The 902532-nt window shown below is 45.6% G+C and overlaps 4 protein-coding genes and 1 non-coding gene across 11 annotated transcripts; 2 read left to right on the top strand and 3 right to left on the bottom strand.

Annotated features, from left to right (window-relative positions):
• Positions 1 to 54773: 54773 nt before the first annotated feature.
• Positions 54774 to 58612, top strand: TNFRSF17 (TNF receptor superfamily member 17). Its single transcript, XM_061208097.1, has 4 exons — positions 54774 to 54861; positions 56044 to 56161; positions 56517 to 56648; positions 58157 to 58612. Exons 2-4 carry the CDS (start codon positions 56044 to 56046, stop codon positions 58444 to 58446), a joined length of 540 nt encoding a protein of 179 aa, XP_061064080.1. The 5' UTR covers positions 54774 to 54861; the 3' UTR covers positions 58447 to 58612.
• A 1166-nt stretch (positions 58613 to 59778) lies between these two features.
• On the bottom strand, positions 59779 to 62376 carry LOC133104211 (uncharacterized). The gene is made up of 2 exons (XM_061209858.1): positions 61875 to 62376; positions 59779 to 61266 (listed from the first exon to the last, which is right to left on the bottom strand). Exons 1-2 carry the CDS (start codon positions 62374 to 62376, stop codon positions 61031 to 61033), a joined length of 738 nt encoding a protein of 245 aa, XP_061065841.1. The 3' UTR covers positions 59779 to 61030.
• On the top strand, positions 62288 to 624384 carry SNX29 (sorting nexin 29). Of its 6 annotated transcripts, none has more exons than XM_061208309.1 (22): positions 62288 to 62381; positions 80777 to 80841; positions 82905 to 82957; positions 105567 to 105691; positions 105767 to 105832; positions 124090 to 124270; positions 127322 to 127392; positions 128569 to 128817; positions 130973 to 131348; positions 137783 to 137901; positions 144129 to 144204; positions 145914 to 145996; positions 190914 to 190977; positions 193138 to 193266; positions 270352 to 270434; positions 335677 to 335783; positions 405598 to 405714; positions 433568 to 433623; positions 436938 to 437019; positions 527656 to 527796; positions 565732 to 565871; positions 618743 to 624384. In XM_061208309.1, the coding sequence occupies exons 1-22, from the start codon at positions 62375 to 62377 to the stop codon at positions 618870 to 618872; spliced, it is 2520 nt and encodes an 839-aa protein (XP_061064292.1). In that variant the 5' UTR covers positions 62288 to 62374; the 3' UTR covers positions 618873 to 624384. The 6 variants fall into 6 exon arrangements, with proteins under 6 accessions (XP_061064292.1, XP_061064293.1, XP_061064291.1 ...); XM_061208310.1 differs by lacking the exon at positions 62288 to 62381 and adding an exon at positions 62509 to 62521; XM_061208308.1 differs by lacking the exon at positions 62288 to 62381 and adding an exon at positions 76960 to 77009.
• Positions 102514 to 102586, bottom strand: TRNAG-CCC (transfer RNA glycine (anticodon CCC)). Its single transcript has one exon. It is a non-coding gene; the product is annotated as a tRNA-Gly (tRNA).
• A 75707-nt stretch (positions 624385 to 700091) lies between the features above and the next one.
• CPPED1 (calcineurin like phosphoesterase domain containing 1) lies at positions 700092 to 822267 on the bottom strand. 2 transcript variants are annotated; one of them, XM_061208649.1, is made up of 4 exons: positions 822085 to 822267; positions 804021 to 804239; positions 745230 to 745652; positions 700092 to 701018 (listed from the first exon to the last, which is right to left on the bottom strand). In XM_061208649.1, exons 1-4 carry the CDS (start codon positions 822152 to 822154, stop codon positions 700789 to 700791), a joined length of 942 nt encoding a protein of 313 aa, XP_061064632.1. In that variant the 5' UTR covers positions 822155 to 822267; the 3' UTR covers positions 700092 to 700788. The 2 variants fall into 2 exon arrangements, with proteins under 2 accessions (XP_061064632.1, XP_061064633.1); XM_061208650.1 differs by lacking the exon at positions 804021 to 804239.
• Between the last annotated feature and the right edge of the window lie 80265 nt (positions 822268 to 902532).

The raw sequence follows: 902532 nt of genomic DNA on the forward strand, positions 1-902532 counted from the left end.
GTTAGTTTCTGCTGTATAACAAAGTAAATCAGCTATACGTATACGTATATCCCCATATCCCCTCCCTCTTGCATCTCCCTCCCACCCTCCCTATCCCATCCCTCTAGGTGGACACAAAGCACCGAGCTGATCTCCCTGTGCTATTACGTCTGACCCCAAACCAGGACCCCAGCTTCAGTCTTCACATTTTTGCCATCTGTACTATTATTTACTTCATGTTTTTTTCTTTAAATAGACACCCTTTCTTCACCAAGTTTATTTTAAAAGGAAGCTTTATTTACTATAGTCAATAGAAAACAAGCCTCCTGTACCATGAAAAAAAGATAATTTAAAAACTACATACAAATGAAACAAAATATTCTTACATTTTGGCCAGATACCGTTACCTGCTTCAGGGCCACTTTCTGTTTGTTCAAGGTGGAGGTTAGCAGGCCTTGGAGATGCGTTAAAAACAGGGTAGAATTCACCAGGGACTGTCTTCTAGAACTAATCAAAGGGTAATTGAATGGAGAATAATTGTCGCACTGTGTGACTTAATGTTATTTAATAGTATGCCTCTTTATCATACACAGTCTTCTCATATTCCTCCTAAATCAATTCATGTGCCATGCCAGGCTTCTGGAAATAGCAACTGACCTTTGTGGCCTGAGACCCTGATGAGCTTTCACTCCTGAACAGTGTGAGTAGGCAAAGTTTATGTTATGGAAAGTTGTAGAGGGAATTTAAGGAGGTAGAAATGCAACTCCTTGAGCTGACATCTGATTCAGCCCCAGAGAACAGTCCAAGGGATCAGTAGCCCCAGACAATGAGTACTCTGCTGTGTTTGCTTTCTAGGGATGCATCCAAGTCATGATGTATGGCTTGGAGAATGTTGATAAGGGTCATCAGAGGACATCAAAATTCATACTAAGGGCACAGCAGGGGACTGGTAATTGTGCAGTGGCACACAGTCAGTCCATAATAGGTGGAGAGTCAGTTTAGAAGATCTACACAATATCTCTGTTTCCCACTCTGACTCTTCCTCTGCAGACCTGGAAAACAAGTCAGTTATTTGATGTGCAAAGAGGAAGTGAAGTCACACCCAAATGAACAAAAGCAGAGAGGAGGGGGCATCATGTGAAGCTGGAAAGGCTACAGGATTCGTGGAGTCTTTTTTTTTTTTTTTCTTTATTTATTTATTTATTTTTGGCTGCATTGGGTCTTTGTTGCTGTGCCTGGGCTTCCTCTAGTTGCAGCGAGCAGTGGCTACTCTTCATTGAGGTGCGCCATTTCTCATTGCGGTGGCTTCTCCTGTTGCAGAGCACGGGCTCTAGGCGCATGGGCTTCAGTAGTTGTGGCATGAGGGCTCAGTAGTTGTGGCTCACGGGCTCTAGAGCGCAGGTTCAGTAGTTGTGGCGCATGGGCTTAGTTGCTCCGTGGCGTGTGGGATCTTCCTGGACCGGGGATCAAACCTGAGACCCCTGCATTGGCAGGTGGATTCTTAACCACTGCGCCACCAGGGAAGTACCCCCTCATGGAGTCTTAAGTTACAGAGCCTGATGTGAGATGTGTTATCAGAGGATAAGATGCCTTTGTGGTAATTCATATGAGACAGCCTGGGGTTTAAGTCAAGGGTGATCTTGTGACATCTCAGTACTGGGAGATAGCTTGGATGGTTGAGGGGAGAGGTTGCTAGAAAGGCTTTGCGGAGAGAAGAAGGGGTGTGTTTGTCTTCTACTCCTCTCTCTCGTACTCCTCACCCTTAGTCATTTTAGATAAGGAGATCTGAGGCATCTCTATCTGTGTTCCATTAGAATTTAACTATTCAGCACATAATATCATTCAGAGGTTATCAGACTCAAAGACTGACTCATAATTATGAAAATCTTAAGAACCTGATATAGAAAGAAAAATGTCAGTTCATTTCTGTACCTAGAAAAATGTCACTGCTGAGGCGATTGGAATCCTGTGCTGGTTTGATCAGCAGATCTCTGCTCTTCAGAAAAGTGTACGTGGGAGTCATAAAGTATTTACCTTTCTTGGGTTTGGCTTATTTCACTTAGCAGAATGTCCTCTAGGTTCATCCATGTTGTAGCGAGCCCGTGCTTTCAATTCTTTTGCGTATATACCCAGAAGTGGAAATGCTGAATCATATAGTACTTCTAAGTTAAAATTTTGGAGGAATCACCATACCGTTTTCCACAGTGGCTGCACCCTGTTATATTCCCACCAATAGCGCATAAGTGTTCCACTTTCTCCACATCCTCATCAACACTTGTTTCCTGTTTTGGTTTTTTTTTTTTTTTTTTAATAGTAGCCATCCTAGTGGGTTTGAAATGGTGTCTCATTGCAGTTTTGATTTGCATTTCTGTAATGATTAGTGATGTTGATCATTTTTAAAGTGTTTGTTGCCATTTGCAGATCTTCTTTGAAAAAAAAAAGTCTCTTCTTTATGTGTCAGGGTATCTAGTTCTGTAGCATCTTTTTTTCACAGCTACATAGTACTCCATTGTATAGATGCTCTATACAGTTGATTAAACCAATTTCTCACAGTTTTAAACAACATGATGATGAACATTCTTGTAACCAAATCTTTGATGGCTTCCTTAATTCTATAAAATAAATTCCTGGATGTGAACTTCTGGGTCAAAGAATATATATATTTTCAGACCCTTTCAACCCACATTCCCTAATGCCTTGTGGAGCAGTTGCACTGCCTACACTGCTGCCCACAGTGTAAATTATAATTATGTCCTGTTTCTTTGGGGTTTCAGTTGCCTTTGTCAGATTAGCCCAGCTGGTGGGTGCTAATCCTCGAGGCTCTTACTAAACGCTATTAATGTCACCAAGCTAATAACAGCAGCAGGGACTTCCCTGGTGGCACAGTGGATAAGAATCCATCTGCCAATGCAGGGGACACGGGTTGAATTCCTGGTCTGGGAAGATCCCACATGCCGCGGAGCAACTAAGCCTGTGCGCCACAACTGCTGAGCCCGTGTGCCACCACTACTGAAGCCTGTGCACCTAGAGTCCGTGCTCCGCAACAAGAGAAGCCACCGCAATGAGAAGCCCACGCACCGCAACGAAGAGTGGCCACCACTCGCCGCAACTAGAGAAAGCCCGCATGCGGCAACAAAGACCCAACACAGCCAAAATAAGTAAATAAATACACAAAATTAAAAATCTTAAAAAAAAAAAAAAGAATAACAGAAGCAGCATTCGACTCAGCAAGCTTGCATCTCACTTCCAGACAGGCGATTAGAGTCTGTTTATGATTGCTTGGTGGAAAGACTGGCTGATTTCCAGTTAGCAAACCAAACTGTTCATTTGAAAGGTTTGTTTGTGTATAATAAACTGAGTGTTTCCATAATTCAGTTTCTAATTAAACATAAAATCAGAGAATGATAATTTGCCTGATATTTTCTGATACTTCCTGGATAAATATTTGCACCCTTGTTATTGAATATTTTTTTCTGAAGATGCATTTGGTTTTTGTCTCCACTTGCCCATAGTTTTTCAGCCTTGAAGTGTTAGATGTAGCAGGGACACAAAAGACTTGTGCAGATCTGGGCAGTGATATTCAAATGAAAATGGCTTTGTCTTTGTGACAGTGAACCGGCTTCCCACTTTTCTTGTATCTACATGACATTTATTTTATTCTCCTGCATCAGCTGTCATGAATGGATGGTCCAGTTCTAGGAAGACAGCATAAAAATAGGGGTCTACAGTCAATTAAGATTCTGATTGAATTCTGAGGTTGAACCCAAACTTCAGTGTGTGCCTAATATTTATTTGCTTATTATGTAACATGTCCTATGGCACTAATATATTATGTACATTATAAAACATACAAAAAATTTTAAATTAGGGACTTCCCTGGCAGTACAGTGGTTAAGACTCCATGCTTCCAACTCAGGGGGCATGGGTTCGATCCCTGGTTGGGGAACTAAGATCCTGCACGCCAGCGAGGCGTGGCCTAAATAAATAAATAAATAAATAAATAAATAAATAAATAAAAGGATTATTAAAAAAAAAAAAAGCTCCAATCTGATCCTGTCACTCCCCTAGTAAAAAAAAATTTTTTTTAATTAAAGCATAAAATAGAGAAAAAAAATAATGGTCTAAAGCCCTAGACTCAGAGAGATTTTGTTCCACCATATACCAGCCTGAATAAGTAATCAAATCTCTGTGTGCATCAGGTTCATCTATAAAGAGACACGATAATAATCATAATCATAATCATAGCCTCCCTTTAATGAGAAAACGAATGTAAAAATGCCTAGTAGGCATCAGGAATATGAGACTAATCCCTCTGTAAATATTAACTATTATTATTGTTGCCATTATTATCATCATTGTTGTCAGTGCCTTCGGGATCTTCCTGCAGAAATTTGCAGTAGAACATTTGAGAAGGAAGTAGTATAACAAGAACTGTATTCATGGTGATAAAGTTTGCTTCAGGTCTGTTAATGCTTTTTTGGGTGCTAACGTCCCTGGGCCAGAGACATTTGAACTTGTTTTGAACACAATCAAGGCTCTCAGTTCCTGTGAGGGATGTACCTTATCAACTCATAGTCTTTATGTGGGTTAAGTAGACTAGCTGAACCATTGGCACTGAGTTTAAACTCTGGTGCATTCACAGAGTAGGTGCTCGATAAAAACCTGTTGAATGTTGTCCAGGGATTTAGTCACTGGTGCTTTGGCGCGCACCATCATCATTTCCTCTCTCTTCCTCCCTGTTTTGGGTGACTTTCTTCTTCTTTTTTTTTTTAATCTTTTGACCGTGCCCCACGGCATGCGGGAACTTAGTTTCCCGACCAGAGATCAAACCTGCGCCCCCTGCAGTGGAAGTGCAAAGTCTTAACCACTGGACCACCAGGGAAGTCCCGACTTCCTCCTTCTTTGGAAGTACCCGCAATATGCTTTCAAAAGGGGTGGCCCTAGATGGTTGTGTTTGTACTAGTTATTCCACCTACTTGCCACGGATGGTTGGACTAAGGATGGTTGGACTTGGCTCAGAAACTGCCATTCTTCTAAGGAAGAATCCTTCCTTGCCTCTGCTAGCTTCTGGGGATAGCTGGCAACTCTTGGCCTTCCTTGGCTTGTAGAAGCATTACTCCAATCTCTGCCTCTGTTTCCACAGGGCCTGCTCTCTGTGTGACTATGTCCAAATTTCCCTCTTCTTATAAGGACACCAGTATTGGATTAGGGGCCCCCTAATGACCTTATGTTAACCTGATTATTATCAGCAAAGACCCCATTTCCAAATAAAGTCACATCACAGGTACTGGGAATTAGGGCTTCAACGTATCTTATTCTAGGGGGACACAATTCAACCCATAACGAGGGGGGTGCATGCTGCTCTTTTGGGTTGGGTGCTCTGTGGGGGGACAATTGACAGAGACCAGGGAAGGAGGGCTCCAAGAACAGATTGAGTATAGGACAGGGCCTCTGTCCTTTGTTGGAAAGGAGCGGGGTATGTCTGAGCAAAAGCCTAGAGGACAATGTGGCTGGAACAGAGTTCAAGAAGGAACTGAGTTCAAACAGGTTGAGGGGTGAGAGACCCAGATGGTGGGGCTCAGGCCTCCGCTAATGGTGCAGACCCTTCCTCCTACCATGGGGCAGTCCTGGCCCAGGACTACCAAAGTGCCCACATTTTTAAGAGAGGCTAGAAATCTAGATATTTAAAGCGTGAAACCTCTCAATTTTTAAGTGTTAATAACAAAATTTGTTTGAGGCTGTCAGTTTGCAGGATGGAATTGGAGGAGGAGAGGGAGTCAGGAAAGGCATCTCAGAGAAGGTTTGGGATGGTGAATAGGAATGAAAACTAAAGGACAAGTCAAAATGTGGAATGGGGTGGCTCTCTCCTCCATCCCCTCCCCCACCAGTGGCCTTTTCCCTTTTCCTTTCTCCTTTGAAAGTCTGGCGTCATCTTTTCAAGTATCCCCACTTGCCAGCTCTGTGATCACGGTTAAGTCATCTAACCTTGCTGTACCTCAGTTTCCTCATCTGTGAAATGGGGCAAGTCCTTTAACTGCTTTGGGCTTCAGTTTCTGCTCCAAGAAATGAACTAGAGTGAGAGGAGGAGTGGAGGGCGGGGCAGCAGTTGTGAGGATTTAGTAAGATTCGGTGGTTACTAAAAGCCACTTCTTATGGTCTTCCGCCCCTTCCTCTTTACACCACCCCTCACCGGCCCAACTGTGGAAGGTTCATCAGCCTCCCAGGCCCCTGAATGGAGGGCAGCTGTCTTCCAGCTCTGCCCTCCCCCAGAGCCATTTAGGTACAACCATGGAGACCTGGCAGAGGCTGGTGGAGAGATTTCTTGGCTGTTTCCGGCCGTTTGCCTTGTTTTCCTAGAGAACTGGCAGTGGTCCCAGCATCTCTGCCTAGTGGGCAAACGAATAACCAACCAAACGTTCCTGGTTGGGGAGGAAGGTGGGATTGAAGACTGGATGCCCAGTTACTCCTATTGTTCTGCCTGGATGACTCCTGGGCTGTGATGACGGCTGTGTGTGCGTGCGTGCGTGCGTGTGTGTGTGCCTGTTCCGTCACTGAGTGGAGCTCTGAGGTTTGGGAGGAGGAACACGGAGGTCCAGCCACAAAGGTGAGAGGAAGCCAGGTGAAATGCTTTCCGGTCATCAGGTACTCTTGGCTCTAATGCTTTTGAAAGCTTTATCTCTGTGATGGTTAATTTTATGTATCAACTCAAGTGGGCACAGGGTGCCCAGATACTTGGTTCAAGCTTATTCTGAATGTGTCTGTGAGAGTATTTCTTTTTCTTTTTCTTTTTTAAAATTTTATTTATTTATTTATTTATTTATGGCTGCGTTGGGTCTTCGTTGCTGTGCGCGGGCTTTCTCTAGTTGCGGCGAGTGAGGGCTACTCTTTGTCGTGGCGCATGGGCTTCTCATTGTGGTGGCCTCCCTTGTTGCGGAGCATGGGCTCTAGGTGTGCGGGCTTCAGTAGTTGTGGCACGCGGGCTCAGTAGTTGTGGCGCATGGGCTTAGTTGCTCCACAGCCTGTGGTATCTTCCCGGACCAGGGCTCGAACCCGTGTCCCTTGCATTGGCAGGCGGATTCTTATCCACTGTGCCACCAGGGAAGCCCTGTGAGAGTATTTCTGAATGAGATTCACATTTGAATCCATAGACTGAGTAAATTGGATTGCCCTTCCCAGTGTGAGGGGCCTCATCCAATTCTTTGGAGAACTACTCAGTTCTCCAAACTGAGAACTGGATAAGTAAGGGAGAATTCATGATCTCTTCCTGGCTGTTTTCAAGCCAGGACATCTGTCTCTTCCTGCCTTGGGACTCAGGACTCACGCTGGAACTTACAACCATCGGCTCTCCTGGGTTTCCAACTCACCAGCTGTAGACATTGGGACTTCTCAACCTCCAAGATCATGTGAGCCAATTCCTTAAACCTGTGTGTGTGTGTGTGGGGGGCATTTTTATTATTATTTCAGGCATACCTTGTTTTATTGCATTTCACAGATACTGCATTTGGTGGAAGCGGGTTGTTTTTTGATAAGCCTTTTTTTTTTTTTTAATATTGTCTCCTATTGGTTCTCTTTTTCTGGAGAACCCTGACTAATGCAACCACTTTCACTTACTTCACAACCACTTACTTGAGGCTTTTTTCCTTTCTCCCTGTCATGATCCATAGAGAAATCTTCCAAATGAAATGAGTCTGTGGCTGGTTTGGTTTGGGGACTGGAGCTCATTCTTTCATCCATTTATTTGACAGATCTGTATTGATTGAGTGCCTACTGATAGAGTTCCCTATGTTGTGCACTTCTTGGGTGATGGGGTGCAATTCACAGAGGATACAAAGTACATGGTACCCCTGGAGTTGTACAGCTTGGCAGCCTCATACCGTGTGCTGGGTTCTGAGGACATAGCAGTGAGCAAAACCACTTCCTGCCCTCCCAAGCTCACCTTGGCCTGTGGAAAATTGCTGGAAACCAGACCAGTTCACCGGCCCCAGATGCTTCTGGCCTAAACATAAGGAAAATTACTAGTTTTGATCACAAGCAGAAGGCTTGCAATTTCAGGAGCCTGTAGGTAAACATTTTCTGACCCTCTTTATTCCCCCAGTCTGAGTTGGATACCCCCTTTCTTTGCTCCCATCTCAGTCTCTGCTTCCCTGATCACAGCACTTACCTTCCTGTTTGAATTTGCAGACAGAGAGACCAGTTACCAGAACCCAGAAAAAAGAGCTATAGATGTACGACAGGGCTGCCTGGCAAGAGCTGTGGCTTTTGGTAGAGGAATGCAGCCAACATGCCGTGTCTTGGCAGGGAAGGAGCTAAGGATATTTATACCCCAACCTCTTTCCTCCTGTGGGCTATTTTCCTGCCAGTGTCTTCAACTGGCTGAACCCAGCTCTGAGCAAGAGAGCAAGGATTAACTACTGTTGATGTGGTCCACACTTCTCAGCATCCTGGGGCAGAAGGCAGGGTAGAGGAGGTAGAGGGTGGATCTGGATGGGTAAGTGGAAACCATTCAGCACAGGAAGCAGCTCCAAATGTCCTCAGCAACAAGGTAGAACTTTCCAACGGTCCAAAAGATGGAACAGGCCACCTGATGGAAGAGAATGGTGTTGTAGACAACCTAGTAGGATCAAACATCAGCTGGGAGATTGGGCTACATGACAAAGTCCTTATCAAGGACTTTATGAGATTAAATGATTCTGTGAAAGCTATTGCCACCAGCTGCCCTCCTGCTTTATCCTTAGATGGGACAACAGTAATAGTAATAACAACAACAACAATAACTGCTAACATGTAATTAACATGTAATGGATGCATAGTATGTGAGGCACTGTGCTAAGCCATTTGCATGCATCACCATATTTATTCCTCATGACAACCCTATTAGGTAGCTACTTTTACTCATTCTATGTTATGGATGAGTAAACTGAAGCTTAGAAAGAAGATCAGTAACTTGCTGGAGGTCACACAGCTAGTAACTGTCAGAGCTGGGATTTGAACCCAGGTTTCCACGATGGATAGGGATAGCCTGAAAGCCAGCAAACAGTAGTGGTCTTGCAGCGAGAGTGGGGAAGATGTATGGAGTTCCTCTGAATAGAATGAACCCCCCAGGCATAGGCATCTCTAAGAGTGGGACCCAGAGTTTGCTGTGGTCTCTCTTCAGCGTATGGATGCAGGGGCTTCACTGGGTTCATCTAGTCCAGATATGTGTGTGTAACTCACACACCAGCTGGGGATCTTCCTGCCACAGTAGAGCTAGATGAAATATGAAATTGTCTTAGAAACACCTTCCATCCTACACCCCAGGGCATGTGGAAATCCAAAGTCCTCCTCCTGATTTCTGCTTCTTCCCAGGAGGTTTACATTTTCCTGGTGTCCGCTGCCTCTTGGGGTTCTGGTTTGTTTATGTGCTGTCTCTTTCCCACACCATGTCAAACCCAATGTGAATTCAACTTCTACAGTTTCCACAACAGCCAATCAAGCAGAGATTTTAGGGGAAATTGTAGAGAGTGGCCCCATCATATAGTGCATAGCTTCCTACCATCTTACTGGCTTTGTATCTCCTCTCCTCTTCCTGTCTCTGCCCCCCATCCTCTCCCTCTAGGATTCCCCTGGGGAGTCCAGCTTCTTCTCTTTCTCTTTTTTTGGGTAGTTTCCACTTCCTCAGAAGCCTTGGTACCTAAGGCCTGAGAAAAAAGAGGAGACTCACTTTCTGACCCAAGCACTTATCTAGTCATCTTTACCAACCAAGACAGTTCCCTCCCTAGAAGGGATTCTTAATTTGCTGTTAAAGTCATATAGTTTTCTCCATCTTATTTTATCTATGCAACTATTGGGTATTAATTATCCAACGTCTAACCAATATTGGGGCTATTGGGACTTTATTAATATGAGAAAAGGGTAAATAGAGAATGACTGAACCCATACTATGGAATGAAAACTCTATAACTTTAATAACTTAAATAGAAAGGCACACAGTGGATTATGTGTTCTATACAATGGGATTCATTCTGATATTAATTTCTTGTATTTTCTTACGAAGGACCTTTACACACTTCTTAGCTTGGGCTAAAATAATATTCTGGTTGTGGTTCAGTTTAGTGTTCTTTTCTTCAGCTTCCCACTTTTAGCTCATTCTCTTCTCTTACCTTCCTTTATTCTTATTCCTTGATCTCTCTGCTAGAGGCAGTTGCTTCCCTATATCAAGTCCTTTGTGCTATTTGGATTGAATCCTTTGTCCTCACCTCAGCAAGCATGCAAAGTTCACTCCAAATGCTTGGTGTTTGCTTCAGAATTGATAAGGAAATGTGCCTTTCTCTCCTCTACTCAATAAAATGCAAGTTAAAGAAAATCCATCTCAAGCTGGCTTAAACAATATGAAGGATTTCTTGGCTCCTGTGACTGAAGGAGTCTGGAGGTTGGATGGACTTTGAGTACTGCTTCATCAGTGCTCTGAAACTGTTCCTCTGAGTCACTTTGTGCCAGAATAATGGGAAGGTCACGGACCTCACATCTGTTTAGAAGAAACAAGACTGTTCTTTCTTCATGCCTTGCTCTTAAGAGTGAGGATATGCTTTATGAAAAGATGCTAAACAACATTCAGCATTACAGAAATGCAAATTAAAACCACGAGATACCACTGCATATCTACCAGGATGGCTATAATCAAAAAAGACGGAATTAACAGATGGTGAGGGTGTGGAGAAACAGGAACGCTCATACGTTTCTGGTAGGAATGTAGAATGGTACAGCCACTTTAGAAAACAGTTTGGCAGTTTATTAAAAACGTCAACATAAATGTACCATATGATCAATCAATTTCCTAGGTATTTATAATTGAGAGAAATAAAAACATATGTCCCCATAAAGACTTGTACAAGAATGTTCACAGCAGCATTACTCATAATAGCCAGAAAATCAGAACAACCCATCAACTGATGAATGGATAAACAAAATGTGGTATATCCTTATGATGAAATATTATTTGGTCATAAAAAGGAGTGAAGTACTGATAACTGCTACAATGTGGATAAACTTTAAAAATATGCTAAGTAAAAGAAGTCAGTCACAAAAGACCATGCATTGTATGATTCTATTTGTATGAAATGTTCAGGAGAGGCAAATCCATAGAGACAGAACATAGATTAATGGTTGCCTGGGGCTTGGAGTGGGACTGGAGTTGACTATAAATGAGCATGAGGGGTCTTATTGGGGTGATGAAAATGTTCTAAAACTGTATTGTGGTGATTGTTGCACAACTAAGTAAATTTACTAAAAATCATTCAATTGTGTGCTTGAAATGGTTCATAGTATGTTAGGGAAAAAAAGAGAGAGAATGTTTTCCCAATGCCCCTAGCAAACCACTTCTTGGGATTCACTGGCCCAAGCTGCGGCTTGGGGAATGGCATGTACTTACTGGTCTGGGCCTTGGTTCTGGAAAGGGAAAGCCCATCCCTGGAGCTGGGGCTGTGGTCAGGTCTTCTGAAGCACTGGGGATGTGGGTAGAGAGATCACTACCTAGACAAAAATCAGGGTATCGCAAGGAAGGTAGAAATGAAAGCTGAGTGGGCAGCCACTAAGGTGTCAACCACACCCAAGACTGGCTGCTTAATACAGCAGCCCTACCGCTGCATTCTCTGATCTGTCACCCACATTTGGTCTCTGAGTTCTCTGCCCAGTATGGCAAAGGGAAGGAGGGGTCATGGGAAGAATGACTTCTTGAGAACATGGAACCTCAGCTAGCGTGACCAACTGACCTGGTTTCCTTGGGATGGAGTGGTTTCCTGGGATGCAGGACTCAAGGTAATAACACTGGGGAAGTCCCAGGCAAACCAGGAGAAGCTGGTCACCCGATGACCTCACCAAATAGAAATATAGAAGCAGTCCTAATGAATTGGTGGGTCTTGGCATCAATGGCTTCTAACACCACAGAAAGACAGTCAGTCATTGTGTGCCTGTGATGAACACACACTCAGCACCATTTCTGAAATAATTTTTTGGCAAAAAACTTGAACCTAAATATAAAGAAGGCTGTAGATCTAACTCTCAGTTAATAGGAAATACAGAGGACCATGGGGGATATGAAATGACTCCACGTAGGCACTCTATAGGACAAATGACAGATGACCAAATTCTTCAACAAGTAAATTGGAAGGGGCGAAAAAAAAGAGATGGAGGGAGGACCTGTAGATTAAAAGACACTTAAGAAGCATATCAACCAGTTGCAATGTGCGGATCTTATTTGGATCCTGATTTGAAGAAACTAAGAGAGAGAGAATGTGTGTGTGTCAGGAATGTCTAATAAGATATTTGATGATATTAAGAAATTATAGGCATGTATAAAATAGATAAACAATAAGGATTTACTGTATAGCACAGCGAACTATATTCAACATCTTGTAATAACCTATAATGGAAAAGAATTGTGAAAAAATTTATATGTATAACTGAATCACTTTGTACACCTGAAACTAACACAATATTGTAAATCAAATATACTTCAATTTTAAAATTTATTGGTATAATACTATATTTTGGCTAGGTTTTCTCAAAAAGAGTCCTTACCTTTTAGACATACATTCTGAAATACTTACAGTCGAAATGATATGATATCTGGGCACTGCTTCAAAATAATCCAGGAGGAAGTAGGTGGGGGTAAAAATAAAGCCAGCTTGGCCCGTAGTTGATAATTTTTGAAGCCAGGTGATGGCATATGAGGGTTTGTTATACTGTTCTCTTTACTTTTTGAAGGGTTGACATGTTCCTTCATCAGGACAATTAAAAGCAGCAGCACAGTGTTCTTATCCTGCCTATGTAACCCTCCCTGCTTGGGGGCTGCTCTTAGTCACAAGTAGGCCAGGGTCTCACCAGAATTTAGAATTTCACGGATCTGTGAATTTTCCAAAAATTTGAGTAAAGGACAAAGTTAACTTTTCCTTTTGCCAAATTAAAACAAAAGAAAACCAAACAAAATTTTAAAAGTCCCATCTACTCCATCATCATTTCATAAAAGGAAGATCATATAAACACCAATAACATCTTTTCAGAAAAGTCCAGCCTTTCAACTGGGCACAATTAGCCTTATGGACAGACTTGTTCCATGTCTCTCTTTTGTCAGTTCACCCTGAAACTGGCTACACAAACACCCTGGGGAGAGGAAGGAAGACTTGAGGGCTGGGTGCTCTCACTTCCCTTCCTGCTAATGAGGGAAGGACTTGGATGCTGCTGTCATTACAATGTGCAGGGCTCTCAAACCATCAGCCTCTCAAAGGGTGCAGGTGAAGGTCCCCCTAAACCAGGAACTCATGAATGCACTTCCCTTTCTATCTAATCCTAGTGATGTGTCCCCGGTGGGGGAAGGGAGTTGCAGACTCAGGGAGGGCTTTCCTGCTGGATGAAATGCTTTGTACTTGAATCGAAAATAACAGCTGGGCCCAAGGCAGCAAGGGCCCTCTGTCTGTGCTCAGCTGGTGATGAGGGCCCCTTTGAGACCTCAGGAGAGCAGAGCCGGCCTTGCGGGTGGCATCAATTGGCTGCATGGCTATGCTCCTGAGACTTAAGCTACCACCTGATACACTGTGACTTGCTCCTCTTTCCTTCCCTTCCTCCTCTCTCTTGCACCCCACCTACCAAGGGGTTTTGATTTATTTCTTAAGGCAATCAATTTCAGGATCAGATATGAGCCTCCTTTTCCTTGAAACTCAGGCACATGGAAGACAGATTTTTGGGGGTGAAGAAGTGTTCTGGAGGTAGATAGTGGTGATAGTTGCGCAATGTTATAAATGTACGAAATGCCACTAATGGTAAATTATATGTTATGTGTATTTTACCACAATTTAAAAAATAAACAGACTGTCCCCCGGGTTCTCTGTGGGGCAGAGTCTTAAAGAAGGTCCAATATTAGAATATCAGAGATGGAAGAGATCTTAGAGGACATCTGGTCTACCCCATCATTTCATAGATAAGGGTCCTGAGGTCCATCATGGGGAAGTGATGTGCTCAAGACCACACAGCAATTTAGACAGAAGAAATTTGCCCTCTACCATCAGTTCTTGGTCCTGATGGGGTAGAGGCATTGGTCTTGTGTCTTTTCTTAGTAGTAGGCTCTTGGACCTGGCCATCCTCAGATTATATTCAACCACCAGACATGTTTTGTTTGGCTGCTTTGTGTTTAATATTCTAAAATTAATTGCCAGCATTTAAAATCAGGCAAATTCACATAAAAACCCAGATTTCCAGCATATTTTAACAGAAAGCTCTGACAGCGTTGGGTTCATATTCCCACATGGCGGTGATGGGAGCAGATAGGGAGCGTGTTCTCTCCAGTTCTCCACAGTCCCCACCACTCCCCACTGTCTCCCACTTATCCTCAAGCCTGTGTTGGTTTTCTAATGCTCAGTCTGCTTTTGTCATTTCTACTGCCTGCCTGCCCTGGGGAGACAGGAGGATTGGCAGCCCTGCTTTAGCCTGGGATGGAGGACTGTGGGTATTTGAACATTTTTCCTAGGTGCATTTCGGCTGCTGGGTGGAGTACAGTTGGCCCTTTGTATCCACAGTTTCCGAATCTGTGGATTCAACCAAACATGGATCAAAACTACTTGGGGAAAAAAAAATCCAGATAATTCCAAATAGCAAAACTTGAATTTGCCACGTGCTCTGGCAACTATTTACATAGCATTCACATTGTATTAGGTATTATAAATAATCAAGAGATGATTTAAAGTATATGGGAGGATGTGTGTAGGTTACATGCAAATACTACACCATTTTACATAAGGACTTGAGCATCCACGGATTTTGGTATCTGAGGGGATCCTGGAACCAATCCCCCATGGATACTGAGGGGTGACTGTACAGGTGGTGGAGTACACACACCTGGAGTTCTGTGTATCTCATCCATTTCTGCTCCACCTACAGTGTGGCCCCAAGATATTGTGGACTAGCTTTGGCTGAAGAATTTGCTTCTCTGTGGTGCCTTGCCTTTAAGAAATGTTCCCAGTTTACGGATGGGGAAACTATAAGAGAAACAAACATAGGGATGTGTCCAAAGAAGAAACTCACTTGAAGGCCTAGCACTATATTTGAATGGATGCAGGCTTAGAGTGTCATCTCCATATGATGGAATATTATTCAGCCATAAAAATGAATAAAGTTCTGATACATGCCACAACACGGATGCACCTTGAAAACACTATGCTAACAAAAGGACACATTTCGTATGACTTGACTTATATGAGGTACCTAGAAGAGGCAAATTCATAGAGACAGAAAGAATAGAGGTTACCAGGGGCTGGGGGAAGCGGGGAATGAGGAGGTATTGTTTAGTGAGTGTAGAGTTTCTGTTGGAGGTGATGAAAAATTTTGGAAAGAGATAGTGATGATGATGGTTGTACGACATGCTGAATGTAATTAATGCCACTGCATGGTTCACTTTAAAATCGTTAAAATGGCACATTTCATGTTACATATGTTTTATCACAATAACCACAATAAAGAAATAATAGAAAAAAATGTTATCATCAGCAGGAAGTTCTATGTGGTATTGCTGCATCTCTCTCTTCCAGCAGTGGTACTAAATATGGAGAAAGAGAACCAAAAATTTTAAAATGTTCTGTTATCATCTAGGACACCACTGAGGGGGGTGGCTGTTCCCTTCCAACTCTTAATAGTTAGTAACTCCTAGTCATTCCCCACATGTCAGCTCACCTGTGGCTCCCCTGTCCTTTGCACTCCTCGAATTTTGCATTCACAGCAGTTAGTACAGTTGCAGTGTATCATCTTTCAGGATGATGATCTGATTAATGTGTTTTCTCACTTGGCTGTAAGCATCACAGCATCATGAGAGCAGGAATCGTGCCTGGTTTTTGGTTCAACATTATATCCCCGGTGCTTAGCTTGGGGCCTGGCACATAGTAAGATCTCAACAAATACTTCACGAATGAAAGGCAAGAAGTTCATAAAGAAGGTGTAGTGGAGGGCAAAGTGTCACCAGGGAAGACACATGTTCAGTGGCCGCCATGTTGCCCGGATCGTACTTCCTCCATGTTTCATACTACTTGGGGTCATTCTCCCTTTCTGCTAGCCAGAGTCTCTTTTTTGGTTTGCAACCAAAAAAACAAAAACAAAAGCAGAACCTTCCATTATGTAATCTCCCTAAGCCTCAGTTTCTTCACCTGTAAAATAGGGGTAATAATAGTACCTTCCATTTATTCATTTTAACAAAGATTACATCAGTAAACTCAATCAGTGTTCACCGAGATAATGATGAACAAGAGGAGGAGGAAGATGGTACCATGTGTATTTCCTATTGCTGCTGTAACAAACCACCATAAACTTAATGGCTTAAAACAACCAAATTTATTCTCTTATAGCTCCGGAGATCAGAAGTCCAAGTTGGGTCAGCAGGGCTGCCTTCCTTCTGGAAGCTCTAGAGGAGAATCCATTTCCTCGCCTTCTCTAGCTTCTAAAGGCTGCCCGCATTCCTTGTCTCGTGGTCCTCCATCACTCCAATCTCTGCTCTGGCTGTCACCTCTCCTTCTCTGACTCTAACCCTCATGGCTTTCTCTTATAAGGACCCTTGTGACTGCGTTGAGCCCATCCGGATAGTCCATGATAACCTCCCTATCATAAGATCCGTAACTCAATCTGCAAACTCATTTGCCAAGTGCCTTTTGCCATGTAAGGTAACACTCACAGGTTCTGGGGTTAGGATGTGGATTTCTTTGGGGGGCTGTTATTCAGCCTACCACTCCATGTGTCCAAAGTTTTGATTTATAACTATTTATGTGGTTATGTGGAAGATTCCAAGGAAAATAAGTTATCTTCCCTGCCTTCAATGCTTAGAATGCTGTTGGGGAAACAAAATATTTACCAAGTCCACAAAGCCCCAGGTGGTGTGGTCGATGCTACTTTGGGAGGTGAAGTGATGTTTTGAGGATATGAAGATGAGTGCAGGGATCCTTTGTTTCCGCTCTGAGAGGTATCTCCTCTCTTTAGAGCTGTGTAGGCTGTGCCCTCTCAAATCGGGGCGCCACTTTTCCAGGAACAATGGTCTGAATGTTGTCTCCTGGAGGTGTGTGACACAGCATTCCTGCCTTCTCCTCACAGGAAGTGGGAGCTTTGGGACAGGCAAGGCGGAATCTCTTCACTAGATCAGCAGACATCTTTGCTTTCTACTTTTATAGATTCCTATGGTCTGAGTGTTTGTGTTTCTCCCAAATTCATATGTTGAAATCCTAACCCTAAATGTGATGGTATCAGGAGGTGGGGTGTTTGGGAGGTGCTTGAGTCATGAGGGCCAAGCCCTTGTGAATGGGATTAGTGCCCTTTTAAAAGAGGCGCCAGGGAGCTCCTTTGTCCCCTTCTGTCTTGTGGGGACACAGGGAGAACTCTGCACCACCTTACCTGATCATGCTGGTCCCCGGATCTCGGACTTCCAGCCTCCAGAACTGTGAGCAATACATTTCTGTTGTTTATAAAGCAGCCAGTCTATGGTGTTTTGTTATAGCAGCCCAAACAGACTAAGACACTGATGATTTGCTAAATTTCATTTGGACCCTAAGGAGGGTTAATTTTAATGTTAGCCTTAATTTTGGCTTAGGGTCTGACAGGTAAGTTGATGGTGAAAAGGGGTGAGGGGCAAGGGAGAAGGCATGTCACCCTCCTCCAACTTCCCAGAGCCCTGGAGAAATTGTATCAGTTAGAAACAGGACGGGATGGTCCAAAGAATAAGAAGTCAGCTGCTAGATCATCTGCTGTGATACAGTTGCTGGAAAGCATGAACCATGCCCATCTTTCATCAAGAGAGTAAAGCACCACTGAACAGCATTAAAGACAGTCTGTGAGCAATTTAATTGAGGTATCTAGAAGGGAGACGTACCACTACGTGTCCAAATAGGCTTTGCCCAGCCCCCCAGCCCTCAGGTAACTGACTCTGGGTCTGGCATGTGACTAGAATGAGTTGGGTCATTCACTGGTGAGTTCTTAGTTTTTCAACTGGTGTCTGTCCTGCGACCTGGCCCATGAACTCTGCTTTCCCAGAGTAAAAATTGTGACATGTGTCTCAGTAAGGATTACTTGATGTGTGTGAGCTATGTGACAAATACAAAGGTCTTAAAATTTACTTATACATTGAATCTTTTTTTAAAAAGAGATTTATTCACGTACCATACAATTCACACATTTAAAGTGAACAATTCAATTTTTTTGTATATTCAGAGTTGGGCAACCATCACTACAACCAATTTTAGAACATTTTCTTCATCTCCTTACTAATTAGCAGTCACTCCCCATTTCCTCCCAACATCTACTCCTCAGTCCCTGGCAACCGCTAATCTACTTTCTGTCTCTCTGAGTTTGCCTGTTCTGGACATTTTGTATAAATGGAATCATAAAATATGTGGTCCTTTGTGACTGACTTCTCTCACTGAACATAATGTTTTCATAGTCCATCATGTTATAGTATGTATCAGTATTTCATTCCTTTTATGGCTGAATAATATTCTGTTGTGTTGATACACATATATACTATATACTATATACATGTATACATATATACATATACTATTTTGTTTATCCATTCATCAATGGATGGACATTTGGATTATTTTACCTTTTGGCTATGAACAGAGAGTAAGGGTAGTATATTCATGTACAAGTTTTTGTGTGGACATATGTTTTCAATTCTCTTGAGTATACACCTAGAAGTGCTGGGTCATAGGTAACTCTATGTTTAACCTTTTGAGTAACTGCCAGTTTGTCTTCCAAGCTGGCTGTACCATTTGACATTCCCACCAGCAAGGTATGGGGGTTCAGATTTCTCCAAATCCTCACCGACACTTGTTATTTTCTATGTTTGTTGTTGTCTGTGTTGTCTGTTTGTTTTTATGGTCATCTTAGTGGATCTGAAGTGGTATATCATTGTTTTGATTTGCAGTTCCCCGATGGCTAATGATGTTGGGCAGTTGGCCATCTTTTCATGTGCTTACTGGCTATTTACTGGCTATTTTATCTTCCTTGGAGAAAATGTCTATTCAGATCCTTTGCCTCTTTTTTTTTGGCCTGCACAGCATGAGGGATCTTAGTTCCCGACCAGGGATGGAACCAGTGGAAGTGTGGAGTCTTAACCACTGGACCACCAGGGAAGTCCCTGGGTACATTTAATCTTGAATGGCCTCCTAAACAATTTCATACAGGAGCCACTATAGAATAGTGATTCACTATGGGAGCTCTCAGGTTGATAGCCTGGATTTGAATCCTAACTTGGCTGTGTATTAGTACACGACCTTGACCATTCCCTACAGACCTCAGTTTTCCCCAACTACACAATGAGGATAGAAATACTAGCGACTTCATAGGGTTGTTGTAAGGATTTTAAAAGGCAGCACATGTCAAAGGCTTAGTAAGGCTTAGTAAAGACTCAGTAAATGTTACCCATAATAGTAACAACATCAACACTTACCAAGCCTTTTCTATTTTATGTGCACATAGGACATCTCATTTAATCTACATAGCAATCTTGCAAAATAGGTATCATCATCTCCATTTTACGAGTGAGAAAACTGAAGCTCAGGGAGATGAAGGAATGTGTCCCGGGCTACACAGCTGGTAAGAGACAGAGTAGAGATTCCTACCTGCATCTGGATGACTGCAGGGCCCTCCGCAAATGTGTCTCAGGAGAGTTTTTAGGCTTCTGCTATTCAAATGCAACTGTAATTAAGCAAATGCTATAGGAAAGGAATCAGAGGAGAACCCAGTAATGAAATCGTCACCTGCTTATTCAGGCAGAGAGAAGCCATAGCACCCCCGCCCCCTCCACCAGGGATGTGTTCATTTCACTTTGGGTGGGTTTTTGAGTCGGAGGGTCTTTTCACACAGCCCTGGCAAGCTCTCCCTGTTTAGCACGGCCTCCCTGAGAACCTCATGGAGTTAACTGAAAAACGAAGAAAGGCAAGCATCCAGTAAGGCTCCCTCTTCTGGAACCATCGTTTAGGATTTCTTTGTAGTTCCCTATAGCGACATTGGGTGTCACCTTCGAGTTGACTGAAGCCAGTCTCCCAGAAATTGTCAAAATGCGTCGTTTTGTTCCAAGAGTTTCTGCCTCTCTAAGATCCAGTTTGGAGGCATTCATTACCAGCACTCCTGGCCCCAAGTCAGGCTGGATAATCTGGTTCTCATTTACAGAGCCAAGCGTTGTTCTTAAAGAAGAGGGCGCCCAGCAGCTGGATAAGCTTTGAGTTTGAAAATGGGCTCCGTGGCCATGACTTTTGCAACTGACTTCTCTTCTGTTGAAAGGGAGGTGATGACACAAGGATGAGAGATAGTTTATGCAAAGATCCTACTAGCTCAGAGTCCTTTTCTCCCAGAGTTCTCTGCGCTGCCCTGTCTCATCTGCTCACACCTGTGTCTACACTAGGCTGTGAGCAACTGTGGGCAATGAGTGGGCTGGGACTCTCCCTCCCTCTCTCCCTCTCTCCCTCTCTCCCTCTCTCCCTCCCTCCCTCCCTCCCCTCCTTTCCTTCCTTCCTTCCTCCATTCATTCCTTCCTTCCTTCCTCCCTCCCTTCCTTTCTTCCTGTCTTCCTTCCTTCCATTCCATACATATTAATTGAGTATATATTATGTGCCAGACACTGGAGCCAAAACAGAAACGAAACAGCAAAGTCCTCTTCCTTCATGGAATTGACATTCTAATTCCTTATTTATCTGTATGTTCTCAGCACCTAGCACATAGTAGCACTTAATAACTGCTTTAATGGATTGGTGTATACTCTTCTCTTCCGATTTTTTCCTATGCATATACTAACACGATACATGATATTTAAATTTTAGATAGGAATGAGAGCATGAATTAATACTATTCTATAACCTTTCCCCCAACTTAATAGTGTCTCACGGCCATCTTTCCATGTTAGAACATAAAAGTCGACTTCAGGGTTTACATGTCCCCAAGTGCTATCTGGAATCACTCTGCCCCTTGGAGTCTAGAAAAGACTGGCATGAGCCTAAATCCATTCCCTATGAATTCTCAGGGTCAGGTTAGGATTGTGAATGGGCCAGGGTGCTCATGTTCTCATGGTCACTTCTGGTCACTGTTCATGCTTCTGCTGAATTAATTTCATCCCAATTTATTTAACCAGTCTCCTATTGTTGGACATTTAGGTTGTTTCCAGTCTTCCTATCACAAACAGTGCTGTCGTGAAAAAGCTTGTTCATCCTTTGTTTTATGCAAGTTGAATAAATTGCTAGAAGTGGTGTTGCTGGGTAAATTTAGCAATAAGTATTGCTATAGATACAGATATTGCAATATCTGTGGATACTGCTAAATTTTCTCCACAGAGTTTGTACTAATTCTCATTCCCAATAAGATGTGTTACCAAATTGTGATCTTTGCTTATCTGTGCAAATACACATACACACACATTTCTTTTTCATAGTCTTTGCCTTTTTTTTTTTTGGTGAATTGTTGATCTGCAGGAGCTTTTTCATATGTTAGGGAAATTATCCCTTTGTAACTTAAAATACAAATATGTTTTCCTAATTTTTATTTGTTTCTCATCATCTTTTTCCTTAAACAGCTGCCTAGTATTCCATAAGTATTCTTTAAAGTTTCTTGTTGCTAGACATCTTGGTTGTTTTCAGTTTTTTGCTGTTATAAACTACACAGCTCTTTCCACTAATCTGCATTGCATCTCTTTATGCTAAATTCCTAAAAGTGGAATTTCTTGTTTAAGGGATATTGACTTTAAAAAGCCTTTTCATACATGTTGGGTATTGAATATTATATTTTAAAAACCTTTTCATTATTTAAAAACAAACATTTAGTAATTTAAAGAAATGCCCCACATCCCAATCGCCCATCCACTCAGACTGACTAGTCTAATCTATCCTTCCACCCACTTCCACTTGCTCTGTATTACTTTGAAGCAAATAATTTCATCTATAAAGATTTAAGGATGTAGAGAGATGCTGTCTTTGGATGAGAGATTCACCATCTCTCCCCCTAGTTCTTCTAGGTAGTGGCAATGGAAAGTTACCCAACGATGCTGTTTAGAAGCCTTCCTCTTGGAGGCTGCTGGGGGGCAAACGTTTAATCACATTCATGTGCCCCTTCTCTGGAGCTCTGCTCTTGTTTTGCAGACAGGACAAAACGTTCACCCACATGGATGACTCAGCCAGCCCCAGGCCTCTTTGGTCCACTGCAGAATCTCTACAGACCCAAAAGCTTTGCTTCAACCATAAGTTTTCACTTATTTTCTATTCATCCCAGAGGCAGGCAGGAAATTGCCCTTGGTCCATGAATCACACAGGAATCTTTCCTTTGCCCTTTCCCATTTGGAGCTTGCTTCCTTGAACAATACCCAGGTGGATGGGCACTTTCTCCATGCGAACTTATCTTGATGTGCACTGACATCTGGCTGGTGGGGGGCTCTGTCTTTCACGCTGAGCCCCTGAGACTCAAGAGTGTTGCCCAGGGCCTACCCAGGACTCTCCCAGGACCCTCCAGGCCATATTCTGAAAACTCCTCTTGCTCCTGACAGGCTCCCAGTTTCCATCCTTAGTTAGCTTCACCCTGGGGGTACTGGGCACTGAGGGGGTCAGGGTGGGCACTGCCGGCCAGGCCCTGCTTCCTCATTTACGCAGCACCAATTCTTGCCAAGATGCCCTTGGGATTTGGGAAGCAGAGAACCCATAGGGGTGCAGCAATATCTAGAGTGGCTGCTGGCAGCCTGGCTCTCTACACACAAATGACTTGACCCTGTGCTGGCCTCCGTGGTGCTGGGGCCTTACCCACCTAGCTCACTGAACCCTCCAGTGCCCTGCAGATGGGTATTTCATTATTCTTATTTTACCCAAGAGGAATAGGAGGCTCTCAGAGAGACTAAGGGACTCAATGAAAGTTACATAACTTGAGCAAGTCCCAGTACTGAGATTTTGAATCCAGGTCCTCGAGCTGGAGTTTTGACCCTAAGGCCGTCGTTCTTACCTTTTGATTCATTTTTAAGAACAAATATATCAGGTAGAGGTCATAGCAGAAAGGCTGCCCAATCAAATCCCCTTCTGAGGCCCAACCTGGGAAATCCAAGGGAAGTAAGATCACGTTGGGGTTGGCATGAATACTGGCTAATGACACTTTTCCAGGTATAAAGTAGATTCCAGGCGATGGAGGCTTCTACAGGGAAAGTCTGCTTGTCAGTAACAGCTTCTGGCCTCTTTGGTCTGCTATCTATGTTACCGAGTCCAAGCTCGTACTGTTTGCCACACGACAGGCCAATAAAATAGAGAGATGAATTGTTGGGGCAAGGAATAGCAACTTTATTCAGAAAACCAGCAAACTGAGAAGATGGTGGACTAGTGTCCCAAAGAACCATCTTCCCTGAGTTAGAATTCAGGCTTCTTTTATACTAAAAGGGGAGAGGGTAAAGTCCTGGTTCCGGTCAGACTCCAGAGGGGATGTGCTAATTTCTTTCCTGCAGCCATTCACAGGTGGGCCTGGTCAGGAGGTTTCCTATGAGCTAAATAAAGGTACTTTAGCTTAATGCTCTTTATGTGGGAGGCAGGGTTCCCAGAGATGGGCCATTATGTATGATTTAAGCTTATAGGCAACATCCCTTTCGAGATTAACTTGTAGCAAAAGCAATAGAATACAAAGGTTAAAGTAAAAGAAATAGATCCAATATGGAGTCAGATTTGTTCTTCCCTATTGGATCTAGAAATGAGAAGGAGATTTCCTAGTTCAGTGATGGGCAGCACTGGGGGCTTTGGAATGTTCTCCCATCCCACCAAATGGACAGCCCTGTACATCCACGCAGAGTTGAGTCCTTTGCCCAAGTGGGGGTGCTGGGGCTGTGGTCTTCTCTGTCACCAGGACTCTGTGCTACCAGGGGAACTATGGAATGTCAACGTGGTAGAAAGAAATTTGCCCTCCTGAGTGTTAAGTGCTGGATGATGACCAGAGACTGGATTTCATTGTTCCTGCTCAGACCCATTAAATAGAGGCACCGGATGGGCAGATTTCCAAATGGGAGCTTCCACGTGTGTCAGGGCTCAGTCATCATTCTGCACTGAAGCCCTCCTTCCCCAACCCCAGGCCCTTTGGTGAGTTTGATATCACCCTTCATCCGGGCTCTCAAATGACAAACTCACGCTCACCTTCACCACCTCCCCTGTAGCCAAGCACTCACCACTGACCTCTCCATTCTCTCTCTACATTGTTTCAAAACTTTCAGGAAATCCGATTGGTGTTTCCTCCAAACACACCTCACATCTTTTGACTCTTCTGCATGTCTATCTTACACCACCCTGGAGGCTCTTGCTCAGGGTCAGGGGCAACAGTCCCCTCATAACTGTCTGCAGCTTCCCCCTTTTTCCCCACTGCAGTCTGTTCTCACAACACAGGCAGAATGAGCTTCTAAAAACACAAATCAGATCTTGTCAGTCTTCTGCTTAAAATCCTTCAATGGCTGTCTTCCCATTGCATGTAAGAAAAATCCAGACTCCTTCCCTTGGCCTCTAAGACCCTGCCTGGAACTGGTCCCTGCCTGCCCACCAGGACTTTGTTGCAGACATGCTGGCTTTCTTTCAGTTCCCACCCGTTAGCACAGTTCATCCAGCCCCAGGGCATTTGCACTTGCAGCTTCCTCTGCCTGGGCTGCTATGAGTCTGGCCCTTCCTATTTATTTATTTACTATTTAAAACTTTAATTGAAGTATAGCTGATTTATAATGTTACATTAGTTTCAGGTACACCATATAGTGATTCAATATTTTTATAGATTATACTCCATTTAAAGTTATTACGAAACAACAGCTATATTTCCCTGTGCTGTACAACATATCCTTGTTGTTTATTTTATACATGTAGTTTGTACCTCTTAATCCCCTACCCCTAACCTGCCCCTCCCCACTTCCCTCTCCCCATTGGTAACCACTAGCTTGTTCTTTATATCTGTGAGTCTGTTTCTGTTTAGTTATATACATTTGTTTTATTTTTTAGATTCTGCATATAAGTGATAACAGAGTACTTGTCTTTGACTCATTTCACTAAGCGTAATACTCTCTAGGTCCACACGTATTGTTGCAAATGGCAGAATTTTATTCTTTTTGGTGAGTAATATTCCATTATATATTATATACACCACATCTTCTTCATCCATTTGTCTGGACACTTAGGTTGCTTCCATATCTTGGAAAATTTATATGGAAGCGCAAAAGACCCTGAAATGCCAAAGCAATCTTGAGAAAAAAGAACAAAGCTGGAGGTATCACGCTCCTCGACTTCAGGCTATTCTACAAAGCTACAGTACAGTAAGTCCTCTACATATGAACCTTCAAGTTGCAAACTTACAAAGATGTGAACGTGTGTTCGCATGGCCAGTCACGTAAGTTAGTTCACGTGTCTGGTGTACGTTGTTATGTGTGTGCTTTGTGTCACATGGTTGTGCTTTTGTGTACTTTACTGTACAGTACAGTATAGAGTACAGTAGTACGGTATCTTTATAGATAGAATTGAATCCAGCAAGGAACCAGAACCTGTGCCATCAGCATCAGGTGTGAGTGAAACTGCAGCTTGCCCTCCGTCTCCTATTGCTGACGATCCTTCAGCTCTACCATCTCCCACCTCCTCTCCCTCCTCCAGTCAGTAACTCTTCTTGCCTGTTCACTCGATGATGCCAGCCCCCGTATGCCAGCTGTACTACTGTACTTTTCAAGGTACTGTACTGTAAGATTAAAAATGTTTTCTTCATTTTTTGTGTGTGTTTGTTTTTTATGTATTATTTATGTAAAAGTAGTATAAACCTATTACAATACAGTACTATATAGCCGATTGTGTTAGTTGGGTACCTAGGCTAACATTGTTGGACTGACGAACAAATTGGACTTACAAACGTGCTCTTGGAATGGAATTTGTTTGTATGTAGGGGACTTACTATAATCAAAACAGTATGGTACTGGCACAAAAACAGACACATAGATAAATGGAACAGAATAGAGAGCCCAGAAATAAACCCACACACCTGTGGTCAATTAATCTATGAGGAAGGAGGCAAGAATATATTGGGTTGGCCAAAAAGTTCGTTTGGGTTTTTCTGTAAGATGTTACGGAAAAATCTGAATGAACTTTTTAGCCAACCCAATATAATGGCAAAAAGACAGTCTCTTCAATAAGTAGCCCTTCTTATCTTTTGGTTCTCTTTAAGTGTTAGTCCCTCAGAGAAGCCTTCCCTGATTACCTAAGCAGGTCTCCCTCCTTTTAAAGTAATAGCATCCCTTTCATTTCCTCCCCATAATTTATCACTGGGTTAAATTATGTGCTCTAAAAAGATATGTCCAAGTCCTCACCCCCAGTACCTGTGAATGTGGCCTTATTTGGATATAGGCTCTTTGCAGATGTAATCAAGTTAAGATGAGGTCATACTGGATCAGGGTGGGCACTAATCCAATGACCAGGGGCCTTATAAAAAGAGGGAAATTTGCACATGGAAGAATACCTCTGAAAACAGAGGCAAAGATTGGAGCCAAGGAATGCCAAGGATTGCTGGCAGCCCCCAGAAGGTGGAAGGAGTGAGGAAGGATTCTGTCCAGAGGCTCCAGAAGAACCAACCCTGCCAACACCTTGTTTTCAGACTTCTGGCTTCCAGAACTGTGAGAAAAGAAATTTCTGTTGATTAAGCCAACCAGCTGTGGAAGTTGTTACCTAGGAAACAAATACAGTTGGTTAATTACTTTGTTTGCTTATTTGTTTATGATTTTACTTCCACTTGACAAGACTTTTATTTCTTTTTTCTCTCTTGTATCCCTAGTGCCCAGCTGTGGGTCTAACACAGAAAGAACTCACCAAATATTTTTGGATGAATCAATTCCCCCACATAATCAGCCATAACATCAACTGTAGCTTGTCTTGTGTTCATTGCTCTGTATCATGTCCATCGCTCCCACTTTTGGTCGTCATCTCCCTCTGAATTTTTGCAAGAGCCTTCCATCTGGTCTCCGCGCTGCTTAACTTTTCCTCCCCTTTTTAACAGAAATCCGATCTTCTCACTTTTCCACTTTAAACCCTTTATTCTTTCCCCACTGTCCTATACTAGCTGTTGGACCTTGGGCACTTGCCATAAACTCTCAGCCTCAGCCTCAGTCTCCTCATCTGTGGAATGGGAGTAATAATTGCACCTACCTCACCAGGTTGATGTGAAGATTAGCTGAGAATCAATGCAAAGCACAAAGCACAACGCCCAGCACATCGCAGGAGCCCTGTGAATGCTGGCTTTCACTATTACGGTTAGCGTTTCTGTTGGATTGAGGCTAGAGACCCGAGGCTATATAAAGTGAATCCTTTGTTAAGATGGAGGAAAGCATTTGAAAAATCACGCATTCAAAGTTGGCTTGCCCAACAAAGTGATTAAAAAGCAGTTTGCCTAGCCTTTTGGCCTGTTGAAGTTTGGAAAAGACATCTATTTTGAAAGCATGAGTTTGCATATCATTAAACACACAATGAAAATACACTAAGTGAAAAACTTAATGTAGGCTCACATTTATATTAAAATTATATCATTTGTACCATAGACATAATCTTAAATGTAGAAACAAAGGAATTCATTTTAATCATGGCTCAGAACTGATGACCTCCATTTCTGAAAACCTCTTAATCAGGAAATTTCCGAAAAAAAAAATTGTTTAAAATACATGGTAACACATTTCAGAGCAATTCCAAAATTTAATGTGTGCAAATTATTCATATATTCATAATTTCATTATAACACATCAGATTTGGGGAATCAAGCACAGGGTGAAGGAAATATCCATTAACTGCTAAAAAAGGCCCATAAGTGAAATGAATTTAAATATTACAACTACCTTCCTGTCGACCCAGAGATCTCACTAAAGCACCAGCTATTTAATAAGATAGGAAGGTCTCGTTGATTTGAAAGACTAAATTGGTGAGAACCTCTCTTTTTAAAAAAGCTTTCTTTCAAAAAGTCAGGCTTTCTGTAGAAATGAACAGTACTGTGATGTGGTCTGCTGCTCCTCTGAAGCTGCTTTTGTTTGATATGGCAAGTTTTAAAAATAGTGCCAGCAGGGGAGGTAGTAAATGATTGAAAATGGAAATATGAACATGGCTTGATAGTATTATTATTTACTATTTATTAAAATTAGAAATTCTCTTAAAAGTTAATAGGAGAGACAGAGAGGCTTTTGGCCAAAGGACAGCAGCCTGGGAGGGCACCCTCGTGTGTGTGTGTGTGTGTGTGTGTGTGTGTGTGTGTGTAATGACCTTTCTGCCTTGTGACATATCTATTTCTGGACCCATCCCAGCAGTCATTGTGGGTCCTTGGGTTCCTAGAATCACTGAGAGGAGGTAGAGACTGTTTGACAGGAAGACTAGAGATTTTACTGGCACTTGGGAACATACCAGGCCATGAGAATTGAACCATGACCTGGGCCATGCCCAGTAGGAAAGGAGAACTCTCTCCACTGTCTTACTTTACTAAAAAGTAAAATCTTCTAAAATGGTCTTTAGTTGCACAAATATACCTTCACTTTGTATACGATGAAAATAATACGGATAAAATGAGTGTTCCTTGACCCTCTTTTCTCCCCTTGCCCTCTCAACTTGGGACCTTAGTTCCTCTCATTTCAAGTTCAACAGGCATCAGTGTTACCACTTCCATGCATCTCCTCCCAGATATTTTCTATACATTTGTAAACATACATATGCATAGAGAAACAGATGGTTTGTGCACTATTTCTAATTTACATTAAAAAAAAATTCTAAGTTATGCATGCGGCTAGTTTAAGGATCCAATCACTAAACAAGTTCTGCAGGAAGAACAGCAGGCCTTGCCCCATTCCTAGCTCCCTGTTCACGCTGCCCTAAGGTAAACACTTTCAACTTGTTCCTGAACCTTCTCTAATTCTCAATAACATGCTTAGACTTCTACTTCAGATTTTTTCATCTTCAGGCATTGTCTCTTGACTTCCCAGGATGGAAGACCAGGCTTTAGACTTCAGTTTTATGCCACCGCCAGCATCCCCCCTACTTTTTTTTTTTTTTTTTACTGATCAAATTTATTTATTATTATTTATTTTTGGCCGTGTTGGGTCTTCGTTTCTGTGCGAGGGCTTTCTCTAGTTGTGGCGAGTGGGGGCCACTCTTCATCGCGGTGCGCGGGCCTCTCACTATCGCGACCTCTCTTGTTGCGGAGCACAGGCTCCAGACGCGCAGGCTCAGTAGCTGTGGCTCACGGGCCTAGCTGCTCCGCGGCATGTGGTATCTTCCCAGACCAGGGCTCGAACCCGTGTCCCCTGCATTAGCAGGCAGATTCTCAACCACTGCGCCACCAGGGAAGCCCCCCCCCCTACTTTTGTCCTCCTGTCATCATGGTACCAAAATCTTGGTTAGGTCAATATTTGCATTGTTATAAATATGGATGTGCCTTTCACAGCTGAGCCATGTTGAATACCATGGAGTTTGGGGGGCCATTTTTTAATTTACTTTCTTGACATCAGTAATTGTTAAGTTTTCCCATGTGTGTCATGTTCTGTATTCTTACCACTAATTAAGCTGTAAGCTCTCTCTCCCAGCTGTCCCCACTGCCTCTCCCCACCGCCATGTGCATTAGGTTTTCCATAGCCTCATCTTGGAGTGACTCTCCAGGAGCCTTTTGACCTGCTCCACTTGGGACTGTCTTCTCTCTAAGCCCAGTTCACAGACGTCATCCTGGGAACTTTCTTCTCATCACCCCGAGATTCCTTCCTCTTTCTCTTGAGTTGGGTTTCCTGTTGCCTGGGTCCCATATCTTCCTCTTTTTTGGTTTGTTTATTTATTACCCCCTCCAGTAGATTTCTGAGGAAGGATACACGGGTAGGGTGTGTGCTTTTTCTGTAAGTGGGATCTTATTAGACAATTGTTCTGTATTCTTCCTTTTTTCCCTTAACCTCGTGTTTTGACAATCTTTCCCCATTGGTGTGAAAAATTTCCCTCTTATTTTAATGGTTGAGTAGATCATAGAAGCCCTGTTAACTGAAACAATTGGCACTCTCCATTGAATACTTAATTGAAAATTAGGATCATAAGAAAGACACACTATGGCAAAGAGTAGCTCAAAGCTCACCAATTCCATCTCCTCACAAGAAGACTGTGGGTCCCAGGCTCCCTTGCAGTTAGGTTGGGGGCCAGGTACCAGGGATTGACCAAAGATATGTGAAATATGTAGATGTGTGTATTAGGGTTCTCCAGAGGAACAGAACCAATAGGATATATAGAGAGAGATTTATTGTAAGGAATTGATCATGCGATTATGGAGGCTGAGAAGTCCCAAGATCTGTTGTCAGCCAGCTGGACACCCAGGAAAGCCAATGGTTTAGTTCTAGCCCAGGTCTGAAGACTGATATCCTAGCTCCAAGACAGTCAGGCACAGGGTGAGTGGGATGAATTGGGAGATGGGGATTGACATATATACATTAGTGATACTATGTATAAAATAGATAACTAATAAGAACCTACTGTATAGCACAGGGAACTCTACTCAATGCTCTGTGGTGACCTAAATGGGAAGGAAATCAAAAAAAGAGGGGATGTATGTATACGTATAGCTGATTCGCTTTGCTCTACAGTAGAAATTAACACAACATTGTAAAGTAACTATACTCCAATAAAAAAAAAAAAAAAAAAAAAAAGACAGGCACAGAGAGCAAATTCTCCCTTCCAGGTCTTCAGTGGATTGGATGAGGCCAACCCACATTGGGGAGGGCAATCTGCTTTACCCAGTCTACCAACTCAGATGCTCATCTCATTCAGAAACACCCTCACAGACACATTCAGAACAATGTTTGGCCAATATCTGCGCACCCGGTGGGCCAGTCAAACTGACACATAAAATTTATCATCACAATGTGACAGGTCACTTGCAGACCTAGCCCTAATGTCCCCTGTGTACCCTTCTGTGTAGTCTTTCTTTCCTCTCTGTGGTGCCTTTGGAGGCCACATGTTAGAGGTGGTGGAGTCAGATGAAAGGTGCCTGGAGCCCTGGTTCACCATTTGTCCATAATGATATTAACAAATAAATGAATGAATAACTGGGTAAGCAGGGAAAGCTCTTCCTTACAGAACAATGCCAACTTATACATGTGCAAGGAACGATGGAATTAGAAAGTCACCATCTGGCAGCCACCACAGTGATGAGTGTTTCAGGCAAAAATCTTCAGTGGGTGCTAAAATTAGTAGGTGAAAGATTGACGAGAAGCTGGATATTTGCATAGTTTCAAAGTAAATCCGAGCAAGATATTTATAAATCGGGAAGGTTAAAAAGTAATAACTTTAGAGTGGAGAAACCTGGCTGAGACCATCTTAACCAATAATCCAAATTAACATCACCAGCAATGTGTCAAATATACATCCTGTGCCTTTGATATAATGCACTGAGAAGGACCAATATCACATGTGTGGTATTCTGACCATACGTGCTTAACCTGAATCTAATCAGGGGAAAAAACATCGGACAAACTCCAAGCAAGGGACATTCTAAAAAATAATGGGCCTGTGCTCTTTGATTATTTATTTATTTATTTATTTATAGGCCACGCAGCTTGTAGGATCTTAGTTCCCCACCAGGGATTGAACCCGGGCCCTCCGCAGCGAGAGCATGGAGTCCTAACCACTGGACCACCAGAGAATTCCCAGGAAGAAATTTTATGTTATTTTTTTTAATAGATCGTTATTGGAGTATAATTGCTTCACAATACTGTGTTTCTGTTGTATTCCAAAGTGAATCAGCCATATGCATATATATGTCCCCATATGCCCTCCCTCTTCAGCCTCCCTCCTATCCTCCCTATCCCACCCCTCTAGGTGGTCACAAATCACCGAGCTGGTCTCCCTGTGCTATGCTGCTGCTTCCCACTGGCTAATTATTTTACATTTGGTAGTGTATATATGTCGATGTTACTCTCACTTCGCCCCAGCTTCCCCCTCCCACCCCGTGTCCTCAAGTCCATTCTCTATGTCTACATCTTTATTCCTGCCCTGCAACTAGGTTCGTCAGTACCATATATATATATATATATATATATTTTTTTTTTTAGATTCCATATATATGTGTTAGAATACGGTATTTTTTTTTCTCTTTCTGACTTACTTCACTCTGTATGACAGACTCTATGTCCATCCACTTCACTGCATATAACTCAATTTCGTTTCTTTTTTTTTTTTTTTAATCTTTGTTGGAGTATAATTGCTTTACATTGTTGTGTTAGTTTCTGCTGTATAACAAAGTGAATCAGCTATACGTATACATATATCCCTATATCCGCTCCCTCTTGCGTCTCCCTCCTGCCCTCCCTACCCACCCCTCTAGGTGGTCACAAAGCACCAAGCTGATCTCCCTGTGCTATGCGGCTGCTTCCCACTAGCTATCTATTTTACATTTGATAGGGTATATATGTCAGTGCTACTCTCTCACTTTGTCCCAGCTTACCCTTCTCCCTCCCCATGTCCTCAAGTCCATTCTCTACGTCTGCATCTTTATTCCTGTCCAGCCCCTAGGTTCTTCAGAACCTTTTTTTTCTTTCTTAGATTCCACAAATATGTGTTAGCATACGGTACTTGTTTTTCTCTTTCTGACTTACTTCACTCTGTATGACAGAGTGGATGGATCTAGGTCCATCCACCTCACTACAAATAACTCAATTTCATTTCTTTTTATGGTTGAGTAATATTCCATTGTATATATGTGCCACATCTTCTTTATCCATTCATCCGTCGATGGACATTTAGGTTGGTTCCATGTCCTGGCTATTGTAAATAGTGCTGCAATGAACATTGTGGTACGTGTCTCTATTTGAATGATGGTTTTCTCAGGGTGTATGCCCAGTAGTGGGATTGCTGGGTCATATGGTAGTTCTATGTTTAGTTTTTTAAGGAACCTCCATACTGTTTTCCATAGTGGTTGTATCAATTTATATTCCCACCAACAGTGCAGGAGGGTTCCCTTTTCACCACACCCTTTCCAGCATTTATTGTTTCTAGATTTTTTTGATAATAGCCATTCTGACCAGTGTGAGGTGATACCTCATTGTAGTTTTGATTTCCATTTCTCTAATGATTAGTGATGTTGAGCATCTTTTCATGTGCCTCTTGGCCATCTGTATGTCTTCCTTGGTAAAATGTCTATTTAGGTCTTCTGCCCATTTTTAAATTGGATTGTTTGTTTTTTTGATGTTGAGCTCCATGAGCTGTTTGTATATTTTGGAGATTAATCCTTTTTCTGTTGTTTCATTTGCAAATATTTTCTCCCATTCTGAGGGTTGTCTTTTTGTCTTGTTTATGGTCTCCTTTGCTGTGCAAAAGCTTTTGTTTAATTAAGTCCCATTTGTTTGTTTTTATTTTGCTAGGAGAAACTCTAGGAGGTGGGTCAAAAAAGATCTTGCTGTGGTTTATGTCAAAGAGTGTTTTTCCTATGTTTTCCTTTAAGAGTTTTATAGTGTCTGATCTTACATTTAGGTCTTTAATCCATTTTGAGTTTATTTTTGTGTATGGTGTTAGGTGGTGTTCTAATTTCATTCTTTTTTTTTTTTTTTTAATCTTTTTTTTATTTATTTATGGCTGTGTTGGGTCTTCGTTTCTGTGCGAGGGCTCTCTCTAGCTGTGGCAAGCGGGGGCCACTCTTCATCGCGGTGCGCGGGCCTCTCACTGTCGTGGCCTCTCTTGTTGCGGAGCACAGGCTCCAGACGCGCAGGCTCAGTAATTGTGGCTCACGGGCCCAGTTGCTCCATGGCGTGTGGGATCTTCCCAGACCAGGGCTCGAACCCGTGTCCCCTGCATTGGCAGGCAGACTCTCAACCACTGCACCACCAGGGAAGCCCCTAATTTCATTCTTTTACATGTAGCTGTCCAGTTTTCCCAGCACCACTTATTGAAGAGGCTGTCCTTTCTCCATTGTATGTTCTTGCCTCCCTTGTCATAAATTAGGTGACCATATGTGCGTGGGTTTATCTCTGGGCATTCTATCCTGTACCATTGATCAATATTTCTGTTTTTGTGCCAGTACCATACTGTCTTGATTACTGTAGCTTTGTGGTATAGTTTGACATCGGGAGCCTGATTCCTCCAACTCCGTTTTTCTTTCCCAAGATTGCTTTGGCTATTCGGGGTCTTTCATGTTTCCATATGGAGTGTAAAATTTTTTGTTCTAATTCTGTGAAGAATGCCATTGGTAGTTTGATAGGGATTGCATTGAATCTGTAGATTGCTTTGGGTGATATAGTCATTTTCACAATATTGATTCTTCCAATCCAAGAGCATGGTATATTTCTCCATCTGTTTATGTCATCTTTGATTTCTTTCATCACTGTTTTATAGTTTTCTGAGTACAAGTCTTTCACCTCCTTAGGCAGGTTTATTCCTAGGTATTTTATTCTTTTTGTTGTGATGGTAAATGGGATTGTTTCCTTAATTTCTCTTTCTGATTTTCCATTGTTGGTGTATAGGAATGCCAGAGATTTCTGTGCATTAATTTTGTATCCTGCAACCTTACCAAATTCATTGATTAGTTCTAGTAGTTTTCTGGTGGCATATTTAGGATTTTCTATGTATAGTATCATGTCATCCACAAACAGTGACAGTTTTACTTCTTCTTTTCCAATTTGTATTTCTTTTATTTCTTTTTCTTCTCTGATTGCCATGGCTAGGACTTACAAAACTATGTTGAATAAGAGTGGTGAGAGTGGATATCCTTGTCTTGTTCCTGATCTTAGTGGAAATGCTTTCAGTTTTTCACCATTGAGTGTGATGCTTGCTGTGGGTTTGTCATATATGGCCTTTATTATGTTGAGGTAGGTTCCCTCTATGCCCATTTTCTGGAGAGTTTTTATCATAAATCGATGTTGAATTTTGTCAAAAGCTTTTTCTGCATCTATTGAGATGATCATATGGTTTTTATTCCTTAATTTGTTAACTTGGTGCATCACATTGATTGATTTGCGTGTATGGAAGAACCGTTGCATACCTGGGATAAATTCCACTTGATCATGGTGTATGATCCTTTTAATGTGTTGTTGGATTCTGTTTGCTAGTATTTTATTCAGGATTTTTGCATCTATGTTCATCAGTTATATTGGTCTATAATTTTCTTTTTTTGTGTGATATCTTTTTCTGGTTTTGGTATCAGGGTGATGGTGGCTTTGTAGAATGAATTTGGGAGTGTTTCTCCCTCTACAATTTTTTGGAAGAGTTTGAGAAGTATGGGTGTTAGCTCTTTTCTAAATGTTCGATAGAATTCACCTGTGAAGCCATCTGGTCCTGGACTTTTGTTTGTTGGAAGATTTTTAATTGTGATATCAATTTCATTACTTGTGATAGGTCTGTTTATATTTTCTAATTCTTCCTGGTTCAGTCTTGAAAAATTGTACCTTTCCAAGAATTTGTCCATTTCTTTGTGGTTGTTCATTTTATTGGAATATAGTTGTTTGTAGTAGTCTCTTATAATCCTTTGTATTTCTGCGGTGTCGGTTGTGATTTCTCTTTTTCCATTTCTAATTTTATTGATTTGCGTCCTCTCCCTTTTTTCTTGATGAGTCTTGCTAAGGGTTTATCAATTTTGTTTATCTTCTCAAAGAACCAGCTTTTAGTTTTATTGATCTGCTTTTGTTTTCTTCATTTCTATTTCATTTATTTCTGCTCTGATTTTCATGATTTCTTTCCTTCTACTGACTTTGGGTTTTCTTTGTTCTTCTTTCTGTAGTTGTTTTAAGTGTAGGGTTAGATTGTTTATTTGAGATTTTTCTTGTTTCTTGAGGTGAGATTGAATTGCTATAATCTTCCCTCTCAGAACTGCTTTTGCTGCATCCCATAGGTTTTGGGTCGTTGTGTATTCATTGTCATTTGTTTCTATGTATTTTTTAATTTCTTCTTTGATTTGTTCAGTGATCTCTTGGTTATTTAGTAGTGCACTGTTTAGCCTCAATGTGTTTGTGTTTTTTACAGTTTTTTTTCCTGTAATTGATTTCCAATCTCATAGCGTTGTGGTCAGAAAAAATGCTTGATACGATTTCAATTTTCTTAAATTTTCCAAGGCTTGATTTGTGACCCAAGATGTGATCTATCCTGGAGAATGTTCCATGTGCACTTGAGAAGAAACTGTATTCTGACACTTTTGGGTGGAATGTGCTATAAATATCAATTAAGTCTATCTAGTCTATTGTGTCATTTAAAGCTTGTGTTTCCTTATTTATTTTCTGTTTGGATGATCTGTCCATTGGTGTAAGTGGCGTGTTAAAGTCCCCTACTACTATTGTGTTACTGTCGATTTCTCCTTTCGTGGTTGTCAGCATTTGCCTTATGTATTGAGGTGCTCCTATGCTGGGTGCATAAACGTTTATAATTGTTATATCTTCTTCTTGGATTGATTCTTTGATCATTATGTAGTGTCCTTCTTTGTCTCTTGTAATAGTCTTTATTTTAACATCTATTTTATCGGATACGAGTATTGCTACTCCAGCTTTCTTTTGATTTTCATCTGCATGGAATATCTTTTTCCATCCCTTCACCTTCAGTCTGTATGTGTCCCTAGGTCTGAAGTGGGTCTCTTGTAGACAGCATGTATATGGGTCTTGGTTTTGAATCCATTGAGCCAGTCTGTGTCTTCTGGTTGGGGCATTTAACCCATTTACATTCAAGGTTATTATCGATATGTATGTTCCTATTACCATTTTCTTAATTGTTTTGAGTTTGTTTTTGTGGGTCTTTTTCTTCTCTTGTGTTTCCTGCCTAGAGAAGTTTCTTTAGCATTTATTGTAAAGCTGGTTTGGTGGCGCTGAATTCTCTTAGCTTTTGCTTGTCTGAAAAGCTTTTGATTTCTCCATCAAATCTGAATGAGATCCTTGCTGGGTAGAGTAATCTTGGTTGTAGGTTTTTCTCTTTCATCACTTTAAGTATATCCTGCCACTCCCTTCTGGCCTGCAAAGTGTCCACTGAAAAATCAGCTGATAACCTTATGGGGATTCCTTTATATGTTATTTTTTGTTTTTCCCTTGCTGCTTTTAATATTTTTTCTTTGAATTTAATTTTTGTTAGTTTGATTAATATGTGTCTTGGTGTGTTTTTCCTAGGGTTTATCCTGTATTGGAGTCTCTGTGCTTCCTGGACTTGGGTGACTATTTCCTTTCCCACGTTAGGGAAGTTTTTGACTATAATCTCTTCAGGTATTTTCTCAGACCCTTTCTTTTTCTCTTCTTCTTCTGGGACCCCTATAATTCGAATGTTGGTGAGTTTAGTGTCGTCCCAGAGGTCTCTGAGATTGTCTTCAATTCTTTTCATTCTTTTTTCTTTATTCTGCTCCTTGGCAGTTATTTCCACCATTTTGTCTTCCAGCTCACTTACTCATTCTTCTGCCTCTGTTATTCTGTTAATGATTCCTTCTAGTGTATTTTTCATTTCAGTTATTGTGTTGTTCATCTCTGTTTGTTTGTTCTTTAGTTCTTCTAGATCTTTGTTAAACATTTCTTGTATTTTCTCAATCCGTGCCTCCATTCTATTTCCGAGATTCTGGATCATCTTTGCTATCATTACTCTGAATTCTTTTTTGGGTAGATTGCCTATTTCCTCTTCATTTATTTGGTCTTATATGTTTTTACCTTCCTCCTTCATCTGTGACATATTTTTTTGTCATCTCATTTTTTTTTTTTTTTTAATGAGTGGGATTGTGTTCCTCTCTTACTTGTTTGGCCTGAGGCTTCCAACACTGGAGTTTGTAGGCTGTTGGGCAGAGGTAGGTCTTGGTGCTGAGATGAGGACCTCTGTGAGACTTCACTGCAATGAATATTTCCTGGGGTCTGGGGGTCTCTGTTAGTTCAGTGGTTCTGACATGCAGCTTCCACTGCAGGAGCTTCGGCCTGACCCCTGACTCCTGAACCAAGATCCCACAAGCCATGTGGGGTGGCAAAAAAAAAAAAAAAAAAGAACAGTAAGAAACTAAAAAATAAAATTAGACTAGGAAACTAACAGATATGTTAGAAAGAATATAAAAATAAAATAGATGAATCAACGACTGGAAGGTACAACAGTACCACAATAGTGAAAAAGAGGAGGAGGGAAAAGAGAAAACAAAACAAACAAAAAAAACGGGGAAAAGGCCTTGGCTATGGGGGCGGGGGCCTAAGCAAGGGTGAGGTTTGGGCAGTGGGTGGGGCCTATGCTCAGGACCCACAGGGCTGGAAAAGGCTCTGTGGGGTTGGGGGGTGGGGCTTAGGCTCCAGGAACAGAAGGGGCCCAGGCGTGCCCCCCACCCCTGGTCTCAGAGGGCAGGGGACCTCACCTGGGAGCCCAGGAGGCTTCCCGGGCTCAAATGGGCGGGGCAAACACCCTCCTCTCCTCTCCTGCTCCTCTGGTCTCTGGTCTGGGGTCTGGGGAGGGCTGGGGAGGGCTGGGGAGGGCTGGGGAGGGCTGGGGAGGGCCCCTCCCACCTGCCTCTCCTGTTCTCCCCTCGGCCTTTTTCTTATGCTCCCAGGACCAATGCGGCCAGCGGGGATGGGGACCTTGGAGGGCAGGGAACCGGCCTGGGAGTTCAGCAGGCTCCCCGGGCCTGAGTGGGCGGAGCAATCACCCTCCACTCCTCCCTTGCTCCTCCCAGAGGACCCCTCCCGCCTGCCTCTCCCTGATCTCCCTCTTATGCGCCCCAAGGACCTACAAGGCCTGGAGGGGGCTTTGGAGGTCAGGGGACCCACCTGAGAGCTCAGCAGGCTCCACGGCCCGAGTGGGCCAGGCGATCGCCCTCTGCTCCTCTCCCGCACCTCCTGGAGGGCCCTTCCTGCCTGCCTCTCCTGATCTCCCCTCGGCCTCCTTCCTATGCCCCCAGGACAAATGCGGCCGGCGGAGACAGGGGGGCCTTGGAGGGCAGGGGACCGGCCTGGGGGCTCAGCAGGCTCTCTGGGCCGAGTGCACCGAGTGGGCTGGTCGATCACCCTCTGCTCCTCTCCCCTCCTCCTGGAGGGCCCCTCCTGCCTACCTCTCCTGATCTCCCCGGCCTCAGGGGCACCGATCCTGTCTGGCCTCCACTTCTCTTTCCCCCTCTGTCTCCCCACGTCCTACAGGTTCACTTGGGGGTTCCTCCTTTCTGCTTGGGCATCAGGGTCCCCCACCAGCGGCTGGCAGGTGCCCTAGTTGTGGGGAGACGCTAACTTGGTGTCTTCCCACACTGCCATCTTGACGCCACCCCTATGTTATTTAAAAAAATTTTTTTTTTCTGTTTTTTGGCCTCACTGCACGGCATACCGGATCTTAGTTCCCCAACCAGGGATGGAACCCATGCCCCTGCAGTGGAAGTGCGGTGTCTTAAACACTGGACTGCCAGGAAGTCCCAAGGGCCTGGGCTCTTTGAGAAATGCCCAGATCGTGAAAGACAAAGACAGAGGCAGAGTTCCAGATTCAAGGAGACCAGTTCCTGGATAGGATTCTGGACCAGGAAAAATTTTTTTTCCTTTTGCTGTAGACATTAGTGGGAAATTGGTGAAATCTGAATAAGGTCTTAGATGATAGTATCAGTGTTAATTATTATCAATATTAATTTCCTGATTTTGACAATCATACTGTACCTATGGGATAGAATGCCCTTGTTTGTAGGGAAGACACACTGAAGTATTTAAGGGTGAAGGAGTATCATGTCTGAAAGTTGCTTCCTAAATCATTGATACAAATGACAATAATTATACATATAAAGAGAGAGCATGCTCTAGTGAGAGGAAGATTACATAGCAAGTGTAAAATGTTAACATTTCTATAAGTATGAAATTTTGTCAAAACATAAAGTTAAGGGAATGCCCTGGTGGTCCAGTAGTTAGGACTCAGCGCTTTCACTGCCAAGGGCCCGGGTTCAATCCCTGGTCGGGGAACTAAGATCCCACAAGCTGTGTGGCATGGCCAAAAAAACCCCCAAAAACCAAAACCAAAAAACAAAACAAAAACAAAAACAAAACAAGAAAAACGCCCATAAAGTTAAAAACAAAACAGCGTAGATAGGGAAAAGTCTGCCATCATAAATTCAATGTTGATTTCACTACAGTGAGTTTTCTGAAAAGTAATTTTCAGGTAAGATGTACTTTTTGTCACATAATGACAATTATCATTGTATTTTCTTTATTCTATGAAGGGATACATTAATTAAACATTTCTGCTAACATTAAATGTGTCAAAGAAAATATATAGCAAGTTGCTTTTTTCAAATGCCTAATGCATTGAGGCGTGTTTGTGCATATTTTGGATGGTATACTTGTTTCCACTCAGCCTGAGAGGTTTGGGTTTATGGGGCTTACAAAATATCCCACGATACTGATAGAAACAAAAAAATTAATGAAACTAGGAAAACTCAAGAATTGGTTTCTACCAAGAGAGAATATTTAACTAAATAAAAATTGATGTGCTTTTATCAAGTCTTTCCAAAGCAACCAACTTAGTTTTCATATACACACTAACTCTTTTTATTTTTCACATTTTCACTGGTTTATGTGATATTTACACAAACAATTATAAGAACAAGTACAAATGTAAATAGGTTTGGAAACACAGACAGTTAACTTTTGGGATAAGCACACAGCTCAACTAATAGGAACAAACGTTCACCTACATGTGGTAGCTCAGTATCTCCTCCCATTCTTGCTGTGGGCATCACACTGACTGGTGAGAGCTGATTAATCCAGCTAGTCAGGTAATTGGAGATCATTAAAGAAAATTCATGTTTTATTAAATAGTATGCATTTACTGTACTTTGATTAATCATTCTCCTACTGATGGGCATTTCACCAAGATATTCTAGGCCCTGATAACACAGTGTGTTGTTATGATCCATCTCTACGGCGAAACAGCTAACAAGAGAGGAAACGGAAGCGGTCCCCGATGCTCTCTCGTTCAGGGGTTTTCAATGTTCCAAGGTTGGCAACGCCACTCCTAAATTCAGCATGATTATTTAAAGAGCCTGTTGGTAACATTTTCAGTTGATGGGATTGAGTGTCTATCAGAGAAAGCCAGAAATAGCTCAATTGTATTGGTAGGACTCTTTAAGATGCAAGAGACAGAAAAGAAACTCACATGTATTTAAAGGAAAAGGAATTTATTGGCATATGTATCTGAAAAATCTGTGACTTTAGGCACTGCCACCTCCAGGAGTTCAAATTGGTAAACATTTCCATTAAATTTATCTCTTCCCCCCAAATACTGAGATTCATTAAAGGGAGTGAATCATTTATTGGCTGGAGAAATACACTGATTAGTCACAAATGCCTGTACATTTTAGCCTATGGTGTGTACGTCTCTAACAGCATTTCCCAAAATGGGTTCCTTAGGACATCAGTTCTGTTAATAGATGTTCTGTGAAAAGGGGTCCATGATCACATATGTTTGGGAAACACTGAGCTCTACAGTATTCTCTATGCAGAATATTCACAGAATATTTAATATATTGTCAATGAAAAATTAATCAGCCAATATAAGAAAGAAATGGAAAATCTTATTCGAGCCAAATTTGAGGATTATAACCCAGGAAAAGCATCTCAGAAAGCTCTGAGAACTGTTCCACCTGTTAGAAGTAAAAGCACAGTTATGTAAGTTTTTTGAGACAGGGGGCTGTACATCAAATCACATATTATTGACAGTTTATATAATCCAGATCTAAGCATCATTGTGGTGGGTCATGTGACCCCTCACAAGCTCAAGAAGGAATGTCATCTTTTAAGGAGTTGTCTTGGTGATGCTGGGAGCATGTTGCTCTTTATGATTGAGAAGGTATTGCTGCTGATGGGGAGGTTTGGTCAATGCATAATGCAGATACACAATGCACAGTAGAAGGGAGAGAGGTGGCCAAAGGGCAGACAAGAATTTTTTATGTTTAAATTTTTCTTGTCTTGGCATAAAATATGAATTTTATTTCACAATGTAAATTTGCATTATAAGTCTACAATATGTGGCATACGTCATTTTCTTACACTTTTTTGAATGTGAGATCTATTTCTCATGGAACATCTTTTGGGACTTAGTGTTCCTTAAAAGCCATTTTAGGAAACACTGGTCTCTGGCTATGGATAAAATACCCTTGGATGTGAGGTAGTTGTGGAAACAAGGAATTGTTGACTAAGATGAAAACCATGGTGAATAATTAAATAAAATGATGGCAGTTCAAAAAGTTAAACATAGGGACTTCCCTGGCAGTCCAGTGGTTAAGACTCTGCACTTCCAGTGCAAGGGGCGCGGGTTTGATCCCTGTTTCGGGGAACTGAGATCCCACATGCCAAAAAAAAAAAGTTATACGTAGAGTTACCATTTGGCCCAGAATTCTACTCCTAGGTATACACCCAAGAGAACTGAAAATATATGTCCACATAAAGACTTGCACATGAATGCTCATAAGCATTATTCTTAATAGCTAAGAAGTGGAAACAACCCAAATGTCTATGAACTGATGAATGGAGAAAGAAAATTGGTCTTGGGTAGATCAACAGAACATTATTCAGCCATCAAAAGGAAAGACGTACTAACACCTGCTACAACACACATGAACCTTGAAAGCATTATGCTAAGTGAAAGAAGCCAGACGCAAAAGGCCATATGTTGTATGATTCCATTTGTATGAAATGTCCAGAATAAGTAAATCCATAGAGACAGAAAGCAAATTAGTGGTTGCCAGAGAATGGAGAGTGACTGCTAATGGGTAGGAGGTTTTTTAGAGGGTGATGCAAATGTTCTGGAATAAGATAATGGTGATTGATATATAACTCTGTGAATATACTAAAAACCACCAAATTGCACACTTTAAAAGAAGGGACTTTATGGTATGTGAACTCTATCTCAATAGAACGGTTATTAAAATAAAATAAGGTAAAACAATGACGTGAACTAAAATTAAATTGAAAATTTTTTTCTTTTTTGGCCACGCCACATGTCTTGAGGGATCTTAGTTCCGAGACCAGGGATTGAACCTGGGCCCCGGCAGTGAAAGTGCCAAGTCCTAACCACTGGACTGCCAGGGAATTCCCTAAATTTTACTTCTAAATGACTGCCATCTATTGAGTCCATACTGAGTGCCAAGTACTGAGTTACAGTGGTGTCCCAAGACAATTCTAAACAATATCAGTGATTGAATACTTTCCCTCTGGGTGGACCATTCCCACCTCACAGTCGCATCCCTGGTGTCCTAAGTATTTTCTCATTTAATCTTCACAACAACTCATGTGATAGGTGATTTCATTATTGTTTCTCTTTTACAGAATGTGAAATAAAATTCATATTTTATGGCAAGACAAGAAAAATTTAAACTTTTTTGGGGACCCATGTGGGCCTCCTCCCTCTCCCTTAGTGTATATTGTGCATCTGCATTAACCAGACCTCCTTAGGAGATAACCTTCCTTCTTAATCTTTTAAGGGGCCCTGATGACCCATGACCTACCACTCAGTGCTTTATATGTGAGATCTGGATTGTGTAAACTGTCAATAAGACGTTATTTGACTCTAACCCTTTGTCTCAAAAACTTATATAATTGTGCTTTGACCTCTAACGGGTGGTAGAGTCCTCAGAGCTTTCTGAAAGACTGTCTCCCCGATTATAATTCTTAGGTTGGCTCAAATAAAATTTTCTATTTCTTTCTTAGTTGGACTATTGATTAATTTTTTTCGTTGACACAGAGTAAGTAGCCAAATCTCCAAAGCTCCGACAAGTTAAAGAAATTTGACAAAGCCACGTGACTAGTAACAGGTGCTTTGCCAGGATCCTAAATCAGGATGTCTGACTCCTTGATGTGGTGATTCTATGCAGGAATGTTCCCTGTGGTTTGAAGTCGCTCTTGCATCTAAACAGGAGCAAAGGTCAGGAAAAGAAAGTACTATGTATTACAAAGGTGAATCAAAAGAAGATGCATGACAGGCAACTTTGCAGTCTGTGTCCTAGAGAGAGGGACAGTCACCTTGGGTCATGGTCATGGCAGGGATTCACTCTTCTCCCTCCCTCCCTCCCTCCCTCCCTCCCTCCCTCCCTCCCTCCCTCCCTTCCTTCCTTCCTTCCTTCCTCTATTTATACATACTTTTGGCCGGCCAGGGATTGAACCCACGGCCCCTGCGGTGGAAGCGCGGAGTTTTAACCGCTGGACCGCCAGGGAAGTCCCCACTCTACGTTTAATCAGAGGCATCTGTTCTGGGGCTTTCTACACCCCTGAGAGGAAACATTACGGAAGATGATTGTGATAAAATGGCAGTGCATATGTATCACAGAACACAACCACTGCTTGGGGCTTGGGATTCCTTCTCAAAGTCAATTTCCTCAGTGCGTTGTTTTTTTTTTTTTTTTTTGTCTGTGTTGGGTCTTTGTTGCCGTGCGCGGTCTTATCGTCGTGGCTTCTCTTGTTGCAGAGCATGGGCTCTAGGCGCCCGGGCTTCAGCAGTTGTGGCACGTGGGCTCAGCAATTGTGGCTCGAGGGCCCTAGAGCGCAGGCTCAGTAGTTGTGGCGCACAGGCTTGGTTGCTCTGCGGCATGTGGGATCTTCCCGGACCAGGGCTCGAACCCGTGTCCCCTGCATTGGCAGGCGGATTCTTAACCACTGTGCCACCAGAGAAGCTCCCTCAGTGCGTTTTTTTTTTTTGTTTTTGTTTTTTTTTAAAGGGAAAGGTTTAAGCATTTACCCTTTTTTAAAAATAATTAATTAATTAATTAATTATTAAATTTATGGCTGTGTTGGGTCTTCGTTTCTGTGCGAGGGCTTTCTCTAGTTGCGGCAAGTGGGGGCCACTCTTCATCGCGATGCGCGGGCCTCTCACTATCGCGGCCTCTCTTGTTGCGGAGCACAAGCTCCAGACGCGCAGGCTCAGCAGTTGTGGCTCACTGGGCCCAGTTGCTCCGCGGCATGTGGGATCTTCCCAGACAAGGGCTCGAACCCGTGTCCTCTGCATTGGCAGGCAGATTCTCAACCACTGCGCCACCAGGGAAGCCCCCTCAGTGCGTTTTGTACCCAAATCTCCTTCATGAAGAAACCGAAGTGGAGCAGTTGTGAAACACACACTTTTGCTTCAAATGTTTGAATGACTTCACAACAGGAATGGAGGAAAGCCCAGTCTCACTCTGCTAATTAATTCATCGAATCACAAATGTGTAGGTTTTAAAATTATTTATAGCTTAGGAAAGAGCATTTTCCCAAAAGTACAGGAGAGAATGTAAAAGTTCTTGAACTTGATGGGAGAGAGAAACAACCATAAAATAATTATGCCATCTCTTTTTCTAAGCCATAGGATATTTATAAATAATTTTCTTGACATGTTAACTGATACTCTTAATCTTTTTGAGGTACAATATGTCTAGGTTATTAGACTCCACGTGACACCATTAAATATTTGTAGGTGATCACTGATTGGTGACATGGTACAAATTGTATTAACAATGATCCTGATATTCACCCAGGTGATGTGGAAGTTGTAGATTATGGAACTACTCAAACTTTAAAAATATTTATCAAACAACATGTATGACAAGCCACTTAGAGATTATTTCTATGTTCTAGGCCCTGTAATAATTGTATTATATAGACTGCTTTGCAATAGTCTTACAACAGCCCTATGGGGTAGATGTTGGCCCCTTTGCAGAGGCGAAGAAATTTGCTCAGGTCAGACATCTAAAAGGTGCCAACAGCTGGAATGTAACCAAGCCTGCCCGATTCTAAATACCATGATCTTCACCTATATACCACACTGACTTTATTCTATATGTCATTGGTTAAGATTTAAAATAAGGGACTTCCCTGGTGGCGCAGTGGATAAGACTCCGTGCTGCCAATGCAGGGGGCTGGGGTTCGATCCCTGGTGAGGGAACTAGATCCCACATGCATGCCGCAACCAAGAGTTCACATGCCACAACTGGGGAGCCTGAGATCTGCAACTAAGGAGCCCGCCTGCTGCAACTAAGACCTGGTGCAACCAAATAAATAAATAAATATTAAAAAAAGATATTAAATAATTTTTATTTGAATTAACATGGTGTATAGATGGATTTTGTTGGATTTAAACCTAAGGTATCTCAAATTGTGTGCTACTAATAAATACTATTACTGTTCCAAGTACTTTACACTTTAAAAAAATCACTTGAAAATGCCTATTTAAAATTTTATAATTAAAATAACTTTTTTATTATTGTAAAAGTAATATATATTTATTGGGAAAAATTAATTAATACAGACAAAAATAAGAATCACCCATAAAAGGATACTCAGAGATATGCTTTCTTAATACCTTGGAATAAATTCTTTCATATACTTTTAAACTAAAATTTTAAATTTCATAGTATAAAACTTTCATAACATATGCAAAATAGAAAAGATATTATAATGAACCCTAGATACCCATTATCCAATTTAAAAAGCAGTTTCCCCTCATAAGAAAGGCCCTTGGAAATCATGCAGGGCTGCTCCGCAAACAGTCCTGGAGACTGATGGCCGCGTCGGTGACCCCTGGGAGGTGCTGCAGGGAGCCCGCCTGCCTGACTGTTCCGGCTGCCACTGCTCACCACTGCTTTCCCACTGGGACTTGGCTTCCCCAGGCTGCCCCCAGCCAGGCCCGAGCACGGCCGGGGGACTAGTGCATTGGGCCCATTCCTGTGAGACCCAGGACTCCTCCAGGAGCAGCTTTGGCTCAAGAACTGCCCCCCCCCGCCCCCCCCCCCATCAGCCTGACCTTGCCCTGCAGCCTGAGACACTTGCTACCCAAGTCCCTTCCTTGCCCTTCTCCTTCAGTGGTGTTAGACCTGCATTATGGTCTGAAGGTTCTTCCCCCCTTCTCTGGCTCCCTCCCTGTGTTCTTCACTAGTGTTTTCCCCCCTCAAAACCTGTCGCAATCTAATTCCATCTTGGTGACTGCTTCTCAGAGGGCCCCCGACTAACAGAGGAGTTTCTTTCCCCTGTACCCTCCACCCTCACTCACCTCCTTTCAGGCTCTCTCAGCACCGTGCTTTTTCCTTAATAGCACTTTCACAATCGTAGGTACTTTATTTATTAGTTTCTTTTTTTTTTTTTCTGTGTCCCCCATCAGACTGTAAACCCCGTTAGGGCAGGAACCACATCTAAAATGAACTCACTGGTGTACCTCGGTGCCTGGCATAGTGCCTAGTACGTAGTGGGCACACAATCAATATTTATGGAATGGGAGGATTTGTTTCTGCTTCTCAAGTCATTTAATGATGCAGGCACCACTGTCAGCAAGCTCTGTGTCCTGTGGTTTTTGGTATTTACAGTGGAGACAAAAAGTGTCACGAGGAGAAGTCAGTGGTTGAAAAACAAGAAATCAAACTTCCCTGATATGACGAGTCTTAGAATTGCAAACAGTCAGGACGCCCTGGAAATCAGAGTGAACCCACTTTGAAAAATTCTAAAGAGCTGACGTTTCTGATAGGGCTGAGGGATGGCAGGAGTTCAGAGGAGAATCTTCAAAGGGAATCTTCTTGGAAAAATAACAGACGGCCTTGAGACTTGGCCCCATATCAAATTAGCCTTTTCATGTCCATGAGCAGACAGGCTTCTGAGGGATGTGCAGAGATCTGAGTATGAGGGAGAGATGGGAGGAAAAGGTCTTTGCATTGGAATCTGCCATTGCAGGATTCGCCCAGCAGGAATGCTGAGCCTCGTGCTTCATTAGAACCTGGCTCTGAGCTGTTTCATCTCCTCCACCTCCCCTTAGCACAAGCCCAGACTCCCCCAGGCTCTGTTTCAAGTTGAATAAGAAACCAAATCATTGGCAGTTTATGGGTACACCAGAGGGCCAATGTTTCTGTCTTAATGTTCGCTGTTCCTTTGTGTCCTTGTTAGTTTTGTGTTCTTTTGAGGTTTCTTTCATTTTGGACTGCAGTACACTAGCAGAAGTTTGTTTGGAAATATTTAGTGCTCATAAAGAAGTTTTCAGTGGTAGTGAAGAGGCAATGCCGGACAATGGTTAGTACCATGGCTCTGGACTCTGTATCAGTCAGGATAGACAAGGTTGCGTTGCAGTAACAAACATCACCCAGATCTCATTCATGCAACGTGTCTCAGGAGGCATGGGTTGCTATCACAAAATATCATAGGCTGGGTGGATTAAACAACAGAAATTTATTTCTCACCATTCTGGAGTCTGGGAAGTCCAAGATCAGGGTGTCAGCAGATTTGGTGTCTGATGAGAGCTCCCTTCCTGGGTTGCAGTTGACTGCCTTCTCCCTGTGTCCACCTATGACACTCAAGTGCTCGAGAAAGTTCTCTGGTGTCTATAAGGCACTGATCTCATCATAAGAGCCTCCCCTCTCATGACCTCATCTAAACTTAATCATCTCCTAAAGGCCTCACCTCCAAATACCATCACTTTGGGAGTTAGGGCTTCACCAAAAGAGTTTGGGGGCACAAACATTCAGCCCATAACCTCCCACTGGGTCAGCTGGGGCTGTGCTTCTATCATCCTCCCATTGGAACCCAGGCCCACGGAGCTGTCACCCGCTGGGGCATTGCTATTCAACATGGCAGAGAGAAAGAGAATGTGGTTGAATTAAGCACTGGCCTCTGTCTTCAAGTGACACATGTCCCTTCTGTTCACATTCAAAAACAAGTTACTCATCTATGTGTAACTTCAAAGAGGGGCATGGAAAGTACAGTCTTGCCTTGGGCTCAGGAGGAGAGAACTGTATTGTTGGGAACAGCTCCCGTGATCACCAGAGTTACACAGTCTAGATGTTGTTGTGAAGATATTTTCTAGACACGACTCACATTCAAACCAGTGGACTTTGAATAAAGCAGATTACCCTCCATAAAGCGGGTGGGCCTCATCCAATCAGTTGAAGGCCTTAAGAGCAAAGACTGAGGTTTACTCTCCCTCCAAAAAGTTTTGGCCTCAAGCCTGCAACATAGAAACCCTAGAATTTCCAGCCTGCCTTGCTTGCTGCCTGGATTTTGGACTCAATACTGTAACATCAACGCTTCCCTGCATTTTTAGCCTTCTGGGCTCTGCCCTGTGATTTTTGGACTTGCCAACTCCCACAACTGCATGAGCCAATTCCTTGAAATACCTCTCTCTCTTTCTCTCTCTCTCTCTCTCTCCCTCTCTTCTCTTTATCTATCTTCCTTTCTGTCTCCTATGGGTTCTGCTTCTCTGGAAAACCTTGACTAATACATAGTTATACCCCAATTATAGAGTTAACCCCACAACCTGTCAACATCCAGTCCAGAGCTAAGCCTGTTTCATTGCACCAGCTCCCAAATCACCTAATCCAAATCCAAATCCTGTAATAAGAACTGTCTAACCTTCTCTAATTAAAGAAAGCACTAAATAATGATTCTCAAAATAATGTATCATAATAAATACCATGTACATCCACCAAAGTAAATGACATTAAAACATCTAGATGTTGATGCAGTATTGCAATGATATTTGAATTTCTGGAAGCTATTTTTCTACTTTGGGAAAAGGTAAGGGTTTTGGACTGAACTTGTAGTTTTCCTATAGGCCACTATGCCTGCTCTGTGCTACACATCAGACATCCTATAAAAAGAGAATGCTCTCTTTTGCCTGCTACTCATTACCTTAGTCCTAACCCCTTGCCTTAACCCATCTCTCAAACTCAAACACATTCTGCCTTCCACCCTTGCAGTGCCCCTTTGCTTCATCATCCCTTGAAATTCTAGCATTTTAATTAATTTATTTGAAATTCCAGCAATTAATGCGTAATATTGGTTTCCTGACTTTGGTTTGGGGATGATCCCATTTATGTGGGGTCTCCCCCTGGTTATACTGCTCTAACCAAACTTGAGCAAACAACCTTCCCAGAGGTTGAATGGCTCTGAGCTTCCTGTTAATGATAACAAAATCACTAAAGTTTGCTGAGCACTTCCTCTGGTCCAGGAACTGTGCTCATAAATTATTTGCACATAAATTTATTATTTTTAAAAATAAATTTATTTATTTATTTATTTATTTTTGGCTGTGTTGGGTCTTCGTTGCTGCACGTGGGCTTTCTCTAGTTGCAGTGAGCGGGGGCTACGCTTTGTTGCGGTGCATGGACTTCTCATGGTGGTGGCTTCTCTTGTTGCGGAGCACAGGCTCTAGGCGCGTGGGCTTCAGTAGTTGTGGCACGTGGGCTCAGTAGTTGTGGCTTGCAGGCTCTAGAGCGCAGACTCAGTAGTTGTGGTGCACGGGCTTAGTTGCTCTGCGGCATGTGGGATCTTCCCGGACTGGGGCTTGAACCCATGTCCCCTGCATCAGCAGGTGGATTCTTAACCACTGCGCCGCCAGGGAAGTCCTGCATATAAATTTATGAGTTCTAGAGATTATCTTACTTAATCCTGGCAACAATCCCAGGAAGTTGATATATTATCAAGGACATTGTTACAGATAAGGAAACTGAGGCTCAGAGAGGTTAGACCACTTGCCCAAGGCCACACAGGATCCACTGTGGTGAAGCTGGGCTTCAGATTTTTCTGGCTCCAAAACTTGTGCCTTAATCATAATGCTGTGCCACTCTGCGGGCAGGATCTGGACAGTTCTTAGTGAATCATTTCAACTGTAGGTTCAAAACAACAAGATTAAAGAGGTGCATCAGTCAAGGATGGTCAGGGGAGCTGAGCCACCATGAGTGGTACAGCGTAAGGGACATATTGTAGGAATCAGACCTTCCACAATTGTGAGAGGAGCTGGGGAGGTGAGGACCAGAGGAATCACCGACCAGTTGATCTGAGAAGTCGGGAACATCCAGTTGCTAACAGAGGGCCGTGAGGGGGAGCTTGTACAGTTGTGTGTGGCCCCCGCCTCTGTGAATCAGCAGTTAAGCTGATGGCAAGATGGTGGGGCTCGGGCTGCTGTTGGTCAGCACAGCCAGCAGGTGGGAAGAAGAGCTGGATGTAGAGCAAAGGAGAAGGAGGATGTACCTGAACCCATTAGGCATCTTTGTGACCATCCATCACTGCATGCGACTGTGATGTCCTTCGGAGAACAGTGGCTGCTGCTTCCCATCCGCTTTCCCAGTCTCATTCATGTTCCTCTGTTGGCCAGCTCTATCCTGGAACCATGCAGGGATGGGGATTCTGGGAGACACAGCTCCCACAGTAACCAGGTAGCACAGCAGAGCACAGAGGTTATTCAAGGAGGTCAACAGAAGGCAAGGATTGGATGTGTAGTCAAGGGCCTTGCGATGGTTAATTTTATGTGTCAATTTGATGGGGCCCAGATATTTGGGCAAAGATTATTCTGGGTGTGTCTGTGTGGGTGTTTTTGGATGTGATTAGCATTTGAATGAGTACACTGAGCAAAAGTAGACTGCCCTCATCCAGAGAGTTGAAGATCTGCCTGACTATTGAGCTGGGACACCAGTCTTTTCCTGTCTTCAGACATTGAAACATCAGCTCTTTTTGTGTCTCGAGCTTGCTGGCTCTTGGACTGAAACTACACCATCGCTGTTGACTTTCCTGGGTCTCCAGCTTGCCAACTGCACATCTTAGGACTTCTCAGCCTCCATAATTGTGTGAACCAGTTTCTTAGAGTAAATCTCTGTCTCTCTATATGTACATTCTGTTGGTTCTGTTTCTCTGGAGAACGCGGACTAATGCAGGTCTAGATTTCCCTCTCCAAGTGAAAAATCTACTAAAGTCCTGGGAAGAACTTGTGTACTGTTGGTTTGGAGTTAAGAGCTAAAAGGTCAAAGTGTTCTGCTGTGAAAGCTTGCTGGTAGTTTAGTAATTTGGATAAAGGATCTTTTAAATGGATGGAATTTTCCTGGTAGAACACGCTAATGGCTTTGGAAGTTTGAGGCAGCGTCTCTTCGCTTCTTTAGAGTGTTGAGTGACTGCTGAAGCTTGATGCTGACTTGGGGATTGGTTTTCCTCCCTGTTCTTTCTGTGTAGAGCGAGGTCAGACCCAGCACTCTTTTGGTGATGTTATCACATCGACAAACTTTATCACGAAACTTAAAAAAAAAATCCTTGCTTTAAAACCATGCTACTTCTGTTTTACTGTCACTCTGCTAAATCCCCAAATCACAGTCTTTGAGAACTGGAGGAAATTGTGGAGATAATCTGGCCTGATTTTTCCCAAATTATGTTCCAGAAAACATATATTCCTAAATGTTCATAGGTGGTCCTTGAAAAAAGGAATTCAATGACCAAGTAGGTTTGAAAAGGCTGCATACATTCTTTCCCTTTTGGAGAATCCAAATGCACTTTAATAAAGTTTGAGATGCCTCTTAGACTTGAAATGGATGTACCAAGTAGGCAGTTGGTAGATAGGTTTGGATTTCAGGGCCAAGGTTGGAGTTGGATATATAGATTTGGAAGGTAACACGTTTCAAACCATGGGAGCAGGGAATTCCCTGGTGGCCCAACTCTGTGCTTCCACTGCAGGGGGCATGGGTTTAATCCCTGGTTGGGGAACTAAGATCCTGCAAGCCACATGGCATGGCCAAAAAACCAAAAATGAAAACAAAACAAAAAACAAAAAAACAAGCAAACAAAAAAACATGGGAGCAGATGAGATGATGAGGGAGAGTTTATAAGGAATTAGTGTGTGAGGGCTGCAAGTGCTGCAGCTCTCTTGTGACCATGAGGAAAAGACCTGGGAATGGAGCCAAGACCCAGAAGATGGCATTGCTGAGGCAAGTGACAGAGAGAAACTTGGTCAAAAGTCGAGCTACTAAAGCTGATTTTACCGTTGGACTTTTCAGCAATAATACCAGTAAGTTCTTTTTGAACTTCAGTGTTTATGTCATTTCTTATGGTAAGAGTCCTGACTAGTATGACATCTCCCAAATCCTTTTGCACACTTATCTCTATCTGTCTGTGTTTCCCCACCTCCTTCCCTGTCATGGAGGAGAAGCAGCTGACCCAAAGATGCCAGAATTCACCAGTCACCCCTATCCTGAGGAGCAAAGGGGAAGGCCCTCAATCAGTGTCTATTGTCGACATTTCAGGCAAGAGTGGAGGAATTAGTTAAGAATGGGATAAAACGGTTAAGGATTTTATTTTTATTTTTGGATTGTTAGCAACCAACCCAAACTGACTCTGGCTAACTTAAGCCAAAATGGGATTTTATTGGAAGGATCACAGGTTTTCCTCACAGAATCAAAGAAGAGCTGCACAAGCTGAACAGCAAACCTGGGGAAGGGGAGGGACCAGAGCTACCCTGGGGAGCCTCAGCAGGATGGCATCACCATCCTCTCTGGGCCGCCCATCCATTGATGTGGTACAGCTCCAAGGCCTGCGCTCTCTGGTTCAAGCTTGAAACAACTCGGGGAGAGAAGATGCTTGTGGGGAGAGAGGCTGAGGCAAGATGAAGCCTCCCGGCCTGGTCCCTAGAAGCCCACCCAGCACATCTGAGAGGCTTGGCAACATGCCAGTAGATGTCTGCAGTGACCTCTCTGAGGATGGAGCCATTCCTGGGCTTCTCCAAGATGCCCGAGGCCTACAAGGAATTAAGAGCAACCTCGGCAGGCCTTCACTGCTCGTATGGCTCAGTGAGGGTGCCGGGGAAGGGCTTCCTTGGTGCTTTGGCTTTCAGGCCTCACACTGTCTCAGACTCTGCCCATCACTGGTTTCTCTGACTTCTTTAATCTTTACTCTTCCCCCCTTAGCCTATGCTCTTCATCTTTGGGAAACTTTTCTTTCATTCTACTCTTTTCCCTCCTCCAAGCTCCCCAGTTGCTGTAGACTGAATGTTTGTGCCCCCCCACCCCAAATTCTTATGTTGAAACCTAATCCCCAGTGTGATGGCATTTGGAGGTCTTTGGGAGATTATTAGGTCATGAGGGTGGAGCCCTCATGAATGGGATTAGTGTCCTTATAAAAGAGACTCCAGGGAGATCTCCTGCCCCCTCCACCATGAGAGTTTATAGTGAAAAGACAGCTAGCTCTCTGTGGGCTCTCACCAGACACCAAATCTGCTGACACCTTGATCTTGGATTTCCCAGCCTCCAGAACTGTGAGAAATATATTTTTGTTGTTTATAAGCCACCCAGTCTATGGTATTTTGTATAGCAGCCTGAATGGACTAAGACACCACCCTTTAAAAAAATGATTCTTATTAAAAAAAAAAATCATCATTATTAAAAAAGTTATTCAAGCATTACCAAAGATTTTTCAGTGAAAAGTAAGTTTTTTTAATTTTCTTCCACCCTGGACTTTATGTCTCTTGCCAGAGGCAGTGATTATTATCAGTCTCCTGAGTATCTTTACAGATGTAGCGTATGTTTATATCTCTATATATAGACCCTACATATTTTATTTTGTAAACACAGGAGAGAAGATTATAAACACACTGTTCAGTACCTTGTATCTTCCACTCGGTGATGTACCGTTCATATCAGAGCACATTGGTCTCATTCTTTTTGATGGCTGTGTTGTAGTCTACAGTGGATTCCCCACTGATGGACAGGCTCTTGTGAATACAAATGATGTTGCAGTGAACGTCCTTCTACATGGGACTTCAGGCACCTGAGCCAGTACATCTGTCAGAAACAGTAGTGCTTTCTTTTCCAAGAGATATCGAAGCTCAGTTCTGGTTTCCACCAGACTTCCCAGGCGTGGCCCACCTTGGCCACCTCCTCTTTCTCTCCACTCCTTAAATACCTACAATATGCCCACTGACATACTCAAAGGCCACCAATGACCCCCTTCCTTAGTGCACCGCCTCTGACTTTTCTGCAGAATTTGACCCCACTTCCTATCCTTTCCTGAAGCTCTCCTTGCTTGGCTGATAGGAGGGGTAATCTTTGTCCTTGCCTATCTCTAATCATGCTTTTCCTGTGTCCTTTCCTGTCTCCCAAAGGTCACCATTTGGCAGGAGCGTGAGGGCGTGGGACCTGCTGGGCCAGCCCTTTCAGCTCCTGGTTGTCCCACCCAGGGTGTCACACCTGTTGACCTCACTGCCTGGACCCTAGAGGAATGTAAGATTTTGATTTATTTCTCAGTATGGTTAGAAACAAACGCATGTGATTCCATTTATGTAAAAAGGAAAATGCACCTCCCTATCTATCTATTTATCTGTCTATCTATCCCTCCATCCACCTACAGAAATCCTCCCAGGAGTTGGCCAAATAGAACACATTGGCAATAGCACAGAGAACTCTACTCAATACTCTGTAATAACCTTTATGGGAAAAGAATCTGAAAAAGAATAGATACAAGTATATGTATAACTAAATCACTTTGCTGTACACCTGAAACCAACACAACATTGTAAATCAACTATACTGTAATATAAAATAAAATAAAAATTAAAAAAAGAAAAGAACACATTGGCAGGCCTGTTTGCAAACTCTGTGTGATACACCAAAATACTAACAGTGATTATTTCTGGATGCTATGATTGTGGATAATTTTTCTACATGCTCAACTGTTTTTTTTCTAAAATTTCAACAATGGAACATAGATATTAATAATATATTAATATTCATATATTATTATTATGTCCCAAACCTATCTTCCCCCCAACCCTCTTGCCAATTTAACTTTTACCCTAGAAATCCCTATTTGTCGGAATTCTGGGATTCTTCCTAGGTTTAAAACCTGGTAGGCATGCTTCATATTCCTTCCCTCTCATATTCTATCTTCCTACTACACTTTGTGGTTATTCGAGTGAATTTCTATCTCCTCTGTTAGATTTTTAGTTCTTAAGGGACACAGACCTTGTCTTATCTCTCTCCCTGGGGCCCATCACACAGCACAGCTCACAAACAGATGCTCCAAAAATGGTTACTGAACCTTCTGCTTGATGCCTCAGGCTTGTCGACATCCTGCAACTATCACCTGCCTGAGAAATTTCCTCTATAAATAAGCAGTTTCTGTTTCAGGTATAAACCATAGCCCTTGCTACATACGCCCCATCTCTTACCCCACCCAGGCCTCAAACTTAGAAACTGGAATTAGTGTTGGTATTCAAATCCTTAGCCAGGGTACAAGGAGTCAGCCCCCATAAGAACCAAATCATTGATGTGAAGTTCTTTTTTTCCCTCGACATTCTAGTAGCTGTCATTACATTTGCTGGGGAATTCTCGACGAGATTTTACTTGTCCTCCCATGCTGTTCTTTCTGTGGTTTCCTTGTTTCTTTTTGCGATCCCGTTCCAGATGGCTCAACAGTGCTTCCAAAATGAATATTTTGACAGATTGCTGAATGCTTGCAAACCGTGTCACCTTCGATGCCCTAATACCCCTCCTCTAATATGTCAGCGTTATTGTAATACAAGTAAGTAATACTGCTCGAACAATTCCTCATTGGTGTGACGTCTTCTCTCTGTATTGACTTTATTCAAAGAAGAAATATTACGGGGAAGGTGGTGAGATTTTCTGGATCAAAAAGAGGAAGAAAATTAGGCAACATTTAAATGCCAACAGGAACAAACAATTATTCAGAACTGAACTCAATTTTATTCTGCAATCTTAACAACAGAGATTTTTTTTATCAGCTCTCCTAATTAAGTATTGTTTAGAATTTAAAAGTCAATGCTGAGGAATTAGGGGAATTGGACAGCAAATAATCTTTACTTGATGTGGATATGATGTTATCAGTTCATTATCTCTCTGACATTCTTTTAATTCAGTGAAAGGAACAAATGCAATTCTCTGGACCTGTTTGGGCCTCAGCTTGATAGTTTCTTTGACAGTTTTCGTGTTGATGTTCTTGCTCAGGAAGATGAGCTCCGAGCCATTAAAGGACGAATTTAAAAACACAGGTTGGTTTGATGGTTGATCTTTGAAATCTGTTTCCAAGAGGTGGCTATGGTGAATTTCAGTTCCTTTTCTTTTTTCATGTTGAGTGTCTCATCCGGTAAGGGCCCTTTTGAGTGTGTTAGATGACAGGTTAAATGAACTCTTGGAAGAAGTGAGCTTTCTTTTCAATTTTTACACCTTCTTTGCTGATGTCCTACAATGTCAGCCTTCCCCAACATTTTTTCTAATTACTCTTTTGAAGTACTGAGGCTTCCTTGGGAAACATCCATCTCTTTGACAAAGTTAGCACATTGATTAAACGTCATGCTATCAGAAAAGCTAGCCAGATTTGGTACTATTGGGAAAAGTATATTTGGCAAGATCCGTGGCCATATTTTCATACAAATATAAGTGTTGTTTGCTTGGGTGAACATTTTACTGCGAAAAATGCTAGAAATGAATACCAGTTGCTCCTGGATTATTTAAGCAATCATCTCAAAGATTTTTGTCTTTATTAAGCAGTAGAGAACCAGTCCCAGAGAAGTGAATGTTCTACTTAAAGGCTTTGTAAGATCAAAATATTTCAGCACCTTTGCCCATGATCTAACTCCCGAACACTTTGCAGCCATTGCCCTATTTCTTTTGCATGTATTTTCCGTGCATAATCTGTAAAGCATCCACCTCATTTGCTTTCTAGTGCAGTAAAGGGAGGGAGATGGCTATTCCATATGATTTACTCATTTCTCTTTTTTTGCCTGGGGTCTGAGAGACAGGTGGGGAGTGACTTTAGTGTGACGTTTTGGAAGATGGAGTTACACTGCAGAAGGTTGAGGAAGTAGTAAACGTGCCTTCATAGACATATATGGGGATGTAGCGGAGACTCCTTCCTTCTGTGATGATGACAGATTCATTTAAAAAAAAAAAGTAATCTGCCACAAAATGCTCTGTAAGAGAAGCATCTTTACTGTGAATTCTAAAGTGTCACCCAACACTGATTTTGGTGTGCTGTAACATATGGTAATTTGTCATTTCACGTGTGTAAAAAGGCTCAGTACCTTAATGCATCCAAGGGCCAAGTGGGTGAGAAATGAATGTAGTGGGCTGCTTGAGGCTTCGGCGATAGGGGAGCCCGTGCCCTGCTTGAAGGAGACAGGTGCTATCGACTCCCAATTGTTTCCGTGTAGGAATGTTGGCTCCTAGGGGCCACATTTTGTTTTCTTAAAAAAAAAAAAAAAAAAAGAGGCCAGTTGTCTAGATTTGTATGTAAAATCTCTTGCTTTTCAAATGTGGGCCAATGTAAAACAGACAAGCGAACACTTAAAAACACTGTACGCCCTAAACCAAGCATGTCTTTGAACCCAGTGTGGCCCATGGTCTGTCAGTTCATGACGTCTAGTGTAGGACCCACTTATTTGTTCTGTGGGAAGAGACACATCTCACGATGCTTTGATCCTGGATGTGTGCTGCTAAGTCTGGCACAACCATGCGCCCTGAAAAGTTTAGGTTAACGGTTCTGTTTCTGCATAATCAGGATCGGCTCTCCAGAAGGATGCTAATGCAGACCTGTATGAGAGCGATGATGGCGGGACTGGTGCGGAAACTCTTCTTTCAAGAGGCCTTGGGTACACAGTGGAAGAATGTACGTGTGAAGACTGTGTCAGGAGCAAACCAAAGGTCGATTCTGACCATTTCTTTCCACTCCCAGCCATGGAGGAAGGTGCAACCATTCTTGTCACCACGAAAACAAACGACTACTGCAACAGCCTGCTAGCTGCCTCGAGTGTCACGGGGACGGAGAAATCAATTTTCCCAGCTAATTAACCATTTCGATGGTATAGAGCTACTTGGAAAATCTTTTGTCAGAAGAAAAGGATGATGTATCAGATCTTTTTAGGATGATTGTACTTATCAGTGGATGATATGGCTTTTTGTTCTCTAATTCTGGAAAATCTTTGTTAGATATATTTTTCTACCTTACTGTTGGGAGCTTAGCTGTGGAAACTTCCTTGGTTTCATGATTAAATTGACTCACTGAAAAAAAAAAAAGCACTGCAATGTGTAGATTCCATAGTCACACATTTCTGTGGCTAGACCACTTCTCTCTTATACATGCACACATACATTTCAGGACAGACTGGATTTCTTTTTATTGTTAAAGGAAAGCAAGGTTATCCTATGTACTTTCTATCTACAGGAGAAGCCTAGAGCCAGCCACACTAATTCAGTGTGCAGTGCATGGCCAGTTCCTGACCTTGTGAGCTTTCAGCTTCATGGTGGCATCAGGCATTATTATAATCACATAAATAAACGTGTAGTTGCAAACTGTGATAAATGGGTACTAGGTATCATTTTTGCACCTACATGCAGGTAATAATAATGATAGCTAGCATTTATTTACCCTTACTAATGTGCTAGGGGTTGTTCCAAGTGCTTTACCTGTACTAACTCATTTAATATATACAACAAACCACAAGGTACGTGGATCATTATTATCTGCATGTTACAGGTGATGACAGAAACTAAGTCAGAGCAAGATCACATAGCCGGTAAATGGCAGGGCCAGATTTAAACCCAGACATTCTGATCTATTCCCTTTTCCCTCTTCACATCAATTTAATTCCATTTCTGAGTTTCCCCATCTCTTTGGGCTAAAATCTTAGTCATTATTGGGAGAGGGTTGCCTTCCCTGGGTTGTGCAAAGGTCCTGAGGTGCTATGGAAAGGGCTGTGCAATAGGCAGTGCCCTCTGGTAATCTGTTGACTTTGATCATTGTTAAGATGCCCACTGGCACCACAGCAGAGACCCTGAAGGTCTTGGGGCTTTGTGGTTTTGTGTCAGGTTTTGGGTATGGAGAAACTTGGTGGGAACTTTTTACCCACTCAGGGCCCATCATGGCTCCATTCCAGGCCTTTGAGGGCCATAGGAGACAACGCAGTATAGCGGTGAAGGCACTGGCTCTTGGAGTTTGACTCCAGGCTCTGTTACTAGGAAGTTATAGACATTGGGTGACTGTGAGAAAGTTACTTAACCACTCTATGCCTCAGTTTCCCCATCTGTAAAATGGGGATAATAATAGTATCTATTTATAATGTTGTTTTAGGGATTAAATGAAAATATACACACACATACATTTATTATTTATTTATTCCCATGAAAAGTTTCTGGTTCATGTTAAGTACTTTGTGTTAGTTACATTCCCATCATGGTTTTTATTAGTGCTTTGAGGTCTAGTCTCTTTGAGGGCAGGCACACACTCCTTTTCTGTTATATGGCCTGGGAATATTCCTCCTAGTTTCTCACAGGCCTTCTTCCTTCTCCCCTCACCCCCCTCAATGAGTTTAGATTTTTTCAAAAGCCCAGAAGAGCTGCTGACATCAGGCTTTTGATTCTTGGTCCTCCAGTACCAGGCTAAATCTCGGGAGGAAGGAATTACAATACTTAAAGGGGGGGTGGCTGGTGGTGGAAAATGTAAAGCACACTCTACGAGTTCAATAACCTATACCATCTCAAGTGCCATGAAGACAATTCCATGAAGCAAGTATGTGATGTCTCACCAAAAGTTACAGAGGCAGACAGACCTAAACTAGGCTTTCTGCGGGGGAGAGGAGGGATTCAGACACACTGACTCTTTAACTAGAATAACAAATTAGCAGCAACTACAAAGTACAATTTTGAAAATGGGAAAAACAACCCCACCAACCAAACACACAAGTATTTTCATTTTTACATTCTATCATAGTCCCTGCACATGACTGTATTTTGACTTTTTTAAAAAAAATTAATTAATTAATTAATTTTTGGCTGTGTTGGGTCTTCGTTTCTGTGCGAGGGCTTTCTCTAGTTGTGGCGAGTGGGGGCCACTCTTCATCGTGGTGCGCGGGCCTCTCACTATCGTGGCCTCTCTTGTGGAGCACAGGCTCCAGACGCGCAGGCTCAGTAGTTGTGGCTCACGGGCCTAGTTGCTCTGCGGCATGTGGGCTCCTCCCAGACCAGGGCTCGAACCCGTGTCCCCTGCATTGGCAGGCAGACTCTCAACCACTGCGCCACCAGGGAAGCCCTGTATTTTGACTTTTGACACAACTGTAATCATGGTGTACAGACCATTTTGCATGGGGCTTTTTTTTTTTTCCAAACCGTGTGGCATGTGGGATCTTACCAGTTCCCTGACCAGGGATCAAACCCATGCCCCCTGCAGTGGAAGCATGTAGGCTTAACCACTGGACCACGGGGGAATTCCCTGAACAGGGCTTTTTTTTTAACTTATTCTGTTATCACTGGCCTTTCCTTGCATTTCCATAACCTTTATAATTAGCACTTTCAACTACGAGATTCTTTGTGAGGTGGGCCATGATTTGCTTAGCTATTCTTCTGTAACCTGGCTTTGGTGCTTTTCACTTTTTCTCTATCATAAATAATGCTGCAGAGCATCCTTCTCCAAAGATCTCTCGATCTCTGCTGAATCCAAAAGGTAAATTCCCAGGGGCCAGAGAGTATGTGTTGAGAGGCAATGCAGTAGGAAGACCAAGGGGATGTGGGTCACGCAGAACTCGGCTGGAATTCTGGCTCCATTTCCCCGTGGGGGCCTCAATTCAGTGTTTTGTGGATCAAGACTTAGAAGTGGATCAATCGTCTCAGTCAGCACTGAAAAAAAGAAAAGTCGAAGAGAATACATTACCTACAGAATTGTTTTGTTAAACAGCTTCTTAAATATATGTATTTGTGTACTGGGTTGTGGTGTAAAATGCATTTTCTTTTACTCTGGGTTGTGGGCAAAACAAGTTGGGAAAACACTCCTTTAACCTTTCTGAGTCCCCTTTCCCTTATCTGTAAAATGGGGCAGTAACCTGACCTTCTTTCAAACACGACCCATCTACGTTCACACCACTGCCACCACCGTAGCCCCAGGCACTAGTATCTCTTGCCAGACAATTGCAGTGGCCCCCTAACCAGCTGCCCCTTCTCCACCCTGCTCCACTACAATTCATTCTCAACCCAGGAAGAGGAATCACCTTAATACCTAATTCACATTGCGTCACTCCCCTCCTTAAATTCTTGTAATGATTTCGCATTCCCTTATCTCCTTAGAGTTAGGCAGGAAAGTCCAACCCATTCACCATGGCCTGCAGGGCCCTCCACCCACCTCTTCAGTCTCCTCTCTCACACCTCTTCTCCCTCACCCTTTCACTCCAGTCAACCCCTCCTTCTGGAACACCCTTCCCGTCGATCTTCCCGGGCCGTCTCCCTCTTACCATCCAGGTCTCTAAAGTCGTCTCCAGAGAGTGGCCCCCCGGGACTGCCCACCTCCCCTGTCCCCACGCTTTGGCCCATTCCTCTTTTTAAATTTCCCCGTTCCGCTTCTAGCGCTCTCGAACCGCGTTGTCTCGTTTCTCGTGGCCACCGTCCCGTCTGGCTCCCCGACAGAGGTGTGAGCCCAGGATGGCGGGGAGGCGTCCCGTCCGGTGACCGCCTTGCTGATCGCGAGGCGTCGCTGCGGGGGTCTCCGGTCTGCCTCGGGCGCCCAGCAGCCTCGGGGCGGCGAGCTTCACCCCAACTCTGCCGCCCGGCGCGGGTGTTTACGTTCCGGGTCGGGGGGCGGGGCCGCGCCGGCTGGGTTCTACTTCCGGGGCGGGGCGGCAGGCGGGGCGGGGCGCGCCGTCTCCTGGCCTGTCTGGAGGGCTGTAGCGGCAGTGGCGGCGGCAGTGGCGGCAGTGGCGGCGGCACGGCAGGCACCGGCCCGGGGAGCGGCACCATGAGCGGTGAGTGGCGGCCTGGCCGCTGTCACCCACCCCAGCCGCCCCGGCTCCCGCCGCACCAGCTGCACACTCCGGCCCCCGAGTCCCTGCGTCCCGCTCGCTCGCGGACCCCGTCCCATCGCTTCCAGTTTCCTGACCCCCATGTACGCCCAGTTCTTAGCTTCTGGTCACCTGCACTTTTCTGGCGTCCCGGGTCCAGGCACTCCTAGTCCCTTGACTCCTGTCCATCATTTACAACCAGCTCCTGGACACCTGTCCCCCAGATCGCCCAGTCCCTCCCAGTCCAGTTACCGACCCCCAGTTCTCAGACCTCCTGTGTCTCAGTCCCTCCTAACTCCTAGACTCCCTGAGTCCCAGTTCCAGTTGCGGGTCCCCCTGCTCCCCAGTCATTCCCACCACCCAGGCCCCTGTCCCCAGTCACTCCGATCTACACACAGGCAAAGAGTGCCTCATTCTTAGTTTGCTGCCTCCTGAGCCTCGTGTCCCCCGCTAGCTCTCGGTTCCAGAGGACGCTTGGTTCTTCTCATTTTCCCTCTCTGGTTCTGCTTCTTGTATTTTGGTTATTTTTTCATACTCCATTTCATACTCCTTCCATTTCTTTTCCTAGCTCATTTGAGGTCTCCCTAGTCCTGCCCAGCAGCCCGTCCCCTCTTGTCCAATGCTGAGCTCATTTGGGGACCTCTGCCCTTCCCAGTCCGACCCTGTCTCTCCCACTGGGGAGCGGGGTGGTTTTGGTGGGAGGCTTGATGTATGTGTGGACAGCTTGCCTTCAGTGTTTCTGAAGTTTAGTCCCTAGACTTGGACGCGTGTTCTCAGCCCTTTCCACTCATGAGATCCGTTGGTGTTTTGGTGCTAAGTCATTCCTGGGTGTAGTATGTAGAGATGGGAGTGACTCAGGGAAGCCTTGCAGCTGCCCTGACTGGGATCTGGATTTACTTAGGAGGACCCGCCTACCCTCCTTCTGCCTGTTTTCCCCTCACTGTGGAATAGCCTCTACAGAATCCTTGCAACCAGCCCAGCTGGCCCTGGCCTTGGACTCAGGCATTTCTGGAGGTCGAGGCGGGGCAAGGTGAAGGCCATGTGTCTCTCTTCATCTTTAACTTTTTTTTTTTTTTTTCAAGGAACTCCTTTATTTATTTATTTATTTTTGGCTGTGTTGGGTCTTCGTTTCTGTGCGAGGGCTTTCTGTAGTTGCGGCAAGCGGGGGCCACCCTTCATCGCGGTGCGCGGGCCTCTCATTATCGCGGCCTCTCTTGTTGCGGAGCACAGGCTCCAGACGCGCAGGCTCAGTAGTTGTGGCTCACGGGCTTAGTTGCTCCGCGGCATGTGGGATCTTCCCAGACCAGGGCTCGAACCCGTGTCCCCTGCATTGGCAGGCAGATTCTCAACCACTGCGCCACCAGGGAAGCCCCCATCTTTAACTTTTAAGTTAACTCTGTGGATCATTTTCCATAACTTAGGTGCCTTTTGTTTTGCTATTCATGAGCAAGGTTTGTGAAATTGATGGTCCTAATGGGGGAGCTGGGGAGGGGGGTTTTCCTGGGAGATAGTCCAGCTTCTGTTGTCAGATGATTTTTGGCCTCACTAGAGTTTCTGGTCCTTGAACATTAGTGATACCACAACAAAGATGCGATGAGCTGGTTTCCACCCAGGAGGTAGTACAGCCTGGAATAAGTGCAGACCTTGTGGGCAGACAGCTTGGGTTCAAATACCTGCTCTGCCACATAAACCTGTGTGATTTAGAGCAAGTTGCTCTGCCGTTCTGGAAGTCTCAGCAAAATGAGGATAAATAATAGTACCTGTATCCTAGGCTTGTTGCAATGACTAACGTTACTCACGTAAAGCGATTGGTACTGTGCCCCTTACATGGTGTGTAGTCAGGAACTTGAGAGCTGCCATTGTTTCTGTAAGGACCCTTGTGGGGTTCAGGTGGGGTTGTTTTCTGGCCCAGCTCTGGGACAAGGGCTGGGGCTAAGAACGCCCTGAATTTTCTTTTTAATGTGACCATGGAGTCTCTGCCTTGAGCTCACAGTTCTGGACCATTCTCTTTACTGTCTTCATTGGGAGCAAGTGAAATTGACAAGCCAAGGGAAACTGACCAATGTATACTTTAAGGAGCAACTTACTGTCAAAACTAAGGAAGTTTTAAAATTCAGTTAAAAAACCCCATTAGGTCTAAGGTTAAACAAATTACAGAAGGAAACCAACACATGGCTTTTTAAGGAAAAACCATGAAGGATGAAAGCCTTCTTTTGGAAAGATTGTAATTGAGGCAGAAAAAGTGGTTGCTGAGGATTGGAAGGGGAAGTCCAAGGTATTTTCCACCTATGGGATTAATAATTGGCACATAAAATAATGTGGCATGGAAATATTTACTCTCTTTTGCATATTTTTTTTAAAGAAAATTTCAAGCAAAAAAAAAAAAAAAGTGGAGAGAATAGTCTAATGAACAATTACCAACTCATGACACTTCACCCACATACCTGTCTACTTCCTACCTCTCTCCCCAGTTTATTTTGAAGCAAATCCTAGACACCCAGCAAATCCTATCATTTCTTCTTCTTCTTTTTTTTTTTTTGGCTGCGTTGGGTCTTCGTTGCTGTGTGCGGGCTTTAGTTGCAGCGAGCGGGAGCTACTTTTCGCTGCGGTGCGCGGGCTTCTCATTGCGGTGGCTTCTCTTGTGGAGCACGGGCTCTAGGCCCGCAGGCTTCAGTAGTTGCAGCACACAGGTCAGTAGTTGCAGCACGCGGACTTCAGTAGTTGTGGCGCACGGGCTCAGTAGTTGTGGCTTGCAGGCCCTAGATCGCAGGCTCAGTACTTGTGGTGCACGGGCTTTGTTGCTCCACAGCATGTGGGATCTTCCCAGACCAGGGATTGAACCCATGTCCCCTGCATTGGCAGGTGGATTCTTAACCAGTGCGCCACCAGGGAAGTCCTATATCATTTCATCTGTAAATTTTTAAAAAAATATTTCTCTCTAAGATATAGGGACTCCTTTTTAAAAAAAATAACTCAATTCCATTATCATACCTATAGGAAATGAGCAGTAATTCATTAATATCAGATATTCAATGTTAAATTTCCATGATTGCCTTATAATTTTATTTTATAGTGTATTTTTTTTTTTGGCCACGCCGCGTGGCTTGCCCGATCTTAGTTCCCCGACCAGGGATTGAACCCAGGCCCTGGCAGTGAAAGCTCTGAGTCCTAACCGCTGGACTGCCAGGGAATTCCCTATAGTGTATTTTTAAAAGTCAGGGTCTAAATATGGTTTAAACAATGCAAATTGATTTGTCTTTTAATTTTTTTAGGTCTCTTTCTCTCTCTTTTTTTTTTAATGTTTAACATATTTACAGAATTGTGCAAACATCACCATAATAAATTTTAGAACATTTTCATTACTCCAGAAAAGAAACTTCACACCCATTAATAGCTCTTCTTCATTTTCTGTTCCTTCAGCGCCAGGCAACCAGTAATCTACTTTCTCTCTCTATGGATTTGCCTATTCTGGATATTTCATATAAATCAAATAATACAATATGTGACCTTTGTGTCTCTTTTCACTAAGTATCATGTTTTTAAGATTCATCATGTTGTAGCATGTATCTGTACTTTATTCCTTTTTGTGACTGAATAATATTCTGTTGTATGGCTATTCCACATTTTGTTTATCCATTCATCATTTGACAGACATGGACTTGTTTCCACTTTTTGGCTATTATGAATAATGCTGCTGTGAACATTCACGTACAGATTTTTGTGTGGATAATATGTTTTCATTTCTCTTGGACAGATATCTAAGAGCAGAATTGCTGAGTGTGTTTGAGGAACTGTCAGACTGTTTTCCAAAGCAGCTGCACCATTTTCCATTCCTGCATCATTTACAGCACTGTAAAAAGGTTCTGGTTTCTTCCTGCCCTCACCAATAGTCTTTTTGATAATAACCATTCTAGTGAGTGTAAAGTGGTATCTCTTTGTGGCTTTGATTTGCATTTCCCTAATGAGTAATGATATTGAGCATTTTTTCATGTGCTTGTTGGCCATTTGTATATTTTCTCTGGAGAAATGTCTGTTCAGATTCTTTGTCCATTTTTTTTTTTTTTTAAATTGGGTTGTTTTTATCGTTGAGCTGTAAGAATGCTATATAATTTCTGGCTACAAGTCCCTTATCAGATATCTTTACAAAAAATTTTCTCCTGTTCTGTGGGTTGTTTTTCACTTTCTTGGTGGTATCCTTTGAAACACAAAGTCTTTTTTTAAACTATGGGTTCCCCTTTCATCTCTCTCGTTTTTTTTGCCCCCTTGCCATTTTTTTTGAAGGAAACAGTTTATCCTGTTAGGTTTCTTTGTGGGATTTTGCTGATGGTATCCTTTTGGTGTAGTTTGACATGTTTCTCAGTTTCTCGAGTAGCCTATAAATTGGCAATTAGAGTCTGTTGTGTCTTGCAGCTGAAAATATTGGAGTGGAGGCAGAGGTCAGATGGGTACAAGGCCAAATACATTAAGTACAAATCACCAGGAACTGGAATGGTTAGGTAATGCATGCACAAGATAAATGGGCATCACGGGGCCAGGAACAACTAAGATGACCGTTAATAGGGGAGTGGACAAATATATGTGGTATGGTCACATGATGGAAAACCTCAAAGATGTTAAAAGGAATAAATTAGATTTATACACATCACTGTGGCTATATCTCAACATTAATGTTCTCTAAAAAGAAGCAAGGTACAGAATTATATTTAAAATATATACCTTGATGCACATCAAAACATGCACATAAAACAATGTTTATGGATTCATGTATGTGTGTAGAAGTAAACAAATTGCTAGGAGGATGGATACCTGCCAGATGTGGGTGGTTGTTTCAGTGTGATAGTGTGATGATTTACTTGTTTCTCTTTAAAGAATCCGGTAGGTAGGAATACTTGATTATCAGCCTCTACTAGCTAAGGAATTCTGATGTTCAGATAATGCTTTTGCTCTTACTGGGGAAAGTAGAACTTGTAGGGTCAGAAAGTCATTATGATTCTCAAGCACTGTCTTTGGTAAGACTTTATAGTTGAAGCTACTTGATGCTCATTTCCATCAGTAATTACTCTGTCACGAATCCTTCTTAAGTTAGAAAGACCCTGAAACCCCCATTTCAAGGCCTGGGGAAAGCCAGACCCAGAGAGGTCAAATAATGAGTGAAGCAGACAAGCTCTAAGGGGCTGAAACACCAGAGTTGGGGGCTTAGTGGGTAATTTACTGCTGTGTCTTTTCTGATGTTTAGGTTCATTTTGGCAGCTTTTTTCTTATTTTTCTGGAATGTTGAAGGTCATGATTTTCTCTTTGGCATTGACTGCGTCGTCTCCAGCAGTGGCTTGTATTTGGAATAAAGGATCAGCTGATGGTGGATGGGGAGATAAATTAGGAGTTTGGGAATAACATACACACTACTATATATAAAACAGGTAAACAACAAGGACCTACTGCATAGCACAAGGAAGTATATTCAATATCTTATAGTAACCTATAATGGAAAAGAATCTGAAAAAGAATATATATATATATATATATATATATATGCCAAATCACTTTGCTGTACACCTGAAACACAACATTGTAAATTAACTATACTTCAATTTAGAAAATGGTTAAAAAAAGAATCAGCTGAAATGAGTGAACGGAAAAAAGAATAGCTGCAGTCATTCGAAGCAGAAAAAGTGATGATATCACCTTTTTCCCCCCCATTGAAGGCACTGGGCTGATCTGTTATGGCAGATTGTAAGAAGAAACTGTTGCACTGTCAGCAAACATTTGACTGCCTGCCTCTCTTGTGAGCAAGTGGCAATGGACTCAGTCCCACTGATCTCCACTCTCCCGCTTCCCGGTTGCATGGCTCTGCCTGGGTGACCAACAGGAAGTCAAATGCTCAGAGGTCTTAAATTTTGGAACTAAATTCTCTAAATTCTGGCAGTGTGAACATAATCCCAGATAAAGCACCTCCCGTCTTGCTACCGTCTTGCCTGCACACAGGCCATGCATTCTCAACGGGGTGATATCACCCCTGTGGGGGAGAAACATCTATTCTTGTGTCTAAAGCACAGATATGCATGATGGTAATACATCTGTGGTATTAAAATTTCATGGCGGGGGTGATTAAGGAAAAAATGTCTAAAAAGGATCCTGACAGAGAATGAGAAAAAGCTTGAGAAATGTTGACATAGGCTGAAGTAATTTTATCACTATCATATAAATTCACATTTTGCTTTTACCCTTAACATTTCTGGATAAAACTTTATCATATTGCTACATGGTCTTCATATTGATATCTTTTATGGACTTCATAATCCATCAGTAATCCATCATTATACATATGGCATAACTTTTAAATTACTGACTTTACTTGTGGAAACTTATCCCCCCCCCTTTTTTTCCTTTTTGTTCCTATTATACATAATGATGCAGTGAACATTTTTGTTCAAGGTAGTTTTTCTTCCTTTTGATGATGTCTTTAGGATGATTTCCTTGAAGTAGTGTTAACATGAAAGTGTTGATGGTTCTTTTTTTTTTTTTTTTTAATTAATTAATTAATTTATTTTTGGCTGTGTTGGGTCTTCGTTTTCTGTGCGAGGGCTTTCCCTAGCTGTGGCAAGCGGGGGCCACTCTTCATCGTGGTGCGCGGGCCTCTCACTATCGCGGCCTCTCTTGTTGCGGAGCACAGGCTCCAGACGCGCAGGCTCGGTAGTTGTGGCTCACGGGCCTAGCCGCTCCGCGGCATGTGGGATCTTCCCGGACCGGGGCACGAACCCGTGTCCCCTGCATTGGCAGGCGGATTCCCAACCACTGCGCCACCAGGGAAGCCCTGTTGATGGTTCTTGATTGCTCTTTCCGCCAAAGCAATTGCACTTGTTTAAAACGCTACCAGTGAGGGGCTTCCCTGGTGGCGCAGTGGTTAAGAATCTGCCTGCCAATACAGGGGACACAGGTTCGATCCCTGATCTGGGAAGATCCCACATGCCACGGAGCAACTAAGCCCGTGCACCACAGCTACTGAAGCCCGCGTGCCTAGAGCCCGTGCTCCGCAACAAGAGAAGCCACCGCAGTGAGAAGCCTGCGCACAGCAATGAAGAGTAGCCCCCGCTCGCCGCAACTAGAGAAAGCCCTCGCGCGCGAAGCAACGAAGACCCAACACAAAAAATGCTACCAGTGAGAGTGAGGCAGTGGTAGCAGCAGAGCCTGGCCAGAAATTCAGGGTTCAACATTCAGCAATCATTTGTTGGATGACAGTTTGGCGCATCTTCTGTCACTTAGCAGAGGGCTGTACTGTCGGTGTTTGTTGAAGGGAATTGAAAGAATGTACCCAAAATGTTAGAGTAATGGGTATGTTAACCAGGACTCTTCCTCCCACACACCCGGCCATGCCACGCAGCTTATGGGACCTTAGTTTCCCGACCAGGGATCAAACCCGGGCCCCAGCAGTGAAAGCACCGACTCCTAACCACTGGATCGCCAGGGAATTCCCCAGGACTCTTTTCAATTGCATGTGGTGGAAGCTGATTCCAGCACAATGGGAGTTTAAAGCATCTTGTGCTGGAAAGGTCTAGGGATAGCCTGGCTTCAGCCTTAGCTGATGCTTAGAGAGTCATCAGGACCACCTTTCTGGCCGGCTCGCAACTCTCAATACTTTCCTCTCTGTTGGCTTCACCCTCAGACAGCCTCCCCTCCATGGAGGCAAGCCGGCCACTGGCAGCTCTTGGGTCGCATCCTACAATGTAGCAACACCCAAGCGGGCAGGCCTTTTCCAGTTGCTCCGGCAGAAGTCCTGGGGCTGACTCATAGTGGTCTGGCTGGCCTCGCGGCCATCCTGGAACCAACCCATCACCGTGGCTCTGGCTGCCCATGCCTGGATCATATGCCCAGTCCAGAGCCCAAGGGTGGCATCTGTCCCACTTGTTGTCTGGATGGAGGATGAACTGAAGGGGGAGGGAGGGCTCTTGTCATTTGGTGGGGGGTGGTCAAGGAAGACCTCGCAGGGAAGGTGATGTCTCAGCAGAGACCCGAGGGAGGCGAGGGTGACTCCTGAGCATCTGGACAGGTGAGGATGCCTTTTGCTGAGGTGGGAAAGGCTGTGGGAGGAGCAGCCTGAGGCCTCCAGGGAGAGTGAGGGCCCTTTCCCAGCCCTGACTTGTGCTCACCCATCCAGAAGCCCTCAGGGGCCTGTGCTCCCCGGCTTCCCACGAGGGGGGAACTTGCCCACTGGCACCCCGCTTCTCCTTGCCTGTGTCTGCATAGTTTGGAATCTGCTGTTTCCTCCTCCACCTTAAAAAAAAAAAAAAAAAAGCAAAACCCCCAAATGACATTAAAGGCTATTGTGAAAACAATATACCTATAAATATACCTTTCTAACATATTAAATATTTAGATTTTTAGGTATTCCACTTCTGTCTATGTTCAAAGCATATGCATTTTACCTAATTGCATTGAGTCTACATTTGAATTAGTGTTTTCACTTATGATAGCATTTACCCATGTTCCTTCTCTTCACAATTATTTAAAAATGCTGCGTAACATTCCACTAAATTGACATGCTGCAGTTATTTAACCTTTCTCCCATTGTAGGAAAAGAAAGTAAATTCCATTTATGATGTTCTAGGATGGAGTTGGCAAACGTTTTCTGTAAAGGGCCAGATAGTAAATATTTTCTGCTTTGTGGGCCATCTGGTCTCCATCCCAACTACTCATCCCTGTTGTATAAAAGCAGCACGGGCAATACGCAAGTGAAAGCACGTGGCTGTGTTCCAATAAAACTTTATTTAGAAGACCTGCAGTTTGGGGGCTGTAGGTTGCTGACCCCTGTTCTAGAACGCTGTGGGAAAAATCTGCACCCCTGAAACCATGTTTAGGCAGGCATCATGTTGCAGTGGAAAAACACTTGCACTCAGGCAATCCTGGATTTAACTCGCATTTGAAGAACCTGAGCAAGTTGTTGAACTTCTCCGACTCTTCATTCCCTCATCAGAAAATGGAAATGAAAGTGAGTGATGAATGTACAATGCCTTACTCAGTACCTGGAAGACAGAGAGACTGGTAAGGAAGTTACTTATTGCTTTTCTCATAATCCCAACCCCCCCACCCCGGCCCATTCCTCCTTAGCTTAGTTTCCCAGGAGTCAGGAAGGTGCTTTGATGTTCTTGTAGTTTTTGGTATTCCCTGCTCGTTGCTTTCCAGGACTCTGCACTGGTACTCATTACCAGTGGTGCATTCCTGTATCCCTGGAGCTTTACGAGCAATGGGGAATTTCATTTTAAAAAAAAATTGAAGTATAGTTGATTTACAATGTTGTGTTTCAGATGTACAGCAAAATTATTCTGTTATACATATATATGTATTCTTTTTAAGATTCTTTTTCATCATAGGTTATTATAAGATATTGAATATAGTTCCCTGTGCTATACAGTAGGTCCTTGTTATCTACTTTATATGTAGTAGTGTATATCTGTTAATTCCAAACGTCTAATTTATACCTCCCCCTCTTTCCCCTTTGGTAACCATAGGTTTGTTTTTTATGTCTGTGAGTCTGGTTCTGTTTTGTAAATAAGTTCATTTGTATCATTTTTTTTTAGATTCCACATATAAGTGATAACATGATATTTGTCTTTCTCTGTCTGATTTATTTCACTTAGTATGATAATCTCTAAATTTATCCATGTTGCTGCAAATGCCAATATTTCATTCTTCTTTATGGCTGAGTTGTATTCCATTGTGTATATGTACCACATCTTCTTTATCCATTCATCTGTCGATGGACATTTAGGCTGCTTGCATGTCTTGGCTATTGTAAATAGTGCTACTGTGAACATACGGGTGCATGTATCTTTTCGAATTAGAGTTTTCTCCCAATATGTGCCTAGGAGTGGGCTTGCTGGATCATATGGCAACTCCATTTTTAGTTTTTTAAGGACCCTCCATACTGTTCTCCATAGTGGCTGCACCAATTTATGTTCCCAACAGTGTAGGAGGGTTCCCTTTTCTCCACACCCTCTCCAGCATTTGTTATTTGTAGACTTTTTGATGATGGCCATTCTGACCATTGTGTTTCCCCGGAGCTTTGCCAGCAATGAGGAATTTCAGTTTAAATGTTTCTTGGTGAATTTAGTAGTTATACAGTGGTAACATGTGGTGGTTGATTTGGTAAGTTTATAATTTGCATTTCTCCAACCATGAGGGAAGATACACTTTCTCTTCAGAGTATTTGCACACTGCAGTTTTTCTTTTTTTTTTCTGCAGCAAGGATTGGCAAACTGGGCTGGCCACCTGTTTTGTAAATAAAGCTTTATTGGAACCCAGCCACACCCATTCTTGCTATTGTCTCTGGCTGCTTTTGCACTCTGATTGAGTAGCTGTGACGGGGACCATCTGGCTTGAAAAGCCAAAAATATTTACCATTTTGCTCTTTACAGAAAATATTTGCTGACCTCTGCTCTAGAGGGAATTCTTTTCCCATTTATGAGTCCACTGTTGACCCAGTCTTTGTTCTTAGGCATCACAAGGCCACTTGGATGGCCCGAGCCCATCTGCCTCCAAGCAGAGTCTGCCTCTTTCCATTGTGTGGTGAAGGAAAGTCTGTCCTTTTGTCCTCCTCCAGCTGTGCCACTTTACCCCACAATACTGGGACCCAGTGCCCTGACTTTGGGGGTGAATGATTGTCCATTTTATCTGTTCATGTGCTAATGCAGACGAAACTAGTGCTTCACTCATGCAATGTGCATTGCATGCACGAGGCCATTCTGGTCCTCTCCATTTAAAGCAGCCGCTTGAGGGACTACAGAACCGAACCCCAGAGTCTTGATCCAACAGTTGTTGAGTTCCTTCTGTGAGGAGGGGAACCAGAAACACAAATCATCTGAGACAACGCTCCACATGCTTACAGGGCTCCATAAAAATGCCATGTTAATTGCAGTTTTGCAGGGTGCATTGAACAAATCATATAATATCATTGAATGTATCATGTGTTTGTTATATGTCAGTAAGTCATTTGTTGTGTTCCAGATGTTATGGCCCCTGTGTAGATAATTCGGTGCAGGAGGAGATGGGAACAAAAGGGCCTTTGGCCAGAGCTGGGAACAGCCATTGTGGAAGGGGTGGCCCTCACAGAGGGCCTGGCCGCTCTCGTGAAGGAAGAGCTGTGCTGGACAGGGCAGCAGAGAAATGAGGTGGAGGCTGGAGCGGCACGTGGGAACAAGGCAAGGCTTTTATTAAACTGGGGGGAGGTATTATGACATCCCCGTATGCTGTAGGAATTGCATAGATGAGAAGAAAGAATTGACAATGTTGGAAAAAGAGGGACATTTTTTTCCATAAAGTAAAGATGGGGTTCAGAGCACAAGTAGAGGTTTAAGTTTTTTAGCTTCTCGGAGCCTCAGTTTCATCGTCTGTGAAATGGGACAATCAAACTTAAGTTAGGGCAGAATTTCCCAATTGTGGCACTATTGACATTCGGGCTGGATGATTGTTGTGTGCGGCTGTCCTGTACACTGTAGTAGATGCCAGGAGCAGCCCCCTAGTTGTGCCAAAAATGTCTCTAGACATTGCCAAATGCCCTGTTTTGGGGGGGCGTTGAAATCCTGGTTGAGAATCGCTTCTCGCCACCACTTCTCTGTAGGGCCCCTTATAAGTAAACCTCCTTGAAGCCTCCTTATTTGAGAGTGCCTGCTGTTTCCTGTTAGGGGCCTGCCTGATGCAGAAGGTAAGGACTTACTGGCCTCAGACAGACACTCCCCTCGGTGTAATCAGAAACGTGAGAGAGGAGTGAGCTTGGCTTTTCTCCCCTGTGTTTCAGTGTGGGGTCTGGGCCCTATCGGAAGTCTTGTCCCACCCCTAGGGAACTCCTGCTGTGGTGGCTTCTTTGGCTTGGAATGTGCTCTCATCTACCTGTTGCAGTCCTTTCCATAAAGTATTTTCTTACGGAGGTGAATTTCAGATAACGTGAAACCATGTATGCTTTTAATACAATTAGAACGATGAACAACTGTTAAGTTAGAAATTTAACAATTATATAAACAATTAGTCATTTAAAAGTGAACAGTTCAGTGGCAATTTAGTACATTTGTAACGTGCAACCACCTTGTCTGTCTAGTTACAAAGCACTCTCACCACCCCCAGAGGACACCCTGTACCTATTAAGCAGTAGCCTTCTATCTTTATGGGTTTACCTATTCTGTATTCTAGTTCTTCCTGTTTTTTTAAGCACAGTTCAAGTTGCCGCTTTTTCAGTCAGGCTTCCCTGGCCCCCAGCAGGCCAGCAGTGTGTGGTGTGGAAGAGGTCAGGCAGATCAGGGTCTCAGCGCTGCTTTGCTGCCTGACCTCAGGCAGAATTCCTGGCCTGCAGTGGGCACCCAAAGAACCTTACCATCTTTTTCTTTTCTCCGTTATGCCCGCTGAGTGCATTGCAAGGATTGGCCTTCGAGCAGAGAAATGACTTTCCCTCTGCCACTGCGTAGAGAGGCAGGGAAATACCGTTGTGTGTGTGTGTGCAGCCTTGCCCAAGTGACCTAACTCCTCTGTGGACGGGCACCATGATTACTTTGACCTCCTGGGTTGTGGCAGGGATTGGAGAAGGGATATATGTAGAGTGCCTTGGGGGCATCTTGCTGGTTTTCCCCTCCCCACATGGCAGAGAAGCTTTTTCACCTTTACAGTCCCCCAGGGCAGTGAACACAGAGGCCAGGACTGGATTGCTTTGCCTGCGCTCTGGAGAGAAGGAAGCCTGATGAAAGTACTTGTTAGAGCCAGAGGTATAGGATTGCCCACAACAACAGCAATAATAGTTAATATGTATAAAGTGTTTGGTGTATACCAGGCACTGTTCTAGGTGCATGGTATCCATTCACTCATTAATAGCTGTAGGAGGGGACTTCCCTGGTGGTGCATTGGTTAAGAATCCATCTGCCAATGCAGGGGACATGGGTTTGATCCCACATTCCGCAGAGCAACTAAGCCTGCACGCCACAACTACTGAGCCTGCATTCTAGGGCCCGCGAGCCACAACTACTAAAGCCCACGCGCCGAGAGCCCATGCTCCGCAACAAGAGAAGCCGCCGCAATGAGAAGCCTGCGCGCCGCAACTAGAGAAAGCCCACGCACAGCAACGAAGACCCAATGCAGCAAAAAAAAAAAAAAAAAAAAGCTGTAGGAGGTGCAGAGGGGTTAAGTAACTTGTCCTTGGTCACATAGCTGATGATGTAGGATTCGAACCTGCCCTGTCCTACCCTGAATCCCTGCTCTCTCTCCCCAGGAGGTCACTGAAGGCTGGAGATTTGTGGGAAAAATTAGTGTAGGATCTTAAGGATTCTAAACATGAAAGACAACAGCGATGCACCTGAACCAGGTGACTGATTTTCAAACGCAGGTGATTTCTAAGTTAGAGCCTCAGGAGATCACTGCATTTCTCTGACAGGTTTGTGGACCCTGGGTGTATTCCCTGGGGTGCCTTTCTGTTTTCTATTTTCACTTTGATGGAAGCCTGTTCTGTGAATCACTTTGCTGTATACCTGAAACTAACACAATATTGTAAATCAACTATACTCCAATTAAAAAAAAAAAAAAAGAAGCCTATTCTGGCTCATCTGGTTGATAGTGTTGACTCAGGGCTACCCTTACAGAAGGAAGGAAGCAGGAAGGCTGGGGTTTCTTAGAGAAATCATTCCTGAACTGGCAGTGGGGCTGTCACTGCAGGTTTGTTACAGGGGTTGAGGGTGAGCAGGATTTCACAGATGGCCGAGGCAGCGGACTTGAAATTCAATCCTTCCTTCAGCACTTCCATGGGTGAAGGTCTTTTCCTCTCAGCCCCAGTGCTCTGTTGAGTGGAGCCACCTTTCCTTCTTTGTCAAGGATTAGATGCCAGTCAGTTAATGGCTTAGCCCACAGTTGAGGCTCGGTAGGTGGGCACTGGCTCCCTGCTCCTCTTGGGTGGTTGCAGCCGTTGAGGCTGGAAGATTCTTCTTGCCCTGGGAGGGGTCCTGTATTCTCCTCTTGGTCCCTGGGAGAAGGTAGGAAAGAGCCCGGTAGCATCGATTGCTCTGCCTGCCTGTCTCCACAGATACCCCACACTCGCAGACTGCAGAGCTAGGAGGGTGTGATCGCATGCAGAAACCAGTGCCCCGAGAAGGGAAGTGACTGTCCGAGTCACATGGCCAGCAAGCAGCCCGGCCGGGATGAGAACTCCTGATGCCTTGTGACTTCCCACTAGCGCTCCTTCCACTGTTCCTCATGGCCATGGGCCTCCTGGGCACCTCCTGCCGTCGGTGAATGCTCCCAAGGCCGCCCGTGCTCCCTCTGCCCTACGAGACCCCCTTTTCTTCATCCCCGTTCAGGCCTGGGATGGCCACAGGTGCCTTTTCAGGGGTCAGGACTGTCTTTTTCAAGTGCACTTCTTGTCTGGGGAGAGATCGCGTCAGCGAGGGTGGGTGTGTGGTGGGCTGAGACCTGCACAACCTCAGACTGTTTCTCTCTAGAGAACAGGCTTTCTTCCCACGGTGGAGGGGCTTTGCAGGGTGAGGCAGAGGAGGCTGCTGACCTTTCTAGAAAAAGCAGTGGAACGAGTTCCGTCGCAGAGATCTGGGATCATCATGCATATCATTAGGGGTAGGTGCTGTATCCTTGCTCTTCACGGTGGGTCAGGCACCAGCAGCATCAGCGTCACCTGGGACCTTGTGAGAGAGACAGAACCCCAGGCCCCACCCAGCCCTTCTGAATTAGAGCCTGCCTGGAGATTCGTGTGCACCTGAAAGCTTGAGAGTTACTGCGCTAACAATTATCAGGAGTGAGATGATGGAGATTTTTATTTTCTTTGTATATTTCCCCCCGATTTGTTGTTATTGTATTTTTTCACATGAAGTACTCTTTTTTTTTTTAATTGTGGTAAAATACACATAGCAAAGTTTGCCGTCTTTACCATTTTTAAGTGTACAGTTTGGTGGTGTTAAATACCTTCACATTGCTGTGCAGCAACCCCACCATCCATCCCGATGACTCTTTTCATCCTGTTAAACTGCAGATGTGTAGCTATTAAACCCTAACCGCCATTCTCTCCCCTCCCCTCCCCCTGACAGCCACCATTATACTTTCTTTCCCTATGATTTTGATTGCTCTTAGTACCTCATATAAGTGGAATCATGTGGTATTTATCTCTCTGTGTCTGGTGTGTTTCACTTAGCATAAAGTCCTTAAGGCTCATCTGTGTTGTAGCATATTGCAGAGTTTCCTTCCTTTTTAAGGCTGAATAATATCTATTGTATGTATATGCATACATATTTTGCTTATCCATTCATCTGTCAGTATACACTTGGGTTGCTTCCACATTTTAGCTACTGAGAATAATGCTGCTGTGAACATAAGCATACAAATATCTCTTCAAGACCCTGTTTTCAATTCTTTTGTGTATATACCCAGAAATGCTGGGTTATATGATAGTTCTATCACATGAATTACTTTTATGATCAGAAAGAATAGCAAAAGCACTTCAGGGGGGAAAACCTTGTCGAATTTCCAGTTGGCATTGCCCAAGGGCAGGTAGAGTTGTTGGGTGCAGTACTTGGAAAAAGGAAGAAAGCAAGCCTGACTTCCCAGTTGTGGTGTTAGAGAAGAGCTGAAACTGGACCTTCTGCTAAACGGAGAGCAGGATGATTTGATAGACACAGGTGTCAAGAGCGATGTTGAGGGCCTAGGGTCGGCGGGGTCTCTAGCCGTCCTGAGTGACGCTTCAAGATGGCCTCTGGTCTGGTGGGAAGGATGCGTGAGCTATCCTTTCTCAAGACCTCTTCCAGAAAAAATAACAGTGGCAGAGTTTGGGAAGTCAGCTGTATTCCTGTGTGTCCATGGAGAGTCTACTGACTGGTTTGATCTCCAGGCCTGGGGTGAGGCAGGAGCCCGTGTGGTAGTCCTAACAACCCTTGAGGGGCACGATCTCCAGTCGGGGTCACCATTCCACCTATTATTTTCTTAAGTGTTTTTTAAAAAAATTAATTAATTAACTAATTAATTAATTTTTGGCTGCATTGGGTCTTCATTGCTGTGAGCAGGCTTTTCTCTAGTTGTGGTGAGTGGGGGCTACTCTTCGTTGCGGTGCGCGGGCTTCTCATTGCGGTGGCTTCTCTTGTTGCAGAACACGGACTCTAGGCGTGCAGGCTTCAGTAGTTGTGGCTGTGGCATGCGGGCTCAGTAGTTGTGGCTTGCAGCTCTAGAGCGCAGGCTCAGTAGTTGTGGCGCACGGGCTTAATTGTTCCGCGGCATGTGAGATCTTCCCGGACCAGGGCTCGAACCCGTGTCCCCTGCATTGGCAGGCGGATTCTTAACCACCGCACCACCAGGGATGTCCAACGGTTCCAACTATTAGTATTCAAATACAGAACAAAACCTAAACCCATTATCATGGCCCACAAGACCTTTGTTACTGGCCCCTGCCTGTCTGTCTTTGCTTCCCCTTTTCTGCTTTTTTGCTCAAGTCATAAGAGGCTTCCTTTGGGTCCTGGAAGACCAGAAGCCAAGCTGTTCTCTCCTCTCTTCCCTGGCCGTTTGCTCTGCCTGGAATGCTGGTCTTCCATATCTTTCCATGGCTGCTCCTTCTTGTTCTAAAGGGCTCAGCTCAGATATTACGTGTGCAGAGAGGCCTTCCCTGACTGCCCTGGCTGACGTGGCCCTCTTGCTTCCTCCCTGTCATCACCCCATTTAGTTTTTCTTTCTAGTATGACTCTCTAACATCATCTTTATTAGTTTACTTAGGAGCTATTTGTTTCTTCCTGAGAGAATTTTCGCTCCATGAGAAGAAGGTTCTTTTATACCATTTAACCCCTGTGTCCCCAGCACTTAGAACATTGCCTGGCACACAGTAGAAGTTAAATAATTACCGAGTGGGTCAATGCATGTAATTGCTTGTCTTCTCTGAGCTTCAGTTTCCCCATCTGCAATTCAGGGATCCTAATACCTGGCTGGTAGGGTGGTCGTGAAAATTACAGGGCACAGTGCATTCAGAGGACTCAGTTTTGTGCCTGGCATGCAGGAAGTGCTCACCACACAGTTACAGTTGTTAGCAACCGGGTGGCCCTGGCATGACTTACATGAATCACTGACCATCTCTAAGGTGATGCCCTGCTGGTACTCCCTGGTGAAGCCCCGGCTGAGTTGCCCAAGAGAGAAGCAACTCAGTGGCAATTCAAGGCCTGCAGTGTGGAGCATCTGCCCTTGTACAAACTCTAAATTTGGGTCTCCTTTGAAACAACTGTGTTCTGTGTCTGGTGCATCATAATATGCAGCTGTGTCTCTGTTGATTGGAGTCACTGGGTCTCTTGTGGAGCATCAGATGTGGTTCTGACAGTGGTCTGCCTGGGGCTTTGAAGTGTCCTTGCCCCACACCCTCTTAAATGGGAGTTTGGTGTATGCCATGTGTATCAGTTGAGAATGCTTTTGGCTGTAAGTAACAGCCCAATCAATGTACAATGCTTGAACAAATGGAACTGTTTGTTGTGTGAGAGGTATGAGATTTCTAGCTTTGGTTTAGCAGCAAAATGACATCGGGGCTGGTGTCTCTGTGATTCTCTTGGCCTTCGCTGCAGGCTTGTTGCCTCAAGGTAGCAAGATGCTGCTCTGGCTCCACCCGATGTGTTTACGATTAAGGCACGAAGGATGGAAGAAGGAACGAAGCCGTTAACATCTGTTCTTTTGTAAGGATGGCATAATTTCCCCAGATCCCTCCCAGTGCTCTCTGCTTACATGTCATTAGCTAGAACTTCTTACGGGCAGCCTTACAAGAGAGGCTGAGAACAGGAGTAATTAGGTTTTTCGTGGAAAAATGATGTTGGAGATGATGGTGAGGTCAGCCAACAAGCAGTGCCTGCCGTACTAGGAAACTTACAGTTTTAGTTAGACTATTGGTTCTCAACTGGGGGCAATTGTGTTCCCCAGAGGACATTTGGCAGTATCTGGAGACATTTTTGTTGCCACAGCTAGGGGGTGTGTGTGTGTGTGTGTCTGTGTCTGTGTGTGCGCACGCTAATGGTGTCTAGTGGGTAGAGGCCAGGGATGCTGACAGACATCTTAACAATTCACAGGGCAGCCACAGAGAATTATCTGGTCCAAATGTCAGTGACACCAAGGTCGAGAAACACTGAGTTAGACCATTCCAGTAACATCATCCAAATTTGGGGAACACTAGTTTAGCTGCTTTCCTGGGTTGCAGTAACAGGAAAGTGGTCAAACTTCATTTTAATGATGTAGATTACTGATACCTGGTCTTGTTATTGATTTTACTAAAGAGAAGGCTGATGCTAGTTGGGCACAGCCGTACACTGCATGTCAGAGAGTCTTAATAGAAAGCGAATGTCAAACAAAACTAATTAAGCCTCATTGCATTTTAGGATCACAGAACAATGACATGAAAAGACAATTTCTGCTGGAGCGACTGCTGGATGCAGTGAAACAGGTAAGAAGAAAGCTCACGTTTGACTTTGCGGTCAGGTCATAGTGTTAGATGATCAATGAAGCAGTCATTTCTGCCCTTCTATCTACACAGACTTCCTCCCGCTTTGTATCTGGGAACGGTGAGGCTAATCGTTTTCCCCAGCAAATGATAGTGATCAGTGGTAGGGACAAAGGAGCTCCTGTGTCCTGACTTCCTGGAGACCCCCTGGAGGACCCGGCCCCATCCTTCACAGATGTCCCCTTGAGAAGGGCATTGAGTGGGTTTCAGAGCCTCATTTCCAAGCAGTTGTGTTTTAGGGCAACTCCTAAGGGTGCTGCAGTCGTGGTTGGAGTTAGGTCCCCGTGAGCACAAGAACAGAAGTGAGGCCGTGCTCAGGATCGTGTGGATCCCGCGGGTGGGCTCTGCTTGGTTTGGCGGATGCTATTTCTGATGCCTGGCTTTTGGCTGGGTGTGGAAGCGAGCTTTGACATGAGGCTGGCATCAGTTTGCTTGCTTGCAGCTACCAGACAGGCATCATTTCTTGCATATTCATCGCGTGCCTGATTTTCTGCTAAGTGCTTTACATCTAATCCTTCCAACCACCCCGTGAGATAGTTCTTGCAAATATTGCCATTTTACAGATGAAGAAACTGAAGAACTGAAGCTCAGGTCTGACAACTTGCTGCCGACGTCATAGTTAATAAGCAGCAGAGCTAGGATCCAGCCCTAGGAATTCACATTTTGGAAGGGGCGACTGGCAATTATCTGCGTGTAATCACGATGTAGGGAGGTAAATATGTACCTTAATGGAAGTGTCTGTTAAGTGTCGATGTGAGTCCAGAGAATTTAGCATCTGCCCAAGCCTCGAGGCGTCCAGGTATGGTGGGAAGGACACAGACTCAGGTGTAGCTGAGGTTGAAGGCCAGCTTCATCTCTTCACAGCTGTGTGTGCTGGGGCAACTCACCCAGCCTCTCTGAGCGTCCTTCTTCTCTTTAATTGGGTTACCGATCCCTGTAGGGCTGTTGATGGAATTGCATTTGTTAAAGTGGGTAAAGGGCCATGGCCAGCGCCTGTTCCACAATAAATGCACAACCCACATTATTAGTTTCTTTTTTCTTCGCTCCAGAAATGGAAAGTAAAATAAGAAGATGAAGAGTTAAGTCAAGCCACGTCAAATGTAGCAGTTAAACAGAAATAACTTGGATCTTCTGCCTAGAGCTGCTATTATTATTTTGAGGGGTGAAAGTGTTGTATATATATGCCTTTTAAAAATCAACTTTATTGTGGTATAATTTGCATACAATAAAATATACCAGTTTTAAGTGTGCAGTTCCATGAGTTTTGACAAAAGTGTCATTTAAATGTCTATACACACACACACACACGATAATAAATTCAGGAATCTTGCAAACGTGCTACCCACAGTGGAGATTCTACACTTTTGAAAGAGTAGTGGAGAGGGGTGATGGTTGCACAATATTGTGAAGTGAATTGAACTGCATAACTAAAAATGGTCAAAACGGTAAATTTTATTTTGTCTATATCTCAGCACAGTTAAAAAAAAAAAAAGAGCAGTTTGCTTTTGTTTCCACCCTCCCTGGGTGAATTGTGGTTCAGCACCACCAGATGACTTGTCTGAAGCTTGATTTGTGCTGTCATAACTTTACAGCCAGCCATAACAACTTTGGGCCCTGTCAGAAGGGACCCATCATCACAGATTTGTGGAAGTTTTGATTACTGCCTGTTAAGAGCTCTGTGTTATTGACAGTCAGCTGCTGACAGATAGAAGAAGCTTCCTAGATAATCTGCAGGAGGCCGTGTGCTTCTGTTTTCCTCTCAGCGTTGTCTTTGCACAAGGCTCACTTCTCTACGAGCTGGAGATAAGGGCTTCCTTCAAGTGGCGGCTGGAAGGCTGGGGTGCCCGCCGTCTTAGGTCTTGGGCTGACACCCAGGGCATGGGGACACCCTGACTTGGCACCCAGAGTTCCTGGCCTTGTGTCCCCCGCGACCCTGAAAGCCTGTGGGGGAGGTTTTGTATGTCCCATCCCAACAGCTGATCTCAGCAGCTTCTTTTTCTGTGCAGTGCCAGATCCGCTTTGGAGGGAGAAAGGAGATCGCCTCGGATTCCGACAGCAGGTAAATATGTAGCTTCTGAAACCCTTTACCTTCAAAGACCAAAAAGGTGGCCAGAGATTGACCAGCTTCTATATTCTGCCGCTGCAGCCAGGTGGGGCAGTGATTGCATTTGGGGGATCTGTAGATCATCTGTGCAGTGACTACTTGTCTAAAGTATTTCCAGCTTCCTGTCATCCTCCTTCTAGGAACCTACTCTGAGTGAATTCCTTGAAATGACTTTCCGCATGAAGTTATTTTCACGGTAATTTAATAATGATGAAAACTCAGAAATCTGAATGCTCAACAATTGGGAAATGGTGAATAAACTACAGTGCATCGGTAGAATGGAACGTTATATAGCCATTACGTTGATGTCCATACAGAATTTGTTTTAAGCAGAAAAATGCAAATGTCGTGATTTAAAAATAATACATTTAGTAAAAGTAAGAAGAGCAGGATACAGAGTTAATATGGATTCAGAGTGATCCTCGCTATGTGAAACAACAACTCTGGCAAAAAACATACCAAAATGTGAATAGAGGTCATGTTGAGGTTAAGACTTGGGAATCTTTATACTTTCTGATATTTTTTTCATGTTTTATACTGTGATCATGTGTCCCTTCTATAATTAAAAAAAAAAAAGTCCTAAAAATGGCCTTTGACCTTCATGACCCTTCATGACCTGACATGACTGCATAAGCTTATAACACTGCCTAGGAGGAGAAGCAGATGTTTTGGCGAAGGTAAGAGACACAGGCATTTGCTGGAAATGCCCAGTGAAGTCGTTCAGGGCTAATGCATGCTCTGCAGCCCTGGAGGGGCAGGAGGAACATTCCCGCAAAGGAAGGGGAGGGAAGGGAACTCACTTGCTCAGCATTCACCTCATCCTGGAGACTGCAAGTGTTCCCCACCCTCTGACCCTGACCCACCCAGCCCAGCCAGTTCCCTTCTCTGTCCTTCCAGAACCTTTCTCTTTGTGGCACTTGACCAGCCATGAGCAGTGGGTGTAGTGCTACATTTTAAGCGAGCTATGGGGACTATTTGAAACCGGTGCAGATTTACAGTTCTCCCCACCCTTACACTCTCTGCTGCTTCTTTCTCAGTTTTTCTCCATAACACCAACTAACAGCTGTCCATTATGCTTTTTAATTTTGTTTCTTTCTGTCGCCCATACCATAACAGCGGGCAGGGATGTTTGGCTGTCATGTTCACGGGTGTATCCCCAGTGCCTAGAAGCATCTAGAAGGTGCTCACGGAGATTCGTTGTCTGGTTGAGTGTGTGCGTGGCTTTGTACCACACATGGTCAAGTGTTTTTTTATTTTTAAATGTTTATTTATTTATTTATTTGGCTGCCTCGGGTCTTAGTTGCAGCATGTGGGATCTTTGTTGCGGCACATGGGATCTTCATTGCGGCATGTGGGATCTTTTGTTGTGGCGGGTGAGCTCTTCGTTGTGGTGTGCGGGCTCTAGGGTGCGCGGGCTCAGTAATTGCAGCACGTGGGCTTAGTTGCCCCGTGGCATGTGGGATCTTATTTACCCGACCAGGGATCGAACCCGAGTCCCCTGCATTGGAAGGCAGATTCTTAACTACTGCACCACCAGGGAAGTCCCTGGTCAAGTGTTTAAAGAGGTTGTGGGCTTGGAGGGCAGAGGGGCAGCTTCTCCATTTTTTTCTTTCTCAGTGTTTTGCACAGACATTCTGTGCCCATCACACATTAGGTTCTCTGTATGTTTGTGGCATTAGATCATTAAACTGAATTTTTGCTTCAGTTCTTCCTGAGGGCTTACTATGGGGCCTGACCTCCGTCAGCACAGGGGTTCTCATTTTGGAACCCAAGGTCCACCTGCATGAGAATGAGAGGCTTATTAATTAATAATGCAATTCTGTACCCCATCCTAGATCTCCTGAACCAGGAGGTGTGTATGTGCGAGTGTGTGCATGCATGTGTGTGTATGGGTGTGTGGGTGTGTGGGTGTATGTAGTCGGGAGTTCTTTATCACTTTTCTTCATAATTATTCTTTTCATTTCCTGAGAGAGAGAACCCATTTCTGAATGTTAGGTTAACGTGTTGTTATATAATAGAGCTTACTATTACAACTTTTATTATGTAAACTGTTGTGTTTTATAGTAGAATTAACAAAGTTAGTTCCTTCCATGGTAACTGGTTTCCGGCTAAAAGGAGTATCCTGCTTAATAACGATAATGATAGTTACTGTCTCTTACTGTTCCAGCTGCCCTTTGTTCGTGTCGCCTCTTAGCCTCAGTGCAGCCTCAGGAGGAGCAGCGGTGTAGTTCTTTACAGATAAGAAAACAGAGGCTCAGAGAGGGCAAGTAAGACAGCCTAGGTGAGTCATCTCGGGGATGTTAGAGTTGGAGGTTGGACCCTAGTTTCTTGGGCTCCAAAGTCTATTCTTTCTCTGTTATATCACCTTTAGCGATTATATCGGTTTGGAAGCTGGGTTTAAAAAAATTTTTTGTTTTCTCCCCCCTAGAGGGTTCCTTCTCAATATCAGAGTCTTGGTCTCATCTTGCAATGTGTTTGGCTAAAGGTGGCACCACCTTCACGTAGGAAAGGTCACATCGTTTTCCTTATTCTGTGAGAAAGTTTAACCTCAAGTGGGAAAGTCAGTGAATATTTTAAAACAACTGTCATGAAGTCTGAAAAGAAAGATGAGTCACCTCTCTCCTCACCCCTGACAAACGGCCTGGCACCGGAATGGATCTCAAATCCATTCGCTTCTCTCCAGCTCTCCGGCCGTTGCCCTGTCCCAGTCACCACATGGCTCCCAGGACAGTTGCCGCGGACCCGCCACCGTCTTCCTTCTTGGCCTGCCTCCTGTGCGTTGAGAGGGTTCTGCAGAGCGCGGATTCCCACCGGTCACTCCCCCACGGAAAACCTTCCACTGGCTTCCCTTTGCTTTGGGAAAAAGGCCCACATCCTTAGCAGCCTGGAGGGCCCCATACCTCTCCCCTGGCTCTTTGCTCCTGCCACCCTGCCCTGGCCTTTCTGTTTTTTGTTTTTTGTTCTTAAAGCCTTTCAGTAATGTTTCAGGGGAACCTTCCAGACCCCTGATATGAATCCTCCACACTCCTCTCCAGCCCTGGCCATCTGGACCTGTTTTCCTTGCTCTGTCCTATGGACTGGCAAACTCTTTCTGTTAAGGCCTGGATTTGGCCTCAGGCTGTATTTTGCTGACCCCTGCTCTGTACTGTTAGATTCTATAAACCTCTGTTTCTCATTACTACACGTCTGTGTGATGAATCGATTACATCTGTCTGCTCAACTGGATGACCAGCTGGAGAGAAGCCTGTTTTGCCCACACTACATCCACAGCGCCTGACACATAGTAAGTGCTTAGTAAGTACTTATTGGATTACTCATTTGTTCAACAGTTAGTTACTGAACACCGACTTGGTGTCACAGACACTGGGGCTTTCCAAATATTTCAGACAGATTTCTACCCCTCAGGTGGCTTCGTGTCCACCTGGGAAGATAGTCCAGTGAGGCAGTGATCACAACATGCGACGCCGAGGGCCATGTCCAGGGGGCTGTCGGATGCCCTGGGCAGGCTGGTGCGAAGGTTCATGGGCTCTCAAGGCCTGAATCTGGCGCTTCCCCTTTCCAGCTGCATCACTAACTTTTCTAAGCCCAAGAATTAGGTCTACTGTGATACTGTGATTTATAATATAATAAGAAATACACATGATTGTTCTTTGCCCCATTCCTGGTACTGAGCTCCTAAACCCCCTGGAATTTCCAAAGTGGTGATAGCCAGAAAGGTGTCTTTTGTTATGTTAATGTAGTGATTTCTGGAAAGCACCAGAAGTTGGAGGCTGGTTGCCAGGAGAACCAACCACGTGATTAGAGGGTTGGAACTTTCAGTCCCATCTCACCACCACTAGGGAGGGGAGAGGGGCTGGAGATGGAGTTTAGTTGCCAATGGTCAATGATTTAATCAATCAAGCCTATATAATGAAGCCTCCATAAAAACCCAAGAGGACGGGGTTCAGAGAGCATCTGGGTTGGTGAATACTTGGAAGTGCGAGGAGAGTGGTGTGCTGGGAGAGGGCCTGGAAGCTCTGTGCTCTTTTCCCATACCTTTCTTCCATCTGGCTGTTCCTGAGTTATATCCTTTTTTTTTCTTTTTTTTTTTTTTAACATCTTTATTGGAGTATAATTCCTTTACAATGGTGTGTTAGTTTCTGCTTTATAACAAAGTGAATCAGCTATACATATACATATATCCCCATATCCCCTCCCTCTTGCATCTCCCTCCCACCCTCCCTATCCCACTCCTCTAGGTGGTCACAAAGCACCGAGCTGATCTCCCTGTGCTATGCGGCTGCTTCCTACTAGCTATCTGTTTTACATTTGGTAGTGTATATATGTCCATGCCACTCTCTCACTTTGTCCCAGCTTACCCTTCCCCCTCCCCATGTCCTCAAGTCCATTCTCTACGTCTGCGTCTTTATTCCTGTCCTGCCCCTAGGTTCTTCAGAACCTTTTATTTTATTTTATTTTTTAGATTCCATATATCTGTGTTAGCATATGGTATTTGTTTTTCTCTTTCTGATTTACTTCATGCTGTGTGACAGCCTTTAGGTCCATCCAACTCACTACAAATAACTCAATTTCATTTCTTTTTATGGCTGAGGAATATTCCATGTATATATGTGCCACATCTTCTTTATCCATTCATCTGTTGATGGACACTTAGGTTGCTTCCATGTCCTGGCTATTGTAAATAGAACTGCAATGAACATTGTGGTACATGACTCTTTTTGAATGATGGTTTTCTCAGGGTATATGCCCAGTAGTGGGATTGCTGGGTTGTATGGTAGTTCTATTTTTAGTTTTTTAAGGAACCTCCATACTGTTCTCCATAGTGGCTGTATCAATTTACATTCCCACCAACAATGCAAGAGGGTTCCCTTTTCTCCACACCCTCTCCAGCATTTATTGTTTGTAGATTTTTTGACGATGGCCATTCTGACTGGTGTGAGGTGATACCTCATTGTAGTTTTGATTTGCATTTCTCTAATGATTAGTGATGTTGAGCATCCTTTCATGTGTTTGTTGGCAATCTGTATATCTTCTTTGGAGAAATGTCTATTTAGGTCTTCTGCCCATTTTTGGATTGGGTTGTTGGATTTTTTGATATTGAGCTGCATGAGCTGCTTGTAAATTTTGGAGATTAATCCTTTGTCAGTTGCTTCATTTGCAAATATTTTCTCCCATTCTGAGGGTTGTCTTTTCGTCTTGTTTATGGTTTCCTTTGCTGTGCAAAAGCTTTTAAGTTTCATTAGGTCCCATTTGTTTATTTTTGTTTTTATTTCCATTTCTGTAGGAGGTGGGTCAAAAAGGATCTTGCTGTGATTTATGTCATAGAGTGTTCTGCCTATGTTTTCCTCTTAAGAGTTTTATAGTGTCTGGCCTTACATTTAGGTCTTTAATCCATTTTGAGTTTATTTTTGTGTATGGTGTTAGGGAGTGTTCTAATTTCATTCTTTTACATGTACCTGTCCAATTTTCCCAGCACCACTTATTGAAGAGGCTGTCTTTTCTCCATTGTATATTCTTGCCTCCTTTATCAAAAATAAGGTGACCATATGTGCGTGGGTTTATCCCGGGTTTTCTATCCTGTTCCATTGATCTATATTTCTGTTTTCGTGTCAGTACCATACTGTCTTGATTACTGTAGCTTTGTAGTATAGTTTGAAGTCAGGGAGCCTGATTCCTCTAGCTCCGTTTTTCTTTCTCAAGATTGCTTTGGGGGCTTCCCTGGTGGCGCAGTGGTTGAGAATCTGCCTGCCAATGCAGGCGACACGGGTTCGAGCCCTGGTCTGGGAAGATCCCACATGCCGCGGAGCAACTAGGCCTGTGAGCCACAACTACTGAGCCTACGCGTCTGGAGCCTGTGCTCCGCAACAAGAGAGGTCGTGACAGTGAGAGGCCTGTGCACAGCGATGAAGAGTGGCCCCCACTCGCCACAACTAGAGAAAGCCCTCGCACAGAAACGAAGACCCAACACAGCCAAAAATAAATAAAAAAAAAAAAAAAAAAAAAAAAAGATTGCTTTGGCTATTCAGGGTCTTTTGTGTTTCCATACAAATTGTGAAATTTTTTGTTCTAGGTCTGTGAAAAATACCATTGGTAGTTTGATAGGGATTGCATTGAATCTGTAGATTGCTTTGCCTAGTATAGTCATTTTCACAATGTTCATTCCTCCAATACAAGAACATGATATATCTTTCCATCTGTTTGTATCATCTTTAATTTCTTTCATCAGTGTCTAATAGTTTTCTGCATACAGGTCTTTTGTCTCCTTAGGTAGGTTTATTTCTAGGTATTTTATTCTTTTTGTTGCAATGGTAAATGGGATTGTTTCCTTAATTTCTCTTTCAGATTTTTCATCATTAGTATATAGGAATGCAAGAGATTTCTGTGCATTAATTTTGTATCCTGCTACTTTACCAAATTCATTGATTAGCTCTAGTAGTTTTCTGGTAGCATCTTTAGGATTCTCTATGTATAGTATCATGTCATCTGCAAACAGTGACAGCTTTACTTCTTCTTTTCCGATTTGGTTTCCTTTTATTTCTTTTTCTTCTCTGATTGCTGTGGCTAAAACTTCCAAAACTATGTTGAATAATAGTGGTGAGAGTGGACAACCTTGTCTTGTTCCTGATCTTAGGGGAACTGGTTTCAGTTTTTCATCATTGAGAATGATGTTGGCTGTGGGTTTGTCATATATGGTCTTTATTATGTTGAGGTAAGTTCCCTCTATGCCTACTTTCTATGCCTACCCATCATAAATTGGTGTTGAATTTTGTCGAAAGCTTTCTCTGCATCTATTGAGCTGATCATATGATTTTTCTCCTTCAATTTATTAATATGGTTTTTCACTTTGATTGATTTGCATATGTTGAAGAATCCTTGTATTCCTGGGATAAACCCCACTTGATCAGGGTGTATGATCCTTTTAATGTGCTGTTGGATTCTGTTTGCTAGTATTTTGTTGAAGATTTTTACAGCTATGTTAATCAGTGATATTGGCCTGTAGTTTTCTTTCTTTGTGACATCCTTGTGTGGTTTTGGTATCAGGGTGATGGTGGCCTCATAGAATGAGTTTGGGAGTGTTCCTCCCTCTGCTATATTTTGGAAGAGTTTGAGGAGGATAGGTGTTAGCTCGTCTGTAAATGTTTGATAGAATTCGCCGGTGAAGCCATCTGGTCCTGGGCTTTTGTTTGTTGGAAGATTTTTAATCACAGTCTCAATTTCAGTGCTTGTGATTGGTCTGTTTATATTTTCTACTTCTTCCTGGTTTGGTCTCGGATGGTTGTGCTTTTCTAAGAATTTGTCCATTTCTTCCAGGTTGTCCATTTTATTGGCATAGAGTTGCTTGTAGTAATTTCTCATGATCCTTTGTATTTCTGTGGTATCAGTTGTTACTTCTCCTTTTTCATTTCTAATCTGGATGCCATTTTAAATTTACCATCTTAGGAAAAGTTCTAGGCAGGACTGCGAGGGGTTGGCTTCTGGTTGCAGCTGGTGAGTCTAGCTGGTTGGATGAATATCAGTAGGAACCTTGGAAAGGATGGTACACTGGTGTATCTGCCAGGACTCTTTGGTAACAGGCAACAGAAATTTACTCCAGTTGAGGATATTGTGAGCTCATGGAATTGATGACAGGTCAGGTTTGGAAACAGGAAGGAGTCAAAGCAGCTTTGGAAGTCTCCTAACCTGGAAACAGGGTCCGTGAAATGGTCTCCTAGCAGGAATGGTCCAGTTAAGGCCCTGCTGCAGGAGTGGACACCAGCTGTTTTCTGCCTCACTCTCATTCTGCCCAAGGTTGCCATTCCAGGGAGGAGGCACCTGAGTGACCAGTCTCAGGTCACGTGGCCGTCTCCTGGCCACCAGCAGAAGGATTGGCTGATGGAGCTTCCTGGGACCCTGTTGACTTACATAGTGCGAAGATGTCTGCTTGGGTTCATCATCATCCCCCCAAGACAGTATCCAGTAAGGAAGAAATAACCCTTCAAAATGAAATCTGGGTGCTGTTATGAAGGTGGAGTGAATATAGGGTGGCAGAATGCACAGCAGTTGTCCCTGTCACTGCCATATTATAATCTTTCCCATGACAGTTCTGTGTGGTTTGAAAATACCTGTAGGCAGTGGAATGGGGCTGGAACACAGACTGCATATTTTCCCAGCTTGGTCCTCACTCTCTACCACATCCCTTCTTGTTTTCCTAGCACAGAGTTTCCCCAAGTGAGAGATTTGTATCATTGCAGGTACTTAACATTATTTTAAGTGTTAAATACCACAGCATTACATTCCTTTCAATTGCCCAGTAGCTCAGTTCCTTTTAAATCGCAGTGATATTGGGGGAAAGACTTGGTTTGGTATTAATATTAAGCTGAATTAAATGAAATTGCCAATATTTGATCATTTTTTGACATACCAGAATAGTAGTATCATACAGTTGAAAACAGTATCTCGAACACCCCCTGCCTCTCTGTAAACAGAGCGTACAGGTTTCAAGTACAGTCCTCCCCTGACAGCAGCAGAGACAGGATTTTATACTTTATTTGGATGGCATTTACTTTTAGGGCTACTCTGTTGAGGGCCCACAATGCTGGCTTTGCATTTGCAATAGAGATAGAGTTTTTCCTTTTAAAACAGGTTTATACAAGTCGAAAAAGTGAGTCGGACTCAAGACAAGTAAATAATAGAAATATCCTCACGAGTGACAAAAGTGGCCGAGGTGTCTGTGGACAACAGACGTTGAGGAAAGAAAAAGCGGGCTGGACCGCAGCTGTTGGGTGTGGGGGCCTACATGATATACAGTATTGTTCTGTGAAAATCCCAAATGTGAGTATGCTTGTGTGTGGGTGTGCCTGCCCGAGTGTGTGAGTGCTTGCGTGCCTGAGACATTTGTTTGGTCTCGTGAGATTACACCGCAAGATGCAACAGTCCTCACATGAAGTATAAAACAACATTGACAGGAAGGGAAATGACAGGCAGCACTTGTTTTTTCCCATCAGATTTTGTCCTCAGAAACTGGCGGAAGTGGTGGCGGTCATAACGCGTGGGCTCCTCGTCCCATTCTGTTGGCCTTGTTCCCCTGCTCTGTTTTCCCCTAAGGACGACCCATTCTTGTGCTTCGTTAAAATTATTCCTCGTTCCGTCAGTCAGACTGGCCTGTGGGGAGGCTGTCTTGTATCTTTTGAATAGTGTGCCTTCTAGAAAGAATGGCCCAAGAACACAGCAGGCCCTGGAAGTTACCTCTAGATATGCTGGTGCTCCACAGACGCTTCTTCTTCCCGTGTGGAATTACAGAGCATGCTAAGTTTTCCCATTGAATTGGAAAGAGCAGCCCAAACTGGGGGGCAGCAGGGTGAGCGTGGGGTTTGGAGCTCAGAGTCTGAATCCTGGTGTGGCCAGTTCCGGGTCGTGTTGGACTGTGGGCAGGTTTCTGACTTGCTTGTGCCTCAGTGTCCTTGTATGTACATGGGGAGAGTAGCGATAGTATTCACTTCATAGAGTTGTGAGTTAGTTCATGTGCAGCCCTTAGAACAGTGCCTGGCAGCTAGTAAGTTTCTAGAAATTGTTAGCTGTTGTTACTGCCATTATAATTTTGTGTGAAGTGTCTTGACACTTGTGTTAACTGCCATTATAATTTTATGTGAAGTGTCTTGACACTCTGCCGTTATGGGTGGCAGTGAGTTGGCTTTGGGTATTTGCCTCATTTAGAAATTGTAAATTTTTGTTACTCGTTCAGGTGACTATGTCAGAAGAAATCAGAGAGGAGAATTTCTTCTCCTTCCAAAACATGCCAGGGAAGAGAGCTTTGTTTTGGTGATTTTTCTTTACCTGTTAAGGAATTCAGAACGGTTTTGAACTTTTTAGGAAGCTAGACAACAAACAGCTGCTCTTTGCTGTTCCCTAATGTTGTTTCTTAGCACAGTTGAAAACTGTCCTGTGTATTCCTCTGGACGCTTATGAAACTGAATGGCTTTTTCAGACATTCCTTTTCCTCTTTTAAATGTCTTTGGATGTTCATCATGTGATTTTTTAACCTTCAGTTTGTCACAGGTTTCTCACCAGCCTCTTAGTGGTTTGAGGTGTTCACTGGGTGTGCTCATCCTTCTCATCCTGGCAAAAAACCCTGGGGTTCATTAATTGGATTTCTCATCTCCGCAGCCCTGTGCACTTGATTTCCACTTTGAGGCTCTGTGGTAGATAATTCCACACTGCATATTCTTTCATTTTACTTTATTGATCAAATGAATTGATTTCTTTTTGAAAAAGATAATTTTTAGCAAATGGGGAGCCCTAGGGCATTTAGCAAATCTGAGCACATTTCCATGTGAATTTTAATATTTATATTGTTTATACTGATAGTTGCTGAGAGCAGTGCTTGGCCCATAGGAAATCGTATGTAAGCACGGTCGTCATCAACATCACCCCTATGCTGGTGTGGAGAGAGGCCTTGAGCATGAAGTATGAGCTTTGGAGTCAGGCGTACTTATCTTCATGCCCACTCGGTCCACAGATCACCAGTTACCAGCTGTGTAATTTAGGACTTGCTCAGCTTCTCTAGGCCTCTCTTGCACGATCTGTAAAATTAGATGATGATCGTGGTACCCACTTCCTAGGGTTGAAGTGAGGATTAGATGTAATATTATTTGCTTGACACACCCAGTGAGAACTTAGTAAGCGCAATACATTTTCTTCCTATGACTAGACATACCAGTGTTTTGACTAATTTGGAAACTAAAGGCTGGAATGATTGCTCATTAATTCCTTCATTTAGCAGATGCTTGTTTATAGGTCACTGGGTTGGCATTGGGGCTGCAAACTGGACGAGATGGTTGCTATTCTTAAGGAACTCAGAATTGAGCCTGGGCGATGGACATGTAAATTGCAGACAGTCATGGTGGCCTGTGGTAATAATTACATAGTATAGACGTGAGAGGCGAGTACAGGGTCTTTAGTGGTCAAATGGGCAGGATGGGACTTCCAGGCAGCAGGAGTAGCAAATGTGAAGACGCAGGGGTGTGTGAGAAAGTAGTGGAATCATGGATGATGTGTTGTATGTGTTGGGAGCTGGGCTGGAAGGTCAGTAGATTCTTGGCTTGCTGTCATGGGGAAGTGTTTGAACTTTATCCACTAGGGTATTATTTCTTAAACTATGGCTATTCGTATACTCTTTTCACAGTTTTTGCCATTTCCGTATACCATCTGAGCCAGAGATTGGCTTGAGGTGGAATTTCAAGGCCTTGTCTACTCTGGTCTTGTCATAAGCCATCAGTGAAATCAAAGATTGATGGCTGCTTCTATTTTTTTCTTGACATAGTAAAATGATTAACCTAAAAATGTTCATTTATGGTCCCCCTAAAATCATGTCATGTACCATATACCCATAGCAAACTGTGGAAAGAAAGATAATGACGTTGTCAGATTTGCATTTCAGGAGGGTAGCTGCTGATCAGCATGCCAGGGGGACGGGCAGGTTGATGGGACCTGGGGTTGCAGCCAGAGGCCGTGGCTCTGTGCAGTAGGCAGGGAAGCTGAGTGGAGGTGGTGGTATTGGGAGAAGGGACGGAAGGCTTAGGACTGAGGCTTGGTAAGATTGGCTGACGTGGGGGATGAGGCATAAATGCTCTGGCTCTAAGAGATGACCAGAAATCAGAACAAATGTATATTGTTTTAAATTTTGTTTGTTTTATTTATTTTTATTTTTTTGGCTCTAGTAATGGGCTGTAAATTTTATTCTGAGTGGCCTTTGCTTTTTCAAAGGTACATCTGTACTGCAGAGTTGCCTGCATCTTATTTGTTTTTGTTTTTGTTTTTTTTAATTGGAGTGTGGATGATTTACAATGTTGTGTTAGTTTCTGCTGTACAGCAAAGTGAATCAGTTACACATATAGATATATCCACTGTTTTTTAGATTCTTTTCCCATATACATCATTACAGAGTATTGAATAGAGTTCCCTATGCTATACAGTAGGTCCTTATTAGTTATCTATTTTATATATGGTAGTGTGTATGTCAATCCCAATCTCCCTCCCCACCACCCGTAACCATAAGTTTGTGTTCTACATCTGTGACTGTATTGTTTGTTTAAAGGAAGCTTTCGGTGTGGAGTTTTCTTTCTCCCAGGCTATGGACTCCAACCAAACTTGAAGATCCCTTGGCCACTGACTTTGATTTTTTTTGTTGTTGTTGTTTGACCGCCCTGCGCAGCATGTGGGATCTTAGTTCCCCAACCAGGGATCGAACCTGTGCCCCCTGCAGTGGAAGCTCGGAGTCTTAACCACTGGACCACCTTGGCCACTGACTTGATACACGTTAACCATTTCCTCACCCCTTCTGCATTGAGGGGCTCTTGCTTTTCTCCATCCTCTTTTTCCCTTTTGATTTACCAGCTTCTTCAGCTGATTCCTTCTCAGCTGCCATCTCCTGTTCCTGACTTTGAAGCTCCTCATCTGCCAAAAGAATCGCAAGTGGTGTTTGTGTCTAGACCAGAGCTGGAGGGTCTGTCTACCCCAGAGAACACTGTTACTGTGTTTATATTAGTAACTTTAAAAAATGGTCAGAAATGATGATTTAACCCATTTAAAAGTTGGTTATTTTTCTAATTTCTGGTTCCTCTGGTAGAACATTCATTTGAATTCTTTTTACATGCCTGTCTGCCATCCTCAGGCTTTCACACGAACAGTATCTTTTTTTTAAAATTAATTTTTATTGGAGTATAGTTGCTTTACACACACTGATAGTATCTTGAAAACTACTGCCTTGTGAGTTTTCACTGTTACCAAGCTTGCATTTTTTCTGGTTCTTTGTCAACTGTTTTTTTCCCCCTCTTTTTTCTCTACCATATCCTCTTCTCCCTCCCTCTGGGTAACATGTTAATGATCAAGAATCATTTGTTCTGTATGTTTCTCCACATTCATTTAATCTTTTACAATTAAAATACATGTGTATACACACACACGCACGCAGGTTTTATTACCATTGTCTTACAAAAATTGAATTATATATAATGTTCTGCATCTGTATTTTCTCTCTTGGCACTACCCTGTCAAAACCTTTCCAAGCTAGAGTTCTAAAAATTCTTTTTAAAAGGCTGTATTATATTGCATGATGCAGATATACCAACAATTGCCTATGAAGTAATATTGACTTTGTTTCTAATTTTTACTACTATGGACAGTGAAACAACAGATGTCCTTGAGCATGTTTTCTTATGTACTAAGGATTTTGTTTGGCAGAGATTTCCAGGTTGGGTTGCTGGGCCAAAGAGAATGTGTTTATTTTTAATAGTTGTGGTCAGGTATCTTTCTAAAAATTTCTACTGGCAGTGCATGAAACTACCCTTTTCTTACTTCCTAATAATAGTTTTGAGTGTTGTTTTGAAGTTTTGTCAGTCTGATGGTTGAAAAGTGGTGGCTCACTGTCATTTTAATTTGCATGTTGATTGCTAGTGAATTTCCGTTTTTTTTTTAATATTTGTGAGCTATTTGGCTTTGCTCTCTTGTGCAAAGCTGCTTCATATTGTTTGTCCAATTTCTTGTTGGATTATTTGTCCCCTTGTCAATTTGTGAGAGCTCTTTGTATATTATAGTAATTAATTAACCTTTCATCTGTTTTCTGCGTTGCAAATATTTTTTTTCAAATCTGTCCATTATCTTTGTAGGCACAGGTAATAGTATCTGTTACAATACTACATTTAAAAATTTTTACATGGTTAAATGTCTTTTTACTGATTCCATATACCAACCTACCAGTTTCTGTGTTTTCAGTGTTTTAAGATCTTCCTCAATGTTAGAGTATGCATGTGGTCTTTTACATTTTCTTACAAGATTTTTAATGTGTACAGTTAAGCCTTTGATCCATCTGGAATTTATCTTTGTAGGGTTTCTGAGATAAAACTAAAACCAATTTTAGTTTCTTCTAGGTGGATGCCACCTTTCTCAGAGATCTTTTTGGCTCGTTATCTCTGGGCTGCAATTTACTTTCATTCCATTTACCTAGCACAGAGAGAGGGTGCTCTAGGCCAAAGCACGGAGGACTAATTGAGAGCCCTGCGCTGATTTGATTCACTGGTCCCAGCACCCCTGGCACAGCAAGGAGTGGGAGAGAGCCTTGTACGCTGGTGCTGTCATGCTGAGGAGGAGGAGCCCAGCCTTAAGCCCAGCCCTCATTATCCTTGCTCTAGATGAGTTTGCCTGAATTTTCAAGGATGCTTAAGTCTGCCCACCTGATGGTAGATGATGCAAATAATTGAGAGGACAGGCTTATGGAAGCCCAGTCCTCTTCCTCTTTCTCTCCCTCCTCCTTCAAATGGGAATCATACCATTTATATTACACTGTAACTTGCTTTTTTTTTTTGCTTTTTTTTTTTTTTTAATAACTTGGCCATGTATTATGGACATTGTTTCGGGTCAATAGGTAACATAATGGTGCAGCCTACCATCCATGTCTTCTTTATGTGTAATTAAGAAAGAAAAACCAGTGCCAGTTTTAATTGGATAATTTCATCAATTATGAGGCACACTTGGATTTCTGAGACCTTAAAATGTGGGGAAAAAAGGTGCTTCTAGGTTGTTTAGGTTTGGCATCTCATTCTTTTAAAATTTCTACATAATATTTTGTAGTGTGGAGGTGCTGTAACTTATTTACTGTTTTCCTGTTAATGGACGTTCAGGTTGTGTCTAGTTTTGTTTCTGCTTTTACTATTATAACAATGCTGCAATAAAAATATTTGTGTATATGTATGCCTTCGCCTACTAATGCTTTTATATTTAATTGTTTATTTCAACTTTAAACAAAAATAAATTTATTTTATTTATTTATTTTTGGCTGCGTTGGGTCTTTGTTGCAGTGCGTGGGCTTCTCATTGTGGTGGCTTCTCTTGCTGTGGAGCATGGGCTCTAGGCGCACAGGCTTCAGTAGTTGTAACACGTGGGCTCAGTAGTTGTGACTTGCTGGCTGTAGAGCGTGGGCTCAGTAGTTGTGGCACACGGGCTTAGTTGCTCTGAGGCATGTGGGATCTTCCCGGCCCAGGGCTCAAACCCATGTCCCCTGCATTAGCAGGTGGATTCTTAACCACTGTGCCACCAGGGGAGCCCTATTTTAACTTTTAATTTTGAGATAATTATAGATTCACATGCAGTTGTATGTATGTGAATAATATAGAAAGATCCCATTTACCCTTTACCCAGTTTTCCCCAGTGGTCACATCTTGTAAAATTCTAGGCCGGCATTTCAAATTTCACTAGTTTTACTTATACTTATTTGTGTGTGTGTGTATTTAGTTCTGTGCAGTTTTATCACTCTGTAGGTTCATGTGTCCCCCACCACAGTCAAGATACCGAATGGTTTCATCACCACAGGGTTCCTCCTGTTGCTTTTTTATAACCATGCCCACCTCCCTCCTGTCTCCTCCCTCCCCATCCCTAACTCCTGGCAACTACCAATCTGTTCTCCATTTCTATAATTTCGTCATTCCAAGAATGTTATGTAAATGGAATCATACAGTGTGTAATTTTGGGGATTGGCTTTTTTTTTTCCACTCAGGGTAATTTCCTTGCGAGTCATCCAGATTGTTGCATGTATCCGTAGCGTGTTTCTTTTTATTGCTGAGTAGTAGTCCGTGGTCTGGATGTACCACAGTCTGTTTATTCATTGAAGGACATCTGTGTTGTTTTCAGTTTTTGGCTACTGGAAATAATGCTGCTATAACCATTTATGTACAGGTTATTTGTGTGAACATAAGTTTTCATTTCTCTGAGATAAGTACTCAAGAGTACAATTGCTGGGTTGTATGATATTTGCATATTTAGTTTTATAAGAAACTGCCAACTGTTTTCCAGACTGGCTGTACCATTTACATTCCCACCAGCAACGTGTGAGTGATCCAGTTTCTCTGCATTCTTGTCAGCATTTAGTACTCTCATGATTTTCTATTTTGGCCATCCCTATAGGTGTGTAGACATATCTCACTGTAGTGTTAATGTGCATTTCCCCAATGGCTAATGATGTTGAACGTATTTTCCTGTTCTTATACATGTGTATCCTCTTTGGTGAAATATCTGTTCATGGTTTTTGCTCATTTTCTAATTAGTGGTGCTTTTATTTTTATAGGATAAATTCCTAGAAGTAGGATTGCTGGGTCAAAGGGTACAGGCATTTAAACAAATTGTACTGCCTGGTCTCTCTGCAGAAGGATGTAGGAATTCACATTTATATTCCAATCAGCAGTACCCATTTACATGTACTCTTGCTAGATCTGTGACTGGTTTGAAATTGATAGTCCTAAGTTGATATCTTAGCATTTCCTGGTCACTAGTGAGACTGAATATCTTTTCCTATGTTTATTGGCCAACTGTATTTCCTCCCTTCATGGTTTGTTGGTTCACCTTCTTTAATAGTCTTTTAATTTTTTGAGTTGCATGTCTTTTTTTTGTCCATTTGTGGAAGCTCTTCGTGTACTATGGCCCTTAATTTTTTTTCAGTTGTGTGCTGTAAATATTTTCTCCGGTCTATCATTTATTGTTTTACCATATTTATATCTTTTGCTGTGTTGAAATTTAAACATTTTATGTGGTTAATTCTATGAACCTTTAAAATTTTGCTTTGAGAGTATACTGTCCTGAGGTTCTTCTGTATTTTTCTCTATCATTTTTTTACACTTATATATTTTTTTGATCTTAACCCATCTGGAATTTAGCTCTGTGATGGTTTGAGACAGAAGTTTATTTTTATTTTCTTTCAGCCCTATAACCACTTGGGTCAGTGCCACTGGTTAAATAGCCCATTCTTGCCCATCTGAGTTGAAGTGCTACCATTATTATATATAAAATATTTCCACATTCATTTGGACTTTTGGAGGGGGATTCTCTATACTGCTTCATCAATTTGTTTATCTCTGTACCCAAAACCACACTAGGCCGAGTCCTTCCTGTGATTAGTATTGGAATTGTATTAAATATATACATTAATTTGGGAAGAATTAACATTTTTATTTTAATCTTCCCATTTAGGAAAACAATATTTCTATTTATTTTGAGCTTTACACCTTTTAAGAATATTATGTTTTTCTTCATATAGGACATGTATCTTTCTTATTAAAAATATGATTTATTTTACTGTTGTTACTGTTGTGAATGTAGTTCGCCTCCACCATTTTGTTGACTTAAAAAAAAATCAACTTTTAATGTTACAGTCTCTTTTATTGCAATATTTTAAATTTGCGGGTTAGAAACTTTTTTATATCTTTCTGTAGATCTGCTTTTTTTTCACTTAACATTATAATCCAAGCTTTAAAAAAAATGCCATTTCAAGTTTCCAATAAGCATTTTAATAGTTGCATGATTTTTTTCTCACTATAACTTTGATGCCGTATTTTTTCATTCTTTTTAGCTCAAGGTAGCAATATTTCTGGTTCTTGAGACATGAATACTTTTTAAATGCTTGTTTTAGAAAAAAAGCTAAGTCAGAAAAGCATAGAGACAAGAAAGTCATCAACAGTAATTATTTTACCAAGTCGCTCTTAATTTTTCACATAATCCCCTTCAGATTTTTTTGTGAGTGTTTTTTTAGCATAGTGGAAAACATACTTAATATACAGTTTTATACCCTGCTTATTTTTCATTTTATGTTATAAACCTGTTGGCTTATCATTATAAGCTCTTGGTAAATAAGGGCTAAATGGCATTCGATTTTGTGTTGTATTATCATTTAACCAATTCCCCAAGTGTCAAATCTTTATGTGTTTTTAACTTTCCACAGTTGTAAATAATGTTTTGAATATTTTCATTCTTAAATCTTTATCTGACTTGTAGATTACAACCGAGGATTGATTTCTGCCAGTAGAATTCAGCGGTTAAAGGATGTGAACCTTTCTGAAATTTATAACACATAAATGTAGGGCATGGCCCATTTCAAATGACTGTCATGTGATGGCCTTGCTGTAGTTGATGATTGTACTGTCTTAGTTGATGATTGTACTGTCTTAAATCTGAGGTATGGCTAATGCTGTTAATGGCCCGTTTTTATGGGTACAGTCGACTCTGTTCTAGGTGACATTGGAGCTTTCCACACGAGGATAATCCAATCCATTTGCATGATTGTACTTGTCACCAAAAGGTTCTAGTAAAGCTGTAACGTAATGAAAGGATCAATTTGAAGTTATGCTGTCAGGAGGTTAATTTGATGCAGTTCTTAAAATGCAGCTTTCATTGCTGATCCTTTCTGTCTAACATTTGCCATAAATGTCTAACATTTGCCATAAAAAAGTACAGGATTCTTAGGATTCTTATTATAGATTAATGTGGCAGGTTAAGTGGTCTTGAAATTTAGGACACAGCTCAGGAAAACCAGTGCTTGCAGAATTTTAGCAGCAAACCAGTTAAGCTCGTGCAATATCCAGCTGTGCCGGCGGGCAGTGAGAGACAGTTTTAAAGTCAGCAGGAAGAGGTTATTTCATTTTCCACTCGTTAACTCCTTCATCAAGCTTTTACCGGGCACCTTGAGGGCAGGTTTTTTAAAAACAGCTTAACTGAAGTCTAATTTACTTACCATAAAAATCTACTCCTTGTACGTGTACAATGCAGTGATTTTTTTTTTAAAGTAAATTTATAGAGTTATGTAACTATCACCACAATTCAGGTTCAGAACATTTTCATTGCCCCAAAGAGTTCCCTTGTGCCAGTTTACAGTTAATTTCTGATTTCAGCCTTAGGCGACACTAATCTACTTGCAGTTTCTATGTATTTACCTTTTCTCGACATTTCATGGAATCATACAATGTATGGCTTTTGGGTGTGACTTCTTTCCCTTAGCATGATATTTTCAAGGCTCATCCTTGTTGCAGCATGTGTCAGTACTTTATTCCTTTTTATTGCTGAATAGTAGTCCATTGTATCGATATACCACATTTTATTTATCCATTCATCTGGTAAACAGCTATCTGCATAAAAACTTGAAGTGATTTTCTTGGCTGGTGCTTTTTAAAAAAATTAAAACATTCACTTTTAAGTGCCCTGCTTAATTAAGAACATGGCCAATTCATTAACTTATAGTAGAAGTTAGATGTGAGAAAATGCCGTGGAGGCAGCCAGTCCTCCCACCGCCTGCCCTCCCCTGCCGCGTGTCAGAGAGCACTCAGCAGAGAGCATTCTGGGAAGCAGGAGAGACTGAGCTGAGAAAATAATGAGCTCCGTGAAAGCAGGTGCCCCTTTCATTTTTGCAGAAAGTATCATATACCTGAGTCAAGGTGAGAAGAAATGGAAAACCTTCAGGTGACATGATTATAAATCAGTGCCCATAGCGTGCCCACCACAAGCTGAAGGGCTTAGATTCATGTAGTTGGACCAGTGTGTTCTCCTTGGTTCCCTAGTCTTCTAAAAAAATTTTTATTTATTATTAATTAATTAATTAATTAATTAATTTTGGCAGCACCAGGTCTTAGTTGCGGCATGCAGGGTCTTTTAGTTGTGGCATGTGGACTTCTTAGTTGCAGCATGTGGACTCCTAGTTGTGGCATGCATGTGGGATCTAGTTCCCTGACCAGGGATTGAACCTGGGCCCCCTGCATTGGGAGCACAGAGTCCTACCCACTGGACCACCAGGGAAGTCCCTTGGTTCCCTAGTCTTAACTGACCTGGATTTGGATTCCAAATTATACAGGATCTCCTGAGATGCATCTCTCACCTAAGTATACATCAAGTCCATGTTCTGAGTTCTTCGAGGGGAGGGACCATATTGGTCACATATACCACAGATGGTAGGCATTGTGCTAGGTGCTGTCGCCACTAAGATGAACGAGGCGTGATCCTTGCTCTCTGGAAACTCAAGTTAGCAAGAGGAGACAGCTGTGGAAAGCAGATTGTTAACAGAGATTGACCAAGTGCTGCAGCAGAAGGAAGCTCAGCACGAGGTAGCACTCAGGAAGGCTTCCTGGAGGAAGGGACCCTTGAGCTAAGTCTTGAATAACCTGTAAATATAAGCTCAGGTCAAATGGGGAGGTGAAAAGGGGACATGGAGAGGGTGTTAAGTAGAATGGCCTTCAGCAAGGCAGGCATCATAATGAACTAATTATAGGACTAACACCCACCTGGGTTTTCTGCTGTGTTGGGTTGATTGTGACCTATGTGCATCTGGAAGGTAATGCTGCTGATGTAAGCAAACCTTGGGGACTGGGTTTGTGCTGTTCACCTGCATTCCATTCCCCTTAGGGGCCAGATGTTATTATAGAGTTGGTGGGGCAGTTACTGACTTGTGCATTGGAGCCAAACAAACCGACGGGGATTGTTGAGTTAATCATTGTATTTGCAGATGATTCGTTTAAGGATGTGGTTTATTATGGAGAACTCTAAACACAGACCAAGGTTTTTGCCCTCCTCCCCACCCCACCCTGAAACAGGGCCCTGGTCAGGCTCCGTTTTGCTGTGCCTTGCTTTTGGTTCCTGTGGGATTTAGATAGTTTTGGCGGGTGTCCCAGCTTTCAGGGAGCCCTCAGATGTGTGCCTGTGTGGATATGCAGAGAGACTAGCATATGCATATCTAATATTTAAGAGTGACATCTGCCACAGCAAAAAGGGTTGTTTCAATGTGGGGGAGTACTCTGGGACCCAGGGTTCAAGGTTAATCACCCTTTTACCTATCCACTGAAAAAGCATTTACGGAGCACACGCTGTGTTCCAGACACTGAGTGAGCTAGGTGCAGGGGAGCCAGGAGGACAAGGTAGGAGTTGGAAACCAAATAGTGTAGTTGAGGACAAGTTCAGTTTGGGATGCCAGGTGGGGCTCCTTCCTGTGGAGGACTTTTTTTTTTAAAGTTTTTATTTTATATTGGGGTATAGCTGATTAACAATGTTGTGATAGTTTCAGGTGCACAGCAAAGTGACTCAGCCATACATATACATGTATCCATTCTCCCCCAAACTCCTGGAGGGCTAACTTGGATCATTGGCAGTAGTAGCCTAGAATTCTGGGATGGATTAGTGATGTCTGTCACGGGCACAGACTAGAGGATAAATACTCGTGTGCTGTGTATTTGCTGATGCTGGGTTAGCGTTTTCTGGTGTAGACAGAAGACTTGAGTAAAGGTGGCATATGGGAGGGAGTTGACTTTTGTCTTAGAATAAAGCATGTTTGTCTTGGTGGCATGGGGTGTAGTGGAAACTACCTTGGATCAGCATGGGGGTGGGTAGGGTAGGGCTGGAGTACCCATGTTGCTGCTAATTATGTACTTACTAGGTACTGTCTCTTAAATGTCTCTAAGCCTCAGTTTCTTGACGTGTAAAATGGAGATAATAATACCTGCCTCAACCATATCATAATGTTGATGGGAGGAGCTAGTGAAATCATGGATGTGAAGATGTTTTACCACCCACAGAGTGATAGACTCTTGCAGTATTATAACTACAGGTGTGGGGGTGGGTGGAGCAGGAAATGCCTGCAGTTATGCAAGGATGAGCCAGATGGTGGTGGCCTCAGGGTCTTTGCACTGGGTCTGTCTGCCCAGCCTGCTGCCTCTTGTCATATCCAGGTCATAACTCTAAGGTTACCTCCATTCGGGCCACAGAATCTAAGCCTGTTCTTGCCCTGGCTCCACCTACCACCTCATCCTGTTTTATTTTCTTCAAAGGTCTCATCAACTGATATGGTCTGGTTAGCTTATTTGTTTTTGTATCTTCCCCTGCTAGAACATGGAAACGTGGTGAGGCAGAGACCTTTTCTGTCTCACTCCCACCATCATATCCTCAGAGCCTAGAACAGCGCCTGGCACGTAGGAGAAGTTCAGGATTTCTTAACATTTGTTGCATGAGTGATTGCAAGGGTCTCTGAAGTGCACAGACCCAATTGGGCTGGGGGCCCAGGAGCCCTGTGAGGATTGTTAAGAATTGAGTGTAGTTGCTGTGACCTCATCTCTCTGTGAACATGTTCCTGAATCTCCCATTTCTTTGGTTACTGATAAATCAATTCAGTTAAATGCACAGTAATTGTAACTTAATTGACAATTCCATCAACTCCGGATCTGACTTCACAATGTAATCTCTTACAACAAAATAAAGGACAAGAATCAGAATTCATATTATTTTTTAGGGTATGTAACAGGCCATGAAATTACACAGTGTTTCCAATTTGGCAGGCTGGTGAATTCAACCTCTTAAAAGATAATCTTGTTTCATAAAGGACATGATATGAATTAGAGTTGAAACTTGTGAATTGGATACAATTAACACCCAACCCCTCCCCACAGGGAACTGATTTGTTTTTAAATTGGCTTTTATTTTATTTTTTTTCTCCCCTGCTGGCTGGCACCAGTTCCATATCCCCTTGTTTCTTGTGAATTGTTACTGTGCTTTCACCAGTCTGATGAACTTGGCTAGGCTGTGTGGGGCTTCCCTAAGTTATGTGGAATGAACATAAATGGAGATTGGTGTGGAGTCAGTTACATGTCAGTCACCTGTCTGTAAATCCAGGTGTCTAGTGTGTACCCTCACTAGCTCCCTGGAGATGCCAGGGCCTCCCTGGAGATGCCAGGGCCGCCCTGGTTGTTTCTCTGCCTTCACAGGGTGGATTGATGAATCATTGGTTCTCTCGCAGGGTAACCTGTCTGTGTGCCCAGTTTGAGGCCGTCCTGCAGCATGGCTTGAAGAGGAGTCGAGGGTTAGCGCTAACAGCAGCCGCGATCAAACAGGCAGCAGGCTTCGCCAGCAAAACCGAAACAGGTACTGCTCGGCCTGATGCATCCCGGAGGATGTTCCTTTCTCTTGCTCTTTTAATTTGTGTTTATTTTTTAATAGCGGGCAAGGCAGTCATCGTGCGGGACTGGTGGGGGCCAGTGGCACGTTGTGGTGCAGAAATCCGTGGTAAGGATGTCTTACTTGCAGTCAGTTAGGGTGTTGTCTGGTATCTTAATTTAAATGAAGTCAGCCTTTGTGCAGAATTCTCAGAGCCATGTATTGTGGTCTCCGAGGGGCTCGGGGGACCTGCAGCTAAGGTGCTTATTTCACCAACATGGTGTGGCAATTGCTGTGAAACTAATAATCTGTTCTAACTTTATGCACAAGGATAGCATGGCGTTTCATAATTAAATCTGTCTTCAATAACAGCAGCAGAAAACAGGCAGGTCTCTGAGCTTATAGTTCTGCTGCCATCCACTTTAAAATTGTCACAGCATTTCCCTTGTCCTGTGCTCCTGTGTCTCTGAATGACAGGGATAATGCTAATAATAATAATTCAACGCTCATGGGTACTTAGTGCAAGCCTGGGACTTTGTTAGTCTTTTATATAAATTAACTCGCTCAGTTCACACAATAGCCCTATGAGTGGTGGGGACCTTCATCTCTCTTCTCCATGGTACAGATGTGATTTGTTCGAAGCGGTTTGCTTTGGATCTGAACTTTGAAGTGTATCATGTCATATAAACAACATCCTGTGTGTTCCACCCCACGCGCACATTTAAAAGAGCAGGTTCTTTCAGACCCTGCTTGTGGCTGCCGCCCTGAATTCCCAAGTCCTTCTTGTTACTGTGATATCAGTGTCACTGCGGAGTAAAATGTGTCACCTTTTGCTAGTTCACCTCCTTTCACAGCAAAAAATCAGTGCTCACCGTGTTTGGTAGCGGTGTTTGTGGAAATTCTCTGCCCACTGAAGCGAACCCTTTGCCTTTCCCTCTCATGTTGGCGCGTCTCCTTTCCCTTTTCTCTCACCCCTTCAGCAGATCTCTCATTCCTGTTCATCTCACCGGTTGCCCATTTTCAGAAATGAATGTGGGTCCTGTTGGGGTCAGGGGATGGCTGCAAGAGGGATTCCTGTCACCGTTGATTTTTCTTCTGTGTTCCCGGGTCCCTTCCTTAAAAGTCAGGGACATAGGGGGCCAGTTCAGAGAAGAGCCGGTGTCAAGGGCCTCAGTCCTCGTAGAAACCACAGCCAGCTCCTTGGCCACCTCGGATGTCAGCCTCAGTCGTCTCGGTGGCATTTTATGTACAGGATGCTTCCCTGAGCCTCTGTGTGGGGATGGCGTAGGGCTGGTTGATGGCTGTTTGAGGACATGGCTTTTCCGAGAGTCCTCCTTGGCTTGCTGGGCCCTTGTGTTTCTTCTCATTTCCTTCTTACCTGTCTGTGGGGCAGCTACCTCAGAGGAACTGGTGTGGAATAGACCACCAGGCTCTGGGCAGCTCCTGGGCATGGCAGAGGCAACCCTGGCTTTGGAGTCAGACTCTGAGGGTAAGTCTGGCATGACCCTGGGAAAATGCCCCTCTGTGCCTTCATTGTTTGCACCTGTAAAGGCAGAGCATCTCGTCTCCCTGGGGGGTTGTCAGGAGGCTTCAGTGAGACTCTCATGTGAAGCACCTGCTTCAGTTCATAGACGCGCCCCCCCAATAAATGTTTAACCAGTTACCCTCTTCTCCCAAACACCCTTTAAACTTTTAATCTCTTTCTCCACCTCACCCCCTCTTGAGGCCCTGATCTTTTAACCATGAAGAATGGCTCTACCTATTCCCATCCAGACTAGAATTCTTATCGTTTTGTTACTTGGCCCTGATAATCACAGAAGCACCTACACGTTTGCAAGACATCGCCAGCCTTCGCCTTCTTGCTGTTTCCCTGCATCTTAGCATGATTTCTACACTTGCATCCTGAAGAGGCTGGGGAGCAGTCTCTGGCTTTGTTTTTGCCCAGGAGGGTGTTCTGGGCAGCCTCCTGGCCAATTAGAAGCAAAGGAAAGACCGAACTAGCTTAGCCCTGGAGTAGCTGCCAAGGGCTTGTGTCATCATTGTTGGCAGCGTTAATTAACCATTCACGGGTGTAGGATGGTCCTTGGCTGATTAAAACCTCTTTCCTGCCATTGAATTTGATTAAAAACCTCACGAGAGAGGGGGCAGGTGTTTCTTCAGCTGCTCAGAGTTGGAAAAGATCAGATCGATGACTTCTTACGGTTGTTCTTAAAGCCATTGGAATGACCTTGCCAGGCAGAATGAATAAAATGAAGTCTGAAGAGAAGGATCTGATGGGAATGAGTGTTGCTCTGCTCCCTTGTCTCTGCTGGCTGCTGGGCTGGGCCCTCTATGTAGCTTAGCGATCGGACGGCAGGGTTGAAATCCCCGCTCAGCGACTTGTCACACATGAGCTCTCTGGGACACCTCCTCTCTGAGCTTCTATTTCCTCGTGTGTAAACTAAGGGTGATAACGGGACCCGCCTCGCAGGGTTGTGGTGGGGGCTTGAGGCCTTGGTACTGGGCTGCCTGAGCTGGTGCGTGATGATAACATGCCAATAACATTCCAGCGTAGGTGATGGTGTTTTTACTTTTCAGATGATGGCACTGAGGCTCAAGTAAGTTAATACGAGGCCCAAGTTCCCATGGCTAGTAAATGGCAGAGCTGAGGATTCCTACCCAGGTCAGACTGATGTCAAGAAGTTCCTGGCCCTTCCCCGCTCCCCACCTCCTCTGGCAGCAGGCCTGGTGCCCATAATTGCTCCTCTGTAGACCACTCTAACTCAGTGAACTGAACTGAAAGTGACAGGAGAGAATGAGTAACGGTGAATTAATCCACAAGGCTGTTGCATTAGCTCTGTTTCTAGATGAAGAGAGAAAAGCTGAACTTCAGAGTAATGACTGAATAAAATGACACTGTTGAAAATCACAATACAGTAGATAATACTGAGAGTCTGCCAGGGGCATGACTGCATTTGGTTGTCTGCGGTTAGGGTGCATGTAGGACTGAGTTTGGAAACTGGTGCCCTTGCACAACGTATTAAAAAAACTTTTTTTTAAAGTTGCCAACATTTAAAAATTATGAGATTTTATGTTGAAATATAGATTTCTAGATTTTCTTAAACTTGAGGATCTGTGACTCTGGGCCTACATTTACTGTTGACTTTGTTTGGAGCTCAGCACCCCTGCCCTTTGTAGATGGGGCAAAAGTACTCCAGGTCACCACAGTCTCCACCCCTCCCTATCGCCCTTGACACTTGAGATAGAATGTCGGTTGCCATTTATTGTTGTACTGTTGTTATTGTTCCCACTGTTCTAATTGGAAATTCAGCAGTTTTCAAGGGTAAACACCTCTCAAGTTGTAAGCCTTTGAAGCCAGTTTCTAGAGTGCTAAAACCGTCGTTTTTGTCAATTTTGTTCAGTTTTATAGTTGCTTTTTGGGGAGAGGATTTGTTAACCTTCTCACTGGGCTGTAGCCAAAAGTCTCTTATTTTTTGTTTTTGTCTTGATTTTGAATACATTCTTGTCTTCGCATGTATCTGGTATTTTCGACTGAATGCCAGATGTTGTGTATGAAGAATCGTAGAGATAATTTGAAGTTTGGAATGATTGTATCTTTTTTCAGAGAGGATTTACTGTTGCTTCTCAGACAGTTAGGGTAGAGGGAGATCAGTTTAATCCAGTCAAGGGATCAAGCCAGTTCACACCTGGCCTTTAGCATTTGTGATGCCTGATGTATTTCTAGGATGTAGTTCTTTGGGGTTTCCAGCTTATATCAGTTTCCTGGAGTTGCCATAGCAAATTTGCACACCCCGGGTGGCTTAAAACAACAGAGAGAAATTTACTTTTTCACAGTCTGGAGGCCAGGAGTCCAAAATCTAGGTGTCGGCAGGGTTGGTTCCTTCTGGAAGGCTCTGAGGGGAGGGTGTGTTCCTAGCTTCTGGTGCTTGTCAGCAGTCCCTACCATTCCTTGGCTTGTAGCTTTATCACTCCAGTCTTGGCCCCTCTCTTCACATGGCCTTCTTTCCTCTGTGTCCATGTCTCTCGGTGTCCCCTCCTCTCCTTAGAAGGACACCAGTCGTGTTAGATTAGGTCCAATATGACCTCATCTCAACAAATTACACCTGCAAAGAGGCTTTCCCCAAATAAAGTCCCATTCTGGGGTTCCAGGTGGACACGAATTTTGGGGGGCACTATTCAGTCCAGTACATAGCTGAATCCCTGAGGTGTTTTCCAGTGCCCTTCCTCATCTGCAGGTCCTGAACTCTAATTTTTTTTTTTAAAAGACCCTGTGGGAATTCTGAAAGCTCCACTTAACTTCTCATCAGAGAGGCTCTGTAGTTGGGAAAAGCCTTAGGGCAAAATAAGGCTCTGTAGACAGGAGTCATGTCTGTGGACTTCCCTTCTCTTTGGGATCTGAGTTCCTCATGTCTTTCTTGCCGTTGCAGAGCTCCTAGTCCTTCAGTTTTGCTTTAATTAAAAAAAAAAAAAAAAAAGGCTGGCTTTTTCAGTTGCTGTTTTTTTCGTGGGGGAGTTGGTCTGGTTCAAGCTAATCTTCCACAGCCGACAGTGGACCCTTGGAGTGACGCTTTCAGCTTGTGCCTTTTCTGGTGGCCAGATGTGCCCCCTCTGTGCGTGACCATCTTCTGTTACTTTTCTACAAATCAGGTACCAGCTTTTCCTCCTGAGATCAACTGTAGCCTGGGAAAGCGAGTTTGCAGGCAGTTTTCCTTCAGTTTTGTGCTGATTTTAATCAGTACCCACATATATCTCCCATTCCCTAGTTTGCTGTCTATTAGGGGGTTTTGTTTTGTTTGTTTTTGATTTTAGCTTAGTATTCAGGTTTCTTTTTGTTTTTGACTTGGGAGGTTTTTACCCAAACATCCCTGACCTATGAAATATTGGTAAGGTAAACATCGTTCTAAGCAGTTATGCTGCCAGCTCAGCAGTTATGCCGTCTTGGCGGGCATGGGAAACAGTGTGCATCCCAAACTGCAGTCCCTTTGAATAGATTGTCCAGTTAGTTGAGTTACGCAGGACCCAGAGAAGTTTAGAATAAGGTCACCTAGTGTGTCTCCTTTAGAATTCAGACCCCAGAAGTGAGAGCCTACTGTGTCCAGTAGAGCCGTTTCCTCTGACTTTTGACAAGTGACTGGATTTATCTGCACAGACAGTTGATTTGCCGGTGGTGAGATGGGAGCCTGCATTTTCCGAGCCTGTCCTGCAGTTTGTTTAACCTTTCCATTCCAGTTATGCAAGGTAGCGTGAATCATTACAGCCGACACTGGTTATTCCCCACCCAGCAGTTCCGTCCCTTCTTTCTTGCTAATAGAACTCTGGTTTTGTTCTGATGTTGGGTGGTCATGAGCTTCAGGCCTGAGGCTAGCCACAGGAAGAGTAAATCTGGATCAGATCAAGCCAGCCATAATAATTTCCAGCCTGCCAGTAGTTGGTTTAGGAATAGACATGTGATGCAATTCTGACCAAAAGGAAAGGTCTGCTGACGGGCTTCTGAGAAAGCTTCTTGCTGTTTAAACAGAGACACAAGAAAGCTTATTTTATGGCCTTGGGTTATTTTGTGAGACTGTGATGTTTGGAGCTGTGGCAGTGATGTTGTGACCATGAGGAGGGACCAAGTCTGAAGATGAAAGCCGGTACATTCAGGATGGCAGCTCAGAAAGATGGAAAGTACTTGGACCCTGATAATGTCACTGAACTACTGAATTAACCAACTCTGGAACTGCCCTACCTCTGGACTTAATGTTATGTGAGATAATTAGTTCCCTAATATTTTAAGGCATTTTGAGTTGGATTTCTTTTTACTCGCATCCAAAATCATCCTAACTTAAACAATAGAGAAAAGCAAGACAACTTAAAGAAAAAAAGAGACCTATGCTTCAGAAATGGGAGGAACAATGTGATAAGCACATTCTTCTTGGAAATGACACTTGGGTGTTTTCTGCTCTTTTCAATGAACCACAGGTTTGGCTTTCTTAGTGTTTGCTGGTGACTCATATTGAGCAGCTCTTGTGACCCAGGGGATTCGTTAGACCCTTCGCGCCTATTGTTCCACTTTACTGCTAAAATGATTATGCATAGTGAATAACGGTGTTCCCATTTTACAGGTGAAGAAAATGAGGCTCAAAGAAATGAAATAATTTCCTTGGTGTTCCAGAGCTAAAAAGTGGCAGAGCTGGGATTTCTACTCAGGCAGGCCTACATGATTGTGATTCTGAAGCTCCTACTTTTATTTATAATGGCATATTGTTTCCAGAAAGAGGGCTCTCTGAAAGATCATGACCCCCCCCCCATTTGAACTCATGAGTAAATTAAGCAGCATTTTATTATTTATTTATTTATTTATTTTGGCTGTGCCAGGTCTTAGTTGCTTCATGTGGACTCCTAGTTGTAGCATGCAGACTTCTTAGTTGTGGCATGTGGGATCTTTAGTTGTGGCATGAAGACTCTTAGTTGCGGCATGCATGCAGGATCTAGTACCCCAACGAAGGATCAAACCCGGGCCCCCTGCATTGGGAGCACAGAGTTTTACCCACTGGACCACCAGGGAAGTCCAAGCAGCAAGTATTGAGTAAGTTAGGAGCGCTCAGAGCAGAGCTCAGCAAACCATGTCCTACCACCTGTTTTGTAAATAAAGTTTTATTGGAACACAGCCACAAACATTCATCTACTTAGTGTCTAGGGCTGCTTTTAGGCAGAGTTGTGACTGAGACTATCTGGCCTCCTGACTTTCTAGCTCCTAGCATAGTGTCTAGAAGTATATGGGTTCTTCAGTAAAAATATGTTCAATAAATACCTTTTGGTTGGAAGGAAGGGCCTCATTCAATGTGCATAGTACTATATTTCATGATTCCCGAGGTACCTTAAACCAGGGTCACTCCAGAGTACTTCCTTTTCCTGGTTCGTAGCCTGTGCCTTCTTGCTGTGTCTTCACATGGTGGAAGGAACCTCTTTTATCAGGGCACTAATCCCATTCATGAGGGCTCCACCCTCATCACCTAAGGGTCCACCCAAAGGCCCCATCTACTAATACCATCATCTTTGGGGGTTAGAATTTCAAGAGTTGAATTTTGAGGGGACACATTCCGATTAGAGAAGTGGCGTTTCAATGGCATAACCTTGGAGTTTGATGTTCTTGTTAATCACTAAAATATCATCATCAGGTTATGTGTTGGCAGTCTATTACAAGGTGATAGGCATGATTCAGAACATACCAGAGGCACATTTATTATTGAGGTGCCTGTCTTGTAAAATTTAACTGTAACTTTCCTTATCTGTTCAGCAGCCTTTTGGCACCTCTGACCTTGACACTTTGTCTCCCACTCTCTTCTGTAATGCCACAACCTCTGGGCTTACTTTCTACTTCTTTGCAGATCCTTCCTGGCATATCCCTTCTACACTCTCAAACATAAAATATTATTTATCCTCGGATTCTGTTGTTGACTCTTGTTTCTACACGTACTGTCTGAATTCCTTGGTGAAAATTGCTATCTGTGTGTCGATTACTCTTAGTTATACCTCCTGCAGATCACTCCCAGTCTTCCTCTTGAGTGTCCGTATTTGGATGTACCACGGGCTTGTCAAGGTCTGCACGACTGAATTCTCATCCCTATCCCACCCCCATGTTTGCTCCTGTGTTCCTTGCTTAGTGAATGGCTTTGCCCTTCACCCAGGTCCCCTGACCAGCCTCGGGCTTCCTCCCAGCCTCCTCCTCCTCCTCCTTCCCCCGCAACTGCTCAAACTTCTATTTTTTTTCTCCCTCTCTTTTAGAAATTGTCATAAAGTATACATAACATAAAAATGACCATTTTAACCATTTTTAAGTGTACAGTTCAAAGGCATAAAAGTACATTCACATTGTACAACCATCACACCATCCATCTCCAGAACCTTTTCATCTTCCCAAATAGAAACCCTGCCCCCATTAAATAATAACTCTCCATTTTCTCCTCCCACTAGCCCCTGGCAACCACCACTCTACTTTATGTCTCTATGAATTTGATTATTTTAGGTACTTCATATAAGTAGAATCATACAATATTTGTCCTTTTGTATTTGGCTTATTTCATTTAGCATAATGTCTTCAAGCTTCATGCATCCTTTTTAAGGTTGGATAATATTCCATTGTATGGATAGACCACCTTTGTTTATCTACTCATCTGTCGATGGACACCTGGGTTGCTTCCACTTATTGGCTATTGTGAAAAGTGCAGCTACGAACATGGGTGTACAAATAACTGTTCGAGTCCCTGCTTTCAATTCTTTTGGTTACATACTCAGAAGTGGAATTGCTGGATCATACATTAATTCTATGTTTAATTTTTTGAAGAGCCACCATACTGTTTTCTGTACTGGGTCCTCCATTTTATTTTATTTTTAATTTTTTTTAAGTTTATTTATTTTATTTATTAATTTTTGGCTGTGTTGGGTCTTTGTTGCTGTGCGGGCTTTCTCTAGTTGCGGTGAGCGGGGGCTACTCTTTGTTGTGGTGCTCAGGCTTCTCACTGCGGTGGCTTCTCTTGTTGCCGAGAACGGGCTCTAGGCACATGGGCTCAGTAGTTGTGGCTCGCAGGCTCTAGAGCGCAGGCTCGGCAGTTGTGGCACACGGGCTTAGCTGCTCCGCGGCATGTGGGATCTTCCTGGACCAGGGCTCGAACCCGTGTTCCCTGCATTGGCAGGCGGATTCTTAACCACTGTGCCACCAGGGAAGCCCGGGGTGCTCCATTTTAAATTACCACCAGCAATGCACAAGGGTTCCCAATTTCTCCACATCCTCACCAACACTTGTTATTTTTTGTGTTTCTGATAATAGCCACTCAAATGGGTGTGAAGTGGTATCTCATCCTGGTTTTGATCTACTGTCTCTTGAAGTTTCAGATTTCTCTCTAAAAGTCATTTATGAGTTCCCCACCAGTTCAGCTGGGTGGTGCCCCTCCAATCGGTGACGACCCCCCCCACCCCACAATGGTCCTGGGTCCTCTTCTCACCAGACCCCTGTGTGGCACCACCATTTTCTTGTCTCCCTGTCTCGATGGTCAGGGACTGGCTCCGTCCTTGCTCACATTTGTAGCTCCAGTGTATTGCAAGGAGCCTGCAACTACATTCAGAATAGTGACTCGAGGACCCAGATGTCAGGTCATGCTGCTCATTCTCCTGGGATGCCAAACCCTGCCCCCTTCCATCTGTACATCCTCACAGTTGAAAGCAGGTGGTATTAATATACCCACAACTGTAAAATTAGAGAAACCTACTTCCTTGATCATCAGGGGGGATTTTTGAAAGTGGTTGATTGCGTTTAACTCAAATTGGAAGTTATATTTTGCTTCACCGGGGCACCTTGGGTAACAATTTCATTTCTGTAGAGAATTGTTTGCAGAGGAAGCTGCATGTGCCGGGAGAACCCCAGGCCCATCCTTTTGATCGTGAGGGGAAGTCCACTCCCTCACCCTCCCATCCCTATCATGTTTTCAGTTCCCTCTTTGTGTTTCTCTGTTGAATTCGCGAACTTGCAAATCAGCTAGTTCTGGTGAAAGAGAGTTGGGAGGATGTCTGCCAAAGGGGCAGAGAAGATGTCCAGGGTGGCGATAAAAATGTTCAGCAGCTGGTGGGGAAGTGCTGGTCTTAGGGAGGGAGCCAGGGCCAGAGCGCTGTCCCCCACGGGCGAGGTGTTAACCCGTGAGTCACTGGATTTGGGCAATGTCCATAGGGTCCTGGGAGGGTTCTTGACTGCTGGAGTGGCTGAGGGCTTGGGCCAGTGGCCATTTATTAAGGGGGATGAAACTGTCCCAGCATATTAGGATTTGTTGTAGCCAGACTGATGCCTCTTGGCCGAAGGGGACCTCTGGCTGTTTCAGAGGTATTTAATCTTTTTTTTTTTTAAAATGAATGAATTAATTTATTTTTGGCTGCGTTGGTTTTTTTGTTGTTGTTGTTGTTGTTGCTGTGTGTGGGCTTTCTCTAGCTGCGGTGAGCAGGAGCTACTCTTTGTTCGGTGCAAGCGTTTCTCATTGCGGTGGCTTGTCTTTGTTGCAGAGCACAGGCTCTAGGTGCGTGGGCTTCAGTAGTAGTTGTGGCTCGCAGGTTCTAGAGCGCAGGCTCAGTAGTTGTGGCGCACGGGCTTAGTTGCTCCGCGGCATGTGGGATCTTCCCGGACCAGGGCTTGAACCCATGTCCCCTGCATTGGCAGGCGGATTCTTAACCACTGCACCACCAGGAAAGTCCCAGGTATTTAATCTTGATGTCCTGTAAATTAAGACTCAGACCTGGCCTCGGAGTTGTCAGTTTTGAGTTATTATCCAGCCTGTTGGTTCCATGGGTACTTTGCTTCGCTTCTGTCAGCATGAAAATGGCTCTTGCACAGAGGATGGAGTACACCCCTAAAAGGAAACAGGGCACAGGTTTTAGCAGTGGTGGAGAAAGTTCCCACTTGTTCATAAGGGAGGTACCATAGCCCCTTGTGTCACGTGGGTGAAGGCCAGGTGTGCTCTGTTGAGGTGTTAGAGCTGGGAACTCAGCCTTCAGATGATCACAGGGGCCGGACAGCTGACAGAGATGAGTGAATCGGGCTGGTGAAGGGTGCCAGGGAGTAGTGGCACCTGAGAGTCACCTGGTCCCTGCAGCGCAGGCTGGGATGTGTAGTCAGTCTGCGGATTCAGGAGGAAGAGAGGATAGATTTGGATGAGCAGCTAGCAGTCTGCCACGGTGGAGCTTTTCCTCTTCTCTGTAGAGTGGTCAGAGACACCTCTTCATGGGGACATTTGAATAGAGACCTAAGGAAACGAAGGGATTAGCCATCCTGTTATTGGGGGAAGGAATCCCAGGCGGTTCAACAGGTTCAAAAGCGTGTAGCAGTCAGTCTCTTGTTTGCCCTCAAGTTTGACTTCCTGCTCTTGCCCTGCAAACTCTATTTCCCGGGTCCCCTTGCCCATCATTTCAGTGGGAGGTGGTGATACGGTCAGCAGGTGAGAGGAAGAAGGGAGCTGGAATATTTCTTCCTCCCAGCCCTGCTTCAGGGGGCATCTCTAGCCATGGCTGTGCTTCCTTCATGGTCCTTGGAGGTCCCCCGTGGCTGCCGGTCAGGCCTTCCTCTTGTCCCCCCACTTTCCTCCTAGGTGCCTCTGCCACAGTCCAGCTGTTGCCCGCAACCCTGATTACACCGCCTGGGAACACCTTTTGTTCCTCTGGCTTTAGGGATGGATTAGCTTTCTGACGTCAGTTATCTCTGGGTGCCCTTGTTATCTCCGGGTGCCCTCATTATCTCCTGTTTGGCTTTCTGGCTCTTCCAAAAGCTCTGTAACAGATGTCCTGTTTGAAATTCCTTCAGTGGCCTAGCTGGTGTGGTTTCTGTTCTCATGGCTGGGTGGGCCCTGAGGTAGAGCAGGCTTGGCTGGTTGGAGGGGCGGCCAGGAGACCAGTGAGGCTGTTGCAGGGTGAGTGACAGGGAGAGTGGGACGAGGTGAAGTGGAGAGGTAGTGGGGAGCCCAGTCACGTCCGGGCAGTAAGTGGTAATGTATCCTCCTTTTCTTGCTTTATTTTTGTGATCTCCTTTCACCTCTACCAAGATAATTGGCACTTGTTCTGTAGAGTCAGTAGGGATGTTTAAGTTTAAATCTACTGAAGTCTTCCAAAGCAATCCAGCATCTCAGATCATTGTGCATTTATGCATTCTTTTTTAAAGAAATTTTTATTGGGGTATAGTTGATTTACAATGTTGCTTTAGTTTCAGGTGTACAGCAAAATGAATCTATATTCATTCTTTAAAAATGTATCACGTCTGGGACTTCCCTGGTGGTCCAGTGGCTAAGACTCCGTGCTCCCAATGCAGGGGGCACAGGTTCGATCCCTGGTTGGGGAACTACATCCCACATGCCACAACTAAAAGATCCTGCATGCTGCAACTAAACATCCTGCAAGCGGCAACAAAGATCCTGTGTGCCACAACTAAGACCCGATGCAGCTAAATAAATAAATATTTTAAAAAATGTATCAAGTTCTGAATTGTACACTTTAAAATGGTGAATTTTATATTAAGTGAATTTTACTACAATTAAACTGGAAGTGGCTAAGTTACCTTAAACTGGCAAGTTTTAGTTTTTTTCTGAGTGAAGGGAGTTTAAAAACTAACTGAAAGGAAATTTAATAGCAGAGTTAATTTCAGTTGCAGAGAAATAAAGACAATTCCATCTTTACTAAAAAAAAAAAGTATCAATGTAAAATGATGCAGCTGCTGTGGAAAATAATTTGATGGTTTTTCAAAAAGTTAAACATAGAATTACCAAACGATCCAGCAATTCCACTCCTAGATGCATACCTAAAAAAATTGAAAGCAGGGACTCAGATACTTGCACACAAATATTCATAGCAGCATTATTCACAGGAGCCAGAAGGTAGAAACAACTCAAATGTCTATCAGCAGATGAATGGATAACAAAGTGTGGTATATACTATATATAATGGAATATTATTCAGCCATAAAGAGAAATGAAGTACTGCTACCTACTATAACATGGATGAACCTTAAAAACATGCCAAGTGAAATTAGCCAGTCACAAAAGGTCACGTGTTGTGTGATTCCACTTATATGTAGAATCTAGAATAGTTAAATTTGTAGAGACAGAAAGTATGTGGAATAGAGGTTACCAGGGGGTGTGGGAGGGGAGGATGGGGGGGGATTAGTGTTTAATGGCTATGAAGTTTCTGTTTGGGATGATGAAAAATTTCTGGAAATGGATAGTGGTGATAGTTGCACGACCTTGTGAATGTACTTCATGTCGTTGAATTATACACTGAAAAATGGTTAAAGTGGTAAATTTTATTATGTATGTTTTACCATAATTGAAGAAAGCAAAAAAAGAAAGTCCCAAGTTTACATACTTCGTACAAGTCTTAATTATGTGTTCTTCATGGTTAAAGCACAGCCCCTGTGTTCTAGTTCCAGGAGGCGTCTTGTGGCTGGTTGGGCGATGGCCACGTGACAGAGCCACAGACCCTCGTTGGAAACTCTGCTTTGCCCCTGCATTTGTGTCTTGTAGTTGGGCTCATGCAGATTGGGGTGTGACTGGGATTTGGGGGCACCTGTGCTCACCCAGGTCTCAGGCTGGAATATGGAAGCCCTTGATTTTGCCTTTTGTTCCTGGAATGGTTGATACGATGTATGGCTGATTCTGTTAACTTCTTGCCTAGAATCCTTTCCCCTTTTCTTCTTTGGCTTAACAGAACCCTGATTTTGTTTGCGGCTGTGGGATGTCCTTCTCTAGGTCATGGCTCATGAGTGATTTAGCCAGTCTTGACATGTTCTCCACTCCCTTGTGCTTTTCTGGGGTAACTTATCCTTGCCTGAAAAAAGGGAGTGATAGAGCTGGCTTTATTTATTTTAAAATTTATTTATTTATTTTTGGCTGCACTGCAGCATGTGGGATCTTAGTTCCCTGGCCAGGGATCGAACCCGTGCCCCCTGCAGTGGAAACGCAGAGTCCTAACCTCTGGACCACCATGGAATTCCCAAGAACTGACTTGTATCTTAACCTCTTTCTTCTGCTCCAATTGTGAATGTGAGGCCCGGAGTGTTGACAGTCCTCTGAGACAGCGAGGGTAGAGGGTAGAGATTCTGCCCATGACAGAGCCTTTGAACCAGCTGTCTACCTCCAGACTAAGTATTTAAGAAAAATAAGCCTTTCTTTGTTTACAAGGAGCCTAGCTCCTTGTAGTTGGGTTTTCTGTTTATTGTTGAGCAGTGCTTTTGTATGTGTGTTTATTTTTGAGGGATGCCATCGCCCCTTGAATGTGTGCAGGCATTGCTCAGGGCCTGCCACGTTCTCGGCCCCCAAAATGATTGTCAGATGGTTGAAGAACCTGCCCTAGCTCCCTGCATTAGGCTTCTTCTGGTTCCAAGTGACAGCCAAAGGGCACTTACTGACTGACGTAACCAAGAAAACTAGGGGTTGAGCTGGATCCAGTGGAGTAGCATCCCCTACATCTGTCCCTTGGTCTCTCCCAGTTCCGCTTCTCTCTGGGTTGGCATCTTTCCCAGGTGGGCCACTCTACCTGATAGGGGAAATGGACCCAGGAAGCACCAGGTTTACACGACAGTTATAGTTCCTACTTCTAGAACAGCGGTTGGCAAAATTCCTTAAGGGATCAGATAATAAGTATTTTAGGCTTTGTGGGCCATAAGTTTCTGTAGCAACGTCCCAGCTCTGCCTTTGTAGCAGGAAAGCAGCCACAGATGACTTGTAAACAAATGGACGTGACTGTGTTCCAGTAAAACTTTATTTACAGGGCTTCCCTGGTGGCGCAGTGGTTAAGAATCTGCCTGGCAATGCAGGGGACACGGGTTCTAGCCCTGGTCCGGGAAGATCCCATGTGCCGCGGAGCAACTAAGCCCGTGCGCCATAACGACTGAGCCTGCGCTCTAGAGCCCGCGAGCCACAACTACTGAGCCTGCGTGCCACCACAGCTGAAGCCCGTGTGCCTAGAGCCCATGCTCTACAGCAAGAGAAGCCACTGCCATGAGAAGCCCATGCACCGCAACGAAGAGCAGCCCCCGCTCGCCGCACCTAGAGAAAACCCGCACAGCAACGAAGACCCAACACAGCCAAAAATAAATTTAAAAAAACACAACAACTTTATTTACAAAAAGAGGGGTGGGGATGCTGAATTTGGCCCTCGGGCCTTTGTTTGCTGACTTCAGTTCTGGAGGGAGACAAGGCTTCTCTTCTAGTAGTTCAGGCAGAAGTTGTGGGGAGGGCCCCGTGGTCCAGGGTGAGGCAGTGAAGCACTCACTTCAGCCACAGAATTTAAGGGAACACCAAAAGCTCAGCGATCAAGATAAATAATATTTTCATGCAATATTTAAAAAAAAATCAAAATTAATACAGAAAAAAAATCCATCACGCAAAGGTCATGCAAAAGTCACACAAAATATCAAACAGGACCAGGATGAGGGGGTGCTGAGTGAGGCAAGTTGAGGCGCCCGCCCTGCTGTGGCCAGGTGGTTGACCAGCTTGGGTTACCTGCCCACCCCTGTGGGAGGGAGAGTTTGGTAGTGCTAAAAGCAACTTCACAGGGAACCAAATGGAACACGGTTCCCCTAGGAAAGAGGGGTGCAGCTGCCAGAAGAAAGGGAAAGGGATGCCGTTTTCCTGCCTTGGTACTAAGCACTTCATATGCATGCTTTATTGTCTCCTTTTTTTTCCCTCTTAGCAAACCTCAAAGGCAGGTAGTTCTCCCCATTTTACAGATGAGGAAAATGAAGGACAAACTATGTTGCCGAAGGTCACGCAATGCCTGAACTAGAACTCGCGCCAGGGATTTTGCCCTCCAAAGTATGCATTCTTGAATTCTTGGCATCAATTAAAGTTGAGGCCTGTTAGAAGCTTTGCCAAAGGCCCCGTGCTTTCATCATCCTCTGTCAGCAGGTACCCCTAGGTAGCTCACCTCAGTGCCCCCTTCTTGGCTCTTGTTCTTGTTGGCAGATGGCTTTCAGGAGTTGGGGGAACCAGAAGCCCTCACCCACTTTTGGAATCAGCCTCTGGTTTAAAGCAACAAGAGATCAGTGTATATTCCCAAATTAAATTATGGACACTGCAAGTGTTAAGTGGCAGGTGAGCTGCACTTTAAATAGACCACGTTAATTCTGGCAGTGGAAGCGGAGCCCTGCTGGGATAATCATGATCATCAGCAGCATCACTCAGGCAAGCTTTAGAAGGATTCTGTATCGGTAAGCAATTTGCAAAATTGAAAGGTGAAAGCACACTTTGAGGTGTTTCATGTGTACTCAGGGTCAGAGGGAGGTGACTGCAGTTTTCAGGAAAGACAATGCAAGTGAGAGTCACTTGATTGGAATCGTGATGGATGTACTGATGGTTGTCTGGTGGGTTACAAAACAAGTTTTTGGCTGGTCAGCCGGCCGGCCCAGAGTGGTACTCTCACCAAATTCTGAGAGAGTCTTCCAGTAGAAAGAAGGCTGTTTGCACTTGTGCAGTTTGGGCTGATCTAATGGGTTTCGGAAGGGGATTAGTTTGGCTTTTAGGGATTGAGACAGAAGGTATTCTGAGTAAACTGCCCTGCTGGTGGTTTTACCAGTCGTTCCTGAGATGTTTATTCTAAATGATCTCAGAGGTTGACTTGATACACAGATGCATACACACGCTCATAAGTACATACACATTTAGATGCTGTTAACAGAAAAAAGAAAAGAGGAAACAATATGAATGCTCTTGGATAAGAAGATAATTATTTAGCAAGCAGTGGTTGGTCATCATGGGCTGGGCATCATGCTCAGTGTTCTACCCCCCTTTTCTCCAGTTACCCCAGTAACCCTAGGTGATTCTGCACTTTGGGGCTTACTTTAAGGGAGAGGAGTCTGAAGCTTAGCATGGTTGAGGGACCTGCCCAGGGTCCTTCCGCTGAAGACCTCCTCACCTGTTGTCCTGCCTGCTAGACTGGAAGCTTGTTAGGAAAGAGTCCTTCTTTTCTACCTGGCGGCCCATAGCCTCGCCCAGCTTGTGGCTGCTGGGAAGAATGCAGTCTGTGCTACTTGAGCTGAACTGCAATCTTAGAGTGAGCTTATTAACTTGCTGTCCAGTGTATGGAGATGTGTGTATTCACATCCTTCTGGAAGGAAGGTTCAAAGCTCTTGTCACCTTCTCAGAGGGGTCTGAGCCTGTTTAGCTCCTGGATTAGAATCCCCGTCTGGCAGCAGAGACTCAGCAGTTTCCCCCTCGGGATATCGAGCAGTTGTGAACATGATCCTTTTCAAGGAGGCAGAGCGCCCCTCACTTTGCAGGGCAGTGTGATGAAGTGGTTTGCAGGGAGACAGCTCTGAGGTCCCTTTCTGCTGGACCACTTATAACTGTGTGTCACTGGGCCAGTTACTTCACTTGTCTGGGCCTCAGCCTTGTCTTTGACATGGAGATGGCCTTGGTGGTTGTGAGGACTGAGGTCGGATGGAAAGTGTTGGGTGCAATGGCTGGCACGTAGTTAATGCTCAATAAGTAGTAGCGGCTATCGCTGTTGTTGCCGTTATTATTGGCAGCATTGAAAAGTATTGATGAACTGTCCTTAAGTAAAGAAGGTTGGTTACAAAATTAGGTATACACTGGAATTACACCTATGAAAAACATCTGTGTGCATGTGGACAAAAAAAGCAGGATGTGAGGCGACACGGTGACTATTTTTTGGATAAAAACAAACTTCTTAGCTTTCCTTAAAGCCTTAAATCTGCTCAGACCTATGGAAATCTCCCCTAAGGAACTAGAAACAAGGACAGTGAGTTATGTACAGGGATGGTCAAAGCATTATACAGGGAAAATTGGCATTATATTATGTTCCCAGCAGTCCTGAAATAAATTGTGTTTAACTGGGGAGCCATCAAAAATCATGTTCTCAGAGACCTTTACATGTTACAGGAAAATGTTCATGATCTAGATAAGAAAAGAAACAAGTCAGGATACAAAGCTACGTGTGTGTGTATTTATATATACACACATACATACATATACATATACATATACAACACACAATGTGATGGTGTATTAATTTCTTATGGCTGCTCTAACAAATTACCACAAAGTTTGTGGCTTAAAACAACACGAACTAATTTTCTTATAGTTATGGAGGGCAGAAGTCCAAAGTCAGTTTCACTGGGCTAAAGTCAAGGTGATGGCAGGGCTGGTTCCTTCTGGAGGCTCCAGGGCAGGATCCGTTCCTTGCCTCTTCCGGCTTCTGGTGGCTTCTGGCACTCCTTGGCTGTGGCCGCATCACTACAGGCTATGCTTCCCTGGTCATGGCACTGCCTTCTCTTCTGCATCAGCTCTCCTTCCCCCTCCCTCTTTTAAAGACACTTGTGATTATGTCAGGCCCCCAGAGACAACCCAGGATAATCTCCCTGTTTCAAGATCCTTACAGGGGTCATTCCGCTGTAAGGACACACCTGCACACCTATAATGACATGACCTGTCACACCTGCAAAGTCTCTTTTGCCGTAAAAGGTAACATGCACAGGTTCCAGGGAGTAGGATATGGTTATCTTTGGGGGTCATAATTCAGCTATCACAGATGTCAATTTTGTATAAAAAAGCAAAGTGCAGGCAAAAAGACTGACTTGAAAATGTTAATGTTGGTCACCTCTGGATGGTGGATGGGGGGGTTCATTTTTATTTTCAATATACTCTTGGGTATCTTCCTTTTTGGTGCTAAGAAGTAACTCTTCTACAACCCTCAAAACTGCCCATGGACATATATACAATTCTTTTTTTTTTTTCTTAATATTCTTCTCCATTATGGTAAATCAACTATACTTCAATAAAAAAAACAAAACCAAAAACTGCCCAAGGGTGTTCCTCTGCAGACGATGCACGCCCCACAGCGTGGTCCCACTGTCTCCGCAGAGCCCGTGTTCTGGTTCTATGTGAAGGAGGTCCTCAGCAAGCATGAGCTGCAGCGCTTCTACGCCTTGCACCACATCGCCTCGGACGTGGGCCGCGGCCGCGCCTGGCTGCGCTGCGCCCTCAACGAACACTCCCTGGAGCGCTACCTGCACATGCTCCTGGCCGACCACAGCAGGCTCAGGTACCCCAGAGGGGCTCGGGGAGGGGGTGCGCCGAGGGGTGACCATCGTAGTATCTGCCCGCCTGCATCTGGGGCGGCTGGGTTCCCCTCTTCCCGCCCCAGCTTGTCCAGCTGTGCTGTGGGGACAGTCGACCAGAGACTAAATGAGGATGCCTGTAAAGGGCTCCCTCCGCATGACAGCTGCATGCAGCAAGCACTCAATAGATGCTTGTTATTATTAAGGCCTGGGGTGTGGAGAGAGCTGTTGTCTTAGGACACAGCCTGCGCCCCACTTGCTGGAATTTTAATCTGCGTTTCTTTCGGATTCAGAATTTCTTTCTCTTTAGATGTTGGGTGTTCAGTGCCCAGTTTCATGTTGTGTCTCACCTTGCGTGCTGCATGCTGTACAGCTCCTTCTGGTGGTTTTGAGGTTAATCAACCCCAAACTGATGGAAAGAAATAGGGAAGTTTTAAGTTGGCGAGAGAAGTCATTTGTTATTATAAAACAACATCTCGTTTTATTTTGTTTTCTTTTTTTCTTGATCATAAAGTTCACTCTGTCAGTTAGTATAGGCCAGGTTATGCTGCCATAACAAGCATCGTATAAACCTCATTGGCTTGAGACAGCCGCGTTCATTTCTTCCCCCTGCTGCATGTCTGTCATGGGTGGGAGGTCTCATCTCAGGGATCCAGGCTGACAGAGGCTCCATCTCTACATATGCTTTCCTGATTGCCAAGGCAGGACAAGGGACTGTGGCTGAGCCAAGCTCTGGCTCTTAAAGCCTCTGCCCGCCGTGATGCTCACTCCCACTCATATTTCATTGGCCAGCAAGTTATACGGCCACAGGCAAGCTCAGCAGGGTGGGTGAGGTATGGTTATCCCACAGCCATGGGGAGACGGCACTGAATATGCATCAGCGATAGTACAGTCAGCCATCTTCCCTTCAGAAACATTTGACGATGCTGTAGAACACTCTGGGACAAAACTTAAGTCACTCATAAATTACACAGACATAACTCTGCTAACATGTTGGTATTTTTTCTGTCATTTTGCTTGTATGCTGGTGTTTGTGACCTCTTTCTCCTCTCCCTGTCTTCCTCTCCCTGTCCCTTTCTCTCTCTCTCTCTCGCTGTTATTTTCCCTCTGAGAAGGGTGGACTAGACATGTTGTTTTGTGTCACCTGATGATGCAAAGGGACAGTGGTCCATTCTGCCCTGGTCCCTTGAATAACTTCCACATCAGCCCAGATCCTCAACACTGAAATGTCAGTTAATTCATTAAGCTGGCGTTTCCTTAGTGCCGTGATGCATTCCCGTGATTTCACATCTTGCTGTGCATTCCCCGGCTCAGGTCTCCTCTTCTGTTTCTTCTGTTGCTTGTGGTCACCTCTCTACCAGTAGTTTGCTAGGTGTTCTGGGATTGTGCACTAAGGCTGTTAAAGATACCCTTGAAGTTCTCCTATTGATGTTGCTTGTGGTACCTTGTCCAGTTGTGTGTTCAGACCCTGTGGATATGAGATGGTAGGGATGGGGCCCAGAACGACTGGCATCAGCTGTACTTGTGTGCTGCTTAGGGTCTGAGTTGGGAGGCTGCAAATGTCTGTGTGTACATCTGAGCATTAACCAGCTTTCATTAAGGAGAACATACGCATGTTTCTTATAATAGTTGGTTTTTTTTTTTTTTTTTGTGAAGCTCTTTCCAGCGGATCATTTACAAGTGCAGTCTGCCCTCTCTATCCCCAGGTTCTGCATCTGTGGTCTCAGCCAACCGTGGATTGAGTACTGTGTTTAAGATCTGTGGTTGGTGGAATCCATGGATGCAGAACCTGCAGATTTGGAGAGCCAATTGTACTACGCTATTTTATATAAGCATCTGCAAATTTTGGTATCCGAAGTGGGTCCTGGAACCAATCCCCCATGGATACCAAGGGACAGCTGTAGTTCAGAGTTGTGCTCTCATTGTCAAGGTTGAATGTAACAGTGAGCAGTTGAAATGAATCAGCTGTTAAGAATCAAAGTTGAACTTACCTGAATCACTAGCCACTCTAACTTGATGTGGGAAAACCAAATTCATTTACATGCATGAAAACTGGCTCCAATTTGTAAAGAATCACAAATTTGGGAATCAGAGGTCTAGTTGCAGTGCCAGCTTGAACATGTAGTCTGTGCTTCCACTGACATTTTTGCCAGGTTGAGTATGTTGAAAATGATGTGTTTCTTTTCTCTTTCTGTTAGTTGTATTCAGTCGCTTCAGCAATTATGTATCCGGTCTCTTGCTGAACTCCAGGTCACCCATCACTGACTGTGCTTCAGTGAAATTGGGTTTTGACTCCGTTAGTTTGGAGTTCTCTGACCTGGCCGGGAAGTCTGGGGGGGTGAGGATATTTGCTTGTTATTGCTTAACGGGGGGGTCGGATAAAGAGCTGGGGAATGAGGCTGGGAGACCTGCTTTGGAGCCCTGGCTGTACCATTTATTGCTGAATGACCTTGAACAATGGAATGACCTGTAGGCCTTTCTGTCCCCCTCCTCCCCCACTGCTCTTTAGATTTGTGGGCCTTTTTAACTTCCCAGCCCTTTCCAGGGGTAACTTGGCTTTTGGGCTGCAGCCCAAGCTGGTGTTATATACAAATGCCCTGGTTGATGGAGCCATGGAACTATAATTTCTTACTGAAATTGTCTCTTCTTGTATTAACCCAATCAGAGGGGTCCTGTGGGCTGGCTTGGATTTCCTGTCTGTCTCTTAGAGACATAGCTTGAGTGGAAGTTACCCCTCTGTTTGTCCCCTTCTCCTTTTCTGCTTCAGAAATACCACGTGTACATCTCATGCCTATCTCAGTACTTTCAAGCTCAGGGGGCTCTGAAGATCTCAGGGGACCAGTGAGGAAGTTGTAGGATATATGCGCGCAATCCTTTGTTTATAACCAGAAGCCTCAGCCCAGCAGATACCTCGTGTATCCACTCTGGGATAACCAGGCATGGATTGTCCAGGGAGCCATATGTGGGAATTGTTTGGCTGACAGATGCCGAGAACCACTGTTCAGAGTTTTTCCCCTCTCTTTTCCAATTTGCAGCACTTTTTATGAAGACTGGGCTTTTGTGATGGATGAAGAAAGGTCTAGCATGCTTCCTACCATGGCAGCTGGTAAGCCTGGCCAGGGCCAAGGGCGGGGGCTCCTGTGAAGCTTGGTGAGCAGAGGAGGCTGCCTGGGAGTGAATTTATAACTCCAAGGGATGCTCTGGTTTTCCCTGTCCTCACCGAATTAATGAGTCACTTGCCACTGTCCTTCCTTTAGTGGTGATGAGCAATTGAGTCCATTTATCTAGAACTTGATACCCTGGCTGGGAAAGCATGGGGTTGAGGGGTTTTGGCTGTGGCTTTGCAAGTGTAATATAAAGATCCAGGGAACTGGGGGAGGAGACCTGCCTTTGAAGCCTGGCTCTGCCCCTGTCTGGCAGGTGGCCTGGGGCAGATCCTGTGAGCTTTTTTACCTTTACTTTTCTCTTGTGTGACGTGGGAATCCTGATAGCATGGCAGTCACCTGTATAGGGCTGTGAGAGAATGAGACGTGAGAAAGAGTCAAGTACATGATTTGTTACCATGAAAGCCCTGCATTGTTGCTAGTTGATGAATTGTTAAATTGTTTAACATTTGACTGTCACTCAAAGGGTAAAGTGGGTAACTTGCTTCTTTCTTCCACATCCTTTGTTGCCTCCTTTTTCTCTCTTCCCTCAAAGTTTACACTGAGTCCCACCTACTGAGAGTTATGTTAGGCTTGTCCATTGATGAGGAAAAGTCAGGTGACCATGATGTCTTGTGTGGGCCATAGGAGACCAGGGCAAGTTTTTGCCTAAAGTGATAATGGTAATGATATTGGTACACATTTTTTGATTGCTTACTGAGCTGTTTTCGATGGGTGATGGTCTTTAATACTCTGTAAGGGATGCTGCTGTCCCCCTATTATAGATAAGGAAACTGAAGCTCAGAGGTCGTGAATGGCTTGACCAAGGTCTCAGAGCATGTAAGTGGCAGTGCTGGGATTCAACCCAGGCAGTCCGACCCCAGAACTTACTCCTTAACCTCCCCACGGTTGACTTCTTATTTGTCTTTTGTCTTCCTGACGGATAGGGAGAGAATTTGGAAAGACTCAACTCCAGTGATAGCGGGTGTCTCCTGACCCCAGTTTTGTGGGTGGTTTTTATCACCATTTGAGACGAGTGTGTACCCTCTTGTGTACTCTAACGTCTGCGGCTTGTTTATCGTGTTGGAGTGTGACTGTTGAACAGCAGACACACCAGGCTCTTCCCTTTTTGGGGGCAGGTCTGAACTCCATACTCTTCGCGATTAACATCGACAACAAGGATTTAAACGGGCAGAGTAAGTTTGCTCCCACCGTCTCGGACCTCTTGAAGGAATCCACGCAGAATGTGACCTCCTTGCTGAAGGAATCCACGCAAGGAGTGAGCAGCCTTTTCAGGGAGATCACGGCATCCTCGGCCGTCTCCATCCTCATCAGGCCTGAGCAGGAGACCGACCCCCTGCCTGTCGTGTCCAAGCACGTCAGTGCCGGTGAGCGAGAACGGGGGAGGACAGAGGGTCGGGTGAGAATGACAGATTGTGTCATCTGAAAGCGCCAAGGGGAGTGAAATCTGATGCACTCGTATTTTCAGTTCATGTTTGTGTTTATCTTTTTAATTTTTTTTTTTGGCTGCACCATGTGGCATGCAGGGTCTTAGTTCCCTGACCAGGGGTTGAACCTGTGCCCCCTGCAGTGAAAGCACGGAGTCCTAACCACTGGACCACCAGTGAAGTCCCCATGTGTTTATCTTTCTTACCCTTATTCACTTGGAAAGGGATCTGAGAGCCTTCCTGAGATGTGAAGATGATAGGGTAACCAAGCCAACAGCTCAGTCAGAGCAAACTGAAAGGGAGGGTGTGATGGTCACGTGAAGCCAGAGGAAGTTGATCTTCATTCCTTTATTCCTTCATCCATTCATTTCTTTAATTATCCTTCTGATAAGTGGGGTGAAAGCCCAGCTCAGGGTGCTATAGAGAATGTATACTGTTGGGGGGATGACATTTAAGTGGGGGCCGGGGGAAGGGAGGAGTTGGTCAGCTTTGACTCTAGGCTGTGAGGAGGCAAAAGAAAGTTGATTCAGCTCTGATCAATTTTGTGAGAAGTTTACAATACCCCTTGAACTTTCTGGGACATCCAGAATGTTGCAACAGCAAAATTGGAAATTTTGGGTATAAGGGCTTAATCCTGGTATTCTCAAATCCCTTAAACAAAGCAGTAATCATGGTCATCCCTTTGGAATTATTCATGATGGTGAAGACTCAGAATCCCATGGAGTCTTTGGTGCACACTGGCTTTATCTGTCTTGCCCTCTGTTTCTCGAGCAGAGACCCCACGTGAATGACAGAGAAACAGGACTGTTGATAACTTTGTGTACCAGAGATGCTGGAATTTGCATACCCAAAGGAGTATCTTGGGACTTCCCTGGCAGTCCAGTAGTTAAGACTCCGTGCTTCCACTGCAGGGGGTGCGGGTTTGATCGGGGAACTAGGATCCAGCATGCCATGCAGCATGGACAAAAAAAAAACCAAACAACAAAAAACCAAAAAAAAAACTGGCCAAAGGAGTACCTTTTCTATCTATTTTGGGAACCTGCTTTTGACACTGTCTCAGAGTTTGGACACACTGGTGAAGCATCACCACGTCACACCTTGGTTTAGACGGATTTGACTTTTTGGAATTGGCTCCAAAGTGTCTCACACCCAAGGTTGATGATTAAGATGGGTGAACAAACTGGCTCATCTAAGTGCTGGTCACCAAGGCAGTCTTGACCTTCTGTTTCAGTTAGCCTTTGCTGTGTAACAAACAGCTCCAAAATGTAGTGGCTTAAAACAAACAACCACAATTTATAATTTTTTTTATGATTCTGGGGGTTGGCAGGATGGTTCTTCTGGTGGTTTCACCTGGGCTCCCTCTTGGGGCTTCATTCAGCTGGTGACTGAGCTGGAAGATTCAAGATGGCCCCACTCATGCACCTGGAGTTGGTGCTGACTCTTGGCTGGGGCATCTCAGTTTCCCCCCACACGGTCTCTCATCCTCCAGTAAGCTAGACCGGCTTCTTCCGCGGTCATTTCAGGGCAGCATTCCATGAGGGTAATGCCTAGGCTCTAGAACTCACACAGTTATTTCTGTCACATTCTGTTCTTAAAAGCAGAGCACTAAGTCAGCCTAGTTTCCAGAGGGTGGAGAAATAGATAGCACCCTTGATGGGGGACAGCAAAGCCCCACTGTAAAGGGGCATCGTGCTGGGCTGGGAGAAATTGTGGCTGTTAAACAGTCGACTACAATCCCCAAACTGATTTTCTTGGTCTCATCTCCCAGCCATGAGAGTATCTTCCAAAGTGAAGCAATACAAATCATTTCAATAATGATTCACCCTTTTAATCAAAGTGCTTGGAAGGACTGCTTAGAAGGAATGATTGTAATATGTGCTCTATGGCATATACGTTCACATCAGAAGTAGAGGCTCACATCCATTTTGCTTGGTCTCCCGTAGACAAATTTTTTTTCCAAGGGTTAAAAGAAATCTGAGTTTATCTCAGATTCAATATTTAGTAGAATAGTAGAGATTTTCCACAGTCTAGAGGCAGGATGGCTCCATCATCGCTTTATCTTCCCTGCTTTTTCTTATCTCATATCTTTTGCCAGATGCCAAATGTAAAAGGGAGAGGAAGAAGAAAAAGAAGGTGACCAACATCATCTCGTTTGATGACGAGGAAGACGAGCAGAGCTCCGGGGATGTTTCTAAGAAGATCCCTGGGGCGGGGGAAAGCTCGGAGGAGAACTCCGACCGCTCCTCGGTCAGTATCATGACGGCCTTTGAAAGCCCCTTTGGGCCAAATTCCAACGGAAGTCAGAGCAGCAACTCATGGAAAATCGATTCTCTGTCTTTGAACGGGGAGTTTGGGTACCAGAAGCTCGATGTGAAAAGCATCGATGATGAAGACGTGGATGAGAATGAGGACGACGTGTACGGGAGCACACCTGGGAAGAAGTGCCCGGGCCACTCGGAGTCGCCGGAGAAGTAAGTTCTGCTTCAGCTTCTGAGGAAGGGTGGCTGGCTCTTTCTGTAGTATTCGGTGAAATTAGACTGCAGGTTTTCTGTTTGGGGCATCATTCATTTTTCAGATCTTGATTTCAGAAGAAGGAGCATTAGCTTGCTCCACTCCTGAGAACTGAGGGGAAGAGAGCATATATACTATTTGAAGGTACTTACTGCAAAGTTGGTGTCAAGATGTAGGCCTTGAAATTCTTGCTTTATGTCTGTGTCTTTCATTTTTGTTGCTTGGATTTTGCTTGCATCTCTTACTTGCCACTAGCCCAGGAAGCTCAGGAGAGAGGCAGGGTATTCTAGAGAATAGTCTCCGGCTGGTAATTTCTGTGTTTATTTGCAGGGGTGTGAATGGCAGTAACTGGCCTGCACTCGCCACCTTAACCCTGGAGCTGCGGTACATTTATACCTGCAGGAGGGGCTTGGTGCAAGTGAAGGCGTAAAACAGAAAAGCATAGTTAGGAGCTTGGATCTTAGAATCAAGACAACCTGGGTTCTCATTTACTAGCTGCGTGGCTTAGGTTAGACTAGGTTGGACGAGTTTCTTCACCTCCCAGAGCTTCAGGCCTCACGTGAGACCGAGGAGAAAAACAGCATCTGCTTTGTAGAAAGAACTGTTGTCCAGTTAATGGGACCCTGCGTGTTGGGCCTTGGGCACGGGTGCTGGCACGTCAAGAAAGAATGCAGGCAGCTGTGGCTGCTGTTACACTGTAACTCTTGTAATAATTCCTGTGCTTGGTCTTACTCTTAATGCCGAATAAACTAGTGACCTCTTCACCTGAGTTCTGTAGTGTGCAGTGCAACCCTAGTCACGGCTGGCTTCAAAACCAGCCCGTGAAAGTGTAAAATGAAGACCCCGAGACCCCCTGGTGCGGTGGAGGGGCACAGTGTGCCTCTAGCCCGAAGCTTTGCACGTCCATGTGTTGAATTGGAGGTTTTTTTCTTTCTCATGAGACTTTCCCTGTTTTTGTCTTTGATTTTTACTCTCATCCTCATTCACATGCATGCCCATGTTAGTAGCATTACCTTGTCGATCATCTGGGACAGGCCAGATGAGGCAAGCTGCAGATTCACTGTATCCTAATACTTAGAGCTGCCCTGGGGGGTTTGTGGGTGTCCACCCCACCTGATGGATGAAAGACCAGTTTCTTTAGTTAAGATTTGTCAAACCAGTGGGAAGAACTGGAATTAAGGTTAGGTTGTGCTGTGTTCCAAAGCTTATAGGTACTGTCAGATATTTTTCATGTTTCTACATAGCCATGAATCTCGATTGGTTGATATTCGGTCAGATCAGTGTCATGATTTGCTAACGGTTCCCCTGTTGTTGAGTATTTAGGTTGTTGGCATTGTTTTTGTTTTTTGTTATCAGCCATTCTGAAATGAACATTTTCGTGCACAAGGCTTTTTTCTCCTACTAAAGTATGTTAGGGTGGCTTCCCTCCAGCATTGTTCTTGCTTACTATGTATGAATGATTTTGTACCTGCATCCAGTCTTGTGACCCGCTATATTAGGGTTCTCCAGAAAAACAGAACCAATAGTGTGTGTGTGTGTGTGTGTGTGTGTGTGTTTCTCATATGTATGTATGTATGTATTTATCTAGAGAGATTTATCTTAAGGAATTGGCTCATGTGATTGTGGAACTTGACAAGTCCAAAATCTGCAAGGTAGGCTGGCAGGCTGGAGACCCAGGGAAGAATTGCAATTTGAGTCTGAAGACAGTGTGCTGGCAGAATTTCTTCTTCTTTGGGGGAACCTCAGTCTTTTTCTGTTAAGGCCTTCAACTGATTGGATGAGGCCCACCCAAATTATGGAGGGTGATCTGCTTTATTCGAAGTCTCCTGTCTTAAATTTTAATCTCATCAAGACAAATACCTGCACAGAAACATCAAGAATAATGTTTGATCAGATATCTAGGTACCATGGCCTAGCCAAGTTGACACATAAAGTTACCCATCACACCTGCCTACAGTTCTTCCTCTGGGCCTTTTAGGAAATGCCATTTGCATTCTCTGTCTCTGTAGGTGAGTGCATCTCTGAGTTGATTCACTCCACGAATCAGTTTTTTGGCCTCAAACACAGTCATTTCTCTTCCTACTGGACTGGTGCCATTGAGGGGAGGCTGGAGCTGGGAGGCCAGCTTGCGAGCCAGGATAGCTGCCGGCATTGTGATGTGTGAAACACAAAACAGTGCAGGGTGACCTTTACAGGGCCTGGGCCCTTTGAGGCCATTGGGCCCCCTATGGATTATGGACAGCCACTCCCTGGCATAAAGAGGGGATCCTGAGTGAGCATTCTGCAGAGCCTCTTGGGGAAAGAGAGAGAAATGATGAGATGGCCTACTGAGTAATACTTTCATTTTGCTTCTAAGCTAATATTCTCGTGAAAGGTCTAGGATCCTGGAGGGGCCAGAACTTTAAAAGTTTAATAGCACAGCCAGGTTTGTGGGAGGAAAGGGGCCAGGCTGGGAGAAGCACATGGTGGGTTGCAGTGGCCTTTGGCAAAGTCGAATGCTCTGATGGTCTTTTAGATGCTCTGTTGGCCAAAAATTGGGTTTACACCTCTACTTGCTGGCAATTAAACCACTTCTTTGATGACTGAGGAAAAATGTCTGATGACTGAGGAAAAATCTTGTCCCTCCTACCTCAGTATTTTATTTTATTTTTTTTAACATTGCTTTACAATGGTTTGTTAGTTTCTGCTTTATAACAAAGTGAATCAGCTATACATATACATATATCCCCATATCCCCTCCCTCTTGCGTCTCCCTCCCACCCTCCCTATCCCACCCCTCTAGGTGGTCACAAAGCACCGAGCTGATCTCCCTGTGCTATGCGGCTGCTTCCCACTAGCTATCTATTTTACATCTGGTAGTGTATATATGTCCATGCCACTCTCTCACTTCGTCCCAGCTTACCCTTCCCCCTCCCCGTGTCCTCAAGTCCATTCTCTACATCTGTGTCTTTACTCCTGTCCAGCCCCTAGGTTCTTCAGAACCATTTTTTTTTAGACTCCATATATATGTATTAGCATACGGTATTTGTTTTTCTCTTTCTGACTTACTTCACTCTGTATGACAGACTCTAGGTCCATCCACCTCACTATAAATAACTCAAGTTCGTTTCTTTTTATGGCTGAGTAATATTCCATTGTATATATGTGCCACCTCTTCTTTATCCATTCATCTGTCAGTGGACACGTAGGTTGCTTCCATGTCCTGGCTATTGTAAATAGAGCTGCAATGAACATTGTGGTACATGACTCTTTTTGAATTATGGTTTTCTCAGGGTATATGCCCAGTAGTGGGATTGCTGGGTCGTATGGTAGTTCTGTTTTTAGTTTTTTAACTACCTCAGTATTTATAAGTGTTGACCTTGCTTTTGTTTTTTTCTTAAAGTATTTGTTTATTTATTTATTTATTGGCCACACCAAGTGGCATGCAGGATCTTAGTTCCCCAGCCAGGGATCGAACCCGCGCCCCCTGCAGTGGAAGCACAGAGTCTTAACCACTGGACCGCCAGGGAAGTCCCTGTTTTTTTCTTAAAAGAAAAGAGGATATAATATCTTTATCATAGAAAGGGGTTTTCCTGTCACTTTATGTGTGTTCCATGACACCAACAGGGAAGTGGGGTGAAAATATAGTTCAAAAAGAATTACAAACATGAAAAAGGTTGCACTTCACCAGCAATTAAGCAAGCGCAAAGTAAAACCAGACACTGTATTTTGCCCATCGTTTTCGTCAAGATTTAAAAAGAGAACTGGGTGAAAGGCGGCCTTGGGTTAGCGCCCTGCCTGGAAGGCTTGCTCTCAATGCTTGGAATGTTCCAGACACATAGTAGACGTTAACTGTGGAATAATGATGAGGCATGGCTGGTGCTAGGGTCATCCTGATAGAGCGCTGGTCATGTCCACAGCCCCTGGGGAAAACAGTTTGGCACAATGTCGGGAGCCTTAAAAATGTTTATCCCCCTTGATTTAGTAATTCCACTGCTGGGAAGCTACCCTGAGGACCAGCCTCAGGAAAAAGGTTGCTGCATCTAGATACCAACATGCTAATTTAGAAAAGCTAAACAATGAACCTGACGAAAATGTGCAACCACAGAGGAACAGTTAACAGTGGAATATTTTGTAGTTTAAATCTTAAAATCTTAATGTTCCGGATCTTAAACATCTTAAATGACATCTAAGAGTATCTAAGTAGTATGAAGATGAAATTATGAATTAATATTGAATGAAAAAAGCAAAATATAAAAACCTACATCTAGCTTCATTACCACCTCGTAAAGGAAAGCACGTGAGGAAAGAAAGAAAAAAATGACACTATGGAAATCGTGTCTACCTCAGTTGTTTTGGGTAATGGGGCTTTGGGTGTATTTTTCCCCCTCCTCTTTATGGCATTTTGTAGGTTTTAAAATAAGTGTCTTACTTTTCTAATGAAAAGCAACACCGGTTCTGTTTCTAAGCCCAACTCTGACCCCGTATTCTGAATTGGTCTCTGCTTTAGGAATCACTTCAGTGTAACTCCTTTTCGAGGTGGAGGCCTTTGGCCACTTTTACTCGGGTCCGAACCTTAGTTGGTGAGACCTGACTTCACTTTGTGCTCTGCATGTGTTGCTGGAAAGTGGCAAGACGTCCCCTTAGAAACAACAGAAAATCCCACCTGCCTGGAGCCGGTGCAGCGGCCAGGAAAGGACTGTGGTTTTGCTGCTGTGTCCTGAGGGGCGCCCCTGGCCACCTCTGGGTGTCCGGGAGTCCCCTTGGTTGCCAGCTGCTGGGTCAGAGCCCCAGGCGGGCGGTTCTTTACAGATTGTAGAGGCAGAGCCAAGTTCACCCCAGAACCTGGCTCTGCAGCTGGGCACACAGGTGGGGGGCGCTTCCTCTTCTGTGCCTCATCGTGTGCGTTACCTGCAGTACTAAATGACACAGGTGGCAAAAGTCTGTTAGGGTTATTACCTGCTGTGTGTCCTGCTCCGTGTCAAACGTGTGACCAAAAGCTCGAGAGTGCTCAAAGGAGAATGTCTACAGGCAGGCCTTAAAAGAGGAGTTGACAGACTAGCCTGCTGGCCAAATCTGCCCCCAGACGAGAATGGCTGTTACATTTTTTAAAACGTTGTAAAAAGCAAAAACCAACCAAACAAAAAACCAACAAAGAAGTATACTTATGGCCACAAAGCCTAAAATACTGATTATCTGGTCCTTTCCAGAAAAATTTTGTTAATCCCTGCTCTAAACGAAAGAAGAATTCTATACATCATGTAACTGATGGGGCAGTGGCCAGGAGACCTCATTGTAATTGGATCTGGAAGACCTGGGCTGAAGCCTTGGTTCTGGCCAAGTGATGAACTTGGACAAGTTGCATGATCTCTTTGAGTTGTTTTCCTACCCCCTCTCTCCTCCCCTCCTTTCTCCCTCCCCTCCCTCCCCTTCTCCCTCTCCCTCTCCCTCTCCCTCTCCCTCTCCCTCTCCCTCTCCCTCTCCCTCTCCCTCGCCCTCCTCCTCCTCTTCATCATCCCTACCTCCCTCCCTCCATTAAGTAGGTATGATTATGATCTGCTTTGGTCTTCTTTACAACTGATCTACGACGTGATTTTATAAACTTTCGAGTACTGCACAGATGCTTCCTGGTATTTGTCAGTGGTGCCTGATTGCCCAGAGGCAGATGCTGCAGTGGGCAAATACTTTCTCAAATTTAACTGAACCAGCCTGGCGTTACAAAGATGGCTCAGGTTAGTTTGGTACTTGGTGGATAAGGTGACAATATAACAGATCATTTGAGCCTGGTTAATATTTGAGCTGACCCCCTTTCTTGGAAGGGACCCAGACACGATCCGGTCTGGTTCTGTCCTTTTACTCGTGAGGGTTTGAGAACCAGCGAGGCGTAGGGGCCCTAGCCCAAGGTCATTTCAGAGCCTGGAGCCCACGGGGCCTCCTCTTGCTTCAGCACCAGCACATGCTGCCCCCACCTCCCACCCCTGTGACTCTGGTTCTTCCCTCTGTCCTCACCTCAAACCTCCCTTCTTCAAGGAAGCCTTCCACCACCTTCCCGACCAGCTCCACAGACCTGAGCTGCCATTTCACACCTTCTTGTGGGATTATATGCCTCACGTCCACTTCCCCCAGTAGACTGTAAGCTCCATGAGGGCAGGATGGACACCGTTGGCTGGCTCTTTGCCAGCACAGAGTGTGTGCGCACTGCCGGGCAGGGAGGAGGTGCTCAGTAAACACGGGCTGAAAGAGTGAGCAGCGGAGGGCTGGCTCCCGACTCCCACCCGGGCCTGCTTCTGTTCTCAGCCCCCTCATGGCTTGGTTGGTTCCCAAGAGGGGGCTTGTGGAGGCCCATCAGGTGCTGCACTACTCGGGGCCCTTGGGGCTTTCGGCCCTGATGTGCAGCTGTGTTCTCCCCCCGCAGGCCGCTGGACGGGGGTGCCTGCCTCTCCCAGATGCACAGCTGGGCTCCACTGCACGTGCTGCACGGCGACGCCGATGTGCTCTTCCCGGTCAGTGGCGTGGGCTCCTACGGCCCTGCAGGTAGGTGTCTCCCGATTCCTCCTTTCCTCCTGTCGCAGCTCTGGCTCGAGAAGCAGCAGGAGTGGCTGGGTTACGTCTGCGGGTGCGGGGGTGGGAGAGTGGGAGAGTGAGCACGGAGGCCAGGGCTCAGGGCAGTCGGGGCCTGTTGAGCTCAGGAGCGACAGAGGCTGCTCTCCTTGCGGAACCTGGGTATTTTGAGGTGCTCTCACCCGCGTGAGTGTTGACAAACCACCAGGGAGCCCCTGGGGCCTGTTTTTCTTCTTGGCAGTGATTTGTTGAACTTGGTCACATACAAGCTGATCACAAATGGTGACCATTATTTTTGCCTCTTAGGAGAAGGGAGCAGGTCACAGAACCCGTAGCTCTAAAGGTCCTTGTGCTCTATGCAGCCAAGTGCTTGGGGGTCAGGGAGTAGCTTGCTTAAAAGCGGGTAAGCATTTCTGACCTGTTCCTTGTGGTCGAGCAGGCTTGCCTGTGGTTCGTGATTGTTTTCTTTAGCTAGAGCAGGTCATGGTGAGGGGTATTGGGGGCGTGGCGGCGAGGGTGGGAGCGTGGATGAGCCCGGCTCCCCTGGTGGGGTAGGTGTTTGCAGCGCCTGGCACAGTGAAGTGCTTGGTCACCGTCACTGCCTCACAGCACCAGCGTGTCACAGAGGCCTCGGCCCCCTTGTGTAGGTGCCCTTCTCACCCTCCTAGGCCCAGGTTTAGGGAACCGTGGGCCGGGGCCCACCGACTGCCCAGGAAGCTGTTGACATGCTGAACCGGATGATAGACTGTTGTCGTGTCACCGTGTGAGGAACAGAAACCCACTCAAACTAGCTGGGGCACGAGGCAGGGTGGTCACGCTGACTGGCGCAGTCTTGGGGGGGTGGTCAGCTCAGGCCCAGCTCTAGAAGTTGGAGGGGGGCACGTGACCGCCCTGTGAGGCAGTGTTCCCGGTGTAAATTGAGGCTAATGAGAGTACAGCTAAGTGACTTACGTCCGCCAGGCTGTTCTCCTCTTCTGCAAAGTATGGGTGGTGGTGATGACAGCCCTGAAATGAGTCCAGGGCTGTAAGGTGACTGATCTGGGTTAGCTCATCCACTCTTGACCACAGCCCACGAGGGAAGGGATGGTTATTGTTATACCTCCTCCTTCTGAGACTTGTGGCAAAGGTTCCCTGAGTTAATCTGGGACAAGGTGCGGGGCACATGTGAAGTCCCCAGGCAGGCTTCCTGCAGGCATTGCACTAGTGAGGTCGTCTTGCGGGCGCCCGTGGGCTAGAAGCTGGGACTTTGGGATGGAGGCACTCCGGGCCCGGCGAGGTCCTACTGTCATTCTCGTTCTGTGCCCCACGCTTCCTTGTGGGGATCTGCCCCCATCTCCTCTCCCTCCTGGTCTGTCTTTGCTCCCTCATCATTCTCCGCCCTCTTGTTTGGCCTCTATTTGGCTGAGGTGCCAGCACTGCTGCCTTGGCTGTGTGTCCTTCCATACCAACTAGAGCTTCTGTCCGGGTGTTGATTGAAACCCCAGAGAGGGACGGTCTGGTGGGCCTAGCTGGTGTCTGCAGGCCAGGCCGGCCCCTGCAGCTCCTTCCGTTCGGGTGACCAGCCTTGGTCTGAGCCACTGCGGGTTGGAGGTCTGGTCACCTCGCCCTTGCCCATTCAGCAGCGGTGCAGACACGAGCAGAATGTCTGAGAAGGCTGGGGGGTGGGGCGGTGGCTGGCAGAGAGCAGGTGGTCCTCAGGTTTGTCTGTGGGACCGCTGGAGGATTTCCAGTGCTTGTTCAGGCATCTGAGTCGGGGTCCAGTCCCCCATTCCCCTTATCCTGCTCCCCCCGGGCAGGCCTTTTGTTTGGGTCATGAACTGTCGCTGGGTTGCCGTGTCAGGCTGCTCCTGGGGCTTGGCTGTGCGCCATTCGCATCGGGGTTTAGTCACAGAACGCAGCGTTCTGGCCGGCCTCCAGGAGCCTCGCCAGGAGGCACCCCTGCCCCCGCAGATTTCCCACCGTCCCTCCTCGGGCTGTCAGCCTCGCAGACCCAGAGGCTCCACCTTGCCACTGTTGGTGGGACCCCAGCTCCAGCTGATGGCGACTGTCCTCACCAGAGACGCTGCGTGTGAGCTGGTCTGCCAACTTTTTCACTTACTGTTAACAAAGCTGCCAGGAGTCATGGGAGCTTGTGACCGCCTGAGGGGCAAACTCACCATGGTGAGAACACTGCACGGGAAGGCGCGTTATTCTAGGGCTGCACGAAGATACTAGAATCAGCTGGGGGAAGCCGTGTCCTGGCTGGAGTGCCAAAGTGCATCAAGTCCCTCCTGGCCTGATGCCCCATGTCCGTGGAGGTGTGCGGGCTGGTGGTGCTGAGGCTGGCCTGGCTGCCGGCCCGGCCTCTCCATGGGCAGCCCTGGGCGTGCACGGCCAGATTTCTCCCCAAGACTCCTTCTCTTTCACTCCATTTGAATAGTGTCCCTTCTGATTGACACTTGCCTACTTTAGTGACGTTCAGATCTCCCTTCTCTTTCTGGCCTGGGAGTCATTTCATGTCTTTAACTTGGAGGGTATTTAGAGAAAGAGGGAGGGGATAAAAAAAAAAAGGGAGAGAGGCCTGTGGCGGGGAAGGATGGATGTTTTAGTAGCTAGGTCTGGGGAGGGAGAAGGCGGCAGAGAAGGGGACCCTGAACACAGGATTATTATCCTTCTGAACCTTGGAAGAGGCACCTCTGTGGTTTGGGGGGCCATGCCTTGGGCTGCGTTTTTGGGGTTAGGGAGGGGCTCAGAGAAGGGAGACACCAGCCCAGGGTCACCCGAGACCCTGACAAGCAGATGGAGGATTCGATCCAGTCATTCCTCCGGGCCTGTCATTACCTACAGCAGAGCACAGCACATTTACCAACATCTGCTTGAAGCTGCCAGGGAGAAAAAGTCCCCAAAGTTTCTTTCAACTGAGAATCGTGAATTGAGGGGAACAGAACACCCGTTCCTGCTGACCATGTACGTGGAAACGTCACTGCTGCTCGCTGAGGGCCTGTGGTTGGAGTTGGGCTTTGGCACATGCGGAGCTGGTTCACTGGGCAGCTCGGGTCCTCGGCCCCTTCCTCTCCCCATCAGGTCCAGTGTTCCCCGACTTCTCCCACTCCTGCCATTGGGTCTGGGGTTGGGTCGCTGCCAGGCTCTGGGGGATCTAAAGGCGAGTCCCCTGCGAGTGCCGCAGGCAGGGAGGGGACAAGGACATCATTTTAATCCTCCGACGTAGAGGAGGAGGAATGAACGGTCGAAGTGTCCTCTGAATGCTTCCACCACCCTCTTCTAACTCATCCTTCTCTCGCTAGGCTCATGCAGAATAGCCTCTCAGTAGCTCTCTATCCCTGTCTGCCATCCATCCATCCTTCTTTCAGCAGCCAGAGTGATTTTTTAGAATGTAAATCAGATTGCCTCATTCGCCTGCTCCAGACCCTTCCCCCCACTTAGGGTCAGATCCGGAACCCTCCCTGTGTCCACCCGGCCCCCACTCACCCCGCAGCCTCACCTCCTCCCGTTTCCCCTCTGCCTGCTGCCCTGGCCATACCAGCCAGCTTTCACTTCCTCCTCCCCTCGAGCTCCTCCTGCCTTTAGGCTGCGGCCCAAGGGCTGCTGCGTTAGAGGACACCCCGGCCCTGCCGCCGACCCCAGCTCACGTGGCCCGGGCCTTGGTTTCGCTCTGTTGTAAACCTAGGTGTCTCCGCTGCTCCCACCTCGGTGTACCATCTGAAATCGTGTACTTGTGTAATTACCTGATAACGCCTGTCCCCGAACCCCTACCCGCACTAGCCCTTGAGGTCCGTGAGGGCAGGACCATGTCTGTTTTGCTTCCAGTGTGACCCTGACCCTCGTCAGAGCCAGGCCCGCAGCTGGGGTTCAGGGGAGCACATCAGTGCCGGGGTGGGGTGTGGGCATGCTGAAGGGAGTGGACGTCTGGCAGTTGGAAAAATGACGTCTGGCTGGGGGCAAAGGAAGAGGGGCCTCGACAGTGTCTGCGATCGCTCTGTGGCCCCAGTGCATCAGGCCCGCTACAGCTGGCACGGGGTCAGGGTCGTGTATTACGACGGGAAATCCACTTGGGCCGGGGAGGCGTGGTGTCCGGAATCCTGGTGGCTGATGCTGGTCTTTACTCCACCCGTGGATTTGCGTTGTGCAGTTGGAGTCCTGTCTTTGCTTCAGGAAGTGGAATCTGACGGCTGTGTGTGAGTTAGATTGGAGGCTGAAGCAGAGCTGCGGGGACCTGCTGCAGAAGACCCCGGGGAGGGCCTGGAGCCCTCGAACTGGGGGGCGGGGGAAGTGACTGGAGAGCAAGGCGTGGGAGGTGACTGGGTGGGACCGACTGGTCTTGGACACCAAGCAGCTCTGGGATGGGAGGGAGGGTGGTGCCACCATCTTCTGAGGTGGGAGCGGTTTTGAAGGTCATGATCAGTTGGGAGGCCAGTACGGTATCCTAGTAGAGCTTTCTGGTGGGCGGTTATAAATGTGGGTTTAGGATTCAAGATTGGGGGCCTAGCCAGAGGTGAGGACTAGCCAGAGGTGAGGGCTCGAGAGCTGTCACCTTCACGGAGCCGAGAGCTGGAGCCAGCACCTTTGCTGGGTTTGCCAAGGGCGTCAGAGGCCACGGAGCTGTGATCCAGCGACACCTTCACGCAGGAATCAGAGAAAGAGACGGTGAGGGGAGGAGGACCACTGTGTCTTGAAGGCTGAGAGCAGAGAGCTCCTAGGAGTGGGGGGGGGAGGGGTCTTGGTTACAGGGCAAACTGGCACCAGCCACCGCTCACTGCACGCTCTCACCGAAACGTATGTGTAATAAAATGTGAAGTTTAATTATGTGGTGGGCGTTATTAAAATGTTGTATGAAAAGAGGGGATATATGTATATGCATAGCTGATTCACTTTGCTGTACAGTATAAACTAACACAATATTGTAAAGCAACTATACTCCAATAAAAAAAAAAAGTATGGTCGGCAGTAGTGTCAGCCCATTTCAGAGAGGAGGCAGCCGAGTCACAAAGAGGCTGGGTAACTTGCTGGATTGAAGTTGGGGAGCAGGGACTTGAACCCAGGCCAGTGGGCGGAGCCTGCACCCTGAACTCACCACGATGCTGGGGAGCGAGAAATGGGAGGCGGAGAGGTGGACACTTTCTCTTCCCCCTGTGAACTTCTTAAAAGAGGTAGGAGTGAGTGGAATAGTTTGGTGGGGACAGCAGGGTAGAAGGAAAGGAGAGAAAACCCCTTAAGGTTCCCTTAGGTCAACCTCTTAAGAGCTGGGGAATCTTGAGCAGGACCAGACCAGGCGTAAGCGGAGGAGGAGGTCACACGACAGATGACTTAGGGCAACGGGACGTGCGTCCTTCCGTCCCCGCACCCCCTGTCCCTGATCCAGGCCTGGCTGGGGGTGTTGACAAACCAGAAGTTTGCCCAACATGCAGGTGTTCTGCTGGATGACACTGGCGTGAATGTCACTGTCCAGCCTCAGGGGCATGGATTTGTACTTTTTCCTGGGAAGAGACTTGAACAGCAGCTAATGCATCTATGAAAGTCTTTAGTGCCTCTTGCCTGTTGTTTCTAGAGATGACTTATGGCCTCACTTCTTCCAAATGCCTTTCCCACTTGATGCAGGGCAAGTGGCGCTGTAGAAAGCAGCAGTCACTAGGCTGTGCTGCCCTCGCGTGTCCGTCTCCAGACACTGCAGGCGGGAGCCGATCTAACAGCTGATTTATATTATTCCCTGGTTCTGAGGTTGGCTCTGGATATGGACTTCATGCATAATTCCAGGTGGCTCCAGATCAAAGAGGTTAATAAATAAGTCATGGGATGTAATGTACAGCATAGGGAATATAGTCAATAATATTGTAATAACTTTGTCGGTGACAGATAATACTACATTTATCGTGGTGATTAATTTGTAGTGTATGTAAATGTCGAATCACTGTGCTATACACCTGAAACTGATATTATTGTGTGTCAGCTATACTCAATGAAAAAAAAAAAGGTTAAGTGGGAAAATAGGGCCTCCAGTCAGTGACTGATACCAAGTCTGAGATTACGGCCCAAAGAGATGAAACAGGGAGCAGATGAAAATCCAGTGTGCCAGACGGGTAAACATTTGTAAGTAAACTGATTTAGCAGGTGAGCCAGTGTCTGCACTGTGTCCTTGTCTCATGGGGAAAATGAAACGAGAACAGAACCCTGACTTTCTCTCTGTGGTTGCTGTGTGTGCGCAGATACCCCCCTCGGGAGCCTGGAGAACGGGACGGGACCCGATGACCACGTCCTCCCGGAGCCTGGACCTCGGTACAGGTGAGTATTCAGACCCCAAGCTGCCTCTGGGGTTGAACTGTCCTCTTTACAACTCTGCCTTTTATTCTTTTTTAAAGATGGTTGGGCGCCTGCTGGGACTGAAGGGCAAGGCCTCACTTCACGTTAATTTAGTTCAGGTTTGGTCTAACATCCCAGAGTGCGAAGTGGCCAGGGGTCTCAGGCCCGAGACTTGGTATGTGTCAAATTTCACTTGCATACCACCTTTACTTTTTCCACTTTGGGGACCATATCTGGGTACCTCCACCATCATAATTTGCTTGATTTTAATATTTGATAATGATAACAATTGAACAATTTTAATATTACAATTTATAATTGTAATATTACATAATATTTAAACCACTTTGATATTATATATCAGTGAAGTGCTTAGTCTGGCATTCAGTAGCAAGCACCACATTGGTTTTCGTTTTTTTCAAATGAAAGTACCTCAAGGGAAAGCTGAGTTGTCCAGAGTCACTGGACGTTTGGTGGCAGAGCTGAGATGGACACTGAGGACCCTCTGATGCCACCGTGATCCTTGTTGCTCTTACAGCTTTTTCCTTCTTCTCTCCATGGGTTTAAATTGGTGTCCCCAGGGTGTAGCATCTGCATTTTCAACCTTGGCTCCAGAACGGGGTCATTGTTTACCTCCACCCATGCTTGGTGTTACCGTCTCGCCCTGCTCTCTGAGAATGGCACTGTCTGTAGGAGGCTCGTGCCGATTAATACGATGCCAGGAAGGGTTGGTGCCACCAGATCCATCCAGGACGCTGAGTCCTTTCTGCTGTTTATTTTAGAAAATTTGGAAAATGCAGCAGTACATGAAACTACATCACTCTTACCCCCAACTCCATTTCATCCATGATGTTTTGGTCCTTTTCCTCCTGGGGTGTGGGTGTGGGTGTGGTAACCAGATTATGGTCTTGCCATTTTCATGAAAGATGCGAAGTGCTGTTTTTCCACGTTGCAAATTCTTTGTAACTACACAGTCAACTCTCGTCATTTGTGGTGGTCATGTTCTGTCAAGATGGAACCATTGCTCCTAGGTTCCTGGGAGTGTCTGGTCACAACATTTTTGTCAACAGATCAGTACATACCTATGTTTTATGCCAGTTCCTGTTTAAAGACACCGTATTTAGCATATGTTGTTGATTCACTGACGGTGGACTCGAGGCCAACAGCCCTATCATCAGGCCTGAACAAGGGCCACCTCACACGTGTATTTTCTCCGTCAGGCACTTCACAGTCTTGCATTCAGGAACACCAGACAGCACTTCAGCACTAGCTTGGGGCCATTTTAGATGCAAAATCAGCAACAAAAAGCACAAGAATGTGAACAATGTGGTGCTAAATAGCTCGCCAGAAGGACAGAATGTTAGTTGAAAGAAGGCAGAGCTTGCCTTGTTTGGCAGGAGCTGGGAGCATGGACATCCGTGACTCAGCCTTTTGGCCGCTCTGTGCGTGTTCACGGGTGACCACGTTATACCTGAGAGCTGGGAGTTTTGGGGTTACAAGTAAACTGCAGGGAGTAGGCGAATTTGCAGCTACGGAATCCACAAATGAGGACCGACTATAATTTCAAAGGGCATCCTTCCCTTCCTTCTAGTTCGTAAACCTGAGTAAGCGTAAAGCCTGCTGGTTTTTGAATGGTGAGGAGGTGTGTTTTAAGTGGCCGACTGTAACTTCCCTCTGCCTGCCTTTCCCAGTGTGGAAGCCAGTCCTCCAGGCCAAGGAAGTCCTCTGAGCAGCCTGTTACCGTCTGCCTCGGTGCCCGAGTCCATGACAATTAGTAAGTACTTTCTGAGCAGCTTCTGCCGATGCCAGGATGACTCTTGGCCCTGCACATCGAGGCAGTGCCTTTGTGCTTGCTCCTGTGTGACCGTGGACTTTACAGAGTGTGGGATGAAGTCAGGTGTGTGTGTGCCTGGTCGTGGACTTGGAGTGTGGTGCGTGGTCGTAAGCTCCCTGAGCTGTAAAACTTGATACTTGGGTGCGTGAACGCTCTAAAGGACGTGCTTCAGAGGTGGAGCAGGATTGAGGCAGAGGGAAACTTCTTCTTCTTTTTTTTTAAATTTAATTAATTAATTAATTAATTTATTTATTTTTGGCTGTGTTGGGTCTCGTTTCTGTGCGAGGGCTTTCTCTAGTTGCGGCAAGCGAGGGCCACTCTTCATCGCGGTGCGCGGGCTTCTCACTGTCGCGGCCTCTCTTGTTGCGGAGCACAGGCTCCAGACGCGCAGGCTCAGTAGTTGTGGCTCACGGGCCCAGTTGCTCCGCGGCATGTGGGATCCTCCCAGACCAGGGCTCGAACCCGTGTCCCCTGCATTGGCAGGCAGATTCTCAACCGCTGCGCCACCAGGGAAGCCCAGAGGGAAACTTCTGTCATTCAAGGTTTCCGGGTTTGTCTCCTGCAAGGCCGTCAGCTACAGAGGAACTTTCTAGTTGGGTTTCCTTTGTAGCTCTGGAGGAATCACTTTTGTAGGTAAGGGAGAGAGTGTCTCTTGAAGATGAATGAAGGTTGCTAATGATCAGGTTCAAACTGTTTGCAACCTCACCACTCAGTAAAAGTATTAGCGAAACAGCAATTACGGTTAGGTTTGAGTGGCTTTATGTAATAAAGAATAAACCAGCAAACTGTGGCTTAATGTGATAGGAATTCATCTCTCTGTCCAGAGGTAGGCAGGCTGGGCCAGTATGTGGCTCCATGGTCATCGGAGACCAGGGCTCCTTCTATCTTGCCTCATAGTCCAAAACGGCTGTTTTAGCTCCAGCCATCCCATTCTCATCCCAGGTATCAGGAAGGAGGAGGGGGCAAAGGAGAGACTTCTTCCATTTCCACAGGTAGGATTCAGGGGTCTGAACTTGCACAGGGGAAGAAATTACAACTTTGTTCTCTAACCTCTGACTGAAATTTAGTATTTCCTTTATTTTTTATTGTTTTACTTGATTTTTCAATTGAAGTATAGTTGTTTACAATGTTATTAGTGTCAGGTGTACAACATAGTGATTAAAAATTTTTATAGATTATACTTCATATAAAGTTATTGTAATACATTGGCTATAGTCTCTGTGCTGTACAATATGTCCTTGTAGTTTATTTTATCCATAGTAGTTTGTACCGCTTACCCCTCCCCCCATCTTGCCCCCTTTCCTCTCCGCACTGGTAACCACTAGTTTGTTCTCTGTGTCTGTTTCTGTTTTGTTATATTCATTTGTTTGTTTTATTTTTAAGATTCCACATATAAGTGATATCATACAGTATTTGTCTTTTTCTGTCTGACTTATTTCACTAAGCATAGTACCCTCCAGGTCCATCTGTGTTGCTGCAAATGGCAAAATTTCATTCTTTTTTATGGCTGAGTAATATTCCATTGTATATATGTGTGTGTGTGTGTGTGTGTGTGTGTGTGTGTGTGTGTGTATATATACCACATCTTCTTTATCCAGTTATCTGTCGATGGACAGTTAGGTTGCATTTTCTTTAATTATGAAAGTAGCAGCAAACCATAGGAACCTTAGTAGCCTTAGCAAAATGGGTGACTTTGTCACTGATAGAAGTCACAGGCACCTGTAACAACAGTGATATGGAAAAATCTCACAATGTCATTTCTGCTTGAAAATACAGTAGTTTTTTAATGTGATAAAAAATCCTGTATATTAGTGTGTCACTTTTCCTTTTTACATTTTAATAATTCTATTTCAATTTGATCAGTTTCCTTTGTAATCTTGGGTGTTTTATTTTATATATTTAAAAACATTTTTCTGAGAAGAGGCCCATGGGCTTCATCACCAGACTGCAGAATGGGTCTGTGACACAAAAAAGGTAAACTTCTCCCCTCCCCCAAGCTGTAAGGGCCCTTCCTAGAAGGTGCACACAAGTTCCCACTTGTGTGGCCAACATCCATCCCGAGGCCTCCCCTGGCTGCTAAGGAGGCAGTGTGTCCTATCCGTCCACCCGCCCACCCCCTGCCAAAAAAAAAAAACACCAAAAAACCCATGGCTAAGGAAGGAAGAGGGGTTCGGGGGGCAACCAGCATTCTGATTCAAGGATGAGGAAGGAAATGAGTAGGCGCTGTGAGGTTGGGGTGTGGGGATTGGGTGGTGTCACTGTGCATAACCAAGGCATGCGGTTTACGCTGGCACCTCTCAGCCTCGGGTTCAGCTGAGCAGATATTTCTGTATCTGCCAGTGTGCGGGACACACGGGCCAGAAGAGCACTAAGGTCACTGGTTTTCAAATTTCAGTTGTTTAATTACTGCTGTACTATTAGCTATCCGGCCATTTTTTAAAAATGGGTGCCCCTAAAAAACCTGAATGCCTTTATTTAAAAATGGAATTTTATGTGCTTACTGTAAACGGAGAGCCACTCTTAGTTGACTTAAATAGCAGGTGACTGTGAAAATAAAGACAAGAAAAGGAACCAGTGTTAGTAAGTCGGCCTGGATGCTGTTGCCTGTCTGAGCATGAGAAGATATCTCAGTGCTAATCCACTCAGGTGTTTTTCCTGACATCATCGGAAGGAGTGGAAAAGGGAAGGGGAATTCTCTCTATGGCTCACTGTTATTTGATGCCTTGTCTTTCTAGCACCTGCAGTGCTGCCTCTTCACGTGGGTCACACCTTGACCTAGAGGGGTGAGACTTTACCCTGACCCTGAAGTGCATCTACTCTAAAGACCCCGAAATTGAGGATGTGGAGGCCAGGCTTCGTCGGCGCCTCATCCTAGGCACCATTTGTAGGGATACAGGCGTCTCCACACCACCACTTCCCCCCACCCCGTGGTACCTAGCACTGTGCTTCCGCGTAGGCCTCCTGCACCCCGGCATGAGGTCCCGCCATCTCAGACACGATTCTCTTTGTCAGCTGCTCTTGGGTCGACAGAGATCGTGGTCTGTAGGTCTCCCTCAGCCATCTTCTGACCTTGAGGAGGGTGCTGGCCCTGCTTGTGTGTTTTCACTAAGGACATGCCTCTGAGCGCACTCGAGTGATGTTGATGGCAGGGATTTAGACTGTTTTTCTTGTTTTTAGTCGTACACTTTTCTAAAAATGTAAATCCGGTGTTCTTATTTGGTATCTTTGGCAAATAGAGGCATACCCAGACTTTACAACCTGCATCTCTGAAGAAAAATGTCACTACATCCACATTTTGACCCTCGACACCCTGTAGCAGTGTGGTTTGTGGGGGATAAGTGTGTGTATGGTGGGAGGGGGTTCTGTTTTCTGCGGTGGCTGTAAATTTCAGGGAACCTTCAGGGGACAGCACTGTTGTCTGTCCTGTGGGTGTTCCAGACGAGAGATCAGAATCCTGAGAAATGTTGAGCGGGGGCTGGTTTTGACTTGTACCCTCCCCATCCTGCCCCTGCCTCCTGTGTCATCGCAAAAAAATAAGAAGAGCGAGTCTGTCTGGGTATCCAGGGTGTGTTACTTTGCTAGGGTTGTTGTAACAAAATACCACAGACTGGTGGCTTAGACAACAGAAATTTATTTCTCATAGTTGCGGAGGCTGGAAGTCCTCCAAGATCAAGGCACCGGCAGTCTTGGTTTCTGGTGAGGCCTCTCTCTCTGGCTTGATGACCCTCTCTCTGTGAGCACGCATCTCTGGTGTCTCTTCCTCTTATAAGGATGCTTTAATTACCTCTTTAAAGGTCCTACCTCCAAATACAGTCAAAACATATGAATTTGGGAGGGATGCAATTCAGTCCATAACAGCGGGTGTCCCAGGAGTGGTGTCCCAAGAGCTCTCCAAGTTCAGGATGAGAATTGCATCCTAGCATGTGAAGCACCTAGGATTGCACTCCAGAGGAGATGCCCGACTCTCACAAACCCCAGAAGAGCCTGGCAGAGGAACCCCAACTCTGTTCCCTGGAGCGGAGAGTGTTTCCCTCACGTCCCACCAAGTGGCTCCCAGCCTGCACTGAATAATCGGGCCAGGTGGCTGTCTCGGCCCTGTCATCGAGCTGGAGCTTGTGTACTTAACCCTTGGTGCTGCGGGTAATTGACAAGTCCTCTGCCAAGCAGCCTCCCCGCCTTGGGTGTCTCTGAAATGGCAAAGGGTTTTGTCCCAGGCTTTTGGGGCATATATTATTGTTATTTAGTGCCCAAGAGAAGATGTGTGATCACACCCCCATTACTGCTCTCTCTTCAGGCCCTTTGGTACTTAAGAAAACACAAAAGCCTGTTATGAAAAATTAATTATTGAGGAGAGTAGTAAAGACAGTTATGAGCAAACCCAGACACCCGTAATTCTGCCTCAGAGGTCCTTTCCATTCCTGCAGGTGAATTTGCGATCCTGGATTTGGGGCGTGCAGAGTTGTAGCTGGTTGGAATTGCAGCGTGCCTGTTGCTTTAGGAGGACATGCTCTGAAACCAGGCTGCCCAGGTTCAAGTTCTTAAACCTCCCAGGCTCTTGTTTCCTTGTCTAAACATAAAGATTCGATGAATACTTGTCTCGTATGGTCATTGTGAAGATTAACCGTGATGTGCTTAGAGAAGTATTTAGATCACAGAGTTAAGAGTCATGAATGTTAGCTATTGTCGATGTGCTTATTTTGTATTCAGCTCTTAACATATATCACAGTTGCCCTTTTTTCCCTCATCTCCCCGTTGTCCTGTTGAATGTGTTGACTGAAGAAAAACACACAACCTATAAGTTGTGAGTTGTTTTATTCGGGTATCTTACTGAGGACTGTAGCCCAGGACACAGCCTCTCAGGTCGCTCTGAGAAACTGCTCAGAAGGGGTAAGGGAGGAGTTAGGATATATAGGAGTTTTTTGCTGGAAAAAAAAACATGTAGTTGAACATCAGGAGACTACTGCTAATCACAAAAACCAGACATCTCAAGTTAATGATTCTAGTGCTTTTCTATGCATGGGAAGATGCAAGCATCTGGGGTCCTTGAAATGATCCCTTAGATATGCATCTTATCTAGGGCCAGTATCCAAAGCACAGAATTCTTCCTGTTTTTCTCCATCCTGGATTGTCCTCTGGGTAGCATTCCACTGCAGGGTCGGCTGCAGTTGCCAATGGCTTGATCCTTGTAGAACTGGAGTGGTGGGCAACATTCTCTGTTCACAGATGGCTGCATAATATTCCATCACTTGATTTATTACAATTTGCTAGGTTATTTTTTGGAAGGATCACCAGCCAGGGTTTATTTCTCCCCAGTGAGTTTCTTCATTCATTGTAAGGAAGAATTGAAGAGTGCTATTAGTAAGTGCACTCTAAGAATATTGGCTATTATTTTTTCCTGCTTAAGCATTCCTTTGTGGTAAATTTGTGGGATAGGAGGCCAAGGTTGGGCCATATTTATGGGCTAGTTCTCAATAGCCATTTGTGTTTTGAGTTAGTGTGTTGCCAGGAGTATGACAGCTGCATTTCTTTACCCTCCACCAACACTAGGTGCTAACATGTTAATGCATTTTTTCTACTTTCGGGCCTGGAAAATTATCCTTTGTGGTTGGGTGGCTTTGCATTCCCTCCAGGGCAGCCCCTCTTCCCGCTTTTGTTTAACATTTGTATCCCCGGTGTGAGTTGTTGGCTCGGGGCGTGGTCCCCCATTGGGTGTTCTGCCTGACTTGGGAGGGCAAAGGAGAAAAGGGGGGATGTGACCCCAACAGTCGATCCTGGCTGCTCTTGGAGCTGGTGGCTCGGGGAGGAGGTCGAAAGGAGGGGCCAACAGTCATATTGTGTTAGAATGTGACCTAGTAAAATAATAACATGCTTTAGTAGATCTTACGGTGTGCCAAGCATTGTGCCTAAGCGTTTAAAATGCTGTTTTCTCATTTAATCCCCCAGAAGCCTCCTGCAGATAACATCACTCTTTTTGTTTAAGAAAACAGGCTGAGTGAGGTTAAATAACTTGTCCGAGGCCTTACAGCTAGGATATCATTCAATTTATTGAGCATCTACTGTGTGCAGGGTGTGGTTGCTAGGACGAGTAGGTGGTGAAGCTGGTGATGGACCCAGGTTTCCTGACTCCCAAGTCCAGATGACCTAAAGAGTGTTCTACCATCACCCAGCCAGGGCATGCAGTGCAGCCAGTAATGGGTGGGCCTCCAGGTCTGAGAGCCTTAAATTATTTTCATCACTGTTTTTTTAATAGAGCAAGGGATTCCTGGGTGAGGACACTAGGTTTTTAGGATGAGCTTACCAAACTTGTTTATTTTCAGGGGCACTTTTTGCTCTGAGTACTAGAGTCTGAATCTGTCCCCTCCCCAAGTTTATAGTTTGAAATCCTAATGTCCAATGTGATCATATTAAGAGATGGGGGCCTTTAAGGTGTGATTAGGTCCCGAGGGCAGAACCCGCCCAAAAGAGGTGCCAGAGAGCTCCCTTGTCCCCTTCTGCCGTGTGAGGACGCAGCGAGGAGTCTGCAGCCCTCACCTGACCACGCTGGTGCTCTGACCTCGGTCTTCCGGCCTCCAGAACCGTGAGAACGCATTTCTGTTGTTTATAAGCCGCCCGGTCGGCTGTGTTGTGTTACTGCGGCCCGGATGGACTGAGACACTGAGGGTTAGTGGGGCCGTGACGCTGGGACTGCTGACCTCCCGTCCATACCAGCCACTCTTCGCAGGTTGCTGCTTCTCCGCTTTCTAGTGCACCCCTTTCCACCAGCACCCCAGATGCCCCAGGTGACGGCCAAGTTGTCCAGGTTACTGTGCCACCTAGTGGGTGGTCCAGGAACTAGCCCTGTAGTCTCTCTTCCCCATCGCCACCTTTTCCTCCTCAGAACACATGACCTTTGCAACTCTTGGTGTGCTTTTCCTTGTAGATGGTTTAGGGAATTTCACCAGAGGTTATCATTTTCACATCTACCTGAAATAATAAATGGTGATGATTATTATTCAAATCCTTTTAACTCCCTTTCCCTTTCTTTTTTCTCCACCTTTATCTCAAAAATCTTTGTCTCTCTTTTATGGGAGCAAAATATGACCTTATTTTTAATGGGTACATAGAAAAGCAGTTTGCCTGATATACCGAAATGGAAGCAAAAGAAAGTCGTGTACTTTTGAAGTGAAATTAGACACAAGAGATCCGTGTTGTTAACCTCTAATGCCTTTAAAAATACCCAGCAGGCCTTCTCATACCATCTTGGAATTGGCACAAAATAGCTTTCCACCTTGTCATCATTTGCTGTTTAAGCTGACTTACTCCAGACACCAAATATTATCATGAATAAAATTCCGTTTTCTATTTTGCAGTTCCATTTAACTTTTGGCATTCTTTTAAACTCAATTTGTGGCAACAATGTTTCAACAGAGTTTTGGATTAAATAGTCCTAGGGTCCTAATCTGGGGTCCAAGAGGGTGCAGATGGGGGTTGTGGGCAAGAGAGAAGCTATGTGATCTGTCATGTTGGAGACTGACCCAGACCCAGAGCCGTGAGTCTTTTTGGAATAACAGGTGTCTCTGCTTTTGGCCGGGAGTGCTTTAGTCTGTGTGATAACAAGCAGGATAGCTAATACTGAGGACTCATAGGCAAATGTGGTTCATGGGGATGGCATAGGAGGGGCTCTTGGTGGTCAGTAATAATTATGATAATGATTAATACTCATTAAATGGTATCACCACAATCTATGCCATAAACATATCCATCACCTCCCAAAGTTTCCTCCCACTCTATTGATCAATTGATTGAACGATTAAGAACACTTAACATATGATCTGCCCTCTTAGCAAATTTTTGGGGAGTGCTTGTCCTGACGAAGAAAAAAGTGCACTTTCTTTCTTTTTATCCTTTTTTTCCTCTTTCTTTCTTTCTTTCCCTTTCTTTCCTTCCTTCTCTCTCTTTCTTTCTTTCTCTGTTTGTTAGATTTTTTTTCATCCATTCCAAAACTCTTTGTGCCCGTGCTGACCAGATGACAGACACTGTGCTGCTCCTGACCTGTGAATTGCTGAGCAAGAGGCCAGAGTCCTGCCCTGGGGACTCGCCACACCAGTGGGAGGACAGACACATGTGGGGGGCTGTTTTAAGGTGGGTTACCAGGGAAGCTGTCTCTTGGGAGACAGTGGGACTGAGGCTGCGGGATGAGGGGACTGGGCCGGGTTTGGTGGCTGCTGGGCAGAGGTGAGGGGGGAGAGCCGAGCAGGAGGATGCTGGATTTTATCCCAAGTGCAGCCGGCAGAGGGCCTGAAGCCGGAGTGACGTGACTTTCCCCACTTGGTCTTGCGAAGGGCAGGCTGTTCGCTTGTGTGCCTTCCTTCCCCCTTTCTGATGGCCCTTCCTCGCCTGAGTGGTTGTTGCAGGGCCCCCCTTGTGCCTCACAGGGTGGGGACTCCTGGGTTGACTTGGGTGTCCTAACTCTCTCAAGCTGCTGACAGTCCCCAGTGGGTGCCCCAAGTATGGTGTGCTGACACCCATAATTCAGAGAGACGTGCTAAGGGCTGCAGGGAAGCAGAGTGGGGGAGGTCTGGGGGGCGTGATCTGGAGCCACCATCCTGGGGTCGAGCCCCAGCTGCAGTACTTCCCAGCTAGGTTGCTCTTTCTTTATTCCCAGATTCTCTGGGCCCTGTTTCCTCATTTGTAACATGAAGACACTTACGCTGGCCTTTCAGGGCTGTTTGGAGGGTTAAATACACCAACGCCGGAAGGCACAAAACCTGAGCCCCGAACCAGGGGTTGTACGGTTGGTCTTGTATTGAGAAGCTTCCGCAGGTGGTGAGCATTGCCATTCTAGTTCTTCAGAGTCAGGTCATTGCCTGGGGAGGCCAAGGACCCAGGTCAGTGAGAGAATCAGCGCCGTGTCCAGCGTCATCTCACCATGTGTGGGTGTCAGCCGGTGGCATCACTCCAGCGAGGCCAGCTCTTCCTGAAATCTTTTTTGGAGACCCCCTTTGGAGATCAGTTCTGAACCTGTTCAGTAGCCCCAAGGGTCCACGCTGTAAACCCTAGTCAGAGCCAAACCCCTAGGATTCTGGAGTCTCACGTTTCCATGCTGGTTCTTTCCAGATGACATCTGGCAGGCTTCAGATATCAGATCCAGCTGCAAGTTCATACCTATTTCTGGGCAATTCCAGATCTTCCTTCAAGGAGTGCCTGGAAAAGATTAATAATATGGATAGCTCCTCATTTATTTTCCTACTGTGAATCAGGCTGTACCTTTACTGTCACTCAGTTTTCACAGCATCCCTGCAAAGTGGGAGTGTTGGCTTCATTTTATAGTTGGAGAAGCAGAGGCCGAGAGAGGCTGCAGTGAAGGTCCCACTGTGAGCATGTAGGGGAGCTGGGGTTCACCCCCCACCCCCCTGCTGTTCCTGGACACCCTCAGCTTCTGGAATTCTCTGCCCTCGGAGGGAAGCATTCAGGTCTGTTGAAATGACCCTGTTGGAGAGGCTTCCCTTCCCTGACTGCCCGTCTGCTTCCATCACCCACGCCTTATCACCTACTTTGTGTCTGAGGGCACCAGGCTTCCGAAGCCCCTGTGGCCTGAGTGTACTGTTTGTTTCTTTCCCCACCCCTGGAAGGTGAGCTCCTCCAGGGCAGGCGCCTGGCCAGCTTGTTCACTGCGAGGCCCCGGTGCCTGAAACCCTGCCTGCCACGGACTTGCTGCTTAAGACACTTCAGTTGAAGGCGCGAGGAAGGAAGGAATGAATGTTTATTCTAGTTCTAACACACAGGAAAAATTTACAAAGGCTTCGGTAGGAGTGAATTGAAAGTGAGTTCCCTGAGGGTGGGCCCACGTCTGTTTTCATCACCTTTGCATCTCTAGCTTGGTCCGCGGTAAAAACCTAGAACTGTGAGCTGCCCACGGAGTGAAGGAGTGAGTGAATGTTCCCGCTTTTCCCCTGTTGCGTCAGGGAGGGGGCAGCTGGGGTGGAAGGAGCACCAGCCTGGGTATCGGGAGCACTTAGTTCTGATTCCGGCCCTTATAGTAGTGGGTCCCTGCACCTCTCTGGGCCTCAGTTTCCCCAACTGTAAAGTGGAGGAGGCCGCCCTCCAGGATTCCTTGCGCTTCTAGCCATCTGTTCTGAGAAAAGAGTCATGATACTCACATCCTCCTTCTGCAACCATTCCAGAACCAGGTTGTCGAAGTCTGGATGTTTCTAGCATCATGCCTGGTCTTGTTGGCTGTCCCGATAGCAAGGCAGGCGTTTTCATTTTCCCCTTGCTGACTGTCTCCTTTGCAAATGTGTTGACTGTTGCCTTGACTTTGAGTGACCTTCGGCAGGGGGAGCGGGTATCCATAAACATACTGGCTCTGACATTTGGCCTGTAACTTTTTCTACTCTGGGCCAGGTGTTGTTCGATGTGGGAAGCATGACGGGTTGGAGAGACAGGATGGTATCTGTGTGAGGGTCCAGGCTCCTGGGGACTGCTTTGAAACGACGTTGTCTTCCAGAACGTGTAAAGGAGAATAGTCTTCTTTGCGAAAGGCAAATGTCACCTTCAGGTTTTCATTCTGCGAGGCCAGCAGCCCTTATATCGTCACTGCCAAATTTCTGTCATCAGTGCTGCTAGATCAGACGTGTAAATCCTTTCTGTCCTTTGCGCATCCTTCATTTTTGTAGTGCCCTGGTGTGGGGTCGTGGATGAATTGAGTTGTGAAGGCAGCCTTTTGGGGAGGAAGGAATGCTGGAGTCAGGCAGACCACAGTGCTGCTGTTCAAGAGCTGTGTGACCTTGGGCAAAGGCCTTAACTTCTCTGAACTCAGTTTCCCAATCCATGAAATGAAGATCATATTACCTGCTTGCAGGATTCTTCTGAAGTCTATGTTGTGTCTAGCACAGAGCCTAGAATATATTGTCTGGGTGCTTCCCGGGAGGCCCATAGATAGTTTGGGAGACTTCAGAAGCCTCTTGCAGTTGTGTGCAAAATTATGTTTGTGTGTTTGTGCTCATATGTGGATTTTCCTGGGGAGAAGGTCCTTTGCTTTCATCATTCTCCTTCAAAGGATTGCAGACTTTAGAAAAAAAAAAAAGAAACACTTTGTGATAATTGCACCTAGTGTCTGCCACAGCCCTAATAATTGCGATATCATTATTCTCGCTGTTGCCATTCTGCTCTCTGACGATCCTTCCAGCTAGACTAGCTGTGTTTTTAGCCACCTCCGTCCACAGAGTAGCAGTGGGAAGTTATTTAACCTGTCCATGCCTCAGTGTTCTCCTTTATGTAAAATGAGTCTGCTAATAGTACACATCTGACAGGGTCGTAAGGATTAAATGAATGAATACATGAAAAATGCTCAAGATAGTTTATATAAATTATACCTCGATAGAAAAAATGGAAAAGAACATGAATATGAAGGGTGCCTGGCATAGTAAATGCTCACTGACCAGTAGGTGCTATTTCATTGTGAACGTCCTCAGAGGGTACATTGCTGGCTAGTCATCCCGAAAACAGTATCTGGGCCTTCTTGTTGAACTGCAGGTGGATAGACCCGATTTCCTGTTTTAGTGACGCCATCCCTCCTGCAGAGGCCCCTCAAGGTGCCTTCCCGTGGCATCTCCTCCTTAACTTCCCTCTCCTCTAGAGGAGATGAAGCTGTACACTCTTTCTGCGAGGCCGGTGGTCTCGAGAACGGAAGTGTGATCAGATAGGACAGTGATTCTCAGCCAGGGGCGAGTTCAACCCCCAGGGGGCATTTGGCAGTGTCTGGGCACCTTTTTTTTTTTTTTTTTAAATTAATTAATTAATTAATTTATTTTTGGCTGTGTTGGGTCTTCGTTTCTGTGCGCAGGCTTTCTCTAGTTGCGGCGAGCGGGGGCCACTCTTCATCGCGGTGCACGGGCTTCTCATCGTCGTGGCTTCTCTCGTTGTGGAGCACAGGCTCTAGACGCGCAGGCTCAGTAGTTGTGGCTCACGGGCTTAGTTGCTCCGCGGCATGTGGGATCTTCCCAGACCAGGGCTCGAACCCATGTCCCCTGCATTGGCAGGCAGATTCTTAACCACTGCGCCACCAGGGAAGCCCTGGGGACGTTTTTGCTTGTCACAACTGGGGTAGGGATGCTACGGCATCTAGTGGGTGATCCCAGGGATGCTGCCATACATCCTACAGCACACGGGACAGGCCCCACACTGGAAAATTATCCAGCCCCAAATGTCAGTGCCAAGGATGAGAAACCCTGAATAGGCAGTGGGGCTATTTTCCAGGAATCATAGTTTATTTTATACATTTTTTTTTTTTTTAACCACCTGCCTCCTGCATGGTTCAGGGAATGAAACAGGATAAAAACGAACCTGAATGAAATGACAGATCCTAGAAAGCGTTTGTTCTGTGTGTACTTGGGAGCTGTTTAGTTCCGTCACCCCTGCACTGAAGGTGATTTAGGGGGGCTGAAGGGTGCATGAGGATAAACACCTGTAGAAGGTACCAGAATAAATGATCCCAGCCTGATAGCTGCAGTCACACTCAGCATGTGAAGCTCATTGGTGCTATTTTATTGGAACTTATTGAAAATTCCTTCAGTTGATATTTATTGGCATTCCTGTCAGCCTTACCTTCCTTCACTTCCTCTTTAGAAAATGAGTTTCTACTCTCAAATTAATTTCTTTGAATATATGAATATGATGACCTGGGAGCTGGAAGTTGCAAGAAAGTGGCTCCGCGTGCATCTCTGCCGGTTGCAGGAAGAGCAGCACTGGAGCCACCAGGGGGCGCCCTGACCCTTTCTCTGCCTCCCCCTCCCCGCTTTCCTTCTGGGGGTTGTTGCTGGCTCAATTTTTGATGTCCAGCGCTGGTGCCCTGTTTTAACGGTGAGGGGGTGGGGGAAACAGTGGTCTTTTCTAGATGAAAACATCACCCACACACAGACCATCCTACTCGCCATTAGCACAGCTATCGCCGTAATTGCCAGTGACTTTCTGAAGGGGAGGTTTAGGTGTCTGGTCCTGTTTTGAAATGGAATATACAGTTAATTAGAAGATAGTTCTCCTTTGTAATTGCTTTTCATGAGATATAATTGATTATCCAGGGATATTTATTCAGCACTTGAATCCTAATCATTGCCTTCTTTTTCCGTTTTGGGGGTGGGCAGTGATAGGTAGTGGAGAGAGTTAAGCCCAGATAATCAGCCTGATTGTTCCCTTTTGTTTTTGCTTTTGGTTTTTTTTTGGTTTGTTTTTTTTTTATTTATTTTATTTTTGGCTGCGTTGGGTCTTTGTTGCTGCGCGTGGGCTTTTCTCTAGTTGCGGCAAGCGGGGGCTACTCTTCCTTGGGGTGCATGGGCTTCTCACTGTGGTGGCTTCTCTTGTTGCGGAGCAGGAGCTCTAGGTGCGCGGGCTTCAGTAGTTGTGGCACGTGGGCTCAGTAGTTGTGGCTCGCGGGCTCTGGAGTGCAGGCTCAGTTGCTCTGCGGCATGTGGGATCTTCCCGGAACAGGGGTTGAACCCGTGTCCCCTGCATTGGCAGGCAGATTCTTAACCACTGCGCCACCAGGGAAGCCCGTGATTGTTCCCTTTTGATTTCTCCCCACTTTTGATCTTGAGCCAGGGCAGAGGGGGCAAGAAAAACATCCTCAGTTGTCAGTAGGCCTTGTTCTTCTCCCGGCTGTTGTTGGAAGGGATTCTCAATACTAGTGAGGAGGTCCAGCTTGTCGCCTGGCAACGCAGTTCCAAACACTCGGCAGCTTGGAGAGCGCTTTAGTAAGTGTTCCCAGGGAGATGGCGAGGTCCCCAGCTGCCGCCTGCCTGGCTGAGGGTTTCATGATGCAGGTTAGGAGGAGGTGGTGGGGCAGCAGCCGTCACATTGGTTGTGCTCGAGCCCTCTGGCCCTGAACCACAAGGAGGGAAGCTAGTTGGTGCAACCAACCCAAAGCTTCGTGTTGGGCAAGTTTCTTGAAAGGGGAAACGTCCCACTGAATTTTAGCGACTGACTTGGTAATTGGAACGTTCCAGCTGGAATTTAGACATGTCTCAATTCTTTATTATCTATTAATCAGCCCACAAACATTTACTGAGCCTCTGTCACATGCCACACCCTGGGGAGTCAAGGTGAAGGTGATCCAGCTCTGCACTCAGAAGCTCTGTGCCTGAGTTTCACCATCATTCAGATGCAGATTGTAAGAGAGTCAGCATCAGAGTTCTGAGGACCAGATGAGTTAATACAGATAAAGCGCTTATGCCTGTGCGCTCGCTACCTAGTTGATAGAGCTCTTACTGCGCAGACCCTGCCTGCAAGGAGTTTAAAATCTAGGGGAAATAACAGTGGTCATGAAATACAGAAACCAAGAGCCATTGGATGGGGGAAAAGGAAGGCAGTTGGGGCCCTCGGGGGTGATGGATTCTTTGTTACCTGTGGGCACTGCGTGACCTCCCCGGTGACCTTCCCCCACCCTCACCCTGAATGAGTCCCCCAGAAGTGGGAAATCCTAATCTGAGTTTCAGATCAGTAGTACAGCTTCAGCCCCTTACCTGGAACCCCAGAGGCCTCGAACCTACTGCTGGGGCCGATTGTAAGCAAAACAGGCTTTGTTTCCTCGCTCCCCAAGCAGCAAGGGGGAAACTGGTGAGAGTCAAGAGGGTGAGGGTACTAAGGATGGGGGCTGGCTGAGGAGAGGGTGATGGAGGAGGAAAGGGCTCGGGTGGCTGCCGGGCAGTGAAGGAAGCCTTGACAAGGAGGGGAGGGTGCACCCCGGGGAGGGGCAGCCTGTTCAGAGGTCCCACGACAGAGTAACTCTGCAGGACACCCAGCCGGTCTGGAGGGGCTTTTCCCATCTCCAGAAGAGATGGGGATGCTGCTGCTTGGTCCCTTGCCATGTTCACTTGCCCTCCACAGCGATCCCAGGGGAGGGCCTGCTGGTACCCATGTTACAGAGGGGTGAAGGGGCTTGTCCGGGAAGGCCGTGTGTAGCCTTGCCTGGAGCCCCTGCCCAGCCTGCTCCCCTGGGCGTTTCCATGAGCTTCTCTTGCAGGGCGACTGCCTGCTTTAGGGGGTGTCACTGCCCTTGCGAAACTCTCCCCCGACTGCAGTTAAGCGGGGGGTGGCTGTGAGCTCCCCTGGTCTCAGCATCGTGTCTGTGCTCTTGGTTGTTTTTTGAGCCAAACATGATTTTTTATTTTTTCCTTTTGAATTTCATCCTCCCAGTCGGGGTCTCTTGCGTTCCTGCTGACCCCCTTAGCAACTCAGACTCCTAATTTGTTTGCACACGTTGCAGTGAGGGTGCTCGTGACCCCTAAGCCAGGATGACTTTGGACTTGAGCTCTCCCATTCTCTGTCTCTCTCAGCTGGGCCTGGTAGCAGCTTATGTAACGGCTTGATGCAGTTCAGCGCGGATCCAAAACAGGCTTCTTGCTCAGCGGATGAGTTATCAGTCACACTTGTTTGAAGTGTCAGCTTTGTTTGAGACATGCCACCAGAAGAACCAGGGCAGCTCGCTTTGTGGAGTTGCAAGAGGGGGGCAGTTACGAGGCTAGACTTGGGGGTGGGGGTCTCCTGGCTGGGCATCGGTGGAACTGGTGACACCGGCCTGTGTTATGAAAGTGGGGGGCAGTGAGAACGCCCCAGCTCCCACAGCCCTAGCCCTGCTGTCTGCTGTGCTCATTCCTTACCCTCCCTGGACCCCCTTTTCCTTATTTCTAAAAGGAGGTAGTAACAGCCACCCGTGAATAGCAGCAGCTCGGCTCAGGGGGCCTGATCTCAGCAAATGGAAGGGGGCGCTTATGTGTCACTCCGGCCCAATTCTTCCCCCTCCCCCTCCTTCAACTCCGCCTCCCCCTCCTCCCCTGGATCTTAAATATTAACTTTAAAAATTACTATTAACATTTTTGTATGGTATATTAATACATTTACGTGGGGAAAAAGCCTCAATAGATACTGCTGGGCACAGTGAAGTTTCCCTTCCTGTCTCGTCTCAATCCCAGCTCCCCATGCAGGGCTCTGGCCTTTGCGGTTCAACATCTGGAAGAGCACAGTTGCCAGACCGAATAGGCGGTCAGACGGACAGAGCTGGCACTTGCCTTTGACCATCCCCATGCCCTTTGCTGGGAAGCCACGATGTCTCAGCAGGTCTAAGCTGCTCCAGGTCTCTGCAGCCGTCAGGTTCATGTGCCCCCGACTCTGTCCGTGCTGGTCTGTATGCCCGGGGCGCGCTTCCCACTCCCCCTTTTGTGTAGTGCTTCTTCATCCTTTAAGACTCAGCTTAGATGTCACCTCTTCTAGACAGACAGAAAGATGCAGATCAAAATGGTAGCTTTGTTATTAATTAAGCAGACTGGGAAACAGAGCTTTAAGCCTGTGGGCAGGCAGGCATGCAAAAATGCCATCCCTGAGTTCACTAGTCAGGTGGGAACCCCCCAGGGGCAGCTCCTGAGCATGCACCATGGTGGGTGGGCAGCGGCTGGGCCCTGAGAGAGAGAGAACCCACTCAACTGAGCCCGCCCAGTTCCTCCTCCCAGGTTCCTGATCGGGACCAGTCACCCTCCCTCCTGGGAGCAGTGAGTGAGGGGCAGAGAGATGGGGTGGGGAAAGGGGGGGCACTTGTTCCATGTGGAAATGGAAAGTCAGGGACCTGGCAGTTCCCCTCCAAGCTCCTTGCTTGGGAAGAGACATTGAGATTTCAAGGCTGTTTTTTAGGTAGGTGATCGAGGGTCAGTGACTTTCCTGAGGCTCTGTTTTCTCTTCTGCAAAATGGGATCGCTAACCCATCCCTCCCAGATTTGCTGGGAACGTTTGGTAAAATAAAGCACGTAAAGCATGGTGCCTGAATCTGCGAGGTGGGCGGCTGCGCGTTCAGTCCTTGTCGTCGAGAGCTTGGCTCCCTGTTCTCATGCCACCCTTCTCCCTGACCTTTCTTGAAACCCACGTCTCGTCCTCTCCCTGAAGCGCAGCTGCTGCCTGGGGTGCGTGTCTAGGAGGGAGCAGGGTTCAGCTGAGGAAGGGCCAGTGAGCTGGTGCCACGTGGCCGGGGCACTAGGTGGCAGCCTGTGGCTCAGCGTGTGGTGGCCCTGACGTGGTCCTCCTGGGTGCGGGTGTTTGGGGAGGCCACAGCCGGGGCAGGTTTTGACCTCTTCCCCTCCTCACACTCCACACTCCCCAGCTGAGTTTTCTGACTTTATTTAGCCAAGAATTCAGAACTTAGCGCGAACAAGGAGGCCGCAGGGAATGGGAGCAGATGCAACCCGTCCGAGGGCGGCTTTTCCTGGCCCGGGGTTCCCTCCACAGCGCTCTGCCGGCCTTGATTCCCAGTGCGGGGACATCCTACCAGCTTGAGAAGGCAGCCAGTCCGGCCTGGGCCATGGCCCTCTTGTCCAGACTTCCATCAGATTTCGGGAGAAGCTGCACCAGCCTTCTGGGCACTTTTGATTCAGGGGAGGCTCCTCAGTGGGGCTTTCCTGGGGGAGAAAGCCGAGTGCCCAGGTGTGCCTGTCTCCCCAGGAAGCTGGCCTGCCCATCCCCGGCCAGCCACCCCCTCTCTGTGATTTAGTACCCTGGCACCTGGCTGATTCAGATGCAGGCTTTGATCTGAGGCCCCCCGACACACACCCATTCCTCTGGGCAGCATTACGAACAGTAAATGCCAGGTGTGAGGGACTCGTAATAAGTGATAGTAGGTACTTGATGTGCGCTGTGGGCCAGGCACCGTTCTGAGGCTATTATGTTTATTCCCTCATCTAACCTCACACCAGCTCCATGAGGTGGGTCTGTTGTCATCCCCGTCTTACTGATGAGTAGAAGCTGAGGCTCGGTGATGAAGGGGCTTGCCCAGCATCACGTGGGGAGTCCTTGACGGGAGCATGTGGGACCTCATCGCCCAGGCTCCCAAACCTGGTGCCCTGCTGCTCTGGCTCGTCAGTGTTCACGCAGGCATCCGTGCAGCAGATATTTACTGAGGACCTCCTGTGTGCCAGGCACCGAGTGGGTCTCTAGGGCAGGAATCTCAGCCTCGGCACTGTTGCCTTTGGGTTGGGTTATTCTCTGTCGTGGGGCTGTCGTGCACTGTAGGATGTTTACCAGCATCCCTGGTCTCTTCCCACTTGATGCCAGTACCCTCCTCCCCCCAAGCGGTGACACCTGAAACTGTCTCCAGCATTGCCAAATGTTCCTTGGGGGGAAAAGCCCCACTCAGGTGAAAACCACTGTTCTAGCAGGAAACATGGAGCTTATGTTCCAGTCGGGGAGCATGGAGACCACAAACATGTATCAAGTGAGGGTCTGTCTGAAGCAAAATGAAGCCGAACAAGAGCATAGACAGAGAGTGGCCAGAGGGGCTGCTGGGTCCTGCTGTCTGTGAAGGCCCATCTGATAAGGTGATTTCCAAGTAGAGGCCCAAAGGAGTGAGGAATGGTGTTCCCAGCCGAGGGGACAGCCAGTGCAAAGGCCCTGGGGTAGGAGGGTGCTGGGTGTGGCTTAAGCAGAATAAGCCTTGGACAGTAGGAGGTAAGGGTAGGGCAGGTGGGGTGGCTTTAGGTTTTACTCTGAATGAGATGAGAACCTACTGGGGACTTCAGAGCAGAGGAGGAACTCCACCTGACCTGTGTCCACTGAGTGGAGAGTTGACTGGGGGGAGTGGCTGGAGGGCCAGGGAGACGGCAGGGGGAGCAGCTGGTCCAGGCAGCAGATGCTGGCCACTTGGAGGCGGGTCTAGGACTCTCTGTGTAAGAGGATGACCTGTGGGGCTTTTTCCAAATTCAGATAATCAATGCAATACAAGACCATGGTTGAAGGACCTGGCCCACCTCTTCTCTACCCTAGCCTTGTTCCTCCCAGGATTAAGAGAACCTCTTCATCTTTTAGTTGTTACTTCTGCAGCTCAACACTCTTCCTGAACCACCATTTCTTGAGTGAGCAGTTTTTAGCTTATCACTTAACTTCCCGCTAGGATGGGGAGGAATCGTGCTTCCTGATTTGAGCCCTTTCTGGGCTGAAGGAGGCAACCTCTTTTGTTCTCCTTGCTCAAGGCTCTGCTATTTTTTTCTCATCTAAACTGAGACATCCTAAGGTAGCTTTTTGCCTGATTTTGCCTTTCAGAACCTTTAGTTTCTCTCTCATTGTGTTCCTCCCTCTAATGAACAGTTGACCCCTAATTAATTTTAATCATTTTATATTGGCAACTTTAGTTAGTCACAGCTGTCCCTTGATGTCTTTTTAATGCATCCTTGTTTCCATTTATCATCTCTCCACGATGTTCTTGTAATCATTAATTTATTCATTCATTCCTAGAGACCTAACTGTGTGATTAGGGCCCTTCTAACGTTTACTGGTAAAGAGATGAAATATACTTGAAAAAAATGACTTCTCCTCACTTCAGTTTCCTGGAATTGGAAACCCGTGCCTGGAGACTAAGGCTCTCACTCCAGAGGAGGCAACCCCAGATCAGAATTTGTTTCCTTGAAACTGTGGCTACTCCTTGATCCCAGACCATCTGACAGTTAGGCGCCTCGTTTGAAAATCAAGGTGTCCTTTGATGCTTGTGGGCACTTAGGTGCCAGGAGAATCTTCTCAACGGACACCAGACACAAACATCACCCTTGCCAGAGGTCTCTGAGGCCAGCGCTTTTGGAAAAGTTCTTGCCACCTGAGTTGTCTGGCCGCGTGGCTTCATCCAGGATTACTCCAGGGTTAGCTTTGGGTTTGGGCATCATTTTCATGCACTGTTTTCGGGAAGGTTCTTTGTAGCAGACGGAATAGGTGACATACCGATCACCGTGGAAATCGGTTACCTTTTCTGTGAAAATCATTGATAAAAATAGTTGGTGACCCTTGGCTTTATTGCTGTATATCATAGAACCTTCCTTGCCTTGCAGAGATAGGTCCCAAAGACAGATTATGCCGAGGAGAAGGACCTGGAAAGGATGCCAAAGGCTTGCGCCACATCCAGTGTCTGCCGGGAACGTGGGGTTGGTCTGACTCCTGCAGGCGTGTCTGGTTGGTTCCAAACTCGGACCTGCTTGCATTTTATCAACGCTTCTTTTTGCCTGTTCCTGGCCATTCAACCCAGGGAGAAGATGGAGGCTTACACTGAGTTTCTGGGAAGTCAGCCTCCGTCCTCAGAATGTGAGAAACACAGCAAACAATTGTCTTCACAGTTAGAGCCACAGTTAACCCAAGTATGAAGCCAGACTGTACTAAGAATCCAATTTTAAAAGAGTATTTTGGAAAAAATCCACCAACAAATTTTTGATGAAGTTTGACCCTTGAGTCTAAGTTAGATTTTTTTTTTTCCTCTTCTGAGTAGCACTGATCACTTAACACAGCAGATGTCTTTTTTCAGGTAATAAGTTAGCAATAGAAAACTCAAAAAATGGCGACAAGTGCTGTCTGTGTTTCCGGGGATTCCTGTTCCCCTCCATTCCCCCCCAGATTCATCATCTGGTCCTGTCGCGCTCCTTGAAGCGGAGCGATCAGTCTGCAGAGGCGAGTTGGCAGAGTTCTCTTTGTGTGGATATTTTTTGTTTGTTTGTTTTTTAATAAATTTATTTACTTATTTATTTATTTCTTGGCTGAGTTGGGTCTTCATTGCTGCGCGTGGGCTTTCTCTAGTTGTGGCGAGCGGGGGCTACTCTTTGTTGCGGTGCACAGGCTTCTCATTGCAGTGGCTTCTGTTGCTGTGGAGCAGGGCTCTAGGCATGCAGGCTTCAGTAGCTGTGGCATGTGGGCTCAGTAGTTGTGGCTCGCGGGCTCTGGAGCGCAGGCTCAATAGTTGTGGCGCATGGGCTTAGTTGCTCCGTGGCATTTGGGATCTTCCTGGACCAGGGCTCGAACCCGTGTCCCCTGCGTTGGCAGGCGGGTTCTTAACCACTGTGCCACCAGGGAAGTCCCCTCTTTGTGTGGATATTAAGTTGAGGCGACTGAGCTGAGAAGTTGGGACCGAGGGACCCCGACCGTACGTCTTTAATGCTGTTTGGTCTGTGTGGGAGGAGATAGAGTGACTGCTTTCCGGAGGGGAGCCTCCATCATCCACCTTCACCGAGACGGCCCCTCCGCGGGGACAGAGCACGCATCTCCATCTAAATCACACGGGGCAGGCGGCAGAGGCACTGAGGTGAGACCACAGCTTAATACGAGATGCTTCCACCCGGGACCCGAGAGGCTTGGCCTCTGTAAATTTCCCCTGCTCTTCCTGGCTCGCGTGGGCTGAGGGATGGGACTGGACAGTCACTCAGCTAACGCATCGGTCACTTCGTCAGGAGATGCATGTGCTAGCATATCGGGCAGGAGGTCGCTCTGTGACAAGGACCCGGTGTAGCACTGGGTTAAACGGGATAGAATTTTATTTCTTCTCACATAGCCGCTTGGGACCCGGTGTCCTTTCATGTGGTTGCTCCGTCGTTTCTCCCATGTTGCCCTTGTCCTTGCTGACATTTCCGCCGGAGAGGAGGCCTGGCCCCTTCTCCTGAGGGCACAACACCAGGCTTCCAACATCGCTGCCACCCACCTCACTTCACCTGGTGGTAGTTAGAGGGTCACATCCAGCTGCAAGAGAAGGTGGGAGATGTTTTTATTCCAGGTGGTCATGCAGCCAGCTGTGCAAGAGAAGCATGGCCCCTGCTCCAGGTGGAGGACAACACGGTCAATCTGACCAGCACACTTTTTTGGGGTATATGTATATATGTATGTGTGTATATATACACGTAAATGTATGTATACATACATACATCCCCCCAAATTGTGGGTATACATACACACACACACACATATATATATATAACTTTCTGTTCTGAAAGACTTTAAGCCTCACAAGAATTTATAAATTGTAGTAGAGAATTTCCATGTGCCATTCCCCAAGCTTCCCCCAATAACATCTTACAGAACCATAGCACGTTGGTAAAACCAGGGAACTGACACCGCTACAGACCTTATCTGGATTCTGCCAGTTGTTATGTGAGCTGTTGCACATGTGTGCACGCATGTGTAGCAGTGAGAGATGTTATCACTGATGTAGATCCACGTGGCCAGCACCATAGATGGCACTTCTGAAAATCCCTTCAGAGGCAGCCCATCCTCGGGGATCGAGTCCGGGACCTTCCGTGAGCAGCCCCTGCCTCATCTCCCACCGTTCCGTGTTCTTGGCCCTCATGTAAACAGCTGACCGTTCTCCGGCGCTTACTGTGTGGTCCCTTCACTTTCCGCATTCCCTTATGCCCATAGGTGCCAAACTGGTGGTCTGCAGAGGGGTTTCGTCTGGGCTGCGCGGTGTTGAAAACGTTTTTAGAAATTTAGTTGCCAGAACTGAATCATTGGGAGATTTTCATGTTAAAAACAACATCAATAAACCAGTACATCTGACCTCAGTGGAAAAATCAGAACCTCTGTGGTCCCCGGGCATGTTTGCACAGCACCATCGCGGTCGCCGGAGAGTGGCTGCCCCCTGTAGCAGGCCGTTGCCGGTTCCTCGCAGCCGCACCCGACTGGCCTCAGGGAATTGAGTGGGCACTTCCTGACAGAAGCAGTTCTCTCTGTTATGGGGGTCTTACCCAATTTGGGGGTAACTGCTGCTCACCCTCCAAGCCTTTGTGCGGCATCTTTCCTCTGAGGAAGGATTTCTTGGCCCTCCTCACCGCACAGGCTTTTGGCGGCCTCTGCCGTCTTTGCTGGTCTCCATCACTCCACTCCACGCTTACTGTTTGCCTGGCAGCCGCCTCGGCAAGTCTGCAAGCTCTTTAAGGGCGGGCGGGGGGCTCAGAGGTCGAGTGTCGTCTCTCTTCTCTCATCCACTGTGTGTGGGCAACGTTGTGCCTGGTGCCCCTCGTGAGTGATGCATCATTGTTGGTCTAGTGAACAGAACAGAATCAAGGTGATTAATAGGCAATCAGTAGGTGTCAGTGTGTTGACTGCCCACCTGTGGCCGGACTCTGCCTTCGCATCCTCACTCATCCTCCCCATGATCCTGTGGGAAGGTGTTCTTTTGTCCATCTTGTGTGTGAAAAAGTGCAGCCTGGAGAGATTACAGAGCTTGTTTTCAGTGATAGAATGAGGTACTGGTGAAGCTATGACATGACTTCGGCCATGGGCTTTTCTTTTTTTTAAGGCCAAGGACTGACTGACAGCCCCGGAATGAGACATAGAAATAGAAATGTATTAGAAATTGCTAGAAAAGCATAGGAAATAGGGAAAGGTCAGTGTTAAGCCACAGAGATTTCCTGTTGATGTATCAATTGCTGTTTGCAGTCCCAGAGAGGATAATGATGCCACTCCAGCTGAGATGGCAGACAGGCTTGACATGGAAGGTCAGGCTCTTCCTGGACAATCCTCAGGGCAAGAGAAGCCCTCCTGGTGGCACAGGAAGTTGACTTTTCCTGACCTTCCCTGACACTCTTTGAGAAGCACTGATGGAAATGAGGAAGGGGCTGGGATGAGGCTGGGGAGAGCGCCACCTGGCTGTTAGGGCTAGCGTGCTGGTCCCGGTGCCTGTTCAGGGGAAGTGCCAGGCCAGGTCCTGGGAAGACTTGGTCAGTGACTTCTGTAAAGCAGGACGACTTGACCACGGAGACCAGGGCAGCAGGTGTGCTGGGAGCTCCTGGATGCTGGTTCTGGCTCTGCCCCTTAACCCTTTGGGTCTTGGAGGTGTCGTGTCCTCTCGTCTTTTAGGAGAGGGTTAGAGGTGTCCAGGCTTGTGGGGCACCTACTGTGTCTGGGCAGAAGCTTTTGTAGCCTGTAACTTACTCAATCCCCCCGGCAACCCCGTGAGTTGGGTGACTGTATCCCTGTGCCCAGATGCCACCGCTGGGGACCAGGGAGGTCGGTTCGCTACTCAGAGTTACACAGCTGGTACTTGCTGGAGCAAGGATTGAACCCAGGCTCAAGCCTGAAGCCTCTGCTCCGTTCACCACCTACGGCATGGTCCTAACCGCGTACGCGGGGCCCTGTGCACACGCTGCGGAGCTGCACCGCCTGAAGCACGGAGAGGACACGGAGGTGGGAGGCTGTCCGGCTGAGAAGCCCGGCCCCGGCTCCAGGAAGTTCTCACGAGGAAGACGTGGACATCCTTACAGACCCCAGGGTTAGCCTCTTTAGCTTCCAATTTCCTCACCTTTAAAATGAAGTGATCTCATCTGCCTGCTCTCCTCACAGGGCAGAGTGAGTGCAGGGTTTGCAGGTGTGCTGGAAACCTGGAAGGGGCTGCGGGCGGTGAGCTGGAGCTGGTGGGGACTTCTCAGCCATGGCTTGTCGGTCTCAAGCTGCAGACGGTCTCAGGTGACTCTCTTCCCATGTCCCTGCTCGGGGACATGCCCCCCACACAAGGTTCCCAAGGCAGGATAGAGGTGGAAATATTATTTGTTTACTTCTGCTCAGCCAGCCCCGGCCCTAATGGGGTCCGCCCTCCCCAGTTTAATATCTCTTGCCGCCCACCACGGTGCCTGTGTATTCATCTGATTAAAGACTAATTTTCTAGCTTTCAAGGTGGAACTTGGCCCACATTTTCTTCTCTCCAGATGAGTGGGTTTTACACAGATGCCTCAGACCATAGGCTGTGGGGAACCCAGAAGCAAGCCTCCAGGGCCGCCTCCTGGCCCGCTGAGCCCCACCACGAGGAGCCCCGAGGACGGGAGGGCATCTCGCTGAGGGGGGCAGGGGTGAGGGGTTGGCTGCTTAGCGCCCTGGTCTCCAGAAGGCTTTTGAAGACACACAGTCCACCGTCACTTCCCACCAGGCCTGCGCCTAAAGCCAGCTCTGGGGTCTGTAGGCCCCGGGCCCCTGAAAGACGGGCTGGCGGCCTGGGGGAGCAAACCTGATTATTAACGGAAAAGGGTATTTTTTCCTCGGGTACCAGAGTTTTAATAAATGGAACGTGTACAAGGACAGTTAGAAAGAGGTACTGAAGACTTGTCCGCTGCACACTTGTCCTCTGGGCGGGAGGGCGGTTTACCTGGGCAGATGGGACGTGGGCACGTGAACTCCCGCCACCCCCCACCCCGCCCTTCCCTGCTCTGATCCCTGCGGTGGCCTTTTTCTGCACGTGGGGCAAAACCTGAATTCCTGCCATGGCCTTTAAAACCTGTCTGCCCTTTCTCATCCCCGTCCCCTGTGCTTGTCACTCACTGTCCTACCACACTGGCCTCTGGGCAGTTCTCAGACTCGCCAGGCCCTTCCCTCTGCTTGGATGCTCTCCTCCCCCCACCCCCTCTGCCCACCTGAGGACTCTTACTTCATCACCTCCAATTTTCACTTTCATTTTCCTCAGCCCGGCCTGGCCACGCCCCCTCACGTGGTTCACGCCCCCTCACGTGGTTCTCGCTCCCTAGTCTTTCCCTTCCTGGCGTCAGTTTGTGACGGTTTCTTTCTGTGTTTAAAGCCTGCTTCGCCTGCTGGTCTGAAGCTCAGAGAGGGGCTGGTTTCTGCTCCTGCCTCTCCCCTCCCCTACCCTCCCCTCCCGTGGTTTTAGGAGCAGCCTGGGCAGATGGACTGTGGCCCAAGTGAGGAGGGGGCCTGCTCTGGGCTCAGGCCTAGCGCACTTCTCTTTGCGGCCTTGGGGGACCCCTACCTCGAGGGGTGCCCGCCTCCTGCCTGCTGCTCCTTCCAGCGCCTGGGCCCTTCCTTGTGTGTTCTCACCGGGAGGCCTGCCAGCTGGCGGTCTGCGGCCTCCACCTCGCACCCTCCTCCCTCCTTCGGGTTTCATTGGGGGTTTGGAGTCTCACTGTGAGGAATCGATGCAGCCCAGGAGTCGTAACTCTCAACACCAAGAGCACCCAAAGAACACCGTCAGGCTGGCCTCCAGGTATGAGTCCCAGGCCTGGCTGCACCATCCGAAAGCAGGATGGCCTGCCTCTGCGGCCTTTTAAGTCTTGGGGACAGGGATTCAGCACGAAAGAAGGGAGCTCATTCTCTTGGGCTGCTTTCTGTTAGGTGCAAATCCTCAGCTGAGTCGAGGGTGACCATTTCCGCCAGGAGGAGGTTTTCAGCCTGTTCACCTGGGGCAACGCTTTTCCTTCCTGACCTCGTCCAATGTTGGGGAAAGGGAGCCGGAAGGAACTTAGCTGCACAAACTTGGCTGCTCTGAGGCGAGGATTTGCTGTTGTTACCGAACCAAACTTGGGTCCGCTTGCGCACATGCAGTAAAGCCAATCTACTGACACTGGGTTGTGCTGAAGGAAAGTGCAGGGTTTATTGTAGGCACCAAGCAAGGAGTCCAAGCAGCTAGTACTCGAAAGGCCTGAACTCCCGGATGGCTTTCAGGGTGGGGGAGGGGGGTTGTGGGGTATGTGATCAGCTCCTGGACATTCTTCTGATTGGTTGGTGGTGAGGTAATTGGGTTCAACATCATCAACTTCTGGTTGCAACCTGGCTGGAGTCTAGGAGCTGGTGGTCAGTATGCAGTTAACTTCTTCCACCTGGTGAGAGTTTCAGTCTCTGCAAAACAGCTCAAAGGATTTGGCTCAGAATATTATCTGTAGCCCTTGAGGAGGAACTAAAGGTCCTTGACTTTGTTTAATGGCTAAACTATTATTATTTTGTCCTGCTTGGCTGTTTTCCATTTTTTCACTTCTCTGATTAAGTTTATTCTTTGGAACCTGGGGAAGGCCTAGGAGGCTAAAGTTTTTCTGCAAGCAAGAGGCAGGCAGATGACATGGTGGTGGTGGAGGTCTGTCTGGGAAGGCCCCACAGGGTCCTGCTCGGTTATACTGTGAGGTGATTCTGCCCTGGAGTGGGGGGCGTGAATAGGATGGAGGGAGGGGATGGACCTTCCCGCTCCTACTGGTGCCTGGTGCCTTCTACTTATTCTCCTCTAATTCCCACAGTAGCCGAAGGAGGTGAATTTGATCTCCCCATTTTACAGGTGAGGAAATGGGTTCAGAGAGGTTAATTCATCTGCCTGAGGTAAAACAGCAGGTACTGACAGAGCCAGGTGCTTCAAACCTAAGCCCATCTGACCACCAAGCTGGAGTGTGTTTTGGCTGTGCTGTCTCCCAGGGAAGTCAGGGAATATTGTGGCCCTGCTGTGTGCAGATTGTCATACCCCATCAAGTATTTTATCTCGTTTACTCCCAAGGACCAATCTGTGGCATAGGGAGTGTGACCCCATTGTAACAGGGGACACTGAGGCTCAGGGAGGACAGGTAGCTCGGCTCCCAGTGGGATCTGGGCTCCGTGTGCAGCTGGTCCCAGAGAGGCCTTCAGAGGCAAAGAGGTAGACCCAAGAGGGGTGCTGTGTGGAGGCTGTTAAGTCAGTGAGGAGTGCTTTCAGCTGCAAGTAGTTGAAAATCCACCAACAGTGGCTTAAGCAGGCATTTATTTTCCTCCTAGCACGGGAAGTGTGGGCGTCAGAGGTTGCCGGCCTGGTTCAGCAGCTCAGTGCTGCCAGGGATGCAGGTTCTTTCTGCCCGAACCTCTTTGGTGGTTAGTTTTCATCCTAATGTTGGTCGCCTCATGTTTGCAAGATGGTTGCTGCTGTTCCGGTGACCATACCCATTTTTGAGCAGGAAGCAAGGGAGAAGGGGTAGCCTTGGCTGTTTCTTCCCTTTATCAGCAAAATAGAAGCCTTCCCACAAGCCCACATGGCAGACTTCTCTTTACATCTCTGCAAGCAGAACCGAGCCACACGGCCCCTCCACTTTCGAGAACTGTCAGGCAAAGCAGCAGGCCGGGCGTGGAGGGAGTCACAGGTGACAGGCTTACTCTTCCTCCCACAGAATTTGCCACGTAGCAGGGGAGGTGGTGAAAGGTCTGGCTGAGGCCCTCTGGCCGCCCCAACGGCTGAGTTGGGTTTTCAAGGCGCAGTAGGAGTCAAGTGTTACATCCGTGAGTGTGAAAGGCCACTGCTGGGTCAGTTTGCAGTGATGCTCTTCCTCCAGCGGGGTGGCTCTGAACACCCTCCTGATCTGAGCTTGGGAGTCTCTGTTACCTGCACCGAGGGCAGCTTGACCTGTGACTCCCGTACCCTGCCCGGTGTTAGAGGTCGCCTCTGCTCCCGAGTCTCTGGGACGCTCGGGGGAGTGTGCGTGGTGTTGGGCAGTGGCGAAGGAAAACAGGACGCCCAGGGACAGCGTGGTGGACTCGGCCTCGGGAGAGCCCAGCTGTTTGCATGGTTTCTCGGCCGCTTGTGTCCTGGGTGTGTCTCGGGTGTCACTCCACCTTTCTGAGCCTCACTTGCCTCAACTGTAAGACGCGGGGGCATCGTTCTGCCTCGCTTCCCTGTGTTCATGGCTTGAGGGGTGCCAGCTCGGCCAGACATCAGCTCACCTTCGGCTGACTGAGCTCCGCGTGCCTCCTCTCCCTCTGTAACCTTGGAGGTGGATGAGGTGCCATCATGCCCATTTCAGAGGAGGGGAAGCAGGTTCAGAGAGGGCAGGTGACATACCCGTGGCTGCACAGGACGTAAGTGGCGGAGCTGAGCCTGGAACCTGGGCCATCTTGGCGACCGGGAGCTTGTGTTCTGTGTAGCAGACATCAAAGCGTCCAAGTGTGGAGCAGGACAGCGTAGAGTTGGTGTGACTCCGTCTGGCGTGAGGTCTGCCTGTGCCCTCTCAGTAGCCATGTGCTTCTAATTAATTGCAGATTATGTGTGTGGGTCTGTTTGACAGTTGCCTACTCATACGATACCACAGCCTGAGGGTGGACGGAAGCTGTGCAGCTGATGTCCTGATTATTTATGGGTATTTCACATGCAATTTGTCTTCCTTGCCATCAGTTAACCCCACCACCCTGCTGTGCGTGAGGCCAGTCTCAGCAGGTGCTGGTGTTGCTGCCCCCTGGGCACACCCGGGGCTTTAGCCAGGTCAGGGTCCTGTTTCTGCTGGTTGCACTTGACAGTCCAGCCAAGTGCAGGCAGCCAGCGGGAAGAGCAGATGAGGGGGATGCCTGGTGCTTCCCGTTTGCTTATTGGAGCCGGAAGCTAGGGAGGCTTATCTGCTACCCATGATGATCACAGCCTCTCAGAGCCAGGAGGGTTCCAGAGGGTCAGCTTGTCTAACCTCCTCATCTTACAGATTGAACATCTCAGACCCAAAGTGGGTGTGACATACTTAAAGCATGGCTGGACCAACTGTGGACCTGGCATCCTTACCTGTTCTCGTTGTCACATTGCACATCTTTTCTTGTCCTCTGTGTCTCCCAGCTTGCTGGCCATACTGACTCCAGTGCCACCTCATGTAGGTTCCAAGGTGCAGCATGTGAGGGATGATTCATTTGGTCACAGGTGCCAGAAACCAGCTTGAACCAGCTTAAGTAAAGTAAGGGAATGTGATTGCCCTCAGACCTCCAGCATCCATGGGGCCTCTTGCGTTTAGGCAGCGCTGGATCCCCAGGCTCAGTTGGTCTCCAGGGCTCCTCCTGAGGGCTGTTAATGGAGTGATGAGGAGAAGCCGGGGGAAAGCATGTCCACGACCTCTGGCCAAGCTGACTCTGCCCAGAATCTGCTGAGGCTTGGTTCTTCTCAAGATGAAAATCCTGAGAATGTTGATTTTGGGGGTAGAATACAGGGCTGGCATGGAGCCCTGGCCTCCTCTTTCTGAGATCCCCCGGTGGGGCTGAGGGGAGAGTATCACATGGTAGTTACGGTTGTGGGTCCCAGTGTCAAATGGCTTATGTTCTGATCTCTGTGTCTGTTTCCTTATTTATTTATTTATTTTTATAAATTTATTTATTTATTTATTATTTGTTTTTGGCTGCGTTGGGGCTTTGTTGCTGCGCGCAGGCTTTCTGTAATTGCAGCGAGCGGGGGCTACTCTTCGTTGCGGTACACGGGCTCCTCATTGCGGTGGCTTCTCTTGTTGCGGAGCATGGGCTCTAGGCACATGGGCTTCAGTAGTTGTGGCACGTGGGCTCAGTAGTTGTGGTGCACGGGCTTTGTTGCTCCGCGGCATGTGGGATCTTCTGGACCAGGGCTCAATCCCGTGTCCCCTGCATTGGCAGGCGGATTCTTAACCACTGTGCCACCAGGGAAGTCCCTGTTTCCTTATTTATAAAATGGATTTGATTTGAGCACCTACTTTGTGGGGCTGTTTGGAGGGTTTAATGAGACAGTTTACACACAAAGTTTCACCGAGTGTCTGGCACATGGCATGTGCCCTGCTAGCAGCTGTTATTAGGAAAGTCATTTAATGTCTTGGTTTTTCCACCTGTAAAATGGGCTTGGACACCACCCGTTCTATGAAATAAGGAACTTGGCTCCTTTAATATAGCCAAGCCCAGACCTATGCTTCAAGGTTGGTAGTGGATGAAAAATTGCCATGTGCAAAGGGGCAGCTAGACCCTGAGGCCCTGTCTCTCCTCTCCATTGACTTTTCCCTTTTGGGTGCTCCTGTCACACTGAAACCCCATGCCTTCTCTTGGGGGGCACTCTGTCCCCTTTAACACTCCCACGGTGCCTTGGACAGAGGCCAGGCTGGAATAGTTAATAGGGCTTGTCTGAATGTTGGGGTATAGGTATCAGCCCCCTTTCTGCAAACACTTCCCCAGAGAAACCACTGTGATTGTTCAGGACCAAGGGCAGAGGCCCCTGTAGCTGGCTCTGCAGCCTAGTGGTGAGGAACAGGCGCTGGGCCTAGCAGGTGCCCTAGCTTCCTAGCTGTGTGTCCCTGAGAAGATTGTTTGACCTCTCTGAACCTTGGTTTGCGCATCTGAAAAATAGGAACTCAGACAGCATGTGCTTGTTCGGAGTATTGATTGAAGTAATGTCTGTAAAGTTCTCTGGATGTCGCCTGGCCCACAGTAGGCGATTTTGAACGTTACCTGCTGCCACTGCTGCCATGCTGAGTCATCTTCAGCTTGGGGTCTCCTGCAGCCCTGCTTCCCAGCTGTGGCTGCACACTGGAATCAGTGAGGAGCTTTGCACAAAAACACTGCTGCCTGGGTCCCACCCCAATTCTGGATTAGCTGGTCTGTGGTGCAATCTGAGGTTTGGTTTTTGGTTGTTGTTGTTGTTTATTAGCTTCCTAAGTGGTTCTAACATGCAGCCCAGCGTGGCTGGAGAACCATTCCACTAATGTCTGCCATCTGCTCCGTCCCCACCCCCCCACGTGGGTGCTCCCTTACCCGCTCTAGGCTCTGCCAGGTCCAGACCCTGGAGAGAGAGATCTGTGGGAGAGAGAGGCTTTCCTTTTCCCAGAGCCTGAAGCCAGGAAAGTCACCTCTTTCAATGGAGACTTCATTCTCTGTACCTGTAATCCAGTACCCTGGACAAAGCTCCTGCACCCGTGAAGGAGCTGCACTAGGCAGAATGGGGTGGGTTGCCCTCTTGTCTCGTGATTAAGGTGGTCCATGGACGTCAGGGATGCTGACAGGATCTCGTCAGCCTTGAGAGACCATTCTCTGGGGAGGAACTACTTCTAATTGACTAATACATACCTGAAGTGGTGGGGCCAGAGGATTCTGGAGGTGGAGTCTTTGAACTAGTGGGGAAGGGCAGTGCTACCAGCATTGTTTTCCTCTTGGTTGGGAATCCTGTCCTATGATAGGAATTGGAGTCTCCTCCACATCCCAAAGGAAGAAGGCGGCTCCGCGGTTTACCCAGGGGTTATAGATCTGCCTGGCTTCAGGAGCCAGGCGGGTCAAACCTCCGGCACGGGTGGGACCCAGCGGGATAGGACGTGCTCTGTCCAAAGAGATTAGTTTTTGCTGGCGCCTACTGCACGGCACAGATCGTGTGTGTGTGTGTGTGTGTGTGTGTGTGTGTGTGTGTTGGTGGGAGATGTTACTGAGTGGAATCATGCTGTTATAGCAGTAGGATGGCCTAAGTTATTCAGTAGTGCCCACGTGAACACCTTTGTAGAATGTACCATCTCCCTCTGGGTGCCTGCTGATTGAGCCCCTTTGCAATACAGAGCAGGTAAGCCCTGCTTTTCATGGCTTCATATTTATCTAATACTATCTAGTTAACACCGGTATTCCACTTGTCACCTTAACCCAGACACTTCACTGGTTCTGCTACATGTTTCTCACTGGGTCTTTCTCATAAAACACTTTTGCACATAACTAGCATCTCCTTGCATGCTGGTGAAGGAGAAGAGGACGACCTTGGTGTGTGACGGCTGAGCGCACAGCCTGCCGCCCCTGCAGTAGCACCCCACCTGCGTGAGCAGCTGGCTTCTACCCCTTTCCTCCCAGCCCCCTCCATAATTTATTTTTCAACTATATCTGTAATGTCTTGTTAAAAAATATTTGAAGAGAATATGGCAAAACAATAAGAACTGGCCATGCTGGGTGGTGAGGGCGAAGACATTCACCATACAGATTTCTGAACTGTTCCATGAGATGTAGTGATTTTAAGCCACGATGCCTGCTCACTGTGGAAAAGTTTGGCAGCTCTTCAGAAAGTGAGATAGAATCACCACTTGTCCCCAGAATGTCACTCGCAAGCAGAGACCCAAAAGAATTGAAAATGGGGACTCAAGTACATGTACACAGATGTTCACGGGAGCACTGTTCACAACAGCCCAAAGGTAGGAACAGCCCAGATGTCCATCAGTGGATGAGTGGAGGGACAAAATGTGGTCTCTCCATACAAGGGAATATTATTCAGCCATTTAAAGGAATAAAGTGCTGACACCTGCTGCGTGGATGAACCTTGAAGGCATTATGCTCAGTGAAAGAAGCCAGATACAAAAGGTTACATGTTGTAGGATGCAGTTTATGTGAAATAGCTGGGATAGGAAATTCCACAGAGCCAGAAAGCAGATTAGTGGTTGTCCGGGTTTGGGGAGGGGGGCACATGTGGGAGAAGCTGCTTCGTGGGGGAGGGGTTTTACTTGGGGGTGCTGGAGGTGTGTCAGGACTAGACAGAAGTGGTGATTGCACAAAACTCTGAATGTACTAAAATGCCACTGAATTGTTCACTTTCAGATGGTTAATTTTATGTTATGTGACTTTCACCTCAGTACGTTATTTTAAAAAACCGCAATTATCCCCCCACCTCCACCCCACCTGCTTCTTACTGCCCATAAAACACTCAGTTCCATTTCTTCTCCTTGAAGTAACTTCACCTTACAATTGTTTCTGATTTTAGTTCTTCTGGTGGATACCTCTTTAAAGCTGAATGATGCCTTTTTTTTTTTTTAATTTTTAGAGAATGAATGTAGGCTCTTGACTCCTTGATATGCGGAAAAGCATGAAATTAAGACCCCCCCCCCATTTACCCCTTCTAACCTTCTGACGATTTCGTATGTTCTCAGATGCTCTCTTTTTTAGGCCTTTCTGGAGTGGGGCAGGGCAGGGCTGCTCAGACCCTTTTTGCTCCCTGAGTTAATCGCTTTGGGGTTCTTGGGCGGCTGCCCTGGAGGGTCCAGCCGCTGCCCGTTTTCTCCATCTCCTGGGGGTCTCTGCCTCCATTAGAGCCCCATTCAGGCCCCTTCCAGCTCTACACTTTTGACATTCTCTGACGTGGACCAGAAAGCTGATTTTTCAGAAATGGCTCTGCGTTGTTGTGTGCCACTTATCTTGACGTTTTCAAAATAATTGGCTGTCAGGAACTCAAACTTCAGGGCAGAGGGTCTCAGATGGGGGCCTGGAGCCGTGATGTGTTGGGCCAGCCTGGTAAAAACCTTTGTTAACAGCCTTTAAAATCAGATTTGTGTAGAAACGCGGGTGTTGGCTTCTCAGAGCGGGGCTGCGTCCCTGCGTGGGACAGTGGACTGGAGGCGGGAGTGCTGCCTTCGCCGGGCACATCTGCCCCTCTTCCCGCTGTCCCCACGTCCATCGGAGCACGTTACTGCATTCACTAGCATTACTTTTTGGTCCTGTCTGCATTTGCTTTGGGGACACCTGCCTTAACATTTGTATTACAAGTCATTATAAACACTATACGTGCGTGCGCGTGCACCTATGTGTGTGAGAGTGCACACACACCAATGAGCAAGAAAACCCACAATTACACACATGGAAAAGTTCACAAAGATTTAGAACTTTATCAAGATATGGAAAGAGATGTTTCTTATCCCTTGTGATTTTCTTGTTTCTCATTCTGTTTCCATGGGTTCCTCAAACCTTTCCTCTCCTTTCCAGATTATGTAGAAACAATTGTTTTACAGTGGGGGTGGGGGTGGGGGTGGGTGTTGGAGGGGCAGAATTTAATCAGATTCCTGATTTTCCTGGAGGGCAGAGAAAGGTTGGGAAGGTTGTTGGAGGCCATGCACCAGGAGCTGGTTGAGTCTCTAGGGCGTGTGCTCCATTCCAGGGGACTGCTAGGCATGGTGCCGCAGCTCGGGGACAGGCTTCCGAGGGAACCTGAGCAGGCTGGGTCCTTGCCCTGCCACCTCCTGGTTGTGTGGCACGGGGCAAGTCCCTTCCCTTCTCTGGGCCTCTGTTTCCTGATTCATATAATGGGTGTAGTAAACTTTGCTTCTCGGGGATGTTGTGAGAATCCAGTGAGATTGTGTATTTCAAGTGCTTTTTGCCTTGCTGGGCATACAGAAAACAATGCATAGCAGCCACTGGCCATCTGAACACTGGGAATGTGTCCTGGGGTATTTTAATTTTTTCATTATAACAAATTGCATGACAGAAACTCTGGGTGGGCAGGGGAAAAGGAGAGGCAGGAAAGAGAAACAGGACAAAAAGCTAGAATGGGCCCGAGAGCGATTTTAAAAGTTATGTTTTGGGCTCAATATAGTTCATCCTTTCTTTTAGAGATAAAAGGAAAGGGAGTGGGTAGGCAGAAAAAGATATAAAAAGCAGTATAAGTTTGGAAAACAGCGGTGTAGGTTAAGTATATATCCACAGAAGAGCACTGTTTATTTCTGTGCATGTGCCCTCGTGAGCCCTCTCTTTAAATATAACTGAGTACGGGCCCCAGGGGAGTGTTTGTAAAGGCTCTTTGAGGTCTTTGCAAAAAGATGCTATATAAAGCCAAAGAATTATTACACAGATCTATGTATGTGGGAGAGAGCGTGTGCGTATGCTTGCACATGCCCACACGTGCCCAGACGTCTAGTTACAGTCATCGAGTTTTCTCCCTTTAATCTTGAAAAGGAAGTTGAAGATCAATTGATATCAAGATAATTTCCCTCCTGGAGGGCCTTTAATGGCTGGAGGTGGGAAGGCTCTTCCCTCCACCCTCGATGTCACTGTTTCAGTACTTTATGTAGCGACCTCTGATGCCCATTCTCATTGTGAGAATAGAGCATTCTCTGTGGTGTGTGTCTTTGTTTCTGTTTGGGTCCTTGGCCAGTGGGGGTTGGCCGCTGCTCTGCTGATCTTGGGACTCGTGTGGTTGGGTTCATGTGCCAAGGGGGAGGGAATGGTTTTGCAGGCTTGCCCCGTTTTAGGTCATGGTCGTGAAATAGAAGAATTCGTCCCTTCCCTCCCATGTGTATCCATTCATGAGGCACATATTGGAAAAAGCTCAATTTGAGCCTGAATCCCTGTCACTGGGGCAGGAACTTACAGCTGTGAACTGGTAGTTAGCTCCTCTGGCGAGGCCTTGAATTTATTATTAAACGCACTAGACATTTCTGCCCGGCCCATCCCATGCTCAGTTCCTGGAGGTGAGGGGCAGATTTTAGCAGCGGGTGTCAGTCATTCACTCGTTTATTAATCCATTTATTCATCCAGCCGTTGACTCATTCTGCTGGTCTTGTGGGTACCGTGCCCAGGGGCTGTGCTGGTCCCTGGGGTCCCCGCTGTCAGGGGCTCACAGGCTTGGGGGTGGGGCTTTGGTAGCCACAACTGCAGAAGAACAAGTCCACCCCGAGGGACAGAGCTTTCATGGAGGTGAAAATAAAAAGGTGCGGCGGGGCTCAGGGAAGGAGGGGTCCATTGAGCTCTCCTTGGCTTGATGGGCTGGAACTCGGAATCTTCTCAGGTTAGCACAGCAGGGTGGAGGATGTGAGGGCTCACAGGGGCCTGGGTTCTGGGTCCCGACGTGCCTGCCTCATTTCTAGGGCCGCTCGGTCTCTGCTCTCAGAGAGCTGTCTTGGTGATACTAGTACAGCAAGAGACCAAGCCAGCCAGTGGCGAGGTTACTGAACCAACAGGGATTCTCTTCAGAGTCTGGGATCCCCTGTGGCTTTGCCCCATTATCAGGCCGAGGGCTCTGTGGCTCATGCCTGACATTTCAGATGCCAGCCACTTGGCTAAACTCAGCCTTCTCTCTGCGTTGAGTGGTCTTGTCCTCCTGGAGGGGCTTTATTGGCTTTTCTCCTGGGTGGGCTTCTTCCTGGTGCCCGCATCTCATGTTTCCCTGGCCAGGCCTCTGCACCTGGCAACAAAAGGGGCCCAGCAAACCGTCCTTGGCTAAGCTCTCAGCAGGTGGATCTTGGTGGAGCGACTTAGAACTGTTTTCTCTTGGGCCAGACGCCTCTGCTCCCATCCTCCTTTGTCGGAGACTGTGGCCCATCCCAAACTTCTGGAAGTCTCTATCAGAGTCAGCCAGCCACCCTCGGTCTCACCACCACCTCACTCTACAGACCCCTGAAGCTCCAGCCCGTGTGCAGTGCAGGCCCTCGGCTGACTCGCCTCTGGGGAACCAGTGAGGGTAGAAGAAGATGATCTAGGGCAGGAGGCTGAGCAGGGACAGCTGGAGGGACAGAGGCAAAACTGAGGGGACCTTTGAAGAGGCAAGAGGGATCCACAGTGTCTGAGGCAGCAGCTGCTCCAGTGCTGTGTCGCATTTATTAAAGCCGGGCCCGCAGCCCCTTCTTGGGTTCCAGCCATGGGGCCCCACCGTCGGTACCGGTGTCTGGCAGGCCACACACCTAACCGCAGAGGGCCCGCAGTGGAGAAGGCTGGCATGGGGAGCAGGGGCAAGAGCTTCTGGATGTTCCCCTAACTTTTCCTTAAAGGGCCAGCTGGTAAATGTTTTAGGCCGTGCGGCCCCTCGGTCTCCGTCACAGTAGCTCAGATCTGCCTCAGTAGCATGATAGCAGCGTAGACAATATGTAAACAGACAGTGGGGCTGTGTTCCAGTAAAACTGGCACCGAGCCCTGCCCTGTCCGGGGAGGTCAGTGATATTAGCACCATTTTTCCAGCTGAGGGGACGGAGAGGCGAGGAGGGACCCAGAGCTGAGACCTGTGGGATCTGGGATTTGATTAGAAGACCTGTGTTCTTTCCGCTCTGCCTGTTTGCTGCCCCAAAGAGCTTAGGAGCTTGGTTTCCACAGTGGACCAGTTTTTTGTTAGATTGGCCCTCAGTGTGCAAAAGTTTAAAAAAAAAAAAAAAAAAGCAAAACTATCATTTCCTTAATGGACTTGTTCTTTGCTTGCATGTTAAGATGGGCTTGTGCTGCTACATATGGCATAAATGTTTGTTTCCATATTTATATTGTTTTTATTGCTGCATTTCACATACCTAAATTATTCTGTCTGAACTTTATTTCCATATGTAGTAGCTGCAGAGATTTAAGTCTTGTTTCTTGCTCCCAAAATGATACCCTGCCCTGGCAACATTTATGGACAAATCCATCCTTTCTGCAGTGATTCAAAATGCTCTGTATCCCAGACTGATTTCCTACGGTTAACATTCTCCTGTGTTCTTGACTGGATTTACTGTTCAGTTCTCTGAAGCCAGGCAAGGAACTGATTTCGAGATGGAGCATTCTTTGCCTTTCAGCCTTAGGAGAGGGAGACCCCGATTCAGCCGGGCTCTGCAGAGGCTGCAGTACAGAAAGGCTGCCGTGTTGTCCCTCGAAATGTGTGCTGAGGCAGGTAATAAAGAGGAAAGAAATCACAATGATAGAGACTAACAAATAATGGGATGCGCGGTGCTGGGGAGAGGAGAGAAAATTGCAAGTTAGGGAGCACCTCTGCCAGTGTGTGTCACTGGAGCTTGGAGAAGTAGAATGTTTACGTGATGTATGGAAATCAATCCCAGCATTACCTATGCAAGGAAAGTCAGCAAAGCGAATGCATAGAAAGTTAAAGCCTGTCAAAAGGGTGATTTTTTTTTTTTTTTTTTTTTTTACGGGGGTGCGCGGATACCAGCTCTCAGGCCGTTTGCCTTTTTCACCATTAACCATGAATGTTCTGTGATGGTAACTTGGGGAAGGCGGAGAGGACAGTCTGACACCGATGGATTTTTTCTTTTTTTTTTTTTTTTTAAAGATTTGAGGTATCAGAGTACTGCTTTACCTGTATTTGTGTCCTCAGTCATTTTGATGTTGATGCAGCTACAGGGCATGGTCCAAGAGGCTGAAGATGCACAGCATGTGGGACGGGTGAAAGAAGGGTTATGACAGGATGATGGTGTGGATCAGTCAGCGATGGCCATCCCCCTGCTTCTGTGGCTTCTGTGCAGTGTGATTGTGGCCCCTTCAAGGTGACCTTGTGGTCAAGACGTCTCATTGCAGCTACTCGTGGCTGTTCTTTGCCAAAAGAGCATTCATACCTTTTCTGGGTCCTCCTGGGAAACACTTCCTCCTCCAAGTTTTCTTTCCCCCATGGACTGTACGCTTTTCAGCTGCAAAGTCTGGGTGGTGATGTTTGGGATCCCCGCGTGCTGGGCCTAAAAGTCCAGAACCTGACCTGACACTTTTGCAGTCTCCTCCAGTTGGCACCTCACTCTTTGGGTCTGATTTCCCACATTGCCCATGCTGAGCTGGTTTGATGGTTCATAAAATTCTATTGTCTAGTCTGCTGCTCTAGGGCATAGACCACTTAAAAAAATTCCTTTTTATTTCCCAAGGTTGAGGTACACAGGAACTCAGTAAATCCTGTAACTCCTGAAAATGTGACCAGTGGAACCCACTTGTGCTTGGATAGTCACTGCTGCCTTGGCCCCCCGTCTTTCCGCCCCTGCCATTGAAGGGAAAGGCATTAATTATGGTGATCAGTAACATTTGTTGAAGGCTTTCTATGTGCTGGGCGTTGAATCCTTAACAATGCTTCTGTGAAAAACAAAAATGCTTCTGTGAGATAGAGACTGTAAAGATTCCATTTATAGATAAGGGAGTCAGGTGCTCAGAGAGGGTGGGTAACTTGCCCAAGGTTACCCGGCTGCAAGGCAGGATTCGAACCTGGGTCCTGACTCTAGCGATCATGCTCTGAAATACAGGACCCTGAAACCTGCATTCGCTGCAGTGTGGACACCACCGGGAACTTCAGTTTACTCTGTCAGCATCCCACAGGAAATGTGGCTTTATCCCCGTTTGTGTTTTGCTGAGGCGGAAACCTGCGCGAGGTTACCAGGCAGTAAGTGGCTGAGCTGGGGCTTGAACACAGATCTCCCCAGCCCTGGGACCTGTTGGTAGCAACCTTCCATGGGTCCTGCTCCTGTCATTGGAATGGAAGCTACTGGAACCCACACCTGACCTTCTGCTTGCCCCTGGCAGGTCCCCGCTGAAGCACTTTATCTTTCTCCAGCTCTTGGACCTGCTCAGGGCAATTTCCACAATTTCTGGCCTTAGAGAGGGTTTGGAAGGCGACTTGGGGCCCCGCGGGCAGCTTGGCTTGTCCCATTGTGGGTTCCTGCTCTTTGTTTTTGAGTGTCCTCATAGGTGGTCGCGAGAATTGAAACGAGGCTTTGGTGCTGACGTGTTAGCAGACACAGAAGTACCCACCACGTGACAGCTGGTACCTTTGCCCTCCATTTTAGTTGGGTTGTACTCAGTTAGGAATCATCTCTCTGCATCACTTATTTTCCATAAACCTTGACCAAGCTCCTGGCGTGTGGGAGCTCTGGGGACCCCAGATGCACGGCATGCTGTGCGCCTTTAAGGAGTTGTGAGGTGATTGCAGGAGACAGAGGCGGTTAGCTACTGCACACTCTGCAGCTTGCTGAGGGGTAGGAGAATCACAGAGGGCTTCCCAGAAGAGGTGCCTTTTCATCCGGGCCTGAGTAGATGGGTTTTATCATATTGGGATGGAGAGGGTTGGTGAACACGAGGAAATCCATGAAACAACAGTGTGTTGGAATATTATTCAGCCTTAAAAAGGAAGGAATTCCTGCCATAGGTGACAACATGGATGAACCCGGAGGACATTATGTTAAGTAAAATAAGCTGGACCCAGAAGGACAAACACCGCATAATTCCACTTATATGAGGAATCTAAAATAGTTGAACTCTGAGACGCAGAGAGTGGAAGGGGGCTTGCCAGGGGCTGGGGCACGAGGGAATGGGGGGATGCTGTTCACCGGGTGTAAAGCTTCAGGCAAGCAAGACGGGTCAGCTCTAGAGACCTGCTGTATAGCATTGTGCCCGGGCATAGCCGTTAACATCTATGGAGAGGAGAGAGCTCATGTGAAATGTTTGCACCACAATGAAAAACTGTTGGGCTTATTCAGGGAGAGGTGCTCACATTTGTGGGGAGGGACGAAATAGTGCAGTCACATCCCTTGGGGAGAGTCCCTCGGCAAGGCTCTGTCACAGGCTTCTGGCCCAGGTGGATTGCCTCTGCAGTAGAGGCCAGGTAAAGGGGTTGGTGATACCTGGTGACGCCAGGAGAGGGCAGGGCAGCAACATCTCAGCATAAGGATCGTGTTCGTGGGCAGCGAGCTGCTCCCTCCAGGACAGGCTCGGCACAGCCACGGGACTGAGGGCCCTGGAGCACGACCCTCCTGTCCTGTCGGGTCCAGGGTACCCGGTGCCAAGCGCCCTGGTGGTGGGTGTGCGTGTGCTGGGCATGTGTGCTCTGCTGAGCTCTCATCCCACTTACATCCAGTGCACGTGGCTCATTGGTGTGAATCAGGCACGCATGTGACATGCGCTGCAGAACGGAAGGCTGGCATGATTCCTTTGATTAAGAGGAGATTTCCCCAGGGGTTAGTGGGGAGGGGGGATGAGCAGGCAGAGCACAGAGGATTTTTAGGGCAGTGAAACTATTCTGAATGATGCTGTCATGGGGGATACGTGTTGTCACATAGTTTTCCAAACTCATGGAATATGCAGCACCAAGAGCGAAGCCTGATGTAACTGTGGGTGATTATGATGGGTCAGCATGGGTTCATCAGTTGCAGCAAATGTCCTACTCTGGTGGGGGTTGTTGATAATGAGGGAGGCTGTGCATGCATAGGGGCTGCAGGTAGACGAAAAAACCTCTGTACCTTCCTCCCGATTTTGCTGGGAACCTAAAACCGCTTTACAAAATAGTCTATGTAAAAAAAAAAAAAAAGTCTTCTAGCCTCATGTTGCAATGATGACTATCCAGTCCTTTGCTCCCATAAGAAATTTCGGCCAGTTGAGAACTCCAGAAGAAGTCCTCCTTAGAAGATTCAGATTTCAAACAGGCCTTGGAGTAAAGGAGCAGTTTCCTGAGGCTGCGTCTCCAGTACCTGGCTGCAGCCTCGTCACCTGCTCTGGGTTTCTTGAAGATAAGAACCAAAGAGACACTACCCGGCCTGTCTTCAATGATATATTAAGTCTTGATTTTTATTCCACCCCCCCCCCCCCGTGGCTGTGGTGTCATGGGATTAAATTACTGGCTGGTTTTTGTTTTTACAGATTTATCAGTGTTTTTAGTTAGAAATGTGAAATCTAGCATTACGTTGAGTTCTTCTAGATTATTAGTGCTCCCCACTGCCGTCCATGAGAGGCAGTGCCTTGACTTAGTACCGTCCTGTCTGGTCTCTCCTCTGAACCTTACAGCATCCCAGGGAGGTGGGAAGGTGGGTGCCGTTCACCCCTTGTGCCTGACAGGAAGGCTCAGAGAGGCTGAGAGCCAGGGCCCTCATTACCTGGTCACGTTCAGAATGCAAAGTCAAACAGACGCTGTCTCCTCGTAGGCACATGTGAATGTGTGTGGTTGTCCTCCGTTAAGAAATCCTCTGTTAAGGACTCCTTCCTTAGGTAAGTCGGGAGCCTGGCTCTCCCCTTGGGAAGGTGCCTTGTAGCCAGTAGGTAGGTGCTCAGTAGATGTTTACTAATGAATGATTGTGTGAGCTGGGGGCCGTTGTAACTTCAGGCAGCCTGTGGCCGGGCAGGCAGCACACGGTGACTTTATCTGTGTCGCTGTCAGCTCTCTTCCCCCCGGGACTGAAGGGCAGCGGCTCAGCCTCCTTCCTATCTCCTTAGGCTGATTAACTCTGCTGAGGATAAAATAGATAACTAGTAAGGGCCTACTGTAGAGCACAGGGAACTCTTCTCAGTACTCTGTAATGACCTACATGGGAAAAGAACCTAAAAAAGAGTGGATATACATATATGTATAACTGATTCACTTTGCTCTACGTCTGAAACTAACACAACATTGTAAATCGACTATACTCCAATAAAAATTAAAAAACAAAACAAAACAAAAATCTCTGCCAAGGGCCTAACCCTCCTTCCCTCTGTTCTTCCCAGTCTTGCCCTCTCTCTGCTCTTTCTAACCTTTAGTAGTATCTTGTCTGGAAATGCTTTTTCTGCCCATTGTTTCCCTTTTACAAATTTTCAAACCTTGCGAAAAGTGCAAAGGACCATGTGTGGCTCTGGTCCTACAACCTGTGCCAGGAACTGAGCCCCAGGGGTCCTGGTTGCACCCTTGTTACCTGGACCTGTGCCACTCAGCGGCCTCGGTTCTGGACACAGCACACACGTCCCACGGGCCAGGGTCTTCTCCCCAGCCAGTTGGAGGCCTCGGTTTCCCTCCTGGCTCTGACATGTAAAGGTGTGTGGTTGTGCAGCTTATTTAATTACCTCTCAGGTTCGTTCTTCTGGCTTAATGTCCCTGTGCGCTGTCGATGAAATAGTAGCTCTTACATCCCTGCATGTGAGTGGTGGTAATTATCGCTGTTTCCTGGGATCGAGTGCAGAGGCTGGAATTGGACAGATTTGGACTCAGATTCCAGTTGTGTCTTTACACTTCCTCTCCCTGAGCCTGTTAGCAGGCCTGTAAAAGGGACTCAGAGATAGCTTCCATGGAGTTGCCCTGCGGCACCAAGGAGACAGTGTACCCGGAGCGCTTAGCTGGTGGGCGTTAGAATTGTCATCGAGTCCTCGAGCTTCCAAGCTCCCTGAGGGCGGGGCCACGTGGGCCTCCCGCCTTCCTTGGGTCACCCTGCCATCCTCGTGTGAGCAAGCTCACGCCTGTCCTTGCGCCTTTGCACGTGCCTTGTGCCGTGTGGAGTGTTTCCCTCCACAGAGCAGCACGCTGGCTCCCTCCCTTCCTCGGGCCTCTGCTGTCATGTCGTCCCCCAGAGAGGCCTTCCCAGAGCACCCCAGGACGTGGCACCCTCGCACCACCCGTCTGTGTACCGCACCGGGCTTTCCTCCTGGCATGTCTTGTCGCCACGACTGCTCCATGCTGCTTTGTTTGTCCCCCTTCTGGGGAGGAGGCCTGCCTGCTGCAGGTAGAGACTTTGGTCTCCTCTGTTCACCCTCTGCCCACAGCGCCGAGAGCAGGGCTTGGACTTTGTAGGTGCTCAGTAAGTTCGCATCGACCCAGTGAATTTTGAATCTTCCTTGGTGACACCAGGAGAGGGACACCTCAGACACGCCTCCTCGTCAGCACCTTAGGAGGCCCAGTTTCTCACCGTGTGACCTGCAGGTTTCATGCTGTCACAGGTGCGATGGGGAAGCCGGGGCCTGGACCTCCTAGTCGTGTCCTTGTGATGCCCACGTGGCTGCTCTGGGTCAGAAAAGACAGGGAGGGTCTATTTTTTGTCCCATCTCTTCTGAACAGAGTGGCTTCTAGTGTCTGACCCAGAAGCTGAGGAGGAGCCCCCATGATTCCCCTCCTTCCCTTTCTTCCCCTGGGACCTGGGCTGTGGGCTTTTATCTCCTCTGTAGCAGCCTGAGGACAGCATGGGTCCCAGGACCTATTTCTTGCCTCAGGGTCTTTGGTGGGCCTCTTTGTGCCCAGGCATCCTGAGTATAAGGGGACCGAGGGACCTGCCTATTTATCTGTGTCCTCTTCCTCCCCCATTTCCCCCTTCTTTACAATTTATTTGTACCCCAACAGTGTGGGGTAGTGTTTCTTAGGTGTGTGTAAAGGACTAAACAAGGACTAAACAAGATAGCGCCAGTATGGGCTTTGAACAGAGCTTGGCAAGTAGAAGCGTTCAAATTTTAGCTAAAAAAGAAGAAACCAAAAACCATTCTTCTTCCCAAAAGAGGACTTGAAGCAGCATATTAAAACAGATTGAAAAAAATAGAGTGAGACGGGTTATATGTAAATTGGCAGCAGGTGGAAATACAGGTTGGCGATCAGAGGGAGGTTTGGGACACGCCGTGGTGGCCACAGGGCCACACGCACTCACTGGACTTGTAACTGGCTGTGAGCTTCCTCACAGCCAGTCCCAAGAGGGACAGAAAGTTCACAGGGTTCGTTAGGGAAAAAAATAAAACAAAACTGGCTCGCCCGGAGAAATTCACAAGTTTCTGGTCTTGAGGTCTGAGTGTTACAGTAAACAGCCCACCGTGGGTGGACGGTGACAAGTTTTTGATGTAGGTGGGAAACTCGGGCGCTTACTGATTTTAAAGGGGTGATTTTCTATCAGTGAATGCTTTCCAATGTTGAAGATGTCAGGAGAGTCACTCCTATAGGTAATTATGGACTGTGCATTGGAGAGGCCCCACCCGCCCTTCAGAGTCTATGGGAGTCAGCGCAGGAAAACCAAATCTCTTAGTGAACTTGAGTATTTCTGTGTCGGTATGGAGTCAGTTGTCATGTGATCTGCTGTCTGATCTGCGGTTGATAAACAGCTGTAACTGGGAACATACTCTTGTTCAAAACAGTTGCTGTCCGGTAGTAGAGACTTGGAAAAGTGCTTAGAAATTACCAGCCTGTTTCTTCTGTAGCGGCTGATTATATTCACTAAGGAAACACCTCCACAGTTATTTCTCACCCTGCTCTGCCTTTGGGTTTTGTGTGGCTAATGAGAGTGATTGACTGAGCCCACTGGATCTCTTAGACTGTATGGGAATTATTTTTGAAAGGGAAAAGGGAACTTGTCTAGACAAGTGGCCCTAAATAGCACATAATCCAGACCGGTGAGGGGCGGTGTAGCAGGCGGGATCTGCCGGTTAATTTGGACTTGGCTTTCTTCCTTAGGTGAACTCCGACAGGCCATCGTGGCCATGATGACCAGGAAGGATGAGCTGGAAGAAGAGAACAGGTATCCAGAGCTCCGTGCTTGAGGGGCAGTCTACCGTGGACATTCTACATATGGGGCAGAGAGAATATCACCGTGAAGGAAGTTTTGCTTTATTGGCAGAGTTGTGACCAGTGATTTCTTATTTTTTGGTCTGGGATGTACCACTTTAGCATATATATTGTGGCTTGAGTGTTAGCAAGGAATGAAAACCGTATGATCCTCGCACTATCTTAGAACAAACTGAGAGTTTGTAAAGCCATCTTTTTTATTTTTTAATTCTTTTTTAAAAAAACAGGCTTTGAGATAGAATTCACATATCATTCACCTATTTAAAGTACTCAATTCAATGGGTTTTAGTATATTCACAGATATGTGCGACCATCACCAGAATTTTAGAACATTTTCACTACCTCAAAAAGAAGCTCCATCCCCATAGCTATCACCGCACGACCCTCCTTAAGTAGTGGGTAACCTTTAATTCAGGGTCTACCCGTCATGTTCCAAGCACTAGAATACTTAAAATTTTCTCAAGTCAGGGACACATAGGGCAAGATGGCATTTGGAGTCTTTTGACTTCCCCAAAAGCCTAGTTGCAGGCACCGAGAGGCCAAAGGGTTTATTCATTTTGATTCCCTTTTGAAACCAGGGCTAGATACCAGCCAAGTATTAGCCATGTTGCTACTGCTTGGCTGCCCAGATGTGAGCTGCTCCACTGCCAGGACCTTGTCTTGGCTACAGGGTGGTCAGTAGAGAGGTTTGCCTGCAGTTATCTGCCGAGGCTCTGCGAGCATGACAGGCTGCCTCCCTGGGGCCAGGGGACGGGTGTGTGTGTGAGTGTGTGTGTGTGTGTACGCTCATGTCACCCTCTTATTCTTGTACTCAGAGCAGGAATTGTGTCCCTGGTGACATGCAGTCGTGATTCTCCTTTTTAAGTCTCGATTCGGGCCCTGCTTGACAAGCTTCTCCCTCATCCTTTATGGAAACATATAAAAGCAAATAAGCATGATTTGGAAAACAAAAGAGTTTTTTAAAAAAGGAATCTTCAGACAGTGCTATTTTCCAACGAAAATAAATTCCAGTGACGGGCTGTAGGCATTGTAAGATGCTTTTTCCTTGATCCAGCTGGGGCCGTTATCTTGGAAAAAGCCATAGGTTTTGTCTTACCTTGTAAAGAACAGTCATCACTGTCTGGTAATTTCTTCTCCTTACCAGCGAGAGAAAAAAATCACACTGTGTTTGTGTTGGGGGGTTTCCAGGCCCCAAGAGGGGAATTTTCTCAAAACTGTCCAGAAACACACGTCTTGGGGGTGGTGTTCAGTGAGCAGTGTGGGTGGGGAGGTTCAGACACTTTTGCTTATGTTCTGATGTCACGTGGCAGGTGTCCTCTAGATTTAGGATGTAGCTGCACCGAAGTTAGTAAATGTTCTATAGAAATAGCCATTTGAGGTCCAGCGACGTAGATGGTCAGAAGAACCCTGCTTGGCTCATTTCTAGGTGGTAACTTGTGGTTATTTCTGGAAGAGCTTCTGTCTTCTCTGCTGTTTAAGACCAAGGATGACAGATATGCAAGTGAATGTGTTCTGGAGGTTAACACACGCCAAATATAATATAAAACACGTTCTATGCAATGTCAAATTGTATAGCTCCATGAGATACTCTATATGCTTGTTTAACCGGGAGGTGGCGATGGAGCAGGGGTAAGGTGCGTTTTGTGGCAGAAGGAGAAATGAGACTCCCGTTGTCTGTCAGATAACCAGAGCCTGTCTTCTGCTTTTGTGGTTTAGGTTGTTCTTTTGGCCTGTCCTGGCATCCTTTCCTTTGTTGAATCTCCTACGCAGTGCGGCTGTGACAGAATGTCTCGGTTGAATATGCTGCATCTCTGCGTGGGATGTCTTGAAGGGGGCTTGCCTGGGATTGGCTCAGCTCATTGTTTTCCCTTGATTTGAGCTGCCCACAGGCTCTCAGGGCCACAGAGCCAGGCCACAGATGGTTCCCCGGGGGCTCATCCTAATGATGCTTCAGAGGCTCTTGAGCAGAGTTTGGTATCTCCTCAAATCAGTTTATATGAGATGGACTTGAACTGCAGTTTATGCAGAGCCTTGTGGAAGATGAATGAACTAAGATTTGACTCCACGGACTCCGGGTTGACAGCATCTGAACAGGTGGGCCTCCTCTTCCCAGGTCACTGCGGAACCTGCTGGACGGTGAGATGGAGCACTCGGCCGTGCTCCGCCAGGAGGTTGACACCTTGAAACGGAAGGTGGCCGAACAAGAGGAGCGGCACGTCACAAAGATCCAGGCGTTGGCAAGGTAGGGGAGGGCAGAGGGACTGGGGGGGAGGCTTTGTTCAAACCCCAAGCACACCTTTCATCAATACTTTTTAACTAAAAAAAAAAAAGTGACCAATGGAAATAAAATTTATGCATCTGAAATTTTAACTTACTACATTAAATATTGAATAGTATGTATGCACATGGTTCAATATCCAAAAGGTACAAATGGTTAAACTCCGCCACCCACCTGGTTCGCCCCTGGAGGTGGGCAGTGTTGCCGTCCCAGAGATGCTCTGTGCATTCCGTGAGCAGGTGCGTACATTCGGATGCACGAACTTTTTCTCTTTTTCACCTCCCTCCCCTCCTTCCTTTCTGCCTTGATACAAATGGTCACGTATCCTACACCCCACTCCCTCCACAGCTTAGAGGTTGTTCTGCGCTGAGTACACGGAGCTGCCATCTTTCTAACAGCTCCCGGTACCTCATTGCCTGCCTGCACCAGGATTCATTTGGCTGGCACGCCAGCAGCCAGGCATCCTGGTGGTTTCTAGCCGTTTGCCTCTTCTAATAATAATAACCTTCGCATTTGTTATTTTGTCCCAATATGACTCTGTTTGCCAGAGAAATTCCTGGAAGTAGAATTGCTGGGTCAAAGCACAGTGCCTTTCTGAGTTGGATAGAGGTCGTCAAGCTGCCCTCCAGGGAGGCTGGGCCTCACCCAGCACAGCCCTGCCCCCAGGGGCGGATCCAACTTTGGGGTCTTTGATAAAATCACAGGTGAAAGCAGCGCTGGCAGAATATTTTTCATTTGCATTCCCCTAATTCAGAGTATGGTTGAACCTCTTTTTATTTGAGCCATCTTATTATATCTCCTTTTCTGTGACTTTGTTTATATCTTATTAATAATGAGAACTGTAAAGCAACCGGCCCCCTGCCAAGCTCCAACTCCCATAAAAACATACATTTTTACTGAATTTGTTCACATGCAAACGTATTTTTATGTACTGTACTTAAAATCTCCAGCCTGTCACTTTTTAGGCCACCTCCCTCCACCACTGAAGCTTCATGGTCACCATTTCTATATGCCTGGATGTGGCATTTCATTGAGTTAATGTACCATATTAAAATCATCATTTCTGATTGCTGGACACTTGAGTTCGAGTTTTTTCCCCCATTTTAGGTAAAATAAGCAGTTTATCAGGTCATTCTTTAAAACTACTTTAAAATTAGACCAGGAGATAAACGTGACTTGTGGATGTGCAGGGGAGCCCAGGGTTACATAAACCGACAGAAACAGCATTTACCATCCTCGTGCTGTCAGCGAATGTGAGTGGCACTAATGTAATTGTTATATACATGTAACTGAAAGTTGGCACCGTGATCCCGTATTTAATTTTAATTTGAACTTCTCTCCTTTGTTCACATTTGAAAATGACATCTCAAGAGCATCACAGACCGTTAAATGACTATGATAAATACAGTCCCAGGTGCCTAACTTGGCATTTTCTCAACCAGACCCGCATCTTACCTGGCCGTGCTAGGGTTCTGTGGTGTAATTGTGTTTTATGTTCTCATAAAGACTGAAGTCTGTGGAGACTCGGGTTCTGAATCATCGAAGACAGACAGACTTCTGTCCCCTGTCGTTTTTACTGTGTTAGGAGCCAGCTCAGCCTTGAGTCCCTGCTCCATTGCTTGCGAATTGTGCGCTTTGGGTGAACTGCTTCACTGCCACAAGCATTCATTTCCTCGTTTATGAAATGGAGAGGATGATCTTACCCCCTGCGCGGGCCCAGTGAGGAGGGCTGTGTGTGAAAGTACATAAGGCACTGGGCAACGTTGTGCTATCGGAGTGTTTTACAGTAAATGTATTTTGAGTATATGATAATTTTTGGGTAAATTTTATTTAGCCCATGAATGGAATAGAAAAAAATAACTTCTTAACTGAGCAAGTTTGTAATCTGAAGCCTCCCCATTTAAGCAGTGGGTAGCTGAGCTTTTAAGGTGCCTGAAAGTTTGCAGTTTGCAGGTAGAAGGAACATGTATAAAGCAGGCAGACACTTCAGAAGGAGAAACCAGGAAGAAAGCAAACAGAGCAGTGGGATGTGTAAGTTTTGAAAAACTCAACTGCTGACGCGTTGCAGACAGACTTGACCTCTGCCAACCATCAGAACTTTCTCCGGGCTTCTGGCTGCAGGAGGAGCAGCTGTCAGTGCAGTGTTGTCAGGTGGTGGACCCGCTTGGTCAGTCGTGGCTTGGGGGCTGGGGGGTGCTGTCACCGAAGGGACACAGGCAGGATGTGCATGGTCACAGGCTGGAGGTGAGGCCCGCATGTGTGCACCAGGGCTGCTCTGTTCTAGGTCCCCATGTGTCCAAGTGGCAGGTTTCATAATGCGGGTGGGTTAGCCTAGTGGTTGGTGGCACGGATTCTGGCGTTGGATCCTGCGGGTCCGATCATGGCTCTGCTGCTTAGTAGCTGTGGGACCTCGAGCAGGTTACGTAACTTCTCTGTCTCTGTTTCCTTGGCTATGAAATGAGGATAAGAGACGTCTCCACCTCATAGAGTGGTTAAATGATAAAATGACAGACCATATGTCGGCTCCATGAGTGTGCTTCATAAATGCTCAAAAATGTTAACTATCATTATCATTTTTCTCTAATATAATAATTATATTACTAAGAAACCTTGCCTAATCAATAGTTGTATTTTAACGGCAGTGGTGCAGAAAGAATTAAGAATTAGGCTATTTCCGACTCAAGAAAGTGAAATTATTTTTGCCGTGAGTATGCTAATGCTAAGAAGCGTGTTTGGGTGGATGTGGGGCTAACTGGCTCTGAGTGTAGAGTTGTAAAAATGGGAACATCCCTGAGCAAACCTAGCGTTTTATTACACATTCATTTTGCTCAAAATTAATGGCTTTCCTTTCATGCTATCGTGGCTCAACAAAGAGCAAGGTCATATAACCAGCCCAGTGCCTTTGTGGCACCAAGCAGCTGCTCCTTGCTGGGCGGAGGCATTGTAATCAGTTGCTGTTCAGGGTCGGTAAGTCTCATTCCCTGAATAATTGATTGCCTTATTTCCTGTGGAATTAAGAATAGTCAAGCTAAACAGCAAGGTCCTACGGTATAAGCACAGGGAACTATATTCAATATCCTGTGATAAACAGGCTATGAAATGGAAAAGAGTATGAAAAACAATATATATATATGTATAACTGAATCACTTTGCTGTTTAGCAGAAACTAACACAACATTGTAAATCAATTATATATACTTCAATTAAAAAAAAAAAAAAAAAGCTCAAGCTATGAGACAGGTGTTAGCAGAAAGAAAACACACATTTACCTGAGCAGAAGTACCTTCGAGGGAAGCAAGTGGACGGGGTTGTGGGCTTATTGCGGGGACATTTTCTGCTTCTGCTCTTTGTATTATTTACCCCTGGCTGTGTAACAAATTATCTCCAAACTTGACAGCTTAAAACAGTGAGCGTTGAGGATCCTCTACAGTTTCTGTGAGTGAAGAATGTGGGCATGGTGCAGAGTTTCTCATAAGGTTGCGGTCAAGCTGTTGGCCAGAGCTGCGGTCGTCTGAAGGCTTGACTGGGGCTGGAGGGTCCACTTTCCATCTCCTTCACATGGCTGTTGGCAGGAGGCCTCAGTTCCCTGCCATGTGGGCCGCTCTACAGGGCTGCTCACAGCCTAGCAGCTGGCTTCCCGGAGTGAGTAACCCAAGAGCAAGGGAACACACCCAACATGGAAGCCACCACAGTGGCTTTTGTATCCAGTCTCGGAAATGACACATGATCACATCTGCTATATTCTGTTGTCACACAGCTCAACCGTGGTTCAACGTGGGAGGGGTCTACACATGGATGGAATACCAAGAAGCAGGGGTCATTGGGGGCCACCTTGGAGGCTGCCTATCACACCCACCCTGGGACAAGCACTACCCCAGTCTTCTTTGGCCGGCTCATCTTTCTCCCCATTCTGTCCCTGTGGTTTGGCAGGAATGAGCTCCAGAGCAGGGCGGATGATGCCGGCCTGGTCAGTCAGCTTGTTCCATCCCTTGGCCACCATGATTGGGTCACAGGATGGCGTGTGGCCAAGCTGATCTGGTAAGAGCCAATTCTAGCATTCTTGGGAGGATATGATGGAAGCCAGGGGTTGCTGGCAGCTGTCCTTGCTGCCGTGCAGGAGGATCCTGACCCCACATGGTGACAGCACAGTGGCGGATGGAGGGAGAGAGGAACCAACAGGTCCTAATGATACTGTTTGAGCTCCTGGATCCCGTCCTCCCTGAAGCTGCTTTTCCTCTGGACTTGTCAGTTATGTGAGCCAATAAATTCCTTTTGTTACTTGAGCCAGGTTGTGCCTGGTCTTCTCTCTGTTACAGTCCTGAGTCCCGACTAACCAGGCTGCCTTGTGTGGTTATTAGGGGATCAGAGCGAGTTGTTCTGTCTGTGCATGAGTAAAATCGCTCCGTCAGTAACCAACTTGCCAGGGCCGTGACGCGACCTCCTTGTTGTGATTACCGAGGGGGTGAGGAAGGTGTCTTGAGGAGGACCCGCTGGATCATTCCACAGAGCACTGCTCAGGACCTCTCCTGCCTGTGTCTCATGTCGGAACCAGCCTTCCGAGCACCCTTTTGTCACGGCTTTTCTCCTCCTGAAGCGTTCTACTATATGTGTGACTGGGGTCATTCCCTCCGCCTTCTGAGACTCTGGTTCTTCCTCTTTAAAAGTTTGAAGGGGGTAGTGGGTGTGGGGCTCTCTCCACACCTCGTGTGCAGAGACGTTAAGCAGGATGCTGTGCATGTGTCCTGGTCACTGCTGGTGTGGAAGGGCCATGTCTCATCCTCAGCAGGGGAAGCAGCACAGACTCCTGGCTCTGCCACTCAGTAATTTCTCAAATCTCCGGTTACAACCGGGGCATAATAATCTTCACTAATATTCATGCTTTTGGTGGCAGAAACCCAAACCAAATTAGCTCGGGTCCGCAGGGGAATTTTGTGTTGCTGGAACTGGTCCCTGGACCTGGGTGCTCCCGTGAGGTCAGTGCTCTTCCCCCCCTGCTCTTGGCTCTGTGTCCTCTGTGTGTTAATGTCAGTCTTAGTGCCTCTGCACTCAGCAGCAAAGATGACCTGTGTGACACCAAGCCCCCTGCAGGATCCAGAGAGAAGAGACTCTTTCTCCAGTGTCCATATGTAACATTTCAGGAGGACTCTTCCTTGGGCGTATCGTGGCCAGGAGTGAACAGAGGCCATGACTGACAGCCTTGCCAGGTCCCCAGGGCAGGCGGGGGGCAGATGAATCCTGTCTGTTATGCTTCCTCATAGGATCGTGGGGAAGATTACACGAGCTTATGCTCCTAAAGCACTCAGCGCAGCTCGAAAATTATCATAAGTGCTCAGTGGGCGTTCCCTGATTTCTTCTTCCTAGCTGCTGCCTTGGCCAGGCATGGCGAGGGATGCTGAGGCTTGGCCAGAATCTCGTGAGTCCTTCGCTTGACCCATTTTCCCCTGCAACGAGCATCTTGGAGCCTTTGGCCGCTGGCCTTCATTTACCTTCAGCCGCTCCTGGTGTTATTTTTCCAGCCCTGCCGGCCCAGTGTGTGTCCCTTTGTTTATTTGTCCCTGTTGGGCTGCTGAGCAGTGATCTGCTGTGACAACGTTCTGCATGTGAGACAGAACTGGTCTGCACGCTCTGTAAGTGAGGCTGGACCAAGGACCTTGGGAGCCCTGCTCATACCACTCCATCCAGCCCCCTGGGAAGCCTTTATTGGCTTTCTGTGAAGGCTTTAAATCTCTGTTTCTGCCCTAAGGCTCAGTCTCTTGTCTTTTTTTTTTTAATTATTGGAGAAAGATGAAGACTGCTTTTTGTGAAAAAGAACAATAAACATCTTATGTTCATCTAAAGACATTGATTATGTTTTTGATCACAGGAGGCAAATGGTCAAAGTTGAGAAAGTCAAACATGGAGGATACTGGCTTGAATTCTGAGCCTGTCGTGGGTTAGGGATGGCATTTGGAACCAAGAGTTGGTTCTTTTCATCACCAACTCCCAGTTGGAATACATTCTCTGACAGGGAAAGCCAATAGTAGATTTCGTCCTGTTGCCAACTCTGGGAGTGGTTGACTGGGGTTCTGGGTTGAGAAGGATTCTGGGGCCTCATCTGGGCTCGACAGGAGGGAGCACTGTTATTGATTGGTGATGTCTGTCATGGACAAGAATTTGCCATCCCTACACTAGTGCTGGTGGAGCAGTGGCAACCGCTGGGATAAAGTCCCAAAGCCAAGAGGGCAGAGTCATACATGAGACTGAAAAAGGAAGAATTTGTCATTCTTTTATGATGTCCCATTGTTCAGTTCTGTCTCATGAAAGAAACATGCTCTGGAGGACTGTTTCAAACCCATTACGTAAAACAAAGCAAAACTGCAGTCAGGGTGAGTAGAGATCAGAAATAAGGTCCAATTTTTGGCTATATGTATTTCAAAAAATTAGTGCTTGGTTTGTTGTCTGATTCTAAAAGCCCATGGTTGAGAACTGAGAGTTGGGAAGGCAACTGAGAGTGGGGTTCTTTCACTAGAAGAAGAGTTGCTATAGTGGACATTGTATTGTTTTCTGAAAAGCCCTCCCCTAGATTTTTCCCACACTGGAGAATCATCCATGGCTTGGTTTTTCAATTTTTTTCCTCTTGGTTGGTGGTAGGGGTTGAACTCTCCCAAACACCAAGGGTCAGCCCTGATTTGTCTAATCTGGTCAAGATAATTCCATCTCCTTTCTGAAATGATTGGTTCAGGTAACCATGGCTTGACCCAGCTAGGTGTGGTGATTGGACTTGGTTCAGGAAATGGGCACGTGATCTAATTCTGGAGATGTGGTTGAGGTTTGCTAGGGCTTTGGGAGAAGATGGTCCCTTGGTTGTTGGATGGCTGGAGTGGCTCCCTTTAGAACATGTGCTGTGAGGGTGTAGAGGCTGGAACTGCTGTAGCCATTTTACCACCACGAGGGAGACAGCCTGAGGGTGAAGCTTATGCTACAGCTTGGAATGGAGAGGAGGGGTGAGAGGACTGGTTCTTCCTTATGATAGCAAAGGGCTGTTAGATCAGCCTCCCCTGGAAGCCAGATTTTCCCCTTGTGTTGGCCAGTAAATCCCCTTTGCTAGTTAAGCCATTTTGATTCGGGTTTTCTGTTTCTTGGCTTCATCAGGAACACTCATTGACACAGAAGGCTTTGCCCACCATCTCCTGCCCCACCACGGGCTAGGTCACATCCCTCTGTGGCTGTCCTTCCATGGGAACCAGTGTCCCGCTATAGTTGTAGTATTGTCAGTTGTGTGTCTGTATTGTGTTTGCTTTTAGGCTGTAAGCTCCACGAGGTCAAGGACCATGCCTTTGTGCTTTACCTTGTTTGTCTTCCTTGTCCCTAGCATCACACCTGGCACACAGTAGGTGCTCTGTAATAGTGGTTAAATGAGGGAGTACAGGGACCATGGGACCAGTGACAGTGCCACTTGGTCCGAGTCTCACTGAGGAACGTCAGCTCTTTGGTCACCTGACAGCTCTCCTCCTGTTAGTGCCTTCCCTCAGCACGGAACTGTCACACTGAGCTTAGCTTCAGGTCTGTCGATGGTTGTCATTTGCCCCAAGGTGATGTTCTGGTCAAGCTTGGTGACTTGTGGCTTTCTGGAAACCCCTCAGCCATCTACTTAAATCTTATCAAGATAGGTAGGTAGTGTGAGATCTCTCAGTACGAAGTGATGGAAACCCGCTGAAAACTGGCTTGTGAAAAGGTGCTGTTGATTGGCTTGTATAACTGAAAAGTTTCGGAGAAGAGCTAGCTCTCCGCCCAGCTGGACCCAGGGGCTTGGGGGGGGGTGCCTGCGAGACCCACTTCCTTCCGTGTCTCCCCTTTCTTTCCTTCGCTCACAGCTTCATTCTCAGGCCTGCTCTTCTCTCGTGGTGACAAGAGGGCCCCCCGGCAGCACTAGGCATAAATCCCGTCGGCTTGGCACCCAGTGGAAGGAGAGCACGTCTTCCCGAAAGCTGGGGAGGAAGTCCCGGGATTCCCTCTCAGTTCCCCAGTGGGATGTGTTACTTTTGCTGCCGGGCCTGGGTCACGTGCCCACTGGAGCCAGGAGGCGGTTTGCTTTTCCTCACCTAGCCACGCGGAGCAAGGACAAGCGACAGAGGCGTTTCCTCAAAAGGACAGTCGGGGAGCATGTCCCATCAGATGGGGCTGAGTGGTGGGGAGGCAGAGCGTGGGCGGCCCCTGCAGTGGGCTCAGCTCCTCGTCACATTTGGAGACTAGGTTTCCCGAAGTAGAGGTATTGTCGTTCTTGAGCCAGCCCTCCCGTGAGTGATGGTGAAATCTGGGCTTCAGGTCATCCCAGTGTCTCTGGGATGTCTTTCCTTGGTGGGATGTTTACGTCTGATATAATTTGGCCTCGTTAGCAAGCGCCTAGTCCAGCCACTTTGGCATCGTTAGACATACAGTTCTCAATTTTAGCCCAGTATCCCTTAAAAAAAACCATCCCCTTTACTATCCTGAAATGAAATTCATAGCTAACATACCCTACCTGCACAAATAATTTAAAAAATCAGTGTAACACCCTAACTCTAATATGAAGGAGGAATAATAGGAAAGTAATTTATAATATTAATACAAAGTAGATTACAGTATATATTGGCTGGGCATGAGCTTTGCTAGAAAAACATGATGCAGTTAAGTGCTCATACCTACTTAAAATGCATAAGTTTGGATTTAAAGGTTGTAAGAACAGAAGTCACTCTTTAGAAGAAGTACAGAAAATGAAAGAGCAGAGCATGGGTGGACCCCAGGGTAAAAACTGGTTTATTCAGTGTATAGTTAATGAATTCAAGGACAGGCTTAGATTACAAACAAGCTTTTCACCCACGTAATGGGCCATCAGGACCATTGAAAGCATGGCAGGATGTAGTTTGCTCTTGGTTGTGTGCAACTGTCTTGTCTTTCAGGACAGTTCGTAGCCTTAGTTCTTTCAGGGCTGGTACCACATTATCATTGTGGTGACCGAAAGCATCTCGACACTTTGGCCTTGCTTAGGCTTTGCTGTGCGTTACAGTCACCCGGGGAGCTTTACAACTGTGTCCACTCCCAGTGAGAATCACGGCTTTAGCCCTTTCTGCAGTGTTCTCATCTTCAAGTTTGTAAACGTACCTTCAGAATTTTGTGTTCAAGAGCCTTGTGGTCTGTGTTCACGTGGCCCCTCTTTTAGAATCCTTGTGCAGGGACCGAACCCTGACCACACGGAATTATCCGTTGAGCTCCTGGTGTCCTGGCCCACCCTGCCCCTGCTGTCCTTCACTTTTCCTTGGGTACGAAGCGGCCTTCCCCAAGGTTGCTGGCCCTGTCGCTCGGCTGAGTCTCACTAGCTGAGTGAGCTGTGCTCTTCGTCATTCTTCCGCATGTCCTTGTCAGCAGCTGACAGGTCCTTGGTGACTTACACCAGAGCAGCCAAGGAGAGCGGAGTGCACGGGGTAGGGCTGGTGTGTGGGGACAGGGGTGAGGACAGGACGTGCCTGTCAGGGCAGGAGGCGGCATGGCACCCGAGGAGGAGCTGGTCTCCTGAAGTTGAATGCTGCCGGGATCCAGGGGAAGATGGCTGGTTAGTTAATGCGCATTTGTTCATTGGTTGATTCACTCATCAAACACCTGTTCTGTGTGAAGCTGGATCAATCAGAGAAACCAGAGACAGCTGACTAATCTCTAGGTGCTGAAAATCAGGGGAGGACTATATAAACACAGACTTTAACCTTTTGGCCAGTAATTCCCTGTGCTCCAGTTGAGGTGGCCATTCTTGGAAGGAAGTGCGGGGCAAGCCTGGGCTTGAGTCCAGCTTCTGAAGGCCGGGACTAGAGTAAGGTGGGTGAGGCCCCTAGGGTGCAAAAGAAGGGAGGCGCTCACTCCGAGGGCCCTGCGAGTGCTCCTTCCACTTGTAGATGTGTGATCTCAGCTGGTCATTTCACCCTTGATGCTTCTCATCTAGAAAACTGCCACATAGTGGTCTCTCCCTTCTAGATACTATCAATACGCAAAAGATAATGCACGAGAAGAGCTACGCACAGCGAGCGCCCTGCATAAGTACTTAGTAAAAGCCAGCTGTGACTGTTATTACCGGTTTTGCGCAAGTAAGTTATTCCTCCATTCAAGGCTGCAAAGAGTCACTTTCGGGAGTGAATCTAGCCCGCCGTTGCTCAGATGTAACTAACTATCTAATAAAGAATTCTCTGGGCTGAGGGGCTAAATGCCTTATTTAGACTTGGCTATAGATACAGTGCAGTCACCAGGGGAGCTTTTTAAAAAAATCTTTTTTATTATTTATTTTTGGCTGTGTTGGGTCTTTGTTGCTGCGCACGGGCTTTCTCTAGTTGCGGCGAGCGGGGGCTACTCTTTGTTGCGGTGCGCGGGCTTCTCATTGCGGTGGCTTCTCTTGTTGCAGAGCACGGGCTCTAGGCACGTGGGATTCAGTAGCTGTGGCACGTGGGCTCAGTGGTTGTGGCTCGCGGGCTCTAGAGTGCAGGCTCAGTGGTTGTGGCGCACGGGTTTAGTTGCTCCGCAGCATGTGGGATCCTCCCAGACCAGGGCTCGAACCGTGTCCCCTGCATTGGCAGGCAGATTCTTAACCACTGCACCACCAGGGAAGTCCCAGGGGAGCTTTTAAAACTGCTACGACCAGGCCGCCGTCCAGACCAATTACATCACAATCTCTGGAGGCAAGACCCAGACTGCTCAGGTGCAGCCGAAGTTGACAGCCCGTGGCTCAGAGCAGCGCGTCTCAAACCGTAACGTGTCCACCAGGCACCTGTGGGTCATGGTGGACCTCGGACTCCGATTCCGCAGGCCTGGGCGGGGCCTGAGAGCGAGTATTTGTAACAAGCTCCCGGGTGGTGCTGATGCCGCCCGAGGCCACACGCCGCTGTGAGTGTCCAGGGCTCACACAGATGCTGGTGATGATCTGAAAGGGGAATTTCAGTGGTTCGAAACCCCTGGGCTCTTAGAATGATGTGAAGGCACTTGTGATTTTTTTTAAATCTCAGAACCAAGTTTGGAGTTAGTTTTTGTTTGTTGGCTTGTTTGAAGAAGGCAAAGCATGCTATGGTCCACTGTAAGAATTAGCACTATTAACATTTGTCATTTTTGCTTTTGATTTTATTTTTAACTGAACTATAAACAACATGCAGGCTTGCTTTTTGTGGGTTGTGGAGGATCTGCAGGTGGGCTTTTAACACGAGCCCATCATTCTGCAGCTTGCCTTGCTTGCCCACCGTCAGGTTGAATGCTTTTTGGTTAAGATGCCCACAAGGGGGATTCTGGGATGGAATTCAGTCATGACTGGCCAGTGTGAGATTTCTTGAGAAAGCTCTTGTTTTTGTGCTTAAAAAAATTACTTTGGGGACTTCCCTGGTGGTGCAGTGGTTAAGAATCCGCCTGCCAATGCAGGGGACACGGGTTTGATCCCTGGTCCGGGAAGATCCCACCTGCTGCGGAGCAACTAAGCCCGTGCACCACAACTACTGAGCCTGCGCTCTAGAGCCCGTGAGCCACAGCTACTGAAGCCTGCGTGCCTAGAGCCCGTGGTCGGAAACAAGAGAAGCCACCATAATGAGAAGCCCGCGCACGGCAACAGAGACCCAACGCAGCCAAAAATAAATAAATTAATTAATTAAAAAAATGTTGGAAAAGATAACTTAAAACAAATTACTTTTAAGTTGTAAAAGCAACATAACAACTTGAAATGGAAAAGAGAGTCCCAAATCTCACCACCCTAGCATGACAGTTATTTCTATTCTTAGTTCATTTAAGTACAATTTTTACATAGTTATACCACCATTAGTGTGTCCATGCAATTTTTTTTTTTATAGAAGCATAGTTGATTTACAAATGTTGTGTTAGTTTCTGGTGTACAGCAAAGTGATAAATTTTATGTATGTATATATATACACACACACATGCATATATATATTCTTTTTCAGATTCTTTTCCATTATACCTTATAACAGGATATTGAATATAGTAGGACCTTGTTACTTATCTATTTTATATGTAGTGGTGTGTATCTGTTAATCCCAAGCTCCTAGTTTATCCCACCACCCCCCCACACACTTTCCCCTTTGGTAACCATAAGTTTGTTTTCTATGTCTGTGAGTCTGTTTCTGTTTCATAAATAAGTTCATTCATGCCTTATTTAATTAAATTAATTAATTTATTTTGGGGCACATCATGCAGCATGTGGGATCTTAGTTCTCCGACCAGGGATTGAAACTGTGCCCCCTGCAGTGGAAGCGTGGAGTCTTACCCACTGGACCGCCAGGGAAGTCCCTCTGTCATATTTCAGATTCCACATAAAAGTGATATCATATGATATTTGTCTTTCTCTGTCTGACTCACTTCACTTAGTATGGTAATCTCTAGGTCCACCCACTGTTGCTGCAAATGGCATTATTTCATTCTTTTCTTATGACTAAGTAATATTCTATTGTGTATATATACCACATCATTATCCATTCATCTGTCGATGGACACTTAGGTTGCTTCCATGTCTTGGCTATTGTAAATAGTGCTGCAGTGAACATTAGGGTGCATGTATCTTTTCAAATTAGAGTTTTCTTCAGATATATGCCCAGGAGTGGGATTACTGGATCATATGGTATCTCTATTTTTAGTTTTTTAAGGAGCCTCCATACTGTTTTCCATAGTGGCTATACCAGTTTACATCCCCACCAACAGTGTAGGAGGGTTTATACAGGCAATTTTTATTTTGTTTATAATATTTTCTTGTGTTTCCCTGTAGACTTCAAACTATGTTTAAGTAGAGATTTTTACCCTTAGAATATAAAAGAAATGCACAAATTACAATCAAGTCTGGGAAGAACAGAAAAGTTTAAAGAAGAAAATCACTTGGACACAATTACTGTTAATGTGTTTTATTCCAGTTTATTTTATGTGTACATTCATTTTACATAATTCAGATGATTCTGAATCCATAAGTTGATGGTCTGCATTGAAAACCAGTAAAATATAAGTAAATATAAGTAAAATATCCTCATGCTATTTGCTTATGTGGATATTACTTTTGATGGCCATGTAGAATTACATGTCGGGTTATGTCCTTGTTTCTCACACCATTTCCTTTTCTAACCATTTCCCCCCTTCCCCTCTTTTTAGAATTAGTATTTCCATGAACATATTTTTTTGTCCACTCCTTCTTTTATTTAAAAAAAAAATCTTGAGCTGGATTTCTAGAAGTGGAATTCTCATTTTAGAAAGTATGAGTATCTGTAAAGACTCTTGATTCATATTGCCAAAATCCTTTCCAAGAAGAGGTAACTTGATCCCCCCTCCCCCATCAGTCTATGGAGGGCCTGCTTCCTTGGCATTTTTTTTTTTTTTTTTAATTTTCATTTATTTACTTATTTATTTATGGCTGTGTTGGGTCTTCGTTTCTGTGCGAGGGCTTTCTCTAATTGCGGCAAGTGGGGACCACTCTTCATCGCGGTGCGCGGGCCTCTCACTATCGCGGCCTCTCTTGTTGCGGAGCACAGGCTCCAGACGCGCAGGCTCAGTAATTGTGGCTCACGGGCCTAGTTGCTCCGCGGCATGTGGGATCTTCCCAGACCAGGGCTCGAACCCGTGTCCCCTGCATTGTCAGGCAGACTCTCAACCACTGCGCCACCAGGGAAGCCCTTCCTTGGCATTTTTAATGGCTGTGTAGCACACCACAGTTTACTTCGCAGTTTTCATGTGGGTTAGTGTTTAGGCTGCTTCTAGTTTTCTGAGATTGTAGATAAAGGCTCAGATGATATCCCCTTGTCTGTAGCTTGTTCTGCCTCTCAGTTTCTTTCCTCAGGCTGTATTCCAGGACTGAGGTCATGGGGCAAAGGATACGAAGGCTTTAATGGCACAAGTTATGTGGTTCTGGCTCCAGGGTGAGGCAGGAGGACCCACCCACTAGAGCTTTAGCTGGTTCCATCATCATTCATCACCACTTGCCTTCTGCTTTTGTGGCTGTGGAAGGTGCGGGTATCCTTGGCATGAGTGATTTCCCAGCTGATTTTTTCTTTTGGGAGCAGAGACGCGGGAATCCCTCACAGGCCAGAGAATGGAAATGCCAAATGCATTCATGTCTGAACTTAGAACCATGAACGCTGGAGAGCCGTATACATTCCTTCATGACCCTTTCAGAAGTTTGTGACCTGTGTCAGTTTCCTAGATATTTTTTCCAAATGAAAATGATGGGCAGGAACAGACAGAGGAACAGGAGCCCTGCACCATCTCTTATTAAAGCAATCACGCACAAGGGAGAAAGCCACGTGCTTGTTTATTTTCTCTAATGCTTCTCGAATCCAATCAAAGACTCAGGTTTTGTTGACGAACTAAAATTTTTAGGGAGTAAGCAGCAAGGTATATTTGCATGCACATCTGCATTTTGAAGCACGTGCCACCGTGGAATGGTTCAGCGTCAGAGCCGTTAGTAGTCGGCGCCAGATGTTCCCCACAAAATGTGCACCAGGCACGGAATTGGGTGGTTCATCAAGATGAGAAAAATAGGCAGCTGTTAAGGGAAAAGGGAGATGGTTGTGTCTGAAATGTTTCTTTAGCCCATCACTTTCCCCCATCAGAGCACAGAAGCAGGAGGAGATAAAAAATTACCCAAACCAATCAATGTGATAGAACTCTCATTAAAAGGTTATGATAATTGTCTGCTGGGGAGGGAAACGTGTTTACCATTCATCAACGCTCCATTTGCTGTCTTTTCTAACAAGATGTAGGTAGAAAAGTCTAGAGGAGTAAACACAAATAACAGAATGGCTTTGAGGGATAACAGAAGAGCCCAGGAAAGGAGACCAACGGGGGGAGAAGTGATGCTACCAAGCAAACGTTGGTGTTCGTGTTACTTGAGAGAAATGGTTGAAATTAAACAGCTGGACCTCACTGATCCCGGGAGCTGGAGCCCTTTGCTCAGTTTAACGCCCTGGCTTCTTCCTCTTTGCCTTGGAAGGGGCAGAGTTGGTAACCTGGTTCTCCGTAGAAAATAATTTTTCAAACCTTGCCTTTCCGGTACGATTCACAAGGTGGCAATTTCCATGTCACTGAACATGAAGTCTGGGTCTTAAATATAGCCAGCATGTGAATGCCCTGCAGGCGGTGACAGTGGCAATGACATCACTGCTAAGCAACTTCTTGTTATTTTGGAGCCGGGGCGGGGAGCGGCAGGAAGCTCAGCGGAGGGGAGATATTCTTGGCAGCAGCAGTAACGCACTTTAAAGAGAGACGACTGTCAAGTGTAGTGGCTCTGGAAGTTTGCAAAGTTTATTTGTTCCGCGAGCAAACAAAAGTTCACCGAGTTTGTCCCGGGTGCCAAACGCAGACAAGGCACAGACACAGACATGTGAGATGCTCACCTACCATCATGCGGCTCACGCCAAACAGCCATCACAAAGACGTTTTATTTTAAGCAGAACTGTTTCTTCAAATGCAGTCTTTCTTGGAAGCTCCAAATGTAACCTTACTGAGAGCTGAGCTGCACGGTTGGAGCGGAGGGCGGGGGTCCTGGAACACCACCTGCTGAACTACTAAACCCCCATGTGAACCGCACCGAAAAGGCAATTTAGAAACGATCAGCTAGTGTGGAACAGGTTTTCCTTTGAGTTCGTTTCTCTCGTTCCTGGTAACGTGGCATAAGGAGTTGTTAGGGCTGAACTAAACCCGCAGATGGTCCCTGCAGCTCTTGCCCATCTTGTGAGGCTGTTTCGTTTCCCAAGGTGGTTTCGCTAGGAGTGGAGTTAACTGTGTCTTATGAAATATTCTTGTTTTCCTCCTCATTCAGTCATTGGTCTGTCAAATCTCATAGTGCAATCTCTCCCCTTCCCCCCATTCTTTTTTCTTTTTTCTTTTTTCTTTTTTTTGTAGCATTTATCATCTTCTGATACGTTACTTATTACAGTCAGGTGTTACTGCATTTTTCTCTTACGCTGTAGGCCTTGTGGGGGCAGGGACCTTTGTCCCATCTGTTCACAGATGGATCTGTCTTGGGGGCCTGTGCAATGCCTGGCACGTAATAGAGCTCAGAAATTTGTCAGATGAACAAATGAGTATTTGTCAATTACTTCTCTGTTGTTGCTCTGCTGTGTTTCTGGCTTAGGTTTCTAAGGTCCTTTATGGTCTAAGATGGCTGCTAGAGCACTAGCCATTACATCTACATTCTCAGCAGCAGGAAGGGTGAAGCAGGGGAAGGGTAAAAAGAGTGTGTGCCAACTGCTTTTAAGGAGGTTACCTGCAAGTCACTCAGAATAGTTTCTCCTACATTTCAGTGGCCTGTACTTATTCTGTTAGGGATGCTGAGAAATGTGTTTTTGTTTTTTAATAGGATACATTGTCACCCTAAATAAAACAGAAGAAGGGAAGAACATGTATTTTGGAAGGTAAATAGCGGTCTGTGTTCAGTGCCTTGCACACTATAAACTCTCACAGAACTAAACTAAACATAGAAAACCTCACTTCTGTTGTTACATGGAGTGATGAGGTAGCTTAAGTTCTGTTCTGTGGTCATCAGTATATCAGATTGACCCCGTGGTGATTAACAAAACAGCTTTTGAGTCAGAAGGACCTTGCCTCAAATCCCTGTATAAGCTGTGTGACCTTTGGCAAGTTACTTTAACTCTCTGAGGCTCAATTTAAAAAAATCTATAAGATGGGGATAATATAGAACCTCCTCAAGGGTGATAGAGAGGAATAAGTGATATAACGCAGGTAAAGAAACGTGGCCTGGTGTCTGAAGCCTGTAAAGTTAATAAATGGAGGTTGTTATATGTCATCCCAAGACTTTTATCACTGTCCTCAGTCAAGTATGTTTTCTAGATGTCATCCACAGATGACAAAGACATGATCTCTGTGTTCCAGAAGCTCACAGAAGGGCATTCCAGGAAGAGAGAACAGTTTGTGCAAAGGGAGAGAGGCAGGAAGCAGGAGGACATGCTGAGAAAGCTTCAGGTAGCTGCAGTGCAGCGTCCTGGAGTCCGGGGTACGTGTGGGGAATGACTAAGGAAGGGTCTTGAAAGGCAACCTGGGGACAGAGTCCAAAGGTCCCAGTGAAGCGTTTGGTCAGTGGGGAACTAAGGAAGGCCTTTAAGGAGGAGGGTAATGCATCAGGTCTGTTCTGTGGACAGTTCCCCCTCCTGGGCTCCACAGAGAAGTGGATGGAAGAAGGCCAGCCTTGGAGGGGAGAGTCTGGGCTCCAGGTGCTTTGAGCCATTCAAGCAAGAGACGATGCTGGTCACCTCTAAGCAGGACTAGCAATTCCAGAGAGAAGCGTGGCGGGTGAGGCAGAGGGTAGAATCAGCACTGGCTAGTGTGATGCTGGTTGTCCCTTTCTTGGGTTAGAGTCTGTTTTCCCAGTCGACTTTGTTACGTGGGGGTGAAGGGAGGATAAACAGGATGTAAATGAAGTACTTCACATGCCCAGCGTAGCTTCTCGAGGTAGAAGACTAGATCCAACCCAGGTCCTTGCTGGCACCAGTATTTTCACTGCAGACGTTTACTTCATTCCTGAACCTGTGCATCTTTGTTAACCTGAAGCTGTTAAGTGGCAGGTCTTTTGAAGAGTGAGTCAGCATTGCAGCTTTAAAAACCTGCATCCGGTGCCCAGGAAGGACAGCTAATGAGCTAATTATTGCCCATCAATCACGTCTTGAGATCGTGTGTGCAAACCTGCATCCCTTTGTAATTACCACGGTCACAGGGTCAGCTGGCCCCAAGCTTTCGAGAAGGAGGTTGTCCGTGGGTCACCAGTGGGGGTCAGACTGTGATTTTGGTTCATCTGTGCAGATTGGGGCTAATTTGTTTTGGCTGCTTTATCTGAAATAGAAATTGCTCAGCAAAGACAAGAGATGTGGTCATTTAACAAACAGATGTGCTGGGATGGGGAGCATGAGGCGGGATGTGACCTGGGTTTTCCTCCAGGTTCATTGCTAAGGGGGATATGACCTTGGCTTTGAGAGGACCTTAACCAGGCCAAGATGCCTTTTCCCCCTCTGCCCCATGGCCATAGAGTGAAACTTTTAATAACGGATTGCTTATGTTGCTTATTTAACATTTTTTAAGGCATCTTTCAAATTACATACTAAAGTAGACAGAAGAGTATAACAAACCCCCATGCACCCATCACCCAGCCTTTGCACTTATCCACATTTTATCACTCTTGTTTCCACCCCATCCCACTGTCTGCTTTGTTTTTTGCTGGAGTACTTCAAAGCAAATCCTAGATATTATGTCACCAGTAAATGCTTCATTACATAGGAGTCTCGAACAGAAACGGATTTAAAAAAACATAACCACATAGAACGCTATTATCACACTTACTAAAATGAGCACCAATCCCTTGGTATCATCTAGTTTGTAAGTTCAGAGGTCCTCGGGTTGTCTCAAATTTTTACAGCAGCTTCGTCTGAATTAATTCTAAATTCACTTTCTAAAGTGTAAATCAGCTCCTGTCATTCCCATGCTTAAGACCCTCTGTTGCACACAGAAGAAAAAATCCACACTCCTTCCCGTGGCTGAAGCCCTGCGCCGTCTGACCTGCACCTCCTGCTTCCTGCCGAGGAACTCCGCTGTTCCTCCTGGAGCATCATACCCCCAGGTCTTCGTGTGGCTGTTCCTGCCCCTCATCTCTGAAGAGAGGGCCTCCCCCTTCCTCCCCCAGGCATCTTCTCTTACCCGATTGCTCACACTAACTGTTGTCCGTTTCTCTGTGTTTTTGTTGGTACAGACCTTCCGCTCATGGGTGCTGGTTCACCGAGGGCCGGGGCCAGCCCTGCTTGGCCACCGCTGTTCCCCCAGTGCTGGCACCCAGGAGCTGCCCAGCCAGAGTTTGTGAAGTGAGTGGACGATGTACAGCACAGCCCCCTCTGCAGTGTGTGGCCTGGAAGCCTGCAGCCCTCACCTCTTGGGGAAAAGTATTAAAAAGGGTTTCTCCTCCTTTCCTGTTCCTCTTCTTTTCTTTCTGTTTTGTAATGGCAGTGTTGGCAAGGTTGGTTCAGGCTCTCAGAAGCTGTGCCCATGGTGGTGGTGGTGGTTTACATGAATAAGACACTCCAGACACCGCGTCATAGAATCCTTGGTTTCGAGAACTCTTTCCTTTTAGGAGGAGGTCCCAAACCCGCCTTTGAATCATCACTTCCCACATCCTGGACAGGAAAGTTCTTTACAGATTGGAAGCCAGGGTACCGCCAGGTGGTCATTTCAAGGTTCTGCCTCAGGTGGCATCTGGAGAGGAGTCACTTGCCTTCCCTGAACCTCCTGTTGCTCGTGCACAAGTGGGGCGAGCCATCACCCCCAAACCAGCAGGCGGCCAGGCCTTCCTTGGGCTCCTTCCGTGCATCCTGCACAGAGAGACCGATTTGTTTTAATTGGTGACCGTGTCAGGCCAAGAGATGAAAGCAGCACATGCCCCACAGGTCCCTGGAACAGATGCTACCCATTAATTATGGGCAAAATGTATTTAAAATTAAAAAAAAATTTTTATACAGTTTTTTAAAGGTAACTTTACATTTACAGTTGTTATGAAATATTGGCTCTATTCCCCATGTTGTGCAGTATGTCCTTGAGCCTGTCTTACACCCAAGAGTTTGTACCTCCCACTCCCCTACCCCTATACCACCCCTCCCCACCATCCCCACTGGTAACCACGAGTTCTCTATATCCATGAGTCTGCTGCTTTTATGGCAAAACATATTGTCATAGCTAGCTTTTCAGTGTTTTCTGTGCATCAGGGATTGTTCTGTCTCATATACATCTGCTCAGTTAATCCGCACAGCAGTGAAAGCTGAGGACTGGGGTTTTCTCATGACCGATGAAGCAGCTTGCCTGAGGTCACACGCACAGTGGCAGGGCTGGGGCTTGAACCTCTGTCTGCCTCCAGACCCTGTTGTCAGGCCCCCTTGACATCCCCTCTTCCTGGTCATCAGATGGTTTTTGTCCTGTGCAACTGTCACTTGTGACAAGTGTCTCTTGTCTCTTACTGTAGGGTTTCTGGGTCCCAGCCCTGGCTGTTTTTAGTCAATAAAAATGATAGTTTAAAAGGGGCCGCGTCCTCCATTTTCAGCTGCAAGGAGGGACATTTCATCTTCCAAAATTGTCTGATTCTGAACCTTCTATCTTGTTCCCCTTTCTAAACTTCTCGGCCAGGCTCATGCCAGGTTACAACATGGGCCAAAAACTTGCCCACATTTTGCCTTTCCCTGAATCTTTATGGCGAATGCATGTTCTTCAGAAAGTTTTATGTAGCAAGACATTGTGATAGGAAGACAAATTGTTGAGCTTTAAATCGAAGAAAAACAAGGCAATTTGTCTGATGTGTTCCAGTTCTGTTCTTCTGCCTTCTTCGAGTTTGAATCATGATGATTTCCTTTCACTTTGAAGGTTAAGCTGCTGGGAGGTGGTTTCTCAGGGAATGTTCTATTAAAGCATTAAGAACAATTACGTGTAAAGTCCTTTTTTTATTTCTACGCATTTTGACATGTAAATAATTGGAAGTGTGGATCTCTTCTGCTCTTCCTTGAAAGACTTCTAAAAGCACTGGAATGAAATGTGTTTTAGGGGGCACTGGGTGCAGGCTTACCGTAGTTGCCCAGAGAGAGAAAAAACATACTTATTTTTGGAGGTTGAAGCCGATGGCCTAGGCCTGAGTGGTCTTGATACAGGGTAGGCCGTCCCCTCCCCTCAGAGGCCCCTGAGTTGGAGCAGGCTGTTCCCCTCCTCCTTGCCTCACTCTGGTTTATGATTGCGTATTTGTGTGCATCTGTGATTAGAGTGTGTCTCCTCTACAAGACATGGGGTCCCGTGAGGGAGGGGGTCCCGGCGCTTCCCCTCGTCTCTGGCTCTTCATCCTCAGGCCTGAACCTGACACACAGCGGCTGATTGGCATCTTTGGAGTTTGAAGCATGATCGATGTAGCTTAAACAAGGCTTTCCTTCTTACTCCCCACCCCTTGCCCTTCCACCAACGATTCTTTCTGCTGGATGCCCTCGTTCTGGATTTTCACCTGTCCACTTCCTGTTGGTGCTGGCTGGCTCTCCCTTCCCCACCCCAGGCCGCTCTGGTGCTTGTTGCCATTGTGCTGATCAGAAGAGAAAACTCCATCCCAGAGGATATGGATTCTGTTGGGAGGTTTGTGACAGTGTAATTATGTAGCTGTGTGTGCTTGGAAATATTCTGTGTGTGATGTTTGTAGAAAAACATCGTATTAAGTCAGGGAATTCAGAACATGTACACTTTATCAAGCCTTTGGGAGGAACAGCTGACATTAAGAGTTTATCTTCTTGAGAGCCCAAGGGTGGGGCGAGCCAAGGATACAGTCACTAATAAGTGGAGGAAAGGGTCTGGCTTGGGTGGAAGGACCCCAGACCCCTCAATGGCCTTGTACAGGCCCACTTCTCCAGTGAAAGGCGGCCTCGCTTGGGTTTGAGTAGAGGTTGGTGCCGCACTTAGATGGAAGATAAAAGGGTGGACTGAGCTGGGTGGCTTGGAGCACCTTGGGCCCGGAATTTTCTCTGGTTTATCCTGCTCCAGTGGCCACACCAGCCAACAGGCACGATGCGATATGTGCTTGGCAGTCAGGCTGGCCTGGGTGGAGTCCTGACCCCTCACTTCCAGCTGTGTGACCCTGGGCACCTTTGAGCCTGGTCCTTCGCGTGTAAAATGAGGGTGTAAGGATGAAACGAAATGGAGCCCGTAGCCCTGTGCTCAGACCTGGTTATTGGCCCTGAAATGTAGACCCTGCCCCACTTTCCCCAGTTCGTGCTCAGTGAATTGTTAACTTCATCCCAACTCAAAGCGAAATCTTCTTGTTCTGTGGGGTTGTTTCCCTCATCATGGGGGGTGGATTCAGAATGGGATTTGTTCAGTCCTCCTGTCAGGAAAACTCTGGAATTTATATGGCATGGGTGTTGGTAGAGAGCACATCTTGTTCATTATCTTAGCAATTAGCCCAAACGGAGCTTCCAAGTGACCCCTGACGAGGACACCCGTCCAACAAAGGGCTTCTTTGGTTCCAGCAATGGCTGGCTCCTCTACAAGGGCGTGATGATTCCCTGCCAAGTTAATCCACAGCTCTGCCTAATCCCCAGTTGCAGGCAGAGCCTGCAGAGTATTACAGGGAGTTGGCTGCATTCCCCACCCCTCAGTTCTTTCAGAGCTGGTGGCTCAGAGCACTGTGTGTTTGGCTGCTTCTCTGAACATGGGCAAGGCCTGAGCCCTAGTAATCAGAGAGCCCAGCACTGAGCAGATGCAGGCAGATCTGGAGAATTCTCACCATTTCACTTGCTAGGCTTTGGCTTCAGATGTCTTGGACTAAACTTTTCCCTCCGAAGATGGAGAAATTTCACCAAATGTGTTGATGAACACATCATCACATTTGTGATGTAGGCCCCCTGGATCACATCTCCTTGGAGACAGGGTGGTGTATTAATTAGAGGAGTTTATCTCACCAGTAGGAGAATAGAAATCTCCACTGACTGGGAGAACTCACGCCTTGTGGGTATGGGACTCATTGCCCCTGGTGAACACCTGAAGGAGGGATGGAAATACAAGGTCATTTGCTGCTACTCCTGCATCCCATGCCCATGGCAGACACTGTTAATCAATCTCTGCTCTCTGCCATAGCCCCAGAATCCAGTATCCCTAGTATCTAGTATCCCCAGAATCTAGTATCCCTAGTATCTAGTATCCCCAGAATCTAGTATCCCTAGCATCTAAGTGCTCCAGTATCTAGGTAGTCACTTCTGATCAGAGTTGGTTCTTCAGTGAAAATCTATTCTTTGTCTTTCCTATCTCTGTGAACCCTTAGAAAGGCCCTTTCTGGAAAGGGCAGAATAGACAAACATCTCACACAAACGGTTCTAAGACCGCGTGGGGATGACGAGACTGGGATTGTGATGATGGGCAGGTGTGGTCATGATGCCAGTGAGACTGGGTGTCCCCAGTTGGTTCTATTCCTAGTTCTGCTGGCCCCCAGGAACTGCCTCCACGCCACTTCCTCTCTGTATTTGCGCTGCAGGTGGCCATCACAGGAATAAGTGTCAAGTTTACAGTGAAAATCTCCTGTCTGGGTGGAGAATGCTGGGCCTCCATTTGGTTTGGGTCCATTCTCTCAGTCGTCTAAGCCGGCCTCCTGGGTTACATAGTGTGTGTGCTCTGCTGACCAGCCCACCAGCTTTGAAAGGTCACAGCCAGAAAGATGGTCGGAACGCAGCAGTTAAGAATCACGTGATGGCCAGAATAGGCAGATTTACTGGGACGGAAAGATGACTGGTTGTCAGGCGCTGGGAGTGGGGTGGGGCAGCTGGGAATGACTGCTGATAGATACGAGTTTCTTCAGGGGTGATGAAAATGCTCTGGAATTAGTGGTGATGGTTGTAGAACCTTGGGAATATACTAAAGACGACTGAATTGTGCTTTTTAGAAGAGTGAATTGTGAATTATATATATCTCCATAAAAGTAGAAAAAAGTCTATGGGGATTTTAAGCTAAACAAAATCAAATGTTCATAACAGCTACCATTAGTCAAACACTTAGAAAATAACTTTGCACAAGGGTTAGTGCCATTCCCTGTTTCTTGATGACATTAGAACATCAGCATGGGCATGGTGGCTTTCGCTTTTGGGTCCGAAGCAGTAGAGACTTGACTGCTTTCACCTCTGGCCCTGTGCTGGGAACAGTTAATGCGCATGTGATTTTAAGATACGCAGTCATCCTTTTCTTGCTTTCCTGATTCCACTCAGGAATGCTGACGTGTTATAACTGATAAAAGCACACGCCAATTATATTTTTGACAGAGATGCAGTAATAACAATTTCATCTTTCATTTACTTAATACTTTTCCTCCGAAGAGTGTGTCTGTCTGGTGCATCACAGCAATCTTGGGGTTGATATGATTAACCCCGCTGACAGCCCTTGAAGTGACGCCGACCTTTTTTCTGACCTTCTGATGCACAAAGGGTGCCATATAGACTGTGTTTTCCCCTCCCAATTTACTGTCCACTCTTCTCTACCTTGTTCTGAGCCCCAGGAAGTACACCTTGATGGGCTGGGTCCCTGGACTCCCTTGCCCCCAGCTTCCGGTGGCGCTTGGGTGCTTTCGGTTGAGTGGGAAGCGCTGGCAGGGGGAAGGCAAGGTTGGGGCATTTGTTCCTCCAGCTCCCTGCCTGCCAGACCGTGGGTTGTGTTCTTGTCCTGGGGACCACAGCTCCTCACGTGTCTGCCGTGTGCCGCTGGGGTCTGGGAACCGCTTCCTCCTGCCCCTTCAGGCCTGGCAGAATATGGGGGAGGGGTTTCCACCATCACCGGCCCCTGAGTGGCCCCTGAGTCCCTCCCCATCCCTTGCTGGTTTCCCTTCACCTTGCCCCTTGGTAAAGAGTCTCTCCATTAAGTCCCATGACCTCCCCCTTTGTGCCATCTGTTTTCTGCTGGGCTGTGACTGAAACGCCAGGCCTGGTCTAACTTCATGACTTTGCACTTGGTTGTTCCCCTCCAGGAACACTCTTTTCCCAGATCTTGGCATAGTTGGGTCCTTCTCAGGGTACCCAGGCTCAGTGCAGCTGTCACCGCCTTAGAGGGGCCTCGTCTGTCTGCCCTCCCAGTCCCTCTGTCCTAGTCCCAAGACTTACTTTCTTTACAGTCCTTTGACCTTGAAATCATCTTTGACTTGTTTGGCTGGCTGGCCTCATCTGGGGCATCCTCCTAAGTTGACCAGGGGTCAGCAGACATTTTCTGTAAAAGGCCAGAGAATAAATATTTTCCGCTTTGCAGGAACACTGTCTCTGTTGCAGCCACTGAAGTCTGCCTTTATAGTAAGAAAGTGGCCACAGACAAGATATGAGCGAATGGGTGTGTCTGTGTTCCAGTAAAACTATATTTACAAAAACAGGCAGAGCAGAAATTTGTGGTAGGTAAATTTCATCTCAATAAAGCTATTAAAGAACAGCAACAAAATCAGCAGTGCAGTGCATTTGGCCTGTGGTCATAGTTTGAGAAGCCTGAACTAGACCGAGAACTCTGTGAGCATTGAGACCTTATTGTCTTACTCACTTTGGGCCCCGGACTATGAATGGGGCCTGTCCCATGGCAGCTGTGTAATAAATGGTCCCTGAACGCACACACTTACGGAATGCCTCTGTGTAGGTCATTGTGCCGGGCCGTGGCAACAATGGAAAAATCAGACAAAACCCCTTGACTTTGCAGCCCTGGAAGACACCCAAGTGTGTGTTTATTGCACAGCACAGCTGTTGGTTCTGATGACAGAGAGAAGTGCCGTGTGGGAGCTCACAGCTGGATTGACTCATCTGCTGGGAAAATCAGGGACTGGTCTTCAAAGGGAGGATCCTTGAGCTGCATCTTGAAGGATGATCAGGGGTTTGGCAGGTGGACGGCGGGGGAGGGCAGGGAGGAAGGCTTTTCGAGAAGGGTGGGAGGGTGTGGCATGTTCAAGGAACTGGACTCTGCAACCCAGGGTGACAGAGTGACCAAGAGGAGCATACTGGACAGAGGCCAGATTGTGAAGAGTCCTGTGTACTGTGCTTCGGGGTCTGGTGGTCGTCCTGTAGGCAGTGGAGGGCACTGAAGGAGGCTGAGCTGAAGTACCGTGATCAGCTAAACATTGTCATCAAGGGTAGTATGGAGGGAGGCCTGGGAGGGGTGGTAGCAGCGGGAGACAGACTGTCTAGAAGTTTCTTGCCCAAGAGCGGGGTCTTGGTCTGGGGTGGGGTCTTGGGACGATGTATAGTTCTTAAAGCTGAACTTTATGTTCAGCCGGGACCGGGGACTGTCCCCTGCCTTGAACTTAGTGTGGGAGAGAATGGACCGGAGGCTGATGCAGATTCCGTTTCTGCCGTGATGGGTGGCAGTACTCCTGGTGCAGACGGATGAGCAGGTGTGGGTGAGGAGTGTTCCGGTCTGGACTTTCTCGTGGGGTGGGGAGGGGAGGAGAGACAGAAACAAGTACTGTTGACCCTTGAACAATGCGTGTTTGAACCGCATGGGTCCACTTACACGCAGATAGTTTTCAATAGTAAATACTACAGTACTACACGGTCCATGGTTGGTTGACTCCACAGATGCAGAGGGACCGTGGATACAGAGGACCGACTATGAATTATATGCGGATTAACCCCTGCGTTGGTCAAGGGTCAACTGTACCTGAAAAATTGCAGAGAGTGCAATTGTGAGTACTGAGAAGACAGTAAGAGATGGTTGATGGGAAACTGATGGGGACATATGGGAGCAGCTGCTTTCTAGTTAGGGAAAGCCTTTTTGTGGGGGGCGGGGGGTTCAGGCACAGAGGAGCTGGGATTGGGAAGATGAGAAGGAGCCAGCTCTCGCAAGACTGGGGGAGACTGGTCCAGGTAGAGGGAAGGGCACACGCAAAGGCCCTCAGGTAAGAATGAGCGTGAGGTGTGTAAGGAATGTAAAGAAGGCCAGTGTGACCAGAGCAGAACTCTTGAAGGGGAGTGAGGTACAGAATTAGGCTGGTGACGCTCCAGGAACCCCATCCTGGAGGCCGCCATAAGAAGTCTGGGAAACAGAATTTCCAGTTAATTGCGATTTCTAGTGAATAGGATGCTGGTTATGCCAGTTTAAGAAAACTGGTACAATAGTGAATTGTTACATAATGGAGATTTATAAGATGTACTTGGGAATCCTTGATTGTGTAGGTTCGAGGCTTTCAGAAGTTGAGCCGCGGGACTTCCCTGGTGGCGCAGTGATTACGAATCTGCCTGCCAATGCAGGGGGCACAGGTTCGAGCCCTGGTCTGGGAAGATCCCACATGCCACGGAGCGACTAAGCCCATGCGCCACAACTACTGAGCCTGTGCTCTAGATCCCCTGAGCCACAACTACTGAAGCCCACGCGCCTAGAGCCTGTGCTCCGCAACAAGAGAAGCCACCGCAATGAGAAGCCTGCGCACCACAACGACGAGTAGCCCCCGCTCGCCGCCACTAGAGAAAGCCTGCGCGCAGCAACGAAGACCCAACGCAGCCAAAAATAAATGAAGGAAGGAAGAAAGAAAAGAAAAAAGAAAGGGAGGGAAGGGAAGGGAGGAAAGAGAGGGAGGGAAGGGAAGGGAGGAAAGAGAGGGAGGGAAGGGAAGGGAGGAAAGGAAGGAAGGAAAGGAAAGAAAGAAAGAAAAGTTGAGCCACTGCGTTTTTCCTTCTGGCCTAGCGTTACAACTTTGAGAAGATTTAGTACTGTTTACAAGTGTGTTCCTTTTTGGCTGTTAATATTTTTTTAAACTTCTCACTTTGAAATGGGCTGGCAATCGAAAGCTCTGCGAGCAGTCTGAGCATTTGGCTTGTTTTTAATCCTGGAATTTTCTTATTTTGGGCAGTGAAATTCACATGGAGTGTGTTTATTCATGCTTTCTTGACTCACTTCTCCCACGGCTGTTCTTGAATTTGCATTGCCACCATATGAATGAATCAAGAATCCATCAGGTTCAGTCTTTTGAGGATCAGATAAGGAGCATTTATCAGAACTTTTGGAGAGGCATTGACTTATTAAGTGGAAAATACATGGTTTCACACGGGAGTGAGTGTAAATAGAGTAGGCCTGTGTTTCTGCTTTGGAGTCATCATCACTCAGTCTGCCTTGCAAAACATGCTTTTTCTGGGTAATTGTCCTAAAGCATAGAGTAGCTTGAGTGACACCCCATCTGCAAACACCTTTTTCCTATCGCACTGCACTTTCTAGTTATGAGGTGGCACATATAGGGCTTGTCAAGCCGTTCAGCCTTTTAATGGCATGAAAAGATAACTTGCTGTCATTTTTATGTCTCAGGTCAACTCACTTATGCCTAAGGAAAGGGGAAGAATGATCTATGAGTCAAAATTTTCTATCCTTTAGTTCCTGAATGCTTATTCAGCTAAACATTTTTTTGTAGGCCTATTTTATCATTCAAATATTAAAAGTAAACATTGATTCCCAGAGCACTTCTGGAGGGCCTGTGTATCATTTAGGGCTCATGACGGTGTCGGAAGATCCAGTGCAAATTGACAGAAGCAGAAAGGGGATTCATGGGCTCCCATGACCCAGTTAGATTTTGGCTTCAGGCACAGGGGGATCCAGGGTCCACCTCTGTTCTCTGTCTGGGCCTCGTTTCTAGAGGGCGTTTCCACTCTCCATGTCTTCCAGGCCTGAGATGGCCGCAGGAGCTCCAGACCTCCCTTTTTCTCGGTGTTATGTCCAGTGGGCAAGACAGAGCTTCTGGACTCTAAGCAGTCATCAAAAGTCTCAGGCTTGACTCTCATTGGCTCATATTAGGGCCAAGTGTAGGCCCATCCCTGAGTTGGTCCCTATTGCTGGAGAGAGTGGAGGCCTGATTAGCCAGCTCCGAATTCTACACCCACCCCTGGAGGTGAGGCGGGTGGAGGGGTCAGCTCCCAGGTGAGCGTCCTGGGGGAAAACCGGGCATAGAGGTAATGTTCCTGATGAGAGCAGAACTGGAGCTGCCCCCTAAGATGTATCCTGTTCACGTGTGTGTCCCTCCTTGCGCCCCACAAGTGCCCAGTGCAGTGCCTCACCTGTACTGGTTAGATTCAGGAAATGTCCTCAGAATCTGATTACACGCCCCATGAGAAGCTGCAAGTGAGGCTGCGCTGGCCAGAGGGGGCGCTGCTGTGCTGGGCTGTGTTCTCGAGTTTGCAAACTAGGATGGTTTCTCTTGCTATACGGGTGAATATTTAAGTTTTAGAAAACAGAATATAACCCGTCAAATCTGTGACTTTTCAGATTCCATTGCTTAGGACAAGGTGATGTAAAAAAGTGGGTCAATTAGAAAAATATTAAGGAAACATTAGCATGGTTTCCGTAGGATATGGTAAAAAGCTTGAGAGTGACTGATGTGTATGCAAGCTGGGCCCACCGGCGGGTAAGGGGTGGGTCTTGAGCCAGACTGCCCAGAGTCCCCCAGCTCTGCGCACACGGGCTGTGTGACCTTGGACTCCTTGCCTCACCTCTCTGGGCCGATCCCCCTGTGAAGTGGGGCTTCCATGGAGGGTGGTTGGGAGAATTGTATGACGTGCTTACGATAGTTCTGATCACATGGTGCGTGTTTAGTTAGTATCGGGTATCAGTAACAGTGGTAGTACTCGTAGTACTAGTACTAGTAGTAGTAGTATAGATGTGGCTCAAGGTAAAAATGCGGTTTGGAGGGTCAGTGAAGTACATACATTCGTTCATTACTGAAACAAGTGTTCACCAAGCCTCTGCCATGTGCCAGGCACTGAGCAGGGCACTGGGGATGCGGAGGTGAGCAGGCAGGGCTCCTGTTCCTGGAGGGCAGCCGTCCAGTGGGAGAGACAATGCGGAGGCCACGATAGGAGTGCAGGGCGGTGAGTCTTGGAGGGTGTTGAGAGGAGGGAGCTGCGGGAGCACAGAGGAAGAAGCCTCCCAAGCTGAGCCTTGACGCTGGAGGAGCCAGCGGGTGCAAAGGCACGGGGCACCCACAGCTAAGTCTCCTGGGTGCGGGCAGGACTCAAGCGCCTGGAGCCGAGGAGTGGGGCACTCATTTTGGTTGGAGATGATTATGTCATTTGGGTCATTTCATCGTCACACCCTTTCCCCACCTACTTCCCAGGTGACTGCTCTATGTCGTCAGGGAGCAAGGATGGGGGGCGAATTGCAAATCCACAACTCATGGAAAGTGTGAAAACCCTGGGTGTCTTTCCTCCCTCTGAGGCTCTCTTTTTGTTTGAGAACTACCACCAATAGCTTCAAACATCAGAGAGTGTGTGTGCATGTGTGTGTGTGTTTAAAATCAGGAGGACGTGATATACTTTTATTTAATGATTCCAGAGACTCTCTGGTCTAAATGCTGTGAATTTCGTAACTGTAACTCATTATTGGTCTGTTTGGACCTTTTATTTATGTTGATTTTGCAAAACAAAATTAACTTTGGACTGCTGCATGGACCTCCCCTTTGGAGGGGTCTGCCAGTGGTCAGTGATGGCGGTCAACCGGGGACATTGTGTTACGACTCCCCACTTGGTTCATTAGCTCGATGCCTGTCTCTTTTGCATCCAAAGGAATGTTTGACTTTACGGGGAACCCTGTAATGAAGTCTCAGCTTTGCTGGCTGAACCAGGAAGACTGACTTCCTGGCCAACTCTCAGCAGGTGAGGTCCTTGTCCTCATTTGGAAATTGAAGCGCCATGTCATTTTTCCTGGTCTCCCTGCCTCTTGAGAAATCTGATTTCAGTGACCTATGACTGTACCAGCTGGTTGGGTGGCCCAGAGCTGGAGTCACCCAATGGTCCTTTTCTGAGCTCTGCCAGGGAAGCAGGTGGGTCAGCTGAGAGAGGTGACTGGAGGGCCACCTGTCTGGCCATGTATCAGATGTCATAGAGCCTCTGTGTACCCCAGAAGAGTTCTTGAAATCTCTCATTCCTCCCCTGGGCTCACCTGGTTGCCTCTGTCTTTGTCAGGGTTGGCTTCATCCTCCTCCTCCTCATCAATGTGGTCACCGTTATGGCAGCCACCACTTACTAAGTGCCTAGGGTTGGGAGGTACAGTCATTGATTCTCTTATCCCACCATCATTAATTAAGACTTTAATGATTATGGCAGCTCACATTTATTGAGTGCTTACTGTGTTCCAGCCATTGTTTAATCCTCCCAAAGCCCAGTCTGATTTGACAGATGAGACCGAGGCACAAAGACCTTAAGCCACTTGTCCAAGGTATTGATACCATTGCTGGGGTGCAGCTTAGCCAGGATTCGAACTCACGTACCGTGACTCTAGAGCAGAAGGTGTCACGCTGTGGCCTGTGGGGCCACAATCTGTTTTTGTAAATAAAATGTTACTGTAACTCAGCCATGCCCACCCGTTTACGAATTGTCTCTGGTGGCTTTTGCTTTACAGCAGCAGAATTGAGTGGTTGTAAGAGAGACCTCTGGCTCTTTTCTGAAAATGTTTGCCAACCCCTGCTCTGAGCCCAAGCTCTCGGCCACCATGCTATGCTGACTCTCAATGAAAAATGAAAGCACAGAGTTCCTACAGCGTGCCCAGCACTGTGCCAGGCCCTGGAAGACAGTGATGAACCGGTGAACACGTGTCACATTCTGGTGGGGGGCAGATGGTAGTCAGCTACTCACCCTAGTAAATATATATATGTTTATAAACAGAAGTGCTCTGAAGGGAGAGTGTAGGCTGTATGAAAGCAGAGAAGAGACTCTTAGTGCTGGAACATACATGGTGGAGGGCGGGAGTCAAGGAAGGTTCTCTCACGGAAGTGATATTTGAGCAGATAAAGTTTGAGGGAGGAACCCTCAGGGAGAAGCAACAGGATGTGCGAAGGCCTGGGGGTGAGCAACAGGGAATAGGAGAGGACAGCTCTCCTTCCAGATGAGGAAAGTGAGGCTCAGAGCTGAAGGAACCCTTGTCCCAGGTCACATGGCAAGGTCATGCAGAGAACTGAACCCAGGTTTGATTCTCAGCCCCATATTGTTCTTCCTGTTCTGTTCCTCCACTCACAGTGTCCACCTCCTTACATGCAGTGTCCCAGCTGGAACCATCTTCTCATAATGGGGCAGGCCCGTGGGCTCCCCGTGTCCTTGGGACACAGCCTGGACCCTGGGTGGGCAGGAGCACAGGTGAACCAGGGCCTTGAGAGCCAGGTGTGCCTTTTGGAACCTGACCCACTTTGCGTTCCTTGTTTCTTCCTTGAGAGCGACTTCTTTTCATCCCTCATCACAAGGAGGCAATTCGAGCACATTCCTGAGTTCACCTTTGCTGCTAGAATTTTTTAATGATAACATCTTGAGTTATTATTAGATGGTTACATAAATTCCTATTCATGCACTTTGGTAGCTTGCCCTCTGAAGTGATCCCTTAGAGGGTAAAAGAAATTCATAGGAGAATGATGTGAGAGCGTTAAAGTTGCTTGTGTGTTAGTTTCCTCTTGCGTGGAAGCATCTCGAGAAAGGGCTGAGCGGTTGGCACCCAGGGGTCGGGTGGGGAGGGGGCTGCCCCACTTCTGAACAGTACCCACTGGGGAGAACAGTCACAAGAAAGGGTTTCTCCTCCTGAAGATCATGGCCGTAACTGAGGGATGACTTTGGAGGTGACCTCAAAACTTCAGCTCACTGCTAAGGGCTACAGGTTTTAGAGGGATGAAATGTTCTAAAATGGATCGTGGTGCTGTTTGCATTAGGACTGACATAAATACACTACCATGTGTAAAATAGGTAGCTAGTGGGACCCTGCAGTATGGCACAGGGAGCTCAGCTCAGTGCTCTATGATGACCTAGAGGGGTGGGATGGGGAGGGTAGGAGGGAGGTCCAAGAGGGAGGGGATATATGTATACATATAGCTGATTCACTTCATTGTATAACAGAAACTGACACAGCATTGTAAAGCAATTATACCCCAAGGAAAAAAATCATTAAATTATACACTTGAAATGGGTACACTGTATGGTGTGTGAATTATATGTTCATAAAACTGTTATTTAAGAAAGAGACTAGAGGGGAGGGAAAACCACTTCAGCTCATTCAGGCTTGGTAAACCAGAGGGTGTATGAGGGGCAGGCTGGGGATTTGTTAGTTTAACAGGTTTCCAGGACGCTAGTTGTGTAGGTAGTGGGAATCAGGCCCTGGTTTTAGAGAGAGCACCTCTGATGCTCTCTGCAAGCAGGGCAGCACCCCGTAGGCTCAAAGCACAAGCAAGGCCAGCTGCGCGCGGGCCCCCAGAGCCACACTCTGACACCGAATAAGCCAGAACGCGCCTATGGTGTGCGGAGCTGTCATGGGATTTCTTCCCATACACGATCCCGTGAGGCTCTGTAGGGCTTGTCGATGGGACAGGCTGGGGGGAGTCTGGGCCTGGCTGGGGTCTGCCTCTGCGGCCTCCCACCTGAGGGACCTTGGTGAAGTGGCTTCACCTTTGGGTGGGACACGTGGACGTGCTTTGTGAAGGGGAGAGCTTGGTGGACATTTAGAGGAATTTGTTCATTTAAAAAATATGCGAGGGCTTCCCTGGTGGCGCAGTGGTTGGGAGTCTGCCTGCCAATGCAGGGGACACGGGTTCGAGCCCTGGTCTGGGAAGGTCCCACATGCCGCGGAGCAACTAAGCCCGTGAGCCACAACTACTGAGCCTGCGCGTCTGGAGCCTGTGCTCCACAACGAGAGGCCGCGACAGTGAGAGGCCCGCGCACCGCGATGAGGAGTGGCCCCCGCTCGCCGCAACTGGAGAGAGCCCTCGCACAGAAACGAAGACCCAACACAGCCAAAAATAAATAAATAAATTAAAAAAAAAAATATGCGAGCGCCCACTGCACAGGGGCACTGGAAGAAACGGGAGAGGAGATAGATGGGACCTCTCCCCCGGGGCCAGGGCTTATGGTCTAGAGCAGGGTTTCGCGGCCTCAGCCCTCCTGACTTCTGGGTTGTGATTCTGTGCCATAGGCTGTTCTGTGCACTGTAGGAGTCGGGCAGCGTCTCTGGCCTCCGCCCGCTGGATGCCGGTAGCACCCCCTCCCCAGTCATGACAGTCAGATGTCTTCAGACACGGCCCAGCATCCTCTGGGCTTGACATTGTCCCCAACTAAGCCACAGTGCTCTCGATGGCAGGGCCGCCACATCACGTGGCAGAGGAGCCCTGGTGAGCACGTGGGTGTGAGAGGGGCCGCGAGGGTGACGGCAGGTGGGCGCAGGGGACCCGGGCAGGTGTGTGGCAGTGGAGAGCTGTGGCGTGAAGTCACGGGCAGAGCCTGATCCGCTTGTCCTCGTGACCCTGGGTGGGGGTCACTTCCCTCTGTGGAACCCCTCACGAGCATGTGGGCTTAGAAAGTGCCACCGAGCTCTGTGGGGTGAGAGGCCAGGTACCAAGGGTGACACTCGGTGGCCTCTGCCCCGCACCTAGCACTTCCGCCACGTCCACGCCGAGACTGCTGCGTGGGGTGTGGGGCAGCACCTACTGTGCCCAGGGCTTGGGGAGGTCTCAGGAGGATGTGACGTCTGATTGGTTGGAGCGCCAGGGGGCGACGGGAGTCATGGGGAGAAGGTGGCTGGGGGGAGGGCGTGGTGGGCACTTGTGTGCCCGTGTGTGGGCCTGTGCCCCTGGGCCCTGGGTAGTCGTGGGCGGGTATGTACTCGTGTGTGAGTGTGCCCTTGCGTGTAGGTGTGTGCGTGTACACACGCCTGCTCGGTAGCAGCGAGGGACGTCTTCTCAGGCACCCCGGTTGTATGAGGAGTGCCTGGAGACCAGAGAGCTGGTGGCACGTTCCGGCAGCTGCTTACGGTCAGTCCAGCGTGTACGAGGCGGGCTTTTGTCCGTGGGGAGGACTGCACTGCTGTGTGGGAGAACGGCCGAGGTGGCCCCGGGGTGGGGCGGGGGGGCCCATGAGGAGAGGTGGCCGTGATCCAGGAGGTCAGGTGGGCTGTCCCTGAGGGGCGCTGGGGGGTGGAGAAGGGCACCCAGAGGGGAGCTTGGGGGGCGGGCTCCCTGATGTGGATTGGTTACGAAGAGGGAGCTGTGGAGGGTGATGGCTGGGCTTCTCTGGAAGGTGAGTATGCACGCGGGGGTGTGTGTGTGCATGTGTGTTTTGATGGTGACACCAGCTGAGGACTCGACTGTCTGTGGTGCCCCTGAGACGTCCAGGAGCATTGATGTCCAGGTAGACAGTAGTAGGATTTATTTATGGCTCTGGAGCCCAGGAGAAAAATCATGGCTGGTGCTGTTCGGGTCTTGGTGAAGTGATGTGATTTTATATCTTAGGTTACTCTGGCAGCTTGGAGGAGAGCTGGGGAGACCTTTCACGAGGGCCGTGGGTGCCTGCTGGTGGCCTGCAGTTCCTTCTCCAGCTCCTGATGGACCCCAGAGGAGGGCTCTGACCCTCCTCCCGGTTGGCAGAGGCTCTTGGACGAGCTGAGCGGCTTCCTGCAGAATTGCATCACTCCTGCGGTTAATGGGGCGTTTCACACAGCTGCCCGCATCATCTGCACGTGATAACTGAGGGCACCAAATTGAACCCGGCTCTGGGATCTGCCGTTGCATAAGCCTTTCCAAAAGGCTGAAGTTTATAAAAAGGGGGGGGGGCAGTCACTCCCAGTCATTTCCGTCTTGTGATGAGTCTGAGTCAGGTAGCAGTAATGGTCTGGTCTGGGTGTGTCTTTCTCAGAGCGTGGGTTTGATAGGTGGTATCAGTGGCCTCTCTCATCTTGAGTCTGTGCCGTTGCAGAGAGACTGCGAGGGAGGGCGAAAGCCCCCGGCTCTGGCTGTAGCGTGTTCCAGAGTCCATGTGGTTGTCGGTCTTTGCTGAGGAGGGTGTAGTTCAGGGCTGTAGCCCTCCTCTGTTGTCTGTTCTCTCGAGGAACGGTGACTGCAGGGGAAACAATGCGTGTGAGGATTCCGGGTTGCAAATCAAATTAGTTTATATAAAACACACAAAACCAAACACCAAGGAACGTACCAGGTTAATATAACTGGGAACATCCAGAGGGATGGTGTAGGCTTCCCAGAGATCCGGATCCAGAGCAGTGCCGGCCTCTGAGTCTTTCCCCTCCGCTTGTCTTCTGGGTTGACGTCATGCTCAGGTGGGCTTTCTCCAGAGGTGGCACATGTAGCCTTTGGCAGAGCCAGGCTTCCATTCTTCTTGTTAGGTCAGGGTCTCAGCGAGGCGAGCACATGTGTCCCTCCTCAGAAGGACCCCGGCTACCTCTGTGTGGGTCATAGGGCCTCCCCAGCTTGGCCCAGTCTTCAATTCCAGAGGGGTGGGCCAGCCAGGGTCAGATGCCCACCCCTGCTAGGGAAGGTGGGGCTGTGTGATTGACAGGCCCACTAGAGTCTCATGAGGGGCAGTTTCCAGAAGGAAGAGAAATGGGATGACCCCAAAGTAGAAGAGTTCCCTCCACCTTGGCAAGTACCAACAGCCACAGGATCCCAGATTGCAGGTTTATGAAGCAAAGAATAGAGGAATTTCGTCTGGCTAAAATGGTAGGGAGCCTTGTTTTTAGGCATAATGCAGCGTTTGGATCAGATTCATATTTCTCCAATGGTTGTTATAAGTACACTTTCGAGATGTCTCCTGAGTTCACAACTCTGGGCATGGTGGGTGGCCCAGCTGTTAAATTTGGTCAAGGACTTAATTTTATTTAATTTAATTTATTTTTAATTAATTAATTAATTATTTTTGGCTGTGTTGGGTCTTCGTTGCTGCGCACGGGCTTTCTCTAGTTGCGGTGAACGGGGGCTGCCCTTTGTTGCGGTGTGTGGACTTCTCGTTGCGGTGGCTTCTCTTGTTGCAGAGGACGGGCTCTAGGCGCGCAGGCTTCAGTAGTTGTGGCTCACGGGCTCTAGACCGCAGGCTCAGTAGTTGTGGTGCACGGGCTTAGTTGCTTCGTGGCATGTGGGATCTTCCCGGACCAGGGCTTGAACCTGTGTCCCCTGCGTTGACAAGAGGATTCTTAACTGCTGTGCCACCAGGGAAGTCCCCAAGGACTTAATTTTAATCCTCAGCTCTGCTCCTTGCTGGCTGTGTGCCTTCAGGCAAGTCTCTTGACCTCTCTGGGCCTCGTTTCCAATGAACACCAAGCCTGCCAACCTCTCACAGTGCTTTTGTGAGGATCACATGAGAATCCTGACTTTGTAAACTGTGCAGTTCGTAGCAGACATCCCTGCTGCTACTTACTGGTGTCATCATTCTGGGACACATGTGCTTTTTTTTTTTTGAAATTGCATCAAAAACTTTGAATCTTTATTCCGGAAGTGTTCCTCGCTCTGATTTTAAAATGTTTTGTGTTTTGTTTTTTTTACCTACTTCACAAAGTGAAGTGTTGCATACGAATGAAATGCAGATCAGCACCTGAGGCTTTGCTCACCAGCTGAGGACACAAGATGGCAAACTCTTCTTGGCAATTTAAATGGGGAGGGAGTAGAAGGAAGGAGAGGGACAGGGCTGGAGGGAAAGCGTGGAGACAGGCCAGCGGGTGCCATGTGGGGCTAAGATCTGTCACTTCAGTGCTCTGGTGGTCAACAGCTCCAGTTCCCGAGTCCCCAGGACCTGAAAGAGCAGAGGGTGGTGGATTGGTTAGGAGCTGGGATTGAACCCCAGCTCCACTGTTGACTAGAGGTGTCATCTCTGTGTCCTCATCTATAAAATGGATTCATAATATTACCTTCCTCATTGTGTTGTAAGGATTAAATAAAATAATCCAGGCAAAGTGCTCAGAATCTTGTCTGGCAGATATCATGGGCTCAAAGACTTGTCATCGTCATTAGTATGATGTTTTAATGAATGAATTTGATTTTTATAACCCTTTGAGATACACAGGACGGATGGTTATGCACTTCTCATTTTAAGGATAATGGACACAGATACAAAGATATAAAATAACTTATGTGAGGTGTCACGTGGCACACGGGTCCACAGACTTTGTCTGTAAAGCGCCAGATAGTAAATATTTTCAGGTTTGTAGGCCATCTGGTCTCTGTTGCAGCGACTCAACTCTGCCATTGTAGCAGCAGCCACAGATGACACATCAACTAATGGTTGTGACTCTGTACCAATAAAACTTTATTTACAAGAACAGGTGGTGGCTGGATTTGGTCTGTGGGCCGCAGTTTGCTGACCCCTGATGGAGCTGGTAAGTGGCCAGGTGCTGAGTTAGGTCTCGAGTCTGGGTTTTCTGGCTTGGAATTATAGCCTTGTCCCCTGTGATGCACGGCTTCCTCCACATGTGGGTCAGGAGAGCTTTGTCCGCCAACCAGGAGCCAAACACCTGCTTCTGGAGCCGATTAGATAGAGCCTTTGGGAGAAGGGAAGGCTTCATCTCCCAGCCTGTGAGATGCCTGCAGAGACATTTCCTATCTTATGACTTAATGTGTTGTGAGTTCCTCGATGCTCGGGTGGGTGTTGCCGCCCCTCTGCTGCTTGTTGACAGTTCAGCAGAAGTGCACCCTAGGAGCTCGAAGTCTTAACCTGGGCCAGCAGGCCCATCTCAGACTGCAGGGCAGGTCAGCGGCCTCCCTGCCCACTGCTACTGTGCAGCCACCAGTGATGGCATCTCCTGGGAGGCAGCTGGGCATCTCTGTGCTCCTGAGCTGCTGGGATAACCGCATGGGAGGGATGGTGGAGTGAAACCCATCAAGAGAGCAAGCGGCCTGCAGTTATGCTGTGGCCACTCTGACTGATGAAAGTAAGGGCAAGGAGAAGTCCCATCTTGGCAAGAGGAGTCATTGGAGACTTTCAGCCTTGACCTCTGCTCAAAGGAAGGGGTAGACCCACTCGGTTGTTGCTGCCACTGTCAGCCTCGGGCAGATAAGAGGCAGAGAGATTTGTCGTTGGATTTTAGCCAACCCCGCAGCAGCCTTAGCGCTGGTTGACCTCGGCTGGGCTGGGAGAGGACTTAACGGTGACAGACCAGCTTGCGTGGCAGTCACCAACTTTCAAGGTGGCATTTGAACCAGCACAAAAGAATTCTGAAAGCTCATTTAAAAACCGGAGGAATAGGTTTATTTTCCACACGACAACTCTGTTGTTCCTTTATACTTAATAATAAAAATATTAGGAGGCTGTAGAATAATATGAAAATGGAATCTGTGCTGGGTGGCTTGTTTGAAAGTTGCTGTGTTCTCCCTCCTCTTAGTAATAAACAGTATGTTTAGGGAGATTTTGTATTTGGTGGTTTTGCTGTTTGGATTTTGTGGGGGAGGAAAATGGTTCTGTAAATTGAAAGTATTGTTAATATTTCAAAAATCTCAATCCTTTTGTCCCTGAGGTGGGAGGGTTAGTACATGGCTTAGTGTCCTCTCTTGAGAAGCCTAATAAAAAACGTTAATTATATTTCATTTACCGCTTAGGTAGTTTCTAAAGGGAGATTGGCTTGGGAATAATTATTTGGGGATTATTCTATTTTTAGGGTTGTTGTGGAAGGGTTACCTAAATTGTTCCTAATCTATTTCTAGACTGCGTTTTACTCACTGCCTCAGTTATACATTTGCAGCAGGCTTTGGCCCCCTATCGGAAGTGGGTCACTATTTGCTATGGACTGCATTATATCCTCCCAGAATTCATATGCTGAAGCTCTAACCCCCAACGTGACTGTATTTGGAGATAGGGTCTTTAAGGAGGTGATTAAAGTTAAATGAGGTCATGAGGGTGGGACCCTACTCCAACATGACGGGTGTTTTTATTAGAGGAAGAGCTGCCAGGAGTGTGCACACACAGGAACGACCGCTTGAGGACACTGAGAGGAGGCGGCCGTCTGCAAGCTTGGGAGAGAGGCCTCAGGAGAATCCAAACCTCCCATACCATGGTCTTGGGCTTCGGGTGTGCAGAACTGTGAGAAATAAATATCTATTTTTGAGCCACTCAGTCTGTGGCGTTTTGTTATGGCAGCCCTAGGAGATGAACACACTCTTTTTTAAAAAAATAAATTTATTTATTTATCTTGGGTTGTGTTGGGTCTTCGCTGCTGCGCACGGGCTTTCTCTAGTTGCGGTGAATGGGGGCTACTCTTTGTGGTGTGCGGGCTTCTCATTGTGGTGGCTTCTCTTGCTGTGGAGCACGGGCTCTAGGCGCGCGGGCTTCAGTAGTTGTGGCTCGCAGGCTCTAGAGTGCAGGCTCAGTAGTTGTGGCGCAGGGCCTTAGTTGCTCTGCGGCATGTGGGATCTTCCCAGACCAGGGCTCGAACCCGTGTCCCCTGCACTGGCAGGCAGAGTCTTAACCACTGCGCCACCAGGGAAGCCCCACAAACACACTCTTAACTGCTGTCTCTTCTCCCAGTTTTTGACAGGTACAGGTTCATCCTGGGCCCAGTGCTTACCAGCTGTGAGTACTTGGGGCAAGCTGATTAATCTTTGTGAGCTTCACTTTTCTCTTCTGTAAAATAGGGACTGTGTCCCAGAAATTAGGTGTTATGTGTATATGTGTTGTTTTAGAATTGCAAAAGGGGTTGACTCCAACTGAGCCTTGCTGTGTCAGCGTAATCCACATTCTGAGGTCCAGTGTCCCTGTGGGATCCTTATATGTTTCCAGTGACTCCCATTTGTCCCTGCTGGAGGCAAGCACCTCACTAGGATAGATGACCAAAGCGGTGTGGTATGGGGGGAAGTGTGCTGGTTCTGGGGTCAGGCTGCTCGGGCGTTCATCTCAGTTCTGCTTCTCTGTTGGCTGTGGCCATTGGCTAGCTGTGGTCCTACTCACAGCCTCAGTGTACTCAGCTGAAAAATGGAGGTGGGCCTGGAGTTGGGCTGGGTCACTAGCATTCTTGTATATGATACAAACTCTGATTTTATGACTCCATTTTAATAACCCAGACATGACTAGGCCCCTCATGACCCTCCTTGTGGTTTTTCTTCCCTCGTGTAGGTATTAGTCTGTATAGGCTCTTAAGTGAAAGCCACATCGATCTTCTCAAGAGGCAGACCTTGTTGGTTATATTCTCTCACATCCCTGTGCTTGTCTCAGTGTCTGGTCTATAGCAGATGCTCAATTACATTTTTGTTTTTAAACAGCTTTATTGAGATACAGTTTGTACATTATACAATTTATCCACCTAAAGAATGCAATTCAGTGATTTTTTTAGTATACATACAGTGCTCAATTATTTTCTTTTCTCAGTTGTTTTTTAAAATGAATGAATGAATGAATGCTTTATCTGTTGCTTCATATGTAGTATTCATTCATTCATTCATTCAGTGTTTGCTGGGTGCCTGCTGAATGTAAGGTAAGGTGCTAGTTGCAACACTGGGGATCCAGCAGTCTCCCAATCAGATGAAATTCCCTGCCTTCATGGGGCTCGCATTCTTGTCAGGAGGACACTGTGAGCCAAGAGTTGGTAGCATTGACTTTCCTTCTCTCACTAGAGTAGCTTCTCTCTAGCTATTGAGCAGAACTACCTAGCAATAACCCACAGTCTCTACCCTGTCTTAGACTTCCTTGTCCCTGCCATTCCCCAGCTTGCCAATATAGGCTCTATGTCATTGTATTAATAGTTTTCATCTGATCAGTATTCACTGGAGACGGGGAGGGGCCCAAGGGCAGGAATATGAGGCTGGAGGTTACATGATTCTGTGAGCTCCAGAGGGTGAGATGTGCTGGGACCTCTCAGGAGGAGCATCTTTTGGTGATAGGGCGTGGCTGTGCTGGGGGGGTCAACTCCTCTAGTCTTTTCTGAACCTGTTCCCTTCCCTTTGCTGTGATCTGTGGATGGTTCTTGTGCTGAAAGGGGGCTGGTGTAAGCTGTTACTACTGTGGGCAGACGTGGGAGGTCGAGTCGTGCTTATTAGAGGCAGGCATTGCTTTGGTCCCATGGTGCACAGCCCTCAATCTGGACATCAACCAGATCTCAAGGTTCCACAAACCAGCCTGGCTTTCATCCTCTTTTAAGTCAACCCGGGATCACAAAAGGCCAGACCTCCTTCAGAAAAAGGCCTTGTGGTCCTGGAAACAATATGGAACCTGGAATAATCAGGAAGCTCGTTTAATAGGCCTTTTTGTCTTTATTTTGGAGAGGAGAATGGTACGTGATTGGATTTGCCGAAGATGAATCAAAACATAATTTTCCAGTGTATACCATGGGGTCCTCTCCTTTTTACCTTCTCCTTTGCTATGCGACAGTGACCATCTGTCTTTGTGGACCCTGAGATAATGTCCAAGTCATCAGCATTTGTACAGTTCAGACTAACTTGGATGGTGTTTTGTTTTCTTTGTACAATTGTGTAATTGCATAGACATGTGTAACTTGGATGTAGCATATTTGGCTAAATGGACACATAGACTTCTTGAGTCTCTACGCTGGTAGTATTGTTATTCTGAGACTGTTGTGTATCTATAGTGGTATAAAGCATACAAGTTATGACGGTATATCCTAATTTTATTATCCTGTGCATCCTTGGTGTACATACTTTGTATGAAGAGAAGAAGATATACAATTGTAATATAAAAGAGGTTAAGTAAAAAACTCATCAAATTAGAATTGGAAATAGTATGAATAATGAGGTATTTTATCTTAAAATAAATAGGTTTGTGTATCTATGTATATATTCCTATGTATAGCTCATCTGTAAAGTCTCAGAATATAACACAATATAATTGCTGAGAACGGATAAAAAATTTTGCATATGCTTTCTCCATTCTCCTCCATTCTTAAAAAATATTCATTCTATATCTACATTATCTGAGTGCATAGCCAACACATACTTTACTCTTTCCCTTTCATCCTTGTTTAGTCTTAGTTCTGTAGGTTTTCCCACGAGTTCTGTTGCTACCCTGCTAATGGTTTTGTCTATCTTAAGCGTATCCTCTGATAGATTCTGCGGGGAGGGCTTACCGGACCAGTATTCCCAGAGTTCTTACATGTTGTTACTTGTTTGTACTTGAAAATCAATTTGGTGGCTCTAAAATCCTCAGGGTGCATCTTCTTGAGACCCTTAAATATGTTACTACATTTGGGGAAGCATTGTTGTCGAAGTTGGATGATAATCTCATTTTTCTTTCCCTTAGAAGTCAGTTGCCCAAAGGAGTTCTTCCCTTTGTTTAAAGTTCAATAGTTTAACTAGGATGCCTCTTTGTATTAGTCACTCAGAATTAGCACTCTCAGGTACCTGGTGGGCTCTTCCCATATATGATTTCAAATCTCTTTATTTCAACAAAGTTGGTTTGAATCATAGTTTACTCTCTGTTTCTTCCCTTTGCTTTTCCTTCCTTTTGGTTTTCTGTATGTTGGATCCTGTCTTTAATGTTTGTCACTTGCTCTCCAATCTTTATTCTTTTCTTCACTTCCTTTTAGGTTTTTTTTTTTTTTAAGTTTGTTCTTTTCACCTTCTAGGTGTTCCTTCTAGGTTGGTCTTCATTTCTGAAGATTTTCCTTTAACTTCCTGAGTTTTGTCACTTCATGATTGAGTTTTTCTAATTCTGGTTCGTGTTGTTCTTTCATGTCTCGTACCATCTCCGCACTGTCTTTTAGCTTGGATTGAAATAGAAGGCTGCAGTTACGTGGATATTTCTGGCATGGCTTCATTGTCTGTAGAATTGTTCTACTTCTTCCTCTCTTTTTTCTTACAACTTCTGTATGGGATTTTCTCTGGCCACTTCTTTGTTGCTCTTCTTTTTTTGTAGTCAAGAAACTAAACTTTTAGAGGGGGGTGAGGTTGAAGGCAGCTCTTCGTACCTTCTCTTGTGTTCATGGAGGGGCCAGGTGTGTCACAGCTCTGAGACCTCCTGGTTCTGTTCTCCTTCCTGACTTTTATCTAGATCTTGTCTTCCCTTTGCTTCCAGCATCTCTGTATTGCTCAATTATGATTCCACTCGAGTAGTTTTTCTTTTTTTCCCCCTCATTGTGCGGCCCTGTCCTGGAACGAAATCCAAGGGGGCCAGTTTGGAGAATGAGTGGAGCCTGCCTGAGGTATCCCCTTGGACTTCACCTTACGTCCCTTGCACTCACCTGCTATTGGGAGAAGGGAAACCTCTTCCAGTTTTATTGTAGTTCTCAACTTGATCCAGCATGCTTTCCTTTCCAGGAATACTAGTTGGTAATTTTGGGGTTCTTTTCTCAGGGTGTCTCATCAGATGCCCTGTTGCTGCTTCCCTCTGCATCCTCCTACACAGATGCTGATGCCCTGCAGGCTTTGTGGCTGTGGGTTTGTCCTTACCTCCTTATATTTTGGAGTTTCAGGGCTTCCTTGTCACCTAGCTTTTTTTGTATTACCCATAGGCTTTTGATTTTGCTATATATATTTAGAGAGATTAAAAATTAGGCTGCCATCACGCCTGTCTTCCCAGAATCCCCTTCTAAATAGATATTTAAAATAATACAAATAAATGCCCCCTTGATATTGATCCCACCAGACAGAGCATGAAAAAAGGAAGCTGCCTGTGAGGGTGAAATTGAAGGTGAACAGTCAGCTGGTAATAGGCTGATTGATTACAGGGTATCAGAACTGATTTTGCTTCACAAAAGTGGTTACCCTTCTGGCTCCTAACAACCTTGGTTCATTCAGAGCAGAGCTTCCCAGCCAGGGTGCTGCAGAGGCTCATGGGGCCGAGATAACGATGCCTTCGGCCCCCAGTGCTGTCAGAGGGACCCAGGCGGCAGGACCCCTGCCAGTTCCTCCAGCCTGAGTGGCTTCATCTGTTCATCCTCAGTGGGATTCAGAAATGTCATTCTGAGCCTTGCTTATGGATATATTTATTCATCAAATATTTCTTATTTTTAAAAAATTCCCTTAATGTTTAATTTTGAAAAATTTCAAACCTACAGAAAAGGTGCAAGACTGGTGCAATGAACTTGGGTACAAACACCCTTTACCTAAGATTCACCAGTTAATATTTTGCACATTCGTCTTTATTTTCACTTTTTCTTAATAAATAAACAAATGAATAAACGTGTGTATACCTATATATTTATATATATGTATTTTTTTCTGTACTGTTAAAAATAAAAGTTGTTTGAGACATTGTGATTCTTTACTCCTAAATCCTTCTACATTTCTCTCCCAAAAACAGGGATAGTCTACTATATTATCATAATATCATTATCCTACCCAAGAAAATTGACAATAATTCCATAATATCTAATATGCTGTCCATATTCACAATTCCCTAATTGTTCCTAAAGTGTATTTTTTAGCTATGTCCCCCCTAGATTCAGGATCCAAAAAGGTTTATGCATCACCTTTGGTTGTCATGTCATCAGACCGCAGCCCGAATCCTGTGCCATGTTCTGTGCCGGATGTTGGGGATACAGGGGTTGGGTAGACCCCAGTGCCTGCTTTTAAGGAGCTCGTGGTCTGGAAGCAGCCAGGTTAAAGTAAGAGCAGGACAGATTTGGACCTCCTAGGATCTTCGTGCTGGTAGCTATATTCCTAAGAGTTTCAATTCATCTTTGTCACCAATGGCATCCGGTTCCCACCTGGTCTTCAAGCCCGCTGTGCCTGGTCAGCTTCCTGGAATCCATGGGAATGCATTCATGTTTGACACTGACATGTATAAAGCCATCTTAAGAGCCTTCCGGGCACATTGTCTTGACCCTCTTGAATATTCTGCCGGGAGCCTGGAGGCCAGAGAACAGACCCTCCTTACTAACATTTAGTAGTGTCTTCTATAGCTTTTCAATAATTTATCACCAAAGTGTGCAGTGGAATTGAACACATTGAAATGTTTTAATCAAGTGAAGGCAAGCAGCAGTGACAGACAGGTTGAAGGAGCCTCGTTTTCTTTTTCGCTTTGTCAACTTGCAGTCACTAGCTGTTGACAGGGAAATGATTGTGTTTTCTCAGAAATGCGTTTTAGTTGGCTAGATCTTTTGGGACTCGTTTTGCATCAAGGCAGAAGTGCCTGTTTGAGCAGGACAAAGGCAGTTTCGCCGTAGTCGCCGAACCATAAGCTACCACACTGGGAGGGCTATTTGTGTGAACCTGGACTTAGAACACGGTGGTGGCCTAACTTCTCTATCATGTTCATGTTTTGACCCTGCAATCCCCATCCCACAGCTGCCTCTGGAACTTGTCGAAGTGCAGTGTTCATGTGCACTGCGGGGTGGGGGCGGGGGCGTGTCTCAAACAGGAATTCCTACAAAGGACCAGGTGGGTAATGGCAGTGGATAGGAATGGAAGCAGGCCACATGTGAGAGGATGGGGCGTGGAGCCCTGGAAAGCACTTGTCCTGTCTGAAGAAGCAGCGGTGCCAGCCACAAGTGGCCTCAAGGGCATGTGGGTTTATGTGGTCGGACACTTGGATTTTTCAAGATAAGTTGGAAACATAGATCTTTAAGGGAAATATCTTGATTTTTAATTATTTACACCGAATTAAAAAACCACATCAGATGCATACACACACACACACACACACACACTCTCGCTTATGCTCTGAGGGGCAACAGAGCATGTCTACAAGCCAGATGGCCCTTGCGGCTGGGATGAGCAGTAATATCCACCCTCCTTAGGTAACCTTGGTCTTTCTCTCTTTCTCTGCTACTCGGCCTCCATTGCTGCATTTTGTTGTTACCTTTTTATTTTTGCTTCATTCACAGTCCCTGTTTGCTGCCTGTGGTCTCGAGAGGCTGGGATTTGATGAGACTATTGTGACTTGTTCAAGAGGCAAATTGCGTTTTCTACTTGGTAGTCAGATGCTGGACGTCTGTCTGTCCAGGTGCTGTGTCAGTAACAGCAGCTACTCCGTGGCTGATCAGAATCTCGACATCATGCTGCCTCGTGGAAAGAAAGAGGCCCGTTCTTGGCCTTTACCCCCCTTTCCTGATATGCGGGCTGTGAGATAATAATAGTGATTGAACACCCCTATTCCCGAACGCGGCACAAAGTGTCTTCTAGGTTCTAAGTGGTCCTGCCAGCATTGCCACAAAGGAGGTGGGTGGATTTCGTGAGCTGCACCCCTCTGAGCCACAATATTTATCAAAGTAATAATAGTGGCTGGACCTTGTTATTCCCAGATGCTCTTTAATATATAATGTGCTGTATTTATATTTACCAAGCAGATTTTCTTGGCTTTTCAGTGCCAGTTATGAGCTATTCACTTAACCCTTGCAACCCTACTGTGTGGGCTGTTATGATACGCCCACATTTTGTTGGTTGGGAGTCTTTCTTTTTCAAGAGTTTTTTTTTTTTAAACTTATTATTTTCAAATAATCTTAAATTTGCTGAAGAATTGCAAGAATTGTAGAAGAATTCCCATGTATCCTTTACCTAAATTAACTAGTTAATATGTTGCCATATCTGAGATAGATTTATCTATCATCTGTATCTGCATTTACCCCTGTAAGCTTTTTTCCTGACCCATTTAAGAGTTAGTTGTGAACATGATGACCTTTTACCTTTAAATACTTGTATTTCCTAAGAACAAGGGCACTTTCTTACATCACTACAGTGTGATGATAAAAATTCAGGAAATTTAACATTGATGCAATATTATTATGTAAAGTACAGGCCATATTTGTTTTTCTCCACTTGGGCCAATTAAGCCTTTTATGGCCATTTTCTTTGCCTGATCCAGGCACTGGTCCAGAACCAGCCATTGCTTTGAATTGTCCCTTCTCTTTAATCTCCTTTAATCTGGAACACTTCCACAGCTTCTTCGTTTTTCATGGCCTTGACATTTTTTCATTCCTCTTCTGGCCAGTTGCTTTGTAGGACATCCCTCAGTTTGGGTTTGTCAGCTGTTTCCTCATGATTAGATTTGGGTTATGCATTTTTGGTAGGATCTCAAGAGTTTTAAATCCATTTCCTCTTGGCCTAAGAAAGGGACACAAGCTAGGAGTAGACTTCTGGTCTTATAGTTGGCAAAGCTTGATACCAAGAGGTGAAAGTCAAGAGCAGAGGTAGCACTTGGTGGCCCCAGGTGGAATTCAGCTCACAGATGTGCTTTCTTTGGCATATGAGATTTTTTTTAAAATGTGAATTAGTGTTTTAAGACTTCTAAACTTCACAGAGAAATCCAGATTTCCAGCTATTCTTGAAGAGTTTGACGATCTGGCAACATTGGGGCCACCCTCCCATGTGCCTGGTGTTGAGCTGTGGATGTGCCCTTCATACAGGCATGTGCTCTTCACTGTGACCTTCACCCCTTACACGATGCCTGCCATGCATTGCTCCCAGCCTGATTCACCCCTTTATGTTACTTGCCTGCCTCCTGTAGGTCCATAACTCCGAAACCTTTGAGATAGTTGTGTGCTCTCTGTATTCTGCTCTTATACGCCATATACATTCTTCTTGGGGCCCATTAGCCAAACAATTTGCCGTTTCATATCTACTCCTCCTACCTATTCTTCCCTCTTTTGGGGAGGTTGGTTTATTTGAATATCCATTCTTATGCAGTGACACTGTTTGCATTCACTCTTCCCCAAGGTAGATTGTCACATGGAAGACCTTCGGGTATTCCAAACTGGCTCCCATAGAAGCCCAGTGCAGTGAGAGGCTCCTTTAGGTCCCAGTTAATGTGGGAAATGTTACATCCCTAGAGGGACCTACACCAGCCTGGGAAATCAGACAAGTATTTTCTGAGGAAGTGAGGTTGAATTAATTGGTAATGCATTGAGTCAGCCGGGCAACAGGCTGGGGGAAGAGGACTCAGTATTGATGCCTGACCTGGACATCCTTCCAGGGACAACTTGAACATCACTCTAGGTCTTCCCTAGCCCTTAGCTTCCATGGGGAAAACAGACCTCTTTGGGTTAGAATATAGTGATAGCGGAGCACTAGTTTACAATTTATGACTAATGATAATAATAATAGTAATAATAAAAATAACAGCTAACATTTATTTAGTACTTATTATGTGCCAGATACTTCTGTCAACTTTAATAAAGCCAGTTATTTTACCATCAAAAGGAAGTTTATTTAGGAGTAGCCAGAGGAATTGGAATTTGGGATATGTAAACTATAGTGGACCATAGGCAGATCTGAAGAACTTGCTTTTATGGGGAAACGGGGGGAGTTGGGAGGGCCTCTAATAATCAAAGAGCCCATTGGAGGAATTTAGGAGTCCAAAGTATGGAGGCTTCTCATTGGTTGGGCTACTGCAGTCTCTGATTGGCTGGGCTGTCATTGGGTGGAGAGAAGTTTTCTTCTTCCTGCTGGATAGTAAAATAGGCAACACCTTTCTGTTTGGAGTAATTGATGATGCATGGTGTATGTGAGAGCTTCCCCTACAGGCCTGTCCCGACTCTAATTTTAGCTGAGGTTTCTTTAATTAATTCCACATTTCCCTCTTTTGATCAAGATCTTTTTTCAAAAGCATTGCTGATGAAGAGTCAGGATCTCCACATGTAGTGGTTTGTCCCTCGGTGCCAGGAGGGGCCTTCTCTGGTTGTCATGTCCCATATTGGAGGGAAAGTACACAAACCAGAACCCTTGTGAGGCCACATTTGAGTAACAAGGAAAGGTGGTAGGGAGAACTTTCATATTTGGAGTCTGCTTCATCAGTGTTGTAAGCACTAGAAATTATCTTGAAATGCTGAGCTAGCATCACCTTATTAGGCATCTCATTTTTACAAAAGTTCAACAAACAATATGTGCAGAACTTAACAATAAGTATACATAGCAAAATTAAAAACAACATTCCAGGAACTTCCCTGGTGGTGCAGTGGTTAAGAATCTGCCTGCCAATGCAGGGGGCACAGGTTTGGGCCCTGGTCCAGGAAGATCCCACATGCCGCGGAGCAACTAAGCCCATGCGCCACAACTACTGAGACTGCGCTCCAGAGCCCGCAAGCCACAACTACTGAGCCCACATGCCACAGCTACTGAAGCCTGCATGTCTAGAGCCCTGCTCCGCAACAAGAGAAGCCACTGCAATGAGAAGCCTGTGCACCGCAACAAAGAGTAGCCCCCGCTCGCCACAACTAGAGAAAGCCCACGCGCAGCAACGAAGACCCAACGCAGCCAAAAATAAATAAATAAATTTATTTAAAAAAACAAACAAAAAAACCCATTCCAAACCTAGTTAGCAAGATGGTTCCAAACGAGGAGCCCAGATCTTAAGGAAGCCAGCTGAAAAAATCAAAAGACAGTGGATTGTCAGGTGAAATTTGCTGTAACCAATGTGCTTATTCTTTAATTTTATGTAACTGGGTCTCTACTTGCCACAAGACATTTTTCCACATCCAAGAGGTGTTTGCTATTACACAGACACTTCCTTGCTCAGCAAGTAGGTAATCAAGGGGTCTGCCATTATCCAATGAGTTAAGTGGCCATTGCTGAGCTGAAACTGTGTTGGCTGTGGAGTCAGCTAACTCTCCTAATGTCAGAGAGAGATTTCTGCTTATTTGTTGGTGCTCACTTCTATTTGTGGGAAGAAAGCTCTCCCTGCAGAGGCAAAGCCAGCATCACATACGCCTCCTGAGAGCTCTCACTTAAGGTAGTTATAGAGGTTTAATGGGATGAACCAATCTGAGGCTTCTGTTTGGTTTTGTAGGGAGAACAGGACAGTGAATACAGCCAGGGCGCACTGTCCTTGTATTCTCCAGCTGTCAAGGCGATGAGTGGCTTAAGCATAAAGGCCATTCCCCAAACTTCTACACATGAAGCTGTGACCAGGGGGTGCACATAAAGCCCTTGCATCAAGTGGTAGTATCTGATGGACTCATTCATTGGCATAGAGGCGTTAGCATTATTTAACCAAGCCTCAGACGTTATGTTGTTATACCCTGAGCAGTTATCTAGATATGTAGATATGTCAGCCAGTTTACGAATGACCTCACTTGCATTGCCAACTCCACAGAACCTTTCATACCAATATTCACCCAGGGCTGCGTAAAAACTGAAGCAAAGAATAATTTCAGGCAGGCTCAGCACCCTGACTCTATAAAATGGGCCTGTGGAACAATTTGGAGAGAAAAGAATATCTTGCACCTCAGTGAAATTACCTATAGGATGAACCAAAGAGTCACTGCTGTCTTGCACAGACTGAGGTTTCTGATGGCAAATCCAGTGATCAGAGAGATTTCCCCCTTTTGTAAGGGACTGGGAAATACGGATGAGGGCATTTCTCATGGAAAAGTGGGAGAAAGCAAGGTAAGAGACAATATTGAAAGAAAGGTATACAGGCCTGGTCCGGACATCTTGGGAAAGCTGTCAGCTTAAGGTTACTGGATGGTGTGCAGGTCCAGTAGGGTTCGGTGCTTTCTTTAGGTGTGACATATGGATCTAGGAGTCTACTCCCTGGAGTTTGGCAGCACAAGGGTTAGTCAGCAGGACCTGATAGGGGCCCTTCTAGCAAGGCTGGAGAGAGAGTCCTTTTGGAGGTGCTTTTTCAGTATACAAAATCTCTAGGTTGTAGGGTGTGACATCTGGGATCTTTGTCTCCTAGGAGCACGCTGCAAAAAAGAGTGCTCTACCAGAGCATGGTTATGTTTAATAGAAGCAATTAGGCCTTTACAATGTAGAATACATTCTTTCTTTTGTTAGTTGTGGATCAAAAGAAGCAGGAGCTAAATGCATTGGGCATCCTGTGATTATTTCAAAGGGTGAGAGTTTATGATTCCTGAAGGGGGCTAGGCCTAAGAGTCAGAAGGACTAGTGGCAGTGCTTTTGGCCAGGGTATCTGGAGAGTCTCTACAGACTTCACCAGTTTATTCTTTTTTTTTTTTTAATTTTATTTTTTAATATTTTATTTATTTATTTTTGGCCGTGTTGGGTCTTTGTTGCTGCACGCAGGCTTTCTCTAGTTGCAGTGAGCAGGGACTACTCTTTGTTGCAGAGCACGGGCTCTAGGTGCAGGGACTTCAGTAGTTGCAGCACGTGGGCTTCAGTAGTTGTGGCACGCAGCTCCGTAGTTGTGGCTCGCGGGCTCTAGAGCGCAGGCTCAGTATTTGTGGCGCACGGGCTTAGTTGCTCCGCGGCATGTGGGATCTTCCCGGACCAGGGCTCGAACCCGTGTCCCCTGCATTGGCAGGCGGATTCTTAACCACTGCGCCACCAGGGAAGTCCCTTCACCAGGTTATTCTTAATGATGCCATTAGTGTGTGTGACTAGCCCAGAGGATTGAGGATGATAAGCACAGTGAAAGTGGTGCAGAACTGACCAAACAGCACAGACCTGCTGTAGTATTTGGCCGGTATACTGAGTTCCCTGATTACTGAAGTTCAGAAGGGGTTCCCCAGGTGAGAATAAGCTTTTCCAGCAGGACTTTAGCCACAGCAAAGACAGTAGCTTGTCTACAAGGGAAAGCTTCAGTCCAGTGAGTAAACATACAAACTATGGCCAGAACGTATTTATATCCATAAGCTGGGGGAAGCTGGATAAAAGCCAGTTACCAAAACTTGAATGGTCCATTGGGTAATTTAAAATGTCCAGGAACAGGAATGACAGGTTTCCCTAAATTGTGTATTGGACAGGTAGGGCAGGCAAAATAAATGCTTTGTACAGCTTTATTGATATTTCCCCACCATCACTGATGCATAAAAGTTAGCCTTTATTGGTGGACCAGTGATTTCAGGGCATGTACAGTGGGCAGAAATGGGAACTTTAAAGTCTCTGGTAGGACCGAGTGGTTATTTGGTCTGAACCAGAGCTGCTTTTTTTTTTTTTTTTTTTTTTTTTTGTCAAACCGGCAGTTTTTGAATTTTTGATCTTGTTTTTCTTTTTCTGAAGCAAGTTGTTGGGTTTACATAGTCAGTTTTTCTAAGCTTTCATTCAGAAAAACTTCCCTTTGGACCATTACAGAGGTTTGGCTGCAGTTGGCTCCTTTTTTGCTGAACTGTCAGTAGGTGGTTTCCCTTAGTCTCCAGAGAGTCAAGTTTAGAATGTCCTGGAATCTGAATAATAGCCAAAGTAGCAGGTAAGATTATGGCATCCAGTAGTTCCTGAACGTAAGGACTGTTCTTAACTTTATCTCCACTGGAAGTGAGGAAACCACTTTGCTTCCATAGCATCCCAGACTCACGGGCTTCTCTGAAAGCATACCCGCTATCGATATAAATGTTGGCAGCCTTGCCCCCTGGCTAGTGTACAGGCTTGAGTAAGCGCATATAATTGGCCTCTTGGGCCCAAGTAGCCAAGGGCAAGGGTGTCACTTCAATTATATCAAAAAGTGTTACTGCATATCCAGCACAATATTTGCCATTGTCACATTTTAAATAAGAACCAACAGAACACCATGAGATGCCAGCATTACTCAGAGGAGTTTCTTGTAGGTCATGGTAGGGGATGGTGGTGGTGTTCAGAAAGTGGTTCATCCAGGTTAAGCAGTTGTGGGCGATTTCGTTGGTAATGGGAGAAGAGTAGCGGGGTTAAGGTTATTACAGTGGGAGTTATATGAGGAGTGGTTAATAAGAGAATCTCATAAGAGGTGAGATGGCTAGCAGAAAGATGCTGTGTGTGGTGAGAATTTAGAAGGGTTTCTACTACATGCGGTACGAAAATGGTCAAAGGAGATCCTACAACTATTTCTTCAGTGGCCTTAACCAAAAGGGCAGTGGGGGGATGGCTCTAAGGCAGGGAGGGTATCCTTGTGCTACAGGGTATAGTTGTTGGCTGTAGTACCTTTTGGGCCGGTGGTGATCTCTGTGCTTTTGAGTGAGTATCCCAAGAGCATTCCCTTCTTTCTCACACATGAAAAGGAAAGGTGGAAGCTGGTATTTGGGATGCCCAAATATCAGGAGTGTTCATTAAACTTTCTTTTAAGGCTATAAAGGCTGTGTCATCCCGTTCTCCCCATAGAATCGAGTTGGGATGGTCATTTTTTTAGTAAAACGTACAGGGATTTGGCTGTAAGAGAAAAATTTGGAATCCAATTCGGACAACAGCCAGCCAGCCCGAGAAACCTCTTAATGGGCATTTAATTTTGGGTTTTGAGAAGCTCAGGACGCTATGAACCCGGTCTGGATCTAGGTGTAGCCTTTGTTCTGGTATCAGGTGACCCAAATACCAAACCTGGGTTTGGACAAACTGCAATTTCTTTCGGTGACCTTGTGTCCTTTTAGGGCTAAAAGTCTTGGTAAATGGATGCTGTCTTCCTGTGAGGGGGCCTGGGAGGGAGAACAAAGAAGTAAGTTGTCTAAATGTTGAGACAAAGTAGAGCCTCTAGGAAACCTTACATCATCCAGGTCAACCTTCAGGGCTTGTGAAACGTAAGAAGGACTTTCAGTAAAGCCCTGAGGCATTGCTATCCAGGTAAATTGTTTTCCCTCCCAAGTGAAAGCCAAAAAGTACAGGCAGCCTTCATCAACCAGAATACAAAAGAAGGCACTGCATAAATGAACTATTGTGAAGAATTTGCTTCCAGCTGGATGGATCCCAGTATTGTACGAGGGTTAGGAACAACTGGGATGGCCATGTTATTTATCACTTGGAGGTCCTGGACAAATCTCCATCTTCGGCCACTGGATTTCTTTACGGGTAAAATAGGGATGTTGTAGGGACTAGTGCAGGGTACAGTAAGGCCTTGGGCCTTCCAGTTCTCCATTGTCAGCTTAATGCTCTAGAGGGCCTCTTTATTTATAGGGTACTGGTTAATTTTGGGGAGAGGCTTTCCGGGATCTCTTTGGATTTTGATAGGAGGTGCACTGTGGAGTCTGCCAGTATCTGTTGCAGACTTTGCCTACGAGGAGAGTGGCAAGTGATCTAAAAGGGATGAGTGACTAGTGTTCGAGTTACTTTTGCTAACAGAACAGATAAAAGATGTTTTAGGATCATTTAATTTACCCAAGTGACTATTTTGGTTGTTGCTGTCACTGCTGTTATCAGACTCTGGGATTATTTCCCCCTTTTGGGAGAAAGAAGTACCAGCATGGTATTTTTCTAGGAAATCTCAGCCCAACAAATGAACAGGAGCAGAGAGACTAAGAAGAAAAGGGTGGGTATCTCTCAAAGGGCCCAAACAAAAAGGAATGGGTGTGGAAACAAGGATTGTTGAGGTTTGTTTGAGACTCACCTGTCTGAACTGTTTAGTGCTCCAAGGCAGGGCTGTTGAATGGCAGTGGGGTTGAGCACTGGTACCTCCATGGACAGGTAAAAAGGTTCAAAGATTCATTCTCAGTCTGGAGAGGGGTTTCCCTGAGCTGATTAAGGGGAAGGATTGGGACAAGCTTTGGTTCCTGGGAGCCTCGTCATTGGGGGTTAGGTTGGTTAGAGGGCTGAAGGCATAGTGCTTAAGCTTGTAACAGTGGTTTTTTCCAGCGTGCTGGCGTCTTGTAATAATGGCAGAGACCAGGAAGGTTTTGGTTTTGTTTAGGGGTCTTCATTTGGTGTAGTCGAAAATTTGTGTATATTGCCATTTGCCTATGCACTTATTTTCATTCTTTCTAGTTTCTTTTTTAATTAGTTTTTATCGGAGTATAGTTAATTTACAATGTTGTGTTAGTTTCTGCTGTACAGCAAAGTGAATCAGTTATACATATACATATATCCACTCTTTGTTAGATTCTTTTCCCATATAGTTCATTACAGAGTATTGAGTGGAGTTCCCTGTGCTATACAGTAGGTTCTTATTAGTTATCTGTTTTATATAGGGTAGTGTGTATATGTCAATCCCATTTCCCAATTTATCCCTCCCCCTTGGTAACCATAAGTTTGTTTTCTACACCTGTGACTCTCTTTCTGTTTTGTAAATAAGTTCATTTGTACCATTTTTTAGATTCCACATATAAGCGATATCATACGGTATTTGTCTTTCTGTGTCTGACTTACTTCATTCAGTATGATAATCTCTAGGTCCATCCATGTTGCTGCAAATGGCATTATTTCATTCTTTTTTATGGGCTAGTTTCTGAAGTAGGTACTCTCTGATCACCCCATTTTGTAGTTGCTAAAACCAGGATGAGAGAGGTCAGATGACTTACCCAAGGTCACACAGAGGCAGAGCCAGCATTCACATTTAAGCCTGTCTGACCTCAAAGCAAACACTTTTAATGGCACAGAGGACTGAAGTGAGCAGTGAGCTACCTGCTTGATATATAAATGCACCAAGAAGTAACTTTGGAAACAGTTTTGAGTGAGTGAAATGGCAGTCAAGTATGATTCCGGCTGTTAAGTTTGGAACCCTGTGATTTTCCCGTTGTACTCAGGATATTTTGGGTGTGTGTCATCTGCAATTAATTACCTTCATGAGTTGCTGGAGTTGTTTGGGCTCTTTCCCTGGCTCTGGATATGAAATGTGGGGGCCAGTGTGCCATTCTGAGGGGAATTTACCAGGTGGCTAATGAGATGGGGCTTATCAAAGAAATAGTGAAATGATGGGAACAGGGGAGCGAGCACTAAAAATCAAACAAGCTTTTCACGGCTCCCCAACTCCCTCCAGCTGGCAGATGAGATGCCGCACAACCCAAGTGAGAGAACAGTCGAGGAGAAATGCAGACTTCCTGGAATTCGAGTTCCCTGGCAGCCCTGGCCCTGTCCTTTTACTGAATCCAGTTGCAAAGAAAGGAGAAGTAGTCAGAGATCTTGTGAGTGAGAGGAGACCACTGTTTTCTGAAGACTGTTAGAGGCGGGATCATTGTCCTCGTCTGGGTCCTCATTCTGATCAGGATACGGCAGGAGAGCACGAGGCGGCATGTGGTTCTTGGGCTCGAGGGTGGCCCAGAAGGGTCCTGGAGGCTGGTTAAAATGCAGATTCCAGGCCCACCCCAGAACGTGTGATTGCTGACAGCAGGGCCTGGAAGTCTGCTTTCTACTTTTCACTTTTTTTTAAACCACAGAATATTAGGGTGTGTTTCCTACAAACAAAACGTTCTCCTTCATAATTGCACACACCAATCAAAACCAGGAAATCCACCGTGGTATGTTTTTACCATTGAGTCCTCCCCTCCCGTTCAGCTCTCTCCAGTTGTCCCAGGAACGCCTGTTCTGGCAAAATGATGGAGTCCAGACTGACTTGGGGCCTGTAATTGTCAGGTTTCTTCTGTCTGAAACAGTTTCTCTCCTTCCCTGCCTTTCGTGACCTTGACATCTTTGACGATTACAGGCCAGTTTACTTTGCAGACTGTTCCTCCGTTTGCTTTGTTTGCTGTCTCCTCAGGATGAGATCCAGTTTCTGCATCTGTGGTATTGATATCACAGAGGTGACGCGTGTTCTTCTTAGAGCGTCCTGGCGGGCGGTGCGTGGCTTCAGTTTGTTCCTACGGTCATGCTAACTTTGATCCCCTGATTAAGGGCGTGTCTGCCCCCTTTCTCCACTGTGAAGTTACTCTTTTCCCCTTTGCAATATTAGTGTTTTGTGGGGCGGTAGTTGGAGCCTGTGTAAACATCTCATTATACATTAAACGCTCCATTTATTCATTTTTGGATTCCTGGGTTCCTGTTTCATTCAGTAGATCATAATTATTACCATCACTGTTTGGCTGTTCAAATTGCCCCAGATTTGTCCAGTGGGAACACTTCTGAACTGGCTTCCAGGTGCTTCTGAAATGATCCTGTGAGTTTACACCAACACCTTGAATTCCAATCCAGCACCACGGTGTTGACTTCTGGTTTTCTCCCTGTACATGTTTGTTACTCCCTCCTCTGACAGCGTTGTCTGCAGTATATTGAGGTGTTTGCCCACTCTTCTCGTGTCTCCAGCAGCCTTCACTGAACAGTTCAGGAAGGGACGAGCAGGCCTTGGAGAGACCTGCTTTCTGAGTAAGCTTCTCCAGCTGATTCCACTGTAGGAGAACCTCCTTCCTCTGACCCCATTGCAAGAACCCTGGCTTAGTGCTTGAGGGTGTGGACTTTGAAGTTGCCCAGATGCCAGTTCCAGCTCCACTCCTGAGTGACCTTAGCCTGTCACTAATCCCCCTGAGACTCTGTTTCCTGTTTGGTCAAGTGTGGACAATGGTGATACCTGCTCCATGGTTTCAGAGGCTAAAACGAGTAGATAAGGTCCAGCTTCTCTCCTCCAGGTCTCACAGCCTAGCTGGGGGAGATGAGCACAGGCCAGGGCTATTACAGTCTTAGACTTGAGCACGGAGCTTGTCTGGGGTGAGGTGGGGGCAGAAGAGGGAGTGTTCATAACCTGGGATGGTGGACCTAGAGTTAGCCGGAAGGGCTTCGGAGAGAAGACGGCCTCTGAAGAGACTCTCGCAAAAGTCTTAGGTGTTCACCAGGGAGCTGGGGCAGACGGGAGAGTCGGGTCAGCCTTGGCGAGAGCCCGGCTGGTGTGGGCTCCGGGGAGGAGCTGATGGCCACGTCCCAGGGCCGGGGTAGCTTCTGTGTTAGCCCATCGCCTGAGCTGCTGAGCTACTTCCGGAGCCCTGGGAGCTGCGAGAGGAGGGGTCCAGCCTGAAGAGCACTGTGTGTCGGGGTGGGGAGCAGTAGCCTGTGGGAAAGCCTGGGCCAGGCTCCCCACTGTGGCCTGGGCATGGCGCTCTGAAGGGCATCCTTTGCTTCCTACCCTGACCCTCACTGCCTGGATGCTGGCTGGCGGCCTGGGCTTTATTGCTCCAAACCTCTTGTGATGGTTTCCTGTTTCACAAAGGCAGCAGAGAGGAGTGGTCAGGTTCTGACTCCGGCGTCACACTGCCCGGCTTAGAATCCTAGCCCTGCCTCTTGCCTGCTTGTCACTGCCCAGAGAATTACCGAGTCTCCCTGGAGGTGTCTGTGTCTGTAGGTGGCTGAGAGCCTGCCTGACCCGCTCCCGCCTCTCGTCCGCAGTCAGTGCTGGGCAAGTGTTAGCTTCCAGTCACCGTCGTGGGGAAGACTAAAGAGGGTGTGAACGCAGAAGTGTCCTGTGAAAGACGATGCAGAAATACATGTGCTCACTTTAGCAACAGGTGTGAGAGGTTATATGCTCCCCAAAAGGAGGTGGGGCTGGAGTTGGGGGTCTGAAGACACTAATGGGAACGCACACAGTGTTGGGAAAATGGCTTTTCCACTTTGACTGTGTTGTTTTGCAGTGAGCTTGGTGGTGACTGTAAACACCTCAGAGCCGGGGGATTTATGCCCCCCTTCCTGTCTTTTGTTGGTGGCAGCTTGGGACAGTCATTTTTTGGATCACTTGGTCGCCTAGCCACATTCTTCCAGTAATCAGGTGTGGTTATGGTTAGTGCCTGCTTGGTACCCACCAGACCGTTGATTTGAGTGAGGTACCCTCGTGCCAGTGTCTGGCGGGGGAAGGCAGAATACCTGTAGGTGTGTTTCACTGCAATGTTTTGATGCCTGCAAGTTACCAAATGCACTTCACAGGTTCTTCGGTTTTGTTTTGAGTAATTATCCTTTGAGTAGTGCTGTCTGGGGTTGCCGGTTGTTTGTTCTGACAGTGGGGCAGGCATAATTGCTTTGACTTACAAACATTAATTATTGCAGTCACTGGAAGCTGTTTGAGAGGTACTTGCCACCTCCCGATGACTTGCTTCCTTTCCTGATGCTTTCAAAGAAAACTGCAGGGTGGCCAACAGGCGTATTTGAGGCTGGGGGTGGGAGCTGGCAAGGCTTTCTGGAATCCTAGAGATGAGATCTGAATAGTCTCTCTGTCTCCACTGCCACGACCCCAGTCCTCCCGGTCCTGGCCGTCATCGTTTCTTGCCTGGATGGATGATCACAGTAGCTTCCTTCTGGTCTGACACTTGTCCTGTTTCCACCCCTCTTTTTGTTTTCCCACACAGCCTGCCATTCCCCTGCTTAACACCTTTTATTGGCTGCCCTTTAAGCTTAGACTAAAGTTCACACTTTGGGGTCCCGCATGATTCCTCCCTGCTCCAGCCTCCTTGGCCTCCCTGAGTTCCAGGAACAGGCCCGGCACTGGCCTTGGGGCTTTTCCCTGACTTGTTCCTTGTGGTCCAAGGTCCGGTGATATTGGCATCCCCAGAGGGCCTGGTAGAAATGCAGTCTCAGGCTCCACCCAGACAAGCTGAGTCAGAATCCGCATTTTTGCAAGGTCTCCGGTTGCCCCCCTTTGCCACTGTCACACAGTCCACTTCCTTTAGGTCTTGCCTCTTTGTCACCTTTCAGAAAGGCCTTCTCAAGGAAAACACCTACAATAACAAACCCAAAACGTTTAAGAAAATGGGAATAGGAACATACATATCGATAATTACCTTAAATGTAAATGGATTAAATGCTCCCACCAAAAGACACAGACTGGCTGAATGGATACAAAAACAAGACCCATATATATGCTGTCTACAAGAGACCCACTTCAGACCTAGAGACACATACAGACTGAAAGTGAGGGGATGGAAAAAGATATTCCATGCAAATGGAAATCAAAAGAAAGCTGGAGTAGCAATTCTCATATCAGACAAAATAGACTTTAAAATAAAGACTATTACAAGAGACAAAGAAGGACACTATATAATGATCAAGGGATCGATCCAAGAGGAAGGTATAACAATTGTAAATATTTATGCACCCAACATAGGAGCACCTCAATACATAAGGCAAATACTAACAGCCATAAAAGGGGAAATCGACAGTAACACAATCATAGTAGGGGACTTTAACACCCCACTTTCACCAATGGACAGATCATCCAAAATGAAAATAAATAAGGAAACACAAGCTTTAAATGATACATTAAACAAGATGGACTTAATTGATATTTATAGGACATTCCACCCAAAAACAACAGAATACACATTTTTCTCAAGTGCTCATGGAACATTCTCCAGGATAGATCATATCTTGGGTCACAAATCAAGCCTTGGTAAATTTAAAAAAATTGAAATCGTATCAAGTATCTTTTCCGACCACAACGCTATGAGACTAGATATCAATTACGGGAAAAGATCTGTAAAAAACACAAACACATGGAGGCTACACAATACACTACTTAAAAACGAAGTGATCACTGAAGAAATCAAAGGGGAAATCAAAAAACACCTAGAAACAAATGACAATGGAGACACGACGATCCAAAACCTATGGGATGCAGCAAAAGCAGTTCTAAGAGGGAAGTTTATAGCAATACAAGCCTACATCAAGAAACAGGAAACATCTTGAATAAACAACCTAACCTTGCACCTAAAGCAATTAGAGAAAGAAGAACAAAAAAACCCCAAAGCTAGCAGAAGGAAAGAAATCGTAAAGATCAGATCAGAAATAAATGAAAAAGAAATGAAGGAAACAATAGCAAAAATCAATGAAACTAAAAGCTGGTTCTTTGAGAAGATAAACAAAACTGATAAACCATTAGCCAGACTCATCAAGAGAAAAAGGGAGAAGACTCAAATTAATAGAATTAGAAATGAAAAAGGAGAAGTAACCACTGACACTGCAGAAATACAAACGATCATGAGAGATTACTACAAGCAACTATATGCCAATAAAATAGACAACCTGGAAGAAATGGACAGATTCTTAGAAATGCACAACCTGCCAAGACTGAACCAGGAAGAAATAGAAAATATGAACAGACCAATCACAAGCACTGAAATTGAAACTGTGATTAAAAATCTTCCAACAAACAAAAGCCCAGGACCAGATGGCTTCACAGGCGAATTCTATCAAACATTTAGAGAAGAGCTAACACCTATCCTTCTCAAACTCTTCCAAAATATTGCAGAGGGAGGAACACTCCCCAACTCATTCTACGAGGCCACCATCACCCTGATACCAAAACCAGACAAAGATGTCACAAAGAAAGAAAACTACAGGCCAATATCACTGATGAACATAGATGCAAAAATCCTCAACAAAATACTAGCGAACAGAATCCAACAGCACATTAAAAGGATTATACACCATGATCAAGTGGGGTTTATTCCAGGAATGCAAGGATTCTTCAATATACGCAAATCAATCAACGTGATACATCATATTAACAAATTGAAGGAGAAAAACCATATGATCATCTCAATAGATGCAGAGAAAGCTTTCGACAAAATTCAACACCCATTTATGATAAAAGTCCTGCAGAAAGTAGGCATAGAGGGAACTTTCCTCAACATAATAAAGGCCGTATATGACAAACCCACAGCCAACATCGTTCTCAATGGTGAAAAACTGAAACCATTTCCACTAAGATCAGGAACAAGACAAGGTTGCCCACTCTCACCACTATTATTCAACATAGTTTTGGAAGTGTTAGCCACAGCAATCAGAGAAGAAAAAGAAATAAAAGGAATCCAAATCGGAAAAGAAGAAGTAAAGCTGTCACTGTTTGCAGATGACATGATACTATACATAGAGAATCCAAAAGATGCTACCAGAAAACTACTAGAGCTAATCAATGAATTTGGTAAAGTAGCAGGATACAAAATTAATGCACAGAAATCTCTTGCATTCCTGTATACTAATGATGAAAAATCTGAAAGTGAAATTAAGAAAACACTCCCGTTTACCATTGCAACAAAAAGAATAAAATATCTAGGAATAAACCTACCTAAGGAGACAAAAGACCTGTATGCAGAAAATTATAGGACACTGATGAAAGAAATTAAAGATGATACAAATAGATGGAGAGATATACCATGTTCTTGGATTGGAAGAATCAACATTGTGAAAATGACTCTGCTACCCAAAGCAATCTACAGATTCAATGCAATCCCTATCAAACTACCACTGGCATTTTTCACAGAACTAGAACAAAAAATTTCACAATTTGTATGGAAACACAAAAGACCCCGAATAGCCAAAGCAATCTTGAGAACGAAAAATGGAGCTGGAGGAATCAGGCTCCCTGACTTCAGACTATATTACAAAGCTACAGTAATCAAGACAGTTTGGTACTGGCACAAAAACAGAAATATAGATCAATGGAACAAGATAGAAAGCCCAGAGATAAGCCCACGCACATATGGTCACCTTATCTTTGATAAAGGAGGCAAGCATATACAGTGGAGAAAAGACAGCCTCTTCAGTAAGTGGTGCTGGGAAAATTGGACAGGTACATGTAAAAGTATGAAATTAGAACACTCCCTGACACCATACACAAAAATAAACTCAAAATGGATTAAAGACCTAAGTGTAAGGCCAGACACTATCAAACTCTTAGAGGAAAACATAGGCAGAACACTCTATGACATAAATCACAGCAAGATCCTTTTTGACCCAGGTCCTAGAGAAATGGAAATAAAAACACAAATAAACAAATGGGACCTAATGAAACTTAAAAGCTTTTGCACAGCAAAGGAAACCATAAACAAGACCAAAAGACAACCCTCAGAATGGGAGAAAATATTTGCAAATGAAGCAACTGACAAAGGATTAATCTCCAAGATTTACAAGCAGCTCATGCAGCTCAATAACAAAAAAACAAACAACCCAATCCAAAAATGGGCAGAAGACCTAAATAGACATTTCTCCAAAGAAGATATACAGATTGCCAACAGACACATGAAAGAATGCTCAACATCATTAATCATTAGAGAAATGCAAATCAAAACTACAATGAGGTATCATCTCACACCGGTCAGAATGGCCATCATCAAAAAATCTAGAAACAATAAATGCTGGAGAGGGTGTGGAGAAAAGGGAACACTCTTGCACTGTTGGTGGGAATGTAAATTGATACAGCCACTATGGAGAACAGTATGGAGGTTCCTTAAAAAACTACAAATAGAATTACCATACGACCCAGCAATCCCACTACTGGGCATATACCCTGAGAAAACCATAATTCAGAAAGAGTCATGTACCAAAATATTCATTGCAGCTCTGTTTACGATAGCCAGGACATGGAAGCAACCTAGGTGTCCATCATCGGATGAATGGATAAAGAAGATGTGGCACATATATACAATGGAATATTACTCAGCCATAAAAAGAAATGAAATGGAGGTGTTTGTAATGAGGTGGATGGAGTTAGAGTCTGTCATACAGAGTGAAGTAAGTCAGAAAGAGAAAAAGAAATACAGTATGCTAACACATATATATGGAATCTAAGGAAAAAAAAAAAAGGTCATGAAGAACCTAGTGGCAAGATGGGAATAAAGACACAGACCTACTAGAGAATGGACTTGAGGATATGGGGAGGGGGAGGGGTGAGATGTGACAGGGTGAGAGAGTGTCATGGACATATATACACTACCAAATGTAAAATAGATAGCTAGTGGGAAGCAGCCGCATAGCACAGGGAGATCAGCTCGGTGCTTTGTGACCACCTAGAGGGGTGGGATAGGGAGGGTGGGAGGGAGGGTGATGCAAGAGGGAAGAGATATGGGAACATATGTATATGTATAACTGATTCACTTTGTTATAAAGCAGAAGCTAACACACCATTGTAAAGCAATTATACTTCAATAAAGATGTTTAAAAAAAAAAAAAAAAAGGCCTTCTCAGATGACCCTGCCTAAAATACTCTTTACTCTGCATCTTTTTCTCTTGCTTCATTTATTTATTTATTTTTAAAATAAATTTATTTATTTATTTTTAAAATAAATTTATTTATTTATTTTTAAAATAAATTTATTTATTTATTTTTGGCTGCGTTGGGTCTTCGTTGCTGAGCGCGGGCTTTTCTCCAGTTGTGGCGAGCGGGGGCTACTCTTCGTTGCGGTGCGCGGGCTTCTCATCGCGGTGGCTTCTCTTGTTGCAGAGCACGGACTCTAGGCACGCGGGCTTCAGTAGTTGTGGCTCGTGGGCTCTAGCGTGCAGGCTCAGTAGTTATGGCGCATGGGCTTAGTTGCTCCGCGGCATGTGGGATCTTCCCGGACCAGGGCTCAAACCCATATCCCCTGCAATGGCAGGCGGATTCTTAACCACTGCACCACCAGGGAAGTCCCCATTTATTTATTTTTAAATTAATAGACTTTTGGGAGAGCAGCTTTAAACACGAGCAGAAAGTCCAGAGTTGCCATGTACATCTCTGCCCTCCTCCCCAGTTTCCCCTGTATTAACATCTCGGGTTGGTGTGCTACATTTGCTACAATTGATGAACAACGTGGATCCGTTATTATTAACCAAAGTCCATGTTTACATTAGGGTTCACTCTTGGTGGTGGACATTCTGTGGGTTTGGACAGATGGGTGACGTGTGTCCACCATTACAGTATCATACAGACTAATTTCCTTGCCCTAAAAGTCTTCTGTGCTCCACCTGTTCATCCCTCTCTCCTGACCCCTGGCAACCCCTGATCTTTTTACCATCTCCATAGTTTTGCCTTTCCCAGAATGTCATATAGTTGCAATCATAAAGTTAGTAACCTTTCAGGTGGGCTTCTTTCACTTAGTATGCATTTCCTCCATGTCTTGTCATAACTTGGTAGCTCATTTCTTTTCATCGCTGAATAATATTCCATTGTCTGGATGTACCACAGTTTGTTTATCCATTCACCTATCAGAGGACATCTTGATTGCCTCCAAGTTTTGGCAATTATGAATAAAACTGCTAAATATTGTGTGCAGGGTTTTGTGGGGTTATGTGTTCTCAACTCCTATGGGTAAACACCATATGATAAGGGTATTTTAGTTTTGTAAGAAGCTGCCAGACTGTCTTCCAAAGTGGCGGTACCATTTTGCATACCCACCAGCAATGAATGAGAGTTCCTGTTGCTCCACATCCTCGCCAGCGTTTGGAGTTCAGTGTTCTGGGATTTAGCTGTTCTTACAGGTGTGGCTTTGGCTTTTATCGTCCTCACTGTGATCTGAAGCCTGTTCCTTGACTGGTTTGACCACCTCCCCTTTGAGTGTCACTTCGTGAGTGTAGAGACTTAGTCTTTCTTGTTGCCCCCTCCATTTCTGTGTTCTAAACAATACCTGGTACATAGTGGGTTTAGGAAGGCCTTTGTTGAATAAATTACATACTTTCTGCAACAATCCTGTGAGGCCTCAGTGTCCTTCCATTGTTTGGGTGGGTAGCCGGAGGTGCAGAGAAGGATATCCACCTTGCACACGGTTGGCTAGATGTGAAATCACTCAGACTGCAGGACTTTGACAGATGAGGGAGTCGAGGGTCAGGAATGAGTTGCCTTCGGCATGGTATTTGTCCTCTTTGTCATTCTTACCTCTCTGTTTCTTGGCCCAAAATTGAGGATCAAAGTACCCCACAGAATAGTTGTAAGGATTAAATGAATTAAGGTATGTAGAGCTATATTAGTTATCAACTGTGTAACAAATTACCCCCAAATTCAGCAGATTAAAAGAACATATTTATTATCTCAGAGTTTCTGTGTGTCAAGAATCTGGACACGGCTTAGCTGGTGCCTCTGGCTCAGGGTCTCTCATGAGGTTGTAGTTAGGGCATTGGGTGGAGCTGCGGTCATTTCAGGGCTCTGCTGGGCTTGGAAAATCTGCTTCTAAGTTCACTCAAGTGGCTGCTGGCAGACCTCATCCCTCACTGTGTGGGCCTCTTTCAGCCTGCCCAGGTGTCCTCAAGACAGGGCAGCGGGTGACCAGAGAAAGGAGGGAGAGCGACGAGCCTGAGAGCATCCCAGGTAGATGTCACAGTCTTTTTATAACTGATCTCAGAAGTGACAGCCCATCCCTGCTGTTAGAAACAAATAGTAAGACCAATCCGAACTCAAGTCAAGGGGCGGGCAATAGGCATAGTTGTTAATACTAGGATCGCTGGGGGACAGTTTAGAGATTGCCTAGGCAGAAACGTTCCGAGCAGTTCTTGCTGCCCAGTGAGCACCGTAAAGGGTTTAATGGTGCGACTGCCCCTCTCCTCCCACTGTTACTGCCACCACCCCCGCGCCACACTCCCCCTCCTCTTCCCCTTCCTCTCACCACCACTGCGGTGGCATCAAAGAGCTGGGAAGGACTGGAGCTGAGAGCGGAACCCAGGTTTGTCTGGTTCTGGAGGTTTCCAGTTTCCTAGGCTGCCTCCTTCCGTTGACTTTCCTGCTCTGCACCGTGGTTCCCAGAATTGATCTTCTCTCCCCGCTGGATGGTGAACTGCGGGGTGGGGGCAGTCCATTGCGTGTAACCTCATGCCTCCTGTGCCCAGTCCTCGTTCAGCAGATGCTTTCTGATGACCCTGCTGGTAAAACCCTCCTCAGGGTAATGTGCTGGCTGTGAGAGCACAGGCCACTTCTGTGCATCCTGGGAAAAGCAAACTGTTGAAAGCACAGCCATTGTCAGGAACCCAGGTTTTGTGTGATTTGGATCTAACACATATTCCTAAAGAAAAAGAGGAATTACTGTTAATGAGTGTCTCTGGGTGTTGGGCACTGACTTTATACCTACTGTCTCTAATCATCTCAACCTGGCAAGGCTCATTTCCTCACCTTCTCCTTGGGAGCTCAGGAATCCTGGGCTCAGAGAACCATTGGTGCCCAGCTGGGTGGGACAAGACTGGTGTTTGAACCCAGATGTGGGTAACTCTAGAGCCAGACACCCTGCTTCCTCTTTGGCTTTATGTGTATAAAGGATCCAGTGTTTTACAGTAAAAGCCCGCCAAAGTATAAGGCCAATACTGTTTGAACAAACTAAAAACTTGAAGCAGTTGGGAACACAGGGTATTTGATTACTTTTTTAGGTGTGACACTGGTTTTGGGATTAGGTTCAAATAGACTCTGCCACTGAGAGGTAAATCCTGACATTTTTATGGATGATGTTCTGTGTCTGAGATTGACTTCAAAATAAGTTGGCGAGGGGAGTGTACACAGGTGAGGCTTGAAAAGAAACGAGACTGGCTGTAAGTTGGAGAGCTGGGTGGTGGGTCCGTGGAGGTTCACTGTCCTGTTTGGTCTGCTTTTCTGTATATGTTTAAATTTCCATCATTAAAAGTTAAACAGAACCTTACTTTACTTTTCAAGGGTTGCAGCCTGTACCTATTCAAACAGAAAAATAAAATTAAATTAAAAAAATTGGGAAACAAATGAAGCTCCAAGAGGCCAGGGAATTTTGTCCTTTTTGTTTGTTTGTTTATGCGTTTTTAGCACCTAGATCAGTGCCTGGCACTCACTAATACCTGCTGAATGAATGAGAGAGAATTGATCCCTTTTTGTAGGAAACACTCTAGCCTCCCTCTGGCCGATGTTGTGGTTAAACTAGTGACACGTTCAGTAGAGATTAAATCCGGTTGTCCAGTCATGTTCACGCCCTGCTTTGTTCTATATGGATTTTAAGAGGCATCTTATGCTCTGGATGAGAGCAGTCAATTTTCAGAGAATTAAAAGGTAATAAAATAGTTGAATCTAGAATGGAACACAAGCTGGTTTTTGATTCTGAAGCTAAGTCAGCATCTCGGGAAGGAAACTTGAAGCTTCCGTTGACTCCATCAATTCTCACTGCACGGAAGAGCCGCGGCATGCAGACCTCTGTGTGGCAGAGGCCTGAGCAAGCCAGGCTTGACTGGCCTCGTTGTGTTGACGTCCTAAAATGACACTTGTTTACGGCTCACAAGTCTTTGGAGCCACGTTTCAAACCAAGTATTTTTGCATTGGCATCTCCTTTCATCAAAGCCACATTCAAAGCTGCATCACTGTTGATAGTAACATTTGTTCAATCATCTTTCTTAAAAGGATATAAATCATAGAGATGGCAAGTAGAATGGTGGTTGCGGGGGGCTGGCGGGGGTTCGGGGTGGGAATGGAGCGTTCTTGTTTAGTGGGTACAGAGTTTGTTTTGCAAGATGAATAGAGTTCTGGAGGTGGATGGTGGTGATGGGTGCACCAGAATGTGAAGGTACTTAATGCCACAGAGCTGTACACTAAAAAGTGGCTAAAATGGTAAGTTTTGTATGTTCTTTATCACAATTAAAAGTAAAAAAAAAGAAGGGAGGAAAAAAGGTCTGCTCTGTTAAATGCTGACTTTGTTAACGGTTATTCTTTTCCTGTCCCCCTGCCCGAAATTGGCACGCCTGTAGCTGTATGGTGTCTTTTTCAGGTGCCTGTGTTATGGACCCTAGTCAGCGGGAGATGCCTCTGGACTGTCTTCTAGGCAGGCCTGTCTCCTCCTCTCTCCCTTACTCTTTTTTATTAACCAAATTTTTTTGGTTTTAATGTCCACACAGTTGAATTCACCTTTAAAAAAGATGTACAGTTGCATGAGTTTTAAGACGAGCAGCCTAGGTTAACGTAACCCCCTCGCCCCCGGCACACCACAGTCAGCGCACAGCAGAGCCCCATCACCTGCAGAAGTTCCCTCCTGCCGCCCCTTTGCCGTCACACCCTCCCCCCACGCCTAACTCTTGTCTACCGCTGATCTGTCCTTCTCCCCTGTAGTTTTACCTTTTCTAGGATGTCAAATACATGAAATCAGAGAGTATGTGGCCTTTTGGGACTGGTTTCTTTCGTTTAGCCTAATGTTTTTGAGATTCATCCAAGTTGTGGCATCCGTCACTACCCCCTTCCATCTTACTGACAAGCAGTATCCCTTTGTATGGATGGACCACGGTTTAGCCATTTACCCGTCCAAGGGCATTTGAGTTGTTTCCAGTTTTTGGTGATTATGTTTTTTCTTTTTTCTTTGACCCTACCCAGGTACGTGGGGAGTTTCTTGCCTTTTGGGAGGTCTGAGGTCTTCTGCCAGCGTTCAGTAGGTGTTCTGTAGGAGTTGTTCACATGTAGATGTATTTCTGATGTATTTGTGGGGAGGAAGGTGATCTCCGCGTCTTACTCTTCCGCCATCTTTAAGCTCCTCCCCAGTTTTTGGTGATTATGAATAATGCTGTAATATTCATGTAGAGATTTTTGTGTGAACAATAAAATTCATTTCTCCAGGAAAAATAGAAGTGAGTTTCTGGGTCATATGACAGGTGTCTGTTTAACTTTATAAAAAGCTGCTCTGCTGTTTTCCAGGATCACCGAACTGTTGTGCATTCCTGCCAGCAATGTTAAGAGGGTTTCAGTTGCTCCAGATTCCCCCGGCACTTGATATTGTCATTAAAAAATTTTAAAGCTATTTTACTAGGTTTGTAGTGCTGTTTCACCAATTTTGATTTGTATTTACCTAATGACTAATGATGATTAGCATCTTTTCATGTGCTTATTTACTGTCTGTCTTCTTTGGTGAATTGTCTGTTCAAATCTTTTGCCCTTCTCCCCCTTTTATTGGGTAGTTATGTTTTGTTTGTTTGCTTTGAGAGTTCTTTATTTCAGATACAAGTCCTTTATTGTTTATCCGATTTGTTAGTATTTCCTCCCCATCTGTAGCTTGTCTTCTGCTCTTAACGATGTCTTTCACAGAGGAAATCCAGTTTAACTTTTTTTTTTCTATTCTGGCTCATGCTTTTGGTGTTAAACCTAAGAACGCTTTGCCTAACCCCAGGTTAGGCATGAAGACTTCCTCAGGTTTTATAGTTTTATATTTTACATTTATATGTCTTCCAGTTTGAGTTAATATTTGTATAAGATGTGAAGTATTAGTTGAAGTTTACTTTTTGGCGTATGCGTGTCCAGCTGTTCCCAAACTGTCTGTTGAAAAGACCATCCTTTTTCCTGAATCGCCTTTGTACCTTGGTTAAAAATTATTTGGCCATATTTGTATGAGTTTATTTCTAGACTCTTCTTTCTATTGGTTCTATATCTATCATTAGCCTATACTACATTCCTTGATTGCTGTAGCTTTACAGAAAGTCTTAAAATTGGGTAGTGTGCATCCTTCAAATTTTGCTTCTATTTCACGATGATTTTGGCTACTATACTTTTTTTTGGCCTTTCCATATGAATTTTAGAATCAGCTGGTGTATATGTATAAAATATCCTGCTGGGATTTTTATTGGACTTGCATTCAATCTATAGATCAGTGTGTTGATATCTTAACTATTTTGAGTCTTACAGTCTGTGAACCTGGTATTTACATCAACGTAGTTCTGTTTTGATTTCTTGCATCAGTGTTTTACAGTTTTCAGCATACAGATCCTGCACGTGTTTTGTTGGATTTACACCTGTGTATTTCATCTTTTGGAACTATGATGAATGATTCTTTTTATAATATTGCTTTCTAATTGTTCATTGTTAATATATAGAAATACAATTAATTTCCATATTTGACCTGGAAAAAGTCACTTATTTGTTCTAGGATTTGTTTTGTAGATTCTTGGAATTTTCTCTGAAGAAATCATGTCATCTGCCAGGGGGGACAGTTTTAGTTTTCCCTTCATTCTGCATGCCCTTTAAAAAAAAAAACCTCATTTCACTGGTTAGAACCTCCAGTACTGTGCTGAATAGGCGAGCGAGGCAAGAGAGACTTCCTAGCTTGCTCTCAGTCCCATGGGGAAACCATTCGGTCTTTCACCACTAAGTATATGTTAAGCTGTAGGGTTGCTTTTGTTTTCTGTAAGTCTGACCTTACTCTTCACACCTTGCTTTTTCTAGTGTGCTAGTAAAGTGTGTTGATGGCATATTAAATTTTTTTTCTCCTAATTTCATCGTTCAGAAATAAGCCCTGTTAACATTGTGGTATATATATATTTCTAACGCAAACATATACCAATAAATATATGTGAGGGGTTACAGTAAATATACTTTCTTTGTACTCTGCCACATTCACGTAATGGTGTGTTGTAAATGTTCATCTATGTTAATTAACATGCATATTCATCACAACTTCAGCAGCTTCATAGTGTCCTATTACTGGTGGACACACCATAATTTATCTCTTCACTCCCCCAGTGTCAGACATTTAATTTGTAACCAGTTTCTTTCTGGTAACATTCACAACATCCTCATGTGTATGTTTTGAGCCTTTTGCTCCTTCTTATTTCCTGGGCATAGTTTCCTCGAAGTGGAGTTGCTGGGTCAAAAGGTACACAGTTCTTGAGGCTGTAGATTCATATTTGGAAAAAGCTCACCTTGGACCAACTGCTTACATTTGTGAGATGTCTGCTGATGGGCAGCAGAGGCTGTGTAACCCTAGGACAGTTCCTTCACCTCTGAACAAAGCTTGCTGATCAGGAGAATCCCGTTCACATTTGCACAGCAGTCTGACCAGCCGAGAGATTCTGCAGACCCATGCTTATCTGCCCTCATTTCCCGATGGACTCTTTCAAGGCTTTAAGTTTTCAACTTTATCCAGTTCATTTAATTCCCTAAATTTATATGAACCCAGCGAGAGACTTTGGAGTTATAGGACATGGGTTGGAATCCCAGGTGTGTGTGTATGTTGTTTCACTCTGTGGGCCTCAGCTTTCCTATCTGCAAAATGGGCCCAGTTAAAACCAACCTTGTGAGGCGCTGTTGATGATCCAGTGAGACCAAGTATGTGGCAGGGAGGAGGAAGGAGGGCACGGACTTGAAGATGCTTAAGTGCAAATTGTGGCCGTGCCTTGTATAGCTGCATGAATTTTTTGATCAACTGCTGAACCTCTCTGAGCATCAGTTCCTTCATCTGTATGATGAGAGTAATAACTCCTGCAGAGTTGCCATGCAGGTTGAACGAGAGCACGTTGTGTCTGCAACACCTTGAACATTCAGAGCCCCACTCGGAGGCCGATACTCTCGTGTTGTGGGTAGAAAAGCATATTTCCTATTACACATGTAGGGAGCTTTTGAATGAGGCCCCGGTCTTACCCGTAGGAGGTCTTGGCACTGAACTGCTTCTCACTTTGTAACTCACACAGAGGGATTTCAAGGAGGTATAAACATCTCAAATGCCCACCTCTGCCGCAGTCCACGTGGGCAGTGTTTTTCTAACATAGACGTGGTTCTTTTCCACTGAGATTTCTCTCCCGCTCATAGAGGGTTGTGCCCAAGGTGAAAATGCAGCATTTCACAAACTGTGAGGTTTGAGGAGTAGGTGGTCAGTGTACACAAATATATTAAAGGCTTGAGGGGCCCTGGGGAGGAGGGGGAGGGAGAGGGAACTTTCCTAATGTTGATTAGCGCCATTGTTTCCTAAACATATTTAACTCTACTCTCCCATTCCTGTCTGAGAGCCATTTGTCATCCCCGGGAATACAGTGTGGGAAGTACACTGTAGGAAAATATCTTCTCCTTGTACCCCTATTTTATCTAAAGCAAAGATTCTCTTCCTCAGATCTGTCTCTGTGCAGTGCCTTCATGTGTACCGCCTTCATGTGTACTGCCCATGTTACTCATTCCTTAATATTTGTCTTTCAGTCCACTCACTTTTGAAAGCCTTCACATTTCTTTCCAAAGGATTCTTTATATCACTGCCATTAATGGAGAATCGGTTTTTAAAAAACATACCGGAAGAAATGCTTAAGTGTTAAAATAGAAAAAGTTTTGTGAACCCCTTAAATGATCTCGGGCATGTACCACGTTTGGGAGATTCTGTCTTAGTTCATTCTCTTGGCGTTTTTTCTCCTTTCATTGAACTGCGAGGAAATTGGATCCCACTGCCCTTCAGAGTGGAAAGAACTCGATGGTTACTAAAGAGGCGGCGGGGCGGGCGTTTCTGCAGGCTTATCTTCCCTAGTGGGGTTGGACTCCCACGCAGTTGCCTGGGCCACGAAATAAAGACTGGACTCCATCCCCATCCCCCCTCGCCCCATGGCTTTCTCATCTTCACCCTTGTAAAGCAGTCGCTGAGGGCATCCCCCATCCACATCCTCCTTTGAGGCAGATGTGGAAATTGCAGCTGAAAGGCTGAATCCTTGGGGAGAGCCCAGCTGTTGACAGATGGACCACCGACTGCTCTCAGAGGGTGGGATGTCCGCCAGCTGCACCTGGAGCACCAGTGCCCGCCCTCAGGGTGAAGGTGGAGGAACTGGTTGAACCCTCAGGACCCCTGAGTGGCCCGTTTCATTAGATGGTCTGAGCACTGACAGTTCCTTTTCAACAAAGCACCCCTTCCCCCAGCTTTTCTAGATGGTTTTCCAGATGGAGTGTTAGGATTTGATTAAAATACTCCATTGGTTGCAGAAAGAGTCAGGTGTCATGGGTGATCACCTGGGCTGTGTATGCCCGAGAGCCGGAGAGGGGGACACCGCGTGAAATGGAGAAGAGAGAGTTGCCCGAAGATCCGGCTCACGGGGCTGCAGCCATCTGTGCCGCCTCCCACAGAGGTCTCATCCTCCCAGGCTCACTTACTCGCAAGCAGCCAGTGTAGACGGGGTGGAGGTGGGCGGTGCCGCCCCCCAGAGGGGAGCAGGCGGAGGGGGGGCCCTGCCCCATAGCAGCCTCATCGCCCCTCCTAGCATTTTCTTTAAGTGTACAATTTTAAGAGACTAGGTAATGAAAGTGTTCTTTTGTTTTCAAACATTATTTTGTTATGGACAATTAGAGAACATAGCTGAACAACAGCAACCAAAAAAGTTAAAAGTCAGAGCCCTGTGACTTCACTCAGAGATGAGTCTGGTCAGTCCCACCTGTGTGCGTAGCCTCCTGGGCTCTGTGGCTCTTACTTTACCACACGTGTGTGTGCTCATGTACACACACATACACACACACACACACACGCACACACACACACAATAGGCACCCAGGCTCTGAAGCCGGACTGCCTGGGCCTGTGGTGGGTGCTGATGCGTCGGGGCCCTGGGCAGGGTTTGGTCTGCTCTGCTCACCTTGCCTCTCGCCTGTTCAGACCGACGGGCACCGTGATGTGACTTGCGCTGGATTGAAGACCCCTGCTGGGATGAGCCTCAGCCACAATCCCGATCTTGTTCACACACTCGGAGGGTTTCTGAGGCCTTTCACAGTTAGGATGCGCTTAACTATTGACCCATCTTGTTGTATCATGAGGTGGCAAATAAAATGGCATTCTTATTTGATCATCAGGAATGGTACATTCTATATGGTTCCTCTGTCTACAAATTAAAGTCCTGTTGCTGGTTGCAAGTTAGTCGTTCAGAGCCTGGGAATTATTTCCTTGGGCCATTAACATGTTACGTTTTTAAAAAATACCTTTTGGTGGGACAAGAACTCTCTGGTTGGCCATAGCTCCCACCCCTTAGACCCTCTTGTCTTATGCCTGGTTTGCCTTACTCATGGTCCTCGTCTGTCTGCCTGCTCTGGTCATCTGAGTCTGTATCCCATCTGCAGATTGGTATGACCATCAGTTAAAATACCAGGTGGATAGAACTACACACACGATGTGACCGTGTCGGAGTCCTGGATTTGCCATCGGACTGTAGTTACAGAAGATGTAACCATTGGGGGAGGCTGGGCCGAGGGTATACAGGACCTCTCAGTAATATCTTTCCAACTTCCTGAATCTGTAATTACTTCAAAATAAAAATTAAAACATAAAAGGCCTCATCTTGCCTGGGGTCAGGAGCTAGCTGCCTCTTTGGGGCGGTCAGTGTACCCTCCAGGTGTTTGCGGTTGAGTCAGGAGCAGTTCTACTGACCTGAAAGTTCATTTCCCACAAAAGGCAAACAAGTTCATTGGCGCAGAGTTGGCCGGGATGAATTTATGATTCCTAAAGGTGTCCGTCCGTGGTATATTCTCCACGACATCTCATCATTTTGTTGGAAGTTGGATTTGTATTAAAGTTTTTGGTCTTTATCTGTTAGGTCTGATATTTAGATAGTCGTAAGATGCTCTTAAAAGATGACTCCCAACCAGAAGAAAAGCAGCCACTTGAGTATCTTAGTGCTGGCTACAGAGTTGAAGATGAACTAGGCCGCTGAGGGTGGGCCTGGATGGTGTGAGCAAGCGAGCTGAGATCTGGCAGCCAGACACGGACACGACCCACCTGTCAGTCTGCCTGAATGAACCTGCCTCTTCTGCCTCTTGGACAACATTCTGCATGAACCGTTGTTAAATTAGGCCGTATAGAAATGCACATCAATTGCTTTCTCTCCCTTGTTTTAAGGTAATATGTGCCTGGAATTCACATGTGGGGATTAGGAGTAGGCTGGGATGAATGACAAGATCCGGCTGAGGGGATCCAAGAAAACCAGCTGTACCAGCATGCCCATCGGGGAGTGTTTTCCCTCCCACAAACCTTCTCAAGACTTGTTAGTTGTTTAGCTTCAGACGTTCACTCTTCGTATCACAGAGAAAGTGTGGCCATGGATAGAAACATCTGTGACAGGCTGTCTAGGAGGAGGACGATAATTAAGGGACTCCATGTTTTACTTTCTCTCAAGCTTCTGAGATGAATGCACAGATCTCAGGCGACACCTAAGTATATGGTAGTGTCTGCAGTTGGTACTTATGTTCTTTCTGACAAATGCAGGGCAGAAAAGCAAAATACAAACAAAGTGCTGTCTCTGTGGGCTGAGGTATAGTCAGATGCATTGAAGACAGACAGAACCTGTGATGGGCAGTCTGCAGTTTTTCCACTGAGCAAATGTGTGGCACATTCGTACCAAGGAATGGCATCTCCATCCATAAATAGATGGAGTCAGAAGCTTACCGTGGTGAATTGTTAAATGAGACAAGCCAGTAGCAGAAAAATTTATAATAGGGTCTGGCTTCATAAAGTAAACCCTGTTTAAGTGTATCAGGTTTATAGTGACTATGTGAGCATGGAGGATGCGTGAAATGTGTGTACCAGGTTTTTAACGTTGGTTACCACGGGGAAGGATGAGTGTGACAGTAAACAAAGGAAAAAAGACTTCAAACAAAAAAATTTAGAAGAGTGTGAAAGGTGTTTCATCTGTGAATAATTATATACAGTGTGTGTGTGTGTGTGTGTGTGTGTGTGTGTGTGTGTGTGCATGCCTAGAGAGAGAGCTGATAGGACAGATAGAAAAATGATAGTGGGGTTTATTTCAAGGTGTTGAATTTTTAGTGGATTTTTTACATTTCTTCTTAAATGTGTTCTGATTGTTTGAGTATTTTGCAATGAGCGTTTTATTTTTTATAATCATAAAAGACACCCAGTCTTAAAGCTCTTTGTGAGGAAGTATTCCAGCATGTGTAGGAGCACACAGGCTCCAGACCTTGTTGGGGGAGGAGCAGGAACAGGAGATGTGGAAGAGGCACCTGTCTCTGGGGTAGCCAGTGAGAAACCAGTTCTGAATCCCAAAAGAGACAGAGAAGAGCTCTTCTGGGCCTCGGAGGCAGAGACACCTGGGCTTGTGTCTGGGCTGTGTGCCTTATGTATGACCTTGGCATTGGCCATGTGACCTTTTCCATTCCCCAGTTCCTCTCCTGCAAAATGAGGAGAATTCTACAGGGTCATTGTGCCTGACATATCCTTAGGTACTTAACATTTTTCAGTGTTACCATCGAATGAAGAATGGGTGAATGAATACACGTGTGCTTGATTCAGTGAGGTCACATATGTAAAGTCTGAGCTATGTGGGTAAATACTCAACAAATGGTAGTTTTCTCTCTGACCCTCATGTCCTGTTCCTCAGCCAGGGTACCTGGGGAGTGAATTTAGTAGAGTGGGGTCTTGTCATCGCCTGAGTTCCACGTTTCATTCTGCAGTCTTACATGGGGTGCCGCTGGAGTTGGTCAGCCGCTTCTCCTCATTATACCTCACTTTTCTCATCTGTAAAGTGGGTGTTGTGATAATATATATCTTGGAAGGATTAAATGAGATACATAAAGACTTCACGTGATGCCTGGCAAATAGGAAGTTTTCAGTACACGTAGTAGTTAATAAAAATACTGAGTGTTCCCCAAGTAAACAGTACCTAGTATGGGCTTCTGTAAATGGAGAGAATACTACAGAGTGCCTGGCACAGAATAGGCACCTAACAGATTGATTCAAATAGCCTGAGGGCAACACATGTCAGCATCCTGAATCTGTGGGCACTGCAACCAATTAATGCTTATTTCCATCACGAATGAACAGTTCTTGAAGGCATTCTGCAAACGTGCCTTTGCTAACATAGTCTTTTCCAGCGATGATCTCTAAAACAGAGAATATATTAATATTTATAAGATGCACATTGTGTATTTTTCTTTACACAGATTCTCCTCCTTCCTTGGGTCTAAGTTGCCAATTTTTAAATATATTTTTCTAACATTCTTGTACCTGCAGAGAAAACGAGGTGCTCAAAGTCCAACTGAAGAAATACGTAGGAGCTGTCCAGATGCTGAAAAGAGAAGGTCAAACAGCTGAAGGTGAGGGGCAGACGGAGCCTGGGTGGGGAGGGGGCTACACCTTTTCATCTTCATCGCCCCTGTGCCTGGCATAGCAGACACTCAGCATGGGATGAGTGCACGTGCAGATGAATTAGAAGAACGGGGCTGGTTAGGGTTCCAGAAAATCAATTAAATGGAAAACCCTGCTCTGTATTCTTGCTAAATGCATAATATTATAAGACTTACTTGCCAGATTATTAGCAATACTTGTATCAACTTGTGTACTTAGGGAGTTTTATGTCTAGAGTCTTGAAACATTTGCAAGGTAGTGAACCTTCAGCACGATTAAGTCACATCAGGCCAGGGGTGAAAGCAACAGAACGCCAAAGTGGCAGAGAATCAGAGCTATGGAGTTAGGCTGATCAGGCTCCAACCCCAGCTCTGGTTAAATTTCTTAATCTCTGTGTACCTCAGTTTTCTCATCTGTAGAATGGGGTTAGTTGACAGTGCCTACCTCATGAGGCAGTCCATGTAGACATCTTAGCATAATGCCTACATAGAGTGAGTACTGAGTAGATTTTAGCTATTATTATTAATACTCTTAATCAGAAATACAGGTAGATAGAAAAATGATCGTTTGACCAAGATCTCACTAAATAAAGTGGTGCTATATGCTTCCTCCCTGTGCAGTTTGCCTGCACTTTAACTGTCATGACTCTACTAAAATGTTTCTTAGGTCAGCCTGAAGAAGGGATAGTTAATTAACTTTGGCTCAAGGGTCTTGCAACCTTTGACCAACTGACCATTACAAGATTTTCTTAAAAATGAGCTCTCAGAGTGTGGACATTTTAACAGAGGAGTGGATGCTCCACGCTCACAGGTCTTGGGAGTCAAGCAGACCTGGATTTGACTTCAGGTGCGCCCTCCATGACTTGACCTCCTGGAGTTACTTTGCCAACTGGAAGAGGAAACGCCACACCAATGTAAGAGGAAATCACACCAATGTCACGAGGGCTGTTGTGGGGATTTTCCGAAAGAATGACTGCAAAGCTTCTAGTATGGCACCCGGTGTATAGTTGGTGCTCAGTCAATGGTAGTTATTTTCCTGTGTCAGAGAGAGAGAGATAAGATTGGAGTCTGGATTTGCCTTGCGTAGCAATATCATAAAGACTTGAATTTTCTTTGGAGCTTTTGTACTTGATTAGGTTCAACAAGTTGATTTTTTTTTTTTTGGATAACATACCTCGCCTCATTCCTGCTTGGTCTGTAACAGTTACCAGTCTGGGGGTTACTATTGCAGAGTTAATCGTGTCTTGCTGTGAGGGCTCATCACCCTTTTCATACAGATACTGCTCGTGTGTCCCAGAACCCATCTCATTATGTGGAGTTATGTCTGCCCTGGCCTTTTGCCTTTTCACTTCTTCTCATCTTTGTTCCCCCAACACCTGGCTTTTACAGTTGTTCATTCCATTCACTATATGTTTTGAATGAATAGTATATGTTTAGCCCTTTACCCTTTCCAAGCAAGTTCAAGTATATTCACATTTGATTCAGTAACGCTGTGATGAGTAGGTATTTTCCCTCTATTTAAAAAAATTCATTATTGGAGGCTCAGGAGAGCTTAAGGGGGCTTGTCCATGGATCTGGGATGGAAATGAACTTGGGTCATTTTCCTCCAAATCCCTCTTCTTTGCCTTGTGAAGTTCTTAAACTAGTGTGCAGAGGCCTTTCCTGGGGCGCCTATTAAATATGCTTCTTCTCAGGAGATCTGGGTTGAAGCTCTAGATTCGCACGTCTAGATATGTGACTCTCCTGCAGCTGATCCGTGGACCACACTGTCATCTTCTGAGAAATCTACACTCTACCCACACAGAGCTTTGATTTGATGCAGTAAGAAAATTAAACCAGGGGGTGTGGGGAAGCACCACTGGGCTTGCATTTGGTTTAAAAACCACAATACTATAAAGTGCATTTCTGAGTAGGAGTGTTTTTGGAGTGAGTCCCCCCAAAACGGGTACACAGAACCTACAGCGTACAGAATGGTTTCTCACGGCAGCCAGAGTCCCTTTTCCTAAGACCCAGCCTGAATGCTCTGAGCCAAAGCTAGGTATGAGATAGCCCTTAAATGGAACAGAGCAGAGACAGTGAAGCACATTTTGCTATTTCTTTGCTGTCCCTTACCCCTCCGTTTCTTACTGGGTCGTTTAAGACCATCTACCTTATCTGTGAGTCATCCTTAGTGGGAGGTCTTTATGAAAGCCCTCAGATGCAGGCACATATTGACCGATGCCCTGCGTTTGCTTCTTCAAGTCCTGCAGTTTATTCCTTCTTCCACTTAAGTAATATTCGTGAGCACCAGCTGTATGCCAGACACTAGGAAGCAGCCTCATTAAAAGGCATACTTTCAAAAATTGCACTCTGGCCTTTCCAGAGCTTTTACCTAATTTTTAAGTGTGTCATCTACTACTCAAAGGAATTGGGACTCATTCCTCAACCCCAGCCAGATGCTGACTCAGTTTGTTGAAAACTATTGAGTATGTGCCCTGGCCAGGTTGGGGTGCCTTGGGGTGCCCTTGTCAGGCTTTGGTAGCTGGGGGTGTCCTGGCCAGGCTAGGGGGGGCTTGGGGTTTCTGGGGAGTTGGAGGAGCAGGGGCAGGGAGAGGTTGGAGAGGGAGAGTCCTTTCTTCCTGATCCATGATTTCCTTGGCTCCTGATGTTAGGTGGACATAGAGATGTGTACTAGCTTCCCAAATTCTAGGTGGGAATTCAGAATGCATTTTCCACAAAAGAAACCTTTTAGTTTGAGGATATAAAGATTTTTCTATCTTTTGGACGACAAATGGTTTATGAAACTGAGCTCATCAGTGGGGAAAAGAGTGAAAAGTCATTTAAGCCCCAAATGCCTTCAGGGTTGAATAGATGGCTGAGGGCTATATTGGGATCATTATATTCATAGTTGTTGTGGGAAGTGCCTTCAGGATTAAGAAAAAAAAATCAGCTTAAAATGGACCTTTAGAATAGATTGTTGACAAACTTTAAGAGGTTAGTAGGTAACTTTGTTTCAGTTCTGAGGTTATAATTAATCACAGCTATTCTTTCCCCCCAAATTCTCTATGAAACACCGATGTAGGAATCAGACAAAAAGTGATCAAAATAACATTTTTATTACTGTCAGTTGATTGGAAACTCCAGCTTGACCTGAAGCCAGAATCACACTCCCCAATACATTGCCTCCCAGGTGTAGACCCAGGGACCCCCACTGTGCCCCCACTGTGAGGCATTGTTGGACCTGCAGAATTACGCTCACCCAGTGGGGACCAAGAGGGAAGACAGTCCGTGGAGGTGTTTCCCTTTTTAATACATCATCTCCATTTGATTGAGGATCTCACCAGTCAGGTAGGAGGTGGGGAGTGAGGCCCAGAGCGTATTATGATGGATGTCTCCCCATGGAAACATGGCCCAAGGTGGGGGCCCTTCGCTGAGAGCTGTGATGACCGCAGCTGCTGGTGCCTCCTGAGGGAGAGGCCAGGGCAGTGGGGCTGGGGCAGGAGTGTGGGTCAGTGAGTGGGCGCCTCCTCCATTACACCTGTCCATCTGGAGAAAGGCTGTGTCAATGGAAGGAAGGCTTATTTCACCTGTAGCTGTGACTGTTCTCCAAGGGGGTCACTTCATCCTAGCCCCTGTACATGTTCCCGTGAAAAAGGTAGTCACGGCCAAAATGTTTGGGAAACACTGTGCATTCTGCATTCTTCTCGCACGTCATGGTGGATGTTAGTGAATGAATGACTTCTGTGCCAAAGACACTGAGCACTGCCCGGGGCTACTGACTTAGAGGCCATGTAACTTCCTGTGCCTCAGTTTCTTCCTCTGTAAAACGAGAATTGTAATAGTACCTTCCTCATAGGGTTTTGGGGGAAGATGAGATAGATTAGTACATGGAAAGCATTTAGAATAATGTCTGATATGTAGTAGCCACTCAATAAATGTTATAATTATTATTATTACTATTTTTACTATCTCACTTTACCTCTCATGGCCCCCTGAACAATTGTAAAATTAGGATTTATTAAAATAGTATATACTTCACAGGTTGTCGTTGTGAGGATTAGCTGTTAAGAGATGTAATTCAGATAACATGCTGGGATCTAGAAAATGCTGTGGTGGACAGAATGTTGGTCCTCCAAAGATGTCCACGTCCTGATCCCCAGAATCTGTGAATATACCCCCTTACATGGCAAAAGGGACTTTCCGGATATGATTAATTTAAGGATCTTGACATGGAGAGATTATCCTGGTTTACCCACATGGCCCCAGTGTAATCACAAGGGCCCTTATAAGAGAAAGGCAGGAGGGTTGGAGACGGAGAAGGAGTGACAACAGGAGCAGAGGTAGGAGAGATGCACTTTGAAGATAAAGGAGGGGCCACAAGCCAGGGAATGCGGGCATCCTCCAGGAACTGGAAAAGACAAGGAAACAGGTTCTCCTCTAGAGCCTCTAGAAGGAATGCAGTCCTGCTGACACCTTGAGACTAGCTTATAGGACCCATTTGAGCCTTCTGACCCCCTGAACTTCAAGATAGTAAATTTGTGTTATTTTAAGCCACTAAGTTTGTGGTAACTTGGTACAGCAGCCATAGGGAGCTCATATAAATATTCAGTTAAGTTGAGGTATTGCCTTAATCATTGATGGACATGGGGATCATCTAATCACCTTACGGAGCTTGTGGTGGGAGGTTGATGTCTTAAAGGTTGGTTTTCTTGGTCAAAGGTCACCTGGTGGACAAACTTGGGAGCTCAAGGGAGAGCTGTGGTCTTTGATTTGCAGCCACATCTGGGACAGGAAAGCCCACCACCCCTCTGCCACACCCCTTTGTGCAAGGTGTGTTTGGCCAAGACAGGGAAGTCTTGTCCCAGGTCACACTCACCCCACCCGGGGGTCACTCGTGTCAGCCCTGGTGGATGATTCCTGTCACCAGCCAGCTCTGGACATTGGAGACGAAGCCTCCAGAGCTGTAGGGTTGTGGCCTTACTGTCTGGTGGACCCTAGGTGTTACTCTTTGGGTGCGGTCATTGTTGCGTGCGCAGCTGGGGAGTCTGGGTTCTCTGAGTGTCCCGCGGCGGGGGTGGGGCTATTCTCATGAATGCTTTGCTGCATGTTGGGCTTCTCCCAGGCTCTCCCAAGGAGCATTTGCCTGTGAGTTGGAGCTTGCTCTCTGTATTAAGGAAAAGGTTCTCCTACCAGGGGCAGCCGAACGTGGGATTCCGGAAGTGCATGAGTCTGCCCTTGTCACACGGCTTGGGTTGCCTCTCCCGTCTGCCTGTGCATGGTGGACATCTGCAGCCTCGCGGTGTCAGGTCCCACGTGCTCCAGTTTTCATCAGACCAGCGTCCTCGCTCAGGGTCAGCCCAGTGAGGTAGGTGAGGCTCCACCCTCCGTTCTGCACTTGACCTCAGCTGACTGGCTCCAGCTGGGTCTCAGGACTCTACTAGGCTGTCAAGAGTTCTTTCTTTCCTGTTGGGCCTGGAAGGCTGGGGCCACTGTGGTTACCTTGTCTCCAGGTGGAGCCTGGGCGTGAGGCCGTCACATAGAGAGAGAAGCTGGGCCGAGAGGCAGAGAGGAATCAGGGGCCGATCGTGTCCTTCGAGCCCCTGAATCCGGCAGTGCCTGACGTGACTGTTCAGCCCTGAACGTACTGTTAACAAGAGCAGTAATTCACCAACCTCCCCTGCCCCTGTTTTCGAGCTTGAGTTGGGTTTCCATAGCTCGTATGCTCCATGGCAAAAAATTAGCTCTTTACTGGGTGCAGAGTCCATTCTGTCTTCATGAAGCACTGTTATTTCTCTGGAGTCTTGCCCAGTCCACAGTGTCTGTCTCCGTGGTGTGAGACCCTTCCTCCCGGCCGCCCTCCGTCTCACTAGGTCCACTCCACTGGCATCACCTGTCCTGGCCACCGCAGTCCTGTTCCGTGGTGATGGATTTTAACACTGCAAGTGCTTGTCGGCATCGCCATTTAATTCATCTGCCGTAGGCTCAGGGGCGGAGGGAGAAGAAATGGCCTGTTGCTGGTGGCAATCAGAGTAATCGGCAGCGAGGGTAGGAGATCCAGTGGGAGGAACTTGACAGATGAGGGAGGCTTGGGAACAATTTTAAAAGTTTACTCTAAGAAAAAAAAGAAATAAAGAAAACAAAAAAAGGAAGTCATCAGCCTCTCTCCTGTGTCATGTCTCTGCCTGCGTGTGGCATGCCCACTGATGCCCGCTCCACTGCTGCATGTGCTTCATGCCCTCCCCGGGGTCGCAGTTTCCCTGGGCTCCCAGAAAGTGGGGTGGGACAGTTGAGAAGCCTAATTCTGTGAAGATGGATGGTCAGGGGCGAGAGGATTCCTGGAGCTGGCATGTTTCAAGGGTGCGTGCGGTGCTGTGTACCCTTTTATCCTTCAGCCTCAGTCACTGCAGCTTGGGTGGCCGCATGTTCTTGCCCCCTGTGTGCACAGAGGTGGAGATGTCTTTGTTTGAGGCAGGCTGCTTTGGTTGCAAGGAAAGCAAGGTCATGAGTCTTGTGTGTATGTGTCTGTGTCTGGTTCTAGTGGGATAAGCGTGGGACCTCGTGGAAACACTGATAAGATCTCATCACTCTGCTGTTTAAAACTCAGTCCAGACTTTCTGACCATGGCTTGCGGTACTTGGTGTGATCTGGCTCTTCCCTACTTTCCAGACCCACCTCCCCTCACCCTCTTGTTCCCCCTCTCGGCCCTGGCCACACTGGCCTTGACTGAGTAATACATCAGGGCCTTTGCACTTGCTGTCCTTCTGCTGGAAAGCTTCTCCCTCAATCTCTGAATGGCTGATTCTGCCTTGTCAGGCAGTTTCTGTTCAGATGTCACCTCCTCTGACCTCCCTGCCTCTCCTTCCTTCTTTGTTCCATTACTTCCTTTATCTTCATCACAGCACCTTTACCAGTACCTCACAGTATCTGGTGATTTATTGCCTTCCTTGTTTGCTGTCTGTGTTCCACAGTCCACAGGAGCAGGGGCCTTGCCTGTTGTTCTTCCCTGCTGTGTTCACGGTGCCTGGCACCATGCTTGACCCAAGGGATGTGCTCCATAAAAATCTATAACATGAATGAACAGAAATCCAAGAGGAGCTATTGTAGGACCTGGCCTCCTGGCATTTAGGTGATTGAAAACCCACGGCAGCCAGGGAGAGCTCAGCAGTGGGCGAGGTCACGGGTCTTCATTCTAGGGCTACAGATAACGTGCTGTACCCTGTGTAACCGCTTCCTTCAGTTGTGCCTCCAACCAGATTCTTCTGATCACATATAGTTTTGGCTCCTTGTGACTACAGTTAGCACATGACTTTGACTCTTCCAGGGTTTCATCATTCAGAGATCTTTTGATTACAAGAGTCATAAAGTCCAATTCAATCTGTTTTAAATGAAAACAGTGGAAGTCCAGGAGTGCCTGTCTTCAGGAATGGCTTGATCCAGGGGCTCAAACAATATCATTAGGAGGTTTTTTTGTTTTTGATTTTTTTCATTTCTCAACTCTGTCTCCCTTCCCCATCGCCCCCAAATATTGGCAGTGTGGTGCTGGTGAATGTTTAACAACTAGCTCTCTAAGGGAAGAAGGCTGTGATTTAAAGTGCTTGCTGATGTCCGTGGTGGTGGTGCTCCATTGTGGCTGATTTCAAGCTGTCAACGCGATGTCACTGAATGCAGAGTTGGGAAGAGGTACATGCACTGGGCTCCTGTGAGCTGGTGTGCCCCAGCTTTACACCCGCCCCCCTTCATGTGTTGGCTCCATTTTCAGGCAGGTGTTCCTTTGCTGGCAGAAAGCTGCCAGCAGCTCTTGGTTTAATCTTCCCAGCAACCCAACTGAAGAGAGAGCTCTTCCCCGCTAGTTTCCTTATAAACCACTCTCCCATCTTCCTCCACGAGGAGCAGTGCTTCTCAATCTTGGCTCCATATTCAGTCACCTGGGGAGTTTTAAAAAATCCCAGTGCTTGGCCACTTGGAACCACTGCCTTCAAATTGATGAAGTGATGTGTGCTAATGTGCTTCAAATGTGTCAGTACTCCTTGATTCTTGGCCTGTGGTAGATATCTTGAATCTCATTGACACAAGAAATTAATCGTTACAGTCATCCACCTCTAAAGTGGCTGAGCCAAAATTCCTACCCAGATGTAAGCCAAGTCCATGCTTCCCCCAGTGCCCTAAGTTGATTCTCCCAGAAATGTTCTAGGTGATAAGATACGCTGCATCACTCTGGGCCTCAGAGGTGGTGTATGACAGGTGACCGAGAGGTGCTTGTCTGTAGGGGCAGCCTCTGCCTAGGATGCCTGGCTTGATTGGTTAGACTCTACCCCTTAACTTTATCCTGAGAAAAACCCACTCTATGCCCCTGTCTTCGGTGGGTGACCAAAACCCAGTCATGGACCACATGGGGAGCCGGGTCAGAGCATGAGGTGCTTGGAACTGGACATCAGCTGGGGACAAACAGAAGCGCTGGCTCACCCCTTCTCAGTAGCAGTGGTGTGTGTGGACCAGGCGTGCTGTAGACATTTTCTTCTTCCTCAATGAAGGCTTCTCCTTCCACGGTAAAGAGAAGCCTTTGCCTTGAGAAGGAGCACGGAGAAGACGATAGCAGGGCTTGGAGGCAAAAGGCAGGCACACATTTTCCAGTTGGGGGGAATCTGGGTTGAACCTTAGCCCTGTCATCTACCAGCTCCGAAGTCTTGGAATGAGTTTTAATCTCAGAGCTTCAGTGTTTTTATTTGAACGGAGAGATAATAGTGTTGACTTCCTAGCGTTATTTGAAGTAAAGAAGAGATGACATATGTGAAGTACCAGGCAATGGTTGACATTATTTTGGATTGGAGATGCATTTTGAAGGGCGTCCAGGCTTTGGAAGGTCAGGGGCCGTTAGCAGAACACCTGGACATTAATTTCTGAAAGTGGGTGAATAATTATGGTGATAATTGTAGAGTAAACCTCTTTGAAAGCTTTGTAGTCCATTATGCTGGTAGAACAATATTTGTGTGATTAGCCAGTTTCCTGACCTTTAAATAAAAATCCGAACAGGTAGCCCCAGTACCTGGCCCTTGCTAAGCACTCGGTACTGCCAGCACCAGGAAGATGCTCCAGGGACAGTGGCCAAAGCTTTGATATTTTAAAATCAGGACTTGCTGGAGAAGTCCAGGAAGTAATGTACCCATCACCCAATGTACTCACCACCCAGGTATAACAGATAAATTTCCATATTGATAGAAGATTAATGAAAAGACTTAAAAGTGCAGTTGAGGGTATCCTTACTGACTGCATGCACAGATGTTTCCAGATTAATTCTGATGGCCCAGCTTGGGTGGCAGGCCTCACTTAAACGAATTCTGGGGACTTGGGTGGCATGGGCGGGGGGAGTTAGAACTCTGATAGGCCTAGCCATGATCACATGCCCTTTCCTGGAAGGGAGGGCGTAAGGTGGGAGCAGCCCCATCCAAACATTCTGAATTGAGAATGCAGAGGGGCAGGCCCCCAGAAATAAGAGATGAATTCTGACAAGAGAGGATTTTGGGAGCAAAAACAGATGATCTTGCATCTGGAGTGATGTGGGAAATGGGGGTAATGCCAAAATTTTTATGTAGGAGGGGTTTCGTGGTTTTGTTGGAAAGGAGGTTTGGAGGCATTGTTTTGCTCTGTTTTTATTGAATTTGTATGTTTCCTTGGGATAGTGTATCAGGTAGAACTAGATTTGGCTGCATAAGAAAAAGAAACCTAGGCAACACTGACTTCCGTGAAGTTTTTCTCTTATCCCACACAAGTCTAGAAGTAAGTAGTCTAGTCCAAGGCTAGTGTGATGATTCCATAGCGGTTGGGAACTCAGGCTGCTGTTTTCTTTTTGCTCTACCATCCTCAGTACATGGCTTTTTATCTTCATGATTGCCTCATGGTATCTATCAATGTATTGCAGCTAGTGCTCCAGCCATCACATCTGTATTTCAGGCAGATAGATGCAGAAGGGGGAAGGGAAGAGAGTGCATTTCACAGCTGAATTCTATAAGGATTTAAAACTTTAAGGATCATAAGCTTTCTTTAAGCAGCTTTCGCCCCAAATGACTTCTGCTTAATGCTGTTGGGCCTCCCCTAATTGTGGGGAAAGCTGGGAAACATGGTTGCTTAACTGGCACATAGGGAAGGAGGGACAGTGGATATCGGGTAGGCAGCCCGCAGTCCTTGCCCCAGGTGGCGTTGAGGAAGGTGAGGCTGATGACAAATTTGCCGGGGTGGGTGGAGGAGAATGTTTCTGAAGTCCCCCCACGCCACCCCTTAGTGCCATCACTACTGGGAAAAGCTTCCTCAATGATACAGGGTCATAGCTGCAAGAGGATCCATTCCCTGCTTCTAGTAGTGGCCCATGTCTCTCTGGAGACCTCCATACGAGATAATGTTTTATTTGCTCCACCTGATTTTATCCGCTGCTGGATGCTTTCCTCTCATAAATCATTGCAAAAACAATTGCCTGAAAACACCAAGTATCGATTCATGATTTTTGTTCACTTCCTTTTTATTGTTCGGTAGGAAACAAAGGCCCAGAAACAGAACAGGAGTACTTGGAGTGCTTCAGCTCCCTCCTTAGAGGACTAGGCCAGACATAACACTTACCGTTGTCGTTGTGACTTTTTAGGGCTGTCTCCGCGTTGTGATTCTCATCCTGCAGTTTTTCAATCAGTGTCTCCTTTGGTGTTCAGCTCCTCCCCTTCCTGGAAGCTGACAGGTGGCTTGTTTTGTTAAATGCCACTTTGGTTCTGAAAACTGCTCTGTTTTAAGTTTCTAATTACAGTTTTCATCAGGCAACTGGTCATTTTGCTTTGCTTGAGTGGGTAGTGATGCTTCTACCTCGGCGGAGAGTGACTTGTCTAAATGTTTTCTTTTTTCTTGGACTGAATAGAAAAATAGACATCCTAGAAAGAGATAAAGCCCACCTCTTGGTCTGGGGTTATTTCACTGGCTTATGGCCTCAGTTTCATTCATTGCGTTTCAGGAGAAATACACTCCTTCCTCACCCCTCTCTGCGGAATGCCTTCTCACCCTGGTACCTTCTGTTCATTCAATATAGAATCTTCCTTCTGCCCAGTATACCTCCTAGTCACAGTCAGATATCATTGCTCCAGGAAGCCTAAATGATGTCCCCACCATCATTTCCCCTAGTTGGTCACTCCCAGATCTATAGTACTGCTGCCTAATTTGAGCTTTAAAATTTTAATTTCTTCCTTTCTTTAGTGACATATTCCATAAACATTTACCAGGATATAAGCTCTGTGACAGTGGGGACTGACTTGGTTTTGATACTATTGTGCACTCAGCTTCTGAAACAGATTCTGTACACCTAGTAAGTGATCAGTAGATGTTTGATGAGTGATGGACTGACTGACTTACTGAGTTTAAATACTAATAATAACTAGTGTGGGTTAAGCACCATATGCCAGGTCCTGTGCTAACTGCTCAAGAGGCCACCTTCCTGTGAGGTGGGTACTCTTTATCATCCTCACTTTGCAGGTGGGGAAACTGAGGTCAAGAAAGGTCAGAGAGAGAGTATAGGGGAGTCAAACTGTCTACATTAAAGTCCTTCCCAAGTACTGTGTTAGATTGTTGTTATGACCACCATCATGGTCCAGTGCTCTGCCCAAGGCACACAGCTGGTGGGTGGGGGGCCGGATCATTGAGGCCCCGAAACAGAAGTGAATGACACACAGTGTCTGCCCCTCTGGAGGTCACAGATGGGGGTGAGTGGGTGGGTCCAGTAACCTGGGCTCCAGGAGAGGGGGGTGCCTGGTCTTTCCAGTCCCAGTTTTCTCCCAGGCAGCCAAGCCGGTGGGCAGAGCAGGCGAGGATGTGGATGCTGAGCCATGTGATGTGCTGCTTGGATGCCCTTGACCCGAGTTCCTGGGAGGCATTCTGGGCCCATGCTGTGCTCCCCATTACCTTTCCATTTCTGACTTAGAGTCTGTTTCTGAGGCCCAGTCCCTCCAAAACAAAACAAAAAAAAACAAAAAAAAAACCCTCCTCTACCAGGTGGAGCCAATTAGGCCAAGCTCGGCTCTACCTTTAATTACTTTTGCCCTCATTTGCATCTGGTTTGTCTCATATTATAATGAGACAAACCAGATGCAAATGAGGGCAAAAGTAATTAAAGGTAGAGCCGAGCTTGGCCTAATAATAATGCCATTAGCAGGGTGGCAACCAGGAATGGTATGCACACAGTTTTGAGGCCTTGCTTCTGTGGTCTTGGCTTCCTTCTGAGTAAAATGAAGGATTTGGAATAGACACAAGCACACATATACCCCTGGGCCAGAAGCGGCCTGCTGAACTCACCAGGCTTGCCTGAAAATTGTCTTTAGCAACTTGATTGTAGAATAACAATTTGTGTTTTCTTTCCTTGTTAAAAAATGAAGCCATATTCATTATAGAGAACTTAAAAAGAGAGACAAGCAAAAAAGGAGAAAATAAAAATCACACACCCTCAAGCGTTGTTAATATTTTGGAGTATATCCTTCCAGATGGGTATAGCACTATGCACTGTGAACACTCTTGAGATAAACACATCTTGCCTGAAAAGTCTGGGCATCCCTTACCCCCCTAATTGACACATGGACTTCATGGGCTAAGAAGAAAACTGATGGCATTAAAAAAAAAACACACCAATAACAAATAATTGGTAGGGATTTTAACAGTAAAATCAGGCAGTGATATAAAATGACTGTAAATTATGCCAAGGTCCTGTCAGTAACCAGTCACATGTGTGCCAAGATGACAGGAAGTGGGGTTTGATGGGCATGCAAGCTGGTTACTGCTGTCTTGCCTCCTTCCTTACCTCTTTTCCAGAGGAAAGCAGGACAGCATTCATGAAGGCTGCCCATCCTGTGTTAGAGCATGAAGGTGTCGTCCATGGGTTTGTCCCGGAAGGTTCTAGCTCTGCCCCTTGCCAGCAGTGTTACCTTGGGCAGATAACCTGGCCTTTTTTGTGTGTTTTATCTTTTTCCTTTCTGTATGTTTGTTTTTTGGATAGTTTCTGTTGATAAGCCTTGAAGTACACTAATCTTTCTTCTGCATTTAGCTCATGACACTTTACGGTGGCCGTACCTGGTTGCAAGGGACGCTGGGAAACATAGTCTCTTCATTTTGTGCCCAGATGTCCAAGTGCCCAGCAAAAATTGGTGTTTTTCTTACTACAGAAGAAACACTGGCTATTAGGGGATACTTGCCATTTTTGCCACACATGTGTATTAATTGCTACTCTGCCTTTGATGAGCAAGTGGGCGCAAAGTGCTAGCTTTCTGGGCAATGGCAGTAATGGGGTCAGTTTCAGTGGCGAAATGGCGAGAGGTAAAATGTGAAAGATGGTCTCCGCTCAGCACTTGGAAACTCTCCCCCTGTTTGGGTGAAACAAGAGTCATCCTCCTCTTCATGTTTCAGAAGTAAGGTAGCCAGTTGCTTTGTGTCCCATGCCTATTTCCCCTGTGAATCGAGGGTGCCCTCATGGCATGAAGGATTAGATTTACCATGATCGTACTGATCAGCTAGGTGAGCGCCAAGAGAATTTGATTAAACGAGAATTGAGACCCAGGTCCAAATCTTGGCTTAATGCTCTTAATGTTATTTTCAGATGGCATAAACTCACTTGCGCCATCTGTGAGGCACGGGTAGTAACTACCTGGCTCAGTTAACAGTGGATCCCAGGTTCACGAGATCGAGTTTTAAACTGCTCTTTCTATATCGTTTAGTCTCCCATAGGGAGAGGAAAATCAACTTTACAGTATTTTCTTGGTTTCCCATGACTTATCATACTTTCTACCTTCCTTGGATAATTTCTATCTGGAGAGTACGACAGTTGGCATTCAATTAAATATGAATTATAGAAGGTCTCTTCTGTTACTTGCAACGATAAAAAATATTGGTTTAATATATTAGAATTGATGTCAGTGAAAGCAATCACTTCATAGCTTGTTTTTCATACATTGTTTTTTTATAATTGAGTATTTTATTGGAATTTAAAAAATGAGTCATATGTATTTTTTTAATAACAATCCCAATAATACAGAGACGTATAAAGGAGTTAATCTCCCTTAATGCTCCCCACATTAGAAAACCAGGGTAGATTGATGTTTGTGAACTTAGGCAAATCTATACTCTGCAAACGTAAGTATACCTGTTCTACCTATTCCATTTTTTTCCCCTCAAAAATGGGATTACAGTCTCTATCAGGGGTTGGCAAACCATGGCCCATGGGCATGCCATTGGTTTTTGTAAATAAGGTTTTATTGGAACACAGCCACATCCATTTGTTATGTATTGTCTGTGTGCTTTGTCTATACGATGGAGGAGTTGAGTGGTTCCAACAGAGACACATGGCCTGAAAAACTGAAAACCACCTAGCCCTTTAAAGAAAGTTTGCTGACCCCCGATCTGACCTACTTTGGCTTTCTGAGGTAACAACATATCACTGAACAGTCATGAATCTTCCTCCAGATCAATAGATACAGATCTAAGTCATTCTTTTTAATATCTGCATATCAGAGTTGATCATGTGACTGTCCTGTGATTGTTAAAATCATTCCCCCATAGATGGTATTTAGTTTGATTCCAGGTTTTTGCCATCACAAACGGTGTTTCATAAACCCCTATATACATGTATTCTTATATCCTGGGCTGCTTCATTTACATGGGAAAGATTTACAGAAGTACGGTCGCTGAGGGAAAGCATGGGTTCTGTGCCCATCAGTTGCCTTTTGGTTTGAAACCAACATGTCATGTCATCAAATGTTCTCCCTGATCTGACACCATTTTTGGGGGATCTGACATCTTTTTTTGGGATCTGACATTTTTTAAAAAAGTGATTTTCAATCCCTTTTGACTCTGGCTCACAGTAAGAAATAGGATTTTGAAGCACACACTTTCAAGTATGTATGTAATTGAGACACAACCTTCCTGGAATAATACTTAACCTTTACTACGGGAAAAACATTCTCATGTTTTGTATCCGGTTCTATTCCATGTTAGCAAACATCAGTTGTGACTCACTGAATTATTTTCACCACCCTACGAAAGGGACACAACCTGTGGTTTGAGAAACACCATTTTCTAGAAAGGGGTAATATTCTGGAATCTTGTAATCTAGTTAAGTTTGATATTTTATCTGTTGGTCAAGGCCATTCCTCCTCCTTCCCTTCCTTATTTAAGGTAAAAACATTATTCTTCTTAATGAAAATTCATATATATTTTAATGCATAATGTCTTTATAGTGCAAGGTGGGATACAGACCAGTTTCCTTTGGAAATGGGAGTTGTGCTTTGGTTTTCGTGTGTTTCCCGGGAGAGACTGAATACTGGGGCTTTGCCACCATGCAGTGTGGACATACCTGTTAGCCAAGCCACCTCACAGGTGATTTGTCCTCTCTCGGGTCTAGCCCGGTTGCTCATACGTTGATCCTGACTACCCCCTGACCCCAGTGTTCACACACATCACCACCCCTGGCTCAGCCTCAACTCCCACTCTGTCCTCTGCTGAGTGCTCTGCAGACTTTGGCCTTGACCAGCCATGAAAACTGTGATTCTGCTATTCCCTCTGGGTCTGTTGAGGCCTGCAGCCTTATTTTAGTAATAGAACTTTTTTCCCCTTTGGCAAACAATGAAGCCAACTGAAGCCAAAAAGAAAGGGTATTATCTCACAGAACTTCTTCGGGTGCAGGTCTGGCTGGATCCAGGTGCACAGGCAGTTTACCAGGAAGATTTATCCCTCTTCCCCTTTGTCCTGCTTCAGGTTCTGGTAGGCTTGTTTCATTTTCAGACAGCTTATCTTTCCTGGAGAGAGGAAGAGGTAAGATAGAAGCTGGAGAGACAGGGAAGGGTCAGAGCAAGGATCACTCCACGTGACCTGCAGAGAGGCTTGGGTTTTATCCTCAGGCTGGGGAACCTGGTGAAAAATTTAAAGTGGGAAGTGACATGAGTCAATTTGCATGTTTCCTCCCCTCACACGAAGATCTGCCCCATGTGTCGTATTGTTCTGTGTACGTCAGAAGCTGGATTCTGCCTTTAGAGGGATGGTTACTTCAGACGCCTAAAATATTTTTTTCCTTTTTTTTTTCTTTTTTTGAAATTTCTGACATTGTTTGAATTTAATGATTCATATTACGAATTATTCATGAAAATGATCTTTTAAGCTTCTTATAATAGCTGAAATTATCCTTCATTAGATACTGACAGTTCCTGTGATGGGTGTAATTATAAAAAAAAATATTCTTAGGCTAGTTATATTCTGCAGTGGTAAAATTACGCAAATGAGCAAAGGATAAGAATAGAAGCTGAGTAGGATGGTCAGATTTTATGGGAGAAGGGGGGGTGGCAGCATTGCAGATTTTCTCAAAATGAATAAATATGTGCTGTACACATTAAATACGTTTTTATTACAGTCTGCCTTGATGTTCACCCTTTCCTCATTGGCAGGGGAGCGCATTAATTTTAGCGCCCTGAATTATTTGTAGCTCTTGCCCATGTATGAATCGCATAAAGGAGAAAATTTTTTTTTTTTCTTTCCTCCTTCGTTCCACTCAGCATTTTCTGCAAGGCAGGCTGTAGTAATTTCTGATAGCTCTGCAGAATGGCAGGCTTGTTGCTAATACAGAGAAAGCCGAGCAGGGAGTGGAGAGGCTTGGGGGTGGGGGCAGTGAGCCGGGTCCAGTGAGCCGGGGTGGGTCTCTGGGTAATTAGCCTGAGAAATCAGGACCGCATCTTGTTCATGTCCCAAGGATGGCCAAGTGGGATGTTCATGGCTAATAGGGGCCAACCTACTTCTTGGGATTAACCTTGGCAACTTTGTGGGGAAGCACTGGGACGAGAAGAATTGAGGAGCCTTACAAACAACAATGGCCGGGACCCCACGTGACCTGCCCCTGCCTGGCTCTCCAGGGTCTGTTAATAATGCCCCTTTCTGCCTCTTCCTCACGTGGTCCCATCCCTTCTTGGGGGCTCTACAGAACCCCCAAGAGAGCAGTTAGTGAGTAGAGCACCATCACTGGCTCTACAGTCTAAGATCAACTCACAGGTAAAGCAGATGGAGTGAATTCTCCCATCTCCCTGTCTCTGAACTGGACCAGTTAGCGAAATGTAAGGTAGAGGGTGATTTTAAAAAGGAAGAAAAAGGCTAACATTTAAGTAGTGTTTCGCATTTGAAGAACTGTCCATGTACTCATTTAATCCTCACATCAATCCGATGTGCTAGATGCTTTATGATCTTCAGTCTGCAAGTGAGGAAGCATAAACAGAGAGCTTAAGTCACTCGCTTAAGATCACACAGCAAATTAGGAAGGTGAAACAATGGTGGTAAATTTCCAGTGATTGGTGACAGCACGGGGTGGGGGCCTGATCTGCCCCCGCAAGAGGTTTTCAAACAAGCTTGGGTTTATTCATGCAGACATGTCTTCCAGAACTCTCCTTTCACTTTTACCTCTTGGGACCTCTACCCATTTCCCGCCAGGTTCTGGGTGCCCACCGTGCTGCCGGCTTCTGTGCCCAATTTGGTGTGTACCGCCACCCCTCGTGTAGCATTATATGTCACTGCACGGTGGGGATGGTTCGGTGTCTTCCTCGCTTGCATCTGGGCAGCCCTCCACCTTGGTGTTTGGTTTTCTTCCAAAATGTGCACAGACCTCATTATGCCTTCAGATGACAAGAAGTAGGTACTTACTTTCCGTTATATCTTAGAGACCAGAGGTTGGCCAATATTTATTTTTTTGTAAAGGCCCAGAAGTAAGTATTTTAGGCATTGTAGTTGGTCTGTCTCCTCGTCCTCTTCTTCTCCTTTTTTTTCATTCCCTCCCCTCCCTCCTCCCCCTCCCCCTCCCCCTCCCCCCTCTCCTAAAACGTACAGTTTTTACAATAAAATAGACCACAGGCTGGATTTCACCCAGGGGGTGTGGTTTGCCAACCCCTCTTGCAGTCATTTGTTGGTATTAAACTGCCTCTCTTAAAAAATTGAACTGTCCTTGTTCTTGTGGGTCTGATGTTTGGTTCCGGTGGTTCTCCTTGCACTTGTTCTGTCTGCTGGTTTCTGAAGTGCCCGGCACCCACTTGTATACTTTCTTCCGTTCCCTGTTAATCTCTTGCCACTCTTGCCTGTTCCGGTTTTGCTCCAGCCACCCTGGTGCCCTGGAAATTTCTCAGTCATGCAGGGCTAGTGGAGGTAAGGGTGATGGTTATTTGCTTCTTCAGACTTTTCTTTCCACAGTTTCCACGGAAAAACTCTCACTTGATGAAAGGTGACCACCAGCCTGTGTGTTTGCACCTGAATGTTCCTTTGGAGTGGCTTCTCCCTGAGCGTGTGATGTTGCAGGAGGGGGCATGGGGAGGAAGCTTTGTGGTTTGCAGACGCCGTCCTCTTAGCCATCCTTTGCCAGCCATCCGATGTGCTAGATGCTTTATGATCTTCAGTCTGCAAGTGAGGAAGCATAAACAGAGAGCTTAAGTCACTCGCTTAAGATCACACAGCAAATTAGGAAGGTGAAACAATGGTGGTAAATTTCCACCGGGAGTGGAATTTCCAAAGGGAGTCACTAGTGTAGATAGCCTTCTTCTCACTTTTTAAGTGAGAAAACTGAGGCTCAGTGTGGGGTTCTGCACGCAGCATGTGGCAGAGCTGGAGAGTCAGTTTAGGTCTGTAAATTCCAAATTTGGGACTCTGGCTGGTACCTCCTTTGGGCATGAGTAATTCTGGAATGCTTCTCCTCAGTGTGCTCGTGGTTCAGAGCAGGGTTTCTGGAGCCAGACCATGTGGGGGTGAGCCCAGTTCTACCCTTCAGCAGCTGTGTGACCTTGGGCCAGTTACCTACCCTCTCTGGACCCCAGCTTTCTTAGGTGTAAAACTGAGATAGCAGTATCGCCCTCATGGGTTGTAATGACTATAGAATGAAACCAATGACGTGATGCTCGGGAAACATTAACTATCATTACTATTTCTTTTTTTTTTTTTAATTTATTTATTTTTATTTATTTTATGGCTGTGTTGGGTCCTCGTTTCTGTGCGAGGGCTTTCTCCAGTTGTGGCAAGCGGGGGCCACTCTTCATCGCGGTGTGCGGGCCTCTCACTGTCGCGGCCTCTCTTGCTGCGGAGCACAGGCTCCAGACGTGCAGGCTCAGTAATTGTGGCTCACGGGCCCAGTCGCTCCGCGGCATGTGGGATCTTCCCAGACCAGGGCTTGAACCCGTGTCCCCTGCATTGGCAGGCAGATTCTTAACCACTGTGCCACCAGGGAAGCCGGATATTTCTTTTCAAATCAACTTTATTTTTAATCGTAGTAAAATACAGATAGCAAAATTTACCGCCTTAACCGTTTGTAAGTGTGCACTTCGATAGTGTGAAGTACATTCACATGGTTATGCAGCTGATCCCCAGAACTCTTGTCGTCTGGAGATCTAAAGCTCTGTCCCCAGCTCCTTGCTTTGCTTTTTAAACAATCAGGCGAGAGCAGCAGGCACTTGATTGAATTGAAAACAGCACCTGCAGTCTGCAGACAGCTGTTGTGCTTTGCCCTGTGGGTGACCCGGCTCCTGGGCCACGGTGAGGCATTTAGACTTGGGGTCTGTCTCCCTCCCCAGCCATGACACCTACCGTTTATTGCCTGCTTTCTCCTCATGGGCTCTTGGCTGAGCACTTCACGGTCAGCATCTCTCAGAATGCGTGCCACAGTACTTTCCGGCATGTTCTCGTGGTTCCCCTGTTTTACATAAGAAGAAACTGAGTCTCAGAGAGGCTCAGCAGCTTATGTCCGCCCACGTGGCTCAGAGAGGGCAGAGCCAGGCTCTTACCCTCATCCAGGGGCTGGCTCTGCACCTGCTAGCCTTGCCTCCCTACCCAGTTTCTTGCTATTGGACGGCTGTGGTGAGATTTTTTTTCTCATTGTTTTCCTCAGCATGTGAAATACTAATCCTTTTGAGTCGTAGGTTATCTGAGCACCTGCTTCTGACTTCAAGAATGGAATGGATGTGGCAAATTATACATCTCCTCCCCTACTGCTCCTTTCTCCTTTCTTTTCCTTTCCTTCCCTTGTTTTCTTCCCTCCCTCCCTCCCTCTCTCCCTCCCTTCCTTCCTTCCTTCCTTCCTTCTGTCTTTCCTTCCTTCCATCATTTCTTCCTTCCTCCCTCCCTCCCTCTCCTGGCTTCACTGCTTTCTCTGACACATCATTATAGAGGGCCTGCCATGGACCAGGCCCAGTACCCGATGCCCGGAATGCAGACACGAGACAAAGTCACTGCCCTCAGAGCTCATGGATGAGAAGGACAGACAGATGAGTAGGAAGAAGTTACAGGTCAGCGTGATAGGCTCCCTGACATGGCACTGAGGGGAGTCTGGGTGCAACAGGAGTATGGCGGAGAGCCTGGCCCGTTCTGGGTCTGGGGAGAGCATCAGGTTCTTAGAGAAAGTGTCATCAGATTTGAGGGTTGAAAGTTGAGTAGGAATTCTCCGGGTCAAAAAAGGGAGGATGAGATGGTCAAAGCTTTCTGAAGAATTCTAAAGAAACCATCTGTGCAAAAGCAGCGTGGGTCATTGAATTTGATCTTTCTCTAGTCAAAGAAAATTTTTTTAACATCAAGCAAGCACAAAACCAGGTAACCCACTGAGACAAGCTTGCTGGAGTTCCAGCTCTGTGTCCTTTTGGATGCTTCCATAGTACCTCATGGAAGAGCCCAAGGCAGATGTGACAGTATCCCAGGGCAGGATGGGTTAAGGTTAACCGGGATTCCGATTGGTGGCTGCACGCAAGACCAGGTTAGAATCCAGCCTGGACACCTCCCAAAGGGGGAAGGCTGTTGGGCTTCCTGGATGTTATACTTTATCCAAGCAAGGACAGAGCTTGGATAGACATTTCTAGGTAATCTGTAAATCTCGACCTCCCTTTACTTCACTGAAAAATCATTTCTAACACCCATTATTCTACTGAACAAAGCCTTTGGTGGTGATCAGAGACAAAGATGGCTGAAGTCTTAATATAACCTATTATATCTTTAAAAGGCATCTTACATACTTGGGCCTGGGTATGTTGTAAAGTTTGCAGTAGGCATCTGGGTCAGCCGAGGTCCAGGGTGCAGGGTGAGAAGCAGCACGGAAAGTTTAAGGTCCTTTCCTGAATTGTTTGAGGAGTTGAGGAGCTGAGCTAGGGGTCTGACCAGGTTTCAGCAAAGCCTCAACAGCCATAGTTGTGAACTCAGCAAGCCTTCCTCTCTTTGTTAAAAATTTCATTGACTTCCCAGCCTGCAGCCCCATGTTTACTTTGCCATCCTCATTGTAGTTAACTCTACAGTAATACACTGGAGTTAATGAAGAGGCCTGCTTGCCTTTACACTAACCCCAGTTAGACAGATGAAGCAATTGACCTCTGTGTTTTACCAGGCAGCGTTCAGCCCTCATCCCCCAGCATTCCAGCAAGAGGTGAATTCATCCGAGGTATGAAATCCCTCACGTACAAATGGCTTCTTTGCTGTCCCACTCCTTCCTCACAATTAATCCTGGTGATGATTAATCTTTTCGCTCTTACTTTATCTAAAGAACAGTCTTGTTCAACATTCTGGAGACCTGAAAAGCGCTGTGTGTGTTTAGTATTAATATGCAACCACTCAGAAAGGTGCAGAATAAATTGAATTAATATAGTCTCGGAGTTTGGGATGCTGTAACCAGCAGAGGCCTGAAATTGAGGTGTATGCTAGTAGAAAGCATGAATCACTTCCCTGCAACAGGAGAATGTTCTCATGATTTTTTAATGGCCCCCTGAAAATGAATGTGCACTATTAAGGTAAACTCTTTAAAACTTAAGGCTTTTGTAATTCTGTGAGTTTAAAAGAGAGAGAGAGAGACAAGAATCTGTAGACGGTGTAATTCAGAGGAGGCAGCTCCTGGGACTGACTGGGCTGCATGGAGCTGTAGGGCCTCTGTTCATTGTAAAAAGGAGACTTTGGTTTCCAGGGCAGCTGAATGCCTTGAACTGAGCCTTCAGGTTTGGGGAACATTTATTTAATACCCAGTCCGCTGGCCAGCTGATCCCATCTGCAGACAGCAGGGTCGGGCTACAATCCTTGATTTAGAGCTGATTTGGATCTGACTTTGGGAGGGAAATTTGGACTCAACCAATTCTCATATTATCAATAGTTGTAGTTGGGATTGTGGACCAGGAGTGTGGTGGAGTCCAGACACAGGATGCAAACTCCCTTTTGGGGCTTTTTGTTAAGAGCCAGCCTTGCTGTCATTGTGCAGCGCAGCTGGGGGTCCAGCAGGGGGCGCGGTGCTGCTCTTCTGGGGACCCAGCTGCAGCTCTTTCTTTCCTTACCGTATTTCCCAATCATTCCACAGTGCTTAGAGTTCAAATAATAACCCCGTGGTTAGAATCAGCCCTGTTAAGCAGATTTCTAGCTTTTGCATTTTCATTGCATTTTCATCGCTTCTTACCCTTACCCTCACCCAAATGATCTTCAGCTCAGTAAGGATGAGGTGCAGGTCCACAGACAATGTGTAATACATGTGCGTGATGTTACTGGCGATATTCTGGGGTGATGCTTTTTATGGCTAGCTACCTGGAATTTTTCAGAGTTCTTTTTATTTCAGTTGAGTGCTTAAAGTCACACACATGCAAAACAAAACAAAACCCCCAAAAGCAAACCAAACCAAAACAAAAAGACCCCCAATTTGGCCCAGTCAGCATTTGTTGAGAGTCCTTTTGTGACGAGCCCTGGGAGCTGGTGTTCATCCTGTGCAGATCTGTGGGGGCAAGAAAAGAGTACAAGCTCCAGACCTGTGCTGTTCAAAGTGACCTCTCTGGACCAGCATCGTCACCCTGAAATATGATTGAAATGCGGAATCTCAGGCCCAGCCTAGCCCCACTGTTTCAGAATCTGTAGTTTAAAGATCTGCAGGTGAGTTGTCACACATTATAGTGTGAGTAGCACTGCTTGAAGTTTCTGTAGACGGAGGATATATATTGACATCTGTTGCTGTTATTCCCTCTCCTGCGCCTGTGGCAGGCATCACTAACCAGATACTTTTTGCCCAGTGAACCCCGTCTAAGCTTCGTAATCCTTCTCAACGCAGTGGTCCAGGTAGCCACTTTTCAGTTGTTCAGAGCAGGTGCTCAAGATCAAGTTCAGTCGCTGTGCCCCACCTCCGTCGAGTCCATGATTATCTCTTACCTGGACAACAGTGACATTCTGCCGCACCTTCCTTTCTTACCCCACTCTTTTCCTGTTCTCTATAACACAGTCATCTTTTAAAAGTGAAAACCTTCCCTGCTTCAAACCCTTTAGTGACTTTCCATCGCAATTTAAATAAATCCAAATTCCTTACCATGACTGGGCCCTGCCCACCCTCCCGCCCTGTCGTGTGCCTCCCTCCCCCTTTACCTGCTGTTCTCTGCCCCTCTGGCCTTGTACCAGGTCCTGGAGCATGCCACGCCCTTCCCGCTTCAGGACTGGGACACACCTAAGTCACCATCTCCCCGTTGTCCCTGTGCAAAAGCGGAGGAGCATGGAGGTTTGGTCTGTCTGAAGCCTTATGAACAGCCAGAACTAGAGCAAGTTCATTTCAGAGCCCGAGATGCTGGTGTAGCTACAGCCCCCGGCCCCTGGGGACACACCAGGGAGCCTCGCGAATGTCCTCTGAGTCTTCCTGTCCTGTGACAGCAGGAAGAGCGCCCCCCTTCCTAGTCTGCACCCCCCTGGCCCCCACCCCCGGCACCCTGCGTGGCCGCTCCTCCTCATGCCTCAGGGCTGGCCCTGGGCTGTCACCTCCTCAGAGAGGCCTCTTCTGGCTGTTCTGCCCCAGCAGCCCCCCATGTTCTCTGTCTCAGCGCTCTGGAGAACTTGTCGTCGTTTGCATTTAGTTTTATTTATTCGTTGTCGGGCTAGTGCTCCGTCTCTGGAGAAGACAGTAACCTCCATGGTGACGGGATTCCTTTCTGCGTTACTGGCCCCACACCCAAAGCACCAACAGCGTGCCTGGCACATGGAAATAGGTGTTCAGTAAATACAGTCTGAACATATGCACGAATGAGTGATGAAAGTGCAGGACAGTCCTCAAATTTTCGGCCGGATTTGGACCCAAGAGCACATCTAACCAGCCTGTACTTTGTACATAGGGTGACACGGAGAAACAGAGAGGTTTGACCTGCCCGAGGCCAAGCAGCCAATCAGATCCATAGGGATTTTGTTTAACTGCACGGATGCTTTTTAAAGTTACTGCATCAGATAGCCCCAAATATTCTTCATACCGTTGTTATCTTTTCTTATTCCCTTTGAAGAATGGTGTTTTTTAAGACTATCAAGCGACCTTTCCTCAGTCAAGTAAGATCCTTTCTGCGTTCTGCAGAGATCTTCCATCAACAGGATTTACCTAGAATTTGAATTGGGGAGTTGCTTTTCTTGGGTGGATAGTCTCCACGGGATAGTGTCCGTGAGCTGAATCAGAAGGGATGAACTGTGCTGGCTTGGAGTTCCATCTGTGGTCCTGTGTCTTGTGCCAAGATCTCTACAGGTAGCTCAGTTCCCGCCATCTCATGCTTGTCTGGTTGGACCCATGAGGTGACTTGAATTGCCTTCATTTTTTTCTAGGACAGAGGTCAGCAAACTTTTTCTCTAAAGGGCCAGATAGTAAATATTTCTGGCTTTGTTGGCCAGAGGAGTCTTTGTCACAGCTACTCAACTCTGCCGTTGTAGTACAGAAGCAGCCCTAGACATTATGTAAACGTGTAGGCACTGTTGAGTACCAATAAAACTTTATTTACAAAAACTGATGTTAACCCAGATTTGGCCTGAGGGCCATAGCTTGAGGCCCTTGTTCTAAGATGTCCAAATTAAAAACCAAAACCAAAACACTTTAAATGTTAGATAGCTTTCATTTCTTGTCAAATTTGTTTGCAAAGTGCCTTGGAAGACAGATTTGAAGCTGTTCTTTGGACTCAGGAACTGGTTCTTAAACTTGAGAAACATCATTGTTTTTGGCTTCCCGTTTGGGCAAAGAGTCAAGCAGTGATTTCTCAGTTGCAAAAAATACTTTTCACTTTTCAAATAAACAATCATACTCTCTTCATTAGTCACCCATCTGCTGGGCCCTCTGCGGTACTGAGGAAAGATTCCTTCGTAAACAGCAGGATCGCATTGTCAAACTAACCCTGTTTCTTTAGTGATAGCTCTTTTGTGGAAACTGGGCTCTTCTGCACGTGGGTGCATCATCCTTGCCCAGATGCTGGGAGGGCCCATTCAGCATTAGTGGAAATGCCAATATACTTCCAGATCGATCAAACAAAACTGCACGTGGACAAGTTTCAGCATTTGTTTTTTGACCAACCAACAGTTGATAGGCCTTGAATGTCCCAAACGTTTATCTTTGAGTTAAGTTGGAAAAAAATGCAAAACCAAATCCGAAGTGAGAATTAATGCTACTCTACCACCTAGAAATGATTTGGGCTGCAAGTAACAGTTGTGGCTTTCAAGAATAAGAGTTTGTTTTCCTTTGTAACGAGTCACTTAAAGGTTAAATTGGCTAATGAAGAAACTGAGTCTCTGGCTGGTTAAGCAGGGTGCACAGTTCACTCTCCTGGGCTCTGAAGCTTGGTCTCTTTCCACCACACTGAGCCCCTTCACTAGAGAAAATTAGGAAAACAGGACTTCCTTCAAAAGATTTTTCCTCTCTTCAGACGCCTTTGAAAAATATTACTGAATTCATGCCGTACATCAAATTTTGTATTTTGCTTCTTCCCCTGAACTGTCTGTCTCAAGGGTTTTTCTATCATTATATAGACTGCATAACTCCAGTCTGTAACAACTGTATAATGGTCCATTTAGAGGATGGCCAGAGTTTATTTAGTCCATTTCCTATACTTGGGCTTTTTTTTTTTTAGACTGTTATTTTACCGAACATTGCTACAGGGAATGTCTTTTGTATCCAAAAATTTCCCACGTTTCCAGTTAATTTGGGGGATGTGGTACCATAAACCAAATGGATGGATGAAATGCTGTGTTTTTTTCTGACTTTTGTTATGGATTTCCGTGTTGCTCCCCAGAAGGACTGTGTCCATTTGAATGTGTCACCTGACCACAGGGCCTTGTGGCCACTCTCTCCAGCATTAATGGATGGTTACCATTTGAATTCTAGTAGGCAAAAATATAGCTGGTTGTATTTGTACTTCCTGAGTTGCTATGGAGATGGAATACTTTTTTTTCTGTATTTATAAATTGAATTTCCTTTCGGTGAATTATCAGCTCATTTCCTTGGTGTTTATGTCTTAAGGATTTTTTCTGTGGGTTATATGAGGGCTTGGCCTCCATAAAGATGCTGGCTCTTTGCTCTAATGGGTTCACAGTTCTAAGGTCTAGAAATAGTCAGAAATCGTCCTCTCCTTTTAGTGTCCCCCAGTTTAGGTTTTCAGCAGATGGCCTGGTTAAGGCACTTTGACAGGCCGTATTTCGAGAATGAAACCTTCAAGCCTTTGTTTGAAGGTATTTATAGGGGCTTATGGTCATTAAGGAGGAAAAAGCATCAGGCAGCCGCATTGAAATCCCCCGCCGTCTTTCCCATGGTATAATTACTTTGGTAGTGGATGTGTCTAAAAGCTTGAATCCTGGGCTTACTTTTCCTTTGGGAAACAAAAGAACAGCTCTGGTTTATAATCTCCCTCTGAGCCTCACGGTGGGGTAGCTGAAATTTGAGGAAATCTGGCTACTCACAAGAGTGTAATTTTCCCCAAAGCTACAGGACTTAGATACCGAGTACTGCGTGCAGCCCATTGCTGTCAGAACCAGGCAGGGCTTTGGAGACAGCTGGTGTAGAAGGAGTGCTGATGGCTGGCCTTGTTTGAGCCCTTGCTCTGTGCTGAGCCCTGGAGGCGCGGCAGAGAGAGGCTGGCTGCAGGGTGGGTCCTGGCCAGACCCTTTTTTGAGCTGCATGGCTTGACAAGCTGCTTCTCTGAGCTTTATATTCCTTATCTGCAAAATGGATGTGGTAACAGTTTCCTGACTGCTGTCCTGAGATGGAGCCAGTCCGAGCCCGGTCCAAGCCTCTGGTGCAGGAAGGACTCTGATGAACAGTCTTCTCCCATCTCACACTGGTGTGCCTAGAGTTAATAAAGTGCTTTCATATCTGTTACCTCTATTTTTATCTTGAAAGTAACTCCGTGGGTTCTGGTCTTTCAAACGTGCGAATTGAATTAGACCATCGTGTCACTGCTAAAGAGCCTTCCTTGGTCCCTCGTTGCTCTTGGAGGTCAGCTCTCGTCAGCATTTCCTGGCCTGAGGTCTCCCCACCTCATCCCCTCGTCCCCAGCCTCCCTCCCTCATCCCCCCTTCCCCCTTAGCTCTCTTCGCTAGTGACACAGGTCTCTATCTTCCTCCAGTTTCCAGGAGGTGTGTTCTTTTTCCTCTAAAGACCTTTGCACTGACCATTTTCTTCTTTGCCTGAACCCCCTCCTGGAAAAAAAAATAGCCACTCCTTCCTCTTTCTGACAGGCCAACGCCTGCATCCTTTAGGCCTCGGCCAAAGGTATGAGGCCTACGGAGTTCAGGGGCTGGGCAGTCAGGAGGTGCGGGGGCGAGTGGCTCCAGCACTGGAGTTGCCTGCTGGTTCCCCTTTGTCCAGCGGCACTTACATCATCATCTGTGTACTTCCGCGCTCCAGTTCTGGCTGCCCCACTGGAAGCAGCCACTCCCAACCCTCCTCCCTCCAGCCCCTGGCAACCACTCATCTACTCTCTGTCTCTAGAGATTTCCCTATTCTGGACATTTTAGATAGACAGAATGATGTAATATGTGACCTTGTGTGTCTAGCTTCTTTCATTCAGCACAATGTTTTCAAGATTCGTCAACATGGTAGCAAGTATCAGTACTTCATGCCTTTTTATGACTGAATTATGTTCCATTATAAACACCACATCTTAGTTTATCCATTCATCAGTTCATGGACATTTGGGCTGTTTCCACTTTTTGGCTCTTGTGAATAATGTTGCTATGAATGTTCATGTACAGGCTGTTGTAGGGACGTGTTCTTTCATTTGTCTTGGGTACGTACTTAGGAGTGGCCTTGCTGGTCAAATGGTGACTGTGTTTAACTTTTGGAGGAACTGCCACACTGTTTTCCAAAGTGACTGTACCTCTCACCAGCAGTGAAAGAGGGTTCCAGTGATTCCACATCCTTGCCAACATTGGTTACCATCTGTCTTTTTATTACTGGCATCCTAGTAGGTGTGAAGTGGTATCTCACTGTGGTTTTGATTTGCATTTGCCTGATGGCAAGTGACGCTGATCATCTTTTCCTGTGCTTACTGGCCATCTGCGTATCTTCTTAGGGAGATGTCTCTTCAGATCCTTTGCCCATTGTTTGATTCAGCTGTCTTTTTAACTCTTGAGTTGTGAAAGTTATTTGTATATTCTGGACACAAGACCCTTATCAGATATATGATGTGCAAATGTTTTCTCCCATTTTGTGGGTTGTCTTTTCATTTTCTTGATGGTGTCATTGAAGCATACATGTTTTTAATTTTGATGAAGTTCATCTGTTTTTTTCTTGCTATTTGTATTTTTGGTGTCATACCAAATTAAGTTTGTTTTAAAATCATTGTTTCTGTCAATTTATGTCTCAAGATGATTTGATATTTAGAGAGTAAGTACCCTTTGGCTCTGGCCCAGTGGTTTTGGGGTATCTTGAATGGAGTGTTGTCCGTTCCCTCTTTGGACTCACCATCATGCTGCATTTACACACCTCTGTTACCGTCACCAAGCACCCAGGACTGGAGTTATTGAGAGTATAGCTGTTTCCCTGCTGAGCATCATAGTAGGTGCTCAGAAAATGTCTGCTGAGTGGATGGCGGAACAACGGACTTCCCATTCGGGCAGGTGTCACCCATGCTTTCTTTGTTTCTCTGATGCTGTTTTTCTTCTCCATTATCTCTCTGTGTCCCTGAGTGTGTGTGTGTGTGTGTGTGTGTGTGTGTGTGTGTGTGTGTGTCCCTCTCTGGCAGTACGCCCTGTCCTCCTCCGCCCACCCCCTCCTTTTGGTTCTCTCTCTTCTCTTTCTCTTACTCTTTCTCTTTCTGTCTCTCACTCTCTCCGTCTCTCTTTAGGTCCCTCTGGCTTGGTCTTTGTTTCCTCAGAATCTCTCTGTCTCCTGCTCTCTGTCTTTTTTCATTCTTTTTTCACTTTTTCTTCTAAGCAGTTTACCCCATCAGATGATCTTTGCAGGTGATTGGAAGCAGACCTGCTCTTCCTCCCCCCATTTCCTTCCTTTCCTGTCTCTTTCTTCCTTTCCTGTCTCTTTGATTATCTTTGGTGTTTAATGAGTTTAGAGATGTTATACACAAACTGTTGATCCCTCTTCGCTGATTGACCCAGGTTGGCAGAAGTCGCTCGGGAACCACCGGTCCCTGGGCTGCAGCTTGCTGTCTGCGAGTCTGTCCCCACTGGGTCTGCAGTACTTAATTTGAAATTTGGTTTGAAAGCCGCAATGATTCATTTTCACATTCTGAGGTACATTTTTGGTCTGTCGGATGGGAGCAGTGCAGGCAGATTTTTCCCTGTGTGTTACTGCTGGCATTTGTCAGGAGCTCTATTATGGAAATCACCATTTCTGCCTTTCCATTTTCCCAGGTTACTCTCCTATATTGATATATTTTCACCTGTGCAACGTTGGGCTGTTCTTCAGGGTTCTTGCTTTCTGATTCAGTGGCAAGACTCAAAATAACACAGAGGAAAGAAATGGAAAAACCTTTGGGTAAAAAAGATTTGCACTCCATACTTCTTTTGTTGAAAGGAAAATTAATCAGTGTTTTGAGCAGAAAACATAAATGCAATAAAATGTGGATGAAAACATAGGTTGTAAATTTGATCTGTGTGTCCGTGTATGTTTGGAGCACAGATTCTGATCTATAATCACGGTTCTTTTTGGCAGTATACAGAAACCTGAGGGAACTGAATAGTAACAGGTAAGGATTCAGGAATAAATAACAATTTAGGGGTTATTGGGAAAGTACAATATTCTGTTCCTGTAAGACTTGTTTTTGCCAGGGGGTGGGGGGGAATATGTGTGACTTAAAATTTGACCTCTCTCTTTTTAATATACGCTGCCTCTGCTTGCACAGATAACCCAGAACTGATTTACATATTTATTTCCCAATACTGTAGGTTTGGATTTTGTATCTCTGGTTTCTTCATATCAATCTCACACAAATCTCATTAAATAAATGTTCATCAGCTCTGTTTCAACAGTTAATACATCGTGTTGGTTGACCCAAAAGACGGGATTGGAGAAAGGAAGGCGGTCACTTTCAGGTTTTGAGTACTTGTTTTTAAAAGTCTTCATTTGAACGCATGTCTGTGGGAGAAAGCAGAAGACAAAAAGGGCTCACGACTGCCGTCTGTCCATCGGTGAAGGAGCTTTCTTGGGAGTCCTCTCTGACAACTTCCTTTTCTGTCTTACTGGCCAGACCTAGTGGCACCACTTGGATGTAAGGGAGGTGTGAAGTGTGGTCTCTCGGCTTACTGCATGGCCTTCTTGAATAACACTGGGCTTCTGCCAGGAAGGAAGAAGGAGGGGAGGGATGCCAGGCAGGCTATCCTGCCTTGCTTGTAGAGGTAGTGCCGGCAGCAGCCAATGTTCATTGAGTGATTACTGTGTGCCAAGAAGTACACTAAACATGGTACATGTGTTAGAGATGGCGTGAGGGTAACCAGATGGTGCCTACACCTGCCCGAGCATCTAGCATTTGGTTGGCCAGGAGATTTAAAAATTGTCAACACCATTTCCTCGGTTGTATCTAGCTCACTGGACTGCAGACCCCTTGAGAGCAGGGAGTACTTGCTTTTGTCCCTCAAAGTACCTAGCTCAGTGCTGTGTACCTAGGAAATGTCCACCACATCTTGACTTACTAAACCAAGGCTATTTCTACTGAAGTGTGTGCGTACTTGTGTGTTTTCTGATTACAAAGAGCTGTACATTTATTAGAGAAAAATTTTAAAACAGGGACGAGGACAAAGAAAGGAAAAAGGAATCACTTTTAATCCCATCGCCCAGAAGTAGCCACGGTTAAGATCTTTCAAGTACCTATTTTTGATCTTTTTTCTTGGTTTTTATATGTGTCTGTGTAACACAAATTTGGATCATTCTACATATATCATTTTGTATCCTCACATTTCACTTGGGATTATATCATGAGCATTTTTACAGGTGATTAAATGTTTTTTTTAACAGTCTTAATGGCCGCATAGTATCTCATACTCCCTTTGGCTGGGTGTTGTTTTTATTGTTCTTACTGCTGTTGTGACTATTTTTAAGCACACATTTTAGTTTATGGTTCCTCTAGGGTCAGCTCCTATGAAGAGAATCACTAGGTCATTTAAGGCTCTTGACAAAGATTGCCAACATGCTTTCCAGAAAGAGGATTTGATGCCAGCTGTGTGTGTATGTGTGTGTGTGTATGTGTGCATGTGTATGTGTGCGTGTGCACGCGCCTGGTTGCTTCTCACTGATATTCTTAGTATTTTAACTCTTTGCTAATTTGATGGTGAATTTTGTTTTATCTTATATTTCTACAGTGGTTGGGTTTTTCCAAGTGTGTTGACCATTAGTTGTTTGTTTGTTTTTTTGCTATGAAGAATCAATTTACTGTCAATCTTTTTTTTTTCCCCATCTGATTTTTAGGTTCTCTATTTTTGATTTGGGCATCCTTCTTGTTTATATGAATAAACATTGGCCTTTTGTGGTAAATGCTTGTTTTCTGTTCATTTTTCTGTGTAATGTTTTTTGACATATAACGGTTTTTAATATTTACCAAATCAAATCTGTTGACTTTTCTTTGTGATTTCTTTAATTGATTTAGAAACTTCTTACAGGTACTAAGAACTAGTGTTTTCCTTATTTGACTTACTTTAAACTTTTAAATCTCTTTAATACATCTGGAATTTATTTTAGTGACAGGTGTAGGGAGAGGGTCTGACTTGTTCCTGCTCCTGCCCTCACCCACTAATTAAACAATTATTTTGTTCTGCATCATTTAGTAATGATTCTTCTCCTTCAGTAATTTGTGATACTGCCTTTCTGTCTTTGTTATAACACTAAAAAAAAAAAAAAAAAAAAAGAACATTCTAGGACTTGTGTCTGGTTATCTTTTCTGTTGCAGTGACTCTATTGGTGGATACCTGTACTTTATTATGTTAATTATTATAACTTTGTAGGATGTGTAAGTGTTGGGCAAATCTCAATTTACTGTTCTGGAAAAAGTAACTGTTTATTTGATTATTTTCTAGATGAGCTTTAAAATTTAGTAGATTAAAAAATAATTAGGATTCCAATATTAATCTCATAAAGATGCCTAGGTGGCTTTTAAGAGGATTAATGATTATTGGGTAAAACTCGTCTTGTCTGGCTTGGCCTGGCGGTCCCTTAGAAGTCATTGTTGTAAACAGAAGAAGATAGTTGACTTAGTATTGAGGCAAGGAAACCCTGAAAATGACTAATCCTGTTTTATATTAAAAGGGAGTTTATTGATTTACGTAACAAAAGTTTTCTGGCTTCAGGCAATGCTTGATCGAGGACTTGGTGTTACCAGGACCTAGTCTGTCTCTAGTTCTGTCTGTCTCTGCTTGTGTGCATTTGTCTATTAGTATCTCTCTTTGTCTCTATTTCTTTCCTTGTCTGTCTTTCTCTTGCTCTCTCTCTCTTTCAGTTTTGCTCTAGCCCAGGTTGGCTCCATCATCAGACAGGTCAGTCTCCCCGTCTGACTGTAAGGTGATTGCAGCAGCTCCAGGACTTGGATCCTTAGGTCGATAATAATTTCTTGTGAGTGGCAGATTATTCACAAGAAATGCACCTTGGGAGAGCGAGGGCCAGGAAGGGGACTGTTGGAGGAAGCTACCCAGTGCCCTGACTTTTTCAGGAGGGGGAGTTACATTCAGTCCTGATCTCGAATCCTGCACGTGTTGATGTTTCTAGCCCTCTTCCTTTTTGTCTTTTCTTTTTTTAATTTTTTAAAAAATTTATTGATTGATTGATTTTTGGCTGCGTTGGGTCTTGGTTGCGGCACTCAGGCTTTCTCTAGTTGCGGCACGCGGGCTTATCGCGGTGGCTTCTCTTGTTGCGGAGCACGGGCTCTAGGCGTACGGGCTTCAGTAGTTGCAGCACGCAGGCTCCGTAGTTGTGACTCGCGGGCTCTAGAGCGCAGGCTCAGTAGTTGTGGCACATGGGCTTAGTTGCTCCGTGGCATGTGGGATCTTCCCAGACCAGGGATTGAACCTGTGTCCCCTGCATTGGCAGGCGGATTCTTAACCACTGCGCCACCAAGGAGGTCCCTTCTTTTTTATCTTGAAAGCAGCCAACTTTCAAGGAGTGCTAGGCTACTAAATTTCAGGGGGAAGGGCGCCAATCCTAGGAGTTCAGTTATGTCTGCTGTGGCTGGCTTTCATTATTACCAGAGAATCTAAATCATACGTCATCCACCAGAAAATGAAGACACTCTTGCCAGTTTTTTACCTCTTACAGCTGACTTCTTGTAGGATGAAGCAGAGCAGACAGTAATGGTTTGAACGTTGCTGCGAAGCAAGTTGGTGGTAGTGGTCCACCAGGAAGTCACACTGGGGCTCTGTGGGTTAGGGATGGATGCAAGGGGAGGAAGATGGGTGCCTTGAAGAAGGCAGTACGTACAGGTTAAAGCAACAGGTTTAGGGAAAGTATGTTCCACTATCAAAAAGCACAGTTAATCTCCAAGTTTTTTCTCGTCATTTGTGTTTCTCCAGCACATTGTTTTGTGGCCTTGGGTGGCATTTCGGTGTTCCTGTGAGAGGTGTGCCAAGCTTCAATGTAAGTGGCCTTTTGATTGAGTCATTAGTGGCCTCCAGAGATGCCTCTAGTCTATCCAGGAATGCTGATAGCTTATTTAGGCCTTCATCCTGGCCCAGAAACTTGTGGGGCATTTAATTGGGTTGAACAGTTGTTTGGTTGGGTTTCAGATCCATCCACTTAGAAGACTCCAAAGGCTTCGACCGCAGGCCTGGCCCTGACCTCATGGGATCTTGGTGACTGTCAGCATCCCTGAGTGCCACGTTGTCCCTCTGCTCAAACAGGAGAGCTGCCGGTCGCACCTGCATTAGTAGGTCATGTGGGTTAAGGAGGATACTACCTACGAAGACTTTGTGTCATCAGGAATGTCCATTCATTCAGCACGCCAGTGTCCATTGTCTAACGTCACAGAGTCCTTTGTGGCTCTTGTAGAGGTTTGCTTCTCACCAGCGTGGATGGTGACAGTCACCAGTAATTAGAATTACTCTGGAAAATCCCTTAGGAAGGGACCACTTTGGAGATGCTCCTTCTTCCAGCAGTGGAACAGATTGTTGTTCCTGAAGTCAAACACCAGATGAAGTGGCTGGTGGGTATTTAAGGGCATTTAAGAAGTAGGTTATTTTATAAACACACACAAACACACACACTCACACACTCTTTGTTAAACCCTACAACCTCTCACTTCAGCAGGAGCCTCGTACTGGGAGAAGCACGTGACTGCTAACTCCTGGGGAGTGGCCATTCCCACACCTGCCCTGAGGGTGTCCTGACACACAGGCTGGAGGAGCGGAACTGTGGGGCAGCATTGACTTTATTTCTCTGCTTTGCCTCTCGTTATGTATATTTCAGCGCAGGTCCGGCATCTCTCTCACGTACACATGGATCCATGAACATAGTTGATCATGAATAAACTAAATGTGCATTTGATGTCACTCTAGGGCATGTGCTGGACACAGCCAGGCGTCATGCATTGCGTGTGACCAAGCCCTGGTCCCTAGTCTGGGCTGTCACACGGCTTGTTGCGTGAATACTGGGGCAGGTTTCCCAGCGGCCCTCGCTGACCTCTGAGCTTCTCTCTTTCTGCCACCCGGCTGTTTGTCTCAAACTCCTGGCGTCTCCTTTCACAGTTGGTAATACCATCTGATGCCTTGTAATGAGTTTACTGATGGTTAAATAAGAACACTCTGGGCCAAGGCTGTTGTGGGATGTGAGGTTGTTGGGTGACTTTAACTGGATCCTGGTTAGCATTCTTGCCCCCTCAGGGTCTAGGATTCTGAGAATGGAAGATACGATTCTGTTTTTTCATTCATATAATCCAATAAGCGACATGTGTTCAATGGAGGGTTTCTTGTGCTTCCTAGAAGCAAAGACATCTTCTCAATACTGATTTGGGCCCAGTATGATCTAAATAAACGGAAGGTGGTTTCCATCTTTGAGGGACTGTTGCACATCTCTGAGAAGCTGGGGCTGGAGGGATGGTGCGGATGGATGGGTTAACAGGAGGGTCACTGGTTAACGTTCAGATGCAGGTGTGCATCGCCCCCGGAGTCACGTTTCTCACCATTTGTTACTGTTACTTAATTTGAAATGACAGTTTTGTGTTCTCAAAAGAACAGTCACGTTTCTCCTTCCAGATTTGTTGTGGCAACTTATTAGTGGATCTAATTATAATGTTTGTTCCATGAGGCCTCAGGTAGGACCCGTCTAAGTGGTTATAGCACTGCTTTAAAAACAAGTCTGAAAGGGCATGTTTTCCTTATAATGATAGAGAACATCGATTTTTTTTTTTTCCCCTACAAAAATTACTAAGTGGTAAACTTAAATTGAGAAATGATGTCTCCCTTTTTTGTTGGATTCCTTATGTGGTGGTTGAGAGCTTGGGCTCTGGAATCAGTCAGTCTCCTGGCAGACTCCTGGCATGGCTCCTTATTAGCTGCATGACTATGGCCGAGTTGCGTGATGTGGCCCAGCCTCAGTTTCACCTTTGACAAATGGTGTCATGAGAGTATGCCCTCATGAGGTTGATGGGATACATGCAGGTCTATGATGTGCTGTGACAGTGCGTGTCAAGCACTTTGTGGGATGACTCCCTCTCTAGAAACAGCCCAATACACGTGACTGCTGTTACGATTACTTTTAATTCTTATCATCTGCTTGGGTTTTGATTTATAGTGACAGCTTCTTAAGTTTCCTCTAGCATGGGAGATGCTGACTCTTCCTATTTATGTTTGAGGGGAAAGTTCTCTTAAACATGTTTAAAAGTATAGTGCTTAAAGACATTTAATTTTGTTCTTTTTTTCCCCTTTGTGACCAGACTAAAACCCTGTGGTTGCCATTTATTATATCACTGCCCACCCCCCACCCCCAATTTATGGCAGTACTCACAGGCCTCGATCAATGAATTCCGAAACAAAAGTTGTTTGCTGCTGAAGCATCATCTGTTTCTTTGGCTGGAAACACACTTGTGTTGGCTGCTCTGGGGTTAGGCTGGTTTTGTGGCTGATGGTGTGTTGCGGAGAGGTGAGTTGGGTGGGGGGATGCAGAGTTTCTGCTACAGGAACTGGCCGTCTTGAAGGGTCAAGTCTTGAAGTGGAAGGGTTACATGTTTGGACTTACCAGCCCTTTGACCTTGGGTTAATACAGTAGGTCCCCTATATACAAACCTTCCAGTTGCAAACCTTCAAAGATGAGAACGAGTGTTTGCATGTCCAATCACGTAAGTTAGTTCACATGTCTGGCGTACATTGTCACGTGCATGCATCCTCTACAAGTGGTTGTGCTTTTGTGTACTATACTGTATAGAGTACAGTAGTACAGTGTCTTTATTTTAAGCCCAGGATGTCCGGAAGCAAGCGTAAAAGCAGCGGTGGTGTAGCTGGTACTACTGTACTTTTCAAGGTACTGTACTGTAAGATTAAAAATGTTTTCTTTATTTTTTTGTGTTTGTTTTTTATGTATTATTTGTGTGAAAAGTATTATAAACCTATTACAGTGCAGTACCATATAGCTGATTGTGTTAGTTGGGTACCTAGGCTAACTTTGTTGGACTTATGAACAAACTGTACTTAACGCGCTCTCGAAATGGAAGTCGTTCATATGTAGGGGACTTACTGTAATTTTCTTAAGCCTTATTTTTCTCATCTGTGGAATAAGGGTATTAACAATGGTTACTTTGTAGAGTTTTTGTATAGATTAAAAGAGTCCATAAAAGGTAACTAACACAGTGCCTGGCATGTAGTAAACACGCCATAAATGTTAGCTGTTGGGTTTTTATTTTGTTATTACTTTCCTTGTAAAGCACTAATGATGACCCAGAGGGTGTCTACATACGTGGACCCTCTCCTTGGAGTCTGTAATTTGGACTGATATATATTAATACTGAAATAAGTTCAGTTATTGGTGAGATAAGGTGATACCCTTATTTCAGAGATGGGCATATCTCTTGATGGCTCTAAGAACATGTAGCTTGCAGAAGTTTTGACATAGAACTTTGGATGGTCTGAGGAAGGGAGAGGATGCTGGGGGGAGGCAGAAGTAATAGTAATTAGTTACAGCTAATAATCCCTCCTCCTTTTTGGGTGGGTCACAGCTGGGGTAAGTCTTTGGATCAAAAACAGCGTTAAGCTTGATCATTAATAATTGTGTCCTAGAGTCAAAGAGTAGCCTTTATGTATGACCAGCACAGAAGGGGCAATTTGTGGTGTGCTGAGAACAATGACCCCAGGCCCAGCAGTCACTGTCAAAGCAGCAGCTTCAGAGGATCTGCTCAGGTCTGGGGGTTGGGGGTTTGTATGGGTCAGAGACAGCTTCTTGGAGGAAGAGATGGGGGAGCTCAGATCTGAAAGGAGGAGGGTGTCTGCCTTTCCTCACCAGGTTTACGGCCTGAAGAAGGAGGGGAAGGGGTCAGAGGGGCTGAGGAGAGGCTGGTGTGTTGAGCTCGGAGCTCAAGGGGAATGGCGTGGGGCCCAGAGCACCACAGGCCCCATAGCTCCCAGGAAAGGGTTTGATGTTCATTCTAGGAAAAATGAAAAGTCTTTGAAGAGTCATGAATAGAAGACTGACAAGGTCAGATCTGCATGTTAAATTTATCACATTCCCCGCACTGTGGAGAGAGAATTGAAGAAGCGGAGGCCAGTGGGTGGGGTGACCAGTGGGCCGCTCAGCCAGGTGTGGTGGTTGATACTTAGGGTGGAGATGATGGGAATTAAAAGAAGATCAAAGGATCCAGGAGAGATGTGGGAAATAAAATGTATAGGACCAGGAATCCGTGTCTTGCATTTTTTGATAGAACTCTTTCTTATCAGACTATATTCTTTCGTTAGTCTTTCTTCCTGTACTTAATTTTCCTATGGCCTGCACAGTCTGTTTCCTTTTGCTTTTTCCCGAAAATGATTCTATGGGTAAAAATAAATATCTTCCAACTTAGAGCAACTCCCCTTCCACATGAAGCAAATAAATGAGTGCCTGAAATGAACAGTGATTTGTAATGAGAAAGGAGCCAGCGGTCTGTGATTGACACAGGTGCAGTGTTTCCTCCCAGAGAGCCGTTGGATCCATGTTCCATTTACGAAACGCACAGTGGGGCCTGCATTTGGTAGTGGTGTTATCCAGCAGGGCATTATAATATTGTGTAGTTTATTTTCAGCCTCAATTAAGGTTGAAAAGTCCCATTTCCAAGCAGTCTTCAGACTAGGGTTGCTTTTTCTTTCAGTTGAGTTCCTTACGTGGCATGCTCAGGAGGTGCTATTGGAGCGAGTCTTAAAAAAAGAAAAGCAGCTGTGTGGCGGCCACATGTGTTTCCTGTTCCAACCCCGAAGTTGTACAAGAATGGCAATCAACCGCATTTTTATCCCAGAGAAAGGCAGGTCAGCCCCTGGGTGTTGTTGACCAGCGTGGGGTTACCATGGGAACAAGGATAAGGGGAGCATCTCTCAGCCCTCCCACCTCCTAGCCCAAGTCATCATCATATGCCTCCTTGCTGGTCTCTCTGCTTCCTCTGCGGCCACGCCTGCCCCTTCTCTGCTGCCAGGGTGATGATTTGAGAAGAGACATCAAGTCTGTCCCTCCCTAGCCTCTTTCTCTCAGGCTTCCCTTCATGCTGAGGACGCAGTCAGGCCCTGAGCACGGCCCTCCAAGCCCCACGCAGTCTGGCCCTGCCCTCCTTTTCCTTTTTGCCTCCTACCACCATCCTGCCCTAGATACCTCCCCTCCTTCCTCTCTGGCGTGGCTCAGTCTCAGGGCCCTTGCTCTTGCTGTCCCTGTGGCCTGGAATGTTTTCCTGCCAGATCTTTGTATGACTTCCCCTCTTCCTTCAGGTCTCTGCTTAAATATCACATGATCAAGAGGCCATCCTATCTAGAATAGCACCCCTGACATGGCTTTGTTTTTCTCTGGAGTTCTTGCCACTGCTTGGCATAAAAATGAATTTATCTGTGGGCTCGTCTGACTCCGCAAGAGAATGGAGGCTCTTTGAGGGCAGGGGCTTTGTCTCTTCCGTTCTCTGCCAAATCCTGGGCCCCGGCGGTGACGAGTGCACAGTGCGCTCTGTGAATGTTTGTTGAATGAATGAGTATGTGCTTGAGAAGCTCCCCACTGGGTCGGCCTGATCCTGCCTGTGAAAGTTATCACAGAAGGCACTGCTTTCTGTTATCTAGTTTTGCTTCACAAATCAGCTCAAAACTCAGTTACTTAAAACCACGACCAAGCATTTGCTCACTTTTCTGTGAGGCAGGAACCCATCCAGGGCGTAGCTGGATGGCTCAGTGCTGCTGCATGTTGTCTGAGGCCTCAGCTCACTGGCTTGAAGGACTGCAGGCTGCCCCCCGGCTCAGCTAAGGCCCCCGTGTCGGGGCCTCCGTTCTGGCTGTTGGCGGAGGCTGCCCAGTTCTCCTTCCCGTGTTCTCCATGAGCCTGGTCCACACCCCAGTGGTCTCAGAGTTTTGGGGGCGCATTTCCAAAGGACAAGGCCACGTGCAAGGCTTGTCAAACCTCTACTTGTCCCATACTTGCTAATGTCCCATTGGCTGGAGCACGTCTCCAGGCCACGTCAGGGCCGGTGTGGGAAGTGACTGCACAGGGGCGGGGATACCAGGAAGGGTGGTTCATCTGTGGCCACTGGTATAACTGGCTGCCATTGGCAGGATAATATGTAGTTGAAGGGATGGATTTTAGAACCAGCCTGCTGGGTTTGAGTCTTTACTCAGCCACCCTCCGGTGGTATGACTTTAGGTGAGTTTTCTGATTTTCCTATGCCTCTATTTTTTCTCATTTGAAGAATGGGGCAGAGGCTACATCATAGGGTTCTTATTGAGTTTGGTGAGAAATATATGTAAAAGTTCTTAGACTGCTTGCTGGTGCGTAGTGAACACTGTATAAACTGTTGGGTGACCATTAACTATCTGGGTACTGGGCTGTCCTGTCACCCATTTCGCCATTCATTTCTTTGCTCACTGTTCATTCATTTCATTTCTCAAATATTTATTTATTTGTTTATTATAAATTTATTTATTTATTTTTGGCTGCATTGGGTCTTTGTTGCTGCACGCGGGCTTTCTCTAGTTGCGGCGAGTGGGGGCTACTCTTCCTTGCAGTGCGCGGGCTTCTCTTTGCGGTGGCTTCTCTTGTTGCGGAGCATGGGCTCTAGGCACGCGGGCTTCAGTAGTTGTAGCTCCAGGGCTCTACAGCTCAGGCTCAGTAGTTGTGGCGCACGGGCTTAGTTGCTCCGCGGCATGTGGGATCTTCCTGGACCAGGGCTCAAACCCTTGTCCCCTGAATTGGCAGGTGGATTCTTAACCGCTGAGCCACCGGCGAAGTCTCTCAAATACTGATTAACCACCTGCTGGGCACGTGCCCTGTGCTGGGCTCTGGGATACAGGAGGGTCCCCCCATGGAGCTGGCGGGGGTTGGGGAAGGCAGACCAAGCAGTCAGGATGCAGTCTCAGTGGAGTGTGAGGTGAACGGGCTTGGGGAGCCCCAGTGGGAGCCCTCTCTTGGGGCTGTGGCAGGAGTGGGCCGGAAAGGCTTCCTGCAGGGAAAAACAGCCCTGGAAGGACACGATGGACTCAAGGGGGCAGAAGGTTCCAGGTAAGTGGAAGAGCGTGTGCAAAGGCCCAGAGACGAGAGAAAGCCTGGTTGATGGAGGACCTGAAAGAGTTAATGGGGGGACGGCCCATGCCCTGCTCCCGCGGAGAGACGGACTAGTGGTTTGCTTACTTCTCAGTCTGGGGAGGCGAGGTGCCTGAGGAAGAGCCCCAGGACGGGGGGGCCACAGGTGGGAGCTGGGCAGGTGGCCAGTTGGTCGTCAAGCTGGAAGAGCCTGGCAGAGAGAAGAGGGTTTCCAGAAGGAATGAAAGTAGACATCAGTTGGCCAAGAGCCGGCTTGAAGTGCACATGGGTCGGATTGGGTGGGTGGGGTGCCTGTCCTGCAGGCTAGGTCCCCCGGGAGTGCTGTGTATGCACTCTCTGCTCACCTGCTTCCCTGGGTGCAGGCTCTTGAAGGAACGACGCAGGGCCTGACACCCGTCTTTGGGTAGTGTTTTGGGAAGATTATTATTTCTGTCCATTCTTTACGCACTCACTTTTGTGCCGGAGATGGAAAGCAGACGGCTCTGTGCACAGATAGGTGGAGCACTGAGAGGTAATTGACCCAGTTGCAGCACGTGTGAGATGGGGAGGGCATACAGAGCTGGGTTGTAAGGGTGGCCCAGGGCAGGCTTCCTGGAGGAGGTGACATCTGAGCTTAGTGCAGAAAGACAAACAGGGATTTTCTGAAAGAGCCCTGTGGGCATCCAGGGATACTGCCAGTGGTTTGGTTCTCTTCCAAGAGGAGTCAGGGTCGCTCACAGCCAGCGTGGGGCTGGGGTGCAGACCACTGACCCAGGAGACTGCCGTTACTTACGGAGACTGTGGAGTGCTGGGAAAATGGCACAACAAAGGGCTGCCCGCTGCTCCTTCTCAGAGCTCCCTGAGAGTCCCTTTCTGGCCTCCAGGGCCCTGCCCTTTGGGCCACAGGCTGTCGTTACGGTTATGCGTGGCCAGGAGCACAGTCAGAAGTCAGACTGCCTGGGGTGGAGTCTTGGCTTTGCCACTTACTAGCTTCCTGACCTCAAGTAAACTACCTTTGCCTCAGTTTGCCCATCTGTGAAGTGGGGGCAATATTAGTTCCTGTTTCATAGAGCTTTTCTCAGGTTTAAATGAGATGATATGTCCTCAACATCGCTAATTAATAGAGAAATGCAAATCAAAACTACAATGAGGTACTACCTCACACCAGTCAGAATGGCCATCATCAAAGAGTCTACAAATAATAAACGCTTGAGAGGGCGTGGTGAAAGGGAACCCTTCTACATTGTTGGTGACAATGTAAATTGGTGCAGCCACTGTGGAGAACAGTATGGAGGTTCCTTAAAAAACTAAAAATAGAACTACCGTATGACCCAGCAATCCCACTCCTGGGCATATATCCAGAAAAGATGAAAACTGTAATTCGAAAAGATACATGAACCCCAATGTTCATAGCAGCGCTGTTTACAGTAGCCAAGATATGGAAGCAACCTAAGTGTTGCAATCTCACAACCTTAGTGTCACAGGTGAATGGATAAAGATGTAGTACGTATATACAATGGAATATTACTCAGCCATAAAAAAGAATGAAATAATGCCATTTGCAGCAACATGGATGGACCTAGAGATTATCATACTAAGTGAAGTAAGTCAGACAGAGAAAGACAAATATCATATGATATCACTTATATGTGGAATCTAAAAAAAAATACTAACGAACTTATTTACAAAACAGAAACAGACTCACAGACATAGAAAACAAACTTATGGTAACCAAAGGGGAAAGGGGGGAGGGATAAATTGGGAATTTGGGATTAACAGATAGACACTACTATATACAAAATAGATAAACAACAAGGTCCTCCTGTATAGCACAGGAAACTGTATTTAATGTCTTGTAATAACCTATAATGGAAAAGAATCTGAAAAAGAATATATATACATCATATATTTGTATGTATGTATATATAACTGAATCAGTTTGCTGTAACCCGAGACGCTGTAAATCACCTATACTTCAGTAAAAAAAATAAATAAATGAGATAATGTGTGGCAGACACTTAGAACTGAGGTAAGAACTCAGTAAATATAGTTATTTTGGCTCTTACTATTATCGATCCTCAATGGACGCTATTTAGGGTTTTTAATGACCTAAACTTTATGATGCAGAAGCCATTAATCTGAAAGAAAATTGCAGCCCAGGCCCTACTCATTGTGACAAATAATCTCTTCTCCTGCCCTTACCAGGTTTCCCCCAGTCCATACAGATTTTGGGAAGCAAAGTGAATGACAAGACTGTTCACAAAGCCACATCTTCAAACCTCAAAGTGACAGATTTAAAGGAAACCTTACCCCTCTCCCTGGTACAAAAGCACATGAACTCCCTCCCCAGCTTATAGCTGGAAAACCCAAAGCTGCCAGGCTCCCCACCTGGCGACTCCCCCGCCCATAGCCCCTCTCTCCCCAACTGGCTTCTTGACCTGGTGGGAATTCAGTTCTTGTAGCTCCGAAATACATGTGCTTCATAGCATTGATGAGAGAATTCAGTGAGGTTGTGTGCAGGGCTCAGATCATAGTACGTGCTCAGTCAGGGCTGGCTGAAACAACAGTAATCTGACCATCAGCCTGTTATTTCTGATCATCAACTCTCTGTGGACAGGTGCTCATTTCCTGGTCCCATGGGTGCCTTTGTGTCTCACTCCTTCCGTGAAGGGTGCCCTCCCTACACCTGCCTCCTGCTGTGGCTGGCAGCTCGCCTCAGCCCCGAGGCATCACAGGGAAGCTCCCCTCCTCGGGTCATACCCCTAAGAGGCAGCAGCCCCTCGAGGGGCTCTGGGCGCCCAGCCACGCGGAGCCTCAGTGGGCCACCAGCTGCCTCTCCAAGTGGCGTGGCGCCCACAGTGAGGGAGCAGCTGTCTCTTCCAGCTGTCTAATTGCTCAGCAGATCCATTTGAGCACCAGTTTAACGAATCTTCCTCCTCATCCCAAGCCATCTTTTCCGTGATCTGCCTGCCAGCTCAGGATCGGAGTCGGGGAGGAGTGTTCCAGTTGGGTGGGAGGAGTGCGGGTTGGGTTGGAGGAGTGTTCAGGCCCAGATGGAGAAGCTGGTGGTGTTCGGGTCTCTGGGTCATCTCTGGGGGCCCGGCGATCCCAAAGGACTGGTTATTTTTGCTCACTCAGCAGAAGTCCTCTAACCCCCTACCATGTGCCAGGCAGATCTCGAGATGAGAGAGAAAAAGATGGAGAGACACAGTCATCTGGGTCGTAACCCCCTGGTAACTGGGCACTCGCCTGCATGTAGTCATTCATTCGTCGTCCATTCATTCATTCGTTATTTTAATAAATATTCATTAAGTGCCTGTCGTGGACTGGACACCCTTCTGGGCATTTGGGCGAACAGAGCAGATAAAGATTCCTGCCCTTGTGGAGTTATGTTCCAGCTAGGGGGAGGTGGATGACAGTCACCAAGTGTGATACGTAATGTGTGGCCGGTTGGAAGGTGATGGTAGCTGTGGAAGAAGAGTAAGAACAGAGCAGGCTGAGGGGGCTCAGGAGGGGATGGCTTCCCACACGTGAGGGTGGGCTTCACTGAGAAGGTGACGTTTGAGCACAGACTTGAAGGAGGGGAGGAGTGGCCATCAGGCAGGAGAATGTTCCAGGCAGAGGGGATGGCCCCGTGACAGCCTGGGAAGGGAGTGTGCCCGGCGTGTCTCAGGACCATCAAGCAGGTGGTGAGGGGGGGAGTAGGAGCAGGTGAAGTCACAGAAGCTTCCAGCAGGTCAGATCCTGCAGGGCCCTGTGAACTGTGGTGAGGAGGTTATGTTTTTTCTGTGTGAAATGAGAAGCTCCTGCAGGATTTTGAGAGAGACTGACTTAACGTTTTCAAGCACTGCTTTGGCTGCCGTCTGGAGACTAGAGTGTAGGGGGCAGGGGTGGAAGCTGTGGACTAGATCAAGTTTGGCTTTGGGCAGAGCAGGCTTTGTCGGGGCGGGGGGGGGGGGCAGCGATCAGGATTTCCGGTGTGGATGCGCTGAGTCTGAAACATGTGGACATCTGGAGGGAGACAGGCAGAGTTTAGAGGAGATGCCGGGGCTACTACAGACTTGGAAGGTGTGGACATATCAAGGTATTTAAAGCCCCAAGACTGGAAGAGCTCCCTGAGAGGGCACGTGTAGATGGACCAGGATTGAGCCCCAGGACCTCCCACAGGAAGAGGATGCAGGAGAGGAGGAGGCACCAGCAAAGGAGATGGAGAAGGAGTGCCTGGGGAGGAAGCGGGGAAACCAAGGGAGTGTGGGGTCCTGGAAGCCAAACGGAGAGCCTGCTTGAAGGAGAGGTGAGCAGCTGTGCCAGGTGCTGCCGGTGGCCAAACAACACGGGGGCAGGTGACCTTTGGGACCATCTAGTGGTGAGCATTTAGGGTGACATTTACAAGAGCATGTTGGTAGACTGGTGGGGCGATTGGAGAGCGCTGAAGAGAGAATAGGAGAAGAGGCGTTGGGAACAGCAGGTGTAGACAGCTCTTTCGAGGAGGATGGCTGCAAATGAGAGCAAGGAAACGTGGCAGTGAATGGCAGGGATGTACAGTGAGACTCTTTTTTTAAAGAGAGGACCGTCAACATTCATTCAACAGTTGTTCATGAAGCACCTGCTATGTGCCAGGTACTGTGCTCCTGTCTGACTTACATAGTTCCTGAGTACGTGGGACTTAAAGTCTGCCAGGGATCATGGTGGGAGAGGCATGCGTGACCATTGACCTCCCCACTTAGCTGCAGATGTGCACCTTTTTGGTGACCGGCTCCCATCCAGGAGCCCTCCCCCCAAGCATCACCTCCTTAGAACAAAAGACACTTCTCTCACCCAGGAAATTCCAAGGGATTTAGGAGCTTTGTGTCAGGAACCAGGGTCAAAGACCAAATATTATAGTAAAAGATGCTCCTAGCGCCTTATCACTCAGGAGTTTACAAGGGTTTTAGGAGCCCGGTGTCAGGAACCAGGTCAAAGACCTATATATATTTCTTAACATTTTCTCTGTCTCTCCACCTTATTAGCTTAGAGGAAGAAATACTTTCCATCTGCCCATGTCTCACGGGACTTGTAAAGGTTTGGGAGTTGGTTCCCGAATTTGATGTCTCCTCAGTCAGAGGTGCCAAGTGTGGAAAGAGTGGTTATTTTTTTATCTAATATACAATCAGACACCCTCAAGGACTTCCAGCCTCCCTTGGGAAATTTCCTTGAATCTCAGTAGGAGGAGGACCTCTGTCTTGTGTCATTAGCTGACTGTAATAGTCAAGTGCAAAGAGACTACCTTCAGCAGACAAGAGACATCCCATCAGCGCAGAGACAGAGGGGTGAATTCAGCCCTCCGGCTTGGAATGTTCCAGTTCCTTCCCCAGATTCCTCCTCCCCTCTCTCTTCTGTCCTCTGCTTCTTCCAGACTCTTTCTTGCTTTGGGTTCTTAGACATAATTAAGGTTTTCTGGGAAGTTGTCAGAGCTGCAGAACATCTCTGTGAGCTTTTCGAAATGGCCTCTGGTTTGTCGTTTATCATCATGTTGTTCCAAATACGTCAAGGTCTCTTTCTCACGTGGGAAAGAAACACCCTCAGCTTCCAGGTGTCAGAACGCAGAGGGCTCAGTGGGCCAGGCCGCTGTGTCCTTCAGCCCCGTCTTTGGCAGGAGGCAGCGTGGTCTCGCTGGTGGGCTCGCTGGCTGGTGTGGGACCCTCCCTCTTTCTGCCCACCCCTGCAGCTCTGTCAAGCCCTAACTGTGCTGGCTGTGGGGAGTGCTGAGGGTGTGTCTGCCTTCCCTCTCCCCGCAGGGGAGCACTGAGGAGTGGGATCGGGGCCAGCCCTGGAAGAGAAACTCTGGATGTGATTGTTCTCCCATCTCCTAGTCTCTGTCTGTAAGACATTTTCTCATTGCCTTAATGCTCTGGTTCTCACACTTAGTGTGTGCATTGAAATCACCCTGGAGTTTATTAAAAATGCAGATTCCTGGCCCTTCCCTCAGACCCATTGAATTAATTTCTGGGGGTGGGGGCCCAGGAACCTGCCTTTGAACAACTTCCTACTCGCATCCCATCCCTCTCCAAGCAATTCTGATGAGGGTGGCCTACAGTTCACCCTTAGAGCCACGCCGACCTAGTGGACCCCTCTGCCGGGGTCACCGCCGTGCCCGCGAGGCCCCTGCCCTGAGTCCCCACATCAGCAGCCTGCTCCCCCGGCCCCGCGCATGAGGCCCTCCGACCTTTGCTCCTCTCCACGAGTCTCTGCTTTTCGTCGTCTTCTCTTCTGTCCCCTTAGGAGGCAGCTGCCGTGTCGGGACTTCTCCTGTGCTTCTCTGTGACCCCTTTTTCCTTTGCATTGTGACCTGAATTCATGAGGTGTGAGCTTTCAGCATGATTTCTTTCTAAACCAATCTTTTTTTGCCCCTTGAAACATTAGACTTCCCCGTGACCTTGAGTGTCAGGGATGATGATTTTTCTTTTTCTGCCTGTGTTCTGGGCGTCCCTTGACACTGTTCTCTTGCGGGTCCCTGGAGCAGGAACAGTTTTCGAATTTTCAGCATTAATTGTGTGAGCTTTTTTTTTCCTAACCCTTCCTCCTGATGAAATCCTCTTCCTTGCCTTCTGCAGTGAGGCTTTCCTTGACTGGCTTTGTCAGTCGGGCTTCCGATGGGTGAGCGTCCTCAAGGTACTTGCTGGTGTTCCCTGTGGGCAGAGTAAACCGCCCCACGGAGCCCAGGCCCGTGGCCCTCACGGTGCGGGTTGTCCATGCCCTGCAGCCTGCCAGGCCCCGGGAGACCTGAGAACTTACCCCAGTGCATTTCAGCCTCATGCTGTCTGTCTGCACACTTTCTCCAGCCCCACGTGACTTTGTCATGCTGCCCCTGGATCTTAGGGTTTAAACAATGAATATTCGAACCAAAATTGACCAGAAAGTCTTCTGCTTGATTCCGTCAGTGAGGGTGTTGAGGCCCATGGAAGTGAGGTCATTGTGCAGGGTCACAGGACACTGTGGGAATCTGGGGGGTGGGGAGAATTCGTCAGCTCTCAAAATTTAAACTGCACACCCCTCGACCCAGCAGCTCCATTTTGAGGAATTCATTGCGAAGAAAGCTTTACACGCGTGAGCAAGAAGATGGGTATGAGACTGCGGATGTGGCATTATTTGAATCGGGATCAATAAAAGATGGGTGAAATAGATCATGGTTCCTTCCAGACATGCAGTGGCGGTAAAGGATGAGGCTGGTCTGTCTGTGCCATGGGGTGCAGTTGTCAGCGCTGGTTGTGGAGGGAAAGGTAGCTATGCCACGTGTGCCACTTATGGTTTATGAAGATCAAAACCTGGAAGAGTACACCAGTATGTGTATCTGTATATATAAACACACAGGAAACTATACAGCCTGGAAGAAGAATCCTGTGACAATAGTGGGTGCAATGGGATTGGAGGAAGGAGGGTGAGCCTTGGTAAAGGATGCCCTGGACTTTCTATGCTCTGTACTTAGGTATTTCAATTTTTTATTGAGATATTATTTGTATACCATACGATTCGCCTGTTTTAAGTGCACAATTCAGTGTTTTTTAGTGTATTCACCAAGTTGTGCAGCTGTCACTGCTTTATCGCTCCGTTTTCATTGCCCTGAAAAGAAACCCTGTACCTGTTAGCAGTCACTCCCCAGCCCCCTTTCCCCAGCCTACGGCAACTAAGAAATTACTCTCTGTTCCTATTGATTTCCCTATTCTGGCATTTCATATAAATGGAATAATACTATATGTGTCCTTTTGCATTTGGGTTCTTTTACTTAGCATAATGTTTTCAAGATTCATCCATGTGTGGCATCTATCAGCACTTCATTCTTTAAAAAAGATTAAAACATTTTTTTAATTGTGGTAAAATACATATAACATATAATTGACCATCTGTTTTGAAATGTACAGTTTGGTGGTATTAAGCACATTCATACTGCTGTGTAACCATCACCACCATCCATCTCCAGAGCTCTTTCCATCTTACAAAACTGAAACTCTTCCGTTAAACAGTAACTCCCCATTCCTCCCTCCCCTCAGCCCCTGGCAACCACCATTCTCCTTTCTGTCTCTATGAATTTGACTAATCCAGGTACTTCATATAAGTGGATTCATACGGTGTTTGCCCTTTTGTGACTGCCTTATTTCACATAGCATAATGTCCTCAAGGTTCCTCCATGTTGTAGCATGGGTCAGAATTTCCTGCCCTTTGAAGGCCAAATGACTATTCACTGTATGTACAGACCACATTGTGTTTATTCATTCATTCAGCCCTGGGCACTAGGGCTGCTTCCTTCCACCTTTTGAACATTTGGAGACAAGTTTTTTTGTATACTTTCAGTTCTCTTGGGTTGAATTTTTTTAAACTACAAACTTGCGCTCATGTATTGCTTTTGAATTTATAATGAAATGGGGAAGAGAAAATAAGTAGTCACATCCACGATATCAAGGTTTCCTGCGTTTTTTTTTTTTCTGGGACGTGGCACCGCATGGGGGAAAAAAACCCAACATCCTGGAGAAGAACAAACCCAAGTTGTCTGAGGCTGGCTCAGGCTCTGCCTCTGGAATCCTGACCCCTGTGTGTCTGTGCCAGGCCCGAGCTCCCACGCTGGAGCTCCTGGGCAGAGGTTGCAGCATCGTGGTTTAGATAGCAGCCTCAGAATGCGAAGGCGGATGCTGCGTGCCCGTGCACGTGCTGTGCTTGCCGTGGTGCCAGTGCTTGGGAAGCATCCAATAAGTATGAACTGTTGTTATTATGGTCTTCTCCTCTTGGCCAGTCGCCCAATTCCTGAAGCGTTACACGGGCCAAGTGAGAGAGTGAGTGGGTACACACCTTGGCAAGAGTGCAAACTGTCTAGAAATGTAATGGATTATCTATGACTTGTCGGCTGGGTTGGATTTATACCCTGTTAATGTCCCAGTGGTATGGTGTATGTACAACAGGGGCATGAAAATATTAAAATGGATTATTTTTCCTGCAGTGATCATGTGTTACTTTTATAATTTGAGAAAATAAACTTGTGAAAGGAACAAAGAGAAAACATAACCACAAGTTCCGAGAACCACGCTAAACGTGCCTCGTCAGCTGGATGGCATCTCCAATAAGAGTGGCAGATCTTTGCTGACTGATTTTCTTGGTACATTGATACATTCAGACTCAAAGAGGTGTCTGTCCGCCCGGAATTATCGAGAATCTGATTTATGCCTCATTGGATTCTGGATGTTTTGTGGGTTCAGAGAAACAGGATGGAGCCTTTGTCTTTTAGGAGCTTCTAGTCTGGGTAGACGGTCAAGGTCACGATCTGATGTTCTGTTAATTACCTGACAAGCTCCCACCACCATCGCCATGTATGCAGCATGTTTTCTGCACCAGGCCTCTGCTAGCCGCTTCATCTCTTTTCTCTGGGAATCCTCCATTGTTGCCCTGCAGGATGGGTGTGATTATCCCCTCTTCACCAAGCAGGAGACTGGGCTCAGGGCAGCTGAGGACCTTGCAGAAAGGGGCCCAGCTGGCATTTGAACCCAGGTCAAGCTCTATGCCTTTTGCACTGTTGTGTCCTTCTCATTCTGTTGACACATTTCCTTTTTTTAAAACTGCACCACATTTGCCTGTGGGATGGTGCAGAGTCCTAGGGACCGAGGCAGTTCAGAGAAATCTTCCACGTGGGCTTTTGAAATTCCAAGAGCCTCTTCTTAAGGGCAGGTTGTACAGTGATTTCCTAAGGAAGGTTTGATGCCCGTAAACCCAGGGCTTACAGATGAACAACTCCTGCCTCTGATAAATGTGGCATTGCTGCTGTAAGAATGAATTGCAGAAGTCACATGTGCTTGTTGTTCCGAATAAAATGATTCAGAGGTTTAGAATGAAAACACTGATTGTTATCTACTGCTCTCCACACCCAGGTGACCGGGGTTAACAGCTCGGGTTGGCCCTGTGTCCTTGCTCAGACGACCAGTAGACGTCCAGCTCATGCCTTTCCTCCTCCCTCCCTCCTCTCTCCCTCCCGCCCAAATGGAACCACATTACACACATTTCTGCTACTAGTGGAATTCTTGAACCTAGATATATCTGTTTTGGAATGAACAGTTTTGTAAACAACATTTGAAGCCGTCCGTGTCATCTTGTCCCATTGCTGACAAGCTGACCCTCGTGGGTCTGTAGAGCGTGGTCAGGTCCAGAGTTCTGTTCAGCAAACACTTTTGCACCACTTAGATCACGGCAAGAAATCGCTCCGTCTGGCATGCCCAGCTGCTTGTTTTATTCCAGCAACAGAGTGGTTTTCACTCTCAAACTGCTTTTCACTTAGGGGGAGAAAGACATCTCTCACGTTTCCATCAGAGCCTCTGCTAGGCTGCATCACATGGGCAGGTGAAAATGTGGTTGGCGAAGGGTGTGATGACAGTTCTGGTTTTATGCACCAGCCATTCCCAGCTGTCCCTGTGCATGTGTTATATATTTAGATGATCCCTTGGAAGAGAGATGTGGCATCTACACAGGCGAGCAGATTTCTCTGGAAAGGCCTAGAGGAGATGGAAACTTCTAATGAAAGGGCTTTCTGATTTGAAAAAGAAGGCAGGCTCTCACTTTATATTTGCCTTTAAAAAATTGTCATATCTTTAGTGCTTGGAGTGAGAATATAAAGTAGCTTGTATTTTGTTTAATCCTCACAAGAGGTATTATTATCCCCTTTTACAGATGAGGAAACTGAGGCTCAGAGACCTGAAGTCATGTGCCTACGATCTCACTCTGCTTAGTGACAGAACTAAGGTTTGAATCCAGGGATGCACATGTGTCTCTGTCCACACTTCTGTACTTCTGATCATGTATATAATTCTTTGTCTGTTAGAAAAACAGTATCCCTCTGGATCCCATGGTTCCTGGTCCTGTTCTTGAGGGATACAGACGAGCGTGCACCCCTTGGATAGATGTTGTTGGTGTGGATGTCACGTGCTAAGACATTGTTGGGTAACATTTTCTTAGCTTGGCTATCACGTGTCCCCTGATTTTAACCAGAGAATCATCTATCTGTGAGGTGACTGGGTGTATATCAAGTTTTTGGAGAATCAGGTTTCAGCTTTCTGCAGAGTTTGAAATTTATAGTTACCTGTGAGCAGGCAACCAAAAATGTAAGCATGTTTGTGTGTGTGTGTGTGTGTGTGTTTGATGCATGTAGGGAAGTAGGTTTCCTCTGAGGTTTCAGCATGTGGCCTGCGAAGTCTGTCACAGGTGGAAATTGGTGACACAGTGGCCAGTAGGCTCAAGAGGTAGGGAGGCAGTGTGGTGAGTTGGGGAGAGCATGGGGCTTTGAAATCAGGCAGACTGGGGTTTGTAGTACAGTGTTGTGAAAGAACCCACGCCTCCATTTCCTCATCGTTGCGGTGGAGATACCGCACAGTGGTATTTCAAGCCGGATATGAGATGATATAAATCATCAGCTCATCGGGCTCCGTAAACAGTAGCTTTTCCCCTTTATTGCTGCCTGTAGATGTTCTGTCTGTGCTGCAGCCTGAGACCATGGCAGGGAGGTGGGACCTTTTCCGGCTCCAGTTGGGAGCGGCCATTCCTTTTCCATGCCACGATCTCTTGTCTGTTTCACCACCTTCTTTCCCAAGTACTATGGCCTGGCTTCTCATGGGAAACTCTAGGTTGAATCAAGATTTCTCAGTTTTGGGGGACTCCCTTCCCCAAGGTCGAAATTAGCTGACTAGCAGCCAAAGTTCATTGGTTGCCCCATCTCTAAAAAACCTGAACATGTTCAGCGATAACTCAGAAAGCCCTGCCGGAAGCTCTTCTGAGAGATGCCGGAAACTTGCTGCCCTGGTGACACCTGTTTCTGTGACGCTGGAGCTGTGCGGGGGCTGGTGGCAGTGTTGGGGTCCCTCTGTCTGCGTTGTAACCTTGGGGTGGGGAGAGAAACCTCTCAACCTCTCCTTAGCTTTTGGGCCTCATGAATGCCTGCTGGACGAAGGTCTGAACCAGAGAGTGAACGAGTCTCCCTTAGTTACTCAGCTGCTGACGGGGCTGGGGCGGGAGCGTGCTGTGGGGGAAGGAACACGGGCTTGGGTTTCATCCTGAACCTCCCCTTTGGTACCTGTCTGACCTTGGGCTAGCCCCTTAATGCCTTGGAAACTCATTTTCCTGGGTTAATAATATCTACTGTGCACGTTTATTGTGAGAACAATACGTAATATAATAACGTGCTCAGCAGTGCGCCTGGCGAGGCAGAAGCACGGTAGAAGGATGACCCCAGCAGTAACAACATCTGTACTCCTGGCTGCACACGGTGCTGAGTGCTTCGCCTGCATTGTGGTGTTTCATCCTGTGGTTCTTTGGGGTTGGGGCTATTACTGTGACTATTTTACAACAGGAGGAAACTCAGCTTTCAAAGGTAGGTGGTCTCACCTAATTCTATGGTTCTTATCCTGATGTTCTTGTCTCCTAATTTTGTGTCTCCAACCCTGACCTCTCCCCTAAACTCTAGACTCACGTGCTGCTGCATTTTTGATATTACCTCTTAGACATGGTTGTATCAAACCTAGCTTGTCTGAAAACCAAACTCCTGGTGGTCACTCGCCCTGCTCTTTCCCCAGTCTCCCCGGCTCAGTCAGATGATCGTTCCATTCTCCAGGTTCCTGAGGCCAAAAATCTTGGTGTTACCTTGACTCCTGTCTTCACCCAACCCCACATCAAATCTGACTTTTCTTTCTCGACCTCTTCTACTCCTTGTCACACCCGTTGCTGTCCCCATGGTCCAGGCCAGCATCATCACCCCCTGCCTGGACCGCTGCCATAGCGCCCTAACCAGCTCCGTGCTCTGGATTCTCTAGGAAGAAGATGCTGCTACAAAGTTAGGAGCACAGGAGGTGCCCTGGAGGATAATGCCTATGAAATATAAAGGAGACAGGCAGCATTGGGCAGGGAGAGCCTCAGATTTGGATGCAGATTTAACACAGTTTTGCCCACCCACCTTGATGGGGAGCTCTGTGCAAGGATTGCTCATTAGAGGGGTCCCACATTGCCCCGAGGTACCTCTCTGTGCTCAGCCACTGGCTAGGGCTGCCCTGGAGGAGTAGCGCATCTGGAAGGGGCTGCAGCTGGCGGTTGTCAGCTAACTACATTCCTTGCTACTGATAGAGCAGTGAGTTCTCCCTTGAAGGGACACCTGAGCTGGGTACGTCCCCAGCCACTACACCTCCACTCCCAGCTTCCACACTTGCCCCTTCATAGAGCCAATAGAATGATCTTCAAAAAAATAAGTCTGATCATACCACCTTTTGTTCAGAGTCTTCCAGGGGCTTCCTGTTTTGCTCAGAATAAAATACCATAGCCTGCAAACCCCTGCCATCTCCTCTGTGGTCTCATTTCCTGTCGATCTCTTCCTCATGCATTATCCTTAAGCCACACTGGCCTTCCTACTGTTCCTGGAACACATAAGACCTGTGCTTACCTCAGGGCCTTTGCACTTTCCATTCCCAGGAATGCTCTCCCCCCCCAGGGCTTTGCATGGCTCACTCCCCCACTTTATTCTGGTCTATGTTCAGATGGTACCTCCATGGTGAGGCCTTTCCTTATACTTTATATAATTAGTATTTCTCCACCACCATGCTTTAACCCTCCCAAAGCACTTCTTACAGCCTGACATATTAAAGAGATATTTTCTGACTCCTCCCACTAGAGTGTAAGCTTCATACTGGCATTCCCCACCGCCCCCCTCCCCGCCCCCATACATCCCTGTATTAAGTATCTAGTGTCTAGTGCCTGGCATGTAATGAATCTTAAGTAGCCAGTTGTTGAGTGAAAGGATGAAACACTTGCCCAAGGTCACTCACTGGTGAGTGGTGGAGCCAGACTTTGCACCTGGTATGTGTCTGATTGCAGAGCTCACGCTGTCTCATTCACTGTGCTCTCCCCCTGCCTCAACTAGTGCTTGGAGGACGGTAGATGCTGTTATCATGAAGACCGTTTCCTTTGCTGGAACAAGTGTGCGTACCTGCTGTTTTGTAAGGATCACGGTCACCTTACCCAGGAGGAACTGTTCTCCTTTGGAACCTGCACGTGTCCCAGATTCCCATCACACCAAACCCAGCCCCCTGTTATAGGACCCGGCACACCTCCTTCTGTGCATTAGAATGTTCAAGGGAACCATCTCTGAATTTTAAATGGTTCTTTATCCTCTTTATAAAGGTTCTTTATGCTTACCACCAGCATCTCATACTGTTTGCATCCGGGTCAGGCTAAGCTTGTTCAAATTGAAAGCAAAACAGTAACCTTATCATACTGTTTGCCATGCTGCTCTCCATGGTATCTGAAGTTTTGCTTAAAATAATTTAGGCAAAACCCCCCATGTGTTCTCTGGTGCTTTGCCTGCTAGTGAGACCAGCATAGTGTCTGCTTATTTCAGGTGACTTATCACAGACGCCTCAGCAGGCAGCAAGGAGGTGAAAAACTGTGTCATGTTCCCTAAGTTTAAATGACCTGCTATTGGTGCTAACAAACCCACAGCTCTTCTGGAACATGAAAAATAGTTCTGATTTAAAGTCAGTGTCTTTGTGCTTCTACCAAACACAGTTTCAGTGTCTATTTGGATTTAAAGAGAGAAGGCTTATTATTTTTGCCAAATTTTTTCCATTTGGAGTCTAACTTCGATAATTATGCCATCAAGGCAATACCGGAGAAAACTGCTGACTACTCAGAGTATGTGCAAGTGAATAAAGTGTAGATGTTCCTGTGAATAATGTGGATATTCACTAGGTTGCTTGGGTTATGGGGCATTCTGTGCTAGACAGATAAGGTAGATAGCTTCACCTTTGGCACAAACCTCAGCTGGCCAGCCTAAGTTCTATATGGAGGCTCCAAAGTGCTGTGTAAGATGAAGCAATATCATTGTTTTATTTATATGAGAACCCATTGTGTATGGATGTAGCTTTCAAAGTTCGTTTAGCAAATTAAATACAGCCCTTACCCCGTTTTGCTTTTGGACCTGTGTTTATGTTTTGGTCTTTTCAACACAGTCCCCTCCTCGCCCATCCTCCCGGGATACGTTCCAAGAGCCCAGGGGATGCCTGAAACTGCCCATAGTACCACATCCCATATATGCTGTTTTTTTCCTGTACTAATGGGCAGGTCATATATACAGCATTGGATACTCTGCCCAAAGAGGTGAGTCACGTCCTGGGCAGGACAGAGCAGGGTACTGCAAGGTTTCACCATGCTATTCAGAATGGTGCATGATTTAAAACTTACAAATTATTTATTTCTGGAATTTTCCATTTAATATTTTTGGACCACGGTTGACCACAGGTAACTGAAACCATGGGAAGTAAAATTGCAGATAAGGTGGGGGGCGGCTACTATACAGCTTAAGTTTCTTATCCACGGTTGAAATATCTAACCATGTGGGTGAAAGTTTCTTTCTGTCCTGTTGGGGACCAGCAGCTGCCCTCTTCGTGCAGTGCTTGAGCAGGGCAGAAGGTCAAGTTCTGAACACTGTCAACGTAACTCAAAATATGGACCGAGATTGTTAATGAAAAAATTTTAGGTTTAAGATGGCATAGTCTTGTACTCTGCAATTCAGAGTGAGCTATTTTGGACACGAATAGAGTTTCCTCCTGGGCTGTTAAATTGTCTGTCTTTCTGTTCCAAGACTAATAGATCACTCTCAGGAAATAGGTATCTTAAAACAACAACAAACTTGAAGTGTGAGCATCACAAATGTTTGTATCGGGTGTTCAGATTTGACCTGCAGAATTCAATCGCAGTTGGTCCTCTCCAAGTTGATTGGTTTACTGGAGGATGTGCAGCGTGTGAGATGGTGCTGTGAGCTGCCATTTTTGGCTCTCAAATGACTTGGCGTTACTCACACTTTTATTATGCTGTCTTCCTTGAACGCCTGAATGTTCTCTTGCTCCCGAGGCAGATGAAATCTTCTTGACTTGAAAATACACAAATCAGTTGGTGGTGCTTGTACAAACTTCAGCTAAAGGGACAGCTGACTTCTGGTGCCTCTCCACAACTCACCTTGCCAGTAGAGAGGCGGGGAGTGTCTAACCAATGAGATGGCTCCCTTCACTTTCCTAATATTAATCTATAAGCTATAGAGATACATCTTTATCCACTCATCTGTTGATGGACACTTAGGTTGCTTCCATATCTTGGCAATTGTAAATAATGCTCCTATGAACACTAGGGTGTTTGTATCTTTTCAAATTAGTGTTTTCATTTTCTTCAGATAAATACCCAGGAATGGAATTGCTGGATCATATGGTAGTTCTATTTTTTTTTTTTTTTTTAAACCTGAAGTCCTCAGAGGAGCCTTTTTTTTTTTTTTTTAATAAATTTATTTATTTATTTTTAGCTGTGTTGGGTCTTCGTTTCTGTGCGAGGGCTTTCTCTAGTTGCGGCAAGCGGGGGTCACTCTTCATCGCGGTGCGCAGGCCTCTCACTATCGTGGCCTCTCTTGTTGCGGAGCACGGGCTCCAGACGCGCAGGCTCAGTAGTTGTGGCTCACGGGCCCAGTTGCTCCGCGGCATGTGGGATCTTCCCAGACCAGGACTCGAACCCGTGTCCCCTGCATTGGCAGGCAGACTCTCAACCACTGCGCCACCAGGGAAGCCCGGTAGTTCTATTTTTAGTTTTTTGAGGAACCTTCATACTGTTTTTCACAGAGGCTGCAGCAATATATATTCTTGCCAGCATTTGTTATTTGTGGTCTCTTGATGATAGCCATTTTGATAGGTGTGAGGTGATGCTGCATTGTGGTTTTGATTTGCATTTCAATGATGATTAGGAACGTTGAACATCTTTTCGTGTGCCTGTTTGCCATCTGTATATCTCTTTTTGAAAAATGTCTATTCAGGTCTTCTGACCATTTTAAAGTTGGGTTGTTGTTGTTGTTTGGTATTGAGTTGTATGAGCTGTTTATATATTTTGGATATTAGCCCCCTGTTGGTTATATTATTTGCAAATATTTTCTCCTATTCAGTAGGTTGTCTTTTTTGCTGTTGTTTATGGTTTCCTTTGCTGTGCAAAAGCTTTTAAGTTTAATTAGGTCCCATTTGCTTATTTTTGCTTTTGTTTCCTTTGCCTGAGGAGACAGATCCAAAAAAAATACCACTGCAATTTATGTCAAACAGTGTTCTGCCTATGTTTTCTTTTAGGAGTTTTATAGTTTCTGGTCTTACATTTAGTTCTTTAATTCATTTTGAATTTATTTTTGTATATGGTGTGAGAAATGTTCTGATTTCATTCTTTTACATGTATCTGTCCAGTTTTCCCAGTACCAGTAATTGAAAAGACTGTCTTTTCCCCATTATATATTCTTGCCTCCTTTGTTGTAGATTAATTGACCAAGAGTGCGTGGGTTTATTTCTGGGCTCTCTCTTCTCTTCCATTGATCTATATGCCTGTTTTTATGCCAGTACTATACTGTTTTGATTGCTGTAGCTTTGTAGCCTTGTCTGAAATCAAGCAGTGTGATGCCTCCAGCTCTGTTCTTTCTCCAGATTGTTTTGGTTAAATGGGGTCTTTTGTATTTCCCTACAAATTTTAGAAGTATTCTAGTCTTGTGAAAAATGCCATTGGTATTTTGATAGGGATTGCATTGAATCTGTAGATTGCCTTGGGTATTATGGTCATTTTAACAATACTAATTTTTTCAATCCACGAACACAGTGTATCTTTTTGTCTGTTTGTGTTGTCTTCAGTTTCTTTCATCAGTGTCTTATAGTTTTCTGAGTACAGGTCTTTTGCCTCCTTGGTTAGATTTATTCCTAGGCATTTTATTCTTTTTGATGTGATGGTAACTGGGATTGTTTTTTAAATTTGTCTTTCTTTATAGTTCATTATTAATGTAGAGAAATGCAACAGATTTCTGAATATTATTTTTATATCCTGTAACTTTACTGAGTTCATTAATGTGCTCTAGTCGTTTTCTTGGTGGTATCTTCAGGATTTTCTATGTATAGTATCATGTCATCAGCGAACAGTGCCGGTTTTACTTCTTCCTTTCCAATTTAGATTCCTTTTATTTCTTTTTCTTGTCTGATTGCCGTGGCTAGGACTTCCAACACTGTGCTGAATAAAAGTGGCGAGAGTGGGCATCTTTATCTTATTCCTGATCTTAGAGGAAATGCTTTCAGCCTTTCAGCTGTTTATTTTTTATTTTTATTTTTATTTATTTATTTATTTATTTAAAACATCTTTATTGAAGTATAATTGCTTTACAATGGTGTGTTAGTTTCTGCATTATAACAAAGTGAATCAGTTATACATATACATATGTTCCCATATCTCTTCCCTCTTGCATCTCCCTCCCTCCCACCCTCCCTATCCCACCCCTCTAGGTGGTCACAGAGCACCGAGCTGATCTCCCTGTGCTATGCGGCTGCTTCCCACTAGCTATCTATTGTACATCTGGTAGTGTATATATGTCCATGACACTCTCTCACCCTGTCACATCTCACCCTTCCCCCTCCCCATATCCTCAAGTCCATTCTCTAGTAGGTCTGTGTCTTTATTCCCGTCTTGCCACTAGGTTCTTCATGGCCTTTTTTTTTTTTTTTTTTTCCCTTAGAGTCCATATATATGTGTTAGCATACTATATTTGTTTTTCTCTTTCTGACTTACTTCACTCTGTATGACAGACTCTAACTCCATCCACCTCATTACAAATACCTCCATTTCATTTCTTTTTATGGCTGAGTAATATTCCATTGTATATATGTGCCACATCTTCTTTATCCATTCATCCGATGATGGACACTTAGGTTGCTTCCAGGTCCTGGCTATTGTAAATAGAGCTGCAATGAACATTTTGGTACATGACTCTTTTTGAACTATGGTTTTCTCAGGGTATATGCCCAGTAGTGGGATTGCTGGGTCGTATGGTAGTTCTATTTGTAGTTTTTTAAGGAACCTCCATACTGTTCTCCATAGTGGCTGTATCAATTTACATTCCCACCAACAGTGCAAGAGTGTTCCCTTTTCTCCACACCCTCTCCAGCATTTATTGTTTCTAGATTTTTTGATGATGGCCAGTCTGACTGGTGTGAGATGATATCTCATTGTAGTTTTGATTTGCATTTCTCTAATGATTAATGATGTTGAGCATTCTTTCATGTATTTTTTATTTTTTATATTTTTTTATTTTTTAATTTTTAAACGTTTCTTTAATTAATTAATTTATTTTATATTTATTTTTGGCTGTGTTGGGTCTTCGTTTCTGTGCAAGGGCTTTCTCCAGTTGCGGTGAGCGGGGGCCACTCCTCATCACGGTGTGCGGGCCTCTCACTGTTGCGGCCTCTCCCGTTGCGGAGCACAGGCTCCAGACGCGCAGGCTCAGTAGTTGTGGCTCACGGGCCTAGCTGCTCCGCGGCATGTGGGATCTTCCCAGACCAGGACTCGAACCCGTGTCCCCTGCATTGGCAGGCAGACTCTCAACCACTGCGCCACCAGGGAAGCCCCTCAGCTTTTTATTTAAAAATTTAAAAAAAATTTTATTTCACCAAATAAAATTGAGTCTAGTTTTTTAAAAAATTGAGCTTTTGTACATAGCCTTGTGGTAAAAGACCTGATACTTCTAGCCACCATCTTCCCCCGTTTCCCACTCCTCACAAGCAACTGCTTCAGACTTTTTTTAACTGATTGTTTTAGTAGTTACCTTGATATCTCTGAATAATGTGTGTCTATTGCCACTTGTTGATTTTTTAGTTGTAGGTGTTGTTTATTGATTTCTCATTGTGGAAGATGAAGGATAGCATTCTCTGATCCTCCACGCCCTTGATCTGTGTACACACACAGACAGACATATACACACACACACCCTCCAGCTGTCATATAATCTAGCACAGTCATGTAATCATTTTGGTTTGATCCATGATCCACGATTACATTATTATGACTCTGAAAATGCTCTCCACAGTTGAGCCATGAGATACATGATTAGTATTTTTGGACAACTTGTAAATTTCTTTGAAGTTAATACTTATCTGTTTTTGTTTTTTAAATTTTGTTGGTATTCTGCATACTTATCACTAATTCAACTTCAAATTTGAAGTTAATACTTATCTGTTTTTGTTTTTTAAATTTTGTTGGTATTCTGCATACTTATCACTAATTCAACTTCAAATTTTCCCTCAGTTATATAAATCTCAGTGTTTTCAAACACTTGAGTCATCAGTGTCATCCTGAGGCAGTCTCTCCTGGGGTCCTCTGACCTGTAGCTGGAAGAAGCCTGACTACTCTGTGGGCCTGTACTCTCCAATTCACTCCTCCTTTATTGAGATATAATTCATATACTATACAGTTCACCCCTTTAAAGTGCACAGTTCAGTGGTTTTGGTATATTCACAAGGTTGTGCAACCATCATTTTCTATTTCCAGAACATTTTTTAATCACCCCAGAAAGAAACCTGATACTCATTAGCAATCACTCCCCATCACTCCTTCCTCCCAGCCCTTGGAAATCAATACTGCTCTGGACATTTCATGGAATCATGCAGTATGAGGCCTTTCGTGTGTGGCTTTTTTCACTTAACATCATGTTTTCAAGGTTCATCCATGTTGTGGCATGTGTCAGTACTTCATTCCTTTTTAAAGCTGAATAGTAACCCGTTGTATGGGCATACCACACTTTGTTTATCCATTTATCCATGATGGCCTGCAGGTTCTTCCCACTTTGGTTATCATTAAGAATTTTCTCACTCACTTTTGTGTTGGATCTCCTATATCTTGGCATCTCTGTCTTCCTCTTCCTAGATTTCTTCTCTTCTTTGGGTGGGAGGTAAAATTTTTGAGAGGTTGCATGTCTGTAAATGCCTTTACCCGCTTCTCACATGGTTTGGCTTTGTAGATCATTCCAGGTTGGAAATAATTCCACTCAGGACATTGAAGATTCATTGTTTTCTAGCTTACAGTGATGCTGTTCAGAAATCCTATGCCATTTCTGATTTTTTTTTATCCTTTGTAAAAATTCTGCTTCCACTCCAGGATTTTGTACCCTCTCCTCTTTGTCTCTCGTGTTGTGGAATTTCACTGTGAGCACGTGAGCATCGCTTATCATCAAGCTTATCCTCAGTAGAGCTCTTCAGCTTCAACACTCATGTCTGATGGTTCTGGGACATTTCTTGATTTATATCTTTGACTTCCTCCTCTCTGTGTTATTTTTTCTTTCTTGAGCTCTTCTCATTTGGTGATTCTTGATTTCCTTTTTTGTTCTCCATTTTGTCATCCTCTGGCTCTATTCTCTAGAAATTTCTTTACTGTCTATCCCTTATACGTGGTATTCCATTTTTGCTATCATAGTTTTGCGTTCCAAAGGGCTTTTATACATTCTGTGTGTTCTTTTCAAGTGTCTCCCTCTTCCCGTTTCTCAACTGCACCTTCTCCTCTCTCTCTGGGAGTATTACCGGTAGTTTGCTTTTGAAGTGTTCTTCTCACTTAATAATTTTTCTTTCCTACATGTTGATTTCTCTATTTGTTTATTCTGGTCCCTGTCTTTCATCTTAGGTGCGTGCCTCAAATGTAAGGTGATTTCTGGCTGTCTTCTCAGATGTAGGAGTGGGGTACTAAAACACTGATTAAAAACTATCTAAGATCATTTCTTGGTGGGGTGAGGGGCTGTGCCATTTTCCCGGAAAGCCTCCCACATTGAGCCCTTTCCTCTTTGGCTGGTAGATTCCTAGGAAATTACTTTCTGTGCCCTTGCTTAGAGCTATATGCCTGCTGCCTGCTGCTCTGGGAGTGGGGAGGGAAGAAGAATGGGAAAACTTCAAAAGTTCAGTGTGCATTATTTTTACCTCTGTTTTCAGTAAGATACCCCTACCTTCAACTCAGGCACAGCTACTGTTTGTTTTGGGTTTTTTTTTTAACCTTTTCTGGAGAATAAACCCCTAGTCTTCTGCTAGTTGCTTCTTAAGGCAGACTTTTATCCCTTCTTTGGACTTTTAGCTGGTGTTCACTCCCGCTCCTAGAAGTGTCTCGTGTTAGCAGTTTATGCAATTTGTTCATTTTAATCAGATTGTGTTTTGCAGTTGCCCACTTGTAGCTGAGAATGAAATTTTCTCAGGTCTGTCAGGTTCCTCACCAGTTTACCTACCTTCTCAGCTTCTAAAGTTTTGTTGTGTTGTTTTCTCTCTTTCTCTTTTTCTTTAAGGGTGGTGCCTTTAGAAGGAATTATTTTTAATTGGTATCTTAATGACATTTTGAGAGGTTGTGAAGGTAAATTAACATGTTCAGTCTGTCAACTTTAACAGGTTGTTACTGGGTCACTCCTTGCAGTAGCGGCTGGAGCTATAGTCACTGCTGGGATGGAAACCACTTAGGGTTTTATTCCAGTATGTTCTGTATCGTCACTCAGGGGCCTTGCTACCTCCGGGGCCCTGACCAGCTGTGGCCTGATGGAGGCTCCGTGAAGGGCTGAAGGTGGAGCCACTGGTCAGTTCAGGCCCAGCAGTGAGTCCCATTTTTGCTCAGCTTTTCCCCGTGTTGACTTCTCCCTCAGTGCCTGACCAGAGCCCGTGTCTCTCGAATCCCAGTCGCTGGGGCGCTCACCTTAGCTTCCTGTTCTGCCTCACTGCCGTCTCAACACACTTGATGGGGCATCCAGGAGTCTCGTTTCAGGACACACAGGCATCTGCGTCTGCATCCCTGATGCTTGTTTTCAGACGTGGGGTGAATCCATAGTCACACTACTGGGTCTTCTTAACTGCTCGTGCAGGAGTTCTCCACTGCTCTCCTTCTCCTACTTATCTTGGAATTATCTGGCTCTTTCCCAGTTTTTATCTTTTTACTCTTCTCTACAAAGTGAGCATATGTGGGTATATACCTGATAGTAGAAACAATGCCCATGGGCATCTACTGTGCTAATTCTTTTTTTTTTTTTTATTGAAGTATAGTTGATTTACAATGTTGTGTTAGCTTCAAGTGTACAGCAAAGTGATTCAGTTATACATATATATATATTTTTTCAGATTCTTTTCCATGATAGGTTATTACAGTTCCTTGTGCTATACAGTGGGTCCTTGTTGTTTACCTATTTTATATAAAATAGTGTGTATCTGTTAATCCCAAATTCCCAATTTAATCCCTCCCCTCCTTTCCCCTTTGGTAACCATTAATTGGTTTTCTTTGTCTGTGAGTCCATTTCTGTTTTGTAAATAAGTTCATTTGTATCACTTTTTTAGATTCCATACTTAAGTGATATCATATGGTATTTGTCTTTTTCTGTCTGATTTACTTTACTTAGTATGATAATGTCTAGGTCCATCCATGTTGCTGCAAATGGTATTATTTCATTCTTTTTTATGGCTGAGTAGTATTCCATTGTGTACATATGCCACATATTCTTTACCCATTCATCTGTCAGTGGACCTTAGGTTGCTTCCATGTTTTGGCTATTGTAAATCATGCTGCTATGAACATGGGGATGCATGTACCTTTTCAAATTAAAGTTTTCTCCGGGTATATGTAACTCTGTTTTTCGCTCATACAGCTTAATATATTAAAAAAAAAAAACAACCCAATCAAAAAATGGGCAGAAGACCTAAATAGACATTTCTCTGAAGAAGACATATAGATGGTCAACAGGCATGTGAAAAGTTGCTCAATATCACTAATTATTAGAGAAATGCAAATCAAAACTACAATGAGGTATCACCTCACACCAGTCAAAATGGCCATCATTAAAAAGTCTACAAACAATAAATGCTGGAGAGGGTGTGGAGAAAAGGGAACCCTCCTCCACTGTTGGTGGGAATGTAAATTGGTGCAGCCACTATGGAAAAGGGTATGGAGGTTCCTTAAAATACTGTGCTAATTCTTGTGCTGACCTGAGAGTCAGTATCTCATGAAGATGTCTTTGCATTGTCATTGTGCATTGGTTTTAGAGTTCTTCCAGAAGCTTCCTTGGTTCTAAATGTAATCTGAGCCCCGTTACCATTTCACTTCAGGCTCTAGGCAGGCGCTATCTCCTGGAAAACTTTTTTGTTGGAGAAAAAGAAATTTGACCAGTATAAAAGATGCAAGTGTAGGCTCTTATATTTGCCAAAGCATTGTCCGTTTTCCCCTGAAATGGAAAGTAGCTACAAGATCGTTCCCCAGTCTCCTGTGCATCTGTCTCTAGGACAGTTATTGCTGTTCTTAAATACAGCTTATCATTTGATTTATTGTACTTCTGTGAAAATGATGCAATGCTGAAGTAATTAGTAATTGTGATTTTTTTTTCTCGTTTAACAAGAGCTTTCTCTCTGGAGAAGCCATTTGGAAAAGAAGAATTTTTTTTTTTTCAACTTGGAGAATTATTTTTGATTACTGTTAAAATACTTACGGAATGTCTTTCTTTTCCTAAAGTTGTACCAAATCTTTGGAATGTTGATGGAGAAGTTACAGTTACTGACCAGAAGCCGGGAGAAGTTGCCGAGCAACTAGCAAGCTCCTATGAAAGAAAGCTCATTGAGGTAAGGGTGGCAGAGTCTGCGTTTATTCCCAACATTGGCTGCTTTGGAGACTTTTCAGACATAGGCCCAGCCTGTTAAACAGATGTTAGCAAAACAAGCAGTCACACACTCCGCCTCCCACAAACAAAACACAAAATGATAAAATCATTGTAATTGATAGAGAAAAGTAAGAAAGTAAGACGTGGTTCTTTGAAAAATATCATTTAATTAGAAACCTGTGGCAAGGAGATAAGAGAGAAAACGTGAAAAATAAGAAAACAATTGTACCCTTGGATTTGGAGAATATTCAAAACAGAAGGGAATATCACATACAACTTTGTGCTGAGAAGTGGGGAAATAGGGATGAGATGGACTGTTTTCTAGGATCGCATTCAGTATCAAAATTCATTGAAGATGAGGCAGGCTACCTGAAGGGACCAAAAAAATCTGTGGAAGAAAGTTATAAAAGTTAAGAAAGAACTGTATCCCAAGAAGGTAGCAAGCCTGGATGGTTTTATGGTGATTTTCAGGACACCCTTCAAGGTGTATACAAAAAGCCCTTCGCTATTTATATTTTCTTAGAGCATTTTTTATCTATATCTGTACCTTGGTTCAAGTGTGTATCACGCCAGTATAAAAAATCTGACCAAGATAGCAGAAACAAGAAAAGTATAGACTGTTAGCATTTGTGCATGGATACATAACAATTCAGTCATATATTAAAAGAACAGCATATATAAAAAGTTAAAATGTATTTAGGATTTCTAGGATGGTTTAACATTAGGAAATTCATCCATTAAGTCCACCCGTTAATAAATCAAAGGAGAAAAACCGGATATTTACCTTGATAGGTACTAAAATGTCCATTTGGTAACACTCATCATCGATATCTGATAAAATACTCTTGGTAAATGAAGAATAAAGGTCCTTTTTTGGTATGATCAAATGTTTTTGTCAGAAACCATTAATTATCACCATACTCAATGGTAAAGCTGGGAGAGTAAGTTTTTGATTAGGTAACTAATATATATACAGGTGTGTGTGTGTGTTGTGGTGATCCAGTGGTGGTAGTATTTATTACAAGTCATGTATGTTTGTGTACATACACACATAAAAGTATACACCTATACTTAGTACTTTCTAAATCTTCTACGGTAAGTTTTATTTTTGGAATCAGAAAAACACCCACAGTTGCCGTGGAGACGCGCCTGACCTGGGGTGGGCTTCAGGGGTAGGGCCTTTGAGGAGCAGCCTCTGAGCTCGTTCTGGTTCAGGCTGCCATCCTTGTAGTCTGTTTCCTCTGTCTCTAAATGACCTCAAAAGAAGGGAGCTGACTTTAGAAGCAACTTGAGTTCTAACTCAGGTGAGCTCAAGGGAAAGCAAGCCAAGGTCTTAGCCAAACAGGCAACTGGGGGAAGAGTTAAAAACCAGGACGGGAGGGCCTGGGCACGGGGGAGGTGGTCCCTGCAGCATCTCTGCCCACCACTATGCCCATCCATGGACCTTCATCCAGAGGGATCATGAGACCAGAGTTGGCTGTGGCAGAAAGCCTGGGTGGAGGGGGGAGCGGGCCCCTTACCCTCAGAACTGTGACAATCCTAGTGGACTCCGGGTCTCTGGATGGCAGAGACTCTTTTATCTCTGTATTCTCAGTGACTGTTTGTTGACGGGCGGTGAATTTAGCTAAATAGCCCTTGAGTGAAAGTATTTGAACTTCTCCTGGGACAGCGATGGCTCCGGTTTGCTGAATGAAGGAAGGGCTGCTGAGCTAGGAAGGGTGAAGGGTTCTTACCAGAGTGAAAGGGGGTTGGGAGCTTCTGTCCCTTCGGGGGAACCAGGGCGAGGTGTCCACTTGTAAGGATGTGGTCAGACCCGCACGGCTTAGAGACCAGTGCGCGTGTCCCTGGATTCCTTTGGGTGCCGGGCCTGGGGCAGCGATCTGGGGGGTTGGCATGCTCATCAGAAACTCGGAGGGGCTTGGGAGGAAGTGACGGGCTGCTTGACCCACTGAGGAAGCATCGTAGTTCATTCATGGGCCGGCTGCTTGGGTAGGTGGTTGGCTCATTCAGTGTTTGTTGGGTGCCGTGTCACCACCCATTTTGACCATGAGGAAGCCTCACCACCTCACTGCGCTCCAGCTGCGATGTGCGGGGAAGATCCAGGTGTGACATGAAGTTACTGTCGGATCCCCTTGCGTCGCTGCTCTTGTTGCCTGCGAGAGAGGTAGGTGTTGAACTCCCACATCAGGGTAAAAGACTTCTCTTGCCAGCCTTAAGCCTTCTTTCACGTCCTTCTGTGATCCTCTTACCCTGGGAGCAGTGGAGTCGGTGGCTGTAGTCAGCCAGCTGGGAGAGAGGTGAGGTTGAAGCAGAGATGGTCCTCCAGGGGCATTTACTACGCCGCACTGATTTTTCATTCTGTTTTTGTTTGCAAAGTGAGATCCTGTCAGTGATCTCTCATCTCTGAATAACATTAGTGTTTCATTTCACCACGACTTTTGCCGAACCCTCTTTGTTGGCATTAATCAAACCCATTCTTCGTGATGCTCGGCTGTCATTTTATTAATGGGTTGGTTTTTACCAAGAAAGAGTTGTAAACGTGTGTTGGAGTGGAGTAATAAAAGGATGAGGGAGAAGAGTTGAGGCATTGCTCTTCCCATTTTGAAAGGGCAAAGGAAGAAAAAACATATCATTTAAAATAATACGACTATTTAAAATACCCCAACAATTGACTGACTCTTCTGTGATTCATCCCAATGAAAAGGGAGTTCCTGAACCTTCTTTCTCTAGGTGTCTTTCAAAGCATTAAAACCATTCCACCTACCTGCACACATACACAGCACGCTGCACGGACAGCTCAGAACCCAAAGCAACACCATATGTAGTAGCTGGTGAGAATCAGGGGCCCAGGACAGGAAAGACTGTGCAAAGATTGTTCCTGACACCCTGTGGTGGTCAACTTTTGAAAACAAGAGGGAAAAGAGAATTCTGGCAGGTGTAGGTTAATCTGGCAGGGAAAGAACACTGCTATCAAAACACTCATTATGTAAGAGCCGCTGTAATACTAGCAGCTAGCCATCAGCGCATACTTTCAATTCTGGTTACTGTGCTAAGTCTTTACGTCAAGTCGATGAACTCTTGCAATCCTCAGCAGGGTTCCTTGAGGGAAGGTACTGTTCACAGATGGGGTTTTGAGAAGTGAAGTAGCTTGTCTAAGATTTCTCAGCTGGTAAGAAGCAGAGCTGGGTCCGAATCCCTCAGACCATCTAGCACCAGAGCCCAAACCCATCGTCCTGCTGTGTTCTGGAAAGCCAGGCTCAATGAGAAAAAGAGACACCTAAGAGAAGGGCCAGTCACTAGTCCCATTTGAGAGAATGCGTGGAGGGAGGTGAGGGTTGCCAGCAGTAGCTGACAGAAACATGGCACATCGGCCGTTTGGCATGGTGCTGGCTGGGCCTCGTCCCACACCCTCAGTTACTGCAGGAGGAGGGAATGCCTCCCATCCACGCTCGGACCTACTCGATTCCGAAGCCACTTGCAGTAGAATGCCAGGCTGGGACGTTATCTTTTTTACTGTATGTTCATTGCCTCATTCGGCTCCAGCATATAGTAGGAGCTTTGTAAGTATCGAATGGGATGACAGTCTGTCAGGTGGATTCGGCTGTTCGGGGTCATGTTTAAAGAGTGATGGATGGACTTCTCTCCGCTCTCAGGTCAAGAGTGGGTTGTACAAGGCACCCCTGTAGCTCAGAGCATCCTGGCGGAAAGGATTCCATATCTAATAAGAGGAAGCATGGCTCTTTGGAGGAGGCACACGTTTTTCTGGCGGTCAGTTTTAGGGGGAATTTGAGCTTGGAGAGTCTGGAGGGGACCTTGAGAGACAGATGGGCGCTACCAGCTCATGTAGCACATACTTACTGACTACCTCCTAAGGGTCCAGCCTTCAACTTCCTTTCTCTACCCTCAGTGGCCTCCCCTACCCTGGGAGCAGTAGAGTTGATGATTCTAGGAGATGAGCCACGAGAGGTGTGAGTCTGAAGCTGAGACGTTCCTCAAGTGGCGTTTTCTTCCCTAGACTGAGTTTTCCTTCTTCTTTTGATTGCAAAGTCATTGATACTTCATCCGTGGGTAGCATCTGTGTAACCAAGGCTTGTCGTAGGTTACAAAGACGAACAAGACACATTGCCTGCCTCTGGGGAAGCTCCCGGCCTGGGGGGTGAGGCAGACATGTCCGTTATGATCATTAGGAAACAGGCTTGACGTGCCAGAAGTGCAGACATAGAGTGACGCCTGCCTCATGGGCTCCTAGAGCTATGTCTTTAACAGCAGTCTTGCAGAGCTTGGGCACCTAACTGGAGCTTCTAGAACGTTCCTCCCCTTTTCTTTGGGGTTGTTAGTGATGACACTCGGAAATTTCTTTTGTCCACTTCCCATCCCTCCTGAAGAGCTACACATTAGAGGAAATGGATTTGTTCTCACCAAGGTTTTTGAGGATAAAAGATACTGGACGCGTCCAAGATAGATCTGCTCTAAGATTCTTCTTTACCTCCTGCAAGTGCAATCCTTTTGGTTTGGATTCGTCTCCAGAGATTTTTCCATTCCTTTCTAGCAGTTGCCATCAAGAAAAATGTAGAATTGTTGGTGGCATTTGGACTTTGGTCCTGCATCGCCTCCTGCAGCCTGGTGGCTTGGAGAGCACAGGTGTCCCATGTCAGATTGGTCCCTCACCGCCATGCATTCGTTCCTGGGCAGGCCACCTGAGCTCTCTAAGCCTCAGTTTCTCTGTCAGTAAAGTTGAGCTGGTAATACCTACTGGTAGGGTTGCTTTGAGGATTAAATATAAAGAATCAGGTTCAGGACGTGTAGTGGACAGAAGTGCTTTCTTTTCTTCCTTCTGTCCTGATTTCCTTTGGAGGAATGATGGCCCCACCATGTCCTGCCGTCTTGGTAGGAGAGTAGATCTTAGGTACTTTGTCCTACTTTGGCCCCAGGGCAGGCATGTGACCTGAGCCAGGGCAGTTGGGGCTTTAACTCCTAAATTAAACAAGAATGGCAAGAATGCTTGAGAGGCCATTTATTCAGTAACTGGGTCCTGCTGACTCTCCATTTGTTCCTGTGTGAACTGGCCAGAGCTGTTCTGGTTTCAGGTCCTTCTCTGGGCCAGGTTCTCCTAATTTCCTAACTGTTTACAGTAATTCCTTTGTAGCTCAGGTTAGAATCTCTGTTACTTACCTCCAAAATACCTTAGTTCATGTGAAGTTTTGTAAATGTCTGCAATGCATAGATGCTGTTTCCTCTTCCCCTCCTTTGGGGCCCCTTGGTCTGCCTTTTTCATACTGTCCTAGGCCTTGGTCACAGCCCTGCTTCCCCATCGTTTGCTCGCCTCTGCGCTATGTGCAACACTGCCAGTTCGTCCTCAGCAAACAGACCTTTACTTCCTCCCGTGTGGAAGGGCTCAGCTAGCTGTTGATTGATTTTTCAAATTATAGGATACTTATCATTTACTGTCTGAATGTAGTTAGCCCCTGAATTTTTGCTCATGGGTGAAATAAATGTGTATTAGCGGCATTTGTTCTCATTATAATGGCAGAGTTACTATTAATGGAAAAGTAAGCTTAAGCATCAAGCTGGTAAAAAATACATTCATCATCACACGCTGTGGATAACTCTGAATGTGATCATCATTTTAATAAAATGGAAAAGTTCCTGAAGCAGCCAGGACCTTGGGGGCAGTTATACCACCAGCACTGGCTTCATAAATTGGCACCAGTGGATTCCAACACTCTTGATATATCTGGGAGTCATTTTTATGCAAAAGAAAAACAGGCTTTTAAATAAAAGACTGGATTCCGTGTAAGGACTCAGGATACAGAACTCTGAGCTGACATCTCCATCAAACTGCTGCTCAAAATGAAGAGTTTGATGTGAATTTGTTTTTGTTTTTTAATATCTCATGATACTGAGCAGATTGAGACCGGGCTGTCACCTCGTCAGGGGAAAAAAGTTTGCTCACCACGCAAAACTGGGTGTTGAAGCAAAATTGTTATGTATGAGTGAAAATTGGTAAGGAGTTCTCCCTTCTGGAGGGATAGGGGTAATTCCCACTAAAGTGTGAATGACTAACAAGGCCAAATCTCCAGGGAATTCTTAAAATCTTTTTATTATGGAAAAGATACAAAAATGGAAAATTTAAAGGTTTAATCAGCCTCTAAATACCCATCATCTGGCTTCAACCGTTAATAACTCCTGGTCAATTTTGCATCATCTCTGTCCCATCCTACTCCCAGTCTCTTGTGGTATTTTGAAGCAAACCTGAGTTTTCATATCATTCCACTCCTATTTCAGGCTATATCTGTAAAATATAAGAGCTCTTAACAAAACAAAACAAAACCACACTACCATTAAAAAATCTTCTATAGGAGGCCCATGCCAGTCCTAGCAAATCTCAGATTGGAATATCAGAGAGAAAGAGAGAGAGAGACTGACTGACTTCTTTTAACAGAGCACCTTTTAGGGGGCCTGAAAAATGGTTCCTCACCCAATTCCAGCGTGTGTGTGTGTGTGTGTGTGTGTGTGTGTGTGTGTGTAGGCTTTCCCACACCAGCGGAGTGTCTGAGAATTCAACTGAATTCTGACACTATCTACCCAGAGAGAGCATCAGATTCTACAGGTAAGAGGCCAGTCCCACAAGATCACCCTCCACTTCAGACACCAGTTGTGAGCCCAGATGGTTACCTGTGCTTCTGACCGACTGGCTATAAATCAGAGGTTCCCAAGACGACGAATTTGCTAGAGCGTCTCACAGAACTCAAAATTTTACTCACTAGATTGCTGGTATATTGTAGAAGGATGTAAGTCAGGAACAGCCAGATGGAAGAGATACATAGGACAAGGTATGGGGAAAGGGCACTGGCATCCATGCCCTCTCTAGCCATGCCACTCTCCCCACATCCCCATGTGTTCACCACCCTGGAAGCTTTTGGAACCCTGTCCTATCCATAAAAATAGAAGCTTCATTACAGAGGCAGGAATGATGAAATCACTGACCATTGGTGATTTTTTTCTTTAACATCTTTATTGGAGTATAATTGCTTTAAAATGGTGTGTTAGTTTCTGCTGTACAACAAACTGAATCAGCTATACATATACATATATCCCCATGTCTCCTCCCTCTTGCGTCTCCCTCCCACCCTCCCTATCCCACCCCTCTAGGTGGACACAAAGCACTGAGCTGATCTCCCTGTGCTATGCAGTTGCTTCCCACTAGGTATCTATTTTACATTTGGTAGTGTATATATGTCCATGCCACTCTCTCACTTCGTCCCAGCTTACCCCTCCCCTTCCCCGTGTCCTCAAGTCCATTCTCTATGTCTGCATCTTTATTCCTGTCCTGCCCCTAGGTTCTTCAGAACCGTTTTTTCTTTTTTTTTAGGTTCCATATATTATGTGTTAGCATACGGTATTTGTTTTTCTCTTTCTGACTTACTTCACTCTGTATGACAGTCTCTAGGTCCATCCACCTCACTACAAACAACTCAATTTCGTTTCTTTTTATGGCTGAGTAATATTCCATTGTATATATGTGCCACATCTTCTTTATCCATTCATCTGTCGATGGACACTTAGGTTGCTTCCATGTCCTGGCTATTGTAAATAGAGCTGCAATGAACATTGTGGTACATGGCTCGTTTTGAATGATGGTTTTCTCAGGGTATATGCCCAGTAGTGGGATTGCTGGGTCGTAGACCATTGGTGATTGACTCAACCTCCAGCCCCTCTCCCCTCCCTGGAGGCCAGGGGGTAGGACCAAAAGTTCTAACCTTCTAATCACAGGATTGGTTCTCCTGGCACCCAGCCCCCATCCTTAGGTGCTTCTAAAAGTCATCTTATTAACATAACAAAAGACACCTTTTTCATTCTCAACACTTAGGAAATTCCAAGGGTTCTGGGAGCTGTGAGCTGAGAACTGTGGCCCACAGTAAATCACAGTATCACAGGACCCCTTGCTTCCTGTTCCTCCCCCTCAGTTTGCTGAGGAAGGAATCTTAGCACCTAATTCATGTGAGATGGCCAAGCCGAGGTCTTCCTCCCCTTTGCTTGGCTTTCTATGTTAATTCCAGTTAATATCAGCCACAGCCCTGTCACCAGCACAGCTGCACTGACTCTTGGAAATGGAACAGGTTGGAGACGAGGAGGTGTTGATTTCGGATGCAGGCAGCAGTAAGCGGCAGCTTGCAGCAAGCAGCAAGCAGCAGCAAGCAGTAGCTGGAAGCAAGATCTTAGTGTCCGGACTGGGAGTCTTAACCACTAGACCACAGGGGCCAGCAGCTAGGGCCTGGATCCCTAGTTCTTGCCTGTCTTGTCAAGAATGAATTCAGGTGAGGAGGCAGAAGGTAAAGAGAAAAGTAAAAAGTTTATTGGAAAGACAAAGTACATGCGGAAAGATGCAGGGGTGAACTAAGAGAGTTGCGCCTCTGGGAAGTTTAAACCCTTTATAAGGGCACAGTTTTCCAGGTCTTTGTCTTCCGGCCAATCATCTTGTTTTGTCCCCCCCTGGCTAATTTGTCTCAGGACCCTCCCCTTAGGGGTGCAGGCACCTCTCAGCCAAGATGGGTCCCGACGTGAAGGCATCTTGGAAAAGCAAGAGTCACCATGGCCTGGAGTTGCCCCCTGACTTTTGACCCCCAAGGAGCCTTTCTGCACATGTGTGGTGTCTCCCTTGCCCCAAGGAGGGGGGAAGCAGAGATCCCTTGATCCTTTACTCAAACAAGGTTTTGCCCCTGTTCCTGCCATGACTGTTATCTTAGGACATCCACAAGAGACCAAGCTTGGCTATTTACCCTGTCTCTGTCATTGCTTCCATTTTGGAGAACAAACAGGAGGCTGATTTTAAATGTCTAACCTCAAGCCCATCTATCTTCTGTCTCAGGAAGTGCGAACAGGAGGCTAGTTGTAAGTGTCTGGCCTGAAACCCACTTTTTCCTGCCCTATGAAGTGTAAACAGGAAGCTAGTTGTAAATGTCTAGCTTGGGGCCCATCTATCTCCTGCCTCAGTGTCACCACGGCTTGCAGGTTTCCCAGTGCTTGGGTTTCTGAATGCTTGGGCACACAGGCCTCTGCTGTGCCCTTGTGCATGAATGAACTAGTTCCCTAATGAAGATCACAGGCAGTCCAGTACTTTATTCAAAATATTTTTTGTGTGTTTTCTCTTCTTAATTTTAATATTCTATTTTTAAAATTTGAAAAGTTGATTTACAATATTGTGTTAGTTTCAGGTGTACAACATAGCGATTCAGTTATACATATATATGTGTGTATGTGTATATGTGTGTGTATATATATACACATATGTTCCTCACATTCTCTTCCCTTATTCAAAATATATTTTCATTATGGAAAGTTTGAATGCAAGAATAGCCCGAAGAATATAATGAGCTTTCACGTACCCATCACCCAACTGCAATGGTGGCCAAGTCATGGCCAATCTCGCTTTGTCCATACATCTTCCTACTTCCCAAGCTTCTCATAGATACGCTGAAGCAAGTTCAAAGCACAGCGTTGTTTCCTCCCAAAGTATTTTGAAATATATCTCTAATATAACATAAGGGTCCTCCTATTTTTTAAAAGAAAAAAAAAATCCTATAATATCACACCTAAATAAAAATTAGCAATAATTTCTTAACATCATCAAATATCTGGTGAGTGTTCAAATTTTCATTTCAAACAAATGTTTGAATAAGTTTCCAAATGGGGTCCATCCACACATTGTAATCAGTTAATGGACCTCTTAAATCTCTCTGAATCTGCAGGTTTCCCATCTGTATCTTCCCTTCTCTCCCTTTCTTCTTTACTTGAAATTTATTAAAGAAATTAGATTGTTGATCCTAGAGAATGTCTCCCACCAGTGTTTTTTGAGAGTCTGTCATGTGCTTGGTACTCTGTGACCTCTTAGGCTTTTGGTGACATTTAGTTAGAGAAAAACAACCCCCAAACATCGATGACAACGATGGTAGTAGCAGTTAGCATAAGTTGAGGGCTTATTCTACTTTTAGGCCCTGTGCTAATAGCGTCACATTGGATTGTCTATCTAATGTTTGCTGCATCCTTACAGATGAGGCATCTAAGGCTTGGAGATGACAAGTCACCGGCCCAAGGTCCCAGGGCTTCACGTGTAGACCTAGGATGTAACCCTGGCTGTCTGACTCCAGAGTTAGTTCTCTTCCCCTCACGCTTAGCTAGAAACAGGAACTGTTGCCAAATCTTGGCTTCCTGTGCACCCATGCCGAATAAAAATACGGAGACAGAGATTTGGAAGATAAGAAATAGAGAGGCTTTTTATTTTCTTTGCCAGGCAAAGGGAAGACACAGTAGGCTAGCGCCTCAAGAACTGTGCGCCCACTCTGCGGAATTACAGGGATTCTTACAGGGGAGTTCACAGTCCAAAGTGAGTGATAAGGATCAAAACAGTGAATGTCTTGCATTCTTCTTCTTCTTGCATTATTTCAAAATAGTCACCGCTGGCGTCAGGAAACCCAGTAACTGGGTCCATTAGTCTCTGGGTTACCAGTCTGCAAGCTCCCTTCTGGAAAGCAAACAGCTACAAGGGGTGATTTGCTACAAGAGATTACAGGGGGAGCAAATACCAGGTGCAGAATGTAAATTACACAGGATTAGGGGTGACAGGTTCGCTTTGTGAAGGACAAATCTAACAACAGACACTATCGATTAGTAACAGTTAAAATAAAACTAGGATTGATTAACTCTTTCAGGCCAGGTTATGTTTCTTCTCTAGCCTGGCACTGTTGCCTTTATTTTCCTTGTTCTCAGGAGAGGGAAAACTTCATTTCTATTTCTGCTGCAACAGAGCCAGGCCCTGCTGGCTGGCTGGCTCTAACTTTTAACTCTAAGGGGAGCCACGGTGATGAAAGCAGTGACGAGCGTGCTAGCTCTGAGCTTGTCACACCCAAGGGAATTATTGAAGGATGAGGAGGGATAATGGGAAGCAATTCTGGCTGACAGACACAAGCCCTGCTGTAAGCTGTATTGACACACACAAGCCCAAGCACTTGCTCAGATGGCAGGGCTCTTCTGATGCCTCTTTTTTTAAATTAATTTTTATTGGCGTATAGTTGGTTTACAGTGTTGTGTTAGTTTCTGCTGCCGATGCCTCTTGCGCTCATCACGTGTCCCCAGCCTGTTCCTGTGTGCTCAGGTGACCTGCCCAGTGTAGCAAAGGGAAAGGTTCCACTTCGGGCAGTGCGCCCTTCTCGCCGGATGGGCCTTCTTTCTTTCCTGCACGTCCCCAGGCCTTTCGTCACTCTTTGCACTTGGCAGGGTGTGTGGAGTGGCAGGTGACAGCCCGGCTCCTGTGCAGACACGCCCACACTCCAGACTCATTAGTGCTCGCTCGTCCCTGCCCATCTCCTGGTTTCTCTCGTAGACCTTTGGGCGTCTCTTCTCCCGTCTCGTGGTGGGGTCACCACCCTCCATCAACGATGATACCACAGGCCCTGCCGTTTGCTTGGTGTCTCCACCCTGGGTGTTCTCTTCGGCTGCCGTTCCTGTTACAGCCTCATTTCTGTTTGCGTCTCTGGAGTCTGGAGCACGTGAGATTGAACAGATGAACTTCCTTAGAGAGACACTTGGAAAATGATCCGCTACTCCTTTTTGGGTGATGGATAAAAATACTTGTAATTGTGGTGGCTGGTTTTCAGCTTTTCAGACCCACACTATTTTGGGCCTGTTTTATATTTGCTTTCCTTCTTGAGGCGGGAAGTGGCTCCTTGAAGCTGCTTCTTGGACTCCCAGAGGAGTTGTGTGGTCTCAGTCGGGGGGGGGGAATAGGTGGCACTATCCTATCGAGGTCAGTGTTGAGGATGTGCCAGGTGAAGGGACACAGCTGTCACGTGTGGTGAGCCCAGCCTACCGGGAACATCTAGGGATTGTCCCCAACAATGTGGAGCCATAGCAATTGGAGGTGTGGGGGGCAGATGCAGAGACAGGGAGGAAGGAGGTGGTGAGTTTAATGCGTGTGGATGGAATAATGAAAAACTACCCCAGGCCCAGCTGGCTTGGGCCATTTTCCTGCTTAAGACTCCAGTGGCTCCTCTTTGCCCTTAGAGTCATTAAAACGTAACCCCTTTTTTATGTGTTACTGTAAGACCCTGTATGCCATGGTTCTCATCTTCCCCTGCAGCCATGTTTCTCACCTCACCGTGAGCTTGTGTCACCTTGCTACCCGTTGGTTTCTTACCTGGAACCCTATTCTTTCTCTGTGTCCCCTTACCTCCCCATTTTCCTGGGCTGACTTCTGAGCTTTCAGATCTCGCCCTAGAACCCTTCCCCTACCAGCCCTCTGTGCTCCCGAAAGCTAAGTTCCGTTACCCCCAGGTGTCTTGTTGCTACCCACCTCTCCCGCATCCCCACTCCTCGTCCTGACTGTGCCATATGTGTGTTTGCCTGTCTTGTGGGTTCTTGTTTCCCTCATTCTTTGCCCCACCTCTCACTGTGCTGTGGGTTCCATGATGACAATTCTCACGTCCTGTTCACTGCTGTGGTCCCAGCATATATCATTTTGGAGTCTTTTGGTTGCAGGTGATAGAAAGTGTGGCTGATCCTGTTGTGGCAGAGATTGTGCTGTGTTTTCATCAGGCCTGTCTCACTTGTCTCTCCCTGGACAAGCAGGACTGCTGCATTTCCCAGTATCCCTTAGGTTAGACTGGGACCATGTGACTCATTCTGGCCAGTGGGCTATAAGCAGAAGTGATGAGCATCCTCTAAGACTGAAGCGTGGAAGAGCTGGTGTGAATTTTCTTTGATCTCGTTGTCCTTGCCGTGATGACCCTGGGAGCCATGGGTTCCGTGTGGCATAGCTACAGGGTGATGCTAGCCTGGATCCCTGAGTCACCGCCTGGAAAGGATTGGCCCTGTTGTGCTGCTGGGCCCACTGCAGACTTTGTGAGAGCAGGAATAGACCTTATCTGTTCAGCCACTGAGATATCAGGGTTTGCTTGTTATTACAGCCAGAGCATAGCTTACCCTGATTATGCCTAGAAAGAGGATTTCTTGATTGAAGGGAGAGTTTGGCTTTAGGTTTGGCTGAATCTTGGGATGTGAACTCTGTTACTAGGCTCCTGTCTCTCTCTCTCTGGCTCTTACCTCTACCATGTCTGGGTTGACATCATTTTGGTGGGTTTATCCCTCCTGATCACAGCTGGCTGTGATAACCCCTGGGCAGATAGTTTTTCTTCCAGGTTCACATTCAGGGGAAGAAGCAAGAGTCTGTTTCTTGCTTTCTGGGAAGAGCCTTGAGTTTCCTCTGATAGAGCCAGTTTAGGTCCCTTCTCCCTCTTCACCCAATCGCAGGATCCCTCTCATGTGCCGAGGCCGAGGGAAGAACCCCATTCAGACATGGAGAATGAGGTCTGGGGAGAGGGGTGGATCTCCCAATGAACACGGAGACTGTTGCTGGACAGGAGACGGGTGCCATAGGGACAGGTGACCGAGGTCCACTTCAGTGCTCAGTGAATGTTTGAGTGCATGTATGCATGAACGGATGAATGAATGAAGAGTGCCAGATTAGTGGATACATTGATGAATCAACCTCTCTCTTGCCCCAGGGGGCTCGCAGCCTGGTAGGGGAGTTAGTGTCATAAAGCAGTAGCCAATAGCAGCAAGTGATCAGTAAACCAAAAGAAGTAACACAGGGAAGAGGGGAATTCGCCAGATCTGGTAGTGGAGGGGCATGGTTTGGGGTGTCTCAGGGAAGATATTGCAGAACTGTTCATTTCTAAGTTGGGTTTTGAGGGTAGAATAGGAATTTGCCGGAGAGACAGGGAAGGGCAGGGTAATCCAGGTTGCAGGATCAGCATGAGCAAAGGCTCGACCAAGTTCCCAGGAGGCGACTGACTGATATATAATAGGGTGAGACGGAGGCAGACGCCTTCAGATTTTCTTTTTATTAGCACTATCCGTTTATCATTCCTATTAGAGTTTTCTGTTTCAAGTCCTACAGTTAATGGTTATTTTTCGGTGCACGGTAGAATTGGAAAGCTTTCTCTTTCCTTTGCCTTTTCCCGTCTGTCTGATTCACCCTGACACAGGCACACACGAACTGTGCCACACCTGCCACCCCCTTTCCACTCTCGGCCTTTGGAAAGAAATACCCTTCTAAAGCCGAGGCAGCCATTTCTGATCTTTTCAAGAAGGTGTAGTTTTGTGGGTCAAGCCCGGTGGTGCTGAGAGACTTCTGTTTCTTAAAAGGCTCTGCAGTTTGGTCCTCAGGGAGGGAAACTGAAGGCTTCCAGCTTGAAGATTTGTAGCAGTTTTGCTTGGGTATGGTTGGGGCACCTCTTGTGAAAAGTGTTGCCTGAGGGTGCCTGTCATTTTAGAAGTGGCCCTTCATTAGACTTGGGACTTTGCCTCCAATAGCTTAATGCTCTTGTTTGTTTTATTTAAAGGATCTAAAACTTTCCGTCACCTGCCTGTTCTCTTGCACCAAGAGGCTGACACACAGCACGGTGGCTCTGGTAATAGGTTTGCAAAAGCCAAGGTTCCACTAACTCTGTCCAAGCTCGTATGTAAACATTGCTGCTACCATCTATTATGTGGAATAAGTCGAAATTTTCCCCAAAGTGGCTCACTCACCTGGAAATGAATGAATAATTGTTAAGTACAAATTAATACAGTTGATACCATTTAATAAGTGCCTACTATGTGTCAAAAACTAAACGGGGGCATCACCTGCATCCTCTCATTTAATTCTTACACCAAGAGGTCAGGAAACAGGTTCAGGAAGGGTGAGTATAATATCCTGAGTCACACAGCAAAGAAATGGTAGAACCGTGGGTTTTTTTTTGTTTTGTTTTTTGTTTTTTTAGATTGAAGTATAGTTAATTTACAGTGTTGTGTTAATTTCTGGTGTACAGCAAAGTGATTCAGTTTTTTATATATGTATTAAAAAAAAGTGCTGTACACTTTATTGTTGTTTACCTATTTTTATATACAGTAGTGTGTATATGTTGACCCCAAGCTCCTAGTTTCTCTCTCCCTGCCACCCCCGCAGAACAGATTTTTTTTTTTTGGAGCCAGTTCTGGTGGCTGCAGGGGCTGAGATCCTGCCACCTCGCTGTTCAGACTGTGCCTTCGTTTACAGAGGTGTCACTGTGAGATGTGACGGCCCTCCTTGGAGGTTAAGCGCACCATTTCTATTTCCTGACACATTTTATGACTGTCTTCTAGCGGAATACTCTTGCAAAGCTCGAAATGGACTCAAAGTTGGACTTGCAGAGACTTTGGGGTTTTGCCGCTTCTCCTGGCTCATTGCGTGCAAATTAATCAAATGAATTATGTAGCCCAGGTAATAACTTGCCTTGATGCAGTAGCTCTGTAGAAAAGAACGAGTTGAGCGTTTTTATTTAATCCACTTTGGGGGCATGTTTGAGTGGATTGAAAAAATAAAAAGCACAAAGAATCCTTTTATCAATTAATTGTGAGCCATTCTATTCTTTTGGGGGCAGGTGTCTTTCTCAGAGATGGTTCAGGTCCTTGTCAGGCTGCCTGGCTTACATCTGTTCCGTGCTTATAGCGTGCCAGGCATTTTTCTGAGCACTGTATCTCACTTTATCCTTAGAATCACTCGATGTGATGAGGCGTGGTGAGATGACCGATGCTTCAGGTTACACAGATGGCAGAGCTGGGAGTGAAATTCCAGGCCCGAAGCTCATAACTCCTCCCTGTTGAAAAGAACCTTAAATCTGAACTACAGGAGCTGGTGGAGGTGGTTTGTCCCCATGTTGCCCAGAGTGTGAGAGTCCCAGTGTTGGCCTTAGGTGTGTTCCCTGGCCCTGTTACCCAGCCTCTGTGAGCCTCAGTTGTCCTCATCTGTAGCCTGGAAGTATTGATTTCTGGTGTGCACTGCTGACAGATCAATCGGGGAATCGTCCGCATTGCTTCCTGCCACCCCTCTTCTCCTCGGGTGGCTTGTGTGCTGTGGGGAAGGACTGTCTTGTCTTAGTTACCTGCTGTGAGACAGACAGTGACACTCCTGCGTTGAATGACCCCTGAGCTCCACCAGTCACAGAGCAGCCCCATGTCTTGTCGTTGCTTGGGCCTCCCTCCCCTGGTGGACCAAGAATGGCCTGGCGAGGGCACTCAGGGAGATGCCTCCTCAGGGAGAGTGAGCCAGTCCCAGTTTCCGAGGACACGCCCCTTCCACCCAAGGTCAGGGAAGTCCATGGTCATCACCCCTCTGCCGTCTCCGCGGGAACGTGGGCAGCTTCGGGCTGCTGCCGCCGCTGCTACAGCAGAAAGCACTGTCTGTGCTGCATGATAGCTGGGCCTGTGTGCCTGCATGACCCTCTTCTTAGGCATGAGCACACCTTCCTCTCTGGGGTAAGTTCAGGCCCCTCCCCAGGCTGGCTCCCCACCTCTCCCTGGCTTGCTGTCACATGGCTGGGGATGGCTTGTTTCACCACTGGAGCTGCTCTGGACCACTGTGGGGCTGAACCACTCTGGGTCTGGACTGCTGCTCCCAGTGTAGTTGGAGCCCCAGGGAGAGGAGGTCGCTCTATTCCCCGTCCTCGGTTCTCCACTCTGCCTGTCCGGGGATTGACTTGACAGGATGAGGGGCAGTGGCTTCATTGGTTCTCTTTGGGGAACCCCACACCCCACAACGGGGCAGTGAGGCCTGCCTCCCGCCTTTCTCGGAATCCACTGTTATGCTTTCTGAGTGTCATCGCCAGTCTTGCTCGGAAGGGCTGCTGGGATCCCTGGCCCTTCCTCCCTCCCCTCCCAACCTCAGAGCTTTCACTTGCCAAGCTGCCCGCAGCCCTCTTAGTTTTGTTTTTCAGAAAACAACTCTGTCTCACAACATCCTTCGTGGCTGATTTTTCCCCATCAGCATCCTGCTTTTTCCACCGCTTCTGTTGATGCAGGTGAATTTTACCTCTGTACCTGGTGAAGCACAGACCTGAAAACACTGTTTCCTCAGGCCTCCTCCATGTGACTCACAGGCTCCATTTCAGTACCGAAAACTCAGCTTCGCCAGGGCAAGCTGTCAGCCTGTTTTATGCAGTGACAAGTACTTCTTAAAAATTTCTTTCCCCTTCACAGAACCTTTAAAATGCCCCAGTTCATTTACTTCTCTGGGTCATGCAGGCAACTCTGTGGCCTGCTTTGGGCAAGGAATGATACTTCTTTTTTAGCAAAGGAGATTGAAATTGCGTTCTCTTGATTTTTTTTTTTTCTTCCATGCCCTCCAGGTGGTTTTAAAAATAGATCCATTTTTAACAGTGTGAAGATAGAGAAGGGAGACCAGTCTTACAAAAACTTGGAAATTTTTCTCCTACAAAGACCAGCTTCTGTGCCCCAGCTCTTTCATTTCCAGGTACCTGAGATTAATGCTTCTGAAAATGAGTCTTTTAAATTCCGTTCCTCTCCTCTAAATGAAATGTGTTCTGGGGTAACGACCCAATTCCTACTATGCAGAAATTATTTTCCTTTTGTGAAGAAAACTGGATTTAAATGCAAAAATATTGCCTTTTTGTCTTCCTGAAAAATCTTTTCTGCTTTGTAGTTAAAAACTTTTAAAATTAGTGGAAAAATTCCTCCATCCCTTTGCTGTAGCTCAGGAGGAGAGCAAGATGTCGGTTTCTCTGTAAATAACATAACAACTGCCTTCCTGATGTTTGAGGTTTGAGCTGCTTGATGGCGTATATTTTAAAGCAAAGTGGTGGTCAATTTGGATGTAAAGTGATAAAATTGAGTGGATTAAATTGGCCGTCAGCAGTTAAAATACCATTTTGCATCCAAAACTTTGTGCCAACAGCTTTTATGTATGTGGGAAAAGAAAAGTAAGTTTCCTACAATTCTTTTTTGACACATCAAAATTATAACTTTCTTTTGGTATAGCACTTTGCAGTTTTTAGATCATGCGTCAGCAAACTTTTTTTCTATCAAGTGGTAAGTATTTTAGGCACTGCAGGCCACCTAGTATCTGTTGCAGCTACTCACCCCTGCCATTGTAGCGCGAAAGCAGCCTCAGATGATATGTAAACAAATGGACGTGGTTGTGTTCCAATAAAACTTTACTTATCAAATCAGGCAGCGGGCGGGATTTGGCCAGCAGGTGGTAGTGTGCCAACTCCTGATCTAGATGATTCTCCTACTTGATGATGATGATGGTGGTAGTGATGGGAGATCATCACGCTGTCAGAGTCAGTGCCTGTCGCGGGCCAGGCAGAATACATATTTAATGCTCATAACACTTGAGTGAAGGGTGAGTATGATTATTGCCACTTCACAGAGGAATTAAGTGAGGCTCAGCTGTGTGCTCATAAAACTTTATTTATGAAAACTTTATTTCCAAAAAATAAAAGCAACTTACATAGTTAAAAGGAGACCTACTTCTCTCTCTCTCTCTCTCTCTCTCTATATATATTTTTTTTTTTTTGCACTGATACTATAATTTTCTGTTTATCGTTGTTGATTGTATTATCTGCTCTTCTGTCATTTTGGAAGCTTTCTGCTAAGTAGTACCTTTTACAAAGCACAGTGGACTATCTTGGGGCCACCTTTTAGGGTGAATACCTTTTGAAAGAAATCTCACTATTTTCTCAAAGCTTTTTTGATTCATGAGGGTCCATTCTGGGCTCTTTAGGAGCACGGCCATTGCAAGTCAAGGTAATTTGATTAGTCACATTCCCCTGTCACTAGGAATAAAAGTAACATAGGATCATTGAAAAAATTACAGATAAGTAAAACTTAAAAAAAAATTCACTTGCGGGTTATCCCAGAGATGATCACTGTCGACACTTTGGGGTCTGTTATGACATTTTGTTCCCATAGTTACCATATAAATATAGGTGTTATCTGTCACATACTGTATACTTATTTTTGACTGGAATGTATTGAATTTTTCAAACTTGGCATCATACTCTCTGCAGAGTTTTGTAACTTTTATCATTGAAGTCAAATTCCCACTCTGGACGCATTGTCAGTAGTGGGTGTTTTAGTAGTGCCATTTCTAGTGCACAGTGTGACCTGCTAACAGGTGGTCAGATTTCCAACCCAACAGCCCTTGAAAGGTTAGGGATCGGCTCTTGGCCAGTAGCACGTATGTCTTGCCTCTGGGTTTGTGTGAGTGAGTATAAGGTCACACTTTGTTCCTTCCAAAAGCCTCCAAAAGCTTATTTTTAAGAAATGATATTCACAAACACTTGCCTGAAGGTCAGATGGTCTGTCCATGTGAGGCCCTTTTGACCTTGAATGAAGCTAGTTCGTGGCAAGAGCACATGTAGCATGAGTCGTCTTTCTGCTTAGAGAATTATTCTTTTGCAGTTTACCATGAAGCTGTCAGCCTGTGTTGAAGGCTGCAGACCAGCAGCCGATAGACAGCATCTAGCCCACGGGTGCGTTTTCCTTGCACGTGTACAGTTGATGCAAATGTTCTTTTTAGTTGAAGTTAATTTGGCCAATATTAAAGTCTAGATTTGAGCCCCACCCTAGAGAAATACTTGCCCACAGGCACCAGGAGAGACACAGACAGCCATGTCCATAGCGTTGCTCATAATGACGGAACATTCAGTGCAACTCTAACATCCATCAACGAGAGAGGAGATTTTAAAAAATAGTGGCGTGGCATAGTGATCAGTACAGCAGTGGCACTGGACGAACCTCAGCTGTGCACATCTACGTGGGTGGGTCTCAGGAATATTATGTGGCAAATTACAGAACACATTTACATAAAGATGAGAAAAATGTAGACTGGAACTGGAGGTAGGTTAGGAAGTCACCCATGTGGTAAACCATCCAGAAAACCAAAGGGATTACAAATACAGAAATGAATGTAGTGCTAACAGGGGAGAGGTTCTCAAAAGTTCTGGAAGGTTCTGTATCATAAGTGATACAGGCAGTGAGTGGGTACACAGCTATTTATTACTGTTATTTATTTCCTCCGTGTATGTATGATATTTCTTCTTTCGTATGGTTGAAATATTTCACAATTTACAAAATTGGATTGTCTGGAAGCATTGGGCCCATATTCCTGCACAGCAGCGGTTGGGTGGAGCTGAGTTCCAGCTGCCTCCTTCAGATGCTTTGCAAGCTTTCCGGCTTACTACAGTCCTTAACTACCTGTTGTTCCCTAATGTTCCCCCAGCCCAGCCTATCTCGCGTGTTTTCAGTGGCATTTGAGTTTTTGTCCTCCATCCTTGGGGTGTTTGGAGATACAGCCTGCAGAAAATCATTGTTGTATTTTCTGCAAGCATGTAGGTAAGGATGTTGGCGATTACTCACGTTGTATGTAACGTGAGTAATTTCTATGTTAGAGAAATTTCTCATAGTTATAAGTCCCAGGAATGATTCTCTTGAGTAAGTATTCAAGTCTTTTGGATGCTGTGAATGTTGTCACTGATGGTGTTTTCTTCTTCATCTTGCCTGCTGGGAAACTCAGAGGCAAGTGTGGGCTCGTCATTAGCTAAAGTGGAGACATTGTAGCCTATGTGTTCTATTCTAACCTTGCTGTTGGCTTCATCTGTTCTCCTGCCTCTCCTCCCTCCTTTATTTCCTCATTTAATTTTAAAATACTATTCCATGATACGCCTGTTTATAAGTGGCCATATTATTTTTGGAAAAAGAGGATGTAAATTATCAATTCTCATTTACCTAGAATGATGGCAGAATACGGGTTTGTGAGAACATTCTGGAAATCTGAGCTTTATCCAGAATGCTTTATTCACAAAGCTGCCTTGGTCATGTATTTCAGCCATGTGGGTTACTAATTTTCCAAGAATGAGAATATAATTAAAATACACTTAATGCTAAAATGCAACTGAACATAATTTGATCTTCGATAATTTAGAAGGCAGTTAAGGAGCTTGCCTTTCCTCAAGGCCATAATTACGAACATCAGTTATCATAGTGTGACACTATAAAAAATCTAGTTATTTCAGCTTTCTGATTATTTGAAATCTGTAGGAACTAGAATTTAGAGTCAATGCGTGCAGTGTATATAATGGTCTTTCAACCCCCCCCCCCATACGAATAGTTCATACATGATTTCATAGCTGATGAGTGTCAGAAAAGGACAGGCGTGTAGTAGGAAGAGTTCAGTTCTCCAAACGTTTGCCAGATAGTTCCTGCCATGTGCTGAGTGCTGGAAAAGTCTTTGCTTTTTGGTTCGATGCAAAATTCAAGAATGTAAGTACATATATATTTTTTTTAAGTGTTGAATGCTGTGGCAGCACAGATTGGTCTCTTACCTGGACATGAAGTGGGTAGTGAAGGAGTCACTGTGCCAGGAAGTAGCACATCCGTTGGGAAGCAGAGTGTAAGTGGATTGGGGCGTGGAAAGATCCAAGAAGGCCCAGAACAGCCTGGTTTGTTTAAGGGGCTTATCTCTTTTTTCATCCTTACCCTCATGGTGATAGGGGAGATGATGGAGAAGGTGGTACTATTGTTGGAGGAAGAGCTGGTGGTGGTAGAGGAGAAGGAGAAGGTGTTATTGATAGAGGTGGTGTTGGTGGAGAAGGTGGTGTCATTGATGGAGGATGTGATGGTGGTGGGGGTGTTATCGATGGAGGTAGAGGTGGTGGTGATGGACGTGTTATTGATGGAGGAGGAGGTGGTGATGGAAGTGTTATTGACGGAGGTGGTGATGGAAAGGGTGATGTTATTGATGGAAGATGTTGATGGTGATGGAGGTAGAGGTGGTGGTAGAGGCATTATTGACGGAGGAGGTGGTGGTGGTGGAGGCGTTACTGATGGAGGAGGTGGTGGTGATGGAGGTGTTATTGACGGAGGAGGTGGTGATAGAGGTGTTATTGATGGAGGAGGTGGTGATGATGGAGGTGTTACTGACGGAGGAGGTGGTGGTGGTGGAGGCATTACTGACAGAGGAGGAGGTGGTGATGGAGGTGTTATTGACGGAGGAGGTAGTGGAAAGGGTGATGTTATCGATGGAAGATGTTGATGGTGATGGAGGTAGAGGTGGTGGTAGAGGCATTATTGACGGAGGAGGTGGTGGTGATGGAGGTGTTATTGATGGAGGTAGAGACAGTGGTGGATCTGATGGTGTCAGAGATGGGGATGCTGGTTTCAGCACTTACTGAGCATTTCCGTGCCAGGCACTATGCTATACACCCTTTACACACACTATTTCATTCATCCTCATAGCAACCCTCTGAGGGTAGGTAATTTTTGTATTTTCCATTTTCTAGATGAGGAAGCTGAGGCACGAGGAAGGTAAGTACATTCCTCAAGAGGTGGGAGTGAGAAGGCGTGCTGCAGGCCTGGATATGGGCTCACTCCCTCACCTCCATCAGGTCTTTACTCAGATACCCACTTCTCAGAGGCCCCTCCCTGACCACCCTATTTTCCCCCAGCTTAATTGAGAGTTTACTGACACAAAATCTATGTAAGTTTAAGAGGCGTACAATGTGGTGATTCAATACACATATATATTGTGAAACGGTTACCACAATAAGGTTAGTTAACATCTCCATCCCCTCACAAAATTTCCTTGTTTGTGTGTGTGTGGTTCAGAACATCTAGGATCTACTCTCTTAACAGCTTTCAAACATACAATACAAATAACAAAACACAACACAAAAAATAACATAACACAAAAAAGTGTTATTTTTTTTTAAGATTTATTATTTATTTAACTTATTTTTGGCTGTGTCAAGTCTTAGTTGTGGCACGTGAGATCTTTGTTGCGGCCTGTGGGCTTCTCTCTAGTTGTGGTGTGCGGGTTTTTCTCTTCTCTAGTTGTGGCGCGCAGGCTTCAGGGCGCATGGGCTCTGTAGTTTGCGGCACGCAGGCTCTCTAGTTGAGGCGCGCGAGCTCAGTAGTTGTGGTGCACGAGCTTAGTTGCCCCGCGGCATGTGGGATCTTAGTTCCCTGACCAGGGATCAAACCCGCGTCCCCTGCATTGGAAGGCGGATTCTTTACCACTAGACCACCAGGGAAGTCCCCAATACAGTGTTATTAACTGCAGTCACCATGCGGTACGTTAGACCCTCAGCACTTACTCATCTTGTAACTGCAAGCTTGTGCCCTTTGAACAGCATCTCCCCGTTTCCCCCAGCCCTCGGCAACCATCGCTCTACTCTCTGCTCTGATGAGTTCAGCTCTTTTCAATTCCACATATAAGCGAGACCACGCGGTATTTGTTTTTCTCTGGCTCCTTTCACTTAGCACAGTGCTGCCCAAGGTCCATCCGTGTTGTCACAAATGGCAGATTTCCTTCTTTTTCTGACCACCCTGTTTAAAACTGCTCCCCTCTCCCCTACAGATAACTATTCGGATCTCCTCTACCAGCTTTTGCTTTTTTTTCATCTTAATTATCTTTTGATTTACTTTATTTCACCTATTCTGTCCATCATGTGTCCCATCGGAATGTAGACTCCATGAGAGCAGGTGTTTTGGTCACTTTTGTCCACTGCTGTGTCCCCAGTACCTTGAACATCGCCCAGCACGTGGTGGGGCTGATGCTGGCCGGACGGCTTGTGCTTTTTCCACGCCCTCATGGGAGAGTGGGCCCAGCGTTGCCAAAACACTTCTGTGTTAAGAGAAGTCACACATCTCCTTTTTTTCCAAAATCTTAATTTCAAAATGCTTGCAAGTGATTTTAACCATAAACACCCGGGGAGTCCAATGAAATACATCGCATGCTGAATTCAACTTGCTGGTTGCCACCAGCCTCTCCTCTGTGGATGTGGGAGGAGCACCTGACCACAACCAGAGAGCTGTGCCCGCCCAGGTTAGATGGACACTTGGTGAAGATCACCTGGCAGCAGTGACATCCAGACTGGAGTGGGGGGGGCGGGGCGGGGAGGACGGTGCAGTGACCCCACCCAAGGTGGCAGGGACCCCCGAGAGCACAGAGCAGAGGGGGCCTCGAGACCTGGACGTTTTAGTTCCCAGTGACACTGTGACAATGGCAAGTCATTTTGCTTTTGTGGGCATGTTTTATCATCTTCAGAAAGAGCAGCAGTGCGGAGCCCAGTCACATCACAGCCTGAGGCTAAAGAAGAGATCAGTACTACTCATCCCGTCTTTATGGAAAATTTTGCTGTTTTGTTCATTATAGGTTTTTTACATTATTTTGGTTTTTCAAAATATTGCACGAAAACGTGATGCCTGATTTTTTTGGCACCCTCTTAAATTTTGCACATGGCCCCTAGTCACCCCAATCCCACCCTGAAAAGCAGATTGCTGTTGACATTGGGGCCCATCCGGGCTCTGAAAACCTCAGACACTGCAATTACAGTTTCCTAATTATGCTTCTCTGGGCTTTGAATAGGAAAAGACAGTGTTCCCATTTAGAATTTGGTCAAATTATTTGCCTGTTTTACGTGGCAAGGTGGAGTACCAACAAGATATAACCTGTCCGGATTTACAACAGACCTTTAAATACATCTTGCGATTTCTTGAAATAGCAGAATCTTTGGCTGGAGAATTCAAATATTACAGAGCTTTTGAAGTCTTCGTCCTGTCCTGGCCAAGACTAGCGTGTAAATGTCTTTGAATGCATATTTCGCCCCATTTACAACCACACTCCCTTTAGTCGAAATTGAGGGAACTTGTGTTTAGTGGTGACGGCTTGAATGAGCACACCGCTGATGGCAGAGCTACCGCTGATGGCAGAGCTGCCGCTGCAGTGGCCTGGCCTTCGGGGATAATGGCAAGATGTTTGATCCCGCTTCCCCAGCACTTTGGAATGACTCTTCAAGAGTTATTAGGGATCTGACAGCAAAGGACAGACTTGTCAGCTGAGCTGTCCCATTGAGCTCACTGGGAGCAGCCGCGTCCCGAGGAGGCAGAGTGTTGGTCTTGGTGGGGGTGGGGAGAATTGCTGCTCTTCAAAGCTTTGTCTTAAGACACAGAGCATTGGGATCGTGGGAGCGTGGCCCCGTGAATGCCTGCACCCCTCTGCACCTCAGTTTCCTTGTCTTTAAATAGTCGGTGAAGCATGGATTTCAGAAGAGAGCTCCGGAAACTGTGATGGCTTTGATAAGAGAAAGATACAGGTTCAAATTCGGGGTACTCAGAGCTGTCTCAAGTCTAAATTTTCTCCTCCATCAAATGGGGTCATGATGCCAACTGCAAGTTGTCGTGAGGGTGAATGATTATACATGTCATGTGCCTGGCAGACCGAGGATGTGGGATCAGTGGGGTGCAGTGGCAGCAAGGGGACGGAGAGAACTGTCTGCTCTCGCTGCAGTGAGAATGCTGTGACGTCATGAACGCGGGGAGCGGTGTCAGTGCACGTGGACATGTCACCACACACGTGCCTCGTGAACAGGGGAGCAGATGCATGAGGTCCCTGCCTCACGAGGGCTGGTTGGGGTCCCTTTTCCTCACCATTTTATCCCATGTGTCTGGCACAGCATCGGGCAGCCTAGCATCTGTAGGCATTTGCTGGATGCACGTCTAGGCCAGGAAGAGGCAGGAAGCCATCAACGTAGAATCTGTGGGGGCCACTTGGGCTCCTGAGCGGTCTGGCATGTGTCACAGCCCAAGTGGCTCTGGGAATCCGGGAGGCCTGTCCGCACAGAGGGCAGTGCCCGGCTGCCTTCTGTCAGGGCTCGGATTTAGCACCGAGGCGGCCGGGCTGGTCATTAAAATGGTCAAATACGCCCCCACCTCTCGCCAAAGTGCTGCCACCGACTCCCCGTGTCGTCCTTCACCTCCCCAGTGACCCTGACCCTCCAGACTCTCAGACTACCAGCCACCACTGCTCTGAGTATGTTTTACAACCAGCAGCAGAGGTGATACCTCGCTGGACCCTGGCAGGCAAATACCTGCGGTTCGTTTTCCCCCACCAGCTGGCACTCCACCTGGTCCCCTCTCCTGGTGGCTTCTGGGACCTGCAGCCTCTGCTCTGTCTGTACTGACTGTTCGGTATTGTGACCATTTACCCGCAGGGCCTGGGGTGGTCCCGGATTTGATTTGGGCCTCAGGTTCACTCAGTGATTGCTGGGCCACGGCACCACATGGGCCCGGACAGGTACTGTTCTCGAGCCTCAGCACGCCTGCTCAGTGGTACTGTCATCATCTGTCCCTTATGTGTGTTGACTTATTCTCCAGATATGTACTGAGTACCTACTACGTGCCAGTCACTGTTCTGGGTGCCAGGGGTAAACAGTGAACAAAACAGAAAAAAATCCTTGACTTTGTAGGTACAGGGCCGATGGCTGCAATGCATGTGTGATATTCACTATTGCTATTTACATATAAATGATGTTCCTAGACGGGTACAAATTAAAGACAGTTCCATCAGTTAGTTTCTCAGCTGGAGAGTCTTGACAACACATTAGGATTTATTTATCTAGTGAGCCAAAGTGACAAGCTACGGCGATTATAAATGTGATGATGTAAGCTGTCAATTATGTCCACACCCATTAGGAGACCATTAACCTGCTGTGTGTAGAAAAGAGAAGAGTGATTCAGGGAAATGCAGGTCACGGCTGGCTGGGGATAAGGGGACAAACACGAGTGGTTACGGCAGAGACCGTGTGAAAGGCAGCCTCACTAGGATGGAAAGGTTGTCTCTCTTTGGGGCATTAGTATCAACAGAAACTGCTCCAAGGTAAGATTTCCTACCAGGTGTGCTTGGGAATGATTTTGGTTTTCAAGGCCCCGCTCTGATTTCTGTGTACCCCGAGAAAGGGGAGGGAAGTGGTGGGTTCCCCTGAGAGTTCTGGGTCCGCTGGAGTTGTGCTCAGCTCATAAGACCTTCGGTATAGACAGCGCTTGTTAGCCACTGAGCAGAGATCCTCGTCCTGTCCCCAAGGTGGTCGAGTGGAGAGATGTACAGGTACCTCTAGCCGTCCCCACACCCCCGCCTGTGCCCGTAGCTGATAATATAACAGTAGCCGACAGCCTGCTAGCGTTCACTGCCCTGAAGGTTGCATGGTCTCTGCTCAGAGATCTGCCCCTCAGGAAGTCCTTCCTGCCTGGTCCTCGGCTCCCACGGTGCTCTGTGCCCCCCCCCCCTTTATTTTCTTCCCAGCACCTGCGCATAGGCTGACGTCTGTCCCATCTGACTTGGTCAGCTCGCTCGTCCGCTCCGTGAGAGCAGAGACTGCTTTGTGCACTGTGGTGTCCCAGAGCCTCCGTGGTTCCTGGCACATCGCAGGTCCTCTGTAGGACGTGTGCTGAATGCAGGACCGCTCACGAGGGCTCGGGAGAGGGCGCCATCGTCCTCACTCTGCAGCTCCCGCCCTGGGAACGACGACGAGGCCGGGCACACTCACAGCTTTAAATCACCCGTGTCAGCGACTCCCAAGCTGGAGGTGTGGTGTGGTTTGGAGAAACTGGAAGAGTTTCCTTTAGAAAAGGCAGTGGAGTTGAAGGCTCCAACGTGGGTGTCACGTTGCCTTTGATCATCCCCCACCCTTGGCCTGAAATCCATGTGCATCCCTTTCAACTGCACAGCTTACGTCCCAGCTCAATGCTGGGTCATATTTTGTCTTCATATCTCTAAAGTCAAATATGCAGCAGTTAGAGTTCCGTAAAGGAAGCAGAACCACCAAGAGATCTGTACACACGTATGTTAAAGAATTTGGTCCGGGAACTTGGCCTTACACAAGTGCAGGAGCAGGTTGAGCCTCTGTAGGGCTGTTGTTTTCACGTCTGATGCTGGAGCTTGAAGTCCTCAGGGCGGCCACCAGGAAGGCAGGACAGATGTGAAGAGCAGGCTGGCCCCACGCTCAGGCCAAAGCCACGTCCGTTCTTGCTCCTTCACTGGGGTGCTGTGGGTGCCCTGAAGCAGCTGGGCCCTTCATCACGGAGGTAAGCCCACAGCCCCGCCCGGGAGAGGGCGACCCTGAGGAGGACCGGGGAGGATGGAGGAGTTTCAGGCCCAGCTGTTGCTTCACCCAAAGACGTGAGTCAGCGGGTGAGCAAGAAGGTGTGTGAGCCACGAAAGGGCTGCTTGCTTCACTTCTACCCCCCCAGATCTCCCACGGGAATCTCTTCATGGACCACCCTAACTGGCAACTTGCAGGAAAGGGAATTCTGGAAAATGTAGTTCAGGCTAGCCAAGTCGACAAGTGACAAAGCACCACCAAATGCCTGCTATTAAAATACATTTAAGCACTTTGAGGCAGGTTAGCATACTGGTTAAGAATGTGGACTCAGGAGCCACAGTGCCTGGGTTAGGATCCCAACTCCACGTGGACCTGCTGGGTTGGTCCCCCGGGGCAGGTTACCTCTGCAGCCTCGCCGTTGGTTGTCTTGTCTGCAAAGTGGTGATGAAAATAATCCTCGCTTCATAAGGCTTTGGGAGGATTCATTTAGTTACTAACTGGAAAGTGTTTATCACAGCCGAGATGTATATTAAGTGCTCAAAATGTTAATAGTAATAATACAATAACAGTGTTTACCTCGGCACCACTTCTAGTTCTCTCATATCAGAGATCATCCATGCATTTGGAGAGACTCATCTCAACACTGATCCCAATATTGGAACCTGAAAAGGGAGAAACACCAAACGGAGAACACTCCACCTTCAAAGGCAAGGTCGTCATTCCACTCCTGGGTTTTTAGCAGGAGAAGGAAATGCATGTCCACACAAAGATCTCTGCATGAATGTTCAGAGCAGCTTTATTTGTAATAGCCCTAAACTGGAAAAACCCAAATGGCTACTGACAGTGAAGAGATACACAAATTGTAGAATGTCCATCCATTAAACAGGAATGAACCACTGGTACACGCAACAGCATGGATGAATCTCACAGTAGTTATGCTGAGTCAATAAAGTCAGACCAAAAATGAATATTATGCCATATAATTCCATTTACAGAAACTTCTAGAAAATACAAACTCACCTACAGAGACAGAAAGCAGATCAGTGGTCTCTTGGGGATGGGGGGGTGGGGAGGGCAAGAAGGAGGGGAATTACCAGAGGGCCTGAGGAGACTTCGGAGGTGATGGAAATGTTCAGTGTTGATTGTGGTGATGGTTTCACACATGTAAACGTACATCAGAACTTAGCAAATTACACACCTTAAGTATGTGCAGTTTATTGTATGTCAATTAAACCTCAATAAAGTTGCTTAAGAAAGAAAAAAGAGCACGACCAGGACTGCCTAGGGCATCTGGCACGCTCAGGAGCAGTGCCCACCACAGGAGAGACTCACTCAAAATCCACCAGTTCGAAGAAGGATAATTGTGAGCAAGCAGCGCATCCCCCAGAGGGGAAGTTTGTTGTTTCTTCAGTAACCGTCATGGAAGGAGGGAAGGAGGCATATAATGAGATGAGGCTTCCCTGAGAGGACCATCACCTAGTTATAAATTGTGGTGAAAATAAAGTAAATAAGGCTTCCTTTAAGAGGAAAGTTATAAGTTAGGGCTGGTCACCCATAATCAGCTCCACAGAGCAAGGGTGCATCACTAAAAAATCAAGCTCTTCATCTGAAACTCTGCCAGGGGCTCAGAGGAGTCGCTTTCTGGTTTTCTGAAGTCCCCCTGAGCTAGGAACTTCTCTTTCCAACCCTTCAGTGCTTCCCCTTCCAGAGGTTGCTGGACATGTGTCCAGGGGTCTTCCAGCAGGTTCCATCACAAAGGGGACAGACGGGAACTGAAGGCTCGAGGGGCAGCCTCCTGAGCTCCTTCTGTTGTACAGTTCCCTCTGATGGAAGCACACCCTCCCTACGTGGATATCATTTGAGATCCTGCCCAGGTGGTGTTTCCTCCAGGTAGAGCTCCTGGACTTCTCTTGCTGGGTTAGGTGCCTTCCTCCGTCCTCATTTCTGGTTTCACTCTCCTCTCTCCTCACTGGACAGCCCTGCACTGGCCTCCTTTCACGTCTCCCCAAACCCTACGGGCTGCTGTACTTGCAGTTCCCTCTGCCTGGAATATTCTCCCCAAGGCCAGCGGCCCTTCAGTATTCAGGTCTGAGCTCTCACTTCCTAGAGAGGGTGTTTCTGAACGCACATGCTCGTATAGATTAATCTCAAACCCTTCATCTTCTATCCTCCGGAGCAACACAGTCTGACTTGTTTCTTGTCTGCCTGCAGTTAGGATGTGAGCTCTGTGGGGCAGAGACTTTGGCTGTCACTGCTGTGTCTCTGGCACCTAGAACAGGTGGGCAGCATAGGTGGGGCTTGTTATAATGAGCTTAACACAGATTACCATTGCATTAAACAAAATGAAGAATTACTTCTCTCTTACATGAAAGTATGAGTTGGAAAGTGGTCGTGCAGGTAGGCAGCTCTTCTCCATGAGATGATTTAGGGACGCAGGACCTAGGTTCCTTCTATCTCATTGCTTTCCTGGCCCTCGGGAAGGGGAACAGGGAAGGGAGAGCCAGCACCTTGGCTGTGGGACCCAGAAGTTGCCCACATCACTTCTTCACATTCCACTGGGCAGAACTTAGTCCCGTGGCCACGCTGCGCTGCAAGGGATGCCGGGAAATGTAGTCTTTCTCTGGCAGCCATGTGTCCAGGACAATTTCCTGGCTTTTATTACTATAAAGCAAAAAGGATATTGGGAGATAGTTAGCAGTCTCTCTTACAGTGCTTGATCAATGTTTGTTGAATAAATGAATGAATGAATGGATGAATGAATGAGTGAATGCTCCCCCCATCCCAGCCCCTTGAGCTTCCTTCTAGCCCAGCACTTACCGCACCGTAATTTATTTATGGCTTATCCATCTCGATTCCCAAGTTTGGCCAGGGTCTGGTGCAGAATAGATGCCTAGCACAAGTTGAATGAAAAGCCAGCACCTGGATTGTAAAGGTTTTTCCTTAGCTCTGCGCCATTTGGTGGGAGTTAGGGTCTGTGTATGAGAAAGCTCTGTCTATGAGCACAAGAGCCTTTCTTGTAAATGCAGCTGGAAATGAAGTGTCCCACTGAGGCAGGTTTTGCCAGAAAAAAAGCCCCAGGAGCCAGAGGCAGGGGTGAGGTGTGCAGGGCAGGGGAGCCCAGGGTCTCATGTTTCTTTGGAGCCTAGGATCTGGTGCCTCATCTGCTCCCCCTCCTCAGGAACCCCCTTTGCTGCTTGGCTTGGGCACTGGGGGATGGGGCATGCTTTCATATGGTTCTATTGTTCAAAAAATTTATAGACCAAATAACTTCCATGTTAAGGGTGAAAACGTTTTTCTAGATGTTATCCACTCTTAGAAGATGGAGACAGAAGAGCTTTTATAGTTTCCTCTGAGACATTCTTGTGGGTATCCAAAGAAAAAGAAAACCAGTTATGCCTGATACACGTATTGGCTTTGAAAGCCTTTCACAGACAGAAGGATGTATTGCCCGTTAGGGACAGGATGGCCTTCGGAATCAGGAAGATCTGGCTTTTGGGATCCCGGCATTGTAATGTAGGAGCTTTGGGACCCTGAGTCTTAATCTTTCAGATGCTCGGTTGATGCCTCTGTGAAATAAGGATAATTACACCTCCCTCATGGTCTCTGCCAGGGTAAATGGTGGTGCCCAACCACAGGCTGAGCTCAGGACCTTTGCACATGCCCTTCTCTCTTCTGGGAAAGCCCCTGCCACCATGACCTGGTAAATTCCCACCAGGTGAGATGGGCCCTTCCATGACCCACCTGAATAAACTAGGACAGTTCCCATCATACTTCTTGTGGCATCCTGTTTTTTTCCCTTGCCGCATTATCTCTGGTCTTAATCTGTGGTTATTTGTGTGAGCATTTGTTTTTGTTTTATGTTTGTTTCACCACTTGACTGCAAGCCCCTTGAAGGCAGGGTGGTGTCAGTTTTCATCACCATTGTATCCCTTGCAACTCACCCAGTGCTGGGTATGGACTAACTGCCTCATTGATACTGGTTCAGAGAATGATTCCATAAGTAATAGATTCTCAGTAAATTGAATCCTGCAGCAATGGTTTCCTATGATGTAGAGAGTGTTTATGATCTTAGCTCTTTGGTATCTAAGCTAATCATTTGTTCTTTCAGACTTCACTGCTATATATATTCCTAGAATTATATGGAATATTATAGCATTTGTGGATGACTGGACCACAAATGTGGCCTATCCACATTGCTCACACCTGAAAGGGAAGAAATACAGAGAGGTGGTTGGGGGCAGACTCTGGAGCCAGACAGCCTGGGTTGCAATTTTGGCCCTGGGACTTCATAGCTGTGTGACCTTGGTTGAGCTACTTAGCTTTTCTGAGTCTCTGTTTCCTCATCTGTACAATGAGGATCATAATATTCCCCCAACACACACCCCATCAGTTTGTCATGAGGACTAAATGAGTTAAAGGAGATGAAAAAGTTAGAGCAGTGTCTGGGACATGGGAAGCACTAGTTAAGATTTGTTTTAAAAAAACTAAAGTTGGGTCCTCAGCATCTTCTTTCCTGTGAGCTTTTGAAACTGAGGTTCTTTGACTGTAATTGAAATTGTGGTTGAACAGAAAGAAAAAAACCCCAGGAGGAACAGAAGAAGCCAGGCACGTCTGGGGCTCTTGATAGCTCTTGGTGGATAAAAAGTGACACCTCTGGCATCACTCCGTCTCATCGCAGAAGGCCTGGAACACCAAATTCCTCTGTCCTCTGAACAGTCCTTGAGTGGTTTCTGAATTATGATGGAGGTGTTGTTAGCAAACTGTGTATCCTACCAGATTGCTGTGGGGCTGGCATTTGACAGGTAATTCTCTTCCCTCATTTCCTGGATGTATCTTAATTATGGCTTTTGGGCTTGGGCTTTTAATCTCTGGTTTCATACTCTGCAATCATGGGTGCCTCAGGAGCTGACCCAGGGGAGTGACAAAACTACTGGTAATTGTGAAGCAAAAGAAAATGTCCCGGTGCTTTGCGCTGGGCTTCTCTGGGATCTTCTAATGGTAAATGCAGCGGGAGCCTTGCTCTAGACCAGGAGTCAGCAAACTTCTGTGAAGGGCTAGATAGGAAATGTTTCCTGCTGTGCAGAGCTGCTGGTCTGGGTCACAACTACTCAACTCTGCCGCTGGAGCATGGAAGCAGCCAGAGGCCACATGTCAACCATGGGTGTGGCTGTGTTCTGTTATGTACTGAACTGTGTCCCCGTGCCCACCTCAAATTCCTGTGTTGAAGCCCTAACCCCCCGGTGCGACTGTAGTGGACATGGGGCCTGTAAGGAGGTAATTAAAGTTAAATGAGGTCATAAGAGTGGGGCCCCAAGCTGCCAATAGGACTGATGTCCTCATAAGAAGAGGAAATTTGGACACACAAAGAGACACCAGGGCTGTGCACTCAAAGAGGAAAGGCCATATGAGGTCACAGCGAGAAGGTGCCCATCTGCAGGCCAACGAGAGGCCTCAGATGAAACAAACCCGCTGACACCTTGATCTTGGACTTCCAGCCTCCAGAGCTGTGAGCAGTAAATTTCTGTTCCTTAAGCCACCCAGTCTGTAGTATGCTGTTATGGCAGCCCTACGACATGGATACAGTGCCAATAAAACTTCATTGACAAAAGCAGACAGTGAAGGGCCGTCCATGCTGAAGAAATCAGTAGAAGTTTTTGATCACATATTCTGGACCAGGCGCCGGGGATCTAAGGGGCACACGAGGCACAGGTTCTCTGCTGGAATGGAGGTGACATTCTTGTGGGGGAGACAGTCAACAAAGGCACGGATACAGAGCCACGCCGATTTCAGGTAGAGCCACCTATCCCGCAGAGAATGGGGTGATGCGATTGGGGGACTGCTGGGTGGGGGCTGGGGAGAATGGTCAGGGGTCCTCTGAGGAGGTGCTGCTTGAGGTACAAGGTGTAGGAGTGCAGTGTCCCGGGCAGACAGGCAGCCAGAGTCAAAGGCCAGAGGCAAGAGCAAGCTTGGTAGGTTGGAGGGCCTGGTGGTAGCCTCAGGGGTGGAAGAATTTGGGGCACATGCCCCAGGGACGCGGCTGACTTGTATCTCGACTGGTGTCACCTGTGGAAGTCCCCTTTAGTGGCATCAGGGTCTTATTCTCTGTTACCTCAGGGACCAGTGCTGAGGTACTCCCTCCATTTCCACTGCTGTCCCCACCTCGCCCCCACGGGCTCAGCGGGCGCACCCCCTTCTCTGCCTTCCGCTCCTTCCTTCTCACGGTTTCTCTGCATGCTTCTTCTTGGCATTTCCTGCAGCCTCCGTGTGGATAGAATGATAAGGACGGGGCCGCTGCCTGGTGAGCTCGGAAGATGGCGGGAAGTGAGAGCTTCCAAGGCCACTTGGAAAGTCATTGGAGGGTTCTGAGCAGAAGCAGGGTTTAAAAGGCTCCTTCTGGCTGTTGGGTTGAAAATAGACCATGGAGTGGTGGCTAGGGCAGAAGCCCCATGTCCCCGGGGGTTAGACACATCACACTTTATTGTTTTATTAAATGAAATTTGACTTGTACTCTTCTTGCCCAGCTTGCTTCCTACCTGCTCTGCTTGGAGGAAATCTAATCACAGCCGTATTTTGTTTTTCTTTTTCCCCAGTCGTTTCTCTTTCCACCTTGATGTTCTGTAGGAGCCCAGGGTTTCTCCAGGGAAACAACTGGTGGGTGCTCTTCTGGTCCGCAGGGCACAGAGACGGCCGCTCCCAGGGCTCCACTCACAGGCCATAGGCAGGCAGGACCCACACTTGGCCACAGGCCCGGATACGTGATGCTCCCCGCTTCCTCATCTCGGGTCCTGCCCCCTGAGCGGCGGGTGGTTCCCTTTCTCCATCATCTCTATCATCTCCTCATCCCTTCCCCTGCTTTCTGTCGTGGCTGGTTCCCACAGTCCTCACGAACAACCCGTCCTTTCTTTTCCTGTCCCTTTCTTTTATGATGGGGCTTAGCGACTCATCTAGAGGTGCTGGGGAGTTTGGGCAGCTGGGGTCCAGACCGTTGAACCACTCGAGAACCTGCTGGCCTTTCCTAGGTTCTGTCTGGAGACCCACAGTAACAGCCACCCTCCATCCCCCAGAGACGGGAGGCGCTGCTTGTAAAGCCACAGAGAGCAGCCCACATGGTTTAGATTTCCACGTCCTGCTCTTTGACAGTCTCACTTCCTTTCTTTGTGAGCAATGCAGTGTACATTTGTTTAATATCTGACACTGTCTGTGAAGGCAGGGACTAAGTGTGTATTGTGCACTATTGTATACATGGTGGCTTGCATACAGTGGACACTTAATAAATGAGGAATGAATATGAAATTAATCAAACAAGCATTATTATGGATGACCCTGGACGCGTTTCTTAAACTCTCTAAGCCTCAGCTGCTTCATCTGCAAAATGGTGATGATTATACATCGCTCTGTGTGCTGGGAAGTTGAACTGAGCTAACGCACGTGAAGCGTGCAGCTTCATTCAGGACCTGCCAGCATTTATCATTTCCTAGTATTTATAGCTGCTTGGGGATGGGGGGCGGGGACCTGGCTTGGGTCAGGTGATAGCAGTGGCCAGGTCAGCAGTGGAAATCACAGTGCCATCATCCTGTGTATGGAGGAGTTCCGACCTGCGTTGGGCTCTGTGCTGGCTGTTTGCACTCCTTTGCAGTGATTCTGTGATTGGGGCATTGCTGGCCCATTTTACAGATGAGTCCGTGGGGCTTGGAGAGAGCGTGCCCTCTGAGTGTGGCCGGAAGCCAGTCCCATGTGGCAGAGCTGGGATTGAAATTCGCGTCTCTCTCAGAGCACGCACGTGCTTGGGAACCTTCGCGTTCTGTCCAGAATCAGCAGTCAGGAGGTGCTTATTGGACCATGAGCAGCAGCCTTGGACCTGGCTGGGTTTTCTGCCCTGAGGTTCCTTGGACGTTGTTACCCTTGGTTTTCTCTGGGTGACAGGAGGCCCCGTGAGCACCGTATTTTGCGTCATCTGCTCGGGGTGGATGGGAACAGCAGGTAGAGAGTGAGGCTTTCTGCCTCAGGTGGGAGATGCACGTGTGTCTTGGATACAGACTCTGCCTGGAGGGAGGAGAGCTGCTTCTGGTGCAGAGAGAGGATTGAGTTGGGAGGGCAGAACCGTGCAGCTTTGTTCCTGTTACTTCTTAGGGAGAGAAGAGTGTGGGACCCAGCAGTTAGAACCTCATTTCTAAGGATGTGTAGTCTCTCCTAGGGAAGCAGTCATGGAAGTTTAAAAATTTCAAGCTCCCATCCCACCACTTCAGAGGGATCCTCATAAAAGTCAAGACAACATTTCCAGCTGCCGTTTGATGAGGGCTGTTGTCTTGAGAGCATGAGCGACAGATTATCTGTGATGCTGCATTCATTCATCCCAGGAACTGAGCAAGGTAGTGATCATTAGTACCCATTTTACAGATGAGATACCCCAGGAGGAGAGGAAATAGTATTGGCAGCAACTACAGGAAGTATCTGCTCTGCGCTCGACATGTGTTGGCTCACCTTAACAGCCCTGGGAGGGAGGGTTCCTGCTTGCTTTGTGACTGTGGAGGCATTTAGTCAGGAAGAAGGAAAGAACAAACGTTCTTTCTCTTAGAAATTTCCTGGACGGCAAGGACTGCTTGGGCTCAGCCATAATGAGTTTGTTGGTGGCAGGTTTCTTTAACCTCTCACCAGGAGGAAATCAGGGTATAGTGTTGAAATGCCCCTCCTGCCAGCTCCAGGCTTCCCTCTTCACCAGCTTCTCCTGCTCTCCAGGAGCGGCTGCCTTTCTGTAGCTGAGCCCGATGCACTAGACGTGGCCACGTCCAACAGTTAGGAAAACTGGTGGCTCCAGGCTGACCTATTGGTGGTAAAACCATTCTTTTATTCAGTGAAATATTGGGAGATTGATTAGTGAATAAGCAGATGGGGCAGACACAGAGGACAAGTGTTTGTCCCAGTGTTCCCAGCAGAGGACCTGAGGAGGAGCCCGTAGGCCCTGACTACGCTGGTGGTGGCAGTGGGGAGGGTTCCCCGACTGGCTAACATCATCCTATGTTCCACCCTGGAGCCAGGAGAGGAGCCTCTTGTCCAGAATTACATGGGGTCCCCAGTGGAAATCAGAGGCCAGCACAGGAGGGGCAGGGAATGGATGCTGGGGGCCGGGGGGTATGCCTAGTGATCACTGCGGCTCTTGTGGGATTCTGCCCCGTGGGAAAGTGCAAGGAGTCTAGTCCTCGGTAGACAAGCTTCTTTGATCGAATATCGCAATCGATAAAAAGAACCTGCAGTGTACATCTTTGTTTGCAATATACGTAGTTAGATTATTTGTAACATACAAAGCAAAAACCTGAGACCTTTCGAGGTGACAGGTAAAAATGGATCTAAATTGGAGCAGTTCTTTTGGTGTCCCAGTGGATTGTCTGGAGCGCCCTGCTCTGACGGCCCCGTTGTGATGCAGTTACCTGAGGCTGAGTCATCCCCGTCGCCTCGTCCTAATGCCATTACCTTGAGTTGAGTCATTCCTATTCTACTGTCATGATTTTTGCCATATCTGCCCACCAGTACTGATTTAATATTTTCATTAAATTGGCTCTCACTTTTTGCCTAAAGTAAATTTATTTATAAAGAAAACCAGGATCCTTTGCCATCAGGAGAAAATAACTGCGAAAGTACCATGATGAATACAAAACAACTATTAGTTTCTGGCCAGAAACTGTTGCCTGCCAGAGGTTAAAAAGGGAGATGAGCACCAAACTGAATCTTCAGACAGACTGAGAATGTATTAAGGGAAGAACTTTGTCTTTGGGGCGTCAGCGTTGCTCTCTCTGGTGTCCAGGCACTGCAGAAAACGATCCTGGGTTCCGAGTTCCCTGCCTGGGGAAACACCAGTGGGGTGGTTAAGAGCTTGGCCTCTCATGAGGGACGGACGTGAGTTTGAGTACTGACTTTATCACTTCACTCCTGTGCCTCAGTTTCTCCATCTGTAATATGAGCCTACCTCACAGGGTTTCTGGGATTAGATGGAATCATATTTTCAAGTCTCTTCACATAACATGCAGTTGCTAGATGCAAGCTTTTATTATTAGTGGCTGGTTATTTGAGCTGTCCCATGTTTTTTCATGACTCAGTCCCCTTTCTCAGCATTCCCTGGGCTCTTAGGGGACCCTTTAGTTTTGAGGATCATATCCTTGGAGCCTCAGAAATCAGAGCAGCTCATGACCAACTGGTCCCTGGATGCTGTGAAGGCAGGCCTCACCAACACAGGCGCCAGCGAGGTCCAGGCTGGGGGCATTGGCGAGGGATGGAGGCCACGGGAGGACTGTGAAGAAGACAGGAGTGTCCAAAGAGGATGGCCCTCGGTCAGTGCCAGCTGATTCTTGCCCCAGGGGGATGCTTTTGGCATTTAAATGTCGGCACCTGGCTAATGTTTTCCTTCTGTAGGTTATACAGGGTGAGCAAAACCTATTTGTAATCCCTGGCCCGAGTGCATCTGTTTAACTAATTCCATCCACTGCTTTTGCCCTCACATAGCTGACCTTGAAGTTTAATAAGTCTTGGTTCTTTGGTCATCTCATAGCCCCTTTGATGGTAACCAGTGCCGTGAACACAGCTCAGAGCTGACAAACGGTCCTCCTAACCCAGCATTCCATTTCTCTGGGAAATTCCTGCAACCTCCCAGGCTACCTAGACATCCGTTTTTTTTTGTTTTGTTTTGTTTTTTAACATCTTTATTGGAGTATGACTGCTTCACAATGGTGTGTTAGTTTCTGCTTAGACATCCGTTTTTAAAGCCCCAGTAACTCCATCAGGTAATGAAAGATATCGAGGGAAATTAGAGCAGCAGAGAAAATAACAGCAAACTTTCACCCAGGACACAAGCTCTGAGGGACTTCACCCAGAAGGCTGTTCCTCTCCCTCTGGCCCTTTACATAATCCTCTGTAATGGTAGGTATGTTACAGCAGTATTGCAAAGCAACTGCCTTGTGAAAGGCACAGAAACCACGTGACGATGCCCAAATTTTAACTGATTTTCCTTTGTAAAATTTTGCCCTTGCCAGCACTTTATCCTGTTTCTGCAGTTCTGAGGCCCCTTCCTAATGGGAAAAGCGAATCAGAATCTAAAAATGCCTACATTTTGACTGTCTCCCTTCCAGTCGGCCCCTATGAAAGGCATTTGTAAGAACAGCAGCATTGTTAGAATGTCAAAGGCATTTATTTGCATGGTATCGGAGCAGATTTTAATTTGACAAGGAAATCTGCCAAAAGAGGAAGGAATGGAAAGCCAGCACGAGGTGACTTGGAAAAGGTTTGCTTTGTAAAAATTAGTTAAATGCATTCTGGCAGCTCTTCTTTTAAGGTTAATTGTGGTACTGACTGTTAGGAAAAACCTAATTAATAATAACAGAAAAAAAAAGCTACATTTAAGTAATATTAAGGTTGTGACAAGCACTTTATAAAACCAAGAATTCAGCATTAAGGTTTAGACTTGATCTTCCAACCTGTGGCCCATTGTTCCCAGGTGGCGAAGCAGATAAAATGCATTAATTAAATATTGGAAAGCACTTTGCTGGTTCATCTTATTTATTATCTTGTGTGAGGTTGACATCTTGGCAATTTCTGAGAACAAAAGAATCTGCAGAGAATTTGGTTTGCTCTTTATTTTATCAGGAGGATTATATTTAAATACAATTTTTTCCTCTCTCCTTTTTTCGTTTTCTTCTATCAGGGTATGAGAGAGTCCTGGAAGGGTCGAATGGGGTGGGCGTGGTGTGAGGTCAAGAGTCTACAGCAAGGTTGGCAAACCTTCTGTAAAGGGCCAGGTAATAAGTTCAGCTTTATGGCCATGTGGTCACTGTTGCATCTACTCCACTGTGTGGACAGCACAGAAAGGAATGGGCAGGGCTGTGTTCCAGTAAGACTTGATGTACAGCAGGGCTGGACTTGGCCCACAGGCCGCAGTTTGCCAACCCCAGCTGGAGTCTGGCGTCAGAGGGCCTGGGTTTGAATCTAGGTCACTCCCGAGTTTGCAACCCTGAACACATGCTTTAGGTTTCTTGGAGTAAAATGGGGGTAATAAGAGTACCCAGTCTCACAGGTGACAGTAAAAGGGGCACCGGGGCCGGAAGCAGTGTGTGTATGGGGGGGTGCAGTGATTGTGCCTGGTGGCCGGGGTCAGTGGAGGTGGCCCCATTTGGCTGGAGCAGGTGCCGTTTATTACTGTGGGCCATTGTCAGAGACATTTGGGAAACAATGGACTGGGGGTGGAGGCAGCTGCTAAGAAGGGAGAGAAATACTCGAGGCTTCCTGTTAGGCAGATGGAGTTCTGGGCTGTTCTGTTAGAAGACTGGAGGGGTGATCCCGTAGGCTCAGGATTTCATGTCTTCTGTGTGGGTCGCATGGGTGGTCAGCGTCGGTGCTGTAACAACCCCTGGACAGCTTTATTTGTAGATGATTGGGGTCTTATTAAGCTTCTGAGCCTTCAGCCTTTGCAGCAGGTGGGGAACTCCTCTAATTTGAGGATATTGGATGGGATATCAGTTGGCTCAGGCCACCGTGACAAAGTACCACAGACTGGGTGGCTTAAATGATAGGTGTTTATTTTCCACCAATCCTGGAGGCTGGGAAGGCTGAGAGCAGGGTCTCAGCAGAGTCAGTTTCCTCTGAGGCCTCTCTCCTTGGCTTGCAGACGGCCGCCTTCCCCACAAGGGCTTCCCTCTGTGCACATCTGTGTCCTGATCTCCTCTTCTAAGAACATCAGTCGTATTGGCCTAGGGCCCATCCTAGTGACCTCATTTTACCTTAATTACTGCTTTAAAGACCCTGGCTCCAAATACAGTCACATTCTGATATCCTGGGGGTTAGGATTTCAGTATGTGAATTTGGTGGGAACACAGTTCAGCCCCTAACAAATGGAGTCTCTAGGCACATAAAAACAGAGTGTGTAAGTGAGAGAAGGTGTGCAGAAATGAGGGAATGTGGGGCACTGGTGTGTGCAGGGAGGAAGCGGAGGCGGGCGCTGAATTGGGCCATGTGCTGGGCTTGCTCCAGTGAGGTGGCCGTTTTGGATGAGCTCCCAGCACCATGTTACAGAGTGCCAGGCGGGCAGGGCCCTCTGTGCCACCGGCCTGGGTCATGAGCCTCTCGATTTCCGCAGGACCTTCCCTTGGAGTTCAGCCCCACTCAGGGGCCATATTCAGACAGTGTCACGGTGGCAAGAGCAGACCGGCCTGGCTTTCCAAAGCCGTCTCGGCTGCTGTGTGCCCCTAGGCAGATCCCTACTTTCCTGAGCCTCAGTCTGCTCACCTGGAAACAGAGGTACACACACCTATCTTAGAGTATTGGGAAGATACTGTGAGAACCTGCGTGTCAAGTGTTTAGCTCAAGCCTTCCATACAATGCGCGTCCGTGGACTTTAGCTGTCCTTTTAGTACAGTCACAGTCATACCTGGCTTTACTGCGCTTCGCCAATACTGTTTTTACAAACTGAATGTTGGTGGCAACCCTGCGTGGAACAACTCTGCAAACAACTCTTGGCGCCATTTTCCAACAGCGTTTGCTCACTTCCCATCTCTGGGTCACATTTTGGTAATTCTCACAATATTTTAAACTCTCATTATTATTATATTTGTTATGGTGATCTGTGATCAGTTATCTTTGATGTTACTATTGCAAAAAACACTATGACTCACTTAAGCTCAGATGATGGTTAGCATATTTTAGCAATCAAGTGTTTTTAAATTAAGATATGCATGTTGTCTTTTTTTTTTTTTTTTTTTAGACACAATGCTATTGCGTTCTTGATAGATTACAGTACAGTGTGAATGTAACTTTTATAGGCACTGGGAAACCAAAAGCCTTGTGTGCCTCACTTTATTGTAATATTTGCTTTATCGTGGTATTTTGGAACCAAACCTGCAATATGCGAGGTCTGCCTGTATTGCTTTTGCTGTTTTACTGCTACAGTTGTTAGTACGCTCAGCCAAAGATGTTTCAAGCTTGTTGGTATCCCTTGGTCTTTGGATAAAGATTGTTTCTTCAACCAGCTAATTCTCAAACAGACTCAGTGGTGGTTTCAAGAATCTTAGAGCTAAATGTAAAGAAAATTCTTCCACAAGCTCAATAGCAAGGCCTGGGCAGCCTCACACCCCCCAGTGAGGGTATTTTTCATGCTGGCAACAACTCTTAGGAAACAGAAGAACAGGCTGTGGCCCTGGCCTCGAAGCAGCGACTCTTGGCCGGGGTGAGGCTGCAGATGGCAAGGCTTCCTGGAGCATGACCGATTCCTGGGTGCCCGGGATCTGTTGGTCTCTGTCCCCAGAGGACCCACCTCTCTGACTGATCAGTCACCTTCCTTTATCTCACCACGGTCAAGCCTTTTCTTGAAGAGGAATCATCCATCCCTTCCCCCGGGCATCCTGTAATTGGAGTACATCTCTATCACAGCTCTGCCGACTGGTCTGGTGTCTTATCCTTTAGGTGTGTGTCTCACTCGTTAAGCTTCCTTTTGTTATGATTGCCGGAAACCCATCTTAAAATGATTCAAGCATCGTTAAGCAGAGTTTACTGGCTCATGTAACAGACTGTTCTAAGAGCGGTGATGGCTTCAGGTCTGGCTGGGTTGGGGTACTGACGTGGTGCCGTCAGGCCGAGCTCTCCCTGCTGTCTCAGCTGCCTTTCCTCGCTTGGCTGCATCCTCCGGGCGCTCGTCACACGTAGGGGCAGAATAAGCACCGCAGCTCCAGGCTTCCATCCTAGCAGCCCAGCAACCCCAGCTGAAGACCTGGGATGGAGTCTCAGTGGCCACTTGGAGGGGGACTCAGTAGACTGGCCAGACCCTGACACTTGTGCCAACCCCTGGTGCCATGCGCCCTGGAGATGGGCAAGTCAGGGTTTCCCAAAACAAAATGTGGTGCTGTCACCAGTAGACGGGAGGAGATGCCAGACTGCCACAAACAGCAGACGTCCCCTTAAGCCCCTTAGGGCAGGGAACTCTGGCTTCCTGGGGTTTGTTGTCTCAGGCCCTTGCAGAATGCGTGGCGAATAAATTCCAGGCATTGAACCAAGTTGTCCCATGAAGATAATTTGGATCCTCACTTGGACTCTCCTATTGGCTTTGGCAATTGTGTCTTTCAGTGGCGTAAATGATCTGAGAGTGACTGGTACCCTGCACAGCCCTGCTCGGTAAACAGGAGACAGGCCCCACGGCAACGAATTATCTGGCCCCAAATGTCAATAGTGCCGAGGCTAGGGACCCTGGGCTAGTCTTATCCCTGTGGCATATGTGAAGAAGCTGAGTGCAGAACAGTTACTAGGTCTCCGCAGGTCACACAGTGAAGGTGGCAGAACCCCAACTGGAACCAAGGCTGGCCTGGTGGCCGAGTTTCTGCTCTTCCTCACTGTGCTGTCCTGTGTGTAATGGTAACGATGATGGAGGTGATGATAACGGCCACCACCTATGGAGCCTTGTCTTCCAACCGTTATTCTAAGCCAGAGGTTGACAAACTTTCTCTATAATGAGCCAAAGAGTGTTTTAGGCTTTGTGGACTTACAATCTGTCATTGTACCGTAAAAGCAGCCACAAACAGTGTGTAAACACAGGGTCATGGCTGTGTTCCAGTAAAACTTTGTTTAGAAAACAGGCCATGGGCTGGCTTTGGTCTGCAGGCTGTGGTTTGCCAACCCTGGTTCTACGTGGCTTACGTGGCATTTCTCATTTTGGGGTTGTTCGTTAGTCAGAGAGCATGTGATAGAGTCAAAAGAATGTAGGTTCTGTTTTTTCGAAGATCTGGATGTGAATTTTGTTCCATCACTTACTGTCTTGTGACCGTGCCACGAAACCTCTCAGGCCCTGGTCTGCGTCTGTAAAAGGGGGACAGCGGTGCTGACCTCACGGTGCTGGTGGGAGACTTGGGAAGCGTGTGGCACAGAGATGTTGCTCAGGGAACAGTGGCCCCCTCGTGGCATGGAGCAAGTGACGTAACCTCTCTGAGCCTCAGTGGCCTCACCTCTGAGATGGGCTTGATGCTTATATAATAGGTAACACTTGTGTGGTCCATCTTTGAGCCAGGCTTTCTGCAGGAAGAGAGCCATTCAGTCCTTCCAACAGCTCTATGAGGGAAGCAGGCACTGCTGTCACTGTTTTACAGAATGTGGAAACTGAGTCCCGGAGAGTTTAAATAGTAGCCCGAGGTGACATCCCGGCAGGTGGTTGAGTGGGCAGCCGAGTCCCAGAGGCTGGTTCTTACCCAGTGCCGGACCCGGGCCTCAGTGCCTCCACCTGTGCAAGTTCCAGAGCTGATATTGACATCCTGGCTCAGGAAGTCACAGCAAATATTTTTAGCCGTGGATTCTAATTTCTCCCTCAGCCCATTGTGATTCACTGCCGATTGAGCTTGGAGCAGTTTCATGTTTCATGTCTTCCCTGCATTTGCTTCCTGAGCTCCTGGGGCAGAGCCCTGGATACAGGACACGTTGTCCACTCCATTCCTGCTTCCTTTCCTCACTTACATGTGACTAGAGGATTCCTCAACCCCCCTCCACGTACTGGGAACAGTTCAGTTTCTCATCTTCGTTTCCTCCTTGCTCCACAGCCTGTACCTGTGTCTGGCAGGGGGCTGTGGCTTCACCCCACAGGCTCCCACTCTGGATGCTGGGCTGGTGTGAGCTGGGCAGGGGCCGGGCCCAGATGCCCAGGCCTGCCTGGTCTTTCTCCGGAAAGAGTATCTTGGCCTTGGCTGCTCTGGCCCAACTTCCAGGCTGCCGGACTTGGCCACACTTCATTCCCAGAACCTCCTGCCTGGAGATTCTGAGATTACAGGACAGAGGAAAGACTAACACCTTCTCTGTGTGCTCCAGGTGGGTCCCCTTAGCATGAATTTCTGGGGCCTAGCTGTACCGAAAAATGGTTGCAGAAGCTGCCTCAAACTTGATTTTTTAAATTTATTTGTACCCTGTCTTGTTCCAAAAAGCATTTGAAACAGCATATCTTCCATATAGGTGCTGGGACCGTGGGCTGTCGCATCAGATACACTGTATGATCATGGACGTGTTCCTTAATCTCGCTGAGCCTCCGTTTCCCCCATCTGTGAAATGGGGACAACAGAAGACCTATTGCACCGTGTTGTTTGGAGAATTAAATAATTTACAGCATAAGCATTAGTTACTTTTGTTGTTGTTAACTGCTGCTGTTACTATTATACTCACCTTAGAAAGGAATTGGGGATCAGGGGAGATGGGCTTTTAGTCCGGCTCAGAACCAGGGGTGTGTGTGCGCTTGTGTGTAATGTGTGTCCTGACCTCATTGCCAAAGGATTGCATCTGGTTTTCCTCTGCATGCAATGCCATCATTTTCCATGGATTCTGAGCAAATTAACATTTGCTTCTCGCCGAGATGGCTCATTAGTGTCATGCCTGTTAGGAATGTCTTGTTACATCAGTTTTATTGGTGGTATTTTAAAAATGGGTTACTCTCTGTGTATCCTTTTTGCCTGTTGGATGATGCCTTCCAGTCCTCCCCCATCCTGATCTTATTTAAGGCCATGATCAAAAAGCTTGAGGAGGACCTGGCGCTTGGTGGGGTGGCTGTGGGCTCCCCTGGGGTCCTTTGGCAGATGATTCTGGCTCGTGAGAACGCCATCTTTAGGCCCGCCTGCTGGGTTTGCCTGCATCTGCAGCTCCTGGATGGACACCCGTCTCTGCATTTTCCTCCCAGCCTGATCTGTGTCGCTTCCCTGCTCCTGCCACTGATTCTGCAGACTCTGCTCTCCTCCTCCGTCCTCACAGCCCTGTCTGCTTTTCTGCTCTTTCCTCTTGGCTTCGTCTGCCCTCCTTCCTCCTCACGACATCTGCCCCATCCTTCAAGCCTCAACTCCAAGCCAGCTCCTCCCCTGGACCAACTTCCAGGCCCCCATGTTGGCCCTGCTCATGTTGTTGGCACGTGCTCATACGAGTCAGGAGGAGATGGAAGGACAGAGGAAGGGAGGGTGGAGAGTGAATATTAACACCTGTGCTGTGCTGGGCGCCATGTTTTACGGTCACTGGACAGTGATGATGGTTTTCCTGTTTGAGAGATAAGAAACCTGAAGGCCAGAGACATTCAATAATTTGACCAATGACTTGTGATGATGAAGTGTTGAATTCAGACTTTGTTGATTTATTCATTCATTCAGCAGCTTTTCATCAAGCGCCTGTGATGAACCCGGCGCCTTTGCAGATGCTGGGCTGGTAGCTGTGAACACGAGGTTCTCACCTCTTGGGGTTCACAGTCCAGGCTCAAATTCACTTCTGTCTGACTCCAGGGTCTCTGTTCTTTTTACGGCACCACATCATCCGTAACAGTTTCTTCCCAAGCAGGTGATCAGGTCCTCCTTGGACCACCATCTCCATCCCCCACAGAGCCTGCATTTGGGGGCCTGGGTGGGAAGGGAGAGCTCCCATAGTGTTGAATGACTCATTTAGAAAAGAGTGCGTTTGGCCAAGTCCAGTCTGCTGTCCTCAGAGGCCCGATCGAGAGTGGCAGGGGCAGCTGCCGACCCCGATGCATGCAGCCTTTCTGCGTCCCGTGTTTATCCCTGTCATTTCACTACACTGGGTGCAACCTCACTGAATGCTTACTGTTTCCTTCTGAAGCTGATGGGTCCCTCTGTTAAATATCTGGGTTGTTTAATTTTGGGGTAGCCTTTTAGGGGGAAAAAAATGATGGATCATCCCTTTCAGCTAAAAGGAAACAAACAGGAAATCACACTTCAAAGACAGGGTCCCTTCTAAAGTGTCCCCTCCAGATTTTCAAGTTTTGACTGAGGACAAGTGCAGTGAAATGATGAATGTTGATTCAAACCCATAGGCAGTCTGGAGAGCTTTTGGATGGGATGTTTTAAAAAGAAGCACAACACAGATGAACCCTTTTAGCTCGGAGCAGCTTCCACCACAACTGCTTGTTGATGGGCCTTTTGATGGAGAAACTCTAGAGACAGAGGTCTGGGGCTTGGCTTTTGTGAGGCTTCCCCTTCCCCTGTAGGTGGTCCCGCTTCAGGAAAAAATAATACTGAGCCGCATGCATTTGAACGTTACCATATGCGAGGCACTGCTTAAAGCACTTGACATGATTATCTCATTTAACCTTGATTTGTAAAGCAGATGGCTGAAGTGGACGTGGTTCTGATGACAAAGGATTCTTCCCCTCAAAGGTGAACTTATTTGCGGGACTCCTTTAAACCAGAGATCCTTCAATCCACATCAGGCCCAAAGATCTGTTTCATTTGGCTAATGCCATTTTAAAAATTGAACTTATTGACAATGTTGAACAACCCATTGTTGAATTTCCCATAAAATCTTCGATTTCCAATTTCTCTTGAAAACATGCAACGATCCAACAGCAGTGGGTCTGTGCTCGCTCAGGGCCGAGCAGGTGCTGCCCTGTATCCAAGAGGCAGTCCTGGCTACATCCCTAGCCCACTCAGCCTGATTTTGCCTGCCTGGTCCGTCGAGGCATTTGCATTAGCCCCCTCTGCTTTACATTATCAGCCTTCCTAGTCTTTTTTTAAAGCTTTAAAGCAACAGTTTCTCCAATTTGATTTCATATACAAACTTTCAGACGTGTCATTCATTCAGCATATCTGTGCCAGAAGATGAAATCTGCCAAGATGCCTAAGAGGTTGGTTGACTATCGCTTCTCGACTTTTTCTGTGGAAAGTGACTTCAATTGCAACAGGGGAGAGGCAGCTGGGTCTGTCAGCAGCACTTCCCACAGGGGTGCCCGTGAAGGCCTGGCTTCTTTGGAGATCCGCGTGGTCAGTCGTGTCTTAGATGGCCAGGTTATAGATACGCGAGGACTTGGGAATCCAGGTGTGTGGGTGTGGCAGGGGCGGGGGTGTTCTTCCCAACGTGGAAAACAGCCTTTAATTGTACCTGAAACTGTGGCTGCGGCGTGGAGTATAAGAATTCAGTTCATCCATCGGAAAAGGCTCCAAGCAGTGCCGTCCAATAGTAATCATAATAGCAGCTAATGCTGTTCGCGTTCTCACTGTGTGCTAGACGGTGTGTGGGGCGCCTTACCCAGATTACTTCAGTTATTTCTTACAGCAGCCCCATAGGATGGGCACCACGATCATGCCTGTTTTACTGATGAAGAAGTTCAGGCCTAGCAAGGGTTAGTTCGAGCTCATATAGCTCTCAGCTGGCAGGATCAGGATTGAACCCAGGCAGTCGAACCCACCACCTCCACCCTCTCCGGCCTCCTGTGGGTTGAGACACAGCCACGAAGACAGTCTGTCTGGGTCTGAGTGTGTAACAGTGGCCAGGGCACTTTCTGTCTTTATTAAGCCGTCACCATATTTGAAGAAGAAACGGGTTGGCCTCGAGGGAGGTAGAAAAACGTGATATTTACATTTTAAATCAAATTAAATTAGACCATCTCCAGAGACCCAGAGGCACTGACTGTTCCCAGAGTAGCTAACAGAAGGTTGAAATGACTTAATAGTATGGTCTTTCAGCTTTTAGGGAGAAAGTTTTGGTTTGGAACTCAGTGTAGCACAGGTAGAGCCACGGTGTTCAAAATAGAGTCTCTGCTTAGCATCTCAAGATGGCATGGGAGCCATAAATAAATTTGACTACAGAGAAGTTCTTGGCAGGAATTTAAAAAAAAAATCTTTTAGCAGGTGGCACTGTGACATGACATGAAGAAACTCTGTTTGCACTGCCCTATGTGTGTCACGACGCTGTTTGGCTTGGCCCAAGCATGCTGGCACTTTTCACCGACTGCTCTTTGTGTTGTGGTGACTCTAATACCTTAAAGTTCTGTCCTCTTAGAGAAAAGATACTGGGAGACTGTGTTTTTCTTTACCCAGGGTTTGCATTTTAACTGGTGACATTTGTCCTGCTTTGTGTATTCCAAAGGGACACATTGCTTGTTGCCCCATTTTCGACATGGACCATCAAGGTACGGGGAAGCCGAGTCTTCCTGCAGCCGTCCCCTGAGGCTGGTACTGGAGGAGGCCGCAGGAGGCAAAGGGGCCGAGTATTCATTTAGTACCAGCCTTGGCCAGGCCCTGGAGAATCTTTTTTTCGATTTTATCTTCTTAACCAGCCTAGGCAGCAGATAGCAGTAGACCCTTTTACAGACAAAGACACGGAGTACAGCACACTGAGCTTAAGATATGTCACCTGTTCGAGGCCACCCAGCTAGTGGGTGATGGAGCTGGGATACAAATCTTTTTTTTTTTTTTTTTTTTAATTTTTTTAAGCTACTTTGTTTTTTTTTTTAGTTTTTTGTATTGGAGTACAGTCAATTAACAATGTTGTGTTAGTTTCAGATGTACAGCAAAGTGATTCAGTTATACGTATATAAGTATCTATCTTTTTTCAAATTCTTTTCCCATTTAGGTTGTTACAGAGTACTGAGCAGAGTTCCCTGTGCTCTACAGTAGGTAGGTCCTTATTGGTTATCTATTTTAAATATAGCAGTGTGTACATGTCAATCTCAAACTCCCAGTCTATGAGATGCAAATCTAGATTTGTCTTCTCTCCTGTTCATGTCACAGTGCCACATCGCTCCCAAAGCTGTGAGATGTGGATCTTTTAAAGCACCCGCTGAGGCTTCACTTTCCTCGGGGCCCCAGTTTGACTATTGGCCTTGATTCCCGAGCTGCCTTTCCAAAATGTCCTGAAGAAGGCAGCGGCAGGTGAGGCATGGTCCAGCAAGATGGAAGCAGTCATGAAGGACTAAAGTCCTCCCCCCCGCCCCCGCCCCCTGCTTCCGAGGCATGCACCTCTGTCTCCCCACACACCTCCTGAGAGGCTCCAGAGCCCCCAGCCCCCTGTCACAGCACCCAGAGGAGGCAGCCAATTTCTCTTTCCAGAAGCCTCCACAAACGTCTCCCTTCTCCTAGACTCCTGATGGTGCCATCCCTGAGCCAGTCCCTCGGGATGGGGGTGAGATCGATCCTCCCGAAAGCCTGTGGTGGAGAAAGGGACAGGGCCCCTCCCACTCGGTCATTTGTGAGAGCTCTTTGTCATCTGTATTCTAGAAATATTTTCCTTAGATCTGTCATTTGTCTGGTGCAGGGCTGGCTGCATAATTTGCAGGGCCCAGGGAAAAATGAAAATGATGGTCTTTGTTAAAAAATTAGGGTAAAAACGTCTTCCTTCCTTCTGTAGTCTCTCTCTTGACCTGTTGGGGTGTTTTTTAAAAATTTTATTTGCTATTTAATGTCACCCTTCCTTGGACGTGGGGATACTTGCAGGGCAAGTGCAGACCCTCCCAGGCACCTGGGGCCCTGCCTGGGACCTGACACATGGGGGCACGTGTCCACAGCAGGCCCATGTTAGGGTGGGGGTGGAGCATGGCAGCGCTTGCTCTGTGAGGGTGGGGAAGCAGACGGCCAAGAACCCGTGTCCTCTGCTCACACACACGCTCCATGGTCCCATCAGACTTCACGTACAAATCGGCAATTCAGAGATCAAATGACTAAGAATTTCAAGATGGTGAACACGGAGCGTTAAGCCCCAAGTGCAGGTTCCTCCCCCTCTTTGAAGCGCAGACCCCATGTGAGTGCGCTGGCCACAGGCCCACGAGGCGGTCCTAGCCTATGGGCTTTATGCCATACCAAAGTGTTAACTTTTCATCTAGTTAAACATCTCTTTCCGTTATTTTAGCTCAGGTTTTGCAAAGGCAAGTCCAGGTTCTGTTGCAAGAAGGAGGAGTAAGAGCTGGGCAGTAAACAGCAGACGCCCATTGCAAGGAGCTGCTGGTGGAAGGCTGGAGGCCGTGTGTGTGTGTGTGTGTGTGTGTGTGTGTGTGTGTGTGTGTTGGTTGCTATTGTCAAGGACTGGATGAGACATAGGGATATGGGGTGACATTCAAGTTACTTTTCTATGTAGTAAAGCTGTTGCCACTGTATGAGCTCAGACGTGCCTGTCACCTGAACAGCATCCCCTCGAGGGCTCTGTCCTTGGTACAGGCAGGGTTTTCTCTGACTACAGGCGGCTCCTTCCGGCCGCCATCCTGTCCACTGGGGGCTGCTCAGACCTTCCTTGGCAACTGAGGAAGTGGACGCTAGCCTGGCTCCACACGTTCCCTGACGAGCAAAACACCTTCCCTGCAGGGAGGGGCCGTGTTGGAAAGTGGAGAACAGCGTTCCATCCCCCCCTCCCTCACCCACCCGGCCCGTGCAGCCCCCAGAGTCTGGGGCGGAGGTGGGAGCCTCTGCAGTGACATCCCCACCCCCGCCCCGCCCAGGTCTCTTCTTTGGATGAAGCCTTTTTTCAAAACAGCAAGTTGTTTTTGAAAGGCCTGTTCATTTCTGGCTAAATTTACAAAGCAACTTGTGTCGATATTACTCTGTCGGTACCAAAATCACATGTCAGTTCCTTCCCCGGAGTAAACTGCTCACAGAGGGGGCGTCTGCAGAGTTGCTGCGACTCTCCCAGCCTCCTTTTGCCGGTGCAGTGATTTGAGGTTCGGTGTTATGAAGTGAGTAGCTCCCCACTTTGGGAATCAGACAGACCAGGCTTCGAACCTGACTCGCAGGGTGGCTTCGGCCAGTTCCTTCGGCTCTGCGGCTCTCATTTTCCTCATCTTAAAGAGGGAGGTTGATGTGAAAGGATGAGGTGAGGCAGCTCCTTTAAAGGGCTTGGCACATGTGGGCAGATGGCAGCTGTCCCCCCTTGCCCATCATTGCTGAGTGTCCTCTCCCATGTGTGCAGCCCCACGGAAGACCTTCCCAGGAGGCTCTCCCAGGAAGGCGTTTCCAAGTGTGGCTGAGGTCGTGGAATCCTAATGCCAAAGACCTTCTGACCTCACCTGCTGACTCCCATGGAAATTGTGTCGATGCCACTTTTGCATGTCACAAATATTTATCAAGAGCCTTCGTCAAGCACTGGTGTGTCTGTGTGTGTGTGTGTGTGTGTGTGTGTGTGTGCGTGCGCGCACAAAACAGACTTGGTCTTGCCTTTATGGAGTTTATATTCTAGCAAATCGAATGGAGTGCAAACAAGTCATCAACAAGTAAGTTAATCTATTTCTATGTCACGTTTACTCTCAAACTTAGTAATTTAAAAGAACATGTTACTTACTGTTGACTTGTGACTAAATTTGCTATCCAGCACATGTATGTACCAGTCTGTCAGTACCAGATCACGTGCCCCTTCCCTTTTGGGCCTCAGGTCCTGATGCTCAGGACAGCTGACGTAGCTGAGCATCCCATCGTAGGGAGCGGTGACGAGCAGCTGTGAGGGTGACGGCAGGAGGGAAGTCAGCCTTTGTAACCTCATCTTAGCAGTAGCATCTCAATGCCATTCTGTCTTCTGTTCTTTGAGAAGCAAGTCACTGGGTCCAGCCACGCTCACGGGAAGGGGATTCCTTGCAGGCGTGAGGTGAACAGAACCCATGCTGAGAAGAGCCACTGCACACAAGGTGGCCTGTCTGCAGAGGCAACGTTTGAACTGAGTCCCGAGTGATGAGGAGAGAAAGGAAGAGTAGAAAGCAGAAGAAACAGCAGACGGAGGCTCTGGAATGGGGAAGGGCTCCTTGGAGAGCTGGGAGACCACTGTGTTGGGCCATAGCGAGTTAACAAAAAAAAAAAGTGTGGAATTGTGCTGGTAAGGTTGGCAGGGACCAGCCTTTGCTCAGGATCCCGTGGTGGCAGGGAGCTTACCTCCTGTCCCGCTGAGGGTTAACAGTCGTTGTTGGGAATTTTCTCTCGAGCTGGAACAGTCCTCTCGCACTGGCTACAGGACCCCCGGGCCTGGTTTTCTGCACTTGGAGTCGTGAAACTTACCGAACACAGGGGCCTCCAGTGTGCCATGTGCTGGGCTGAGCATCACAGGGTTTGTGCTCTGGGGACACAGCGGCATTCCTGACCTCAGGGAGCTCACAGGGCTGAAGGGAAGGGCACAGCACAGAGTGGAGGGTCCATGACACATGGCAGACTGATGATATCCAGCTGGGCGAGGTACGTGGACGTTTCTGGAGAAGAGAACGTGGAAGGATCTGGCACATGGGGCTGCCTGGTGAGAGGAACAGAATGCGTGACCTCAGAGGAGCCGGGCACTGGCCGCTGTGCAGAGGGCGATGGAGGTGGTCCAGGTGGGGGTCCTGGGATGTCGGGGGGGAGATTTCTCAGTGGGGAGTGGCTCAGAGATGATGTCATATGTGGAAATCCACTGTTGCCTCTGTTGCAAAGGCCCCAGGGCATTCTCTAACTTCAGAACTAGCCTTCCTCCCTGCGGTGGACGTTCCGGAGGCCTGGAGCCGGGGTGTCCAGGGCTGTGCGTCCTCTGTGTGTTTTCTTCCCATCTCTTCCTCACTCCCCTCCATTGCACGCTTGCTGCGTTCTCGGCACTGTCCCTGGAGTTTTATGTACACGGTGTATTGGATTGATTCTTCACACCCACTCCCCCAATGAGGTGGGCACCATCACCTGTTTTAGTGCGGGAGCTGAGGCCCCCTCTCATGGGGGGATGACGGAGGCTGTCCTCCCTGAGGCCCCCTTGCCTCTGAAGCCTGTTCCTATCCAGCACCCACACGCCTTCTTGTCTCTTCCATTTCAAACCTCTTGGGTCAGAACAGCATTGGTGTTTGTTTAAAAATCCCTCAAAGAAGTTTCCAGAAACCCCTAGGGCAGGAGTTGAGAGGGGTCTTATATTTATGTGGAAGAACATCCCTCAAGAAGATGGGAGTGGGGGTAGGCGTTGCCGTCCCTTCTTCTCGGTGTTGGAGCCCCTGGGCTGCCTGCAGAGACCGACAGGCCATTCATTGGTGGGCTTTGAGGACAGATCGCTGTGTTTTGACCCAGAGACAGAGCAGTGAGCCCAAGCGCAGCCCTTGCCCAGACGGCAACACCTCCAGTCTGGGGGCGGGAGATGCCGATGTGCAAAAAGCAAGTTAAAGTCGTTTGCTAAGTACTGTGCTTGGGAAGGGAGAGGTGGCCACCTTCTGCTTTCCTGCTGGTGATTCGATGACCTGAGCTGGGCTGACAAGGTTGTGCAAGCAGGACCTGGGAGTCCCAGCACATGGGCTGGGCCTGTGGCAGCCTGGTCAACAAGACAGGCCCTGCTCACCTGCAGGGACGCACCACCAGGCCTTGACCTTGGCCTGAGGCTTGTGGTCCCCACCTTGCTGGATCCTCCCCCATCACCTTCCTCTTCTTTCCTCAAGCAGAGGAGAGCCCCTGAGTGAGGCATCTTAGTCCGTTCAGGGTGCAGTAACAAAATGCCACAGACTGGGTGCCTTACAAACAACAGGCATTTATTTCTCACAGTTTGGGGGCTGGAAGTCCGAGACCAGGGCACCAGCAGGTCCAGTTCTTGGGAAAGGGTCAGCTTCCTGGTTTGCAGATGAGCATCTTCTTGTGTCCTCACGTGGTGGAGATCAAGCTTTCTTGTCTCTTCTTAAAGGGCACTGCTGTGGTCTGAATGTTCGTGGTCCCCCTGCCCCAATCCATACGATGAAAACCTAACGCCCAAGGTGATGGTACTAGGAGGTGGGGCTCATGGGAGGTGCTGAGGTCATGAGGACAGAGCCCTCAGGAGTGAGCTTATGGAAGAGGCCCGGAGAGAGCCGCCTTGCTCCTTCTACCACATGAGGACACAGTGAGTCGGCCGTCTGCACCCCAGAAGAGGGCCTTCACCCCACAAAGCTGGCACCCCAATCTTGGACTTTAGCCTCCAGAACTATAAGAAATAAATGTCTGTTGTTCATCATCTACCCAGTGTGGCACTTTGTTATAGCAGCCCGAATGGGCTACGACTGGCACTAACCCCATTCATGAGGGCTCCACCCTCATGACCTAATCACCTCCCAGAGGTCTCGTCTCCTCACACCGTCACATTGGGGGTTAGACTCTGACACATGAATTGTGGTCGGGGGACACAAATGTTCATTCTATAGCACTAACTTCATCGCAGGCAGAGGTCATTCGCTGTGGATATAAACCCTGGAGTTCTAACGTGGTTGAATGTTTTTTAACATTTAAAAACACTCATGGGTAATTTCTGTTCCTCTCTGCCCATATGCTACACACATTTATTGCAAGCTTACTGTGTGTCAGGACTGTTCCAGGCCCTGGGGGACAGCAGTACACACATGCCCGGAGATCGCTGCCCTCCTTTGCTTCTCCCTTGTGAGGATCAAGTGAGTTTGAAGAAACAGTAGTCAGATGGTAGTGAGGGCTGCATAAAAATCAGAACAAGTGCAGGGAGTGATGGGGCTGGGAGGACTAGTTTATACGGGGTGGACTTGGAAAGCCATGCTGGCCAGGTAGTCTTGGAGTAAAGGCCCAAAGGTGGAGGAGGGAATGTGCCTGGTGGTTAGTTACCTGGGAGAGGGAAGTCCTCTGCAAAGGCAACAGCAGGTGCAAAGGCCCTGGTGTTTCAGAAACAGACATGAGGCTGGTGAAGAAGCGAGGGGCCGTAGGAGCCAAGGTCAGAGATGTACGGGCTGGATGGACCGGGCCTCCCAGGCTGTTGTATGGACTTGGCTTTGACCTGAGTGACACGGGGAGCCACTGGTGAGTTCCTTTTTTTTTTTTTTTTTTTGGCTGCGTTGGGTCTTCGTTGTGGCATGCGGGATCCTCGTTGAGGCATTCAGGATCTTTCGTTGTAGCGTGACAGCTTCTCTCTAGTTGTGGCATGCGGGTTTTTTCCCTCTCTAGTTGTGGCATGCGGGTTTTTTCCCTCTCTAGTTGTGGCATGCAGGCTCTGTAGTTGTGGCACGTGGGCTCTGTAGTTTGCGGCACGTAGGCTCTCTAGTTGAGGCGCGCAAGCTCAGTAGTTGCGACACGTGGGCTTATTTGCCCCGCGGCATGTGGGATCTTAGTTCCCAGACCGGGGATCGAACCCATGTCCCCTTCATGGGAAGGCAGATTCTTTACCACTGGACCACCAGGGAAGTCCCCACTGGTGAGTTTTTGAGCAGAGCGACAGTGGCCAGTCTGTTGAAAGCAGATGGATGGTAGCCAGGGGGCTCTTGCTGGGGTCCAGGTGAGACGGCCTGGTGGCTGGGCCCGGTGTGCTGACAGAGGAAGTGGTGAGAGGTGGCTGGATTCTAGATCTGCTTTGAAAGGAAAGCCATCAGAACTTGCTGTGGACTGCGTGTGGGCTATGAGAGAAAGAAGAGCCCGGGGTGGCTCCAAAGTTTCTGGCCTGAGCAGACGGAAGGAAGCTGGGAATTGTCAAGTGGGAGGAGGCTTGAGGGGGGAAATCAAGAGTTGGCTTTTCAGGCCATTTCCTTTGAAGTATGGGATGCCGATTACATATGCAAGTGAAGGGAATTCCCTGGCAGTCCAGTGGTTAGGACTCTGCGCTTCAACTGCAGGGGGCACAGGTTCGATCCCTGGTCGAGGAACTAAGATTCCGCAAGCCGCACGGCCAAAAAAATAAAAGATAAAAAGATAAAATGGTAAATTAAACAAATATTCCAAGTGGGGCTGCTGAATGAGCAGTTGAATGTATGCGTCTGGGGGTCCCAGTGGGAGATGTGTATTTAGCGGTTATCAGGGTGCAGGTGCTATCTAAAACCGTGGGACTGGCTGAGGTCATCTAAGGAGGTTTTTAAAAATCTCGCTTTGAAGAAGAAAGCTTGTGACCGTCTCCCAACCCATTCATCCAGGTGCTTAGTGGAGATGAGAAGGATTGTCCTGCTGTGCAGTGAGGGTGGTCTGCCCCGCAGTGCAAGGGCGACAGCCTCCTGGAAGAACCTGTGAACTGGCAGTCCTGACCCAGCAGCTGGCACTCATCCCAGGTCTGGGACAATCCAGCGCAGGTTCTAGGAATACAAGCACCAAGGAAGCAGGCAGATCTTGCCACGAAACTGGTGCAAAGTGGAAGTTTCCGGGGCTGAGTCACCGTGGCGTGACACCTCCAGGGCCCTTCCTCGGCTGCTTCAACCTGATGTGCTGCATCCTTGAGCCAAACTCGTGTTCTCTCTGCAGCAGCTTCCAGAGGAGCCTCTGAGGCCTCTGCAGGTGGAGAGTATTCAGTGTGTTGTGGAATTGGGTGTATGAGGCATTTTCTTTCCTGGTATAAATAGATTTCTACCTGAATGTCTCATCGGTGTTTTGGGGGCTGAGTCATTATGAAAGTGGGAGGCCAATCAATATTTTAGGCCAGGCATCGCCTGTTTAGCTTGCTGAAGGCAAGACCTTTGTTTCTTTGACAAGGAAAGTGTTGGAGAGCAGTCCACGTCCTTCACCGTACGGAGGCGCTCCAAGTTCAGCCTCCAGCACCTGCCCACACTGCACACTTGCACTTGAGCAGCAGTGTCCTTCTGTCCAGCTGTCTGTGTCCACAGTTCACTGCCCAGCATGACTGTGTCCACCCTGGAGAAGCAAGGTGGTCGTTACCTGAACGGGGCTCCTCTCAGCTTTAAGCCAGTGCTGTTTGGTATGAGAAAGAGACCATCCAGGGAGAGAAACATTTTTCGATGCTCATAAAATTTAATGTTTTTCATTTACTGTCTTTCTTTTGAAACGTGGGCATAATTTATCGAGCCGTGTTCAAAATATTCAGGAGGGCTCTATGTATTCCTTCCGAAGGAATATGATTAAAAATGCACCGGCCTCCCCTGATTCCTGGACGACATTAAACTGTGACAAAGAGCCACATAATTTCAGGATTTACATCTTTATATGAAATCCTTTGCTTTCCAGCACCCTGCACAATAAACTTAAAAACAGCACTTCAGGGTGAAATATTTTCTGGAGAAACCTCTGAATTGGGGAGCGAGTGGTAGATCTGTGGTATTATGTAACTTCCTAGGTCTGGCATCCAGTTCTCAAGAATGAGAAGAAGCTGTCCCAGGGTGAGCCCCTCCTGTGTGCCAGCCTGGGACTCTGAGGTCAGCTCTTGTCCCAGCTGGGTCTCCCACCAGCCCTGCCCGCTCAGCACGATGGGTCCCCACTGTATAGCACAGGAGCCTGGGGGCACGGGAGTGCTGCGGCTCGGACGCGGCCGGGCCTGGGTGTGTCCTGGTTCTCCTGCCTCCTGCTGGCTAACCTCCTCCCGCCCCGCAAGCCTCCCCTTGTGTACAGTCTTCTGGACCCCTCCCCTGGCCCCCAGGACCCCACTGTGTTCTGGCTGGGACACTGGCTGTGCTGTATGGGGACTGTCAGTGTCTGAATCCCTCGGGGGCAGGGAGCTCCCCGAGGTCACTACTGATGCCCAGAACCTGGAGAGAAGGTGGCATATCCGCCAACTCCACTATTGGTGAGGGTGAGCTCCCAGTGAGAACCCAGGACAGCGCCTGGCACACCAGCGAATGACTGCATAGGCGAACGAAGTCATTCCAGAAGTGGCTGCAGACAGGAGGAACTTTATAAATGAACCACCCCAGAGCCAAGAGATGGTCCCTCGTGGTGGTGGTGAGCATGGGCTCCAAGTTCAGAGCCCAAGGCCTCAGCTCGTTAGTCTTGATGAGGACTGAACCTCCGTGCACCTCCGTCTCCTTGTCGGGGTGGGGCGGTGTCGCTACTAGAATGGAGAAACCACCAAGGCAGGGATTTTTCTCTCATTTGCTACTATGTCTGTAGTACTTGATAGATGTACAGGGCTTGGTAGATGCAAATAGAAATTTGTTGAATGAATGAATCTCTGAGAATTTTCGGATACTGAAGATGAATTTTTAAAGAAGAGACAATGCCATGGCTGGGCCTCAAAAGGTTGTCGGTGGATGAGCTCACAGAGGGACGCTGCTGGGAACTGGGGCCGGCCCAGGTGTGCGCTCGGCAGATGTTTGCTCTTGATGATGATGGCCTCTCCCCTTCCTCCTTCCACCCCTTCCGTCTCCCCGCCTCCTTCCTCCTCCCCACCCCGCCACCAGCAGGCTGGAGAAAGCTTTCTGTGCTGGGGAGACAGACGAGGCCAGCACCGAGCTGCCTTCCAAGCCCAGGATCCCTGGGAATCGATAGCTGTCCTCTGTGAGCAAGCCTGTAACAGCAGTGCTTTTGAAAGGAGAGGGCAGCAAAGCCTTTTTTAAGACTTTTTAAAAAAAAATAAATTGATTGATTGATTGCTGCATTGGGTCTTCGTTGCTGCATGCGGGCTTTCTCTAGTTGCGGCGAGCCAGGGCTACTCTTCGTTGCGGTGCACGGGCTTCTCGTTGCGGTGCATGGGCTTCTCATTGCGGTGGCTTCTCTTGTTGCGGAGCATGGGCTCTAGGCGCGTGGGCTTCAGTAGTTGTGGCACGTGGGCTCAGTAGTTGTGGCTCGCGGGCTCTAGAGCTCAGGCTCAGTAGTTGTGGCGCATGGGCTTAGTTGCTCCGCGGCATGTGGGATCTTCCCGGACCAGGGCTTGAACCCGTGTTCCCTGCATTGGCAGGCGGATCCCTAACCACTGCGCCACCAGGGACACCTAGCAAAGCCTTTTAAAGTAATTCTTGACCCGTTTTCACAGCCCGGCCGAGCACAGTGCTTTGTACTTGTAACGGGTTATAATTACAACCACTGTACGATGGCAGCTAAATGACATTATCTGCTGTGTTAACAGAAAGGAGCCTTCACCGTCTTCTCCTCTGTTGCCCCCCACCCTTCATTGATCCAGCAGAGATAAGCCCCGGAAGTGTCTGGTGTTGTCAGTGGCTTTGGCCGCCATCCCTGGGAAGACATGTGGAGTCGGGTGAGGTCTTGCGCTCCATGACAGGCCTGGGAGGCGGCACTGTATGCTGGGGTGCATGGAGGCTGGCCATGCAGGGCCACACCTCCTCCTGTGTGTGCCGTGTGTAAGAAAAGGAGCGTGGGTCTGGCGTCACCCAGTGCCCTCATCTCTGTGTGACCGTGGGCAAATGTTCTAGCCGCTTTGGGCCTCAGTTTCCTCCCCTGTAAGATGGGAGAAGCAGGGCACCTGGCAAAGTGTCTAAGGCCTCTGTGTGTCGTTGTGCAGGTCGTACACTGCACGAGGGCATGTGGTTCTCAGGACCAGTGGCAGCTGTGTCCAGCCCGTGCGCCACTCACTGAGCCCCTGCGGGGCTGTGGCCACTCAGAGACACACCTTTTCTTACAAAAGAGCCTTTTTCTGTGGCCCTGAAAGTGCTTGACATGTAGTAAGTGCTCAGAAAACAATAACTGCTCTTACACTCTTGAGGAATCATTTATGGAGAACATGGATAAACGTGTCAAAGGATCTGGGGAGTAAGGTAAACTGAGAGATGAATGCATCTTTGAAGGGTGGATAGGATTCTAGGATATGTGCACAGAGGGAAGTGTAGGGGCAGGATGAAATCTCATATGATCAGTGTCGGTTTTTCCCTTGAAATATTTCTTTCTCTCCCCTTCCCACCTCTTCCCTCCCTTCCCCACCTTGCCCCTCCTCCCATCGCTTGTATGCCATGCCAGGGAAATTCGTGGAAAGCCATTGAAAGATATTTTTAAACTTTGGATTCTGGAGAAATTTAATGTAGGCAGAATAGTGTAACGTACCCCCTGTACCCATCACACGGTCTCATCCGGCTCCAGCTGCCAAGGCCAATCCTACTCCATGCCTAACCCTCCACTGCCTTCACCTCCATATTCTTTTGAAGCAAATTGCAGACCTCTTGTCATTTCTTCGTCAACATCAGTGAAATGTTTTAAGCAGAGAAGGGATGTGATCAGGTTTGGGTCATAGGGAGGCCATTTGAGCGCCAGCTTGGGGGTGGGGCAGAGGACAAGAGGGCAGCGGGATGGCAGCTGGAGACTGTTCTGTTTGTCCAGGTGGGAGATGGGAGGCTTCTCAACCAAGGCTTGGGTGACAGAGATGGAAGAGTGGGGACAGATCTGAAGGTGGTTTAGGCTGTAGATTCTGTGGGACCAGTGACACGGGATGTTTTTCTTGGTGCCAGTTTAATGGCATAATAATGGCCAACAGTTACGGAGCACTCAGTGCCTGTGGGCTCCTAGCTGAGCACCTCTTGCGTATATATCACCTTGCTCAGATCTCACAAAAACCCTGTGAAATCTACACTGTTAACCTCATTTTATGAATGAGAAACTGAGACCCAGGTTGGTGAAAGCTTCTTGCCCGAAGTCACAGCTACAAGGGGGGGAATCCCAGGTCGCTGGGCTCTGGAGTTTGTGCCTTAAACACCAGGCTGTGCGACCCCTCTGGTAATGCCACCAGGATGGGTGACAGGTTCTTTTTTTTGGCCGTGCTGCGTGGCATGCAGGATCTTAGTTCCCTGACCAGGGATCAAACCCGTGGCCCCCGCAGTGGAAGCACAGAGCCTTAACCACTGGACCGCCAGGGAAGTCCCAGGATGGGTGACAGTTGATGGAACCTGTTTAAAAACCTCCACAGATGCATGATGCCTCTTGTGTTATTCTTCTGATAGGAACGTGTCTTTCAGCAGAGGGCTGGGGCTCAGGGTTTGTTTTTGCTTTTTTTCCCCTGTCCTTGCTCATTTGTCTCAAACAACCACCAGGAAGGTGTTGGCTGCTCTTTTATTATTGCCATTTCCGTATACTCTGCCTTTGCTCTTTAAGGGCCATTAGTGGAAAGCAGGAAAGAAAAGGTGTTATCTGGGTGGGTAGCAGCTGCTGCCGTGTATGACCTTTCTCAACAGCTTGCCCGGTGTATTCTCTGAATGGCCGGGTGTCGGGAGAAATGAGGGCAAACGTCGGGGACAGGGACCCAGCAGCTCTGTGGCTGGGCTTTAACAGTTACATAACATCTGTTTCTCAGAGGCATCCCGTAATTTATTAGTTCTGGGTGTTTCCTCCTCCCCCATTAAACCATAATACCAACCAAATGTTTTTAAGCATCCCTTCTCTCAAGCCCGGCGTTCTGAGCACAGAACGGCTCGTTACAGAGGAGGTGAAGGAAGTCTCTCTTCCACGGGAACTTATCCCTCGGCCTCCTTGCAGGCTTCTACTTATCTCAGTGGCGCTGCGGATGGAGCCCACATGGGGCTATCTCGGTGGACTTGAGGATGGAGCTGCTCCCTGGGCTCCCGGTGAACCTGTCACTGGGCAGCTTGACAATGATCCAGGAGGATCAGTCCCGAGATCCCAGAGCTCTGCCTCGTCAGGGCGAGCCTGCACGCCTTCCCGGGGTCAGCCCCACACAGCAGAATCAGAGCGCAAGGTGGGCTGGAAGGCACAAGGAAACAGGAGACTCGGGAGATGCAGGAGCCCGAGCCCCGCAGTCACACCGGCCCCCTCTTGCAGACTGGTTTTGGGCAATCACTTTATCTTGCTGAGGCTTGCTTTCCTCATCTGTAAAATGGGCATAAAGCTCGACCTCCCAGGCCGTGGTGCCTGCTTCTGTAAAGTACCTGGAACACCGCCGGACCCGAGGAGGTGCTCTGTTACGATAAATTAAGGATCACTCACTGTGGCAGGCACCGGGCGCTCCCCAAACTCTGTCATCGCTTTGTTCCTCATGACAAATCTGGACAATAGGGAACGATACCCTCATTTTGCAAAGAAGATACCAAGAATCAGAGGTGTGAAGTAATTTACTCCAGGTCACACAGCAGTGAATAGACAGGACCTGGGTTTGACCTTCACGCCCCTCGTTTTTCTACACCTGATTCGAGGCCCTGCTTAGAGGGCTCGTTGACGCCAAACATCTCCAAGTATTCCTGACAGTCCCCTGGAATGCCTTCATGTTGGAATTTTCATTTACACACTGGTTTGCACAGTGCCTTCACATGAAGCAATGACCACTTTGAAGAAGGCCCATCTTGGCTGCCGGCCAAGTTTCTGGGTTTCTCCTTGGACCCTGAGTTTCACAGTAGCTCCTGCCTTTGCTAAGGTTCTTGTTTACTCTGGGCGCTCCTTCCCTTACTGCCAGGGTCCCCCCGAGGGGGCTGGTTGCAGACTGGTCTGTGATAAGCCAGACTGGGCCTCGGGAGCAGCCAGAGACGGTGCCTTTTCCCGGAGTGTGCACGTGTGTGCGCGTGCGTGATGGTGCCCCTTACCTGGGTAATGCTCTCTGTACTTGATCCCAGGTTTATCACCTCCTCCAGGTCCTCTGGTATCTTGAGATGCCAGCTCAGCATCCTGGTCATGGTATATGCAGAGAAGCAGGGTAGAAAGTCCAAAACATGGACTCAGAAATTTGAAAACCAGTTCTGCTGCTTGCTTCCTGTGTGGCCTTGGGCAAGGTGTTTACCTTCTTTGTGCCTCTGTTTTGGTTTGCTGCTCAGTTCCTGAGCCTCTCCTTCCTCCTCTGGGGGATGGGCATGATCAGGCAGCTGCAGGAAAGGCCCATCATCAGTCTCAAAGAGAGCGATGGCAGCTGTAATTTTTTTTGAAGACATCTGTGACCTCAGCTAGGTCTGGACATGTGTTGTTTCAGTTAACGTTCCTGATTTTCTTAGTCTTCAAGCCTAAATTGACTCTGTACAAGGAAACAAGGTATATACATCTAAAAGACCAACAGATGTTGATAACGTTGGTTCTTATTTTTCTTTTCAGTTCTCTTCACAAATTTTATCCAAAAATGGTCGTATTTTGGCTTTTTTCATCGTTATTAGTCATTGTTTCTAATAATTATTAATGCAAAACGTTGTTTCAAGTATAGCATCTGTGTTGTCGATAGGTGCTTCTCAAACTATCTGTGCTGAAGAGCCAGTTTTTTTGGGTTTTTTGGTTTTGGTTTTGTTTGTTTTTAAGTATTTCCAGTTCATTGCAAACGGGTACTTTTGTAAAATACAAAAAAAAAAAAAAACCAAGTAGAAAAATTCCGGAATTCCTGGATTTCATACCAATATGAAATTGCTTCAGATGTTTCAAAACACTTATTGTGAATTTCTGTGCTTGCCTCAGGTGGGTAGCAGACAGCTCACATCCCTGCCCCAGTTCACGGCCCCCACGGTTGCAGACTGAACTCTGCCATCGCAGGAGTAACAGCGCTGCGCGTGGTGGTTGCTGCCATCTGGTGTTGGCCGGCAGGCTTGATGCGGTTTTTCTCTGGCTGTGCCTTTGTTCACCTCCTTGAGAATCTGGAAGTTGAAAGCTGACAAGTGGAGGAGCTTCCGTGACATCCCGATTTTACAAATGATGAACTGAAAAACCTAGGTTTCTAAAACTAGGGAGTGGCCCCACTGCAATTCACACCTGAGTGTGTGAAATCCTTCCCCTTTGTCTTTGACAGTGGTTCCCAAGTCTGATGGATCATCACAGTCACTGGGGTCTTTAAAAAGTATTGCTCTGGACTCCCCCACATTGAATCAGCATTTCTGGGAGTGAAGCCCAGAAATCTGCATTTCTCAGAAGCCCTCCGAGCAACTCATGATCAGCTTGCTCTGGGAGCCACTGGTCCACACTGTGCTGCATCCCTCTGCTCTGCGGGATTGACTCATCTCCTTAACCCCTGAAGGGCTCAGCTTTCTCCTGTGCCCCAGGGTGGAGGGCAGGGAACACAGACAGCGGCTCTGACTCTGATGCCTTCGGCTCACAGCCTGACCTCTCTGAGCCTCGAGGCCCCATCCATAGGAGGCCCTGCCCACCTGACAGGAGGGTGGCGAGGGTCACATGAGCTGATGGATATAATAGTTGGTGTTCAAAAGTATGTTAAGGCAAGTGGGCACTGGCTAGGGCTTTGTCTTTACCCAGGCGGGCGCAGTGTCTTCACCGCAGAGGGAGGTTCTAGATCCCTCCCCGCGGCCAGTGTCACTGGGACCCACAAACAGTTCGTGTGTTTTATAAAACTGAGGTAGATTCTGAGGCATCAAGTGAACATTCTCAGAGAGTTTCAGTATGTGACCAAAAGAGTCTCAGTTGCTGTTAAAATTTGGGGGTGTCTTGGTCTAATTAATCAGGAAGTGTCTAATTCAGTACGGTAGCCAAAGGAGGAGTGAAGCAAGATTTACTTGAATGTGATTAGATAGAACATTCTGATATAAAAGGAAGTGCCAGAGGCTTTTTTTTTTTTTTTAATTTATAATCTTTTCATGATTTGGCAGGTAATTATGGTAATTCCTGGGATTTTCACAGACTTAAAAGCTTTTTCACAGACACATTATTTTTGGAGATCATCTTCCCTGATGCCTCAGCTGGAAGGGATTGCTCAGTCTCCTGAAGCTCCCAAGGCATCATCTTACAAAGCCCAACTCAAATGTCACCTTGATGACACCTTTCCCTGTCAATGATGACCCTTTAGGCCAGGGATACTAAATAGGTGTCATCACGTAGGCCAACACACTGATCAGTTGATTAGGGCTGCCTGGGTATCTTCTTGAGGAAGGTAGCCGTGATCGACTAGTGATGTCTGCCAAGTGGCAGGCAGTGGGAGACAGCAGTGGAACCTGATAGATTTCACCAGTTCCCTGTGGTTGGGCATTTAGGTGGGTTCCAGCCATTTGGAGCTAAACTTCTGCTTGAGCACATGTGCAAGTAGAGGCACAGGCTACTCCACAGCAGGGGTTTGCTAAGCCACAGGTGAGTGATTTCAAAAGTTTGACAGATGTTGCCAAACAGCCTAGTGACTTAAATCTTCTTAAATCTTTCTACCGTCTTCTCTCCAGCCTAAAGGACAAAACCCAAATGTTGACTGATAAGCATTCACACCTTATTAGCTCATGAGTTGTGCACCTTCCAGACATAACTTGGGAACCATACCTGCTGCCATCCACGTGTTCCCTTGGGCCTTTCAGAGAATCGGGGCTCAGTTCCCAGTGCTTTGGCCCACGTTGGGCTCTGTTGGAAGCTGCATCAGCTGTGGTCAGTGTATCTCCACCTGGTATTTGCCTCTGACTTTGTCACCGTCATTAGTGTTGTCAAATGGCACCTCCTCCTTAACCGCCTTCAGATTAGTTTTCAAGGAAATACAACTGCTGAGAGTAGTAAGAAACACGACAGACTTCTAAAGTGGCCCTGAGCGTTGATGGTGCCAGCACGCAGTGAGTGCCTGGCTGTGATTTAGGGCATGGATCGGCCATAGGAGGCTGCCTGGCATGTGTCAAGGCCGATTAGAGACGTGACTCCTGAGTGTTGTCTCTGGGCGAGGCCTTTCCCGATACCCCACCTTCCAAGTCCTCCTCTCTCTCTGGGCTCTAGTCCAGTTTGTCTGACCTCTAGGGTGTGAACCCCATGACCTTCCTGCACCCCAGCACCGAGAACAGTGCCTGGCGGGCGGTTAGCAATTCTCTTGGTGACATTACTGCTTTGGAGATGGTGAGGCTCTCTCCACAGCCGTCTGAGCCACTTGTTATGGAACATGTGGCCCTTTTCCATGTGGCTTCTGGAGACCTGCCTCTCCTCCTTCTCCTCTTTCATGTCCCTTTCACGTGATCACCCACCATGTAAAACGAGCTTTCATTCCCTGAGCATTTGCCACGTGCAGACATGGTGCCAAGCCTGCTAAGGGCGGCAGCTCATTTCATCTACACACCGGCCCCATGAAGTGAGCATGTTTTTTTTGTTGTTTTGTTTTGTTTTGTTTTTAACATCTTTATTGGAGTATAATTGTTTACAATGTTGTGTTAGTTTCTGCTGTATAACAAAGTGAATCAGCTATACGTATACATATATCCCCATATCTCCTCTCTCTTGCGTCTCCCTCCCATCCTCCCTTATCCCACCCCTCTAGGTGGTCACAGAGCACCGAGCTGATCTCCCTGTGCTATGCAGCTGCTTCCCACTAGCTATCTGTTTTACATATGGTAGTGTATATATGTCGATGCTAGTCTCACTTCATCCCAGCTTCCCCCTCCCACCCCATGTCCTCAAGTCCATTCTCTCTGTCTGTATCTTTATTCCTGTCCTGCACCTAGGTTCATCAGAACCATTTTTTTTTTTTAGATTCCATACATATGTGTTAGCATACGGTATTTGTTTTTCTCTTTCTGACTTACTTCACTCTGTATGACAGACTCTAGGTCAGACCACCTCACTGCAGATAACTCAATTTTGTTCCTTTTTTTGGCTGAGTAATATTCCATTGTGTATACGTGCCACATCTTCTTTATCCATTCATCTGTCGATGGACACTTAGGTTGCTGCCATGTCCTGGTGAGTGTGGTTTTTAATCCCCGTTTTGTAGGTGACGGGCCTCAGGCTCACAGAGGTTAAGTGACTTGTACAGGAGCACACTGTTAAGTGATCCAGCCAAGACCAGTCTTGCACCAGAGTCTGAGCCCTTAACTGCCTGTGTCAGCTACCTCCCTGCCAACCTCTGGGCCTTTGCACCTGCTGTTTCCTCTGCTGGTTGTGTCTTTCTCCTCTTTGTCCACAGGATGACCTCCTAGAGCTCAGCATGTTTATGGAACGTAGAAGACCCGCGGGGCTGAGTGACATTAGGGAGAGTTGTTCGGAGGAAAGGGGCAGGAGATGGTGTTAGGGAGAGAGGCCGGCGCCGGATCTGGAAGGAGGGTGGATTTTTATCCTTAGGACAGTGAGAAGCGTTGAAGGTTTTAAACAGCAGGTGACAACATCAGCTGTTGCTTTGGGAAGATCACTCTTGCTGCTTGGTGGAGAAAGGATTGGAGGGCCCCTGTCTGTCTCTCTATCCTATTCCTTGCAGTTATTGAGAATAACGAAGGAAGGTCAGGTGAAACCTGTAAATGCCCTCAGAGCCTCATAGAAATTCCGGTAGGCAGTGGTTGTGCCTTTTATTTTGATGATAATGGGAACCATTTGTGATCTCACATTTCTCTTCTGAGGCTCTCTCTGAGTCTTGAATTCATTTCTAGTTATGCTAGAGTTTGGAAAGAGTTATTTGAGGAATAGTAAGCTCAGTATGGTTTATGTAAGATGAAAGCTGTTTATATCAATAACTGTTTGTAGGGATATGTAATGGAGAAATTCAGGGTTTCAGAGCTTCGCCTAGTAACAATGAGCATTGCCTTTTTAATGACTGCAGGAAATTATTTCATCAAATTGTGTCTCCTCAGTTCCATAGGATTTTTTCCCCCCATTCCCTAGTGAAATGAAAGCTTTGTCTGATGTGGTCAAGTTACTCTCTGGCCGCAAAAGAGAACCAGGGTTTTGACAGCTCATGATAAACACCACTTGAAGCTGGGATGTTTCAGTGTTTTATGCACTTACGGAAAATTGTTTTTACACTCTGGTTTCCACTGCCAAACAAAACAAAACAAAACAAAAACAAAGCATAACCCTGCTTTGCTGTAGAAATGACAGTGGCACTTATTTAAAGCTTGCATTTTGTGGGGGCATATTAGCAGGTATTTAGCAGTGATATTGGCAGTTGTGTATGTTTCCTGCTTACTGTGTGGTGAATGGATTCTCAGCCCTGAGGAAGCTCATGGAGGGTTTATGTGATTTCTGTGCGGAGGAGTTGAACAGGCATTATTAATGATGTTGTATTTGTTTGTGAAAGGCCAAAAGATCATCTTAAGCTTTTTTTATACAAAAGGAATAAGGCAACTGGGGAATATTAACTTTAGGTCTGTATGACAAAAAAAACGTTGGTTAAAAGACTCAGTGACTTATTCTCCATTTGTTAATTGCATGGCTATTGCAATGTCTTTTATGCCATTTTCACTTTGCATTTCACACTGGTTTGAAAAAGGTGAGCATCTGAGGGACAGAGAGGGGATGACATTTGAGTGGAGATTCACAGAGCAAATTAATGGATGCATCAGAATTATGGTTGGGAACCTGATAAATTTCATGTTGATTACACCTGGCTCCCCTTACTTTCAGGTGAAAAATTTTAATTCTTTTAAAGAGGCTAAGTGGTCATTCTCTCTGATAAATTATTAGGAAACTAAAAAGTAAAGAAAAGTAGAAAGAATGGAAAGAAAAATAGCCCTTGACTAATGTTAATATCTTCATGTATTTCCTTCTATGCCTTTTACCTTTTATATAACATATCCAAAAAATAAAAATAAAAAGGAGGGCTTCCCTTTATTCTTCCTGAAGCATCAAGATTCAGGTTACTCTTTTTTTTCCCACCAAGCTTCTCCTTACATCCTTTCTTTATTCTGACAGTATGTTTTATATTTCACATAGAATACTTATTATAAATGGTCTGATATTATTTATGTGTTATATAGAATGTAGTAAGTACCTGGCTGAAGTCTGGGGTATAGGAGGGATGATCTTTTGAGAAGGGTGGAGGGACAGGGGCTAGGTGGGGTCTGCTTGACCTCTGCATTCTGGGGGGCTTCTCTGTAAGATGCTCGCCAGATTCTTCCTTTAGGGTTCCTGATGAGCATGGCAAGATTACATTCTCACATTTCTCTAAAACATTTAAATAAATTACAGTTGAATTTGATTTTAAGCCCCAATAAGATCACTCTTGTAATCAGAGAAATTACTGTATGTTTTGACCATATGGGATATCTTTGTTCTGTTTGTAAGTTACAGCTGGAAAGATCTGTTATTGATTCTGTACATCAGTCATGGGCTGTCTTATCGCAACCTCCATTTTTATTTATTTGGGATCAGCCAAGAGTATTGAAACGTGGATAAATTCGCAGGCTCTTGGCAGGCCTGAATGGGCTAAACAGTGGAGTGGCAGGATTGTGGAGTGTGGCCCAGTGGTCAAGAGCCAGGGCTGCGGAGTCAGCCCTTTATTAGCTATGTGACTGTGACCCAGCTCCTTAAACACCTCTGACGTTGTTCCTCTTTCTGTGAGGTAGGAGCAATAATATCTTCCTCAAGTATTTTCCTGGCATAGAATGAGCAGTGACCATAGGGCAGCTGTGCTGCTGCAGGTGTGTCTGTCACCCTCCCTGTCACCATCCTCAACAAGGCTCCGGTTCTGGTTTCTTGGTTTTCAGAACCAAGGCCCTGATGAACAGAAATGGTCGGTCATTCTACTCGTACCATTAGCGGGGAAATTCTTGACAGGCACAACTCGGACGAGAAAGAAAGCCTTTGCCAGAAAATTATTCATTTATTAAGAATAAAAGCCTAAGGTCCAAAAATGACCTGATACAGTCATATTGTGACCATAAACTGGGGACCGTTGAGTCCGTAATGTTAAAATCAACCAAGTCAAAAACGTATTCAACTTCTGAGTGGATTGCGTAGCTAATCCGTAAGTGTAAGCAGTGTTATTGTTTCCAGCCCGACAACCTCCTGATGCCTTGCTGACAAGTGATGGGCTCGGAGAGGACGGGGCGAATCGTGGGGAGGGTCTGCCCTCCGAGCCTCACTACGTGGTGCTTGTGTGTTGCAGGTGGCAGAGATGCACGGGGAGCTGATCGAGTTCAATGAGCGCCTGCACCGGGCCCTGGTGGCCAAGGAAGCCCTCGTGTCCCAGATGAGGCAGGAGCTCATCGACCTTCGGGGGCCGGTGAGTGACCCCACCCGGCAAGGCCCTGGCCTTGCCATTCTGCCCACACCGTCTGTCGGTCCCCCGAGCCTCTGCTGCTCACAACCGTGCTGTTATGTTTGTTCAATGTCAAGGGTATGGAAAAGTACAGACACTAAAAGAGGGAGCATCCAGGTAGCCACCATCTAGATTTTACGTGCATTAGCCTTTAGCACATTTGCTTTCCTTTGGGTGGGAGGGGGTAAAGTAAATAAAATGCTACAAAATCTGTCAAAGTCCCCTTGGCACCATTTCATGCCCTGTACCCATAATCGATATTCTGAAATTGGCATATAGTCTTCTCCTCCCTGTTTTTATAGTTACTACATGGATAAATTTCCATAGAAATAAATAGTTTCGGTTTTGTGTAACTTTTACCTACGTGGTATACTTGTACATATCTGTTTGCCCCGTGTGTATGTGTGTTTATGTTTATTTAGTATTATGGTTTGAGGACCATCCCACATAGATCTAATAGAGGGTTTTAAACTGCAGCACTCTTGACACTTTGAGCCATTTAATTCTTTGTGGGGTGGCTGTCCTGCGCATTGTAGGATGTTTAACAGCATCCCTGATTCCTACTCACTAGAGGCCAGTAGCACCCCACCCGGTCATGGCAACCAAAGATGTCTCCAGACATTGTCAAATATCCCCTGGGGGACAGAATCACCCCTGGTTGAGAACTCCTGACCTAGTTTGTTCACTTTCTTGATTCTTTAATTCTCTATTGAACAAAATACTACAATATTTTAAATCTGGTTGTGTTCATAAACATTTAGGTTGTTTCCAGTATTTTGCTACTGCAAATCATGTTGCTGAGAGCATCTTGTCCTTCTGTGCACATTTATAATAGCTTCTTCTTTGCTTTAAAACTTTCTTATGTCAAATGTTAAACACGCGAAGGTCGGCGGATGTGTGATGCACTCTCACGTAACCATTGTTCAAATGAGCTATTGTCAGTCATGGTCAATCTTATTTCAAGTTACCAGTACCTGCTTTTCCCTTCCATATTGGTTTGAATCAAATACCAGGCAGTTTCATCTGTAGACATTTCAGTGTATAGCTATAAAAATGAAGAAAACAAATAGAGTATCATGGTCAGGCCTCCATTATCAATAATTCGTCTATACCAACGAATTTCAGTGTTCAAATTTCTTCTTGTCTCATAATTTTTTTACTAGTTTTTTTGAGTCATGGTGAGGAGTGACAGATCTGGATCTGTCTGCTGTGAAAGACTGGATTTTTTTTTTAAACGATTGAAAATTGTCAAAATTTGGACTCTTGACAAACCTTGTTACACCCATGCTAAACAGCCAAGTAGTATAAAAGGGTATGATCAGTGAAAAATAAATCTCCTTCCTATCCCGAGCCTTTATTGTCCTGCCCAGAGGCAATAACAGTGATCCGTCCTGGGTTTGTCTTTCCAGAGATGAGCACTGCTGGAGTAAGCCGCGCACACACACCTACACGTTTAACAACCAGTAGCGGCTCTATCCCCTGTTCTGTATATTACTTTCCTCCCACCTATCTATGTACTTTAGACATCATTTTATTGTACTTCGCGTGTAGACCTGCATCCTTCTTTTAAAGAGCTTCATTGTATTCCTTTGAACTGATAATACCAAGGTTTATCTAACCAGGCCCCCATTGATGGATATTGAGTTGCTTCCCATTTTTATTTTTACACCAGAGCTGTCAATAACATCCTTGTGAAATCCACATTTAGACTAGAAGGTTGTCTGGCAGCTCATGGGGCCCCGCTCGGCTGGGTATAGACCCAGAGATCTCGTCGTGCAAGCTTTTGGGGCGCTGGGAGGACTAGCACCTTCTTCCATCCTCCTCCATCTGTTGCAGGAAAGCCCCTCCTGAGCGCCAGCATCCGTCAGAGTTCCGACAGTGTGTCAGGCACACACGGGTCTTCACCTTCATTCTCTCATTTGATTTTGAAGACAAGCCTGTGAGTCGAGAGGGATTAGCATCCTCTTTAATAAACATGGCAGTTGAGATGCAGAAGGGTTCAGGCCCCGCTGGACTTCTCATTATATTCCACCACGGTGCTGGGCCCCCAGCCCATCGGCTTTCTTCTGCTCTGGGTCCCTTGCTTCCTCCCTCTGTGGGGCCTTTGCCCCTGCTGTCCCCTCTGCCTGGAATAAGGCTCTGGGCCCAGGTAACTCACCCCTCAATATCTACCCATCACCTCCTCAGGAAACCCGACCAGGTCAGATTTTCCGTGTTGAATGTGATGTTTATATGTATCTCTCCCTTCTTCTCTTGCTGTGATTTTACATTTATCTCTCACTAATCAGTATCTCCATGAGGTGCCCCTCCTTGAGGGCAAGTTCCATGTCTCTTTCTGCTCGCTTTGAATCCCATTGATTCACATAGTAGGTGCTCAATAAATATAAGTTGACTTATTGAGTGAATGAGGGAATGTCACAGCTAGTAAGTGGTGGAGTCCAGATTTTCCCTGGGCCCCTCTGACATGAAAGCCCATCTTCTCTCCTCCTGCCAGGCTCCCTCTTGCTTCCAGTCTGATTGCCCTTCAAGGCAGTGACATCCGTTTACCCAGAGGCAGCTCGAACCGTCATCAGATCCTTTCCTGGGGGCAGGTTGTGATGGCCAGAAGTGAAGAGGGAGTAAAGCGGTCCTGAATGCTGTTGGAAAGAGCTGGCCATTTGGGCATTGGCCCCAAGGGGACATCTTGACCTTGTTGTTACTGCCTCAGGCCCGCTCCAGTCATCTGCCCAGAGCCAGACAGACAGGGCAGAGGAGGGAGGCAGCCGCAAACTCAGCTTCAGTTCTGGAGCCCATGAGAGGCCTCTCTTGTGGGAGGCTGCCCTACCCCTTCGTTTCCACTTTCTGCTGACCCGGGACTAGACTTCCTCCCAGACCGCCAGAGTATTTGAGGACCTCACGGTCAGGACCGGGTCTGCCCTATTCGGAAACCCCGGTTTCCTCTTCCATCAGGTGGAGAGTAACATGGCACTAGCCGCTTGGGCGGCTCCACGAGATGCTGCCAGTAAAGGTGCTTGGTGGCGGGCACGTGGTAGAGGCCCCGTTTTCATCTCTGAGTCCCCAGTGCCCAGCACCCTGCCTGGCACATCGTAGGTGCTCCATAAATGTTTGCTAAGTGAGAACTTCATTTTCATAGAGCAGAGGATGACTCCATGCACCAAATAATAAATTTTTTAAAAGATAGGTGCAGGGACACAGTTTCTTCTCAGTGGTGTCTTTTCATGATATTATAGACTTTTAAGAAGTCACTTATTTTAAGGAGATGGGTTAAATCCTTATTTTAAGGATTAAGGGTTGAATTTTTTCCTTTTCTTTTTTTGAATGTAAGTATTTTTAGGACTCTCTCCTCATTATTCCCCCACCCCACCACCCCTGCCCCTGGTTAAGATGTGAATGAATGCTGTATTTTTTTTTTTTCTTTTTTACCTTTTAGCAGGATTTGATTACAGCCCTGAAAGTTCTCTGGGAGAACAGCTCCTATTTTGAATAATAAATGGAGACAGAAAAATAGAACCTTGTAAGATGGCAGGATGTAGAGGTCAATTACGGGCATAGCACAGGGAAAGCTGAAGGCAAAACAACTCGTTAAGTGCAAGTTTGTTCCCACAGGGGAAGCAAACTTGGTCTCACTTTATGTAATTGAAGTTGGATTCCTCTCTTTCCTGCCCCTTCTGTGGGTCTCTATTTCTTTGTCCCAAGTACCGTTTAAGTGGGTCACCTCCACTTAAGCAGAAAAGACGCCCTGCTTGGTGTGGCTTGAGGTCTGTAGAATCGCTTCCCTGATTCAAGGCACCAGCCCTGTTGGTTTGTCCTCCTGTCACCAGTCTCTCACCTGTCCCCTCCCTTGTCTGTTTGGTGAGGGCCATGTACTATGTGCTTGGTGTTGGTGTGCATTTTTATCCTTTCCCCTCAGAACAACCCTGTATAGTATATAATGAACCTAATAAGGTCTATTTTCCAGCTTAGCAAACCAAGGCACAGAGAGGTCTCAGGACTCACCGTGAGGCACACAACTCCACAGTTGCGCCAGATTGCAGATCCAGGACCATCTCATTCTTCAACACCATGCTGTTTACTCTTCTGTTTTCTTTCCTTTTTCATTTCAAGCAAAATTTAGTGTCTGTTGTGCTCCAAGCACAACCCTCCTAGGGATTTGAAAGATTCAGATCCCTCTTTGGTGAAGCTCTCGCACATTCCACTCCCCGACTGCATCTCCCCCTTCCTTGTCTCCCCATCTCGCTTTGTACATCAAAGTTGGTTGGGTTTTTTTTTTTTTTTTTTTGTCTTAACCTACTGATCATTTAATCTTGATATCGGACGGGCTCTTTGGAAATTTGGAATCTGGAGAAGGCAGAGTTTCATAAGAGTAGAATAATGTTTCAAAGGGTGCAGGCAGGTGGTGCATATAAAAAAGGAGGGGGTGCTGTGGCAGAGTTTCGTAAGAGTAGAATAATGTTTCAAAGGGTGCAGGCAGGTGGTGCATATAAAAAAGGAGGGGGTGCTGTGGCAGAGTTTCGTAAGAGTAGAATAATGTTTCAAAGGGTGCAGGCAGGTGGTGCATATAAAAAAGGAGGGGGTGCTGTGATAAATCATCTTGAAAAAGGATGGTCAGTAGGCTTCTTTGCTGTAACACTTTCTGCCAGGTTGCCTCATGGCTGTCCATGAAGGGGAGCTCCAGCATGCTTTGTAGGCATTACTTCCCCAAGGACCATCTTTTCTAAGATATTTTTCAAGGGATGCATTTAGGAAAGTTAGGGCCGAGTTATGTGTCATGTTCGTTACCCCACACACCAGCTGCAGGGAGATCCCGGCAGCACGGGGTTGTCCCATGAACCTGCCCTGGCCTGGGATTCACAGGGCCCGGAGGGGAGGAGGTGGCATTGCCTGGCTGTGGGGTGCACTTGGGCCTGCCCCCGCTCTACCTGGGGTGAGTGGCCAGCCAGGCGTTCAGTCTTGGGTCCCACTGGCCTTCCACTGACTCCCCAGCTGGCCGGGGTCTCAGTCATCTGAACCCCAGGCACTTTGGGCCTCCTCCACACTGGCTCCCAGACAGCGGACTGCGCGGTTCTCTTGGATTCTCTGTGCTCTCTTTTGCTGTCTCTGTTTTTTAATCTCTTTGTTTCTTCTTCTGTCTCTTTTTGTCTCTCTCTCCCTGCTCCTCTTTGTTTCTCACTCTCTGCTCCTTTCTTTCTTGGTCTGCCTCTGCCTGTCTTTCCCTGTCTCTCTCTTTCACCTCCTGTGTGCGTGTTGGTTTCTCTGCCTCTGTCTGTCTGTCTCTCCCCGGTTCTGAGTCTCTCTCTGCCACTGTCTCAAGCTCTGTCTCTCCCCTCCCCCTTCCCTTCCCATTGTCTCTAGTTTCATGGACATTTACATCGCTCTGTGGCATGATGACGATGCTATTCGTTGCAATTGCCTTGAAAAACTGCAAATCCTTTCCGTTTCGGGTTCCCTGAAGTGGCTTACAGTAGAATCAGCTTCCACGAAAGTCTTTGCAGACTCTCCCTTCTTGCTTGCACCCCTCCTGAGCTCCTGCCTGGCCCTTAATCTGTTTCAGTGGCACTTTGTGCCCCAGCATCTGTCACTCTGTATTACCACTTTGCGTTGAATTTTTTTTTTTAATCTGTGGCTAGATGGCCGCCCTGTGACAGGGGCTGTGTTCATTTTCCTCTTCTCAGAGGCTGGCACACAGTCACTCAGGGAGCAGTTGCTGTCTGATTCGGGCCACGCACCTGCAGTATCTATGGAAACACTGTTAACCACAGTATCTGATCATCTGGAAAGGTGCTGTCCTGGAGGCTGCTGGATGCCAGAGACTTCCCGTTAATCCTCGCTGCAAGCTGCACGGTGTTTCCATGGGCCACCTTTCCTCCGTTATAGAAATGACTGAGCTGGTGGGAGAGAAAGACGAGGAATTTAAAACTCAGGGGTGAGACAGATGGACAAAGCTCATCCCAAGTTTTGTAATAAGGTCTACTTTGAAATAAAATGCTTCCTGGGACTTTCTTGGTATCTTTAAAACCTTCCGAGGGAGGGATCTCATTTGAGGGCTGATGCTATTTAAGTCCAGAGCTTAAAAGAAATATATTTTTCAGCTGGGTGGCACTTGCCGAATGTCTAATGATCAAGCACCAAATTGTCTGCGGTCCCACAGCAGCTCTAAACAGCGCATTCCAAATTATAAGAGGCTTTTTAATTCGGCACTTGGACATCCGTGTTCTAATCGTCTACCGTCTTGAAGGAGATTATTTTTAAAAGTGCCATTTAAGAGAGGCTGCTAAAAATATGTCTCACATAGAGGCTTAAGTCAGAAATATTAGTTTTTGTCACAAAATCATCCGGAAAGATGCTTGCAGAACCCACTTTAAAGAGCTCAGTGCCAGAGAATAAAAGCCCCTCTTTGAGCCCAGTCACCCTTTTCTGTCGATGGGCAAATTGCCCGCCTGATCACACGCCCCTTGGCATTAATGCTGGACTCACAGGTCTGTCTGCCCCCATGTGCCCAGGTCTTGCCGCTGGTTTATGCCTGGTTCACTCATGGCTGTGGGTAGTTGGGTTCCTTTGGGGAGCCCTGAGGGGCTACAGTTTAGCATTTGGGTAGACAGAGCCTGGCTACCCAAGGCTTACGGGTGTGGAACTTTGAAATTACATTTCCAGTAAGATCAGAGTTTTGTGTCACTTGGCAAATGCAGCGCGTGCAAGCTTTGCCACAAGGCTGATCCCTTACTGATGCAAGTAGGAAGCACTGGCAAGGTACAGAGTCATCAAGACATGTGCACATTGGGCTCCTAATGACTTCAGCTGTGGGTTCAGGGAGGCATTTGCTGCCTGTCCGTCACTCGTGTTTTGTGAGGCTGTTTTGACAGAGTGTGGGGCATGCTGCAGGGTTGTGGAGGACATGGGCTCCGCCCCTGAGAAGGTAACGAGCAGAATATGTTTTGCCTGACTTGCGTCTCTCTGGTTTGACTGCATTGTGACTCGGCGTGGAGACAGGTAACTCAGAGACCTTTCCTGCCACTGACTCAGAAGAGGTAGAAGCCAGGTTTACAAAGCAACTCTTGCCCCCGATTTTGCCTGCTTGCTCACGTGGCCACGTGATCACTCGGCTTAAGTTCGCTGCTCACGGCCCCACCAGCAGGAAAAATGACAGGCAGCGACAGGCAAGGAGCTCTTGGGGCTCCCAGGCCCTGTGCTCCCCTTCTATTAACCACTCCGTCCGTCCTGACAGGAGCTCGCTCTTTCTTCTTTTGTTTTCATCTGACCCAGGAACTCGGAGTTGGATGAACTGAAATCCTGAGCTCATGACCCACACCTACTATAGGTGCAAACAAGGCCTGCTCTTCTGTATTTAATATGGTAGCCCTGATCTCACTCTTTGCCTCTGTGGAAGCTGCTCCCAGACTCTACCCTCACCGCTCCTGCGGGTTCAACCTCAAGACTTTGGGTTGCTTGGCTCCTAACCTCTGTGTATTTTATTGGCATGTAGGTGTCTCAATCTTATGTTGTTAGCCTGGAAAAGCTGTTCTTGAGGCTCAAGCAGCCATGTGGCCTGGGCTTGGACCTCTGTCCCATGCTGTCAGACTGTGGTGCTGTCCTTGACTCATGCCATTTTTGTCATCCTCAAAATGTAGACTCTCCAGCCTCTTCCATCCTGTCTCCACTGTGCCTTGTCAATCCTACTGACTAAGACATGTCCATCTAAATCCTAATTTAATTGATTCCATTTCTGCTAAATTAACACACACTGTATTTCCAAGGATACGTAATAACCACGTGATTATACTTGTATAAACCCTCTAAATATATTATATGTGCTTATTTCTTAATAAATATCTTTCTCCACGATAACAGAGTTCCCGTCTGATTAGTCCTCCTCCCCCACCAACTGCATGTGACTCACTTTTTTTTTTTTAAAGATTTCTTCCTATTTTTTATAATATTAAAAAAAAAAAAAGGCCCATCTCTTCTTCTTTTGCTCCTGGTCCATCATTAACTTGGGGCTGCCAAAGTGGAGAGGGACATCTGGGCATCAGAGGGATCTTACAGTTTGTTCTGGAAGCGTTCCCAATCTCCTTGAAGTGGATTTATGTAATCTTCCAGCGGAAATAAATGCTGTTTTTACTGTGTGTGTCATGGAGGTTGATTCCCTGGTCAGCTGGTTTGTGGGATCCAGAGCCGATTGTGCCTAGATCTGTTGTTGTCTTCTTTTCTGGGAAACCAAGCCAAACCATTGGCTGCCTGTTCTTTTGAAAATGACCTCTTCCTGAGGGGCGGGTACCATCTTGGAATTGCCTGTGGGGTCTGCAGAGCTGCTGCTCTTGTTTCTGAGGAAAAGGATTTTGCTGACCAGGGTTCAAGCTGTGTTCTCCCAGACACACAAAACCTCTGGGCCTTATCCACACTGAAGTGGGTGGCCGTGTTTTGAGATGTGATGGATGTTGCCAACCAGCCGTTTGAGATCTGACTTTGACAAGGCTTTTGATAAAGTCAGAAGACCCTTGTGTCCACTCAGATTTTTTTTTTTTTCCTGTCCCAGGGTGTCATGGCCTTTGCCAGCATGAGAGCATGTGCCTCCAATGAGAATCACCTCCTTCCCCTGTTACAGCGAGACTCACAGCCAGCTGTGGCTCCCAGTACCTCCGTACATGCAGATCTTTTTTTGGCTTTTTTTTTTCTATTGAAGTAGAGTTGATTTACAGTGTTGTGTTAGTTTCAGGTGTACAGCAATGTGATTCAGTTGTATATATTCTTTTTCAGATTCTTTTCCATTGTAGGTTATCATAAGGTATTGAGTATAGTTCCCTGTGTGTGCTATGTAGTAGGTCCTTGTTGTTTATCTATTTTATATATAGTATTAGCCTTGTTTTAGAAAGAATCTGGCAGATGCTGCAGCAGGACCTGACTCTGGCCTTGTCCTCGCCTCTCGCTCTTGGGCCATGGAATCCTGCCCCTCACCTTTGCTCGTGCCCTTCTACTTGCATTGCCTTGCTTCTCTGCCTTTTGTCTTTCAGAAGACATGCTTTAAATTTTTTTTTTATTAAATTACACAAATAATATAAGAATCTATTTTTGAAAGAAATTAAGTACTATACAACTGAAGAGAGTATAAAATACAAGTGTCCCTCTCCCAGAGATCCTTACTCTAAGAGTTTGGGTATGTGTTGCCTTCTCCTTTCTTCCCACCCTTCCAGATCTTCCGCACCCTTCAAAATCCAGCTCATTCTAAAGCCCTCAGGGGCCTGGTCAGTACTGAGTTGTTTCTATTTTTAACTTCTTCTGAATTCCTGTAATCCTTTTCCCCCTCTGAACCACCCATTTTGTCTACTTTTCTTATGTTGTCCTTTGTTTACTTATTAATGAATTTGTTCTGTTGACTTATACCCAGTTGATTTTTTTCTGCCACTGGACAGAAGTTTGTTGTCCAGTGGAGGACACACAGAGACATGTTACCACGTAATTGCAGTGGAGTATGAGGAGGGTCTGGCAGAGGGCAGGCTCTTGATACGTATTTGTTGAATGACTGAAGTAACAAACAAATAAAAGAATTATGTAGAATCAGGTGTAATGGTGGCACAGTGTTGGGTTAATTAACTGCTGGGATTGTCCTGGAAGGCTTCAGAGAGGAAAGGTTTGACTTGGGTTTTGAAGGATGAGTAGAACTTGGTCGGGAAGATGGGCCTATCAGGTGGGGGGACTGGTGGTGTAAATCAATATGGTGCGTTCATGGATATTATCATCCACTAGTTTCATGGGTGTATCTTTTGGCTTCTCCATCAGATAATGAAGTCCTTAAAAGTGAGAGTGACATTTACACTCCTACCTTCAACAGGTAACATTTATTGAGCACTTTTTATATACCAAATCTTTCCCCAAGTGTTTTACATGTAGTAGCAAGCCCATGAGGTAGATATTACTGATTCCATTTTAGAGATAAGGAAACTAAGGCACAAGTAAGATAGATAATGTCCCCAAGTCCTTAGGACTAGTAAGCGTGGAGCTGGTAGGTCTTACTTTTTGAGTCTTCATGTCCCCATCCCTAAATGGGGTGATGCCCACAAGAGAGAGTTGTATGAGGTTTGAATTAAATGAGATAATACCTCTAAATCATCCAAAGTAGGGGCTAAATATCAGCTTATCATAACCTTGAATAAAGTAGCACCTCCACCCCCTGCTTTATTTTTCTTCATGGTATTTATCACTGCTTGGCATAGAGCTGTTGATTTGCTGTCTCCCTTTGTCTGTTGTGTACTTGACTGTGTCCCCAGTACCTGGTAAAGAGTATTAAATATTTGTGGCATGAATGAATGAATATTAGTTCTCACTTCCCACCATAGCATCCTGACTATGGATGCTCAGAAAATACTTGATGGGGCTTCCCTGGTGGCTCAGTGGTTAAGAATCCGCCTGCCAGTGCAGGGGACACGGGTTCGAGCCCTGGTCCAGGAAGATCCCACATGCCACGGAGGAACTAAGCCCGTGCGCCACAACTACTGAGCCTGCACTCTAGAGCCCGCGAGCCACAACTACTGAGCCTGCATGCCACAGCTACTGAAGCCCACACGTCTAGAGCCTGTGCTCCACAACAAGAGAAGCCACCACAATGAGGTGCCCGCGCACCGCAACAAAGAGCAGCCCCCGCTCGCCGCAACAAGAGAAAGCCCGTGTGCAGCAATGAAGACCCAACACAGCCAAAAATAAATAAATAAAATTATTTAAAAAAAAAAAAGAAAGAAAATACTTGATGAATTTGACTGAAGCGAAACATTCTATGCCAGTTCCCTACACCGACAAGGGACCATGGATTTATATGTCACGAGATGATCAACATTGCTGTTTTCATTTTTTATTTGCTGTCATGTTCAGGGAACTATCATATGTCTACCACCCCGATGTCTATGATGTCTCAGTTTAAGCGTTTCCAATTTGAGTATGAAATTATCCATCAGTCACAGAGAGAATTTGTGTTGTCCTAACCGGGGAAACTGTTGATGGAAGAGCGAGGACTGGCTGGAGGAGGCTTGCCCCCTCTGCCCCGGGCCCCCATCTGGAATATCACTTCTCCCCCTGGACAGCGGTCCGATCTTGCCCATCCCCAGGATCCAGGATGATACCATGTTTATCTATTCACTGCATAAATAATGCAGTAGCATCCTCCATGTGTCGGGGGCTGACCTGGGCACCAGTGATGCAGAGAATGGACTGTTCCCTGGGCCCTCCTAGTCAGCAGTGTGGTGGAGGAGACACTCACGTGAGCTGAGCTGAGCTGATGGCATCCAGGCCCTCGCCAGAGCCCATAAGCTACGAGTATCTATTCTGGGGTATCTAGACCCCAGCTCAGCAGAAGGAGAATCTCTGCAGTGGGGTCAGGGCACCCCCCTCATTGCCTCGGGTGATTCTAACGCAGATGGTGTTGAGAACCACTGACACCTAGAATTTGATAGAGTTTTGGTTTGATTGGATTCAGTTTGCCTTCTCTATATAGCAAGTGTAGCTGGTTTTCTATTTGCTAGAGTGATTTCCTTTTGAGTAAATTTTATAACTAAAAAAGGTGAGTTGATTTAAAAAATAACATTAATAAACAATAGTGCAGGTAGTACGCAAATGTGGCAAACATCACGACAGTGCCTTGTGACGGGCTGATATGTGGGAAGTACTCCTCTTTGTTTTATCACAGGATCAAGGTTTTAGGCCACCTTATTTTGGTTCCCATAGCATCACTGGGATGGATTGGGCAGTACGCCAACGATTCATGAAGGGGTAACACAGAAACAGTGAACAAAACTCATCATTATACTTGTTTAGGGACTGTGCTAGTTGTCTATTTCTGCATAACAAATTGTCCCAAAACGTAGAGGCAGAAACAACATTTTGAAATAGCAACATTTACGATCTTATGGTTTCAGGAATCCATGTGGTTTAGTTGGTTCTTTCTCTGGGTCCGGGCCACAGACGTCTCAGGCCTGATGGGGGAAGGGTCTGTTTCCATACTCACCCGTGTGCTTGTTGGCAGGACTCAGTTTCTCAGGGGCTCTTAGACTGAGAGCCTTAGTTCCTCCCGGGCTGTTGGCTGGAGGCCGTTTCTCACCACCCTGGTTCATCATAGCCACTTGCTTCATTGAAGTGAGCGAGCCAGGAAAACATGAGAGAGACCAGCAAGATGGAAGTCGCGGTCTTTTATAACCTAACCTCAGAACTGGTTTCCCATCACTTCTGCCTTCATCTGTTGGTTAGAAGTGAGTCAGTAGGGCCCACCCACCCTCAGGGAAAGGGATGACACAGGGCACGAATGCCAGGACGGGGGCCACCGGGACATATGTTAGGAGGCTGCCTAGCATGGGACTACTCTGAAGACACCCACTAATTCACATCCCTGTCACCTTGAGGGGCACCCATGGGAGAGCGTTCTCGCAGGTCCTAACGCCAGGAGAAGCTGTGCTTCCTCTCAGCATTCACTGTTTGTTTTTGTTTGTTTGTTTGTTTGTGGACACAGTGAATCTTGTAACTAGTGTTGTTTCACTCTTTGGTCAAGAGGCATTTGAGTCAAAATTACTGCTGCTTTTTGATTATAGAGCAATGATTGTATAGAAATTTATGATCTGGAAATTCTATGGCAGGACTTTCTGCATACTGACGTTCTCTGGTCTGGTCTTCCATAGTAGTTCTGTTTTATTTCTTTCATCGCTCTCCTCCATTCTTTTTGTATTATTATACTGAATTGTATATATTCTTACATGTCTCTACTTTCATATGTCTTGGGGTTTGGGGAACTTGGTATTTGTCAGTTTTGCTGTTTCAGGGTGGACTCTTGGTTTCTGAGGTACAGAGGGACCAACACCTCTGTTTTCCTAGTGCCCGGGGTTTCCAACCAAGAGTGTGTGGGCAAGGCTGGCAGTGAAAGCCCTAAGTCACCTGGTTGCGGGGTGGGGGTGGATCACAACTCCTTAGAACTTGAGCGACAATGGCCAAGTCTGTGTTCTCCAGGCCTACACGTGCCTCTCTGCTTCAGTAACAGCATGGTTTGGCACAAGGCCCTTCACCTCTTTGAGCCTCAGTTTTCCCATCTATAAAATGGGGTGTGGTATATTAGTCAGGGTGGGCTGGGTTATGCTGCAGTAACAAAGAACTCCAAAATGCCACTATAGAAAACGATGGTTTCTGTCTCATCCGTGTTGCATGTCCTTCACTGGTTTGCTGGCCCTCTGCTGCATCTTGTCATCATCCTCACACCCAGACCCAGGCTGTGGTAGGGGGACAGAACAGCCTGGCCGAGCACACACTCTCTCTTCCACCTGGGTATGAGACACATCACTTTTCTCTTATTTCATTGGCAAAGCAAGTCCCCTGGACGCAGGTCACTGCAGGTGAGTGAGGATGCGCAGTCCTACCAGGCACCTAGAAAGAGCAGAGTTATTTGTGGCTGGCCCTGGTGACTTCCAGAGGTGGCAGCTTACTTGCCTCCTAGGGTGGTGATGGGACCTCAGTTACATAATCTCTGCAGAGCTTTTGGTGCCTGGCACCTGGGTAGCACTCACTGAACCGTGATACTGGTGGTAGTTGTGGTGGCTTTGATGGCGATGCTCATTAGAGAAGTAAAGCTTGTTTAGGGGCCCACAGTTTGCAGACCTCCGTCTGATTGATGTATCCATTCAGTCCATGTGTGTGAAGTTTCTCAGTTTCCCGAGTTCCACGTACTATGCTTTGAACTGGAGATCAAAGACAAGATCGACATGGTCTGTGTCCTGAAGTAGCTCCAGTCTCTCCTTGGCAGCAGGGATTGAAGGCTTTCCTTTGGGTTTTTCTTTTGAGGGCTTGACCTTCCTAGGAAAACATATGGAATAAAATAAAATAAATTCCAGACCTGGAAGGGATCATCGTTTCTGTATCAGTTAGGATGTGTTCAGTGGCAGAAACAGAGGACCCAAGCCACAGTGGCATCAGCAGAGCAAGGAATTTGTTACATTAGGCAACTGAAAAGTTCAGAGCTGGATGAGCCGTGGTCCCATCTTCTCAGTAATCATCAAGAGAAAGAACGAGACTGTCCACTGTAGCCAGCAAAATCCCCAGGCTTCACTCTGATTGAACCAGCTTGAACCAGTCACTGTGGCCACAAGGACAGGATATGCTGACTGATCTGTGTTATTTGGTGCTCACCCTTGGATCAAGGCTGGGTAGGGTTTGTTCCACACAGATCTCTTGGTGGGGTGGCTTCCCGGGAGGGGAGTGGGTGCCGGGCAGCAAACAGCCACAGTCCACCCCTTTATCCTGCCTTTTCCTTTCCTTGGGGAGGAAATGGAAGCTCAGAGCAGGGAAATGGCTTGCCTGCTGCCACTCAGCGTGTTAGAAACAGAGCAGGGACCAGGCTGTGGGTCTAGGACTGTATTCTTGCTGCTTTGACTCGGTTCCAAAAGCATCTTCTTGGGAAGTCATCAATTTCGAAGGGGATTGGGGACACATCGCACTTTGGGAGATGTAATTAAAAAACAGATGTTAAATTGCACTGTCCCTGGCATCTTTGATGAGCAGAACTTCATTATTTATTGCTTGTTGATAAAAGACAGATTGAAAATTAGACAGATTTCTCCCTGGCAGGACTGCTTGTCGTGTCTCATCTCTGCGGGGAGAGGTCTGGGGCTCTAACTGAGGGTGTTGGTGATGGGCTTCCTAAGTCAGCAGTGGCAGCAAGTGGTGGCTGCCCAGCCATGATGAGGCCATTATTAAGGCTGGTTTTGGGAGGCACTGGTGTGTGTGTGCGGCAGGGCTGTTAACTTTGACATGTGAGTATTTCTGGAAGGTGCTGTTTTGGAGTTACTGCTGGTGTTCATCGCTGAACATCACACGGCAGCTTGTCTGGGCGCTGGTTCAGGAGTGGGGCTTTTTAGTGCTCGAGGACAGGAGCTCAGCTTTAAGAATTCTTTCTCCCTTTCTGCCATGAATGCCATCACCTTTTACTGTCGCACAGTGGAACCCCTAAGGCTGACCAGCTGCCCGAGCTGTTCTGTGGAATCGATTGACTCATCCATCCTCCCACCCATCTGGTGTTTCCGAGAGCCGATAGCACAGTGGATTGGGTTGGGTGAGTGAATGTAGGAAATAGTTTGCACCTGTAGTCAGCATGTTCCTCACGGAAGATCATGTCTTCCAGCCATTTCCTACCCCCGGCCTCTGACATGACCTTCCCTGCCTGTGAGTAGCACCCTGACCCGACCTTATTCGTGACTTCAGGAGATGCTTGCTGAGTGCCTTCTTTGTACCCAGCCCTGGGATACAGTACACCAGACTCTATCTGCATTATTTCACTTAATCCATAATAAGCCTAGCAGGGAAGTATTACTTGCCTGCTTTATACCTGAGGAGAGTGAGGCTTGGAGAGGTCGGGGGCCTTGGCTGGGATGGCACAGTAAGCGTGCAAGCCTAGACCTGTCAAATCCCAAAGCCGTGTTCTTTCACTGCGTGTTACAGCCCAGTGTGGACTCTCCACCCCACACCTGAGTCCACTCCTGGCTCTGGCACTTACAGCCCTGTGCCCTTGAGCAGGTTAAGTCAACTCTCTGAGTGTCTGTTTCCTCATCTATAAAATGAGCATGATAATAGTATCAACCCCGCGGGGTAATGACGCATTTAAAATGTATAACCCAGGGCCTGGCACCGAGCACGAGATCAATAAATGTAACAAGTCACCACAAGCTTGGTGGCTTAAAACAACACACATTTATTCTCTCACGGTTTTGGAGGCCAGAAGTCTGAAATCAAAGTGTGGACACCGGCAGGGCCAGGTATGATCTGGAGATTCCAGGGGAAGAGCCTTCCTGCCTCTTCTAGCTTCTAGCGGGCCTGAGCATTCCTTGGCTTGTGGCCACATCATTCCAATCTCCACCTCTGTCTTCACATGGCCTTCTTCTGCTTCTCTCTGTGTGTCTCTTCTAAGGACACTTGTCATTGGGTTTTAGGGCCCACCTGGATAATCCAGGATGATCTCATCTCGAGATCTTTAACCTAGTTACATCTGCAAAATTGTTTTTCCAAATAAAGTCACATTTACCGGTTCTGGGCCTTAAGATATGGACATACCACTTGGGGGGCCACCATTCAAGTCATTACAGCTGCTATTATTTTAAAAAATGTTTTGGAAGGCACATGTATTACATGAATACGTTCTGAATGTAAATATTCAGACATTATGTTAAAATCTCTTTGTCAGTCACCCTCGGGTCCATTCCCCTCCCCAGAGACCACCATCCTGGTGAGTTTGGTGCTTATCCTTCCAGACCTTTCTGTTAGGATAGAAAGATAGATGTCATCACGGATTATTACCCTGTTGCCAGGCCCCATGATAGGTCCTGGGTGTCTGAGGTGGGTGAAAGCACAGCCTGGTGCCCGGTCAGCTTGCAGGTGTCTAGGGAAGTAGGGAGTAAACCAGTGATCTCCATGCACGTGGGAGGGGCCGTAACAGCCACACGTACAAAGTGCCGTGGGGACACCACGGGGCAGCCTTCAGCTCTCTTTGTAAAAGAGGAACTTCAGGTTCTAAAGGCTTTGCTGAGTGGAGGCACCTCAGCCTTGTAGGGTTTGAAAGATGCCAACCTTGAAAGGCACAAGTCTGGGGAATTGTGTGAGGAAAGAACCTGGAGTGGACATGGCCGGTGGCAGGAGTGAATCCAGAGCTCCAGGAGTGAATCCAGAGGCTGTGCCTGGGGATTGTCCTACTCGGGGAACTGGAGGTTTTCTCCAGGGTGGTGGGTTTCAAGCTGTGTCCCACGGGGCTCCAGGCCTCTGAGAAGAGGACACAGGGGCTGGGGTGGGTGGGAGGAGGGCAGAGCCCTGGGCTCTCACCCAGCTTGGCCCCAGCAGCCCCTCTCCCTGGTGAGTGACGTGCATGGGAGCTGTGCCCAGTGGCCTGTGGTCCCCTCCCAGCATGGTCTCCAGCTGCCCCAAACCTCAGGAGCAAACATGCAAACAAAGGAAAAGCCATGTGCTTTGGCTGACTGCCGTGTTGACAAATGGTGATAATAGGTCTAGACGGACAAAAAAGACAAGACGAGATGCCTCTGGGTGACTTTTCAAAGTCACCTTTCTGGGTTTTCTCATGTAGAGGACACAGATGGTATCTATTGTGCTGGGAAGTGAGGCAGCCAGATGGACCGTGTTCTCCAGGACTGACCTGAGCCGCTGTGGGTGTGGTGAGTGAGAGGCGCTCAGACCTTCCAGAAGCGTAAGATCCGCCTCCACGCCCAGCCCAGTGTACTTGGCCTTACGAGGACTCCCGCTGGGCCTTCGTGTGCTGGGCTGCTCTGGGTGATGCAGCCATGGCTGCACTTGGAGCTCCGGCTCCCGGGCTCTCTTCCCTGCACTTGACATCAACTGTCTCACTTCTTTGTCAGGACAACCCTGCGAGGGAGGTGGAATTGCTGTATTTATTCTGCAGAGAAGGAAACAGAGGCACAGAGAGGTCGGGCCACTTGCCAGGCTCACAGCACTGGAAAGAGGGCCCCCAGGCGCTGGGCTCTGGCGTCCGTGCCCTGCGCTCTTGCTGCTGTGCTCTCCACTGCATCCCCCAACCCGCGGCCGCCAGGGTGATGCCCTGCAGAGCAGCCAGGGCGCTGCCGCTAACGCTGGGCCTCTTGGCAAAACGTCAATCAAAGAAAGTGGTTTGCTTACCAAAAAAATCGAAATCTTGAAAGTACAGGGAAGGGAAAACCCCCAGGTGCGTTTTCAGCCTGGGCCATATTCACAGACATGTGGAAATACAAGATCAGTCTTAATAAGAGGGGAGTTGAAGGGTAAGAAATAAAATAGGAAGCTTTCTGTTCCAGCAGAGCGGACAGATCCAATAAAAGAGAGTAGCATCTAGGTTTCTGTTGCTGACGTGTAGAAACCAAGTTGGCCGTTCAGTTTTCGGTGCCTTAGCACTGACTGGGAGGGGCACTGGACTACATCAGTTCTCTTTGCTCCTTGTGGCACAGCTGGATGGGGCTAGAAATGCTGGGCTGAGGAGAACGCGGACAGCCTGCTCGAGTGCCCATCCTTGCTGGTGGGGCCGGTGCTGCTCTGCTCGGAGCAGCTGGTGGGCGGCCCTGTGCTGCCCCGGAGACAGATCAGGAGACATGGTGAATTCTCAGTAGTGGGAAATGGGTTCTGATTAAAAAAAACACCCGAGCTGAAGGCAAGGTCGCTAAAGTCTGGAGCTGGCCCGAGTTCCCCTTCTTGTTTTGTCCTCTTCCCGCAGGGAGGTGACAGGGAAGGTAAGAAATGGCAGCTGAGGACGATGTACTGTAACGGCACAGGCAGCGTGCTGGGCAGCTTATAAACAGGATGCTGCAGAGGTTGGGGTGGGTGAGTGCTGGCCCCGCTTTACAGAAGAGGAAACTGGGGCATATGTTTCATGGTTAGTAACTGGCAAAGCCCGGGTCTTCCTGACCTTTAGACACCAGCCCCTTCCTGCGTGTTTCCCGAGGACCTGGGCAGCCAAAGGGAATCACTAAAGAACTTCCTGAGAAACTCACCCCTCCAACCCACCTCACGCACCTGAAGCAGCCTCCAGGGTGTGGCTCTCTTATTTGGAAGGGGTAGAAATTAAATCCCCAGAAAGAACCCTGGGAGGAAACATTCCAGAGTCGTTTTGCTTTTATCTGCAAGTCAGCAGTGCCTGCTTATCTGCTGATGTAATCATCACACTTGTAATGGCAGAAATACAGTCCAGACGTGTCAGTAGCCGCAGGGAGCGCAGGTGTATACATGCTCTGACTGCCCCAGTGTCGTCATTTCCCGTTACAAGGAACAGATTCCTTCCCTCAGGGATTAGCCTGGATTCTCGTTTTGCACCCTTGTTTCTCTGGGGAGAGGCGGCATGTGTAGTAAACAGAGCACAGCTCGGATTTCAGCCAAACTTGGGTTTGAATTCTTGCTGTGTCCATGGGCATATCGCAGAGCCTCTCTGAGCCTCTTGTAGAACATGGGACACGAAATCCTCATATTAAAAGGTTGCTGTGAGGATGATGTAAATGAATGTAAATAAGGGCCTGGATCCTTAAATGTCATTTCTTATCCCTCCCCCTCCATCCAGATCTGGGGCCTCTCTTTACACCTAAGTACTGAAAGTCGTTTCACGAAGCTGTGGAGCTCAAACATTTGTTCCTCCCCACCGAGAAGAAGGAAGTGTTTCCTTGAAATTACTGATGATTTTTCTACATCTGTTCAACCATCAACGACAGCAGAAGTTGGCAAACTTTTTCTGTAAATGGCCAGAGAGTAAATATTTTAGGTGCTGTGGGTTGTACTGTCTCTGTCACACAGACTGAACTTTGGGGATAGAGTGTGACAGCAGCCATAGGTGATACACACATGTCATACCAGCGTCACTGTGTTCCAATGAAAATTTATTTACAAACGCAGGCTGGATTTGGCCTGTGGGCCATAGTTTGCCAACTGTTGATTTTGATTCTGGGGAGGTACTGGGTTTGGGGACCAGGAATATAAAAATGAATGAGCCCCCCCTCCTGCCCTGGAGGGTTTCCCCCAGCAGCACGCCTGCCTGTGCGAGCTCATGAGGGCTGCTCTGTTTGCAGGAAGACAGCATTTGAGGTAACAAGCCTGGAGGGGGCCTCCTGTTGTCCTTCCAGCCTAGTGTCTCCAGCGCATCAACCCAGATAAACTCAGATCTGCTCCTGTCTGCAGTAATGAGCTCCGCAGACCTGCCGCTTAAACCTCCTTGATACATCTTAATGCTGTTAAATGCTGCTTGGTGGTCCCTGGCTAATTTCTAAGTGACAGTTTCAGTTGTGCTTGCTGTGGATTTAAGGAAATCCTACATTCACTCTCCACTTACACTGCAATCCTGGTGAGAGCAGTTTTGGATTCTAGAGTTTGCGCAACTCTGCTTCTCCTTGGCATCTTCTGGTTGCTCTGTGCCTCCATTTCTCTGGCTGTTCAATGGGAGTTAAAGGTGAAATGAGGCAGTTTGTTGAGTGTTTTCTAAACTTCTTTCTTCTTAAGTAAATCATGCTTGTGTACCCTTTTCTTTAAAAGGAGCTCTGCCTTGGAAACTCGATATGAGAAATGGGTCAAAGTATAATAGAAGCTGCTCTTTTTTTTTTTGGCTGCATGGCATGCAGGATCTTAGTTCCCCAACCAGGGATTGAACCTGTGCCCCCTGCAGTGGAAGTGCAGAGTCTTAACCACTGGGCAGCCAGGGAAGTCCCTAGAAGCTGCTCTTGCTGAAGAAGGGCATTGGGGGAGGGGAGGCTCTGGCCACTAAGCCCTTGCAGCACCTACTAGGAACTTTGGAGATCTGTCAGGAGCAGGCATGACCCCCGCTGTGCTGTGGGGCCATAGAAACCTGCAGTTGGGGGACCCAGCCACTCCTCAGCCCTGGGTGTCCTCATGTGTAGCAGGAGAGTGTTTAGATGAGTCGAATGCTCTCAGCTCCTTCTTAAGAAGCCTAAGTCTTTCGCTAGAGATTGGCTGAGAATTCATAACTGAAGAATAGCTTTCTATTAGTAATTACTTAATTAGTAATTAAGCCTAGAGAAACTGGAGACCCTTGTGGATTTGTACTTTCTTTACAGGTGAGGCTTAAAAAAATCTGTTGCTGAAAAGGCAATGGGCAGACGTTGGCAAATTATCTGGTGTGCCAAGTTGAGATGGCATCTGCATGTGTGTGTGTGCGTATGGGGGTGTGTGTGCGTATGGGGGTGTGTGTATGGGTGTGTGTGCGTGTATGGGTGTGGGTGTGTGTGCATATGGGTGTGTGTGTATGGGGGGGTGTGCGTGTGTGGGTGTGTGTGCATGGGGGTGTGTGTGTGTATATTGGTGTGTGTGTGCATATGGATGTGTGTGTATGGGGGTGTGTGCGTGTATGGGTGTGTGCATATGGGTGTGTGCATATGGGTGTATGCGTATGGATGGGTATGTGCATACGGGTGTGTGTGCGTATGGGTATGTGTATGGGTGTGTGTGCGCACGTATGGGTGTGTGTGCGTATGGGTGTGTGCGTATGGGTGTGTGTGTATGGGGGGGTGTGCATATGGCTGTGTGTGTGCGCGTGCATGTGGATGTGTGTTTGTGCGTATGAGTGTGTGTGTGTATGGATGTGCATATTCGCTCAGCAGCCTCCTGGCTGTTCCCTCTTGCCTGCTGCCCAGAGTGACTTTTCAAACGGGGACTTGCCCAGTCTCTCCGTTGCTTAAATCCTTTTGGAGGCTTCCCTCTACCTGAGCAAAGACCAGAGCCACGCCGTCCTCCCTCAGGCCTCAGCTCCAGTGCCGGTCCCTCCAAACCTCTTTCCCGAATCGCCTTCCCAGACACCTTAGTTATCTTGATTCTTCTCCATGGACTTTTCACACTGTAATTGTGCTATCAGTTTCTTCAAGACTGTCTCCCTGGATGGATTGTGTGCTCCGTGGGCCCCAGGCCTTCATCTCCCCTGCTCCCTGCTGCCTCTCTGGTGTCTGTCAGTGTCTGGCCCATAAGAGGAACCTAGTACGGATTTGCAGACTAAATGTCTGAGTAACAGTGTGTGCATCTGTGTTGGAGCAGCTGGCCCTTCACTGGTGCATGGGGACTGCTGGGCCCCAAACGCCTGTCTGTTGTGTCCAACATCCTTGAACTCTGCCCCTGAACGATGAGAGTAACTGCCACTTAGCAAGCTCTTTGTACGTATGTTGTCCATGCATCTTAATTGCTTGGAAAGAAACTAGATGTCCATTCTTAGTAAATTAGATAATTTTCTCACGCCCCCTCCCTTCTCATCCCTGCTCTCCTCCAACCATCCCGTCCCCCATCTGTCTATTTGTTCATCTGTACATCTATCCATCCATTGGGAACATGCTCTGAGCAATCAGTATGTGCCTGATACCATCTGGGGCTCTGAGAATATTGTTCCCGAGGCCCTCAGAGTCTTTTTAGGAAAAGCAGACACATCAAAAACTAATTCACAGAAGTGTGCTGGCCTGCCTTTATGCAAGCTTCCAGGGCTACTCAGAGGATTGAATTAAAGACTCTTTAAAGCTCTTATTTGCCAGTTCGTTACTCCCAGTAGAGAGTCTCGGGCCTCAGCTGATGCCTCTAATTGTATATTTGTAAAACAAAGAACAAATTAACAGATAAACACACAACCCTGAAAGTGGTCCAGACCTGGCAGCAGCCTCCCTGAGGGGAGGAAAGCCCAGGCCTGCTTTGTGTTCAAAGCAGCAGCCCTGAGCCTGTTTGTCCTCTGGCCCGGCGACCAAGCTGGAGACAGCCGTGCATTTCACATGTTGTTCCTTCTTAAAAAGTGAGAAGAGACAGCAAGGTGTTGGTGGGATGGGAAATAGTTGTCATTTCTGGCAGTGCAAAGTGAGAGCTAATTGCTGAAGAAAAGGCTATGTGAAAAGAGGGATGTGTGAGAAAGTGACTGGAAAACATAAATTATGGGTGTTTTTTCATGATTGGGACAAAGATTTGCTGTCCTGTATTGTCTGCCTTTTTGCCTTGTCTTTTGAGCAGTGAATCCGAGAGCCCTGTAATTAGAAGACAAGGAATATGGTTCTCTTCCTTTGGTTCCTCTTATCTCCAAACTAACTCATCCTTCTCATGCATGATGATTCCGAATTTGCTCCAGAGCAGTTTAAAACTTGATTGACACTTCCGTGGAAATGGAGCTTCCCTCATCATTCACTTGTTTCCTCAGTCACAAGTGCTCAGTCAGTGCCCACAACATGCCAGGGCCTGTGTGAACGACCTTTCGTGGAAGCTGCTGTCCCCAAGCTCGCAGGGAGGGACCAGTACAGAGTGTGGAATAATTGCAGCCTGAGCACCGGGAATGGTAGAGGGTGGCAGTGTGGAATCTGCTTATTTCCGGTGATCAGGGAAGGTATCTCATAGGAGGTCATCTTTTAACTGAATCTGAAAAGATGTGAAAAGAGCCAGCCGTACAAAGAGGCTGGGGGAAGAAAGGAGGGAAGCATGACTTGCGATAATACATCCTTCACAGTATTTATTTGAGGATTAATAATGTGCGAATACATTGGCGCATAGTAGATGTTCCATTCACATTGGCCCCCTCTGCCCGCCATCTTTGTTGCTTTCTAGCAGGGCCTTCAGAGAGCCATGTGACTTCTTTCATGATCAGTGGAGGCTGACTTGTGTACCCAGAGATGGAAAAGGATTCTGATTGTGGGTCTCGCCTGTCCCTCCACATCCTTGTGTATGCAGCGCCTGGGATGTTTGCTACAGAAAGACCCAGAAATCCTGGCTGCTCTGTTTCTCCAGCCATGGGCTCTGCCTTTCTCTGCACTCACATACTGACCCCCGAACCCCCAGACCGCAGGCCAGATGATGAGCCGCCTTCTCCGCAGGGCCAGGGAGAAGCAAATGAGGACAACCACACTTACTTGTGCTCCATGTTGGAGGGAATCAGAAAGAACCCTCCATTGCAGAGATGTGTCCTCCAAGACTCCCCAGGGCTTCAGGAAGGCACAAGGGATGTTTGTGGCCAGTATCAATAGAAAGTTGATTTTTCTTACAAAATCTCTACCCCACAAGTCTTTCACTGCCAGAATATGAAGTCAAATCAGCTTTCTGGATGCTTACTGTAAACCCCAGATGCTATCTAGCTCCAATCTGGGTAGACAGAATGAAAAGAGGGCATGTTAAGATGTTTAATAAGTTTGGCCATCAGTTATCATCCTGTAGTTGCTGCAGAGCCTGGCCTGATTTTTAAGATCTATTCCACCGAGGTCAGAAAGTTCACGGACTCTTTTTCCAGCCAGCCTCCCTGAACTCAGGCAGACACACAAATGTCTCCTGGCTTGCTGATGCCAATAATGCCAGTAATCAGAAGAAAAACTCCTGGGGGCTTCCCTGGTGGCACAGTGGTTAAGAATCTGCCTGCCAGTGCAAGGGAAACGGGTTTGAGCCCTCGTCCAGAAAGATACCACATGCCGCGGAGCAGCTAAGCCTGTGAGCCACAACTACTGAGCCTGCGCTCTAGAGCCCGCGAGCCACAACTACTGAGCCCGCGTGCCACAACTACTGAAGCCCGTGTGCCTAGAGCCTGTGCTCTGCAACAAGAGAAGCCACCACAATGAGAAGCCTGTGCACCACGATGAAGAGTAGCCCCTGCTCGCTGCAACTAGAGAAAAGCCCGCACACAGCCACAAAGACCCAAAGTGCCAAAAATAAAATTAAATAAATAAATAAAAATTTTTTAAAAAGGAAAAAATATTTTTAAAAAAGGAAAAATTTTTTTAAAAAAGAAGAAAAACTCCTGAGTTGGGAGGATTTAACAACTCCCAGGTACTTAACATCCATTGTCCAAGAGGGTCCCCCTACAAATAAGCATCCCTGAAGGGAAATTTATCTGTCAGGAAGATACTTTCTTTTAAAAATTGATTGTTTTCAAGAAGCTCTCTGTTCATATCATTGTAGAGTGACATCTGTCCTTAAAAACCTCACCTTGTCTTTTGCTTCTGGTCACCCTTCCCCTCAGCCTGGTGGGGCAGACAGTCAGAACCTTGCTTCTTGTGAATGAGGTTCCCTGGGTCCAAGCTCTGTTCACATCCCGTTTGAGACGAGGCTGCATTTAAAGGCAGTGTAATGATGCCACTGGTGCCTTCACAGTCTGTGGGTCCTTCCTCCGATCTGCCTACCTGATCCTCACATTGTGCCGAAGAACCTTCCCCAGGCTCAGGTGCTGAGGGAAAGCTCAGAGAAGAGAGGTGGAGAGCCACCCTGCAGCCCCGCCAGAGAAGGCACTGGGTTCCATGTGGAAGCGCTGAGGGGAGACTGGTGTCTGGAAGGGGGCGCTTCAGAGCCAGCCTTAGCCCTCGTTCATCCCCCGTGAATAGAAGACCTGAAGGCACAGCCTCTCCCATCCTGCGGGGGAGGATTGGAAAGACTATTTTATTCACTTACGCAGTGATGCGATACACACTTAATGTATTATGTATATAATTATGTAGGTGTATATTATGTATGTACGTATATACAATATAATATGTATCTGTTAGTGTTTACACGATTAATGCATCTTCATTGTAGAAAGTACAGGAAAGTTCAGATCCATGCTACAGATCCATCTGACTGCCCTCTCTCTGATACCCACCCCACTGTCTTTCAGATCTCTTTCATCCTAATATTGATCCACAGTCATTATGAGATATATTTAAGACTCGCACTAGGCATTTGCAGTCCGTAGCAGCTTTTTTTTTTTTTTCTTCTTAAATTTTTTTTTGGTCGTGCCCTGCGGCTTGCAGGATCCTAGTTTCCCAACCAGGGATTGAACCCAGGCCCTTGGCAGTGAAAGCGCCGAGCCCTAACCACTGGACTGCCGGGGAATTCCCCATAGCGGCTTTTTATTAAACAGAGACCAGGAGCTTTTTTTCTATGCCATTAGACATTTATCAAAAGCACTCTTTTGGTGGGATAATGCATTTTAGTTTACATTTTTAATTGTTAGTATTAGATTATTTCGAAACTCGAACGATACAAAAGAGTGTTGGCTAAATACCCTTGCTCCCACCTTGCTGCCTGGGTCCCACCCCCACCCCTAGCGCCCACAGGCTGGTGCCCCTTTGATTGGTGCCTTGAACTTCACTTCTCTACCTTCTTGATGCAAAACCAAACAAATACAACTTGATATTCTTCATTCTCTGTTTTCGCACCCAAGGTAGTGTATTAGACCCACCGTCTGTACCCTGCTTTTGCCTTCACGTGATGGTCCATCTTGGAGATGTTTTCATAACTGCATGTGGAATGCTATCTCATTCTTGAAAAGCACATTTAAATTCTTTTAAAGCAATTCACTCAAAAGATAAATTTTTTTAATCTTCCAGAAAGATAGCAAATGAAAAATAAGCATCATTTCTCTCCCCAATCCCACTCCTAATCTATTATCAACGATAGCCACTGTTATTTTCTTAGATCCTTTTCCAGAATTATTTTTGTGCTCGTACCTTCATGAGTGTGTGTGTGTGTAACTCGTGTCTTTTTAAACCAGGCATCTCATATGGACATGTCATAATTTCTTGAATCATTCCTCTATAGTTGGACCTTTTGGTTGGCGTCTTTGTTTCTCTGGATAGCAGAGGACTGTGATTTCTGGGTCAAAGGATGTAGGTGTCTTTAGGGATCTCAGTACACACAGCCTTGTGGCTTCCCCTGATAGATTGTACCAGCTCTCACCCCAGCCACCCAGAGGAAAATAACAGTCCCTCTAACAGCAGGGCCACCCCGACCCCCAGCCCAGGGAGTTCCTGATCTTTTGAAACTGATGTTCTCTCAAGCGGTTAGGTGGGTTTCTCCTTGTTGGGCTTGAAAGAATCTCTCAACAGCAGCTCCTTAACAAAGCCTGCCGCCCGGAGCCCAATTGAATTGCTTAGTTCCAGGAACCTGGAAGGGCCTCAGCTTGGGCCGTTCTCCCTCAGGGCTGCCATGTATGGGGTGAGACACCCCCAGGTGGTGGGCAGATTCGTGTCTGGTGTCAAGGATAACAGACAACTTCTCAATAGTTGTCATATTATTATAGCGCACAGGTCAGTCAAGGAGACCCTTCTACCTGCCTGGCAGTGTTCCACATGCTCTACACGTATCAACTCCTCTTGTTCTCAGAACAACCCTGTGCGTATTAGTATTATACATACCCATTTTACAGACAAGGACAGTGTGATGCAGAGAAGTCAAGTGACTTGCTCGTGGCCACACAGTCAGGAGCTTGGGATTGGATCCTGAGCCGTGTGGTCCCAGAGCCCAGGCTGCATAACCACTGCATCCTCCTGCCTCCAAAAGGAGCCTGCTGTTTCTCTAAGGACTACCTTCTAGTGTCTTCTTATCCTCTGTACAGGCAAGACTTTGCCAAGTCTCACCTTCTCCTGTCACCTTTGAGCTGGCTTTTCCTCTGTTTGCTAAGGGTTTGTAGCAGAAAAGCCTGGACAGACCTGGATTCATATCCCTTTCCTACATGTGTGGCCTTGGACAAGTTCAGCCTCTGTGATCCTCAGTTCCGTCATCTGGGGGGCAGGGAGCATTACCCACCCCCGGATCCTTATCACGATTGATGAAGATTGAGGATAAGGAGAATGCCCTGACAGGTGCACAGTGTGAAACTTTCCCTCGTCACCCCGCACCCTTCTCTATCCCTCTTGGTTCTTCTTAGTTTTGATCCACAGTCTTAAGTTCTCTCCAGTTCAAATTCAATCCTATCACAAAAGGAAGCTCATTCCCAAGGTCTGATAACATCATGATTTATTGAGCATCTACAAGTGCTGGCCATTCGCTGTCTGCTCTGGATGAGAATTGCCATTCCGCCAGGCGTTTTAGTTTCTTGCACCCAATCCTGTTCTCATGGGGCCCTTCTGAGTCAGAAGAGAAGGTCGTGTTCGGCTGCCTTAAATTGCTCACACATGTGAGGGGAAAGGATAGAGCCATTTGCGGGACAGACATTTCCCTTTGTGTTTACACACCGTGTGTCTGTGCGTGATGGTCATCACGGTGATGATGCATATTTTTGCCTTTGCACATTTGATACCTTGCCTCTCAGCTCCTAATTAGGCCTCTATAGCTCCAAAATTACATGCTTTTACATACCCATGATGATCTCAGTAGGATTAACAGTCCTTTTTTTTTGTGAAGGTAATTGAGATCTTTCATGGTGGCATATTTTTATTACTGTAACTCCGTCTTTAACCATCCTTCCATAAAATCTCTTACTGTTTTCCAGTGACTGCTTCTTCACCTCATCCTGAACAGGAAATGCTCAGGGGTCATTGAGAAGGAGAATTTCCTGTGATTATGCAAACCATGGTAACCATGATGCATTTTCTCTCTCCCCTTCCCCCTCTCCCTATGGCAGGTGCCTGGAGATTTGAGTCAAACATCCGAAGACCAGAGTTTGTCGGATTTTGAAATGTAAGTCCACAGCATCTGCTCATGAGGGGCCCTTTAGAAACAAGACTCTGTTACTTGGCTTGCGTCCCAGGAGACCGTAGAGGGAACCAGCAACCGCTGTTGAAACCTGCATGGCTGATTTGGTTATTGTAGAGGTGGGGAGTTGTTTGCCTGCAGCCTGAGTCTGGCCTTCAGATGTGTTTTTATCTCCCTCTTTGGGTATTGAAAAACAATTTTTTTTTGGCTGACATTTAAGAGTCGGAAGGTATCACATGAAAATTTAAATTTCTCCATTTTCTTTAAAAGAAGAAATCCCGGCAAGGCCACCGTCAGCTAGAGCTGAGCAGCAGCTGCCTCTTCCATCCAGGGCGCATGCTTGTCAGCTTGCTGCAGTCCCCACTGCTCCCTTTTGTCTAACTGTGGCCCACTCCACTCATTCCATTGTCTGGGTGTCTCCTGTTCATATTTTGAGTTTGCAACTCCTGGGCTATTGGAAACGACAGTAGTTCAGTACATTGGTCTGATTTTTGATTGGATTTAATTCTGTCTGGCGCCTCTGCTGATAACCCCTAAGGTATTTAGTCGGTCTTCAGACTGACTCTTTCTGATCAAGTTGCCTCGGTTTTTGGACCAGTAATCCCCTGGGGCTGGTGAAGAGAGGAGTGAGTCCTGAGTTAAGGGCAAGCAGAACGTCCTTCCTCTCCCATTTAGTTGTGCTGAGTAGAGGAAGGTTCAGCTTCCCCAGGAGAGGGGGCGGGGCATCAGAAGAGCATTTTGTTAGAGCCAGGCTGAGCCAAGTTGAAATCTTAACTGCAGGACTCATGCTGGTGTGACCTTGGGCGAGCCACTTAACCTCTCTGAGCCTGAGTTTCCTCATTCATAAGGCGCAGATCACAAGAGTGGGGTTATGAAAAGCGCGGAGGGGATCAAGAGGCCCCGCAGTGCTTGGCAGCTGTGGTAGAGGTGGAGGTGGCTGTTAGATTGGTGAGGGGGGTCGTGGAGGTTAAGAGGTGAAGGATGAAAATCAAAGGCGAGTTTGCTTCGCATGGGCCTTTGGGGGGCGGGGTGGAGGGGAGTACATAGTGAAGAGGGTCATGGGATTGTGGCCTGGTGGAGGGAAAGGGGGGACCAGCTGGGGAGAGAAGTGAAAGCCGCAGAGGGGATCCCAGAGACGAGCCACTCGTGAGGCGCAAGGGACTCATTCATAAAGCAAGAATTTATCACGTGCCTGCTGCGGGGAGGGGTCGTGCCAGGTCGTCGGTGGAGGGGATGAATCAGCCATGGTCCCTGCTCTCAGGCAGCCTCTGCCGGGTCCAGCCACCTCATCTCTTCTCCTCCTCTCCCCCCCGCCAGGTTGATCATCTCTACTAAAGCCAGAGGGAAGTGCCATTTCCCTCTCCCTCTTCTCTTGCAGAGAAGGCCCTGGCTGACCTCAGCTCCATCCCCAACCTCCCCCGGCCCTCCCTTCATACCAACTGCCCTAGTAGATTTGACTCCTCTAACTTATTTGGTCTTCCATACTCGGGATCATTATTTTATTCCCTTAACTCACACTTCTAAGTCTAGGAGAGAGAGGACAATCAATTCTAATATAGCGAGCTATGTGCTCTGAAAGGGAGAGCACGTACGGGGGTACCTGGGGGACCTCCCGGAGCCCTGGGAGGTGGTCCAGCCCTCACCAATCCTGGGAGGTTAATGAAAACCAGAGTGTCAGTTACACTTGTACACCCCTCCCCCTCCCGACAGAAATGAAAGGGGAACACTCTAGTCGCTAGCACAGTTTTGGGGACCTTTCCAGGAGGGGTGTCATTAGATATCCAAACCAGTTTGGTGCCTCAGAATGGCAATTTGTACTTGGAGCCCTGGGGAGGTGATCAATAGGGTGTATTTTGCCCCATGAAGGCGGTCAGCACCTGGGCTCAGAGCTTAGAAGAAATGCTGCTTCAGGAGAGAAGCGTGAGGCTGTTGAGTCATGGACTCTTCCATCATCAGTGTCTCAAACTGTGTTCTAAGCACAGGAGGCTGTCGAATTTTCAAGAGCTGCTCTTTAGAGATAAGGAGAGCTCGAGGAAAAGCGTTTAGCCCTGGAGCAACTCCTAGCAGAAACAAGGGCTAGGACCTCCCAGCCCTTCCAGAATTGCACAGCACTGTTGTGAGAGCTGTTAATGATTGATCTGGAAGTTTCGGTGACAGTTAACTTATCAGCTTCACATGATGTAGATTCAGCCGGTGGAAGAGTGGTGGTGGTGGGTGTGTGCGCCCAGTGACTCAGAGTTAGGTTCAAGTCATCACACAAGGCGGAACTGTCACATAACCGAAAAAACCCTTGAAGTTCTCTCAAATAGCTGGCGAGGATCAACCGAGATAATCTAGGTGAAAGCATGGAGCCGTGCAGTGTACGTGCTCAGTAAATGATTTTGCTCTATTCGAGCCACATGCAGTGTTTTTGGAAAAGTTGCAAGAGTGGTTATTGGTGCCTGGCTTCCTGGAATCCCCTCCCCCACCCCAAAGAGCTATCTCTTGCATAGCCTGAGCGTTGGTCTCCTGAGCTCTTTCGTGGAGCCTGACCCTCAAGTGGGGGTCAGGGTCTCAAGTGGGCGCAGTGAGGAGGCAGCATGACTCCTCCGAACGCTCCAGAAACCCTGTGGGCGCTAGTGCTCCTGACCCTCCCCCGCCTCGGGGGGGCTTCCGGTGATCGTCCCCCTCTTCAGGTGAGCAAACTGAGGGTCAGATAAACTATGGGCCACGGCCACTCACTCAGTAAGGACTGAAGGGCAGCTCTTTCTCATTCCAGAATACAAACTGCATATATAAATTTAAAAATATATATATATATTTTTTTTAATTTTATTTATTTATTTATTTATTTATTTATTTTTGGCTGTGTTGGGTCTTCGTTTCTGTGCGAGGGCTTTTTCTAGTTGCAGTGAGCGGGGGCCACTCTTCATCGCGGTGCGCGGGCCTCTCACTATCGCTTCCTCTCTTGTTGCGGAGCACAGGCTCCAGGCACGCAGGCTCAGTAGTTGTGGCTCACGGGCCCAGTTGCTCCGCGGCATGTGGGATCTTCCCAGACCAGGGCTCGAACCCATGTCCCCTGCATTGGCAGGCGGATTCTCAACCACTGAGCCACCAGGGAAGCCCTATATGTATATTTTAAACTAAGTCCCTTAAAAATAATCTTGGAGGACCAAGTAATGAGATGGAAACTGATGCTTTAGCTTACAATTAAGTGTAGTAGATGTTGCCGTACATCGTGGGCCTCTCAGAGGAGAAAGTAGCTTCCTCCCTTTTTTTGGTAAGTTGAAAGGACCACTTTGCATCTTTCTTTTGTTCAGATCAAACCGAGCGCTGATCAACGTCTGGATCCCGTCAGTGTTTCTCCGGGGCAGAGCCACCAATGCATTCCACGTGTATCAGGTAATTACCTGGTTTTCAGTTAGATGTCACCGCTGGGGTGGGGGCCACACTTGTTTGTTACTCTCTGGTGCTTTTGCCTCTTGAGGATGGAGTGCCATACATAGAAGCCACAGCCTCCAAATGCCAGCATCCACCTGCCCAGCCTCCCCGAGGAAATGATCCTTCTGGCAGACAGAAGGAGGCAGGGTGGAGCTTTCTCGTGCTGTCGGGCCTCCTAGTGTGGTCGTGACCCCTCAGCTCGGACTGCTTGAGCAGAAATGGGATTTGTTGGCTTGTGTTGCAACTGAAACGTCCAGGCGTGGGTCTGGCCTCAGACCTGCCTGGACCTGTGGTCAGACGTCTGCTCCCATTTCCCCTGGTTTCCTCTGCTTGGGCATCCTTTTCAGGCTGGCGCCCTCTGTGGGTGGACCAGGCACCTCCCAGCAGCACCAGACTCTCAGCCTGTCCGGGCATCTCTCAGGAGTCTGTCTTGGATCCCAAGCCCATCCCTAAACCCCAGGGTTGGGTGATGGACTTCTGTGATGGGCCAGGTTCGAATCATGTGACCCCCACTGGCACTGGGGTTGGAGTTGACCTCATCTGACCATGTGACTGAGAGAGGGGTGAGGGGGCTCCCCAGATGAAAACCAGGCCACTCTTTGCCAAAGAAGGGGCAACAGACACTTGGCAAGTGAACACTGCAGATGTGCCCTCTGCTTCCTTGAAGTAGAGCTGATCACCCCCTCCCCGGTTGAGGATTGAGTGTCTGAAACCAGGGGACCTTTGTTTGGAGGTGATTTTGCCCCAACAGTTGGGACCCCAGTTCTCCATCTTTTCTCTGATTTTCTGATGCCTCTTCCAGCCCTGCCTACTTACCCTCTTCTTGGCTTTCTTGTTTCTCTTTCTTTTTCTTACCTGATCTGCAGCTGTTGGTGTTCACTTGTCCTGGGACTGTTTTGTTTTCAACTTTGACTCTTAGCCACTTCTGGTTCTGCTGTTGAATTATATCACAACAACTTTCATTACGTTTTGTTCTTATTCCCCGTGAGCTCCGTGAAGAGCCTTGAGTTTTGTTGCCATTTTTCTTAGTGGGGAATTGACCATTGAAGAAGTCTTCTCAGCTATTAAGATAGTTTCCCCAGAGACTGGGGTGGTGCAAAAAGGACACTGAACTTGAGAATAGAAGCCCTGGTTTCAGTTTTGTGGCCTTAGGTAAATCTCAGTTTCCTTATCTGTAAAACAGAAATAATAATAATGCTTACTTTGCAAAGCTGTTGTTGTTGGGATTAGAAATACATGGTGTCCAGTAGGCACTTGGTATTCGTTTCTCATCTTCCAAAATGATCGCCATGTTTAGTCTTTGATGGCAGGACTGGCAGTGGGCATGGGTTATATAGGAATGGGCTTAAGCATGACACACGCCTCTTACCTGAAATCTTACGGACAAATGAGCTAGCGTTTGGCAAGGAAGTTTGCACCGGAAAGTTATTCTAGTTTACTTGTTCAGCTGGGCGACAGTAGCACTTTAATAAGTGTTAGAGAATCTGAGGGTTCCTGATGCTCTCAGCTCTGGCTTGAAAAGAGAATTAGATATGACAGACTTCCGAATATCCTCTTCTCCTTTTATCCCAAACCACACCCCCCCAAAAAAAATCTCTCATTTGAGCGTCCTTCAAGTTCTGCTTTGCGGTCATCAGAATGCTGGGAGGTGTTGCCTGGAGAATGAAAAAAGTGAAGCAGACAGCTTTATTTTAGAGCAAAATTAAAATGCGAGATCGCTTGAGAGGTTTCCTTGACCTTTCATTTTTCACTCCTCCCCCTCACCTCACCCCAGGAAGCAATGGGGCCGTTTTTAGCTCCTGAAAGTCAGTTAAGGAATGAGATGGACACAGCAAATATGCCGTTGCCTGGGAGATTGTTTCCACAGTGGCCACCGTGGGATTCGAGCTGCACTCTCCCCATCCTTGACCATTTCCAGAGCTTTCCTGGGTGTGGTCCAGCTAGTGTGTGGAGGATGAGGCCTGGATTTCACGGAGCCACGAGGCTGACAGCTCCCACGTCACGTAGAGCAGCTGCGTCCCACACTGTGGGCTGTCTGAAATCTCTCCTGATCTTGGAGTGTGTTGAATGCAACTGTTTTTCTCCTTTTAGCTAACAACGCTTCTGGTTGGTACCTAAGAGGAAAATCTGAGCATGTGTTTGGAAGCATTTTAGAAAGTCTTCATTACAGTGTGATTTTTTTGGATTTTGTTGTTTTTTAAATGATAAATGATATTGGAGAGAGAGTGACTCCTGTAAAGTACTGGTACTGTTGGACATTATTTTTATTAGTTAAAAAAAGTGCATTTTATATAATTCCACAAAAGATTTGAGATAATTTCTAGAGAAACTCAGAAAAGAGTGATAAAATAGAAGTAAGAAATAAAATATCAGAGTCAAAGAAGATGTAAACTAAGAGTGTTTCCATTAAGGGAACAGTGGAAATCATATATATACATACATACATATATATGAGATCCTATGTGATTGCTCTCATTGGTTTGTAAGTTTCCTTTGAGCTTCCTGGCAACCAGTGTGAAAATGGAAATGTGGCTATTTTGGATAATTCCATTGCTAATGAGAAGAAAATATGTCAGTTCCTCGAAGGGAGTTCTAAAAGAAATGTCCTCACAGAGCTTTAGATGAGGCAATAATAAAGAATGTGGTAGATGATGCCCTGTTACATCCCTATGACAAATCACTGTCAGGTTTCCTTAAGATCTCCCTCCAAGGAAGCCAAGGGCATAACCTCAAAATGAACCATAGTTCATTTGAAGAGCCCAGACAAAAGGATCAGCACATGTAGCTTTCTCAGTAGGTCTGCACTGTCCAGTCCGACAGCCACTAGCCACGTGTGGTCATTTAAATGTTTGGTTTTTTTTTGGCTGTGTTGGGTCTTCGCTGCTGCACGTGGGCTTTCTCTAGTTGCTGCGAGCAGGAGATACTCTTTGTTGAGGAACATGGGCTCTAGGTGCACGGGCTTCAGTAGTTGTGGCACACGGGCTTAGTTGCTCCGCGGCATGTGGGATCTTCCTGGACCAGGGCTCAAACCTGTGTCCCCTGCATTGGCAGGAGGATTCTTAACCACTGTGCCACGATTGGTGGCATCATTTAAATTTGACTTAATCAAAATGGGAAGAAATTAAACTCTAGTTCCTCAGGCACACCAGCCACATTTCAAGTGCTTCTTAGCCACATGTGGCTGGTGGCTACCGTATTGGACAACGTGGACACAGCACACTTCCATCATCTCAGGAAGCTCTGTTGGATGGTGATGATCTAGAACAGTCTCTCCCAGAGTTGCGGAAAGCAAGATGATCTTCTATGTGATCTTCTATGTGCTTAGTGAGGTTTTAGAGAGACAGAGACTGGACGTCCAATAAATATTTCTGCAGGGAGAAGGCCACTCGCCTTTCAGCTCTTCCATCACTGGCAATGACCTGAAAGAGAAAGTCTCCACATGGCCCTTAGGCCTTTAACGCCCTGTAATCGTGCATCTTAGCAAAGACGGAGGAAGGCCCAGGATCAACGCCTTTGGCCGGCAACAGACTCCAGCTCAATTACCTACATTGTTTTGTTTCATTGTATTTGTTTTCTGTTCATCTGCCTTCTACTATTTTTCCATTTACCACAGTGATGTACAGTTTCCTTTTAAAATAAATTTAAGCAGAAAGAGTGAGTCAGCTTAAAGAAAAATACTAAATGTATGATAGTGAAAACAGCAAGAAGTTTAGGACAGTGCTATGCGAAGGAATAATATTTGGGAAACGCCACCTCTCACTGGTCTGTGTATGTTACATAAAATAGCTCATTCAGTCCTCACAACAGCCCTATGAGGTAACAAATGCTTATTATCCCCATTTTATAGATAAGAAAACAAAGACACAGAGAAGCAGCTCATTCAGTAACATGACTTTCAGCCCCCAAAGCATTTTCTGACAAGGTACCGGTTTGCACAGATTCTGTGAATGTGGGCAGAGTCCAGACTTAAAAATTCGAGAAGCAGATGGGGCAGTTGGCTTGGAAGGGCCCAGCCTGACCAAGAACTTGCCTGTGTGGATGGCCCCCTGCATCCCTGAGGCCATGGGCCAAGGGTCCCCCTGCCACTAAGCCAGGGATTTTCTGTCCATCTGTTCCGGGCCCCCTGCAGTATACACATCAGAGCCCTGCAAAACCCGGAGCCAAGCTGTGGGCAAGTTTGCTTTGGAAAATTGTTAAAGCAGGGCCTGTTGGCCGTGACGGCTCTGGCCACAGAAGAGTTTCACGGATGCTTTCTCAGAACCTCTTGTTTGAGCAGTGGCAGGGTCCCCAGAGCCTGCCCTGGGACGCTTGGGAACTGTGGCACTTCTGACTGCAGAAGAACTCAGCTAGATCACCTGCTGCCCGGTGTTACTGGGCTCTCACCACTTGTCTTGTGGGAGGGGTCTGGGTGTATATTTTGCACAAAGGATCCTGTCCAGAAGTGCTGTCCCTTGACAGGATTGAATGCAAGTTATTAAAAAAAGTTTGTATCTCCAAACACCATGGTTTCCACACTCTGCTCCCGGGTCCCGAGGTGGGTGCTGAGGTGTGTTCTGGCATAAAAGTAAGAAATGGCAGCCTTTGACCAATTTTCAGAGCAAAAGTAAAATTGATGTCCAGGGCTTCCCTGGTGGTGCAGTGGTTGAGAATCTGCCTGCTAATGCAGGGGACACGGGTTCGAGCCCTGGTCTGGGAAGATCCCACATGCCGCAGAGCAGCTAGGCCCGTGAGCCACAACTACTGAGCCTGCGCGTCTGGAGGCGGTGCTCCGCAACAAGAGAGGCCACGATAGTGAAGAGGCCCGCGCACCGCGATGAAGAGTGGCCCCCGCTTGCCGCAACTAGAGAAAGCGCTCGCACAGAAACGAAGACCCAACACAGCCATAAATAAATAAATAAATAAATAAAAATTAAAAAAAAAAATTAATGTCCAGAACTTTCCCAATTTAAATTTTTCTTCCACAAATGTTTCTTACTTCTCGCCCCTGCTAACTAATGCTTGGCTGCCAGCAGACACTAGCCAGAGACAAAATGATTAAATAGCAACAAACAGAATGGAACAAAACAAAACAAAACCCTATTTACTAATTGGTTTTGCTCAGTTTCCCTCTCTCTCTCTCTCTCTCTCTCTCTCTCTCTCTCTCTCTCTCTCTCTCTCTCTCTCTCTCTCTCTGTCTCAATACACAGTTGTCCTAGTGGGTCTGACTTTCTGTCCCTTCCACATGACATAGTGACATTTGTTGTTAATCAATTAGCCTTTATACCTTTGCAGATGTTTGCTCTTATTTCCCAAATACCCCAACTTCCAAACCAGTTTGAGGTCCACTGTCTTAATATCCTACTGTAGTGTTTATAAAGGCATGTTAGACCTTAAAACAATCTACTTATTTTTTTTTCCTTATGCAAATATTACAGCCGCTAAATCGGCATGAAATAATACATCAATACACTTACTCTCTGAACCCTTAGGTCTTTCCCTTTGAAAAGCACTGTTAGTGTAAGTACAGCTGGAATCAGTCCTCTACGTGGGAGTTTATTTCAGCCTTTGAATTTCGCCACCAGAAACACTGGCTACAGTGCAATATTCCGTTTGCCCAGCACAACTAATTAGGTCTCCTTTGTAAAGAAAGTTGCTTTGTTTCAGCAAAGCTTTTTCCTTCTAGAATAAGTCCCCTTTCCTTGGGACCACAGGAGGCTGTCTTGACTTAGAGAAAAGGCGGCGGTACCCCCACGAAGACTCCTTCAGTGTTGGAGGTTCCTCCACCCCCAAAAGGTTATTGTGTAGCCTGGACAGGTGTTTTCAAGGTTTATTCTAGTGGAGCATGTTTATATATGCAGCGCAGGGAAAGCCCATGATTTTTCGTATTAATAATAGATCACAGGGTCTGGCGGGCTGCATGGGGCTGCAGGTGGTTTGGAGGATGGTCATGTTTTTCCACCTCAGTCTTCGGGTGCTTCAGCCCTTTTCATCTCTGTCCTAAGATGGTTTACTCTTGAGGCCCTTAAGTTTGCTGTTACCTACTGTTCCATCTTTATGCCTGCTTAGTGTATAGCTATGCGAGAGGCGGGGGGATTCATTAAGTAGAGACAGATGGGATGTTTGAGCCACGCACAGAAATGGGAATGGCATCTGCAGGAACGTGGGCTGACCAGAAGCCTCCGCCCTAGCGGTTACCATTCCAGGTGTGGGGACACAGGGACCAGCTCTGAGGCCCAAGGGATTCTCTCTCATTCACGCCAGGTCCTTCCCACCACACCTGCTGTGAACCAGGCAGGCGGGGAAGACAGCGGTGGATCGTTTGATTTCTGAGTTTCGTTCCAGCCAGGTTGGCTTCTGTGCTGCATGATAAGCGAAACTGTGGGAGGCTTTGCCTTTGTTCTCGCTCTCTCCTTCCTTGAGAACTTTCCATCCCACAAAGTCAAGCACCTCCACACCTCTGAGGATTACAGCACATTAACCTCCAGCTGTTCTTGGGATGCTCAAGGCTTCTGGGAAAGCCTGATACAGGTGAAAACAAAAAGCCAAACGGAAAAAGCCTGTTTGCCTCCCCTTGGACATACGTGTCACTATTATTCTGTTACTGCCTTTATCTTCTCAAACAGGAGGAACTTTTTTTCCCCCTTTCATAGTATAATTCCTTTATTTATCCCAAAGCTGTGGATTGAGGGCCGACTAGATGCCAGATATGTGCTAAACGCTGCAGAGCCTGGGGTGAGCAAGACTTGACATTGCACTTACCCTCCCAACCTCACAGGCTGGAGGGGGACAGTTGCTCTCGAGTAAACAGAACAGTCTCGCGAGATAAGGGCTGCAGAGAGAGGTACGGGTGGGAGGGATGGAACACCACTCACCTTGCAAAGTGACAACAGACGATGATGGATAACGTGGTTGGCACAGCGCCTGGCAAACAGCTACCGTGCAGACACTACCCTTAGTGACCTAAGGACCACTTTACTTGTGATAAGCAATTAGACCTGAAAGTAAACATAAAAGAATTACCCCCTGTTGAACTGAATGTCTCCGGGCACGTTTGCGTGCTCAAAAAAGCCTTTATTTAGCATCTACTTGATCAAGGGCTCCACATCAGCCTCCTTAGGGGCGGCAAGGAGCAAGATACCTTTGTCCTCAAGGTGTCTGGGTCTGGTGAGGGGATGGAGCCCCATCAAGCAGCTGAAATGCAAGGGTCGTGTCGAGTGGCTCCATGGAGGCTTAGCAGAGGGGTGAGCTCTGCTGGAGGGAGAGACCTGGGCTCAGAGGTGAAACCTAGGATCATAGTTCACTTTCCCAATGGGACTCCCTGGAAGCCGGAAAGCATTAATGCCCAGGCCCTAGTACATTATAGTTTCACCAGCCCAGAGCTGCCCAGTTGGTGCTAGGTTTAGTCTTGTTTTGAATTCAAGTACAGTCTTTACTTATTGAGTACTGGGTTGCACCAGTGACATTATTCACCAGCGTCTCCAAGGTGCCTGTACATGATCCCACAGCATCATCACCCTCTTGACGTCCTCCAAGGAGGTTTCCCAAGATGGTACCCCAGTTTAACGCTGCCTCTTTGTGTGGAGCCATAGGCACAGCTGGTGTGTAAATCTGGATGAGCTAAACACATATATGTTCTCGGTTTCTGTTGCTGGAATACAGTTGGGGTGGCCTCAAGGAGGTGCCACCCCCAGTTCTGATGTACTACTGGCCGTCTTCTTCACAAGGCACTGCAGCTGGCATTTGGTTATTGTTGATCATTGTCAAGGACGTCTTCTCCTTTGAGATCTGCTCTGTAAAATCTCTAATCTTTGCTAATTAAGGCAATCTGAATTGGCCATAATTCTTATATTGGACTTGTAGGACATCTCCATTTCTGAATTGGTGTAGAAATGGACTCTAGTAAAATTATTGAGTATTAAACATTATATTAGGAATGCTTTTTGCTGCAAGTAACATATTATCTCACTCAAAGTGACTTAACCAATAGGAATTAATGTATGTAACAAAAAGTTGGGGACTCAGGTATTCAATAGCTTAATCACATCAGTGGCTTCCAGAGCTGTTAGCACTTCCTCTTTACAAGACAGTGTCCAAGTGGGAAGAAGAGAGGTTTTTACTCACACATTATTTTTTTAATCAAAAAGAAAAATCTTTGCCTAAAGCCCTCCTGTGGACTTCGCTTAGATCCCATTGACCCAAGGTGAGGTCACATAGCCATGGTCTCGCTGAAAGCAAAGCTGGGAAAATGAGCATCTCCCTGTTTCAGTCCCTGAGCAGGTGGAGAGCTCTGCCAGTAGGTGAGACAGGCAGGGAGCTGGCCATTGGGTAGGCAGCCGGGCTTCTGCCACAGGCACTGTAATGTACATTGTGTTGACAGAAATTAATCAGTCGAGGGGCTTCCCTGGTGGCTCAGTGGTTAAGAATCCACCTGCCAATGCAGGGGACACGGGTTCGAGCCCTGGTCTGGGAAGATCCCACATGCCGCGGAGCAACTAAGCCCATGCACCACAACTACTGAGCCTGTGCTCTAGAGCCCGTGAGCCACAACTACTGAGCCTGCGTGCCACAACTACTGAGCCCATGTGCTGCAACTACTGAAGCCCGTGTGCCTAGAGCCTGTGCTCCGCAACAAGAGAAGCCACTGCAATGAGAAGCCCATGCGCTGCGACAAAGAGTAGCCCCCACTTGCCACAACTAGAGAAAGCCTGCTCGCAGCAGCGAAGACCCAACGCAGCCAAAAATAAATAAATTAATTAATTAATTAAAAATAAATCAGTCGATCTAAGAAAGAAATGGAAAATTTTATTCAAGTCAAATTGAGGATTATAACCCGGGAACAGCATCTCAGAAAGCTCTGAGAACCATTCCACTGATGAGAAGTCAAAGCACAGTTATATAAGTTCTTTTGTGACAGAGGGCTGTACCTGAAATGATGCATTATTGACAGCTGACACAATCCAGATGTGCAAGTACAAAGTGGTGGGTCATCATGACCCCTTAAGAGATCAAGAAGGGGAGAGGAGCTTCAAGATGGCAGAAGAGTAAGATGTGGAGAACCTTCCTCCCCACAAATACATCAGAAATACATCCACATGTGGAACAACTCCTACAGAACACCTACTGAATGCTGGCAGAAGACCTCAGACCTCCCAAAAGGCAAGAAACTCCCCACGTACCTGGGTAGGGCAAAAGAAAAAAGAAAAAACAGAGACAAAAGAATAGGGGCGGGACCTGCACCAGTGGGAGGGAGCTGTGAAGGAGGAAAGGTTTCCACACACTAGGAAGCCCCTTTGCGGGCGGAGACTGCGGGTGGTGGAGGGGGGAAGCTTCGGAGCCACGGAGGAGAGTGCAGCCACAGGGGTGCGGAGGGCAAAGCGGAGAGATTCCCGCACAGAGGATCGGTGCCCACCAGCACTCACCAGCCCCAGAGGCTTGTCTGCTCACCCGCCGGGGCGGGCGGGGGCTGGGAGCTGAGGCTTGGGCTTCGGTCGGATCCCAGGGAGAGGACTGGGGTTGGCAGCATGAACACAGCCTGAAGGGGTTAGCGCACCACAGCGAGCCGGGAGGGAGTCTAGGAAAAGGTCTGGAGCTGCCGAAGAGGCAAGAGACTTTTTCTTGCCTCTTTGTTTCCTGGTGCGCGAGGAGAGGGGATTCAGAGCGCCGCCTAAACGAGCTCCAGAGACAGGCGCGAGCCGCGGCTATCAGCGCGGACCCCAGAGACGGGCATGGGACGCTAAGGCTGCTGCTGCCGCCACCAAGAAGCCTGTGTGCAAGTACAGGTCACCATCCACACCTCCCCTCCCGGGAGCCTGTGATGCCCTCCACTGCCAGGGTTCCGTGATCCGGGGACAACTTCCCCGGGAGAACGCACGGCGCGCCTCAGGCTGTGCAACGTCACGCCGGCCTCTGCCGCCGCAGGCTCACCCCGCATCCGTACCCCTCCCTCCCCCAGCCTGAGTGAACCAGAGCCCCCTAATCAGCGGCTCCTTTAACCCCGTCCTGTCTGAGCGAAGAACAGACGCCCTCAGGTGACCTACACGCAGAGGTGGGTCCAAATCCAAAGCTGAATCCCAGGAACTGTGCGAACAAAGACGAGAAAGGGAAATTTCTCCCAGCAGCCTCAGGAGCAGCGGATTAAATCTCCACAATCAGCTTGATGTACCTGCATCTGTGGAATACCTGAATAGACAACGAATCATCCCAAATCAAGGAGGTGGACTTTGGGAGCAACGATATATATATTTTTTCTCCTTTTTCTTTTTTTGTGAGTGTGTATGTGTATGCTTCTGTGTGTGATTTTGTCTGTATAGCTTTGCTTTTACCATTTGTCCTAGGGTTCTGTCTGTCCGTATTTTTTTTTTTTTTTAGTATAGTTTTTAGTGCTTCTTATCATTGGTAGATTTGTTTTTTGGTTTGGTTGCTCTCCTCTCTTTCTTTCTTTTTTTATTTTTATTTTTTAAAATTTTTAAATTATTTTTTATTTTAATAACTTTTTATTTTATTTTATCTTTTTCTTTCTTTCTTTCTTTTTTTTCTCCCTTTTATTCTGAGACGTGTGGATGACAGGCTCTTGGTGCTCCAGTGTCAGGGCTGTGCCTCTGAGGTGGGAGAGCCAAGTTCAGGACATTGGTCCACAAGAGACCTCCCAGCTCCACGTAATATCAAACAGCGAAAATCTCCCAGAGATCTCCATCAACGCCAAGACCCAGCTCCACTCAACAACCAGCAAGCTACAGTGCAGGACACCCTATGCCAAAGAACTAGCAAGACAGGAACACAACCCCACCCATTAGCAGAGAGGCTGCCTAAAATCATAATAAGGCCACAGACACCCCAAAACACACCACCAGATGTGGACCTGCCCACCAGAAAGACAAGATCCAGCCTCATCCACCAGAACACAGGCAGTAGTCCCCTCCACCAGAAAGCCTACACAACCCACTGAACGAACCTTAGCCACTTGGAACAGACACCAAAAACAATGGGAACTACAAACCTGCAGCCTGCGAAAAGGAGTCCCCAAACACAGTGAGTTAAGCAAAATGAGAAGACAGAGAAACAGCAGATGAAGGAGCAAGGTAAAAACCCACCAGACCTAACAAATGAAGAGGAAATAGGCAGTCTACCTGAAAAAGAATTCAAAATAATGATAGTAAACATCCAAAATCTTGGAAACAGAATGGAGAAAATACAAGAAAGGTTTAACAAGGACCTAGAAGAACTAAAGAGCAAACAAACAGTGATGAACAACACAATAAGTGAAATTAAAAATTCTCTAGAAGGGATCAATAGCAGAATAACTGAGGTAGAAGAACGGATAAGTGAGCTGGAAGATAAAATAGTGGAAATAACTACTGCAGAGCAGAATAAAGAAAAAAGAATGAAAAGAATTGAGGACAGTCTCAGAGACCTCTGGGACAACATTTAATGCACCAACATTCGAATTATAGGGGTCCCAGAAGAAGAAGAGAAAAAGAAAGGGACTGAGAAAATATTTGAAGAGATTGTAGTTGAAAACTTCCCTAATATGGGAAAGGAAATGGTTAATCAAGTCCAGGAAGCGCAGAGTGTCCCATTCAGGATAAATCCAAGGAGAAACACGCCAAGACATATTAATCAAACTAACAAAAATTAAATACAAAGAAAAAATATTAAAAGCAGCAAGGGAAAAACAACAAATAACATACAAGGGAATCTCCATAAGGTTAACAGCTGATCTTTCAGCAGAAACTCTGCAAGCCAGAAGGGAGTGGCAGGACATATTTAAAGTGATGAAGGGGAAAAACCTGCAACCAAGATTACTCTACCCAGCAAGGATCTCATTCAGATTTGACAGAGAAAGTAAAACCTTTACAGACAAGCAAAAGCTAAGAGAATTCAGCACCACCAAAGCAGCTTTACAACAAATGCTAAAGGAACTTCTCTAGGCAGGAAACACAAGAGAAGGAAAAGACCTACAATACCAAACCAAAACAATTAAGAAAATGGTAATAGGAACATACATATCGATAATTACCTTAAATGTAAATGGATTAAATGCTCCAACCAAAAGACATAGACTGGCTGAATGGATACAAAAACAAGACCCGTATATATGCTGTCTACAAGAGACCCACTTCAGACCTGGGGACACATACAGACTGAAAGTGAGGGGATGGAAAAAGATATTCCATGCAAATGGAAATCAGAAGAACGCTGGAGTAGCAATTCTCTTATCAGACAAAATATACTTTAAAATAAAGACGATTACAAGAGACAAGGACACTACATAATGATCAAGAGATCAATCCAAGAAGAAGATATAACAATTGTAAATATTTATGCACCCAACATAGGAGCACCTCAGTACATAAGGCATATACTAACAGCCATAAAAGGGGAAATCGACAGTAACACAATCATAGTAGGAGACTTAACACCCCACTTTCACCAATGGACAGATCATCCAAAATGAAAATAAATAAGGAAACACAAGCTTTAAATGATACATTAAACAAGATGGACTTAATTGATATTTATAGGACATTCCATCCAAAAACAACAGAATACACTTCCTTCTCAAGTGCTCATGGAACATTCTGCAGGATAGATCACATCTTGAGTCACAAATAAAGCCTTGGTAAATTTAAGAAAATTGAAATCATATCAGTTATCTTTTCTGACCACCACGCTATGAGACTAGATATCAATTACAGGAAAAAGTCTGTAAAAAATACAAACACATGGAGGCTAAACAATACACTACTTAATAACCAAGAGACCACTGAAGAAATCAAAGGGGAAATCAAAAAATACCTAGAAACAAATGACAATGAAAACACAATGACCCAAAACCTATGGGATGCAGCAAAAGCTGTTCTAAGAGGGAAGTTTAGAGCAATACAATCCTACCTTAAGAAACAAGAAACATGAAACATCTCAAATAAACAACCTAACCTTACACCTAAAGCACTTAGAGAAAGAAGAACAATAAAACCCCAAAGTTAGCAGAAGGAAAGAAATCATAAAGATCAGATCAGAAATAAATGAAGAAGAAATGAAGGAAACAATAGCAAAGATCAATAAAACTAAAAGCTGGTTCTTTGAGAAGATAAACAAAATTGATAAACCATTAGCCAGACTCATCAAGAAAAAAAGGGAGAAGACTCAAATCAATAGAATTAGAAATGAAAAAGGAGAAGTAACAACTGACACTGCAGAAATACAAAGGATCATGAGAGATTACTACAAGCAACTATATGCCAATAAAATAGACAACCTGGAAGAAATGGACAAATTCTTAGAAATGCACAACCATCCGAGACTGAACCAGGAAGAAATAGAAAATATGAACAGACCAGTCACAAGCACTGAAATTGAAACTGTGATTAAAAATCTTCCAGCAAACAAAATTCCAGGACCAGATGGCTTCACAGGCGAATTCTATCAAACATTTAGAGAAGAGCTAACACCTATCCTTCTCAAACTCTTCCAAAATATAGCAGAGGGAGGAACGCTCCCAAACTCATTCTACGAGGCCACCATCACCCTGATACCAAAACCAGACAAAGATGTCACAAAGAAAAAACTACAGGCCAATATCACTGATGAACATAGATGCAAAAATCCTCAACAAAATACTAGCAAACAGAATCCAACAGCACGTTAAAAGGATCATACACCATGATCAAGTGGGGTTTATCCCAGGAATGCAAGGATTCTTCAATATATGCAAATCAATCAATGTGATACACCATATTAACAAACTGAAGGAGAAAAACCATGTGATCATCTCAATAGATGCAGAAAAAGCTTTTGACAAAATTCAACACCCATTTATGATAAAAACCCTCCAGAAAGTAGGCATAAAGGGAACTTACCTCAACATAATAAAGGCCATATATGACAAACCCACAGCCAACATCGTCCTCAATGGTGAAAAACTGAAACCATTTCCACTAAGATCAGGAACAAGACAAGGTTGCCCACTCTCACCACTATTATTCAACATAGTTTTGGAAGTGTTAGCCACAGCAATCAGAGAAGAAAAAGAAGTAAAAGGAATCCAAATCGGAAAAGAAGAAGTAAAGCTGTCACTGTTTGCAGATGACATGATACTATACATAGAGAATCCTAAAAATGCTACCAGAAAACTACTAGAGCTAATCAATGAATTTGGTAAAGTAGCAGGATACAAAATTAATATACAGAAATCTCTTACATTCCTATACACTAATGATGAAAAATCTGAAAGTGAAATAAAGAAAACACTCCCATTTACCATTGCAACAAAAAGAATAAAATATCTAGGAATAAACCTACCTAAGGAGACAAAAGACCTGTATGCAGAAAATTGTAAGAAAGAATTGATGAAAGAGATTAAAGATGATACAAACAGATGGAGAGATATACTATGTTCTTGGATTGGAAGAATCAACATTGTGAAAATGACTATACTACCCAAAGCAATCTACAGATTCAGTGCAATCCCTATCCAACTACCACTGGCATTTTTCACAGAACTAGAACAAAAAATTTCACAATTTGTATGGAAACACAAAAGACCCCGAATAGCCAAAGCAATCCTGAGAAAGAAAAATGGAGCTGGAGGCATCAGGCCCCCCGACTTCAGACTATGCTACAAAGCTACAGTAATCAAGACAGTATGGTAGTGGCACAAAAACAAATATAGATCAATGGAACAGGATAGAAAGCCCAGAGATAAACCCACGCACATATGGTCACCTTATGTTTCATAAAGGAGGCAAGAATATACAGTGGAGAAAAGACAGCCTCTTCAATAAGTGGTGCTGGGAAAATTGGACAGGTACATGTAAAAGTATGAAATTAGAACACTCCCTGACACCATACACAAAAATAAACTCAAAATGGATTAAAGACCTAAATGTAAGGCCAGACACTATAAAAGTCTTAGAGGAAAACATAGGCAGAACACTCTATGACATAAATCACAGCAAGATCCTTCTTGACCCACCTTGTAGAGAAATGGAAATAAAAACAAAAATAAACAAATGGGACCTAATGAACCTTAAAAGCTTTTGCACAGCAAAGGAAACCATAGCAAGATGAAAAGACAACCCTCAGAATGGGAGAAAATATTTGCAAATGAAGCCAACTGACAAAGGATTAATCTCTAAAATTTACAAGCAGCTCATGCAGCTCGATATCAAAACAACAAAAAACCCAATCCAAAAATGGGCAGAAGACCTAAATAGACATTTCTCCAAAGAAGATATACAGGTTGCCAACAAACACATGAAAGGATGCTCAACATCACTAATCATTAGAGAAATGCAAATCAAAACTACGATGAGGTATCACCTCACACCAGTCAGAATGGCCATCATCAAAATATCTACAAACAATAAATGCTGGAGAGGGTGTGGAGAAAAGGAAACCCTCTTGCACTGTTGGTGGGAATATAAATTGATACAGCCACTATGGAGAACAGTATGGAGGTTCCTTAAAAAACTAAAAATAGAACTACCATACGACCCAGCAATCCCACTACTGGGCATATACCCTGAGAAAACCTTAATTCAAAAAGAGTCATGTACCACAGTGTTCATTGCAGCTGTATTTACAATAGCGAGGACATGGAAGCAACCTAAGTGTCCATCAACAGATGAATGGGTAAAGAAGACGTGGCACATATATACAATGGAATATTACTCAGCCATAAAAAAAAACGAAATTGAGTTATTTGTCATGAGGTGGATGGACCTAGAGTCTGTCATACAGAGTGAAGTAAGTCAGAAAGAGAAAAACAAATACCGTATGCTAACACATATATATGGAATCTATGGGGGAAAAAAAAGGTCATGGAGAACCTAGGGGCAAGACGGGAATAAAGACACAGACCTACTAGAGAATGGACTTGAGGATACGGGGAGGGGGAAGGGTAAGCTGGGACAAAGTGAGAGAGTGGCATGGACATATATACACTACCGAATGTAAAATAGATAGCTAGTGGGAAGCAGCTGCATAGCACAGGGAGATCAGCTCGGTGCTTTGTGACCATCTAGAGAGGTGGGATAGGGAGTGTGGGAGGGAGGGAGACGCAAGAGGGAAGAGATATGTGGATATATGTATATGTATAACTGATTCACTTTGTTATAAAGCAGGAACTAACACACCATTGTAAAGCAATTATACTCCAATTAAGATGTTAAAAAAAAAAAGAGAGATCAAGAAGGAAGATTATCGTCTAAGGAGTTGTCTTGTTGATGCTGGGAGAATGTCACTCTTTATGGTTGAACAGGCATTTCTGCTGATGCGGAGCGGGGGTGGTTTGGTCGATGCCTAATGCAGATAGATACACAACGCATAGTAGAGGGAAGAGAGGAGGCCAAAGGGCAGATAAATTTTTTTATGTTTAAATTTTTCTCGTCTTGCCGTAAAACATGAATTTTATTTCACAATTGTCATTTAATCCTTTTGGCCACCTTCTGTGATAGGCACTAGTATCATCTCCCCTGTTTTTATAGTTGAGGAAGCTGTGACTCCATGGGTTAAATAACTTCCTCTGGGTCACACACAAGATCCTGCCTGTTCCTCTTGTTATCCCCCCATGTGGCCTACTGTCTACCCCATAGGCATGTGCCCTAAGTGTATGTTTCAATGAAATGAACCCATTTCCATCACCTGTTTCCTCCAGGGAATTCTGCCCACAGTTTCATTGACCCGTCACTCATTGTCATAACTGCCACAGGCAGCTGACATTGGTGACAAGGTAATGCCCTCACAGGGTGGAGGAACGGCGAAGACCAGTGTGTGGAATTTATGGGTCCCTCGGAATTTGAGAAATTCATTAAGGTGGAGACTTTTACCCTAAATGTATAAAGTCATAGAATATTAGGGTTTGAATAAAATGGAGAGCTCACCTCTGTGTGTGCACGTGTGTGTGTACATACATTTTGAAATATGTATTCGGTACTATAATTTAATATTTGAAAAGCTGGGGAGAAGAAAGACAGACATGGGCTTTGTGAATCAGGTGAGGTGGATATACCATCTTGGCGGGTGGGATGTCCGGTTTTGACCCGCCCCCTTTTATATTTCTTTCTTATATAAGGAAACCAAAAGCAGTGACTTGTAGAAGAACATGCTGCCAGCAGCACAGAGAACAACACAGATGTGTTGCCTGGAGCCCTTTGTCTTCCTGTTGTGTCTCAAGACCCCTTCCTAGCTACTGTGCCCCAAAACAGCTCCAGTTTTATCTAGAGCTGCTCGGGGCATTTATCAGGTGGTGACTTGGAAGGTTAGTCGTGGGGCTGATAATTTTGCTCATCATGGAGATCTGCAGCTTTCGTTTCTTCTCTGTTCTGCGGTCACTGTCGTGACCTACTGAATACAGGTTTCCCCCTCTATCAGAAAGCAGAGGGTTCCTGTGAGATCTTTTGTAAGTTGAGATGGCGTCAAGTGAAGAAGCAGTTAGCTTTTTTTGTAAAAGCGAGAATCCTTTGCGGATTTCTTTCAGTGATCGAAAACACGTGCTAATGTAGGTCTTTTGTAAAAGCCAAGTGGCATAAAGCGAACTTTCAAAAAGCAAGGGATACTGGTGTCTGGTTTTAGTTGGGAAGGGAGGGTGGGCTGGGTGAGGTACATTTGTGATTGAAACAGCCAAGTTCTAATGGGGAAGGTGGATGTTAATCATTATAAACGTGGAGAATGTTTCAGACGGGGAGGTACAAAGCAAAGGATGTGGCCACGCCACTCTTGCTGACGTGGTGATGGTGCCTCCTAATGGCAGGCAGACGACCCAAGTGGTAATAACTATCATCCCTGGAAACGAAGGGGCGGGGGCGGGGCAGGGGTGGTGTCCAGGGAGGGCCCTGGGAGTGGAGACCAGAGAGCTGACTTAATCTTGGCGACCAGAGTTCAGCGATCTCTGCGGGGACACCTGAGGCTGGGTAGGAGGAGCCAGGTGAAGCAGGAGGCGGCAGGAAGAGCATCTCAGGAGAGTGCAGTGGGATGTAAGGACCCAGCGGAGAGGCCCTGTGGAAGGGAGAAGGGAGGAAGGAGGAGTGAAGGAGAACCCAGCCGAGGCCTGGCAGCAGGGCCGGGGTTTCAGGTGTCCCCTGAATGTTTAGCCTCCTGATCTCAGGAAGGCGCACTGCGTAGGGCATCTGGAGCCCTGGCTTCCAGGCCTGCCCCGCCGCTGTGTGTCTTGGCCAACCACTGCCCCCGCCCCCCACTGGCCTCCTCCAGTCTGATGAGATGGCCTCTGAGGCCCCTGAGCTCAAAGCCATGGATCCCTTGCCCCAGCTGGAGCCGAGACTCCCCAGGCCCCCAGGAAGCCTGCCTGGCCTCCCCGTCCAGGCCGCTCTCCCAGTCTTCCAGCTCCTCCTTCGATGAAGAAACAGGGGAGGAAGGGACCGTGGCGCCTCTGAGGCAGAGAAGGATGTTCAATTTTGCTCATCAAGGCAGCAGAAACAGCCTTGTGCCTCTCATTCCAGGCCCCCCGGCCCTCGCTTCCTGCATCAGCCCAGGGCCCTCAGAGCTGCCTGGCCCAGAGTCACCTCCTTCACGTACTGTTTTTAGATGGTGGTGTCACCTTTTCTAAGCCCACCTTAAAGCTTTTTTCCAAATGAGGCAGGATGTAAGTAATTACATAAAAAAGGGAGAGAGGTGTTTGGAAGTCCTTCCCCTTTCCTGTAGTGCATTGGCACAGCTGAATGGACCTGTGTCAGCTTGGTCCCTGTATCCCACCTTCACCCCCACCACTGGAGAAACAAAACCTAGGAAAAAATAACTTGGCTAAGATGTGAATCTGTTTCCCTCCAGTAATTCCCTTTTCCAGGTTCCTCAGTCACACCCAGCTGGTCCTTTTCTGCTCCCTTGTCTGAAGGGAGATTTCTGGTGAAAATCGAAGTCCCAACAAAGCTGCTTTCCTTCCTGGCTGTTGTTTTCAAAAGCCTGAAGTTTGTTTCTTTTTACAGAGAGACTCTGTTGCATTTTTGTTGGCCTCCTGAGGAGGCAGGTGAGGGTTCATGCGGAATGCGCTGAAGCTCCCAGTGGCCGGGCCCCTGGACAGGCGAGACCTCCGAGAGAGGGTGGGGTCCCAGCGTGGGCAAAAACTCTCCCCTGCCTTGAGTGGTGCGGGAGCAGAAACCAGGACCCCGCAGGCTGGCAGCAAGCATGCCAGCCCCTGCAGGTCCCCTCTGCGTGGTCTGGGTACCACACAAGTGCCCACGGTGTCCGGTAGGCGGGGGATGGTGGCAGGAGCCCCGGAATGGCTGAGATGGCCTTCCCTGCCGACTCAGCAGGACTGTCTCAGAGTCTTGATTGAAGTGCAATCAACAGTTACTTCTGGAAACCTTGATTTTTCATACCCACTCCAAGCACCATGAAGTCTTGTAATTACACAGGAAGAACAGGTTGTTTCTTCTCCCTACCCGCCCTTGCCTGAACAAAAACTAAAAATATAAAAATTCCACCATGAGTTATTTCAGCCGCGTAGGTCTCCTTGCAGGAGGGTTGATACTTGTGTTTCAGGATGCTGTGCAGTCCAGGGCCCGGAGTCGGCATCCATCAAACTTTCCATCCACCTGACGCAGGGCTGGTGGGTCATCATGTACAGCAGGGGGAATGAGGTGCCCCACCTCCCAGGACGTGATCTCGCTCAGTCAGGGCATGAAGTAAGGCCGGCAGAGTGACCTGGTCCAGGGTGATAGGTAGATGGATCCTTCTCCTCACCCAGGCCGCGTGCCCCGTGCTCCCTAACCCAGGCCAGGAACGCCTACTCTTCCATGTAATACACCTGGAAGGTTTAGATTTTTTTTTTTTTTTTGTTAAATGAGGTGGTGAAAAGCGATGGCCATTAAATTCACATCTCCCCTGCAGAGGAGCTCATGGGCAAGAGGACGAGGGAGAAAACCGTCCCAGTAAATCTTCTCTGTGAGCCTGGGTGGTGGGGCGAGCAGCATCTTCCCAGACTGTGGCCAGAGCCCACCCCCCTCTCTCTCCTGTCCCCTGTCTTGGCAGGTGGGCTCAGGGGACACGGAGAGATGTGGCTTCGTCCTCAGCTCTGTGAGACTCAAGCAGCCCCTTCACGTTAGCCTGGGGGAGATGGGAAATCCAGAACCGGCCGCGCTCTGCTCAGATTCTGAACCGCTAAGGCCACTGATGGTCCCCCGTCTCCCTCAGCTCTTCTTAACCCTTCCCGTCCAGTCCACTCAGCGCAGAGGCAGGGAAAGCCCAGGAGTTGAGGGTCACAGCGCAGTGTGTATTCATTCAACGGACATTCGCTGAGCCCCTCCTGGGGTGGCAGGAGGAGCAGAAGAGCCTTCCCTCCCAGCCTCCATCCAGGGAGGACTGCAGCCTCCCGGTCCCCGTGAGACAGTCGTGGGCACTGCTCGTGCTACGCCACATCCACCCAGGATTTGTCATTCAGACACTTTTGTGTTTCCCCCAGTTCGTCCACGGTGAAAATGCTCCAGGTTTCGTGTGTTTAACCCAGACTTCGTTGCCCCCGTGGCATACCCCTTATACTCAGAGTCTAGAGGGCCCTGGTTCCAGAAGGAGCTTCCACGGGAGCCACCTCTTGCCAGGTGTACTCGCTGCTTTGGGGCTGTCTGGCTCTCCTGTCTCCAGGCATCTGTCATGAGGGCCGGGCAAGGGTGACCTCCCTGCGGGACGTGGAACAGAGAAGAAGTGCTAATGTGTCAGCGTGGGGGTTTTCGAGTTTCTGTCCTTTCTCTCCACTCAGCCCCGTGATTTCTCTCCCTTTCTCCCCCTCCTCCCCCTCTTGTCCCTCCTTTTCTACTCTCCTCTCTCTCTCTTATTCTGCTTCCCTCTTCTCCACCCCCCCATCTCCCTCCTTTCTCCTCCTCCTCTGCTCTCCCCCTCTCTCTTTGGGGCTCCTCTCTCTCTCTCTTTCCCCCCACTTCTTGGCTTCCCAGCCTTCTCTCTTCTTGCCCATTCTTAGTCCTTGACCCAGAGAGCAAATTCCTAACTCCCTGTATCCACCCATCTTTCTTCTGCCCTGGGAAGAAAAGTTCTGCAAACCACGGATCGGTGAGTGTTTTCTACCTTCAGTCTTTGGATGGCTTCTTGGTGTTCCCCATTCTCTCCATTTGGCTGCAACCTTTCTTCTCTAAGCTTTTGGGAAGCGGGAAGGGAAGGAATCAGGATAAAGTGCAGGGGGCACTTTTTCTCCTGGAAGCCCGAATCGCACGCAAATGTGACAGCCCCAAGCTGCCTGCCTGTGGCAGTTGTTGGAAATCAGAGGATCCCTGCCTGCTGGGAAAATGTTGTTTTCTGGCACGATTACCTGTCACTCCTAATGATATCCACCTGCAGCTTTTTAATGACCAGTGATTGTTCTATTACAGAGTTAAAATGGTACAGAGTTAATTGGTTGGTGATATTTTTATTCTTAAAAACTTGACTGCTTTTCATCAATATCTGTAAAACCATATGCCGCTGCCCCCTAAATTAACCCGATCAGGAAAGAAAACATCCCCGTTCACCATACAAATCACATATAGAGTGTTCGTGTTGACAGTGAGGATTTTTTTTTTTGCCAGAAAGTTGTTTTCCAAGTGGAGTGAGTAAGAAAGGGAAAGGGCACCTGTTTTGTCTGGTTGTGGTCTCGGATTTCTGGACGTGGTTTGGTCCTCTGCACCAGTTTCTGTCCTGCTGCGTTTCTGGGGTTTTCTCCATATGCCTGATGACAACTCTGGTCCCAAGACCTGGGGGCTGTCCTATTCAGAGTCAGCTCAGATGTCTCTTCTTTCTTCCCGTCCCCAGGAGAACTTGTCTTATGTCTCTCTTGCTAGACCATGCGGGGGCGGGGGTGTTCGGGATGCTGCTCAAGCTCCTACACCACAGCCCATTGTCGTGGCGGGGACAGCCCCCATGACAGTCATCTGACCCCGAGTATCCACAGTGTCACAGCTGGAAACCCCTGGTCTCTGTAGTTCCGGTGCTTCCGCTTGCTGGTCCCTGTGCTTGGTCCCTTGTGGGCAGGTTTCCGTGGGGAGTCGTGTCTTGGTACAAGGGCTGGAGGTGGAGGGTGAATCTGAGTAGTCCCTGATAACCTGGGTGACAGGGCGTCTGATGCAGCCACCTCCTCGGCAGGACCCAGCCTGATCCTGCAGTGTGATCCCCCTTCACATCCAGGCCAGGGATCCTCCAGATGGGACAGTGTGGACTTCTAGCTGATCAGCTGATTCTTCTGTTCAGGGCACTACTTCCCTATCTATACCTGCACTGTCTTCCTTGTAGGAGAAGGAAACCCAGCTCAATCCAGTGTAAGAAATGCAGGACATCCATTGACTGCCTGATGGAAAATACCAAGGGCGTGCGGAGCTTGAATTTCAGGAGCTCGAGGTTATGAGGACTCCGTCTCCAGTCTTTGGAGAGGGTTGTTTTGCTCTCTGGGCTGGCTCCGTTCACGGCCAGGCTGTGGTGGCAGGATGTCTGTGGGCACCTCCAGGCTTGCATCCCCTCAGCTCAGCTGCCCCTACTGGAAAGGCCTCTGTTTCTCCCAGTGCTGACAAGGGCCCTGGATCTGAGCCTTGCTGCCTCTCGGTGGTGGTGGCCATGCCCCTTGTCTACTAATCTCTGTGTCCACCAGGGTGCCGTACTTGCATACCTCCTCCTAAAGCTACAGACTAGTGGGAGCAGGGTGCTTCCCCAAAGGAAAATGAGGATGCTCTTACCAGCAGAAGGGGGAGGGGGGTCAGACTGGCCAAAAGAGCATATGGCCTCCAAAGCCTGCAGGCTGCTCGTAGCCTGGGGTTGTCTCGGGAGCCAGTTTGGTGACATTTAAGTATCTCTACACCAGGGTTTCTCAACTGTAGCACAGTGGACATTTGGGGCCAGATACTTCTTTGTTATGGGACCTCACCTGTGCATTGTAGGACATTGAGCAGCGTCCCTGGCCTTTACCTGGTCCCACCTCTCCCTTCTCCCCAGTTGTGATGACACGAGATGTCTCCAAGCATTGCCAGTGTCCCCTGGGACATCGAACTTCTACTCTACATGGAGCCGTTGAATGCTGTTGTGGTTTTATCAGACATTTATTGGCCTTCCTCTTCTTGGACATAAATGGGATCATATGATACATGCCCTCCTCCTCAGTAAATAGACCTCTCTTCTCCTTACTCTTTTTAAGCTTCTGCATAGTATTTTCTAATATGAAGGACTTGCCCCTAACCCAGGGTGGCCCAGAGCAAGGAGTACGCCCCAGCCTCTTGTTCCATGTCATGGTGGTTCAGCAAAAGCCACTTAAGTTGATGCCATGGTTCTCATGTAGTCAGCATGGCCATGGCTACCACATTTATATCTCTAGTCTGGGCCTGGCTCCTGAGGTCTAGACCCAGGCCCATGGTGTGCCACCATATACAGGCTGTGACCTGCTGCTCACCCAGTAGGTCAGGTCCACAGAGGCACAGCTGAGTATCAGTTCTGTTCACTGCAGTATCCCCAGTCTCTAGAACAGGGGAGGCAAGCTCATTGTATATTAGACAAATGGATGGATGGATGGATGGATGGATGAACAAACCAATACATGAACCTACAAATGATCTTTTCTAGTGGGAGGGCTATGGTCTGCCATATTGACTTTATACTCTTGACTCCAGTTCTCCAACTGCAGTGTATCCTGATATGCCCCTCTCATCAGAGTTCTCATTTTGCATTTCTTATCAAACTGTTCCCTAAATGACCAGTTCCTCCTGGATCATTCCCCTTGTCATTCAAGTTCAGCCTGCCTCTATTTTCTCACTGATTCAAACAGTTTTCCTCATTGCTTGTAACTGGCCCAGCCTTGGTTCAGAAAGTTTTACCTGCCCAGGTATTATGCTGTCTTGGGTTTAGTAGTAGTTTAGTTTCTCTAGAGTTCAGTGGTCAAGGGTAGCCCATGCCTTCTTCTGTAATCCCCAAACTTTCCCATGATCACCTTTACACACTCAAGGACCAGTCCCAGCACCTGCCCCAACACCTTAGGTACTGGGAGTAAGAGTTCAGGATCAGCAGGAGGGGCTTTATGAAGGTCAGACAGTGAGGATTCATTGGGCCACTCATGTGAGTCAGGCACTGTGCTGGGTCCTGAGGATACATCAGCGTTGTAGACATGATCCCCTTGCCCCAGTGGAGCTTGCAGTCTTATCAGAGAAGAGACTTTAAACATATTAATGTGAAAATTATATCTGAAGGGATAAATAATTACAAACTGTACGTGCTGTGAAGGAATCATACACAGGATTCCAGAGATTACAGAAAGGAGCCCACGTAACTGGGGGCAAGGAAGCAATCCTCAGAGGACATTTGTTCATTCCTGAAAGGCGATTTAGAGTTAACTAAGTAACCAGAAGAGGAATATTCTAGGCAGAAGGAACAATACATACATAGCCCTTGAGATAGGAAGGGGCTTGGTTCACGAGAGGAACTGGAAGGCTGGTATGGCTGGGGCAGAGGGAAGTGGGGCTCAGGGCACTGCAGCCAGCTGGGTCTGTCTGTCTGTCTGTCTGTCCATCTGGCCGCCCACCCACACAGAGCAGCCATGGAGGGGAGAGCAGGTGATGTGCCAGAGGTACACATCCATCAGGATTCCTGGGCAGCTGAGATGGTGGTCCAGATGTGGACTCTGCAGTCAGCCCAGGTGTGAATCCAGATCTGCCACTTGGTTCATAGTTGGGTGACCTTTTAGAACAGAATCTCTATTATCCTGTCCAAGTCACAAATTTCTCACCTTTAGAAATAGGGCTGCTGCTTCCTTCACGGGGCTGTCGTGCGTTGGAAGATGTGTGTGGCGTGGGTCTTGACACCCACACATTTGCACTCGTAGGCACACAGCGGCCCCCAATCCTAGAAATAGCTTCCTCTCTAGCAGGGAGTCCGGAACCCAGGTTACGCCATCCTTCATTCCAGTTGATTGAGTGTTTGGGCACAAGTGTCTGCCTGTCCCTCCTGGGCTTTAAGGTTTAGTTGTGACCAGAAGATCCAGACCACGGTCTGGAGCCTCTGAACTGCATGATGCTGAGCTGCAGTTTCCTCATCTGAAGATCCCACTCCGGCCCGATGCTCACTCGAGGAGAAGGGAGACAGATGTAGAAACAGTTTGTCAGCCATTAGGCAGCTGTTCAAATGTCAGCTGTCCTGATTTATGTTTATGTGATGGGTGTTTTCCCAAGGCCTGCGGCGCAGGAATAATAACTATTTCATTCCTGTGTTTAAAACAACAACCCTGTGCATTGGTGAGTAGATGCCTCTCCTAGCTCGGGTGAGTCCTCTTATGATCTTTAGAGCTTGAACTGTACTGGCATTAGGAGGGTTTTTGCATCTCCTTGGTAAGCATTCATCTGAACCAATGAACTTCAGCCATGAAGGCTGTTGTGTTTTTGTTTTCCCCTCCCTGGTCTGGGCTTGGAGAAGCCTCGGTCTCCTAAGGAAGTCAGTTGCGGGGGAAAGAGGGCCTGTTGCTTTGTTTGGGATCTTTTTTTCTACCCCTTCCAGATACAGAAAAGCATTTTGAGTCCAACCTTTAAAGGTTACCTCCTTGTGCCGCCGGCAAACTCATCCTGAGAGACTGTGAATTCCAGCTCCGTGCCAGACTTCCCCACCGAGTGACGTTCTGCCAGACTGCTCCGGCTGCCTAGAGCTGGAGGAGGCGGCTCAAGGTGGCGGCCACGTGGGGGCCGCTTTTTTCAGGGGCCAACAGAGAGCGGAATGTGAGAAAGGTGCAGGGTGCTTGACTGGGGGCCTCAGGAGGTCCCGAAGGACAGTGTGATGGCCGTCACACAGGGCGGTGCATGTGGGGAAGAGGAATCTCACCTCTGCAGTTGTGATGCTGCTAGCCTGCTATGGCCTGGACAACAGCCTAGAGCCAGGGAAGACTGAGAGGGAAACGAGCTTTGAACACTTCAATTATTAGAAGACGCAGAAAGGAAAACAAAGTGTATTTTGCAGCACATGATTTAAAGGAAGCTTCATGCTGGACTGTGGAAGTAAATAACTGAGTCATGTTACCAAGTCTGCCCTGACCCTGCCCATTTTTATGTGAAAAAGGGACGTGGGAAAGAGAGACACAGGCCACTGCTAATTGTAAGCACTTACAATTATTGAGCCTTTGATTCCATAATTCTGATTCCCTGACACCACCCTGTGAGGGGAAGTATTTTCCTCTCTGTTTACAGGTGAATAAACGGAGGTCAGAGAAGTATAGTAACCTGCCCAAGGTAGCACAGCTGGTGAGTAGCAGGGATGACCTGCAAACCTAGGTCTAAATGACCTTCCAGCTCTATGTTCTTTAAGAGAAAAATGCTGCCTCTTTTTTAACTGAGTTTCCCTAAGAAAGAAAGGAGGGAGATGTGGAATACAGATGAGGAGGAGTAGGATGATAGATGATGAGGAGGAGGAGGATAGTTGATGGTGATGATTGATGAGGATGAAGATGGTGGTGGTGGTAGTGGGGGGGATGAGGATGGTTGATGATGATGAGGAGGATGAAGATGAGGATGGTGGTGATGGTTGATGACAATAACTGAGGATGGTGATGGTTGCTGATGGGAGCACCTGTGTTTCCTGAGCACTTCTCGTGTACCAGACATTGTGCCAAGTTCTCACCATGTTTAATCTCCTTAAAGTCACACAACAGTCCAATGGGAAAGTTCTAATTACAGCTGCAGGAATAAGAAGAGGCCCATGTTTCCTTTGAATACCCCATCATATCAAGAAGGATTTGGGAATCTTTTCACTGTTAAGAGAAGGTTTTCTGCACATTACAGCTGGTTTCCAGGCATTCACAGTTAAGGACCTGGCAGAGCCTGGGGAACGGAAAGCCCTATTTAGTCCCTGTACCTACCTTGGGACCGTAGCGAGTACTCTCTACCTGACTAGGTCTTTGCCTAGACTTGCTAAAAGCACAAACTAGCTGCTTTTCATTTCAACCACCCCGGCCCTGGGTTTTAGGAGTGGTGCCCATCACTTTGTACCTCTGGCTCTTTTCATGAAAAATAAAGAAGTTGTGGCCAGCTTGGCTTCTGCTAGTTGGGTTTTTGTTTTGTTTTTTTTTTCTTTTAACATCTTGGGCTTGGGATCAGGAGGCAAAGCCAACCTCTGTTATTTACCAGCTGTGTGTATTTATCAGATGTGTCCCTCATCTGTAAAATGTAGGTACTGACCACCTCACATGTAGGATTGATGCAAGAATTAAGTGAGATATATAAGAAAAGTGCCAAGCATGGTGCCTGGCACATAGTAGACACTTAATAGACCCATATCTCCTCCGTGCACCCATCTTGCTGTCACACTGCAGCACTTATCTTTCATTTATTTATGTGCTTGCTTGTTTATTGTCTGTCTCTCACACTTTCTCCACGAGTGCTGTCTTATTTTTCTGCTGTATCCTGCTGCCTAACCCAATGTCTATCAATAGATATTTATTAAATGAATTCTTAACAAGAATTTGCATGAAGAGTCAAGGCATGTGGGCTAAAAGATGAAGCTAGTGAGGTGGGCAAGGGCCTCGTGTCCAGGCTATTCAAAATTTTCGCCACAGAGCATGAGCTCCATGGAGTGAAGTTATAAGTTCGTCTTCTGAACCAGTTGGTCAGAGGGGATCAGGACCACAGGTGACCTCACCTGTGCCTGTGTCTGAGTTAGAGCCTCACAGGTGGGATTGAAAAGACTCAGTTTTAAAAGGATGATGCGTACTATACAAATCCCAGAAGCCAATTTCTGTTCCCACGTGACATGCTGTGACTTCCTCTTGTCAACCTCCATTGCAGGTAAAAGGAAGAGCCCGTCCAGAGTGGAGGGTGGGGTCCCTTTAGGGTGTGGCTGCTGACCGAGAGGTGACCCCTGCCTAGGAGACCCCCTTATCGCTTTCTGTTCTCCACCTTGTGCAGGACTTTTGTGTTTGTTGTTTGCTTTTTTTTTTTTTTCTAACAGTGCATATTTTACAAAGATAATTGAACTGTGAGTGGTTTTCTCTCTTGAATGTGCTGACAACATGAAGATGATAATATTCTGTCTTAGGGCCCCTCCCCAGGCAACTAGAATCTTGGTAAGGAGCTTTTTTTGGGAGCCAGAGACTTCTGGTACCTACAAATGTTTACTAATGACACTGAAACATCTTTATTGGCAATAAGAGTCAGGAATCCCATAAGAGCCTAGGGGCTTAATTTAATGTGAAATATGCAAGGAGGCAAAGAGCTTATAGCAAGCAGGAATTAGGAAATTGTTTAACTGGATTGTTGAAACAGACCTTGTATTAGGGGGTGAGGTCCTGTCTTTGGACATACTGGTAACATGTGTTCCCTTCCTGTCTACTTGCCTCCTTCCCCCTCTCCCTTCTTTCCTGCCTTCCCTCCTGTTATGGATCAGGTGCTGTATTTAGGATTGGATTACAGTAATGAGAAAGTATAAAGTAGGTTCTTCTCATCATGGAGTTACAGTCTAGCGAGGGGAAAACAAATATTAATCAACCACATAAATAAAAGCAAAATAACAACTGTGACATGCCCAGCCACAGAAAATGGATAAATAATCTGTGACATATTCATACATTAGAGCACCAGACAGCAAGGAGAATGAAGATCTATAACAGCATCCAACAATATGAATGAATCTTACAAACAATGTTGAATGGAAAGCTAGAAAAATACACACCAGGTGATTGCATCTCTCTAAATACAAAAGCAGGCAAGACTAATCCACGTTGTTGGAGGTGCCCATCGTGGTTAACAGGAGAAACAAGTTTGACCACTACACCATCATCGAGTTCCCTCTGACCGCCCAGTCAGCCGTGAAGAAAGTGGAAGATACCAGCACACTTGTGTTCACTGTGGAGGTCAAGGCCAACAAGCCCCAGGTCAAACAGGCTGTGAAGAAGCTCCATGACATTGACGTGGCCAAGGTCAATGTCCCGATCAGGCCTGATGGAGACAAGAAGCATATGTTCAACTGTTTTCTGTCTATGGTGCTTTGGATGTTGCCAACAAAATTGGGATCATCTAAACTTGAGTCCCAGCCAGCTTATTCTAAATATACATTTTTTCACCATAAAAAAAATCCCCCCCAGAGGAGATTAACCAAGATGGCGGAGTAGAAGGACGTGCTCTCACTCTCTCTTGCGAGAGCACCAGAATCACAACTGGCTGCTGGACAATCATCGACAAGAAGACACTGGACGTCACCAAGGAGGGTACCCCACGTCCAAGGACAGAGGAGAAGCCACAGTGAGACGGTAGGAGGGGCGCAATCAGAGTAAAATCAAATCCCATAACTGCTGGGTGGGTGACTCACAGACTGGCGAACACTTATACCACAGAAGTCCACCCACTGGAGTGAAGGTTCTGAGCCCCACGTCAGGCTTCCCAACCTGGGGGTCCGGCAACGGGAGGAGGAATTCATAGAGAATCAGACTTTGAAGCCTAGTGGGAACTGATTGCAGGACTTCGACAGGACTGGGGGAAACAGAGACCCCACTCTTGGAGGGCGTACACAAAATAGTGTGCGCATCGGGACCCAGGGGAAGGAGCAGTGACCCTGGGGGAGACTGAACCAGACATAACTGCTGGTGTTGGAGGGTCTCCTGCAGAGGTGGGGGCTGGTTCTGTTTCACCGTGGGGACAAGGACACTGGCAGCAGAGTTTCTTGGAAGTACTCCTTGGCGTGAGCCCTCCCAGAGTCTGCCATTAGCCCCACCAAAGAGCCCAGGTAGGCTCCAGTGTTGGGTTGCCTCAGGCAAAACAACCAACAGGGAGGGAACCCAGCCCCACCCATCAACAGTCAAGTGGATTAAAGTTTTACGGAGCTCTGACCACCACAGCAACAGTCAGCTCTACCCACCACCAGAGCCTCCCATCACGCCTCTTAGATAGCCTCAACCACCAGAGGGCAGACAGCAGAAGCAAGAAAAACTACAATCCTGCAGCCTGTGGAACAAAAACCACATTTACAGAAAGATAGACAAGATGAAAAGGCAGAGGGCTATATACCAGATGAAGGAACAAGAAAAAAGCCCAGAAAAACAACTAAATGAAGTGGAGATAGGCAACCTTCCAGAAAAAGAATTCAGATTATGATAGTGAAGATGATCCAGGACCTCGGAATAAGAATGGAGGCAAAGATTGAAAAGATGCAAGAAATGATTAACAAAGACCTAGAAGAATTAAAGAACAAACAAACAGAGATGACCAATACAATAGCTGAAATGAAAACTACACTAGAAGGAATCAATAGCAGAATAACTGAGGCAGAAGAACGGATAAGTGACCTGGAAGACAGAATGGTGGAATTCACTGCTGCGGAACCGACTAAAGAAAAAAGAATGAAAAGAAATGAAGACAGCCTAAGAGACCTCTGGGACAACATTAAACACAACAACATTCGCATTATAGGGGTCCCAGAAGGAGAAGAGAGAGAGAAAGGACCAGAGAAAATATTTGAAGAGATTATAGTCGAAAACTTCCCTAACCTGGGAAAGGAAATAGCCACCCAAGTCCAGGAAGCGCAGAGAGTCCCATACAGGATAAACCCAAGGAGAAACACGCTGAGATGTATAGTAATCAAAGTGGCAAAAATTAAAGACAAAGAAAAATTATTGAAAGCAGCAAGGGAAAAACGACAAATAACATACAAGGGAACTCCCATAAGGTTAACAGCTGATTTCTCAGCAGAAACTCTACAAGCCAGAAGAGAGTGGCATGATATACTTAAAGTGATGAAAGGGAAGAACCTACAACCAAGATTACTCTACCTGGCAAGGATCTCATTTAGATTTGATGGAGAAATCAAAAGCTTTACAGACAAGCAAAAGCTAAGAGAATTCAGCACCACCAAACCAGCTCTACAACAGATGCTAAAGGAACTTCTCTAAGTGGGAAACACAAGAGAAGAAAAGGAACTACGAAAACAAACCCAAAACAATTAAGAAAATGGTCATAGGAACATACATATCGATAATTACCTTAAACGTGAATGGATTAAATGCTCCAACCAAAACACACAGGCTTGCTGAATGGATACAAAAACAAGACCCATATATATGCTGTCTACAAGAGACCCACTTTAGACCTAGGGACACATACAGACTGAAAGTGAGGGGATGGAAAAAGATATTCCATGCAAATGGAAATCAAAAGAAAGCTGGAGTAGCTATACTCATATCAGATAAAATAGACTTTAAAATAAAGAATGTTACAAGAGACAAGGAAGGACACTACATAATGATCAAGGGATCAATCCAAGAAGAAGATATAACAATTATAAATATATATGCACCCAACGTAGGAGCACCTCAATACATAAGGCAACTGCTAACAGCTATAAAAGAGGAAATTGACAGTAACACAATAATAGTGGGGGACTTTAACACCTCACTTACACCAATGGAAAGATCATCCAACATGAAAATAAATAAGGAAACAGAAGCTTTAAATGACACAATAGACCAGATAGATATAATTGATATTTATAGGACATTCCATTTGAAAACAGCAGATTACACTTTCTTCTCAAGTGCACATGGAACATTCTCCAGGATAGATCACATGTTGGGTCACAAATCAAGCCTCAGTAAATTTAAGAAAATTGAAATCATATCAAGCATCTTTTCTGACCACAACGCTCTGAGATTAGAAATGAATTACAGGGAAAAAAACGTAAAAAACACAAACACATGGAGGCTAAACAATACGTTACTAAATAACCAAGAGATCACTGAAGAAATGAAAGAGGAAATCAAAAAATACCTAGAGACAAATGACAATGAAAACACGACGACCCAAAACCTATGGGATCCAGCAAAAGCAGTTCTAAGAGGGAAGTTTATAGCTATACAAGCCTACCTAAAGAAACAAGAAAAATCTCAAGTAAACAATCTAACCTTACACCTAAAGAAACTAGAGAAAGAAGAACAAACAAAACCCAAAGTTAGCAGAAGGAAAGAAATCATAAAGATCAGAGCAGAAATAAATGAAATAGAAACAAAGAAAACAATAGCAAAGATCAATAAAACTAAAAGCTGGTTCTTTGAGAAGATAAACAAAATTGATAAGCCATTAGCCAGACTCATCAAGAAAAAGAGGGAGAGGACTCAAATCAATAAAATCAGAAATGAAAAAGGAGAAGTTACAACAGACACCGCAGAAATACAAAGCATCCTAAGAGACTACTACAAGCAACTCTATGCCAATAAAATGGACAACCTGGAAGAAATGGACAAATTCTTAGAAAGGTATAACCTTCCAAGACTGAACCAGGAAGAAGCAGAAAATATGAACAGACCAATCACAAGTAATGAAATTGAAACTGTGATTAAAAATCTTCCAACAAACAAAAGTCCAGGACCAGATGGCTTCACAGGTGCAGTCTATCAAACATTTAGAGAAGAGCTAACACCTATCCTTCTCAAACTCTTCCAAAAAATTGCAGAGGAAGGAACACTCCCAAACTCATTCTATGAGGCCACCCTCATACCTGATACCTCACCCTGATACCAAAACCAGACAAAGACACTACAAAAAAAGAAAATTACAGACCAGTATCACTGATGAATATAGATGCAAAAATCCTCAACAAAATACTAGCAAACAGACTCCAACAACACATTAAAAGGATCATACACCACGATCAAGTGGGATTTATCCCAGGGATGCAAGGATTCTTCAATATACGCAAATCAATCAATGTGACACACCATATTAACAAATTGAAGAATAAAAACCATATGATCATCTCAATAGATGCAGAAAAAGCTTTTGACAAAATTCAACACCCATTTATGATAAAAACTCTCCAGAAAGTGGGCAGAGAGGGAACCTACCTCAACATAATAAAGGCCATATATGACAAACCCACAGCAAACATCATTCTCAACGGTGAAAAACTGAAAGCATTTCCTCTAAGATCAGGAACGAGACAAGGATGTCCACTCTCACCACTATTATTCAACATAGTTCTGGAAGTCCTAGCCACGGCAATCAGAGAAGAAAAAGAAATAAAAGGAATACAAATTGGAAAAGAAGAAGTAAAACTGTCACTGTTTGCAGATGACATGATACTATACATAGAGAATCCTAAAACTGCCACCAGAAAACTGCTAGAGCTAATTAATGAATTTGGTAAAGTTGCAGGATACAAAATTAATGCACAGAAATCTCTTGCATTCCTATACACTAATGATGAAAAATCTGAAAGAGAAATTATGGAAACACTCCCATTTACCATTGCAACAAAAAGAATAAAATACCTAGGAATAAACCTACCTAGGGAGACAAAAGACCTGTATGCAGAAAACTATAAGACACTGATGAAAGAAATTAAAGATGATACCAACAGATGGAGAGATATACCATGTTCTTGGATTGGAAGAATCAACATTGTGAAAATGACTATACTACCCAAAGCAATCTACAGATTCAATGCAATCCCTATCAAATTACTAATGGCATTTTTTACGGAACTAGAACAAATCATCTTAAAATTTGTATGGAGACACAAAAGACCCCGAATAGCCAAAGCAGTCTTGAGGGACAAAAACGGAGCTGGAGGAATCAGACTCCCTGACTTCAGACTATACTACAAAGCTACAGTAATCAAGACAATATGGTACTGGCACAAAAACAGAAACATAGATCAATGGAGCAAGATAGAAAGCCCAGAGATAAACCCACGCACCTATGGTCAACTAATCTATGACAAAGGAGGCAAAGATATACAATGGAGAAAAGACAGTCTCTTCCATAAGTGGTGCTGGGAAAACTGGACAGCTACATGTAAAAGAATGAAATTAGAACACTCCCTAACACCATACACAAAAATAAACTCAAAATGGATTAGAGACCTAAATGTAAGACTGGACACTATAAAACTCTTAGAGGAAAACATAGGAAGAACACTCTTTGACATAAATCACAGCAAGATCTTTTTTGATCCACCTCCTAGAGTAATAGAAATAAAAACAAAAATAAACAAATGGGACCTAATGAAACTTCAAAGCTTTTGCACAGCAAAGGAAACCATAAACAAGACGAAAAGACAACCCTCAGAATGGGAGAAAATATTTGCAAACGAATCAACGGACAAAGGATTAATCTCCAAAATATATAAACAGCTCATTCAGCTCAATATTAAAGAAACAAACACCCCAATCCAAAAATGGGCAGAAGACCTAAATAGACATTTCTCCAAAGAGGACATACAGATGGCCACGAAGCACATGAAAAGATGCTCAACATCACTAATTATTAGAGAAATGCAAATCAAAACTACAATGAGGTATCACCTCACACCAGTTAGAATGGGCATCATCAGAAAATCTACAAACAATAAATGCTGGAGAGGGTGTGGAGAAAAGGGAACCCTCTTGCACTGTTGGTGGGAATGTAAATTGATACAGCCACTATGGAGAACAGTATGGAGGTTCCTTAAAAAACTAAAAATAGAATTACCGTATGACCCAGCAATCCCACTACTGGGCATATACCCAGAGAAAACCGTAATTCAAAAAGACACATGCACCCGAATGTTCATTGCAGCACTATTTAAAATAGCCAGGTCATGGAAGCAACTTAAACGCCCATCAACAGACGAATGGATAAAGAAGATGTGGTACATATATACAATGGAATATTACTCAGCCATAAAAAGGAACAAAATTGAGTCATTTGTTGAGACGTGGATGGATCTAGAGACTGTCATACAGAGTTAAGTAAGTCAGAAAGAGAAAAACAAATATCGTATATTAACGCATGTATGTGGAACCTAGAAAAATGGTACAGATGAACCAGGCTGCAGGACAGAAGTTGAGACACAGATGTAGAGAACAAACGTATGGACACCAAGGGGGGAAAACTGCAGTGGGGTGGGGATGGTGGTGTGCTGAATTGGGCGATTGGGATTGACATGTATAAAGTGATGTGTATAAAATTGATGACTGATTTAAAAAAAAAAAATTCCCCTCCAAACCAAGCCCTCTGGGAGCCTGGGGGTGAGGTGTGGCTGATGTGGGTTGCTTAGGCTAGCGGGGCTTAGGGTGAGCGTGGAGGGGCTGGAAGAGAGGAGAAAACCAGGTCACCAAGCACATGTTGAGAAACTAGGATCAAAACGCAGGCGTGGCTGATCTCAGAGAGTTCTTACTCAAAGCGCATGTGTCCTGGTGCGTACACAAACCACCTGGGTGTCGGGGCTCTGCTCCTTCCTTGGTCACTCTTCATTTCTAAGTTCCTTTCGTACTGTGAGCATCTTGCTGCTTAAAGCTACCTGGTTTTTGTACTGCTTGCTTCTACTTTTGGATGCCACTGACACAAATAACCACCTCTGTCTCAGCCATGAAAGTTGGTGTGTTTCAATACGGACGCTCCTGTCCTGGATCCAGCAGGTGCACGGAGCCACTGTCCCCAGCCACATCCTGCCAAGACCTTCACGGCCAGGCTTGGGCACTGGCCAGAGACCTTTTAAGATGGTTTTATTCAGTTTTTAAATTATTTTATTTCTGAAAAGTTTTAATGCTTTAGTATATTGATCACCTGAGGCTAAATTATGCTGTGGTAACAAACACTCCCCAAATCTTGGCAGTGGGCAACGTTAAGTTTATTATGTGTCTGTTTCCAACTCGTGCTACACGTCCATCCCGGGTCAGCTGTGTTTATGCGCCATGTCGTCTGCATGCCAGGATCTAAAGCAAAGAAGCAGCCCTAAGCCGGGGCATCCTGCTCTCATGGCAGAAGAGAAGATGGCAGATCACGCTTACTTCTGAAAGCCTGTGCTCAGAAGTAACACGTATCGCTTCCACAAGACACATGGTCAAGCCTGATGGTAATGGACCAGGAAGAATAATCCTCTTACAGGGAGGATTGCGAGAGGGGGCCCTGCAAAGAGGGGAACTGGTCTATCTGGTGGAGTAGTAATATGATATACCTCAAAAAGTGATGCTTACTCTTGGAAAAATCAGCCAAGATAGATAAGTATTCTATAGCCATTAAACATGATGATGTAGCTCTTATATCAGCTTGTTGCCGGGAGGGGGACTCCTTCCAGGGCCCGAGAGTGGGCTCTTGTCTAACACTCGGAAATGAATTGTCCAAGGAGACACACGTACTGACAAAGTATATAAAAGACTGTTGAAAAGGGCACTCGAGCGGAGAGCAGTAGGGTAAGAGAATAGGACAGCTCTGCCTTGTGGCTCGCAGTCTCAGGGTTTATGGAAGTTATGGATCAGTTTCCAGGTTGTCTCTGGCCAGTCATCTTGCTTGACCCGTATTTGGCCCGACTCAGGGCCCTTCCTGGTGGCATGCACCTCTCTCAGTCAAGATAGATTCCAGCACGAGGGTTTCTGGCAAGTTGGCAGGACATACTATGAGCTGGCGTCTCCTCCCTCTTTTTGGCCCCTCCCGAATTCTTCTGGTTGGTTTTGGTGGCAGCTTGTCAGTTCTGTGTTCCTTGTTGGGACCTCCTGTTTTGAGACAACTTATACAAGTGCCCAGGGTGAGCAGTTTTGGTCCACAGTTCCCTAACAAGCTTGGAAGGTTATTTCTTTTTATTTTTTTAAATTAATTAATTTATTTGTTTTATTTTTGGCTGCGTTGGGTCTTTGTTGCTGCACGCGGGCTTCCTCTACTTGTGGCGAGCGGGGCTACTCTTTTGTTGTGGTGCGAGGGCTTCTCACTGCGGTGGCTTCTCATGTTGCGGAGCATGGGCTCTAGGCGCACAGGCTTCAGTCGTTGTGGCTCGCGGGCTCTAGAGCGCAGGCTCGGTAGTTGTGGCACACGGGCTTAGTTGCTCCGCGGCATGTGGGATCTTCCCGGACCAGGGCTCGAACCCATGTTCCCTGCATTGGCAGGTGGATTCTTAACCACTGCGCCACCAGGGAAGCCCTGGAAGGTTATTTCTTATATATGACAAAACGGGAAAATAGGTACCTAAATAGAATATATCACTTAATCCCATTTAAAAAAATAACCTAAACATTTTTAAATGTGTACGTTAGCATAAGGAAAATGAAATGGAAAGTTTTAGACCAGCTGTGGTAAACCTCGATGTCCACAGAGCCCAGGCAAGAAATGACTCAGGTCAGCTACTTCTCAGTGCCAGCCGATTGTCACCATGCAGGAATTTGGGCTGTGTGTCCTCTGATCTTTCAGGCCTTTTATTTTAAATGGAAATCTGGATTTAAACACTAAAATCTCTTATTTTTAAATGTTGGCAAGTAATTAAAAGTTTTAACCTGCACGGGCTGCCAGGTTTGCAGTCTCTGATACGAACCAAAGGTGATTTTCTCTGGGCAGTGAGATTTTGTATGTTTTCTTCCTTTTTCCTTATCTTTTTTCTAACTTTATCTCAAAAATGGCCACTTCTTTGTGACAAATAATGGGGAAAGCAAACAAGAATATCACTCATAAAAGGAAAAATGTGTTTTAGCTGCAGGAATCGCTCTTGACTTTGTAACTTCTATTCAGTTGACAATTGGTGGTTAATCAAAAACCTAGCGACCTAAAGAATGAGCCATATTTGGAGCTGCTTGATGTTAATAAAACTGCCGAACACCCAGGTCTGTGATCAGGAAAGGCCAGACCCCTGGGGGAGATTGCGGGGAAGAGAGCCCAGGGGTCCTCTTCGGTGTCTTGGTGACTTCATGCAGCAGGATTCTCTTGTGCTGAAAATGATGCCGAGACAAGAAGAAGCCAGCTCTCTTAGGCAGGAGAAAGGAGAACCATTCTGAGGGCAAGCTCCCAGGGCAGTTTGCTTAAAGAAAATCAGATGAAACACGTGGACCCCAGCTGCATTTACCAAATGCACCTTTTGCTTTTGAGGACGTGGGAGATTGTGTGGAGGGGAAAGAAACTGTGTTGGTTTTGAATGTGGATGCAGGAGTAGGCTTTACATTAAGGACATGCTGTTGAATATTCAGGGTTTCTTTTTCCATTTCTTTTTATCCCCAACTGTAATTCCCTGCCTCATCACCCATCATGCAAATGTGATTCTTACACATTTTCTGATGTTACTCTTTCCCTAAACAAGTAATCAAAACAAGGTTTTGAGCTGTATTTGAGCTGCAAATAAGTTTAGTATAAAATGCAATTATTCGCCTCCCAAAATCAACAGAGACAATTTGGACATTTCAAAGGCTTGAATTACCCTTAATCAGAACTCAGAATGGCGTCCATTCCAAGGATTAAAATAAGCTAGGACTCAGCCCTAGTACATAATATCCAGTTGCTTTAAAAAAAAAAAAAAAAAAAAACACTTTAAAAAATGCTAAAAGTAGCATATGCTCATTATAGAAAATTTGGAAAATAAAAGAAAGTTAGAACAAAGGAAAACAAATGACTCAGTCCCACTACATAGATACAATTACAATTAATATCTCCTTCCAGCCTTTTCTCTGTTTTTTCTCTGGATGGAATCATCCCATGGATGAACTTTTGTGTCCTCCTTTTAATTTCACATAATTTTTGCCATGTCACTCTGCACTTTATGTCAAAATCATCTTTCACAGCTGTATAATGTTCTAACATAGCAATTTAATTTCTCTGGTCATTCTGATAAAAAATCAACTGACTCATGTTAAATTTTTCAAGAGTTTATTTGAACAAACATTGATTCCAATCAAGCAGCACCAGACCGGAAGTGGTGCTCAGCATTCCACCAACAGGAGCTGGGCGAGGTTTTCATAGAGAGGATGTGTCAGTGGAGCAAGGAAATTCTGTGATCGGCTATAGCTTGAGTGGTTGCATTATTTGGGACAGCCTTGCGGCGATTTGTGATGGGTTGTTCTCAGCCTTGAGGCCATTACAGGGACTGACGGTGGCTTAGGTGTCGCTTTGCTTACGTAGGCTGCCAAAGCACTGAAGCCACCACAGTCTCTGGTTTCCCTGTTTGATTAATTTAACAATTCCTATTGTTCAACATTTAGGATTTTTCCAGTTTCTCACTGTCCTGAATAATCACAGAGAACCACAATATCCTTCAGGCCTATGCTGTATTTTAGATTCTTTTTCTAAATACGTCTGTGGTTGGAGAAGGGGACGGCAGTGTGATATAGTAGGAAAGGCCTGGATTTCTGGAGTAGATGAATACAAGTTCAAGTCTGACTCTCCTGTTTTCTTGCTCTGTGACCACAGGCACCTTATTAAATCGCCCGTGCCTTGCTTTCTTCATCTACACTTTGGGGGCAGTATCACCCAACTTTCAGGTCGTGGTGAAGTTTAGAATAATGGCTGTGAAGTCCCCAGCCTCCAGGGGACACATAGATAACTTGGCATGCTGTTGGCTGCAGGGAACAGAGGACTAGATCAGCAGTGACCTTGACATCAGACACACTGTGGAATCAGGTCATTCCTGGGTTGACATCACACCTCTGCCCTGAGAGAGCTGTAACCTTGGGCGAGTTTTGTAACACCCCCAAGGCTCAGTTTATTCATTTATAACATGGGAATGGTGGTACAAAGCTCACAAAGGGGTTATGAGGATTAAATGAAATTAATGAAATGAGATTACATGTACAGCACTTCGTATAGTGCCTGGGCTACGTATAGTTCATATTTGGTACATGATGGTCGTTACTGTATTACTCCTATCCTCCTCATTAGCATCAGTGCCGTAAGTGAGCTCTGCAGAAGCTGCTGTGGGAGAATAAGGAGAGACCCTCACTCTCTCTTTGCCAGTGGTGGTGAGAGGTCATGGAAGCTTCCAGGAGGCAGTGGCGCCTGAACGAGTCATTCACGCTGAGCCGGGATGAGCCAGGCAGGCAGGAGAGGCAGAGGGTCCTGCGGGCTCCCCAGCCCCCAGAGATGGGAGAAAACTGAGGGAGGAATGGCCACACACCCCTGCAGGTGTCGCATGGGTGCAGACCCGGATGGCGTCACCCCGTTAACCGAGCCACGGGGGTTTGGGAGGAGGGGGAGGAGGAAGAGAGTATGAAATCCTCCTTGTGTCTCATTCTCAGCGGCTGGGGCCTTCCTTCCGTTCTTGCACTGCTGTTATCGACCCGCAGCGTGACAGTGATACTCTCTGGCTCTGCGGTGGAATGAGAAACCCAGCTTTGACAGAACACATCAGACAGTGAAACATTCATTCCTCCTTAAAAACTAAAAATCTGACCTTCTGCAGAGTTTCAGAAGATGAGTCCTTCTGTGTTATGTAAAATGCTTTTTCATTTTCTCCCTGAGTCAAACAAAGTCAAGAAATAACGAAGTAGACGTTTTCTGCTTCAGAGTGTTGAGAATTCAGTGATGCTGCTCCTGTGGCCAGTGTCTTCTGAGCTGTCACCCACGCCCTTAGCTGGCACTGCTCGGTCAGCTAACGCTCACAGTGCAGGGACGGGTGGCTCACAAGCTGCTTTCTGGTGGTTTATTTTTTCATTCGTTCATTCATTCATTCTTTGAACCAACCAAACAAGGAGCCCACCAACAAATGTTTATTGAGCACCTTCTGTGCCAGACTTTCTTCTGTGCCCTGGGGATGTACTCACGAGCACAAATGGATACGATCCCTCTTGCCACGGAGCATACATTCTGGTGCAGAGGCTCCATAAACACATAAACAAGCACTGTGGTTTTATTCAAGTTAGTGCTGGGAAACAAATAAAATGAGTGATGTGGTGGAGGGGATTGGGGTCTGTTCATGTAGAGCTGCTTCCAACGGGGTCATCGGGGAAGACCTTTCTTCACTGGTCAGCCTGGGAGTAAGTCCTGGGGCTTATTGGCAACCCGGACTGGGTGAATCGTCTTCCCCATTCACACGTTCAACAGGCTGGTATTGTTACGTAACAGCTCTTTGTACTTCTTTGTATTCTAAGACTTGACCCTTGTCCTCAGGGAACCTTACGGTCTGGCGGAGGTAACGGATGCTTTTGGGGGGTAAATGCTGTCATTGTAATACCCCGTGGTCAGTGTAGAAGGACAGAGTTTGGGCACTTAGCTCAGGGCCGGGTAGGGGGGTGTTCAGTCAAGACTCCTTCTGGAGAAGAGATGCTTGGGCTGATGGAAGGGTGATCAGGCAAAGATCACCCTGATCTTTGGGCAGGGCATCCCGAGTGGACGGAAGGCCCCAAATAGGAGCCACGAAACAACACATGAGACAGTATCACCGTGCTCGCAGCTGCAGCTCACACAATATACGCTCCGAGTCAGACCCTCTGTTTAACCCGTAAAGTCCAAGTACAGGGCAATCTTAGTCTGGATCGTTCGCATATCAATGACAAGAGCTTGGTTAGCTTAAATGTTTTAAAAAAAGGTGGGCGAGAGAGCTATCACTTTACACAGAAGAATACCGTGGAAACTCACAGAACACAGAGCGGCAGCAGGCGTCTGGTCCTTGAGGCCAGGAAGCTGGACTCATCACCTCCATCTCCACGAGTCACTGTGAGCCTCCTCGTGCTTCTGGAGTGACCTGCGTTCTTTCAGGGGAGCAAGGCCGGTGGGCGGAGAACTCTCTCCAGCATTGTGACCGTGTATTACTCTTAGGGAAGAGCTTTGGCGGGGCTCCCCACGGGCGGACTTTGGCCAGCCGTGGGCACGGGGCATGGGGTGCTGGCGCCGGCCAGGCCGGGGCCGCGTCATGGGGGCGGGTTCCGTGGCCGCCAGCGTGGAACGGGGCTGTGGTGGTTCCCAGAGGAGGGCGCACTGCGCAGCCGCACAGCCACACTCTTCTGAGAAGCGCGCTGGGCCCGCTGCCTTAGGGCCGCTGCAGGGGTCTGCTTGCCCCGCCCCCCGCCGTGGGTAATTACCGCTGTCACGGCGTGGTGCGCCACAGTTCCCGGCAGCTTTTGTCAGTTTAAAAAAAAAAAAAAAAAGGTGTGGGAGAGGGGAATGTCTTGAGGGAAAATAATAGTCAACATAATGAGCCTCCTTTCTCTGCTCTAATGTCCACTAATTGGAATACTCTCTTTAGTAAGTCTCCTAACAGGAAAATAATGAGAACTGTAGGATCAAAGGCGCCGCTCAGCTTTCGGGTGTTTGCATGAAAACGCTTCCAGATCCCAGAACTGTTACAGAAGCCGGAAATCAGCAACTCTGCCCACCGCCCTCTCTCATTCCAGCCGAGCTGCCTTCGTGTCTGAAGTTCGGCTCCTCTGCTTGACTCGCCTGCCAGAGGGTGTGTCCTCTGCCCCCAGTGCTGAGGCCCTCAAGCGGGGCGTCCCTTTTAATTCTTCCCAGACTCCTGCCCTAGATCAAGGGGGATAGGTGAGTTTACCAGATGCCGTTGATTTCAGGGCCTTTGAGGTGCTGGCGCAGCAGGAGTGTGGGCTCGAGCCAAGCCCCATCCCACCGACTCCCTGTGCGGCCTCTCCAGGCCTCTGTACACTGGGGATGATAAGAGGAACAGCTTGGAAGATGCTGTAGAGGGTTGAGCAGAGTGTCTGCAATGCAGGAAGCGCTCAGCGACTGTGCTTGTTTCTCTGTTTGCCCCGGATAGGGAGTGGCTGGTCAGTGAGCCCCAAGAATGGAGACCTGGGCCCCGGGGACAGCCCTGCACCCCGAGAATGGCGGGGCAGCGTGTCTGGTGGCGAGAGGGGAGGGGTGCTGCTCTTCGTTCATCCTTCCCTCTGTGCCCCATCTCAGAGCTACAGCTGGGTGCCCAGAAGTGCCTCCCAGCCCCCAGGGCCTTGTAATGACCCCACAAAGCCAGCCCCTTCGAGTGCTGGGGCCGGGCTGGTCTCCGGGCTTCAGGTCGGCCTCGCTCGTGGGGCCGCTGCTAGGATCGGGCAAGAGAGGGGCCCATGGCTCGGTCAGGGCCACGCTCGACCCCAGAGCTTTGTATTGAGACGCAGCATCTGTCAAGGTTGATTTCCCAGAGGGTAAAGCCATTTTCTGGGGATGCCCTACAGCCCTGAGTGCTCCCCACCCAGGCCCGCGAGGGCCGCGTCTCCTGCCTGGGCCGGGCGTCAGGCAGGCGACAGAAGGCAGTGAGTTCAGGAGCTCACAGACAGCCGTTTCTATTTGGAGAGAAGGGAAGGAGTGAAGGCAGGAACATGGCACCGTTTTTAGCACGAGGAGACGCAACAGCTTGGCGTTAGCACGAGGCGTGACACCTCTGTGTGTAAGGTGTGTGCTGCCTGGTGGAGTGGGGAGCCGGCACCTGACTGCTTGCCTCCTGCCAGATCCCTTTCCAGGAAGACGCCTGCATTGCTCAGACAGGCATTCGCGGCCCCGACTGCTCAGGCGCCAGCCATGCTCAGGATGTGGGGCGGCTGAACAGCCTCTCTGAGCCCCAGTTGTGCCTGGAAGGGCGATGCTGGGTCCCTGGCCCCCAGCCGGCGGTGACATGGCCATCCCTCCAGGGCACTGTCTGCCTGGGTGGTGGGTGACCTTGGCTGTGACCTTTCACTTCTGGGAGCCGTGCTTCCCTTGTCTGTGAACTTGAGGGTTAGAGTTAGAGCAGGCTGACATCTCCTAATGTATGAAAGGAGGGTATCAGACCTGAGATTCTGGAAGACCTTTTGTGTTCCAGCTGAGAGTGAGACACAGGCAGACAGCATGGCCTCAAAGACCTGTTATTTTTTGGTAAAATGTTACTGAACTCCTATACTGTTTCACCATAACCAAAATGAATCTGATGTATTTCTTTCTCCCTCCTTCTCTTCCTATTCTTTCTTTCTCTTTTTCTCTTCTTCCTTTCCTCCTTTCTCTCCATTTATTCACTCACTCATTCATTCATTCTCTTTAACCTCCATGTACTGGCGGGACCGATACCATGCACAGTGCTAGGGATAGAACGGAGAGGACCAAGGCCCTGCTGCGCTATATTCCTGGTCTCATTGGGGAAAGAATCACGTGTTTCAGGCCACCATGATGCCAGAGATCAGGTGTGGAGAGAGAGGGGTCCCTGGGGTGGTGGGTGTGCAGAGGCCTTCTTGGAGGTCAGGTGTCACCTGAGCCGAGTCTTGGGTCACATGTCTGAAAGAGTTTGACACAGAAAATGAGGGGACGGATGGGGCTAGCAGTTAGGACACCACCTCTTCTCATACTTAACCCCTGGAAACCAGTCATCTGCTTTCTTTCTCTGTGGGTTTCTGTATAGCTTGCCTTTTTGTGACATTTCATATAAATGAAATCACACAGATCTTACAGTATGTGGCTTCTTGTGTCTGACTTCTTTCACTTAGCATAGTGCTTTCAAGGTTCATCTATCTTGTAGCAGGTGTCAAAGCTTCATTCCTTTTTATGGCTGAATAATATTCCACTGTATAGATGGATCACATTTTGTGTCCCCCCTTCATCCAATGATGGACATTTGGGTTGTTTCTACTTTTTGCCTGTTATGAATAATGCTGCTGTGAGTATCATGTACCAGTTTTGTGTGGGCATTTGCTTTCAGTTCCCTTTGCTATACACCTAAGAGTGGAACTGCTGGGTCCTACATCAGTTTTATTGATTATAGACATCCTGTTGGTATGAAGTAGTATCTCATTGTGGTTTTAATTTTCATTTCCCTAATGGCTAATGATGTCGAGCATCCTCTCATGTGCTTATTAGCTTTTTGTATATCTTCTTTGAGGAATGTCTGTTCAAATCCTTTGCCCATTTTTAAATTGGGTTATTATTTTATTTTATTTTTGAGTTCTAAGAGTTGTATATTCTGGACACAAGTCCCTTATCAGATTTGCAAGTATTTTCTCCCATCCTGTGGTTGTCTTTTCATTTTGTTGATGGTGTCCTTTGATGCATGAAAGTTTTTACTTTTGATGACTTCCAATGTATCTGTTTCTTTTGTTCCTCATGCTTTTGGTATGATATCTGAGAATCCTTTGCCTAACCCAAGGGCATGAAAATTTAGTCTTGTTTTCCTTCTAGGAGTTTTATAGTTTTAACTCTTACATTTAGGTCTTGATCCATTTTGACTTAATTTTTGTACATGGTGTAAAGAAGGGATCTGACTTCATTCTTTTGCCGGTGGATCCACTTGTCCTGACACCGTTTGTTGAAAAGACTGTTCTTTCTCCATTGAAAGGTCTTGGCACTCCTGTCAAAAACCAATGTAACACAGATGAATAGGTTTATTTTCAGACTCTCAGTTCTATTCCGTAGATCTATATGCCTGTGCTTAGGACAGCATCACACTGTCTTGGTGCCTGTGGCTTTTTGTAAGTTTTGAAACCAGGAAGTATGCCCCATCCCTCCCATTTCTTGTCCTTGTCTCTGTTCTTCCTTCCTCTCCTTTATCTTTTTGTGTATTCTTTAGAGCAAGTGCTCACAAATGTTTTCAGTAAAAGGCCAGACAGTAAATATTTCAAGCTTTACAGGCGATGTGGTCTCTGTCTCAAGGACTCAACTCTGTTCTTGTCATCAAGGACTCAAAGCACTCATAGTCTGTATATATAATGAATGGACGTGGCTGTGTTCTAATAAAAGTTTATGTTTTGTTTTCACTGAAATTTGAATTGCACATACTTTTTACATGACAAGGAATATCATTCTTCTTTTGATTTTTTTTTCCCCCGGCCATTTAAAAATTCAAAAACCATTTTTAGTTTGTGACTCACACAAAAACAAGCAGCAGGCCAGACTGAGCCTGCAGGCCCAGGGTTGCCAATCCCCATTTGAGAAGAATGAACCTGGAGGGAGGTTTCAGAGGAAGGTGGAGTATTCCCCTTAATCATGTGTGGCCCCAGGCCAGGATGGGTTTTCTCTGCCAGCCCTCCTCCTCACAGAACCCACTCTTTCTTGTGGAAGAGCTCAGGGGATCTTGTGGGGACATGGCAATACAGATCTTCCTCAGCTTATGATGGGAATGCATCCCAGGAAACCCCTTGTAAGTCGAAAATAATGTAAGTCAAAAGTGCTTTTAATACACCTAACCTACTGACCATCATAGCTGAGCCTAGCCCACCTGGAACACTTACATTAGTCCACAGCTGGGAAGAAACATCTCACACAACGCCTATTCTGTTATAAAGTGTGGAATATCCCACATAATTTACTGAAGACTGTGCTGAAAGTGACAAACAGGATGGTCGTCTGGGTCCAGAGGGGTTGGGAGTGTACTGGTTGTCTCCCCTCGTGACGGCGGGGCTGACCAGGAGCTGCGGTTGCTACTGCTACCCAGCATCACGAGAGAGGATCACACTGCGTATCGCTAGCCTGGGGAACGATCAAAGTTCAGAATTTGCAGTACGGTTTCTGCTAAACCTGTATCCCTTTCACGCCATCATGACGTCAGAGTCCTAAGTTGAACCGTCGTAAGTCAGGGAATGTCTGTGCTGCCCTGGGATGTCAGGGCACTGTGTTCTGTGCAGCCAGGGGGAGCTGCACTGCTGGATGGCGCTGTGAGGAAGGAAAAGAACTTTCCTCTGCCCTTCCACGTTCTTCTGGCCAGTCTAAGAATTAAATTGACATGAGACAGGGTTAGCAGGAGAAAAACAGAAGTTTAATGACATGTATACATGGGAGAGACCCAGGAAAAGTGAGTAACCCACCAAAACGGCCTAAGCCCTCACCTTAAATACCATCTTCAGCTAAAGACAAAAGAGGATGTTGGGGGGCGGGGGGGTTGGGACTTCAGAAGGGAGGAAGGCAATTCACATGGAGATGGAAAAATAAGTGTTTGGTAAACAAATGTTTGCTGGGCCGGGTGGAGACAGTGGGGCACAGAGAGGACTCTGGTCTCCAGGCGCTGCCGAGTCCCCGCCACTCTCTTTGCCCATATTCTATGCAGACATCTCTAGTGACAGTTCTCGTCCTGGACCAGGCTCTTTATCCAGATTCCTTTAGGCTGCTAAGGAAGAGGTAAAAAGAAAGACTTCCTGAGTCTTCTGTTTCTTAAAAATAATCAGCCTAAAATAATCCTCATGCCTCAGAGACACGTTTGGGGGTGGCAAATTTTGCTTTCCTACAGTCTCACCTTTGAAATGTCTCCGAAGAAGTTTCACAGTCCAGAAGTTGAGTTTGTAGGTTTTTCCATCTCTCTGAACCAGTCTCTTAGTCCTGACAATACGTCAGTCCAGTTAAACTCATTTCAGGAGGCGGTGATGCAGGTGGGCTCCCTAAGTTACGCCTTTGGTGCAAGCAACCAGGTGTCTAATAAGAGGCACTTCTATGGAAGCAAAAGAAAAACAGTGGCTAACGATGGGAGCAAACCATAATCCCAGTTTCGAAGGCAGCCAGTCGAGAAGATTTTTAGCTGTCCTCCTGGAAGCATCTTCAGATGGAGTGAGGGCAGCTAGTGACAGACTGACAGATCTTCCTAGTTTGCTGTACAGATGTCTCTGGTGATCTTTCCTGAGTGGCCCAGTACAGCAATAGGCCAAAGGTTGTCTGTATATGAGCTGTTGTGGTGATTTCTCTGAAGTTTATATCAAGTTGTCTAGCTTCAGTTTATAGGGCTTCAGGAAAAAGGGCAGTTTTAGCTCTTAATGATTCCAAGTCAAAAGGATGGGAGAAGTTAGGAATGTTAGTTTGGAGAGTTGTAGCCAGATATAAAGAAACTGTAAGAATTCAGGATCTAGTCCAGTTTATAGGTAGATGATAAACCTCAAAAACAAAGGATAGTATTAGGATCTAATAACCACAAAGGTATATTACTGAAACAATTTTTCTCTCTAAAATTACCCTCATTTCTACCAAAGATAGCTAACTGAAGACTAATTTGTTTGCAAAATAAGTTTAGTTTCATTAAACTTGGTCCAGTTATTGATGTTTACATAAGTACAGCAAGAATAGTGATTGATCATACAGGCTCTTTTAAATATGCTTTGCTAGAACTTTGCATAAGGAGTCTCCAGACTGAAATTTTAAATGTCTCTCAAGGCCTGAAAGCCAAGCCAAAGACTTGCTATTAGACTGACCTGTAATACCTATAGATTTGGATGAATTCTTCTCTTCTCGAGGTCCTCAAAATATCCTGAGGTTCCTGCACCTGCCAGGAAGTGACCTTCCTCACTTACCTGATGAAGCTGCTGGGAACCCTGTAAGCAAAGTACCAGGCTTTTTTTTTCCCCCAAAGGACTTTATTGGCTCCATAAAGTCAACCTTAGTTCTTTAAAGCTGTCTGGTCATATCTGAATCTATGCATGTCTCTCTCAAATATGGCATTCCAGTCAAAGCCTTGGTAATATGTCCAGTTTCGAATTGTGTCCTGGTATGAGGAGAACAGATTCTTATTGAACTTATGTAAATATAAATATATTGCCATGAGAAAAAGGGTATTCACTAGGAGTTTCCAAATTCTGGAGGGATCATGTAGAGAGAAAAAGGTAAGGGTTTCAATTCTGCTTACAAAGGTATAATTTACCAAATTGCTTTAGTCATGGTTAGCGTAAGAGGAAAGATTTCCTTATATCTGGAAAACAAAGATTAAAAAAGCCAGTAATGTTTCAGACAAAACATCATAAAATTATAATCATATTCCTCAGTTTATTCAGTCCTGTGTAACTAATTCTTGTTGATCTTGATCTTTTGTTAGTGGTTTTATGAAGTCATCCATTTTTCCATCAGAGTTCTGTAATTTCTTACCCAGTTCAGTGGTATGATTTGAAAGTTATCAGAAACTTGTTTAGAAAGCAGAAACTAGCACACCATTGTAAAGCAATTATACTCCAATAAAGATGTTAAAAAAAAAAGAAGGAAACTTGTATTTTAGAGTACTTGTTAGATTCCTTTCCATGAATTTTTCTGAAGATAAAATACATTTGCAAGAAGCTTTTGTAAAAGCATCTGAGTAGAACCATTAACTGTCTGTAAATGAGGAAAAAAAGACTTAAAAAATGGCCATTCCATTGTTAGAGTTCATTTGATAAGGAAGTGTAGTTATTTTTGTGATGCACAATGTTTTAAGATAACAGTTGAAATTATGATGACAACATTATATCAGGGTATATCAGATTTTTAGGGATTTCATAAGATTTCTGGAACATTTATAATGTATACCTATACAGAGACAGCATAAAGAAAGCTTAGTATTACTTCTTATTTAACATTGCTTCCCATGTAATTTAACATGTCAAATAAGCCTAATTAGTTTAATATCTCCCTTTTATAAGGAGAGAGAACAAATCCTTTGAAATGTTCCAGGGGCCCTCTGAAAACCTCAAAATTGGTTTCAGGTTGGAAAAAAAAAAAAGCATGTAGGATTTGATTTGGGGGTAGTTTGTCAAAAATATCAAAAGACTTTAAACACTTGATTAAATAGGATCATAGGTCATTGTGAAACAATATTTAGTTGCTCATTTAACCATGGTGACAAAGACTTTGCAGGCAAATATAGAAACTTAAATAGTTGTAAAAAGCCTTAGCTCTTTTAATATTGAAAAGACTCAGTTTTTTTTCTTCTAAGTAATTAGAGACCTGATAAAGACAAAACATAGAATCTTTGTTTTTTCTAGACAGATTATATTAAAGGTAAAGAAGAAACTTTGTTTACAGTTTCTCATTAAGAACAGACCAATAATGTAATAAAACTTTGTCTTTCTAACGGAGAAAAAACAGATTCTAATTTTGCATCAGTGTACCTTTGATAATGAAATTCATTCACTTGATTAAATTTATTCCTATCTTAGCCAGTGTGATCACATGTAAAATTCATTTTCCAAGATTACTTTTTCCCAAACCTTCTACAACTTTCTGTGTCCATTTTTTTTGTCCCTTGTTCTCTTTCCCATTTAGAAATAATCAGCTGTAGGGCAAAACTCACTTTCATTCCGTCGATAAAAATGCATCTCCATATCTCATACCTTTTCTTAGCCCAAAATACCTTTTACTTTCCTTGCATACAGAATTGTTTTCCTTATTATTTCTAGTAACATTAATCACATATATTAACTAGAAACCTTAATTTCTTGTGAAAATAAAGAAGCAAATAATTGTGAACTATTATTAGCATTTTTTGGCTTGGCATATTTATAAATACCTTTTATAATTTCTATAAACATGTACCCATTTAAATAGTATAATCTTTCAATGTGGCACAAGACATGGTTACTAACAGACCCTAACTTTTCTTTAGTTTCTCTGTAATAGGAAGCCAGAAGTAGATAGACTTATGTTCAGTAACTAACATTTTATTTTTTGTCTTCTTTGGAAATGATCTAGATATTCAGTGAATTTAACTTAACTCATCATTTAACTCAGCTTAGCAAAACTTTGAGGATTCTAGTAACCAAAAAGATTTTGAAAGCTGTTTTTAAGTATACATATACCATAACACATAATTATTGTTAAAAGGTTCACCTAAAAACTTTTTATCCTGCTTGCATCTATTTAATTTTACTTGTTACTAACAAATATGTTTAGATTACCTGCGAAAACTTTCATGAGATATTAGACAAAGTCAGTTATCATCTCAAGCTATATATTTTTTTTTCTGAAAAATTTTAGAACAGAGATAACATGAACTTATTTGATTGATAACCCAGGTAGAATAAAAGCTGCATGTCTGTATTATAGCCAGTGCTGATAACTCTGAAGACATGCTTGTTTTAATTAAGCCACAAACTTAAATAAGCTTTCGTTTACCAAAGATTCTTTTATATCATGTTAACTTGAAAAAAATTTTTGGGTTAGTTTCCATTACACTTTTGAGAATTTTTATGTAAGTACTTGCTTGTTTAAGCTGATTCAGTGGACCTCTTTTACAAATTAATTTTGGCAGTACCATCGGGGGAGGGGGAATGACACATCTATGCACATAGACACACACGTGAGCATATAGACAGATGCAGACAAAGATCTTAAAACTTTCACTAAAAAATTTTTTTAATCATGAGACGGGTACAATAGTACAAAACTTACTAGTTTGTAAAAGAATAGTTGGATCCACGTTTTGTTCTGGCAGCTTGAAAAAGTTAATCTGTTCAGATGGCTAAAGCGTTTTTACTATTTGTGGAGAGAACTTTTAAGACTTGTATTTGACAGGTAATCTCAAGGAGGCTGTGGTCTAGAGTTTGGGCAAAAGAGCTTTTCTTGTAGGTTATATTTTTAAAAAAGGATTAATTTCCCTCTTTATTCCCCCCCCCCCCCGCCCCGCCCAACTTTGGTTTCATGTTCTACGGTTTGAATTAACCCAGCTCAGTCTCAGGAAATTGTGGGTTATGTAGAGATTTGCAAGAGAAAGACAGTTGTTTCTGTTAGCCCTTGGACATTGACTTCCTGCTTATACCTCACCCTGTGTGGGCTCAGGCAACCCTACTGGCTCCCTTTAGCACTTTTGTTTAAAGTTGCCGCAAGGGTGGATTTATATGCCCTGTTTTACAACACCAGGCAGGGGAAACGTTCCCCAGTGAGACACAGTGCCCATCCCCACTCTACAATCAGGCAGAAGAGACGCAACCCTTCTACGTAAAGACCACCAGTGTGCCTACAAACTTTCACCTCAGTTCTGTTAACTCTTTTTTTTAAAATAAAAGTATAATTGATTTACAATGTTTTGTTAATTTCTGCTGTACAGCAAAGTAATTCTTTGATGAATGGATAAGAAGTGGTATATATATATGTACAGTGGAATATTACTCAGCCATAAAAAAAGCATGAAATAATGCCATTTGCAGCAACGTGGATGGACCTAGAGATGATCATACTAAATGAAGTAAGTCAGACAGAGAAAGACAGATAGCATATGATATCGCTTATATGTGGAATCTAAAATATGACACAAATGAACTTACCTATGAAACAGACTCAGAGACACAGAGAACAAACTTATGGTTTCCATGAACTCTTATACCTCTAAACAGGTGCATTTCACTAGGACCCCATAAGCCAGTCTCTGTCTTACAATTTTGGGTAAAGGAAGCATTCCTGGCCTGACCCAACATCCATTCCTATAAAACACTCAGGCAGTGCTGACACACCCTATGCACGTAACACCCACTCAGACATTCCAACCTTTATGATCAATCCTTGCATTTTTACGTTTTCTCACTCTAACTGTAGCCCAGGTTGGGGCCCCTACAGTGGGTTTTGGTGTCACACCTTAGGGACTCCCACCTCAAGGAGTCCTGGAAACTTCTCTCTACCCGATGGCCACTTTACCCATTTCTGTGCAAAAGGCCTTGGCTCCCAAGTGAGGGGTCCAGCCAAGGGTCCTGGGCCCTTCTGCCAGTCTTAATCTTGATTAATCAGCCTAACTGTTGCCCAAAAAGATTGCCGATCAGGTTTCTCACTGTAATTTTTGCCTTCCAGACTTTTAAATTTCTCCAGACTGATATAAACAGAGCAGACTTCTTTGGGGCCTTTTAATGTTGGGGGAATGGATAGGAGGTCCCTTTGACCCACGCTACCTTAGGTAGTGCTGTATTAAAACCTTTGTTTTAACCTCATCAATGTCTGTTTTATTTACCTCATTTCTTTCTCTTTTTTTTGAATTTTATGTATTTATTTTATACAGCAGGTTCTTATTACTTATCTGTTTTATGCATATTAGTGTATACATGTCAATCCCAATCACCCAATTCATCACACCACCACCATCACCACCCCTGCTTTCCCCCCTTGGTGTCCGTACGTTTGTTCTCTACATCTATGTTTCTATTTCTGCCTTGCAAACCGGTTCATCTGTACCATTTTTCTAGATTCCACATATATGCATTAATATATGATATTTGTTTTTCTTTTTCTGACTTACTTCACTCTGTATGACAGTCTCTAGGTCCATCCACGTCTCAACAAATGACTCAATTTCGTTCCTTTTTATGGCTGAGTAATATTCCACTGTATATATGTACCACATCTTCTTTATCCATTCGTCTGTCGATGGGCATTTAGGTTGCTTCCATGACCTGGCTATTGCAAATAGTTCTGCAATGAACATTGGGGTGCATGTGTCTTTTTGAATTATGGTTTTCTCTGGGTATATGCCCAGTAGTGGGATTGCTAGGTCATATGGTAATTCTATTTTTAGTTTTTTAAGGAACCTCCATACTGTTCTCCATAGTGGCTGTGTCAATTTACATTCCCACCAACAGTGCAAGAGGGTTCCCTTTTCTCCACACCCTCTCCAGCATTTGTTGTTTGTAGATTTTCTGATGATGCCCATTCTAACTGGTGTGAGGTGATACCTCATTGTAGTTTTGATTTGCATTTCTCTAATAATTAGTGATGTTGAGCAGCTTTTCATGTGCCTCTTGGCCATCTGTATGTCTTCTTTGGAGAAATGCCTATTTAGGTTTTCTGCCCATTTTTTAATTAGGTTGTTTGTTTTTTTAATATTGAGCTGCATGAGCTGTTTATATATTTTGGAGATTAATCCTTTGTCCGTTGATTCGCTTGCAAATATTTTCTCCCATTCTGCGGGTTGTCTTTTCGTCTTGTTTATAGTTTCCTTTGCTGTGCAAAAGCTTTTGTTTCATTAGGTCACATTTGTTCATATTTGTTTTTATTTCCATTACTCTAGGAGGTGGGTCAAAAAGGATCTTGCTGTGATTTATGTCAAAGAGAATTGTTCCTAGGTTTTCCTCTAAGAGTTTTATAGTGTCCAGTCTTACATTTAGGTCTTTAATCCATTTTGAGTTTATTTTTGTGTATGGTGTTAGGGAGTGTTCTAATTTCATTCTTTTACATGTAGCTGTCCAGTTTTCCCAGCACCATTGATTGAAGACACTGTCTTTTCTCTATTATATATCCTTGCCTCCTTTGTCATAGATTACTTGACCATAGGTACGTAGGTTTACCTCTGGGCCTTCTATCCTGTTCCATTGATCTATATTTCTGTTTTTGTGCCAGTACCATATTGTCTTGATTACTGTAGCTTTGTAGTATAGTCTGAAGTCAGGGAGTCTGATTCCTCCAGCTCCATTTATCTTTCTCAAGATTGCTTTTGCTATTCGGGGTCTTTTGTGTCTTCACACAAATTTTAAGATTTTTTGTTCTAGTCTTGTAAAAAATGTCATTGGTAATTTGATATGGATTGCATTGAATCTGTAGATTGCTTTGGGTAGTATAGTCATTTTCACAATATTGATTCTTCCAATCCAAGAACATGGTATATCTCTCCATCTGTTTGTGTCATCTTTGATTTCTTTCATCAGTGTCTTATAGTTTTCTGAGTACAGGTCTTTTACCTCCTTAGGTAGGTTTATTCCTAGGTATTCTTTTCTTTTTGTTGCAATGGTAAATGGGAGTTTTTCCTTAATCTCTCTTTCTGATCTTTCATTGTTAGTGTATAGGAATGCCAGAGTTTTCTGTGCATTAATTTTGTATCCTGCAACTTTACCAAATTCATCGATCAGCTCTAGTAGTTTTCTGGTGGCATCTTTAGGATTCTCTATGTATAGTATCATGTCATCTGCAAACAGTGACAGTGTTACTTCTTTTCCAAGTTGGATTCCTTTTATTTCTTTTTCTTCTCGGACTGCCATGGCTAAAACTTCTGAAACTATGTTGAATAATAGTGGTGAGAGTGGGCACCCTTGTCTTGTTCCTGATCTTAGTGGAAATGGTTTTAGTTTTTCACCATTGAGAATGATATTTGCTGTGGGTTTGTCATATATAGCCTTTATTATGTTGAGGTAGGTTCCCTCTCTGCCCACTTTCTGGAGAGTTTTTTTAATCATAAATGGGTGTTGAATTTTGTCAAAAGCTTTTTCTGCATCTCTTGAGATGATCATATGGTTTTTATTCTTCAATTTGTTAATATGGTGTATCACATTGATTGATTTGCATATATTGAAGAATCCTTGCATCCCTGGGGTAAATCCCACTTGATCATGGTGTATGATCCTTTTAATGTGTTGTTGGATTCTGTTTGCTACTGTTTTGTTGAGGATTTTTGCATCTGTGTTCATCAGTGATATTGGTCTGTAATTTTCTTTTTTTGTAGTATCTTTGTCTGGTTTTGGTATCACGGTGATGGTGGCCTCGTAGAATGAGTTTGGGAGTGTTCCTTCCTCCACAATTTTCTGGAAGAGTTTGAGAAGGATGGGTGTTAGCTCTTCTCTAAATGTTTGGTAGAATTCACCTGTTAAGTCCATCTGGTCCTGGACTTTTGTTTGTTGGAAGATTTTTAATCACAGTTACCATTTCATTACTTGTGACTGGTCTGTTCATATTTTCTATTTCTTCCTGGGTGCGTCTTGGAAGGTTATAGCTTTCTAAGAATTTGTCCATTTCTTCCAGGTTGTCTATTTTACTGGCATAGAGTTGCTTCTGGTAGTCTCTTATGATGCTTTGTATTTCTGCCATGTCCATTGTAACTTCTCCTTTTTCATTTCTAATTTTACTGATTTGTGTCCTCTCCCTCTTTTTCTTGATGAGTCTGGCTAAATGTTTATCAATTTTGGTTATCTTTTCAAAGAACCAGCTTTCAGTTTTATTGATCTTTGCTTTTGTTTTCTTTGTTTCTATTTCATTTATTTCTGCTCTGATCTTTATGATTTCTTTCCTTCTACTAACTTTGGGTTTTGTTTGTTCTTCTTTCCCTAGTTCCTTTAAGTGTAAGGTTAGATTGTTTATTTGAGATTTTTCTTGTTTCTTGAGGTAGGATTGTATTGCAATAAACTTCCCTCTTAGAACTGCTTTTGCTGCATCCCATAGGTTTTAGATCATCGTGTTTTCATTGTCATTTGTCTCTAGGTATTTTTTGACTTCCTCTTTGATTTCTTCAGTGATCTCTTGGTTATTTAGTACCATATTGTTTAGCCTCCATGTGTTTGTGTTTTTTACATTTTTTCCCCTGTAATTTGTTTCTAATCTCATAGCATTGTGGTCGGAAAAGATGCTTGATATGATTTCAATGTTCCTAAATTTACCAAGGCTTGATTTGTGACCCAGGATGTGATTTATCCTAGAGAATGTTCTGTGTGCACTTGAGAAGAAAGTGTAATCTGCTGTTTTCAAATGGAATGTCCTGTAAATATCAATTAAATCTATCTGGTCTATTGTGTCATTTAAAGCTTGTGTTTCCTTATTCATTTTCTGTCTGGATGATCTGTCCATTGGTGTAAGTGAGGTGTTAAAGTCCCCCACTATTATTGTGTTACTGTCGATTTCCTCTTTTATAGCTGTTAGCATTTGCCTTATATATTGAGGTGCTCCTATGTTGGGTGCATATATATTTATAATTGTTATATCTTTTTCTTGGATTGATCCCTTGATCATTATGTAATGTCCTTCCTTGTCTCTTGTAACATTCTTTATTTTAAAGTCTATTTTATCTGATATGAGTATTGCTACTCCAGCTTTCTTCTGATTTCCATTTGCATGGAATATCTTTTTCCATCCCCTCACTTTCAGTCTGTATGTGCCCCTAGGTCTGAAGTGGGTCTCTTATAGACAGCATATATATGGGTCTTGTTTTTGTATCCGTTCAGCGAGCCTGTGTCTTTTGGTTGGAGCATTTATTCCATTCACGTTTAAGGTAATTATCGCGGTGTATGTTCCTATTACCATTTTCTTAATTGTTTTGGGTTTGTTTTTGTAGGTCCTTTTCTTCTCTTGTGTTTCCCACTTAGAGAAGTTCCTTTAGCATTTGTTGTAGAGCTGGTTTGGTGGTGCTGAATTCTCTTAGCTTTTGCTTGTCTGTAAAGCTTTTGATTTCTCCATCGAATCTGAATGAGATCCTTGCCAGGTAGAGTAATCTTGTTTGTAGGTTCTTCCCTTTCATCACTTTAAATAAATTGTGCCACTCCCTTCTGGGTTGTAGATTTTCTGCTGAGAAATCAGCTGTTAACCTTATAGGAGTTCCCTTGTATGTTATTTGTTGTTTTTCCCTTGCTGCTTTCAGTAATTTTTCTTTGTCTTTAATTTTTGTCCATTTGATTACTATGTGTCTCGGCATGTTTCTCCTTGGGTTTATCCTGCCTGAGACTCTCTGCGCTTCCTGGACTTGGGTGGCTATTTCCTTTCCCATGTTAGGGAAGTTTTCGACTCTAATCTCTTCAGATACTTTCTTGGGTCCTTTCTCTCTCTCTTCTTCTTCTGGGACTCCTATAATGCAAATGTTGGTGTGTTTAATGTTGTCCCAGAGGTTTCTTAGGCTGTCTTCATTTCTTTTCATTCTTTTTTCTTTATTCTGTTCCACAGCAGTGAATTCCACCATTCTGTCTTCCAGGTCACTTATCCGTTTTTCTGCCTCAGTTATTCTGCTATTGATTCTTTCTAGTGTATTTTTCATTTCAGTTATTGTATTGTTCATCTCTGTTTGTTTGTTCTTTAATTCTTCTAGGTGTTTGTTCTTTAATTCTTCTAGGTCTTTGTTAAACATTTCTTGCATCTTCTCGATCTTTGCCTCCATTCTTTTTCCAAGGTACTGTATCACCTTCACTATCATTATTCTGAATTCTTTTTCTGGAAGGTTGCCTATCTCCACTTCATTTAGTTGTTTTTCTGAGGTTTTATCTTGTTCCTTCATCTGGTACATAGTCCTCTGCCTTTTCATTTTGTCTATCTTTCTGTGAATGTGGTTTTCGTTCCACAGGCTACAGGATTGTAGTTCTTCTTGCTTCTGCTGTCTGCCCTCTGGTGGATGAGGCTGTCTAAGAGGCTTGTGCAAGCTTCCTGATGGGAGGGGCTGGTGGTGGGTAGAGTTGCTCTGGTGGGCAGAGCTCAGTAAAACTTTAATCTGTTTGTCTGCTGATGGGTGGGGCTGAGTTCCCTCCCTGTTGGTTGTTTGGCCTGAGACGACCCAGCACTGGAGCCTAGAGGCTCTTTGGTGGGGCTAATGGTGGACTCCTGGAGGGATCATGCCAAGGAGTACTTCCCAGAACTTCTGCTGCCAGTGTCCTTGTCCCCGCGGTAAGCCACAGCCGCCCCCCACCTCTATAGGAGACCCTCCAACACTAGCAGGTAGGTCTGGTTCAGTCTCCTGTGGGGTCACTGCTCCTTCCCCCTGGGTCCCGATGCACACACTACTTTGTGCGTGCTCTCCAAGCCTGGAGTCTCTGTTTCCCCCGGTCCTGTCGAAGTCCTGCAGTCACATCCCGCTAGCCTTCGAAGTCTGATTCTCTGGGAATTCCTCCTCCCGTTGCCAGACCCCCAGGTTGGGAAGCCTGATGTGGGACTCAGAACCTTCACTCCAGTGGCTGGACTTCTGTGGTATAATTGTTCTCCAGTTTGTGAGTCAGCCACCCAGCGGTTATGGGATTTGATTTTATTGTGATTGCCCCTCCTACCGTCTAATAGTGGCTCCTGCTTTGTCTTTGGATGTGGGGTATCTTTTTTGGTGAGTTCCAGTGTCTTCCTTCGGTCCCCCTTCCTCACAGTGCCCAGGTGGCCTGAGCTCACCGCCTTTACCAGGCCAGTTCCTACCCCATTTCTTAATAACCATCTAAAGATTTCCATCCTGCTGAGACCAGTCCTCTGACTCCTCCCTTTCTGATTCTTCTTTGTTCTGCCTCTTTCAGTATTTGCTTTGTTTACCTTATTTCTTAACAACCGATTAAAAATTTCCACCTTGTTGGGAAGAGTCGCTTGACTCTCCCCTTGACCTCTTCCCATTCTCTGGTTAATTAATCTAATGTTTTTTGGGGTTTTGTTTTTCTGTTTAAATTTTAATTAAAAAAAGTTTATTGCGGTATAGTTGATTTACAATATTATGTAAGTTTCAGGTGTACAAAATAGTAATACACAATTTTTAAAGGTTATACTTCATTTATAGTATTATAAAATATTGGCCATATTCCTTGTGCTGTACAATATATCCTCACAGCTTATTATATAGTATGTACCTCTTAATCCCCTACCCCTATCTTGCCCCTTACTCTTCCCTCTCCCCACTGGTAACCACTCATTTGTTCTCTGTATCTGTGAGTTTGTTTCTTTTGTGTTATATTCACTAGTTTGTTTTAAGATTCTACGTATAAGTGACAATGTAGAGTACTTGTCTTTCTCTGTCTGACTTATTTCACTAAGCATACTACCCTCCAAGTCCATCCATGTTGTTGCAAATGTCAAATTTTCATTCTTTTTTATGGGTGAATAGTATTCCACTGTGTATGTATGCCACATCTTCTTTATCCATTCATCTGTTGATGGACATTTGGGTTGCTTCCATATCTTGCCTATTGTAAATAGAGCTACTATTAACATTGGGGTGCATTTATCTTTTGGAATTAGTGTTTTTGGTTTTTTTTTTTCAGATATATTCCCAGGAGTGGAATTGATGTATCCTATGGTAGCTTTATTCTTAGTTTTTTGAGGAACCTTCATACTGTTTTCCACAGTGGCTGTACCAATTTACATTCCCACCAACAGTGCACAAGGGTTCCCTTTTTGCCACATCCTCGCCAACATTTGTTATTTGTGGTGTTTTTGATGATAGCCCGTCTGACAGATGTGAGGTGATATCTCATTGTTCACTTTGCATTTCTCTGTTGATTAGTGATGTTGAGCATCTTTTCATGTGCTTGTGGGCCAACTGCATGTCCTCTTTCAAAAAATGTCTCTTCAGGTCTTCTGCCCATTTTTTAAAAAGGTTGTTTGTTTAATATTGAGTTGTATTAACCTAATGTTTTTGTTAGCATCTATAAGACCCATGAGGGGAAGCTGAGACCATAAATTTGCAAGTTCGATAAATCTTCTTGAACTCAAACAGTTTTGGTTTTTTTTGTTTTTTTAAAAAATTTTTTATTTTATTTATTTATGGCTGTGTTGGGTCTTCGTTTCTGTGCGAGGGCTTTCTCCAGTTGCGGCGAGCGGGGGCCACTCTTCATCGTAGTACACGGGCCTCTCACTATCGCGGCCTCTCTTGTTGCGGAGCACAGGCTCCAGATGCGCAGGCTCAGTAATTGTGGCTCACGGGCCCAGTTGCTCCGCAGCATGTGGGATCTTCCCAGACCAGAGCTCGAACCCGTGTCCCCTGCATTGGCAGGCAGATTCTCAACCACTGCGCCACCAGGGAAGCCCCTGTTTTTTTTTTTTTAAACATCGTTATTGGAGTGTAATTGCTTCACAATGGTGTGTTAGTTTCTGCTTTACAACAAAGTGTATCAGCTATAGGTATACATATATCCCCATATCTCCTCCCTCTTGCATCTCCCTCCCCCGCTCCCTATCCCACCCCTCTAGGTCATCACAAAGCACCCAGCTGATCTCCCTGTGCTTTGAGGCTACTCAAACTGTTTTTTGTTCTGTTTTAATTAAGGGAGTTCTTAAGGCTAGCCATTATATTTCTTTGTATCCACCTTTTAATTTGATCTTTCCATAGGTACCAATAAAACAGGTGTTTAGAACAAGAGCTTTCTAAAAATTTACCAATTTAGAAGTTTTTCCAGTTCAAAAGGACCATCATCTGGCCATTGAGGAGGAGGATCTTAATAGCGACTCGAACCAATAAGCCTCTTTATCGCTTAACCAGGGCTGCAAGATGTATCCCCAAAGGAGAGTTCAAAAAGATGCAGCTCTCGTAAGATCCATAAAGTTCACTCCTCAAAATAGTCTAAGAAAGCAGAGACCTTTGTTGCACAGGTGTTAAGGATGGTATAGTGCCAGCACTAACAAAACAATGAAGGTTGAAGTGACATAGGCCCCTTAGGGACCGGGACCCCTGATGCCGAATTCCCCTGAGAGCTGGCTCCGCTGGACAGAGAGGTGTTACCAGGGCTTCTGACCAGCTGGCTATAGCTGCTGAGAATCCCGGTCTACTTGACTGACCACCAGATGCACACCAGTACCTGCACCTTCCAGGTGGTGGAGACCAGAGAGAATATTCTCACTGGTCATAAAACTAAGCTCAGGACATAGAACAAGACCAAAGGAGAAACCTCATCTGGTTTTTCTTATGTACACACTAACAGCGAAGCCTTGCATCTCTTGGAACCAAACTAATACCTCGGAGGGATGTGCCTCGGGATTGAGGATTGTATGTTGCTTTACAGCGTACCTCGTTGCATGGAGATTTTCTTGAGGTTGACAGGTGACCTAGGGTCTATCTAACCCATTCCGTGACCAACTTATTCTATCACGGGTGCCTCCTTGAGGTGGTGAGCGCCCTAATGGCGCATTATGAGCGCATAATGCTCCGCTTAGGCCCACCAAGTTTTGCAACTTTGACTTCTGAGATTTCTCTTAGCAGTAGCTTTTACCTCATGTATGTGTTAACCTACAGCAAAATTTGTCAAAACAGACACCATTCTGGTGAAACCTGCAAACTCACCAGTCTGTCGGGCTGGTCTGGGCAGCAGGCTTATAGGGCCTAAGCTTGTATCCTATACTATGGAATTTCCTTCTTATGACAACACATTAGACAAGTCAAAGAAAAACAGTGAAATAAAGGAAGAAGGGGAAATAAAGCCTAGAATACTCTAAAAAGTTTATCAGAATCGCTAAGCCCACAGAACTTGTTCCACAAATATTTTCTCCTACTAATCTAAACTTAGAAAAGAGAAAAAGGGCTCTTGCCACTCTCGCTTCCGGTAGACCTTGTAGGCAGAGAGCTGGGAGACTGACACGGTAAGAATTCTTTATTTTTTATTTTTTAATTTCTTTAATTTTTTTTGACTGTGTCGGGTCTTTGTTGCTGCATGTGGGCTTTCTCTAGTTGTGGCTAGCAGGGGCTACTCTTCATTGCGGTGTGCAGGCTTCTCATTGCGGTGGCTTCTCTTGTTGCAGAGCACGGGCTCTAGGTGCACAGGCTTCAGTAGCTGTGGCTCGTGGGCTCTAGAGTGCAGGCTCAGTAGTTGTGGCACACAGGCTTAGTTGCTGCGCGGCATGTGGGATCTTCCCAGACCAGGGCTCGAACCCGTGTCCCCTGCATTGGCAGGCGGGTTCTTCACCACTGCGCCACCAGGGAAGTCCCATGGTAAGAATTCTTTCCTTCTGCCAGTGCTTGTCAGATGTCCTGGGATCTCTCAGCTTCAGCAGCCTCGGAGGGAGCAGAGTCCAGCCAGGGACGTTTAGCCTGCCCAGTATGCCAACTGTGGGGAAAGAGAAAAAAACTTTCCTCTGCCCTTCCAGGTTCTTCTGGCTGGTCTAAGAATTAAATTGACATGAGACAGGTTAACAGGAGAAAAACAAACAAAAGTTTAGTAACATGTATACCTCGGAGGGACCCAGGAAAACTGAGTAACTTGCCCAAATGGCCAAAACCCTCACCTTAAATACCATCTTCAGCTAAAGATGAAAGAGGACATTGGGGTAGGGGTTTGGGACTTTAAACAGGAGGAAGGCTGTTCACATGGAGATGGAAAAGCAAATGTTTGGTAAACAGATGTTTGCTGGGCCAGGCAGAGGGAGTGGGATGCAGGTGGGCTCTGATCTCCAGGCCCTACTGAGTACCCCCTCACCTAGCCCATATCTTTGCAGACATCTCTACTGACAGTCCTCTTCCTGAACCAGACCCTTTATCCAAATTCTTTAGGCAGCCAAGGAAGAGGTGAAAAGAAAGACTTCCTGAGTCTTCTGTTTCTTAAAAATGATCAGCCTGAAATAATCCTCATGCCAGAGAGACACGTTTGGGGCTGGCACACTTGCTTCCTGCAGCTTCCTTCCTCCCTGACTACTTCATGAAGCCCTGACCCAGGGAACAGAGAGCCTCCCTGCAGAGACTTGGACAAGCCAAGCAGGAATGAATACGGCAACAGCTTGTCCTTTTCATCTGGAAAAACCCCACTGCCCCTTGCATCCCAATTGATGAGCTCTACATCTTGCTCAGGAGGGCATGAATTTTCGAGCCAGTCCAGACCCGGCTGGATGCCATCCTGTGTGACTTTGGTTGGGTTGGTGAGCCTGCGGGAGCCCCAGTTTCCTCACTTGTATAGAGGGGGTGATGATAGTACCCTCCTCACTGGGTAGTTGTGAGCTTTCAGTTCTTAACACAGCACCTAGTACACAGCAGGCACTTAATAAAGCTAGTTGCCCCTTTGCTGGCTGTTTGTTACCACTGCATCCCCCGTTGTGATGGGTGGCGAAGGGGTAAAGGTGGCTGAGTCCAGCACGTGGCAGATCCCTGAGCCCGTTTCCTCATCTGTGACATGTGAGTAGACCCAGATATCAAGCACTAGCCATGGATCCTGGGATGGAGCAGGTGTTGGCTTCTCCTCTTTGGTCTGAGCTGGATCAGGTGGTCTGGGGGAGTTCTCATCCATACCTGAGTTACTATTCAAGGCCCGCCCTGGCACAGGTATTGCAACAGTTCTCCTGGACCTGTTGAGTGAGAGGGAACATTTTTCTCCCCTGCCTCCAAACCTGACTCCCCAGGTCACAGGCCTTCTCTTGTCTCTTCCCCGCAGCCCCGGCCTCATGCTGCAGGTCTTGCGCATCATATCTAGGTTACTCTAGATCAAGGGTCGGCAGACTATGGCCTGTGACTACATTGGCCCCCTGACAGTTTTTTCAAATAAAGCTTTATTGGAACACGGTCATACCCATTCACTTACGTATCATCTGTGGCTACTTTTATGCTACAATGGCTGAGTTGAGTCTTTGCAACAGAGCCCATATATTCCACAAAGCCTAAAATGTATACTGGCTGGCCCTTTACAGAAAGCCTTTGCCACCCCTGCTCTCCCCCTTCAGGGCTCTCTCTCATCCATGGGGGCGTCCTCCATTTTGCACCGTTTGTGCTGTGCAGTGATGGGCTGTTCCTGCCATTGTCTCTCCATCATCTGGGAGCTCCTGGGGGGCAGTGGCTCTTTATCCTGGACCTTCGCCCCTCTCACAGCACAGACACATAGTAGGTGCTTAGTACCTATGAGATGGATAGACAGCTGATTGGCTGGCTGGCTGAGTGAATGAAACAAGCATACTAAATAGTCGGCTAAGATAGAGTCCTTCCTGGGTGAACCTAAGCTAAGCTTCTTCACCTGCAGAAATGTGGCCTCAGTGTCGAGTTGGTCCAGAAATTCTGTCTGCAGTCCCTCAGGTCCCTCCCCAGTCCTCACAGTGAGGAGGGGTCACTGTGAACGTGGCTGATACTCAGCATGGCGCCTACTGTGTGCCAGCCTCTTGCACTAAGCCCTTTAGGGATATTAGCCAGTTCCAGCCTCAGGACGACCCTAGGAGGGAGGTACCATTACTACTTCCATTCTCCAGATGAGAAAATCGAATATTGGCGGGGCTCGGTGGCTTTCCCGGGACACCCAGCTGGTAAGCATGCATGTGTGTGGACGGTGGGGTGGGGCTGTGTTCACACCTGTGCAGCTGAGCTCCAGAGTAATGCCCCTCCCAGGGCACACCCTGCTTCCCCGCAGCCCCGGTCGGTGCAATTACAGCAGCAGCTTCGTGTTCCATTTGCTTTAAGACAAGGAAACTCCTTTTAGCTTCTCTGCTTCAAATCCTAAAAGCACAGCACAGTCAGTAATTGTGCTTTATCATCTAGTGGCGTATTTAATGCATTAACCTCCTTTAACTGAATGGGTAATTGAGGATTGATCCTGCGCTCCAAGAGGCACCCATTGCGTACTCGATGAGCAGAGAAGAGAGTCGGAAGAGCTTGTCAGGAACGTCTCAGAATAGGAGCCAGCAGTAAATGTTTCCGTTCGGAAGAGCTGGCCCTGTGGAGGGGTCGCCTCCCGAGGAATCATGGCCATGGAGCTCTTGATGACTTCTCACGGAACCCTGGTTTCTCCTGCTGGAGGTGGAGCAGGTCGGCTTAACGCAGGACCCTTAGGGCAAAATCAGGATGCTGGGACCATAGAACAGGGTGTGGACATACTGGGAAGAAAGAGAAAAATACCAAAGCAAACAAGAAAAATAGCTCTTGCTGTTACTGGCACAGGTACAACTAGATTATGGTGTTTAAAGTGGGTAATGAGATTTGTATCTGGTACTTTCACTGGACAGTGGCAGAAAAGTCAACCCAAACCAGCCTAAATAAAAAGGGGATTTGTTATTCCTTATAACTGACTAGTCCTGGGGGTAGCGCTGGCTTCAGGCACAGGTTGATCAGGGGCTCACACGAGGTCCACCGGCTCTCAACATCTGCATCCTCTGTTCTCTGTGGACACATTCTCAGACAGGGTTTCTTATGGGTCAAGTCAACTGTGGCAGCTCTGAATATGATCAACTGTAAGTCAGTGGGAAAAGAGTAAGAATCGCTTTCCCAGTAATCCCAGCAAAAGCCTCACCAAATCATAGGAGGTCATGTACCTATTCTTGAACCATTGTCTGTGGCCAAGGGAGTGAGGGAATGAGCTGATTGGCTTAGGCCTGGGTCACAGATGGCATCCAGAGCAGCCACAGGAAACAGAGGGCATCATTTTACCAGGTGGCCCAAAGCAGCCCACGTTCAGTACAGACTGGTGAAGCGGACTTTGCTGTGCCGGGAGCTTGGGCATTGCCCAGAATGTGAGGGGTGATCTGGGCCAGTCATTGTGGTAGTGAGGAAGGTGAGGTTGGTTGGGTGGCCCTTGTGGGTCCTGGCTAGAGCTGATGAAGGACTGAGCTCGGGAGTGAAGAAGAGGGAACAAACCCAGGACACACGAGGAGGCAGATTCGGCCAGACTTGATGGTTCCTTTGCCCGGTGAGGGACATGATTTGCACTGTGCAGAGCGGTCAAGTCGGGGACCTAGTCCTGGGGAGTGACTGGGCTTTTACCCATGATTTTAAACTGAATGCTTACCTTCCACAAGCAAGGGAGAAAGTCCATTTATTACCCAAACAGTAGCCACTTTTACCCTTGAATAGGGCTCCAGGAGTACTTACTGCTATTTTTATTTATTCAACAACCCACTCACTCCCCAGTGGCCCCCAGACTCTTGAGATGTATGTCCTCATTCCTCCTCACCACGTTCCCCTAAGTGCGCATTAGCTACATAAACACAATTTCAGGGCTGTGAGGAACTGGAGATGCGCTGTAATAGAAAATGAGCTTCCCTGCCCGCCGCACCGGGTTCAGGTTTCCTTTCCTTTGACGGTGGTATTCTTGGTGTGGGGAGAGAGGAGCCCTCGGGTTGGGAGTCCTAGTGACTAGCCGCCGAGTGGTAGCCGCCTCCTGTCACCTGTCATGTAACCATCTGGTGGTGGCCTAGTGTGTAGCATGACCTGTGACCCCCTCTGTTTTCTTTACCAACAAAACATACCCCATGTAGCAGCCTTTTGGCACTAAAATAAATATGAAAGGCCACCACGCTGTGACTGCATTGCTTCAAGAAACAGATGCTTTAAAACCAACTGGCCTTGCTGGGCACCTCCCACTCTTCCTATCCTAGAATAAGCGGGGGACCATACACCAGCAGCTTTAGCCATATGGGCCTTCTGGATTCAGTTCTAGAAAAGGGCAGTTCCCAGCTGTTTGACTTTCGGAAAGTTATTGAGTCTCTCTGAACCTCTGTTTTGTTATCTGTAGGATAGGGGTAGGTGTACCCACTCCATTGGACTACAGTGGGGCTGAGATGAGATATGAGAACAGCTGGAAGGTGCTTAATTAGCACAGGAACTAGCTGTGTGGCCCTGGGCAAGCTGCTGGGCTTCTCTGAGATGTTGTCCTTCAGCGGTTCTCAACCAGGAGTGATTTTGCCCCTAAAAGGGGACCTTTGGCAATGCCTGGGGGCACTTTTGGTTGTCACAACTGGGGGCCGGGGGCTGCTGCTGGCATCTAGTAAGTAGAGGCCGTGTTTGCTGCTAAACATCCTGCAGTGCACAGGGCAGCCCCGCAACAGAGAGTCATCTGGCCCAGAATGTCAACGGGGCTGAGGTTGAGAAGCTCTGCTGTACAGAAAATACATAGTACAATGCGTGGCTCTGAGTGTGCTCTCTTAGAGGGTAGCCATCAATGGTAGGTGCCGTGTGCCAGGGACTGGGCTCAGTTTAGAGCCAGAGATCAAGACAGACGTGCACGGGGTGCTGGTGTAAAAGTACTGGAGCTCAGGGAAGAGTCACCTAACCCAGCCTGGGAGGTAGGACGGGTCCCTTCTTGGAGGACGGGGCTCCTGAGCTGAGTTTGGCTGGGTTGATGTGAGAGGAGGGGCACCAGCCCTGGGGACTGGTGTGTGGAGAAAGGGGGCCTGCCCGTGTGACTCCTGAACCCCTCTGAGTGTCGGTCGCATGGGCCTATGGGAGGGAGAGGAGGAGCCAGGCGGCCAGGGTGTTGGCAGGGACAGTGCTTCAGGACAGGACCTGTCACCTCTGCTCCAGTCCGAGATTGTGGCTCTGTCCTTTTAAAGTTGGGTTTTAAAATAAAATTGCACCTTGTTCTGACTGTAGCTGTCACTTCTTTTGTTACTTTTGAGGTCGTTTGTTAGTAAAAGGAATAATTTGAGGCTTAGAGGTGGCCTTCATCTTAGAAAGTTGCTAAGCTCCCACTTTCTGAAAGCACAGGAGCCAGAAAGGGTTCTTAGCAGCACACCTGGGGCTGTCTCACCTAATGGCAGTGTGTGCCTCCCCTCCCACCCCCTGTGCAGACGTAGACATCAGAGTGCAAATGCAGCATTTCCATAGACAAAACGACCACCAGAAGTCTTGAATGCAGGACTATGAAATACATGGCACTCGTGCCACAGCTCTCCATTACCATGTCCCTGGCAGACATAGCGAATCAATCACCACCTTTCTCAGTGACCTCAGACCCATTCTCAGAATCCTCCTCCACACAGCCACCACCTTCCCTAGGCAGCCACCACTAATGGAATAGAGCAGGCAGGCAACTCTAGCCTTGGCAGATCTGCCATCCTTGTTCTAAATCCTCACTGGCTGTGTGGCCCTGGGCACATCAAACATAACCCTTCCAAGTTTCTTTCTTCTGCAAAATGGGGATAATAACACCTCCTTTGAATGGTTGTTATGAACACTAAGAGGTAAAAACACAGTATACAGTAAGTGCTCAATAAATAATTGCCTTCTTATTTGCGTAGAACTTACCCTGCCAAGGGTGCACCTTGCACCATGACCTGTGGTCCATTTTATTCCTGCCTGATATTGTCATTTATCACTTCAGTTGCATTTGTCTTAGTTTTCAGTCAGATTGTGGGCACTTAGAGAACAGGGATGGTGTCTTTGATTCTTTCTGTCTGCTGGCCTTCCATCAAGATGTAGTTCTTGGGTATATAGGAATGTGGCAGAATCTGCTAGTTGCTTGCCCAAAATTTCTATTTTTCACTTATCTTTTAGTGACAGAGCAATGTGCCCAAGGGAAAAACACTAAATTTCTCAGCTTCCCTTGTACCTACATATGGCTGTGTGACTAAAATCTGGCCAATGAGATATAGGTGGACATGTGGGCGTGGCCTCCCAGGGGGGCTGCTAAAGGGGGATACTTCATCTGGGTGGTACATGCTTTTCCCTTCTCGTTTTTCTCCTTCCTGTTGTCTAGAATTTAGACATGATAGCTGGAGTTCCAGCAGCCATCTTGGCCCTTGAGGATGGCAGCCAAAAACTAAGGATGGCAGAGCAGAAAGATGGACAGTTCTTGGTCCCTGATGATTTTGTGGAGTAGCTGTACTAATCCTGGATTGCCTCCTTCCAGAGTGCTCATACAGGAGAAAAGAAACCCCAAATGATTAGGTCCCTGCTGTTTTGGAGCCAAATGCAGTTCTTAACTGCTACAATACAACAAGTTCTTTGAAAAAGAGTTATGAGAATTGCTTTCCCAGAACCCTAGAGGTGATACAGCACATAGCATTTAAGGATTTTGGAGTTCAGTTCATTTTTTCACCAGCTGTTTATGAGTTCCCACACAGGTCACGTGCTGCTAGGCAGTACAGCTCATTGCTGGGTTCTTAAATAGCCCAGGGGAAATAGCCAGACAAGAATCTGAGGAGAGAGATGGGCAAGGGAAGATCCTGCTGTGCCCTTTAAGCCATGTCCAGATTAAGATTAGACTTGAGCTCCATGGAGCGCCATTAAAGGGCTTTGATTTGTGCTTTGGAACCGTCGCTCTGTCTGTGGCACGGAGAAGGGGTGGGAAGGGAGAGAGCTGCCTTCATCTATCCTGCCCAGGGTTCTTCTTCCTCCTACAAGATCTGAGCCTGTCAGCCAGCTCTAAGACTGCCTTTTCCACAGTAGAGCCCCAAGTCTAACCTGCGCGGCCAGTCAGACCTTGGTATATGTCTGGCGTTTTCTAAAGCACCCACAGCTCTTGACATTCTGGGCTGGGCCTTCTAGACCCTTGGTCTGCTCCTATCAAAAGCGCTTTAATTGAGAACTTCTATTCCTGGTCAGCCACATGCCAAGCAAACAATGGAAGAGTTTGGCCAACATCCGCTGTGTCTGTAACTGACCTCTAGGTGGCGGTGGCTGCCCACTGCCGCTCTGGCTCTTGGCGCCGTGGCAATTGGAAGTCTTTCCTCCACAGGAGCCGGTGTTCCTTGTCTCTTTCCTCCCTGCAGTTTGGACCCAGGTACCCACCTCTTTCTCTCTCTTTTATGCTACCCCTCTGACTTCCAAGTTTTCACTGCTGTGGATATCATGGGTCATCTTTACAAAATCTTTATTTGCACAGAGGGCTAGATGGGGTATCATGCACAGAAGTCTACATGTATACACCTTGGTCATACATGACATACACATACTGTCAAAGACATCAGTCCATTGCTCACTGTTAGGTAGTCACCAACGAGTCACTTTTACCTGGAGGTAGAATTGCAGAGGGGTAACAGGCATTGAGTGAGTTGAGTCTTGGGAAATGTGTGGGTTTCTGCTTGGCAGACTGAAGGTGGAAAGGCCTTGCAGGCAGAGAGCCTGGTGTAAACAAAGGCCACGTGGGCCGGAGCATCTGCGTGGAGGAGGGAAGATTCGGGGGTCTCTGGACAGCTCAGCATGTGTGTGGTCCAGGCCACCAGATGGAATGAGAGGGGGTGGGGCTGCCGAGGCAGGCAGGGAGGAGATCGGGAGGGGCCTCAAGTGCTTTATCAAGGAGTGTGGACTTGATCTTCCAATCTGGGGTCTTCCAGACTTGGGATTGTGATGACCTAACACCCCACTGAGGTGCCTCAGATCCACCCTAGGTAGCAAGGGACAGGTGGGGCCCTGACCTCCTCCTTGCTTTTACCAGAGCTCCTCTAGGTCTAACACCTAGGATTTGGTTTGAAAAAGGGGTTTGGCTGCTAAAAGGGATGCTTGAAAACTAAGAGTAAGAATGGGGAGAGATTTTTTGTTGAGCATAATTATTAGCCCAGTGGGCTTTTGTTTTCAGATCTGGCTCTTGGAGGCTCAGTTTATTCATCTGTAAGATAGGGATAAACAATAGCACCTGCCTCTTGGGGTTTTTATGAGGATTAAACATGGTATAGAGTAAGATGCTTAGCACCAGTGCTCGTTACACAGTTGGTGCTTAGTAAATGGTGGTGGTTGTTATAATTAGTATTAGTTCTCATGTCTTTTGTTTTTCCTACTTCTTCTCCATTGCTTAGCATAGTTCTGGATACACAGTCAGCACTCACAAAATTAATATTAGTTGCCATTTCTTCTCCTTCCAGCCCAGATCCCATGGCAATAGAGCTCGTCCCCTGGTTCCTCTTTCACAACCAACAAAATGGAAGCTGGAGGAAAGACAGTGTAACACAGTAGCTAAAAAGCTCAGGCTCTGAAGGGTCAGACAGGCCGAGGGAGAATCTTTGCTCTGCAACTTTCTACTGTGTGAGTTTGAGCAAGTCATGTAACTCTTCTGAGCCTTAGTTTCCCACTCTGTAAAATGCTTGGGATAATTAAATAAGATGTGTAGAAAGCAGTTAGGACAGTGGAAAGCAGTGACCACATCATAAGTGCTCAGCAGAGTAGCTTCATATGCATTCATCTTATCCAGTTTCACCTATTCCAACCAAGTGTATCAGTCAGCTACTGCCACAGTAATATGGTGTAACAAACAGCCCCCAAACTCAGTGGCTTAAAGTAATTCTTGCTCACATGTCTGTGGATTATCTGGGGGTTGGCTAATCTAGGCTGGGCTTGGCTCCAAGCTGCAGTTGGTCCACTCTCCTCATGTCTCTCATCGTTCTCAAACTGGCAGACTGACTAGGGTGTGCCCTCCTGGTGGAGGCAGAGGTGCAAAGACCAGCCAAACCATGCATGTGTAGAAGCCTCTGCCTGAGTTACATGTGCTGATTTTCTGTTGGCCAAAGCAAGTAACACAGCCAAGCCCAAAGTCAAAGGAAGTACAGTCTGCCTCTAGTAGAAGGACCTGCAAAGTCACATGCGAATGACTTGGAGTATGTGTGTGGGGCGGGGAGGGGATGAAGAACTTGGCCAGTAATTCAGTGGCCCACAGTAGGCAAAAAAAAAAAAAAGGGGAGAAAAAATTTCAATCATGTAGCCAGCCTACTTTTCTCTCATTAAGTATCCTCAAAGAAGCATAATACAGGAGACAATGTGCTGGCCCTTTTCTTGGTCTTCAATGTAAAGCTGCTCCCAGAGTGTAGTGTTTAAAGAGCTGCCTCTTTTATATAATCAAAAATCTTATAAAATTACATTTTGCGCATAGCCTTTACATAGTATATAATACTCTGTGCATTATACGGTTATATAGCCAAATTACCACTCAGGGTTGTACACCAAACTGAGTTCACTGTACTTTATGGGCAATTTAAGACATCTCCAGGTGGTAATTTTGACCAAGCTCACTTTTTACCTCTGGGCTGACTTTAAAACATAAAGTTCAACTTCATTTAAATGGACTCTTCTATTAAAGGTCCATAACCCATTATTCAAAACTCTTTTGAGATCAGCACAATTCAAGATACAGGTTTTCATTTTTCTTTTCTTTTTGAATTTGAGAAAGGAATAAGGGCATAATAAGCGGGTCTGTGGCAGCACCTGTAATCAGACATTTCAGTGTTTTTACAGTGAAAACAGTTACATTCATACGAAGTGGGATGGGTCGAGTTTATAAACACCCTCATTTCAGTTCAGTCAAGTTTCACTGCCAAATGAGTTTGCACTAAACTCAGTAAGAGCCTTGTGGTTTTCAGAGCTTTTCGGCTTTGGGAGTTGAGGATGGGGGTTGTGGCTGAGGGGTTGGGCCCCTGTTAACGTTGCTGTTGTTGACATGCCCCCCAGTGACACACAGTCCTGGGCCCTAGGAGCAGCCCACCGCTCCAGGGCCACTTGAGGACATGTTTTTGCCCAAGTCCATTGACTTGGGTCAGCAGGTACCAGATGTGTGGATTTCACAGTTCCTTTCTGTAGAGAAAGCTGAGCTGCCAGCTGCTGTGGGCTCAGACACATCTCAGGAGGACCCGGAGAAGAAGTCTTCGGTGCTCAGCCACTAGATCGCACCAGGCTGCCGGGCCATCCTCTAGGGTTAGGGCACAGGCCTTCGCTCCCCGCTCCCACTCCATGCATAGAGAGAGGGCTTGGGTGGGCAGCTAGGACCTGGAGCTTGAGGATTTCCTGGAAGCAGGGCTGTAGGTGTCCTCAGGCAGCTGTAGGGCCTGATTTGGACCCTTTTGGAGCCAGAAGTGCCCACTCATCTCTCAGAGGTTGTGTGTCCCCCTTTCTAAAGTAGAGATGTGACATGGCCTGCAGGGTTGCTGCAAGGAGTAAATGAGTGAATGTGTGAATGCCCTTGAGCTGCCCCACAGGAGCAGGGTGGGGAATACTCGGGAATTCTAGTTCTTAGATCTGACCGGCGGTGACTTCCTCACTGTGGTGTCTGGATGGGCCCCAACTTTGTTGAATGGTCTGAGATGATTTGTAAAAGTGTATGTACCTGATGGGGCTGCGTGTGTGTATGTATGTATGTACCTGGTAGGGCTGTGTGTGTGCTTGTGTGTGTGTGTATGCGCGTGTGCACCTAGTGGAATGTGTGTATAATTGTCTTTTTTCAGGAAAGAATCCCCAGGCTTTATGAGTTATTTCAGGGAGTATGTGACCCAGGAAAGGGGGAAGGAGTCCGAATCCTAGCTGCAGGGAGACGTGGCTGAGTAGATAAGAACTGCTCGAGGCTTCCCTGCATATGAACTCCTAGAAGGCGGGGGACCTTCATCGTCTTTCCACCAAACAACTCTAGAGAAAATGCTGTGTGCATCTTGGTGCCAAAGGGATGTTTGAATCAAATTGCCAGAGTTGATTGTGACAACTCCTTTGCCATCGTGCCACCCTCTTTAATGGGCAGTAAGCTGAGCTTTCAGGCAAGGCCTTTTCCCTCTTTTCTTTCCCTTACCAAGTAGCAGCACATCCTGGTATTCCCAAATGTTCATCCCAGCCCCATCTTGAACATCAGAAACTTTTTAAAAAATGCTATCTTGTTGGCATCATTATGAGGAAGAAATGAGTACATGGACCTAATTAACTGTATTACCATATTTGTGGCCTGCAAGCAGGCAAAATTTGCTTGTGTAGGGAGATAAAAGAGGGTTCTTCCTAATGACTAATATGCCTCTTTAAGCGAACATTAAAGAGAGGTGCACAGAGTTCTCATCTGAAATGTTCTATTGTTCTGTTTGTTTTTTCATTACTCTGAAATGATTAGTGCAAAAATTCTTAAATTGGAAGCTTTTCAAAGAGGAAGATTAAAGATCATAAGCACAGGCTCACAGCTGTGTAAAAAAGAACATGCATCTGGGTTGCTTTGGGGAGAGCTTCAGCGGCTTCACCTTGGGCTGTGGATAGCATGTGAAGGGACTTTCAGGCCTGTCAGGGGTGCATCTGCCACGCTCCCTCCGTGAGTCTGTGTGGAGCTGAGTTGGCAGCTGGTAGCGTTTCTGCCCGAGCTCGACGCCATCTTTTTCACGTTATTTAACTAAAGCCTCCTAAATGCATTTCAGTGAGGGATCGGTTTCCATAACACCAAGACAAGGATGCTGAGGCATTTTGAAGAAACCCAGACAGAGACCTTGAATGAATGCACAGGAGGAAGAGAAATCTGGTCTTGACATGCTCACCAAAATACTTTGCAGTGACTGCCTGGGAATTCGTAGCTATGTGATTAAGGATCATTTCTAATTGGAGAGTCCTATATTTATTATCCACATTTTTTTTGTTAGGCAGTCACCACTTTCCTGTTTCTAGACTGAGGGGGTAAGTATTTGTACTCTTGGCCTGGCTCCAAGGTTATCCCAGCCAATACTTGCCTGAGTCACTGCAAAGAGCACCAAAAGAAGCTTCGTGTTGTGTGAATAAACTAAAGGCCTCCAAGGAGGAGGGATCCTTGGAGGTGCTTTCCCAATCTTCTTCTACTTCTCTGGAAATTGCCCCCCTCCTCCCACATACACACTGCACAGATACACAGAGGCAGGCACTTGCCAAGGCTGCTTGGCCCAGAGTGGACACCCACCCAGGGGAAAACTCTACAGATACTGGTAATCACATTCTCTTTTGGTCTGAGTTCTTTTGATTGCAAATAGCAAAAAATGTTGTCTTAAAATAGAATTTATTGGCTTAAGTGACTAACGAGTTCAGGTGTGGCTTGATCCAGGGGCTCAGTCACTCTCCCTCCCTTTCCTTTTCTCCATCCTCCTCCTCCTTCCCCTCCCTCCCTCCCTTTCTCTTATGGCTTTATTTTCTAGTAGATTCCCTTTCTTGTGGTGTCTCCAGCAGCTCTGAGCCTACATCCTCATAGGCCAAATATAACTAAAACACCCCTCACCTCTTTCCCAGCCATACAAGCTCCCAATTGGCTTGGCTTAGGTGACATGCCCTTCCTGTGGTGCCCCCAGGGCTCTGATTGGCCACACCTTGATCTCATGCCTTCCTCTAGGGTCAGAGCCGGAGCGGGGTCCACAGGAAGCCCAGGGACTGAGGTTGGGTAGAGAATGGGTCCCTAGAGGAGAATTGAGGTGCTGCTGCCAGAAGGAGGGGACATGGGTGCTCAGCAGAGAGAAACGCCCAGTGTTCTCTGGCGGAACTGTGGAGGCTCTCTCCTGGAACATTTGGGACTGGGCAAGCCGTGAATGGGTCAGTCTGAATGTATATGGGCCTGGCTTTGAGGGGTGTCGTGTTTGGACCACACGCTCAAAAAGTAGAGAAAGCAAGCGTGCAGAGAGAATGAGCAGAGTGTGGGACGCACAGCCCCCTGCCCTGGTTCTGGACGGCTTTCTGGCTCCTGGTCCAGCCCCTCGGAGGGCCCAGCAGCACATCTAGCTCTTGGTTGTCTGAGATACCCTTATATCTTTCCAGTAAGTCCCCATTTCCCTGAGGCCGTCGTGCATTGGCTTTTCTTTCTGGCAGTCAAAGGGTCCATAACTGGGAAGAGAAAAACCAGGGACAGCGTTAGACTAGCTCACAGGGTTTCCCTCCAGGAGAGAAGCGCCCATCTCCTGCGGGGGATTGATGTGCCCTGAGCGAAGCAGCATGCGGTGGAGCCGCGCCTGCTGTGGATGGAATTCTGCACGTCGAGGGCAGATTCCAGTTCCTTAAAGGACAATTAGCAGGAGGAGGAGGGGGAGGAGGATCATTTAGTCACATTAGAAAGTGACACTCATGGCGGTCCCTGCTGAATTATTGCCTCCCCAGCCCATTCGTTTACACGAGAACTGCTTGCTTGAAAAATGCTTGATCACACAGCCCAAGTCTTTGGAGGCCAAATGTGGCTGAATAGTCCTGATGTGTCTGAAACTCTTCATTCAGAAGGGGAAACCCTAAAACCATCTTTTGGGGGTAGCCATTTCTTTGGTATCTTCAGAGTTGAGTGTAGTGCTTGTTCAGATACCACATTATTTTATAACGATTTCATTTTCACTATTTCTCTATTCTCGAGAACATTTGATTTGGAAAGGTCTCCGTGTAATCAAGCAAAGTAGAAAACTCTGGCAGCTTTGACCTGGATTGTCCTCTTCCCTCCTTTCTCTCACCCTTCAAGGCTTTGCTTAGACATCATCTCCTCTAGGAAGCTTTCCTTGATGGACTCCACACTTCATTCCATGCTGCTTCTCCTTGTCTCCCGGCCTTCTGTGCTTCCCTCTGTTGTAGCACTGATTCCACCAGACTATAGTTTTTGTCTGTTTATTTGTCTGTCGGCCTCACTAATGTGTGACCTTTAGAGCAGGCCAGAGCTTTGGCGAGTAAGAGCCAACCTTTGTTAAATACTTACATGCCAAGCAAAGTAGTCGATCTTAAACACAATCCTAGAAGGTGGGTGCTAAAATTGCCCTCATTTTTACAATAAGAAATTAAGGCACGTGGAGAGGTTTAGAAAATTACTAAAGTTCACAGCTAATAAAGACGGTGAAATCAAGATCGGCACCCAGGCAGCACTAGTTCCAAACTGTTGGTCCACCTCCATCTCCCTGCAGCCGGCACAGGTCCCGGCACTTAGTAGGTGCTCAGTACACATTGGGTGAGCTGAAGTAGATTGAATACCTACCTGCATATGTGCAGCTCACCTTAGAAGGACATTGTCAGGTGGTTTTGCTTCTTTTATCGCTGAGACGAGAGTTAGAGGCAGGATTGGCTTCCTACTGAAGCAGAGTTTTGCAGCCAGAGAGCAAGTTCTCACCAGGACCCTTCTCTCTGAGGCAAAGGGACTTACTATTTTTAAAACCTATTTCCCTCAACCAGCAGCCTTCTCCAAGGCTTTAGCTCTGGGAATACAGAGTGACAAATAACTTCCCATCTGTCACAGCAATATCACAGCTGTTTGGGGCTGGGAAGCAATTGGGAACATCAGATCTTCCAAGAGCATTTTCCTTTCAATTTCGTTATATTGGCAGAATGCAGGAGTATATGGAGATCAGTATCACAGATATCCTGGGCCCCGGTTCTGCCTTCACACCCATGCCCAGCTTGGTCTCTTGCATGGGCAGGGCTGCCTGGTCCTCGGGCCCCGGTGACCTCTCACACCCTGGCCCTGGAGCCCAGGCCTGGACCCTGCTTCCCCACCCCGTTCACTCGTGCAGGTTTCCTCCTAAATGACAGAGATGATTGTTTTGTTTTTGCATCTGTGGCCATGCGTTTCAAAACAACTAACATTTATCCAGTTGCATTTGGAGAGAAGAGGGAGGGTGAGCTCTTCATTGTCTTCTCAGAGCCCACCGGAAGTCCCGCTTACTTGAAACATATCATTTAATTTTTCTATCATCAAAGTCAGTATTCAATAGAAGCAAGAAATTTGAGAAACTGGGGAAACCATAATGATAATAAAAATTTACCAACATTCCAAAACAACCACTGTTAATGTTTTGATTCGAATCCTTCTGGTTATTTTCAGTGATATAATTGCACACATACACACATGTGATTAGAATCATACTTGTCATATCTTAAGTGGTCTCTAAATTAAATTATTTCAGAGTAAACAGATGCCCAGCTTCTGCTTCCCCCTTTCCCCTACACCCCAGAAGACTTGGCTGTATTTATATCCGTGAAGAGAGAAGCAGAAGACTTCACTGCTTTTTCAGTGAGTCTAAAACTCCGTTTGTAATTTCAGTGCTACAGAGTAGCCAGCTTTTAGAAATAAATGTCTATTGCCGTGCACATGGCCCAGGGGGTATGAGGTGCATGACTCAGATATCCAGACTGCGGTGTGTGACTGCAGGATGAAGTCATATTTCCTTTTAAAATTTCCCAAACGTGATCACTGGAGCCCCTGGCAGCTTGATTGCTGAAAATGAGCTCCCATCACAATGGCTCCAGCTATTTCTGAGTTTCCTGGGAACTGTCTCACGTGCACACGGGGAACTGCCCCTTGTGGTTTTCTCTGGGGCCCCTGGTGTTGTTGCCTGTGCTGAAGATGACCCTCATAGATGGCTGGGCTCCTGGGCACCTGGCCCACCTGTGGTCACTTTTGCTCTAGCTTGGGGTGGGGGAGGGTGGTACGGTGCTTTCTCTAACTTTGCTATTGAAACCCCAAAAGACAGCTGGGCCTGCTCCCTGTGTCCCCTCTGCACAACTGAGACCAGGCTAGAACTTTTAATAAAATTGGGCCAACAGTGTAGGGATTATGGCAGAGAAATACAGCACAGGGGAGAACTCACAGTTGCGGCTGTTGGATGCAGCTGCCCTCAAGTCCAGGGGTCTCGGAAGGGTGACTCTGCCTTCTTTCTGCTCTCCAACTTCCTTGAAAGGGCAGGTGACGGCCCCAGGCGGGGAGGGTTCTGCCCCAGCACAGGGTCAGAGCCATGACGCCCAGAGCACAGGCAGTTTCACGCTTGTCTCCTCCTCTGGCCGAGGCTGGTGTTAGCAGTGATTGGGGCTGAGGGGGCCGCGGTGGGCGTCCGGCAGAGCAGAGGGTCCTCGGTGGGCCCTAGGCAGTTGGAAGGTCCATTAACGTAGCAGGCGTGACATAACGTGGAGGCTGTCCCCATGGGTCCTCTGTGAGAATCCCTCTGTATCTGACCTTCACTGGAAGTGGTCCTGCCCATGACTTATCTAGTCAGAGACTTTATTTTAGAGGCAGAGGGTAGGCTCCAGGGTCAGGAACTCAGCGAGTCAAAGGGACCAGAGTCCCCACTTTTGTCGCCAGCTTAATGGGTGGGAACAGGAAGACACAGGCCCCGGAGTCAGGCGGACCTGGGTGCCAGTGTTTACTCCCCTTCTGACTAGCTCGTGTTGGACCAGTGGCTCAGCCTCCCTAAGATGGCAAATGAAAGTACAGTTGAACGGGCCAGCCGTGGTTCATGGGCTGTAGTGTTTTTAAAAAAAAAGTTTCCTCTCCTCTTAGAGACTTACGTCTGTGTTCTCCCTCCAATCATCTAAAAGTAGTATAAGAGCCCTCACTTTTATGTAAATTGCCATTGTTCACTACAGTGGAAATCGGTACTGTCATTATCCCCCCTCCAGATCCGTTAGATCAAGATGACCGTCCTGTGCTCTGAGCAGCCCCTGCTTCGTGTACTGGACGCAGAGCCATCAAGGACACACACGGATGCAGGAGGTGACAGGCATCCTGCTTTTGTGGGCCTGAGCTTGGCAGTGCTCTCACCGACATCTGAGCACAGCACCTGTGTCCAGTCGGACCTGTCCTTCCATCCATCCACCCATTCCATTCTTTTTAAAAGTTTATTTCTGTCAGTGGATGTATACTGAGGGCCTCCTTGTCCTGGGGCGGTGGGTACAACAGTGGGTAAAATCAGCCAGGTCCCTGCCCTCATGGAGCGTCCCCTCTGGCTTAGAGAGCCAAACGACAAACAGATGAAGAGGTGAATGCCTAGTGTGCCGGTGCTGGTTGGTGCTGGGGGACAGCAGGCACAGCTGATGCAGAAGCCTCCGGGAGTGAGGGAGCAGGCATTCCAGGCAGAGGGGGCAGCAGGAGCAAAGGCCCTGAGGCTCCAGCCGCTTTGCTAATCCGTGACATCTGAAACCCGGCTCTACCCACCTCCAGCATCTTTTCACATCTGTCTTGTTCTCCTGCCCGGCTGCCCTGGCCTCCTTTCACTTCTCCTTCTGCCAGATGTTGGCCTCTGAACGTGCCCCGCCCTTTGCCCCAGAGCTGTTTCCCTTCCATGACTGGTCCATTCTGACTCGTTGCTTTTTGTCCCAGGTCCAAACCTCCCTACTTGGCTGACCTAACCCCATTCCCAGGCCTGGCATAGCTGCAGGAACCATGTCCCTTTCCTTACAGCTCTTTGCCCATGTGAAATATGTTCATGTGTGTGATTATTTGCGTAAGGGCAGCTGTCTTCCCTGGCCAACTGGAGGCTCCAGGAGGGCAGGATTATGCCTGGTTTTATTCTCCGTGATATCCCTGGGGCCCAGCCCTGAGCTTGGTACGTAAGAGGCACCAGTGGTTACTCTGAGGAGGGGATGCCCAGTTCTGATTAGGGGCCAGAGGGGGTGGGGGAAGAAGACAACTGCCCTGAGCAGGGTCTGGAAGAAAAAGTCGATGCCCTGAACGCAGTGTCTAGCTCTCATCACTTCCGAAACCGAGTCAGGTGCCATCTGCTGCAAAGGGTGGTCTTTGGGTCCTCCTGGCCATGCGTGAGATTGGGGTCATGTCCAGAGACAGTAGAGCTCAGGCTGGAACATGGCGTGTACACCATGATGCAGTCCCTGAAACGAAGCGTCTGCCCCTCAGCCAGCGTCAGTCATCACTGTAGTGTCGCCGTTCCAGGTGGAGCAGAGACTGGGCGGGGTCTGTTCCACTTCTAAGCTGCTCATTCTCTATCCTTCTTTAAAAGGAATGTGGGGTGATGCTGGCGATTCTTAGTAAATAATGCATTTTCGCCTTTACAAGTCTGCTTCATCTACGTAACCCAGTGAACCAAAAAGTCGGTTTTTTCTGGCTAAGTTATTCATCTTATTCTCGGCATTTGGCTGCAGTAATATCACTCCATCAGCGTGGTCATACGGTAATTCAGGCATTTTGTTCTAGCAACAGGGACACTTATAGTTAATAACACATGAAGCCATTTCACTAAGAGGAAAGTTTTGTTCGGATCCATTAACACAGGCCGCCAACCAAAACACAAATCATTTCCTTCCTTGGATATTAAGGAAGCAAAATGAATCGGGAACCTAAAGCCATTTTTAAAAGAATCTTTCTTATCCTCATGTCGTCTGACTCTTGGCATTTAACAATCCTCATAAAGGGCGTCTGAGCTTCGCGTTTATAGCGCCTGCTTTTCTCTGGGGCGGAGACCACGCGGCATAGGCTTCGGGTGCAGCAGCAAAGTAAGGCCCAGCCTGGTTCTGCTCCTCACTCCCTGGGTCGTTTTGGGCACGTTGCTTAGTTACTCCAAGACTCCATTTTTTAGGCATATAAAATTTCAGGACTTTGGTGAAAATTGTAAGTAAAATGTCTGGCACATGATTGGCCCTACTAAATGGTACATCATCTTCTCTAAGTCTGAGGACGCTCACATAATTTAGCTTTCACTCTTGAATATCACAATACACATTAAAAAAGCATTTGGTTCTAAGGTGGAGGAGTGTGGATAACAAGAATTCACCTGAAGCTGGAAACGGAGAGGCGGGCATTTGATCTATGACGAAGGAAGTTTCCAAACAAGCAGTGTGTAAATGAACTTTTATTTCAGGGTTCTTGCTGCGTTCACATCAGCAGGTTTTTCTGCAGAGGTTAGTAGCATCCATCAGGTATCTCCTATGAGGTCCCTGTCCTAAAATAGCATCTTGTCTGGGAACCTTGGTGTTTGTGTGACAGGGGCTGTATAAATGCCTGTGCACCGAGCTCGTCTTGAGTCAGAAGCCCCAGCAGCGCTTCCTAGGTTTTGTTTGCATACTTGAAAACCCGCCCGAGAAAGTCATTTACTGAACTCCACTGTTTCTGTTGACAGTTTTTTGGAAGCAGAGGGGATGCTTAACTGCCCAGCCCACAGACAGTGCGTTATGTTTGTTTCCTCGCCTGCCTAGCATTTGACAATTAATTAGGCATGATAATTACCTGCTTTAATTTCATGATTGCACATCCTATAATTACCCCTAATTCTGTAATAGGGAAGTTCATGTACACAAAGGCAGATGATGAAGGTGATGGGGTTACCATATTAACAGCTGCCATTGCTTCCTGCCTGCCAGGCACAGCATCTCACAACCACCCGACATGATTGGTCTTGGCCCCATTTTACAGATTGAGAAGCTGAGGCTTGAGGTGGAATATTTGAATCCAGGCCTCCCTCCTTCTATAGCCCACGCCCTTTCTCTGTGCTCTTCTGCCTTGCAGGACAGGCCTCAGACGTGCCTAACATCCAGTATGCTGCTGGCTAAAGAGCCTGTGCTCGGCAGACCCTTGAAGCAGATCTGGGACTTCAGCCCACTGAGAACAAGCTCTCAAATCTTCATTGTCCCTCTCCCCTTCTTCCTTCTCTGCCTGCTCCCTCCCTTCTTCATATATATATATATATATATAGAGAGAGAGAGAGAGAGAGAGAGAAAATCGAGGCTTGAAGAGGTGAATTAACTCACCCGGGATGGCTTGGCTAATAAGAGGTAGAGCTGGGATTCGGACTCAGGTCTCCCTGAGGCCAGAGTCCCATCCCTGGACCCCCCTCAGCACTGACATCTGACTGTGTGTCAGGTCTACATGGATGCTCACAGACTAGCTTAGACGTCCTACCATCATAAATTAGGGTAAAACTCACTCTCCTGAGGATAGTGTAGGCATGGCTTTTTTTGACTTTCGCTTTTACATCCAGGTTTAATATAAATATCATCAGATGCATAATTTTTTTTTATTGAAGTCTAGTTGATTTGCAATGCTGTGCCCATCTCTGCTGTACAGCAGAGTGACACAGTTATACACATAGAGACATTCTTTTTTTATATTCTTTTCCATTGTGGTTTATCACAAGATATTGAATATAGTTCCCTGTGCTGTACATTAGGACCTTGTTGTTTATCCATAGATGCATAAATCTTAAATTTATAGTTCAATTAACTTTTACTTCTGTGTGTATCCGTGTAACCACTGCCCAGAGATATAGGACATTGCCAGCACCCAGAATTGTGCCCTTCTGAGCTGTGAGCAGGAATCCTTACCCATCCCCAAGGTCGTGAAGATATCCTTCTAGGTTTTTATCCTGGTAGCTTTCTGATTTTACCTTTCACATTTAGATCTATGATCCCAAAAGAAATGAGTGCAAAAGCCAAGTGCATCAATGCCCAGAGCTGCCTTACCCATAACAGCCCCAACTGGAAACAACCCAAATGCCCATCCCAGCACAGCGGGTGTATAGGCTGTGGGGTATCCATACCGTGGACAGGCGATGAGCACGAACACGTGAGTGCTGTCCACACCGCATAGAAACATCCCATAAACACAGTATGGAGTGAAAGGAACCAGACACCAAGGAGCACACGCTGTGGGAGTCCATTTTGATGAAGTTCAAAAGCAGGTGAAAGAAGCTGGGGAGAGCGCTCCGCAGAGCGGATGGGTGGTGCTGACGGGTGAGGGGCACAGGGGCTGGCAGACGGTCTTCATCTTCTCAGTGAGAGTGTTTCCCAGAGGCACTGTCTACACAAGAGTTCGTTCTGGATTCAGCTCCCCCAGGCTGAGGTTTTGCCTCCTCCCCCACTTAACCTCTCCCCCACCCCCAGGATTATTACAGGCGTCCCTGGGCTCATTCTTCCCAGTGGGAAAGAAACCTCAAGATTCGGAGTTCCTCTTAAAATAGAGAAAAGAGAATTTGCCCCGATTCCTGATTACAGATAGTACCCTCCTATTTTATTTTTCTTTTGCTGAGTCGAGGAGATTGGACTTGAAGTGTCTTTTTATTGCTTATTTTAAAAGGGAGCTTGGTTTTGCTAGAAGAGGTCAACTCTTTTGTTCCTCCAAGGAATTAGTATCCTTATGGCTCAAGCAGCAGGAATTGGGGCCTATCAAACTTAATTTAGAGGGCGTGAGCCCTTTAAAAAAACAAAACAAAGCAAGAACAAAAACCTGATAATTTTGGACATAAGCCCTTTGAATTCTTCAGTGAAATAAGTGCACAGTTGGTTAAGTATAACTCAAGGACAACTTAATTTGCAGAGGAAGTTTCCTGATTTCAGATGCTTAAAAGCATGGCTGTTGAGGGTGGATAGTTCAGGTAATTCTGGGCGATTTTAATGGCATTAGATTCCTGGAGGGAGAGGCGTGAATGAGAAAGCACAATTGAAGCATCTGGTACCAAGGAGACTCTTGTGAGGACACGTGATCTGCCCAGGCGAGGGGCGTTTGGGCCTCAGACCTATTGAGCGGGGACCTTCCTTGCCAGTTGCCAGCGTTGATGGCTTGGGGTCCCTGGGGTCCTCAGGAGCCTGGGTTCTGCAGCGATGTGCTGTAATAGAAAGGGCTGGGCCTTAGCCATCAGGCAGACCTGGGTTCAGTCCTCCATTTCCCCACCTCCCCTGCACAAGTGATACACCCCCTCTGAGCCCACGTCTTCATCTGGAGAAGGGGCAAGTTCACACCGTGCCTTGCAGACTCACGTGAGGCTAAGAGGTGAGGCGTGCGGAGTGCCCAGCACATAGTAGGTGCTTCGTAAATGGCAAGTGTTAGCGCTGAAGGTATTTATCTTATTGGAATTCTGAAAAACACTGTTTTACGCTCTTGGGTCTGTCAGTGTACTTGGCTCTTGCTGGATTTCTCATCGAGCTTCATAACTTTGACTGCTAACCGGAGAGATCAGGGTTTGATCGACATCCAGACAACAGCAGAAGCTGAGAACGGGGGGTGCTCGACTGGAAGTGCGTTGCTGGTCTCCACGGGCTCCGTGACTAGCTCCCCTCCCCTCGCTATCAAATGGCCTCCAGCTGGAACAGAGGCTGGTGCCAGAAATGCCCACTGGCCACTTTTCACCTCTGAGAGGGACTCAGTCTAATGATGCTAGCAGAGGCAGGGCAGTCACTAAACTTGATGGAAGCACCTGGAACCCTCTCTGTCCCTGGTTCCCCCTTGGGCATCAGTTCTCCCCACCCAATGTTCCCAGGAGGCTGCTCTTCCGCTTGGCAGGGAGACCCAGACAGCTGAGCTTTCAAGAAAGAGGCTCCGGGGATGGTACTGCTGTTGCCTTTCCCCTTGAGTATGAATCCTCCTAAATCAAGCCCGAGGTCAGACCTCCTGCCTGATACCCTGAACACCTTGGTCTCCGCAATGAAATGGGAGTGGAATGTGGGTGGAAGAGGCCCAGTGAAGTCCATGGGGTTTATGAATCACCTGAGGACTCAGAGGACCAGAACTGGGGGCCTGTGAAGGGACCTAAGGCCATCTAGTTCAACCCCTGCATTTTATGCAGGAGGAAGCGAGGCCCAGGAGAAGCAGGTGTCCTCCCAGGAGCACACATGGTGGCTAGAGGGGCCATGCCATCCAGTCTCAGGGCCAGAGCTGCTTTCACATACTCCTGAGAAATAATGTGTTTGGGGATTTATGTTTGTGGAGCTTTTTAGGCGCGGGGCATGATAATTTGTATTTTTATTTAAAGTTTTTAATTACCCACAGCATAGTTTGTTCTAAGCTCTTGGTCTAAGGCTCAGCAGTAATCTGCATACTTGTCCTTTATTAAGCAGAGCTCCTATGGTGGAGATCATAAAGCTTAGACAGGTGTGACTTCAGTGGCACTGCTTCCTTCACTTTGAAGAATTTCATGCTTTTGATGATGGTGGTGGTAACAATAACAGTAATAATAATAATAGCAACAGCAGTTAACCCTTATGGCATTTTTATGAATGCTTTCAGGCATGGTTTGTTTGGGTTTTTTTGGATTATACCCATTTCTCAGATGAGTAAACTGAGACTCAGAAAGAAGCAATTTGCCTAACATCACATAACTGGTAGGTGGTGGAGATGCTGAGTTTCTGGGATCCCCTTACAGTTCATGAGCCAGCCAAGACCATCTCGATGTCCCAGTAGAGCCCAGTTCCCATCAGTCAAACCATTGGAGGAGATGAATGTTAAAGCTGATCACCAAGATCAGAGACTTACAAAATCCAAATCTTTGTCAATTCCCAGTGTTAACCTAACCAATAGGTTACATTTTAAATTATTTATCAAACACTTACATGGCATCTTCTATGTACCAGGCCCTGTTCTAAGCCCATTATATGTGTGAATTCATTTAATCCTCCCAAGACCCAGCGAGGGAGGTAATATCCTCATTTCTCAGAGGAGGAAGTGGAGGCACAGAGAAGTGAAGTGACTTCCACAGGGCACACAGTTAGTGCACCAGGGTTTGAATCCGGGGTTTGAATCCGGGAGTTTGGCTGCAGAGTCTGTGCTCTTAGCCGCCTCCATGCATTGTGTCTCCTTACTGATCACACTGTTACGATGTCAGATCCCCTCCTGTCCACCACCAGGATCTTGCTCCCCTCCCTGCCCTGGTCATCATGCCTGTGACCTTCCCTCTCTCCGGAGTGTTTATTCAAATCCTCAGTCCAGGTGGCTTTCCCCAAGCCATTGGCCCTCTGGAGCCAGACATCAAGGAGGATATGGGATGAGGAGAGAGCATTTGTCACAGCAGTCCTATGACTTGTGAAAGGAAGGATTGAACTAATGGTTTCTGAGGTCCTTTCTAATCCTGGCATTCAGAAATTCTGAGTTCTTGAATGCCTGCTGTCCCCCAGAGCAGGGGGTACAATTCGGAGAGAGTTGGAAGGCAAGGGATGATGCTATTTCTAGGACAGGATATTTGCTCTGATCTGAACATTTTTAAGGATGTTGTAAAGAATGCAAGCAAATTGGCACCATCCTGGTTGTAAAGAAATTTTTAAGGATTTAAGAAATTAAAGGATTTTTTTTTTAATTTTAAGAATTGAAGAAATTAAAGAATTTTAAGAAAATGCAGGCAAGTTGGCACGATCCTGGTTTGCCAGAGCGAGGGGTGGGGCCTGAAGTAAGATGATTGTAATGACGCAAGAGCCTTCCAAGCCCACTGTACCTACCCCCGAACCCAGTCTCTGGCACGAGCGTTCTTCACGGACAGTCATTGAAGGAGTTTGAACAGGAAGGTGAAAATGAATTGAATGGGAAAGCAAGGGAGGCCAGAAGAGCAGCTGGAAACCTGCTGTAGTGGTCCAGGCAAGGGCGGGGCTAGCTCTGGAGGTGGGCTTGGCAGGCCCTGCTGCTCAGTACTTGGCGGTGGGGGTGAAGAGCAGCACTGGTCAGTGCTGATGCCCAGATTTCTGACTCAGGCAACTCGGTGGTCCGTTCGCTGAGAGAGCGAGGTGCAGGTCCTGAGTGCAGATGTAGACACGAAGAGCTTTATCAAGTCTGAGTCTGGAGTTTACATCAGATCTCCAGACTAGAGATAAAAATTTGAGAGTCATTGACCTAAGAGTGAAATGTGCAGACGTGGGAGTGGACCACTTGTGTAGGGGAGAGGAGGGCCTTGGGAAAACCTCCACCTTTAAGGCATGGGCAGAAGAGGTGCCCACATGGAAAGCCAGGAACGGGCCGTCGGAGAAGCAGGAAGGACTCAACGCTTTCACAGAGTGAAGCATCTGGCTCTTGAATGTGTTATGAAAAATGTAGAATCATAATTTATAACCCACATTAGAGTTGCCAATTTTTATCGTTATGTGAGAGGCTTTTAAGATGTGTATCGACATTCACTGATGGCAGATTATAAGAGCTATTTATCACTGGAGATTTTACTCTCTGGGCTGTTCTTAACTCATGTAATTTTTTAAATGCATTGATCTCTCTCCCACTGTTTTCCCTTACGATGTAGTTGCTGGGTGTCCCTAGAAGGTGCGAGGGCCTGGAAAAAGCTGATGAAACAGCCCTCATACGTTGTACCCCCAGAGTGTTCTCTTGATTAAAGTAAAGACATTTTATGCCCCAGTTATGCTTATCCCATCTGGATGTGACTTTCCATCCAGTTGGGCTGATCTCAACTCTGGCCTCTCCCTCTTTCCCCAAATCAATTTGCTGGTCTTTGTGATGCCTTGCATAGCTGTATGGCCTATATACCTGAAGATTCTCCATACTGCCTTGCAAGCAGGCACTGTTAATCAGCTCCATTTTATAGACATGGAAACACATAGAGAGGAGGAGGAGTCTGTGCTTTACCTCAGGGGTTCCCCAAGTTGCCCATTGTCTAGTCCACTTGGGCTGCTGTAACAACTATAGACCACAGTTCTGGAGGCTGGGAAGTCCAAGATCAAGGCACCAGCAGATGTAGTGTCTGGTGAAAACCTGCTTCCTAGTTCATAGACAGCTGTCTTCTCACTGTCCTCACATAGCAGAAGAGGCAACGGATCGCTCTGGAGCCTATTTTATAAGGGCACTAATCCTATTCATGAGGGCTCCACGCTCATGACCTAATCACCTCCCGATGCCCCACCACACTGGGGGTTAGGATTTCAACATGTACATGGGGGGCGGGGCACAAACATTCAGACTGTAACACCCACTCATCAGAATCACCAGGAAAGCTTTGGAACACGATTCCTGGTTCCCAGATGGTTAATGTGGCCCACCCAAGGGCTGGTAATATTTGGAAAGCACTGCCCCTCTCCACACTAGATTTGGATATGTTGGTAGAAAAATAACAATAATGAGGACTTTCTGAGTATCTAAATCAGGGATCAGAAAAGTTACTTTTTAAAGGACCAGAAAGTAAATATTTTCAGCTTTGCAGGCCATATGGTCTTTGTCGCAGCTGCTCAACTCTGTCATTGTATTGCGAAAGCAGCTGTAAACAATAGCTAAACAAGTAGATATGGCTGGGTTTGAACCACTGGCCATAGTTTACCTCCTCTGATCTAGATAATTAGTTTTGTGCATGATGATCAGATAAGCAATTGAATTTGCCACTCTCCAGGGCATATTTGAACTTGTGTAAGAATATGCTACAAGTAGATACAGTCCATTCAAGATGTATCAGAGCAGAATTGTATCCAGCCACTCGTACAAAGACCTCTAAGACATTAGCTTGAACAAATTAGAGGTGAATATTTCTCTTTTGTTTAAAAAAAAAAGTTTTGAATCAATAGTCTAGTATTTGGTGTGGTGACTCCATAATGTCATCAGAGACCCATGGTCCTTCTAGCGTTCTACTTCCATTCTCAAGATCACCTCATGATCAAAAAATGACTGCTGGAGCTCCCGTCTTCACATCTGTGTTTGAGAAAGAAAGAAAAAGACAGAGAGAAGAGTAAAAAGACACTTGTCAGCCGAGTCAGCTCTCTCCTAAGAGCTTTCTTACATCTCATTAGCCACTCTTATCTGCAAGGGACACAGGAAAATGCAGTTAAAATTTTTCTGCTTTCTGAACACATTGCTATCCCCGGAAATATTGGGGGGAAATGGATAGTGAGTGGGCAACTAGCACTTGCTGTGACACGGGAGGACACAAAGAATGCCCCAAATGAGCTGCATTAAAGTCCCGTGAGCTCTGCTGCGTTTATTTGCTAACTGATCCATCATGTCTCAGTCTCTGGAGATTGAATGCCTGAAGTCCCTCTTCTCCACAACTAGCCAGGCCTTTCCAGATGCTTCTGGGGTTTAATGTATCCTTCACTGTTATAAAGCAAATCCTTGCATAATTGTGTTAGCAGTCCTATTAGTCATCATGCTACTGCTTGAACACCTAGTGCCAAGAAACCTTTTGAGACATACTTTTTCCTCTCTGGGCAGCTTTGGCTGCTATAAAGTTCTTTCCTAATGAAATCTGTCTTTCTCTAGTTTCTATCTGCTGGAAGTTTGTCTCCTGGAATCATCCAGGACACATCATCTTGGTCTTTCCTCTTCCTCATTATAGCCTTCCCAGGAATTCAGAGATCTCTACCTTCCCCATCTTGACACTCAGGGTATCGCTCTCTAATGTCTTCCATCTTCCTTCTGATAATTTGTTTGCAAATCAGCTCCTAGGGCCTGTGCTTCTAAACTTTAAAGTGTGTATGAACCACTGGGGGTTCTGGTTAAAATGCAGATTCTGAATCAGTGCACCTGGGGTGGAGCCTGAGATGTTGCATTTCTATCATCTTACCACGTGATGCCGATGCTTCTGGTCCGTGGACCACACTTTGAGTAGCAAGTGATCTGGGCCTTTCTGAACCTATTTCAGTTCATCTTTTAACAGGTGGCAACCAAAACCTAACTAAGTTGGTGTGGTCAATTTAGAATAGAGCAAGACTTGTCAACCTCTTTATTCTAGAAGTTAAACTATACCTTTTAATGAGGTCTAAATAGTACCTTTTTTGGTGGCCCTTTCACATTATTCACTTAGCTTGAATTCACTAAAATCCATAAGTCTTTGTCCCACAGGCCATTGCTGTGCCGTATCTCCCCCACCTTGTACTTACAGTGTTGGCTTTTTGGATTATATTGTAAAATCTGACACTGATCTTTTAAAATTTCATCACGTTGCATTAAACTCATTCCTTAGGCCAGTTGAGATCACTTGATGTCTGTCATTCAGTGTATTTACTGTCTCTTTGTTAGAAGCTTGGGGGCTTCTAACAAACTTGATAGGCCTCTGTTTCTCCATCTAATTCCACTGGAAACTTCCATCCATTGATTGGAATTCTTTGGTTTAAATTATCCTTCCTTCATCGTGTTCACAAGAATATTGTGAGAGACATTGATGGTTGCCTTACCAAAGTTCAAATACATGATGTCTGCATTTGGGGATACAGGGTGGTTTTTATGTAGAGGCAGAATTTATCATTCATATTAGAGATGCCTACTTTCATGGTTAAAGAGATTTTAAGATGTGTATTGACATTCGCTGATTGCAGATTACAATAGCTATTTATCATCAGAGACTTCACTGTCTGGGTTATTCTTAACTCACGTAATTTTTTAAAAATGCGTTGATCTCTCTCTCAGTGCTCTGTTTTGCCTTGAGACGTAGCTGCTGTGTGTCCCTGGAAGGTGTGAGGGCCTGTAAAAAAATGGAGGTGAAATAGCCCTTACATTTTATACCCCTAGAATGTTCTCTTGAGAGTCACATCTTGGTTATAATAAAGAAGTTTCATGCCCCAAGTGTGTTCATCCATCTTGATGTGACCTTCCATCCAGTTGGGCTGATCTCAGCTCTGGCCCCTCCCTCCCTCCCTCCCTCCCTTCCTTCCTTCCTTCCTTCCTTCCTTCCTTCCTTCCCTCCCTCCCGAGATTGATCCCGCCCCCTCCGCGTGCTGGTCTGTGTGATCCCAGGCACAGCTGCGTGGCTTCTATGTCTGACTGTTCTCTGCACCACCTTGGGAGGAGGTGCTGTTAGCTCCGTTTTACAGAAGAGGAAACACATGGCCAGCGAGGATGAATGGCCTCTCCCCCGCAATCTGTCACCATTACAATATGCATGTGACAAAAGTGTGAAAAATGCGTCTCTAAGATTCATTGGGCTGCCGATTTCTGCTGATACTAGAAAACTGATGTTCGTGAATATGCAGCCTGCCTGATGGAGTCATCCTCTCGTGTACCCATTGGTACACTCAGTACACTGAGTCCCTCCTCCGTGCCGCTGCTGGGCCTCCAGTGACACGGGAGGTGGGGTGTGGCCCTGCTCTCGCAGAGCTGGTTTTCCTGAGGGGAGCGTTGCCAGAATCCCACCCCTTTGTAATGAGAGCTTTAAGAGACATTTACATTTTCTTTCTCTTTCCTTTTCTCGAAAGGTCTACATCCGGATAAAAGACAATGAGTGGAACGTCTATCGGCGGTACACGGAGTTCAGGAGTTTGCACCACAAGTTACAGAACAAATACCCTCAAGTGAGGGCCTACAACTTCCCACCCAAAAAGGCCATTGGAAACAAGGTAGGTACCGTCACTGCCCGGGGCCAGGCAACTCTCCAACTGGTGCCTCTGTCTTCTCCTTCCGTTGGTGATTTAAACATATGTGCTCCTTTATTTAACTCAAAAAGTTGGCTAATATGAGAAAAAATAGGAATGAAGAAAACAGTCACCCATCATTCCGCCCGCCTAAAGACAGTCGCATTATGTTTTGTCTGTGTCCATCCTCTCATTTCTCTAAGGCAGGGGCTGACAAACCTGTTCTGTTAAAAGGCCAGAGAGTAAGTATTTTGGCTTTGCTCACCGTACCATTTCAGCCAAAAATACCCAGCTCTGCCATCATGGCAGCAGCTGCAGGCAATATGGATGCACGTGGGTGTGTCTGTGTGCCAATAAAACTTTATTTTTAAGACGAGGTGTCAGCTGGATCTGGCCTGTGGGGCATAGTTTGCCAGCTCCTATTCTGGACCAAAAAAAAAAATGTTTTCTAGTTTTTACCCATGGTTGTCATGATATTTATTTGGACTTAAGAATATGGAGTTATTTCCCAGGCAGGGCTTTCTCAGAGGAGCTCCTTTTATTATTACTGCCTCATGAAGTTTAGTCATTGATAATGACCTAATTTGTTTCTGTGTATTCTCCAAGTACCCTGGAGAAAGGAGGCGCTTGCCCCGCACATGCTTGCTGGTCGATTAGCGTTCATTCATTCATCCAGCCAGCATTTATTGAGCACCAGTTAAGTGTCAGAGTGCAAGGGGCACTGAAGATGACAGCCGAGCCGGGCGTCGGGCCCCATTGTGTTGTCTGCCTCAGCCGGTCAGCATCGTTCTGTCCTCCATCACGTTTGCAGCCGTTCTCCATCATGGCTGCGCTTTGGATCACTTGGGAAGCTTTAAAAACTCTGAGACCTGCCCACCCCCCAGCCCCATCCTGAGTTCATTGGTCTGGAGTGAGGCCTGGGCACTGAGGGATTTAAAAGCTCTCCAGGTGGCTCCTGGATGCAGCCAAGCCAGAGAACCCCTGGCTTCCTGTCAAGTAGGAGACAGAGACATTTCATCAATTGCAGCGTATTAACTAGCTTGGCAGGGGCAGTCGAATCAGATGAGGTAACGTGGACCCTTCTCAGGACCTGGGAGAAAACGGGCCTTGGATAGGAGGCATCCCTCTCCTCCTGTGGTTCTCAGAGTGTGGCTCCTGATGAGCAGCGTGGGCCTCACCTGGAGCTTGTTAGAAATACAGATTCTCAGGCTCCATCCTGCACCTGCTGGAATACAGGCTCTGGGGCTGGGGCCCAGCAGGGTGGGTTGACAAGCTCTCTGGGTGGTGCTGAAGCACAGGAAGTGAGGGAACCAAGCGCCATCACATTGACAAAGCTTGTGCAGATTCCACTAGCCATGAGCTTCCTAGTTTGTCTCTGGAGGAGGCGCCTTGCCTAGGATTTCCTGCAGTCTTTATCATAGAAAAACCAGAGCAAGAGTTTCCATAACCCACTCCCCACACTTGGGAATTCCAGAGAAAAAACTATCATTGACCGTTATGTTTACATCTTCCGAGATTTCTGTGTTTAAACCAGATTAGAAACCTGATCACATCAGGGTGTGCTGGAACATAATTTAAACAGTTATAAAGCAGGTTTATCTCAGGCCCAGAATAAACCTGTTGTTCTTTTTTTTTCTGTTGAAGAAAAGTAGAGTTGAGCCCATAAAAACAGAAGACTTAGAAATTCTATACTTGTTCATAGCAAGGAGTACAATAATTCTTACGAAAAGAGGTGGGGGGACTATATACTGATTTAATCTAATGACTTGCAGGCTCATACAAATCTTGGGACCCATCCAGAATGTCTTAAAATGTCACAGAACAAAATTCTACATAACCAGCGTATTATCCCTATAAGATGGTCTCATTTGCAGAGAGCATTACACGGAAGCAGCCCTTCCACAATACCTGCAGGGAATGCGGCCCTTCTGTGTCTCACTGAGGGAATTATACAAGGCTGAACTGGGGACATGTCTGTCTTTCACTGTGTTTTCACTTCCTGTGGCTGCTGTAACAAATTCCCACACATTTAGTGGTCTAAAACAATTCAGGTTTATTATCTAAGACTAGTCTCTCTGGGCTCCAATTAAGGCGTGGGCAGGGCTGCGTTCCTTCTGGAGGCTCCAGAGGAGCCTTGCCTTCTGCAACTTCTAGAGGCCCTTGGCTTGTGGCCCCCTTTGTCTTCAAAGCCGCAATCACCTCACTCTGGTCTCTGCTTCTGTCAAGATAGTCACATCTCCTTCTCTGACTCCTCTTCCTCTAATAAGGGCCTTTGTGACCACAGTGCCCTCCCAGCGTCCCCCGCCACCCCGATAATCTATGATCATCCCCTACCTCAAGTTCTGCGAAGTCCCTTTTGCCATGTAAGGTAAGATGCTCTCAGGCTCTGGGATTAGGATGTGGACACCTTTGGGACCCACACTTCCTGAATGATTTCTCTGCAGCCCAAAGGGACGCCCTCCCCACTCCATCTCTCCTCAAGCCTTATAGTTACGCAAAACTTACTAAGACAAGACAAAGTTGCCAAGAACAACACCAGTCCTAAGTATGTTGGTGTTCGAGGCTCAGGTTTAGTGAGATGAAGCGTAGGCCTGAGGGGTAGGAGGGGCTTTCCGGAGTTCCGTGACTTAGAAAGAGTGTGAAGCAGTCCTGTCTCTGCTGTGCCAGGAGCAGGGACCGCGAGGGAGTTTCCCCTCTGAGGTGGGTCACCTGCAGCCCTGCTCCCCATCTTCCCATCCCTGTCCATCCGGGACTGACCTACAGCAGCAGTGAGTGGCCTTTTCGCCTGTGAAATCTGTATCAATAGGGCACTCAGGACAACCCTATTTGCAAATAAATGAGCTTGGCATTAAGGTACCATCTTGGTGGGTCTGACCCAGTGATGACCGGCTGGTACACATGCACTGGCTAGTTCTTAACTAGGTCTTTGGTCCTGCCCCGCATGGCCAGGGGCGGATCTGACAGTTTCCTCTCTTACTCAGGAATCTGACAGCTCAGAGCTGTCCTGGGGTCTCGGCCTCTTTTCTCGTCTGTGCGGCCCTTTAGCTTTTAATTGGCTGGTCGGGGTCCGACTGTAGTTTGATTCCCTCCACTCCCCCACACCCCATCCCCCACCAGAGTACGCTTTGGCTGATGCCCAGGACAGATCTGAGGATCTGTCTGATTTTCAAGGGCAGAATGAGTCAGGATTCAGGACTTCAGCGCCCAACAGAGGCCGACGATGAACTCTTCTTTAGAGAACAAGCTTGCGCTGGCCACAGCTGGGTCTGATTGCTCAGGGTACCTGCTTTGATACCCTGAGGGCAAATTTTCTAGAGATCTTTGATAATTGACCCAGAAAAATGTACTACATCAGAATCTTTTCTTTGATTGGATCACTTCACCAGTGAAACACTTGCCCACTTGGACCATTAAGGCACGTTGACACAACATCCTTGGGTGGATTGAGTTACATGCACCTTGTTGCTCTAAGCCTTGGACCCATTAAATGATTGACTCCAGAATCCACAGTCCTGGACAGTATTCAAGGACATACTAAACATAGTGTAGCCTTTTAAAATTCATCAGAGGAGTATCTTTCTAGCCTGAATTTCTAGATTTTTCCCCAGCTTTAGAAGTAAAATGTGATCTTAACCCCAGTTTGAACTTTTAAAAAGTTGATTAAATTTACACATTTTATAGTTTCTGGATGCAAAATTTGCCTTCACCAAATCATTTCTTTTACCTCCATATGCCACGTATGTGTTTAGTTATAAATGGGCAGGGTGCCCAGAGCACTTGCTAAAGATATTTCCATTCTTGCCCTGCCTACAGTCCCTTTCCCTCACTGTAGCCAGAGTGAGGTTTGTATAACATCAGTCAGATTGTATCACTGTTGATTAAAGCCCACCAGCGGCACCAGTTAAATTCAGGACTCTTTGCTGTGGCCTGTGAGGCGTCCCCTGATAGGTCCCCCACTTCCTCCCCTACCTTATCTCGTGCCCCCCTCCTCTCCCTCTACAGACCCAGCCACTCTGACCTCCTAAGACTTCCATGGGATTCTCTGGCCTTTGCACCTGCTGTTCCCTCTGCCTGGCACAGCTTTTCCCCATCTCTGCGTGGACAGCTCCTCCAGCTCGTGAGGTCTCAGCTCAGTTCCACTCCTCAGAGAGAAGCCTTCCCCAGCACCTTTGTCAGTGCCACTCTTTAGCCCATTGCTCTGTTTTCATGTTCTCCCAGCCTCTCCTGGCACATACCATGAGTGGAAATGATTTCTTTGTGTACTTGAGTAGCGTTCATCTCTCTGCCCTGGAATGGAAGCTCAGGAAACGGGGCCTGGGTCTGTTTCTGTTCACTGCTCTCTCCAGCTCCTAGTATAGAATCTGACACACCAGAGACACTCGTGGCCTGAATGAATGAATAAATGAACAGAAATTAAATGGAAGTTTCCCTTTTACTTTCTTCTTTACTTCACTGGGTCTTGGCACAAATTCAAAAAAATCTGAATTCCAAAAGTGAGTAGCATAACTTGCAGGGTATCTTTGGAGGTTGTTCCCACTCCACTTTTGGCTGAATGTTTCTTGCAGAATGGGCAAGAGCCTGGCAAGCCTTTGCAGACAGGAAAGCGGGCTGCCTAGCAACCTGAGGGTGTGGGCTGGAGCTCGCTGTCCGAAAGGACTTCGCCGGCGTGAGGGCTGAGGTGGAGGCCGTGTTTTTGATGTTGCTACTAAAAGTCTACATTATTGCTCAGTGAGCAAATGAGAATTGAGGGACTATCGTGCCTTCTTAGGATAATGGAGTTGGTCTCTGAAAGTTCATTTGGCACTAAGGCAAGGCAAATCGCTTTCCCCCGGGCTGCAGATAATTCAACTTGTTGGAGAAATTATGCATTAAAATTCTCATTAAAAAGACATACACCAGTGTGCGGTGGAGGAACTGAGGGGCACTCGCTGAGCCGTGGAAAGCGCCTTTGCAGCTCCCGAGAGGCATAGATTGCGATGCAGCCCCAGGGATGATGGCAGGACCCCAGCCAGCAGTGGGAATGAGCAGGCATCTGGAGGAATGCGGAGGCTGATGAATTCTTCCACTTGGCAAACATGTTGCAAGTGCAGGGGTGTTCTGCTAGGTGTGGGGAGTCGAAGATGATTTAAAGTACGGTCTCTGCCTTCACAAACTTCAGGTTCTTGTAGGGAGAAAAACTAGTGAATCCTGTGGGCTGGCGGAGGGTTCCAGTGCACTTGGAGAAGAGCAAGGAGGGGGAAGCAGAGCTGCTTGCTGCAGGAGGGAAAATGCTCGAAGGGCCAGCAGGAGCCCCGGTGCTGAATCTCACATGAGGGAGCAGGTGGGGACGCAGGCAGTTCAGGGGACGTCCTTCCCATCCTTGTGCCCGTTTCCTCAGTGCATCTGCCTTAGGCTCCTATGGCTGCCTTAACAAACACCACAGACCTGGTGGCTTAGAGCAACACACATGTATTGTCTTGTAGTTCAGGAGGTCAGAAGTCTGACACAGGTCTCACTGGGCTGAAGTCAAGGTGTTGGCCAGGTCGGTTCCTTCTGCAGGCTCCAGGGAAGAATCTGTTTCCTGGCCTTTTTGCAGCATCTAGAGGCTTCCTGCATTCCTTGGCTTGTGGCCCCTTCTGCCGTCTTCCACGCTGCATCTCTCTGACCATTCTTCCATAGTCACATCTTCCACTGACCACAGCAGGGAAAGGTTCTCCACTTTTGAGATTAGATGTGGTCCAGCCAGATAACCCAGGATCATCTCCCCATCTCAAGGTCCCTAGTCACACCTTGCAAAGTCCCTTTTGCCATGTAAGATAATGTAGTCACAGGTCCTGGAGATTAGGGTGAGAACATCTCTGGGGGAGGCATTATTTTGCCTACCTCGTGCCTCTTTCCTTGCCTGGATTAAAAGAACATTACTGGTACCTCACTTTACAACTGGGGAAATGGAGACACAGAGAGGTGAAGTGACTTGTCCAAGGTCATCTCGCTCGGCAGTGTCAAGGCTGATGTGTGTGCCCAGGCAGACAGTCTGCAGAGCCCTAAGCCTTCACCCTCTCACCACAGATCTGCTGCAGAGGACCCTGGAGGGTGGGTGAGTAGATTATTTAGCCATTGCGCAGTTGGTAGATATTTACATTGATTCCATAATTCAGTTTCTTAACCTCGTTGGTGTAGAAACCAGGGAGCAGGTGACACCGGGGCCCCCGGTTGCCTCTCCCTTCTGCTGAACCATGCAGGCCTCACATACCGCCTGCCCTCACTTAGGGACCATTTTTAGAGCCAGGAGCTGCTGCCTTCATAGTTGACCCGAAGGCTTATAAACTTTCCTGATAAACCTAAGTGTATGGAGAGTCAGTCATTCATTTGTTTGTGTATGTATTCATTCTGCAGGACTTTGCCAACCCTGAGAGTTAAAAAAAAAAACGGTTCTTACTGGTTCACTAGCTGTGTGGCCTTGGGCAAGTTATCTGACCTCTCTGTGCCACACTTTCCCTTCTGTGTAACAGGGATGGTCATGGCACTTCCCTCCTAGTGATGTTATGAGGATTTAAGGTGGTAACGTTTCTACAGTGCTCACAACTGTGCTTGCATGTGATAAGTACTGCGTATGGGTTTGTTAAAGGGGCATATGGTCTGGTTGTGAGATGGAGCAAGCAGACACATAAGCGCGTCCTTACTGTAGAGGATGCTGGGACTCTGGGCCTGAGCAGTGGACGAGCCTGACATAGGTGGTCCGTCCAGAACCTCCACACCCTGTGTTTCTGTGTACAGTAATGCCAGCAGCCATCCTGTGCCCGGCTTGTCATATATACTGGAGGCTCTGTATTCATTTTCTCATCATGCAGTTGTTGCCAAGCCCTGTAGAAAAATGTCTTATAGGTGAGGAAGCCGGGCTCGGATGCTGTAAACACACCGCCCAAGGTCCTGTGGCTCCTGTTAGGGATTGAGCCAGACTCGTTCTAATGGCACTGTGCCTCCTGGTCCAGAAGCCTCTAAACCCACACCCAAATCCAGGAGCTGGTACTGCAGGAAGTCACTGTTACCACAGGTTTCTCTGTGAAGATACAACAAGTCACGGGATTCTGCCAGAAACACCCTCATGTGGAAGAAGATCCAGAAGGCAGTGCAGATACCAGCACCCAACGGGAACGGAGACACAAGGAGCTCAGACACCATCCCCTGAAGCTGAAGTTTTTCCAAGAGAAATTTAGGAGAGAAAAGAAGCTCCAGCCCAATGAAGCCATAAACGCAAAGTTGTTTCTTATTTGACACTCTGCCAACCACTGTGTAAATAGTCTTGGTACTTAATGTATTAAACAAGAAGAAAAAAGAAATTGGGCTCATTATACATCACACATTTGTGTTTTTCTTTAATACAGTAAAGGCCTCTTAAGATATTTTCCAGGAGAGCAGTTGCCGAAGTCACCTTGCCAGAGAAATTGTCTCAGGAGAGAGACAGTGCTGAGCCCTAGACCTGGACTATGTATAAGTGTACATATGCAGATATGGATACATATTTAATGAGTGGGGGGTTCTTGGGAGGACTTTTCTATAACATCAAATTAAAATCCAATTTTAAAAATCAAGGTCAGGGCTTCCTTAGCGGCACAGTGGTTAAGAATCTGCTTGCCAATGCAGGGGACACGGGTTCGGGCCCTGGTCCGGGAAGATCCCACATGCCGCGGAGCAACTGAGCCCATGCACCACAACTACTGAAGCCCACGCGCCTAGAGCCTGTGCTCTGCAACAAAGACAAGACACCGCAATGAGACGCCCACACAACTGCAACGAAGAGTAGCCCCCGCTCGCCGCAACTAGAGAAAGCCCGCGCACAGCAACAAAGACCCAACGCAGCCAAAAATAAATAAATTTATTTTTTAAAAAATCAAGGTCATTTTATAAACGAATAATCCCGAGACAGCAGCTAGAGGTGTATTTGCTGCTCTGGTCCCATCCCCTGTGTTTTCTGCATGTAGCATGTGGAGAGTTTGATTCCAAGAGAATCATCTTGGTGGTCTCAGGTCACAGACCTTGCAGGTCCCACCTACTCCAGGAAGCCTTACCTGAACTCAGAGTGTTAGCCATCCTTCCTCTGGGTCCCTTTCCCAAGCTGCCTCTGGGCTGCCTGATGCACAGTCCTCTCCCCCACCCCCACCCCCATTAGCCCATGGAATTAGAGAGCAGAACCAGGCCTGATGAGTCTTTGTCTTCTCAACATCTCACCCAGTGCCTGGCACATAGTAGGTGCTGAGTTAAACATGTTTGATGAACAAATGAACTCAAGCTACATAGAAATCGGTGTGTGACGTCAGCGTTGTTCGACTTCCAATTCCCTTTCTCCTCAGTTCCCTTCATCACTTAACACTTACAGCTCTTTGATAATTGCTCCTAGAAAGATTCTCAGGCCCTACCTGCCAGCTGGATGTAGACCCAACACAGAATATTTGCAGGAGGGTCTACAGTGACGTTGCATTAGCCGTGCCTTGTGACACACCTGGGCTCTGGCCTCCCCCCTGCTCCCCAGCTCACCAGCCAGAATGGGTCAGCTCCCCCTTACTCATCTCTGGTGAGGCCTCTGATGCAGCAGTGTGGGACCCATTGGTTTGGAAATTGACATGAATTATAACACACTTGACTCACTCCTGGGCATTAAGTGTTGCCTCAAATATTTCTGGGGCTGTTAAATAACTTGTACGTCATTATTTAACCTCTCCTTCTAGCTCTGAGGCCTTCTGAATATACTTAACCCACGTTATATCTGCTTTTTCCCCCTCACATTTTTGGACAACTGCTTAAAAATTACAACTCGGAAGAGTACTTCTCAGCTTTTACTCACGTCTCCAATAAGTGAGAATAATCGCTACCTTCCCCTTCAGCACTCCCACTAACATTTGAGAACTGTGTATTGCGATCTTGGTTCATCTTTAGCAAGCCGGGGAAAAAACAGCTTTAATTTCTCAAGTTGTTGCCATTTTAGTTTTGTCCCCGTTACCAGGTCTCTGGGGTCAGAATCCTTCGTGTATGGAGGAAGCCATCCATTTCCCCTTGACTTTCTCTGCAGCTCCACGGGCCGTGGGCATTTTTAGAAGCCATGCAATTTAGCTTCTAAATTGCCAGAGGCCAAGGGGTTAAGCGTGTGGGCTGTGGCGTCTCACTGGCCGCAGTTCAGACCCCGTCTCTGGCACACACTGGCTGCGTGACCTCGGGCAAGCCTGTGACTCAGTTGTCTCTGCTGTCACATGGGGTGAGGGCGCTTACAGCACAGGCTCCCATGATGATCCAATGAGATGCTGCCAGTTAGCTGTTAGCACAACACCTCAAATGCTAGCTTGAAATAATAGATCTACAGAGAAGCCTCACTAATTTGGTTGCCATTCTTTTGTAACCTGTGATGACTCAGACATATGCATGCTGGGTTCTTCTTTCTTCCCTTCTCTCTCCTTCCTCTCCCTCTTCATTTCTCTTATTGTTGTGGTGGTGGGTTTTTTTGTTGTTGTTGCTATTTTTTAAATTGAGGTATAACATACCTCCAATCTTAAGTGTATAGCTTGATGGATTTTCACAAAATGAACACACCTATGCTAACAACACAGAGACCAAGAAATAGACTGTTATCTCAACTCCAAGCCTCCTCGTCACTCTCCCCACAGGGGTGGCCACTCTCCCGATTTCTAGTACCATAGATGCGTTTTGCCTGGTTTACGACTTGGCATCAATGGGATCATAGACTCTGTCCTCCTTTTTGTCTGGCTTTTTTCTCTCAGCATCACATCTGTAAGACTCATCCGTGCTCTTGCAAGGAGCAGTCATTTGTTTTTTGATTGCTGTGTAGTATTCCATTGTATGAATAAGTCACATTGTATAAATTCCATTGAGAATATTCCATTGTATGAATATATCACAACGTTTTTTAATCTTTGACTGTTGGTGGATATTTGTGTGGCTTCCAGTTTGGCTCAGTTACACATAGTGCTGTAATTAACATTCTTATATGTAGATGTCTTCTGGTGGAGATCAGCCCTGATTTCTGTGGGTCTATACTTAGGAATGGAATTGCTGGGTCAGAGGATGGGCATATGTTCCACTTTAGTAGATACTGCCAGAGAGTTTCCCAGAGTGGTGATATTTAGTTTGTTTATGATTTTCCTTATTCAAACAGTGTTGCAGTGAACACCCTTCCATATCTCCTGGCACACGTGTTTTAGACTGATAGGTGATGTACCTGTGAGTGAGGTTGCTGTCTCATAGGGCATGCTTGTCTTCAACCTCCCTAGCTGTTGCCAAATTGCGCTCCCAGGTGGTGGTACCAAGTGTTCCCTCCCAACCAGGCGGATGAGAACTCCCATTGTTTTCAACAACACTTGGCATCGTTACACTTGTAATTTATGTTTTGTCAACACAATGGGAACAGGATGGTACCTCGTCATGGTTTTCACATATTTGCCTGATTACTGATAAGGCTGATGATCTGTTCATGATTTTTGGCCCTTCATATCTCCTCTTCCCTTTCTTGCCTGTTTATATCCTTTGGTCATTTTTCCACTGGAATTCTTGTATCTTTCTTATTGGTTTCTATGATCTTTTTATGTTTTCTGGATGCCACCCTTGGTGCATTCTTTTTTTTTTTCTTTTGACTGCACTGGGTCTTCGTTGCTGCATGTGGGCTTTCTCTAGTTGCCGCGAGTGGGGGCTACTCTTCGTTGTGGTACATGGGCTTCTCATTGTGGTGGTTTCTCTTGTTGCGGAGCATGGGCTCTAGGCGCACGGGCTTCAGTAGTTGTGGCACATGGGCTCAGTAGTTGCGACACATGGGCCCCAGAGTGTGCGGGCTTCAGTAGTTATGGCGCATGGGCTCTAGAGCGCAGGCTCAGTAGTTGCGGCGCGTGGGCTCAGTAGTTGCGGCTCATGGGCTCTAGAGCATGGGCTCAGTAGCTGCGGCACATGGGCTCAGTAGTTGCAGCTCGCTGGCTCTAGAGTGCCAGCTCAGTAGTTGTGGCGCACGGGTTTAGTTGCTCTGCAGCATGTGGGATCTTCCCAGACCAGGGATCGAACCCATGTCCCCTGCACTGGCAGGTGTATTCTTAACAAATGGACCACCAGGGAAGTCCCTTTGTGCCTTATTTTAAAAAGATACAACTCTTGTCTTCATCTCCAAGAAGCCTCTCTCGCTCCCCTCACAGTAGAGCCCACCACCTCTTCTTCCTCCCTGTGCTTCCCGCGTGCTTGGCACCCGTTTCCTTCACAACCCCCATAATGCTTTAGTGCGTACACATGTTTACACATCTGCTTCCTTACTGGTCCAGTTTCCCAGAGGAGCAACGCCTTCTCATCAGAGTCTACACACCAAGACACTAGCATGAAGTCCGCTATCAGTAGAGGCTGGATCAGGTGCATGTGTATGTGTGGAGGGGTGTGTCGTGTGTGTGTCTGTGTGTGGTTATTTGCACGAGGGAACATGAGGCCCCAGGTTACGTTGTTTAATGTGTACCCAGGGTCAACCCCTCCACAGCTCCTCTCCCTGAGATGGGGTCCAGAAAGCCTTGAGTGTCTGAGAAGTGTTGGACACAACTTCCTTTGCGTCTCTGGGGAGCTGGTCTTCTCTACTACTACGCTAAGGTTAGCCACCTCCTTGGAACTTTCTCATCATTACTTTCTCAGCTCTTCTGCCTTCCGTGGGAAGCGAAGTTCTTTTTGTTTTGAGTTTAGAAGCTTTTTTGAGTTAAGTGCCTGATCCTCATAAGCCCATGAAAAGGGAACTGTTTTGTATCATAAAGACTTTGATGCTGGCTTTTACCTCTCCCTCTGACCTGGGCAGCCTTATTCCTAGCAGCAGGAGATAAACAAGCCCTCCTTCACATCAGCACCCATCTTACTAAGAATAGCAGCTATTCACTGAGCACTAACTCCATCCAGGCCTGGTGCCGAGGACTTGGCCTGCACACTTTCATCTAATCCTCTCAGTGTCCTGGTGGCCGAGGAACTGTTATCCCTGGCCCACCTCATGCCACTGTGCATGTCTCCCTCTTAGATCCTGAACCCTCAAGCTCTTCCATGCCTCAGGGCCTTTGCACATACAGTTCCTCTAGAATACTCCATTCCCCACCCTTCCTATGACTGGTCTTTTGCATCTGTCAGCCCTCAGCTTAAATTCTACCTCCTCAGGGAACCCTTTCCCAGCTACCCAGAATAAATGCTTTCCCTCCATTAGGGGCTTTTTCAGCCCAGTGTTTTGGGGATTTTTTTCCCTTTGTAGCATCTTTACATTTTATAACTATAGTGATTTGTTTAAACATGGTGTATGTGTGGAGGGGTGTGTGTGTGTGTGTGTGTGTGTGTGTGTGTGTGTGTGTGTGTTGGGGAGAAAGCCGTTTAGGAATTTTAAGCAGAGGAATTACACGATCTCATTTTTATTGTGGAGACATTGCTGCCATGTGGAGGATGGCTCGATGGGGTGAGCAGGGAGACACATGCCAGAGCGTGGATAGAACGTCTGCTCCTGGTGCCAATGAGGTTTGAGTTAGTACAGAGCCACTGAGGACTGAGAGGGTCATTAGCAGACCTGGAGATGTGAGGTCCGACCTGCAGAGACGGGACCTTGTAGGAAAGACAGACACACTTAGGTGACTGTACTCTGTGGCGTTGTAGTCCTATTTCGTGCCCTGGACAGAGTCCCAGCCCAGAAGTTGTCAGCTGGTGGCACACAGGGCACATTCTGCCTGAGACATAGTTTGTATTTAATGATGATGATGGTGATGAGGGTCACAGTGACAACAGTAATAATAAACCTATGTCTTCAGTTCAGAGTACACGGGCTGCCCAGCAAGGGGAGCCTGGTCATTGTCTTGGATTTTCTTGTGGCAACAGTTGGCAGGAGCTGAATGGAGGCTGGTCCTAAGATGGGGCATGTGCTCCCTGGGTCACCAGCCTGACTCTCTTCTCTCGCTTCTGGTCTCTGAAGGCTTTTGAACTTGTCATCCCTGGAAGTTCAGGGCAGACTCCTTGAAGAAGATAATTTTTCATGTAAGCTTTGAAGAATTAAGTAGAGAGGAAAGGGAAAGGCACTCAGTCAGGGGAAAGCGAAGGTACAGAAGCATGAAAAATTAATGGGTTCAGGCATGTGTTGGATCCTTTATGTCCTGGTGCTCCAGCCCCTCACCTGGACAGTGTAGGGATCTAGTGATGACTTCAGCCTTGGATGAAGTCCAGGTGAGCAAGAAGCACAGTAATATTAGGACCCTGGGCCATGTGCTTTCTCAGCACCTTGGATCTGCCCCTTCCTGTTATCTCTGGAATCTCTGACTTTGGAGAACTGAAAAACAACCACTCAGGGGAGTAGAGCAGACTGGAAATAGCCAAGACCCTGAGAAGTCTAAGGGTTCTTGTCAGAAAGGCCCTTAAAGTAAAATAAATAAATGGAAAGCTTCGTTAATTTCCAGATAAACATTCCTTCACTCTTTCATTTCACAGATCCTTATTGCGTATCTATGGTACACCAAGTCTTATGGCTACTGAGGTGAATGAGATGTGTTTCTTGCCCTCAGGGAGCTCACAGTTTTGTAGGGCAATTGGTAGATCACCCCATCCCGAGTAAGTGCTATGGGGAAGGTTAAATCCAGGGTTTTGTGGGCGCAAAGGGGAGAGTATATCATCTAGGATGCTTTTCCCTGCAAGTGATAGAAACCAAAATCAAACTATTTTTAGTTTAAAAAGAGGTCTCATTGGCTTCTGTAACTGAGAAGTTGAGGTCTGACTTGAGGAATGGCTGGATTCGGGAGCTCAGTGACATCATCAGAGGTCAGTATTTTGGCCAGTCATTTTCTCTTTTGCTGTCTTGCTTCTAATCTGTCTGCCTATCTGTTTCTCTTGCTTCTTATCTGTCTGCCTATCTGTTTCTCTCTCCATCTGCTTTTTTTCTGAGTTGGCTGCATTTTCAGGCAGGCTCCCCTCTCATGGCAAAGATAGTCACACACCTCTAGTCTTTCTCTATATCACCTTAACAGCTCAGGCAGAAAGAGTAAATCTCTTTTCAGTGTTCTGGTCTCAGCACTGATGCTCATTGGCCCAGTGAGTGCCACTGGGGACTCACTGAGTCCTGTGCCTACTCCAGGGTCAATAATAATGACTGTGATTGGCCAGGTCATGTGCTCAGCCTTGAGTCAAGGGGTGGAATCAATCCCATCCCAACCCCGTGATCTGAGAGTGGGAAAAGGTTGATTTCCCAGGGGAAGATTATAGCACTGTCACCAGGAGAAAAGGGCACGGGTAGTGTGTGTAGGCAAAAGAGCAAGGGGGGACCAGCCTGGGGGAGAAGGGAAAGAGGGAGATCAGAGAAGTTTCAGAACAGAGCCTTGAAGGATGAGCCTTGAAGGATGAAGAGGATCCAGCTGTTGAGTGAGGTGGGGGATTCCAGGCAAAGGAAACAGCACTTTGGAAGGCAGAGTTCGTGGAGCAGCTTGACTCCTCGGGCTTCTTGGGAAGCAGTGTGGAGGATGAATAGCAGGAGACACTGGCCCAGAGAACTGCACAGAGGTCTACAGACTTATTGAGAGGAGCATCATGCATTCACTCATTCATTCAACAGCTCTTTCTTGAGCACCTACTATGTGCCAGCCACTGAGGCTAAACAGATAAGGGCCCTGCTTGCATAGGGCTTAACAATTCGGGGGGTGGGGAGAAGGGGATGAAGAGGGAAGACAGATGATGTACACTTAAACAAACATACAGATAATTTCTGATGATCTCTTAATAACATACTCAGTAGAAGAGATTTAACACTAGAACTGTCCTGGAAAGGTTACCCAGGTCATAGGAGATATTAAGTTATGAACTGAACAGTATGGAATTTCTTTGGCCTGCAACTAAAAAACAAACAAACAAAGAAATAAATTTTTTTGCCCACTGCTGCCAACCAAAGTAAAATTACTCGGCTCCCTTTAAAAGACAAGGGTAAAAATAGAGAGGTAGTAGGTTTCAGCTAGCAATGGACTACCATTTGGGCTTGACCTTCTGCTGCTTGATGTTCAAAGCAGCTCAGTGCACTGGGTAATGAATCCATAGTTTGTTTTAGACAGATGCATAAATCTTTGGGGGAAGCTAGAAAAATGAGCCAGCCAGGCAGCCCTGGCATTCTGCTTAATCCTCATTTCCGCCTTTTATCCTCTCCCCTCGTCCTCTGTTCATTCCGCCCTCTTACAGTGGGGAATCCCCACGGAAAGTGCAGACTGGAGTTTCACACAGGCATTCTTCAAACTAGAGCATCAAATAAGGAATGGTTTTGCTGTCTGGGGGCTTTCCCTCAGTAATACCATTAGTGTTCAGGCAGGTCTGGAGAGCTGTAAATCATGTCTTTCACCATTGCTTCGGGGACTGTTGCAGATGCCTCAAATGCATTGATTTTGGAAATAATTGGGCATAACTGTTTTCCCTTTTCCCTTAGATTAGGCGTCACTGCTGTGCACCAGATGACCGATGGTGTGCCAATAAAGCCGGTAACCAAGCAGGGCAAAAGATGGCTGCATCTTTTCAGATTCTCAAACAAAGTGGGAAATTATTGCCTCCCAGCGACCCCCTAAGTCTGTTTAGTCCACTTTGCGTGGCACTGGTCAGCACCACGGAGAGTTCCACCGTGGTTGTCATTTGTCTGATGGTTTCCCACTCTGGATGTGTATGTGAATCCTTGGGTTTAAACAGATTCAGATGCTCAGACCACACTTCAGACCTACTGAATTAGAATCTCTAAGGGTGAAGCCCTAGAATCTGTATTTTTGAAAAATCCTTGGAAAGTGCTGACACAGCTGGTCTGCAGATCAGTGATGGGAGTGCCACTGGCCAGAGGCCCAGGAAGAGGAAATAAGTTGCTCGAGGTAACATGATGAGGTATTCAGAGAGCCAGGACTGGAACTTCTGACGAGTGCATTTCCCCTTTGTGGCTTCAGCAGGCTCACTTACTCTCAACCTTGTGTTTCTGTGCCAGGGTTTCCAGCCAAAATCTGGCTTGAGATTAACGATATCAAATAGGACCTCAAAGGATGGTTTCAAATTCTGTCTCATATCTATTTTTTCTAAAGATCTTGCCACTTAAAATGTGTTTTTTGCACCATCGACATCACCTCACCTGGGAGCCTGTTAAAAATGTGGAAACCCAGCCCCCCCTCCCAGGTCCAATTGACTCAGAATCTGCATGTTTAACGGGCTTGCCAGGTGAGTTGATACACACCAAAGTTCGAGAAGCAATGTTCCAGGGTTTTTGCTGTTCACTGTCTGACCTGGATGCTTCCAGCAGGGCTCTTCACCACTCCTTCCTATTCCCCTCCAGGGGGAAGATCGCTGCTCAAGCTGTCAGATGGGCAGGCTCTGAGCCACACCTGTCAGTGGGCAGAGTCACCGTGTGTTAAGCTGGTGCATCAGGTTGTACCTGTGTCCAGCCTCGACCTCCCAGGTTGAAACAGGAAGCTCCCTAGAAGCAGGCCGGCTCAGTCCCTTGCTGCTTTTCCTTCTTCTTATGTGATATTCACTCGTATTCATTAAGTAACTGTGTTTAAGTCTGTAGGGAAAGACCTGGTCCCTGCCCTTGTGGAACTTTTAGTTTAGCAGAGGCAGACATTAACAAACAAACCTATAAAGAAAGATACTTTCAAGTGCTTTTAATGAGCTTTTATGTAGGAACAGTGCAGAGAGCTATAACAGAGAAGATTTGATTTAGTCAGGGGGTCCGGATAGGAACACTTGAAGTGAAATAAAGGGGGCCGTGTAGCAGTTAGCTGGGAAACAACCCAGAAAGCCCACTCCAGGCAGAGGCAGCAGCAAACACAGGCCTGCAGGCAGCTCTATCCTAGGGACTGGGTCAGAGTCTCTTCTCTTCTAAGCTCATTTGGCTTTTCCTCTCTTTGGGCTGGACAGATTCTAGTTCTTGGTGAAAACTTAGGGTCTCTGTTGTCTCCAGGCTCAGGACTGCCTGACCCAGGCTGAAAATGTGTTCCATATAGACATGCAAGGTTTGCAACCAAGGCCTCAAGCTCAAAATCAAGTCCGACTCAGCCTTTGGGCCTTTATCTCCCTTGGGTCTCTGGGGTGGTGGGAGTGAGAGGCGGTGGAGGAGAGCATGGGTCTGGGGTCCCCTGAGTTTGAACTTGAGTCTGAACCCTGATATACTGGTGTAAACCAGCACGTCACCTCGCTGTGCCTTGGTGTCCTCAAGTACTGGCATCTCCCTCCTGAGGTTGCTGCCAGGGTTAAGGGAGGTAACAGGACAGGCTTAGAACACGCCTGGCCTACAGTGAGCTCAGAAACTGCTGGTGGTGGTTGGTACTAGGCCGTCTCCTGGGTCTCCTGGCCACACTGCCCTCTTAATGCCATTCCCCTATACCTCCCCACTCTCATCCCCTCCCCACAGTGGGCAGGGCACCATTCCCAGCCCCATTTTCCAGAGGGGAAACTGGCTCAGAGTGGCCTGCTCGAGGGCTCAGCCTGATCTAGCCCAGGAGTTCTTATCCTAGTGTCTGAGGATAAAATCCGGGTGGTCAGGGAACAAGGATCACACTTTATTTTCACACTGTCTCACTGACATGTGGACTTAGGCCACAAGCTGTAACAGTGGTTGTGGTATCTGTGACTTTGTCCCCAATAGAAATCAGTCATGTGTATTTCCCTATCACGTGACGGTTGCTGCAGATGGCTCACTATCCTAGAGCTCATCATCACTTTGAAGGCAGTGATTAGACCTGCCATTAGATCTTGTTATTCATGCCCCAGCAAAGAAACACTTGCACTGGTTTATCACAATTGTGATAGCTGTGCTTAAAATATAAAAGCTGAGCTTTTCTGACTAATCCTATGTATCTTGTTTCTGGAATTTAAAAACACGTTTCTGACAAAGGGATGGTGGGCTTCACCAAGGCCATTCAGAGAGCCCTGCCAGGGCCCCTCCCTCGCGTCCCCAGGGTCTCTCTCCGCCACACCCCCTGGCGGAGGGCTGCCACCCACCCTGCTGTTTCCAGCTGCCTTGCTCTCCAGGCTCTCCTCCCTATTCCTTCCCCACCAGGTTCCTTTTTTGTACAAGCAGGTGCTGGATAAATAATTAATAGGGTGGGAAAACTTGTTGGAAATAGTACAGCCCATGTTTGTTTTTAAGCAGCTGAGTTATAGAGCCCTGGTCTGGGTGCAGTCTAGGTGGGGAAACCGTCTTTGGCTAAAAAGAGGTGCTGTGAGGTTGATGAGGGCTGCTGTAAGCAAGAGGCGGAGGATTTCTGGAGAAGCCTGGGCACCGGGAGGGTTGAGGGGTTGGGTGCGAAGCCCAGGGAAGGAGAGTTCTGTGACCTGAACAGCGAGTGGAGGATGTCAAGGGAGAGCCACAGTTTCAATGAGGACCTGAGCAAAAACCGTCCCAGATTGGCAAAGGCGGGAGAGGAATTTGATTTATGTGATTGAAAGGAGCAGGAATGGATTGCAGCTTCAGACATAGCTGGTCCAGGGCTCGTAGGATCCCATCAGAACCTTGTCTCTCCCTCCCCCTTTCCCTCCTTCCCCCTCTCCTTTGCTTTCTCTGTGCTGGCTTCATTCTCAGACAAGCTTTCCCCAAGATGGACTCACTGGCAGTTCTAGGCTTATATCATCCTGACAGCAACCCCAGAAGAAAGAGTTTCTTTTCCAGTAGTTCCAGCAAAAATTCTGGAGTTAGACTTCATTTATCTGCCTGGATGTTGTGCTCATTCTTTTTTTGTTGTTGTTGTTTTTTGTTTAACAGCTTTAATCTACTTTTTTATCTACAGATTTGCCTATTCTGGAAATGTTATATAAATGGAGTCATATACTATGTAGTCTTTTGTGACTTCACAGAAGCATGTTTTCAGGGTTTATCTGTGTTGTAATATGTATCAGCACTTCATTCCTTTTATTGCCAAGTACTGTTCCATTGTATGGATACAGCACATTGTGTTTATCCATGCATCAGTTGATAGGCATTTGGGTTTCCACTTCTTGGCTATGATGAATAATTCTGCTATGGACCTTTGCGTCTAGGTGTGTGTGTGGGCATATGTTTTCCTTTCTCTTTCGTTTCATTCTTTCGTTTCATTTCATTCCACCTAGCAGTGGAATTGCTGGGTCATGTGGTGAGTCTTTGTTACACATTTTGAAGAACTGTCTGTTTTCCAGAATGGCTGCACCATTTTATATTCCCATCAGCAATGTATGAGGGTTCTGATTTCTCCACATTCTTACCAGCACTTATTATTATCTGCTTTTTTTTTTTTTTATCGCCACCCTAGTGGGTGTGAAGTAGTATCACCTTGTGGTTTCAATTTGTGTTTCCCTAATGACTAATGATATTGATCACCTTTTCATGTCCTTATCTTCTTTGGAGAAATATCTATTCACATCCTTTGCATTTTAAAATTGGGTTACTTGTCTTTTTATTGTTGAGTTGCAATAGTTCTTTATGTGTTTTAGACACAAGTCTCTTATCAGATAGATGATTTACAAATATTTTCTTTCATTCTGAGTTGTCTTTTCACTTTCTTGATGGTATCCTTTGCAACACAGAAGTTCTTAATATTGATGAAATCCAATGTACTTATTCTTTCTTTTGTTCCTTATGCTTTTTGATGTCATATATAAGAAAGCTTTGCCTAATCCCACAAAAATTTATTCCTGATTTCTTCTAACAGTTTTACAGTTTTAGTGCTTTCATTTAGTTTTGTGATTTGTTTGGAGGTAATTTCTGTGTATGGTGTAAAGAAGAGGTCTAACTTCTTTCTTTTGCATGTGGATATCCAGTTGTCCCAGCATCATTTGTTGAAAAGATAGTTCTTTCCCCCATTAAGTTGTCTTGCCATGCTTGTGGAAAATCAGCTGACTATAAATGTGAGAGCTTATTTCTGGACTTTTCGTTCTTTTCCATTGATCTAAATATCTGTCCTCATGGGAGTACCATACTGTCTTGATTACTGTAGCTTTTGTAGTAAGTTTTGGAATTGGGAAATGAGTCCTCCAGCTTTGTTCTTTTTTTTCAAGACAGTTTGACTCTTCTGGGTCCCTTAAATTTCCATATGAATTTTAGGATAAGCTTGTCAATTCTGTAAAAAAAGGCACCTGGGATTTTGATAAGGGATTATGTTGAATCTGTAGATCAATGTGAGGACTATTGTCATCTTTATAATATTAAGTCTTCCTTTTTATGAACATAAGATGTTTTTCATTTATTTAGGTCTTCTCTGATTTCATTCAACAGTGTTTTGTAGTTGTTGGAATACAAGTTTTGTACTTCTTTTGTTTCTGGGCTCATCCTTGAGCCGATCTCTGTGGCCAGAGGGGATATTGCAGTAGCTGGACCTGTTTCACGTGCCTGCTTCTGCAGCTGGAGCGGGGAGGGCAGCCCTTCCCCAACTACGTGAACTGAAAATGAGGCACAGGAGATCTTTGAAAGGATTATTATAGTCCTCTTAACAGAGGCGTGGAGGGGATGGTTGCTGGGCAGGCAAAAGTAAGAAAGAAGAAAAATTGGCTGTTATAAATTCTTACAATCACAGCCTCAGTAAAGGCATCTAAAGGGATACAGAGGCAATGGAGCCAGGATTTCAAAGGCCATTGTCCACTTGATTACCCCAGAAAAGAAGAGATGAAAAGAAATCACTGACATCTCCAGCATCTTAGGGTACAGAAGGGATTGTTTTTGGAATCTTATGTTCAGCAAAGACCTAAGACATTAGGGCTTCATCAAGGGCTTAAGACAAGGCCAGTTTAAGAGGATAGTAACAAAGAGTTAGCTGGGGAGGTGGGATCTCCTGCCTGGAAAACGTATATTAACCACACCTCCCTCCCAACCAACCCACCAAATCTAGTTGAAACCTGCTCATTCTTTGATCCCTTTCCTGGGGCTTGTCAACACAACACACTATCTTCCTTCTAATTATCACTCAGTTTTGCATTTATTTTTCTGATTAGAGCGTGAAGACCACGTCTTTTGTGCTTATCAGCCACTGGGGATAATTATCATACTGAACCCACCGGTTATTGTGAAAATTAAATGGGCGAACAAAGAAGATAATAATGATGGTAACAGGTAGCCCAGACTGAGTGCTTGCTTTGTGCCAGGCACCGCAACTACTACTATTATCCCTCTTTCAGAGATTATAAAACTGAAGTAAACTTTTCCAAGGCCACAGATCTAGGGAGCAGTAGAGCTGGGCTTCAAACCCAGGTGGTTAGACCCGCCCATCTCAGGTTCTTCACCACCAATTCGAAGCACTAACACAGGGCCTGGCACAGAGCTAGCCCTCAATACGGGTTGGCTGCTGTGTGTAGTCAGAGAAGGGGAATCTTTACTACTGTGCAGAGTTGCTGATAATTGGTGCACTGGCCCCATTGTCCCAGGGCTGGACCCTCAGTGACCAGGGTAGCAAGGAGCCCTCTACCTCATCCCTTTCTCCGCACGTATTAGTTGGGGCAGAGCCAGCTGCTGTGGCAAATTTAAACCCCAAACTCTCAGTTTGTTCCTCGTTGATGATGTTGTCCCACGTTTGTGGTCAGGAGTGGCTTGTGCCTGGGCCCAAGGTCTTTCCATCCTGAGCCTTCGTTATGCCCTGGGGCGGGGCTCAGCAAACTTCTTCTGTAAAGAGCTTTGACAGTAAGTATTTTCGCCTTTGTAGACCCGATGGTCTGAGCAGCAACCACTCAGTCCTGTTGTTGTAGCATGAAAGCAGCTACAGACGGTGCAGAAACAACCGGTGGACTGCCAGAGTGGCCCACGCGCTCTACTTTGCCGACCCCTGGGGCCTTGGAACACTTCACCAGGGGTCGAGAAGGGAGGAGAGAGTGTGAAAAAGACACATCCACTTGTGCCTGGGAGCAAGAGTGGAGCATTGCTTCTCCTTACATTTGATTGGCAGGAGCTAGTCCCTCGGCCTCACGTAGATGCAAGAGGGGCTGGGGAGTGGAGCCTCTGTCTGGGTCACTGCTTTCCAGAAACAAGCCTCCCTCTTGCGGGAGGAGCATGCATTTGGGGGTCAGCCAGCTGGAGTCTCTACCCCATACCCCTGAGGCACCTCCCCATGCTGCAGTGAGTAAACTGGGAATGTCATGGGCCCACAGTTTGAGATACATTTGCCTATTTATTAAGTAGACAGGCCAGGGTTGGACTTCTGGTTCCCATTGTTCAATGGATGTTTGACCTTGGACAAGTTCTTCACCTCAGTGCCTCAATTTCCCCATCTGTCAAATGGGTCTAATAATAGTGCCCACCACCCAGGATGTGAGGATTAAACAAGGTAATATATGAAAACTGTTTACTATCGAGCCTGGCCCAGAGTGAGCTGTCAGTCCAGGGCAGCTGTTGTTGTCACCGCCATCACCATCTGCAATTCTCTAAACAGACACAAGGGGAGCTGCCACCCAAGACACTTCCAGGAACCCTTCAGGAACCTCCTTTGAAGACCCCTGAACTCCATGAGATCAGAAGGCCCTTTGATTCTCAGGGACTCTGAGTCTAGGAGTCTGGGTTAAATCTTGGCTGCCAGGCAGGTGTGTGCTTCAGTGGCCCCATCTGTGCAGTGGGGTTGGCAGCAGCTCTTCTGCCATCAGCAGGTCAGCTGAGGCTGGAGAGGAGAAGGGCAGAGCACATTTTGAGGGAGCGTTGAAGAGAAAGAGGAGGAGGGCAAAGTAATGGCCCCCAGGTCACTGCAGCACCCCCTGCAGAGAGATGTGGGAGAGACACCAGCCCTGAGCCGCCCCCTCCCAGTACTGGTAGGGACCACTTCTGTTCACCGCCCGTTGGCCAGAACTGGTCCTGGGACCCCGCCTCACTGCAGAGGTTACTGAGAAATGGAACAGAGCGTATAGATTTTTTGTGAGCACCAACTTCCTATGCTGTAGTCTTAGTCACCACTGGACCTCAGCTCCTGGCACAGTGCCTGGCACGTCATGTTGGTTGAATAAATGCATGATGACAGCACCCACTCTCATTTTACAGACAAAGATGCTAAGACCTGGAGTCGGGACATGTCTTGACATGTGGTTCCTTATTTGACTCTGACTTTATTTTTACTTTGCTTCGGAGAGGATAACTCCAGAGACCTTGTCCAGGGTAAATCAAGTTCCCAAGTAAAACTTTAAAATAATCCCTTTATCCTCCCAACTTCATCTTATCCGTTTGGTTTTATGATATTGTGATATAATAAGAAACACATATTTGCTCTTTGTCCCTGGTTCCTGGCAGAGAGCTCATAAAACCCTTGCAATCTCCTGAGTGATAGGAGTGAAAGGAGCATCTTTTGTTACAATATTTGGTCTGACACAAGAGCTTCTAAGACCCTTAGAAATCCTGGGGTGATAAGAGTGGGTTTTTTGTATGCTAATGAAGTGACTAGTGGCTGGAGCCCCAGGTAGCTTCAGGATGGGGTCTGGTCCCCTGAAGGACGAAAGCACGATTAGAAGGTTGGAACCTTTAGCCTCTGGGGAGGGAGAAGAGCTGGAGATTGAGTTATCACCAGTGGCCAGTCATTTAATCAATCACTGCTGTGTAATGGGATCTCCATAAGAATCCTAAACTCTGACGTTTGGAGAGCTTCTGAGTTGGTGAACACATGGAGGTGCTGGGTGGGAGGTACACCCAGAGAGGGCATGGAAGCCCCATTCCCCCCCCCTCCCACCAATACGTTGCCCTATATGCATCTATTCCATTTGGCTGTTCTTGAGTTGTATCCTTTATAATAAACCAGTAATAGTATGTAAGCTGTTTTCCTGAGTTCTCTGATCCATTCTAGCAAATTGTCGAACCTGACAAGGGGGTCGTGGGAACCACTGATTTATAACCAGTTGGTTAGATGTCCCAGTGGCTCAGGCTTGCACTTGGCCTCCGAAGCGAGGGCAGTCTCGTGGGGCTGAGCCCTTAGCTTGTGAGATCCGATGCTAATTTCAGGTAGTTAGTGTCAGAATTCAGTTGAATCGTTGGACACCCAGTTGGTGTCCAGAAAGTTTGGGAATTGGTTGTTGGTGTGAAAAAAACCTCCACACATCTGGTGTCAGAAGCACTGTAGATAAAACAGTGGAGGCTTGTGTTCAGCTCAGATGGCCCGAGCGGTAGGGCCCTGCCCTCTACCTTCTCATCCCTCCAGCGTCTACCGTGGCACTGGGCACACGGTAGAGGCTCAGTGAAAGTTTTTGAAATGGATGGATTCTTTTTTTTAGATTTGTTTTTGATGTGGATCATTTTTAAAGTCTTTATTGAATGTGTGACAATACTGCTTCTGTTTTATGTTTTGGTTTTTTTGGCCGTGAGGCATGTAGGATCTTAGCTCCCCGACCAGGGATCGAACCCGCACCCCCTGCATCGGAAGGTGAAGTCTCAACCACTGCACCGCCAGGGAAGTCCCTGGATGGATTTTTTGTAAACTTCCCCTGTGTAAACAAAGGAACAGTGTAGAACAGCAGAGTCGCTGGGCCTGGAAGTTGTCTAGACCTGGGTTGAAATTCTAGCTCTGACCATTCTAGCGTGACCATGGACAAGTTAACTCATCTCTGTGAGTCTCAGTGCCCTTAACCTGTAAAATGGAGAGACCACCACCTCCCTGAGAAATGTGTTTTGAGAGTTAAGAAAGATTCTGTATTCTGAATGTCTAGCCCCAGGTGGGTGTGCTGGGTGTTCAGTCTCTAGGAGTACAAGCAAGGGTCGGAGTCCCAAGGAGCGGGCCGTGGTGTATAGTCCCAACCCTGCTCTGGAAGGTGGGCTGGGCCTCACCCACCCCTTCCCAGGTGTCTAGGTTGTTTCTGTAGAAAGATGCTGGGCCCTCAGAAGCATGGAACCATCCCCACCCTACCTCAGTAGCACAGCTTGGGGGGACTGATTTTGCAGAGATCTGTTTTTGAAGACCTAATGATTTTATTCTCTTGCTTCTGGACGGCCTGTGGACGTATTTTATTTCGTCTGCACCATCATATTCAAGCATGTGAATTAGCTGCCAACTGATTTGAGAATTGAGAGATTTCACCTAACAGTCCAGATTTGCAGCTTCCCTTAAAAAGCGGGGAGTGGCTCTGCAGGCCCCCGTCCCCGTGTCGCAGTGGTCTGCGGGAGCCCTCTGCTTCGCCAGCATTGCTGTCGCTCTTGTGTCTCCCGCATCAGGCCTTGGCCCTGGCCCTGCTTGTGCCCCTGGCCGCTGAAGTGTGGGTGTGACTGGCAGGTGTTGGCCTCTGTCCGCTTGCTCTCGGGAGGGATGCAGCTGCCTCACCGCCCTCTCTTCCTTGGCTTTGAAGCCTGCTTGTCCCTCCCATCCGTGTCCCACCTGAGGGGCCTCCCCAGGGGCATGATGGCTGAGCAGAGCTGAGGAAGACGGGCTCTCGAGGCACTTCCTGTCCTGGCACTGCTCCTCCTCAGCTGTGTGGTCCTGGCCACAATGCTTAACTTCTCTGAGCCTCATCTATGAAACGCAGTTGCAGTCAGCAATGATATTCATAAGCGTCTCCACTCAAGTCCTGGCATTCGACACGCACCGGCTGGTATTAACGTTTTGGCTCCATTTATGCCTCTCTTTGCCCAAACAGCCATATCAGCCTGTGGCATCAGCAGTTAAGGATTTATACTGATTGTAGAGGCTACACTTAAGACAGAGACGGCCCCACATAATGCCGCTGCTGCTGCTGCTGTTAAAACCTTCTCTAAACCAGACCCTGTATGACCATCACACTTTCAACGGGCTGTGAAAGGGTCCTGGGCATTGTGGGAGGACTCTCTTGTCGATAACGAGGAAGTGGCTGTGTGGGTGCCATCTGTCTGCCCGGCGATCACTGTGTGGTCTGGAGCCAGCACAGGCAAAACAATTGCATGGAAGAGAGAGAGGGGCCCCATGGAGCCTGCAGGAAAGACTGGACATAAAATATATGCGAGCACTCTGAATTTCTGGTTGGGCTTTTACAGCTCAGTCTCAGCCTCTGGAATTGTTGGACTTGGAGCTTTTCAGAGCAGGGCACATCTGAACCCAGGATCCCGCTGGGGTCTTTGGGTCCAATGGAGGGAGGTCCTGGCAGTAAACAGGTGCAGACAGGAAAATACCACATCTCTCCTTTTTGATTTTCCTCTTTGGACCTCACGTACAAAACAGCAAGTTCATGCTATTGCCCAGCTCCTGATACGTGGATCTCACTGTTCACTCTGAAACCTTAAGCCTCAAGTTCATCATCTCTTATCCCGTCAGCCTCCTGTTCTTCTCGCTGCCACAAGTAGCCGCTCCAGCGTGTTTGGCTCAAGCTATAAATTTGTGTGTTTCCTTCTAGAATATGTTGCATTATTCATGTTCTTAATTGATGTACATGGCATTGTGCTAGAGTCTTCATTCTTTCACTGTTTTCACCCAGCATCCTGTTTACGCTCTGCTCGTGGGGCCGCGTACGCCTGTGCTTTGCTTCCGTAACTGTTCAGTATGTTTTGGGGAGCGCACCCACCACAGTCCGCTTGTCCTTTACTCCGGGGATGCCGCCAAGTGGCTCCTGATTCCTCCCCACTCAGACACAGCGCGGCAGGCAGTCTCCTTGTATGTGACCCTTATGGTCCATGTGAGAATTTCTCTGGGATAGATACTCAGGCTGGAATTGCTGGGCCGCGTAGTATACCATATATTTTTTTTTAATTTTATTGAAGTATCGTTGATTTACAGTGGGTCATGTAGTGTGCTATATTTAATTTGACCAAATACTGCCAGACTAAAGAATATGGTAGTTTTAAAGGCAGAGGAACCTGAATTGTGCCTGCTTCTAAAAAGGAAATCACGTGTGTTGAGTGTCTACTGTGTCCTGGGAACACATTATCTCATTTGATCACACAGTAATCCTCTGGGACAGGCACTCTTAACATCTGTGCTGCACAGGTGGAGAAATTGAGGTCCAGAGAGGTGGAGTAACTTGCTCGGGGTCACCCAGCTAGACAGTCGCTGGGGCTGAGCCTGGCTCTGAGTGATTCTTGTGGACATACCATGCTGCTTTCCTAAAGAATCCCAGGTCCTAGGCCTGGCTTCCATAAATTTGTAGAAAGCATTCTAAGTTAAGGAGCATCTAATTAGATCAGACATCTGAAATTGGTGGCTTTGTGTGGCCTGCACTCTGTTTTGTTTGATCCACCTGGTCTTTAAATCTTTTATAATTTTCAATATTTAAAAATCTGGGATTTCACTTAAAAATCGAGGCGATCTGGCAACAGTGGGCCCACTTTCCCAGTTGCTGGGACTAAAGTCGTGGCTGCATCTTTCCAGCTGACCCTGTCCCCACTGGCCCCTCCTGGCCCTGGAGCTCGCAGCTCTGGGAAGAGACATTTTTACATGAGGGCAAGGACTTTTTTTTCCGCTCTTGAGGTCTTCCCAGTAAATGCATGAACCAGCTTTTCGCCCGTCCCTGACTCAGCTGTCCGGCCTGCAGTTTCCCTTGGCTGCAAAGTCAATAACAAAGAGAAAACTAGGCTTTAGCTGTGACAGAGCCTGCTGCTTTCCTGCCAGGAGATCATTTGTTGTGTCCTATCTGGAACCCAGCCTGTGCCAGGCACCGCGGAGGGTAGAAGAGACATTGCAGATGGGCTCCCACCTGTGGGGGACAGGCCACCATATCCAGCCCATCTTGAGCAACAGAGGCTGCTATGAAGCTTCTGTCCGTAATCCCCCCTCCCACAGAAGGTGGGGTTCTGATGATAGAAAGACGAGACTTCATCCAGACACAAATACGTAGCTCTATGCTAAGAGGAGAGTTTTTAGAGCTATGGTATTTGGTTCACCCCATGTGAACTGAAGGACTACTTTGTTTTTTTAATTCCTGTTTTTAACAAAGCTGTAGGGCTCCTGCTGTTGTGAATACATTGACCCTAAGAGCCAGGACAGCATCCTGGTTATGAGCTGAACTCAAGACAGACATGGCTGTAAATCCCAGCTCTATTCCTCCCTAGATGGGTCACCTTATTTCTTGGAGCCTCAGTTTCTTCATCTGCAAAATGGGAATATTAGTATCTACTACACAGAGCTGTAACAGGGGTACATTGAAATAATTCAGGTAAACATTCCACATAGTGCTCAGCACATAGTAAACTTGCAATAAAGGGTATTACTATTATTATTATTATTATTATTATCGTCATTTTGAGAAGCACATGGGAGGAGAATGTCAATGTACCTTGAGCCCTGGAGGTGGGGATGGGGGCGTGGGGGCGTGTTCCTTTTCTGAAATAGAGACTTGCTTTCCTGTGTTTGCAGTCAAGGTGTGGAATGGGCATGCCTTCATTGCAGGTGGGGGTCAGGATCTATCTCCTGTTCTGACATTTAGCGTAATTCACTGACTTCACGCAAGTGCTGTTTTACAGTCTCCAAGCTCTGTCACACATTGTATTCCCTCCTTGAGCTGCCCAGCCCTGAGGGTCTGATCTGTTTCCCCCATTTTAGAGTAAGGTATCGTGAGCAATGGGGCTTGTCCATAGCCTCACTCGGGGCTTTTTGAACAAGAGGAGGAGGGTCTCTTGGGTCAACGGGAAGCACAAGCTTGGATTTGGTGTGGCACTAAGCCCCTGGCCTTTTTCGTGAAGGAAGTGTGGAGAGGACTTTGGGGTCCGTGGTGTCCCCTTGAGTCTGCCCTTTCTCTTCCTGTCACAGGCAGCGTCTCACCCAGAGGCCTCAGAGCCTTGGGCCTGCCGACAGGGTCGTACAGCTTCCTGTGTGTCGTATGGGAAGTCCTGTTTCAGATATGATGGGGGAGGTAGAGGCAGTTAGGTCTTCAGTAGCCCCTTGCCCTTTCCATGGGATCATTAGCATATGCCATTGATGGAGCCAGAGGACCTGGCTCCACATCCTGGCCCCCTAATTTTCCAGATCCACGGGCTTGGGCAAGCCTCTTCCTTTCTCTGCACCTCTGATTCCTCATCTATGACATGGGGGTGATGGTAGAACCTACCTTGGAAAGTCGTTTTATGGATGAAACCGGATTGATAGGTGTAAAGGACTTAGTAGGCACTTAAAAGTCAGCTGCTGCTGCTGCTGTTATTATTGTTGTTCTTGCTGTCGTTCTTTATGCATCTATTGTGAGGATGTTTCTAGCTTCTTGGGAGTTTCTGTTACCCGCTAGAAAGGGGGGGGGGTTCATGGTTTTCTTTGCCTTCCCCACACACAATGTTCTACACAAAATAGGTGGTGGCGATTTAACAATTTAGTGCAAAAACAGGAGTAGGGTTTGGATCAGAAAGTCCACAGTTTGAATTCTGGCGCTTCCCCTTTTTGTATGGCCTTGCAGAGGGTGAGGAGCCTCTTTGACTGTCAGTCACCGCCTCCCTCCCCCACCCCGTCCCTGTGCAGCAGGGATGAGCCTGCCTGGGGTGCTCAGTGGTTTACGGGGTTATACGCACTCCCAGCTGTAAATGTGCCTCCTGACTGTAAAGAGGTCACTGCCTTTAAGAAATGTTGATCTTCTTCTCTTTTAAGTAAATATTATTGAAAATGTTACCAGGTGAATAGGAGCAAGGGCTCTGATGTTGAACCACCTCAGCTCAAATCCCAGCCCCATCACGTTCTCTTTGTTGGCTTTGGGCTTTGATGGCATGTAACATCTCGGAGCCTCAGTTTTCCCAGCTGCGAAATGGGGGTAATAATTCCAGCCTCACTGGAGGCCACAGGAGTAAATAGCTAGACTCATGGAAAGCACATAGAGGGATCCATGTTACATGGCAGGCATCAAATCGTCAACTCCTTTGTATTCCTCCCCTGAGTCTTGACCTCCGGGCCTCCTGAACCCCCAGCGTGTGCACCTGGTCTATCTCCCAGACCCTCTGCACTGACTTTATGACTTACCATCGGCCTCTTTCCAAAGCCTGGCTGCTTCAGTCCGTACACCGCCCCCCACCCACTGAGAGGATTTCACCCCACACCCTGAGCCCGGGCTCCCCTCACTCCCCTCAGTCACTCCGTCTGGATGCCTTTCCTCCCGTCACCGTCTGCTGAAATCCCACCCACCCCTCCAGACCCAGGCCGGGGAAGTGCCTGCTGATTCCCACCAGCCCAGCTCAGAGGGAGCACCCCCCCGCACCACCCCCGGCTCCAGGAGCTCTCCTCCTGTTCTGCCACAGTTTTGTCACTGGCCTCCCGGCCTGTTGTCCACCACTGGCCCATGAGCTGACACCAGGACTTGTCATCTCATCTCGGGGCCCCCAGCCCAGGGCCTGGCCTGTCACTGTTGGAAGAAGGAAGGGGTTCTCGATCGCGACCTCCGTGAGGGCGTCTGTCCTGCTCACCTTCTCTCACACCTGCTCACCATCACAGGCCCTGGCGTGAGGTGGGCGTCTGGGGCAGGCGTGGACGGACAGGTGGAACCTCCTCTACTCTGGTGTCTGGTAGATGCTGGAACATATGAATGAGTGAGATGCCATTCATGCCTTTAGGGCAAGAACTGGGTGTTTTTTCATCCCAACTAACTGGGCCTGGCAGGAGAGGTGTCAAATAAATGTTTGCTTGGATGGATAACTGTGTAATATCTCCAGGACTCAGTAAATGTTCCAAGCGGGAGACGCTGAGCTCCCCAGGGCTAGGCCTGTTTCCTGTCTTCCTCTGTCCATCCCGGCCCGTTACCAAGCTACTTGCTTGGTAAATGGTGGCCCAGCTGAGTCGCCAGGGGTAAAGTAATTCAATTAACAGGACTTTGCTTCCCTGTCCCTGCAGGAGGGGCAATGACTCTGGCCTCTAAATTAGTGGGTATCTGTTGAGGTTTAGGGCCTGAATTTCTCACCAAGGGTGCCTTAGAGACACATGGGCCTTCCTTTCCGCTCCCCTGCCATCCCCTCCCTGAAACCGCTCCAAAGAAAGCCCTCCTCCTTCCCCTCTCATTCACACCCGGTGCCACCCAGCTGATGATTACTTGGAAGAAAACTTGTTAAACAAAACTTGTTGAAAGCAGCCAGGCTGCTCCCCGCCTGTTTGACCCGGTGAGAACATCAGGACCTCCATCCTGACCCCTTGGAGCCCACCCTCAGTGTAAACATTAGGAGGAGAGTTTCCTTTTGTAAGTTCACGATTTTATTATTTCTGAGTTCAGCAAGTGAAGATATTTGGTGTAGTTTTGCTAAAATCACCCAATCAGACGCTTATCAGAGGGGCTCAGTGATGTTTGGGAAGTTGCTACGAGGGTCCTTCATGCCCGGCCATTCATTGCTCTCAGAGGTCTCCGTCCAGAGTGTTTCGAGTGGCAACAACAGTCATTGTCTCTTTTCAGGTTCCCATTAACAAGTACATGATGGTCACCCTAGAAACCACCCTCAGGTGTCAGTGTTGGGAACCCAGGCATCACCCTTGTAACAAAGCCGAGTTCATGGGTTGCAGCATTTGCCCCAGGATGACAGGATTGGGCCTGTGGTTCAGATGAGTTGCATCCACACCTCACAGCCGACCCACACTTGAAAGAGGAAGGGCAGGTTTCAGCATTCCAGGGACAGAATAGAGTGACCGGGACAAAAGAGGGCTTTTTAAAACTGAAGCATCTTCTTTTCATTCTCACGGAAGAAAGAGCTGATTGTCACTCTCTTGCTTGAAACACCCGTGGCCCTGAGGGCAGAGTCCAGATTCTCTGAAGTGACTTCCCAGCTCTGCCCCTGCCCTCCCCCAGCTCCCCCTCTCTCGGTGCCCCCTCTGATCCCCACTCCCATGGTTCCTTCTGGCTGTAGTCTTTGGAATCTCTGGGCGGTTCTCTCCCTCCGTCTTAGAGCAGAGCACAGGCTTCCTGGGGCCGAGTGCTGTCTGCACCCCTCAGTCGTTAGTGTCTGGGCACTGGCCCTTACCCCCTCTGAGTCTCATCTGCTCTCTCTGACATGGGAGTACTAAAAAGTACCTATCTCAGTGGGCCTCTGAGAATTCAATAAAATAAACATATAAGTGTGATCAGCCCAGTGCCCGGCAGAGAAAATGTTCGGTAAAAGTTAATAGTAACACTTTCTCCTGCTGCTGCTGCTGCTGCTATTATGATAACTATTACATCACACGACCCCTGGGGAGGGCCCACGTGCCCCTGTGTGCTCCCCACACACCCCCGCAGCAGACCTTGTGCGCACCTTTATCCTGTGTGTTCCTGGCTTTATCGCGCTGTTTTGTAATGATCTGTCTTTTCCATCGACTCTAAGCTCTGTGAAGGCAGGATCCGAGCTGCATTTATTCCTTCACTCACAGCACCTGGCTCACAGGGCCCCCCCCCCCCCGAGGAGTATCTGTCGCATGAATGAGTGCATTGAATAAACGAATGCAGGGTTCCAGCCCATCAGCACGTCCCACCTGGGTCGTTGACTCTAAACTAGAACTCGAAGTCATTTGCTAATGCTGGGCTCCTTGGGAAGCTAGTCGTTGTTCTGGAATTCTCTAGCCATTGAGGCGCCCTTAGATCAGCTGAGTCTGCAGCAGCCTCTCTCGACAGGGCCCTGAGCTGCCTGCTGCTCCTGACGGACAGGACCTTCCGTTTATTTTATAAAACACCGTGATATCCTTAGATGAAAATAAAAAGGAACTCTGGAAGTGCAGAATCGTGGGGAAGGTCCCCTTCGAGAGGCGGAATGTGGTCCGGAAAGCACTGTTGTCAGGAACGACCCAGGAAAGAAAATGTCACAAAGCACGGGGGGCAGGGAGTCTGAGCATCGGTTCCAGGAACTGTAGCTCGTCATCTTGTTCACAACATTCCATCGTTTTTAAAATAGCTCTTCTTCATTTGACGGCATCTTTATCTTCTTGAAGCTCAAAATAAAATTAACCTTTTCTGGAGGGAAAAAAAAAACACTCCCATGAAAATAGTCCTGAATGTTCTTTTTTAAAGCGAGGACAAACTCCCAGTTCTTTTATTAGTCCTCAACCATAATTGACAATAGTGTTATGATAGGAGTGCCGCACAAGGCGACAGCAGGGCCACGGGCAGCGAGGACTCGTTAAGCGGCCACCAGAGGCGTCTGGCAGATTCCACGAGCTGGGCTTTGGTCCAGCCCATCGCTTCTAATGCTGCGTTTTGGCTGCCGCCTAGGAGCGCAACCAAAAAACTCACAAATGTTCCTTGGCCCTTTAAGTGCTGGCCCCTCCCCAGCGGGGCAGGCCCTATGTGGATGCTCATGTCCTCCCAGGGGTCCTGGGGGGCAGACGGGGTCCCTGCAGGACCAGCTCCCTGTCTTTGCTCACTCATTACCCGTTGTCTGCCCTTTACTCCCTGCCCACGGGGAGTTGGGAACCAGGGAGCGAGCTCGCAGCTGCTTCTGTCCATCCTCCTCCCCGGTCAGGGGGCTTTGTCGTCTCTGCTCTGGGCTTGTTCTCCCCGGCGGCCTGCCTTGCTGCCCCTCAGTCCACCTCCCACATTTCTAAGTTCCTACAACAAATGTTGATGGGGCTGCTGTGATCTCCAGGACGCGGGGCGTGTTGCTGGGGGGTGGGGGAGGGTGCCGTGAAGGGAAGCGGTCGGCAGGGCATGCTGGGGCCACGTGGAGAAGGTTCCTGCGAGCCAGATGCGCGTGTTGGGAGGGGGCAGAGCTCATGGGACGCCACTGAAGAATTCCAAGCAGGGGAGTGGCGTGATAGATCTCTCTGCCTCAGGCTGCTATGGCTCATTCCCTACCAACAGTCTTTCTAAATGCACCTCCTGGGTCCCACCCCCATCAGCTTCTTTCTTGGTCCACAAGGCTATGCGTGATCCTGCTGCTGCTACGGCTTCAGCTCTGGGGAACCACTAAGCCTAACCACGCGGGCCTGCCTTCTGCTGCCCCCGTAGGCTGCACTCCTTCTGCCTTCGGCCTTTGCATTTGCTGTTCCCTCCGCCTGGCATGCCCTTCCCCCACTGAGGGCACACACCTAGACCCCTGACAGGTGTCTGTCCTCCAAGAGGTGCTGGAGCAGCCCCTCCAGGAGTCGCCTCCTCTGAGTGAAACGCTCTCTCCGTTCCTCGTGCAAACCTCCGGCGCACTTCCCTGATCACATATGGATGGCGACATCCCAGCACTTGCCCCTGCCTGGCTACCCACTTGTCTGTCTGCCTGCCTGTCCCCACCCCGCACACATAGAAACTCTCCGAGGAAAGCTTCCTGGCTGAACATCCAGAATCATCAGCTTCTGTCGCAGAGCCTGGCAGGCGATGTTGGCTACTGGGCGCTTAGCCTCGGTTACCATGAATGACGTAGGCACCATCCTTACCCCCATTTTACAGGTGAGAAACCCCAGCTCTGCGTGGTTTAGCTGCCAGACAGTAGAGCTGGCCAATGGCAGTGCAGGCCGTTCTTCTGCCTGAGGGAACGTCACCTGGAACGTGGTCACCTGGAACGTGATCGTCTCACAGGGTGGCTCTCGGATGGTTCTGTGGGGCCTCAGGCAATCCAAGTGGTACAAATTCGGGGTCCCACAGAGGCCAGGCCGGGGACGGGACTGAGGGGAGGAGGCTGGGTGGGATGATGGCCCTGTGCTTCCAGTAATGAGGGCCATTTCTCAAGGGAGGCCAGAAACCCGGATCTGAGGCAGATACACCCTGGTTTTAATGTTTTTAGGCCATTCAAGCTGTTAGCAGCTTGTGGTGAAAAAGGCACCACCATCTTCACCTTTGGGTCAGAACCCAGCTGATCCCCGAGGGGGAATCTGATCTGAACAAGACTGCATTCAGCCTGCTGGAGAATTGCCAGCTTCATTCTGGGATGGAGTCCTCCCCTTTTTAAAAAATCCCAGAAGCAGTAGGCACATTTGAAAATTCAAATGTTCAAATACTGACTAGGTATGAGGTAACACCAACAAATTATCATTCATTTTGTTAGAGGTGATCATGGTATTGTGGTTCAATCGGAAAATGTTCTTAGTATTTTAGAAATACACCTTGAAGTGTTTAGGGGTAAAATGTCATGATGAGTATAATTTACTTTAAAACACCTTCGCAAAAAGGTAAAAATGACATAATGTGGGAAAGGGTTAGGACTTTATTAGATAAAGGGTCATGGGGGTTCATTATACCATTCGCTCTGCTTTTTGCCCTAATTTGAAACTTTCATAGTAAAAAATGAAATGACAGTAATGGGAAAGAATATAGGCTTCCTTGAGTTGTTCTGAGATCTTCCCGGCCCCACTGCGTCCTGCCAAGTTGTGTGCGGCCACTCGAGGTGTCCATACCTCCAGGATCAGATTGAGCCCCAAAGGCAGGACATCTAGGCAGAGGCTGGCCGTCAGCACCCCGCCTCCCCCGCCCCACCACCCCCATCCCCGCAGTGACTCGCTTCCTTCTGCTACAGCTGGCAGGCAGGTGCAAGTTCTGTGAACTGCATCTTGGCTGGGAGACACCTGCAGTTTAGAGGACCTGTAGATTTTTCTTACATAAATTGGAGAGTGTCTTCTGGATTGAGGGCAGCTCTGACTGCTCACCCATTGATGACCTGGGACCCTGCTCAGCCGCCTGCAGGTCTTGAGCCCTAGGGCAAGTTTCTTACCCTCCCTGAGCCTCCGCTGTGCTGTAAAGATGTGGTGCTAGGAAAGTGCTGAGCGCAGAACGTGAATCAAGACTCCACAAATACCATCGCTTGTTCTGAACAGCTCAGGTAGAAATTGCTCAGCTGTCAAACTCAGATTACTGCCATGTTGGGTTTTCTCAGGAGCTGGCCGGGGTTTCCAGGGACTGCCTAGCTTGAGGAATCAGTACGTGGGAAGGATTTGTGATTCCTCCAGGGTGACGATAACCTTTCTGCCAAGTCCCTGTTGGCCCTGGGACCTGGGCGAGAAGAGGCCCAAGTGAAAATGGGCAGATTCGACTCCTGGGTAGGATCCTCTGACCTTGACTTTGGGGGATCCTCAGCTTCCTAGGGCCCCGCAGCCCAGCCCAGCCCCACTAGCGGCACAGGGAGCCATCCCCAACCTTCCCTTGGTGCTTAGAGTGTTCTGAGCATCTTCCCTCTGAAAAAGGAGAAATCTCCACGAGTTCTTCCAGGGATGATTAGCCCCTTTCTTGCCTTCCTGCAGCAAAGCCTCTCAAGCCATCCTTGAGGGTATCTTGTGCAGATTGAAAACCAGGCCTGATTAGCTCCTTTGGGCACTAACCTGGCATATCGACCACCTTCCCAAGGAGGAGCGTCTAATTGCTTAACGACGGGTTGAAACTTGGAGACCGTGGAGCGGACTCTGGTATCAGATGGGTGAGCGGAGCCGGAGTGGCTGAGCTCCAGCTGAAGACCCACGGCTCTCCTAGCCTGGTGCCTTCACTCCCCGCACTCAGCGCCCCTCCAACCAAGCTGCAGGAGATTTCAGCCCCAGACTGGGACTGCGCTGGCGGTCAAGTTGGAGCGGCCAGCAGCAGTGTTTGAGCGCCGTCCCCCTCTGGAGAAACGTCCGGCTGAGGCAGTGCATCAGGGGGTGGTTCCGGGTGAGAGGACCTTGATGTGACCTTGAAGTGGCCCCCGGGGATCAGCAGGTGCTCTGTGTTCCTTCCTCCCCCCGGTACTCGGAGGAGGATCGCCAGATGAAACACAGGACACCCAGTGAAATCGGAATTTCAGATAAACAATGAATAATTTCTTAGTATAAGTGTGTCCCAAATATTACATGGAAAGGTTTTATTGTATAGGCCATACTTGAACCCTGAAAAATTATTGAGTCATGAATTATTGAATATGGAGTTATGAATACTGAAAAATTCATTGTTTATCTGAAATTCAGATTTCACGGGGCATCCTGGCGTTTTATTCGCTAAATCTGACAACACTTAAGAGGGAATCTCCCTGCTGTGCTCCGGCCCTTGGCAGGGCCTTGCGGGGACGGGCATGGCCTCGGGTATCTCTGAGCACATGGGCTCTTTCTGCACCGCGTTCCCGAGCCCCAGGCTGGCGGGAGGTGGAGGTGGGGGATGATTGTACTGCTCCGTCTCTGGGGCCTCGTGGGCTAGTGGCCCGGCCCCGCTCTGGGCCACAGTTTCCTCATTTGTCGTGTGAGGCTTCTCGTGTCCCTGTGAGGTTGAGTGACCCTGTTCCTCCTGCCGCCCTCGCTCTGCTCTCCCCTATTCACCCCACTCAGCCTTCAGTCTGGAAGGAGCATTACTTCCTCAGAGAAAGCCTTTCCTGCCCCACACCGGCCCTGGTTTCCTGGTTCTAAGCCAGGCCCCCAGTGCAGCTGCGCATGGGCAGGACAGGCTCCAGGCTCTGTGGGTCCCAGGGCAGCAGGCAGATGTGAGGTCCCTCGTGCCAAAATTACTGAGTTTCAACATGAGGACAGCAGATCACCACACAGGTCGAGTTCTGACCCTGAGGGACTGCCCAGAGTACACGCCTAGGAGCTGGCCCTGCCTACGAGGGCCAGGCAGACACAGGGGTGGGTGGCGGTGTGAGTCAGGAGGGTCCTGAGCGTGGATCTGGGGCCCTGCGCCTGCCTCGGGGCACACTGAGCAGCCCCGGCCCCAAGTAGCCCTGGGGGTGGGGCCGCGCTGCTACCTCTCCTAGTTTTTCAGAGAAAATGGAATTTGTTTGTTAATGAAATCTTTCTTAAATAGTGGCAACTGATTCGTATTTCAGAAAATTCCCATGAAGGCAAAATTAAGCACCCTCTCTGGAGGGTGGCATTGAGTGTGATGAATAGTCATATGCTGACCTGTGTGGTCACTGGATTTATTGGTGTCTCCCCCACTGGCCCCGTGACCTCCACCAGGGCCACAGCAGTGACCCTGTGTGTTTATGGTCTGTCCCAGGTCCCAGCACCATACCGGCACGTTGCAGGTGCTGAGATTTCATTCATTCGTGGGAACACACTGTAGGAAGTTTCATGGACCTGCCTTCCCCCACTTAACAATAATACTGTCACGAGCATCTCCCGTTATTAAACGTGATCACACGTGTAAAGCCTGAGGCACCACTTGCACTCGCTCTGGGTGGTGATGATTGATGGTTACGTGTTCTCCAGGTCGTCCGTCTCTGGGCGGGTGAGGAAAGCATAGCTGAGCACACCTGTCTGTCCGTCTTCCCAGGATGCCAAGTTTGTGGAGGAACGCAGGAAGCAGCTCCAGAACTACCTGCGCAGCGTCATGAACAAAGTCATCCAGGTGGTCCCCGAGTTTGCCGCCAGCCCCCAGAAAGAGACCCTGGTCCAGCTGATGCCCTTCTTTATGTGAGTACCGGTCACGTTCACGTGCTCCGCCCCACGCGTCCTTCCTTCTCTCTCCTGCGGTTGCACGTGTCTGCGTCCTGGACACCCCAGGACCCGGCTGTGCCCCAGAGCCTGCGAGGTGCTGATGTGGAGACTTGGGTCAAGGCATCTGGGAGTTTAAAGGGCTCACGAGAGAATGAGCCTGCAAGTGAGCGTTGTTGATTTGAGGCTTGCGAAAAACGCAGGGCTCTGTGGTTTTATACTTTGGTACATTTTGATCAAAGGAAAGCTTGCAGCTCACAGGTGTTCCAGAGCTAAAGTGGTCTCTGTCAGGCTTTCTTCAGCACGTGGGCAGTGAACCCAAGGAAGCTTCTCGCAGATTCCCACTGGTGCCGACTTAGATTGCTTTCATATTAGTATGACCTAAGCATGAACCAACTTAAAACTAGGTATAAATTCCTTGTTCTTATATGTCTTATAAAAGTAAAAAAAAAAAAGAAAATTAAGGAAGTTTACATGTTAAGCACTTACAAAATCATTGCAATTCAGAATCAGCAGTTAACAGAGCGAATGCTACTTTTTCTGAAACCAAATCTTTGCTCACGACGGCATGCAGCAGCTTCTCCCGAGCTCGCCACGTGCCGTGTACCGCGCCGGTGGTCCGCGTGCTGACCACACCTCCCCCGCCATGACTTTCCTTGGGTCACGTCGCTGGGAAACGTGTTTGGGCCTCACCTTGGGGGCAGGTGGGCCTCACCGGTGTCACTACGTTATCACTGATCAGTCCCCTCTGTTCTCATAAGTCTCTTATCACACCGCGACATTTACACCCTTGGATTCAGGGAACCCAAATGATGAAGCATCCTTAGTTTTTATAAAGTCTTCAGATGCCAGAGAATATAATTACACTCGACCCTTGAACAATACAGGGGTTAGAGGTGCCAACCCCCCATGTAGTCGAAAATCTGTTTATAACTTTTGACTCCCTCAAAACTTAAATACTTATAGCCTACTGCTGACCTTACCAATGACATAAACAGTCACTTAACATATATTTTGTATGTTATTTGTATCTCTACATTGTATTTTATGCATTCATGATATACTTAGCTTTTGCTTAATTTTTTCAGTATTTCTAGGCTATGCAGTTTATCTGCAAGTTTTTTTCAAATTGTTGCAAATCTCCAAAAATTTTTCCGACATATTTATTGAAAAATATCTGTGTGTAAATGGACCTGTGTAACTCAAACCCATGTTGTCCACGGGTCAACTCTATATTATTTCTAAAACGTTATCACAGTGGAAACGATAGATGTAAGAATCCATATAGCTAACCTGTGGGCCTCTGAAAGTGGGTTGGGACTTGTCACTTGAAAAACACTGATTTGCTGGGATGAAGCAAGAGTTTCCTTTCCCCAGAGCTCTTTAAAATGGCGTGCTGAGGGTTTGGGGATCTGTTTTGTCCTAACGGTGATGCTATGACTCAAGCTGGGGCTTATTTCTGCATCTGTCTGTCGGGGAAGGGTGTGCCTTTGGCATCACACTTTCCAGAATTTCCAAGTTGAACTTCCAACCAGACAGACATCGGCAGGGCTGCCCCTCTTACCTGCTTAGGGCTTTGAAATTGCAGCCAAGCCACTTGCTTATGTCTTTCTAATTGTTTCAGGACCTTTATGAGAAGATATAATTGTACTGTGCTATCTGTGATAAAAGGATGCCTTTTTCCCCCCCAAATAGAATATACCATATGGAAAACTGAATTTTTCTTTTACTCAGTTATTTGTGATGCTAGGGCCTTGATCTTGCTGTTTTGAAAATGCCACTATAGTTCATGAGAGGAGGTCCCCTTCATCTTTTAAAGGCAGCCCCCTGGCCTGTGATGAGTGTTGGAAATCAACCTCTCACTGAGTCAGGTGTGTTTTGGCCAAATTTCCTGATGAAAATTGAATCCGAGAGGTAGTCCTGAGACCCCAATGCTAAGAAAGGCTGCCCACCTCACGTGTGAGAAGAAGAGGCTGCCTCGTACGGGAGAGCTGGTGCCCCTACTGCCAGGTCAGGGGGTCCAGGCAGCTCTGGTGGAGAGTGTACCAAACATGAGCCTGCCGAATTGTGACAGTTGCACTTCAACTCAAGTGTCTCGGCGTGTTGTGCAGTCCCAGCCACTCTGGTTGCCATTGATGAGAGCTGAGAGAGAGCTTTGTGCCTAATTAGCAGAGAGAATGTGAGGTTCAATTTCATGGGCTTTAAAAAGCACAAAGCATTTTGGTAGGAGATTGTGGCAAGGGACACAATATTGACACAAGACTCCGGACTCAACATTGGTCTCGACCCCAGTTGAAATTAAACAGCTTGCCCTTCAGCTTTCCTTGCAGTTCCACAGTTAGCTGCCCTCTCCTCCTTTGTCTTTGTTGAGTGAGATGGGACTACAGGTTGGAGCTTGCAGATTGTTTCATTTGGGGGTGACGGAAGGTGAGCTGCAGCCCAGTTTGTCCATGCTGGTGAGCCTCCACGTGATAACTTCCTGTCTGTGCAGCCCCAGAAAACAGCAGGTCTGGTGTCTCAGCTCAGAATCTCACCCTGAGAGATTCCTACTTAAAAAAACATCTCTCTCAACTAAGGAAATAAACTCCCCAAAGCGTGATTATTATAATCTTGACAGATTTCCTCAGGTCTTTCAAATGCTGATTCAGGGCCCTAAGGATTCCTTTCAGCTACTGAACATGAGTGGACTTGCTGACTAAGGATGGCCTTGCCCTGCTTCCTCCCCTCACTTATTGAGCATTTACTATAAGCTCTGGCTGTAGGTTTCACCTCATCCAGTCTTCCTGAGAGCCTGTTAATTAGGTGGACACCATACCTTCATTTTATTACATGTAGCCTTACAAAGTTGCCAATGAAAGGGTAATTTCATAAGGTTCCACCTAATACTGACAAGGAAAATGAGGCCAGAGAGGTTACCTTGTGACCCCATGGTTACCTACCAGCACATGGGGGACCCGGGCTGTTTGGTGCCAGAGCCCATGGCTTGAGGACATGGGTGACAAACCCGCAGCCTGTGGATGGAGCCTGACCCTCCAACCTGTTTTATTTGACTATTCCGGTGGGGTTTTGTTATTTGTTGTTGTTTTTTTCTTTTTTTAATATCTATTTTATATATAGTAGTGTGTATCTGTTAATCACGGACTCCTAACTTATCCCCCACTTCACCTTTCCCCTTTGGTAACCATAAGTTTGTTTTCTATGTCTGTGAGTCTGTTTCTCTTTTGTAAATAAGTTCATTTGTATCATTTTTTTAGATTCTGCATGCAAGTGGTATCATGTGGTATTTGTCTTTCACTGTCTGACTTACTTTACTTCATAGGGTAATCTCTAGGTCCATGTTATTACTTTTTCTTAATTAAAGTGTTGCCAACATCAAAAAATTAGAAGATATCAGATTTTTTTAAAAATCATATATCAGGCTTCTCTCGAAAACTCAGAATTGGTCACACCCTATTATGGACTAAATGTTTGTGCCCCCCAAATTCATATGTTGAAGTCCTAATCCCCAGTGTGGTGGCATTTGGAGGTGGGGCCTTTGGGAGGTGATTAGGGTTAGATGAGGTTATAAGGGTGGGTCCCCATGATGGGATTAGTGTCCTTAGAAGAATAGGAAGAGACACCAGAGTTCTCTCCTCTGCCACATGAGGTCACAGTGAAAAAGCAGCCATCTGCAAGCCAAGAGGAGAGCCTTCACCCAGAACTGAATCTGCTGGCACCTTGATCATGGGCTTCCCAGCCTCCAGAACTGTGAGAAATAACTGTCTGCTGCTGAAGCCACCCGGTCTGTGGTATTTTGTTATGGCAGCCAGAGCAGACACATACCCACCCGCATTCCCCCTGGACCACACTTGGCTACAGTCAGACAGTGCCGCCCTCTCCCCACTGAGCCCGCCACTCCACTGCCTCCTGGACACTGAGCCGAGCCTTCCCTGCCATTTGCTGTTAGTGTTTGGCTGTTTTTCTCCCATAGTCACTCGCATGACCTGCCTGGCCCCAGGAGACACTTGAGTTTGCGGTGCTGGCTCTTACCTGCTGCTCAGCAATATAGGCTTTGACTGTGAGGTACCCATGATGCATTGCTCACACTCCCTTAAAACCTTCAGGCTCATGCAGGCTGAAATCCAGTATTCCATGGCACCTGCTTTTACACACACTTTTCCATTTCGTCTCTCCTTTTTAGTGTGTCAGTATTTCACTGTGTTCTGCAAGGGGCAGCATGACTTCCAAGGATTCTGCCATCTGCACAAATCTGAGAGTTGAAGAATCAGCAGGTTCAATTTTTGTTTCCAGATCTCTCTGCCGCCCATTGCCTTCCTTGCTAATGCCAGCAGCAGTCTGAATTAGAAAGTAGGACAGTAGGAAGTGGGCCATTTCTTTTCCATTTTGAACCCTGTGTATGTCTGGCCCACGTGGGGACCAGAACCTGCCCCCAAACTAGTGAGCAGACAACACCCCCTAATGCACTCTTCCTTTGGGGGCCCCGTGTTGTTTGCATCCTCCTGGCATGTTGGAGGGAAAGGCGAACCCCAAGATGTGACACATGGCAGATGTGAGCAGTTACTTAGGGAAATGTCAGGTGCTCCTTTGAAGGTGCATTATCGAAGGGAGACCAGGATTCCAAGGATTCATTCTGCGGAACTGGACTGCAGATCGGTGAAGACTTAAGTGATATGTGGTGCTGTCATTTAGCACGTTATTAAACGTTTTTCTGCAGAGTCATCCATCCTTGGGAAATGCATCGTGTTCTGCCATTCCGTGAGGGGAGAGGAAAAGTTCCGGGGGTGGAAGCCAGAGTAATGTAGGTCACAGCACAAATTCTCCACCGGATGCTCAGAAGAAAACACAGTCGATGTTTTCCCCACTCCCCATCCCCGTCTGCTGCCATATTTACTCTCAAAGCTGTTAAATATATTTTTACTGAAATAGGAGCTGCCATGTTCTCCCAGCGAGTGGGGCTTTGGCGTGGGGTTGAGACGCTTCAGCCTGGGTGACGCCAGGATCACGTGGATCCCAGCGGACACGCTGCTTTGCCAGGGGCGCTCACAGGAGTCACATGGTTCCTTCCTAGGACCCTAGACTCACGTTGCTTTTGTGGCTGATCCACACCTTCAGATTCCAAGGTGGTCTGCCGTGTCCAGTGGCCAGAAGGGGGTGCAGATCCTGTTCAAAAAGTCTCAGGTGTGTGGCCAGACTGGCAGACTGGTTAGGTGTGGGCTGTGTTTTAAAATAAAATACCAATGTGAGTGGCTGTTGATGGGAGGGGTGTGCCCCAGCTGGCGCCTCTCCCGCTGCTTCCACTCGCGTTGCCCCGGACCTGCTTCGCTGATGCACCTCAGCTTCCTGGCCCTCGAGGGCAAATGAGTCTGAGGCCCCTGGTGTCCAAATGGAATGCGTGGGGATTTGGGAGTCAGTGCTGTTCCCCACTACCTCTGCCACGAAGGAGGAGGGTGATCTCGGACAAGGGTCCAGCCTTTCCGAGTCTTAGTTTCCTTATGTGTAAAATGGAAAGATAAGTATTTGACATCACTGTTCTGCTGGGATGTTAGGTGAGGATTCTGTGTGAGAGCAGGACACAGCAGCTTCTCCGTGTCAGTGGCCGTTGATAGCGAGGCTCGTGAGAAAGACCAGGAGAGAAGCCCCACAAAAACCCTACAGACATTTCTCCATCTGTCTCTTCATCCATCCATCCATCCATCCATCCATCTATCCATCCATCCATCTGTGTCTACAGGTGAAAATCTGGAGCGCCAGGAAATTTAAGTGGGTTGCCTAAGGTCCTTGTGAGAGTAAGTGGCAGGCCAGGGCAAGAGTCCACTGTGCTTTCCTGAGATACAGGGCACATAGTAGGTGCTCATGAAATGCTGACTTATAACATGAATTATTCTGAAAGTCAGTCTTTCCCTTCCTCCTTCCCCTGTGGGGATCTCTCATCTAGATGGAGTGACTTAGGGCCTGCCCCAGGGAAACTGGGTGCGACAGCTAGGCTCTGGCTTTTCTGGGAGCCCAAGAGCTCAGCCGGGCCTAGATGGCAGCGCTCCCCTCTAGGGGCCAGGCCTCCCCTGCAGGAGGACGCCCACTCCTCAGAAGCTCGTTACCCGGAGGCCCCTCCCCGGGGAGACCTGCCACCTTGTCGCCTGGAGAGATGATATGTAAAATGGCACTTAATCACCTCCATCTGCTGGCCTGGCTATTTCAGGGGCCGTGTTAAGGGATGCAGAGAAAGTGCAGTCCCCAGGGTACTGGTCCTCCACATCCTCAGGGCTCCCACCCACAGAGATCAGAATGAATCACTCTTTCTGAAGATGACCAGGGTGACAGCTACTCTTCTCTGATACTGAGGTGGCCTCCCTACCCCCTATGCATCCCACAGGTCGCAGTAATTATGTTCTACTCCTGCCATTTCTTTTCTGTTTGGTGGTGAAGTGGGGAGAGATCAGCTCTACAAAGAGAAGGGAGAAGAGGACGATGGTGCAGCTTTTACAAGTCCCAGAAAAAGTGGGGGAGCCTGGGACATCTCCAGGGCAGAAACACTGCTGAGCGGATAGACGGAAAGCCTCTGTCAAAGGGGCTTGTGTTCAGCAAACACCTCTTTCATCCAGTCAGTGTTTATTGAGTACCTACTAAGGACTCAACAAGCACTGGGGATGTAACAGAGAACAAAACAGAAAAAAGAGGATAAACCACCTTTATGGAGTTGGGGAAATGGAAAATGGACAAATAAACATATAATACACTGCTAAATAAGAAGGTCTCTGAAGAAAAGTAATGCATAGTTAGAGGCTAGAGAGTCACAGTCACATGGGCAGTGTTTCTACCAAATGGTCAGGAAAGACCTCTCTGAGGGAAGACCTTGTGAATTTCTGGGGGAAGGGTGTTCAGATAGAGGGAACAGTGAGTGCAAAGGCCCTGAGGCAGGAGCAAGCTTGGTGTGTCAGATAAGGCCAGTTTGGCCAGAACAGAGAGAACAGGGGAATGAGGCTGGAAACTCACCAGGGCCGTATCACATAGGGCCTCGGAGGCTGTAACAGTGACTTTGGGATTTACTCCAAACTGAGGGGTTTGGAGCAGAAATGTGGCATAACCTGGTTTATGTTTTTAAAACCTCACCTGGATGTGGGGTAGAGAATGGAATCAGGGGGGGCCGGGTGGGGAGGCTTTTGTAGGGTCCAGCAGGAGGAGGGTGGTGGCTTGGCCAGGGTGATTGGACCCTGGACATATTTGAGGACTGGCTGTCGGGAGTGAGAGAAGAGAATTATGACACACCCGGGGTCCTGACAGACCAGGATAGAGATGCACCAAGATATAGCTATAGAGATGTACCAAGTTATTCCATACAGACAGCCCTGTATTCAAGTCAACAAATGTCTCCTGAGCACCTACTCCATGTAGGCCCCTGGGGTAGCGGGGAGGTTGGTGGGGGTATTATTACACATATGACTAAGACAGCGCCCCAGCCCTCAGGGTCAGCAGGTGTGTGGGTCATGTTATTATTCCATGGCAGCATTTCTTTCCCTCATTCCTGTTTTCATTCACTAGGAATTTGCAGAGTGCCTAGATAGGTGTCATACTGCCCTGTTTGTAGCCCAGCTCTGCTACGGACTAGCTGTGTGGCCTCAAGCAACTAACTTAAGCCCTCCCATGCCTCAGAGTCTTCCTCTGTACAGTGGAGATGTTGCCAGCATCCCTTCATGGGGCTGCCGAGAGGGTTCCACGAGCGCGTGTATGTCAAGCTCGTAGAGCAGCGCCTCACGTATAGTAAGCTCTGTATGTGCGTAGCTATTTTTTACCAGCAGAAAGGGAGCACGGGAAAAGGAGAGTCTGGGGAGCAGACGTTTTGGAGGAAGTGATAAAATCATGGTATTAAAAAAAAAACCTGAAACGCAACAGAAAGATATAAGAAGGAGAAGTAAACATCACACCCCACTCTGCTGTGCATCGTGCCCCCCACCCCTGTGATCGCTGTCAAGTTTCTTATGTAACTTTGCAGAAATCGTCAATACTTATGTAAGCCAAAGCCAGGCTCTACCCAGCCCTCTGTAGTTTGCCTTTTTAATTTAATAAAGCTGGCTCATTCCCTTTGAAAGCTACAGAGTACTCACTGCAATGGCTGTTTCATAATTTATTTCACCGTCGCTCCATCTGAACACTTAGGAGGTTTCCAGATTTTTCTCCCTCAAACAGTATTGCCAGGGGTGTTTCAAATAGATGTACTAGATGTACAGTTTGGCAGGTAGGTCTGTAGAGTTTATTTTTAGAAGCGGTTCTGGTTCAGGGGGCAGGTGCATGTTTAAATTTTGACATATCACTAACCCCTACCCTCTTATACCAATTTGATACTCACCATTTTGTTAGGCATGAAGGGGGAGATGTTCTGCCCAGATATGCAGAACAGCTGCAAAGCTCGGGGGGCCCTCTGTCCTCCACTGGCGGAGAGCAAGCGCTGCCCTTGTGGCCAGGACGCCCTGGAAAGCAGGGCTAGGAGCTGGGGGTGGAAGGTCTTGGAAACCAATACCATCTTGGTCTCCGGGAAGGGGGACCTCGCAGGTCTCTGAGCTCAGGTCCATGCTTTAGGAGGATCCCACTGGCAGCTGGGAGGGGGGGAGTGAGAGTGGTGGGGAGATGGGGCAGGGTGCTTTCATAAGAGTCGAGAGAAAGGGTGGGAGGGCCTGAACCAGACGATGCCAAGATTTTGAGGCTAAATATCTGGGCAAAGGGGACAGAGGGGAAACTGGTTTGGGAGCAGGCGAGGTGAGCATGAGGCGTTGGATGTAGAAACCACTCTCTGTGGGGTCCTGAAGGCAGGAGAGAGAGGTGAGCGTCTTCTAGGATTGCAGCCTGTGGCTTGGCATCAGGCGTGAATTCCTGACTGCGTTTCTCAGGAAACATAAGTTTTTCCAGGTCTCAAGGAAAATCAGTCAGGAAATCAGGAAAAAGTATTGTCATTCTCCTGTGAAAATTAAAGTGTAACAACCCCTGGTTTGAAGGGATCCACGCTGATGAGGTAAAAGCGAGAGCAGGAAGTGCCACACGTGGAGTTGAAGGCAAAGGTCGATGGTTCCAGGAACCAGGACAGGAGCTCATTGAAGAGGAACGGTCATGATCTACTTACTTAGTCTTGCCTTTAGCTGATGCCATGTCATAAGTAGTGTGTTCATGGCTCTGTCTGCTGCAAACAATGAATCATTCTTGCAAATAAAATAAATACTAATAAGTTTATGTACATAGTATACTGCTGTGAGTGGCATTCCAAGAAATACGTTTTGGAAGCACAGAAAGTCCTTAAATGGGCAATTTGGACACAGGAGATTCGCATGTTGCATTATTATCCGAACATGACCCAAGAGTGTTCGCTGGCATTTCCCAGCATTTGAATATTTGCTCTAGGCTACGATTCTTTGTGAAATACCACTGAACTTAGTATTTCTTATTTATTAAGCAGATCATGTTAGAGTTCCACAATAATGAATAAATAGTATGAAGAATGTTGGGACTATTTTAAGAATAACTTATGATTTGGGGAATTTCCGAGAAAACACCCAGGGATTCTGACTTTTGCTCTCCAATCCCAAAGAGTCATGTCCTTCAGGATTTTGGAAAGACTCCTTGGGAGACAGTTTCCTAATATGAACTGGGGAATGGGTGTCACAGAGGTGGGGAAGGGCGCTCAGAGAAACAGGAGGAGGTGACAGGGTGGAAGCTGGGACAGAGTAGGCCGGGAGCCAGCACAGCAGAGGGGAGGGGAGGCGGAAACTTGGAGAAAGCTGGGTCAGGGTTGCGAGGGGAGAGAGCGTTTCCCAAAGAAGGCTTCCTCTGCGTGAAAGAGCTGCCAAATTAACACCTAGTCCCAGAGCAGTAAGAATAGCAAGCTGTCCTCCTTCCTCGCGGCCAAATTGGCTGAGGAGCACGGAGCAGGTGGCGCGGCGCAACTGTGGTGGCATCCCTGCCACCAAGAACCAGCCATCGAGGGCAGCGGGGGGAGCGCCTGCTAGAGCCCCGGCTGCCTGTCGGGCCTCCTGGAGGGGGCGGGTCGGCTCCACAGCCCTGCTTAGAGATGTGTGCCTTCCACAGGCAGGCCTCGCTCTGCAGGAGCCCATTCGGGGCCTGGCAGCTGTCCACGGTCCTGAAGGACCGTCGGCCTTGTCTCGCAGGATGGGGCAGTTGACTCTGGTGTGGAGCACTTTGCACAGGTCGAAGCTTCCACCTGGGGAGTCAGCTCTGGTGACTCTGCGGCTGGTACCTGGCCCCCCTTTCAGGAACCGTGACACTTTAGGGGTCCTGGAATAACTCAGATCGAGGTCAGCTGGGATTACAGATTCTTTTGACTCCTTTTCTGATGTGTTGGTGCTTTGTTTGCGTTCTGTGGGGGCAAAGCACTGACGTCTCACCCCCAGCTCAGAGGGGGACCATGCACAGACTTGGATAAACTGTACATGTCTTTCTTTCCATTTCAGCCTTTGTCATTGTCTCTTAGCTTCCACCTCTTACCTGCATTATTAATCAGGTGATTATTGGGAAAGGAGGCGCCTCCCCACCAGGACTGGTGCCCTCAGTGGGACAGGTATGCCCCGGTGGGAGGCGGCCTCCTGACTTAGTTCTGTGACCTTTCAGCATCTTGCTTATCTGGGTTTGGCACCTTCCCAGCATCCAGGGTCAACAGGGCAGACAGGTACCCCAAATGTATCCCTCTTGACCGGAGGACCATGGCAAACTCAGATGGCTATAGGGTCCAGGCAGGTCATGTAAGTGAATAAAGCCAGTGAGCCGTGACAATAGGGAGGGGTGTGGAGTGGAGCTCAGAGACCCCGTCTAAGAGTTGACCACTACTCAGCCTAGATGATTATCGTCAAGTGAGACTGCAGGTTGCCGATCTGTGAATTTTCCAAGAGATGGCAGAAACCCATATCTTTTTTTTTTTTTTAAAGGGGTTTAATCTATTTATTTATTTATTTATTTATTTATTTATTATTTTTGGCTGTGTTAGGTCTTCGTTTCTGTGCGAGGGCTTTCTCCAGTTGCGGCGAGTGGGGGCCACTCTTCATCGCAGTGCACGGGCCTCTCACTGTCGCGGCCTCTCTTGTTGCGGAGCATAGGCTCCAGACACGCAGGCTCAGTAATTGCGGCTCACGGGCCCAGCCGCTCCGCAGCATGTGGGATCCTCCCAGACCAGGGCTCGAACCCGTGTCCCCTGCATTGGCAGGCAGATTCTCAACCACTGCGCCACCAGGGAAGCCCAGAAACCCATATCTTGATATAAAATCTGACTTTTAAATTAGTTGGCAACTAGTTTGTCTGTGGGCCAAATACAACAGCTGTGGGCCGCATGTGGCCCACTGTATATCACACGCCTTCTAGAGCCCAAAGGGCCTGCATTAGATGAATCTGTTTAACACCTGAAGAAATGCAGAGCAGAAGCAGGCAGTAATCCACTCAGTTCCAGAGGACAGTGATGACAAGATATCTGCCAGGGTAGCTCTGACCCCAGGCACTCAGGACTGAGGTTCTGACCGAGGCCTGATGAGTGATGGGTCCACCAGAACAGGCCACGGGCAGTAGACGTCGGCTCAGCATCCACGTGCATGCAGCCCATCAGCCCTGCCCTCTCCCTCTGTATGGAAGGCACCGTGTTCCCAGAGAGAGGCCCTTGACCAGCCAGATGTTCAGCTCCTCCGGGCAAAGTGCCCGCCTGAGTCTCCCACGTCTTCTCCAGGGTGGTTCTTTTGTTTCTTGTCATCTTTGTGTAACCATAGGCCGTGCTTATTTACCTGTAAAAAGAACGCAGCCAGTAATTATGTGGGTTTCGTCTTAGTAAGAGGAACGTGGGTCCTTGGAGGACAGTTGTGTCTATTCCAGGGAATTGGTCACAGGTTGTTAGGGTTGAAAAGGAAGTCTGGTAATCTCACCTGTTAAGTTCAAGGAACAAATTCTGTTCTTGAGTACAGTTTACCTGAAGGGGTTTTGTGCAGAGCAGCTGTCGCAGGACATTTTACTATGATTTTGTTCGTGTTGCTCATTTTCTCACTCACTGCTCCTGCCCTTCTCACCCCTGTTGGGTCTCCTTGTGCCTCTGACTTCGTGGTTCTCAAGTAGGGGCATTATTACCTTCTTCCCCAACCCCAGGGACAGTTGGCAATGAATGGAGACATTTTTGGTCATCACCGCCGTGGGTGGCAGTGCGGCTAGAATCTAGTGGGTGGAGGCCAGGGCTGCTGCTCTACATCCTGCAGTGCCCAGGACAGCCCCCCACAACAGAGAGCCACCTGACCCAAATGTCAGTCGTGCCAAGGTTGGGAAACCCTGATCCAGCCCAAGAAGCTGGTCTATCATTGGATCTTGTAGAACCAGCTGCAAACCCGTGTGGTTCCATTGCCAAGAAAGAGATAAGAAGGATACACCAGGAAGCGGGCCAGGAGCTGTTCTTTCATTAAGTCCCCACATCTACCCTCTGAGGTTGGTGTTATTGTTCCCTTTTATTCAGAGGAGGAAACTGAGCCTCTGACAGTGACGTGACCTGCCGTAGTCTCACGGCTGGAGGCGGTGGATTGGGGAGTGTAAGCTGCGTTTGTATGGTTTGGCAGCCTCCACTCTGTGTCACCATTACGTCAAAATTAAGCACATGATACAGCATTCCTAAGTATCTTCTCATGGGCTGTTTCCAAGTTCAGGATTCTAATTGTGGGTCCTCCGCGCCCCTAGGAAAGGAAGCCTGGCTTTGTCACACTTGTCTTTGGCCACCTGCCTCTCCTCTGGAGGGTCTCTGGCATGGGCTACGGCCACTGGTTTAAACCTATCCCCACCATGGCCTCTTACTGTGCACAGCTGTTGTAGGGCCGCTGCTTGGTGTGTCTAAGATCCTACCCTTCTCCCCCTCTTTGGGATTAACTCCCAAAGTAAATGTTGCAGAAAGGAAGGGAAATGGGGCCGAGGCGGGTTCAGGAACTCATGAGGGCTTTGACCCAGTTGAGAAAAGCCGTCTTAGACACCTGCTCCTCATACACTTTCCACCCCCTCCCCATTCTGAACCGGTTTGCTCACGAGCCTCAGTCCCTTCTTGTTCTTCATGAATCTAACACTGGATGTTTTTACTGGACCAGAAAGGAGAACCGAAGTCCTGCTTGGGCCCTGGGAACACTCTCCTTTGAACACATCATCTGCTGGCTTAGCAAGCATCACCCAGAAGATAAAGCAGGTCACAGGCTGAGTAAGAACAGGATCCCTTGTTTTTATTTTTCTTTTTCACACATGAGAACTTGCTGTGACAGAGTTGTGGATGTTTTTCTCACTAGCTTGTTCTGGGAAGGCAGGTTGAGAAATTACTAATGTGACAGGAAGCAAGCCATTCTGTCAGGGTTTGGGATGCGGCGTGTTTTATGACTTTCACATTAAAGGTACAAGCTAACGGCATCATCGTTAAGAGAAAGAGATGCAGTCATGCAGGCCTGAGTTCCACTCGAGGCCATGCTATTTACTAGCTCGGTAATCTCGGATCAGACCCTTTAAGGGCTTTGTGCCTTGACTTCCCCATCTATAAAATGGGACTGAGAATAGGCCCTCCCTCAGAAGGCTGATTCAGAGCTTTGACAAGACAGTGCTGAAGCACTTACACCAGGCACGTAGTAAGCACTTAATGGGTTAGCTGTGGCTGCAGGAGCAAAATGATTGCTTTTGTTGATAGCAGGAGGATACACAGCTCATTTCTGGCTCCTTAGAATCAGGGCAGACCTTGGAGCTATGGCATTTTCATGGCATGATGGCCAGAGGCACACACAGCAAGCATACTCGTTGAGGATGTGTGGGAGACAGTATAGATTTCTCTGTGACTCTCCCAGCCATGGTCACTCCCTTTCTTCCCAAAGATCAATCAAGTTGATCTGGGAGGCTGAGGCTCTGTGACCATGTTAGTGTAAAGATGGCAGCCCCATGGCCAAGCCCTAAATTGCCGAGCCCAGTGACCAGGCAGCAAAGTGCCAGGTTCCTCTAAAGTAGCAGACCTTCTGTTCACCCCAGTAACTGTTCAGTATGATGGATAGATAGCATGATAACAGATAAGCCAGAGCTCTGTTATTAATTTCTTACAGAATTTAAGCAGCAGCTTGGTATCTAACTGAAAGAGCAAGATTTTTTTTTAATTGAAGTATAGTTGATTTACAATGTTGTGTCAATTTCTGCTGTACAGCAAAGTGATTCAGTTATACACATATATACATTTTTTATATTTAAAAAGAGCAAGACTTGTAGTCAGACAGATCTGGGTTCAATGTCAACTGCACTACCTAGTGGCCTGTGACCTTGGCCTCTCTGTGCCTCAGTGTCCCCATCTGTAAAACGGGGCCAGTAGCACAGAACTTGCTGCCTTGCTAAGAGGATTACATGAAGTATCACCTAGTAGGAGCTTCTCCAAGGGGAGCGGTTTTAGCTGCAGTCACATTTCACTTCTTTGTTCAGACTCTCACTTCAGTCTCAAAATGATTTGAGTTGGCAGCTTTAAGATTATTACAATTGCTTGCCCTACTTCATGTCTTTTATTCTTAGACATTGGAGCATCTGAAAATTCAGTTTGGAGCAAGGGAAGCCGATTAAGTTATTTTTGGCACAATAACCTCCATCCAATTTGGTGTTAGTAAAAAAAAAAAAATAATAGTAATAAAAGTTTTCTAATATCAGGGGGTGAGACCACAACACACGAGAAGTTGACTGCTGTTTGCAGGCAGAATTATTCTGTTCCACTACATCATAATCAACCTCGGTGACAGCTTTCTTCTCAGTGGATCAAACAATTTCACAGCTTTCTGCATTTCCCCTTGCACTTTTCAAATGGTATCTCTGAGTGGTAACTGAGAATGGTTACTTAATTGGGTGATGTATCAGTTACCTACTGCCACGTTCGTTAATCCTGTGTAATAAACAACCTTGACACCTTGGTGGCGTACCATAATGATAAAGTATTGCTCACATATTAGGTGATGGGTTAGGAGGCTCAGCTGATCTTGGCTACATTTGCTTCCATGTCTAGGGGGATCAGCTGGCTGTCAGCTGGTCCAGGATGGCCTTGACTGGGAATAATGGGGCAGCTGGGACCAGCGGCCCAGCCTGAGAATGTATGGCAGACAGTGAGAACAGGGAAAACCCAAACACTGCAGCACCTTCCAAACTCTGACTGTGTCATGTTTGCTAACATCCCATGTTGGGCAAGGCACGTCCACAGCAGAGACCAGAGTCAGAGCAGGAGAGCTCTGCAGAGTCATGGGCAAAGGACAAGACACAGAGAGGGTAAATAATGGGGGCCATTTGTTCAACTACCACAGATGAATAACTTGTTCTAGGTAGAAGGTGAAAGGGTGTGGGGGAAACACAGCTGTAAAGTTCCACGACAAATAATATTTCAACTAGTAAGAAGATGGAAGGGAGACCAGTGATTAGAGTCCCAAGAGCCCATAAATCAACAACGGGGCTCAGAGAGGGGTCATTCCACTGCATTCTGGGCAAGGGCCAAGTTAGTATCTTTCATATATTGACCAGAGTCCTGCTTGCCTTGACTTTTTTAAAAAACTTCTTTTTAAAATCAGCATACAGGGAATTCCCTGGTGGTCCAGTGGTTAGGACTTGGCGCTTTCACTGCCGGGACCCGAGTTCGATCCCTGGTCAGGGAACTAAAATTCTGCAAGCTGCATGGCACAGCCAAAAAAAAAAAAAAAAAAAATCAGCATATAGTAAAATTGACTTTTTTTTTTTTTTTCGGTATTCAGTTCTATGAATTTTAACACATGTATAGATTTGAGTAGCCACCATCACAATCAGGATAAAGAACAGTTCCATCACCCCCCAAAAGCTGTCTTCTGCTGTCCCTTTATGGTCACACACTCCCCCATCCCTAAGCCCTGGCCACCGCTGCTCTGTTCTTATCGCTAGTTTTGTCTTTCCGAGAATGTCATCTAAATGGAATCATATAGTATCTAAGCTCTTGAGACTGGATTCTCTCACTTAGCACAGCTCCTTTGAGAGTCACCCAGGTTGGCAGGTGTATCAGTTGTCTGATCCTTTTTATTGCTGAGTAGTATTCCATCATATGGATATTCCATAGTTTGTTTATCTGTTCACAAAAGACACTTGTGTTGTTTCCAGTTGTCAACAACTTTGAATGGAGCAAATATAAACATTCGTGTATAGCTTTTTATGTGAACTTAAGTTTTCATTTCTCTAGGGTAATACCTAAGAGTGGGGTGCCTGTGTTTTATGGTAAATGTAAAAACTGCCAAACTGTGTCTCCGAGTAGCTGTGCCATTGTGCATTCCCACAATCAGTGTGTGAGAGTGTCAGATGCTCTGCACCCTTGTCAGTGTTTGTGGTGTTGTCACAGCTTTTATTTTAGCCATTTGAAAGGATCCATCGTGGTATCTTGTCATGGTCTTCATTGGCATTTCCCTAGTGACTAATGATGTGGAGTATCTCTTCACGTGCGTATGTTTCTTTGCTGTGTCCTCTTTGGGGACGTATCTATTCAAATCTTGTGCCCATTTTTAAAAATTGGGTTGTTTGTTGTTTTACTGTTGAGTTTTTTTTTAAGTATATTTGATTTATATAATTTACATGCTGTAATGTTTTATTAGTTTCAGGCGTACAACATAGTGATTTGCTATTTTTATAGATTATGCTCCAGTTAAAGTTGTTATAAAATATTGGTTATATTCCCTGCACTGTACATTGCATCCTTATGTCTTATTTATTTTATATTTATTTATTTATTTGGTTGCGCCAGGTCTTAGTTGCAGCAGGCGGTCTCCTTAGTTGCAGCACGTGGGCTCCTTAATTGTGGCATGCATGTGGGATCTAGTTCCCTGACCAGGGATTGAACCTGGGCCCCCTGCATTGGGAGCGCAGAGTCTTAACCACTACACCACCAGAGAAATCCCTATCTTATTTATTTTAGACCTAGTCATTTGTACCTCTCAATCCCCTTCCTGTATCTGGCCCCTCCCCACACCCCTCTCCCCACTGGTAACCACTAGTTCTCTATATCTGTGAATCGGTTTCTGTTTTGTTATATTCATTTGTTTGCTTTATTTTTTACATTCCCCATGTAAGTGAAAACATACAGTATTTGTCTTTGTCTGACTTATTTCACTTAGCATAATATCCTCCAGGTTCATACATGTTGTTACAAATGGCAAAATTTCATTCTTTTTTATGGCTGAGTAGTATTCCATTGTATGTATATACCACAACTTCTTTATCCATTCATTTGTTGATGGACACTTAGGTTGCTTCCATATCTTGGCTATTGTAAATAATGCTGCTGTGAACACTGAGGTGCATGTATCTTTTCGAATTAGTGTTTTTGTCATCTTGATATACACCGAGAAGTAGAATTGCTGGATCATATGGTAGTTCTATTTTTAACTTTTTAGGAACCTCCATAATGTTTTCCACAGTGGCTGTACTGATTTACATTCCCACCAACAGTGAACGAGGGTTCCCTTTTTCCACATCCTCACCAACATTTGTTATTTGTGGGGGTTTTTGACAATAGCCATTCTGACAGTTGTGAGGTGATGTCTCATTGTGGTTCTGATTTGCATTTCCCTAATGAGTTCCCTAATGATGTTGAGCATCTTTCCATGTGCCTCTTGGCCATCTGTGTGTCTTCCTTGGAAAAATGTCTATTCAGGTCTTCTGCCCATTTTTTAATCAGGTTTTTTTTTTTGATATTGAGTAGTATGAGCTCTTTATATATTTTGGATATGTTGAGTTTTGATGGTTCTTTATATATTCTGTATACAAGTTCTTTGTCAGATAGGTAATTTGCAAACATTTTCTCCCTGTCTGTAGCTTGTCTTCTCATTTTCAAAAGTGTTTTTTGCTTTACAAAGCTTCTAAATTTTGCTGAAATTCAGTTTCTTAATTTTTTCTATTGCGAGTTATGCTTTTGGTGTCACATCTAAGAACTCTTTGCCTAAACCAAGGTCACAAAGGTTTTCTCCTAGGCTTTCTGCTAAAAGTTTTATAATTTTATATTTAGATCTGCGATTCATTTCGAGTTAACTTTTGGATAAGGTGTGAGGATTGGGTTAAGGTTCACACACCTCCCATGACTGTATCCGTGTCCAGGGCCAAGTGCAGGTGGACAGAGAGATAAAAAGCACTGAGAGTTTGTCCTGCCCTTGTGGGACCACAGCTCTTTCATTTGAAGAATATTTCCCCTGTATTAGTTTCCTATGTCCACTGTAACAAACCTACCACAAACTTAGTGACTTAAGACAGCTCGAGTGTATTGCCTTCGAGTTCTAGAGGTCACACAGGACTGAAGTCAAGACGTCAGCAGGGCTGGTTTCTTCTGGAGGTTCTAGGGCAGAATCTGTTTGCTTGCATTTTCCAGCTTCTAGAAGCTGCCTGTGCTGTGGCACCTTCCTTGCATCACTTCAGCCTCTGCTGCCATCAGCTGCTCTGTGACTCTGACCTCCAGTCTCCTTATGAGAACCTTGTGATCACACTGGGCCCACCCAGATAATCCAGGATCATCTCCTCATCTCAGAGCCTTAAACTGCAAAGACCATTTCGTCATATAAAGTAACAGGGATTAATACAGGACATCTTTAGGGAACTGTTATTCATCTTACCTCGCCCTCCCTCAGAGTTCTAGGTGCTTCAGGCCCAGACTGAGGCATGAGAGCATAGAGGAAGGAGAGAAAAGAAACACGGGGGACTTCCCTGGTGGCACAGTGGTTAAGAATCCGCCTGCCAGTGCAGGGGACACGGGTTCGATCCCTGGTCCAGGAAGATCCCACATGCTGCGGAGCAACTAAGCCTGTGCGCCACAACTATTGAGCCTGCGCTCTAGAGCCCGCAAGCCACAACTACTGAAGCCTGTACGCCTAGAGCCCATGCTCCGCAACAAGAGAAGCCACCACGATGGGAAGCCTGCGCACCGCAACGAAGTGTAGCCCCCGCTCGCCGCAACTAGAGGAAGCCCGCGCGCAGCAACCAAGACCCAACACGGCCAAAAATAAAAATAAAAAAATAAGAAAAGAAACACGGCTGTCCCCTACTCTTCCTGACCATTAGGAACCCCCTTTCCTGCCTCTTGAGTAGAACCAGAGGGCTTGCCCGGAGCGCTCTCTGTCCACACCCTGCCCACTCTCAGGTGTCCGGCTCCCTTGAGTCCAGGCTGAAGGATTCCAGAGGTTAACAATGGTGAACTCACTTGAGGTTTAACGGTTCATCCAATTCTGGTCACCTTCCCCAGTCCACCTGCTATTATGACTTTTCAGGCTCCTTGAATAGCTGCCTCGTGCATTCTCTCCAGGTTTTATAGCCACATTTGGTGGGAGGCCCAGGGTGGGGTGAGATTACTCTATCTTCCCCAGATCTGGACGCCTTCTTTTGCATTTTCTGCACCAAAGTATCATGGGATAGTTGTGCATGCAAAGAAGAGTATGCTATGTAAACATGTATTATGTCAAGGAGTGAATGCTCAGTGCCGGGGAATGTTACTAGGAATTATGATAGTCAGCATTTATTGAGCACTTTCTGCCTGCCAGAATTCTCTCTGTCTGCTTGAATTATCTTGCTTAATTTTTGTAATACTCCCTCTGAGGGCAGTTACCGTGTTTAGGCCCATTTTACAGATGAATAAACTGAGGCTCAGAGAGGCTAATGAACTTGCCAAAGGATCCATCCATAGTGAGTAATGGGGACAGCATCTCGGACTCAGATGTGTGTGACTCCAGGGTCCCAGGTCGTAACCACTGTCATGCGGTTTTTAACCACCCTGCCCTAGCAGGGACTGCCAAACCTCTCTCCACGGCCCGGCCTCTCTCCCGAGTTCATACCTTGGCCACGTCTCCATCTGGCCCTGTCAAGTCTTCCTTTAGCTGTCCTGACACCCTGTTACCACCACCATCAGGCAGGGGTGGCGGGGTCCTCTCCTGATTCCCATCACCTCGTGTGCTTCCCTCCATCGAGGCCACTAGTGCCTCATCCTGACCTGCCATGTGGACGTGTGTCTCTCACCCGCTCCAGTGTAACCATCCAGAGGGCAGGAACCCCCCTCGCCTTTTATCTCTGCTGTGGAGCACAGGGCTGGGCAATGGCCGATGCTCAGTGAATGTTTACTGTAATGAACCAAAAGTTACTTTCCATTGATTCCCCACAGTGGGGACCTCCCCAGACGAGAGGTCCATTTAAGGAGACTTATCTGATAAATCCAGAAGGGTTCCTGTTTGGGACACTGCTCCTCTCTGTTTTCTTTTTCTTTCTTTTTTTTTTTTTTTCAAATTAGTATAGCAGAGATAGACCTAATCACCAGTTAGCTCAAATCCTGCAATATTGTCTCTTCCCAGACCGATTGATCCCTGAAAGGAGCCACCATTTCAGATTCAGCCACGTCACCCGGTGCTCCTGCCGTGTGTCAGGCCTTGTGTTACGCATTTTACAGGCAGGACCTCATTTCATTTGCAATTCTAAGAGAGGTGGGACCCATCCTTATTCCCAGTTTGTAGATGAGGAAGTTGAGGCCTCGAGTGATTGAAGGACTTGCCCAAGATCACACAGCTGGCAGGTTTCAGAGCTGGCATTGAACTTGGGTCTAACTCCTCAGCTTGTGCTGTTTGAAGGCAAAGTATTAGGAGCATGGACTTTGGTCCGAGGCAGGTTTTGATCCCTGGCCTCTGACTTGAAGGTCATTCATGCATGGAAACACTATATTCTCACTGCTTTTTACAAAAATAGGCTATTAGCTAAGTGGAAAAATGAGGTAAAGTCATCTCGTAAGGTATCTGGACCCATGATAGGCATTCAAAATGCTAAATATCTGAGTCTCTAAAGGCCCCAGAATCATGATATATGTCATGAGGGACTCTGGTTTGTAAAATTTAAGAAACCTACTTTGAATTATCTTCAGCTGAAAATAAGTACTTATTAGCTCACGTAACTATAAAGCCCAGGGATAGTGGTGGCTTCAAAGGCTGGATCCAAAGGTTCATATAATGTCAACAGGACACTGTGTTGGCTTCATTTTTAAGCAGGTTCTCTCTATCAGATGGAAGATGGCCCCTGGCAGCTACATGCTCTTACAGACCCTACAGATGCAGGTTCTGAAGAATAAGTATCCTATTCACTGGCTTCTGCCGAAGTCCTAGGGAAGATTCTGATTGGCCGAGCTTTGGGTCATTGGCTCATCTCCAAGCCAGTCAATGTGGCCCAGGGAATGGAGTGCCTTGATTAGCTGAATCTGGGCCAGGCTTCCACGCCTACTGAGCCACGAGATCACACTTCTGTGCAGGAATCTTCTGCATGGCCCCAGCTTATCACTCCTCGTGGAGTGGGAAGTGTGCCTTACGCTACCAACAGGCGTCATCTATCTTTAGACACGCTTCCAGCTGTGTTGGTAGGGCATTCTGAGTGTAACATGTTCACCAGGATGGATTAGTGGATTTGGGGGTTGCATGGGTTTGATTGGGATTGTAGAGTAGATTTCCCAGGTTGTTTCCTCCCAGCCCCTGGGGTGGAGGTGTGAGGGACTCTCTCTGTATTTGGAGGAGGGCAGTCTAGGCTGAAAGGTCTCTTACCATGCTACAGGAACCCTCGTGTCCCTTTGCCCTGGGTCACAAAGGTAGGATCCGGTGCCCTCTTGTTGCAGATGAGGAACAGAGACGGTGAGAGAGGTGGGGGATGGGAGGGAAGGGGCTCAGCCAAGGTCACACCACAACTCAACTGCAGAGGCCCTGGACTCCAGACCTCCAGCTCTGACTTGTCACATCCCGAAGCCCCAGGAATTCCTGTTGCTCACGTCAGCAGGGGCAAAGGTCTTTCAGCAGGTTCGGGTGCTGAAGGCTGTTGTGAAAAATAAGTCCACAGTCCTAGATTTTAAAATAAGTTTTCGTCGTTTAGAACACACGGCAGGAGGGAGGGGGAGGTGTGTGCATCAACCGGGAACTACGGAACCTGGTTCCTTAACCCCCAGGGCACAGCTCAGGGTGTTAGACTGTCCCTGAGAACTGCCTCAGGGCTCCCAGGGACAGGTGTCCCCTGACACTCAGGCAAGGTCCGGTAGGCAGACCCTGTAGTCACGGGGCAGCAAACGTCAAGAGTGTTGGAAAGGGGAGCTGATATTGGAAGGGGTCCTGGGGCTTGTCTGCTGAAACTCAGAGTCTCTGTCATCTGTGGAGACTCTAAACTTCCTTTCTAGCCTTTGTCTTCTGAAGAGGCAGGTCCCTTATTGGGGCCCGGATGGAATGTTTATGTGAGGACTGCACGGACCAGGGACGTTCTCCCAGGATACTCCATTACGTGGCTCATTTGTCCTGCAGGTGTTTATTAATCAGTGCCATTCCTTATTCTCTGTCAGACCCTGGGATTGGTGGGTTCGTGGGAGATCCCATTTATTTCTCCCTACAGCCCTTGAGAGAGCTACTACTCGAATTATCTTCACTTACCATCCTTTCCATAGGGGCAGGAAAATTAAGCCCAGAGATGTGGTCACTTGCTGTGGGTCAAACAGCTGGTGAACGGCAGAGCCGAGATTCCGAAGCTCAAGCTCTTAACCCTTCCAGGGCCTCGTGCCAGGGAATTCAGCAAGATGTCCTCGGTGGGATGTCCAGAGCTTCCGAGGGAAGGGTGATAACTAACTCATTTATATTCAAGTTGAAGAATTTTGGAGCTGCACGAATCCCAAAGGGTAGGTGTAGCAAGGATGTAGATCAGGCTCAGAAATCCAGGAAATGGGGAAGGTCACTGCAGCTAGTTCCTCAGAGAAGAACCCTGACGCATCAAGGCGATAACACACCACCTGGGTGTGGACTGCCCCTTGCCCGTGGTGGGTGGTCCAGTAATCGGCAGCTGTTAGATATTATCATCACCATTCTCTGTGCACATTATTTTCAGATGAGGAAACTGAGGCTCACAGAAGTTAAGCAACTTGCCCACGCTCACACAGCCAGGAAGTGGCAGAACTGGGCTTTCATAGCCATTCTGTGAGGCTCCACAGCCCAGGCGTGCTCTTCCCCCTCCCCTACACAGTTACCAAGTGCACACACTCTGCTAGCCCCCAGGGAAATAGGAATGATTAGGAAAAAGGGGGGGGGGGCAAGGAGAAAGCTCCTGGTCCCAAATAGCTCCACAGAGTTTTGATGAGTAGCTGGCTTGCCATGTGGACCTATTTAAACATGGAGGCCCTGCAGCCCCAAGGAGGGGGCGACATTGCCTCCCAGTGCACACAGGTGGCGGCACCTCGCTGCCACATACCAGATACACAGTCACCTTCCCAGCCCGCCCCCGCCTGGCTCCACCCCCTGGGACTATTTCTGTCCGGCTCATGGGCTGATATGATGCCACTTCGCTGGCTCTAGGGCCTGCAGCCTCGAGCAGGACTTTGCCCTCCTGCAGACGGTGTGTCCTGGGAGAGCAACGCTAGGCGCCCAGTCGGAGCTAGTGATGAGGGCCTCTGCCAGCCGGGGCTTTTCGGAAAGAGCTACTTTGAAACAGACTGAGCTGCCTGTGTCCTCCAGAATCTGTACATATAGAAGACAAAGGTCTGGCTGTTTTCTTCTGTCCTCTGAGCCCAGACTGTGGCCCTTCTCTGGCCTGTGGCCTCCAAATAAAGGAGAGTGGATGGTTCAAAATTGGCCCCATTATTGCTTAAACTAGGGGTCCACAGACAAAACCCCAGGGCCAGATCCACCTTGCTGCTTGTTTTCATAGATAAAGTTTTATTGGAACGCAGCCACGCCCATCTGTTACGTACAGCCTGTGGCTGCTTTCACGCTGCAGTGGCAGAGGTGAGTGGTTCAGAGACTGTGTGACTCTTACAGCCTAAAATATTTACTATCTGGCCCTTCACAAAAGCTTGACGACCTCTGCACTACACAGTTCCCAGCAGTGATCTCGGGTGTGGTTAATCCTGGGAAGGGTGACCTTATAATTCAGAGTGCAAGTTAAAGAGGGAGGTTGGTTCCCACCTCAGCAGACAGTATAGGACAATGACCAAGGGCATGGGCCGGCCTGGGAGCCAGGTCTGGGTTCCAGCCTGGACCCTGCCCCCAACTAGCCATCAGACCTTGATCAAGTTACTTCACCTCTCTGGGTCTCAGATTCCTCGTCTGTAAAATGGAGTTAACAGTAGCACCCCGCTTGCTGGCTTGTAGTGAGGATTGCACCTAGAACAGTGCCTGGCCCATGGTAAACGTGATATATGCTTTTGCCATCTCCACTGCTGCTGCTGCTGCTGCTATGATTGTTATTATCAGGAGCATGGACATGATGTCAAAGCATGGACCAAGTCTTCTGTTGTTTAATAGCTGTGTGAATCTGGGTGAGTCACTTAACTTCACTGGGCCTCAGTTATCGCCTTTATAGAATGGGCACAATTGTAGTTCCTCCCTCTTGGGGTTGCTAAGAGGACTGAGTGAGACTAATGCATTTAAAGTCCTTGCTGCACAGTCAGGCACAGGGCTGTGCTCCAGAAGTCAAGGGTGCAAGGGTGTTTTTATTGCGAAAGAGTGTCAAATTTTGTCAAATACTTTTTCTGCATCAATTGAGATGATCTTTTTTTCTCCTTCATTCTGTTAGTGTGGTGTATTACATTGATCAATTTTTGTATGTTGAGCTATCCTTGCATTCCAAGAATAAATTTTACTTGGTCATGGTATGTAATCCTTTCACTATGCTGCTGAATTTGGTTTGCTGGTGCTTTGTTGAGGGTTTTTGCATCAATATTCTTCAGGGATTTGAGTCTGTAGTGTCTTTGTCTGGCTTTGTGCCAGGGCAATGCTGGCCTCATAGATGAGTTAGGAAGTGTTCCCTCCTCTTCCATTTTTTGGAAAAGTTTGAAAAGTATTGGCATTAGTTCTTTAAATGTTTGGCAGAATTCACCAGTGAGGCTATCAGGTCCAGGCCTTTCCTTTGTCAGGAAATTTTTGGTTACTGATTTATTCTCGTTACTAGTCATACATCTATTTGGATTTCCTATTTCTTTCATACGTTCAGTCTTGGTAGGTTTTTTGTTTCTAAGAATTTGTCCTAGGTTGTCCTAAGAATTTCACCTAGGTTATCCAATTTGTTGGCATACAGTATGTCATAGCACTCTTATAATCCTTTTTATTTCTGTAGAATCAGTAATAATGTCCATATTTTCATCTCTGATTTTAGTAATTTGAGTCTTTTATCTTTTTTTTCTTAGTCCATCTAGCTAAAGGTTTGTCAATTTTGTTGATCTTTACAAAGAACCAACTTTTGGTTTCATTAATTTTCTCTACTGCTTTTCTATTCTCTATTTTGTTTCTCTCTGCTCTCATCCTTATTTTCTTCCTCCTGCTAACTTTGAGTATAGTTTACTCTGTTTCCAGTTCCTGAAGTCATAAAATTAGAGTTCTGATTTTACGTCTTTTTAATATAAGCATTTATAGCTATAAATGTCCCCCTTAGCACTGCTTTCACTGCATCCCATAGGTTTTGGTATATTGGGATTTTGTTTTCACTCCTCTTGAAGCATTTTCTAATTTCCCTTGTGATTTCTTCTTTGATCCAATTGTTGTTTAAGAGTGTGTTTAATTTCCACAACAACTTGTGAATTTTCCAGTTTTCCTTCTGTTATTGATTTCTAACTTCATCCTCTTGTGGTCGAAGAAGATACTTTGTATGAAATCCATCTTTTAAAAATCTGTTGAGAATTGGTTTGTGGCTTAACATATGGTTTATCCAGGATAATGTCCCTTGTGGCCTTGAGAAGCATGTGTGTGTGGTGGCTGGGCGAGTGTTCTGTGTACGTCTCTTATCTCCAGTTGGGTTATCATATTATGTCTTCTGTTTCCTTACTTACCTTCCCTCTGGTGGTTCTTGTACACCGTTAGGAGGTGGGCTATTGAAGTCTCCACCTGTAACTGTAGAACTGTCTGTTTCTCCCTTTGATCCTGTCAATTCTTGCTTCATATATTTTGATGGTCTGTTATTAGGGGGGTAGATGTTTATAATTGTTATTTCTTCTTGCTGTATTGAGCCTTTTGTTAATCTGTAGTGTCCTTCTCTTTGTAACCTTTGATTTAAAGTCTATTTTGTCAGATATCAGTGTAGCCAAGTCAAGGGTGCAGGGGTGAAAAGGAGACTTGCAGTCCCCCCACTTTGAGATTAATTCCTTTATTTAAAGCTACATGTTGAGCCCCCTCTGCCCCTCCCAGGCCCCAGGCACCATGCTGGGCTTTGGGAAGACACAACCAACAGTCTGTCCTCAGGGAGCTTTGGGTCAGCCTGGAGGCTCAGTTGGCGGTCAGGAGGCACAGTCAGTGGAGGGGTCTGTCTGACTTGTGCTTTACACCACTGGGGATGGGTGTTATGAGGGTGGACCCTTGGCACTGCCGCCCTTAGAGCAAGCCATGACCCCCTTACCCAGGGAAGGGTTAAAGGGGTCAGTTACACCTGTAGGTGCCGCACAGGACCCACATGCGGTGCCCTAAGACATGACATGGGAGCCTCGGCTGGTCTGGGGTCAGGAAGGTGTTTGCTGAATGAGGAGGATGACAGGAGTCAGGCAACCAAAGAGGGCGGAGGGAGAGAGGAGTGAGGAGTGAGGCTGGAGGGTGAGAGCGGTGAGCCAGGGCCGGCAGGTGGAGGAGGTGAGGGCAGTGTCTAGGCCGGGGCTTCAGAGGTCACGGTGCGGCCTTTAGATTCCAGCCTGAGACCCAGGGGCAGCCTTTGAAAACCAGCTCTCTCTCCTTCACTGGGCATGTGGGCGCTCTGGGTGGCTTCCTCATCGGACCCTGAGTGCCCGCTCTACAGGCTGCCGGGGGCGGGGAGGGACCATCCTCGGCCGAGCCAGTGAGGTCTTGCAGGCACCAGGCCTGGGCTCCTCCCGCTGTGGCCGGCTGCCTCCGCCAGTTTTCCAGATCTGTACTTCGCGGCCTCAGCGGGACACAGGGCACCATCAGTGTGCTGCTGAGCGAGGCCGGCCCCCCCTCATCACAGGGCCCTGTGGTCTGGCTCTCCAGACATCCCCACCCCCACCCCGCAGGGCTGCCTGGGGGCGGAGGGGGCGTGACACCTTTCGGCATGGGAAACCCTTCTGAGAGAAGAAATTCAGGCACACCTCATTTTATTGAGCTTCACAGGTATTGCATTTTTTTTTTTTAACCAACTGGGGGTTTGTGGCCACCCTACATCAAGCAAGTCTGTTGGCCCCATTTTTCCACCAGCATTTGCTCACTTCATGTCTCTGTCACATTTTGGTAGTTCTCACAATATTTCAAACTTGTTCATGATTATAACTGTTACGGTGATCTGTGATCTTTCATGTTACTGTTGCGAAAAGATTACAACCCACTGAAGGCTCAGATGATGGTTAGCATTTTTTAGCAATGAAGTATTTTTTAATTAAGGTATGTACATTTTTTAAAGACATAATGCTATTGCACACTTAATAGACTACAGTATAGTGTAAACCTAACTTTTATATGCACTGGGAAACCAAAAAAATTTGTGTGATTTGCTTTACTGCGATATTCACTTTATCGCGGTGGTCTGGACCACTGCACCCACGGTATCTCCAAGGCGTGCCTCTATCAGGAAGGGATGAATCTCGGAGGGGAGCCTGAGCAGCCCAGATATCTGGGGATATTTATTTATTTATTCTTTACTTCGGTGGGGACTGTAGTTTGAATACCTGAATATCAGTAAAATACAACTGGAACGAGTGGGGCAGTCCTGGGTTCAGGTCCCCAGCCTGTCACTTAGTTACATGACCTTAGGCAATTTATTCTCTTCTATGCACCTCATATTTCTTCATCCATAAAATGGGAGCCAATAACCGAGACCTCACAACATGGCGGTGGGTACCGATGCAGTGAATATGAAGCATCCAGGCATGTAGCAGGTGCTGTCTGCCATAAAGTATCGATAAAACGTAATTTCCCTTCTCCATGCTTTGTTCAACCCAAGAAGGATGATACGAGTTGAGTATAAATACTAACTTGATCGATCGATAATTAAATGATATAGAACAAAGGGGGAAAAACTTTATTTCTTAATACATATAGAACCACTGTGATTAAAGCTGTTGGTTTCACTGGAAAACTAAGAAAACATGATGAGAGAATTACAGAGACATTTGAGCAGCTACCTTCTACGCAGGTGCATTTATTACAGGAGATTTTAAATATAAACGATTAGGACTGCTTTCAAAATACGTAAAAATAAAGAGATTAAAATTAGTCTAAACACTAAAAGGTATGCTCAGGCTAGCTTGGTTCTCCCCAGGATCTGTCAGAGTTCCAGGGAGGAAGAATCACAGCTGCTTCAGCCTCGGCTGGGACAGGAGGGAGACTGAAGTCATGGTGGGATTGGAGCAGGGATGATGGGGAGGAAAATCCCTCAGTCTGTCCATCTGTCCATCTATCCCACCCAGCAGATACTTATTGTGCACCTACTACGTGCACCATTTCAGATACTGATAGTTCAACAGTGACTAAAACAAAGTCACTGCCCTCATGGACCTTAAATGAACATGTAAACTTATGTATGTCAGATGGTAATTACTATGGAGAAAAATAAAACAGGAAAGGGCACCCTAGGGGGTGTGTAAGGGAAGAGGCCTGCTGGCGGTGTGTCACGTATGATTGGAGGAAGGCCACTAGCATAGTTTGACAACGTGGAGACCTGAGGGACTGATTCAGGCGGCAGAAACAGCAAGTGCAAAGGCCCTGAGGCAGAGCCTGTTCAGCCTGCTTGAAAAACAGCAGGGAAGCCAGTATAGCAGGAGCAGAGTGAATGAGGGGGAGAGCGTCAGAGGCGAGGTCAGGGAGGCGATGAGGACAGTCAAGGGAGCACTCTGGCTGCCATTTGGGGTGAAATGGGAGCCATCGGAGGGGACCAGAAGAGAAGCAGGCAGGCCAAGCAGGGGACGATGTTGTCACCAAGGTGAGAGGAGATGGTGGCTGGGTCCAGCCGGGAGGGGCCGTGGCGTGAGCAGCAGTCAGATTCTGGATGTGTCCTGAAAGCAGAGCAGACAGGATTTGCCTGTGGGTCAATGTGGGCTTCAGGGAAAGAGAGGAGTCAGGCTGGGCCCAAGGTTGTTGGTGTGAGGAACTGGAAGAAGAGAGTTGCCATTTACAAAGTGGAGATGGCCAAGGGTAGCGGGGGAATCAAGAGGCGGCCTTGGACTTGTTCGGTTTGCCATACTTGTCAGACATCTGGGTGGCGACTGAGTCTAAGGGCCTGGAGTTCAGGATGAAGGGCTGGACTGGGGATGGAATCTTAGGAGTCATCTCACACAGGTGGCACCTGAGGCCACCAGCCTGGGGGAGGTTGCCTAGGGAGGGAGGATGGAGCCCCGCCGGCCCACCTTGTAGAGGTTGGTACCTGAGAGGGACCAGCCGAGAAGATGGAGAAGCCTGGGAGTTCTGAGCAGGATCCAACTGGAGACCAAAGGAGAATGAGCCCAGGCAGGAGGGCGGACACAACGAGGGCCGGGCTCTTTGCACCGGGAACATCCTCTGACCTTTGTCCAGGAGGCGGCGATGTAGTAGGAAGAGCCGCCTTGGGGAGTCAGGCAGCCCTGAGCCTGAGATGCAGTCACACACTCGCCAGCCACGTGGGTGCTGTGGCAGCGGCCCTGTCTGGAGCCTCGTCCGTAACAGGATGCTAACGTCCGTTTCTGTATTAGTTTCTTGATCCTCTTGACCCACACCCCAGAGCTGTTGTTCCCCGTTACACTGTTCAGGGGACCAGTCTTGGACCCTCGAGAGTAACCAGCAGCCTCCAGACGCTGCTCGGAGCATCTGGAGAGAAGCGTGGTGGGATGGACGAGGTTGGCGAAGCCCTCGGCCAAGCCGGGCGGGGCTCTTCCCACAAAGCTGCAAGCATCTTCTCTCTGTCACCTACGTGAGGAGCTCTCTCTGCTTCAGCCTGGGGTCTGCCCCAACATTTTTTTTTTTTTATTGGGGTGTAGTTGATGTACAATGTTGTGTTCATTTCTTCTGTACAGCAAAGTGATTCAGTTATACATATATATACATTCTTTTTTTAATATTCTTTTCTATTATGGTTTATCATAGGATACTGCATATAGTTCTCTGTGCTATACAGTAGGACCTTGTGGTCTCTCCATCCTATATATACAAGCACCTGCTAACCCCAACCTCCCACTCCATCCCTCTCCCACCCCACCCCCACCCTTGGCAACCCTCAGTCTGTTCTCTATGTCTGTGATTCTGTTTCTGTTTCATAGATAGGTTCATTTGTGTCATATTTTAGATTCCACATATAAGTGATATATGGTATTTGTCTTTCTCTTTCTGACTTACTTCACTCTGTATGACAGTCTCTAGGTCCATCCACCTCACTACAAATAACTCAATTTCGTTCCTTTTTATGGCTGAGTAATATTCCATTGTATATATGTACACATCTTCTTTATCCATTCATCTGTCGATGGACATTTAGGTTGTTTCCACGTGTTGGCTATTGTGAATGGATGAACTGCTGCTATGAACATAGGGGTGCAGGTACCTTTTTGAATTAGAGTTTTGTCTAGATATATGCCCTGCTCCATCATTGTCATTCTCTTCCAAACAGTACCCTTGACTTGTGAAAGAAGCAGTGACATCAACAAGAGTATGCTCTCCTGGGGCCACGTTCTACCTCTTCAGCTTCCAAACTAGTAAAGATCCCTTCTTAAGCCAGGAAATGGCCAAGGGCATCTGATGTCAGGCAAGGAGCCCAGGCAGGGGCAGGAAGAAGGTCCACTGGGCAAAGGAGGTGCTGGACGTGTCCTTAAATAGCTGGAGGGAACCCTTTGATGCCTCACGTCCCTCCCCTCTCTGAGCCTCAGCTCCTGGCCTCTAAAATGGGTATATTGCACTAAGGGCCTCTAAGACCCTCCCTCTCCCGTGCCCTACCTTGAGCAGGTTTTGCAGAGGATGAAAATTAGCAGGGTCTTCCTTGAGTCAGAGGAAACACAGCCATGTACAGGCTGATTTATCAGAGTCCGGCAGGCTCCTTGGAGGAGGTGGCTTCAATCCCAAAGTGGCTTTACCTCGGCCGTGTTGAGTTGGCACCCAGAATGCTCATCCATTTGGGTCCAACTGTGGACCACCGTCCCAAGCACGCTGGTGTGTGCCATCCCAGGCTGACACTGCTGGTGACTCACAGCCTCTCTCTGGCTGAGCCCAGAGGTGGCATCAGTATGCTTGTCAAGACCATGCTCAGGGCAGCCGGTACTAGTGGAACAGGGCTGGGTCCAGAGATGAAACTGATTTGTGGTTTTTATAAAACAATAGCAGTAGTAATAATAGTAATGGTAGCTGTCATTCATGGAGAGCCCCTTGTCTCTGAGACTGTGAGAGACACTTGATAGGCCTTTTCTATTCTCATCCTCAACCATGTAACGTAGCTACCATTGTTGCCATTTTACAGGTGAGCAAGCTGAGGCTTCATAGATTAAGTGACTTGCCTGAGATTCCAAAGCAGACCCTGCTGACTCCAGAGTCCAGGGCTTCCCATTCCCTGCCACAGCCCCTCTTCAGAGGGTCACCCCCAAAACTACACGAGGGCTGTCGTGTTGCATCGCAGCTAAAAGTAGCATCGGGGCTGCAGCCTGTTATGCCTGCTGTATATATAGGAAGAGGGTGGCAGAGAAATCCTAACAGAGAGAAGTCGCTCCTTTCATGCCTGACCTAGAAAGTTCACTGCTATTAGGGCTCCAGTGCAGAAAGCGTGGGAGCTGCACCTTGGTTTGCCTTTTTCCAGGTGAGAGCGGCCGTCAGCTGCTACTGTGCCCTTACTGTGGGCTGGTCATGGGCCAGCTGCTCTACTTACTTTGTCTCAGTTCTGCTTTACGAGGCGCTCGCTACTTCTCACTGTGGGTCTTCTCTGACCCTCAGTGTCCTCATCTATAAGATGGGCTTCTTATTACCCTCCCTCAAAGGCAAGCAGCAGTGGTAACAACTCATTTGAACTTCCCTGCATCAGAGCCTGCGCTGAGCACCTTACGTGTACTCACTCATTTGACCCTCTCGACTTCAGGGCCATCGTGGTACCAGCCTCACCTCACAGAGGACAGCACAACAGCGAGGTGAGGAACCCACCCTAGGCCCTCAGCCTCTCTGTGAGAGCAGGGATGTGAACCTAGGCCATTTGCTTCAGATCCTCTCACTCAGTTAAACATGATGCTCTTAAGAGCCTGGCATGTTACTAGGCAAACAGTAGGTGCTCAATGTACGTTAGTTTTCTTCTCTTTAGTGAGCGCTCTAAGGAAATTCCTAAAGGCTACCACGGGAGGGCTGGGCAGCCTGTCCGCTGCCCAGGTTGATCTTGAGGAGAATTTGTTCCCCTGGCACTTCTGTGCCTCAGAGTCTGTCCAGAGCTTCTCCACGGCCTTGGGCCGGACCAGCTGGGCTGAAAGCCGCTTGAGTGGCACAGTGAGTGGGGGCCAGGCCGCGGGCAGCCACCCAGCCAACGCATCGGGCCTGCATTCTCTGCAGAACCTTCTTTTCCTGGCTTCCTCCCCACACCCACGGCCTCAGCCCAGCATCCCGCACCCCGTGGGGCTCAGCGGGCAGCTTCCCCGGGCCAGGCAGGTCAGAGCACTGACGGGCTCCCCACAGGCAGGGCCTGCAGCCATGAGGTGTGGGGTCTCTCCTGCAGCTCCCGTCTTCTGGTCAAGGGGACTGACATGCCACCCCGTTGGTGGAGGCCCCCCTTACACCGTGCTGGGCTCACGCCTGCACGTGTCTGAGAAGTGGGTACATTGGTTTCCCAGAGGGCTGAGCTCTTATTCCCTGCAGAGGAGCCAGACCGAGTCGGGCTGGATCCCAGGCAGGATGTCATCAGCCTGAAGCAAGTCCCTGAGCTGGACGCGCTCAGCCGCTGCTCGCTGAGGCCCCTTCTCCCTAGAGGAGAAGGTTCTCGCTTTTGTTTTTCCTACTCCTAGCACCTCTGGGAGGCTGGGCTCCCCCTGAAGGAGGAGAGAGGGTAGGGAAGGGGTGTGCAGAGTGCCCCCATTTGACATGGGTTGGGTTTGGGGGAACATGAAATCAAGGACCCATCTGGGAACTGGGGCACCCGTGTCCTAACCTTGACTCTGCACGCATCACTCTCCTCGTGTACAAGGCCAAAGGCTGGCCTTAGAGCCGGGCTGTCCTGGCAAGGAGCTTCCTCGTGCAGCAGCCAGTGAGCCCCTTCCTTGTGCCAGAGACAGAGCAATAATCCAGGCAGCCTTGGTCCCCGCTCTCCCAGAACTCATGATAAGTGCAGTGAAAGGGTGGGGTGTCCGGGGTCCAGAGACCACCTCCAGGTCCAGTGATTCACTAGGAGAACTCAAAGACCCAGCAGAGACTTGCATTCGTGGCTCTGATTTATTCTGGTGAACGGAAGATGAGCAAACAGGAAAGCCGCAGGGGCTGGAGTCCAAGGAGGACCAGGTGCAAGCTTGCAAGGTCCTCACCCAGGGGGCTCACACTGGATGCACCTAATTCCCCTAGCATCAGATTGTGACAACACACATGAACTCTAGCCAACCAGGAAAGCTCTTCAGAGACTCTGCAGCCAGGGTGTTTACTGGGGGCTGGTCATTCACATGCTGGGCAGCCCCAGAGATGGCTTAGGCCAGAGGTGGAGGGTGCAGAGTCAGTGGTCAAACTGCCTTTAGTCCACTCACAGCATCACCGGCTACTAACTCTGGGACCAGAACAAGGTCTCCCCCCAAGCCTTCACTGACTCATCTATAAAATGGAGATAATGTTATCAGCCTCATGGGGCTGTTGCGGAGATTAAATATGGGACTGTGGGTAAAGTGTCGAGCACATAGTAGGTGGTGAATGGTGGTTGCTGTTAAACTGAATTACCCACCTGTGGTGTGTGGAAGAGCATCCCTCTACAGATGTCCCTGTCTTAATCCCCAGAACCTGTGAATATGTTATGTGGTAAAGGAGAATCAAAGTTGCTAGTCAGTTGACCTTAACATAAAGAGATGATCCTGAGGTTCCTGGGTGGGCCCAGCGTAATCACAAAGGTCCTGGAAAGGGGAAGAGAGAGGCAGAAGAGCAGCCAGTGTCAGAGTGATGCGATGTGGCAGGGACCTGTCCTGCCCTTTCTGGCTTTGGAGATGGAACAGGCCACGAGCCAAGGAATAGCAAGCGGCCCCTAGAAGCTGGAAAAGGCAAGATAACAGATTCTTGCCCAGAAGTTCCAGAAGGAACACAGCCCTGCCAACACTGTTACAGAACCTGGGGTCCACACACCTGCGTGCAATAAAGCCAATCTACTGGCTTTATGGATTGTGGTGAAGGAGAAAGTGATGTGGTGAGGGAAAGTATAGCGTTTATTGCAGGGCACCAAGCAAGGAGAATGGGCAGCTCATGCTCAAAAGACCCGAACTCCCCAATGGCTTTCCGGGAAGGGGTTTTAACGGCAGTGTGAGGGAGGGGGCTGCAGTTGCATGATCAGCTCATGCACAGCTCTCTGACTGGTTGGCATCAAGGTGAAGTTTCGAGCATCATCAATCTTCTGGCTTCAACCGGCCTGGGATCTACCTGCTTGCAGTCAGCAGTTTCCATCTGGTGAGGGTCTGCTTCTTGGAAAAACAACTTAGGACTGTGTGTCAGGCCTTTATATCCTTCAGGGAACTGGGACTTCAGTGACTCTATACAGATAATTTACAGTCTAAATTGCTACCAGTTTCCTGGCCCTACAGCTCTTCTTTGTTTCTACACCTTCACATTCCTTAATCGTTACCTCTTGAGCCAGTAGCCCTTTGAGATGCAGGGGAGGCCCAGGAAACTAAAGCAAAAGCCTTTTACTTCAAAGGACAGGGACACTGGGGTTTATATGTGGTTTTAATCCCCCCTTTTCTTTGATACTCCTCAACCTTCACAGGAATAGGTTTGGGTCAAGAAAGGGAATAAAATTTTGGATAGAGAAGTTAATCATAAACTCAGCAGAGGAACTCAGTATCACCACCTGGGTTTTAGCCCAGTGAGACCCATCTGGAACTTCGGATCCCCAGAATTCTAAGAGAATAAATACATCTGTGTTGTTGGAAGGGAGTACGTGTTAGGGTCGTATGGCTGCTGTAACAAGCTACCTAATACACCACCGTTTCCCCTCTGTCCTGGATCCTGCTGTCTCCCCTGCCTGATCCTCTTTTGCAATCCCCTACCTTCCGAGGCCCAGTTCAGATGTCACCTTCTATGTGACCAGCCCCACCTGCCCTTCCTGCTGAATTTCTGTGGCAGGTGAGGCACTTTTCTCTGACAGCACTGTCATCGTCTGGCTCATACCGGAGTGTAGGGACAGTTGGTGACAGTTTGTGTCTCCTCTGACCTGTGTGCCTTGAGGGTGAGGCCCTCTGGGAATTACCTCTGTCTGGTGCCTTCTGTCGGCTCTCGATAAAGTTGGCCTGAATCAGTCTCTTCCCCTTAAGCCCCATGAACTCGCCAGGCCAGTGTGCTCTGCCCAGGCCCCCATCTGGTCCCAGCACAGCAGGGTGTCGGTGTGAGTCCTGCTCTCCAGCTAGACCTTTGGGAGCTCGGGGTCAGAGGATGGCCCTGGCCAGCTCTCTCTCAGTTCCTTGAGTCTCCAGCCAGGGTCCTGGGTGTGTGTCCTGCAGATGCCCGCATTCGTTCAAGCAGCTGATGTTTTCCAGGGACCTGCAATGGGCCAGGTGACCGGGGAAACCACAGAAAATATGATAGCTGAGTGCCCGCTCTCCTGGTGTTTTTGGTCTGCTGAGGGCAGCAAAAAAAAAATTGAACAGGTGATTGTAACTACAGGCCAAGGGGTCAGAGCAAAGATGTCCAAAGAAGGGACAGCTGGTCACATCAGGACATCTGGGCAGGCATTCCAACATGAAGCAAAGAGCGGGGAGCAAAAGTGAACAGGTCGTGGAACGTCCTGAAACTTAACAGCCACACTTGGAGCTGGCTTTTCATTGTAGCATCTGGGTTTATGTTAAATGATGTCGTTTCTTGGGGAAAGGGTAGATGGAAAATCCTGGGGTCAAATTTTGACCTTTTATTCAACAATTTTCATCCTCATCCTCATATTGCTGTCTATTGAGCATCTACAGGCCAGGGCCCCTCAAGATGCTTTGTATTAGTCTCATTTTTGATTCTCCCACACGGCTGGGAAGGGTTGGAATGGGGCTCAGACCTTGCCCCAGGACCCAGTCCTAAAGCCCAGGCCTCCCCTACACCAGGCCTTCCGCAGTCTCAGCGCTTTCGACCTCTGCACGCTTCTCTGAAAAGAAAACAGAGCTGCTTAAACCAACTTGAGGCAGTCCCCGTGCCTGGCATTTTGGCGTCCTGGATGCTGTTCAGGGGGCCAGCGGAGTCACCAAGCAAAATCTTTTCCACATTCAGCTTGAAACGTGTTGGGTGATAAACAGATGGCCGATTTCTGTTTGCAGTCAAGTGCTCTTAGAACAGAGAAAGGCCCATTCCTGGTCCCGCCCCCTCAGTGCTATGCAGCCATTGATGGATGGATCCAGCTGTGATCAGACAGCCACAGAGAGTTTAGAACAGGGGTCAGTGAACTGTGGCCCACGAGCCAAGTCCCACCCACTGCCTGTTTTTGCAAATGAAGATTTGCTGGAACACATTCCCTCCCATTTATTCACAGACTGTCTGTGGTGCTTTTGTGCTACAAGGGCAGAGCTGGGTAGGTGCAACAGAGACCAAAGGGCCTGCGAAGCCTGAGATGTTTACTCTCAGACCCTTTAGAGAAGAAGTTGGCCCACCCCTGAACTAGAACGTTGGGGCTGATGTATATATGTAGTGATATGGAAAATCTCCGGGATGCATCTCTAAGAGGAAAAAGCAAGATGGAGCACAGTGCGTGCATTTCCATTTTTAGAAATAGCAAACAAGAAATGTATATGTAGTGTGTGTGTGTGTGTGTGTGTGTGTGTACACATACATGCACACCTGTGTACATGCTCTGTGTGTGATGGGTAGCTCTAGAAAGATGCATTAAAAAGTCACCATGGTTGCCTGGAGGACAGGGGTGGGGAGACTCAGGTTTTATACATTTCTTCTGCATGCTTTTTCATTTTACACCATTTTATATGTTCCTTATTCAAAAAAAAATGAAATAATTTTGTTCAAAAGTACGTTGAGGCCAAAGAGTTGAGATAAGGAAGGTGGAGGAAGGAATATCTTTTGCCTTATTTTCTTTAACTGTTTTGGGAAGATGGAGCTACTCCTTTTTTTTTTTTTTTTTTTTTTTTTTAACGGGACTTTTCTTTATTTGAATGGTATTTTCATAACAGACTCTTTTCTGGGAAGAAGCCGGCAAGAGAAACTCAGAATTGTCAGTTATACTGAAATAGAAATAAATCTCCAGTTGACCCATAGAAGTAGAAAGCGTTTCTCCATCTCAGGCAAACTGATCTGTGCTCCTAAGCGGGTGCATCCTGGTACAAGGAGCAGAGCATCTTCATCTTCTAGTGACGAGGCCTGAATTGGTGTGGAGTGATGAAACCAGGGCCCACAGCTGCTGGGAAAATATTGGAAAGCTCTCGGTACTGTCCATGAGCCGCTCCCACCGGCAAAGGTCCATGCACCGTGCTCAGACCTGCCCTCTTCCAAGGATGGTTCAAATTGTTTCTCCAGAGAGTTCTGACACTATCAAATGTTCCACCAGTTTGCCAACCCACCAGAAACCCACCTTTGACTTCAGAGATAAAGGGGATCATTCTCTTTTTAGCTGGTCTTTACATTTGCGGCTCTCAGCCCTGGCCTGCACAACGGATGGCCTGGCACACTTCCGGATAATACAGAGGCCCTGTCCAGTGCTGTGCAGCCCTGGTGGGGGGAGCGTGGCCTTGGCAGCAGGCTGTAAGGAGCGTGGGGTTTATTCAGAGGACAGCAGGCAGCCTCTGAAGGGCTATCATCAGGGGAGTGTGCTGTGATCAGCCTTCTGTCTTAATAAGTTATCTAATGGACTTCCCTGGTGGTCCAGTGGTAAAGAATCCGCCTGCCAACGCAGGGGACACGGGTTCGAGCCCTGGTCCGGGAAGATCCCGCATGCCGAGGGGCGACTAAGCCCATACGCCTAGAGCCCGTGCTCCGCAGCAAGAGAAGCCACCGCAATGAGAAGCCTGCGCACCACAATGAAGAGTAGCCCCCGCTCGCCGCAACTAGAGAAAGCCCGCGCACAGCAACGAAGACCCAGCGCAGCCAAAAAAAAAAAAAAAAAAAAAAAAGCCTAGTTAGAGGTGATCATTCTGATGCCATTAGCCGACTCTCATCAGAACTGCCCCATTGTGTGGGCTGCGCCTTGGGGTGCAAGCTGGGGCGGTCGCGGACATCTGGCTCTGGGGTTCTTTGACTCCTTAGTCAGTGCCCAGCTTCACTTCTTTCTAGGGGCAATGCTAGAGGATGGGGACTCGGGGAAAATGGAGGGAGACTCTTCGAGATCACCGTTGCCTGGAGGTACCCAGGCTGTGTAGAAAGGCAAAATCGAGAGAGTGGGGCAAACACGGATGGAAACACAACACGGCTGGAAACTCAGCAACAAGGGAAGCAGAGAAGACACAGTCTTCCCAGAGCTTGCTGGGGACGGTGGTATATTGAACTGGTTACAAGCAGATCTGATCACTGAAAAACAGCTCAGACACAGAGACACTCCTGCTAGTTGAGGCCACCCCAGGCCCACTCAGGCTCTGGATGGCTTCAGCCTGGCGCAGCTGCCCGTGCTCGCCATCCCCGTACAGAAAAACGGAACCCAGTGAAGCTGGGGATCTCCAGGCAGCAGTTCAGGGGCTCTTCCATGCAATGTTTTGGTTTTTATTGTGTTATTTATTTACTAACTTATTGTTTTTTTTGGCTGCGTTGGGTCTTTGCTGCTGCGCGCAGGCTTTCTCTAGCTGCGGCGAGCGGGGGCTACTCTTCATTGCGGCATGCAGGCTTCAGTAGTTGTGGCGTGTGGGCTCAGTAGTTGTGGCTCGTGGGCTCCAGAGCGCAGGCTCAGTAGTCGTGGCGCACGGGCTTAGTTGCTTCGTGGCATGTGGGATCTTCCCAGATCAGGGTTTGAACCCATGCCCCCTGCACTGGCAGGTGGATTCTTAACCACTGCACCACCAGGGAAGTCCCCTATTGTGTTTTTATTAAATGAGTAATGTATTCTAGTTGAAAAAGTTTAAACAAAGTGAATATACAGGAAAAACACAAGTATGGCCTTTCACCTCCATCCTTCTGGTCTCTGCATTTTAGACGCATGTTTATGTGCACATGCATTTTGAGGTTTTTTTAAATAAAAATAGGATCCTACACTGTCTTGTTCTGAAACCTGTTTTCATGTAATTGTACCTTGAAGATGTTTTCTTGTCCGTGCACGTTGGTGTGTTGCGTCCTCTGTGATGGCAGCGTTGCTGTTTACCCACGTGCCGTCGTGCATTTACTGCGTCGTGCATTTACTGCCTCCGGGCAGGCAGGTTATTTCCACGCTTCCTCGTTAGAAACCACGCTGTCTTGAACACCCTTGCACACCCAAGTGTCTCCATAGGAGGACGCCTAGAAGTAGTGTTCCTTAGTCAGAGGGTTTGCACATGTATATTTGTGTGTGTAAACACGCACACGCATGCACACACAGCTCCCTCAGCTTTCCTAAAAGCTTTCACCGGTTTGTACGTTTGCAACTGCATGACCACCCGCTTCTCAGCATCCCCAGCAAAGCTTGGTAACGGCTCTCTCCCCTTTGGCCGGTTTGCATTCTCCTGATGACTAATGAGGGGGACTCTCTCTGGGTGTGTTGGGTCCTTCTCTAGGACTCATTCATTCCACAAATCGTCCTTGAGTACTACTGTGTCATTGTCTCTACATGCTGGGTTACAGCCATGAACCAGACCCACATCAACGTAACACGCCAAATGACAGTGCAGAGTAGCGAGGGAGAGGTGAGAGGTGGGAGGTGGGCGGTGGCAAGGAAGGCAGCACTGAGCACGTCCCAGAAGAGGAAAGACCTGGAGGAGGAGGGCGAGAACCCCGCAGGAAATCCCCGCTGGCTTTGGGGTGAAGAGACGGTAACTGCAAAGGCCCCGGAACAGGCCTGCGCCCAGCCCCCACTGCGGAGCCCAAGGCAGGGAACGGAGTGAGGAAGGGGACCGCCCAGTCGGGGATGGCCTGGGAGAGCGCTGTAAGCATTTTACTCGGCGATAGGTGAATGACTGGAGATTTTGGAGCCAAAGAGTGCCACGACGGGCTTGTTTTGTTAGCTGGATTGCTCAGCGCTGGAGGAGAGAGTAGCAGCAGGCTGGACACGGGAGGGCAGGTAGGGGGATTCGGGCGAGAGAAGACGGTGCCTGGGGTCACGAGGCCACCTCCCCAAGAGCAGGGGCTCTGTCTGCTACGTGGCACGTAGTGTGGCTTGAATAGCAGAATTACTGAAAAACCTAAAACCTGTTTATTTTTCTTCTGTCAAGGGCTCACTGTATCCTTCCCCTATGTGCTGTTGGGCTGTAGCCTCTTTCTCGTTGGTTTGTAGGAGCCCTGCACACACGCTGGACATTTCATTCCCCGCTCCTCCCAGTCTGTCTGTCATGTAAGGGAGTCACATTTCTCAGTCTTTTCCTTTACGTATTTCTGCAGATGGTATTAGGTCTGTTCCCTCCACGCTGAATTTTATCCCACTTTAATGTTCTCTTTGCACCCCTACTGTTATAACCACTATAGCTTTTGCCTGATGGGACAAGCCTGGGTGATGCTTTGGAGTTATTTTTCTTATTACCAATGTCATAAAAGTAATATTACCTCCACTTTCTATGAGAGAAGTGAATATGGATTATTACTCTTGTTTTTTCGGATTGAATCACAGAGGCATTAAATGGCTTTCTCACAGTCACATGCTGGTAGATTATAGAGTCAGGTATCAACCTGGGGCTTTCTGATTCTGAGGCCTCCTCCTCTGAGCTGGGTGAGGACAAGGTCTGGTGGGGATGAGCTTGGCGTTTGCAGGCCACTTTGACCTCACCCAAAAGGTTAAGTGGACCAGGCACAATTCTAGGCACTGGGGTTAAGTTGGTAAAGATGACACTTCAGAGAGTGACAGGTACTGTAAAGAAACTAAAACAGTGATGCAGTGGCGCACGACTGGCGGTGACTTGAGTGAGACTTGAAGGAGGACTTCAAGCAATCCAGGCGGTCTCAGTACAGCTGGAGGAGGTGAGGGTGAGGTGTAGCCCTGGTAAGGATTTGACTGAATGCAGAGGGAAGCCATGGAGGTGGGGAAATAACGGGATAACATTGACGAGTTGCAGAGGAATCAAGTGGAAGCAGGGAGAACACATGGGAATCTGTCGTGAGAGTCCAGGCAAGAGGTGATGGTGGCCAGACCTAGGGCGGTCACAGCGGAGTGGAGAGAAGTGGAGTATCGAGCATGTGTCTACAGGTAGAGCCGAAAGGGTACATGGATGGATTAGGTGTGGAATGTAAGGGAAAGGGAGACACCAGGGTGATGTGTTCGGTCCTGGTTTGAGCAGTGGGGTAGGGAATTGCACCAATTACGAAAGTGAAGACCAGAGAAGGAACAGAAGTTGGACGGGGACATCAGAATTCCCACTGTGGCCACATTCAAGATAGGGATGCCTGTCAAACATCCAAGGGGAAATGCCAAAATGTCCACAGGGTCCATTGACTCTGGAGCTTGAGGGCAGTCGGGGCTGAAGCGTAAATATGGGAATCCTTGGCATTTAGACATATGCGATGCCGTGGGTCTGGATGAGATCCCACCTAGACGCTGTAGACAGAGACGAGGAGAGAACCGAGGTCTTGGGAGCCTCCACAGTTCAGTGGCCAGGCAGCAGCGCCGGGAGGCGTGTCAGAAGAGGATGGAGCTGCTGCCGGGGGGTCAGGGCGACCGCTGGCTTTGACAACGTGGAGGTAGCCGGAGGGGCTCGAGGCCAAGGAGGGCTTTAAGCTGAGAGATACCAGGACATGGTGACATTTGAAGGAGGGGGCAGGACAGGCAGGGCAGGGCCACGTCCTTGAGAAAGTCCCGAGGGAACTGCCCCTGGGCCCCATGGAGGGGTTGGCCTCAAGTAGGAGCAGGGATACATGATCCTGTGTCACGGGGAGGAGAGGAGAGGAGCCCCCCGGCTGCTTTCTGGGTGACCTGCCAGGCAGAGCATCCAGGATGGAGATGGTCTGAGAAGAGGGAAGGAATACAATAGTCACTTCAGCGAGAGAGGGAGGGGCCAGGTGGGGAACTGGGGCAGGATCGTTGGGGCCTGTAGGGTTAGCCGTGAACCGAAAACGCAGCCAGCCAGCCAGCCCCGTCTTCGGCTTTTTCCTCCCTGGTCTGCTGCTCGGCTTAACCAGGGTAGGGTTTGGCCAGGCTATATGATCGGGGAGAGCACCACGAGGGGCTGGGCAGTGATTACCATGGAGATGTGATGAGGGCTGACCTGTGAGAAGGGGATTGAGAAGGGGTCAGTGGCAGGATTCAGAGCGGGGGTGTTGATGAGGGTCTGGCAGAGGAGGTACTGGGGGGGCGAGCAGGAGAATGATCCAGCCCCTTTTCGGAAGAGCCTTTCAGGTACTGGCCCCCAACCTAGGACATGATGTACAGACCTTCTGAAATGTCAGCCGAGTCAGATCAGGAGCGCCGGAAGCCCCACTCTGGGTAACAAGGAGCTGTAACTGAAGAGGCTCCCAGCCAGGCACCCGGTGCAGCCCCGTTAGCATCACGGCCATTTGTAACGATCAGAATCTCATCTATCATGGTTTGTAGCCATGAAGTAATGAAAGCTGATGTGTCTGGGCGCAGTACAGGTAGGCAGTACAGTGTTGGTATGGACTTGTGCGATCTTCCTGGCAAAAAGGGACAAATGTATCTTTACTTTTTTTAATAGCATAATTTATCCCAGAGATACACATGCCCCCATCCACCTGTCGCTTTCTGTACCTTCCCCCCCAAGCTCGGCACTCCCTGTAGTCCAGTTTGCAAGCACAAATGAAACCCGTTCTCACTTCCCCCATCTGAGCGGTCATGGAGCCCTAGGGATGCTCTCTCTTCACCTTTGGATCGCCATCCCCACCCCTGCTGCACTGCCACTGCCCCGTCTCGGGTCTGTCCTCAGGATCTTTCTCCCAGGGGGGCTACACCAGCCCCACAACGAGGCTCCCTGTCTCTGGGGCTCACCTCTGTCCTATGGCTCCCGGCCCCGTCGGGAGATCTTTAGAAGCTGTACCTTCAAATGCAGCCCCTCCCGTCACGATCCTCTGTCCACGATTCAGCCCCTGCCAGCTCCTCCAGCCACTAGAGCCCTCGTTGACAGAGAGCACCCCCCGTGTTGTCTTGTTTAATCCTATAGCCCCATTTGTCAGATGGCAATCATAGATTAAGAGACTTTGCCTAGAACAAGGCTAAGAAACTTCTTACATAGACGATGATAGAGGAGATGCAGTGATACTGGGGGGAGGAGCATGAAAAGGCTCGCTCAAGGTGAGTCAGTTCACAAATTGCAGCATCTTCCCAGAACCCTGGAGGCCTTCTTTTTTTCCTGCCAATACTGCCCTGTCATCTGCCACTCAGCCCAGAGGCTGAGAAGATGGGCCTGGGTGTGTGTCCTGCTGTATCACATAGGACATGTGTGACATCACACAAGTCCCTGCAGCTCAGGAAGCCACGCTAGACAGTAGCTTCTTGAGTTTTCACGTGTAAAACAAGAGTCCCTACCTCCCAGGGTTGGTGGGAGAGAGAGCTACATAAAATAACGGTGATGAGCCCTGCACCTGCCACACAGCAAGCCCGCAGTGAACGGACCTGTTATAATGACACATCGTCACTGTCACCACTGTTTTCCAGGCCACATCACCAACATCTGTGGCATTCCATGAACAGAATGCCTTGATTTAAAAGACCATCAGATTTCAAAGCAGGTTTATTCAGGAAGTAACCATTTTCATATTGAAAGATCCACCATAAGAAATGCACATAGAAAATGACCTGAAAAATCTACACTCCTGCACTAACAGTGGTCGTCCACGGAGGGCAGGATTACAGGCTATTTCTGTTCCCTTCTTCACACCTGCACGTATTGGTTCCATTTCCTCCCCTACAGTGAGCCGGTGTCACTACTCTTTACGTTTGTTAATGATGCGAGGGCTCTCTACATCCTCCTGCTTCCCTTTGTACCGTCATTTAACTTGTGCGTATTCAACTACCAGGCCAGAGCTTGGAGTAGAAAAATTTAAAGCTAAAATATTAAAAATCTGTCAGCAGAGAGCAGCAGTTACGTCAGAGCACTATTGAAAGCACGTGCGAAAGATTTTGAGAATATAATACGGGATTTACTGAAATGGGGTTTGTGTTCACCTGGTGACAGATGCGCCCTCCGCAGTTCCAATTGTTTCCAAAGGTCAGATGGTCTGTGCTGAAGGCGCAGCCTCTCCGACGCGTACCAGCGGCCCCAGCCTGACTGCGTGGTCTCCTGGGTCATCTAGTTGTGGGCTCTGGGGCCAGACTGCATGTTCAAGACCAGCCTCTGCTTCTCACTTGCTCAGGGGACCCCGGACAAGTGGCTTCTGCGCTTTGATGTCCCCAGCTGTGAAACACGCCTCCTTCGCAAGGCTGGCGTGCAGATTACATGAGAATCGGTGTAATTTTTAGCCCAAGACCTGACGAGCAGTGGTCCTCTTTAATCCATGCAAAAGAGTTAAATCACCAAGTGCTTTTTGGGGTCGGGAACTGTGAGGATCCAAAGAAGAACCAGGCCAAGCCCTGCCTTCAGGGAACCCTTGGTACTGCCAGGGCCATTTCTGGGTCACATCCAGACGGTGACACTCTTTAGACCCAGGTCAAACCAAGGGACAGGAAACAGAGGGGACAGGAAACAGAGAGGGACAGGAAACAGAGAGGAAATGCCACGGAGGCCTCCTCCCTCAAATCCACGGGTACAGCTCACAGAGAGAAAGCTTTATGGATGTTAGCGGAGTGACGGAGTGCGTGGGTAGAGGTGGGTCCCCATCATGTGGTCCTGAGCCTGAAGGTGTGCCTACGAGCCAAGTCAAAGGCCGACTAGCCTGGCGCACCTTGACTGATGGGGGGCAAGGCCTCCCCTCCCCTCCCACAGACCGGAGGGCACGAGACACAGGGTGTGCACATCCCAGAGGCAGTTCTCCCAACTCCTGCAAGCACAGGCTCCGTCAGGGAGCCGGGTACAGGAGGACAGCGGCCACACCTTCTACAGAAGACCGCTCAGTCCCAGCTGTGTTCCAGGGTCCAGCCCAGCAGCAGGCGTGGCCCCTGCAAAGCCACCCTCCTAGCTGCAGAAGGCAGCTCCCAGCAAATGGAATATTGACTGGCCCTTGAAGGCCACTTTAGAAGTGAAATGAACAGCAAATCTCTCCCCATGGTCATTTTCACTGAGGAGGGGTTGAGACCGGCGGATCAATTTCACCTGCGTGCCGGGGACAGAGACGCCATGGCAGTGTGCCCCAGAGGCTTATTAAAAGGAACTGTCCCCCCTGGGGCTCCTGGCAGGGACCACCTCCACAGACATGGACTCCCTTGGCACCTTGATGGTGGCCAGCAGTGGGGAGGGAGTGTTGCTGAATGTGTCTGAGGAACGGAAGACCTGACAGGAGGAGGGGGCTCCAAACATCCCTGCCAAATGCCCATCTCTCTTCCATCTCTATAGATTTTCAGGGCACCTGTTCCAGAAAGCCTAGTATGGTCCCTTCAGAGAAGATTCCTTCCTCTGCCTTCCAGCCTCCTGCCCTCAGGTCAGACAGATGGAAGACTTGAGTTGTGCTGGGGAAAGGAACGGGAGGTTTTGAGGTATATTTCTGTAGTTTTTAAAATCTTTGTAAAAGCCTCTATCCACTTCCCTTCATATATTGATGCCTCAGCCATCAAAGTTCTTAAGATTTTGCTGACCAGACTTTGCCTGTGCCTCTTTTATTTCAGTGATCTAGGGGCCTTGAAAGAGCCAACTCTATTCCTATTTGTAACAGACTCAATAAATATGTGTTGGATGATACATGAGCAGTAGAAAGGACCAATATTATGCCCATTTCACAGATCAGAAAACTGAGTCTTGGGGAGGTTATAGATCTTCCTCAAAGGTTCTAAGGTGTCTAACTGAAGGCACACAGGTTTTCTGACTTTGAATATGGAGCTTCTATTACTCCATACGGCCTTTGGAAGTCTATTTTTATGGTGGAAGTGGGGCCTTTCTTGCTCTCCACACTTCCCTTTTCTTGTCTGCAAAACTGGGGTAGACATACCTCCCGCATTAAAACAGAATCGGGTGGATCAGGAACGTAATTTTACCTTGCTCAGTGGTTCTGCTCCTGCCCAGATCCAGAGCCACCAGCCTGCTTTATTATAAAAACACAGGCCGGAGGAAAGAAGAGCTTCTCGGTGGCCTGATTTCTATCGATGGGGCTGGGTAAGAAATGGCACTATTCTTTAAATCTCACTAGTGCACAAGGCCAACAAAGGCGTGAGCAATGAGAATTTCAGCCTGAGGACACAGAAATGTGATGGCATGCAAGGTGGCGGCTGCAGTGAGCTTTGGTGTAAAAAAAATCAATGGTCCTTATTTAAGGCTGTCCTTGCAACCGTGAGACCTTCCTGCTTCCCTGGAGCTGCATGTGCACAGCCCTGGGCTCTGCTGATGGACCTCGGTCCTGGGGTGCATGTGGCCTTGGCCCTGGCTCTCTCCTAGAGGGAAGGGACCCGGGGAGAATCCCAGGTCTCTTTCCCATTCAGAGCAGGCCCCACCCTTTTCTCCATCCACCCAGGACCCCTGTCACCTCCCAGTTTATACTTACCAACAATCCCATGCCTTCAGATACTACTGTTAAACCATGTGAAATTGCCAATACTAGACTTATTTTTTGTTGTTGTTTTTGTGGCAAGAGCATTTAACCTGAAACCTTCCCCCTTCACAAATTTTAAGTGTACAATACAGGACTGTTGGCTGTAGGTACAGTGTTGTACAGCAGGTCTCTAGAGCTTATTCCTCTTTTTTTTTAATTTAAATTTTATATTGGAGTATAGTTGATTTACAATGTTGTGTTAGTTTCAGGTGTACAGCAAAGTGATTCAGTTATATATATACATATATATTTTTTCATACATATGAAAAAAATTCTCTTTCAGATTCTTTTCCCTTATTACAAAATATTGAGGATAGTTCCCTGTGCTATACAGTAGGTCCTTGTTGATTATTTTATATATATTGGGTTGGCCAAAAAGTACCTTGAGTTTTTTAGTAAAAATAAGACAGTTTTCACTTTCACCAAGAACTTTATTGAGCACCGTATTCACCCTTTTGTTCTACTACTATCTGCCGTTTTTCAGGCAACTTCATGATTCCGTCTTCCCAAAACTTTTTATCTTTTTGAGAAAAGAACTGTTCCGGGTGCCTTTTACAGTCTTCCAGGAAATTGAAATTTTTTCCATTAAGAGAATTTTGTAAAGATGGAAATAAATGGAAATTCAACGGTGCAATGTCTGGTGAATACGGCGGATGAATCAGAACTTCCCAACCAAGCTGTAACAGTTTTTGCCTGGTCATCAAAGAAACATGCGGTCTTGCGTTATCCTGATGGAAGATTATGCGTTTTCTGTTGACTAATTTTGGATGCTTTTCGTTGAGTGCTGGTTTCAGTTGGTCTAATTGGGAGCAGTACTTGTTGGAATTAATCGTTTGGTTTTCTGGAAGGAGCTCACAATAGGGGACTCCCTTCTAATCCTACCATATACATCGCATCACCTTCTTTGGATGAAGACCGGCCTTGGTGTGGTTGGTGGTGGTTCATTTCGCTTGCCCCACGATCTCTTCCGTTCCACATAATTGCACAGTATCCACTTTTCATAGCCCGTCACAATTTGTTTTAAAAATGGAACGTCTTCTTTACGTTTCAGTAGAGAATTGCTTGTGGAAATACGGTCAAGAAGGTTTTTTTTCACTGAACTTACGTGGAACCCAAACATCAAAGCGATTAACATAACCAAGCTGGTGCAAGTGATCTTCAACGCTTGATTTGGATATTTTGAGTATGTTCGCTGTCTCTTGCGTGGTATAACGTTGACTGTTCTCAATTAGTGTCTTGATTTGATCTCTGTCAACTTCAACTGGTCTACCCAACCGTGGAGCATCATCCAGTGAGAAATCTCCAGCACAAAACTTCGCAACCCACTTTTGACATGTTTGATCAGTCACAGTACCTTCTCCATACACTGCACAAATCTTTTTTTGCATTTCAGTTGCGTTTTAACCTTTCTTGAGATAATAAAGCATAATATGCTGAAAATGTTTTCTTCCACCTTCAATATTAAAATGGCTACACAAAAATTCACCAATTTTGATAAGTCTTAATTTTTAAGTGCACGCTGATATGACAGCTGTCACATACAATCTAACAAAATTGTTTTGAATGAAGTTAAAGACAACTAAGTGCTACTAGAGCCATCTTACGGAAAAAACCGAAGGAACCTTTTGGCCAACCCAATAGTAGTGTGTGTCTGCTAATCCCAACCTCCTAATTTATCCCTCCCCCCAACATTTCCCCTTTGGTAACCAAAGTTTGTTTTCCAAGTCTGTGAGTCTGTTTCTGTTGTAAATAAGTTCATTTGTATCATTTTTTTTAGATTCCACATATAAGTGATATCATATGATATTTGTCTTTCTCTGACTTACTTCACTTAGTATGATAATCTCTAGGTCCATCCATGTTGCTGCAAATGGCATTATTTCGTTCTTTTTTATGGCTAATATTCCATTGTATATACCACATTTTCTTTAAACATTCCTCTGTCGATGGACATTTAGGTTGCTTCCATGTCTTGGCTATTGTAAATAGTGCTGCAGTGAACACTGGAGTGCATGTATCTTTTTGAATTATGGCTTTCTCTGGATATATGCCCAGGAGTGGGATTGCTAGATGATATGGTAGTTCTATTTTTAGATTTTTAAGGAACATCCACACTGTCCTCCATTGTGGTTGTACCAGTTTACATTCCCACCAACAGTGTAGGAGGGTCTCCAGCATTTATTGTTTGTGGGCTTTTTGGTGATGGCCATTCTGACCAGTGTGAGGTGATACCTCATTGTAGTTTTGAATTGCATTTCTCTAATAATTAGCGTTGTTGAGCATCTTTTCATGTGCTTTTTGACCATCTGTATATCTTCTTTGGAGAAATGTCTGTTTAGGTCTTCTGCCCATTTTTTGATTGGGTTTTTGTTTTTGTTTTTTGACAGAGCTGTATGAGCTAGCTGTTTGTAAATTTTGGAGATTAATCCTTTGTTGGTTGCTTCATTTGCAGATATTTTCTCCCATTCTGTGGGTTGTCTTTTCGTTTTGTTTATGGTTTCCTTTGCTGTGCAAAAACTTTTAAGTTTAATTAGGTCCCAGTTGTTTGTTTTTATTTTGATTATTCTAAGAGGTGGATCCCAAAAGATATTGCTGCGATTTATGTCAAAGACTGTTCTGCCTATGTTTTCCTCTAGGAGTTTTATAGTATCCAGTCTTACATTTAGGTCCCTAATCCATTTTGAGTTTAGAACTTATTCATCTTATTCAACTGCAACATTATGCCTGTCAGTTAGTAACTCCCTACTTGCCCCTCCCCCTGCCTCTACTAACCACCATTCCAGGCTTTGGTTCTCCAAGTTTGACTATTTCAGATGCCTCATGTAAGTGGAATCATACAGTAGCTGTCCTTGTGACTGGCTTATTTCACCTAGCATAGTGTCCTCAGCATTCGTCCATGTTTTCACATATGTCAGAATTTCCTCTTTTTTTTAAAGGCTTGAATATTCCATTGTATGGATGGACCACATTTTTTATCCATTCACGGAGATTAGGTTATTTGCACATCTTCCCTGTTGTGGATAGTGCTGCGGTGAACATGGGGGTGCAGAGAGATTTCTTCCAGATCCTGATTTCTATTCTTTTGGATAAATATTTATTCTACCCTAGAAGCCTTGGCTCAAAGCCAACAAGACACTTGCCTAAGGAAACGCAGCTCGTTAGTGGCTCCACGTGGGGTGAACTCTCCTGCCGTTGCCACAGCGCTGTGAGGGCCGAGCGATCATCATCCCCGTGTGGCAGGCAGCCCAGGGCACGAGGCTCAAGGGCAGCGAGCAGAGCCCGTTGGCGGGGGACCCGAGGGTGTCCTGGCTCAGAGGCCCTGCCCTCACCCGCTGCGCTACTCCCCACACAGGTGCCTTTGGTGAAACTAAATGAAATGCCAGAGTCCTGGCCCCGCTGTCTCGTAACTGTCCCCTCGCACCAGCCAGGCTCCCGCCTCTCCCGGGCCCTCCCAGGAGCCAGCTCTGGGGACCACGGGCTCTGGTCACTGTGGGCAGAGGTCCTTCCTGGCCTCGCACATCATGCCCAGTGATGACAGCAGCCACGGGCACAGGGGCAACTGGCTGGACCCCTGACCCCGGACAGTGTGAGGGGAGGAGGTTGGGGAGGCCAGTGGTTTACAATGACCTTTACACTTGAGCCCACCTGCACACTCGTAATCATCAGCCCCTCACAGGGGGGCAAAGATTCCTTCCAGCATCTCCTGCCCATCCTCTAAGCGGCATTCAGGGATAAAGAGGCTTATGGTAATGTGAGTGTTTGGGAAGAAGAGAGGGCCGTGGCGGCTTTGGGCCCGTGGCCAGTGCCATTCCGAAGGAGGTACCCAGAGGATTTGGAGCAGCTCCAGCTTTGTTCAAGGTCAGATGCTTCTCTTCCCTCCATGCACAGAAGATAAGCACACCCTGGCTCCCATGGGAGAAGGTGGTAATTAGAAGGATTTTTCATTTTATTATCTTACTGAGATGTCGTCCCAAATGGGAAATGAGGGACATCTCACTGAGCACAGTGTCTGGGTCCCTGAAAAGGCATGAACATCAGCTCGTGTAAACTGAACCACTCCTGAGATGCAGGAAGCAAGTGGCCATTTCAGGGACCCCTGCGGGGACCATTTCTCTTTGGATATGATCCATTCCTTTGCTTATCTGGACTGGGCCTGGAGACAGCTGGTGGTGATTCTGGATCTGCCACTTACTAGCTGGTGGCTGTGTCCTCCCTGAGCCTCGGGACTCAGCTCTAGCTGGGCTCTGTCTTCCCTTGCAGAGTCCTCTAGGACTCGCGTCCGGAAAGCCCTTGGCACGGAGTCTGATGCCACAGCGACAGTCGGGATGTGCGAACAACCTTTAATCTTTGTTTTTTAAAAGCATTTTGTATCAGTGAGATATTTATTATCAACGTTTTCTCTTATTTCTCTTCTATATTTTCTGTCAGCTGTGATCTCACCATTTAGAGGCAGTTATTATTCCATTACCAAGTCGTGTTGATTCTACTTTCTATTCAAATTTCAGTCTGTGGTAGACAGAATGACACCCCCCCAAATTCTGCACCCTAACCCCTGGAACCTATAAATGTGTCCCCTTACATGGCAAAGGGGACTCAGTAGATTTAAGGATTGGGGCAGAGGGGAGATGTCCAGGTGGGTCCAATGTGATCACAAGGGTCTTTATAAGAAGGAGGCAGGAGGGTCAGAGGGAAAGAGAGTTGAAGATGCTGCAGTGTTGGCTTTGAAGATGGAGGCGGGGGCCACGAGCCGAGGCAAGCAGGCGGCCTGCAGGGGCTGGGAAGGGCCAGGAAGGATTCTCCCTTGGAGCTTCCAAGAGGTACACCTTGAATGTAGCCTCATAAGACCCATTTGGGACTTCTGGCCTCCAGAACTGTAAGACAGCACAGCATGTGGTTTTAAGCCACCAAGTGTGTGGTAATGTGTTACAGCAGCCGTGGGAAATAAGACAGAGTTCACCACCTCTGCATTCACAGCCCCAGCCCGGGCTTCTGCGCGTGCCTGGAGCAGCGGCCTTGGCATCGGGCACTTCCCAGTGCAACCAGATCACGGCGCCCCCGCCGCCGAGAGCCCTCCAGCAGATGCCCTTCACCCTCCAGCTGCTCCCTGCCTGCCTCCCCCAGTGCTCCAGAGCCTCCTGGCCCCAAGCTTCACCCAGGCTGGCCCCCTACGCCCGCTCTCGGGCACTTCCTGCCATGCCCCAGGCTCCCTGCTCAGGGAGGCTCTGGTGGCATTTGTAACCTACGTTTTTGAACGTGTGATGTTTTTAACCCTCCTTCGGACTGTGAGCTCCACGGGTCCTGGGAGAATCCGTTTTGTTCACCGTTTATCCCCAGTGCCTTGCACGGTGCTTGGCCCACATGGGTGCGCCAAGATTCACAGAGTAAACAAATGTATCCTTCAGGTGTTTTCTGTACACGGTGGGGTTACAGCCTCCCTACTGTGCTTTAACCTGTGTTGGAATCATACGCCCTTACTGGCTCATAAGCGCACTCCCGTGCCCCTGTGCGTACCGGCTGCTGCTGTCTCGTGGTTATAGGTGTTTTTTCACCAGTATATCCAGTATCAGTGATCCTTGCATTGGACTCATAAGTTGTTCCGTATTTCTGGCTCTTTTACATACTGCTGTCGTAAACGCCCTTACAATTGGACGTTGGCAGACATAATTCCCTCTCCTGTGTTTGTGCATCTTTTATGACTTTAAATGCAGTGTTCTCCCAAGCATTTTCTTTCTTTGACTTTGAAATGTGCCTTTGCTGGAAGATCAATGAAGATGGTGAGAAGACAGCCGGGGCCAGAACTGTCTTTCGTTGACTTAAAAGCGGGTCCAGAGCTGAGGCCCCAGAGCTGTGCTGGGCGCTGCTGACGGACAGGAAGTCCACACGACAACGTGGACGCCCCTCCCCATTTCTCCACGCCGCTCTTGCCACCCAGCCAGGCAGCAGCCATGCCCCGGAGGCCGCTCCCGCCGTCCACCCCACCCCCTGCCGCCCTGCCTGTAGCTATTTGCACTTGGAACCCTGACTTAACCCGATTCTCCCCGCTCTGTCTTACAGTGACGTCACCCCTCCCGGAGAACCGCTGACCAAGAACAGCCGGCCCAAAGTGGCTTCCCGCTTCCCCAAGCTGTCCCGCGGTCACCCCAGGGAGACGCGCAACGTGGAGCCCCAGAGCGGCGATCTCTGACCTCGGCGGCCACCCAGACTCGGGCCCTACGTGCTGCGCCAGCTGCCTCCACCCCGGCCACGGCAGCTGGCCCCTTCCACCTCGGAGGGACACCCCTGTCCCCCCGGTGAATGCCAGAGAGCACACCTTCCCCACCGGTTCCGTGACCCCCTGATTAAACTGGGCCGTGTGAGAGCAGGGCAGGTCCTCGCTGGACAGACGCAGACATGTGGGCCCTGCTCTCCCTGGGCCATGAGGGCCAGCCGTTCCCCTCCCTCCAGCCCAGGGGCCGGCAGGAGGGTGGGCGCTGGGTCGGGCTTGGAGCCCCCTGGTTGAGATGCACAAGTCTGATGTCTCAGTTGGTCAGAAGGTTCATCGAGAAACCACCTCTTAACTCTTTCCCACGTGGGAATTCGAATGACTGGTTTTTTTTTTTTCCCCCTGTTTAATGTAATTGCCTGCTACACAACCTATGGACGTGAAGGGTTTGGGTGGAGGCTAGTTCCTTTCCATGCTCTCCCCACCAGTGGTCAGTAGACACCCTAGTTCTTGCCACCATGCTCCAGGGAGACAGTCCCGTGGCCTTCGTGTGAAGGAGCCATTAGAGGGATGCGGAACTGTGGTTCTTGGAGAACTTCCCTACCTCCTTATGGTTGGTTCTGGAAGGACCAGCCCCTGTAGGAAACCTGAGGCCCCCTAGGCCCATGTGCACCTGGTCAGGCCAGCCATCAGCAGCCACCCAGTGACCCGTATTGGAGAGCCTGGGCTTTCCAGGAGTCGGTGGCCTTGGCCTCGAAAGCCTAGAGGAGAGCCCTCAGGCTGTTAGAGACTTGGCTCCGGGAAGCATTCCAGAAGGTTCTGTGGGCCTCGGGCTTTCAGACCTGGCCCCGGGGCTCCGAGGAGCTCAGCGTGGCTCTCTGTGAACTTGGACACAAGTGTCCCCTCTGCACACGTCATGATCATGCCCTAAAGACGAGGGTGTGCAGCACAGCCTCTGCCGGCCAGCGCGCTGTCCGTGGGAGCAGGGCCCTGCGTGCCCCTGAGACCACTGCCTCTGCTCCTCCCATTCAGCACGGGGCCCCGTGGCAGGTGGAACAGGAGGAGGAGCAGCGGCAGGTCGCCCCGTGGGACCAGAGCCATTTGGCCAGAATCATGGAACTCTCTCCCACCCCGGGCAAGAGCCAATCTCAGCTGCTGATACAAAGAGAGGCATTTTCTGGGGACAGTAGCCGACGTAAATGTGTGTGAAAGATGGTCCGTAGAAGGCTAACCACTCATCAGCTTACAACTGGGTGAGCGGTGTGGGTAATCATTGAGCGTTTCCTAGATAGCGGAAAACTCTGGAAGGAATGGCCTGGAAGGTTTGTGCTACGTGTTCCTCCCGTCAGCCAAAAGGAAACTTATCAGAGCAGTTAAGCAGAGCTGAGATCATCTACGCACAGCCCTCCAGAGACTCGGAGGAGGCCTGAGTGACTTCTGAGGGAACATTCTGCCAGGTGAGCCAGGTCCAGGTGAGCGAAACAAGCCGGCTGTTCTCCGCAGATGGAGTGGGGAGTGCGCGTCTGGGGGCCCTGCTGTCAGCTCGTGGGGGTCCGAGGACCCGAGGGACGCTGTGTCCTAGAAAGGCAACATGGTTGCTCTCTTCCGCCTGTGTGCCGAGGGAGCTGCTGCACGTGCACTTTGTTGGAATCCCGAGTCCCACAGCGCTGCCTTGAACACAGAGCCCTCCTCGACCAGATCCTCCGGGACTGTCCGGAAGCTCCAGCTGCCCCAGATCCCAGCCCCCCGCATTTGGGTCCCTCCACAGCAGTCAGTTTGATGCCAGCTGACAGGCTGCACAGCGGGATCTGTTCCCAAGGTGTCTCCTCTCTGGTTGTACTAGACCCAGAATGGAACCACTGCCCCGACACCCCCCAGGGCCAAGGGTTCCGACCAGCCAGCCTTTTCTGGCGCCTGACCCGAAACACATCTGAGTGCGAGTCTGGTCTCGCCTTCTCCAACCACCCCACCAGGAGCCAGCTTTGACATTCTGTGCACGGAGTTAAAAAAAGAGCCAAAAAAAAAAAAGGCACCCATAGCTACGGCGGACAGATGCTGAGCTGGGAGATACAAATGCACTCGCAGCCCGTATTTAAAAAGGAGAAACTCTGCCTCCCCATTTTTTTAAAGCTTAATTATTCACGGAAAACTTGCCCCGCTCTCCCAAAATGTGGATTGTAAAAAGCATGTTCCTGGGGGCCCCACGGGGACCCTCCAGGCTGCTTGCTATCTGTACCTCCGTTTTTGTGATCCTGCAGAAACCCTGATCTTCAATTCCTTTGATTTCAGCTCAGACATGCATGTGACATGCACATTACAGCACCTCCTCAAAGCCTTAACTTTGGAATCACATGGAATGTTCTGCAGTGATTAGTCCATCCAGCTGCTCAAAATACTCCTGCCCTGCTCTCCAGGGTGGCGGGATGGACTTAGAAGGGGCAGACTCCCCAGCTCCTAGAGAAAGAATAAAACACCGAGGTCCAGGCCGAGATCCGGGACACAAAATGCCATCCCCTGAGGATGTGTCAACATCTGCCCATCAACCCAAATCCAATTCAGAGGGTGGGATATCCCCTGGGACCCATCAGGGGGAAAGACAGCCCTTCAGAAAGGAGCAGTTGACATTGCTTCTCTCTCCTTGATCAAATTAGAAAATTGTTTGGAGCCTGCAAAGTTGGCATCTGAGAGAGGAAGCCACCCCCCATTCTGAAAGGAGCTGAAGGGCCCGTTTCTCTAGAAGGCCTAGACCCTCTGGTACCCAACCTGTTCGGGGAGGGAGAGGCCCCTCCAGGTCCCCTCTGCAAAGCCAGGCTGTCTGCTCAGGGGCGGCTTCAGCCAGAATGGGACGCAACATCAGCCGGGTCCATCTCTGCCATCATCTTGTTTGCTCCCTCCTTTTCCCCCAGATAAAGGAGACCCAGGAAAAGCAGGGCTGGGCAGAGACATCTCTCCTTAAAAGAGAAAACCAAAGCTCCCAGGAAGGGCGGTCCGAGGCTGGTGTAAACCTCGCCCAGAAGCGAGCTTTCTCAGCTCCTACTCCTGCGGCTGGTCTGGAATCCTGGCTTGAAACAACCCAGCATCTCTCCACAGTCAGGCCCTGGGGGAGGAGGCGGCTTTCCTGGAAGAGGCTGTTAAACCCCACGGTGGTCGCCTTTAACACCATCACCAGGCCCATCCAGGGGCTTCCTGGCTACGAAAGGGATCACCTGATTGAGTTGTAGAGACAGTGCCATCTTGTGAGACCTGGCAAGAGGCGTGAACGGTGAGGGGGAGGGACGTGGACCAGTGTTTGTGGACAAGGTCTGGTCACACAGCATGGGGCCTATTGAGATGTGTTCTCTGATAACCGCTGGATTTTACAGCAGTGCCGGGCTGTGCTGTGCCTTTAAAACAACGGAGGCAATCAAAGCTGTTTACATCCGTGGGATTGATAACACAGCTGCAGCTAATGCCCAGAGGCAGCAGGCACTGGAGGCCCAAGAATTAATCCCCAGGTTTTGGGCTCAGAATCAGGAAACAGGAATGAAGACCCACCCACCAGCCCAGTTGATCCGAAGCACTCCTAACACCCTGAACTAGGGCTCTGCGGCCCTGGGCAAGCTGGTGGCCTTGCCTCCTCTTTTTCTCCTATTTCCTCATGAGACAGTTCGCCCACTGGAGGACCAGGTCACAGGGTTTCAGGCCTTGGTCCCCCACGCCACCTGCTCACCCTCGCAGGGGGTGCCGCCAGCTGGCCCCCTCACCTGGAGGCCAGGCCCTGACCTCGGGCCCCGGCAGATCTCTCCTAACCAGTCACGTCTGGCATCCTTCCTTCATCCCTCAGCCTGGCAACTTGGTACCAGTGCCCATTCATGGGAGGTGCTCTCCCCCAAAGGGGGCACCTCGCCTGGGCGTGTCACTGACAGTAAAGAACAGGCTGGATTCTCAGCCTCAAGCTGTGTGGGCATCCCCCAGGACCTGCCAGAGAAGGACCCTGCCTGGGAGCATCAGATCGGCCAAGAGGCATCCTAGAAGGAGCACGCCCTGCTCAAGCTTCAACCCCAAAGGCAATAACTGTCTTGACCCTGTCTCGGTGTTTCCCTCGGGACACTGCCACCCACAATGGACCTTCCCCCAGGCTGGGCGCTTCTGGCACGCACGCATCTGCTCACGAGCAAGGCCTTTTGCAATGATCATTTTTCACAATATCATGTTTCATTAAAGCTAACATTAAATGTCTGCTGTTCAGATTGGCTTCTGTGCTAATTTTGCACAATTGTAGCACTGTATATTTTATCTAACATTCCCATGCCAAAAAATTCATTTTTCATGTTTCCCTAACACGTGGTCTTGATTACGTTTCTAAAATAAAACTTCGGCTACTGGATCGATAGAAGTGAGGGTGGAGCCTTGCCGATCTCCGTGCTCTGAGCAGAGCAGCTGTCTTCTCACCCCACAGTGACTGAAACGCCCCTGCTCAGTTCATGGCGGGATTCTGACCTTCCCTTCCGCCATGCCCGTTGCCGTGGATGGGCCTGATTTGGGTAGTTCTCAAGTCTGTCAAGGAGCCCTTACTTTCATCTCTGAATCCTAACAACCGCATTAAATGGGTTTCCTCATCTACCCAATCAGTTTAGGAAGAGAAGTGGAAAAAAAAATCTGGTTTCTCTAAAAGATGGTTGAGCCTACAGCAAGGATGAGCAACCCCACTCGAAGGACAGGCTGGATCCATGAGTGTTTCGAGGTCCAGGGATTCACTTCTTTCTTACTGGCACATAAATGTTTTGCCACCATCACTGAAAACCACTAGCTGACCCACCCAGGCTCCCCGCCTGCCCTCGAATCCCATCAGGTCTGCCTCCTGCCTTCATGAACTGCAAGGGGAGAAGCCACGCACCTCCGACGATTCTTTCCGCCATCACCTGAGACCATACAAGGGGACGCCCTTGCAAAAACTGGGACTGAGGACGTGGAAGGTTACAAAATGGGGGATCACACGTTTGCACCCAGAGTTGCTAGCCCCTCCAGAGATGAGCTGGAGAACAGGCATAGCCAGGAGTGAGGGGGTGGTGGATTTTTTATTATCTAGCATTCATCCTAGAAAGAATGTCTTTGCCTCTGCAGCCTTAGTGGCACCATCCCTGGCATCGCCATTTGGTAGAACACTTTGCTTAACTCATCAGATGCTCACTTCTTGGAGGAGGGAGTCGTTTGACTACAGGCGCCATGGTGACCCAGCCGGAGTCACCCACGATCGGGTCCCAGTGAGCCGTCTGTCGCAGGGAACAAGGTGACAAATCTAGAGTCTAGTGTCTGGACGTGAGGCCTAGAAGCCCGCAGATTCGCTCTGAAACACGTAGTATTATCTTAACTACCCTGCTCTGTTAAGGTTTACACAATAGAATTTTTAAACAAATGTGTTTAATTTTCTAAACTCTCTTGTATTAAAATTTTCTTTTGGAATAAGCTGTGGTAATTTTGTTACAATCTGGTTGAGACACACCTCTTTACAACTGACAACATTAAAACAGTGACATTTTCTAAATTAGATACTCGGTTTATGGTCTCTCTGATTCTTTGTGTCCATTCTTTTTTCAGCAGTTGGGGATTAGGTGAACTTTCAATATACATGTTATAAAAACTTCCAGAAAGGTCCTTCACCATTGCACATGTTATCCTGAACAACAGGATTTGACTGGACGAACATCACTTGTATTTGAAGTGGAGCAAAATCCTATTTTGAGTTATTAGGTCTGTATTAATTGGAGATGTAGAATCAAAATTCTATACAGAAGGGAAAAAGCCCCTCCTATTCATTCACTCAGAAACAGAGAGTTATTGGGCACCTACCATATATCATCATGCGAGGCACTGGGCATGCAGCAGTGACCAAGACAGAAAAGACCCCTGCCGTTTTGGACTAACATTCCAAGTAAGGCAGATGGACAATAATATGTATATTTCTTCCTATCTATCTATCTCTCCATCCATCTCTCTGTCTATACACACACACACTTCTTAAAGTCAGCCATCCAGATAATTACAAGACCGCAGTAAGCGCCATGAAGGAATAAGCAGGGCTTGGAGGAAGGATCTCCTGTAAATAGTCCAGGCCAGGCTTTCTCACCCTCAGCACTGCTGACATTTGGGGCTGGACAATTCTGTGTCAAGGGGACTGTCCTGTCACTGTAAGATGGTCAGCAGCCCTGGCCTCTACCCACTAAATGCCCCTAGAACCCTTTCCATACTGACAACCAGCAATGTCTCCAGATTTGACCACACGTCCTCGGAGTGAGGTATGGTCCCCCCTTGAGAACCATGAGGCTAGACCAAGGGGTTCTCTTGGCAGATGTGACATTTAAGCTGTGACCCGAAGGATGAGAAAGAAATACTACACTGTCCCCTGCTCCCCACCCCAAATTTACATTGGCTTAAAAATTCATACCCTATAGCAAGGTACTTAACCTTTTTAACCAGGATGATAAGAGCCTAGGCATAAAGTCAGTATATAAAAGTCATACCCGCAAATCCGGGGGAGATTCTGCTCAGGGCCCCACGAAGGGTGCACTGCAGACTGCTGAACCCAATGCTGTGGAAAGGGCACTCCCGGGCTGATAAAACAGGAGAAGGGGTGGGACCAACGCTGGTTTCTGAGGGCGTGTACATGGATCGCACTGCGTCCTGTGCTCTACAGCCTCCAGGTTACTTAACCCTATGCCAACCCAGTGTATCCTGTATTTGAACAGATGAGAAAACTATGCACAGGTTGAGTGCTGGCCCGAGGTCCCCCAGCCTCAAGGTAGAAAAGAAACAGAGGACTGTTTCCGCCGTGCCCACAGCCTGGACTGTCTTGGCCACACTCTAATCTGTCCTGGTCTCCCCTCCCTCGCTTCCAGTACGGAACAAACTCCCCGATAATCCTCAACCTCTCCTCCAGCTTCCCAGCCATCTCCAAGCATGGCTATCTCCCAAGGGCCCTATTCACTCGAGCTCCCCCAAGGAAAGGCTGTCTTTTTTATTCTCCCTCAATCCATATTCCCAATTCTCAATTTCCCTGCTTCAAACCACTTTGCCTCCTTAAAAACATCAATTCCTTTGACGTTCATGCCATGCACCTGTAACACACTCTCTACGCCTACGCTTGGACTTGTATATTGACCTCCGAGCTGCTTCTCACTCACTGATGATTAACGCCTCACTCAGGGGCCCCTCCATCCCCCTCCAGCCACACCCCGCATATCTCGCTTCTCTGAGCTGCTTCCTCTCCAGAGGCTATTCCTCTGTGCCACTTGCAGCTCTTCTAGACCAACGCGGCGGCCATCACTGCACCACCTCTGTAATCTTGACGTCAGACTCTCTGCTCTGATCCACGCTGTCACCCCAGCACTTTGCTCTAGTGCCCTAACCGCAACAACTATTCAAATTTTTCAGGCCTGCAATCTGTCATTTTTAAAAACCTGTCCTCCTCACATACTCTTGCCAAGCACCCCCATCCCAGTGCTGGTTCTGTGGGCCATGAGGATCATCGCTCCCTTTCGGGGACATCCATGATTCCCCTGCCCCTCTTTCACACTTACTTGGCAAAAACCCAGCCCTAGTCAAGCCCAACTGACAAGCTAGTCTAAAAGCCAGGATTACTTGTAACTTTGGTTTGTAACTCCATATTTTGTTTTCTTCATAATTTAAGAGACTAATGCATTTAAAAAAATTATTAGTTTATGTTTGGGAGCACACAACGTACAAAGATGTATAAAGGGGTGGGGATGGAGCTGTAAAGGAGCAGGGTTTTTTTGTTACTAAAGTTAAGCTGATGTAAATTCAAATCATTATTCAAAGTAACTTTAGGTTGTTAAATGTAATCCTCATGGTAATCACAAAGAAAACAGCTATAGAATATACACAAAAGGAGATGGGAAAGGAACAGTTCATGACAAAAAACTAAACACCAAAGATAGCAATGCATGGAATGAGGGACAAAAAAGCTACAAGGCATATAGAAAATGAATAGCAATGACAGAATAAGTCCCTCCTTATCAGTAATTAAATTTAAATGGATTAAACTTTCCAACCAAGACAAAGATTGGCAGAATGAATAAAAACACATGATCCAACTATATTTTGTCCACAAGAGATTCACTTTAGATCTAAAACCACAAATAGATTTAAAGTGAAAGTATGGAAAAAGATATTCCATGCAAGTAGTAACCAAAAGAGGAGTGGCTACACAATATCAGACAAAATAGATTTTAATGAAAGTTTCAATACAGGAAGAAGATATAACAATTATAAACATTTATGCACCTAATAATAATTATCAAAAAATAGAAAGCAAAAACTTACAGAATTGAACAGAGAAATAGACAGTTCTACAGTTATAGCTGGTGACTTCAATAACCCACTCTCAATAATGGACAGAACGATCAGACAGAAGTAAGGAAATAGAGGATTTATAATAAACCAACTAAATCTAACAGACATACACAGAGCACTTTACCCAATAGTAGTGGCATATACATGCTTCTGAAGTGCACATGGGACATTTTCCAGGATAGGCCATATGTTAGGCCACAAGTCTCAACAGATTCTAAAAGATAGATTTCATACAAAGTGTCCTCTCCAACCTGATGGGATAAAGTTAGAAATCAAGAACAGAAGGAAAATGGAAAATTCACAGATTTGTGAAAAACAATACAAACAACCAATGGATCAAAGAAATCACAAGGGAAATTAGAAAATACTTCAAGACAAATGAAAATGAAAACACGACATACCAAAACCTATGGGATGCAGCAAAAGCAATGCCAAGGGAGAAATTTATAGCTATAAATGCTTATATTAAAAAACTGGAAAGACCTAAATCAGCACTCTAATTTACAACTTCAGGAACTAGAAAAAGAACAAACTAAACTCAAAGTTAGCGGAAGGAAGGAAATAATAAAAATTAGAGCAGAAATAAAAGAGAGTGGAAAAGCAACAGAGAAACTTAATGAAAGTTGTTGAAATGTATCAACAAAATTGACAAACCTTTAGCTAGATGGACCAACGAAAAAAGAAGAAGCTTCGATTTACTAAAATCAGAAATGAAAATGGGGACATTACTACTGATTCTACAGACATAAAAGGATTATGAGTACTATGAACAATTTCATGCCAACAAGTTGGATAACCTAGATGAAATGGACAAATTTCTAGAAACACAAAACCTACCAAGACTGGATCAAAGAAATAGAAAATCTGAATAAACTTATGTATAACTAGTAAGAAGATTGAATTAGTAATCAATCTCCAGAGAAAGGAAAGTTCTGGACCTGATGACTTCCCTGGTGAATTCTGCCAAACATTTAAAGAACTAATGCCAATCCTCAAACTTTTCCAAAAAATTGAAGAAGAGGGACTTCTCACTCATTCTATGAGGGCAGTATTACCCTGATACAAAGGCAGACAAAACAACTACAAAATAAAACTACAAACAATATCCCTGGTGAACACTGATGCAAAAATCCTCAACAAAACACTAACAAAGAATTCAGCAGCATATTAAAAATATTATACACCATGACCAAGTGGGATTTATTCCTGGAATGCAAAGATAGTTCAGCATGTGAAAATTGATTAATATAATATGCCACATGAACAGATTGAAAATGGAAAAAACCCACTTGATATCTCAATAGATACAGAAAAGGCATTTGACAAAATTCAACACCCTTACATAATAAAAACACTCAACAAACTAGGAATAGAAGGAACATACCTCAACATAATAAAAACCATATATTAAAAAAAACCACAGCAAACACCATATATATTCAGCAGTGAAAGACTGAAAACATTTCCTCTAAGAACAGGAACAAGATGAGGGTGTCCACTTTTGTCACTTCTATTCAAACATAGTACTGGAAGTTCTAACCAGAGCAATTAGGCAAGAAAAAGAAATAAAAAGCATGCAGATTGAAAAGGAGGAAGTAAAATCCTCTCTATTCATAGATGATAGGATCTTATACATAGAAAACCTTAAAGATTCTGCAAAACAAAACAAACAAAAACCCCACAACTGTTAGAGATAATAATTTCAGCAAAGTAGCAGGGTACAAAGTCAGCACACAAAAATCAGTTGCATTTCTGTACATTAACAATGAATAATCTGAAAGGAAAATTATGAAAACAGTTCAACTCACAATAGCATCAAAAAGAATACTTAGGTATTAACTTAACCAAAGAGGTAAAAGACTTGTACAATAAACTATAAAACATTGCTGAAAGAAATTAGATAAGACATAAATAAATGGAAACACATACCATGTGTAATCTTCATGGATTAGAAGATTTAATATTAAGATGTCACTACCCAAAGTGATTGACTGATTGAATGCAATCCCTATGAAAATCCCAATCACCTTTTTTTTTTTTTTTTTTTTGCAGAAATAGAAAAAAATCCATTTTAAAATTCATACGGAAGCTCGGGGACCCAAAATAGCTAAAACAATCTTGAAAAGGAAGAACAAGTCTGGAAGACTCACATTTCTTGATTTCAAAACTTTTAACAAAGCTACGGTCATCAAAACAGTGTGGCAGTGGGACTTTCCTGGTGATCCAGTGGTTAAGACTTTGCCTTCCAATGTGGGGGGTGCAGGTTCAACCCCTGGTTGGGGAGCTAGGATCCCACATGATCACAGCCAAAAGGCCAAAACATAAAACAGAAGCAATATTGTAACAAATTCAATAAAGACTTTAAAAATGGTCCACATCAAAAAAAGTCTTAAAAAAAACAACAAAACAGTGTGGTAGTGGCATGAAGAAAGACATACAGAAAAATAGAATAGAATAGAGAACCTAGAAATAAACCCTTGCATATATGGCCAAATGATTCATTGACAAGGGTATCAAGACCATTTGATGGGGCAAGGACAGTCTTTTAACAAATGGGAAAACTGGTTGTCCATGTGGAAAAGGAAGTTGGAGCCTTACATAACACCGTATACTAAAATTATCTCAAAAGGTATCAAAGACCTAAATAAATGTATAAAACTCTTAGAAGAAAACACAGGGGGAAGGCTTCACAACACTGATTTGGCAGTGATTTCTTGAATATGACACCAAAGGCACAAGCAACAAAAGAAAAAATAGATTCAACTTACCAAAAATTTAAAAATTTTGGCCATCATAAGACAATATCAACAGAGTAAAACAACCCAGAGAATGGAATACTGGCAAATCAAATTTGTGATAAGGGATTAATACCCAGAATATGTAGAGAACTCAAAACTCAACAACAACAACAAAAAACCCCAATTCGAAAATGGTCAAAGGACTTGAATAGACAGTTCTCCTAAGATATACAAAGAGCATGTGACCAAAAGCACAGGAAAAGATGCTCAACACCGGTAATCATTACAGAAATGCAAATCAAAACTGTAATGAGATAACACCTCATACGCATTTGGATGGCTACCATTTTATTTTTTTAATTTTTTTTTTAATTTTTAAATTTTACTTATTTTTGGTTGCATTGGGTCTTCGTTGCTGCACGCAGGCTTTCTCTAGTTGCAGCGAGCAGGGGCTACTCTTCATTGTGGTGCACGGGCTTCTCATTGCGATGGCTTCTTTTGTTGCGGAGCACAGGCTCTAGGCGCGCAGGCTTCAGTAGTTGTAGCACGCGGGCTCAGTAGTTGTGGCTTGCAGGCTCTAGAGCGCAGGCTCAGTAGTTGTGGCGCATGGGCTTAGTTGCTCCGCGGCATGTGTGGGATCTTCCTGGATCAGGGCTCAAACCCGTGTCCCCTGCATTGGCAGGTAGATTCTTAATTTATTTATTTTATTTATTTATTTTTGGCTGTGTTGGGTCTTCATTGCTGCACGCAGGCTTTCTCTAGTTGCGGCAAGCGGGGTCTACTCTTTGTTGAGGTGCGTAGGCTTCTCATTGCGGTGGCTTCTCTTGTTGCAGAGCACGGGCTCTAGGTGTGTGAGCTTCAGTAGTTGTGGCACGTGGGTTCAGTAGTTGTGGTTCACGGGCTCTAGAGCGCAGACTCAGTAGTTGTGGCGCACGGGCTTAGTTGCTCCGTGGCTTGTGGGATCTTCACAGACCAGGGCTCGAACCCGTGTCTCCTGCATTGGCAGGCGGATTCTTAACCACTGCCCCACCAGGGAAGCCCCTGGATGGCTACCATTTTTTTAAAAGTGAACAGAAAATAACAAGTGTTAGTGAGGATGTAGAGAAACTGGAAACTTTGCGCATTGTTGGTGGGAATGTAAAATGGTGCAGCTGCTATAAAAACAGTGTGGTGGTTCCTCAAAAAATTAAACATAGAATTACCACATGATTCAACAATTCCACTTCTGGATATATATCCAAAGGAATTAAAAGCAGGGTCTTGAAGAGATATTTGTACGCCCACGTACACAGCAGCATTACTCAGAGTAGCTGAAACATAGAAGCAACCCAAGCGTCCATTGACAGAATGGTTAAGCAAAATGTAGTACTTACATACAATGGATAGTACTCAGCCTTAAAAAGGAAGGAAATTCTGACAACCTACAACATGGATGAACCATGAAGACATTATGCTAAGTGAAATAAGCCAGACACAAGAGGACAAATACTGTCTAATTCCACTGACACGTGGTACTTAGTATAGTGAAACTCACAGGGACAGAATACAATGGTGGTTGCCAGGGGATGGGAAGAGGGGTTGAGGACTATTGTTTAATGGGTACAGAGTTTTAGTTTTGCAGAATGGAGAAGTTCTGGAGACAGATACGGGTGATGGTTGTACAACCATATGAATGTACTTAATGCCACTGAACTGTATACTTAAAAATGGTTAAGACGGTAAATGTTATGTTATGTGAACTTTTTCACAATTAAAATAAATAATTATTCTGATTTCATAGAAGAGATTATTAAAGCCCAGAGGAGTGATTAGCTTGCCCAAGTGTATACGGCTGGGGATTCAAACCCAAGTCTGTCCACACCCAAGCGTTAGCTCTTTCTTTTCACTAAAGGGCATTAAAAGAATAATGAAAGAAAAGTTGAATGAAAGTTCACTAATGTGTGGTGTTTTCCATGCTGTGCTACCGTGGGTCTCTCTGTCACTAATTTGGACTTCGAAGTTTGAAGACTTTAAGTCAATATAATAGAAAAATTTATAACAGAAACATTTATCATGGGCTGTATAAAGACTCCTTGAAAGAGGTAAACTTTGTGATCAAACAGAAGTGAGTGGATCACTCTCAAGCGGCTGCTGGAGAATTACTACTCAAGCTGGGGGTTGCAACAGATGACTTCTAAAATCCAGGCATACTTTTAGTGCACCTCACAGATATTACTTTTTTTTTTTTTTAAACAAATTGAAGGTTTGTGATATCCCTGCATTGTCAGATGACAGCATTTAGCAATAAAGTATTTTTTAATTAAGGCATGTACATTGTTTTTTAGACATAATGGTACTGCACACAATAAACTACAGTATAGTGTACACAGAACTTTTATATGCACTGGGAAACCAAAAAATACGTGCGACTTGAGTTATCGCTATGTTGGCTTGATTGCAGTGGCTGCCTCTATCCTAACAGTCCACAGGGAAGGGAGATGGGCACGAACCAGGGCCGATAGCATTGAGGAAAGGAGAGAGAGGCAGGACCGGCTCCTCTGAGAAACCCGCCTGCCATAAAGGGCCCCTGGGATTTCCCTCTTTGATGACACGGCCGGCACTTACTGGTTCCTCAAGCTTACTCACATAAACATGATGCTCAGACCCAGAAACGCTAGGTGAGTGAAGAAAGCCCTTGAGCACCTCTGATGAAAAAGCATTGACCCCTGCAAGGCAGTGACCTGCATGCCAGCTCTGCCACCTCCTGTGTGACCGTGGGCGCCTCTCTTGCCCTCTCTGGGCCTCAGTGTCCCCATCTGTGAAATGAGGATAACAGCACACCTTCCTTATGGGTCATTGTATTAAGTGTGTAAAACACACAAAGCCCTTAGGGCACCAGCCCCGCTCAGACATCCCCAGCATCCGCCAACACAGATGCTGTTCAGTGTCTCACATTCATTTATCGTTACCTGTTGATCGTGTATCTTCCCCTGGGCTGCACATGCTGGGTATACACTTTTTTTTTTGTTTTTTTGGCTGCATTGGGTCTTCATTGCCGTGTGCGGGCTTCTCATTGCGGTGGCTTCTCTTGTTGCGGGGCATGGGCTCTAGGCACGCAGGCTTCAGTAGCTGTGGCACATGGGCTCAGTAGTTGTGGCTCACAGGCTCTAGAGCGCAGGCTCAGTAGTTGTGGCGCATGGGCTCAGTAGTTGTGGCGCACGGGCTTAGTTGCTCCGCAGCATGTGGGATATTCCTGGACCAGGGCTCGAACCCGTGTCCCCTGCATTGGCAGGCGTGTTCTTAACCACTGCGCCACCAGGGAAGTCCTGCCGGGTGTACACTTGTTCCTCACTTTCTCTGCTCTGACCCCACTGCTCTGCCAAGACACCCCTGGCACGTTTCAGGAGCAAGAACGTTTTGTAAAGCGAGTGCACTAGCACATCTCCACGTCCGCCACCTTAGCTTATTTAAAATCCTCACAATCCCACGAGGTGGAGATAACAGATCATCTCCACTCTACCCCGTGGGGAAGGGAAGCGCCTTGCAAACCCAAACACTCTGAAGAAGCTCAACAAAGATCCTGGAAGGACAGGGATTGAGACTCAGGCAGATGCTCACCCCTCTGCAGCCTCAGTCTACCTGTCAGGTGGGAACAATGTTGTTCACCTCACAGGGTGGACGGGAGAACCCAGAGAGAGGACAGTTACAGAGCATGAGCGTACAGCAGGTGCTCAATAAATGGTCCTTCCCCCCCCTTGCCGTGGAGACTGGGCAGCCCCATTACAGCGTCCCATGGAGGAAACAGGCCCAGAGAGGTATGGCAACGTGCCCAAGGCCGCACAGCACTGAAGGCCACCTTAAACAGAAGCACAACATGCTTGTGGGGGAGGGGCTGCTGTGTCCAAGCCTCACCTTTGCCTGGACTCCCTCCCCGAGGATTGTGGGCGTGTGGAAATGAACAGATCAACCTCGATGTGTCTTTTCCAGGAAAAATAATTATAATAATAATTTCCTCTCATTTCACACCGCTATTCTGTGACTGTTCTGGCTTCTGCATTATCTGTCCCCCTGCCGTGTCCCCCCTGCCGTGTCCCCTGCTCTGTTTCCTTTCTCTTGCTGTTTCCTAGGCACAGTATTTATTACGTCGTGTTCTTTGTCTTTATGTAATCAGAGTTTTCTGGGAAACAGCTAAGTGATGAATCCAGTAGATGTCCTGTGTGCGCAGGATTTTTAATTTGCACACCCCCTGAGGTGGCCTGACAAGCTGTCACCTGGGACACTGGCTGGGGCTGAGGTTCAGAGAGGCCACCTTCCGCCTCAGGGACATCCATATCGTCCCCATCACTTTGGGGGATGGGGCACCTTTCGTGATGAGAACAGGACCACCCGAGGCTGACAGCCCCAGGGGGCCAGATCCTGGCCCCTCCAGCCCATGACTGGCTTCTGTCACTAAGCATGATGTTTTCAAGGTTCATCTCTACTGTAGCACGTGTCAGTACTTCATTCCCTTTTAGGTCTGAATAGTATTTCATTGTATGGACAAACCACATTTTCTTTACCTACTTTTACTTTCTGTGGCTTTGTGGGGTCTCAGTGCTGCCAGCGTCTGGCCCTCACCTCCTGGCTCCCCGTGAGTGGTGCTCAAGCACCCCCTGCCCTCAGTATCCTAGTGGGTCTCACATTTGACGGTAAATTGCCATAACACAGAGGGCCTGCTAAAACCCAGTCGCTGGGCCCACCCCCAGAACTTCTGCTGCTGGACGGCTGGCTGAGGCTTGAGAACGTGCATGTCTAATGAGCTCCCAGGCAACGCCCCTTCCCCCAGTCTGGGGACCACCCTGGAGAACCTCGGCAGCAGAGGTCACAGCAGCGGTGACAGGAAAAGAAGTATTAGGCACAAACAGCTACTGAATGCCTGCGAGATTCTGGGCCCTGAATGGAGTCCTTCACATAAATATCTCATCACTCCTCACCCCAACCTTATAAGGCAGGCGCTGTTACTACCCCCATCTCACAGATGAGCAAACTGAGGCCCAGGGAGATTAAATGGCCTTGCTGCTGAGTCTAGGAATATCTGTACTGGGGACTTCACAGCCTTCCCAAACCAGTGGGGAGGCATCTGGGTAGAAGGGCACTCATGGCTCCTCCCACAAGGGCAAATGTTCCAAGACAATGGGCCGCAGGTCACCCCACTGGTGAGAGCCGTGGGCAGGACTGAAACCCAGGCCTGGAGTCTCTGAAGGTTGTGTTTGCATCCGGAGATGTAAGGATAGTCCCGCGAATCCTCTCTGTGCCTGTCTCCCCACCTCCCCTCATCCCTTCTACTCCTCTCCACCCACCTTCATGATTGTCCCATGGCTCAAGCGTGCTAAGCCCTTACCTACCCCAGTGCCTTTGCACATGCTGGTCCCCCCCGCCTGGATTGCTCTTCCTGCCTTTTCTGCCTGGCTCACTCATTCTTTGGGTCCAACTTGAACATCACTTCCCCAGAGAAGCCTTTCCTGACCTCCTGGTCTACCATTATTTCCAGTCTCTCATAAACAATGTAGTATATATCAATACTTAAAACATTTATTTGTAAGTTTGCTTACTTATGATGGCAGCTGCCCCTGCTCTAGAGGGAATGGACCATGTTGGTTTTATGCACCATTGCACCCCCATTGCTGGAACGTAGTAGACACTCAGTAGATATTTGTTCAGTGAATGAATAGTGAAGTGAATGATCACTCACTTTTAGGACTCTTCTCTGTATCTCCTGGTTAAAAGGAACAATTATCTACCTTCATCTATGAGACTTCTCTGAAAAGCTGGCCAAGATGCTGATTGAACCTTGGCCCTAACTGTAATAGCCCAGAGTAAAGGCTCGGATTTAAGCCTTACTGATCACTTCATCCCAGCTCATGCCTGACCCCCAAGCAGATGCTCTGTGAATGGGGGTGATGTGTTGGTCTCTCAGGTTCACCCATCTTTAAACACCCCACCCAGGTGGCTATGAACCCTGAACTAGGGACAGGGTGCATGTGGGCCCCAAACACATCACTGGGACCATGAGACATCAGTTTACCCTCATCCCCGAGGGGCACTCCATAGACTTTCTCCAAGGATGGGGCTCCCTGTATTCTGTGCTGGGGGGTTCTGTGTCTGCCAGAGAGCAGGTCTCTTGAAAATTTCTTTTTGTGGTTCCCTAACCCTGACCAGGAAGAGGAATGCAAAACCTGGATCACCCAGAGGCTGACAATTTTCTGATGCTGAATATTGTAAGAGCTTTTTCATTCTTTACAAAACAGAAGTGTTTCCCTGTCCCACTTGAAATGAATTAGGTGAATTTGAGTGGGTTGTTTTGTCAAGTTACATGAACACGTGGACAATAATTCTGACTTATATCTGCAGTACAACTACAATGTCTTAAAGCCCACCTTTTTATTGTTATTACAGTAACTTACATTTCTGTGTCTGTGTGTTTGAAGATTCACAAATGCTGCTGGGACTTCCGTCTCTACATTTTGAAACCTCTCAGCATTAAGACTCAAGAATGGGTACTGGCTTCTTCTTTTCTGAGGATCTTACCCATTGCTTACCGTCTATACACTCACGATACCCCAGTTTACATTCAGGTCCCACGGGAACGTCTAATGGGCATCTCCAACTAAATATGCCCCAAATGGAACTCCTGAGGCCTCCCCCAAACTTGCCCCTCCTCCTTTCCCCTGTGTAGGTGAAGGGCGCCTCTCCCCAGGCTGTTCAACCTGCAACTTGAATCACACGACTCCTCTTCCGTCACCCTCTTCCCACTACATTCAATCCATCAGCAAGTCCCTTCTACTCTGCCTTCAAATTCTATTCATACTGGTTGTTTCATGTCCACCCAAAATTCATGTCTACCTGAATCTCAGAATGTGGCCTTATTTGGAAATGGGCTCTTTACAGATGTAATTAGTTATTAAGATGAGGTTACTGAAGTCGGGTATCCTAACTCCAATGACTAATGTCCTTATAAAAAGAAGAGAAGACACACAGAGACAAAGCCTGTGTGAAGATGGATGAAGAGATTGTAGTGATGCAGCTACAGGCCAGGGAACACCAAGGATGGATGGCCACCACCAGAAGCTGGAAGACGCAGGAAAGGACCCTTCCCTAGAGCCTTCAGCTGGAGCGTGGCCCCGCCAGAACCTTGATTTGGGACTTGTAGCCTCTAGGATTATTGGAGAATAAGTTTCTGTTATTTTAAGCCATAAAGTTTGTAGTAATTTGTTATAGCAGTCACAGGAAAGTAACACACTATCCAAATCTATCTACTTCTGCCATCACTCCCTCCAGGTTACCATCACCCTCACCTGGAGACCCAGCAGCCTGCCAGCTGGTCTCTGTTCTATTCCCATATGCATATGTACATATGTATGTACCTATGTATACACACACATATACACATACATATATATACACACAATACATACAAATTATATATAAGTAGGTATGTAAATGTATATGCCATGTGTGTAATATACACTAGTGTATCACATGTATATTACACCTAATAAGATAGAGTATTTCCTTCTTCCCAGAAAGTTCTCTCCTATGGATGCAACTAGAGATTATCATACTAAGTGAAATAAGTCAGAAAGAGAAAGACAAATACCATATGATATCACTTACACGTGGAATCTAAAACAGGGCACAAATGAACCTATCTAGGGAACGGAAGCAGACTCACTGACAGAGAACAGACTTGTGGTTGTCAAGGGGGAGGGGGAGGGGAAGGGATGGAATGGGAGTTTGGGGTTAGTAGCTGCAAACTATTACATATAGAATGGATAAACAACAAGGTCCTACTGTACAGCACAAGGAAATATATCTAATCTCCTGGGATAAACCATAATGGAAAAGAATATAAAAAAGAATGTACATATGTGTATAACTGAGTCACTTGGCTGTACAACAGAAATTAACACAACACTGTAAATCAACTATACTTCAATTTTTTAAAAAAGCCTAAAAAAAAAAAAAAAGAAAGGAAGTTCTCTCCTGCCCCTTTCCAGTTAATTCCCGCCCTACCCCACCAAGCACCCACTTTCTGATTTCTATCACCGTAGATTAGTTTGCCTGTTACTTGGCATCATATAAATCAAATCGTATAGTATATACTCATTGTATCCGGCTTCTTTTATTTGGCATAATCTTTGGGAGACTCATCCATGGTTTTGTGGATATCAGTAATTTAGTCTCTTATTGCTGAGTTATTCCACTGGATCAAATAATGTTTTAAAAATACAATCAGATCATGTCATCCCTGTGTTTAAAACTCACTCACAGCTCTCCGTGGACTTAGGTTGAAATACAATCCCTGACTGTGTCCCCTGGTCCTGCTGACCACACTAATCCCATGACTTGGCATGACCTGCCCTGTGGCCTCCTTCCTCTTCCTCAGATATGCCCACCTCACCCTGGACTCTTAGTCTGATGCTCACATCTCTGAATCTTTCTCATCCTCTGTTCTCAAGTCATGTGTCTTCTTCTCAGAGCAGCCGTCCCTGGCCATCCTGTTGTAAAACAGCATCACACAAACCCCCAACCATGTTCTATTTTATTCTGAATTATCTTACCATTTGCTTGTATGTGACTGGTCCACCCCTACTCCACAAGCTCAGCCTTGCTCACCATTACAATCTCAGCCCCTAGAGTAACTCCCCAGCATAGTGGGATATTATTCAATATTTGTTGAATAAATGAAGTGATTTGCAAGAAAGTTCACATACAGGTTATGTTTTCTGTGTTATTCATTAGAGCTATTCATTGATATCCCTGGTTCCCTCCTTCTGGACACTCTTTGATGTTAGGCATAGCCATGTGACTTGCTTTGGCCTGTGAAATTTGAAAGGAAGTGATACATGTGTATTCCAGGTAGAAGCTTGCATGGTTGGTGCATGATTCCCCTCCCTTCCCTCTGTGATGGTGCAAATTTGTGTTGAGAGAGACCCTCTACTGGCCTGGGCAACAGGGTAGCTCCAATGACCAGCACCCTCTTGCTGACCTCTACTGAACACATATTATGAACAAGAAATAAACTTGTATGAAGACAGTGACATTGGGGGATGTTTGTTACTGCAGCATAACTTGTCGCATCCTGACTTGCTCTCTTCTCCAATGCATTCTCCGCATTCCTCTCCTCCCACTCACTCTTTTTTTTTTTTTTTAAACAAGTTATTTATTTATTTATTTTCAGCTGCATTGGGTCTTTGTTGCTGTGCGCAGGCTTTCTCTAGTTGCAGCGAGCAGGGGCTACTCTTCGTTGTGGTACGCAGGCTTCTCATTGCAGTGGCTTCTCATTGCAGAGCACGCGCTCTAGGCACGTGGGCTTCAGTAGTTGCAGCACGTGGGCTCAGTAGTTGTGGCTCACGGGCTCTAGAGCACAAGCTCAGTAGTTGTGGCGCACGGGCTTATTTGCTCTGTGGCATGTGGGATCTTCCTGGACCAGGGATCAAACCCGTGTCCCCTGCATTGGCAGGCGGATTCTCAACCACTGCGCCACCAGGGAAGCCCCCCACTCACTCTTGAGCCCCTCTGATCTAGCATTTCTCAGCCTCTGACCTCAAACGACTCTGTTAAGATTACCAATGACCTCCCCATGGTGAAACCCGATGGTCAAATCTTGGTTCTCATGTGACTTGACCATTACAGCATCTGATGAAGCTGCTCATTCTCTCCTTGTAACCTTTTCTTCACTTGGGAGACAGGATGCCACACCCTCCTGGCTTCCATCCTACTTCTCTGGATACTCTCATCCGTTCTCTCTTGCTGGTTCCTCCTCATCCCCCCCACCTCTTCCTGCAGAGAACCCCAGGGCTTGGTCCCAGACCTCTCCCCTCCACTTATGAGTGACTGCATCGGTCTCCTGGCTGCCCCATGCTGATGACCCCCAAATGTATGTCTGTCATCCATGCTGCTCCCTGATTCCCAGCCTGTATTTTCACCTGCTCACTTGACAGCTCCATGTGGCATCTCATCAACATCTCAAACTTAACACGTCCAAACAGAGCTCCTGATCATCCCTGTGAGCCTGCTGCATCCCTAATTGTTCCTCCCTCAGGGTCCCTGAGTAACTACAATGAGCAGGCCAGAAACTCTGGACTAATCTTTCAGTCCCTTCCCCCCCCCCACCACGCCTCACATATTCTGTTTATTAGCAATTCCTGTCAAAATATATCCAGGGTCCTACCTCTTCCCACCACCTCCTTGGCTACCACCTTGCTTCAAGCCACCTTCCCCTCTCACCTGGATTATTGCGTTAGCCTCATAACTGCCCCGGCTCTCACCCTTGCCCCCATACTGATGATTCTCAACCCAACAGCCTAAAAAATCCATCAGAAAATGTCACTTTTTCTTAAATCCCTCCAGTTTCTCCCCATTTCTCTCACAATAAAACCTACCCTGTTCTAGAGTCACAGGTGTAGAAAACAAACTTATGGTTACCAGGGAGAAAGGGGGAGTGGAGGGATAAATTGGGAGCTTGGGATGGACATATACACACTACTATATCTAAAATAGATAACTAATGAAGACCTACTGTATAGTACAGGGAACTCTACTCAATACTCTGTAATGACCTATATGGGAAAAGAATCTAAAAAAAGAGTGGATATATGTATACATATAACTGATTCACTGATTCACACCTGAAACTAATACAACATTGTAAATTAACTATACTCCAATAAAAATTAATTTTAAAAAAACCCTACCATGTTTAACAATGGCCTATAAGGCACTAACCACACAGCCCCGGACACCCTCCTCCCCAGCCCCAGCCTTCCCTCCCAAGACCCTCCCTCAGTTTCTCCAGCCACCCTGCCCTCCTGGGGTATCACGCTCCCCCTTCAGGGCCTTGCAGTTGCTATATCTTCTGCTCAGGACACGCTGTCCCTAGATCTTTGCTCAAATGTCACCTTCTCAGTAAGGCCCTCTCTGATCAGTCTATTTAAATACTTGGTGGGCAGGATTCTAAGTCCCCAGTGACCGTCTAGAGGGGGTGAAACCTATGAAATGATGGGATGTCAGTCCAGTGATTATATTATCTACACAGGGACAAAAGCACTTCTGAAGATATAATTAAGGTTACTAATCAGTTGACTTTGAGTTAATTGAAAGGGAGAGTATCTTGTGGGCCTGACCTAATCACAAGGGCCCTTTAAATCTGGCTCTAGAGATGAGAGACAGAGGAGGCCAGAAGTCCAAAGCGTGAGAAAAATCTGGCACCTGTTGCTGTCTTTGCAGATGGAGAGGACCATATGGGAGCAGCTCCCAGCTGACAGCCAGCAAGGAAATGGGGACCTCAGTCCTACAGACAGAAGGGACTGAATTTGCCAATGACAAGGATGAGCTTGGAAGTGGATTTTCCCCATATCTTCTAGATGAAAACTCAACTCTGCTGATACCCTGATTTAGCTTATGATGCCCTGAGCAGAAAACCTAGCCAAACTCTGCTAGACTTCCAATCTACGGATGTGAGCTGATACATGTGTGCTGTGTATCAGCAGCTATGTTTGCGGTAATTTTCTATGCAGCAATAGAAAACTGAAACAAATAACAACCTTCAAACCCCTAGAGTGGGAGAATATATTCGCAATCAACATAACCCACAAACAGCTCAGATCCAGAAGATAAAGAACTCCTACCAAACAATAAGAAAAACACAGGCAACCCAATAGAAAAATGAGCAAAACACCTGCTCAGATGCTTCATGAAAGAGGGTACTCAAGTGGCTGATAAAACATATGAAAAAGTATTAAATGTCATCAGTCATCAAGGAAACATAAATTAAAACTGCATATATCTGGAGAAAACCATGCTTCAAATAGATACATGCACCCCAGTGTTCATAGCAGCACTATTTACAATAGCCAAGACATGGAAGCAACCTAAATGTCCATTGACAGGTGAATGGATAAAGAAGATGTGGTACATATATACATTGGAATATTACTCAGCCACAAAAAAGAATGAAATAATGCCATTTGCAGCAACATGGATGGATCTAGAAATTATCATACTAAGTGAAGTAAGTCAGACAAAGACAAATATCATATGATATCACTTATATGTAGAATCTAAAGAAATGATACAGATGAACTTATTTACAAAACAGACTCACAGACAGAAAACAAACTTATAGTTACCAAAGGGAAAAGGTCGGGGGGAGGGATAAATTAGGAGTTTGGGATTAACATATACACACTACTATATATAAAATAGATAAATAAGAAGGACCTACTGTATAGCACAGGGAACTATACTCAATACTCTGTAATAACTTATATGGGAAAAGAATCTGAAAAAGAATAGATATACAAATATGAATAAGTGAATCATTTTGCTGTACACCTGAAACACAACATTGTAAATCAACTATACTCCAATACAAAATAATAAATTTTTAAAAAAAAAACTGAAATGAGACAGCACTCCACAACTACCAAAATCCTAAAATGGAAAAAGACAGGAAATACCAAGTGTTGGCCAGGATGTGGTACAGAATTTTCATCCTGCTGGTGGGAGGAAGAATCACTAGAAACACTTTGGAAGACTGACATATCTACTGAGATTGAACATATGCGTCCCCAAGACCCAGTAATTCTGCTCCTGGGTATATACCCAACAGAAATTAGTACACATGTCCAATACAAATCAGGCATGAGAATATTCATACATGCATTATTCATAGTGACTTACAGTGGCCAGGCTCTCCAAGGCCTCTCTGACCTCACCTCCCTCTACTCTCCCCCTTGCTCACTCCACTCCATCCTCGTTGGCTTCCTCGCTATTTCTAGAACACAGCAGGAACTCTCCTCCCTGAGCCCTTTGCACTTGCTGTTCTGTCTGCATGGGAGTCTCTTGCCTTGGAGCAGTAGTCTGCAATTGGGGTGTGACTTGGCCCCGCAGGGGACAGTTGGGATGTCTGGAGATGGCTTTGATGAGCACGCCTGGGGGGTTGCTACTGGTATCTGGTGGGTAGAGGCTAGGGATGCTGCCAAACATCCTACAGTGCGCAGGATGGCCTCCACAACGGAGAATTCCCCAGTTTAGAATGCCCACAGTGCTGAGGTTGAGAAAGTCCCCAACTTCCTTCAAGTCTCTGCTGGAATGAATGTCACTCCCCCAGTGAGGCCTTCCCAAACCGCCCTGCTGAAAATTGTAAACGACCCTTGAACAGGACACTCCTTCCACACAGCCCTGTCTTTGCTTCTCCATAATAGTCATCACACCATATATTTTACCTATGAATTTATTAGTGTCTCTCTCCACTCATGGAAGGTACGCTTTTACAAGGCAGTGATTCTGGCTTGCTCTCTGCATTCCTAGCCCCTAGAAGAGGTGCTCCATAAACATTTGTTGGATGGATACATGGATGGATACCACACTAAACGAGAGGAAAAATAACCAAACTTTACTACTGTGCCCAGCAATTTTATTTACTCTCCTACGCTGACAGCAAAGATTGCATTGAAAGGTAGGAGACTATGGTTGAGAAAGCACCAATAAGCAACGATCGAAAAGGAAGGCTTCTCATCTGCCTATGTTTTACTTGTTACAGTTTGCTTTCAAGGTCTAGTGTTTTGCTATTGAAATTGGACTTTGTTCAAGGCAGCTGGCCATCATTGTCAATAAAACAAACTCAGGGGGAAAAGGGAAAAGCAGAGGCAAGGATCACTCGTGTTCAGAGAGCAGATCATGACGCTATCTGGATATAAAACCTCTGATGGCCAGAGGATACTTTGTGCTGGATGGTGTGATTCCACTAGACAAATGCTTTCCTTTCTAATGCCGTTCATCTCGACTCCCTGAGCAGAAGTTGCATTAGCACCACATTAACTTTACTGTGGAAGATAAACACCCCCCTCCCATGGTTCTGATGCGAGAGTTTTAGGTAAAGGGACTCAGAACCGGGGCTGGCTCTGACGGACAGGAGGAGGAGGAGGGGCCTGTGAGGGGCCCTACAATGACGTCCGCTTCTCTATGGTCTGTGCTTCCAAAACCCTTGATCATGTGACCTTGTCTGCAAATTTCTGAGCATGCACTCACAACAGTTTTTTTAATTTAGAAATTATGAAATGTGTTCAAATATGCTGTTTATAATACATACAACCTCCAAAGAAAAGTTTTCAAAGAATGAGATTTTCAAAAGTGAAACTTTTAGGTTTATACTACTCCCCAGTGAACTGTCTTAACTGTCCTCTGGGGCATGTGTACTCTGTCTTGTCCTCTGGGGCATGTGTACTCCGTCTTGTCCTCTGGGGCATGTGTACTCCGTCTTGTCCTCTGGGGCATGTGTACTCCGTCTTGGCAACAACTATGTTAAGTGCAGTTTCTAAGATTCTTCTCAACTGGCTCCATTACAGCAATCACAGCACATGAATTGGAGGCCCAGCAGCAGAAAGTTTTGTCCCAAGAGGGCCATTAACCTCACAGCTGTCACCAGCCACATTCATCATGATAAGAGGCTTTGGAACTAAGAAGAGGAGAACAGGGCTAAAGACATCTGAGACCATTTCCAGCCTTTCTTTTCTTCTATACATCCATCACTTTTTCTTCCACCCCCTTCTAGAGCTTCCTATGTAAGACTACCGAATTTGGCTGGGCCAAATCCAAATTCATCCAAATTGGATGGGCTGAGGAAACATGATGGGCCACCTGCACATAGAGGTCAAGGACCTCTCCCCAATGGCCAGCCAGTGCGTTTCTGGAGGCTACTGTGGCAGAGACTTGAAATGCCTCAATATCCATTCTTTCCTCCTTCTATAATGACAGAACACACAATTTTTATGGGACACCTGCCCACCCAGGATATAAACTATATTTCTCAGATTCTTTGAAGTGAAGTGGGGCCATGTGGCCAAGTTCTGGCCAAGAGGATGTAAGCAGAAGTGAAATGTGCAATTTCTTTAAAAAGAAAGATGCTTGTCCTCCCTCTCTTCCTTCCTGCTGGCTAAAGTGTGGCCATGAAGGGGGGCCATCACCTTGGGCCATGTGGACAAGGGCAACGGCTTAGGGGTGGCAGAGCAACAAGGTGGAAGGAACCTGGGCCCTTGACAACTTTGCAGAGCAGAGCCGTCTCTGTCTTGTTCAGGCTGCAGGTATTCTGAGTCTCTTGTTTGCAGCTGAGACTATGTAACACAGATAATGACAAACTAGATAAAATCCAGGAAAAGTTCACCATATAATGAGGGGTCTGGGTCTTATGTCTTAAAAATCAATGTTTGAAGGCCTAAAAGCTGTTTTAGCCCAGAAAGAGAAGGTTGAATCGAAACATGGCAATTGTCCTCAAACACCTGAAAGGCTGTCCCCAGCAACAGAAAAGGGTGGCCTCCTCTGTGTAACTCCAAAATATTTGTTGAATTGGTTAATGAATGATTGAGATTTGATGTGCGGCTGTTTCAGTGGGGCATATGTTGGTTCCAAAAGAAAAACCCCTTTTAAACAATTGTGATTAATAGAGAAGAAAGGGAAGAAAAGTCACGTTTGAGGACCTGCTGTATTCCAGGCAAGGTGTTACGTGCTCAGCAGCCTTCGTATGATGTCACTGCATTCTGACCTGCCCTCCAGTGTGAATTTCCAAAGCACAAATTCGTTTATGGTGTACACTTTAACCCAAAGTCTTTCTCTATTTCTCCAAAGTTGACAAATGGCCAATAAGCACATGAAAAATACTCAACATCACTAATCTCTAGGGAAATGCAAACTGAAACCACAATGAGATACCACTCTACACTTACTAGGACAGTCATAATTTAAAAGACAGACAATAACAAGTGCTGGCAAGGATTTGGGGAGGTAGGAAAGCTCAAGCATTGCTGGTGGGAATGTTAAAGGTGCAGCTGCCTGGAAAACAGCCTGCAGTTCCTCAAAAGCTTAAACATGGTTACTATACAACCCAGCACTTGTTCTCCTAGGTATATATCCAAGAGAACTGAAACATGTGTTCACACAAAAATCTGTACACAAACATAGTAGCATAATCATAATAGCCAAAAGGTTAGAAACAATTAACATTAAACAGAAGTTAGAAAGTTAGAAGCAATCTAACTGTCCATCAGCTGATGAATGTATAAAAGAATGTGGTCTATCCATACAATGGAATAACAGTTGGCTATAATAAGGAATAAAGTACCAATATCCATTACAACATGGATGTGCCTTGAAAACATTATGTGAAAAAAACCAGACACAACAGGACAAATATTGTCTGAGTCCACTGATATGAAATGTCCATAATAGGCAAATTCAGAGAGTCAGAAAACAGACTGGTGGTTGCCAGGGGTTGGGGGGAGGAAGGGAATGGGGAGTGATGATCAATGGGTGTATCAGCTTTCTTTTTGGGGTGATGAAAATATTGTAAAATTAAATAGTGATGACGGTTGCAGCATCCCTGTGAATATACTAAGAATGGCCTGCTTTAAAGGCGTAAACTGTGTGTTATGTGAGCTCTCTCTCAATAATGCTGTTTCTAAAAACTCCTTTGGCAGCTCTCTGTTGCCTTATGCTATATCCACATGCACCATTATTTACTTAATACTTTCCTTTAAAGCCACTCATTTTTTTTTACTGAATATTTCTTTTAAAAAGAAAAGTGTTTATTACTCTCTTAAATGAAAGGCTAATATCACTTGAGAGAAATAAGGGAGCTACTGACAAGCTCAATCTGTTCTGACTGGTCAGTGTCCATGCCACCCTGTTACTAAATATTTTGAATTTAAGTAAATAAAACCCACGACTAACTTCTAACGTGCGTTTTCTGAAGCCTGCTCTCAATTTGTTAAAGAAAAGGTGGGGGGGGAGGGGAATTAGTATTAGGTGTTGAAGACAAATTAGCACCTACATGAGAGTTTCTCCTTGATGTGATCAGGCTAGAAAGGGACAGGAAAAAGGAATAACTTCCCCTTTATGTGATTTGATAATTTAATATGGCCACCGTGATGTCTACGTGAAGGATATACCACACTTTTGGAGACACCGACCTTGATGAGAAAGGCTAGCGTCCAGCCCTAAATACATTTAAACTCCTTGGGTGTTGTGACAGTGTCTCATTCATCCCTGGATCCCCCCTGTGCCTAGAATCCTTTAGGGGACACACTTAGCACTAAACATACTCTAGTTGTTGCTGTCAATCCTCCCAGGGGTCTCCTATGGGTTTGTGTTACTCTAAAGGCTGTGGTTTCAAATTCATGGTTACCAAAGGGAATAGCAGGGGCAGGATGGGGAAGAGATAAATTAGGAGTTTGGGATTAACATATACACACGACTGTACCTAAAATTGGTAAACGACAAGGACCTACTGTATAGCACAGGGAACTCTACTCAATATCTCATAACAACATATAGTGGAAATGAATCTGAAAAAGAATATGTGTGTGTGTGTGTGTGTGTGTGTGTATAACTGAGTTACTTTGCTGTACACTTGAAACTAACACAACACTGTAAATTAACTGTGCTTCGATTTAAAAACAGGTCTTGAAGAAAGATAAAGGCTGTGGTTTCTCTCAATCAGGGTTGAGTTTTCCATCAACAAACTCTTTTCATGTAGAGGTGAGACATCATCTGTCAGAAATATGCAATGGACTCCTGGTACAGGAGCGTCTGTGATCTTGGACAAGCCCAAAGACTCTTCCAAGACTAAGAAGAATGAATATACATGAAACCACCCACGTCTGCCTTCTGCGAGGAAAGAGCAGAAAGCAGCAGAAAGAGCACAGACTCTGCAGGCAAGGAGCTGTGCTGAGTGCTGTTAGCTTAGCCATCTCCCCCAAACTCAGTTGTTCCATCTGTGAAATGGGGACACCATGCCTAGCTTTCAGGGCCTTTTTAAGGATTAGCTATATAACTGAAAGGTGGAGAATTCAAGGGGAAAAAGGACAATAGGAAGGCTCTGAATTGTGGCCAAACCAGCTTTCAAGCATCGCCTTTGTCCTGAGGACAAGAAGGGAAGGACAGAAAAAGCAGACCCAGGAGCCTAGTGTCCTGTGTTTCTTCGAGGTAGAGGTGAGCTAAGGTTTTGGCTCCATCTTCACTTCTCTTCTCAACAAGTACTTCACCTCATCAGGCTGCTCAGAAGCGGAAATACTGCCCTCTCTTCCACCTCCAGCCATGATGGGATAACTGGGACCCAAATAACCCTCCTCTGTAAACGACCAAAATACTGGCAAAATATATGAAATAACTGTGCCCAGACTTCATGCAGCTGACTCCCTGAGACACAGGGAACAAGGGAGTGCCCAGCTTTCCGCCTGAGATCCCTTCTGTTCACATCAAAGGAAGGCAGAGTCCAAACAGAGCAAGGAGAGAGACTGGAGACTGGAGGAGCTGAACTGGCTGGAATCTATGGGGAAGGGTCCTGGAGAGAAGGGGCTACAGAGATCAGCATCGGGTCCCTTGAGTATTTGGCTGAGCACGAGGCTGTGAACGCAAAGGCCAGTCCTCCATGACGACGGCAGTGAGCACCTGCTGGGAAAGAACTACCCAAGAAATAAATATACTAGGGAGCTGAGAGCTGAACAAATAGCAGAGCTCAGAGGTCTGGGAAGCATTCGTGTTCCAGCCATCCAGAGTGAAGAGGCCCCACTGAAGACGTGGAGCTTTCAGGAGAGACCCCAGGGAGGCTGCACTTAGGAGTAGGGCTAATCTAGGCTTAGAGCAAAGGCTAGTCCAGATGCACACTAACAAATTTCTAAAGTATTCCCAGCAGCTGGCTGGGAATACTGATCAAGCTCATTCGCAAGTAAGTAACTGCCTGCTGAAGCAACACTCTATTAAGACCAAAGAATCCAGACACTCAGCAACATAGAATCCATCATGTCCAACAGACAATGAAACATACACTACATACGAAAAAGCAGGAAAAGGTAACCATAACCCAGAGGACCATCAGTCAATAGAAACACATCCAGAAATAAGATGGGATGGAATCAGCAGACAAGGACTTTAAAACACCTGTGATCAATATATTCCAGGATTTAAAGGAAACTAAGAGCATGATGAGGGAACAAATAGGGAATCTCGATACAGAAATGAAAATGTTACAAATAGTAAATGCTGGAGAGGGTGTGGAGAAAAAGGAACCCTCTTACACTGTTGGTGGGAATGCAAATTGGTGCAGCCCCTATGGAAAACAGTATGGAGGTTCCTTAACAAACTAAAAATAGTGTTGCCATATGATCCTGCAATCCCACTCCTGGGCATATATCAGGAGAAAACTCTAATTCAAAAGGATACGTGCACCCCAGTGTTCACAGCAGCACTATTCACAATAGCCAAGACATGGAAACAACCTAAGTGTCCATCGACAGATGAATGGATAAAGAAGATGTGGTAATATATATACAACGGAATATTACTCAGCCATAAAAAAGAATGAAATAAAGCCATTTGCAGCCACATGGATGGACCTAGAGATTATCATACTAAGTGAAATAAGTCAGACAGAGAAAGACAAATACCATATCACTTATACATGTAATCTAAACAAATGATATGAGTGAACTTATTTACAAAACAGAAATAGACTCACAGACATAGAAAACAAACTTATGGTTACCAGAGGAGATAGTGGAGGGAGGGAGGGAGATAACTTAGGAGTTTGGGATTAACATATACACAAATATACATGTACATATATATATGTATATCTGAATCACTTTGCTGTACACCTGAAGCTAACACAACATTGTAAATTAACTATATTTCAATTTTAAAAATGGTTAAAAAAAGAAATGAAAAAATTTTTTAAATTAGAAATTTTAGAACTGAAAACTACGATATCTAAAGTGGAGATTTTTCACGAGATAGAATTAAAAGAAGATCAGACATTGCGTAGAAAGAAAGATTAATGAACTTGAAAATAGAGCAATAGAAATTATCCAAACTGAAGCAGAGAAGGGAATAAAAGAAACCAGAGCCTTGGGGACCTGTGGGAGAAAAATCGAGGAGTCTAACTTGTGTCGGAGTGTCGGAGGAGAAGAAAGATTGGGGCAGGGTTTCGATTGTTACAGCAGTGCTTAGATGGAATGTATAGCTCTAAAAGGAGAAGTCTGTGAAATCAGTGATTCAGGTCTCTATCTTAAGACGTTAGAAAAAGAAGCATAAATTAAACCCAGAGCTAGCAGAAGGAAGGGAGCAATAGAGAATGAGAATCAATGAAATAGAAAACATAAATAGAAACTTCAATTAAAAAAAAGAGACACGGGGAGGGGGAAGGGTAATCTGGGACAAAGTGAGAGAGTGGCATGGACATATATACACTACCAAATGTAAAATAGATAACAGTGGGAAGCAGCCACATAGCACAGGGAGATCAGCTCGGTACTTTGTGACCACCTAGAGGGGTGGGATAAGGAGGGTGGGAGGGAGGGAGACGCAAGAGGGAAGAGATATGGGGATATATGTATATGTATAGCTGATTCACTTTGTTATAAAGCAGAAACTAACACACCATGGTAAAGCAATTATACTCTAATAAAGATGTTAAAAAAAAAAAAGAGGAGGTATCTCATTGTGGTTTTGATTTACATTTCCCTGATGATCAGTGACGTTGAGTATCTTTTCATAAGTTACAAGGATGTAATGTACAGTAGAGGGAATAGAGTCAACCTTTTATAACTTTGGATGGAGTATAATCTGTAAAAATATTGAATTACTATTTGAACCCCTGAAACTAATATTGTAGGTCAACTATACTTCTTTTTTTAAAAAGCTGAAAAAAAAAGTTGATTCTTGGAAAACAATGATAAAACTGATATGCCACTAGGCTAGACTGATTAAGATATAAAGAGAATAAAATAACTTAATCAACATTAGGAAAAAAAGAAGGACATTGCTACAATCTTAGAGATGTTAAAAGGATAGCAAGAGAATTTTATGAACAATTATTTCAATAAATTTGACAACTTAAATTAAAACAAAAAAATCAATCAATTCCTGGAATGAAACAAATTACTGGAACTGACCAGGAATAGAAAATCTAAATAGCTCTATTAAACTATTCAAATTCATAATTCAAATGCATCCCACAAAGAAAACTTCAGGCCCAGAGGGCTTCAGTGGTGAATGTTATCAAACATTTAAGGAATTTTGTCAAACCATATGAATGCTACAGAGACCTCTATCTCTCATAAATATATATGCAAACATCCTAAACAAGATATTGAAAAGTCAAATCCAGCAATCAGATGAAGTTTGATTCTGAAATGCAATATTGATTTGACATTCAAAAATCAATACCATTCACCACATTGAGGGTAAAAGAGAAAAACCATAGGATCATCTCAGTGGATGCAGGAAAAGCTTTGGGGGAAAAGTCCACATGCATTTATGATAAAAACTCCCAGAAAACCAGATAAAGTGTATCCACAAAAAACCTACAGCTGGGAACTTCCCTGGTGTAGCGGTTGTGCAGTGGTTAAGACTTTGTGCTCCCAATGCAGGGGGCCCGGGTTCGATCCCTGGTCAGGGAACTAGATCCCACATCTGCAACTAACAGCCGGCGCAGTCAAATAAATAAATAAATATTAAATAAATAAATAAAATATTATTGCCATGATTATTTTTTTAAAAAACCCCTACAGCTAACATCATACTTACTAGTGAAAAACAGCTTCCCTATAAGATTGGGATTTCTATTGAACATTTTACGGAAAGTCCTAAACACCACAATAAAAGAAGAAAAGATAAAAGACATAAAAATTAGAAAGGAAGAGCTAAAACTATCTTTATTTATACATTACATAATTGTATATGTAGAAAATCCTAAGGACTCTACCAAACAAAACAAAACAAACCCCACTAGAACCAATAAGCAAATTTAGCAATACTGCAGGGTATGAGGTGAGCATACAAAAAAAATCATTCTATTATATCAGCAATGAATAATTGGAAATGAAATTTTTAAAGTACCATTTACAATCATCAAAAAACATAAAATACATAGGGATGAATTTCAACAGATATATAAAACCTCACTAAAAATTACAAAACATCACTAAGAGGAAACAATCTAAATAAATGAAGAGATATATTATGTTCACAGATTTGAAAATTCAAATGTTAAGGTGTCACCTACAGATTTAATGCCACCTCAGTAAAAATTTCAGTAGGATTTTTTGTAGAAATTGACATGCTGAATGTAAAATTTATATGGGAATGCAAAGGACCTAAAAAAGCCAAAACAATTTTGGAAAAGAAATATGGCTTTGACATAAGAATAGACAAATAAAACAATGGAACAGAACGGAGAGCCTTGAAGTAGATTCACACCTATGAAATCAATCCCATTTCTTAAAAAGGTACCAAAACAATTTAATGGAAAAAGGAAAGTCTCTCAACAAATGATGCTGGAACAACTAGATATCCATATAGGAAAAAAATGAACTTTGACCCATATGTCATTTCATAGACAAAAATTAGAATGAGAGGGATCAAAATTCTAATGTTATTGCTAAAACTATAAATATTCTAGAACACATAGGAGTATATCTTAGTGATCTTGGGATGGGCAAAGATTCCTTAGACAAAGCACAGAAATTATCATAAAAGTTTTAAAATGTTAAAATACACTTCATCAAAAAAGTCCCGTACGGGATTGACATGTATACACTGACGTGTATAAAATTGATGACTAATAAGAACATGCTGTATAAAAAAATAAATAAAATAAAATTCAAAAATTAAAAAAAAAATTACCAAGGAGGACAAAGCAGGGAAGTAAAAGCATCTCTTCTTACAAAAAAAAAAAAAAAAAAAAAATTGAAACCCACTGATAACAGGCAACTATAGCAATACTATTTTTGCTAGATTTAAAGTTTATGAAATTGATTTATTCTTTATTGCTTGAAATACTTAAAATACTGTTTAAAATACTTAATAATTAGGAATAAGTAAGGAATTTTCAGAAGAAAATGTTAGGAAATATCTTTAGCACTTTGAGAATAGTCTTTATAAAGACAAAATGTGTAAACAACAAAGGAAAAGGTTGATAAATTCAGTGGTAGGACGTTTATCAAAGTACTTAATAAAGACTGTGAAACATCAACATGATATAACCATTTTAGTAAAGATTGGATCAGGCAAGAATTATCAATAGAGGGACTTCCCTGGTGGCGCAGTGGTTAAGAATCCTCCTGCCAATGCAAGGACACGGGTTTGATCCCTGGTCTGGGAAGATCCCACATGCCGCAGAGCAACTAAGCCTGTGTGCCACAACTACTGAGCCTGTGTGCCACAACTACTGAAGCCCACGCACCTAGAGCCACGCTCCGCAACGAAGAGTAGCCCCTGCTCGACGCAACTAGAGAAAGCCCGCATGCAGCAACGAAGACCCAACACAGCCATACATAAATTAATTAATTAATTAATTAATTTTTTAAAAAATCCTGTACATCAAAGGACATCATTAAGAAAATAAAAAGCCACTGATTAGGAGAAAAATAATCATAATATGTATAGCTGACAAAGGACTTGTATCCAGAATACAGAAATGAGTTTTACATCTCAATAATAAAAAATAAATAAATAAAAATGGGCAAAAGACTTGAAGACCTCTTTATGAAGGAAGATATGTGAATGTCTAATAAGCACATGAAAAAGCATTCAATATCACTAGTTGCAAGGAAATGTAATATTATTTAATTAATTAATTAATTTATTTATTTATTTTTGCCTTGTTGGGTCTTTGTTGCGGCACGTGGGCTTTCTCGCCATGTTGCGGCGAGCGGGGGCTACTCTTCGTTGAGGTGCTTGGGCTTCTTATTGTGGTGGCTTCTCGTTGCAGAGTACGGGCTCTAGGCACACGGGCTTCAGTAGTTGTGGCACGTGGGCTCAGTAGTTGTGGCTCACAGGCTTAGTTTCTCGGCAGCATGTGGGATCTTCCCGGACCAGGGCTCGAACCCATGTCCCCTGCATTGGCAGGTGGATTCTTAACCACTGTGCCACCAGGGAAGCCCGGAAATGCAATTTTAAATCAATGAGATACCACTACACACCCATCAGAATGGCTAAAATTGAAGATCATCAACCTCATGTTGGCAAGAATGTAGAGCCACTCAACTCCCACACACACTGGAGGTGTGTAAAATGGTACAACCAGAATGACTGTTTCTCATAACATCAAACATAAAGCTTCTCCATGATCCAGAAATTTCACTCATAAAATAAATGAAAATACAAATCCAAAAAAAGCCTTGTACAAGAATGGTCACAGCAACTTTATTCATTGTAGCCAAAACCCAAGAATTACCCAAATGCTCAACAACAGGTGAATAGATAAATGATGCTACATTCATACAGTGGAACACTGTTTAGCAAGAAAAGAATGGACTGCTGATAAAACTCACACCATGGAAGGACCCGAAAACAGGCTGCATGAAAAAGGCTGGACTCAAAAACAGGACACACTGTATGATTCTGTTACATGAAGTCCTAGAAGAGGCAAAACTAGTCCACAGCAAAAGAAATCGGAACAATGGTAGCCACTCAGCTGGGGGTGGGAGTTGACTGGAAAAGGACATGAACCATTTCTCGGGGATGAAAACATTCTATATCTTGGTAAGTGTGTGGGTTACACAGATGTGTGAGTCTGTCATTGAACTGTATGCTTAAGATCTGTGCATTTTCCTGTATCTCAATTTTAAAAAGCTTTAAAAATTAAAAACAAAAACAAAAAACATTTCTGCCAGTCCTGAAGTTTCTAGTTCCCTTGAGCCAAAGTTCCAGTGCAGAGAAAGCCATATTGTAGATTTCTCTTTTCCATCACCATCATAGCAGCCCCCGTTTATTGAGCACTTACTATGTACCGGGCACTCTTCTAAGTGCGTTATGCAGATTAACTTCCCAATATTCACAAATGGTCTTCGTGATATTTATCATTTTCAGTTTACAGATGGGAAAGAAGACCTACACATTCCCACTGGCAGCCTCACCTGGGAGACCTTTACAGATTTCAGTTAATGATGGTGGCGGCACCACATCCTTTGGTGACCTGGCTTTGCCATTGGCAAGGTGATGTCACACTTTGTGTTTAATTAAATCAAGTTCACGGGTGAAGGTTGTAGACCTAAGAAACAAAGCTAATCAAGACAAGACTGAAATACAGGTTTTCTGGAGCACATGATGCACTGGTCCCCTGAGGAAAAGGACTATTTGGGATGCTGAGGCTGGTGAGGAAGGGTACTTACTGCCTGGGGGCCCCGGGGGCCATGTACGGGTCATGCTAGGTCCTCCCATGCAATCTTCCAATCTTTTACATCCTACATGCAACCCCACCCAGACCATGAGGGACAAACCCAACAGGGCAGGCTGTCATGGAGGGACTTCAGGAGAACCCCAAAGTCCCATGATGTCAATTTGTAAATTTACCATTTACCTTGGGAAACAGCTGAGTTATAAATGGAGTCCTTTATTTTTAAGCACACCAAAAACTGTGTGTCCATTGCTACATGTGGCCAAAAAGTAAGAAAAGTGCTTTAGGGTCCCTGCTTGCTTTCTAGGTACCTGTTGGACATTGGGGGAAAACTTGCCCCTCACTACCCCAAATACATTGAGAGCTCTGGTTGCCTGTAACATGCACTTGTGCATATGAAAAAGACGAGTGTCTCCCCCTGGGCAGATGCAGCCCCACGCTCAAATGCACACACTTGGCAAGTGGGTAATGGGTTGGGTTTCATCTCCCATTTGCCCCATCACGGGACATCCTGGGGTTATGTACGACCTGCCCAGTTACACCCAGCAGCCCTTATGGAGGTCTAGGATATTTCCATCCAAGGGTAGAAAAAGGTAGAAAAAGGGATCAGAACCCCAAACGGTTGCTGTCTCTTACCCACACAGCTTACCTACGGTAAGTGAACCTCTTTGTAACCACACCTCAAACAAGAGCCCTGCTTAGACAGTGAAGAATCCACCTTTGGCTGATGGCAAAGGGCTGGCTGCTGTGTGGGTAATTATGAGTGTTACTGGTCAGTCTCTTGATACCACAAAACTTTATCCCTTCACAATGAGAAGAATCAAGGCAAAACCAAGCCCACAGAGACAGGCTGGCTGGTGTTTTATTGGGTTCCCAGATCCTGGATTCCTTTGCTCAGGGAACTTCTGTCTTCTTCTGCTCTCATTCTCACCCAACAGATCCCAACTTGATCCTGTTCATCTTCCCTGGTTTAAGTCAAAGTCATTGGTTTTTGTTTTGTTTTTTAATTAATTTCAAAACCACTCTGTAAGGTGAGAAATGAGACCCAGAGAGTAAAGGTGTGTCCGCAGTCACACAGCTGATAGAGTCACAGCCAAATTTAGGCTCAGGGCTAAACTCCAAATTCAGTGCTCTTCCCATGTGTCCATCTCACTTGGGGTCCAGAACAGGAAGGCACCCCCAAATATCAATATTAATGACACTTAAGAAAATGGTGTTGATGCCTCTAAGCCCAAAATATGCATCAAGTGAATCCAAATTAAAACCATAATGATCCATCATTTTACACATGCCAGGCTGGCAAAAATTAAAGTCTAATAAGTTGTGGCAGGCAGAAAAATGGCCCCAGAGACGTCCATGTCCCAATCCCTGGAACATATGAGTATGTTCTGTTACGTGGCAAGGGCGAGTTAAAGGTGCAGATGGAAAGAAGGATGCTTGTCAGTTGATCTGAGATGGGGAGATTATCCGGGTGGGCCCAGCATTGTCACAGGGTCCTTCAGAATGGAAGAGAGAGACAGAAAAGGGCAGAGAGATGTGATGTGAGGAGGATTCTACCTGCTGCCACTGGCATTGAAGGAGGCGGGAGGGGCCACAAGCCAAGGAGTGCAGGTGGCCTCTAGAAGCAGAAAGGGCAAGGAAACGCATTCTCCCAGAGAGCCAGAAGGAATGTGGCCTTGCTGACACCTTGATTTTTAGCCCAGTAAGACCCATTTCAGACTCCTGAACTACAGAACTGTAAGATGATAACTTTGTGTTGTTAAGCCACTAAGTTAGTAATAATTTGTTACAGCAGCAATGGGACGCCAAACACCCAGCATCTTTCCCGGCACATAGCAGGTGCTGGGTGCTATGGGAACATAAGATCACCAAACCCAGTCTTGGGGGAGAAGAAAGGGGTAGAATCAAGGGGAATTTCTAGAGGAGGCAATGTCTGAGCTAAAGCTTGAGGTTCAAGCCACAGAAGGAAGGGGCTGTGGTTTTCACAGAGATCTCTGTGGAAAGGCGAGCTAGGAGGAGATGCCCAGGGAATTACAAGCCGTTGGTTCTCTGCACGGGAGGATGGAGCGGACACTGAACATGGATGTGGATGGTGGCCACGTTCAGGGTCATGGACTTTATTCCCAATGCAGCGGGGAGCCTGCAGGGGATTTTAGTTGGGTCGTGCTTGGCCTCATCAAATTTGCCTTTTACACAGCCCACGCTGGCTGTGTAGAGTAGACGGGAAAGTGGGATTGGAGGCAGGCCGACCACACGAAAGGCCACTACAGCATCCAAGCAGACGGCGACGAAGGCCCGGACCAGGTGCTGGTCCAGATTCATGTGTTCGTGGCGGTGGCTCGCCTGGACCTGGGGAGGGGCGGAGGAGCTACTGGATGTCTTATCTGAGGCTCTTGGAACACCCCTTCCACAGTCTTTCCACCACATCCTACCCTGAGTCTCCAAAACTGCCCTGTGCTCCTTGAAACCACCGCAAGCTCCTTCCCTGTCCCCAGAGAAACATTTGACGCAGAATATGGGTTGTCATTTACCATCTGCTGAGAGAGGCCCCAGCGGAGGACGAGGCATGTTAATTAGAAGGGGGGCAGAGGAGAGTGAAAGAAAATGACCGCCATCTGCTCTGGTGCTTTGGGGGAAGGGGCGGGACTAGGATGGGGAGACGGAATTGGTGACCCCAATTTAGTTAAAAGTACAGCGGTCTCAAGGTCTGAGCTAGAGGGACCCAGATGTCCTTGGCAGTGCCCTTAGCAGACAGACAGTTTCCCACCTAGAAAGTGGCTCTGGGCCTTCTCAAATAGAGCAGGGTAACCGGGTAGGGTGTGTCCACACGGTGAGGCGGTGGGTGGGGGTGGGCGTGGTCCATGGAAGGGCACCTGGGCAGGAACCACAACCAGGTAAATGTATGGTGGTGGGATGTTGAGTCTGTTGGCAACAGAAGATGCTATGTACAGGGAAGAGGAGGAAGGAAGGGTGGGAAGCTGGCTCCAGGACAAACAGATTCAGGGTCATTCTAAGAAGGATGGACACCATTTTCCAGGCAAAGTTGGGAAAAGGGTAAGAGATTATTTTATCCCAAATATGGTGTGAGTTAAGAATTTTTTAAAAAATAACTCATTTAGTCTTTACAACAATCATACGGAGGGAAGGGGTGAGTTCTATTATTATGACCATTTGATAGATGGGCAAACTGAGGCCCAGACAGATTAAAATGTCAAAGCTAGTCAGCGCACAAGACTGAAGTTTTGGTCTGCGGCTCGCACGTCCTTTATCTACAAAGTGGACCGTAAGCTTCCTGAGAGCAGGGCCATGTGTGTTGATCCTGTGACCCCCCTCTCCAAACACTGGGCCCATAGCAATTATCCTTATTGGCTGACTTGGCCCATCGAATGAACCTCTGCCAGCTCTGATTACACAAGCTGATAACAGTGTAAATCCCAGCTCAGGAAGAATTTGTTGCTCTAAGCCAGGGGTTGGCAAACATTTTCCTTAAAGGGCGAGTTAGTATCTTAGGCATTGCAGGATGTTAAACCTTCGTTTCAACTACTCAACTTGGATGCCTGGGCATGGCCATGTTCAAATAAAAGTCTATAAAATGGGAGGACTGGCTGGATTTGGCCCACAGCCCACACACTATAAGCAATTTACTAAGAAGCCAGCTGTGGGGATGGGGGCAGATATTAGATCTCAAATAATGAGGCTCGCGTTCTTTCTTCCCCCCTTCTGTAAGAAAGTGAGCAAAACCTGCACTGAAGACAGGAGGATAATGACATTTACCCATAATTTGGTGTCTACTGCCTGTCTGGTGCCTTATAGGCATTTGTTGTAATCCTCAAAATCATTCTGAGGAAGAAGGGTTTAGCTCCATTTTCCAGATAAATGAAGATGCTCAGAAAAGTTAAGGAAGTTGCCAAAGATCATACAGCCAGGAAGGCGTAGAGTCAGGATTCCAACACAAAACCCTCCTCTCTTCCCACTATACCCTGCTGGCTCTCATCCGGTCCTGGCCTCAGTCCCCCTACATGTGGAGTGGCTTCATGATAGCCACTGATGACCCTGAAAGGTCACTGCTGGGCGTTCAGGGCACAGCAGACACAAAAGCTACATGAGGCCAAAAAATAAGAACCACAGTGCTTTTGTGTCTGCTGTGCCTTGAACGCCCAGCAGGCTGTGTGCTGACCACTTCAACCCAGATAAGAACTTGATGGAAGCATAAAATCAGAGAAGAGGTCACAATGTGGTCATAAGAAACCTCTAGAGATTTGGGGAAATTTCGGAGGGTACTTTTTTTTTTTTTTTTTTTTTAGTATTTATTTATGTATTTGGCTGTGCTGGGTCTTTAGTTGCGGCGCATAGGTGCTTGAGTTGCAGTGTGTGGGCTCTTAGTTGCAGCGTGCGGGCTCTTAGTTGCAGCGTGCAGGATCTAGTTCCCTGACCAGGGCTCGAACCCAGGCCCCCTGCATTGGGAGTGCAGAGTCTTAACTGCTGGACCACCAGGGAAGTCCCTTGGAGGGTACTTTGAATTTCCCCAAATCCATGGAATAGGGGTTTAAATCAGTCTTACCTAGATCTTAAGGGGCTGGGAGACTCCCCAGCTGACTTTGGGGCTTCATACCAAAATATGTATAAAATTAATAAGGGGGGCTGTTCTGGTTGAAATAGGAGGTGACAGACTCAGGAAGCTGTTTGCTGCATTTCCCCCTCCTCCCCCAAAATCACTGAACTAGATGACGCTTGAGATTCGAGTCTTTCGGCTTTGACATTTGATGATTATAATACCAACTATACATAAGATGGAAACCACACTCCAACCAGAGTGTGTGGATAAAAGGGAGACACACACACACCTTGGTCGTGCTCCCAGCGTTAGAACTGCACAGACCAGGAGATGATCATCATTTGTTAGCCAGAAAACACTTGGGTTTTTCTGCCCTTGAACTCAAGGACTGTGAGATGGATTCTTGCTCATTTCCTTTCCACACCCTACACCACCCCACTGGTTCACAAGCAACCTTCCAACGGCCACAGGGTCTGGGGTAAGCTATCCAAGAAGAGACTTAAAAAAAAAAAATAGTGCCTTCATGAAAAGATGCTCATCATCACTAATTATTAGAGAAATGCAAATCAAAACCACAATGAGGTACCACTTCACACCAGTCAGAATGGCCATCATCAAAAAGTCTACAAATAAGAAATGCTGGAGAGGGTGTGGAGAAAAGGGAACCCTCTCACACTGTTGGTGGGAATGTAAATTGGTGCAGCCACTATGGAGAACAGTATGGAGGTTCCTCAAGAAACTAAAAATAGTTGCCGTATGATCCAGCAATCCCACTCCTGGGCATATACCCAGACAAATCTATAATTCAAAAAGATACATGCACCCCTATGTTCACAGCAGCACTATTCACAATAGCTAAGACATGGAAACAACTTAAATGTCCATCAACAGATGAATGGATAAGGAAGATATGGTGTGTATACACACACACACACACACACAGGAATATTACTCAGCCATTAAAAATAATGAAATAATGCCATTTACAGCAACATGGATGGACCTAGAGATTGTCATACTGAGTGAAGTAAGTCAGAAAGACAAATACCATATGATATCACTTATATGTGGATTCTAAAATATGACAATGGGAATTCCCTGGTGGTCCAATGGTTAGGACTTAGTGCTTTCACTGTCGGGGCCTGGGTTCAATCCTAAGATCCCACAAGCCACAAGGCATGGCCAAAAAAATGACATAAATGAACATATCTACAAAACAGAAACAGACTCACAGACATAGAAAACTTATCTGTGGTAGCCAAGAGGGAGGGGGGTAGGGGAAGGAAGGATTGGGAATTTGGGATTAGCAGATGCAAACTGTTATATATAGGAAGGATAAACAACAAGGTCCTACTGTTTAGCACAGGGAACTATATTCAGTATCCTGTCATAAACCATAATGGAAAAGAATATCTATATATCTATATCTATCTATCTATATATATATCTGAGTCACTTTGCTGTACAACAGAAGTTAACACAGTATTATAAATCAACTATACTTCAACAAAATTTTTTTTAAAAATGGTGCCTCAGGATGAAAACCGCAGTCATGCATACTTGCTTTTCTTTTTGGGCGCACGTGCTAGTTTTTGACAAGGTTGTGTAACATCAGTCTGTCACCTGAAATCAGCAAGAACCCCGATTCTGAAATGTAATGAGTGTTTAACTGCATGTACTAATCTCTTGATATGTGAGCCCCAGATTTCTCATGGACACAGTTCATATTTCACAGCCAGCCAACTCTGTTTACCTCAGGGCAAAAAACTATAGATGACCATGGTGTTAGTTTAGCAACGTCTATGTTATCTAAGAAAACAAGAGTAACTTTACACATCTATGTGGGTATGACTCAACAGGAAATACTCAATGAAGAGGAAGGAAAGAGCTGGCAAAAGAGGTAAAGGGTCTAATGGAAGCAACCTAAGTGTCCATCGACAGATGAATGGATAAAGAAGATGTGGCACATATATACAATGGAATATTACTCAGCCATAAAAAGAAATGAAATTGAGTTTTTTGTAGTGAGGTGGATGGACCTAGAGTCTATCATACAGAGTGAAGTAAGTCAGAAAGAGAAAAACAAATACCATATGCTAACACAGATATATGCAATCTAAAAAAAAAAAAAAGGTTCTGAAAAACCTAGGGACAGGACAGAAATAAAGACGCAGACATAGAGAATGGACTTGAGGACATGGGGAGGGGGAAGGGTAAGCTGGGACGAAGTGAGAGAGTGGCATGGACATATATACACTACCAAATGTAAAATAGCTAGCTAGTGGGAAGCAGCCGCATAGCACAGGAAGATCAGCTCGGTGCTTTGCGTCCACCTAGAGGGGTGGATTAGGGAGGGTGGGAGGGAGACGCAAGAGGGAGGGGACATGGGGATATATGTATATGTATAGCTGATTCACTTTGTTATAAAGCAGAAACTAACACACCACTGTAAAGCAATTATACTCCAATAAAGATGTTTAAAAAAAAAAGAGAGGTAAAGGGTCTAAATGTGATTTGTCTATTTCCATCCTAAGAGATGATGGAACAATAATGATGATAGCTATGATAATAATACCAACTAGAAAAAGCCAAAATGTATTGAGTGCTTTCAGTGTGCTAGGAATTGTGATTTATGAGGTGTCTGCTGGGGCCACCATAACAAAGTACCTCAGACAGGGTGGCTTAAACAACAGAAATTTGTTCTCTCACAGTTCTGGAGGCTGGAAGTCCAAGGTCAAGGTGTCTGCAAGGTTGGTTTCTTCTGAGGCCTCTCTTCTTGCCTTGTAGACAGGCTCCTTCTCCCCATGTCCTCGTGTGGCCCTTCCTTTGTGTGCATACAGTTTTGGTGTCTCTTCCTCTTCTATTGGATGAGAGCTCCACCCTTATGACCTCATTTAACCTTAATTGCCTCCTTAAATGTCCCATCTCCATATATTCTTTTATTTCTTTTTTTTTTGGCCATGCCATGCAGCCTGTGGGATCTTAGTTGCTGGACCAGGGATGGAACCCGGGCCCCCCGCAGTGGAAACACAGAGTCCTAACCACTGGACCACCAGGGAAGTCCCTCCAAATACAGTCACATTGGCAGTTAGGGCTTCCATATATGAATGGGGGGGTGGAGGTGGGGAGGGACACAACTCAGCCCATAAGACATGGATTACCTTAATGCTCACCACTATCCCACAGGTAGGTACTATTATTATCCATTTGACATTTCACAGCTATAGTAACTGAGGCTTCACGTACACAGTGGGCAATCTGAGATTTAAACTATGCACTCTGAGTCTAGAGCCTATACTCTTGACCACTGGGCCGTCCTGCCTTTCACAGGCCCTAGCGTGCACCTCCTATAAGCAGCCTGTCAACAATACTTTTAGGAAGGTACCTGGGCAATTCAATGATCAGCTAATTTGAGGACCAGGAGTTAAGAAAGGCAGGCTCTGCCTTCACCAAGGGGTTGTGACGTGAGAAGCTACAGAACAGCCTTAGGTCACGTCATCTGCACATATGGGGTACTGATCCCTCCAATGCATGACTGTGGCAATCAAATCAGATGACGTATATCAGAGCACTCAATCAGAAGAGATATGCAAAAGATTCCATTGTTATTCTCAGTCTTACTGTAAGAGTTCTTAGTGATGAAAAAGACCTTAAGAAATCATTTGTGTCTAAATAGAGCCATGCCCAAAGAGTCCCTTTTTATAGAAGAGGTGAAGAAGTTGAACCAATGACTCAACAGCATTGGAGGTAACGAGCAGAACTGACACATCAGACAATTCATTTGCTCCACAAAGCAGAAGAAAGGCCAGAAAGCAAAGGAGAAGATAATGATTAGGGAGGAGAAAAAAAGAAGAGTGACCTTTAAAACTGTTGGTTTTCCCAAGAAATTAAAACAGAAAGAATAAACAAAGACATAGTTGAGGAAATTATTTGGCCCTGAAGAACATTCTTAAGGTTTTTATTATGAGGAAATAAATTCTGAAAATATCCAGGAAGATAAAGGTTAACCCACAATAGGCCAGAAATTTTTCTGAAAAAAAGAAAATCAGAATACAATAGAAAGAAATCTAAAGGATTTTGAGAGGAAAAGCCATGATGTAGCAATTTAATGCCCAACCAAGCTGTTGTTGGTTCTTAAAGCTGAGAAAAAGATATTATCAGAAGAATAAAAAGGCAATATTAAAGAAAAAATGAATAATAATTGGTGGTGACTAAGTCACCCATATATTAAAACAATATAAAGCTGCAATAAATAGAGCAGTGTCATACTGGTTTAAGAATTAATCCTCCCATCAATGGAACTGAATCAATAACCTTAAAATGGACCCCAGTATAATTTTGTAAAAGTTAGAGACAATGCAAAGATTCATGCTATCTTTCTGCTACTTTTCAAAATTGTACTGGAAGTTGTAGTCTATGTAAGAGGAATAAGAAGAACTTTTAACATAGAAAGGGAGATACAAAGCTAATTACTTACAAAAGATATAATAGAAAATATTCCCTAGAAAATTCTAAGGGAACAAATTGACAAACCCTTTATAAGTAAGAGAGCAAACTGGTCAGATATTAGACAAACATAAAAACAAATAGAAGATTAAAAAAATGGAAAGCTAAAATCTAAAAAACAAAAAACAAAGTAGAAGATGCTATAGGAAATTTTTTTAAAATTGAATAATAACAAAACTTTAAACTTTAAGAAATAAGATCTTTATCAAGACAATGCTAGATCTTTACTGAAAAAGAGACTTCTATAAGTGAGGTGATATAGCATGTTCATGAATGAGAAGACACATAAAAATGTTAGTCCATTCTTCCCAAATTATTTTACAATTTTAATGCAGTCCCAAAGTCCCAATAAGACTTTTCATAGAATTTGACAAGCTTATTCTGAAATTAAAAAGAAGAGCCAAGAGAATTTGGGGGAGAAAAGACCAAAGAGAAGCTTCTCCTACCAGATATCAAAAATATATGTATTATAAAGCTATGTGATACAAGCTATTGTGATACACAAACCAATGAAGAGAATACAAACTCAAGTAGAAATGAAGGTTTAATATGTTAAAAGGAGGTATTTCGCATGAGCAGAGAAAGACAGACAATTCAATAATCTGTGTTGAGACAATTGGCTGGGCATTTAGATAAAATATAAGCTGGATCCCTATCTCATAAGACACATGAAAATAAATTTTAGTAAAAACCAAAGCTATTAAAATATTACAATAAAATATGAGCAAATGTTTGACTTTGGGGTTTTAAAGGCCTGTAGAGATAAGATGTTTTAAAAGCCATAAAAAACCGATAAACTTGACCATACTAAAATGTTAAGTGTAACAAAATATAAACAAAGTGAAAAGGCAAGCAACATTGAAGATATCTGTAGCATCTGTAACAATAATTATTACCTAGAGAATATACATACATACATATATATATATAAATAAAATTTGGAGGGGAGAAAGCCCTTTTACACTGGTTCAAATAAATCAAAAGGAAAAATTTGAGCAGTGGTTATAAATGACCAATTTGCAGAAGATGATCATACGAAAAGACATCCAACCTCATTAGCAATCAGAGAAATAAAAATTTAAACAATGAAATAACCTATTAAATTGCCCAAAACTTAATTATGATAATTACTTTCATACATTGCTGGTGGTAAATCGCTATAACCCTTTGAGAATATTTTGGCAGTAAAATAAGTGCATACCCTAGGTAGGTTTAACTACCTCCCCCTGGAAAAGCATTTGCCCATGTTAACAAGAAAGCCTGAACAAGTGTGTCCATCACATCGTGTGTAACAGCAAAATCAGAAGACCATCCAAATGCCCAGCACAGGGTGAATGACTAGACAGACTCTGATGTATCTGTACCATAACACACTGTACAGCAGTTAGAAAGAAAGAAGTCTAAGTATACTGATACCATTCTGAGATATAAATGGTGAACAAAGCAAGTTGAAGAACAATACATACATCATATATGCATACTGTTGACACCAAACAAGAATAGATCCTAAGGGTATGGATATTAACACGTAGGAAAAGGTCTGGAAAGGCACACTCTAAACCAACGACAGAGATCACACCAGAGGAGGGAAAGGAGGGGAGACCTGGGATCATGGCTAGTGGTCCGAGATGACTTTAGTCTTTCAAGCCACCCTTTAAAACATCCAGGTTGTGATGAATGTAATTCTCTGAAAGGATTGAGAATACCTCACAAGTGGTCGATATGTTGAAAGTCTTGAAAAGGATCTTGAGAAATAGCTGCTTGAATCCTAAGAAAATAGGCAATGGATGTGAGTGGGGACCAGGCTCAGGTGTGTGAGGTTGGGTCTACTTAGCTCGAGGAAACAAATTTCAGGAGTAAAATGTTCTGCTTAAGTTCCTGGAGAATCAACCCAATGACCTAAGAAAGTAGTATTTCTTCTGGTCCCCAGTGACTCAGCACAAACCCAGTTACAAAAGTCAGAATTCCTGTATTCAAGTGCCAACTCCATCACTTCTAAACTGGCAATCTCTGGGCAAGTCTATGATTTCTATATGCATAGAATGGGATAACGTGGCATGCCCCATCTACCTTCCTGGGTTATTTTGAATCTTACATGAGATAATACAAGCAAAAGTGTTATGAAAGGTGATAAAACTATAAAGACATAAAATGACACCCCCCCAAAAAAACCCCAAATACAACAAGATAAAGTATGCACATACTGAGTAATTAAAAATATCTTAAAATAGCTGTTTTTCCTTCAGAATTTCTCATCAGTTCAATATCTCACACCATATTCTTTTAAAAAAGTCCAGATGAAATAATCAAATAGTAAAAATGAAACCATAAAAAAACCCAACAATATGGTTTTTGAACACACAGGAAATATTTGACCACGTAAAAACTTTAAACTCCTTTACATCAAATTATATAAGCAAAAAATAAACGGCAGACAACAAACTTCAAAAGCAATAGATACCACATTTACAACCGCCCACGATCCAATGAAAAACACAAATTCTCTAATAGCAAAATGGACATAAACAATTTCCAGAATTATAAGCTTATAAACCCTAGAGAACATCTCACCTCAGGAAAGAAAAATTGAAAACAAATGAGATACTATTTTTTGGCTACGAAATTGTTCAAAATTTAAAATACCATTAATACTTAATGTTGCCAAAAATAAAGCAGGATGGACCTTCTACAGAAGTGCTGTCCAAGGAAATATATGCAAACCGTATACATAATTTAATACTTTCCAGGATCCAGGTTAAAAATAAAAATAGGTGAAATTAATTTTAATAATATATTTATTTAACCCAATATATTGAAAACGTTATCATTTTAACTTGCTATAATATTAACGAGATATTTACATTCTTTTTTGGAGGGGTACTAATTCTTTGATAGTATGAATTTTATACTTTCAGCATCTTAATCCAGATGCTAAATTTTTATTGGAAATATATTTTAAATTTTGTAACATTTTCGGTTGAAAAAGGAGATTCACATACCCAAGTTGCTCCAAACATACTTAAAAAATTTTTCCAGTAACTGAATGGAGTATCAGGTTTTAAAATTTATTCTAAATTAAAATTAAACCTCAGTTTCTCAGTCCCACTAGCCTGAAAGCCACATGTGCTGCTCTCTGACCAATATTCATGAATATTTCGAGACCTACCCTCCTCCTCGATGGATGGGTCCATCCGGACATCCGTTTCCATTCCTGCTGTGACTCTTCCCATGGGGCCCACAGCCCAGCCCATCACCGGCACACCTTGAGTTCTCAGGTTCTAAATGGTAAAGAACAATGCGAATAATAATAATAATAATAATAAAGCACAATGGGTTCTACCTGTTGAGCAGACCATGGTGTCAAATGCTTTCCATTCTTTATCAATAACCCATACCCCTCCTGTTTACAGACAGGAAACTGAGGCTTAGAAAAGGAACATGTTAGGGTCAGGCTATCAGTAAGTGGCAGAGCCACTCACTGCTGGAACCAGAGCTGATTGTCCCTAGCCCCTGCCCTCCCCTTCCCTACGCTGTTCTGTTCTGTTTGTGTGTTAAGGCTCCCTCCCCCACCCCCATGAAGTCACCCACAGGGGCCCCTAACCCTCCTTGGGGTATCCGGGGCATTGGGATCCCATCCACGGCGTTGCTTCTTCTCAGAGTGTCATTAGGCCAAGTTGAAGGAACCACCATGTGAGATCCTTACTGGGTGACAGGCCCTTTGCAATAGGAACCATCACTTCTCCCACTTTATAGAGAACAACCGACTTGCCTAAGAGCAAACAGCTAGGAAGTGGGGTGGGGGGGGACTGAGATTTCATTGTCAAATCTGTGTTCCGTGTTCCATGTTCCATGCAGGGTGTTTCCCCCCTGCCTCAGTCTCCACCTCTGAGTTTATATAACCCCCTCTCAGGATCTGTGGTCACAACTGAGTATTATAACCCATAACGTGTCAGGCAAAGGTATTCTTAATTATCGCTGTGTGTCTACATACGAGGAACCATTTCAAAGGTGTGTCAGGGGTGGATCACTGAGCACCTACTGTGCCCTTGCCCTGCACTAAGCATGCACATGCATCTTCACACCTAAGTCTCGTTAACAGCCCTATAGGCTGGGTGCCATCCACTGCATTTCACAGATTAGAAAACTAAGGCTACAAACACTGGGGTGCATCTAAGATCACAAAGCAAGTATGCAAATTGCAGAGTCAGGGTACAAAGCCCCATCCTGAAGCATGAGTTCACCTTTAAGGCTCATTCCTTCAGGCAAACATCACTTTTTGGCACCTACTATGGGTCTGGCTCTGACTAGGCAGGCAGGATACAGGAATAGGACAGACACGATCCCCAGTCGCAGGAGCTCAGTCCCTAGTGGGTGGCTGTGCTGACCACATGTACTGACACCAGGTCTCCGTGTGCTGCCTCCCTCACCTGCCAGGTCCTGGCCCCACTGCAGCTGGGTGGGTGGGACCCTGTAATTGGGTCCAGCCTGCAAGCTCTAAGTGGCAGTGAGGTGAGGCTGTCAGCTCCAGGTTGACCCACTTAGGAGTGGAGGCAGGACCCTCAGCTCTCCTCACAGGCCGAGTACTGAGCAGGAGGAGCCAGCCTGGAGCCTGAGTCACCGCGTGGAGCACAGCTGAGTGTCTTCACATGAGAGCGAGGCCTCGGCGTGCGAAGCCAGTAAGATGAAGGGCTTGCCTGTTACAGCAGCAGAGCTTAACACATCTGGATAAGCACAGTGAAACAGACATTCAGATAGTTCACAAATAATTATAACTTACATAAGAAGGGCACAAGGAGAGATTTTTAACAAGGAGACTGATTTGGTCTTGCAGGGAAGACAAGGGTTGGGAATGGGAGGATGGAGCTGAGACTTGCAGGTAATAATGATGGCAGGTGACAGTCACAGAACATATGTGCCAGGCACTGTGCTGAGTCCTTCACAAACATCCAAGCAAAAGCCATTCCCGGGAAGAGTCTAAAGCCTGGGGGACTTGCAAGTCAGCCCTCTGAGTGTGGTTTCTCTCCCCTTTATCTGTCAGGCACTGAGCACCTATTATGTGCCAGGCAAAGCAAAGCCTCTGCTTTCACATCTCTCACACCCTGGAAGGTGTGAAGGGGGAAAACAAGGACGACATGTCAGGAGGTAATAAGTGCTACGAGGGAAGAGAACAAGGTAGGGGGCCCATAGTGACCCAGGGTAGTTGAGATGGAACATACTGCATATACCCTGAGAAAACCATAATTCAAAAAGAGTCATGTACCAAAATGTTCACTGCAGCTCTATTTACAATAGCCAGGACATGGAAGCAACCTAAGTGTCCATCAACAGATGAATGGATAAAGAAGATGTGGCACATATATACAATGGAATATTACTCAGCCATAAAAAGAAATGAAATTGAGTTATTTATAGTGAGGTGGATGGACCTAGAGTCTGTCATACAGAGTGAAGTAAGTCAGAAAGAGAAAAACAAATACTGTATGCTAACACATATATATGGAATCTAAGGGGAAAAAAAAGTCATGAAGAACCTAGGGGCAAGACGGGAATAAAGACACAGACCTACTAGAGAATGGACTTGAGGATATGGGGAGGGGGAAGGGTAAGCTGTGACAAAGTGAGAGAGTGGCATGGACATATATACACCACCAAATGTAAAACAGATAGCTGGTGGGAAGCAACCACATAGCACAGGGAGATCAGCTTGGTGCTTTGTGACCACCTAGAGGGGTGGGATAGGGAGGGTGGGAGGGAGGGAGATGCAAGAGGGAAGAGATATGGGAACAAATGTATAACTGATTCACTTTGTTATAAAGCAGAAACTAACACACCATTGTAAAGCAATTATACTCCAATAAAGATGTTAAAAAAAAAAAAAAGAGATGGAACATACAGGAAAGCCTCTCTGTAGAGGTGACAATGGAGCTGAAGGTTGGAGGGGAACGGTGAGCCCTGGGCATGGGGACATCTGGAGAAGGACATTCTCAAGGGAACTGTAGGTGCAAATGGGGTGCCTGGTGGGTTTGAGAACCAGCAAGGGGGCGATGGTGGCTGGAAGAGTGAAGGTGGGGGGGGAAGATAAGGTCAGACACAGGGCTCTGGATAGTACTCCAAGTGATACAGAAAGCTCTGGAGGGTTCTGAGCAGACGAGGAACACTATGTACTTCATGCTTCAGGAGGATCTCTCTAGGCGCAGTGGTTCTCAACGAGGGGACATTTGGCCATTTCTGGAGACTTGTCACAAACAAGGGGTTGCTACCAGACTCTAGTGGGTCAAGGCAGGGATGCTAAATGTCCCCAGTGCACAGGACACCCCGCCCCCCCCCAGCAAAGGATGATCCAGCCTCACATGTCAATAGAGTCAAGGTTGAGAAATCCTGCTGTCAGGGCTTGATAGCAAAGAGACCGTAGGGGGGAAGTGGATGCCAGGAACCCATTTAGGCTACTGAATAGTCCAGACAAGAAGCAGTGGTGATGGATGGACCTAGAGATTATCATACTAAACGAAGTCAGACAGAGAAAGACAGATACCATATGATATCATTTATATGTGGAATCTAAAAAAAACAATAAAAGTAAACTCATTTACGGAACAGAAATAGACTCACAGACATAGAAAACAAACTTATGGTTACCAGAGGGGATAGTGGAGTGGGGTGTGGGGGAGGGAGATTAGACTGGGATTAACACATACACACTACTGTATGTAAAACAGGTAACCAACAAGGACCTGCTGGAGAGCACAGGGAACTCTACTCAGTATCTCGTAATAACCTATAATGGAAAAGAATCTGAAAAATATACGTGACTTAGTCACTTTGCTGTACACTTGAAACTAACACAACATTGTAAATTAACTATACCTCAAAAATGATAATAAAAAAAGAAACAGTGGTGGTTTGGACCAGGGTGGCCGGAAGTTATCAGACTGGGGATGCACTTTGAAGGAACAGCTCTGGATGCTACTCATAGTTTACTGAAGCCATGGCACTAAAATATGAGAGAAAGGGGGGATGTCCAGGGCAATGTCAATGTTTACCATCAGAGCAAGGAGAGAAAAGAGGCATTTACATGCCAACAGTGTAGTTGAGGATCTCCTATGAACCAGACACTGTTAGGTGCCAAGGACACAGGAAGAAGAAAACAAAATCACTGCCCTCCTTGGCACTTAGACTTGAAGGGGGAAGGAAACTGACAGATAAGCCAACAAATTAATAAGTCATTTCGGATCACAAGAAGCCCTCTGAAGAAAATAAAAAAGGGTGATTCGATAGAGAGGGGGTTACTTGGTACAGGGTAGTCGGGAGTTTCTCTGAAAAGCTGACATCTGAACGACTAAAGATCTGGGGTGAAGGCACACCAGGCAGAGGCCCGGAGGCGGGATGTGCACGGCATGTTTGTGCACGGCATGCTTGCAGAGCTGCAGGCAGACCAGTGCGGCTGGAGCGACAGCGCGCTGGACAGGCAGGTGGGGGTGCAAACTCGGAAGGTCCGCTGGCCACACAAGAGTTCCGATTTCATGTCCAGGGCAGTTGGTTGCCATTCGTGGCTTTAGGCAAAGAACAGCATCAGCTGACCTTTGGATATCTTCCAAGGATGTCTCTTGGCTGCCACGGGGGAAGGGACCGTGGGGGCATCAGGGAAAGTGGGGAGACCCCCAGGGAGGCTGTGCAGGTATCAGGAGAGGGGATTCCCTCTCAGGACCTGGGAGTCAGATGGGCTTGCATGATATAAAGAAGAAAATGCCGCCAGCTGGGCTGGGGCCTCCTCCGCGCCCTTGCTGGGGCCATGTGGGTGTGTTCAGGCAGTGACCAGGCCCCGCTACAAGGTGTCTCGCTCCAGGCGGGCTCACTGGGAGCAGTGGCTCAGAAGCCCATGGCCTGGGGGTTGGCCCCGCCCTGCCCACCAGACCCCGGTCAGTCCTGTGAGTTGCAACAGCCATGGCGCAGTGGTGGGGTATCCCCAGAGCTGTGATCAGGCAGACTCAGATTAGGATCCTGATTCCGCCAGCCACAAGCTCCAGCTCCCTCCCCTGTAATAATGGAAAGAGGATCTGCCTCAGGGAGCCGAGTGTATGCAGAGTACTCAGCCCAGAGCAAGTACCCAGGAAATTACAGCGATGACCATCTGTGTGGGTGCTGAGATTCGGCCTTATGATTTATGTGTGCTGCCCACCCTCTTTCAGTTAAGAAACATGAGGCCAGCAGAAGAAGGGGGCAGACGGGAAAGACAGACGATGGGTCTGTGTCCCTAGAGCCAGGATGCCTGGGTTGGGACCTGACTGAGGGCTCTTACGCAGCTCATTTGAAATTGATGAACCTCAGTTTTCTCATCTGCAAAGTGGGAATAACACGGCAACTAGTCATACCTCATCTTACTGCACTTCATAGATATTACGTTTGTTTGCAGAGACAAATTGAAGATTAGTGGCAGGCCTGCATCTAGCAAGTCTATCGGTACCATTTTTAGCAACAGCATTTGATCACTTCGTGTCTGTGTCACATTTTGGTAATTCTCGCAATATTTCAAACTTTCATTGTTATTATTATTATCATTGTTATTTCATATTATTACTTGCCATGGTGACACGTGGTCAGTGATCTTTGATGTTACTATTGCAAAAAGATTACAGCTTACTGAAGGCTCAGGTGATGGTTAGCATTCTTTAACAAATAAAGTCCTTTTAAATTAGGGTATGCACACTGTCTTTTCAGACACACTGCTGCACACTTACTAGACTACAGTATAGTGTAAACATAACTTTTATATGTGCTGGGAAACCACAAAATTCGTGTGACTCACTTTATTGTGACATTTGCTTTATTGCAGTGGTCTGGAACCAAACCCGCAATATCTGAGGTCTGCCTGTACTTCCAGGGTTGATGAGAGCCTTTCATGAGGGGGATGCACAAAAGATGCTTAGTACTGCACCTGGCCATTAATAAAAAATTATGAGGATGAAAGGCAACGATGCTCTGTAAACTGTAGAGTCCTAATCCACACATTGGAATATACTGGAATATGCTATTTCCATTTCCAGAAATACTGTTCTTATTTTTCTTATTCTGGACACTAAGACAGTAGTTCTCTAAGGGCAAGCCCCAAACTGACAGCATCAGCATCACCTGGGAGGCAGGGCCGGCTTCATAGACGTGCAGCTTATGCAGTCACCCAGGCCCTACGCTCCAAAGGGCCCCCTGCTTGGTTTCATGTCCTGCTGTCACCATCTCGAGATTCTTAATTTAAACAAGGCACCCTGTAAACTGTGTAGCTGGGCCTGCCTGGAAGCTAGAGAGGCAAACTCTTGGTTCCCACTCCAGACCTACTGAATCAAACCCTGGGCAGGGGCCCTGCCAGCTGTGTTTAATAAGCATGATGTGCCTCACCATCTGTGGTAAGCAAGCAACAAGGCGTCTTCCTGACCGTCTACGTAAGCCACTCAGAATTTCTCCACTGGGGCAAAACCACGGGCCAACCGGTGGGTTAAAGGGTCCTGTGCTTTCTGCTTCCAGCATCTGCCTTCCCTCTGCCGACATTGAGAGCTGTCCATCCAGAGGCAAACTTAACACGAAGCTAATGATGTTTCAGCTTCCTTCACTGGCAAGGGTCCCTTCCGAAACCCAGTAACTGATTTTACATCTATGATTCCGCAGTCTTTTCTTAAAGAGGCCCACCAAATCATACAAGCTTCAGGCCCTGGAGCACCCAGACCTACTGTGGTCTAGACAGGTAGGTGGGATTATCTGAGCTGTGACATTTCAGTTGCTAAGTAACTAGGTGACACTGCTTCTCAGACGTCCTGTGCATTAGCATCACCTGGAGGGTTTGTTAAAATCCAGATGGCTGGGCCCCACCCTCACTTTGTCAGGAGGCCTGGGTGGGGCCCGAGAATGTGCATTTCTAACAATCTCCTGGGCGATGCTGCTACTGCTGAGCCGGGGACCACACTTTGAGAATCAGCGTCTTTGAGGATTCTTCCCACCTCCACCTTGATTTCTGCCTCCGAGAGGCCAACCCCTGCTTGCCTACCCCCCTCCAGGAAACCCTCCCTGACCTCCCAGGCTGGGCTTGGGGTGCCTTCTTTGGGCAGCTCTAGCCCTTTTCTCTCAAGCTATCTTGTGATGGTCAGTTGCCACCACCAGACCATGAAAATCTGTCCTCTATCTGGATTCTCTGTGCCCACCTCCACGCCTGCAGATGAACAGGAAGGCCACTCTTGGACTTACGATACCCACTTCCTGCCCAGGGCCCTGCTCCATCCCCAGCTAGGCTGCCGCAGGAAGCCTCAGGCTCCTCCTGGGAGGACCTCCCAGTCAAGGAGAGAGAGGGGAGCCAGGTGGAGACACAGGTGCTGCCGGAGCTAGGGACGTAGAAATCTGTGTCCCCCAGGCTGAGTTATTACCTGGGAGGTGGCAGCTGCTCCCAGCACAGCAATCTCCGCTGCTTCCTAATTAGGTCGCAGCCAGTGGAGGGGACGAAGGCACAGGGCTGCTGCTGTCTTTTCCGCGCAGCCCTCCTCTCTCTCCAACAACAGGGCCCAGAGTGCAGAGCTCACGGTTTAAAAAGCCTTCATATCCAGCATGGGGCCTCCGGTCCCTCCTCCCTCTCCCAGCAATTCTGTCCCTGCCTGTCCCTGCAGTGTCACAGGTGCCAGGGGGTCTCCTCTGCTTGCCCGTCACCGGCACAGGCTAGCCTTTGTCCCCTCGGCCATCCCACCACACCCGCCTTCCCCTCTCCTCCCTACCCCCCAGCAGTGAGTTGCATCCGGAGGTTGAGTGAAAGCTCAGAGGCCTGGCCCAAGGCCGGGTCCCCGGGGTCACAGACACACGTCTGAGGTCCACGGAGCTGCCCCAGTCCCACCCGTGTCCCCCTGTGGATGGGGGGGGGTACTCACCTCTCTGTCTCCCAGGGACATCCTCCATGGCCTGCGGGCGATCCAAAAGGCCCAGCCACAAGGGGCGGGGGTCACGTGGGCTTTAAGCAGAGCCGAGTAATATGGCCCACACCTGGCGGAGCCCCGGGCCGACCCTCGGGCCAACTCGTTGCTGGCCTCTCAGGCCCCAGGGCCCGATCTCCATCACCTGGGTCAGATTCACCCGAGGTGCTGGGCTAACGATTCCCGGCCATGCCCCTGCCCCCACCCCAGACCCACCGAGTCTCGGCCGCTGCTGGTGGGGACTAGGGGCCCGCATTGTCACAAGCAACCCGACACACTCAGGGAACTCAGGACCACTGCTCTGAGATCTCCAGCATTAGGTGCATGTTTTCAGGCTCTTTACTACCAGGCCATCTGAGGGGCCTCGGCTGTGAGGGGGCGAGGGGGTTTCTTCCTCCTTCAGGTTTTATTTATTTGCATTGTCTTAATGAGCAAAGGTGGGGAATGGCATCAGCTCTTACCAGGAGCCAGAGGCATCACAGACAAGGAAGCAAAGCTTTATTATTACAAACCACCCCGTTTAAAAATAGTGGTTCCCTCTGTTTATTCAAGTCTTGCACGTCTTGCAAATTACATCAAATAATAAAAATAAAATGATAGTCACCTATAATCCCACTAGCTACAGATACCAACATCATTTTGATATATTTCCATCCAGTATTTTTCCTAATGCCTGTATTTTAACATAATGGAGAGTTTACCAAATAGCGTTTTTCTTAAAAAAAAAAAAAAAGCTCGATCAAGGTATAATTAACATATAATAAACTGCACATATTTAATGTGTATAATTTACAATGTTTTCACAATTGTATACACTCATGGAGCCACCACCACAAAGAAGATAATGAACAGATCCATCGCTCCCAATTTTTTAAATGGAGTTTTTATTTTGGAATTATTTTAGATTTACAGAAAAGTTGCTAAGATAGTATAGAGAGTTCCAGTATAGCCCAGACCCAGTTCCCCCTAATATTAATATCCTACATACCATGATACATTTATTAAAACCAAGAATTTAATATTGGTACATTGTTATTAACTCAACTACAGACTTTATCTGAATTTCACCAGCTTTTCCACTGACATCCTTTTTCTGTTCTAGGAGCCAAGTTAGGATACCAAATTGCATTTAGCCAAATGTAGTTTGACACCTTAGCTTTCATTACTTAGCATTCGGTGGTGAAAATCTCTTCAAAAACTTGCTTTAAATGAGTGCCTCATATTTCTTGATATCAATTTACTATAGTGCTTGACTTTCCAATTTTGCTCTTATTAACAATGTTGCCATGAAAATCTTTGTACCCAAATCTTTGTTCACATCTTATATTGCTTCCTTGAGATATTTTCCCTTTTTTCCCCCCAGCTTTATTGAGATATAATTGACATACAACATGATTTTCCTTGAAATATAACGAGTAGATCAAGGACTTCCCTGCTGGCGCAGTGGTTAATAATCAGCCTGCCAATGCAGGGGACACGGGTTCGAGCCCTGGTCTGTGAAGATTCCACATGCCGCGGAGCAACTAAGCCCGTGCGCCACAACTACTGAGCCTGCGCTCTAGAGTCCTCAAGCCGCAATTACTGAGCCCGCACGCCAAAACAACTGAAGCCCGTGCGCTCTAGGGCCCGCGTGCCGCAACTACTGCGCCTGCGTGCTGCAACTACTGAAGCCTGCGCCACCTAGAGCCCGTGCTCCGCAGCAAGAGAAGCCACCGCAATGAGAGGCCCACACACCGCAACGAAGAGTAGCCCCTGCTCACAGCAACTAGAGAAAGCCCGCGCGCAGCAACGAAGATCCAACACAGCCAAAATAAATAAATAAATTTGTTAAAAAAAATAACTAGTAGGTCAAGTCCTTTGATATATACTTGCTTTTAATCCTTTCAACAATGATGTAAGATTTGGCAACCATCATAATACTTGTTTCAGTGGAGAATCGTCAGTGGAAGCTAAAATGAAAGAGTGAAAGTTTGATAAGGAAAAGGATAGTCATATGGTCTCAAAATAACTCCCCACAGGTTCCTGGTTGGTTACAAAGGCAGGAGTAGCCCACTCGATGGTGGAGAAAACCAGCAGGCACCACCTAAATTGGGCGATCAAATTTAAGGACATCTGGATGAGACAAACCACACGGTGAGTCTCCTCCTCTGACATGCAAAGAAAAACACAAGATCAGGTTAGGGCATTCCTGCCAAAGCTGCATTACCTGAATCTAAAGATGAGAAAACGTCAGGCAAACCCAAATCGAGGAACATTCTACACGATAATTGGCTTGTACTCTGCAAAATGTCAGGGTCCTGAAAAGCAAAGAAAGGATGAGGAACATTCTAGATGAAAGGCGATTAAAGAGACGTGACCACCAAATGCAATATATAATCCTGGGTTGGATCCTGAATGAGAAAATACAATTTAAAATTTTTTATGTAAAAATTGATCCATGGATTGGATAATAGTACCACATCAATGTTAATTTCCTGACTTTGATAAATATTTTTTATGGCGGAAGATGCATGGACTTCCATCAATAAGGTATTCCAGAAAGACCCAATATTAGACTTTTTTTTTTAAGTGCGGAGGCATATTATGATGCTCTAGAATTCAAGCAACAGAAAAGCTTTATTACCTCACCAAGGTGATGGTGAGATGCTTCCAAAAAGTCTTGGAGTTTTCAACTTACATGAAAGTTGCACAATTATAACAAAGAACTCCCATACGCCTCTCACCCAGAGACTTTATACACGTTTTGATAATTGCCCCAATGATGTTCTTTAGGGCAAACCCATCCAATCCAGGATCAGGTATTATAACCAAGTTTCACACCCTTCTAGTCTTCTTCAATCTAGGATGAATCAGGAAGGAAGGAAAGAGTGGAGGGAGGGAGAAAAGGTGGTACAGATTTTTAGAGCATCCTTTTTTTTTCTGAACATCAAAGTTTCTGAGTTGGAAAATGTGGAAAACACTGCAAAGCACCGAGAAGAAACTAGCTCAGACTCACTCCACCCAGAGACAAGCATTGTTCACTCTTTGATGAACCCCATTTTTTGTTCTTTGATCATATTTGAGATTATAGTGGATATATAACATTTTAAGAATGTACAGCATCTCTTGGTGAGCTTGTTAAAAATACAGACTTTTTGCCCTGGCCCTATCCCAAGTCTACTGAGTCAGGACCTGCAGGGCTGGGGTCCTGAAGTCTGTATTTTTAACTAGATCCCAGGGATGCTGATACAGACCCGAGTTTAAGAATCACTCTTGGCATTCTATATTTGCTATTTACTATTATGTTGTAAACATGTCCCTTCACTGTTAGGAGGTCTTTTCAATCACTTATATGAGCATGCATTATTTATATTATCCAAATGATATTTTTTAAAAATCTTTTAAAGGCCAGCCAGCCTCATAATCCTGGTTAATAACTTGTGTTAGAGGATCTAAGTAGAGGTGGACACCTAGCAAGGGCTGAGGGAACGTTTGTGGAATCTCAAAGAGACAAGTTGGACCCACATATTAGGAAATGGAGTGAAGTGGATCCTGCCCCAGAGACTCTCACACATTTTGGGGGAAAAGTGAGCTGGTGACATTGCATTGGGTGGTGATATCTACTGAAATTAAAAATACACTTAGCCATTGACCCAGCATTTCCACGACTAGGAATTGGTTTCCTATGGATATTCTGACATCAATCAAAGACGGATGATCTAAAGAGCTCATTGAAGCATCACTTGTAATAACGAATGATCGGGCACAACATAAATATAATCAGATGACCTGGAAATCAAGAAGTCATGGGGTGCTGGGCAGCCATGAAAAGAATGTAACAGTTCGTCATGTGGTGTTATTCGGAGATGTCCAAAATGCCTTATGAACTGGGAAAAATTGTGTGTATGTGGTTTTTTTTTTTTTTTTTTGGTTGCGCCAGGTCTTAGTTGCAGCGCTCGGGCTCCTCAGTTGCAGCAGGCAGGCTCCTGTGTATGTGTTTTTAAAAATTGGAGACAATAGCATTTGCACATTTGTGTATGCATAAGACATTTCTGGAAGGACACACAAGAAACTTAAAATAGCCATGGCTTGGGAGGAGGCGGCCTCAGAGGTCTGGCGTGAAAGGGGGATCTACTTTTTGTCGTGTATCTTCTTGTGCTGTTTGACAATTTTACCATGTGGCTGTATTATCTGCTTGATTAAAAAAAATTACAGGGAACTATATTCAATATCTTGTAATAACTTATAATGGAAATGAATCTGAAAAAGAATATATATATAACTGAGTCACTTTGCTGTACACCTGAAGCTAACACAACATTGTAAATCAACTACACTTCAATAAAAAAAAAATGATTAATACTTAAAAAAAATACTAGCAATAAAGGAATGAATGCATGAATGAATAAATGTTGATGAAACATTAGCTGGGGTGGGAAGGCAGCGTTCTGGAGCGTGTGCAGGTGCTGGTCCCAGCATGGAATTCCCAGGTGATCCTAATGGGTCTTGACACCTCCTCCTAATTAAAGTGGGTGAGCGAGGGGTGTCTGCTGGGTCGCGATGCATCTGTCACCAGCCCCCATTGCAGGGGGTGGTTTGCGTGATGAGCGGGTAGAAGGCAGAGCCCCTGCCCTGCCAACTCGGAAGCGCAGGTCCTATCCGGAAGTTTCCAGATCAGCTCCCAGATCACTCGGCTTCTTCCCGCCACCTCCGTGTAGCCCACTTGTCCTTTCAAACTCTTGACTCCTCCTCCTGGTTTAGGAAGTCGCTCCCGTGCCTTGAAGCCCACCCCGTGTCCAGTCTAATGTGGTGGTCATGGGTATAATAAGCACAGAGGGCAGAGACAGCAGGGTTTAAGGCCTGCTTCCACCACTTACTGTATGACTTCGGGAAAGTGACCCAGCTTCTCTGAGCCTTCCTTTCCTCATCTGTAAGATGGCATTAATACTAATATCTATCTGAGTTCCCTGGTGGCCTAGTGGTTAGGATTCGGCGCTTTCACTGCCGTGGCCCGGGTTCAATCCCTGATCGGGGAACTGAGACCCTGCTAGCCACTAGGCGTGGCCAAAAAGAAGAAAAAAATTATAATATCTATCTGTCTTAAGGGGCTGTAAGTATTAAATGAGATAATCTCTAATAAGAGCTCACCAAATATCAACTATTTATTTCATTAACAAACATTTATCAAGCACCCTAGCCTGTGCCAAATCCTTTGCTAAGAACTGGGGATTGAAACAATTTTTAAGGTGAAATGCTCTTTGCTCACAGTTTAACAGAAACAGGGCCATACATAATTTTTAATAGCTTTTTTTTTTTTCAAAATGCTTCCAGATTTATCTTCTTTAATTTTGATAACAATCCTATGAGGTAGCTCTGATTATTCATATTTTATGGATGAGGAAATGAAGGTTCAGAGAGGACCCGAGCAGTGGGCTGGGATGAAGAGGAGGCTTCTGGGAAAAGCACCGCTGCGTTTCTCCCCTGCTCCCTCACTGCTACCACATTTTGCTTCTAACACCAGATGTGTGGGTTTTTCACATATCAGGCAATTCTCTGCAACACCAGCTAGGTATGCTACAATCCACTTCTGACACTACTCAGAGTTAGTGCAGACCCTACAGTTTAAAGGATCCATCCCACACGACTGTCCCCAACAACTTCAGACAACGATCAAAAGTAGTATGTTCCCAGGTTACCCACAAAGTCTGTCCGACTTGTCTGCAAATCGGAGGTTCCCATGACCCCTTCCTTGGGTTCCATCATTTGCTAGAATAGTTCACAAAACTCAAACAGGTCACAGGTGGCATCACAGGAACACAGCTCGTTTGAAGCCTAAGAGATGCTGCAGTGGGTAGGGGCCAGGTACACGTGACCCTATGATCTCACAAAGCTTCCTCTCTGCCTGGACCAAGTTCTGAGTCATGGGCTTTTCTGAGTGGGAGGGCTGCTGAGGGCATTGGCTTGGTAGTCAGGCACCCAGCTGTTTGTTTCCCCTTGGCCAATCCTCCAATTCTCTTCTGAAAAAACGGTGCAATACTTTTGGGCTGCAAGTAACAGAATGCCTGGCTAAAAGTGGCCCAAACAACAAAGACATTTATTCTGTCCTTGAATGAGCAGCCTGGGGGTAGGTGGTTCCAAAGTGCTTCATTCAGCCCTTTGACGATGTCCACATGGACTCTGGGATAGTTTCCCTGCAATTTTTGTTTTGTTTTGTTTTACCTCCCTCCGAGGATTGCACAAACGCCACAACCTCATGATGCCCAAAAGCAGGCAGGGAGGGAGGGGTTCCCTTGGAACACATCCTTCCTTTTAACCAAGGAGGAAACTCTTTCCCCAGAGCCTCTGCAGAATTCCCCTTACATCTCGTTGGCCAGAACTGGGTCACATGCCCCAGGCCTCAAAATTTCACCCTAAGCTTCTTTGCCGTGGACATCTTTGCCTCAACCATTTTTGCTGCAAACATTTTGCCACATAACTAAATGGCCGTCAGGCAATTTTGCCACCAAAAATAAAATAACTGGTTGACAGTGTGTTTTGACAGTTTGGTTTTCAACTGGTTGAAATGTTTTAGCACTTCTTCCATCAGTGACGTTATTGATGGCGTTATTGAGCTGACTGATGATGAGGATTTGCCCAAGAGTTGGTTTCTTATTTTGAAATACACTACATCAAAGGAGAAAGACGCCGAGGGCCTTTGAAGGACCAGAGTTGAACCCGCATGTCCCACAGAACTACGGAATGTCTATCGATGAATATATGACCATATGCCAAGAGCACAAACAGTGTAGAAGGTTTTTGTGTTGCATTACAAATATGCATCCTAGTATTGGGAAACTAATACTTCTCAATGAAGGAAGAAATTTTAGCAAAAATGCATGATGCTGAATGAGGAAACAAATCAACAAGCAAAAAAAAAAAAAAAAAGCATAATATTATGAACAAAAGACTTGGAAGACAGCTGCTTTGGTACAACCCACAAAATAAAATCAGTTTTTTTGCACACTACTGCCATGAATCCACGCACATTTTAAATGTATTCAAATATTTTGTAGTTCATGATAAAGTCTTTTTAATTTTGTTAATCATTTCTCATGTTTCATCATGTCCTCTTTAATGTCCCTCTTTTATTTTTCATTATTTTATCTTTTACAGCAAAATTGCCTTACGGCCAATTGGTTATTTGGCAAAAATGTTTATGGAAAAATTGCTGCAGCAAAGGTGTCTATGGCAAAGATGCTTATGGCCAAAGTACCTAGAACCCACATGCCCGTGCCTGGACCAATCACTGGGTGCTGCCCGCCTCATCAAATGCCACTATCCCCATGGTGTTCCTTGCATGACATGGTTCCCTCCTGCTATAGGACCTCCACATGTAACAGTCCCTGTGTTCGGAGTGGTCTCCCCTGTTAATACCAATGCACCCTTCATATCACAATTAAGTTTTTCAAGGAATTTACTGAACCTCTCTATGCCTCACTTTCCTCCTCAGTTAAATGCATTCCCATTATTTGCTTATCTGTGGGGAGGCTGTGCTCAGCTGGGTGGTTCTTCAGCTGCTCTCACTTGGTCTCACGCAGTTGCAGTGCAATGGTGGCTATGGTGGTTCTGACAAGATGACCTCAGTCGCGTGTGTGGTGCCTTGGAGGGGACAGCTGGAGGGCTGGCACTTCTCTCTCCCTCCTCATGTGGTCCTTTTCATATGACTTGAGCTTCTTTACGTGGTGGCTGGATCCCCACACACACAAAAGTGCCAGGTTTTCTGGAGGCTTGGATCCAGAATTGGCATGCTGTTACTTCTGCTGTATTTCACATGGTTAAAATGAGCCACAGGACCACCCCTGGTAGGAGTAAATGTCTGGCACAGGTGTGAGAAGGGAGATGATGGAAAGAGACTAGACTAGACTAGATTTTCTTACAGGGTCTTCCTCACTCTAACATTCCAGAATTATACATTCTTCCCTAAACCTTCAGTAGAACTTAGTGCCCATTTAATGATCTAACCCATGACGTAATGGAAATATTTATCTCTGGTCTCTGTGTTCCTTTTAAAACCTGTACCATCTACTTCTTTCCTGATAAATGTAGAGACTATTGACTAGAGGGATTAACTTTAAAGCATTTACCCACATCTACATGCATTTGTCCCGAAACTAATGATTTCAGGCTTGTGAGATGTGAGTCACCTTCTCTTCTTCTCCGGAAAGACACTGAAAAGCCACCTCTTGAGAGGCAGGGCGTCATTACCAACGGGAAAGGGAAGGACCCCTTCTGTTTAATGTGTGGATAAAAGTGGGATGCTGGAAATAGCCTTTTAATATGTGACTGCAGAGGTGGGACAGGCTGTCACAGGCTTCAGCTGTATTGGAGAGGAAGCCAAAGGTTCCACTGCGGGGAAGGGAAGCAGGGTGTGGAGCAGCATCCCCCCCCAGAGCACCAGGAAGGCTGACAGCTCTCCCCCAGCCCTCCCCCAGTGTCCCTGCCGGGAACGGAGGGGCGGGTCATGGGGCTGACCCCGGCTGCCATTTCTGACAGCTTTATAATTACACCATCTGTTCGTTAAATTACTGGTAACCTTTTGATCTTCTCATTGGGGAGCCTGTGTGCTTTTGATGTGCCTTTTATCTCAGTCTGATAGTCTAATCATCGTTTTCTTTTTTTTCCCTCTCTTATCTTCTTTATCATGTGGACCACCACCCTGGATTCTCAGGGCCCACTTGGTTTCTCTTTCCTTCTGCTTTTTCCTATTGTGGAATTACCTTGAATAAGCCTCATCACCTCTCTGAAGTCAGTTTCCCATTACTGAAATAAAATATTTTGATTGGATCATAAGAATTGGTGACATAGAACATCTGACTCGGCCTGCCATGTCTCTGTCCAAGTCCTCATCCTCTGTCATAGGTGGGACCATTATCCGAACATCCCCAGATGGCATCCCCACGGGCATTTGAGCTCCACCCCCCTGAATCCAGTCTCCACCTGAGCCAGAGTGATCTTTTCAAACTGTAAATTGGATCATTTCACTCTCTCACACCATCCTCATACTTTCCAAGACCAACCTCCCTAACATGTTCTCCGAGGCCCCATGTGGTCCAGCATCTGCCCACCTCTCCTACCTATTCCATGTCACTTCCTCTCTGTCCTCCAGCCATCCCAACCTTTCAGGTCCCCTATCCTAGAACAGGGGTTCTCAAACGTGGCTGCACATTACAATCAATTTGGAAAGTTAAAAAAAAATCCAGATGCCCAGGCTTCACTTCCAAAGACCTTTTAGAGTCTTTGGAGGTACATTCTTGGCATCAGTATTTTTAACATCTCCCCAGATGACTCCAGTGAGCAGCCAAGATGGAGAATGAATGGTCTGGGGCACCTTGTTTCCTTTCTCCATTTCTCTTACTAATCATCTCCTGCCATCCCAGAGGCCATTGTCAAAGTGCCATCCCTGACCCCCACCTATGTCTGAGTTAGACCTCATGTTATTCCTTTCACAAAACGAGGGTCTGTACTTTCAGAGCACACACCTCAGTTTTCAATTGTATATTCATTAGTGTGATATTTGATTACTGTCACCACGACTGTGGTGGCCAGTCTCCAAGACGGCCCCCAATACTCTCCACTTCCTGGTATTCACACCTTGTGGGGTCTATTCCCACAAGGTACCAGGATTGGATTCTGTGACCAATAGCATATGGCAGATTGGATTCTGTGACCAATAGCATATGGCAGAAGTGATGGTAGGCCACTTCAAGATTAGGTTTTAAAAGACTAAGGCTTCCCTCTTGGGGATTCTCTTTCTCTTGGGTCACTTACTTTGGGGGATGCCAGCCATCCTGTCAAAAGGACCCTCCAGACAGCCTATGGATAGACCCATGTGTTGAGGACTAGGGCCTCTGACCAACAGCCAGCAAAAAGTTGAGGCCTGGTGCTTCCCTCGTGGTGCAGTGGTTAAGAATCCGCCTGCCAATGCAGGGGACATAGGTTCGAGCCCTCGTCCGGGAAGATCCCACATGCTACGGAGTAGCTAAGCCCATGCGCCACAGCTACTGAGCCTGCGCTCTAGAGCCCGTGAGCACAGCTACTGAAGCCCGCGTGCCACAGCTACCGAAGCCCACGTGCCTAGAGCCCATGCTCCATAACAAGAGAAGCCACCGCAATGAGAAGCCCACGCACCACAACCAAGAGTAGCCCCCGCTTGCCGCAACTAGAGAAAACCCATGCGTAGCAACGAAGACCCAGCGCAGACAAAAATTAAAAAATAAATAAATAAATTTGTAAAAAAAAAAGTTGAGGCCTGCCAAGAGCCACATGAGTGAGCTTGGAAGCAGATCCTGCAGCTTTCAGATAATTGCTGTCCCAGACAACAGCTTGACAACAACCTCATGACAGACTGAGCCAGAACCACTCAGCAGGGGACTTCCCTGGTGGTCCAGTGGTTAAGAATCCACCTTCCAATGCAGGGGACAAGGGTTCAATCCCTGGACGGGGAACTAAGATCCCACATGCCACGGGGCAACTAAGCCCACACGCCACAACTACTGAGCCCACGCACTCCAGAGCCTGTGCGCCACAACTGGAGAGAAGCTCGCATGCCACAAGTAGAGAGAAGCCTGCACACTGCAACAAAGAGCCCGCGTGCAGCAACAAAAAGATCCCACGTGCCACAACTAAGACCCGATGCAGCCAAAAATAAAATAAATAAATATTAAAAGAAGAAAAAGAACCACTCAGCAGAGCTGCTCCTATATCCCCAACCTTCAGAAAATGTGAGATAATTAATGTTTATTGCTTTGAACTGGTATGTTTTGGGGTGATTTGTTACACAGCAGTAAATTACTAACACATTCTGACAGTTCTGTGAGCATGGAGACCATGGCTGTGACTACTCACCACTCTATCTCCAGAGTCTGTAGGAAGGCTCAACAAATATTTTTTGGAATTTTTCAATCAACAAATGCTTCTTGAGCACCTACTCTGGGCAGGTGCTGGTCTAGGCAAAGGAGATACAGTGGAGAAGGGGACAGTGTCCTGTCCTCAGGGAATTTACATTCCAGGGGGATTTGATGAATACGAAGGGGAAACAGTTGGAGCAAGGGTGGGGAAGTTTGGAACACAGAGATGTGTGGTGGGGTGGAGGGAATTCAGTCATGAGCAAAGGGGTTTGGGGCTTCTCAGGCCCATGGATGGGCCTCAGGGAGGCCATGAACCCATTAGTCTTGTGTGTAAAATGATGTGCAGATGTGCCTTTGGAGGATGGAGGGATTCTACATGGCATCAAATTCTCAAAAGGAAGGCTAAGAACAACTGGCCTAGATGAATGTTACAGGTGAGTGCTGTGGACTGAATGTTTGTGTCTCCCCCACCCTTCCAAATCCCTATGTTGAAGTCCTAACCCCCAAGGTGATGGTATTTGATGATGGGGCCGTTGGGAGGTGATTAGATCACTAGGGTGGAGCCCTCATGATTGGGATTAGTGCCCTTATAAAGAGATAGGAGAGAGCCTGCTTCCTCTCTCTGCTCTCTGCCATGTGAGGACACAATGAAAAGGTAGCCATCCACAAACTAGCAAGCGGTCCCCCATCAGACACCAGATCTGCCAGCACCTTGATCTTAGACTTTCCAGCCTCCAGAACTATGAGAACTAAACATCTGTTGTTTAAGCCACCCAGTCAGTGGTAATTGGTTACAGCAGCCAAAACTAAGACAGTGAGGCAGGTGGTGACCTTCCAGTGCAGCCCGTTCCTATTCTTGTGGGCAGAAGAACAGAATGGGGAGAAAACTGGACTTTAAATATTTGCTCTGACATCCACCATCTGCAGACTCTGGACAAGTTATCATCTAAAGCCTCAGTTTCTGCACCTGTAAGCTGAGTATAAGAGCAATGGCTTCATAGGGTTCTTATGAAAATGAAATAGGATGTGTATGTAAAGCTCAGAGCCCAGAGCCTGCTGTCCAGCAAATGCTTTCTAACAGCTGTTAAGTTTCTTAATGGGGTGAAAGAGTTTTGGGTTCTGATACCTTTTTTCTCAATATTTTTAAATGAAAAATTTTCAAATATATCTTCTTTATCCATTCGTCTGTCGATGGACATTTAGGTTGTTTCCATGTCCTGGCTATTGTGAATAGTGTTGCAATGAATATTACTCAGCCATAAAAAGAAATGAAATTGGGTCATTTGTAGAGACGTGGATGGACCTAGAGTCTGTCATACAGGGTGAAGTAAGTCAGAAAGAGAAAAACAAATACCGTATATTAATGCATATATGTGGAATCTAGAAAAATGGTAGAGATGAACCTATCTGCAGGGCAGGAATACAAAGGCAGACATAGAGAATGGACGTGTGGACCCGGGGGGTAAGGGAGGGTGGGATGAACTGGGAGATTAGGATTGACATAAATACACTACCATGTGTAAAATAGATAGCTAGTGGGAACCTGCTGTACAGCACAGGGAACTCAGCTCAGTGCTCTGTGATGACCTAGATGGGGGGGTTGGGGGGTGAGGTCCAAGAGGGAGGGCGTGTGGGTATGTGTATGGCTGATTCACTTTCACTGTGCAGCAGAAACTAACACAACATTGTAAAGCAATTATACTCCAATAAAAAAAAATTTCAAATATAATGAAATGTAAAGGTTTTGCAGTGAACATGAATATACCCACCACCTAGGTTCTACCTTTAAAGTTTTGCTGTATTTGCTTTATCACATATCTATCCACCGCTGTCTAGCAGACAGTGTTGTTGCCAGACTGATGTTCTCAGACTGTAATTAACTTTGTTAAAAATCCTTACTCCTTCGAAGCTCAATGGAACCCTGCCACTGGGGAATTCAAATGAGCCCCCTGCTTTTTCCTTTTCAAAGAAAAGCACACTGTGAAATTTCTCAGTATCAATTACTATTTGTATATGCTCTAATCTTTTAGGTATTGAACGGGTTTCCTTTCTGCTGGGTTCGATTTCATGACAATAAGTGGTACCCAGGGGCACGATGATTGCATTGGTGGTTTGATCCGAATTTCTGATGCTTGGCAAAATTCACCCCAAAGCAGACAATTGGTGTTAGAGCCCTTGAAGGACCCAACCTGAGCCAAGATCGGTGAGGTGTCCAGGACAGAGAAGCAGAGATGAGTTCGTAATTTCTAGTTCTCCAGGATCTGGTGTTATCACCTTCAGAAAAACACATCATGCACTGAAAGGGTGTTACAATTACCAGCCCTGTTGGGGAGATGATGCTGAACTGTCTACACAACATCAAAAAGCTTGTTTTCTTAAATGATAATTAGAGCATCTCCATAGGAGAGCTGGTTCATAAAGACGCTCCCTATGACATTGCTCCCTGCACACAAACAAGCCAGACGGGAAACTGCGACCAGGAGGGCAGAGGCTGCCACTAATTAGTCGTGACATCAGCGTTTAGACTTTGCTGGCCAATTACGTCGGGAGAAGTGAATAAAGCTAATGAAACTTTCTTTTCATCTGCGCCAGGAGCTGCAATGTCTCCATAGGTGAGTGGGATTGGCCCAGAAACCCCCTCTGCTGGAGATCTTTGGGGGAATGTGTGACTTTATTGCTAGAATTTGTTGGAGAGAGAAAAAAGTGTCTAACTAAATCGAACAATTAAATGGATAAACTTGGTTCCATGTGGCAGAGGAGACATAGTTTTAGCATGGAAAGAACTTGCTTTCCAGGCTGACTCCAAGGTGAGCAGAAGCGCTTCCACGTCCGAGGACAGGCTGGGGTCCTGTTCGCTAACACGGTCCTCCTTCCCCTGCAGGGGCTGGAGGCTTGCCCCCCTGCCAGCACCCCGAGGACCACTTGAGACCTGGGACAGTGCAAGGGTCATGGGTTCCGGAAGCACACGGCTGGGTTTTGATTCCCAGCTCTGCCACTTATGAGCTGTGTGATCTTGGGCAATTTCCTTAACGTTTCTGTGCTTTCATTTCCTTTTCTGAAAAATGGGGATAATAAAAGTACTTACTTTAGTAGGGTTGTTTCCAGCATTCAGTGAGCTCAGGCACATGAAGCGATTAGAAGAGTGACGGGCCGTTTAGCTGACGTCCCCCTGCCTCGGCTCCCCCCTCCCCTACTGACCAGAGGGCACTGGCTCCCCCCTTGCCCTACTGACCAGAGGGCACTGGCTCCCCCCTCCCCTACTGACCAGAGGACACTTTCTTTTTTCCTTTCGAGGCGGAATTGTAAAAACACCGACTGCTGCTCTGCTCGTCATTGCACTTGCCTTCCCTCTGCCCTTCCCCAATGCCATGCCCATCCTCACTGCCTGTTGTAATGATCACCAATGATGTTATCCTGGGAATTCAGGAATATAAATCTATTTTTATTTTATTTATTATTATTATTATTTTTTTAATAAATTTATTTATTTATTTTTGGCTGCGTTGGGTCTTCGTTGCTGCGCGCGGGCTTTCTCTAGTTGCGGCGAGCAGGCTTCTCATTGCGGTGGCTTCTCCTGTTGCGGAGCACAGGCTCTAGGTGCGCTGGCTTCAGTAGTTGTGGCTCTCAGGCTCAGTAGTTGTGGCTCACGGGCTCTAGAGCGCAGGCTCAGTAGTTGTGGCTCACGGGCTTAGTTGCTCCACGGCATGTGGGATCTTCCCGGACCAGGGCTCGAACCCGTGTCCCCTGCATTGGCAGGCAGATTCCCAACCACTGCGCCACCAGGGAAGTCCCTATTATTATTTTTAAATTTATTTATTTTATTGGTTTATTTTTGGCTGCGTTGGGTCTTTGTTGCTGCACGCGGGCCGTCTCTAGTTGCAGCGAGAGGGGGCTACTCTTCGTTGCTGTGCGCGGGCTTCTCATTGCGGTGGCTTCTCTCGTTGCAGAGCACGGGCTCTAGGTGCGTGGGCTTCAGTAGTTGTGGCTCATGGGCTTAGTTGCTCCACAGCATGTGGGATCTTCCTCGACCAGGGCTCGAACCCATGTCTCCTGCATAGGCAGGCGGATTCTTAACCACTGCACCACCAGGGAAGCCCCTATAAATCTATTTTTAAGCAGCCAATCTAGGAGGCTCAGCACAGGAGGGATTGGGGCGGTGTGGGCCCTTCGTGATGCACTACTGGGCTCTATGCTGGGGTCGGGGTGGGGAGTCAAACTGTGAAGTTTGATGATGATTAGCATCGTTATTCTCTACAGGCGCACATTCTGCATCTAATAGGCTAACACATTAAAGAATAAGCTCATTTCATCTTTATGGGGAAGGTACTATATTGTACCCATTTTAAAGATAAAGAAACTGAGTTCCCCAAACAGGACCTTACCTGCCCAAGGCCACAGAGAGTGAGTGGCAGAGCCAGGACTCAAGCCCAGATGCGCTGACTCTGTCCCATTAACATGTTTTCCTCCCTGGCCTGGAAAGACGTACTGGAGGCAGGGAGATGGGCTGGGAGGCTGCGGCAATGGTTCAGTGACCTGGATGGAAGCCGTGGCTATGGGGATGCCATTCACAGAATGCCCACTGTGTGCCTGCCACGAGCTTGACATGCATTGTTTCACTTAATCCTCGTCCACATACCATTATTATCCTACAGATAAGGATGTGAAGGTTTGCAGGGGCTAAAAACACCCAAAGTTGGGCAACCACTAGTGGCCCAGATGGGATTTGGGTCCAGAGTCTGCCTTCGGGGCTGTCAACCACTGTGCCGAGGATCTGGGGGGGCACTGGGGTGTTGGGAGTCGTGAGAGATTGGACACAGGGCAGATGGAGAGGGAGAAGCTGGGTTTCTGATTCATGGCAGGGGTGGAGGGGTGCTGGCACTTGTCAAGACAGGGAACAACAGAAGAGAAAGTGGTTTCAGAAAGGAGATGGATTCAGTTCTGGAGATGGCGTGCCTGAACGCTCTCTGGGTCTCTGTTATGCTGTCCGGTTGGCATTTGGAGGATGTGACTCATGGGCTTAGAAGTCATCTCATCTTAGAAATGGCTTATGTGGGAATTGTCATCACAAAAGTGGCAATTGATGCTATTGGTGCTTATGCTTCCCAAGGACAGAAGGGCTGCCCGGGATGCAGGAAACATCAATATTTAAATTGTCTCACTGCTCTCCATTCAGCGGCCAACAAGAGGCCGTCCTGTCCCCAGGGGCTCATGATCTTTTCTGACAAACAAGGGAGACCAGGAAGGTGCAGGTCTACATGGTAAGTACCGTACAATGTCATTTACATGGCTTTTCAGGTAATCTGTGACAGCGAAAATAGGTGGTTTAGGGATACAATGTTCCAGTTTGGTAGTTTCCACAAAAAGCAAATCCAGTCTTTCGAAGACATTCTGTAAGAGATGAAATGGATGAATTTCTCCATGAAGTCTTGAAAGAACATCTTCAGAGCCCAAGGGGAGACTTTGATAGGCCCGGGAGTAAGCCACACCCTGAATGTGCTCTCCTTCAATGTCTGAAACACATCCCATAGGATCTACCCAGGGGAGAGATTCTGTGAAAGCCAGATGGTCACCAGTCTATACGGATGGTGGTCTTTGCCCGACAAGACAGAGAGGTGAACTGAGCATAAATCCAGAAAGTCTCACCTCTTCACAATGAAGCACAAGCACAGAGCACCTCTGAGAAACGCATTCTCGGGACACAGAATATGCCTGTCAATCTATCAACCAACCAGTCAGTCAAACAACTAACCAATCAACCAACCCCAAACCTCCTCCACTCCTAGGGTCACCACCCTCTCCATCCTCCTCCCTCCTGTCTCACGGCCAAGGCTGTGCTCCTCTTCCAATGAATATCCCTGTCCCATCAGTAATTTCCTTTCCCATGTCCGTTTTTACCCTCCTTCTCTTGATTGCTGCTTCCTCTGGTAACATGCTCAACTCACACTTTCTCCACTTTGCTCTCAGTCTACTCCCCTCCCGAGGTCCCTGGAAAAACTGGTCTTTGTGGATTCCCTGTTCTTTCTCACTATTCATTTCTTCAGCAACTTGTGGTGTGGCATCCATGTACTCAGTGAGGCGAGGGTTCATAGTCACCAACGGTCCTTATCCTCCCCATATTTTTTGCGATCAGGGACGGCTGTTGGGTTGTATTGTTGGCATTTCTGGTTCTGGCCAAGGGGACCTATGGAGAATCTGTTGAGGGTCTCCGGGAGATACTTTCCTCGCAGATAGAAAAAAGCAACTCTGTAGGTAAAGACCCACCCCACCAGCCCCGTCTTCCTGTCTTTGAACACAGTTCTATAAGGATGTGATGCTTGGAGCTGGGCAGCCACCTTGTCAATAGGATGGCATCCTCGACATACAGACCTGACATGTTGAGCTGACGGAACATCTCAAAACCACCGACTTCAGTTCCCTTTTAATGAATAGTATCCCATCGTAGGAATGTACCACATTTTACTCATTCATTCAGTTATTGATGGACATTTGGGTTGTTTCTCGATTGGGGTTATTATTACAAATAAGCTGCTATGGACAAATTTTTGGTGGAAATAGCCTACATTTTTCCTGGGTCAATACCTAGGAGTGGAACTGCTGGGTCATATAGTGGACTTTCATTTTTTAAGAAATTATCAAACTCTTTTCTAACGTGGTTGCACCATTTAATATTCTTGCCAAGAATGTATATGAGTTAGTGTACAAGAAAAAGGCTGGTTTTTCTTTACTCACCATTCACAGAATACTTCAATTCTGGTATTTAGGCTCACCATACGTGTGGGTTTCTTTTCCCCACACCAAGCAATTCTGCAACACGGGCTGGGTGTACTACAATGTACCTCAACTCTGAGATTATCTACCTAGAGATCACATCAGATCCCAAAGGTTAAGGGTTCAGTCCCACAAGACTGCCCCATGCCCCACTTTAGATGCAAGTCCAGGTTGTCATGTGTGCTTCTGACTCCTCAGCTCTAAAGTGGAGGTTCCCACAATGCCCTTGTAGGGTTAAATGAATTTGCTAGAGAGCTCACAGAACTCAGGGAAACATTTTACTTACTAGATCACTGGCTTATTACAAAAGGATATAACTCAGGAACAGCCAGATGAAGAGATGCATAGGACAATCCACAGCTATACTACCCTGAACCCGCCTAATCTCGTCTGATCTCGGAATTTACAAAAGGTTAGGCTGGTTAGTACTTGGATGAGAGATGCACAGGGCATGGTGTGTGGGAAGGGGCAGAGCGTCCATGCTCTCTCCAGATGTGCCACTTCCAGCACCATCACCCTGGAAGCTCCAAGAATCCCATCCTTTGGGTTTTTATGGAAACTTTGTTACCTGGCACGATTGCTTAAATCATCACTTGCTGGTGATTAATTCAATCTCCAGTCTCTTGGCCCTCCCCTGAGGATGGGCAATGGGCCTGAAAGTTCCAACCCTCTAATCTGGTTCCATTAACATAAATTCAGGTGTGGTAGAAAGGGGTTTCTTAGGAATAACAAAAGGCATCCTCACCTCTCTTAGCGTTTAGGAAATTCCAAGGGTTTTAGGAACTCTGCCAGGGACAGGGATGAGACCAAATACATATTTCTTATTATGAATCGCTATCATAGAGTTGTACCAAATTCTCACTAACATTTGGTATTAATCTTTTCCATTTTAGCCATTTTGGTGAGTGACAGATGGCATCTCATTGTAGTTTTAATTTGCACTTGCATGTTGGCTGTGATGATGAGCATTTTTCATGTGTTTGTTGGCCATTCATATATTTTCCCCATCTTTTTTATTAGCCTTTTAAAAATTGAGTTGTAAGAGTTCTTTACATACTCTGGATACAAGCCCTTTATGTGATAAATGTGTTGTAAATATATCCTTCCCGCCTGTAGCTTGCCTACCATTTTCTTAGCGATGTCTTTTGAAGAGCAGAATCTTTTATAAAGTCCAATTTGGCAATATTTTGTTTTATGGCTCATGTTTTCTGTGTTTGCTGAGCAGCTGGAATTTGTAAACTTTTGTCTTTTACCAAATATGGGAAGTTGTTGGCTTTAGTTTCTCCACATAATTTTCTGCTCCATGACTCCTTTCTTTGGGGGGACTCATACTAGCTGTATATTAGACATTTTGACATTGTCCCACAGGCCCCTGAGGCTTAATTTTTTTCCAACCCTTTTTCTCTTTCTCTTTAAACTGGATGGTGTCTATTCATCTATCTTCATGTTCACCCATCCCCACTGTGATATTAAGCCCATCCAGGGAACTTTTCAATCTCAGATATTGTATTTTTTCAGTTCTGAAATTTCCATTTGATTATTTTTATACATTCTATTTCTCATGTGAGATAGCCTTTATATTAATTCATTTAAAGCATGTTTTTTAACTTCATTTCATTGAGCACTGTTATCATAGCTGCTTTACTACCCTAGTGTGATAATTCAACATCTGGGGTATCTTGAGGTTGATTGTCTTTTCCTTTGTGAGTGAATCACATTTTCTTGTTTTTGTTTGCTTTTTGTTTTGTTTTTTTGTACATCAGGTGATTTGGATTGTATCCTGGGAATCGTGCATGTCATATTGTGGAGAATTGGAATTCTGTTATATTCCCCTGAATGTTGAGGCTTTTGCTTTAGCAGGAAGTTAACTTGATTACTTAAGTTGTAAGTTCTCTGTTGCTTGCCTTAAGCAGTAGGTCACATCTCAGTTCAATTCTTTAAGCTTTTGCTGCTCTATCCTGCTCATGTATACTTAGAGGTAAGCCAGAGATCTGAGTGAAGTTCACATAGAAAATCAGGGGATTTCCATTCCCAGCTCTCCAGGATTCCTCACTCTCCAGTGACCTGGGCTTCTTCCCTGGCTTCTCTGGGCAAAGAGATGGCCGGTTTTGGGGAAACACTTTATCCATCCCAGGTGTGTTGCTCTACAACTGTGGTTTGCTCTCAGGACAAAGTGGAACAGGGAGAGGGGAAGTTTTGAGCTCCTGGTTTCTGTTCACTCTCCAAATCACCAAGTAGGTTTTTTGAGTTTATAGGTATCTGCAGCAGTGCTGGTCTGCGGGGGAAAAGCACTCAGCTCCGAGTGGAGCCCATTCCTTTTTCTGTTTATTCAGTGTGCACCAGTCTGAACTTTTCAGAAAGACTCCCCTTCACTCCTTCCGTGGCTCCCATCTTTCTCTTCTCGTGCTGAAGCGAAGATGCTCCCTAAAGGTCTATTTTAAGGTTCTGTCCTTAGGTCTCTTCCAGGGCTGCTAAATTTTCTCAGGAATCTCATTCATTCACGTAGTCTCTCTGGGTATCGCTTCCAAGGTGTATTTTTCACTTCTGAGTCCCACACGTGTATTTCCAGCCATCTCCTTTATATATTCCCATATAACCTTTAGTCTAAAATCAGTCCCTTCTCTGGGCTCACCTGCTTTGGTTACTGGCACAGCATTCATTCTAAGCCCAGTGAGCAGGGCTTAGAATCACTAAGCGTCAAGAACACTTCTCTCTTTATCCCCAATTTCTTCACTGTGAGTGGAGAACCAAAGATAACACTGACGCTGTTATTTACTGACCTGTTGACAATACCTAACTTTGAGGACGATTCCCAAAGAACTACCACAAGGCTTAGGAATGTGGCCTCTTTCCCTTCCCTGTATTGTGTTAATGTTGATAATTAGTATTGCTATATACTTATTTATTCCACATTCATGGAATAAGTATTCATTGAGCAGTTCTTCTGTCCCAGGCAGGGTTCTAGGCATTGGGAAGAATGGCTGATGAGACAGACAAGGTCCCTGCTGTTCCGAAGCTTGCATTCGGGGGTGGGCGTGGGGGGGGTATGTAAAGATCAGGAAAAACAAGCAAATGTCTTAGTGCCGTGCTATGGAGAAAATAAACAAGGGAGTGGGGAGGTGCTGCCTGGGGCTGAGGAGAATAACCACAGACAGGTGGGGAAGGAAGGTTACGCTGAGGACTTCCGAGCTGAGGTCAAAATGATAGGAAGCCAATTCCCATCAGAGGAAACAGCAAGTGCACAGGGTAGTGGGACGCTCAGCAAGGGCAGGGTGGCAGAGCGGATGCTGAGAGGTGCGGGCGGGGCAGGGGCAGAGTGGGAGGGGCCTGGGAAGTTGTAGGAAGGAGTCTGGACTTTGTTCTAAGTGAGATGCAAAGCCCCTTTAACGAAGAAAATTACTTTTTAAAGACAAATATCAGAACAGAATAATAAAAGGTAACTTGTGAATATTCACATTCAATGCAATTTATTTACAGAGGTTTTTTACTTACATTGTTCCTTTAGGTGTTATCTAAAGAAAAAAACCGACTTGTATATATTTGTGTGTGTATGTGTATAGTCACAAACGGTAAAACTAAAAAAAGGAAATAAAATCCATTGAAGGAAAAAGATAATTTAGTCAGTAAAATGTTTTCTATCGAGATGCTAGAAATCATTTATTATTCCAAGAAAAAAATCCTCCATTGTGCCTATATATAAATATACCTAAGAGCTCTCCAATGGTGTAAGACAGTATTTTATGCAGTTATTAAAAAAATCAATATTACCTGTTAAGTACTATCTCTTGCATGTGCAGCCAAAACTGCTAAGGTTATCTGAACAAGAAATCCCTGGTGTCTATTACAGAGAGCTTTTAATAGAACTTGCCTTGACAATTTATTCCTAAATCTTCTTCTTTCCCCTTAGCTCAATAAATTTCATGACTGCACAAAACTGTTTTAGACACTACTTGGGGAGTAAGTATTAAGAGTTCAAGTAAATGCAAATGATGTTTTTGCTACCTTTTCTCAAAAGATTTCACATTAGAAGACAGACTATAGTATTAAACTGTATTATGTGTATATAGATTCTACAGTTACATGTAACTCAGTATCTTTTGCAGGTACATAAGGTAAATGGTCCTAGTGTTTTTTGTTTATTTTTTATAGTGCTGCTATGAACATAGGGGTGCATGTACCTTTTTTGTTTTTAATAGATCTTTACTGGAGTATAATTGCTTCACAATACTGTGTTAGTTTCTGTTGCACAAGGCTAATCAGCCATATGCATACACATGTTCCCATATCCCCTCCCTTTTGAGCCTCCCTCCCATCCTCCCTACCTCACCCCTCTAGGTCATCGCAAAGCACCGAGCTGATCTCGCTGTGCTATGCTGCTGCTTCCCACCAGCCAACTATTTTACATTGGGTAGTGCATATATGTCGATGCTACTCTCACTTCACCCCAGTTTCGCCCTCCCACCCCATGTCCTCAAGTCCATTTTCTATGTCTACCTCTTTATTCCTGCCCTGCAACTAGGTTCATCAGTACTTTTTTTTTTTTTTTAGATTCCATATATATATATATATGCTTTTAATAGAACTGTTAGCATACGGTATTTGTCTTTCTCTTTCTGACTTACTTCACTCTGTATGACAGACTCTAACTCCATCCACCTCACTACAAGTAACTCCATTTCGTTTCTTTTTATGGCTGAGTAATATTCCATTGTATATATGTGCCACATCTTCTTTATCCATTCATCTGTCGATGGACATTTAGGTTGCTTCCATGTCCTGGCTATTGTAAATAGTGCTTCAATGAACATTGTGGTACATGACTCTTTTTGAATTATGGTTTTCTCAGGGTATATGCCCAGTAGTGGGATTGCTGGGTCATATGGTAGTTCTATTTTTAGTTTTTTAAGGAACCTCCATACTGTAATTTTTATTGGAGTATAGTTGATTTACAATGTTGTTAGTTTCTGCTGTACAGCAAAGTGAATCAGTTACATATATACATATATCCACTCTTTTTTAGATTCTTTTCCCAGTCCTAATGTTATTAGTCAGGCTTAAAACTAGTGTTTGCCTCATAACCCTCTATTAGGGACTGACTATCTAGCAATGCTGAAAAATCAAGATATTATGAAATGTTCTGTTTGTTGGTGCCATGAAGTTTACTACATTTTTTCCCCCCTGTTCTCCAACTTGGGGGGAAACATGACTGAAGACTTGAGATAAACTGACTTATTGTAAAAAGCAAATGCAGTTAGATGATCACCTCCCCACCTGCCATCCACAAACCCACCCTTGAGTCCTCACAGTCCGGTTCTAGATCGCTTTAAATAAGCTTCCTCCATTAGCAGCCCCTTAGTTTTTTCCCGATTAAAATGATTAATTGGAGGCGGGGGAGCATTAGGTGGCCCTCTCTGCCCTGAGAGAGATGCTGGCTTCCTACCCGCTGGGGTGAAAACTATAAACAAGGAAGGAAGCTTCATCTGATGAAGTGTTTACTGTTGTGGCCAGAGCTGTGTCCTGTGGCCCATTACGGTTCAATTCAGCTTTTCAATCTCCTCCAGTGAAAATTCTCTGCCTGGAATGACCTGCTCCTTTGGACAGGCTTTTGCCACCCTGAACCTGGTGTCAGAGAAGGGGCTTCTGGGCCTTGCCTAGGCCTTACAAACCCTGGGATGAAGTCCCAGGGCCTCCAGCTAACTGGGTGCCGTGTTGCCAAGAGCGGGTACAAACCTCTAACCCGTGAAAAACGTTTTCCGGGAAAGAGGATAATGTTAGGGAGCGTATGCTCAACAGCTGGACTGCTTGCGTCTCAATCCTTCGCTCCCCACTGATGAGCTGAGTGACCTTGGCCAAGCAGCCCCACCTCTCTGAGCCAAAGGACTTAAAACAGTACTTACCACCTAATAAACATTCGAAACCATAGCACTTATGATCATGGTGTGTTTTACTGTTTATCCCAGTATAAGGCACTTTTTAAAATATGTCTTTTTTTTTTTTTTTTTAAAGAAAAAGGAATCATAAGTGAATGCATTGGTAATTATTATCAGAATGATACACCATCATTTCCTAACTGCTTTCTGAACCTATCACCATTGGGGAATACTGCTGTTTGGTTACTTTAAAAATGGTGAGAATTTCATAGGATTCCCTATTTGTAGCATATTCTTGCTGTGTTTTGAATCAATTATCTTCCTTATTAGGTTTTTGGAGAAGGAGATTTAGAAGTTTCACTTCGATTACTTTTAATTATTTCCATATCCTTCCCCAAACCCAAGTGCCACAGTCTAGAGCATTTTGCACAGGTGACGTGACAAAGAGAGCTCCAGTCCGTGGTGATTAAACTCTCCCCGATTCCCCCAGGAGACCCACATCCGCACTGACCATCCTGGTTCACGTTCCTCACGTCCGATTCTGAAGTTACCACATCCCAGGCCTCAAACGCATGGCTTATTGGTTATGCCTCTTACTGAATTCCTCTCCTTGATCTCTTCTATTCCCACCTGTTGTAAAGAAAGACGAATGCGAAGCAAGAATGCAGCAGAACTCTAAAACAGGAGCATTCTAATTTTGAAAAATTTTAATTTCTTGCCACATAACAATGAGCTATGGTGTGTCACCGATCTGTAGTAAAATTAACTTCTTGTCTTTTGTTCCTTATGAATTTATATATCCAGTTATCTTTCTATTTAATTTCACATGGTTTTGCTACATTGACTAAAACTTTTTAACATGAAAGTCTTTTAATTTAATGGACTTTGCAGTTCATTTGCAACCAGTTTTTTGTTTTTCTGTTTTGCTTTGTTAAGATGACTGAACGCTACTGCGTAACGCTGTGACGTTCTCCTGGCAGGATGGAGGGTACCCAGGCTCCCTGTCCACCAGGATGACTGCTGGAAAAGGCGACATGGATAAAATTACGCAGTGGTCAGGAGCCGCAGAGAAGCAGCAGCAAGGTAGATTAAACAAAGACAATGCTGATTTTAACCCATCCACGCTCCTTGGTCAAGGGATCCTGCACCAGCGCATTTAATCAAAATTGGTGCCAATTTAGATAACATGGCTGAAAGCACTGTTTTTGCCCCACAGAAATTTCTGCTTGGTTTCTGAAGAACTCTGCATCAATTCCCATGTTTTCTGTCAAAGTAGACAGAGCTAAGAGTCTCATAAACGGAGGATGATTCCGATCACACGAGAACATCCACCTGCGGAGGGAGTTACTGCAGCAGCGAATGCGAACGTGAGTGAATCAGACGTGCTGCCCATGACTGCAGAGGCGGCCTTTTAGGGCTTCGGTTCTAGCCTCCGGGATGAGGCTTTTGAATGTGGACGATTTATGTGCAAAGGTGACTCTTCTAGCCGCCATGAAGGTAAACTCGAGCTCTGACTTGTATCAGCTTCATCATCGGCCATAACAGATGTCCCAGACTTTAATAGTAAATGTCGGCTACTCAGCTCCTCAGCCAGATGAGTCTCTGGCTCTGGTAACGGGACACAATTATTTGTTTTGTTAGGAAGGGAAGGAGATGATCTTCGTTTTGCCTAGCATTTTGGGAGTTGTGACCATGGTTTACTATAATCAGGTGAATTTTGTTCAAAGAATCATCAGAGATCACACTTGGATATCAGGATGTGACTGAGATCGATAGGTTGACATTTACCATATGATGCCAGAAAACCATCTAATTCAGAGCAGAGTTGAGAAACACATCATTAGGAGAACTTATTCAATCATCCATGCAGAGATATTCTAATAATATCATTTATTCTTTCATTTCCAGGCTCCTCCCCTCTCTTTTGCATAGGGAGGGCAGTTCTATTTTAAATATCATTTACGACAGGACCTAGCTCTCTGATTTAAGCAAAAGGACATAAATTCACAAATCTGCCTGGTATACTTTTTTATTTCAATAAGGGGTTGTGTGCAGCTGCTGTTTCTTCCAAAATGAAAAAATAGTAGAAGTGAAAAGTGAATAAATCATAATCGGCAATCATTTTTTCTTCAACAAATCCATCAGATCGTCTTCTATTCCCTTCTCACTCAGCTCATCTAAACTGTAGTATCGATGGACGATTTTCTTAGCGGTGACCACCACGACTCGGAGCCCATGGGTGTCTTTGCCTAGCTGGCATCCGATGGCAGATGATACCACCATGTCGAGGTCCTGGTAGGTGCCCCCGGCATTTCTGTGGTAGTGGCCTGAGAACACAGCTTTGATACCTGCAGGGAAGGGAGAAAACATTAGGGGGCCAAGGATTTCCATTTAGGTAACTTGGGGGCTCCAGTGGTTTCTTCTGTGAACAATGCATATTATTATAGTAAATGCATAATATTATTCAGCATATGATAAATAAGAAGGCAGCATATGTGACATCCAGAATCTTTTCAAGGATAACTCATATATATATAATACATTATTAACCTGTTTCTTGTAACTCGTACAGGAAAGTACTAGGGAACAAGGAGAGAAGGGAGAAAAGGTGAATGACTTTGGGAGAGATGAAGGAAATATTTTGAGGCCTATATAAACAGCCATAGAGTAGAAGGTACATGTCTATGAAAAATAATGTTTACCAGAAATATAGATCAATGGAACAGGATAGAAAGCCCAGAGATAAACCCACACACATATGGTCACCTTATCTTTGATAAAGGAGGCAAGAATATACAAAGGAGAAAAGACAGCCTCTTCAATTAGTGGTGCTGGGAAAACTGGACAGCTACATGTAAAAGAATGAAATTAGAACACTCCCTAACACCGTACACGAAAATAAACTCAAAATGGATTAAAGATCTAAATGTAAGGCCAGACACTATAAAACTTTTAGAGGAAAACATAGGCAGAACACTCTATGACATAAATCACAGCAAGATCCTTTTTGACCCACCTCCTAGAGAAATGGAAATTAAAACAAAAATAAACAAATGGGACCTAATGAAACTTCAAAGCTTTTACCACAGCAAAGGAAACCATAAACAAGACAAAAAGACAACCCTCAGAATGGGAGAAAATATTTGCAAATGAAGCAACTGACAAAGGATTAATCTCCAAAATATACAAGCAGCTCAATATCAAAACAACAAACAACCCAATCTAAAAATGGGCAGAAGACCTACATAGACATTTCTCCAAAGAAAATATACAGATTGCCAACAAACACATGAAAGGATGCTCAATATCACTAATCATTAGAGAAATGCAAATCAAAACTACAATGAGGTATCACCTCACACCAGTCAGAAAGGCCATCATCAAAAAGTCTACAAATAGGGCTTCCCTGGTGGCGCAGTGGTTGAGAGTCTGCCTGCGAATGCAGGGGACGCGGGTTCGGGCCCTGGTCCGGGAGGATCCCACATGCCGCGGAGCAACTGAGCCCGTGAGCCACAACTACTGAGCCTGCGCATCTGGAGCCTGTGCTCCGCGACAAGAGAGGCCATGACAGTGAGAGGCCCGCGCACTGCGATGAAGAGTGGCCCCCGCTCGCCGCAACTAGAGAAAGCCCCCGCACAGAAACGAAGACCCAACACAGCCAAATAAATAAATTAAAAAAAAAAAAAAAAAAAGTCTACAAATAATAAATGCTGGAGAGGGTGTGGAGAAAAGGGAACCCTCCTGCACTGTTGGTGGGACTGTAAACTGATACAGCCACTATGGAGAACAGTATGGAGGTTCCTTAAAAAACTAAAAATAGAACTACCATACGACCCAGCAATCCCACTGCTGGGCATATACCTGGAGAAAATCATAATTCAAAAAGAGTCATGTACCATAATGTTCATTGCAGCTCTATTTACAATAGTCAGGGCATGGAAGCAAACTAAGTGTCCATCGACAGATGAATGGATAAAGAAGATGTGGCACATATATACAATGGAATATTACTCAGCCATAAAAAGAAATGAAATTGAGTTATTTGTAGTGAGGTGGATGGACCTAGAGTCTGTCATACAGAGGGAAGTAAGTCAGAAAGAGAAAAACAAATACCGTATGCTAACACATATATATGGAATCTTAAAAAAAAGGTTCTGAAGAACCTAGGGGCAGGACAGGAATAAAGACGCAGACACAGAGAATGGACTTGAGGACACGGGGAGGGGGAAGGGTAAGCTGGGACGAAGTGAGAGAGTGGCATGGACATATATACACTACCAAATGTAAAACTGATAGCTAGTGGGAAGCAGCCGCATAGCACAGGGAGATCAGCTCGCTGCTTTGTGACCACCTAGAGGGGTGGGTTAGGGAGGGTGGGAGGGAGACGCAAGAGGGAGGGGGATATGGGGATATATGTATATGTATAGCTGATTCACTCTGTGATACAGCAGAAACTAACACACCATTGTGAAGCAATTATACTCCAATAAAGATGTTAAAAAAAATAAATTAAATAAAGGAATAGCTGGATGGAAGGAAAAAAAGGTTTGAAATAGGAGAAGGGATAAGGAAGTGGACTTGTCCCTCTCTTTTAAACAAATACTTTTTACTCATTAATTCCTTCATATTTCTCAGGAATCTCTGAGTCCAGGAGCCAAAGATAGGGCCAGTGAAATAACAAAACGTGAAGATATGTATGCAGCAAGGAGAAGGTACACGTTCCACACCACGAGAGAACAAGCTATTTACAAGCACTTCCTCAAATCTCTATAATTGACACCCAATTCAAATTCCCACTGTTATTCATTGTTCATAGGATACAGCTTTATTTTGGAAGCTGCAGTGTTCTCATTGTGAAAATGGAGATGCGATTTAATAGGTAACATCTTCTCTGTTTTAAATGTCCTTCTGGTATTTTGTATGTGTAAAGCTGTTCTTACCCCCAGCCAGGAGTCCTGACTCTAGGAAAAGCTGTTTTAACTTATCATTGGTTGCTTAGTGTGGCAGAGATCAGCCACCCAGGACTGGACTTCCTGGTGAGCCAACAGTCATCTAAAGGACTTTTGGTGTATCTTATTCATCTAAGGTGTGGAAAGTACACCTCAAAGAATTTTTAAAAGCGTAAATCATATACTATGGTATATGTAATCATTTGTTGTCTAGCATCAAGATTACTGACAGCTATATTAAAATCTTTTTGAAAAAAAATAATAATGTTTATGGAGTTCTAATCAAGATAGCACAGCATGGTCAACATTTAATGTACCTCCTCCTCCCCAAACTTAGATCTATGATGGATAAAATATAAAAAAAAAAAAACCAAAGGACAGAGATAGCTTCAATACCAAAATAAATAGCTCTATGGACCAGAAAAAAAGCAGGAAGGCAGAGTAATGAGTGGGAGTTGAGCTCTTACAAGATAATCAAGATTGAAAGCACTTTCTCTGAGATGAGGCAATAAAGGCTGGCTCCCGGCTGGAAACAGGGGTGGTGTTAATACCTCCGTTTATGGAAGGAGACTGAAGGAAACCACCGCTGCCCTGTTCCAGGGTGGTGGTGGGCTAGTACACCCTGGTACAAGCACTCCAGAAAAAAAAAAAAAAGGACCTGATTTGTAATGTTTACTAATTTCCATGGAGTAAACATTCTCACGATGGCCGATTTCAAATGACCAACGTGATGTCACTGAACCAGAGTGGTCAAGAGATGCCCAGGAACACACCCACCACCACGGAGTGTTCCCAACACACATACGAGAGCTGTACGCAGCCAAAGAGCAGGGGTGAGAAAAATATGGAGCAAGATAATTAGAAAATGGTTAAGTGTTGAGTATGAGTATTTATTACCTTTGCTTCTTAATATAATTTACTTAATGATGAGTTTGTATAATTAAATTCTAACAATGGCTGTTTAACAACCAACTCACACAATTCTCTAACATTTAATCATTGGTTTTCATGTGTTGGTAGGAGCTGTCTCCAGCACAGCACTGGGTGAAGGCTTATAGCAACCCACGGGTCTAGGGAGGAAGGACAGACACAGGTTCAAGTCAAGGAACCGAAACACGGTTTTGCAGGATGACTGGGGGGCCAGGACTCTAAAGCACTATCGTAAGGCCTGGTCCCCGACGGGGGCCAAAACCCCTGCACAGGGAGAAGTCGGTCAAGAGGAAAAGTGAGGGAAAAACCACCGCCTCCCCCCCTGCAAATACCTCTTACCCAAACTGAACCTGAAATAAAAAATTCCACCATCCGTGAAAATTTCATGCTAAGTAAGACAGTCTTCAAACTCTTCAATCGGGAATATGAATTCACTTCAGGGGAAATCAATGATATAAACTGTCTGAGAAATACTTAAAATAAATGTTTAGGATATCAAACGTACTCAGTAAAGGACAAATATCCATTAAAAAGAACAAGATGTTGTGAAACGAAACGGGCATGAATTGAATGAGAAGGGTTGGTAATGGAAATTTAGAAATGGTGGACATAAAAGATATGAATTAAAATTTTAAAACAAAACCCTCAATAAATGGGATAAATTCTAGACTAGACACGAATCAGACAGGGAATTAGTGAATGAAAAGGTAGAAATGTAGAGCTGAATCAGAAAACAACACAGACACCCAGACATAAGCAATAAGAATGAGAAGTTCAAAGAACCCAAAGGATGGGTTATTTGGAATTTTCCAGAAAGGAGGAACATATGGGTCTTCAAATGAAAAGTACTAAGTAGGATAAATAAAAATCAATTCATACTGACATATGCCATGGTAAAATTATGGAGCATCAGAAAGAAAAGTCTTAAAAAGATATCATGGGGGCTTCCCTGGTGGCGCAGTGGTTGAGAATCTGCCTGCTAATGCAGGGGACACGGCTTCGAGCCCTGGTCTGGGAAGATCCCACATGCCACGGAGCAACTAAGCCCGTGAGCCACAACTACTGAGCCTGCGCGTCTGGAGCCTGTGCTCCGCAACAAGAGAGGCCACGATAGTGAGAGGCCTGCGCACAGCAATGAAGAGTGGCCCCCGCTTGCCGCAGCTAAAGGAAGCCCTCGCACAGAAACGAAGACCCAACACAGCCAAAAATAAATAAATAAATAAATAATAATTAAAGGTGCTAATAATTTAAATTAAAAAAAAAAAAAGATATCATGGTGGGACTTCCCTGGTGGTGCAGTGGTTAAGAATCCGCCTGCCAATGCAGGGGACACGGGTTCGAGCCCTGGTCTGGGAGGATCCCACATGCCGCGGAGCAACTAAGCCCGTGAGCCACAACTACTGAGCCTGCGCTCTGGAGCCCGCGAGCCACGGCTGCTGAGCACGTGAGCCACAACTGCTGAGGCCCGCGCGCCTAGAGCCCGTGCTCCGCAGCAGGAGAAGCCACGGCAATGAGAAGCACGCGCACTGCAACGAAGACCCAACACAGCCAAAAACAGATTTAAAAAAAAAAAGATATCATGGCAAAAATACTATAAAGGAATGACAATTAGACAGGTAGCAGGCATCTCAGCCATAAAAGAATCAGGGAGTAATACCTTCAAAATGCTGAAGGCAAGTACTTGTGAACCTCAAATTTTGTACCTAGCTAAACCATCATTCAAGTTTAAGGGCAAAACAGATACATGTTTGGACATATAAAGACTAAGAGTTTACCACTTCTCAAAACATTATGCCGAGTTAAAGAAGTCAGATGCAGAAGGCCATGTATTGTATGACTCCATTTATAAGAAATGTCCAGAATGGGCAAATCCATAGCGAAAGAAAGTATATTAGTGGTTGCTGGGTGAGGAGGGGAAAGAGGGAGTGGGAATGACTGCTAATGAGCACAGGGTTTCTTTGCAGAATGGTAAAAATGGTCTGGAATTAGACAGTGGCTATGGTTGCACAGTCTTGTGAATATATTAAAGCCACTGAATTTTGGAGTAAATTGTACAGATGTGAATTATACAGCTCAATAAAAAAATGTTGTTTTTTTTTTTAAAACCCGTATGGGAAGGGGAGGAGGCTAGAATGATCCATGTGGTAATGGATTAGAGTTGGAGACATCAGTATGAACTTGTGTTTACCTTAACATGGAAACCCTGCTGACATCTGGAAATATTTATAGATGTGCATGTACACAGGTTAGTAGAGAGACACACATTTCTTGCTCTGTCAGGTGCAAGTGCCTAGGAGCAAGGACACATCCTAGCAGGGAGCACACCTAGCAGCCACATCTTGGTTTCTACTTCTATTCTCCAACAAAAGGAACTATGGATCCTTGGAGAAATGGGTGACTGTAAGACTGGGGCAGGAAATGTATTTAAAAAGCCACGAGTCTATACTAATACAAATAACTGATTGAATAAATGTGGGGAAAAGAGACAAACATCCCATACAGAAGACTAACAGATAATTTATGTGGAAATTCCTCCTTTAAGGAGGCGGAGTGTAACTCCCTACCCCTTAGGTATGGGCTGTGCACAGCAACGTCCTTCAAAGAGTAAAGTATAAAGAGGGGTTTAAAAAAAAAAGGAACTTTACAGTGGAGAAACTGACGAACGTCAACAGTGGTGAGACGTCAGGTTGATGGTATGTACCTTGATATGACTGGGATTAAAACAGTTAATTGACCTGTGTGGTCTTCCTGCCCTAAACCCATAATTCTGGCATGAAAAAAACATCAGACAGATTCCAATAGACATTCTATAAAATACCTGGCCAGTACTTCTCAAAACTGTAAAGGTCATCAAAAATAAGGAAAGTCTAAGAAATGGTCACAGTCAAGAGGCACCCACACCAACGCAATACTACTCAGCAATAAAAAGGAATCAACTATTGACACATGCCACGTCTTGGGTGGATATCAAGGAGATTATGCTGATTTTAAAAAGCCAACTCAAAAGGTTCCATACTGTATGATTCCACTTACATAACATTCTTAAAGTGACAAAAATTATAGATATAGTTGCTAGGAGTTAGGGACAGGGATGAAGGGGGCTGGGAGTGGGTGTGGCTACAGGAGGGACCCTCGTGGTGGGAGAACAGTTCTGCATTTGACAATGATTCAAAAAAGGTATGAAGGAAATACGATCAAAATGTTTAACCCTTCTTGTTAGGAGTGTTCCGGGAGACTTTGAACAGAGCTCTGGAGATTATAGCCACTCTCCAGCAGCAAGAACTGAGAGCCACCTGTGGGCAGGTGTGGGTCTGCCAGCCCTGGACCATGGCTAGGGATGGAAAGGAAGGTGACCCAGGTTTCCCTACTTAAAACAGCCAAGGGTGGAGAGAAACAGCTATTTCCATTGACTGTTATTAGGATGCAAACAGATACAATTCATTTCAGAGGGTAATTATGTGCTATTAGGTTCTCACATTTTGCTGTGCATTCCCCTTGACCCAACACCACCATTTTCATATAAATTTGTCCTTCAGAGATACCCAGAGAAGAGCCCACAGATGTAGGTGTGTTGTGTCTGTGGGGACAAATATACAGTGCTCACAGAGGCACTGTTTGTAATATTCGTTTACGGGAGACTGGATAAATTATAGTGTGTATTAAAAAAAAAAAAAGAGGTTGATTTACATGTACTGGCACTGAAAGGCACCAAATATATTATTAAGTATGAACAGCAAGATGTAAAAGGAAGTGTTGTGTGATCCTGTTTTTGTAAAATAAAGATAACGTCCGTATAAGAGGGTGTGTGCTTGTGTTTGTACCCCCAGCTGAATGGGAGAGAAACAGATACTAAACTCACACAGGTGATTTCACCACCAGGGTGGTGGGGTGGGATTAGCAAGGGCGGGCATCACTTTCTATGTTTTTATTCCTGTAATGTTTGCAGTGATCATGCATTGATTTGGTGATCACAAACAAACATCAAGGTGATATGGACCGGGAAAGAATGACAGGAGGGACGGAGGTGCTGCCACACCAGGGCCGGAGCCGTGTGGCTAAAAGCTGCAGCTGGAACCGCTGGGTTGGGTGTATCGCCGTAAGTGGGGGAAGTGAACAGCTCCTGATCACTCAGGCTGGAGGGCCATGGAAATGACTGCTTCCTCCACTGCCTTCCTGGGGTTTCTGAGCCTTACGGCCTGTGCCGTCAGAGGCCCAAATGGGAGAGTGTGCGATTAGACCCACCTCGGGGAGCTGCTAATGGCCAGTCGGAAAGCACTTAGTATTATTATTATTTTGTTGTATGCTAAATTATGTTTATGAAATTTGGCTCTTTATGCCTAATTCATAGTTGCAAAATGTACTATTCTGGAAGGAATGTTTGGCAATTTTGAAAGTTGCTCGCATTAGCTGTAATTAGCTGTGAAAACTCATTTATGTTTAGATTTCATGCCGTTATTTGTTGGCATTCGCAGAGACAGGAGTGTTAATGGGGACTGTGCAAGTGACCGGCAGACCTTTCAGAAGGGGTCTCGGTGGACTGTGGAGAGCTGGGCTTCTCTGCCATCAGCGTGTCCCATCCATTTCCCATCCCAGGTCCCCGGGGGCTCATCATTTACTGTTAATGTCCCAAGTCACAGAAAATGTGACCAAATGAGGATTTTTAGATGAGCAAAGAAGCCTAAAGAGGACTAGAAATAAAGATGAAAGAGCTGTCAGCAAGCAGAGCTGTTGCGTTCAGAATCTTCTTGCTTTTGGTAAAAGAGATCCCCCCTCCCCCCCGCCCATTACAACGAGGAACTTGACATTTTGGAGTCCTGAACAGGAAATCAGGCAATGACCACGTGATAAATGACCATGTGATAAATTTACAAACGGATGGTCAGGCTAAAGGTCAGGCTAAAGTCTGTCTCAAAGTAGGGACGTATGAATGACTCTCCACTCTCCTGGGTTCTGGTGCAGAGTTCAAGGCTCTGGGATATTCCCAGTTGGCCCAGGGAAAAGCAAAACACAGGGATGAGACTCAGGTGGGAAGTGAGGGAGCCTCTTCTTGGGTTGGAACCAGAACCAGGAGCCTGGTATTTGGTAGTGGGAGTTTCTACTTCCCACCTCCTAGGAAGTCCAGGAGTTCTGAACCCCAATCATGTCTCCTGATTCTGTCCCAAAGAAGGGCAAACACTGAGGCAGAGTGGGTCGAGGGTAGCAGCAGCAGGACCCTAAGGACTTTTTATCCACCATCTCCTGAATCCTCCCAATGGACTTTTGTCCTAGGGACACAGGAGTCATCTCCATTTTACAGATGAGAAGACCAGGCATGGAGAAGTTAAGGAACCAAGGCAAAGTTACTCAGTTAGAAAACAGGGCAGCCAGGATCAGAACCATGGTACTCGGATGTAAGAGCTCAAGCTTGCAGACTCAGGTTCTGTCCTTTGGGACCTTGGGCAGGTTACTGACCTTTGTGAACCTCGACTTCCTCATTTGTAAGACAATAATAATACCTGTCTCACGGGTGGCAGAGAGGTTTGGATGACAGCTCAGATGCTGGCAACGTGTGCCCAGTAAACAGCAGGTGCTCATCATGCCCCGAGGCTCCCTGCTGGAATGGGGCACAGACATGACCAGCTGGCCTTGCAACGTGCAGGCCCTTGTCCGAGTTACAATCCTGCCACTAGGACTTGCAAGAAGTTTTACTCATGTTGGTTTTCTACTAGCTTTTTAAAAAATAATTAATTAATTAATTTAATTTTTGGCTGTGTTGGGTCTTTGTTGCTGCGCGCGGGTTTTCTCTAGTTGCAGCGAGCAGGGGCTACTCTTCGTTGAGGTGTGCAGGCTTCTCATTGCGGTGGCTTCTCGTTGTGGAGCACGGGCTCTAGGCACACGGGCTTCAGTAGTTGTGACACGCGGACTCAGTAGTTGTGGCTTGCAGACTCGGCAGTTGTGGCTCGCGGACTCGGTAGTTGTGGCTCACAGGCTCTAAAGCGCAGGCTCAATAGTTGTGGTGCACGGGCTTAGTTGCTCCGCGGCATGTGGGGTCTTCCCAGACCACGGCTCGAACCCGTGTCCCCTGCATTGGCAGGCGGATTCTTAACCACTGCGCCACCAGGGAAGTCCTCTACTAGCTTTTGATGGGGACACATTGATTCACAACTCGATGGAGGTAAAGAATGTATTAATAAATCATGGTTTTCCTGACGGGGGATTGATTTTAGTGGTGTTTTCAAGAGTTGTGCAGAATTTCCATTCGGACTGTTCATCAGTCATCTGTGGCCGACATGCCTCTATGGTGCCTTAATTGAGTATCACGTATAGATTGTTCTTGAATTATGAACTGCTGTAAGGAGGTGACAGGCATCTCCTTAAATTACCACCAGGAAAATCCGCAGCAGAGACAGCCCCTGCATCAAGAGGATGCCCTCCGTGGCATTAGCTTCATTTTTATTTCTCCATGGTATCAAGTCATAAAGATACTATAAATGCAATTTTTAAGCTGTCCTGATTCAAATTCATTTCAAATCAATCAGAGGATTGGGATACAATCTCCATATAATTTAATATTCTAATATCAGAAATGTGCCTAAAATCAACCAGGAAATCGGGATGCACCCCGATACAATTTGTTACTTAGGCTTGGAAAGTGTAAACAGATGCTAATTGGGCAGTTTTTACTTTTATCCTGCCTGAGTATACACTTATGAAAATGCTTGGCATCTTTACATTGCCAGCTGTAACAGTGAAACTTGTGTCACAAATCATTAGTCACACTCAATTTATTCTGTCTCAGTGGTAAGGAAAAAAATGGGACTCATAAAAGAAACAAAGAAAAGGAAAATTAAAAAAAGGAAAATTAAAAAAAGGAAAAGGTTGGTGTGAACACACAGAAAGCAGGCATAAATAATCCCTCCTGCAGGTGAGGAATTTCCTCAGCAGGCAGCCAAGATGCAGGCCTGGAGACGGTGATCCCTGCCGGCAGCCAGTGGCCTGGGGTGGCTGTGAGGCAAAGGGGGAGAAGCAGATGTTTCTTAGGCAGGGCTGGAACGTCAGCTGCTGATCCAATATCGGGGTTAAGGCCCACCGGACTCATTCAGTATGACATTCTTCATATTAAATTATGATTCTGAGTTGCCAATTTGGGAGTTCTAGACTCCAGTATAATCACGCTCAGAATTTTACTGGCAGGTATCTTTCCAGATGCCTAAGTGTCCATGGCCCATGGCTGCCAGGGACTGTGGAAAAGGCAACGGCCTGCTCCTCGTTCTTCGGCTGAGGCAGGATGCTGTTTCTTCAGCCAATTCGAGGCAATAAACATTTGCAGAGCTCCCTCTCGGTGCCAGGTGTTGGTGGAGCCTAGCGGGGCACCCAGATCAACCATTCCTAGCAATCAAGAGCTTAAAGTCTACAGCTGGGTAGTAGAGCTGGGTAAGTGCTTTCATAATAAAATGCAGAAAGTGAAAGTAACACGGTTTAGCAGTGTTTTATTTACGGAGTATCTGCTCTGAGCTGAGCACTCTGCACGTGCATCATCTCAGGTAGGCCTCATGAGGACCCCCACGAGGAAGATACTGTCCCCTTTTACAGATGATGGGATCAGGCACAGAGAGGTTAAGTAACTTGTCCAGGGTCACACAGCTAGGATTTGTTACCTAGATCAGACTGACTCAGAAGTAGATGCTCTGTCTACCACCCTGGAGGTCCAAAGTGCCACGGATCACGGATGGTGCTGGGGCCCAGTAAGAAGGCTTCCTGGAGGGGGTGGCTTCGACCTAAACACACTCTCAGCTTCTTCCAGTTCTTTGCTTGTGCCTGACCTGGGACTGGAAGGAGGGTCACGATTAGGGTAGTAATAATAATAATAAGAAGAAGAAGCAGCAGCAGCAGCAGCATTACTTACGGAGTGCGCACTATCCGCCAGACATTGTCCTGAGCTACTTTACATGTTTTTAACTCACTGAATCCTCACAGTTTGCCTAAGAAGAAAGCACAGTTACTATCCCAGTTTTGCAGATGGGAAAACTGAGATGTAGAGACATTCAGTAGTTTGCCTAAGTCAGCCTGTACCCAGGAATCTGGCCCCCGTCGATGCTCCTAACCAAAACACCTGCGTAGTAGAGGTAAAAGAAAGGCCCGTCAGGGAAGGCGCAACCATGAGCACAGAACGGGAGTCAGGTGAGTGCAGGAAGCAGCAGCAGCTAAGCAACAACAACAATGGCTCCTGCTGACTGGCCACCTGCAGGCATTTCCTCTCCAGCCTTTGGACTCCTCCCCAGACATGGCAGAACTTATCTGTACTTCCCAGGGCAGTGGGTGGCAGCGCCAGGGTTCCAGGTCAGATTCTGGCCCAGCTGGAGGGCCCGGGAGGCGTGGCCAGAGGCTAGACTCCGTCTGGCTGAAGTGGAAATGGACCTGAGACAAGTGCCAGCTCGGGTCGTGTCTTCCTCTTGTGGTGAGCAAAGCACTCCATCATGTCCAGTTTCAGCCTTTCGCTGATTCAAACCCTCCCATCCTCAAATTCCCATTAACTTGAGTGGGATCTTAAAGGCATTTTCATGGACCTCCTTTTGAGGATCACCTGTAACTTAATTGACCCGGGGTCTGCCAACCTTTTCCGTAAAGGGCCAGATAGTAAATATTTTAGGCTCTTCAGTCTCTGTCGCAACTACTCAACTCTGCCTTCCTTTGTGACATGGAAGCAGCCGCAGAAAGTGTGTGAACACATGTGTGTGATCCAATAAAACTTTATGTACAAAACTGGGAGGAGGGCCACCCCCAGTAATGGGGGAAAAGCATACCATCTTAAAAAATACATTTGGGTGATCAAAGGTCAGTCACGATTTCTTGATTCTTCAACAATTGGAAGCTTCTGTGCTTCTCCCAGATAAAGTAAACAACAAAGGACAAAGTAATTTGTAGTTTAGTTTATAAAACTATGGATGCCATTCCAACCAGAAGAGACAAGCATATTTGCCCAAAAGAGAACAATGCTTTAAAGAACACAAAATTGGTCAATTATTCTATAAACAGGAGCACCTGTCCTGATGGTCGGAGACTTCTGTATCTACCTAAAACTAAGTGTTCACATCCTTCCATCTAAAAAAGTAATCCAGACCTGAAATATGGAAAAAATTGTTTGCTGACAATTTTTGCTTGACATTAAATAGCTAATGGACTTAGAGTAAACAAATGTACCAATAAGGGAAACTATAAAGTTTAACCAGCATACATTTTACACTCAAAAAATATAAACATATGCTGTTTAATTAACCTCCTAGTTGTCTCTCACATAGACAATATGATGTGGAAAGAGCTCTGAGGTGGCACTGGTCAAAAGAAATGTAATGTGAGCCTCACGTGTAATTTTTGAATTTTCTAGCAGCTCCATTAAAAAAAGTAAAAAATAACAGGTGAAATTAATTTTAGTTATGTATTTTATTTAACCCAATGTATCTAAAATACATTTCAATGTCTATTCAGTATATAAAATATTACTAATTTTACATCCTTACTTCCACACTAAGTTCTTGAAAATTCAGTGTGTATTTTACACTTAGACCCTATATTGAACAGTGTGGGGCAGATGTGGAAATCCAATTCCAGCATGGGTACTTTTTAACTGAATGGCCTTAGTTTCATCATCTATAAAATGGGGATAATAACAGCTACTCTGCAAAGCTGCTATTGTGAGAAACAGCTCTGTTGTGCCTGGCACACAGTAGGCATCAAATGAATGAAAGCCATTATTATATTAATTAATTAAAGCACTGAATATTTCTTTAATAGAAGTTCTTAATTATTAATATCATACAACAAGGCACAAATACAACAAGGCACTTTTGCAGAGCAAAAATGATAACTACACCACATATACAAGTAGACAAAAAAGGCTGGCTCCAGGGTCATCAGTTTCCAAAGTCTACAAGAAGGTTGAACTGCTGGGTCAAAACACACGTCCCCCTTTTGGGTACAGCTTAAGGTGTAACTGAAGAACCATAAACTGTGCATATTTGATCAGTTTTAACATACATACACTCCTGGAAACCATCACCAAGATCAAGGTCATGAACGCATCCGTCACTGCCAGTTTCCTGGTGCTCCTCTGGAGTCACTCCCTCCCTCCATCCCTGTCCTAGGCAACCAGCAACTTGTTTTTTGTTCCTATAGATTAATTTGAATTTTATATAAATGTAATCACACAGTATGCACCTTTTTGGGGGGGGGGTCTGGCGTCTTTCATCCAGCATACTTCTTAAAGATTTCATGAAAGAATCATGGAAGCATAATTTTGAAAGATTCATCCATGTATCAATAGTTCATTTTTTCATTGCTGAGAACTATTCCATTGTACAGATATCCCATAATTTGTTTACCCATTCAACTGTTGATGGACACTGGAAGTTGTTTCCGGAACTGCCTCAGCACTTTTGATGAAAACTGATTAACCATATAAATTTGGGTCTATTTCTGAACTCTCTTTTCTGTTCCACTGATCCATTTATCTTTTAATACCAAATGCCTAATAGTCTTGATCACTGTAGGTTCATAGTTAATCTTGAAATCAGATAGGATAGGTCTTTCAACTTTGTTCTTCTTTTTCAAAACTGTTCTGCTATTATAGGTACTTTGCATTTCCATAGAAATTTTAGAATCAGCTTGTGGATTTCTACCCAAAATAAAACTGCAGGAATTTTGATTGGTATTATGTTGACTCTATAGATCAATTTGGGGAAAATGCCATATTAACAAGTCTTCTGATCCATGAACTTGGTCTATCTTTTCATTTACTTAGGTCTTTAATTACTCTCTGTAATGTTTTATAATTTTTAGGGTAGAGAACTTAAGATATCTTTTGTTATTCCTAGGCATTTTATGGTTTTTGGTGGTACTGTAAATTGAATTATTTTTACAATTTCACTTGACAGTTGCTTGCTGCTAGTATATATATATATAGTACATAATTGTATTAAGAATACAACTGATTTTTGTCTATTAAGCTTATATCTGGGGACCTTGTTAAATTCATTTTTTAGTTCTAGTGATTGTTTTGTAGATTCCCATGATTTTCTAAGTAAACAATCATATCATCTGCAAATAGGGACAGCTTTACTTCTTCTTTTGAACTTTATGCTTTTTCTTGCTTTTTGTAATGGCTGGAACCTCCAATAAGATGTAAAACAGGAGTCCTGATCTTAGGGGAATCATTTAGTCTTTCATATTCCCATAGTTTAGGCTTTTGAAATAACTGTCAAATGATCCTTCAGAAAATGAACCAATTAAAATTCCCACCAAGGGTGTGAGAGTTTGGTCACCGAGATTCCATTCCCTGCTTGATCTTTCGAGGAAGAGCCTTGAAGAGGTTAAAAAGGGACCCTGCCCAGGACAACATACAGTACGTTTCTGTTTATCCAGAACTTCTGAGTAACTGCTGTTGTTATTTTATTATGCTGGATAATCCCTTTCATTTCACTCTTAACGAAGCCCATTCACACGATTTGCCCTGGGGGACTCTAATGGTGTCCCCACTAGGCTCCTTCACAGGCTGGTGTGTCTGTCCGCCAGCTGCTGGGCAGGTTGGCTGCTAATGGCTCACAGCTGCCCTTCTCTGGAGCCCTGAATGACTGAACCAAAGCCACCTCACTCAAGTGGTGACCTCCCCCTGAGGGCTGGGGGCTGGGGAGGGGCACAGCCCATGACCGAACAGCAGGAGCGTGCAAAAGGCCAGCCCCCAAACCATACATCGTATGACTCCATTTACACGACATGTCCACAACAGGCACGTCTACAGAGGCAGAAAGCAGATTTCTAGGGCAGGGAGGGAGGAAGGGGTTGGGGAGGAAATGGGGCAGTGACAGCTAATGGGATAGGATTTCTTTATAGGGTCATGAAAATGTTTTAAGATTGACTCTGGTGATGGACGCACAACTCTGTGAATATACTAAAAACCACTGAATTGTACATCTTAAATAAGTGAATTGTATGTTAATGGTATGGTATGTCAATAAAGCTGTCATAAAAAAAAAAGGAAAAAAGGGAATAATGACTATAATAGTAATAGCTATCATTTGCTGAAGATCTACTACAGGCCAAGCACCAGGAACAAGACCCATTATATGTATTAATTTGAACTCTTCGACATTCTCAAAGTACATTACTGTATATGGGGGATGGGGGAGTCCCCCACCACCACCACTCAAGGTGGGACCACCTCTGGTGTGATCCCTGCTCTGGAGCTCCCGCTGGATCAGGCTGAAGTCTGACTCCAGCTGAGCACATATCCTTCTCAGCTCTGTCGCCTGCCCTGTCCCGTTGTTACTTCCCTGTTCCCTCACATGTCCTCCAATCCCGGTCTCAGGCTCTGCCTCCAGAGACCCCGACCTAAGAGAGCTACTTCGTGTGGACCCCTTGCCATCACTATTGCTCTATTTTTGAGGCTCAAGGGCTCACCAGCCACCTGGCTTCTCCCATGGTCCCACCCACTTTAAAAACAACAGACTTTCTAGTAGAGCCTTAGCTTGCTCTCTTCAGTGGTTTTAAATTTTCCATTTCACTATTTATCTTTGTTTTTCTGCTTTCAAAAGTAATGCATGCCTTAGGAGAGCAGTTGAATAAACTATGGTACACTCACAGTTGTAAACAAACAAACAAACAAACCGAGGAAGATCTCCGTGAACTGATACTGAACGATTGCAAAGAAAAATGTGAATAATGTGCAGGAAAGCATATATAGGAGCCTACCTTTTGTGTAAGGAAGGGGAAATAAAACACACATGATGCATGCAACGTACCTCAAATAGATCAGAAAAATATACTTGCAATATCTATTGCAAATAATAAAAAAATTAAGCAATTGGGGTAAAATGCCAGATAAATCTGGGTAAAGGGTATATAGGTGTTCTTTTTACTTGCAACTTTTCTGTAAGTTTGAAAATATTTCTGGACAAAAAGGTTTTTTTTCAAAAAGCAATGCATGCTTGCTAAAAATAAAATCAAATATTATAAAAATACAAGGCACTTAAAAAAAGGAGGAGGAGGGAAATCTCTTGAAATCTCTCTTTCCACTTTAGGAGTTCCTGTGTCTTGTCCAGATAATTTGAATGTCTGTACTAATAAAAAACAGATGTAAGATATAGGCCTGTAGAAATACACACATACACAAATACATATAATTTCACAAAAATGGGATATGCTATCTGTGAATTTGATCATTGCTTTTATTCACTCAACAATCTGTCTTTTAATTGTTCCCCTCAGGACATACGGCTCTATCTCAGAGCTGCCGTATAAAACCCTGAAAACTGTATCTGCAGTGTGTACAATCTAGGCTGTCAGATGACCATTCTATACTTTAAATTGGGAGGTCGGGACGTTCAGAGCCTTCCGGCCCTCCAGGGACTGTTCAGGTACTTGGGGACACTCAGTGCAGCTTCTCAGAGAGCCTCGGGGGCCCTGGGGCAGTGACCCCGCAGGGAGGAAGCTGTCCATTTGCTCAGCCCCAATGGCCAGCTCTCCAGGGAGGGGCCCATCCATTCCTGTTTGCTGCAGGATCAACAGCGCAAGAAAAGACTCTCTCAGGTTAAAAAGCACCCAAGCCAGGCAGCCCTGCCTCTGTACCACTCGACCTGGGGTAGGGGTTTGGGGGGTTAGCTGCTACGGGAGTTGAACCCCAATCTTCTGAAGGGCATGAGCAGCCACAGCAGGCTGGAGATGACTTCACTGCCAGGGGACCAGGTGCTCCCGGGCTGGGCCTCCGCTGGAAACCTGGGTGGGGTTCATGCCACCCTTTCTTTTGTGGGTGCTATGCAACACACAAACATCTGGCCACCTCAGGCACTTGCTCAGATGTCTGGTCCACATGCTGCGTGAAGCATCTGGCTTGTCTTGAGGATTCATAGCCTCCTCTTGGGATTTCTCCTCTCTCTCTCTTTTGTTTTGCTTGGGTTGAAAGTAATGGCCCAGCTATTGAAATGGCGTTCACCCGAGGCCAAGAGATTTCTTTTCTCTATAGAGTTGGAGCTGGTGTTAGGTGAAGAGATTTCGTTTGTTTTAAATTTTCTCCCCAGTTTCCTCTCCTAAAAAAATAGCCATGTAAATTCCACTTTTACCTCTCCTAGATAATCATCAACAAAATGATACTCTTCCCTTCCCAAGGCTCCTACAGAAGGTGGGAGGGTGGGGGGATGAAACCACAATTCTCGGTGGCAGAGAAGTGGCTCAGAGCACACCAAGGGGCTGTGCATTTCCAGCTCAATCGGGAAGGGAGTGGTTCTGCTGAAAAAGTTCCCAAGAAGAGCGGGTGGAGAGAGATCCACTGATCCGTCATCACGCCCACACGGGAGGCGGTGGGGAGGGCCCCGCTCCTGTTTGTCACACCGCATCTCCACCTTCACCCCCTCACGACTGTCAAGGCCTACGCTCCCGCCTTGGGAGAACATGAGCTCCCAGTCCCAGGCACAGAGCGGTGCTGCTGGGACATAATTCCTCTCGGGGGCTGGAGATGCCTGGCTGCCCTCACGCGTGCAAAGCCTACAGAGTCTGCAGTGAAGCATCGCTTCTCCACCTGGAGCTGAGGATTAATTATGTTCCTACCACCTTCAGACTCACTCCCCTTTATTCTTCTTCTACATGGGAGGTATGAACAACTTTTTAATTTTCCCCTTTCCTGATGACCTGGAAATTCAAAACCTGTGTGTAGTACGCAAGAGGAGCGCTGTATTTTCTTAATACTAATATTTGGTTGCTAGAAAAGCAGTGGCAGCTTGGGGCAGGGGCTCAGGAGACGAAGGCTTGAACCCCAGCCTGCCACTGCCAAGCTGTGAGCGTGGCATGGGTGTCCACCTCTCTGAGCCTCAGTTTCCCCCACTTGGAAGGTAGGACTAATATCAACCACCCCCAGGTTCAGAGCCGTGCCCAAGGTCACACGGCAGGAAGCTGCATGTGACATACTCAGGCGACACTCAATAATTATACCTTCCTCTCATCCTTCTCTAAGATTCTGATCAGAAGATCTTTTTTTTCATTTGCACAAATTACATCTTTTTCGCTATTCATAATTTCCTCTTTATTTTTAAAAGAAGATGGCAGGCTTGTGTGTGAGCTGGAGCGTGGGGCACACAGTAAGGTTTCAATCCAGAATGGACAATTTTCTAGATTTCCATTACCCAGTTTCCATGCCCTATCTTAAACACAGCTGTCAGGACAAGAGGCTCATTAAAAAGATTGTTTTGACTGATGGCATGCTCATGTATCAAATTGGAAATCCGTCCAAAAATACTGGAGGGAGGTAGACAGAGGTGGCAGCACGCCATGGAAGGGAGATGTTGAGCAGCGTGCTGAAGATGAAATTTACTGGGGAAAAGGGGCTCTAGCTCGGACCAGGTAGGTCCACGAGGGGAGCTCTGTGCCATCGAAATGTCAGGACCTTGGGAGAGTCAGCTTCTGTTTTAATAACCGGGGAAAGAAAGATTCCAATCAGGCAGAGATGCCTTAAAGAACACAGCATTTGCCTAATTAGCATGCTTTTCCATGAGCCCTTTAGATGGCAGCCTTCCCTGGGCTCTGCCCATGCCCTTCTCTGCTCGCTGGATGACCACAGCCTGTCGTGACCTCAGTCACCCCACCTGCTGACGACCCCGAATCATTTCCCGGCCCAGACTTAGTTCTCCCACTGCTCGGAGGACCTCTCTTCCTGATGTCCCTGTAAGTACTGCAAACTCACTCCCGCCCCATGCCTGCTCCTCCTCGTGGGCTTCCCTGGGCCAGCACACAGCCACCTGCTCCAGGGATGTGGGCTGTGCATCCCATTGGCTTTTCTGCCTGAACATGCTCACAGCCCTTTCTGGTCTCCATCCCCAGGGCGGTCTTTGTGGCCACCTGCTCTTCCCTCCTTTCTGCCCCCAGATGTGTGTCAGGATGACATTCAGCTGTCAGCGGCTTAAACAAGCAAAGGGTGTGCTTGTATTTACCTCTGATCTGTCCACCAGACAGGAGGTGGGCAGTCAGGGTGGGTGCAGCTGCTCAACAATTTCACTAAGAATCCAGGCTCCTTCTGTCCTGCTCTGCCATCCCCAGCTTGTGGCTTTGTCCTCAAGACTGCAAGATGGCTGCAGGGCTTCCAGGCATTATGTCCAAGTTCCAAGCAGGAAGAAGAGGGAAGGGCCAATGAAAGCTTTCCAGGAAGCCCCACTTGCTAAATTCCAGGACTGGGACATGTGGCCACACTAGGTGTAAGGGGGGCTGTAGGTGTTTCCAGCCTGTCATACGGTGCCCTGAACAAAACCAGGGAAAGAAGGAAGAAAAATGCATCCTGGACAGACCGGGCAAGGTTGTCTTTCTCAAATGCAAAACCCGATTGTGCCACTTCTCCACGTAAAACCTTCCCATGCTTCTCCATCACCTTGGGGCCGGATCCGGCTCCTGTTCCGTGTCATCCAACACGTGAGCCACACTCTGGTCACCAAGCAGCTCCAGTGCCAGGCCCGGTACATGCCCGGCTGTTCTGTGGCTCCAGCCTCAGCCCATGCTCTGCCCTGTGTCTTGAGTGCCCACTTCCTGCCCACATCTGCCTGCTGAACTCTCATTCGTCCTTTACGACCCTGCCTGCTCCTCTCTGCGGGGAAAACATCCCTGGCCAAGCTGGACTGGGCTGATTCTCCTTCCTCCCGTGCTCGGCACATTCCTCTACTTTTGTCCTGAGGTTTCTTGCTCCCATCCTGGTGTCCCCTGCTGGCCTGTGAGGACAGACACCAAGGCTATCTAACTAAATATCCATCCCTAGAATGAAGATAACAGGGCTGCTGCTCTATAAATGACTGTTGAAGGATGGATGGATGGATAGAGAATGAATATATCAAATTTGTGGCAACTCATAAGCTGCATTTTAGTAGGTGTCCTGGAGGAGAAACTCAAATCTCCCCTCTGCCAATATTATCTAAGGAAAAGCAGAGTCCCAGTATTTACTGATATTAAAAAAGAATTGCCATGTTCCTTATAAAAGGAGGCCTGATGTTACTACTTGAGGGTGGAAGGCAGAAATGGTGGAATAACCACTGATGTTGAATCTGGTCTGTCACTTAAATGCCACATGACAAGCTACTTTACCTTCCTGAACGTCCGCTTCCCCAATTTTAAAAAGGGGGTGTTAACAGATCCCTCACGGAGTTGCTGTGAGTTTCAGAGATGATGTGTTTGAGCCCCAGTGCGGGCTCACTAATGCGCCCTGCGGACACAACACTTTTCGGTCCTGTTTCTCAAATAAAGGGTAAATGTGGGTCCTTCCTTCCTTGCTGTGGGAAGCAGTGCTGGTTGCCTCCCGATATCCATGCCCTTCCTTTTCCTCTTTGCTAAGAGGATCCTGATTTTGCTCTGGCAGGTCATGGGCTGCATCCGCAGAACCAGGATGGAGGCAGTTCTCTTCCTACGACCACCCACGGGGCTAGGAAAGGGTCTGTGGCCAGGTCTCGGTATGGCGCTGCGGGAGGATACCTGCTGGGGGTCCATCCTGGGAAAGGCGTTGCTTCTTTTTTTTTTAAAGCCCCCTTTTCTGCCTCTTGGGGGTTGTCAAGTCTGAACGTTATGCCCAGAACTACAGCAGCCATCTGAGAAGGTCCAAACTAAAGAAAGGGCCACACTGGGTGTGTGTGTGCAAGGGGGGGCGGTGGCGGGGACAGGACAGCAGAATCACAGTAAGATCCTGGTCCCTAAGTTAGACTTGTCTGAGAGCCTGAACCACACGAGATAATAAACTTCCTTATTCTCTGAGCTGGGCAGATTGGAGTTTCCGATTACGTACAGCCAAAAGGAGCAAATACTACCCTATCCTTTTTAGAGCAGTAACTCGTCTTTTGGGGTGACCAGTAATCTGCTTTTAGACACGACGTAAGTTGGCCTTTGGAAGCTCTTACAAGATAATACAAAACGTCCCAGGATGTTTCCTTCATAGGGTGGGGTTCAACAGGACTCCAGCAGAGTGTTGTTTTGTCAGGGATCTTCTTTTTTTTTTTTTTTTAATAAATTTATTTATTTATTTTTGGCTGCATTGGGTCTTCATTTCTACTTGTGGGCTTTCTCTGGTTGCGGCGAGCGGGGGCTACTCTTCGTTGTGGTACATGGTCTTCTCATTGTGGTGGCTTCTCTTGTTGCGGAGCACGGGCTCTAGGCATGCGGGCTTCAGTAGTTGTGGCACGTGGGCTCAGAAGTTGTGGCTTGAGGGCCCTAGAATGCAGGCTCAGTAGTTGCGGCACACGGGCTTAGTTGCTCCGCGGCATGTGGGATCTTCCTGGACCAGGGCTCAAACACTTGTCCCCTGCATTGGCAGGCGGATTCTTAACCACTGCGCCACCAGGGAAGTCCCTGTCAAGGATCTTCTTGACATCCTTTCTAAGGCTTGTGAAATTGCTTTCTCAAGCATCAAGCATTCAACAGGACCCAAGGCACAGACCCAAGGCAGTGACTGGCACAGAGGAGGGGGCAGGGCATTGGGTAACCTTAGGCCATGTCTATATGACAACTTGGAGGCAATTTGGAAGCGAGAAACAGACAACACACCACAGAGGCAGAGTGTGCTATTATTAAAAGACCCAAAACATAGTCAGCTAGAAAGAAAATCTCCTCCTCCCTTAGATTTTAGTCTTTCATTTGTGGGTAGAAGATATGAAGTGTGGAAAATGCTAAGTGGCATAATCTTTTGAAAATAATTGATGGCTCTGTAACTATTATCCTTAAATACAAGTGTCAGTGGAGACTGATCTTAAGTTTCCAGACCAGGGGCTGGGAAACCACAGCTCATTGTCTATTAGCTTTTAAGGGGTGTGAACTAAGAACGCTTCCTATATTTTTAAATGGCTACATTTAGGTTTATATAAGCCCCTATGTATTCTCTTCAATTTTGCCTCTTGGCCCACAAGGCCTAAGATATTTACTATCTGGCCCTTTACAGAAACAGTCTGCCAACCCCTGACCCTGACTTCATTACAGGGATTCTTTTATTATTCTTTTTTCATTTTTTGAGAAACTTAGAAGATTCAGATGAGGAAAAAAAATAATATAACATTTATATTCTCACCACCCACAAATAATAAATATTAACATCTTGTAAGATCTCCTTTCACAGTTTTTAAGAAAAAAAAATTATAATTATATAACTTGTATAAAAGTATAACCCATGTCCCCTTTGACCAGCCCCTGCTGTCCCAAAGGCACCTGGCTTCACCTCTAAGGAATGGGCACCTTTGGCCAGAGGGTCAGTAGCTTCAACAAGGTTGAGAACAGCTGTCCTATAACCTTGATCAGAAGATAGGAAACAGGGCCACTAATCACAATGCTTCTGGGCGTTGTTGTTATCGATCACACAGAAAGGTTTCTTTTCCTTGAAAGCACTCTTTGCCATGATACGCAAGCTCAGCACAGAGTAGGCAAACTCCAATCTACTGAATTAACTGAATGAGTGCCCCCAAATCAAACATTTCATGGAGCAATTTCATGAAGACACAGCTGTGAAGTAAAGGTTGTTATGAATTAAAGTAAAGGAAGGAAGCGGGGCGGAGGCAGGCAATGAAGGAAGAAGGAAAAAGGAAATGCAATGCAATTCACACAATCTTAAGAGAAACCACGCCCCTATCAAATAGGTAGCAAGCAAAGTACATACATATCTTTAAATGTGACTTATGGAGAGAGGAATTTAAATATTAAGAACAAATCTCTAATGTGTCAGGAAGTACCCACTCTAAGGCTTCCACATTGGTTGTAATTCTCTGGTTCCCTCCTGACTTTGTCCCTAGGATTGAGCTTCAGCTTAAGCTAGGATTGATCTTCTTGAGTGTAAGATCAAAGCTTACTCATCTTTGTTCTCCTAGTTTCCAAATGCAGAGAACACGTGCAATGTGTTCAAAATGCAAAGATGAATGTGACCATAAGCAGTACCCGACCCCAGTGTCAAGAGCTCCATAACTCTTCCAGTCAGAGTGTCGAACCTCTTCAGCAAAACATGACTCCAGGTCACGCCTGGCCTTACCATGACCAACTTCAGGCATTCATTTCATAAATAAAAAACATGTAAGCGTACTTATTTTAAGATTTGGGCCTGTTTGTGCACAAAGAACTTCATAACAGTAGTATTTATCACAGAGAAAAATCAAACACGACTTAAGTGTCCAATAGTGGCAAAAGAGTTCAAGGAACATGGTATGTCTACATGGTATAAAACATCTGTGGTTTGGAGAATATTTTTAATGACACGAGATAATGCTCTGTATGACATAATCTTATGCTTCTAAAATGCTATGATCTTAGCTGTATGAAAAGAGAACTTCTTAGTAACAAGAAAACACTAATGAATGGATTACTTATAAACCAAGCCCCTACTCAACCCCACCCCCCAACCTGTACAACCAGGCAGAGGAAGCTTTCTGTTAAACCACAAAGACACAGGATTTTATATAAAGCCAATGAAAAGTGACACCAGGGAACTGCCTGAATCACAGGGGAAGTCATTAACAAACAAGGCTCTGGCAGAATACACACACACACACACTCGGGCGCACACACGTTCCAGAGAAGGGCAATAATTGGACTACTGATAGATTCAGAAAAAGACCCTTGAGAAAACTGATGAAACCTGCAAATATTTTTTCTCTTATAAAAATGACCCTCAGTTATGCTGTTGCCAATGTCAAAGGCAGGATGCTGTCAAACAATTATTTCAGACAATTTAGGCCAAGGAAACCAAATTGACACTTGATTCATTCTTTGTTCATCCTAAGAGTTGGTGCATATTTGCAATAACAACCAACATTTTATCAAATACAAGTTGAAATAAACTGATTGCCATAATTTGTCTCTTTCCTCAAGATAGTATCTCAAACCAACCTTTATTTTTATTTTATCACTATTTTCTATGAGCTACAGCTGCCATTTTTAAAATGAGCTTTTTCTGGTGCCCATAATCCTCTGATAGGAGCCCACTTGCACTTGTATCCCAGGGGAGCCAGCCAGAGTCTGCGGGGGGTGGGGGGGGTAGGGCAGGATGTACAGATCCCTTCCTGTTTCAAGCAGCATCTTTGTCTGCAGAAGGCACAGTCCACCCACTCTAGATGAAAGGATGAGGTGAGGGGCTTACTCTGAAAAAAGACTGCTGCTTGCTGAGGCCAGAGAGGAATTCCACACCCTGAGTGGACTCCCTGGACCCTCACCCAGCAGGACCCCTTCAGACGTTGTGATTCTAAGCCTCCACGGCTGGCTGGACCAGCTCCTTCCCCGGGGCAGCCCATGAAGGAGCGCAGGTAGAGAGAGGACGTGGTGTGTAAGCAGGTGGGAATCGTCCCAACACAAGCTGGCCTGGCTCTTCTCACCTTGCCCAAAGCGCATTCCACTCATTACCCCGGAAGCATGATTAACAGGCCAGGGGTCAGAGCCCTGGGACTGGAGCCGAGCTGTGTGAAGCTGGGTAAGCTGAGGTGTCTCTCTGTGCCTCAGTTTCCTTATCTATAAAATCAGAGCAATAGTACCTGTAGCATAGTATTTAATAAGTGGGAAATACTATTAGTATGTGAATGTAATGTTAATTGTGTTTTAAATGGCTTATAAAGTAAAACTGATAGTCAAGGAAGTTGGTTACCCTGGGGACTTTAGCACCCACTGGTGGCACATGGTGGGGCTGACTCAGGGACGTGGGACCCTGGTGTGGTGGGCAGAGGAGTAGAAGGAACACAGTCAGAAAGACTTGGGTTCCAACTTCGGCAACACTCTAGCCACCAGCAGTGGGTGAGAGGTGTGAACTTGTGCAAGGGAGAAAATAGGTTCCTTACATATCAATTTCTCTGATGTTAAGTCACCTAAAATATTTTTATGGTAATAATGAAAACGATGATAGTAAGATGGATAATACTAATAGCACCATCATCATTGAACACTTAACAGGAAGCAGATACTGTGTCAAGGTACTGGATTATCTCATCTGATCCGCACAAAAAACAGAGATATTCTATCCCTGCTTCCTAGCTTTGTGACCTGAAGAAGCGGTTCAGCCTCCAGGACTTTGCTTGTCAGTAAAATGGCAAGAACGCCAACACCTTGAGGGGCGCTGTGTAGGCTGCGGTGACAATGTGAGCAGCCGCTGACAATAACGTGAGGAATAAAAAAACTGAATATTAGCCATGGCTCTCAAGAAGCTTGTTCATCTTCTGCCTTTTTCAGGAGAAAAAAACTGCTCTATTAGGTGCCTTCAGTGGCATCCCGGAGGAAGTGAGGTTACAGCCCCCCGAGGGAGATGGACCACAAGGCCCCACCCAGCAGGTGGCCCGGCAGGAGGCTGGTGGCTGAGGCAGCATCACACCTGCCAGGACTCGGCCCCTTCCCCCTAGGCAGCGGTGCTGCAGGGACTCCTCACCTGCACTTCCATCAGTGCATAGGGGAGGGCCTTCTGTAAAGGAGACATATAATAGAAGTTCTTTTCCTTCCTCTCGTGCGTCTGTAATTTAAATCTGAAATGGACTCAGGTTTCTCACTGCTGTGTGCTCAGGTTCCTCACCTGGACTGCAGACACCTGTACTCACAGGACCCTGGGTTGTGATGACAGGGCACATAGGAGGCTTTACCCAAATGGGTGCTGTACTTTTACTTCCAAATGAGTCATCAATATGCAAACATTTCTGTTAAGTAAAATTGTAAAACAAAACTAAAGCAATTTCCAGCTTATTTTACGTAGCAATATTCTAAATTTTCATGTACAGTGTCAACCATAGTCGGGGCAAGTGCCTTTTAAGTGACAGCAAGTCCAGTAAATAAAAAAATACTTGAACTAGTATAGGAAGTAAGAGTGTTTAGCACCAGAGGGCAGACAGCAGAAGAAAGAAGAACTACAATCCTGCAGCCTGTGGAACAAAAGCCACATTCACAGAAAGATAGACAAGATGAAAAGGCAGAGGGCTATATACCAGATGAAGGAACAAGATAAAACCCCAGAAAAACAACTAAATGAAGTGGAGATAGGCAACCTTCCAGAAAAAGAATTCAGAATAATGATAGTGAAGATGATCCAGGACCTCGGAAAAAGAATGGAGGCAAAGATCGAGAAGATGCAAGAAATGTTTAACAAAGACCTAGAAGAATTAAAGAACAAACAAACAGAGATGAACAATACAATAACTGAAATGAACAATACACTAGAAGGAATCAATAGCAGAATAACTGAGGCAGAAGAACGGATAAGTGACCTGGAAGACAGAATGGTGGAATTCACTGCTGCGGAACAGACTAAAGAAAAAAGAATGAAAAGAAATGAAGACAGCCTAAGAGACCTCTGGGACAACATTAAACACGACAACATTCGCATTATAGGGGTCCCAGAAGGAGAAGAGAGAGAGAAAGGACCAGAGAAAATATTTGAAGAGATTATAGTCGAAAACTTCCCTAACATGGGAAAGGAAATAGCCACCCAAGTCCAGGAAGCGCAGAGAGTCCCATACAGGATAAACCCAAGGAGAAACACACCGAGACACATAGTAATCAAATTGGCAAAAATTAAAGACAAAGAAAAATTACTGAAAGCAGCAAGGGAAAAACAACAAAAAACACACAAGGGAACTCCCATAAGGTTAACAGCTGATTTCTCAGCAGAAACTCTACAAGCCAGAAGGGGATGGCATGATATACTTAAAGTGATGAAAGGGAAGAACCTACAACCAAGATTACTCTACCCGGCAAGGATCTCATTCAGATTCCATGGAGAAATCAAAAGCTTTACAGACAAGCAAAAGCTAAGAGAATTCAGCACCACCAAACCAGCTCTACAACAAATGCTAAAGGAACTTCTCTAAGTGGGAAACACAAGAGAAGAAAAGGACCTACAAAAACAAACCCAAAACAATTAAGAAAATGGTTATAGGAACATACATCACAATAATTACCTTAAACGTGAATGGATTACATGCTCCAACCAAAAGACACAGGCTTGCTGAATGGATACAAAAACAAGACCCATATATATGCTGTCTACAAGAGACCCACTTCAGACCTAGGGACACATACAGACTGAAAGTGAGGGTTTGGAAAAAGATATTCCATGCAAATGGAAATCAAAAGAAAGCTGGAGTAGCTACACTCATATCAGATAAAATAGACTTTAAAATAAAGAATGTTACAAGAGACAAGGAAGGACACTACATAATGATCAAGGGATCAATCCCAGAAGAAGATATAACAATTATAAATATATATGCACCCAACATAGGAGCACCTCAATACATAAGGCAACTGCTAACAGCTATAAAAGAGGAAATCGACAGTAACACAATAATAGTGGGGGACTTTAACACCTCACTTACACCAATGGACAGATCATCCAAAATGAAAATAAATAAATAAACAGAAGCTTTAAATGACACAATAGACCAGATAGATTTAATTGATATTTATAGGACATTCCATCCAAAAACAGCAAATTACACTTTCTTCTCAAGTGTGCACGGAACATTCTCCAGGATACATCACATGTTGGGTCACAAATCAAGCCTCAGTAAATTTAAGAAAATTGAAATCATATCAAGCATCTTTACTGACCACAACGCTATGAGATTAGAAATGAATTACAGGGAAAAAAACGTAAAAAACACAAACACATGGAGGCTAAACAATACGTTACTAAATAACCAAGAGATCAGTGAAGAAATCAAAGAGGAAATCAAAAAATACCTAGAGACAAATGACAATGAAAATACGATGATCCAAAACCTATGGGATGCAGCAAAAGCAGTTCTAAGAGGGAAGTTTATAGCTATACAAGCCTACCTAAAGAAACAAGAAAAATCTCAAGTTAACAATCTAACCTTACACCTAAAGGAATTAGAGAAAGAAGAACAAACAAAACCCAAAGTTAGCAGAAGGAAAGAAATCATAAAGATCAGAGCAGAAATAGAAACAAAGAAAACAATAGCAAAGATCAATAAAACTAAAAGATGGTTCTTTGAAAAGATAAACAAAACTGATACATTGTTAGCTAGACTCATCAAGAAAAAGAGGGGGAGGACTCAAATCAATAAAATTAGAAATGAAAAAGGAGAAGTTACAACAGACACCGCAGAAATACAAAGCATCCTGAGAGACTACTACAAGCAACTCTATGCCAATAAAATGGACAACCTGGAAGAAATGGACAAATTCTTAGAAAGGTATAATCTTCCAAGACTGAACCAGGAAGAAACAGAAAATATGAACAGACCAATCACAAGTAATGAAATTGAAACTGTGATTAAAAATCTTCCAACAAACAAAAGCCCAGGACCAGATGGCTTCACAGGCGAATTCTATCAAACATTTAGAGAAGAGCTAACACCCATCCTTCTCAAACTCTTCCAAAATATTGCAGAGGGAAGAACACTCCCCAACTCATTCTACGAGGCCACCATCACCCTGATACCAAAACCAGACAAAGATGTCACAAAGAAAGAAAACTACAGGCCAATATCACTGATGAACATAGATGCAAAAATCCTCAACAAAATACTAGCAAACAGAATCCAACAGCACATTAAAAGGATCATACACCATGATCAAGTGGGGTTTATCCCAGGGATGCAAGGATTCTTCAATATATGCAAATCAATCAACGTGATACACCATATTAACAAACTGAAGGAGAAAAACCATATGATCATCTCAATAGATGCAGAGAAAGCTTTCAACAAAATTCAACACCCATTTATGATAAAAGCCCTGTAGAAAGTGGGCATAGAGGGAACTTTCCTCAACATAATAAAGGCCATATATGACAAACCCACAGCCAATATTGTCCTCAATGGTGAAAAGCTGAAACCATTTCCACTAAGATCAGGAACAAGACAAGGTTGCCCACTCTCACCACTATTATTCAACATAGTTTTGGAAGTGTTAGCCACAGCAATCAGAGAAGAAAAAGAAATTAAAGGAATCCAAATCTGAAAAGAAGAAGTAAAACTGTCACTGTTTGCAGATGACATGATACTATACATAGAGAATCCTAAAGATGCTACCAGAAAACTACTAGAGCTAATCAATGAATTTGGTATAAAGTAGCAGGATACAAAGTTAATGCACAGAAATCTCTTGCATTTCTATACACTAATGACGAAAAATCTGAAAGTGAAATTAAGAAAACACTCCCGTTTACCATTGCAACAAAAAGAATAAAATATCTAGGAATAAACCTACCTAAGGAGACAAAAGACCTGTATGCAGAAAACTATAAGACACTGAAGAAAGAAATTAAAGATGATACAAATAGATGGAGAGATATACCATGTTCTTGGATTGGAAGAGTCAACATTGTGAAAATGACTCTACTACCCAAAGCAATCTACAGATTCAATGCAATCCCTATCAAATTACCAATGGCATTTTTTACAGAACTAGAACAAATCATCTTAAAATTTGTATGGAGACACAAAAGACCCCGAATAGCCAAAACAATCTTGAGGGAAAAAAACGGAGCTGGAGGAATCAGACTCCCTGACTTCAGACTATACTACAAAGCTACAATAATGAAGACAATATGGTACTGGCACAAAAACAGAAACATAGATCAATGGAACAAGATAGAAAGCCCAGAGATAAACCCACGCACCTATGACAAAGGAGGCAAAGACATAAAATGGAGAAAAGACAGTCTCTTCAATAAGTGGTGCTGGGAAAACTGGACAGCTACACGTAAAAGAATGAAATTAGAACACTCCCTAACACCATACACAAAAATAAACTCAAAATGGATTAGAGACCTAAATGTAAGACTGGACACTATAAAACTCTTAGAGGAAAACATAGGAAGAACACTCTTTGACATAAATCACAGTAAGATCTTTTTTGATCCACCTCCTAGAGTAATGGAAATAAAAACAAAAATAAACAAATGGGACCTAATGAAACTTCAAAGCTTTTGCACAGCGAAGGAAACCATAAACAAGACCAAAAGACAACCCTCAGAATGGGAGAAAATATTTGCAAATGAAGCAACGGACAAAGGATTAATCTCCAAGATTTACAAGCAGCTCATGCAGCTCAATAACAAAAAAACGAACAACCCAATCCAAAAATGGGCAGAAGACCTAAATAGACATTTCTCCAAAGAAGACATACAGATGGCCAAGAAGCACATGAAAAGCTGATCAACATCACTAAGTATTAGAGAAATGCAAATCAAAACTACAATGAGGTATCACCTCACACCAGTTAGAATGGGCATCATCAGAAAATCTACAAACAACAAATGCTGGAGAGGGAGTGGAGAAAAGGGAACCCTCTTGCACTGCTGGTGGGAATCTAAATTGATACAGCCACTATGGAGAACAATATGGAGGTTCCTCAAAAAAATAAAAATAGAATTACCATATGATCCAGCAATCCCACTACTGGGCATATACCCAGAGAAAACCATAATTCAAAAAGACACATACACCCCAATGTTCACTGCAGCACTATTAACAATAGCCAGGTCATGGAAGCAACCTAAATGCCCATCGACAGACGAATGGATAAAGAAGTTGTGGGGAAGGAGAAGAAGATGGCGGAAGAGTAAGACGCGGAGATCACCTTCCTTCCCACAGATACATTAGAAATACATCTACACGTGGAACTGCTCCTACAGAACACCCACTGAACGCTGGCAGAACACGTCAGACCTCCCAAAAGGCAAGAAACTCCCCACGTACTTGGGTAGGGCAAAAGAAAAAAGAAATAACAGAGACAAAAGAATAGGGACGGGACCTGCACCTGTGGGAGGGAGCCGTGAAGGAGGAAAGGTTTCCACGCACTAGGAAGCCCCTTCGCGGGCAGAGACTGCGGGTAGCAGAGGGGGGAAGCTTTGGAGCCACGGAGGAGAGCACAGCCACAGGGGTGCGGAGGGCAAAGCGGAGAGACTCTCGCACAGAGGCTCGGCGCCGACCTGCACTCACCAGCCCGAGAGGCTTGTCTGCTCACCCGCCGGGGCGGGCGGGGGCTGGGAGCTGAGGCTCGGGCTTCGGTCGGATCGCAGGGAGAGGACTGGGGTTGGCGGCGTTAACACAGCCTGAAGGGGTTAGTGCACCACAGCTAGCCGGGAGGGAGTCCGGGAAAAAGTCTGCAGCTGCCGAAGAGGCAAGAGACTTTTTCTTGCCTCTTTGTTTCGCGGCAAGCAAGGAGAGGGGATTCAGAGCGCCGCCTAAACGAACTCCAGAGACGGGCGCGAGCCGTGGCGATCAGCGCGGACCCCAGAGACGGGCATGAGACGCTAAGGCTGCTGCTGCCGCCACCAAAAAGCCTGTGGGCGAGCACAGGTCACTCTCCACACCGCCCCTCCCGGGAGCCGGTGCAGCCCGCCACGGCCAGGCTCCCGTGATCCGGGGACAACTTCCGCAGGAGAACGCACGGCGCGCCTCGGGCTGGTGCAACGTCACGCTGGCCTCTGCCGCCGCAGGCTCGCCCCGCATCCGTATCCCTCCCTCCTCCCGGCCTGAGTGAGCCAGAGCCCCCGAAGCAGCTGCTCCTTTAACCCTGTTCTGTCTGGGCAGGGAACAGACGCCCTCAGGCAACCTACACTCAGAGGCGGGTCCAAATCCAAAGCTGAACCCCAGGAGCTGTGCGAACAAAGAAGAGAAAGGGAAATCTCTCCCAGCAGCCTCAGAAGCAGCGGATTAAAACTCCACAAACAACTTGATGTGCCTGCATCTGTTGAATACCTGAATAGACAACGAATCATCCCAAATTCAGGAGGTGGACTTTGGGAGCAGGATATATTAATTTTTCCCCTTTTCCTTTTTTTTGTGAGTGTATATGTATATGCTTCTGGGTGCGATTTTGTCTGTATAGCTTTGCTTTATAATAGCTTTATTTTACTTCACTATATTTTATCCTCTTTCTTTCTTTCTTTCTATTTTTTCTCCCTTTTATTCTGAGCCGTGTGGATGAAAGGCTCTTGGTGCTCCAGCCAGGCATCAGGGCTGTGCCTCTGAGGTGGGAGAGCCAACTTCAGGACACTGGTCCACAAGAGACCTCCCAGCTCCACATAATACCAAACGGCGAAAATCTCTCAGAGATCTCCATCTCAACATCAAGACCCAGCTTCACTCAACGACCAGCAAGCTACAGTGCTGGACACCCTATGCCAAACAACTAGCAAGACAGGAACACAGCCCCATCCATTAGCAGAGAGGCTGCCTAAAATCATAATAAGGCCACAGACACCCCAAAATACACCACCAGACGTGGACGTGCCCACCAGAAAGACAAGATCCAGCCTCATCCACCAGAACACAGGCACTAGTTCCCTCCACCAGGAAGCCTACACAACCCACTGAACCAACCTTAGCCACTGGAGACAGATACCAAAAACAACGGGAACTACGAACCTGCAGCCTGTGAAAAGGAGACCCCAAACACAGTAAGATAAGCAAAATGAGACGACAGAAAAACACACAGCAGATGAAGGAGCAGGGTCAAAACACACCAGACCTAACAAATGAAGAGGAAATAGGTAGTCTACCTGAAAAAGAATTCAGAATAATGATAGTAAGGATGATCCAAAATCTTGGAAATAGAATAGGCAAAATGCAAGAAACATTTAACAAGGATGTAGAAGAACTAAAGAGGAACCAAGCAACGATGAAAAACACAATAAATGAAATTAAAAATACTCTAGATGGGATCAATAGCAGAATAACTGAGGCAGAAGAACGGATAAGTGACCTGGAAGATAAAATGGTGGAAATAACTACTGCAGAGCAGGATAAAGAAAAAAGAATGAAAAGAACTGAGGACAGTCTCAGAGACCTCTGGGACAACATTAAACGCACCAACATTCGAATTATAGGGGTCCCAGAAGAAGAAGAGAAAAAGAAAGGGACTGAGAAAATATTTGAAGAGATTATAGTTGAAAACTTCCCTAATATGGGAAAGGAAATAGTTAATCAAGTCCTGGAAGCACAGAGAGTGCCATACAGGATAAATCCAAGGAGAAACACGCCAAGACACATCTTAATCACACTGTCAAAAATTAAATATAAAGAAAACATATTAAAAGCAGCAAGGGAAAAACAACAAATAACACACAAGGGAATCCCCATAAGGTTAACAGCTGATCTTTCAGCAGAAACTCTGCAAGCCAGAAGGGAGTGGCAGGATATACTTAAAGTGATGAAGGAGAAAAACCTACAACCAAGATTACTCTACCCAGCAAGGCACCCATTCTACCCATTCAGATTTGATGGAGAAATTAAAACCTTTACAGACAAGCAAAAGCTGAGAGAGTTCAGCACCACCAAACCAGCTTTACAACAAATGCTAAAGGAACTTCTCTAGGCAAGAAACACAAGAGAAGGAAAACACCTACAATAACAAACCCCAAACATTTAAGAAAATGGGAATAGGAACATACATATCGATAATTACCTTAAATGTAAATGGATTAAATGCTCCCACCAAAAGACACAGACTGGCTGAATGGATACAAAAACAAGACCCATATATATGCTGTCTACAAGAGACCCACTTCAGACCTAGAGACACATACAGACTGAAAGTGAGGGGATGGAAAAAGATATTCCATGCAAATGGAAATCAAAAGAAAGCTGGAGTAGCAATTCTCATATCAGACAAAATAGACTTTAAAATAAAGACTATTACAAGAGACAAAGAAGGACACTATATAATGATCAAGGGATCGATCCAAGAGGAAGGTATAACAATTGTAAATATTTATGCACCCAACATAGGAGCACCTCAATACATAAGGCAAATACTAACAGCCATAAAAGGGGAAATCGACAGCAACACAATCATAGTAGGGGACTTTAACACCCCACTTTCACCAATGGACAGATCATCCAAAATGAAAATAAATAAGGAAACACAAGCTTTAAATGATACATTAAACAAGATGGACTTAATTGATATTTATAGGACATTCCACCCAAAAACAACAGAATACACATTTTTCTCAAGTGCTCATGGAACATTCTCCAGGATAGATCATATCTTGGGTCACAAATCAAGCCTTGGTAAATTTAAGAAAATTGAAATCGTATCAAGTATCTTTTCCGACCACAACGCTATGAGACTAGATATCAATTACAGGAAAAGATCTGTAAAAAATACAAACACATGGAGGCTACACAATACACTACTTAATAACGAAGTGATCACTGAAGAAATCAAAGGGGAAATCAAAAAATACCTAGAAACAAATGACAATGGAGACACGACGGCCCAAAACCTATGGGACGCAGCAAAAGCAGTGCTAAGAGGGAAGTTTATAACAATACAAGCCTACCTCAAGAAACAGGAAACATCTCGAATAAACAACCTAACCTTGCACCTGAAGCAATTAGAGAAAGAAGAACAAAAAAACCCCAAAGCTAGCAGAAGGAAAGAAATCATAAAGATCAGATCAGAAATAAATGAAAAAGAAATGAAGGAAACAATAGCAAAAATCAATGAAACTAAAAGCTGGTTCTTTGAGAAGATAAACAAAATTGATAAACCATTAGCCAGACTCATCAAGAGAAAAAGGGAGAAGACTCAAATCAATAGAATTAGAAATGAAAAAGGAGAAGTAACCACTGACACTGCAGAAATACAAAGGATCATGAGAGATTAAGACCTAAATAGACATTTCTCCAAAGAAGATATACAGATTGCCAACAGACACATGAAAGAATGCTCAACATCATTAATCATTAGAGAAATGCAAATCAAAACTACAATGAGATATCATCTCACACCGGTCAGATTGGCCATCATCAAAAAATCTGGAAACAATAAATGCTGGAGAGGGTGTGGAGGAAAGGGAACACTCTTGCACTGTTGGTGGGAATGTAAATTGATACAGCCACTATGGAGAACAGTATGGAGGTTCCTTAAAAAACTAAAAATAGAACTACCATACGACCCAGCAATCCCACTACTGGGCATATACCCTGAGAAAACCATAGTTCAATAAGAGTCATGTACCAAAATGTTCATTGCAGCTCTATTTACAATAGCCAGGACATGGAAGCAACCTAAGTGTCCATCATCGGATGAATGGATAAAGATGTGGCACATATATACAATGGAATATTACTCAGCCATAAAAAGAAATGAAATGGAGGTATTTGTAATGAGGTGGATGGAGTTAGAGTCTGTCATACAGAGTGAAGTAAGTCAGAAAGAGAAAAACAAATACAGTATGCTAACACATATATATGGAATCTAAGGGAAAAAAAAAAAAGGCCATGAAGAACCTAGTGGCAAGACGGGAATAAAGACACAGACCTACTAGAGAATAGACTTGAGGATATGGGGAGGGGGAAGGGTGAGATGTGACAGGGTGAGAGAGTGTCATGGACATATATACACTACCAAATGTACAATAGATAGCTAGTGGGAAGCAGCCGCATAGCACAGGGAGATCAGCTCGGTGCTTTGTGACCACCTAGAGGGGTGGGATGGGGAGGGTGGGAGGGAGGGAGATGCAAGAGGGAAGAGATATGGGAACATATGTATATGTATAACTGATTCACTTTGTTATAAAGCAGAAACTAACACACCATTGTAAAGCAATTATACTTCAATAAAGATGTTTAAAAAAAAATAGAAGTCGTGGTACATATATACAATGGAATATTACTCAGCCATAAAAAGGAACGAAGTTGAGTCATTTGTTGAGCTGCAGATGGATCTAGAGACTGTCATACAGAGTGAAGTAAGTCAGAAAGAGAAAAACAAATATCGTATATTAACGCATGTATATGGAACCTAGAAAAATGGTACAGATGAGCCGGTTTGCAGGGCAGAAGTTGAGACACAGATGTAGAGAACAAACGTATGGACACCAAGGGGGGAAAACCGCGGTGGGGTGGGGATGGTGGTGTGCTGAATTGGGCGATTGGGACTGACATGTATACACTGATGTGTATAAAATTGATGACTAAGAAGAACCTGCAGTATAAAAAAACAACAAAAAAACAAAACAAAAAAAAACAAAAAAAAGAGTGTTTGGCTAAGCGAGGGATATTTCAATTTTACAAAGGAATCCCACCGCTCATTTGCAAGTGACACTAACTGCTATTTTTAAAACGTGACCTAGAAAGAAAAGATATAATATTTTGACTTCATACGCTTAAACAGACATTGCTGTTTCCCATGTACTTGTGGCTCCTTTTTGAAATGTTGCAATGGGATTTTTCAACAAGATTTTGAGTTTTTAGTTTGAGGGTGACCTACAATACTCTGTTTTGTGCATTGTTGCCCTGGGTGCCCAGCACAGGGCCCAGGCTATTTGTTGAATGGATAAATGCTGACTTAACTTTGGGAAGAAGCAGCACACACATACACATGCCAGATTCTCAATTTATAAATATTTACTATCAGGACTTCATTTTAACTTTAATTAGCCCAACTGTTAAGGATACCTCCAAAGTGAGAAATGTAATCCATCACTTCGCACCAGATGTAGCTTCCGTAGTTGGTCTTTTATCTTGGTTTACAGTGAATGAAACACAGACATAAAATGACTAAAGCATGATGTTTTATGGTGAACTGATTGAAACATACAGCAGACCAAACCTGGAAGATGAATTCAAGACCAAATGTAAATTAAAGAGGGTAAAATTCCTCAAGCTGACATGCCCCCAGAAACTCTGAATTCTATAGATGCTCAAAAAAGGACTGTTTGTTGAGTTCTCACTTGAAAGTCAGTTAAAAAAAGAACCAATGAGATACATTTTTTAGTGCATTTTAAACAGAGGGCATTGGGACTTCCCTGGCGGTCCCTATGTGCTTCCACTGCAGGGGGTGCAGGTTCCATCCCTGGTCAGGGAACTAAGATTCCCACATTGTCGTGTGGCCAAAAACTAACAAACAAAGGGTGTTGTTTGATGACAGCCACTGCCTTTTGGACCCACTTGCTGGATTCAGAAAATTCTGACTATGAGATTACGCATTCCAAAGTGTGTTTATTAGCACATTAACTGGTGAGGTGTGTGCTTTAAAAACATAAATGCAGAGTCAAATCCTCTCACTAAGTTCCATAGGAATTTTCCATCTAGTTCAATGTTTCCCAACCTTTTAAACTAATACCCCTTTCGACAAAACTGAAAACAGCGTACATTCCTCATTCACCCCGAAAAACCTCAGACTCTTTGAGACACAGTCTATCTTCCTGCGTAGCCCAGAAGCCAAGAGGTTTCTTGTCTAGCTTCACTTCCTTAGTTTGTATTGTAAAAAGAATTGCTAATTCCTCTTCCTTTTTCAATATATAAAGTTATGTTAGCAAACTGCAGGCACGTCCCCAAACTCAACGTGCCTCTCCGTGCTTTGTACCCCCTCACGTACACCCTCCCAAGAAGACGCTGCCTGCTCCTGGCAGCACCAGGAGTGAGAAGCGCTGCTCTCATGAAAGGAGTAAGCCAGACCCCGGGTAAAGCTAACTTGCCAGCTGTGGGCTCGCACCACGGTCCAGGGCCAGATGACGACAAACCACCCTTCATCAAGCACATGCCATGTCCCAGGCATGGGGCTAAGTGCTCTTATACACGCCTCCCTTTACTTGATTCTCACACCAACACTATGAGGTCGGGACGAGTACCCTCCTTTAACAAGAGAGTAAACTAAGGCAGAAAGATGTTCAGCAGGTTACAGGAAGCCACTTCACTGGGGAGTAGCACCAAAGGATTTGAATCCAGGTCTGTCTGAAGCCAAGCCCACCTGCTGACCTGTGACCTTAAACAGTCATACAGCCCACCCTCATGAGCATGCCACCCCTTGTACCGCCATCACAAGTTCGGCCTTACCCGCACACTACCCATGCTACCTGTCATTTATTATTTTTCTTTCACTTGATGAGCTAGTTATAGTTTTTTTCTAACACATGTTAAACACCCAAGCGTTTGATTTTCAGTGCCCCAGGGGCCCCCCACCTTCACCACACCATGGGCCTCCAGCGGGATGAGCTGCACCCAGGCGTGCTCTCCACTGAGGAACCCGGGGCCCCTTCTGGGCAGACCTTCGGTGAGTCGGCAGTTGTGACAGGGGGGTCATCAGAAGCAGCCTGGAATTAGACATGTGCATGTTGTGGACAAGGTCTCAGGGGAGAGAAAGAGCCTCCCGCTGTATCAGGAACGTCTCTCTAAGCCAAGGATGGGAAAACTATGGCCTGTAGGCCCACCACCTGTTAGTGTAAAGTTTTACCAGAACCCAGTCACACCCACTTGCTTATGTACCGTTTGTGGCTATTTTCATGCTACAGAGGCCAAGTTGAGCAGTCGCTACAGAGACCACAGCCCAAAATGTTCACTGTCTGACCCTTTGCAGGGCAAGTTTGCTGACCCCTGCTCTAGGTGATGCATTTCCCATCCAAAAGTCAGCTGGTAAATACCAATTCAGAGGTAACATGGACATTACCTGTGATTCTGCTGATTAGTAGATATGAATCAAGTTTAACTCAATTCCATATTTATTCATTGAGAGGCTACTATGTGATAGTCTAGGCTAGGGGCTGGGTTTATAGAGGTGAACAAAGCTGGGACTCCATTTCCTGGAGGAATCAGGATGGAAACAAATAATTTCAATACAACTCAATATTAGATGTCAGAGTAGGATTTGATGTTTCATCCTTCCTGTTAAGTAGACCCTGGAAACCTGACCTTTTTGTTCTTTAAAACTTTGAAATTCTAAAACCATAACGGTACATGGACTAAGATCTCTTTCTAGTTTTTTTTTAAAAAGCATAAATAGAGGTGAAACTATAATTCTGTGAAATTACTCATTAGCTTTTACAGGAAAGATCAACTTATTGGAATTTTTTGTAATTGCCAAATTCGCTCTGGGCTTTCTACTACACAGTTCTAATCCCTATGTTGAGAATGGAAAAAAGAAAAGGTATCGAGACATCAAGGGAAACAGGGTCAGTTAAAGAGCTAGACTTTTGTTTTTTAAGATTGAGTTTTTAAATTGAAATCCGTATTAACTGGGTCACATATTAACCTTCTGCTGAAAAAGGCATGAGGGATATAGACAATGGCCAGGAGGTTCGACCAAGATTTCATTATCTACTGTCTTTGCAACTCCAACTAGGTATCAGGTGAATTAAGGGGAAAACCAATTTCTACATCCCGTGGACGTGATGAAATTGATTATCCTCAGGCAGAGCAAAGAAGATGGAAAATAACTGTGCCGCTTCACATCTGTGCATCTGTCCTGCCCCGATAACTGTTTATTTGTACTGGCTATTGACAACATTTTCGCATCATACAGAGAAGGTTTTTTTATTGAGCTTCAAAAGGAGAAACAGAATGCATCTGTTTCTAGGGAAACCTGAGCTCGGAGGCTGGAGGCTTTGATTCAAAGAACGCATCCGTACACACATGGTGGCCCATTGTATAGTAACAGCCCTCCTCCTCATTTACCTCATCCCGTTTAGAAAATTAATGCCACAATGTGAGATGATTATTGATGCTCATTATTAAATCATTTATTCATCCCACACAATGATTCAGAATTATTCATTAAGCTTGCTGGAAGGAAGCTGGGTGTTACCTCCATGGTGGTTTGAGGAGGGATGTGCTCTTTAAAAGGATATTTTATAACAACACAATTATCATAATTAAAAGCTACCCTGATATTCTGATATGCTTTTGACATATTTTTGAGAACTGGCATTTTAGCATAAGGAGATAAATGAGACTAAAATAGTATTAGGGAATAATATTGCTGTGGGGAAAAAAAGCTGGAGGCAGTATTAAATACCATCTGCCATCATCACCCCCAACTTCATCATAGTCTTTAAGTTAATGAATTTCACAAAATGTCACCTGAACTTCTGGCTTTCCAAAATGAGTTCAAGAATTACATGGCTGTGACCTGAGCGATCTCCGGCATTACTGAGTCGTGGGGGCCTGCATTCCCCATGACAGCCCACCTACCTGTGCTCCCAAACCAAGCAGGCCCCTCAGGCTGCCACGGAGCTGTGACTGCATCTGATCCCGATATCTTCCCAACGCTGCCCATGCTTTGTTCTGAGTTCAAAAGGCCATTAAGCAAAGGGCCTGGTTTGGGAAGCCACTCAAACTGACAGGTGACTGCAGGAAGGGCACCCTTCTCTCTGCTTCTGCCTGGTCAGGCAGGTCTAGGGGAAGATCCTAAGGCCAGTGACCAAGAAGAGCACGCCTGCCCATACGTGAAGGTGGTGCCTGATGGGAACAGCAGGGGGCCACTTGGGAAGAGAGCAACTGACTGCTGGGTGAACCTGGAAAGTCAGCATGTGGGTCGGAGCAGAGTCACACGCATGGCCTGACCCAAGACCGAAGGACCAGGAGGCTGCATGATGTGTGCCCGACACTGGGAACACACCACGCAGAGGCTGCGCCCGGGAGTTCCACCGAGTGGGACCTGGTCTGCTCTGTGCCAGGTGCACAGCGGGTGCTAAACAGAGGGAAGGAGCCTGCATCAGAGGTTCATCCTTCACTCATTCCACAAACACTGATGAAGCATTTATTATAGGCTAAGACCTGAGCCAGGCCTCCTCTGCACTCAAGGAGCTGAGAGTCTAGGGGGGCTTCAGACAGGTTGACACTTACAAATGCACTGGGAGCAAGGGCAGCTGAGGAAGAACCTGGCGGGGCAGGGCTGGGGACACCTCATACAGAAAGTTGAGGCGGCGTTGGCCAGATGAAATGGAAGAGGCAGAGACAGTGACAAAGGGTGAGGACAGCCTTATCCTATGTATGAAGGGGCCTCAGAAGGGTAGATGCTGTTGGGCTACATACTCCTCTGGATGTAGTGGAGAAAGGACCAGAATGGGGCAAGAGTGGGGCAGGGGGACCAAGTCGAAGCTGTTGCTACCACCCAGCTGAGAGGCAATGGTGGCCTAAAGAAGTGGACAGGCTGGAGAGCTATTAAAGAGGTAGAATTAAAGGCACATGAAGTATCAATCTTCCTGGGCAAGGAGGCCCTACTGGAGGAGAATCCATCAGAGTTCCAGAACCAGAGGCCGTTAAGAGCTGATAAGACTATTTACAGTAGCCAAGACATGGAAGCAACTCAAGTGCCCATCAATAGACAACTGGATTAAGAAGATGTGATACACACACACACACACACACACACACACACACACAGAGGAATATTACTCAGCCATAAAAAAGAAGGAATACCGCCATCTGCAGCAACATGCATGGACCTAAAGACTATGATGCCCAGTGACATAAGTCAGACAGAGAAAGACAAATACTATATGATATCACTTATATGTGGAATCTAAAAAATAATACCAATGAATGTATATGCAAAACAGAAACAGACTTACAGACATAGAAAACAAACTTGTGGTTATCAAAGGGGAGAGGGAAGGGAGAAGGGACAAATGAGGGGTATGGAATTAACAGATACCAACCACTATATATAAAATAGATACGTAACAAGGATATACTGTACAACACAGGGAATTATACCCAATATCTTGTAATAGTTTATAATGGAGTATAATCTGCAAAAATACTGAATCACTATGTTGTACACTTGAAACTAACACAATATTGTAAATCAATTATACTTCTGTTGAAAAATAAAGAGCAGATAAGAAAACTAGTCCCTCGGCTCTGTCTCATGCTCAGCAAGCAACCTCCTGATTATAACTTGGCCTCCCATGCTGTTTTGCCTACGGGAAGAGACTGCACTGCTAGGGTTAAGGGGAGGATTTCAGCCTTGCGCTAAATTAATAAAATGTAAAATAGATAGCGAATGGGAAGCAGCCGCATAGCAGAGGGAGATCAGCTCGGTGGTTTGTGACCACCTAGAGGGGTGGGATAGGGAGGGTGGGAGGGAGACGCTAGAGGGAAGAGATATGGGGATATATGTATACGTATAACTGATTCACTTTGTTATAAAGCAGAAACTAACACACCAATGTAAAGCAATTATACTCCAATAAAGATGTTTAAAATTTTTTTTAAAAAAATTAATAAAATGCCATTCTGGTGGTAGATATCAGTCTCTGTGAGCTGGGGCAATTGGAGCCCACCCCCGAGACACAGACCAGCTCTGGGGGTGCCGACAAATCCTCCCTGAGCTCGCAGGGCTGCAGGCCTGACGGGGGAGGTGGCTGGTGCATCCCAGATGCGATGTCACCCTCCGGGGTTCCTGGTGGGTGGGCAGCAGGATTCCCCCAAGGATGCCCTGTTAGAGCTGGGGTCACCCTCTTTATAAGCGTCTCCAGGTCTCAGTATCTGGGGCTGCTCCTGGGCTGCATGTGCTCCGTCCTACAGGGGGAAACCCACAACCCCATGCCACTCAAGGATGCGGCTGACAACGAAGAGCAGCCACGGGGATGGCATTTGCATCATTTAACATTTGATATAAAAGGAATCATTTCAGTGGCATTAAGTGTTCTCTCTGGCATTATTCTCTGTTACAAAATAGTCTCCGTGGTGGTGCTGATGCCATCTTGACACTTCATTTCCTTGTCAACAAAGACAAAAAAAGTTGGTTTTCTGCACCAACTCAAGCATGGCATAAAATTTCAAAGGCTTTAATAAAAGTTTTCCAACTTCACCTCCATGGAACAGTTGGAAAACGTCTCCAATTATGCAAGCTTTTTGTAAAATGTCTCGAAAATACAGAAGGGCCTATTGTACTTTTCACAAGTAAATGTGAACACATTTAATGCTCAAAGGTGAAAAGAGTGTCAGGATTTTTTTTTTAATGAATGCTTGCTACTTATTGGGTCAGGCCCCCTCCCTCTCCCTACCCCCTAAAAAATAAAAGAATGTATTTATATTTTAGAGGCGTTTGATGAAGTACACTCTGGAAAGATCTGAAAGGAGGCATTAGGACCAAAACAAGAGACACAACAGCCGTCAAAATTGGAATCCTGCCAAGTCCGTGGTAACACAGGGAACCGGCTGAGAACACACCATTTCTCATGAGAGGAAAGCTGCAGGTGCTCCCAGGAGGAGAAATGAGGTGTGTGGGCTGGCGGTGCACACAGCGCCACCGGAACTGAGATCTCTAGAAATGGAGTGTCCTCATTGTGTGTGTGTGTGCTCACGTATGTGTCATATGTATGATTAGCTTAAAATTCACAGCAGGGTAAGATCAGACTAAATAGATTTCTCCTCCTACTTCTGGAGGAGAACTCAGTCCACCTCACTAAAGGAACACTGATAAGGTTCCAGGACCTGCCCTACAGCCACGTTCCAGGATTTCCCGGGTTACGTCTAATACTGGTAGGAAGTTTGGCTCTTAAATACCATCTGCCCTTGGGCAAGTTCCTGCTTCCCAGAGAAATGAGAAAAGATACTCCTGGCATCTTCCTTTGCCTGGGGCACATACAGCCACACTCAGACCAGACCCATCCCCCAATAACCCCCAACCTGCAGGGTCCCTCCCCATCCTCAGCTGTGAGCAGCTATGACTTCAGTACTCAGCTTGGGGCTGTTCTCATCCTGTCCAGGCCCCTTCTCACTGAGTCCTCACAGCCACCCCATGCGAGAGCTGCTTCTGCTATTCCTACTTTACAGACGAGGAAGCTGAGGCTCGGAGGGCAAGGCAGCTCATCTAAGGCCACACAGCCATGAGTGCCAGAGCTGGGATTAGAATCCAGTCCTGCCCAAGGCCCCATCCTCTCTCCCCTTTGCCAGGCCGCAGAGGGGCAGGAGAAGGATCTGGACACCTCCTCTCCAGATCACCCTTCCACCCAGACAGCTGGGGCCCCAGGCCTACCTGCTTGGGAGAACTTGTCTGCCATCTCCTTCCGCACCAACTTGGTGAGGTTGAAGTAGTCGTCGTCCTCGTCGATGCTCTGCAGGAACAGCGGGATGTGCTGGAAGACGACGGCGTGCTGGCACTTCTGCTGCCCAGCGATGCTCAGCTGCTGGTCCAGCCACTGGTCCTGGGCCTGCTTCAAGGTAGGGCACATGGAGGCATCGTATAAGAACTGGGAGTTGAGGACGAGGAACAGGACGCCCCCAGCCCAGAAGCTGAAATAGTCATCTCCCCAGGTCCGCTGGAACTCCGCGACGGTCTCGGGGGTGGGGACATTGCCCACGTCGTGGTTGCCGCTGACGAGGACCAGCGGGATCTCGCTGTCCACGGTCCTGAGCACCCGCTGCAGGTCCTCCGTCTGCTCCTTCCGCCAGGGCGTCCCTGGAAGAGTGAGGGTCATGTCCTGAGACGGCTGAGGCTGCTTGTGCCTTTATAATATCAAATTAGAGAATAATCTAGAAATCCACTCAACTGGACACATGGAAACTGCAAAAAGCAGTCATATGTTAAAAACAAATCAACAAGTGAGGTGGGAACTTCTGTCCTCCTTCCCCTGGAAATTCAGTGTCTAACTGGCCATCTGACCCAAAATTGCTGACTAAGTGATGGTGTAGAGTCATTCTAATTGTAAATATTAGTGAAGCTGAATTTCTATCTTTTATTTAGAAAATAAATATAAATAGTTGTGACTTTTCTGCCCTGTTTCAAGGGGTCATCAAATGCACCCCTGAGGTGTATGGACCCAGCTCTGAACGCTAACCTCAAACGACAGCTATTTAAGTTTTTCTTACCATACACACCACCGTGCAGACTGTGTGACCACCTTTATGGGAAAAATTCTTAGAATCCAAATGGCTACATCAACTGGCATGTGTATCTTGCCAAACCTTCCCCATACAGGGGAAGAGGCATTTTATATTCTACTAACAGTGTGTTAGAGAGCCGGGGCTCAATGCCTTAATATGAAGCACATTCCCCCTGGCACTCAGGAGTCAGTATGGAGATGATTATTTGGACAAAGAGTGGGTTCCCTCCTCCCTCAGATTCCTGGCTTCCACACTTCCTGTAATAATGTATTAAAACCTTAATAAATGGGCTTTGAGATGACCAATTTAATTCCAGATCTGTTTTTTTTTTGGTGCTAATTTATTCAACAAATATTTATCGAGTACTGACTATGTATAAGGTACTGATTTAGTTACCAGGGTCAGCTGTGAGTCAAAGAGACACAAACCCTTCCTTTCAAACTGGTGAGTCAGACAATCTGTCAAGTAAATTATAGAAGCACACGCATCTGTATCAGATGTTATTAAGCATGATTGAGAAAAGCAAAGTGGGGAAAGGACATGATTCCTGATAGTCCTGAGGAATAAGCTCAGCATCCTGCAAAGACAGCATATGAAAAATGATGAAAGAGAGAAGCCCACCTTCACGAGGGATGATAAAAATTTACCTGAAAAATGCTGCCATGAGCAGATGAAAATTACACCCCACATTTCATTTCCATCATGAATTAAAAAGAAAGCAGCAAAGTCTTTACAAAGCAATTACAGCTAAGAAAGAAGAACATAAAGCAGAAATAAAGGAATTCAGTTTAGATGGTCAGAAAATAGGCAGATGTGAAATAGGAACTGGTGGAACTAACTCAGGAAAGAAAGAGAGGGAAATGACAAAGACACTTCAGAAATTACAACCACAAGATTAGCAGTGAGACTTCCTTTATAGCAAGTATATGCCTGCTTTTCTAAATATCCCATGAGAGTGTGTACAGAATGTACACTCTCTGTTGAATACAGAGTCCCTCATATTTCCACTCAATCAAACTTGTTAATGGGGTGATTCAAACCTCCTATGTCATTATTCTTTGCTTTTGGCCCATTGATCTGTATCAGTTTCTGAAACACCTGGTTAGGTCATCACTTTAATTATGGATCAATCGATTTCTCCTGGTAATTCTGCCACGTTTGGTGTTCACTTACTTTTAGCTATGTCGTTAGACACTTAAGAGTTCAGAACTCCCATATCTCACTGAAATATTTTTATATTTAATCCTAATAAAATAAATAAATGAAGAGAAAATAAAAAGGGAGATCTGTATGGATGTTCTGGAAAGATCTGTAATATATATTAAATTAAAAAGGTAAGACATGGAGGAGTAAAAATCACACATAAATTTTAAAAAGGCTTACACATATTCATATATCATGGATAGAACTTCTCCAAAGATACAAAGGAAACTAACAACTCTGGTTAAATCTGGGAAACAGAAGTGGGGAGTGAAGGAGACTTTCACATTTGGTTTAAAACCCTTTATACTATATCTTTAAAGTTCCTTCCTTTCTTCCTCACTTTTTCCAAGCTTATGTATCAGTTTCATTTTAAAAAAGAATTAAATTTTTAAAAGCTTATGTATTATTTTCATTTTTAAAAAAAGAATTAAAAAAAAATCCTTAGCCTCAGCATCCTAAGGATTAAAGAAAATTTAGGGGAGGCCAGTCAGGCGGCTACATTTCCAGTAGACCCCAATCTCGGGGGTGAGTGGAATTTACTGGGGAAAGGCTGGCTGATCCCCACAGAAAGAGCTCAGGCGAGGGGAGAAGCAGGTCCTGCCTAGCACTGGGGACCAGGAAGCCTCTCCCTCGGTGGTGCTGGGGATTTGCCTACAGACAGCATCTGCTTCCTCACTGGTCTGGGCTGGCCCTGGGGCTCCTGGTTTGAAGAGGCCGTTGACTGATGTTGCTTCCTTAGCTGAACTTGGACTGTGGGTATCTGTGTTGACTCTAAACCCCTCTAAGACCCCACTGGTCTGTCCTTTTCCCACGTGAGCAGACTGCTAGTTAGAGAGGATGAATCCTTTATGGCCTTGAACATGATAAACCATCTCAAAGGGACTCCATGAACCAACAGTAATTTATCACTACTTTTCATAACCAGTTTTCTAAAAGACCCCAAAACTACCACAATTGTCTCCTCCTTTCCACTGACTTAGGGATTTTCTGACACTCAGTACTAGCCAATATTTACCGAGCACTTACTCCAGGCCAGGCACTGTTCTAAGAACTGTATGTGTATTAACTCAGTTGACAACCAGTGGAGAACTTGAACTTGGTGCTCCGGCTCCGAGTGCTGCCTCTCATTACAGTGTCCTGGTCACAGTGCATTATGAAGTCCTGATCCACAGGACAAGGACTTTGTAATACACTGGGGTGCAGAGTGTCTCCCATTCTTGATTTTCAAAAGACATTTCATCACAATGCTTCATACACTGACTGAGGCAGACACAAAGAATGTTCAAGTAGCTAATGACCATACACAGAAAAGTTAAAAATGAGCACCTCAAAAGACAGACTTATTCAAACCTTGGAAAGGAGACCTTGTCTACAAAGCAATCTACAGCAAAGAGCTGTGAATTATACACAACAGGATGTTTGTTTGTTTCCAAACTTCAGAGGGATGCTGCTCTTGGAGAAATCACAAATAATCCCCAATAACCTGTTAAAAGACATGAAGCCCATCTTCCCTGGATCCCCTCAATCAAAGATAAGCCTCTCTTGTGCGGCTTTTCCAGGACTTTCTATACCCCCCCATCTGGCAAGCTGTGGATGGGGAGTCTGTGACACATGGGTTTGGACCTTGGCTCTTGCCCTTCACAAGCTGTGTGGCCTTGAATGAGTCACCTGGGTCCTCTGAGCCTTGGCCTCAGAATGTGTGAAATGGGAATGATAACCCCACAATTCAGAGGGCAGCTGTAAGGATTCATACCAAGATGATTTCCAGAATTTGGTACAAACAGGTATGGAAAAGGTGATCTGTCTTCCCTCCACCCCACACTTGAAGGTAGTAATTCTTCCCTCTTTATCAGTAACCCAACCATGTACACAGAGCAATCAATGTATCATTTCTGGGGAATTCCCTGGTGGTCCAGTGGTTAGGACTCCGCACTTCCACTGCAGGGGGCATGGGTTCAATCCCTGGTCAGGGAGCTAAGATCCTGCAAGCCGTGAGGCGCAGCCAAAAAAAAAAAAAAAAAACCATTTCTGAAGGAATAAAAACATTCTCCAGGGATATAAATAATTTTTAGATAAGAATTTCAAAGTGGGGCTTCCCTGGTGGCGCAGTGGTTGAGAATCTGCCTGCCAATGCAGGGGACACAGGTTTGAGCCCTGGTCTGGGAAGATCCCACATGCCGCGGAGCAACTGGGCCCGTGAGCCACAATTACTGAGCCTGCGCGTCTGGAGCCTGTGCTCCGCAACAAGAGAGGCCGCGATAGTGAGAGGCCCGCGCACCGCGATGAAGAGTGGCCCCCGCTTGCCTCAACTAGAGAAAGCTCTCGCACAGAAACGAAGACCCAACACAGCCATAAATAAATAAATTAATTTAATTAAATAAAAATTAAAAAAAAAAAAAAAAGAATTTCAAAGTGAAGGAGTAAATTCTAGACGGTAAAAAGCCAAGTTTAATGAAAACATCTGCATTACATTCAACATGCTCATTTGTGTATATCAGAACTTCTTTAGGGTCAGAATATCAATAATACCTTAGAATTAACATAGCTTATAGCACATCCTAGCACACCTTCCTAAAAAAGTCATAATGTTGTAGCAAAGCCCAAAGCCAAACCTCACTAGCACCTCACTAGGAGTAGGAAAAAAATGGAAACCTGGCCAAGGATCCAGAGCTCCCATGAGATTATTATTAAGCGAGGCTCTGCGCTTCACAGAGAAGATAGGGAAGGAGGCAGGAAAATAAAAGACTCTGGCTAAGGAAGAAAAATTGCAAGAAATGGCTCAGAAGAGAGAAGGAAAAGGATTGTTCTGGGCAGGTCTTCAAACTGGATGAGGGGTGTCTGCTGAGAAGTGGGTACCAAGAGAACAGGGACCCCGAGGTCAGCACACACCTGTTGCATGCTGAGGATAATTCTGCATGGGACTGGCAGGGCAGTATGGAAAGCTATGATGTGTTTAAAATATCTTTAAAAAAATTTTAATGCAATGAATTAAAATTAAACCAGGAGGTAAAGAACATTATAAAGATAATAACAAAATACTTATTTACACCATTCATTGACTTTGAATTTTTAACATGATGTGGTATCACAAAATGTGTAACTAACTACAGCCAATGTTCATTAAAGCAGAGATTATTACCTTGTTGTTTTCAGAATAGCCTTAAAATACATTGATAAAATCTCTCAGCAAACTTGGAAGAGAAATAAACATCCTTCACTTGATAAAGGGCATCTACAAAAAAAAAACTATAGCTAACATATACTTAATGGTGAAAGATTGAATGCTTTCCCCCTATGATTAGGAACAAGGCAAGAAGATCTGCTCTCACCACTTGTATTCAACATCATACTGGAAGTGCTGGCCAGTGTAATAAGGCAAGAAAAAAAAATAAAAAGCATACAAACTGGAAAAGAAGAAATAAAACTGTCTATTCTCAGAAGATATGACTGTCTCCATAGAAAACCCCAACAAATCTAGAAAGAAAAAACCACCCCTAGAACTAATAAGGGGAATTAGCTTGGTTACTGGATGAAAGGTCAATATATAAAAATCGATTTTATTTCTATTTACTGGCAGTGAAGAACTAGAGGTTTAAATAGAAGGATTTAAGAGATATTTAGGAGGTAGAAACAAGAGAAATCTTTGTTGTATTGACTACAAGAAGGAGAAGTACTCAAAAATAATTCCCAGACATCTGAGCAACTGGAAGGTTAGTCATGTCATTTACTGACACAGAAAAGACTGGGGAAGAAATAGATTGGAGGTAAAAATCAAAAGCTCTTTTTCAATATAAAATCTGATGTACTGGTACAAGCAACATAAGAAAAAATAGACAAATTGGACTTCATGATAATTTAAAACTTTGTGCATCAAAAGACATTATCAACAGAGTAAAAAGGCAACTTACATTTTGGGAGAAAATATTTTCAAATCATACATCAGATAAGGCATAATATCCAGAATATATAGATAACTCCTAAAACTCAACAACAACAAACAACCTGACACAAAAGTGGGTAAAGGACTGAAATGACACTTCTCCAAAGAGGATATAAAAATGGTCAATAAACCCATGAAAAGATGCTCAACCTCACTAGTCATTAGGGAAGTGCAAATCAAAACCAAAATTTGTGTATATCAGAATTTCTTTAGGGTCAGAATATCAATAATACCTTAGAATTAACATAGCTTATAGCACCTTAGCTATACCACCTCACATCCATTAAGACGGCTACAACAAAAACAAACAAACAAAAAACAGGTGTTGGTGAGGATGTGGAGAAACTGCAAACCTTGTACATTGTTACTAGAAGTATAAAGTGGAACAGCTGCTGTGGAAAACAGTATGGTGGCTCCTCAAAAAATTAAAAATAGAATTACCATATGATCCAGCAATTCCACTTCCGGGTATATACCCAAAATAATTGAAAGCAGGGTCCTGAAGAGTTATCTGTACACCCACGTTCACAGCAGCATTATTCACAATAGCTAAAACGTGGAAACCCAAATGTCCATCAGTGGATGAATGGATAAGCAAAATGTGGTATATACACACAATTCAGCTTTAAAAAGGAAGGAACTTCTAACATATGTTACAACATAGATCAATCTTGAGGACATTATGCTAAGGATAACTTGCCAATCACAAAAAGACAAATACTATATGATTCCACTTATATGCTGGGGGTGGCATTTCAAGCCAAAGCACAGGTGGGCTCTGGATTCAGAGGCTGTGAGACTGCCTTCATGAGGGGTGGTGTCCTTTGGGCACAATCCCTTCTGGGCCTCTACCCCTTAAAATGGAAATTTTATCACCTCTTTTATGGAGATGCTGTAAGATAAATGAGATCATGCATTAAGTGCCTGATGTGTAGCATGTGCTCACCTGTCTGTCCCCTAGCCCTAACCCTCTCCCCTCCCAGCCCTCCCAGTGAAAAGGCAAGGAGGAGGGAAGCTAGACATTAGGTCATCTTAGATCTCCCTGGTATCCTCCTTATTCTCAGGGTGATTGGCCCCTGGCCCTACTGCTGACCCCTGAGCTGTGCAGGAAAGGACAGCACACGCGTGCATGCTGACACCCTAGCACACGGGTGGGGAGAATATCCAGCTCACCTTTACCTGGCAATTTGCTTGTGATGTTTGGAAGCCACAGGGCACTGCAGAAAGGTGGATGAATGGATGGATGGACAATGATAAGACACGTGTACCGAGGGTGAAACCTGCCAAAGATGAGAACTTCTAGTGCCAGCCCTAAGAGATCTCTGGAAACACCGTCACTGGTGGCCCTTTATCATTTGAAGATTGGAAACAGAACAGTCCCATCAGGGCATCTACTAAATGGTTAAGATCATAAATTAAAACTCCTTTTAGGGGCCAATTAGGAAAGATCAATTTAAAATTTTAAAAACTCATTGTATCTAGTCCTTAGCAATTCCATTTATAAGAATTTATCCTACAGAAATATACGTGTGTATGTATATCCACTGCAGCATCATTTGAGAAGACAGAAAAATCTGAAATGACTTAAATGTTCATCAATAGGGAGTGTGTCTTTACTATGGAACAATAAATGGTAAATATGTATCATATAAATGTATATTTGTGTATAAATATATAATATAAATACATAATAAACAGGTTAAGTAAATATATACTGCTAAAGCTTGGGGAGCTATGGCTTGGGCGGAGAGGTTAAGTGAAAACAGTAAGTTGCAAGAACCAGTATATATGATTCTGTTGAAAATAAGCCAACAAGTTAGTATACTCAGAGATAAAATTTCTAGAAAAATATGGATGAACTATTAATAGTAATTATCTGTGGTGAATGGAATGACAGAAAACATTTCAGTTTCCTGTAAAGTCTGAATTCTTATAATGAGCATGAATTACTTTTACAATCAGAAAAACAATCAAGACATTTAAAAAATTACAAATGCGCTAGAATTATATCGTTAGGTAAACAAGTACAAGTATAATTTTAATGGGAACAAATACAAAACAAATGACAAGGCCAATGTGTAAGATAAGTTCTTCACTCTCAGAAAGACAGAAAATAGAGGAAAGAAAAGAAAGCACCAGAAAAGTGTTTTGTTTTTGTTTTTAATTCTTTTTTTGCTTCATATAAATAGAATCTTACAATAAATGGTCTTGAGTGGCTGGCTTCCTTCACTTAGAACAATGTTTCCAAGGTTCATCCATGCTGTAGACTGTATCAGCACTCCATTCCTTTACTGCTGAATGATACTCTACTGTACAGATACACCACACTGTGTCTATCCATTCATCAGCTGATGGGTATTTGGAGTGTTTCCACTTTTTGGCTATTATGAATAATGCTGCTATAAATGACTATAAACTTCTCTTGGGTATTTCTCTAAGTTGAAATTGCTGGGTCATAACTGTATGTTTAATCATTTAAATAACTACCAGACTGTCTCCCAAAACACTGTTTTACATTTTACATTCCTGCCAGCAATGTACAACGGTCCCAATGTCTCCACACCCTTGACAATACTTGTTATTTTCTGTCTTTTTGGTGAGAGCCATCCTAGTGGGTATAAAGTGGAATCTCATTGTGGTTTTCATTTGTATGTACCTAACGACTAATGATGCTGAAAATCTTTTCACGTGCTTACTGGCCATTTGTGCACCTTCTTTGAAGAAATGTTTATTGAGATCCTTTGTCCATTTTCAAACTGAGTTATCTGCCTTTTCATTACTGAGTTGTAAGAGCTCTTTATATATTATGGATACTCGTCCTTTATCAGCTATATAATTTGCAAATATTTTCTCCCATTCCATGGGTTTGTCTTTCCACTTTCTTGATAATGTCTTTTGAAGCACAAAATTTTTCAAGTTTGATAAAGTCCAACTTACCTGTCTTCTCTTTTGTCGTTTGTGCTTTTAGTATTATATCTAAGAAATCACTGTCTAATACAAAGTCTAATACAAAGATATATGCCTAGATTTTCTTCTAAGAGTTTTACGGTATTAGCTTTTATTTGGTCTTTGATGCATTTTGAGACAATTTTTGAATATGGTGTGAGGTAGGGGTCCAAATCTACTCTTTTGCATGTGGATATCCAGTTGTACCAGCACCATTTGTTGTAAAGATTATCCTTTCCCCCACTGAATTGTCTTGGCAACCTTGTCAGAAATCAATTGATCCTAAATGTGAGGGCTTATTTCTGAACTCTCAATTCTATTCCACTGATGTCTATCCTTATGCCAGTACCACACTGTTTGGATTACTACAGCTTTCTAGTAAGTTTAAAATCAGGAAGTGTGCGTCCTCTGATTTTGTTCTTCTTTTTCAAGGTTGTTCTGGCTATTCTGGGTCTCCTGAGTTTCCACATGAATTTTAGGATCAGCCTGTGGTAACTGTGGAATCAAGGAGAGCTAAGATCAAGGTCTACCACTCAGGAAGCTTACAGCTTTTAAGGAAAGCTTGTTTGAGTTTCTGTCATTGCAAACACACCCACAGCCATGCTGGCCGTTCTGGGACTGGACCATGACCCAGCAGGTTGGCCCATGCCCAGAGATTAAAGGTGATGTGTACTTCTGAAAATAATGTCCCGACCACCTGTGTGCCTGCACTACACAGGCGAGGGAGGCAGCAGGGGTGTGGGGCCCTGACGTGTTCTGTGAAGGGTGTCACATTAGGAGGACCACGTCCTCAAGAAGATTCATCTGCCAAAGGCAGACGGGAGGGCTTAGAGGGAGGTGAATGGAGGAAGAGGCGCCGACAGACAGGCGATTTTATGGGTTTCAGCCAAAAGGTAATAAAGACTGGAACAGGGCCGTGATACTAGGAATGGCAAGAAAGGAGACCATCGAAATACGTGTCAGCTTTACCATTTGAATAAGAAAACATGCAGGAGAAAAACATGTAAACATTCTGCCATTATCTGGACTTGTTGCTGCTGGCCAAGGTCTTCCGTAAGTTATTTTTCCCTCCAAAGTGATCCTTTATTTGGTATCTGTCTTCTTTAGAGCCAATCTTGGTGCTACTATAAAGTGTGTACATACATAATGATAAAATATTCAATTTAACAAAATGCTACTGGGCACTTGGTATATGCAAGACATTGCTTAAGCCTGATGCTGTTAAGAGACAATGTCATGTCCAGGGACAAAGAAGCTCCAGGACAGTTACAAGCTGATTCACCTCTAAGTACCGGCAAGTCCCCTTGGAGGAAGAAATGAGCACAATTCATTTCTGTTCACAGCTTCTGGGGTGTCAGATGCATGAAAAGGTCTTATTTAGAATGAGTGTCTCTTTTTACTTTAAGATTCCATTTTACAATCTGAACTCTGGCACTGGCAGCTATGCCCCTCAATCTTTGGTCCCATTTGGGATTTTAAATACACAACCTAATGAAAAGTTAATAAGAGATTCACTGTTAAACTCCAAATATAGTCACTGCTCTTTCAAAGCCAGAGGCAAAAATCTAAAAAGCCCCAGTCACTGCAGGGCTGAAAGAAGAGAAATTATTTGTCTTCCGCTAGGCATTTAATCAACACGCACCTGCCGTCCTACTGTGTGCTAGGTCATGGCCACACCAGAATAAGTTAGATGTTATCTTTGTTCTCATGGAGTTCAAAGTCTGGAGGGGGCCCAACATGAAAACAGGCAGTGACCATATGGGTTGTGAAGTTCTGTGATGGGAGCAATGGGCCCTGTGGAAGCACAGGGTCAGGGTAACTGATTAGTTGGGAGGTATTCGAGAGCATTGTCAGAGGAAGCAACACTCCAACCAAATATCAAAAGGCTTAGGAAGAATTAGTGCCTGCTGGGTAGGGGGTGTGTTTTCCTAGGCAAAGGGAATAGCCCGGTGAAGGCAGAGGTCAGAAGGAGAACCTGGCACCATTTGGGATGTCGGGCAGTGAAGACTGCACAAGCCAGAGTAATAAAGCGAGCTTAGACGCTTGGATGCCTATTCTGTAACTCAGCACTGAGCTAAGTGCTTTACACAGATGATCTCATTTGCTCCCAGGAGAACCCTAGGGGGTAGAATTAACAGTACAAATGAGGAAACTGAGGCACAGGTGAGAACCTCATTCAAGGTCACAGAGTTGATAAGTGGCACAGCTGGATTTTAACCCAGGTAGGAATACCAGATAAAATACAGGATGCTCAAGTTACATGCGAATTGCAAACGGATGAGTTTTTAGTATAATTATGTCCCATGGAGTATTTGTATTCCTGTATTTTTATCTGCTAAATCTGGCAACCCTAAACTTAGATCCCACCTGGGTTAACCCAGCCTGACTCCACAGCTGATGTTCTTGGCTATGAATGGAAAAGGGTGCGTACACCATCCCCTGGTCAGTGCCAAGATGCAGGTGAACACTATAGGGGAAGACAGAGGGAGCTGCACTCAACTCCATGCGTTTCTATGTTGAGATGCAAGACTATGATTTCAGGCCCAATCCCTGAAACAATTAGCTTGACCACGTTTTTCTTGATGTGTTATCCATCCAACTGGCAACAATCAAAAAGTGTTAATAATACAATTTGTTGGTGAGGGCATGGGGAAACAGGACCTCTCTTAGAGTGTTGGCTGGAGTGTAAATGATTTCCTTTATTCAAATTTGAAAACCCACATATACTTTGACCCCAACATCTTAACACCTGGGAATTTTCCCAACAATATGTGCCCAAAAAACAGGTACAAACAACAATTTTTACTGCAGCCTGGTTGTAAGAGCATAGCAGGGCTGGGGGTAGGACGAGGAGAGTGAATGCAGAATTTAAGGAGGCACTCACGCTTGGGTTTATGCAAGTGCTGGCCCTGCATCTACACAACCCTGAGAGCAAGTGCCTTCTTAAATTCTGCTCCCTAGATGCCTCCTTCGCGTCACCGGAACACCAGTCCTTCAGCCTGTCATAATCGACAACCTACGTGAACACAGATAGAAGACTGGGTAAATAAATTATGGTCAATCCATATAATGAAATACCATGCAGCCACACAAAAAATGAGGTAGACTGTCTATATACTATGGTAAAAAACAAGAGCAAGGCATTGTGCATAATTTGCTACCTTTTATGTGAAAAAGGAGAAATATATATACATATGTGCATACACTATCTCTGGAAAGATGTCTTAAAAACTGGCACTATGTGTTGCCTCTAGGGAGGGAAAGTGGGTTAGGAGGGAATATTTTATACATTCTTTTATAACTTTTGAATGTTGGTCCATATGAATAGATTCTCTATTCAAAATGTAAATAAAATTATGAAAATAAAATGTAAGGAAAAAATATGCAAATACACTTAGAAATGTATCTGGAAAAGATACACAAGAAACTGACAGCTGTCTCTGGGAAGAAAACTGCCATTTGGGGGTGAGGGGGGGGACAACTGATTTAGCATTGCTTACCCATAGACAAGATTTGATTTTTTTCCCCATATGCATATATTACCTTAAAAATTAAACACATATAACTAACTGCATGTATGTTAATTACACATACATCACATTGCGTGTACACACACACACGCGTTTATGTTTCTAATCAGAAAGTCATTAGAATTGAACAAAACTGGATGACTTTACATAGATGCTGGACAAGCCCAGACGTCTTTGCAAGGCTCATCATCTTCAGGGGATGTGCAGTAGGTTTGGTGAGTACTTGGCATCACTTTTCTCCCCAGGGGATGGCACCCCAGAGAGACTGATCAGAGCAGTGTGGGACCAGGCTTTTCTCACCTGTGGCTTTTCCCACTGTGGAGAAGGAAGCCTTTGCCGTAAAAAACAAATATTGGATTCTCTTCCGTATTCTTCTTAACTGTCCCTGATATCACACACCTATGTGTGGCCTGACTTCAGTTGCTAGCAAGCCTTTCTCAAAGAGGTGTTCAGGGTCTGTGTTCTCAGCGTTCTCTCCCAGGGATTTGTGTTGCAGCTAAAGAACCTTCTTCTTCTCTGAACTTCTGACATTAACTTGGGTTTTCGATTTTATATAGGTCTATCAAAGCTTAGTTTACAGCTCAACATGATTAAACAAAATTATATGTTGTTACTAGGATAAAACTCCCATGCCCGGTTCATTTATTCCACAATTAAACTCTTTTGGGCATGGCACATTAAAAGTAAACATCAGAATGTACCTGGGATGGCTATTCATGGAATACTGCCATAATATTTCAGAAGCAATGGTAAAACCCTTGGAAGGATGAGATGAACTCTTGGCCATGCAGCTTTTCTTAGGATTTTAACGCACTGCAATTTATTGTTTATTGAGAACCCAAGTGGTTACTTCATTTCCAAGAACAGAGGTGTCCATGTTATTGCCATTTTCCACCCCCAGACTAGGGCTCCAACTCCTGAAGGGAAAATACCCACCATGTGTCACTTAAAGTATATCTCAACCAGAAGTGCAGGCAGCTACTGCAGAAATTTTTGTGCGTGCCTGCCAAGCACAAAACATCATGATAATACACATTTGTTTCCCCCTTTGGGGGTAAAGGAAAACAGAAGCTGCTTCAAAGCACCGGAGAATATAGCCTGGTTACAGAAAAGATAGAACAAGAAACAAGCATTGAACTCACGTTGTTTCCATTTCCCTTGAACCACCCACCCCAGCCAGCAATGCGTAGTGATGCAAAATCCCACCAGCAGATTACTTGTAAGAACCATCCACCTCTGAGACCTTCAAAGCATTTTCTCTTCTCTGTGGGAGGTCGTCTAAATAAGAGATAACTGCGAAATGATTTCAACAGGGTTATGAATCTATTTACTGTTTTAGTAAGAAGTTTTTCTTCCTTTTTTAAATACAAACAAGGAAACCAACGTTCTCTGCAGCAAAGCAACACGAAAGGATGTTGCTTAGTTAATGAAAGTAAGACCTCTGTATTCCCCAGTCCCTGAAGGCACAAGAACTCAAATGAGAACTGATGATAATACACTCAACCACTGGCAGGAAAAGTTAAATGAAATAGTGGAAGAGTAGAGAAACAGTCAGGTGAGGTAATGGGCTACTCATTCAGGGGGATCTAGAGTGGACTTCCCAGTTCAATACCAGCAGCAGCGAAAAGAACAACAAAATCGACGCGGCCCTCGAGTAAGCCCATGCTGAGCAGTTACTTGCAAACCAAACGACTTCTCCAGCTGAGGCTGGCGCAGGGGAGGCAGATGACTCAGCCTGTGATGGGGAAGGATTTCCTGGCAGGGAGACCGCTGCTGCTGCACTCTGTCAAATCCTTTCACACCCACAGAGCCTCCTGCCTGCCCCAGCTCCTAGGTGCACACTCCCACCTGGGACCTCACACAGACCCTGGCTTCCCCACGGCACCCCCAGGCTGGGCTGTTAAGTGATGGGTGGTCTCCAGCAGCATTTTCTTTGCACAGTGAAGGTGCTTGGGAGATACGTGTATGGATTTGGTCTAATTTGGCTGAGTACAGAAATTAATAGGAGGGACTTCCCTAGAGGTCCAGTGGTTAAGACTTCGCCTTCCAATGCAGGGGGTGAGGCTTCGATCCCTGGTCAGGGAGCTAAGATCCCACATGCCTCAGGGCCAAAGAATCAAAACATAAAACAGAAGGAATATTGTAACAAATTCAGTAAAGACTTAAAAAAGAAATGGTGTACATCAAAAAATCTTAAAAAAAAAAAAAGAAATTAATAAGAAGATACTGGGATATGTATGGGACACCCATTTCTTGCCCTCCTCTTCCTAATTTCAGCAGTAGGTTATCAGCGGGGCAGCCTTAGAACCCTTGCTCCTCAGCCCAGGCCTTCGGACAAGAACAGAAGTCCAGCAGCTTCTCCACCCAGTTCCAAACCAACTTCTACACACACACACTGTCCCTCTGTCTTCTAAAGTCTCTTTTCCTAACAGAGGTGTGGCCAATTTTTAGGCAATTGAAGGCATGACGTATGGCTTCTTGCAATCTGCGAAGCTGTAGACAGGTAGCAGCATCTGCCTCTTATGGACTGAATTGCTCCCACACCCCCAAAATTCATACACTGAAATCCTAACCCCCTGTCCAGGAAAGCTAACCCTTTCTCCTCTACTTAAATTCCTCTCTACCCATCCTTCCCGCATCCTAGAACCGGCAAGACCATGTTTCCTCTCCCCTGGTTATAGCTCACTGCCCAGAGGACCGCAATACCCTCCTGACCGGCCCCTCTGCCACGAGCACCCCTGGACAAGCTGTTCTCACACAGCCAGCGGCATGAGTTTTTTTTCAGCCAGGCCATCTGCGTGTTGAACCATTCACCTCTCCCGATCACAGACTATTCAAAGTTTCATAAATTTAATCTCATCTTCTTATACTTTATCCCGTCTGATCCTCACATTGTCCCTTTGGTGGCCCAATGGATGGCCTTGTGGCACCTTACACAAGAGACATCTTCTGAAAACCTTGCCCAATTCACAACTTGCATATTTCCAGACTACGCCTGAAACAGAATGGTACTTACCAGCTGAAGTGTCCCTGCCACTTTGCAAAAGCAACCAAAAGTTTTGCATTTATAGTAAGTACCCTACATATGAACCTTCAAGTTGTGAACTTTCAAACATGCTAACATGTGTTCGCATGTCCAATCACGTAAGTTAGCTCACGTGTCTGGCGTACATTGTCACGAGCGTGCATCCTCTACAAGTGGTTGTGCTTCTGTGTACTTTACTGTATAGCAGTGTATAGAGTACAGTAGTACAGTATCTTTATTTCAAGTCCAAGATGTCCAGAAGCAAGCATAAAAGCAGTGGTGATGTAGCTGGTACTGCTAAGAAGTGCCAAGCAATAATGATGGAAACAAAAGTGAAAATAATTGAGAGAGTGGAGTGACAAGAGGAAAAAGAAGTAACTGAAGCACTGAAGAGATTCACGATGCAGGAAATGGCAAGAGGACTTTCTTTATTTGAGGAGGCACTGTTAGTTTTTGAGGCACAGGACCCGAACACAGAACGGTACACGAAGGTGGCAGCAGCCGTTCAGAATGCAATGCAGTGCTACCGTGTCATCTGTGACGAGAAAAAAAGACCTACTACCCAGACATCACTGGATAGTTTCTTCAAGAGAGTAGATAGAATTGAATCCAGCAAGGAACCAGACCTGTGCCATCAGCGTCAGGCGTGAGCGAAACTGCAGCTTGCCCTCCGTCTCCTATTGCTGACGATTCTTCAGCTCTACCATCTCCCACCTCCTCTCCCTCCTCCAGTCAGTAACTCTTCTTGCCTGTTCACTCGATGATGCCAGCCCCCGTATGCCAGCTGTTGTACTGCACTACTGTACTTTTCAAGGTGCTATACTATAAAATTAAAAATGTCTTTATTTTTTGTTTGTTTTTCATGTATTATTTGTGTGAAAAGTATTATAAACTTATTACAGCGCAGTACGATATAGCAGATTGTGTTAGGCTAACTTTGTTGGACTCACGAACAAACTGGACTTAATGGACACGCTCTTGGAATGGAACTCGTTCGTATGCAGGGGACTTACTGTACTCATCAATAGCTTCACCAGCTCTAAAATGGCACGGTTCTTGACAAAGGTTTGATTGGAAGGGATCTGTATTACTTCAAAGCTAAAGCATAAAGAGAGGCTTTTTTTTTTTTTTTGGTATCACACTATTTGGGGTTCACATAGCATCCATCCCATTGTTCTGTTACCACTGTTTACAGGCAAGCAAACCAAGGCTTACTGCAGTCACAGGGGGAGGGGACGGGGCATGAGGACTCAGAGCTGAGCTACATGGAGCCCAGGGCTCAGCCATGGAGGACTGGCCTGGGAATGGGACCATCAGTGGGGCTCACTGCTGGGGACTCAGGGAGTAGGGAGGCTCGGTGTTCTAAATCTCACTCTGTGACCAACTGGCTGTGCTCTTTTGGCAACAATCAATCATAAACATGGCCCTTGCTATCATCAGTGAGGGTTTCTATCTGCCAGGGCACCAAGGAAAGCACTTCACACATAATATTTCATCATGACAACAGTCCTGTCACCATGACACCACTTCTTACTTAACTGTGTGCTGCCCTCATTTCTCCAGGTATAAAGTAGCAATAGGAAACTTGCTGTATCTACTTTCAATGAATGGAAAAAAACAAAAACAATGACATGGGACTTCCCTGGCGATCCAGTGGTTAAGACTTCGCACTTCCACTGCAAAGGGCATGGGTGCGATCCCTGGTCGGGGAACAAGATCCTGCATGACGAGCAGTGTGGCCAAAAAACACACACACACAAAAAAACCGATGACATAATGTGTACACAGCTAGGTGCCCTGGATAGTGTGAGGAATGAGATGGACACAGTCCCTTTCCTCATGAAGCTCAGCGTGTGTACACAAGGCTATGCTGGAGCCATCAGGAGGAGAACACTTCTTCCACTTGGTGCTGAGGACCATCCTCGTAGCACCGATCAAGGAACCATCGATTCAGTAACAATAAAGAACAAATAGCCCTCAGGCTTTCGACCATAAACAACTTGACCCCTGGGTTTATGAGGTACGGTTAGTACATCCAAATGTGTGCCAAATATAGGGGGATTCTAGACATTCTTGAAATATACCCATTTAATCCGTTTAATCATTCAGACAGGCGCTGCAGGTCGTGGTAATAGGGAATATAGAGCAGCAAATCCTTTGACCAAAGCATCAAATCTGCCAAAGGGAGGTCTCTGGAACTGTAGGGGAGATTCTGGGTATCAAAGCCAATTTTTTTAAGCATTCCATTCTGATGGAGTAATGTCATTTCTCCAAATAAAGATGAGGCTCTACAGTTTCTGAATTCATCATAATTCTGCACTTATGAACATTATAATATGGATTTACTAACTTGCAAAGTTTGTAAATTATCCCCTTTGTAGCATCCAGCAGTATTAAAAGAAAAGGGAAAGACACTAGAATTATAAAACTTTTTTTAACCTCTTAGAGTGGTCTTCATTTAAAAAATGTACTGCGGGGGGACTTCCCTGGTGGCACAGTGGTTAAGACTCTGCACTCCCAATGCAGGGGGCCCAGGTTTGTTCCCTGGTCAGGGAACTAGATCCTACATGCACGCCGCAACTAAGGAGCCTGCCTGCCACAACTAAGACCCAGCACAACCAAATAAATTAATTAAATAAATAAATATATTTTTTAAAAATGTACTTTGGGGACTTCCCTGGTGGCGCAGTGGTTAAGACTCCGCAGTCCCAATGCAGGGGCCCGGGTTCGATCCCTGGTCCGGGAGCTAGATCCCACAGGCATGCCACAACTAAGAGTTCACATGCCATAACTAAGGAGCCCGCCAGGCGCAACTAAGACTGGGAGCAACCAAATAAGTAAATAAAATAAACAAAATAAATATTAAAAAAAAATGTATTGTGTGCAGAAGTTCGTTCATAAACTGGCTGTTTGGAATGTAACTAGGGTTTGTCACAGAAATAACACTGTAATTGGTGATTAGATCTCAGGCCAAATCACAAAAACCTAGTTTTTTTCATTACAACACGGATGAATGTACTAATTCAACTACATAAGAGTTATAATCAAGCTTTTCTCCCTAGCCACTCTGTTTACTTACTAGTAAAACATTTGAGATTTCTGTTTTTGTTGCCAGATTCTGTGTCTTTTCTTCCCTTCAAAATTCTCTTACCAGCTAGCATAGGAAACTAACCACTATTTATACCCACAGGTAACAATGATCATAAGGGAATTTAATACACTAGAGGAGAGAAATGTATTATGTAACGTAGTAAGTATATTAAATGCATCTGATTAGAGGGTCAATAAAGGTATGTGGTTATTTATACTTCGAAATATTATTTGTTACATTAGTAGAAGTAAGCTGTATGAAATTAGTGGTTTTGGGATAACATCTCTGATATATGATGAAGCAGGGAAGATAAAGATAAAGGGTCTGCAGGCTGATTATATTCTTGAGACTCTGAAGAAAGAGTCAGGTAAGCCAAGGTCACAGTTTGAGTTTGACCAAGTGAAGCATATAACTCTCCTGGTTACTCAAAAGCTCACTCTATAAGAAGAAATAACAAACATAGTATCAGCTCTCATTCATGGAATTCTCACCCTGCACTAATTAGCACCTGCATGACTGCACCCTGACAAGCCTGTTACTTGACTACAACACGCGACACATCTGGTTGACCAGCTGACTGGAGCCCCTCCTCATGCTAATACTATTCTAATGAGTAAAACCACATCAGATTAAGTGACCTGTAACCAGGGGATAAGAAACATGGTCGTGCCAGTTCTGTGATGCAGGAGGGATGGACAAAGAGGAATTCAAGTACAGGACAAAGGGTTAGCTCTCCTGAGGAAGAGCCTGAGTGGTAAATGGACGGGGACATCCAGAGTCTGGGAGCTTGGGAGCACCTCAGGCACTGAGGGTGCCTGTCACCTTGTCTGCCTCATGGTCACCCCCACTGTCAGCAAAGATGTCTGGGACTCCTTGCTGCCATCCTGCCCTGCCAGTTGCCATCTCTGCATAGGAAGGAGGCCCCACAGGGGGCCCAGAGGGTCAGTGGGGGTCAACATACACCACTGGTTCTTTGGGGAAACATGATCTGACTCCCAATTCACGGCTCTAGGAGTTCCACTGTGTCTCCTGGTCCTGGTGTACAATCCAAAATGGTGAAGAAGTTTCAAGGGCAATGGGAACACCTGGGACACACGCTTGGGATATTACAAGATTAAACGTTGGGATGCTACAAGGTTAAATGTTGGGATGCTGCAAGGTTAAATGCTGGGATACTACAAGGTTAATGTTCGGATACCACAAAGTTAAATGTTGGGATGTTACAAGGTTAAATGTTGGGTTATTGCAAGGTTAAATACTGGGATACTGCAAGGTTAAATGTTAGGACGCTACAAGGTTAAATTCTGGGATGCTACAAGGTTAAATGTTGGGATATTACAAGATTAAATATTGGGATATTACAAGGTTGAATGTTATAGTATTCGGATTTGCCTAGACTTGGACATTATTTGATCAGCTTAAAAATCCTACATACAATAGTATACTCAGAGTTTTACAAACTGAAGAAAAAAATTTAAGGGAAAGAATCCTAACAGACTATACCTTCAGTTTGTGTTCGTTATTAATCACTATATATGATAAAGACATGGAATCATAATTATCTTATTATTGTGTTCACAATGCAGAATGCAGAAAACAATGTCTACAGTAGCTGTGAAAGGCTGAGAGTCACAAAACCACGTTTGTATAAAACCATTAAGCAGAAATGACTCAGAAAAAACACAGGGATAATTATGTTTGGTGAGACTGAGAGAGCTAAAAGCCATCTTAAAATCACAACAGAGGGGCTTCCCTTGTGGCGCAGTGGTTAAGAATCCGCCTGCCAATGCAGGGGACACGGGTTTGATCCCTGGTCCGGGCAGATCCCACATGCCGTGGAGCAGCTAAGCCCTTGCACCACAACTACTGAGCCTGAGCTCTAGAGCCCACGAGCCACAACTACTGAAGCCCGCGTGCCTAGAGTCCGTGCTCTGCAACAAGAGAAGGCACCGCAATGAGAAGCCCGCGCACCGCAAGGAAGAGTAACCCCCGCTCGCCGCAAGTAGAGAAAGCCCGCGTGCAGTAACGAAGACCCAACGGAGCCAAAAATAAATAAAATAAATAAATTTTTAAAAATTTAAAAAAAAAAATCACAACAGAGGCTTCCAGTTAAAGATGGTGAATTGAAAACACACACTTAGCTCTGTTCCTTCCACAAACCCTACTGCAAAGACAGTAAATTTTCCAGAACAGAGATAACAGGGGAAGAGAAAACAGCCACAAATATTTGGAAACCAGAAAGCAGATGGACAAGTGGTAATGGGCTTAGCCGATTTATAAAGTTAATATTCATCTGGCAGTGGGAAAAGTCAAGAAGCAAATGGCTTGGTACAACCACTTTGGAAAACTCTTTGGTGGTATTTACCAAAGCTAAACCTACATCTTCGTGATGGCCCAGCAATTCCACTCCCAGGAATACACTCAAAGAAAATGAGTACACAGGTCTATTAAAAGACATGAACAAGAATGTTTATGGCAGCTTTATTCATAGGAGTCCCAAAAGAGAAATGACCCAGATAACCATCAACAGTGGAATGAGTAAATAAGCTATGATATAATAACTAGATGGATACTATATAGCAATAACAAAGAACTAATTGCTGCTACATGCAATAACATGGATGAAACTTCAACATTATGTACAGTAGAAGCCAGAAGAGTACATACTGTACGGTTCTGTTTTTATTAAGTTCAAGAACAGGCAAAATCAACTGATAGTGATAGAAAGGTCATTGATAGAGAAGAGACACGAGGGAGGATTCTGGCATGTGGCAAATGTTCTCCATCTCTGAGTGGTGGCTAAGGGTGGACTCACATTTTCAAGCTCTTCACTTCACATTAATTGCATTTCACTTTATTTATACTAAACCTCAATTTTTTTAAAAAAGTAAAGAAAATGAATGAAAAGAAAAAACTTTGCTTTGGGACGTCCCTGGTGGCACAGTGGTTAAGAATCCGCCTGCCAATGCAGGGGACATGGGTTCGATCCCTGGTCCGGGAAGATCCCACATGCCACGGAGCAACTAAGCCCGTGCGCCACAACTACTGAGCCTGCGTTCTAGAGCCTGCAAGCCACAACTACTGAAGCCCGTGCGCCCTAGAGCCCGCACGCCTCAACTACTGAGACTACACACCACAACTACTGAAGCCCACACACCTAGAGCCCATGCTCCAAAACAAGAGAAGCCACTGCAATGAGAAGCCCGCGCACCGCAACAAAGAGTAGCCCCCCGCTCACCGCAACTAGAAAAAGCCCACATGCAGCAATGAAGGCCTGCATGCAGCAATGAAGACCCAATGCAGCCAAAAAAATAATAAATTAAAAGAAAAAAAGGCAATAAAGTTAATCAGCCCCTAATACCTTGGTCCACTGATGAGGGGGACACAAGGTAATTATAAAAACAAAACAAAGAAAAACAAGCAAAAAAACTCTGCTTTACATTACAGAAACCTCACAGGCCCAGGAATTTGTGGTGACAGGTATCCATGGAAATGGGAGTAAGAGAGCCAAAAAAGAAAGACCTACAGACACTGATACTGGGGACAGGGGGAGCCTTCACTATGGTGAAGATCATGCAATACAAGCCCTCCTACAAAAAAGGGTCCAATCAGCTTTCTAGTACTGCACTGGTTTTGTGTGTGTGCTACACCCTTAAACTAGCAGGCAGCCAGGTCAACAAGACACCTAAGGAAAGTGTACAACAAACAACCAAAACGGGAGGAAACAGACTATTTGGAGAAAAAATAAAACTATCATTAATATTCTCAGAGAGGGAAAAGAAGATATTGCCTCCACTAAACAATGGTAGGATGCTATTTTTAAAAGGCATTTAATGACCAAAAAAGCTCTTGGAAATAAAAACTATGGTAGCAGAAATGAAAATCTCAGCAGAAAGCTTAAAAGATAAAGTTGAGGGAATATCTCAGAAAGTAGAATAAGCAAGGAAATGGAAAAACAGGAAATAATATTTGAGGACCAGTATAGGAAGTGCAGCATTCGAAGAATTCAAGTACCAGAGAATATAGAAAAAAAGAGGGAAAATCATCAATGAAATAATTCAAAAAGATTTCAGAACCAAAGGCATGACTTTAAACAGATTAAGCAGATTCACACAAGGTACATCACAGTGTTATTTCAGAACCCTGGATACAAAGAGAAGATCCTACATGTCGCCAATGCCATATAAAGGATCAAGAATCAGAACAGAATCAAACATCTTAATATCCATACTGAGCGAGCAAAGGCAAGGAAGCAAAGCTTTCGAAATTCTGAGAGAAAGATGACTCCTTACCTAACATTCTATACCCAGCCTAACTACCAAACTACCAATTTAATGTGAGGGTAGATTGAATATATTTTCAGATATAATTTCTTCTCCAGAAGCTGCAAGAGGATATAATCCATCTACAAAGGAAAGAAAAGAGGATCCAACATGAGAGAGAGGTAGTCAGTCCCTCGAACAGGAATGGAAATCCTAAGACGACAGCTGTTAGAGAATAACCCGTCAGGAAACAGAGGGCTTTAGGGGAAATTTCTTCAAGAAGCTGAAACTGATAGAATGCCTAATTTTTTTTTAATGTATTGACATATCTTCCAAAAGTATGTACACTTAAACCTTTTGAAGGAGAGATTGAGGTTGATCCAGTACATTTAAAAAACTAAGAAATTTTCTTTTAAAAATGCAAATAAAATTTGCAGGAGAAATAATCATGGCTTATTAAATGGCTCAGCTGTGAGTAGTGTTTAAAATACTGTATATATAGATGAACTATTAGAAACACTGAATACCAATATAACCAAAATTAGGATTTAATGAAGATGCAAATTCAATAAACAACAATAAGCAGATCCAGAAATAGCAGCATAAACATGTTATTTAGAATTATGTATGTGATTGTAAACAAAATTAGCTAAAATCATTGATAGTGGTGGCCTCTGGGAAGTGACCAATGGGCAGGTGAGAAGTCGTAAGCTATGCTTCTCACAACATCCTGTGTACGATTTGACTCATTAATCTGTGTGCATGTATAACACTGACAAAGATGAAAAACTAAATCAATAAAAGCAAAACTTTCTATTATAACTCTATTTTTGTTTTCTATAAAATAGCAAGTCTATAACCTATATAAACCACTACACAATAATTTTTATAATTAAAAAAATCACCTTCCTGTCCCTGAAGGCATTTAAATGTCTGGCTTCAGAAGGTAGTTCAACTCCCCGAAGTGTCTGTAGGGTCCCCATGACCCCTTATCAGAGAAGATGAGGAAAGTGGCGGAAGCTGAACACAGGGGGTCACAAATCACAGTGGGCACCCCATGAAGACCACAAGGCAAGTGAGCCTCTGGGCAAACAGAGATCAGCCAGGGCCCGAGATTAAAGGGCTCCTCTGTCTTACCTGTGCTCAACCACTCTCCCACACCCAGCACCAGACTTCAGAGACCAGTCAAGGCAGGGAAATGCAGGAAATGGGGTGAGCCCTGCCAAGAGGCAGAAAAGAAGTGGGGTCTTCCGACTGTCTGAAGGGTCAGCTGGGAAGACTAGAGTCACTGCCATCACAAGTATACAGACATCCGGGAGACCCTGGGTGCAACTCCTTTTCATGGGCCTGAAAATCTGCCTCTCTGACGCACTGCATGGAACAATGATTATTTTTCCCTTTTCATCTCTTGGGAAAAGAGAGGGGATGAGCAGCCTATGACCATAAAGCAATTTGCACCGAGATCCAGGTGCCCCTTCCCCAAAGATAAATTACACACAGTGTAGCAGTATGTCTAATTATACTGCCTGCTTTATAGGACTGTTATGAAGCCGAAGTGAGTTCATCCTTGCAAAGCACTTAGAACAATGCCTGGCACCTAGCAAGCTGTATAAATGTTAGTTATAAAAATAAAATAAAACGAGGGAAGAGAATATGGCGTGTTTGCAAAGGTGTTATGAGAAGTCTCCATCCAGAAGCTGTGCTCACAGGCTGATGAAGTGTTTCTATAAGAGATTAAACAGGGCCTGCCCCCTCAGGGCCCCAGTGAGGAGAGAAAGTTATATTTGGATTAAACCAAGCAGTGGAAGAGAGGTAGGCCTGGATAACATTATGGGCCGTGGTTTCAGCCCTAGGGGGAGGTGTAAGTACAGCAGACCACCTCCCAGCTTCGAAACAAGGGCCCTTGGAGCCTGGGCCCTTGGAGCCTGACTGAGCTTGCTGCCCAGACTTCTGTGTTCTGACTTTGTTGCACTGAGGTAGGCATGGGAGAGTGGGGGGTGGGAGGGGGCCCCTACGTCCAGGGTGGCTTTGACCTTCAGAGCACCGTCTTCCCATCAGTGGGCTACATATCCCAATATTGCTTAGCACTGTCCACAGATGAGGGGAAGCCTTAAATACCTTTGGATTCTGGCTCTTGTTGTCTAGAAACTTCCAGTGTTTAAAAGAATCGAAGTAAATACCCAGAGAGAAGACTACATACAAAGAAAATGGAGGAGTGACTTAGATTTAATACTCCCCCTATCAGCTTAACAAAAATTTACTAAACGACTACTCTGGACCCAGCACTATGCTAGGCCCAAAAACAGAGATGAAAACAGAACAAAGAAAAATTCTTGCCCTCTTGGAACTTACACATTAGTGGAGAGAGAGAGAGAGACTATCAGTACAGTTAATAGGGACTTCCCTGGTGGCACAGTGGTTAAGAATCCACCTGCCAATGCAGGGGTCTGGGAAGATCCCACATGCCGTGGAGCAACTAAGCCCGCGCGCCTGCACGCTAGAGCCCGCGCGCCACAACTACTGAAGCCCGCGCTTCGCAACAAGAGAAGCCACTGCAATGAGAAGCCCGTGCACCGCAACGAAGAGTAGCCCCTCCGCCCTGCTCGCTGCAACCAGAGAAAGCCCACATGCAGCAATGAAGACCCAATGCAGCCCAAAAAAAAATTAATTAATTAATCTTTAAAAAAGTACGCTTAATAAGTAAAAAAATGTAGGATGTTAGATGGTACTAACTGTTATGGAAAAAAATCAGGCAGGGTAGGTGTTAGGGAGAGCCGGTGGGGATGGGAAGAATTATAATTTTAAAATCAGAGACAATCTCAACGGAAAGGTGACATGAGAATAGAGACTTGAGGGCAAGACAACAAATAACCGGAGGATCAGCAGGAGTTCAGGTACCGGAAGAAGGGAAAGGAGGAAGAGGGAACAGTTTTCAGGAAGAGGGAACAGCATGTGTGAGAACAGAACGCAAAGGAACGTGGCCCAGTGAGGAAGCGAAAAGCAGCTGGTATGGCTGGAGGCCAGAGTGCTTAGGGGAGAGGGCCAGGAAATGCAGCAGGCAGGGCCAGATCAGGCAGAGCCTTGCGGCCCACCTTAGGGGCCTGGCTGGATTCCAAGAGCAATGGCCAGCCCCTGAAGGGTTTTAAGCAGGGATGGGCATGTTCAGAACTGAGGTTTCAAATAAAAAAGAATGACATAATGCCATCTGCAGCAACAGGGATGGACCTAGACATTATCATACTAAGTGAACTAAGTCAGACAGAGAAAGACAAATATGTGGTATCATGCATATGTGGAATCTATTTTTAAAAATGATACAAATGAACTTATTTACAAAACAGACTCACAGATTTTGAAAACAAACTTATGGTTACCAAAGGAGAAAGGGTGGGGGGAGGGATAAATTAGGAGCTTGGGATTAACATACACACACTATTACATATAAAATAGATAATCAACAAGGACCTATGTAGAGCACAGCGAACTCTACTCAATATTCTGTAATAACCTATATGGGTAAAAATCTGAAAAAGAATGAATATATGTATATGTATAACTGATTCACTTTGCTGTACACCTGAAACTAACACAACATTGTAAATCAACTCTACCCCAATAAAATTAAAAACAAACAAAACTCTCCAGCTGCAATGCTCTTACTGCCCACCACTTTCCTGAAGAATGAAAAGTTAACAGAGGGTCTAAGTTTACCCTTGCCTTACCAAAGGATTCTATTAACCATGCGAGGCTGCAGGGACCAGAGGGGCCGGCTGAGCCACAAGAAGAAAAGGGACACTGGAGATGGGTGGCAATGGAGCTCGAAGCCACCAGATGGAGGCCAGATAGGAAACAGCGGAAGGGAACAGCTGGAGGAAACACGTGAGGAATTTTCTGACTTCTTGGTATTCATCCTCTCGGTGTCAGGGGACACCTGCCTGCAAGACTGAAGGATCTGGCTGGTTTTTAAAATATAAAAATTACCAAGGAAAAGTCATCATGACAATAAGAATGACTGATGCTCATCTGTGATAAATTGTTAACATGGTATTGGATGCAGTAGAGGACCTGTTAGCAGATGTGTCAGGATGTGGGTTATTCTTCCTTTGGAAAACGTTAGCAATTCAAGGCTCACACCACAACATCCATGAGATAATCCAAACATGTATCAATAAGGGAGGGTATGTTTGGGGAGTGGAGGGTGAAGAGGAGTTCCTTAAGCTACGGATATGGAATGGCACCCTTCCATTATAAATAATTTTCTATAAAGAGCCAGATGCGGTGCCAAAGGCAGGAATGAAGGAATGCACAACTCAAAGGCTGTGCTCACTTTCGGTAAAGACAGCCTCAGACCACTCTATGCTCACCATCGAGCCACCCTCTGTAGCACCCGAGCCTGCAAATCTACAACCTCATCCCCACGATGAGAGAGGAAAGCATGGCTGGTTTGTAGTCACACTATTCTCTAAGAGACCAGCCTCCTGGAAAAGCCCAGGCATGCCCACACGAAAGAGCAAAACAGGGAGGGATCTTGAAGTTCTTGTCAATGCTCGGTTAGTAACAGGCCCGGGAACTGGACTCGCATGTACAAAGCCGCTGGAAGACTGGCAGGCTTTCTGTTAATGAACATGTGAGTTATCTGCAGAGAAATCATCAGACTCAAGTCTCTATAAGGCAGCAATTATTTCTGTGTTGGAAACAACCACTTGCAAACTCCAGAAGCACTTTAGGCTATTTGATAATAGTAATGCAATCATATGCAGGTTCACATAGGCACAGAGAAAGAAAATGAAAGGTCACAGGCAAGAGCTCGGAACTGGAAGAAAAACACAAGGTACCAGTTCTTAATTCTTCTTCACAACACAGGGTTGGGATACACCCTGCAGATTTGTTGCTAAAAAAATCACTCCTCAAATTACACATTCCATGTAGGAGGAAATGATGTCTTTTGAAGGAAATAGATGACATTTTTTTCTAAAAATTAAAAAATCTCTCATCTGATGGGTTCTCATAGTTGTAGCACCCATCATATCACAGAGTAGAATAAATTATTTGCCAGGCCTTGAACTGCAAAACCAAAACAAACACAACCAAAAATATTTTCTCCATACTAACTTTAGCATCAGCCCCGGCCACGGAAATTACAGTATCCCTCCCCAAACACACGCTGCACTTACGCAGAATTCTAGTAGCTGTCAGTTTGGTACTCTGCAGCCTCTGAGGGCCCTGGTCCAGGTGTTTGTGAGTCACTCTATTTGGAGGTAATTTGAACAGAAATGTTGGGAAGAGGAAAGGAGGAATGAGGATGGCCATGCAGAGGATGCATTTTCCCACTGCTGTCTTGGTAAATTTGGACTTGAGGTCAGCACCCTACTGCCTGCTGGGCAGGAGGAAATCAAGACATATAAAACGGGCCAGGAAGATAGGAAGCAATCACAGTGAACCATAAAATGAGGAAGACACCGAACATTCAGAAAGAGAACAAACATTGCTGGAGTAAAGGCGACACTGGCAAAGAGAGGACGATACCTACCTTAGTATGAACCACCACAGAACACATTTTTACCAAACTTCTTAAAATGAAAAGGCAGATCCTGAAGCACATCTATCAAGAAAATGTTTCTATCTTGAAGTATAAAAAATAATATTGAAAATATTTTTACTTAAGGGGATCTACCATTGTTAGTGAGCATTTAAATAAAAATTATGAAGGATGGTGTGTTCTTAATGAAGAAACATTATGCAGCCATTCACAATGATGCTTATAATAATGAGGTTTGTTTATGTTCCATGAAAAATCGCAGCACGCAAAACTGCAAATAATGTATGAACTCAGCTGTGTCAAAAGAATTTAAGAAAATATTAGGAAGGACATATGCCAAAAATGTTAATAGTTACTGTCTCTGGGTAGTATAGAATTATGAGTGATTTTTCTCATTATTCTTCTTCCCAAATTTCTTTCAACTGAGCATCTATTACTTTTATAATCACAAAAACCACACACATTAAAAAACATGTTGCAGGGATGAAATGTCTCTACATATTTTAGTTCTCAAATGCATAACTGTAAGCTGTGAACATGAATATAGATGATCCTTGTTTCATTTATCCTGAAATAAGAATGCTGGGGTTTTCCAGAATAATCAAGGGCAGAAGCTCCTGGCAAAGTGCCTTACCTACTTAACAGGAAAAGATTATGGAAATTATTTAGTCTTAAGAGTATGGACTAACCATGGGGTAAATGCTTATTAACTAGCCTACCATACAAGGCCCTGTACTAAAAATTATAACCCTGCTCATAGAATGAATGTCACCTCATTAGACCCCAAATATAAAATCACCCCAAATTACAGCTGCAATATTATTAGTGACCTGTTTTTGCCAAAACATGTTTAATGTAGAAGCTAAACTCTGTCAGGCTAACAATCATTGTGCCCTGGTAGAAAAAAAATCAAATGCAGGAGTCTTCATGGGATCAGCTGTAATCATCCCAGAGGCAGTGTAGCATCGTGGAAGGTGAGACCCGGAGGGATGGAGGAAGGGAGTGAGGGAGGTTTGGGTTTGAGCCTTGGTTCTGCCACTTACAGAGCTTCATAACCTTAGGCCAGTCATTTATTCTTCCTGAGATTCCATTTCTAATTGCAAAATAAGTATAATAATGTCTACCTTGCAAGAACTGCCATGAGAATAAGAAAAATGTATCTGAGAGTGGCTAACGGCTGGCTCACAATGGACAGCGGATGAGTGAACAAAAGAACAAATAACCAAAGCAGGTGGGTTTTTCCTACTTATCCACTAACACCAAGTACTTGTTCTGGTAAATACTTATAATAATATTTTATTATTGTAAATAATACAATAATATTGTATGGGGCAATAATATTGTATGTGGGGCAGACCGCTCCTTGTGGGCTAGCCTAACTCCCATTTCTTCCCTTTTTCTCCCTGTTCACTTCCAGTAGAGAGGCTGGAAAAGCTACACACGTGGCTTCCAGACTCCTTTCTAGCTAGAAGTGGCCAAGTAACAAAGTGACATAAACAGAGAGTGGCTGTCTCCCTACCTTCTTTCTTCTCTTAAACATGGAAGAGATGGCTGCGCTACAGCAGCCATCTTGCAACCATGAAGAAAGTAACAAGAACATGGCAGAGATCCCATCATGACAGTGTTAAGCAACTTAATCAATGCCAGGAGCTGCCTACCTTTAGGTTTGTTATTATGTAAGAAAAATAAGCCCTACCTTATTTAAGCTACTTAAAAAAAGAAAGAAAAAAAAAAACCCTGCAACCAAAGCATTCTTAAATATAGAAATCATGAGTATAATGGTGCTTGCTCTCATGGAGCTTATTGTCTACTGAGGATAAGGACAATAAAAAGGGCTCACAAATAAATATAAAATTAGAATGTACAGTCAGCCCTCCAAATCCACAGGTTCTAAATGTATGGATTCAATCAACTGCAGATGGAAAATATTTGGGAAAAAAATTCTAGAATGTTCCAAAAAGGAAAACTTGAATTTGCTGTGCTGGCAACTATTTACATAGCATTTACCTGTATTTACAACTATTTTGATAGCATTTACATCATATTAGGTATTATAAGTAATCTAGAGATGACTGAAAGTATACTGGAGGACGTTTGCAGGTTATATGCAAATACTACATCATTTTACATAAGGAAATTGAGAATCCACAGATTTGAGCATCTGAAGTGGGCAGGGGTCCTGGACCAAATCCCCCGTGGATAAGGAGGGATGACTATATTATTAGTGTTTGAAGAAGGGGGTGCTTGAAACTCTCTCCTTCATATATGAGGGCATTTGAACCCGCTGAGGTGGTCAGGGGCAACTTCCTTGACTGGGTCATGATGATGTTGAGGAAGGTGGGGGTAAAGGACAGGATTCTCAGCAGGGTGAAGAGCAGGTGCAAGGCCCTGTGGCAGGAAGGAGAGTACAAAGTATGAGGATCTTAAAAAAGGACGGTGGGCTGGTGCACAGGGAGCATGGAGAAGTACAGTACAAGATCAGACCGTGGAGATGGGCAGGGTCAGACCTCTTTGGACCTTGTATTTATTTTAAGTATTTAGTGTTTTTTGTTTTTCTGTATTTTGTTATTCCCTAAAAGCAAGGGAAGCTATGTGAGTCTCGCAGAGGGGTGACGTGTTCAGATTTGATTCTAGTGGTTGTATGATATCTATCTGCGGGTGTGGTGTGGTGTATGAGAGAAAGATAGAGATTGAGAATACACATCTGTGGCCAACACTAACACCTGTGTACCCAGTAGCCATCCTCCGTCCTCCCTTGCCAACAGAAACCCAATTTTGTTGAGGGCAACCATGTGCTGGGCCCAGCTAAAGAGCAATGATGGGTCCACACCAATAGGCACATTCCTCTTTCCAGCTTTCCAAGACTCCCTGGGGTCCATGAATGGCCACGTGACCCAGATCTGGCTGGTGGGACCTCAGCAGAAGTCTGCCAAGCACTGGGGGTGGGGTGAGGGTAGAGGTGTGTGCAAAGGGCATAGTTCTAGGGAAGCTATAAAAGGGGACCCATATGTGGCCAATACAGCCAACTTGAGACAAGGTAAGAAGCAGGAATTTGAAAGCCAGCATGCTAAGGATGATGGCGCTTAAAGTTAGAAATACTCTGGGTCCCTGAGGGCACTGCTTGGGCTGCTGAACTGCAGATCCCTATTTGTTTAGGCTGCCAATACTTGGGTGGTCTATTAATTGTAGCCAAACACTTTCCTGAGTGATGTACCAGCTTTCCTCACCTAATTGAAGGAGAAAAGGCTAAGGGTCCACACTTATTCAACATGCTTGAAAGTAATTTGCTTAATAGCTCTAAGGAGCCAGCACTGCACTAGGTAACATTCCCATTTTTAAACCAGGAAAACCGCCTGACACAGCAATATAACAAGACCCAATTGTGAAAAAATATAACAATAACTTCAGGTCAACTAGCTGGATGATAATTATAATATAGTGGGCAGAACAGAAGAGTAAGTCATCAGAAAGAACTATCCTGCCTCATAAATGGCACCAGAGATGCTCAGAATGGTTTTATATCAGACTTTTTTAAAATGGGCAGAAAAAATAAATCCTCCTTTGGATGTTTTTCTGTAGGATAAGTGAATTGAGACAGACCTGTTTCTAGAAAGCTGCAGAGAATCACATGTGATCAGAGAGACATGGCAGTCGTTCAGAGTGATAAAGAGACTCCGTTCGCTGTTGGTGTGATTTAAGGCATTAAGCTCAATTCAGAGCAGTTTCTGAAATGGGCATGATTATTTGCTTCCCCTCATTAGGGGAAGAAATTAGTTGGGCACTAGTGATCTCTTCATACAAGCCACCAGGGAGAATCACTATCAAAAAGCAGGTTGGGCGTGTGAATTCCTATGAGACAAAATACACTGAATGGACAAATAAGACGTCTCTTGGAATTTTATAAGAGGGTTCACAGTTAACTGTGCTGCAACTTACAATTTCTAGTATATAATGCCAATCACTCTACGTTTGTTTACCTCACATCTATGGTCAAACAAAGTCAACAGTATTTAAAACATGACAGAATAGAGATGTTCTTATAAACACACAAAGAGAAACATGTAGAGATGACCATAATACTTGTAGAAAACACATTTTAAACAACTGTAGACATGTCTTTCAAAACATGTTAATGAAATCGCTTAATAATGAACTACTACCTACAGAAACATTACATGAACAAAAGCAGCTGGTTGGATGAACAGCTGGCTTGCTATGTTAGAAATATAGAGACAAGTCTTAGTTCAGCTGCTATAACAAAGTGCCACAGACTGGGTGGCTCATAAAAAACAGAAATTTATTTCTCACGGTTCTGGAAGCTGGAAGTCTAAGATCAGGATGCCAGCATGGCCAGGTTCTGGTGAGAAACCTCTTGCAGGTTGCTAACTTCTGGCAATGTCCTCACATGGCAGAAAGAGGAGTAAGAGAGTTCTCTGGGGTCTCTTTTATAAGAACGCTAAGCCCAATTATGAGGGCTCCACGCTCATGACCCACCTCCTAATATTATCACATTGGGGGTTAGGAATTCAACCTGTGAATTTGGGGGGGACACACACATTCAGTCCATAGCAGTACACAAAGGCAGAAATGTGAAGCATGTTAAATAATAGGATTTTAAATTCTCAGACAAGGTTAAGAAGATAGAAAATTCCTAACTTGGGATATTAAAGGAACTATAAATGTTCCAAGATGATAAAAAAAAAATTATGATTGCTAACCTTAAATAGATATGGGAAAATTTATTTCACTAATTGCAAAAACATAAAATATGCCCATCTGAAAGATTTACAGCTGAATATTTAACCTTCCTCAAACTACCATAGCACTTTACCTATTCCTTTCTTACAGTTATTAATGATCATTTATTGAGTGATACAGGGTACGTGCCAGGCATCAGCTAAAACACCTGAAAGCGAAGGGGGGCTTAGATGTTTAGATAAAGAAACTAATGTTTAACAGTAGTTAAGAACACTGTCCAATACCTGCTTCTCAGGACTATTTTAACATCAGCAGGGAAAGGATAGTGTGTTGGGGGTCCTCAGGACCACCCCCGGGTTTGATGACTCGGGAGGAGGACTTCTAGGACTCAGCACCTAGTACTCATGGTGTGATGCATCCCAGCAAAGGCATACAGAGCAAGACCAGCAAAGGGATCAGGCGCGCGGGGTGAAGTGTGCAGGAAATCAGCTGCCAGCTGCCCAGAGTCCTCTCCCAATGGACTCACACAGGATGTGCTCACCTCCTCCAGCAAGGAGCTGTGACAGCACACGTGACATGTTTGTATCAAGGAAGCTCATTAGAGACCCTGCGCCCAGGCTTCTCACGGGGGACTGGTCACGTAGGAGCCTCTGCCTGGCACAGACAAACATTCCAGACTCGCAGAAGGAAAGGGGGTGTTCAGCATAGACCACATTGTTCGTGCAATCCAGGCACAGCGAGGCCCTCTTATCAGGTCTGGGAATGGCGGGAACCCTCCCAAAATCCAGGTTGCCAGACGCCAGCCAAGGGCCTAACTTGTGAACAGGCCTTCCATATGGGAAGTCTCAGGCCTGCCGGGCTAAGTCTTTCCTGCATAGATAGACTATTCATTAAACAGTGATGGAGCAACTGGTAATCCCAACTGGAAAAAAATAGAATAAATTGGGTCTCTATCCCTATCACACTCAAAAATCAGTTCTAAATGAATTAAAGACGTAAATACACAAAAACTTTCAAGCTTTTAGAAGAAAATATTAGTAGAATATCTGAATAACTTCAGGGTTAAGCATTTCTTAACTAAAATAAAACAAAATGCACTGACCTTATTAAAGGAAACTGACAAATTGGACTACATTAAAACTTTAAACTTCTGTTCATCAAAAAAACAATATAATTTAAAAAATGAAAAGATAATTAAATCTAAGAAAAGTTAGCAACAACCAATTTAAGCTGATAAAAGATTAATCTGTAAAATATATAAAGAACTATTCCAAGTTACTAGAAAAAGACATATACATCTCAATGGAAAAAAACAGGCTGAGATGAACATGTGGTTGGAAAACATGTGAAAAGATGCTTAATCTCTCCAGTAAACACAAAAAGAAAATTAAAACCACAATGAGGACTCACTTCTGCTTCCAGCCAAGGAGGAGGAACAGACACTAGGTTTACCTTTCTGCCTGAAACAATTAAAACACTGGACAAACTATATGACCTGATGGCACTCAAGACAGTGAACTGGGCCATGGCCCTCAGGGACCATAAGAGACAGGAAGCTAGTGAGGTGAGCCCTACAACTGCCCAGATACTGCACGGACAGTTTCCAGGCCATGCTGCAGGGAAGGGAGACCCAAGTAGACCCAATCTCCCTGAGTTAAGAAAACGGAGCTGGGAGTCTAGGCATCAAGAGTTTCAGGGCAGAGAACAAGCAATGAGAGTCTCATTGACAAAGAACCCCAGATATCTGCTGAGTGTCCCCACTTGAGCCTTCAGTGAGAACTGATCAAGGCAGGTGAGGAAACTATCCCAGGCCAAGGAAAGAAACACTTGAAAGGACTAGCGGGAACAATCCCCAGTGCTCACACAGGGCCAGAAACAATTCCCATTCCCACCTGTCAGAGGGGAAAACCTCATAATTCATGGGCAATCGGGTAGAAGACCTGAAGAGGTTTGCTTTGGTAGTGGGGGCAAAATTAGTCCCAAACCAAACTCTGCGCTGGTCCTGCATAACAAACTTAAAAGCAAGACTGAAAGGATTAGCTGTTTCCAAATAACTTAACTGTGTCCTAGAACTCCTCAAAAATATGTATAGGGACTTCCCTGGTGGCGCAGTGGTTAAGAATCCGCCTGCCAATGCAGGGGACACGGGTTCGAGCCCTGGTCCGGAAAGATCCCACATGCCACGGAGCCACTAAGCTTGTGCACCACAACTACTGAGCCTGCGCTCTAGAGCCCACGAGCCACAACTACTGAGCCCGTGCGCCTAGAGCCCGTGCTCTGCAACAAGACAGGTCACCGCGATGAGAAGCCCGTGCACTGCAACAAAAGCCCAACGCAGCCAAAAACAAACAAATAAATAAGTAAATTTATTTTAAAAAATTTATAGGAAGATAAAAATATCTAGCATCCAACCAGGTAAAATTCACTATGTCTGGAATCCAGCTAAAAATTACCAGAATTGCAAAGAAGTATGAAAACAACACCCATAACAAGGAGACAAATCAATCAACTGATTAATAGAAGAGAATAAATATAGTAGCAAAAAGCTGAAAACATCTTACATGTCCAACAACAACATAACGGATAATGGTAAATTATGGTATAGTGATATACTGGAATACTCTACAGCAGTAAAAAATAAATGAACCAGAATGATCATGTGAATGTGGATGACTTTAACATACAGCTGAATGAGGGAAAAAAGCAAGTTGTGGAAGAACATACACAGGATACAATACCATTTACATGAAGTTTAAAAACATGTAAAATAAGCCTATATATTTCTGAGGGATACATACACATACAGCAAAAATATAAAGAGACAATTTTTTAAAAACCTCTTAACTGGGGACAGTGTTTACCTCTCAAGGAGAAGCTGCCAGCTGCCTACCTAATAACCCTTCTTTTCTTACTAGCAGAACCTACATTTTGATGGCAGTGAAAATGATCTCTGCTGATAACTACTATTTCCAGTACAATTCTGGTCTCTGGGATGAAAGTCACTGGGTGGGCCTTCCTGAAAAGCCCTTTTGCCATCAGTGTTTCCTCCTTCATGGAACTCAAATGTGATGGCTGCAGCTATAGCAGCCATTCTATAAAGCATGGAAACAAGGGCCACAGCCTAAAGATGAAGGAGCACAAAGCTAGAACAGCCTGGGTCCCAGGAATGCCTGCCCCAAAACTTCTTATTACCCGAGAGGAAAATATATATTTGCCACTTTTATTTGGATTTTCTGTCACATGCCCTTAATCTCTAACTGAAACTGGCACACAGGGGGCTTCAACAGTGTTGTTAATGTTTTATTTTGTAAGCTGGCTGGTAGATACATGTGTATTCATTATATTAATCTCTAGGCTATTTTTGCTGTTCTTTATGCTTTTTAGTTTTTCAGTCTTTCTAAAATGCTCAAATTTTTAAATGCTCATTTAAAACTCTTAGCCCAATACTTAATCCTCAGTAAGATTTTGAAGACTCGATGATAAAATATATGAGAAATGCCTACAATAGGCAACTCAATGAATAAACTGAATCGGAAATAAAAAGAAAGCTTCCTAGAGTCACCAAGCTAGTAGACAGTGGTGCCAGAATTCAAACCCAGTTTTATCTGACCTCCAGTTCCAAGCAATTCCCAATATACCCTAAATTAATGAGTAAACACAACTTTGCCTTGAAGATAAAAGTGTCTCATAATAAACTAGTTCTGGTTTATAAAAATCAAACACAACAAGAATAGAGCAGAGGTTAAAGTGCTATTTTAAAATGAAAAGGCTCATTCTTTCTTTAAGAAAATCTATTCAAAGAACATCACGGGCTGTAACTGGATTTTGGCAAAAAACATTCTTTGGATCTCAAAAAGCTTACTTGATGTTAGTTTATAACATACACATGGTACCTGAATTGCTGTTCGGGTTTTAATGAGCTGGCATGCAGGATAAGAAACTCTCATGTTGTGTATTACTCGACCACACAAATAGGGAAGCTTTGTTTAATCTTGACAGCTCCCACTTAATTTTCCCTAACTGCCTTCTGTTCAACCACCGTTGTCTTCTGATTGGTGGGAATAAATCAATTTGCGTCAGCTTGAGTAGATCAAATTTATTAAACTCTGAAAACCGGTTACTTGAGGGCTATCCTGGCAGATAAACAAATGAATAAACAGAGAGAGACTGTTTGGAATGGTATGAAAAATTATCTATATATTTTATTCTGCCTGGGTGGCAATACCAACTTCAAACTCTCTTGCCTTTCAGATTTACAAGCTGAAGACAGCAAAATGAAGCTTTCTAAGCAAATCTGAACTGTCTGAACTATCATAAATTCAGTACAGTGTGAGTTTATCTTTAATCTTTTTTTCTTATTTTCCTATTACTTTATCAAACACCAAAAATATTTCTCTGAAAAATTACTGGATTTCTTAGCATGTTGTTATGGACTGAATGTTTATGTCCCCCGCCAAATTCCTACGTTGAAATTCTAACCCCCAATGTGATGGAATTAGGAGACTGGGGGTGGGGGGGCTTTGGGAGGTAATTAGATCATAAGGGTAGAGGTCTCATGAATGGGATTAGTGCCCTGATAAGAACTGACCCAAGAGAGAGTGTGCTTCCTCTCTGCTCTCCACATGTGGGGATTTAATGAGAAGGCTCTCTGCTCTCCACAGGTGGGGATTTAACGAGAAGGCGGCTGTCTGCAAACCAGGAGAAGGGCTCTCACCAGACCCCAGATCAGAACAATGCATAAGCAGAGGCACCTGGACAGCAGTGCCGTGGAGAGAGCTTCCATTAAGCTCTGCTTCCCAGCTCCCCAGAGCTGGTCAGTTCCTTCTGCTTTCCAGATGCCTATTTTTCAGCTTTTCCTTCAATCCTGTGAACCACCTCTTATTCTTTCCATTAATTGCTTTTATTTTTTTCTTCTTAAATTGACCACCGGGTTTCTGGTGCTTTGCAGCCAAAGAACCTTGAGCAACAAACTGAAATGCCCTCCTCCCTCCTCTAGGCAGATTCCTGGGATACCTTCTGGTAGACGATACCAGCCCATTCCCGCCTTCCCGCCTCCACCTGCACACATTTATGGGGACAAGTGCCTGTCGCCCATGTCTGTACAGCATGAACTTATTAGCACCTGGCAGTGGCTGGGTGGTGTCAGGAGACATCTGACCCCAGCTGAGCCAATCACAGGTTCTCTTCTGGGAGTCTGAAATTGGACCTTTTGATATTGATGCATCTCACTGAAGAGCTGAGATGTGAAATAACGTGAAGGCAGACGGGGGATCATCCTGTATGCGCACCCAAGCCGAGAAAGCTGTCTTCCACGAAGCAGAGGCCAGGTAGGCCCAGGGATGGCACAAGTCACTGACGGATGCCTTTCCTGTCTCTGTCCCCACACTTCCTCGCCTTCCAGGGTCTCAATGCACTCCTGCCCTTGGATTTCATGAAATCCTCCTGAGACCCAACCCCCTGCCACCCCTACCCTCAGTGCTTATTTTTTTCTCAAGCTAGTCTGAGTGGGCTTCTCTTTCTTATAATAGAATCATCTTTCTTCCACATCCTCATAAACCCCCTCTTTCTCCAGAATCCCCCGCGCCCACCCCACCATCCCGTCCCCACTACATAGGGTGATCTGAACATAGGCCCTATTTTCTACCTGGAGCCTGTGCTTGCTTTGCCTGGATCACACGCCCTGTGGGAGCCCCTCACCCCCATATGGTTAGAGTCTAGCCTTTGGGAAATCCAACCCTACTTAGTGACTGATCCAGGAAAAGGGGAAATGCGGCTGTTCCTCCAGAGTGGATTACGGAGAACCTGGACAAGAATGAACCATAACAGCCAAGAACGAGGCTCTGTGTCACTGGAAAGTTTAATTGTGGTCATTTCTTTTAAAATGCATGCAACCTCCCTGGGGTTCTTGACCCCTTTCCTCTCTGGCTGTAGGTTCTTTTAGGCTCTGATTCTTTCTTTCTTTGTGTGGCACGCTTTGTCAGATAGAAGAAAACAGAGAGATATTTGGTCCTCAAATTGCATCTCAATAACGGAGAGCCACTCCCAGGTACACTGTGCCCTTTGAATTCACTCATTTGAGGTTTCATAGTCTCACTGTGACGACAAATGAAATAGTAAATATAGGTCTGAAAACCTGCTTTGTCTCTAAATAATTTTGACAGGATGCTTTCAAGCCAAACCAAAACCAGATGAAGCCCTCTTAGTTCAAGGCAGCTTTCACGAGCAACTGCTTGTTGGTTTCGGGGGGAGGGGGATGGGTTCCTCCTCCTATGAGAAGCCTCCCCCCACACCGACTAACAGCAGTTATTCAATACACTGTTGGGGGGAGCACAATTTCTAAATCTGATTAAACAAACTGAGGGGATGGGTGCACAGTACAAGTGCATTCTTGGCCTTACAAAAGGATAAAGTGCAGAGACCCTCTGAGATCCTCTGCTGCATTCTATTTATATTATAAATAGAATTTTCACCGGCACTTCTCTACTGCCTGTGAGAAAGAGGCCAAGAGGGAGAATACCAGCTTTTCTTTGACCTTACAGTAGATCAAATTAAAGAAAGCAGGAAAAGGTGGGGTCAGACTCGCTGTAAAACTTCTGCACGCTGCAAGTGGCAGGGCAGGAGCCATATTCCAGACTAAGATGAACAGTTTTCTCTCTCTTTCTTTCTCTCTCTCTCTCTCTCTCAGGCATGAGGCAGCAAAAATGGGGTCAAACAGTCTCCAGTGGGCGTCTTTTGGCATTGAAATTGCATCATTTTTATGACTACTATCACAGTGATCCTCATGGATTAACCTCTGAAATTCTCAGGGTGACCCTCTTACGAGTATTTCAATACACATCTTTATGTATCTATCTACCAGCTATGCAGTTAGATCACTTTGGCAATGGGTATAAATACTTTTGAGAAGGTTCATATCCATACAGTAAAATTAATTCCCTCTCTGTTGCTTTATCATATGAAAATGGCTAGACACATTCAGCAAATTTGGAAGATATGTTTCAGACAGTATGACGTAATACCCAGGTTAAGTGGCATATTTGAAATTTGCACTAGGGGCTCTGCCAGGTGCCTCGAAGAAGCAGAAGTGGGTTCAGACGCAGACCCTCTGAAGTAAGTACAATGATACGTCTGTAGGACAGGCGATTGGGAAGGCATGCTGTCCATACTGAGAAGCTGTGGACACAGGCAGCTGTGGTTTTAAATAAGAGCCCCAAACGGAAAGTCACAAGGGCAAAGGCGGCAAATGAGAGGATTGATTTGCAACAGAGCTGTGTGTGTGCAAACTGCTCCAGGTGAAGCAGCAGCAGAGACGTATTTATTTAACAACAGCTAGTGATCCTCCCGAGAAATGCCAGGAAAGCCAGCCATCGACAAAACAAATCAGACAAAAGTAAGCAATTAAAGGGTATTATGGGAAGCTTAGGGTACAACTTTAACCCTTGAGATGGAAGTTACAGACCTCAACTATGCTGCTCTCCCAAAATACATCCCCAATGGGTTCTTTTTCCTATATAGTGGTGAACATTTATATGAAATGCATGGATCAACCATTTTCCAGGTCTCACTTCTGAAGTTTTTAGTTATAATGCCCTGAAAAATGTTTTTCTTCACAAACTACCATCTAGGTCTGGGAGAACCCTACTGTAACACATCGAGGATGACGACCCATCTCAGTTTGCCCAGAACTGAGGGGTTTCTCAGGATGGGAGACTTTTTGGTACTATTACTGGGATAGTCCCCATCAAACCAGGCTGGCTGGCTGGCTGCCCTAAATTGGAGCAATACAGAACTCTAAAGTGCAACTACAAACATCACCACGGATGCTAGAAGAGCATATTTTGCAGTCTGCCTATAGGGTTTGCCTACCTGAATGGTACAGAAGGACCTTAACACGCTTGAGAATAAAAACTCGTAAATAAGTCTCGGGAATGTAATGTACAGCATGGTGATTATAGTTAATAATGCTGTATTGCATATTTGAAAGTTGTTAAAAGAGAAGATCTTAAAAGTTCTCACCACAAGAAAAAAAACTGTGTGACTCTGTGTGGGGACAGATGTTAACTAGACTTACTGTGGGGATCACTTCACAATACATACAAATATCAAATCATTACATTGTACGCCTAAAACGAATATAATATTACATGTCAAGTATACTTCAATTTAAAAAAATATTCAAATTCAAAAATGAAAACAAAAAAGAAAATAAAGGCCCACATGACTTAATGCCTTGGGTTATTTTAGAGATAGAGCCTCAGACCCCAGGCACTGATATTCCACATGGTGGTCTTAGCAGCAGAGGTGTCGTGAAGGAATAACAGTTTACACTGGTGACGAGCTTCATTCCATCCAGATCAAACCAGTCCTAATGATCAACCAAACGAGTCCTAATGGCAACCTTTTAAAAAGCCTTCCTAGCATGCTGTCAGATGATGCAGATGAAAACACTGTGTCATTATTTACAGGAGACGGTGGTGTGTCAGAGCATTTGGCTGAAAAGACCATGTTTCCAAATAAATTTGGTAGCTTGCTAGGGCTGCTTCAAAGCACAGCAAAATATATGGCAAGGAAAGGCAGAAGAGGAACTAGTCATTTGGGCGAATCATGTAATCAAACACCCAGTTTTCGTCACAGGGCTCTCTTGGCTGTTGTTTTCCCATGTAAGCTTTCAGAATATTCTGAATAAGAGCTGGAAGGTCACAGAAAGAAAAAACAAAGCCCCTTTCTATTTCTCACATTTCCACTTCCTGCAGGAAAAAGGACGGGGTACTACTGCATGGTCCAGCATGGCGTCAAGTGAGGATAAAGGAAAACAAGCGAGGACATCACTCTCTTACTGCTGCCACCAAGGTCTGTCACAGACCCTGTAATTAACAATCTTGTTTGATCCTCCAAACAACCCAGAAACATAGATACCATCTCCTCTGGCTTCCAGATAAGGAAGCAGACGCTCAGTGAAGTCTATGACCTTGCCCACAGCCAAACAGCTCTTAAATGACACTTAGTCTTTTTTTCTTTTTAATTGGAGTATAATTGCTTTACAATGTTGTGTTAGTTTCTGCTGTACAATGAAGTGAATCAGCTATATGTATACCTATATCCCCTCCCTCTTGGACCTCCCTCCCAACCCCCCATCCCATCCATCTAGGTCATCACAAAGCACCAAGCTGAGGTTCCTATGCTTTATAGCAGGTTCCCACCAGCTATCTATTTTACGCATGGTAGTGTATTTATGTCAAACCTAATCTCCCAATTCATCCCAGCCTCCCCTTCCCTCGCCCCCCATCATGTCCACATGTCCGTTCTCTACATAAATGACACTTAGTTTTAAACCCAGGTCTCCGTCTTTCCAAAAAGCTTATATGCTTTGAGCACCTGCCATGTGTCAGATACTGTGGTAGGTTCTGGGATACAAATGGATAAATGGCAGAGAACCTGTCTTCAAGAGGTTCACAAGCTGGGAGAAAACACAAGAAGCAGCACCATAACAGTCATTACAATGATGGAGTGCTTATAAGGTGTCAGATACTGTGCGAAATGTTTCCCAGTCAGTATCTCAGTTAATCCTCCCACCTGTTCATGGATACAGCTATCACTTTTCATGTTTTACAGAGTCTGAGGCTTAGACAGTTGAGTAACTAACCCAAAGTCATAGGGTGAATTAGTCACATCTTCTGACTCCAAAACCCAGACTCTTCAAAGGACAGCACATCAGACAAATGCAGAGGATGGTCTGAGCTTAAAACCACATCAGTGAAGCAGACCACCGAGTTTAAGGCAGAAAGAATCACTAAAAAACTGGTACTTCTGAAGAAGTTTTCAAGAAGAAGACAGGCAGTGGAGCTGAATCTCAAAAGAAGGTGTGATGATGAGGACGGCAATGACAGCAGCATAATGAAGACCGAGGGTGATGGGGGGTGGGGTTCAGCCACTGTTTATTCATTGCCTGTGTTGTGCCAGCCCTTGTATCAATACGTCCGTCATCTCGCCTCGTCTCCACAACTAGCCTCTAAAGTGGGTACCACTGTCAGCCTCATTTAACAGAGGAGGAGGTCACATGGTCAAGGTCACATGGCCTGTGCTCCCGACCAGCACCTCTGCGGACACAAGGCGGAAGGAACAAGGGAAACTCGCTCCGCCTCCGCACAGGAGAGCCGCGAAGGCATGCTGCAGGGTGGGGTGCGGGACTGAGGCCATTCTGTGATAAGAACACTACAAGGGTGACGAGGCTGAGTATGTGACACAGAGGAGGTGGAACAGGCGGGCAGTGAAGGGGACCGTTTGATGAGGGGCCACACTGTAGAGAGCGCATAAGGAGGCAGCTGCACGAGTCCTGGCGTGAGTGTCTGGGGCTGACAGGACAGAGGGGAAGCAGGGCTATAGGGGAACTGGGCAGGACTGGGCAGGAGCTGGGTGGGGAGGGAAAGATGGCTCAAGGGACTTCCCTGGTGGTCCAGTGGTTAAGACTCCGCACTCCCAATGCAGGGGGCCCGGGTTCGATCCCTGGTCAGAGAACTAGATCCCACACGCCATAACTAAAAGAGCCCACATGCCACAACTAAAGATCCTGCGTGCCGCAACGAAGACCAGGAACAGCCAAGTAAGTAAGTAAATAAATAAATAAATAAATATTTTTTTTAAAAAAAGAATGAATTCAAAAAGGTCACATCCTTATGATTGAGGGAACAATGAGAAGGAAGCTGTAAGAAGAGAGCAGGTTCGGGTTTCACATGATGAAACTGAGGTGGAGTGGAACACCTGGGGAGGAGCACAGCGCGGAAGGCGCCGTGGAAGCTTCCATCAGTCAGGTTCTTTGCTGCACGCAACTGACTCTGGCTAGACTGAATAGAGAAGCAACTTATAAAGGATATCAGGTAGCTGGGAGTCTTACAGAGAGCTGGAGAACCAGGTCTCGAGGCTAAGAAGGCAGCACCTCCAATCACATTCAAAAATGTTTCCAGGGAGAAGCGCTGGCCTGGGCACAGACCCTCCCAGGCTGCCCGCTGACACGGCTGATGGTGATGCTGGATGCTAATAATGCTGGGACCCCGCCCACTGCTGCCCCCTGAAGGTAGACGCAGCTGCCAACCCCTTCACCGGGACAGATCCTGCCCCCTCTGTGTCAACAGCTGATGACTCAAAATCTGCTTCAGGGGGGTCTGGGTGGTTGAGACAGGGTCACAAGCCTGAGTCCTAGCTGCACGGGAGGCTGGAAAGAGCATCAGGGCACCTGGCTTCAGTCACAGCAGGTGGTTTCTGCCTCCCTCCAAGACACACACCGGAGGGAAAGTGCAGTTCAAAGTAGTGGAAGGTCAAGACGAAGGACAAATGTCCATTGCAAGTGCCTTGTTCTGTCTTTTCTAAATAATTGATGGTTAAATTTGCCTTTCACAGGTAGAAACATTTTCTATGTTTCGGAATGAACAAAGAGTTTAAGATGGCAATGCTAAGATTTTGGACCTGATGGCAACGTTCATCTTCAGAGGAGTCTGGGGGCTGCTGTAATGATATGGTCTGTTTCTCTGCTGTTGGGGGCCCAGTGGCGCCGGGGCAGCAGGCCTGGTCACTGAGAATAACAAAACTGTCTTCTGCTCAGAAGTGTTGCGAAGCTCCCACAGCATGTGCCAAGTGTTTGGAGATCCCTGGATTAGGGACTCTGGGGACTGCTTTTAATTTACCGACAAGTAGAAATTTAAAATGTGACATCTTTGAGTACCGCTGCCCTGGTCTGTTAAACAAAGAGAAGCAATTCCCATGCCAGTATCATCCTATTAACCTAAAGCTGATAATGCTGAGGTGGCCCAGGGCTGGCAGGATGGCCTCGACTGCGACTAAACAGCACCTGTTTCCACTTACAGAAACATGGCTTCACCCTTACTATAGAGCTGCATCTGAAATATGGAGACAGACCATCTTAGATTTTGTAGTTTTAGCTCCAAAAGCACAGCTAGGGCCATCATCAGATTCCCCCAAGGAGGGAACACTTGTCCTCCCCCTCCAGCACCTCTCTCCCTAGTTTCATGCAGCCTCGGCCTGTTGGCGGGCAGCAGATAAAGAATTCACCCTAGGACGGCTGTAACTCCTTGAGGGTCCAGTAAAGGGAGTCTAGGCTCTGAGTTACTGAACGGACCTCAGCGCCAGCAGCACCTCCCCAGCAGGTGGAGCTGGGCAAGCTGTCTGACCTGACAGTTTGCTCATCTGGAAAAAGGGATTAAAGCACTATTCTTTCATCATAATACAGCTACCTTAGTGGCTCTGCACGACCACGAGCCCTACTCTTTAGAGTAACAAGCTCTTTCCAATTTCTGGTGGCCACTTAGTTGACTTAATGATAAGGAAGGAATCAAGGAAGACTGTTTTTTGAAGTGATTACATAAGAAATAATAGGTGGCTACAGATACTCAACTAAACTTAGTAAACTTGCTCTTTATTTTCCAAAAGTTTGGGTTTTATTTTCAGACAAAAATATTCTTAATAAAAACTGTGAAGAAATGAAGAGTTAAGAATCTTATTAAAAAAAAAAAAACAGGCTCTCAGCTATTTGAGATGGCAAACTGGGGTTTGCCTGAAGGTAGGGAGATGGCCCACTCCCCATCTTCTCCCTTCTACCTAGTGACCAGGGACTTTAATTCCCACATTAAAAACACCCTCTCGTTTATTTATACCTTTTTTGAGGGGGGGTGAGTAATACAAAGAATATAGTAAATTTGATCTCTTGGGCCACTAGGGATATTATTTAGTAATGGAATAAAAATATTAAAATATAGGGACTTCCCTGGCGGTCCAGTAAGATCCCACAAGCCACGGGGCACAGCCAAAAAATTAAAATTAAAAATTAAAGTATATTAGTTGAGGACTTCCCTGGAGGTGCAACGGTTAAGAACCGCCTGCCAATGCAGGGGACACGGGTTCGAGCCCTGGTCCGGGAAGATCCCACATGCTGCGGAGCAACTAGGCCCATGAGCCACAACTACTGAGCCTGCGCTCTAGAGCCCGCGAGCCACAACTACTGAGCCCACGTGCCACAACTACTAAAGCCCGCGCACCTAGAGCCCATGCTCCGCAACAAGAGAAACCACCGCAATGAGAAGCCCGCGCACCACAACAAAGAGTAGCCCCCGCTCACCGCAGCTAGACAAAGCCTGCACGCAGCAACGAAGACCCAATGCAGCCAAAAATAAATAAATAAATAAAATATATTAGTTGACCATATATTAGGACAAAGGCCTAATTTCCACTTTCCTTAATATTAACATTTGGTTCAACAGTCTATTTCTAAGAATTCATCTCACAGAATAACAACAAAAAGTAAAAGTAGGTAAATGAAATGCAGTCTATCCCTACAATTATTCAGACATAAAAGAGGAATGAAGTACTGACACCTCCTACAATACAGATGAACCCTGAAAACATCATGCTCAATGAAAGAAGCCAGTCACAAAGGATCACATATTATATGATTCCACTTACACAAAATGTCTAGAACAGGCAAATCCATAAACACACAAAGTAGATTAGTGGTTGCCTAGGGCTGGGGATGAGGATAGGGTGGAGGGATATGGAGAGGAGTGGTTAATAGTATGAAACAAGGCTTCTGTTTCGGTTGATGAAAATGTTCTAAAATTGATGGTGGTGGTGTCTGCACAATGCTGTGAATAACCAAAAAGCCACTGAATTACACACCTTAAATGGGTGAATTACATGACATGGGAATGAGATCTCGATAAAGCTTTTATTAAAAACAAAAACAAAAACAAAACCTAACTAGTGGAAGTAACTGTAGTTACTGGATGGTATTAAACGCCAGACAGTGTTCTGAGCACTTTAAGTTTTATGAGACGCCTACCAAGTAGTATCATCATTATCTGCATTTTACAGATAAGGAAACTCAGCTACTGAGAGATAAGGTAAATTGCCCAAGGTTACCCAGTCAGTAAACAAGGGACCCAGGATGTGAATCTGAGCAAGCTGACTTCAGAGCCACAGCCTTAACAGCTGCTCGTGCACACAGAGGTGCACTGGTCACCGCAGAACACAGGGCACAACACAAATGCCCCCCAGTCGGGGGCAGTTCAAACACAGGCTGGTATCTTGTCCACTGAAAAGAGTGACGCATGTCTATACCTCCTGCTACAGAAAGACAACAGAAATGACATAAACAGATGCTGTGTCTTTTTTTCTTCTATTTGTACTTTTTACAAAACACTCTACATGCAAGTGTACATAAGCTTGACAATTTTCTGCCATTTTTCATGAAAAATTAATAACCATGGGTTTCCTCTAAGAAGTAGGTCAGTGGTGGCTGGAACGCTGACTTTTATTTTCCTGAATACCTTTTAGTACTGTTTGATTTGATTTGATTTTTTGAACGATGAGCAGGGCAGAGGCTACCTAATATTACTCCGGTTTCAAGGCAGCCTTCGCTAACCCACCGATCAGGGCTGCGTCCTGCATCTGCCCACAGCACCACACACCACGCCTGGAATCACTCACTAAGGCTACTGTTTTATTTCATTTATAGAGCTTTTTGCTTCCCTCCTCTCTCCCTAACTGGAAGCTTCCTGAGGACAGGCACTGGGCTTGTTTCTTGCTAAGCAGGGCCAGGCACATAAGCAGACCCTCCACATTTATTTGCTATTATTGATCAGACAAACAAATGAGTAAATGAATTAGGGTCGAATTACCTAACTCCAACTGCCAATAGTCAAGGGCACAAGCAGTGATGATGGAACAGGTGGACATCTGGCTGGAAAACACTAGGGCTAGGGACACAGTGGCACAAGCAGCCTTGAGTGGATCTTAAGAAAATGATTTACTCCTTCAATTAAAAACATTTACTTTCATCTAGTCCCAGAGAATTTATGGAGCCATAATCCTTTCCATCTCAAATCCTTTCCATTATCTTTTCCTAATTAATTGAGGTATGTAAATTCATTTGATCTAAATCTTTGCAAGCATAAACATTACTCATGTGGTGATTTGGCAGCACATAGCTAGCAGATCAAGTTTAATCTGGTTCTACTGGTTTTTAAATTATACATGATATTAAACAAGATTCATTTAACTTTGCATCTAACAGCTACAACTTATTACACTGGCTGCTCCCAGATATTTATAGCAAATCACTGTTGAATCTGTACTGTGAACCAACTTAGGATACAATTAATAAAATAAACTGTTTGAAATTATAGGAGCTTTTGGTATGATATAAAATTTACTTTAATATTTTTTGGAAAAAAAAAAAAGATTAAGGAAAGTATATTATCCAAGTGAAATTTCTAAAGCTGCCACCTTATAGATCAATACAAAATCTCTTCACAAGAATATTTATGGATTATGACAGCAGTATTTCACCCAAATAATACATAAAGAAAGGAATAGTACATTTTTTATACAACCCAAATAACATATATTGAAAAGAATCTACCATGGTTTTCCAATAAACTATTTAGGAACTGAAGGGAGTGATAGATACAGAATTCCAAACATGCAGGTGAGTGTCTAAATTCTGGAAGTTACAAAATAGCCATCCTCAGCAGTTTTGGCCTGAAATGTGCTCCCTTTTCTAACCTCTCATTATTTTTTTCATTTCACATTCTGATCACTTGACCAATTAACTGGTAATTGAACTCCTTTGGGATCGTGCTTCTTTTTACTATTTCATTTAGTTGCAGATAATAGGCCCATTAAGGAAGTGAAATGTCCCAATTCCAGAAAATGAGTATTTAGAGCAAAAACAAGGAAAGGAAAGATGTAACTATTCCAATCAGCTAAGCACAAGCTAGAAAGATGTTGGTTTTGTCTACACCGTATTGGTTTGCCAGGGACTCTGCAAGCTTCTGTAGCATCCCTCTGCCGCCTCCAGGAAACCCCCCAGGATGTGGGGGAGGGTGGAAGTGAGCTCCCTAGCTGTTCTGCTCAGTGGCCTGCGCCACTCAGAGGGCTGGCCGGGGTCGCGGAGCAGACTGCCACAGGTTCTTTGCCTAATGGCCTCTACAATCATGGTCTGCTACAATGCGAAGAAACGGGGATCCAACCTGAGAGAGGTAGTCAGTCCCTAGAACAGGGATGGAAATGCCAATATGACAGCTGTTAGGCTTAGAGAATAATGAGCCAGGAAACAGAGGACTCTAGGAGAAATTTCTTCAAGACGCTGAAACTGATAGAATGCCTAATAGTTTTAAATGTACTGACAGGAGGGACTTCTCTGGTGGCGCAGTGGTTAACAATCCGCCTACCAATGCAGGGGACAGGGGTTCGAGCCCTGGTCCGGGAAGATCCCACATGCCGCGGAGCAACTAAGCCCATGTGCCACAACTACTGAGCCTGCGCTCTAGAGCCCGCGAGGCACAACTACTGAGCCCGTGAGCCGCAACTACTGAGCCCGTGTGCCTCAACTACTGACGCCCGAGTGCCTAGAGCCCGTGCTCCCCAACAATAGAAGCCACTGCAATGAGAAGCCCACACACCGCAATGAAGAGTAGCCCCCGCTCGCCACTAGAGAAAGCCCGCGCAGCAACGAAGACCCAACGCAGCCAAAAATAAATTTACAAAAGACAATTGTTAACTAGCTCCTGTTACGCAGCTCATTTCTTTTCAGGGAATAATCAGAGGTCCACATTTTCCTAGCTACAATTAAGAAGCGTTTTAGCCTTTAATTCAAGGTAGAGTTTCTGCCATTGAGTTTACACTGTGGGCAATTATAATATCCACACATTGACTATGAAGAGAAAGCTCTGACTAGTCAAACAAGAGCATATCCACATGTGCACATGGATAAGGGCTCTTAACCTGGAGTCCACGGGGATCTGTGAACCTAGATGGGGAAAAAGCCTACATTTTCACTGACCTCTAACTGACATTTAGCATTTCCTTCTACTATGAAGTTAGGCAGAAAGCCACAGAGGTATTCACGCTCCTGTGATTCTGTCCACCAACAGAAATCACGAGGATTTTTCGTATTCCATTACAGTTGTTGCAATACCTCACAACGTTGCTTAAGCTCAAGCACCACTTTGAAAATACAGTAGTTATTAGCCTTGCTGTTAGACTGTATTATATAACAATAGATCAACAAAGAGGCATGCATTTTACTCTATCAAATAAATTTTAAAATATTTTGATAACTGTACTTCAATATAATTGGTTTCTGAGAAACCCCATGCATTTTATTTTATGCATTTAGAAACATTATTATGAGAGGTGGTCCAGAAGCTTCAGCAAGCTGCCAAAGGGGTCTGGGCACAGAACAAGCTGAGATGCCCAGCAGCGGGCACAGGGCCTCTGCCATGAGGCCACGTGGCAGATGCTGGCGGGGGCGCGAGGGCGATCACCGCTCCCAGCTGTGCTGCTTCAGACCACACACATCATCAGAAACAGTGGCGTGGACGTACATACACTACCAAATGTAAAACAGATAGCTAGTGGGAAGCAGCCGCATAGCACAGGGAGATCAGCTGGGTGCTCTGTGACCGTCTGGAGGGGTGGATTGGGAGGGTGGGAGGGAGACGCAAGAGGGAGGAGATATGGGGATATATGTATATGTATAGCTGATTCACTTTGTTATAAAGCAGAAACTAACACACCATTGTAAAGCAATTATACTCCAATAAAGATGTTAAAAAAAAGTCACAAGAAAAAAATTTGTAACTATGTATTGTGACAGATGGTAACTAGACTTACTGTGATCATTTCACAGTATATACAAATATTGAATCCCTATGCTATACACCTGAAACTAATATAATGTTGTATGTCAATTGTATCTCAATAAAAAATCCTCTCTCCATGAACAACAACAACAAAAAAGAAACAACTCTGCAAGTAAGGCTCCGAGTTCCCTAATTAGTGATATCAGGTAAATTAGTTCAAACCACTTTCAATCAGCCCCAGCAGAAGGGAGGCATTGTTCCTGATCGCCTGGATGCTTCAATAGCGCTTATAATGGATGTGAAGGAGCCCGGGAGCCCGGGGCTGGCTGATTGCTCCAGGTCACCACGGCTCAGCATACGGCCAGCACACAACCTGCTGGAAGAGCTGAAGACAGCAGCCCGGCCCAGTCCAGGGCCTGGTGATATTTCAACCAAGGCGGGTCACTTTCTTGCACCCACAGAACCCCCCTTTAATGTTTCTGTATGTTAAGCTGTGTCGTAAATTGTCTTTAAATCATGGCATTTCTTGGAGCCTGGAATATGCACTTAAAAATAACAATGCAAGGCTCATTATACAGCCAAGGAATTGAACATGAGTTAACTGAGCTTCTTTTAAAAACAACAACAACAGGAACAAATCCTGTTAATAGGGACAAAAGGGTTTCCGTTCAGTGGAAACTTTCTGAGTACCTAGGGTGTGGTGGGCAGTGCAGGCAGAGATGCTGCTGCACAGAAGAGATGGTACAGAAGGAAAGTGCGGCCCGTCCCTGAGAGGGGTCCTCCTGAGAACTGCAGAGCGAACTGCCTGGTGTTCACTCCCTCCAAGTGCCAGAGCAGGTCCCAACCCAGCCAACCCATTTTGACTTCAAGCCTAAAGAAAAGCTGACCTGAGTACACAAGAAGAACCTCCGCTAGCGGCACTGTTTAGATTATCACTCCTAGTGATGGTGAGGAGAGAGGACTAACCAATTAGGAGATTCCAACCCACGGAACTCACCGCCGTTATTAAAAGCCTGACATAAACCTCTGTGTATCAGCGTAAAAGGGTTCTCCAGATGGATGCAAGGGGAAAAAGCGAGGCACAGAACAGTGTGCACAGAATGATGACATTTATGTAAGACCAGCTTGCTCACCAACACACATACTTTTAACTATGGTGACCCCAAAGGATGGACCTGGTTGGGGGTTACAGCTTATTCTAGATACAGATTTTAAATCTTTATAAAGAGAACGTATTCACATATTACTCATATAATTTTAAAATCTAATAAAATAACAAAACAGATACATAGCTACACGAGTTTGAATCCTACAAAAGATAAGAATGACAAAAAAATAATAATTTCATGTTTCCATGTGTCCCTATTCCTTATTTCTAGGTCAAGCACAGGTTTTGATCTGTTTTATTCACTTATGTAGCACAGGCATCTGGAACAGTGCCTGGCTCAGAGTAAGCACTCAACAGATTTGTTAAATAAATGAATTGATTACTCATCTAATCCAGAAATTTGTACCGGGGGCCTACCATGTGCCAGCTACTTGCTAAGGACCCCGGGAAACATACAGTGATTCACTTGACCTGCATTCATTTACACCGTTCACATGCCCACAGTGTTGGGCGCTTGATGTAAATACACACCAACACAGATACACACACTCGCTGCCCTTTAGGAACTTAGAATTCAGCTTGGGGGAAGGTGAATCGTAGAGGCTGGAGGGCGGACATAAGGCCTTTTCCTGGCCACAGCCTTAATCCTGGCTTTGGTTTTCAAAAGTGTGCCTCTGAAGCTTTGCTTATCATAGTCTGTCTTGTACCAGAATTACATTCACGTTCGTGCCTGCCCAGCTGGGGAAAAATAAACACCAACCTTCCTGGATTGTGTGAACACAGAAGGACAAATGGCTTATTCTCTGCCTCAAGCCCAGCACACCAAAGCATTCCATCTTGCTTTATCTCCCAATTCTACCCATTCATCATAGAATTAGAAATCTAAGCGGGGAAGGGGTCTTGATGGCCATTTAGCCAGGGCTACTCTTATCTGGACCTTGGCCTAGCCCTTCACATCTAATTTAAGGTGAGGGGCTACCAAACTAGATGAGATAGAACCTTTCAGGTCTCGCTTGGGTCTTGCAGGAAAACCACAATTCAGCAGTTCTGCTTTACATTCCCAGAGTGTCTCCCATCCTAAACACCATGCCACTAATCCCCTTACTCTCCAGCCTTTTGCAGCCATATCTGCAGAAGCCCAGTCCTTCTCTACCTTGAAGTGAAGATTTTTCCACCTAAGTGGATTAGTCTGCACTTATCTGTGGCAAACATCACCTTTGTGTACATACCCTCTCTTTCAATTTGTCAGAATGATTTCTGAACGCAACTCCATTTTCATATTCAGTCACTTTGGTCCCAACAGGAATGGTCCCCAAAATTCAAGTATAAGATGCCGGGGAACATTTTTAACTTTGAAACTAAAATGTGGCCACTGTGCAATGGGTGTACAGAAGTGAACTTGGGGGTGTGACATTAAATGGGAAGGAAGGAAGAGCCTTCTGCTTCTAGTGATGAAAGGTTTCTTCATCTATAAATTCCAAATGATCAACACTGCAGATTCATGTGTTCTTATCCAAAATGCTTTGGGCCAGATCTGGTTTGAAATCTGGAGTTTTTCAAACTTAAAAATGCAATACCAGGCAGAGGGCACATATTAAATAATGCCTCCAGCTGGGTCTCAGGCACCACCCCGTCATGGAACACGGTAATATTTCACTAGCAAAATATATGAATGTTCTAAGTAGGATAAATAGAGACTATAAATAGCTTCACGTCAGTTCAGGTCAGTTTTGCTGCCAACTGAGTTAGTTTCGAACTTCAGCAAAAACCGCGTAGTGTTCAGAGCTTTGTGAACTTTGGAATGGCAGATAAGAGATCATGCACACAGATAGGACCCAAAGAACCAGTGCTGGCCCTCCCAACCTTTCTGCATAAAGATACTTTTAAAGCATATAGGTGTCGCTGCTTTCCTGAATATTTCTGTCAGGTTCTGTTTGGGAAGCCCCGCATAGCAGAGGTCATTCGGCTTTAGTCATTCAAACTGTTGTTTAGAAAGCAAAATAAAAACCTACAAACTTAAAGTATTTCCCTTTGAAGCTGAGCACAGTAAGTCTAAAGCAAAGGCAGCCCTCTTGCTAAACACCATTATCTTTAAGAGCTAAAGTGAATTTTCACAAACCACTTGCATACACACAAAACGGTACATAATACACTGAAAAGCCAAACACCCAGGGCACTGTGCATATCAGTCTATTAAGTGCGTCTGAGACTTAATTGTCCATAAGATTCGCCTGCGGATCCTGTTGAAATGCTGATTCTGTCTCATTAGGTGTGGGTGGGACAGAAATCCTACATTTCAAACAAGCTCCTGGATACAGCTCTGAGGACCAGCCTTTGAGTAGCAAGGCTGCAGCAGAAGTGCATTAAGTTTGGAAACAGACAGACCTGAGTAAGATCCTGACTCCACCACTTACAAGCTAAGTGACCCTGGGAAAATGGAAATAACAATGACACTTTTTCAAGCCCATAATGAGTGAGCTAGCAGAACAGTTCCTGGCACATAACAGACCCTGAATTCATCCTTTGCCAATCTGTGGTTGGCTGAATAATGGTCCCCCAAAGATGTCCACATCCCAGTCCCCCAAATCTATGAATATGTTACCTTACAAGGCAAAAGGGAATTTGCAGATGTGATAAAGTTAAGGATTTTGAGATGAAGAGATTATCCTGGGCTATGTGAACAGGCCAACATGATCACAAGGGTGTTGATAAGAGGGAAGCAGGAGGATAGGAGTAAGAGAATATGAGAGAGGGAATCAAAGGTCAGTGAAGAAAGAAGATGCTATGTTGCTGGCTTTGAAGACAGAGGAAGGGGCCTTGACCCAGGACATGTGCGCAGCCTCTAGAAGCTGGAACCTACCAGAAAGGATGCGGCCCTGCACACCCATTTTATACTCTGTCCTCCAGAACTATAAGAGAATAAATGTGTTGTTTTAGACCACTAAGTCTATAGTAATTGTTTACAGCAGCCATAGGAAACTAATACACCACCTACTGAAATAATGCTAACACAGGCTTGCCTCACTTTACGTAACAGAGGACTTCCTGGGGCTGAATCAACTGAAACATCATGTAACAGCTGCCCCAGTGGAAGTCAGTAAACACAGAACTCTTCAAGGAGACTTTGTATCAAGGGAAGAATTCCTCCCGCTTTATCTGTTTTGTTTGGTTATAGCCCTTGCTACCAAACAGGGACAGACACACCAACCGGTTCCAAAGGCTAAAGGGACTCTCCTGCACTCTAATTGTATCATCACATTCCAGCTTCTCATGTAATTGTCGAAACCTAATAAGGCTCCTGGGGACATCATCAGTGGGTCGATGCCTCAACATCAGGAGGACTGAAGAAAGTCATCCTGGGCTCAAGAGTGAAGGATTGAAAATCAATGGTCTCAATATTTGTACAAGTCTTCATTTGCTACTTATAATGCGGTTTATCCCACAGAGAAGCTTTATAAAATAAGAAAATACCAAGATAACCCAAAAGACGCCTGCAGAATGAAAACTGCATATGTTTCAAAACTAAATGGGCCTTGTCCTGCATTTCTTAGGCTTTTTCCTGCAGGCCTTGTTACCAATGGCACCCCTTAACCATCCTGGGTTTTACACTTCCCTTACCAGACTCTAAGCTCCGTGGAAGGGCTGGTCTCTCGTTTCTAACTATCGTATCCACAGCATCTGTAACTGACACTTAGTTTGCACACAATAAATGTTTGTAGATGAACGAATATTATGATGGATATTTATAATAGAAAAGCATATTCGGACTTTCATTAGCAAAAGCATTACTTGTAAAGTTCTTTTTTCTCCAATTTGAACTTAAAACTACTTGGCCCAAGATATTATTTATGGTGGAATTAAAAGTATGCTCTCCAATTTTATCTGCCTATTAATATATGCATTTGATAATTAACAGTGTGCTAAGCAGTCAAAGCAAATAATTACTTTTCTAATGTCTGCCCCGCATATGAGCTAAATGAGGGGGAAACCACTAATTGCATATTAAAAAATGCAATTAAATGCAAAAAAAATGGTAACTAGATTCAAAACATTCTGTTTAAACCTCAGACCACAATATTCAAAACAGTTACAATCCTTTCACTGGGTCAGTTACAATCCCACAAAACAGTCCAAATCTTCAGAATTCTGTTCGGGTCACAATGAATATAAAACAAGTTCTCAGAAGTTTGCTAGTTCACATTTTCGAGGTCTTATGACCAACTGGTAGGGTTGATCATAAAAACTCTATCTTTTAATTTACTTATGTTCAGTACACTTTATTTAAGAAGCAGTGTAATCACACAGAATGCTTTTATTTTAAACCTTATTTTGAAATATGACTGAATACATTAACATAATTCAGAACAAGTCAGTAAACATCTACAAGAACATGTTATATAATTCTAGTGAGTCTCATAATATTCTATTTTCAAAGGAAAAAAAAAAAAAAAACACTGGACAGAAAAGCAGTAAATTTGGAATCTGTTTCAACTGTCCAATGAAAGTTTGTTCACTGTGTTGTCCAGAGGGAGAGCTCTAGCTGATGCTACAGTGCATATCGGGCCAAATGATTCCAAAGAAACCAGCTAACTGCAAATCAAACCATCTGGAAGTAGCATAAATCTGTTAGATCAACTCACACATTACCTTGGTTTACCTTGTAAACCAAGACTCCAAGTCCTGCTACAATTTCTAACTCCTTTAGAAACTGGGGTACTCTGTGGTCACTTTAGCACTGTATAATCTCAGCACTGGAGAACCCTCAGCCAAGAGTCACCAAGGGTGGCCAAGTTCATAGGCAGCTAAGATTTTACCTCTCTAAAAAAAGAAACTCAGCAACTTCCTGAGAATACATTTCTGTACCAAGCTGCTGAGATATTCACCACCTGCATGGAGGTATAGAGTCGTCTGCCCTGTGCTGTGTAGCCCCAGACTATTGAGGCTACACATGCATCAGTGGGCTCTTGGTTCAGAAACTGAGGCTCTAAGAAGGTAAGGGGGTCTGGCCAAGTGTACCCAGCGCATCAGTGGTAGATGTGGCAGATGTGGAGCTGGCATCCCGGCCACATGAGCCCTAGTTCAGGTCTCTGTCCACTGCCTTGTTTTCCCTCTTCCCCATCCTGCCGCCTCTGTATAGGCCCAATAGCAGGACAGGCTGCTTCTCCAGGGATGACATCACTGGGTTCCTCCAGGGGGAGGGGGAGTCAGTGACGTGGGCTGTGGGCATGTTCACAATCTTGACTTTGTGTAAAATGGGAGTAAACACAGATTGAGGGAAGGTCTGAGGGGTCTCCCTGCTGGCCATACTCCCTAGACTTCAAGGAGAGCCATTCTGGGCAGCCCCTTCTCCATCCTCACACGTTCACTCTGGGATTGTTCTAGATAGGTAGGTTACCAGACAAGTGAGTCCTGGAGGGGAGGAATTAATGTACCCAGGCTTCCTGCAGAGTGCCGTGGCTTCTAAAGACATTAGAAATCATAGCAGGACTCAAGAGTCTTGGTTTACAAGGTAACGTTAGCCAAAAACAAACACCCATAGCAACTAGAGTGTTTTCTGCAATGGTCTTTGGGTCATCTCTGTCCACTAAGCCGAGACCAGGACACAGACAAGAGTGGTCTTGGGTGCTTGCTCTGCCTCCCAGATGGGCAGGGGCGGTTTCCACTTTCTTATACTTGCTCACTGGGCTTTATCTTTGCCTGGGAGAGAAGGATATCAAAGGAAAGGGGAATAAAAAAAGGAAGCAAGTTCTAAAAAGGACCTGTCATGTTCACATTCCTACTATCTCACTTTTCTTCAGGGGAACCATCCTGTTCTTCTGACCACTTGGCTGCAAGGGAGCTGACCCCACACCCCGGCTTCATGGGGCTATGTGAGCTGGATGGGTGTTGGTCTGTAACTTTGATTGGACCACTAAGAATAAGGCACTTTCAGGGGCTTCCCTGGTGGCGCAGTGCTTAAGAATCCGCCTGCCAATGCAGGAGACACGAGTTCGAGCCCTGGTCTGGGAAGATCCCACATGCCATGGAGCAACTAAGCCCGTGGGCCACAGCTACTGAGCCTACGCTCTAGAGCCCGCGAGCCACGACTACTGAGCCCGTGTGCCGCAACTACTGAAGCCTGCGCGCCTAGAGCCCATGCTCCGCAACAAGAGAAGCCACCACAATGAGAAGCCTGCACACCGCAATGAAGAGTAGCCCCCGCTCGCCACAACTAGAGAAAGCCCGTGCACAGCAACAAAGACCCAATGCAGCCAAAAATTGATTAATTAATTAATTAATTTAAAAAAAAAAAGAATAAGGCACTTTCTTTCTGTTGTGGTTTCAGTAAGAAGGACATAAACCTAAAGCTCCCAGGAGCCACTACCTGGAAAGAGCCTGCATGAGAATAAATTCAACCCAGAGGAAAGCAAGGCTGAGCGAGGAAGAGATCAAGCCCTGATAGCAACCTCTGAGCCCCTGGATCCGGCCATACCTGAAGCCCAAATCTGCCCTTGGACTTTACAGTCCCATAGGGTAACACAAACTTTAAAAAAAAATTAATCTAGTTCAAGTTAGATTGTCATTTGAAACTGAAAAAGCACTAACAAATACAGGAGAAATAAAAGCACAAGAAGAAGGGAAACGAAAGGAGAAGACTACGTTTATGGATATGGGATCTGAAAGCAGTTCAAGTTTGTCCCCTGGAAATGAAGAAAGGTGACACATAGGAAACTGTTCCATTTTTCATAGTAAGCTCAGACCATCAGAACTGTAGCTCTGCCTAATTACTGTGATTAATCTTGCCAAATTCTAAAAATAAAATGAGCGTGTATTTTCTGATGTTTGATGATACTGCAACCGTCGTGAAGAGAAGGAATGAGCCATTACTGAATAGAGTCGTCTTTTAAGACAAACCATTTTTTTCTGGCTGGGGGAAGAAGACAAGGTCACAACGACGACCCAAGTCTTACCGGGCATGGCATGGACGAGGTCCCCGCACAGAACAAAGAACCTGGGCTTGGGGTTCAGCTTGTTGATAGCCTGGACGGCTTGCTCAGTCAGACGGATCTCCTGCTCCCACTCGTCACCGCCGCTGTCACAATCCCCAGTGGACCAGGCCTTCATCAGTCCAAACTGGGGGTCTGCACCTTGGATGAAGTAGAATGGGCCTTTCCATTCCCTTTCCTTTTCTTTAATTAAAAAAAAAGAAAGAATGAATGAATGAAAGGAAGGAAGGGAGGGAGGGAGGAAGAAAAGAGAGGGAAGAAATATTATAAAATCTGTCAGGGAAAGCACCCAGGTTACCCTGCAAGTGGATACAATATTTTTCTTAAATTAAGTAGGTCATTTTAATAAGCTGCTGTTCAAACACACCATTTTCCTGTCATCAGCCAGAGGATTTTGATTTATACTAATTATGCCTGGACCTGGTGATTCCCAAAGGCCAGGGAAAAACCACATGGGCCATAACAGCTACGCAACCAAGCTGTCTGTTTAAAAGCCAGACGGCCAAAATGGAGCACAGAGGCACCATGGCGCGCTATATAGAGGATATTAATGTTCAACGGTTTTTTAATTAGAATTTAAAATACCCCAAATTGAAAGCTGCCAGAAGTATTATGTTTAAACGACGAGGTGAAGTGCTTTCAAATCTTTTACGCCAGGCTTAATGGCACAATTTGCACTGTTTCAGGGGATGTGACAGAAAAACTTGGAGCTCGGAAGCTCCGGCTATCTGGTGGGAAAGGCAGGGCCAGAAATGAAATCTTAGTTAATGTGGGGGGAAAAAAATGATGCTAACATTTCCAAGGCAGCATGATGTGGGCATAGGTGAGGTGTGAGGCTGCAGGGCAGGGCTGGGGGGACGAGATTCTTTAATTCTTTATGTCCTTGGAAAGCACTTAGGTCACCTGAAGGTAAACTATCAGGCTGCTCTTCCTATTGGTTCTGCCAAAGCTTCAAGGGCGACGGGTCTCCACCCTGATCTGCCCAAAAAACTGCCAGCAGTGTCTGCATTTACAGAGCTGGAATGCCCATCAGTGTGTGGGTGGGTTTCACACTTTTCTTTGGCCACAGAATCCTTTCTTCAAACAAAACCACAGGTGGCTGACCAGTGTTGAAAACACGTAGCCTCCTCTGCCTGAGTGGGTTCTGGGGACAGAGCAGTCTGAACACACGCACTCATCAGCCCAGATTTTATCCTCAGCCCAGAGAGGTGACGTGAGCCATCAGCTGCAGGGACAAAACTACCCCACAACCCTGAGACTGTTTTCTTCTTTTAAACAAATGAACGTATTTTGCAGGTGAGCTAAATAAATGGCATTTCCTTTGGAAGTCATGAAGATATTAGAATTTCCCAAAAGCTCCTTGAAGTCATTTCACATCTTTGTGTTCATTTCACTCATTTATTCAGTATTTACTGAGAGCCTACTGTTTGCCGGGCCCCGTGCGAGGTGCTGACGACACGCAAGTGGACCAAGACAGGTGAGGTCTCAGCTCTCGTGGGCTTAGTTCTCACGGTGGGGAGAGACAGCAGACAAGGAAATTCGCAGAGAATAGAGCCGGAGGGTGCTAAGGGCTCTGCGAGGATTAAGGCGAAAGCAATGGTTAATTTAAATTGGATGCACAGGGAAGGCCTCTCTGAGGTGGGGTCATTTAAGCTGAGATCTAGATGTAGCACATAAGCTTTTAAAATTCCACGGCCACCCTCCCACCCACCATGCCTAGCTTACTATCATCTTAGAATGGATCTCAGGCTTTAGGCCTCCTTTCCTTAATTCCTCTTCCAGAACTTAAGAAGACAAGCATGTAAACAAACAAAACTACCTATCCGTACTTTCCAGAACAAATTATGTATGTGTGTTAATCTGCCAGTTCTTGACCTACAGCTTAAAATGCCAGCTGTTCAGTCAAATCACAACCTACCTAAACTCACCCTGAACAAGGACTACAATGAAACCCTGTTGTGTGCATCTCATGGCCAAGGACAGCGATCCAGCACTACAACGGATCTGACTCATACTCACTGAGCCCTTACTACATGCGGCAGAGAGACTCCAAAATGCCCCCGAAGACCCCTGAGTCCTGATACTCACATCCTGTGTGATCCCCTCCCCTTGAGTGTGGGCTGGACTGCTTCTAATAAGCAGAATACAGTTACGGGATGTGCCTTCAGAGACTGGCTAGACCAAGATATGGAAACAACCTAAATGTTCCTCAATGGATGAATGGATAAAGAAAAAGTGGTATATACATAAAACAGAATATTATTCAGCCTCAAAAAAAGGAAGTCCTGCCATTTGGGACAAAATGGATGGACCTGGAGACATTAAGCTACCTGCAATAAGCCAGTCGCAGAAAGACAAATACTGCATGATCCTCAACTTGTATGTAGAATCCAAAATAGTCAAACTCATAGAAGCAGAGAGTAGAACGATGGTTTCCAGGGGCTGGGGGGAAGTAGGGGAAATGGGGAGGGGAGGATCAAAGGGTACAAAGTTTCAATTATGCAAGATAAATAAGTTCTGGAAATCCGCTATACAGGATGGTGTCTATAGCTAACAATACTGTATTGGACACTTAAAATTTGCTAAGAAGGTAGATCTGAAGTGTTCCTATCATACACACACACACACACATACACACAACAACAACAACAACGACAGCAACAATAAAGGGGGCGGGAAGAAACTTTAGGAGGAGATGGATGTTTATGACAGATGTTGATGGTAGTGATGGTTTCACAGGTCTATACTTATCCCCAAACTCACTGAGTTGTACACATTAAATATGTACAGCATTTCATGTCATCATATCTCAATACAGTGGTTTTGAAAAAGAGAGACATTAGGCTAAAAAAAAGACCCTGACTTTCATCTTGCTCTCCCTCACTGTCTCTCGGAGCCCTTCTCCTGGAGGGAACAGGCTGTCATGATGAGTAGCCCCTTGGAAAGGCCAACATGGCAAGGAACTGAGGGAGGCCTCTGGCCAGCAGCCCGTGAAAAACAGAGGTCCCCCATGCAACAACCTGAAAGAAACCAAATCCTGCCAACAAGCATGTGAGTAAACTTGGAAGAGGATTCGCCCTAGGTGAGCTTTTGGATGAGACCACACCCCAGGTGACGCCTTGACGGAACCCTCATGAGACCCTGCAGCAGAAGGACCCAGCTAGGTTGCACCCAGATTCCTGATGGGAACTGGGAGATAGATAATGCACATTAGTTTTCTCAAGCTGCCAAGTTTCTAGGTAATTTGTTACACAGATCAGACTTAAAGGGCCAGGAAGGAGTCAGCAAAACTTCCTCAAGAGCTCAAGGTTGGTGTCATGAAAGAAACTGAGATTCTGATTTGAGTTTTAAAGTTAATTGTTGGCACTGTTCATTTATTTTACTTTAATAATAACCATTTTGCACTGATGAATGCTTTCAGCTATGTTCCTGTTTCTGAGGCAGTTTGCAAAGCTGTTTAAACTGGATAAATTAATCAGGGAGATGATTGTCACCCCAAAGTTGGGGCATAAATCAATCTGCTACAACAAACAGAATTTATAAAGTCTTCTACAGCGAACGTTTTAACAATTATAGTTTCCTATGACAAACGGTCATAGTCTCGAAAAGTCATCTTTGGAGGTATTAAATCTTTCATTATTACTGGTTTACTAAGTAAAATCTTAGAAAGAATCTCAATTTTATGATGACAAGGCACAAAATAAACAGATTTGACCTAAAATAAATGACAGCTCCACGTCACTGCTCCACCTACCTTATCTATCTAATAAAGGCAACCTGTTGACTCAGGGGTCTGTCTGCAGTCTCAAAAGCACCTGGAGCCTCTTAAAGTTCCTGCTACAGAAGTTTGTGGTGTTTGGCCTCATCTTCGTTTTAATCAAGGCTGAATTTAAGATATTTGAGGCTTGTAAGACTTAGTACTAGATGGAGGGATCTTTTGTAAACTTATACCTCCCCCACCCCTCAGAAGGGCAGACTTTTATATTAGGAAAGAGAATTCTTAACAACATTTGCATTAAATTATCTCACCAAAGTCCAGAATTACCCCAAGGACAGGGCATAGGTATTAGCTGACTGACACCTACAAGGGCCTGGGAATGCTTACGATGATGCCTCCCTTCCGGGGCAGAGCAAGTGTCTGGCCCCAGCTTCTCTCTTTAGACGCCGGAAAGCACTATTCTGGCAGCTCTAACTGTGGAAGTCTGGATATGGTAAGGACCATCCCTAAAGCAACCTGATACACAATCAGGGCATTTAAAAACCACTTAAGGGTCCAGTGGTTCATTGCTTGTTGTTTTGTTTTGTTTTGTTTTTAATTTTCCTAGTCAAAGAGCCTAAAGGTGAGACAGCCTGGTAAACGACTGACAACCCAAATTAAGGAGCAGAACTACCTGGAAATGGAGGCTGAGGGAGAAGGTGAGGATGACGAGAGAGCAGCAATTACGCAGGCTGTACTTGGGCACAGGGGGCTGGGCTGGGCCTCCACCTCAGTCCTCAAGGTGTGGCCACGGACCAGCAACATCACCATCACCTGAGAGCTTAGGAAGCCCACCCCAGACCTACAGAGTCAGAATCTGCACTTCAACAAATTCCCAGGCGATTTTATGCAAATGCAAGTGTGAGAAGCACTGGCATGCAACTAATCAAGGACCTGTTTGAATGTGTTTTATATCAAACAGATGTAAAGTGATTGTTTCCCTAAATTGAAGCAATGTCTTGGAGGGGTTTTGTTGTTGTTAGTGGCTGTGTTTTTTGTTTCATTTTGTTTTTGTTTTGCATATTTTCCTATTCATTCTGACATCCTGCCTATGTCCAGCTCAGGTATTTGGTCCTAAACATTTCTTGGTCTTATGCATTACTGTCTAATCATCTCCCTTTAAATCACCTTTCAAAACCAATTCAATTTTCTTGGTAAGAATTCCAAGATTCCAGGTAAGAACTTAATCAGGGAATTCATTACTAATTAGTGAGTTCTAACACTTTAGATTTTTCACATGACATCATGACATACAGTGAAAGCACCTGCTAGGAACTGTGTGTGTGCAGGATACACAAATGTGTGTTTTCAAAAGCACAACAGAGAGGTAATTTGTTTTTGTCCAAATTTGATACAAGAATGCAGTCAGGGACTCTAATTGACAACTATGATAAGACCAAGGTCAAATTTTTGAGATAAACTAAGTACTTTAGAATGAATGGATTAAAGAATAAAGTGTGTTGATTAAATTAAGATCTCATTTCTGACCCTGATGGTGCTAAAACAAGATTGTAATCTTTCGAAACATTTGACACAAACCTCTGGATAATGCCTATATGGTTCTTAGTGTTAAGACACAATAATGCATACATTCATTTAACTAAAACACTTAAATCTGCTATGAATAAGAATGTCTACAGTGAATGTAATTTTTTCAATGTTAATTTTTTAAACAAACTCAAAGAGATGGTGTATTAGCCATCTACTGCTATGTAACAAATCACCACAAATGCAGCACCTTGAAACAAGACACATTATTTATCTCACAGTTTCTGTTGGTCAGGAATCTGGGCACAGATTAGCTGGATCTTCTGCTCAACATCTCTCACAAACTGCAATCAAAGTGTTGGCTGGGGCTGGAGTCTCATCTGAAGACTCGGGTCAGGCAGGATGTGCTTCCCAGCTCACTTAGGTGGTTGTGGACTGGGGGACTGAGGGCACCTGTTCCTTCCTGGTTGTCAACCAGAGGCCACCTGTTCCTTGACACGTGGGCCTCTCCAACATGGCAGTTCATAACGTGGAAACTTGTTCATCAGAGGCGGCAAGAAAGAGGGTTTGCTAGTAAACGGAAGTTACGATCTTATGTAACATGATAATAGAAGTGACTGCCCATCACTTTTACCAGGTTCAATTCATTACAACCAAGTCGCTAGGCCAGTCCACGCTCAAAAGCAGGGGCTCATGCAGGGAGGCAGGTCCTGTCTGCCACAGATGATAATATTAACTAACATAATTAACTAATCTCAGGTAGCCACAAGTTTAATGTGACCCTCCTGTACTGAGCTGAGTGAGCTCATTTGTTGCAGCCCATCCTATGAAGGCTGAAGGCTCACCTTATACAAGCCCACCTTTTCCCCCTAAAGAACTGGAAATTGTGCCAGAGGGATTCTCAGAGTTACTTTAACCAACACTCTCATTTAACCAAGGAGGGAATACTGAGGCCTGGCTAGGGATCTTAGTCATGACTCAAGTTCAAGGTTACACAGTTTATGAGCAGCAGCCTCTATTGTTCAGCATCTCAGTGCTGCCGGGCTGGCCTGGAGAGGAGAGAGCCATGAAGAAGACGGAATGTTCCCTAGGCTGCCTGCAAGTTGCCCACCTCCATAAAGACATTTTTTGTCTCCAAAAAGTTTCCTTTAAATGGCACATCTTGGTGAATACGAAGACAGTACACAAAGATAATGCTGACAAGGCTCAGAGCCTTTCCCCAGGAAGTTGTGATGCTCACAGACCCTGCCAACAGCAAAGGGCCCAGGACATCTATTTTCTGTGGGATGCTAACTGGTGATCTCCTCAAGACATTACAAACTTTAGGTCTCTCGATGCGATCTGATTAGCAGGTGTATTCTGTTTGGCACACGCAGTGTTTATAAAATTTTGAATTTGTTGCCAACAATTTAAATGCATGAGTTTCACATATACAACTGGCTTTCTGGATTCTCATGGAAAATCTGGCCACACCAGGCCCAAATGGAGTGTGCCAACGATTGGCTGGGACTGAGCAGTAACTGCCCCTTTACTGGCATGAATGCTCTGGAATTCACTGCGGTCCACACCTGGCCCCTGAAGACATCTGGGATGAGAAGCCCTTATCCACGGTAACCCTTCCATTTTGCTTAGGGGTACAGAAGAGGAGACTCACAAGGTCAAGGGTAAATAACTTGATCAAGACTAACAAGGCGTGAGGGGCAGAACCAGGCCAATTACACCCAGAGCCCTGACTTCAGGGCAGGTGATCACACAGGTGAGATTAAAGAGAAGACTCATCCGGCTAGGAGCGCCAAGGTCTGCTCAACGACAAGCTGGAAGAAAACAAGCTCCAAGCTACCAAAATAAACGGCCATAATTTAGTATGTTACCATAGCCTAAATCAAATTTTAAGATTAATTGAAAAATACTTTTTAAAGAAAAAATGGGCCTTAGAAAGAAATCTGACTCATCCGTCGTATACAGAGTAACAAGATTTGGCCACTTCCAATTTTCAGCTAATGGATAGAGACTGTCATAGAAACAATCTTTCAAAATCGAGGGATAAAAAGGACATTGGATTTTGGTTGGTATTAAATAATGGTCAGGAAAGGCCTGTGGGTCTCCTTTAAGCATTATTGAGTACAAAGCAACTGTATACAGAAAAGAATCTTAAAAACCTTTTAAAATTCACATGATTCTTTACCATTAAGCCTTCCTATGAGATTCTGTTTATGTGCCAATATCTTGCCTGAAAAACAGATATTCAAACTGCAATTGTTCTTCACAGTTTGCACCTTTAATATCACGAACTAAATGATTTCTTGAATTTGTCTCTGCCAATATATTTCCTCTCACTCATTTTTATTATACCTTTTGGGCACATTTGTCAATCGTTAATGAAAGCTGACTTTTTAATATACACCAAGAATTAGAAATCGCATTGATCCTTTCATTCTTACCAGTTAATCAATGACTAACTATAATGAACACACCTCCCAAAAGCAAATGAATCACTACTTCCATCACCCAACTAGGAAAAGGCCTACGGGAGTCAGCCATGTCACTAATTAATACCTAATACTCTAATAATTTATATTTTCATGATGTGCTAAACCTGCCACTTTATAGGCAACCCCAAATAATTCAAGGTGGAATACAATGACAAACAGCTTTCTTAATTTACTTTTTATAAATAAGAGTCTCATTTTCTAAATCTAGTTTGACTTTTGGAAGACAGAGTTAAAATCACAAGATAGTGGTTAAGAAGTGTGAGAGCTACAACACATCACTACATTGTAAGAATATTTAAGAACTCAATGTTTTGACTCCTGTTAACTAATCTGACTCAAAATAATACATAAATTGGGACTATAGAGGCCACATTTCTCCACTGGACTATAAAGTCAGAGAATTAACTCAGCATCAACGGACAGCGTCACTGTCTTGGGTCAGGCGTCCACCATTCCCACCTGGAGCTACCAAGACAGCTCCATGCAGGACTCCCTGCTCTGATCCGTCTCAGCCAGTCACTGCCATCGTGACTCTTTATAAAATGCTTACCCTGATCATCAAACTCCCTCGCTGAAGGGCCACTACCTTCTAATCTCCACAAGGAAAGGCCCACATTTGCTTTCCCTTTCCAGTATTCCGTCAGCATGGTATCATTTGGTCCCTGGCAGGTGGGAGGCATTCAGTAAACATCTGGTGAAGGGCTAAATGAAGATGTCAGTGGATCCTCGCTCATTCCGGCACCTGGTGCTAAAACACAGCCTGAAATTTTTCCAACTGTACCGATTACTGTTCCCACTAGACCAGTGGCTCTAAACCGGGGATGATTTTGATCCCCAGGGCACATCTGATGTCTGGAGACATTTCTGGATATCACGCTGGGAGGGGGATGGTGCTTCTGGCGTCCAGTGGACAAAAGCCGGGATGGTGCTAAACATCCCACATTACACAGGGCAGCCCCACAAAAGAATCCAGCCCATGTCAACAGCGAGACTGAAGAACCCTGCACAAGACATACCACAGGATCCCTCCACGTGGACCCTTATCTGCTCCTCAAACACGCCCCATGCTTTCCCGCCCCTTCCTCCAGGGGGTGCTCTCCACTGTACCAGCTCCTCCTGCTGAGATGCTGTCTATCCTTCCGGGCCCAGCTCACACGCCACTTCCCCCTCCCCGGCAAGCGGATGCAGCTCTGCCTCTTCCTCTCATTCAGCAAGTTTGTTCTGAGGACGGGTGTCATGTTAGTCACCAGACATTCAACTAGTGGGCAAGGCCATAGGTCCCATTCCTTAAGACCTTACAGGGACTTCCCTGGTGGCGCAGTGGTTAAGAATCCACCTGCCAATGCAGCGGACAAGGGTTTGATCCCTGGTCTGGGAGGATCCCACATGCTGCGGAGCAACTAAGCCTGTGCGCCACAACTACTGAAGCCCGTGCGCCTAGGGCCCATGCTCCGCAGCAAAAAGCCACCACAATGAGAAGCCCATGCACCGCAATGAAGAGTAGCCCCCGCTCGCCGCAACTAGAGAAAGCCCACACGCAGCAACGAAGACCCAATGCAGCCAAAAATAAATAATTAATTTTTAAAAATTAATTAAAAGCATTCATTTCATTTTCTTCATTGATAAGTTAGAATTTTTTACACCACAATATTTTCAACCCTCTTCAGACTTGAACAAACATTTCCAGGTCTACTGTTTCTAGAGAGGTTCTTAGGTGAGACCTGGAAGGGATGAAGTACATTATTCTTTAGAGATTTCACTTATTCTCTGCAAGAGGGTTTCCAGAAGGGACCAAGAAACATTCAGAATTAGTAAATAGAGTTGGCTCCTCTGAAGCAGCTGTAGAGGTTTAAAATGTCCAGGGAAATCATCATTTTAGGTAAACCACTGAAGATCCCTGTTCTCTAAGGGGGAAAATATTCCAGTGGTAAAATGAACTGGAAAAACTGATTAGGACCTGAAAACAATTAAATATAGGTAATTTTGAAAACACATTTTATCTTGATATTTCTCCCTTTGAGAATTTCTTCAAAACAGATGTTGTAAACTTTTCAGAAAGACAATTATTTGTTAGGAGAAAGTAGTCTTAATTAGGATACATGTCAAGGAAATATAATTATTAATTTGCCTAATTAAAATGAATATTTGAACATGTCTGAGGATTGTGAGCCTTCTCAGGTGAGACACGTACAACTTACTTTCTATAAACATCTGTTGACAGAGCCTAGCAGGTTGTGTTAACAGGAAATGGATGACTGAAGCCAGGCTTCACACACAACACTCCTGGAAGAAGTGCATGGGAATACTGTTACTCAAAAACTATCAGGGGGAAATGGTCTTAGAGTGCTTGCCACGCACTGTTTGTGTCCCCCCAAAATTCTTACATTGAAATCTAACCCCAAATGTGATGATATTTGGAGATGGGGACTTTGGAGGTGATTAAATCCTGAGGGCTTAGTACTGGGATTATTGCCCTTATGAAAGAGACCCTAGAGTGCTCACTCCCGCTTTCCTCCATGTGAGGACACAGCAAGAAGACAGCCATCTACTATAATGATGGTTACACGTTATTATACAGTATGTGTACATTGTCCATAAAATGTACAACTCTAAGAGTGAACTGTAAGGTAAACTGTGGACTTTGGGTGATTATGTTGTATCACTGTATGTTCAGTTGTAACAAACATACCACTCTGGTAGGGGATGCTGATGATGGGCAGGCTGTGCACGTGTGGGGACAGGGTATGTATGAGAACTCTCTGTACCTTCCTCTCAATTTCGCTATGAACCTAAAACTGATCTAAAAAATAAAGTCTTAAAAAGAAGAAGAAAAAAAAAAAAAGACAGCCATCTATGAACCAGGAAGAGGGTTCTCACCAGACACTGAATCTGCAGGTTCCTTGACCTTGGACTTCCAGCCTCCAGAATGTGAGCAATGTATTTCTGTTGTTTTCAAGCCATCCAGCCTATGGTGTTTTGTTTTAGCAGCCTGAGCTGGGTAAGACAGCACTCTTTCATTTACTTGACAAGCTTCACTTGAGAAACAAACTGTTTAATTCTGGAGGGGGCTTCCAGGAGGGAGTGTGAGGGTTATCAGGGTTGTGATTTGAGGCACAGTTGCTTGAGTTCCCCAAAACCTCTTTGAGAGGCAATGTGTATTTTGGCAAGAGACAGAAAAAGCCAGTTCCTTTCCTTTCTCTTCCAAACCTGCCCTTGGGGCAACTCTACCAGCTTACCACCTGCCCACAGAGCCTGAACTGGCAATGGACCCTCCAAGAGGATCACTCAAAGTCACCAGCAACACTAACAGGGAACTAGGACCCAGGGAAGTCAGTGACAGCAGTAGAGGCAGCTCAGGGGTAGACTAGGTGCTCAACTTCTAGTGAAGAGTTCTGAGCCTGACCCTCCAAGGCCGGGCCTCTAGAAGCCCTGAGCTGTATGACGCATACTGGGCATGCCCACTGGGGCTGCTCAACCCACAGAGGAGACCAAGTGCAGGCCCCACTCCTGGAAGTCCAGGGTCATTTTCCCTCCTCCTATCTCAATTTATCTTCTCAGTCTCTCTCCACCCCCTCCGCACCCCACTCTTTTCCAGGTGAGCACCTCTCTTGCTCTCTGGTCCCACGGCAGCCCTGGGGCAGCTCCAGTAGGCTAGGAAGCTTCACACCTCAGTGCCCCCATCACCTCCACCAGAAGCCCCCCACCACCACCACACGCCCCTCCAGCTGCTGGAAGTCAACAAATTCAAAGTGAACAATGTGTGCCTTGGAAATGCTGCTTCAAGACGAGTCGCTGAGCTCCAGCTTCCAATCAGATTGCACCCCAAGTTCCTCGCAAGCAGAGACTCTTCTGTTGTTACTGCTGCAGCCAGACCATTCTTTCCAAAATGGAAATCAGATCATGTGTGCTTGTGTCCACACATATGCAGCTTAAAGACAAAACCTCCCCAATGACCCCCTTCCCCATGCTCCAGACTCAGGGGCTTCTTTCTCCCCTCACCCTTCCCTTTCCTGTCCCACCATGTCAGACTTTCACACTTGCTCCACCTGTGGTCTACAATGGTCCTCCCCCTCCCTTCAGAGCCCAGGTATCTCCTACTCATCCTTCAGCAATCAGATGACACACCCCTTCCCCAGGGGAGCCCTCCCTGCAGGGCCTTATTAAGATGCCCCTCACTTCCTGAACAAGTGACATTCCTCACTTCCTTGACACTTGCCACAGCTGGGATTTATGATGGTTTGTGTGACTGGCAGGTTAATGTTGGGCTCTCCAAGTAGCTACATGCCAGAGGTGAGGAATCACATCTGGTTTTCACTCATCACTGCACTCTGGGATCTAGCACAATGCCTGGGACAAGGGAGGTGCTTAGTACATTTGATGAGTGGGCAAATGGATGAACCAATAGACAAATGGATGGACAGACAGATGAAAAGATGGACATATGATGGACAGACTGGTGGATGGATAGTCTGGTAGACAGATGGATAGACAGAAAAACAAATAGATAGAAGGAGGGAGAGATGGTCGAAGAAGACATTTGTTCCCAGGGCCAACCCCTCTTCTGAGCCCTCAATGCCATCTTTTCCCATCTCCTCAGATATTGCTCTCCAACAATTATCCTGCCTTTTGCATTTTTCAACCCCAGATCCATCTCAGACCAATCATGTGACCTTGGGCAAGTTGCCTAGCCTTCCTGAGATCGATTTTCTCCCACTGTAAAAAGAGGATAACCCTAATAGCTAGCTCAACAGGACTATCTTCAGGATCACATGAGATAATCCACATACAGCACAGAGTATAGTGCCTGGCACGCCGTAAACACCTGATAAACGTTAGATGCACCTGTTGTTCTTACCACCATTATTACTACTGCAAACCCTTCAGCCCTCCTTCAGCATTGCTCCTCCTTCAAACTGCTATTACCCTATGTCTACCCTGGATCACCAAACGGCTCCAAACAGAATCCTGCCTTTGCTGACTGCGCATCCTCAATCTCCACCACTCCTCAAAAGCCATGCACCAGGCTTCCCCCTACAACTGCACTGAGACTGTCCTGAAGGTGACATAACAATCAAACCTGCCATCCTCTGCTCAGCTAACACTCACCTAGATGTCTGCAGCATCTGAGCCTGTGGACCACCCTGCCTTAAGCCCTCCTCCCCAACTTTGGTACCAAGGCCGGCTCCTGGATTTATCTTCCAAACTTTCTGGTTGCTTCCTGCTCTGAGACCTTCAGTGTGTCTTTTCCTTCTTCTGACCCCCTAAACAATGGCACATCCTAAGGTTACACACACACACAGCCCGTCCACTACTCCACACCTTGCCCCTCAGGAATGCCACCGACTCCTACAGCGATATCATCTACTTGCCTCTCTGTGGATGGCACCCATACCTCCATCCCCAGCTGTGCACCGCGCCCTGCAAGTTGTCTCAGATTTCCTGACCGCACCTCAAAGCCACCACTTCCCAAATTAATCCCATCAAACCTGGCCCTACTCCTTACTCCCTGATTTCAATTAACAGTCTCACCATCACCCAGGACCAATGTGTAAAATCCCGATTCCCAGGCTTCCATGGTGGTGCAGTGGTTAAGAATCCGCCTGCCAATGCAGGGGACACAGGTTCGAGCCCTGGTCTGGGAAGATCCCACATGCCGCGGAGCAACTAAGCCCGTGAGCCACAACTACTGAGCCTGCACTCTAGAGCCCGCGAGCCACAACTACTGAAGCCCGCGTGCCTAGAGCCCGTGCTCCGCAACAAGAGAAGCCACCGCGATGAGAAGCCCTGCACCGCAACAAAGAGTAGCCCCTGCTCGCCGCAACTAGAGAAAGCCCACGCACAGCAACTAAGACCCAACACAGCCAAAAATAAATAAAATAAAATTAATTAATCAAGAAAAAAAAAAGCTTTAAAAAAAAAATCCCGATTCCCACTGCAGTGGCCTACAGAGCCCGCCAGTTGCCAAGAATTATTTTTTGTGCCACAGCTCTGTGCTTAGATTATGAGCCCTTGCCTTCCCCTTGACTTTTTTTTACTCATCACAAGATACTAGAGAATGCAACAGGAACACAATAAATACTTTCTGAACTGAAAAGAGATAGTGCAGAGTCACAAGGAACTCTCATACCCTGCTGGCGGGAGAATAAGTTGGTGCAAACATTCTGGAAGGCGATTTGACAAGATCTAGGAAAGCTGGAAAAGATCATACCCTACAACTCAGAATTTCGCTCCTCTGGGCATATGCCCTGGAGCAATTTTTCCCTGTATCCACAAGAACGCTTGTACCAGAATGTTCATAACAGCACCATTACCAAGAGTGAAAAACAGAAATAACTGAATGTCCATCATATCAGGATCCTAGCAGGAAATAGCTGGCATACTCAAATCAGGATAATTAAAGGAGCGTTTAAAAAGGGATTACTTGGGATGAGTTGAGTATCGAAAAACATCAAAGGACAGTTTAGTAGTCCAACACAGAAAAGCAGAACTACATCTGAAAGGAGGGAGAAAGTGGTTACCCAAATCTGAAAAGAGAGTTCCAGCAGAAAGCCTACCTTGAAAGAAGCAGTGAATTTCAGGTAAGGAATACAGTCAGGTTGAGGCAACCCCACAGGGACTAAACCAGGGGAATAAACACCCTGACAATTGTTTTCCCCACCCTCTAATCTCCAGTCAGGACTCCCCACTGGCTGAACCCAACAGCAGGCCAGAGGGCAAGGAGCCCCCGGATGAAGCCCAAAGAGGTCAACCTCCTGGGGCATGGCGGAGCAGGGAGAGAGTGGATTTGGAAAGGCAAGAAGATCCTCAGCATATCCAGCAACAGAATGTATCAATATATGCTGATACAATGGCATACTGCCCAGCAGGAAAATGAGCAGACTAGAGCTACTTACACCAATACGGATAAATCCCCAAAACCTCACATTGGTTTGAAACTGAGTGGGACCCTGTGGGGCCCGCCAGGGCACAAAGGCCCTTCCGTGTCTCCCATTTCTTGTTTGCAGAAAAAGGCTTTAGTATCCTAGACCTTCCCTGAGTTCCAAAGGGCAGATTCAAGGAGTTACTAATTAGGGAAGTAAGGAAAAGCAGTCAAGAAACAATAGTTCAGCGATAAAAAAGTGTTAGTTCCTAACTGGACAGCTACATGTCAAAGAATGAAATTAGAACACTCCCTAACACCATACACAAAAATAAACTCAAAATGGATTAAAGACCTAAATGTAAGGGCAGACACTATAAAACTCTTAGAGGAAAACATAGGCAGAACACTCTTATGACATAAATCACAGCAAGATCCTTTTTGACCCACATCCTAGAGAAATGGAAATTAAAACAAAAATAAACAAATGGGACCTAATGAAACTTAAAAGCTTTGCACAGCAAAGGAAACCATAAACAAGATGAAAATACAGCCCTCAGAATGGGAGAAAATATTTGCAAATGAAGCAACGGACAAAGGATTAATCTCCAAAATTTACAAGCAGCTCATGTAGCTCAATATCAAAAAAACAAACAACCCAATCCAAGAATGGGCAGAAGACCTAAATAGACATTTCTCCAAAGAAGATATACAGATTGCCAACAAACACATGAAAGGATGCTTAACATCACTAATCATTAGAGAAATGCAAATCAAAACTACAATCACTGCCACCTCACACCAGTCAGAATGGTCATCATCAAAAAATCTGCAAACAATAATAGCTGGTGAGGGTGTGGAGAAAAGGGAACCCTCATGCACTGTTGGTGGGAATGTAAATTGATATAGCCACTATGGAGAACAGTATGGAGGTGCCTTAAAAAACTAAAGATAGAACTACCATACACCCCAGCAATCCCACTACTGGGCATATACCCTGAGAAAACCGTAATTCAAAAAGAGTCATGTACCACAATGTTCATTGCAGCTCTATTTACAATAGCCAGGACATGGAAGCAACCTAAGTGTCCGTCGACAGATGAATGGATAAAGCAGATGTGGCACATACATATAATGGAATATTACTCAGCCATAAAAGGAAACGAAATTGAGTTATTTGTAGAGGTGGATGGAGTTAGAGTCTGTCATACAGAGTGAAGTAACTCAGAAAGAGAAAAACAAATACCGTATGCTAACACATATATATATGGAATCTTAAAAAAAAAAAATTGGTTCTGAAGAACCTAGGGGCAGGACAGCAATAAAGACGCAGACATAGAGAATGGACTTGAGGACATGGGGAGGGGGAAGGGTAAGCTGGGACGAAGTGAGAGAGTGGCATGGACATATATACACTGCCAAATGTAAAATAGATAGCTAGTGGGAAGCAGCTGCATAGCACAGGGAGATCAGCTGGGTGCTTTGTGACCACCTAGAGGGGTGGGATAGGGAGGGTGGGAGGGAGACGCTAGAGGGAGGAGATATGGGGATATATGTACATGTATAGCTGATTCACTTTGTTATAAAGCAGAAACTAACACACCACTGTAAAGCAATTATACTCCAATAAAGATGCTTAAAAAAAAAAGAGTCTTAGTTCCTTAGTCTTAGTTCCCTCAAGAGATGTGCGTAACAATCTGATACAGTCTTCAAGTTCTGCAGGCCCCCACCCAGGTGAAGGATGGTAAGTACCTACTGAGACCCCAGACTGGTCAGAACCAGAAGGCTGATGCTTGAGATTCCTGGACCAGCATCCTGTCACCTCACCAGCAACCAATCAGAAGAAAGTCATTCACCCTGCAGCTGTCACCCCAAACGTTGCCTTTAAAAACTCTTCCCTGCTTCTCCATTGGGGAATTCCCTGGCAGTCCAGTGGTTAGGACCCTGTGCTTTCACTGTCAGGGCCCGGGTTCAATCCCTGGTCGGGGAACTAAGATCCCACAAGCCACGTAGCATGGCAAAAACAAAAACCTCTCCCCTGAAAACTACAGGGAGAGCTCGGGTCTTTTGAGTACGAGTTACCTGTTCTCCTAGCTTGGCCCTGCAATAAACCCTTCTCTGCTCCAAACTCTGATATTTTGTTTGTTTGGCCTCACTGTGCATGGGGCACACAAGCTTGGGTTTGAAAACAGGTTGAAAAAGGCATATTAAAATATTTAGAGAATGGTCACCACAACAGACTGTATTTTCTAAAATCCACCTCAGCTAGATTTCTGGTTCCACATGCTCTTCCAGAACCTTGCCACCCCCCACCAACAGCTGCAAAGAAAGAAAAGAATAAGGCTTTAGGACAGAGTTACAGGAGAAACCCACTTTAGTAAGGGTAGCCAGGGAAAATCTGTCTGAGGAAGTGACTGAACTTTAAAGTGTGAAGGTTGAGAAAGTGTTATTAGCTAGGCGAGCAAACAGCAAGCACAAAAGCCCTACGGAAATAAAGGACTTGGACCTTTAAAACTGGAGTTAAGAAAACCAGTGAAGCAGGAGAACTGGGCAAGGGGAAGAATGGTGAGCATGAAGCAAGAAAGGTGAGTACAAGCCAGATCACGCAGGGTGTCTGGGGGGACTGCCCCGGGGGGACAAAAACTGGAATTTGACCACGCAGCAAAAGACGCAGGGAGGACCAATAAAACGGGGAGCAATGGTCCCTTTTATAGCTCTAGGGCTAACATTCACTTAGCACCTAGCCTGTCAGGCACTTGGTTACAGAAATCCTTTTAATCTGCTAACCCTCCCCTCTGCGGTAAGTATTAACAAACCCATTTTCACAGCGAGGCAGATTATCTAAATCCAAAATCCAAGCACTTAACCCCACACGGCTCTTCTGCCTCCCCTCTCCAGTTCTGATGGGCACTGCTAACATTTTGGTGGATGACTCATATTATAGAAGGTAACCATGATTATGGAGTATAAACTACATCGTGGTGAATGACCATAATAAAAATAACCGCATCTCACGTGCACCCAGCTCTTATCCTGTGCCACACACAACCTCGCTGCAATTATTCCCCTTTTACAGATGAGGAAACTGAGGCCAATACTCGCTGAGCAACGTGTCCAAGGCAGGGCTTGCAAACCAAGTCTAACTGCAGAGCCCACGCTATTAACTATGCTTTGCTGCCTCACTCTATCTTCTCTCAGGGAACCTTGGTCAAGGCCAACGAGGCTCCACGACCAGACCTCTTGCCCAGACACTCTTCTTTCAAAAGCGCCCCTGGAAGCCCCAAGTGCGGGAGGTGCGGCTTCTATTGCGGTCCCGGGGTGCAGCCCCCGCTGGGGTCCGGCTGGAGGCGCACATCCCGACCGAACGTTCTCCCCGCCGAAGGTTCCACAGCCCTGAAACCATCCCCTTCCCAGGCGAAGGGCAGGCAGTACCTGAGGAAAACGCGTCCAGGGTCCTGCCCCGAGCTCTGCGGAAAACACCTCCCGCCTCCGCAGCCGACATGGCAAGCAAGTTTTTGGCCTCGAAGGAGTCCACTGCGTGGGAGGGAGCGGTGCGACTCCTCACAGCCCAACTGCCGTTTGGGGCTTGCCCGGCTGGGAGCTGCGCCCTTTGCTCGGGGCGGGGCGGGGCTGGCGGGCGCGCGGGGCTCGGTCGCTCGGGGCGCCACTAGTGCTGCCTGAACGGGGCCGAAGCGTGAGCGGCCCTTCTGGGATCGACTGGGGCTCCTGGCGAGGGAGCCAACTTGCCTGGCGCCTGCGTGAGCAGAGTGAGTGCCTTCAGACTCAAGGTTTGGGGGGGGGGGTAGCCCTTCCCTAAAAGTGGGGTCTGCAGGTTTAACAAATAAGAATACAGGACGCCTAGTTAAATTGGAATTTCAGATAAGCAATGAATGATAAGTATGTGCTATGCAATTTGGGAGATTCTTGTGCTAAAATTTTTGTTGTTTATCTGAAATAATTTAAGTGGGGACCTGTATTTTATCTCGGAATCGTACCTTACGGTCCAAAGGACCCGGCCCTGTCCTTGGATGACTCGACAGGACAGTCCTCCGAGCCACCAGGTGTGATCTCTGTCACAGCAGTTCTGAGGCATCTTCAGTTTCCTAGTCAAAGTCACCATCATTCCATTTCAAAGCAAGTCCCCCTAAAACTGAGTTCCCTTACTGAATTATGAGTAATCTCACTATGCCAAATTTTACTCTCTTTCTTGTCTGGCCCCTGTTCCCCTCAGGATTGAGGACTATCAAAGAAAAGGGGAGATTGAAACCAAGCAAGACACTGTAGGGCCTTCCCGGGTACAAAAGCCCCACTGTGTCCCCTGTTGCTTTTTTTTTTTTTTTTTTTGGCTGCGTTGGGCTTCTCATTGCAGTGGCTTCTCTTGTTGCGGAGCACGGGCTCTAGGCGTGCAGGCTTCAGTAGTTGCGGTGCGCGGGCTTCAGTAGTTGTGGCTCGCGGGCTCTAGAGCGCAGGCTCAGCAGTTGTGGCGCACGGGCTTAGTTGCTCCGCGGCATGTGGGATCTTCCTGGACCAGGGCTTGAACCCGTGTCCCCTGCATTGGCAGGCGGATTCTTAACCACTGTGCCACCAGTGAAACACTCCCCTGTTTCTTGTTTGTAGAAAAAAAGGCTTTAGACTTCTATGCCTTTCGTGAGTTCCAAGGAGCAGGCTCAAGCAGTTGATGATAAGACAATAGAGTCACAGAACTCCTAGTTCCTTCAGAAAGGATGTCGATAACAATCTGATGCATATCAAGACCCCCCACCCAGGTGGAGGGTGGTAACTACAAGCTGACCACAAGCCTAGACTCCAAACTGGTTGGAACCAGAAGGTTGAAATTCCAGAAACATCACCCCATTACCTCCCCACCAACCAATCAGAAGAAGGTCCACGAGCTGATCACACGTCCTATGACCCTCTCCCCTAATACTATCTTTAAAATCCCTTGCCTGAAAACCATTGGCTAGTTCGGGTCTTCTGAGTATGAGTTCCTTGGTTGGCGCCCTGCAAATAAACCCTGACTTTGCCGCAAACAGCTGATGTCAGAGTTTGGCTTTCTGTGCCACGGGCACAGGAGCCCTTGCTTGGTGCCACGTTATTGTCATCATTGCTCCCTAAGCATCAGGCATTGCTCTGAGCAGTTTGCACCAGCTCACTTAATCCACTTAACAGCCTTAGAAGATGGTACTATCGTTCGCTTCATTTATCAGAAGGGGAAACTGATGCCCAGAGAGGTGAAATTGTGTGCACAAGGTGACACACATCCAGGAAAGTAGTGAAGCAGCCACCCACCCAAACTGGGATCTGTCCAGCAAAAAGCCATTGAACTGAACTACTAAGTCAGCGTTTGTCAAACTTGCTAAAGGTACAAAATCCAGGGTGGACCTACTGAGTCTAAATCTCCAGGAGAAGCTTCTGTTTCTAACTCCTCTGGGAGTTCTTATGACATGCCAAGTTTGGGAAATTCTCTTAACTAGCTGCCTACCTCTGAAGCATTGTTTGGGTGGCTAAAATGACCAGGAGAACTGTCCTCTAATCTTAGATAAGAGGCAGTAAATCATAGCGGTTAAGAATATAAGTGCCTAGGAGTTCTGGAGTCAGACTGCTACCACTTGCTTGTTGTATGATCTTGAAAATTACGTAGTTTCTCCATGCCTCAATTTCCCTATCTGTCAAACAAAAACAATAGTAGTATCTTGGTCATAGAGTTGCTGGGAGGCTTAAATGAGTTGGTGCATCAAAGTGCTTAAAACAAAAATGGTACAGATGAACTTATTTGCATAGCAGAAATAGAGTCACAGATGTAGAACACCAACTTATGTTTTTTCCCCCAAGGGGGGGGGGCGGGTGAAATGAATTGGGAGATTGGGATTGACATATATACACTACTATATATAAAACAGACAACTAATTAGAGCCTACTGTATAGCACAGGGAACTCTATTCAATGCTCTGTGTTGACCTAAATGGGAAGGAAATCTAAAAAAGAGTGGATATATGTATATGTATAACTGATTCACTTTGCTGTACAGCAGAAACTAACACAACATTGTAAAGCAACTCTACTCCAATAAATTAAAAAATAGTAATAAAGTGTACTGGAATGAAAAAGTGCTTGAAACAATAGTTCTAATGGCAAATGGTAAGTACTCAACGAATATTGGCCATTATTATTATTAATCACTATATCCCTATTCACTGCCTATGGCCTGGTCCAGCAGAAAATTCTCAGGAAATGTTCAAGGAAGGAATGAGTAAATGAGGATCAAAAGTCCTAATGGTGGCCTCTAGGCCCTGCGAGATCCAGCCTGCTTCTCACCCACTAACTTTGCAGCCACTGTCTTCCTTAAACATGTTCCTTAAACATGAAAATCCATTTCCCTCTTTGCACTTTTGGTTCCTTCTATTTACAGTGTATCTGCTCACTTGAATGTCAAGGCCTCTGCTTAAATCATACGTCCATGGAGAGACCTTACCCTACATACTTGCACACATTCTTCAGAGCTAAACTAGGGCTTCCTCCTTCTTTTTATAGCACTCTGCTCGTGATCATCGTAGCCCTTTGCACAGTTGGTTATCATATGTTTACAGATGTAACTATTGGTTTCATGTTGTCTTTCCCAGTTCAAGTGTAAGGTTTGTGAGGGCAGTTACTTTGACTGTCTTGCCCACCAAGCAGGGAGCTTAACGCATAGACACAAATGGCTGTCGCATGAGAAATAAATGGATGATGACTATCTTGGCAAGATAACCCTGTTTGAAACCTGGGCGGCGACAGTGAGTAACGTCAGAGCCGCAGGGGTGCCACTTCCTGATAGTTATGGCTGCAGCTACACCTTGTGCACCACCGGGACCAGCAAACTCTGAGCCTCATTGCCTGCCGCATCCTCCCCTGGTCGCTGTGCAGCTCAGTGTTTCCACTCTCCCCGACTGTGCTCTTTCAGCCCGTACACTCTTATTTTCAGCTGTCTGCCTGGAAGGTAAGAGGGGGCAGACACGCACCATAAGAACAGCATATTCCCGAGCAGCAAGCTGGCCTGTTCAGTCCACTTCTCAGCTGTGTGACCTTCAGCATGTCACTTAATCTTTCTGAGCTTCTGATTCTTCATCTAAAAGGAGTTTCCTGGCGGTCCAGTGGTTAGGACTCAGCAATTTCACTCTGGATGTGGCCCGGGTTCAATCCCTGGTTGTGGAACTAAGATCCCGCAAGCCATTGCTGTGGCCAAATAAAATAAAATAAAATAAATAAATAAATAAATAGAGATAATCACAGCACCAACCTCATATGGTTTTTTGGGTTTTTTTTTAACATCTTTATTGGAGTATAATTGCTTTACAATGGTGTGTTAGTTTCTGCTTTATAACAAAGTGAATCAGCTATACGTATACATATATCCTCATATCTCCTCCCTCTTGCGTCTCCCTCCCTCCCTCCCTCCCTATCCCACCCCTCTAGGTGGTCACAAAGCACCAAGCTGATCTCCCTGTGCTATGCGGCTGCTTCCCACTAGCTATCTATTTTACATTTGGTAGTATATACGTCTATGCCACTCTCTCACTTCGTCCCAACTTACCTCATATGGGTTTTGTGAGGAGTAAATGATCCTCTAGGCAGAGTTTCTGGAGCATACTGGAGCATACATTTTTGCTGTCATTGATATTGTTAATGTCGTTGTTGGAATACACTTCAACTCATTTTTTTCTAGGCAAAATTCTACTCAAAATTCTACTCTTTCAAGATTCTTTTAGGGAATTCCCGGGTGGTCCAGTGGTTAGGACTCAGCGCTCTCACTGCCAGGGCCCCGGGTTGGGTCCCTGGTCGGGGAACTAAGATCCTGCAAGCTGCATAGCGCAGCCAAAAAAAAAAAATTCTTTTAATCAACTGTACTTCAATTAAAAATTTAGGGACTTCCCTTGTGGTGCAGTGGTTAATAATCCGCCTGGCAGTGTAGGGGACACAGGTTTGAGCCCTGGTCCGGGAAGATCCCACATGCCGCGGAGCAACCAAGCCCGTGCACCACAACTACTGAAGCCTGTGTGCCTAGAGCCCATGCTCTGCAACAAGAGAAGCCACCGCAATGAGAAGCCTGCGCACCGCAACGAAGAGTAGCCCCCGCTCACCGCAGCTAGAGAAAGCCTGCGCATGGCTACGAAGACCCAACGCAGCCAAAGATAAATAAATTAAATAAATAAATTTATTTTTTAAAAGAAAAGATTCTATTCAGGTGTCATCTCTTACATCAGCCAGGTATCATTTCATTGCAAATAACTAAAAATCAGTTCAAATTGGTTTGATCAGAAAAAGGAATTCATTGGCATACATAAATTAAAACTCTGCGATGTGTGGCCAATACGGTGGAGTAGGAAGACCGAGCTCACCTCCTCCCACAGGTACACCAAGATTACAACTATTTACACAGCAACTACTGATGAGAAAGACCGGAAGACTCAAAGGAAAAGATCCTCTACAACTAAAGATATGATGACGGAACCACAACGAGATGGGTAGGAGGGGTGGAGATGTGGTATAGTCCAGACCTTCCACCCTCGAGTAGGTAACCCACAAGCGGGAGGATAATCACATTGCAGAGATTCTCCCCAAGGAGTGAGGAGTCTTAGCTCCACATCAGGTTCCTCAGCCTGGGGGTCTTACACCGGGAAAATCAGCCCCCAGGATGGCTGGCTTTAAAGGCCAGTGGGGCTTGCATACAGGAGAGCTAAAAGGTTGTAGGAAACAGGAGCTCCACTCTTAAAGAGTGCACACAAAATCTCAGGTGCTTTGAGTCCCAACCCAGACTAATTTGAAAGGAGTCAGACCTACTTGCTGATCTTGGAGAGCCTCCCAGAGAGGCAGGAGGCAAATGGGACTCCCCCTGTGGACATAGACACGGGTGGCAGCCGTTTGGGGGGAGCTCATTCTACCATAAGGACACTGGTGCTGGCTAGAGCCATTTTGGAATCCTCCCTCTAGCCTGTTAGCAACAGGGGGGACTTACCCACCCATCAGTGCGCCAGCATTAGTCCAAGGACACCGCGGGCCCCCCAGCCAGCCAACCCAGAACCCAGCCACTTCCACCAGCAGGCTGGCACCAGCCCCAGGACTCCCTGGGCTGTGCAGCTAGTCATGCCAGGGCTCAGCACTGCCCACTAGCAGACTGGCAGCTTCCACACAAGGCATGGCCTGGCAGACACCTGGGCCAAGGGCCAGCCTTGCCTACCAGCATGCCCATAGTAACTGGCTCTGCCACAACAGAAGGGCCCATGCGACCCACATAGGGGGTACCCCTAGAGCATAACGCTCTGGTGACCAGAGGGGAGAGTGCTGCTGGGCAGCATATCAGCTGGTGACTATTATGCCCCCTTCCCCACCCTTTAAAAACTGCCCCTTTTCTTCCATCCTACCCCTTCCCTTCCCCACCCTTTAAAAACTGCCCCTTTTCTTCCATCCTACCCCTTGTAACAGCTAATCCAAATGTATTGTAATTTAGAGACTTGGGTATATTACTAAGAACATCAATTGCTGTACTGGCCTGTATTATAGCCTCACTCCAGGAAGCAAGCAGAACAGTTTGTCCTGACACTCAGAGGCCCTAGGCAGATGAGCTTTTATAGATCTCCCTCCTCCTCACTGTCAGGCTGTGAGCTGTACCTTCTCACTGTTCTGGCATCTGCCTCTAGCGGGTCCTCACTCTTTACGTTCTTCCCTCGTTTCTCACCTGCCCAGGTTTGTAAAACCAGACAACACTGGTTGTTAGGATTCTGAGCCAGGTTGGTTTATGGATTTCAGCCAGTAGGCTTGGCCTAAGAGCCTGAGGCCTTATTTAGAGAAGAGTGCCTGGGCTTTAATGAGCATGGTCATTCCTGGTTAGACTGTGCGATAGTTTATTTTATGTGACAACCTAGCTGCTTCCCCACCCCCACCTTGGACCCAGATATTTGGGCAAACATTACTCTGCATGTTTCTGTGAGGATGTTTCTGAATGAGATTTACATTTCAACAAGTGGACTTTCAGCAAAGCAGATCCAATCAAGTTGAAGGTCTGAATAGAACAAAAGATTGACTTCCCCGAAGCAAGAGGGAATTCAGCCAGCAGATGGCCTTTGGATTTGAAGTGCAGCATCAGCTATTCCTTGGTCTCCAGCCTGCTGGCCCACCTTACAGATTTGGGACTTGCCAGCCCCCATAACTGCATGTACCAATTAGTCCTTAAAACGAATCTTTCTGTATATCTACACATCCTATTTTTTCTGTTACTTTGGACTAATACAGACTATCAGAGGTCTTCTTTGCAAGTGGTAGAGTCCCAGAGTTGGGTTCTTAATTCGGGTTGGTATCATCATTCTGGAATGAAGGATGGTATCCTGACACAGCCTATTTGTGGCTTCACGGGTTGTGAAAAATCCTTTTTTCCCTTTCTCAACAAGAATAAGGGTTCTCCTTAAAGCTTCAGTCCTCTGAACTCAATTGTACATTTAGTGTATAATTTAAGCTCCTTGCAGAAGTATAAGCTCCATAGAATATACCAAATGTCCAGAATAGAACTTCACACATAGGAAGCCCTCAGTCAGTATGTTGAATCGAATTGAGTTGCTTCTCGAACTTACTAATGTTGAGAGTCTTGAAGGCAGATTTCAAATTCTGCCCAGTTTTCCCATGTGCCTTGGTATGGGATCAGTTCACGATGAATGACAACAAAATGCTACATACTTCAGCACCTGCCTCTTGCATTGTGCTTTCTTTAATTTGTCGTGTGTTTATGCAATAACTGCAGTTGATTCCTGGCCCTCTCTGGATGACATTTCTGCCTTTGGGGGCTCAGGACCAAATTGAAAGCCACTGGTTTCACTGGAAAACTCTATAGACACACCGGCCCTTCCTCTGTTTTCATTTTATTTTTCCATCCTCATCCTGCTGGGTACTGTTTGATTGAAAGCAAATCCTGTGTTTGCTAACATCATAACAATGCTTTGTTTCCCACAAGAAGGATCAACTACACACAGGTTTGAATCTGACAAGACCTACTGTTTTTTATCTTTCCAGAACTCCAGCCTAATTTGTTATTGAGCTTATGTTCCAGAGAAATAAGGGCTGTATCCAAAGGCACTACGCCAGTAGAATTCTGGATTTTCTCTCCAACCCCGTTAGTCTCAGTGAGTGGCCCTCAAGCCTCTCTACATGTGAGAATCCATCACCTGGGGAGCTTTTTAAGCACACCTATTCTCCCTGGAGTTTCTGATTGGATATGTCTTGGGTGAGACATGAGCATTGGTCTTAAAAATGTCCCAGGTGATTCTGATATGCAGTTAGGGTGGAGAATTGCTTGTCTAGACTCTACGATGAGACCAATATCTGAGTCAGGTGAATAGCAAGTGACCATCACAGCCTATCGCTGCAGGTGTGATGAGAATGGCAGTAACATTTGCTGGTTAGGTAGGACCCTAACTAAGACTGGTTAGGTAGGACCCGTTTGGGAAGAACCTTGAATCCCTGCGTGTTGGGATGTGTGCCTTTTATTAGAGGGCCCCATACTAGATGTAAAATAGGTAAACAACAAGGACCGGGGGAACTATACTCAGGGAACTATACTCAATACGTTGTAATCACCTATAAGGGAAAAGAATCTAAAAGAGAATATATATATATGTATTATATTTATATATCTTATATATATATATATTTCCAATCACTTTGTGGTATACCTGAAACTAACACGACATTGTAAATCAACTATAATTCCAATAAAAATTTTAAAAAAATAATATGGGGCCCCAGTTAAGTTTCACCCCAATCTTGAAAGGTTGTACACTGGGTTGAATAGTGTACCCCAAACTCATGTCCACTGGAACCTGGGGATGTGACCTCATTTGGAAACAGGGCCTTTGCAGAGGTAATCAAGTTCATATGAGGTCATGCTGGATTAGGGTGGGCCCTGAATCCAATGACTGGTGTCCTTATAAGAAGACGTGAGGGGAATTCCTTGGTAGTCTAGTGGTTAGGACTCCACGCTTCCACTACAGGGGGCCTGGGTTTGATCCCAGGTCAGGGAACTAAGATCCCACAAGTTGCACAGTGTGACCTTAAAAAATAATAATAATAAAAAATTTAAAAATTAAAAAAAAAAGAAGAGGTGAGGACACAGAGAGACACACAGAGAAGAAGGCCACGTGATGACAGATGAAGAGATTGGAGTGATACAGCCACAAGTCAAAGAACACCAAGGGTTGCTGGCAACCACCAGAAGCTGGGGAAACAGCGAGGAAGGATTCTTCCCTAGAGCCTTCCGAGGGAGCACGGCCCTGCTGAAACTTGGATTTCGGTCTTCTAGGCTCCAGAACTGAAGAGGATTTATTCATTGACGCTGTTGTTTTAAGCCACCCAGTTTGTGGTAATTTGTTATGGCAGCCCTAGGAAACTAATACAGATGTGAATTATTGCCACTCGACAGATGAGAAAACTGAGGCAGTATGAAAGGTACAAAGAAGTTATGCATGGGCCCCACCACCAGAATTTACACTGGAGCTGTAGGAAAGCATCATGTGCAGATTAAGAGCTTGGGCTCTGGAGGAGACAGAACTGGGGAGCATCTCAGCTCCACCGCTTACTAGCCATATGCCCACAGGCAAGTCCCCTGGTCTCTCTGAGCCACGTGTCCTCATCTCCAGAACAGAGTACTTCATAGAGGTTTAGAGAGAATTAAATGAGAAACTGCAGGAAAAAACACCTTGACTTGCTCTCCAAAATGGTAGCTGTAATGAGAAACAAAACAAAACAAAAAGGTACCTGTAATGATTGTCATTTTTATTAGCATTAATGATAGATGAAGCTGGCCAGGATGCTCTGCAGAGGAGAAGGAATCAGAATTTACTTCTAAATTTGCGCTGAAGCTTCACCATTTCACGTGGTCCAATTGTCTTTGGTCAACAAAGGCAACTGGAGGAAAGGGAGGAGGGTCTTGAGCTCCCCCTAGAGGTGAGTGTGGGCAACAAACGATATGAAGAGAGGAGGGAAGGGAAGAAATACACCTGTGGGGAAAACCGGAAATAAGACTGGTTAGGTAGGACCCGTTTGGGAAGAACCTTGAATGCCAAGCAGAGGAGCTGTTTTAAGACAGACAGTCCACAGTTGTGGTTGGAAGGAACTGGGCATAAAGAGGACAGCTGAAACCTTGACTGGCTAGGGGTAAGGTTCTGACAGTCAGAATGGAAGAGAAAAAATGATGGGCAGAGATACTACGAAAGAGGGAACCCGCTGACAGGACAGATGCAGGAACTCTAAGACCAGAATCAAAAGCTTGGGTTTCTTCAGACTCAGATAGAGAGAATAGACTTGTGGTTGCCGAGGTTGAGGTGGGGGAGGGCAGGATTGGGAGTTTTGGATCAGCAGATGCAAACCAGTATATATAGGATGGATAAACAACAAGGCCCTACTGTATAGCACAGGGAATTATATTCAATATCCTGTGATAAACCATAATGGAAAAGAATATGAAAAAGAATGTATATATATGTATAACTGAATCACTTTGCTGTACAGCACAAATGAACACAACATTGTAAATCATCTATACTTCAATAAAATTTTTTTAAAAAGACTTGGGTTTCTAGCCTGAGAAAACAGAATAAAAAATGAACCTGCTCTCAGAAACAGCTTGGTTGGAAGGGAGAACAAGTTTGGGGGAAAAAAAAAAAGGTGAGTTAGTTTTTGAACAAGTGGAATTTGAGGGAGTTTGGAGTGAGGAAACTTGGACTCTGGTTATGGCTGATCCACATGTTAATATCAAATCCAACACATAACTCTTCTGGGCTTCAGTCACTTGATCTTTAAAAATTGAGGGCACTGCATTAGACCCGAGTAGGCAAACTCATGGCAGATGTGGTTTGTTTATTCTACACAGGGTTTTACATTTTAATTGGCTGCCAACATTTCGAAATTGGGAGACTTTACACAACAGCCCAGATTTCTGCCTCTAGCTGTTGGCTAATGCTGAACATCAGCTGCCCCCTTTAGACTGGCCATGGATATGTTCTCTGGCTTTTCCACAGCCTCCACCATGCCCTATTGTCTTCCTGACACTGAGGCCAAATATCAGTTGCCAATTGTCATCTATACCCAGTCGGCTTCACACATTTAAGTTCCCTTTCTGGTCCCTCTGAGGCAACGGTGTTTGAGATCCCTGGATTAGACACTCTCTAAACTTCCTTTCAGTTCAGTAAGTCTAAATTTTACCTCCATATTCAGTTGGAAATACAAGTCTAATGGGAAGTCAGAGTTCAGGGTACTGATTTGGGAATTACATGAGAGGTTATAGTTAAACCCTTGAGCTGTACCATGGGTGTACAAAAATGTAGAAAAAGGAGAGGAGGGGAGAGAATCAAGGGTATAGGATATTCACCCGTGGTTAAGCAAGGTCAAGGTTAAGGACAGGAGGAAGATGAAAGGTAATAAGGAAGACAGAAAAGGAGAGTTTAGATGGATAGGAACAGTGCAGGGTGATAGAGACCGAAGAAGTCTCAAGAAGGAGTAGGTGTCAGAGAGATTTCAGGGAATCTAGGCACAGTGCAAAACTATAGCAATGGCTAACATATTGAGCATCTACATGTGTCCATTTATCCTCATGGCAACCCAATGAGGTGGGTACCATAATTTTTCCTATTTCACAAATAAGGGAACTGAGGCTCTGGAAGTGTAAATAGCCCAAAGTCACATAGAATGAGGCATTTCCCAACAATTCTTGGAAATCTAGAACCAGTGAAACAAGTCATGCATTTTCAAGCACAGGGAGGGTGGTCCCCAAAGACAGAACAAACAAACCATCAAGGGTTGAGGGCGAATGAAAGCAGGGAAGTAATTGGTACACACTGTATGTGAAGGATAACTCAGCTGAAAAAGGCAACCAAAGGTAGCCTTTTCAAGTCACCAGTCATTGACTGTACATTTGACTTTCTGACTGAACTTGGGTAATTTCCGAGGATGCCAGCTTTTTCTCCCCATTTTGATTGACAAGTGGTGATATTAATCCATCTCAGAAGATCTTTGTGTCATCTGAGTGTGTCTGTGACTTGTTTTGTGTCAGTGGTTCTTAAGGGTCCAACCAGGAGACAGTGCCCTCCAAGTGTCTACAACAGAGGGAATTTAATGCAGGGGATTTATTATGCAGGGGAGGGAAAAGCTGAGAAGCCAAACAGGGATCAGTGAGGCAACCAGAATTTAGCAATAGCAGGAAACCACTCCCATTCCTAGGCCGGGGACAGAGGGAGGAGGTGGTGGTACCAGGCAGGCATCACCTGGCAAAAGTGGGTCCCATGGTGGGCCAGTCTAGTTGGGGGCTAGAGCCATGGAGGAGACATAACCCCTGCTAGAGATATTGCTCAAGGCAAAGAGGAAGGAGGAGAAATACCTCCCTTTTGTTCAGCAATCTTCCATGGGACCATCATTGGCTGAACTCAGCCAGCTATGTGGGAACCTGGGATCCCAGCTCATAGGAGCCAGGAACCTGTGATACAGAGCAGATCAGGAGAAGGGTTACTCAAGAGGTATGATGTTTGGGGTATATTTTAAATAAACTCAATTTTAAATAGCCTTATTGGTTTCGTAGGGGAATTTAGGATAATCCCAGGCCATTTGTCACCAAGAGTAGTAGCTTGTCTATTGAGACTATATACTGTGTGAGAAAGTCATGCCTGGAGAATGAAAAAGGAAAAATTAACAGTGATTACAGAGAGCCTTTTAAAGAAATTGATTTATTGACACTCGTAGAAATAATTATAATAACAGTTACTACTTATTGGAGTCTGTCGTGTGTTCCATAGGTAACATACATTATCTTCATTTATTATGCATGTATTATAGAGTAGAAACAGATTCAGAATCGGACTTGACAAGGTCACCCAGTGGAGGCAAGTGCAGCCTTGTGTCTCTGACTAGGAGTTCTTTGCACTATACTAGTGTTTTCTCAAACTTCAGCCATTTGGGAAAAGTCTCCACAATTTTTGTCTTATTTGTATCCTTTCTGGACTATTTACTCATTAAATATATATTTTAAAATCAAGTCACTTTTTAATCTTGAATTTAAAAGTAACTTTATAGTCACCACTGAAAATGGAAAACTCCTATCAACTCTTGTAATAGAAGGTAACTGTAAAAACAAATACAGTGAAAACATTATTGGAATCCAAGAAGATATGTTGTCTGCTAAAAGTTCTGAGCCTGAGGGCTTCTCTTGGGTAAAGGGGGGAAATTAGCAAGTGTTAGAAAGATCCTGAAGGCGTGCTAGTACCAACTGAGACTTTCCCCTTGATGTCATGGGTGTGAGAAAGGAGAAACATTCTGTGTGATTTGATGTAACTTAATGTTGCAGTAGGTATCACCTGAATTAGGATGTGTATCTGTGGTAGATTGAATAATGGCCTTCCAAACACATCCATGTCTTAATCCCCAGAACTAATGAATATGTCACCTTTCATAGTAAAGGAGACTTTGCAGGTGTGGACGAGGTAAGGATCTTAAAATGGGGAGGTTATCTAGGTGATCAGGATGGGCCCAATGTAATCTCAAGGGTGCTGATAAAATAGAAATGGGGATAAAGAAGGTGATGTGATCATGGAAGCAGGGAGAGAGGCATTGTGACAACAGAAGCAGAGGTCAGAGATCCAGAGAAAGCATAGAAGGTGCTACATTGCTGGCTTTGGAGATGGAGGGACGGGGACCTGAGGCAAGGGATACAGGTGACTTCCAGCAATTGTAAAAAGCAAGGAAACGGATTCCCCCCTAGAGCCTCCAGAAGGAACATGGCTCTGCTGACACCCTGATTTTAGCCCAGAGGAAACGTTTTTGGACTTCTGAGCTCCAGAACTGCAAGGTAATAAACTTGCATTGTTTTAAGCCATTAAGTTTGTGATAATTTGTCATAACAGCAATCGGAAACTAAGATGATACCTCATTTTGGGGAAGTGCCTCACAGTACGGGAAGAAAGAGTCATGGAGTCTCATCCTACCTGACCCTTTTAAGTCCTTCCCACCAGGACCTGTCAAGTAGACAATAAATCTACCTAAAACAGAGAGTGTTTTATGAAAGGCCTTGGATGGGACTGTCCATAGAACTGACCACAAACCAGTCACTCAGCCTGTATTCTTCAGCAATGCTGGCCCCTGTGTCCAACTCCATGCTGGACAACCTACAGTCCAGATGTTAAGACTCTATCAACATCTGCAAAACAGCCACCAGCACCACACAACACGATGACACATATTCCTGTACTTTTTTTTTCCAGCTTGAATCAAGAATCTTTTTGAAAATTTTATTTTTTAAAGTTTTATTGACACATAGTTGATTTACAATGTTGTGTTAGTTTCAGGGATACAGCAATGTGATTCAGTTATACATACATATATAAATATATATATATATTCTTTTTTTACATTCTCTTCCATTATAGGTTATTACAAGATATTGAGTATAGTTCCTTGTGCTATATAGTAGGCCCTTATTGGTTATCTATTTTATTTCATTTTTTATTTTTATTTATTTTTTTCTGCACCATGAAGCATGTGGGGTCTTAGTTCCCTGACCAGGGTTCGAACCCACACCCCCTGCATTGGAAGTGCAGAGTCTTAACCACTGGACCGCCAGGGAAGTCTGGTTATCTATTTTATATATAGTAGTGTGTATATGTTAATCCCAAACTCCTAATTTATCCCTCCCCCCTCCCCTTTGGTAACCCTAAGTTTTCTATGTCTGTGGGTCTATTTCTGTTTTGTACATGAGTTCATTTATATCTTTTTTTAGATTCCACATATAAGCGATATCATATGATATTTGTCTTACTCTGTCTGCCTTACTTCACTTAGTATGATAATCTCTAGGTCCACCCGTGTTGCTGCAAATGGCATTATTTCATTCTTTTTTATGGCTGAGTAATATTCCATTGTGTGCGTGTGCTTGTGTGTGTGTATATGTGTATATATATGTATGTATACATATACACACTACTTCACATCTATCCTTTCATCTGTTGTTGGACACTTAGGTTGCTTCCATGTCTTGGTGATTGTCAGTAGTGCTGCAGTGAACATTGGGGTGCATGTATCCTTTCAAAGCCCTGCACTTCTTGACACAGACTATTAGTGCAAGAGAAATTCAAAAACAAGAGAGCAAAGAGATTTTTTTTCCTGTTTTGTCCCTTAGTGCTTTATTAGAGGAGCCGTTCTTTGTAAACACTGTTTCCTGGACAGGTCAAATTCATGTCAAAATTCCATGAAGCTAGAGTTAGCTTAAGAATTTTAGAAGCCTAAGACTTGAAACCATAGTGCCTCCTCCTTTATAACTGAGAATAACGCCAAAATAAGGATGAGAAAGGCCAACAAGCTTCTTGATTTTTTTTCCATCATTAACACCTGGATGCTTATATTTTTGAGATAGCATAGCATCAAATCCTTTTTAAATTTTTCTCCTTTTATAACCCTTATTTACTGGTGTTCTCTTCATATGTTTTGTCTGCCACCTGGATAGTATGGTATTATGAGAAATGTAAATGGTAGCATGTGTGAAATTTAAGGGACTTCAATTTTCCCAGAAAGTCCAATTACCTTATAAAGTTATGGTCTTTATAAAATGTTAAATCAATTAAGAGAAAACGATACTTTTTTGTAATTTCATTCTTCCCAGACATTACCACAGTGGCATATATATAGTATATCCCAACATTTTAATGCCTATAGGAATGTGTGTGTGTGTAAAATTCCATTGTTCCACAATTCTATTTGGTTTCTGGGGTTGTTTCAAATTCTGTTCTTTTCAGTAGAACTATATGAAGTTGCTGTTTTCGCAGTTCAGATGTGGTCAGATGTCAGCAATTTCATATGGTTCAACTTAATATTTATAAGCAATACTGCAATGAATAGCTTAACCACATTGGTGCACTTTTCTGATAATTTTTTCAGGATGAGTTCCTAGAAATTGCGTCATTAAGCTAAGGAGTATACACATGTGAAAAGTCGATGGGGTTTGTCAGTGTGCCCTCTATTCCCACCGATAGTGTATGAGGCCTCCCAATGGCCCTCCACACTTGACATCTAAACACTAAACCATGGGTAGACCAGTTCACTCTTATCAAGCATGCACTCCTCCTTCTTTTAGATTTTTCTGTGGAACTTTTGTTTGCAGTTGCCTCCCTTTGGGGTCATCTTTCCTCTAGCATAAAGATACACAACTGAGTCCCCTGATCCTTACTGCATAAGAACCAGGGGGTGAAACCTGGAGTGTGCTTTCTCTCATGCCAACTGTTAACAGAATGTCCTGAAATGTGATTTCTAAAAACAATTGACTTATATGTTTAGACCTCCTGTACTTTGCATTTATTAACTTCTAAGATTGGTGTGCATTGTGAATACAGAATATTATCAATAAAATAAAGGCAAATTTTAAAGTAAGCTTACAATTGGTATCGCCACTATGGAGAACAGTATGGACGTTCCTTAAAAGACTAAAAACAGAATTACCATATGATCCAGTGACCCCACTCCTGGGTATATATCTAGAGAAACTCCAATTTGAAAAGATACATGCACCCCAATGCTCATAGCAGCACTATTTACAATAGCCAAGACATGGGAGCAACCTAAATGTCCATTGACAGATGAAAAGATAAAGAAGATGTGGTATACACACACACACACACACACACACACACACACACACTCAATGGACTACTACTCAGCCATAAAAAAGAATGAAATAATGCCATTTGCAGCAACATGGATATGGACCTAGAGGTTATCATACTTCATCATAAATGAAGTAAGCCAGACAGAGATAGACAAATATATGATATTGCTTATATGTGGAATCTAAAAAAAATGATACTTATGTACAATGAACTTATGTACAAGACAGAAATAGACCCACAGACAGAAAACAAACTTATGGTTACCAAAGGGGAAAGGCAGGGGCAGGATAAATTAGGAGTTTGAGATTAACAAATACACACTACTATATATAAAATAGATAACCAACAAGGATGTACTGTATAGCACAGGAAACTATCCACAATATTTTGTATTAACCTATAAGGGAAAAGAATCTGAATAAGAATATATATATATATATATATACACACACATACATATGAACTGAATCACTTTGTTGTATACCTGAAACTAACACATTGTAAATCAACTATACTTCAATTCTAAAAAATTTCATAAACATAAAGTAAGCTTACAAGGTGCCAGCTACAATGTTAAGCTTTTAACTTACTGATTCCTCACAGCCACCCTGAGAAATAAGTGTTACCATTTCCATTTTACAGATGAGAAACTTGGGCTCAGAGCAGCTTAGTGGCTCACCCAAGTTGGCATAGCCCCTGCATTAGTTTCCTGTTGTCACATAACAGATCACCACACCCTTAGCAGCTTAAAATGGCATGTATTTATTATTTTCCATCAGTCTGGTCATAGCTTAACTAGGAGCTCTGCTCATGGGCCTCACAGGCTGCAATCACAGTGTCAGCCAGGGCTGGGGTCTCATCTGAAGACTTGACTAGGGAAGAATCTGCCACCAAGCTCACTTACATGGTTTATTGTTGGCAAGATTTAGTTCCTCAAGGGTGGTTTGTCTGAGGGCCTCAGTTCCCTGATGGCTGTTGGCTGGAGTCTGCCCTCAGTTTCCTGGCACGTGTCCTTTCCAACATGGCAGCTCACAAGGTGGGTTCTTTTTTTTTTTTTTAATTTTATTTATTTATTTATTTATTTTTGGCTGTGTTGGGTCTTCGTTTCTGTGCGAGGGCTTTCTCTAGTTGTGGCAAGCGGGGGCCACTCTTCATCGCGGTGCGCGGGCCTCTCACTATCGCGGCCTCTCTTGTTGCGGAGCACAGGCTCCAGACGGGAGCACAGGCTCCAGTAGTTGTGGCTCACGGGCCCAGTTGCTCCGCGGCATGTGGGATCTTCCCAGACCAGGGCTCGAACCCGTGTCCCCTGCATTGGCAGGCAGATTCTCAACCACTGCGCCACCAGGGAAGCCCACAAGGTGGGTTCTTGCTCCATCCGAGTCAGTAAGGGAGAGAATCTTCTAGCAAGACAGAACTCACATATCATGTGGCCTCCTCCCAGAATTGTCTTCCCATCACTTTTGCCATGTTCTGTTGGTTAGAAGCACGTCACCCGGCCAGCCCACACTCAAAGGCAGAGTGCTACACAAGGGCACAGATACCGGGAGGTGAGACTCATCAGAGAACTTTATAGATTCTACCTGCCACAACAGTTAAATAGCAGAACTAGGATTTGAAGCCAGTCATTTCAAACTCTGAAGCTCCCCACTGTTAACCCCTATGGTCTACTCTCTTCCCAGGAAAATTACCCTGATTACACCTTTAAAAGATTAATCTGGCTATTCTAATATGAACTCTAGTATTTTTCCAAATGGATTATCCTTTTAAATTTAATCTCCTAAGTGGGAAGCTGAAAGATCCATCCAGGGTGGGTGAATTAACTAGTTCTATGGGTTTTATTTAGGAGAAACTCTAGAAAGTAAAACTAATGACCATATGACTTCCATTGCTAAATCCTGACCCCTAGATATTAGACTTAGCCTTTGCATATTATTTTTTAGAATATCTGACTAATTTGCATAAGGATAAATACAAATTGGAGAGATGATTAGATTCAAAACAGATAAAGCAAAGTTTCCCTGGGAGAAAGAATTTATATTATTCGTCCAATCTTTTTTTCCCTTTCATTTGGTGTCTTGAACCTGTAACTAAATTCAGAATTGAAATGACCAGCCTTAATAAACATCCTTAGACTTAGCCATACATCTGTGTGTAATTTGGTTTGGGGGAGAACAGGAGAACTGGTTCACGGGGGCATCTTTGTGGGCAGAGAAATATATTCATTTATTGAAATGTTCCTAGAGACAGAAACTGTATTCTTTTTCGCCCCCAAATCCTCAAAGTAGAAACAGGCAAAATGATAAGAAATCTAGAAAATTGTAGATATATTTTAGTTTCTTTAGAGTGCAGTTGTGTTGTAAGGATATCTCATTGCATTTGCTAAAATAAAGTCACAAGTCTCCTTTCTTAAAAAAATTTTAGTGGGAAACGTGGATAAATGTGGATTTTTCCCCCCAAAACTAACTTATAGAATAGCAGGTAAATGCTATCATATTAAACTGCTTTGGGATTGCTTTGGCATTTCAACTGCATTTCCCTTGCATGATGATTTTTCTTTGGCTGTTTTCATATTATTCAACTCTGCAGGCATTCAGAACTTAGCCAGCTCAATTCCTTCTGGGAAGTTAACAACAATAATAACATATATTTAAAAATTTTGTCGATCACTTAGAGTGTTTCATACTATGCTCCTCATTTCCCATGCATTATTTCATTCTCTCTTCATAATAATCCTAAAAAGTAGGCACTTATCCCAATTTTACAGATAAGGAAAATGAGGTTTCAGGCTCAGAGAACTAAAACAATGTGACCAAGCTCACACAGCGAGTAATCGGTGGACCAGGATTTGAGGCCATGCTTTTTGTTTGCTGATTTTTTAATTTTTATTTAATTTTTATTTTTTAATTGAAGTATTGTTGATTTACAATATTGTGTTAGTTTCAGAGACCATGCTCTTCAGTGTATAGACGTGCAATGAGCAAATGAGTAAATGAATGTCCAATAAATTGAATTACAGCAAACCTTACCTCTAATTGTATGAGCCAATCATATTTTCTCAACTCTCCCTCCCTCCCCTGGCAACAAGTGTGAATGTTGGTAAATAATGAAGGTAAACAATGTCAACTGTGAAGTCAAACAGAGCTTTATTCTAATGCAGGCTTGCAGCGTTTTAGCTCTGTGACCTTGGCCAAGTTAGATAATCTTACTAAGCCTAGTTTGCTCCTACAAAACACCAAGAATAATGAGCACACCGCCATCTTCCAGTTAATACGAAGATTCTCCTAGGGTATGCAAGTAGAGTGCTTAGCACGACGTCTGACACTGTGGATAAATGTTTAATCGTTGGTAGTTAACGTTATTATAACATGGAGTTCTAGAGAGCTGGATTTGAGTCCTGGTTCTGTTACATACTAGCTCTGTGACTGCAAGCAAGGTACTTACCTCTGTGTAAAATGGGCATCGTAATATCTCCTTTGTCAAGAGGGATTTTTTAAAAGGTTGTATGGCAGTGGTTCTCAAGTGTCGCCAAGCAGACACTTGGCAATGTCTGGAGACATTTTGGTTGTCATAACTGAGGGGGGCTGCTCCCGGCATCTAGTGAGTAGAGGCCAGGGATGCTACGAAATATCCTATAATACAGAGGACAGCCCCACAGCAAAGAATTATCTGGCTTCAAATATCAATAGTTCCAAGGGTCATAGATCCTGTTGTATGGGCCCTTCAGGAAGAGCCAGGGCCCAGTAAGTGCTAGCTATTATTATTTCTTGCCTCTTTGAGCTTTCATTTCAATCAATGTGTTTTTTCTGAGAGCGTTTTTCAGCTTTAAAATTCTCTGATCCAACATAATGTAAAATTTATCTACAACTACATGTAAGAGACAAGTAGGATCTGAACATTGTTTCTGAGTGTTCTCATCAAGACCAATTGAAAACAATGATCTATTTTGGCAAAATGGAACAGTTATTTTTCGTTGTTATTTGAAGTTTTATAGAAATTTTACTTTAGAACAACAGTTGAGTAGAAAAGCTTATAAAAGCTAGTTTTCTTCCCCCCATTTTATATTAAAAGAACAACGCTAGAGAGGAACTATTTGTGCTGTAATCCCATCCCTATTTCCAGGGGTTTCATAAAACTCAAGGTTTTTTGAGACAAGAAATGTCCACTTGTTACAGATTTTTTTTTCTGAAAAGTTATGATTATGGGCATATTTGTCCACTTGTGTTTTAAGAGTTAAAGTTGACATATCAAGTCATCTTTTCCCTGGAGATGAACCTTTTTTTAGATTATATATTTTCTTTTTATAATAGCAACACTTAATCGTTGTGGAAAACTTGCAGAGTCTAAAGAAATATTAAGGAAAAGGAGGAGGAGAAAAAGAAAACAGGCATAATCTTATCACCCAAATATACCCAAATAAAGTACTGTTAATATTTTGGCATATTTCTTCCCAGTGTTTTTTCTCTAAGCATTTCTTTAGACAATCAAAATGATACTATATAAAGAGGTTTTTTCTTACCTTTCTCACTTAAGATCACAGTATAAAAATTTCTCCATGTTATAAAAATACTTCCTAAATATTTCTAGGGCTGTAGAATGTTTCATTATATAAATGGATACTTTTAAAATGTATACCACTTCTAAAAATATTTCATTACAGGATAAATTAGTTGCAAAATATCAAAAAATACAGAATTATACCAAATAAAAATTAAAAATTAACCCCTCACTCCTCAAAATCTCTTTCTTTAGTTGTAACTGTTTTGAACAATTTCATGTGTATCTTCCAATATGGTGTTTGTGGCAGTCAGTAGCGTTGTTTGAATATTTTTAGTTCCAGGCACATAGCATGATTGTGCTTGTTGGCTAATTTATGTTTTGATTAGACCATGTGACTAGTTCTGGCCAATGAATTGTGAGTATTTAACTACTGCTGTAAGACCCCTCAGTGCTTTTGTCCCCTCTGCCATGATAACTGGTGATGTTCCAGTGAGTAGCTGCTTCATTAGCCAAGTTCCAGAGAGAAGGTGACACAAGGCAGGGCTCCCAGACAACTCATGATGAACATGCAGAGTAAGTGAGAAATAACACAGATTGTTTCATTTAAGAGTTGTCTGTTACAGCAGCATAACATATCCTATCCTTACCAATAGAGCAGTGTATGTGATGCACAGCCAATGTTTGTATTTGGGTATTTATACATACACACACACATACACAAATTGACTGTAGTGTACATTCTTTTGTAACTTGTTTTTTTCCTTTATTGCTAAGAAATATTATTCAAAAGTTGTTGATTATTCAAAAGTTGTTGATTGAGCATCTACTATGTCTTGGTACTTTTCTAGATATTGAAGCTGTATCAGTGAACCAAACAGAAAAAAAAGCCTAGCTTCAATGGAATTTTTTTTTTATTGCTTTTTTCTTTCTTTTTTTTTTTGGCCATGTAGCGTGGCATGCAGGATCTTAATTCCCCGACCAGGGATTGAACCCTTGCCCCCTGCAGTGGAAGCGTGGAGTCTTAACCACTGGACCGCCAGGGAAGTCCCCAATGGAATTTATTCACATGAATATTTTTCCATGTTTATACATATATATTGACCTTATTACTCTTAACAGTTGCCTATTTTTCTATTGTATGGATGGACCACACTTTATTTAACCATACTTCTATTTTTTTTTTAACCATACTTCTATATATGAATATTTAGGTTATCCCAGTTTGTCTCTTGAAAAACAAAACTGGAATAAGTATCAACATACACGTATTTTGAGTCCTGAGTATCACAGGTACACCTGTGGATACACCCTAGTTTACTTAATTGGACACATGAGCCAATATGTGTCCTACATTTGCACACATTTTCCTACAATTGGACACATGAACCATTTCCAATTTTTTTTTTGTATTTTCCATGCAGTGGTTTTATTGTTAACAACTATTTGTTTGAAACTTTTGGGCTATGTGGGGGTTATTTATTTAAGATAGAGACTCCAAAGTGGTATTAACGGATCAAACGGTTTGGGCATCTTCAAGGCTGTTGATGCATGTTGGCATGATTCTATTTTATAGACTCCTTTTTCAGCAGGAATTCTCCTGGTGTCTGTGGTTGTTTTACACATAGAGAGTGACAGGGATCTGAATTGCCCATCATCAACTATTCCTCCTCAAGGCTATCTAAGGAACCAATCAATCTAGGCATGAAAAAGCTCAGTTAATACTGATAGACTAATTTTTTTTAGTAGTTAGCATTTTGCTTATTTTCTTTAGTTTTATTTTCTAAGCATTGATGTATTTCTTTGTTTTTAAACAAAGTTGTTACATTGGACACTTCACACATAAGATTTCACACCTGAATTGGCCTTGAGCCCAGTAGGGCACACCTACTGGGTTTCCCTGATGAGTTCTCTTTCTTACTCTCCAAGACAATAGTCCATATCTTCTCCCCTCATCTTCCCACTGCCATACCTATCACCTCCCTGCATCCGTACCACTTTCCCTCTATCACCTCCCTGCATCTGTACCACTTTCCCCCTTCCCTCCCTCCAATGGTAATGATGGGACAGACTGTGATACCCACAAAAGGAACCCCTTACCTTGTGCATTGCATCCTCTTCCCTCTTACCTGTTCAGCAGGCAGTAGTTCTCCTTCTTGCTACTCTGTCTTTCACTTCAGCATGCAATGCTGGAGAGATTTTTGTTGTAGCAGAAGTTAAGCTACAAAAGTGCCTGGTCTTCCTCTCTGGAAAGGGAATAAAAGAAGAATGCAAAGGGCAACATCTTGTCAGGTTTTCTAACCGAATCAGGACTCCGCTGAAACAATGTGGGCTGCAGCTGTCCTCTCCTGGAGAGTTTGCCTGTGGGACAAACCAGCTGCTGCCTGCATTGCAGGATGCCCCACACAAGCTGTGGATTTCTAACTGCCCGTGGTTACTCTATTCCCAGCCCCCAGAGTGGCTGGTATGACATTCAGAATCCCTAGTTTTCATGAGATCCGCAGAGCAGATGAACAGGAAAAATGAAATCCTATTGTCTCACTCTTCACACAGTACTGTTATAGGCTTTCTCAGTTAAATAAATATGCAGAACTCCAAGATAGGTTGATGGGCATTGAGAGTGTTTCTTCTTTGGGACATTCATTCATTTGTTCTGCAAACATCTATTGCATGTCTACTTTGTTCCAGGCATTGCTTTGGGGGCTCGGGATACATGAGTGAATAAAACAAAGACGTCTGTCCTCATGGAGCTTACATTCTGTCAGGGGAATTCAGACAGTACATATAATAGACAGATGATATACTGTGATTGAAGATGATATTGATGCTATGGAAAAAGACAAAGTAGAACAAGGCAAGGGGGACTGAGCACACTACAGCTGGGGAGAAGGAGGGTTGCATTATTAAATAGGGTGGTCAGGGTGGCCCTCATTGAGAAGGTAAAATTTCAGCAAAGATCTGGAGGAGGTGAGAGAATTAGCCACGTAGATATCTGTGGGGGAAGAGTGTCCCAATAGAGAGAAAAGCTAGAGCAAAGGCTCCAAGGAGGTGGAAAGGAATGCTTGGAACATGCAAGAGCAGCAAGGAGACCCATGTTCCAGGAGCAGATGAACAAGTGGAGAGTAGTAAGAGAAGCAGTCATAGCGGTGATAGGAGTACATCACATAAAGTCCTTTTATGCCATCCTAAGACCTTTGGTTTTACTTTGAGTGAAACAGGGTGCCACTGCAAAATTTGGAGCAGAGGCATGACATGATACGACTTATATTTTTAAAGGCTCACTCTGTCTGCTGTGTTGAGAATTGACTAGAGGAAAGGAAAGAAGCTGGGAAGCCTGTTAAGAGGCTACTGCTGGGATCCAGGCAAGAGTTAACGATGTCTCAGAACAGGATGCTAAAGGTGGAGGCAGAGTCAAGTGGTTGGGTTCTGAACGTATTCTGAGAAAAAAGTCAACACGATTTTATGAGAGCTTGGATGCCAAGAGAAGACAAGGACACTTCTGAGATTTTGTCCCGAGCCACTGGAAGGATGGAGTTGTCAGGACATGAGATGGAAACAATGGTGCAGTTTTCTGGGGAGAAGATCAGGAGTTCAATCTGGGGCATGTTGAGTTTGAGATGCCTGCTAGATACCCAAGTAGAGATGCTCATAGACAGTTGGATAAATGCATCTGGGATACAGGGGAAAGGTCTGGGTTAAAGTCTACAAAGCGCACAATTTTTTTTTCTATTTCTATGAGTCAAAGTTTCTGTTATTCAAAAGCACATTAACCACCTTTTTTGGTTTGTTTGTTTTCCAAGTGTCTCTCATCAGTAATAATTAATGTTCAGAACGCCGAACACAAGACCTATAAAACCCTCAAATACCTTCTGATTCATTGGTGAAATAAAATCAAGTTACGAGGATTCATGATCTCTTCATGGCATGTATGGTGGCACTAAGAGTATTTAACTCATTGGTCCCTTCTCCAATTCTGTCTGTACAGAGAAGGGAAAGTGGCATGAGTGAAATAGCTTTAGAAGCAAACAGATCTGTGCTAGATTCTTAGTGCTGGAACTTTTCCGCTATGAAGAGTAATTAAACATTTCTGAATCCCCAAATCTTCACTGTAAAAGGGCAATAACACCCATCTTGGGGGGATATTAAGGAAAATGCCACACTTGATACTTTATAATCATTGTTTTTGTGATTTACACCTTGCCCATAAGGTGGGTGTCCAATAAACCATCTTATTCCCGCTCCTCCTCTTCCCACCACCCACAGAATGCCTAGCATACAGTAAGTGTTCAATAAATGCTTATGATTCATGACTCAGACGACCCCCACCCCCTCAGAGGAATCCTCATTTCTCTCTCCATTCTGCTGCTATATATTTGTTTGTTTCCCTGCCACTATGTGGCCTGACATGACACATTTACCTGTTTACTCTCTGCCTCACCCATGACATGTAAGCTCCAAGAGGGCAAGAAATTGCATTTATTCAATCCCTGTATCTCTAGAGCCTAGGACTGTGTCTGGTATATTGTTGGGGTTCAACAAAAGTTTATGGAATAAATTAGGAGATGAATGAATGATTTCAGCCAACAAACCAACTCTACCATTTCCTAGACAAAGTGAAACTTCAAGGACCATCAAACAAATCACCTTGAAAAATCCTCTGCCCAGAAAAGGACAGACTGGACATTGTTTCCAGCAGTAAGGGTTTACAAATTAATTGATTTTTCTGACTCAGTGTGGGTTTCAACCATTTATCTGAAAGAGCCCTAATATATTCTTTGAATTACTCTAACAATAAGAGACACGAAAGCTGAAATAATGAGTTAAACACTTAGTTGAGCCATCTCTATTAGCCCCTCATGTTTATTGCCTGTCAGTATCACCTCTGCAGTGCCAGCTTCAGTGCACATTTGGTTCTTCTGGGGACAGATGCGATGAGTTTTCTCCCCATTTCCCTCCCGGCTCGTTTGAGAAAACTGCAGACCTGCCCTTTGGTGACATCACCTGCTCTCAGATCAAGAGCCTTTGGTGGAGGCCTGCCAGACCTTCTGAAGAAGGCTGCTGCCTTGTCCTAGCCCTGGTGTACCACCCACCCCTGCAGCAGCAATATTTAATAACACTAAGAATACCAAGCCCAGCTGGTGAGTCACTGTTGTGAGTGACCAGCCAAATTGAAATCTCCTTTAACAAAACGGCCTTGAAATGCAGGAAGAAAAAAAAAACACTCCTTCAATTTCCACTTTTAATGGGGATGCTATGCATTTCCAGGGACAATGCCTGCGCTTTCTTCTTCCTGGTTGATGTCATAAAACGCCTCCAAATCCGCGTTAGGTTCAGACTTCTTTCTTAACCCAGTGTTCTGCAAACTTCAGGCATGTGCAGACTGTCTTCTGTCACTTTCTTTGCCCTGTCTGCATACCACCTGCATGACTATTTACTTCCTAGTTTTCTTTACTATAGCTCACTTTGGTACTTAAACATCTTCGTTCAAAAGACAAAAATTTCATCTCGCTCCTCCTGATTCTGGTAAACCAGTATTTCCTACCAGAAATAGACATGTGTAAAATTAGAGGGGAAACCAAAATACTATCAATTCTTGTTAAACAGTTTCTGTGGTCTGCTGGGGACTCTGAGGCTGGGATTTGGGATGTCTCTGATAAAGAGGGAGAGTGGAAAGCATTAGGTGTTAAACATACGGTGACTGCAGATGGAGATGGTCTCATGAAGTGAACTGAGGAGGGAATACAGACGAGGGGCGCCTTTGTGGTAATCCGTTCTGAATCAAGATTGTGGTGGTGGTTACACAAAGCTATGCATGGAATAAAATTGCACAGAGCTGTACACGCACACACACATATACGTGTCAAAAAACTGGTGAAATCTGAATAGGGTCTGTAGTCTGGTTAACAATATTGTACCAATGTCAATTTCCTGGCTTTGATATAGCACTTAAGATGTCACCATTTGAGGGCTTCCCTGGTGGCGCAGTGGTTAAGAATCCACCTGCCAATGCAGGGGACACGAGTTCGAGCCCTGGTCTGGGAAGATCCCACATGCCGCGGAGCAACTAAGCCCGTGTGCCACAACTACTGAGCCTGAGCTCTAGAGCCTGCGAGCCACAACTACTGAGACCGTGTGCCACAAGTACTGAAGCCCACGCGCCTAGAGCCTGTGCTCCGCAACAAAAGAAGCCACTGCAATGAGAAGCCCGCGCACCGCAACGAAGAGTAGCCCCTGCTCGCTGCAACTAGAGAAAGCCCGCGCGCAGCAACGAAGACCCAACACACCCATAAATAAATTTATTTTTTTAAGAAAGATGCCACCATTTGAGGCAGCCAGGTGAAGAGTCTGTGGGATTCCATGTATGGCTTTTGCAGCAACTTCCTGTGACCCCACAAATTGTTTCTAAGTTGCATATTTTAAAAAAGAGTACTGTCCCCCCATGTGGCTTGATTGTGTGTATCACCTAAAATCTACAAGTGTACTACCAGTAGTATATGTCCCCCTCTGGGCAAAAATTGCTTTATTATTTTTTGGAGGTAAAAATCTAAGAAGAAGATACATTTATCAGACTTTGAAACCCTCAAGTGTAGGATGCATTACTGTAAGAAGCAAGACAGCATTGTGGTTTAGAAGCTTGGGCTGGGGGGTCCCATCAGAACTAGAGTGAATTGCAGATTCACTCTACCAGTAGTGAGACCTCAGGCCACACTCTTAGCCTCTCAGAGCCTATGTTTCTTTGGTTGAAAATGAGAATAAGAACGTGGTACCTTTATCATAGGTTTTCTAAGGGGATTGTATGAAATCATTCAGATAAAGCACTTAGGATACTGCATGACACTTAATAAGGCTCAATAATTATTTGTCTTGTCCTAACTTCTTTATCATCTTCTTTCTCTTATTCTCCTCCTTCCCATCACCACCACCACCAGCATCATCTTCACCACCACCATAATCATCACCATCATCATCATCATTATCATGTACCAAGAGGAACTAGCATTTGGGAAATACTAACTTCATCTCATTTCACAATTAAGAAAACTAAGAACCAGTGAGAGTAGTTGACTTGTTCTAAGTAATAGCGTGAAACTAATGTCATACCTGGAATTAGAACTCAGTTCTCTCTGATATTCTGTCTTAACAGCAACAAAATAATAATCATTGAGCCATGGAATTTTAACTGTCAGGGCCTCAGAGCTCATCTAGTCCAAATTCTTCCTGAGGAAACTGAGGCCCAAAGAGAAGCGATTTCCCAAAGTCACAAAGTCAGCTACCGTGGTTTTCTCACACCCACAAAATATACATCCAAATTACCCAGCAATCAAAGAAAAATCATAGCTGATGCTGCCCCTAGTGGCCGAGCTCTGCAATACAAACCATCACAGCACAGATATTTTTAAAGGTAGATTTCTTAACAAAAAATAATAAACCAGAGACCACACAGCACATCAGGGGGAAAGTAAGGTTCATTCCTTAATATATTAGATTTGAATTTATGATTACTCTACCTTTGCTATGGAACTTTAATCATTGATGCCAAAATATTTCTTTTAGCTGATTTTGTATCTTTTTTTTCTAGGTTAGTACAATATTATTGCACATCCAGAGCTAATAATTTTCTATTAGATTTCAACACACAGTAAAATGTACTTAAACCAACCAAAAACTAGTGTGTTACTCCCAACAAAAACTACTTTAAAATCACTTTCAATACATGTTATACATGTAATGCAGAACTGGGATGTATTTTATATACCTGCATGGCTTAGGTGCCAACAAAAATGGTAGTAACACAGAACAACTGTTTTTTTAAAAAATACGTATCTCAATGGGGAATCTTTTGTTTTTTTCTTTAAAATCATCCTGCCTTTAACTTCCTAGTCAATGCTTACACGAATTTCAGCAAAAAAGTAATTGGCAAATGGTACTTTACGCACTCCCCCTCCCCAACTCCGATGAGCAATTAATCCAGACATACAGACATGTGATCTACTTTTTGAGGACCACAGGAATAGAATGGGTCTGAGGAGTTGCTTTTCTGGAAAAAATCAGAAAGTCCTCATTATCTCTGGTTCATGTACTTGGCAAATAATAGCTTTAGAAATTAGCACAGCCCTGGGGACTTCCCTGGCGGTCCAGTGGTTAAGACTCCCTGCTCCCACTGCAGGGGGTGCGGTTCCATCCCTGGTCTGGGAACTAAGATTCCCCCATGCTGCGGGTGGTGGGGAAAGGAAATGAGCATAACCCTAACTCTGGTTCTGTCCTCTCGAAAATAGAATTATGATGCTATTAGGTTAAAGGGGAAAAAAGAAGAGTTCATATTGATGCTGCCTTGAATATCTTTCTCTAAGAATAGGAAGGCTAAAGGAAACCAATTGGTGTGCTGAACAAGCACTGTTAAGTACTTTATCTTTTAAAATTCTAAGAGTATATGTGTGAGAGACGCCAATCTCATTTATTTATTTATTTATTTATTTATTTTTATATCTTTATTGGAGTATAATTGCTTTACAATGTTGTGTTAGTTTCTGCTGTACAACAAAGTGAATCAGCCATATGCATACATATATCCCCATATCCCCTCCCTCCTGAGCCTCCCTCTCACCCTCCCTATCCCACCCCTCTAGGTGGTCACAAAGCACCGAGCTGATCTCCCTGTGCTATGCAGCAGCTTCCCACTAGCCATCCATTTTAAATTTGGTAGTGTATATATATCAATGCTACTTTCTCACTTCATCCCAGCTTCCCCTCCCCGCCCCCCGCCCAAGTCCTCAAGTCTGTTCTACATCTGCGTCTTTATTCCTGCCCTGCCACTAGGTCCATCAGTGCCATTTTTTTTTAGATTCCATATATGTGCGTTAGCACACGGTATTTGTTTTTCTCTTTCTGACTTACTTCACTCTGTATGACAGGCTCTAGGTCCATCCACCTTATAACAAATAACTCAATTTCGTTCCTTTTTATGGCTGAGTAATATTCCATTGTATATATGTGCCACATCTTCTTTATCCATTTATCTGTCGATGGACATTTAGGTTGCTTCCATGTCCTGGCTATTATAAATAGTGCTGCAATGAACATTGTGGTATGTGCATTTTTTTTTAAATTAATTAATTTATTTTTGGCTGTGTTTGGTCTTTGTTGCTGCATGCGGGCTTTCTCTAGTTGCGGTGAGCAGGGGCTACTTATTGTCTTGGTGCGCAGGCTTCTCATCGTGGTGGCTTTTCTTGTTGCAGAGCACAAGCTCTATGCACACAGGCTTCAGTAGTTGTGACTCGTGGGCTTCAATAGTTGTCATGTGTGCTCTAGAGCGCAGGCTCAGTAGTTGTGGCGCACGGGCTTAGTTGCTCCACAGCATATGGGATCTTCCCAGACCAGGGATCGAACCCTGGTCCCTTGCATGGGCAGGTGGATTCTCAACCACTGCACCACCAGGGAAGACCGGTACATGTATCTTTTTGAATTATGGTTTTCTCAGGATATATGCCAGTAGTGGGATTGCTGGGTCATATGGTAGTTCTATTTTTAGTTTTTTAAGGAACCTCCATACTGTTCTCCATAGTGGCTGTATCAATTTACATTCCCACCAACAGGACAGAAGTGTTCCCTTTTCTGCACACCATCTCCAGCATTTACTGTTTGTAGATTTATTGATGATGGCCATTCTGACCAGTGTGAGGTAATACCTCATTGTGGTTTTGATTTGCATTTCTCTGATGATTAGTGATGTTGAGCATCATTTCATGTGTTTGTTGGCAATCTGTGTATCTTCTTTGGAGAAATGTCTATTTAGGTCTTCCACCCATTTTTGGATTGGGTTGTTTGTTTTTTTGATATTGAGCTGCATGAGCTGCTTGTATATTTTGGAGATTAATCCTTTGTCAGTTGCTTTGTTTGCAAATTTTTTCTCCCATTCTGAGGGTTGTCTTTTCATCTTGTTTATGGTTTCCTTTGCTGTGCAAAAGCTTTTAGTTTCATTAGGTCCCATTTGTTTATTTTTGTTTTTATTTCCAATACTTTAAGAGGTGGGTCAAAAAGGATCTTGCTGTGATTTTTTTTTTTTTTTTGGCAGCATTTGGTCTTTGTTGCTGCACGCGGGCTTTCTCTAGTTGTGGTGAGTGGGGCTACTCTTTGTTGCAGTGCACGGGCTTCTCGTTGTGGTAGCTTCTCTTGTTGCAGAGCACGGGCTCTAGGTGCGCGGGCTTCAGTAGTCGTAGCGCGCGGGCTTCAGTAGTTGTGGCACGCGGGCTCTAGAGCTCAGGCTCAGTAGTTGTGGTGCACAGACTTTTTTGCTCTGCGGCATGTGAGATCTTCCTGGACAAGGGCTCGAACCCGTGTCCCCTGCGTTGGCAGGCGGATTCTTAACCCCTGTGCCACCAGGGAAGCCCTTGCTGTAATTTATGTCAGAGTGTTCTGCCTATGTTTTCCTCTAAGAGTTTTATAGTGTCTGGCCTTACATTTAGGTCTTTAATCCATTTTGAGTTTATTTTCGTGTACGGTGTTAGGAAGTGTTCTAATTTCATTCTTTTACATGTAGCTGTCCTGTTTTCCCAGCACCACTTATTAAAGAGGCTGTCTTTTCTCCATTGTATATTCTTGCCTCCTTTGTAAAATATAAGGTGACCATATGTGCGTGGGTTTATCTCTGGGCTTTCTATCCTGTTCCGTTGATCTATAGTTCTGTTTTTGTGCCCGTACTGTACTGTCTTGATTACTGTGGCTTTGTAGTATAGTGTGAAGTCAGGGAGTCTGATTCCTCCAGCTCCGTTTTTTTCCCTCAAGATTGCTTTGGCTATTCGGGGTCTTTTGTGTCTCCATACAAATTTTAAGATTCTTTGTTCTAGTTCTGTAAAAAATGTCACTGGTAATTTGATAGGGATTGCATTGAATCAGTAGATTGCTTTCGGTAGTATAGTCATTTTCACAATGTTGATTCTTCCAATCCAAGAACATGATATATCTCTCCATCTGTTTGTGTCATCTTTGATTTCTTTCATCAGTGTCTTATAGTTTTCTGAATACAGGTCTTTTACCTTGTTAGGTAGGTTTATTCCTAGGTATTTTATTCTTTTTGCTGCAATGGTAAATGGGAGTGTTTCCTTAATTTCTCTTTCTGATTTTTCATTGTTAGTGTATAGGAATACAAGAGATTTCTGTGCATTAATTTTGCATCCTTCTACTTTACCAAATTCATTGATTAGCTCTGGTAGTTTTCTGGTGGCATCTTTAGGATTCTCTATGTATAGTATCATGTCATCTGCAAACAGTGACAGCTTTACTTCTTCTTTTCCGATTTGGATTCCTTTTATTTCTTTTTCGTCTCTGCCATGGCTAAAACTTCTGAAACTATGTTGAATAATAGTGGTGAGAGTGGGCACCCTTGTCTTGTTCCTGATCTTAGTGGAAATGGTTTCAGTTTTTCACCATTAAGAACGATGTTGGCTGTGGGTTTGTCATACATGGCTTTTATTACGTTGAGGTAGGTTCCCTCTATGCCCACTTTCTGGGGAGTTTTTATCATAAATCAGTGTTGAATTTTGTCAAAAGCTTTTTCTGCATCTATTGAGATTATAGTATGGTTTTTATCCTTCAATTTGTTAATATGGTGTATCACATTGATTGATTTGCATATATTGAAGAATCCTTGCATTCCTGGGATAAATCCCACTTGATCATGGTGTATGATCCTTTTAATGTGCTGTTAGATTCTGTTTGCTAGCATTTTGTTGAGGATTTTTGCATCTATGTTCATCAGTGATATTGGCCTGTAATTTTCTTTCTTTGTGACATCTTTGTCTGGTTTTGGTGTCAGGGTGATGGTGGCCTCGTAGAATGAGTTTGGGAGTGTTCTTCACTCTGCTATATTTTGGAAGAGTTTGAGAAGGATAGGTGTTAGCTCTTCTCTAAATGTTTGCTAGAATTCGCCTGTGAAGCCATCTGGTCCTGGGCTTTTGTGTGTTGGAAGATTTTTAATCACAGTTTCAATTTCAGTGCTTGTGATTGGTCTGTTTATATTTTCTATTTCTTCCTGGTTCAGTCTTGGAATGTTGTACTTTTCTAAGAATTTGTCCATTTCTTCCAGGTTGTCCATTTTATTGGCATATAGTTGCTTGTAGTAGTCTCTCATGATCCTTTGTATTTCTATGGTGTCAGTTGTTACTTCTTTTTAATTTCTAATTCTGTTAATTTGAGTCTTCTCCCTTTTTTCCCTGTTGATTCTGGCTAACGTTTCATCAATTTTGTTCATCCTCTCAAAGAACCAGCTTTTACTTTTATTGATATTTGCTATTGTTTCCTTCATTTCTTTTTCATTTATTTCTGATCTGATCTTTATGATTTCTTTCCTTCTGCTAACTTTGGGGGTTTTTTTGTTCTTCTTTCTCTTTAGGTGTAAGGTTAGGTTGTTTATTTGAGATTTTTCTTGTTTCTTGAGGTAGGATTATATTGCTATATACTTCCCTCTTAGAACTGCTTTTGCTGCATCCCATAGGTTTTGGGTCGTCGTGTTTTCGTTGTCCTTTGTCTCTAGGTATTTTTTGATTTCCTCTTTGATTTCTTCAGTGATCTCTTGGTTATTTCGTAACATATTGTTTAGCCTCCATATGTTTGTGTTTTTTCCCCTTAATTTGTTTCTAATCTCATAGCATTGTGGTCGAAAAAGATGCTTGATATGATTTCAATTTTCTTAAATTTACCAAGGCTTGATTTGTGACTCAAGCTGTGATCTCTCCTGGAGAATGTTCCGTGTGCACTTGAGAAGAAAGTGTATTCTGTTGTTTTTGGATGGAATGTCCTATAAATATCAATTATGTCCATCTGGTCTAATGTGTCATTTAAAGCTTTTGTTTCCTTATTTATTTTTTGTTTGGATGATCTGTCCATTGGTGTAAATGGGGTGTTAAAGTCACCTACTATTATTGTGTTACTGTCTATTTCCCCTTTTATGGCTGTTAGCATTTGCCTTATGTATTGAGGTACTCCTATGTTAGGTGCATAGATATTTACAATTGTTATATCTTCTTCTTGGGTTGATCCCTTGATCATTATGTAGTGTCCTTCCTTGTCTCTTGTAACATTCTTTATTTTAAAGTCTATTTTATGTGATATGAGGACTGCTACTCCAGCTTTCTTTTGATTTCCATTTGCATGGAATATCTTTTTCCAAACCCTCACTTTCAGTCTGTATGTGTCCCTAGGTCTGAAGTGGGTGTCTTGTAGACAGCATATAGATGGGTTTTGTTTTTGTATCCATTCAGCAAGCCTGTGTCTTTTGGTTGGAGCATTTAATCCATTCACGTTTAAGGTAATTATGTATATGTATGTTCCTATTACCAATTGTTATGGGTTTGTTTTTGTAGGTCTTTTCCTTCTCTTGTGTTTCCTGCCTAGAGAAGTTCCTTTAGCATTTGTTGTAAAGCTGGTTTGTTGGTGCTGAATTCTCTTAACTTTTTTTTGTCTGTAAAGCTTTTGCTCTCTCTGTCAAATCTGAATGAGATCCTTGCTGGGTAGAGTAATCTTGGTTGTAGGTTTTCCCTTTTCATCACTTTAAATATATCTTGCCACTCCCATTCTGGCCTGTAGAGTTTCTGCCAAAAGATCAGCTGTTAACCTTATGGAGATTCCCTTGTATGTTATTTGTTGCTTTTCCCTTGCTGCTTTTAATACTTTTTCTTTGTGTTTAATTTTTGTTAGTTTGATTAATATGTGTCTTGGCATGTTTCTCCTTGGGTTTATCCTGTATGGGACTCTCTGCAATTCCTGGACTTGATTGACTATTTCCTTTCCCATGTTTGGGAAGTTTTCGACTATAATCTCTTCAAATATTTTCTCAGACTCTTTCTTTCTTTCTTCTTCTTCTGGGATGCATATAATTCAAATGCTGGTGCACTAAATGTTGTCCCAGAGGTCTCTGGGACTGTTCTCCTTTCTTTTCATTCTTTTTTCTTTTTTCTGCTCTGCAGCAGTTATTTCCACCATTCTATCTTCCAGCTCACTTATCCGTTCTTCTGCCTCAGTTATTCTGCTATTGATTCCTTCTAGAGTATTTTCAATTTCAGTTATTGTGTTGTTCATTACTGTTTGTTTGCTCTTTAGTTCTCCTAGTTCCTTGTTAAACGTTTCTTGTATTTTCTCTATTCTATTTCTGAGATTTCGGATCATCTTTACTATCATTACTCTGAATTCTTTTTCAGGTAGTTTGCCTATTTCCTCTTCATTTATTTGGTCTTGTGGGTTTTTATCTTGCTCCTTTGCCTACAAGATATTTCTCTGTCTTCTCATTTTGTCTAATTTACAGTATTTGAGGTCTCCTTTCCCCAGGCTGCAGGGTCATAGTTCCTCTTGCTTCTGTTCTCTGCCCCTGGTGGTGAGGTTGGTCCAGTGGCTTGCATAGGCTTCCTGATGGGAGGGACTTGTGCCTGCGTTCTGGTGGGTGGAGCTGAGTCTTTTCCCTCTGATGAGCAGGGCCGTGTCAGGTGGCGTGTTTTGGGGTGTCTGTGAGCTTCATATCTTTAGGTAGTCTGTGTGCTGATGGGTGGGTTTGTGTTCCTGTCTTGTCTGTTGGTTGGTGTGAGGTGTCCAGTGCTGGGAGCTGCTGGTAGTTGGGTGGAGCTGGGTCTTGGATTCAGATAGAGGCCTCTGTGAGAGCTCTCAGCAATTAATCTTCCCTGGGGCCAGGAATTCTCTAATGGTCCAGCGTCCTGGACTTGGTGCTCCCACCCTGGAGCCTCAGGCCCGACTCCTGGTCAAGGAACCAAGACCCTGCAAGTGGCTTGTCCTGGTAATAAAGGGGATTAAAAAAAAAAAGACTAACAAAACCCCAGACAAATGGTAAAAAGTAAAATCAAACAAACAAAAACAGAAACAAGGAAACACACACACGTAAAAGAAACAAAAATAGAACCAAATAAACGAAAAAGCAAGAGAACAACCATACAAATAGAAGAACTCAAAAACAAAATCAACCAATTAGGATTAAAACTAACAAAAACACATAACCCATAAACAAAACCAAAGCAGTGTGCCAACTGAAGAATAAAGCAAGGAAACAGAATTAACTGATAAAAATGATTAAAAACATAATAATAAAACAAAATAAAATTGGAAAAAACATAGGACAACAGAAAAGCAAAGTAGAAATGGAAATATAAAAAAAAATAAAAAATATGTTAAAGAAAAAGAAGAAGAAAATAAGGGAAAAGAACACAGAATAACAGAAAAACAAAGTAAAAATAGAAATAAATTTTTAAAATAAAAATTAAAAATATGCTATAAAAGACGGAGATCCCAAAAGACTAAACAAAAAAAATACTAAAACAACAACAAACAAACAAACCAAAAAAAAAAAGAAAGAAAGAAAGAAAGAAAACCCCTCCCAAAAAAGCCAGAACCAACAACAGAATGAATCGAAACATAATAGAATTAGTAATAATAATTATGTTTCCCTGGGGTCTCCACTGTAAGTGTCCTTGCACATGCCGTGAGCCTCAGCCCACCTCTGCCTCCCCACGAGGCTCTCCTGGCTCTGGGCTGCTCTCTGGACCTGCTGTGGGCCCTGTGGGGACCTCTCAGACTCTGATGTGGCCCAGTTCCTGCATGTGCTGCCCCCAAAGTCCACAGCTGCCAGAGCTAGACCGTTTTAATTTGTGGGAACACTCATTGTCTACTCAGATATTCCATAGATGTGGTCTACCTAGATGATCATGGGGATTTAATCTGCAGCTTGTACAGCTGTTGGAAAGATTTTCGATCTTCTTCCTTAGTCACCCCATCCCTGGGGTTCAGCTTTGGTTTTTTTGTTTTTGTTTTTGTTTTTTTGAATTTTATTTAATTTATTTTTTTCTACAGCAGGTTCTTATTAGTTATCCATTTTATACGTATTAGTGTATATATGTCAATCCCAATCTCCCAATTCATCACACCACCACCATCAGCTTTGGTTTTATCCCCACCTCTGCGTGTGGTCCACCCACAGGAGTGTGGTCCTGAGGCCACCTTGGAGCTCTTGGGTCTGCCCCAGTGAGGACAGGGCACAGAGGTGGTATGACTGCTCGGATCATGGGAGCCCCGGCGGCACCAAATGTGCAGGGAAGCCTGTGGCCATGGGCGCAGGAGATATGGCCCTAGTGAGGGCCTTTTCTGGTGCCTGGCGTAAGGCACGTGAGGGCCAGTCCTGAGGGGGCTTCTCTTATTGTCATCAGCAAGCACCGGCGTGTGTGGAGAGAGAGGTTACAATAGCAGCTCCTCCCCCTGCATGTGGCTCAGCAGTAGCGCCTTCTTCCACGGCAGTCTGGCCTTCTTCCTCTGTAGGCATTCCCTGCTGTGAATTTCCTCCCTCCTGTCCCCTCAGTCTGCCTCCCCACAGCCAACAGCAGTTCTCACCCCAGGCCTGTTCTCCAGTCCCCACACTCCAGCTCCCAGCCCCCTTGCACACCTGTGAACACACGTCCCAGTCCGGGGCACACAGGGCTGTGGTACGGACCACCTGTGTATTTCTCACTCTGTACCATCTGCCACAGATCGGCCGCTTCACCCTCGTCCGACAGCCTCAGACGTTTCCCTCCTGTCCCAATCGATTTCCCCGTTGGAGAGGGGGTTTCCCCAAATTCGGGACTATCTCCTCTGCTTCAGCTCCCCCACCCTGGGGTGCAGGTCCCGTCCCACTTCCTCTCCTCCTCCTTCTCCCTTCTTTTTTCCATCCCACCCAGTTATGCAGGGATCTTTAGAGTCCTTTCCAGTATCCAAGGTCTTCTGCTAGTGTTCAGCCAGTGTTCTGTGAGAATTACTGCATCTATAGATGTATTCCTGATGCATCCGTGGAGAGAGATGAACTCCACGTCCTCCTACTCCTCTGCCATCTTGAATCCCCACCCACCCCCAATCTCATTTTTAAAATGAGGAAACTGAAGCTGAAAGAGGCTCATCTGTCCTTGGTGTAATGTTGTCAACCAGCATTTATTGAGTCCTCGCTATGTGCCAGGATCAGGACAATTCGTTTACGTGTATTATTTCCTTTCATCTTCAAAATCTGTGTGGCATCATCCATGTTTCTCAGAGGAGGAAATCGAGACTAGAAAATATTCAAACTTTTACAGTCTTAAGGGAGAAATAGATAAGTTTCCCTGGGACAAATTGTGATCCAGGAGACAGGGGTCAGAAACGTGGAGATCAAAACACCAAGTGAAAAACCAGAGGCTGAGCGGATGGAGGTCCCCTCCCAACACATCACATGGCCAAGGTCACACAGCTTGTAAGCAGAGAAGGTAGAATTTGAACTCTGATCTGCATGCCTCAAAGCCCAGACTCTTATCTACCACTCTGTCCTGTCCTTCTTTTTCTTTTTCAGAGAAATATGGGATAAGAAAGACATCCTACAAAGACCAGTTTCACCCATGCAAACCTTGGCTACCTACAGGGGGTTCTAACTACTGTCATTAACTGGTTAACTAAGGGTTAATGAATACTTTATTTTTTTTAATAATCCTTGGAAAAGAAAAATCTACTGAAAAATGGTCCTCTACCCAAATTAGCAAATATAATCAGGACACTTAACTGCCAGTAATAGGAGCACAACTTCAACAAACATAAACTAAAGGGTATGTTTATTAAAAAGACACTTGGGAGTCAGACAAAGAAAGAAAATGTTCTCAAACTGGGAGAAAGCAGAGATGCTTCTGAGGTTCCATCTGACGGTGACAAGAAGGATCTTCTAGAAAGATTGGCTTCTCCAGCAGCAAGGCGTGTATTAGTGTCCTACTGCTGCTGTCACAAGTGACCACAAACTTAGTGGCTTAATACCACACAAATCTACTATCTTATAGTTCTGGAGGTCAGAAGTCTGACATAGGTCTCATTAGGCTGAAATGAAGATGTGAATAGGGCTGTGTTCCTTTCTGGAAGCTCTGGGGGAGGGTGTATTTTCTCACCTTTCTCAGTTTCTAGACACCACCTGCTTTCCTTGGCTCATGGCCCCCTCCCTCCATCTTCAAAGCCAAGCAAAGCTGCATCTCTCCCTGAATGTTTTTCTGTTTCTCCCATCTCCCCGACTCTCCTCTTCTGCCTTGCTCTTCCATTCTTAAGCACCCTTATGATTACACCGACCCCCACCTGTATTATCCAGGATAATCTCCCTATTTTAAGGTTGGCTGATTAGCAACCTTAATTCCACCTGAAACTTTAATTCCCCTTTGCCATATACCGTAATATACTCATGGGTTGGGAGGATTAAGGTATGGATATGTTTGAGGGCCACCATTATTCTGCCTACCATAAGAGGTGTTGGGCTGCTCCCCGCAGATCTACAAGGCCTGCACTTGCCCAGCTTTAAGACTGAAGAAAGAGCCCAGAGTCAGTAACAGAGACATCAAAGGTTTAATGGATGGGAGAGCTTGACACATCTGAAGCAAGGTCCTGGTGCAACACCCCACCATGTGCAGCAGACAGCAGGTAGGACATGGTGGCAGTCTTTGCTCGGGGTGTGGGGGGGGGGTGGGATAGGGAGATTACCAGCTATAGGGGAATTGATGGCAGGTGGGCTCATTAGTTACCAGGAAAACCGGTAGAGGGGCAGGCCCCTCCCATCCCCTTTTTTTTTAAACATCTTTATTGGAGTATAATTGCTTTACAATGGTGTGTTAGTTTCTGCTGTATAACAAAGTGAATCAGCTATATGTATACATATATCCCCATATCCCCTCCCACTTGTGTCTCCCTCCCACCCTCCCTATCCCACCCCTCTAGGTGGTCACAAAGCACTGAGCTAATCTCCCTGTGAGATGCAGCTGCTTTGATAAGAACCATCACTAGCTGGGGCCTGGGGCAAGTACGTAGGAAAGTCAGTCATCTGCGTAGGGTGTAGGTGAAGCAGGCCCTAGGTGAAGCAGGCCCTGGCTGGGCAGGGGATGTACGGAGAGCAAGAGAACAGCTATCTTGGGACTTCCGTGGCGGTCCAGTGGTTAGGACTCTGTTCTTCCACTGCAGGGGTCGTGGGTTCAATCCCTGTTTGGGGAACTAAGATCCTGCATGCCACGAGGCACGGTGAAAAAAAAAAGAACAGCCATCTTGAGTGGCCTGACCATACAAGAGGGTAGACACCTGGATTTACCAATCAGGGATTCTGAACACAAAGGGTGAGGGGTAAACTTCCAGAAGGAAGTTGGAGTGTTGGAAGAGGGGGAATAATTTATAAGTGGCCAAAAGTGACAAAAGTCCTCAATGAATGGGGAGTCATTTCAGAAGATGGAAGGGCTGCTGAGTGAACATAACCGTAGCTATCTACTATGGAGCAACAGCACCGTACTACAGAATGAAATCTCTCTTTGATGATTTGTGCTCTCTCAATGTCTCAAGACCAGGCTTATGACTACCACCAACTGTATGTAGCGCTCAACAGGAAATACCAGGGAAGGTGTTTTGTATTGGCTTGTAAAATACCCTGACTTAAAAAAAATTCCAGTCTACGTCGTTTTCTTGCTGTTTGTCCTTGTCTTAGAAAAGTGGACTGTAGAATTCATAAAAATGATTATATGAGGGCACCAGTGCATTGAAATTTTTTTCTGCTGTGTTTAAGACAACTTCTTTAAAATACATGGTAGTAAGACCTTTCTCTCAATTTAAGGCATAAACATTCTTATCTTTATTCACTCAAACTTGGTGAATTTTCTTGGCCAGATAAAACAATTTGTTTACATTCTGGGCTGCTGGAATCCCCTTATCTCACTCTATTGCCAATAGGTAACTAGATGATTTATAGTTTGGTGTGTGTATTCTTCTAGATCTTTTTCTATTGGATTCGTATGTAGAAACATGCAATAAAGAAGTTTGACTAGAATTTTTCTCATGTAACAATGCTCTTTAGAGAACATTGTAGGTCAGGCCAGATAGCTCTACCTTGTTTTTTGAAATAGATCACTGCAAGATCTTCTGAATGTCTTGAGAGGAGCCCTAGATTCAGATATTTATGGGAAAAGTTCTGATTTTTTAAATGTTGGCAACTAATTAAAAAATGTATAGAAGAGTGTGAAAGCATAACAATACGCCTGTGGCATTGATTCATCCCATCAATGGCCAGTCTGAGACCTCGGAATGGATATGCTCTTCAACGTAGCCCCACATGCATGGTGTTGGTAGAATCTGCTGAGGTCTGGGCGTAAGAGGATGAAGGAGGACAGTACTCTGATGGTTGTAGTTGAGATGATGATCATTCACCAGTGAAGGGGGATTGAACTTCTCAGCCTCCTTGACCTTGGTCAAAGCCATATGACTAGTTCTGGTGAATAGGTTGTGGGCAGAAGGGACATGTGTGATTGCCAGGCTGTGGTGAAAACCCTTTGCCTGCTCTTGTCCCAGCAATTATAGAAGCACATCCTAAAAAGGAGCCTCCAACATACTGTATCCCTGAGTGACTATTCTGAGAGAAGCCCTTCTAATAGAACACATCAGACACTTGTGTGAGTGAGAGGTAAACCTTGGTTGTTTTGATTCTGAAATTCTGTGCTGTTTTTTTTGTTTTTTGTTTTGACAATTTTTTTTTTAAATTATATATTTATTTATTTATTTATGGCTGCATTGGGTCTTCGTTGCTGCACGCGGGCTTTCTCTAGTTGCGGCGAGCGGGGGCCACTCTTCATTGCAGTGCGCGGGCCTCTCATTGAGGTGGCCTCTCCTGCCGTGGAGCACGGTCTCCAGGTGCACGGGCCTCAGTAGTTGCGGCACATGGGCTTCAGTAGTTGTGGCTCGTGGACTCCAGAGCGCAGGCTCAGCAGTTGTGGCGCACGGGCCCAGCTGCTCTGCGGCATGTGGGATCCTCCGGGACCAGGGCACGAACCCGCGTCCCCTGCATTGGCAGGCAGACTCCCAACCACTGCGCCACCAGGGAAGCCCCAAATTCTGTGTTTTTTAAAAATAATTTTAAAATTGTAATATTACTCAGTTTATCCTGACTAATTTGGGGTATATTCATTTTCTATTGCTGTTTGACAAATTACCATAAACTTAGCAGCTTGAAATAAGCTTTTATTTGCTCAGAGTTCTGTAGGTCAGGAGCTGCATTCTAATCTGATGGTTCGACCAGGTAAAGTTTCCCTTCCAAGCTCCCTTGGGTCATTGGCAGAATTCATGTCCTTGTGGTTGTAGTACTAAGGTTCCCACTGTCTTTCTAGTTGTTGATCTGGGACCATTCTCAGCTTCTAGAGGCTCATCTCAGGTTCTTGCTGTGTAGCCCCCTCCTTTGACAACCAAGAATCTTCCTGAAATTGAATCCTTTTCATTCTTTGCATTTCCCTGACTTCCCTTTCTATGAGCAGCCAGAGGAAACTCTCTGCTTTTTAAAGCCTCGTGTGATTAGATTAGTGTGATTGGGATTATGTCTTTATTTAAGGTCAACTGTACCAAGTAATATAAACTAATCATGGGAATAAAATCCATCATGTTTATAGTCCTGGGAATTATGCACGGCAATTTACACCAAAGGGGCAGAAAAGCTTGGGATCCATATTAAGAGTCTGTCTTACACATGGGGAGAAAGTAAGAATGAGAGCAAGTGAGTGAGAAAGAGTATTTGTTGGTCTATTTCTGCCTGGGGAAGAATCTATACACTTATCTCTTTTTTAATGACTCTAATTCATTCCTGAAAATTCTGATGCTAAGTAAAAAGTCATTAAATGGGAAAAATTTTTTCCATTACTTTTAATGGGAAAATTATGATGCATTCCATCTCAATCTAAAATACCCTCATGATTTTCAAAGATAGAAAATATATCAATTGAACAATGGAAACAAGTTTATATAAGTAATAATTTTTAAATGGAGAGTAAATAAATATAGTTGTACACAAGATATAATGTAAAGAAGCTTCATTGTACTTGACAAGAGAGGAAGGTAAAACTTAATTGAAAAATGGGCAGAAGACCTAAATAGACATTTCTCCAAAGAAGATATACAGATTGCCAACAAACACATGAAAGGATGCTCAACATCACTAATCATTAGAGAAATGCAAATCAAAACTACAATGAGGTATCACCTCACACCAGTCAGAATGGCCATCATCAAAAAATCTACAAACAATATATGCTGGAGAGGGTGTGGAGAAAAGGGAACCCTCTTGCACTGTCGGTGGGAATGTAGATTGTTACAGCCACTATGGAGAACAGTATGGCGGTTCCTTAAAAAACTAAAAATAGAACTACCATACGATCCAGCAACCCCGCTACTGGGCATATACCCTGAGAAAACCATAATTCAAAAAGAGTCATGTACCACAATGTTCATTGCAGCTCTATTTACAATAGCCAGGACATGGAACCAACCTAAGTGTCCATCAAAAGATGAATAGATAAAGAAGATGTGGCACATATATACAATGGAATATTACTCAGCCATAAAAAGAAACAAAATTGAGTTATTTGTAGTGAGGTGGATGGACCTAGAGTCTGTCATACAGAGTGAAGTAAGTCAGAAAGAGAAAAACAAATACCGTAAGCTAACACATATATATGGAATCTAAAAAAAAAAAAAGGTTCTGAAGAACCTAGGGGCAGGACAGGAATAAAGACTCAGATGTAGAGAATAGACTTGAGGACATGGGGAGGGAGAAGGGTAAGATGGGATGAAGTGAGAGAGTGGCATGGACATATATACACTACCAAATGTAAAATAGCTAGTGAGAAGCAGCCACATAGAACAGGGAGATCAGCTCGGTGCTTTGTGTCCACCTAGAGGGGTGGGATAGGGAGGGTGGGAGGCAGACGCAAGAGGGAGGAGATACGGGGATATATGTATATGTATAGCTGATTCACTTTGTTGTAAAGCAGAAACTGGGATATATGTATATGTATAGCTGATTCACTTCGTTATAAAGCAGAAACTAACACACCATTGTAAAGCAATTATACTCCAATAAAGATGTTTAAAAAAAAAACTTAATTGAGAAGGAAATACACAAGGGAATGGTGCATTTTTCTTTCTGCACCATGTTCTTCAGTAACTTCTGAACAATCTGGGGCTGATGGGTTGGTTATCTTGTATTCAGATTGTACCAAAAAATTACAGTAGAGTTCAGATAAACACCTTTAGGACAAAACAACACTGAACATGAGAGTGGTCATGGAAATAGTACATGTGCAAAGTACACTGGAGAGCTATAGAAGATGCTGCCTTTTTATCCCTCACTCTTGGTGTATATATGCAGGGAAAATCTTCAGAGTTCGTTCCAAACATGGCTTGCAATTCAAATTTGTTCCACTTAGTATTTTCTGACTTGAAACTGTTGTGTTGGGTAAATTGGAAAGTGTGTCTTTGCCGGAAACCATAGTGTCAAACTATCACTTCTTATAGTATATTTATTTAATGTGTTTTGGGGCAAAAGCATTGGTATTAAAAAATAAATAAAAAGAGTGGTTGTCCAAAAAGTAGCATAAATTTTCAAGAGCCATTATGAAAAAATTGATTGAACAGCTATAATGTGATCTAGTAATTAGATCTAGTCCTAGGGTACATAGCTTAGGGACCTTCTGAAATACATAAGCCCATAGTTGGTTTCTATTTGTTAGCTGTCATTGAAAAAAATCCCTCTTCTTTTTCATAGTTACATTGAAAATTAACAACTATCATAAAGAAAAAAATTAGATTAAATCAAGTCAAAATGACCCATTTGGGGGTTCTCACTAATTAGAAATTGCTGGAAGAACCATGCTTCAGAAATAAATGTAGAGCTTAAATAGATAGTTATTGGCTTTTTATAAATCTTTTAATTTAATATTTTAAAAAGGAGATTTCAAAGTTAAATGTCAATTTCATATTTCAGGGTGCTATTTCCTGTAGCACAAAAACATGATAATGAAAATACAGTTTTTAAAAGTCAGCACAAAAGCAATAATAATGAAATTCTGTATCTTCCTTTAAAATATTTTAGTAGGAACCGTCCATTTATGTTATAGTATTTTATCTCTGTTTTCTAAATGCTAGGTAGGGTACTTTTTTAGGATTTTGAATGAGGTAGAAAAAGGCTGTAAACCTCAGCATTTCTCTTGCTGTTTTTCCAGGTTAGCCTCACTTTAAAAATTCTCAGATATAAGTTTATGTTTACCTAAAATGGACAAAAGAATATTTTTAGTAAAGTCCCTTGACTTTCTCAAGGAGAGAAAATACAGGTTTTTGGTTTTTTGTTTTTATAAATTTATTTATTTTATTTATTTATTTTTGTCTGCGTTGCGTCTTCGTTGCTACGTGCGGCCTTTCTCTAGTTGCGGTGAGCGGGGGCTACTCTTCGTTGCCATGCGCGGGCTTCGCATTGCGGTGGCTCCTCTTGTTGCGGAGCACGGGTTCTAGGCGCGCCAGCTTCAGTAGTTGTGGCACGCGGGCTCAGTAGTTGTGGCACGCGGGCTCTAGAGCTCAGGCTCAGTAGTTGTGGCGCACGGGCTTAGTTGCTCTGCGGCATGTGGGATCCTCCTGGACCAGGGCTCAAAGCCGTGTCCCCTGCATTGGCAGGCGGATTCTTAACCACTGTGCCACCAGGGAAGCCCAGAAAATACAGTTTTAAGTAAATACTACAGAAATGTAGTACATTTAAAATAGTGTTTATATAAGACATTTTGTGCATGCCCTCAATACATTTATAATCCCAAACTATTTACTTTGCTTCAATTCTGATCTTTCTTAATAGGTTTATTGAGAACTAGCCCAAGCACTGTACTTATGGAGAAGCAGGTAAAGCACTTTCTCTTGACCTCTCTTCCCCACATTCCATCTTAGTTTATTGCTTTGAGGATGAATGCTGAGCAAAGCGCAGGGGAAGTCAATATTTGATTTTAGTGAGCACTGAATCTGTGTTTACTGAAACCAGAGATCAACACCAATTGTTTCAGGAAGAATTCCATTATGAATTCCCTTTGAGCTATGTATTTATGTGTATTGCCTTATGCAATCTGATTCCTCCAAGATTTCCTGAGGTAGTTTTAGGACTTCTTCCTCAAGTGATGACAGATTTGAAGGCATCTTGTTATAGTTATATAATAGGATTAAGTTCAGCTGCAATAAAACCCTAATGATGGTGACTTGAACAATAGAAATGTATTTCTTTTTCCTATAAATGAAGCCTAGAGGCAGGTAGCCTGATGCTGGTATGGCAGCTCCATAGTTCTCAGGGACTCATGCTCATTCTATACAGAACACATGACTTTTACCTCATTGCCCAAGATGGTTGCTGGTGCTCCAGCCAGCAGGAAGAAGAAAGGGAGGAAGAAGAGGCAAAATATACACAGTAACTATCTTTTAGGAAGCTTTCATAGAAGCCACTATAGATTACTATATATTACTATAGATTACTTCCTCTCACACCTAGGATTTAGTTTCATGGCCTTACCTAATTACAGGGGAGGCTGGGATGGGTAATCTTTGTTCTTGGTGACTATATATTAATAAAATGTGCCTAAGTAAAAATCTGGAATTTTATTCCCACAAGAAAAGGGGAGAAAGCATCTTGTTCTCTGCCACTAGCAGAAAGAACATGGTCTTTGAAGCCAGACACATCTAGATTCACATCTAGCACTGATTAATTCTGTGACCTTGTGAAAGTGACCCAATTAAGCCTCCATTTTAATACAAGGATGATACCATCTAGCTCTTATGGTTATTATGGTCTTTCTTCCTAACTTCCATGAAGTATTTCTGTAAAATAATAAAACTCTGGATCCTGATATGTGCACCTTACATCATAAGTTCTAAAACATTCAAACATCTTTGGAATCAACTCTTTAGGGAATTCCCTGGCAGTCCAGTGGTTAGGACTCAGCACTTTCACTGCTGTGGCCCGGGTTCATTCCCTGGTCCGGGAACTAAGATCCTTCATGCTGCAGGGCATGGCCAAGAAAAAAAATTTTTTAATAAATAAATAAATAACTTCAAAGTCACATGAATCTCATTAAATTAGAATCCAATCCTTAACACAGAGTGTTTTTATAGTAAATGTGGACTGAAAGAATAGATATATTTGAAGAATTCTCCCATGAGCCCTGTTATACAAACTGTATGATAGATATTGACTGGATGAAAATTAAAGAAAAAATAACTACTCAGATTCTTTATTCAGTCAATAATTTTGAGCAAAATTATGCGGGCTCTGGGTCAGCCCTTCCTTGATTCCATCCTTATTGTGAAGAGAGGGATTTTTTTTAAATTAATTTTTTATTACAAAAGTCAGGGTTCAGAAACAGAACCAATAGGAGATATATAGATAGATATAGACCTCTCTCTCTCTCTCTCTATATATATATATATATAAATCTGTATCTATATCTATATCATCTGTATCTATTTCTATATCTGTGTCTGTATCTGTGTCTATATCTATATCTGTGTCTATATGTATATGTATGTCTATATCTAGAACAAGATTTAGGATAAGGAATTAGCTCATGCAATTATAGAGGCTGAGAATTCTCATGATCTGTCGTCTGCAAGCTGGAGACCCAGGAAAGCAAGTGGTTTCATTCAGAAGCCTGAGAGCTGGAAAGTCGGTGGTGTAGAATCCATACCGAGTCTGAAGGCCTGAGAACCAGGAATCCCAAGAACAGGAGTAGATGGATGTCCCAGCTCAGACAGAGAGTGAATCCCCCCTTCCCCTGCCATTCTGCTCTATGGGACCTTCAACAGATTGGGTGATGCTCACCCACATCCACTTCACTCAGTCCCCCAAGTTAAATGTTAACCTCCTCTGGAAATACCTCACAGACACACCTGGAAATGATGTTTAAGCATATATCTGGATACCCCGTGTCCCAGTTAAACTGACACATAAAATTAACCATCTCATAAAGTAACAAAAAAAATGGTTGCAAAAAATTTGGAGTACAGAAATGTTTAAAATAAAATATTGACGCTCGTCACCGTCTTCATCCTTTAGCTTCATTCTCCAAAGATAATTGCTGTTTGTAGTGTGGGCTTTTTCCTTTCTGACATTTTTTACTATACATATTCAAAAATACAAATATAGTGATAATACCAAACACTATTCTGCAACATACTTTTTTTCCTTACAATACATCTTGGAGCACTGAGCAACATCTGTGTGTAAAAGCTGCCCTCATTGTTTTTTACTGCTGCATACTACTCCATTGTATGGATTTTCCCATAAATTTCTTACTTAGTGCCTGAATGTGGATGTTTAGGCTCTGTCCACCTTTTCTCTAGGACAAACAATGTTGCCAGGAATATCTTGTACAAATATTTTTGCTTGCATCTATGGCTAAAATTCCTAGAAACTGAGATCACTTGCCTAAGGATGTGTTCATTTGGCACTGAAACATAGAATGACAAAATGCTAGAAGAAGACATTTAGACATCTTTTGTTTGCCATTATCTGAGTGGTATCTGGGCTGACAAGAAATTTCCCACTGGACAGAGATATATAGAGTCTTTCATATTTCTAATGCTCACTTCTCCTTACCACCTCTTTGCCCCAGCAGCCCAGCGGGTTAACCAATTCTTGACCACTATCATGTTGGCAAGAGAAAAACAAGCCTGTTCACTGTGTCCCTAAAGTACTGATAGCATTTTTTTAAAATATATAATTCAAAAAGATACATGCATCCCAGTGTTTATTGCAGCACTATTTACAATAGCCAAGACATGGAAGCAACCTAAGTGTCCAGTGATGGATGAATGGATAAAGATGTGGTATATACTATATACAGTGGAATATTTCTCAGCCATAAAAAAGAATGAAATAATGCCATTTGCAGCAACATGGATGGACCTAGAGATTATCATACTAAGTGAAGTAGGTCAGACAGAGAAAGATAAATATCATATGATATCACTTATATGTGGAATCTGAAATATGACACAAACAAACCTATCTACAAAACAGAAACAGACTCACAGACTTTGAAAACAAACTTCTGGTTACCAAAGGGGAAAGGCTGGGGGAGGGATAAATTAAGAGTGTGATTTACACATACATACCACTATATATAAAATAGGTAAACAACAAGGACCTACTGTATAGCACAGGGAACTATATTCAGTATCTTGTAATGATCTATAAGGGAAAAGAATCTGAAAAAGAATAGACCTATATATGTATAACTGAATCACTTTGCTGTACCCCTGAAACTAACACAATATTTTAAACCAATTATACTTCAATTAAAAAATAACTGATAGCATTTTTTAAAATTTTATTTGTTTGGCTGAGTTGGGTCTTCATTGCTGCGCACGGGCTTTCTCTAGTTGCGGAGAGTGGGGACTACTCTTTGTTGCAGTGCACGGGCTTCTCATTGTGGTGGCTTCTCTTGTTGTGGAGCACGGGCTCTAGGCGCGCAGGCTTCAGTAGCTGTGGTGCGTGGGCTCAGTAGTTGTGGTGCATGGGCTTAGTTGCTCTGCGGTATGTGGGATCTTCCCGGACCGGGGCTCGAACCCGTGTCCCTTGTATTGGCAGGTGGATTCTTAACCACTATGCCACCAGGGAAGTCCCTGATAACATTTTTGAAAGCAGAGATGATGCTTCAATTAAACTGTTTTCTTTAGGTCAGGGGTGAGCAAACTAAAACCTGTGGGCCAAATCCAGCTACCATTTCTTTTTATACAGTCCATGAGTTAAAAATGGTTTTTACATTTGTAAGTAGTTGGGAAAAAAATTAAAAGATAAATAATATTGGTGTTGGGTAAAAATTACATGAAATTCAAATTTCACATCCATATATGTGAAGTTTTGTTGGACCACAGTCCTACACACTCATTCACATATTGTCTGTGGCTGCTTTCACAGAACAAGGATGGAGTCCAGTGGTTGCAACAGAAACTCTATGGCCCACAAAGCTGAAAATATTTACTATCTGGCCTTTTACAGAAAATATTTTCCAACTGTTCCTTTACGTCTGCAGTGTTATATTTTCTTGCATATCTGTCTCATTTTTTTCCTCCAAATTTTTCTCTATAATTCTGTTACTTCTTTTTTTCTTCAACTCTTCTCCAAAGATTATACTGCAAGTTAGCAAAGCCCATTTTAATAGTGAATTGTACTTTCCTACTTGCCAGGTTTCTGAAGGTAAAATATATTTTAGGGAAAATAAAGAATAATGGTTTTGACTTTGGTCTAAAATTAATTTTGGTCACAATATTAACACAAAGCTAATGAATTTCAGAAGGAAGGGTTTGTTTTGTTTTGTTTTGTTTTTAGTGAATGAAACAATATAGCTCTGAATCCTTCTAGTTTTATGTTTCTCTAGAGAGAAAGATTTAATTTGAGGGTAGGAACCAGAAGAACCCCTTCACATTTGGGGTCCACTGAAACAAAAAAAATAATTAACTCTTTCTGAACCAGAGCTGGTCAGAGGCTGAACAGCTGCTAAAGTATCTCTGAAAAATTCTACCTCTCAACTCAGGGATGCAGAGAAGGGCTTGGTCTTTTTAGATTAATTCCTTAGCTATCTGGTGATTGTAAGGTGACAGGGTCGCCTTTAGCATCAAAGGAGAGGATGTGAGAAGGCATTCTGGTGGCCTCTTTCCAGGGGGTTCCCACATTGAGAGGGCTGTATGGGGCAGTGAGACGGGACCATGGTTGATGGCTGGCTAATGGGGCCAGAGCTTGGAAATGAGATGGCTCCCTGAGAATTAGACTATTAAACAGATGGTTCAAAGTGTGTTCCCAGGGACTTCCCCGGCTGTCCAGTGGTTAGGACTCCGCGCTTCCACTGCAGGGGGCGCGGGTTGGATCCCTGGTCGGGGAACTGAGATCCCGTGTGCCAGCGGCATGGCCAAAAAAAGAGAAAACAACAGTGTGTTCCCAGACCCACAGCACCAGCTTCTCCTGGGACTCATTACAAATGCAAGTCATCAGGCCTATACCCTAGACCAACTGACTCAGAAACCCTGAGGGCGAGGCCCACCTCTCTCTTTTAACAAGCCTCCAGGTGATGGTGATGCTTGCTTCAACTTAAGAACAGCTGCATCCAATCCATGCCTAATGGTTCAGAGTGCAGGCGGCTCTCAAGGCAGCTCCTACACTGTTGGTGGGAATGTAAATTGGTGCAGTCGCTGTGGAAGATGGTATAGAGGTTCCTTAAAAAACTAAAAGTAGAATTACCATATGATCCTGAAATCCCACTCTTGGGCATATATCTGGAGAAAATGCTAATTCGAAAAGAAATGTGTACCCCAGTGTTCATTGCAGCACTATCTATAATAGCCAAGACATGGAAGCAACCTAAATTTTCATTGACAGATGAATGGATAAAGAAGATATGATATATATCCTATATATATCATTATATATAGGATATATATCATATATATCATTATATATGATATATATCCTATATATATCATTATATATGATATATCTTATATATATCATTATATATGAGATATCGTATATATATCATTATATATGAGATATCTCATATATATCATTATATATGAGATATCTTATATATATCATTATATATGATATATATATATTGGAATATTACTCAGCCATAAAGAAGAATGAAATAATGCCATTTGCAGCAAGATGGATAGAGCTAGAGATTATCATACTAAGTGAGGTAAGCCAATGACAAATATTGTATGATATCACTTATATGTGGAGTCCTAAAAAAAAAAGATACAAATAAACTTATTTACAAAACAGAAATAAACCTACAGACATAGAAAACAAACTTATGGTTATCAAAGAGGAAAGGGGGGAGGGATAAATTAGGAGTTTGAGATTAACACATACACACTACCAAATATAAGATAAACAACAAGGACCTATTGTATGGCACAGGGAACTATACTCAATATTTTGTAATAACCTATAAGGGAAAAGAATCTGAAGAAGAATATAGATATATATATGTATAACTGAATCACTTTGCTGTGCACCTGAAACAAACACAAAATTGTAAATCAACTCTACTTCAATTAAAAAAGAAAAAAAAAGAGAGAGAGACTGTATGTCTCCTAGGGCTGTTAAGTTTGAAGTTTTCTGTTTGTTGGTTGGTTGTTTCTACTAATGACAATGGCAACAATCTAGCTAGAGCTTAGTAAGTCTCAGGTACTCTGGTACATTAAAATAATAATAGCTACCACTTACTGAGTGCTTAATGTGTTCCAAAGTGCTTTATTCACCATCTCTCTTGATTTCGAGAACAATTTCATGAGGTAGGTGTTGTCATTACCTCCATAATACAAATGAGAAAACTGGGGTACGGAGAAGTTATGTCCTTTGGTGAGAGGTAATAAAGGATGTGACCCAGGATGTGAGCCAGGTGGTCAGGCTCCAGAGCCCTCACCTGTGACCACTCTGTATTGTCAATGGTGTTCTGAGATGCATTAATGAATTCATTTTATCCTCTCCATATTACTTAGAATGTGAAATTCATTAAACAAATTTTATTTTATTTTATTTTAATTGAAGTATAGTTGATTTACAATGTTTCAGGTGTATAGCAAAGTGATTCAGTTAAACACAACTGTTGGTGTGTGTGTGTATATATATATATATATATATATATTCTTTTTCAGATTCTTTTCCATTATAGGTTATTACAAGATATTGAATATAGTTCCCTGTGCTCTACAGTAGGTCTTTGTTGTCATTAAACAAATTTTGTAGTGGAAGAGTCAGAGGGTGTTTAGGAGGAGCTAAATTTCCTCATTAAAGGCTCAGCCAGATGGAGAAGCCGGCCTGTCTCCTGTGCTGGGTTGTCTGGGCTATCACACATGCTTTCTCCTCACGCTCGCCATTGTGTTGGCACACAGCAGGTCATCGTCGCTGAGTGCTGCCAGCTGTTGATTCAGAGACCACAGGGCAGCCTGACCTGTTCCTTAGGTCGTATAAAGAACAGGTCCCACAATTACCCCCAAACTGAGTACTACCAGAAAGAAGATTCCTCAGGAGCCTCCTTGAAGCTTACTGTAAACCAGCAAAGGCAAGTCTTGATTCAAGCATGATTCATTTGTACGGTTTTCATTAGTAAATAAATTGGGTGGGGGGAAAGACATCAATTAGAATATGTGGTTAAATGGAATCAGAAAGATGCAGAAAGTCCTTGTGCCTGGAGGAAATCAGTGTGTTCCATTAACACTAATTAAGAAACACAGAATATCCTTCCAGGCTACGTGAGGCTCAGGATTCAGGAACACTGCGGTGGTATAGAAAGTCTGGCTGCTTTCAAGTTTGAGAAATCTGGTCACTTCGGGGTATCAGGCTCAGATCCTGACCACGCATGTGAGCTGGGGGGTGCGGGGTGGGTGGGGAGTGGGGCATGAATCACTTTTCAGAGTTCACTGGGGGCTATCTTGGAAGCTGGCTATTGAAACCGAGCAGGATCCGGTGGGGGTCCTGGGCACAAATCCTTTCTTTGTCCCCCTTTCTTGTTTATAGGAAATGGGCTTCATTCAGCCTCCTAGACCTTCCCTGAGTTCCAAAGGGCAGATTCAAACAATTGTTAATCAGGGAAGGGATGCAGAAATAAGGGAGGAGCAGTCAGGAAACAATAGTGCAGCCTTGGGGCAGGGTCCTGGTTCCCCCTCAAGGAACATACAGGGACTTCCCTGGCGGTCCAGTGGTTAGGACTCTGCACTCTCACTGCCGAGGGCCTGGGTTCAATCCCTGGTCGGGGAACTAAGATCCCACAAGCCGTGTGCGGCACAGCCAAAAACAACAACAACAACAACAAAAAAGGAATATTCATAACAATATCTTTGAGTTCTTCTGCAGAAATAAGGCCTCCACCCATGTGGAGGAGGGTGACTTCAGGCTGAGCACAAGATCCTGGAGCCCCGCCATTACCTCACCACCAACCAATCAGAAGAAAGTCACACACCCTGTAGTCCTCACCCCAGGTGTTGCCTATAAAAACTTCTCTCCCCCCGAAGCCAGCAGAGAGTTCAGGGTTTTTGAGCACGAGCTGCCTGTTCTCTTAGCTTGGCCCTGCAGTAAACCTTTCCCTGCTCCAAACTCCCGACATGTCGGTTTATTTGGCCTCACTGTGCGTCAGGCACGTGAACTTGAGTTCAGTAACATTGCCACAATGTGCAACTTCTCTGATTCTAACTCCCGGGAGCTCACTCTACTCTCATTACACTGAGCGTCCTTCTGTTTTTCTAACATGCTACGCTGGTTCCAAACCCAGGCCCTTTGCCAGCTCTTCTTTCCACTTGGACACCCTTTCCTCTGATCTTTGCTTCCTCCTAACATTCAGGTTTTGGCTCAAGACTTATCCCTAGAGAAGTGTTTCCTAATCATTCTGTCTAATACTGCTCTTCCTCATGGCCTCCACTCCAGGCCAATCCACCACAATCAACCTATGTATTCTCTTCACTCTCTGAAATCATCTCAGTTACTCATTGGTTCACTTAGCCTCTGTCTCCCTGCGCTGGACCTCAGCATCCTGAGAGCAGGGCCTCACCACTGGGCACACTCACACCACAGCATCCTCAGCACCTGCAAAGCCCCTGGTACATAGTAACCGAACCACTTGTATTAGCCTGGAGCCTCCCTGGGGGAAAAATTCCAGATTCCTCACATTTCCTCACTCCCTCCTGCTATCATGGACCTGATCTGAAATCTGATCCTGTGTTGGTACTAAGCTTTATTCACTGTGCCGACCCACAAGTCTGCACAGCCCTGCTGTCCCCCTGGGGAGGGGAGGGTAAGAAGAGCCTGGGTTACTGGCTGAGGAGCTGCCTTGCTCCAGGCTTGTCTGAAACTGGCAGCCTGAGCTCACCTTCCCAGCCCAGAAGGCTTTTTTTTTTCTGATGGTGATTACTTGAATGAGGCACTTTTAACTGCACATCCCCAACAAGGGCTTCTCGGCAGGGGACCCATTAACACTGGCCTAAATGGGAGTCACCTGGAGGGAGTGAAGCCCCAGGGACCACTCAGAAAGCTTTATCGAGCTGCGGCCTCCTCCTTCACTGCGGTTTCCCTGGGCAATTAAATGGGCAGCGACGAGATTGCTCCCTTAGCATCTCCAGCCTCTGGGGCTCAGAGGCTGCTGGAGATGGTTGGTCCCTGCTGCCTGCAAATCAACCATCTGCCTATCAGACTCCCTTCCACCCTCTCTCCATCCTTCCCTATACCCTTCCTCCCTCCCTCCCTCCCTCTCTCCCTCCTCACCTCCCTCCCTCTCTCCCTCCTCCCCTCCCTCCCTCTCTTCCTTCTTTCCTTTCCTCCCTTCCCAGTCTAAGGAAGTTACAAAAGGTCTATGAATTCTCCAGCTCTCCACCTCTTAGCCCTAGCTGTTGGCTCTACCCACTCCATCCTTTTCTCCTGTATCTCACCTGCCTCTAAAATCTGAAATAACGAGGTGACCTACTTTCGCTTTATTAGTGGAGGCCGTGGAGCTGCGGGCCAGGTGAATGGGAGAAGTGGGCAGAGGCATGCAGAGGCATCCAGCTGGCGAGAAAGTGGGGCCCCAAGGGTTATCCAGCCAGGCTGCTGGTGGCTGCTGGCAGGTGTAGATTTTCAAAGCTTGGCATCTTGGGCAGCATTCATGCACCTGGAGTTCTTGACCTGGAGCATTTTAGGGGCAGCTCTTTTGGTAGCAAATTGAACAGACGCTGGGATTTCTATAGCCAGAGTGCTATGTTGGACCTGGCATTTACTGAGTGTTGCCACCACAGTGCTAAGCAAGGTGATCCAATTAAGAATACTTGTGAGCACTTTATAAGGCAAGAACTTTGGACACACCATCTGGTTTAGTTCTCCCCAAAGCTCCGTGAGATGGGGACGATTTGTGCCCATCTTTCACATGAGGAAACTGAGGTGCCAAGAGGTTAATTTGTACTGTTTCTCAAGTTACCAGAACTCTGGGAGATGAGAATCATAATCTCCATTTTATGCATGAAAATCCTGAGTCTTGAGGGTAAAGGTCACAGGCAGGGCCAGTAAGTGGGAAATCTAGCACTCATCGGCAGCCTCCTAGGCATGTTATCCTGAACTGCAGCGCTCAGATAAATTGCTACCATTTGCAAAACTTTATTTTTTATTGATTTTTTAATTGGCATATAACTGCTTTACAATGTTGTGTTAGTTTCTGCTGTACAATGAAGTGAATCAGCTATATGTATACCTATATCCCCTCCCTCTTGGACCTCCCTCCCACGCCCACCCCCCCATCCCACCCATCTAGGTTGTCACAGAGCACCGAGCTGAGCTCCCTGTGCTATACTGCATGTTCTTACTAGCTATCTATTTTACACGTGGTAGTGTATTTATGTCAAACCTAATCTCCCAGTTCATCCCACCCTCCCCTTCCCCTGCTGTGTCCACACATCCATTCTCTACATCTGCGTCTCTATTCCTGCCATGCAAATAGGTTCTTCTGTACCATTTTTGTAGATTCCACATATATGTGTTAATATACGATATTTGTTTTTCTCTTTCTGACTTACTTCACTCTGTATGACAGACTCTAGGTCCATCCACGTCTCTACAAATGACCCAATTTCTTTCCTTTTTATGGCTGAGTAATATTCCATTGTATATATGTATCACATCTTCTTTATCCATTCATGTAAAATTTTAAAGCTCAGTTGCTCGGAGAATTATTTACTCATTCAATGAGTATTTTCTGCACACCAATTAGATGTTAAGACCCAGTGGTGGTGAGGTAGATTGCAAACCTGGCCTCTCATGCACCCTTCCTCTTTAGCCACACCCCTTTGCAACATGACAGAGTGCCAGTCTAGACCTCAGGAGGCCTTGCAGCTCTACTCTCTCTTGGAACACTATGAGCTCCATGGGAATAGTCCTGGGCTCAGCAGCCAAGGCATGAGAGACAAATGGCCCAGTCACACATGTCACCTTAGCTGGCAGCCAGCAAACCACCGCCCCCCCCGAGAAACAGAGCTGCATGGCTAACCAGCAGCTGATCATAGATGCATAAGTGAGCACAGCCCAGACCAGAAGAACTGCCCTGCTGAGTCCAGCCCAAAGTGCCAACCCACACAATCATGAACTCAGCGATTCTCAAAGTGTATCCTCCAGCCCAGCAGCATCAGCATCACCTGGGAGCCTGTTAGAAATGCAAATTTTCAGACTCATCTTAAACTACTGAATCATAAACTCTAGGAGTGGGCCCAAGTGACCTTTTTAAACAAGCCGTCTGGGTGATTGTGATGCATGCTAAAGTTTAAGAACCACTAAATACATGGTGTTATTTTAAGCCACTAAGTTTCAGGGTGGTTTGTTACCCAGCAGAAGCTAACTAATACAGGTGAGGAAGAGGAGCTCACCAATGCCCTTGAGATGCTCAGAGTTCATCAGGGGAGACAACATATTCTTAAACATAAAAATTCTGTAATGTATAAGGCCAGATATTAAAATTATAAACCACTCTCAAATTGCATAATAATAATAATTAATATTTAAATAAGCACTTACTATGTGCCTGGCTGTGAAGTACTTTGCATTCATTATTTCATTTAGTCCTCACAGGAACTTTTTGAGGTCGGTGCTCTTTTTTTTTTTTTTAATTTTTAAATTTTATTTATTTATTTTTGGCTACATTGGATCTTCATTGATGCACGCAGGTTCTCTCTAGCTGTGGCGAGCGGGGGCTACTTTTTGTTGTGGTGTGTGGGCTTCTCATTGTGGTGGCTTCTCTTGTTGTGGAGCATGGGCTCTAGGCATGCGGGCTTCAGTAGTTGCAGCACGTGGGCTCAGTAGTTGTGGCTCCTGGGCTCTAGAGTGTAGGCTCAGTAGTTGTGGCTCACAGGCTTAGTTGCTCTGCAGCAGGTGGGATCTTCCTGGACCACGGATCGAACCCATGTCCCCTGCATTGGCAGGAGGATTCCTAACCACTGTGCTACCAGGGAAGTCCCAGTGCTCTTTTTTTAAACAATTTAAGTGGTCTTTTTATTTATTTATTTATTTATTTATTTATGGCTGTGTTGGGTCTTCGTTTCTGTGCGAGGGCTTTCTCTAGTTGTGGCAAGTGGGGGCCACTCTTCATCGCAGATGCGCGGGCCTCTCACTGTCGCGGCCTCTCTTGCTGCGGAGCACAGGCTCCAGACGCGCAGGCTCAGTAATTGTGGCTCACGGGCCCAGTTGCTCCGCGGCATGTGGGATCTTCCCAGACCAGGGCTCGAACCCGTGTCCCCTGCATTGGCAGGCAGACTTTCAACCACTGCGCCACCAGGGAAGCCCCCCCAGTGCTCTTTTTAATGCCCATTTTATAGATGAAGAAATTGAGGCCTAAAAAAGATAAGAGCTTTGCCGGAGGTCACTTAACCAGCCAGTGGCAGAGCCAGGGTTCTGCCCCAGGTGTCTGCCAGACCCTGAAGCCCACACTCTTGTGTGTTGAGGGATCTGCACCCTAAATGTGGTGCAGAAAGTGTGGACATACAGAAGGAAAACCTCACCATTCCACAGGTGAGTCAGGAGAGTTTTTATGGAAGAAGGAGTCCCTGGGTGGACCTCAAAGGTCAGGCAGTATCGGGACACGTGGCAGCAGAAGAGAAAAAGAATTTCAGGTGGAGGAAACAACTTGAGCAAAGGTGAGGGAGCAAGCAAACCTCAGGAAGAGCAAGTAGCTTCACTGACAGAAGGGAGTGTTCCAGGGAAGGACTGCAGTGGAATTTTAAATTCAGAGCATTTCAAAGATCCAGCATTAATCATGTTGTTGGACACGGGGTGTGGAAAGGTTATTTGAAATATTAAATTATTCAACCCAGCATTAACAGAATGTCTCCTGAATTTTGGGTAGTGTGGTCTCTGAATTGATTTCCCTCCACCATTTGACTAGAAATAGTTTGAAGATGTTCGGCTTGAAAGGGTAACGGAAATATTTTGTTGTTGTTTTAGTTTAATCTCTCACCTGAATTTTTTATTTAGATATTTTTTTCTTGAACTGTATGGAGCAGGTAAGACCGTCTTCTTTCTGCTTTCCTACATTAACAGTCAAAAGAGGGACTACTTTGGGACTTCCCTGGTGGTCCAGTGGGTAAGACTCCATGCTCCCAATGCAGGGGGCCCAGATTCAATCCCTGGTTGGGGAACTAGACCCCGCATGCATGCCGCAACTAAAGAGTTTGCATACAGCAACTAAGAAGACTGCATGTCACAACTAAATATCCCGCGTGCCGCAACGAAGATCCCACATACCACAACTAAGACCTGGCGCAGCCAAAATAAATAAATACATTAATTAATTAATTAATTAAAAAAAGAGGAACTAATTCAGTGAGCCTTGAAGAATGGTGATTGTGTGCAGGATTCTGCCATGTTTACCATAAGTTAAGATGCTGCTCCTGCTCCCAAGGAACTTAGAAATTTAACTGGACCCTAAACTGTCTGGCACAAATTCTAAAGACCATTAACAGTGAGAGAAGAGAAAAACCAGCATAGATTGGAGAAACCAGGAAGACCTTCAGGGAGAAGTTAGTACCAGTGGAGGAGAAAAACATTCAGCTTCACACTGACATTCAGTATGTTAGTGCCATCCTTAGAATCAAGTAGAATATACCCTTATCTAATTTAGAAAAACAAAGAGATGACCCTTTGCCTAAACATTTCTTGGAATCTTTTCAATCTGAAATAGCAAATGTGTTTTACCTGTTGGGTAAATTCTGCTTGGAGTGCTATCTTGAAAAGGATTTTGAGTCTCTGACACTCTCAGGGGAAATGAGTGCTGGAATCAATTAGTGATGTCTGCCACAGGTATGGGAGGAGCAAGGAAGACTATCCTACATGTATGACTTCTCTCTTCCATACTTTTCTCGGCAAATTATAATAACATTTTTGTTTTCATATATCCAACTAGCTGAAATCTTTAACTGGATTTCACATCTTGCTTTTGACTTTTAGGACAGAGACACGTAAGAAAAATTAAACAATTATTCAAAAGGAGAATCTTCCAGTACATTTCTGTTAAGCTAGTTAAATTTTAAACTGATATCCTGCGCTTTATTTAGAGGATTGTAAGTTGATTCCTTTATATTCTGAAAGATGACTCGAGGTACAAAAAATCCTGGATAATGTAAGGGTAAACTATATATCTGTATAAATACCAAGTTGTGTTCTGTTGAAAATATATGTTCTTGGCTGAGAATCTACTTGTATTAAGAAAGGAACACTCATTTAAGGATATAGTTACTTACCAGAGTGGTATTAGGTGCTTCTAAAGTGTTTGATTCTAATTAACTTAAGATAGCAACTCTATGTGCTGGAGGATAGAAATCAGGAAGAGAAGTGGGTCACATGGAGGAAATTTTTTCTTGATTAGATAACAACAATAGCAAGAGGCATGGAGGGAGGTTAGCAGGGTTGCACACTGCACAACTCTAGGACAGGTTATCTGTAACACAGTCATTTGAAACATACTGAATGGGACTCCCTAGCATTGCACTGTCCAGGGAATTCCCTGGCAGTCCAGAGATTAGAACTCAGTGCTTTCTCTGCGGTGGGCCTGGGTTCGATCCCTGCTCAGGGAACTAAGATCCCACAAGCCTCACGGCAAGGCCAAAAAACAAAACAAAACAAATCAAAGCAAACCCCCCCAAAACAAACAAACAAACAAAAAACAAACCAAACCCCCCCCCAAAAACCAAAACCAAAACCAAACCAAACAAACAAACAAGCAAACAAAAGAACATATTCCGTAATAAAAAAGGTAGAGAAAGTAGGAAAAGAAATTTTGGATAACCAACAAGGACCTAGCACAGAGAACTATACTCAATATTCTGTAATAACCAGTAAGGGAAAAGAATATGAACAAAAATAGATATATATGTGTATACAACTGAATCACTTTGCTGTACACCTGAAACTAATACAACATTATAAATCAACGATACTTCAATTAAAGAAAAAAAGAAATTTTTCACATTAGATAAAATAAAGTAGTAATAGGGGAAAAGGTTAGGGGAGGGAAATTTGGCAATATGCCAGGGCATTTTTCCCCCAGTTTCACTGAGAGAAAATAGACATACATCACTGTATAAGTTTAGGGTATACAGCATGATGGTATGATTTACATGCCAAAGCATTGCTCAAAAATTTGTATCACATTTGTTTATAATGTATCACAGTGATTTATTTTGCTGTCACACTTTCTTCCTCAAAATTTGTTTCACACACACACACACATAGAACTGTGGCCTCCATAATGTGACTTAAGTCTAGGTGTATAGCAATCTCAACTCTTTATAAACTATGCAGAGAAATCTAGACACCACCTGGGGATCGGGGGCAGGCAGCTCCATGAATTCCAAGGCATGGTGCCTAAAACCCTCTCAAAGATTGGTCCTGCAAATTCAAACTTCCAAAGTGATGATAGATTCAGTGCTATAAAAGGAAAACATGTTTATGTTTGCCTAATGTCCCTTGGAAGAGAGGGCAAAATCATCCCCACTTGGGAACTACTGCTCTAGAATAACTCTGTTCAACAGAAATATAATGTGAGCCACATATGTAATTTTAAGCTTTCTAGTAGCTACACTAAAAAAGTAAAAAGCGGGTGAGATTACTTTTAATAACATATTTTACTTGACCCAATAACATCCAAAATATCATCATTCTGATACGTAATCAATAGGAAAAACTGACATACCTTATACTCTCTTTTTTCTTTAATACTAAGTCTTAGAAATCCTGTATTCTACATACACAGCACATCTCAGTTGGGACTAACTCCTTTTCAAGTTCTCAACAGCCCATGTGGCTTGTGGCTGCCATACTTGACAGTATAGTTCTAGAACATAAGATCCATGAGGGTCTGTTTTTTTACATGGCTGTATCTTTAGTGCCTAATACCATGTATGCATAAACCATAGTAGACCCTTAATAGATATTTTAAAGTAAATGATGAAGTGCATATCCAATTCTATTTGTAAGGGAGAGGAAGGGCAGTCTTGTCTAAAGTAGGGCACTTTATTTATTTTATTTTATTTTATTTTTTGGCCGTGCAGCGCTGCATGCCGGATCTTAGTTTCCCGACCAGGGATTGAACCTGCGCCCCCAGCAGTGGCAGCGCGGAGTCTTAGCCACTGGACTGCCAGGGAAGTCCCTAAAGTAGGGCACTTTAAAAGCAGCAGTGAGGGCAAACCAAAGCAAGTCAGAGTAATAATCCCATCTGGTGAGGGTTTAAATCTTGCATAAGATGAAATTCATAAAACTACCACTAAGGAGGCCAGTTGGCTGTTAGATGGATGAAGTGTGAGGGTGGAGCGCGTACACACACACACACACACACACACACACACACCCTGATTTCCTGCTATCTCCCACACTTCCCAGTAAGATGCTGAGTCGTTCTCTTCTAAGCATCCTCCTGTCACAACCCTCCCAGAAATGTGGTTTGGATATCCAAATCATTGTATCTTTGCCTCAGATACTGTGTTAAGAACTACAGCTTTCTTCTAGCTGTCTGGTCTAAAAAATATTGGCTTGCTGTACCTGCCTTTGAGATTAAATTTTTTTAAATTGGCTAACACCACGGTCTCCTGTGCATGTGTAGGCAGTTAAGTGTGTTATTAAAATGAGATGGTGTTTTGCTCTTTACATATGACATGCTGATGCAAGCAAACTGACCACAAGAAGATACAACCAGGACCTTCTCTCAGCAACATCTCCACATCTTCTCCCAGCGTCTTGATGTACTTTTCAAATTAGACTCCCAAGTCCTTTTGGGTCTTGCCTCAATTTTTTTTTCTTCAGGAATAGGAGCACGACGATTCTGGGCAAGCCAGTTGCAGAAGATGACACTGGATTTATTTCATGGACTTTTCTTTTTCTGCCCTCCCTGGCATTGATAAACAAGCATATACAAATGGACTAGATTTTTTTTTTTTTTCGGTCCAAGACAAAGATTCTCCTCTGTTAACAAATACCGAGGGAGAAATCTAATTGCACTAACTGAGGTACTACACTTTTGCATCAAGAAATCATCTATATTATGTTGGATTTTCCCTTTTCAACAATCTGCCATTTGGCCCTTACTCCTGTCAGCACATCTGCCTGGTAGATATTACACTAACCTGTTGTCTCCCTGGAAGATGAGCAGACACATTTTTCTAAAGCTGCTTCTAATGCCAACATTTTTGCTCTCTGTTAAATGGTGACAGTCCAGGCTTGCATTCTCCGGCTAACATGGTTTATAGAAAGTTAACCCACAGCTGAACCGGAGAACTCTCCAGTGAGGACAGATCAATGGTTTTGAGATTTTCTTAGTCAATTTAAGGTAAATGGATCCCTGAGGTTTACCACGACTACCCTTGTTCATTCCAGGGGGGAAGAAAAGGCTACTACCTTAAAACCAGATACTCACACAGACACATATTCACAAGTTTAGCTATATTAGCACTGAACAACAAAAACAGACATACGTGACATTCCCTCACTATTGGTAAGAGGCACTTTCCTGCTGACTCATGAGAGCAGCCAGACTCTGGTCCCCAAATGTGGGTGATCGGTAGAATCATGTGGAGGGCTTTTAATGAAGATAGATTCTACTGCTAGTGAACATGAGATCTATTTGTGCAAACAGTCCTCCCCCCTTCTTCTGGCAACAGGACACTTATTTCTTGGGGGAAACCCATTTACGTGACTTTGGTGGAGTCAACACTGACATCTCTGCCACAGGAATGGACACGTGACTCAAGCTTCACCTATCAGAGCACTATATCCTTCTGGCTACTGATTGGTTAAAAGATGGGCATGTGACCCAAGCTAGACCAATCAGATAGCTCCCAGAGACTTTTGCTGGAACCACCAGAAAAGATATACGCTCCTATCTTTATGGATCACTAGCATAAGGACAAGGTGAGACAGAGCTGCTGGTGGCTATCATTTCATCATACGGGGAGCCCATGAATGAAACCAAATGAGAAGATAAAGAGCCAGGAGATAGAGCAGGGGTCCCCAACCCCCAGTCTGCAGACCAATGCTGGTCCACTGGCTATTAGGAACCAGGCCGCACAGCTGGAGGCGAGCGGCAGGCAAACAAGCAAAGCTTCTTCTGCTGCTCCCCATCGCTCCCCATCGCTCGCATTACCACCTGAACCGTCCCCCCCCGCCCCCCCCAAGTCAGTGGAAAAATTGTCTTCCACGAAACCAGTCCCTGGTGCCAGAAAGGTTGGCGACCGCTGAGATAGAGGAAAGAGAGAATCTTGAAGGCAGCATTTGAGTCCTTGGCTCTAGCCAGGCCTAAACCTAACCTTAGACTTTTTAGTTTTGTGAATAAATCTTCCCAATTCTTTTTTTCCTTTAGCTTAAGTTAGTTTTACTTGAGTTTCTGTCATTTTCAAAGTCCTTCTGATTAACACACTTGTATTCTCATGATCACTCTAGCTGGAAGCCACTGAATGAGAGAGAGCGATTTCTAAACTTTAGAATGCATGCAATTCAGACAGAGGGCTTTACAAAATGCTATTTCTGGGTCTTTCCCAGAGATTCTGATTCAGAAGGATGAAGCCCAGAAATCTGCATTGGCTAAGCACTCCAGGTGATTCTCACATGGGACCACACTTTGGGAATCACAGAACTAGAATAACCTCATAGGCTATAGCTTCAGAATGTAGGAAGGTGACTAATTGATTGGGTGCTTCCCATGAGCCATAACTCTGGACCAGGTTCTGTACTTAACCTCATTTAATCCCTAGAACAACCTAGTGAGGTCCCCCCAAAAAGAAATAAGATCTCTCCCCTTAGACATGCAAAATGATTTTGGATTGAAGTAGAACAGCAATTCTACTCTTTAAACAAGGGCAGATAGATGCAAGAAATAAACGAACCCACTAAATTTCCATTGACTTTCCAGGTGCTGATAATCCCAAGGATACATGTAATTAGGAGAACTTAATTGATTTCTTCATTGGAACCTACTGGTCTTATACACATCGGCAAGAGAAGATAATGCATCTTTCAATAGACAGAATCATTAGCAGGTTAGAGTCTAAGTAGTAGATACAAGAGTTGAAGCTGTGAGAAACTGTCCTTATATCAGCCATGATTTGAATCATCCCGTTTTGTGAAAACTTAGAACTGGGTCTTTCTTTTTTGTTTTTTTCCTTTACAATGGTGTGTTAGTTTCTGCTTTATAACAAAGTGAATCAGCTATACATATACATATATCCCCAATATCTCCTCCCTCTTGCGTCTCCCTCCCTCCCTCCCTATCCCACCCCTCTAGGTGGTCACAAAGCACCGAGCTGATCTCCCTGTGCTATGTGGCTGCTTCCCACTAGCTATCTATTTTACATTTGGTAGTGTATATATGTCCATGCCACTCTCTCACTTCATCCCATCTTACCCTTCCCCCTCCCCGTGTCCTCAAGTCCATTCTCTACATCTGCGTCTTTATTCCTGTCCTGCCCCTAGGTTCTTCAAAACCAATTTTTTTTTTAAGATTCCATATGTGTATATGTTAGCATGCGGTATTTGTTTTTCTCTTTCTGACTTACTTCACTCTGTATGACAGTCTCTCGGTCCATCCACCTCACTACAAATAACTCAATTTTGTTTCTTTTTATGGCTGAATAATATTCCATTGTATATATGTGCCACATCTTCTTTATCCATTCATCTGTCGATGGACACTTAGGTTGTTTCCATGTCCTGGCTATTGTAAATAGTGCTGCAATGAACATTGTGGTACATGACTCTTTTTGAATTATGGTTTTCTCAGGGTATATGCCCAGTAGTGGGATTGCTGGGTCGTATGGTAGTGGAACAGGGTCTTTCTGAAGCTGGTCTTGGATCAATGGTTTCTGTGCTTTTGGTTTCTGATTTTGAGTTTAAAATTATATGAATGATCGCCTGAGGCTGAATTCTACAGAAGAAGACCCTGAGGTGAGAATTCATATGTAGTTGTTTTATTAAGGAAGCACTTCCCATAAAGGAAGGACAAGAAGCCAAGCAAAGTGTGATTGTGGGCAAAGTTCCACAGAGGGTAACTCCAGCCTGATTCTGCAGGGGACTCTGGAGTGTAAGGTATACCTCAGAGTTTGTTCTGACCCAAGGCAAGAGAGCTGGCATTTCATACTCCTGCACTCATAAGTCCTTGACCAAAGGGAGGTAACCTCTGAGTACTTCTGGTTTGGAACATCCAAGAAAATCTGCTCCAGTGGCCTGAGATAGTTTTCCTCCTCTAAAGACTTCCTCGTGCATGGCACCAGGAGCAAAAGCACATCAATGCAGGCAAGGGTCACAAGACATGGTCAAAGGGATCCAAGGGGATTTGGGTGGAGCACCAACAGTGCCTGGTCCAATAACACTGATTCTGTTGCTGACTTGACAAATCTAGTAATTTTTATGCATTTTATGAATTCACCAAGGGACAACTAGTAGATGACAGACATTGTTTTTTTTTTTAACATGGCCCGATCTAATTTAAGAATGCAAGATTAGGAAGTATCCTTCAGGTGGCTATCTCTAAAACATGCCCAGCTTTTAATATTTTTCTGCCCCAAATGTGCATAAGATAAGCATAGACTTTTTTTTTCCCATTAACGTTGTTCCATTCAATAAAGTGAGTAATCTAAGTTGAAGAGTACACATATTTTCCATGGGACTCAATAAAGCCATGTTTGATTAAAGAAAACTTGTGGACTTATTAAAGTTACAAAAGTAAGGCATGCCACAAGAAATCAAGTACGAAATGAAAAAATTAAATGGAAAAATCTCCCTCTTAAGTAGCACTGCCTAGAGGTAACCAAATTCTAGTGGTCTATCCTATTTATTCTTCTATTTATTTAGCCAGTTTCCTATTTATGGACATTTAGGTGGTTTCCAATTTTTCACTAATACAATGTTAACAATAAACTTTTTTGTCTATAGTCTTGTATACAAGGATAGAAGTATCTTTTGCACAAAGATAGATTCTTAAAGGAGAATTGTTGATCAAAAAGATACATGTACCCCAATGTTCATAGCTGCACTATTTACAATAGCCAAGATATGGAAGCAACCTAAATAAATGTCCATCCACAGATGAATGCATAAAGAAGATGAATGGAATATTACCATAAAAAAGAATGAAATAATGCCATTTGCAGCAACATGGATGGACCTAGAGATTATCATACTAGGTGAAGTAAGTCAGACAAAGACAAATATCATATGATATCACTTATATGTGGAATTTTAAAAATGATACGAATGAACTTATTTACAAAACAGAAATAGACTCACAGTCATAGAAAACAAATTTATGGTTACCAAAGGGGAAGGGGGGGAGGGATAAATTAGGAGTTTGTGATTAACAGATACACACTACTATATATAAAATAGATAAACAACAAGGACCTGCTGTATAGCACCGGGAACTATTCAGTATATTGTAATAACCTATAATGGAAAAGAATCTGAAAAAGTGTATTCGTATCTGTATCTGAATCACTTTGCTGTATACCTGAAACATTGTAAACCAACTATACTTCAATTAAAAAACTTTATTATTTTTATTTTTTTATTTTTGGCTGCACCATGTGGCTTGGTGGGGTCTTAGTTCCCTGACCAGGGATCGAACCTGGCTGGGCCCTTGGCAGTGAACGCGTGCAGTCCTAACCACTGGACCGCCAGAGAATACCCCCCGCCCGCCCGCAAAAAAAAAAACACAAAAAAAATTTTTTTTTTTTTTTTTAGAAGGAGAATCCTTGATACCAAAATTCATGCAGCAAATATTTTGGAAGATGGAGTCAAATGTTCAGCACTACCACCACCCCCAGCACACACCCTGCAAATGATGGTGCTCTCGTATACTTTCACCAACAGGGACTGAATGCCCATTTCCTCAGTTATTTTACTCTTAAATGAAGAAAAATTTAAAAAGGTTGTCCATATATATCATTGTATTTATTGAATTGGCCCCGTGTATAAACCAGCTCTCAGGCATCAAGCCTCAGCCCTGTCAGTATCATCTGTCTTAGAATCCCCCCTTGTTTAAGCTCAGGCTTGAGTCCTTTTTTCCCCAGCTATTTTAAAATGCATAATTCATTGGCTTTTCATACCTTCACAGTGTTGTACAACAATCACAGCTCTCTAGTTCCAGAACATTTTCATCACTCCAAAGAGAATCATTGTTAACCAATTTTATGTGGTACTGAGTGAGCATCTCTTGCTTATTGGATGTTTTGGGGAAGGAACAATGCATATTTTGAGTAGAAAAAGTGACCATTATTGAGATTAGAGTTCTGACGATCTTTCTCCTTCTGTGTTATGGAGTTTCTAAGACTTCATGTGCTCCTTTCAGCACTTGGAGACTTGCCAAATGTGCTACTCTTCTTAAAGAATCCCTATTGGCCTGAATAATTTAAAACCCTGGGCTGGGATCTTTGTGAAAAAACGTGGTTCACTCTCATGGTTTCCTCTTACCCTTCTAGCCTAGTCTTCCACTTCATTCTACCATGTAGCCCCACTAAGCACCAGTGTTCCTTGGCTCCATGCCTTTATTTGAAGTGTTCTCTCTGCCCAGAATACACTTTCCCTGGGACATCCTACTCATTCTTCAAAGCCCGTCTTCAGGGTCACCTCCTCTGTGAAGTCTTCCTTGATATTGATTCCTTTCTCCCATTTATACCCACAGGCCATTGTTTAAACCTCCTCTTTCAGATGATCTGCTATTGGAATGACTTAACTGTGTGTCTGTCTTTCTCCATCTCAATGTGAGCTTCCTGATGGTAGGGACATTGCCCTACTCATCTTTCAGTTGTCCTGTACTTCCTAGCTTAACATGTGTTTGATGAACTGAATTTGAACCATGAACATGCTATGAATTTTTTTTTCTTTTTTAAATTAATTTATTTATTTTTGGCTGCATTGGGTCTTCATTGCTGCAGGTGGGCTTTTCTCTAGTTGCGGTGAGCGGGGGCTTCTCTTCGTTGCAGCGCGCGGGCTTCTCATTGCAGTGGCTTCTCTTGTTGCGGAGCATGGGTTCTAGGCATGCGAGCTTCATTAGTTGTGGCACACAGGCTCAGTAGTTGTGGCTCGTGGGCTCTAGAGCGTGGGCTCAGTAGTTGTGGTGCACGGGCTTAGTTGCTCCATGGCATGTGGAATCTTCCCGGACCAGGGCTCAAACCCATGTCCCCTGCATTGGCAGGCGGATCCTTAACCACTGAGCTACCAGGGAAGTCCTACTATGAATTTTGGTAACATTTAATTTTAAAAAGTTATCTCAGGAAAAAAACAATTGATTCATATTACTGGGGAAAAAAATACTTGCCTTGGGGTTCTTCTGGGTGAAAGAAACCAAAATCTGTTTAGATTAGCTTAGGGGTAAGTGGGTTTTTAAAGAAAGATAAAAATCCCATAAAATTCCAAGAAAAGCTGGAAATCTAGTTCTCAAAAGGAAACGAGCTAGGGTGGTACCAGGGATCTGGAGCAATAAGAATTTATGGACCTTTTGGCTAGTGATTATTTTTTTCTTTCGACTAATATTTACTGAGCACCTACTGCATGCCAGAATGGTGGCAGACCCCAGGCATGTAGCAGTGAATGAGACTGTCACGATCTCTGCCCTCATGCTACTTTCAATCTGGTTGCTAAGCATTCACGTAATGGGCCTCTTCACCTGCATCCTCCCCCAATCTATGTTTCTTAGTTCAAGTTCTTGAGGGGGAATCTAATTGGCTTTGGGCAGCATTATAACTGACTGGATCCTTTTGGGTCGGGCATCTGGGGCCATCTCTGACCAGGTTACAGAGGGCGGGAAAGCAGAGACTTCTCTGAAGAGGGTCAAGGGCTGGTCAGGCACTCAAAGGTGCCTCTTGTAAAAAAAAAAAAAAATCATCCTTATTCTACAGGATTTGCAAATATATTATTTATGATTCATTTTCTACCCTTTAAGGCTCCAGATTCCAAAGATGACTCTAATAAAGAAAAGGCCATTTCATACTATGATGGTTCCATCATAGGTGGCTGTGGGAAGCCAGCACAATTACTGCTTTAATTTGAAAGTTCTGCCAGAGCAATTAGCTCTGCCGGTGAATTTTTGGAGTTGGGACCTTGGAGAGCATCAAATTCTGCTGACCTATTTTCCGGAGGAGAAAATTGAGGCCCCAAGAAGGGAAATGATTTGGTCAAGGTCAAGGATCTGTGGTCAGAGAGGCATTAGGAACGGAATTCAGGTGGTTGCTGCTGCTGAGATGTTTGATGCTCTTTCTTTTCTTTTCATCTCCCCTCATCCATTCCTCCTCTTTCTTTCCTTTTAAACACACTTTGATTACTTTTCTTGAATAGGTAAAGCATACAGATGGTTTAAAACAGAGTACACAAAAGTATAAGGAGGAAAATATAATAATTGTTCCTCTCTTCCAGTTCCTATCCATAGAGGCCACCACTGTGTCTAGTATATCTTTCCAGAAATGGTCCATATATTCTAACAGTAAGTATGCTTTTATTTTTGCCTTGTTTTGTTTGTTTGTTTGTTTTTTACTATATCTTGAAAAGTGTGTGTGTGTGTAAATACATATATTTAACATCCTGGGGATCAGTAAGGCAAAACTGTACAAGCAGAAGCAGGAAATCAGAGTTAGAAGAGATTAGGAGAAATATCAGTCCCTATTGATCATGGGGCGGGGTGGAGGTGGGGATTAATGCTGGATTTCCCGTTGTATGGAGATGGTATTTGAACTATTTTACTCAAATTACAAAGGGCATGGTGGCCCTGGTAAGCAATAGGATTTGGGGGAGGACATCCAAGGGGTAGTACCTGGGTTTCCCAGGCACTTTCCCTGTTCCTTCAGTCCTCCCTATTTCATTTCTGTCCTGAATAGGTGGCTAAGCTGGTTAGGGCCTCTGAAGATAATACTGGTCATCAGAGTTGGTACAACTGATACTGATGGAGGAGATGTCCCTTTTGCCCTTGGTCAACAGTTGGAGCCCAGGAAGTCCATCACCAACTCCTACTGAGTCCACCTACATATTCAGTTAGCCCTCTGCCATGACCCTGGATTACTGCCTTTCTACTCTTCTTCTGGAATAAAGCAAATGACTGACTTCCATCTCCAGCACTGATTCCCCTGGTCTGTTCTCCAAGGAGCAGGCAGAGTCATCCTTCAAAAATGTAAATCTTGGTCAGGTCACACCTGCTTCTAGGCCACACCAGTGCCCTTAAAATTCAACCCTCCTACCAAATCCTATTAGATCTGGACCTTGGCTACCTCTCGGCCTTAACCTCCACCCCCTCTCTGCCTTCCTGTCTTTTTGCCTAACTCATTAATTAGTGATACCTATCTGGAACTCAGTGTTGGCATGACTGCCTGTATTAGTTTCCTCTTACTGTTGTAGCAAATTACCACAAACTTAATGTTTTAATACAGGAAAAATGTATTCTCTTACTTTTCTGAAGGCCAGAAGTCCAAACTGAGTCTGAATGAGCTAGAATCAAGGTGTCAGCCGGACTGATTCGTTCTGGAGGCTCCAGAGGAGAATCTATTCCGTGCCTTTTCAGCTTCAAGTGTCCTTTCTCAGCTTCCCGGGCTTGTGGACCCTTCTTCATCTTCAAAGAGCATCACCCCAATCTCTGTATCAGTCATCACATTTCCTTTTCCTCTTCTGTAGTCAAATCTTCCTCTGTCTCCCTTTTATAAGAACACTGGTGATTACATTTCAGGCCCACTTGGATAATCCTGGGTAATTTCTTCATCTCAAGATCCTTAACGTAATCACATCTACAAAGTCCCTTTTGCTAAGTACTGGGTTCAGGTTCCAGGGATTAGGACTTGGATATCTTTGGGGGCCATTATTCAGTCCACCACCATACCTTCTTGAATCCCAGGATATATTAAATGTCTTAAACCCTCCCCTGGCTCCCACAGGATGCTATACTTTTCCAACCACATAACACCTATTACACGTATTACAATGATCTGTTGAGGCAAGGACTGGTTATATACTGACCAATTCTCTTTCTTTCTCTGAGCGCATAGGAAGACTACATTTCCCAGCTTCCTTTGTACTTAAGTTGGGACCATGTGATCAAGTTCAGCTAATGAGATATGGTGGGAATGATGTATGCCCCATTCAGGCATGGCCATAAATTGCCTCACTCAAACCTTCTGCTCTTTCATCCACATACATGGCTCCACATGGTATCCACATGGCTAAAAATAAATGATTTCAGAATGGCGGAGCTACATGATGGGAGGGACTTGGATTCCTAAGTCATCATTTACTACGTTAAGCCCCTGAGATCTTGGGTTTGTGTATTATAGCAGATGACCTAACCTGACTAATAAATTTGTTTTCTTGCTTCTTTTCTTTACCAAACTATAGGCTCTCTCTTATTTCTTCTTGTACCCGCCTGTCCCTAGCACAGTGCTTGGCACAAAGTGATCATTCAATAAAGGGTTGTTAAGTGAATGAAAGGCAGTTGGATTCAGGACAAGGACATAGGGGCTAACCCCTATGTGAAACTAGGGGAAAGTGTAATTGTCACTGTGAGAAAGGATGAGGGCTGAACTGAAGCCGTGACAATGGGGATGAAAGGAGAGGAAGGATCTGATATTTATTTAGGAGGGAGAATTGACAGAACTTGGTGATTAATAGGACATGGAAGTTGAAATAAAAGATGGTATCAAAGACCTTCCAGTTTACTGGTTTGGACACATAGCCGGACATTGATGCACTGAACTTTCAAATGTCCAAGGGAACATGTAGGTGAAAACACAGCTCTATGTGACTGTTGCTTCTTTGGTTGCAGCACAATTCATGTACATAAGTTTCTCCTTGAATATTGTTGGCTGGGCAATCTTGGTGATATGGAGATTTTTTAGTCTACTGTGGTTGGTAGTAATGGGATTTGAGCTATGTGGTAGGTTGATGCTGTGGTCTGAACGTTTGTGTCCCTAACACATTCATATGTTGAGATCCAGCTGCCCAATGTGATGTATTAGAAGGTGGGGGTCTGTGGGAGGTGCTTAGGTCATGAGCATGAAGCCCTCATAATGGGATTGTTGTTCATACAAATGAGATCCCCCCACCCCTTCCACCATGTGAGAATACGATGAAAAGGTGCTCGCTGTGAACAAGGAAGAGGGCTCTCACCAGAATGTGACCACGCTCCTGCCTTGACCTTAGACTCCCCAGCCTTCAGACTGTGAGAAATAACTTTCTGTTGTCTAGAAACCATCCAGTCTAAGGTATTTTGTTATAGCAGCCCAAACAGACTGAGACGGTTGATATAAAAAATAGCTGCCGTCATTCACACATCCTTGTACGCAGGCCCCTTTTCAGTGTGACTTTTTGCAGCTTTTCCCATCAAGAGAAGAAGTCTATTTCTCTACACCTTTGAATAGGGACTGGTTTTATGGTTTGCTTTGAGCCAACAGAATGTGGCAGAAGTGATGGTGTGATTGTTCCGACCTGGGTCTCAGTAGGGCTTTCATGCTTTCTCTCAATTTCTAGGAAACCTGCCCAGGCACCATGTGAAATATCCTGGGCTAGCCTGATGGCATATGAGAAACCTCATGGGGTGGAGAGGAACTGTCCCAGCTGAAGGCTGTCCCAGACCAACCAGCACCCTGGTGACCTGGCAGCTAATAGCAAATCCATTAGTGAGTCCAGCCAAGACCGGAAGAACCATTGAGTTGAAGCCAATTTAAAAGTTTCCAATTCACAGAACTATTAGTTTAATAAATAGCAGTTGTTTTAAGCCGCTAAGTTTTGGGATGATTTGTTACATGTTAAAAACTAACTAATACAATCTGTATTTATAGGTATTTGAGCAGAGAGACAGGGTCTGGGGAGTAAACAGCTGTGGGTTTTTCATCTAGTCTCAGTTGATTCCTAGGGATAAAGCTAGTTGTTTTAACCAATGTAGCTAGCTGGAAAATTCATGACCCCAAAACCTATTTTGATTTCACAAGTATAGTTGGAGGGACTTAAATTATTCAGATAATTGCTTCAACCTACCACTTTACTTGTAAACAGAAGCTACTGTGATGTTTTTAAATTAGTTGTCCCAGACTCTGGGATTTCATCTATAGTAAAATGACCAAAATCGGGAAGGATAGGTTTCCAATTCTTCGCCGGTAAGAAATATTTTAAAAATAACACACACACACACATTATAAATATGAAACTAACATGGAGTAACTCCAACATTCCCTTAGAAAGAAAATTTTAATACAAATAGAATATATAACAATTAAAAGAGGTGTTTTTTGAACACATTTCATCAGCCTTACTTTTTCTCAATTTTCTATGGCTTAGTGAAAACCTCGACACATATTGGTATTGTTCTGTGGACTAGCTTTTGAGAACTACTTTTAAAGAGGGTCTACCAAAATTCTGCCTGCTATGTTTCTGAGAATGCTTACACACATTTAACTTAAATTAACTTAACGTTAACTCAAATGTCACCACCTCTGGGAAGTCCTCCTTTCCTGGTTTGGTGGAGCTAAACATCCTCCTCTAAGTTTCCATAAGCTTGACCTCTGTTTCTGCTGGAGTTGCATTACCTATATACAGGACCGGTTACGTAATTGGTGGGACCACGTGTTCAAAAATCATTTGGAATTTCAAGAAGGAAAATTCTGCCCTGCCTCTATATTCTATCTCAACCTGGAGATGTTGCGATCCTGGAAAGCAAGAATCTTGTCTCAGTCATCCGTCTCCTCAGTGTCCAGTGCAGTGCCTGACACATTGTAGACTCTTCAGGTTTACTGTAGTAAGAGTGAGTGTTTCACTGCTAAGTGTCAAACTGAATAAAGGAAACCTCATTTAAAGTGGAGTCTGGAGGCCAGAAGGGGGAACTCTCAGGCACTACCACTCCATTCAGTTACAGACCCCAACAGAAAGAAACATACCTTGCATTCCCAGCCTGAAGGTGTCACTTCTTTGCTACCCCAGCCGGAGGAAGGAAGATTTCTTCCCCCCACCACAGCAACAAGCCCAGCCAATGGGAACTGTCCAAAGTCAGCCAATGGGAAGCCATCACCACCCTGAAATCTCGCAATCCTCCAAGGGGACCTTTGTTCAAAGCACCGACGCCTAACTTCCTCCTTTTTGCTATAAAATAACACTCCTCTCCTTTGTTTGCTGGACTTGCGTAGAGCTTTCGCTTGTATCAAATTGCAGTTCTCTGATATTCCCAAATTAACCCATTTTGCTGGTAAAATAACTGGCTGCTTTACTTTTAAGGTCAACGTAAGGTCACTGTGCTGATCTCTCCACACAAGGTATGGAATGTCTGTAATATGCCTGGGGAGAGGCACCATTCTTATCCCCATCTTATAGGTGAGGAAACTGAGGCTTAGAGAGCTTAAGTGACTTATTCGAGGTCATAAACATCATTTGAGAAACAGCCGGGATTTAAACATAGGCAAGACTCAGTGGTTCTTGATCAGTTTTGCCACCTGGGGATGTTTTGTCAACAGTTTTCCGTTGTCAAAACTAGGAGGTGCTGCTGGCATCCAGTGGGTAGAGTCCAGGGATGCTGCTAAACATCCTACAGTGCACAGGACAGGCCCCCAATGGAGAATGAATTAACCGCTCCAAAAGGTCAGCAGTGCTGAAGTTGAGAAACCCCGTCCTGATACCAAAGCCCAAGCTTCCTAAACTTTGGTTTTCAGTACCAGCCACTTTATATTCTTTATTCGTATTTCACTTCATTCATAAATACTATATTTATTATTTTTAAAAACTTGACTTTAAATTGTTGTACTTGAAAGAATTAACTATACCTTAAACATTTAAGCCATGTGCTTGATGGGTCATTTTTTTCTGATACACATTGAAATAAATATGTCAATGAAAAAATGTTGCCTGCCACGTCAGTAAACAAAGGACGTTGCAGCCATCAAGCAACTACAGACTTCCTGGACAATGAACCCTGAAGGAACTCAGGATGGAGTCAAATGGGTTGCCCACTGCCAAGTCCTTAGCCACTGCAGTCAACTCAAACGGTGCACCCTGAGGGGATTCAGAATGGAGAAAAGCAGGATTCCGGACTCAGATAGCTGAGGAGCATATCAAAAGAATGATTTCAGTGAGCCCAGACTCTTGCATCTTCCCAGACATAGAAAAGCGCTAAATTCATTAACTTGAGATATCTGGTTTTCTTTAATTAACAGTAATCGTTTTTTAAAATTAATTAATTTTTTGGCTGCGTTGGGTTTTCGTTGCTGCACGCAGGCTTTTTCTAGTTGCTGTGAGCGGGGGCTACTCCTCGCGGTGCGCAGGCTTCTCACTGCGGTGGCTTCTCTTGTTGCGGAGCACGGGCTCTAGAGTGCGTGGGCTTCAGTAGTTGTGGCTCACGGGCTCTAGAGCGCAGGCTCAGTAGTTGTGGCGCACGGGCTTAGTTGCTCTGCAGCATGTGGGGTCTTCCCGGACCAGGGCTCGAACCTGTGTCCCCTGCATTGGCAGGTGGATTCTTAACCACTGCGCCACCAGGGAAGTCCCCAATTAACAGTAATCTTTTGATGTTCCGACTGCCTGGTCTTTGCTGCAAAAACTCCTGTATATCCTGACTCCTCCCTTACCTCTTTGGAGCAGTCCCTCAGAGTGGTCTGAGAGTCCTGTCTCCCTGGCTTGAAGTCCTAAGAGTGTCCAACCAAATAAAACATAATTCTCAGCTTTTAGGCTGTGCATTTTTTTCCTCAACAAATATAAAACTATTTAAAAAATCTTTGTTGGGGTACCACCAAAAATCATCTCACATACCACCTCTAGTCTGAGAGAACCTTACTGCAGACCCACTTCACTTCTTCTATAAGGCTTCTCTTATCTTTTCAGAACAAGAGACTAAAATGCATCAAATCAGTGTGTTGCTTGAAGCTGGCAAGGTACTAGCTACATTTTGGCTTCTGTTGGGGAAAGTCTTCCAGAGGATGTGGCCACCCATTGACCAGAGAGCTGGACCTGGGCAATGTGAGGCTCCTCTCTCCCTCCTCTGTCCTTGAAATGTACATTCCACCCACTGTTCCCTCACTAGAAGCTGTTCCAAGGAGGCAAAAGCCTAAATAAACTGTTAAGATTCTGGCAGATGGGTGCAGAGATCTACTCCTCTTGCAGCCACCCAAGACAAACTCTACTATAAGTTCCCTTGTTTATTAATTCTGCCAATCTGGAGTGGCTGCTTCTTTCTTCCCTCTGTCTCCTGAGATGGGCCAGTTTCGAATTTCACCCGGGAAGCTGCCTGAGGTTATAAACTAAAGTTTCAGTTTCAACTCTTTTATTTTTTCTCAAGGCTAACAGTTGTTTAGAAACTGCTTTGAAACCCTAAGGACCACCTGATGGGACAATTAACAAACAGCTCCTTGGAGTGAGGGCCACAGGGCAAATAATCTAATTTGTTGAGCTGCTTCTGGACATTGATTGCAAGTCCTGGTAGGCGAACATCCTTCCTTGCATTGCTCTCCCCTAATTGTTGGGGAGTACAATTGCATTCTTGCTGTTACATGCACTGCAGTCTGACATAATTAAGGCTAGAGCAAATGAGATTCTTCTTTAGATATTAAAAGCCCCTGTGTTGTAAATAATAATGTTATCATCTCTTTCATAGAAAGCACTTTCATTAAGAGCTACATTTTAATTTCAACACGTTTGCACGAATTCATTTGGGTAGTGGTAGGGGGGTGACACTTACTAATGATTTTTCATCTTCCATGAACTTGCCAGGTGTTTCACTGCTCCCCACCCCCAGCCCCCAAAGCCCTGAAAGAAATATACTCTCAATCACATGTTCCAAATGGGGGCATGTTCCCAATAATCACACATCTAGTACGAAGTAATGAATCTATTTACTGACTTGACATACCCAGAGGAAATCAACTTTTTTCCTTTGAGGAGTAAAAGGAAACAAGATGATTCCTCTCTCTTCTAAATATTTTTCACATTCTTGGGAAATAGGCTCGGGCAGTATTCCAGGGGGCAGTGACAGCCACGGCCGGTGGGAGCAGGAAGGGAATTTGGTTTGGGCAAAGCTCACGGGGCTTCAGGTATGGAATGCGGTAAATAAGCCACGCAGAGTGGATTAGGTCCGCTTCTTTCCCAAGCAAGATCCCTGCACTCTCCCTGTGACAAACAGGGGGCAGTCTCTGTTAATTAAAGCCGGGAGCGGCAGCCAGAGCCAGTCTCCTCTGAGGACCAGACTCAAATGTCCTGGTGACAGGCAATATTTTACAGAGATTGGAGGCAGATTCTGAAATGGACTTTTCTGTCTAGATTTTGCCTCTTTTCGCTAAGATTGTTCTTTTTAAAAAAAATCAAATTTAGAAGGGCCTTCAAACCCCCAACTCTTGCGGGAAGGTGTCTGTGACCTAGCCCTCAGTGGGTCGTTGCCCTCAGCTCTCAGCTTGCTGGGAAGAGTCACGTGGGGTGCAGTGGGGTAGGATGGCAGGAGACCTGGGATTAGGAGTCCGGCACTCTGCGTCCAGCTGTGCATTTCCCATTTGCTGGCCATATGACCTTGGACAAAGCCCTTACTTGAGCCTCAGCTTCCTGGACTGTGGCAAACATGCCGGAGCAGAACTTCCTAATTCTGAATTAGTATATGGAAATATCCCAGCCCCTCTGCATATCTGTCTCAGCCCTAGGTGTTCCTTTCCTCTCTCAGTTTAAGACAGGGTCTTGCATAAAAGGTCTTAGTTCATTAAAACAGCCTGTACATATTTTTCAGGTGTTTCCCATATCCACATTGTTCTAGATGCTGGGGAACCCTGTGAGAGTCAAGGCCCTTTCTGCCGTGGCCTTTACATTTCAATGTGGGAAGACAGAAAAAAACCCCCCATATTGTCAGGTGGATGGAGAGTCTGGAGGCCTATTTTAGGAAGGCGCTACCCGCAGTGGTTAGAACATAGGCTCCTGAGTCAAATTTCTTGGGTCAAATGCCAACGGCAGCACTTCCTTGCTGTGCTTCCTTGGGCACCTGGTTTAATTGCTTTGGGCCTCAGTCTCTCCCTCTGTTGTGTGAGCTTGGTAAGATTACCTAACAGGTAGAGTTAAATGAAGTCAGTCATTCAGTGGTTCAGCAAATATTCCCAGATTGTCTGCTAGATGCTAGGCACTGCTCTAAGCCTCCTCCAGGAGGTGATTTTAGAACAAGCAAGCTTAGTGGGTATGTTACAAGCATTGAATAAACGTCAGCTGTGGTCAGCTCTCCCACACCAATGCCTGTGTTTGTAGAGAGTTACACAGTGCTGGTGTGTGTGGGTGGACAGACAGTCCGCACTGTCCTGTTTTGGGGATCCCATTATGATGACTCCGATGAGTTCAGACTACACAATCTCACGCCTCCTCCTGATGGGTTTAGTACATAATACAGCCCATAATTCGGTGAGCCTTCCAGGGCTGGTACACCCCTGGATACGTTCTATCAGTATTGCCCTGGTGTGTTTTTTGTTGGAATAGGGTCATTTCTGCAAGTCTTTGGGGCAGACAGTAGGTGACGGTTTCTTCAAAGAGAAGGCACAATTAGCCCAACTGCGTCTCATTCTGAGAAAACTTGCAACGGAGTCCCAATAAAACCCCATGCTTTTTTCAATTAAGGGGACACCCCCGCCCCTGCCGTATGTTATTTTATACGTGGCCCAAGCTCTTGGTTCTTTGAAAATGCCCTGAGAAGCCTTTGACTGCAGCCAAAGGGAGAGAAGGGTGGTGGAAACATTTCCCTGCAAATCGCCTAGCCTACTGCTAAGTGTATACTTAGTTAATGCAATTAAAAAAACAAAACGCAGGGGCGTGTGGGGATCTAAATTTGGTGTAGCAGCTTTGGTACAAATCCTGTTTTAGGGGCTACTGGAGTCAAATTCAAGCCGAAGAGAGGAAGAAGTGGGAGAAATGGGAGAGGGCCGACGGATGGCTGGAATCGGCTGATTTGAGAGAGGGCAGGTTTGGAAACACTGACTGGCGACGGGAGACGGAAAGCCGAGGAAGCAAGGCCCGGCTCGGCAGCTCCCGGTGAGGATATCCAGGGAGGTGGAGGGTCGGTGGGGACCGGGACCAGCCGGCTCCGGGAGACCGATGCGCGCGGGCTCCAGGTACCGGAGGGCAGCTGAGGCCGGGCGCCAGGCCTTGCGCTGCACCAGATCTGGGCGCGCAGAGGCGGCGCCGCGGTGTGCCCTCCTGTGGAGCGTAGGGAAGGCGGCGACGGCGAAGAGGGACAAAGTGGCAGGTCTAGGGGCCTGGGAGAGTCCCAAGGAAAGACGTTCTGGGACAGGCCATTGCCTCGGCCTTGGCCGCTTCCTCATCTTACTCCTGCGTTTCTTTGACTTTAGTTCATCCCGAGCCTCTCTCCCGGGGTTGCTTACCCCGGGCCCAGGCGCTTTCCACCGGCCTTCCCAGCTCAACCTTGGTCCTCGCCTGGGCCCCGGGAGTTGAGCCAAAAGGGTGGCGCCTCTGGCTGGAGGGCGCAGTCGGGGAAAGGTCAGGGCGGCCCCGCGCACCTGGGAGGGGTGACCCTGATCAGACTGCGCCCCACTCTGTCTTGGAGTGGAAGCCACCTGGTCTGTCCCTCAACCCTTCGAGTCACCCCTTCCCTGGTGGGCCGACTCCAGCCGCAGCTGCTGCGCACGCTCCCGGGAAAAAGCCCCGGGCGGAGCCGCCTCTGCGCCCTGAACAGGTCTGAGCCGCGGCTCCCCTCCAGAGAGGGCGCGGGAGGTCCCGCAGCCGTTTCCACCTGCGGGGAAATCCGAGCTGTGCTTGCTTCAGCCTCTGCGGCTGCCGGAGCTCGCTCCTCTCCGCCCGCCAGCCAGGCTCAGCTCTGCACGCCCCCCAATTGGCGCCCGCCAGCCCGAGTCACCTCTCCCGCGCCCCCGCCCCTCTCCAGCTCGCTCCCGCCCCCTCCCCCCCCCCCG

The sequence above is a fragment of the Eubalaena glacialis genome, chromosome 13 (genome assembly GCF_028564815.1).
Source record: "Eubalaena glacialis isolate mEubGla1 chromosome 13, mEubGla1.1.hap2.+ XY, whole genome shotgun sequence".
NCBI lineage: Eukaryota > Metazoa > Chordata > Mammalia > Artiodactyla > Balaenidae > Eubalaena > Eubalaena glacialis.

Coding starts and splice junctions, on each gene's coding strand:
- CPPED1 (XM_061208649.1), bottom strand. CDS start 822,154: ATGTCGGCTGCGGAGGCGGGAGGTGTTTTCCGCAGAGCTCGGGGCAGG. Junction 745,653..804,020: donor CCTCGTCCATGCCATGCCCG/GTAAGACTTGGG, acceptor TCACTCTTCCAG/GGACGCCCTGGCGGAAGGAG. Junction 701,019..745,229: donor AGACAAGTTCTCCCAAGCAG/GTAGGCCTGGGG, acceptor CCTTCCCTGCAG/GTATCAAAGCTGTGTTCTCA.
- TNFRSF17 (XM_061208097.1), top strand. CDS start 56,044: ATGGCTCAACAGTGCTTCCAAAATGAATATTTTGACAGATTGCTGAAT. Junction 56,162..56,516: donor TCAGCGTTATTGTAATACAA/GTAAGTAATACT, acceptor CTTTTAATTCAG/TGAAAGGAACAAATGCAATT. Junction 56,649..58,156: donor GGACGAATTTAAAAACACAG/GTTGGTTTGATG, acceptor CTGCATAATCAG/GATCGGCTCTCCAGAAGGAT.
- LOC133104211 (XM_061209858.1), bottom strand. CDS start 62,376: ATGGTGCCGCTCCCCGGGCCGGTGCCTGCCGTGCCGCCGCCACTGCCG. Junction 61,267..61,874: donor CGACTTTAGAGACCTGGATG/GTAAGAGGGAGA, acceptor TCTTTTTTTCAG/TGCTGACTGAGACGATTGAT.
- SNX29 (XM_061208308.1), top strand. Junction 193,267..270,351: donor AAGATCCAGGCGTTGGCAAG/GTAGGGGAGGGC, acceptor TTGTACCTGCAG/AGAAAACGAGGTGCTCAAAG. Junction 527,797..565,731: donor AAAAGGCCATTGGAAACAAG/GTAGGTACCGTC, acceptor CCGTCTTCCCAG/GATGCCAAGTTTGTGGAGGA.